We start from the raw sequence: 1,153,433 nt of genomic DNA, 5'->3' as shown, positions 1-1,153,433 counted from the left end.
GCTCACTATTTCACTCAATTCCTATGACGTTATCGCACGATTCCGGTACTTTGTACATTAAAATAAAACAGCAATGGTCGACTATAATGTTTACTCAAGTCACAGCTTTTTCTAATAATTGGGGTAATGGTCATATTCACTTATAGAACTTCTTTTGTTTAAACAAAGAGCTAAAAAATAAATGAAATCTACGAATTTAAAAAAAAAGTTAAAGAGTAGCACTTTGCATTTTGAAATAGAAAATATCTATGAAACTTCCTGGCAGATTAAAACTGTGTGCCCGGCCGAGACTCGAATTCGGGACCTTTGCCTTTCACGGGCAAGTGCTCTATCGTCTGAGCCACCAAAGCACGACTCTCGGCCGGTACTCACAGCTTTACTTCTGCCAGTATCCATCTCCTACCTTCCAAACTTTACAGAAGCTCTCCTCCGAACCTAGCAGAACTAGTACTCCTGAAAGGAAGGATATTGTGGAGACACGGCTTAGCCACAGCCTGGGGGGTGTTTCCAGAATGAGATTTTCACTCTGCAGCTGAGTGTGCGCTAATATGAAATTTCCTGGCAAGATTAGAACTATGTGCCCGACCGAGACTCGAACTCGGGACGTTTGCCTTTCGCGGGCAAGTGCTCTACCATCTGAGCTACCGAAGCAAGACTCACGCCCGGTACTCACAGCTTTACTCCTGCCAGTATCCGTCTCCTACCTTCCAAACTTTACAGAAGCTCTCCTGCGAAACTTGCAGAACTAGCACTCCTGAAAGAAGGGATATTGCGGAGACAAGGCTTAGCCACAGCCTGGGGGATGTTTCCAGAATGAGATTTTCACTCTGCAGCGGAGTGTGCGCTGATATGAAACTTCCTGGCAGATTAAAACTGTGTGCCCAACCGAGACTCGCAGGAGAGCTTCTGTAAAGTTTGGAAGGTAGGAGACGGATACTGGCAGAAGTAAAGCTGTGAGTAGCGGGCATGAGTCATGCTTCGGCAGCGCAGATGGTAGAGAACTTGCCAGCGAAAGTCAAAGGATCCGAGTTCGAATCTCGGTCGGGCACACAGTTTTAATCTGCTCGGACGTTTCATATCAGCGCACACTCCGCTGCAGAGTGAAAATCTCATTTCAGAAAATATCAATGTTTTATCTATTTCAATTAAACACAAAATGATTTTTGAAAAAAAAATCAAATGCACAATAAACATACCTATTTAGCCTTTGTGTTAGCATTTTAAATACACGTACTTTACACAATTCACATCTCTGCCCACTGACTGATCATTTTCTAGAACTAAGTTTAAGACGTTCTGGACTGTGTCATCTGTATGTCTCCTAGGGTGTTTTCGCACTTATTTATATTACAGTATGGTCAACACTGGGCTCGCGTAAGGCGCCAACCGTGCGTTCCGTTACCTCTTTTGCCTTCCCACAATGACTCGTGAACCCACTACCACCATCAATCGCTTTCTGGCGAAGACGGATCAGTTAGATGTTGCGCATAGGCAGACGCAGTGATACCCCTTTACCAGAGGATACCACAGGAATCAAAGGTGTCACACGTCTCCTCAATGGTGTCCCATTGCCGCCGCAGGTTTGATCATGTGCCAGAACCTTATTGACCGTGGCAATTGTAGCTTCCAGGCTTTTACAGGAAGCAGCCAATCCTCCTTGTGTCCACTCCCCACAAGCAAAGTGTCTCTTCATGTCGTACTGTGTAATAAGCTGAATACCATCTAAAAAAAATACAAACAAAGCAGTCACGAGTAGCCGAGAAAGTACATAACACCAACACGAACAAGAAAATTATGCTGCTGTGGCGCTATTGACTTTGGAATGTACGCAATATATAAAAAGAGGAAAGTAAACGAACACTAAAAATCTGACGTGCACAGTTCTCAGTATAGCCTAAGACTGCAAGATCTCATACTCTTAAAAAAGATGCCCCTTTTAAGAAACTGGTGTATCAAAGGCTAGTTTTTACTGGAGATACTGTTTCTATAAAAAAATACTGCAGGAAATAAATACGTAAACTCTAAAGCACCAATCTGAACCACACCCTGTCTGCTAACAAGAGATTTAAGCGGAGAAACGTGCTATGGTACTCTTCGTAGCAGTAAGCTACCAGAATAAGTTGTGTCATACAAAGATATGCACTAAAATTTAAGCAGGTATATTGGATTAAGGTGGTAAAGGCTAGTATGCTCAGAAGTATGTAAACAAAACGAAATCTGTAGACAAACGATAAGCTACAATGGTTCTGCTGATCTCCACTCTGGTAGCAGGTTAGCGCTCCTCTCTCTCCACCTGTATTCAGCTGGATGCATGTCTCTTCCGCTTCATTTAATTTTCAATACTGTTGGAAATAAATGTAGCAGGAGAATACTGGGGAGAAAGAAGGTAGTCTTTTCTCTTTTTTTGGGGTCTGTTCTAGATACTAGTATTTTCGCCAAGCATCGCTCTATCGCTCTTTTTTTATCAGCTATTGGTGGTATTTCAGGGCTGCTTAACAATTTGTATCGCCTGTCGTACCCTCTGCTTAATGGAAAACAGCTAACTTCAAAATGCTAGAGTGTCCTTGAATGGTATCTTTTCGAAGTACTGGTTGCGATGTTCCACTGCTGTTAATTTCCTGTGTCGCCTGAGCTGTGTCTCAATTTTCGTATTCCGTTAGGTATATTTTTGTTGTATCCCAGAGTCAACAATGACCACAAATCTACACTCGCAGCTTGCGTGTGCAGCTGGCCGATACCAGCCTTCGTAGGATCTGGCACTAAGTCTTGTCCGAACTTCTGTAGGCCGATATTATAACAACGCAGTGAAGGATTACCTCACTCCTTCACCGACGTCCGCCACATAGAGTTCAAGGGTACCTGCTTATTGAAGACCACGTTGCAGCAGTGGCCGAAATTTTAGTTTTAAGCCGGCTGGAGTGGCCGTGCGGTTCTAGGCGCTACAGTCTGGAACCAAGCGACTGCTCCGGTCGCAGGTTGGAATCCTGTCTCGGGCATGGATGTGTGTGATGTCGTTAGGTTAGGTAGATTTAATTGGTTCTAAGTTATAGCCCACTGATGACCTCAGAAGTTAAGTCGCATAGTGCTCAGATCCATTTTTAGCTTTAAGAACGACACCTCACACTGTATATACAAGAAAGCTCATTAAAGATGACAGTGTTGCAAGAGTCTACGCTATCATGCAGTTCTATCAAAAGAATATTTGCAGAAATTACATGACGTTAGTATGGTGTTTAGCAACCCATCGTCGTTATGACAGCCTAAAGTCTGCTGGAGACAATTTCGATGAGGTGTATGAAATGGCAGCGCCTTCTTTCTCAAGAGCCGACACAAGAATGGGAAGTGACTTTGGACGCTGGCTTCTGGAGCAAATGCATGTTGTAACCCATGTCAAATATATTCCACTGTGTTCAGGTGCGGACTCTTGTGATTCCGCCGTTAAAAATTAAAATTTTTTTTAATATTAATATATAACGCTGCTTTACGGTATTAGTATGTTGAAAGTTCGATATTACGTGTTGCAAAGAAATGTAAAAGAAGTCAGCTAATGAATGTGTAAAAGTTCTATTTCGTATGCGAAGCTCTTTGACATAAAACAATTACTTCGTAACCAATTGTTAATTAACGATAAGGAAAATGTTAATGCCATTCAATGAAAGAGTTGTAATGACTGTAACCACCCCAGGACAAATTTTCATTGTTAATATGCTTAAAATAATGTACAGAATAAGATGAGGGGAAGGAGATAGGGTTCTGCGTGAGCAGTTGTGGAGGTGACCTTGGCGCTCCTCTCGCCCAGGGAAAAGACGGTGGAAAGAAAGGCAGTTTATATGGTCTAATGTTGTGAAAAATATTCGGACGGCAGCGGCTTTTATGCCCCAAAGTCGTCTCCAGTATGTATCAATTCGGAAAGCAACATTATCCGAATAATTTTATGATGGAATTCGACCGACGCTCCAACGAGTAAAGATGGCTGGTGCTTGTGACATGGCTATCGGTAAGGAAGTGCATCACTGGGTACGTGAAGAGCCGAACGAAATTGTTGTACCAACAGTACTATAAGGCTTCCAGCACGCAACTGAAGGGAAGCACTCATTAATTTAGTAGAATTGTTTGTGTGATCTCAGAACATGTAAGGGATTACAGTCAACTTACTTTGAAACAGAAAAATAGCAGATGTGGAAACCTATTCTCCGAAAATTTCTGCTCCGAGCCATCACCAATCCGGTTTCCAGGTCATGTTTGTTGTGCAATGACGGTTTGAAAGTTAAATTGCTTGTTTGTTTAGGAATTGAGTAAAGGTACCGTAAGTAAATTCATTATTATTACGAACTTCTTTATAGTACAGAGAGGGAGACGTTCAATACAAGAAATTGCTTTGGTTTACAACAATATCTTTAACTGTGGTCGCTTTGTCCAAAGAAATAAACTGCAGTCCATTAACATTTGCTACAAATTTATATTTGCTTTCCTTGCTAATTCATGATTTACGTAACAAGATTTCAGAAGTAAAGGTGGGTGCCACTGGTCCAGTCCCAGTTTGCTTCAATGTTGTTTCGAAGTAAATTCACGTAATAACTAAAAAATATAAATTACAGCCATTGGAAGGCACTGTCACCAGTAAAAGTAATTAATAGAAAAACGATTAAAGATTTCAAAATTGCTCCTTCAGAGGTGGAGATCGAAAATCAAATTTTACGAACAGGTTTTTTTTCTGCTTGCTTGGGTAAGGTTTCGAAGGTTTCGAGTGCTGTAGTGTGCTCCTGAGGTGTAGATGGATGCCGGCCGAAGCGGCCGTGCGGTTCTAGGCGCTGCAGTCTGGAACCGCGAGACCTCTACGGTCGCCGGTTCCAATCCTGCCTCGGGCATGGATGTGTGTGATGTCGTTAGGTTAGTTAGGTTTAAGTAATTGTAGGTTCTAGGGGACTAATGACCTCAGAAGTTTAGTGCCATAGTGCTCAGAGCCATTGACTCTTTTTTTTTTTTGTACATGGATCTGATAGCAGGTAGGCCAGACATTGTACAATCCTGTGTCCCCAGCGAATTTGCTCATCGAGCCCCTTCATCTACATTGTGCTTTGGGTAGAATCCCACATAAAATGATCGTCTTGCAGTGTAGAGTTCATTAGGTTACACCGGTCTTATGTTTTGTTGAACATAGAATGTTTATTATTTTTCAGTGTAAAGTTTATGTTACCGGGGGTTAGTGAACGGCTGTATCGTGGTTTCAGGAAAGCATAGGAACGCGGCAGCGGAGACACATTTAAGATTTTTTCTGCCAGTGTCCGCTAGGCGTCAGAGGATGGGCAGCCGCTATCCTCTTCCAAAGGGCGTTCGCTTTCGTCCGGACGGCTGCCTCGTGCCTTTCACTCAGCAGCAAAAAAGTAACGTTATTATGTGCACTGGAAATGTAGTCATTTAAACAAAATTTGCAGAGAGAAAGACGTAAGGAAACAAGTACGTAGTTAACAGTTTCTTTAAACTGCGTTTCGTAAAGACAGTATGATTCCGCGCGATTTTGTACACGAGAATTGTTTAATACTACGAGTCAGTCACACTTGGACTCGGGGGGTTCGGTCACACTCTGAGCAGGCCAGTCCGTTTCAGGAACGTATGACGGCAAACCAATGAGTCGAAGATGCTAGTTGATGAGAGGGTACACTGCCATGCTGGACTGTTCTTCTACTGTAAGTGCTGCACAATGCTGTACAATGTATTCATTTTCTTCTGCATGTAGCATTTTATTAAGTGTAGTAAGGAGAACACACTGTAACCACAGAAAACTGCGTAACGTAACACTTAACACTCAGCACTTCACTGTTGCACTGCACGAGATCGCTCGTAACGTTCTCCAGGCATTCGTCGAATTCAGCTCCATCGGACTGCTGTAGGGTAGAGCGTGATTCATCATTCCATATAAGTCATTTACAGTCACTCACTGTCGGGAGGCGTCGTCCTTTACACTGCATCAATTAATGCTTATCACTGACTGCAGAAACTTGTGGCTTATGAACTGCTGCTTGATCCTTGTACCCCATTTTTCTTAAGTCCCTCCCCTTAGTCATTCTGCTATCTGGACTGCACTTAACATCTATAAACTCAAGGCTGATCTCTCCTACTGATGTCGTATTATGTTTTTCAACCATCCTTTTCCTATCCGTCAGTACATGACGGCTGCCTCTTCTTCATTTAGCTGTAGTTGTCTGTATGAGATTCCACTTCACAGTCTCATCAATACCAGTCTTCTGACTGGCTTGATACGATTCGCCACCAATTCCTCTCTTGGCACAATCTCTTCGTATTAGGGTAGCACTTGCAACCTACGTCCTGGATGTATTCCAATCTCTGTCTTCCTCTGCAGTCTTTGCCCTCTACAGCTCCAGCAAGTACTATGGAAGTTATTCCTATCTTCACAGATATCCTATAATCCTGTCCTTATTAGTGCTGTCCCCATAATCCTTTCCTTCCCTGTGTTCACGAGTACCTCCTCATTTCTGACCTTACCTGTCCACATAATTTTCAACATCTATCTTTAGCACCAAATCTCAAATGCTTCGATTCTTTTCTATTCTGGTTTTCCCACAGTCCATGTTTCACTGTGCTCCAAATGTACATTCTCAGAAATTTCTTCCTCAAATTAAGGCCTACGCTTGATACCAGTATACTTCACATAGCCGGGAATGCCATTTCTGTCAGTGCTAGTCTGCTTTTGAAGTCCTCCTTGCTCCGTCGATTATTGCCTATTTTGCTGTCTAGGTAGCAGAATTCCTCAACTTCCTCTACTTCGTGACCATCAATCTTGATATTATATCTTTCGCTGTTCTCATTTCTGCTTTTTCTCTTTACTTTGGCCTTTCTTTGATTTATTCTCTATTTGTATACTGTGCTCATAATAAAATTCATTCCATTCACTTTCACTCAGGATAGTAATGTCATCAGTGAAGTGCATCTTTGATATCCTTTCACCTTCAATTTTAATCCCACTCCAGAATTTTTATTTTAGTTACATCATTGTTCTTCGACTTACAGACTGAACAGTAGAGACGAAAAACTACATCCCTGTGTTACACCCCGTTCTTTGTCGTCCACTCTTTGGTAGAAATGTCTGATGGATTTGTTACTTAGCTATCATTCAAGCACTAGTGCGTGGTCAAAACCAGTGAGTTCTCCTTCCCAACCCACTTCTGCTGTTACTGCTTCCATACTGACGGCACAATACTGCCCGCTTTCTTTTATACTGGCGGGCTGCCTCTCGTGACACATAGCTCTTAGTTCTGGATTGCATAGCAGTATCTGGGTACTTCTGAAAATACACCGTATGTGGACTGTTCTCTTCGCTAACACTAGTCACAAAGGCTTTGTCACTTGTCATCCTAGCATGGCACTCGCTTTTTCTTGCACTTCTCTCTGAAAATTTTCAAACATTGCATCATCAATATCCAAATTCGCAACAGTAGTGATAATCTGGAAACCCCGACTTAATACTCTTTTTTACGTTCCCGTATTGATACTTCCAGTTCGGTTTAGTAGATGTCGAACCGTCTCTGTACCTTAAACCCGATTCTGAGAGACTTTTGGACATTGTATTTCACGTTTTACTGTTTCAGCACATCATAGGAACAAATTATTCCTTCATCTGTCTTTTCAATACGGTGCCGTGCGCGCGGGGATTTCCTGACTCTCAGTTATCAGTAGTACCGGCCCTTTGCATGTGCCTGACATGTTTCTGGAGATCTGGAGGACGCCGGCCAGTAAGAGGGTACATGAGCAGCGCCGGGTGTGGATGTAAGGGCGTGTAAGAAGGGCAGATGGAGGCTTGCTGGTAGCTGGAGAGTTGGAGGCCTGGTTGTACCTAGGACGTGTGAGCGCTCAGTAGAGCCGAACATAGCTGGATGGTGGCGACCTTGTCAGTAGAGTGTTACTGCTGCCTTCACACCAGTTGGGGTTTTACTGTCAGACTCTGGAACTCTGGAGGAAGCGAGCCTGCTCGGGGTTACGTTGTGTGCCCGTTCTGTTTATGGTGTACCCATCCCCGTAACTGGCAGTAATTTTCTTCTTAAGTGATGTGTGACCCTCTGCATCCTGGCTCCTTTGGGATCTAGCTAGGATTTGTAATAGTTCCTCCGACATTCTGTTGTGAGGAAGGTTCTCGTTTGAGTTTTCTAGTAGTCTGCCTTCAGACGATTATCTGGACAGATAATGGAAATTTGTGCCGAACGTAGACTGTAATTTGGATTTTGGTTCCTAGTTACCAAGATGCTGAGTAGGTTTGGTTGGTAGATTGTGTGCGCAAGCCCGTGCTCGCTGTTGAGAATTTTCTTTTCGGTACTTGTCTGACATGATACATATTCAGTGCTGGCATATCTTGTTTTATTTATTGATGTTTTGTATTTTACTTGAGTAGTGTTTAATTCTGCTTATGTGTGTGTGTTTTGTAGGGCAGACTACCCACCGCTTATTAACTTGCATATTGAATTCAACAGTGGATCCGGAAAGGGGCACACTGTGTTCTTTAGTAGGTCCTGCAGCTCCACTCAGGTCATTTTTGGTGACGTAAATTTTTTGAACATCTGTGGAAAGAAGGGCATCCATTTTTGTAAGACAGCTGGCAAGATGATTCTAAAAAGGCCATATTACTTGTTACTAGCCCTTGGCCGAACCGGACACTTGTGTTGTGTTTTGTTTTTTCACCATTTCTGCCCGCTGGGCTTTGTGTATATTTGACAGGGTCCTGTCATTGTTTGCATTTTTTATAGCCCCCCGAGAATAAGGGTTTGCGTAACTTTGGTGATCTACATTTGACTTGTACATGATACCGAACACGGGGCCTTTATATTTATAGTTCATTTCCTTTATGATTTACTACAGCTGATTCCATTTAAACCGTCCTTAAACGAATCCAAGCAACACCGTCTATAGGGAGCTTTCAGCATAAGTTTCGTTCGGTCGTTTGCGGCGCCCTGTACTTTTTTGATGGGCCATTGCGCTGTACGGCTGACTGAGTTTATAAGCATGATAACCTGTCTGCCTGCGGAGGCGTGTTTTTACGTATGCTTAAGGTCCCTTGAAATAATTGGTGATGCTCATCTTGTATTCTTAACCAAATTTAGAGTAAATGCTAAAGCACTTTCGCCCTTCGTAAAAATTGTTTACCAGGCCGCTGATTCTGTTATCATGTGCCTGTCTTAAATTTTATTAAGGCTTTCAGAGAAGTTTTATTTTGTTCATGTAAGATTCGTCATTGTTTCTGTAAGCTAGCGAACCGCGCGACAGCTACGGTCGCAGGTACGAATCCTGCCTCTGGCATGGATGTGTGTGATGTCCTTAGGTTAGTTAGGTTTAAGTAGTTCTAAGTTCTAGGGGACTGATGACCTCAGATGTTAAGTCCCATAGTGCTCAGAGCCATTTTTTTTAGCTAGTTTTAAGGGACGATCCATCTTGTTAGTTAATTAAATTAGCAAGTATAATTCACTTACTTAACAGGGCTTCGACGTGGTAGGTATTTATCATTGGACCTTAAGCCGTTTGTGCAGCTGCTGTGAGTAGTAATCTGATTGATCAATTGAAGTTCTTGATCTGTAATCGTCTATTGATGTGCGAAATCACATAGAAATTAGTAATTCCTCGTGCAGTTGCTTAGTATTTTAAATTACTTCAGAAAAATGAAAGAAATTTTATTCTGGGTCCTCCAACGTGGGGCGATCTTTCTTTTATTTTTTTAATCTGTCGCCATGCATGAGAATTTTATTTACTGACGTCGTTAGCTTTTTGTATAGCTTTCTTATTTACTAGTCAACAGTGCTATCACTATTCAATTATGTATTTGAGTAATATGAAATTTTTCCGTTGTGTTTTGTTAGTAAACTTCAGTTCAACCACACATAATGTTGCTAATGAGCGCCCTACCACTTTGTAACCAGCTTCATTACACCACCGTTACTAACTGCATCAGAACTTGAACTTACTTGCCTTTAACCCTTCTGAAAAAAACTAATAACGCAGGTCTTCTACTTTTCGTTCCGTCCCTCAATATAAATAGTCTCACAAAGAAAGTGAAACAATCGGGACAAATGTTCGATTGTCGATATAACTTCACGTACCCACAAACCATTTGCCAGTATGTTAATAATTCAAGTTGCACTAGTCTGTGGCAAGTAAAACGGCCACCAGGCTGTATTCAGTTTTTGTGTGTCCATTCTTTTGACTGGCGGTTTGAGGGACTCTGGCCGTTCCCTTATGTAGTGAAATGGAACACCAACAGCCGTCCTTACGATGTTATTTATTGTGCGGCTACCAGTACCAGTGCTTCAGTGCGTCATCTTCTGGCCTTAATGACGCTGATGTGGCTCACTCCAATCGTATACAGGAACAGTCAGTGGCCGACATCTATAAACTGGTTTTCGCAAGCTACCTTTAACAATGACACTGTGTCTGCAACTGTCAACTGGAGTTGACAGTTTCTCGTTGGAGACAGAGCATCGAAGTTACAGGTAGGCTGAGAAATCCAGCTGAGTTGATAGTTCATGGTAGGAGGAAATCGGATCATAGATATTGGCCACTGACGAATGGAGTATACGACTGGAGTTAAGGCTTGAAGATGATGCACTGCAGCACCGAACGTTGAAGCAACATAATAAATAACTTCGTAAGACGGCCGTAGGTTTTCTAATTTATTACGTAAGATTCACTACTTTTGTTCGTGTATATTATCGTTATCTGACCTGGTGTGTATATAAGAGGCGTGAACAGCATCCAATGTTGAGTAGTCAGTGTGAAGTAGTCGTACATCCCGCGTTCTCGTGAGAGACAATTTTATCAGCACCTAACAGAGTTTGAGAGTGGCTTCTTTGACAGTATGTAGTTTGCTGGCTCCTCGAATCATGCAGTATCCTAATTTGTGGGATACTCGGATGTGATGATAATGTTGTTTGCTTTGTGGGGTGCTCAACTGCAGTATCATCAGCACCCGTACGAAGTCCCAATGTTTACACAGTCCAAAGTTTTTATCCAGTCCAGTCCATCCATTGTCACGAATGATGATGATGATGATGATGATGAAGCGATGAGGACAACACAAACACCCAGTCCCGGAGCATAGGAAATCCCAAGCCAGCCGGGAATCGAACCCGGGACCCCGTTAACGCAGCAACGTTTGCCACTAGACCACGAGCTGCAGACGCATTCGGATGCGGTAGTGGCTCCACAATGAACTGTGTATGCAAATGTGAGAGTAACCATGTTCCCCGTCCAGGTCCCGGTTGACTATGTGTCACCATCACAACGTAAGATCGCCGTATTGTGCACCAAGCACTTAGTAAATCCATCGCATGAGCACCTGCTATCCAGAGACAAGGAATGGGCTACTTGTAACATTCTCTGTCGTCTCACTCCTTTGGTCAGAGAGTAACAGCAGCCTGAATACGAACTTAGCCTCTCATAGGTTGGCTGCTGATAATAACCCAAGACAAAGGATTGAATTTGGAGTGATGCCGTGACTTCGAAGCAAGGATTGCTGATAGATGGCGTCTCATTTTATTCAGTAATAAATTACGATTCTGTACTGTCCTAAGTGACCATAGTAATCGAGTATCTCGGGGACTTGAGGAGAAGACCTAAGGTTCCAGAGTTTGGAGAGTTACGACGGCGGCACTTCTGGCGTCTTGGTGTGGGGGGAGGGGCGGGGGGGCAACAGGTACGACTAGTAGTGATTGAGAGAATACAGATGGCACATGGCACATAGGTACGTCAGGGATATGCTACGTCCTAAGGTGATACCTCTTATGCATTAGTATCGGATTGCTCTTTTTCAAATGAAAATGCTCGTCCAAACATGGCACGTGTTGCTGTGAGCTGCCTGTGTGATGTTGGGGTTCCCCCGTGGTCGATCCAGATAGAGCATGTGCGGGACCAGACTACGAGCATTATAAATGTTTTTGTTTTGTTTTTGAAAGCATGCGACTGGAAAACAATGGGTTAGTTTATTAATAATTTTTCTGATACCAATAACGATTTTCTTTTATTCTTATTTTCACGACACGTTTCGGGAATGATTCACATTCACAAGCATGAATTTCTTTGTACTGTGCCATTTTTACGTAAAGTTTTCTAAGCGTGAGGTTCTGCTTCGTTTTGTTGACTTTTCTGCAATATATGAAGGGGTCGGAGAGATATAGTCATAAGTCACATGGAACTAGTTTTGAGATACAGCGACTTTAAAGTTCCACGGAGATCTGAAAATGTTTAATACAAAATAGAAACCGTATTTCTACTGCAAATCCTTGCTTAATACTTGCGAAGCATGTTGTTAAATAGTCAACTCCCTGCATGCTATAAAATATTAATTTTAGAATGATTCTAATTAAGATGTAGTCAACGGTTGCTTATGACTATATCTCCCAAAAAATTGTTTAAAACATAAAGTATGCATTTGTAAGGATTTATTTTAACTACTCTTACAAAGCAAGCAGAATATACAATTTTTACACATTATATATACATATCAGGAGTCTGAGATATATAAATTTCTTTTTCATTGATATAGTTACATCAAGAAAGTTCCTCTACCTCATCGTTGAACACGTTATTACCAGTACATGACCGAAAGAAATCTTGATTTGCTGCAGGTACGTATGGCATAAGAGACAGTACATCATCAATTTTTTCTGGTTAATTGGTAGTGGCATTCTGTACTTTATTGGCATGTGGCATGGTTTTGGTTCAACTACCCTTCACTTCTTTTTGACACGAGTATCCACTGACATGAAAGCTCCTATGTCTAAATAAGAGTGCTTTACACTTAGCTTGAAGGGATCTTCAGACTCAAACATAAATTGAATAGCTTCACTGAAATGGCGGGGATCTCCAGATGTGGATTCTGTACGTTTTGAGATCTATGTCTTCAGGCTTTCCAAACTTCTGAAGCCTTCTCTTTCCATTTGAATTACAATGAAATGTTTTGGACTCACAGATTTTATTATTTCTGCCCATCCATGTGGAATGTACACTGGATACCACAGTTGTATGTTCATTTTTTTCCTCTTGTAAAATGCTGTACCAACTGTTAGCTTAGGTGTGGGGAACGTTTGCTGCACGCCCATTGCTATCACATGATGCTCTTTCAAATTTTCTTTAGCCAGTGCAGTTAAAGACGCATTCATATTTTGTCCTCTCTCAGCCTTTCTGAGATGCAGTTCATATTGTTGTTTCTTCTCTATGACTTCTTCTGCACATAATTGCGGGTTATTTATTGCAATTAGAAATCCATCACATTTTGAACAGGTGTCACTTTTGGTAGTTTGAAGCATATGTTAAATTCAGATACGAAAATTTCTCTGAATTTACTTTCAGATACTGCAGTAACCAGGTTTTCTTTGCAGTATTCTGAGTATTTATCCCGAAATAAGGAAACAATTGTGAGATCACAATCCAAATACACCTTATTGAGGTTCTGTTGCCTACTGTAATGTCTGTTATATTTTGGTATGGCGTTGAGAAATTCTCTAACACTTTGTACAGCTTCGTCTTGAAATTTATGTGGGTAGTTTCCATGTTTTCCTGAAAGAAATAAGAGGTGAGCTTATATCGTCTTCCAAATAGAAATATTTGTATACTACTCAGTTTGAGTGCATCCCTAACTTATAGCACAGTGTAACATACAAACCTGTTCCATCTCCTTTTGGCACTGCAAATCCCTGCTTCATTTGATGCTGCAAATTCCTCACTCTTCATGCATGTATCTGTAAGCCATGAACCCCTGGGAAAGCTTCCTTGCAGATAATGACTTCTATTCCACATACCCTCACATTCTAAGAAAATGATATTTTCGTGGATACCTTTTTTGGATAGCTTTGGAAGGTAGGAGACGAGATACTGGCAGAACTAAAGCTGTGAGTACCGGCCGTGAGTCTTGCTTCGGTAGCTCAGTTGGTAGAGCACTTGCCCGCGAAAGGCAAAGGTCCCGAGTTCGGGTCTCGGTCGGGCACACAGTTTTAATCTGCCAGGAAGTTTCAGCTTTGAAAGAAATTATGACAAATGTAACAAAATGAAATAAATATACAAAATATTAAACCATTTGTATTTAAACAGTGAACAACTCTCCGCTTTTCAGGTTCCATTTTCATACAGCTCATCAGGTAAGTATTCTGGCCACAAAGTTTCCTATATCTCAAAATGAATGAAAGATATTTTCTTCCTCTCCAAGCACTTTTGTGAAGCATTTATTTAAACAAGTACAGGGACTTCCTATAGTAGGAGCCTGAACACTCTTGTGAGTTTTTAAAGACTTATACTGCTTCACTGAGCGAGGTGGCGCAGTGGTTAGCACACTAGACTCGCATTCGGGATGACGACGGTTTCGTTTCCGTGAATGCTATAATATGAAGAGCAAAATAGTCTAGGAATTTGCGTGAGATATAGCCATAATCCACACAAAACACTAAATTTCACTGAAATCACATTAATGAGAAAGTATTTTTTACACATATTTTGCATTTGAATCTACATTATTGCACCATTAAGCAGTAATATAAATGTGCCCATCAAGTTTCATCCTTAACACACAGGATGGCTGTCAGTACACATGATGAATAACTTACATAAAAAAAAGTTGCGAAGAGGTTTTTAGATTTAGTCGAGAAAGATAATGTTACAGGTCCTCCACAGATACGATTTTGTACTCAACTTATATCTTAACGACGTTGATTATAATTTGCTTATATTTGTTTTACAATGGTGCTAATTTGTATGGCTTTCTCGTGTTATTTAAGTACATTATCGAAGCGTCTGAAACGATTCACCTGTTGACTTTCAAGATTTTCATATAGCATTTCGTCTTCATATTATCTGTAATGTGTATTTACATATATAAATCGTAGCCGGCCGGGGTGGTAGAGCGATTCTAGGCGCTTCGTTCAGGAACTGAGCGACCGCTAAGATCGCAAATTTGAATCCTGCCACGGGCATGGATGTGTGTGATGTCGTTAGGTTATTTAGGTTTCAGTAGCTGTAAGTTCTAGGGGACTGATGACCTCAGATGTTACGTCCCATAGTGCTCAGAGCCATTTGAAGTTATTTTTGAACATAAGTCGCCGAATTCCTACAGATGCTTCGACAATATACTTAAATGAAGGTAGTAACACATACAAATAAGCATAATTGTAAATTACATGTGAGCAAATTACAATCTATATCGTGAAGAAAAATAACTTCTGTATAAAAGGTTATGTGGAGTACATGTAACATTATCGCTGTCAACTACAACTAAAAACGTCTTTATAATTGTGTGTTTATGCGAGTTACTCTGGAAGAGTACTCTGCACTGAAAGATGAATGTAATGTGTAACATGTGTGAGACTCTGCCCAAATGGACCATAAGAAACCAATAATTATAAACTCTTCAAAATTTCGCCACTAACTACTTATAAAAAATCTATAACTAAGTAAAAATTGACCCTATTTTACGTATTGCAGTGAAATTAACAGAACAAATCAATAGCCCACACACCGAAAACATTATGTGAAAGTGGCACAATACGAAGAAACACACATTTGGAAATGAGAATCAAACTCGTATTGAGTACTGTAAAACATTAACAAAAGAAAGCGTGGCTGGTAGGATAATAATTATTTATAAACAAACACATATGTGAGTTTATCAAGGACCAGTCAGAACAGTTGCAGGCCAGCCCGTCTCAGGAGACGATAAAACGGCACTGTGGCACCTTCCCCAACCGGTCAATGAATGCAGCCACGCCTGGCGGGGTGTCACCTCAGGAAAAGAAATACTCGCGGCGGACCAAAACTATCAGCAGCGTCGGTTCCCACAATGGACGGCTACTAAAGGCGTCTTTATCACCTGATAATGGTGGCCTCAACCAACCTCTTGATCGGAAAATTAGGTTGTACTCGGCAACACGCCAGAAATCCAATCAATAAGCGGCATGATGAAACAACGAGGAGAATCTCATTACCCCGGGCCCCAGTCAATAGACTGGGATCGTCGTGAGCATCGGATTCCGGGGGCTCACGGACATCATGAGAAAATCTGAGCTTCTCAAACTTCCTCAGGCCAGAACAGAATCACTACATCGCAACACTCAAAGTAAACACACTACTGAAGACGGACAAGATGGAACAGCTCACAGATACTATAGACAGGTTCAAGACCAAAATCTGCGCTGTACAAGAAACAGGCTTTCCAGATGTAGACCATTTCAACATAGGGAACTACAGAATACAGAAGGGAAAACCATTGGTACACAGGAGGAACCTCTGGTTATGTGGCACAGGATTCGCAGTACTCAGGACGATTACCGACGCAGTAATGGACTTCACGTCGCCAAACTAAAGAATCAGGACACTGATAATTAAGTCAGAAAATAGGGCATACACGAAGCCCACACGCACCAACAAACGACCACAAGAGGAAGGACGTAGACGCCATTGAGGACCTTTCGACAATAATGTAGGAGACCATTAAGAAAATACTTACACACCGAACTAAAATTATTCTAGTAGACTTCAACGCAAAACTAGGAGAAGAAAAATACAGACACATTACAGTAAGATACACACCACACCGTAACAGAAACGTAAACGGTAGACACCTGATGGAATTCTGCGAGACCCATGAGCTCAAAATCATGTCAACGAACTTCAAGATACCCATACAAAAATTAACCCCATGGAAACGCCCAAATGGGAAGAGAGAATTACAGATCGACCACGTCATAATACAATGGCAAGAACAGAGGGAAATCTAGAATATTAACACATGAAAGCGGGGATCACCATCTACTACATTTAGAGACACGTCTAATCCCTAAGAGGAAATCACAGAAAATTAAGATCGTTTGACGAGACCCGGTGTATGATAAAACTCAACCAAGAGAAAGTACTGGAGAAAATTATGATAGGAACAACGCAAAGCTAGGAACAGCTATCAGGAAATATTCAGGAAGCCATGAAAGCAGTTGTACCGAGAACCAGAGAACACCGCTGGTCGAACCACACATGTGACCTAGTAATCGAAAAACGGATCAGCACATGGAAGAGGTTCAATAGCAGCAAGTTACCAGAAAACTGGCACGAATTTCTTAAAACACACAGACAAGTGAAATTATCCATACAGAAAAACGAAACTACGACAAGCAGAAATGAGAAAAGATACATGCAGACTTCACAAGGAACAACACGTTGAATTTCTACAGACCGTTCAGAGAAAACACGATGAAATACCAAGCACCGAACCTTTGCTTTAGGAGACCGGACGCCACACTAAAAACGAATACCAAGAACAACTGTAGCCTCCTACCGAAGTACCTCGGGAAACTCCTGAACGCAGATTCAGCAACAGACAAACTGGACACAGAGGAACCAGCACCAAAGCCAGATAGCGAATCGCTATTGATAGAAGAAGTAAGAGAAATCATGAAGAACCTCAAGAACAATGGAGCACTATGAGAGAATGGAGTCATCGCGGAATTCTGGAAGCGACAAGACCCGGATCTAACAGAACACATACACAACATCATGAAAGAGATATTGGAAACAGAAGAGATACCGAAAGAATGGCGCACACCACTGATACACCCTCTACACAAGAAATGCGATAAGTCGGACCAAAACAACTGCAGGTGCATATCACTCTTACCTGTCACATATAAGATACCTTCGAAAGCACTGTTAAAATGACTTAAGAAGCAAACAGACCACCTGATTAGCGAATACCGGCTGTGTTTCGTAGACACAGGTCGTTCACTGAACGGATATGGAACCTTAAGATGACACTGCGACACAAAGAAAACATGACCGTCAGCTTTGTCGACTTCAAGAAGACGTACGACTCAACAGACAGAGAAACCCTCTAAAATAATGAATGAGTACAGAGTGAGTCGTGGTATTTACTGGAATTAAGGAAAACGTAGAAGGGAGGACAAACCAACGTAACATCCTATTCACACAACCTGTTTATTTGACAATATATGATCGTAAGTTTGTTTTCTTTACAAAATTAAAAAGTCTGTAAAATGAGTAAGCTTTTGCAAGAGAAATCAAAAGAAGAACAACATGACTATAATTACAAAGTGCCCGGACCTGCATCGCGCCGTTACCGGGTCAAACTGTGGTGTTTACTACCGCGCTGGACTCAGTCTCTTATATTAAGTGGCCTTCTGCAACACATGAAAACATATAAGCAATGTTGGTGACAAGAGTTTTTCAATTACTCAAACAGATTACGTAATTCTCTTTATTTGGAAACTGGATATCGAAGGCTTCGGGGTGAAGATGTGCTACTGTTCTTAAACATTAAACAGATTAGGAAACAATTATGACAATGGTAAGGCTTGCTTCAATGCAAGCAACCTCTTAATTTCAATCAGCAACCAATGTGTGACTGGATCCCTACCCGCCGCTTTTGAGAATCTAATTTTGACTGAAGCCCTGGTGACAGTTGGCTATTACTATTTAAAAAGTTAAACTGCTTGTCAGTTACGATGGTCGCTCTGAAGGAACGTTTTAAAACATTTCACACGAACACTTGTTACAGATGTACTCACTAGGCGGAACCACAAGATCCAGCTAAAAATACACCAATGATGACCAGGTCTTTCAAAGGCAGCAACGCAGAGCTTAGTGTAACAGGTAGTTCAGATTATAACTATTCCAGTTACAACCAAGGGATTTAACCGGTTAACATCCAAATCTACCCACAAGACCCTTGTTTGTTTAACGGTAACCTGTGCCTTTGTACAACTCTTCCGGCTGTATTTCCAACCAGGGGCTGATTCATTAAAACATTAATGATCGAGTATCAACTTGAAAGGAAAGGCAAAATAATATCAGAACAAATTTTCAAACGACAGCCAGTCTCTAGTTCAATACTACGGGCTATCTTTACGACCAAAGGCCGACCGAGCAAAACTCTGAGGGTCAGGTACAAACCACAAAATAATTAGGAGGTCGGGTAGACAATGACCACAATCACCACGAGGATTACAGAATGCTACTCCCTTTATCCACGGTGCGTCGCATCAGTTACTGAGTGGTGCTGATGACAGCCAGGTCACGAGCGGTCGTCCGACGCGAATGTTGCCAGCCAACCGACGGGATGGCTGCCAACTTCTTGAAGTCGACGCTGACCGCCGTCAAGTGCTCCGGTATCATTACGCAGCGGAGGCCCACGTTGCGTAGTTCGAGGTTTCGGCAGCTCTGACGTCGTGACCGCCTCTTTTCGCGACTCTACCGTCAATCGCCAAACTTTGCCCGCTCTCTCAGGCCAGCGAACCCAGTATTTATATATATCAGCAAGCAAAGACCTTCTAAGGACACAACATACAAATACCAACTCTTCCTCAGAGGTACTGGCAATCGCGTCCGCTCCGATAGCTGAGTGGTCAGCTGACGGATTGCCGTCCTACGGCCCCGGGTATGATTCCCGGCTGGGTCGGGGATTTTCTCCGCTCAGGAACTGGGTGTTGTGCGGCCTTCATCATCATTTCGTCCCCATCCGGCGAACAGGTGACCCAATGAGGCGTCGAATGTAATAAGAGCTGCACCATGGTGGTCGGAGCTCATTTCCACTTTTACATTGGCAATGGGGGCGCAGGAGGGAAAGTCGATACCACACGCGAGTTAGTGGCGCCAGACAGACCAGTCCACTAATTCAAGGGCACCACGGCTCACAGAGTAGGTGGGAAGACACTCGCCATTATTCAGCAAGCACTAACAAACTCGACATCTACAGTGAAGTTCTGTGGAGAGCTTTCAGAACATTTCGAAACTAGAACAAGAGTCAGGCAGGGAGACGGCCTCTCGCCATTGCTGTTCAACATAATACTGGACAAATGAGTGAAGGTATGTGGAAAGACACAGAAAGGAGTCCTGTTAGGGAAAGTAAGAGTCAAGTGCCTAGCGTTCGCGTTCGCAGACGATTTAGCCATCGTAACGGTAGAGACAGAAAATAATAAAAATAAAAAGCAATAATAGCCACAGATTAACTACACGAAATTACAGCCGAAACCCGACTACAGATATCATACGAGAAAACACAGTTCATGAGCACCCAAAAACGCGCTACACACAAAATATGGGACAACTCACAGAACAGGAAATTTGAAGTACCTGGAAGAAACAATACAGAATACAGGAAGAAATAAGGTATCTAATGAAGAGAGAATAGCGAAACTAGAGAAGGTCTACAAATTGACTTGGAATCACTACAGTAAGAAAGATATGTCACGAAAGGCCAAGCTACGACACTATGACACTGTCGTACTACCGGCAGCACTATACGCAGCCGAGACCACAGTAGTACAGGGACAGACACGAATCAAACAGATAGAGAAGACGGAACGTGGTGACGCAAAAAGACGGGATATGGATAAAGATGACAGCTGAAGAACTATAGGAACACACAGAGAAAATAAGAAACCAAATCAGGAAATGAAGACTATAGTTTTACGGACACCACGGCTGAATGTCACCACATGGGATAACGAGACAGATCTTGGACTGGGTCAGCACAAGGGAACAACAACAAATGGATGAATGAAGTAAGAAATGCCATGGAACAACTCAACCTTACACAGTAAATAATACAAAACAAGACACTTCTTAGGAACCTGATCAGAAGAAACAAACCACAAGAGACACCACACAACAAACGAACACATTGGAACGAACAGAGACGACAAGAGCACAGCCAGAGGATGAAGGAACACTGAGCGAACAGGAAAAAGAGAAGCCGGAGAGAACATAGGACCTAAAGTGGACCGGTGAACGGAAGCAGTAACATAGCACACGAATGAGGGAAGTTTGGCAGAACGTAAAGTGAAAACAACAGGGCAATGGGCATGAAGTTTAGTCTAAATGCGCTCTTCAATGGCATAACACATATTATATATATATATATATATATATATATATATATATATATATATATGTGTGTGTGTGTGTGTGTGTGTGTGTGTGTGTGAGGCTGTGCATTTTTCTTGAAGATGCTTCGTAAGTATATAACTCTACTATGTGATGAGCGAACTAAGGAAAATGGTCTCCATCTTTGTCTTGACTCCATACTTTGTCTTAACGAATAGGTCCTCCACACCATCCAGCATCATCTATGCCCCACGGGTACAACCTCAACCAAAATCGTGAGTTGCGAACAGTGGTTGAACCCTCATTTGCCAGGATTGTTTTTCAGCTTTTCTACAGTCCTGTAGAATTAATTCCACGACTCGCTGCCACGAACCTCAGGAGGAAAGGTAGCTGAACTCTGTTGGGTAGGTGTCTGCCTTCTAGTTACTGATGGGTCTGTTTACCTTCGCGTTTTTGGTGGATGTCAACATGTCGTATAGCCAAAGAGCGTAAACAAGTAATGTAGTATGCAGTAAACATATATTTGGAAGTGAGTGTGGATATAATCGGAAATTAATACTTCCACATCACATACCACTCTACGTTAAGCGCTATGCATCATTGCTTTCAATTTGAATGACTAGGTCATTAATATATTTCGACTCGAGTATTTCTCTGAGTACGTCTTTTCTGATGAATCACCAGCTGGTAAAACATTCCTTCATGAAGTGACTCCGTTATCAATTTAAGACCGCCTCATCAGTGAAAACCTTGTTTTCTAATGAACTAGCATCGTATCCGAAATTCCTTGCACAGGCGAATGCTTCAGCTACCCATGCAGTAACAGAGAAGAGAAGGGAATGCTTTGTTCTTTATAGTCGATGCCTGCCGCGTTAACAGGTCTAAACTGCAGCATTCCATGGCCGTGGAACTCAAAGCGTGCCTTTATTGGCTCCATTGAGAAGGCGGAATCTGTTTTGTGTTACTTTCTCACAAAGGGGAGATGGTGTCCATTCACTTCGAGACGCAGTTGAGATGGTCCATCGACAAGTTATTTTTACCAGGAAGGTTAGTAATATATTTCAAGTTATTCTGGAGAATCTCAGTAATGTACTGAGTCCCCACTGCTAAGGTGATGCTCATTTCTGTAGCATTCACAGGAGTTCCTCCGATAATTCTGGAGATTCTGTACAAGAATACGGCGAAGTCTGTCACATCAAAAATCACAATTAAGAAAAGAAAGATTTTGATATAACCCCGAAAGATAACTTTAATAAAAAAAAGTCTTTGTGGAGGTATAAGAATATTTTTATAGCTAGTAATATATTTATAGAATACTTAAAAGAGTCATCTCGGAGCACATAAACAGTTCTTCTTCACGCTGCGTCTATACCTGAGCCAAAGGTAATGCAACAGTATGAGTTTTTTGTGAAAATTTTAATGATCAATAACCAGCCCGTTGTTTAACTAATCTTACAAGGAATTGACGATTTACTCACTTAGCCACAAAGTCTCACGGATTCTGCAAACTCATTAGCATTACCTAAGCATTACAGATAAGTGTTTTATCAATGGAAATGTTAGTTCCTCACAGGGATTTCGGTATTAGAGTACTTGGAATTGAAATGAGATAAAAAGTTTGGAATGTGAATTCTGGTCATTTCTGTTAATATTTATCACCTGAAACGTATTTCGGTACAAGAAGTGTATCATTGTCATGGATTTTCATGCGTTGTAGTGTAGAACATTAGCCGCAAGCATTGATAGCATTTAAGCCGTGTTGTGTATTTCTATAGTTCTTTTCAGAAATATTTCCTGATGCATCCCATTAACTAGTGCAGAACGCAAAAAAAACTGGATGTTTGCTTATTCTGATCACTTATATTTCAAATTCATGAAGTATTTTAATAGCGACTCCAAGATGTTCTACTTTGGTGGACAGAATCTGAAGCCCATATATTAGGCAAATTGTTTTCAGATATTTCACCAGATTTGCTTGAGATATAATTTAACACTTCCATATAACTTACTACTTGATTATTTTTGTTATTTGGCATCCCACTGCCTGAATATTATTCTTACATTTTTACACCCTTGTTTCATTATGCAGTCTCTCTGTTTTAGAGTTCTGACGCACTGGTCTCTTTCAACCTGTAGAGTTGTCTGTCAGTGCATAATAACCGTTACTAGCAGCTGGTTGACTTATTACATATTCCAAACTGCTGTGGTCAATCAAAAAAGTGGAGAATATATCTGTGTGCTTTGAAAGATGAGCAAAATCATCAAACGCGTTATGAATACTGAGTGCAGAGGGAAAAAAGCATAATATAACTTCACGGTATTAAATACCATTAATCGTAGCATAGTTCCAAAATACTAAATTTATTTTTCTCTTGTATCTTAAATACTTGTTCATATCCTAAACAAACCTCTGATACCATGCAATTATTATACTGTGTATCGACGTGTAAAGCACCTCTTATTACAATATATTTCCTTCCCTACGGGCAGTTACCTCCTATCAAAAAATTCTAGCAGTTTCCGCAGCACCAACACCAATTCACCATTCCAAGCGTGACGGCGAGGAAATACAAGTATACTACAATTTCGACCTTTTCGTACAGTGTAAATTAACAGCACTGCATTGAAATTACGTAACAATTTCAGTTCTATGGTGAGAGCAGGCACAATAAACTATGTTTATTCAAGAGATATTTCAACAGAAGTTGCTTCAGAAAGTTGCATATCAATGATTACAAACAGTTATATTCAGTCAACAGCGGAGGTAATGTATTCTTACGTGCCTTCCAAGCCAAGCACAACCACCGTACCTGATACGCACAAGCAGTGTAGAAAAACTATTGCAGTACTGAAGAGCACTCATCGATAAAACGAACAGTGTTATTTCATGGTAATCGTGTACTTTGTGTGAAATGCCATTGTAGCTTCGCTTATGCAGTTCACTTTAAATTTCCCAACCACATTAAAGCGATATAACGAAGTCGTGGAAGACAGAATCTAATTTAGAAACTACATTTCAATGCTGAAATAAATATTTTCCGCGCAATTTAATCAATGAAATAGACGCTGATGTCTTAGCTTCATTTTAGCCACCATATATGAAAGTTATATACCGAGTTTAACTAAGGGAAGCTGCAATATCTTTACATCTGAGATGGAAACACAGCGACATGAAAAACGGAAGACGTTTGTTAAGAGCCACTCTCTCAGAAGCAACTCATAACTCTGTGATGTCTCTGACTGACACCCATATTGGCGCTCGCACAGAGAAACTGCATTCACCTCCTTTAATAACAACACGAGGTGCCCTGTGTACGTCAAGCAGATATGGAATTAGCTCTGCAAAGCACGTGCACACACTGTAAACGCACACCAAATGTTTGGTAGAGATAAATAATTAAAATTAATATCAGCTTCTTTGGCAGAATTCTTTCCTTTGTGAGACAAATGACTTAGCTGGAAATTTGCTTCCAAATATTCTTCGCTGGGACCCTCTTTGGTTATTTAACAATTCGACTGCTATATGGCTGGAAAGTGGATATACACTGCTTGCTGACAATTAACAATATTCGAATATATTTAACTACATCAGATTGGGAGAAAGCGATCGTAAGCAGATAATCAGATTTTATATCATAAAATTTTTAAAAACTCTCTATGAATCATTTTTAAACACGTAAAAATTTACTACGTATTTTCTCAATCGCATTTCACAGTGATGATCAGTTCCTAGACAGTGATGATCAGTTTCAGTAGCTTAGTTACTATTTTCAGATCTGAGAACAGACGAACCAAAACGAAAATTGCATTAAGTAACAAACGTATGTAAAAATCGCTACTCGCTTACTTTTTATAAAAAAAATTAGAGGGTATTAACACACCGCAATGATATTACAAATGAACTCGCAGTGTACAACACGCTGCAACTGTCCATAACATTCTTACTTTATATCTACTCGTAAAATGTGCTATGTAGATCCTGAAACGAAAAAGAGTATGTTGTATACTGCCTATGCATTTTAGGTCCCTTGTTTACTGGACATTTTTCCCTTGTCTTAATCCACGCCACAACCTAAGGAAATGGTCTACCCTACAGTCCAATCAACAACGGTACCTTTATACGAATTCCACGATCAGAGGTGTTAGAAGCGTTTTAGCTTTTTGGATATAAGGGTACTAATCGAGAATGAGTCAAGAAATTTACTGTAATAGATTGATATATTTCGACGGTAGCTAGCCCTCCTTGGTTAAAGGATGTTCCTTCAAAATCTTCTAGCAAAGCTCATTTCTCAGCAACAGCAGATGGAATCGTTTTAGTTTCAGATACGTGGTAGATTTCCATACAACTAGCAAGCTGGGTATATAGCAAGGGATTCGAACATTTCAAAAACACTTGGTTACTAACATCTAACACTTCTGACCCTCAAGGCCAGTTACGTCGCATTATCATACAAACTTTTAAGTAGAAGCGAGCTACTGATTTGGCTTTGACTGTGTGCATTTGCAGTTTACTTTTACATTTCTTGGCGTGTTTCTGTAGTGTAGATTTAATATGGACGGGGAATGTAACGCTTTTTTTAATGCTAGCTGCTCGCAGCTCACTGCGGTGTTGGTTTCGATCGCGTAGTTCAAAGTTGTTGCCAGTGTCACAATGAGGTGCCGGACGAGGGGATCCAAGAAAGATGCTGCACGTCTCACTTGTCCACTGGTCTGTCAACTGCTGAGGTCGGCCTGGGCACTGCCCACACTGAGGCTGGAACCTCACTGTGGCCGAGTGGTGGATCGTTTCAAGGTGAGGTCGGTAGGGAAAGTCTTTCCGAGAAACTGATCAGAACGTCACCGCGGTTTGTCTAGCAGTTTTCAAGGGCTGCAACCATTTGTCCTGTTTCAGAGGAAACCTCTGGGACCGGAAGCAAGGTCTTCACATCCAAAAAGCCATAAGTTGAAAATACCTCTATAGTTGTAAGGTTCTTTTTATTTAACATACGACCAGATTCTGGCTCTTATACGCCCATCTCGACGTGTCGTAACTTCGTACTGTGACCCTCAGGGCCGCGGTGTCCTCTGGTGCTACGCTTAGTTAATGATGTCCCTCCGACAGGATTGATTGTATATAAACAGTGGTTGGGATTATTGTTAGGCGGGAGCTCCAATGGTAGATACGTCATGGTACACCTTAGTAATTTTTTCATCTATTCAAGGAGCAGTAAACTTTATGAGAACGGCAGTTCAGATAAGACCAGACACGGACACCCTAAATTATAAACCATTATTTGATGGTCAGTTGCCGTTACAGCTTTTATTCTCGTTTCATCGCTTCAAATTCTAGCAGATTTTGTTACTATACTGTTAACGAGCTAAACCTAAGTACTTAAATCTTTGATCCTGCAGTAGGAGGTCATATAATATACCAAAAGTAATTCTAATTCTTTGGTCACCCAGTAGTTCATATTCTAATTTTACTAGGATTTGGTGTTATTTGACTCAACGTATGTAAAAAATTTCAAAAATCGAATCATTTGTTAGTTATAATTTAAGCTACATTTTTAATTAGAGTCTTGGGAGTAACTGTGTAAACACATAGTTTGCTCACAGTAAGGATGGATATAGGTACACGAATATACTTCACATCAGCTTCAATAATTATTGTCTACCAACAGGAGTCAAGGTATTTAAATGTTCAGCAATATTTTGTGGAACTAATTTCAAGTTTAATCGTGGGCTTTTGGATTTGTTTATTTTGTTAACAATTGGAGGGTTAACTTAATAAATACCAGGAAATTCATCTCTTGTTCTCCATGACACTTATTACGTTGCCGCACATTTGCATTATGAATTATCTATATAAGCTGTATTTGCAATTATTAGTGTTGCTATCCAATGATACCCTTTATTTACAGGATTAACTATAAGTAACCTAAGATTAAAAATTGAGCCTACAATTGCTTTTATTGGAATAAATTAAACATCCTTCTACCTAGACATCCTAGGATTAGTAAGTGTACCATGACGATATTCTGATTATTCTGATTCACATACTTCATGAAGTAAATTATCACGTACTGGATCTATGATCTCAGTTGCTGGAATTATTAAATTCATTCTAATTAAGTGATAAAGAATAATTGCAAACCGAGATATCATATTTAGTGTCAATATAAGTATGTTTAAAAAATGCTGCAAAGCAAAAATACAGTACTCGGAATTAGCATCAATCTGTAGAATCTAATATGTCAGATTAGTGGAGCAGATTTAAGCTGTAAAAATTAAAATTTCACCTTTTGTTGGAAATCTGTAATATCATCATGATCGAATGGATGGTTACATCATGGAGCTTCAGCATTATTGGAGCAGTTATCATTTTTATGACCGTAGCGTATTTGTCCTATTTATGCAGTACAGTACTCATAGGCTGTTCCCTTAGAAATACTGATTGTCTGTCTTATGTGTCACACGCGCATTTTCTCTGGAGTTTCGGAAGATAACTGTAGTTTGGTTTTTCGCAGCGTATAGCTGGAGTCAGCCCAAAACAAACCATGCTCATCGCTAATGTCATATGATACCCAGCATAGACGAAAAGCGTAGGTTTGTGTTCTGTTAGAAAAGGAAATGATTTCTAAATAGGAATTCTAAGTACCCATTCGACAAAGCGGTCACGAATTAGTCTCGCGCGATATTCATTTTATCGATGTGTGTTAGCAAAGACAGTAAAACATGATGAATAACTGGTATTCCAACAGCGGCTGACCAGCACTGCTGCATGGCGGTAGCAGTCAGCAAGGGACAGGGCGCTGATGTCGCTGCTGGAGTACCAGTTACTTATTGTGTTTTACTGTCTTTGCTAATATACATCGATAAGACGAATATCACGCGAGACTAATTCGTGACCGCTCTGTCTAATGGAAACAGTTTATTACACATTAACAATCATTTTGTGTGTAATGGGAAACATACCAACGCTTTCTATCGTCGCCGCACGTCGCACTAAAGACGTGATGAGTAGTATTTTTCTAGGTTAACCCTAGCTACACGTTGCACAAACGAAATTGTAACTATCTGCCGAAACTCTCGAAAAAATGTGCCTGGCGACCCTTAAGAGAGACATCTTGTATATCAGTCGTCGATAATAAAAACCGAAGCATACTTCACTGACACTTGACTGAAACAATCTGAACAGGTCTTCTTCCTATCACCTTAATTTTGGTCCTATTAATATCACAAAGATCGCACCACCTTCTTGATACTGAAGTTGGAAATCTTCAGATTTTGAACATGGTGAATTTGATAATTCAATAACAACAGGAATAGATTTAGAATCTGGCATCTTCCTACTATTAGATTTACACAACTGGACAATTTTAGCCATAAATACAAAAATTCGAGTTCTGACTTGTGCACTGGAAATCCCACATTCATGAGCACTACATGCACTATGACTTTAAATTTTTTTATTCACATGGGCGATTAAACCGAGGAACATCCATTACAAGTAGACGTGAATTATTCTTTGGGCAATGTACAGAAATTTCTTGATAATATCTCAAATCATAGATTTTTTTACCATTGTAATACAAAAAACTACAATAAATCTATTTATTTTGTGATAATCTAAGGTAATATAAAGAGCTATTTAAAAATAATATAATCTAAAATAACTAAAAATTTTGTACATCTCAGGAATCGGATGACTTAAAGGACGTAATGGTCTCTTTAACCAACAAATATAAAATTATTACCTACTTCTGATGGGAAATTATGGTAATCCAAAATCCTAAATTATTACCACTAACATGATATTCGATATTTATTGTATCTTTTGCTGTATTAATTTTATTGTATCAAATAAACTTTCTTGTGTTTAAATCAAATCCTATTTAAAGATCAGAAAAAGAAGTGATTGAAAGAACGAGTTTAATTTGAAAATGATAACAATTTTTTTTTCGACGCTTTTCCCATTAAATAACATCTTAAACGTGTCATTAAATTGGACCAGAACATTCTGAGGACCGTTATTAAACCCTTCGCAGTCTGACTAACATCATCACAGATAAATGTTATCTGAAATAAAGTAAACCAGACCTCACATTATGGATTCAAAAACCTATTAGGATCAACATCAATTAATGGTACAAAATTCACCTTCATTTCCACTTTTGTTATTGAAAGTTTCATACCGAGCTCATTAAAAAAAAAGATGGGACAGAATTACAACAGTACAGAAAATAGGAAAACAAAAGTGAGAAAGAAGCATAAAATATATCAGAGAACGCTAAATTTCCAAAACAGGCGATGTTTTACAGAAACTTGAAACGTAGCACGCACCCAATATAAAATACTTTCACTAGTTCATACAACGAGGCCCGGTCTCGAAATATGGCGTACTGCAGAAAGAGACTATGTTAGTATCTTAGTGACAAGACAATATCAACACGTTCACTGGGCGATATTAATGGGAATATTACTAATGATAGCGTCACTGAAGTGAAGGTGCCTAATATGGTTTTCATACGAGGGTCACTCCAAAGAAATGCACCCGTTTTTTTAAATCCATCTTTTAATCTACATGTTTGAAAGTTTTACAGTGTGTAGATACATCCTTTGGGAACAATATTTTCATTTCTCCACATAATTTTCATTCCTCTCAACTGCCTTGCGCCATCTTGGAATCAGCGCCTGTATATCCGTTCGGTGAAATTCAGCAGCAACCTGTTGGAGCCACTGTTTGGCAGCGTGCACAAGGGAGTCATCATCTTCAAACCTTGTTGCACGAAGAGAGTCTTTCAGTTTCCCAAAGGAATGATACTCCCATGGAGCCAGCTCAGGACTGTAAGGCGGGTGTTTCAGTGTTGCCATTCCGAGTTTTGTGATCCCTACCATGTTTTTTTAACTGACATGTCACCGTGCATTGTGGTGCAACAGCAAAACGTCCTGCCTTGCTGATGTGGTCGAACACGACTCAGTCGAGCTTGAAGTTCCTTCAGTGTCGTCACATATGCATCAGAAATTGTGGTGGTTCCACTTGGCATGTTGTCAACAAGCAAGAGTCCTTCGGAATCGAAAAACACCGTAGCCATAACTTCTCCAGCAGAAGGTGTGGTTTTGAATTTTTTTTCCTTGGGTGAATTTGCACGATAGCACTCCATTGATTGCCTCTTCGTATCTGGTGAAAACTGATGGATCCATCTTTCATCACCTGTTCCAATTCTTCCAAGAAATTCATCTACACCATTCTAGTACTGTTCAAATGGTTCAAATGGCTCTGAGCACTATGGGACTTACCTTCTGAGGTCATCAGTCCCCTATAACGTAGAACTACTTAAACCTAACTAACCTAAGGACATCACACACATGCAGGATTCGAACCTGCGACCATAGCGGCCGTGGAGTTCCGGACTGTAGCGCCTAGAACCGCTCCGACACTTGGGCCGGCTCTCGTAATGTTCCAAAAGTTTAGTTGCATACCGTTTTTCTTGTTTCTTTGTGAGCCACTGTCTACATCCTGCGAGCCCACCTGGCACAAACCTTTTTTAACGCCAACACTTTAAGTAATCTGGAAACTCTTCCATCCCCTATCCCAACGTAGCGTGACAATTCGTTCACTGTGATGTGTATGTCAACAGTGACCAATTCGTTAAGTCTCTGCACAATGCCCTAACTGTCTGCAGTACGAGGCCCGCCGCTGCGAGGGCAATCCTCAATATTGCCGTACCCCTGCTGGACAACCGGCTAACTGTACTGCGATCGACATCAGCATCTCCATACACCGTTTTCAACCTCTTGTGGATGTTTAGCACTGTCTCGTTTTCACAGCACAGGAATTCTATGACAGCACGTTGCTTCTGACGAACGTCAAGCTTAGCAGCCATCTTGAAGACATGCTGTGACTGGCGCCACTCACGGGAACAGGTTGAACTAATTTCGAAAACAAGCGAGAAGAATGTATCTACACACTGTAAAACTTTCACACATGCAGAATGAAAGCTGTATTTTTACAAAAATAGTGTGCACTTCTTTTGGAGTGACCCTCGTAAATTTCTTCACCAAAGAAGATGCAATAAATATTTCATAATATCGAAGCAATAACAGCTGCTAGCACGAATAATTTAGAAGGAGATACATTCTGTGCAGTGAATCAAGACACGTCATGTAATGAAAGCAAGTCTTATAGTCTATACTGTATATCACTTAGGTACCTTTCGCAGCATGCTTGAGAAATATTTCCACTGCTATCAGCCATTTGCAACTGTTCATAGATCCATATCTAGAGACCGAAACGTTGTGAAAATGACAGCACTACGCAAAAAATGGAATGATAGTAATCCACTGAATTACACGTTGATGAACCACAACAGTAAGACCATAACGCACCGCGAAGTTGTATGGTGTCTTGATCGCTTAGAGCACGTGAGGGGAGTAGAGACGAATGGGGATTCATTGTAGCGACGTTATGTATTGCAAATGCGGAAATCCACCAACCTGAACGTATTTGATGAAAGCCAGATTTTTGTGGTGATGTGCCTGGAAGCCAGGATGCCGGAAATTATGAGCTGGTCGTCTGTTTGGGTGCTTTGTCGTGAGCGTTTACGGAAAGTTCTTGAAGAATGCTGAAGACACGGTTAGACTGCAAGAAGTAGGACTTCCATACTTCGTCACAGAACGCAAGAATCAGTGGCTTTCCCGCTCCCTGAAGCAGGATTGGAGGTAATCTGTGGCAGGCCTAACAACAGAGTGCAGTTCCGGCGCAGGCACAAGTCATTTGGAGTACACAGTTCAGCCCACAGTGTTGAATATGGTGTTCCGCAGAAGACGACCCGTACGTGTCTCCAAGTTGACCCACCAACATCATCAATTATGATTACAGTGCGCAGGGGGTCATCGAGATTGGGTCGCAGATCAATGGAAACGTGTCGCTGGTCAGATGAATCCCGTTTACTGTCAATTCAGGTCGCTGGTCGTATCAAGAAGCGTTGTCATCCATACGAACGACTGCTGAAAACTGTAACCTGCCATCAGATAAATTCTTGCCAGTAAAAATGTGACTCATATATAACCTTTCGAAAAAAATCTCGTAATGTAACCTTTCAGTAATTAACTAACTGTGAATGTAAACTGGTAAATCTGGACATCTGCTTTGCTGCGTCATGGCCCTGAAAAATCATTCTGAATAAACTGAAAATTTTTACATCAGTGACGTCGCCGGATAACGTGTCAATATCTGCTCATATAAGAAACTATTCTGGTACAGCCCAGTGCTATGCTGGCCAGTAGATTTTGTTATGTACGCAAAACAACGGATTTTCTTTATGATAATTGACATGACTATGGATAGGAGAAAGTAGCACAAACTTTAAATTCATATGAATGACTGTAAAAAGAGATCTTTATAAGAAAGATTATTACTGAAATATTTTGAGAACATTTACATGGGCTTTGATATAAAATTGTACAAAAACCAAATGTAGCAATTAACATATGCACGTGGCAGTAAAGAAAAATCATTTACCGTTTACCTTCTACAACATCTTTGAGGCACCGCCATTGTTCTCCACGACCGGCCTTGCTAATTCCATAACTCGAGAGCTATACAACTCGAGAAAAGCTCTCTACGAGCGACCTGACCCAACAGCCAGACTGCGAGTTACTAGCACTATTGCCCACACTGCTCTCTAGTGTGCGATTCTATCGTAACTTACGTATCGCAGGAATAGCGTAAGCAATCCATCGAAGTTACATATGCTCGAGTGCGCTAGCAATAAATTCCTTAGTCACGGACCTCTTACAAAACATGTAGTGTGGCACGGATGCAGGCCGGTGGCAGCAGTATCGTATTATGGGGAACACTCACCTGGGCTTCCATGGGTTGCGATAGTAATCATTTGCACCATGACAGCTGTGGCCTAATCGTATATTGTTACTGATCACATGCAACAAGTTACGCTTTATGTCTTCGTCAACAGCGATGGCATGTTCCAGCAGAGAAACTGTCGGTGCCACAAGGCCAGACTCGTGCTGCAATGGTTTAAAGAACACGTTAATGAACTCACGTTGATGTCTTGGCTATCAAATTCTGCTTATATGAACCCGATGAAGCCCAACTTGGATTCTATCGCCCGCAAACCAACAGCCCGCAAATTACGGTAAGTGTTTGACCTGTGCGTAGGTATGTGGTGCTACAACCTCTGGAAACCTGTCAAGTACCTGCGGAACTGGGAGCTGTTAAGTGAACCAACACCCTTTTAAGAAGGTGGTCATAATGTTTCGACTCATTGGCGTAGCCCAGCATCAGTGGCATCGATTTACACTACTGGCCATTAAAACTGCTACACCACGAAGACGATGTGCTGCAGACGCGAAATTTAACCGACAGCAAGAAGATGCTGTGATATGCAAATGATTAGCTGTTCAGAGCATTCACACAAGTTTGGCGCCGGTGGCGACAAATACACTCCTGGAAATTGAAATAAGAACACCGTGAATTCATTGTCCCAGGAAGGGGAAACTTTATTGACACATTCCTGGGGTCAGATACATCACATGATCACACTGACAGAACCACAGGCACATAGACACAGGCAACAGAGCATGCACAATGTCGGCACTAGTACAGTGTATATCCACCTTTCGCAGCAATGCAGGCTGCTATTCTCCCATGGAGACGATCGTAGAGATGCTGGATGTAGTCCTGTGGAACGGCTTGCCATGCCATTTCCACCTGGCGCCTCAGTTGGACCAGCGTTCGTGCTGGACGTGCAGACCGCTTGAGACAACGCTTCATCCAGTCCCAAACATGCTCAATGGGGGACAGATCCGGAGATCTTGCTGGCCAGGGTAGTTGACGTACACCTTCTAGAGCACGTTGGGTGGCACGGGATACATTCGGACGTGCATTGTCCTGTTGGAACAGCAAGTTCCCTTGCCGGTCTAGGAATGGTAGAACGATGGGTTCGATGACGGTTTGGATGTACCGTGCACTATTCAGTGTCCCCTCGACAATCACCAGAGGTGTACGGCCAGTGAAGGAGATCGCTCCTCACACCATAATGCGGGGTGTTGGCCCCGTGTGCCTCAGTCGTATGCAGTCCTGATTGTTGCGCTCACCTGCACGGCGCCAAACACGCATACGACCATCATTGGCACCAAGGCAGAAGCGACTCTCATCGCTGAAGACGACACGTCCTCATTCGTCCCTCCATTCACGCCTGTCGCGACACCACTGGAGGCGGGCTGCACGATGTTGGTGCGTGAGCGGAAGACGGCCTAACGGTGTGCGGGACTGTAGCCCAGCTTCATGGAGACGGTTGCGAATGGTCCTCGCCTATACCCCAGGAGCAACAGTGTCCCTAATTTGCTGGGAAGTGGCGGTGCGGTCCCCTACGGCACTACGTAGGAACCTACGGTCTTGGCGAGCATCCTTGCGTTGCTGCGGTCCAGTCCCAGGTCGACGGGCACGTGCACCTTTCGCCGACCACTGGCGACAACATCGATGTACTGTGGAGACCTCACGCTCCACGTGTTGAGCAATTCTGCGGGACGTCCAGCCGGCCTCCCGCATGCCCACTATACGCCCTCGCTCAAAGTCCGTCAACTGCACATACGGTTCACGTCCACGCTGTCGCGGCATGCTACCAGTGTTAAAGACTGCTTTGGAGCTCCGTATGCCACGGCAACCTGGCTGACACTGACGGCGGCGGTGCACAAATGCTGCGCAGCTAGCGCCATTCGACGGCCAACACTGCGGTTCCTGGTGTGTCCGCTGTGCCGTGCGTGTGATCATTGCTTGTACAGCCCTCTCGCAGTATCCGGAGCAAGTATGGTGGGTCTGACACACCGGTGTCAATGTGTACTTTTTTCCATTTCCAGGAGTGTACAACGTGCTGACATGAGGAAAGTTTCCAATCGATTTCTCATACACAAACAGCAGTTGACCGGCCTAGCTTGGTGAAACGTTATTGTGATGCCTCGTGTGAGGGGGGAAAATGTGTACCCTCTCGTTTCCGACTTTGACAAAGGCCGGATTGTAGCCTATCGCGATTCCGGTTTATCGTTTCTCGTCATTGCAGCTCGCAATGGTGAAGATCCAATGACTGTTAGCAGTATATGGCATCGGTGGGTTCAGGAGGGTAATACGGAATGCCGTGCTGGATCCTAACGGCCTCGTATCACTAGCAGTCGAGATGACAGACATCTTATCGTTATGGCTGTAAAGGATCGTGCAGCCACGTCTCGATCCGTGAGTCAACAGATGGGAACTTTTAACAACCATCTGCACGCAAAGTTCGGCGACATTTGCCGCAGCATGGACTATCAGCTCGGAGACCATGGCTGCAGTAACCCTTGACGCTGCATCAATGACAGGTGCACCTGCGATGTTGTTCTCAACGACGAACCTGGATGCATCAATCGCAAAACGTCATTTTCTCGGATGAATCCAGGTTCATTTTACAGCATCATCATGGTAGCATCCGTGTTTGGCGACATCGCGGTAAACGCACATGGGAATCGTGTATTCGTCATCGCCATACTGGCGTATCGCCCAGCGTGATGGTATGGAGTGCCATTGGTTACACATCTCGGTCATCTCTTGTTCGCATTGACGGCACTTTGAACAGTGCACGTTACATTTCAGATGTGTTACGGCCCGTGGCTCTACCCTTCATTCGATCCCAGCGAAACCCTACTTATCAGCAGGATAAAGCACGGCCACATGTTGCAGGTCCTGTACGGGCCTCTTTGGATACAGGAAATGTTCGAATGCTGCCCTGGCCAGCACATTCTCCTGATCCCTCACCAATTGAAAACGTCTGTTTAATGGTGGCCGAGCCACAGGCTCGTCACAGTAGGCCAGTCATTACTCTTGATGAACTGTGGTATCGTGTTGAAGCTGTACACGCCATCTAACCTCTGTTTGACTCAATGCCCAGGCGTATCAAGACCGTTATTACGGCCAGAGGTGGTTGTTCTGGGTACTGATTTGTCAGGATCTATGCACACAAATTGCATGAAAAGGTAATCACATGTCAGTTCTAACACAATATATTTGTCCACTGAATACGCATTTATCATCTGCATTTCTTCTTGGTGGGGCAATTTTAATGGCCAGTAGTGTATATTAATATTCTGTAACATATACCATTACTGTAATAGAATATTACGAAATATCACGAAGAATATTCTGGAAGTATCATGAAACACAGCTAGATTTTTATTCACATGGAGAGAGCTATCGCCTGAGGATTTCAAGTTTTGATACACTTTCTCAAATGAGCCGTCTAATGAAGAACTCTGCATATGCAGTGTTAGATGTGCGACTCTTGTGCGAATGGGCCTGTGATTTCCTGTCACAGAACTCACAATTCAGTAACTGACGAGGCGTCATCTACTTTATAACAAGTGGTATCACGGGTTACCCAAGGAATCGTTACAAGCCTTAGATGTTCTTAATGTATATAAACGATTTAGGACACAATCGGAGGAACCCTCTTAGATTATTTACAGATGATCCTGTCATTTACTGACTAATGAAGTAATCAGAAATTGAAATCCAACTGGGAATTTATGAAGACAAAAAAAGAATTCTCACGTCAAAGGGGGGAATAGTCGGTAAACAAAAAATCTATTAGATCCTCCACGTGACTAAAATAAAATCCTCCAAATACATTACGTACATTTATAGGTCGTCGGATGAGTTAAATACCTAGGGTTAGTGGGGAGGCTTGCGTGCCTAGGCGATACAGATACCCGTATCGTAGGTGCAATCACAACGGAGAGGTATCTGTTGAGAGGCCAGACAAACGTGTGGTTTCTGAAGAGGGGTAGCAGCCTTTTCAGTAGTTGCAAGGGCAACAGTCTGGATGATTGACTGATCTGGCCTTGTAACAATAACCAAAGCGGCCTTGGTGTGCTGGTACTGCGACGGCTGAAAGCAAGGGGAAACTAGAGCCGCAATTTTTTCCGAGGGGATAAGCTTTACTGTATGGCAAAATGATGACGGCGTCCTCTTGTGTAAAATTTTTCGGCGGTAAAATAGTCCCCCATTCAGTTCTCCGGGTGGGGACTACTCAGCAGGACGCCATTAACAGGAGAAAGAAAACTGCATTCTACAGATCGGAGCCTGGAATGTCACATAGCTTAATCGGGCAGGTAGGTTAGAAAAAAGGAAGAAGACTACTGAACAGGTGGATACAGGGTTATAAATAGAAAATGAAATAGGGTAATGCAGGAGTAGGTTTAATAATGAAGAGGAAAATAGGAATGAGGGTAAGCTACTGCAAACAGCATAGTGAACGCAGTATTGAGGGCAAGATAGATACCAAGTCCACGCCTACCACAGTAGTACATGTCTATACGCCAAGTAGCTCCGCAGATGACGAAGTGGTTGATCAAACGTATGATGAGATAAAAGAAACTATTCAGATAGTGAAGGGAGACGAAAATTTAATAGTCATAGGTGACTGGAATTCGATAGTAGGAAAAGGAAGAAAAGGAAACATAGTAGGTGAATATGGAATGGGGATGAGAAAGGAAAGAGGAAGCCGTCTGGTAGAATTTTGCACAGACCATAACTTAATCGTAGCTAACACTTGGTTCAAGAATCATGAAAGAAGGTTGTATACATCTAAGAGACCTGGGGATTCTGGAAGCTTAAAGATAGATTATATAATGGTAAGACAGAGATTTAGCAAACAGCTTCTAAATTGTAGGATAGTTCCAGAGGCTGATGTGGATTCTGACCACAATGTATTGGTTATGAACTGTAGCTTACTACAAAAAGGTGGGAATTTGAAGAGATGGGACCTGGATAAACTGAAAGAACCAGAGGTTATAGAGAACTTCAGGGAGAGCATTAGGGAGCGACTGCTAAGACTGGGGGAAAGAAATACAGTAGATGAGGATTGGGTAGCTTTTAGGGAAGAAGTAGTGAAGGCAGCAGGTGATCAGGAAGGCAAAAGGACGAGGGCTAATAGAAATTCTTGTGTAGAGATATTGAATTTAATTAATGAAAGGAGAAAATATAAAAATGCCGTAAATGAAGCTGGCAAAAAGGAATAGGAACGTCTCGAAAATGAGATCGGCAGGAAGTGCAAAATGGCTAAGCAGGGATCGCTAGAGGACAAATGTAAGGACGTAGAGACATATCTCACAAGGGGTAAGATACATCCTGCATAGAGGAAAATTAAAGAGACCTTTGGAGAAAAGAACACTACTTAAATCAAGACTCAGATGGAAACCCACTTCTAAGCAAAGAAGGTAATGCAAAATGACGGAAGGAGTATATAAAGGGTGTGTACAAGGGCGATGTACTTGAGGACAATATTATAGAAATCGGAGAGGGTGTAGATGAAGACGAAATGGGAGATATGATACTGCGTGAAGAGTTTGAAAGAGCACTTAAAGACCCAAGTCGAAACCAGGCCCCGGGAGTAGACTACATTACATTAGAACTACTGACAGCCTTGGGACATTCAGCCCTGACGGAACAGTACCATCTGGTGAGCAAGATGTATGAGACAGGCGAAATACCCTCAGACTTCAAGAAGAATATAATAATTCCACTCCCAAAGAACGTAGGTCTTGACAGATGTGAAAATTACCGAACTATCAGTTTAATAAGCCTGAGCTGCAAAATAGTAACGCGAATTCTTTACAGACGAATGGAAAAACTGGTAGAAGAGGACCTCGGGGGAGACCTGTTTGGATTCCGTAGAAATGTTGGAACACGTGAGGCAATACAGACCTTACCACTTATCTTAGAAGAAAGATTCAGGAAAGGCAAACCTACGTTTCTAACATTTGTAAACTTAGAGAAAGCTTTTTACAATGTTGACTGGAATACTCTCTTTCAAATTCTAAAGGTGGTAGGAGTAAACGAAAGGGGGCGAAAGGCTCTTTATAATTTGAGAGTCGAGGGGAATGAAAGGAAAGCATTGGTTGAGAAGTGAGTGTGACAGTGTTGTACCTATCCTTCATGTTGTTTAATGTGTGTATTGAGCAAGCAGTAAAGGAAACAAAAGGAAAATTCGGAGTAGGAATTAAAATCCAGGAGAAGAAATAAAAATTTTGAGGTTCGACGATTACATTGTAATTCTGTCAGAGTCAGCAAAGGACCTGGAAAAGCAGCTGAACGGAATGGACAGTGTCTTGAAAGAAGAGTATACGATGAACATCAATAAAAGCGAAACGAGGATAATGGAATGTGGTCGAATTAAGTAGGGTGATGCTGAAGGAATTAGATAACGAAATGAGACGCTTAAAGTGGTAAAGGAGTTTTGCTATTTGGGGAGTAAAATAACTGATGATGGTCGAAGGAGAGAGGATATAAAATGTAGACTGGCAATGGAAAGGAAAGCGTTTCTGAGGAAAGAAAATTGTTAACATCCGGTATTGATTTAAGTGTCAAGAAGTCGTTTCTGAAAGTATTTGTAATGAAGTGAAACGTGGATTATAAATAATTTAGACAAGAATAGAATTGAAGCTTTCGAAATGTGGTGCTACAGAAGAATGCTGAAAATTAGATGGGTAGATCACATAACTAATGATGAGGTATAGAACTGGGGAGAAGAGAAATTTGTGGCACAACTTGACTAGAAGAAGGGATCGTTTGGCAGGACATATTGTGAGGCATGAAGGGATCGCCAATTTAGTATTGGTGGGCAGCGTGGAGGCTAAAAATCGTAGAATTCAGAAGGATGTAGGTTGCAGTAAGTACTGGGGGATGAAAAAACGTGCACAGGATAGAGTAGCATGGAGACCTGCACCAAACCAGTCTCTGGACTGAAGACCACAATAACAATAACACCTATGGTTTATAATTACCGTCACCATAAACTGGAAACGTCACATAGAAAATAACGGTTAAAATGGCTCTAAGCACCATGCGACTTAACATCTTAAGGCATCGGTCCCCTAGACTTTGAACTACGTAAACCTAAATAACCTAAGGACATCACACCCATCCATGCCCGAGACAGGATTCGAACTTGCGACCATAGCAGCAGCGCGGTTCCGGACCGAAGCGTGGCTCGGCCACAGGTGCCGGCAATCACATAGAAAACATTGCGGAAGAGTCGAACGTAGTACCACGGATTACTGGTGAAACACTTATACGTCGCAAGGAATATATTGGACTAAATCTAAGCTTGTCCATCCACTTACGGAATATTGCTGTGTAGTATGGGATCCTTACCAGTTTGAATTGATGGACGACATTGGAAAGGTTAAAAGCAGGATAGCTCGTTGTGTAATATCGCAAAATAGCGGAGAGAGTGTCATTTACATAATAGGCGAATTGGGGTAGCAGTCACAAACACAAAAGCATTTTTCACTGCAACAATATCTCTTCACGAAATTTCAATCCTCCGACTCTAAAATATTTTGTTGATTTCATCCGAAAACGTTATAATGACCATCGTAATAAAATAAAACCAACCATTGCTCAGATGGAGGATTCAGATGTTCGCTTTCCCCCGTGGTATTTGAGAGTGGAAGGGACAAAAAATTGTTTGAGAGCGGTTCTATAAAAGCTCTGCCCAGCAGTTAAGAATTAACTACCGGTTAGTTACGTAAGTTTAGTGTCTATAACTCATCAGAACTCTAAATTCAGGGAACTACAATCGTGCCAGTGTAATACTTTCTGAATGTAAGTAATATATACGAATTTGACATCACGAGTTTTATTTACACGTTCCCAATACTGCAGACGTATGCTTATTTACTCAGTTTACACACCGCTAATATGACTGAACATTATTTTAAAGTACTACCAACATTATAAGAATCTGGCTGCTACCTGACAATGCACGTTTGCCGACATCGTGTATTCCCTCCACCCACCCTCTTCAAGCGCTCCCCACGTTGGCTCCAGATTGCTGCTCCGCTTTTGCAGCCCGACTATTTGTGAGGAGGATGTGAAGATTAGTTAGTCCCACGACTTCCAAGAGTATCGAGAATCAGATTAATTTGTGCGTGTAAAATTAATAAGTTATATGACTGTGGAAAAACAGTTTTGTATTTTTATCAGCTTTTAAAGAGATGTACATGATCTGACATAGACGAAGGAAAAAACAGTATATGATTTAATGTAACCCAATGTCATAAAAGGGCAATCCAGAGCCAAAATAAACGAGATCACTAAATTAAAGCGTTTACTGTTCGCTTTTTAAGAGAGGGTAGAGAAAAATAACGTCACATTAAATGAACAGCTACTGAATGAAATATTCATATTAACGTAATAACCAGGACTTATGATTTGTTTGGGCATTGTTTTCATGTTTGCGTGTAGTTGGTGTTATTTTAATTGTGTTTGAAATTAGTGAAGTAAATGAGTTTAAAATATTTTCCAATGAAGAGTATATCAGCTTTTGTTGAGTGTATGTGATCTGATATAAGCACACTGGTCTATTTCATGGCTCTTGATTTACACCAACATAATATACAACAGGCAAAATCGATAAAAATTTACAGTATTTACGATCCAAAAATATTATTTGATACAATTACTCTTGATACCAACAGCTAACGCAAGACTGAATTTTGTTCTAAATTCTAGGGCAGGCTGAGGGGTTTTGGAGGAACATGGAGAGGTTGTTGTTCCCAGAACAGCCAACAGTAACTCACAATTCTGCCCTGGCAGAGCCCATCCATCAAGTCCTTCAGGAATTTACCTCTTAAGTAAAATAATGTCATACATTACCTTGTCGATCTTATTTTGCTCGAAATGTCCTATCTTGATTTCGTTCATTTCAACGCGAACTCCATGACTGCTACGTTATTGAATTCATATTTAATTAGTGTTTGTGGCCTGCAACAGTGTGAAATGATGCGAAAACATAACATATATTTCGCATTGCTGTGTGTTTATTTTGTGCATAGAGTTTTCTAGCGACAAAAGCTATGAGATGTTATTCCAAAACCGTTTCATAATCGAGCTCTCTTTCAAGAGATACGTATCAGAAATGAAATATTTTAGAACGGACATTCATGGAAAAACCATTCAGAAGAGAATTCATCTACCCGTGAAATTGTTTTATCTCCGGTGTGAATTTAAGTCGTACTTCCAGCTTTAATTCAATTATGTAATGCTGAAAGAGGTATCAAAAATTAATAATTACGTTAAGTGAATATATATACTTCCAAAACTGTATAATAGTTTTAGGTGTTGACTTTCCTCACTGACCTAAATCCACACTTCGATCGAATATGTATGTGGTCTTCTCTGGATAGCCGCTAAATGTTATTATATAATACTGCAGTAAATATAGATGACAAAATTCTCTGAATATTCATTTATATATCAATCCAATAGAAGATAGGTGAAGTAATCTTTTCATTACCTTACTACTTTGTCATCAGTATGGAAATTTAATTTACGCTTCGAAATTTAGAGAATGTCTAGGAATGAAGATACATTTCTGGGGCAATTCTTCATCTTTAAACTATTTGGAATGATATGAATGTGTGTAATACTACGAGACGAGAGTCTAGGGTTACTAATAATCTGTTAATGTTTGTCAGATACAGAACATTGAATTCTGAAACAGTACGTGGTTAAGTGTTTTACATTAGCGTTTCTTGACTGTTCAACGTATTAAATTACGTTCATGAAACGACGGTGTCGTCCATCTGTGGTCCATTATGCTCCCATCGGCGGTTCCTCCGATTTCATTAACATCTTTAGGCTCCAAACAAAAAAATAGAATTCGAGAAAGTAAGGTGTAACGTTATCAGTGACAACCCATAATGAAAGAGTTGTTCCTCCTTCCATGACGAGAAAGAGAAGTGGGCTATTAACACAGTTAACATCGGACCATAACAGAAAACAATCTTTAACATCGTTTATTTCTTATTCCGTTAATGTGTAAATGAATATGAAACTGACAGGTACACTACTTATATACCATACCAACAGCTACTTTTACGGAGCTATTCCGTGGAAATGTGTGTAACTTATTTCATGATTCACGAGAACCATAGATGTAGCTAACAGAATGACGAAATCAGTGAAAGCAAAGCAACGCATACTGGCCTCGAAAGGTGCTGTCGAAACTATTCTTGTCACAGGAGTAATAATTTACCCATGATGGATAAAATAAGAACATGTTGCCTATATTACTACTCTCTTTCTTATCCTAATGAAATTATTCAAAGTTCGAACAAACTATTGGTTCCCTTATATGTAGCTAACTTCTTTGTTACTATTTTTCCCTTGATAGTGGGAGCGGTTAGAGTGAAAAGAGACAGACAAAACTCAATTTCCAAGGACAGAGGATAGTTGATGAAAAAGGGAAAGTAGTTAAATGTTAATGATAACGGAAGACAGTAGTTGAACTATTCGTAGACCTAACTACTCGATATCCAAAAGGGTAATGAGAAGATTGTAACAGAGATAATCGAAGATAATAAGCATATATGCAGGGCAGATGCCATTTGACGTCCATATCAGTTCGTTTAGGGATAGAATAGCAACACGTGACAACCAAGGGGTACCAGAAGCCATAAAAATAAGAGAAGAGGTGGTGAAAGCGAAACGTTCCCAGTTACTGACAAAATGTTGGCGTAAGAGGACCCTACCAATAGAACAATACCCTAATTTTTGTTATCCACAAAAATGGGTGAAGCGTGGATGTGAAGAACTGGGAGGTAATTAGTGGTTTTTTTGTGTTATAGGAGATTTTAATAAAATTCCTTCCAAAAGTGTGGTTCACCGTTTCACTCTGTTGCAATAGAAATTGTGTTGGCAGAGCTTGAAAATAAATGACTGTGATCTACATGCATCGGTTTATTGAAGATTATGAATAATAATCTACAGCTTTTATTCCGTGACACCAACAAAACGAAAAGTATAAAATCGAGAATTAACTTAGGCAAGCTGACTCCGTTTTCCCGAATTTGTTTTCTTGGAACCAACAAAGCCGTCTTCGCAAGATTTAATGGCGATCAAAGAAGGACAGGTATCAACAGAACTTTATATGAACCTCCGCTCGTTGGGAGGTGCCAAGTGTTCCGAAGTCCTCCAGCAGAAGATAAAGAATATTAATGGTGAGCGCGCTTCAGTTCGAAACCGCGTTGCTGCTACGGTCGCAGGCTCGAATCCTGCCTCGGGCATGGATACGTGTGATGTCATTTGGTTGGTCAGGTTTAAGTAGTTCTAAGTCTAGGGGACTTTTGTGCTAAGGTCTTACAGGACGAAACTACTGAAGTCATCGGTCTCTAAGCTTACCCATTACTTAATCTAACTTAAACTGACTTACGCTAAGACTGACGCACACATCCACGCCCGAGGGAGGACTCGATCCACCGACGAGGTGAGCCGCGTGGAACGTGACAAGACGTGGCTAACCCGCGCGGCATACGGTAGTAGTAAAGCAAGTTAAGTGTAGACATTTGAATGTGCTAAATTTACAAAAACTAAGAATGGTCCAACGTTCAATGGAAAGACGGTTATTGGGTATGCCGGGAAGGACCGAAAGAACTAGTAAATGAGTAAGTCAAACGGCCACATTTGAGAACGTAGTAGTGATTTTACGAAACTGAATTGGCGATGCTGAGACCAGTTCATGGGAGGTGGGCATGGTTATACTGTATTGGGTTCCTCATAATAAGGAAAGACTTAGAGAAAGATTACAGCAACCAGTCACTTTCTGCAATGCTATTTATTTATTTAAATAGCGGCGTTACCGGTTCCGAACCGATAGGTTCCTCTTCAGATGACTGGTTCACATTTTACATTACATTTCGTGTTTGTTTCTCCACCTGACGAATCTTCCTTGGGGTGGTGATGCCCTACAACCAAAACAACATGTGAGACAACGTCTTTTTAACTATACTTGCGCCTGACGATGATTTCAAATGATCTAAACTAATTATTGTTATTGTATGGAAGATGTTTCAGTTCCTTACAATGAAGAATCCGCGCCATTACGTTCCAGTGCCGTTTTCTTTTCATCTTGGAACACCATAAACTGTATAATGCACTTTCTGTGTATATATATGCACATAATGTAACGCACCAAGCACACACTTAGAGGTTTCATCAGATGGAGTTATTCATACACAGATGGCGATATAACAACCATAACAATGACAAAGACTTCCGCTCTCAGAGATATTTCATAATGAACACGTATCTAGCAGCAGAAATTTACAATTTGCTAATGTTAAGTTACGTACTATTTACATTGGAAGAGAACTGATTAAACTTAAGATAAACAAATAAAACAGTCAGTTACTTCAGTCATTTTACGTAAATAAGGCCAGACGTAGATAAATAAACGTTCCAACTGTGGACATATTATGGCATACGTTTGAAGCACAGTAAATGGGTTGGGATGGATATGCATATATAAATATTACAAATACTAAAAAGTGGACTTTTTTATTTTTTACTGAGAATTGGAAAGCAGGTGATTGAAATCTTGAAGAAAGGCTGCGTTGTATAACTCGGTTCGTTCATTGAGGAGATTTTGTTGTGATTTGCTTTTATGATCATATATTTCAATCTCCTCAAGCAAATTAAAGGCTATCTTTCTCAGCATGGTGCAATACATTTACATGGTCTTCAAAGTTCTTCATTCCATAACTGTTGGTTATTGTGTGCATGGCAAATGTAGATTTTTAAATGTTCTCCAAACGTATGGCATCTATAAGCTCTTTGAACCATGCCTTAATACTTCTTCCAGTTTGTCATGCATAGTAAGAGGGGCACCTTTGACAGATGAGTTTGCCAGATATTTTGTGTTGGGGGTTGTTGTTCTTTAAGCTGTGAACTGCTAACTGTTGGAGTTTGTAGTTTGTGTGGAAGCTTCTTTTAACATTTTTGTTTTTAAATAGGATATGCTCCCTAAGAAAGATAGTGCAACATATTTTCTACCGTTTTCTATTGTGTCTTGTGTACGTTGTATGGTTGTCGGGTGCACAGTTTAGTTGGATGATGGTTTTTGCGTGTTTTTTGTGATGGTTTGTGTATCATGAGAGGGCTGTATCCATTGTTTGAGGCTTTGATTTTAAAGATAGTGATTAAGTTTTCTTTTTTAACTGATTCTAGAGGACCTTTGTGTAGGCAGTACAGCGTAGATCTAAAATATGCCATCTTATGATGGTTTGGATGAGAAGATTAGCTGTTGATACATACATCAGTGGATTTTGATTTTCTATTAATCTAAAAATAATATTTATCGTTTTTTGTAGTGATTTTTACATTTTGGAAGTTGATGTGGTTTTTGGTCTAATGTTCAACGGTGAATTTAATGATTTTGTGTTTGCTACTCAGTTTTGTCGCTAATTTCCTATTTCCTCATTGGTGCCATCACAACTTATAATTCTATCATCAACATATCTTTTGTAGTAGATGATTTTGCTGTCGATGTGACTGGCAGATTCAAAAAATGTCTGCTCTAAATGATTTATGTAAATGTCTCCTCAAATCCCAGTTAGGCTGCTACCCCCAAGCCAACCCATCTTTCTGTCTGTATATTTTGTAATTAAAGCTGAAGTAACTGTATGACAGTATCAAGGTGAGTAGCTTAATGAGCTCACACATCCTTGCCACACTTGGCATCTTATATTAAAAAGAACTGCAAGACGTTTATGCCAAAAGCTAAGATCGTTATGATGGAGAAGTCTAAAAGCTGCCTGTTCTATCAGTGATTAATATGACGACGATGATGATGATGATTGCAGGAAATAGAACATCTTAACCAAGTGACGATTCTATGATAGTCCCTTTGTTTTCTTTTCAACCTCCGAGTTCAGAGCATAATTACCGGGCATGGGAAGGCGGGTGGTGTGAACAGTAGGCGACTGCGCATCTCCTGCAGCACACGTCCTGTCACTGCCCAGCGTAAGACGATAGTCTGAGCCGAACTGCAGTCTCATAAACATGGCCACCGTCCAAGCAGGAGGAAGTAATGTAACTGAAACTAGTCGACATATGAGCTAAGTCCATCAGGTAAACATCATGAGTAATGGTGTTGTGCATGTACGATGTCGAAAGTAGAGTAATGGTTGAACGGAAGCACCTCACGCAGGACATCAACGACGCAAATCTGTTCCTAGAGTCGATCTTGTTCAATGACTTGATGAAGTACTTAAAAACATTGTGGGTTCACCGTACATGATATATGGAAATTCCAGTAGTTTCTAGTTGTTTTTCTAGTTAAAAATTCTGACCAATATTTGGGTGTATTGAATGTAAAGTTAGTGCTACCAGGAACAGTCATTAATCCAACTGTTTACTAAGAAATACTACGATCGTTTTCAGAGAGCAATTCAGGAAAAAAGAAAAGTCGTGTTGACATCTGTAATTGTCTATGGCAAAGCCCGACCTCTCAGTGCTTGTGTACCCCAATGGCCCCTTGAGCAACAACAATAAGACCTTTCCGATCACCTGCCATAGAGTCCCGACCTAGCTGCCAGTCAGTGATATCTGCAGTGTCCTCCATCATCGATAATGGCACTCTAGTAGTCGATCACCACAATGATGTTGCATGTCTACGTTACATTGCTAACGGCTCCATTACAGACGAGGTTTGAGGTACACCTTCCAGGAGCAGCGACATGCCACCTTTGTCGGGTAGCAGTTACGAGATACGGCTGCAAGTGATAAGTGAGGCTCACTGCTAACTATTCCATCCTTCACTACCTGCTCCTGCACAATAACCAGAAATTAAGTGACCATCATGTGTGACAGACGTGTATTTTTTCTTGTTTTTAGGTGCCTTAGGACGCGCATGTGATATTTGTGTCAGTTAGTTATGTGGGCTCAGGCTCTTCAGAGACGCTGCGCCACACAGAGGCTAGTTAGATCATATTTACTGGTTGTGATGACACGTTTCGGGGGTTGTAACTTGGCAGTGAGCTAGTAGAGGAAGGACGTAGAACTATTTTATTGATCTGGAAGAAGATATTATTATTACTAAATGAATATTACAATTATGCATTGAATCAGATGGATTTATTAAGACAGAGGCTGTTTTGAGTACATTTGAATTTAAGGTAACGAATGAACATATTTTATTATTATTTTCTAGTTTTACTTACTATGTTCCGTATTTTAGTTACATATTAACATTGTGGCAGCATTTGGTTAGGCATTGTTCCTTCAACACTGACATCGAAATCTGGAATATCTTGCTACTTTCATGAAGTTTTGTCACAGTCAATGAATATGGTTTGGAAAGATGAAAAGGTCTTAATCGATAGTGTGAGGACTTTTGTGTCTGCATAAATTTTCATGTTGAGTTGCATTTTCTTATTCCTCCAATGTTTATGTTATGTATCTGCAATGTGAAATGAAATATTTTGCCGGCCGTGGTGGCCGAGCGGTTCTAGGCGCTACAGTGTGGAACCGGTTGACTGCTACGGTCGCAGACTCGAATCCTGCCTCGGGCATGGATGTGTGTGATGTCCTTATGTTAGTTTGGTTTAAGAAGTTCTAAGTTCTAGAGGACTGATGACCTCAGACGTTAAGTCCCACAGTGATCAGAGCCATTTGAACCATTTTTTGAAATTTTTCCTTATTACTTGCTAAACATTCAGTCGTGAAATTTAGTAAATTAAAGAGTGACAAGTATTCTGCTTCAAAGTTATTTAAAATGTTTTTAATTGTGCTCTTACTAAGTTTCACTTGTTCATCTTTTATAACATCTCTTCTAACTGAAAGGGAAGGAAGACTAGACTCCTATGCATAAAATAACTTAAATCTTATTTTCATTCTGAAAACTACTCTTAATTTCATTGTAAAAATCTCACCTTTCTGTTCATTATTCTTTCATACCATTTAGATTTCTTGTTAGTTGACAAAAGAGCGGGTTGAAAGTACTGCTGACAACTGAACACCCCACCCATATGGGGCGAGGTGGGCTAAAATTAACAATAAAGGGAAAAAAGGAGTGCGGAAGTTGCGTTTGGAGTATACACTCCTGGAAATTTAAATAAGAACACCGTGAATTCATTGTCCCAGGAAGGGGAAACTTTATTGACACATTCCTGTGGTCAGATACATCACATGATCACATTGACAGAACCAAAGGCACATAGACACAGGCAACATAGCATACATAATGTCGGCACTAGTACAGTGTATATCCACCTTTCGCAGCAATGCAGGCTGCTATTCTCCCATGGAGACGATCGTAGAGATGCTGGATGTAGTCCTGTGGAACGGCTTGCCATGCCATTTCCACCTGGCGCCTCAGTTGGACCAGCGTTCGTGCTGGACGTGCAGACCGCGTGAGACGACGCTTCATCCAGTCCCAAACATGCTCAATGGGGGACAGATCCGGAGATCTTGCTGGCCAGGGTAGTTGACTTACACCTTCTAGAGCACGTTGGGTGGCACGGGATACATGCGGACGGGCATTGTCCTGTTGGAACAGCAAGTTCCCTTGCCGGTCTAGGAATGGTAGAACGATGGGTTCGATGACGGTTTGGATGTACCGTGCACTATTCAGTGTCCCCTCGACGATCACCAGAGGTGTACGGCCAGTGTAGGAGATGGCTCCTCACACCATGATGCCGGGTGTTGGTCCTGTGTGCCTCGGTCGTATGCAGTCCTGATTGTGGCGCTCACCTGCACGGCGCCAAACACGCATACGACCATCATTGGCACCAAGGCAGAAGCGACTCTCATCGCTGAAGACGACACGTCTCCATTTGTCCCTCCATTCACGCCTGTCGCGACACCACTGGAGGCGGGACGCACAATGTTGGGGCGTGAGCAGAAGACGGTCTAACGGTGTGCGGGACCGTAGCCCAGCTTCATGGAGACGGTTGCGAATGGTCCTCGCCGATACCCCAGGAGCAACAGTGTCCCTAATTTGCTGGGAAGTGGCGGTGCGGTCCCCTACGGCACTGCGTAGGATCCTACGGTCTTGGCGTGCATCCGTGCGTCGCTGCTGTCCGGTCCCAGTCGACGGGCACGTGCACCTTCCGCCGACCACTGGCGACAACATCGATGTACTGGGGAGACCTCACACCCCACGTGTTGAGCAATTCGGCGGTACGTCCACCCGGCCTCCCGCATGCCCACTATACGCCCTCGCTCAAAGTCCGTCAACTGCACATACGGTTCACGTCCACGCTGTCGCGGCATGCTACCAGTGTTAAAGACTGCGATGGAGCTCCGTATGCCACGGCAAACTGGTTGCCACTGACGGCGGCGGTGCACAAATGCTGCGCAGCTAGCGCCATTCGACGGCCAACACCGCGGTTCCTGGTGTGTCCGCTGTGCCGTGCGTGTGATCATTGCTTGTACAGCCCTCTCGCAGTGTCCGGAGGAAGTATGGTGGGTCTGACACACCGGTGTCAATGTGTTCTTTTTTCCATTTCCAGGAGTGTAGTTCGAGTTCCATATTGTGTGTCTCCATTCATATGCTGTGCACTTTACGTATACACAATTTTATTTGGGGAATGTAGCTGATATTCCTAATGAATTTGATTGCAACATCATGTATATAATGCTATACGTTTCTACTCAGGTTTGAAGATGGTTGTTAATAATTGAAATTAATTAACTGATTACAAGACTGGAATTATAATCGAGGAATTATCTTCCTGGATCACTGAAAACTCTTTCGTAACTATGTCACAACTTGTAAAAACATGCTTTTGTCTGTTTGTCTGAAGAGAATTACAATTTTATCTGCCATTACCTTTGTCTGTGTTGTGTTTTTCTGTACTGGCTTTGGACATTATCATTGGGTAAAAGTGGCATTTATCTTTTATAAATATGTAGGGTTATACTGTTCATGGTTAAATTCGTTTTCTGGCTTGTTGTTTTAAAGTTGACGTTGCTCTGTGTAGTGAAATTATCATTCTCTATCCTTTTCGTTTGTGTGTATTTTCGTGCTAGTTGATCGTTTACTTCTATGTGGTAGGAGACGGGATGAGTACTGTCTGTCGGACGTTTAATTGTGCTCTCTCCAACGATGTTCACTTTCCCTGTTTCTTACAATGATTGCCTCAAGTAATTAACTGTTGTGTTGATATATCATTTCAGATTACATTGTCACCATCCATGCTGCCTCTTCTTCCTTCTCTCGTATCTGCCTTGCTCTGTATCTCTTAGGGATTTGGGCCTGTTCAGATTGATACTGACGTAATTAACCCTCATTCGTGCTGCTGAGGACCTTTCGTACATAGTTTCTGCTTAATGGGGATATGTTTCTTTTGGGACTTAGGATTTATAGTTGGTCTAGTAACCTAGTATTGTATGAGTTAACATTTAAGGGGTCTTCCTTGAAATCCTATGCCTGTATGTGACCAGTCACTTAGAGGATTTGTTTTTTCGGTGTTATCGTCTTTGGTACGATATTGATTTGATGTAGCTCCGCATGCTGGTCTGACTTTTGCAAGTCACTTTAATTCTAAAACTTGCTGCCACCTACACCAGTTTGGCCTCCATACTGTAGTCAAGTGGGTGGTCTCCCTCTTCAGTCTGTGCACACCACTCTTGCCTCCATTACATATCTGATGGGACATCGATGTGTTAGGGTGTGTCCTCTCAATCTAGTCCTCACATTAGCCAAAATTTGCACATACATAGTTTCTTACCTATTAGATTTGGTATCACCTCATTCATTACCTGGTTTGCTGTTTACTCACAGACATTCATACATGTCCCGCGCTTCTTCAGACACAATAAACTAGGTAAACAATTGAGAGCAAACCAAGTTTATGAGTAAATATATAAACTGTCCTTCTTCCTGGTGTAAGTTAATCACAAATAAGAATATGGGAACATGGCCCCAATGAAGGGTAAGGTCGCAGCAAGATTTCACCCATTACTGGAACAGTAACAACTTGAGGTAACGACTGTGACCAATACCAAAAACATTGTTGGCGATGCCTGAGGTAGTCACTGATAAGTCCAGGGGTAGCACAGCTTCAACGGATCAGATGTTTTCCATATCTGGAGTTCTCACTGATGGACGACTGCTGTGACTGTCCTGGAGAGGCTCGGTGACCGCCTATGTACTCGAGTGTCGCCAGGATACAGCTGCCACGTGACTAACGAGAATATGTAGGTCCACGGAGCCAATGACTTCGACCTCATTGACAGGAGTACAAATGTCTTAACTGATACGTTCCGCTTGCAACTGAGTCCTAATGGCCAGCGAAGCTATCTCTGGAGACGCCTTGGGCAACGGTGGGGTACCAAAATGATAAACGTGGCTCTACATCCGGAACTGATGATCTGGGGTGCCATTTCGTTTCTTAGCAGGACCCTTCTCGTTGTCATCCACAGTCCCCTTATAGCACAGGGTTACGTCACTCGTGTTCTACGTCCCATTAAGTTACCATTCATGGCAAGCCGAATTGGGATTATATTTCAGCAAGATAATTCCTACCCACAAAAAATCAGTCAATACCAAGCCGAACAGCTGCTTGCATAAAGGCCACAGTTAGGCGAATGCGTTACTGATTTACTCATTTTGTGAAGGCTTTTCTGTCAAGTAAATCATCCAATTTTTCTGAAGTTGTAACCTTTTTTGTCTATACTTGCATATCACATCCATCGATATTCGGATAACTCGATCGCGAAGCTTCTTCTCTTTTCCTAATAGTGTATTTTGAAGCTGTTACACTATAGTTTTTGATAATTAGAGGAATGATTCTCTTTCAGACATGTACTTGAATAGTAGCAGCATTCTATACCTATTGGACAAAGATATGTCCTGAAAGAACAGTACTTAAGCTATTAAATGCAAAAATGGTCTAACCGAGTAAGATGAATATCCTGGAAGCACCACTGGAGCCATTCCCCAGCTTAGCTGTGCAGCTGATGTGATTTTATAATAAATGTAGCTTGTTAAATAATTTCGATGACGATAGAAATACGTACTGTAGAGCCCATCTTATTCTTTTCGCAAATAGTACAGTTCCCACGTTTCAAAATTTCACGTTCTATAAGAGATTCGAACCGCAGTTAATCCTGTTGCAGTACAGACACCTCGTGATGTATAGTCATTAATGAAGTGTGATGATGATAGGGTGGTGATGATTTGACAGTTGTTCACAGTGAGTGAATGCCAATGAATATGTCAACTACCCAACAGGGTTCTTCCGCCTATATTGGAGGACGCATCTTCACGATCGAAGAGGACCGCGTGGTGTCAGCATAACACGTACACAGTTCAGAGCGCAACGTGTTTTCGCGAAGTATTTTGCTGCTTGCGTTAAACGTACATTTCCTCTGTGCAGCAATTGGGGAAAGATCATCCGTTAGTGGTGTACCATATATTCTCGTTCTGAAGTCACGAGATAATTTTCTGCGATTAATACTAAAACACCATATTCACGGTTAATACCGAGTACACAAAATGACTTATCAAAAGCTGAATCAGGCATGTAACTTCTGCTATTTAGCCACAAAACGACAAGACATGCAGTAATAAGTACGAAACTGAAACCGTGCACTGCTATTTATTGAACTCATTTCGTTCATCGTCTGGTGAAAGCAAGCAGATGGCTTTGTTAGATACAAGAAGCTTGTCTGCAGTTTTTTTGTTGACGCTGAGGGGACATAGTAGAATATGATGAAAATACATCATGAACGGTTGGAATTAGAATATTGTAAAAAAAGATATTGTCATTCAGATGACTCCCCGAGGCTATGTGCACAATCAAAATAATCATTATTTTCCGGAAAGACTGAATTTCGTATTATGGTATTTGGAAACATTGTGCAGTTTATGTCTGTGAGCTTCTGTTTGCACTTGGGTTTTGTGTATGTATTACATGGTAATTTTAGGAGGCGAGATTCTGAGATATCTAATCTCACTTCTCAACCAAATATGTACAAACAGCCCTTTATAAACAAAACATTGTATAAACATATATCGACATCCTGAAGAGGCTTTCTGTCGGTGTTGAAGCTTATAATTCCTTCATCAGGATAGAGAGATATTCAGGATTGACGTCCTCTTAGGTAAACTATCACAGAGGTAAAATAATCCGCCTTTCCGATGTCCAGGCTGTGTTTACTGTCATGAATGTCGTCGTCAGGCCAACAAAACTGGCATTCTGCGGATCGGAGCGTGTAATATTAGATCGCTTGATCGCGTATGAAGTTTACATCCTGTAATAACTGCTTATAGTTTTGTGAGACCCAGCCATGACGAAACACTTCAGCCTGATGTGCAAGTTCCATGTGACAGGTGAAATATTATCAGACTTCTGGGAGAATATAAGAGTTCCAATTCTAAAAAACACAGGCTTGAATGGGTGTTAATATTACTAAACTATTAGTTTAATAAGACATGGTTACAAAATTCCTAACTAATTCTTTCTGGAAGAATCGAAAAATTGGAATAAGAGTCGAAGGGCACGAAAAAGAAGCAGTGTTAAGGAGAGAGTCAGATAGAAATATAGTCCACTCCCAATGTTATTCAACTTGTATATTCAACAAGCAGTAAAGAAACAAAAGAAAAATTTGGCCAGTAAATAAAGTGCAGGAAGAAGAAATATAAACACTGTTGTTTTCTGATGCCACAGTAATTCTGTCATAGAAAGCAGTGGACTTGAAGGAGCAGTTGAACGGAATGAAAACTGTGTCGAAAAGAGGACATAACATGAACATCAGGAAAAGCGAAACAGAGATAATGAAAAGTAGACAAATTGAATGAGGTGACGCTGAATGAGTTAGATTAGGAAAAATAACTGAATGTGGTGGCCGAAGTAATGAGGATGTATAATGTAGACGGTCAATGACAAGAAAAATATTTATCGAGAAGAGAAATTTTTGAACATTGAACAAAGGTTTGAGTTTTAGCAAGACTTTTATGAAAGTATTTGCATGGAAATAAAATGTGGACGATAAACAGCTTAGACGAGAAGATAGTAGAGGGTTGTGATATATAGTCCACTAAAGAATGCTGAAGTTTAGGTGGATAGATCACGTCAGTAATGAGGAGGCAGTAAACAGAGCTAGAGAGAAAAGGAATTTATGGTACAACCAGACTAGAAAGAGGGATCATCTGATAGGACACATTCTCAGATGATTAGCGATTGAGCACTTTGTATTGGTTGGAAGTGTGTAGGGTAAATTTCGTAGCGGAGACCAAGAGATGAATATATAAGGACATTTAGAAACATGAATGTTGGAGTAGTTATTCGGAGAAATGTTCAAATGTGTGTGAATTCCTAAGGGACCAAACTACTGATGTCATCGGTCCCTAGACGTACACACTGTTTAAACTAACTTATGCCAAGGACAACACACACACCCATGCCCACTGGAGGACTCGAACCTCTTGCGGGAGTGGCCGCGTTATCCGTGACATGACGCCTGAAACCGTACGGCTACTGCGCGCGGCGTCATTCGCAGAAAAACAGGCTTTGCTATGATACAGTAGCATGGTGAGCTGCATCAAAGTAGTGTTTGGACTGAGGACCACAGCAGCAACAACGATACCCAAAACATTCTCAGAAATCCTAGACGGCCTTACCATTTTCTATAACTTGGACCACGATAAATGAAAACGGTGGAATTAGTTTTGCGTATATCTGAGCTGTCTGGAGTTCACTAATGACATTGTACTGCTAAGCTGAAATTCAGATGAAATTAATACAGTAGCTGAGTCACAAACTAGAAAATCAATTGTAATAAGACTAAAATTACTAACAATCAACAAATCTTAAATAAAATATTAAAAATTGACAGTGAATTCGTGAAACCAGCTGATAGCTCTTGTTTTTAAAACAGTTCTAAGATTACAGAGCGATGGATAATATATAGAAATTCAGTAGTAAAATTATTTAGAATTCTTCCAAAAAGTAAAGTTTTGAAAATTACGTTTCCTATAAGTTTGTAAGCAGAAGTTAATCAGTGCGAATTTAATGTTTCAATTAATAGCAATTGAACATTGACTTATTATGTGAAAAAAATCAAGAATCAGAGTTGTTTATAGAGCAATAAAAAAACTTGCATCTTGAAAATTACTAACAGGCAGGAAAATCAACATATGGATTAAGGAACTGAATGTAGTGCTAAGTGAACTATGACTGAAAAAGAACTATGTGCTTATGGGCAGGTTATGTAATCGGGCGAATGTGAGTCAGAATAACTAGCGAAGAAATTTGCTTTATTCCAAGTAATCAGATAGGATCGTGATAGACTTCCAAAGTAATGTGTGTAAAATGACTTTAGAAAACTTCTGAAGCATTAAGGTGTTAATAACGGAGTAACGTAAAGCAAATGGAAATCCTAAATGAATTCTTCATCCAGCAGTGGATGTAAAGTGGCAGGTAATGAGCATGATGATGAGTCTGCGAAAAATGGTTGAAGAGCTATAGTCTGGGTTCATACAGAATGAGTATTCACTCTGCGTCGGAGTAGTATGGGCTGTCCTGAAGCTTCCTAGCGGATTGAAACAGGGTGCTGGAACAGGAATCGAACCATTTTCCTGGTTTGTCAGTTTCAGACGAATTCGCTTTTAGAATCATGACCGTTGGGTTAAAGCGTAGGGGTCGATTTGGGTCATTACTCTGAATTCTTCTCTCCTAAGTCTACCGCTATTCTTTCAGTTCTTAACTAATCTGCAGGCATCTACACAGTCAAACTTCAGCTCCCGTCTAAGACTCATCTGTGTTCGTACCTATGGCGTTATTCTAATACTACATGGAATTAAAGTAAATCTGGTGGAATTGAGTGTGGCAACTGGATTTATTCGTTTTCGCACGTGTGCCCTCTTCAATACGATTACTCGCAGCGCTGACAGGCATGCACACATTTTCATCCTGACTGGTTACTCTGGGCGGAGTTCGACATTCTCGACCCATCGTGTCTGCATTAGTGTGCGCCGTCTGTACCCCAGAGGGCGCAGTCTGTGGCAGCTAATCAGCTATTCCTTGTGGGAGGTGGCGCGGGGCAACGCGGTTACAGCACGCGGCCGCTCTTCTTGTGTGCATCTCTGAGGCCCACTTTACGGTTCTCCATTACACGCAAAACACAGTTCGCACGCAGACCGTGATGCGCATATGCTGCTACTAGTCTCCAAGCTATTAGATTATCAAAGCTAGGAGAAAATTAATAAATGTAAATAAGAAACACAGAGTAATCGGTCACAATTTTTTTAAGTTTTCCTGTTTACGACACGTGCGTGGGCTCTGCTCTAGTGGCAGGTGGCAGTTCCGCTTTTTGGCGTCGGTGCACGGGACTTCGAAGTCGTTGTTGTCCCACAAACAGGTCAGTGCAGCTGCACCCCAGAATTGTCACCTGATTGAGACAAGCTACTGAAAACTATGGTGTATAAAGAAAGATACCTAAAATACACTGAATACACTTGTATGCTGTTATTTATACAGGGTGTTTCCGTAAGAGCGTGCAAAACTTTAACAGGATGTAAAGGATGCTCCACTGAACAATTTGAGGTAGGGAACCTCAGGTCAGAGAATAGGGGATAATAGGAATAAAACACATTACTGTGTACTATTTTATTTATATTAGTGCTAGTTATTTGCAAATACCATCACTGACAGAATGAACGTACCATTTTTAATCTGTCATACAAAATGTGCTGAAACTAACGGTCAATGCAAGCATGAGATCAGTGAACAAGATTTTGCAGCTCCCTAACGAATACCCCTAGAGCGTTTCGGATCACATCACAGGCAGCTAAGATACAATTGTGACAAATAATTTCATCTCAGTATCTACTGGTTTATCATACACAAGTGACATTAGATATCCCCATAGGAAATAACCAAGGGGATTCATGTCAGGTGACCTCGCAGGCAATGGAATAGGACTTTGCCTTCCAATCCGGCGACCAGGAAATACAGCAGTGTGGTGGTTGCCGAATCCACATTGCTGTGGTGCTCCATCATGTTGCTGATTCATAGCACGTTCTGTCACGAGGCACTGTACATACGATACAACAGAGTCACCCCATGGGCAATTAAAGTAAACAAAACATGCATCATAACTTTCAAGTAATCAGGCTCGTCCTTCTTATTTCCTTGCAGGAAATCGAGAATATTCATGCAGATACACAGTACAGTACGTGTAAACTTCTACGCATATTACTTGTAAATAAGCCGGTAAACGTAATACTAAACAAAGCGGCAGACAAGTTTAGCCCCATATCTCCTTAAAGTGGCTTCTCCAACCATACATTCCCTACCTGAAATTGTTCAGTGGAGCATTTTCTAGGTCCTGTTACATTTAGTCGCAGAAATGGCTTACCAAGCGTTTATGAATTTCACAAAACTAGAATCGAGGGATAAATGCGTATTTAGTATACCACTTTACATTACATGGTTGGATGTAATTTGTACCACTCGAACAGCAGCCCTCAGGTAAACAAGCACATCATTCACCTCTCCAACTCACAGCGTTGCCAGTAACTCATAATGTCAGGCGTTAGTAGAAACTCCGAAGAAAATTCAACTCAATTATTTGGTGTTAAATATGACAAAGTACTTTACGAATTAAAGTTCTTATCAGATGATAACGAAAAAATAACAATAAAAAACGGACGTTACAAGAAATTCTGAAGGAAAAATAGTTTTTTACTTCAGCCCGCTAAGAAAGCAGAACCACTGACACATGTGGATTGAAAAAAATATATCTGCATTCTGTTAGTTTATAAAGAAGTGTGATACATATTTTATCGAAAACTATTCCGAGATACGAAGTAAAATACTTTATGAGGTGTGAAACTCTTACACCCATTAAATAAAAGTTATAAATATTTAGTCACGTTCAGGACATTCAGAAGTATATAAAGCTCAGTCCGTAAATAAGTAAGCCAGTATTCTTCCGCAAATGTGCTCACATCAAAAAACTGCAGATTGTTGTTAAATATGGTGTACGGAATTATCTAAGCTTGCTTAGCAGAAGTGTCTGTTGGTTCTCTTTACAATTGTGATGTCCGCTAACACATGCGACTGATCACTACTAAATTAGCACTGTTTCTGTAATAGCACTTTCAATCATATGTAAATAAAGTTACTGGCCAGATACTAAATGTTCATTATACTAGGGTTGGAACTTAAGCAGTGTTAACTATTTACTCATAACCAATACAAAAGAATTACATGTTTTTACCTGTTACTATCCTTCAAAGTAGTCACCAGAATTGTGTAAAACCTGTTACAAGCGATGTGGAAAAGCCGCTTCTGTTGATGGTGCTAATGGAGCGGTCTACTGCCTGTCGAATCTCTGGAACGGTTCTGAAGCGAATGTCACGAAGTGGTTCCTTTATCTTCTAGGCGCTACAGTCTGGAACCGTGCGACCGCTACGGTCGGAGGTACGAATCCTGCCTCAGACATGGATGTGTGTGATGTCCTGAGGGTAGTTACGTTTGATTAGTTATAAATTCTAGGCGACTGATGACCTCATAAGTTAAATCGCATAGTGTTCAGAGCCATTTGAACCGTTTTTGAACTTTCTGCGCAACCCGCCCATTATTTTGCACGACAATGCGCGGGGGTATACAGTGCAAGCTGTGTCTGCTCTGCTAGGTCGATGGGACTGGGAAGTGCTGTACCGTCCAACATACTCCCCTGACTTAAGTACTTCTGACATAGATTTGATTGCGAAGACGATGGAACCACTTCGTGGAATTCGCTACGTAACTGTTCCAGAGATTCGACAGGCAGTAGACCGCTCCTTTCGCACCATCAACAGTACAGGCTCTGCTAACGGTATAATACGCCTTCCACATAGGTGGCAACGGGTTCTGTACCACGCTGGTGACTGCTTCGAAGGACAGTAAAAGGTACAAAACGTAACTGTTTTGGATAGGTTGTGAATAAATAGCTGCCACTGTTCAAGTTCCAACCCTCGTATAACTACACAAGTGTAACAATATACGAGGTATTGATCCTGTTCTGGAGTAGCCATAAACGCCGGAACGAAGATGCGAAACGCAAGACCAGAGAAGGCTGTGTGAAGAAACGGCGGCCAATGGTGCGCGGAATCGTACCACGCCTCGCTAGGCGCGCCACCTGTAACAGCTGCATATAACTACACAAGTGTAACAATATATGAGGTATTGATACTGTTCTGGCGTAACCACAAACGCCGGAACGAAGATGCGAAACGAAAGACCAGAGAAGGCTGTGTGGAGAAACGGCGGCCAATGGTGCACGGAATCGTACCACGCCTCGCTAGGCGCGCCCCCTGTAACAGCTGCATATAACTACACAAGTGTAACAATATATGAGGTATTGATACTGTTCTGGCGTAACCACAAACGCCGGAACGAAGATGCGAAACGAAAGACCAGAGAAGGCTGTGTGGAGAAACGGCGGCCAATGGTGCGCGGAATCGTACCACGCCTCGCTAGGCGCGCCCCCTGTAACAGCTGCATATAACTACACAAGTGTAACAATATATGAGGTATTGATACTGTTCTGGCGTAACCACAAACGCCGGAACGAAGATGCGAAACGAAAGACCAGAGAAGGCTGTGTGAAGAAACGGCGGCCAATGGTGCGCGGAATCGTACCACGCCTCGCTAGGCGCGCCCCCTGTAACAGCTGCATATAACTACACAAGTGTAACAATATATGAGGTATTGATACTGTTCTGGCGTAACCACAAACGCCGGAACGAAGATGCGAAACGAAAGACCAGAGAAGGCTGTGTGGAGAAACGGCGGCCAATGGTGCGCGGAATCGTACCACGCCTCGCTAGGCGCGCCCCCTGTAACAGCTGCATATAACTACACAAGTGTAACAATATATGAGGTATTGATACTGTTTTGGCGTAACTACAAACGCCGGAACGAAGATGCGAAACGAAAGACCAGAGAAGGCTGTGTGGAGAAACGGCGGCCAATGGTGCGCGGAATCGTACCACGCCTCGCTAGACGCGCCCCCTGGAACAGCTGCATATAACTACACAAGTGTAACAATATATGAGGTATTGATACTGTTCTGGCGTAACCACAAACGCCGGAAAGAAGATGCGAAACGAAAGACCAGAGAAGGCTGTGTGGAGAAACGGCGGCCAATGGTGCGCGGAATCGTACCACGCCTCGCTAGGCGCGCCCCCTGTAACAGCTACATATAACTACACAAGTGTAACAATATATGAGGTATTGATACTGTTCTGGCGTAACCACAAACGCCGGAACGAAGATGCGAAACGAAAGACCAGAGAAGGCTGTGTGAAGAAACGGCGGCCAATGGTGCGCGGAATCGTACCACGCCTCGCTAGGCGCGCCCCCTGTAACAGCTGCATATAACTACACAAGTGTAACAATATATGAGGTATTGATACTGTTCTGGCGTAACCACAAACGCCGGAACGAAGATGCGAAACGAAAGACCAGAGAAGGCTGTGTGGAGAAACGGCGGCCAATGGTGCGCGGAATCGTACCACGCCTCGCTAGACGCGCCCCCTGTAACAGCTGCATATAACTACACAAGTGTAACAATATATGAGGTATTGATACTGTTCTGGCGTAACCACAAACGCCGGAACGAAGATGCGAAACGAAAGACCAGAGAAGGCTGTGTGAAGAAACGGCGGCCAATGGTGCGCGGAATCGTACCACGCCTCGCTAGGCGCGCCCCCTGTAACAGCTGCATATAACTACACAAGTGTAACAATATATGAGGTATTGATACTGTTCTGGCGTAACCACAAACGCCGGAACGAAGATGCGAAACGAAAGACCAGAGAAGGCTGTGTGAAGAAACGGCGGCCAATGGTGCGCGGAATCGTACCACGCCTCGCTAGGCGCGCCCCCTGTAACAGCTGCATATAACTACACAAGTGTAACAATATATGAGGTATTGATACTGTTCTGGCGTAACCACAAACGCCGGAACGAAGATGCGAAACGAAAGACCAGAGAAGGCTGTGTGGAGAAACGGCGGCCAATGGTGCGCGGAATCGTACCACGCCTCGCTAGGCGCGCCCCCTGTAACAGCTGCATATAACTACACAAGTGTAACAATATATGAGGTATTGATACTGTTCTGGCGTAACCACAAACGCCGGAACGAAGATGCGAAACGAAAGACCAGAGAAGGCTGTGTGAAGAAACGGCGGCCAATGGTGCGCGGAATCGTACCACGCCTCGCTAGGCGCGCCCCCTGTAACAGCTGCATATAACTACACAAGTGTAACAATATATGAGGTATTGATACTGTTCTGGCGTAACCACAAACGCCGGAACGAAGATGCAAAACGAAAGACCAGAGAAGGCTGTGTGGAGAAACGGCGGCCAATGGTGCGCGGAATCGTACCACGCCTCGCTAGGTGCGCCCCCTGTAACAGCTGCATATAACTACACAAGTGTAACAATATATGAGGTATTGATACTGTTCTGGCGTAACCACAAACGCCGGAACGAAGATGCGAAACGAAAGACCAGAGAAGGCTGTGTGGAGAAACGGCAGCCAATGGTGCGCGGAATCGTACCACGCCTCGCTAGGCGCGCCCTCTGTAACAGCTGCATATAACTACACAAGTGTAACAATATATGAGGTATTGATACTGTTCTGGCGTAACCACAAACGCCGGAACGAAGATGCGAAACGAAAGACCAGAGAAGGCTGTGTGGAGAAACGGCGGCCAATGGTGCGCGGAATCGTACCACGCCTCGCTAGGCGCGCCCCCTGTAACAGCTGCATATAACTACACAAGTGTAACAATATATGAGGTATTGATACTGTTGTGGCGTAACCACAAACGCCGGAACGAAGCTGCGAAACGAAAGACCAGAGAAGGCTGTGTGAAGAAACGGCGGCCAATGGTGCGCGGAATCGTACCACGCCTCGCTAGGCGCGCCCCCTGTAACAGCTGCATATAACTACACAAGTGTAACAATATATGAGGTATTGATACTGTTCTGGCGTAACCACAAACGCCGGAACGAAGATGCGAAACGAAAGACCAGAGAAGGCTGTGTGGAGAAACGGCGGCCAATGGTGCGCGGAATCGTACCACGCCTCGCTAGGCGCGCCCCCTGTAACAGCTGCATATAACTACACAAGTGTAACAATATATGAGGTATTGATACTGTTCTGGCGTAACCACAAACGCCGGAACGAAGATGCGAAACGAAAGACCAGAGAAGGCTGTGTGGAGAAACGGCGGCCAATGGTGCGCGGAATCGTACCACGCCTCGCTAGGCGCGCCCCCTGTAACAGCTGCATATAACTACACAAGTGTAACAATATATGAGGTATTGATACTGTTCTGGCTTAACCAGAAACGCCGGAACGAATATGCGAAACGAAAGACCAGAGAAGGCTGTGTGGTGAGATACGGCGGCCAATGGTGCGCGGAATCGTACCACGCCTCGCTAGGCGCGCCCCCTGTAACAGCTGCATATAACTACACAAGTGTAACAATATATGAGGTATTGATACTGTTCTGGCGTAACCACAAACGCCGGAACGAAGATGCGAAACGAAAGACCAGAGAAGGCTGTGTGGAGATACGGCGGCCAATGGTGCGCGGAATCGTACCACGCCTCGCTAGGCGCGCCCCCTGTAACAGCTGCATATAACTACACAAGTGTAACAATATATGAGGTATTGATACAGTTCTGGCGTAACCACAAACGCCGGAACGAAGATGCGAAACGAAAGACCAGAGAAGGCTGTGTGGAGAAACGGCGGCCAATGGTGCGCGGAATCGTACCACGCCTCGCTAGGCGCGCCCCCTGTAACAGCTGCATATAACTACACAAGTGTAACCATATATGAGGTATTGATACTGTTCTGGCGTAACCACAAACGCCGGAACGAAAATGCGAAACGAAAGACCAGAGAAGGCTGTGTGGAGAAACGGCGGCCAATGGTGCGCGGAATCGTACCACGCCTTGCTAGGCGCGCCCCCTGTAACAGCTGCATATAACTACACAAGTGTAACAATATATGAGGTATTGATACTGTTCTGGCGTAACCACAAACGCCGGAACGAAGATGCGAAACGAAAGACCAGAGAAGGCTGTGTGGAGAAACGGCAGCCAATGGTGCGCGGAATCGTACCACGCCTCGCTAGGCGCGCCCTCTGTAACAGCTGCATATAACTACACAAGTGTAACAATATATGAGGTATTGATACTGTTCTGGCGTAACCACAAACGCCGGAACGAAGATGCGAAAAGAAAGACCAGAGAAAGCTGTGTGGAGAAACGGCGGCCAATGGTGCGCGGAATCGTACCACGCCTCGCTAGGCGCGCCCCCTGTAACAGCTGCATATAACTACACAAGTGTAACAATATATGAGGTATTGATACTGTTCTGGCGTAACCACAAACGCCGGAACGAAGATGCGAAACGAAAGACCAGAGAAGGCTGAGTGGAGAAACGGCGGCCAATGGTGCGCGGAATCGTACCACGCCTCGCTAGGCGTGCCCCCTGTAACAGCTGCATATAACTACACAGGTGTAACAATATATGAGGTATTGATACTGTTCTGGCGTAACCACAAACGCCGGAACGAAGATGCGAAACGAAAGACCAGAGAAGGCTGTGTGGAGAAACGGCGGCCAATGGTGCGCGGAATCGTACCACGCCTCGCTAGGCGCGCCCCCTGTAACAGCTGCATATAACTACACAAGTGTAACAATATATGAGGTATTGATACTGTTCTGGCTTAACCAGAAACGCCGGAACGAATATGCGAAACGAAAGACCAGAGAAGGCTGTGTGGTGAGAAACGGCGGCCAATGGTGCGCGGAATCGTACCACGCCTCGCTAGGCGCGCCCCCTGTAACAGCTGCATATAACTACACAAGTGTAACAATATATGAGGTATTGATACTGTTCTGGCGTAACCACAAACGCCGGAACGAAGATGCGAAACGAAAGACCAGAGAAGGCTGTGTGGAGAAACGGCGGCCAATGGTGCGCGGAATCGTACCACGCCTCGCTAGGCGCGCCCCCTGTAACAGCTGCATATAACTACACAAGTGTAACAATATATGAGGTATTGATACTGTTCTGGCGTAACCACAAACGCCGGAACGAAGATGCGAAACGAAAGACCAGAGAAGGCTGTGTGGAGAAACGGCAGCCAATGGTGCGCGGAATCGTACCACGCCTCGCTAGGCGCGCCCTCTGTAACAGCTGCATATAACTACACAAGTGTAACAATATATGAGGTATTGATACTGTTCTGGCGTAACCACAAACGCCGGAACGAAGATGCGAAAAGAAAGACCAGAGAAGGCTGTGTGAAGAAACGGCGGCCAATGGTGTGCGGAATCGTACCACGCCTCGCTAGGCGCGCCCCCTGTAACAGCTGCATATAACTACACAAGTGTAACAATATATGAGGTATTGATACTGTTCTGGCGTAACCACAAACGCCGGAACGAAGATGCAAAACGAAAGACCAGAGAAGGCTGTGTGGAGAAACGGCGGCCAATGGTGCGCGGAATCGTACCACGCCTCGCTAGGCGCGCCCCCTGTAACAGCTGCATATAACTACACAAGTGTAACAATATATGAGGTATTGATACTGTTCTGGCGTAACCACAAACGCCGGAACGAAGATGCGAAACGAAAGACAAGAGAAGGCTGTGTGGAGAAACGGCGGCCAATGGTGCGCGGAATCGTACCACGCCTCGCTAGGCGCGCCCCCTGTAACAGCTGCATATAACTACACAAGTGTAACAATAGATGAGGTATTGATACTGTTCTGGCGTAACCACAAACGCCGGAACGAAGATTCGAAACGAAAGACCAGAGAAGGCTGAGTGGAGAAACGGCGGCCAATGGTGCGCGGAATCGTACCACGCCTCGCTAGGCGCGCCCCCTGTAACAGCTGCATATAACTACACAAGTGTAACAATATATGAGGTATTGATACTGTTCTGGCGTAACCACAAACGCCGGAACGAAGATGCGAAACGAAAGACCAGAGAAGGCTGTGTGGAGAAACGGCGGCCAATGGTGCGCGGAATCGTACCACGCCTCGCTAGGCGCGCCCCCTGTAACAGCTGCATATAACTACACAAGTGTAACAATATATGAGGTATTGATACTGTTCTGGCTTAACCAGAAACGCCGGAACGAATATGCGAAACGAAAGACCAGAGAAGGCTGTGTGGTGAGAAACGGCGGCCAATGGTGCGCGGAATCGTACCACGCCTCGCTAGGCGCGCCCCCTGTAACAGCTGCATATAACTACACAAGTGTAACAATATATGAGGTATTGATACAGTTCTGGCGTAACCACAAACGCCGGAACGAAGATGCGAAACGAAAGACCAGAGAAGGCTGTGTGGAGAAACGGCGGCCAATGGTGCGCGGAATCGTACCACGCCTCGCTAGGCGCGCCCCCTGTAACAGCTGCATATAACTACACAAGTGTAACAATATATGAGGTATTGATACTGTTCTGGCGTAACCACAAACGCCGGAACGAAAATGCGAAACGAAAGACCAGAGAAGGCTGTGTGGAGAAACGGCGGCCAATGGTGCGCGGAATCGTACCACGCCTCGCTAGGCGCGCCCCCTGTAACAGCTGCATATAACTACACAAGTGTAACAATATATGAGGTATTGATACAGTTCTGGCGTAACCACAAACGCCGGAACGAAGATGCGAAACGAAAGACCAGATAAGGCTGTGTGGAGAAACGGCAGCCAATGGTGCGCGGAATCGTACCACGCCTCGCTAGGCGCGCCCTCTGTAACAGCTGCATATAACTACACAAGTGTAACAATATATGAGGTATTGATACTGTTCTGGCGTAACCACAAACGCCGGAACGAAGATGCGAAACGAAAGACCAGAGAAGGCTGTGTGGAGAAACGGCGGCCAATGGTGCGCGGAATCGTACCCCGCCTCGCTAGGCGCACCCCCTGTAACAGCTGCATATAACTACACAAGTGTAACAATATATGAGGTATTGATACTGTTCTGGCGTAACCACAAACGCCGGAACGAAGATGCGAAACGAAAGACCAGAGAGGGCTGTGTGGAGAAACGGCGGCCAATGGTGCGCGGAATCGTACCACGCCTCGCTAGGCGCGCCCCCTGTAACAGCTGCATATAACTACACAAGTGTAACAATATATGAGGTATTGATACTGTTCTGGCGTAACCACAAACGCCGGAACGAAGATGCGAAACGAAAGACCAGAGAAGGCTGTGTGGAGAAACGGCGGCCAATGGTGCGCGGAATCGTACCACGCCTCGCTAGGCGCGCCCCCTGTAACAGCTGCATATAACTACACAAGTGTAACAATATATGAGGTATTGATACTGTTCTGGCGTAACCACAAACGCCGGAACGAAGATGCGAAACGAAAGACCAGAGAAGGCTGTGTGGAGAAACGGCGGCCAAAGGTGCGCGGAATCGTACCACGCCTTGCTAGGCGCGCCCCCTGTAACAGCTGCATATAACTACACAAGTGTAACAATATATGAGGTATTGATACTGTTCTGGCGTAACCACAAACGCCGGAACGAAGATGCGAAACGAAAGACCAGAGAAGGCTGTGTGGAGAAACGGCGGCCAATGGTGCGCGGAATCGTACCACGCCTCGCTAGGCGCGCCCCCTGTAACAGCTGCATATAACTACACAAGTGTAACAATATATGAGGTATTGATACTGTTCTGGCGTAACCACAAACGCCGGAACGAAGATGCGAAACGAAAGACCAGAGAAGGCTGTGTGGAGAAACGGCGGCCAATGGTGCGCGGAATCGTACCACGCCTCGCTAGGCGCGCCCCCTGTAACAGCTGCATATAACTACACAAGTGTAACTATATATGAGGTATTGATACTGTTCTGGCGTAACCACAAACGCCGGAACGAAGATGCGAAACGAAAGACCAGAGAAGGCTGTGTGGAGAAACGGCGGCCAATGGTGCGCGGAATCGTACCACGCCTCGCTAGGCGCGCCCTCTGTAACAGCTGCATATAACTACACAAGTGTAACAATATATGAGGTATTGATACTGTTCTGGCTTAACCACAAACGCTGGAACGAAGATGCGAAACGAAAGACCAGATAAGGCTGTGTGGAGAAACGGCGGCCAATGGTGCGCGGAATCGTACCACGCCTCGCTAGGCGCGCCCCCTGTAACAGCTGCATATAACTACACAAGTGTAACAATATATGAGGTATTGATACTGTTTTGGCGTAACCACAAACGCCGGAACGAAGATGCGAAACGAAAGACCAGAGAAGGCTGTGTGGAGAAACGGCGGCCAATGGTGCGCGGAATCGTACCACGCCTCGCTAGACGCGCCCCCTGGAACAGCTGCATATAGCTACACAAGTGTAACAATATATGAGGTATTGATACTGTTCTGGCGTAACCACAAACGCCGGAACGAAGATGCGAAACGAAAGACCAGAGAAGGCTGTGTGGAGAAACGGCGGCCAATGGTGCGCGGAATCGTACCACGCCTCGCTAGGCGCGCCCCCTGTAACAGCTGCATATAACTACACAAGTGTAACAATATATGAGGTATTGATACTGTTCTGGCGTAACCACAAACGCCGGAACGAAGATGCGAAACGAAAGACCAGAGAAGGCTGTGTGAAGAAACGGCGGCCAATGTTGCGCGGAATCGTACCACGCCTCGCTAGGCGCGCCCCCTGTAACAGCTGCATATTACTACACAAGTGTAACAATATATGAGGTATTGATACTGTTCTGGCGTAACCACAAACGCCGGAACGAAGATGCGAAACGAAAGACCAGAGAAGGCTGTGTGGAGAAACGGCGGCCAATGGTGCGCGGAATCGTACCACGCCTCGCTAGGCGCGCCCCCTGTAACAGCTGCATATAACTACACAAGTGTAACAATATATGAGGTATTGATACTGTTCTGGCGTAACCACAAACGCCGGAACGAAGATGCGAAACGAAAGACCAGAGAAGGCTGTGTGAAGAAACGGCGGCCAATGGTGCGCGGAATCGTACCACGCCTCGCTAGGCGCGCCCCCTGTAACAGCTGCATATAACTACACAAGTGTAACAATATATGAGGTATTGATACTGTTCTGGCGTAACCACAAACGCCGGAATGAAGATGCGAAACGAAAGACCAGAGAAGGCTGTGTGAAGAAACGGCGGCCAATGGTGCGCGGAATCGTACCACGCCTCGCTAGGCGCGCCCCCTGTAACAGCTGCATATAACTACACAAGTGTAACAATATATGAGGTATTGATACTGTTCTGGCGTAACCACAAACGCCGGAACGAAGATGCGAAACGAAAGACCAGAGAAGGCTGTGTGGAGAAACGGCGGCCAATGGTGCGCGGAATCGTACCACGCCTCGCTAGGCGCGCCCCCTGTAACAGCTGCATATAACTACACAAGTGTAACAATATATGAGGTATTGATACTGTTCTGGCGTAACCACAAACGCCGGAACGAAGATGCGAAACGAAAGACCAGAGAAGGCTTGTGCAGAAACGGCGGCCAATGGTGCGCGGAATCGTACCACGCCTCGCTAGGCGCGCCCCCTGTAACAGCTGCATATAACTACACAAGTGTAACAATATATGAGGTATTGATACTGTTCTGGCGTAACCACAAACGCCGGAACGAAGATGCGAAACGAAAGACCAGAGAAGGCTGTGTGGAGAAACGGCGGCCAATGGTGCGCGGAATCGTACCACGCCTCGCTAGGTGCGCCCCCTGTAACAGCTGCATATAACTACACAAGTGTAACAATATATGAGGTATTGATACTGTTCTGGCGTAACCACAAACGCCGGAACGAAGATGCGAAACGAAAGACCAGAGAAGGCTGTGTGGAGAAACGGCGGCCAATGGTGCGCGGAATCGTACCACGCCTCGCTAGGCGCGCCCTCTGTAACAGCTGCATATAACTACACAAGTGTAACAATATATGAGGTATTGATACTGTTCTGGCGTAACCACAAACGCCGGAACGAAGATGCGAAACGAAAGACCAGAGAAGGCTGTGTGGAGAAACGGCGGCCAATGGTGCGCGGAATCGTACCACGCCTCGCTAGGCGCGCCCCCTGTAACAGCTGCATATAACTACACAAGTGTAACAATATATGAGGTATTGATACTGTTGTGGCGTAACCACAAACGCCGGAACGAAGCTGCGAAACGAAAGACCAGAGAAGGCTGTGTGAAGAAACGGCGGCCAATGGTGCGCGGAATCGTACCACGCCTCGCTAGGCGCGCCCCCTGTAACAGCTGCATATAACTACACAAGTGTAACAATATATGAGGTATTGATACTGTTCTGGCGTAACCACAAACGCCGGAACGAAGATGCGAAACGAAAGACCAGAGAAGGCTGTGTGGAGAAACGGCGGCCAATGGTGCGTGGAATCGTACCACGCCTCGCTAGGCGCGCCCCCTGTAACAGCTGCATATAACTACACAAGTGTAACAATATATGAGGTATTGATACTGTTCTGGCGTAACCACAAACGCCGGAACGAAGATGCGAAACGAAAGACCAGAGAAGGCTGAGTGGAGAAACGGCGGCCAATGGTGCGCGGAATCGTACCACGCCTCGCTAGGCGCGCCCCCTGTAACAGCTGCATATAACTACACAAGTGTAACAATATATGAGGTATTGATACTGTTCTGGCGTAACCACAAACGCCGGAACGAAGATGCGAAACGAAAGACCAGAGAAGGCTGTGTGGAGAAACGGCGGCCAATGGTGCGCGGAATCGTACCACGCCTCGCTAGGCGCGCCCCCTGTAACAGCTGCATATAACTACACAAGTGTAACAATATATGAGGTATTGATACTGTTCTGGCTTAACCAGAAACGCCGGAACGAATATGCGAAACGAAAGACCAGAGAAGGCTGTGTGGTGAGAAACGGCGGCCAATGGTGCGCGGAATCGTACCACGCCTCGCTAGGCGCGCCCCCTGTAACAGCTGCATATAACTACACAAGTGTAACAATATATGAGGTATTGATACTGTTCTGGCGTAACCACAAACGCCGGAACGAAGATGCGAAACGAAAGACCAGAGAAGGCTGTGTGGAGAAACGGCGGCCAATGGTGCGCGGAATCGTACCACGCCTCGCTAGGCGCGCCCCCTGTAACAGCTGCATATAACTACACAAGTGCAACAATATATGAGGTATTGATACAGTTCTGGCGTAACCACAAACGCCGGAACGAAGATGCGAAACGAAAGACCAGAGAAGGCTGTGTGGAGAAACGGCGGCCAATGGTGCGCGGAATCGTACCACGCCTCGCTAGGCGCGCCCCCTGTAACAGCTGCATATAACTACACAAGTGTAACAATATATGAGGTATTGATACTGTTCTGGCGTAACCACAAACGCCGGAACGAAAATGCGAAACGAAAGACCAGAGAAGGCTGTGTGGAGAAACGGCGGCCAATGGTGCGCGGAATCGTACCACGCCTCGCTAGGCGCGCCCCCTGTAACAGCTGCATATAACTATACAAGTGTAACAATATATGAGGTATTGATACTGTTCTGGCGTAACCACAAACGCCGGAACGAAGATGCGAAACGAAAGACCAGAGAAGGCTGTGTGGAGAAACGGCAGCCAATGGTGCGCGGAATCGTACCACGCCTCGCTAGGTGCGCCCTCTGTAACAGCTGCATATAACTACACAAGTGTAACAATATATGAGGTATTGATACTGTTCTGGCGTAACCACAAACGCCGGAACGAAGATGCGAAACGAAAGACCAGAGAAGGCTGTGTGGAGAAACGGCGGCCAATGGTGCGCGGAATCGTACCACGCCTTGCTAGGCGCGCCCCCTGTAACAGCTGCATATAACTACACAAGTGTAACAATATATGAGGTATTGATACTGTTCTGGCGTAACCACAAACGCCGGAACGAAGATGCGAAACGAAAGACCAGAGAAGGCTGTGTGGAGAAACGGCGGCCAATGGTGCGCGGAATCGTACCACGCCTCGCTAGGCGCGCCCCCTGTAACAGCTGCATATAACTACACAAGTGTAACAATATATGAGGTATTGATACTGTTCTGGCGTAACCACAAACGCTGGAACGAAGATGCGAAACGAAAGACCAGAGAAGGCTGTGTGGCGAAACGGCGGCCAATGGTGCGCGGAATCGTACCACGCCTCGCTAGGCGCGCCCCCTGTAACAGCTGCATATAACTACACAAGTGTAACAATATATGAGGTATTGATACTGTTCTGGCGTAACCACAAACGCCGGAACGAAGATGCGAAACGAAAGACCAGAGAAGGCTGAGTGGAGAAACGGCGGCCAATGGTGCGCGGAATCGTACCACGCCTCGCTAGGCGCGCCCCCTGTAACAGCTGCATATAACTACACAAGTGTAACAATATATGAGGTATTGATACTGTTCTGGCTTACCCAGAAACGCCGGAACGAATATGCGAAACGAAAGACCAGAGAAGGCTGTGTGGTGAGAAACGGCGGCCAATGGTGCGCGGAATCGTACCACGCCTCGCTAGGCGCGCCCCCTGTAACAGCTGCATATAACTACACAAGTGTAACAATATATGAGGTATTGATACTGTTCTGGCGTAACCACAAACGCCGGAACGAAGATGCGAAACGAAAGACCAGAGAAGGCTGTGTGGAGAAACGGCGGCCAATGGTGCGCGGAATCGTACCACGCCTCGCTAGGCGCGCCCCCTGTAACAGCTGCATATAACTACACAAGTGCAACAATATATGAGGTATTGATACAGTTCTGGCGTAACCACAAACGCCGGAACGAAGATGCGAAACGAAAGACCAGAGAAGGCTGTGTGGAGAAACGGCGGCCAATGGTGCGCGGAATCGTACCACGCCTCGCTAGGCGCGCCCCCTGTAACAGCTGCATATAACTACACAAGTGTAACAATATATGAGGTATTGATACTGTTCTGGCGTAACCACAAACGCCGGAACGAAAATGCGAAACGAAAGACCAGAGAAGGCTGTGTGGAGAAACGGCGGCCAATGGTGCGCGGAATCGTACCACGCCTCGCTAGGCGCGCCCCCTGTAACAGCTGCATATAACTATACAAGTGTAACAATATATGAGGTATTGATACTGTTCTGGCGTAACCACAAACGCCGGAACGAAGATGCGAAACGAAAGACCAGAGAAGGCTGTGTGGAGAAACGGCAGCCAATGGTGCGCGGAATCGTACCACGCCTCGCTAGGTGCGCCCTCTGTAACAGCTGCATATAACTACACAAGTGTAACAATATATGAGGTATTGATACTGTTCTGGCGTAACCACAAACGCCGGAACGAAGATGCGAAACGAAAGACCAGAGAAGGCTGTGTGAAGAAACGGCGGCCAATGGTGCGCGGAATCGTACCACGCCTTGCTAGGCGCGCCCCCTGTAACAGCTGCATATAACTACACAAGTGTAACAATATATGAGGTATTGATACTGTTCTGGCGTAACCACAAACGCCGGAACGAAGATGCGAAACGAAAGACCAGAGAAGGCTGTGTGGAGAAACGGCGGCCAATGGTGCGCGGAATCGTACCACGCCTCGCTAGGCGCGCCCCCTGTAACAGCTGCATATAACTACACAAGTGTAACAATATATGAGGTATTGATACTGTTCTGGCGTAACCACAAACGCCGGAACGAAGATGCGAAACGAAAGACCAGAGAAGGCTGTGTGGAGAAACGGCGGCCAATGGTGCGCGGAATCGTACCACGCCTCGCTAGGCGCGCCCCCTGTAACAGCTGCATATAACTACACAAGTGTAACAATATATGAGGTATTGATACTGTTCTGGCGTAACCACAAACGCCGGAACGAAGATGCGAAACGAAAGACCAGAGAAGGCTGAGTGGAGAAACGGCGGCCAATGGTGCGCGGAATCGTACCACGCCTCGCTAGGCGCGCCCCCTGTAACAGCTGCATATAACTACACAAGTGTAACAATATATGAGGTATTGATACTGTTCTGGCTTAACCAGAAACGCCGGAACGAATATGCGAAACGAAAGACCAGAGAAGGCTGTGTGGTGAGAAACGGCGGCCAATGGTGCGCGGAATTGTACCACGCCTCGCTAGGCGCGCCCCCTGTAACAGCTGCATATAACTACACAAGTGTAACAATATATGAGGTATTGATACTGTTCTGGCGTAACCACAAACGCCGGAACGAAGATGCGAAACGAAAGACCAGAGAAGGCTGTGTGGAGAAACGGCGGCCAATGGTGCGCGGAATCGTACCACGCCTCGCTAGGCGCGCCCCCTGTAACAGCTGCATATAACTACACAAGTGTAACAATATATGAGGTATTGATACAGTTCTGGCGTAACCACAAACGCCGGAACGAAGATGCGAAACGAAAGACCAGAGAAGGCTGTGTGGAGAAACGGCGGCCAATGGTGCGCGGAATCGTACCACGCCTCGCTAGGCGCGCCCCCTGTAACAGCTGCATATAACTACACAAGTGTAACAATATATGAGGTATTGATGCTGTTCTGGCGTAACCACAAACGCCGGAACGAAAATGCGAAACGAAAGACCAGAGAAGGCTGTGTGGAGAAACGGCGGCCAATGGTGCGCGGAATCGTACCACGCCTCGCTAGGCGCGCCCCCTGTAACAGCTGCATATAACTACACAAGTGTAACAATATATGAGGTATTGATACTGTTCTGGCGTAACCACAAACGCCGGAACGAAGATGCGAAACGAAAGACCAGAGAAGGCTGTGTGGAGAAACGGCAGCCAATGGTGCGCGGAATCGTACCACGCCTCGCTAGGCGCGCCCTCTGTAACAGCTGCATATAACTACACAAGTGTAACAATATATGAGGTATTGATACTGTTCTGGCGTAACCACAAACGCCGGAACGAAGATGCGAAACGAAAGACCAGAGAAGGCTGTGTGGAGAAACGGCGGCCAATGGTGCGCGGAATCGTACCCCGCCTCGCTAGGCGCACCCCCTGTAACAGCTGCATATAACTACACAAGTGTAACAATATATGAGGTATTGATACTGTTCTGGCGTAACCACAAACGCCGGAACGAAGATGCGAAACGAAAGACCAGAGAGGGCTGTGTGGAGAAACGGCGGCCAATGGTGCGCTGAATCGTACCACGCCTCGCTAGGCGCGCCCCCTGTAACAGCTGCATATAACTACACAAGTGTAACAATATATGAGGTATTGATACTGTTCTGGCGTAACCACAAACGCCGGAACGAAGATGCGAAACGAAAGACCAGAGAAGGCTGTGTGGAGAAACGGCGGCCAATGGTGCGCGGAATCGTACCACGCCTCGCTAGGCGCGCCCCCTGTCACAGCTGCATATAACTACACAATTGTAACAATATATGAGGTATTGATACAGTTCTGGCGTAACCACAAACGCCGGAACGAAGATGCGAAACGAAAGACCAGAGAAGGCTGTGTGGAGAAACGGCGGCTAAAGGTGCGCGGAATCGTACCACGCCTCGCTAGGCGCGCCCCCTGTAACAGCTGCATATAACTACACAAGTGTAACAATATATGAGGTATTGATACTGTTCTGGCGTAACCACAAACGCCGGAACGAAGATGCGAAACGAAAGACCAGAGAAGGCTGTGTGGAGAAACGGCGGCCAATGGTGCGCGGAATCGTACCATGCCTCGCTAGGCGCGCCCCCTGTAACAGCTGCATATAACTACACAAGTGTAACAATATATGAGGTATTGATACTGTTCTGGCGTAACCACAAACGCCGGAACGAAGATGCGAAACGAAAGACCAGAGAAGGCTGTGTGGAGAAACGGCGGCCAATGGTGCGCGGAATCGTACCACGCCTCGCTAGGCGCGCCCCCTGTAACAGCTGCATATAACTACACAAGTGTAACAATATATGAGGTATTGATACTGTTCTGGCGTAACCACAAACGCCGGAACGAAGATGCGAAACGAAAGACCAGAGAAGGCTGTGTGGAGAAACGGCGGCCAATGGTGCGCGGAATCGTACCACGCCTCGCTAGGCGCGCCCCCTGTAACAGCTGCATATAACTACACAAGTGTAACAATATATGAGGTATTGATACTGTTCTGGCTTAACCACAAACGCTGGAACGAAGATGCGAAACGAAAGACCAGAGAAGGCTGTGTGGAGAAACGGCGGCCAATGGTGCGCGGAATCGTACCACGCCTCGCTAGGCGCCCCCCCTGTAACAGCTGCATATAACTACACAAGTGTAACAATATATGAGGTATTGATACTGTTCTGGCGCAACCACAAACGCCGGAACGAAGATGCGAAACGAAAGACCAGAGAAGGCTGTGTGGAGAAACGGCGGCCAATGGTGCGCGGAATCGTACCACGCCTCGCTAGGCGCGCCCCCTGTAACAGCTGCATATAACTACACAAGTGTAACAATATATGAGGTATTGATACTGTTCTGGCGTAACCACAAACGCCGGAACGAAGATGCGAAACGAAAGACCAGAGAAGGCTGTGTGGAGAAACGGCGGCCAATGGTGCGCGGAATCGTACCACGCCTCGCTAGGCGCGCCCCCTGTAACAGCTGCATATAACTACACAAGTGTAACAATATATGAGGTATTGATACTGTTCTGGCGTAACCACAAACGCCGGAACGAAGATGCGAAACGAAAGACCAGAGAAGGCTGTGTGGAGAAACGGCGGCCAATGGTGCGCGGAATCGTACCACGCCTCGCTAGGCGCGCCCCCTGTAACAGCTGCATATAACTACACAAGTGTAACAATATATGAGGTATTGATACTGGTCTGGCTTAACCACAAACGCTGGAACGAAGATGCGAAACGAAAGACCAGAGAAGGCTGTGTGGAGAAACGGCGGCCAATGGTGCGCGGAATCGTACCACGCCTCGCTAGGCGCGCCCCCTGTAACAGCTGCATATAACTACACAAGTGTAACAATATATGAGGTATTGATACTGTTCTGGCGTAACCACAAACGCCGGAACGAAGATGCGAAACGAAAGACCAGAGAAGGCTGTGTGGAGAAACGGCGGCCAATGGTGCGCGGAATCGTACCACGCCTCGCTAGGCGCGCCCCCTGTATCAGCTGCATATAACTACACAAGTGTAACAATATATGAGGTATTGATACTGTTCTGGCGTAACCACAAACGCCGGAACGAAAATGCGAAACGAAAGACCAGAGAAGGCTGTGTGGAGAAACGGCGGCCAATGGTGCGCGGAATCGTACCACGCCTCGCTAGGCGCGCCCCCTGTATCAGCTGCATATAACTACACAAGTGTAACAATATATGAGGTATTGATACTGTTCTGGCGTAACCACAAACGCCGGAATGAAGATGCGAAACGAAAGACCAGAGAAGGCTGTGTGGAGAACCGGCGGCCAATGGTGCGCGGAATCGTACCACGCCTCGCTAGGCGCGCCCCCTGTAACAGCTGCATATAACTACACAAGTGTAACAATATATGAGGTACTGATACTGTTCTGGCGTAACCACAAACGCCGGAACGAAGATGTGAGACGAAAGACCAGAGAAGGCTGTGTGAAGAAACGGCGGCCAATGGTGCGCGGAATCGTACCACGCCTCGCTAGGCGCGCCCCCTGTAACAGCTGCATGTAACTACACAAGTGTAACAATATATGAGGTATTGATACTGTTCTGGCGTAACCACAAACGCCGGAACGAAGATGCGAAACGAAAGACCAGAGAAGGCTGTGTGGAGAAACGGCGGCCAATGGTGCGCGGAATCGTACCACGCCTCGCTAGGCGCGCCCCCTGTAACAGCTGCATGTAACTACACAAGTGTAACAATATATGAGGTATTGATACTGTTCTGGCGTAACCACAAACGCCGGAACGAAGATGCGAAACGAAAGACCAGAGAAGGCTGTGTGGAGAAACGGCGGCCAATGGTGCGCGGAATCGTACCACGCCTCGCTAGGCGCGCCCCCTGTAACAGCTGCATATAACTACACAAGTGTAACAATATATGAGGTATTGATACTGTTCTGGCGTAACCACAAACGCCGGAACGAAGATGCGAAACGAAAGACCAGAGAGGGCTGTGTGGAGAAACGGCGGCCAATGGTGCGCGGAATCGTACCACGCCTCGCTAGGCGCGCCCCCTGTAACAGCTGCATGTAACTACACAATTGTAACAATATATGAGGTATTGATACTGTTCTGGCGTAACCACAAACGCCGGAACGAAGATGCGAAACGAAAGACCAGAGAAGGCTGTGTGGAGAAACGGCGGCCAATGGTGCGCGGAATCGTACCACGCCTCGCTAGGCGCGCCCCCTGTAACAGCTGCATGTAACTACACAAGTGTAACAATATATGAGGTATTGATACTGTTCTGGCGTAACCACAAACGCCGGAACGAAGATGCGAAACGAAAGACCAGAGAGGGCTGTGTGGAGAAACGGCGGCCAATGGTGCGCGGAATCGTACCACGCCTCGCTAGGCGCGCCCCTTGTAACAGCTGCATATAACTACACAAGTGTAACAATATATGAGGTATTGATACTGTTCTGGCGTAACCACAAACGCCGGAACGAAGATGCGAAACGAAAGACCAGAGAAGGCTGTGTGGAGAAACGGCGGCCAATGGTGCGCGGAATCGTACCACGCCTCGCTAGGCGCGCCCCTTGTAACAGCTGCATATAACTACACAAGTGTAACAATATATGAGGTATTGATACTGTTCTGGCGTAACCACAAACGCCGGAACGAAGATGCGAAACGAAAGACCAGAGAGGGCTGTGTGGAGAAACGGCGGCCAATGGTGCGCGGAATCGTACCACGCCTCGCTAGGCGCGCCCCCTGTAACAGCTGCATATAACTTCACAAGTGTAACAATATATGAGGTATTGATACTGTTCTGGCGTAACCACAAACGCCGGAACGAAGATGCGAAACGAAAGACCAGAGAGGGCTGTGTGGAGAAACGGCGGCCAATGGTGCGCGGAATCGTACCACGCCTCGCTAGGCGCGCCCCTTGTAACAGCTGCATATAACTACACAAGTGTAACAATATATGAGGTATTGATACTGTTCTGGCGTAACCACAAACGCCGGAACGAAGATGCGAAACGAAAGACCAGAGAAGGCTGTGTGGAGAAACGGCGGCCAATGGTGCGCGGAATCGTACCACGCCTCGCTAGGCGCGCCCCTTGTAACAGCTGCATATAACTACACAAGTGTAACAATATACCAGGTATTGATACTGTTTTGGCGTAACCACAAACGCCGGAACGAAGATGCGAAACGAAAGACCAGAGAAGGCTGTGTGGAGAAACGGCGGCCAATGGTGCGCGGAATCGTACCACGCCTCGCTAGGCGCGCCCCCTGTAACAGCTGCATATAACTTCACAAGTGTAACAATATATGAGGTATTGATACTGTTCTGGCGTAACCACAAACGCCGGAACGAAGATGCGAAACGAAAGACCAGAGAAGGCTGTGTGAAGAAACGGTGGCCAATGGTGCGCGGAATCGTACCACGCCTCGCTAGGCGCGCCCCCTGTAACAGCTGCATATAACTACACTAGTGTAACAATATGTGAGGTATTGATACTGTTCTGGCGTAACCACAAACGCCGGACGAAGATACGAAACGAAAGACCAGAGAAGGCTGTGTGGAGAAACGGCGGCCAATGGTGCGCGGAATCGTACCACGCCTCGCTAGGCGCGCCCCCTGTAACAGCTGCATATAACTTCACAAGTGTAACAATATATGAGGTATTGATACTGTTCTGGCGTAACCACAAACGCCGGAACGAAGATGCGAAACGAAAGACCAGAGAAGGCTGTGTGGAGAAACGGCGGCCAATGGTGCGCGGAATCGTACCACGCCTCGCTAGGCGCGCCCCCTGTAACAGCTGCATATAACTACACAAGTGTAACAATATATGAGGTATTGATACTGTTCTGGCGTAACCACAAACGCCGGAACGAAGATGCGAAACGAAAGACCAGAGAAGGCTGTGTGGAGAAACGGCGGCCAATGGTGTGCGGAATCGTACCACGCCTTGCTAGGCGCGCCCCCTGTAACAGCTGCATATAACTTCACAAGTGTAACAATATATGAGGTATTGATACTGTTCTGGCGTAACCACAAACGCCGGAACGAAGATGCGAAACGAAAGAACAGAGAAGGCTGTGTGGAGAAACGGCGGCCAATGGTGCGCGGAATCGTACCACGCCTCGCTAGGCGCGCCCCCTGTAACAGCTGCATATAACTACACAAGTGTAACAATATACCAGGTATTGATACTGTTCTGGCGTAACCACAAACGCCGGAACGAAGATGCGAAACGAAAGACCAGAGAAGGCTGTGTGGAGAAACGGCGGCCAATGGTGCGCGGAATCGTACCACGCCTCGCTAGGCGCGCCCTCTGTAACAGCTGCATATAACTACACAAGTGTAACAATATATGAGGTATTGATACTGTTCTGGCGTAACCACAAACGCCGGAACGAAGATGCGAAACGAAGGACCAGAGAAGGCTTTGTGGAGAAACGGCGGCCAATGGTGCGCGGAATCGTACCACGCCTCGCTAGGCGCGCCCCCTGTAACAGCTGCATATAACTACACAAGTGTAACAATATACCAGGTATTGATACTGTTCTGGCGTAACCACAAACGCCGGAACGAAGATGCGAAACGAAAGACCAGGGAAGGCTGTGTGGAGAAACGGCGGCCAATGGTGCGCGGAATCGTACCACGCCTCGCTAGGCGCGCCCCCTGTAACAGCTGCATATAACTTCACAAGTGTAACAATATATGAGGTATTGATACTGTTCTGGCGTAACCACAAACGCCGGAACGAAGATGCGAAACGAAAGACCAGAGAAGGCTGTGTGAAGAAACGGCGGCCAATGGTGCGCGGAATCGTACCACGCCTCGCTAGGCGCGCCCCCTGTAACAGCTGCATATAACTACACTAGTGTAACAATATGTGAGGTATTGATACTGTTCTGGCGTAACCACAAACGCCGGAACGAAGATGCGAAACGAAAGACCAGAGAAGGCTGTGTGGAGAAACGGCGGCCAATGGTGCGCGGAATCGTACCACGCCTCGCTAGGCGCGCCCCCTGTAACAGCTGCATATAACTACACAAGTGTAACAATATATGAGGTATTGATACTGTTCTGGCGTAACCACAAACGCCGGAACGAAGATGCGAAACGAAAGACCAGAGAAGGCTGTGTAGAGAAACGGCGGCCAATGGTGCGCGGAATCGTACCACGCCTCGCTAGGCGCGCCCTCTCTAACAGCTGCATACAACTTCACAAGTGTAACAATATATGAGGTATTGATACTGTTCTGGCGTAACCACAAACGCCGGAACGAAGATGCGAAACGAAAGACCAGAGAAGGCTGTGTGAAGAAACGGCGGCCAATGGTGCGCGGAATCGTACCACGCCTCGCTAGGAGCGCCCCCTGTAACAGCTGCATATAACTACACAAGTGTAACAATATATGAGGTATTGATACTGTTCTGGCGTAACCACAAACGCCGGAACGAAGATGCGAAACGAAAGACCAGAGAAGGCTGTGTGGAGAAACGGCGGCCAATGGTGCGCGGAATCGTACCACGCCTCGCTAGGCGCGCCCCCTGTAACAGCTGCATATAACTACACAAGTGTAACAATATATGAGGTATTGATACTGTTCTGGCGTAACCACAAACGCCGGAACGAAGATGCGAAACGAAAGACCAGAGAAGGCTGTGTGGAGAAACGGCGGCCAATGGTGCGCGGAATCGTACCACGCCTCGCTAGGCGCGCCTCCTGTAACAGCTGCATATAACTTCACAAGTGTAACGATATATGAGGTATTGGTACTGTTCTGGCGTAACCACAAACGCTGGAAAGAAGATGCGAAACGAAAGACCAGAGAAGGCTGTGTGAAGAAACGGCGGCCAATGGTGCGCGGAATCGTACCACGCCTCGCTAGGCGCACCCCCTGTAACAGCTGCATATAACTTCACAAGTGTAACAATATATGAGGTATTGATACTGTTCTGGCGTAACCACAAACGCCGGAACGAAGATGCGAAACGAAAGACCAGAGAAGGCTGTGTGGAGAAACGGCGGCCAATGGTGCGCGGAATCGTACCACGCCTCGCTAGGCGCGCCCCCTGTAACAGCTGCATATAACTACACAAGTGTAACAATATATGAGGTATTGATACTGTTCTGGCGTAACCACAAACGCCGGAACGAAGATGCGAAACGAAAGACCAGAGAAGGCTGTGTAGATAAACGGCGGCCAATGGTGCGCGGAATCGTACCAAGCCTCGCTAGGCGCGCCCCCTGTAACAGCTGCATATAACTACACAAGTGTAACAATATATGAGGTATTGATACTGTTCTGGCGTAACCACAAACGCCGGAACGAAGATGCGAAACGAAAGACCAGAGAAGGCTGTGTGGAGAAACGGCGGCCAATGGTGCGCGGAATCGTACCACGCCTCGCTAGGCGCGCCCCCTGTAACAGCTGCATATAACTACACAAGTGTAACAATATATGAGGTATTGATACTGTTCTGGCATAACCACAAACGCCGGAACGAAGATGCGAAACGAAAGACCAGAGAAGTCTGTGTAGAGAAACGGCGGCCAATGGTGCGCGGAATCGTACCACGCCTCGCTAGGCGCGCCCCCTCTAACAGCTGCATACAACTTCACAAGTGTAACAATATATGAGGTATTGATACTGTTCTGGCGTAACCACAAACGCCGGAACGAAGATGCGAAACGAAAGACCAGAGAAGGCTGTGTGAAGAAACGGCGGCCAATGGTGCGCGGAATCGTACCACGCCTCGCTAGGCGCGCCCCCTGTAACAGCTGCATATAACTACACAAGTGTAACAATGTATGAGGTATTGATACTGTTCTGGCGTAACCACAAACGCCGGAACGAAGATGCGAAACGAAAGACCAGAGAAGGCTGTGTGGAGAAACGGCGGCCAATGGTGCGCGGAATCGTACCACGCCTCGCTAGGCGCGCCCCCTGTAACAGCTGCATATAACTACACAAGTGCAACAATATATGAGGTATTGATACTGTTCTGGCGTAACCACAAACGCCGGAACGAAGATGCGAAACGAAAGACCGGAGAAGGCTGTGTGGAGAAACGGCGGCCAATGGTGCGCGGAATCGTACCACGCCTCGCTAGGCGCGCCCCCTGTAACAGCTGCATATAACTACACAAGTGTAACAATATATGAGGTATTGATACTGTTCTGGCGTAACCACAAACGCCGGAACGAAGATGCGAAACGAAAGACCAGAGAAGGCTGTGTGGAGAAACGGCGGCCAATGGTGCGCGGAATCGTACCACGCCTCGCTAGGCGCGCCCCCTGTAACAGCTGCATATAACTACACAAGTGTAACAATGTATGAGGTATTGATACTGTTCTGGCGTAACCACAAACGCCGGAACGAAGATGCGATACGAAAGACCAGAGAAGGCTGTGTGGAGAAACGGCGGCCAATGGTGCGCGGAATCGTACCACGCCTCGCTAGGCGCGCCCCCTGTAACAGCTGCATATAACTACACAAGTGTAACAATATATGAGGTATTGATACTGTTCTGGCGTAACCACAAACGACGGAACGAAGATGCAAAACGAAAGACCAAAGAATTCTGTGTGGAGAAACGGCGGCCAATGGTGCGCGGAATCGTACCACGCCTCGCTAGGCGCGCCTCCTGTAACAGCTGCATATAACTTCACAAGTGTAACGATATATGAGGTATTGGTACTGTTCTGGCGTAACCACAAACGCTGGAAAGAAGATGCGAAACGAAAGACCAGAGAAGGCTGTGTGAAGAAACGGCGGCCAATGGTGCGCGGAATCGTACCACGCCTCGCTAGGCGCGCCCCCTGTAACAGCTGCATGTAACTTCACAAGTGTAACAATATATGAGGTATTGATACTGTTCTGGCGTAACCACAAACGCCGGAACGAAGATGCGAAACGAAAGACCAGAGAAGGCTGTGTGGAGAAACGGCGGCCAATGGTGCGCGGAATCGTACCACGCCTCGCTAGGCGCGCCCCCTGTAACAGCTGCATATAACTACACAAGTGTAACAATATATGAGGTATTGATACTGTTCTGGCGTAACCACAAACGCCGGAACGAAGATGCGAAACGAAAGACCAGAGAAGGCAGTGTAGATAAACGGCGGCCAATGGTGCGCGGAATCGTACCAAGCCTCGCTAGGCGCGCCCCCTGTAACAGCTGCATATAACTACACAAGTGTAACAAAATATGAGGTATTGATAATGTTCTGGCGTAACCACAAACGCCGGAACGAAGATGCGAAACGAAAGACCAGAGAAGGCTGTGTGGAGAAACGGCGGCCAATGGTGCGCGGAATCGTACCACGCCTCGCTAGGCGCGCCCCCTGTAACAGCTGCATATAACTACACAAGTGTAACAATATATGAGGTATTGATACTGTTCTGGCGTAACCACAAACGCCGGAACGAAGATGCGAAACGAAAGACCAGAGAAGGCTGTGTGGAAAAACGGCGGCCAATGGTCCGCGGAATCGTACCACGCCTCGCTAGGCGCGCCCTCTGTAACAGCTGCATATAACTACACAAGTGTAACAATATATGAGGTATTGATACTGTTCTGGCGTAACCACAAACGTAGGAACGAAGATGCGAAACGAAAGACCATAGAAGGCTGTGTGGAGAAACGGCGGCCAATGGTGCGCGGAATCGTACCACGCCTCGCTAGGCGCGCCCCCTGTAACAGCTGCATATAACTACACAAGTGTAACAATATATGAGGTATTGATACTGTTCTGGCGTAACCACAAACGCCGGAACGAAGATGCGAAACGAAAGACCAGAGAAGGCTGTGTGGAGAAACGGCGGCCAATGGTGCGCGGAATCGTACCACGCCTCGCTAGGCGCGCCCCCTGTAACAGCTGCATATAACTACACAAGTGTAACAATATATGAGGTATTGATACTGTTCTGGCGTAACCACAAACGCCGGAACGAAGATGCGAAACGAAAGACCAGAGAAGGCTGTGTGAAGTAACGGCGGCCAATGATGCGCGGAATCGTACCACGCCTCGCTAGGCGCGCCCCCTGTAACAGCTGCCTATAACTACACAAGTGTAACAATATATGAGGTATTGATACTGTTCTGGCGTAACCACAAACGCCGGAACGAAGATGCGAAACGAAAGACCAGGGAAGGCTGTGTGGAGAAACGGCGGCCAATGGTGCGCGGAATCGTACCACGCCTCGCTAGGCGCGCCCCCTGTAACAGCTGCATATAACTACACAAGTGTAACAATATATGAGGTATTGATACTGTTCTGGCGTAACCACAAACGCCGGAACGAAGATGCGAAACGAAAGACCAGAGAAGGCTGTGTGGAGAAACGGTGGCCAATGGTGCGCGGAATCGTACCACGCCTCGCTAGGCGCGCCCCCTGTAACAGCTGCATATAACTACACAAGTGTAACAATATATGAGGTATTGATACTGTTCTGGCGTAACCACAAACGCCGGAACGAAGATGCGAAACGAAAGACCAGAGAAGGCTGTGTGAAGTAACGGCGGCCAATGATGCGCGGAATCGTACCACGCCTCGCTAGGCGCGCCCCCTGTAACAGCTGCATATAACTACACAAGTGTAACAATATATGAGGTATTGATACTGTTCTGGCGTAACCACAAACGCCGGAACGAAGATGCGAAACGAAAGACCAGGGAAGGCTGTGTGGAGAAACGGCGGCCAATGGTGCGCGGAATCGTACCACGCCTCGCTAGGCGCGCCCCCTGTAACAGCTGCATATAACTTCACAAGTGTAACAATATATGAGGTATTGATACTGTTCTGGCGTAACCACAAACGCCGGAACGAAGATGCGAAACGAAAGACCAGAGAAGGCTGTGTGAAGAAACGGCAGCCAATGGTGCGCGGAATCGTACCACGCCTCGCTAGGCGCACCCCCTGTAACAGCTGCATATAACTACACAAGTGTAACAATATATGAGGTATTGATACTGTTCTGGCGTAACCACAAACGCCGGAACGAAGATGCGAAACGAAAGACCAGGGAAGGCTGTGTGGAGAAACGGTGGCCAATGGTGCGCGGAATCGTACCACGCCTCGCTAGGCGCGCCCCCTGTAACAGCTGCATATAACTACACAAGTGTAACAATATATGAGGTATTGATACTGTTCTGGCGTAACCACAAACGCCGGAACGAAGATGCGAAACGAAAGACCAGGGAAGGCTGTGTGGAGAAACGGCGGCCAATGGTGCGCGGAATCGTACCACGCCTCGCTAGGCGCGCCCCCTGTAACAGCTGCATATAACTTCACAAGTGTAACAATATATGAGGTATTCATACTGTTCTGGCGTAACCACAAACGCCGGAACGAAGATGCGAAACGAAAGACCAGAGAAGGCTGTGTGGAGAAACGGCGGCCAATGGTGCGCGGAATCGTACCACGCCTCGCTAGGCGCGCCCCCTGTAACAGCTGCATGTAACTACACAAGTGTAACAATATATGAGGTATTGATACTGTTCTGGCGTAACCACAAACGCCGGAACGAAGATGCGAAACGAAAGACCAAAGAAGGCTGTGTGGAGAAACGGCGGCCAATGGTGCGCGGAATCGTACCACGCCTCGCTAGGCGCGCCCCCTGTAACAGCTGCATATAACTACACAAGTGTAACAATATATGAGGTATTGATACTGTTCTGGCGTAACCACAAACGCCGGAACAAAGATGCGAAACGAAAGACCAGAGAAGGCTGTGTGAAGTAACGGCGGCCAATGATGCGCGGAATCGTACCACGCCTCGCTAGGCGCGCCCCCTGTAACAGCTGCATATAACTACACAAGTGTAACAATATATGAGGTATTGATACTGTTCTGGCGTAACCACAAACGCCGGAACGAAGATGCGAAACGAAAGACCAGGGAAGGCTGTGTGGAGAAACGGCGGCCAATGGTGCGCGGAATCGTACCACGCCTCGCTAGGCGCGCCCCCTGTAACAGCTGCATATAACTTCACAAGTGTAACAATATATGAGGTATTCATACTGTTCTGGCGTAACCACAAACGCCGGAACGAAGATGCGAAACGAAAGACCAGAGAAGGCTGTGTGAAGAAACGGCAGCCAATGGTGCGCGGAATCGTACCACGCCTCGCTAGGCGCACCCCCTGTAACAGCTGCATATAACTACACAAGTGTAACAATATATGAGGCATTGATACTGTTCTGGCGTAACCACAAACGCCGGAATGAAGATGCGAAACGAAAGACCAGGGAAGGCTGTGTGGAGAAACGGCGGCCAATGGTGCGCGGAATCGTACCACGCCTCGCTAGGCGCGCCCCCTGTAACAGCTGCATATAACTACACAAGTGTAACAATATATGAGGTATTGATACTGTTCTGGCGTAACCACAAACGCCAGAACGAAGATGCGAAACGAAAGACCAGAGAAGGCTGTGTGGAGAAACGGCGGCCAATGGTGCGCGGAATCGTACCACGCCTCGCTAGGCGCGCCCCCTGTAACAGCTGCATATAACTTCACAAGTGTAACAATATATGAGGTATTCATACTGTTCTGGCGTAACCACAAACGCCGGAACGAAGATGCGAAACGAAAGACCAGAGAAGGCTGTGTGGAGAAACGGCGGCCAATGGTGCGCGGAATCGTACCACGCCTCGCTAGGCGCGCCCCCTGTAACAGCTGCATATAACTACACAAGTGTAACAATATATGAGGTATTGATACTGTTCTAGCGTAACCACAAACGCCGGAACGAAGATGCGAAACGAAAGACCAAAGAAGGCTGTGTGGAGAAACGGCGGCCAATGGTGCGCGGAATCGTACCACTCCTCGCTAGGCGCGCCCCCTGTAACAGCTGCATCTAACTACACAAGTGTAACAATATATGAGGTATTGAAACTGTTCTGGCGTAACCACAAACGCCGGAACGAAAATGCGAAACGAAAGACCAGAGAAGGCTGTGTGGAGAAACGGCGGCCAATGGTGCGCGGAATCGTACCACGCCTCGCTAGGCGCGCCCCCTGTAACAGCTGCATATAACTACACAAGTGTAACAATATATGAGGTATTGATACTGTTCTGGCGTAACCACAAACGCCGGAACGAAGATGCGAAACGAAAGACCAGAGAAGGCTGTGTGGAGAAACGGCGGCCAATGGTGCGCGGAATCGTACCACGCCTCGCTAGGCGCGCCCCCTGTATCAGCTGCATATAACTACACAAGTGTAACAATATATGAGGTATTGATACTGTTCTGGCGTAACCACAAACGCCGGAACGAAGATGCGAAACGAAGGACCAAAGAAGGCTGTGTGGAGAAACGGCGGCCAATGGTGCGCGGAATCGTACCACGCCTCGCTAGGCGCGCCCCCTGTAACAGCTGCATATAACTACACAAGTGTAACAATATATGAGGTATTGAAACTGTTCTGGCGTAACCACAAACGCCGGAACGAAAATGCGAAACGAAAGACCAGAGAAGGCTGTGTGGAGAAACGGCGGCCAATGGTGCGCGGAATCGTACCACGCCTCGCTAGGCGCGCCCCCTGTAACAGCTGCATATAACTACACAAGTGTAACAATATATGAGGTATTGATACTGTTCTGGCGTAACCACAAACGCCGGAACGAAGATGCGAAACGAAAGACCAGAGAAGGCTGTGTGGAGAAACGGCGGCCAATGGTGCGCGGAATCGTACCACGCCTCGCTAGGCGCACCCCGGTAACAGCTGCATATAACTACACAAGTGTAACAATATATGAGGTATTGATACTGTTCTGGCGTAACCACAAACGCCGGAACGAAGATGCGAAACGAAAGACCAGAGAAGGCTGTGTGGAGAAACGGCGGCCAATGGTAAGCGGAATCGTACCACGCCTCGTTAGGCGCGCCCCCTGTAACAGCTGCATATAACTACACAAGTGTAACAATATATGAGGTATTGATACTGTTCTGGCGTAACCACAAACGCCGGAACGAAGATGCGAAACGAATGACCAGAGAAGGCTGTGTGGAGAAACGGCGGCCAATGGTGCGCGGAATCGTACCACGCCTCGCTAGGCGAGCCCCCTGTAACAGCTGCATATAACTACACAAGTGTAACAATATATGAGGTATTTATACTGTTCTGGCGTAACCACAAACGCCGGAACGAAGATGCGAAACGAAAGACCAGAGAAGGCTGTGTGGAGAAACGGCGGCCAATGGTGCGCGGAATCGTACCACGCCTCGCTAGGCGCGCCCCCTGTAACAGCTGCATATAACTACACAAGTGTAACAATATATGAGGTATTGATACTGTTCTGGCGTAACCACAAACGCCGGAACGAAGATGCGAAACGAAAGACCAGAGAATGCTATGTGAAGAAACGGCGGCCAGTGGTGCGCGGAATCGTACCACGCCTCGCTAGGCGCGCCCCCTGTAACAGCTGCATATAACTACACAAGTGTAACAATATATGAGGTATTGATACTTTCTGGCGTAACCACAAACGCCGGAACGAAGATGCGAAACGAAAGACCAGGGAAGGCTGTGTGGAGAAACGGCGGCCAATGGTGGGCGGAATCGTACCACGCCTCGCTAGCCGCGCCCCCTGTAACAGCTGCATAAAACTTCACAAGTGTAACAATATATGAGGTATTCATACTGTTCTGGCGTAACCACAAACGCCGGGACGAAGATGCGAAACGAAAGACCAGAGAAAGCTGTGTGAAGAAACAGCAGCCAATGGTGCGCGGAATCGTACCACGCCTCGCTAGGCGCGCCCCCTGTAACAGCTGCATATAACTACACAAGTGTAACAATATATGAGGTATTGATACTGTTCTGGCGTAACCACAAACGACGGAACGAAGATGCGAAACGAAAGACCAGAGAAGGCTGTGTGGAGAAACGGCGGCCAATGGTGCGCGGAATCGTACCACGCCTCGCTAGGCGCGCCTCCTGTAACAGCTGCATATAACTTCACAAGTGTAACGATATATGAGGTATTGGTACTGTTCTGGCGTAACCACAAACGCTGGAAAGAAGATGCGAAACAAAAGACCAGAGAAGGCTGTGTGAAGAAACGGCGGCCAATGGTGCGCGGAATCGTACCACGCCTCGCTAGGCGCGCCCCCTGTAACAGCTGCATATAACTTCACAAGTGTAACAATATATGAGGTATTGATACTGTTCTGGCGTAACCACAAACGCCGGAACGAAGATGCGAAACGAAAGACCAGAGAAGGCTGTGTGGAGAAACGGCGGCCAATGGTGCGCGGAATCGTACCACGCCTCGCTAGGCGCGCCCCCTGTAACAGCTGCATATAACTACACAAGTGTAACAATATATGAGGTATTGATACTGTTCTGGCGTAACCACAAACGCCGGAACGAAGATGCGAAACGAAAGACCAGAGAAGGCTGTGTAGATAAACGGCAGCCAATGGTGCGCGGAATCGTACCAAGCCTCGCTAGGCGCGCCCCCTGTAACAGCTGCATATAACTACACAAGTGTAACAATATATGAGGTATTGATACTGTTCTGGCGTAACCACAAACGCCGGAACGAAGATGCGAATCGAAAGACCAGAGAAGGCTGTGTGGAGAAACGGCGGCCAATGGTAAGCGGAATCGTACCAAGCCTCGTTAGGCGCGCCCCCTGTAACAGCTGCATATAACTACACAAGTGTAACAATATATGAGGTATTGATACTGTTCTGGCGTAACCACAAACGCCGGAACGAAGATGCGAAACGAAAGACCAGGGAAGGCTGTGTGGAGAAACGGCGGCCAATGGTGCGCGGAATCGTACCACGCCTCGCTAGGCGAGCCCCCTGTAACAGCTGCATATAACTACACAAGTGTAACAATATATGAGGTATTTATACTGTTCTGGCGTAACCACAAACGCCGGAACGAAGATGCGAAACGAAAGACCAGAGAAGGCTGTGTGGAGAAACGGCGGCCAATGGTGCGCGGAATCGTACCACGCCTCGCTAGGCGCGCCCCCTGTAACAGCTGCATCTAACTACACAAGTGTAACAATATATGAGGTATTGATACTGTTCTGGCGTAACCACAAACGCCGGAACGAAGATGCGAAACGAAAGACCAGAGAATGCTATGTGAAGAAACGGCGGCCAGTGGTGCGCGGAATCGTACCACGCCTCGCTAGGCGCGCCCCCTGTAACAGCTGCATATAACTACACAAGTGTAACAATATATGAGGTATTGATACTGTTCTGGCGTAACCACAAACGCCGGAACGAAGATGCGAAACGAAAGACCAGGGAAGGCTGTGTGGAGAAACGGCGGCCAATGGTGGGCGGAATCGTACCACGCCTCGCTAGCCGCGCCCCCTGTAACAGCTGCATAAAACTTCACAAGTGTAACAATATATGAGGTATTCATACTGTTCTGGCGTAACCACAAACGCCGGAACGAAGATGCGAAACGAAAGACCAGAGAAAGCTGTGTGAAGAAACAGCAGCCAATGGTGCGCGGAATCGTACCACGCCTCGCTAGGCGCGCCCCCTGTAACAGCTGCATATAACTACACAAGTGTAACAATATATGAGGTATTGATACTGTTCTGGCGTAACCACAAACGACGGAACGAAGATGCGAAACGAAAGACCAGAGAAGGCTGTGTGGAGAAACGGCGGCCAATGGTGCGCGGAATCGTACCACGCCTCGCTAGGCGCGCCTCCTGTAACAGCTGCATATAACTTCACAAGTGTAACGATATATGAGGTATTGGTACTGTTCTGGCGTAACCACAAACGCTGGAAAGAAGATGCGAAACGAAAGACCAGAGAAGGCTGTGTGAAGAAACGGCGGCCAATGGTGCGCGGAATCGTACCACGCCTCGCTAGGCGCGCCCCCTGTAACAGCTGCATATAACTTCACAAGTGTAACAATATATGAGGTATTGATACTGTTCTGGCGTAACCACAAACGCCGGAACGAAGATGCGAAACGAAAGACCAGAGAAGGCTGTGTGGAGAAACGGCGGCCAATGGTGCGCGGAATCGTACCACGCCTCGCTAGGCGCGCCCCCTGTAACAGCTGCATATAACTACACAAGTGTAACAATATATGAGGTATTGATACTGTTCTGGCGTAACCACAAACGCCGGAACGAAGATGCGAAACGAAAGACCAGAGAAGGCTGTGTAGATAAACGGCAGCCAATGGTGCGCGGAATCGTACCAAGCCTCGCTAGGCGCGCCCCCTGTAACAGCTGCATATAACTACACAAGTGTAACAATATATGAGGTATTGATACTGTTCTGGCGTAACCACAAACGCCGGAACGAAGATGCGAAACGAAAGACCAGAGAAGGCTGTGTGGAGAAACGGCGGCCAATGGTGCGCGGAATCGTACCACGCCTCGCTAGGCGCGCCCCCTGTAACAGCTGCATATAACTACACAAGTGTAACAATATATGAGGTATTGATACTGTTCTGGCGTAACCACAAACGCCGGAACGAAGATGCGAAACGAAAGACCAGAGAAGGCTGTGTGGAAAAACGGCGGCCAATGGTCCGCGGAATCGTACCACGCCTCGCTAGGCGCGCCCACTGTAACAGCTGCATATAACTACACAAGTGTAACAATATATGAGGTATTGATACTGTTCTGGCGTAACCACAAACGTAGGAACGAAGATGCGAAACGAAAGACCATAGAAGGCTGTGTGGAGAAACGGCGGCCAATGGTGCGCGGAATCGTACCACGCCTCGCTAGGCGCGCCCCCTGTAACAGCTGCATCTAACTACACAAGTGTAACAATATATGAGGTATTGATACTGTTCTGGCGTAACCACAAACGCCGGAACGAAGATGCGAAACGAAAGACCAGAGAAGGCTGTGTGGAGAAACGGCGGCCAATGGTGCGCGGAATCGTACCACGCCTCGCTAGGCGCGCCCCCTGTAACAGCTGCATATAATTACACAAGTGTAACAATATATGAGGTATTGATACTGTTCTGGCGTAACCACAAACGCCGGAACGAAGATGCGAAACGAAAGACCAGAGAAGGCTGTGTGGAGAAACGGCGGCCAATGGTGCGCGGAATCGTACCACGCCTCGCTAGGCGCGCCCCCTGTAACAGCTGCATATAACTACACAAGTGTAACAATATATGAGGTATTGATACTGTTCTGGCGTAACCACAAACGCCGGAACGAAGATGCGAAACGAAAGACTAGAGAAGGCTGTGTGGAGAAACGGCGGCCAATGGTGCGCAGAATCGTACCACGCCTCGCTAGGCGCGCCCCCTGTAACAGCTGCATATAACTACACAAGTGTAACAATATATGAGGTATTGATACTGTTCTGGCGTAACCACAAACGCCGGAACGAAGATGCGAAACGAAGACCAGAGAAGGCTGTGTGAAGTAACGGCGGCCAATGATGCGCGGAATCGTACCACGCCTCGCTAGGCGCGCCCCCTGTAACAGCTGCATATAACTACACAAGTGTAACAATATATGAGGTATTGATACTGTTCTGGCGTAACCACAAACGCCGGAACGAAGATGCGAAACGAAAGACCAGGGAAGGCTGTGTGGAGAAACGGCGGCCAATGGTGCGCGGAATCGTACCACGCCTCGCTAGGCGCGCCCCCTGTAACAGCTGCATATAACTTCACAAGTGTAACAATATATGAGGTATTGATACTGTTCTGGCGTAACCACAAACGCCGGAACGAAGATGCGAAACGAAAGACCAGAGAAGGCTGTGTGAAGAAACGGCAGCCAATGGTGCGCGGAATCGTACCACGCCTCGCTAGGCGCACCCCCTGTAACAGCTGCATATAACTACACAAGTGTAACAATATATGAGGTATTGATACTGTTCTGGCGTAACCACAAACGCCGGAACGAAGATGCGAAACGAAAGACCAGGGAAGGCTGTGTGGAGAAACGGCGGCCAATGGTGCGCGGAATCGTACCACGCCTCGCTAGGCGCGCCCCCTGTAACAGCTGCATATAACTACACAAGTGTAACAATATATGAGGTATTGATACTGTTCTGGCGTAACCACAAACGCCGGAACGAAGATGCGAAACGAAAGACCAGGGAAGGCTGTGTGGAGAAACGGCGGCCAATGGTGCGCGGAATCGTACCACGCCTCGCTAGGCGCGCCCCCTGTAACAGCTGCATATAACTTCACAAGTGTAACAATATATGAGGTATTGATACTGTTCTGGCGTAACCACAAACGCCGGAACGAAGATGCGAAACGAAAGACCAAAGAAGGCTGTGTGGAGAAACGGCGGCCAATGGTGCGCGGAATCGTACCACGCCTCGCTAGGCGCGCCCCCTGTAACAGCTGCATATAACTACACAAGTGTAACAATATATGAGGTATTGATACTGTTCTGGCGTAACCACAAACGCCGGAACGAAGATGCGAAACGAAAGACCAGAGAAGGCTGTGTGGAGAAACGGCGGCCAATGGTAAGCGGAATCGTACCACGCCTCGTTAGGCGCGCCCCCTGTAACAGCTGCATATAACTACACAAGTGTAACAATATATGAGGTATTGATACTGTTCTGGCGTAACCACAAACGCCGCAACGAAGATGCGAAACGAAAGACCAGAGAAGGCTGTGTGGAGAAACGGCGGCCAATGGTGCGCGGAATCGTACCACGCCTCGCTAGGCGAGCCCCCTGTAACAGCTGCATATAACTACACAAGTGTAACAATATATGAGGTATTTATACTGTTCTGGCGTAACCACAAACGCCGGAACGAAGATGCGAAACGAAAGACCAGAGAAGGCTGTGTGGAGAAACGGCGGCCAATGGTGCGCGGAATCGTACCACGCCTCGCTAGGCGCGCCCCCTGTAACAGCTGCATATAACTACACAAGTGTAACAATATATGAGGTATTGATACTGTTCTGGCGTAACCACAAACGCCGGAACGAAGATGCGAAACGAAAGACCAGAGAATGCTATGTGAAGAAACGGCGGCCAGTGGTGCGCGGAATCGTACCACGCCTCGCTAGGCGCGCCCCCTGTAACAGCTGCATATAACTACACAAGTGTAACGATATATGAGGTATTGATACTGTTCTGGCGTAACCACAAACGCCGGAACGAAGATGCGAAACGAAAGACCAGGGTAGGCTGTGTGGAGAAACGGCGGCCAATGGTGGGCGGAATCGTACCACGTCTCGCTAGCCGCGCCCCCTGTAACAGCTGCATAAAACTTCACAAGTGTAACAATATATGAGGTATTCATACTGTTCTGGCGTAACCACAAACGCCGGAACGAAAATGCGAAACGAAAGACCAGAGAAAGCTGTGTGAAGAAACAGCAGCCAATGGTGCGCGGAATCGTACCACGCCTCGCTAGGCGCGCCCCCTGTAACAGCTGCATATAACTACACAAGTGTAACAATATATGAGGTATTGATACTGTTCTGGCGTAACCACAAACGACGGAACGAAGATGCGAAACGAAAGACCAGAGAAGGCTGTGTGGAGAAACGGCGGCCAATGGTGCGCGGAATCTTACCACGCCTCGCTAGGCGCGCCTCCTGTAACAGCTGCATATAACTTCACAAGTGTAACGATATATGAGGTATTGGTACTGTTCTGGCGTAACCACAAACGCTGGAAAGAAGATGCGAAACGAAAGACCAGAGAAGGCTGTGTGAAGAAACGGCGGCCAATGGTGCGCGGAATCGTACCACGCCTCGCTAGGCGCGCCCCCTGTAACAGCTGCATATAGCTTCACAAGTGTAACAATATATGAGGTATTGATACTGTTCTGGCGTAACCACAAACGCCGGAACGAAGATGCGAAACGAAAGACCAGAGAAGGCTGTGTGGAGAAACGGCGGCCAATGGTGCGCGGAATCGTACCACGCCTCGCTAGGCGCGCCCCCTGTAACAGCTGCATATAACTACACAAGTGTAACAATATATGAGGTATTGATACTGTTCTGGCGTAACCACAAACGCCGGAACGAAGATGCGAAACGAAAGACCAGAGAAGGCTGTGTAGATAAACGGCAGCCAATGGTGCGCGGAATCGTACCAAGCCTCGCTAGGCGCGCCCCCTGTAACAGCTGCATATAACTACACAAGTGTAACAATATATGAGGTATTGATACTGTTCTGGCGTAACCACAAACGCCGGAACGAAGATGCGAATCGAAAGACCAGAGAAGGCTGTGTGGAGAAACGGCGGCCAATGGTAAGCGGAATCGTACCACGCCTCGTTAGGCGCGCCCCCTGTAACAGCTGCATATAACTACACAAGTGTAACAATATATGAGGTATTGATACTGTTCTGGCGTAACCACAAACGCCGGATCGAAGATGCGAAACGAAAGACCAGAGAAGGCTGTGTGGAGAAACGGCGGCCAATGGTGCGCGGAATCGTACCACGCCTCGCTAGGCGCGCCCCCTGTAACAGCTGCATATAACTACACAAGTGTAACAATATATGAGGTATTGATACTGTTCTAGCGTAACCACAAACGCCGGAACGAAGATGCGAAACGAAAGACCAAAGAAGGCTGTGTGGAGAAACGGCGGCCAATGGTGCGCGGAATCGTACCACTCCTCGCTAGGCGCGCCCCCTGTAACAGCTGCATCTAACTACACAAGTGTAACAATATATGAGGTATTGAAACTGTTCTGGCGTAACCACAAACGCCGGAACGAAAATGCGAAACGAAAGACCAGAGAAGGCTGTGTGGAGAAACGGCGGCCAATGGTGCGCGGAATCGTACCACGCCTCGCTAGGCGCGCCCCCTGTAACAGCTGCATATAACTACACAAGTGTAACAATATATGAGGTATTGATACTGTTCTGGCGTAACCACAAACGCCGGAACGAAGATGCGAAACGAAAGACCAGAGAAGGCTGTGTGGAGAAACGGCGGCCAATGGTGCGCGGAATCGTACCACGCCTCGCTAGGCGCGCCCCCTGTATCAGCTGCATATAACTACACAAGTGTAACAATATATGAGGTATTGATACTGTTCTGGCGTAACCACAAACGCCGGAACGAAGATGCGAAACGAAGGACCAAAGAAGGCTGTGTGGAGAAACGGCGGCCAATGGTGCGCGGAATCGTACCACGCCTCGCTAGGCGCGCCCCCTGTAACAGCTGCATATAACTACACAAGTGTAACAATATATGAGGTATTGAAACTGTTCTGGCGTAACCACAAACGCCGGAACGAAAATGCGAAACGAAAGACCAGAGAAGGCTGTGTGGAGAAACGGCGGCCAATGGTGCGCGGAATCGTACCACGCCTCGCTAGGCGCGCCCCCTGTAACAGCTGCATATAACTACACAAGTGTAACAATATATGAGGTATTGATACTGTTCTGGCGTAACCACAAACGCCGGAACGAAGATGCGAAACGAAAGACCAGAGAAGGCTGTGTGGAGAAACGGCGGCCAATGGTGCGCGGAATCGTACCACGCCTCGCTAGGCGCACCCCGGTAACAGCTGCATATAACTACACAAGTGTAACAATATATGAGGTATTGATACTGTTCTGGCGTAACCACAAACGCCGGAACGAAGATGCGAAACGAAAGACCAGAGAAGGCTGTGTGGAGAAACGGCGGCCAATGGTAAGCGGAATCGTACCACGCCTCGTTAGGCGCGCCCCCTGTAACAGCTGCATATAACTACACAAGTGTAACAATATATGAGGTATTGATACTGTTCTGGCGTAACCACAAACGCCGGAACGAAGATGCGAAACGAATGACCAGAGAAGGCTGTGTGGAGAAACGGCGGCCAATGGTGCGCGGAATCGTACCACGCCTCGCTAGGCGAGCCCCCTGTAACAGCTGCATATAACTACACAAGTGTAACAATATATGAGGTATTTATACTGTTCTGGCGTAACCACAAACGCCGGAACGAAGATGCGAAACGAAAGACCAGAGAAGGCTGTGTGGAGAAACGGCGGCCAATGGTGCGCGGAATCGTACCACGCCTCGCTAGGCGCGCCCCCTGTAACAGCTGCATATAACTACACAAGTGTAACAATATATGAGGTATTGATACTGTTCTGGCGTAACCACAAACGCCGGAACGAAGATGCGAAACGAAAGACCAGAGAATGCTATGTGAAGAAACGGCGGCCAGTGGTGCGCGGAATCGTACCACGCCTCGCTAGGCGCGCCCCCTGTAACAGCTGCATATAACTACACAAGTGTAACAATATATGAGGTATTGATACTTTCTGGCGTAACCACAAACGCCGGAACGAAGATGCGAAACGAAAGACCAGGGAAGGCTGTGTGGAGAAACGGCGGCCAATGGTGGGCGGAATCGTACCACGCCTCGCTAGCCGCGCCCCCTGTAACAGCTGCATAAAACTTCACAAGTGTAACAATATATGAGGTATTCATACTGTTCTGGCGTAACCACAAACGCCGGGACGAAGATGCGAAACGAAAGACCAGAGAAGGCTGTGTGGAGAAACTTCGGCCAATGGTGCGCGGAATCGTACCACGCCTCGCTAGGCGCGCCCCCTGTAACAGCTGCATATAACTACACAAGTGTAACAATATATGAGGTATTGATACTGTTCTGGCGTAACCACAAACGCCGGAACGAAGATGCGAAACGAAAGACCAGAGAAGGCTGTGTAGATAAACGGCAGCCAATGGTGCGCGGAATCGTACCAAGCCTCGCTAGGCGCGCCCCCTGTAACAGCTGCATATAACTACACAAGTGTAACAATATATGAGGTATTGATACTGTTCTGGCGTAACCACAAACGCCGGAACGAAGATGCGAATCGAAAGACCAGAGAAGGCTGTGTGGAGAAACGGCGGCCAATGGTAAGCGGAATCGTACCAAGCCTCGTTAGGCGCGCCCCCTGTAACAGCTGCATATAACTACACAAGTGTAACAATATATGAGGTATTGATACTGTTCTGGCGTAACCACAAACGCCGGAACGAAGATGCGAAACGAAAGACCAGGGAAGGCTGTGTGGAGAAACGGCGGCCAATGGTGCGCGGAATCGTACCACGCCTCGCTAGGCGAGCCCCCTGTAACAGCTGCATATAACTACACAAGTGTAACAATATATGAGGTATTTATACTGTTCTGGCGTAACCACAAACGCCGGAACGAAGATGCGAAACGAAAGACCAGAGAAGGCTGTGTGGAGAAACGGCGGCCAATGGTGCGCGGAATCGTACCACGCCTCGCTAGGCGCGCCCCCTGTAACAGCTGCATCTAACTACACAAGTGTAACAATATATGAGGTATTGATACTGTTCTGGCGTAACCACAAACGCCGGAACGAAGATGCGAAACGAAAGACCAGAGAATGCTATGTGAAGAAACGGCGGCCAGTGGTGCGCGGAATCGTACCACGCCTCGCTAGGCGCGCCCCCTGTAACAGCTGCATATAACTACACAAGTGTAACAATATATGAGGTATTGATACTGTTCTGGCGTAACCACAAACGCCGGAACGAAGATGCGAAACGAAAGACCAGGGAAGGCTGTGTGGAGAAACGGCGGCCAATGGTGGGCGGAATCGTACCACGCCTCGCTAGCCGCGCCCCCTGTAACAGCTGCATAAAACTTCACAAGTGTAACAATATATGAGGTATTCATACTGTTCTGGCGTAACCACAAACGCCGGAACGAAGATGCGAAACGAAAGACCAGAGAAAGCTGTGTGAAGAAACAGCAGCCAATGGTGCGCGGAATCGTACCACGCCTCGCTAGGCGCGCCCCCTGTAACAGCTGCATATAACTACACAAGTGTAACAATATATGAGGTATTGATACTGTTCTGGCGTAACCACAAACGACGGAACGAAGATGCGAAACGAAAGACCAGAGAAGGCTGTGTGGAGAAACGGCGGCCAATGGTGCGCGGAATCGTACCACGCCTCGCTAGGCGCGCCTCCTGTAACAGCTGCATATAACTTCACAAGTGTAACGATATATGAGGTATTGGTACTGTTCTGGCGTAACCACAAACGCTGGAAAGAAGATGCGAAACGAAAGACCAGAGAAGGCTGTGTGAAGAAACGGCGGCCAATGGTGCGCGGAATCGTACCACGCCTCGCTAGGCGCGCCCCCTGTAACAGCTGCATATAACTTCACAAGTGTAACAATATATGAGGTATTGATACTGTTCTGGCGTAACCACAAACGCCGGAACGAAGATGCGAAACGAAAGACCAGAGAAGGCTGTGTGGAGAAACGGCGGCCAATGGTGCGCGGAATCGTACCACGCCTCGCTAGGCGCGCCCCCTGTAACAGCTGCATATAACTACACAAGTGTAACAATATATGAGGTATTGATACTGTTCTGGCGTAACCACAAACGCCGGAACGAAGATGCGAAACGAAAGACCAGAGAAGGCTGTGTAGATAAACGGCAGCCAATGGTGCGCGGAATCGTACCAAGCCTCGCTAGGCGCGCCCCCTGTAACAGCTGCATATAACTACACAAGTGTAACAATATATGAGGTATTGATACTGTTCTGGCGTAACCACAAACGCCGGAACGAAGATGCGAAACGAAAGACCAGAGAAGGCTGTGTGGAGAAACGGCGGCCAATGGTGCGCGGAATCGTACCACGCCTCGCTAGGCGCGCCCCCTGTAACAGCTGCATATAACTACACAAGTGTAACAATATATGAGGTATTGATACTGTTCTGGCGTAACCACAAACGCCGGAACGAAGATGCGAAACGAAAGACCAGAGAAGGCTGTGTGGAAAAACGGCGGCCAATGGTCCGCGGAATCGTACCACGCCTCGCTAGGCGCGCCCACTGTAACAGCTGCATATAACTACACAAGTGTAACAATATATGAGGTATTGATACTGTTCTGGCGTAACCACAAACGTAGGAACGAAGATGCGAAACGAAAGACCATAGAAGGCTGTGTGGAGAAACGGCGGCCAATGGTGCGCGGAATCGTACCACGCCTCGCTAGGCGCGCCCCCTGTAACAGCTGCATCTAACTACACAAGTGTAACAATATATGAGGTATTGATACTGTTCTGGCGTAACCACAAACGCCGGAACGAAGATGCGAAACGAAAGACCAGAGAAGGCTGTGTGGAGAAACGGCGGCCAATGGTGCGCGGAATCGTACCACGCCTCGCTAGGCGCGCCCCCTGTAACAGCTGCATATAATTACACAAGTGTAACAATATATGAGGTATTGATACTGTTCTGGCGTAACCACAAACGCCGGAACGAAGATGCGAAACGAAAGACCAGAGAAGGCTGTGTGGAGAAACGGCGGCCAATGGTGCGCGGAATCGTACCACGCCTCGCTAGGCGCGCCCCCTGTAACAGCTGCATATAACTACACAAGTGTAACAATATATGAGGTATTGATACTGTTCTGGCGTAACCACAAACGCCGGAACGAAGATGCGAAACGAAAGACTAGAGAAGGCTGTGTGGAGAAACGGCGGCCAATGGTGCGCAGAATCGTACCACGCCTCGCTAGGCGCGCCCCCTGTAACAGCTGCATATAACTACACAAGTGTAACAATATATGAGGTATTGATACTGTTCTGGCGTAACCACAAACGCCGGAACGAAGATGCGAAACGAAGACCAGAGAAGGCTGTGTGAAGTAACGGCGGCCAATGATGCGCGGAATCGTACCACGCCTCGCTAGGCGCGCCCCCTGTAACAGCTGCATATAACTACACAAGTGTAACAATATATGAGGTATTGATACTGTTCTGGCGTAACCACAAACGCCGGAACGAAGATGCGAAACGAAAGACCAGGGAAGGCTGTGTGGAGAAACGGCGGCCAATGGTGCGCGGAATCGTACCACGCCTCGCTAGGCGCGCCCCCTGTAACAGCTGCATATAACTTCACAAGTGTAACAATATATGAGGTATTGATACTGTTCTGGCGTAACCACAAACGCCGGAACGAAGATGCGAAACGAAAGACCAGAGAAGGCTGTGTGAAGAAACGGCAGCCAATGGTGCGCGGAATCGTACCACGCCTCGCTAGGCGCACCCCCTGTAACAGCTGCATATAACTACACAAGTGTAACAATATATGAGGTATTGATACTGTTCTGGCGTAACCACAAACGCCGGAACGAAGATGCGAAACGAAAGACCAGGGAAGGCTGTGTGGAGAAACGGCGGCCAATGGTGCGCGGAATCGTACCACGCCTCGCTAGGCGCGCCCCCTGTAACAGCTGCATATAACTACACAAGTGTAACAATATATGAGGTATTGATACTGTTCTGGCGTAACCACAAACGCCGGAACGAAGATGCGAAACGAAAGACCAGGGAAGGCTGTGTGGAGAAACGGCGGCCAATGGTGCGCGGAATCGTACCACGCCTCGCTAGGCGCGCCCCCTGTAACAGCTGCATATAACTTCACAAGTGTAACAATATATGAGGTATTGATACTGTTCTGGCGTAACCACAAACGCCGGAACGAAGATGCGAAACGAAAGACCAAAGAAGGCTGTGTGGAGAAACGGCGGCCAATGGTGCGCGGAATCGTACCACGCCTCGCTAGGCGCGCCCCCTGTAACAGCTGCATATAACTACACAAGTGTAACAATATATGAGGTATTGATACTGTTCTGGCGTAACCACAAACGCCGGAACGAAGATGCGAAACGAAAGACCAGAGAAGGCTGTGTGGAGAAACGGCGGCCAATGGTAAGCGGAATCGTACCACGCCTCGTTAGGCGCGCCCCCTGTAACAGCTGCATATAACTACACAAGTGTAACAATATATGAGGTATTGATACTGTTCTGGCGTAACCACAAACGCCGCAACGAAGATGCGAAACGAAAGACCAGAGAAGGCTGTGTGGAGAAACGGCGGCCAATGGTGCGCGGAATCGTACCACGCCTCGCTAGGCGAGCCCCCTGTAACAGCTGCATATAACTACACAAGTGTAACAATATATGAGGTATTTATACTGTTCTGGCGTAACCACAAACGCCGGAACGAAGATGCGAAACGAAAGACCAGAGAAGGCTGTGTGGAGAAACGGCGGCCAATGGTGCGCGGAATCGTACCACGCCTCGCTAGGCGCGCCCCCTGTAACAGCTGCATATAACTACACAAGTGTAACAATATATGAGGTATTGATACTGTTCTGGCGTAACCACAAACGCCGGAACGAAGATGCGAAACGAAAGACCAGAGAATGCTATGTGAAGAAACGGCGGCCAGTGGTGCGCGGAATCGTACCACGCCTCGCTAGGCGCGCCCCCTGTAACAGCTGCATATAACTACACAAGTGTAACGATATATGAGGTATTGATACTGTTCTGGCGTAACCACAAACGCCGGAACGAAGATGCGAAACGAAAGACCAGGGTAGGCTGTGTGGAGAAACGGCGGCCAATGGTGGGCGGAATCGTACCACGCCTCGCTAGCCGCGCCCCCTGTAACAGCTGCATAAAACTTCACAAGTGTAACAATATATGAGGTATTCATACTGTTCTGGCGTAACCACAAACGCCGGAACGAAAATGCGAAACGAAAGACCAGAGAAAGCTGTGTGAAGAAACAGCAGCCAATGGTGCGCGGAATCGTACCACGCCTCGCTAGGCGCGCCCCCTGTAACAGCTGCATATAACTACACAAGTGTAACAATATATGAGGTATTGATACTGTTCTGGCGTAACCACAAACGACGGAACGAAGATGCGAAACGAAAGACCAGAGAAGGCTGTGTGGAGAAACGGCGGCCAATGGTGCGCGGAATCTTACCACGCCTCGCTAGGCGCGCCTCCTGTAACAGCTGCATATAACTTCACAAGTGTAACGATATATGAGGTATTGGTACTGTTCTGGCGTAACCACAAACGCTGGAAAGAAGATGCGAAACGAAAGACCAGAGAAGGCTGTGTGAAGAAACGGCGGCCAATGGTGCGCGGAATCGTACCACGCCTCGCTAGGCGCGCCCCCTGTAACAGCTGCATATAGCTTCACAAGTGTAACAATATATGAGGTATTGATACTGTTCTGGCGTAACCACAAACGCCGGAACGAAGATGCGAAACGAAAGACCAGAGAAGGCTGTGTGGAGAAACGGCGGCCAATGGTGCGCGGAATCGTACCACGCCTCGCTAGGCGCGCCCCCTGTAACAGCTGCATATAACTACACAAGTGTAACAATATATGAGGTATTGATACTGTTCTGGCGTAACCACAAACGCCGGAACGAAGATGCGAAACGAAAGACCAGAGAAGGCTGTGTAGATAAACGGCAGCCAATGGTGCGCGGAATCGTACCAAGCCTCGCTAGGCGCGCCCCCTGTAACAGCTGCATATAACTACACAAGTGTAACAATATATGAGGTATTGATACTGTTCTGGCGTAACCACAAACGCCGGAACGAAGATGCGAATCGAAAGACCAGAGAAGGCTGTGTGGAGAAACGGCGGCCAATGGTAAGCGGAATCGTACCACGCCTCGTTAGGCGCGCCCCCTGTAACAGCTGCATATAACTACACAAGTGTAACAATATATGAGGTATTGATACTGTTCTGGCGTAACCACAAACGCCGGATCGAAGATGCGAAACGAAAGACCAGAGAAGGCTGTGTGGAGAAACGGCGGCCAATGGTGCGCGGAATCGTACCACGCCTCGCTAGGCGAGCCCCCTGTAACAGCTGCATATAACTACACAAGTGTAACAATATATGAGGTATTGATACTGTTCTGGCGTAACCACAAACGCCGGAACGAAGATGCGAAACGAAAGACCAGAGAAGGCTGTGTGGAGAAACGGCGGCCAATGGTGCGCGGAATCGTACCACGCCTCGCTAGGCGCGCCCCCTGTAACAGCTGCATATAACTACACAAGTGTAACAATATATGAGGTATTGATACTGTTCTGGCGTAACCACAAACGCCGGAACGAAGATGCGAAACGAAAGACCAGAGAATGCTATGTGAAGAAACGGCGGCCAGTGGTGCGCGGAATCGTACCACGCCTCGCTAGGCGCGCCCCCTGTAACAGCTGCATATAACTACACAAGTGTAACAATATATGAGGTATTGATACTGTTCTGGCGTAACCACAAACGCCGGAACGAAGATGCGAAACGAAAGACCAGAGAAGGCTGTGTAGATAAACGGCAGCCAATGGTGCGCGGAATCGTACCAAGCCTCGCTAGGCGCGCCCCCTGAAACAGCTGCATATAACTACACAAGTGTAACAATATATGAGGTATTGATACTGTTCTGGCGTAACCACAAACGCCGGAACGAAGATGCGAAACGAAAGACCAGAGAAGGCTGTGTGGAGAAACGGCGGCCAATGGTGCGCGGAATCGTACCACGCCTCGCTAGGCGCGCCCCCTGTAACAGCTGCATATAACTACACAAGTGTAACAATATATGAGGTATTGATACTGTTCTGGCGTAACCACAAACGCCGGAACGAAGATGCGAAACGAAAGACCAGAGAAGGCTGTGTGGAAAAACGGCGGCCAATGGTCCGCGGAATCGTACCACGCCTCGCTAGGCGAGCCCCCTGTAACAGCTGCATATAACTACACAAGTGTAACAATATATGAGGTATTTATACTGTTCTGGCGTAACCACAAACGCCGGAACGAAGATGCGAAACGAAAGACCAGAGAAGGCTGTGTGGAGAAACGGCGGCCAATGGTGCGCTGAATCGTACCACGCCTCGCTAGGCGCGCCCCCTGTAACAGCTGCATATAACTACACAAGTGTAACAATATATGAGGTATTGATACTGTTCTGGCGTAACCACAAACGCCGGAACGAAGATGCGAAACGAAAGACCAGAGAATGCTATGTGAAGAAACGGCGGCCAGTGGTGCGCGGAATCGTACCACGCCTCGCTAGGCGCGCCCCCTGTAACAGCTGCATATAACTACACAAGTGTAACAATATATGAGGTATTGATACTGTTCTGGCGTAACCACAAACGCCGGAACGAAGATGCGAAACGAAAGACCAGGGAAGGCTGTGTGGAGAAACGGCGGCCAATGGTGGGCGGAATCGTACCACGCCTCGCTAGCCGCGCCCCCTGTAACAGCTGCATAAAACTTCACAAGTGTAACAATATATGAGGTATTCATACTGTTCTGGCGTAACCACAAACGCCGGAACGAAGATGCGAAACGAAAGACCAGAGAAAGCTGTGTGAAGAAACAGCAGCCAATGGTGCGCGGAATCGTACCACGCCTCGCTAGGCGCGCCCCCTGTAACAGCTGCATATAACTACACAAGTGTAACAATATATGAGGTATTGATACTGTTCTGGCGTAACCACAAACGACGGAACGAAGATGCGAAACGAAAGACCAGAGAAGGCTGTGTGGAGAAACGGCGGCCAATGGTGCGCGGAATCGTACCACGCCTCGCTAGGCGCGCCTCCTGTAACAGCTGCATATAACTTCACAAGTGTAACGATATATGAGGTATTGGTACTGTTCTGGCGTAACCACAAACGCTGGAAAGAAGATGCGAAACGAAAGACCAGAGAAGGCTGTGTGAAGAAACGGCGGCCAATGGTGCGCGGAATCGTACCACGCCTCGCTGGGCGCGCCCCCTGTAACAGCTGCATATAACTTCACAAGTGTAACAATATATGAGGTATTGATACTGTTCTGGCGTAACCACAAACGCCGGAACGAAGATGCGAAACGAAAGACCAGAGAAGGCTGTGTGGAGAAACGGCGGCCAATGGTGCGCGGAATCGTACCACGCCTCGCTAGGCGCGCCCCCTGTAACAGCTGCATATAACTACACAAGTGTAACAATATATGAGGTATTGATACTGTTCTGGCGTAACCACAAACGCCGGAACGAAGATGCGAAACGAAAGACCAGAGAAGGCTGTGTGGAAAAACGGCGGCCAATGATCCGCGGAATCGTACCACGCCTCGCTAGGCGCGCCCCCTGTAACAGCTGCATATAACTACACAAGTGTAACAATATATGAGGTATTGATACTGTTCTGGCGTAACCACAAACGTAGGAACGAAGATGCGAAACGAAAGACCATAGAAGGCTGTGTGGAGAAACGGCGGCCAATGGTGCGCGGAATCGTACCACGCCTCGCTAGGCGCGCCCCCTGTAACAGCTGCATATAACTACACAAGTGTAACAATATATGAGGTATTGATACTGTTCTGGCGTAACCACAAACGCCGGAACGAAGATGCGAAACGAAAGACCAGAGAAGGCTGTGTGGAGAAACGGCGGCCAATGGTGCGCGGAATCGTACCACGCCTCGCTAGGCGCGCCCCCTGTAACAGCTGCATATAATTACACAAGTGTAACAATATATGAGGTATTGATACTGTTCTGGCGTAACCACAAACGCCGGAACGAAGATGCGAAACGAAAGACCAGGGAAGGCTGTGTGGAGAAACGGCGGCCAATGGTGCGCGGAATCGTACCACGCCTCGCTAGGCGCGCCCCCTGTAACAGCTGCATATAACTTCACAAGTGTAACAATATATGAGGTATTCATACTGTTCTGGCGTAACCACAAACGCCGGAACGAAGATGCGAAACGAAAGACCAGAGAAGGCTGTGTGAAGAAACGGCAGCCAATGTTGCGCGGAATCGTACCACGCCTCGCTAGGCGCACCCCCTGTAACAGCTGCATATAACTACACAAGTGTAACAATATATGAGGCATTGATACTGTTCTGGCGTAACCACAAACGCCGGAACGAAGATGCGAAACGAAAGACCAGGGAAGGCTGTGTGGAGAAACGGCGGCCAATGGTGCGCGGAATCGTACCACGCCTCGCTAGGCGCGCCCCCTGTAACAGCTGCATATAACTACACAAGTGTAACAATATATGAGGTATTGATACTGTTCTGGCGTAACCACAAACGCCGGAACGAAGATGCGAAACGAAAGACCAAAGAAGGCTGTGTGGAGAAACGGCGGCCAATGGTGCGCGGAATCGTACCACGCCTCGCTAGGCGCGCCCCCTGTAACAGCTGCATATAACTACACAAGTGTAACAATATATGAGGTATTGAAACTGTTCTGGCGTAACCACAAACGCCGGAACGAAAATGCGAAACGAAAGACCAGAGAAGGCTGTGTGGAGAAACGGCGGCCAATGGTGCGCGGAATCGTACCACGCCTCGCTAGGCGCGCCCCCTGTAACAGCTGCATATAACTACACAAGTGTAACAATATATGAGGTATTGATACTGTTCTGGCGTAACCACAAACGCCGGAACGAAGATGCGAAACGAAAGACCAGAGAAGGCTGTGTGGAGAAACGGCGGCCAATGGTGCGCGGAATCGTACCACGCCTCGCTAGGCGCGCCCCCTGTAACAGCTGCATATAACTACACAAGTGTAACAATATATGAGGTATTGATACTGTTCTGGCGTAACCACAAACGCCGGAACGAAGATGCGAAACGAAAGACCAAAGAAGGCTGTGTGGAGAAACAGCGGCCAATGGTGCGCGGAATCGTACCACGCCTCGCTAGGCGCGCCTCCTGTAACAGCTGCATATAACTACACAAGTGTAACAATATATGAGGTATTGAAACTGTTCTGGCGTAACCACAAACGCCGGAACGAAAATGCGAAACGAAAGACCAGAGAAGGCTGTGTGGAGAAACGGCGGCCAATGGTGCGCGGAATCGTACCACGCCTCGCTAGGCGCGCCCCCTGTAACAGCTGCATATAACTACACAAGTGTAACAATATATGAGGTATTGATACTGTTCTGGCGTAACCACAAACGCCGGAACGAAGATGCGAAACGAAAGACCAGAGAAGGCTGTGTGGAGAAACGGCGGCCAATGGTGCGCGGAATCGTACCACGCCTCGCTAGGCGCGCCCCCTGTAACAGCTGCATATAACTACACAAGTGTAACAATATATGAGGTATTGATACTGTTCTGGCGTAACCACAAACGCCGGAACGAAGATGCGAAACGAAAGACCAGAGAAGGCTGTGTGGAGAAACGGCGGCCAATGGTAAGCGGAATCGTACCACGCCTCGTTAGGCGCGCCCCCTGTAACAGCTGCATATAACTACACAAGTGTAACAATATATGAGGTATTGATACTGTTCTGGCGTAACCACAAACGCCGGAACGAAGATGCGAAACGAAAGACCAGAGAAGGCTGTGTGGAGAAACGGCGGCCAATGGTGCGCGTAATCGTACCACGCCTCGCTAGGCGAGCCCCCTATAACAGCTGCATATAACTACACAAGTGTAACAATATATGAGGTATTTATACTGTTCTGGCGTAACCACAAACGCCGGAACGAAGATGCGAAACGAAAGACCAGAGAAGGCTGTGTGGAGAAACGGCGGCCAATGGTGCGCGGAATCGTACCACGCCTCGCTAGGCGCGCCCCCTGTAACAGCTGCATATAACTACACAAGTGTAACAATATATGAGGTATTGATACTGTTCTGGCGTAACCACAAACGCCGGAACGAAGATGCGAAACGAAAGACCAGAGAAGGCTGTGTGGAGAAACGGCGGCCAATGGTGCGCGGAATCGTACCACGCCTCGCTAGGCGCGCCCCCTGTAACAGCTGCATATAACTACACAAGTGTAACAATATATGAGGTATTGATACTGTTCTGGCTTAACCACAAACGCCGGAACGAAGATGCGAAACGAAAGACCAGAGAAGGCTGTGTGGAGAAACTTCGGCCAATGGTGCGCGGAATCGTACCACGCCTCGCTAGGCGCGCCCCCTGTAACAGCTGCATATAACTACACAAGTGTAACAATATATGAGGTATTGATACTGTTCTGGCGTAACCACAAACGCCGGAACGAAGATGCGAAACGAAAGACCAGAGAAGGCTGTGTGAAGAAACGGCGGCCAATGGTGCGCGGAATCGTACCACGCCTCGCTAGGCGCGCCCCCTGTAACAGCTGCATATAACTACACAAGTGTAACAATATATGAGGTATTGATACTGTTCTGGCGTAACCACAAACGCCGGAACGAAGATGCGAAACGAAAGACCAGAGAAGGCTGTGTGAAGAAACGGCGGCCAATGGTGCACGTAATCGTACCACGCCTCGCTAGGCGCGCCTCCTGTAACAGCTGCATATAAACGCATCTCCTGCTAGACTCGGCCGCACATGTTTGGCCCGAGTCAGCCGCGTGGTTAGTGCTACGATGTTAGTATCAAGTGCTTCCTTGTACTCTGTGTGTAGCAAGAGCTGTTCTGTTTTCACGTCGCCTCTCACTGGCGACATTTGCTGTCAAGAAAGTTAAGTATTGTAAGTTTGCTTTCTGGAAATAAAACTATTAATGTTATTTGTTTGAAATTGTTGTATAGCATTCTGAGAACGCTGCATGAAGTAGGCACCATATTAGCGACGAGTGGATAAGACCGCCACAGATACTGTATTCATTTGCTGTGTAAATGTAGACAGTATGATGTTCTGATAAACATAATGAAAATGATGTAAGAGACGTTATGGGTCAATAAATAAAATAGAAACAGATATGTAGCATTCACGGGTGATAGCTGTAGTGCAATTGTATCATCTGATAAATCGTTTCTTGAAATCGCATGAGGTGATTAACATTTGTTAATTTATAGGGTCATTTCGTAGACGTTTATCCACGTGAAGTATTAACTTCTGTAGCTTAAGGATATCGAGATACTGTTGTGTCATCGAATGCGGCTCATTTTTTTTGAGAGCGCTAATGTATTCAGACTTGCATTAATATTTGGTGTGAGTTATCGTCGTACCTGAGGGAGTTGTAACTTAGCCACCTTTCAGCTTGTCTGATACGCTGACATTTCTCGGAGCATTGTCTCTTGCACAAAGACCATGCGATAGACAGCCGTCGAAATCTCCAACATCACCCATTTCTGGTGACTCTTTATGGTCTGTGTGCCTGGGCGGGCTCGGGGCGCCCGTGTTACGTCCCCTGCCGCCGGCTCGCACCCAATCCAACAAGCAAATTCTGCTCTCCTTGCAACATTTCTAGGCGACCAACTGCCTCGTCTGCAAACGCGTAACGTTATATCATGTAACGAAAAATGCCAACACAGATGAATTTGTATTCGGTTGGACCTTGTTCAAAACTCCAGCAAGCGAATTTTTAAGAATGTAATATCAATTTCGGTAATATCTGAGATATTATTGTTGTATAGTGCAACCTATGAACACATTGTATATGAAAGAAGCTTAGTACACTACATCACAAGAGTACCTGATCGCTGCCAACATGATTTTAGTTCCGAGGGCTCGCCTTGATACGATAAAGAATATTCTCTAATATCCGAAAACATTTATTTTGCAGCTCTTAGTGACACTTTGTCTATGCACCCATCACCCAGACCGCTAACATACGCTTTACAAAAGTAACTGTAGGCACTTTCAGGCCAACATTTCCTTTGAACTCGAGCAAAATGTATTAATGCATGTGGTTTTGTGTAACCGAAGTTTTATCGAAGTATCCTAAAAGACTCTTGTCGTCTGCATTCAGTTTATTATTTTATTTTATTTACTTAGCGTATGGCATCTACAGAGTAAAATAACACAAATACTAGTCATTAATATAATAAACGATTACAAATATATTATTAAATGATTGATTGCAAACAACAGTATGCGAAAGATTAGGGAGACAGTCACTGCAGCTATTACAAGTCCACATCTAAGCAGGTCACCCACTGAACAGCACGTGGAGTAGCATTCATGATATCCCTCCATTTTCCTTCAAACCTCCTCGAAGATCAGGTGACGGTCTGTTTGTTCTTCTGCACCACAGTCGCATCGTGGGTCATCAGTGAGTTTCCATTTCTGGAGAATGGCTTTAAAGCTGCCGTGGTTAGTCCTCACACGATGAAGTCTGCACCAAGTTCTTCTGGGCATTTGCATTCCTTCCACCGGTATCGAAGGATCAAAATCAGTGATGAGAGGATGGTGATTATCCAGTGACCAGTATTGCCTCCATTCCCTACCTACGTCGTACCTTTCTGGGAATTTGAGAACTTCGTCTTCCTATATAGATTTCGGGTAGTTGGTAGATGGTCCAATATAGGTATATCTACAGAGACACAGTGGTCATTAATTTTCTTCCATTGTCGGATAGCTACTTGTTGCCTTCTGAGCGAGGAAGGAGCTATATTGCAATGGGCATGAAGCCAGGAAAGTGGAGTTGATTGCAGAGTTCCTGAGACAATCGCCACGGTCGTATTAAGCTGCACATCTGTTTTCTTCGTGTTAGTGCTCTTGTACCAGACTGGGGCGCAGTATTATGCCACCGAGTAAACAAGAGATTGTGCTGCGGTGCGTAGGGTGTTGGCTTGAGCTCCCCAGAAGGTTCCAGTCAGGTTTCATAATACGCTACACTCCTGGAAATTGAAATAAGAACACCGTGAATTCATTGTCCCAGGAAGGGGAAACTTTATTGACACATTCCTGGGGTCAGATATATCACATGATCACACTGACAGAACCACAGGCACATAGACACAGGCAACAAAGAATTCACAATGTCGGCACTAGTACAGTGTATATCCACCTTTCGCAGCAATGCAGGCTGCTATTCTCCCATGGAGACGATCGTACAGATGCTGGATGTAGTGCTGTGGAACAGCTTGCATGCCATTTCCACCTGGCGCCTCAGTTGGACCAGCGTTCGTGCTGGACGTGCAGACCGCGTGAGACGACGCTCCATCCAGTCCCAAACATGCTCAACGGGGGACAGATCCGGAGATCTTGCTGGCCAGTGTAGTTGACCTACACCTTCTAGAGCACGTTGGGTGGCACGGGATACATGCGGACGTGCATTGTCCTGTTGGAACAGCAAGTTCCCTTGCCGGTCTAGGAATGATGGAACGATGGGTTCGATGACGGTTTGGATGTACCATGCACTATTCAGTGTCCCCTCGACGATCACCAGAGGTGTACGGCCAGTGTAGGAGATCGCTCCCCACACCATGATGCCGGGTGTTGGCCCTGTGTGCCTCGGTCGTATGCAGTCCTGATTGTGGCGCTCACCTGCACGGCGCCAAACACGCATACGACCATCATTGGCACCAAGGCAGAAGCGACTCTCATCGCTGAAGACGACACGTTTCCATTCGTCCTTCCATTCACGCCTGTCGCGACACCACAGGAGGCGGGCTGCACGATGTTGGGGCGTGAGCAGAAGACGGCCTAACGGTGTGCGGGACCGTAGCCCAGCTTCATGGAGACGGTTGCGAATGGTCCTCGCCGATACCCCAGGAGCAACAGTGTCCCTAATTTGCTGGGAAGTGGCGGTGCGGTCTCCTACGGCACTGCGTAGGATCCTACGGTCTTGGCGTGCATCCGTGCGTCGCTGCGGTCCGATTCCAGGTCGACTGGCACATGCACCTTCCGCCGACCACTGGCGACAAGATCGATGAACTGTGGAGACCGCACGCCCCACGTGTTGAGCAATTCGGCGGTACGTCCACCCGGCCTCCCGCATGCCCACTATACGCCCTCGCTCAAAGTCCGTCAACTGCACATACGGTTCACGTCCACGCTGTCGCGGCATGATACCAATGTTAAAGACTGCGATGGAGCTCCGTATGCCACGGCAAACTGTCTGACACTGACGGCGGCGGTGCACAAATGCTGCGCAGCTAGCGCCATTCGACGGCCAACACCGCGGTTCCTGGTGTGTCCGCTGTGCCGTGCGTGTGATCATTGCTTGTACAGCCCTCTCGCAGTGTCCGGAGCAAGTATGGTGGGTCTGACACACCGGTGTCAATGTGTTCTTTTTTCTATTTCCAGGGGTGTATTTTGATTTTTTATCTTTTGAGTGGTTATTTCTAGGTGTTTTTTATAGGTTAGTGACTGTCATCCATATTCCATCGGAATCGTCGAACTAACACCCGAACTGATTTCGCGCGGTCTGTAAGATCTGTCTTAATGTATTCTTTTAGCTCACAGCTTCTGAACGAAGCTGCTGAACCCTAGGCCAGAGTACGACGAGAATTCTTCAGAAAAACTCTGCGGAAACTGAAACGAACTTAAAGAATAGTTGCAAATGAATTTGTTAAGAGCAAAGTTAAATGGAAGGACGCCGTAATTTTTTCTCACGTACAATAAAATTAACAAAATATCTCGTCACTTGTTGCCCCCAACTTCAAGCAAAACTTTTCCTTTTACATTAGGAAAGTTGATTGGGGATGCTTTATTTTGCGCTTTATGCAAGATGCAGAGGCTGAAATTCACGTACAAAGAATTTCATTAAGGATATTTCGCTATAGTATTGAAAGCGTCCTACTCACTAACTTATCTTGCATTTTGTGCTTGACCCATAGCACTTTAAATATGCAATAACATTCCCCGGCTTCCTAGTAGGACAGTAGTGTGCTAGAAGTATATATACGGTCTGCTAGAATATGATATACAAATTGTCAGAACAACCGTGTCTCGACGTCGAAGATGTAATAACACTGTACGTCATTTGAAAACAAAAATTTTTTCCTTATATCAGCATGTAGCACTTATTGAGTCAATCGCATACAGCACCACAGTCCCCAACACAACACGTTCTTCTCATCTTGACACAGGTATTTCGGTGAAGGAGACGACATCAGATGATCATTTCGGCCTATGGAGCTCTAGTTAGGTTTAAATGACAGGATATTGGACAGCTTTATTTGCCTATCTAATCCGGACGAATATCTTTTTTTTTTTTTTTACATTCTGATGAGTAACGTCTTAACGAAGAAAAATTTCAGCAAGTCACTGCCTAACACCAATAAACTCCGATAACCAGTTGCAGAAAACAGTCTTTACTGACTATTCATATTTAATGTGTTTTCTGTTCTCTTTATATATATGTAACTCTAAACTACGTCAAACCAGGTCTCTGAAGACCTACTCCTACCGGCCGACCGCCGTGTCATCCTGAGCTGTAAGCTATACCGGATGTGGATACGAACTGGCGTAAAGTCAGCACACCGCTCTCCCGGCCGTTGCCAGCTATCGCGCCGCTACTTCTCAGTCCAGTAGCTCCTCAATCTGCCTCACAAGGGCTAAGTAGCTCCCACTTCCAAAAAGCGCTCGGCAGACCGGACGGTCGCCCACCAAGCAAAGCCTAACCCGATAGCTGAACTTCGGTGATCCGTCGGGAACCGGTGTTACCACAGCGGGAGGGCCGATGACTCTTTACATACACTATGTGATCAAATGTATCCGGACACCTGTCTGAAAATTAGTTACAAATTAGTGGCCCCCTCCATCTGTAATGCTGGAATGCAATATGGCGTTGGCCCACCCTTAGGCTTGATAACAGCTTCCACTCTCGCAGGTACGCGTTCAGTCAGGTGTTGCAAGGTTTCTTTGGGAATGGAAGCCCATTCTTCACGGACTGCTACACGAAGGAGAGGTATCGATGTCGGTCGGTGACGCCTGGCACGAAGTCAGCGTTCCATGCCAAAGATGTTCTATAATATTCAGTGCACTCCAGTCCATCACAGGGACGTTATTGTCGTGTAACCACTGCCCCAGCGGCCGTGTATTATGACTGGGTGCTAGATCGTGCTGAAAGAAGCAATCGCCATCCCCGATATGCTCTTAAATTGTACGAAGCAAGAAATGCTTAAAACATCAATGTTCGCCTGTGCTGTGATAGTGTCACGCAAAACAACAAGGGGTGAAAGCTCCCTTCATCAAAACACGACGATGTCATAACACCACCGCCTCCGAATTTAACTGTTGACACTACACACGCTGGCAGATGATGTTCACATTAGCATTCCCCGTACCCCAGTGATCTCAATAAAAGCAGGATACAAAAATGCTGTGCTTTGGACCACTGGAAATCGTGACGATAAATTTTTGTAAGTTTTGCAATTCCGTACGTATTGGCCGTGTTGCTTTTTGCTTTCTGTTGTTTGATAATCGTTCATCCGTGAGGGATTTGTGAAATCATTCATTGGTGAGGGATTTCTTAAGTTTGTGAAGATATAATGGCGAAATATTGTGTAGCTTATGGTTGTAAAGAACTCCAGAGGAAAGGCAGTGGAGTTCAGTTTCACAGTTAAGCTATATCTCTGTTCAGAACTAGTGTTTCTGCCGCACTGTATTTCATGTATAAATTGCACTACTGCAGACGATATTTCTCTGATTCAGTTATGTATTTGCCTCTTGTTTATGCAGATTTTCATTTTCTCGTCCAGGTATTCTGAAATTATGGGTGCAAGCGATTCGTAGGGACTAGTGGTCACCTACTGCGTACAGTACAATATGCAGCAGACACTTTACCGAAGTGTGCCATCACGTGAGGCCTTGAACATCATTAAGACTGTTAAAAGAAGATACCATCGCATTCGCCTTTGATTTTCCGAAACATATGCAGATAAAGATGACTTCAAGGCGACAGTTGTTTCGTAAAGGACCTGCTACTACTCAAGTAAACGGAATATTTTACAAGCTGTGAATTATAATTGTATAGGCCTAAACAAAGTAATGGTCGATAGGGCTGTATTTTTAATTAATGTTTGAAACTTGCTTATGAAGTTTGTGATGTATGCTAAATTACAATGACCTTCTTTCTTGCAGAATGTAAATTACGCAGGTGTACAATTGGAAAAGTCTCCTGAAGCAGCTGCTAAAAACAAAGGAATTCAGGCGAACCTCTCTTCACCAGCAAAAGCGAATTTAAGAAAGGGGATAAGAAGATTGAAAAAGGCTGTAGGCCATCGAAACAAATAGATGTCCACGATGTCACAGCTGATCAATAAACTTAAAGAAAAGGACACCTGAACATAGAATCACTTTAATTATGCTTTTAGAATGATAACTGGTTAATCGGAATACATTAACTATTAAAAATCTGCCACAAACTGTTTCGAGATAAATCGTGAAATATAAAAACTGTGTGTACTAGCCCCACAAACTCAATACATAGTGCATTTTATTTCGAATGAAAGTCGTCAAACTCTTAACGAAACATGTAATAATAGTTACTAATGTATTCTCCAACAGTTTATTGAACGTAACTTTTTCTACAATACAATAGCTGGCTGTACAATAGATGTAAACATCCGTCGATCTGGCCTGAGATGTGGTTCCTCTCGGTCGGCTGGTACTTCGATCGGAGGTGCAGTACAGTGGTTTTGGTTATATCTTCTCGGAGACTGTGCTATAGCGATTGCCATTAGCAGCGGACGAAAAGTGTCCTGCCTTCGACCGACTGGGCCTATATAGTGAGCTGGAGCCAATACAAACCCGGCATAGGAATCCGTGGCCGGATATGTCGCCGCGACCTCTGCAAGGAAAGGTTCCAATTAATCGACTGGAATCTTCGGCGTATTTACCTGATGTCTTCGCCTGATTGACTGTCGGTTTGTTTCCTTCATAGCGTGGCTGTTATGCGGTGCTGCCTGCCATTTAGGGGGGGGGAGGAGGGCGACATCGTCCTGCCCGGCCTTGGCGGCCTCGTGGAGGGAGGCGGTGAAAACTGGCCCTCGCAGAGCGGAGCGCGGCGTGGCGGGCCAGACGGGCGGAGCTGCACCGCGGATGGGGCGGGAAGGCCGGCCTCGATGGCGCCAGGGGCATAGGTTCATCGACGTCCGCTGGATGCTGCCCGGAAGGTGGACCGTGCGGGCGGTACTGGCTAGGCTACGACAACGGCGGGGGCGGTGCCAAGGGCATGGGGGCCTCGTCAAAGATGGCGGGCCGGCGGAGGAGCCGGGGGAGCCTGCAGCCGCTGTGGAGACGTTGGCTGTTCCTGCTGGACGGGGTCTGGCGCCCCTGCACGCTGACCATGGGTGGAAGGGAGCACATACGTGCGGCCGGAAGAAGGCGGCGGAACGGCTTGCCGGGAAGAAGAAGCGGTCGGAAAACCCTAATACCGGCGCCGGAGTTGGTTGCGGTACCGGCGGACCACTTAGTCGGCGTTGCGGACGTCGAAGAGCTGACGGCATCGCGGTTGGAACGATCACCCCCTGAATCCATCCAGCTCTCGTGCCGATACCTCGCTCCCAGATAAGGGATCCTGGAACAAAGGGAGTCTGTGCAACCGGAGCCCGTTGTTTGGTTGTGGGCCGGAGGAGGTGCAAAAGGGCAAAAGGTTGCCGGACATGCAGAAGTTCCGCCGGACTACGGGAGCTGATGGACGTCAACCGATGGGAACTGAGGAACAACGTCAGCGACTCGTCCAAAGTGTGGGCGGAGGCATATTTTGTCATTTGGGCCTTAAATGTCTGGACAAAACGTTCGGCCTCGCCGCTCGATTGCGGGTGAAAGGGAGGAGTGAGGCCGTGTTGGATGCCGTCGGCAGAACAAAACGTTCCGAATTCCTGGCTCTGGAATTGAGGGCGGTTATCGGTAACAATTGTAAGCGGCAACCCTTCCAAGGAAAAAAACTTTCTGGAGAGCAGTGAGGGTCGCTTCCGAAGTGGAGCTGGTACAATGGTTAATGAATGGAAAATGTGAAAAGGCATCGGTGACGAGAAGGCATTGGTAGCCGAGGAAGGGGCCGGCGAAGTCCAAATGAATGCGATCCCAGGGACCCGCCGGCTTAGGCCAAGAGAGGAAGGTTTGAGGGGGCCGGGACAGCTGTTAGGGGCACGTGGAACAATTCTGAACTATGTCAGTGACGGCCCTGGTAAGCCCGAACCAAAAGACGTGAAGCCGGACCAACGCCTTGGTGCTAGTGATTACCCAATTTCCTTGATGTAAGAGACACAAGACTTCGGTCCGTAGATATTGGGGAATGACCACATGCAGAGTGGAAGTAGGGTCTACCCAGAATAGGACACCATCCACAGCCAATAGCTGATGGCAGATAGAAAAAGAGAACCGAAGGTGCTGCTGGTCGCGGGTGGGAGCACAGCTGGGCTACCCGTGCTGAACATAGGAGTGGACACAGCGCAACAATGGGTCACGCCACCGTGCCACCGTGGAGGCCGTGATGGGAAATCCGCACAGGTTGTTGTGGATTACTTCATAAACTTGGAACACGAGAACGTCTGGAGAGTTAAATGCAGGGTCGGGACCAAGAGGAAGGCGGAAAAGAGCATATGTGTTGGTGCGCTGGGAGGTGGACTTGAAATGCAATGTGTAACGGAATTGTGAGAGGAACAGGGCCCATCGTTGAAGCCTCTGAGATCTCATCGTATGAAGCCGGGCCAATGGGGAAAACAGGGAGAGGAGGGGCTTGTGGTCAGTTATGATATGACAGGAATTGCGTTTGTTGTTGGTGTGGGAAAAAGAAAGTCTTACCATTCCTAGATCTCATTCCACATTCGATGCCTACTCTACAACAACTTCTTTAGCCTCTGTTTCAACAGCAAAGCACATGGTTCCGTTTGAACAACGTTGCTACATCACATATTCTATTACAAATATAAAAAAGTTAGAGCAGCAGTAAATAGCTATGACTCTTTCAACAAGCATACATGGCAGTGCGACGGACATTGTTTAGTATGCCCTCTCATGCAGTACAGAAACTGTACGGTACGTCTGCTGTAGAGAAGAACTATTCTTTCCGTTTCCCATCCAGAGCCTGCGGACCGTCGCTAAGTTTCATATATGTATTGTAAGTAGGCTGTTTAGGTTTTTTTTATTGGTAACGCCGCCGCCACGTAGCGCTCTGTATAATATTGGCAGGGTCGCCATATGAAACATCCCCTTAGAAAAATTTATACAAGACTGGTCTTGTACTTCCCGCATTTCTCTTTTGTACTGTGTGTTGATTTGATTTTGATTCTGTTTGAATTTCCTAATTTGTTCATACTCTTCAGTGTCAGTGAAGGCTACAGGTTTTGTGTCATTCAGATCACCATCTACCTTCGTAGATAAGTTATTTAGCTGATCTGAAAGTTCAACTACTTTCTCTGATAATGAACTAATGTCCTCCATGTGTCTTTCTGAACCAATTTTCAGAGTATCTACTGTGTCCTTTAAGTTTTCTTGAGTTTTTGCAAGTTGCGTAACCGAATCGGTAGATGCAACTGAGTCAATTTTAGCTTGCAAGGTGTCGTGATTTTCACGAACAACAGTTTGCAATTCTTTTATGGCTGCTTCGTGATTCTGTAATGAGTTTTCATGCCGCGAAAAAATAGGTTGAAAATGCTCACAAATTTGTGTTTTTACGTCATTACAGACTTTTTGACATTTCGATTCGATGTTATGTAACTCATTAGTTAAATCTTCACGTGTTTGTTCAAGTGTGGTGTCTAACTTCCGAAGATTATGTTCCATTGTGTCCAACTGTTGCTGTGTTTGTCTCTGATTTTGTTCCATTGTGTCTAACTTTTGAAGCTTTTGTTGTGTTTGTCTCTGATTTTGTTCCATAGTGTCTAACTGTTGCTGTGTTTGTCTCTGGTTTTGTTTCATTTGTTGCATTAATTGCAATAATAATGTATTAGTGTCTGGAATCTTATCATCTATGCTTTTCGGCAGTGCATTTGCACCGGCAACATTCACAGTTTGACAAGCAGAAAATGTGTCTCGGCTTATTTGAGAAAACGGTGAGGACGCAAAACCTGAATGTACAGTATTTGCAAGATTGTGTCCTGTCATATCGGATTCCTGACGCGAGCTGTAGCCGACCAATCGATCGAAAATGCTTCCCTGTTCACTAACTGTTTCACTTCCTACACCATTATTTGCAGCCCACTCCATTGCCCTATGCACTATTACCAAATTACTACTTTGAACATTAGTTAATTCATTACATGGTGGCGCTAACACACTGCTTTCGTCTTCACTGTCACTTCTCAGTTTACTTTGGAGCCTAGTATTACGTTTTTCACACGCCATTATAGTCACAATATTTCACACGACAACACAGAAAAAAACACAAATGTTGTAGAATTTTTCTAATAACATGTTATTTACTTTGTAAAGATGTTTACACATTATTTATTCTGTTTTATTTTAATGCTCATATGTGAAGTTGATGTTTCAAAAGTTATTTTGATCTTTTATGTATGTACTTATGTCGTAAATTTTTTTAACACTGATGTATTTGCTATTTCGATTCTTTTGTAAAGCCTGTATTACTGCAAATGTTATCTGTACTATTATGTTCTTTAATGATATATTTTGTACCTTTGTTATTGTATTCTCATGTTATAAAATTGTAATTGACACCAGTTCATCAAATTAAGTAAATTGAAAGTTACATTTCACTGCACACATTTCTGTTGGTCATAGTATATGGACAATATGTGAGAACTAGAGACTGATAGTGTTTGCATGTGTGTTAATAATTCAGCATGGGACTTGATAACAGCATTGCTGGTTCTAAGGACATTTCAAAAACAATTTTTGTGAGTGGACAAGTGGTGGTTCATGGACTTGCTATATTATCGGCAAGACTCTTCAATGGTGATTGTGCGCCTGCACAGTCAAACAGATGGCAGCTGGACATCTCTACAAGGACTACAGTGGGTCTACACCTTTGATGACCCACCAATACCATTATTTCTACAAGGACTGCAGTGTGTCTGCACCTCTGGTGGCCCACCAATACCGTAATCTGTACCAGGACTACAATGGGTCTACTCTGTGACGACCTACGTATCAATATTCTTCAAAGCTTCGACTGACTCTGCTGTGGGTTTGCTCTGTTGTGGCCCATTACCTGTCTGCATGTCAAGAGTCAGCACTGTCTTTCGTTGGAAGGACAACACTACTTCTTCTAAACTGCATGAAAATCCACTACTTCCGTGTGCATTTTCTTTTACTACTCAGACTTTGAGAAAAACACTGCAATTTTACTTTCATGAATGATCATGATTGTCTTTATGGACTGTGAGAAAATTTTAGCTTTTGACCAACATTGTATCGATAAGTGTGTGCATTTCATTTCTTTGTTATTGTAATTATGAAAAAAATTTTCAAATCTGTATTGGCCACTGCCCAAAACAACTTGTAAATTTTTTTGTGGGGAGCATGGGGGCTATGTAAGTAGGCTGTTTAGGTTTTTTTATTGGTAACGCCGCCGCCGCGTAGCGCTCTGTATAGAAATCACTGGCTGTGCCGTGTGCAGTCTTTGTTTAGTTTGCATTGTTGTCTGCCTTTGTAGTGTTGGGCAGCGGCAGCTGGATGCTAACAGCGCGTAGCGTTGCGCAGTTGGAGGTGAGCCACCAGCAGTGGTGGACGTGGGGAGAGAGATGGCAGAGTTTTTAAATTTGTAAGAATTGGTGTCATGAACTGATATATATATTATAACTATAAAGGTAAATACATTGTTTGTTCTCTATTAAAATCTTTCATTTGCTAACTGTGCCTCTGTAGTTAGTGACTTCCGTAGTTTAAATCTTTTAGTTAGCTGGCGGTAGTGGCGCTCGCTGTATTGTAGTAGTTCGAGTAACGAAGATTTTTGTGAGGTAAGTGATTTGTGAAACATATAGGTTAATGTTAGTCAGGGCCTTTCTTTTGTAGGGATTATTGAAAGTCAGATTGCGTTGCGCAAAAAACTATTGTGTGTCAGTTTAAGCATAGTCTTGTATAAATTTTTAAAGGGGACGTTTCAATATACACACACACACACACACACACACACACACACACACACACACACACACAAAGCATGGCATCACCCTGGTTCCCAGAAATACTGAAGATAGACGCTGCCTGTGGAATTGTATCACAGACACAGTCCCTCTGATGGTTCAGAGATGTGACTAAACCCACCCAAAGTTGTATTTCGCAGCTCGTGGTCGTGCGGTAGCGTTCTTGCTTCCTGCGCCCGGGATCCCGGGTTCGATTCCCGGCGGGGTCAGGGATTTTCTCTGCCTCGTGATGACTGGGTGTTGCGTGATGTCCTTAGGATAGTTAGGTTTAAGTAGTTCTAAGTTCTAGGGGACTGATGACCATAGATGTTAAGTCCCATAGTGCTCAGAGCCATTTTAAACCAAAAGTTGTAAACAACAATGCTTCAGCAGCTCGAATTAGATGGAGGAGGGCCGACAGCCGATCACCTCCTGTCATTGCAACAGAAAAGAGGTACATGGCTCGTGTTGTCTGTAGTTTAGCCATGCCTAGACGGTCAATACCGAGGTTCGATCGCGTCCGAGTTGTTACTCTGTGCCAGGAACGGTTCTCAACAAGGGAAGTATCCAGGAGTCTCGGAGTGAACCAAAACGATGTTGTTCGGACGTCGAGGAGATAAAGAGAGAACGGAACTGTTGTCGATGACATACCTCGCTCAGACCACCCAAGGTCTACTACTGCAGTAGATGACCACTAACTACGGATTATGGCTCGGAGGAACCATGACAGCAACGCCACCATGTTGAATTACGCTTTTCGTGCAACAGCAGGACGTTGTGTTACGACTCAAGCTGTGAGCAACAGGCTGCATGGTGCGCGACTTCACTCGCGACGTCCATGGGGAGGTCCATCTTTGCATCAACGATACCATACATTACGGTACACGTGACCCAACAACATGCCGAATGAACCGCTGAGGATTGGCATCACGTTCGCTTAACCGACGAGTGTCGCATATTCCTTCAACCGGACAATCGTTAGAGACGTGTTTAGAGGCAACCCGGTAAGGCTGAACGCCTTAGACACACTGCCCAGAGAGTGCAGCAAGGTGGAAGCTCCCTGCTGTTTTCGGGTGAAATTATGTGGGGCCGTCGAACGCCGCTGTGGGTCATGGAAGGCGCCGTAACGGCTGTGCGATACGTGAATGCCATCCTCCGACCGACAGTGCAACCATATCGGCAGCATATTGGCGAGGCATTCGTTTTCATAGACAACAGTTCGCGCCCCCATCGGGCATATCTTGTGAATGACTTACTTCAGGGTAACGACATCGCTCGACTAGAGTGGCTAGCACGTTCTCCAGACGTGAACCCTACCGAACATGCCTGGGATAGATGGAAAAGGGCTGTTTATGAGCGATGTGAGCCACCAACCAGTCTGAGGGATCTACGCCGAATCACTGTTGGGGAGTGGGACAATCTGGACCAACAGTGCCTTGATGAACATGTGGATAGTATGCCAGGACGAATACAGACATCCATCAATGCAAGAGGACGTGCTACTAGGTATTAGAGGTACCGATGTGTACAGAAATCTAGACCACCACCTTTAAAAGTTTCGCTGTATGGCAGTACAACATACAAAGCGTGCTTTTCAGGAGCAATAAATAGAGCGGATATGATATTTATGTTGCTCTATATTTCAATTTTCTGTACACGGTCCTGAACTCGCGGAACCGAGAGGATGCAAAACTTTTTTTTGATGTGTGTACATTTTTTTTGTCACTTTCACGAGAACGGGTGTTGTGAAACTATTAATGGAATATGGAAAATAAACATGAAACCATAAAACAATCTACAGTGGCGTGCCAACCACAGAGCGCCAGCGACCGAACCTCAGCTGGCTGCAATATGCAAACGCCCTGGGAGGCCAACAGAGGGCGACACCGGTGGTCGCTCCGACACCGCAGTCGCTGAGCGCAGCTTGAATGGACGTGCGCAGCCCCGTGCTATGGTCTACTTCCGCGGGCCACCTCTGCGGCCAAACAAAGCAAAATAATCCTCCACGAAGCGAGAATTTAAGCTTTATGCTGAAGCAGTAGAAGGCACGGCTATGCCCGACAGCTATTTGAAGATCGTGGATAATTTCCTCCACACTGCCACCTGACGCAAAACGCCGGTGTTACAGCGCCCTGTACCACCGGCCACAACGCAGACCAGCTCATTGTTCGACTCCAGCGGCGGGTGGACGTGACAGTGGCCTGGTGTCGTTCCAATAGGATTTCCCTCAATGCCGCTAGAACTACGGCAGTCTACTTCACTAAAAGGCGCCCCATACTCCACCACAATATCACTATTGCAGGCGTCCATGTCACATGGTGCCCTGTAGCAAACATCTACGTGTCCATATGGATAAAAAACTTTTCTTCCGTCTCCATGCAGAATACGTAACCCAGTAACCCAAAAAGGAGTCATGTTCATAAAAGCACTGCCGCCATTATTCATCAGCAGGGAACTGAAAATCGACACCAATCTCCAGCTGTGCCAAATGGTTGCCCACCATTCCTTCACCTATGAGTCCACTGCGTGAGGTAAGATTAGTGCCTCCGCATGCAGACCATCCAGCACCCGCAGAATTAGGTGCTAGCCCCTCACGTTACCCAATACGAAGAAACGGACATGGCCACTTTCAAAACGTCCATGTGAGACAAGGCAAGGCGTCTCTATGCCAAAGTAGAATCCCTACTCGACAAGGTCTCTAGCTTACAAAACGTTGGGATGACTACTCCCTAGCACTGGCACCGACACCCTTTTCCTCGTACCATCCTTGGGGACTCCGATTCCGACCATTGCTATCGATAGCCGTGTAACGGCCACTCATAAAGCGTTAGTTTTGACTTGACCCCTCGATGGTTGCCAACCACCGTAAACCACGAGTTTTGATACGTAATATAGTTAGTAGTTATATTACCTCTTTCCTGCAACCTGAGCTGCCACCGTCGGACAGTGGCATGGGATTTCAACACCCAACGTCACACCTTCAGCGTGTAATCCAGTGATGTATTATCTGGAATGACGTAATTCTCGAATGGAACAATTTTATCATCCACCAAGGCAGTAAGACCTTGATCCTCCGGTGAATCTGTATTTCAAACTCCCACCTAAAACGCAGAACACAGTGTGTCACCGCCTGCCCAGTGCTGGTGACTATCACCAGAGCCACCGCTACTGCAGGTGTCGTCGCACAGTCCAACGTTCACCGCCACTCTTCTGACCAAGATGTCGCGCTGCCGATGACCGGAAACTACCAACTAGGCGGAGCTGGACTGCGACATGGTTTTGCAGATTTCTGTGAGGATATTTAACTTGACATCACTCGCACTCGTGAATGACCTTAGGATTTAAGGCAAATAGACTACACTGAAGAGTCAAAGAAACTGGTACACCGATACATGGCAGGACCCCCGCGAGCACGCAGAAGTGCCGCAGCACGAAGTTAGACGGACTTGACTAATGTCTGAAGTAGTGCTAGAGGGAACTTACAACATTAATCCTGCAGTACTGTCCATAAATTTATAACAGTATGAAAGGGTGGAGATCTCTTCTGAAGAGCACGTTGCGAGGCATCCCAGATGTGCTCAGTAATGTTCATGTCTGGGAAGTTTGGTGGCCAAGGGAAGTATCTAAGCTCATAAGAGTGTTCGCCAAGTCACTCTGTAGCAATTCTAAAAGTGTGCAGTGTCACATTGTCCCGTTGGAGTTGCCCACGTCCGTCGGAATGAGAAATGAACATGAATGGATACAGGTGAACAGAGAGGACTCTTACGCACGTGTCACCTGTCACAGTCGTATCTAGATGTATCAGGGGTGCCATGTCACACCAACTCCACCCACCTCACACCATTACAAAACCTCTATCAGCTTCAATAGTCCCCTACTGACATGCACTGTCCATGGATTCATGATGTAGTCCCCATAAAGGTACATGCCCATCCGCTCGATACAATTTGAAACAGACTTGTCCAACCAGGCAACATGGTTACAGTCATCAACACTCCAATGTCGGAGTTGACGGGCCAAGGTGAGGTGTAAATCTTTTGTGTCATCAACGATACATGACTGGGCCCTCGGTTCCGAAAGCCAATGTCGAAGGTGTTTCGTTAAATGGTTCGCATGCTGACACTTGTTGATGGGCCAGCACTTTAATCTGCCGCAGTTTGCGGAAGGGTTGCACTTCTGTTACGTTGAAAGATTCTCTTCAACCGTCGTTGGTAGCGTTCTTGTAGGATCTTTTTCTGGCTGCAGTGGTGTCGGAAATTTGATGTTTTACCGGATTAACGATATTCTCGGTACACTCGTGAAATGGTTGAACGGGACAGTCACCACTTGACTCAGAAATGCTCGTGCGCCGACTATAACACCACACTGAAGCTCATGTAAACCTTGATAACCTGCCATTGAAGCAACAGTAACAAATCTAACAACTGCGCCGGACTCTTGTTGTCTTATATAGGCGTTCTCGACTGCAGCGCCATTATCCACCTATTTATATATCTCTGTATTTCCATACACATGCGTAAAGCAGTTTCTTTGGAGCTTCGGTGTAGCAAAGCTTCAGAACTTAACTTTTATTTTCACTATAAAGTCTAGCAAGGGACTTCATTCTTGCGAATAACAAGAACATCGTTTTATGCGATCTAAGAATTCCGGAAGAAATGTATGTTGAGATGGTGTTCGATCTGGAAGGCTGTCCTAGTACATTTAACTCGTTCGTTCAAATAACCAGAATTCTGTGAATAAAAAATATTCTTGTGTTGGCCATAAACCAATCAACGGCTTGAATATCATAAATGTACAACACGCAGTGCAAGCGAGACCAAGGAGGAAATTTAGATGGAAAATTTTCATGGATCTTCATTTTATCTGGAAATGTCAGTGATAACTCAAGCAATCCGAAGCTGCTTGTGGCAGGGATAAGTCATCTTCTTGTCGCTGAATATCCTAATGGAAATGAAAAGAAAATTTTTTCGTTTGGTACGAAGAAATCACACCCATAAACACACACTGGTGTGCAGAAAAAGCGGAACACCTTGAACGACTAGAGATGGGAAGTTCACACTCACAGGACATGTACATTAGTATGTTCTGCAGAAACGATTAGCATATCAGTCACCTCGCTTCAGCGTGTGTCCTGTTGCGTAGTACGCACAGGGACCACACGGGCTCTGATAAATTGTCCATGCGTATAAGGCGCAATGCTGTGCTGCGGTATAGCCTCGTTCCAAAGTTTGTCTGTGGTGCTGGGCATTGAGTTACAGCGCTGTACCCGTCGTTTCGCCCTATCCCACCCATTTACGATTGGCGATATGTTCGGTGATCTGGCGGGCCAGGCCAAAAGACTCAATTCCTGTGACACCAAGAAGATATGCGTACATGCAGCAACATGAGATTATCAGCCTCTTGCTGAAAACAGTGACTGGGGCGTATTGCAGAATGAGTATGTCTGTGGGTCGCAGGATGTCATTCACTTAGGTCACACTCGTCTCAGTGCTGTATCCAATATATCCCACACCATAAGGCCTTGAGTTTATACTGTATATACATACATAGATATGCTAGACATCTCATGATTTAAGCTAGCTTCCTACTTCTGCAGAGTAGATATGGATGGAGGAGGAGTTGCCAAATTTAATAAAAACTGCCATGAATTCAAGAACATTGACATTAATAAATTCTGTTTAGAGCAGCATCTAGAAGCATGTAGAGTTCCATAACAGATCCTGTATAATAGTAACTATTTACCAAGCACCTGCAGGAAATTACAATCTACTCATAAATCATCTAGAAGCTCTTTTGGTTTATTTAACAGTAAGAAACAAAGAAAGTTTGATTGCTGGTGACTTTAATACAGATTTTCTAATTCAATCTTCCCGTAAACATTTACTGCAGTTAGTAATGTTGTTTTTTAATCTAACTCACACTATAAACTTTCCAACTAGGATCACTAAATCCTCAAGGACAGACATTGATAACATTTTTATAGACAAATCAAAGGAACAAAATCATATAATAAAACCTGTAATAAATGGACTATCAGATCATGACATGCAACTCCTTGTTTTAGATGTAAATTCTAACCAGATTATCAAGACTGATAAATATGAGTACCTGAGAGTATTCAGTCAATCAAAAATTGAGTGTTTTAGAAAACTGCTCAAATATATGAACAGGAAAGATGTTTGTAGTGGTCATGACATGAATGAAAAATATAACACATTCATGAAGAATGTCAGTACCATGTTTGAAAACTGTTTTCCTCTAAACGTTACTCAAATTAAACAGAAGTCTATAATAAATCCATGTATCACACAAGGGATAAAGATTTCCTGTAAGACAAAAAGGAAAAATGTATCTGTCGACCACGAATAGCTCCAATGCTGATGATTTAGCTAAATACAATGAATACTGTAAAATATTAAATAAAGTAATTCAGACATCTAAACAAATACACTGCGAGAAGAAGATAGCAATGTCAGGGAACAAAATAAAAGCAATATGGGATATAGTAAAAGAGGGGACTGGTAGAACCAGAAAGGAACAGGAGCAAATAGCACTAAGGGTAGATGGCACATTAGTAACCGATGGGCACAGTGTGGCAAGTACTTTATATCTGTTACTGATAGAATGGGATTGTCAGGATCAGTAAATAATGCCCTTGGATATCTGAAACTAGCCTTTACAAATAGCTTCAGGTACATGAATATGTGACTCACTTGACCAAAAGAAATAACTTCCAGAATAAAATCTTTAAAAATAAAGCATTCTATTGGTTATGATGAAATACCAACAAAGTTAATTAAGGCATGTTCTTGTGAGTTTAGTACAATTCTAAGTTACTTGTGTAACCAGTCAATTATAACTGGGACTTTTCCTGACTGGCTGAATTATGCAGATGTTAAGCCTCTATTCAAGAAAGGGGATAAAGAGATGCCATCAAAGTACAGACCGATTTAATTTTTGCCAGCATTCTAAAAAATTTTAGAAAAAGTAATCTACAGGCAGCTTCTCAACCATCTGACCACAAATAACATATTATCAAGAACACAGTTTGGATTTCTGAAGGGTTCTGATATCGAAAAGGCTATTTACACCTACAGTGAAAATGTAGTTAATTCATTAAATAACAAGCTACAATCAGCAGGTATTTTCTGTGATTTGTCAAAGGCATTCGATTATGTAAACCACAACATCCTTTTAAATAAATTAGAATTCGATGGTGTCACAGGCAGTGCTGCAAAATGGTTCAAGTAGTAAATAGGCTGTTTAGGTTTCCTTATTGGCAACGCCACGTAGCGCTCTGTATGAAAAATCACTGGCTGTGCCGCGTGCAGTGTGTGGCTGGTTTGCATTGTTGTCTGCCATTATAGTGTTGGGCAGCGGCAGCTGGATGCTAACAGCGCGTAGCGTTGCGCAGTTGGAGGTGAGCCGCCAGCAGTGGTGGACGTGGGGAGAGAGATGGCGGAGTTTTGAAATTTGTAAGAATTGGTGTCATGAACTGATATATATATTATGACTATAAAGGTAAATACATTGTTTGTTCTCTATTAAAATCTTTCATTTGCTAACTGTGCCTATCAGTAGTTAGTGCCTTCCGTAGTTTGAATCTTTTAGTTAGCTGGCAGTAGTGGCGCTTCCTGTATTGCAGTAGTTCGAGTAACGAAGATTTTTGTGAGGTAAGTGATTTGTGAAACATATAGGTTAATGTTAGTCAGGGCCATTCTTTTGTAGGGATTTTTGGAAGTCAGATTGCGTTGCGCTAAAAACGATTTTGTGTCAGTTTAAGCACAGTCATGTATAACTTTTCCAAGGGGACGTTTCATATGTCGACCCATAGCTGAGTATACCTCACCGGAATCATCTGATTTTTTCTTTGTACTTTGTGTAATTAGTGTAGCTTTTGTTTATTGCTAGCGCGTAATCATAGAGAGAATCTAATTTGTAGTTGTAGTCTTTCATTGTTGTACAGTACAACAGTTGTGGCATGCATGTAGAGTTGCACCAAGTATTTCGCAGCTGCGCTTGCAATTAACTAGATATTATTTTCAGTGCTACATTAATGTGTTCTCTTATTTTTGCTCTTCAAATTGTGTTTTTCTGATTTGTCGTGTGAAATATTGTGACAATAATATCGTGTGAAAAACGTAATACTAGGCTCCAAAGTAAACTGAGAAATGACAGTGAAGACGAAAGCAGTGTGTTAGCGTCACCATGTAATGAATTCACTAACGTTCAAAGTAGTAATTTGGTAATAGCGCATAGGGAAATGGAGCGGGCGGCAAATAATGGTGTAGGCAGTGAAACAATTAGTGAACAGGGAAGCATTATCGATCGATCGGTCGGCAACAGCTCGCCTCAGGATTCCGAAATGACAGGACACAATCTTGCAAATACTGTAGATTCAGATTTTGCGTCCTCACCGTTTTCTCAAATAAATCAAGACACTTATTCTGCTTTTCAAAATGCGAATATTGCCGGTTCAAATGCACTGCCGAAAAGCACTGAGGAACATGTTTCAGACACCAGTGACTGTTATTACAGTTAATGCAACAAATGGGACAAAGGCTACAAAAGTTAGACACCACACTTGAACAAAATCAGAAACAAATGGGACAAGGTTTTCAAAAGTTAGACACAATGGAACACAATCTTCAAAAGTTGGACACAATGGAACAAACTCTTCAAAAGTTGGACACAATGGAACAACAGCAGATACAAACACAGCAACAGTTAGACACAATGGGACAAAATCAGAGACAAACACAGCAAAAGCTTCAAAAGTTAGGCACCAGACTGGAACAAACACGTGACGATTTAACTACTGAGTTACATAACACTGAATCGAAATGCCAAAAAATCTGTAATGAGGTAAAAACACAAATTTGTTAGCATTTTCAACCTATTTTTTCGCAGCATGAAAATGCATTACAGAATCATGAAGCAGCCATAAAAGAACTGCAAACTATTGTTCGTGAAAATCACGACACCTTGCAAGCTAAAATGGACTCAGTTGCATCCACCGATTGGGGTTACGCAACTTGCAAGAACTCAGGAAAACTTAAAGGAAACAGTAGATTCGATTTCAACACAAATGGACACTCTGAAACTTGGTTCACAAAAACACACTGAGGAAATGTGTTCACTATCGGAGAAAGTAGCCGAACTTTCAGATCAGTTCATTAACTTATCTACCAAGGTAGATGATGATCTGAATGATACAGAAGAGTGCGAACAAATTAGGAAATTCAAACAAAATCAGAATCAAATTAATACACAACACCAAAGAGAAATTGGGGAAGTGCAAGATCAGCTGACACAGGTAATACAAGAATTACGTATTTCAGAGGACACTCGCGCTCCAACACGGGAAGAGGGACTTAGAAATACGGAAAAGCCACAAAATAATAACACAGGGCATTTCGGAAATTGTGAAAGAAATTGGCAAGGTGCACCGAATTTTGAGATGGAACTGCCGACACGACGTAACAATGAACGATATGCTACCCGCCGACACGATGATTTTGACTATAAGCTGTTCATTACTACACGTAAATTCAAAACATTTAAGAATTCTGGCAACGACATTCATCCACAAGCGTGGCTCCATCAATTCTCTCATTGTTTTCCTCCCAATTGGTCATTAGAGCAAAAATTAGAATATATGTGTGGCTACTTGGAGAATGAACCAGCTGTAAGAATGCGATCGGTCGTTCACGATTGTCACAGTGAAAGAGAATTTTATCATGCCTTCCTCTCAGCATATTGGTCTCAAGCTACACAAGACCGAGTAAAAGATAGCATCATAATGATGAAACATTTCGAACAATCTGAATTTTCCAGTCTTGTCAAATATTTTGAAGACAAGTTAAATAAGAAACAGTATCTTTCAAACCCATACAGCCCCTCAGAACTCATCCGCATTTGCTTAATCAAATTACCTGAACATTTACGACAGATTATTTTAGCAGGATGATGCAAAGACGACAATGAAGCTTTTCAGGGACTCTTACAAGAACTGGAAATTGACACTGACAATCGCGGAACGCGAAAAAAGGAGCACAACAATTACAGGTCACACCTGTCACAATTCCGCGATGACAGAAATAATACACCACAAGGCTATTCGTACAACGTAAACCATGACCAAAACAGACACCACCCGTATGACAACCGTTGGCGGAGTAGTAATTATTACAGGGAAAGATCACCTCTCAGCGGTAATGACTATCACGGAGACAATCAGAGAAACAGACAATATGGAAACCAAAATAATTATTATCAAGGGAGACAGAATAACTTAAGACGCAACGGTCCAGCGCGCAGTTACGATTGAGGGAGAAATTCTCCACCAAGTGACCGACAAGATAGAAATTATGGAATCTGCCGACATGACGACACACGATATGATCGTAACGACAGACCTGAATTGCAGCAGAACTGGCGGGATTCAAACAGAGTAGGGCCCTCTCGGCAAGGTGAATTTGTAGAAGTTAGGTCTCCTAATTACAATAGCGGCGCGCGCCAACAAAGAGGCAGACAATGACTCGCACCACAGGCACCCACGTGCGCCGGCTGGCTCCGAGAAAAATAACATAGTCGCTAACTTTGAGAAAAGATCCAGTATTCTTTACCGACGTATACCGCATGATAAATGCGTTCAAGTTGAAACTGAGTACTATAAAAGGTAAAGGATTGCCCTACATTTCATATGCAAAACCGTTTATTGAAAGATAATCTGCTTTCTAACTTAGTCTCTGTCATAAAATTTTTCATTTTACGTCACTAGTATACTTTGTCAGACTAATAATCTGTTAACATGCAACAATGTTTTGAAGTTAACTATCCAGTCTAGAACTTAGAGAACTTATTTACACAGTATTTACGAGTGCATTGTTATAGTGAACAGACGTCACAGTGTTATTGTGTGTGTACATTCTTGCTTGTTATTTGCACGATTACGTAACGACTATAAGGCTTACATACATAGAACAATTACCAGTACTGCCAATGAGATTTTAATGCAACATTTTGGTTTACTTTAAAATACATTCTTTATTTGAAGTACATTCGGTGAGATTAAAGATGACTTATCATTTGGTTTCTCTGATAGCTACATGATTATATCACGACGCTACTAATATGTGACACGATTTACATTATTGCTTTTGGGGTGTATCTGTTTTATATCTGGAGTTTTTCTGAATAATTCTGGAAAGTAAAACATGTTTTACTAGTAACTTTTGGGGTATAGCTACAATGACACAGCCTTTATCGTAGCACAACAATACGTTACAGTACAGTACTTACTTTATCACGGCAATAAGCGTAGTAACTACGATATCTATACGCAAAGCATTTCACTTTTGTTTATCGTGAGGTAAGTACATTGACTTCTGCAGAACGTAGCTTTCAGAGGACGATAACTACGACACTTCCACAGAGATTATCTTACAACAAGACACACAGTTTACCGCTACACTACACGTATTTGAGTGATTAATTTTGTACTTAAAATATTTATTTTTAAAGATATTTGAAGTAGAATGATACAATGGTTTTCCATGATACATTTCATTCCATTGCTGTAATCTGCAACACCTGAGGATATAATTGCATTAATCCTCAGGGGGGTACACGCTTACTTTGTGTATCATGTGTTTGGCAAGCGCAAGGAGCCCTAGCTAATATGGTATTTGCTTATACAACTTTACACATCGGTACCATATTTCTCTAACACACAAATTACACAGCTATCTGATCATTTAACTGAGAGACAAACATTTTTTTATTACGTCAGTGACACATGTTTACGCAATCGCACAGTTGGATAATTTCACACTTATGAAATTCTATTTTGTCTGTACTTTGTGAAATGTTCATATTTTTTGGGAACCATTGTGATACTATGAGAGCTTTGAATGATGTATTTGGTATGGGATCATGATTTTTAAAGTACGTTTGAGGTAGATGACACTATTGAATTGAGCAGAGAATATTTTTTAGGTTTTGAAGTTATTGCAGAAAGCAACGTTTATTTTGAGATTTAGCTGAGTTTTTATGATGTTATTATGACGATGACAATGTGTATTATGCTCTTGCGGTATGTTTATGATGAATAAGCTGATGGTATAAGAGTTATTTGATTATGCTACGTATATGTTTTGATGAAATATTGAAGAAATGTCGACGAATAAGGTAAGGAATAATGAGTAGTGGTTAGGGACTCTGGTTTGTGAGAAAAGGTTGTTGGAAACCAAGAATCGTACTTTAAGAGTTATGAAATGTATGTAAATGCGTGAATGTATTACAATGACGACGAAAATTTTTTGGACACTGTTATATTTATAGGATTTTGTTTCTACAGTTTTGTAACGCAAATTCTTGACCTGTGAAATATTTTTATGAGACTGCCACTGTAGCGGAAACTGGTGTCGTAAATATTTCGATAAGACAGTTAAGTGACCACCTGCACGTAATGCGTCGTAGGCACCCAGTTGTGCGACAACCACCTGACAAAAGAAAGCCATTAGTGTGTGCCTTTCAGAGGCACAAGAAAAAAAAAGAGACCATTATCCTCGCTATTGACAGTCCTTTGTAGAAAGCATCGCAAATACGACACCCTCAAACTCGAAACATATGATTACACTGTGGAGCTCTTAATTTATGATATTTACTAACATGCCTAATGAAATGATGAGAAATATTTTACATCTATTGTCTTTCTAATTATTGAGAGAATTTTTTTGCATTTGGAGACGCCATTTACCTAGTGAATGCGTTTCATATGTTGCTTTATATTTGCTGATTTTGTTTAATATCTAGTTTCTTGCTGCACTGCAGCATTGGTTAACGTAAAATTTAATACATATACTAATATAAATATTTTCTGTCTACAGACCCAGTTAAGAATAATTTTATGATGTACTTTCGTAAAAAAAAAGGAGGAACACAAATAGACATTTCCCCTCACAGAAAATGTATAGTTAATTTTTAACGATTTGGTAACTTATCTGCTAGCGTATGTTTTCGTGATGCATCACTCTAGTGTTAAGGTGTGACATAGGTAATACACATTTTTACTGTAATATTTTTTCTGCTTCAGCTTTGTTATGTTTAGGTATAAGTTATTACATTTATTGCTGCTTGCTATGCTTACTAGCATTTTTTAGTCATTGCTGTTTGTGTTAATTTGTTTAGTGCTGCTGCATTGTGTCGTCCCTTAGTTTAGCATCTGAGCTCAGTAGGTTTAAGTTAGCTTAAGAGGGGGTAGACTATATAAGAAAATAACTATGATGAATTGGAAGAAATGCATTGAGAAGCTATAAGAAAATGGTTTGGCCAAAAAAGTAGTGTATAGTGGAGAAAAACAATTTTTGAAAGAGGATGTGAGCATAATACAGAAAGCAGGCTTCGATATGACTTTTTGGAACTAATGAAGAATGAAGGGAGATCTCTGAGAAGTAAAGAAAGTTTTGTTTGCAAAATACTGCAGTAAAACAAACCCTGCCCTTTCTTTGTGTTATCCCACTATGTGTTTGTGTATCCTTGTGTATTTATGTTCTACCGGTCTTTATATGTTTATCTCATAAGATGTATGTTGCAGAATTTTTCTAATACTAAGCTACACTCACTATGATGAGGAATACTGTTATCCTCAAATATAATTTGCATTAATAACATGTTATTTACTTTGTAAAGATTTTTACACATTATTTATTTTGTTTTGTTCTAATGCTCATGTGTGAAGTTGATGTTTCAAAAGTTATTCTGATCTTTTATGTATGTACTTATATTTTTGTAACACTGATGTATTTGCTATGTCGATTCTTTTGTAAAGCCTGTATTACTGCAAATGTTATCTGTACTATTGTGTTCTTTAATGATATATTTTGTACCTTTGTTATTGTATTCTCATGTTATAAAATTGTAATTGACACCAGTTCATCAAATTAAGTAACTTGAAAGTTACATTTCACTGCACACATTTCTGTTGGTCATAGTATATGGACAATTTGTGAGAAGTAGGGACTGATAGTGTTTGCATGTGTGTTAATAATTCAGCATGGGACTTGATAACAGCATTGCTGGTTCTAAGGACATTTCAAAAACAATTTTTGTGAGTGGACAAGTGGTGGTTCATGGACTTGCTATATTATCCGCAAGACTCTTCAATGGTGATTGTGCGCCTGCACAGTCAAACACTAAGCTGCTGGCCATCTCTACAAGGACTACAGTGGGTCTACACCTTTGATGACCCAACAATACCATTATTTCTACAAGGACTGCAGTGGGTCTGCACCTCTGGTGGCCCACCAATACCGTAATCTCTACCAGGACTACAATGGGTCTACTCTGTGACGACCTACCTACCAATATTCTTTAAAACTTCGACTGACTCTGCTGTGGGTTTGCTCTGTTGTGGCCCATTACCTGTCTGCATGTCAAGAGTCAGCACTGTCTTTCAGTTGGAAGGACAACACTACTTGTTCAAGACTGCATGGAAATCCACTACTTCTGTGTGCATTTTCTTTTACTACTCAGACTTTGAGAAAAACACTGCAATTTTACTTTGATGTATGATCAGGACTGTCTTTATGGACTGTGAGAAAATTTTAGCTTTTGACCAACATTGTATCGATAAATGTGTGCATTTCATTTCTTTGTTATTGTAATTATGGAAAAAAAAATTCAAGTCTGTATTGACCACAGCCCAAAACAATTTGTAAATTTTATTGTGGGGAGCATGGGGGCTATGTAAATCGGCTGTTTAGGTTTTCTTATTGGTAACGCCACGTAGCGCTCTGTATGAAAAATCACTGGCTGTGCCGTGTGCAGTCTGTGGCTGGTTTGCATTGTTGTCTGCCATTGTAGTGTTGGGCAGCGGCAGCTGGATGCTAACAGCGCGTAGCGTTGCGCAGTTGGAGGTGAGCCGCCAGCAGTGGTGGACGTGGGGAGAGAGATGGCGGAGTTTTGAAATTTGTGATAATTGGTGTCATGAATTGATATATATATTATGACTATCAAGGTAAATACATTGTTTGTTCTCTATTAAAATCTTTCATTTGCTAACTGTGCCAATCAGTAGTTAGTGACTTCTGTAGTTTGAATCTTTTAGTTAGTTGGCAGTAGTGGCGCTTGCTGTATTGCAGTAGTTCGAGTAACGAAGATTTTTGTGAGGTAAGTGATTTGTGAAACATACAGGTTAATGTTAGTCAGGGCCATTCTTTTGTAGGGATCTTTGGAAGTCAGATTGCGTTACGCTAAAAACTATTGTGTGTCAGTTTAAGCACAGTCATGTATAATTTTTCCAAGTGGACGTTTCAAAGTCATACCTCGCTAACAGGAAACAAAGGGTGTCAGTGCAAGGGACTAGTGACACAAGTATTGCAATAAATAGTATGGCCAGTGTAGCTCTAGAAAGATCTGCTCATGATATTTTCATGGATATTAATAAATGGTTTAAAGCCAACTCACTGACATTAAACTTCGAAAAGACTCACTATATGCAATTCAGAACCTGTAAGAGGTTTCCACCCAGCATATGTATAAAGTACGAAGAAGAGCAGATAGAAGAGGTTGACAGTCTTAAATTCCTGGGATTACAAGTTGATAATAAATTCAGTTGGGAGGAGCACACCACAGAGCTCCAGAAACGCCTTAACAAATCTGTATTTGCAATTCGAGTGTTAGCAGACATAGGCGACATAAAAGTGAAAAAGCTTGCTTACTTTGCCTACTTTCATTTCATAATGTCATATGGTATAATATTTTGGGGTAACTCTTCAAGTCAAACAAAGTTTTCAGAGTCCAAAAGCGTGTAATATGTATTATTTGTGGAGTAAACTCATGGACGTCTTGTAGAAACCTCTTCAAAGAACTGGGTACACTAACTACTGCCTCTCAGTATATTTACTCCTTAATGAAATTTGTTCTAAATAATATATCTCTTTTTTCAACAAACAGCTCAGTTCATACATATAATATCTTCGGTGCGCATGCTTATCAGGCTCCAACTGCTACGGAAATCGGCGGAACGCCTCGAGTAATGAGGATAATGGGAAAAATGCACCGCAGCAGCAGTCTGTGGATAAGATGAGAATTTGAGTGTAACGGGGACCATGCTTGGGTATTCCGCACAGTTGCGATTACCACTGTGTCTCGATGGCTTAATGGTAACCTTGGGAGTTAAATGAAGTGGCAAAATTACAAGTGACTGAAAAAAAATGTTTTATGTGATTCTTATTGAAACAAAACACAAATTGACTGGCCAATACAAATATACATTATGTAACTGGATGTATGAAGTCTGTGAAGCAGTGACGAAGATTAGTGGCAGGGGAAACGGCGGCTAAGTGTACTCACGACTCTTGCTGTGCGAATGTGCGAATGCTCCATAAAATCTCTCCTTGGTGTCGGATTTTCAGCAACTAAAGCCGTTCCATTATTTCGTGAATACCAAATAATAGTGAGATAGGAAGAAAGAAGATTGCTAAAGTACCTACATTAAATGAAGAAAAAATTTAATGTACAGACATTATGAAATAAACCTACAAAAACTTTGTACCAGAAACAGTTAGCAGAGATAATAAAAGATAAACACATTAATGCAGAGGATAACGTAGATGAGGCTTGATAGGAAATTAAAGATAGTGCTGGAGCTGCAGGTCAAGGAGCCCTAGGAACATGAATTAAAAAGCAAGAGAGAAAAACAAACAGAACACCATCGTTTGGCACAGAAGTTAAAGAAATGAGTGAAAAAAATGTGTGTGCCTCTTTGAAATATAAAACATTTAAAACACAGGAGTCTTATGAAGATTTCAAGACAACCCATAATGAGACAAAAAGACCAATGAATAGTCTTATAGAGGAACACTGGGAAACATTTTCTGAAGATAGAGAACCTGACTTCTGTGGGTTGAAGAAACAAATCTGGAGAGTAATAGAACAGCAGAGACAAGAATTAAATAAAATTTTGGAAGTGAAAGACATGAACGACGAATCATGGCTTAAACATGTAAAAGAGTTATAAATGAATGAAATTGCTGGGAAATGAAGAGAGATCAGAGAACAGTATACGTGTAGACGATGACATAACTGTTTCACATGCAGAGTTAGACAGAGCTGTAAGGCTCTTAAAAAATAGGAACTTTTCTGGGAAAGATAGGATTCCCAATGAATTACTGAAGTTGTGAGGATACCCACTGGCAGAACAACTAGCGAAGTTGGTTAACAATGTTATCACGGGTAATGAAGTTCCAAAAGTATATAGAACTAGTTTTACTATTACCATGTACAGAAAACGAGATAAGAAAGATCCATCCAAATACAGGAAGATAAATCTACTAAGTTCATTTCTCAAACTCACAAGAAGTAGGAAACAAAAAGCAGTACAGCGCTTGCAGAGGAACAGCGTGGTTTTAGATCCGATAGGTCATCCAGGCATACGGTATTCATTCTTAGTGAGGTTGTAGAAAAGTCCTGCCCACATCTCGTGGTCGTGAGGTAGCATTCTCGCTTCCCACGCCCGGGTTCCCGGGTTAGATTCCCGGCAGGGTCAGGGATTTTCTCTGCCTCGTGATGACTGGGTATTGTGTGACGTCCTTATGTTAGTTAGGTTTAAGTAGTTCTAAGTTCTAGGGGACTGATGACTATAGATGTTAAGTCCCATAGTGCTCAGAGCCATTTGAACCATTTTTTGTAGACAAGTCCACTGAATACCAAAGACTAGCTTATCTTTATTTTAATGACTTCCAGAAGTCTTTAGGTAGGATTCAGTTAATAGATGTTTCAAACATGCTCTGCAACAGGATATTCCTTCCATCTTAATAAAAATAACTGAGGATGTTTACTCTAACAACTACATCCATCCGAAAATTGGCTCCAGGTTAACTAGCTGTGTAATGGTTAATTGTGGTATTAGGTAAGGTGACTTTTAGAGTCCACTACTTTTTAATATAGTCATGGACAAAGTGGTAAAAAGTATTGTCTGGTAATTGTCACAGAAAAGGGAACTTAGAAATAAAATTCATTTGCTATGCTAACTACGGAGTTCTGCTGGCAAACAGTAAAGATAATCTGCAGAAACGTTTACATATATTCAACATGACAGCTAAAAACCTAAATCTGGCCATATTCACGCACAAAACCAGCTGTACGATAACATCTGTGAAACCAATTAGATGCATGCTGGTAGCGGGTGGAAAAATTTTTAACAGGTAATGAGATTTACATATCTTTGTATTGAACTATCCTACTGTCGAAAATGAAGTTAGGGGACAAGTAGCAAAAGCGAACACAGTGACAGGATCTTAAAATGATACTACGTATTTGGAAAACCATGCACATAAGTAAAAGATGCTAAGGCAAGAAAGTACAAAACAACCGTGAGTCCAATTGTGACGCCCACAGTTGAGACAATACCGGAAACATAAAAAGAGAAAGACAAAATTAAAATTTTGTGTAGCATTACAAGGAAGATAGTGAGAGATGAGAGAGAAGTGCAAGCATTAGAAAAGAATGTAAAGTGGATTCCATTAATGAGTGCATACATAAGGCGAAGTGTCAGGGGAATAGACGCCATAGACAGGATGGATGAACGGTAGACTGTGAAAATCGTAACAAATAGATCACCACCAGGTAAAAGAAATATTTGTTGTCCAAGGAAAATATGGAACGAGAACCTCAGGGTAGATGATGGGAAGAGGGGTACTGAAGGTAAACGGACTTTAGGTTAGAAAGAAAGGAAGAAGGAGAAGGAGAAGAATGATCCAGTGGTAGACAACAGCAAACAGCTGTTCTTGCAGCACCAGAGCAGTTGCACCCCAAAAGATGTCCTCCCAAACTGGGGCTGTTAGACCACACGGTAGCACCAGCAGAGCAGCATGAACCAGCCCTTGTTCCAATGCTGAATGGGGGCTCGCAGCTGTTCGCACAGTCGCAGCCCACAGGATATTGTCCTGACCTATCGAATACAGTGGCGTTCGGTTATGTTCTCGCACGACCATGGCAGCCAAATCCGACAAGAGTCTTGTTATTCAGCACCACCTGCAATGTAACTGTCAGTGGTTCTAAACAAGTAAAGACTGGTCTGGCAACAGAGAATGCCTTTGGAGAATGTATAGAGTTGGAAAATACGCTACAGGCCTTTGTTAATATGCAGAATTCATGTGATAAGTGGGAATATCTGTGTAGTGTGATGGAACAGATAAACGGTGGACGAGTATTTGTACGGTTGTAAAATATCTAAAGTAGATATGTACGATGCTGGAATGCTACAAATGCTCTCATTGGACGCAAATATATATTTGACAGAATCAAGTTTGTGAAAGTGAAAGACGGTTATTGTACATTATCAACTGCTGCAGATTGATTGTGTCTTTGGCGTCCGTATGTGAGAGGAGCGTACTATGATTTCACTGAGTACTTGCATAACAACAGTGTAAATATAGGTCGAGGAGCAATGTGTCAATGTATGTAATCCCCCTGTAACAAAGTGTAGAACCTGTTAATATAAAATCAGTGAAGGCTTTGTTTATTGAAGGAAAGCGAATATGTGTAACAGCACCAATAGGCTTGACTATGACTCAGGATGAATTCAAAGCATATAAGAAACCACTATTTTGACAGTACTGTAAAACTGAATGAGTGTGTGTGTATAAAAATCTTCTATATAAAGAAGTTGCCCTTATCTGCTACCACCATTCTATAACTTTAGTGGTGAACACAGACATAGCAAATTATTTCATATATTTTTTGTATTATCAGCTACAATACATTTTCTCACAACACAGATTGAATAAATGCATTCCACTAAGGTACGAGGTTTACTTTTTCAGGCGTAATATATACGATAATTGTGCTGATAAAAAAGATTGTTTACAGTTTAGCACTAACTTTCCTCTTTACTTGCTTATGAAATATTAAATTTTTTTTAATTCATCTGTGTCCATTCCTCACATCCTCCTAGTGAAAGATAGAATTACACTTCCAATGTTTAAAACGTTATATTCTTCAGTTATAAGTGAAAAACATGGCGGTAGAAATATCATGGTAACTTGCAGCTCGAGCAACACAGGTTCCCCATAAGGTGGAACTGCTTTCAGTGCCCTGGGTACAGAAACTTATTTGGAAGAAATTCCGATAGCCGGGTGATGAGCCTTACCTAGTTGGTCTCACTTCATGTGTTATTAAGAGCATATAAATAAGAATGCCTCTTTTCAAATATAGAGTCCATTCTCTTACTGTAAAAGAGACTTGTGTTGCTATAGTAAGAAAAGTATTGTACCTACTTACATATTGTGATCCTCCAAGACCCTGCGACGGATGGGTAGAGTGTAGCTATAGCTGTACGTATCTACATATTTCATTCTTCTTAGATCTTGAGTTGGATGCTTATAGTAAAAAAACAAAAAAACAAAAAAAGATGATGAAGCAGCTGAGATCATGCAGCATACAATGTGGGATAAAGAACTTCAATGCATTGCTAACACAGTACCGAAGCAGTACCTCATAGATGTTGTGTTTGGGCTCTTCACTACACATGCACAATTTCACATTTAACTGGGCAGTCACTGCTTCACTTGTGTCAACGCACATTTCCTGTCAGAGAGCAGAAATGAGGAACAGTCTCATCTTTGATACTGTATCATATTCCGGTAATAAATCTGCAACCCATCTTACTTCCTCCAAGCCCTTTACAAGGACACGTCACTCAGCAGGAATGACTGAGCATATACAACTCAAAACCGTCTCCAGTGGAATGGCAGCTGAGTCACTGCTATGCCGTGGTGATTCACCATTAACCATTTTGCAAAACTTAACCCAGCATTACGGGGCTATCAGCTCCAACAACAATCTCACAGGTCACCCCAACATTCTAGAAAGGAAATAGGAGTAACAGATTGAATTACAGAGCCATATCCCTGATCTCAATTAGAAGTAGGATTTTGGAGCACATACTGTACTCGAACATTATGAATAACCTTGAAGAAAATGACTTACTGTTTCATAACCAACACGGATTCAGAACATATAGTTCTTGTGCAATACACCTAGCTATTTATTCCCATGAAGTAATGAGTGCTGTCGACTAGGGATCTCAGGTCGATTCTCTATTCCTAGATTTCCAGAAGGCTTTTAATACAATTCCTCGCAAGAGACTATTAATCAAATTGCGTGCATATGGAGTAACGTCTCAGTTTTGTGATTGGATTCGTGATTTTCTCTCAGAGAGGTCACAGTTCGTGATGATAGACGGTGAATCGTCGAGTAGAACAGAACTGATATCTGGCGATCCGCAAGGTACTGTCCTACGCCCTCTGCTGTTCCTGATGATCAAGATGATAATCTGAGCAATCCCCTTAAATTGTTTGCAGATGACGCTGTAATTTGCCGTCTAGTAATATCAGCAGACGATCAATTCCAATTACAAAATGATCTAGAGAGAATTTCTGTATGGCGCGAAAAGTGCCAATGAGCACTAAATAAAGAAAAGTGCGAGGTCATCCACATGGATACTGAAAGAAATCCGATTAATTTTGGTAATACGATAAATCGCACAAGTCTAAGGGCTGTCAATTCGACTAAATACCTAGGAATTACAATTACGAGCAATTTAAACTGGAAAGACCACACAGAAAATCTTCTGGGGCAGGAGTAACAAAGACTGCGCTTTGTTGGCAGAACACTTGGACGGTGCGACAAACCCACCAAAGAGACAGCCTACATTACACTTGTCCGCCCTGGAGTATTGCTACGCGGTATGGGATCCTTACCAGGTAGTGTTGACGGAGGATATCGAAAAAGTGCAAAGAAGAGTAGCCCGTTTCGTGTTATCGCGCAATAGGGATGAGAATGTGACTGATATGATATGCGAGTTTGGGTGGCAGTCACTGAAACAAAGGCGGTTTTCTTTGCGGTGAGATCTATTTACGAAATTTCAATCACCAACTATCTCTTCCAAATGCGAAAATATTTTGTTGACACCTACCTATGTAGGGAGAAATGATCATAACAATAAAATAAGAGAAATGAGAGCTCGAACGGAAAGATATAGATGCTCCTTTTTCCCACGCGCAGTTATAGAGTGGAATGGTAGAGAAGTAGTATGAAAATGGTTCGATGAACCCTATGCCACGCACTTAAGTGTGAATTTCAGAGTAACCATGTACACGTAGATGTAGAACGCAATCACACTTCTTTGGCCATCACCAACTATTTCTTTTGCAACAAATACACTGTCTGTAGTGCAACATTCTTGATACTCAAAGACTACGCCACACTTGGCCCTATTCTCAGACTAACACTGATGCTGCTGATTCTGACAGCCCTCAGACTGACTGATGCGCCTTTGTAGATGGAAAACCCATTACATTTACAGAAGTGCTACAAACACTGCGTGCGCGCTGTAGGTTTATAAAACTTGTGGGGCTATGTGTCCCCTCCACCATCACCCATTTTTTGCTAGGCATTGAAGAAAAGCAAATTCAGCTTTTACACGGTCAATGCTAATTCGTTTACTACAGTATAAATATGCATGCTTCAATAAGAACAACATCAGTATTTACACTGAAGCGTCAAAGAAACTGGTATAGACATGGGTAAACAGACAGAACATGACGCTGCGCTCTGTAATGCCTACATAACACAAAAAGTATCTGGCGAATTTCTTAGATCGGTTACTGCTGCTACAGGGGTAGGTTATCAAGATTTAAGTGAGTTTGAACATGGTGTTCTAGTCGGTGCACGAGCAATGGCATACAGCATCTCCGAGGTAGCGATGAAATGGGGATTTTTCCCTTACGAACATTTCAGTAGTGGAACGTGAATATCGGGAATCCGGTAAAATATCAGATCTCTGACATCGCTGCGGACGGAAAAACATCCTGCAAGAACGGGATCAACGAATACTGTAGAGATTAATCCAACTTGACAGAAGTGCAGCCCTTCCCCATATTACTGCAAATTTCGGTGTGGGGTCATCAACTAGTACCAGCGTGAGAACCATTCAACTAAACTTCATCAGTATGGGCTTTGGGAGCCGAAGACCCACTCATCTACCTTCGACGACTGCACGACACAAACATTTACGCCTCGCCAGTGCCCGTCAACACCAACGTCGGACTGTTCATGGCTGGAAACATGTTGTCTGGTCGGACGAGTCTCGTTTCAAATTGTATCGAGCAGGTGAACGTGTACAAGTGTGGTCACAACTCTTGAATCCATATGCCCTGTATGTCGGCAGGGTACTGTTGAAATGGCTATGAGTACTATGGGACTTAACATCTGAGGTCATCAGTGCCGTAGAACTTAGAACTACTTAAACCTCACTGACCTAAGGACATCACACACATCCATGCCCGAGGCAGGATCCGAACCTGCGACCGTAGCAATGGTGCGTTTCCGGACTGAAGCGCCTAGAACCATACGGCCACCGGGGCTACTGCTCAAATAGTTTGCGGCTTGTGCAGTTGGAGTGATATGCGACCCCTGATACGTCTAGATAAGACTCTTGACAGCTGACACGTACCTAAGCATCCTGCCTGATCACCTGTATCCATTCACGACCGTTGTGCATTCAGACGGACTTGAGCATTTCCAGCAGGATAATACGACACCCCAAAATACCATAATTGGTGCAGAGTGTCTCCATGAACACTCATCTGAGTCTGAGTTTAAACGCTTCTCATGGCCACCAAGCTCCCCAGAACTGAACATTACTGATCAATGTGCTGTTCAGAAGATGTCTCCAACCCCTCGTTCGTTGCGGATTTGTGGACAGCTCTGCAGGATTCCTGGTGTCAGTTCCCTCTAATACTACTTCAGGCATTAGTTGAGTCCATACCACGTCGCGTTGTTGCATTTCTGCGTGTTCATGGCCGCCATAGACGATATTACGTAGGTGTACCAGTTTCTGTGGCTCGTCAGTGTTCAATATGCTGACTGTATTCTGAACCAATCACCTGCATGTAGTTTCGCAAACTATAATGCGTACACTAATGGTGTGTGTATGAGTCTTGTTACAGACAACTCGACAGCTGACGTTTAAACTGCTGACACACACATAAGCCAGGTTCGAGAAAATAACAACAACGATTTATTTACAACCATTCTACTGCAGTGCAGTCTTTGACAAACAGCTATCTTTTATAAGATTTCTCCACTTGGTCCATAGCTACACTGGTGTTCCGTTATAATTCATCAAATTCATAGTACGTGCCTGTTACATATTGACACCAGCTTGTTAGCCCATCTACTACAAATGCTAGTGCATGATACAGTTTTTTCTTATTCAGAACTCTCAAATGTGTACGTAAATGTGCATGTCGTCTGAAGTTTTTTCATTCATTGCCTCACCATGCGTATCAGGTCTTAAAACCTGTGGTCCACTCAAAGAAACGTAGGGATATGAGATAGATCACACTCGTCCACCATCTATACACACCTCAATGCTACCTAGATAGTCACAATCACATCATGAATACTGCACTTTGGCCGCAAAATGTTGTGCATTTTTTGCCTCTGTGATTAATTCTCGACTTACATTTACATGTTTAGCAGAACCGCTAGTTAAACTGTATGTACTGGTGAAAAGCAGTATTATTTTAGACTCAGCTTAAGGCTGTACTACGGGGCAGTCGAATGACACCAGGCTCGACAGGACAGGAAGACAACCTGTCGTCTGCAGCCGTAGGTCTCCTTCAGCACTGGACTAGAGGCTCATTGCACGTCCTCTGCCTATGCTTTTACATAGTCTAACAACAGCAGGTAGTTAAGACGTTCTGTGGACCATGGTTACAGCTGTCATGAGCCCTCATTTGTAACAGTGATAGTAGTAAGAAAAGCTATGACATAATGAATAAAATAACGGCATACTCACATAATATTAATAATTAGACATGGACTAAAGGAATACATACTGATAGTCGTTACTGAAAACGGTGCTTCATGCTGGGCAGCAAATGATGATGCACACGCATTCATTTTTATTATTGTAAAAAGTGCTCAGAGGGTGTGGCGCTGAGCCTGCATGCAATTGGCTGTATAGCTGGGGCACTGGGTGTGGTGGGGAGTTCCATGCTGGCAACGTACACGCAAACTGTTTCCATTAGAGTTGAGATGCGGGGGTGAGGAGATGGGGCAGGGGCGAGCCTCCCTTCCTTGCCCTTGGCTAATTGCTGTATGTGCTCATGCTAATGTGAGGGAAATATAATAAGCACAACGGCATGTGCGTTGTAGGTAGGATTGCTAGAATGATAAAGAAGTGCTGATGCCAACATCGGCGGAATATGACATGTACACCTGCCTGAGATTTCCCAGAAGGACCAACAGGTAGGGGTCAAGATTATCTCGTGTTCCCAGTGCCACCACACTAATTTATATCTCGTGAAAAGAACGGGAAGAAAAGAGAAATTAGGATCCCTACGGAGGCATATAGATAATCGTTTAGCACTTGCTCCATTTCCTATTATAAAAGGAAAGGGAATGAGTAGCAGTAGTAACAGGTATCCAGCGTTATCCACCGTATGATGGCTTTTGGAGTATGTATGTGCATATGGACGTAGACGACCGCCATCCCTCAGAAATTCGGTGAGGGGAGCTTCGGTAATGCTTATAACTGGTAGATATTCCTCTGCTACATGTATTGCCAGTTGTCAAAAGACGTCTCAGAAGGAGGGCCTGATTATTCTCGGCCTTCATGGCTATGTTTATGAACTGTGACTGTGTGGGACAATTATTTGTTTCTAATTTCTGCTACCAGTCACTTTTTTATTTTGTGTTTAATCTAACATAATACAACGCGTTTCGAACATGTTCAGCTCTTCTTCAGGCGTTTATACATACATACATACAGATAAATGTTACTCAAAAATAAACAGTCTTAAAGTAGATTAATCTAGAACTCTTTCTCCATTGTATGTTACTGTAGCGGCTGGTGTGACATTTGGGGGGAGAGGGGGCAATGGATAGCTAGGCCTGATATGTGAACAGCAATAAAAACTGAAACAACATTAACCTAAGTAACCGGAGACAGTACACAGAAGAGGACTATGATTCCGCGTGGTCAAAACCCTGTTATCATTTGTAGTAGGACTGCGGCTGTAATGTGTTAGATTCTAAGAGTACATTTAAAACATGTTACTGTCAATTAAGAAATTTTACTGAAAGTCCACAGAAGGCAGGTTTGACAGAAGCACAAATATTTATTATTAGAAAGAAAAGAATTCACGCAAACATGGCATTAAACGAAAACCAGTTCTTAGCTGAACGTCAATCTGTGTCTTGACTTTTATCCCGTGTGTTCACTGTGTCTACATACTAATCACGATTTGTCAATGTTAGCGATAGATGCTGGCCTAGCGGAAGTGAAGCTCAAAGGACAGCTCGTGATTCGTGTTACGTAGAGGCCAGGAAGTTTAAAAGTTGTCATAAAATAAATAATATGTATATATTTCCAAATTTCTCCTCACCCCTCCTCTTGCTTTAGGACATAGCTGTTAAGACTTATATGTACTGTAGCGTCTCCTGGCCAGTCGTCATAAAAAGCGTGTTGTAGAATTTTTTCCGTGTTTGTAAGACCAGCTAACATTCATCGATGTAGTGCCACGCACACGGTGAAAGAGAAATAATTTCAACACGAATAAACATGACCAAGTGAAGAAATAAAGCAAGACTGTGTAAACATTTCACGAATGTATTATGTGTGAATGTAGAACATTCATAATTATTTGACGTTTTATGCATTTTTTTTAACTTTGAATCCATGACATATTATTATCTTTGAAAATCTTATTGCTGTTAAATAAATTAGTGATTATCATCTGTGCCTCAGATAAAAATGACAATTCAGGACATGTATAAATAGTAAAAAGCATTGTAATAATTTGTTTGTTCACTTTGGGTTTCGTTACGAGCGACACTTGCGTATTAAGCAAATATATTTGCTGGCCCTGAGTCTTTTGTTCATGAAGTTTGAGATCCGCCATTAGGCGAGTTGTTGTAAAAAGGTGTGTAAAATTAATGCATTTTTGTTTGAATATATAGAGTTTGAGCAAATACGTTTTTAAAATAATTTGTCAAGTTGCCAGCCATTCGTCCCGTAAATAATTCAGACATTTTCAGCATTTAATTTAGCGGAAGCTGCTGTAACAATCTGCTAGGGCAATGGCCGCAGACGCGGCACATTTAAAAAATATTTATTTCAGGCATCGCAGTCGCCTCGCCTGTAAAGTGAGGTAACATAATAATATTTAATATTTTCTTACAGCTTCCATCAGTGCCGGCAGATTGTATCATATTATTCAGAGCATTTCTCAGTTGGATTTGGAAGGTATTGTGCAGCATGTTCTATGCGGGCGCATATATATAACGAATAGCTGTGTAATGACTTTATCATTTTCATATTTTGTGGCAAGCTCTGCTCTGTGAAACTAAAGAAATATTTTACGTTTTTTCCCTGAGATTAAGGGAACAAGGGATAGCTGCGCGCCTGTTCTAATTAACAGTATTCAAAAATCCACTGCATAACGTAAACAACATTCAGTGCTGTGACGATCATTTGAGTTTCATTACTGACTTTTCTGAATATGATGCAAGGTAGTGAGTTCAGATACAGTTTTCTGTCTGTCTTGATTACGTTACAGTAGCAAGTGAATGTTCCCTACATGACTATCCAGAGCAGATGTGGAAAAGCAATAATTTGATCCACGGTGTGCCATATTTATGATAAAAGTGTTTATTCCCTCTCCCACTCCATGTCTGAAGTAAACATATGTGTGCTAGTGTGACTCATATAGCCAAAGTGAAATATTTATTCAACATTACTCAAAGTTACTTGCTTTTATGAAGAAAGAATTACTAAGTAAAGACAGTGTAATAACACTGAATCAGAACCATAGAAACTTGCTACAAATAATTTTGTGTACTGCCATCAGCTCTCAGTTTCAGTTTTATATCAGACTGAACATTGGAAACCCAAACTTTAACATCGTAAAGCAAAGTTACTAGTTACCATATACCAACTTACTTGCTGCTACACATATATAATCATATCTAAATCAATAAAACTACAAGCCGAATAAAATTAACTCCAGTAGTAAAAAAGTGAGAGGTGGAGTAATGGAGCCGGAATACTACTATGGCTGAAATGAGAAACAAAATCACCTTGCAAAGCTTTGGGATGTCACCCTCATCCCGTCTGTCCCCAGATCGGTCTGCCGCTGTGGTTGCCCCGGTTGCTGCCCGCAGTGGAGCTGAGCCCTCGCCTGTGGTTGATTGGGAGGTCGTTCCAAGGCGTGGCAGGCAGCGAAAGGCGTCCCCGGAAGCTGACCAGAAAGCCTCCCCGGTGCGTCTGACAAACCGGTTTCAGGCACTGTCTCTGGCTGAGCCAGATGCAGCTGCCTGCCCTGTTTCAGAGGATCATTCTCAGCCTTCAAGGTCCGGGCAATCGCAGAGGTTGGGCTTACTGGTAGTTGGGAGCTCCAATGTTAGGCGCGTAATGGGGCCCCTTAGGGATATGGCGGCTAAGGAGGGGAAGAAATCCAGTGTGCACTCCGTGTGCATTCCGGGAGGAGTCATTCCTGATGTGGAAAGGGTCCTTCCGGATGCCATGAAGAGCACAGGGTGCAGCCAGCTGCAGGTGGTGGCACATGTCGGCACTAATGACGTGTGTCGCTTTGGATCTGAGGAAATTCTCTCTGGATTCCAGCGGCTATCTGATTTGGTGAAGGCTGCCGGTCTTGCTTATGAGATGAAGGCAGAGCTCACCATCTGCAGCATCGTTGACAGAACCGACTGCGGACCTTTGGTGCAGAGCCGGGTGGAGGGTCTGAATCAGAGGCTCAGACGGTTTTGCGACCGTATTGGCTGCAGATTCCTTGACTTGCGCCATAGGGTGGTGGGGTTTCGGGTTCCGCTGAATAGGTCAGGAGTTCACTACACTCAGCTGGCGGCTACACGGGTAGCGGAGGCTGTGTGGCGTGGACTGGGCGGTTTTTTTAGGTTAGAAGGCCTCGGGCAAGTGCGGGATGGGCTGCAATGTCACAGGGTGCTTGGCAATTACAGGACGTGCTTGGATCAAGGAACAGTCGGAATTATAGTTGTAAACTGTTGTAGTTGCGCTGGAAAAGTCCCTGAGCTTCAAGCGCTAATAGAAAGCACAGAAGCGGATATCGTTATAGGTACAGAAAGCTGGCTAAAGCCTGAAATAAGTTCTGCAGAAATTTTTACGAAGTCTCAGACGGTGTTCAGGAAAGATAGATTAGGCAGAATTGGTGGTGGAGTGTTGGTGTCTGTCAGTAGTGGTTTATCTTGTAGTGAAGTCGAAGTAGATACTCTGTGCGAATTGGTGTGGGTGGAGGTTATACTTAACAGCCGAATTAAGTTAATAATTGGCTCCTTCTACCGACCTCCAGACTCCGATGATACAGTTGCGGAACAGTTCAGAGAAAGTTTGAGTCTCGTAACAAATAAATACCCCACTCATACGGTTATAGTTGGTGGGGACTTCAACCTACCCTCGGTATGTTGGCAAAAATACTTGTTCAAAACCGGTGGTAGGCACAAAACGTCTTCCGAGATTGTCCTAAATGCATTCTCCGAAAATTATTTAGAGCAGTTAGTCCACGAACCCACGCGAATTGTAAATGGTTGCGAAAACACACTTGACCTCTTGGCCACAAACAATCCAGAGCTGATAGAGAGCATCATGACTGATACAGGGATTAGTGATCACAAGGTCATTGTAGCTAGGCTCAATACCATTTCTTCCAAATCCATCAGAAACAAACGCAAAATAATTTTATTTAAAAAAGCGGATAAAGTACCACTAGAAGCCTTCCTAAAAGACAATTTCCATTCCTTCCGAACTGACTATGCGAATGTAGACGAGATGTGGCTCAAATTCAAAGATATAGTAGCAACAGCAATTGAGATATTCATACCTCATAAATTGGTAAGAGATGGAACGGATCCCCCGTGGTACACAAAAAAGGTCCGAACGCTGTTGCAGAGGCAACGGAAAAAAGCATGCGAAGTTCAGAAGAACGCGAAATCCTGAAGATGGGCTAAAATTTACAGACGCGCGAAATTTGGCACGTACTTCGATGCGAGATGCCTTTAATAGGTTCCACAACGAAACATTGTCTCGAAATTTGGTAGAAAATCCGAAGAAATTCTGGTCGTATGTAAAGTACACAAGCGGCAAGACGCAGTCAATACCTTCGCTGCGCAGTGCCGATGGTACTGTTATCGACGACTGCGCCGCTAAAGCGGAGTTATTGAACGCAGTTTTCCGAAATTCCTTCACCAGGGAAGACGAATGGAATATTCCAGAATTTGAAACACGAACATCTGCTAGCATGAGTTTCTTAGAAGTAGATACCTTAGGGGTTGCGAAGCAACTCAAATCGCTTGATACGGGCAAGTCTTCAGGTCCAGATTGTATACCGATTAGGTTCCTTTCAGATTACGCTGATACTATAGCTCCCTACTTAGCACTCATATACAACCGCTCGCTCACCGATAGATCTGTACCTACAGATTGGAAAATTGCGCAGGTCGCACCAGTGTTCAAGAAGGGTAGTAGGAGTAATCCATTTAACTACAGACCTATATCATTGACGTCGGTTTGCAGTAGGGTTTTGGAGCATATACTGTATTCAAACATTATGAATCACCTCGAAGGGAACGATCTATTGACACGTAATCAGCATGGCTTCAGAAAACATCGCTCTTGTGCAACGCAGCTAGCTCTTTATTCGCACGAAGTAATGGCCGCTATCGACAGGGGATCTCAAGTTGATTCCGTATTTCTAGATTTCCGGAAAGCTTTTGACACCGTTCCTCACAAGCGACTTCTAATCAAGCTGCGGAGCTATGGGGTATCGTCTCAGTTGTGCGACTGGATTCGTGATTTCCTGTCAGGAAGGTCGCAGTTCGTAGTAATAGACGGCAAATCATCGAGTAAAACTGAAGTGATATCAGGTGTTCCCCAGGGAAGCGTCCTGGGACCTCTACTGTTCCTGATCTATATAAATGACCTGGGTGACAATCTGAGCAGTTCTCTTAGGTTGTTCGCAGATGATGCTGTAATTTACCGTCTAGTAAGGTCATCCGAAGACCAGTATCAGCTGCAAAGCGATTTAGAAAAGATTGCTGTATGGTGTGTCAGGTGGCAGTTGACGCTAAATAACGAAAAGTGTGAGATGATCCACATGAGTTCCAAAAGAAATCCGTTGGAATTCGATTACTCGATAAATAGTACAATTCTCAAGGCTGTCAATTCAACTAAGTACCTGGGTGTTAAAATTACAAACAACTTCAGTTGGAAGGACCACATAGATAATATTGTCGGGAAGGCGAGCCAAAGGTTGCGTTTCATTGGCAGGACACTTAGAAGATGCAACAAGTCCACTAAAGAGACAGCTTACACTACACTCGTTCGTCCTCTGTTAGAATATTGCTGCGCGGTGTGGGATCCTTACCAGGTGGGATTGACGGAGGACATCGAGAGGGTGCAAAGAAGGGCAGCTCGTTTTGTATTATCGCGTTATAGGGGAGAGAGTGTGGCAGATATGATACACGAGTTGGGATGGAAGTCATTACAGCATAGACGTTTTTCGTCGCGGCGAGACCTTTTTACGAAATTTCAGTCACCAACTTTCTCTTCCGAATGCGAAAATATTTTGTTGAGCCCAACCTACATAGGTAGGAATGATCATCAAAATAAAATAAGAGAAATCAGAGCTCGAACAGTAAGGTTTAGGTGTTCGTTTTTCCCGCTCGCTGTTCGGGAGTGGAATAGTAGAGAGATAGTATGATTGTGGTTCGATGAACCCTCTGCCAAGCACTTAAATGTGAATTGCAGAGTAGTCATGTAGATGTAGATAATTGGTCAGCTGTGAAACTCAGTTAACTAACAGTTTCAGCAGCGATAATATACAATGGAATTAACAAAGTCCGACGGAGAAATTTGCGAAGCACATGTAATATATCTAGGAACCACAAATCAAACCTGCCATTGAGGATATACAGAAGCAATTGTAAAAATAATATTTGCAGTAATGTATACGCCTATTTACTTCTTTTGCAATTGTTTTCCGTAATCTACAAAACAATAAATATTAATTTATCTGAAAAGGCAAGACTAATTAAATAAAATTTAAACTGTGCATCATTTAGATTAGACATGTAATGGATGATATAACCTTAATAATCGGCCTATTTCGTTATGTGCCAATTAGTCAACCTCTTTCTGGTTTCTCTGTTCCTCGTCTTCATGTCGGTAGAACAATTTGCATTCGAGGTACTGGGTTTTAATTTATCTGCTAGAAATTGTCGGTGAAATCCTAAGAGTATAGAATACCTTCTTCCCGCTGCCAGTCACCTTTTTCATTTTACTTATATCTCACAAGACATAATAACATTTCCAAGTTCGTTTTCCGTGTATTATACAATTTTCGCGTTACGTTTCCGGTGCTCGATCATTAATTACGAAACTGCATTTGTTTACACATCACAGTAAAAGCAACATAACAGTGCAGTACCTTACTCACTCGCAAAAATAGGAGTCACCTCTCGAATTACCTCCCTCAAGAAGTAAAGAGAAAACCATGACTGTAGGGCAGGAATGCTTTATGAACAAACCCGTTGCGGATATTACTGTTCTTACTACAGTTTTTCGTTTTCTTTTTTTGTGAACAACCTCTCTGTTTCTCTCTCTCTCTCCCTCTCTTTTCTCGATCGCGTGTGTGTGTGGGTTTGTGAGTGTGTGCGTATATGCAAGTGATTATATCCGTACATTAAAGGGATATACATGTATACAGTATTTCTGTACAATAAGAGGATACATATGTGCTTTGAATGTATAGGCAAAAATACGTCATGCTGGGAAGAAGCGGTAGTTTCTAAAGTTCCGTAATCGTCAGACGACGATATTCACGAATTTTGTCGTAGAATTCCATCACCAGTTCGTCAGTCAAAGACTAGGTCTACCTCTGCGACCTTCATCCCGAAGAATGTTTTGGCTATTTTTAAACTCAATGGACCATGACATCACTCGAATTTCACTCATTAATTCTCTCGTGTACACATCACAAAGGTCGCGATAAATGTGAATCGATTTGCAGCTGTTTGCCAACGAAAACATAATCGCAGAAAGCACCTCTCAAGTGGAGGGATTTTCTATTGCAGCGCTGATTTTTTTAACATATCACAGAAAGGAAAGTATCAGAGACAAAGACCACACTGTACCGCGGTTGGATTTGTATTCAGTGTGGGAATGTTATGGCAGCAAGATGGCGGCTGTAGCCGCACTCACCGCTGAAATGGAGCAAAACCTCAGTTCCTTTCTGAACAGACCTCGTATTTGTGGTCACTGATAACAGAGTGCTGAAAACGCTTCGGCGCTGGATTCCATCACCATTTGGCCTGAAATGCGTCCCCTCGAAGATTGTTCATTACTACAGAAAATACGATCATGATATTCTCGGTTTATTTGAGTGGCATTTTCAGCTAAGGGAACAAGTAAAGAGCGTTATGAAAGTTCTTGCAGCTAACCAAATACCTCCCACAGTATAAAGCATCATAACACTAAAGTTAATGAAATTGGAATTGGAGACATAAAAGTACTATCCCACAGGTAGGTGGCCAAAGCAAGAATGTTATCAAGTGACGCATGCAGTTATTAGACTAGGTTCTTTCGTCCCTTCTGTTTCTGTCGGTAGCGCCCTTTGTTGGCCAGGAAAAGAAAACTCATTCCTGAAACGAACAATTGTCTGGCGAGCGTTCCTACGTAATGACATTCCGGCAATGGAATTTAATCATCCGGCGAAAGTGGCGCGTCATAATGCGAGCGAGAGGAACCATGGGTGCGCCGGTGTCAGGGAGCTCGCAGTTCGATCCACAGGGTGGCAGGTCAGTGGAATGGCGGACAACGTAGACGCGCGGTTACCGATTTTCCAGTAATTAATGACTGAATAATATAACAGAATTGTTACACTTGAAAAGACGTAACATTTTTAAAGTGACGTGTCTCCTACTTTCAGTAGGTATTAGGCGTTTGCCTATTACACCCTCTTCTTTCTTGCTGAGGAATTTAGATGGGTCGGTACTGACTGTCACTTAGTACTGGTAGATACAGGTTGTCCGAATGTGGAACTGTAAGTTCTAAAACCTCCTAATCTATTGCGGTATGTAGCAGCTACTAAAGTATCGATGCTATAGTTTGTAAGAGGTCCATGATCAAAGAATTTGTTGCTAGCGCACTCGACCAGATGTAATTTCGATGGATTGCTCATGCGCTGCCTGCGATATGTAAGCTGTAAGAGAATCCCAGACCAGAGAGATGTGTTGTGTGCAGTAGGAAATGTGTGGCAGTAGGAGTAAGTAGTTGCTAGCGAGCAGTCTGGTATATCGTGTTGGCTGGGCCGGTCGTGTGGAGCGATGGCGGTGCCTGAGCGTTGTAGTATAACGTAAAAGCAGCCTCGCACATATGTACTATTGTTATATCAAGTCCCATGTAAATGTTTTAAAAACACCGCTTAATAATAATCATTCTCATAAACATTAACATTTGACAATCATTCATTTCAGTTTAAGGAATTTACTAATTTCTCCAATCCTTTGTCATCCCGATTATTGAAAAGAAAAATCAGTTGTTTCTTTTTATACATAAGAAATCTATCGGACGTCATTGCACTGACCCGCGCAAGAAAAATTTCTTATAGGCGCAGATATATACGCCTAATCCGGCGACCTAATTGAGGTAAGATTTTTCAATTTATTCAGAATGAATTTTCAGGGACATGACGCAGTACTGCTGACGTCCAAAACTCACAAGTTTAAATTCACAGTCAATTATTGAAAGGTTATAAGTGAGTCGCAATTTTTTATTGAGGGATTAGTCACATTTTATTATTGATAGGTTACGCAATTTATTTTTTTGGGAGGTTACGCTAAATGTCAATGTTATTGTTACGTTTTTACTGTTGGGATGTTTCGGAACTTTTAATGTTGGGAGGTTACACTAAATGAGAATATTATTCATAATATTTTATTCTGTGGAGGTTACAAGTTGCTTAAAAATGTAGTTAAGGATGCTATAAATTTATTTAATCGGTCACGTGACAAAATATTTCATACAACCCACCTAATAATGGGTGATAATGTTAAAGAAAGAGATTTCTTTTTGCCGCACGTTACGAAGTACTACAGAGGTAAATTTGATTAAAAAATAGATAGTTCGACTGACATTGAAAGGTTTTATCCGTTTGCAGCAAACCAAGTAAAATTTTAATCGGTAATGGTCAATCTAACACCTTGCTACATAATATTGCAACAAAGATTTACTATATGTATCATGTTAACGACAGTTGGTATACCTAAAATTAGGTTACATTTGAAACAGAATCTCGATTACAATAGCAGAAGGTACTGTGACTTGCTAGAAATCACATGTTATGATGTGGTCATGAAATAAGAAAGAAAATAACTGCGGTACAACCGGTGAAGCTGAAAGTTATTTTGCAAAAAATTCCGAATAAAGATGGTGATAGTGCCGAAAGTGCAGTGAAAAAACCCGGTGCAGTGAAACGTTCAGTAAGTATCTCGAAAACACTGCAATAAATTAACTAATGTGTTCATTCAATGACACCAATGTTTAGCCTCCTTAATGGTCCCAGATCAGTGGAATTATTTTAGTGCTGAGAACCCATGGATGGTTATTAATAAAAGTAAATTAGGATGTAAGATATGAACAGAACCAACTTTTATTCGCAAGCAACCTCAGGGACTTCACATTTCGTAGGAATGAGTGCAGGGAAAATAAACTACTATGGAAGTGACACAAAAGATTAACAAAATAACATGAAAACAAATCGCGAAAATAAATTGGTAAATCAAACATACTTTAGTCAGAATAATAGAATTAAGAAAAAAATAATACTTAGAAAAAAGAGTTATAACAACACAGAAACAAGACGTTTAAACCACTGCTCGTGTTTTAGGACAGATTAGAAAATTGGATAGTGCCATGTCAGTTGATAGAGATCTCCAATCCCTTAACGAGCTCGGTTTTGGAAGAATGTTTCATACAAATTTCTCTCGCTCTAATATTACAAAACATATCGCTGAAAGTATACGTGAAAGGATCGTAGACATACTGAAACAAACAAACACAAAACTTAGTTTTGATTGAACTAGAACGCGGAACCAATTCAAGTACGACTACGGCCCTTCTGAAAAATCTCAACTTCTTCGGAACGAATGCAGAACATTTAATACTTTTACCAAGAAAATTCGACAAAGTTCCGTAGGTTTTGAGAAATTTTCTTACTTCATTTTGACAACCAGCATTTTGCATTTCAGTACGCTATCTTCAGGCCTCATACGTACACTACTGGCCATTGAATATGCTACACCACGAAGATGACGTGCTCCAGACGCAAAATTTAAGCGACAGGAATAAGATCTTGCGATATTCACATGATTAGCTTTTCAGAGCATTCACACAAGGTTGGCGCCGGTGGCGACACCTACAACGTGCTGACATGAGGAAAATTTCCAACCGATTTCCCATACACAGACACCAGTTGACAGGCGTTGCCTGGTGAAACGTTGATGTGATGCCTCGTGTAAGGAAGAGAAATGCGTACAATCACGTTTCCGACTTTGATAAAGGTCGGATTGTAGCCTATCGCGATTGCGGTTTATCGTATCGCGACAATGCTGCTCGCTTTGGTCGAGATCCAATGACCGTTAGCGTAATATGGAATCGGTGGGCTCAGGAGGGCAGGACAGAACGCCGTGCCGGATCCCAACGGCCTCGTATCACTAGCAGTCGAGATGACAGGCATCTTATCCGCGTGCAGCCACGTCTCGATACCTTAGTCAACAGATGGGGACGTCTGCAAGACAACAACCATCTGCACGAACAGTTCGACGACGTTTGCCGCAGCATGAACTGTCAGCCCAGAGAGCATGGCTGCGGTTACCCTCGACGCTGCATCACAGACAGGAGCGTCTGCGATGGTGTACTCAACGACGAACCTGGGTGCAGGAATGACAAAACGTCATTTTCCGGATGAATCCAGGTTCTGTTTAGAGCATCATGATGGTCGCATCCACGTTTGGCGACATCGCGGTGAACGCACATTGGAAGCGTGTATTCGTCATCGCCATACTGGCGTATCACCCGGCGTGATGGTATGGGGTGCCATTGTTTACACGTCTCGCTCACCTCTTGGTCGTATTGACGGCACTTTGAACAGTGGACGTTACATTTCAGATGTGCTATGACCCGTGCCTCTACCCTTCATTCGATCCCTGCGAAACCCTACATTTCAGCACGATAATGCACGACCGCGTGTTGCATGTCCTGTACAGGCCTTTCTGGATACCGAAAATGTTCGACTGCTGTCCTGGCCAGCACATTCTCCAGATCTGTCACCAACTGAAAACGTCTGCTCAATGGTGGCCGAGCAACTGGCTCTTCACAATACGCCAGTCACTACTCTTGATGAACTGTGGTATCGTGTTGACGCTGCATGGGCAGCTGTACCTGTACACGCCATCCGAGCTCCGTTTGACTCAATGCTTAGGCCTATCAAGGCCGTTATTACGGCGAGTGATGGTTGTTCTGGGTACTGATTTCTCAGTATCGATGCTCTCAAACTGCATGAAAATGTAATGACATGTCAGTAGTAGTACAATATATTTGTTCAATGAATACCCGTTTATCATCTGCACTTCCTCTTGGTGTAGCGACTTAAATGGCCTGTGGTGCCAGGAGATGCCATACTAAAGTGCAGAAGCTCGATAAGCCAATGGCTTTGCCGCAGTGGTAACACTGGTTCCCGTCCTATAGCCGAAGTTAAGAGTACTGGAGCTGGGCTAGCACTTGGATGGATGACCATCCGGTCTGCCGAGCACTGCTGCACTGCTGGCTAGCGGGATGCACTCAGCCCTTGCGAGGCAAACTGAGGAGCTCCGTGATTGAGAAGTGGCGTCTCTGGTGTCGTAAAAAGACATACGGCCGGGAGAGCGGTGTAATGACATGTTTCTCAATAGCCGCACCCAAGGACGCCCGTGGGGTGAGGATTACACGGTGGCCGGTCAGTTCCGTTGGACCTTCATGGGCTGTTCGGATGGAGTTTAGTTTTTAGTTGTCAAAATAAAATAAAATAACTTCTCAAAACCTACAGCTATTGCTTGATTATCTTTGGCAAATATTCGGCCAGTCGCTGTCCCGCGTCCACAGTGGATCAACAGAGATTTAATAGAAAGTCTTATGTATTAATCACGTGAGAGTGCGTCAGAAATGATAGGCAAGAACTGTGGTGTAGGGGAACAACATAAAAATTTATTTCCCTTGATTATAATCTGGCACTGCAGCAGCTATAGACCACAGTTAGGTGTTAATCAGGGACATCTATACAATAAATAGCTTTCAGATATTTGGAGAAAAACTGTACAGTCTATACAATCTATCCCATAAGAATCAAATGCAGCTAAACATCTGTGCCCAAGTCCTTTATGGCATGTACATTAATGCTTCGGCATCCCTGAGCTATCGTTTCTCTGAGACTGATTAATCTGTTCCCTTCCTGCTCGCAATGAATTTGAATTTCATGTTTAGGAGGTCCTTTGTAAGTCTGAAGTGCAGAGTCCCTGAGATTCAAGAACTGTCTTAGCTCCTGCATTAGCTGTAGTTATTCCCTTCAGGTTTTCGGTCGCTGAGGGAACGTATTTATCATGCTGTCAAGTTAGAGTGTTGGTAAATCCAGGAAGTTGGTCTTTTAAGTCGAGGAATGGAATGGAAGTTGTCTCATAAACCATCTATTGGGGGTCTGCTGCGAGTTACACTGGAGCGTTTAAAGTCTGTGTATGAAGCGGGCTGAAAATATTTGTTAGTGTTACCGGTATCAGTGCTATGCTCCTATGTCGACTACAATCATGAAAGGTCAGTTTGGAAACAGGCCAGCCTGTCTACTTACGGAGGGCTGTATAAGAAACAGGTTAGGCACCTGTTACGGTATTTGATATCTACAGACGTATATTGGATTTGTCTCCTTTTTTGCCAGATCTATGTAGTTCTGCCAGTAATCACTGTAGGTAATAAGCTAAAGTGTGGTGTGCCGCTACTCCAGTTTCCCGCCTGTTGTTTCTGTGGCGAGCTGCGACATTTGAGTCTATGTTTACGGAAGGAGAGGCATGTCAGTGTGAGGGAGGTGTCCCATTCAAGTATTGCATTAATTTTAAACAGATATCGGAGTTCGTCGAGATGAGTTGGAAGTGACGGAACATATACGTGAGTGACATGGAAATACTGTGCGTTTAGCTGCAGAAGGCTCGAGAATATCACCGGTAGATGCGACAATTATCTTCTAACAATACCACCACTTGCAAAGTGGGTTAGAAATCATATTAATAATTTCCTCACGCAGCATTTGTTCGCTTTATCGGGCAACAACAAAGTTATTGACTGTGGATGGTATCGTCAGAATGGAAGTAATGAAGTCACTGTAAAAAAGTCATTAATTCTGCCACTTATCTTGAACGGATTCGTACGTAGATTTCGTCGAAGTTGTTATGGCTCATCTTGTTGATTCTAGGGTGATTCAACTTTGACTGCTAGAAGGTCCAGATCTGTATTTTAGCAATACTTGAAGACCTAACAAATGCGTTTTTCAGAATATTCTTAATGATCAAACAATCCCAGATCAGAACAGTGGTTTGGTAGTAATAATTTTTTGCTTGGTGTTTACTATCCACATTTTTATTAAACTTCTTGTAAATTCACATATACTTCTTCTTAATTGTCACATCATCAAGAAAACAGTTTTGTATCAGTCTTCATATATTTAATTTCCACCTTAACCAAACACAAGCATTGACTGTTCTTTTACAAAATGAAATAACAACTTAAGTTCTGCAAAGTGAAAAAGACTGCTCTGTGTGCATTCGTGCGAAAACGTTTACAAGTAAGTCAAAGATTATAACAGTCTCACAGAAATTAATACACACAAGAACCATATCACTGTAATATATCGATACATTTGAGTACCTATACATAAATAAAACCAAATGTGGATATTGTCACAAAAATATGTCAGTTAATTCGCAGAAAAGTAGTATGATATTACTGGTATCGAGTACTGGGGTTGGAGTGCCGTAATTGTCACGTAAGTAAAGAAACATTACAATCTGTTGCTCGACGCGCCCGCTCGGAGTGTACTCTCAGGACGTGGAAGATGGAATGAATCATGTGACAAAGAAAGGGGAGGCAGGAAAACGAGTCTGGTTAGGAACAAAAATAATCTGCGTATAACAGTAATGTAAGCGGATTATAAGGAATGGTGACAGATAGCGCTATTAATGTGACTGGAGCTAGTGATAAGTAACACCAATAATGTGAGAAAGTGTTGCCAGAAAAAAATAGAAGGCAGACTGATTTAATGTTGAAAATATGAACATAAAATATTTATGAGTTTTAGTAAAGAAGTTAATTGATAAATATACAAGTAATTTATTGCCAACTATGATCCGCAGTAACAATACAGAGACACAGACACAGATAGTGGTTCCACTACTTGAAAGCATAGGCTTCCGAACTCATTTGCATTGCTAACTAATCTTTCTTACAGCTTCTGCCATCACTTTGTCGAGCTTTGTGTAGCCCAAATTTGTATATCACACAATTGAAAACTTTTAACCTTTCAGAAGTTAAATCCTAGCTCACTATCACTCCTTGGGCTGTGTGCGTCAGCTTCATCGATCTTTTTGGGGGCTGTTATCGATATAGCAGCAGGCTGGAAACTTTGTGGCGGATGACCGGCGGTGAGAGGTCGGCGCAGTTGGCGGAAAAGCAGATTGGTAGTTTGATTGCGCGGGCCGAGAGAGGGAAGCTGGATCTGGATCGGAGGTACGCTGTGAGTGTAAACAGCTGAGGCGGCACGTGATAGCGGGTGCGAGATTGTGGCAGTAGATGTTTTACGTTCAGCTGAGCAGTCGAGACTAGGAATTGCGCCGTCTGTTGTCGCTCTCGAGTCCGAATTGAGATCCGTTGACTGGACGCTCCGTGGATTTGTTCACGACTGTACTTACCGGTGAATATCATACTTATGGAGTTAGTGGGTTCCTAATTCTCTACGGACAGTTATAAGCGTGAAGCGATAGAAACTGTATTGCATTCAGGGAAGAATATTTATCTCATTGCCAATCACTACTATCAGAATATTGCTAGAATTGGAGGTCGTCACGGCATGTAGGTCTGTCAACGGCAGCTGTCTGTCAGGTATGGATTACATAACTCTGTAGCTTAAGGGCCAGGAACTGACCTGGTCATATGAGTTCTTTGTGGTGAAGGGATTAAGTACTGGGTAATGTTGGGCTCTAACTTTTCCCTGAAGGTTGGATGATTTATTTTAAGTTTAAGCCTGATTTTAACTTTTGTATCTGTCACCAGTGTGACAGCTGAACGGGTATGGCGGAGTGGAAGGAACAAGGATTTCATCTACTGCACCTTCACACAGGGCAGGGCTCGGGCACTGTTTGGCGTGTTGAGACAGTATCAGAAGGTACTGACTGAGAGCGTAGGAGTGACTGGTAGAAGCAAGAATACCATCCAACTTGCACGTCAAGTTTCGGTCTACATCTACATCTACATTTATACTCCGCAACCCATCCACCGGTGTGCGGCGGTGGGTACTTCACGTGCCACTGTTATTAACTCCCTTTCCTCTTCCAGTCGCGTATAGTTCGGGGGAAGAACGACTGCCGGAAATCCTCCGTGCGCTCTCGAATCTCTCTAATTTTAAATTCGTGATGTCCTTGGGAGGTATAAGTAGAGGGAAGCAATATATTCGACACCTCATCCAGAAACGCACCCTCTCAAAACCTGGACAGCAAGCTACATCGCGATGCAGAGCGCCTCTCTTGCAGAGTCTGCCACTTCCGTAATATTACACCCAACTGAGGAAGACAGGACTACAAAAGTTGAAGATGTCTGCCACTTGAGTTTGCTAAACATCTCCGTAAGGCTATCACGCTTATCAAATAACCCTGTGACGAAAGGCGCCGCTCTTCTTTGGGTCTTCGCTATCTCTTCTGTCAACCCGTCCTGGTACAGATCCCACACTGATGAGTAATACTCAAGTATAGGTCGAACCAGTGTTTTATAAACCACCTCTTTTGTTGTTGGACTACATTTTCTAAGGACTCTCCCAATGAATCTCAACCTGGCGCCCGCCTTACCAATAATTAATTTTATATGATAATTCCACTTCAAATCGTCCCGCCCTCATACTCCCAGATATTTTACAGAGGTAACTGGTACCAGTGTTTGTTCAGCTGTCATATAATCATACAATACAGGATCCTTCTTTCTATGTATTCGAAACACATTACATTTGTCTATGTTAAGGGTCAGTTCCAAGCGTCTGCACCAAGTGCATATCTTCTGCAGATCTTCCTGCATTTCGTTGCAAATTTCCAATGCTGCAACTTCTCTGTATACTGCAGCATCATCCGCGAAAAGCCGCATGGAACCTTCGACACTATCTACCAGGTCATTTATATATATTGTGAAATGCAATGGTCCCATAACACTCCGCTGTGGCACGCCAGAGGATACTTTAACGTTTGTAGACGTCTCTCCATTGACAACAACATACTGTGTTCTGTTTGCTAAAATCTCTTCAATCCAGCCACACAGCTGGTCTGATATTCCGTAGGCTCTTATTTTGTTTATCAGAGTTTATCAGACGACAGTGCGGAACTGTATCGAAGCCTTCCGGAAGTCAAGGAAAATGGCATCTGCCAGGGAGCCCGTATCTAACATTTTCTGTGTCTCTTGAACAAATAAAGCGAGTTGGGTCTCACACGATCGCTGTTTTCGGAATCCATGTTGATTCCTACTGAGTAGATTCTTGGTTTCTAGAAATGACATTATACGCGAGCAAAAAACATGCTCTAAAATTCTACAACAGATCGATGCCAGGGATATAGGCCTATAGTTTTGCGCATCTGCTCGACGTCCCTTCTTGAAATTTGGAACTAATTCTGCTCTTTTCCAATCATTTGGAACCTTCCGTTCCTCCAGAGACTTACGGTACACGGCTGTTAGAAGGGGGGAGGGCAGTTCTTTCGCGTACTCGGTGTAGAATCGAATTGGTATCCCGGTAAGGCTGTCGCCCTAAGATAAGGGATATGTAAATAATTATTGATTTTCTGATGGAGTCATTCGGCCGTCCGTCTCACCCTACGCCTCTCCAGCGTTTCTAGCTGCTAAACCAAATGGGCAGGGCTGCCTTCCTGTCATGGATTGACGGGCTCATAACTGAAAGGTTGTCCAGGTGTCAGTAGCGGTACCAGACCTACATAACTACTCTAAGTGGTTTGCAGCGCTCGGTATGTTACGATACGTTATCTTAATCAAGCTTACCACCAGGTACCTTTAGCGGAATAGTCAAAGCCACTAGCCGCTTACTGAACAGACTGGAAAAATTTCGGTTACAGTCCCGTCTTGTCATACACAGTAAGAATTTCGAAGAACATCTGACCCATGTCGGGGAGTTACTGCAATGCCTGCGTGAGGCTGAACTTACTGTGAAGACATCGAAGGTAAGTCTGCTTCCTGGGGACTTGGATTAAGGGAACATTCAAGACTAATAGTGAGAACAATGTGATGATTCATGCCTTCCCGCGGTCAAGAAAGAAGAGAGACGTTCCCCGATTCAATGGTATGATCAGTTTCTTCCGAAAATTTATCCCAGACTTTGTTCGGCTTGGTGTTCTGCTGAACTGTTTGAGGCAGAAGTGAGAAAGATATCAGAGGAGTGACGCCTAGCAGAAATCATTTGACGCATTAAGGGAGCTTTAGCTGTGGCTCTGGAACTGGGGATGCCGGACTTTGATCAACAAGATGTCCTCCAAACCTACGACCTTAATTCAGGTATCGACGTTGGGGTGCAGCAAGTGAATTGAGTGGAATATAGACCTATTGAATTTGTTTCAGGGCACTGTCAACGGCGGAGGTGAAGTGTTCTGTGTATGAGCAGAAGTTCTAGCCAAGTTGTTCGATGTCGAGCGTTTCAATTTTTCTAAGAACACAAGCGATTTTTGTTAGAGACATATAATTGGGCTTTGACCTGGGTTCTTTCGAGACCTACGAAAATGGAGCGTATCGCTATGTAGGCCGTTAGAATTTCCGCATTCTGGTTCTAGATCTGGAAAATAAGAAAAACCAATAATAGTGTTGCGGGATGTTCATGTACGGAGTGTAAGAAGTTGAATAAGGGGAAAACAGGGTCAGGAAGGTCTGGTAGTGGTTGAAATGGTTTTAAGAGAGACACCGGACCTGTTTAAGAAGTTAGCTGACAAGCAAAATAAGCAGCTGCAATTGCACGAATTAAATGAAGAACTAAAAGTGGGAAAAATGATGTGTGGTTATTTCCTGAGACTTGGGGTGATATGATACTGTACACTCCAAGATAATAAAGATAAGTTCTATTTTCCGAGAGAAGTGATTACTTCTGTGTTTCATTATTTTCATCACTTCCTATGCAGTGGCCATCTGGGAATATACTAGACCATTGTTAAGATTGAGGAACATATGAAGTGGCCTACCCCGAATGGGGAGGTACGTAAACTGGTTAAACAATGTGTGGATTGCATAAAAGGTAAACTGAACTCCAACGCTATAGTAGGTGAACATACTCGAACTGAACAGAACAACCAATGGGCAAACCTTTTATCGACTACTGGGCGCCCCTGCAGCGAACAGCGAGGGCAGTAGTTATGCATTAGCGAAGGGCATTGTTAGCTAGACCATTAGTGAAGCAGCACCTTGCGTTCCTGCAGCAGGTAACGCGAGGACACAGCTCATTTATTATATTTTCACGATATTCAAACAAGAGTGACTTATTTTCAGTTATCTGTGTGGTTACTGTCTAGTGTATACTGCCGCCGATATTTAATATGAAAAGGAACTGTGAGGGCTGTGTTCAGATGCAAACTCAGTTTGTGACCCTTCGCTCACAGTTCCAGCGTGTGTTGACTTCGATCACGTATACTGAGGCTGTTTCCGGTTGACATCACTTCGGGGGACCGAATGTGGTGATCTGATGGGCATACAGCACCTTCTACGTGTCCCCCCGACCAGTCAAAGTCTGTGGCTGCCAGGGCACTGCCAGCACTGAGGTTTGGCCCCTCATCTGTGTTCGAATGGACGGTCGGTCCGAAGTGAAACAGGGAGCGAAAATCTTCCACAGCGGGATCGAAGGTGGGGGGGGGGGGGGGGTGGCAGATCGGAAGTCTTCTCCAATTCATCTGATGAACAGGTTGCTGGCGCTGTCTGTGACTGACGAAGGCCCACAGCCAGATGCATTTGCTTGCCATATTCCAGAGGAAACCTCTCGCCCGGCCAGGTATGGACATTCACAGAGTGTGGGATTACAGGTAGTTGGGGAGCTCCAACATTAGGCACATAACGGTAAACATTAGTGATACGTTTGCCAAGGAGAGAAAGAAATTTTGTGTGTGCGCTGCGTGCATACCCCTTGCGGTGGTACCGCCGGGGGTAGGGGGGAGGGGGGAGGGGGGAGTGAAGGTCATTCCAGATGAGGAAAGGCTGTTTTCGGATGCCGTGAAGAGGCCATGATGCAACCAACAGGGGATGGTAGATCCTGTCGATACTAACGATGTATGTCGCTTTAGATTGGAAGAAATTCTCTCTGGATTTGGGAGGAGAGCTGAAGTAGTAATGACTTCCAGTCTTGCTTGCGAGATGAAGGTAGAGCTCACCACCTGTGCCATCGTCGACACAATCGACTCATGTACAGAACCGAGTTTAGAGTCTGAATCAGCTGCTCAGACAGCTTTGCGACGATGTGGACTGCAGCTTTCTCGAATAACGTAATAGGGTGGCCAGTTTGAGCGTTCGAATTAATAGGTCAGGATTCCGCTACACACAGGAAGTGGCTACAAAGTTATCAGGAGCTGTATGGAAGCGACTGGGCCAGTTTTTAGGTTAGAGAGTCTTGAGAAACTGCAGGAAGTGCGTCAGTCTGAAAGGGTGTCGGGCAAGCATAGGAGGTTATGCCTAGCAACAGTCGCTGCCGTAGTTATGAATTCTCAAAACTGTTAGGGAAAGAACCATAGTTCCAACCGCTACTACAAAGTGGTAAAGGTAAAATTGTCATAGATATGGAAAGCTGTCTGAAGCCGGTAATAAGTTTAGACGAAATTGATACTTAGGACCTAACCGTGTTCAGAAACGAAAGGTTAAATATAGGTGGAAGTGGAGTGTCTATTTTCGTCGGAATTTATCGGTCCCTTTTACCAACCCATCGGCTCAGATGATATAATTGCTGAACAGTACAAAAAAAACTTGTGTCTCATTTCAAATATGTATCCCACTCACAAAATTACATTTGGTGATGACTTCAACCTGCCATATGTTGGGGAAAACACCTGTTTAAAGTCGGTGGTAAACATAAAACGTCGCCCAAAAATCGTACTCAACGCTTCCTCAGTACATTATTTCGATAAATTAGCCCAGTACCTCCAAGTGTAAATATTTGCGAAAACATGTTTGATCTCTCAGCAATAAGCAATTCTGATCAAATAGGCAGCCTCATGACGGATACAGTGATTAATGGTCGCAACGTTGTTGTGGCGAAACTGAATACCATAACATCAGACTGATACGGTAACATACAAATTCATCAAAAATAAACTCAGAAGACATCTATTTAAATTTCAGACAAAAATTGGCTTTACGCGTTTCTAAGAGACCGTCCCCGTTCCTTCTAATCTCCTTATTTTAGCGCGGACAAGATATGGTGCAAATTCAAAGAAATAGTATCGACAGCTATTTAGCGATGTATCTCAAAAGTATTAATGAGAGGTGGTTCTGATCCCCCTTGGTACAAAAGACAGGTGAGAATATTATTGCAGGAGCAACGAAAAGAAACATGCCTAATTTAAAAGAACGTAAAAGGCACAAGATTGGCCAAGATTAGAGAACACCAAAATTTGGCTCGAACGTGCGTGCAGTAGGTCTATGCTTTTAATAGTTTTCAGAACGTCACAGCAAGCCCAAAGAGATTCTGGTTAAATGTAAAATAAATCAGCGGCAACTCGCATTAAATATCTTCACTGCGCAGTAACAATGCCGATGATACCGATGACAGTACCAATAAAGGAAAATTACAATACACGGTTTTCCGAAATTTCTTCACCATAGACGATGATGTAAATATTCCGGAATTCGAATCAAGAGCAACTGCCAACATGAGTAATTTAAAAGAAGGTATCTTCGGTGTAGAGGAGCAGCTTAATACACTTACTAACAAGACTTCCGATCCATATTGTATACTAGTCAGCTTCCTTTCAGAGTATTGTGACACGATAGCTCCAAATTTTTCTTTGAGTAAACAGTCTTCAAACTGGTTTGATGCCACTCACCACGACTTCCTCTCCTGTGTCAACCTTTTCAGCTCAGAGTAGTAATTCCGCTTTACATCATCAATTAGGTGCTAGATGTATTTCCGTCTCTGTCTTCATCTACAGCCTCACCCTCTGCAGGTCCCTCTGGTACCATGGGAGTTATCCCCTGATGTCTTAACAGATGTGGAATACTCCTGTCCCTTCTTCTTGTCAATGGGTTCCGTATGTGCCTTTCCTCGCCAAATCTGTGGAGAGCCTCTTCACCCCTTACCTTATCAGCCCACCTAATTTTCAACATTCTTTTGTATCACCACATCTCAGAGGCTTCTATTCTCGTCTGCTCCAGTTTTTTCAAGTCAATGTCTTACTACCATACAATAGTCTACTCCAGACATAGAGTCTCTGAAATTACTTCTTCACGTTAAGACGTATATTTGATACTATCATACTTCTCTTTCCCAGGAAAGCGTTCTTTGCCAGTGCTAGTCTGCTTTTTATATCCTGCTTGCTCCCTCCAAAAATGGCTATGAGCACTATGCGACTTAACTTCTGAGGTCATCAGTCGCCTAGAACATTGATCTAATGAAACCTAACTAACCTAAATACATCACACACATCCATGCCCGAGGCAGGATTCGAAACTGCGACCGTAGCGGTCACTCCGCTCCAGACTGTAGCGCCTAGAACCGCACGGCCAATCCGGCTGCATTGCTCCCTCCATCGTAGATTGTTTTGGATGCCTACGTAGTAGAATTTGTTATCTCCGTCTGCTTCGTAATCCCAGTGTAAATGATAAGTTTGTCGCTGTTAATTTCGTCTTCTTCGTGATCCTAATTGTAATTTTAAATTTCTCGCTGTTCTCACTTCTGCGGTTACTCATTAACTTGGTCTTCCTCCGACTTGCTCTCAATCCATACGCTGTACTCATTAGACCGTTCATTCCATTCAAAACATCTTGCAGTTCTTCTCTTTCACTGAGGTTAGCAAGTCATCAGCAACATTTATCATCGATATCCTTCCATCTAGAAATTTAATCCCATTCTTGAAACTTTCTTTTGTTAACCCCATTTCCCTCAGAATTCAGAACAACGTGTACCATTTTACATTGTTGACGGCTTTTTCCTTGTCGACAAATCATACGAAAAAATCTTATCTTTCTGGAGTCTTGCTTTATAATCAAAATACAGAGTCAGAGCTGCCTCTCTGGTGCCTTTGTGTTTCGTAAAACCAAAGTGATCCTAATCCAACAGATCCCCTACCTTCTTTTTCATGCTTCTTTATTTTGTTTTTATCAGCAACTTGAATGCATGAGCTGTTAAGCTGATTTTGCGATTATTCTCGCACTAGTTGGCTTTTGCTATCTTCGGAACTGTGCGGATGATGTTTTCCCGGAAGTTTGACGGTATATCGCGTCTCATACATTGTATACACCAACGGGAAAAGACGTTTTTTGCCACTTATCCCAATGATTTAAGAAATTCCAATGCAAGGTTTTATATCCCTGCTACAATATTCAACCGTAAGTCTTCCGAAGCTCTTTTAAATTCTCATCTTGATACTGGATTCGTTATCTCTTTCCTTTCAAGTACCGTTTCTCCTTCTATCACGTCATCAGACAAGCCTTCTCCTTCGTAGAGACCTTCAGTGTACTCTTTCCACGTATCGACTGTCTTCTCTGCATTTCACAATGGAGTTCCCATTTCACTCTTAATGTTACCGCCTTTGCTTTTAATTTCAGCCAAGGTTGTTTTGACTTTTCAATTTTCTGAATCCGTTCTAAGACAGCCATTTCCTTTTCGATGCCTTCACATATTTCATGCAGCCATTTTGCCTTAGGTTCTGCACTTCGTACTTATTTCGTTCCTAATTAGCTTGTGTTTACTGAATTTTAGCGAAAATTTTGTTACCTGCTTTTTTGCATCCATCAGCTTAAGTATTTCATCTGTTACCCATCGTTTCTTTGCAGTTGTCTGCCTTGTACCTACGGTTTTTCTTTCACCTGCTGTCTCTGCTCTCTGTGGAGATGTCATTTCGCATCATATGTACTAGGTACTCAGCTATTTATCATCGCAGTAGCTATAGCTTTAGAGACCTTAAAACGTATCTCTCCATTTCTTAGCACTTCCGTGTCCCACTTATCTGCGTAATAATTCTTCCTGAGTGATATGTTAAACTTCAGCTAATTCTTCATCGTCACTAAATTGTGATCTGAGTCTATCTGCTCCTGGGTAAACTTTACAATCCATTATCTGACTTTGGAATGTTTACCTGACCATGATGTAATCTAACTAAGATCTTCCCGTATGTCCTGGCTGTTTCCTAGTATACCTCCTGTTGTGATTGTCGATCTGAGTATTGGCTATTCCTAGTTGATATTTATTGCGAAACTCAATTAGCCTTTCTCTCCCGTTTCTACTACCAGACCCACATTTCCGTAACCCTTTCTTCTACTCCCTCCACTACAGCCTCGTTCCAGTCCCCAATGTCTAATAGATTCTCATCTCTATTTACGTGCTCAAGCACTAGCTCATTATAGTCATATACTCTCTGTATCCATTCATCCTCTGCTTGCGAAGACGGCATGTATACCTGAAATATTGACGACGGTGTTAGTGAGCTGTCGATTCTGATGAGAACAACCCTACTACTGACCTGTCCACAGTAACTTACTCTCCGTCCTACCTTCCTATACATAATGAATTCTACTCCGCTTATGCCATTTTCTGTTTCTGTGTTATTATGCTATGCTCGTCCGTCCAGAAATCCTTCTTTTTACTGCATTTCACTTCACTGACGCAGACTATGTCTAGATCAAACATTAGCATTTCCCTTTTAAGATTTTATGACTTCCTACCACGTTCAAACACCTGACATTCCACCCTCCCCTCCCCCCCCCCCCCCCCCGATTCTTAGAACGTTATCCATTCGTTGGTCATTGAATCTTTTTCTCACGGTCACCTCCCACTTGGTATCCTCTACCGGACTTCCGAATGGGCGACCATTCCTGACTCTCTTGCTAATGGAGAGATAATGATGACACTTTTTCTATTACATGACCCATGTCCAATGGATTCACATTGTGTCTTTAATTCAGTGATTTTAATTACCTTGCATCCTCATGCCGTTTATCATTGCTGATTCTTCCGCCTTCAGGGTCAGGTTACTACCCAGAGGAAAGAGTGCCCTCAATTTCTATCCGCTCTTCCGCTCTCTTTGAGAATGCCGTAGGCTGAACAAGGGTACCTTATTGTGCTAGAAGTCTTCGGCCCCCATTGCTAATGATTTTTATTCCAAATGTGCCCGCCGCGTTGGCCGTGCGGTTCTAGGCGCTTCAGTCCGGAACCGCGCTACTGCTACGGTCGTAGGTTCGAATCCAGCCTCAGGCGTGAATGCCTGTGATGTCCTTAGGTTAGTTAGGTTCAAGTATTTCTAAGTTCTATGGGACTGGTAACATCTGATATTAAGTCCCCTAGTGCTCAGAGTCACTTGAACCATTTTTGAACTAAATTCAATTACTAACGTTTGTGGAACATAGGTTCGAGGCCGTATTTATTAGTAGTCAAAGACGCTACCCATATATCATGGGCAATACAGGTAGACATGGTTCAGTAGATCTGCTGGGGACTTCCAACGTTCTGTTGAGTCCATGACTTGTCCATTTGCACTATGTGAGGGAAAAGGAGGGCCCACACTGTATTAGAAGGTATCCCATGACTTTGTTCAACTCGATGTGTGTGGTAGCTATCCGGGGTTTGGGACAGTTAATTTCCAATTGTTGCTGATTTCGTGTGTACAATTTGTGTAATTTATTCCACGCAGCACGGCATTACGTTTATAAACCGCCTAACAGTATCTGGTACAATTTGTATTTCTTAGACTGACTTTAACGTTCCTGTGCATATCTTAAGGGAGTGATCTTGTGGAGTGTACGTTTGCAGCTAATTATCGTTAGCAGCGGCAACTATAGGGAAATTTTAATGTTTTGTAACATTTGCTATTATGTAAACTTGGGTGTTTAGGGTTGTCTTTGTTAGGTCTTAAGGCAGACTGTTATGTGATTTACGTGACTTAACTGTGTGACCCTCAGGGGTTGTGTTTTCATAGGCAGGCGCTGTGCTATTGTTATTGAATGTGTTTGCTGTCGACATGTCACTTCCCTGGATATAGGTACGTTTTTCTCCATCTGAATTGTTCACGTGCTATTGTGCCCTTTTCATTTCAAAGGTTATGTGCTGTAAATAATCCCTCACATTTTTTAACCTTCTGATGCAAGGGTTATCTATTCAAATCTTACTGATGGTGTCATAAGGAGTAAACAGTTACTTTGTGGCTGTAGCTGATTTCGTCATTACTTACGATAGTGAATCACTTAACATTCTCATTAGCGTGTATCTCAGTCGCGAACTTGGTACCAGACCGTGGCTCACCTAGTGAGATGTGTAGAACCACATGTAGACAGACATGGTGGATACGAAACGGGGTCAGCATGTTCCCCCATATCACGAAGAAAGGCGCTTTAACACACAGTGCTGTCATAATCGTGATACAGTGAAAGCCTGTACCCTCTATAGTGGTGGTGCCAAATCAGTACGCAGTCCTTTCTCTGTGTTCAGGATGGCGCGAGTTCGATTCCAGCATCGGATAAAATGAAAGGAGCAGCTGTCATTATAATGTGGAACTAGGAACGCTAAACGCTGACAGTTATGCTTAAGTCATCCTTAAGCAAAATGGTTATTCACTCTATTAAAAGGCCTCGGAAACCCCAATGGTATTGACCGACCGCCGTGTCATCCTCAGCCGATAGATGTCCTTAGGTTACTTAGATTTAAGTAGTTCTAAGTTCTAGGGGACTGATGACGTCAGAAGTTAAGTCCAATAGTGCTCAAAGCCATTTAAACCTTTTTTTTGCTGTTGTTATACATGAAACTTGGCAACAATTCAGAACACGTTTGGTAATTCTCGACCACCGTGTTCGTTTCCTGACGGCAAAGAATCTTTCAGCAAAGACAATTTGATATTTTCTTGGCATTTGCATTGATTAATGTTCGTGATTTCTACACAAGGTGCGACAGTAGGTTATCAACTTACGAATGCCGCAGTTGTCCGCTGGCTCTGAGGTAAGGAGATTGCAGTGTAAAGCGAAAGCGGCATTGATTTTGGGTACCAATCTTGTTGGAGGCTACATTTAGAGCGACGGAGACGGTCAGCTAGATCGGAAATCAATAAAGATATCTTAATAAAATTTTTTCATCATAAGCCGTTCTACAATTTTAAGTACACCTTAGACAAGGCCGAAAATTATGACACTGCGCACTTCATAATTACTTTTTCTGCTTCCACCAAAATAATTTTTGATTTTTGTGAGTGGTGTCGTTGTGGTCTTCATTCCAAAGCCTTTTCGATGGAATTCCCTACACTAGGCTATCCTGTGCGAGGCCCTTGATCTTGGAGTAATTATATCTACTTGAAATTGCTTACTGTATACATTCCTCGATCTCTTTTTACAGTTTTTACACACCCACACTTCCTTCCATTTACAAACTGAAAATTCTTTGATGCCTCAAAACTTGTCCTATAAACTGGCCCCCAATTTTTTCTGTTTACTGTAAATTTCTATTCTTTCTAGTCTGATTCAGTACCTAGTCATTATTTACATGATCGGTTCATGAATTCTTCAGAGTTCTTGGACATCACATTTTAAAAACGTCTGTTGTCTCTTTGTCTGAATGTTTATTATTCACGTCTTCTGACTATACAGTTTTATTTATGATATTACGGAAATGAGTAATTGACTAAATGAGATTCTGTATACATGTAGTCCAACTGCCACATTTACACACTACATATGACGCAGGAAAACACATAAACATAGACCGTTTCGTAGTCGAAACAGTGCTATACACGGTGAACCACGTTACATTTATACAGCAAATATAGCGAAAATGGGACGAGCTCCTGACATGCGGTTTTGGTAGAATAGATTAGCAGCATTATCGGCCAATAAACAGATTGAAATATTTTTTTTGCGAAAACGTACAATTTTCCAGTGGAACAATGCCTTTTGGCATTAGCAACCCGTAAGTAGGGTAGATTAAAATGTTAACGAAGTTTGTTCCATGATTCTAGTGCGAATCATTAACGAGATATGTTATTTTGCAAAGTCTCCACTCTGACACTTGTTTGTGCCAATCGAGCTGCGTAGATGCTAAGCACTAGGTCGCAATTGGACCGTGGTATTTACCAATGCAGAAAAAGCCGAGCGGTTCGTTTTTGTATGGTCTATGTGACAATGTATCCCAACAGACGTCAGCTTTCTGAGCAACTGCTTATCGACTTCCTCAACCAGTTACGTGAAAGTGGTAGTGTAAACCCCGCACAACGTAACATAAGGATTCAAGTTACGGCTAAAGTGGAGGAAATTAACATTCTTGCAGCTGTTGCTGTTGACCATCACTTTAGCTTCTGCGCAATCTCATGAGGAAGTAGCATGAATAAGGCAAGTGTCCTATCCATTCAGCATCTACACAGGTTCCATCCTTATGATACCTTTCTCCATCGAGAGAATCTTGTTAACTTCTCTGTATCTACATTAAGGCAGGTTACTCCTGATGTGTCATGTATCTTGTTTAGTGATGAAGCCACATTAACCAATCATGGCCAAGTAAACCGCAGAAACATGCACTATTGGCCTGTTGACATCCCCGTTGGCTTCGTTAGGTGGAGCCTCAGCGTCCATGGAGTCTAGACCGTTTGTGTGGGATAGTAAATCATCAGCTCATAGACCCGGGTCTCATAGACGGAACCCTGAACGTGCAAAGGTATAGCAGCCTCCTAACAGACAGTCTTACATGAATGCTAGAAGACGTTCTAGGAAGGTTAGGAGGAGCCTGGGGTACCAACAGGATGAATTTCCCGCCCATAGTGTTCGAAGTACTAATAGAATTCCTTTCTAAGTCATTGGACTGGGCGCAGAGGATCTGCATCTTCTCCGGCCCATTCCCAAGGTTCGGTCTCTGTATACTTTTTTGTGGGTAAACCTGAAAGACGCTGTCTACAAGGACAGAACAACTGCACTCGATGATGCGCAAAGACGTATCACTGCAGCCTGCTCGGACATCACCACTGAAATGCCAGTATGAGTGCAGCAGTCGTTCCATACCAGACTAGAAGCATGTACTGTCGCTCCCGGTGGTCATTTTGAAATCAAGTGGTGGTCGATTGTCTAATTGCTGATCATGATCCTCAGAACTGTGTCTGCACTTGTGTTGTTCTTTAGTGTGTGTCACCACAGGTATCGTACAAGTGACGATTTGGAAACTTTCCAAAACACGATGTCCCGTAAGCGACTCGCACTAGAATTTTGCAACATAAACCACTGAATTTCCAATTTATTCTACTTTTAGTTTGTTAATGTGAACAGGCATTGATCCCTTTAAGTAAGTGTATGTTAGCACAAAAATAAACTTTCTGAGTATTATTAAAATCTGTTTACTGGCTAACAGTATGAGCCCCTGACAACTAAGTCATCGTGTGAAAACCTCACACTAAAATCTCTTTCCATTTCCGCAATATTTGGGGTGCAACGTTTAGTTGACATACACTATTTCTCTCTAAGCACTCTCGTGTTGTGGATACTTTTTTATGATTGATTAAAATGGACTTCTGTTGTAACGTTATTGTGGTAAGTTGCAATTTATTTATATAAGTACATTAAATTTTTTATACCTTTTGCCATTAGTTTATCAATCACAGCAGTAAACACAAGAGGTAAAAGTTGATCCTCAACAGTATATCCCCTCATATTGTCTAAACTAGTCAGTCAATAGTTACTTAAAGGTTCGGAGTTATCAATATCTTCAAGAAGCCAGATTTGAGGCATTTTTTCGCCGGAAAGGAATTTTTTCAAATTTTCTTGATAGTTGTGAGATGAGGAATGTGAAACGTAAACGCTTGAGTGTGCTATATTAGAACAATAAGTGCGTGAGGGATGATATCCCAAGCAGACATAGGAAACCATTCCTTGTGAAACCGGCAGAGCGCAGACGGTGTTGTTGTTCAGTAGAAACACTTGATACACTTTTCTTGGTCGTTTTTCTTACTGTGCGACCGAAAGAATATTAGCTGTTGGCAACAAACGCCACATCCGATGGAAACACGCCTGCGGAGCTGTTCGTAGTACACACCATTCTGCGTCACCAGAAGAAAAATATTGTTGTTCACACTGGTATTTGCTGGTGGGAATGTCCTTTTAGGGCGCATCCCGTAATTTCTTCTTAGTCAATTAACATAAAGCCACCGTAAGTTGTCACCAGTAACGATGTTACATACGAAAGCTCAATGAGCGAATTCATGACGTGCGAACGAAAATACAGTGGTAATCACCTTTTGTTATTTGTAGTGATTTAGAGCATACAGTACTGCTACGTGCAAACTTGTAAATCTTGCCAACTGAATACAAACGTCGCGCAAAGGTTAAATGGTTGAAGTTACTCGCGTATGCCAGTTATCGAGATGTTCTTAATGTTAAAATCATTCATGCCTGAATGACTTCCTTGCAACAAAAAATTACTTTCCTGACGTTCTTTGTCCAATGGTTCTCGGCCCACACACAAAACACATGTTTCAAACCGCATTCTTCCCGCTGCTAAACAGAAGCGAACAAATTGCCATAAATGTAAAGCTTTATGCACTGCGAATCTATTCATTGCTTGTAAAACAACATTCGTGAAGTTTCAGTATGCAAAATCCAGTACTTAGTTGCAAGAAAAATACTAGAACTTAAAAGAAAAAGTAACAATTGATTTACTCATTCAAACCTTTTTATTGTATGCTACTGTGCAGTTTTCGCTTGTTTATTGAAGTTATTTCGTTCGTGAAATTAATCTACAATAATGAGCAATGCGAATTCTACGGCATGCACATGCGCAAGGCGCGCCACGAGACGATCACATTTACGGTTTCCGACTGGAGTCCATCGGGTGATGACCGGTCGCCTGTGGCAAGTTGTCGGTGTTCGCTACATGACAAAGTAACTTCGAGCACACAGTTAGCTCCAGGGAGAGGAGGAGAGAACATTGGCGTTCTGTGATATAAAGACTTCTCATTCTGCTAGTGCTCGTACAGTGTACACAGCGATATTTCATTCCGGTACTTGTTCTCCTTCCATAGGCTCGGCCAAATAGTTAAAACTTTCACTACTCTGCATCGCCCACATGTACGGTGATGATTGCACCCTCTCTGTTCCACAAATTTCGCAAAACCAACTGGAGACTGATGCACTTCACGAGCTCATTAGCGAAGTGATTAGCGAGGCAATCATCGTGTTCCACAACAGCATGTTGGACCTGTCGATGTAACGTCAGCAGGAAACCAGCAGCCCTCGCAAAAACGTCAACGGGACCGCACGGAGGAGGAAGGAGCCGACGGCCAAAGAGACAAAATGGAAAAAGAACTACCTGTCGAACACACCCAAGAAGGTGCCGCCACCCACCAACATTTCACTTGCACTGCTAACTTATATGGGACTATCGACAAATGGCGTTTCATCTTATTTGTTTAAAGCAGAGAGAGAAATGTTAACAGGCTCTATCCTATGGCACACCTATGCCACTATGCAAAATAATTAGACGGAAATGGGGGCCATTATTCTAGCACATAACTAGTATTACGGCAGTAGGGAAAATTGTGTTAAGATGGAGACTGTGTCAGGATTAACTGCCATTGCCTAGATTCAATATCATTTCGTGGACAAAGAAAATTTGGAGGCCTAGGTTCCGAAGTTCTTCCGTGTTAAACAAGGCATCACCAATAATGGGGAAACCTAACAGAGATGACGCGTTTCTGCCGAATTATTCCCCTCAGGAGATTCAGAAAATTTATAATCCTGAAGAGGCAAGGGGTAACAAAGTTCGTGTTGTGACATTTGGATCACATCGGTTCCCACAGTTTTTATATGTTTATTTCGTTGACGTGTTTGTACCCTCCGCCTTAAGGTGCTATTACTGTTTGCATTCTTGGACAAGGCATCAAACAGTGCAGAAGAACAGACTGTGCAGGCACACACAGAAGTGATGTATGTTAAAGGCCACTCAACCAATCTGTATTCATTGTACCGGCGGTCATAATATCTTATTTAAAACCTACCAAATTTATCTCAAATACGAGAAAATTCACACAATTATGTCACTCAATAATATTTCCTTCGAGAGGCAGCAGCAGAGTCTCAGAAGAGGCCTTATGCGAATGCAGTTACGTCTCCTCCCAAACATTACAAGACAGCAAGCACAATTCCTGCCCCTTCCGACTCAACAAAGACTTCACCAATTAACATAACGCTACGAACGAACCGCAGCAGCCAATCCATTCCACAGTGACAATGCCAGAGACGCCAAGAACGGTAAGTCCAGTGGATTCAACACCTATATCCCCCACCCACCACCTCCTGTCATAGAGGTTGCCCAACTACACCATCAACAACGTCTAAATTATACAGTACATAACGGGCCCTACCAAAAACATCGTTCCTAGAGACCAGTTGTACCAAACAAAAATCTTCCTCCCTCTCCCTCAAAAGGGCGCCTATCTCTACCCACCAAAATTTCACAGACTCTCAAAACAGAGTGATGTTGACAACTACCTCGTTTCCTAAATTTTACTTAAAATTATGGTTGTGATGGACGATATATCGTACCAGTATTCTACTAATGGACCCACTCCCGTACGACAGAGAGACTCGATCCTGATGTCAATCCAAAATGTGCTTACCCCTCTCCTTACACCGCAAAACGGCCTATAAAATCATCCAGTGCAACGCAATAATATCTCAACAAAGACAGCTCTGAACTAATTTAGATATTTGTACCATCACAAAACCGAACGAACCGTCCACACTCTTGGGCTAATGTATGTTTAGAGAACATAGTGATTATAGCTATGGCGATGCATCATTGCGGATAAAACGATATATCCAATTTTCCGTTGTCTATACTGGCACTCATCATGATACATTACAAACAGAAGATATCTACATGTGCCTCAAGGTCTCCATCTGAATTTGCTATAGCGTACAAAGCACCTAACGACAAATTTTTCCAACAACAGCCATTGTCTGAATCAGGAAACCCACCCTGCTACTAGGTGGTGACTCTAACGGCCACCATACACTATTTGACTACACAATTGCCAAACCTTTTAGTTTTAAATGATGGCTCACCCATAGGAATTGTCAGACCAAGAGGCGACCCGACGGTAGTGGACTTGAGTCAGCATAATTCCCCTGCAGTTCGTACCGGTACAACATGGAAAGTGACAAGGGGTACTTTAGTTTCAAATCACTTGCCAATTCAAATCGTAATAAAAGCACACCTTAGGGAGACTGTTACAGTTGCAGCCAACCGGAAATGGAACACAAACAAAGTCAATTGTAGCCTATACGAAACACTTCTGGAAGAAACTCTGGAGTCGATCTGCAAAACGGAGGATCCAGAAAGAGACTTTGGGGTCTATGTATGGCTCAATGAGGCCGTGGAAGTCTCAATACCTCAAAAAGAAGTGGGCTACTCATTGACCTATTGGTAGGATTCAGAATGTGACGTAGTGCTCAAAGAACGAGGGGAGGCATTGCAATAAATATAAAAATCTCTCAAATGATACGAAATTTTTGGTCGTAAAAATCAACAAGCTACAGCCAAGAAAATATTCAGTTACAAAAAAAAAAGAAAATCGTAACCAAATTTTTCCATTGCAGTCTGGGAAGAAACAAAGGTAACCAGGGTTTGGAATGTGATACGGAATATCGAAAACTGTCTGGCAATGGACAAGCTCAAGTCTACAACATCCGACGAACTTTTAGAGTCGTGCATGATAGCGCCACCTGGCGTAGTTGAAAACGAAGATGAGGTTCAATATGAAATGGACACCAGTATCATTATGCAATCCTTTTACCGGGAAGAGCTCCTGTTTACGTAGTGAGTATTAAATGTAGCCCACGTTTTACTGACTAACAAATGCTACGGCACATCTCATACAAAGGGAAACTTCTGTTGCTTGAAATTTACAATAGTGTTTGGACACCTGAGTTGAAAATTGACTCACTGAGAACATGTCGTGTCTACTTCAACCACAAATCTGGAAAAAGATGTGATAAACGAGATTCGTATTGGCCTAAAGCTGTGTTAGTCGAAGGGAATTGGAAGTTACACGGTAAATCAGTCTAATATAAAAACCATAAATTCAGCTAAATACCTAGGTATTACAATTACGAACAACTTAAACTGAAAGAAACACATAGAAAATGCTGTGGGGAAGGCTACCCAAAGATTGAGTTTTATTGGCAGGACGCTTAGAAAATGTAACAGACCTACTAAGGAGACTGCCTACACTACGCTTGCCCATCCTCTTTTAGAATACTGCTGCCCGGTGTGTGATCCTTACCATATTGGGCTGACTGAGTACATCGAAAAAAATCAAAGAAAGGCAGCACGTTTTGTATTTTCGTGAAATATGGCAGAGAGTGTCTCAGAAATGATACAGGATTTTGGCTGGAAATCATTAAAACAAAGGCGTTTTTCGTTGCAAAGGAATCTTATCGCGAAATTTCAATCGTCAACTTTCTCCTCCGATTGCGAAAATATTTTGTTAACACCGACCTACATAGGGAGGAACGATCACCACGATAAAATAAGGGAAATATGAGCTCGAACGGAAAGATACACATGTTCATTCTTTCCGCGCGCTGTACGAGATTGGAATAATAGAGAATTGTGAAGGTGTTTCGATGAACCCTCTGCCAGGCACTTAAATGTGATTTGCAGAGAATCCATGTTGATGTAGATGTACATGTAGATTACTAAGCGGCGCTTAGATTGGTGTTGTGAAAAAAAGAAAATATCATATTGAGTTTCGGAAAGGAAAATGGACAACTCAAATCCTTTTAATGTTAGTAACTGCAATAAAAGCAAATTTCTCTCGGAATAATTGTATGATAGTTGCGTTAACCGACTTTGCTAAAGCCTACGACAACGTCGTCATGTCAAACTTTGGAGAAACTCAGATTTCCAACCCCACTGGTGCTTACCATTGTAAGCATTCTGAGTAAAAGGAAGATAATCAAATTGCAGCACAGAACTACGCTGATGGTCAGAGAAACTAGCAGAGGACTCCCTCTTGCGTCAGTCCTAGCTGCCTTATTACTCAATCTATATCCTGCAGAACTTCATGATCTCTTTGCCAGTAACAACCAACAGACGGTGTATGGATATATTCCGCAGACATTATTCAGTCCTGTCATCTGAATATGCCCACCGCCCTCGTATGTGTGCATTAGTGTTGTACAAAAGTGTCTTCCTAATATCTGATAGCAAGTCTACTGTTTATGATCTATACTCGCCAAAGGATTTCAATTCCTCAGACGATGCAACTGACACGACATTCTTTTCCAGTTCCGAAAACAACTCAGAATGTTTGGATGACTGTTGATCATAAACTAAAATGGGCTCCTCACAAGCGACGTATCATCGCGAGATGTGAAAAGCTTGACTGTCACCAAAGCTACGACTGGAGTATGGTGGGCAGTGGGTAGCGATGACCTTATCTTAGTCCCCAGTAAGGACACATTCCGGTTACGATAATATATGTTACGAATCAGCATCAGACATCACGCTCCCACTCGACACTATCGCCTACAAAGTCGTTAGTACAGTTAATATGGTGTCCATGTCAACCACTACCGATGACTTACTGGTTGAAGCGAATGAAACACTGCTAAAGTTGCGATGAATAATCCTCTGCCAGAAATTCCTCCTGAGACTTTATTTCGATATATATGAGCTACTCGACGTAAAAATCCGGGAATTAAAATCCTACTGCGGGTGCAGAATGTACTGGGTAAATAAGAATCTTCCACACGTCATGACTGAATGTATGGAGATGCAAATAATAAGTCATCAGGTATGGAAAAGTCCTCGTCTGCCCCACTACAACAGGCCATAGGACACGCCAACTCTGCAGATTGATACCAGGACCAGTTAAAGTTCCGAAACAGGAAAGCATAGGGCTCGATAGGCCGCCATATTCTACGGATCTGAACACAAGCGACGCCCCTTTTTGTAGGGCTATATGAAAGACAGGGTATACAGCAATAACACCAAATCCACTGCTTAGCCAAAAAGAACTTCTCAGGAGATCATGGATAGCATCAATGTTCCGACACTTCAACGAGGCATGCAGAATTTCGCTATTCAACTGCGCCACATCATGACCAATAATGGCCGGCATATCGATCATTTCGTAACCTAGATCTGGATATCTGCAGTGACGTTTACATATTAAATAAAATGTGTGCTCGCTGTTGTTCGTAACCAATTTATATTTTTTTCATATAGTTCAATAATTGTCACCCTGCGTTTTCCCTTATTGTGTTACCAGTAGAATGTTTATAGTAAACTATCCCTGTGTATCTCATTGTAACGTTTCGTCTTGTTAACCCGTTTCAATGTACTGTGGTTGTAAAACCTATGTTGTTAATCCTATGTAACGTGGCACCAGTGAGTGGCTTAAACTAAAGTCTACCTTGAATTGTCAGAACAAACTGTAATCTGTAGTGTAAGTTTTCCAGAGGTGAGATGCAAATATGAGCACATGCCGAAACCCGATAAATAAGGAAAGTGTTGGAGTACTAACTGTTCTGATCTTAGTGCTGCCGTGCGCTCTTTTCTAGAACTGCTGCTAGAAGGTTTGGTATTCTCGGTGGATTTGAAAGTGAGGCAAGTTATCCTTGTGGTTCAGTCAGACATACTTGTAGCAGTCAGTCGAGAAGACGTTTAAAAATTAAAAGAAGGACACATAATCGGGTCCCTGCGTCTGCACTGCGTTATGTTTCTCCCTTCCTCTGGAAACTCCTGCATCCTACAGTGCCAGACTTATGATTCAGAGGGTCTGCCAGTTTTATTGGCATCTTAGGTCAATATCTCAATTGTGACTGGCTGGCGGCCTGCTTTGATGTCAAACACCGGACACCAGTTAACTTATCGTATTTAGCAGTGCTCTGAATGAAATAGCGTGTTGAAATCCGTTGCAGTAGCCAGTACTATGTATCGTTTATAAGATTTTTGATTCCTCAACTTCTTTATTGCTGTTTCGTAAAGTAAGGAAGCTTGCTTGTGTATAAGCATGTTATGCTTATAGCCGAATTGCCTTTCCTAATAATTTTGTGTGAATTAGGAAAGTATATTTGCATAAAGTATAAAATACATGTCAGACCAGCAGCTGCTGTTTTATTTAAAACTCAAATATCGACCAGCTTCAGTAACTGACAATCTTCACCGATTCTATCAAAAGACACAGAAAAATACATGTAATATACAGGAAATGTTACAAATTCTTTCCAAGGAAGTGCTAAATATACATCAGTACTTACAGGCTTAAACCAATTTAATCCATAACAACACACCTGTCATTATTTAAATATTGACAATGTCTCATGTGTAGAGCATATCATGATTTCCAGGGTACCACGCACCATCCTAATGGCATGCGGAACAAAGCAGTACCGAAAAGAATGTGAAAGGTGTAAGTGTTGCTATTGCACAAAATGACGGGTGTTAATAGCCACCTTCCACAAATGTTTAAAATATATTTGTGCACTTAGAACTCCCAGCAACTTCCACTCCACAGACCCAAAGCTGCTGCTCAATCTTTCCTTTTCAGTACTAGCATTCCAAAGTGAGTAATCCGCAGTCATTGTACAGACCATCACTGAAGTGAAGTGGGCTCTAAATCAGTACTGGATGACAGAACGATAAACAGGACGGTAGCTTATAGTAAACAAAGCCAAGGGTATCACCGTACAGTCACGCTCTTACGAAGACATAGTCAGATACATGCTGCTATTTGGCTGTAACTGTGAAAGTTGAATCTTTCTCTCAAGTCTTTGCTTTAGTGATTCATATAGGGACCCGACCTATTCTTATAGTACCCGTCACCTTCACGTTCTTGTGAACGGAAAAGCAGGTGGGTGGAGGACGAAAGGGAAATGGGTAATAACACGCAGAGAGAGGAACCCGGTGGACGCAAACCAGAAATAACTGTGGCCCCGACCGACACCCGACATAAATCCTGCCCCTGGCGGTCGCTACTCTGCCGCTGCCACACCGCGGAGCACCACTGGCGTGGCACGCAGCGGGGGATATTTCTTGCAGCCGCGAGAGGGACGGCGGTCGGTCGCTGAAATATCGCCACTCCAGAGGCTCGTCTCGCTTTATGAGCAGCCGTCCAATCATCCTGAAGAGTTGGAGCGAGCGACTGGGGATGAAAGGCCAGCGGGAGGCGTTGGATAACAGCCACGGCGACGCAGCTGCTGGTGAAAACCCGGCAAGAGGGGCGGGAGAGCAGGGGGTGGCCCCGAACTGCAGATGGTTCCGTTCGGTTGCCATGATGACCCTTGAAGGAGTACTGAATAAGCGCGATGTTGCTGGTACAGGCTAGCTAACTTCCTAGGCCAGATAAAAGTCATGTACCCCTTTCTATAGGAAACCAATGTTGCTAGTACAAGCTAGCTAAGTTCCTAGGCCACATAAGTGTGTCACGTCCATATCTCACCACTGACTTCTAGTATCAGCCGCACTCAGTTGACGTCAACAAGTGTATGGTCCTTAAGATGACGTTGTTACAACGTTGAAACTATATGCGAAAATAAAATAGACACCTTAAATACAGGTGGAGGAATTTCTTCATTTTTAATATAAATTTATACCAGCTGACGTCCCACTGTCCTCCATTCGAACTATGGATGTACCAAGATGAGAAATAAAGGAACAGGGTGAAAATAGCACGACCTGGTACCGAAGATCAAAAGTTTATTCCTTTTAATGTATAGCCTTGCTTCAGTTCCGCGCACTTTGCCAACAGGTTCTTCCAGTACTTTCATCCCACACTTGGTATGCGGTTTAAATTAAATGCGGATTACCTTCTTACGGCTGCAATAACGTGTACAGCAAACACTTTCAGTTTTCAGCGACGAATTACATGTGGGGATAGGTGACAGCCATACAGCACTATACAAGCCGCAGGTGCCTAAAATTTTTATTTCATAATCCTCAATGTAGTCATTACGTAACAAACTTAATGGGTAGATGCTTCATCCAGAAGATGATGCATCACTCTGCAAATCCACAGGTATGTTTTCATACAGTTGCTCAAAAGAGTTACTTTCCACCTGCCTATTAATACGAGGGCTTCCTGAAAAGCAATGCCTCAAAATTTCTCATGTGAAAACTCTTAATTTTTTTAGAAATAAAACAAACGTCATTAACATAAAAAATACTTATGTTTCATTTCTACATATTTATTTCTCCACGTAGCCACCCTGGTGTCGAACATATTTTTCCCAACGGGAGACCCTTTGGCTGAGACCGTCACTGTGGAAAGCAAGACTTCGTTGACGGAAACACAACATTACCTCTGCTACAGCGGTTCATCTCAATCAAAGAGGGGTCTTCGAAGATGATATTTGCGTTTTCGAGACTGATGAAAATAGAGATGGTCCTGTCGGGAGTGTATGGGGGATAATACAAGACAGTGAACCAAAGGTGTCGGATTGTTGCATAAATCGCACCGCTCGCTTGATGTCTGGCATTTTCATATGAAGAAGCGGCAGCTCCATATGTGGATGAACTCTTCAAAATCTAAACTCGATTACTGCCCGCTGTTTCTCATAATTGCGTAAACACGGCAATGTTACACGCTATAGTTCGGAGTCCTCAAGTGGCAAAGGGCTGCAAATATGTGGATATGAAGATCAAAGATGTAGAATGTTAATAACGCTTGTTTTATTTAGAAAGCCTTCAGGGTTTTCGCATAAAAATATTTGGAGGCATTACGTTTCAGCACGCCGTCGTACTTCACATTTCGTGAGGCACACAATTTCCGACATTTTGCTGTATTTTCGCAGTAGACTTTACATCGACCCCACCTTCGTATAGGGCCACCTGCTTCCATCCATTGTGTATTACTTTTTCGCTTCGGACAGGAGTTGCCTAGTGCCTCGACCATAGTAACAGTGGCATATAATAACCTTGTGACTTCATACAAAACTCTGCAAGGGTGAGACATTTCGCTTTCAAATGTCGTTTTAGAAGCTTCCAAATTTTCGGAATCTATCTCGCGAAAATCTTTCTCGTGAATGTGTCTGTGTACCACACACTTCTTACGAAATTCTAATGGGGTCATATGCTTAAAACATCTGTAGTTGTAAAAAGCCCTACTAGCTGCTGCTCTCTTTCTCGGTGTTGTCTGTAGATTCAGTTTGCCGACTTCCTGCATGCGTGCAAGGGAAGTTGACCACTTTCGAGCCCAGCCAATCCTTTTTGAATCAATGGATGTGAAGGACAAAATTCATCTAGATCTACAACTACAAACATACTCCGCAATCCACCACACGGTGCGTGGCGGAGGGTACCTCGTACCACAACTACCATCTTCTCTCCCTGTTCCACTCCCAAACAGAACGAGGGAAAAATGACGGCCTATATGCCTCCGTACGAGCCCTAATCTCTCTTATCTTATCTTTGTGGTCTTTCCGTGAAATGTAAGTTGGCGACAGTAAAATTGTGCTGCAGTCAGCCTCAAATGTTGGTTCTCTAAATTTACTCAGTAGCGATTCACGAAAAGAACGCCTCCTTTCCTCTACAGACTCCCACCCGAGTTCTTGAAGCATTTCCGTAACCCTCGCGTGATGTTCAAACCTACCGGTAACAAATCTAGCAGCTCGCCTCTGAATTGCTTCTATGTCCTCCCTCAATCCGACCTGATAGGAATAGCTCGCACCAGCGTTCTATAAACGGTCTCCTTTACTAATGATCCACATCTTCCCAAAATTCTACCAATGAACCGAAGACGACCATCCGCCTTCCCCACAACTGCCATTACATGCTTGTCCCACTTCATATCGCTCTGAAATGTTACGTCCAAATATTTAATCGACGTGACTATGTCAAGCGCTACACTACTAATGGAGTATTCAAACATTGCAGGATTATTTTTCCTATTCATCTGCATTAATTTACATTTACCTATATTTAGAGATATCTGCCATTCTTTACACTAATCGCAATCTTGTATCCTCCTACAGTCACTCAACGACGACACCTTCCCGCACACCACAGCATCATCAGCAAACAGCCGCACATTGCTGTCGACCCTATCCAAAAGATCATTTATGTAGATAGAAAACAACAGCGAACGTACCACACTTCTCTGGGGCACTCCAGATGATACCCTCACCTCCGATGAACACACGCCATCGAGGAGAATGTTCTGGTTTCTATTACTTCTATTAATTCGTTCTAGCTGAACTTCAGTTTGCGAAAATTAAGAAACGATGATTATTGTAACTCCCCGTCATTTCAGGTTGCCCATTTGAGTGAAAGACACCTTTTTCGAGCTTACGTATAAAAATGACTACTTCCCAAATCAGTCGTTACTTGCATTCATTAACTTAGACACGTACGAAACTGAAGAGAAATAATTATTATATGGCTGATTTTAGCTCCATTTCAGTTGTCTAATTTTTTGCAAGAACTCATACTCCTTCTAGAAACTGCATGCATTCTGCAGACTCGAAGCTTTTAAATTTGTTATGTAGATTTTATGAAGGAAAAAGGTCACATGGAATACGATTTAAAACATGCTTATGGATATAAGATTCTGTCTTGAGGAAGCACAAATTGTTCTTGTTCAACATCCATAAATGTTTCGGTGAAGCTTTATCGTCAGTGAGTTTACTTTTTGTCAAATAATATGTAAGGAAATCATTTCTTACTATACATAATAGCCTTTAGATCATGGTATTTAAATTTCTAAAATTATGAAAAAAATATTTTTTAGTTTCACAAAATGATTTCCATGCGGCTGCTTACATTTTCAGCCCAGCTGCAGTTTGTCATCTAAATTTCATCAGGGTTTTTCAGTATTATATTTCGTATACTTACCAAAATATTAGGGGTAAGTTAAAACTATTGTTTTTAACCGTCTCTCTAATTTTAGTAATTTCCCGTGGAAAGCGGTGTTCTTTTTACTTAGTTCTTTAAAATTAACGAAACAAATCTCGACCACTAAAAGCCTTTATTTAGTGAAACCTGTTTTGGTCACTTCTTGATCATCCTAAGACCTCATACATGATGGTCAAAAACTGACAGAAACCGGTTACCACAACATAAAGATATCCTGCGATAGAAGACTTCCTGTTCATTTTGAAGTACTTTCTAATTTTAGATTATAGCACTGTCATTACAATTCATTCTGATGACAACACATATCTGTTGTTTGTTCATTAAGTGTCGTCTGTTAGTCTGAAGTAACAGCCTTCGAAAATGTTGTGGGGATGTGTTTATTATGAATGAGCTACGTAAATGGGCAAGTAAGAGGGGCGAAGGAGGGGTGGAAAGTGCTGTGTATGTAAATCGAGTGTACATAATAATTGTACGAATTCTGAATTTTCCTGCCTGTCCAAAAGTGGTTCAAATGGCTCTGAGCACTGTGGGACTAAACATCTATGGTCATCAGTCCCCTAGAACTTAGAACTACTTAAACCTAACTAACCTAAGGACATCACACAACACCCAGCCATCACTAGGCAGAGAAAATCCCTGACCCCGCCGGGAATCGAACCCTGGCGTGGGAAGCGAGAACGCCTCCGCACGACAACGAGATACGGGCACAAATACTGTTATCCTGCTGAAAGATGTCAATGCCCTTGGTGAAGACATCAACGATGAAGGGATGGAAGTGATCGCGCAATAATACTGACGTAGTCCAAAGCTGTAATGGTGTCTACAGTAGGCCCCAATGAAGCCCAGGCAAATGCAGCCCTAAGCATAATACTGTGCCATCGACATCAGTCCGTGGCGCTGTGCACGTTTCGAGCAATTTTTCGACTCGATGATGCTATATAGGTACACGAACCCGCCCTGTTGTAATAAGAAACGTTTCCATTGATCTTTGGTCCAATTTCAACGATCCCGTGCCCACTGCGGTAGTAAATTACGACACCGTTGGGTCTGCGTGGCTATTTGTAGGGGTTATCTCCTATGGGGACCCTCGATAGGAAAATAAGCTGAATTTGTGGCTGCACCAGCATCGTACTCTTTCGTCACATCTGATCCAGGTCAGACACCTTGTCACCTCATCGTGGTTTCACTGTTCTCCCACCATTTTGCTATGATTCTCATGACCAGCTTCCCCATTTCCGAGAAGCTCATTCCCAGGCTAAAACTACCAATGTCAGTGGATTTCATTTTTCGCGGCGTGTCTCCTCGCTGCAGTGATTCCTCATTTGCCTCTTCTCCCACTAAGTATACACCCCATGGGAAAAGAAAGTAATGTATCACGAAGGAATTATCCAAATGGGAAGGAAATCGGTGGATGCGATGTACACATGCAGACAACCAAATGATTACAATTTCAGAAAAAAATCGTAATTTATTCAAGAGAAAGAGCTTCAGAAATCGAACAAGTCAGTAACACGTTAGTCCATCTTTGGTTGTCATGCAACAAATAATTCGGCTTGGAACTCATCGGGAGAATTGTTGTGTGTTCTCATGATGGATGTCGTGACAAATTCTGTCCAATTGGCGCGTAGTTTTTGAGTCCTCGGTCTTCCGACTGGTTTGATGCGGCCGCCACGAGTTCGTCTCCGGTGCCAACCTTTTCCTCTCGAGCAGCACCTGCAACCTCCATTGTCAGTTACTTGATGTATGTCAATTTCTGGCTTCCTCTACAGTTTTTATCCTTTACAGTTTCCCTCTAGTACCACAGAAGTACTTCCGTGATACCTTAACTGATGTCCTACCATCCTGTCCCTTCTTCTTGACAGTGTTTATCATTTATTCCTTTCCTCACAGATTCAGCTCAGAGCCTCCTACTTCCTTATCTTATCAGTCCTCCTAATTTTCGACATCGGTTTAAAGGGCCGTATCGCAAATGCTTCGATTCTCTTCTGATCCGGCTTACCCACAGTCCATGCCATGTGCTCCAAACGCACATTCTGACAAATTTCTTCAGCAAATTAAGGCCTGTGCTTCATACTACTAGCCTTCTCTTGGCTATGAATGCCATTTTTGCCTCTGCTGCTCCGCTTTTGAAGTCCTTCATGCTCCGTTCATTATTCGCTGTTTTCGTGCCTAGGCAGAAAAATTTCTTAACTTTGTCTACTTCATGATTACCAGTTGTGGTATTACGTTTCTAGATGTTCTCATTTCTGCTACTTCCCATTTCTTTCGTCTTTCTTCGAATTACTCTCAATCCATATTGCATACCCATGAGAGTGTTCTTCCATTCTGCAGACCCTGTAATTCTTCTTCATTTTTAGTGAGACTCTTATCACTGAAATCGTTTAATTTTAAATTTAATTCTACTCTTGAATCCTTTTTTTCTTCATATTGCCCAGCGCTTCAGTGGAGAACCACAGTCTCTGCGTGTAGCGTGAGGCGGGATATTTGAAAGTAATCTTCAAACTTATTTTGTATCCGAATGGTTTATTTCTGGAGAACGGTTCTTTATGAAAAACGTTATGTACCAAGTCGCCTCTGCAACCCTTATACCGTTTGTTGGAACGGTTTCGTTTCTCTTACAACTTCAGTGGTGATGGGTCACATCATTTGAAACAGCTTTGTTGACAATAAATAAAGTGTGCGTTGACACCCCCGAGGACGTTGGAAATTCTTTAATATTCACCGGCGCCGGGACCACAGGAGAACGAGATTCTCTCGACCTTGCAGCATCTGTCAACCAGGTGTGCCGCATACCACATACCTCAGTAATTTGACTTTCATCCAGAAGGTGCATACAATGAGTGATTGTAAGTAAGGAAAGAGTCTTGAAAAACGAATTAGGAACTTTAATTTCCTCAGGCCAGCTCCTTTAACGTAGAGCAGATGACGGGGCTATAGGCAACACACATTGCATACACATGCAGCAGACTGATCCTCCTTTTCACCTCTCATGCACTGAACCAGTACAGAAGGACGCCTAATCTCACTAGGAAGTGTTAGCGAACATTTTGTCCATAACAGAAGTAATTCCCCATGAGGTGATCTGTTATACCTAGATGGTTGATGCAAAGAGTTCGAAATTCCCTTTGTATGTCTATCTTTCAGCCTGATCTCTCCCCCCCCCCCCCCCCCCCCCTCTGTCTCTCTCTCTCTCTCTTTCTGGTGGGGTGGACTAGCATACTAACATTGTTTTGACACAACACTATTGCCACTAGCCACAGAGACATCGACTGCGCTCTAGATGGAAGGAGAGGGAGATAGAGGGAGAGAGAGAGAGAGAGAGAGAGAGAGAGAGAGAGAGAGAGAGAGAGAGAGAGACAGACAGATTCATCATATTTCTTTGACATGCCACCACAGACTTGCGTGCTTCTGTGAGGTATTTGTTGATCACGTAATGTTCCCGAGTGTGACTACTCCCGCGACGACGATTGGCATAAAAGGAGTCATTATTCTTTGACATTGTCAACGAACGAAACACCAAGATCTTAAGCTGGATGTGTATTGTGCATCTGTTTTATGGCTTCTAAATTTCGGCCTTCGAATGTGACTGACTTCATGAACTTATTACAGAATAAAATCCTGATTATTACAGAATAAAGTGGAGAATTGCTCATTAGTCATTGGCTTATTCCGTTTTGACATGTATTGAACATGTCAGCAAATCATGATATATTCTATAACAAATGGCAAAGCATAATGTCACTTTGAAAAAAAATTCTTGTCTTTCGATACTATGTTTTCTCTTTTGTAACACTTAATGACTCAATTGTACTACTGTCGGTTAGCCACATATACAGGGTGTTCAAGAAAGTGTCGGACACTTTCAAAGATGGTAGTACTGAGCGAGATAAGAAAAATAGGTCCAGTACCCATGGTTCTGGAAATGCACACTTTCTGAGATGAACAGTTGTGTACAGGTGGTCTTCAACGTGACCTCCATATGCCAATGCATTCCTCTGCCGTCCGCCGTAAGGAATGTCGCAACATTTGAAGTAAATATAGTTAATGTGGTCCTGCTGGCACGCATTGAAGACGTGATCCTGTAGTGTCCGTACGTTGTTGATTCGTGTGTCGCAGACCAGTTCCTTCACGTGTCCTCATTATCAAACATCTAGGGAACGATTAGGCCACAAGGTTTAACCCCCCACTCCCCACGCTACACCGACCAATAAAGAGGTCCTGAAATGTCTGCGGCAGATGATCGCGTACATTCTGACGAACGTGTCGTGCTGCGCCATCAAACATGAACCACATTTGTATTCGTTGCTGCAACGGCACAGCCTCCAACAATGTTGGAACTACGAGAAAGTCCGGAAAATGAGCTCCAGTTACCCTTCGTGGTAGCACGGATGGTTCTATTAAGCTATCTCCAAGTACGCCTGCCCATAGGTGGATTGAGAATCGGTCTTGATGCCCTCTTTCCTGAATTTCTTGGGGATTTGCGTCTGCCCATGCATACTGCTTATGGAAATTCACGGCATCTGTTGTGAACCCTACCTTATCGATAAATAAAATCTTCAATGTGAGCAATGGATCTACGACACACTTCTCCAGTAACTACTGACAGAACCGCTGTCTTTCATGATGATACTGTGGCCTTAGGGCTTGAACGTGCTGTATATGGTATGGGTACAGCACTTGTTCGTGAAGTACCCTCTGCCTCGTCCTATCTCCCCCAGGTAAGAGAGTGAGACTCTCATTCTGCTGCTGCTCATCGTCTCACACTGGCCCCAGGGGTTCCTGACAACGAACGTACCACAAGCTCGCCATGCAGGAGTACGGACTGTGCGGGGCCTTCCGCTACCAATATTCCCAGTTTCATGGGTGCCTACGTTCCTCACACGGTGGAAATGTCTGCCCAACAGCTTATCAGAGAGCTCTCTGCGCGGTGTATAGTTTCCAGTGTAGAGGTCACGGGACAGCAGGCAACGTCCACTTGTTAAATCATAGCAGAATACAATATCCGCCATTTCATGTGTCGAGTAGTAGGCTTCCATAGGTAAAAATAGAAAGAAAATGTACAAACGTCGTAAATAACTGTAAACGCATAACTGAAACCCCATTTGGATGAAGGTAAAACACCATGATACATATCCGGGTTTGACAGTACTGTACAATAAGCCATACAAAAAGGACTAAAACTAACACAGCCTACAAGACGGCTCGAAACACACACCGACTGCAGAGTACTGTGAGTAAGACATCACAATACCCTGCCGACATATTTGGTGGAGCGCCAATGCGACGACTGTGCTAACATCCACAGCCAAGCCTTGCGCAGCCATTCTTATAAACACTGTTTAGCTCTGAAACTATATATATTTCCGGACCCATGTTTATTATACTTATTTTTCTTGCTTCGATTAATACGACCACGTCTCGAAGAATTCGATACCTTTTTTTTGAACACCCCGTTTACTGGTTGGTTATCATAGCCATTGATCGAGCCCGTTATATCTGGCACCTCTTTCGTCCTATTATTCAATTTTAGCGTTTTATTTCATTTGATCAGTAAAGTTATTTTGTTTTTCTCTACTTAAAATAATACACTGTCCATACTAGTGCCTTTGGACGCAATTGCCTGACATTCAGTGCCTCCTTTTTTTATTTCTTTAGTATTTAACCAACAAATATACTCAGTGATTATTTAGTACAGATGTACTGATATTTATGTAACTTAAATGTCTTAATGGAGTCACGCCTGTATTAAATTAGATGAATGATAGCGCCATCTGGCAATCAGTGTTTTTTCGTGTAGCCATGACGTCACACCTCAGCCAATTGGCTGACAGCTGTCTCAGACGCTTCCGTCTCCTGTTATGAATGTTAGATATGGTATCTGTTTTACATCCACTCATAGGTGATGTAGCTGTCATTGCTGTCGATCGTTGGTACACATATGTGGCAATATAGACACCGTAACAATATTTGATTAGCGATTAACGTTGTAAACTACTATTTTTAATTTTAGGTAAGGTATTTCATATCACTCACCATATATTTTTGCATATTTCTATTGTGCCACGTTTTAATATTTTTCCCGTTATGCCAATATGATTACTGTATTTAACAAGGATGGCCTAGCTCTAAGAGTACGACGATGTCTAACGATTGTCACACACTTAACAACAATTTTCATTGATGTGTATTCTGTAATAGAAATTCAAATATTGAATGTTTTTATTACTGTTCACTTTTTATATACCATTTTCGGTATTTTAGAGCTGAGGGTGGCTCATCAATGAGCCGAAACATGTAACAAATATAGAAAATTAACGATCTTGACATATGATTTTCATCCACGCATGGAACAGCAATTGTAGACTAACCTGAATCATCTGCTCCTGAAGATGTCTCCTCCCGTCTTCTGTTATTGAGCTTCTTCTGTAAACGGCGTATTGTAAAGTGTAGTTGATCGTAGAATATTTAATATCCTCTTCAGGATTACAGAGTCACGAGAGGTGAAAAAGCCTTCCATGTCCGACGGCTCCTGGGCATCAGACGCCATGCCCCACTTGTTAACTTTTGAAACATACCAATGACATGCCACACAAATGTCCAACGTGGCCTTCTCTTAAAGCCAGTGTCACTGTCAAAGACTAAATCGTCTCAGCATTTAGTTGCTTAAATTGACAGAACTCAACATTCCTGGTCGAAGTATCACCACAAATAATCCCTATGTGGTCCGGGCATTTCTTATATCTCTTTCGTACTGAAAGCCATGTGAGCTACACTTGCATAATTTTCACTAAAAAGGTGTTTCGTTATGTACTAACCAGTCAGCGTATATCCTGAGAATTCAGTGACTGTTTAAAGGCAGTTAGAGTTTCCATACATAACACTTTATTTCAAAATCTCAACACATGAAAAGTATTTACAGACGTCCATATAAGAGATACAAAAATTAAGGTCAAGGGGCAGCAGATTTACAAAAGCAAATTTGTTCCCAGTTTCTTTCGCGCTTCCGCCAGCTGGTTGTGGTTCGAACAGTGATGAGATGAACATGCGTGCATGACGTACCAGCAAACACAATAATTACCTTTGTTTCCTTCTCTATACTCGCGTTGAAAATCACTGTTCACTTAACTAAAGATACGATTCTATAGCAAAAGATATGGTGCAATGTCATCTACGTGACAACAGACTTAAATGAAAATTGCCTAAAAAATTCCAGATGATATATTGATAACAGAGTAATCGTAAGCTTACCCATGGAATATTTTAATATCGTGTAACTTTATATTACGTAAAAATATCTTAGTCAGGGATCTGGAGGTGGTTTAAACTCCACTGGAATTTACGACACAGTGAGAGAAAATTCAGTAGACAGTAAAGTGATTTCATGCCGATCTCTTTCATATTAAGTAATTTAATTTTTTTCTTCTCTCAGTATTAAGACTGTCTACTCTTACATCTCAAAACTGCACACAAGTAGGTACTACATTTCTCTTTGTCACACTTAAGGGTGTCTGAAGGCGTTACTTAAGACATTCTATTTGCTTCAAACACACGTGAGTTTCGACACTTCTGAAATTGCTGATAGTCACTACCTCAGTATCTGTCATGTATATATGTGTGCAACGTCCAACTGCATATTTAGCTCTACCTTTGAAGTGTTGTGGCCCAAAAACCTATTTTATGCAAGAAAATATAGTTTTCTTGGCATATTAACGACGTCTTATAAGACAGTATCATAATTTACTCACCATATTACCTTGCAAATAATTCTCGAGATAGACTTAAGGACGCTACAATACATTAGAAGCTATCCGTACTGACGTTTAATCAGTTGAAGTAGTAGTATTAACATCAGATAAGAAAACTTATACTGCTTGACAGCAGTTCAGCTAAATATCATTATTAAAATGATGACTCGATTATCATCAAAGAGAACAAAGACCACATATCTCAAGCAAGTCGTGTTTGAATCTACGCCGTATCAAGAAAGGATGTTGGAAGGTTACAGTAAACCTAGGATACAAACTTAGTTCCCTTGATAATATACAATTAAGTATACGAATGTTTTGTTTCGGAGGGTGCTCCTCTGTTATGAATTGAATATGTGCCCTCGTCAGTAAACAGTCCCTCGAATTGATTTCAAACTGACATATCCTATAAAATACTGCTCAGTGCAGAATCTTCGGAAAATAACAAGATTATGTATTGTGATGTGACAATACTTAGCTACCGTATTTACTATGGATCGGAAGAGGAAAACATTTCACCACTGCAGAAGAAGACACAACCAGCTGAACAGACCAAACTAATTAAATAAACTAAGTACAAACAACTGTCGTGATCAGTTATCACTCACACATATCCTGCTTAAATGATAACTGCATAGCTGCGTTTCACAACTGGAATACTGATTGACTGTTGGGACTGCTTTGTACGTAGAGAGGTAATATTGTGCTTCAGTGTTCGCAAGACCGCAACACTGATGGCAAAGCTTTTGTTTATATGAACAGATGTAGTTCCACTACCATTAAATTTATCTACATATTTTAAAATAAATATAACGATTAAAAGACGTCACCTATTAAAGAGGAAGCTGATGTCTATGTTATAACACAGCTGTATACACGTATTCTTTACTCAGGTTCTGAAGACATTCGATATGTATTCTGTTGCACAACAGTATAAACAACAAAGACTACAATTACATGTACAATTATTTACATAGGATCGTCAGTAACATTAAACAGTTTGAAATGTGATTGGTAATCTGAATTACAGTTTAATTTCCTCAAACCAAAACTCGTTAGTAATACTGCAACGCTACGTACAAAGCAGTCGTATGAAAGGTAAACGTCTGACAACATGTATATATCAAAAATACGAAAGACCTGCGAAACGTCTTGTCACTGACAAAGTCAGTGCAGCTGGTACGTAGCGAACACGGTAAACTGTTACGTCTGCTGCAATGTAAATAGGAGGTCCTTCTAAAACACAGTTGTAGCGTGTGTTCGCACACAACGCGGGCCGCGGGTTCGCCACCGCAGTGAAGGAGGCGACGACCGTCGACAGTCTTCTGTTCAGTGACGTCACTGCTACCTGCTGGTCGCAGACAGCAGCAGCGCCGCGAACACCATCGCTGGGTACGCGCGGCCGGCACCTGCAACACAACCGAAAGTCACCGATGGTCTCATCACAGGAGCAGTCATTCATTTCCAGTAGAGGTGGGCGCAATGTCAGATCTGGGTCATTATCTGGTTTCTCTACAACCTAACGCGTCAGCAGACTGTTGTATATCTTGATTATCGCTGGCAGCGGACGATGTAGTCATCTTCAAATGATTCGGTGCCACTATATGTTCGATTTTACCTGATATGCTATTATTATTTCAGAAGAATTACGTGGTCACTTCTCAAAATATTGACGGGGTTTCTGGCCCGACTATCATTGTTTCATCAGTGTTTATCGTCGTTATATAGCGGGCTTCTCATCAACAGCCTTCCAGGCGTAATCAAGAAGTTTTAATGGTCTGATGATGATCGTACCATGATCGAAACGTGTCACCTTATTAATAAATTTTAAATTTTTACAACTTACATGTGATCCTGGACTTTTTTTTTCCAGACATTTATTATAGAGGATATTGAGTGTAGTAGTCAATCAGGGATGCGGAGATTAGTGTGAGATAGGATTTAGTAGAGGACATCATCAAACAACTCTAAGGACCACCTGGATAGTGTTGAAGATAGTAAAATAAGCCACAATATTTTGTAGTTTTGAAGAACTATTTTATAATGCGTCACCACTGGGAAGCACAGGTGCACGGAACCTGCTGTTTTTCTGTCTCTAGGCACACTGTTCAGCTGTGGCAGGTGTTAAAGTGCAGCTCGCCAGTCATCTCGTGCTATTCTGCAGTTTGATCTGTTAGTAATACATGTGAGAATTTTTCCTACAGGCATTTCTTTCGGGAGCTCTTGGTTCTGAAATTTTTACCCCGGCTGGTATTTTAGGTTTGTGATCAGGACGGCAGCCATAATGTTTATTATTTCAGTTACTGTGGAAGTCTTAATAGTGTAGTACGTTTTCGCGAAATTCTAAGGTTTTCACGGTCTGTGTCTTTCCGTAAACAATCATTTTGGGTATTGCCTACCTCATTAAAACTACTAAAACAACTAAATTGCCGATGTTTCGACCGACTTTCCATCGTCTCCATCAGGGCGGTTACTGAAGAGGACCCCAGCAAGCCGGTTGATACTTTACCAATTTAGTTGTTTCAGTAGTTTACAATGATGCATACTAGTACCCAAAATTATTGTATGTAGAACGTTTTGGAAGTGTTTCGTTCTCAGTATGAGAGCAGCTAACACCGAAATTCAGAGATGTGACACAGAGCGTTAGGTGGCGAGAAGGCAAAAGTTCGAACTTTGCTGCAGGCAGTAACAAGTTTCATTAAGAGGCAAGAGTGATGATGAAATGTTTAGAGAAATTACTCGTATTTGCATAGAAATAATACTCTTCCTAGGCCACTCAAGTGACAAAATTTCCATGTCTGCATTCAGAACATATGTCGCTCCTATAAAATCGTAAACCATGTTAGTCTGGGAATATATTGCCAAGTTACGGAGCTGCACCATCAAGGGATGGCCGTCTTTCTCTTTCCTAGCATTCATGGGGTCTGAATATTCATCTGGATTTGCTCATTTTAATGGCAGATATTGGAAAGATTCCTTTTCGTTGCCACTCCTCTTTGGTTTACAAGCCGCGTCATTCTTAGTAAAACTTTCCAGATTTCTACGAAGTCTCTGCCTTGGACGTCATGCCGGATCTGGCATGGAGGTCCGCTTATATAGGTGTTTCCCTTAATGGCAAGCCACCCTGGGCTTTAGTTTCATCAAGATAATGCCCACCTGCATTCGGCGACAGTTTCTTCTGCTTGTTTTGTGGTTGCAAAACCTTGCCTTGACCAGCTAGGTCGCCGAATCTCTCCCAGACTGTGAACATTAAGAGCGTTATGGACAGTGATCTCCAACCAGCTCGGTGTTCTGTCGGTCTAACACGCCAATTGGACAGAATTTGCCGCTATATCACCGAGGAGGACATCCAAAAAATCTGTCAACCAGTGTCAAAGCCAGTAACTGCATAAGTGCCAGAGCTGCACAAACGCCTTATTGACTTGCTCAATTTGTGAAGGTCTTTCTCTAGAATAAATCATCGATACTAATGAGTTGTTTGTCTTTACCTGAACACCCCATCTATTGATTTTCGTTCCATTTGGATAATTCCAAGGTCGGTTTTTTTCGGCCGACGTTTGATTGATGATTTTTCTGACTGTCAAATCTTCACCCTCCATTGCTGGTGGTGGACTGGAGTCGAGCTCCCGGCCGCAGATTATATGTACCTGGTGAGCCAACGTCCATTGGCTTTTCTTTGGTCATTTTTGCTGCTGTTCTCTTCTTGCTACCTGAAATGGTCGTTCGCCGCGGCACGGGAATCCAGGTTCCGTTCACCTTGAGTTTTACTTCTTCTTCCTGAATCTCTTTTCATATTTGTGTATTTCTATACCTTCTCTGAAAAAACTGGTGTGATATCTCTTCCCTGCAGCCAGAACTTTTCGTATCGGCCAATTCTAGTTTGTGGTCGACCTCACACAGCGTGTGCTCTGCCACGGCCGATTTCTCCACCTGCCCCAACCGGCAATGTCGCTTATGTTCTTTGATCCTTGATATCGATTGGTCGTCCCGTCATTGCAAAATAAACTTTCACGCATGTGCATGGAATGCGGTATACTGTTGTCATTGCAAGCGGGTCTCTTTTTCCCTTTCCCGATCTGAGACCTTCTTTGATCTTCATTTTAATTTTAAAAATTGTCTTCAAGCCATGTTTGCGCAATTTACGGACGATTCTGCCCGTCACACTGGGAATGTATTGCAGAAAGGCAGCACAGGACATTTCTTTTCGCGATGTGTCACTTCTGTTACGCTTTTTATACAACTTGTGGGAGTATACATTGCTCCTCAGAACGCTTTCCAAGTGTTTCGTCTCGTGTCTCAGGTGCTACGACTCACATATTTGTCTTGCTCTCACTACGAGCGTATTAATAATGTCTGTTTTGTGGCTTGGGTGGTGATCTGACAGATTGTACAGTTATCGGTCCGTGTGTTGGTTTTCGATACACTCTGTGTTCCAGGTTCTAACCATCCCTTGTGGCCAGCACATCTAGAAAGCTTAGCTGTTTGTCTGTTTCTACTTTTTTCGTTTTAGGTTGGCATGGAGGCTGTTCAGGTGTCTTAGGAAGTAACAGAGCTGTTCTTTACCATGGCTCCACACAACGAAGGTATCTTCCAGGTATCTGTACCGCACCTTAGGTTTACGACGTGCCAAGTCCAGTGCCTGTGCATCGAAATGTTCCGTGACGAAGTTGGTCGCCACCAGACTAAGAGGACTACACATGGCGACGCCTTAAAGTTGTACACTTTAAGTAGCTGATGGTGAGACATGGATGAGAGAGCTTGATGAGGTTATGCGGTAAAATGGAATCTATGTGCTCCAAAGAGACACTGAATGGCACTTTAGTAAACAAACAACATGAAAGTTCAAACGTTTCAAATGGCTCTGAGCACTATGCGACTTAACTTCTGAAGTTATCAGTCGCCTAGAACTTAGAACTAATTAAACCTACCTAACCTAAGGGCATCACACATCCATGCCCGAGGCAGGATTCGAACCTGCGACCGTAGCGGTCGCTCGGTTCCAGACTGTAGCGCCAAGAACCGCACGGCCACTGTGGTGGCCAACATGAAAGTGACCAGGAAGTTAGTTTATTCAGCTTGTCAATTAAATGTGGCTGTCGCTGAGCACTGTGGGACTTAACATCTGAGATTATCATTCCCCTAGAACTCAGAACGACTAAAACCTAACTAAACTAAAGACATTACACACATCCATGCCCAAGGCAGGATTAGAACCTGCGACCGTAGCAGTCTCACAGTTCCAGACTGAAGCGCCTAGAACCGCTCGGCTACACCGGGCGGCTAAATTAAATGTGCTGAGTCCTTTATGTACGTGTCAGTCTTCCCCACATGCTTCTGGAGGAGAGAGGCCAAGCATTATGCCAGCTTACACGTCGGTGAGAGATGAGCGCTTAAAATCGGTCGTAATGGAACATTATTCTTATCGATCTTTGGTAATCCATATAGCCGATGCGGTAGGGCTTCTGTGTTACTCCGATAGCTCCGTATGTGCGTCGAGAGATGATCACTGATTCGTATTCCCTGTGGTCCTCTGAGTCGGATCTGCGCTTAGTTATCGGTACGTATTCGGATCTAACAGGACCTGGATCTTCGGCTCTACATGTTTGGTCTTCATTACGACAGTGGCATTTTCTGTATCGGCACGCCATATCAATATACTCAAGTCGGTGTTAATACTCTTGATGATTTGTACCTCCTCTTTCTTCAGGTTGAAAGCTGGTGGCTATGCTCGGTGCACTATCCTGGCTGATTCAGTGCCTGTTTCCTCAGCTCTTTCACAAGGATGAGTCCGAAAGGCCACTTAGTTATTAGTAATGATGTCCGCCATAGTTATAGTTCTTGGTATGATAGCGAATTTCCGTCCTCTATGAAGGAAAGACTGTTCCTCTTAGGCAACTGTTGTTCAGTGATGTTCACCACAGTGCGTTACACGTCGGAAATCGCCATGGAAGGCTGCTTTTGGCATCTTCCACACTTTTTCTTCTGTCGCTCAGTGCAGCGCCCGAGTTCATCCTGCATGCTCCTCTGGATGATGCTGTCGATCTTGTCGCTGTTGTCTCGGTGTATTTTGCTACGTAGTTGATGGAAAGTGTCCTAAAGTTCTTGCCAAGTCCCTCCGTGTCTCCAGAATTCGCTCACGAACAACAGCTCTTTCCGTTGTGTCGTAGACACGATGGGTATGTACGGTGGTGAAGAGGTGCCTACATTTTCATATTCACCACCGCAGAAGCACATCATATGTACAACAGAATGCTGTGGCGAGTGCTCTGTGAAAACCCGGGTGCGGCAGCCGTTAGCGAAAAGAATGAAAGGGCTGCCAGCCAGGGATGAACCAAGTGAGGTGTACACGCACTGAATAAACCTGAATTCAATAAACACTGATACAGAATAGTTACAGAAAGGTCAGTAATATAGTAACAAACAGAAAAATAAGACGAATGCGTGCGTGAAAAAGCGTCTACGGTCAATTAAATCACACCCGTAAAAAAAATTTCTCCACAATGTCTTGTTCTACTTTCATTAACCAAGTCACCAGACATAGGGATCATAGAGCTTTACCAGAAAATAATAGTAGCCTTCTTTAAACATTATGTATTTTAACTTATAGCCACAGTTTTGCATTCTATACTTACGATACGTGTTTTCACCATACAAATTAATAAGTCGATGGAAGTAGCGGCATTATGGTTAACTAGACCTGGATTCTGATGAATTCAGTCTTAATTCTTTATTTTCAACAGAACAGCTTAAAGCAGCGTTTACACTAACAAAATACCAGTTATTGGACAAATTAACCGAAAATTAGGAAAGAGAGTGTAAAGCTAAGTAAATTTACATGCTAAATGATGTATCATGCATCTGTATGCCGTAAAATTAATAGCTTGTGAATATGTCCTGGAAGACGCAAGGATTGTTGCTAGGCTAGAGGCACTGCGAGCGCTTGAATAGCCAGAGACCATTTTTGAACTCGTTATTTGGTCATTCAGCAATATTGGGTGAACGTTCATCTGAATGAAATTGGAAAAGTACGTACGTGCAGCGATTAGGTCGAATTTAGGTAGTGTAAGAAACATTTAGGTATGTAAGCCTTGGGAGCTTGTTTTTTTCGGTGGCAAAAGCGTATAAAACGTTCTGCGAGCTAAGCTAGCGTGTGAACCCAGTTCACACTAGGTAAATAAGACTAAACTTTAAAAAAGCTCCCGCGGTTATTTGCGAATGATCTGACCCCGTGGTTTTAATTTGTTACCAGTGTAGTATTTTAATTTTAAAATGTACGCTGCATGATCTTTGAACTACTTCGGAGATTTTATCGGAATCTACGCGTTAGTTAATGTGAGATACCAACCTGGTTTTCTTATACACTCCTGGCAATGGAAAAAAGAACACATTGACACCGGTGTGTCAGACCCGCCATACTCGCTCCGGACACTGCGAGAGGGCTGTACAAGCAATGATCACACGCACGGCACAGCGGAGACACCAGGAACCGCGGTGTTGGCCGTCGAATGGCGCTAGCTGCGCAGCATTTGTGCACCGCCGCCGTCAGTGTCAGCCAGTTTGCCGTGTCATACGGAGCTCCATCGCAGTCTTTAACACTGGTAGCATGCCGCGACAGCGTGGACGTGAACCGTATGTGCAGTTGACGGGCTTTGAGCGAGGGCGTATAGTGGGCATGCGGGAGGCCGGGTGGACCTACCGCCGAATTGCTCAACACGTGGGGCGTGAGGTCTCCACAGTACATCGATGTTGTCGCCAGTGGTCGGCGGAAGGTGCACGTGCCCGTCGACCTGGGACCGGACCGCAGCGACGCATGGATGCACGCCAAGACCGTAGGATCCTACGCAGTGCCGTAGGGGACCGCACCGCCACTTCCCAGCAAATTAGGGACACTGTTGCTCCTGGGGTATCGGCGAGGACCATTCGCAACCGTCTCCATGAAGCTGGGCTACGGTCCCGCACACCGTTAGGCCGTCTTCCGCTCACGCCCCAACATCGTGCAGCCCGCCTCCAGTGGTGTCGCGACAGGCGTGAATGGAGGGACGAATGGACACGTGTCGTCTTCAGCGATGAGAGTCGCTTCTGCCTTGGTGCCAATGATGGTCGTATGCGTGTTTGGCTCCGTGCAGGTGAGCGCCACAATCAGGACTGCCTACGACCGAGGCACACAGGGCCAACACCCGGCATCATGGTGTGGGGAGCGATCTCCTACACTGGCCTACACCTCTGGTGATCGTCGAGGGGACACTGAATAGTGCACGGTACATCCAAACTGTCATCGAACCCATCGTTCTACCATTCCTAGACCGGCAAGGGAACTTGCTGTTCCAACAGGACAATGCACGTCCGCATGTATCCCGTGCCACCCAACGTGCTCTAGAAGGTGTAAGTCAACTACCCTGGCCAGCAAGATCTCCGGATCTGTCCCCCCTTGAGCATGTTTGGGACTGGATGAAGCGTCGTCTCACGCGGTCTGCACGTCCAGCACGAACGCTGCTCCAACTGAGGCTCCAGGTGGAAATGGCATGGCAAGCCTTTCCACAGGACTACATCCAGCATCTCTACGATCGTCTCAATGGGAGAATAGCAGCCTGCATTGCTGCGAAAGGTGAATATACACTGTACTAGTGCCGACATTGTGCATGCCCTGTTGCCTGTGTCTATGTGTCTGTGGTTCTTTCAGTGTGATCATGTGATGTATCTGACCCCAGGAGTGTGTCAATAAAGTTTCCCCTTCCTGGGACAGTGAATTCACGGTGTTCTTATTTCAATTTCCAGGAGTTTATTTTAAAATCTCGCACATGCCTTCGGCAATTCAGTGTTAAAAAGATAATAATGAGCTTTTATTTAAATCAGAAGTGTTGTGTGTTGCTAACATTAATTATTTTTCAGGGCGTAATCCTGCCTGAATATTTATTTACTGAACTTTTGTGACGAATTATCAAGGATAACTACGAAAAATATGTTTGGTGCCTCTAGACCGTAACGTAGGCAAATGTAGAAGACCAATCACGCCTTATGAAAGCCAGGCAACTTTTTCTTTACTTCAGTGCATAGTCCTCCAGTTGCAGGGCAACAGTTTCAAGAACAAGCACTTATATTTTCTTTAATTACAGTAGAGTCGCAATAAAAATAAAAAGAGGATAAGAAATTGAACCAAATATAGTTTGTATGAAATCATAGTCTCACGTGATAAGTACAGGTGTAGGATTGAATAAAGACACGTTGAGATCTTGGTATTTTCTATGTGGGAGCCAGTATTTCGACCAGTTGGACTGCGCGCAGATGTGAAGTCTGTTAACTCAATACGTAGCCAGCATTTGTATGAAGAAATTTAAAGAGATCACTTTGGACGCGGCTGCAGCTGAGCCAAGTTGCTGGTATCCTTTTGTCGACGTCTCTTTTACCATCTGGTTCCACGAACGTGAAATGTTGAGAGAATTCTTAGAACACTTGAGGGGCGGTCACGCTCACATTAGGCTTGCGATGGAAGTAGACAGATGGTGAACTGCTCTTCCTAGACATCTTTATTCGCCGAAAAACCAATGGGCATCGGATCTATATCCCCACTCTCTCAGCCGTCACAATCCACCACAAGAATGTGGAGTTTAGAACACTCTCGTCCACCGTGATAAAGTCGTCTCAGACGCTGAAAATCTCCCTCTAGCTCTAAGTCACCTCCGAAAAGTGATCAGGGAAAATGGCTTCAGTCACCGCCAGGTTTCAATGGCTACTTCTGCTGTGAGAGGGGTAATAGAAACACCAACTAAGATCAGAACAAGAAAGTAGGGGTTTCACTTTTATGTGGCGCAGTGAGGGGAAAGATTATCCGGTTTCTGAAGAGACACAACATTTCATTAGATTTGAGGCTCCCAGCAAAAATACGATGTCTCATTAGTCCTGTGAAGGACGATCTAGTATTTAGAACACCTGGTGTGCACAAGACACCATGTCTGTGTGGTTGCTACTTCGCCTGCCAAACAGTACACACCGTGGAGCAATTCCGGACAGAACATGAGATATTCCGAAAAATCAGGCGTGGCAGAAAAGGTTGTAGAAAATCGACATCTGCCATTATGAGGAGGAAGGGAATTTGGGAAAACGTCATTAGAGAAACAATAAAAATAAGAAACATCATGAAGAAGTTCGGCGGTCTGCAGCTCGATACTGGGACCAGGTCATTTCGATGTTTGAGCTGTCACGGCGGACGTAGGACGAAAACACCATACCTGGCAAGTAAAAGAGCACCAGTGACGTCACAGCCAGCAGTGCGGCTATGTAACGGCGAGGCCACGGCGATACGGCAGTGTTTGACCACTTGATAATGGCCCAGGACAGCTCGGTCAAAGGCTTGTGGAATTTTAACCAACTGCTTCTGGAAGCCCGAGAAGATGTTACTGAATTTCAGTATCTAATGAGCTATCGTACAACACGGGCCCCTACACCAAAGAACAACCTTTAAAACTTTGCCTGTGTTGTTCGGGTTCACAGACAGTCCGTGCGACTCACCAGATCGGCTGTGTCCCAGCACGGAGGCGATCTGCGGGGCGTCGTCGACCAGCTCCACGGACTCGCTGCTGCGCCGGTACACCTTGAAGATGGCGGCGACGCAGCGGAGGCGCATCACTGCCTCCGGGTACGTCAGCGACGCCACCGCCAGCTGCAGCGACGACCACGACGTCTTCCGGCCGCCCCCGGCGTCCGACACCACCGTCGGCGCCGAGTTCGGGATCTGCGGACCGACAATGACCAGTTTAGTCATTCACTCGACTCAAACGCACCTGTCGCATACTTCAGTGGTGCTACGCCATTAGTTCTGCCACGCCAGATTTAGGGAAGCCGGGGTTCTACTGCTTAATCTGTTCATAATACAGGTGCTAAGAAACACTTAAAATTACCATAAAATTACATTTTGACTCAGTTTTCCAAAATGTTAGAAATAGTGCTGTACTCACGAGTAGTCTCACATTTAAGTAGAAACAAATTACTTGGCACACCACTGATAGGAGTCGAGCGTGTTTGCCCGACTGAGAATGATGTATGTACATTCACATATCAAATATTATGATCTTTGAATAATATAATACCACAGGTTGTATTTTCTGTGAACAGTCCAAGAGGTTTGACAATGTAGAGCACGTTACCATCTTAGACAAACTTAAGTGTCATCCAATTTCTACGTAGCTAAGGTTACGTGGCATCTAGCTTCAGCATGGAATGTCCGTGACGGTAGTTGGTGCCACTGCCGTGTAGCGGGAAGCTAGCGGAAGGAACGACCATTGCCAACAACCAATAGCTCGTCGATTCGTGTTGTGGTGACTGTTAAAAATGAGTGTTCTCATTCTACCTCTCGCCAAGTGCCAAGTGCGAGCTGTAATTCGCTGCCTAAATACTAATGGCATGACGCCGCTGCGATTCATCAAGAAACTGTTTCAGTTCACGGACAGGACGTAATGTCAAGGCAGCATGTGACGAAATGAGTACGGAATTTCAATTCTATAAGGACGAAAATTCACGATTAAGACAGAAGAAGGAACCACATCCCTGGTTCAAAAAAATGGTTCAAATGGCTCTGAGCACTATGGGACTTAACATCTGAGGTCATCAGTCCCCTAGAACGTAGAACTACTTAAACCTAAGCAACCTAAGGACATCACACACATCCATGCCCGAGGCAGGATTCGAACCTGCGACCGTAGCAGTCCCGCGGTTCCGGACTGAAGCGCCTAGAACCTCTTGGTCACAACGGTCGGCGTTGTCAGATATGATTTAGTGTAGAAAGCTGAAGAACGTCTCTCTGATCGCCGTTCGACAATTGACGTCCTGGATGCAGGTTTTCCAAACATTTTACGAACTGTTCTTCATAAAATTTTAATTGATGGACTAAATTATCGAGTGCTACGATCACAGGTTCGAATCCTGCCTCGGGCATACATGTGTTTGATGTCCTTAGGTTAGTTAGGCTTGAGTAGTTCTAAGTTCTAGGGGACTGATGACCTAAGATGTTAAGTCCCATAGTGCTCAGAGCCATTTGAACCATTTGACTAAATTATCGCAAGCTGTGTACGCGTTAGGTGCCCAAGATGCTTACGGAAGCACACAGAATAGACAATGTCAGTGTCGCTCGCGAATTTCTTGACCATTTTGAGAATGAAGCCGAGACTTTTCTCGACTCTATAGTGACAGTAGACTGAACTTGGGCTTTCTACTTCAAAGAACAAACCACAATCAATGCAGTGGCGCCATACTCATTTTCCTTCAGCCAAAAACTTCAAAGCTCAGGAAACAGCGATGAAAATCATGATATCAGTGTTTTGGAACCGAAAAGGGGTTCTGCTCGTTGATGTTTTGGAAAGAGCCGAAACAATAAACTCTGCAAGTTACTGTGAGAACATGAAGAAACTTCGCAAAGACATACAAAACAAACGTCGCGTGATGCTATAGCCGGACCTGTCTCCTTCACGAAAACGCACGTTCGCACACCGCTCATGCAACACAAGACTTGATGACTTCGTTTGGTTTGAATTTTTAAAGCCACCCATCTCATAGCCACAATCTCGTACTTAGTCACTATCATCTGTCCACTGAACCGAGGAAACACCTTCGTGGCCAATGTGTGACACAGGAGCCAAGAAGCTCGTTCCATGTATGACAAAGTGTAATGAGGTAAATGGTGACTGTGCAAAAATAATGCAACACCTCTACTACAATGAATGTAAAGATTATTAAAGTAAATTCGTTTTTTGTACTTCAAAAATTTCTTTTAACCTAACTTTTCGGACTAGCCTCTTAGCTTTACAGACAACTGCATTGAATTAAAGATATTGTGCTGAAGATCTCAAGCAGTGTTGGAAGGAAACAAAGTTACAGTGACTGGACAGGTAACATAGGGAATCTCCTCAATAATTGCTTTTGAATTAACAGAAATTATTAATAGATGTGAATTACCTTCCACTTACCCAACCATTTTGTGAAAGTTGAAGTGGTTGATAAGAAAATTGGAGAGGAATTCTGCGTTATACAAGACACAATTCTAGTTTTTTTTTTCATCCAGACTTGCTTCAATACTTTTGTCCTATCTTCTGTGTGTTTATTTGTTTAGCATACTTTTCCCAAGAACAACTGGATGTTAATGATAGTAGCTTTGCGTCTACTATGCAGGTTACAGCTTGTCATACTTTTTGGTACTCTGGTGTGTTTTCGTTTGTTTGGTCGTGGTAACATGCTCACTTTATGCTCTTTTGTCATTACACTCAAATGAGTCTCCTGGGATACAGTCGTATGTGGCACACGAATAATGTAATGATACTAATATAAACTAAATTAAAACTATCACATTACTAACTAAGTACGTCTCTGATGCTCTCTACAAAGTGGATCGCTGACTATGCGTGACCGAGTCAAAGATACTCCTTCTGGTCTGAGATTGTAGTGTTGGAGTAGGAGAGCACTTGCCGCACAGCAGTGGGTAGCTGCCTGTGAGAGAAAGAGGACGGAATGGGCAGTTGAGATGTGCTCTGTAAAGCCACCAAGAGTTACATTATAATGTAAGAATTACGAGTACACGTATTATTGGAAATAGAAACGTGGAAGCAGAAGTATTCTCGCAGGCAAGGCAAAGAAGTTAAATTTGCATGACTTTCATTTTGCCAGCTCGTTAGTGTAATTGGGTTGGCTGACAACTGGTAACAGTGAGTTCTATGCTCAGTAACCCCAGAATGTACGTACATAGATCTGATGTATAGGCTAGTTAGATATTTCGCTTTTGCAACGTTTCTACGATTTGCTAACTCAGTTAGATATACATAATGTGATGATTTACCATTATGCTTGTTTAATGGGTATAGATAATACATGATGTATAAATGTCATTGCGTGTGACTCAATAAAAATGGTGTAATTTCTTTGAGTAAAGTAATTTCAATTGTAAGTTGTTTTGAATAGCCAAGGTTAACTTCGAATACAATTTCACTATTTAAAAAGTCAGTTATAGTGATTCATCTGAATCACTACCGCCTCCGTGTCCAGTTCATATGTTTTTCAGATACATCGAATTTTCTTAAATGATTCCATTTATGAGACAAAAGAGTTTCACGTATATTTCTAAGTATTACATCCAGCATTCCACAACGCTGAGACCATAGCTAGTATATTCTATTCTTCTTCATGAATATATCGCGATCCATCGTTGATGGAGGTAAGGCAATTGTATATATTTGTCATGTGCACAGGAATCATAGCTATGAGTTTAGAACAGTCGAGATGATTCAGCACCTAAGGGGCTGAATGTATTTTGCAGTGACTGTATTTCTTTACTGCCAGTGGGAGGAGTCGCATTGCCGAATCAGTTCGTATAAAGATTTTGTTAACAGTAACACAGAGGAAGCACACCACCTGCAGTTACAACACGCTACACGATAACTCAAGTTTTGCATGCATTTCCAGTTCAGGCATTCATTCAAGGTGTTCCAAAGAAATCAAGAAATAACATTACGCTAAAGAAATATAGAAAGAACATTACAACACATGTATTTCCTAGAATTTGTTTCCAAGCACGAAGCTCTCGCCGCCCTTGCGTGGCAAGAAATCGTGGGGAATAAATCACAGAAAATACGCGTGTAATCACAAAAGCGAAACAAATAACTATATTTCCCAGACACAAACAATGAAAAAGCACCACAAAATTAAAAAGTTTGACAACCCCTATATTGTGTAGCAGACCTAAAACTACTAGCATGAACATGCGACAGCGTCATGTGAGAAAGAAAATAAACAAACAAAGGCACTTGAGATGGCACAATAAGTGCTGAAATATGTCTGTATAAAAACAATACTTCAAATGTGTCTAGTGTAAGTCGGAATTCGTCTCCAGTTTCCACTAAACATTAATCAAATATAACAGGTACCCTTTTCACATGATACAGGAGTTGTAATAAAGTTCATTGGTGTGAAAGCAACATAGGATATTGATAACTACGTTTCACTGTGTCTTTTGTTATCTGGAAAGGACCTGTTTACATTTTCCGCGACATCCACGGCAGGCGGTGTAACGCCGACTTAAGCGTATTGGCCTAAGCCGCCGTCTGAGTCATATGCTGGAGTGTCTTGTGCCAGTATCAGCGGTCATGGGCTAAGCGTGGTACAGTGACAGATTACTCCGTGCTGTGGCCGAGTCAGCAAGTTCTTCTTCGCGCCTGTCTACTTCCGGTGCGTTCCTTCCAGTCTGGGCATGGTTGCTAACTTGCTGAAACGCCTTGAGAACGAAGTTAGCTTGAGTGGATTAAGTCTGGCACACGACAACGATAGCTACGAATCTGTTACTCCAGGACGATCACAGAGGAAAATTATTCAGTAACAACATTATGTTGAAGTTGTTGCTGTCGTCGCTTCGAATGTTACCCGGAAATCGACACTGGCAGCTTAGCTTTCCTGCTTGTCATGGTCAATATCTTATCTGTGTGTTAACGAGTATTATTTAGATGTTATTCTTAGTGATGGTACTTGACCGATATATGGCGCATACTGCTCACCTTTCCCTGTTATCAGTTGAATACCGTGTTTGATGTTTTTAACATATTACCTCAAGTGATGACCTTCAATAACCGTTACGTTGTTGTGATAACTAAGAAAGTGGCAAATCTGAACGTAGTATTAGGGCCACTTACTTTTTATTCGTATTCTGCTGTACCACTTTTAATGTTTTCAGCGTACCGAATGGTTATAATTAAACGTTTCTTATTTAACACGTTATAACACGGAAACTAATTACCATACTACTACCCAACTTGGTAGCGTTTATCGCAAGCACATGGGAAAGAGATATAATGCAGAATCAATTGAGTTGAAATTCTTTTAACGTGTTTTATGGTACATCATACCATTACATAACGGTACTATTACTGCTAAAATATGGCGGTCGTCAGTGTCCAAAAGAGTATGAATGCGCATGATTGCGTTCTGCACAGCAGAACGAAGCATGTCCGTGGGTACACTGGCTATCTCTCTTGATATGCTGTTCTGCATATCAACACAAGTGTGAATGTTCCCCTGATAAATTCTGTCCTTCAGGTAGCCCCACAACCATAAATTACATTGAGTGAGATCAGCTGATCCTGCCGACCAAGGATTTGGGAACGGTCGGCAGATAATTCCATCATTTCAAAATTTGTTTCGGAGAAGCAGGTGAACTCCACGATCGATGTGCGGTGGTGCCCCACCTCACATGAAAACTGTCGGCTTCAATGGGTCTCTATCTCTCTCTATCTCTCTCTGTCTCTCTCCTGTAGGGCGGGTACGATACGATACCGAAGCATATCGTACTAACGCTGACCAGATAAATTGGACGTCTTTGGTTCAGAAATGGCTGTAAGCACTATGGGACTTCAGATCTGAGGTCATCAGTCCCCTAGACTTATAACTTCTTAAACCTAAGTAACCTAAGGACATCACACAAATCCGTGCCCGAGGTAGGATTCGAATCTGCGACAGTAGCTGCAGCACAATTCCGGACTGAAACGCCTAGAACCGCTCGGCCACAGCGGCTGGTGACGTCTTCGGTCCTCGATCGCCGACCTGTTCCAAAATGAATGGACGAATGTGAACGTAGCCGTGAAGCCACACCGTGGGGTGACACGTTCACCATACAGAGGTACTTGATAGCAGTGGCTGAAGGTGAAGAAGCCCCACACTCGGCAATTATGTGTGTTCACCTCACCTGTCAGAGAAGCCTGGTCTGTCCATAAGATGGTCCAAGGCCAGCCGTCATTAGCTTCAAACTTTGCGCAAAAGTGGAGAGTGAAGTCAACACGTCGTTGCGCGTACTGTGGTGCAAGCTGCTGTACGATATGGATCTTCTACGGATACCTTTCGAGGCTGGCTCGAAGCACGTACCGTACAGGGAACCACGGGATGTGCAACAGTCTTGACACTGCACGAGCATCGCCTGACGATCGGGAATGGCGCGCAGTGTTGTCTGCCATAGCAACAGCGATTTCATCAACCAGCTGTGGTTGTTGAAAGAAATGTACCAGAAAATGGACAATTATGCACAGTAGGTAGGGCTGAAAGTAAATAGAGACAAAACAGAGCTCATTGCCCTTAGGAGGAAGACAAGAGCAGGAAAGATTTCTTGAGATAGATGGCTAGAGGTTCAAGGGAGTACACGAGTTTAAATACACTCCTGGAAATTGAAATAAGAACACCGTGAATTCATTGTCCTAGGGAGGGGAAACTTTATTGACACATTCCTGGGGTCAGATACATCACATGATCACACTGACAGAACCACAGGCACATAGACACAGGCAACAGAGCATGCACAATGTCGGCACTAGTACAGCGTATATCCACCTTTCGCAGCAATGCAGGCTGCTATTCTCCCATGGAGACGATCGTAGAGATTCTGGATGTAGTCCTGTTGAACGGCTTGCCATGCCATTTCCACCTGGCGCCTCAGTTGGACCAGCGTTCGTGCTGGACGTGCAGACCGCGTGAGACGACGCTTCATCCAGTCCGAAACATGCTCAATGGGGGACAGATCCTGTGATCTTGCTGGCCAGGGTAGTTGACTTACACCTTCTAGAGCACGTTGGGTGGCACGGGATACATGCGGACGTGCATTGTCCTGTTGGAACAGCACTTTCCCTTGCCGGTCTAGGAATAGTAGAACGATAAATTCGATGAGGGTTTTGATGTACCGTGCACTATTCAGTGTCCCCTCGACGATCACCAGAGGTGTAGGCCAGTGTAGGAGATCGCTCCCCACACCATGATGCCGGGTGTTGGCCCTGTGTGCCTCGGTCGTATGCAGTCCTGATTGTGGCGCTCACCAGCACGGCGCCAAACACGCATACGACCATCATTGGCACCAAGGCAGAAGCGACTCTCATCGCTGAAGACGACACGTGTCCATTCGTCCCTCCATTCACGCCTGTCGCGACACCACTGGAGGCGGGCTGCACGATGTTGGGGCGTGAGCGGAAGACGGCCTAACGGTGTGCGGGACCGTAGCCCAGCTTCATGGAGACGGTTGCGAATTGTCCTCGCCGATACCCCTGGAGCAACAGTGTCCCTAATTTGCTGGGAAGTGGCGGTGCGGTCCCCTACGGCACTGCGTGGGATCCTACGGTCTTGGCATGCATCCGTGCGTCGCTGCGGTCCGGTCCCAGGTCGACGGGCACGTGCACCTTCCGCCGACCACTGGCGACAAGATCGATGTACTGTGGAGACCTCACGCCGCACGTGTTGAGCAATTCGGCGGTACGTCCACCCGGCCTCCCGCATGCCCACTATACGCCCTCGCTCAAAGTCCGTCAACTGCACATACGGTTCACGTCCACGCTGTCGCGGCATGCTACCAGTGTTAAAGACTGCGATGGAGCTCCGTATGTCACGGAAAACTGGCTGACACTGACGGCGGCGGTGCACAAATGCTGCGCAGCCAGCGCCATTCGACGGCCAACACCGCGGTTCCTGGTGTCTCCGCTGTGCCGTGCGTGTGATCACTGCTTGTACAGCCCTCTCGCAGTGTCCGGAGCAAGTATGGTGGGTCTGACACACCGGTGTCAATGTGTTCTTTTTTCCATTTCCAGGAGTGTACTTGGGATGTTGGCTTACCACGGACAACAACATAAAAATGGACATCAATGAAGGAATAGAAGTGGGAATGAAATGCGTATATTCCCTCAGAGAGTCGCTCTGCTCTAAATCGATTTCAGTCGACCTTAAGATGAAAATTTACAACACAGTGATATGCCCAGCAGTAATGTGAGGTTCAGAAACATTGTGCAAGACTAAGGGAGAAATGGAAAGTAGTGAGGAAGATATGGGGATTAGTTTTAGATAACGGAGAATGGAGGAGCAGGAAAAATGAGGAAATCTACCTTCTGATGCGACAACCAACTATCCGCCAGGAGATAAAGAGTAAAAGAATACAATGGGTTGGCCTTGTAGCCCGTATGCCAGATGGAAGATAGGCGAAGATGGTACTAACGAGGAAACCAAACACCAAATGCCCCATTGGACGACCAAGGCAGCGCTGGATGGACGACCTGGCGTAGGATCTAGCAGCCCTGGGAACTGAAGACACCTGGAGGAACCGGGCACAAAATAGGAACGAATGGAGGCAGGTTGTGGAAGCAGCGCGCGTGGTTTGCAGGAGCTGTGATCGCTGGGTATCCATCTATCTACCTGTGGTGCTACCGGTCGCCGGACTCTTCCAGGAGTGACGCCCAGTTCTCCAGTTGATTCAAACTTCTTTATCGTGCACCGCGAAGTAGGTGGAGAAAGAGGACCCTTCCGTAATCCGTTCAGTCGGCGATATTCTCGAAGGGCAGGTGCAGCATTACTCTTGTTTTGATACTACAGCTTCACCATAAATGCCCTGCTCTTTATGTCCAAGCTCATGTTGACACGTCAACAAGTGGACTGCCATTGGTCAGGTGTGTGAAACTATGAATAACAATGACAGGTAACGGCATCTGGTGGCCATAGTTGGAACTGGACGGCGGCGCTGTGACGCATGGAATTCATGCACCCCATACTCTGGACATTAATGCTACCAAGTTTCCGTGTTATAACGTATTAAATATCGAACGTTTAACTATAACTACCCGGTATATCTGGCATATTAAGCCTTGAGTAGTTTACCAATGTACAATTGTCATCTCTCGTGTGTTCCTATAGCCAAATATTACTAGTTGTCTAAAGTAGCGTCTTAACAATTTAAATGCTCTCCTTAATTGTTTTTTTTTTCTCTCTCCGTTATATTTTGAGTCGTTTGTTATCCTGACTGTCATTATGTAGCATGGTTTAATGCTGACATCAACGCCTGTGAATCTAATTATTTCCGCGAATTGTCTGTGTTAATACACTATCAACGGAATTATTTTCCCTTAATTGTGCTGAAGTTAGAATTATTTTAATTATTCAACTAGTCATTCGAAGGCATTCATTTCTTATTAATTTCACAAATATTGTGTAGCAACTCAAATGAATAAATGTTGATCTGTTCATTTAATAAATGTCGAGATCCGATTTTGAGGAAAACTTTGTTTTAACTCTGTATGGATGATTTTTTGAGAAGGCCATAACAATTTTGGTTAAGAGACTTTTTGTGCAAATATCCTTGGTAATAATTGTGCTTATTCATGCTCTGGAGCCTTAGCACTCCAGGCTACCTGCCTGCTACCCATATAAAATACAACACCACCTAGATTGTTTATTTCATTCAACTGGTCCTGAAACGCTTCTTCACTTTCACTGGGAATAGCCGCCGTAACAGAGAATCTTATTGATATCCTTCAGGAAAAAACTATATGGACTGCGAGTACACTGAAGAGAGATGATAGTGATGATCCTTTGACTGTTGTTTATGAATAACCAGATTTTCGATTACTGTTAGTTTCCTACCATTTGCTCTTCTGTGGATAGCATAACATTTAATATCAAAAGAAAGACACTAATTCAGAATCTCATCGGCAAAGCGAAATCTCTCTTTTTTAGTTACGAACCCCTTTCACGATCTGAAAGTGTGCTACCACAGCCCCACCTGAGTGACCTTCGTATTATTTCCCACACAGATTAAAAGAAATTCTATAAATTCCACTGTGTTCTAGAGGTGAAATTTCGTCTTAACTGTTGAACATGTGAGCAACAAGTGCCCCCAGTCTAAAAAGCTGGATTATATTTTCTGGATTTCGGGTTGCTGATAAGCACCTACGAAGTCTATCTGCATGTAATAGGTGGGGTCCATTTCTTACTAATGTGATTTAATGCTTTCAGAGGAGGAAAGCACTTCTATATCAGTCTTAGTGACCAAAGTAGCAGATTACAGGTAATATTTCTCTCCCCATTAAGTAATATTCTTGTTGCAACAGATTCACACCCACATTCTATAGACTCCTTTCTCTCCTCGCCCCTCCCCGCCCCATTTTTGCCTGTTCATCACGTTCACCAGCTTATCTACATAACATAGCACTCTATGTCACTACTTACTTGAACAAAATCTTTTACTTACGGATTCCTACATTTTAATCTTTGTGTATAAAGTAGTGCAAATTTCATTTGGGCTGACAATCTTTGTGAACTTCATTATGCTTGTGTTTTGTATCGATATGTAGCATTGAAATGACACTCATCTTTGGAAAATAATTTTTGTGCAGCTGTGTACTCTACGTGTACACTACCTGTCAAGTATTAGAAGCTATGACAAAAGCCAAAAAATCCTAAATACGGATCATAACGAACTGTTCAGTAAATATTATTGTGGAACAGCAATACTGTGTATTTAAGCTTTTAATATCTACGTCTATATCTCTATACGTACTCCGCAAGCCATACTTTGTCGTGTGGCGGTGGGCACCTTGTACCACAACTAGCCACTTCCTTCGTGTTCCACAGAGTGTAGGCCTCCGTACGAACCACTTTTCCTTTTATCTTATCTTTGTGGACTGTACCTCAAATATGTGTAGGGGAGAGTAGAATGGTTCAGTAGATCTTAAAAGGCTGGTTCTCCATATTTTTTCAATACTGTTCCCCGAAAAGAACATCATCTTGCCTGCAGGGATTCCCGTCTGAGTTCACGAAGCATCTCCGAAATACATGAAAGTGGCTTCGATATCTTCCTTTTATCCGACCTGGTAGGGATCACAAACACTCTTGCAGTACTCAAGAATGGTGCGCACTGGTGTTCTACAAGCGCTCTCTTTCACAGATGATCAACACTTTCCTAAAATTCGTCCTAGAAACGTAATTGACAGTTCGCCTTTCCTACTAAAGACTTTACTTCCAGCTATTCAGTCGGCGTGACTTTGTGAAGCAGTACACTACCAATGATCGAACGTTACGGGATTATTTTTCCCACTCATCAACATAAACTTATATTCTTCTACATTTAGAGCACGCTTCATTTCGTCACATTAACTAGAAATTTTGTCTAAGTTATCTTGTATCCTCTTACAGACAATCAACAACGACACCTTCCCGTACACCTCAATGTCATCATCAAACAGCCACAGATTGCTGCCTACACTGTCGCCAAATCATTCACGTACATAGAAAATAGTAGCGGTCGCATCACTTTCCCTGTGGCATTCTTGACCATAGCCTTGTGTGTGACCAACACTCGCCGTAGGGGCCTACGTACTGGGTTCTGTTACTTGAGAAGTCTCCGATCCACTCACATATCATGGAACCCATTCCTTATGCTCCCACGCTTGTTAGAAGTCTGCAGTGGGGCATTGTGTGTATCTCTTTATAGAAATCTAGGAATATACAATCTGCCTGTGGCTCATCATCCATGGTTCACCGGATATCATGTGAGGAAAGGAAAGGTTAGTTCCGCATGAGCGATGGTTTCTAAATCCATGCTGTTTTGTGGACAGAAATTCGTCCATCTCAAAGACATCGATTATACCCGAACTGAGAACATGCTAAAAAATTCTGTAAGGCACCGATGTTAATGGTATTTGTCTGCAACTTTGCGGATCCTTTCTTCTATCCTTCTTAGCTACAGGAGTCACTTGCGCTTTTTACCAGTCACTGGAGACTGCCCTAGATAAGTAAGTGGCCCCTGCATTAGAGTACCATCTGTAACACCGAAATGGGATTCAATCCGGACCTGATGACTTACTGTTTTAAACTCTTTCACAAACATTCCTGTTGGAGGAACATCAGCTACTGAGTATTATACCAGAGATTGAAAATACCGAAATAGTTATAAAGTTCTTTCATTATAACACGACAGGTTTCGGGCTCTTATAAGCCCATCTTCATGTGTCGTAATTTGGTCGAACAGGAGTCTGTTCTGCGCTCGTAAGTAGCACACCTCGGCTTGCGAACGTCCAGCGCTGCCCTCGGGGCACACAACACCACATTACCACACCTGAAGATGGGCTAATGAGAACCTGACACCGGTCATATGATAATTAAGGACCTTTACAACTGTAGCGGTATTTTAAATCTTTGGTAAACTTTTGCAGTTGCTTCTCTGCGCTTGCCCTCCATATTGAAGTCCGTACGACAGTTAACGGAAGCATGTTTGTACGATCCACTCCATATGGACCTGACGGCTTATTTTTTTCAACTCTTTGTGCTACTTCTCTGCGCTAGGTTGGCCTATTACCTTGCCCTCCATATGGGAGTCAGCACGACGGTCAAACGACGGTCAGTTTGTACGATTCTCCTGACTGAATGTGATTTTAAATGAGAGATTCGAAACTTCGGGTTTACTTTTGCTGTCTTATAACGTCAAAGAAGACTCCTCAATGAGTGACTGGGCGGAAGCTTTAGACCTGCTTAGCGGCTTTACATAGGAGCAGATCTTTCTCAGGATATCGCTAAGATGTTCTCCTAAGGTGTGACGGTTGCTGTTGTATGCTTTGGCCATCTATCTTTTTACAGACTCACGAATTTATACTTAATTTTGCGTACCTGCGCGTTCTGTTTTCAGCCTACAGTACAAAAACCTGCTCTCCCTCGGCAACTTCAGAACTTTATTATTAAAACACGGTGGGTTTTTTCCGTTCTTGATCCACTAACGAGGCACATACTTCTCCAGGACATCATTTATAAACCCTTTTATACTTTGTCCGTAATTTCTCTTTATCCATCTGACCTGAATTAAATCATGTCCATTTACTTTTTGTCCACTCATATTTTGCGTGGGTTTTTTCCAACTGCTCTTTCTAGGAAAAATTATTTTCTAGCCTTCTTGAAGGATTCATGTTCCTCCAAGTACCTATGGAATATTCCACAAACATTAACAGAGGAGCTCCCAGCTGACTCGTTGAAGAAACGAATCCGTCTAAAATACCTGTTACCTGAAGAGAGAGGTAGATTGAACACTTTATACAATATCTGGGAATCAGGGGACTAACCAAAAATGGAATATACAGCAAATTGGAATGTAGCACAAATAACTAAGGCTGATATACGTTCAGTTCTGAGATGATACTGGCCTCATAAGACGTCAGGAGACAGCACAAAGTTAGTAGTATGAAAATGAAATACAGGAGTATCTAAGGGTAATACATATGTCTTGGTCGCTAATATACTTTTTATTTTCCCTCTCAAGACACATTTCGGGATAACACTATCATGAGATCTGTGATGTGTAACATACAGTATCAGCCAAGAAATTAAAAGGCACAGAGTGGAACAGCACAATGAAGAAGAGAAATGTACCTGCCTACATTTAATTGCCTGTGTCAGTAAAGGGAATTAAGATGTTCAGGAATAGTGCACGACGCTACAGGGTGCGTTTCACATACTTTCGCATTTATGTTTTTCAATTTACTTTTTATTGTAATGTATGCCTTTTAATGTATTGTCTTTTATTAAGTGTTTTGTATCACAGATGTGATGATGTGGTAGACTAAAGTGCGTAATGTGATGACTAATTAAACTTATATTGGCGACCAAGATTATTGTACCAACGTTTAGTGCTAAAGATGGCCCCAGCTCTCCTGAGGGACTTCTTGTTTAACGTGATAAAGCACGGCCTCTTCCTTTATGTGGCCATATAATCCGTAGTTTCTTTACAATTCTTGAAGGTATTCTTGTTCTGTCGCTAGAATTACAAAAACGCTAATTTCTTTCTTTCTTTCTTTTTTTTCAAAGATGCGTTTTGCTTTATCATCACTGGTCTGTAATTACGTTATTTAGATTTTCATTTGCTTTAGGATCGAAAAACAGTTCGTTAACAATATGTTCGTTTGTACGTACGTGGATTTTCGTTTGATTCTTGCTTACATCGGGAAATGTCGTTTGCTAGCACATCGTTGATGTTTTTGTTCTTTAGACACTGATAGTTGTCCAATGTTTAGTTGTTCTGCAGCACTATGCATTTCTTATGGTTTCAACAGCACACTTGAACGCACACCACTGTTTTTGCTTGTTTTTATACTTCTAGTTATGTGTTGTGCTTTGTGTTTTGTAGTGTTGCCAACATAACCATGGAACTATTTTGTCTATAATGTTTTCTTTGGATCAAGATTTTAACATGGCTGAAACAGGAACTGCTGAAATTCTTCACGGTAAATGATAACAGCAAAACAGTTGAAGAATAATTATTTATTAAAATCCCTGACCACGGTTTCGGTATATCTAAATATACCTTCATCAGAACTGAAATAAACTAAAATCACATCTTGCAGTAGATATACATAAAGGAATCGCGCCAAAGGCGACGTCAGTAGCTAAAACATCATCTCCATTTGTACAACATAATTCTGAACAGAAGGTCGATGTGAACACGGCATAGCAGCAGTACTTCGCCTATGAACTGTGTGTATGTTGTACAAATGTAGATGATGTTTTTTAACAGCTGACGTCGCCTTTGGCACGATTGTTTTATGTATATCTACTGCAGGATGTGAATTTAGTTTATTTCACTTCTGATGAAGGTATTTTGACGTCGATCTGTTGGTAGAATTTTGGGACATGTTTTTTGCTCGCGTATCATGTCGTTTTTGGAAACCCAGAATCTATTCTGCAGGAATCAACAAGGATTCCGGAAACAGCGATCGTGTGCGAATATTAGATACAGGCTCCCAGGTAGATGCTATTTTTCTTGACCTCCGGAAGGCGTTAGATACAGTTCCGCACTGTCGCCTGGTAAACAAAGTAAGAGCCTACGGAATATCAGACCAGCTGTGTGGCTGGGTTGAAGAGCTTTTAGCAAACAGAACACAGCATGTTGTTATCAATGGAGAGACATCTACAGACGTTAAAGTAACCTCTGGCGTGCCACAGGGGAGTGTTATGGGACCATTGCTTTTTACAATATATATAAATGACCTAGTAGATGGTAACCGTGATAGCGTTACGGAGATGTTTGGCAAACTCAAGTAGCAGACTCTGCAAGAGATGCGCTCTGTATGCTTGCTGTCCAGGTTTCGAGACGGTGCGTGTCTGTATGAGATATCAAATATGTTGCTTCCCCCTACTTATACCTCCCGAGGAGATCACGAATGTAAAATTAGAGAGATTAGAGCGCGCACGGAGGCTTTCAGACAGTCGATCTTCCCGCGAACCATACGCGACAGGAACATAAAAGGGAGGTAATGACAGTGGCACGTAAAGTGCCCTCCGCCACACACCCTTGGGTTGCTTGCGGAGTATAAATGTAGATGTATATGTAGATATTTAGATATACCGAAACCGTGGCCATGGATTTTAATAAATCTTTATCCTGCAAGTGTTTGGCTGTTAACATTTACCGCAGAGATATTCTTTGGATTACTGTACGTGTGTAAAAACGCCATTTAATTATGTTAGTCTGTGTTTATATATTGTGGCAGAGTAGAGAATGAATAGTTCAAATGGTTCAAATGGCTCTGAGCACTATGGGACTTAACATCTATGGTCATCAGTCCCCTACAAGTTAGAACTACTCAGACCTAACTAATCTAAGGACATCCTACACATCCGTACCCGAGGCAGGATTCGAACCTGAAGCCGTAGCAGTCGCGCAGTTCCGTACTGAAACACCTAGAACAGCTCGGCCACAACGGCCAGCGGAATGAATAGTGATGGAGGATTTTTGGGTGGGGGAAGGAGAAATCATGAGAGGTGGACGTAAGTGTATAGTAGCGAGATGGAGTGTGAGCTTGAGGAGAAGATGACTAATAAACAGTAAATGAAACTGGGAGGGAGGGGGTTGAGTGTGAGAGTACGAGGGGGTGAAGGATAGAAAAGGCTCTTTTCTTCTTCACGTAATTGCATTAATTATTTTACACAGAGTCTGGTTTTTAGATATTTATTTGGTCCCGCAGCAACTGTTTATTTTGTGTTAATGCTTTATGTATCTGGAAATTTTCTCGGAGAAAAGGAGGTGTCTGTCTTGACTAATTCTTATGATATTAGTAAGGTACTATAAGTAAGAATTCAAATCAGATGAGATCAGAGAAACGGTATCGAAATGGAGCACGATTTACCATAATTAGATAATGGAACACTATAAATGTGGAAGGAGTGACAGATAAAAGTTGGATCAATAACACTTTGTACGTAAAAGGAGATAAAGGAGCCTTAAACGCAGAAAAAATACATTTCTTATCGAACATCAGTCGTAAAGTTTTCGACTTTTATTTCTCATCTTATAGCGTGGGCCAGCGAGCGCGCCCGTGTGAGGACGCTCGGGAGACGTGCGCCGTACCACGCCCTCTCTTAGGTCCGTTTATATTGAAGCTGGCGAGTTTGAGAGCGCCCGGAATCTGGCAAAGGCGAGACGCGCAGATTTGCCAGCGCTGGAAATGATATTTTTCCGGGGACGGACAGATAGTGGCGACCCGCGTGCGAAGCGAGGCAAGGTTGTGTGGGGGAGGGGGGGGGGGCAGGGGGGGCGATGCCCACACCCCATAAAGGCCGCAGACGCTCCAAGGCCGCCGTCGCTCCGCCGGGCGCTGCCAAAAGCGCCACGTATCCGTGCAGCGTCCGGCCATTAAAAGAAACATAAAACACGTTTTACTGGGTCGATGGAAATCTGGGGTACTTTTGCCGTTTTTAACGTCCGCTGAAAGAGCGCTTTTCTCGTGCGGGACCGGCAGCTGCAAGGCGCTATTCGGGTGGAAGCATTATTACATTACTCGGCAGGCCCTGGTAAACATCAAAGCTGTTTTGAAACGTATTCCACGTTCGAGAATCTTTCCTTCTCTTCGCGCGTGCTATTGTGTATCTACTACCAACGATTTTTAGTCGCACGTACAATTTAATAGGTCACAGCAGCATAGTACTAACACGAATCCTTCACGGACGAGAGGAAAAAACGGTAGAAGCCGAGCTCGGGGAAGACCAGTTTGGATTCCGGAGAAATGTAAGAACACGCGAGGCATTACGACTTCCCATACAAGATAGGTTAAGGCAAACCTACGTCTATACCAGAGAAGGCTTTTGACAACGTTGATTGGAGTACTCTCTTTCAAATTGTAAAGTTTGGAGGGGTAAAACACAGTGAGCGAAAGGCTACTTACAGTTTGTACAGAAACCAGATGGCAGTTATAGGAGCCGAGGTGGGCGAAAGGCAAGCAGTGGTTGAGAAGGGAATGACACAGTGTTGTAGACTATCCCCTATGTTATTCAATCTGTATACTGAGCAAGCAGTAAAGGAAACAAAAGAAAAATTTGGTGGAGGAATTAAAGTACAGGGAGAAGAAATAAAAACTGTGAGGTTTGCCGATGACATTGTAATTCTGTTAGAGACAGCGTAGGACTTGGAAGAGCAGTTGAACGGAATGGACAGTATCTTCAACGGAGGATATAGGATGAACATCAACAAAAGCAAAATGACGATAATGGACTAAAGTCAAGTTCAGTCAGGTGATACTGAGGAAACTAAGTTAGAATATGAGATTTGCTATTGTGGAAGCAAAATGGCTTATAATGATCGAAATAGGGAGGATGTGAAATGTAGACTGCCAATGGTAGGAAAAACGTTTCTGAAGAAGAGAGACTTGTTAACATCGAGTGTAGATTAAGTGTTGAGAAGTCATTTCTGAAAGTAGTTGTGTGGAGTGAAGCCATGTATGGAAGTGAAAAATAGACGATTAACAGTGTAGACAAGAAGAGAACAGAAGCTTTCGAAATGTGGTGCTGCAGAAGAATGCTGAAGATTATATGATATTAATGAAAAGTGACTTCATCGATAGTAAAATAATAATAAATAAATAATTATTGTCAGTGACATAATTTAATTTTTTGTGAAAATCATATCTCAGACAATACTCATGGAAGAAGGTAATGGAAATCCTCATCTTCTGTTATCTGTGATACTTCTTGTTGAACTGTTGGAATGATCGGACGTGATTGATGTCTCGTAACACAGAGGTATGTAAGAACTATATTATGTTGTTGATTAATATTTGAAAAATAGGAGTAACTGTGTCAATGAAATGAATTTTCTTTTTTTAAAGTTTTATTTTATTGTAATTCTCGTCCTACATAAACGTTAAGTTTTCTGCTTAGCTACAAAAGATGCGCAGCCATTAACGCTATTGTTCTTCAGCGCGGTTGATTGGTAAATGCTGAATAACAAGCGATTAATATTGAGAAACATTTTCAAACGTTAATGCGTATAGTGAAGCTACAAAATGATGTAATATATATTATGTGTGAATAATAAAACATTTCCTGAAGCAGAATCAGTAAGTGATTGTCTTATTGAAAAAGTGAACGTCTGTTTCAAATTGATTTTCTACTCGGACATAAAAGTTGTTGGTCATACCTGCGATAATAATTGTGTACTGCAGGCCCAGAGCCCACTTTGAGGAAATAAATTTGACTTAGATTATGAATAATCTTTAAATATATTGCAAATAGCATCTTACGTGACATAAATTCTTTTCTGCTGATATATTAAGCCTGGTTATTTCGTAACAACTTTTATGAAATATTTCGACAGGTACAATACATTAGTGTTGTGCGCTCGTAATACTGTGTGAGAAATCTGTTCATTTTGCTGAAAGAAAAGTCTTGCAACCAAGAATAACAGTAGCGTTAAATTAGCCGGGGAAACCCGTGTTTGAATAAAACCTCATATTAACGCAACTCCGCCGCAGATTGAAAATCTCATCATTCTGGAAACATCCCGCAGGCTGTGGCTAACCCATGTCTCCGCAATGTCCTTTCTTCCACTAGTGCTAGTTCTGCAAGGTTCGCAGGAAAACGTCTGTAAAGTTTGGAAGGTATGAGACGAGGTACTGGCAGAAGTAAAGCTGTGAGGTGGGGGCGAGAGTCGTGTTTGGGTAGCTCAACTGGTACAGCACTTGACCGCGAAAAGCAAAGGTCCCGAGTTCGAATCTCGGTCCGGCACACAGTTTTAATCTGGCAGGAAGTTTCATATCAGCGCACACTCCGCAGCAGAGTGAAAATCTCATTCTGGAAGCCTCATCTTACTTTGATAATAAGTAACTAATTTTTAAGTAATCTTACTGAAACTGTACAACGCGCAATGAAGCCACAATACTCTCACGCTGCAAATTTCCCGATAATAGTTGCAGGTCTCTAAAACCGCTGACTTTTCTGACCTTCTACCAGATCATCTACGGACATGTTGACGTCAATCTCACCGCCAGTAAAGAAGCTAGGTTCATCGCTAAACGCCACATAAAGCCACTCGTTGACTTTGTGGTCTCTGGCTCCACGTCACGCTTTCCTCAGTTGTACGTGGTATTGTGTCGGTGGTAAACGAGGGATGGTAACTCAAGATCTCAACCAAGCCTGGACTGATCACCAACCGCCTGTTTGTGCCCGCAACGAAAGGTGCTTTAAACAGCTTATCGATCAGAACCAGTCGGATAATTCCACGATCATGAAGAAGGGTGCGTGCCTGCGCCCACCTATCCACACTGCTGTCCTGAGACCATCTCTTCACAACTCGTTCATTCACTGCTTCTAAATGTCGCTGCGACCTGCAACCTGTGACCGTGGTCCCGTGGCAGTTATTCGACCTATCCCACACTCCGAAACTCCACAAGTACATTTTTCAGGCATACAGCGTTGAGACATCTACCTGGCTATTTGAAGTAATCTTAGACATATCTAGAACCAATCATGCATTCTCAGAATTTCTTATCTCTAGGGCCAGTTAATTTCAGTACCGAAAGCGCTGAAATTGAGTTCACACTGGAATTAACATTCAAGGACCACATCAAAAATGGTTCTGAGCACTGTGAGACTTCACTTCAGAGGACATCAGTCCCATAGAACTTAGAACTACTTGAACCTAACTAACATACAGACATTACACACATCCACGGCTGATGCAGGATTCGAACCTGCGACCGTAGCGGTCGGCGGTCCCAGACTGAATCGCCTAGAACTGCTCGGTCACTCCAGGCGGCTATGTACCACATCCTATGGACTTGGATGTAGAAGACTATCATTTTGATAGCATTCAGATGATGTTTGTGGGGTATAGCATTTTCTATTTTCACTAGTGTACTCTATATCAGCAAAAGTACACGCTAAGATAAAAATGAAAGACGACCCACCACGAAAGAGTTACCCGAATAGCACGGATATCGGTAGATGTGATGTACATGTAGAGATAAAGAAATGATTGCAAATTTGATGGTTTATTCAAAAGAAAGAGCTTCAGAGATGAGGCTAGTCAATAACGCATTTCTCCATCTCTAGTCCTTAGGCAAGAAATTTGGCCTGGTATTGGTTGATAGTGTTGTTGGCTGCCCTCCTGGGGTATATCGTAACAAGTTCTGACCAACTGGCGTTATATCGTCAAAACACCTAGGTGATTGGAGTGTCCTGCCCATAATTCTCTCAACGTTCTCAATTTGGAACAGATCCGGCGACCTTTCTCATGAAGGTCGGGATAGACAAGCACGAAGGCAAGCAATAGAAACTCTCACCGTATGAGGGCTGGCCTTATGTTGCTGAAATGTAAGCCCACGATGGCATGCCATGGAGGGCAACAGAAAGGGGTCCAGAAAATCGTCGACGTACCATTGTGCTATAAGGGTGCCACGAATGGCAACCGCAAGGGTCCTCTCCTGTAAGGAAATGGCTCCTCACATCACCACTCCCAGTTGACAGCCTGTATGGCGGGCGACGATGAGTTGGTATCCCATCGTTGTCATGAGCGTCCCCAGACACGTCTTTGGCTTGGTATTTCATTGACTCGAGTAGAATCGTCTCTAGTGATGAGTTCCACTTCAAATTGAGAACCGACGATTAGTGAAGATTAATCTGGAGACGGACCAGACAGCGGTGGGATACCAACCTGACTGTTGTTTTCGATCCGTCCAGACTGCCAGGAGTGATAATCTAGGGCACCATTTCGTTTCGTAGCAGAAGCGCTACCGGTGTGATACACGACAGTCTTACAGCACAGCGGTACGTCAACGGTATTCTACGCCCCATTTAGTTGCCCTTCATAGCAAGCAATCCTGGCTTACATTTCACGACGATAGGGATCGCTAGCATAAGGTGAGCGTTTCTACGGCCTAACTTTGTGCTTGCCATATCTTACCTTCGCCAGTAAGACTGCGGCTGCACAACTGAGACCGTTTGCGGTTCCGGCGTTTTGACGATCTAATGCGGAAGAAATCTGTACGATTCAAAGTGTACGTCTGGAGCACAACGCCATGTGAAAGAGAATCGTGAATCGTGGGAAAATTAGAAAACGAGAGAATCAAAGAATTTATTTTTGAAATTTATCGTTCCTTTTTGCATCGATGTGGCACAATTATTTTTATGATACCAGTAATTTAGATAAACGTTTTTCATCCTGATGTCTATGTAGATGAGTTACCAACCGTTCGCATCCATACAGCACTACAGATCAAGATCATGTGTAGTTACATGATGCCTGAGGCTGTGGTTGAAATCACAGACGTGGCTCCAATCTAATGATCGGCGATGGGTTTATGTTATGGTGATACAAGCTCTATCTGTGCTTTCACACTCAATGGGAAGTTATCTTTCACCATTTCAGCCAGCTATCTAAAATAACCGGTTATCGTTCATAGAAAGCAGGCGGCTTTTATTGTACTCTAAAATTTGCAGCTATTTCTAAACAGCTGCCTGTCGGTGTTCCAACATAAATCCAACGATATCTCACAGGAAACTGAATTCATAAACTGGCCAAACTGACTGTCTTACCAGATACTTTCCCCAGCTCCCAAAGCCAACTAGTCAGTTCTATTTTGTTGTCTGTCAGGATTTGGCAGGTATATCGGTCATAAGCCCAAAGCCAAGGTTTCTCCCGAGCACAGAGGCAAGTACGTCACATCTGCTGTTTATACCTAACAGGACTGCCACACAGCTAGCACAAAAACCACTCTTCGACTTAGAAATTCTCGAATACGTGGCAGTCCAACTGTCACCTTCGGGCTTATCACAAGATGCAGCAGATCGTCCTGTCCAAGCGTATAACACGCATAATCCATTTCTGTGCAGTACTTCATAGACACACCAAATAGCCTATGAAGCCAACCAATCAGAGATTAACTGAAAATCAGTGAGACTTCACGAAATGGTACTACATGATTGTAGCCAGCAAGGAGAGTGAAGATACGATGCTGAAACCTGTATTACTGAACAGCCATTCCGGTTCATTCTTCACGGTCACATTTAATGGTTGCCATAGACAACAAAAATGTTATTTTCGATATACCGCACAATAACTGACAGAATTGAAATATTTAAAATTCTGTCATAACCTACTCACAAAAAGGTACTAGATTACCACTTCATGAGATTATATTAATCCAGTATCTGAGAATGAGAGCAAATAGCGACTCTCTAGTAATACTCTACACCAAGATTCAAAGCTTTGAAAAGCTTTTACTCGTTGACCCTTCCAACAAAATTATGAAATGAAAAATGTTTATCGCTTATTACATTTTCTCACTTTATGCAGTAATAGTGTAGCATCAGTTGACATTTTACTTTACTATTTAGTCAATTTCCAGAAATTTTTCAGACGTATGCATGTATACCACTGAATGTAGCTGCAAATTGATACAATTGTCGACACATAGTTCAGGATAAGTGATGTTGTTGTTGTTGTGGTCTTCAGTCCTGAGACTGGTTTGATGCAGCTCTCCATGCCACTCTATTCTGTGCGAGCTTCTTCATCTCCCAGTACTTACTGCAACCTACATCCTTCTGAATCTCCTTCGTGTATTCATCTCTTGGTATCCCTCTACGATTTTTACTCTCCACGCTGCCGTCCAGTGCTAAATTTGTGATCCCTTGATGCCTCAGAACATGTCCTACCAATCGGTCCCTTCTTCTTGTCAAGTTGTGCCACAAACTCCTCTTCTCCCCAATTCTATTCAATACCTCCTCGCCGGCCGGTGTGACCGTGCGGTTCTAGGAGCTTCAGTCTGGAACTGCGTGACCGCTACGGACGCATATTCGAATCCTGCCTAGGGCATGGATGTGTGTGCTGTCCTTAGGTTAGTTAGGTTCAAGTAGTTCAGAGTTCTAGGGGACTGATGACCACAGATGTTAAGTCCCATAGTGCTCAGAGGCATTTGACCCAATACCTCCTCACTACTTATGTGATATACCCACCTAATCTTCAGCATTCCTCTGTAGCACCACATGTTGAAACCTTCTATCTTCTTCTTGTCTAAACTATTTATCGTCCATGTTTCACTTCCGTACATGGCTACACTCCATACAAATACTCTTAGAAACGACTTCATGACACTTAAATCTATACTCGATGTTAACAAATTTCTCTTCTTCAGGAACGCTTTCCTTACCATCGCCAGTCTACATTGTATATCCTCTCTGCTTCGACCATCATCAGTTATCTGAGAAGTGACGTCATATAAAACGAGATGGTTTATTTATTTATTTATATATCGCAAAAGCACTAAAACACAATAAGAGTATCACCTAAAACTGTAATCTAATATTAATAAACTAAACAATTTCACACACTCTTAGACCAATGTTCATCGCTAGAACAGCACTATCATTTACTGCAAACAAGTGATCGATGTCTCAGGGTTCGCATAGATTATGCTAATCAATAAGTGTTCTAGTCATGTCATGACCCACGTTCACAATATTCTGTATCACTTGTACTCCACTTCATAAAATTAGTCTTGCACTTGCCACCTGTGATCTCTATCCGTTGTGTGTCTTCCATGCCCCGCGTTTGACATGAGAGTCTGGTGATAGCTTCTATTTTGCTATCCATTATCTGCCACGTGACGGTTCGCCACAGCCAAATTACGCATGCTTCTTCTTGACTCTGAAATTGGCGGTAGTATGAACAGGAATCTATTGATGGATAACAGTTGTGATGGATAAGCGTGACCTTCGAACAGGGAGGGCTTGAATCTGTTTCTTGGTTCCTCTTTCCATTGACTGCTGCTATCTGTCATCTTACATCTGAAGGTGTTACTCTCATGAGTGGAATGATCTTGTTGACTGAGGATACTCTTAAACACCCTGTGACCATGCGTCCCGACTGATGAAGAGCCACATCGAGTTAATTAGCAGCTGCAGATTTCCTCCAGACTGATACGGCGTTCTCAGCAGCAGAAAAACGACTGATAGAGGATGTGCGGAGGATGTTGTGAAGCACTACTCGTGTGGTGTTTGTCTGTTTGCTGACGAGACTGTTCCCTGTGCAGGCACAGCGTTTTTATAAGTTAAGCCGTTATCCAACTTTAGTCCTGGTGTAGGGTGTCGACACAGTGATGATACATTGTGTCCTTTACGGTTGGCGTTCAGATTTCTTCTTGCCAACAATAGTTTCGGTGGAAAGCACACGCCTCAGTTTTAGTCGGATTATACCTCAAATTGTTCTCGTCATAGCAGTGAGGAAGTTCTTTGAGAACCGATGCCAGCTTGGATTCTATTTCTTCAGTTGCCTCTCCCTAAGCAGGGATAGCTGACCCATGTGCGTGTCTGAAGGACCGGGTTCCAGGGTTGAGTGGCTGATCATTGGTATGTTTGTTATGGCTAATATCTTTTCCAGCATAGTTCAATGGGTGAGGCGATTCTTCTGCATTCTCCTTCGATGCTTTTTGCCATCCACGGTGAGAAAAATAATCTGTTCTGCAGCAGACACTGAATAAACACCCTTTGTCGATAGTCCTTAGCTTCCCGCCAGGGTAGCCGAGAGCGCTAACTCGCTGCTTCCTGCACTCGGGTAGGCGTGCCGACCTCAGATCGAATCTGCCCAGCGGATGAACGACGACGGCCGGTGTACTAGCCAGCCTGGATGTGGTTCTTAGGTCGTTTTCCACATCCCGCTAGTTCAATACCGGGCTGGTCCCCACATTCCGCCCCAGTTACACGCGTCGCAGACATTTGAAACACGTCCGCACTATTTGACGATTTACTCTAGATGCAGACAATTAGGGTACACTGAGTCCATCCCTGAGGGGACAGGGTGGCGGCAGGAAGGGCATTCAACCACCCCTAAAAAACTAACCTTGCCAAATCCGATGTAATCACGCCGACCCGGCGATCACTGCGGGACTGTGGCGTATGAAAAAGAAAGAAAGAAAGTCGATAGTCCTTAGTGTGCTGTACTACTTCTTTTTAGTTATTTTACGTTTCACGGTACCATAAACAGTTGTAAAATCGGTAAATGAAACATTAATCTACTTTCTTTCACACCATTGCTCGATGTTCTGGGTTAAATTAAGTATTTGAGTAGCACATTACATTCCTGGTATGAAATCTGAATTTTAATGATCTTCCTATCGACAGAATCAGTAATTCTATTCAAAATCATTCTCTCCGGACCTTTAAACAGATGGCACAGAAGTGATAGTCTAGACTTCTTGGACTGGTTTATGCAATGAGACGACTTTTGCCTGACGTTTAGCATTATCATTCTAGAGACACAAGTGTTTTCAGGGTCTAATTGACAGTTATTTCTTGTGGTCCAATGCCATCTGAGCGTACAGCTTTGTTACTGTTCATCCGATATGCAGCAGTTTTCAGTTCTTCTTCTGTAAATAGAGTTCCGAAATGATCATTCTCCTCTTCAAGTCTTTTAATTTGAGTTTGTTTTTATCTTTTCGTGGTTTTACTATTCTACAGCAATTGGTGTGCTGTTTGGTCAGGAGTGGTCTTGCTCAGTAACTGGAACGAAACTGTAGGCCTTAAGGCTTTTTAATAATTTTCAAGTTTGTCGTCTGTTACGTTTCACTTTCAAACTTTGGAGACGCACGGGGTCGCCGCGCGGTCTGGGCGTCTTGTCACGGTCCGTGCGTCTCTCCCCTTCGGCGGTTCGAGTCCTCCCTCAGGAATGTGTGTGTGTGTATGTGTGTGTGTGTGTGTGTGTGTCTGCGTTTGTGTGAGTGTGTCGTCCTTAGCGTAAGTCAGTTTAAGGTAGGTTAAGTAGTGTGTAAGCTTAGGGACCGATGACCTCAGCAGTTTGATCCTATAAGACCTTACCACAAATTTATAAATTTTCCCAGATTTGGAGGATATTACGTCACTTTCGTATTCGTGATGAGGATATGGCTTGAACACTTTTTCTCATATTTCTTTCTCCTCTACTGACAATGGACCGTTTTCGAAGATCTGTTCATAAGGGAGTACTTTTAAGTCGTTATCAACTCTCGGCTAGTACATTATTTTACAATCCCTTGACATGTGTATACGAGGGATAATCCTTACTAGCCTCACAAAATCTGTTAAATTTTCTTAATTAGTCCTGATTTTTATGACCCCACTCATATTTTTTGAAGATGAAATGTTCAAATTGGTGTCAAATCCTATAGGACTTAACTGCTAAGGTCAGTAGTCCCTAAGCTTATACACTACTCAACCTAAATTATCCTAAGGACAAAAACACACACCCATGCCTGATGGAGGACTCGAACCTCCGCCGGGACCATCCGCACAATCCCTGACTGCAGCGCCTCAGACCACTCGGCTAATCCCGCGCGGCTTTTGAAGATGAGCTGTCATCTGAATACAGATTCTTCTGGTTCAATTAGTTGGGTGGAAAACTAATCATTGCTTAAAATGGAGCGTAAATTACCAAATTAGGCGCTGTTTGATAAAGTGAGTAAATAGTGACTTCTAACAAAATTAAAAATAATTTCTGGTCTTTTACAAATTTTTGCTTCCGTACATGCTTATCGTCGAATATTTAAGACATTAAATACTACGGTCAGGAATTTGACACTTATATATATTCAAAATATCCACGGGTGTACTGCCGGTCTATAGTGTCCAACGGGCACAATATTTCGGCGATCAAACATGTCGCCATCATCAGGTGAACTGACGGACTGAGCTCCTGTGAACGTGCCGGCACGGAGATCCGTACGCTATGGCTGCTCAGGGGGAACTGGGTTCGGTCGCGGCGGCGGCCGGTTTAAATACCCTCCGCCCGCGGACGGATCTCCGTGCCGGCACGTTCACAGGAGCTCAGTCCGTCAGTTCACCTGATGATGGCGACATGTTTGATCGCCGAAATATTGTGCCCGTTGGACACTATAGACCAGCAGTACACCCGTGGATATTTTGATTATCAAATACGCCGGGAGAAACTCAAGAATCACACTTATATATATGGTAGTTGGATTCTTTAAGGAATTGGGTGTTTAGTGGTTACAACCTGGAAAGAGTGAAAGAAAGAGAGTAATCGCGAACTCTGGTGTCTTTTAGATGTAGGTGCGGTTGTTAGACTAAACTTTGTCACTTAGACAAATGCTTAGGGCTCTTTTTGCAGCGACACTAAGAACTCCCAAACTGGACTTATGCACATACAAAGTTTTAAAATTTGTGTATGCAAGAATAAGTAATTCATTTTTCTGAAGGACGTAAATTATTCTATACTTGCAAAGTAAAGGTAGACTAACCTTATTTATAGGTTCTTCCATTACTTCCTGGCAGAACAATTCCATATTTAAGGCTAAATAAGAAGTACACTGTCTTTGTTATACTAAAAAGTACATTGTTCCTGATAGCAAAACAAAAACAGTGCACTTCCTATTCAACCTTGAATTTAAAAGATAATGTCTCCCAGCCCGATTGTACCACAGTCTGTTGTGAGAACGAAACAGAACTTTTTAAACCTCAGGCAGAGCTGACAGCATCACCTTAAGGACTATCATTTCAGTCTCGAGGAGTAGCTGCGTGGTCTGAAACGTCTTGCCACGGTTCGCGCGGCTACCCGCGTCCTAGGTTCGAGTCCGTCCTTCGGCATGGACATGGGTGTGTGTGTTGTCCTTAGTGTAAGTAAATTCAAGTTAGATTAAGTATGTGTAAGCCTAGGGACGTATGACCTCAGCAGTTTGGTCCCATAGGAACTTGCCACCATCTACAAACACTATCATTTCCTTAACATCATCTCCCTCTTGTTCCTCATCTACCTCTAATATATCTCCTTATCTTTTATTTAATTTTTTTTCTAATCTGAGAACGTAAAGGGTACGAATGTTTGGTATTTCTTCAACAACTTTTCAAGGTTTGAGACAGCGAAACACTCCCAAAACGCCACACGTTCTGCGTGTAGTATGATCTCCTGTTAGGCTAGCGAATCCTTCCTTTATAAAGAACATTATGCAGATGCATTTACTTATAAAGCATTTTATAATTAACGATTCACCCTATTTGAATGACAAAAATAAATATAAAAACGTTCACACTTAATAACATAAAGTACTAGACCACAAGTGGTTGACTGTAAAAGGACGTCTGTTAGCTGTGGGCAATATTTGTCACTATGTAAGCAAGGAAGAGTACCTAAACATTCTATTTTAAGAACTAATTTTGAGCTGAGGGATAGTTATGCTTTTATTTATAGCCTTATCAGTGTAACAACATGTTTTTTGACTTGTGCCATGGATAAGAAAAACAATATGAAATTCATATTCAATAAAGTAGAGTTCTCAGTAACGAAAAAGACAAAGGAATGAATATCACCCAATAATTGCAGTAATTACGACGAAAACAAGGAACCTTGTTCGGCAAACAACGGTTAGTGTGTATTTCAGAAATATCAATGCAGCGCCGCTAACTGACGAAATTCTTCGGAAGAAATTTTTTATGAGTCTGTATATAAAACACCAGATTGTTTTGCGAAATTGATACTCGTATGCTGATCAGTGGTCAGTTGGTTAGAATTAAGCTTAATCCAAGCACAGAGCACCTAAGCTGCTAAATGAGTTGTGACCTAATAAACCAAGCCTGCCACACATCCCGCCGCAAGGCACGCTGGAGGTCGCCACAGTGAATCGAAATGTCCTTAATCTAAGCCTGCAAATTAATGTGTCCCTGTCACGCAAGCAGAGGGCCGGTACAACTTCCATCGTGTTTTAGAAGAGATTTAATCTAAGCGGCGACTCTTGTTTGGCGACCAAAGCAAGTCCCAACTTTTTGCCGCCGCAGGGCGCGTGACCGGAGAGAAAATTACCTGTGCACCGAGGACATCACCTGAAACACGGGACAGCGCGAACAAATTCAGGAAAACGCCGAAAAATCCGGAAACCGAAAAAGTGGTGAGCATTTCAAACGTTCATAGACAGAATAAAATAATTGTTGCGACCGATTTCTTATTATAGTCTTTGTTGCTACGGTGTTTGCAGCACTATTTGTTTATTAAGCCTGAGCAGATTAAGGCCTCCTGCCTGTCTCTTACGTGAGACCAGAATTGTAAAAGTTCAGTAGGTAATGTTAATAGAAATAAGATGACTGGAAACCTCATTTCAATGCATCTAACGAGATTATTGGTACTGGCTAATTACTAATAACAATACCAGCGGTATTAGCATTTCTAGTGCTGCTCCTGTTAGTAATAATAATTACAATAATAAAAGTGGTACTCTTCATCACGAGTTTGCTGCAATGTTAGCAGGTCCTTTAGGTCACCACTTCTTGCGATCTGGTGACTCTTTCGTAATGTTGCTGTACGTGTTGCCGTCTATTATATCATACATAATCTGAAACCTCTTCCTCCCTCACCTCCTCTTCCCTTCCATATGGCCCTCCACTCGGAAGCTGTTTTTATAATCCTTTCTTGCTTTCTTATAATATGCCTAATCAAGATTCGTTTCTTTTTGTTTTGTTTCGTCCAGTTGTCCTTGCTCTCACACTTTTCTCAGTACCTCCACATTTTTCACTCTATCTATCCAACTTACTTTTTCCATTCTCCACCATGTCCGCTGTACAACAGCTTTGCTCTATCTGTCTTCCCCAGTGTCCACATTTCAGTCTCATACAGGAGGACACACCAAAAGAACATTTAGTATTATCCTTTTCCTCAAATGTGTGCCTATATTAATGCAGAAAATTCCACTGTTCGTATTAACTGCTATTCTGGTTTTAATTTCTAGAGTGCTCTTTCAGTCAACTTCCATCCTACGTCCGAGGTGCTTAAGGCATTGAACATATTATAATACTTCTCCATTCAGCGTTATCTTTAGCTTTCTCTTTCCTGACAGTGCGCATAATTTTCTTTCTTTTGTACTGATTTTCCTTCCACAAATCTTTCCTTCAGCTTCAGTGGTGTCCACTACATCTTGCAATCCTATTTAACCTGTTCCTAGGAAGACCTTGTCACCTGCAAAGCTCAAACACCATATTCTTCTCCCATCTATTTTTACTCCCTTGTCATTTAGTTGGTTGCAGTCAATCATATTTTCGAAGTACAAATTGAATGGGGTAGAAGACAGACAGCATCCTACTCTACTCCTTTTCATGTTCTATCCAATTGTCTTCTTGTAATTTGGCTTTTACCTTCACCAACGTAAATACATTAAATTTTCGTTACCAGGATGAAGACTGTGATACCATATTCATGTTGGGAGCAGCTTAACATAGGACATGGACAGACTGAATGGCATTAAATGTAGTTTACATACCGCGATTTGTTAGTAAATCTACGCTGTATGACTGAAAGAGAAAGGAACTAGGATTTATTTTCTGATTGGCTGCAGGTTCCGCACATACAATAGGTAAAAATCGACACTGCAGATTATTAATGAAATTACGCCCATGGCGTATTGCAGCCGCATCAAAATGTGGCGTCTTCGCTGCTAGAAATGCTCAATAATAAGGCCATAATATAATGGATGTTACGATAAACATGTTAAATAATAAAACAGTACTTAATTAACTGAAAATAAGTTAAAATATGGTGAAATCACAGCAAACACAGACCACGAAGCTTACACTACGGAGTTTGAAACCGGAAAGACAAGTGCGAATATCCAGGTTCTACCTGGCTGGTCTAAAAGAAGCTCTGACTACTGCGCCTTACTCCACTAAAGAGATAAACAATTATAAACAACTACTCTTTGGTCGCAAAAGTTTACATAAAGTTTTATACGGGAAGCAGTTTTTTATTGTCGTTTGGTCATCTTTCCAGAGATTGGCTTGATGAAGCTCTCTATGCTACTCTATCCGGCGCAAGCTTCTTCATCTCCCAGTACCTACATCCTTCTGAATCTGCTTAGTGTATTCATCTCTTGGTGTCCCTCTACATCTTTTACCCTCCACGCTGCCCTCCAGAACTAAATTGGTGATTCCTTGATGACTCAGAACAGGTCCTACCAGCCGATCCCTTCTTCTAGTCAATGTGTGTCACAAATTTCTATTCTCCCAAATTATATTCAGTATCTCCTCCTTAGTTATGTGATATACCCATCTAATCTTCAGCAAATTTTTATTAAAATGTGTTTTATACCTTCTAACTTTTATTGAAGCTTTTTGGTTTAAATCTTTATAAGTCATCCGGTCTTCCAATCCACAGTCTTTTCCCTTATTACGATTGCAAGCTTACCCCTGGCCTCATTAGCAAAAGTCTTTTAAAGATCTGTAAAACACATACATAGCTCTCTTCAATTTTCAGTAAACCCCTCTTCGAAAATTCTCGAGACTGGTTTTATATCTCTTTCACCTACATTCCAAATTTCTCTTCAGCCACCATTTCCTCCTTTATCTATTCCTGTCTTTTATTAATGATTCCTAAAATAACTTTGGCTGCATATGAAACGATGCTAGTTGTCACTGCATTTGTTGTTTCCTTGTTTCTGTGGCACTGGACTTACTATTCATATGAGAAAGTTCTCTGGCCATTCACTACCATCACACATTTTGTTACATACCAGGAACGTCAGTACTCAAATATTTCAGCACCTATCTAAGTATTGTATCTGTATCTACAAGCAGATATTAAATATATTTTTGCAGATATGCAAAAGTTATATTCTCTAATCTAGGGAGAAAAAATAGGTAGACTTCGCAAGCTAAGGGCATTAGCTATTGTGTACATGGAAAGGAAAGAACTTAGAACTAAATGGTGTGAGGGATGCGCGCACGAAGAAAAGACCGACTATAATGTTCTTTTAGTAAATATTTCCTTCTCAAGCTGCAGATATTATTGATATCTCTAAATCCGTGAGGGATATCGTTCCAGAGTTGGGTTCCTGTTTCTGAAAAGAGCTTCGAAAAAGCTGATTAGTGGCAGATTGGAATATAAAGTTTCTTGTTCTACTTGAGATGAACCTTTCTGCGTTCTTTGCTATTTTTCAGACTAGAGCGTTCAGCTCGAGGATAGGCTTGAGGGACTGTATACGTTTATAAGGTGGTACATTAGAGAAAGTGATCGGAAATATACTAGCCTGTCGGAACTTAACTAGGATTGCTGTGCGTAATACGAGTGGTGAAAAATGACCAAAATGCCGAAAGTCACAAGTGTGCAGGGGTTGTACAAACATATGACAAAACCGTGAGAAGAAGATGTCTGAACATAAAATAACGCAGCCAAGCCTGCAGGTTGAGCTGTTGTGATTGACCACGAACGGCACTTGTGCAATGTCCTCAGTATGTTGCAACAGTCAGTCGTGTCCAGGAGAGTGTTCTGTGTAGTTTTGATTGTTTTATGTCACAGATATGTGAATTCGAAACTTGGCAAATTATGAGTGCTCGTTTGGTGGGTGTCTCCGTGATCCAGAATGAGATTTTCACTCTGCAGCGGAGTGTGCGCTGATGTGAAACTTCCTGGCAGATTAAAACTGTGTGCCCGACCGAGACTCGAACTCGGGACCTTTGCCTTTCGGTAGAGCCTTTTGGTAGAGCACTTGCCCGCGAAAGGCAAAGGTCCCGAGTTCGAGTCTCGGTCGGGCACACAGTTTTAATCTGCCAGGATGTCTCCGTGATCATGGTACCCGAAGTAGTTTGTGTTTCAAGTGGCACCGTGTCCAATACCACAGCAGGCAAAAGGGATGAATACCGTTAGTTAAGTGACAACACAATTTTAAGGGAAATTGTGCATTGAGTGATCTTGAGAGACAGTCGTAGACGATAATTGTGGAAAGACAGGAGTACGGCAGCTGCAAAGTAACTGCAAAACACTGTCACACTTGCAAACGCTGTTAGCACCAAACAACACGAAGCGTGCTCTATAAACAGGAAATGGCTCAGAGAGTTTAAATTTCATAACCACTCATCAGCGACGCGATTACCAGTGACAAGTGATAAACCTGAGCTCTGTATCGATGGATGAAAATCATTTAGTCGGATGAACCCTGTTTCAAACAGTTTCAGCATCTGGGCGAGTTTACTCCCCAAGAGGGAGAAATGGCGGGGTTAGGTGACGATCTGGGTAGCCATAACGTGGCATTCCATGGGCCATGTTGTTGCTCCTCAGGGTTGAATTACTGCCCAGAACTATGTAATCATTTTGGCTGATCAGGTCCACACCATAGTACAATTTTAGTTCCCCACGAAAATACTATGTTTCAATACGACACGGAGCTTTTTCATCCAGCGCACATCGCCCTGGACTAGTTTTGTGAACACCTGGATGCATAGTCTCATCTTCCATGGCCACCACAGTCAATAGATCTCCTTCTTTTTGAATTTTTGTGGTCTGCTTTTCAGAGAAGGGTGCGTGATGGCTATCCATCTCTATCACTGTTCCCTCAACTTCCTGCAGTTCTGCAGGCAGAACGGTAAAAGATTCCTTTCATAACCATACGGGGAATTTTTTGAAGTAGTGTTGAATGTCGACGGGTATCCCAAACCGTATTAGACATGGCAATGTCATCTATTTCTTTGATTATCGATATTTTTGTTCAGACTCGTATGTCAGCATGATATTTCCTCAGAAAGACCTGTAATCAGCAACTAGAAATACCGTACGTAGCCTGTTTATATGTTTGTATTTTAGCAGCGCTTTAGAGTGCATTAATGTCAATGACAGTGCTGTGCGCCCTCGGTAAGAAACTCTGTGGCTGGTTTGACACGCAGTTGGCTGTTAATAGCACTGACGAATATTAGTAGCAGTGTTGGCGCGAGCGGACGGCCTTGACTTGAGTCCGTCTGGAGATATAATTTTGGTTGGACATTGATTGTAAAGTGTGGTTAACAGAATTATTGTCGATTATATAATTTTTGGAACTGGATGTCACATGATTGAGGTAAAATGTGGTAAATGCATTGTTTGCTCTGCAACAAAATCTGTCCTTTGCTTACCTAATGCCTATTAGTAGTTAGAGCCTACAGTAGTTAGAATATTTTTATTTTGCGGGCTGTATACTTGCTGTACTTGCTGTAGTTCGTGTCACGAACATTTTCTATGAGGTAAGTGACTTACAAAATGTACGGGTTATTGTTGGGATCGCTTCTAATTCAGGGCCATTCTTTTGTCTTAATTAATAGTCAGATTTCGGTATCCTTATATATTCTGGGTCATTAATGAGTAGAAAAATTTGGAGCTCTATTCGTCAGGGAAAATTCTGTATCAGTGTTCAGACGATAAAGACAAGCAAATTCACAGTACTTCCAATTTCACCCAGCAGTTTTAGAAGGTTCAGTTGCACTAAACAATTTAAGTAAAAACATAGAAGTTTCTCTTACTCAGTTATTTCAGTGTAAGTTAGTAAAAACTAAATTATGTTAAGAGTTTTCAATACTAGTGTCTGTAAAAGTTTCTCTTTCAGCTCGATTGTAATTGTTTCCTCAGGTCAATTAGGTTTTCGTCTATGTTCTTATAGACGTCTTGGAATGTCGACCTTCATGGTAGGGGGATATGCATATGCATGGAAACCCGACTTTCAACTGTGGATATGTTGTATAAATTTGTAGGCATAAGATGGAATGATGACGGAATTTTTCTGTCGAAACCGGGCCCCCAATGGAATTTTGTTTCAGCGATCTTTGCTTGTGAAGTTTCCTTTAGTTACCATACACAGCAGTTCGCCCTCAGCCTGACAATGTGAGGAACATTTAACTTCTAGACTCTTCAGCGTGGGAGAGAAATTTCCTCCGGTGAGAATTAACGATTGACGTTGAGTCCCGATGTTTCGGGATATCTTCAGATATTTTAAGTCTGTTGAGGTGGACTGGGTTTGCTATGGTACAGCTTCATATTCAGAATATTAGTCATTATATCACATGAAGCCTATTTATGTAGCTACTAAAGGGGAAATTGCAAGATAAGCTTAAGAAATAGTGTTAGTTCAGGCAAAACCGGTTTTTCAGTAACTATCAAAGCGTCTCTGAAAAAGAGAAACATTTTGAAATGTATCATGGTAAATGTTTTCTGAAAAGTAATGTGTATCGATCATAGTCTTCTATGTAGATGAAATATGGACGACAAAAAATACAGAGACAAAGAGAGAGTAGTAGCTCATGAAATATGGCACTACGTTAGAGTTTCAGTGAGGTAGTGATTTAAGAAATGTATGGGTTATTGTTAGAATTTCTTGTAATTCAGGGCTCTCTTTTGAGATAATTATTTTACATTGCAGGTTGTTATTTTTCAGCAGTCAGATTGCGTAGCAATTGCATATTGTGGGTCATATATGAATATCATAACTTTGAGATATATTTCTCAGGGTAAATTCTGTAGGTCAGTAGGTTCAGTTGCATTCAGCAGTTTCGGACTTAAATAAAAAAGTTTGAAGGTGGTAGCAATCCTGACCAAACTTAGGATGTCGGAACAATTTTACGCTATATAGAAATCTATCTTTCCATCAACACTAAGCTTAGAAACTATTGCAAAATTATAGAGCTGGTAGTAATTTTGGCGATTATACAGATCGAAAAATATTTAGACAAAGTAGTTACCATTTTCGTTATGTCTGAAGAGTTGGACCAGCATCAAGGAATAAAAAAATCACAAAATAAAATACAATGATAGCAATACATAGACAAAGACTTTTTTTACAATTTTATATAAACAGTAAGAAAATAAATCATGTTGAGGTACATGACGTCATACAATTCCAAAATTTTCTAAATGATAGCAGAACAGTATAACTGAATGTACATTGACAACATGCATTGAAGCTAGAGCCATGATTATCAGTGGTCAACATTTTCTACCAGATGCAGTAAGATAGTAACAGTGACTAGAAACCAGTGTTACAAAATGTGAAAACATATTGAAATACGTATTAAGGATGTTAAAAAAAACTATAATGCAAGCTGTTGTGAAACCACATATATCTAATAAAAGTCTTAACCAAGCTATGCTAATGTGGAAATTTACCTAAGATTCTGGTTAGAAAATGGTTATTACATTTTATAAAGCTGACTTAAGGGGACATGCCCCTGAATGGGCTCCATTTTTAGCATTATTTTCTTCCTCATAGTGCAACTGATCTGTAAATGGAGATATCTCAAAATTCTTACACACAATTAGGGTAATTTGTCAAAGCATTTCCCAAAATTTCATTGAGGTGTTTGTTATATTTTGATACTGACAACAATATTTATAGAGTATAAAAAACAGAACACTATTTGACTGTGGTACCATTTTACTAGGAACCAGCGACTGCACAGTTTGAAAAAAGAGTCAGAGTACAGACAAGATTCACCTAAGTGTTTTTATGCCTCCAATTTCCTACCCCGATGCAGGAATTTATTTTACTACAACAAAATATTTTAAATTGTAGCTCAAATATCCCCAACATCATCATCATCATCTTATAAATTTTTCTGGAAATAGTAGTCAAGGGAGGTAGATGAGGTCTTTCCAAATATCTGCACTAATTTTTCTGATTTTAACTTCTGACATTTAGGAGAAAAATGTAACCGAATGATGAAAATTCAAGTTTTCGGTAGATCTCAAAAGAAGATTTACATGTTTATTAACTTCCACTATGGTAGTTTACAACATTCCAGGTGCATACTCCAGTTGTCCTCCTGTTCCCTTGTATTCCATATTCCTTCTCTTCATTTATTTGTTTATCCTTGACTCCTTGGTAGCAGCTTGTGCCGCTGTCTCTGCTTCGGTTACCTGCCGCTTATCAAAAGCAACAATAGCTGAAGCCATATTCCTTCCTGGCTGGATGTTCAATTCCTTCATAAGATTGATTTTTGAAATTGTACCATCAATGAATGTTATTATTTCATCTGTTACACCAATCTTCAGCACTGTCAGCCTAACAAATACAGTTTTGGGTAGTCTCTCTCATACACAGCTCTTGAAGCTTTCATGTGCATTATGAGAGAGACCATGTATATACATTTTCTAAGTAGAATTTTATTTTCCATATCCCTATATATATATATATATATATATATATATATATATATATATATATATATATATATATATGCCTAATTTCCTTCTTACAGCAAGTGGTAAGGAATGCCTGTGGGTATACTATATTCCTGTAGCACTGCTCAACCAGTACTTGCACCACGAATCTTCTCCCATTTGGACACAAACCATGATGTGGGGTTTCATCTGTTGACACTCTGTGAATCCACATTGCCAAAACAGCTTGTCACATGTTCTCCAAATTTGCTACACCTCTCCTTATTGGTAGTCATAATACTGAGTCAAAGAATCAATTTCACTTTTTGTCCCCATATCGTGTGTCATTAACAACAGTAGTGTGTCCTTTACACTCTGCACCTCCAAAGTAGCCTACATACAATGACTGACCTCTGATCTTCTAAAAATATTTCGTTTCCATGTTTCCACTTTGGCCATCAAAGTTCTTTATAGAAATAAAGGTGCCAGTAAATTTACTTGAACAAACCTCTCAGTGCTTTGTTAGACACTCATAATCTAGTACCTTACCAGTTTCAATAAATGTTGCAGTTAAAACCCCATTCAGAGAAGTATGACCTCACTTTTGCCAAGATCGATCAAATGCTGCTACAATGTATGTAGTCTCAGACAAGGAAATTGCTTCTTCTGCTGCTCCTTTCGTTGAATGTTCACATACACCACATGAAGCATTAAGTATTAGTTTATTGCATCTGTCAAACCTCAGTGGAGGTGGAGGTAAATTTATCACTGCACAGAAAACGTGGGCAGCTCTCCTTCTCCTTCCAATACATCGCATTGCATGAGAAAGCTGATATTTACACTGTAATGGCGACTATTAGTTACTGGCGATGTCACAGTATCACTTTGCATTTTACACAAGTTACAGGCAATCACTAACCGACTTTAAAGGCCCTTCCTTGCTGAAACGTCTTCAGAAACGTCGATACTATCTTCGCAATTGCAGTACTTGCATTTCCAAGCTCTCTTCAAAAGTGTTGATAGCATAATTAGCATTGTAATAACATTTCCTTCTTTATTGCTACACACAATACTACTACAATTGTTCTTATTACATTACGAAAGCAAAAGCTTACGTCTAGAAGTATTGCCTGCAGACACAGTTTCCTCGGTCGTGTTCTGAAGCAACTGATGTGTATTATTCAGTTACATATAGAACTGGTTGCCGCGAAACTTTCGTTTGGGGCTAAATGTCTTTACTCTCAGCATTTTAGCATAGGAAACACACACACCGAAGCAAAACAACACATAATAACTACAAAACCACACGCATATGTAATTCCGAAATCATATATTCTCAGATATTTGTTTACATTCGAACCATAACCTTCTAGATATGCCTGCACTATGGTTCCGGGAGTCAGTGCCTTCTAGAATACACCTGTTTTAACGATCCGTAACTAACAATGGGAAAAACAGAAGAACAAAATAATGCAACGCGTATTCTGACGCACTTAAAACTGACAGGTGGGCGTGGCGTCTGTGCACCATTACCTTCAACCTCAATTTTAGAACGAACAGAAAATGATAACACTGATAATGTATATAATTTTTAAAGCAGTATGAAATGTTCTTTACTTTAGATCAAGAATATATTTTCAAATTTTTGGTCGTTTTCATGAACATGTCCCGTTACGTAATAAAAAGAAAAAAAATGGCGCCAGGAATATGAGCAAGGCAATATAAAAACAATATGTGCAGCATAAAAATTTATTGAAAGCCAATCTATATATCAAATTTACGTGCTAACAAAACACGTGACAGGCATTAGGACTTGACAAGTATCAAGTACCCCAAGGACTAGGTCATAGATCAATGGAAGTAATGAGAGATGTAGACTACTAATGTGCAGCATGATCTGACCATGACAAGTCTTGCAATGACCTCTATTACAAATATCTATAATACGAGGAAGATGTCAAAAGAACGAAAATAAGTGCTACCTAATTTACTGTGTAGAACAGTCCGATGTGTAACCTGAGTTCTGGTTCATGCAGACCTCGTGGTATGTGGGTTAGATCCTCATTGTACATATTACATTTTACAGCTAGTAATGGAAAGAAATATACACAAACAGGCCACAGCATTTAAACTAGGTGATCTTACACATCGTCATTATACTATATGAAACCAAACCTTATGTAACTGGGGGTCTAGGTCAGGGTAGTGGCATATGTCCGTCACAGTGATAATGTAGAATTTTCAAACCTACTCGAATACAGCATCTGAACAATATATAATGTGACTGATCTTCTTACTTATCGCATACAGAGAGTAGGAGGGCACTATGGTTATATTTAATGTGAAACTGACTAAAATTAGTGACATAAATTGAGCAAAACTTAGGTTCTGGCAATCTGGGAAAGCTTAATTGTCAAATGTACTCGGATTGCACGGTGTACAGGTCAACTGAGCAGGTACAAACCAAGTGAAGAGCACGGACAAACAAATGTTACTTACGATTTATAATTAAATGAGATATAATTCTGATCATTAGTTAAATATTCCGAATGGTTAGCGTTCTAGATCTAAGTGAATATATTGTTACGAGAGGCACTGACATAAGACAGAATTCTAATCATTTATTTAGTGCTCTAAGTCTATGTGGACCTTGGACTGCGTACTGTGGACACGAAAAACAACAAATCTTTCAGTAATAGAAGAGCTTAAATTTTCAAGAAGGTTATCTTCTCGTGTCAGCCAAAGATACGTTCAGTTCCTTGGGCACATCTACATCTACATACATATTCCGCAATCCACCATACGGTGCGTGGCAGAGGGTACCTCGTACCACAACTAGCATCTTCTCTCCCTGTTCCACTCCCAAACAGAACGAGGGAAAAATGACTGTCTACATCCTCTGTATGAGCCCTAATCTCTCTTTTCTTATCTTCTTGGTTTTTCCGCGAAATATATGTTGGCAGTAGGAAAATTGTACTGCAGTCAGCCTCAAATGCTGGTTCTCTAAATTTCCTCATTAGCGATTCACGAAAAGAACGCCTCCTTTCCTCTACAGACTTCCACCCGAGTTCCTGAAGCATTTCCGTAATACTCGCGTGATGATCTAACCTACAAGTATCAAATTAGGCAGCCCACCTCTGAATTGCTTCTGTGTCCTCACCCAATCCTACCTGATGGGGATCCCAAACGCTCGAGCAGTACTCAAGAATAGGTAGTATTAGTGTTTGGTTAGCGGTCTCCTTTACAGATGAACGACGTCTTCCCAAAAGTCTACCAATGAACCGAAGACGACTATCCACCTTCCCCACAACTTCCATTACATGCTTGTCCCACTTCATATCACTCTGCAGTTTTACGCCCAAATATTTAATCTACATGACTGTGTCAAGCGCTACACTACTAATGGAGCGTTCAAACATAACACTATTCCTTTTCCTATTCATCGGCATGAATTTACATTTATCTATATTTAGAGTGAGTCGCCATTCTTTACACCAGTCACAAATCCTGTCTAAGTCATCTGTACCCTCCTACAGTCACTCAACAACGACACCTTCCTGTACACCACAGCATCATCAGGAAACAGCCGCAAATTGCTATCCATCCTATCCTAAAGATCATTTATGTTGATAGAAAACAACAGCGGACCTACCACACTTCACTGAGGCACTCCCGATGAAACCCTCACCTCTGATGAACACTCTCCATCGAGGACAACGTACTTGAGAACTAACGGGGATAATTTAGAGAAGACCATTTTGCAGGTAAAAACTGAGGGCAGAAGACCACGTGGGAGAGCAGCAAAGAGATACCTGGATAAAGTGAAGAAGATTACCTGCCTCTTCATATCATATTAATAAAGGATGAAGATCACTGTGAGTGGAGACATTAGTCTGAAGATTCAACTACGTAAGAATGAATGAAGAAATAAGGTCATGACAGTGAGTTAGATAACTAATGAAAGAGAATTGTAGGTGAGCTCAGGTTTAACAACTTTGTTGAACGAATCTTTGATAACAGTGTATCACATGGCAAATGATACTCGTGTTAAAGGTATATAAATAACTATAGCACTTAAGGTCAACAGATAAAGTGACATTGAATTTGGATTATTAATTTGAAATGTCTATGACAATTTAGTGCTCGAGGTCTAGGTGAATTCAGATGAGACATTGACACTACCACGCACAGTACCTCTTGAATGAGCGGGTATCACACACGAGCACAGCAAGGTCGGAGACAAGATCAACTTAAGCTCCACAACTAACATCAAGCCAAGTTCAGATTATACATGTAGAAATGCCAACACTTTGTGCTCGAAGTCTAGGTAAGTAAAAGTGTAGGCTACGTTATGTCAAGAACCTCGCAAGTGGGTAGCACATAAACTGTGATGATGTGGTTATAAGGAATTATGATATGGAGAGCAATAACAGGCACAGTGAATATAAAACGTCATCAAAAATATATAAAAAAAATTTAATGGGCTATTAATTGGTCATTTAATATTTTACGAGGTAATCTTCTACCCCCGGTGTATATTGTATATAAATTTTCCATTGGCCAATTTCTTGCCCTTGGGTACTTCATGTAGTATTTTCTGGTTTTCTCAGATTTCTGTCATTTTATGCTTTGTATCCTTATGTGTATTCCAAACGAAGTTTTATTATGTGTATTAGTGTCATTGTGGAATCTAGTAGAAAAGATCTGTCCAGTCTGCCCTACGTGTAGTATGTTAGGTCGCGGCACTATAATTTGTATACTCCCAAACCAGTATCAACATGCCTCTTTACCTGATGAAAGCGAAGAGGGAATTTAAATTTCAAAGTTTTAGATATAGTAAATACCAACTGCATTTTAAATTTTAGAAATTTATGTTCGATTTTATCACAAATTTTTTGCCTATATTTCTTGTTGACAAATTTTGTATTAGCAGTAATTTTGTCTTGTGTTTGGGTATTGGCTTTTTACTGTGACTTTTCTTGAATTTCCTATAACCTATGTTAACTACTTCTTCACTGTAACCGTTAGCGACGGTGATTTGATTCAAGATGGTTAGTTCTTTATCTACAGTGACCTTGTCAATCGAACGTTTTATGGATCAATGAATCGCAGCAAAGGGGAGACTCATCTTGTACCTTTCAGGATAGAACGAATTAGCATTTATAACGATGTCGGAAGCTACTGGTTTCCTGTAAATGCTAAATGTGTGTTCACCATTTCGTTTACTGATTGTTAGGTCTAAGGAGTTCGAATGTAAATTTCATCTTTGGGTGCATGTTATTTGGATTTGCAAGGTACGGTCGAATCTCAATTTAGGATCCACTGAACAATAGTAATACATCATCAACGTACCTTTTATAATACGTGGAGATGACATAATTTATCTGAACGTGCTTTATTGTTGTACTGTTATACATAATCGTAAGGAAGTGTATATGTTTAAATTGCTAACACTGTGTCTTTACCTACAAATTCTATTATTCCTTGCTGCTAGGGCATTTTTCAAACGAAGATGTAAATTGTTTTCTCTAAATACTTTTAAGTCAGTGTGATTGCAAATATCCCTGCCTGTAATAATTCTGTAATCTTGTTGATGAAGCAAACAAATTGATATAATTTGTAAATAGCTTAACGTTGTTCGTACTTTATATTATCGGTGCGATATTCCTTGATGGCATGGTGGCTACCGATGAAGGATTTGAAACATGTTTTCATCGCAATTATCCAAAGGGACCCTGATTTCGACAATACGCTATTCATGTAAGGTGGAGGTCGACCCCTATCTAAGCAGTAGAGTGTTTAGTGGCCTGGAGGAGCACTTTAGGGACCGCATTCTGGCTATGGGGTATCCAGAGGCCACTGCCATGGACTTCGATTGGCCACGATATTCTCCGAATCTGAACACATGCGACTCCTTTTTGTGGGGCTGTATGAAAGACGAAGTATACTGTAATAACCCCCAAAACCATTGTTGAGCTGATATCAGACATTGAGGAGATCTTCGACAGCATCGAAATTCCGACACTTCAGTGTGTCATGCAAAATTTGGCTATCGTCGTCAATCATGGCAGGCATATCGAACAGGTGATAATCTAACTCTGAATACCTGTATTGATGTTTACATGTTGAATACAGTGTGTGCACGCCCAGTTTGTAACTAATTTATGTTGTTTTCGTTTGGTTCACTAATTGTCACCCTGTCTATCGGGGTCGAGACGAACAATATTACTTTGTGATACAGTAGCACCGAAAAAAAAGAAGTTACATCTGTTTTAAGACGATGATGATACAACACACTAAATCATAATTTAATTAAGATCTATGGTCTTGTGGACTCAAATCATACGCCAAACAAGAAATCTCCGCAGACATGGTGACGTATGAAGCTCTTGAGCTGATCATAGAAATTAAGTAACCTTTGTACATTGTAACAGTTGTCATCTTGGTTAATTTGCTTTCTGTCACACTTAATTTTCTGTATACTACAGGGTACTTCAAAATTTCATACTGATGATGACCCCCTTAGTAGGTGTCGAAACTTACGTTAATGTACGAAGGAGTTATTTGCAATCGGTTCACCGTATAATCCTGTGTTAAAACTATTAATGCCTAGTTGCCTGTGGGCAGCAGATTAGTTGTTGAAATTTGTACAGGTGGACACAAAACGATAAGCCTGTAGTGATATGCATAGTCCACTTAGTGCTGCAGGACGACCACGAGGAAAACATCAGATCGTAGTAATATAAAAATATCTTTCAGACATGTTCAGCAGTAGAGGTACCAGACGCACAAAGTGTATCTGTAAGCTTGACTGCTATGGCGTCCTCGGTCCGGATGCAGGAATAAAAGAAACGTTGCGAGGAAATGAGGTAGATGGACAGGGACGCTACTTCGTAGTATGCGATAAATTGAGAATCTGTGTCGGACGGTGAGCGCGCACGGATAAACAAAGTGATTAAGGCGATTGCTTCCATAAAACGGGAAACTCGCGTTAGAGTTCTGATAGCGGATAAATTTGCAAGACACCATATCGTACATATATAGTATATCTATAATACTAACATATAACTCCTTTAGAAAAATGTACTCCTACTTAAGGTATATATCAATTTGTAAACATGCTTAATAACTCATACTTCTTAATGAAGTACATCAGTGTCTTTCGCACCAAATAAATTTATTCTTAGCTTATATTCATGCGCTTTTGGAAACTGAAGAATACTTGAAGCTGCAAATACTCTAGGCTAGCTTCGTTCAGCTGTCGATGCTGGTATTCAAAATCGAGAACTCTGTCAGCTACGTGTTGGAAGCCGTGCTTTCCTTGACGCGCCTGCTTCAATTCACGGAGTCCCGAGGCCAGCCCGTGGGCACTAATTTATCATATGCGGTACGCTAATCGATAGAGCCCTGCGTGCCTCAATCGGGGCCTGTACTGCGAGTTGTTGAATGGAGCCCTTTCTACACGCATAGCATATTTGCATTCTCCCCTTCTCGAGTGGGATTATCGACCGTTATTACGTAAATCCCTGAACCACTCCGCATTCTCTCTAGTGGTCTATGCTTGCCCGTGCGTGCGGTCAGCACACGACAAACGCGAGACGTGTTACCAGAATTCTCATGGGCGTTGATATTTAAGTCATCGGATATATTGTATGTCAGATGAAACTGGTTAACAGTTTGGTTCCACGTCACTGTATTGGCAATGATACTACAAGGAAATGGTATTTTTGGAATTTTTTATTTATATGATACATGAAGTTCAGAAGCCAAATATCTGTTAGTTATGACAGCTCGATGCAACCCCAAAAAATTCTCACGAAAATTGACTTTGAAGTCTTCCGGTTTGCCGAGTGTTTTAGTACCAGAAAGTAGGTTCGATTTTCAAGCAGACAATGTGCCTTTGTGGTACAGTGTTCGTTTGACAGGTTGTGTTCGATTCCCTGACGACGTAAATTTTTAAACAAAGATACACGTTCTACAAGCAATTATGATAAGCCAAAAATGAAAGCCGACGGAAAATAAGTCTGTAGTGCTCGAGACTGGTAATCGTTGATTCGAGTCTCGTATCGGTCATTATTTTCCTCCCTTTTTTCCGTTCAGTTCTATCTAAATACAAAATTCATCAAATATAGATAATTAAAACGTGTCTAATTGTCATTTTCATGAAAAAGTCCGTCATCTTATTCGTAATCACATGTAACGCACAAAAATTCAGTTTTCATTGCAAGTGTAAATTACACTCGGCTAAAAAAACCTTATTTTGTATTTCTGAAAAAATGCATTGTGATCCTAATTGTACTTGGAGTACTGAATTTTCTTCTGTCAGGGATAGTTTATGACTAATCACAATTTCATTTATTTTACGTTTGTGGTCTAGTGCAGTAAACATGTGGTGAAATTAGATAAACAAATGTACGTTCTTCTGATGTTACAAGTTCATCACATTAATGGAGGGTGAGAACTAACATACAACACAATAATCTTTGTGTATACGCTTAGTAGGATTTATTTGACATAAGAAATTACACAAAATTGACAAAAATGACCCAGTGTATTGTAACGCACATCGCTATTTTCACTTTTATTGTGAATCTTTCTTCTCTCGAACGATATTCCAGCAATAATTTGCTAACATAGAAGGTACCCACTTCCCTTCATAAAGCCTTTTCTTGGTAGAAATGTCTTTATGGAATCATTCGCCATGTTCATTCGATACGTCACAACAATAGTCAGCTAAGTACTCTAGATGAGAGTCCATCATATGTATCTTCGAAGAAACATTGCACCCCAGATCTTGATATGCTTTGATCATATTGCTTTTTAGTTAGTAGCTCTCCTTCTCCCTTGGAAGTTTTCTGACACCATCTTGAAACAGTCCAATTCTGTTTTTTGTTTGTCACTTGAACTTGTTTCAAAATTTGCATCTCTCTGCAGCTCCTTGATTTGTGGTCCTACAAATACAACGTACTTTATTTTTGCAGCTGAAAGACGGGTGAATCTGGTAGCTAGATATGCAAATCCAGTGCCTGCTGGATCCATAGCCTTTCATTAGGCCAAGTTTGATATGAAGCCGTGGCAGTAATATATCTTCATTAACTACCAAACTTTAACGTTGTACATTCTTTTCACCCACTTCCCATCGCCGTCTAGGCCATTTCTTTCTCACGTAGTGAGAGTTTCTCTCTTGACTATCACATTCACAAAGGAGATAGGTATACTTCGTGTAGCTTTGTTACATTCCCAATATCATAGCAATTACTTTGAAATAGGCAAATATTTTCCATGACTGGGTGTAGTGTGCTGTCCTTAGGTTAGTTAGGTTTAAGTAGTTATAAGTTCTAGGGGACTGATGACCATAGATGTTAAGTCCCATAGTGCTCAGGGCCATTTTTTCCATTTGTATTCATTGTATTGTAATGAATTTAGCATCCTTTGTACGATTCGTAATTCTTTTTGGTCAAGGTGGCGTCAGCTACTGGAACAGAGAGTAGTTTATGTTCGTTATGGAGCAAAAGACCGTTGAGACTTGTTTAGGACGCATCTATGAAAAGTCTCCACTTCTGTGAAGTATAGGTGAAATTCAGCAGATTCATTAGGCAAGCAACGTCATTGCAAAACGTCAGTGCTCCATTAGTCACGAAATAGGAAATAAAGGCATGTTCTCTGTTCCTGGACACACTGATTTTAGTAGTTTGGTGGAGTAGATTATACTCTTCTAATCTTGAACCAAACAGCTGCGCCATTTGTTTATTTAGTCCTAGATCACGTACTAAATAATTTAAAGCTGCTATTGTTAAGAAATGTGGCGATGATTCACTTCTGCAGTGATATAAAGGATCATCATCTGTGATTTCTTCAGTACTACTTACTTCACTGTCACTCCGAATTCGATACGGAGCTCATGAAGTTACAGGAAAGCTGTCAGAATGCGGCACTGGCATTCTTGCTGAAGGAAGATCTGGGTAAACAATGTGTCTCTTCGATTTTTTGTTTGCATAACTCTGAATTTTTGTTAGACACAAATAACAATCAGTAACTTGTGATCCCTGGTCTCTCTCCACACCACGGGTACAGCGAACAACGCCACATTCTCTTTACCTTTCCACCACTGAATTAGTTTTGCAGTAACATGCAACACAACAGAATGTGGTGCCCATTCATAATCGTGGTCTCCTACCTCTACTCCAAAGTAATGTTTATATGCTTTCTTGATGGCAGTTGAAATTTTCTTCCTACTTCTGACAAAGATGAACTTCCCACAGATATAGCAGAAGTTATCAGGCTTATATCGACGTCCACGACGCCGTGGCTTTTCTGAAAATTTAAAAATACTTCTTGAGTAATACACCTGTACTACATTAATACTAGAGAGCTAGAGAAACGTTGATATGTAACAACAAGCATTCAATTTACCTTCTGCATCAGGATAAATCAGTTTAAACACAGGAACTTATAAGTTCAACTCTTACCGGAAATATGACGGTTACTTGTCAGCCCAAACACCTACTCGTTAGGGCTGACACAAATAACGGCTAACATTACTGTTGTAAACAGGATGCACCTGCCTCTGGCAAGCGTGAATGTTTACTGCCAAGGGAGCGACTAGCTCTTGCCGTTCGAGTTAATGAAGTATGTGTGGCAGGAGTACTCAATGACGTTCTATTCTTCCCCACTTCTGTCGAACAACTGGATGCGGCAACATATCCTTATTTCCCTGTAACGCCATGTGTTTGCCATGAATGGTGGACATAAAAAGTACCCCTGATAACGATAATTTGTTTACATGTTTGAATTTATCATGATAAACAGGTTTAGAAGCACACACTTTCATATCGGAAACAGAACCCTTTTCCAACAGTGATATTAACTGTAAATAAATAGTTAATTAAGTTTGTTTCAATTAAAGGTAGGTATTATAATTTTTTTTTCTTTCAGTGCTTCACTCTTCTCAGAAAAGCACATAGAGTATGGTTCTTTGTTTAAAAAGGTACCACAAGAAGAAATTGAACCCACACTTGTAATGGCACAATTAAATACAGAGAGTAACGCACACTTAAATGCACTCCCTTTTAAAACCTGAAGACACAGTACAAATTTTATTCGTATATCTGTAAATATCAGTTCATCACGGATTTGAGATATGTGAAAGCAGACTCCAGTAGTCTACGAAAGTAACTATTAACGGCAACTGTTAGAAGTGTAAAGAACTATTTACGCAAACATTGTCATTTTCCTGTATGAAGAAATTCGTCAGTCTTGCTATTATTTTCGCGATTAATTCCATCAAAACACTAATACTGTAGAAACCGTTATAGGTGTAATGATAGAAAATGCAGCATGTATAACAAATTAACATAGCTGTACGGGAGCTGCACTCGCTAAGCAGAGCCGAAAATTTTGCTATAGCTTTGATTACAGTTACAATCTGTGGAACTTTTGTTCTTGTGTGATGTGTGCGGAATACAGCAGCAGCATGTCTTTGTGATTATAAGGGAATCCACGGGGGAAATTTACCTGGAACATCGCCATATACGGAAATAGTAGAATATCAGAAAGGGTACTATGGAATAATTGATGTGACATTGTCATAAAAATAAACACTGAAAGACATGAAGTTAGTGCTACTAAACAAGACCACGACGATAACAACCACCCAAGTAAAGGACCCTTTTTTTGTAAAGAGCAGTTTTCCAAGAAATATAAATCATTTCGCTATCAATGTAGGCACTATCGGGCATTAGAATAAGTAATATGTATCCGTGTGTTATGTGACTATTTTCATAACCCACTTTCATAAAATATTTGGGAGTGAATCTAACTGAACGTACTGTTTTGCCATTGCAGTAAATTGGTAAGATTTAAAACATGGCAGTATTCCTTGTACAAGTAATTATTTTGCTTAACTCATAATTAGTAGTATAGCTGTATGTGTAACGATGTGTGTGATAAATATGTGTACTATAACTGTAAGTTACTGTCTAATCCTAAGCGACGTAAGCAATAAGGTTTGGAGACTTTCGCCAAAACTCCAATGCTGTCGCTGGTTCCTTCATACTAATTACAGAATAATGTCAGTACATGCGCAAGAAACAGTATTTTTCCTTGTAATCGATATTTTTTTGTACCACGGTGGTGGGTAGTGTTATGCCCACGGTCACGTTTTTGCATAAATCGGTACTATTAAATTGCAAATTTCGGTCATCCGTCTTATAAGCTACCCACGTGGCAGGCAAGTTCTCTGCCATCGCACCTGGCTGGTTATCGAACCATCGATCTCACTTAAGGGCTCAAATGTCGTGTGGTCTCCTCGTGAGCGAAAGAAAGTATCAAAATTTTAATAGCCACTAGAAATATCATTACAAAGCAATATTTGCATTATATTTGAGAACTCTCTTTTCACTAAATCTGCATCTACATCTACACTGCACAAGCCACTTTATGGTGTGTAGAGGGGCAATTTTTTGCAATATTGTTACTTCCCCCATTTCCTCTCTGTACTGCTCTTCTATAGCAAACTTGAGGAGAGGTTTTGTGGGTGTTTCTCTCCTTCCGCTTGTTTCTTTCCCTGTGTAGGTACCTCGATAACAGATTCGAACACTTGTTTAGCTCAGGCGGACGATTTTTCAAATATCCTGTGAAATCATTTTTCCACCCGTAATTTTCACTATCGAGCGAATTTTTTGTTTTCTCGTTTACGTATTTGAACTGTAAAAATACTACTTTAATTCATGAGTAATAGTAATAGCTCAGTACCCAGTTCAGTTGAAGAGAAACGGATTTCTCTAAAAAAACAATGAATGAAGTGGAAAAGAAAAACATAGTTATGAAAAAGGTAACTGCGAAGAAAGCAAGGGTAACAGACTAAATACATTAGCTGATCTATGAAACAAGGAAGTAATGTTCTGGGACACTCAGGAAAAATGTTCAGAAATCGAAACCGCAACAATTGTCGGGAGACTGACTCAGCATACAGAAAAGTTAAAACAATCTTATGTGAACGTAAAAGCAAGGGTGGTAACATTATAAGTGCAATGGGAACTCCGCTGTTAAATGCAGGGAAGAGAGCGGATATATGGAAACAAGACACTGAAGTCCTCAGTGGGGGGAAAATTTGTCTGATGTGACAGGACAATAAACAGGAGTCGATGCAGAAGAGGTAACTGATTCAGTATTAGATTCAGAATTTAGAAGAGCTTCCGAAGATTTAAAATTTGATAAGGCAGAAGGCCTAGATAACATTCCATGAGAATTATTGAAATCGTGGAGGGAGTGGCAGGAAAACAACGGTTCACTTTGTATGTAGAATGCATGAGTCTGGCAAAAAAATCAACTGAGATTGGGAAAAATATCATCCACACAGTTCTGCAGGTTGCCAGATGTGACGAGAGCAGCAATTATCGCACAATCTGCTTAACAGTTCATGCATCCAAGTTGCTGACAAGAATATTATACAGAAGATTGGAAAACAAAATTGAGTACGTGATAGATAACTACCAGTTTGCATTTAGAAACGGTAAAGTACGTAGGAGGCCAAGACGAAGTGCTCGTATTTAAAATGGTGTAAGACAGGGATGTCCTTTTTCGCCCCTATTGCTCGACCTGTAAATCGAAGAAGCAATGACAGAATGAAAGAAAGATTTAAGAGTGGGATTATAAATCAAAGTGAAAGAACTTCAACGACAGGATTCGCTGATGGCATTGTTGTCCTTAATTAAACTGAAGAAGAATTACAGGATCTAATGAATGGAATGAAAAGTCTAAAATGCACCGAGTATGAGCTGGGAGTAAATCGAAGACAGAAAGAAGCAAGCAAAAATCAGAAATGGGAACAGTGAGCATCTCAGTATCAGGTTTGGTGGTCACGAAGTAAAGGAAATTAAGAAATTCTGCTTCCTAGGCAGCAAAATAACCCATGACAGACGGAGCTAGGAGGAAATAAAAATGAGACTGGCGCTGGCGGAAAGGGCATTCCTGCCCAATAGAAATCTACTTGGGTTAAACATAAACCTCAATTTGACGAAGAAATTTATGAGAATATGCGTTTGGAGAACAGCGTTATAACATAGTGAAAGATGGGTTGTGGGATAAATGGAACAGAAGAGAATCGAGGCATTTGAGATGTGGCGCTAAAGACGAATGTTGAAAATTTGGTGGTCTGATACGGTAAGGAGTGACGTGGTTCTGCGCGGAATCGGAATGGGAAAAAATTTGGAAAATGCCAACAAGAAGAGGGGGCACGATGATAGGACATGTGCTAAGACATCAACGAATAGCATCCATGGTGTTAGATGGAGCTGTATAGTGCAAAAACTCTAGAGAAAGTCAGAGTTTTGAATATATTCAGCTTATAATGTAGGACATTGGTTGCAAGTGATACTCTGAGATGAAGAGGTTGGCACAGGAGAGGAATTCGTGAAGGGCCGCATTACACCGTCCAATAGACTGGTGACTCAAAAAAATAATTAAAGTCTTAATCCTTTATTTCAGAAGCACCCGAACAACTCTTATTGTTAACTTTGAGGTTAAATAATTACAATTACGCCAATAGTTAGGCTACAGTTTAATTTTCGTGCGCGGTCGCGTTTGTGGTAAATCTATCACGGTACAGGTCCGATACCAAATCTTTAGTATGACAGCCATATCTCTTAAGACTAAGGGGCGCGAGGTGTGAGGGAGAGGGGCTTAGAAAGTGTAGGATTATTTCTATATAACCTATTGCTACACTTCTTTCGATAAATTTCTTATTCTTATGGACTACGTTTCTTGGAGCCTTACAAATGTCAAGGATTTTCTAAGTATTCTTATATACCAGCCCAACACATTGTATCTTCTTCGGTTATCTTTAACTTGGAAATAATCACAGAAGAGTTTTTGAATCCTTCCAACCAAGAACGAAGCTAGGATTTGGTTCGATTTATTTAAGGGAACGTTACATTTATTATGAACCATATTATATATATATAAATATATAAATATATAAATATATATATATATATATCATAAATATATATATACATCAGTCAATCATCCACACTGTTGCCCCTGCAACTACGGAAAAGGCTGCTGCCCAGCTTCAGGAACCACACGATTGTCCGGCCTCTCAACAGACACCCCTCCATTGTGGTGCACCTACGATACGGCTATCTGTATCGCTGAGGCACACAAGCCTCCCGACCAACGGCATGGACCACGGTTCAGTCGAATTAAATCATATGATGATGAGGAAATTAGATTAGGAAATGAGACAAAGTAGTAGATGAGTTTTTGTATTTGGGGAACAAAAATACTGATGATCGTCGGAGAGATATAAAATGTAGGCTGGCAATTGCAAGGAATGCGTTTATGAAGAAGAGAAATCTGTTAACATCAAGTATAGAGTTCAGTATTAGGAAGTCGTTTCTGAAAGTATTTGTATGGAGTGTAGCCATGTATGGAAGTGAAACATGGATGATACATAGCTTGGACAAGAAGACAATAGAAGCTTTCGGAATCTGGTGCTACAGAAGTATGCTGAAGATTAGATGGGTAGATCACATAACTAATGACGAGGTATTGAATGGGATTGAGGAGAAGAGAGGTTTGTGGCACAACTTGACCAGAAGAAGGGATCGGTTGGTAGGACATGTTCTGAGGCATCAAGGGATCACCAATTTAGTACGGGAGGGCAGCGTGGAGGGTAAAAATCGTAGAGGAAGACCAGGAGATTAATTCACTAATCAGATTCAGAAGGATGTAGGTTGCAGTAGGTACTGGGAGGTGAAGAAGCTTGCACAGGTTAGAGTTGCATGGAGAGCTGCATAAAACCAGTCTCTCGACTGAGGACGACAATTACAGCATCTGAGAAATACCCAAATGTACAATTAAATTTAATTTTATGTGGCCATATGATAATTTCACTCTATTGCCAAACGAAATGCAATTGTAATACAACGTATTGCATCTTTGCTAACAAAAAACGGCTCCGTCTTCTAGTATAAGGTTCACTTATACCTTAGTTTGAACAATTTCATCTGAATCCAAACTTATGTGAAACCAAGTCAGGTTTTCCTCAGCACATTAAAGCATCCCAAGTTCCTCAGTTCAGTTTCAAATTTTATTAAAATATTTTCCATTTAGTTAAAATTCTTCAAATTCCATAAGTGATGAAGAACTTTTCTTTTAAAATTATTACTTCAACAGCCAACTTCAGAAATAGGAACCAAAATTATTTATAAAATTAAACGGTGTACACAGATGCTATGAACTACGTTTTGGGACCTTAACACCAATTCACGCATTGAATTCAACTGGACTTGTAATATGTGCGACCTCATAAATGTGTAAGTATTTATTCACATTAATATGGCTATGCATCCTTTGATAGTATTAAGCTCCTGTATGATGTACAACATATGCTGTGTTTGTACGGTGTTCATTTACTAATACGTCAGAATTGTGATGATTGGACTGACTGTTCCAAGGATATTACAGATATATTTCAAAGTAAAACTTCTTTCCTGTAGTAAAACGTGAAGAGGAGACATATCGTCATTCCACGATTGAGCTATCTTTAATCACAAACACGTAGTACAAAATGACGATCGCTAGCCGCTTTCCAATGTAAATATCGCTATGATGAGATTTTGACCCTTCAGCGGAGTGTGCGCTGATATGAAACTTCCTGGCAGATTAAAACTGTGTCTCGGACCAAGACGCCTACTCGGGACCTTTGCATTTCGCGGCCAAGTGTTCTACCTATTTTTTTTCTTTTTATGATTTTACCCTTTCTTCTTTTTCCTTTTTTTAACAAAGACACTACCGTTTTTGCGGTATGTATGTATATATAAAATTACCTCTTCCACTTCAGGCTTGGTACCTATCACCCATAATACCTCCAAAAACCTATCTAACCTAAAAACCAAGATAGTGCCACCGCCACTTTAACCCTAAAGCTAAGTAGGACGGTCGTTCGCCAGTACTACAGGTGCCGCTCACGAACAAAAATTAAATATTCCCCTGAACATTTTATTAAAAAATTAAAAGGATAAAGGAAAGAGTACAATACTTTATTATATTTAATTTGTTGCTCATTTTGTTCTTATATACTTATTTGTAATACTTTTTTTGTTCAGTTTTTTGTTCTTTTTCTTTTTTCCTCGGGGGATTTCCACAGCAGCCAGACGACGGGATGTCCTGGTCGTCTTCTCGTTCAGCGAGGGTGGAACAACCAATAATTACCATTGATGTCTCTCATTAGCCCTTAGCCCATCATGTGCACTCTCCCAGTCTCTTCTCACACCTGGTACACCAAAATGGTCTGGAGGGGGGGGGGGGGGGGCTCGTAAACAACGACTGCAAGTAATTCACAAAGAGCGTATCATACTACACATTGCGCCGTAAAATCGTGTAGTTACTAGTTAAATAATGCCAGAAATCTACAACTCTGCAACGCTCTCATTAAAAAAGTATGACAATGCCACACCCTCAACCCACACCGTGGCTTTATGACGAGTAGCGGGGAAGTAAGTAACGTCGGGATGGATCAGCTCGGTGGGCTCTACGGACTGAGGCGTCAGTCGCAGCAACAATGACCACATATACCGTGTGAGGATCCAGCAGCCGTACCACAAATGAAACGGTGCATATCGAAGTCGACAGCGGTGCATCTGGGGAAGAGAGAATCCTCGGCAAGATGGATCATGTACAAACGTTGTCGGATGGGGAAATATTCTGTCGTTATCACATACCACAGCACCCTGGCAGTGGTGGGAAGGAAAGGGGAGTGTATGTTACTCCATACCCGTCTCCAGCCAAAAACCGCATGTCGACGTTCAACAACATTAGCAGGCAGCGTCCGTTGAAAGTAGCGGTAGAAGTCCTTTGCGCTAGGATCCCGCGTGGTCGGCAAGACAGCTAACAGATAACTCACATCGAACTGATAGGTGCGAATGTGACGCAGTGCTGGCGTGATATGTTCAACAGGAATCGGCGGACGGAGTGATTGAGGCACCACCTCCTGAATCAGTGTGCCAGGGAGGGTGTCCTTGTCCGCAGTACATAGGCGATCCATCGTCCTCAGGAAGAGAGTGTGCGCCCTGTTGTGCACGTTCACCGTTCCAATGCCGTCTGCGCGTGTGAACAACGTTAGTGGATCCTGACGGTTCTTAAACACCCTACCTTTGTTGACGAAATGACCCAAGGCCGCCTGGAGCTTGACAGCTACCGAAGCCGCCATCGGGAGAGCGTGTGTGTAATGATGAAGTTTCGGAGCGAAGTAGACGTTGACAAAATGTACCCCCATGATCAAGCCAAGTGTTCGAAAATTATTGAGACGAACTTGCGTGCGAATCACATTAAGTAGTCTGTGATACATATCTGCTTATGTACGCTGCACGTTCCCATGGAAGGTCACTCCCAAACACTTCATCGCCGTCACTCTGGTAATGGGCACTGACGTAATCATTTGCAATCCTCTGCCCACATCCATGTAGTGCGACTTTTCCAGGATGTCAAGGGCGTGGCCACTTAAACTGGGGACTGGGATGATTGTACTCCCTATCGAGAAAGCAGAGACCAGGTGGTGAGATGTATCATCAATGAAATATCGGCTCCTATAAAACTCAGAATTATGAGGCAAAATTCATGTACGTACAGCAATTTAGAGTTGATCTGGCCAGCGTCGATAGGAGGAGTCAGAATGGCCGGTCGAAGACTTGTACATAAAAAAGATGTAATAGATTGAATAGCTCGATTACTCGTTAGAACTTTACACAGTATTAGTAATGCGCAAACCTCCACCTTGATATAGGGAAGTCCCAACCCTCCAAGGGAACGGATTCTCCCAGCTACATAACGAAGTCAAAAAATATGACTTTTCCAAAGGAAGCGACCAGAAATTTAGATCAATTTGCGAGCCACCATCGCGCGGGGGGGGGGGGGGGGGGGGCGACAATATTTGTGCAACATAGTATACTTCATCTACATCTATGTGGTTACTATGCTATTCACAATAAAATGCCCCTGGCAGAGGGTTCAATGAGCCACCTTCAAGCTGTCTCTCTACCGTTCCGCCGGCCTCGGTGGTCTAGTGGTTCTAGGCGTGCAGTCCGGAACCGCGGGACTGCTCCGGTCGCAGGTTCGAATCCTGCCTCGGGCATGGATGTGTGTGCTGTCCTTAGGTTAGTTAGGTTTAAGTAGTTCTAAGTTCTAGGGGACTGATAACCACAGCAGTTAAGTCCCATAGTGCTCAGAGCCATTTGAACCATTTTTTCTACCGTTCCACTCTCGATCGCCGGGAGGGAAAAACGAGCATTAAAATTTTTTTCTGTGTGAGCCCTGTTTTCTCTTACTTTATCGTGATGATCATCACCACCGTTGCTCATGGAATGATAACGTGCTGAAAACCATGCAATGGTAATAAGGTACTTTTCCATTCATTGTTGCAGGCCCAGAAGGGAGAACAAAAGGAACCCAATATATCCTTGAGCAAGGATATGTGTCATCGATATGAAGTAGCAGTACCATACCATCATCCAAGTACGCTCGTACCGAGAAATTTTTCCTAATATCTTCCAGCCCCATTATTCATCAGCAATACGGCGAAGCGGAGGTTCTAAGGACAATACAAAAAGCGGCATGAATAGGCGGCTTTCCTGTGGTAAGCACCTTCGGATGTGGGGAGTAGGTTGTTTACTCAGTACGACAGATGCGGGAATACCTGTAGAAACATTAGATAATACCTGACAGACATTATGATTGAGACCGGTTGCCTTGCGAAATTGCGCCACAGCGACTGATTCTGTCAAATTCTTTATTGAAACCAATAAAAAGCAAGGCTCCAGAGGCAGAAGTCACTGCAGCCAACGAGACAACGTACCGGCGTTCGACTACAGAAATCAGGATAATACGCCCAGGAACACTGGTTTGGTGAACGGCCAGAATTTTTTCTAGCATTATCGAAAAACGGCTATTAACCGCCGAGGCTACAGTTTTGTGGCCGAAATTAAGTAGTGTGATAGGGCAGAATTTGTCTTCGGAATTAGAACGATTTTACAGACCTGGTAGGGGTCAGAAATCAACGCCACGAATCACTTCATTTACCACTAAAGTAATGATATCACTTCTAAGACACCAAAAATGTACATAATACTCCTTAGGAACACCGTTGAGTTCCGCCGATTTTTCCGATGGTGAAGCAACTATAACGTAAATTAAAGTCACTTAGAAGTTCATCGTTTAATTCGGGACTCACCACGCAATACAAGAGAGGAGTAAATATATCAGGGACAATCGTATCTGTATCAGGGCCACCTTAAAGGTCGGTAAAGTAACTATAGATTGTTCTCGAAATTTCACTTTGGGGTGTCAATACGTGACCATAGGTGTGATTAAGGGACATGATGTATGCTCTTTTTCGAAGAGTCCGCCACCAGATAAGGTGAATAAGAGGTCAGTTCATCCTGCACGAAGGAGCGGGATTTTAATCGCACCCTGAGTCCTTCTATTTGTTGTCTCTTTCACTGAAGAAGCTACACCTTAACATGGCACACATCCATAATCCATAAGGGACTGGCCCCGTCATAAAGTTGTCGCAAGAAAGAATAATAACATTCCCCGGTGCTACGGAGATCCCTCACCGATTCAGCACCACAGGGCAATAACGCTTCCCGGAGCAAAGCTTTTGCGTGCCCTGAACACCATTCCATAAGAGAGTGATGACGGTCCTTCGAAAGCAATCTATGGGTCCAAACCTCTCTAACGATAATGTATACTGAATGATCCTTTAACAAAGATATGTTCAACATCCAGGTGAGGCGATACAGTTTTAGTGGTTGCGGCACATGGTTTAAATTTATGGCTACGGTACAGCGATCGCTGAAAGAAGCGGTTATCACGTCTATCGCTAACAACTGTCCACATAAAGAGTCAAAAAGATAACAGCTATGGAGTTGGCTGCTGGAAGTATTTACAAAATACGTATACCTGAAGAGAGTGGGATATTAACAGACCCAAGGATGTCGCATTTTCGAACAACGCACCAAATCGTCTAACTCCTCACTGAAATTACAATTAGGAGTCTGATGCACAACATGCAGAACAAAATTAAAGCCTCCACGCAAAAGAAGTGTCTGAGGTGTTGCCGAAATAAATAAATTATACATTCTTTATATCAACGCACATGATCTGTGGAACGGCCAGTTACCGAAGGGGCATAAAGAATAATCAAAGGAAGTTCACAAAAAGCAAAGCATATTGCACTGCTTGCATCTTGGAGCAGAAACTTTGGTTAAAGTGAACTTTCTCTACGACGGAAAACTTCGTTACGAATTATAAAGTTCCAAAAACTGATAATAAACGAGTTTCTTTACAAAAACATTACGAAAAATATTAATTAAATGCGTCGTGACTTACAAAGAACTCTTATACGGGAAATTAATATCAATGACCATTGGCATTCTTATAACACATGCTCTAATGATTTTTTTGCTCTCAGTTCTTCTATGATTTTTGATGTTGTATATTGAGCGTGCTGGAGGCCCCACGCGATTGCCGTAAGTGTCGCTTGGTAGTTTCAAACAATAGATGAAATTTTACCTAATTTTGTACTCTCTTGTTGTAAGATTTGCTAACCCCACAAGCCTACGCTTTAAGTACTACATTTGAACATTTTAAATAACGCGCGAGAGGCGCAGATGCTATTCATATTGTTGTAGGATGTCTCAAGACTGATAACTTTATTTTCTATGTCTCTGAACTGATTAATAATATTCAGATCAGACTTGTTTACGAGAATAGATAATATTAATAATACTTCTGCAGAGGTATTTTGCTTCTTTTCAAGGAATTTTACATAAAACATTGTACTTGCGTGTGCTGATAGAACCTGTGGAAAAGACGAAGTTTTATCAATGGTTTAAGAAAGCAAGTATTTATCGAGAGAGGTTTCAAAATATTACGTTATGGTATATATAGTTGTTCATACTGGACATAACCCTTGATAACTGGATAATTTATAAAGAACAATATTTGCTGTTTAATAAAAAGATATGCCTGAGAGCTTACTAGCTGGAACTTATAGCTCTGCCCACCAAAGACAGTTTAATACCGTATGATTGTAGTTTGTGTGTGTATGAGAGATATATTTTCTGATAAATGAAATGAACAATTAATAGAATCTTACCACCAAAGAGAACTGCTGTTACCTATACGCATGTTGCTCCAATTTAAAGGAAGTTTCAGGGGTAAAGCTAGCTACCTGCATTTTAATACATTTAATATCATAGAAAATTGATTTCACTGTATGTTTTGACAGTTCCACGTAACATAAAAGGCAAACAGTATTAAACTAGGCCCACATCCACAGATCTACTGTACACAAACAAGCTTTATCTTATTCGTTCGATACATTTCACAGCGTGTGCTTGTCTTTACAATACATTAATACAATAACGCGATTCATACAGTGAGGTGTTCTACACGCCACGACACGGTACACACCACACTATTACTCGGCCATTATCAAGAACTTAGAAATCAGTGGCGGTAGGTGGTAAGTTCCTATGGGACCAAACTGCTGAGGTTATCGGTCCCTAGGCTTACACACTACTTAATCCAACTTAAACTGATTTAAGCTGAGGACAACACACTTAAGGACCGACGAGGAGAGGCGCTCGAACCGTGGCAAAGCTCCTCAAACTCCGCTGCTACTCAGCCAGTAGTGTTCCCTCTGTATCCAATAACGCACTACCAGTACATAGATCAGGAGAAACATAAAAAGAATATAAAATCCGGAAGTAGAAAAATGTTCCAATAACAGTTGTAGTAAAAATATCAGGTCTGCACTTGGATGGTAAACAAATAGTCCCAGCGCCACAAGGCTTAACTCGGATATAATTCAGTTCACATTCAAGGTGAGAAAGGAATAGGCTTGCATCTACTTATTACCAAAACTACGCAGTTGCTCACGTGCAAGTGATCTTTAAAGTCGTGTATCGCAGTCAATGGCAGAATCAACGGATGGATCCTAGTGTAAGGCCGTGCACCCCTCTCTTCGACCCCCTATCTGCATTTCCTTTTTTCGCGGTCCCGCGCTCAGTGTGAAAACACTGTTTGTTGCGGCTGTACTGGAAGTCGACTGCCACATGGTGCAACTTGGGAGAGGGGAGGGGCTGCTGAAATTGACTGTTAGGGAAATAGGATGCACCCCACTTTTCCACAGATCCTCAGCGGAAACGAAACCTAACGCTACGTCTTTTACCGTTATCACATGTTTTACTGGCACATATGAGCTGATCTGGTTCGGATCAACAACGGCGTGTCGCATGCTTTCCCCATGTGGGGGCACAGAAGAAGGGTTGGAAGACATTACAGACTCTGCAACTTCTGGAAAGTCTGTCGATACTGTAGGGAACTCCGGAGCAGTCCTAACCACATATGATACCGAAGAGGTGATCTCGTTCTCAGGAGTCACATCCAAGGGGGTGCTGGAAGCTTTAGAATCTTGAACAGTAACCGAGATGTTATCATCCGGTCTGAACTCTGGGAGGGGAGAGGCCTCCTGGAACGGAATCTGTTAAGTAGAGCCGGCAATGGAACAGGAGACGTCTGACTCTTCTCCGCCTTGCGTCCTTCTACGCTTGTTTTGAAGTGGAAGCTACAGTGACGAACCCGAGGTTAACCACGGAAAAGCTCAAAGACTATCACACAAGACTAGAATTGCCCCTGAGCAGCTCGGTTACGCACAATTGCTGACTTGGGAACTAGGTCCACTAAGGTTGGCTTTTATGTTTTTCATAAGTGGATTTTAAGACCGTGACAGGATGCAGGTAATTTGTGCGGAGGTTTCAACGCTCATTACATACATAGTACAGGTCCCTTCTTGTCCTGTATATATTATATGCACCCGGTATCCAGACACCTGCAAATGAGAGGGGATATTCCGTTTCACCATCATGTCGACGGATCAAACTCCGACATAAATTTGTAAACGGTGTTGAGTGGACCAGCGTTCCCGCCATAAAATCCGTACGTCCCCTTACGGAAGCAGGACGGTCTTGAGGAAACTGTCGTAACTTCGGACGGAGGGTTAAACACCCCAACATTCGTATATTCCACCTCCGCGTTCGCCAGAATAACCATACTACTAGAGCCATTGTGGTTAATGAAAGGGATTTGTCTTTGCAGCAAAAGGAGCCTGTAAACATGAAGCGGGTCTAGTACTTTACATAAAACCCATGCGACTCACAATCGAACTAAGCCGTGTGATCCTGTTCTAGAGTGACCTTAACCGTACGTAGATGTCAATAATGAATTACTAAAGAACTCGGCTGCACATACCGAGTATATTTGTTAAAACTAAAACTAACGTACCTGTACGTGTAGTGTTTCTGGGGGCCATGGACGACATCAAGGCGCAAGACAATGCCGCTTCACAACTGAATCACAAACACAAGGCGCCGAGACATCAATAACGATATGACGTACACAACGACTCACACGATACACCAATACGATAGACGCGGGGTCAGTTCAAAATGTTCAAATGTGTGTGAAATGTTATCGGACTTAACTGCTAAGGTCATCGGTTCCCAAGCTTACACACACACCCATGCCCAAAGGAGGACTCGAACCTCCACCTTCTGTCTCACGCTGTTCGAGAGTGAAACGGTAGGGAAATATGAGGGGCAGTCACTTCAAAGCACCAACGACGTTCCCGCAGTGGTAGCATTGGTTGTAGTCAGATCACCGAAGTCAAGAGCTGTCAGGTTTCGTTAACATTTGGATTCGTGGCCGTCCAGTCTGCGGAGCGAATGGGGTGCACAAAACCCTTGTGAGCCAAATTGAGGAGCTGCTTCAGAGAGAGGTAGTGGCTCTGGTTACGAAAACTGACCTACGGCCGGGAGAGTGGAGTGCTGACCACACGCCTTTCCACATCCGGATTCAGTGACGCCTAAAAACTGAGGATGACATGGCGGTCAGTCGGTAGCGTTAGGTCTTCCGACAGCTATTCGGACGGAGTTTACCTCTGTTTGGTTTAGTTAGTCAACTGAAAGCCAAACATCCACCACACCGGGACACTGAAATGTTTCCATTCGAACATAAACACCTTTCACGTTAATACATTTGCCCAACAGGGAGCCGAGATGATCAGTTCCTGTTTCGCGGAATTCGTTCGCCCTCTGAAGGATCCACAACGGTACGCACGCTTGCATTTATTCGTCCGATTGAACCGATGCCCACGCATATGGTATCTTTGTCCAGGCCGCCAAACATGTGCAAATCATACGTTGAAAGACCTGAGCTGTATGGAGGATGTTGCAGTGTTTCCCAACCAAGTGACTGAATAGTAGCCTTGGTCTGATTAGCAGTATAGGGACAGGTTTTATTGTGCAACAGGATGATTTCGCCCGACAGCATTCCCAGGAGCTCTGACTTTATAGCGCGTTGTAGTTCCTGCAAAGTATCTGCAAAGAACTGAGTACTGATTGTGGTTCCATGCTTGAGAAACTCAACGAGCAAGAGGTCCAGCAATCGGAGAATAAAGTCGTCATGACCTCGCTTAGTGCCTCCATTTTTAGCCAGAGGGCAAATGGCCAAGGCTACAGTGGAAACATCCCATATTTCCCCTGCCTCGTTGCCCAAACCTATTCACACAAGGTTTGGTACGACCATGATGATCTTATTCTTGAACTGTAGTGGAACTCTGCACTCTGAGTTCCTAAGCGTGGAACCACAATCAGTGAGCAGCTCTAAGCTGACACTTCGTCGCATTATGCAGTCAAAACGTCCAGAAGTTCTGTCGAAAGAAACCACCGCGTCGTGTGATAACGCCCGCCACCACATTACCTATCGGACGAAGACTACCCTCCTCCAGTTTGTTTGGGAAACAATGACAGGCATCCTCCACGCATCCCGAATTTTTCGCCGTGTGATTTTCACGTCTTTATCGACCTCAAGAATGTCGTGCGTGGACGTCGGTTTCAGCCGGACGAGAAAGTGCAATAGCGGATGTGGATGTGGAATTGTTAGCGGCCGGCAATGCTGTACGAAACAAGAATTTGTTAAGTGGGATAAATTTCTTAACAAATGCGGTGACTACTTTTAAAACGGAGACATTGCAAGGTCCCATTGTGGTGCGTGTTCGGTTCTCATATAACTGCCCCTTATACACTGAGGCGCCAAAGAAACAGCTGTGAGTATTCAAATACAGTGATATGTAAACAGGCTGAGTATGACGCAGCGGTTCTAGGCGCTTCAACCTGGAACCGCGCGACCGCTACGCTCGTAGACTCGAATCGTACCTCGGGCATGGGTGTGTGTGATGTCCTTAGGTTAGTTAGGTTTTACGTATTTCTAAGTTCTAGTGACTGATGACCTCAGATGTGAAGTCCCACAGTGCTCAGAGCCATCTGAACCAGTTTGTATGGCGCTGCGGTCGGCAACGCCTATATAAGACAATAAGTATCTGTAGCCGTTAGATCTGTTACTGTTGCTACAATAATAGGTTATCAAGATTTAAGTGAGTTTTAACGGGCTGTTATAGTCGACACATGAGCGATGGCACACAGCATTTCCGTGGCGGGGATTTTCCCATACGACCATTTCACGAAGTGAATAGCAGGAATCCGATAAAGCTTCAGATCTCCGACAATTCTCCGGCCGGAAACAGATCCTGCAAGAATGGAGCCAATGACGACTGAATAGAATCGTTCAACGTGACATAAATGCACCACTACCACAAATAGCTGCAGATTCCAATGCTGGGACATCAACAAGTGTCAGCGTACGAACCATTCAACGAAACATCATCGATATGAGCTTTTTGGGAGCCCAAGGCCCACTTTTATACCCTTGATAACTGCACGACACAAAGCTTTAAACCTCGCATGTCCCGTCAATATCTATATTGGAGTGTTGATGACCGGAAATACACTCCTGGAAATGGAAAAAAGAACACATTGACACCGGTGTGTCAGACCCACCATACTTGCTCCGGACACTGCGAGAGGGCTGTACAAGCAATGATCACACGCACGGCACAGCGGACACACCAGGAACCGCGGTGTTGGCCGTCGAATGGCGCTACCTGCGCAGCATTTGTGCACCGCCGCCGTCAGTGTCAGCCAGTTTGCCGTGGCATACGGAGTTCCATCGCAGTCTTTAACACTGGTAGCATGCCGCGACAGCGTGGACGTGAACCGTATGTGCAGTTGACGGACTTTGAGCGAGGGCGTATAGTGGGCATGCGGGAGGCCAGGTGGACGTACCGCCGAATTGCTCAACACGTGGGGCGTGAGGTCTCCACAGTAAATCGATGTTGTCGCCAGTGGTCGGCGGAAGTTGCACGTGCCCGTCGAACTGGGACCGGAGCGCAGCGACGCACGGATGCACGACAAGACCGTAGGATCCTACGCAGTGCCGTAGGGGACCGCACCGCCACTTCCCAGCAAATTAGGGACACTGTTGCTCCTGGGGTATCGGCGAGGACCATTCGCTACCGTCTCCATGAAGCTGGGCTACGGTCCCACACACCGTTAGGCCGTCTTCCGCTCACGCCCCGACATCGTGCAGCCCGCCTCCAGTGGTGTCGCGACAGGCGTGAATGGAGGGATGAATGGAGACGTTTCGTCTTCAGCGATGAGAGTCGCTTCTGCCTTGGTGCCAATGATGGTCGTATGAATGTTTGGCGCCGTGCAGGTGAGCGCCACAATCAGGACTGCATACGACCGAGGCACACATGGCCAACACCCGGCATCATGGTGTGGGGAGCGATCACCTACACTTGCCGTACACCTCTGGTGATCGTCGAGGGGACACTGAATAGTGCACGGTACATCCAAACCGTCATCGAACCCACCGTTCTACCATTCCTAGACCGGCAAGGGAACTTGCTGTTCCAACAGGACAATGCACGTCCGCATGTATCCTGTGCCACCCAACGTGCTCCAGAAGGTGTAAGTCCACTACCCTGGCCAGCAAGATCTCCGGATCTGTCCCCCATTGAGCATGTTTGGGACTGGATGAAGCGTCGTCTCACGCGGTCTGCAAGTCCAGCGCGAACGCTGGTCCAACTGAGGCGCCAAGTGGAAATGGCATGGTAAGCCGTTCCACAGGACTACATCCAGCATCTCTACGATCCTCTCTATGGGAGAGTAGCAGCCTGCATTGCTGCGAAAGGTGGATATACACTGTACTAGTGCCGACATTGTGCATGCTCTGTTGCCTGTGTCTATGTGCCTGTGGTTCTGTCAGTGTGATCATGTGATGTATCTGACCCCAGGAATGTGTCAATAAAGTTTCCCCTTCCTGGGACAATGAATTCACGGTGTACTTATTTCAATTTCCAGGAGTGTATGTCGCTTGGTTGGACGAGTCTGGTTTCTAATTGTATCGAGAGGATGGACATGTACGAATATGCAGAGAACTTCGTAAATCCAAGGACCATGCAGGTCGGCAGGGGAATGTTGAAGCCGGTGGAGGCTCTGTAATGATGTGTGGCTTGTGCAGTTGGAGCGATATGGGAGCCTTGATACAACTAGATACGACTCTGACACGTGACACGTAAATAAGTAAGCTGGCTGATCACCTGCATCCATTCCTGTTCATTATGCTGTCCGAAGGACTTGGTCAGTTCCAGCAGAACAATATGACACAGCATACGTCCAAAATTGCTACAGAGTGACTCTAGGAACACACTTCTGATTTGAAAACTTCCGCTCACCACCAAACAACCCAGACATGAACATTATTGAACATCTCTGAGATGCCTTGCAACATCCTGTTCAGAAGAGATCTCCACCCAGTCGTTCTTTAATGTATTTATGAACAGCCTTGCAGGATTCATGGGGTCAGTTTCTTCCAGCAATACTTCAAAAATTAGCCAAGTCACGTCCTGTTGTGCCACTTTTGCGTGGTCGTGGGGGCCTTACACTATATTAGGCAGGTGTACCAGATTCCGTGGCTCTTGAGAGTACAATAAAAATGGTTATGTGAACCCTGTACCAAGTATTCAAGAGTGAACAGCAGAGTAGTCATGTGGAAGTAGACGTAGGTGTAGAGTATAACCAAATATTCATAGTGTGTGACTTGGTCGAAATATGCCCAAAAAGTCTTTTAATTTGAGAAAATTGGGTTCTTTCTCGGTGCTTTTAGAATTATCTGTGAAGAGCATTCAGTACGCAATACATCATTTTTTTCACCCAGTTTCAGCACAAAAGACGTGGAATTTATCCTGAGGAGTCATGGATTTTCTTGCTGTTCATGTAGTTACATGAATTTCCGATAAGTGGTGGCGCTTTGCGTAGCCTTGGAAGTTGCGTTTATAACGTTGATCCGTTACAAGCAGAGAGTTTTCATTGAGTTTTTTCTGACAGAAAATCAGAGAATAGTAGATAATATTCGTAGGGGCTTGCAGATTGTCTACGGAGACCTGACAGTGAGCAAAAGCACGGTGACTCGTTGGGCCAGGCGTCTGGCATCATCACAATAAGGCCGTCGAAACCTGTCCGATCTCCTGCTGGCCGGGAGGCTGCAAATGTTGGAACGTGCTGAGACTTGTGTTCATTAAACCCCTCCAAAAATTCAATTAGTTTGGCTGTTCGCCTATTATTGACATTCTGTCACAGACCATCTTGTCTGGATATGTCTGAGGAGCGACGGCGCCTTATATCAGTGATGACTTTGCTGCCACCTCAGAGGACATTCCAGCCGCGCCGCTGCGGCCTTTGATGATGCAACACTCGGAGAGCCGCCTGCAGTAATCGAGCCAATTTCATCCCGGCGGTGGCGCGCCGAGTTCCGAGTCTTTCCTCCCAGGGGAGCGCGGCATCAGGTCGGGCGCGCCCGAGTGGAAACTCGCGGCTGGCAAATTAAGTTTCCGCCGCAGGTCAGACGCCCAGCACAGCGCTCTGGCCAACTTCGCTTCTGCTCGGCGCACTTTTTCGCCTTCTTTCTGGCTGATGGGATCACACTGGTAACGAATAATAAGTAAAAGCATTACATTTCTTCCTTTCAGAGTTCACTTAGGTCATATCGTGACTCCATCCTCTCACTACTTAAGCGAAATTTGACCTTGAGTATTAGAAACTGAATCACTACATTCTTCTGTTTGTTGCTCATATTATACCTATTTAATTGATGAAAGGAGAAAATATAAAAATGCAGTAAATGAAGCAGACAAAAATGAATACAAACGTCTCAAAAATGAGATCGACAGGAAATGCAAAATGGCTAAGCAGGGATAGCTAGAGGACAAATGTAAGGATGTAGAGGCTTATCTCACTAACGGTAAGATAGATACTGCCTACAGGAAAATTAAAGAGACCTTTGCAGATAAGAGAACCACTTGTATCAACATAAAAAGCTCAGATGGAAACCCAGTTCTAAGCAAAGAAGGGAAAGCAGAAACGTGGAAGGAGTGTGTAGAGGGTCCATACAAGGGTGATGTACTTGAGGACAATATTATGGAAATGGAAGAGGATGTAGATGAAGATGAAATGGGAGATACGATATTGCCTGTAGAGTTTGACGGAGCACTGAAAGACCTAAGTCGAAACAAGGCCCCGGGAGTAGACAACATTCCATTAGAACTACTGACAGCCTTGGGAGAGCCAGTCCTGACAAAACTCTACCATCTGGTGAGCAAGATGTATGAGACAGGCGAAATACCCTCAGACTTCAAGAAGAATATAATAATACCAATCCCAAAGAAAGCAAGTGTTGACAGATGTGAAAATTACCGAACTATCAGTTTAATAAGTCACAGCTGCAAAATACGAATTCTTTACAGACGAATGGAAAAACTAGTAGAAGCCGACCTCGAGGAAGATCAGTTTGGATTCCGTAGAAATACTGGAACACGTGAGGCAATACTAACTTTCCGACTTATCTTAGAAGAAAGATTCAGAAAAGCAAACCTACGTTTCTAGCATTTGCTTTTGACAATGTTGACTGGAATACTCTCTTTCAAATTATGAAGGTGATAGGGGTAAAATACAGGGAACGAAAAGCTATTTACAATTTGTACAGAAACCAGATGGCAGTTATAAGACTCGAGGGGCATGAAAGGGAAGCAGTGGTTGGGAAGGGAGTGAGACGGGGTTGTAGCCTCTCCCCGATGTTATTTAATCTGTATACTGAGCAAGCGGTAAAGGAAACAAAAGGAAAATTCGGAGTAGGTATTAAAATCCATGGAGAAGGAATAAAAACTTTGAGGTTCGCCGATGACATTGTAATTCTGTCAGAGACAGAAAAGGACTTGGAAGAGCAGTTGAATGGAATGGACAGCGTCCTGAAAGGAGGATATAACATGAACATCAACAAAAGCCAAACGAGGATAATGGAATGTAGTCGAATTAAGTCTGGTGATGCTTAGGGAATTAGGTTAGGAAATGAGACACTTAAAGCAGTAAAGGAGTTTTGCTATTTGGGGAGCAAAATAACTGATGATGGTCGAAGTAGAGAGGATATAAAATGTATACTGGCAATGGCAAGGAAACCGTTTCTGAAGAAGAGAAATTTGTTAACATCGAGTACAGATTTAAGTGTCAGGAAGTCATTTCTGAAAGTATTTGTATGGAGTGTAGCCATGTATGGAACTGAAAGATGGACGATAAATAGTTTGGAAATGAAGAGAATAGAAGCTTTCGAAATGTGCTACAGAAGAACGCTGACGATTAGATGGGTAGATCACATAACAAATGAGGAAGTGTTGAATAGGGTTGGAGAGAAGAGAAGTTTGTGGCACAACTTGACCAGAAAAAGGGATCGGTTGGTAGGTCATGTTCTGAGGCATCAAGGGATCACCAATTTAGTATTGGAGGGCAGTGTGGAGGGCAAAAATCGTAGAGGGTGACCAAGAGATGAATACACTAAGCAAATTCAGAAGGATGTAGGTTGCAGTAGATACTGGGAGATGAAGACACTTGCACAGGATAGGGTAGCATGGAGAGCTGCATCAAACCAGTCTCTGGACTGAAGACCACAACAACAACAATTATACCTGTACTAAGACAACCGCTGCGTGGGCTGAGTGAAAAGATATCGAGATGTCATAGCGACTGAGTAAATTTTCGGAAGTATCATCATACACAACTGGGTCCAAAGGCTTCGTAAAATTTTTTACTGAAATCATTCCGCTCTTGGCTGTTAAAACAATACTTACTGCGATTGCAATTTCGATATAAACTCATACTCAAGCACTATGGGATATTGCATCTTTGGTGCTTTTGTGATCCATTTACCCCTCGACTGCACGAAATTTATACTTCAGTGTTTTCATAATTATTTTACGACATCTATAAGTTACATGTAGTAGGCAACAGCAGATAAATCCACAGCACCTTATGTAACTACTCTTACACTGTATGTCACAGCTTTATATTATTGAGTGGCTTATAACATCCCCCCAATTCTTGAGAATGACTGCATGTTGAAACTGTCATCGTGATAAATAATGTTTTAACAGCCAAAGGTGGATTGATTACAATTTTTGTTTAAAAAAAGAATACAGGTAGATATTGCTATGACCAGGCGAAACTACTTTGGCCCAGCCACAACTGTGCGTAATTTGAATGTTCTGGCAGAAGACATACTAGAACACATGGATTATTAGTCCACTCTATTACACAAGTGAATAAAAGATTTACTTAACTTCGACACGCTTATATGCCACAGGAATACTGGATAATTTACGGCTGTCAGGGACTAACAAATCATCACTTGATGTGTTAATTGACAATCTGTCATATTGAGATACAATGCAACATTAACAGTGGTACTACAATTGGACGAAACAGTCCAAGGATATACTGCCGGTCTGCAGTGTGCAATGGCCACAATATTTCGCCGATAGGACGTGTCGTCAGCCTCAGGTGCGATGCCGAACTGAGCTCTTCAGGGTGCGAAACCGACTTATATTACCTACTCACGCAGTCCATTCAATCCTCGGTCCACGCCCGTAGGCGCTTCTCTACTGTAGCAGAGATGCTTGTGTTTGTGTCTGGTAGCGTCAATGTAGTTGCTCTATCTGCCCTCGTCTCTTGATAGTTGTGTTTGCTGAGCCCTTCCATATCTCCATCCAGTTCTGGTTCCAAAGCCTTGCTGAGATTATAGCCGCGGTCCCAATTGATACGATTATCTCAACGAAGATAAAAAGTCAGTCGTCAGTTGTACAAGGAAAACTTTAATTGGTTCACTTTATCGATTTCAACAGTTAATACTGTCACCTCCAGAAGAGAAACAGCCTCAATTCATTGGTAAGCCACCCTCAAAATAAGAATCAGACGGTAGCGCTCCTTGCTACAGAATCAAAAAACAGAGTGATATCGCTAAAAATATATGATACGTACGATGAGTATCATGAGAAGTTTCTTGGTTATCTTTCGTCGCACATACTACGTACGATATGAAATTTGACAGTTAATTGTTCGCTACTCGTCGCACATACACAGGGTTAGTCACTCAATGTTGCCATCTAAGGTAACTCCGAAAGTATGATAGTATGTGAAACGTTTGTGGGACAAATGTTGCATGGGACAACGGGGGCCATATTAAGACGTTGGTTTTTTGTTGCTAGGTGAGGTCGCGTCAGAGATATGAAGCTGAACTTGGTTTTTCTAAAATGGGATGCTATAGTTTAGTGCTTATTTTCTGATAGCGGCTATCGAGACGAATCCAGTGATGTGTAACAGTAAGATCTTTGAAGGTCAGCGTAGGTCACAAAGGTGGCATTTACGTCCATTTACAGAAAGTGTTAGAAGAGATGACAATTGGTATCAATGCAGGGCTGCAATATTCTTATCATGGATTGAGTGGTATTACTTATCACTTCGGCACTTATCGAAGCACATGGTCTGACAACTCTGTTTGAAATATCGTGCAAATTGTAAATATTCGCCGAATACGGCGTATCCATCTAGCGTGCCAATGGCATGTAAACACCACTCGACTGTGGTCTAAGACTAGTCGGAAAGGTATGACTAGACGAATCAAGCGAATGTGACTGATGTATTCTTTCGAAGAACAACTCGATATGCTTCTCATTTACGGTGAATGCCAACGAAATTCAGTGACAGCTAGAGATTTATACCCTGAAAGATGTCGTCAACGTACTCACCCTACACGTCGTACATTTAAACATGTGTATGAGAAATTGAGAACAACTCAATGTTTAACGCATCGGAAACACATCCGGGAAAGGAAAGTTACTAACGAGGAAACGGAAATTAGTACTCTTGTCACTGTGGCTCGAGATCCTTGTGTTAGATCGCGTCAAATCGCAAGGGAATCTGGCATGAGCCAGAGCAGCTTTATTCGCGTTCTGCTTCGCCATAAATATCATCCTTACGATATGTCTCTATTAAGAATTAATTGGTACGATTGGTATGCATCGTATTGAATTCTGCCAATGGGCACAATATCAGATGCAGAGAGAGGACAAATGTATTAATTTGATTTTATTTACTAACGAGGTTACATTCACGAACCATGGAAATGTTAATTTGCATAACATGCGTTATTGGGCAACTGAAAATCCATGTTGTCTGCCGCAGGTTGCACACCAAAAAAAAGTGATTGGTGAATGTATGGTATGGGATTCTGGAGGACAGAATTATAGGCTCCTATTACATCGAACGAAATCTTTATTGTAGGAGGAACAGCACATTCCTGCAAGATCTATTACTGGAAAAATTTGGAAATTTGTGGTAAGTTCCTTTAGGACCAAACTGCTGGGGTCATCGGCCCTACACTACTTGAGCTAACTTAAAGTAACTTACGCTGAGGACAACACACACACCCATGCCCCAGGGAGGACTCGAACCTCCAACGGAGGGAGCCTGGCGGACCGTAGCAAGGCGCCTCAGACCACGCGGCTACCATGCGCTGCTGTCATTGGAAGAAGTACCTTTAGGAACATGGAACAGAATGTGGTATCAACACGATGAGTGTCCGGCACGCTTTTCGTTGATGGCTCGAAATCAGTTGCAGAGACGTTTCCCAAATCGCTGGAGTGGACGTGGAGATGTGTCGTGGCCGGCTCGTTCGCCAGACTTGACACCTCTGAATTTTTTCATGTGCAAAAGGCATTGTTTATAAAGACGCTCCTACTACATCTGAAGATATGCGAGAGCGAATTGTCAGAGCATGTGCTCCGATAGTTGCCGATGTGATAAGTAAACCACTCAATCCATGATAAAACTATTGCAGTACTGCATTGATACCAATGGCCATCACTTCGAACACCTTGTGTAATTGGACGTTCATGTGACCTTCGTTGACTTTCAAAGATCATTGGTTTCGTCTCGATAGCCGCTTTAGAAAATAAGTACCACACTAGAGCATCCCATTTAGGAAACCAAAGTTGATCCTCATATCTCTGTCGCGATCCCACCTAGCAATATGGTCCCCGTTGTCCCATGTAACATCTGTTCAACAAACCTTTCAGCTACTATCATAGTTTCAGAGGTTCTTTGGGTGGCAATAGTTAGCGACTAACACTGTATATTTTCAGCGATGTCACTCTGATTTATTGATTCTCTAAGAGAGGACACTACCGTCAGATTCTTACTTTGACGTAGCTTTATCAATGCTTTGAGCCTCTTTCGCTTCTGTAGATGACAGTTTGAACTGTCGATACCGTCAAAGTGAACCTACTAAAGGTTTTCGTGTGCAGCTGATGACTCAATTTTTATCCTTCTTGAAATATTCTACATATGATGGACTAAAGCTATGAACGAAATTATAAGATTATCTCTGGTGCGAATTTCGATGGCTTCGCTATCGCCACTAGGCTATATTTCCGCTACGTTGGTATTCCATAGCATGATTCTCAGACAGATAGTGCTCGGCGACCGCCGACTCTTTGGAGTACATTAGTCGATTGTGCCGCGCCTTCCTCAAACAGAGGTCATCTTTAACAATCTCCAACAACTCCAAAATTTTATTACGCGGGAAAAAGACAGTTCTTACGTGATGCTTTTTCGGTTTGCGCCCGCAGTTAGTTCATCAACGCACCTGACGACGGCGACTTGTCTGATTACACTGTGGATCATCAGTACACCTGTGCACTGTTCGATCAACAAATACGCCGGGGGAAACTAAAGAATCAGAATACTATAAGTGCAGCTGAAACATTAGCCGCTCGTTGGTCTTATACTACGATGCTGACTGTTTGTTGTGTTGGCAGAAGTGCCAACACCGTGTTACGAGATGAGGCCGAAATATACGCGTTTTAGCTCACCCAGGCTGGCGTGAGGAGGGAAGGACTATAGTGACTTGGGGTCTGGAACATGACAAGGAATTTGAATTCAGAAAGCGGACGTTATTAGTTGATACTTAACTTTAATCCATTAATGATTAACTTCGCTCTTCACTGTACATGATTCACAATTTTATCTGTTCAGATTATAATAACTGAATATGGCGACTTGCTAGGTCGTAGGAAATGACGTGGCGGAATGCTATGCTAAACTGTGGTCTCGGCAAATGAGAGCGTATGTCGACAGTGAACCCTCGCTAGTAAAGTCGGCTGTACAACTGGGGCGAGTGCTAGGGAGTCTCTCTAGACTAGACCTGCCGTGTGGCGGCGCTCGGTCTGCAATCACTGAAAGTGGCGACACGCGAGTCCGACGTATACTAACGGACCGCGGCTGATTTAAAGGCTACCACCTAGCAACTGTGACACCGCACTGTTGTAGCTAAATTATAGAATTAGGCGAGCTCTGGCATGCTCGACACTATACTGACTGCAACGTGAGGGCGCTGCAGTACCGATAGGTGAGGACTTCAGGAGCAGCTCCTATACTTCGTTGTGGATTGCAGCGAGCCTTCCCCAGTGTCTGTGGTATCGATTTGCATTGCCAAATTTCGTGAGCTATACGACACCACAAGTAACTACGAATGTTGTGTGTGCATTTCTTCTGTAACAATGAAAGCCAAATACCAACTTCTATGGAGCAGGTCTGATGATATGGCTTCGAAGGCTCTGACAAATAAGAAATCAACCGATTTAGAGTGTGAAAGTTATTGAATGAGTTACTAAAGTAAGATAAAGGAAGAGCTTCAGATTCGAGTACAAAATGGCTGTAGCTTAAAAGACGCCAGACAGCGCAGGATGTCGGCGCAGCGTCTTACACTCTCCGCGCTAACCGACGAGTGAGATCAGCGAAAATCTATTTGTCGGGATCTGGTCGTTGCCGTTTTCAATAAACGTGAGAGAGGAAAGGTTTGCGGCCGTGTGGCAGTAGAGATCTTTGGTGACACTCGTGGGCAGTCATAATGGTCGGCGTGGATGCGGGATGGCAGTTGGTTTGGTGAGCTCGCAGTGATAAATGTGCCATATTACTGAATTTAGTTTTACCTTTTCCAAGTAACTGATGATTTGAAAGAATTTTCATTAAGGAGTAAATCGCAGCTTTTGTGATTGAACTGTTCCCTAATTCACTGGTGTGACTGAAAGACACAAAACGTAATTAGTTTTAAGACCCTTTAAGTTGGTTATTTGTATGTGTTGTTCTGTTTGGGTGGTCTTTAAACTTCCAATACACGGAATCGAAATCAATAAAATCTTTTTTCAGTGTGAAAGCTACACAACGGAACAATGGAAATGTTACTACTACGGTGTGTGGTTGCCAAATACTTACACAAATTATTTGCAGAGGAATAGAACAGCTGATAAATTCAGACCTCGGGAAATAACAATATGTGTTTGGGAGAAGTGTAGCAACACTCGAAGCACCAATGAACATACACTTCATCTTAGAAGGTAGGCTAATGAAAATTAAATCTACCTCGATATCATTTGTAGGCTTACATAAAAATTTTGATACTTTTGACTCCAATACACTCTCTGATATTTTGGAGGCATTAGAATAAAATACAGGGAGTGAAAAGTTATCTAAAACTGGTACAAAACCCAGACTGTAGTTACAAGAGTCGAAAGGAATGACAGCTTTGAGGAGGGAGGCGGAGTTGTAACATTTTACAGCTCTTATTCAATCTGTGGATTGAGGAAGCCGCAAAGGAAACCAAAGAAAATTGTAGAGGAGGAATTAGGGTTCAGGTAGAAGAAATAAAAGCTTTGAGATTCACTGATAACATAGTAATGTGGTCGTACTCCGCACAGTACTTGGAAGAGGAATTCAGAAGAATGGGTAGCGTGTGGGAAAGAGATTATAAGGTAAACATCAACAAAACTAAAATAAGGGTAATGGATTGTAGTCATGTTAAATCAGGTAAGTCTGAGTGAATTAGATGAATAGACGAGATAGTGGACGTGTAGATGAGTTTCGCTGTTTTGGCGGCATAATAACTGATGATAAATGAAGTAGAGAGGACAAAACCTGCAAAACTGCTTGTAGCAGAGGAAGCATTTGTGAGAAAGAGGAATTTGCTTTCATAGAATATAAATTTAAATGTAAGGAAATGTTTTTGAAGGTATTTTTCTTGAATGTTTCCTTGCATGGAAGTGAAACATGGCTGATAAACAGTTCAGAGAAGACAAGAATAGAATTTTTTGTAGTGTGATGTTATGGAAGAATGCTAATGATTAGATGGGTAGATCTCGTAACTAATGAGATACTGTGGAGAAGAACACAAGTTACACACGACTATTAGAACAACAAGATACCTACTGGTATTTAAAACTTAGTATTAGTATCCAATAACGTTTTGAGGTAACAACTTAGAAACTTAAGTATTTCATTCCACATTCATGTACTAAACAGCTGTAGAAATGACACTTGTTGAGTGAAAGAACGGATCGGTTTATTGGACACATGGTGAGCCATCAAGAAATTACCAACTTGGAGTTGGAGGGAAGTGTGGAGAGTAAAAATTGTATGATGAGGTCAAGGGATGAACACAATAAGAAGGTTCAAACGGTGGAGGTTGCAGTTATCCGCAGATGAAGAGGATTGTACGGGATAGACCAGTGTAATGCTGCATCGAACTAAAGACCACCACAGGAACTAGGTACAACAAGCCTGCTGAGAATCAAGAAACGACATACGTAAAACTGTTAAACTCAAAATAACTAAACGTTGCTGGTACTTTTTCTTCTGAAAGAATAAGAAAGAGCGCATCTGACACCATTTAACGCCGTAAAAATGACATAATCCAACAACATACTATTCAGAACAAGTTAATTTGCCTCACAACCGTTAGTACATTTTCTTATGAATGTAGCGTACTATAGAAACGGAATGTGTTTTAACAAATCCCTTCCGTGCTTATGTTAATCTTCTCTCACTATCCGACTCACGAGCAGTCATTATACACTGTGCAGTCACATCAATGTGACCACTTCTCAAAAACCTGAATAACCAAGTTTTGCAGCACGGATCGCTGCCAGGCGTGCAGGAAGAGACTCAGTGAACTTCCGGAAGGTACCGACAAAGATGAGGATCATGCCAATTCTAATAACGCGGCCAGCTGCGCTACGTTTCTCGGTTGAGAATCCATGGCTTGAACAGCTCAATCGAGGTTCTGCCAAAGATTGTCGATTGGTTTTAAACCTGGGGAGTTTAGCGGCAGGAGAGTACGGTAACCTCCTCCGGATGCTCTCCGAACCACACACGTACATTTTGAGGTGTGTTACGCGTTGCATTGTCGTGCTGGTAGACGCTATCCTACCGAGGAAATACGAACTGCGTGTAGCGGTGGGTTTGGTCCCCATGGATAGATGTAAACTTGTATTGAGAGATTGGGCCTTCCAGACTGACAAGATCATCCAGGTAATGCCACCGAAGCTTTTATCAGATCTTAACGCACCCTCCTGGTATTAGCGTGTTTGTTTTAGACGTCTCCCGCCGTGCAGATCAACAGAAAGCTGAACTGACACTGTTTGCTAATGATACAAGCATCATTATTAATCCAGTAAAAGAAACTGCGATGGAAAATGATACAAATGAGGTCTTTTGAAAAATGATTAACTGGTTTTCTGCAAATGGGTTTGCTCTAAACATTGAAAAACCAAAGTACATCCTATGACCTGCTGCAAAATGTACAGGTTCTTAAATAAATATAACAGATCAACAGAAGTCAGTAGACAGAGTAGAGTATACTATGTTTTTGGGTGTACATATAGATGAGAATCTTAATTAGAAAATCCATATTTTGGATCTTCCAAAGCGACCAGGTTCAGCAACTTTTGCAATCAGAATAATTGCCAATTTAGAGGATACAGCAATTAGTAAGCTAACATACTTTGCATACTTCCACTCTCTGATGTCATACGAAATAATATTTTGTGGTATCTCAGTATTTAGACAAGAAGAATTCACTGCTGAAAATAAAGTGGGTAGAATAATGTGTGGGGTTCAGAGTCACACATCTTGTACGCATTTTTTTAAAACATTGGGAATTCTTACAACAGCCTCACAGTGTATTTACGTATTAATGAAATTTGTTCTCAACAACATGGACCAGTTTAAAATCGACAGTGACATTCATAATTAAAATACAAGCAAAAAAGAAATATTTAGACTACCCTTTACTCAACCTAATCTTTGGCACAGAAAGGGGTAAAATTAACTGCGAAGTTCGTCGCCCACCGCACCTGCATACTGGAATTGAGTGATCAGTAAACCTGTCAGTACCGGTTTAAAAACAACAGTGACATTCATGATTTAAAAAATACAAGCAAAAAATAAATACTTACACTACCTTTACTCAACCTATATTTGGCACAGAAAGAGGTTGCTATAAAAATTTTCGACAAATTACCAGATGAAATAAAATATCTGACAGACAGCAGTAATAGCTTCAAAAATAAATTGAAATCATATCTCCTTAACAACTCATTGTACACCACAGATGAATACTTGAAAAGGAATAAATAAATTTATAAATATAGTATATGAATTATGTGCCATTTAAGAGAATGGGGCCGGCCGGGGTGACCGTGCGGTTCTAGGCGCTACAGTCTGTAGCCGAGTGACCGCTACGGTCGCAGGTTCGAATCCTGCCTCGGGCATGGATGTGTGTGATGTCCTTAGGTTAGTTAGGTTTAATTAGTTCTAAGTTGTAGGCGACAATTATATATATATATATATATATATATATATATATATATATATATATATATATATATATATATATATATAAAAATTGTTGTTTCATATGTTCATTGCTTGAGCACTTTACACGTACCACATCATAACGGCTACCGTACCCTGCGATTGATCAATGAAACACGCAACCAACCAACTATCTAACGGGCATCTGTCCGATGGAGAATAAGATGTGATTCGTTCGAAAAGGCCGATGAATACGATATTGTAATCACTGAAGTAACGTCACATGTCTTCCCAAACCAATAAACTTCATTTAGTTCCCTTCTCCAATTCTGGTAGCGTTACGACAACGGCTGCACAGTGTCGCATGTCACCCGACACGCTTCATATGCCCTCCGCTGCTAGTGTTGCCATCTACCGTCTGTGAGTGGTGATCGCACGTTGACGTCGAACATAGACCGTTGTCGCGTTAATGTGGCCGGACCGTGGGATTGCATTACTCGCACCAGCGACCTCTATTTGAAGTGTGGGGTGGTGGGGTGACTGCGTGGTCTTACTTGGACGTCATTTCTGTCCTCCAGTGACACGTGTGACAGTGTCTCGAAATGAAGTTAATTTCCGACTTTGGTAACTGAAGGAAGAACGGTAGCGAGTCCAACAATTTAGAATGCTTCAAAATTGGTAAATTTTTGATTAAATTATAAACGGGACTGTCAAGTGAAGTGATGTGGTCGACACGGTATTTTCAACATTTCCGCCACAGCTTTTAAACAAAGCGATGTCACTGGGTGATTTTTCTTTAATTGAGAACAAATGCCAACAAGAAAGGCGTACGGTAACTTCAAAACTGTATAACGCCAGCAGGAGAGACAGGTGACATAAGCTTTCATACATCCAGAGACTGGGAAACGCACCAAAATTGCTCAACGATCGATTTGTTATTCCGAAACAGACGTAGTGTTGCTTACAAGGAGCGTCACTTCTAGGTGAGATTTCATTTCCTACAAGTTTCAAATACACAGCCAGACATAGTCAAGGCTGTTTAGAGCGCTGCCTATTAATTATGTGGCGCTCAACATTCGCTTTCATGATGTTTCCCATCCAAAATATATAGATCAGGTATTGGAAAACGTATGCGAATGCAGCACTAGTGTGAATATATAATGTTTTTTACCTTGGAACTCTTCCATTTGGTCCGTGTTTCCACAGAAAAACAGTAATATCAAAAACTGAGTCAGCCTTGATGCAAAACACCTTGTTTTTCAGAATGAGATTTTCACACTGCAGCGGAGTGTGCGCTGATATGAAACTTCCTGGCAGATTAAAACTGTGTGCCCGACCATGACTCGAACTCGGGACCTTTGCCTTTCGCGGGCAAGTGCTCTACCAACTGAGCTACCGATGCACGACTCACGCCCGGTACTCACAGCTTTACTTCTGCCAGTATCCGTCTCCTACCTTCCAAACTTTACAGAAGCTCTTCTGCGAAACATGCAGAACTACCACTCCTGAAAGAAAGGATACTGTGGAGACATGGCTTAGCCACAGCCTGGGGGATGTTTCCAGAATGAGATTTTCACTCTGCAGCGGAGTGTGCGCTGATATGAAACTTCCTGGCAGATGAAACTGTGTGCCCGACCGAGACTCGAACTCGGGACCTTTGCCTTTCACGGGCAAGTGCTCTACCAACTGAGCTACCGAAGCACGACTCACGCCCGGTACTCACAGCTTTACTTCTGCCAGTATCCGTCTCCTACCTTCCAAACTTTACAGAAGCTCTTCTGCGAAACATGCAGAACTACCACTCCTGAAAGAAAGGATACTGTGGAGACATGGCTTAGCCACAGCCTGGGGGATGTTTCCAGAATGAGATTTTCACTCTGCAGCGGAGTGTGCGCTGATATGAAACTTCCTGGCAGATGAAAACTGTGTGTCCGACCGAGACTCGAACTCGGGAGCCATGTCTCCACAGTATCCTTTCTTTCTGGAGTGCTAGTTCTGCATGTTTCGCAGAAGAGCTTCTGTAAAGTTTGGAAGGTAGGAGACGGATACTGGCAGAAGTACAGCTGTGAGTACCGGGCGTGAGTCGTGCTTCGGTAGCTCAGTTGGTAGAGCACTTGCCCGCGAAAGGCAAAGGTCCCGGGTTCGAGTCTCGGTTGGGCACACAGTTTTAATCTGCCAGTAAGTTTCACCTTGTTTTTCGTTTATTTCTTTATTCTCCCAAACTAGTTTCGGCGACAAATATAAGCATCATCAGTTGGGTTTTTAATCTAAACCATACAGAAAAGAGTATCGTTATACATACACAGTAGCACATTGTTACATTTTAACTGTTCTTTTTTTTTAAAATTATTATTATCTTATTTATTGTATGTTACAGCATGCTTTAAGCAATTATTGGCGCTGTTTGCGACATATTTTCTGCGCGCTTTCTTTCTGTTGCCGTTTTTAACTTAGCGAACATTATGTCATCTGCAACCATGTGAGTGGCTGTTAGTAAACAATCCCAGGTATATATGCTGACATACAAAGTTCATCTTCCAGGATTTTGTTTACTAACAAAATTTACACACTTGTAATTCCATGCTCTCAAGGTATGGAGACAAGGTGACAAATATTTGTAATTGGTTAGGCCTGAAAAGATACAAGCACATGGGAACCAATATTTCTTCATAACCTCTGGAAATTACTGGGTGCACTAATTTTTATATCAATTTCACGTGTGTTACGGGGGCAGTTGAAAGATGATCAACAGGAAACTATTACACGAGGCTGTAAAAGCACACTATTATTTGAAAAAAACTCAAATGCAATACTCTGCAACACAACACAATAAGAGGGTGTGTAGAACAGCGGAAACACAATAAGTGAGTTAAATGGCCAAGAGGTGGCGTGCACCAAGTTCCAACAGCGCCCACCGTTGTGTGACCCGACAGGTTAGTGCACTCCTGGAAATTGAAATAAGAACACCGTGATTTCATTGTCCCAGGAAGGGGAAACTTTATTGACACATTCCTGGGGTCAGATACATCACATGATCACACTGATAGAACCACAGGCACATAGATACAGGCAACAGAGCATGCATAATGTCGGCACTAGTACAGTGTATATCCACCTTTCACAGCAATGCAGGCTGCCATTCTCCCATGGAGAGGATCGTAGAGATGCTGGATGTAGTCCTGTGGAACGGCTTGCCATGCCATTTCCACCTGGCGCCTCAGTTGGACCAGCGTTCGTGGTGGACGTGCAGACCGCGTGAGACGACGCTTCATCCAGTCCCAAACATGCTCAATGGGGGACAGATCCGGAGATCTTGCTGGCCAGGGTAGTTGACTTACACCTTCTAGAGCACGTTGGGTGGCACGGGATACATGCGGACGTGCATTGTCCTCTTGGAACAGCAAGTTCCCTTGCCGGTCTAGGAATGGTAGAACGATGGGTTCGATGACGGTTTGGATGTACCGTGCACTATTCAGTGTGCCCTCGACGATCACCAGAGGTGTACGGCCAGTGTAGGAGATCGCTCCCTACACCATGATGCCAGGTGTTGGCCCTGTGTGCCTCGGTCGTATGCAGTCCTGATTGTGGCGCTCACCTGCACGGCGCCAAACACGCATACGACCATCATTGGCACCGAGGCAGAAGCGACTCTCATCGCTGAAGACGACACGTCTCCATTCGTCCCTCCATTCACGCCTGACGCGACACCACTGGAGGTGGGCTGCACGATGTTGGGGCGTGAGCAGAACGGCCTAACTGTGTGCGGGACCGTAGCCCAGCTTCATGGAGACGGTTGCGAATGGTCCGGTCCCAGGTCGACCGGCACGTGCACCTTCCGCCGACCACTGGCGACGACATCGATGTACAGTGGAGAACTCACGCCCCCGTCTTGAGCAATTCGGCATGCCCACTATACGCCCTCGCTCGAAGTCCGTCAACTGCACATACGGTTCACGTCCACGCTGTCGCGGCATGCTACCAGTGTTAAAGACTGCGATGGAGCTCCGTATGCCACGGCAAACTGGCTGACACTGACGGCGGCAGTGCACAAATGCTGCGCAGCTAGCGCCATTCGACGGCCAACACCGGGGTTCCTGGTGTGTCCGCTGTGCCGTGCGTGTGATCATTGCTTGTACAGCCCTCTCGCAGTGTCCGGAGCAAGTATGGTGGGTCTGACACACCGGTGTCAATGTGTTCTTTTTTCCATTTCCAGGAGTGTATTAACTATCGCTCAGTCGCTGCCGATCCGACACACAAAGTGGAAACGCGTAACCAAGTGGCACTGTGCAGTGCTAACATGACAGCGTGGAATTTGGACACGCGAATGAGTTAGAATGGGGCAGAATGTTTGGTCTCCGAAAGGCGGGCCTGTCGTACCTTGACATTTCGGCACGTACAGGGCACGCTATTTCATCAGTGAGGCGTATGTAGAACCAATGAGAGAATAGCGCCGTACACAGCAACGACATGGTATTGGACGACACAGTACGACCACAGCGCGAGATGACCACTAGGCCGTAATGGATAGAACAGCTTTGACCACACTTTTGGCGCGACGTTGGAGCGCTGCTAACGGGTGTGCACTGGTCTGCGTCGACGGTTCGACGCCGTCTTCTGCGATTTGGATTGGTGGCACGCATTCTATTGCGTCAGCTTCCGCAGACCCGAACCCACGAATGCTGCAAACTGCAATGGGCATGTGAACGCCTACACTGGCGTACTGAGAGGCAAAATGTGTTTCGGACGAGTCCCGCTTTAACTTTTCTACTGTGATGCCAGCATACGCGTTCGATGCAGTCGTGGTGAAAGCAATGAGGGAGACTGATCTGACTAGACGAACAGCAGACAAACGCCGAGTGTGGTGATTTGGGATGCCATTGCCTACAACACAGGATTTCTCCTCTCGCGCCTTGAGGGCAGTCTGAACAGCTACCGCTCCATCACGGGGGTTTTACAGCCCGAGGAACTGCCCCTCCTGCAGCCCGTTCGACGCGCCTGGTTTTAGCAGGACAACCTCCGGCCGTTTGTGGCAAGGAATGTGCGAGTCTCAAGGAATGCGCAACCCTTCTTCGAAGAACTACGGGTATCCCTGCATCCCTGGGCTGCCCATTCACCTGACATGACGTGTATCGAACGAGTCTGGGATATGGTCGGTCTGCAACTTGTTCGGCCAGGCAATGCAGCAGGCACAGCTGATGCTTTGTGGACGCACCTGAAAACTGCATGGCAGAGTCTTCCACAGCAGCTATTTCAGGTGCGACCGCTACGGTCGCAGGTTCTAAACCTGCCTCGGGCATGGATGTGTGTGATGTCCTTAGGTTAGTTAGGTTTAAGTAGTTCTAAGTTCTATGGGACAGATGACAGATGTTAAGTCCCGTAGTGCTCAGAGCCATTTAAACCATTTTTCATTCAGGCGCTTTTTCTGTGAAGCTAATCGCTTCTGTAGTGTCATGTCTTTAAAGGATGTAATAAATTTTATTGTGATCACGGCTCTCGGTCTTGCTATTCCAGGTTTTTCTAGTTGTGCTGCGTTTCTAGTTGTGTTGCCATTGAAAATTTACGAATTGTTGCAAACTGCAATTCTGTTAAAACCAAGCATTTGCATGAAACTGAACGCCTTCACGATCAAGGATGAACGTTCAAGTTTAAGTTCTCAGTTACAAGACTGCAGTGTTTTACTGTAAGAAGATACAGTTGGGTGGAGCATAAAGTGTGGCGCCAGATTGATTTATTGATTATTTTCTTTCGAAACTAAGTTTTTAAACAGCACCCAGAACGAGCACAGTGACTCTCACGTCTTGGACCATCGTGAAGAAATCAAAGGGCACTTACTTTGTAGGTATCCTCTCCGCCACATGAACCACGAGTTGAAGTGCCATTTTTCAGTGGTGTTCCAAATATTGGGGCCTCGGATGCTGAAGGAAAATTATCGTTACGGTACCCATCAGAGCATCTAGTGGCTCATTAGAGGTTGCAAGTCGATTAACAAATTTTGTGGTGATAACTTGAAAGTATGAAAGCAACCAGGCCACTTGCTTAATGTTCGGCTACCATCATATCAGCATTTCATGAACTCCAGTTATGTAGTTATGTACTAGAGTGATTACTGTGCATGAATTGCCTCTGTTGACCTATCGATGACTTCCGATCCAGTAACTGTGAATGCTGAAAAGCTTAGGCTCTCAACCATTTCAGCGAAGGCTTGTAACATTAATCGAGTAGATGAGTATGCTACATCTGTAACAGAGGACCTTATCGCATACGTTTGTCAAGCTGAGTTTATCTGCCGCTGTTATTTACGTAGCATTGTAATCTCCCTAAGTGCCATTACTGTGTACTAGTAATTTGACTGAGAGATAAATAGTTAATCCTGCCTGCAAGTACTGGAGAAAGTTGATGTCTCGGTCACGGAAGGATCAGAAACCTGTAAGTCAAGTGCCAATTTAGGTAACAATAAACAACTCTTGAATGGAAGACATTACACATACTTCTCTTGAAGAAAATTTACGTTAAGAATATACGCATAAGGTGAAACGCACAACTATGCCGTTCGTCGACATGAATGCGATACCTGTTGCCAGTGACGTAATAAATACACTGCGTAAAAAAGCGAAGTACCTAGAAAGGTTGGATCTATATGTGAAGTTACTTCGGTGATTACAATGTTGTTCAGGTTGTTGTAGTCACCACCCCTAAGATTGGTTTAATTCATCTCTCCATGACAGTCTATCCTGTGCAAGCCGCTTCATTTCGTAGTAATTACTGCAACCTACATCCTTCTGAATTTGTGTACTGCATTCATCTCTTGGTCTCTCTCTACGATTTTTACCCCCTATGCTTCCCTCCACTTCAAAATTTGTGATCCCTTGATGTCTCATAATGTGTCCGACCATTCGATCACTTCTTCACTCAGGTTGTGTAAAAATTTCTTTTGTCCCCAAATCTATTAAGGATCTCTTCATCAGTTACATGATCGATCCATCAAATCTTCAGCATTGCTCTTAGCACCAAAGTTCAAAAACTTGTCCAAACAATTTATCGTTCATGTTTCACTTCCATACATGGCTATACTCCACACAAATACCTTAGTAAAGGACTTCCTGACACTTAAAGCTATACTCGACGTTAATAACTTTCTCTTCCTCAAAAACATCTTTCTTGCCTTTTCCAGTCTACAGTTTATAATCTGTCCACTTCGACCATCACCAGTTATTTTGCTAACCAAGTGTCTAAAATCGTCTACTACTTTAAGCGCCTTATTTGCAAATCTAATGCTCTCAGCATCACTTGATTTAATTCGACTACATACTATTATTGGATGGACATATTCTAATGTTGTTGTTGTTGTTGTGGTGGTCTTCAGTCGTGAGACTGGTTTGATGCAGCTCTCCATGCTACTCTATCCTGTGCAAGCTTCTTCATCCCCCAGTACCTACTGCAAACTACATCCTTATGAATCTGCTTAGTGTAGTAATCTCTTTCTCTCCCTCTACGATTTTTACCCTCTACGCTGCCCTCCAATACTAAATTGGTGATCCCTTGATGCCTTAGAACATGTCCTACCAACCGATCCCTTCTTCTGGTCACGTTGTCCACAAACGTCTCTTCTCCCCAATCCTATTCAATACTTCCTCATTAGTTATGTGATCTACCCATCTAATCGTCAGCATTCTTCTGTACCACCACATTTCGAAAGCTTCTATTCTCTTCTTGTCCAAACTATTTATCGTCCATGTTTCACTTCCATACATGGCTACACTCCATACAAATACTTTCAGAAATGACTTCCTGCCACTTAAATCTGTACTCGATGTTAACCAATTTCTCTTCTTCAGAAACGGGGTCCTTGCCATTGGCAGTCTACATTTTATATCCTCTCTACTTCGACCATCATCAGTTATTTTGCTCCCCAAATAGCAAAACACCTTTACTGCTTTAAGTGTCTCATTTCCTAACCTAATTCCCTCAGCATCACCTGTCTTAATTCGACTAAATTCCATTATCCTCGTTTTGCTTTTGTTGATGTTCATCTTATATCCTCCTTTAAACACACTGTCCATTCCATTCAACTGCTCTTCCAAGTCCTTTGCTGTCTCTGGCAGAGTTACAATGTCATCGGCGAACCTCAAAGTTTTTATGACTTCTCCATGGATTTTAATATATACTCCGAATTTTTCTTTTGTTTCCTTTACTGCTTGCTCAATATACAATATATTCTAATACAGAGGAAAATGTAAGTAATTATTTCATCAGTTGGATTCGGACCACTATCGACTCTACTCTGTAAACACATTAACAATGATATATTTACATAGACTTTTGTATCCCGCCAGGGAGGCGGCGCGTGGGTAGGAACGGTAAAAGGTAATACAAGTCGGTACTGGTGCAAAAACAAGGTGATGAACGATTACACAACTTTGCACGGAGGTGCGATGCTGAAGCGAATTGTCCTGGCTGTCTGCATCTGATCAAATGGGCTGAAGCAGTCACGGAGGTCGTAGACCTTGACAGCACCGGCTAGAGGGCGCTGTCGTCGTATTCTCTCGTAGTGCCAACCTAGCAGAGCGGACTCATGTTGTGGCATCGTAGCTATTGATACCACATAGACTATGCTTGAAAATTTTTGTCTGGTTTAAATTAAACTAAAATCATTTCCCTTCTCCACAAATGCCGGAACTGAAAAACCTCTCCCAAATATTCCCAAATGATACCCCTCTGCTCCTCCTCTACTGTCTTGCCCACTATATGTCTCAAAAGTCTCTAGCCATTGACTGAGTCCTTAAGTGACGAGCCCTGTCTGCGATTATGGTTAGGGTATTAAAGGTAATAAGTCCTGCTGGAACGCTGCTATCTGATGTTACAGCGTAAATCCAGCGCCGGCACGCCAGTTGGGACGATAGAGAAGAGATGGCTGTGAGACGAGGTCAGCCAATCGCACGCTGAGCGACCTCCCTCCAGGAGGACAACGCGGCAGCAGTGGCCCCTGTATGTAGAGCGCATAAGCGCTTCGCCCGGTCGGTGCAGCCCACTTCGATAGCAGCTTCAACGTAGCCACTTCGTTAGCCGACGCATCGCAGCGTCTACCATCAGAAAATATCTATCTGGAACAGACATGTGTTTGCCTATTCTAAAGAAGACTTTGTATGTCACCCTTCGCTTGCGACACATCTGTCGAGGTTAAGATTCTGTAGTTGTCTTTTTGTGATAAAATTCATTGTCTGATTGTTTGTTTAGCGAACTGAGCATGCTAGATTCCTACACACAACACTTCAGATTTCAACACCAGTATCATGTAAATAAGTCTAAGGCAATGTGAAAGATTTCTTTATGAAGCTGTACAGGATGTTCCAAAATTCTATGACCGAACAGTTACGATTCGGAGTCTATAATTAAATTCTGTTAAGCGTCCAGGTGCTTGAAAGGCAATATTGCTGTAATCAGGAGACCAGCGGGTGTGGTTTAGAATAGAAAATACAGAAGTGTTTCTGTCCTTTATTCTTCTGATCGATCTTACATATGTGCAGTTCAGCACAGAGTCGGTATCGACGCAGCAGGGCTTCACGTGTTGGAATAAATATGTAGGTGTTCTGCATGTCTGTGGCGGCTAAAAATGTTCTTATAACAAATTCGTCGTCTAAGTCCACAGGGTTCGTTTATATTTTCAGTTAGCTCTTTGCGATCTTCAGCTCGGATTAACCTGCCTACTTGTTAAATATTCTTCTTATCAGTAGAATAACTCACTATTTATTAAAAATCGGGACTTGGCAATTCCAATATTTTAAGGCGACTTGGCAGTTCCGATATTTTAAGGCTCTTATTGCGTCTTTAAATGCAGCACACTTTGGATGGTAAGTATCTTGTTACGGGAAACCTTCTGTGAAACGAATAACGACCGCACTCTTCCACAATAGATATGTATTATTGATGTAAGCTTCAGATCATTGCTATTACTTGACAGCGTGGTTGGCGCAGAAGTTTCTTTGGTGCCTTTGACTACATTGCCCGTTAAGACCCAAGTACGTCGTCAACTCTCTTGTAACTGCTCGGAAACCAGGGCAAATGCCTCATGCAAATAATAAAATACATAAAAAAGGACTTATCCCCTAAGAAATATTCTTAGATAATGATTAAAACTTTATATTCTGAACGATTATCCTGGATAACCGAAATGTGTATAATTGTAATAGTAAAGCTTGTTTATTTATATTTAACATTAGTACGAGATTGCACTTCCACTCAACGAAATTATTTATTTCCAAACTTTGGTTACAAAATATCTGAGAAATCTCGTGCCCTCGCCAGGAGTTGAAACCACTTCGGTTTCCAAATAACCTCAGAGAAGGAAGTAGAATGGGATGATGCCCGAGGGACTCGTAGGCCAATGTATACATCCTTCCCAGCCTTTTCGCCAAGTGCCAAAAACTGCTCTGTGACCACGGAATTCTGCAACCACGTCCTCCCTCTGATACGCAGAAGTATCTCCGCCCACATCAGCATGTGCTCTTGCAACAACAGTCTGCACCTTGGACACCATAATCTTGGAGTTAACAACTATGACTCTTGCCTTTTACCTTCTTCTTCTCAGGCGTACATACGCATGCTTAATTGTCACTTATGCGTTTTTGCCACCTGGTTGCTGAAAGAAATACATTTGTCATCGGCTGTTGTAATATCTGTCAGTTTGGACACACAGTTTTTGAACACTCTGGATACACAATCCTGTGAAAGACCTCCAACAAAGGTCCCGCACTCCCTTATTGACTCAATCAAGTGTTAAAAGAAATTTGGTATCGTTGTTGGAGTGTTAAATAGAAGTGAATGTAAGTGCCTCGAACCGGAAGATTGTTAGGCCTCGAAAGTTCCTACGAAATATTCCGCATAGCTTTCTGAATCGTACGAAAATAAATGGATTTCCTCTAAGAGTAATTTCTACCAACTCTTACTTAATTGGTAAGTAAAAGTAAATCAAATAATGTTTACTGTCCCTGGATTGGAGTGAGTTTACACAACTGTTTCGGCATTTCATTTTATTTCACTGGTGTTGAAAGGTGTCATTTGAGTACTACACTAGATCAGTTGCTCCTTTAAAGGAAAAGATTCCATACTTGTCACGTGACACAATAATTAGTTTCTGATTACGTATGGAGAAATAATGCACAATGTGGATTTTAAATAAAATATATCTAGTTAAAAGACTCAAGTGAGATATTTCGTTCAACATTTACAGTTCGTAAGCTAATGTCACTAATTTTGGCACAGTTTGGAAGAGATAATGAGGCAACATATATTGAAAGCTTTTGTATTTCGCTTCTTCCTTTAAAAAAATTTCGTTCCTTATAACAAGCAAAGACACACGCACTTTTTCAGAAATCCGTACCCCAAAAAAGTTATAATTTCTGTAACATGATCTCAGAAAACGATTATACAACAGAGTTTATAACAATTTTACTATCTCCATTTGAAGAATACTTATAATTATTCAAAGATGGGCCGAATACGAATCATCACTCTTCTGAATAAATATAGTTTCACTGCGTTTTATATTAAAGTATTTAACAGCTGCGTGCCAAAGTATAACGCTTCAGCATGAGCTTTTTGAGAAAGAAAAGTACGTTACCCATAAGCGTTACCTCTGTGTGTTATGTAATAGCTACATGTCAAATTTCGTTGATGTAAGCTCTGTTATTTCTTAACTGAAGGAATATAATCATACAGAATCATTATAAGAGTCGAAGGATACGGAAGTGTAGACAGTGGTTTAGCAGGCAGTGAGACTCGGTTATAGCTCTTTCCGAATGTCAATCCATCTGTACATCCATTACGCAGTAAAGTTAGTGGACGAGAAATACGAGTAGGTAGTTAAATCAGAGAGAAGAAATAAAATTAGAAACGACGAGAAACTTGGAACATCAATGGAATGGAATGGATAGCGTCTTGAAATAAGTTTTAAGATGAGCAATAACAAAAATAAAAACGAGGCGTGCAGGCGAAATAAATTAGGTGGTGCTGAGGGATGCAGGTTGGGTTCAAATGGCTCTAATGGCTTTGAGCATTATGGGACTTAACTTCTGAGGTTATCAGTCGCCTAGAAATTAAAACTACTTAAACCTAACTAAGCTAAGAACATCACACACATCCATGCCCGAGGCAGTATTCGAACCTGCGACCGTAGTGGTAAGCGGTTCCAGACTGTAGCGCCTAGTAACGCACGGCCACTCACGCCGGCAATGCAGAATAGGAAATGATAAAAAAAATGGTAATGAGCTTCACTACTAAGGCAACAGAGTATCTGACGACGTCCATAGTAAGGTTGACCGGAGTTTGGCGGTAGAAAAGAAACTTTTCTGAAGAACAGAAATTTGTTAATATAGAACACAAACGTATCCCTTAGGATAACGTTTCTGAAAATATTGTTAAGCTATTCAAGTAAACTTTAACAGAAGAATGCTGAAAAAGGCGTAAATAAGAAGCCACTGTAAAAGTAATGAATTCAGTCGGGGTGTAAATATCTTTGTGACAAAGTTGATAAAAAGACAGAATAAATTGAGAGGATACAAACAGAGGCAGCAAGGAATAGATAATTATTCAATAGATGTATATTTTTGTATAGGAATTGTAAAGGGAGCCCAAGCCTGAAGTACAACTAACATTTTCAAATGAATGGAGGTTGTAGTTGTTATGCAGATGTGAGACCTGTCCAACACAGACACGGAGATTTACATCAAACCAGTCTGTAGATAGAAAACCATAACTACTAACAGTTCAATCTGCATTTTCTAGGCGCTTAAGTCCGGAACCGTGCTGCTGCTACGGTCGCAGGTTGGAATCCTTCCTCGGGCATGGATGTGTGTGATGTCCTTAGGTTAGTTAGGTTTAAGTAGTTCCAAGTCTAGGGGACTGCTGACCTCAGATGCTAAGTCCCATAGTGCTTAGAGCCATTTGAACTATTTTTTGCATTGTCTACTTTCTCATTTTCGAATTACTTCGTTCAGTTTTTGTGAGTGACCAGTACATTATAATTCATTTATACCACAATTCTCTTCATGCGAAAACCCTAAAAGGACACTAAATGGTAACACAAAAATGAAGAGGACATTAGGAGGCGTTACATTGCCAAACCTGGAATGACAGCCTTGACATACGAGGATTGAAAACGGAGCAAAGGAAAGCGTACATTTCTGCTCAGTAGTGGGTTCACCAGTTGAATATTCAATTACAAGATAACACGAAAGAAGTACATACGTCTTTCTGGTCACATTTCCAATGGAAAATGAGAAAAATTAAGCATGGTTTGATACTGACCTGTGTTTTTGAACCTCATTACTCCCCTCCGCAGAATATTCACTTACGGTTAAGTGGTTAGCTAGAACTGCTTTACGAGGTACGTGATGGACTCACCTGGTGGCTGTTGATGAGCCAGGAGATGTTGGCGGCCGGCACGGAAGGTCGCGACGTGCAGTTGGCCACGATGAAGTCTCTCTGCCGCTCCACAGAGATCAGCGGCGCCTCTGTCGGGGCGTCTGCAACATAAACATAAAAGGCGACCTCTTTGTGAACCACACAGTGGCTACAGAATCTCTTGACAGTTGCTTCACACGGAAATGTTCCACTCCTTAACGGCAATGTTCCACTCTGTAACTTATATATATACTTGAGTGGTTAAGGCGAACGTAATTCTTCTATTTTGGACTCTTTAGAGTTGCCTATTGCGACCGGCTCCTATGACCACTGCAAGTTACATTCGTTGTTCGTGACAATATGCCATGCATACACAAATATATCTGCTACTCTATGGCCTAGCATTTCGAATCCTATAACAGTGAATATTTGCTTCCTTATGAACTACTGAAGGGTTGGCTCAATTTAATACCACCTTAAATAGCTGTAATCACTGAAGAGGTTACTGGCTTTTGCACGTAGTCACTCAGAAAAGACGTTGCAGCTTCTATAATAGAGGAGAGGAGTGTGGATATGTCCAATGGTTTCAGCCACTGGTATTCCAAAGGAATACCCCATAACCTTTCCCTCTTTGATAAATAAAGAGCATAGGTTATAAGAAACTACAGCGGTATTCTGATTGACAGTCCCCGTCGAATTCCTGAATATGAGACAATATTGCCTTGAGATCGACAGTGCGTTTATGAGATACGCATAAACAAAATTGAAAAGCATTTCAACTGCAAGGATATTGAAACTTCCTGGCAGATTAAAATTGTGTGCCGGACCGAGAGTCGAACTCGGTCCCGTTATAGTTGGCAGTTTCTATCTAAAAAATACGCGTTCAGAAGTCAAATAGTATTCTAACACTGGAGCCTGACAATATGTACGCTGTAACTGACAGTGGGTGGTTGCTACTGGACAAGAACAGTTATTTCTATCAGGCAAAACAATCTACATTAAGAATATTTCGTATTCTCCTTCTAGATCCTAAGCATTCCGGATGTTGGCAACCATCTTTGTGGTGCTTTTCCTGTCACTTCGACATGTAAATAGCTCTGCAGGTGTTTTAGAGGTCCACATTAGAATGTTCTTATGACAGGATAGTCTTCTCCGGCCAACGCATCTCTTCCCTGATATTTTTCCCTGTAACATGGTCTGCGTGATATGGTATGTGTTGTTGTTCCGCGTGAGGTGTCCCAGGCACTGGATCATTCTTCCTTTCAGAGCGGCCAGTACTTGTTTCTCTTTCTTCATTCTCCATAGAACTTCGACATTTGTGACGTGCGCTGTCCACGGTATTCTTAACATTCTCCTGTACAGCCACATCTCAAAAGCCACAAGTCGCTTACACAACGATACTGTCAGAGTCCATGTTTCAACACCATAGAAGAGGGTGGAAACGGCGGGGTCAGGGATTTTCTCTGCCTCGTGGTGACTGGGTGTTGTGTGATGTCGTTAGGTTAGTTAGGTTTAAGTAGTTCTAAGTTCTAGGGGACTGATAACCATAGATGTTAAGTCCCATAGTGCTAAGAGCTATTTGAACCATTTTTTGAGGGTGGAAAATTAGCAGCATAGAAGTCTGATCTTCGTTATAATTGCTAAGCCATGATTCTTGAAAAGGTTACTCATCTTATAGAAGACAATTCGAGTTCTCACCACATGAGAGGGATACCAATGGTCATTTATTGTTGTGCCGATGTACATGCATTTATGTAATTGCTCTATGTGATTTTGGCCTATCTTAAAGTGACATGCAGGGACTCTGTTTTCACTGAATATCATTGTTTTCGTGCTTTGAGAGTTGACATCTAGACCATATTCAGAGATTTTTTGTGCAAGTCTATCGAAAAGGTACTGCAAACTATCCTCAAAGAGCACTCCCATCTCTACTTCATCAAAAGCTTCTTTAAAGACATGTTCTGAATAGATTTTGAAAATCAGTGGGGATAATATAAAACCCTCCCTTACACCTCGTAGAATGTCTATGTCCTCTGCCGTTTCCCTGCACAGCCTCACAGAAGCCGACTGGTTCCAATATAGGTTCACAATTGTACATAGGTCTTTGTCATCTAAACCAATGTTTCTTAAAATGACAACTATCTTCTGGTGTTTTACTCTGTCGACAGCCTTCTCATAATCAATGAAGCAGGCATAAATGTCGCAATTCACGTCTCTGCAGCTTTGAAATAATACCCATTCTATACTTGTAACAGTCCAAATATTCTTCAGATTCATAAATTATAGAGGATCTATTTGATACCCATTATGTGAAACATTATGTCGGCTACTACAAAACGTAGTAATTGCTTTCTGGTAGCTTGCACCCCTACTTCAACCGCAGTACATTTTTATGAATGTTCGTAAATCCACCAAAAGGATTTATGAGGTAAGTTTCGATAGATACGACAATAGTAAGCTATAAAACTGGAATCCACAAACTATTATTCATATAGGTATAAAATATAAGGGGCATGCCGATTGTATCAAATACCCAGTTTTCATTCCTTATCAGAAAGAAGGGTCGTTGTCTAGTTCGCCACCTACATTCGGCTACTTTTTGGTGTCACTGGCGCAAGGTACTCTCAAATTAATTACCATAGTGTTATTTCCATGACACACACACACACACACACACACACACACACACACATACACACACACCTGTCCACCCACATAACCCCCCCCCTCTCTCTCTCTCTCTCTCTCTCACACACACACACACACACACACACACACACACTTGCGCAAATGCAAAGACACTGTCACTCATATGCTCCAAGGGTGGAAAGATCTTCAAGTAATGTTTTCATAACATTCAAGTGTAACATTGAAGTCATTAACGCTTCATGTCGCCTAACACCATTTAAGGGGAAAAGGAGATACTGATGTTCTACATTAGATAGCCAGCTGGACTGGCCTAGCGGTTCTAGGCGCTACATTCTGGAACCGCGCGACCGCTACGGTCCAGGTTCGAATCCTGCCTGGAACATGGATGTGTGTACTGTCCTTAGGTTGGTTAGGTTTAAGTAGTTCCAAGTTCTGGGGGAGTGCTGACCTCAAACGTTTAGTCCCACAGTGCTCAGAGCCATTTGCACTATACATTAGATAAATATAGTTGATGTTATTGACGGGCTACTATAGCCTTTTATTATTTTCTATATTAGGCCTAACGGATGCTATCTCACTATTGGTACAAAGACGGAAATTTCATAACCTGATATTTCTAGAAGATTTTAAGTTATGAGTCACGTCATCAGACAACACCTTAGGGGAGGAACAAAATAGTTTTCTTCGCTAGAAAACCATTTGAAATTCTTTCTCCATTCGTTTTCATAACCAGCTGCTAAATAATACAGCGAGCTGAGTACAAGATAAGATCTATCATGTTTAGCCACCGGCTTCACATATTTGACACTATAGCACAAAAAATCGTACTAAAAATGACGCATTTTGGAGAGACCTTTATAGTTCTCTATCTCTTAAATCGTATATTCTCATGATACTCAAGTATCAAGAAGAGGACCAAATACGGTATGATACTGAGATCAGCATGGTGGTTGTTCAGTCTGCCTGAAAGGCTTAGAGTCTACTGCAAGTCTCAGGAGTAGTTTTGTCTTTAGACCAAGTTCTTCTTTCCTTTTTTTTTTCATCAGTCTACTGACTGGTTTGATGCGGCCCGCCACGAATTCCTTCCTGTGCTAACCTCTTCATCTCAGAGTAGCACTTGCAACCAACGTCCTCAATTATTTGCTTGACGTATTCCAATCTCTGTCTTTCTGTCTTCCTCTACAGCTTTTGCCCTCTACAGCTCCCTCAAGTACCATGGAAGTCATTCCCTCATGTCTTAGCAGATGTCCTATCATCCTGTCCCTCCTCCTTATCAGTGTTTTCCACATATTCCGTTCCTATCCGATTCTGCGTAGAACCTCCTCATTCCTTACCTTATCAGTCCACCTAATTTTCAACATTCGTCTATAGGACCACATCTCAAATGCTGCGATTCTCTTCTGTTCCGGTTTTCCCACAGTCCATGTTTCACTACCATACAATGCTGTACTCCAGACGTACATCCTCAGAAATTTCTTCCTCAAATTAAGGCCGGTATTTGATATTGGTAGACTTCTCTTGACCAGAAATGCCTTTTTTGCCATAGCGAGTCTGCTTTTGATGTCCTCCTTGCTCCGTCCGTCATTGGTTATTTTACTGCCTAGGTAGCAGAATTCCTTAACTTCATTGACTTCGTGACCATCAATCCAGATGTTAAGTTTCTCGCTGTTCTCATTTCTACTACTTCTCATTACCTTCGTCTTTATCCGATTTACTCCCAGACCATACTGTGTACTCATTAGACTGTTCATTCCGTTCAGCAGATCATTTAATTCTTCTTCACTTTCACTCAGGATAGCAATATCATCAGCGAATCGTATCATTGATATCCTTTCACCTTGTATTTTAATTCCACTCCCGAACCTTTCTTTTATTTCCATCATTGCTTCCTCGATGTACAGATTGAAGAGTAGGGACGAAAGGCTACAGCCTTGTCTTACACCCTTCTTAATACGAGCACTTCGTTCTTGATCGTCCACTCTTATTATTCCCTCTTGGTTGTTGTACATATTGTTTATGACCCGTCTCTCCCTATAGCTTACCCCTATCTTGAATAGCTTGCACCATTTTATATTGTCGAACGCTTTTTCCAGGTCGACAAATCCTGTGAACGTGTCTTGATTTTTCTTTAGCTTTGCTTCCATTACTAGCCGTAACGTCAGAATTGCCTCTCTCGTGCCTTTACTTTTCCTAAAGCCAAACTGATCGTCACCTAGCGCATTCTCAATTTTCTTTTCCATTCTTCTGTATATTATTCTTGTAAGCAGCTTCGACGCATGAGCTGTTAAGCTGATTGTGCGATAATTCTCGCACTTGTCAGCTCTTGCCGTTTTCGGAATAGTGTGGATGATGCTTTTCCGAAAGTCAGATGGTATGTCGCCAGGCTCATATATTCTACACAACAACGTAAATAGTAGTTTTGTTGCCACTTCCTCTAATGGTTTTAGAAATTCTGATGGAATGTTAACTATCCCTTCTGCCTTATTTGACAGTCCTCCAAAGCTCTTATAAATTCCGATTCTAATACTGGATCCCATATCTCTTCTAAATGGACTCCTGTTTCTTCTTCTATCACATCAGACATATCTTCACCCTCATAGAGGCTTTCAATGTATTCTTTCCACCTATCTGCTCTCTCCTCTGCATTTAACAGTGGAATACCCGTTGCACTTTTAATGTTACCACCGTTGCTTTTAATGTCACCGAAAGTTGAGTCTGTCCTTCCGACAATCTTATCTTTTTCGATGTCTTCACATTTTTTCTGCAGCAATTTCGTCCAAGCTTCCCTGCACTTCCTATTTATTCATTCCTCAGCGACTTCAATTTCTGAATTCCTGATTTACCCGGAACATGTGTGTACTTCCTCCTTTCATCAATCAACTGAAGTATTGCTTCTGTTACCCATTGTTTCTTCGCAGCTACCTTCTTTGTACCTATGTTTTCCTTCCCAACTTCTGTGATGACCCTTTTTAGACACGTCCATTCCTCTCCAACTGTGTTGCCTACTGCGCTATTCCTTATTGCTATATCTATAGCGTTAGAGAACTTCAAACGTATCTCGTCATTCCTTAGAACTTCTGTATCCCACTTCTTCTGACTAATGTCTTGAACTTCAGCCTACTCTTCATCACTACCATATTGTGATCTGAGTCTATATCTGCTCCTGGGTACGCCTTACAATCCAGTATCTGATTTCGGAATCTCTGTCTGGCCATGATGTAATCTAATTGAAATCTTCCCGTATCTCCTGGCCTTTTCCAAGTATACCTCCTCCTCTTGTGATTCTTGAACAGGGTATTCGCTATTACTAGCTGAAACCTGTTACTGAACTCAGTTACTCTTTCTCCTCTTTCATTCCTTGTCCTAAGCCCATATTCTCCTGTAATCTTTTCTTCTACTCCTTCCCCTACAACTGCATTCCAGTCGCCCATGGCTATTAGGTTTTCGTCCCCCTTCACATATTCCATGATCCTTTCAGTATCCTCATACACCTTCTCTATTTGTTCATCTTCAGCTTGCGACGTCGGCATGTATACCTGAACTATCGTTGTCGGTGTTGGTCTGCTGTCGATTCTGATCAGAATAACCCGGTCACTGAACTGTTCACAGTAACACACCCTCTGCCCTACCCTCCTATTCATAACGAATCCTACACCTGTTATACCATTTTCTGCTGCTGTTGATATTACCCGATACTTATCTGACCTGAAATTCTTGTCTTTCTTCCACTTCACTTCACTGACCCCTACTATATCTAGATTGAGCCTTTTCATTTCCCTTTTCAGATTTTCTAGTTTCCCTACCACGTTCAAGCTTCTCACATTCCACGCCCCGACCCGTAGAACATTATCTTTCGTTGATTATTCATTCTTTTTGTCATGGTAACCTACCCCTTGGCAGTCCCCTCCCGGAGATCCGAATGGGGGACTATTCCGGAATCTTTTGCCAATGGAGAGATCATCATGACACTTCTTCAACTACAGGCCACATGTCCTGTGGATACGCGTTACGTGTCTTTAATGCAGTGGTTTCCATTGCCTTCTGCATCCTCATGTCGTTGATCATTGCTGATTCTTCCGCCTTTAGGGGCAATTTCCCACCTCTAGGACAAGAGAGTGCCCTGAACCTCTATCCGCTCCGCCGCCCTCTTTGACAAGGCCGTTAGCAGAATGAGGCTGACTTCTTATGCCGGAAGTCTTCGGCCGCCAATGCTGATTATTTATCAAAATTTAGTCAGTGGTGGGGATCGAACCCGGGACCGAAGGCGTTTTGATTATGAATTACAGACGCTACCCCTAGACCACGGGCTTACTCACCAACTCGTCTTAGGTTGGATAAAAGCAGTACACAACTGCCAGAGTGTGATGGTTAAGGCTGGAGCCTGCCTCCAGCAGTGCTGGAAACCGCACAGTACCGGATAAGGCACTTACGTACGTTCTGTACAACATTTCTTCTAGCTCAGAGAGTTTGGGAATTTTAATTTTACCCTCTATCTCCTGCGCACTAATACACACCTTTTAGGTGTATATTACCAACTAGCCTTCTTATTCCAGAGGAATCTGCGTACAGAACATTGAGTTTACCATTTTAGGAAGTGAAATGTCATTAAATATTGTTATTCTGTTTTAAACTCTGTAAAAGCCCTCTGATCGATAGTTGCAAAATGTCGAGGCCACAACATTGAGATAAAGTTTAATGATACCTTTTAAGCAGATCCCCGTTGGAATGGACGTTTACGAGAAGATGTTTTCCGAATATCCTCCTACATAGTGAATATCGTCTACTCAACCATTTTGTCCGAACACTCCACCAGTGCCTCATTCTCTTCCAGTAGTAGACTATATTCTTTCTTTATGGCATTTATTTTCTCCAAATACTGTAGCTGGTATTTCACTTTTTCTTTTAGTTTTTTGTCTGAACTCTTCAATTTACTATTTTCTTTTGTGCACATATAAAACATTAGCTGTACTTAAAAGAGTAAGTGTTATTACAGGGAATTGTATACGTCTGTTCAGATTATTACTTCTGTTTTAGTAAGATCTTTGGTATAACGTTATTCTTGGGAGTCAGTCGTAAGTTGACAGTATCTATTTTTGACACTATTGTCCAGAACGATGTTTTGGATTGAGAAAATGCATTTATTCAGATTTAATGTAATTTTTATTTTGTTCTTATAGGAGAGCACGATAACAATTCCCGTATGGTTTAAGGTAATTCCTAAAAACCAGAGGCAGAAAACGCAGTATAATTTCCAAAACGAATTTTTGCTCTATAGAGGAGTGTGCAGTAATTTGAAGGCTGCTGCGGATTAAAACCATGTTTACGACTGGAACTCGAACCTGACACATTTGTCTTTCAGAGGCAGTGAAGTATGCACTGATTTCAAACTCCCTGGCATGTTAATACTGGGTGACAGACCGAGACTAAGACGCCTCACAACCTGACGCCATAGTTTGACTTCGACCAATACATCATCTGCTTCCTTTCAAACTTCATAGAAATTCTCCTTTATAATTTTCTCGTGTGTTAGGGCAGTTGTGTATCATGTGTGGACAACTCAGTGGGTACAACGCTTGCCCCGAAAAGTCGGAGGTTTCCGGTTCGAGTTCCAATAAATGCCTGACGTTTCATATTAGTTTATTTATTTCTCAATTTTGATTACTGGTACATGAGTCAACTGAACAGTTATTCTTATGCCCCCCTCCCTCTGCCCAATAAATTGTAAACTCAACACACCAAATTCTCTGTAAGCTATTCGACAGTTTACATAGAAGCGGCTGCCACAAAGACAGTTTGTTGGTGTTTAGTATTTTTAGAAAGTGTTGCAAAAAGTGAAATTCACTACAGACTCTGTTGTTATGAACTGTAGCTCCCAGTCCGATAACGTGTTCTTCGGTCAAGCAAGATGTAAAAGTTTCTCGCAGTTGCATATCAGGGCAGTTTATAAAATCAATAATATGGTTTCAGATACGAGTTTTCATTCCTTGGCAAATAATCGCTGTTCACAATCGCTTTGGTTTTAACTGTGGAAGTCTCCATGCATACAGAAGTCATGATTTGAGGATATATATTCACACACTTTAATTTTGTTAAAAATCTTAGGACAAGCTTCCCATATATTCTAGTCATACGGTCATAGTGGTCTACATGAAGTTGCTACAATATCCCAAGCAACTAATCCTGGAGAATTTACCATGTAGATTAGTGCTAAACATAAGACCAATTCTTTCTTAAACATTTCAGACCGTCCTTTCTTTATTATTCTCAGCAGCCCACTGTTACAGACCTGGCAGCAAAACGTACATCTGCAACCCATACCTCTGTAAGCCAGAAATAAGACACGTGCAGCTCTGAACGGATCGAAAAGCCCCGACCTGTCGACGCTTTGCTGACTGTAAATAGGCACACATCTAATTTTGGTCCCCCTAATATTAGACGCATCAGATCCCTCCTAAGCATACCATTTTTCACAGTGTTTACATCACTCCCCTAAGTCCTAAAATGGCTCTGAGCAGTATGGGACTTAACATCTGAGGTCATCAGTCCCCTAGGACTTAGAACTACTTAAACCTAACTAATCTAAGGACATCACACACATCCATGCCTGAGGCATGCCTGATGTGCCTAGAACGGCTCGACCACCCCGGCCGGCTCCTAAGTCCTACCCGTTAATCGACAAGACTCAGTCGAAACACAAACACCTCTGAAAATGTCCAGTCGCATCGCTGGACGAAATGTTAGGAACTGAAATGTTTCATTGACTGTGACCATACAACCAATATGGTTTACCAGCAAGTAAGGCATTCGATTATAAGAGGCTCCAGGCCGGCCGTGGTGACCGAGCGGTTCTAGGAGCTACAGTCTGGAACCGCGCGCCCGCTACGGTCGCAGGATCGAATCCTGCTTCGGGCATGAATGTGGGTGATGTCCTTAGGTTAGTAAGGTTTAAGTAGTTCTATGTTCTAGGGGACTGATGACCTCAGATGTTAAGTCCCACAGTGCCCAGAAACATTTGAACCATTTTTGAGATGCTTCAACCAAAAGGCAACGTAATTGGTCGCAGCGGATTAGGGAAAGATAGGGAAACGAAGTCGGCCGTGCTCTTTCAAACGAACGATGCAGGCATTTGCCTGAATCGATTTAGGGAAATCACGAAAACCTAAATCAGGATGACAGGACGCGAGTTTGAACCGTCGTCTTTCCGAATGTGAGTCCAATGTGCTAAATACTGCGCCACCGGGCTCGGTTTCAGTGTGTGATGAACTGAAGTGGAAAGTTTCCTCTGAAGGTATTTGTCTGGAGTGCGACCTTGTACAGATGTTGAAAACTGGTTGCTGGTACAGAGAAGACGAGAAACTTTTGAAATGTGGTGCTGTAAAACGATGATAAACAGTAGGTTCAAGTTTTTCATATAGCTCTAAGCACTATGGAACTTAACACCTGAGGTCATCAATCCCCTAGACTTAGAACTACTTAAACCTAACTAACCTAAGTACATCGCACACATCCATGCCCGAGGCAAGATCCGAGCTTGTGACTGTAGCAGCAGCGCGGTTCCGGACTGGATTGCCTAGAACCACTGGGCCACAGTGGCCGGCTGAATAGTAAGTAGCTAGGGTAGCTAATGAATAAGTATCTAATCGATTTGAGAAGAAAAGGAATTTGTGGCACAGCTTCACTAAAGGAAGGGATTGGCATTCAGGAGACATTGTAAGGCATGAAGAAACAGTAAATTTGCTAATGATGGAAGAAAGAAGAGGGGGGGGGAGGGGGGACTGTAGGGGTAGAATAGTTACAGAGATGACTAGGCATGCACAGAAATGACTAGCACGCATAGGTGCATTTTTCGGAGTGAAAATCACAACTACAACTATGTCTTCAACCAGTGGTCAGTCTCAAGTACTACTTCCTTCAGATGTCACCGCACGTTGACCCTCCCAGTGCCGGTAACCTGGAAACGAGCACCTGCACTCGAGTTTGCAGTTGGAGAGAGCGCCGCCCAGCAGGGTGTTGTCCCCTGGGGCGGAGGCCAGGTGGGGGTGGCACACCGCAGTCCCCCCCCCCCCCCCCCCCCCCCCCCCCCGCCCAACACCACGCCAGCAGCGCCGGTGGAGCGGCTCAGGAGCCCTTTGCGGGGCCGGGGCCAGACCTTTGAAGAGCCTCCCTCAGAGAGTCCTCCACCGCGGCGGCAATCACGCTAATTCAGCTCGGATTACAGGGTTCTCTCGGGGACGCGAGCTGCCACCGCCGCGCCGCCTAGGATCTAATAGCTGCCCAGTGGCCAACCTCACCACCGCCTTACCACCGCTAATGAATGTGCGACTGCCGGGAGTGCAACTCGTATTCGAATAAGTCAAACTCAGGACCATTGTGCGGGAATGTCACTGAACTTTTTGCCTACGATTAGGGGAGTAGAAATACCTTAAAATTAAGAAGAAGAAGGGGAGACAAAGGAGGCAGGAATGGATTTGATAGACCAATTCTCGCCCTAACATTGAAATCGACAGTTCATGTTTTCAAACAACTTATATTTTTCTCCATAATCTCCTGTAATCTCAATACATTTTATCCAGCCATGTTCCAATGCCATTATCTCCTATCTATAATGTTCCCCGAAATTGCTGCAAAGTTCCCCTCTCCTGATGCAATGGATTCTTGGCTGGAAGAATACGTTGACCAACGACGAATTTCTTCAGTTTTGAGAACATACGGAAGTCCTAGAGAGCCAAATTAGGCGAATAAGGTGGCCATTGCAGTCCTTCATAGTGCATATTCATTTGTTTACTCACTGTCAAACACGTTTGTGGACAGATGCATTGTCCTGATGGAAGATGATTTTTCCTCCTACAGGCTGGGACTGTTTTTCACGAATGATTGCATCCAGTTTCGTTAGAAGTCAAGAGTTGTATACTCCTGTTATGGTTCTACCTTTTTCAGGATTTTCAATCAACAAAACTTCTTTCTAATCCCAAAACACCGAAGCCATAAAGCATTAATCTTTCTTGCCAACGGCACCGTCCTTGCTTTCTTTGTTGCTGAATAACTGGCTTCTGTTCACTGCGTAGACTGTTTTTTTTTTTTTTCAATTTGAATGTGTATTGGTGAATCTGTGTTACATCCACTAACATGTATCGACTCAAAATATCACTTTTGTTTTTCTTAAAACACGCCAACCCTTTTCCAAAAGTATAGTGCGCTACGCTTTCTCGTATACCACTCCAGCTGCAAGATATCACCATCGTGTTGCTTTGATATCCATAAAACATTAGCAGTTTCTCGCAACTTTATAAGCCGAACTTGCAGTCACGTCATTCACTTTGTCGAGGATTTCCGGTGCGCTTGAGCTTCATGGATGTCCTTCACGTGGTTCATATTGTATTCTTTCATGGACGTTTTTAAATGCGGCTGCCCATATCTTCAAAATAGGAATTAGAGGTGAAGAGGCGCTATTCACATTAGCAGCCCTAAAATGAATTTCATTAGGTGTTCAACCATATTTTACGAAGAATTTCATCACTGCACGACACTCGATATTTTAAACCATTTTCAACACCATGCGCAACGTAACTGCTTCAAATGACTGCTTACGGTCAACTGCTGACTGTAATGACTTGCACTTTTACGTGACGTCACCTAACACCTGTACCAACGTAGGACGCAAAAATCACGTAAGCATTGCTGCGATTTTTGGTCAAGGCAGAGGACTTTTCAGACAGCCCTCGTGTCAATGAGAGGTGTTGTTGTTGGTTTGATGCAGCTCTCCATGCTACTCTATCCTGTGCAAGATTCTTCATCTCCCCGTACTTACTGCAAACTACATCCTTCTCAATCTGCTTAGTGTATTCATCTCTTGGTCTCCCTCTACGAATTTTACCCTCCACTCTGGCATCCAATCCTAATTGGTGATCCCTTGATGCCTCAGAACATGTCCTACCAACCAATCGCGTCTTCTAGTCATGTTGTGCCACGAACTCCTCTTCTCCCCAATTCTATTCAACAACTCCTCATTAGTTATGTTATCCAGCCATCTAATGTCAGCATTCTTCTGTAGCACCACATTTCGAAAGATTCTATTCTCTTCTTGTCTAAACTAGTTATCGTCCATGTTTCACTTCCATACATGGCTACGCTCCATACAAATACTTTCAGAAACGACTTCCTGAACTTAAATCTATACTCGATATTAACCAATTTCTCTTCTTCAGAAACGATTTCCATGCCATAGCCAGTCTACATTTTATATCCTCTCTACTGCGACCATCATCAATTATTTTACTCCCTAAATAGCAAAACTCATTTACTACTTTAAGTGTCTCATTTCCTAATCTAATTCCCTCAGCATCACCCTATTTAATTTGACTGCATTCCCTTATCCTCGTTTTGCTTTTGTTGATGTTCATCGTATATCCTCCTTTCAAGACACGGTCCATTCCGTTCAACTGCTCTTCCAAGTCCTTTTCTGTCTCTGACAGAATTACAATGTCATCGGCGAACCTCAAAGTTTTTATTTCTTCTCCATGAATGTTAATACCTACTCCTAATTTTTCTTTTGTTTCCTTTACTGCTTGTTCAATATACAGATTGAATAACATCGAGGACAGGCTACAACCCTGTTTCACTCCCTTCCCAACCACTGCTTCTCTTTCATGCCTCTCGACTTTTGTAACTGCCGTCTGGTTTCTCTACAAATTGTAAATAGCCTTTCGCTCCCTGTTATTTACTCCTGCCACCTTCAGAATTTGAAAGAGAGTATTCCAGTTAACATTGTCAAAAGCTTTCTCTAAGTATACAAATGCTAGTAACGTAGGTTTGCCTTTCCTGAATCTTTCTTCTAAGATAAGTCGTAAAGTTCGTATTGCCTCACGTGTTCCAACATTTCTACGGAATCCAAACTGATCTTCCTCGAGGTCCGCTTCTACCAGTTTTTCCATTCGTCTGCAAAGAATTCGCGTTAGTATTTTGCAGCTTTGACTTATTAAACTGATAGTTCGGTAATTTTCACATCTGTCAACACCTGCTTTCTTTGGGATTGGAATTATTATATTCTTCCTGAAGTCTGAGAGTATTTCGCCTATCTCATACATCTTACTCCCAGATGGTAGAGTTTGGTCATGACTGGCTCTCCCAAGGCCATCAGTAGTTCTAATGGAATGTTGTCTACTCCCGGGGCCTTGTTTTGACTCAGGTCTTTCAGTGCCCGGTCAAACTCTTCACGCAGTATCTTATCTCCCATTTCATCTACATCTACAAACTCTTCCATTTCCATAATATTGTCCTCAAGTACATCGCCCATTTATAAACCCTCTGTATACTCCTTCCACCTTTCCGCCTTCCCTTTTTTGCTTGGAACTGGATTCCCATCTTAGCTCTTGATATTCATACAAGTAGTTCTCTTCTCTCCAAAGGTCTCTTTAATTTTCCTGTAGGCAGTATCTATCTTACCCCCAGTGAGATAAGCCTCTACATCCTTACATTTGTCCTCTAGCCATCCCTGCTTAGCCATTTTGCACTTCCTGTCACTCTCATTTTTGAGACGCTTGTATCCCTTTTTGCCTGCTTCGTTTACTGCGTTTTTATATTTTCTTCTTTCATCAATTAAATTCAATATTTCTTCTGTTACCCAAGGATTTCTATTAGCCCTCGTCTTTTTACCTACTTGATCGTCTGCTGCCTTCACTACTACATCCCTCAAAGCTACCCATTCTTCTTCTACTTTATTTCTTTCCCCCATTCCTGTCAATTGCTCCCTTATTCTCTCCCTGAAACTCTATCCAAGTCCCATCTCCTTAATTTAGCACCTTTCTGTAGTGAGAGGTGGAGCTTCGAAAAACTTCTTATTAAAGACAGCGTGATTTCTAAAACCACTGTGGAACGTGACAAACGCTTATTTAGCGTGTAGTACCGATGAGACTAGAGAGTATATCATTAATACTATCTCGAAGGCTACAAGGATAGTTAAACGCTATTGCTTTTAGGCTCGCAACCCTTACGATTTAGTGTGAATCTTACAAAGTATTTTATTATTTTCTTTAAGTCTGATTTTCACAGTTGCACAAAATATTTAAAGAAAAATCCACTTAAAATTTAAAATACTGATTGTACATGCAAAGATTAGTTTCCAATAGTCTGACAGTGCTCAACGGTATTGTAATCAAGAACTCCATAAGATAACGAGGGTATGTTCTTCGGACACATTCTCCGACAAGCTGGCGGATGGGCTGTTCGAATAGCTCTGATCACTATGGGACTTAACATCTATGGTCATCAGTCCCCTAGAACTTAGAACAGCAGTTCTAAATAACCTAAGGACATCACACAGCACCCACTTATCATGAGGAAGAGAATATTCCTGACCCCGCCGGAAATCGAACTCGGGAACCCGGGCCTGGGAAGCGAGAGCGCTACGGCGCGACCACGGGTTGCGGACCGGATAAACTATGACCACATTGCAGTGTGTCTTCGGTAGTTCCCTCCATTTCTTTAGCTCTTCTGTACGAATACTGTCACCCGTGCAAACTACTTTCGAAATTCCCGATATGTGACGAGAGAGATCAAAACTACTCTTCATTTCCCCCACACATAACAAGCCCCACGCAAAATTTCATATATGATGAGGGCTTTTAAAACCAGTGGTTATTTCGGATGAATCTATTATGTCACGTAGAGAGCAGGGAGCTTTTCCATTCATTAATAGCAACTTTTCGCCAATGACATTGAATCTGTCGCCTAACAAGCTGTTGGAGAAGATGTTATGATGGGTCACGGGACCGTAGCTGATTTTTACCAGCGGGATTGTGTCCTGGTGGATGGATAGTTCAGGATTGTCATAATTATCTTGTATTATTTTCTGGCCGGTCGGGATGGCCGATCGGATCTAGGTGCTACAGTCTTGAACCGCGCGACCACTACGGTCGCAGGTTCGAATTCTGCCTCGGGCATGGGTGTGTGTGATGTCCTTAAGTTAGTTAGGTTTAAGGAGTTTTAAGTTCTAGGGAACTGATGACCTGAGAAGTTAAGTCCCATAGTGCTCGGAGCCATTTTTTTTTTCTTAATGCTGCAGATAGTCGTGCTATATGGCTCAGTACTGGAAACCTATCCAGTGCAGTAGATTTAATACTTCCCGTATCCGTTTTCTTCTCCTTCTGGGATTGGACGTCTACCGTTTCGGAGCGAAAACTGTACACCCAGAGTGATACACAATATTCGGCAACAGACTTTATCAGATTTAGCGTTATATCTGTACGATTTTCTTGTGAATGTATCGCGTGGCTGTGCCGTAATTTCATTCATCTGTTTTTACACAAACAACAAGACTACTATACACGCTGTTACTCTCAAGTTAAATAGCAATAATTACCGTAATTGTGGCACATTTTTGAGATTATATTCATTTGATTTTCCTATCCTGTATCCATGTTTACTTATGTGATCATAATTTCTGTTTGACTCTCATTGTCCGTTGTGATTTATTACTTTGATGGTTTTGGTACGTACAGTCTGATTTATTTTTAAACGAAATCCGAACTTTGGTTGTTGTGGTCTGCGATAGTTTTCATAGAATTTTACTGAAATTTCACACTGTCTCACATCACCCGATTTATTGCTATCCGGCAGAGAAACCTCTGTGCCTGTAGCTCATTCTTCAAACACAGAAGGTGACCTTTTATCGATTTATTTAGTCGTATGGCTAGGGCCACCCGTTGGGCAAACCGTTCGCCGGGTGCCCGTCTTTCTACCTGTCATCACTTCGGCGACCTGCAGTCGATGAAGATGATAGGATGACGATGAGGACAACACAACAGCCAGTCATCTGGTGGAGAAAATTCCCCGACCCAGCCGGGAATCGAACCTAGGCCCAGAGGATTGACAATCCGTCACGCTGATCGTCAGCTACCGGAAGTGGACAAAGTGACAATAATAAGGGCAGAGTCAGGCACAGGGAGGGGGGGGGGGGGAGGAGAAGGGGGCAGGTGGAGTCTTGTATATACCGTATATCATTTTGAGAATTTCTTATTCCTCATTTTCACTTCCGCCGCATCTCTTGTAATATGTCCCGTCAATGACAAATTTAACTCTACACCTTTACCAAATAAATTTAACCCGACTCTTACAGGATATATTAAAGTGCTGAGGGTCGTAACGTGTTTCACTATGGCCATTAAGTTTCTGGATGCTGAGCCATTTCCTGATCATGCCAGCAGTATTTGCGTTGTGTTGTTTGAAAGAGAAAGGTCTGTCCAAAGTCATGTCTTTATGTTTAGGAATATTCTGGCGTTTCAGCATCGTGTTGCTTGAAAGAGATTTTCAGTTGATAATTTGTACGTCTGACATTTAGGTGGAAACAGTTAGCTTCGTAATTCTCAGGCCTAGATTTCCTAAAGTCCTCACTCAGTGGTCAAATCTTTCATGGTCTCGGTTAACATCAAACCCAGACTGTCTTCCAACACTGTTAAGAAGGTCTGAGATCTAAAGATTCTACGAAATGGGAGCTATTTCTGACAGACCATCTTACCGAAATCTTCTGTATATTACACTAATTAATACACTCCTGGAAATGGAAAAAAGAACACATTGACACCGGTGTGTCAGACCCACCATACTTGCTCCGGACACTGCGAGAGGGTTGTACAAGCAATGATCACACGCACGGCACAGCGGACACACCAGGAACCTCGGTGTTGGCCGTCGAATGGCGCTAGCTGCGCAGCATTTGTGCACTGCCGCCGTCAGTGTCAGCCAGTTTGCCGTGGCATACGGAGCTCCATCGCAGTCTTTAACACTGGTAGCATGCCGCGACAGCGTGGACGTGAACCGTATGTGCAGTTGACGGACTTTGAGCGAGGGCGTATAGTGGGCATGCGGGAGGCCGGGTGGACGTACCGCCGAATTGCTCTACACGTGAGGCGTGAGGTCTCCACAGTACATCGATGTTGTCGCCAGTGGTCAGCGGAAAGTGCACGTGCCCGTCGACCTGGGAACGGATCGCAGCGACGCACGGATGCACGCCAAGACCGTAGGATCCTACGCAGTGCCGTAGGGGACCGCACCGCCACTTCCCAGCAAATTAGGGACACTGTTGCTCCTGTGGTATCGGCGAGGACCATTCGCAACCGTCTCCATGAAGCTGGGCTACGGTCCCGCACACCGTTAAGCCGTCTTCCACTCACGCCCGAACATCGTGCAGCCCCCTCCAGTGGTGTCGCGACAGGCGTGAATGGAGGGACGAATGGAGACGTGTCGTCTTCAGCGATGAGAGTCGCTTCTGCCTTGGTGCCAATGATGGTCGTATGCGTGTTTGGCGCCGTCCAGGTGAGCGCCACAATCAGGACTGCATACGACCGAGGCACACAGGGCCAACACCCGGCATCATGGTGTGGGGAGCGATCTCCTACACTTGCCGTACAGCTCTGGTGATCGTCGAGGGTACATCCAAACCGTGATCGAACCCATCGATCTACCATTCCTAGACCGGCAAGGGAACTTGCTGTTCCAACAGGACAATGCACGTCCGCATGTATCCCGTGCCACCCAACGTGCTCTAGAAGGTGTAAGTCAACTACCCTGGCCAGCAAGATCTCCGGATCTGTCCCCCATTGAGCATGTTTGGGACTGGATGAAGCGTCGTCTCACGCGGTCTGCACGTCCAGCACGAACGCTGGTCCAACTGAGGCGCCAGGTGGAAATGGCATGGCAAGCCGTTCCACAGGACTACATCCAGCATCTCTACGATCGTCTCCATGGGAGAATAGCAGCCTGCATAGCTGCATAGCTGCGAAAGGTGGATATACACTGTACTAGTGCCGACATTGTGCATGCTCTGTTGCCTGTGTCCATGTGCCTGTGGTTCTGTCAATGTCATCATGTGATGTATCTGACCACAGGAATGTGTCAATAAAGTTTCCTCTTCCTGGGACAACGAATTCACGGTGTTCTTATTTCAGTTCCCCGGAGTGTATATTGTAAATTAGAATTATCCCTATAGGAAGCATAGCCTATGGCGCACGCACTGAACACCAGACTTTAAACGTCACTTAACTTTCGTACAGCACTATTCGCTTACACTGAATTCAAAACTCTGGCATTACAAACATGTTCCTCGTTATCACCTTGTTTGTTCATAACTGCTGAGGTGAGTTACTCTTGCTGTTGTGGAACGTGAAATGAGGAACAGTGCTTCTGGTTTCCACATTGTAGAAGGCTGAGGACCTGTTACCAATGTCATAAGCCTTTCGAGTGACGAAGTGTCTAACCAATGTTTTGTCCCCACTGGTTATTACTTTTGACATTCCTACCTGGCATATTCATTGCGCCACATTGCACCTCAAATACAATGCGTAAACTTGAAAATAAAGCACTTTATCAAGCAATCGCCGTTAGATGGCACGGAACGTGTTAGCAAATGAGTGTAACGGTTCATATTTCGCGCACTTGTTTCGTCTAATCGCCGCTGAAACTTTCGCCTGGATGTGACACTTGCGATAACGAATCCTAGTCCAATTTAGGGATATATTTAAAAACTTAAAAAAAAATGGTTCAAATGGCTCTGAGCACTATGAGACTCAACTGCTGTGGTCATTAGTCCCCTATAACTTAGAACTACTTAAACCTAACTAACCTAAGGACATCACACACGTCCATGTCCGAGGCAGGATTCGAACCTGCGACCGTAGCAGTCGCACGGTTCAGGACTGCGCACCTAGTACCGAGAGACCACCGCGGCCGGCTTTACAAACTTAGCACACATCTTTTACATTGATTAGAACTATCAAACCAAAAAGTATGTTTAACACTTTCATAACACTGATACTAAATGAGGATTAGTGATGCATCAAAGCATATGTGTGAGGCTAAGGCACAGCGACTTAGGAGTAAATATTCAACCACTCTTGTGATTCCCCTTCATTGCAAACAGTCGATCTCGAAAATAATTCCTAGTGTTTTACGGCTAGATGAACTTGTTAAACTCCCATAATACGAAGGTTATTCAGAAAGTAGGAAACATTTTGGCATTAAAAAAACTAAGTACAAGAAATACATTTTATTATATACATCTGAAAGTGCGACTGGAGTATTACTCTTCCACATAATCACCAAACACATTGAGGCACTTATCGTAGAGCTGGACAAGCTTCGAAAGACCTTCGTCGTAAAATTCTGCCGCCTGAGACTTCAGCCAGTGGCTCCCGCCTGCCTGGAGTTCAGCGTCGTCATCAAAGCCGGGGGTTGCAAACCGGTTGTTCGTCTTGAGAAAGAAGTGGATGTCGCTTGGTGCAAGATCCGGGCTGTAGGGCGGATGAGGGAAAATTTCCAATTTGAATGAATTACAGATTTCTTTAGTGCGGTTTGCCGCGTGAGGTCGGACATTGTCGTCAAGAAAACCAATTTTGGACGTCGGCTTTCCTCGGCGTTGGTTTTAAACTGCTCTTGTAAGGCTGTGCAAAGTTTGACAGTACTGTGCAGAATTTGTGGTTGCTCCACGTTCGAGAAAATCAATAAGAAGCTCACCCCTCCCTATCAAAAAACGTAGTCGCCATCAGATTCCTAGCTGACAATGTTTGCAAACATTTTCTTGGTTTTTGGAGGTACCTTGTGTGCCTTTCACTCCATGGACTGTAATTTTGTCTCTCAACTCAGGTGCTTCACCCAAGTCTCGTCACCGGTTACGATTCGATCCAGTAACGAATCGCCATGTTTGTGGTAGGCCTCCAGAAATGTCAACGACGCTCCCATTTGCTGTTCTTTATGGTGCTCTGTAAGCATTTTTGGCACCCAGCGTACACAAAATTTGTGGTAGCCTACGTTCTGAGTGACAATTTCAAGCAACCATGTCCGTGAAACTTGTGGAAAAGAAAGCGAAAGATCCGTTATTGTGAAGCGAGGGTTTTCACGAATCGTTTCATCAACTTTAGCGACAAGATCGTCAGTCACAGTGCTCAGGCGTCCACTCTTCTCTTCATCGTGAACGTGGGTTCGGCCATTTTTAAGCCGAATGTACCATTTCCTGACGTAACATTTCCGTACACTTCGCACAGTTCACGATAAATTTTAATAGGTTTTAGGTTTTTAGCGAACGAAAATCGTATCATAGACTGCACCTCTAAACTGGCGGGATTTTCGATTGCAGCGCACATTTAAAATTTGAATATCGGAAAAACCAGTAGCGGAGAGACGTTCCCGCTGTCACGGATGAATGCCGACTGAGCTGCCGAGCACGCGATCGGCGCGCGCCAAGCGGCGTCTGAAGGAAACTTTGCCTACTTTCTGAATAGCTCTCGTAGCCATGCTGTACAAGTAGACGCCACTGTGCTGTGTCAAGTTGAAAAAGTACCAATTTATTTTTTGTCGCCTTTACTGACTGAATTACCACACGGAAATAAGTCAAATAGACAAGGAAATGTAAATACAGTGCTTGTAAAAGTTTTCTAATATATAGTATTGTAACTGTGGTGTTAATATCATAAAATTGAGATGCAGTGCGTGCATGCACGAGTGATATTGCGGAGGGCTACAACCTGTCTCCGCGCAGTCTTGAGAGGTTATAGCCTAGAGTCGGAGCTGGCAGCTCAGAACTTAGCCAGCGGCCGTCATCATCAATATTTAAACTGTTAAAAGGAACAGTTACGCCGTACATTTGTCGAAATTAGTGGTTCCAACCTGTTTTAATGTGGTCTAGATAGGTAGCACTGTTTCAGCTGAGCGAGAAATCTGTTACAATCGTGGAGGGATGGTCTTGGGTAAGACAGTTGTCGGGAGCAATCTGCTGAGTACGTTAAGTCGTAATTGAAAGAGCCTGCCGACGATTTATATTGTTCCGCTTATCCTTTCAACGTAGATTTTTGGGGAACCTCGTTTTCTTGTATCGTGCATCACGAAATTAAGATTCACCAAACGATTTAAAAGGTGAAGGGATATCTGTAGTAGCGAGCTGATGTTCAACAGGCTTCAGTAATTATTTATTGGTATGATAATACGCTTATGGATGAGGATGTAGATGAAGACGAAATGGGAGGTAAGATACTGCGTGAAGAGTTTGACAGAGCACTGAAAGACCTGAGTCGAAACAAAGCCCCCGGAGTAGACAATATTCCATTATAACGACTGAAGGCCTTGGGAGAGCCAGTCATGACAAAACTCTACCAGCTGGTGAGCAAGATGTATGAGACAGGTGAAATACCCTCAGACTTCAAAAAGAATATAATAATTCCAATCCCAAAGAAAGCAGGTGCTGACAGATGTGAAAATTACCGAACTATCAGTTTAATAAGTCACAGCTGCAAAATACTAACGCGAATTCTTTACAGACGAATGGAAAAAACTGGTAGATGCGGACCTCGGGGAGGATCAGTTTGGATTCCGTAGAAATGTTGGAACACGTGAGGCAATACTGACCTTACCACTTATCTTAGAAGAAAGATTAAGAAAAGGCAAACCTACGTTTCTAGCATTTGTAGACTTAGAGAAAGCTTTTGACAATGTTGACTGGAATACTCTCTTTCAAATTCTGAAGATGGCAGGGGTAAAATACAGGGAGCGAAAGGCTATTTACAATTCGTACAGAAACCAGATGGCAGTCATAAGAGTCGAGGGGCATGAAAGGGAAGCAGTGGTTGGGAAAGGAGTGAGACAGGGTTGTAGCCTCTCCCCGATGTTATTCAATCTGTATATTGAGCAAGCAGTAAAGGAAACAAAAGAAAAATTAGGAGTAGGTATTAAAATTCATGGAGAATAAATAAAAACTTTGAGGTTCGCCGATGACATTGTAATTCTGTCAGAGACGGCAAAGGACTTGGAAGAGCAGTTGAACGGAGTGGACAGTGTCTTGAAAAGAGGATATGAGATGAACATCAACAAAAGCAAAACGAGGATAATGGAATGCAGTCAAATTAAATCGGGTGATGCTGAGGGAATTAGATTAGGAAATGAGACACTTAAAGTAGTAAATGAGTTTTGCTATTTAGGGAGTAAAATAACTGATGATGGTCGAAGTAGAGAGGAAAGGATTTCTGAAGAAGACTGGCAAGGAATGCGTTTCTCAAGAAGAGAAATTTGTTAACATCGAATATAGATTTATGTATGCGGAAGTCGTTTATGAAAGTATTTGTTTGGAGTGTAGCCATATATGGAAGTGAAACATGGACGATAACTAGTTTGGACAAGAAGAGAATAGAAGCTTTCGAAATGTGGTGCTACAGAAGAATGCTGAAGATTAGATGGGTAGATCACGTAACTAATGAGGAGGTATTGAATGGGATTGGGGAGAAGAGAAGTTTGTGGCACAACTTGACTAGAAGAAGCGATCGGTTGGTAGGACATGTTCTGAGGCATCAAGGGATCACCAATTTAGTATTGGAGGCCAGCGTGGAGGGTAAAATTCGTAGAGGGAGACGAAGAGATGAATACACTAAGCAGATTCAGAAGGATGTAGGTTGCAGTAGGTACTGGGAGATGAAGCAGCTTGCACAGGATAGAGTAGCATGGAGAGAGAGCTGCATGAAACCAGTCTCAGGACTGAAGACAACAACAATAACAATACGCTTATGTCCTGCATGGAGCAAGACTTGATGTATGTGATTGTGAGTAGTTGGTCGATGGTAACGGACTGGAAACGGTGCTACCGCGGGGTAGCGGTGCGGTTTAGGGTGGCTTGTCACGGTGCGCGGAGGTTCGAGTACTCCTACAGGCATTTGTATGCGTGCGTGTGTGTGTATGCATGTGTGTGCGTGTGTGTGTGTGTGTTGTCCTCAGCGTAAGACAGTTTATGTTAGATTAAGTAGTGTGACTCGGTTGCGTTTTGTGTATTGTCCTTAACGTAAGACAGTTTAATTTAGATTGAGTAGTGTGTAAGATTATGGGCCGATGACATCAGCAGTTTGATCTCATAGAACTACCAAACTGCGTAATCTTCCGTGGAGTAATGTTATTGGCTCTGGCAGCACACTCACGGATAACTGAGTTGTGGCACTTCTTGTTACTCTGTTGCACAAACACTAAGTACTGAGCGGTTTCTGTTTCGTGGTAGGTTCTGTTTTGGTTCTGAACTGCGATGAAGACTCAGCAGCGTGTGACTTAAGACGACAGATTTCGTCATTTGGTAGCGGAAATTTATGTTGTTCCTACAGTGAAATTTGCCTGCGAGTTGGTGAAGTCTTGTCCTGATACAGGCCACGCTGTCTAGCAACCCATTTGCGATTTTGTTTTCTTTCAGTAAGCCTACCAAGTCTAGTGACCTTTTCAACTTGGGATCTTTAGTGGGTCGCATATACTCACCACCTGAAAAGGTTTTAATTTTGCTCAGGTTGCTTAACTGAATGTACCAAAGTGGTAGTGGCCTCAAGATATTTTGTCCGTTTGGTTGATGATTACTGTCTGTCTGTGCGGTCTTAAAATTTTTGCTGGGTCTCGTACGCTTACGACTAATTGGCTGTACTGGATACTTAAATTAAAAGAAATATTATAAAGCTAGGGTACTTAACACAAAACTGGATTCCCGATCAGCAGCTAAAAATAAATTGCCATTGAACGAAATGCTTACTAAACCAAAACCTAATTTGTTGAAATCTTTAATTTCAAAAGGCCTTACAAGTGAAAGAGAAGTTATACAATGCATTGTAGTTAGTCATAATTGAGGAAAATTCTACACACAATGTTTCGTTATATTTCGACTATACACTTTCAAGAATGAAATAAATACGATTTTAGAGAGAATGATATATATATACTGGACGGATGTTTCATTAGTAAAAAGATTTGGTAAGTAGTTTCTGCTATTGACGTTGACTTGATATCGGTGAGAGTTTCGTTTTACGTTTAATATCCATTCTGACGTGAAGTTTTAACTGGCTCAGTGCAAATACATTTTCGATAATACAATGATACAAACCTCCAACCTATAGTTCACGATGGGCGCGAAGTTTTAAAAACATTTAACTTACTCATCACAACCGACTGAAGTTAATTAAACCTTTAAAAGTATTGCTGTGCAAATAATTTCTGTTAATGGTATTTTCGTGAACAAGTAACTAACTGATTATTTTCGAATACCCATCACTTTTTAAAAATTACAATCAACCCATGCATTAGGAACTAAGGAACCTTTATGAGACTACAATAAGTCACATTGTTAAAACTAAAATTACGTATATGTATATCAAATATTTTGTGCTATGAAACCTATATTCGTGTGCAATAGCAAAGAGGGAGGAGCTATCCTAGAGGGTGACGCTGACAGATACGTTAAGTGTCAGCTGTACGTATAGTGACAAAAACATAAAGCTAAACATCAATTCAAGGCGCAGACGTAAGACAAGGTACTACCCGTATGATAAACGTTGTGGTGTCATCTAAACGTTAGGTCAACTGCTAAAATAGAAGCTGTCTCCTGTTACGCCACAGATCCATAATATGGACTTCAACGACAGTTACACATGAATTAATTAGTCTGCCTACAGTCAATTCCAGGAGTTTGCTTTCAGGGTTCACTCGTGTTTCATTTGTCAAGTATGAAATCGAAAATGTCTCCATAAATAACATTTATTTGCCTTTAAAATGGCAGGGTGTGCTCCTGTCGAAATATAGGTGGTTGCCGACGATGTCAAACAGCCGCATTCTCGTATGTTATTTGAACATTGTATACGCTGATAGAAGCTAAAAACAGATTACATACAGGTACAGTTATTAATAAGATTCACTGATGTTTTTTTTCAATATTGCTAACCTAATTTATTTAGGCAATATCAAAAAATAAAGTATTTGAGACCTACCGACTTATTTGAAGTTAAGATTACGCAGAACTGCCAGTGGCGTCAGTTAAAAATCGATATATAGATATCCCACTCCATAGCCGTTTAAAGGATGTGAGATCGCAAAAACGAAGTATAAAAATTCATGATAGAATTAAACTGCCTTATGGCTGGTATTATTATTTGTATTAGTTTTTAAATAACAGAGTCTTTCCTTTCAATTTTAATCATGACGTGTAGTAGTATTGTTGAGTTCACTATTCCTTCAGCCTTTCCTTCCTTCATCTTAACAAAAGAAATTAATAATTGTGATATACACGAAACTTATAACGCCAGCGAAATGATCTGCAAAGTATCTAATCTTACAGGAATTTTTGTGCTGATTCCGTAAGTGGGCTTACATTTTTCGAATCTGAAATATTTCCAAACTTAGGAAGAATTTAATTTTGCTAATATTAATATGCCTGATACGTTTAGGTTACAGATGTACGTGTGAAATTTGATCTGTTGTTCTCTATCATCAGATGCGTGTTCGCCACTTTTGAAAACAGTTATTTAGTTTACTTTCAGTATTGCATTATAAATTTTCTAGCTGATACATGATACAGTTTTGAAAGTAGCCTACTAATTAGCCATTAAAAAGATCTCTCATTAAACCTGTTACCCCATAATGATCTTTGCTCATTACACATCGTCAGTTCATGGTAGAAAAATATGGGGTAATAAATTTAAATGGTCCCAACATTCAAAACACGGATATATATTTGAATGATAAGATATAATTTCAGAATTATTGTATAGTACCTATTTAATCAGAAAACTGTTAGTAATGCAGTTCTGTTGCTGCAAGTATGTCTTATTTGCAAAAAAATGAATTTGCAGAAAATTAGTTTAGGTTAGGTTCCAAGATTCAGTGGCTGGTACTCACAGCCGGCTTTGCTTTCATAACGGAAAGTCGACGATGATATTGTATCTTAACACTGATATTAAGTCCTAAAAAGTTCACTTCTAATATTTAAATCCATGTAGTAAATATTTGAAACGCTAGCTGGTCGTCTGAATTGTGTAATACATAAAAAATATATTTTATCTACGTTTAGGGACAGCTCAGACCCATGTCATTTAACTGCAACCCGTGGCTGAAAAAGCATCACATTCTAAACTTATAATAATTATACCAATTCTAAGGACTTTGTAAACACATAAAAAATGTTTTTCATCTTCTCGGTTTCGAAAGTTCCGGAATCTGTCAAGAGAATCGGAATAGAGATCAACGTAAACATCAATTCCGCCCTCTTTGTTGCACATGTAAACCAAACATTGCATGTTGTACCACCACAGAGTGAGACCTTTTAGAGGTGGTGGTCCAGACTGCTGTACACACCGGTACCTCTAATATCCAGTAGCATGTCCTCCTGCATTGATGCATACCTGTATTCGTCGTGCCATACTGTCCAAAAGTTCATCAAGGCACTGTTGGTCCAGATTGTCCCACTCCTCAATGGCGATTCGGCGTAGATCCCTCAGAGTGGTTGGCGGGTTTCGTCATCCATAATGAGCCATTTCCAGACCATCCCAGGCATGATCGATATGGTTCATGTCTCAAGAATATGCTGATCACTCCAGTCGAGCGAAGTCGTTTTCCTGAGGAGAGTCATTCACAAGACGTGCACGATGGGGACGCAAATTGTCGTCCATGAAGACGAATGCCTCACCAATATGCTGCCGATAAGGTTGCACTATCGGTCGGAGGATGCCGTTCACGTCTCGTACAGCCGTTGCAGCGCCTTCCATGACCACCAACGGCTTACCTCGGCACCACATAATGCCACAGCAGGAAACCTCCACCTTCTGCACTCGCTGGACAGCCTGACCGGCTTGCCTCCAAACACGGCTCCGGCATCTGTCTGGTGGAAGTCAAATACATGGTTCAAATGGCTCTGAACACTATGGGACTTTACTGCTTTGGTCATTAGTCGCCTAGAACGCAGAACTGCTTAAACCTAACCAACCGAAGGACATCGCACACATCCATGACCGAGGCAGGATTCGAACGTGCGACCGTAGCGATCGCGCGGTTCCAGACTGTAGCGCCTAGAACCGCTCGGACACTTCGGCCGGCTGTGGTGGAAGTCATATGCGACACTCATCGGCGATGCGAACGTGATGCCAATCCTATGCAGTCCAGTCGGCATGTTGTTGGGCCCATCTGTTCCACTCAGCATGGTGCAGTGGTTACAAAGATGGACCTCGACATGGACGTCGAGAGTGAAGTTGTGCATCAAACAACCTATTGCGCAGAGTTTGAGTGTTAGCACGACGTCCAGTGTCTGTACGAAAAACGTTATTCAACATGGTGGCGTTGCTTGTCAGGGTTCCTTCGAGCCATAATCCGTAGTTAGCGGTAAACCACTGGAGTAGTAGCCCTTGAGCGGCCTGAGCGAGGCATGTCATCGACAGCTCCTGCCTCTCTGTATCTCCTCCTTCTCCGAACAAGATCACTTTGGCTCATTCCGAGACCCCTGGACACTTCCCTTGTTGAGAGCCCTTCCTGGCACAAAGTAACAGTGTCGACGAGATCGTCATAAGAGGACCTTTAGTAATTGTAGTACCAAAGATAAGCAGAATCATAATATGTACTTACCGTTTGACTTTTGCTGAAGATGATGAGGATGGAAATATGGCTCACGGCTCATCAAAAAACAAAAAAAAAAAAAAAAAAAAAAAAAAAAAAACGAAGTCTGCTCAAAGTACTTCATACGAGAACGAGAATGAGATTATAGGGAAAAGGTTTGACGGGAATGGGGGTGAAGCAAGATCCCTACATGAAAGCACCTGTGACGCCGTGTGTGTGTGTGTGTATGTGTTCACATATGACACTGAAGGCCTGAAATAAATTATGTGTGGCATACTTTTATGCCAAGAAGTAAGCGCAAACGTAGCTTCTTCGTCAAAACGTAACTTGTCTTGTAAATATCAGTTTGCTCTCATGTCCGTTTATTTATCTCTTTGAATTTTATCACACGGTATTTATTCTGTAACGTAGCGGATACTGTCGTGTAAAATACGGCAGAAAGTTACGTTGTACCTTTGAATACTAGTTTGTGGTTCACAAAGACGGAAGAGATAAGCGATTGCTACATTTTACTGCTTGAGATTCGGTGTATTTTCGGACGCTTTAAATGGCGTAAGTCGGTTCACAAAGTGGCCGAAGCATAATTTGTTATAACAGACACTAGGGAACAGAAAGTAACTGTGGGCATCGTTTACTTTTGTTGTGTCGTAAGCAAGTGGAATGATTTTGAACTCCATTTCTGGAAGCTGTGCCTCGCGTTTGTTCCAAATATCAAATATAAACTACCAAGTTGTTTGTGAAACACGAGTTAAAAAACGAGGATATTTCAGGTAATGATCTGTTTGCACTCGGCCTGTAGTAACATTCAAAATCTTCAAAACGCTTGTGGAAAAACATTATGTCGTAATGAATTCGTAGTACCGGAAATGAGTTCTCCTAAAGTTCATGTGCTGGTCATTTCTATTCTCATTTCACGTCTGTTGTGTGGGCCAAAGATAAAATCAGCGTAAGAATTTCTGAATTTTATGATCGATTCAACATATTGCTTCTCTTTTAGCTACATGTTGCTTCAGACAAACAGGACTTTATTGAGTTGCAACAGTACAGTCAAACGCTTCCTTCACGCAGGATATCACAAAAGTGGATTTATTTATTGTTTAAGTCAACGTTTCACGTCGGCGGTTTATTATTGATGAAAAGTATGCAGATAGTCAGGGCAACACATGACATTTCAGTTAGGCTCATTAGTTTACTTTAATTGAACTGGAATCCACAGCTGGGACAAATTGTTTAAATAATTGCTTTCCTCATAAAAGTTAGATACCTTACTTTTACCAGCAATGTTTCTTCTACTGAAATAAAGCATCTCTCTTCTGACCTAGTGCTTTATGAACTTTCTTCGTTTTATCTCCATTATCTTATAAAAATATGTTGCAGGACTTTTAACAAATAGGTGATGTATGTAAAAATTGTAGCTTGAAAGAGAACAGTTAATTTCCAAGAGGGAGTATGTCACAACTTACACTTTTCTCATGGAAGATAATCTGCTTCCCATTGAACAGGATCATTTATAACGCTTAAAAACAAGCAAATGAATAATATTAATGGCGGCACTCCGTTACAGTTTTCTCATTTAGTACATTATCTGTGTCCCCTAGTTGCTTTTAACATGCATCTCTAGGGTCTATGTGAAAAGGTATAATGATATTCATCGCTTGTAAATCTGCCGTTCGAGATTTTAACGTGGTACATGTGTTCCCCGTTGAAAAATATTTTTTGGAAAAATGTGTAATTGCACCTATTACTTTTTTGCAACATTTTATTTGTGTATAACTGCTCGAAACGGTTAACGACTTGTAATTTTATACAAAAATGTTAGTACTACATGAGTTTTTCCTTCTGTAATATAATGGAAGAATTAACGGAACGGAATCGTTAAAAAAAGAAAGTAACTTACGCTCCAATTAAGTCGTCCTCCACGTCAAAACAAATTTCTTAGCGGAACTTATCGATTGACAATATTTGTACTTGGCCGCTCGAAAGAAACAGTGACTGTATCTGAATTGTATGCTACTAAACCTACAAATGGTGCACAGCTCCAGATGTGAGCATCAGTTATATCTAGAATCCCCAGAGTGATTAGTAGACAAATAACGCAATTAACATTATTTGTTACAAACCATTCACATTTATGGTTGCTTCCATAGATGTCTAGCAGGAGGAATAGCTCGAAAATTTCATAGTATGTTATTAATGTCAGGAAAAATACTTTATAAGTATTCCTAACACATTAAGTTCCACTCCATGTTAACCGTTGGATAAGCAGCTGCAGCAGCAAGTCGTATAACCCTAGCTTACTTATTTGTTAGATAGTATAATTAATTTCTTTGCGTGTTTTTGGGTACTTGCATTGTTCAATTCATATATTTCGGGCGTATTGTAGTATTTGACAGTTGTAGCATCGCGCTTTAGTGTTTACTTCGTAGATTCTTATTTAAATTGCGTGTGAGTTTCGTATAGGAGGTGCAATTTCGAGTTTTAGTTACTGTAATCGTAAATTCAGCAGATTGTAGCGCAGTCGTTAGGCATTTGTACAGGTTAGTTGATACATTCTTTGCGTGTTCCGCTTGCGTTATCTAGGCACGGACTCGTTTTTCGGTAACTGTTGTTAAACATCGATTAGAATGGACAGTGACTGCGATTGCTGTGTTCGGATGAGGGCTGACTTGGCATCCCTTCGCTCACAGCTGCAATCGGCGCTGACTTCGGTCGCGCAGCTTGAGGCTGTTGCCAATGGGCACCACTGTGGGGAGCCGGACTCGGGTATCACGGGGATGTCAACCTCGTCCCGTCTGTCCCCAGATCGGTCTGGCGCTGTGGTTGCCCCGGTTGCTGCCCGCAGTGGGGCTGAGCTCTCGCCTGTGGTTGATTGGGAGGTCGTTCCAAGGCGTGGCAGGCAGCGAAAGGCGTTCCCGGAGGCTGATCAGAAAGCCTCCCCGGTGCGTCTGACAAACAGGTTTCAGGCACTGTCTCTGGCTGAGCCAGATGCAGCTGCCTGCCTTGTTTCAGAGGATCATTCTCAGCCTTCAAGGTCCGGGCAATCGCAGAGGGTGGGCTTACTGGTAGTTGGGAGCTCCAATGTTAGGCGCGTAATGGGGTCCCTTAGGGATACGGCGGCTAAGGAGGGGAAGAAATCCAGTGTGCACTCCGTGTGCATTCCGGGAGGAGTCATTCCTGATGTGGAAAGGGTCCTTCCGGATGCCATGAAGAGCACAGGGTGCAGCCAGCTGGAGGTGGTGGCACATGTCGGCACTAATGACGTGTGTCGCTTTGGATCTGAGGAAATTCTCTCTGGATTCAAGCGGCTATCGGATTTGGTGAAGGCTGCCGGTCTTGCTTACGAGATGAAGACAGAGCTCACCATCTGCAGCATCGTTGACAGAACCGACTGCGGACCTTTGGTGCAGAGCTGGGTGGAGGGTCTGAATCAGAGGCTCAGACGGTTTTGCGACCGTATTGGCGGCAGATTCCTTGACTTGCGCCATAGGGTGGTGGGGTTTCGGGTTCCGCTGAATAGGTCAGGAGTTCACTACACTCAGCTGGCGGCTACATGGGTAGCGGAGGCTGTGTGGCGTGGACTGGGTGGTTTTTTAGGTTAGAAGGCCTCGGGAAAGTGCGGGATGGGCTGCAATGTCAAAGGGTGCTTGGAAATTACAGGACGTGCTTGGATCAAGGAACAGTCGGAATTATAGTTGTAAATTGTTGTAGTTGCGCTGGAAAAGTCCCTGAGCTGCAAGCGCTAATAGAAAGCACAGAAGCTCATATCGTTATAGGTACAGAAAGCTGGCTAAAGCCTGAAATAAGTTCTGCAGAAATTTTTACGAAGTCTCAGACGGTGTTCAGGAAAGATAGATTAGGCAGAATTGGTGGTGGAGTGTTTGTGTCTGTCAGTAGTGGTTTATCTTGTAGTGAAGTCGAAGTAGATACTCCGTGCGAATTGGTGTGGGTGGAGGTTATACTTAACAGCCGAATTAAGTTAATAATTGGCTCCTTCTACCGTCCCCCAGACTCCGATGATACAGTTGCGGAACAGTTCAGAGAAAGTTTGAGTCTCGTAACAAATAAATACTCCACTCATACGGTTATAGTTGGTGGGGACTTCAACCTACCCTCGGTATGTTGGCAAAAATACTTGTTCAAAACCCGTGGTAGGCAGAAAACGTCTTCCGAGATTGTCCTAAATGCATTCTCCGAAAATTATTTCGAGCAGTTAGTCCACGAACCCACGCGAATTGTGAATGGTTGCGAAAACACACTTGACCTCGTGGCCACAAACAATCCAGAGCTGATAGAGAGCATCATGACTGATACAGGGATTAGTGATCACAAGGTCATTGTAGCTAGGCTCAATACAATTTCTTCCAAACCCATCAGAAACAAACGCAAAATAATTTTATTTAAAAAAGCGGATAAAGTGCCACTAGAACCCTTCCTAAAAGAAAATTTCCATTCCTTCCGAACTGTCTATGCGAATGTAGACGAGATGTGGCTCAAATTCAAAGATATAGTAGCAACGGCAATTGAGAGATTCATACCTCATAAATTGGTAAGAGATGGAACGGATCCCCCGTGGTACACAAAAAAGGTCCGAACGCTGTTGCAGAGGCAACGGAAAAAGCATGCGAAGTTCAGAAGAACGCGAAATCCCGAAGATGGGCTAAAATTTACAGACGCCCGAAATTTGGCACGTACTTCGATGCGAGATGCCTTTAATAGGTTCCACAACGAAACATTGTCTCGAAATTTGGTAGAAAATCCGAAGAAATTCTGGTCGTATGTAAAGTACACAAGCGGCAAGACGCAGTCAATACCTTCGCTGCGCAGTGTCGATGGTACTGTTATCGACGACTGTGCCGCTAAAGCGGAGTTATTGAACGCAGTTTTCCGAAATTCCTTCACCAGGGAAGACGAATGGAATATTCCAGAATTTGAAACACGAACATCTGCTAGCATGAGTTTCTTAGAAGTAGATACCTTAGGGGTTGCGAAGCAACTCAAATCGCTTGATACGGGCAAGTCTTCAGGTCCAGATTGTATACCGATTAGGTTCCTTTCAGATGACGCTGATACTATAGCTCCCTACTTAGCACTCCTATACAACCGCTCGCTCACCGATAGATCTGTACCTACAGATTGGAAAATTGCGCAGGTCGCACCAGTGTTCAAGAAGGGTAGTAGGAGTAATCCATTTAACTACAGACCTATATCATTGACGTCGGTTTGCAGTAGGGTTTTGGAACATATACTGTATTCAAACATTATGAACCACCTCGAAGGGAACGATCTATTGACACGTAATCAGCATGGCTTCAGAAAACATCGCTCTTGTGCAACGCAGCTAGCTCTTTATTCGCACGAAGTAATGGCCGCTATCGGCAGGGGATCTCAAGTTGATTCCGTATTTCTAGATTTCCGGAAAGCTTTTGACACCGTTCCTCACAAGCGACTTCTAATCAAGTTGCGGAGCTATGTGGTATCGTCTCAGTTGTGCGAATGGATTCGTGATTTCCTGTCAGGAAGGTCGCAGTTCGTAGTAATAGACGGCAAATCATCGAGTAAAACTGAAGTGATATCAGGTGTTCCCCAGGGAAGCGTCCTGGGACCTCTGCTGTTCCTGATCTATATAAATGACCTGGGTAACAATCTGAGCAGTTCTCTTAGACTGTTCGCAGATGATGCTGTAATTTACCGTCTAGTAAGGTCATCCGAAGACCAGTATCAGCTGCAAAGCGATTTAGAAAAGATTGCTGTATGGTGTGTCAGGTGGCAGTTGACGCTAAATAACGAAAAGTGTGAGATGATCCACATGAGTTCCAAAAGAAATCCGTTGGAATTCGATTACTCGATAAATAGTACAATTCTCAAGGCTGTCAATTCAACTAAGTACCTGGGTGTTAAAATTACGAACAACTTCAGTTGGAAGGACCACATAGATAATATTGTCGGGAAGGCGAGCCAAAGGTTGCGTTTCATTGGCAGGACACTTAGCAGATGCAACAAGTTCACTAAAGAGACAGCTTACGCTACACTCGTTCTTCCTCTGTTAGAATATTGCTGCGCGGTGTGGGATCCTTACCAGGTGGGATTGACGAAGGACATCGAAAGGGTGCAAAAAAGGGCAGCTCGTTTTGTATTATCGCGTTATAGGGGAGAGAGTGTGGCAGATATGATACACGAGTTGGGATGGAAGTCATTACAGCATAGACGTTTTTCGTCGCGGTGAGACCTTTTTACGAAATTTCAGTCACCAACTTTCTTTTCCGAATGCGAAAATATTTTGTTGAGCCCAACCTACATAGGTAGGAATGATCATCAAAATAAAATAAGAGAAATCAGAGCTCAAACAGAAAGGTTTAGGTGTTCGTTTTTCCCGCTCGCTGTTCGGGAGTGGAATAGTAGAGAGATAGTATGATTGTGGTTCGATGAACCCTCTGCCAAGCACTTAAATGTGAATTGCAGAGTAGTCATGTAGATGTAGATGTAGATGTAGATGTAGATGCTATAAACTGAATGGGCGACAAATTTCTGGTCCAAGTATTAAGACAAAACTATTTGCCGGAATAAGGAAATTTTAAACGGTTTACCATCTGGAGCACCATCTCTTTCATGTGATTAAGAATGCTCGATGCCAAAGACCTATCAAGTAACGGTTGTGTGCTGAATGACCAGCTCCGTTGATAGATGAGCAGACTGTTCATCGATCTTCGTCTCTTCAACCGTTCCTGTACTTGAACTGCTTGACAGATTCTACGAAGAATTTACACAGCGTCTGCTTCTTAGATTTTGCTCGTTGGCAGAATCCTCTTAAGTTACGAGTACTTACGAGATGCATTTCCCAGCTTCCAATTTGCACATTGTCCTGAGTAATACATAATGCAATGAAGACCACATTCTTTGAGTCAACAATACAATCAGCTATTAATTTTAATAGAGTTCAAGAAGGATGCTTTATATCACCGGTTTCTTCCACCTTGTAGTATATTCTATCTGACATAATGTTTTCATTCAACAATTTCTAATGACAGTTCAGCAGCGTGGTAATGTTGTGTTCAGTACTTTGCAAACATCAGCTTAGGCAATTAATATGCATGTTATATCCTCCTGGGTATTACTCACTTGTATTGCACTTGTTGGGAATTTGGCAGTGAACATCAAAACTGCTTTATCCTTGCATCTAACATATGAGCAAACTATTACTGTTGGAAGGCTACTCTCTACAACTGCACACCAAATACACTCGTTTTTCGACAATGAGAAGCCGGAATTTATTTTATTTATATTTGAAATTCTGATTTTCTGCTGTTAATTCTACTCATTATTGTAAGTGATGTTGGGCGATATACTATTGAAATTAACGATTCGCGGATTTTCCCATTCCACATTTATTTCATTAAAAACATGAGTTTTGATATTAACAGACACAATTGAAGAATGCATGAAACAAACTGTGTGCCATTACACAATAACTGTATGTATGACAGTCTATCAGTCTGCCCATATGCTACTGCTTCCTATTAGTGACTATCAGCTCTGAATGAATGCTGCTTCCTGCAAGCTCTGTCACTCCACAACAGTTACGATTATAATCTGTTGGCTGGACATAATCCATTCTAAGATAGTCTATAAACCGCATTGTATTCTTACATATCCCCACTAAAACAAAACTTAAATATTTGCACATTAAATACAGACATACCCAATAATAATATTAAAGTCAAAAGAAAACAAGCAGGAAGGTACATGTTGCGTATCTTAGTTAATCGTAACTACCTGTACGAACGGACACATTCACTTCACTAAGATACTAGAGCATTACACACATCACTCTTTGTGATTCTGTCCTCAAGGAAGATATAGAAATTAGATTAGCTAATCATTTAATAAATAGAGATAATGTTTGTCATTATGGACGAGTGGATCTAGGCGCTACCGTCTGGAACCGCGCGTCCGCTACGGTCGCAGGTTCAAATCCTGCCTCGGACATGGATGTGTGTGATGTCCTTAGGTTAGTTAGGTTTAAGTTCTAGGGGACTGATGAACTCAGAAGTTAAGTCCCATAGTGCTCAGAGCCTAATCCGAACCAATAATAGAATCCGACTCTTGGAATAATTAAACTCCAAGGACGTTGTCATGATGTAGTTCGTCGCCGAATATACATCGATAAGCGAACCGAATATCTGTACTCCTTCGCCACAGGCTTCACGACTGCCGACTGCCGTGTGTAACTCGCAGGCATGTAGTGCCTTGGTGGAGGATATAATGCGGCTCTTGTATAGTGTAATCAGTTTCGCGGTTTCCCTCCGTGATAGTAAAACCTTACGCGCTCGATATATCAGTAGGAGACGTTAGATTTCGATTATTGTGTCCTATGGTGTACGGATTGTTCGATTGTCAGTATTTGTTATGACAACGTAGCAGACTTGTGTTAGCCGTATCCAGTATTTACTACAAAACGTGTTTGAGAATGCACGAATCATATCTGAGAATTTACTGTTGTAGCACTATGGATAATTTCTGATAATGAGTTTACTGTGTACTTGGCTTTTGGTGCCTGCCTATGAGTAAATCACACGTAACTGCACTAAACCTGTGACACCAGCGCCGCCAGGGACAGATAATCGCAGTAAATATACATACTGGTACTCTCGTTTACACACTTTACTATGTGGTGTGCTGTAAGTTACACGCAGTTACATCACACCTCAAGGAACAAGGGCTGTGGCGTCAATGCCGACATGGGTTGAAAACTCTGTCGTCACGTTCACAGCAACTGGGACGACGAATTTATGTCCACGTTTGTCAAAACATTGTGGGCGCGGTCGATCAACAGGTAAACAAATGATCGGTGACGTCAGCATCACATGGTTTCATGCGCTGACAAATGCCTCCCTTCCAGACTGCGTGCTAACGTTTTGCCTCGTCAGCAGTGGTAGACTCCTGAAATGCGAACTACGCGCTCATCGGCACAGTTCACTGGCTGCCTGCTTTCTTGGGACAACTAGCCAAACTTTACAGCTCTCGAGCAGCGAAAACCGAGATGCATGCTCATCCAGACGGATCGCCAACATGACAACACGAAAAAAGTTCTTATGGCAGTGGCGTAATAACACAGAAGTTGCGAGTGCATCGCCTAGCCTTGCCAGAAGCCTCTGTTGACAAAACACTAGCACTGCGCGACACAAACGTCGTCTGTTGTAGATTCTCTTCTGGGTAACACAACACACTCTACAACAACACATGACAATATTTGCTTAAACCAAACTCACTGTAGTTAACCACTTCAGTCTACTAGTTCTATCTCACAACAGCTACCGACAACTGTCCATTTATATAATCCACCGGAGTGTCGTTTGCAACAGAATAACACTGTTCACACATTTCTACCTATGCACTGTTTCTACATATATATAAATCGCAAACAGAGCGAAGGAAAAGCACTGTCTGTACGCATCCGTATGAGCCCTAATTTATCGTACCTTATCTTCGTGGTCCTTACGCGCTGTGTGTGTTGGGGGCAGTAGAATCGTTCGGCAGTCAGCTTCAAATGCTGGTTGTCTACATTTTCTCAGTAGTGTTTCTCGGAAAGAACGTCGCCTTCTCTCGCAAGGCTCCCATTTGAGTTCCCGAAGCATCTCCGTAACACTTGCGTGTTGTTCGACCGTACCGCTAGCAAATCCAGCAGCCCGCCTCTGAATTGCGTCGATGTCTTCCTTCAGTCCGACCTGGTACTGATCCCTAACACTCGAGCAGTACTCAAGATAAGTCACACGGGCGTCCTGTATGCGATCTCCTTTACAAGTGAACCACTCTTTCCCAAAATTGTTCCAATAAACCGGAGTCGTCCATTTGCCTTCCGTACCACAGTCTGCACATGCTCGCTCCACCTGATATCGCCTTGCACCTTTATGCCCAGATATTTAAATCACTTCACCATGTCAAGCAGGACACTACTAATACTGCATCCTAAGATTACAGACTTGTTCGTCCTACTCATCCCTATTAACTAAGATTTTTCCACATTTAGGGCTATCTGGCATTTATCCTACCAACTGAAAATTTTGTCTAGATCGTCTTATATCTTCCTAGAGTCACTCAACTTCGACACCTTATCATAAACCACGACATCATCAGCAAACAAAGGCCAAATCATTTGTGGATATAGAGAAAAATAGCTGTCCTAGTATGCTTTTGAGGGGCGCTCCTAATGATATCCTGGTCCCTGATGAACACTCGCTGTCGAGGACAACGTACTTGGTTTTATCACTTAAGAAGTCTTCGAGCCACTCATAGATCTATGTACTTATTTCGTATGCTCGCACCTTCGTTAACAGCCTACAACGGAGGACCATGGTGAAACTTCTTATTTTGTTGTTATTCCGTGTGCAGTCGGGTATTAAGTCACCAACTTAGGCCTAAGGGCTTTGTAATGTGATGACTTTCTTTCTTCTTCTCGCTCCTTCATTGTGTCAAACGCGATTTTCAAACGTTCTCCCTGCATAATGTCATCTTCTTGAGGAAACTTAATCAATTTGTGAAAGACGCTGCCTGGTTTTTTGCCAAGCCGAACAGTACATTGTGATAAAAACACTGAATCATGACCTAAGATGTTCATCACACTTTTAGAATCAGTTAGTTGATACCAACTCTCGCATAGGGCTCTCAGAGGGGTTGGAAGCGGACCTATTAAGCTAATACAGCCACATGTCTAACCCCTCATCATACATAAAATCTTTCCACGCATGCGAACAGAACTGTGGACCGTTATCAGACAGAATGCACTATGGTTTAACTGTATTTATAAAGTCTGCTTCTCTCACTTTCTTGATTATGATTCTTCTATTGGCTTGTCTCAGTGGATGCAAGGTAATGAATTTTGGAAATAAAAGGACGTCCGTCACAAGTAGAATTTGAGCGAATTTTCCTTTAGATAGAGGCAGGAACCGTAGAGAACAAGGGCCAAGGTTTGTCTGGGTTTTTGAGGTATTGTGCTGTGCATAAACCCTTAATGCTGCACAGTAGATATTTTTGATTTTTGACACAGTTCATAAGACTTCAGTATTGAGTTGACTTTCCTCTCCATATTTCCGAAAATAACATTTTCCTGTAAATTCCACATGCCCCTACATAGTTCAAGACGAGTATAGCTCACATGAACATATTTTATAATATCGTCTAAAACATGTTTTGGTATGCACAACCTCCACTGACTTGAGTTAACATTTTTACGTCGATATAAAATTCCATCTTGTTTTAAGTAAAAATGACGTATTTTATCGCCACCTACGGCATTCAGATCATCAAATTTCTCGTTTATCACTTTAAGTGTTTCGTCGGAGTCGTGTTCACGTTTTATGTTTCTGAGTATTTTCCGTATGGAACGTTCACCTTCCACGCTTCTCGTAAAAGAGATCATCAGTCTTTCTGCCGCGGATGCGCAACATTAACAGAGTAATGTCCTTAAGATAATCTTACCAGCACATCCGGTACTTTGTTTTGGTTTCCTGGTATATACTGTAATTCGAAGATATATTGTTGAAGATCCAACGTCCATTGGGTGAGCCTATCGTGCATCAGTTTGCAATTAGGTTAGAGTGACAAAGCTTTATGATTTGTCACTACTACTGTGCGTCTTGCAAACAAGTAAAAGCGAAAATTTTCGAATTCCACGCCATAGATAGTGCTCTTCTGTACGTGAGAGTATATTTCCTTTCACAGTTAGGGAGGGCCTCGCTCGCGAATCCCGCTCTGTCATGCTCAATTAATCCATTAATTTTTATAAGCTGATATAATTATGCGTTTATAGAACACGTTTGAGTGAGTTCCGAGCCTAAATTTCTTATGTAGGTCAGGGTGGTGCAGTATTGGTGCTTCATATAGTTCTTTTTTAGTCAATTCGAACGCGCCTTGATATTCCTTACCCAAATTCCAAATGCACCTTGTTACTAAAGTTCCTTTAACACTGGAAAAGATAAACAAAATCCTGCGGAAAACGGCGCCAGATATTACAGAAATCGACAAAAGATTTCAGCTGCTTCTGGCATTCCGTTAACGGAAAATTCCTCACTGCGTCCATTTTTGTTGGATCCATTTCAGCTCCACGCGACGAAATAACATGACGAAAAAACATAATGTATGATTTAGGGAATTCTGATTTTTGCAAGTTAGTGGTAACTCCAGTCCTTTTGAAAGCGTGAAGTACTCGACAGAGAACATCCAGATGTTCCTCCCAGGAGGCAGTACTAATGACAAAGTCATCAACGTAGAGTCTCCAATGCTTTAGTAAATTTTCCCCTAACTTGTCATCTAGCACTAGCAAGAGAGCTGTGGTTAAACCGAACGATATCCTCTGAAACTGGTAACATCTTCCGTTGTACAGGAATGTCGTATATCATCTGCTATCTTCGTCTAGGAGTAGCTGCCAATAGTTGCTAGTCAGGTCAAGATTACTTAAATGTTTGACTCCTTTGAACTTTTGTAGTAAACACTCAGTTTTCGTGTTGATCACGTTGCGGCAGAATTATGTGATTAATCGCGCGAGCATCCAGAACAATACGAAGGCTACCGTCTTCCTTAGCAGTATCGTGTATTCGGTTGGCGCATTAACTATCTGAGTGCTCAGTTATCTGATTGTTCAGCAAGCTCGTCATTTCTTTATTATCGGCTTCCCTCCTGGGTAATGGCACTATACATGATTTACTGTAGAAACGTTCACGGTCCCTCACTTTCATTCTACAAACACTTCATTTAATTAATGCAGATGATTCTGAAAATAAGTCGGCATACAATTTTAACACCTCAATCAGTTCTTCTTGCTTCGCTTCATACAATTCCATTAACGATCGACTCTTAATTTGCATACTATTTATAGAGTCCGTCCTCATCATAATTTTTCTCCTGTAGTTTTTAATCGTTCTCAGAATGACTGACATTTACTATACCATTTTTCCTTAGAAACCCATTAACCTTATCTTGACACACTGAGCGCTTCAATCAACTTCAGCTGTTAATCCTTTAAACAAAATCTACTTCTCTGCTTTAAGTTTACGATAGTTCGTCCACTCTTGGAGTATTGTTAGTTTCTACGGGACCCTTACCAGTTGGGTCTGATTCAAGAGACTGAGAAGGTCCAAAGAACAGCGGCAGGATTCGTGACTGGTACATTTAGCCATTGCGAGAGCGTTACAAATCCAATAGAAAATTTAAAGTGGGACACACTTTCAGACAGACGGCGCGCTAAAGAGAAGGGGCTGCCCACTAAATTCTGAAATCCGATCCTCCCTGGGGATATATAGCATATACACTCCTGGAAATTGAAATAAGAACACCGTGAATTCATTGTCCCAGGAAGGGGAAACTTTATTGACACATTCCTGGGGTCAGATACATCACATGATCACACTGACAGAACCACAGGCACATGGACACAGGCAACAGAGCATGCACAATGTCGGCACTAGTACAGTGTATATCCACCTTTCGCAGCAATGCAGGCTGCTATTCTCCCATGTAGACGATCGTAGAGATGCTGGATGTAGTCCTGTGGAACGGCTTGCCATGCCATTTCCACCTGGCGCCTCAGTTGGACCAGCGTTCGTGCTGGAAGTGCAGACCGCGTGAGACGACGCTTCATCCAGTCCCAAACATGCTCAATGGGGGACAGATCCGGAGATCTTGCTGGCCAGGGTAGTTGACTTACACCTTCTAGAGCACGTTGGGTGGCACGGGATACATGCGGACGTGCATTGTCCTGTTGGAACAGCAAGTTCCCTTGCCGGTCTAGGAATGGTAGAACGATGTGTTCGATGACGGTTTGGATGTACTGTGCACTATTCAGTGACCCCTCGACGATCACTAGAGGTGTACGGCCAGTGTAGGAGATCGCTCCCCACAACATGATGCCGCGTGTTGGCCCTGTGTGCCTCGGTCGTATGCAGTCCTGATTGTGGCGCTCACCTGCACGGCGCCAAACACGCATATGACCATCATTGGCACCAAGGCAGAAGTGACTCTCATCGCTGAAGACGACACGTCTCCATTCGTCCCTCCATTCACGCCTGTCGCGACACCACTGGAGGCGGGCTGCACGAGGTTGGGGTGTGAGCGGAAGACGGCCTAACGGTGTGCGGGACCGTAGCCCAGCTTCATGGAGACGGTTGCGAATGGTCCTCGCTGATACCCCAGGAGCAACAGTGTCCTTAATTTGCTGGGACTTGGCGGTGCGGTCCCCTACGGCACTGCGTAGGATCCTACGGTCTTGGCGTGCATCCGTGTGTTGCTGCGGTCCGGTCCCAGGTCGTCGGGCACGTGCACCTTCCGCCGACCACTGGCGACAACATCGATGTACTGTGGAGACCTCACGCCCCACGTGTTGAGCAATTCGGCGGTACGTCCACCCGGCCTCCCGCATGCCCACTATACGCCCTCGCTCAAAGTCCGTCAACTGCACATACGGTTCACGTCCACGCTATCGCGGCATGCTACCAGTGTTAAAGACTGCGATGGAGCTCCGTATGCCATGGCAAACTGGCTGACACTGACGGCGGCGGTGCACAAATGCTGCGCAGCTAGCGTCATTCGACGGCCAACACCGCGGTTCCTGGTGTGTCCGCTGTGTCGTGCGTGTGATCATTGCTTGTACAGCCCTCTCGCAGTGTCCGGAGCAAGTATGGTGGGTCTGACACACCGGTGTCAATGTGTTCTTTTTCCCATTTCCAGGAGTGTATATTGTGAATAGCAACTGTCCTATGACACTCCCCTGCGGCACACCTGAAATCACTCTTACTTCGGAAGACTTCTCTCCATTTAGAATGACATGCTGCGTTCTGTTATCTAGGAACTCCTCAATCCAATCACACAATTGATCTGATAGTCCGTATGCTCTTACTTTGTTCATTAAACGACTGTGGTGAACTGTGTCAAACGCCTTGCGGAAGTCAAGAAACACGGCATCTACCTGTGAACCCGTGTCTAAGGCCCTCTGAGTCTCGTGGACGAATAGCGCGAGCTGGGTTTCACGCGACCTCCTTTTTCGAAACCCATGCTGATTCCTACAGAGTGGATTTCTAGTCTCCAGAAAAGACATTATACTCGAACATAATATGTGTTCCAAAATTCTACAACTTATCGACGTTAGAGATATAGGTCTATAGTTCTGCACATCTGCTCGACGTCCCTTCTTGAAAACGGGGATGACCTGTGCCCTTTTCCAATCCTTTGGAACGCTTCGCTCTTCTAGAGACCTACGGTACACCGCTGCAAGAAGGGGGGCAATGGGTGTGTGTGTTTGTCCTTAGGATAATTTAGGTTAAGTAGTGTGTAATCTTAAGGACTGACGACCTTAGCAGTTAAGTCACATAAGATTTCACACAGCCGGCTGGAGTGGCCAAGCGGTTCTAGGCGCTACAGTTTGGAACCACGCGTCCGCTACGAGCGCAGGTTCGAATCCTGCCTCGGGCATGGATGTGTGTGATGTCCATAGGTCAGTTAGGTTTCAGTAATTATACGTTCAACGGGACTAATGACCTTAGAACTTAAGTCCCATAGTGCTCAGAGCCATTTGAGCCATTTCACACATACATTTGAACATTTTGAACATCTTTTGAAAAGTAGAAAAAGTATTGCTTGTTAAAAATAAATGTTTTTTTCTCCAGACCAATTCGTCTCTTTAATTATTGAATGACCCTCATACAGACGCCATTTTGAAACAGTTCTGCAGCTACAATATCTGTAGGAAGTAAAGGAAACTTAGCGCGCTGACGCAGGAGACTTCAAATAATACATACGTAACGTTTCGCATTCGTAGCATTGCTTTATGCAGAGACAAATAGCGGTACATTACTTTCTAGGCAATCCTCGTATTAGCTGTACCTGAACGCTGTTGCCTCCAAGTCCGGTACGGTTACTATTGTACTCTCTCTTGCCTGCGTTTAATCGATCCAAAGATGGTATGAAAAGGGTTCTATACCCTTATACAGTCCACTGAAATCCTATACTTCTTATAAAAACAAATTTGAGCTGCGATCTTTCAGAAAAGTAGGGAGGTATTTTGAAACAGTTCGAAACCACGTAGAATGCTTCTGTTCACTTTAAGATATTGTACCTCGATTATCATCCGCTTCACAATACGACTTTGTAGTATCTGCAGTGATAAGGAAACTTTTCAGCAACGACAACATCTGACATTATTATTTTTCGATCAACTAACATAATGAAAAATAGACAATCCACTTGTACGTGGATTACGAGAAAATGAGACTTTATTATCAGTCAGTTCTCTCACTTAGATCTGCATCAAGTTAAGATTCATGTTGCTCCATTAAGCTATCCTTTAGTAATAAAAGTGCCTTCTCCAAAATGTACTTAACGATTTCCCTGTGTGTTTTTGGATATTAGCCTTACTGATATTCAAACATGCCAAAAAACCTATAATTTCGTGAGGTTTATTTTTTCCTGTTTATGTTATAAACGAATGAGTTGACGCAGTGCTTAAGACACTAAATTAGAATCAGGTCTGTGGAATTAACGCCAAATAATTCGGTTTGAGGTGGAGGACAGAGGACATTACACTTTTAACATTACTTTCATTCTTTGTTATTAATTTTCTTTCGCTAACTATAAGCCAGCATTTTATATTCCTTAAATATCATATCTGTGTGTTCAACGACAATAGCGCTTCCACATTCACCCTTTTTCCCGTATACCTATTACTAATGGGTACCATCTCCTTTCATCCCGTTATCAGTAACCCTCTACGCTGCCACCGTAAAATGTTTCTCGACAGAAGTCATTGTTGGAATCAGTAGCAGGATTTAAGTGGCTTGACCGTTTGCAGTGACATTGCATTGTCAAGACCTACACTACACGACACATGGCGAGGGACATGTACAGCTCTTTCTCTGTTAACAACCACTCCACTGTTTAAAATAAACAAATGTTTCAAATGGCTCTGAGCACTATGGGACGTAATTACTGAGGTCATCAGTCCTCTAGAACTTAGAACTACTTAAACATAACTGACCTAAAGACATCGCACACATCCATGCCCGAAGCAGGATTCGAACCTGCGACCGTAACCATCGCGTGGTTCCAGACTGTAGCGCCTAGAACCGCTCGACCACTCCCGCCGGCTGTAATATACAACAATGCACCAAGCTCAACTGCACCAACGTAGGTTTGCTAGAGGAAACATCCTACCCATACTTCTTCCGTACCTCAGTTCCTACGAGAGTGATATATTTTTGTTCGTGTTAATTTGATGTACCTCAATATTTTAGTAATTACTTACGTTACGTGCTCGTGCATGTAATAAACTTTCTTTGGCTTACAAGGACAAAGCATTTAACTAAAAATAGAATACACTGCATTATATTTCATGTAATAAATATACAACCTAAGTCTCAGATACCACGTCTATTTAATTGCAGTATGTGCTGCAACGGGTGTTCTGTTTCCCTTAGAAATAATAACTATGCTTTAGACGAGTAACCTCATATATTGTTGATATACGCTTACAACTTGAATACTAACAATATCCTTGTTATATCAGGGACGATTCAGTTCGTTGAGCTGTGTTCAAATCATTGTTTCTACTTCGCTTATGTTGCGATGGAGATTAAATTTTCGATAACATAAACTACAGCGTCGCGATCTTTTGTAACGCAATGTTAAGACAGTCATTACGTGGAAATAAAATAAAATGTTACTATCACTAAAACACACAAGAAAAATCTCCGCAATGATGTAATTTTATAGGTACTTTTTCTTAATCTGTACTTACTTCGTAATTATTGACTGTCAGTTGCTAACAATATTCTGGAAAAGCAGTTGACTTCGTTTGAGCGATAATGAATTGCTTTTAAGACATGTATTGTACAAAGGTAAAAAATTTAAAAAAAAGAAATGAGGAAAATCTTTTACGAGCCTCATCCATAAAATTTTACAGTATGAAGTGGTCAGCGTATTTTGAGCTTGTTTACACCATATTTGTCCTGGGACGACAGTGCAGTTCTCTGATATAAAACCACTGGTTAAGAGCAACTGGGCTCAGAAACATCCAAATCTAGGCTTCTCGTAGTTTCATTGATACACAACTGGCCATTAAAATTGCTACACCATGACGTGCTACAGACGTGAAATTTAACCGACAGGAAGAAGATGCTGTGACATGCAAATGATTAGCTCTTCAGAGCATTCACAGAAGGTTGGCGCCGGTGGCGACATCTACAACGTGCTCAGATGAGGAAAGTTTCCAACCGATTTCTCATACACAAACAGCAATTGACCGGCGTTGCCTGGTGAAACGTTGTGGTGATGGCTCGTGTAAGGAGAAATTTAATGACGGCACGTTTCGAGTGGCGCACGAGGTTCATTCAATAATTAAATAGAAAAACTGGTCTGGGGAAAAATCTGATATTAGAGCAAGTTTGGTACTTTTATGGCTTTAAGTTGACATCACTGGTAAGAGCCCTGATCAGCTGATGTATCAACATTGCTTTGTTTGTAACCTCAAAAACACCTTTCAAGATGGCAAGTCCTCTTGAAATATTCTCATTAGTCGGATTGTAGCCTATCGCGATTGCGGTTTATCGTATCGCGACATTGCTGCTCGCGTTGGTCAAGATCCAATGACTGTTAGCAGAGTATTGAATCGGTGGTTTCAAGGGGGTAATACGTAACGCCGCGCTGAATCCCAACGGCATCGTATCACTAGCAGTTGAGCAGACCAGAGTGGCCGTGCGGTTCTAGGAGCTGCAGACTGGAACCGAGCGACCGCTACGGTCGCAGGTTCGAATCCTGCCCTGGGCACGGACGTGTGTGATGTCCTTATGTTAGTTAGGTTTAATTAGTTCTAAGTTCTAGGTGACTGATGACCTCAGAAGTTAAGTCCCATAGTTCTCAGAGCCATTTGAACCAGTAGCAGTCGAGATGACAGGCATCTTATGAGCGTGGCTGTAACAGATCGTACCGATACGTCTGGATACCTGAGTCAACATATGTGGACGTTTGTAGACTACAACCATCTGCACGAACAGTTCGACGACATTTGCAGCAGCATGGACTATCAGCTCGGAGACCATGGCTGCCGTTATCCTTGACGCTGCATCACAGACAGGAGTGCCTGCGATGGTGTACTCAACGACGAACCTGAGTGCACGAATGGCAAAACATCATTTTTTCGGATGAATCCAGGTTCTGTTTACAACATCATGATGGTCTCATTCGTGTTTGGCGACATCGCGGTGAACGCACATTGGAAGCGTGAATTCGTCATCGCCATATTGGCGTACCACCCAGCGTGATGGTATGGCGTGCCATTGGTTACACGTCTCGGTCACCTCTTGTTCGCATTGACGGCACCTGAAACAGTGGACGTTACGTTTCAGATATGTTACAACCATTGGCTCTACCCTTCAGTCGATACCTGCCAAACCCTACATTTCAGCAGGATAATACACGACTGCATGTTGCAGGTCCTGTACGGGCCTTTCTGGATACAGAAAATGATGGTGGGTTTGTGGGACTGATGGGACCAGACTGCTACGGTCATCGCTCCCTAGAAATTGTTGGACTGCTGCCCCGGCCGGCACATTCTCCAGATGTCTCTCCAATTGAAAACGTCTGGTAAATGGTGACTGAGCAACTGGCTCGTCACAATACCCCACTCACTGCACTTGATGTACTGCGGTATCGCGTTGATGTTGCATGGGCAGCTGTACCTGTACACCCATTCAACCTCTGTTTGACTCGATGCCCAGGAACATCAAGACCGTTATTACGGCCAGTGGTGGTTGTTCTGGATACGGATTTCTCAGGATCTTTGCACCCAAATTGCCTGAATATGATATCACATTTAAGTTCTAGTATAATATATTTGTCCAATGAATACCCGTTTTTCATCTGCATTTCTTCTTGGCGTAGCAATTTTAAAGGCCAGTAGTGTATGTTTTTAATGCCATACAGAGATGTCATCATTACTGTTAGCACCATACTGTTCGTTTTGTTTTATGTAAAGCCGTTAGTCTGCAATTAAGCAGAAAGAGCGATACTTCCGAATACCGAAACCACAGTGGGAGACCAGTAGAGGGTTTAAAAGGGCAATAGAGTAGGGTGACCTAATGACTGTTAATGAGGCTTCTTTGTTCATTTTCAAGGGCACGAAATCGCAGCTAATGAAAGAAAGAATTAAATAAAAATGTCCTTACAAATTCTAAGACATAATGAACTCAACGTATTTTTTTTAGCTATACGATTATATAAACCCCCCTAACAGCCAAATGCGAACGGTTACCCAAATTCTCAACTACATTCCTTTACCTAATACTCCCCACTTCCCAATGCTCGAAGGCGTTTAATATTGCGTAGTGACAAGCTCAGATCGCACCAAAAGCAAGCTGAGAAGCTGTGAAAAAAAGGAAGTACTACTAAAGTATCATATTTTGAAAACATTACGCATATCTGTCGTATAGAATCAGAGTAAAACACAAACAAAAGATGGCTCACCAAATCACGCACTACTTTTGAGTGGACGAGGCCAAATGTTAGAAATCGAAAACACATGTGTGTTTAATGTGTTGCATACATATTACTCTTCTTACTAGCGTTAATCCCTTCTAGTACTGCGTCCGCATTTCCAGGATGTGGAAGATTTTTTTTATTTTTTTAACTTCATAGTCGGATGCCATTCCTAACACCAAAATCGTCAAGGAAACTGAAGCGATGGAAATTACGCGAGCGATCTGTTTGTGTTATCGTGTTTTAACTGTGTGTGTATCGTATTCCCTGAGGCGGAATTCGGTAATTAGCCCAGAATTCGCCTAATCGAACGCGGGAAACCGGCTAAACGTCACATTCAGGCGGCCGGTATACCAGACCAAGGCCGCTAATCAGGGTCTAACTCACATTCCTGATTTGCTACCTAGCGTGCTTCGTGTTACGCAGTTACGGATAAAATGAAACATAATCTCACCAACAAAAAACTAGTTCCTGCCAGAGAAATCATAACAGCCATCATTCAGTACCATGTACTTCCGCCCCTGGACTTGACATGAGCTTGGATGCGTGTAGGAAAAGTCCACAAGACTCTTGCAGGTATGTTGCACCCAGGTTAAGCCACTCGCTGAGAATTTGATTGAGAAATTCCACTAAATTGCGAGATGCTGATGTTGGTATTTTACCTGCTTTTACAACATATACCACAGATTATCTATGGTGTCCAAGCCTGGTGATTTTGCAGGCCAGTCGAGATGTAATACGTTGGACTAGTCTTTAGAAAACCAGACACAGGTTCTTCGAAGCGAGTGAACTTTGCTGCTCTCCTCTTTAAATTAATAACGTATTCATCGTGCAAATGTTGACTGAAAGGCAATACCCGATGATTCAGAAAGTTTACATAAAATTGTGGTTTATGTTAGTGGTCATTTCAGTTAGCGGGCCCAACTCGTGATAAGAGAGACATTCCAATAACATCATAGAGCCACATACTGCGAGCACATGACGCTGCACTCGTTCAGAATGAAGTGCTTTGTTTGGCCTTCGATGCACTTCATTACGTGCATCACTTGAATATAGTCCAGAGTGTGTTACATCAGACCACATTACGTCCCGTTACTCAGCTACAGACCACGTTCGAGAATTCGAGTCCATTGAAGACACTCAGCATGTAGTGCAGGTGTGAGCAATGGCCTCTTGGGAGGTTACCGACTCGAAATGTTTACTGCATGCAGTTCCCGCCGCAGTGGTCTATCGCTGACACATTGGTATCGACTTTCATTCACTGTTCAAATGGATCAAATGGCTCTAACCAATATGGAACTTGACATCTGAGTTCATCAATCCCCTAGACTTAGAACTACTTGAACATGACTAAGGACATCACACACATCCATGTCCGAGGGAGGATTCGAATCTACGACCGTAGCAGTATCGCGGTTCCTGACTGAAACGCCTAGAACCGCACGGCCGCAGCGGTCGGCTCATTCACTGTCTGCTGCATTTCATGTCGGGTATGGAAACGATTATGATCCACAAGCCATGAAACGTTTCTCCAGTTCTTGTCAGTCAGGATCTTTTTCCAACCACCGTTCTGATGTCCTGTTTCGCGGTCACGTGTGTTGTACCACTGTTTGTAGAGACGCAGATCTGTCCGCCACGAAACACCAAAAATTACAGCAACTTCACTTACAGTGTGGCCATGGTGTCGGACAAACACGATTGCTCCTATCTGCCATGCAGTCTAGTCTTTACAATTACCCATATTTACTAACAATGCCCGCTTGAGTCATAAATGTCTCTCTGCTAGTTTCTTGTGCTCACGCACAGGTGCTCGTGGTTGAGCACGTGTAAGGGGTTAACGATTCATCTACGCGTGTGCACTGTGTTAGAGTGGGGGAAGTTCGTACACATCCAACCGGGGAGAAGAATACGTAACGTAGACCAAATCCCGTTACCGCATGAATGGCTAGTGCTCCATTCTCTGTCTCCTACTACCTATTCATCTGCTGTCTTCTGTATCTTCTGTACATATAAATTAAAGTCCATTGTTGCGGTTTCTGTATGCACTTTCGGGGATACACTCAGGAATAAAACGTTATATTTGATCGCTGTTTATGAAACACATTCATGCCTTCCCCAAAAGTGATATCAAAACCGTATTTATAGAAATGTATTAATACTGTAATTTACAAGAAAATAATCTTTTCTTTGTTTTGTACATAAATGAATACTTTTCTAACTAAATTCGTAATGATATGATTTGAGCAGAGACATCTGCTAGGAGAGGCAAGCGGAATGAGCAACGTATAATATGGGCAAGGAGACATGTGATGATTATGTACTTCATTTAGTCTCACAAGAGTGGTGCTTTTTCTCTGTTGGATTCTGCTCCACTTGCCTCTATATTTTGTTAAATATATTATATTTCACTGAAATGTGTAAGACGAGGTTATTTAGAAAAGCTATTTTCATTCATTCGTTTCATACCAACTATCACTAGGTAGGAATATGTGTATCTTTCTGCCGGCCGCGGTGGTCTGAAACGTCCCCTTAGAAAAATTATACAAGACTGTGCTTAAACTGAAACACAATATTTTTAGCGCACCGCAATCTGACTTTCAAAAATCCCTAAAAAAGAATGGCCCTGACTAACAATAACCTATACCTTTCACAAATCACTGACCTCACAAAAATCTTCGTTACTCGAACTACTGCAATACAGCGAGCGCCACTACTGCCAGCTAACTAAAAGTTTCAAACTACCGAAGTCACTAACTAATGATAGGCACAGTTAGCAAATGAAAGATTTTAATAGAGAACAAACAATGTATTTACCCTTATAGTCACAATATATATATATATATATATATCAGTTCATGACACCAATTCTTACAAATTTCGAAACTCCCCCATCTCTCTCCCCACGTCCACCACTGCTGGCGGCTCACCTCCAACTGCGCGACGCTACGCGCTGTTAGCATCCAGCTGCCGCTCCCCGACACTACTATGCGAGTATTACAACAATGCCAACCAGCCACAGACTGCACATGGCACAGCCAGTGATTTTCATACAGAGCGCTACGTGGCGGCGGAGTTACCAATAAAAAAACCTAAACAGCCTACTTTCAGGTCTAGCCCCACTATGCACCACGTTGTGGCGGATAAGCGCCGACAACGCCAACATTTAATCACACAACTCTGGACACACGACGGTCGCTTATGTACGAGCCAAGCAACCATAGTAAAGGCGGTGGAGGATCATTTTCGTCATCTTTACAAGGAAACAATCGTCGATGACGAAGCCACTACTGAAGTGATACAGCAGGTAACACGTACTATCGACGAGGCTACCGTGAATGCACTAACAGAGGAAATCTCACTCGAAGAAGTCGAAGACGCCGTGGACAAATGTGATGCCAATAGGTTTCCTGAACCTGATGGATTGCCCATCGAATTCTGCCGGACTTTCCGTGACATCATGATGCCACGCTTGGTTATAATGTTCCGCGAACTTATGTCTCCAGACTGTGTTGTGCCGCCAGAGTTTGTAGAAGGTCTTCTCAAACCGGTACACAAGCCAGGTGGAGGGCTATCGATTAACGACTATCGGCCGCGGTGGTCTAGCGGTTCAGGCGCTCAGTCCAGAACCGCGCGACCGCTACGGTCGCTGGTTCTAATCCTGCCTCGGGCATGGGTGTTGTCATGTCCTTAGGTTAGTTAGGTTTAAGTAGTTCTAAGTTCTAGGGGACTGATGACCACAGCAGTTGAGTCCCATAGTGCTCAGAGCCATTTTTGATTAACGACTATCGGCCGCTTACAATGATGAACGCCGATTACAAGATTTTCACCAGGATTATGGCGAGCCGTATTAAGACGACTTTGCCAATGATCCTCGCTCCAGAACAGACGTCGCAGGGGGGGGAGAAGCCAACATACACATGGCCACCGGTGACTATAGAGACTTAATAGCGATCGCTTCTGCGCGCCGTCTGAGAGCGGCGATCGTCTCCGTAGATTTCAACCGCACTTTTGATAGAGTGCGCCACCATTTTCTCCTACGAGTGATGGACTGTATGGGATTTCCCCCGGGCCTCTTCGACACCCTACGGCGTCTTTGGACCGCAGCCAGCTCACACGTCCAAGTCAATGGAAGGACGGTAGGACCAGTACCCATTAAGAGGTCTCTACGACAGGGTTGTCCCCTTTCTACCTACCTATATGCCATCACACTCGAGCCACTCCTAGGGGGCCTTAGCCACCGCTTATCTGGCGTCACGCTGCGGGACGTCACCTTTCGCTATAGGACATACGCTGACGACCTGCTACTGCTGGTTCGTTCCAATGACGAAGTTCAAAGCGTACTAACCTGGATTGAGCGATACGGACAGGCCGCAGGCAGTCTTCTGAACATCAACAAGTCGGCGGCGTTGGATATTGTGCGTGGTCTCGGACCGGAAGCCCTCGCTCCCCACCCACCAGTTTCTGATCTGCGATATTTGGGAATCACGTTCAAGAAAGATGTAGGTAAAACAGCTGCAGCAAACTACCAACGGTTATTACAGATCATACGCGCAATGGTGCGACAGAACCTGCTCCGGGACTTGAATTAGCTACAACGTGTTGAATACTTGAATCTCTACGTGGCATCAAAACTCAACCACGTGGCACAAGTCCTCCAACTACCGATGCAGATAAGTCGCCGGCTTCAGGCGGCCTTCAGTTACTACGTTTCCGCAGGTCATATCTTTAAAGTACGATACGACACTCTTACCCTCCCAGTGCACAAAGGAGCGCTGGGATTGGTCAACGTCAGGGCGAGAGCAACTAGCCTTTACATGAGCAACATGAGGAAACGATGGAAAAGTCAACATACCTCTCTCACAGGTCGTTTACTACAGGTTCTGATGCCAGTCTCTAACGTCCCGCCGGTGTCGGTTGCGCACGTCGCACCAAAGGTCTCCCATGTGTCGACCTTCATTCTTGATTACAGCTATGTCAGCTCGAACCTCTCCGCCACGCGTTCACCAAAGGCGAAAGATTTTTATACCAACCTTCTGCGTGCTGTTCCCCATAACGTGGTGGAAAACAAGTACCCTACGGTTCACTGGCCAAGAGTGTGGAAAACGATACACCACAACTTTCTGTCTTCCACGGTGAGTTCGAAGTGGTATCAGATCGCCAACAAAAAATATGCCACACTACAGCGACTTCACACTATTAGACTGGCAGACTCCCCTTATTGCCCAGATTGTCACCTTTTGGATACTGATGAACAAGGTTTTACTTGCGCATCATCGTCCGGAGTTTGGCGACTAACACAGAAGATATTGGCTTGTTACCTCCGGGTCACACCTGATATGATTGACCCTCAGACCCTACTCTGTCCCGATGGAACTTACTTTCCGGCTGCAAAATATCATGCGCTTACATGGTTCAAAGGACTTACTGTCATCTACATCTTTAGCGACGGAGAGAAAGAGCAGCTTGATTACTGGTGGTTCCTGCAAAATACTCACAATGCCCTCGAACGCACACCGAAATACCGTACGCTCTTCACAAATTATTTACGCAGCGTTTTCGTTAACCCCCCACTCAGCTGGGGAGTGCCGAGCTGCGGTTAATGCTCTGCGCCGCATCACACAAACAGCTGAACGTTCTGCCTTGTCAGCCATGAGCGAAGGAAGAGACAAGCTGCTGCAAGGATGCTGTTTTCCTTGAGGCACTAACGAAGCTGAATGCCTCCGTTTCAGAAGCCCTTCAAAGGTGCAATTGGAGATATCACATAACGATGACAAGGCTCCAAGTGGAACCAGTTACATTACTGAAGAACCTTTTAGTTGCAATTACATCAGTGATTTATGTTTTTATTTCTGGATTACTCTTTTATGCCACCTTTGTTGTTGTAACACTTACTTGTAACACTTAGTTACTAGAATTCTCATTTGCACACGTTCCCTAAATGTAATCATGTAACATACAAAAAAAAAGTGGCAAAGGATAGCCCTAACCTTGATTTCCCATATTTCCCCTGATATATAGGGTGGGTTTACTCAGGAGCCAAGGCCTGAAGTGGATCGGATTTTTTGTTATAGGATGAAAAGTGGAGGTGGCACTTAGGGTTTTTTTTAGTTCCATTTTCCTAAGGGGCTTTTTAAGGGAAATAAAAAAAAGTGGTTAAGGTTTTTTCTAAAAAAAACAAGGGGGTAGCTTCTTAAAAAGGGGTAGCATCTAAAAAAATTAAAAAAACAAAAAAACAAAAAAAGCGGTTCTAGGCGCTCAGACGAACGGTCGCAGGTTCGAATCCTGCCTCGGGCATGGATGTGTGTGATGTCCTTAGGTTAGTTTACTTTAAGTAGTTTTAAGTTCTAGGGGACTGATGACCACAGATGTTAAGTCCCATAGTGCTCAGAGCCATGTGAACCATTTTTTTTTTTTGTATCTTTCTGTTCACAGCAAGTAAAGAAAGGATTACTGACAGATTGTTCGAGAGTAGAACGATAGATCACGTTACTTGTTCATTCATTACTTATTGGTGTATCTCTAAGACAAATGACCATGAGATCGAATTCCTGATGTCTTCATTTCTTATGTGTATCTTTACTTAAGAATAATGTAAGGCTGATCGGTCATTTACCGTCGAACAATGACGGTGGCAGTCGTTCCGATGACCTGATAGTCTTCTGCCCCACGATTGTATTGGACGTGAACGTAAACAGATGCTTAATTCGCATTTGTGATCAGTGATAACTGATTTCATTTTCTTGTAATTTTTTGCTTTCGTTTGTCTTATAAGGACGTTTCTTTCGTCCGTAACGTAAGTTTATAACAATAAATAATCGTCTTTACATTGGAGAGATAAACGGTTCAGGATGTACCGTCAGGCTTTAGATACGGTTTTCATTAATTGATAGTCTAAATTATGAGCAAGGTTTGTATGTATAATTCATTGCCGGAAAGTGATACTGAGTGTATAAAATAAGGATTTTTATCGGTTCCATACGTAATTGACGTCTGTAGTGGCATCTTGTGGCACTGATGGGAACTGCCAGCAGGTCAAGGTCAGAGGAGGCGCTATCTTGGGGGAAGAGCGGTTCTGTAAATACCTGCCAAAGAGCAGGCCAGATCGAGCAAAATATAAGTGGGCTACCGGCAGATCTCCTGTCTGGAAATCGAAAAGTTACGGAATCGCATCCTACTAAACAGACAGATATTTTGTTCTGCCTTTTAACCTAGTATCCATTTTTCTGTAATGTGCAAATGTACCGGAAACGGATCTTAGTTTTGATTACACATTAAACTGTGAGTCTACTATCTCCAGTCGAGTAACTGGGGTACATTTTGGATCATCAGTCGCCGAAATGGTGTCCAATTCAAATACTAGCAACAGGCCACTGAGTCACGCAAAATTATTATTAATAGACAGTATTGATCTTTACGTATCATCTTCTTATATGCATATTTTAAATGTAAGTCCCAAACATTTTTTTGTGTCTGCAAGTGATGCTAATCTGAGGAACTGCTTGAGGGATTTTTATACGATTTTTAATAATAGGTTCATTCAAGAGAAAGTTTTATTTATATAACTTACTACCGCTGCGGCTGATAAATCGTCTGGCTATAGACACTTCGGTACAAATCCAGGCCGGGTCATTAGTTTAAAACTAAAGCAGAAACTTATTGGTGAATAAAATCATGCTCCATTGCTGTGACCCATATTAATATAAAAATTGTTTCTAAGTAGCACAGTCAGAAGTGTTAGACGTGTAAGCACTAAAATAACGAGTAACCTTTAAAATATAGTGGAAACATTTACTTTCAGTGATCACTCATTCTCTTAGTAAAGCTAGTTGCTGTGATAGATATTTGTTTTTCCACCAGGTGGTCGCACGGTGGTCCCCGAAGCGCAGAAGCGTTACATAACTATAATTTCGACAGGTGGAATCCGTGATGCAGTGACCCGCCACGGGGTATAAATTTTCGATGTTGTATTGGCACTGTGTTGTTCTGTGGCAGCCTGCAGCTGGCTCAGCCACGTAAGTCGGGTTAAAGCTGTCAGCCTTTCCCCTGCTGTAATTTTTCACAATCTTCTTACAGTAATATTAACACAAATTCATCCCCTTCATTCCGTTTATTCTGCAAAATTTTAACAGCAGTAGTCTTCTGGGCTACGTAAATGTTATCTACCACTACAACGCTGTGGCTTCTAATAAGGAGCGAGAATTACATTATTGGTAAACATACGCGGGCACAAGACAAACCACATACGGACGAAGATTGTCAATCAGAATAGTTTTCTAATCCCTAGAGATGTTTTGAGCCATTATTCCTTGTGCCTTTGAAGCAATACATGTGCACGGGGATTAACTGATTTGTTAATTTCTAGTAGTACCTCATCAGCTGCTAATTTTCCCTTTCCATTTTCCACTTAGTGGTTGAAGTGATTCAGTAAACGACGTATAGGGAAGAATTTCCGGTGTTCGCTTGGAGGCTGTTCTATCTTACTTCGATTAACGTGTGTACGGAGAGAACTCGAATATACCTAAGGTTCAGCACCGAGTTTATCACTTAAGATTAAACCATACCCTTAATGAGTTTTAATGCCTGATGCCTCGAATTCCGTCACAAATATCGGACTTCGTGGAGATAGTCTTTAATTATTCAAATGACTTAAGTTTCAATAGGCTGCTGCAAATTACAATAACATAATAAATACCAATGTGACTAAGATTTGGATATTTGTATGCGCAGTGCTATCCGAGAGGAGAGAACGAATAGTTCAGCGCCGTAATTACTGAAGGGATGGACAACATAACTCCAAGAAATCATTTTCCTCGAATTCATAAACTAGTAATAGTTCATCGGCAATATCACAAGTACGGAGTCAAGTTACATTGTAGGAAATAAATCCCATAAATATAATATTCATGATCATTTCGAGCTTCCCAGTTGAATAAATTAAATGTTAACAGAAACCACCGCAGTTGTATTTATGGATACGTTTATTGTGCCATGACCGGTTTTGTAGAATGAAGCTGGTCTAGCATAATAAATGTACCTAAAATGAAACTGAGATGGATTTTCCATAATTCCCAAAAATGTATATTCACAGGAGACAAAGAGCCACCTTTCACAGGTGTTCAACGTTGTTTTATCTTAACATCAGAAACTAGTTAAAGACGGAATATAACAAGCTTGTTCCAATAAGTTCGGATAAGAAGCATGTTTATTTTTTAAACAATTTTGAATAGTGGTCTACATTCCAGTTCTTAAAAATGGTATTAATACAGTATGATGACGAATACTGTCTCAAAAAGGTTGAATTTGCAGTTTCATTTTAAGAATTAAGCAAATTCAAGGAGCAAGGAAGACGAATTCATGTTAGGAGACCTGTCGTTATCAGCACTTTTTTCACCTGCGTGTGGATGGAAGAATTTAAAATATCGAAAAAGGAAAGCCAGAAACGAGAACAGACCATGTGGAATGGAGACCAGTGCTAAACCTTGAGTATGCAATAGCAGCTCTAGTCGAAAACAGGTGTTAGAGTTATCGAACGGAGAGGAGAGCAGCTAACGGTTAGCAAGTCTAAGGCGTTAGTGATGTTAAGTGAAGGAATAAAATACTCCAACAACCTGTCTGTCACAAGAGAAGAAAGAGTTAGAATTATCCCCTCTAACTGAGACAGGGAGGGTCTTAGAGGGAGATTGGCGCAGGCCGGAAACACATTAGTGAACAGACGAGCTTAGCAAATATTTCCGGATTAATATTTCGTGATGAAACCACGTCTCAGAAATACGTCGTCGAAAGCTTAGCCAAAGAAAGGCACCGAATGGAAGGTACGAAAAAAATTGGTAGCAGGAGAAAATGAAAACTACAATAGCATGAAATGCAGTACCACAGATCATTAAAAGTTAAATAAGTTGACAAGGAACGTGATGAAGAGATACTAAACAGAACTGGCGAGAAGAGGAACCACTGGAAAGCACTTAGTAGACGAAGAGATAGGTAGTTGGGCCATCTATGGAAGGAAGGAAGATTGGGTTTAACGTCCCGTCGACATCGTGGTCATTAGAGACGAAGCAGAAACTCAGATTCTGTCAAGGATAGGGAAGGAAATCGGCCATGCCCTTTGAAAGGAACCATCCCTGCTTTTGCCTAGAGATGGTTGGACTCTGGTTTGAACCATCGTACTCCCAAATCCAAGTTCAGTGTGCTAAACACTGCGGCAACTCACTCACTCGACCATCTACGGTATTCAGAACCTGACACTAGGAAGATTAAGGTAGGGGGAAGCTTAGCCACAAACAAACATTGCGATAAGATAAAAGATTGTCTGGTATAATGGAGGAGGAGATATGTTAGAGAGAAGACAAGAGGAGATACGGTACAGCGTCACAGCAGTTGAAAGACAGTCAGTAAGATGTGAATGATATAGAAGCATTTAGACGTACAGTATGGTCGTTAACAGGTGGCGCAAATAAACTTCTTTCGTTCACTAGCAGGGTTTGAAAGCTTTTCTTCTGATATGAAGGATTAATTTGTTATGATTACTGGTTTGAGGTGAGCTCTTATGTTTAAATAGGCATCCTCCGTATTTTACATGATATTTAGTATTAAATACAATTTATGTATCAATGAATGAATTCCTTGCCTAGGTACAGTTTCGGCAAAAACTGTGGTAGTGGTAAAAGCAGAAAGGAAACGCGTTTTATATTTGTTTCACAAGAGCAGGCCCATCAGAATAGTTTACAGGGACGTGGATTTAGTTTTTGGAATGTGGCAGCAGTAAACATATAAGTAGCATTTAGAAATGGAAAGGTATATCAACACGGTAATAGGCTAGTATAGAAGACAAGAGGAAAAGAAAGATGTCACCGACACATGAATTGTAAAATAAAGAAATACGACTGAGAGAAGAAGGAGGCATTCCCTCTACCTTTCACAGAGAGATATGTTTTTACGTTATGAGAATGATGGTAGCAAGTGCTTCAAGTTGTTGCCATGCAAAAGGGCAACGAAATACGTACATAATGTAGAACAGTGTGTTCCAGATGTGGACAGAAGCAATGAAGAAGGAGTTTGAGATTGGTTTTATTTTATTGATAAACATTGCTGCATACTAATGAATAAGACCTTGTGTTACAGGTGGGATGAGGTAAAGTACTTTCGTCATGTGAGGTATGTAGTAGTGTACATACTGAGTAACTGATTAAGTAAACGTAATGTATTGTTATCACGTAAGCAGTTACGCCATAACCATCTTAACTGAAAGTCTGAAGTACACACATTGTGGAACGATGTTTTCATCGAGAAAATCCTTACATACTTAATTGAGTATAAGCAGCAACAAACGAATTACTGTATCGTGTACGGTTTTATACTAGTAAATATATAAAAATTATCTGACTGTCTGGCCCGCGCGAGATTAGCCGAGCGGTCAGGGGCGCTGCAGTCATGGACTGTGTGGCTGGTCCCGGCGGAGGTTCGAGTCCTCCCTCGGGCATGGGTATGTGTGTTTGTCCTTAGGACAATTTAGGTTAAGTATTGTGTAAGCTTAGGGACTAATGACCTTAGCAGTTAAGCTTCATAAGATTTCACTCACATTTGAACATTTGACCGTCTGGTGCAGTCTGTTTCTCTCAGTTATGAAAAAATAGATCTCCATCGCAGAGTGTATCTCAGATGTGGCAGCCGTTTAGAATTTCGCACCAATATTACTTCCGCCCTAGGTCGCATTTCTACTTTTTCCACGCAAACAACTGGAACTACTAATAAAAGAGAGTCCAGGTTGTTAAGCTGATACATTGCTGTTAGATAAAGATAACTGGTGAAGGCGTATTGACTGCAGTCAAGAGGTTGATGGATTATATCTAACGAGGTTGTAGGGGTTCGGAGTCGGAAATTATCTGGCTAAAGTTAAGCATGGTAGGTGACTCAAACGTGATAATCTGATGCTTTCACAGACAGCCTGCGTCATAAGCTGTAGTGGCAAAGAACTACAGAGGGAAGTTAAATAGCGTGAATACGTTTTCTTATCACGCTATTGTAATAGCGGGGAGATATCAACTAGCCAGGTTTAGAATGGGAATGCCATGCGATGAAAACTGCTGCTAGCGACAGAGATTTGTGTGACATTATTGAGAACATCTTTTCATAAAATAACGTCTATTAGATATTGAACCGAGTCGTGAGGGTAACGTCAAAGGCGTCCTGGAAAGAAACTGGCCAGAACGTGTCGTAACATTTAACGTAGTAGAGGATATCAGTGACCATAAGGCTGGACACTGGTATTGCAAGGACTGCTAAGAAAAGTAGGAACGTATTTTTGCTTCGAAAGAGTGACATAATACAAATTGCGGAATGTCTCAATCAACATAAAGTATTCAGTGCTGAGGACAAGAAGTGGAGTATAAATGTATAAAATTCAAAAGTTTGATCATCATGTCTCAGTAAAGCATCTTCAGTGCAAGGTTTTAGGGAATCATAAAGCATCACGGTGGATTAGCAGACGCATTAGAAAACTGTTACGTAAACAAAGAGAGCTTCATCACAGATTATAGAGAAGGTAAAACCCAGCTGCAAAACCAAAGCTGAACGCTAGGAAAATGAGAGTAAGAAGAGCAATGATAGAAGCGTTCAATGACTTTGAAGTAAAATTTAGCAAGCTATCTGACTAAAAAGTATAAGAAGTTTATGTGTGACGAAAAATAAGCAAGCGGTTCGAAATTATCTGTTCAGTTGCTCATTGACCATACTGGCGCAAAAACGGAAGATGGTAAACAGAGTTCCGAGCTACTGATTTCTGTCTTCCGAATTTGTTTCACAGCGGAAGACCGTAACACCGTTTGTTCTTTCAACCATTTCACGAACACCGGAATGGCAAATGTTGTGATACGTGATCGTGGAACCAAAAAGCGACTACAGTCACTCGGTAGTGGAAAACCTCTGAACCAGTTGAAATACTCGTACGATTCTACAGGGACTATTTGAAAGGACTTGCTCGCTCACTAGCAGCAATTTATTGTAGGTCGACAGCGAAAAGGAGGGTATCTACTGACAGAAAACAGTTGCAGCTTATTCCTGTTTTCAAGAAGGGTCATGGGGTCAATGCTCATACTTTTAGATTCATATAGGTGGCACCAATCAGGTGCAGAGTTATAGGACTTGTTTTACCATCACGTATTATGACGTTTCGGAAAACGAAAATCTCCTCTACAAAAATCAACAAGAATCCCGCAACTAGAGATATGGCGAAATTCAGATCGCTCTGTTTCTCCATAGCGCTGTAGACAACGGCGCTCAGGTTAATACCGTGTTCATAGACTGCAGGAATACATTTCAGACTATCCCGTACTGACATTTAGCGAAAACAAAAATATGCTTACCGAGTATCAGACCAGATATGCGAGTGGATTTCATCCTTCTTTACAGAGACAGCAAACTCGAGAGACGTGAAGGTAATTTACGAAGTACTCCAAGGATATATGTTATCACCGTTACTATTTAGAAGATATACCGGGTGGTCAAAAAGACACTATAAATTTGGAAACTGAATAAATCACGGAATACTGTAGATAGAGAGCTACAAATTAACACACATGCTTGGAATGACATGGGGTTTATTAGAACCACAACAAAAAGATAAAAGTTCCAAAAATATCTGACAGATGGCGCTTCATTTGATCAGAATAGTAATAATTAGCATAACAAAATAAGACAAAGCAAACATGATGTTCTTTATAAGAACTGCTCAATATGTCCACCATCATTCCTCAACAATAGCTTTAGTCAAGGAATAATGTTGTGGGGCATTGGCGTCGGATGTTGTTTTTCAGCATTCCTAGGGTTGTCGGTCAATCACGATACACTTGTGACTTCAGGTAATCCCAAAGCCAATAATCCCACGGACTGAGGTCTGGGGACCTGGGAGGCCAAGCATGATGAAAGTGGCGGCTGAGCACACGATCATCACTGAACGACGCGCGCAAGAGATCTTTCTCGCGTCTAGCAATATGGGGTGTTTTTTGGGGTTCTAATAATGCCCTATGTCATTCCAAGTATGTGTGTCAATTTTTACCTCTCTATCTGCATTACTCCGTGGTTTAATAAGTTTTCAAATTGATGCTGACCTTTTGATCACCCGGTAGATTTTTTAACGATGATTCGGCTGTCTATAAGACAGTAGCAACGCCATAAATATCTAATGATTTGCTGGAAGATCTGCAGAGGTTTGAAGTATGTTGAAGAGACTGGCAGTCGGCACTGAATTCAGACGAATATAAAATATTGCGCATACGTAAGAGAAGAAATCCACTACTGAACAATCACGCCATCGTTGACAAACTGCTCGAAACCTTACCTACTGTAAAACATCTAGGAATAGCTATCGGATTGACCTTTAGTCTGGTAGACAAGTAAAACAAATTGTTGAGGTACATGCTAGACTGAGATTCGTAAGTAGAATCTCAAGGAAATGTAATTCATCCCGGAATGGTGTGTGTTACAAACTACTTGATCGACCGACTCCTGGATTAATAGAGGAGGCAGACAATATCCCACTAAGAGCGACCTCGTTCCGTCAAGGGATCGTTTAGTCATCACATTTGCGTTACAGACACGCACACCAAACTCCAGTGGGAGGCGGTACAAGAGAGGCGTTGTGCATCACGGAAAGGTTGACGACCGAAATTCCGAGAAAGAACGTTCCAGGAAGAATCTGTTAACAAAGTACTTCCTCTCACATTCCTGCGAAATAACTACAACGAAAACAATTCTGGATATCATGGCTAATACAGACGTTTACCAGCAGTAATTGCACGCAAGCCCCAATCTCGTACGGAATAGAGCAGAGGGGATCAGTTAGTGCTACCAGAATTAGCTGCCGCCACACAGCGTCAGCTCGTTCGTCGTTTATATCTGAAGATGAGGATACACTTGTGCCTTGTGTTTTTCTTACGAAATATTAAATTTCAGTCTTCGATAATTATCAGGTGTTTTCCTTCTTTCATATATTTTATGGATACTCGAAATTAATCAGCTGCTTCCCTTTCCCCTGTGTAATCGGCTCACATCTACAGCTTTTCAATCTGTGTCCAGAAAACAGGAAGTACAGTCCTAACTACGCCTGCCGTCGCCTACAGTTCTGGGAAGCATATTATCGAATGTATTTCTCACAACAGCTTACCTGGAGACCCTCATCCATAATCCAAACGGCTACGAAGGTCGTCACGCCACCACCTGCTTATGGTGTTAAAGCTACCTGGCCAGTATTCTCTTTATCCACTGTGCGTACAATACAATCTCTCACACTGCTTTCTGAATCAGATTTCATTGGGCAGAGCTAAATATTCACCGAGAAGACAAATTTTCACGGGCACAACGGAACATCCACCCTCACCCTTTATGTAATAGTCCGTATAATGATACACTGTTTACGACTACTCATCAAAGAACGAAGTCAGCGGTTAACCAATAACTTGGCTGAAACTGAAGTAAAATGCAGAACATTTTTATCTGTATACTACTCAGTGAGTTAAAGATCTTATATCACCATGCCATCGTTTCAAACTTCTCAGCAAGATTCAACTAACATCTGTACAAGTAAAACTGCAACTTATGTCAAATGTGGCACATCGCTTACAGAAAATGTTTACCATTTATGACGCTATTAACATCTCAGTGATGTTACATAAGTCTTTATTGGTAATATCACATCTGGAGTGAACACAGAAACTAAACGTTCAAACAAAATACAATATCTGATATTATTATCACTTTTGGCCGATACACGCTAAATGAGGTGGAAGTTAAGCGTTCTCAGGTATTGTTATCAGCCGGTAAACTACCCATACATGGCTAACTCCGTTAACAGTTTCTGCAGAATTTCAAATGAGGAGAGATTTTGTGGCAGGACTGGAGCTATGAAGAGCTATAAAGAGCCAGTGCCAGACGGTTCTTTCGATTAGTCCGTTGATCGCAGACATAAGAGTTTGAATCCGAGTTTGACGTACAAAAGGTTCAAATGCCTCTGAGCACTATAGGACTTAACATCTGAGGTCATCAGTCCCCTAGAACTTAGAACTACTTAAACCTAACTAACCTAAGGACATAATACACATCCATGCCCGAGGTAGGATTCGAACCTGCTACCGTAGCGGTCGCGCGGTTCCAGACAGAAGCGCCTAGAACCGCTCGGCCACACCGGCCGACCTTTGACGTACAGTCTTAACCTCTAGGTAATTTCATGAAGTGAATATTCGGCAAGTGATTCCCATTTCTTAGCATTGAAACTCCCGAAAACGATGTCGAAACAGAGGCTTGAAGCTCTTGTTAACTTTTTTTTTTTGGAACCACATGTTCCATTGTATACAGGGTGAGTCACCTAACATTACCGCTGGATATATTTCGTAAACCACATCATATACTGACAAATCGATTCCACAGACCAAACGTGAGGAGAGAGCCTAGTGTAATTGGTTAATATAAACCATAAAAAAATGCACGGAAGTATGTTTTTTAACACAAACCTACGTTTTTTTAAATGGAACCCCGATAATTTTGTTAGCACATCTGAACATATAAACAAATACATCATCAGTGCCGTTTGTTGCATTGTAAAATGTTAACTACATCCGGAGATATTGTAACCTAAAGTTGACGCTAGAAACCTCCGACGTTCAGTTGTGTGTTGTAACAAACACGGGCTACGGTCGGCGAGTAGCGTCTGCACGGACATGTTTACGATGTTGGTCTGCGTGCGGAGACGAATGCAGAATAACAGTAGCAGCAAGTGCTACATGCCGACACTGCGACAGCTAGGCCAAACTACAACAGTGCACTACAGCCACACTCGTACGCACGGTCGTCATCGTAAACATGTCCTTGCAGATGCTACTCGCCGACCGTAGCCCGTGTTTGTTACAACACGCAACTGAACGTCGGAGATTTCAAGCGTCAACTTTAGGTTACAATATCTCCAGATGGAATTAATATTTTACAATGCACTGTTTACGTATTTGTTTATATGTTCAGATGTGCTAACAAAACTAACGTGGTTCCATTAAAAAACGGAGGTTTGTGTTAAAAATCATACTTCGGTGCATTTTTGTATGGTTTGTATTAAACAGTTACACTAGCCGCTCTCCTCACGTTCGGTCTGTGGAATCAGTTCATCAGTATTTGATGTGGTTTACGAAATATATCCAGCGGTAACGTTAGGTGACTCACCCTGTTTATGTAGGGATTTCATAATGTACATTACTCATGCTGTAACACGCTCACAACATCGGCGCGTTGTCAGAAGACAGTACATGAGTGTAGGATCACTTGTTGTTCTCAGTCAAATCGCTGACGTCAGCATCAGCATTCCTGGAACTGATGAGATCAGCTCTTTTTTGGGATCACTAACGCGAGCATCAGGCACTGCGACAGTGACACTATTCCAAGACTAAGCCCCTTCCCTTCATACCTGCGGACAATACAGGATGTATCAAAACGTGGAGTGCAAGTGTGGTTTCCCACCACTCGGGCAAAATTAATTTTTATAATTCGACTGCACGAGCGCCATCGTTTCTTTGCTGTCTCCATGTACATCCAGGTCTTATGCCGTCAGTTGAACACATGCTGGCTTTCAGCAGGAAAGACATTATCAGCTGTATTTGTAGCAGACATGTATCAGAGAATTTTGCTTACAGCTTACCGCCTCTAGAATGGTTGGCATGATTACACATGTGCTTATGACTGTAGACAAGAGGAATATAGTTCAAGAAATACAAGAAACGACTTTGTAACAGAATGGTAAGAAGATGCTTTACGTCACTGGCCCCACCTCCATAACGTGTTGGATTTTCTGGAGTTTTATACCAATTTTAAAATGTATATTCAGTCTACCACCACGCAATAAGCAGTTATGAGCTGTACTAGAAATACCCATCAATAAGTATTTCATTCTTTTCTGCTTTACTTTGAAAACACACACACACACACACACGCACACACACACACACACACACACACACACACACACACACACACACACGCCAGCCGGTATGTCCGTGCAGTTCTAGGCGCTTCAGTCTGGAACCGCTTGACCGCAATGGTCGCAGGTTCGAGTCCTAACTCGGGCATGGATGTGTGTGATGTCCTTAGGTTAGTTAGGTTTAAGTAGTTGTAAGTTCTGGGGGACTGATGACCATAGATGTTAAGTCCCACAGTGCTCAGAGCCATTTGAACCACACACACACACACACACACACACACACACACACACTTGGCGTAACTGCAACGTATATGTCGGCGTAATATAGTACGCCGACTAGTGCAGTATTTTACACTGGTGTAAACACCGTACACATCTCGCGATGTAGACACATTGCTCGCTACTTGGCTTAGAGACATACACGGGCTACTTCCGGGCACGTGACAGCCATTTAGCGCTTTCTTCTTCACAGATGAGCATACGGGGGCCATGAGTTTTCCTTATGACGTAGTTCTGCCTCAGGATGTCTGGTCAGTTGCCACTCGACTGTGTCGTAGCACAGCTAGAGCAGCAGCTGTCGACAGCCCAAACAGCCTCTAATCTACTGCTGGTTTGGATTACGGATGTCATCCACTATCCTGAGCCACAGCACTCTACATCGAGTTTATGTGGACTGTCAGGCAGTCGGGAGGACCATATAGCATGACAGTGAGTGCCTATCACTGAAACTGGCTGTTGTAAATTGATAATGTAAATGAGTATGTCCTACAATTAAGTTTAATCTTTTTGTCAGCTCTATCAACCGCTAATAAAGTACACAATCTTAGGCAGAAATTTGTCGCATACGCCACAATTACGATACATTCACTGCACTTAAGTCTTACACACTCTGAAATAAGGTACTCTGACGTTGTCAAATAACGATGTCAAAGCGTAGTCTGCAAAATGTTAGTCGAGTAACGACAAATCTGGATACTGGTAGAAAAACAAAATAGTGGTTTACGCCTGATCCAGAAGGGGGTGGGGCTTCATGAACAGATTTTCAAGTTACTTTAATACACCGCTCGAATCCATTGTTTTCGTACAGTACTCCAACGTTTAGCCAGTTACCATTGCCAGTAAAAGTGAATATCGATATTTTGTGTTCTCCACTTGTATCCAGTTTTCTCGACACGCATGTTTAAAGCTATACGTAAGTCTTGACTTTTCATGTACAGTAGCATCTTCATTTTCCAACTGCAGTTTATATGGCTCCTTTATGGTACATGTTTCCGCTGTATACTCCAGTTTTCAGTTATCAATTTATTTAATTCGACTTATTCCATTTCCAGTTTTCTTTTTCGTGCAAGTAACACATTAACAGCACTTAATGGCGTAATTTGTTAAATGAGAAATGGTATAGGTCATTTCGACATGTGGAATAGCACTGTTTGTGGGTACCACATCTACGTTGGCAATATCTCAATTTGATGGTATTCTAGAGAACAACGTTCTAGATTAAGAAAAATATATTTCTCTTGCTTTAATGTAACACTTCTGCATAACAGTTCTGTATTATAGATAGATAATTAAAACTGTTGACAGACAAAATATAGTTAATTAACTTTTCCCCGCCTTTAGTATCTGGCAGCCTTACTTGCACAACAGTCAGTTTTCTGGCATTCTTATTCTCCCGGAAGACAAACTGCAGAACGTTGTTAAACACAGTACAGCTGCTGTTCTGCGAATTATTTAGTAACTGGCACGAAATAGAAGCGATTGGCACTGAGTACCTTGATCAGTATTCTAAACAATGTTTGTAAGCGTCTAATATACTTAAACAGTGCTACATAGGGTCAGAAACACGATCAAATGAGCTGTTGTATGTTGTAACCTCCAGCCTAGTGAGTCCAAGTTATTTAGCAAAGGAAGATGTAGAACACTGTCGTAGCTGCAGTAGCTGCACACCTAGAGATTTAATAAAATTTGTAAAGTAGCTATCATTATCTTTGTTCACTACCGGGTTTTATGCTCTGACACGTAAATTTGTTTCACAGCCTTACAATTTGAGCTCAGCCACATCAAACAGACATCTCAATTGTCTTATCGTGGTCTACATTCAACATGTTTAGACGTAAGAGTATTTTCCCAACTACCAGTGACGGGAAGTCTTGCATAGGTAATAAAGTTAACTTGAAAGGCAAACTAGAATCATCTTTGCTTCGAACTACTTCGACGCTGTTGAAGAATTTATGAACGTAATTGAATGTAATAATACGGTCTCTGAAACTTCCTGGCAGATTAAAACTGTGTGCCGGACCGGACCGAGACTCGAACTCGGGACCTTTGCCTTTCGCGGGCAAGTGCTCCACGAACTGAGCTACCCAAACCTCGTCCTCACAGCTTTACTTCTGCCAATATGTCTCCTCCTACCTTCGAAACTTTACAGAAGCTCTCCTGCGAACCTTGCACAACTAGCACTCCTGAAAGAAAGGATATGGCGGAGACATGGCTTAGCCACAGCCAGTTTAGAAGGTAAGAGACCAGTGACTACCGCTGCCAGTTCCGTTGAAATTCAGTGATATGTTGGTAATAGCGTCTTCGTCGCCTTAGAGGCATTACTAACATCTATTCATCACGACAACGATGAAAAATAACTAAAGCTCACGACCGTCATAGAGTGTATTTAAAGCAAAACCTGATATCCTCCTCATAGTGGGGCTACAAGCGCCACTCTTATACGACTGACGCGCAGTTTGAATAGACAACACTTTCCAGGTGTCGAAACACGCCTGCCAACTTTCATTTATGTCGGGAAATTCCTTTTCCATGTTGCGACTTTTTCCTTCAGCGTGTTAACATGATTGTCTTTTTTAATAAGGTGAATTTTATGTAACTATGTTCACTCTCTCCCTCTCCTAAAGACACACCACACACTTGCTCGCACGCACGCGGGGAGAGAGAGAGAGAGAGAGAGAGAGAGAGAGAGAGAGAGAGAAACCGTATTCAGAATGAGGTTTTCACTCTGCAGCGGAGTGTGCGGTGATATGAAACTTCCTGGCAGATTAAAACTGTGTGCCGGACCGAGACTCGAACAACAGCGTTTCACCAGGCAACGCTGGTCAACTGCTATTTGTGTATGACAAATTGGTTGGAAACTTTCCTCATGTCAGCACGTGGTAGGTGTCGCCGCCGGCGCCCACATTGTGTGAATGCTCTGAAAAGCTTATCATTTGCACATCACAGCATCTTCAAATGGTTCAAATGGCTCTGAGCACTATGGGAATTAACAGCGGAGGTCATCAGTCCCCTAAAACTTAAGAACTGCTTAAACGTAACTAACCTAAGGAAATCACACACATCCATGCCCGAGACAGGATTCTAACCTGCGACCGTAGCGGTAGCGCGGTTCCAGACTGAAGCGCCTAGAACCGCTCGGCCACTCCGGCTGGCCACAGCATCTACTTCATGTCGGTTAAATTTCGCGTGTGTTGTACGTCATCTCGGTGTTGTATCAATTTTAATGGCCAGTAGTGTAGGAAATGCAGGGAAGCTAAAAGGAAATGGGTGCAGGAGAAATTTGAAGACATCGAAAAGGAAATGATGGTCGGAAGGACAGTCGCAGCATACAGGAAAGCCAAAACGACCTTCGGTGACATTAAAAGCAAGAGTGGTAACATTAAGAGTGCACCGTGAATTCCACTGCTGAATGCAAAGGATAGAATGGATAGGTGGAAGGAACATGTTGAAAGCCTTTGTGAGGTGGAAGATTACTCTGATGTGATAGAAGAAGAAACAGGAGTCGATTTAGAAGAGATAAAGGATCCAGTGTTAGAATCAGAATTGAAAAGAGCTTTGGAGAACTTAAGATCAAATGAGGCACAAGGGATTGATAACATTCCATCAGAATTTTTAGTACCATTAAGGGGATTAGCAACAAACCGACTATTCACGTTGATGTGCAGAATGTATGAGTCTGGTGACACAGCATTTGACTTTCGGAAAAGCATTATCCACACGTTTCCGTAGATGTCTATAGCTGACAAGTGCGAGAATTACCACACAATCAGCTTAACATCTCATGCATCCAAGTTGCTTACGAGTATAATATACAGAAGAATGGAAAAGAAAATCGAGGATATGATAGATGACGATCAGTTTAGGAAAGGAAAGGCACGAGAGAGGCAATTCTGACGTTGCCGTTAATAATGGAAGCAAGACTAAAAAAAATCGAGGCACGTGGGTCGGATTTGTCGACCTGTAAAAAGTGATCGACAATGTAAAATGGTGCAAGGTATTGGAAATCCTGAAAAAAGTAGGAGTAAGTTATAGGCAGAGACGGGTAATACAATATGTACAACAGCCAAGAGGGAATAATAATAGTGGGCGACCAAGACGGAATTGCTCGTAATAAAGGGTGCAACACAAAGACGTAACCTTTCGTCCCTACTCCCCAATCTGTACATCGATGAAGCAACGATGGAAACGAAAGATTCAGGAGTGGATCTAAAATACTAGGTGAAAGGATATCAATGATACGATTCGCTGATGACATTGCTATCCTGTGTGAATGTGAAGAAGTATTACATGATCTGCTGAACGGAATGAACTGTCTAATGAGTACAGAGTATGGATTGAGAGGAAATCGAAGAACGACGAAGGTAAAGTGAAGTAGTAGAAATGAGAACAGCGAGAAACTTAACATCAGAATTGATGGTCACGTAGTAGATGAAGTTAAGGCATTCTGCTACCTAGGCAGTAAAATAACCAACGACAGATTGAGCAGGGAAGACATGAAAAGCAGACTAGCAATGGGAAAAAGGGCATTCCTGACCAAGACAAGTCTACCATTATCAAATATCGGCCGTAAATTGAGGAAGAAATTTCTGAGGATGTACGTCTGGAGTACAGCATGATATGGTAGTGAAACGTGGAATGTGGGAAAACTGGAACAGAAGAGAATCGAAGCAACTGAGATGTGGTGCTACAGACGAATGTTGAAAATTAGGTGATCTGATAATATAAGGAATGCGGAGGTCCTGAGCAGAAACGTAGAGGAAACAAACATGTGGAAAACACTGATAAAGAGAAGGGACAGGGTGATAGAACATGTGTTGAGATAAGAGGGAATGACTGACATGGTACTAGAGGGAGCTGTAAAGGACAAAAACTGTAGTGGAAGACCGGGATTATAATACATCCAGCAAACAATTGAGGACGTAGGTTGCAAGTGCTAGTCTGAGATGAGGCACAGGAGAGGAATTCGTTGTGGGCCGCATCAAACCACATGCTTCTCTGGCCTACTCGATCACTGTATCTGTCACCATTCGACCACTATGGGACATCATCGGATGAAAACTTAAACGTCATTTACAACCAGCGTTAAACGCATCTGTGCTGACTAACCAAGTGCTACAGGCTTGGAACTCCATCCCACAAACTGACATCTGGCACCTGTCCAAAAAAGTATGGATGCATGAGAGCATGCTTCTTTTCAACATTATGGGAGTTACAACGGTTACGAATATACCAGCATTTCACATTTGAAATGGCTTACATCGAGCTTACATAAACCTGTGATCTTGCAATGTTAATCACTTAAATATGTCACCTAGAGAAACGCATACCCCAAACTTCACTACTCCACCTGATTTACTTTTTGGTGTTGCGAAAATGTAATACAGGGTCATACAAAAAGGTACGGCCCAAATTTCAGGAAACATTCCTCACGCACAAAGAAAGAAAATATGTTATGTGGACAAGTGTCCGGAAACGCTTACTTTCCATGTTACAGCTCATTTTATTACTTCTCTTTAAATCACATTAATCATGGAATGGATACACACAGCAACAGAACGTACCAGCGTGACTTCAAACACTTTGTTACAGGAAATGTTCAAATGTCCTCCGTTAGCGAGGATACGTGCATCCACTCACCGTTGCATGGAATCCTTGATGCGCTGATGCAGCCCTGGAGAATGGCGTATTGTATCACAGCCGTCCACAAGACGAGCACGAAGAGTCTCTACATTTGGTACCGGGGTTGCGTAGACAAGAGCTTTCAAATGCCCCCATAAATGAAAGTCAATAGGGTTTGAGCTCAGGAGAGCGTGGAGGCCTTGGAATTGGTCCGCCTCTACCAATCTCTCGGTCACCGAATCTGTTGTTGAGAAGCGTACGAACACTTCGACTGAAATGTGCAGGAGCTCCATCGTGCATGAACCACATGTTGTGTCGTACTTGTAACGGCACATGTTCTAGCAACACAGGTAGAGAATCCCGTATGAAATCATCATGACGTGCTCCATTGAGCGTAGGTGGAAGAACATGGGGCCCAGTCAAGACATCAGAAACAATGCCTGCCCAAACGTTCGCGGAAAATCTGTGTTGATGACGTGATTGCACAATTGCGTGCGGATTCTCGTCACCCCACACATATTGGTTGTGAAAATTTACAATTTGATCTCGTTGGAATGAAGCCTCATCCGTAAAGAGAACATTTGTATTAAAATGAGGATTGACACATTGTGCCTGCACACCCTGTACATGGTACGGAAACAACTGGTTCTCCCGTAGCACTCTCCATACAGTGACGTGGTCAACGTTACGTTGTACAGCAATAACCTCTCTGACGCTGACATATTGGTTATCGTCAACTGCACGAAGAATTGCCTCTTCCATTGTAGGTGTCCTCGTCGTTCAAGGTCTTCCCCAGTCGCGAGCCATAGGCTGGAATGTTCCGTCCTCCGTAAGACGCCGATCGTTTGCTTCGAACGTCTTCCTGTGGGGACACCTTCGTTCTAGAAATCTGTCTCGATACAAACGTACTGCGCCACGGCTATTGCCCCGTGCTAATCCATCCATCAAATGGGCATCTGCCAACTTCGCATTTGTAAATATTGCACTGACTGCAAAACCAGGTTCGTAATGAACAGTAACCTGTTGATGCTACGTACTGATGTGCTTGATGCTAGTACCGTAGAGCAATGAGTCGCATGTCAACACAAGCACCGAAGCCAACATTACCTTCCTTCAATTGGGCCAACTGGCGGTGAATCGAGGAAGTACAGTACATACTGATGAAACTAAAATGAGCTATAACATGGAAACTAACCGTTTTCGGACACATGTGCACATAACATCTTTCCTTTATTTGTGTGTGAGGAATGTTTCCTGAAAGTTTGGCCGTGCGTTTTTGTAACACCCTGTATAAATGTGAAGCTGACACGTTATTACTCGTAGCGAGGGACTCATACTTATGATACACAGAACATCGTAATGTTTGACTAACTAGCATATCACGTAATTTGTTGCGCCTTATTCAGGTAAAGGAGGAAACAGACGCTTGGACAGGTGTGGTCACTGAACTGTTCTCCCCGAACTCCTCGTAAATTATGAACCGCCAGAAGACGTAGGATCCGATTCGGGCGCCGCCGCCTTGTCGGCCAGCCTGCAGAATTCATGCTCTGGCAGCGCTGTTTACGGTGAGGGCCGGCGGCCTGCAGACGGATTCACACGCCGCCGGTTGTTCGTCGATCCCTGCCCAACGTAGCAGCCCTGTTTCCGTCGTCCCTTCAGTGACGAACTGTTCTTCGCATACCATTGTGTGTACATTGCTCATACAGTGTACACCATTTAGAACTGATAAAAAATGTAATAGCACTGATGTTGCGATATAGATACCTTTGATAAGATGTTCGGAATCTGATTTATTGATGAACTGATGGGAGGGGGGTCTCAGCTTTTACGATTCATGTACAACGTATCATATTTGTATTGCCCAGTGACTGAGAAAAAAGTAAACCATAATTACTGCAGTAACAGTGAAGTTTACTAAGCCTATATAATCGATGTGGAACTACAAAAACAACTAAAACATCCCCTTATAAATGACAGTGCTGGAAAAACTCTATGTTATTTGATTTTCAAACAGCTCAGCAAAACTGAACATACTCAGACACTTCTCTCGCCGGCCGGAGTGGCCGAGTGGTTCTAGGCGCTTCAGTCCGGAAGCGCGCGACCACTACGGTAGCAAGTTCGAATCCTGCCTCAGGCATGGATGTGTGCGGTGTCCTTAGGGTTACTTAGGCTTAAGTAGTTCTAAGTTCTAGGGGACTAATGACCTCAGAAGTTGAGTCCCATAGTGCTCAGAGCCATTCATTCATTCAGACATTTCCCTCTTTACTTTTCCTCATCATTACTAAACTGATGCACAATATTTTCTTAGCACAACGCAATCTAACCTTCAATAATCACTAAAAAAGAATGGCCCTGACTAAAAATACCCTATTCCATTCATGAATCACTTACCTCACAAAAATCTTCGTTATTCGAAGTACTGCAATACAGCGTAGCGCTCTGTATCAAAACCGCTGACCCCGCTGTTTGCAGTCTGTGGCTGCTTGGCATTGTTGAAATATTCGCTGTTGTAGTGTTGAGAAGTCGGATGTGACAGCGCGTAGCGTTGTGCAGTTGGAGGTGAGACGCCAGCAGTGGTGTATGGGGGGGAGAGAGATGGCAGAGATTTGAGAGCGGGCGATCTGGACGTGTGTCCGTCAGAAAAAGGAAATTTGTAAAACAGGATGTCATGTACTGATAAATATATATTACGAATTATGAAGACAATTAAAGTAAATAAATTGTTTGTTCTCCATCAAAATCTTTCATTTTCTAACTATGCCTATCAATAGTTAGTATCTATAGTAATTAGAATATTTTATTTAGCTCCCAGTATTGGCGCACGCTGTATTGCAGTAGCTCGAGTAACGAAGATTTTTGTGAGGTAAGTGATTAATGAAAGGTATAGGTTTTTGTTACTCAGGGCCATTCTTTTGTAGCGATTATTGGAAGTCAGACTGAGTTGCGCTAAAAAATATTGTGTGTCCGTTTAGTGATGATCAGAATAAATAAAGAGAGAAATGTCTCAGAATGTACAGTATTGCTCAGCTGTTTGAAAATCAAATACCTTAGAGGTTTTCCAGCACTGTCATTTATAAATTTTTCTAAGGGGATGTTTCACTACTCATACAACTTTGTTGTCTAAGAAAGTCCTTTTGGTTTCTTTGTTTCGTCTTGTAAACAAGGATAATGGAATGTAGTACAATTAAGTCGGGTAACGCTGAGGGAATTAGGTTAGGAAATGAGACACTTAAAATAGTAAAGGAGTTCTGGTATTTTGGGAGCAAACTAACTGGTGATGGTCGAAGTAGAGAGGATATAAAATGTAGACTGGCAATGGCAAGAAAAGAGTTTCGAAAGAAGAGAAATTTGTTACATCGAGTATAGATTTAAGTGTCAGGAAGTTGTTTCTGAAAGTATTTGTATGGAGTGTAGCCATGTATGGAAGTGAAGCGTGGACGATAAATAGTTTGGACAAGAAGAGAATAGAAGCTTTCGAAATGCGGTGCTACAGAAGAATGCTGAAGATTAGATGGGTAGATCACATAACTAATGAGGAGACATTGAATAGAATTGGGGAGAAGAGGAGTTTGTGGCACCAGTTGACAAGAAGAAGGGACCGGTTGGTAGGACATGTTCTGAGGAGTCAGGGGATCACAAATTTAGCATTGGAGGGCAGCGTCCAGGGTAAAAATCGTAGAGGGAGACCAAGAGATGAATACATTAAGCAGATTCAGAAGGATTTAGGTTGCAGTAAGTACTGGGAGATAAAGAAGAAGCTTGCACAGGTTAGAGTAGAATGGAGAGCTGCATCAAACCAGTCTCAGAACTGAAGATCACAACAAAAACATCTCATAAATTTTTTCTCGAGCCTACATGCTTTCCTTCAACACATTGCAATCGAACAGGAATGAATGTGGTATCGTTAGAAAGTTTTTATCGGACTTCTGATGATGCATACCGATTTTCCCCTAAAATGTGCTGTTTGTAACAATTTTATCATAAAACAGACTTTTAAATACCACAGACAAAATTGTATCATAGATGTCCAGTATCATACCAATATTTTACAAAACTAAGTTATTAGTCACAAATAAACTGTCCCTTTTCGTGCTATCATATTACATATACCATTTTATTTGTTTTAAAGTATTTATTAACTGGATATTTTGTATAGGGAGCATTGTCATATATAATAACCTGGCCTACTGCGGTAATCCAGTACCCTGCTCGTGCTACAAGCTGACTTGACAAAACGAATATACTTTCCGAATCGACAAATATATTTGCCATTGTCGTCATGAATTGTAATTTACCAATTGCTAATTGCCTAACGAACTTATCGTAACTGAAAATGCTTTCTGATCTACTGTTATAGGTCATGCTGCACTACTGACCCTCCCTTATCTACGTCCGTCGTACAAGCCGAACAAACATATCGAATGTAAAATATATTATCTGGCACATGGAAATGTATGTATAAGGATGTGTGATAAGTTCATTGTTATTATTTCACGTCGTTCGGTTCATTTTAAAGATGTTTTCCCACAACTACCCTTATACGAAAGACTACACTTAATCTAAATGCCGGTATCATTTAAAGCTATGAAACGGCGCATGGGTCCTCTGGTAGAAAATAAAACCAAAAATAGAAAAATAATGAAGCCGACTTCGTGTACGTCAAACGAAAAGAAACGACTAGTTTATTGTAATTTTGAGTTGAAACTCAAATATTTCATAGACAGTCGTCGAGAAAAAGCTGATTTATATTTCTATAAAGGAGCAGTACTCCTTTATAGAGGAATGACACTGCGAAAACTACTAGAAAACGAACATTGGAATTAATTTAATACCTAGACGTGATTCGCTACAGGTAATTGAACAAGTAGTCACTGTCCATTTTGTAGGTATTGCGGAATACGGTATTAAATTTGGCAATTAACTCAGTACGTGACTGTGACTTGTTGCAGGTAATACAACGCGAAGCATTCTGTTGCTCGAAAGCATCTAACCGTTCATTCGCACATCGAGACTCCCACGTTAAGACAGAGCCGGCATTACTTCTGGGATTATCAAAAGACAGTCCGAATGAAGGAGCGTGTTGACAGAACAATGAATATGTTAGGGCCTCTTAGAGGGGCTGCCAGAGTAGACCAAAGAAATTAGGAATGATAGAAGGCGGCCAGAGGAGCAAGAGGAGAGACCTCAAACTTGGCCCATAATAACGAGCGCATAAAGCGGGGGATGGCGCTAATGAATTTCCAATAAACGTTTTGCTCGTTCGCCGTACCACCCATTTCAGGTCCAGCACCCCGATCGCTTTGAGTTCCCGGATCCTGCGTTAGCTCTCGCTAGTTGCCCACTTTGGGTACGATATGTCGTATTTGTTCCTTCATCTTCCACATTAGGACAATGCTAAAATTTTTATCCTAACTGGAAATGAAGAACGTCAATTAGCCGTGTAAATAATTCGAAAAATAAAATAATTTCGTAAAGAAAGGTAAAAAGATGAGCAAATCTTGAGTCCAAGAAAATAAGTAGGTGTCATTGTCTTCTACAGCATGTAAGGACAAATTATGCAAACATGAGGATAATGGATGAGGAAACCAGAAGACATCTTATTCAATGCTGGAAATGCTCTCCTGGTCACTATTTGCCGTAGGTGACATCCAATGGAAAAACATTTTTTTGGAAGTCACTTTATCTGAGTTTCATTTTATGTTTCGTTTCGTATGGGTATGCCTGGAACGAATTAATGTAGCGATATTTAATCATCGTGTCGTGGAAAAATGCGAAATACTTTAAAACGGCTTGTGGTATTACGTTAATTGCGAAATTTGTGATCTGCAGAGCATATACACTTGTGGAAGAAATTGAAGAATGTTTTTTGCGAGTTTGCACAACGTAATTAAAGTCAGCTGATAAATGCAAAACGTCAAAGGCACCACTGTACATTGATAATTTAGTAAAATTGATGAAAAATAAACGACGTTGTTCACTCACTACGTGATAACTTTTCATGGCATTTACGACTTTTTATGGCGTTGTACGGTTTCCTGAACATGGGAAAAATTGGGCAAAAAATGCTTAACTCTTATACTGACAGACAAAATATCCCAATACCAGGAAGGTATTCTGCGACGTTCACTGAAGTGGCAAAAACCTCCACTCCAAGAGAGAGTTGGACGATATAAACTAAAGCTGATATACGTGTTTCTACATCTGAAAGATGATGTCTATTCAGTTTTCGAGTGGTGCTGCTAACGCCGCTATGAGGATGCAGACAAATCAGGTTTGCTTTAAATGCACGCTGTAACGGTCGTCAGTGTTAGTTACCTTCCAGATTGGACATGGTAGGCTGACGTTAGTCAAGAACAAGAACCGCTTTCAGGCTGCAAAGAGGCCATTAACAGCACCTCACTGAGTTCGAGCGGTATCGTGTAGTAGGGCTACGAGAAGTTGGATACCCCTTCTGCGATATTGCAGAAACAATGGTTAGGCTTGTAGCCACTGTACATCACTGCTGTCAGTGGTCTCACGAGAACATGAGAACATACGGCAGCAAGAAGACCGGGCTGCGGACAGAGACGTAGCACTACCGAGAGATAAGGCCATCATCTTTGGTGTACGGCAATGGCGCATATTACTGCATCTGGAGTAGCACTTTCAGCAGCGACTGGCATCACAGTCACAGAACAAACTGTTACATATCAGTTACTTCAAAGAAGTTCCGAGTCAGACGTCCTGTTGCGTACATTCCACTGACCCCAAACTACCACCATGTACGACTTCAGTGGTGTCAAGCGAGAACTCACTGGAAGACTGGATGACGTCTGTTGTGATTTATGACAAAAGCCGGCACTGCCTCGGTGTCAGTGATGGCCGTGTGTGTTGGTCAGAAGGTGGACAGTGGAGGATCTGCAACCAACCAGTCTGCGTGCCAGATTCACTACACCCACACCTAGAGTTGGGTGTTGGGTCCAATTTCATATAACAGCAGGAGCACTTCTGTAGTTACCCCACGCACGCTGACTGCAAAATCATTCGTCAGTCTGTTGATTCGACTGGATGTGCTGGCATTTGTGAACAGCTTTCCAGGGGATGATTTCCAACAGGATAGCGCTCGCCCACCTACCGCAGTTGTAACTCAACATGGTCTACAGAGTGTCGACATGTGCCTTGGCCTGCTCGATTACCAGATCTGTTTTCAATTGAATGTATATGATCCGTCATGGGACCACAACTCTAATGTCAGCAGCAAATTGTGTTAACCTCCCGTGTATTGACCAGCCATGTGCAACTGGCCTAGAATTCCGTCCCACAAACTGAGTGTCGGTACCTGTAACACAATGCATGCACAACTGCATGATTGAATTTGACGTTCTGACTGTTACAACGTACACTCCTGGAAATGGGAAAAAGAACACATTGACACCGGTGTGTCAGACCCACCATACTTGCTCCGGACACTGCGAGAGGACTGTACAAGCAATGATCACACGCACGGCACAGCGGACACACCAGGAACCGCGGTGTTGGCCGTCCAATGGCGGTAGCTGCGCAGCATTTGTGCACCGCCGCCGTCAGTGTCAGCCAGTTTGCCGTGGCATACGGAGCTCCATCGCAGTCTTTAACACTGGTAGCATGCCGCGACAGCGAGGAAGTGAACCGAATGTGCAGTTGACGGACTTTGAGCGAGGGCGTATAGTGGGCATGTGGGAGGCCGGGTGGACATACCGCCGAATTGCTCAACACGTGGGGCGTGAGGTCTCCACAGTACATCGATGTTGTCGCCAGTGGTCGGCGGAAGGTGCACGTGCCCGTTGACCTGGAACCGGACCGCAGCGACGCACGGATGCACGCCAAGACCGTAGGATCCTACGCAGTGCCGTAGGGGACCGCACCGCCGCCTCCCCGGAAATTAGGGACACTGTTGCTCCTGGGGTATCGGCGAGGACAATTCGCAACCGTCTCCATGAAGCTCGGCTACGGTCCCGCACACCGTTAGGCCGTCTTCCGCTCACGCCCCAACATCGTGCAGCCCGCCTTCAGTGGTGTCGCGACAGGCGTGAATGGAGGGGCGAATGGAGACGTTTCGTCTTCAGCGATGAGAGTCGCTTCTGCCTTGGTGCCAATGATGGTCGTATGCGTGTTTGGCGCCGTGCAGGTGAGCGCCACAATCAGGACTGCATACGACCGAGGCACACAGGGCCAACACCCGGAATCATGGTGTGGGGAGCGATCTCCTACACTGGCCGTACACCTCTGAGATCGTCGAGGGGACACTGAATAGTGCACGGTACATCCAAACCGTCATCGAACCCATCGTTCTACCATTCCTAGACCGACCAGGGAACTTGCTGTTCCAACAGGACAACGCACGTCCTCATGTATCCCGTGCCACCCAATGTGCTCTAGAAGGTATACGTCAACTACCCTGGCCAGCAAGATCTCCGGATCTGTCCCCCATTGAGCATGTTTGGCACTGGATGAAGCGTCGTCTCACGCGGTCTGCACGTCCAGCACGAACGCTGGTCCAACTGAGGCGCCAGGTGGAAATGGCATGGCAAGCCGTTCCACAGGACTACATCCAGCACCTCTACGATCGTCTCCATGGGAGAATAGCAGCCTGCATTGCTGCGAAAGGTGGATATACACTGTACTAGTGCCAACATTGTGCATGCTCTGTTGCCTGTGTCTATGTGCCTGTGGCTCTGTCAGTGTGATCATGTGATGTATCTGACCCCAGGAATGTGTCAATAAAGTTTCCCCTTCTTGGGACAATGAATTCACGGTGTTCTTATTTCAATTTCCAGGAGTGTATATTAATGTACCTACGTTTCACATGTGCAATGGCTTACCTCCGGTATACACTAACCTGTGATCTCGCAATGTTAATCTCTTAAATGTGTTACCTAGACAAATGTATTCCCGAAATTTCATTACTCTCCATCAACTACATTTGTGTTGCCACTATATTCTGATAGTGTACCTACAGAAAACAATATCTATTTGTTGAATCGAGCGATTCGGATGTGATGTCGACACACCACGAGCAGCAGCATGCAAATTACCACGTTCGCATAGCAAGCTGTGCTACGACCTAGTGTTCACACCCTACGGCGTCACATACGATCACTTGGTTCCAATCAGTTTCTTTCGACTCGCGATAAAGGTACAAAAAGTCCAATGGCACAACACTTGCTTATTTTGTCCAGTTAATGCGCTGATCCTGCGATCAGTATGCTATTTGTACGACGACACCTGTTGCCAGATGTTTCACTTACAGCTCATACTCGACTATCCTCTATTTGGTCTTGGGCACTACAACTCATCTGTATGAACTATATGACGAAGTAAACAACTGTAGCTATCTGCGTGTAAGCAGAACGATTTTCTATTAAAAGATAGTTACGAATTTTTACATATTAACCGTATCTTCGAATACTTTAACAGTACTCTCTATTTGCTTCCATACACTCTTCGAACCGATTTGTTTTTGTGTGCTATGTGCTTATCATGATCTGTTGGGAGACACCCTATGGACAGTTTTAGATTTTGTTTAACGTGTGTATATCATAACGATCTGCAGTACGCAGGCTAGTTGAACAATTTCTGAGTTTTTTCATAATTAATTAGGAAAATTAATTTAACGAAAGCTGATTGAAAGATTCTCAAAGATTGAAATTCTAATAAATAAATAGAAGTCTTCTCTGCTGACAGAGGGAACACTAGTCTTCTTATGAGTAACGAGGATTATATCATCATCATCATCATCATCATCATTTAGCACTGATTATGCCTTTCAGCGTTCTGTCTGGAGCATAGTTCCCCTTATTAAACTCCTCCATGATCCACTATTCAGTGCTAACGTTGGTGCCTCTTCTGATGTTAAGCATATTACTTCAAAATCATTTTTAACCGAATCCAGGTACCTTCTCCTTGGTCTACCCTGACTCCTCCTAACCTCTACTGCTGAATCCATGAGTCTCTTGGGTAACCTTGCTTCTCCCATTCGTGTAACATGACCCCAACATCCAAGCCTGTTCGCCCTGACTGCTACATCTATAGAGTTCATTCCAAGTTTTTCTTTGGTTTCCTCAATGTGGACACCCTCCTGCCATTATTCCCATCTACTAGTACCTGAAATCATCCTAGATACTTTCATATCCGTAACCTCACCCTTATTGATAAGGTAACCTGAATCCACCCAGCTCTCGCTCCCATACAACATAGTTGGTCGAACGATTGAACGGCGCACAGATATCTGAGTCTTGGTACTGACTTCCTTCTTGCAGAAGAGAGTAGATCGTAGCTGAGCGCTCAACGCATTAGCTTTGCTACACCTCGCTTCCAGTTCTTTCACTATGTTGCTACCCTGTGAGAATATGCATCCTAAGTACATGAAACCGTCCACCTGTTCTAACTTGGTTCCACTTATTTGACACTCAATCTGTTTATATCTCTTTCCCACTGACATTGCTTTCGTTTTGGAAATGCTATTCTTCCTACCATAGTCTTTACATTTCTGATCTAGCTCTGAAATATTACTTTGCCAACTTTCAATCGAATCTGCCATCACAGCTAAGTCATCCGCATATGCGAGACTGCTTATTTTGTGTTCACATATCTTAATCCCACCCAGCCAGTCTATTGTTTTCAACATATGATCCATAAATAATCTGTACATCAGTGGAGACAGGTTGCAGCCTTGTCTAACTCCTGAAACTACTCTGAACCATGAACTCAATTTACCATTAAGTCTAACTGCTGCCTGACTATCTATGTAAAGACCTTTAACTGCTTCAAATGTTAACCTCCTATTCCATAATGTCGTAGAACAGGCAATAACCTCCTCCTAGGAACCCGGTCATATGCCTTTTCTATATCTATAAAGCATAGATACAATTCCCTGTTCCACTCGTAACACTTCTCCATTATTTGACGTTAGCTAAAGATCTAGTACTGACAACCTCTAAGAGGCCTAAACCCACACTGATTTTCACCCAATTAGTCCTATACTAATACTCGCAGTTTCCTTTCAACAATACCTGAGAAGATTTTATCCACAATGCTGATTAAAGAGGTACCTCTGTAGTTGTTACAATCTTTTCTGTTTCCATGTTTAACGATTGGTGTGATTACTGCTTTCGTCCAGTCTGATGGAACCTGTCTGGACTCCCAGGCCATTTCAATTACCCTGTGTATCCATTTAAGACCTGACATTCCACTGTATTTGATGATTTCCGACTTAATTTCATCCACCCCAGCCGCTTTGTTGCACTGCAATCTATTGACCATATTCTCCACTTCCTCAAATGTGATCCTATTTCCACCATCATTCCTATCCCATTCTACCTCGAAATCTAAAACATTACTGATCGTATTTTCACCTACATTGAGCAACTCTTCAAAATATTGCCTCCATTTGCCCAAGGCATCCACAGGATTCACTAGCAGTTTTACTGACCTGTCCAATATATTTGTCATTTCCTTCTTACCTCCCTTTCGAAGACTGCTAATTACACTCCAGAATGGTTTTCCAGGAGCTTCACCCATAGTCTCCAACCTGTTTCCAAACTCTTCCCAAGATTTCTTCTTGGATGCTGCAATTATCTGTTTGGCTTTGTTTCTTTCTTCATAAAATTCTCTGTCTACCTGAGTTCTACTATGCAGTCATTTTTGATACACCTTCTTTCTCCATTTACAGGCTTCCTTGACTGTGTCATTCCACCAAGCTGTTTGCTTCATCCTACCTTTACACATATCTGTTCCAAGACATTCTTTAGCCACTTCTAGTACTGTGTCCCTGTACCTTGTCCATTTCTTTTCCAATGACGGTAATTGACTACATTCCACTAAATGGTACCTTTCTGATATCTCTTATATGTACTTATGCCTGATTTCCTTATCCTGAAGTGTCTCCACTCTTATCCTCCTACATATGGACCTTACCTACTCCACTTTTGGCCTTAGAATACATATTTCACTGATGATTAAATAATGATCAGTGTCATCAAAGAATCCCCTGAGTACGCATGTGTCCCTCACAGCCTTCCTGAAATCCTGATCTTTTATTATATAGTCAATGACAGATCTGGTTCCCCTGCCTTCTCTAGTACACCGGTGAATGTTCTTATGTTTAAAAAAGAACATTCTGATTACTAAGCCTATACTGGCACAGAAACCCAACAGCTATTTCCCGTTCCTGTTGGCCTCTCTATCGTCTCCAATTTCACCCATAACCTTTTCATACCCTTCTGTTCGATTTCCAATCATGGCATTAAAATCACCCATGAGCAGAACACTGTCCTTGTCCTTTACTCTAACAATTACATCACTGAGTGCGTCATAAAAACTATCCATCATATCTTGATCTGTCCCTTCACAATGCGAATATACTGACACAATCCTAATTTTCTTGCTAGACACTGTCAAATCTATCCACATCAATCGTTCGTTTAGATACCTTATTGCATCTACGCTGGGTTCCATTTCTTTCCTGATGTACAGCCCTACACCCCATTGTGCTATTCCTGTAAAGCCCTACACCCCATTGTGCTATTCCTGCTTTGACTCCTGAAAGCTAGACCTTGTATTCTCCCACTTCCTGTTCTTTTTCACCCCTTACCCGAATGTCACTAACAGCTAAAACTTCCAACCCCTTATTACTGGCAGCCTCTGCCAGCTCTACCTTCTTCCCAGAGTAGCCCCCATTGATATTAATAGCTCCCCATTTCGTTACCATTCGTTTGTCGAGTCGTATCTTAGGAGTCCCTGGTTTGTCAGTTAGAGGTGGAACTCCGTCACCTCAAAAGGTCCGACGCATTTTGCTCTGATTGTTGCCAGCATCATATTTAAAATACCAGGGAAGCAGGTTGCTAGCCTTACTTGCCCCGAGTCCCATTGGGTTTTACTCCTAACGGTTAAGGGACTAACCGGTGTATTTGGTATTCTTTGCCATACGAGCACAAAGGTGACCACGACTCAGAATATGTCCGAGATGCCCAAACTTCCAAAGTAACTGGTATCCCGACTGTCAGGACCACTTACTTGGCCACTCATACGTTTCCCATGGTTCATGAACTAGGACATGACTACAGGAACCCACATCATGAACCATGAGGATTATATCAGGAAAACATTTAAAATCAAAACAAAACAAAAAATTTTAAGGTACTACAGTCGGCACACTGACGAAAACAATAACTCTGGTAAAATCACCTACTTCAGTACAAAAAAGAAGAGAGAAAAGCCTTTTGAAGGTGGAAAATATGTGTCCCTTACTTAAAGACAAAAAATTCTAACACTAATTCTTTACAGACGAATGGAAAAGCTAGTAGATGCCGACCTCGGGGAAGATCAGTTTGGATTCCGTAGAAATACTGAAACACGTGAGGCAATACTGACCTTACGACTTATCTTAGAAGAAATATTAAGGAAAGGCAAACCTACGTTTCTATCATTTGTAGACTTAGAGGAAGCTTTTGACAATGTTGACTGGAATACTCTCTTTCAAATTCTAAAGGTGGCAGGGGTAAAATACAGGGACAAAAAGCTATTTACAATTTGTACAGAAACCAGATGGCAGTTATAAGACTCGAGGGGCATGAAAGGGAAGCAGCGGTTGGGAAGGGAGTGAGACAGGGTTGTAGCCTGTCTCCGATGTTATTCAATCTGTATTTTGAGCAAGCAGTAAAGCAAACAAAAGAAAAATTTGGAGTAGGTATTAAAATCCATGAAGAAGAAATAAAAGCTTTGACGTTCGCCGATGGCATTGTAATTCTGTCAGAGACAGCCAAGGACTTGGAAGACCAGTTGAACGGAATGGACAATGTCTTGAAATGAGGATTTAAGATTAACGTCAAAAAAGCAAAACGAGAATAATGGAATGTATTCGAATTAAGTCGTTTGATGCTGAGGGAAATAGATTAGCAAATGAGATACTTAACGTAGTAAAAAAATTTTGCTATTTGGGGGGCAAAATAAATGATGATGCTCGAAGTAGGAGGATATAACATGTACACTAGCAATGGTAAGGAAAGGTTTCTGAAGAAGAGAAATTTGTTAACATCGAGTATAGATTTAAGAGTCGGGAAGTCGTTTCTGAAAGTATTTGTATGGAGTGTAGCCATCTATGGAAATGAAACATGGACAATCAATAGTTTGGACAAGAAGAGAAAAGAAGCTTTCGAAATGTGGTGCTACAGAGGAATGCTGAAGATTAGATGGGTAGATCACATAACTAATGAGGAAGTATTGAATAGGATTGAGGAGAAGTTTGTGGCACAACTTGACCAGAAGAAGGGATCGGTTGGTAGGACATGTTCTGAGGCATCACGGGATCACCAATTTAGTATTGGAGGGTAGCGTGGAGGGTAAAAATCGTAGAGGGAGACCAAGAGATGAATACACTAAGCAAATTCAGAAGGATGTAGTTTGCAGTAGATACTGGGAGATGAAGAAACTTGCACAGGATAGAGTAGCATGGAGAGCTGGATCAAACCAGTCTGAGGACTGAAGATCACAACAACAACAACTTAATGACCCATCCAAAATTAATAAAACTGACCTTCCTCTGAGACTCAAGACCTATTGTTAATACTATCTGTTACCCCATTCATCAAATAGTAACATATCTGGCACCTCGTTTCAAAAATATTGTAAAAATTGATTTTTATAAGACTTACATAATCTTATCGAGAAATATGAAGGATTAGCTGAACTCCTGCAGATATTGTTGTACGTTTTGTGTATTTGTACTCTATGATTCAAGTTAACGACCTTATGGTTTGTATAGCGGATATTTTTACGGGGGATCTTACTGCCAGTTTTGGACATTGCCTTACATCAAGCTAGTCCCAGCGGAACATGAACTTTATGGAAAAGTTGATGGTGGTGCAATAGGTCACTAATTGCGCGCTGAGATGTCTAGTTTTCTTTTGAAAAAACTAGAACAATCAGGTCTAAAAAAAAGCAAATACGAAAACCTCGATACAATCGTACACTCCTGGAAATTGAAATAAGAACACCGTGAATTCATTGTCCCAGGAAGGGGAAACTTTATTGACACATTCCTGGGGTTAGATACATCACATGATCACACTGACAGAACCACAGGCACATAGACACAGGCAACAGAGCATGCACAATGTCGGCACTAGTACAGTGTATATCCACCTTTCGCAGCAATGCAGGCTACTATTCTCCCATGGAGACGATCGTAGAGATGCTGGATGTAGTCCTGTGGAACGGCTTGCCATGCCATTTCCACCTGGCGCCTCAGTTGGACCAGCGTTCGTGCTGGACGTGCAGACCGCGTGAGACGACGCTTCATCCAGTCCCAAACATGGTCAATGGGGGACAGATCCGGAGATCATGCTGGCCAGGGTAGTTGACTTACACCTTCTAGAGCACGTTGGGTGGCACGGGATACATGCGGGCGTGCATTGTCCTGTTGGAACAGCAAGTTCCCTTGCCGGTCTAGGAATGGTAGAACGATGGGTTCGATGACGGTTTGGATGTACCGTGCACTATTCAGTGTCCCGTCGACTATCACCAGAGGTGTACGGCCAGTGTAGGAGATCGCTCCCCACACCATGATGCCGGGTGTTGGCCCTGTGTGCCTCGGTCGTATGCAGTCCTGATTGTGGCGCTCACCTGCACGGCGCCAAACACGCATACGACCATCATTGGCACCAAGGCAGAAGCGACTCTCATCGCTGAAGACGACACGTCTCCATTCGTCCCTCCATTCACGCCTGTCGCGACACCACTGGAGGCGGGCTGATCGATGTTGGGGCGTGAGCGGAAGACGGCCTAACGGTGTGCGGGACCGTAGCCCAGCTTCATGGAGACGGTTACGAATGGTCCTCGCCGATACCCCAGGAGCAACAGTGTCCCTAATTTGCTGGGAAGTGGCGGTGCGGTCCCCTACGGCACTGCGTAGGATCCTACGGTCTTGGCGTGCATCCGTGCGTCGCTGCGGTCCGGTCCCAGGTCGTCGGGCACGTGCACCTTCCGCCGACCACTGGTGACAACATCGATGTACTGTGGAGACCTCACGCCCCACGTGTTGAGCAATTCGGCGGTACGTCCATCCAGCCTCCCACATGCCCACTATACGCCCTCGCTCAAAGTCCGTCAACTGCACATTCGGTTCACGTCCACGCTGTCGCGGCATGCTACCAGTGTTAAAGACTGCGATGGAGCTCCATATGCCACGGCAAACTGGCTGACACTGACGGCGGCGGTGCACAAATGCTGCGCAGCTAGCGCCATTCGACGGCCAACACCGCGGTTCCTGGTGTGTCCGCTGTGCCGTGCGTGTGATCATTGCTTGTACAGCCCTCTCGCAGTGTCCGGAGCAAGTATGGTGGGTCTGGCACACCGGTGTCAATGTTTTCTTTTTTCCATTTCCAGGAGTGTATTTCATGTGATACAATTGTGGTTTGTTCACATGATAAGAAAGCTATAGCAGAATTCTGGTCTCATCTAAATAACGTAAATTCAAAATCCAGGTTATCACAGCAAAGGAAAATAATTGACTATCTACTCTAGAAGTCTTAGTTGTGACACAGATCGATGGAAGGATGAAACAAAGTTTTTTGGAAAGTCACGCGTAAGGATCCATATTTGCAAGAGAAATCCATACTATCCTGAACAAAAGAGGGGTGTCATAAAATGCCATGTCAATTGGGCTAAAAGAATTTGTACGCGGAGCACCTGAAAGCCGAAATGAAACATCTGAAGCAGGCTTTCAAGAAGAACGACTGTTCACTGCTTAAGTAAATATGGTTCTGCGACTAAATGACATTAGGCGGAAGGGGTTTTTCAAATCATTAAATCCAACTACTTTTGATATTCGTATAATAGGTAATATTGGAAACAAAAGACTTTACCTCCTGGCATATTTTGCATGTTTCCATAGAGTAAAATGTTGTGGAATAATTTATTGGGACTACTCACCACTTAGAAAGAAAGTACTGATTGCATAAAAGCGAGCAGTAAGAATAATATGTGGTATTCAGACGCGGACGTCCTCTACTCTAGGAGCTATGTATCTTAACGTGACGTCACATACATATATTCGCTAACGAAATGCCACATAAATACCCCCCTCAATTTGAGACGAATAGTGGGGTCCATATCTTCAGCATTATTGGGAAAAACTGCACTTATTACCTATTATTGAAGCTGTAAGTTGCTCGGAAAGTGGTTCAATATCTAGCAACATGTGTCTATGATCATTTGTCTAGGAACAAAAAATCTCTGTCAGATAACAAAGGATACTTTAAATTTACCCTAAAATAATTTCACCTGAAGAACTCACTCTATTTCATGAATGAATTCCTCTTTACAAACCAGTAGCGTCCAAGATAAAAGAAAAGAAGAAGAAGACCTAAAAGGTAACACTAATCACGTATACATGTGCTATAAACTAACTCGCTCCACATCATTTCTATAAATTAATCGTTCAAATGATCTATCTAACACGTAACTAAGTAACTGACTTAAACATGGGGATAAATTTACCAGAGAGGAAGGAACCTTGAAACTTAGTGCTATATGGACAGATTCTAAATAATCGACAAATAAGCTATATCTTTGATAGTCGACAATCAATAGTTGAGTTTTAGTCTGACAAACTTTATCTGTGCCTGTCACGCATAAACTTAGACCATAGTTTTTATGTCTCTCTCGGACGTCCGACCTGTCAGCTGGCAAGACTCAGCGGAACTAGAAGCATCTCTGACGATGGCCTTCACAGCTCTGGACGAAAAGTTAGCGACGGAAGAGTTTCATGAAAGACTCGCCACGAACTAAGACATCCGATCCTGAGAGCCTTCATTGTATGCCTGATTAGAAATACTGTTGCCAACAATAAGCCACCGTTAGTCACAATAATTTGTTTTGGCCTTTTAGTCTGGCACGTTTCGAGGCTATAACCCTATTTCTAAGCACCATATTACCACTTTTAATGCGTTACATCTAGTTCAATTTATCACTTAGCAGTATATGTGTGACGTGATGGTTTCATTCGCGTGGAAAACATTTCAGACGACACAAATGAAGTATAAGTAATACTGTTATACTTATTATTTTGTTTCGTTTCTCAAATATGGGATGACTTTCGCTTAAAACTAGCAACTACATCTTTGGATTTACTGCCATCTGATAAATTGAAGCAAATGTAACCCCTAAAATTGGGGTCTTTGGTGTCCTTGAAAATGGAGCTTTAATTTCGAAACATGTTGCACTAGAAGAGGAATATAAAATATTGACTAATTTCCGAGAATGAGGAACCAAGACGTCAGCAACTGTATTGTTTACCAAGTTATGCAGTCGAAGTTAGAATATTAATTTTATTCACTGATGGCTAGTTTCAAGCCTTAATCCCATTATCAAATCATCCTATAAAACAGAAACCCAATAGTGAGTACCGTGCACATTACAAACACTGCCCCATTTCAAAGGTAACTGATGGTAAAGATACATACCACTAAGGTGTGCAGTACCATCCTCTACGACAACCACATGGGGGTTTATTTTAGTTAAACATATCACTGTGAAGTAAAGCATAAGTGAACATCATTCACCTAACTGAGACATCATAGTGTAGATGGTATTAAGATGTATTGCGATATCTGAGTTAGGTGAACAAAGTTCACTCTTGCATTACTTTACAATGAATTGTTTACATCCTAAGACCATCCACCCGATGATACCTCAGTTAGGTGATATGTACAGCCTTGCATAACTTTAGAATAATGTGTTTAACTGATATAAATAGTCTCACATGAATGAAATAAGTGTGAATAATTTTCAACTGGCGTATTCTTATGGTCCACCGTGAGGTGAAATTGGTGCAGCCCCTAAGCAACCTCGGATTAAATGCCTGTGGAAGGAACTCAGAATTGTGTAGACTCATTTCGTTACTACTTTTCAAGCCAACGATCACCTGTCGATCTCGTTTGATAAGCTTAAAAACTTTACCAATCGCTTTCGTTCCTTAAGTGACCGGAAAACTTGCCTTTCTTAAGTGATTTGAGTTATTTCGCAACACCTAAGATATATACTTACATGTCACTCATTCTAACAGTGGTTCTGATTTAGATTTCTGGAATATTTACTTCGTTTTCTTTCGTGAAGGAATCCCGGAAAACTGTATTTAGTAAGTCCGCTTTAGCAGCACCATCATCGGTAACGTTTCCATCGCTATCGCGCAGTGATGTTATAGACTGTTTTTTGTCAATGGTGTACATTACAAACGACCAGAATCTCTTTGGGTTTGCTTCCATATTTTGAGTCAATTTTTCAATGTGGAAACTATTAAAAGCATCTCACATTGACGTCCGCACTAAATTTTGAGCTTTCGCGAAACATAGCCAATCTTGGGGATTTTGCGTTCTCCAGAATTTGGCATGCTTTTTTCGTTGCTTCTGCAACCAAAATTGTACTAAATGCTTTCTCTGAGGAGTACTGTCAACTATTAGTTCATGAGCCCACACGAATTGTAAATGGTTGCAAAAACACACTTCGCCTCTTAGCCACAAATAATCCTGATCTAATAGTGTCATGACGGATACAGGGATTAGTGGACACAAGATCATTGTAGTGAAGCTCAAAACCATATCAACCAAAAACACTAACAATAAACGCAAAGTATGCCTATTTAGAATAGCTTGATGCCTTCCTAATAGAGAGTCTCCATTCCTTTCAAGCTAACTATGTAAGTGTAGACAAGATATGGCTCAAATTCAAACGTACAGTATCGACAGTGTTAGATAGATTCATACCGCTTAAATTAATAAGAGATGGGACTGATCCACCATGGTACACAAAACACGCCAGCAAACTGTTGCAGAAGCAACGAAAAAAAGCATGCCAAATTCTGGAGAACGCAAAATCCCCAAGATTGGCTATGTTTCGCGAAAGGTCAAAATTTAGTGCGGACGTCAATGCGAGATGCTTTTAACAGTTTCCACACTGAAAAATTGTCTCAAAATATGGAAGCAAACCCAAAGAGATTCTGGTCGTTTGTAATGTACACCATTGACAAAAAACAGTCTCTAACATCACTGTTCGATAGCGATGGAAACGTTACCGATGATGGTGCTACTAAAGCGGACTTACTAAATACAGTTTTCCGGGATTCCTTCACGAAAGAAAACGAAGTAAATATTCCAGAAATCTAAACCAGAACCACTGTTAGAATGAGTGACATGTAAGTATATATCTTAGGTGTTGCGAAACAACTCAAATCACTTAAGAAAGGCAAGTCTTCCGGTCCAGATGGTATACCAATCAGGTTCCTTTCAGAGTATGCAGACACAATAGCGCCTTTCTTAGAAGTTATGTACAACCGCCCACTTGACGAAAGGTCTGTTCCTAAAGACTGGAAAGTTGTACAGGTCACACCAATATTCAAGAAAGAAAATAGGAGTAACCCATCGAATTACAGACCAATATCAGTAGTATTTTGGAGCACATACTGTACTCTAACATTAGAATCACCAAGAAGAAAATGACTTACTGTTTCATAACCAACACGGATTCAGAAAGTATCGTTCCTGTGCAACTCTTTATTCCTAATAAGTAATGAGCGCTGTCGACAAGGGATCTCAGATCGATTCCACATTCCTAGATTTCCAGAAGGATTTTGATAGCATTCCTCACAAGCGTCTTTTAATCAAATTTCGTGCATATGGAGTATCGTCTCAGTTGTGTGGCTGGATTCGTCATCTCCTCTCAGAGAAGTCACAGTTCGTAGTGATAGACGGTAAATCATCGAGAAACACATAAGTGATATCTGGTGTTCGTCATGGTAGTGTCATAGACCCTGTGCTGTTCCTGATTTACATAAATGGTCTAGTTGATAATATGAGCAGCCCCCTTAGATTCTTTGCAGATGATGCTGTAATTTATCGTCAAGTAAAATCATCAGGCGAACAATTCCAATTAAAAAATGATCTAGAGAGAATTTCTGTGTGGTGCGAAAAGTGGCAATTGGCACTAAACAGAAAAGTGCGAGGTCATCCACATGCGCACTAAAAGAAACCGGATAAATTTTGGGTATACGATAAATCACACAAATGTAATGGCTGTCAATTCGACTAAATACCTAGGAATTACAATTACGAGCAACTTAAATTGAAATGATGAGATAGATAATATTGCGGGGGAGGCGAAACAAAGACTGTGCTTTGTTAGCAGAACACTTAGAAAATGCAACAAACCCACTAAAGAGACAGCCTACATTACACTTGTCCGTACTCTTCTGGAGTACTTTTGTGCGGTGTGGGATCCTTACCAAGTAGGAATGACGGAGGACAACGAAAAAGTGCAAAGAAGTGCAGCCTCTTTCGTGTCATCACGCAATAGGGGTGAGAGTGTTACTGATATGATACGCGAGTTGGGATTGCAGTCACTAAAACAAAGGCGGTTTTCTATGCGGCGAGATGTACTTACGATATTTCAATCACCAAATTTCTCTTCCGAAAATATTTTGTTGACACCCATCTACGTTGGGAGAAATGATCATCATGAGCTCGAACGCAAAGATTTAGGTGTTCCTTTTTCGCACATGCCATTCGAGAGTCGAATGGCAGAGAAGAAGTATGAAAATAGTTCGATGAGCCCTCTTCCAGGCACTTAAGTGTGAATTGCAGCGTAACCATGTACATGTAGATGTTATTGGCAGAATCTGTAAAGGAGACCAAATAGAGGACCTACGACCTTTTCTTGAGTACTGCTCGAGTGTTTGGAATCCGCACCGAATCGGTATGATAGAAAACTTCGAAGCAATTCGGGGGCGATCTGCTAGATTTGTTGCCGGTAGTTTCGATCAGCATGCAGTTGTTATGGATATGATTCAGGAGCTCAAGTGTGAGTCCCTGGAGAGAAGAAGACATTCATTCCGAAGGACGCTGCTAGGAAAGTTTAGAGAACCGACATTTGGAGCTGACTGCAGAACGATCCTACTGCCGCCGACATACATTTCGCCTAGGGTCCACTAATATAAGATACGAAAAACTGGGGCACATACGCAAGCAGTTAGATAGTCATTTCTCGCTCTCTCTATTGCGAGTGGAACAGGGAATGGAAACGACTAGTGTGCTACAGGGTACCCTTCGCCACGCACCGTACGATTGCTTGCGGTGTATGCATGTTGATGTAGATGTCCTGTTATTAGAGTGCTGTTAATAGTTGCAGCCATGTTCCTTGGTCGTTGTTTCAATTATGCTTCATCATGTAGATAATAAAATATTACGTCTTGTGTAGCTGAATATTACGTTTGTGATTATCAAACATTTTTCGCCTCTTCATGTTAGGCATCGTCATCGATCTATAACTTAAAGAATTATACATATTTTGATAGTAGATCTGCAGTGATTCTTGGTTGCTCAGTTGAAAAACCTACCAATATAAAAACATATGGCTGTGTTTTTATGATTATGTTGAGGATAGACCGCTGCCACCCTCACCCCACCGAAAGCCATGCTCCTGCTGCTGGATCCGGGGATTCGGACAGGCCCGAGATGGAATCCGTGCGATGGATTAATGACGAGGGCTGGTGAGTTGATCACCTTGGATAAAGATTGTATTCGGTTTCCTACATGCCACAAGGTGACTACAAGGGTACAATCCAATTACTGCCTCATTTACTCGATTCGGGAACATTTGGCAAACGTTCGCTCACTTTAACGTGGATAACGCTAGGAGCCACATGGATAACACTAGACACAGACGTATGATGTACAAATCTTCGGTACCGGAGGGGAGTGATGGAGTGGATGGCTTGGTGATGGGTGGTGCCGATAGGTCGGATATCCTTCTTCAACTAACATTGGCGAATCCGAAAAATGAACGTGTCGAATGGTGAAGGGACACGACTAGCGCTAGCAAAAAGGTGACCAAAGATTCTTCACAAGCAATGGGAGTGAGATGATTAAATAGGTCCTACTTTGGGAAACCTGTACTGTGTGTTTCTAGTGCATACATAAAAACACATGGATACATGGAAAGGACATATAAATGAATGCAAGCGTCAAACAAGAAAAAATGAAACACGTATTTGCAAATGGTTAGATAAGTTAAACGAGCTGCCAAGAATCGCTACGTATGTCCTGCCACTATATGTATGCTTACTTAATTTGGTTTGTAACATAGATTACTGACGATACTGGGAATGAATTACGAAACATGTTTAGTAGACTCGAAAACAAAACATAACGTTGGAAAAAAACGGCAATTTTCTAATGTGTATGATAAAGCATGTTATTCTAGTTAACGAACAAAGACATAAAAGTATAATTTATATATACCTGCATATACATAAATGAAGGTCTAGTTTAAAAAGATTGGGGCATGTGGTAGGAACCATCCGTGAATTTAACAGAAGTAATATAGGGAACCCCATAAAAGGATGGCGGCAGGAAAACTGGGAACTCCATCATCCCGATGACAAAGCTAGTTAATTTAAAAAAGCCCAACCCCATTAAGTTTTTCCTAATGTACAAGGAGATTATTAAATAATACAAGAAGCTACGGCTACATTGTCAACTTACACTAATGAGCCATGATACAACGGCAACATGCTTTATAGCGTGGCTGTTCACCTTTGCACTGGAGTATCACAGTTAAGGTTCGTGGTATTTATTCAGTAGGTCCTTGGTAGGTTTTCGGGGTACCTGGACTAAATTTTCTATGGGGGAGTCCCTCCGATCCCGCAAATTTCTAGTCTGAGCTTTGCGGATGCGGATCTGGCGTCCGTTAGCGTCCCAGATGTGCTCCATCGGGTTCAGATCAGGCAGATTTGTGACCGAAGATATCAAAAAGAGGTCACTATCATGCTGCTAGAGCCACTGTAGAACGGTACTGGCCTTGTGACACGGCAGATACCATCGCCGTCGAATAAGGCAAGCACAAAGAGATGCAGGTTGTCCGCAATAACGTTGACGTGCTCCTCAACTCTCATGGTGCCTTCAGTTACCACCACAGCTGCCATGGAATCCCAGCTGAATGTCCCACCTAACATAATATTACACCCAGTGGCCGGCGTCCAAAAGGCAGTGCATTTTTCGTGCAGACGTTAGCCTGGATGATGGCTTATGTCTACGCTGTTATCGATATGGTGTAACAGATAAACGAGATTCAGCCCAACAGTTAACCTTTGTCGAATGATCCCCTGTCCAATCTCGATGATCCTTTGCTCTCTGTAGTCATCATTGACGATGTTGTTGGGCCAACGTCTGAACACGCCCATTCCTGAACTGTTCATGGTATGAGCTGAACGGTGTGCTCCCAAACACTTGTTCCTGCACCAACATTGTACCCCGTCGTCATGTTGCCACTGATCGCCGCTTTTCCTGCACTACAGAGCGATTATTTATCCGTCCTCCACGTTCTGTGATGAAGCGAGTAGGCCCAACATCTTGTCGCCCTGTGGTGGTTTCACTGAACTTAAACCACACTCCAGAGATGCACGAGAACGACCGACCAGCTTCACACATTTTGAGATGCTCGTTCCCAGGCGCTGGGCCTTAACAGTCTATCTTTTTCGAAAGCCGTCTGCCTTTGTCCCCATTTACTGTGCGTATCGTTTTCCATTCGTCTCCACACAACTTACCGCGTCCCATGGCGCCAGCGCTATCAAGTCGCATTCAGTCTTTACGTTTGGAGTGGATATAATACTTTCGCTCATCAATGTATTTCTCACTATTGACCACTGCATACACTGCGTACACTATGCAGGCATAACTTCACGACGTAAAACTACACACGCATCGCTGACTTCCGAGCAATAGTGATAGTGTATGTTTTTCATTTCTTAGGCAACCTCCCTGCTACGTGTCTGATAAACTGAGCCTGTGATGCTGATCTCAGAAACAGAATCAGCAGTTACGAGATACACTCTAACAATATTCTTCTTCCATGGTCATAGATAGAGCTGTTTCTGCAGGAATTATGAAGATTATTTTTTGTGTACATAGTAAACTGGAAACATTGTCTTCACATTTGATTAAAATCTCCAAATTTGGAACACATTTTTACAATGAGTCCCGTTACTAATTACGGTTAATATTCTTAAGGTTCTTTTCTGTACTCTGTAAACTCTTTTCCATACTTTATGCATTTGTTCTCCAGAAATGAATTCCACAACTAATAAATGAGTGTGCAAATGAAAATTGAGTAATTAAAAGGAATTGGCTGTTACACTGTGACGAAACGACTAATGGCATAACATACTGATGCTGTTCTGTTTGCAAGTATCTTTGTGTGATCACAGCACTTTGACTGAAAATGAATACCCATTAATAGAAATTAAGTGTTTTTTATACGTACAGACTGCAGCGGTATCATTTACATTTAATTTAACAGTAATGTTTTCCCTCTTCAAACTGAAATTAATGGCATCTCTTTCCTTTGTATTCATTTTAAATTTGGTTGCTGCTGACCAAAGGTAAACTGCGTTGAAGGTTTCATTTGCTTGATTGGAAAGTAGTTCTTTTGCTTTCTTATTAGCTACATCAGCGAAGAGCATTTATTTCTTTACTAACACTATTGTCAAAGTCATTCCCACACATCAGGAACAGTAATAGGCCTAAAGTGCCTCCCTGAGGATGTTCAGTAGGGATGAAATCTGTCGCATAACGATGAGAAAATGAAAGTTCGAAAAAGTGTTACACTTCTATATGCCTTGGCAAAACGTTCAAGGTAATCTCTCCTTATGTGTCATAACAGTATACTTTTTCTTGTACTTAAATTCAGCGAAGGGCTGCTTTTGTAAATCATTAAAACATTTGCTAACATCTTCAACTTATGTAGTCCTGTCGTTCTCAGTTGCATATAATATTACGGTATGTTGATAACTGTTCCTTTTCGAGCGTCTAACTACAACGGACTGAGACACAAGTTGCGTGCCATAAGCGTTTCGCCTTTATTGTTTGCAAGGCATTTCCAGGGGCCTGGAATATGCGCATATTTTCACTACTGAATTTACATTTTGAAACCAAGTATGCATAGATTACAAGCAGTTCTAGTGGTTGGCTTTTCTACAGCGTAGTAATATTTTAAATTCTACGTGGATGATATTCTACTTGTTGTATTTTTGTGCCGTTTTTGGTGCTCTTCTTCTTATTATAACTGCCATTTAGGTTTTTGTTTTCCACACACTTGTTTTGATGCTATGTTTTGATATGTGTTACTGACTGTTGGATACTACTGCAGAAGATTGAATGTTATTGCCTACTTTCGAGCGTAAGTTTTGGGGTGTTCTGTTTCTGTATGTATGTGTGTGTGTGTGTGTGTGTGTGTGTGTGTGTGTGTGTGTGTGTGTGTGTGTGTGTGTGTCTTACACGGTCCAAAAGTAAGAATTATCAACCTACCGTAAAAGCAGTTGATGTTTGGGATGTGCCAACCTCGTCATGTTATAAATACCGCGTTACGACGACCACTGCAAGTAAAGTTCATCAGGACAGCGTATTTACTACTGGTACAGCCCCACATATGAATGCTTTATAGTGCTATTTCATCCTGCTCCTACAGTCATTTTTTCAAGATCAGCACTGAACTCTTTTTATCGACTGGATAGCTTTATTGAGGATACATAACTGACGTCACTTATAGCTTTTACTCCAGTTCCTGTTGACCAATATTGACGAGTGGAGAGGCACCTCAGTAGAGTGCTGCTGCCACCCCAGAAGAGACAACGCACTGTGTTATTGACCTCCGGCCGCTGTGTTTACTGCCCTGCATGATAGGCAGGATTCGGGAACACCGTACGCCAGCACTCCGGCAACTGCCAGCAGCCAAGGCGATAAGATGATTGGAGTCGGAACCCTTTACTGCTGTTGGTGTTGGCGACTGTTCCATAGTTGCATCACCTTTCGTGTCATCTCCTGGAGGCAGGTCACAGGCCGTCTTGTACACGAGCTTTTCACGACTGTATAGTGTATGTCACTCGTTTTTACGTTCAGCTAGCACTGACTTTCTGTGTTGACTGAGCCGCTTACGTCTCCCGTTTTCCCTTAGGCTTGTGCTAATAGTTCACTCCGCCTCATCAGTGCATGCTGTTCCACTCTCGCAGGTGACTTCAGGACTAGTAAGTGGCTACTAGTCAAAATAGCGATTTTCAATTTCGCCTTAAAATTATCTCTGGTTATCAGGACAAGAAAGAATCTACTTCGAGGAAATTGTAACAAAGATAGCCCCAAAATTAGAGGAATTTAAACTTGTCTACACACATGACGCCCCCATCTCAAGCAGACAGCTTGTAAACAACCCCTTCATCCCACTTGCAGCTAATGTCTACAGTAGTCTTTTATGAAGATTTAAGAGGAGCGAAGATTACAATAAACTTTGCAGTTTATTTATCTTTTAACGTAGAGTTGGCTCGAGTTCTTCTTCACTAGGAGTCTGATTCTTGAAGGCGAAATTTTGACTTTTTAGGTCCTCGTGATTTATTAATCTAAACAAATTTGAAGATTATTGTTGCAGAATTTTTGTTGTTACGTTAATATATTTTGTCACATTTTAGTACATCATACAGTCTTTTGCTTTTTCACAGTAACAAAACTAAAATAACATTATTAGCACAAAACACAAATGTGCGTCCGATCATATCAGAGGCATGCTTACTACTGTCTCACTCAGCGAAAATAACAATAACCCAAAGGGTTTAAAAGTTTTCTCGACAAATGAATTTCTTTTAGGTTCGATTACTATTTCATAAATGAATTCAGAAATAGTTAATAACAGAAATTTTATGTGTACCAAATAATTCGTAATTTCAAAAGTTTCTAAAAAAATATTAACTGTGGTTTCGGAACTAGTACTTATCTGTTATAACATCCAGAGTGAAGTAATTCCCTTTAGTACATTTTACCTTGAAATATAACATATTGTGTATAAAATTATATGAAAGATTTCAGTAAACCAGCTGAGATAATAGTGACATTCCTAAATTCGAAAAATAAAACTGATATCAGCAACTATTATTGAGACAAAATAATGCTGGACAAGGGATGTCCCGTCAAATGCTCTGTTAAAGAAAGAGAGGTTTCTTAATTTTTTGTGTTTTACGACTTGTTAACAAATGGCTCTGAGCACTATGGAACTTAACTGATGAGGTCATCAGTCCCCAAGAACTTAGAACTACTTAAACCTAACTAACCTAAAGACATCACACACATCCATGCCCGAGACAGGATTCGACCCTGCGACCGTAGCGGTCACGCGGTTCCAGACTGTGACGCCAAAAACCGCTCGGTCTCTCCAACGTCTTAGCCTGTAATATCCTAGTGACGCTAGATTCTCTGGGAAGTATTTATTTATTTATTTATTGCTGATTTAGCCTGACCACATCCAGGCCCTCTTTTACTTCTGACCATGGACAGCACATACAAAAAGTAATTACATGATAGTGCTTAGAATCCAAACGAGAGTTTTAACAACTGTGTGCGGAAATGTATACAAAAACTGTTCAGGTAGGACTGAATAATTTGAAAATTGGTGTACTGGATGCTCTGCTATGTTTCACTTATGGCGAAATGCCAAGGTTCAAGGTTTTGGAACTGATGTGAGTGTCTGGTAGACTTAATATGCAAAGAACTTTAATTGTAACTGACGTTACGAGATTCTTCAAAGCAGAGAAATCAGTGTTGGAAACTACCAAAGAACCATGAATAAGAAGCTGTCTAAAAAAGAGAAAGGAGGGAGAATTAGGCCAGAAACTAAACCAGATGCATAGAGACCTGGGATGCAATAGTGTTATGCAGTTTAGTTAGAGAAACAAGCTTTAACTTTAACTTGAATTTCGCGATAGTTCAGTTTTTTGGCGTTTTGGTACATATTGGTTAAAAACTATTAAAGACAGAGTGGTGATATTTTGTAAATTCTCTTTAAACATAGTTAACTAACATGTAGGAAATTCTTATGACTTAAATTCGAATATGGAACACTTTTTAAAGGAAAACTATGAGTTAATTACCGAAATTATCGGTAATCATTATTTAAAAACAATTTTGAGTCATAATTTATGACAACAACATCTTTTTAATGGTCTTCTTTAATCATAATGACCTGAAGAATTTCAGAAAAAAGTCAACTGTAAAAATGTTCTAGATTTCCGTTTGCGTACAGGAGCAGCACCTTCAGTCCAAGATTGGGTAGTTTACCGACAGGTTCACTGCCCCAGTAATAAGCACGCTAACTTTCAGATGGTCATTCGAAGTAGGGACGAAGAAACTGGTGTCTACAGGTCTACAGGGTGAAGGAAATTCCGTGTAGTCCTCCTCACATCACTATTATACACGTGTTATCGATACAAAAATGCCAGGAACAAAATTTCGTCTTGTGCGCACTTTTGGTAGAAAATAGCAGTTTGGTAATACACTTGACGCTTGCACATTCGTTTTGTGCAGATCAGTGAATCTGGACAGTTTCTACAGAGGATAGGAAACTGATTTCTAACACCTGAGATGGAAGCTTTGATTTCGGAAACAAATGTATTCCTTTTTGTTTGCTACTTTTATTCTGTGTAGCTACAGCTATATCTTACTATTCGTTTAACAATAATTATGGTGTATCTTGCACAAAATATGCGCATTTGCTTGATACTGAAACAAAAATAAAATCATGTTTACTACTAAACATATTAAAACGTATCTGCCATAAACCATCGACGCTTTTCTCTTACCAAGCATTAATCCCCACATGCTTACCCCTTCATTGTCAGCTGTTTCCTCCATTCTTCCGTTGCCTAAGTGTGGTTCTGGAACCTTTCTCCCCTTCCCTGGAAATACTGATTGTGATGAAAGACTGATAGCCTATCTAACTTAGTTCGAGGTATAGGTTGTGCATGAAGGTGATAAACTGGTTGTGAGTCGATGAACCCGACGAATGTAAATGCTATTTAAAGTTCTTGCCAACAGATTCATCTGTAGCCTAGCCTAATTTTTACGTTGCTGCCGTATTTAACGCACTTGGCCATATTAACTCCTTTTCCGCCATGAAAGTCAAAACTGCAAGGTAAATTCAGAAAACATGTATTACATAATGAAAAAGTCTCTGACGAATATTTTGATATACACTCCTGGAAATGGAAAAAAGAACACATTGACACCGGTGTATCAGACCCACCATACTTGCTCCGGACACTGCGAGAGGGCTGTACAAGCAATGATCACACGCACGGCACAGCGGACACACCAGGAACCGCGGTGTTGGCCGTCGAATAGCGCTAGCTGCGCAGCATTTGTGCACCGCCGCCGTCAGTGTCAGCCAGTTTGCCGTGGCATACGGAGCTCCATCACAGTCTTTAACACTGGTAGCATGCCGCGACAGCGTGGACGTGAACCGTATGTGCAGTTGTCGGACTTTGAGCGAGGGCGTATAGTGGGCATGCGGGAGGCCGGGTGGACGTACCGCCGAATTGCTCAACACGTGGGGCGTGAGGCACTGAATAGTGCACGGTACATCCAAACCGTCATCGAACACATCGTTCTACCATTCCTAGACCGGCAAGGGAACTTGCTGTTCCAACAGGACAATGCACGTCCGCATGTATCCCGTGCCACCCAACGTGCTCTAGAAGGTGTAAGTCAACTACCCTGGCCAGCAAGATCTCCGGATTTGTCCCCCATTGAGCATGTTTGCGACTGGATGAAGCGTCGTCTCACGCGGTCTGCACGTCCAGCACGAACGCTGGTCCAACTGAGGCGCCAGGTGGAAATGGCATGGCAAGCCGTTCCACAGGACTACATCCAGCATCTCTACGATCGTCTCCATGGGAGAATAGCAGCCTGCATTGCTGCGAAAGGTGGATATACACTGTACTAGTGGCGACATTGTGCATGCTCTGTTGCCTGTGTCTATGTGCCTGTGGTTCTGTCAGTGTGATCATGTGATGTATCTGACCCCAGGAATGTGTCAATAAAGTTTCCCCTTCCTGGGACAATGAATTCACGGTGTTCTTATTTCAATTTCCAGGAGTGTTTATTATTCTCACATATCGTACACCAACTACGAAAAATGTCAAATGTGATTTTACACTCTCCAATTTTACTCTTGAATTTTACCCGTAAAGTGAACACCAACATCGCCCATTTTAATAATTGTCTATCGTTCATTTGTTGTGGTGCACTCCTTTACCTGGCCTTCTGATACAAATTACACCGCGGTAAATATGGATTCTTCTCAGAATTGTCTTGCGAAACTCACATTCTCTGCCGTAAAATTTCCTCCAGAAATATACACATATATCCAATTTGTTCTTTACGCTTTTGTAATGTTAGTACACAGAGAATCACGCACTAAGTGTAACAGCATGACCACAGTAGACCTCAAATCTATAGCTATTTTGCAGAAGATCATCCGTGCAATCACTGATTGTGGTGAAATGTGTACAGCAAGTAAGAGTAAGACTACTGGAGGAAACACACTGTAAATTTAACGGTGCGTGTTTCGCTGATTTAACTGTCAGTTTCCTATGGCCTGCTGCACACTGGTTCAAAGTGGTTCAAATGGCTCTCAGCACTATGGGACGTAACTTCTGGGGTCATCAGTCCCCTAGAACTGAGAACTACGTACACCTAAGTAACCTAAGGACATCACAAACATCCATTCCAGAGGCAGGATTCGAACCTGCGACCGCAGCGGTCGCGATGTTCCAGACTGTAGCGTCTAGAACCGCTAGGCCACTGCGGCCGGATACTGCACACTTGTACGATGTGTTTTGGCAGAACAAAACAAGACAAAATCTTCTTCACGCTGGGTAAAGTTTTTTCATTCCAGCCACAGTTAGTGAGTTCTGATAACGGAGTGATAGACGTATTTTTAATAACATCACTCATCTGTCATATTTAGATTAATTCTGTAGGTTATTTCCCTCTTATAAGGACGTTCTGTTGTGTGATTAGCGACGAAACGTGATTACTTTGGTCATGCAGGATATGCAAATACAAGGGACAGGGAAAATAATGTGAACACCTGTACTTCGTTGGGAATGGATTCTTTATAAGGGGTTGAATCCCTATTTTCCCGTAATACAGCTGCAATTCGTGTTGGAATATTGGCATATAATTATTGTACAACCTCCAGTGGAATGTTTTGCCACTCTTCGATCAGAACCTCTTCTAACTCCTATAACGAAGAGGGAGGCAGTAAGGTGCTCTGGAGTCTGCGCTCCGCCCTCAAGGATACGATAATGTTAAAGTCCGGGGACTGTGTTGGCCAGGGAAGACCCTGCAGTTCTTTGCATGGTCCTCATACCACGATTGTATTTTCCTGGCTGTGTGAATGGGTGCATTATCGTCCTGAAATATGGCAACATGGTAGGGGAACAACATTTGAATCATAGAGTGCAACTGATCACCTCAAATGTTCGCGTAATCGTTGGCTGTTATACGGCCTTTGAGAGTAATGACGGGACCAGCGGAATACCATGACATGGCTGCCCACACCACTGCACTTTCACCTACATGCTTAACTGGTGGAATCAAGCAATCAGGATTGTAGGCTTCTTTTTGCGTTCTACAGATGTAAACCCGGCCCGATGTTAGAAATAACCGAAACGTAGACGGGCCGACTATATGACGTGTAGCCACTGACCAGCCGTACAGGATTTATGCGCCTGACACCCTGCGTTGCCCTTCTTTGTGTTGTTTGTTGTAACTAATGGTTTCGGTATAGCAGCTCGTCCGTGAATGTTCGCTTTATGGAATTCTCGGCGGACATTTTCCACAGACACAGGGTCTCGAAGGTGGCTATTGAGCTCTGGAATCACCTTAGCCGCCGTAGTTTTGTGTTGTTTCGACACAATTAATGTTAACGTACGGCGATCTCTATCATATAGTTTTCATTTGCGCCCACTATTACATTTACGTGATGATTTCTTTCCAAGTTTTCTGTAGGCTGTCATGCCTGTTGGGACAGTTGCTCTTGAAACTTTCAAAGTTGAGTGTCTCGGCTACTGATGCTCCAACTAGTCGGGCACCCACAATCTGCCCTCTGTGGAACTATGATAGGACTTTCATTGCACGTGGACCTCGGTCTCCGAATTCAAATACGAAGTGTGCACTACTCGTAAGTAACCTGCACTGATGCCTAGTCCGTAGTGAACACACACAGTCCAGCGCGACACGTGCCTTACGTGCGTTATTGCCCATCAAACGCAACCGTCCCTTTACAACGACTATTCATAGTATTCTGCCTACCACCTGTATGCGTTAAACATCCAACGTCTTTGCTACAGATACAAATAAGCAAAGGTGGAGAGTCGTAACAGATTTTTTAAAATAAAAAGAAAAAAAGTTACAGGATAGTAATTCATGGTGGAAAACAAGCAGTGATAGTTACCACGTCATTTTTATTTTAACTATCGGTGTCCGTGGCAGCCTGTACTCCTACATAAGCTGCGGAGGTATCTAGAAGTCACTGACAGCAATTTTCTACTGACGCTCGTAGCCTATATTCCCTTTTTTCCTCAGATAGGAACAAGACGCCAAACTGCGGGAAATAAAAAGGATATCAACGTCTCCTTTTGCAGTGGCCAACAGTTTATGCGGCTAGATATTAGGTGCAAATACAATAATCACATGTGAACGTACCTCTTAATAGAATTCAACAGGTTGAGGAATTCTATTCGACCCAATACTTTGCCTCTTATACCCGTTGTCTTTAGTCACCAGCAAAGTCATACCGATGTCACTTTAAAACGGTATTAGCCACTCGAATTTTCCTCATTTGCGCTCTAAAATGGAGTTATGCAACAGCTACGCAAAATAAATTATTCCACTCATATCATGTTCTGGTAAAATTTAAAAATACATTATGCTTCACGCTCGGAGCTGATATCTTTTTCTTGACTGCGACACTGAGTGTTCAAGTTACCGTAAAACTCATCACAAAATGGATCAAAACCCACACAGTTTTTTCCTATAATACAAAACCTGAAAATGTTGAAGCGAAACTACTAAGTTTCTGTTATAGCTGCTAATGTTTCCAGTCAACTACATTGCCTAATTATTAATTGATGTATATGCTTCTCTTTAAGGTTCTTCAGTTCTGCCAAAATAAAGAACTATGATGCTACAATGATTTTTAAATGTAGTATGATGATACTTTGTTAAATGGATTGAATATTAGAGAGCCATGGACAAAAGAGTTATTGGCTTCCATCGCTATATACATGAACTAGCGAAACCAGCAAAGCTTCTAAATTTGCTAAATGTATTTGAATGAGATTTACGTCCTAATCTTCTACTACCCTCCCCTGTCTCAGTGTCCACGTCTTCGTTCAAGCTCTCTTTGTTCATAACCTCCTCCCCCTCTCTCTGTTAATCACTTCCTTGCACTCTCCCTGTCCATTTCCCCTTTCTTCCTAAGTACGCCCATTTCCTTCACCTTCTCTGTTTATCTGCTCTCTCCTCTCTCTCACCTTGAGCCTTAACTGTTATTGGAGAGTAAACTTTGACTAAAACGGTGGTTAAAGTAAAGAAACAGGTTGGTTGGTATTATTCGGGCTAGAATCTCATTGAGTAGAGTAGATCTGAGATCTGACGTCACTGGTGAGCCTCGCTTCAAACTGAGCCACAATGACCAGCGAAGGCGTGTCTGGCGACGTACTGGACAGTGGTGGGATACCAACCTGATTGTCACCTCCTATATGGCACTACAACCAGGACTGATAACGTGAGGGACATTTCACTTCACAGCTGGACCTCTCTGGCTGCCATCCGCAGCACTATTACAGCACAGCAGTACGTCGGGGACATGGTACGTCAAATTTTGTTGTCCCTCATGGCAAGTCATACTACGCTTACATTTCATCAAGATAACGCCCGCTCGCACGCATCAAGAGTTTCTACTGTTTGTCTTTGTGGTTGCCAAACCTTACTTTGGCCAGTAAGGTGGCTTGGTCCCGCTCTCTAAATGAGAAGGTTTGGAGCATAATGAGTAGAACCCTCCAACCAGCTCGTGATTTTGACGATCTATATCAACAATTGTACAGCATTTCATGCGATATCCCTCAGGAGGGCATTCAGCAACTTTATCAAGCAATGTCCAGCCGGTTAACTGCTTTATAGAGGCCAGAGGTCAACAAAGGCATTAATGACTTGGCGAATTTGTGATGCTCTTTCTCGTGAATAAATAATCAAATATTTCTGAAACTGTAATCATCTGTGCATCTCTATATGTAAAATATATATGCCGATTTTTGTCGAATTCGTATACTTCCTTCGTGGATCGTTTTTCTTTCTTTTCTTTGAGAGTATTTGTTGTAACTCTTTGGTATTTTGGCCTGACCGAGATGTTATCAATACGTCACAGTTTATTTCTGGTGTAATGTTACTGGTTACCGAAATATCACGAAGTATCGTTTTATGTTTTGGAAACAGTTTTAAAATTATTTTTTTTTATATTAAGAAATGGAAGTTTCAAGGTATGATCACTCGCCAGTTCTCCCAATTTTTATAACGTCACCATACAAGAAATAATCAATGGTTATTCACTCAACATTTGGGAAAAAACCTCCTTAGTCTGAAATCCAGGTGATGGGTGGGGGCAAGTGTTATCTCTTCAAACCCGCCATCCCCTCCATCGAAACCTCTCCCTTTTAAGGACCAATGCTTCTAGGTACTGGAATCCCTTGTTAACTGTAAAACCTGTAGTAACACGTGTGTTTTATGGACTGAATGATAAAATATGGAGAAAGCCTTATTGTATATTTCAGATGACCTTATCTTTCTATTATTGCCGGGAAAAACAAGAAAAAAGACATTAAAATACAGTTGAATATATTTTGTAAGTAGTGCTCTGTAGGTGCATTTATCTTAGCTCAGAAGTAACTCCTTTTTTTCGGTTGGGTGTGATCTGATGCCTAAACTTCTCTGCAGATATCTCATCTATGATTTTATGTGTGGACGCTGATAAGTCTGTTACTTCTATAAACTATTTAAGATCGTTGTGGGTGCTTTGATAAAGGCTGTTAAAACCACTACTACATGTTTTTACTAGTTTAACAGTTTAGATCCTATCCTGACTCTCTGAGCCACATTACCATTCTTATGACATGGCCTCCAACGTTATCTCTCGTGAATGAATGTAGAATCGAAAGACACCATAAGAGATAAATATTGCTTAGGAACCAGCCAAAGTAGCTCTAACTCTGTTGAATTTTGTTAGACTGTACACTGGAGCATGATCCGGGGCTAAAATTTTGCTTACCCATTGACTCGTCATGGCCAGCAGCGGTGGTGGAGCGCTTCTAGGCGTTTCAGTCTGGAACCGCGCGAGTGCAACGGTCGCAGGTTCGAATCCTGCCTCGGGCTTGGATGAGTGTAATGTTCTTAGGTTAGTTAGGTTCAAGTAGTTCTAAGTCCTATCGGACTGATGACCTCAGATGTTTAGGCCCATATCCATTTGAACCATTTGTTTGACTAGTCATGGTATTGGGCTACAAACTTGCATACTCCCAGAACTGTACACATGACGATCTGGAAGTTGATGAATGTTTTATATTATACCTACTTAACAGCACGTCTTTTTGCTATTACGATAGAGGAATACACTCCGGATGACGGTGAAATCGTTGGAGAGCCATTGTCTTCTACAGACAGCACATGTCGCTCGACATCGTTCGAGATGGGCTCAAAAGAACTAATGTCGAGTAAGCGAAGAAGTAAAGAAGCCCCGTCTTTTCCACGCTAACCGGAGCACCTGACTGATATTAGGGAGGATCAGACTGCAGGTCCCCAGATGTCCTTTCTGGATTAGGTATACCGTTAAATTTGATATCATTTTAACGTAAATTGGACGGAGTTTCCTATCGAAATAAGGCAGTCAGTTTCCTTATCCAGTCGAAGCTTCTTAAGGCTATGCCGTCGACGGACGTAAAAATTAATTTTCTAAGCTACCTTCGTTACGTCCTTAACAGACTTTCGTAATTAGGTCTGAGGAGAAATAGGTTTTTACCGTGGTTGAAATATTAAAATTTAGCACAACCACACAAAGTATTAGATAAGATCATTAGTTACACTTCGCGACTCGAATTCTGTCTATTATCTCCAGGTGTATTTTACCTGAAGCATACCTCCAATGGCGTCGCTTGACATATGATCTTACGAAGAATTTTACGTGGTTGACACAAAGCTTAATGTTTAGCTAATAAATTACAACCAAGACCTCACCGACGGGTAAAACAGGAAATTCTTCTAACTCGTATTACATTGGCCTCTCGAATATGCAAGTCGACAGCTAAGTACAGGAGAGGAACACACGGTAAACATGTTACCGTAGCGTTAGCTGGTAAGAGACGATGTAGGGACACATCATTGTTTCAGTTCATCCTGTGGGGACATACCTCAAACAGGAATACTTTGACGGCCCGCATTAAAAGTGGATGTTGCCAGCCAGGCTGAATCGCTTGACGTGGCTTTCGGTGAATTGTGCCCTGCTTGCGGCACGTGTAAATGTAGACACTAGTCGTCAGTCACAGCGACTTTTATCCATGTTCCTAGAGACTAATACGGTTTTCGATTGTAATAATCTACGCATCATCAACATCAAATCGGCAGAGGATGCAGGCTATCACTTCTTTCGCTATAGTTAGATGATTATATGATATCGCAAATTTAATAAAAGGGCCTCGGATTTTTACGGATGCGCTTAAGTAACCCACATGCCTGTAAAGAACGTAAGGTTAAACCATGTAACCCTGTGGCCTTGTGCCTAGTACTTATCGCACATCTCGGTTTAGGATTTAACGCTGATTGACTGAACTGTTGTCCTACGAACAGTAGAACGTACAAAGTATATTAACTTTTCATAACTGGGATTCACAGTCATTAGAAATATCTTGAAAGACATCATGTTTACGCCAGCGACTGTTAAACGTTTTATTCCCACTATTGCAATTTCGGTCTTAGGCTGTTAGCAAGTAGGGATGTTTTCTCTTTAAGCCATGTCTACTTTATACAAGCTGACACATTTATATGACATTGTCATTTGCATTACGAATGTATATAACAGCAAAGGACAACGACGTATAAATTGTCAGCTTGTATAAAGTAGACATGGCTTAAAGCCAAAACATGTGCACTTGATAATAGCCTAAGGCCGAAATTGCAATAGTGGAAATAAAACGTTTAACAGCTCTGTCGTAAGCATGGTATCTTTCAAGAAAAAAGTACATATTCTGAAATTGTTATAAATACCCACTTGCAATTACGGTCGCTGTTTATTAGCCAACTATTTCAAAGCAGCAGAACTTCAGTCCGCACTCACCCTCCTCGTCACGTTTCCAATATGAAGTCCGTAAGAAAACGACTATCCACTTTGGTGTCTAGCATCTATGATCTGACTATTTACCTTCAGACTTCCGAAAAAATATCATCCTCACAATTCCAAAGATCACAAAAGCTCACAATTGCAAGAATTTCTGCACTAGCAGTGTACTGTCTCATGTGTTGAAGTTGCTGACAAGACGAACAGGAAAGAAAATTGAAGATCATTCAAACGACGATCAGTTTGGCTTTCAAAGGTAAAGGCTGTGGTTGATAATGGAAAAAAGTCTGAAGAAAACTTAGAAGAGTTCATAGGATTTGTCAACCTAGAAAAAAACGTTAGACACTTTCGGATGGTGCAAGATTTCGAAATTCTGAGAAAAATACGGGTAAGCTTTAGGGGGAGACGGGTAATATACAATATGTACCACCACAAACAGGAAACAATAGGGCTCGAACACCAAGAACGAAATGCTCGAATTGAATAGGGTGTAAGACAGGGACGTAGTCTTTCACACCTACTGTTCTATCTATACATCGAAGAAGCAAAAATGGAAATAAAAGGAAGTATCAAGAAAAGGATTACAATTGAAGATGAAAGGTTATCGACGGTAAGATTTACTGATGACATTGCTGTCCTTAGTGAAAGTGAAGAAGAATTACAGAATCTGTAGAATGGAATAAACAGTCTAATGAGTACAGAATATGCACTGGGAATAAACCGAAGAAAGACGAAAGTAATGAGAAGTACAAGAAATGGGAACAGCGAGAAACTTAACTTCACGATTCATGGTAAAGGTAGGGAAATCTGCTATCTACGTGGAAAAATAACCCTTGTTGGGTGGAGCAAGGAGGATAAAACGTAGACTACCACTGGCAAAACGATCACTCCTGGTAAACAGTCTACTAGTATGAGAAATGTACCTTAATTTGAGGAAGAAGTGTATATTTGGAGCACAGAATTGTATGTCAGTGATCATGCACTGTGAAGAAACGAGAATGGAAGAGATTCGAAGCATCTGAGACGTGCTGCTACAGGCGAACGTCGAAAATTAAGTGGATTGATTAGGTAAGGAATGATGAGGTCTTCGACAAAATCGGCGACGAAATGTATATATGGAAAATATGGAAAAGACTGACAAGCATAAGGGACAGGATGATACTACATGTGTTAAGAAAAGATGGAATAAATTCAATGGTACTTGATGCAGCTGTAGAGAGTAAAAACTGTAGAGGAAGACGGAGATTGGAATGCAGCCAGAAAATATTTGAGGACTTAAGTTGGAACTGACACTCTGAGAGGAAAATTTTGTCACTAGAGAAGAGCTCGTGCTGATCCGCGTCCCACCAACCAGAAGGCTGGTACCTCAAAGCGTAAAAAAAAAATTAAAAAAGGTTTGCGCTCTTCTGGAAATTTCCCCATGTGAATTACGAAAGATTAGATGCAGTCTCAAATAGTGTAATTACTGTTTCTCATCATGGAGACGCTGTCGTTAAATTACAGAACTTGTGGAGCTTAAAAATGGACGCTCTCCCCAAATCATTTCTAATTGTTTTCATTTCTCTCCGAATTCTTTAATTAATATTCCTATCTACTTCCACTTCTTTCCTTCCATCGACACATTTATCCCACTTTAATATTCACTATAACTGGGTTCACGAACCGCAGCGGTCCAGTGTCGGCTTGTTCTGAGCATGTACGTCACGCATTCTCCGGTAGCCAATGAGCGTTCGGTAGTATTCTCAGCACTCTGCTCTGGATAGCGCAGCCACTGCGGGCATTTAACGTCATCTTAGTGAGTTGTTTAGTGAATTTTTATTCCATTTGTTGCAAGTTGTTGCGGCTGATAATGGTGGTAAGCGACAAATTCTGAAGAAGGCTGCGAGAGGCATAATTTGCAATATAGACCGTTTCTTCAAGCGGAGAGCACTTGTATGTTCTTACGGCAACCGTCGTTTGCAACCGGCAAGAATACAATCCCCGTCCGTGTGTCAAGCTTCGCGAACCATCATCTTCGGTGGTTCGGATTATTGTTTTCAATTCTGATTTGTTCCATTCACTACCCGCCTACCACACCTCATGATGCGGCCTACTGACTCCTTTACTGCTTGAAAGCTCAAGAGTATTAAAACAGAAAATCGTACATTTCTAGCGTGACATCTTGTGTGGGCAGGATTCTATAGCCGACAGCGTCTCTGTATGCCTTCTCACGCTACTACTTGCTTGTGTAGCATAACTCAAATCGCGCTAACATGCGAGACAGTAATACAGGCCCGAGTCAAATTTGCGCTACGGATTAACAACGGTAGACTGGTACACCAGCCTACCGGAGTGTTGTTTTTTTGGCGGTTTCCAAAGCTCCTTTACGCAAATGCTGAGGTGCTCCCCAATTTTCGAGAAAGAAGATAGGATAGGTTGCGAAGAAGCAAGTGCTTATCGATGACGAGTCAGAGACAGGTATCTCTGCACCCACCCTCCCTCTGCCATCACCCCCACCTCCCCACGGCCCCCACCTACGCCTCATTGTTACTCGGATAAGGTCACTAAGGTCAACCCAGCACCACACGATGTATGCCGTGAACTGCCGAATGCTGCAAGAAACTTAACTCAAAATAACTTTTTGAATATTGTTACAAAACTTGGCCAAATTGTATAAAATTATGTCAGTATCAAATGTTTTGAATCTCAGCACGATATAGTGATTAATTACCATAAAAGTCCTATGTTTACAAAATTTCAGATGAGCCTAGTATTAAATTTAGAAAGATGAACATTTGGAATTAGGTACACTTAGTTATAAAACATTCTGTAGAGATTTTACTTGTTGAATTATTCGATAAAGAAAAAAACAAAATATTTGTACCAGAATGTGCAAAAGTGAGCTGGTGTAACTATCAGTTTTAATTACGGTACAGAGAGAAGATTCTCAGCATTACATTTAATATATGTAATAATGAAACTGCACCAACTTTCGCGGTAATATCTTATTTCAACGAAGTTACAAAAATTGGAAAACATACGCTTCAGAAGTCAGTATCTACCCTCAGTTCCGTTTAAAAAATTCATGGGGTTACAGTATGCAAAGTTGTCGATCTCAGAATGTAGTAAAACAAAAGCTGAGTATAGATTGTTGTAGTGAGAAAGGAGCTTCCCAGGTACTGTTGCGGCGCTGGGAGCGATATAATAGCAGATGTTTCGTTCGCCGTCCAGTCCGAGACTTTAAATACCGAAGTGTCTGAAATTGGGAGGTTATTCGATCGCCGTCGGTCATACGTGATGTGTCACGCGTTCGCGTCTGCCTAGCTCCGGATAGCATTACTGACGACTGATTTAATGGTTTTTCGGTCGAATGAGGTATCTCGTACATCCGTCCGGAACTATGTAAATTTGAAGTTAACTGTATTAATAATTTAGTTGGAAATCTCCTGTTTCGTTCTCAATGTGTGCCGCTAAATATATCAAGGAAAACCGAATGGGAAATGGCTGAAATTTTTCTCCACTCTAAAGGTGAGCAATTAAGCTGACATAATTAAATGTAAGAGAGATAATTGGAAATAAGAGCAGAAGTCGTCTCTGAATTGTATCGAGGGCTGAATACCATAGGAAAAACGTTAATGATACACTGAAATATGAGTTTCGGTGAGTGAGTTGTGAACCTGTGACCCAAAGATTATCAACAGCAACGTCTCCATCACTTACTGGCTGTTCCTGAGCCTGTTTTCAGGCCCTTCTTGAAGCCAGAGGTATCCAGAAGTTACACAGACTTAAAACCTTTAAACATTTTGAACCTATAATAAACGCTAAAGACAGAACTACCAATTACGTATTATTAAGCACCACCTTACAACACCAGCAATTAAAATACAGGTACGAAAGAACAAATTTTACACACTTCTTAAACCGGTGGAGAACACGACTTTCAGCCCTTAGGTAATTCAGGACTGCGGCAACAGGAAGGGCATGTGGCCATTAAGTAATATTAAGTTGCCATAGCTTGAGTACAATGGACTCCACACTAGATGAGAATTACGCTAAGAAGAAGAAGAAGGAGAAGATACTTTCTCACCATGAAAATTGCTTGTGAAAATGAAGTTTCATATTTGCCCACAGCCGGCCGCGATGGCCGAGAGGTTCTAGGCGCTACAGTCTGGAATCGCGCTACCGCTACGGTGGCATGTTCGAATCTTGCCTCAGGCATGGATGTGTGTGATGTCCCTCGGCTGGTTAGGTTTAAGTAGTTCTACGTTCTAGAGGACTGACCACATCAGATGTTAAGTCCCATAGTGCTCCGAGCCATTGTTTGCCCACGTTTTCTTTATTTTACTCTCTGAAATTGCGAAATGATCATCTCAGTATCTGAAAGGACATCGAATAGACACCTTCAAATAGTTGTGCAATTTCTTTGAGTTATTTCTTTGTGGCATCTTTGAAGTGTAATTGCATCTTCAGCTCATGAGAAACGCAGACAGTTGTCGGGGCTACGACTCTGTGGACTGTTGGATGAGTATTGCATTTTATTTCTACAATGTGTTGTGGAGTCGGGGCAGGGAGGTATCGACGTGTATAGTTTTGGAATTTTTGAGTGAGATTTTTACAGCTATTATGTTGTGGTGGATAACAGGAAACGTGGAGGTCTATTCAATCGCATGATATAAATATTCCATGTACAGTTTGTTGTAACCTATTGTAGTACTAACGTGCATGCTATGACGAAGGCTGAGAGTGTTTTTCTTAAGTTGAATGCTAATGTACCGCACAGGGTAATATCTCTGCAGTCCATTACGTTACATATTCAATCATACAATCTTCTACACTGCTAATAGTTGATAATCTTTCTAGTTGACGTATCTAGGGAATACAGAATGTATTTTCACGGTTTTTACTAGAACTTCAAACCATTTTACGGGTACTGGGAATTAATTAGCTTTGATAACTCTGCACAATTTCAGAACAATATAATATCTATAAACAGATCTCTTGTTAATTGCGTAGTTCTTCCTAAGCCACTTATTTATTCTTCAATTTAAGGTAGCTACACTCTGCTGGGTCGCCATCTTGTCGACGCCTGTTGCTCAAATCTTTGTGCCACCAGTAATTGAGTGTGCGAACAATCAGATACTTCATTTGTACATTGCTATTTCAGCTCATTAATAGTAAATATCTCGCTCCGTGCAACAGTAATTTACATGTGCGCCACTGCATGTACTGCACCCTGTTCCGGAATGCAGATCGCTGTGGGAACAGTGTGCGTGTATAATAATGAGATATTTTGTCCAGTACCTGGTAGTGGGGCGTCTACCACCTTCATTAGTGTGTGCCGATTTTGATTGTGAATTATATCGTGATCCTACCGGTTTGATGGGGCATTTAAATAATTTCGAGTTCATTTTCAGTAGACATGCACGAGAAAATGCAGTACTGCTATTGGTTATGATCTAAATGTGTCAGCATTATATGATTTTTATGTTGGACTTCTTGAATACTTTAATTACTACTAGAGCTCAAGTACATATATCTACTAAATTAAAAATGAACAGCCTCAGTTGCGGAGTTACCTAGATTTACCTAGGTTTCAATTGGGATAACCCAACCTTCTTCAGAATTACACTTACTAATGTTTTCCATAATGGACATTGTCAAACTAAAAATACAAATACACCAAGTGTCGTGATATTTTTTAAAACTTAACTGAAGCTGCCTCTGCCCCACTTCCCGACCGCGATGCGGGAGCCACGAGTGTTGTGATCATATGGTTCTCTGACCACTGATATACGAAGACGCTGCCGACAACAATCTCTTCCATCAACACGATGTTTCCCACGGCGACAGACCCTCTGTCGTGGTTTCACACAGATCGTTATACTCACTGTACGACGCGGTTGCACTGGGAACGCCCACTGACTGCAACACGCCGTAGAAGGAGTGTTTGATTTGCTAGGCAACCAGGATCTGACCCCTGCCACATAGGCTGATGGGCGATGCAGACATGGGACAGCACATCGGGAGCTTCATCTTACTCTGAACCACGAGTAATCAGTAAATCTTTGGGGGGTGGAGACGGAATCAAGTCAGCAGTTGGTGAGGGCTACTGTTCGGCTCTTCACAGCAGCTCCTACCACCGGCTTCTGATGTGGTCTGGGAAAATAAATTATGGTCAGATGAGGGTAATAAAAACCCAAACCGGTCACCACCAACAAAAATAAAAATATATGTACGACGATCGTTCAATAAGTATTGCTACACTTTTTTTTATCAGAACATATTTATTGTTAAGAGTCAGAATTTGGTGGCGATATACATCACGCTGTCTTGTCCATGTCCTGTTTTTATACGTTGTCTCCATCACGTTCTATGGCCGTACGCCAACTTTGTGAAAGAGCATGTATTCCCTGCTGGTAAAAACTCTTGTCCTGTATGCGTAGCCATGTTTTCACTGCGTAACCGACACTCTCGTCATCTGCAAAGTGTGTTCCCTGTATAAAATCTTAAAGTGCCCAAAGAGATGGAATTCCGAGAGTACACGATTCAGCATGTCTGGAGCAGTAGCTGAGACAGGACGTCCCGACCGTGGCTTATCATGGAGCTCTGTCCCTGCATCTCGTGGGGCTGTAATTTTCTTTACCCGTCGCCCTACTGTACTATCAACTGCAGCATCACCATAGACTGCACACAAACGTTTATCGATATTCACCGCGGTTTGTTTTACTGCAAACAAGATTTCAATAACAACATGCTGCTTCTACCGGAGTAATATGTAGACGCCATTTTGAGGCTGTACTACGGCTTTACCATCAGCCAGAACGGTTCGAAACTTCACCGACCCAAAGAATATCAAACGTGAAGCACCAACAAGGACGTTTGTCTTTGTGCATTAGTGGCATTTTTTTTTAATGTGGAACATTTCATATTGAATGACCCCCGTATTTTCTTATTTCTGCAATGCCTTACGATCGTCCAACGATGATACTTTTCTAAACACAACAGCATTGTACTCGAACTGTCTTATACCACTTTCGAGGCTATACCATGAATAATTTCTTAACATGTTTTTATAACGTCGCTTTCCTATAAATTACGAGTATGTTTGGCTGTTCGAAACAAATTTTGCAACTAATTATAAAATAACTTACTAATGAGCTAGAGACTTGAATTTCTCAACATAGCTCTGAAATGGCTGATACGCAACGTTGACTCGCTTTCTTGTCTGGTGTGTGGCGGAGAGTACTTTACTTACCACTCGTATTTCCCCTTTGTAGAGCTCCAGTCGCGAGTGTTCCATGGTAAGAACGATTCCCACAAAGTTTCTGTGCGAGTTCCCATCTCTGTAATTTTTATCTTCACAGAATTTTGGCGTGATATATGTAGCATGAAGCTGGACATGGGCTGACTCAGGTAAAAGAATAGCAAAATAAAATCGCAGTTTACCGCATTTATCTGTTGTTATCGACATGTTAGAAATCGATCGAAAAATTTAACGCACATTAGCCTAAAAATACAAAATAATTACTTAATTAAAGTATTTTTCATTTAAGACGTTCATAGAACAGATTAAAGAGTATAAATCAATTTCTCCTAGTTCCATACAGTTTCCTAACTACTCCCGAACATTAATGCTTTAATGCTTGTGAATTATTAATCTCTGTGACAATATTTGTAAAATTTAAAACGGAAAACATGACGAGTACCCAAAAGAAAATTGTAAAGTCATACAAAAGTTCATATCAATTCCAGTGCAACAAAATTGCTAGTGACTTAGGGGAAATATCCGTGCGTTAATTATCTGTTGCAAGAGCACCATGTTTTTCTGTTGAATTTTAAAAGTATTGTCATACGTACTAAAAACTCATAAGCATATTGTTTGAGTAATATCTATATGGGTTAGGGATGTCTACGGGCTTTGAAAATTTACTTCTTTTTACTGCGTTTTAAAATATTGTATTTAAATAACTATGTATACTGAAATAATAAACGTGTTTCCATGCCTCTTTCGGGCACATCCGACGTAAACTTCGTTTTTGTAGAACATTTGCCATGTGTCGTAACATAATGGCATTTACTAGTTAAATACTTTTTGACCCAGTAACATACCTGATAAGTTACTGTCTATGATCTTGTTTTTGTTAACAGCTGGCATGGTGGAAGAGCCTCGAGCGACTCTCGGAAATCTCGGAAGACAGAATCTACTCCCTTCACCTGCGTGTATTGTTTGCAGGGGTCGAGTATGATTAAAGCCACCCTTTTTAACGCGAATACTTTTCCCTGAATTCATTCTGCAGGTTCTCTTCAGGGAAGTCTTATTGTTTGAGCTTCGTCTATTCTCCAGTATCCTGAAAGGGAGGGACGTGACCGTAATACGTCTGTAATTCTCCGCAACAGACGTGCGTTAGCTGTTTGTATACTGCAGTGACCTGTGACACTCTTCTCGCAAGATATACTCTATTACTAGAATGAACTAGGGAATGAGATATTTCCGCAGCGTATTCGGTGCAAAAATTTAACTCAAAAACCACACGGTGTGGTGTTCTGTATTCTTTACGCAGTCACTGGTTTTTCCATACTCACGATATTATATAGTGATGAGAAGAACCGAGAGGAAATAATCGATTTAGTTGGTGGTTGGAAGGCAGTCGATTCAATCGCTTGTGCTTTCACGCGTCGGTTGAAGTGTTCCTTCATTCTTCTGATTGGAACTAGTCTGTGGAAGCAGCCGAACGAAAATAGACGATCCAGTCCGGCGCATTCAGATATGAGCAGATATCATCAATCGTTTTGCCACTGTGAGATCATTGTTGTTCACTGCACTCTGTTATCATCTGTCGACACTGTTATTGCCGTTTAGATATTTGCTTTTTATAGGCGCCTATAGGTAATAGTTGAGTTGTCCGTCCATATTTATGAATACGTGTTTCGTTAATAATGGTTATCGTGTCTCAGTCACAATTCCGAAACCCTCAGAGATGTGGAAATGGAAGAAATCATACGACTGGATAAAAAGTGATGCTTAAGATAAATTCAGTGGGATAAATAGTATCTCCAACGGCGGTCCCTTTAAAGACAATTATCAAACTGATCGTAATTAGTACTAAAAAATAGAAAAAAATTTACGTACAGTACATTAGGAAAAGATTCAAGCGACTAACTCAGAAAAAAATTAAAAAAATACTTGCACGCCTTCCGTTCACGTCACCTCAACATTTTCCGAAAGAGAATTTTCAGTCTGGATTTAAAACCAGCATCAAGAGAGAGACAGAGATTCAGTAAATTGAAATAAAAAAGTAATTGCTCACTTATTCAAATATAAACTTCTCATGTATCACCAGTAATTAGCCTTTTAAAACAAACGTAAAGTCCATTTTAATGCCAGAAATACGAAATATTCGTATTTAAGTAAATAAATAATCTTCCGAAATATATTTTTATTCACCTCTCCTAGAAATCAGCTAGGTTATTTGTCTCTAGAAAACACTGAATAAGTATTTAAGAGATATCAATCAGGCTCGAGCAATGAGTGAAAACGCTCATACATGTGCAGTAACTCTCAGAGACGTAGCTAACTTGTGTCACATTAAGTACTAGCACTCAAATCGGTAGAAAGAGAGCGAAATTTTCGTATAGCTGTCATGGTCGAAGCTGTTTCATTTGACTGAAAGAAACATCTCATTAAGAAACAACTGACTGTTCTGTCGCTTGCTAAATCACAAGTGCTGGTACGGATATCTCTCTTTTCTGACTCTGTGGGACAGTCAAATATGCCTTAGACAGTATCCTCATGCCAGAAAGCGCTTTTAAACGCGGAGTGTAATATTTCTACGCAGAATGAATTAGCATTCTGATCACCATGCTGCTGAGAACAAGTACTGTATCTGTCAACGACTTCAAGAGACTTTGTTGGAATGCGAGAAAGTGATTTTTGCGAACAGAGTAGCGGTGTATCATTAATACAGAGTCAAGCGGAGTAGAAGCTCGTGAAACTGCATGGGCCATTGCCTGAATGTTGGCACTATGACTCTATCCGGGTACCACCGGACAACAAGAGCCCCGCCTTCGACGTCGCTGGCGTATCTGAAAGTAACACATAGTGTCCTACACAATGTGCAAAACTTGTGATGATTGATTAGTTAGGAAAGTGATGCTTGACACCACACTGTGTCCTGAGAAGGACGATATTGCATTACCCACTACTATAAGTGTGTAAAAGTATTCTCCATTTGGAACAGTCTGTTAAGTACTGCGTAACAAAATACATTCTGTACTGCGTCGACTATCTGATGTATAGCGTGTGAAAAACGTATTTAAGATGTACCGTAATTATTAAGGCAAATCTTATTAAAGTAAATCTTAGAATGTACAAGTAAGTAACAATCATCCACATGTCGAAGGAATGCTTTTTTTGTGTCGCATATCTAGTTACAAGAATTTCCCTCCAATATTCACGATAAATTTTTACGAAATATCTGGAGCAACTGTAAAGAAATTCACATAATTTTCCTATGGATGAATACTATTGTGAGTTATTGATTTAGTATTTTAACGAGATGTCCAATAGTCATGTAACGACATTAAGGAATCATGGCCAAGTAACTTAACAGTTTACTCATATTTTGTATTAGATAAATCCGGAAGCTACTGAGAAGTGCCGCTCTGGATTAGTCGAGCGGTCTAGAGCGCTGCAGTCACTGACTGTGAGGCTAGTCCCGGCGGAGGTTCGAGTCCTCCCTCGGGCGTGGGGGTGTGTGTTTGTCCTTAGGATAATTTGGGTTAAGTAGTGTGTAAGCTTAGGGACTCTTGATCTTAGCAGTTAAGTCCCATAAGATTCCACACATTGGCAGAGAGGTAATCGAAGAAACCAGCGGTCAGTATGACAAAAACAAATGTTAAAATGGGAACACCAGCTGTATTGGTGTTTTTTGTACTTTAGTTGAGCTTGTCATAATAGGACCACTAGATTTTAAAGTTGTATTTGATTCGTTTAAGAGAACGACGAACGGCAAATGTATGAGACAAGATTTACGCTCAGTAGAACTAAGAGACCACTTAAAAATAAAACTTCTATGTTACGAAGAATGAACGATGTAAGAAGTTATTGTAGAAGTAGTGTGAAATCGTGGTTCTAGCAATTTAATTATTTTTCTTTGGTTTAATGAGCGACCAGTATATATTGAATTTCGTTGTTTTTGCATGTTACAGAAACTTGAGCACATTAGTATCACACTTGTATGAAGAAAAACTCGCACTCACATTCTAATTTACCAGCGTGTTTTTAAATTCTCGCATACGATAAATACGTTGCGTTGGAGAATGCTTGGGCAAAACCGAAAAACTAAGTAATAACTTGCATATTCACACTGAAGAAGGATCGTAGGGAATGTTGTAGTTGGACAACCAAACAAGAAGCAAAGAAGGAAGGCGTTTATCAGGAATGATATGCTCGCTCGCTCACCTCATCGTTTTCTAAACTAAACATCCACCCTGATCGATTAACGACAAAAGAAAAAAGTGTAAACTATGTTGGCGCTACCTATATTAAGGCTTACTGGAAGCTTGAAAGAAGTGTTAATGTAAATCACCTACAGTGCCCGTATTCGCTGCAAAATATTAAATAAAGGTAGTTTTGAATTCAGGAATGTATTCTACCTTTTCTTTTTAGTCGTCAGTCTTCTGAATGTTATAATGCGATGCGACCTGCTTCGAATCCTTCCCCTGTGTCAGTCTCTTCATCTTAGTGAAGCCCTTGCAACCTACGTCCTCATTTATTTGTTTGATGTATTTCAGTCTCTATCTTCCTCTACACTTTTTACCCTTCATACATGTCACTATGTAATGGAGATTAATCACTGGTGTCTTATCACATTTTGCCTCATCCTGTCCCTTCTTGTCAATGCTTTCCATGGATTAGTTTCCTAGGCGATTTGCGCAGAACCTAATGATTCCTTACCTTATCAGTCCACCTAATTTCGAACTTTCTTCTGTAGCACCACATCTCAAATGCTTCGATTCTCTTCTGTCCCGGTTCCGCACAGTCCATATCTCACTATCATTAAATGCTGACCTTCAGCAGATGTACATTCCCAGAAATTTCTTCCTCAAATTAAGAACTATGTTTAATATTAGTAGATTTCTCTTGGCCAGGAATGCCCTTTTCGCAAGCAAGAGTCTGCTTTCTATGTCTCCTTGCTCCGTCCGTCATGTGTTATTTTGCTGACTTGGTAGCAGACATTTTTAACTACTTGTACTTCATTATCACCAATTACGTTCCTCACTGTACTCATTTCTGGTACGTCACATTACTTTCGTATTCTTAGATTTATTCTCAATCCATATTCTGTACTTATCAGACTGTTTATTCCATTCAGCAGATTCTTCGCTTTCACTGATGATAGCAGTGTCATCAGCCAATCTTTTCATTGTCATCCTTTCACCCCAAATTTTATCCCACTCTTTAACATTTCTTTTAAATTTCAGTCATTGCTTCTTCAATACAAAAACTAAATATCGGTGGCGAAAGACTACACCCCTGTTCTCGCTTGGCTGTTGTATATATTTTATATCACCAGTCTTTTCCTACAATTCACACCTGCTTTTTCCGCATTTCTAGCGTCTTGCAGAACTTGACATTGTCCAACGATTTTCCGGTCGACAAATCCTGCGAACATGTCTTGATTTTTCTTTAGTTTTGCTTCCATTATTAACTGCAATGTCAGAACTGCCTCTGTGGAACCCTTACTTTCCCTTAAGTCCCACTGATCCTCACCTTACACACCTGCAACTTCCTTTTCCATTCTTCTGTATATCATTCTTGCCACAAACTTTGATAAATGAGATATTAAGCTGATAATATGTTATTCTAGCACTTTTCTGCCCTTGGAATCTTCGAAATCGCACGAATGATGCTTTTCCGAAGGTCATGTGGACGACCGGACTGTAGCGCCTGGACACGTTTCCTGTCTGCGTAAATCGTTTCTATTTTCGTGAGATCACACTTTGTGGTGCTCGGAAGGCCCATGCTACGACCTGCTGTGTTTGACCAGCCTCCAGTCGCTCTAGTCTTCTACCCCTCATAACGTCGTCAATATGTGTTCTTTGAGCCATTTACAACACACAGTCACCACCAGCACGTCTGAAAACGTCTGAACACTTACTCACAGCACCGTACTCTGACATGCACCAACACGCCTCTGCGTATGTGGACTGCTGCCAGAGCCACCGTCTGACGACCGTAGGTCAAACGCACCGGATGGTCATACCCGAGGTGATTTAAAACCGCAAACCGCCCACCAGACCGTTGTTTCACCATGTATCAGCGTATCCCTAATTTATGAGCATGAGTGTAGATCCCCTGAATGTCTTAACCTTTCCCACTAACATGGCTCTATTCTCGAGGGTATCAGTAATAGGCTCAACGTTTTAATTAACCTTCGTGAAACGTAAACACTTTAAAAGTTTTATTAAGTCGTATTTATAACTACCAGATTACACTGTTGTTACATTTACCCATAAAACACCAGCGGCTGACTTCTGACAGTTGCGCTCTTCCTCGAGGCCGGTGCTACGCAACTGCAAGGCAGAACCGCCTACGTGTGTTCTTCGCGACGCCTCATCCTTAGGTTGCAGCTGTCCAATAGCAGCGAAGCGGCGACGCCACTTTATGGTCCTCAAGTCTATCGCTGTCGTATGCCCGCCCCACAGATCTCCGTCCGTTTTATGGGACTCTTCCTCGCCGACATGAAGGTTTACTCTTATGCACCGCATAAAGGTACTTTACGAGCTAAATTCAGAATTATAATGTGGTGTTAATAACGCAATATAGAACAGTAGCAATGGAACTGCATTGTTTTATGGACATAATATCAATGAAACGTTAAACGCCCTGTGGTGGGATGCCCGTCTATATCTCCTTGAGGGAAATGGAGTCTGCAGGGATGGAATTCTCTTGCATTACTATATGCAGATTAAGTAAAATGATGAGACTCAGAAGGTCGTAACAGAGCCGCAGTTAAATGAATGCGAAACTGCATTAAATTAGAGACTGGGATAGGTAGTAAGGTGAAACGAGTTATTTGAGGAAAGAAAGATAAGGCAGCAGATTAATCGTAATTCTGTGGAAGCGTTTGCCTCTTTGCCTTCAAACGCTATTTTCAACGTGTCGTCAAGACACAGTACACACCTCAGTTGTGGGATCCATGGCATATTTCTTCTCCTGAACAAAAACAAAGTAATTCTTTGTTATTTGTTCCAGAGTAACATCAAATTAGTAATGACTATCCATGGTGAGGCCCTAGGAAAGGAACAGACTTTCATCAGTGATAATGGTCGTGATTCTGAACAGAAAACTTCGGATGGACTTTTAACTTATTCGGAATGCTTTCCGCGATAGAACACATATAATATCACATTTTTCTTGAATAACTGTAAAACCGAACCCTGCAGCGAAAACGAGTCACAGCACTAAATTAAACTACATTAAATTTCCTAGAAAACAAGCGTGATTACTGTTATTCCTAGACTTAATAGTTTGTGTGAAGAGAGACCGAGAATACCGGTGGTGTCTCTCGATGCTCGTGCGCTATAGCCTAAGTAGTTGTTGTAAGCGAATTTTGGTAGTTTCCCCACTTGATAGACAACAAGTAGGGAGGGCGCGAAGCCGTCGTCTTCCAGGAAAGTAGCTCCTTGACACCTTTGTTGCAGGACGGAGACAAGCTGGCGGCGGCTACATTATGCTCTGGGGAATATTAACATGGGAACCCATGCGTCCAGTGCAAGACTTCACGACGGCTGACGAGTGTCGTATACCGGCTGCCACGTTCACCCGTTCATGACGATCGTGTTTCCTGAAGGAAGTAGCATATTTCAGCAGGATAATGTGCCATGTCACAAAGACAGGAGTGTGATGGACTGGCAGTTTCATAATTGAGGTACTGGCCTCCAGTTGAATCCATTCGAACACATTTGGGGTGTGATTGGACGTGACATCAGAGATCATTTCTGGAATTAGGTGACCTGTGTGTGGAGATGCGGCGCCAACTCTCTCCAGCGACCTACCTACACTTCGTGGCTTCTATGCCACGAAGGGTCCTCGCTGTTATCCGTGCCAAAAGGTAGTCATTATTTTCTGACTGATCAGTCCATTATTCCTGTATCCTAGGTATCGAGAAAATCGAGTTTTGCTTGCTATCGATATCTTTAGAGGCAGGATATTGGTCCCGGGGAGTTCAACAACGTACCAAAAACTCTATAGTAATTCCACAGACTTGCCCATATATACTAAAAGAAGCGAGCAAGGAACTTCAGTTTCTATATGTAGAGAGAGAAGATTAAATATAAAATTTTTAATTTACTTACTACCAAAACAAGACTACACTATATATTTCATGCTGGCATGCGGTAATTGTCGCCTATTATCTTTCCAACATCTTTTGAAATACGATATTACACCCGTATCTATACACAATTTGTTTATTTAAAGGGTATCCACTATCTGATGCACAGATTAATTCTCCGCCTATGGCAGATTTCCTTTTCTTAAGACGTTAATTGTACAGTTACTACGTTTAGAGAAATATTTTCTATGTTTAGTGCCACAATTCCTTTTTAGAACAAGTAGTTCATAAATTTTTCTTTATTACGTTTTTGTCAAAACACGCATCTTTGTACTAAGATCACTAAATATTTTTTATCGATCATCGTAAGTTCGTCATCTCTAGTGAATCCTAATGCTGTAGTTTCGTCCAACTACATATTATAAGCAGTATTTGTTATGGTAATTTATTTAAATACAGTACTTTCTCAATATACAGATTGCACACGTTAGGCCACCATCTTTCATACTCATTCATAAGCGTTGTGCGACTCGGGTATGACTTGTAGTCTTCTTGTTGGTGACACTGGAAATTTTGCAGAATATATGTTTTCTCTACATATCGCATCAATAATAGTATTTAACATATGCAGAATTTCAAAACATATTATGACTTACTATAAACTGAAACGAAAATTCACTGGCGTATTTTCTCGAATGGAGCCTTATCATTTCCACGAAGAATGGAAAGAGTGGAACTATTCAAATAGTGTAGCCAGTACGTAACAGTTACGCATATTACAGTTATTCCAGTCCTCTTGAAAATCAGTCTGTGTAAGGCAATGACCAAATCATTTGAGAAATACCAGCTCCATTTGCATCTGGAATACCAAACGGGCGAAGTGACAGTAAACCGCTTACCGTGTCATGTGTATTATCTTTTTAAATGCCTATAAGAAAGCATTTAAATCTATCATGAACGCTGACGAAGCCAGTTCAAGGTTCGGATGTAGTCCTTTTTACATGTGGATACCATGTCTGAGATAGGTGTACCACCAGTAACTATACTCATGCTGAAACGTCCCTTTAGAAAAATTATACATGACTGTACTTAAACTGACACACAATATTTTTAGCGCAACGCAATCTGACTTTCAAAAATCCGTACAAAAGAATGGCCCTGACTAACAATAACCTATACCTTACATGAATCACTTACCTCACAAAAATCTTCGCTACTCGACCTACTACAATACAGCGAGCTGCCAATACTGCCAGCTAAATAAAGGATTCTAACTACTGAAGTCACTAACTACTGATAGGCATAATTAGCAAATGAAAGATTTTGATAAAGAACAAACAATGTATTTACCTTAATAGTTTTCAAAAGTCATAATCAGTTCATGACACCCAGTCTTACAAATTTAGTGTCTCTGATGGACACACGTCCAGATCATCCGCTCTCAAAACTCCGCCATCTCTCTCCCCACATCCACCACTGCTGGCGGCTCACCTCCAACTGCGCAACGCTACGCGCTATTAACAGCCAAGTGTCCAACACTACAATAGCCAACAACAATGCAAACCAGCCATAGACTGCAAACAGCACAGACAGTGATTTTCGTACAGAGCGCTACGTGGCCTTACCAGTAAAAAAACCTAAACAGCCTACTTACAATGCGACATCTTTATTCTAGACGCCGTCGTATCATGTCTTCCCGACACATTTCTGTGAAAAATTAGCATTAGACTTTGTTTTTACTGTTCTGTAGTTAGGCAATGTCAAGGAGAACCACATTAGCTAATTGTTAAAAGGTGAAACAGGGTTTACAACCATATATTCAAAAGAGCGATTGTAGTGGTAGGACTCGAATGACCCTTCGCTATATAGTCCACCATTTACCATAAAGTTATTTGCTTTGTAAATGTAGAGTAGATCATGTCTTACCACACAAAAAATGGTTCAAATGATTCTGAGCACTATGGGAATTAAATTCTGAGTTCTGAGGTCATCAGTCCCCTAGAACTTAGAACTACTTAAACCTAACTAACCTAAGGAAATCACACATATCCATGCCCGAGGCAGGATTCGAACCTGCGACCGTAGCGGTAGCGCGGTTCCAGACTGTAGCTCCTAGAACCGCTTGACAATCCCGGCCGGCTCTTATTGCCGTTGTGAAATGGGCTTATAAGGTATAAAATAATGACAACTGGGATAGAGCTTTGGTATCCATGATGCCTCCTGTCGAGCAAGTTCCAATACGTTTCATTGACTGCTTTACAACCCCATGACGAGATCCATATTAAACACACGCCGATCACCTTTGTCGATGTATTACGATACGAACAGTTATAGCAGGTATGATTCATAATACCACGTTGATTCTGGCGTATAGTAATACATTTTGGCTTATCATAAGAGAGTGTTTCCTGTATTAATTGAAGGGACAGCAGTTTCTGCTTTATTTGATTTAAATGTCCCCTTAAAACAGCCTCGGAGTAACAAGGAATATAACGATGGGTCCGATACATGCAGTCGACAAGATGGTAGGCCTTAACAAACGAAGATGCATGCTGTCAATCCAAAGTGAGAGTAAATTTAAGCGATGGTGACCGGTATTGCAGGCAGAAGTATGTGTTTCATTCTCGATTCCACTACACGGTGAGGACTTCGTGGTCAGGATGACTGAATTAAATACGGTAATGTCAATGGTCTACCAACTAGAAGCAAAGTTTATCGTTGCAAACTAAAAACCGATGATTGGTATGATATTACAGCACGTATAATGATAACGAGTTTACCCAGCGCCAGCCTCTTCATGCGTGTGTCAGCGTGTAATCTACCTGCGAATATCTGTATTCCGCAAATAACTAATTACTGCTCTGTTAATTGCGTTACGTATTAATTGCATGTTGGATGGTACATATTGCGACAGTGATGATCGCACACTATGAGAATTCCATACGTCAACAGGATTACCACAACTCTAATACCTGTTGCGCCTTCACTTTACAGCGCAAACCGTAACAGATTGTATCACAAGATACTACGTCAGACTCACTGTTAAACTAGCGATGTTGCCCATGCAGAAGAAAGCGACGCACCACATAGAAGATGTAACATACTGCGCGAGTGTTATGTAGGTCATCTGGATGATGTAGAAGGTTTCTGATCTCGTTCCCATAAAACTCTTACTTATGCTCGTTACTCTCTACTAAATGATTATCTGGGGACCTTTTCTGTAGTACAGTTTACGTTGAGTTAAATTTTTGAGCTGTTTTAGAGTTAAATGGGCTTTGCTGTTTTCGAAAGTGTGGCTAGTTTTCTTCTTCAAAGTTCAGTTTTCTGTGAATGAGACCACTCTTCATGAGATGGAGTGTGGAGCATAGCAAGCACTATTGCTCACCTACTGGCTAACATAAACCTCCTCCGGCCTGAGAGTGAATGGTGAATGACGCCATAGCAGACCAGAGACATGCTCGTATTGTCTAGAACAGTTCAGATACGCTTGATATACTGTAGAGAGACGTAGGCTGTCGCTTGCGATACAGTGAAGCGCATTCCCACTTAGAATCCGAGCTCTAGTTTGTATATGAGCAGTGTTTAATTTATATTTATGTGTCACCAGAAAAATTTCGTTATGTGGGCCTCTGGTAATTTGTGTGTTAAGGTCTTAAACAGCTCTGACTGGTATTGTTATCTATGTCACTCCTCTTACCATTCCTAGTCAAAGGAACAGTATCAATACATTTATCAGATAAGCCTTTGTTACTTGTTTTAAACTAGAAGCTGGTGATCAGAATAAAGTATGCACCCCTCAAAGAGGATGATAGTAATTTGTCGAGAGTTTACAGATAAGGACGAAAGGAATTTTCATTTGGTGTAACTATGACTTGGCGGGAAAGGAGTTTTAGGTTGTGCTCTCAGTCTCGGAGCAATGGGATCGTTATAATGAATGCCTTAGCTTGTTGTTGAATGTATAGAAAATTGAATTTGTTAAACAATTTTATGATTTTTCTTCCTAATTTTACTGTTGTGCATTGTTTCAACTCATTTATTTTGCTTCAAATATAGAAAATCAGTTTCTTAGTGACGTACTCACTTTTGTCCATAGTTACTAGAGTATAGCAGTTGTCATATCCCACATTGGCTGTGAGCACTATGGAACTTAACATCTATGGTCATCAGTCCCCTAGAACTTAGATCTACTTAAACCTAACTAACCTAAGCACAACACACAACACCCAGTCATCATGCATATCACACAATCATGGCATTATTTTTATTGCGTTTCATGTTTGTGCCATTTACAAGTATTCTCTCTTCATAAAATGATTTGGAGTTATTTGATTTTACCTGTGCCTTTCTGAATGATTTTATTTGTGTTGAGTACTAGGATAGTAGGTTCACAGCTATATAGATCAATTACGTCAGGTGTTTTATCAGTAAGTGAGACGAGGCTTTTTAGGTTAATGCTGATTAATATGGGTTATATATTGTGTTTTAGCCGTTTCTTTAGTCAAGTTATTATTTTGCACTGAAGGTGATGTCAGTTTGATTAATGAATCTTTCATAAAACAGTGCTTTGTAGGATAGTTGGTTGTCTAGCTGCTGCTGAATTCTTGTACGACTTCAAACTTCATCTGTCGCCAGTGTGTGATTTTCGCTGGAATGTTTTACAGTATTTTCAACATATTCTTAAACTGACTTTAGTTGTGATGGGTGTAGTATAGTAGGTAGCTCTAAATATGTGTAATAACAGCACTGAACAATTTCTTCTCTTTCCTTTTACTAAGATTTTATTTCTGACTTAATCTACAGTACATCACATTCAATTTTCGTAAACTGAGATACAGTGTACTAGCTTTGTTTGATATAATGGGGAGGAAAACCACACAACAGTAATTACTGATACTAAATAAGCTGGTTCTAATACTGCTTCAACTACGGCAACAACAGAACTACGAACCAACCAGTAAGGCACAGTTTTATGAAAGTGTGATAAATCAAACTGAAATCACCTTCAGTGATAAAGAATATCATTTACCCATGAAAGGGCTATAAAGCAATGTAAATCACATATTAATCAACAGTAACATAAAAAGTCTCATCATACACACTCAAATGGCAACTGATTTAGATGTTCCAAATAAAACTGAACAGACGGTGCTAGAACATAATATAAATACAATCATTCACAAAGCCACAAGTAATGAAGGAAACCTAAAAGCAGTTTATAAAGGAAGAAAACGTGTAAACAGCACAGACATGAAACTCAATAAAAATAAAGCCATCACTGTAAAATCTGACTACAGCAAATCTGTAATAACCATGGACAATGATAACTACAACACTGAAACACTGATTTAGCAACTAACAGCACAGACATGAAACCCAAAAAATAGTAGCTCCATGACTGAGAAATCTGACTAAAGTAATTCTGTAGTAATTATGAACTAAGATGAGGACATTGTTGAAACACTGATTTTCTTTTCTGAAATCATAACTAACCTTAAACTAGATTCAACAGTAAAATTCCAAAGCAAAATCAGGAACTGGTTAATAAATGCTGTTCCCTGCTCCCAGAACAACAAACAATGATTAGCACTATACTGAATCACACTACTCCATGAGTGATAGATAAACCCACAACCCATAAACGTTTTGTTCCAATGAGACCTGTTGTTATTTTAAAACTACACATTAAAAATCTCTCAGTTACCGAATGATATTGTCGAACAGTACTCTCTTTCGATATGTCATACTCAGTTAAGATCTGAGATGATTTAGAAACAAAACACTGACGTTAAATTTATTCCCTCCACATGTTATGGTAGTCATTGTTAACCTAGTAATCTTAAAGAATTTATACCTTGCATATGTGAACTTCGTACTACTCAGAATCCTTACACTTCATTATAAACGTCATCTTAGATCGTATCATGTTGATCTACATCTGTGAAGTGTTCTTAAAATATGCAAACAAATGAGCAACGTGCTGTGCGACAATAGAATAAATAAATAAATAAACTAATGTATGCTGACCTCAAAAGGTTAAAAGTGTTCTTCCTTCTTTATTTGGTCAGTCTTTGCAGATTTCTACACATTTTCTCATATATTTTCGTACTTGTTTCGTGAAATACTAAATTTAACATCTAACGTTTTCGTAGCAGAAACACGCATATCACCTAACTCGCGAGCGAATGTTAATTACATGTCAGGTGATTCACACCTGCTGATGGGAGCACAGCGTCCGAAAATTCTCAACTTACTTTAATAGAACATGAAAAAATGGTGACTGAAAGCGTTTTTATTCATAATCCCTGTGTAAATAGCCTTATCATTCAACTGATCACCTTGGCAAATTACAGTCTCGGCCACGATTGTAATAAGGTCAGAAAACCACCCAGTTTTTATTTATTACCTACTGAACTTTAATTATCTTTCCAAAATTGTGCTTGGTTTTGTGTGCTGCTTGCTCAGTGTTCAGACAGAATAACAAGGGGATTTGTAGTTATATGGAGTGGAAACTTACTGTTTAACTTCTGAGTGTTGATGATTAATAATTATGAAAATGATATTGATGATATTAGTGGAAATATATAGCACAAATAAATGTAATCTATGTGACTGGTGCGTGCAATTTGAAATAACAATTGTTTTACCATTATCAGTCCATGTATTGTATTGCAGAACATTACACTAAGTTGAACGTTTTGCCTCAGAAAGGCATATGGGCGTGACTCCTGCAGACATCTCTACTGTTTGATGTTTAGAGTTGAGCCCAATGAATATGTGTGTCTTGGACAACCAAGAATGCTGATTGTACTCTAGCGTGATACATAATATGCAAAGCTGCAAGAATTTAAATTTTTATGGCGATGATCTTTCCTATGCTGTTGCGTAACATCCGGGGACATCAGTAATCATGGCTCCAGTCATCTCAGAAGAGATTTCTGAGAAACAGTTTAGGGCTGCCCAAATATTATCATGTCCCACGCGATGATATTCGTACGAAATTAAATGCCTTTTCCATTAATGTGGCTGTTTGGATAAATACAGCTGGAAACAAAACAATGACGGAATGAAGTACATGAGATACTCCTAGAAAATGCTGATCAATGAAGGTGCCTGGAGGAATAAACGCAACTCACGTGAAAACTATGAAGTGGTCAGTAACTGCAATGTCTCATACACCTTTCATACTGAAATAAATAGAACAGATAAGGTTTTCGTAATAAGAGATTTGTTTCGCTCTCCGGCAACAATCAACACATGCTTCGCGTTACAACTGTGGTGCAAAAATGGCTTTGAGCACTATGGGACTTAACATCTATTGTCATCAGTCCTCTAGAACTTACAACTACTTTAACCTAACTAATCTAAGGACATCACACAACACCTAGTCATCACGAGGCAGAGAAAATCCCTGACCCCGCCGGGAATCGATCCCGGGAACCCGGGCGTGGGAAGCGAGAACGCTACCGCACGACCACGAGCTGCGGACCTTACAACTGTGGCAGTGATATTACTGCGTCGAAGAGTGAGTATTTTGTAACCTCGAAATGCACTATCTTTTGGTCTTTTGCCGTTTTTAGGGAGAAATGTATCGTACTAAAGGACTTAGAAACTGAACATAGTACATAGAAACGAAGATTTCAACTGAATGAAACTGCATGACAATTTAGTAAGTGGAACCTCACGAAAACTGTGTCATTTGTATATCTGAGTCAGATTTCCTATCACCCAACATCATCCTGCGTACAAATGATCGGAGTCCTATTTCACATTCTGGCTTCTATTATTATCTCTTGTTAGTTCTGGCGGAAGAAGACGAGGTACAGCGAGAAAAAGGAGAGGGAGAAGACGGAGATGGAGAACTCTTTTGTTACTGCAAACATAAAATTAAGTTTCAGCTGATTTTATCTATTGACGCAGATACAGATCGCTTACGCCTCTGTGAGGCCATATGCAAAGCGATACATTAAATAACGTTGCTGGGCTACGGTGATGATACTATCATCTGACGTCTCTGTGTGATATATTCTACCGCCATATACATAAGGCAAGGATATTTATTCTTTGGCGGCGGCAACAAAAGGAAAGCCGGAAGGCTAGCAGCAGAATATGTCAGATAGAATCATGACAGATCACCGGGTGTTCGTCGATAGTGACCGAGCCGAGCGCAACCACCGCTGCCGTACCGCCCCTATCTGCGCTCTCACCCCCCCGCTGTACGCGCACGCAACAAGTAAAATGGGATCGATGAAGTTCACCACTGTTTCTGTACACAGTAGGTGAACGCAGTGTGGCAGAGTTCCGGTCTGAGGTTCATAAACCGGAAATTCAATTACGGTAAGTATTTTCCTTATTATCCTTAAGATCGGAATAATAGTGGATATTCGACATTAGAAACAACAAATGAAAAATATTTCTGACGTCCGAAACATAAATGAAATTCGTACATAATTCTACATTCAACCAATTCCCAGAGGCAGGAGGTGACACAGAGGGAGTTTCAAGAGAGCTGGCTGTCCATGTAGTAGCTCTCGGGAACAGAGATTGGGCCGGTGATAATATTCAGTATCGCATCTTAAAACTATTGATCGTAGTTACAGGGTGACAATTATGGAACTATATGAAATAAAATTGTCATAGCATCTGAATGGTTTGCTTTACGACGTTCAAACTGGTCGCTTGGTCCGGGGGGTGGGGTGGTGAGGTTGGAGGGGGGTGTGTGTGTGAACATGCGCATACATGGTTTGGTTTAGCGACTAAGCCCACTTTCATCTCGTTCGTCAGTATGAATATTGGCGCATCTGGAAAACTGAGAATCCGCATTTCGCCATGGGTGACTGGTGTGCAATGTCCAGTCACGGAATAATCGGTGCAATATTCCTTAATGGCGCGGTGCCTACTGAAAGCTACATGAAGGTTTCATCCCCATTATCCAAAGTGACTCTGGTTTCGACAAGATGTGATTCATACAAGACGGAGTTCAACTCCATCGAATCAGGAGAGCGTCTGATGTCATGGATTAGCACTTCGGGGACTGCCTACTGGTTATGCGGTAACCAGAGGCCACTTTCATGGACCTCGACTTTCCTCCATATTTCCTGGATCTGAATACATGCGGCTTCTTTTCGTGGATCTGTACTGAAGACAAGTTGTACAGCACTAACATCAAAACAATTGCTGAGCAGAAAACAGCTATTCAAGGAAGTCATCGACAGCATCGATATTCCGACACTTCATTTGGTCATGTAGAACTTTAATATTCGTCTGCACCACATTATCCCCAATGATGGCAGGAATATCAAACATATCATAACCTTGATCCGAACATCTGTAGTGACCTTTAAATGTCGAATAATGTGCATGCAATTGTCACCGTGTACAGGAGGCGGCACCTCAAGTTGCAATACATATCACACATGCCTTTGGTTTGATAGAAATGTGATAACCTAGTTCAACACCGACAGAAAGGAAACTATTACGAAAACTGAGAATGTATTGAAACCAATTAGCTCGGTCAAGGTGTAGAAGCTGATGACAGATCTGCAGGCAACATCGAAGTACTTCCAAAACTAATTTTTTTCAGGAGTAAGAAGGATCCAGAACTTACGACAGAAGTATCTCACTTTTTGCTCATAGCAGGTTCCACAGTAGTTTGACATGGTCCGCTACAAATTCCTGTCTTGTGCTAACTTCTTCATCTTAGAGAAGCACACGGACCCTTTCCTCTCATTTATTTTTTGGATCTATTCCTCTACAGACTTTACCCTTCATAGCTTTCTCAAATGCTATGAAAGATACTCTCATATATTTTTAACACGTTCTATCTCCCGTCTCTTCTCTTGTCACTGATTTAATATATGTTCATGTTCTCGACTATGCGGCCAAGAACCTCTCCATTTCTTATCAGTCTACCTAACTATCCATATTAATATGCAGTGCCACATCTTAAAAACATAGATTCTCTTCTTTTACAGTTTTCCCACAATCTACGTTTCATTACCGTACAGTGCCATGGCCGTAACACGCATTTTCAGAAATTTCTTCTTGAAATTAAAGCGCAGGTTTGATACTAAAAGACGTATTTCGTTAAGAAACTCTCTTCTTGCCAGTATCAGGCTATTTTGTCCTACTTTCTTCGTCCTTCAAGTATTATTTTGAAGCCAAGGTAGGAGAGTTTTCCAATATCGTATACTCAATGGCCACCAATACTGATACTAAATTTATCGATAAGCTCAGTTCTGAAAATACTCGTAATTTCCGTTTTACTTCGGTTTACCCCCAGGCTATGTTCTGTCCTCATTAAAAAGTACCTTCTGTTCAAAATCTCTTTTGTTTCTGCTTCACCTCGGCTGAGGATATTAATGTTATCAGAGAATTTTATCATTGATGTCATTTCGTACTAAAATTTAGTCTCAATCTCGAAACTTTCCTTTATTTCCGTCATATTCATTTCTATGTATGAACTGAATACTAGATACGAGAGACTGGATCATTGTCTTGCACCATTTTTAATCCGAACACTTCGTTATTGGTCTTCCAGTTTTAATTTTCCCTTATGGTTGTGCGATCTGTTAATTGCAAGCGTTGACCATAACTTTTCATTAATTTTTATCAGTGTCGCGGGTTTTTCTTGGGTGAAGCTGAGCAGTTATGGGCCGTAGCAGTGGCAGTCAACTTGGTACCTACCAGCAACTAGCGGACGTTCCAGCTTTCATTGTGGGCGAAACTTGACGGGGGTTTTAAAGACATTTTCATTAGGTGATCATAAAATTTTGGCATAAAGTACTTGGTAAGTGATCGTTATTATATTCTTTAATTAGCTGTAATTGTGCATTATAAAATTCTAGACGTGGAGTCAGCTCTTACGTAAATAGAACGAGGAAGGGAGAGAAAACAAATGAAAGGAAAATGGTAGGAACTATTCATATCAGCTGCCTCAGCGGTAAAAAGAGAAAATCTTTATCGGAGCAGGATTCGAACTACGATCTGTTGCTTATTAGGCAGTTGCCTTAACCACTGTGCCACCCAGACACAGTGTCTACTACAATGGCGCAAAAAATATCACGGTACCCTGCCCAGCTAACCCACATTCTCACCCGGCAACACCTTTCTGCAGTCGCTATCTATGTGCTCCCTGCTCGCTAGTTTTGATCTCCGCGGGAGGTCGGACGTAACTGTGCATCCTCATTGAATGTGGTGAATTAATTGCCCATCCGGACGAATCAGTTATATGAATACATGGTGCCTGATCATTCGGACAAGTCTAAAAAATGGACACCACACATTCACATACAGTTATTCCCTGCTTTACAAGTCATCATTACTGAGGAACTGGTGGTTGGCTGGAATATTTTACTACTACCTGTAATACAAAGGTGGGCGGTAAGCAAAGAAAGGGGGATTAGTAATGGGTTAGAACGTTTACAGATCTGTGGTTCATTTTTTTATTATGTACAGGATCGTTTAGCACTAATAAATACACTAGAATGAAATTTTCACACTACAGCGGAGTGTGCGCTGATATGAAACTTCCTAACAGATTAAAACTGTGTGACCGACCGAGACTGGAACTCGTGACCTTTGCCTTTCACGGCAAGTGCTATACCACTTTTTTTTTTTTTTGTAGCAGTCGCGCGGTTCCGGACCTTTTTTTTTACATTCTGCCGCGCTGATCACTTTTTATTTATTTTTTTTAATTTTTTATTTTTTTTATTAGTTTTATTTTTATTTTTATTTTTTTTTTTTTGCAATAACAAACATAAATTGCTTCTAGCATTTTTTTTTAATATAGAAGACGATGACTTCATAACATAAATTTTCCTGGGAAACGTAAATAAGTGGACTTTCCACCTTTTTTTTACATAAGTGCAAAAAAAAAATTAAAAAAAAATAAAAAAAATAAAAAAAATCCTGCTTCCGTCAGGACAAAACAAAAACGGTCTACGTTCCTCTTTCAGGCGCGTACCTCGCTAATCCCGTCATACCTCGCGTTGGTGTCGGGTACGTCTTCACGTGTGTTTGTGGATCCTCTCCACTGTCCTGGTCCTTTCTTGTTCTAATACTTATAGGTAATAATTACATTCTCCTACCCGGGACACCCCAACTGGGTGGGGGATCAAGCAAGGCACTCCCTAAAAAATTTGCGTAATATGTTCTATATCTCGGATGTCTCATAAGCTGTGAGTGATGTTCCTGTAATAAGGCCCAGAAGTCATGCACATTCTTACTGCCGTCTCGGAAAAGATAACGCACAGTGAAACCTCGAATCCAAGTCACTGCGTTTGTCTTTGTTCGGGGATAATATGTGCTATCTGGGAGAAGTAGTGTACGTGGTTCTACTGTTTGCGGCCCCACCCGAAGGAGGAAGGCGATCATTTTTTTGACCAAACACCATACGTCCGCCGAAGGACCGCATATCAGGCGATGCTCCTCTGTGTCTATAACATTGCACTGCGGACACAGTGGCTCGTCCGCCATATGAATTGTATGCAACCTGGAACGAGTCACGTATTTCCCATTTACCACCTGATACCACAGTGCGCGCGTTCCCGTATCAAGGTGTGGATGGTGCACTGTACGCCATACCACTGACCACGTAACTGTTGGTTGGCGGCGCTCCACGGCATTGTTCGGCCGTCGTCGAGTTAAGATGTGATATATATCACGTGCCGTTGCCGTCTGGTAGTCGGTAGTTTCATATGTACATAACTGTGTTCCACAAAAAAAGTTCGCATATGGGTAAGCGATGGTGAGATGTGAGCCACCGCTACTGGAGCCGAACGCGAAGGTGGGGCGAGTTCGTCTATCAAGGTGTCCGTCAGACATGTCTGGTGTCGTGTCCACATCTTTATCATTGTGGTTACATAAATAGCCACTGCTCGGTCGCGTACGTGGACTAGTCCAAGACCTCCACGACTACGAGGAAGGGTGAGGGTTTCGTATCCTACCTTAAAAAGCAGACCCGTGCTCACAAAATATCCTAGTGCCGCCAGGATTCGGCGGGCCAGCACCACCGGCATAGGAAGAACTTGTGCCAGGTGGGGGATGCGAGAGGCTAGATAAGTGTTGGCAAAGGTGACCCGTTGTATCATATCCAGTGCCCTTAACCTGTGACTTCGGATACTCGAACGAATTGTTGCAGAAGATGTCTGTAACTCAGTGCCGCCGTGCGTAGAACGTCTGTAGTGAAGATTATTTCTAGGCATTTCATCTTGTTGATCGGCTGTAATGGTGCTACACTTCCTGTCGGGAGTCCTCTCCCGATGTTCATCGCTCCCGACTTTGCCATGTTCAGGCGACTTCCCGTAGCCATACAATACAAATTAATCCAATGCAAGGAGGCTCTTGCCTCGTCTCCTGACCGCGCTAAAAACACTAGGTCATCTGCGTATGTTCGGCATATAAACTTGTTGTGCCTTATCGTCATTCCTTGGAGTCGATTCCGGAGCCCGCAGAGCAGGGGCTCGACAGCGATGGCATACAATATCGTTGACAGCGGGCACCCTTGTCTGACCGATCGTGAGATGGTGATGGGCCCCACCAAGCGTCCATTGATGAGCACTTTGGATGCGGCTCCGTGGAGTAGTCTCACAACGACGGTGACAAATCTTTCCGGAAACTTCATTTTTGTCATAACGTCCGTGAGATAAGCATGACTCAGCCTGTCAAATGCGCGATCGAAGTCTATCGATACCAATACACCCCGGAGACGACATGTTGATGCCAGTGCGATAACATCGCGGTAGTCACTGAGTGCCGTTTGTATATTGCTGTCTCCTCCTAGCTGGGTTTGGTCGAGTGAAATCACTTGGCGTATTACGCGTTTAAAACGTGCTGCAAGTATCCTGGCGTAGATCTTGTAGTCGCAATTAAGAAGGGTCAGTGGCCGGTAGGCCTGTATCCCTGTGCCGCCAGATGGTTTGTGGATGGGGATGATCATTCCTTCCACGAAGGCGGGTGGAAGAGGCACGTTGGGAGACATCAATTCGCAGTACATGGCAGTCCATCGTGGAATCATGAGATCTTTAAATGTACGATAGAACTCTAACGGAAACCCGTCGGGCCCCGGCGATTTGTGCGACGCTCCCTTATCAATCGCTTCCATTACGTCGTCAACTGTGATTTCACCTGTTAACTCCAGGTTGGCCGGCTCGTCGAGACACGCGGAGAGCGTTCGTCGGACCTCCTGAAAGGCTGGCTGATCGTGTTCCGCTTCTTCATAGAGATGACCGTAGTGTTCCACGAAAGCGTTGGCAATATCTTTTTGCGTTGTCATGCGGCGACCATCTGGCAGTACGACCGTCTGTATTAAGGTTCTGCGGCTACGTTGTTTTTCTCTGATAACGTGATACATCGACGGTGATTCTCCACGGACTCGTTCAAAGGCCCTTAGCACTGAGCTACTCAAGCACGACTCACGCCCCGTCCTCACAGCTTTACTTCTGTCAGTACTTCACAGAATCTCTCCTGCGCACCTTGCAGGTAGTTTGAGAGATAGGAGACGAGGTACTGGCAGCAGTAAAGCTGTGAGGACGGGGCGTGAGTCGTGCTTCGGTAGCTCAGATGGTAGAGCACTTGCCCACGAAAGGCAAAGGTCCCGAGTTCGAGTCTCGGTCAGGCACACAGTTTTAACGTGCCAGGAAGTTTCAATAAATATACTGATCAGCCAGAACATCGTGGTCACCGACCTGGTATCGATATAAAACCACACAGGCGACAGCGGCGTCACCCGGAAAGAAATGACTACTAGTAAGACACACGAACGGTGCATGTAGTATAAGTGAGCCTGCTGTCCGTGTGTAGAACGGGGAAGGCGTCGGATCTGTCTGAGTTTGACTGAGGGCAGATTGTGATTGCGCAGAATTTCGGAACGAGCATTTCGAAAACTGCACCCTCCATTACAGATGTCGGACGTCGTAGGCTGGGCAGACTTGTAAAACAGGACAGGCGGTGAGCTAAGGCGGAACTAACATCAGACCTTAATGGTGAGTGGAGTGGAAGTCTATCTGAATGCACAATGCACCGAGCACTACCAACGATGTGTCTCGGCAGCTGATGACCCATACACATGTCATTGTGAACACCATAACATCGTAAACTAGGACTGAAACAGGCACATGACCACCGGCACTGGTCGCTGCCACAGTGACAGAGCGTTGCGTGGTCTAATACTGATACCTTCTTCATCATGCCGATGAGAGTGCGCGAATCCGTCATTTTCCAGGGAACATCTCCTTGACACCTGTACTGCGGTACAGTGACATTATGCTCTGGGGAACATTCACGTGGGCACCCATAGGTCCAGAGGAGCTCATGAGAGGCACGATGAAGGACGAGAAATATCGTACACTGGTTGCAAACCACGTACACCCCTTCAAAACGACCATGTATCTCGACAACAATGGCATTTTCAACAAGATAATGTGCAGTGTCACACGGCCAGGAGTGAGATGGATCGTTTCGAGGAACACAGTGGCGGGTTCCAACAGATGTCTTAGCCCCCAACTCGTGATATCTGAACCCCTACCAAACACACATTGGAAGCGATCGAATGTGGTATCAGAGAACATCGCCCCTCTCCCCGTAATTTAGAGGAATTTGGGGACTTGTATCTGCAGATGTTGTGGCAACCTCCTGCAGTAACCGCCCAACGCCTGATTGCTTCCATGCCACGACACTTGCCCGCTGTTATCCGTGTCACTGGTGTCCACATCGGCTATTACGTAGGTGGTAATAGGATTCTGGCTGATTAGTATCAATCCGCGCGGGATTAGCCGAGCGGTCTGAGGCACTACAGCCATGGACTGTGCGGCTAGTCCCGGCGGAGGCTCGAGTCCTCCCTCGGTCGTGAGTGTATGTGTTTTCCTTAAGATAATTTAGGTTAAGCAGTGTGTAAGCTTAAGTCCCATGAGATTTCACACACATTTGAACATTTGATTAGTATCTATCTTTGATTTTGTAAAGTACTGTCATCAAAAGCCTCACGTAGTTCCCTAAACCTAGGTCTATCGTAGTCAAAGCGAAAGCTGGACGATCGGAAACTGCTACAGATGAAGCGAGATCGATCACCAAGTCCAGGTGTAGCACTTGTCGCCTTATGCAGGAAACTGGTCTGAGCTGAACGTCACTAATGGAAATTTAGACTAAAATAAATGACGTCGTTACAAAACGCATATTTTACGACAGCTCACCGACGTCCATATAAGTCGCCTGGTAGATGTGCAGAGTGGGTGGCACGCAAGCTGGACAAATTCCATTGTTTCCCCTAAATGGTAATGCTTTCGGGGGAAACTAATTTCTATGGGGACGGAGAAGTAAGTAAACAGGATTACGAAATACCCCGTCAGTCCAAAATTTAAGGTGGTGGTATTAATGCTCCAGCTGTCATACTGGAAACTTCATACAAGCAAGGAAAATGGTGTGAAACGTTGTTCCTTGTGTCGTTGTTAGACTCACGTGTCACATTTTTGAATGTCGGTTATGTCGCCCAAGCACATTTCATATGAATTCCTCACCTTGTCTTAGTGTGCCAGGTTCACATTGACAACACCAAGTTTCGTCACCCGTGATACGTTTTTCCAAATGAGAATTATCAGTTTGCCGCAGGTGTTCTTCCATCGCTCCTTATGCTGGGGAGACAGAGTGTGCAGGACAAACTTTGCATGGACATTTATCTTCTTCAGACCAGTCGGAAGAATGCTTATGACACATGATGTAGAGACTTTTCTGTGTTTTGTTTGGCGACGACAATCTGGCAAACGAAGGCCTCAAGTCCACTAGTTAACAGTGCTTGCTCACAACGAGTGCTCGAATGCACACATTCAAGTTCAAGCTTCCATGGTAATTACTGCGCTAACGTCGCTTATTCACTGCGAATAAAATCAGTCGACGGAGTTTTTGAGCAGACACATTATTGGTCAGTCATCAGTACTGACTAGATACATCTATGGAATGAATATGTCGCATCGGAGCTGGTGGACTGATGTGAAATCTCAGATTGCCGTTTTGTAGGCCCCTGTTTATTCAGCGCAGACTAACAGTAACTAATTATCCGTAGTAGTTAGACGAATACGTTCTTTCGTAGCTTCTGATCCAAGACAATCGATCGAGATCCATCATTTTAAGGCACACTTGTGTCTTACACCTGGATACCCAGTTTCTCTGGAAGGTGGATAGCTCTTAGCGATGCAGTGGAGTGTCCACCTCATGCTCAGGTCTTACGTCCATTACATTTCTATATGTGCAGACCTGTGAAGCCAAAGGTGCATGCAGTGAGCATGAGAACATTGCACACCGTAGAGAGTGGTTTCTTGGTACTTGTGTTTACTTTCGGTATATTTGTAGGTTAAATCAGGAAAGAATATCCACAAATGTGCTGGAAGACAGTACGTTCGTCACCAGGATGTGCTGGAGAACAAATAAAACTCTGCTCAAATGGAAGAGACCATGGATTTTCTCGTGAAAATCTATTTCTGTTTCACATATCACGTGACCTTATTTCCATTAAAAATTTATGAGCTACTTCCAAGATGTCCACTTGTCACATGGAAACCATGTGCTAACTTAAACCTACACGTTCCATTCGCCCTTCCAGTGTCAAACTACTTTAAATTTATCCTTATCCTTCTGTTTTCCGTTTGAAAAGGTGATACCACATCGTAAAAAGCACCCTGCATATTGTATGACTCTCAGAGGAGTGTATTACACACAACGGTGTGCAAAACGCAAGGACGAAACTAACTTTCACACAACGTGACACTTCCAAGGAGCATAGCTCGATGAAACTTAACCATACATACTACGAACTGCTACGGTACAGTACCGAACTGAAGTGAAAGAAATACGCAATGACACTAACTAAAATGACACTTCTATTTAAAGACAATAATTACCCAGAAAGCACCGTGATTCTTGCCGGTACACTAACATTACAAAGGGGAAGCATAGTTCTTCATAGAGTGTGTGATCACCAACGCCGGCAGTGCATGCTGCGCAACTTGCTTCCACGTTGGCCACGTGATTGTAAGAATATCTTGTGGTAGGGCGTGATTTACTCCAGCAGTGCCATTCACAACTGCTGGATGGTCATCGGTGCATATGTGCATGCTGCAACATGTTCCCCACAAGTGCTCGATGGTATTTACTGGGTGACAATTATTGAACTATATGCACACACTTTATTCAACATGTAGACGTCACTAAATATATTCGGATTTAGGTTATAACATGCCCCGTATGCCTGCCATCATCGGTGACGATGCGGTCCAGACGAATAGCGAAATTCTGCATGACCAGCTGGAGTGTCGGAATATCGATGCTCTAGATGACTTCCAGAATGGCTGTTTTCAAATCATCAAAGTTTTTGGGGTTATAGCTGTACACTTCGACTGACGCCAAACAAGGTCAGACAAGAATGCATACTGTCACCTCAGTTCTACAATATCTATGCAGAGTGTGTGATCACGAATGCACTGGATGACTGGGACGGTAGGATTTCAACTGGCGGCAGGAAAATTAACAATTTACGCTTCGCAGATGATACTACACTCACAGCAGAAAGTGAGGAACACCTTGGTAATCTGTTCTCAAGAGTGAAAGATATTAGTGTAAACCTTGGCTTGGAGATAAACATGAAAAAAAAGCCAAACTAATCGTTATAAATCTCCAAGTCATCGATCAAAACCAGCTTACAGGATGCTTAAGGAATCTGGAGATAGTGAGTGATTATGTATATCTAGGCCCGCTGATCAATTGCACAGGAATGTGTGATAGGAAGATAATATACGAATCATTCTTGGCAGAGCCGCAATGTTCAAGCTCACTAAGACATGGCAGAATCGGGCAGTATCTAAGACAACGAAGCTGCGCTTGGTAGAAGCATTGGTGTTTTCTGTATTCTTATACGGATGCGAGACCTGGACTGTGAAAGGTAGTGATAAGAGCCGCATTGATGCCTTCGAGATGTGGTGTTGGTGGAGGCTGCTACGTGTACCGTGGACACAAAATTAAACTAATGTTGCAGTAATAGAAGGACTGAAAATCACCACAAGCTTATCTTCTCGTGTCAGCCAAAGATACCTTCAGTTCTTTGCACATATCTTGAGACAGAAAGGGGGTAATGTAGAGAAGACCACCATGTAGGTCAAAATTGAGGGCAGAAGAACAGGTGTGAAACTAGCAAGCAGATGGTTGGATCAAGCGAAGAAGATTACCAGCCTGCCTCGTCACAACATGTTAAGAAAGCCCGAAGATCGCTGTGGATGGAGACATCTGACTGAAGTTTCTACTACGTAAGAATAAATTAGAAAATTAGGTCACAATACTGAGCAATGATTAAAACGACTAATGAGAGAGAGCTGTACAACTTGTCTTTAATATAGCCCCACAGAAAGGAGTATCATGTGTTAAGGTCCGGAGGATATGGCGGCCTATCGAGGCCCTTGCCAGTGGCCTCTGGTTACCCCAGAGCCAGAATGCGGTCGCCAGAGTGCTCCTCCGGGACATCAAGCACTCTCTTACTTCGATGGGATCGAGTTCCGTCTTCCATGAAATACATCTTGACGAAATCGGGGTCACTTTGGATAACTGGGGTGAAATCATATTCCAAAACCTTCACGTACTGTTCGGTAGGAACTGTGCCATCGAGGAATATCGCACACCACACAGTCAGCCGTTGAGGGTGAAGAGACAGTTCGATCGCAAAATGCAGATTCTCAGTCCCGCAAATCCGCCAGTTTTGCTTAGTAACGAACCCATCCAAATGAAAGTGAGCTTCGGCGCTCAACTAAACCATGGATGCACATGCTAATCCCCAACAAGCGCCGTGGCCAACACTGCAATTTGAAGGTTGTAAGCCGGCTAGTGTGGCCGAACGGTTCTAGGTGCTACAGCCTGGAAACGTGTGACCACTAAGGTCGCAGGTTCGAATCCTGCCTCGGGCATAGATGTGTGTGATGTCCTTAGATTAGTTAGGTTTAAGTAGTTCTAAGTTCTAGGGGACTGATGACCTCAGATGTTAAGTCCCATAGAGCTCAGAGCCATTTGAACCATTTATGAACGTCCTAACGCAAACCGTTCAGAAGCTATGACGATTTTGTTTCAAACAGTTCAATAACTGTTACTTGTAAGGCGACACAAACGTCAGGACATCCATTCGCCTGATATCCTCTCGTTCAAAGTGCTCCACTATCTATGATGTCCTATGTGGTCGAACATTGTCTTCCATAATGAAGTCAGGATCGAATGAACAGTTGAAAATACCCTCATGGGGAAGGACTACAGTGCCACAATACCTTTGAAAAGTGAGTGTACCCAGCTTAATGATTTGGAGGTAAGTACGATGCAACATTATCCCTACCCACACCGTAACACCTGGACCACCAATACTATCACGTTCGACAATCTCCCTGGGTACATTACGTGTTCACACCTCTCGCCGTATGAGTAACATTTCGAACACGATCGTTTTGGTCGTGCTGGTGTTACAGTGTGGTGAGGCATCATGTTGCATGTACGTACTGACCTCCATATCTTTGAATCACTGGTCAAAGTTATTATTCCACAGCATTCGTTCACCATGTGCGTAGTCTCAGAGGTGATTCGGCCAGGACTTCATTTTCATGAATGACAATAACCGAATGTACCGAACAGAGCAGGTGGAAGAGCTCACGGAACGAGAGAATATTTGGCTATTGGACTGACCAGCGCATTACCCAGACATACCATTGTACAAGTGTGGAAACGCGTTGCAGCATAAGACATCTACCAATGATCGTCCAGCCGTTGTCAGACGCCCTTGTGGAGTGATGGGACGTTCTGCAGCAGCAACTACCTACTAACCTTGTGACCATCGTGGGACCATTGTGGAAAGCACGCATTGCTATCAGTTGTTAAAACACACCCTATTAAGAACAGTGTCCCACCGTTCGTAGTGTCCAGTGGACAATCAACAACTGAAGTGTTTTCTGTGTAATTATTGTCTTTGAATACAAGTGTCGTTTCAGTTCGTCTTACTGCGTATTTCTTCCCGTTCCCTTCTGTAGTATACTGCAACTGTTCTATGTATGGTAATAGTTTCATTGAGCTTGTTATTTGTGAGGGATACATTGTGCGAAACTTAGTTTCGACTTTAAGTTTTCCACACCAGTATATCTCACTAAATATGAAGATAGTGACATATCGCTACAAAAGACATCCTGTATTACATATTATAGTAGACTGGATTAGAATAGATGAATGAAATTAATATGATTCCGACCGAAAAAAAAATGAAAGTATCGAGCTGAAACTTTAAGGACAATGTGAATTGTACTTTTCATTGCTGGAATCACGTCACGGCGTCACCTTGCACATGATTTGTTCTACCACACTGACGGCTGTTTGCACGGAACATATAATGAGCTGTTTATGATGCGTTTCATGTTACATGGGCTGCAGTATGTCTTCTTTGTTTCCACTGTTGTTAATGTTTTGTTTTATCAAAGAGCAAAACTGACATCAGCATTTTATTCCGAAAATTTCAAAGCAAAAATTGATATTAATTGGAAAGCAGTAGTTGAAATTTCAGGCTACCGACATCACAGGATAACTGACGAAGGCATAAACTTCACCGAGAAACTAGTTTAATTGTTCACTCCATTTAATCGTCAGTTATTTCAAATATCTGAGGTGGGAACGTGAATTAGTTACTTTTCATGTAATTATTTTAACTTTAAACTTTTAGAATATTTTCATCATCTTACTGGGTTTTTATTTGGTTTTATTTCTCTTCTTTTCTTTTTTCCTTTGGAGCCCACCTGTCTGGCGTATAGCCTGTAAATGCGTTCCAATCAGGACTGCTCGTCGATGGATACTGCACCAGCTCACGTAGCAAAAGCGATATGTAACAGTTCGATTTTAGCGCTGAAACTGAATTTTTTTCTGTCTTGAGTTTGCTCGAATAAGTCAACTTGAATTGCTTTGAGAAGAACAGAGCATGATTAACAGTGCTCCCGGAGATCGCTGACAGCCGTTTCCTCTGATGCGTTGCACATCGAGATGTTTTGGTTGGTTAGGACACGAGTGTTTTCCTACATTGCCCCGCATTACATGAAAGCAAATCAGCAGTTGTGAAGTTACCCTCCGTGTTTGCAAGTTGCCTCTAATCGAGTGATAGCAAACGTGGAAAGACTGTACCGCCAAGTGACAGACGTAATATATTAAGTAATTTTAATCGAACTATAAGTCCACGTTCGAAGTTAATGAGCTCTTCTGTAGGTCGTATATTGCCATTACTGCTGCTCTACTTACAAGACAGTGCATCCCGGTTTCTTTTACATTGCTGTACCTCTTCTCATGACATCTATTGGTCAATTCCGCATGACCGTGTCCGGATGCTATCTATTAGATTGTTTATTCACTGGTAGCAGATTTTTACAGACAGTGTGGATAATGGATTTCATCAGGTGTTTATGAGATGTGGATTTTTAATGTGGAAACCATCGAAATCCAATGACTGATCGCCGAAATATGTGAAAATGAATACTGAGAATTAAAGAGAAACAGATGAGAAAGTAGTGGTCATGTAACAAACAGGAGTTATAATTAACGCTAATATAAGCGAAACGATAGTATATGGGAGATTTACTCGGGGAAAGGTTGAAAGGTGGACAACGGAAATTCGTCATTCGATTCCGACAGATAAAAAAAGACCTAGCTGATGGTAAGTTGGTAGACAACATATGGTTAAAAGCTTCTGGGCTGTTCGGCCGCGTCGTATATCTTCAAACAATCAACGTTTCGCTCTCTCTGCTGGGATATTCTTTAGAATCGTGTGATGTGTAGTGGACACTGGGCAGAATGAAACTGGTAAACCTGCAGGATCCATTCCAATGCATACACTTGAAGATCGAAATGCGTGGAAAAATTCGGAGGTGGTCTTTCTTCCGCACTGAATGACAGATCGTTGGATATAATTATTTATATTAGTGCATAGTGTCTGTTCTTCTGGATATGTATGCATGAAGAGACGCGGAATCCGCTGCAGTGTTGTATGTTAGCGTACATTGAATGTGGAGGGGGACAATGAAAGGGAAGGGACTATTGCTGTAAGATTCATCGGGACTTCACGCAGAATCAGCGGCTATGAGTGAAAATTTGTGCTGCACCGGGATTTGACGCAACCGCCTAGTAAGCAAGAGATCCCCTGTTCGAATCTGGGTCTGTCATATGTTTTCCTCGTCGCCACTGACTCCCCATAAACTCCCGATGCAGCTGACAACAACAGTCCCTTCCCTTTACTGTCTCCCCATCCACCTTCAATATACGCAAGAATTTAATAATGTTAATGTGAAAGATTGATTTTCATACTACTCGAAATCAAATTGCTCAAATTCAAAACAATGTTTCATGAATTAACTCATTAATATGACGGAGTGTTCAGCACTATAAACTTATTCATATTGTTACAGTATGATCAGAATTACTGAAAACATATTACTTGCCAAAAATATCTTTTCTGTTTTCAATTACTGGTAAAATTGCTCGTTTTCGGAAGTTTTAATGTGGCACAAACGAAACGAGGACGGTAAAGATGGTACCGTTCTCACATCTACGTCTGAGGAGTTGCTTGAACTATAATACTCCGAGTCATTTTACTCTCTCCACGGAAAGCACAGATTTCTTGAGAAGCTTTTGCATTCTAGCAGGCACAACAAGATTATGGACTTCGTCAATGTAAAGTTCATTTAGATCTATGGCTGCAGTTGCTATTCTGATAGTGTATTCCTCTGTGTGTTTCACGTTATGCTACTGAAAATAACTACTAACACTGTTTTGTAAACAGGCTAAATTGCCAAGAACTCAACGTGGACCGTTTTCACTCACACCAAAAATGTCTTTTAAGTGTTTTATTCATTAGGAACAGACGTATAGTACAAAAATAAAGACATATAGTGAGCTACCTTCATCTGTTGGAAGCAAGTCTAAATGTATTCAATCTTCATGTAAGTATATGTACTTTTTCGGCGTGGCATTGCGTTTTAATATCAGTACGGTGTATGTAGTATGAAAAGTATCTGGTAATGTATTTAGCTTAGAATTATCAACGAAGAGGCATTGACGCAGGGATCCCACGATGATGATGATGTTTTGATTGTGGGGCGCTCAACTGCGGGGTCGTGAGCGCCCGTACAGTGTCCCAATTCTCACAAATTCCAAATTTTTTCTCAGTCCGATCTAGTCTTTGTCACGAATGATGATCATGAAAGAGATCCAACGAAATAGCTTATTACGATCTGCTAGTGAATAACGTGCTCTACACGAAACCGTTGGTTTTATTGGTTCAAATGGCTCTGAGCACTATGCGACTTAACTTCTGAGGTCATCAGTTACCTAGAACTTTAATTAAACCTAACTAACCTAAGGACATCACAAACATCCACATCCGAGGCAGGATTCGAACCTGCGAGCGTAGCAGTCGCTCGGTTCCAGACTGTAGCACCTAGAACCGCACGGCCACTCCGGCCGGCTTGGTTTTATTAGCAATTAGAGTATGTGCTATCCGATCAGGGACTGACTGGAAGAATTTTCTCAGGATTTGTTCATTAATGTCATCTGTTCCATGGTGGGGAGAACGAGAGCTAGCTTGTGCATTCGCAACACATTGTATGTGTTTGGCAAAATGACTCAACCGACAGTGACGCTACGTTTCAGTCTTACCAGTCAGTCATCTTAAGTTTTAGCTGGGGCTGCCCCAAAGCGTCTTTTGTACAAATACCTCAAGGTTACACTGCTTTTGTGATCCTCAAACGTTTTCGCTCTGTTAACCCCGCTGCTCCTTAACCATGTAGTGAAGTCAGTTATTTGTTTCTTCAGTGTCTGCTTCATTTGTTACAAACCCTGATAAAGCAGTTCTAAGAGGGTATTCAACAACATTGGTGAGGATAATGTGGCTTTGTTCTTAGGTTACCACTCTTTGGAATGGGCTGATACTCCATCTTTTCCTACCTTGTTCCAGTCATCTGCAACTAATCGACAACCTGATCCCTAGGAAAACTTTCCGGGAACAAAGTAGAATAGAGAAGTTGAATCTTGAAAATTCTTAGATTTTCTAGGCTACATTTGAAGTAGGATAATAAGAAGGTATCTGAAGGTGGACGCGCTTTTGGACTATCCGCCTGTAGTTAACACTCAGGACGGAAAAGGCACGCATTCACAGGATGAACCAACTGCTGTTCAACAACAAATGCGACACGCTTCATGAGTCCATAGGTGGAGCCTGCAGACTACTCGAAGCTGAGTAAACGAAGACCGGAAGGTAGCTCCCTGCTCTAAGGAGGATAAATAATAATGTGGCTTTGCACACCGTTCTCCCTATTTACACACTTGCGTAGCGATAATATATAGGATAATGTCCACAACCTTAGAGTTAAATGAATACTGATAACGCGAGACCACAACACGATTTTTTATTGCCTGAATTTAAAGCCTGATGATTAACGACACGCAAAAAGCCGAAGTGGTGCGTGTTCGAAATACTTGCAGTCAGCTATTGAGCCGCATGAAATTATATTTAGTGTGCAGATTATTAAATAGAAGAAACTTTCAGTTTGCTCATGCTATAGTATTAAATCAACTGCATGGCAGATGTACTTCCAAAATTTTCGGACCAAACTTTTTGAAATGTTGTGTCTCTAAATTCCAATTTCTGGGAGATTATACTAAAGAGAAGTACTAAAGGGATGTACTAATAACGTGTGTAATAATAATAATAATAATAATATCTGAAAAAAGCACCAACACAGTCGTATTATGAGAATGTCTTTATTCCATCACACGACTAGTTTCAGAGTCACGTTATCGCCATCGTCACGCCCCACCACCGCAGAAAGAGTGTTTAATTTCTTTGGCTCATTTACTATGGGATCCTTGTTATTAGGACACGTGGCCTAGCTTTCATCAGGGGTCTGTAGCCGACAACGTGTTGTCTCCAAAGCATCGGAGACAACACGGTGTCGAGTATACTCTTTTGGCAGTGGTGGAGCATGAGGATGGCGGCAATGTGCCGCCGAAACTACTCGTGTGATAGAATGAAGAATGGTGGTTGTACATTTCTCAAACGTTTCATCAGCTAAAGTCCCTCGCCTATGCAATAAGATGGACATCTATAAATAATATTAATTATTATTATTTTTGCATTTGGTATTTTTATTGTTATTATTGAAATCGTAGGGAAGGTGAAAGAGGCGGTGATAGTAAGCTTTACTTATACTATTTACTTGTTCGAGTGTTTCCTTGCCCCAACTATTTTTTTCGCTCTACTACCCCTCTCAGTTAACTATTGATTGATTACGTAGCAGACGTCGCTGTACCTGTCCATTATTCTGATAATGTTCCTCCATAGACCTCTTTCCTTGCCGATAGTTTCACTACTTCTTCATTTCGTACTTCATCTTATAACGTAGTAAATTATTACGATTGTCATCTTGCATTGAAAGCGTAGCTTGCCACGGAGCCGGGAGGAGAGCAAATGTTTGGTTCTCGCGCTCTCACAGCTGACGCTGGCTACAGGTCCAGGCGAGCTGTGTACTTGCTCAACGCTGCGTACGGTAGTTCACACATTCTCTCTATGAATCTGAAGAAGTGCTATCAAATATAAATCGATCTTTAGCATACGTAGTATACCAAATTGTATGGATAACACAACCATATTATTAAAATTTCAAACAAATGCTTTCGGAGATATAAATTTATGTGTAAAACACACAGTAACCGCGCTGGCATTGTGAAATGGAGTTAGGCACAGTGCTTCGTTCAACTACAGTATCAACTTGATGCTACAACCAAGAGGATAGATTCGTATGATCTAATTTTCTCGAATTTTCTCTAGTGTCATTAACACAGATGTTGAAAAATAATTATTTTGTTGTGTATTGGTTGTGTAAGTGTTTTGGAGAGACTGGGAGAGTGAATGGAGGACATAAGTAAAGAGAGAATATATATTTTATCAAAACTATGTAAATGTAAGCGTGAAATACTTTTTGTGAAATAGGGGAATTTCTGACGTCCTAGTGAGCTTGATTTTGTAAAAGGCAGCCACAAAGGGAGTGGAGTGTTAGATGTATTAGCAATTAATTTTGTGGAGAGGCATCTGTTTTGTTTACATTAAGTTTTGTTTAGTTTCGGAATGACGAGATTTCTTGTCTAAAATAATTCTGGTAATCTAATTGGGTGACATTAGAAGTACCGCGCCTATAGAAGTGCTGGAATTGATCTGATTGACTGCTTAACATACTAGCCGATAAGAATTCAGCTTTTGAGTAGGGCTTTGTGCTTCAGATCTAAGACTCGAGATAGTCGTTCGGTAGCAGTGTTTTTTTTTTTCCTGCTAAACACCAATGTTAAATCGCGCTGATCAAATTTGTACCAAAATGAAGAAATGGGCGCGTTTGATGGGTTCTCGTGTAGTTGAGAAAAAGTGACTATTATGTTGAGTACTTTGTGGAAGTTTGAGCTTTGTGAGTCATTTCTCGTAGGAGGTTTCGCGTGCGAATATTTCAGGTCGTATATAAACCTCGCGTGGCGTGTTTCGCGCAAAGTGCAGGACATTATGACGAGCACTTCTGTACAACAAAACTACTAAATAAAAATGTCGTTTGACTACGGCCTCCCATCGGGTAGACTGTTCGCCTGGTGCAAGTCTTTCTATCTGATGCCACTTCGGCGACTTGCTCGTCGATGGGGATGAAATGATGATGATTAGGGCAGCACAATGCCCAGTCCCTGAGCGCGGAAAATCTCCCTACCCTGCCGGGCCATTAGGATTGACATTCTGTCGCGCTGACCACACAGCTACTGGGGACGGACAAGAAAACTGCTGAACGACTGCCTGCTAACTCGCAACTAGTCGTAGGTCGGAAACTATTTAGGAGTTTAAAATATCAGGACATCTGCTAGCTGATTTTGGGTGTGAATTGGTTACTGAGACAGTAAGTAAAATTGCATGACTAGGAGAAGAGATCGATTGGTAGGACACGTTCTGAGACAACAAGGGATCATCAATTTAGCATTGGAGGGCAGCGTGGAGGGTAAAAATCGTAGAGATGAATACCGCCAGCAGTTTCAGAAGGATGTAGGTTGCAGTAGGTACTGGGAGATGAAGAAGCTTGCACACGATAGAGTAGCATGGAGAGCTTCATCAAACCAGTCTGAGAACTGAAGACGACAACAACAACATGACGGGATATTAAATATTGACATGATAGCCATTTTCCTGGTTTTAGACACGACAAACCAACTACAAGGAAATTTTAGGCACGTTTTCAAATGAGTCAAGCCAGAATTCCGAACACTCGATAGTTTGACAGTCAGCTACTGCCCATGGACTGGAGTTATGAGGCCTTTGTGATGTAGGTATTTAGACGAATTTTAGGCAACGCTGCTTTTGTCGGCTGAACCATTTTCTACCATTGCAGAGTAAAGGGACGGACAACATGATGCTTGTCCAGGTGGACCGATTGTTTAAAGGACAGTGAGAGAACAACCAGCCCCACAGCCGTCTGTTCAGTTCGCTTTTAATATCTTCTGCAGCACCTACGTTTCTTTCCCGTACTGTGCTGCTTTCCCTAACTACAATTTCTGATTTTCTATGTCATTTTTCAATCATTATCTCACACCAGAAAACGCTCTTTAACTGCGTAAACTTATTTATCTGGTATTCATCCAAACAGCAACATTTTCAGTGCAGGATCTACAGACGTAGCGTGTGCCAAACTCTTTCTGCAGTTTATGTAATTAACAGCTATCCGAGATACATGCATTGTATTAATTGAAGATAAATAGTAGAACTTCACCGAAAATTTCATTCTTAGTGGGACTCCTAGTCTCACATGTATATCTACGAATTTTTCTTCAGGTATCCTGTTTTTCTTGTACTTTGTAACTGCTCGTAAATTCTAACAGAGTACTTCTTTAGAAGTAGAAAAAGGAAATCGGAACATTCTTGCCGAATTCAGATTATTTGACACGAACATACCTTGTGCTCCGTCTTTCTTCTTATCGTCAAACTCTTTCTTTTATGCTGGTTACACTAATTTGTAATTTCTGCTGAACAGTGTATTTGTCTAATGTACCCTACAAACGTTTTAGTATTACGAATCTATTTGCTGCTCATATGCTCAAAAATTCTAAAAATGGTTCAAATGGATCTGAGCACAATGGGACTTAACTTCTGAGGTCATCAGTCCCTTAGAACATAGATTTACTGAAACCTAACTAACCTAAGGACATCACACACATCCATGCCCGAGGCAGGATTGGAACCTGCGACCGTAGCGGTCGCGCGGTTCCAGACAGTAGCGCCTAGAAACGCTCGGTCATAGCGGCCGGCAAAAAAATTCTATCCGACTCATTTATGTCCATTAACGCAGCCTTCTGTCACTGATTTTGTTCGAGTACGTCCTAGAGATTCTAACATAACAACGATATTCCTGTGCTGCATACTATTGAAGCCCTTCTTATTATGCCGAAGTCTACTTGAGGAACAAAAGTACGGTGTTGTCTGTTCCCTTCCTCGTTCGTGATTTTCGGATGGAGCGACAAACATCCCACGTATTCGCTTGTTTACAATGTGCACTGCGGGAGAAAATTGGAAATCTCCCGTCGAACCCACTGGAATTGTGCCGACTGAACCAGCCAATCCCTGCGCGCTCTCACGTCACGTAGTAGTCGTTTCTCACAGCTTAAAAAGGCTGCGGTACTTTTCTGTCTCTGTCTCTCTCTCTCTCTATCTCACCCCAAATGTCTCAGCGTTTTACTGAAGCCACAGTCCTACGGGACCCAATATATTTACTACGTCCAGACGGATATTCCAAGAGGCACATATTACCCACATAGGTACAGATAAATTACATTTGATGCAATACCTTAATATTTATCGGTAACTCATTTCCCGAAGACTTACTTTATTTGCTTACTTGAAACCACATTACTGTTTACGTTAGCTCACAGAATGTTGTCCTGATTCCCGTGGTTATGCTACCTTACAGGGCTCTGTGTTACGCCGGGACTTCAACAATCAAGTTGCAGACGTCGTACCGCGCTAAGACCAATCTACAACAGGACTGAGGCACCGTCGGAAAGAAGTACATGTTCTGGTTTGCCCGAGCAGATAAAGTTCTGCTGCAGTAGCGATAACAGGTGCTTCATAGTGTGGGAGTGGAGTGGTATGGTGACTGGAACCAACTACGGAGATGGAATGTGCAGGATATTACCAGACTTGAGGGCGAAACGCCTAAATCGCAAACGGGATTCACCATGAAATTCTGTCGGTGTATGGTCCACACGAGATGTCGCGTCATGCCCCAGAGAAAAGGTGCCAACGCTTTGACAAGGGCAGAAGTTGATCGACGTGTCAAGATCCTTCACCCCGCGATCTTCATCTTTTCCGTAAGCTGAAAGAACATGTGGGGGAATGAGATTTTCCAACGAAGACCCCGTTCACACAAAGGTTCCGTAAAATGGCTGTGTGACTGAGGAGAGGATTTCTATCGTCGGGAAACTGAACGATTGCTAGAACGTGCCGACTGCTGTTTACAGAGATTTGATGGCTACGTACAAAAATAGTGTCATGTATCTGCGTCACTTTCACGTGTAGTGCAGCATTCAATAAAAATTACTTGGACTGATGTAATAATTGCTCACTCACTTATTGTAAATAATTTGAAACAACCTTCAAGTAATTATGTAGTAAAATCTAGATAGGTGCTATAGCAGTTTAATGATGTATGTATTGTGATGAATCCATTTCGGCTAGATTTCCATCTTCTGATGATCTATGAAAGTTACCTAATATCTTTTTAAATTTTTTTGATAATGTTGGTTAATAGTATTTTTGGATATACAAATTTTGTACTTACGTCCGTATGTCATCAGCGGTCCTGTCACTGTATATTGTATTATGAAGTGGTGTGGATTCAGGCACAGTTCTGCTGCAGTAGCGATAACAGGTGGTTCATAGTGTGGGAGAAGAGTCGTATGGTAACTGGAACCTACTAAAAAGATTCAATGTGCAGGATATTACCAGACTTGTGGGCGAAATGTCCAAATCGCAAACGGGATTCACCATGAAATTCTGTCGGTGTATGGTCCAGACGAGATGTCGCGTACAGCCGCAGATAAAAAGTGCCAACGCTTTGACAAGGGCAGAAGTTGATCGACATGTCAAGATCTTTCACCCAGCGAACTTCATCTTTTCCGTAAGCTGAAAGTACATGTGAGGGAAAGAGATTTTCCAAAGGTTCCGTAAAATGGCTGTGTGACCGATGAGCGGATTTCTGTCGGTGTTTTGTGCTTTTCTCCTGTTTTTAGTCACCCCTTTATGTAATTTTTATAACTTGACGTTTTATCGTCTGAATCGACAGACTGGCTGTTGTGACACTTGGCTAAAGATGCTGTATGTCTACAATTGCAATGGGTGTTGATGTAATCATTTTGGGCTGTATGTATGATCTTTGTATTGGATGTGTCATAACGTAGTTTTTTGTGTTAATCCGTTATCGTTGCTTTAGAATTCAATAAAATATTGAAGGGAACGTTTATGTTTTCAGTCCGTTTCCTTATTTAAAATGTCATCAGGGTGTGTAAGTGTACCAAGAGTAGAGGTATGAAAGCGGAATTTTCCTATAGATGGCCATAGCCATCAGTGCAGGCCCGTGAGAACGCGTCTGCAGCGCCATCTACTTCGTGTAATGGCTGACGACGAACGTCAACACACATTAACTCAAGATCCATACATCGGTATCTGATACAGTCCTGTAAACATGTCGAGTTTTGTGCCTACGAACTACGATTTGTTGACCGCACTGCATTTCTGTTACCATTTGAAGAAAACTGCTGCAGAATAGCATAGTATGCTTGTCGTAGCTTTCGGCTAACATTCTCTAGGGAAAGCACAGTGTTTAGAGTGGTTTGGAATATTCAGAAGTGGTGATTTTCACTTGAGAAACTACGAGCGCGGAAAACCATCGAAAACGTTCTGAGACAACGAACTGCAGGCCGTACTATTTGAATATGTGACGCAGAAAGCGGTTTCTCTTCGTTGATAGCCATGGAGAAGATGCAGAATGTGGAAAAATGGGTTCCGCATGAATTGAATGAAAGGCAGCAAGCAAATCGAAAGAACACTTGTCTAATGTTCCTCGGAACATACAGAAGAAAGTAATTTCTGCATAGAATAGTGTCAGGTGATGAGAAATGGGTCCTAAGCGCCGTAAATCATTGGTGAATCCTGGCAAATCATCAACGTCCACTGCAGACCAAATCGGTTTGGAAAGAAGACAATGCTCTGTATGTGGTGGGATCAGAAAGCTGTCATCTATTATTAGCTGGTAAAACCTGATGAAACCTTTAAAACTGATCGCCACCAACAGCAAATAATCGATTTAAGTCGAGCATTACCTGAAAAACGACCGGAATACGGGAAAAGACAACACAGAATCATATTGCTGTGTGATAACGACCCATCATACCAGCAAAATAGGTCTCAGACACGATCGAGGCTTTGAGCCTGGTAAATAGTAGGCCATGCGGCTTATTCTCCGGACTTGTCTCCGTGCGATTATCATCTATATGCATAACTGGGACACGCTTTCGCTGAACAACGTTTCAGTTCGTATGATAATGCACGAAAACGGCTCGCTAACTGGTTCGCTTCAAAAGAGTAACTGTTCTTTCGGCATGGCATTTATAGCCTGGCGGAGTGGTGGGAGAAATGTATAAATGGCAATGGTGATTATTTTGAATAAATTATTATTTATCGGTTTCAATCAACAGCTACGTAATTATTCAGCCAAACTTCGGTTTCATACTTCAGCAACTGGTATACAGATTTCTATCTCTTCATGGTCGTTCATTGTAAAACCTTTAGGTAACATGTTATAATTTTCATTGCTAATTCCATTCGTTCTGTGTCACGGCCATCGTTCTTTAAGTGGTTGAAGAGTGTAGACGTTTTATCCTCCTCTGCTCTCGGTGTCTTATACCCTAGCTGCTACCTGCTTGTCCTACGTAACATTGATTGCAATCCTCAAATTTGATTCTGTATATGCCTGTGTCTTTGTATCCTAGTAATTTATTGTTTTCGTAGGTGAAATCTAAGCCGGATATCAAACAAGTTAATCCCAGAAATGAAGAACACAAATATCTAATTCGTGCACATAACTAACAACTGTATACGATTTCTAAAGCACGTTAAACTACATCTGTAGAAATTTGAGCGTAATCTTATATCCCAGAGAATTTTAGTAATGAGGAGACAGCTGAGCATGCTTCAGAAAACGAACATCGGAAAAAGTTTGGGAAAACATTCGAGGATGGCGCTAATGGCTTCTGGCATTGTGTAATTAAACAATCCATTTAAATATAAATCACAGGTTAGACCCTGAACAGAGACGGTGAACTGCAGATTGGCACGCCGTGACATCCAGCGATTGCGCGGCTGAAGCGGGCGCTTTACAATGACGGTCATACGTTTGCCCGTATACGTGGATGCTGCGAGCACCAGTGACGTCACAGCCGGCAGCCAGTGCACATAAGGGCGCAACAGCGGCCCACCAGAGGAAGTCTTACCACGTGACGATGGCTAATGAATGCTTGACAGTGGTGTAAACAGATTATCAAAGTCTTTACGAACTAAGAGATGATTGAGGTGAAAAAGTACAATCCTTCACTTTTTATTAGCGAAGGAAGAAAGACAAGGCATTCTATGTGCTGTGAACTGTTTTCATCTTTCTTACATAATTGAGATGCAGAAATAAATTCCGTTGGTCAATTTCAGTCTATATTACTCATTACTAAAAACACACTGGGGTAGATAATTTCGCTAACATTTTTCTTCCGAGAAGTGTTATCGGTGACGAGATTTGATTTACATGTAATTTCCTTTGTTGCACTGTTAAAATCGACGTGTTTTGCAAGAAAAATTTAGATTACAAGTTTTGATATCACTAAAATTCTAATGCTACTGGAATTTCGACAAAATCGTTAGACAACGAATTATTAAAATCGCAACTGAGTGCCAGACCTGTCAACAGTTAATGGAGAAGTCCGTTCTCAGTACAAGAATTAACATGTAACTTTGGCACTTACCGTGTTGCTAAACCCACAAGGATTCTTATTTCACCAGCTATAAATGGTCGATAATATACCAGTCTTTCAATGAAAATTGTTTGAGTCACGTACAGATACGACAATATACTCTCCTGTTTGAACGCCATTATTTGTCAAAACCATTTGGTGTCTGAAACAGTTTACGACTTACATGGTATGTTATGAATATTTCCTTCTGGCTGCTTTGCTGGGACGCATTTAGAATAAAGCACATTACATAAAATTCATTTTCTCGATCGAAACTGGAGACAGATAGCGATATCCTTCCAAACTTAAAGAATAACTGAGTATGTTATCTACATTTTATATGCAGCGAAATATTAGTTAGCATCCGTAAAACGCAAATTCATAGCGACCCTTGTGTTTCACAGAAAACTTCAGAGATTTCTTGCTGTAATTTACTTAATCTCGAAACAGCACAATAACTATAACGAGTAACGCGGTGGTAGGTAGTTTACCTCGAAGATGACGTATGAAGCTGCAATGTGTGCGAGGATCCTTCAAAAGCAATGATAACTAATTGAAAACCCCAGCTGCCAACAGGTGTTACTGATATGCCTAAATGGGGACAGCTGAAAATGTGTGCCCCGACCGGGACTCGAACCCGGGATCTCCTGCTTACATGGGACACACTCTATTCATCTTTTTTTCCCTTATTTTTAGTAATCATTTTGTTCGTTGTATCTGCTCGGGGTGGACGTCATAAGACATATGTTTGAGTTCGTTGTCTATCGATTAACTCGTTTTTTTTCTTTTTAATACAGAGGGCAGCTAATCCTCTGACCGAACACGCTGAGTTACCGTGCCGGCATTCATCTGAGCCACCGAGGACACACATGAATAGCGCGACTGTAGGGACTTATCCTTTGCACGTTTCCCGTGGAAGCCACATTATTCCCAACTGTCCATAATCTACATTCGTACTGTTCTTGATATTTGCCCATCCACTCATTAATCGCGCCAACTATGGTGACAGGCGAAGGTCAATGGCTGGGTAGCCTTTAACTACATATATATGAAGAATAGTAACTATTCTCGAAAGAGCAGATACCACTGATAACCGTGCAGCTTCTCTAGAATAAATGATAATCAATTGAATCCCTAATCTGTCCACAGGTGTTGTTGATATACTTAATTATGATTTATTCTACAGAAGCTACACGGTTATCATTGGTATCTGTTCTTTCGCGAACAGTTACTATCTTCATATCCGTTAAAATCGTTCGAGAAAGATTTCAGATCGGCCGGCGCGCGTGACATTCTGTTTCGTCTCGAGGGTTACGCCGAGTTGTACAGAACTTCCTCTCTTAGGCTGTGGCATCAGAAGCGAAACAGGATATCTGGCTGGCCAGCGCAGGTAACACTCAGGCAACCTTACAAGTACTCAGAAAGGAAATATCACAGGAGCTATAACTGGAAACTGGCAGAGATCCTTCTCGGCAGCCAGCTGGCTGACAAAAGGGCCTGCGAGGGAGTAGTTGCGCGAGCCATGTGTGAGCTTACAGCGATTCTTACTCCATGTGACATGGGATTTACCAGTCACCCTCCGTTCTATGAAAGAGACTGAGTGCAGAACAACAGCGGAGTCTGTGGGTGCATCGCCGGCCTCACTGTGTTATGAGCAACAAGCAGAACTCTTTGAGATTCATTTTATGGTACAATTACCATGTGGAAATTAGTATGCCTAATTAGTACGAAATCGAAAAATATCGACGTCCAACAAAGATATGCAGAAACCGGTATCATTACCTTACAGACAGCTGCACACAGACAAACGTTGGCTTTTTTTCTTTTTATGTCTCCTTTTCCCCGCAGTCGAAGTTTCCCGACTACAACTGGTTGTATACTGTCTTGGGCGATCGTAATCAAATTCTAGCTTAGACAATCAGCGTTTTTCTTTCTTTCAAAATATCTTCGTTAGTGACTGTAACAGTTTCTTCCTACTTACAAATGCGAATGTCAAGTTCGTACACAGTTTCGTATTTTACACTACTAATCTTAAACGGCATTAAATTAGAATTATTACTCACACATATCTTATTCTACTTCTTTTCTGGTACTCCGTAAAGTGAAGCGCTAGCACTACAGTCGGGAAGGAGAGACCAGAGAAGCCTGTGAAGAAGATGTCATCCAATGGCATGCTGACCGACCCCTCTCCAGGACGACAACACAACAAGGGCGGCCTCAATGTGAAGAAAACATAAGCGCCGTGCCCGACTAGCCGCGCCTAGTTCTACAGAAGTTTCAAGACTAGCGACCTGAATAGAAGAGTCAAACCTCATTACTTTCCTCGTACACTCTACGTAGGTGAAACTTGGAAATGTTATACTGAAGCGATTTCTTATTTTGTCTGTCACCCTTTGCTTGCAATACATCCGTTTAACACCAAGTTAAGTGGTGTTGTACTTTCTATTTTGTAATAATACTCATTAATCCGATTTGTTTGAATTTTGTCTAGCTATCTGAGAAAGAAGGTTTCCTAGACACCCCATATTCGATGACTAGGCATGATTCAACATTTCCTAATCTTAAGATAAAATCATCTGGACAGTTAGGGTACGTCATATTTCCTTCTAAAATAACCGACGTTTTGACTCCTCTGCTGGGATCTTCTTCAGGATGTTTCGGTCACAGGGGGGTCGAAACGTCGGTTCCTTCAGACGGAAATATGTTCTAGTAACAGTGACTCCGAAACATCCTGAAGGAGACACTGCAAAAGGAAAGAAATGTGACGTGGCCTGACAACTCTGAAGATTTTGTCTTTACTGACAACGAAAGCCTGCATCTCCTATACGTAGGTGCTCGACTTTTACAATGTTACTCATATCTCTTGTCAGTGAAGTGCTTTTTACCCGAAACCGAGCACCTACATCTGGTAGGGCATTAAGAATTGTAATTTAATACTGTTTAACAGTAATCTAGTGAAACAAGAGCACTGATTAAGATCTTCGAAAACAGATTTGTAGCAAAAAGCAAATTGTTTGGCCTGACACGGGAGATGCTTTGAAATAAGGCGAAATGCAGATAATCTAAATGTCCGCAGAACATGGTGTATCTCTTTATATGAAACGCGACGTGCTGCTTGACTAACTGACTGACTCATCGCCCAGCCCAAAAGGCTAAGGATAGAAACCTGAAATTTGGAGAAGGTGTGGCTCTTACACTATAGGCCTCGTCTAAGAAGGGATTTTTAGGAATTCCAACCCTAAGAGTGTGAAATAGGGAATCAAGGGTTATTTGGAAAAATGTCACAGTTGAGGCAATTTTGAATCAAAGAGTAGGAAAATTTAAATTTGATTTCTCAGTCAGAAGTAAGGTAATATGTGTTTCAGAATTTTTGGAAATTTAAACCTATGGAGGTGAAATAGGAGTTGAAAGCTGGTAATAGTTTGGAACACCATTTATCTCCGCAGCAGGACCCATTTGGTTGTCATCCGCGACACCCTTATAGCACCACGGGACGCCGACGGTATTCCGCACCCCATTTTGTTTCCCTTCATGGGAAGCCCTCCTGGGGCTGCATTTCAGTTAGATAATGCCCGCCCGCAAACTAAGAGAATGTCTGCGGCTCGTCTTTTAGCTTACCAAATAATACTTTGGCCAGTAAGTCTGCTAGATCTCCTCCAGATTGGGAACGTCTGGGTAGGGCCCCCAACCATCTCGGGATTTTATTTATTTATTTATTTAACCTGGCAAGATTAGGGCCATCAGGCCCTCTCTTACTTCAAACCAGGCATTCTACTTATCTTACAGTCATATGTTTTAGTAGGCATGTTAAACTACATCTAACACAAAAAGTGAGATAAACAATTAGAAAGGTACACCTCGAAAAATACATTATTGAAGAGAAAGATTTTAGATCGGAGTGCTGGCAGCAGGGAGTATGAGGGAGACTCATGGTGAAGGGAGGAGAAGAATAGAGAGACATGCTGAAACATAATTAAGGAAAATATAAAGAAAAGAAGACTGCGTGGCTAATAGAGATAAATGAAGAGGAAGGCATCTCAGGAGCAAGATAGGAGACGCTAGCTTTGCTGTTTGGCAGATGAGAGGATTGGCCTTGCACATTAATTTTATGGAGAATTTTATGCGGATGACAGAAGGAAATGCTTCAACTTCTTCTTAAAAGCAACAGGAGATTGAATTTTCCTCAAGGTAAGGGGCAGTTTGTTCCAGATGCCGACAGCGGCAACTGAGAAGGAGTTTGGAAAAGTTTTTGTTTTGTGAGTGGGCACAGTTAGGATACCAGATAAGAGTGACCTCGTGTTTCGATTATGATGGCATGACAGGTTTTTAATCTCTGAAGCTAGGTACTGGGGTGCTTGCGCGACGAGGAGTCGGTGAAGTAGACATAGAGTGTGGTAGTCACGCAGTTTGTCCGGCCGCAACCACCCTAGCTCGGAGTATGAAGCACTAACATGATCATATCGGCGAATGTTGCAGATGTAACGCACACAGGCATTCATGGTTAGCTCTAGCCGTCTTTTGTTTTCACTACTCATGCATTGTTGAATCACATCGCAATAGTGGAGGCTCGGTAGAACGAGTGCTTGCACGAGCTGGCGTTTCAAGTCCTGAGGGAATATGTCCCGAAATTTTTGAGAGCGTAGAGACAAGCAGACGTCTTTCGGCACACTGCCACTGTATTCCCCGCCCAGTTGAGATGCTCGTCCAAAGTTACACCCAAGTTCTTCACTGTTTTCTGTTAAGGTATTGGAGTACCTTCGAGCACATTAGGAGGTAGCCGTTCGCGGAAATCTGAACTTATTAACTTCTGATGGGCTATTATGATTACTTGCGTCTTTTTTGCATTTAATTTAAGCCCCAGGTTTTTCGCCCATGTCACTACTGAAGACAGATCATCATTCATCAGAGCGATTGCAGTGTTTACGTCTTCAGGTCTGACGCTTAGGTAGAGCTGGAGGTCGTCGTCATAGAAATGATGTTTACAGGAGGACAAAACCGACGAAATATCGTTGACATATAAAGAAAACAAAAGTGGTCCTAAGACTAATCCTTGTGGCACTCCCGAAGAAACATGTTTCCAGGAAGATTTTTCATTTGCGCAGACAACACATTGCTGTCTGTCTTTTAAGTAGCTTTCAAACCATCTCATTGCACTATCAGAGAAATTAAGCTGTAGCATTTTTCTGAGTAATATGTCAAAGTTAACAGTGTCAAAAGCTTTGCTGAAGTCCAGTAGCGTCAATATTGTTGCCTTTCGATTGTCGATGGCATATTTCAGGTCATCAGTTACTATATTACAGCAGTGTTTATGCTGTGATGTTTACGGAAATCGGATTGAAATTTTTCATATAGACTGAATTCATGCAAGTGTTCAGTGATTTGGTCATGAACAATATATTCAAGTGCTTTGGAAACAGCAGGTAGTATGCTAATTGGTCGGTAATCACCGACTATCTAACAAACCACTTGGACAGAATTTTGCACGTTATCCCTCAGGAGGACATCCAAGAACACTGTAAAACAATGCCAAGCCAAGCAACTGCTTTCATATGGGCCAGAAGTTATCAACTTGTTGCGTTTGTGAAGCTCTTTCTATTGAATAAATCACTAAATTCTTTTGGAATAGTAATCACCTGTTTGTCTCTACATGTACATCCCATCTACTGACTACCGTCTCATTCGGATAATTCTATCATGGTGTGTCGTTTGTTGGCCTTACAAAATACTCTGGACCCATGTAAGAACGTACCTAGATTAACAGACTGCGATGGCATCTAACGGCTGCTTCCGAGTATAGTTGCTCGTCCAAACAGCAGTCCATACGAGCCAAACCAGATGCGTCTTTACTTGCAGTTATTCGCAATTTAGGTACACAGCTCTGTTTCCAATAGAATAGCTCGATATGGTGTTAGTGCCTATACGCACACATCTGCTTTCACGCCCCACAGATAATTTGTTGTATATGGTAACCTGTATATGGGATCCTGCAGTCAAATATTCGATGCATTGGCCAGAACTGAGAGTTAATAAAATACACAGAGATGTAAAATAGAAGATAAATGGATAATTTAAAAAATGTTATCGTCTAACGTCTGTGACTGATGTAGACGACGGAGAGTTCTGTTGAATAATGTTTATTTACTAAACGACATCTCAGTACAGACAAAATACCGTTATCAAACGCAGTAAGTCTACGTTGAGAGTAGTACGAGAATGCTAGCGAATTTCGCCAAACAAAATAATCATCAAAGTCTTGCGAAAACTACGCCCCTTTTGTGATCACAATACACGAAAGATTTACCAGCTCAAAATGCTTCATAGTTCTACACGATGATTCACAAATTAACACACGCAATGCAGGAATAGTAACTCATACTCTGCCTATGCGCAGTTCTGTACTGCAAGGGCAAAAATTGAATCAATTTCTGAAGCACATTCAGACCTCATGAATTATAAAGTCCGTTCAGGAGTATGATAGCAGCCGTTCACAGCCCAGAAGCAATCATCTGTATGACTGGATAGCTTCCGTTACCCTACACAGGTCTTCCTTCTTCCAGAACTCGTCCAAAATGTCAAGATCGCTTCACTCGCGTAGTCTCCACTTGACTCCAGCAGTGTTCCGCCACTGTCCAACTCTCATTTGCTGGAGGCCTTCCCCACCAAGAACACATCGTTCTCAAGCTCTGCAGACTAGATTACATTTAACATGACCGCCTTCCCGCACTAAACGAATATAAAAGTGTTTAAAGAAAATAAATGTTATAAACATTCGGTTACATTCAGACCATTTGCAATTAACAAAGGTAATAGTGGGCTCATAAATAAACTACGAGCATTTTGAGCCGTATGGGTCAACTGGCTGTTGTACGCATCGTCAACGGCAGTTGATGGGGCTGTCTAAAGATGGCACAAACATAGGCCGAAACCGTTCGTTTTAATACAGTGCCATCGCGATGAAAGAGGGACGTGGCGCAGTAGTTAACATACTGGACTCGCATTCGGGAGGACGGCGGTTGAAAACGCCGTCCAGCCACCCTGATTTAGGCTTTCCGTGATTTCCCTAAATCGCTTCAGGCAAATGCCGGGATTGTTCTTTTGAAAGGGTGCGACCGACTTCCTTCCCCATCCTTCCGTAATACGACGCGACCGATGACCTCACTGTTTGTTCTCCTTCACCAAATCAGAAAAGCAAGCAACCACTGTGATCTACACTGTTTCTTCACTGATAATAAATTCACCTTACCTTGAACCAATTTTAGGCGGCCGATTAGCTCGCCGAGGCAGTTTGCTCTGATTGTTGCCAGCAATATGCGGTGAAATTGGGATTGTGAGGCCGAAAGTGCAGGAGGGCAGGTCCATATGGAGGAGGATAAGAGTGGAGAAACTTCAGGATACGGAAATCGGGCACAAGTACATAACAGTGATCTCAGAAAGTTACCAGTTCGTTGAACGTAGTCAATTACAATCACTGGAAAAGGAATGGACAAGGTACAGGGACACAGTACTAGAAGTGGCTAAAGAATGTCTTGGAACAGTAGTGTGTAAAGGTAGGATGAAGCAAACAGCTTGGTGGAATGACACAGTCAAGGCAGCCTGTAAAAGGAAAAAGAAGGCGTATCAAAAACGGCTACATACTGGAACTGAGATAGACAGAGATAGTTACGTTGAAGAAAGAAACAAAGCATCCAAGCATCCAAGTAGAAATATTGGGAAGGCTTTGGAAACAGGTTGGAGACTTTGGGTCAAACTGCTGGAAAACCATTCTGGAGTGTAATTAGCAGTCTTCGAAAGGGAGGTAAGAAGAAAATGACAAGTATTTAGGACAGATCAGGAAAACTGCTGGTGAATCCTGTGGATTCCTTGGGCAGACGGAGGGAATGTTTTGAAGAGTTGCTCAATGTAGGTGCTCAATTTCAGATTTCTAGGGACAATGGGATAGAAATGATGATGGACATAGGATCACATTTGAGGAAGTGGAGAAAATGGTCAATATATTGCAGTGCAATAAAGCAGATGGGGTGGATGAAACTAAGTCGGAAGTCATCAAATACAGTGGAATGTCAGGTCTGAAATGGCTACACAGGATAATTGAAATTGCCTGGGAGTCGGGATAGTTTCCACCAGACTGGACAAAAGCATAATCACACCAATCTTTATACATGGAAACAGACAAGATTGTAACAACTACAGAGTTATCTCTTTAATCAGCGTTGTGGATAAAATCTTCTAAGGTATTGTTGAAAGGAAAGTGCGAGTATTAGTTGAGGACCAATTTGATGAAAATCAGTGTGGGTTTAGGCCTCTTAGAGGTTGTCAGGACCAAATCTTTAGCTTACGGCAAATAATAGAGAAGTGTTATGAGTGGAACAGAGAATTGTATGTATGCTTTATAGATCTAGAAAAGGCATATGACCGGGATCTTAGGAGGAAGTTATTGTCTGTTCTACGAAATAATGGAATAGGAGGTCAACTTTTGCAAGCAATCAAAGGTCTTTACATGGATAGGCAGGCAGCAGTTAGAGTTGACGGTACATTGAGTTCATGATTCAGAGTAATTTCAGGGGTAAGACAAGGCTGCAACATATCTCCACTGTTGTACATATTATTTATGGATCTTATGTTGAAAACAATAGATTGGCTGGGTGAGATTAACACATGTGAACACAAAATAAGCAGTTTTGCATATGCGGATGACTTAGTTGTGATGGCAGTATCGATTGAAAGTTTGCAAAGTAATATTTCAGAGCTACATCAGAAATGTAAGGACTATGGTATGAAGATTAGCATCTCCAAAATGTCAGTGGGAAAGAGATATAAACGGACTGAGTGCCAAATGGGAAGAACAAAGTTAGAACAGGTGGACGGTTTCAAGTACTTAGGATGCATATTCTCACAGAATGGAAACATAGTGAAAGGACTGGAAGCGAGGTGTAGCAAAGCTAATGTAGTGAGCGCTCACCTACGATCTACTCTCTTCTGCAAGAAGGAAGTCAGTACCGAGACTAAGTTATCTGTGCACCGTTCAATCTTTCGACCAACTTTGTTGTATGGGTGCGAAAGCTGGGTGGATTCAGGTTACCTTATCAACAAGGTTGAGGCTACGGATATGAAAGTAGCTAGGTTGATTGCAGGTACTAGTAGATGGGAACAATGGCAGGAGGGTGTCCACAATGAGGAAATCAAAGAAAAACTGGGAATGAACCATATAGATGTAGCACGCAGGGCGAACAGGCTTAGATGGTGGGGTCATGTTACACGCATGGGTGAAGCAAGGTTACCCTAGAGACTCATGGGTTCAGCAGTAGAGGGTAGGAGGAGTCGGGGCAGACCAAGGAGAAGGTACCTTGATTCGTTTAAGAATGATTTTGAAGTAATAGGCTTAACATCAGAAGAGGCACCAATGTTAGCACTGAATAGGGGATCATGGAGGAATCTTATAAAGGGGACTATGCTCCAGACTGAACGCTGAAAGCTATAATCAGTCTTAAATGATGATGATGATGATGATGATGATGATTAGCTCGCCTGCATAGCACAATTTTACAAGACAGACTGATTTAATCATTATAAAATCCAGTCTTAGATTTAGTTTCACGGCGCCCGTAGCTCGCAAGTGAGCAACAGATTATTTTAAAGAAGGGTCATGGATCACAGAAGGCACAAAGCGCAGGCGGAGTCTCTAAACACGCTCAAGTCCAAAGCAGTGAGATTGTGCATGTGGCCGAAAGTTAGTTGCTACCATTAGTTTCACCTCACTACTCGCTTCCCTATCTTGGTGAAGATTTAAGTTTTTAAAAAGTTTTTTGATATTGTTGTCATAGCTTCTGATAAATTTATGATAGTCTTTCCTCTAGCCTCTTTTACGTTCTCGACCATTTTCGCCTTTTTATCTTATATAATAAGGACTGGGAACTCCATGACCCGAGACGACGTGAGTAGCAGCAATTAGATAAACAACATGCGGTTCACCAAAAGCATTCCCAGTTAAGACTGGCCAAATCCCCTGACGTACTCCAGGGAAGCACTTCTAACTTGCTGAGTAGTAACCACCTAAAGTATCCTCCCTTCTAGGCAAACAAAGCAGAGACAAAGTTACTGAATGTCTGGGTCGCTTAGACGGCCACAACAGGTTACAGAATTAAAGATACACTTTCATGCCATGACGAACCAGGTCGTTTGTGAACACTTCATTTTATAAACGAACTTTTAATTTTAACGTTTGAGTTTCTTTTTCATTTGTCTTCCGACTAGTTTGTGCACGATGCCACGAATTCCACTCCTGTGTCAATTTCTCCTTGTCCGAGTAGAACTTGCAATCTACGTCTTCAAATATTTGCTGGACGTATTCCAATATCTGTCTTCCTCTACAGATTTAATTTACCGCAGCTCCCTCTAGTACCATGGAAATTATTCGCTGATGATACAAGCATATCCTGTCACAGCGTCGCTACTTCTTGTAACCGTTTTCTATATTCTTTTTTCCTCGCTACTTCTGCGGAGAACCTCCTCCCTATTTGCCTCATCAGTCCACCTAATTTTCGACATTCTTCTGTCGCACCAGTTCAAAAATGCTTCAGTTCTCTTTTGTTCTGCTTTTCCCACAGTCCATGTTTCACTAGCATAGAATGCTGTACTCCAAATGTACGTTATCAGAAATTTCTTTATCAAATTTATTTCTATGTTTGAGACTTATATATGGCCATTTCCCTAGAATGGCATTGTGGCCAGTGCTAACCTGGTTTTTATGCCCTCCTTGCTCCATCCATTAAGCATTATTTTGCTGCCAAGGTAGGAGAATTCCTTAACTTCGTCTGCTTCGTGATCCCCAATTCTGATGTTAAGTTTCTCGCTGTTTTCATTTCTACTACTCCTCATTACGTTCGTCTTTCGTAAATTTATTCTCAGTCCGTGGTCTGTACCGATTAGATTGTTCATTCCTTCCAGCAAATCCTGTAATTCTTCTCCACTTTCACAGACGGTAGCAATTTTATCAGCGAGTGTAAGCTTAAATATCCTGTCACCTCATTTTAGGTCAATTCTTGAACCTTCCTTTTATTTCTGTAATTGTCTCTTCGATGTATGGATTGAATTATAGTGGCGAAAGACTAGATCCCGCTCTTACAGCTTTTTTAGTCCAAACACTTCGTTCTTGTTCATCCACTCTTATTGTTCCGTCTTGGCTCTTGTACACACTGTATGTTACCCGTCTCTTCCTATGACTTATCGATATTTCTCTGATAATTACGAACATCCTGCACCATTTGACGTTTTCAAATACCTTTTTCAGTTCGACAAATTCTATAAAAGTGTCTTGAGCAACGTCAGAATTGTCTCTCTCGTTCCTTTACTTTTCATAAAGGTGAACTGATCGTTATCTATTAGATCATTAATTTTCTTCTGCATTCATTTGTATATTACTCATGTCAGAAACGCGGGCACATGAGCTATTAAACTGGTTGTTGAAGTAACGGAGAACAGGGAGAAAGATGGACTGCGGGCCATAAATGCTGTGTCCAGTGAGCTGACTGTGTGAGTGATACGGGGAATCAGCGCTCTGTAAACTGTACCTGCAGGAGGACTTCGGGGTGTGGCATTTCCCTCTTTCCGCTTACGGTCGGAGCAGTTGGGTTCCTGAACACAAAACCTTTCACCTGGGCCAGGCGACACACTGTCACGAAGATGGCCAGTTGGCGGAAAGTAGGTGGAGAAAGCCATTTAAGATGGACTGATGTAATCTGAGGTTTTGTGCAAACAGTTGTACGGTCATAAAACTGCAAGAATTCTCATGTTGGAAAATGGGACGATACGAACAGAGCAGCCGATACATGTGCTTAGTGGAGCCAAGACTGCAGGCCCCTTGACGCCAGAAGGACACCGGGTTATTTTAGCGATCGGCAAAAACATATATTTCATGGACATGACTGCCAGGGAAGTTAAACAGTCTTCTTTCAGTAACTGGAAATGGTTGGTCCCTTGTGGGTAGACGTTTTTTGCCGAAACGTGGCCCTGTTTACCGTGGGAACGACGCCTCCCTGGTGTAAAACCTTTTTTTTTCATAAAAGAGAGATTTTAAGTCCTTGATTGTTTACCATCAGGAATGCATCCCCCAGCGTGAGAATGCCTGTGCTGTGTCTGTATTGGCTACCAGGCCAGCAGAACAATCAACGGGGCAAGAGGGCGGTTCAGTAAGTGGAGGATAGTTCGATTGGATTGTACTACATATAGGCTGGTTTTTTCTACTAATTCGGGTCCGGTACGGAGGGTTGGTGGAAGGTGATTGTGATTATATGCTCTCTTCGCCCTCTGCTCCTGCCCTAGAAATCCAGGTCTTTCCCCAGTCTATGGTCTTAAACTTGTGGTGGACTAGGAGCCAGTGACAGTTTCCAGCTGTAGCGACAGTGGAACTGTATTCCATCTCGTAAATATCGTGTGACAAGAGGGTGAGCTTATTCGTCCTGAGTCGGCTGTCTGATGTTTGACAATTCCTGCACTCACCGTCGTGCCTGTGAGTCAAAATGGTTTGGGCGGACCAGCGATCGGGTGCATCTCATACTTAAACTGGCAGGAAATTCAGGGCTCTGATAAGTAAGTGTCCCATGTTGTGACAATCAGCATGCCAGACCGCATAGTTTGCAAATTTTCGTGGATGTGTCTGAACGTTACAGCTGCCACAGCACGCCGCTTTCTGCTGCCGCCTGAATCACGGCGAGAGGGTAAAGTATGGCTGCATCGGCGTAGGGTTGTTAAATGATATTCACAGCTCCCTGTTTTCAGGTGAACCATAGTTTGTGGTGCTTGGTCGAATTTCATTCCATTTGAACAGAATGAAATGAAGTGCCTGTCGATGATGACGATGAAATGATCATGAGAACAAGTCAACACCCAGTTCACGAGCGGAGAAAATCTCCAAGCCAGCCGGGAATCGAACCCGAGCCCGCTGCATGGGAGGCAAGCACGTTACCACTCAGCTAAGCAGGCGAACATTAGAACAGAATTAGGCCTCACAATGGATTCATATAAACGAAGGGATTAATTCAGGGGGAATTTGTATAGCAGCCTACCGAATGTATGCTTTGCCAATCAAGCACCATCCCTTTTTCTGCATTATGTTAATCATTATTTATAAGATTTATCAGCTCCATTGTAGTTATAAAACCATGAATATAAACTTGTCATTATTTTGTACAATTAAATACGATACTCTTCTCATTCTTACCCATCCTACCATTCATTGATTTTATTTTATTGTGGTGGTACATGGAAACACCAACAATACAAAATGCATTCGTACCAAATTAGTTAATTTGGTGATTAAGGGATGGCCGAGTGGATCTAGACGCTACAGTCGCAGGTTCGAATCCTGCCTCGGGCATGGGTGTGTGTGATGTCCTTACGTTACTTAGGTTTACGTAGTTCTACGTTCTAGGGGACTGATGACCTCAGAAGATAACGCCCATAGTACTCAGAGCCATTTTAAGATTAATTTGAGTTCTGAAAGTGACCGCAAACGTAGGCAACAATAGTGCCATGAGTAAATTTGCTACGCTCATATGTAAAAGTTAAGGATATAGTTCACGGTTTAAAGATTGTTAAGAACATAATTTTCTTTACGTAAGGATAATAACAGCATCACTTGGTTATATATTTATGAATCCTTGCACCATTTCCACAATAAAAGGATTCTTAACAGACGGACAGACACACGCTTAAAAATTTACGAAATTTTTTTTTCTATAGTTACAAATTAAAAACTTTTCGACTTTTTCCCTCCCGTGAAAACTTGATTCTTGCCATTTTTTATGATTGTAGGTAAACAGAATGTTCTCTACAGGTTTTGGTGAGTGAGTTTTCGAGTATCAAAACATCTGACATATATGAGCTTATCTTTTGACTAAGTTGGCTTTAGAAACATAAAATCTTTAGTCCTGCAAGGGATCATAGACCTTGAGATCAGGTATAAACTTGAACTTGGTAAGTCTACTCCTTCCAGAGAAAAAATGTTCTTAACAGTCTGACATACAGACAGACGGAAAGCAATACGGCGGTCTGATAAGGGTCCAGTTTTTATACACAGAAGCACCAAAGTCTAATTATAACACCAGTTGAATCAAATGGTCTAAAGAGCATAGATATGCATCGAGAGTATACCGGAAAGAGACAAAAGTGATGGGAAGTAGCAGAAATCAGAGTAGAGAGCAGCTCAACATTGAAAGAAGTGGTCACGATCTAGACGGAATTAAGGTGTTCTGCTACGTCGTAAGCGAAATAGCCCACGACGAACAATGCAAGAAGGGCATAAAAATAAAAAAAAGGTGAAATGTGTGTGAAATCTTATGGGACGTAACTGCTAAGGTCATCAGTCCCTAAGCTTACAAACTACGTAACCTAAATTATCCTAAGGACAAACACACACACACCCATGCCCGAGGGATGACTCGAACCTCCGCCAGGACAAACCGCACAGTCCATGACGGCAGCGCACTAGACCGCTCGGCTAATCCCGCGCGGCCATAAAAATGAAACCAGCACAGTCGAAGAGGGCGATGCTGGACAGTAGAGGTCTACTGGTAGCAAGTATAGGCCTCAACCTGAGGAACGAGTTTCTGCGAATGTACGTTTGTAACACAGCTTTGTATGGTAGTGAACCATAAGTTGTGGGAAATCTGAACTGAAGAGCATCGAAAAGTTGGAGCTAAGGCGCTACAGAAGAATGTTGAAAATTGGTGGACTAATAAGGTAAGGAATGTGGAGTTTCACCGTAGAATCGGTGCAGAAAGGAAAATATGGAAAACACTGACAAGAAGAAGAAGGGATCCGACAACAGGGCATGTGTTGAGGCATCACGTAGTAATTCCACTGGTACTAAAGGCAGCTGATAGGATAATAACTGTAGGGGAAGACAGAGATTCGAATATATCCGTCAAATAATCGAGGAAGTATCCACAATGAGATTTCGATTGAGGAAGTGTTATGCAACTGTAGAAGTTGTCACAGGAGGATAATTGTCGGCGGACCGTATAAAAAGGGGGGGGGGGGGGTCGGAAAACGTACGACATTGTCGCGTGTCCTTATATTAGTTCTGTTTGTATATGTGAAACAGCTTACGGTTCTGACAACCATTACTGTTATTTAAATTCTGATCAAGGCACTATAGTGACCACATTCAGTAACTAACTATTGAACGTCAATTTGATTTCGTCAATTTTCGCGAGAGTTAATGAAATCAATAATGTCAGGTGCATTAAATTTGTTCCTGTGCCTGCTTGTGGAGTGCCACGCGCTTCCAGCGTCTGGAAATATTTGTGCTGAAACATGAAGGAAACTTCCACGTACTGTTATGTAGTTTGCTGCCCTCGGTTTTTATTTACGCGAGAGTGACGGATAACAGGTGCAAAATGAGATGCAGAACGCCAGCCTGTAATAGAATTCCGGACCAAGAAACAGGCACATTATGTAGCCGCGTTTGGGATTGGAAACACCGCCGGCCGGGTCACATGCATATTGCATCATCGGGCAGACTGCTGCTGGAAGTTGCATGAGCGGCGCGGCCGACGCGCCCAGGGTTGGCCAGAGCGGAACAGAACAGAGCAGGCGGTGCCGGAGGAGGCCACGCCATCCGTGTGGCCAGACCTGGCGGCAGCAGAAACCACAGCTGTGCGGCGGCGTGGCCAACGCGCGGTATCTGCCACTGCGTGTGTTTAGATAGGAGGCACCCGATCTCCACCGGCTCTCTGCTTCAAAACAATTCTTGGCATTGGCGCAAGAACCCTAACGGGGGTTAAGAGTTACTTATAGACAAAATAGTGTTGACTGTCGCAGCATCCATCTACATCCACACTGAAGCATTGCGTATTCAAATACAGATATATGTAAACAGGCATAATACGGCGATGCGGTCGGCAACGTCTATAAAAGACCTCGAGTGTCTGGCGCAGTTGTTAGATCGCTGCTGCTGCTATAGCAGGTTATCAACATTTAACTGAATTTGAACTTGGTGTTACAGTCGGTGGACGAGCGATGGGCCACAGCATCTTCGAGGTAGCGATGAAGTGGGGATTTTCCCGTACTACCATTTCACGAGTGCACCGTGAATATCAGGAATCCGGTAGAACATCAAAGCTCTGATATCCCTACGGCCGGAAACAGATCCTGCAAGAACGGGAACAACGACGACCGAAGAGAATGTTTCAATCTGACAGAGATGGAACCTTACCACAAATTGTTGCAGATTTCAATGATGGACCGTCATCACGTGTCAGCGTGCGAACCCTTCAACGAAACATCAGCGATGTAGGGTTTCTGAGCCGAAGGCCCACTCCTGCCCCTCTGATGACTACGCGCCACAAAGCTTTACGCCTCGTCTGGGCCCATCAACACTGTTGATGCCTGGAAACACGTTGCCTCGTCGGGCGAGTCTCATTTCAAATCGTATCGAGCGAATGGACGTATACGAGTATGGAGACGACCACATGAATGCATGAACATGGGATTTCAGCAAGGGACTGTTTAAGCTGCTGGAGGCTCTGTAATGCTGTGGGCTATATGTAGTTGGAGTGATATGGGACCCCTGATTCGTCTAGACTCGACTCTGACAGGTGACACGTACGTAAGCGTCCTGTCTGATCATCTAATGCGTTTATGTCCGTTGTGTATTCCGATGGACTTGGACAATTCCAGCAGGACAATGCGACAGCCCACACTTCCAAAATTCTTATACAGTGGCTCCAGGAAAACTCTCCTGACTTTAAGCACTTCCGCTGGCCACCAAACTTCCCAGTCATAAATACTATTGAGCATATGTGAGTTACCTTTCATCGTGCTGTTCAGAAGAGATCTCTAGCCCCTCTTACTCTTACGGATTTGTGGACAGCCCGGCAGGATTCATGGTGTCAATTCCATCCAGCACTATTGCAGACATGAGTCGATCCCATGGCACGTCGTGTTGCGCCACTTCTGCGTGCTTGAGGATGCTCTACACGATATTAGGCTGGTGTACCAGTTTCTTTGGCTCATCGGTTTACATCTACATACATACACCGCAAGCCACCGTATGGTGCGTGGCGGAGGGCACCTTCTACCATTACAAGTTATTTCCTTTCCTGTTTCAATCGCTAATAGAGCAAGCAGAAACGGCTGTCCATACCTTACTGTGCCTACGACTGAGTCAGGATTTCCCTTACCTTATTTTTGTGGTCCCTCCGCGATATGTAAGGTGGCGGCAGTAGAATCGTCCTGCAGTTGTCTTCAAATGCAGCTTCTCAAATTTTCTCAACAGTCACCTTGAAAAAAAACTACGCCATTCCTCCCGCAATTCCCATTTGCGCTTTCAAAGCACCTCCGTAATACTTGAGTGTTAATCGAAGGTAGCGATAACAAATCTAGCAGCCCTCCTCTGAATTGCTTCGATGTCTTCCTGTGATCTGACGTGGTGGGGTTACCAAACACTCAAGCAGTACTCAAGAGCGTGTCGGCACTAGTGCTGTGTATGCAGTCTTCTCTGCAGGTGAGCCACGCTTTCATAAAATTGTCTCAGTAAACAGAAGTCACACATTCGCCTTCTTCTTTACATTCCTTACAAGCTCGTTTTATTTCATAACCATTTACAACGTTACTCCTTGATATTTTATTTATTTATTTATTTATGCATTTATTTTACCTGGCAAGATTAGGGCCTTCAGGCCCTCTCTTACACCTAACCAGGCATACACAGGTTTAACGAGTTACAGTTTCTACTTAACATTAAGGACATATAGCCTATTATGCAGTATTGATGTTAAAGAAAAAAATAGATATTATAACAGTAGTATAATGATAATTATAACAATAAAAAATAATTATAACAATCAATAATAATAATAATAATAATAATAATAATAATAATAGTAATAATAATAATAATAATAATAATAATAGTAGTAGTAATAATAATAATAATGACTATGTATATGAAAGTAAACATACTTTTCTTTTCTGAATGTCAGTCCCATTGTTAGTTGGGAATTTTCTCGTTATGTTCTTGCAGCTTGTGAGTTATTCTCATCGAGCAGAGACATAAGACGATAGAATGGGGTGAAAGAGATATATAAGAGGTAGATAGGTTAGAGGAAGAGAAATAGAACGGTAAAATTCGAAGCTGTGATGGAGAGGAGAAAGAAAGAGATGGGAGGGGGACAAGAATGGTTGTTATACCGTCCCTAATATGTAAGCTTTGAGTTCCCTCTTGAATGTTGAGTAGTTCTGGATAAGACGCAGATCACAGGGGAGCGCGATCCATAGTCGTATGGCTGAGATGGAGAATGACACGGAGAAAGATTTTGTGTTATGTAAAGGTACAGCCAAGATGATAGACGTATCCGATCTAGTGTTGCGATTGTGGAATGACGATAGGTGTTTAATGTGAGAAGATAAGTATTGGGGGCACCAGTGGCTAAGAAATCGATGAAGTAAGCACATCGTGTGGAGATCGCGTGCCGTATGTGGGCGTATCCAACCTAGCTGGGAGTATGAAGGACTGATATGATCATACAACCGAATATTGCACACGTATCTAACGCAAGCATTCATCACTAGCTCGAGGCATCTAGAATTTTCACTATTTGTGCCGTGTTGAACTACATCGCAGTAGTAAAGATTAGGCAAGACTAGTGTTTGGACTAATTTTTGTTTAACATGGGTTGGAAATATTTTTCTGAACTTTTGAATTGCATGTAGGGAGGAGAGCGATTTCCGGCAAGCTGTGACTGTTTGTTCTTCCCAGTTTAGGTGTTCATCCAAGATTATTCCAAGGTCTTTTACTGTTTTTTGGTATGGTAGTTGGGTACCATTGAGGAGTATTTTAGGGACTGTTTCGCGAAAGTACCGGCTGATTAACTTTGGATGAGATATAAGTATGACCTGGGATTTCTTGGGGTTTAGTTTCAGACCTAGGTTCTGTGCACATCGAGAAACAGAACAAAGATCTGCGTTCATACTCGCTACTGCGCCAGCAATGTTTTTGGGGCTTGCACTTATGTACAGTTGGATGTCGTCGGCATAAAGATGGTAGTTGCAGGAGTGAATCACTGAAGAAATATCATTAATGTACAGTGAGAAGAGTAGTGGACCAAGGACGGAGCCTTGGGGAACTCCAGAGCGCACGCTTTTCCATGATGACTTTTCCGACCCACAAATGACTTGTTGACTTCTGTTTTTGAGGTTGCTGTCGAACCATTGTATTGCGCTGTTTGAGAAATTCAGCTGTTTCATTTTAATTAGTAATATATCGAAGTCAACTGTGTCAAAAGCCTTGCTAAAGTCAAGCAGTGTTAGGATAGTAGCTTCACGTCTGTCCATAGCATGTTTAATGTCATCAGTTACTTTGATTAATGCGGTTGCTGTACTATGGTGCTTTCGAAAGCCTGACTGATATTCGTCATGGACGTTATGAGTTTTGAGGTAATCCGTCAGTTGTTCATGGACGATGTGCTCTAGGGCTTTAGAAATTGCAGGTAGTATGCTGATCGGCCTGTAGTCACCTGGCGACTTAGGGTTGTCAGTCTTGGGTATAGGCTGGATTAAACTTTGCTTCCACTCAGTAGGATATGTACTACTGACAAGAGACAGGTTGAAGATGTCTGTGATAACTGGAATAATAGTGTCTACGACGTTCTTAATCATGCCAATGCTCACTCCATCATTTCCTACTGCCTCGGAAGAGATTCTCATAATTGCCTTGTGTACTGTGCCGGTAGTGACATGTTTTAGGAAAAACTTGTCTCTCGAGAGATTGATATCTTGGGGCTGGTAATTTGTCGCTGCGTGGCAGTTTGCAGCTGTTGTGAAGAAATCGTTTAATTCTTCTGCAGACGCTTGATAAACAGCGTCAGATCTTCGCTTCCCTATACCGAAACTGCGCAGCTTTTTCCACAGTGCAGCAGGTTTTGATATGCCGCATACGACAGAGCGGGCATGTCTGATTTTGGCATTCCTCACGCTTTGCTTGGTTCTGTTTCGGAGTTTCCTATAAGCTTCGTACGCCTCGGGAGTTGGGTTACGCTTGAAGGCCCTATGTGCAGCATCGCGTTTATTCATTAACTGACGTAATGCAGTGGTGAGCCACGGAGCGGGAGCTCTCTTTACCTTAACAGTGCGTTGAGGAGCATGTTTATCATACAGTGCAATAATTTTGCGACATAATTGCCGAATTTTTTCGTCTAAAGTCGGTTCATCGTTTATATCATGCCAAGGGATGTCTGAGCAATCCTTTTGAAGAGCGTCATGGTTAACATTTTTTAAGTTTCTGTAGGTTACCAGGTGAGATTTTTCTTTGGTAGTATGCATTGAGTAATTTAAAAATATCACGTCATGAGCAGAGAGTCCCGGAGCGGATGTCTGATTGGCGCGGATTATTTTATCTGGTCGCTTTGTTGCTATTATATCTATGATTGTGTGGCTGTGTGGCGTGTGATGAGTTAGGTCCAGCGGTGTTAAACTCATATCATTGGAGTGGAACAGTCGCCTTAGTTTTATCAACGGCGTATTAAAAAATTTTGGGATTTTTTTCTCTACCCATTTGCATTTTCTACCATTCTTTATCCCTATCAGAAATTTAGTATAAATCTTATCTTCCAATAGCCACGCAACGACGACTTCCCCGCTCACGATAATATCTTCAGCAAAGAACCGGTGATTGCTGTGCACCCTGTCCGTCAGATCATGTATGTTCATAGAGAATAACAGCTATTTTACCACAGGTCCCTCTGGCGCTCCTGACCATTCTATTGTCTTTGATAAACGATCGCGTCAAGGACAACGTTCTGGGATCTACTATTTAAATAGTCTCCACTCTCATGTGGGAACCTATTCCATATGCTCGTGCCCTTTTTACCAGTGTTCAGAGAAGCCCTGTGTCAAACAGTTTTTTGGAAATCTAGGACTATGGAATCTGCCCGTTTCTTTAATGCATAGTTTGCAGGATATCGTGCTGGAAAAGGGAAGGCAGACTTTCGCACCAGAGATCTTGTCCACAACCGTGGAAATTTATTATAATCCAGCCATGAATATTTTCAAGAATTGAGCAGTACACAAGTGTTAAGCTTATTGATTTATAATTTTGCAGGTGTATTAATTTACCATACTTATATAAATGTGTCACTCCCGCCTTCTTCCAGTCACTTGGGACTTCGTGCTGGGGACGAGATTTACAGTAAATGCAGGCTAAAGAAGGGGCAAGTGCTGTAGAGTACTCAGTGAAACCGAATTGGTGTTCCATCTGTACTTGGTGATTTATTTGTTTTCAACTATTTCACCTGCTTCTCTACGCCAAGGATGTCTTTTACTATGTCCTCTATACCCGAGTCTGTGCGATAGTCAGACGATCCTCCAGTAAGATCTCTTAAGAGTGAAATTTAAAATTGTGCTTTCCTCTTGCTATCTTCTATTGGGACACGAGACTGGTCAACGAGTGACGGGGTAGAAACATTCGACCAGGTTAGAGATTTTACGAAGGACACAGTTTCCTTGAGTATTCGACAAGATATTATGCTAAGGTATTATGGTGGTAGTTGTTCTATCCTGCGCTTGTCGATTTTTGCACGTACGCCCCAATCTCTGTTAACTCTTGCCCATCTTCATTTGCGGATCCTCTTTCGAACCGAGAGAGCACCAATCTTTGCTTCTTGAGCATTTTCCGAATTTTGTTATTAAACAATGGTGTGCCTATTGCATCCTTATTCCTCTCTGTCTCAATCTCCACTTTGAAGCAAAAGGTTGGTACGTAGACTTGGGACCTTACGCTTAAAGCTTGCAGCCGATCGAGTGAGTTTGGGTTACCAATACAGTATTTATAGATTTACTGACAGCATGGATCAAAAATGGTTCAAATGGCTCTGAGCACTATGGGACTTAACATCTGAGGTCATCAGTCCCCAAGAACGTAGAACTACCTAAACCTAACTAACCTAAGTACATCACACACATCCATACCCGAGGCAGGATTCGAACCTGCGACCGTAACGGTCGCGAGGCTCCAGACTGATGCTTCTAGAGCTGCTTGGCCACACTGGCCGGCCCCGTGGATCAATAGTTTCATATAGTTGCAGACCTAACTTGATCGGCAACCGGTTACAACCAACGTACTCATGAACGGATTGATTGTAAAGTAAAATATTAATATCAGCAACTAATTAATAATACAAGACTCAGATTAAATAAACTTTAACTGAATTTATGTCATAATTATAAAAAAAGCTGAAGGAAACAATTGGTAGACTGTAACAATTAACGACATTAGCTTTCCTCTCGAACGACGATGGGTATTTTCAGTTTGCAAACTACCTTAAGCATTCTTCTTGATACACAATATTCAGTCATTATACACACAGAAAAGGCATAACAAAATACCACAAAAAATAACCTGAAACAGATCATTATAAGAAACAAAAAACTACCATACGTTATTCTCTCAATAATATAAGCAACTAGTGGTGCCCGCGACCACTATAACGGTGTCGATAATCATTAAATACACTACTGTTCATAAAAATTGTAACACCAACGAGATACATCATTACATAGACATTTATTCCACTGATTAGGGATTAGGTACACGACAATACACAATTGATTGGAATAACAGAATTGTACATGTAATTTGACTATCAGCTGTCACATGCTGCAGTCAGAACCTCTAGACGTCGCGGCAGGGAATCAAAGAACACCTGGATAGACTGTCAGGGAGCTCTCTGTCACGCGTCTTGTAGCACCACCCATAAAGGGTCGGCGAAGTTTGCAAGAGGACCAAAAGGCGCAAGTTGCTGAAAGACCATATCCCTGACACGTTTGGTGGGCGATTTGTCAGGCGTATATGCAAGCCACGGAAACAGTTGTGAACGTCATTTCTCGAAGGAGCTTGATATATGGCATATGAAGCTGTCTGCAGGAGGGCAGAGCCTCTGGCTCTAGGACGTCACTTACATAGCAGGTGTTGTTCACATTGCCCTCAGTACTTTGGAAGAGACATTGCAGGTTACTGACAATTGCACCTCAAACCAGCACTTTAGGTTTTTGTTAGGAGTGTCGCTCAGTGTGTAACAAGCTGGAGCAGGAATCACCTGAAGACACTAAATTTTGCTGTTCAGAACACCAGTGACGGCGTCTACGTGCCCACATAAGTTTGAGTTGTTCTTGGTTGGTCCACTAAATAGCACACCTGCCACTAGCCTTGTACTCAGAGGAGGGAATCGTCGACCCACACGTGGCCATTCTCGTTGCAATGCTCCAATGTTGAGTCCAAAACCGATTAATGTGTTTTCTCAGTTACGGCGAAACGGACTGAGATGGCAGTCATCCTGCGTTGTGGTCACATTTTTAGGTCGGGTACCCACATATTGCCGTGTGCGACCATCCCTTGTCCACGTTTGCGCTTCACACCATCACTGTAATAGGATTACCCCCTGTACAACCTTCAATCTCACGGTATAACAAATTGTTTTCCTGCGATTGATCACTCTGCCCCGTCTGAACCCACTGACACTCTGATATCGTACCCTATGACGTTTATGAGGCATTCCCGAAATTGCTTGTACGTTTCCCCTCTGTTGGACAGCCTTCCAAGAAATCGACGTGACCTGTCTGGACACACAAATCGAAATACGGCTGAGCCAATAGGCACATCACCTTCGAGAAATCTTAATCACTTACAATGTTTCCACTGTGCAAGCACGTCCTCCAAGTTTCGAGTGTTTCATTGTGCATGGTGCATTCTCAATGCTACGATTTCTACAAACGGTAGTGTATAAAAACATGTAGCATATCACGTTTCCAACTGATAGCATACAATCCCATGGAGGAAACCTACTAAACAGTGGGTAGCCACATCACATCTCGAGTCATTAACACATTCTAGCGTCGCACTGTTTCTGGGTATTTGTGAGATAATTGCAGTCTTAGCAAACACCACATAACAGCACCTGTTAGTATACAGGATCATTCTCTGAAGACGTTACAGTTTTTCAGCGCTGGCGGAGAAGGCTAAATGTATCAATTTGAGGTTCAATTTGATCCGAAAGCGTTCTAGTCGAAAGTTATAAAATAAAATCTGAGACGTCCAGCAAGAGACTTCCTCTACTGCAATTTCTTTGCGCTCCGTATTTTGTGAGGTGGTAATATGAAACAAAAGAAGATAAAAATGGTTGGTAGATACATACTCTAAAACACATTCCTTTAGAGTTATGAGCACATGTTCAATAGAAGAACTGTGCTTTACGATAGCAAAGATGAAGAGGTATCCACTGCTCTTAAAGTATGCATTTTAGAGTCCATGTTTATGAGATTTTTTATTGTTTTAATCCATACTATCACCTCTTAAAATACGGAAAGCAGAGAGATTGCAATAGTAGCTGTCCACTGTCAGAGGCATCAGAACGATTTTCGCTTATAGCTTTCGACTCGGTCGTTTGCACCCCGGGTTCCTTACTCCAGGTTGATCTATTTATCCATCTCCATTACCACTCAAACGTTTGTGACATCATCATGCAATCATGGCCAGGTTCGTTTGGAAAGAGGAGAAATCTGCTGTCGGATATTCTGGAATATTCTCGCTTTAGCCTCTATGGATTCAGGAAGTTCCGGTTGCTGGCGGAAGTACGGAAGTACGTGCCAAGAAGACAAATGTCATTGTGCAGCTTGTGACGGAAAACCAGAGCGTCACAGACACTCCGAGGTGATTGCAGAATGTCTATGGTACCTGGCAATGAAGAAAAGTACGGTGAATGGTTGAGCGAGGCTTCTGTCATCACAAAACTATGGCGGCAACTTGTCCGATCTTCCATGTGCTGGCAGCACACAGCTGTGACTGCTGCAATGCTGGAACATCTACATCTACATCTACGTCCATACTCCGCAAGCCACCTGGCGGTGTGTGGCGGAGGGTACCCTGAGTACCTCTATCGAATCTCTCTTCTATTCCAGTCTCGTATTGTTCGTGGAAAGAAGGATTGTCGGTATGCTTCTGTGTGGGCTCTAATCTCTCTGATTTTATCTTCATGGTCTCTTCGCGAGATATACTTAGGAGGGATCAATATACTGCTTGACTCTTCGGTGAAGGTATATTGGCGAAAGTTTAACAAAAGCCCGTACCGAGCTACTGAGCGTCTCTCCTGCAGAGTCTTCCACTGAAGTTTATCTATCATGTCCGTAACGCTTTTGCGATTACTAAATGATCCTGTAACGAAGCGCACTGCTCTCAGTTGGCTCTTCTCTATGTCTTCCATCAACCCTACCTGTTACGGATCCCACACTGCTGAGCAGTATTCAAGCAGTGGGCGAACATGTGTACTGTGACCAACTCCGTTTGTTTTCGGAATGCATTTCCCTAGGAATCTTCCAATGAATTTCAGCCTAGCATCTGCTTTACCGACCATCAACTGTATATGATCATTCCATTTTAAATCATTCCTAATGCGTTGTCCCAGATAATTTATGGAATTAACTGCTTGCAGTTGCTGACCTGCTATTTTGTAGCTAAATGATTAGGGATCTATCTTTCTATGTATTCGCAGCACATTACACCTGTCTACATTGAGATTCAATTGCCATTCCAAGCACCATGCGTCAATTCGCTGCAGATCCTCCTGCATTTCAGTACAATTTTCCATTGTTACAACCTCTCGATACACCACAGCATCATCCGCAAAAAGCCTCAGTGAACTTCCGATTGTGAATAGCAACGGTCCTATGACACTCCCTGCGGCACACCTGAAATCACTCTTGCTTCGGAAGACTTCTCTCCATTGAGAATGACATGCTGCGTTCTGTTATTGGGGAACTCTTCAATCCAATCACCCAATTGGTCTGATAGTCCATATGCTCTTACTTTGTTCATTAAACGACCGTTGGGAACTGTATCGAACGCCTTGCGGAAGTCAAGAAACACGGCATCTACCTGTGAACCCGTGTCTAAGGCCCTCTGAGTCTCGTGGACGAATAGCGCGAGATGGGTTTCACACGACCGTCTTTTTTGAAACCCATGCTGATTAATACAGAGTAGATTTCTAGTCTCCAGAAAATTCATTATACTCTAACATAATACGTGTTCCAAAATTCTACAACTGATCGACGTTAGTGATATAGGTCTATAGTTCTTCACATTTGTTCGACGTCCCTTCTTGAAAACGGGGATGACCTGTGCCCTTTTCCAATCCTTTGGAACGCTACGCTCTTCTGGAGACCTATGGTACACCGCTGCAAGAAGGGGGGCAAGTTCCTTCGCGTACTCTGTGTAAAATTGAACTGGTATCCCGTCAGGTTCAGCGGACTTTCCTCTTTTGGGTGATTTTAATTGTTTCTCTATCCCTCTGTCGTCTATTTCGATATCTACCATTTTTTCATCTGTGAGACAGTTTAGAGAAGGAACTACAGTGCAGTCATGATCTGTGAAACAGCTTTGGAAAAAGACACTTAGTATTTCGGCCTTTAGTCTGTCAACTTCTGTTTCAGTACCATTTTGGTCACAGAATGTCTGGACATTTTGATTTGATCCACCTACTGCTTTGACATAAGACCAAAATTTCATAGTATTTTCTGCCAAGTCAGTACATAGAACTTTACTTTCGAATTCACTGAATGCCTCTCGCATAGCCCTCCTGACACTACATTTTGCTTGGCGTAATTTTTGTTTGTCTGCAAGGCTTTGACTATGTTTATGTTTGCTGTGAAGTTCCCTTTGCTTCCGCAGCAGTTTTCTAACTCGGTTGTTGTACGAAGGTGGCTCTTTTCCATCTCTTACGATCTTGCTTGGCACATACTCATCGCATGCTTATTGTACGATGGGTTTGCACTTTGTCCACTGCTCCTCAACACTATCTGTACTTGAGACAAAACCTTTGTGTTGAGCCGTCAGGTACTCTGTAATCTACTTTTTGTCACTTTTGCTAAACAGAAAAATCTACCTACATTTTTTACTATTTCTATTTATGGCAGAAATCATCGATGCAGTAACCGCTTTATGATCACTGATTCCCTGTTCTGCGAAAACTGTTTCAAATAATTCGGGTCTGTTCGTCACCATAAGGTCTAATATGTTATCGCCACGAGTCGGTTCTCTGTTTAACTGCTCAAGGTAGTTTTCAGATAAACCACTTAAAAAAACACTCGGACACTCTCATTCATGGCGAAGGACGAATTGCTTTTGAAAACCTGGCTGCGGAACGACCCGTCGCTGTTAGTGGGGCTGACACGCTCATCCACCAGTTGCGGTATTCAAAGTTGTGTGCACGCTGTGTTCCTCTCTCCGTAACACAAGACTATAAAGAGTAACGAAGGATCATTTGTACGGAATGGCTTGAGTGTTACAAGGCTGATCGTGACAACTTTTGGTCCAACGTCGTAACAGTGGCTGAAACATTCGTTCGTCACTTCGAACCGGAAACAAAACGGCAATCGTTAGAACGGTGCTACACCTCCTCTCCACCGAAAAAAAGTTCAATGCCGCACTCTTAGCCGCTAATGTCAAGGCGGCTGTTTTCTGGGGCTCTGAAGAGTTGATTCTGATTGATGTCCTCGCTCATGGTGGTATGTTTAACTCTGAAATATACTGTGATACCCATCAGGAAATTAAAGAAACGACTTAAGTGGGTTAGTCGCCACAAAAATGCAAGCGAAATTTCCCTTCTCCCCGACAACATAGGATCTAGCACAAGGTGGCTCACCCGAGAGAAGCTCACCGAATTTCGGTGGACTGTTCTTCCTCATCCATCCTACAGCCTGCATCTCGAGCCTTCCGACTTCCGAGCTTTGGCCGAATGATGGCTGAACTCCGCGGGAAGCAGTACGTGGATGATTGGAGGATTATTGAGACCTTGCCTCTGGCATCGACCAGTAGAGTGTTACCATGTGGATGTACAGGCCTTCCAGTAATGTGGCGTAAGGGTGTCGCATTGAACGTGGGTTAAGTTGAAAAATAGGGTTCCGAAGCCGAAAGACTGGCGATTAATATGGTGTACTGGAATCCTCAATAAAAACAACCGGCTTTCAGGAAAAAGTTTATTGTATTACTCATTGAATGCCGTTTGTACACATAAAGAACATAGTCTAACTCAACGTGTCTGACATGCAAGGAATACAGACACACTACAACTATATCCGTAAACTACAGATTCCCGAGCCCCTAATTTGCTCATTTCAGAAGGCCAACAATAACTACTGAACATAAGGCCGGCCTCACATAAATACCCCAGGTCTCGAATTGCTTCCAAACTTCCACTGGCAGCTGGCAAGCACCGTCAACGCTAGTTGCCTTGCTCACTGTATTCTCATTCAACTCTGTGCGCCTGCAAATGGAAACCTCATCCGACAGAGGGTTTCTTTACCGTAGCCAATGGCAAACTACGATAAGTAGTCTCAACTTAGAAAACCTACACAAAATACTGCCACACTTCCCACAAGGTCATATTTAAGAAACACCAATTGTTGCTGATGAATTGCAAGTTTCGATCAGCTGATCATCATAAACGATTACCTTACAGGGTTGTTCTAAATGAAGGAGCAAACTTCAAGAATTCATTTATCAACGTAGAAATAAGGTACGTATATGAGGCGGCAATCACATTTATTCTTCATTGTGATTGTCCATCTTGACGGCTCTTTATTACATAATTCCAAATATTAGAGGTTTCGGCTTTCTGACATCTTCTGCTCTGCTTAAACAAAATTGAAAAACGCTAATACAACATGATAGATACAATATTGCTAAAGGACAAGTCTACAGAATAAAATCTAACAGTACATAATAAAGATGGCACGGCTGACGGCCATAATACGAGGGTTGTCCATGAAATATGTTCCGATCGGTCGCGAAATGGAAACCACAGCGAAAACAAGAAACGTTTTATTTGCAACAGTTAGGTATACCTTCCACCTACTCCTCTACAGAGTCGCCGCTCCAACCTCGTGTCTTGCCGTAGTGTTGTATCAACTTCCCAATATCCTAGCCATAGAAAGCAGCCGCCTGTGTTTTCGGCCAGTTATCTACAATGGTCAGCAGCTCGTTGTCAGTGGAAAAAAATTTGTCTTCACAGACAACGGTTCTTGTGAGCAGAGATGCCACTCAGGAGGAGCCAATTGTGGGTGATCAAACACTTGTCATCGGAAGCGCTTCAAGAGCGTCTTTGTTGCCCCTGCAGTGTACGGCAGAGAATTGGCATGAAGGAGGCACTGCTCGACAGTTGTGTTATGTAGGTTGGATGACACAGGTGAAATCTCTAACCCGGTCTTCACACTTGGCGGGAGACGCTATTGCCTACGCATTTTTACGTGTTCACTGTTCATTCAAAACTGGATAGAGCACCACAACACGGTCGATGGGCACACTAGAGACACTGCCCAAAGATGTAGCGGATTTGCCCAGTGGTTTCCAATTCGCGACGGATCGGAATTAGTTTCTCGACAAACCTCGAATACCGATACCGTAAGGACCATCCGGATACGATATCAACTTCAATGTTTAGTACACTCATGAACATGAATAATCTACTTTAAGCTACCGAATCGACGATGGTGGACATTTATGTTACCTCTTCATTAGCGCTCTCTAATGACTATAGCTTGCGTTTCCCTGTATAGGATGACCTCAGGTCATTGTTAGCACTTGCTCGTTTACCTGCGTGAACAAAACGTTTGATGTTGATATTGGTATCAGGATACTCTTCCTGGCACGTAATGGGCGGCAGATAGGTAGACATTGTTATGCACTACTAGATTTCTTCTGTAACTTGGCCATCAACCATATTACACTATTGGCCTTTAAAGTTGCTACACCAAGAAGAAATGCAGATGATAAACGGGTATTCATTAGACAAATATATTATACTAGAACTGACATGTGATTACATTTTCACGCAATTTGTGTCCATAGATCCTGAGGAATCAGTACCGAGAACAACAACCACCTCTGGCCGTATTAACGGCCTTTATACGCCTGAGCATTGAGTCAAACAGAGCTTGGATGGCATGTACAGGTACACCTGCCCATGCAGCTTCAACACAATACCACGGTTCATCAAGAGTAGTGACTGGCGTATTGTGACGAGCCAGTTGCTCGGCCACCATTGACCAGGCGTTTTCAATTGGTGGGAGATCTCGAGAATGTCTTGGCCAGGGTAGCAGTCGAACATTTTCTGTATCCAGAAAGGCCCGTACAGGACCTGCCACATGCAGTCGTGCATTATCCTGATTAAATGTAGCGTTTCGCAGAGATCGAATGAAGGGTAGAGCCACGGGTCGTAACACATCTGAAATGTAACGTCCATTGTTCAAAGTGCCGTCCATGCGAACAACAGGTGACCGAGACGTGTAACCAATGGCAACCCATACCATCACGCCAGGTGATACGCCTGTATGGCTTTGACGAATACACTCTTCCTATGTGCGTTCACCGCGGCGTCCTCAAACCGGGATTCATCAGAAAAAATTGACGTTTTCCCATTCGTGCAGCCAGGTTCGTCATGAGTACACCATCGCAGGCGCTCCTGTCTGTGATGCAGCGTCAAGGGTAACCGCAGCCATGGTCTACGAGCTGATAGTCCATGTTGCTGCAAACGTCGTGGAACTGTTGGTGCAGATGGTTGTTGTCTTGCAAAACGTCCCCATTTGTTGACTCAGGTATCGAGACGTGGCTGCACGATCCGTTACAGCCATGCGGATAAGATGCCTGTAATCTCAACTGCTAATGACACGACTCCGTTGGGATCCAGCGCGGCGTTCCATATTACCCTCCTGAACCCTCTGATTCCTCATTCTTCAAACAGTCATTGGATCTCGGCAAACGCGTCGAGCAATGTCGCGATACGATAAACCACAATCGCGTTAGACTACAATCCGACATTTATACCAGTCGGAAACGTGATGGTACGCGTTTCTCGTCCTTACACGAGGCACCACAACAACATTTCACCAGACAACTGTGGTCCACTGCTGTTTGTGTATGAGAAATCGGTTGGAAACTTTCCTCATGTCAGCACGTTGTAGGTGTCGTCACCGGCACCAACCTTGTTTGAAAGCTATGTAAAGCTAATCATTTGCATATCACAACACCTTGTTCCTGTCGTTTAAATTTCGTGTCTGTAGCACGTCATCTTCGTGGTGTAGCAATTTTAATGGCCAGTAGCGTAAATCTGTTAACTTCTATTAGAGTTATTCCATTTCGGTTTAACATCTGATGACGGTTAAAAGCCGAAAGCGATTATATTGTCAATTTGTATTACAAAGTGTGATCAAAATCAACAATTATTTATAAACACTTATTCCTCGCATACAGGAAATAGCTGAAGCACAAATCCAACGTTCCACGGCAGTAAAAAGTAGATATTGGAAGGCTCAAACTGTGATTCGCTGTATGTGTGCGCGATGTGATACATGACGATGATTTCTTACCACATACCAATCAGCGGGCCTCTAGTTATCGACTACACAGCTTTAGCGATTCGATATCTGAGATGTTGGAGAGTGGTAGCGATATTTGAGATTTAAACACTCTCTCTTATGTACCCCCACAGATGAAAATCGCCGAAAGGAATGTCTGGTAACCTGAAAAGCGAACACCCATAAAACAGATTTTATTGTCCTGCCCCTCCGATCCAACGTCCTGGAATGGTGTTTTTCAGGTATAGCCAGGCGTAGTTTGAGAAGTATGACGACGCGGCACGATTCATGAATTTGCGGGAGTTCCTTTAGAGTTGGAGGAAGAGCCATTATCCACCTTGTCTAGATAAGAGATTCCTGTTATAACGCTTACAGTAAAACGGAATGGTCCATAAACTGTGTTTACAGAAACGGCAAATACGGAATTATCCTTCGGAAAATCTATTTCGTGCCGAATGACAACCATACGATTTTCAGTTGACGAAAATCTAATGTTATAACTATTAAGCACACCAGAAGCATTAGAAGAGGATTCATGTGAAAAAAGTAATCGTTTATAAAGATTGTCCTTATTCACGTCCTCTACAAATACAGTGAAGAATTCAAAGCGTATAGTTGTGAGGAATCAAAGCTTCTAATCTAAATATGCATCGACATGATTACTCGGCAATTCATGGCAAGCGGTTTGTCTGATCACATTCTAGCTATTTCTCTACCGTTCCACTCTTGAATGGCGTGCGCGATAAGTGAGCACTTCAATCTTTCTGTGTGAGCTCCGATTTCCTTACTTGATTCTGATGATTATTTCTCCCTGAGAAGGTGAGTGCCAAAGAATATATTCACAATCGGAGGACAAAGATGGTCACTGTAAGCTTACGAGAAGCTCCTGCCTTTGTTTTATTTATTGCCACCCAAAGTTATGTATCATACCCGTAGCACTCTCCCCCCTGTTTCGTGATATCGAAAAACGGGCTTCTCCATTCTAAACCTCCTCGATGTTCTTCGTCATTCCCATGTGATGCGGATCGCACACATCATAGCAATACTCCAGAAGAGGTGAGAGAACCGTGATCTAAGCAGTGTCTTTAGTAGCTCTGTAACACTTTATTCTGGCCATAAATAGCAATCTTCGGTTTGATCTATCCACAACATTATCTATGTGATCTCTTCAATTTAAATTATTCGTAAATGTAATCCTTAAATTTACAGCCTTTTTATTAGTGTGAATTATTGTATGACTGAGATTTAGCGCATTTTTTTAGTACTCATGTGTAAGACTTCACAATTTTCATTATTTAGTTCCAACTGACACTTATTGCACCATACAGATATGTTATCTAAATCATTATGCATTTGGTTTGGTTATCTGATGACTTCAAGAGATACTAAATGACTGCTGCTCAGATTGTCTCCAATGTCACTTATGTATTTGAGAAAATGCTGAGGGCTTGGGGAACGTCAGATATTACTTCTGGTTTACTCGATGACTTCCCGGCAATTACTACGAACTGTGTGCTTTCTGAGAGGAAATTACAATCCAGTCTCACAAATGTGGCGATAATCCCCAGGCACGCAGTTTGGTTAAAATATTCTTGTAAGCATTCTTTAACTCGTGAGAATAAAGAACTGGTTGTGTTTCGCAAGAAAGATATTTTCTGAATCCATACTAATTTCTTCGAGGTAATTCACAATGTTCAAACAAACTATACTTTCCAAGTTCCTACTGCAAATCAACGTTGGTGATAAGGGTCTGAAATTCAGCGGATTACTCTGTGTCTTATGTATTGGTGTGACTTGTGCAGCTTTCCAGACATTAGGTACGGATCTTCCTATGAGTGAGTGTTTGTATGTGACTGATAAGTGTGGAGCTGTTGTATGAGCATACTCTAAAAGGAAGAGACTGGTATACAATCTGGACAGGAGGTCTTGCTTTATTAAGTAATTTTAAACTGCTTCGTTAAACTGAGGTTACGTACTTCTAAGTTACTCATGTTGGCAGCTGTAGACTCGAATTCTTGAATATTTACTTCGTCTTCTTTGGTGATGAAATTTCGGAAAAGCACGTTAAGGAAATCTGTTTTGCTGGCACTGTCATTAGTGATATCACCATTGTTATCGCAGAGCGAAGGTATTGATTACGTCTGTGGAAACTATTAAAAGCATCCTGCACTGAAGTTGCAGCTGAATTTCGAGCTTCTGTAAAACTCAGCCGATCTTGGATATCCTGCCGTTTTCTTTAAGTTTGACATGTTTTCTTCGTTCCTTCTACAACAGTGATCTGTTACACTTCTGCGTACAATGGTGGATCAGTACCATCTGTAATTAATTTATGTGGTATACATCTCTCAATTGCCCTCGATACTATTCCTTTTAATTCAAACCACAGCTTGTCTAAGCTTCCGTAGTCAGAGCGAAAGTAGTGGAAACAGATTTTTAGAAGTCCTTCAAGCGTTTTTTTCCCTTTTTTTTATACTGATGTACTTCGCTTTTAGTTTTGGTAGTTTGGATGTTACTGTATTCAGTCTTGCTACAGTTGCATTGTTGTCACTAATCTCTGTATCCATCATGATTTTCCCCATGCACTCAGGATTATTTACTGCTAAGACATCAAGTATGTTTGCTCTACCATTTACACTCAAAGTGGGCTCCTGAAATAATTGTCCGCAATAATTTTCTGAGAAAGCGTTAGGTATAATCTCGCGCGAAGTTTTATGCCTGCTTGCGGCTTTGAACGTACATTGTTAACAACATTTCGATAAAATATGCCAGTAACTATTGTTTGTACAGCTTCTGATGTAGACACTGCTTCAGAACATCTGATATCGTTTAGGGGTCCTACGATCATTAGTTGTAGGTTTTATGGAATTAACAGTGTTTTCTTTGTGAGTCGTACGGACGGGGTCGACAGTTTCACCCGTTTGCATATACAACCATCTTCTTCGAATTTTCCATGCCACCCATCAATTTGCCTATGAAGAAGCAGCTCTTTGTTGAATTGTCGACGAATTGCACTTCGCGTATTCGCAATTTGCTCTACTTTTCGTAACTTCAGGACTCCAAACTATCGTATCTGTGGTTCGCCATTTTCCTACAAAGGGGCAACAGCACCACTGCGGTAGTTAATTAAAATTTTACAGGGTTCGCTCAAAACTTGTATCCTCGGTCTAGGATCTTTGGAGCTATGTTTCTGTACTTTTTTTGTTTTGTCAGCATTCTTGAACTCTGCAACTTCTTTTTGAATAACCATCCATTTTAACAAACCAGTACCTTATGGTGGAGGTGACCAACGACCAGTCGCTGTCTGTAAACTGCCGACCTGCACACATCGTGTGTTCTTTCAGTTCTACGTATCAGATTAGTATTGTTTGCAATAAAACTATGAAAATACACTATAAATTCGATGGGATGTGATGGCAGTTGTTGAAATCTGAATTATGAAACTAGCAGATTATTGTTGGTTGATGGGCGATCCTTTGGCCAAATTGTCAGTCTCTGTCAACTTAGTTGACTGAACACTGTAACGACACATCACGTTACTTTTAGGAGTAATACTCTGGAGCAGGAAGTTAACTGGTGAGGCAGTCATTCTTACGATTGTGGATACGCTGAATACTTTGCTGAATTCCTCTCGCGAGCGGGGTTAATGATGGTCTGCCTGCACTTCGATGTCTAAGACACCTCTCAACTACAGAAAGTAGTTCTGAATGCGATTATCGTTGCTAAGAGATTCCCGGGCCAAGTTAGCGCCGCTCTGAATAAGGAACGAGCTAATTTAGCGCGTCTAAGCATTCATGGACTAGCCAGCTTTCCACCTTGGCCCACCTCGGGCCAACTTGCTAAAGTTTTCATGATCCATTAGCATTACGGACGTTGTGCCTCGGCTAGTGAAATGTTCTCCAGCTGCCTCGGCGGCGGGGACCAGAAGGTGCCGCCATGGTTTCGCTGGTCTCGCTCCAGGGCCCAGCACCCTCCTGTGGAGCAGTCTGCGCCCTGCGCCGACCTCATCTGCATAATAGCCGACCTGCTGGTGTTAATGCTGAACAGCTCCTACGTCTCCGCTACGCAACGGGAACGCTGTGTTCAGTTCAACTTTATGGTGTGACAGGGAACCGAGAAAATTAAATTGGTAATTGCCGAGTAATTGTCTTTCTGATGTGAATTCCACTTCTGCAGGTGAATAATTGTAAGTATTCTCTGAACACTGGGGATTTACATACTATGAGGAAATGGGGGCTACTGAATTATGCATGTTCTGGAACAATCACAAAAAAGGGATATTTAAGACAGTTAGTATGGTTCTGGGCGACCGCTGAAAACAATAGTTGAGAAGAACCGATGGTGTTCTCAGAGTTCAAAGATAAATCGTTCTTCAGTGAACTCAATGTCTGCAGGTTGACGTACATAGAGCGTAAGAGGCACGGCAAAACTTTCGAGATTCATCTTGTATAGAAAGAAGAACCAAAAGTGTTATCTGATCATGTGTCAGGAAACACTTCATATCCCTGTTCTAATACTTCTCTACAATTATTCCTAGCATATTGTTGACGGTAAACATGCAAGTGCATAAATAGTATAACAAAATATAGCATTGGCTTTTCGGTAATTGGTGACTCCCTGCAAAGGGCTCAGGATCTTGTATCAGTGATCAACGGGCGAATTTGCAAGTAGGCTAAGTTACTCTGCCTTATCTGTTAGAGCAAGTGTCTTATTTACGTTACGGAGATTCATTTTTATTTGAGTCTTAACGTCAGCCTGCTACTAACTAACGTATTCTGATAAGTGGACACGAAAAATTTATCTCAAGTTTCGGAAGGCTAAAATCACAATTTTTTCGTTATGGGAGCATTTTAAACTTCTTTTCTACAAAACAGAGTGAATGTTTGTGCCGTCTTGTTGAACGATGACAAACCACATACAATCGTTCAAGCATACATCGGTTTATTATGGTACAACTTCAATAAAGAAAGGGGTTCATTGGCACTCTGCGGCGCCAATAAATACATTAAATAGTTGGCTCTAGGGGCGGGGATTGAAGTCATAGGCCCAGAGCACGGCTGGACTACTGTAAGTTTAAGATTGAAAACTGAAACAACTCGACACAGCATGTTTTTCCCTCCTAGCTGTGGGGAACAGCTTTTGAAGTTTTGACATACTATTTGGTTATAATATGTGTATTTTAAAAGGGAACAGGTATCAATAATCAATAAACATTATGATTACTCTAATTAATACAGTTGCAACACACTACAGATCATCACAATTACTAGGGATGGTTTATTTTATCTCGGTTTCAAAGACTGTATCCTTCTTAGCAAAAATCGCATCATCATTTGACCATCGTGTATTGAACTCATTTATGTCTGGTAACGATATTTACGGAGTTTATATACCAGTTTTAAGGTCAAGCATTTCAAATATACTCCTTTGAGAATTTTGGAATACCGTAACCATTTTCTGCTAGTCAGTAGTCGTTCTCTGACTGTCAATACACAAAAGGAAACGACAAAATATCATCATAGAATTTATAGTATTTGCCTAGTAGCTATCTTCGTAATGATAAAAAGACTATTCTCGTTTATTACCGACTAATATGAAAGCAAGTAATTACATATTCTCCTGCTCTACATTGATTTAGTATATTTAATTATAGTTCTAAACAATAATTCCTTGTTAAAAGTATCCCCATGGTGATGTACCTATGAGCCACTCCCAACGCGCAGCCATCCCCTCTCTCCTTGCGCTAAAAGTGCTCAAGTTTGAAAATGGTTTCAAATTCTTTTTCAATTTCTTAAAAGTAATGTGTAAAATTGAATCACATCATCAATGTAACTATAAAATCTGCAGAAATAGATATTCTTGGCCTAATATAAATATATAGGAACAGTGTAAAACAGATTTTTCTCTACCTTCAATATATTGGCCTCCACCTGCTGTTTCCTTTCGTGTTGTTGCAACCTAAGAGGAACCATTTGCTGCACTTACCTTTATGTATAAATTTTCTCTTTGTTCCCGTCACATAGATACTTATTTGGCAGGTTTCATACATTCTGTAATTATTATTTTAGATATCATTCTATCTCGTAGCAGTCTGAAGAAGTGAAACTGATGCTCGAACCGGGTTACGAGATTATAAAGTGCATATGTGATTGTATATACAGGCTGTAACAGGTATGAGTACAGATATTTTATATGTTGTTCCTTAATATCTGCAAAGACCAGTGTACTTGTTGTTTTCTCTCTCCATCAAACACGGCACATAACTTATTACCTGTTGTTCTCTGCACAGTCATAAACGCATCACTAAGTGGACTACACATGCAATGTAGACTAACCATTATGCACCCATGTGTCTACACTTCAGTACCTAACATGCTCTCCAAGGGAAAACAAGCATTAATAGGTTTCTCTTGGTATGTTCTTGGATGTAGTAACACACACACACACACTATATATATATATATATATATATATATATATATATATATATATATATATATATATATATATATATATATAATTGATCATGTCAAGCGAAACAGGTTTATTAAGGTGGAAGAACTTGCTAACACCTCTGGCGACCCTATTTCCCTTGGTTATAAGCAACACAAAAGTCACATAGACGTTGAAGAGTGTTCATGAGTTTGTCTCCTCTCAGAGGCATAACCTACTCAAAAGGACGCCTAGTGTCGCCACGAACTGTAACCAAACATGTAGTCTGTGGCAAAAGTTGTTCCGCTTGACATGATCTATTACCTCTAAGCGTTTGATGCAAATAATTTAAAACATGTGTATGTATCGCCAATCGTTTTGCAAGTAACAGGTGTTTTCAGTACGAACAAGTGCAGTGTGCTGGTATATTGTGGCCTGAGGGGGCGGTACTCACCGACGACGGTCATGTGGGCGGTCTTGATGTCGGTGTGGAAGAGCGGTGCGTCGGCGGACACCTCGCACTTGTACTCGCCCGTCAGCCGCGGCTGCACGTCCTCCAGCGTCACCTCGCGCTCGTCGGACAGCGACACCTGTCGGCACAGCAACCAGACCTCCGCTCTCCTCACTGATCACTTGCAAAGGTGAACATATAAAGTCTCCACACCGATCAAGTTACTGTCGGTCCACCTAACTCTAAATATAGATAAATGTAAATTAATTCAGATGAATAGGAAAAAGAATCCAGTAATGATTGAGTACTTCATTAGTAGTGTAGCGCTTGACACAGTCACGTCGATTAAATACTTGGGCGTAACATTTGCAGAGCGATATGAAGTGGGACCAGCATGTAATGGCAGTTGTGGGGATGGCGGATAGTCGTCTTCGGTTCATTGGTAGAATTTTGGGGAGATGTGGTTCATCTGTAAAGGAGACCGCTTATAAAACACTAATAGGAACTGTTCTTGGGTACTGCTCGAGCGTTTGGGATCACTATCACGTCGGATTGACGAACGACACAGAAGCAATTGAGAGGCAGCCTTCTAGATTTGTTACTGGTAGGTTTGATCATCACGCGAGTGTTACGGAAATGCTTCCGGAACTCGGGTGGGAGTCACTGGAGGAAAGGAGGAAATCTTTTCGTGAACCGACACTGTGGAAATTTTGAGAACCAGCATTTGAGGCTGACTGCAGTACAATTTTACTGCCGCCAACTTATATTTCGCGGGAAGACCACAAAGATCAGATACGAGAGATTAGGGATAGTACAGAGGCATATAGGCAGTCATTTTTCCCTCGTTCTGTTTGGGAGTGGAACAGGGAGTGAAGATGGTAGTTGTGGTACGACGTACCCTCCGCCACGTACCGTATGGTGGATTGCAGAATATCTATGTAGATGTAGAATCAAGACTGAGTAGAAGAGAACATACTTACATTAGGCGCTATCAGTGGTCACTTTTCCGTCACCAACTCTATTAGTGTCTTTTGTGTAATATCTTTGACATACGATAAAGTCTCTAACGGTAGTTTCGATAGTGATTTCTCTGAATCTCGCATGTGTGAAGTAGTTTACACAATGGCTCTGCTTTTTCACAATCCTTGTGTTCTATGTTACCTCGCTATCCGCCTAGATCATGTAGTGTTTATTGCTGCCTGCTTTTTAGTAGGGTAACACTTAACCTACTTCTATTCTGTTTTTTCAGCAGCTGAATGTGTACTGCCAGCCGCGATGGTCTAGCGGTTCACTTGCTCAGTCCGGAACCGCGCGACTGCTACGGCCGCAGGTTCGAATCCTGCCTCGGGCATGGATGTGTGTGATGTCCTTTTGTAAGGTAGGTTTAAGTAGTTCTAATTTTTAGGAGACTGATGACCTCAGATGTTAAGTCCCATAGTGCTCAGAGCCATTTGAACCATTTTTGTAAAGACAGTGGATAATTTTATTTCTGATAATTTGATTTTTATAAATTAGTTCTCATGCAAATTCAAAGCCTTTACGTTATGTTCAGTGATGTTGAGTCATAATATGGCACACTTGCTTGCTGAATTTCTTTCCTTTTTAACATTTCAGCACCTATACTTACGCTGTTTATTATTATTCGCAATTTACGTATATCTCGTTTATTTTCCTCTTAGAAGCGCTCCTTCATGCAGTATTTTCGTCAGGATTTTGTATATTTTCGTCATACCATACCGATTTGCTGTGGTATAACGTATTTCGCAGATGTCGTTTTCTTTCTTACGGTAAAAGTATGAGGCAAACTGTGTGAATCTCTTGGAGTGCATCCCTACAACGACGCAAGTACACTGCACATTTTGACGTCTACATAAGTTTTCATGGAAAACTTATCGCTGCTCTAAAGTCATATTTAAGGTATTCAATTGGATTTAAAAATTAGTCCGTTTTTGAAGATATCGAGGATGGAAGGAAATTGCTAACGCCATTGTGACCAAATGTCTGCAGGTGTCTCATATCACAGTCTGCTACGTGAGGCGCATTATATAGTTAAGGGGCTTCATACAAAGCAGACACCTATGACCATTAATACAGCCTATTAAGCCGAACCTGTTAGAAGCCTTAATACGTGAAGCTTTTCTTCAGATTCTGTTAAAGTCTTTCTCCTAGAAATTTATGACTTCATTAAATAAAACTGTAAATAAGAACTCAGTGTGCACCGGTTTGCACCGCAATTAAAACTGACTACCTCGCACCGCCCTTGCAAAGCAACACATGTTCAAAAATGGTTCAAATGGCTCTGAGCACTATGGGACTTAACTGCTGTGGTCATTAGTCCCCTAGAACTTAGAACTACTTAAACCTAACTAACCTAAGAACATCACACACATCCATGCCCGCGGCAGGATTCGAACCTGCGACCGTAGCAGTCGCACAGCAACACATGTGCGGAACCACAGGGCTATAGAGGCGCTCCTCTCATGGCGATAATGGCAAGTTAAGGACAGGAATATTTGTTACTCACGTAAGGTCGGGCATTACTGGAGTCCAGAAATTAAATTTTCACTCTCTCAGTGTCTCGTTTCCACCGGATTACGTAGTATAAGTAGTCAAAGTGGAAAGGAAATGCTAAGTGAATTTAGCGAAGCAATTGAGGAGCACTTGCGAACGTAAAAGCACTGTCACAGTGTTGCCAAATATTTACACTGATGTTGCCAGTTCACATGGAATTTGTAAAGCAAACGTTTTTGATTCCCAGAAGGTCTTTCAAACATAAATTATCCCTAGTTTCGTCTTTTACCTTGCGAGCTGTCTGCCTCAGCTACGATTATGGGAATGCCTTGTTCGCATAGTGCTCACTTTCAAAACCAGTAGCTGCTTTCGAAATCTGTTCCAGTTCTGCTCCAAAAGCTGTACCTTATCTCTACTACTTCAATTATTCTGCTAACTTTCACAAGAAACAGTTGCTGAGCAAGAGTCATATAATAATTTTTAAATGAACTCACAGCCATTTGACTTCATTGTTGTTTATTTAATAACGAGCCAGGTTTCAGCCTCTTACGTCATTTTCAAGTGACTGAGTTTGTGTCATTAATATATATTTCAGGACATCATGCTCAAAATTTGCCATAAAGTCAGTCTCTTGAAAATGGCATAAAAGACCGAAACCTTGGTCGTAATTAAATTAAAAAAAGACAATACAGTCAAATGGCGGTGTGTTCATTTAACAAGAAAGCGTCGAATCTTAACCTTCTATGTCATATGTCTCCCGGCAACCTTGCAGGAGTAGCTATAGAAGTCTGCTTCGTGACTACCAAGTAACATTACCAAAAAATTAAGAGAAAGTCTCTAAATAGGATCTAAGCTACTATCAGTGACACCAATCTTTATTTTGTTCATCATATCGGTATCAAATAAGATGGGGTACAATTATGAAAGGAGTGAACAAGCTTGTTAACATTAAATATGGTAGTCCGCAGCGATAGCTGAGGGTTCAGCCGACACGGTAGCTCAGCGTGTTCCGTCAGAGGGTTAGCTGCCCTCTGTAATAATAAAAAAAACTGAGTTAATGGATCAACAACGAACAAAAACGGATATCTTACGAGCAGATGCAACGAACAACAGCGAACGAAATGAGATTAAAAAAAAGGGGGGTCAGCGTGACGGATTGTCGTTCTACGGGCCCCGGTTCGATTCCCGGGGCGGGGTCGGGGTTTTTCTTTGCTCTGGGATTAGGTGTTGTGTTGTCTTCCTCATCATTTTATCCCCATCCGACGCCCATTTCGCCCAGTGTGGAATCGAATGTAATAGGGCCTGCACCAAGGCGCCCGGACCTGCCCCACAAGAGGCCTCCCGGCCAGTGACGCCAAACGCTCATTCCTTTTCAGCTACCTGGGGTAGGTATACTCCATCTGAGGTGAACAGTGTATGGTCTCTTACTGCTTCTTGACATTTTCGACAACATTGTTTTTACTGCATTTTTAGCTTCGTTGAAAAAAGGTTTTGTGACAAGCTGGACAGAATAAGTGTACAACTCTTTTAAGTTTTTGAATGATGTAAGCTACTGTCAGTTTGAAGCTCTCCTTTAGATCGGAGTACGGTAGCGCAGGTCCACTGAGGGCTGGCTGGAGCAGGCTTTGGGTAGCAGTGAGGACACTGAGCTGTCTACGTAGTTCTTCACATTACAATAGTGGTTGACACCGGGTAATATTGCTGAGATGTCTGTCATCTCATGATTAGTCACACATTTTCGAGACTGCTGCTGAGGGATACTGTTAATTTCTTATAAACGTTTCTTTTCACGGTGATGAAATAATCTGGTCGTTGCGTTTATATGATGAAGAGAACGAAAATTAAAGTTTTCGAAACAAGGAAAGTCATTTGTCACTTATATTTCAACTGGTTTTCTGTGTCATGCTGTAACCTGTCTGCACAACCTACCACCAGAACAGCGGCAGAGAGCTAAACGAAGCAAAGTCGTTTATTCTCCGTGGCAACATGTTCATCCAGTGGCCCAAGCCACGGATAGTTGCTGGTTCACATCTCGTTTGTCTACCCACGAGTAGCGCTTCAGTTTCTTTCTTTTCTTTCTTTATATGTAAATAGCCGAAATGGAATTCAGTAACAAAATGCTAAGAAAACGTTCGCATTGGACCAAGTGTAGAATAAGCTCATTTTTATTTGTAATCGTCAACATTATTTCGCAACGTAATATATTTCACTCATAATTAGTTTGCTGTTGTTATTGTTATTGTCGTTATTCGTTCACCGGCAAGTACTTTCCTTTCCCTATTAGGCACCGATTCACATGATTGACGAACCTGGAAGAAAGGAATGTTGGCTGGCCACTAATACAATATATAGCTACTAATTTACTATCAAGATAATAGTTTACTATTGGATCAACTGTTGGTAATAGTATTACAACTAGAAACAGAAAAATATGACTGGCAATTTTGTTCTGCTGCTGTTCGATTGAGTTGGGCCAATGGAAAAATGAGGTTTCATTTTCTTGTCTTTTTATTTGAAAAGCTACATAAGCTAAGAAGGCAATTCCGGCTAAACAAGTGCGTGTTTCCGCTTGTTTCAGTACATTTCCAATACAAATCGTACATACATAATTGTGTGCTTTACGAAAACCTAGGAACGCCATACAAAATAAAGTCAGTGGTATGATACGAAGTGAACATCAGCTACACGGATTTTCATTCTCCTCATCATTCATATATATATATATATCCTCCATCCATGAACCATGGTCCTTGTCGTTGGTGGGGAGGCTTGCGTGCCTCAGCGATTCAGATAGCAGTACCGTAGGTGCAACCACAACGGAAGGGTATATGTTGAGAGGCCAGACAATCGTGTGGTTCCTGAAGAGGGGCAGCAGCCTTTTCAGTAGTTGCAGGGGCAACAGTCTGGATGATTGACTTATCTGGCCTTGTAACAGTAACCAAAACGGCCTTGCTGTGCTGGTACTGCGAACGGCTGAAAGCAAGGGGAAACTACGGCCGTAGTTTTTCCCGAGGGCATGCAGCTTTACTGTATGATTAAATGATGATGGCGTCCTCTTGGGTAAAATATTCCGGAGGTAAAATAGTCCCGCGTTCTGATCTCCGGGCGGGGAAAACTCAAGAGGATGTCGTTATTAGGAGAAAGAAAACTGGCGTTCTACGAATCGGAACGTGGAATGTCAGATCCCTTAATCGGGTAGGTAGGTTAGAAAATTTAAAAAGGTAAATGGATAGGTTAAAGTTAGATATAGTGGGAATTAGTGATGTTCGGTGGCAGGAGGAACAAGACTTTTGGTCAGGTGACTACAGGGTTATAAACACAAAATCAAATAGGGGTCATCCAGGAGTAGGTTTATAATGAATAGGAAAATAGGAATGCGAGTAAGCTACTACAAACAGCATAGTGAACGCATTATTGTGTCCAAGATAGATACGAAGCCCACACCTACTACAGTAGAACAAGTTTATATGCCAACTAGCTTTGCATATGACGAAGAAATTGAAGAAATGTATGATCAAATAACAGAAATTATTCAGATAGTGAAGGGTGACTAGAATTTAATAGTCATGGGTGACTGGAATTCGGTAGTTGGAAAAGGGAGAGAAGCAAACGTAGTAGGTGAATATGGACTGGGGCAAAGAAATGAAAGAGAAAGCCGCCTGGTAGAATTTTGCACAGAGCACAACTTAACCATAGCCAACACTTGGTTGAAGAATCATAAAAGAAGGCTGTATACATGGAAGAATCCTGGAGATACTGACAGGTTTCAGATAGATTATATTATGGTAAGACAGAGATTTAGGAACCAGGTTTTAAATTTTAAGACGTTTCCAGGGGCAGATGTGGACTCTGACCACAATCTATTGGTCATGACCTGTAGATTAAAACTAAAGAAACTGCAAAAATATGGGAATTTAAGGATATGGGACCTGGATAAACTAAAAGAACCAGAGGTTCTACAGAGTTTCAGGGAGAGCATAAGGGAGCAATTGACGGGAATGGGGGAAAGTAATACGGTGGAAGAAGAAAGGGTAGCTTTGAGGGATGAAGTAGTAAAGGCAGCAGAGGATAAAGTAGGTAAAAAGACGAGGGCTAGTAGAAATCCTTTGGTAACAGAAGAGATATTGAATTTAATTGATGAAAGGAGAAAATATAAAAATGCAGTAAATGAAGCAGTCAAAAAGGAATACAGACGTCTCAAAAATGAGATCGACAGGAAGTGCAAAATGGTTAAGCAGGGATGGCTAGAGGACAAATGTAAGGATGTAGAGGCTTATCTCACTAGGGGTAAGGTAGATACTGCCTACAGGAAAATTAAAGAGACCTTTGGAGATACGAGAACCACTTGTATGAATATCAAGAGCTCAGATGCAATCCCAGTTCTAAGCAAAGAAGGGAAAGCAGAAAGGAGGAAGGAGTATATAGAGGGTCCATGCAAGGGCGATGTGCTTGAGGATAATATGGAAATGGAAGAGGATGTAGATGAAGATGAAATGGGAGATACGATACTGCGTGAAGAGTTTGACAGAGCACTGAAGGCCTGAGTCGAAACAAGGCCCCTGGAGTAGACAACATTCCATTGGACCTACTGACGGCCTTGGGAGAGCCAGTCCTGACAAAACTCTACCATCTGGTGAGCAAGATGAATGAGACAGGCGAAATACCCTCTGACTTCAAGAAGAATATAATTATTTCAATCCCAAAAAAGCAGGAGTTGACAGATGTTAAAATTACCGAACTATCAGTTTAATAAGCCACAGCTGCAAAATACTAACGCGAATTCTTTACAGACGAATGGAAAAACTAGTAGAAGCCGACCTTGGGGAAGATCAGTTAGGATTCGGTAGAAATGTTGGAACACGTGAGGCAATACTGTCCCTACGGCTTACCTTAGAAGCTACATTAAGGAAGGGCAAACCTACGTTTCTAGCATTTGGAGACTTAGAGAAAGCTTTTGACAATGTTGATTGGAATACTCTCTTTCAAATTCTGAAGCTAGCAGGGGTAAAATACAGGGGGCGAAAGGCTATTTACAATTAGTACAGAAACCAGATGGCATTTATAAGAGTCGAGGGACATGAAAGGGAAGCAGTGGTTGGGAAGGAGTGAGACAGCGTTCTAGTCTCTCTCCGACTTTATTCAATCTGTATACTGAGCAAGCAGTGAAGGAAACAAAAGAAAAATTCGGAGTAGGTATTAAAATCCATGGAGAAGAAATAAATATGTTGAGGTTCGCCGATGACATCGTAATTCTGTCAGAGACAGCCAAGGACTTGGAAGAGCAGTTGAACGGAATGGACACTGTCTTGAAAGGAGGATATAGGATGAACATCAACAAAAGTAAAACGAGGATAATGGAATGTAGTCGAGTTAAGTCGGGTGATGCTGAGGGAATTAGATTAGGAAATGAGACACTTAAAGTAGTAAAGGAGTTTTTCTATTTGGCGAGCAAAATAACTGATGATGGTGGAAGTAGAGAGGATATAAAATGTAGACTGGCAATGGCAAGGCAAGCGTTTCTGAAGAAGAGAAATTGGTTAACATCGAGTATAGATTTAAGTGTCAGGTAGTCATTTCTGAAAGTATTTGTATGGAGTGTAGCCATGTATGGAATTGAAACATGGACGATAAATAGTTTGGACAAGAAGAGAATGGAAGCTTTCGACATGTGATGCTACAGAATAATGCTGAAGATTAGATGGGTAGATCACATAACAAATCAGGAAGTATTGAATAGAATTGGCAAGAAGAGAAGTTCGTGGCACAACTTGACCAGAAGAAGGGATCGATTGGTAGGACATCTGAGGCATCAAGGGATCACCAATTTAGTGTTTGAGGGCAGCGTGGAGGGTGAAAATCGTAGAGGGAGAACAAGAGATTACTACACTAAGCAGATTCAGAAGGATGTAGGTTGCAGTAGGTACTGGCAGATGAAGAAGCTTGTATTAGATAGAGTAGCATGGAGAGCTGCATCAAACCAGTCTCAGGACTGAAGACCATGCAGAACTGCCGATTGCTCACACAACATATAGTACAGATTCTGTGTTAATGAACAAAGTTTTCGACTTCCTTTTATCTGAATCCCCAAAAGAATTTATTCCTGCGTAGCATCAAATACCTAGTTAACTGCGTTTCTTCTAGCTTCCATTCCCACCAACATATGTCTGCATTTTCGTGCTACCTGTGAAATTCTGTTTCTATGTGCACCAAGACTGCTGTTAAGCACAGTCGACCACGGGGTTCCAAGTGTCTGACGGTTCACTGTATCGTTACAGTTGAGGTAAGGAATATTTGCAATTACTTTTTATTGCATTGAAATCAGTTTTACTTGGAAACTATTGAAGTTAATGTGTTATCCCATCGAATTTTGGCGAAATTATAAACTTGTGTTTCACGTGCTGTATACAATATGAGAGGAAACTAATATCACTAGAAGTGCTATAATTGTTTCGGAACTATATAACGCTGGTGTTAACATCCCCTCCCACGCCAGAAAATTTCACATATTGAGTACCAAATTGAATGCCTGAAATTTGGATGGCCTGAAACGTGACAATAGCAAATGTCTGGAGATGAAGTTGCACGAAAGCCCAATGCACTCGCCTCTTTACTCTGAGAGCCCGTATAAGAGGTCCACGATATGTATTTCGAGACATAACTGTCCCTGTCACAGCTAAGATCTGTCGAAAACGTTCTCTGTATTTGGCAACCCTGTGACTGTGCATTTGATACCGCAAGCGCCTGAATTCTTCCGCTATATTCGCTTGGCATTCCCTTCCACTTCGATGACTAATGTTACACATTTCTCGTCTAACACACTGGGACAGAAATTATAAGTTTTTAACCTCAGGAATGACGTAGTTCAAATACGTAGAAACTGTTCTTATCTTTAAAACTGCTTTATGACGCTCACCGATAGGAGAGAGACCTGCTGTCAGCAACGTTTCAATCGCGTTAGCGATGAAAGGAAGGTGTGGGTTGTTAGTTCTTATCGCGGTGCAGACCAGTACAGTCTAGTTTCTTATCTACTGTTTTATGAAAGGGAGCTGCAAACTGCCAGAAGAAATTCTTTAGCAAAATCTGTAAGAAAACCTCTAAACATAAAATCTCACCACCCGCTCGACTCACTAAGCTGTGTAACTGGTCATAGATGTTTGTTTTATTAATACAAAGTTACCTCATTATACAAACATCCTTCAAGAGTTTCGACTCGACCGGCAAGGATACGAAAATAAATATTGTTTGTCCCTTACGACCCGTATCTCATGGGAATATTTATGAAATGGTTGCAGTTTCTTTGTGCTGTATGTATGAAGTAGCAATAAAGCACCTCTGCCGATATTTACCAATACCGGCGATACCCATTTCCTTAGTCTCTGGTTAGCTTCGAAAATGGCCAACTGTGTTAGGTTAAAACTAATTCAGCACTCTGGCCGTAATAATGGCCTTGATGCGCCTCGGCATTGAGTCCAACAGAGCTTGGATGTCGCGTACAGGTACAACTACCCATGCAGCTTCAACACAATACCACGGTCCATCAAGTGTAGTGACTGGCGTATTGTCACGAGTCAGTTGCTGGGCCACCATTGACCAGATATTTTCAATTAATGAGAGATCTGGAGAATGTGCTGGCCAGGGCAGCAGTCAAACATTTTCCGTATCCAGAAAGGCCGTGCAGGACCTGCAAAAACTGCAACATGCAGGGATTGAATGATGGGTAGAGCCACGGGTCGTAACACATCTGAAATGAAACGTCCACTGTCCAAAGTGCCGTCAATGCGAACCGAGACGTGTAAACAATGGCACCCCATACCATCACGCCGGGTCGTACGCCAGTATGGCGATGACGAATTCATGCTTCCAATGTGCGTTCACCGCGATGCCGCCAAACACAGATGCAACCGTCATGATGCTGTAAACAGAACCGGGATTCATCCGGAAAAATGACGTTTTGCCATTCGTGCACCCAGGTTCGTCGTTGAGTACACCATCGCAGGCGCTCCTGTCTGTGATGCAGCGTCAAGGGTAACCGCAGCCATTGTCTCCGACCTGATTGTCCATGCTGCCGCAAACGTTGTCGAACTGATCGTGCAGATAGTTGTTGATTTGCAAACGTCACCATCTGTTGACTCAGGTATCGAGACGTGGCTGCACGATCCGTTACGACCATGAGGATTAGATGCCTGCCATATCGATTGTTAGCGATACGAGGCCGTTGGGATCCAGCACGGTGTTCCGTATTACCCTTGTGAACCCACCGATTCCATATTCTGTCAACAGTTATTGGCTCTCGACCAACGCGTGCAGCAATGTCGCGATACGACGAACCGCAAGAGTGATAGGCTACAATCCGACCTTTATCAAAGTCGGCAACATGATGGTACGCATTTCTCCTCCTTACACGAGGCATCACAATAACGTTTCACCAGGCAATCCCGGTCAACTGCTGCTTGTGTATGAGAAATCGGTTGGAGACTTTCCTCATGTCAGCACGAAGCTGTCTCCACCGCCGCCAACATTGTGTGAATGCTCTGAAAAGCTAATCAGATGCACATCACAGCATCTTGTTCATGTTAATTTCGCGTCTGTAGCACGTAATCTTCGTGGTGTAGCAATTTCAATGGCCGGTGGTGTACGTTGTCACATTATCATATACAAATCGAAATTTCTAATACTAGTAGTCCAAACGCCAATAGATTGTAATGCCAAAAGTAATGATATAAATATATAAAATTGTGTAAAATTTAAAAACGGTTAAGTATTTGTGTTCTCATATGGTAATGTGACATTGTATTAATATTGTTACAATGAGCTTATGTGAATTTTAAGCTAATATTTACATTATGTTAGTGGACGCTCTCTGAGTACTCAATGATTTTTTACGGTAAAATACGCTTTCTGGAGAGAGACTGAACGGACATAAGTACGAAACGTCTATCGGACGAGTTGTGCTTTTATATGTGCAATAAGTGCCACTTCTAGCTGAAACGCTTACATCGTTTTCTGCCGCGACGAAACACATTGAAAATAACGTTAGGGTCCGGGTCACTGTAATTGTTGGGCGACAGATTATTCGTGGTGTTCTCGTTCAGCGGATAGCTGTGCTCCCAGGGGTGACGCTAATTTGTGCAGATTTATGGGTCGTTGAGAGTCTAATTTATGAAACTCCAATCGACACATACATTATTTTCGTTACACGGTTGTCGCTACCTATTAGTTCTTCAATAAAATGCCAATGCGACTGTGTTTTATGTGCCGTTGTACAATGTGTCGTGCCCACGGCGGTAATATTTCTAACAGAACACGCAAAAATTTTAAACATATTGCTCTTGACTTGTTGGATGGCACATATTAGATTTTTCCGTCCCTTAGTTATATGTTTCAGTGCACAAGTACGTATGGGCTTCAAAGTGTAGGTTACACACTTTTACCATGCCAGGTTTATTATGCAAAACAGTTGCGCGTTGCCTGAAGAGGGTCCAAATTCCGCATTTCCTGCACAGACAGTAGGTAACAACTCTTTTCGACTTATATTGTATCTGTATTGATATTTGTATGTTCACTTGTACTGTTGCAAATATGGAGTGTTGTATCTGTCATGGAAATTGACTATGCATACATATTTCAGTTATGTGAAATTTTGAAAGAAGTTTTATATATGTCTGCGCATTTAAAAAACTACTCGAATGCTTTTTATATATTGTACTGTTAAAGACTTGGTACCTAGTTATGGAAAGTAAAGTTCAATGTAAAAGTTTGGGGAAGTCTCGCAGCTACGGAAGTATACGGCCAGAGTGAAAAACGTGTGGTTGGGGCGCAATTGGCAACTCGTCCTTTGTGAAAGGTAGAGAGGTAAGGAGTCTGGGCTAAGGAGTGCGGTGGCTAACATCTCGCTATCAGTAGCAGATCATTGTGACTCATATATTTGGAGTTTTGAGGGCAGAGGAGCTTAAGAGCAGTATTTATGGGTATTTGGTGATAGTAATATCTTGGCATGGTTTCTGGCAATATAAAAATACAATGTCTACGCCAGGAAGACCTGTAACAGGGCGAGGCCAACAGTAATGCCTCGACTGCATCGCCGCCGTGTTAACAGCCACTGCAAAGTATCCCACCAGTACCACAAACCTTCCACTTAATTGTTTATATTTGGCACTTTGTAAATGCGCCAGGTATTTGTTAAAATTCGTTGATTTTGATAGAGATCGTGGTGTTGCTAAAAACTCTATCTTACTCCCGTGATCATCCCAAATCACAAACCAGAACAGGAATACTAGCCTAGTGAATTTTATTCCGGTTGTCCTAATTTCTTATGGGAAGACTTACTATAGTGTTTAAAGTTTATTTTTGTAGTTTGAGAAATACTCCGCTTCCAGTGCAATTTTAAATTAATCTGCAGTCACGTCTTAAATAGCCTGCCATACTTGGAAAGCTGCCTGAAAATAGTGAAGTTGATCTGAAGTGAAAAAGAGTATTAATTGTTGCATTTATGCACTTTGGTCAGTATTACAATGTTTTGTCAATGTTCGTTCCAGGAGAAACTCTTGAACTTGAATTTTATGTTGTGTTGGCATTCCACAGCCAACTTTATTTTGATTAGGTTAAAAGACTGCTTATCAGACCACATATTTGTTATTTAAAGAGCTCTATTTTATTGTGCCAGTGTAGTTAGACTTGCATTCTATTAAATTGCTTCAAAACGAGTTTAGGGTAGAAATATTTACTGTTCTAGTGGAAGCGAGTTAATGCACAATCATGCAGACCATGTACTGATTAGTGATGTTATAGAGTATGATCATTAACAGCCCCCCCCCCCCCCCTGATTTAAATGAGAATTATTTCATGCTGTTCCCCATTTAGTATTGCTACTAGTTTCCTAGGTCATCATTTTAATGATGGAGCTCTTTTGTCTGTGATTGCTTTAAGAATAACATGTGGTTCTGTGTATGGTCTGCCTTTAGCAAAACTAAATTTTGTTCTTTGTCCCAGACATATTTCACTGATGTAGCAGCATCATCAGTGTTTTTTTATTCTTATGGCTACTAAACATGAGGAATGTTCTTTACTCTTTAAATACATACAAATATTAGTTTCTAAATCGTAATTACAGGTTTATAAGGAGCACATAAAATTGTGTGTTCATACCTTCTTACCACATGGGGTGGTTTGCCTGCCGTACTACGTTTTTGTGTTTGTATTTACAGGTTGTCACCTACAACTATATGCAACTTAATGTAGGCAAAACATTTACGCAAAAATTACCATTTCTAAATTGTTGTGATTATGACTGAGATTAATATTTTTATGTGAAAGGTTGTGTTACATTATGTTTGACTTAGGGTTTCTTTTTTCGTCATCTTCTTCACTGTCAAGTTCATTGTTTTGAGTTGTCACTCACTGTCTATCAGCTGTGATACAACGATGGTGGACAGTGGAACAGTAGAAGGTGTGAAAACAAGATTTCAGATTGTGGACCAGTTGAAGATGTCATTGGCGGGTGTTTTGAGTGTGTGTGTAAAGGAAGAGGTAGAGGGAGAGAGAGAGAGTAAGAGAGAGAGAGAGAGAGAGAGAGAGAGAGAGAGAGAGAGAGAGAGAGGGGGAGAGAGAGAGAGAGAGATGGTGGGGGGGGGGGTAAGGGAAGGGGGGAGGGAGAGAGTAGGATTGAGGATTTATCATTATTATTATATTTTATTTTAGTTTTGTGTATGTGTATGTACGTGTGTTTGTGTGTGTGTGTGTGTGTGTGTGTCAGTGTGTGTGTGTGTGTGCGCATGTGGGGGTGGGAGAGTGGGGGGGATGGAGTTCTATAGGGTGTTATAATCTAAAAATTTTTTGAGAGCAGAGAACAGAGTTCCACTGCAGAAAGCTGTGTGTTCATGTACTACTTGCTTTCCGTCAACTGTTTTTGTATTTGATAATTTTATTCAATTATCAGTTTTTGTGAGGGGCTGTTGCTGCATTTTAGAATTTTAAAATCAGTGTTGATGTCTGTTGAGATATGTTTATTGTCTATAAGTTGTTCAGCAAAGGTGGAGTGACAGCTATAACTTTTTAATGCTCTCCTGTTTTCTATGAATCTGCTATTAAAGTTTGTGTTTGTAGGTCATATATAAACTGATTTGGATTCCTGACACGTTTATGGTAATTACGAGATGTGTTATGTTTGTCTGTGGTTGTGTTGGTTGTCCTTAGTTTCCTCTTTGTGGAGTTGTCTGTGGGCTGCTTTGTTGTTGTAGGTGAGAGAGAAGCACTTGTTTGATGCAGTGGGTGTTTCTTGTTCTTGTGTGCTCGTTTGTGTGTTCTGTGTGTTTGTAAGTCGGTGAGAAAGCTTTTGTGTGTTGGGTGTCTTTTTTTAATTTATGTTTAAATTTTATGGTTCAGTTTATCTATAGTATTAGTGTCACATCCATTCTCTACAGCCATTTGTCCGGTTGTCTGTAATTCACTGTTATAGTTGCTTTCAGTGAGTGGTGTTTTGTTCAGTCTGTGCAGCATATATTGGAAACCAGCTAGTTTGTGTGTAATCGGATGATTGGAATATTTGTGATTGGCTGTGCTGTTGGTGGTATACTTTTCTGAAGTTCGAATTGCTCTGAGCGCTATGGGACTTAACATCTGAGGTCATCAGTCCCCTAGACTTAGAACTACTTAAACCTAACCGACCTAAGGGCATCACACACGTTCTTACCTGAGACAGGATTGGAACCTGCGACCGTAGCAACAGCGCGGTTCCGGACTGAAGCGCCTGGAACCACTCGACCACAGCGGCAACGCGGATCAGTTGGATATACACGGCGTGAGGAAAAATATGAAAACACAAAAAACACAACACTTTAGCATGTCTAAATATGCTTAGCAAACCCGCTGGCGTTCCAAGCAGTTTCCAGTTGGCTCTGAATGAGTAAATACTGATCCTGTGCCGATTTCAAGGGATTCTAATACCATTTTCCTTGCAAAATATTATAGCGTTCAGGTACGACGGAGTTGGATAGCGATCGAGCACCCATCTCTCCAAAGTATACCATAATTCCTCAATAACATTGAGGTCTGGGGACTTAAGTGGGCATGGAGAATGCGACAATTAACTTCATGCTCACGAAACCAGCCCGCCACTATGCGATCTGTGTGAGTAGGGGCTCTGTTGTCTTGGAACACAACATAACCATTGGAGAACGAACGACGTACCATGGGGTGGACCTGATCACCGCTTTGGTCGTATGTTCATTTACGATAACGCCACCTAGAAGAGTACCAATGGACATCATGAAATAACGCAATATGGTTGCCTAAATGACTACGAATCTCCCGCTATGTTTCACTCTGTAAACCCGGCGATAAGTCTTGAACAGTGTGAAAAGAGACTCATCCGAGCAAATTACTTCCTTCAATTGCTGCATAGTCCAGGTTTCATGGCGTCGTCATCACGTTTTCTCGTTATGGGCACTAGCATTACTGATATGTGTTTTGCAATCCCAGCTCGCCCTGAAATTCCCAGCTTATGGTGCTCCTTTCTTGATGTTTTCTTGCTGACAGGCTTCTTAAATGCTGCTTTTAGTTTCATAGAGCCTTTTGCAGCTGTCGTCCTAGTATGTTTCGTCACAGTCCTCTTCAATGAAGGTCTGTCACGATCGCTTTGTCCACGTTGTTACTTAGCGGTTTATGTTTCTCCACTTTCCCCGCATACGGTGTAGATCTTCGGTCGGTTCTTCTAGAAACACCGAAAAACATCTCCCTCTGCTATGGAAGCGACCATCATACGACCACCAACAATCTGCACGAGTTCAAATTCATTCAGCTGCGACATAATGCTCTCACGACTACACCGAATACTGTTCAGAACACGACTGACATTTTCAACAGACTGGGAGTGTATCTCAGAAACCATTCGTGATCAAATACAACAGCGCCACCAGCAGGTTTGATCGGGATCTGCATTATGCTAACGCATGCATTTCTAGTGGTTTTTATATTCTTTTGACCAACTCCTATACATCATTCAGAAAACGCTGAATGAACCACCACACACACACGCACACACACACTCAAACACACACACACACACACACACACACACACACACACACACACACACACACACACACACATAGTGTGTTAACTGTAGAGGTCAGCCATTGTGATAGCTGTTACCTTAATATGTAGCCTACACACTTCAGCATCTTAGTCGTTTTTCCTGTGCGTCTAACGGTCTTCCTGCAGACAGTCGCACAATATACTATCTTATATTTCCTGCATGGTCATAACTGTACCACAAGTGGACTTCATTTGTTGGTAAGGGTTCCCGCTTTGTGTCCATGCGTTCTCACCTCAACACCTGATCTGATACTGAGGGGAAAATAAACATTAATGGCTTTCCTCTGCCATGCATCTTCGAGATACAAACCAACATAAAAACATAGTACTCGTAATAACTTGGCGTAGATGGCTTTTTTCCAGCATAGCGCTGGAATCCCTGGAACAATTGCAACCAATCATTGTACATATAGGTCATATTGTCTAGGAAAGTATGGTACTTAGCGAAGAAACCTCTGGCACCTGTTAGTGTAGTATAGAAAGATGGTAGGCTGAGATATGTAACCACGATCGCTAATGACCTATTGTAGAATCTTATATGTAGTTATGGAAGATTCTTGACTGAATGAAGAGAGTCCGTTAAATCTTACTGCATGCATTTTGTGGTAGGAGGAGGAGACACATAGAGCATAAGGCTGGACACTATAGAGAATCTGGAAACATAGAAAAAATAAAGCATATGTAAAATCGGATCAACAGTTATTTTCTGTGTTACCCTAACGAGCTTAAAGCTTTAGAATGGAAAAGACTACGTGAACAGAAACTGCCGAGACGTGTAGCTGAAGCGAAAATGTGAAAAGAAAAGGGATGTAGCGCAGTAGTCGTTTCCTCGTCGATATATCTCGTTACGAAACATTTACAATTTTAAGAGAGAGGAGTTACCAGTGATACTTGCTTCTGAATCACAAGCAATAAATCTCAGGGGAGATTTGTTACATATTTTGGACGAGATCTTAGATACCTGTGTCTTACATAGACTACCATTACGTTTGCTGTTCAAGAATGAATTCGCCAAACAGTTTACTTATCCTTGCACCTCAAAGGTAAACTAAAAATCAGCGGTGACTGAACTATCACTTATTATCTGAATACTGCGACACACAACTTAGTTTTAAATTTTAATCTCTATAACATGGGTAATCTCTGGAACCGTTTACTTCCTTCGTAATCACTATTAGGATCATTTACAAAGTTAAAATTTATTCACCATGTCGTCATATCTCCGGGAATGCCTCAGGATCTACATCCAAATTAAAATTCCCGAAGCTTTTTGCACCTGACTGCTATTTAGTTTCTCCTTTTTTTCTATATGCCTATCGTTCAAGTAGATGCTTTCGTTACCTTTGTGTACTTTTCTTATAACGCCCGGAACTAAAAAAAACGTAGGATAATAATACTATTTATTTTGTTAATGGCAGGACTATTTTTTCTCTTTATTTCTTTTAAGTTCCTCCACTGATCTACATTTTCTCTTTAGAAGTGTACTACTTCACCACCTTCTTCCATAAATGGGGACATTTAAGGCAGAATATAGTAAGATTAAGATCCAAGATACTAGTTTCCAACACAACGAAAATGGTTGAAATGGCTCTGAGCACTATGGGACTTAACAGCTGAGGACATCAGTCCCCTAGAACTTAGAACTACTTAAACCTAACTAACCTAAGGACATCACACACATCCATGCCCAAGGCAGGATTCCAACCTGCGACCATAGCAGTCACGCGGTTCCGGACTGAAGCGCCTAGAACTGCTCGGCCACCGTGGCCGGTTAATTTGAAACACAATAAAGCGTTTTATTTAATATTTTGCTTGCAGAACTTAGCCTTGCCGAACATCTTCTACAACGCCTCACTCTTCTGAATATATATAACAAAAGTCACTAGTCGGCACTACCGTGCTTTCACTACATCAAAATTAGTACTTTACCATTCTAGGCATTAGATTCCCATCCAAACAATTACCCAACCAATTCTGTACAGTCTTAGACTGTTCCACAAGCCAGCTCATGAAACAATGGAAATACTGTTCATGCACTGATACAGCACTTGCTTAAATCCATTCCTCACCCTAATGGCTCTGCAACATGTGTTTAGATCGTATGTCACCACCTAATGAATAATTAGTCTTTTAGTTCATTTCGTAATGAGCATTTGAGTATCCCTCACAAAATATCGTAGCAAAAGAACTACCAAAATTTCTCTAGAGTTTATAACAGTAGTAAAATCATAGAAGTCAATTCGAAAGTCGTCGGATACTTATTGGCTCGTCTGGCAGACTCATATCCTCACAAGTAAATTTGAATGTCCTAGACAAACTCTCAACGGCTCAGCATGTGTCCTGCTCATAGAGTATCTTAAAAGATTTTCATGCAAAGTGAAGAATGCTTACATCGTCACTTTTAAATGCTACCCATTTCCCAAAAACAATTTTCGCTTGGTTAATACTGTAACCATAATGCGTCACTTAACTTCTTCTATATGTACCTTTACATTTTATTTATCTTGTCATAGGATTCAATGTCGAAGAATTAATTCAAACGAACTACACACGTCAAAAAGTTTTGCATCACACCTGTTCCCGGAACTCCTGAAGATAGACGTTGACTGGGGATATGGTATCACAGACACAGTCCCTTTGACTGTTCAGAGATCTCACTAAACCGGCTCAAAGATGTACACAACGATGCATGAGCAGCGTTTGTTAGACGGAGGATGTCCGACAGCCGATCAGTTTCAATCATTCCACCAGGAAGGAGGTATACGGTTCGTGTTGTCTGCAGTTGAACCATTCTTAGACCGTCAATACCACGGTTCGATAGCGTCCGCATTGTTACTTTGTGCCAGGAAGGTTTCTTAACCAGGGAAGTGTCCATGTGTCTCTGAATTAAACAAAGCGATGTTGTTCGGACAGGGAGGAGATAGAGACGGGAAGTGTCTATGATATGCCTCGCTCAGGCCACCCAAGGGCTACTACTGAAGTGGATGACCGCTACCTACGGATTATCGCTCGGAGGAGCCCTAACAGCAACGCCACCATGTTGAATAATGGTTTTTGTACGGCCACAGAACATCATGTAACAGCTGAAACTGTGCTCAATAGGCTGCATATGCGTAACTTCACTCCCGACGTTCATAGCGAGGTCCATCTATGCAACCTGAACACCATGGAGCGCGGTGCCGATGGGCCCAGCAACATGCCGAAGGGACTGCTCAGGATGGCACCACGTTCTCTACATCGATGAGTGTCGCATATGCCTTCAACCAGACAATCGTTTGAGACGTGTTTGGGGGCAACCCAGACAAGATGAACGTCTTAAACACTGTCCAGCGAGTACCGGAAAGTGGAGGTACCCTACTGTTTTGGGGTGTCATTATATTGGGTCGACGTACGCCGCTGGTGATCGTAGAAGGCACCGTAACAGCTGTACAGTATGTGAAATCCATCCTCTGACCGATAGTGCAACCATAACGGCAGCATTTTGGGAAGGTATTAGTCTTCATGGACGATAAATCGCGCCCCCATCATGAACATCTTGCGAATGAATTCTTTCTTGTTAACGACATCGGTCGACTAGAGAGGCCAGCATGTTCTCCAGAACATGCCTGGGATAGACTGAAATGATCTGATTATGGACCACGTGACCCACCAACCACTCTAATGGACCTACGTCAAATCCATGTTGAGGAGTGGGAAAATATGGACCAATAGTGCCTTGAACGAGTGGCTAGTGCGTCACGACGAATACAGGCACGTATCAATGCAAGAGGACGCGCGACAGGGTATTAGAGGTACAGGTTTAAAAAGCAATCTGGTCCAACACCTCCGAATGTCTCGCTGTATGGTGGTATATCATGCAATGTATGGTTTCCGTGGGCAGTAAAAGGGGCGGAAATATCGTTTATGTTGATCCCTATTCCAATTTCCTGTACAGGTTCCGGAACTCTTGGAACTGAGATGATGCAAAGCTTTTTTGATTTGTGTACTTAAAAAAGTATATTGTAATTATGATGTAGTAAAAACACTGGCTTAGTCAGGGAAGTATTTTGTTGTATGGAGCCATAGAATACATTTGAATAATGGAGTACTATGAATGGGCGCGTATGCGCGGTGTCTGGCAGACGCACTGTATTGCAGTGCCTGTGTTTCTCCGAATCACTATGCAATGTTCCTTCCGACATGCATGCATGTCCGAAGGAACAGGCAACTACAGCCGTTGCAAAATGCATGAAATGTATTCATAGTGGCGAATATGGACAACCAGCAGCTGTATAATGGAATGACGCCAGTGAAAATTGGTTCGCCTACATCGAGCACGTGACTCAAGTAAAATGTGTCCCCTGTACGGAAATATACATGATGGATGTACGAGTACATGCTGCAGACACATTGTTGACGACACATGGAAGGGTAGGTCTGGCCCTGACTCGTGCTCGGATACCCAAATGGTAACACGACCGCTAGCAGCAAGCGAGAAATCGTGGTTCGAGTCCTCGTTCGACACAAATTTTCACTGTCATTTTCAACTATGCAGGTGATGGATGTCCATATTCCCAACTTCTAATACATTTCGTGTTTCGGGCAGAAGTAGTCGGCATAGAGAAGTGGTCAAATGCAGAAGCAGTGCGCGGAGATTTAGGGAATAACCGGCAAGACTTTCAATACATGGTCCGGCATATTATTTCTTTCTAAATGGGCACAATAGATTGCCATCAAGAGGAATTAATGTTCAAGAAGAGTAGTGTGGGACGAAACTTGTTATATTAAGCGACGATGAAGAAGAGCCTCTTGCTATACATCGTCGACGAATGATGCTTTACATTACTGCAGCAGCAACTAATCAAAGTAAATCCGATCAGCGTCACTTTTAGATTGCATAAGGACAGCCTGTGAAGCAGGTTTTCTTAATTGAATAGCAGAGTGTTCAGTGCAGCAACTGTTATAGTGTAAATGAACTTTAATGCAATCATTTACCTAACAGGCTCCTACATTCTCACCATTATTGATTCCGAGAATAGCACCAGTGGAAGAATAGTAAAATATTGGGAGTCATGAGCTTCTTTAATTTCGGTGACTACTATAAAGAAATGCAATTTAGAAAACTGAGACCTCTTCAGAAGTGCTATTTAGAAGCAACGTTGTTGCTTGGCAGAACAACTACTTACGGAATAAAGTCTAACATTAAAAGAACTAAAGTTTAATGTAAATGAATACTGACAAAATATTACTTCTGAATAATGCACTTCATATCTTTTGTGTGCAGTGGAAACTCTGCTCACACTTGTAAAAAAAACTGTGTAGTATAAAATTACTTATTCTTCGATACATGAAACATTACGAACATTCTAGAAACAAAGTACTATGATAGAGAACATGTATTTATGAACATCTGCATTTATAAAATCAGTAACGGCTTGAATTACTGTGACTAACGTAAAACTGCTAATGACGCGAACTATTTTGCAAACACTTAACCTTCACACGCATGTGTCCAGTAGAAATTATTCTGCTGGTTTCCTGCTTGACTTTCATTCATGGTCAAAATTGTTATCCTACACCTAAGCTAGAATCGGTGGCTTTGCTTCCGTTCTTGACTGATTGCATTTCAATGATTAGCTCTCAATTACGGTTTATTAAGAATTAATAATCATACATTCACTTTTGCTCACACAATGAACTGGCGACGTTTGTTGAGTGATTTGTGGTCTAGAATTATAACAGATTTTGTTTCTTTGTTCCAAATTTCACTATTTATTATTTTTACCTTTTTTGTGAGTAATTTCTTACGACAAATATCGTTCGAAAGTAGTCATGTGATAATGATTCGTTTGTAACAGTATCTGCAAAAATATTTCAAATGGCTCTGAACACTATGGGACTTAACTTCAGAGGTCATCAGACCCCTAGACCGTAGAGCTACTTAAACTTAACTAACCTAATGACATCTCCCACATTCATGCCCGAGTCAGGATTCGAACCTGAGACCGTAGCGGACGCGCGGTTCCAGACTGTAGCGCCTAGAACCGCTCGGCCACACGGGCCGGCGTCTCTGCACTTATGCGGATTTTCATTATTCTTTGGTACAGATTCCTCACCTAAACAACAAGGGGTGTAAAAAATCCTAACAGGGAAACCTAAAAATTGTAGTTCATTGGTGGTGTAGGTCGGTTATAACTTTATATTATACATATTGTGCAGCAATAACAACTACTGTAGCCAGCGACCGGGTGCATGGTGTCTTTCTGTGGCGGCTCCGCTTGTCTCTGAAATCGAGACTTGGTATTAGCTTTAACTTTTGGAGAGTGTTGGGCCCATAGTCAGTTTACCAGAGAATCCACACTTCCTCCCATGCTTCATCAAAGAAAAGCAAATGGAGTAACAAACCAGTAAAAAATAATGTAAGGGCACAGCCTCTGCTTAGTTACGTAATTAGTGAATACGTGATAAAATTGTTCTAACGACAGAAGTTCTGCTATGAAAGGGCACACCCTACTCACATCTTTGTAGCACGCTGACAGAAGAGAAAAAGGAAGAACAATGATATATTTATATGATGATGTATGGTTTGTGGGACACTAAGCTGCGGGGTTATCCGCTCCCATACGAATCCAAACTTTTACACTGTGCAAAGACTCCACTTTCATGAATGATGATGAAATGATGAGGACAACACAAACACCCAGTCATCTCGAGGCAGGTCGAAAATCCCTGATCCCGTCGGGAATCAAACCCGGGATCCCGTGCTCGGGAAGCGAGAACGCGACCGCGAGATCACGAGGGGGTTTGCTTGGGGAAGAGGACCAGACAGCGAGGTCATCGGTGTCATCGGATTAGGGAAGGATGGAGAAGGAAGTCGGCCGTGCCCTTTCAGAGGAACCATCCCGGCATTTGCCTGGAGTGATTTAGGGAAATCACGGAAAACCTAAATCAGGGTGGCCGGACGCGGGATTGAACCGTCGTCCTCCCGAATGCGAGTCCAGTGTCTAACCACTGCGCCACCTCGCTCGGTCGACATCACGAGCTCCTGGGAATAAAAGTATAGGCCAAATAAAGCGATGCATTGTGCGTGCGGTAGTATTTTTTCTGGAAAATCACCTCTCTGTAAAGAACCAGGCTTCGCAAGAGAAGTGCTCCGAGACTGGTGTATTATTTGTTTTATTTATTTATTTGTTACGTATTTAGCCTGTCGTATTAAGGCCCTGTCGTACATCTGACTAGGAGTAACACTTGCCAAACATATTAAGAAATATTCGGAATATAATAATAATAATAATATAATGTCCTTAATAGTGACAATAATAATGGTAAAGGTCATTTAGAATGATATAGACCAGCTTCGCACTTTACAAGACATGTTTCAGGTTTTTTGTTATCAGAACCAGAATGGATATAGAAAGAGCAGAAACTTGAAATGAAAACGATACTAGCTGCTAGAAAAAGATAAAATATAAATAGAAAACTCTGCTGCTAGGGCAAGGGAAAAATTCTGGGGAAGGGGGACTGAAGAGAATGAGCAGCTCAGAGTTTACGAGGGATGGCTATTGTGATACAAGGTGGAACATTAGCTGTTTTTTGAAGTTACGAATGTATTTAATTTCTCTGAAATTTAGAGGAAATGTGTTCCGAGGTGGATTCCCATTAGAGAAAGTGATTTAGAAAACATAATAATGCTGTGAGATGGTACAAAGAGAATTTTGCTTTATAGAGAACGAGTATTTGTGGTGTGTTGTTCAGATGGTATAGTAATAGTTAAGGACGAATGAGAGAGAGGGCAATGATTGAGATGACGATAAAGCAAACGTAAACTATGATAGTCTCTACGCTTACCGGCACATTACATAATTCTTTGGCTGGTACGGTATTCTCTAAGAACCGTACGTAGAAAATTTATCGTACACAAGTATTCATCGCCAGTTCCTGCCAGCGTAATCTTTCAAAAAAATGGTTGAAATGGCTCTGAGCACTATGAGTCTTAACATCTGTGGTCATCAGTCGCCTAGGACTTAGACCTACTTAAATCTAACTAACTTAAGGACATCACACACATCCATGCCCGAGGTAGGGTTCGAACCTGCGACCGTAGCGGTAGCGCGGTTCCGGACTGTAGCGCCTAGAACTTCTCGGCCATATCGGCCGACGCATAAGCTTTCCTACAAAAGAAATTGGAGAATACCATCTTCATAATGAACTATGGGAAGTATTAGTGATTGTACAAGTTTCATTTAAAGCTCGAAGGGGAATGCTTTTTTATGTGCCGGTAGTGACAGAAGCGATTCTGTCACCTTCTTACGGACTTTAGTTGTGTGTTCAGTCCAGTGTTAAGGATGGTCCATTTTTATCTCTTAGCTTATTACTGTGCTGTTTAGAATTAATGGAGAAAAAGAAACTCTGAATTGAGACATAAAAATTACTTTATGAGTTGCTAAGATTGCTTGCGTTAGAGATGGGTTGACTTTAAACGTACGTTCCTCATCCACACTGACTATAGCAGGTAAACAGGCATTTACATCTGGATGGCTGTGCACAAGTTCGTTAGACTTGCACTTTGATGTCATTAACGTCGTTAGCGCATAGCTGACATTTGCAGTGAAAGGGAATAGCTGACACATTACTAACATATAATGAGAAGAGTAATGAGCCCAATACTGACGCTTGTGTGAGTACTGAATCTATATCCCTCCAGTGTAACCATTTTGTTTCAGTTATTACTCACTGTTGGCGAGATGTTAGGTATGAACGGAACCACTGCTCTTGAAGAAAAATTGCAGTCGATGCAGTAACTAAAGTGGAGAAAACAATCATGATTTCTGTTTCTAGCATCTTGCACGACGTTTTGAACATGACGAAGGTCATCGCCCCCTGAGTTCTGCGGCTGTTCTCGCCCCCCCTAAAAATTACGTCCGACTGAGGCAGAAGCGAGAATTTTGCAGCTGTCAGGCCAACCCATTGATTTCTTTAGCCAGTTAACCACCGTGTACGATTGCTGCGTGTGCCACTCACTCAGACAAAGGATCAAAGCATGTAGTTCAAACATGAGGATTCACAGCAACCGAAAGTGTCAACCAACATCTGAAAGGTGACGTTGAGTGATTTTGACGACTGCCATAGAGTGGTGCTAACATCTTAACAAGTTACCGTCCTATGAAGCAAATAGGAACGAGAGCATAATTGTAACGGGACGATTCTTGGCTGGAACTGTCCAGTAATATATTTCAGAGGTTCATATCGAAATTCCCTCAAGCAAGTAGCCGCTCAGTACACTGCTCTGGAATTGCAGACATAGATTAACATTCTACATCTACATCTAAATCCATATTCCGCAAGCCGCCGGACGGTGTGTGGCGGAGGGTACCCTGAGTACCTCTATCGGTTCTCCCTACTATTCCAGTCTCGTATTGTTCGTAGAAAGAAGGATTATCCGTATGCTTCTGTGTGGGCTCTAATCTCTCTGATTTTATCCTCATGGTCTCTTCGCAAGATATACGTAGGAGGTAGCAATACACTGCTAGACTCCTCGGTGATGGTATGTTCTCGAAACTTTAACAAAAGCCCGTACCGAGCTACTGAGTGTCTCTCCTGCAGAGTCTTCCACTGGAGTTTATCTATCATCTCCGTAACGCCTTCGCGATTACTAAATGATCCTGTAACGAAGCGCGCTGCTCTCCGTTGGATCTTCTCTGCCTATTCTATCAACCCTACCTGGTACGGATCCCACACTACTGAGCAGTATTCAAGCAGTGGGCGAACAAGCGTACTGTAACATACTTGCTTTGTTTTCGGATTGCATTTCCTTAGGATTCTTCCAATGCATCTCAGTCTGGCATCAGCGTTACCGACTATCAACTTTATATGATCATTCCATTTTAAATCACTCCTAATGCGTACTCCCAGATAATTTATGGAATTAACTGCTTCCAGTTGCTGACTTGATATTCTGTAGCTAAATGATAAGGGATCTATCTTTCTATGTTTTCGCAGCACATTACACTTGTCTACATTGAGATTCAATTGCCATTCCCTGCGCCATGCGTCATTTCACTGCGGATCCTCCTGCATTTCAGTACAATTTTCCATTGTTACAACCTGTCGATGCACCACAGCATCATCTGAAAAAAGCCTCAGTGAACTTCCGATGTCATCGACAAGGTCATTTATGTATATTGTGAATAGCAACGGTCCTATGTCACTCTCGTGCGGCACACCTGAAATCACTGCGGGAGACTTCTCTCCATTGAGTATGACATGCTGCGTTCTGTTATCTAGGAACTCTTCAATCCAGTCACACAATTGGTCTGATAGTCCATATGTTCTTACTTTGTTCATTAAAAGACTGTGGGGAACTGTAGCGAACGCCTTGCGAAAGTCAAGAAACACGGCATCTACCTGTGAACCTGTGTCTATGGCCCTCTGAGTCTCGTGGAAGAATAGCGCGAGCTGGGTTTCACACGACCGTCTTTTTCGAAACCCATGCTGATTCCTACAGAGTAGATTTCTAGTCTCCAGAAAAGTCATTATACTCGAACATTATACGTGTCACATTGCCAGTGACTGCTTTTTAGATTCACGCATAAGCTTCTTCTGTGGCCATAGGCGGTTCTGAAGAATGGAAAGCCCACAAGATGGACGACATGAGAGTCTCTTGAAGCTATAAAACTGTAGCACTTTCAGCAGTGGTCTGTCTGCAGGTAGCGAGTCTGTCGTTTCTCCTGCACGTTCTGCGGAAGGGTTGCAGAGAATGTATTTATCCATCAAAGGAGAAATCGAATTCTTCGCCAAAGTCCATTTAAACCAGTATGAAAACTCTAGGCAGTATGCTTCTCTCCAGATGTGTGAATATTCGTTACGACCCATTGGAATAACGTCCTGATTGGCTCACGCTGTCATTTTCAGCAGTGACCGTGCGATTTCGAGTTCTGGCAGCAGACGAGTTTCCGAGGGAGCCTCGAAAAGATATTTTCAGGTTGTTGTAGAATAAACGCCTTGCTTTAGGTCTTCGTTCACTGATGAGTTTGATTCAGGACTTGAACAGCAGAGATAGGTGATGAGATGACCCTTCCTACCGCTAGAAAGATGTCGATAATTTTACTCTAAATTCTGTAGGAGGCCTGACGTCACATCTTTGAGGTGCAGCCACTTCCACCTTTTTTATTTGCGCACTACTAAATTGCTAAGATGGTCGCTGTCACGTCCGCTGAGGCAGCGTGGAATCGATTCTATCTCGCACCTCTTAAGAGGCGAATCCGCCATTTTGAAGTCAAGCATGCAGCTTATTGGTCTCAATGTGCATTCTAGAAGTCTAACGGTGTTCACTTAGTTCTTTCCTTTTAATGTAGATGCCAAATTAATAATTTAAGCAGTGACTGATCGTGTCCGGAAGGTATTAACATAACTACATTTTAACCTCCTCACCCATCTGGTTGAAATGGTTCTGAGCACTATGGGACTTGACATCTGTGGTCATCAGTGGTTTGCAAAGAACAAGGCCTGGGAATTTATCGCAGCATTATCCAGATAACGTAAAAACAATGTTAAGGGCGATCTTGTAGTGGTCCTTTGTGTGGAGTAGGATGTACACATATAATCCACAGTACCGATTCCACCTTTTGTTGCATTATAGCCCAAATTTACAAAAGACTTGCCTGTAGCGGTGTCGATTTCAACAGTTTCATGCATTGACGACAGGAAAAGCACAGCCTTGTTCCGTTTTGTTTGGTACGAAACAAGACAGAAGTCATCTTGAAATCGGAAAAGACAATTTACCATTTCTCGCGATCTGTCGGGCAAAAATCACGGAGGAATTTTCTTCTTGTTCTTTTTCAATGTTCCAATGAACGATAGCCCATTATCTGAAACATGCTGGGCTACAGGGTAACAACTGTAGAAGTTGTCCCTAGTTACATTCCTGTGAGTTCCCTTGATTGGCCCAACCAATCTCTTCACAATATCCATTGGCTGGTTAGATGCAACATATGGTTCAGAATTCTGTCTGCAACAGTATACTTCAAAATTACAAGTACAAAATATCTTGCTATCGCACAATGGATACAACTTCAATCCATACTAAGCGGGCTTATTGGGCATGTACTGAACAAAACCACAACGTAGGCAGAATGGGACAAGCATTTCGTCTATGGTTGTGAACTCCCCTGGGCTGTAGTTATTTCTGCAGTTGTTCAGAAATGCTGATTGGAGATTGCGGATCGCAGCAACTTGTAAGTAGGCTGTTTAGGTTTTTTTATTGGTAACGCCACTGCCACGTAGCGCTCTGTATAAAAATCACTGGCTGTGTCGTGTGCCATCTGTGGCTGGTTTGCATTGTTGTCTGCCATTGTAGTGTTGGGCAGCGGCAGCTGGATGCTAACAGCGCAGTTGGAGGTGAGCCGCCAGCAGTAGTGGACGTGGGTAGAGAGATGGCGGAGTTTTGAAATTTGTAAGAATTGGTGTCATGAAGTGATATATATATTGTGACTACTAAGGTAAATACATTGTTTGTTCTCTATCAAAATCTTTCATTTGCTAACTATACCTATGAGTAGTTAGTGCCTTCCTTAGTTTGAATCTTTTATCTAGCTGGCAGTAGTGGCGCTCGCTGTATTGCAGTAGCTTGAGTAACGAAGATTTTTGTGAGGTACCTGATTTGTGAAACGTATAGATTAATGTTAGTCAGGGCCATTCTTTCGTAGGGATTTTTGGAAGTCCGATTGCGTTGCGCCAAAAATATTGTGTGTCAGCTTAAGCACAGTCGTGTATAATTGTTCTAAGGGGACGTTTCATATGTCGACCCTTAGCCGAGGATACCTCACTGCAATTTTCTGATTTTTTTCTTGTAGTTTGTCTAATTAGTTAAGCTTTTGTTTATTGCAAGCGCGTAATTATAGAGAGAATTTCCTTTATAGTTGTAGTTTTTCATTTTTGTAGAGTAAAACAGTTGTGGCATGCATGTAGGTTTGCAGCAAGTATTTCGCAGCTGCGCTTGCAGTTAACGAGATATTATTTTTCAGTGCTACGTTAATGTGTTCTCTTATTTTTGCTCTTCAAATTGTGCTTTTCTGTGTTATCGTGTGAAATATTGTGACAATACTGGCGTGTGAAAAACGTAATACTAGGCTCCAAAGTAAACTGAGAAATGACAGTAAAGACGAAAGCAGTGTGTTAGCGCCACCGAGTACTGAATTAACTAATTTTCAAAGTAGTAATTTGGTAATTGTACATAGGGAAACGGAGCGGGCTGCAAATAATGGTGTAGACAGTGATACAAGTAGTGAACAGGGAACAATTATCGATCGATCAGTCGGCAACAGCTCGCCTCAGGATTCCGAAATGACAGGACACATTCTTGCAAATACTGTAGATTCAGGTTTTGCGTCCTCACCGCTTTCTCAAATAAGTTAAGACACATTTTCTGTTTTTCAAACTGAGAATATTGCCGGTTCAAATGCATTGCCGAATAGCACTAAGGAACATGTTTCAGACACCAGTGCATTGTTATTACAATTAATGCAACAAATGGGACAAAAGCTTCAAAAGTTAGACACAATGGAACAAAATCAGAGACAAACACAGCAAAAGCTTCAAAAGTTAGATACAATGGAACAAAATCAGAGAAAAACACAGCAAAAGCTTCAAATGTTGGACACAATGGAACAAAATCAGAGACAAACACAGCAAAAGCTTCAAAAGTTACACGCAATGGAACAAAAGCTTCAAAAGTTAGACTCAGTGGAACATACACTTGAACAAACACGTGAAGATTTAACTACTGAATTACATAAAATCGTATCGAAATGTCAAAAAGTCTGTAATGACGTAAAAACACAATTTTGTGAGCATTTCCAACCTATTTTTTTGCCGCATGAAAATGCATTACAGAATCACGAAGCAGCCATAAAAGAACTGCAAACTATTGCTCATGAAAATCATGAGACCTTGCAAGCTAAAATTGACTCAGTTGCATCTACCGATTCGGTTACACAACTTGCAAAAACTCAAGAAAACTTAAAGGACACAATAGATACTCTGAAAATTGGTTCAGAAAGACACATGGAGGACATTAGTTCATTATCAGAGAAAGTAGTTAAACTTTCGGATCCGCTAAATAATTTATCTATGAAGGTAGATGATAATCTGAATGACCCAAAACCGGTAGTCTTTAATGACACAGAAGAGTTCGAACAAATTAGGAAATTCAAACTAAATCAGAATCAAATTAATACGCAACACCAAAGAGAAATCCGGGAAGTACAAGATCAGCTGACACAGGTAATACAAGAATTACGTATTTCAGAGGACACTCGCACTCCAATACGGGAAGAGGGACATAAAAATACGGAACTGCCACAAAATAATAACACAGGGCACTTTAGAGATTATGAAAGAAATTGGCAAAGTACACAGAATTTTGAGATGGAACCTCCGAAACGACGTAACAATGACCGATATGCGACCCGCCGACACGATGATTTTGACTATAAGCTGTTCATTACTACATGTAAATTCAAAACATTTAAGAATTCTGGCAACGACATTCATCCACAAGCATGGCTCCATCAATTCTCTCATTGTTTACCTCCCAACTGGTCACTAGAGCACAGATTAGAATTTATGTGTGGCTACTTAGAGAATGAACCAGCTGTAAGAATGCGATCGGTCATTCACGATTGCTACAGTGAAGGAGAATTTTACCATGCCTTCCCCTCAGCATATTGGTCCCAAGCCACACAAGACCAAGTAAAACATGGCATCATGATGATGAAACATTTCGAACAATCTGAATTTTCCAGTCTTGTGAAATACTTTGAAGACATGTTGCACAAGAATCAGTACCTGTCAAACCCATACAGCCCGTCAGAACTCATCCGCATTTGCTTAATCAAATTGCCTGAACATTTACGGCATATTATTTTGGCAGGCCGTTGCAAAGACGACATTGAAACTTTTCGGGGACTCTTACAAGAATTAAAAATTGACACTGACAATCGCGGAACGCGAAAACAGGATCACAACAATTACAGGTCACATCCGTCGCAATTCCACGATGAAAGAAATAATAACTGGACATGTCAAGGCTATTCTCACAATACAAATCGTGACCAAAACAGACACCACCCGTATGACAACCGTTGGCACAGTAGTAATAATTACAGGGAAAGGTCACCTCTCCGCGGTAGTGACTATCACAGAGACAATCAGAGAAACAGACAGTATGGGAACCAAAATGATTACTATCAAGGGAGACAGAATAACTTTAGGCGCAACGGTCCAGCGCGCAGTTACGATTTAGAGAGAAATTCTCCACCACATGACCGACAAGAAAGAAACTATGGAATCTACCGACATGACGACAGACGATATGATCGTAACGACAGACCTGAATTGCAGCAGAGCAGAGCAGGGCCCTCTCGACAAGGTGAATTTGTAGAAGCTAGGTCTCCAAATCCCAATAACGACGCGCGCCAACAAAGACACAATAGGCAATGACTCACACCGCTGGCAGCCACAAAACGTACTTATGAGAATGACGACGCAGCTGCCGTAGCTAGTAATTACGTTAAAATGGAAGACATTAGGGACATATTACTCCAGGAACACGACGTAAAACATAACAACATTGCATATCCTGTGATTCACATTACTGTAAATGACGTAAAATTTACGGCAGTACTTGACTCAGGCAGTCCCATTTCAGTAATTAGTGAAACAGCTTTTAGCAAATGCAACAAATCGAACGATTGCCCCACACTTCCGTTACGCAAGATTAAATTACAAGGTGCAGTCACTGGAAAAAGTGTAGATGTACGCCAACAAACCAACTTAGAATTCTTTTGTCAGAGCCACAGCTTCTCTATGAACTTTCTTATTGTTCCATTGTTGTCGACGGAAATTATACTGGGAATAGACTTTTTGAATGAATACAAAGCAATCTTAAACTTTCACGACGCTGAAATAAGTTTAGAGAAAGAAGGTAAGTCAATAGCTTTGAAATTTGAAGATTGGCTCTCAAACCATGACGAGGAAATTAATCGGCTTTACCTTCTGTTAGACAACAGTTCGGAGTTTTCTACGGAACTAGACACTAACAGTCGCTCTGCGAGCACTGACAGGGATGATATCGACGGCACATTTGAAACTAATGAGTTAATTCAGAATAAAATTCAAAAAATTGAGAATTGTAATGACACTGATAGGCAGGACCTTTTTCAGATTTTACAAGCACATTCCACAGTTTTTAATCACAAAATAGGAACAATCAAGGGCTTTCAATACCAATTTCGTGTTCGTGAGCATACTAAATTTTGTGTTAGACCATACGTAATTCCAGCACCTTATAGGGACCGTGTTAGAACAGAAATACAATCTATGCTTGACGAGGGCATTATTGAGCCTGCAGTAAACTCATACAACAATCCATTACATGTTGTTGAGAAGAAAAATGGATCGATCAGGCTTGTCTTAGATTCGAGACAAATCAATACTATCATTATACCTGAAAGAGACAGGCCGCAAACGTTGGAAGAACTTCTTCAAAATTTTCATGCTGTAAAAGTGTTGTCTTCCATTGATCTCAGATCCAACTTTTATCAGATCGAACTTCATCCAGAATGTAGAAAATACACAGCTTTCCTTTGTTTCGACGTTTGTTATCAGTTTCGGAAACTTCCTTTTGGTTTGAACATTTCCTCGGCAGCATTCATGCGCGGGCTAAATTCCGTATTACCTGAGCTCTTAAAACGTCACATCACCTTATATGTGGACGATATTCTGATAGCAGAAGCCTCATGGGAACAACATAATTGCAGCCTCAACAGCGTGTTACACATTTTTGCAGGATACGGAATTATAGTTAACTTGGAAAAGTCTGAATTCGGTAGGACAAAAGTGAAGTTTTTGGGACATATTATTTCTTCTGAAGGCATTGAGCCGGATCCTGAAAAGTTAGAAACAATCAGAGCCATTCCAGTTCCATGCACAAAAAAACAAGTCCGCCGTTTTCTAGGTGTCGTAAATTTTTACCGTCGTTTTCTGAATATGCAAATTCTAGTTACACCAAAACTTTGTTCTCTCACTGGAAAAAATACTATTTGGAACTGGGACGAACAAGGACAGTTGGAATTCAATTCTTTGAAAGAATCGTTACTTAATGCGCCAATACTAGCTCATCCAGATCTCTCACAAATTTTTGCCTTAGCACGGATTCTTCTAAGTCGGTCTTGGTGCCCATTTATTTCAAGAAGCCACAGAAAATTACTTTACTGTTGAGAAAACCTTTGCTTTTGCTAGCCGAGTGCTAACAAAATCTAAAAAAAAAATATTCCGTTACTGAATTAGAAGCTTTACCTATCGTTTATGCATTTAACAAATTCCGTTTCTTTCTTTATGGTAAGCACGTAAAAGTATACAGTGACCATCGTGCATTACAATTTCTTATGTCTTCAAAATTAAATCATGACAGGTTAAAACGTTGGGCATTGTTTTTGCAAGAATTCCACTTCACAATAGTCTACATTCCCGGCAAGGAGAACATTGTTGCGGACGCACTGTCACGCGCACCGGCTGGGCTTGGGAAAAGTAACACAGAAAGCAACCTCGAGAGAAATTTCAGTATTCTTTACATTCAGAAAGTCGCCTTTGAAAACTTCATCACCACATCTTTAAAGGACATTGCTCATGAACAAGATAAAGATCCGATTTGGAAAGACATCAAAAGTAAATGGCATGAAAAGACACACACACAGATTCGGCATTATTATCTGGTTAGAAACAACATACTGTTCAAACGATGCACTGTTGATGACAAGCTATGGGTACTTTGCATTCCAGACGATTTTGTTAATAAGCTCATTTGGAACATTAACTTCAGCTATGCACATTTTGGTCACGAAAATGTTATCATATTCTTCGAACGACTTGCTATTTTAACAATATGGAAAAGAGAATTCGAAGAGTCTTGTCTATTTGTAAACTTTGTCAAAAGGTGAAACCATCTACTGTCTCTCATCGTGCTCCATTGTTTCCTATCATTCCTTCTAAATTAAAAGAATTTGCTGCTGTTGATCTCTTGGGACCGCTTGTCAGAACATCTAATGGATTTTCGTACGTTCTAGTCGCTGTTGGACTTACTTCAAAATTTGTTTCTTTCACTCCGTTATGTAAAGCCACTGGAGGGTCTGTATCCAACGCCTTTATTAGAAATTTCTTACGTGAAGTTGGACACGTTAGTAAAGCAATTTCAGATAACGGACCGCAATTCAAATCTGCTGTTTGGTCATGTATGCTTCGTAACCATAAAATCAAATCTGTTTTTATTTCATTGTACTCACCACATTGTAACCCATCTGAACGGATTATGAAAGAAATCAAAAAGCTTTGCAGACTTTATTGTCACAGAAAGTTTCAGCATTGTGACAGAGATTTACACTTATTTCAAAACGAGCTGAATGAAATGCCTCATGACTCCACTGCTTTACCACCTGTTCTTTTACTGAAGAATAAAGAACCACCAAACAGAATCAGAGAGCTTGTACCTTTTCCGAATACACGTAAACTTCGACACAAAGACATAATTGATTTGGCTATTAAAAATATGAATTCTGCTGCAGACAAAAGGAAAAAAATACACAGTAAAGCAAATGCAAAGAAATTATATATTGGTCACAAAGTTCTCATTAAAGCTCATCCATTGTCACATAAGAAGAAACACTTGAGTCACAAATTCTTTCTAGTTTACAATGGACCTTACAGAATCCGACGTATACCACATGATAATAGCGTTGAAGTTGAAACTCTGCGTACAAGGAAGAGTAAAGGTTTACACCACATTTCACATGTAAAACCGTTTATTGAAAGATAATCTGCTTTTTAACTTTGTCTTTGCCATAAAACATTTCACTTCACATTTCTAGTATGCTTTGTCACACTGAGAAACTGTTAACATGCAACAATGTTTGAAGTTTACTATCCAGTCTAGAACCTACTGAACATATTTAGACAGTATTTACGAGTGCATTGTTATAGTGGACAGACATCACAGTGTTATTGCGTGTGTACATTCTTGCTTGTTAGTTGCACTATTACGTAACGACTATAAGGCTCACATACTTAGAACATTTACCAGTCAGGAAGGTCGCAGTTCGTAGTAATAGACGGCAAATCATCGAGTAAAACTGAAGTGATATCAGGTGTTCCCCAGGGAAGCGTCCTGGGACCTCTGCTGTTCCTGATCTATTTAAATGACCTGGGTGACAATCTGAGCAGTTCTCTTAGATTGTTCGCAGATGATGCTGTAATTTACCATCTAGTAAGGTCATCCAAAGACCAGTATCAGTTGCAAAGCGATTTAGAAAAGATTGCTGTATGGTGTGTCAGGTGGCAGTTGACGCTAAATAACGAAAAGTGTGAGATGATCCACATGAGTTCCAAAAGAAATCCGTTGGAATTCGATTACTCCATAAATAGTACAATTCTCAAGGCTGTCAATTCAACTAAGTACCTGGGTGTTAAAATTACGAACAACTTCAGTTGGAAGGACCACATAGATAATATTGTCGGGAAAGCGAGCCAAAGGTTGCGTTTCATTGTCAGGACACTTAGAGAATGCAACAAGTCCACTAAAGAGACAGCTTACACTACACTCGTTCGTCCTCTGATGGAATATTGCTGCGCAGTGTAGGATCCTTACCAGGTGGGATTGACAGAGGACATCGAAAGAGTGCAAAAAAGGGCAGCTCGTTTTGTATTATCACGTTATAGGGGAGACAGTGTGGCAGATATGATACACGAGTTGGGATGGAAGTCATTACAGCATAGACGTTTTTCGTCGCGGCGAGACCTTTCTACGAAATTTCAGTCACCAACTTTCTCTTCCGAATGCGAAAATATTTTGTTGGGCCCAACGTACATAGGTAGGAATGATCATCAAAATAAAATAAGAGAAATCAGAGCTCGAAAAGAAAGGTTTAGGCGTTCGTTTTTCCCTCTCGCTGTTCGGGAGTGGAGTAGTAGAGAGATAGTATGATTGTGGTTCGATGAACCCTCTGCCAAGCACTTAAATGTGAATTGCAGAGTAGTTATATAGATGTAGATGTAGATGTAGACGTATTGCTAATGAGATTTGAATGCAACATTTTGGTTTACTTGAAAATACATTCTGGATTTAAAGTACTTTCTGTGAGATACCAGATGACACAGTGGTTAGTTTATGTGACAGCTACACGATTTTATCACGACGCTACTAATGAGTGACAATTTACAATGTTGCTTTTGCAGTTTATCTGTTTTATATCTGCACAGTTTTTCTGAAATTTTCTGGAAAGTAAAACATGTTTTAGTAGTAATGTTTGTGGTATAGCTACAATGAGACAGCCTTTTCTGTAGCACAACAATACGTACAGTACAGTACTTACTTCATCACGGCAACAAGCGTAATAACTAAGATATCTATAGGCAAAGCATTTCAATTTCGTTTATCATGAGGTAAGTACATTGACTTCTGCAGAACTTAGCTTTCGCAGGACAATAACTACCACACTTCCACAGAGATTGTCTTACAGCAAGGCGCACCTTTAGCGCTACAGGACACGCATTAAACCATTTATTTTTCAACATATTTGAATTACAAAGAAAGTTTCCCGTGATACATTTCATTCCATTGCTGTAATCTGTAACACCTGAGGATACAATTACATTAATCCTCAGGGGTGTACATGTCTACTTTGTGTACCATGTGTTTGGCAAGCACAAGGAGCCCTAGCTAATATGGTATTTGCTTATACAACTTTACACATCGGTACCATATTTCTCTAACACATAAATTACACAGCTATCTGGTTATTTAACTGAGAGAGACAAAGATTTATTTTACAACATCAGTGACACATGTTCCCGTAATTGCACGGTTGGATAACTTCACACTTATGAAATTGTATTTTGTCTGTACTTTGTGAACAGTTCATATTTTTTCAGAACCATTGTGATATTATGAGAGCTTTGAATGATGTATTTGGTATGGGATCATGATTTTTAAAGTACGTTTGAGGTAGATGACACTTTTGACATGACCAGAGAATTTTTTTAGGTTTTGAAATTATTGGAGGAAGCTACGACGATTTTGAGAGTTGACTGAGGTGTTATGATGTTATTATTACGATGACTATGTGTATTACACTGCTGAGGTATGTTTATGATCAATAAGCTGATGCTATATGAGGAATTGGATTATGCTACTTATTTATTATGATGAAATATTGAAGAAGTGTCTACGAATATGTATATGTGTAATAAAGCAAGGAACAATGAGTAGTGGTTAGGGACTCTGGTTTGTGAAAAAGGATTTTGGAAACCGAGAATCGTACTTTAAGAGTTATAAAATGTGTGTATATGCGTGAATGTATCACTATGCTGGTGAAAATTTTTGGACACTATTATATTTAAAGGATTTTGTTTCTACAGATTAGTAACGCAAATTCTCAACCTGTGAAAATATTTTTATATGAGAGTGCCACTGTAGCGGAAACTGGTGTCGTAAATATTTCGGTAAGAAACTTAAGTGACCACCTGCACGTAATACGTCGTGGGCGCCCAGCTGGGCGACAGCCACCAGGAAACAAGCCATTAGTGTGTGCCTTCCAGAGGCACAAAAAAAAGGAGGCCATTATCCTCGCTATTGACATTCCTTTGTAGAAAGCGTCGCAAAAACGACACGCTCATTACTTGGAAAATATACTTATTTACTTCTGCACACCTGATAATAACAAGCGTCTTTCTACGAGAGTTGAGAGAATTTGTACTAACTTATGAAATGTCACATGACTATTGCATGATATTTTTATGCTTTGCCATTCATAGTTGCTTATTTCATTTGATATCTGGTTTCCAGCTGTGTTACAACATTGGTTTTATAAAATAAAATTAAATGCATCCGCTAATGTGAAAACTTTCTGTCAACAGATCTATTAAATAAGCATTTTATGATCCACATTCTTCGGAAAAGGAGCACTTGGAAAGGAAAAAAACAATAAGAAGGGGTTAATAACAGTTAATGCATACTTAATTTTCTTTTCAAGTACTTGGTAATATCTTTTGTAAATTTAGTTTTTTTGTAGTGCACCACTTTAATTACATAGACATTAAGATGTGAATATACATTTCCCTTATCTGCATTGTTATTTTTAGCGTACTATTTTTTCTGCTTGTGGGTTTGTCATGTTTAGATATAAGTTATTACATTTACTGCTGCTTGCTTTGCAAATCTGAATTTTTTTGGGTCATTGCTGTTTGTGTTAATTTGTTCTGTGCTGCTGCATTGCCTCGTCCGTTAGTTTAGCATCTGAGCTCAGTAGATTTTAAGTTAGCTTAAGAGGGGGTAGACTATATAAGAAACTAGCTATGATGAATTGGAAGAAAAGCATTGAGAAGCTATAAGAAAATGGTTTGGCCCAAAAAAATAGTGTACAGTGGAGGAAAATTATTTTTGAAGGAGGATGAGAACAGAATACAGAAAGCATACTTGGATAGGATTTTTTTTGGATGGAGCAAATGTTGAAATAAGAGGGGCGATCTGTGGAATGAAGTTTTGGGTTGGACTCCAGTACCAAATGTTACCCTGAAAACAAACCCTGTCCTTTCCTTTTGTGTTACCCCACTATGTGTTTGTGTACCTTTGTGTATTTATTTTCTTCCTTTCTCTGTGTACTGTTTCATAGAATTTTTTCTGTTCTAATACTAAGCTACAGTCACTATGATGAGGAATACTGTTATCCTCAAATATGCTTCAAAAGTTATTCTTATCTTTTATGTATGTACTCATATAGTAATTTTGTAACACTGATGTATTTGCTATTTCGATACTTTTGTAAAGCCTGTACTTCTGCTAATGTTATCTGCATTGTTATGTTCTTTAATGATGTATTTTGTACCTATGTTATTGTATTCTTATGTTATAAAATTGTAATTGACACCAGTTCATCAAATTAAGTAACTTGTAAATTACATTTCACTGCACACGCTTCTGTTGGTCATAGTATATGGACAATATGTGAGAAGTAGGGACTGATAGTGTTTGCACGTGTGTTAATAATTCAGTAAGGGACTGGATAACAGCATTGCTGGCTGTAAGGACATTTCAAAAACAATTTTTGTGAGTGCACAAGTGGTGGTTATGGACTTGCTACATTATCTGCAAGACTCTTCAATGGTGATTGTGCACCTGCACAGTCAAACAGATGGCTGCTGGCCATCTCTACAAGGACTACAGTGGGTCTACACCTTTAATGACCCATCAATACCATTATTTCTACAAGGAATGCAGTGGGTTTGCACCTCTGGTGGCCCACCAATACCGTAATCTCTACCAGGACTACAATGGGTCTACTCTGTGACGACATACCTACCAATATTCTTGAAAACTTCGACTGACTCTGCTGTGGGTTTGCTCTGTTGTGGCCCATTACCTGTCTGCATGTCAAGAGTCAGCACTGTCTTTCCATTGGAAGGACAACACTACTTCTTCAAGACTGCATGGAAATCCACTACTTCTGTGTGCATTTTCTTTTACTACTCAGACTTTGAGAAAAACACTGCAATTTTACTTTGATGAATGATCAGGACTGTCTTTATGTACTGTGAGAAAATTTTAGCTTTTGACCAACATTGTATCGATAAGTGTGTGCATTTCATTTCTTTGTCATTCTAATTATGAAAAAAATTTCAAATCTGTATTGGCCACTGCTCAAAACAATTTGTAAATTTTTTTGTGGGGAGCATGGGGGCTATGTAAGTTGGCTGTTTAGGTTTTTTTATTGGTAACGCCGCTGCCACGTAGCGCTCTGTATAAAAGTCACTGGCTGTGCCGTGTGCAGTCTGTGGCTGGTTTGCATTGTTGTCTGCCATTGTACTGTTGGGCAGCGGCAGCTGGATGCTAACAGCGCGTAGCGTTGCACAGTTGGAGGTGAGCCGCCAGCAGTGGTGGACGTGGGTAGAGAGATGGCGGAGTTTTGGAATTTGTAAGAATTTTTGTCATGAAGTGATATATATATTATGACTACTAAGGTTGTTGTTGTTGTTGTTTGTTCTCTATTAAAATCTTTCATTTGCTAACTATACCTATGAGTAGTTAGTGCCTTCTGTAGTTTGAATCTTTTATCTAGCTGGCAGTAGTGGCGCTCGCTGTATTGCAGTAGCATGAGTAACGAAGATTTTTGTGTGGTAAGTGATTTGTGAAACGCATAGGTTAATGTTAGTCAGGGCCATTTTTCGTAGGGATTTTTGGAAGTCAGATTGCGTTGCGCCAAAAATATTGTGTTTCGGTTTAACCACAGCCTTAGAATAGTGATTCCTATTCCATTTTATGCCCACAGTTCTAATACATTTGTGTGTCCTCCATTTTGTACAGCAGTGAGAAACAGTGCTCCTAAAAAGAGCCGTTATTTCAGAAGCAGAAGTAGTTCTGCAATCTCTAGCCATTGAGTAATTCACAGATGATCTCTTGTCATTTGTGTACTTGTCTGTGTTTGCAACGACATAATCAATTATTTCAGGATAAAACAATTTGAGAAAACTTTCAATTTCAGTTTTAGCTTCTCTACCATTGCGTTTCGGGCAAGGTAGGACTTTGATTATATTCTTACGTTTTGGTTTCCCTAACGGATTATTTATCCACAAAGTTTCTTGGTCCTTACCAATATAAAAATGGCAGTCTTCATGTGGCATTCGTTTCACACCATTCACGTCAACACATGACTGCTCATATTAGCTGGAATGTTCTGCAGCTTCAATTATTTTTGCTTCCACATCGCTGTCAGAGAAATCTGCGTATCCTTCTTCCCCAGATGATTGCAGAAGAAGAAGCTCAATTTCTTCTGGCGCTAGTCATTTCCTGGGAGACAATAAAATAATTCTAATACCAAAGCAATGTTAATAACTAAATCATCATTCACCCACAGAGTTGTAAAACATTGCTTCTAATTATCAAAACATTCGACAGTGGTACGGCTACATGTTCTTACATTACGAGGCGCGTGCGGTATGCAGTGCCACCTCGGTGCAGTCGTCCACTTCACAGGTGAGTCACAGCCCTTATGGTGGCTATAATGACGGCGCAGTAATGCAGTCTGGCGCGTGACCAAACAATCGAAGCATATCTAGCACCTCTGTTGTGAGCTTGGCGCGCTGACGTAATTATTGAAAGAAGACAAAATTGGCGGCACTGTATGCTGCCACGCGCCCGCCGCAAGGTTAAATGGACCACCCCTATCAGTATTCATTTAAACATTTTCCGATCAAATGGCTAAAATGGCTCTGAGCATTATGGGACTTAACATCTGAGGTCATCAGTTCAATAGAACTTCGAACTACTTAAACCTAACTAAACTAAGGACATCACACACATCCATGCCCGTGGCAGGATTCGAACCTGCGACCGTAGCGGTCGCGCGGTTCCAGACTAAAGCGCGTAGAACCTCTCGATCACTGCGGCCGGCCATTTCCGTTATGTGACAGTATACTTGTCTTCAGTTAATTTGCATGAACATTTTGGGTTTTTTCTTCATTCCACTGGGAACCAGAATTTGGTTTTCTTCAAGCTTGGGGTTGGGTCCGTTCACAACTGACTCCCCACAACCCTACCGAAACCTTATGGCGAGGTTACGGGAGACCATCGAGACCACGCATCGCTGCAAGTTGTCCGAGAGGGCGCCCTTATTCCGCGACTACTCCATAGCTTATTCTGCACAGTACACTCACACATGATGCTTCTTCCGGCTTTCAAAATTTCCATAAGCCCCTCACCCCCCTATTCTCGGTTTTCCCAACGCCCCCTTATTCTCCTGACGAGATACACTCTACCTTTTTTCTGATAAAGACACATTTATTCAGTTCTTTCAAGTTGATCGTTTCCCGAGCAACAAAACGGAGACTTGGTCATCCAGTATCCCCACCAACTCATCATTCGTGAGGAAGGTGTCACACTGAATAGCGCATACAGGGTGTTTCACAGCTCATATTACAGGCTTCTAGTGGTTGTAGAGAGTGCTTTGTAGATAGAGGTTTGATAAGGAACCAGTCCCCAAAAATGTGTCATTTGTATGAAAAGTAAGTTTACAAAAATGTTCTAATGTGTGTGAAATCTTATCGGACTTAACTGCTAAGGTCATCAGTCCATAAGCCTACACACTACTTAACCTAACTTATCCTAAGGACAAACACACACACCCATGCCCGAGGGAGGACTCGAACCTCCGCCGGGACCAGCCGCACAGAGTAAGTTTACAGAACGGATCATATCTCATCTCGCTCTTCACGGCTCGCACAGGACGTCGACAATAAGGTCTGACCTTTGTGCTCTACAGGAGCCTGTGGCGTGGGTAACTGTTTCAGGTAATCGTCGTCAGATTCTCTTATAGGTGAGAGCACCGCAGTCTACTCTCCTACCTGCGAACCAGTTTCTCGCAGCTGTTATTATATTGTGACGATAATGGTACATGATGACATAGTTAAAACAGTGACTCACGGTGGCGTCCTCTTCTCAGTAATAGTGCGTACAGTCAAGTGGCAGACTTGAAAGTGATCCGTCTACAAATTTTCCTTTATAACTTCAGAAGCCATTAATAGGAATTGCCAAACACCTTGTATATAGAGGGGCATTGACCCCATCACTGGGTATCAATACTGCAGCTTGATGTTTCATGTGTGATCATGGGAAGTTGATGACTAGAACTCGTCTTGAACTTACATTATAAAATTATGTGGATAATTCGTTTTGTATATGAAAATGTCTTTACTTGCTGCAACGTATTTTATTCGTTCCAGACACGTTTCGCCTTTTACTTTAAGAAAGCTTTACTGGAATCTAGAATGATACATTGTTGTTTTCTTACGCAGTATCTGTGTATTACCACTCAGTCCATGTCTTACGAATTACGTAAGTAAGTTATTACTTAAAGTTGTGGGAGTTTCTGAATGGGATCATCATTTCCTCTCACCTGGCCACACTTTGGCGGTCGCACAGCAACTTCACTTACGGAACATAATCACATTTTCACGTTATCGGCTTTTCCATTGCAGTTTTCAAGTTCTTTTCACTAATTGCTGTAGATCATTAAATTCTGTCACTGGATGTAGACGTTTTAGCGATAACTGTGATTTAAAGTCGTAACTACTGTGTGTTCACGTTGTGTCTCTCCCTATTTGGTTTGTCGATGTACATGTTGCGGACTTAACGAAAAACATACTGAAAACTAACGTCTGTTAATTTCTACTCTCTTCATATAACTCTCTCTCTCTCTCTCTCTCTCTCTCTCTCTGTGTGTGTGTGTGTGTGTGTGTGTGTGTGTGTGTGTGTGTGTGTGTGTGTGTTTGTGTGTTAGTCAGGGCGAGCTGTAGGAAGGTGAATGTGAATGTAGTAGCTGTCAGAGTGATTCTGAAAGTTTGTGTGTTCAATAGATTTGAGTTCAGGCTTAAATGCTTTATGGAGCGTTTCATTAATAGTGAGTGGGACGGGGGTGGGTTGTATTAAGATGCTGATAATCATGCGTGGGAGTGATATTCTACAAGTTGGTCTTCTCTAAGCGATAATTTTGTTGCAGGGTTAGATGATTGTTTTTATTGTTTATTCTAGTTATTTTCATGTTTTCCTCTTTAGAGGTTGGCTTGTGATTGTCTTCTCTAGCGGCAGGTAGAGGACAGAGGGATTGGTGTCATTTTCCACCGTAACATAAAACCAGAGTAAATGAGTTACGCGGCGACGGCGGGTAATGAGGCAGTAACCTAGTGAGGCGTCATATAGCGTCAGACGAAATTTCCGAGGCTGATTTTATACGTCCCGTATAAGCGACGTCATCACAGTTACTACGATGGCAGCTTGAACTAATAACTGTGAACAATAGATGAGTATTCGGCCAATCAGTTGTGGGCTGACAGTGTTAACTAGTGGAAGTGCGGCTGTAGTCTATCAGCGCTATTGTGTCGCAAACCGAAAAGGACCACCATCTCTAAATCAAGTGCTCAGAACATTCTCCAAAATATTTCGAAGAATTAAATGGTTTGCACAACGTTTTTCACACCCACCTTGTCCCCCGAAGGAAAAAAAAGTATAAATGAACGGTTGCTGTGATTTGAGTGATATGCGAAACATAGAGAATTATTTTCTGGAAAAACTCGTCACGAGTGAAGAGACGTGAATTTAGTAATGAGAACCTATTGCAAAGAGACACAATGAAGATATTCCCATAAAGGGTCAGCGTTTTGACGACATAATTGGCATTCAAGCCAATGTGGCGCACGAGTTGAACAACATCCAGGAGGGGACTTTTCTGACAGCTTTTCATGGTTGTGTTGGAACATTCCGCGAATTGTAAATAATTAGGATGGCTGTATAGGTCACCTGGAGCATTAAAAACGCCGACTCAACTTTTGTCTACTTTCTATTATTCCAACCTCGAAACTTTTTAGACAGACGGGGTAAAAGCATCGATTTGAAGTTCAAAGTCCATAACTGATAAAGACGGACCGGAAAACAACGGATATCAACCCGAGAAGATTTGATCATGTAGATTCGCCCAGAAGGCCTGCGTTTTCATTCGACGTAGTTGTGTACTCTTGTTGGATCACCGACTATAAAATTAATTTTTAGCCATGTCTAGTATACTAGTGTAACATACAACATTCATCACATTAAAATTGGTCGTCTGCCACTGTTGCTATCTAAAGTAAACGCAAATCGTAGACTTCTAAAGTAAACGCAAATCGTAGACTTCTTTGTAAGGCATAACTCAGCTCTAGTAAAGCATTCTATATGTTCCAAGGCGATGCTCGGCAGCTGGTTCTATCAATAGACGGCAAGGGAGTGCAGTGCCACCGTTACAGCCACTGACAGTTGCCAGCAAATGGATCCCGGAGATCTCTAGCGCATGCTGTGTTCCAAGACAGTCTGCCCAGAAATCTTTCATAAAAAGGTTACAAGATGGAGCTGTTTTTACCGGCGTATCATAAAGTAATGTAGCTGTACAATCATTATACTCAGGACGTCAGCATTGAGACGAAAGACGCTATAAAATATTTCGGCATCGAGTAGTTTCGTCTGGAAGGTATTGCATATAAAAGACTTTGGACTTACCTCTCTACATCATCTACCGATGTAGCATCACAGCTCGAATAGATCAGATAAGACATCCTCCAGGTACTGCCACAGCCTACAGTCTTAACAGTTTTTGTAGGCTGCTGGATAGAGGGCACTGTCAGCCAGACCCAGTTATTTGTCCTTGTCGCTATCGGTGCGTATTTCGACGGTGCAGCGGTCGCCCACCGGCCAGGTATTACGAACAAACTGTGTAAACTGCTCTTTAGCTGTACAGGCACCCTCTCCTCACTTGGTGTTTAGGTGATTCCTTCGTTAAGTGTTGTGGTCCTAGCTAAACGTGGGACCAGAGTGTTATCGTCGGTATTGTGAATCCTGGTGATGGTTATGTGTCATAGTTGTGTGTAATTCTGTATGCTGCTTTCTCATCCTCTTTATGTTATACTACTGGACATTAAAATTGCTACACCACGCAGATGACGTGCTCCAGACGCAAAGTTTAACCGACAGGAAGAACATGCTGTGATATGCAAATGATTAGCTTTTCACAGCATTCACACAAGGTTGGCGCCGGTGGCGACACCTACAACATGCTGATATGAGAAAGTTTCCACCTGATTTCTCATAAACAAACAGCAGTTGCCTGGTGAAACGTTGTTGTGATGCCTCGTGTAAGGAGGGGAAATGCGTACCATCACATTTCCGACTTTGGTAAACGTCAGAATGTAGCCTATCGCGATTGCGGTTTATCGTATCGCGCCATTGCTGCTCGCGTTGTTGGAGATAACTGTTAGCAGAATATGGAGTCTGTGGGTTCAGGAGGCTAATACGGAATGCCGTGCTGGATCCCAACTGCCTCGCATCACTAGCAGTCGAGATGACAGGTATCGTATCTGCATGGCTGTAACGCATCGTGCAGCCACGTCACGATCCCTGAATCAAAAGATGGGGACGTTTGCAAGACAAAAACCATCTGCACGAACAGTTCGACGACGTTTGCAGCAGGATGGACTATCAGCTCGGAGACCATGGCTGTGGTTACCCTTGAAGGTGCGTCACAGAAATTAGCGCCTGCGATGGTGTACTCAATGACGAACCTAGGTGCACGAATGGAAAAACTTCACTTTTTCGGATGAATCCAGGTTCTGTTTACAGCATCATGATGGTAATATCCGTGTTTGGCGACATCGCGGTGAACGCACATTGGAAGCGTGTATTCGCAATCGCCATAATGGCATATCACCAGGCATGATGGTATGGGGTGCCATTGGTTACACGTCTGGGTGACCTGTTGTTCGCATTGACGGCACTTTGAACAGTGGACCTTACACTTCAGATATCTTGCGCCCCCGGCCCTACCCCTCATTCGATCCCTGCTAAACCGTACATTTCACCAGGATAATGCACGACCGCATGTTGCAGGTCCTGTACAGGCCTTTCTGGATACAGAAAATGTTCGACTGTTGCCCTGGCTAGCACATTCTCCAGATCTCTTACCAATTTGAAACGTCTGGTGAACAGTGGCCGAGCAACTGGCTCGTCACAATACGCCAGTCAGTACACTTGATGAACTGTGGTATCGTGTTGAAGCTGCATGGGCAGCTGTACATGTACACGCCATCTAAGCTCTGTTTGACTCATTGCCTAGCCGTATCAAGGCCGTTATTAGGGCCAGAGGTGGTTGTTCTGGCTACTGATTTTTCTGCATCTATGCACCCAAATTGCGTGAAATTGTAATCTCATGTCATTTCAAGTATAATATATTTGTCCCATGAGTACCCGTTTACCATCTGCATTTCTTCTTGGTGTAGCAATTTTAATGGCCATTAGTGTATGATTCTGGCTTAAAATCCCGTGAATTTTAAGCAATTAGGGTGACGGCATAGGTTACCTGGAGCATTAAAACAGCTCTCTTAACTTTTCTCTACTTTCTGTTATTCCAGTCTCGACACTTGTTAGACTGACGGAGTAAAAGCATCGATTCGAAGTTGAAAGTTCATAACTGATAAAGAGGAACCTCATTGGAAAATTTCGTATGTGCGTCGTGTCTGCCCTCGTAATGCAAGTGCATTGACATCGGTCGGTACTGCTGTTACCCCTCACGGGCTTTGTACCTTGGCGTTCGAGTTCCTGAAGCTAACACAGATAAACGTGCACGTGGAGTTGAAAGATGCGCTGGGCCCGGATAGCCGGCCGAGACGGCGCGGCCCTCTCCCGCGGTGGCCACATATTGCGCCGGGGCGGCGATGATGCATGTTCCGCGGTCGGGAGGCAGCAGTCGCGGAGCTGCGGAGGTGGCGTATTTCAGGAGAGCAGGTGCGCCTGCAGCCTCGGCTGCCGCTAGCCCGCAGCACACAAACAGCCGAGCCCGGCGGGGCAGGGCAGGCTCTATACGCCGAGCACCTCCGTTTATTACAATGTGCACCGCCAGACACGTCTCCCCCCCACCCAACCCAACCCCAACCTCCTCCCCCACCCGCTCGCAAGCCTTTATCCACCGGCGGCGTTGTTCCCAGCCACTGTAGATGCGCAACAGCAGCCACGCTTTACGGCCGGGCTAAATTCGCCATTCGTTATCTCCGCGTACAGGGAGCGCGTAGGGCCCGACTGTTTCACTCCACCTTGCGTCAAGCCAAGCCAGAAGTGTTGACGGAGAACAATACGGCCACGCTGTAATGTGAGGGAACTTACTCACGCATCCGAGCTTACTCTGATTCGAGTGCAAGATAGGTACGAACTAAGTTATCTGAAGGACTCTTATTACACGAACTTCAGAAGACAAGCTAATTATGACTCTATAGGAATAAAATCTACGCAGTGGCACCAAAACACTTTTGTTAAGATTTCGCTACCGGTTTCGCATCAACAGAGATGCGTCTTCAGGCTATAGGTTTTTTAAACATTCATTGCGCGACGAAGTGAATGCCTATAGGAAAGTCCTTCATCTTCGGGGTAAAATCTGATATACTTCTAAAGCGTACCGCACACTTTTAAATCAGATAGCGCGTTCAGAAGCGTGCTATGTGATTTTATCTTGATGATGACCGATGTGACTTGGCACTAAGCAAACACCTTGTCGCGCTATGACCCTTCAAAGAACCTGTTACCTGAAGATACATCTGTGTTGGTGAAAAACCGCTAGTGTGTTGTCAATAAAAGTATTTTAACAGCCAGTGAGGAAGATTTTATTCACAATGGTTTACGGGCCCTTAAAATGGTTAATACTAAACTTAGCAGAGTAATTTTTCCACTATAATGATTCAAACATAAGTCATACTACCACGATTTAGTTAGTATACTAGCTGTTTTGTGTATTGCCAGCATATCGTATTCTCTTTTCTTGTGGGTTCCATTGCATTGCGAACTGGAGAAATTAGTTGATGAATATTTTGTTATGGAGAACAGCGGTTGTTCGTTGTGTCCGTTATTAACAGTCGCTTTCGGCTTCATCTACAGGCACTCTAGCACTGCTATCGATACCGTATCATTTGACAGGTTAATGGCTACATTAACCGAATATACTTGCAGTGGTGTATCACAACGACAACAATCTTAAAGTGGCTGAAGATGAAACTACTTCATCTTTATTTTCTGTGCCGGTAGATCTCGCTTCTCGCACACTAGATAAATGTATCTCCCTATTCCTACCTTTTTAACAACAATTTGCATGATATGTGTAAAACCTTATCGGTTTAACAGGCACTTCATTGCTAATAAAACGCTCGAGCCTTACGAATCAGCATCCAATTCGGCATAATGATTAGTCTTGCCGTAGCTATACTTTAGATGCGCTGGATCTTTTGGGCGAGCGGTTTCCACCTGGCATCATCTTGCTATTCCGCCATACACTTACGACAACATACTTCATGCACCGCAAAAATATTGTAACAGCTGGCACAGCTGTGGGATCACCAGTGTCTCCATCTGTTGTGTACTACCTCATGGGGCACTTTGAGGAGCAAGGCCTGAACTCTGCAATGCTCCGCCCGTTTCGCTTCCTATGGTACGTTGACAACACATTCGTGATATGGCGTCTCAATGAAAATTAGCTACCACAATTCGGCGATAACATTAAATTTATTATTGAGATGGAAATGGACGGCAAGCTGCCTTTTATATGCGATTTATTTGAGCGGTAGCAAAAGCACAGGTTTGGTAATTCAGAGTAAGAGAAAACAGCGCCCTCTACCGACACCTGGACGCAAATAGCTTTTCTGAACGCATTAGCAGCAAACCAAGGATTATTTCTGACGACTACCACCTGTTGTCTCAATTGAAGTATTGCGTTCATATAAAATTGTTACAATGAGCGGACACCGCTGGAGTTTTTAGGTGCCACAGATGAAGAACTCCTGGTGGCTCAAAGTAAGACGACAATGAATTCCTTCCACACTGCGGGGCAAAGAGCACAAAAATAGGACTTGTGCTGCAGAGACTATAAAGGAACAACTATGGCAAAATTAAACTAACATTGTAATTAACTTTGTAACTAGCGATGCAACTTCCAATCGATTAATATCGAACTGCATATGTTGCAAATGTAGATACCTTCATGATGTATGAAGTGAGTTGTTTTGAACACTTCAAAGTTAAAAAGATGTAACAGTTATTTCATGTAATTGTAAATTACTGTACTTCTACAAGGACTTAAACAAGTTGTGGTGAAATTCAAACATATTAATTGGAAGACTGGCTCGGCGTGTGCATGGTATGGCTCAACATTAACGGGTAGGAGAGCTTTGCTATGCTTTAAAGTGTGCCAACGCATTATCAAAAGACGTGTGGCGTTAATCTGAATGCTGTTAAGTCGTCTCTGATTTTCCGAAGTCGCGGATGCAGGAACTTCCGTATTTATGATTCTATGAACTTATGTGAACCATGGCTGTAACTCAGTCTCTTTAAAGAGTCATGTTGGTCGGGGTTTAAAAATTTTTCAGATACGTGAAGTAGTTGCGCGAGATTATTGGCCACCACTCTTCCGACGAAGCAACCACGGCAGAGCTGGACTTTAAATTTCTTTAGTAGATTCGTAACTGTAATGGGTAGCAGTCATTATAGTGCATTTGTGAATGTGAATAATTTAGGCTATTACAGTTGGTTCTTAACGTAGACTTGACTTTAGTTTATCACGCAGACATTCTCTATCTTTAGTCCCCTGTCATTTATTGCAGGAACAGTTGCTTGTGTTAAAATTACGATCTCAAGAATCGTATTTCCATTTTCTGAAACTTGAGAATTTAAAAGTTTATTTATCAGTTCATTTAAACTGGTTAAGAGGTACGAATTATGCACTGGTCGCCTCTTTTCCGTTAGCTGACGTAATGTTTGCTGACAGAAAGTTCACAATTCAACTAATTACTCTAAAGAATTATTGATGTAAGCTTTCTAAAGCTGGCTGTCTAGACATGGCATTAGAAACTGCACTGATTGTTTCTATTTTGAATTTTGCAAGTGCAAATAATTTTAACACAACTGATTAACAATGCAAAAAACCTTTCAGAATTAATAAAGTAATTGGCTCCTTCAATGTTTGTCGACTCTAAAACCTAGATATAACATTCATTTCAGCAACCATACTAAGATGAGTCAAAAATATCTATTTACCCTGCCTACAAAGAGGACTGGCGGATGTAATCGTCATGTTGAAACGACACTCAAGGCAGACAGTGCTAACTTTAAGGCAGTGTTTTTGTAATAGAAGGTGAAATATCCGCTCGAGACCTCATATACTCAAGTTACTTGGCAATCTGAATTGGATCTTTCTTCTGTCTATCAAGAATCTGGTTAAAGCACACACAGGTCAAATTAGGAAAACAGTGATGGTAATAATGTTATTTGCCCAAGTAATAACGGTGCAAATACTTCACTGTGCGATATGGAGAAGCCTTTATAAGATTGCTGAAGGCAATTTCTAACATATAGCTTTTCCCTATAATTCATTGGAGCATTTGCAGTGTTATTACTTGAGCAGATACTAATATTATTATCTCTGTTTTTCTAGTTTGTGATTTGTTTCAAAACCAAGCTCGCGTGCCACGAGCACATAGACAGCGAGTGTATCTTCCGTTGCGAAACAGCGCTTTTCGTAGCCCAGTATACAAAGTTTGGCCGCAGTTAACACATTTAAACGATATTAATAAACGAAACAAAAATTCATACCAACTGGTCACTAAGCATCAGTTTTATTTGTAACTGATGTGTAAGAAACTTTATTAATTTGTACGCAGTTGGCCGCCACTTAAAAATAAAAACTGAAAAATCATAGATTGCTGATAGTTCGGTCACGAAATGTCCACTGCTTGAAGTCTTTTGGTCCAGACTCTATACCAATTAGGTTCCTTTTCCGAGTATGTTGATGCAATAGTTCCATTCTTAACAATCATATACAACCGTTTGCTCAACGAAAGATCCGTACCCAAAGACTGGAAAGTTGCACAGGTCACACCAATATTCAGAAAGATAGTAGGAGTAATCCACTGAATTACAGGACCAAAACGTTAACGTCAATATGCAACAGGATTTTGGAATATATATTATGCTCGAACATTATGAATTACTTCGAAGAAAATGGTCTGTTAACACACACTCAACATGGGTTTAGAAAACATAATTCCTGTGAAACACAAGTAGCTCTTTATTCACATAATGTGTTAGGGTGCTATGGACAAGGGATTTTACATAGATTCCGTATTTCTGGATTTCCGGCAGGCTTTTGACACTGAACCACACAAGCGGCACGTAACGAAATTGCGTGCTTATGGAATATTGTCTCAATTATGTGACTGGATTATGGATTTCCTGTCAGACAGTTTCATGGTGTGGGTTCCTGTAGTCATGTCCTAGTTCATGACCCACAGGCAACGTATGAGTGGCCAAGTAAGTGGTCCTGACAGTCGGGATACCAGTTACTTTGGAAATATTCTGAGTCGTGGTCACCTTTGTGCTCATACGGAAAAGACTACCAAATCCACCGGTTAGTCCCTCAACCGTTAGGGGTGAAACCCAATGGGACTCGGAGCAAGTAAGGCTAGCAAACTGCTTCCCCGATACCTTAAATAGGATGCTGGCAACAATCAGAGCAAAATGCCTCGGACCTTTGGAGGTCCCACCTCTAACTGAAAAACCAGGGACTCCTAAGATACGACTTGGCAAACAAATAGTAATGAGATGGGGAGCTATTAATATCAATTGGGGGCTACTCTGGGAAGAAGGTAGAGCTGGCAGAGGCTGCCAGTAAGATGGGATTGGACGTTTTAGCTGTTAGTGACATTCGGGTAAGGGGTGAGAAAGAACAGAATGTGGGAGAATACAAGGTCTACCTGTCAGGAGTCAAAGCAGGAATAGCACAATGGGGTGTAGGGCTTTACATCAGGAAAGAAATGGAACCCAGCGTAGTTGCAATAAGGAATGCAAACGAACGACTGATGTGGATAGATTTGACAGTGTCTAGCAAGAAAATTAGGATTGTGTCAGTATATTCGCATTGTGAAGTGAGAGATCAAGATAGGGTGGATAGTTTTTATGACGCACTCAGCGATGTAGTTGTTAGAGTAAAGGACAAGGACTGTGTTCTGCTCATGGGGGATTTTAATGGGTAAATTTCGAGAGAACATGGAGGCCAACAGGAACGGGAAACAACTCCCGGATTTCTGTGCCAGTATGGGCTTAGTAATCATCAACAACTTTTTTTTAAACATAAGAAAATTCACCGGTATATTTGGGAAGGCAGGGGAACCAGATCTGCCATTGACTATATAATAACAGATCAGGAATTCAGGAAGGGTGTGAGGGACACACGTGTATTCAGGTGATTCTTTGATGACACTGATCATTATTTAATCTACAGTGAAATTTGGATTGTGAGACCGAAAGTGCAGGAGGTCAGGTCCATATGTAGGAGGATAAGAGTGGAGAAACTTTAGGATAAGGAAATCAGGCACAAGTACATGACAGCGATCTCTGAAAGGTACCAGTTAGTTGAATGTAGTCAATTACAGTCATTGGAAAAGGAATGGACAAGGTAATGGGACACAGTACTAGAAGTGGCCAAAGAATGTCTTGGGACAGTAGTGTGTAACAGTAGGATGAAGCAAAAAGAAGGCGTATCAAAAATGGCTACATACTTGAACTCAGGTAGAAAGAGAAAGTTATGTTGAAGAAAGAAACAAAGCCAAACAGATAATTGCAGCATCCAAGAAGAAATCTTGGGAAGACTTTGGAAACAGGTTGGAGACTATGGGTCAAGATGCTGGAAAACCATTATGGAGTGTAATTAGTAGTCTTCGAAAGGGAGGTAAGAAGGAAATGACAAATATTTTGTACAGGTCAGGAAAACTGCTGGTGAATCCTGTGGATGCCTTGGGGAGATTGAGGGAATATTTTGAAGAGTTGCTCAATGTAGGTGAAAATACGATCAGTAATCTTTCAGATTTCGAGGTAGCATGGGATAGGAATCATGACGGAAATAAGATCACATTTGAGGAAGTGGAGAAGATGGTCAATAGATTGCAGCGCAATAAAGAAGCTTGGGTGCATGAAATGAAGTCGGAACTCATCAAATAAAGTGGAATGTCAGGTCTTAAATGGCTACACAGGATAATTAAAATGGCCTGGGAGACGGGACAGGTTCCATCAGACTGGACAAAAGCAGTAATCACACCAATCATTAAATATGGAAACAGAAAAGATTGTAACAACTACAGAGGTACCTCTTTAACCAACGTTGTGGGTGAAATCTTCTCAGGTATTGTTGAAAGGAAAGTGCGAGTATTAGTTGAGGACCAACTGGATGAAAATCAGTGTGGGTTTAGGCCTGTTAGAGGTTGTCAGGACCAGATGTTTAGCTTGCGGCAAGTAATGGAGAAGTGTTATGAGTGGAACAGGGAATTGTTTCTATGCTTTATAGATCTAGAAAAGGCATATGACCGGGTTCCTAGGAGGAAGTTATTGTCTGCTGTACGAGATTATGGAATAGGAGGCAAACTTTTGAAAGCAATTAAAGGTCTTTACATGGATAGTCAGGCAGCAGTTAGAGTTGACAGTAAATTGAGTTCATGGTTCAGAATAGTTTCAGGGGTAAGACAAGGCTGCAAACTGTCTCCACTATTGTTCATATTATTTATGGATCATATGTTGAAAACAATAGACTGGCTGGGTGAGATTAAGATATGTGAACACAAAATAAGCAGTCTTGCAAATGCGGATGACTTAGTTGTGATGGCCGATTCGATTGAAAGTGTGCAAAGTAATATTTCAGAGCTATATCATAAATGTAAGGACTATGGTATGAAGATTAGCATCTCCAAAACGAAAGTAATATCAGTGGGAAATAAATATAAACGGATTGAGTGCCAAATAGGAGGAACAAAGTTAGAACAGGTGGACGTTTTCAAGTACTTAGGATGCATATTCTCTCAGGATGGCAACATAGTGAAAGAACTGGAAGCAAGGTGTAGCAAAGCCAATGCAGTGTGCGCTCAGTTACAATCTACTCTCTTCTGCAAGAAGGAAGTCAGTACCAAAACTAAGTTATCTGTGCACCGTTCAATCTTTCGACCAACTTTGTTGTATGGAAGCGAAAGCTGGGTGGATTCAGGTTACCTTATCAACAAGGTTGTCGTTACAGATATGAAAGTAGCTAGGATGATTGCAGGTACTAGTAGATGGGAACAATGGCAGGAGTGTATCCACAATGAGGAATTCAAAGAAAAACTGGGAATGAGAAGCAAGGTTACCCAAGAGACTCATGGGTTTAGCAGGAGAGGGTAGGAGCAATCGGGGCAGACAAAGGAGAAGGTACCTGGATTTGATTAAGAATGATTTTGAACTAACAGGTTTAACATCAGAAGAGGCACCAATGCTAGCACTGAATAGGGGATCATGGAGGAATTTTATAAGGGGGGCTATGCTCCAGACTGAACGATAAAAGGCATAATCAGTCTTAAATGATGATGTCAGACAGGTCACAATCGTAGTAATTGACGGAAAGTCATCGAGTATATCAGAAGTGCTTTCTCTTATTCCCCAAGGTAGTGTTATAGGCCCTTTGCTGTTCCTTATCTGTACATACGATTTGGGAGACAATCTAAGCAGCCGTCTTCGGTTGTTTGCTAATGACGCTGTCGTTTACCGACTAATAAAGTCATCAGAAGATCCAAACAAACTGCTCAACTATTTATAAAAAAATATCTGAATGGTGCGCAAAGTGGCAGTTGACACTAAATCACGAAAAGTGTGAGGTTGTCAGTGATTTTACTGCTGATGACGATGGTGGAATGGTGGAGACAGCTGTCGATAGCTCGAGTGCCTTACTCTAAGCCACGTGGCTTGTAAACCAAAGTTATTTTATGTAGGCTTGCTACCGGAAGACTGAGGACACACCAGCAAGTGATGTGAGTCAAGATATCGATGTAGCAGTGGTATCACGTTCGACAGGACTGAGGCGCTAGTCGCCTACTTTACGTTCTCCTTATGTTTGTCATGGTTTAAATGACATCAAGCGAATGACAGGATCTTTCAACAGTCACATATATGCAATTTCTCTACATCATAGCTAGAGAATAGACACTGTAACTTCCTGTCGACCCCGAGTAGACGTTTCAGTGTACCATACTTATCTTTGCATAGTAACGCTTTGTCTTTGTCCTCACAAATATAGATATCAGGGGTAATTATAGACGCCATAGCGATTGCGTTACATCGTGTAAATACGGCAAGACATGAGATGAGTTTAAATTTGTGGAATATCAGTTCGTTTTAGGGACACGAGTGCTCTCAAAACGGTCAATGCCCGCAATGACCGCTACATTTTTTTTATGTGGCAGATGAAATGAGGGGCTTTTCACCATCGGCGTGTCTCCGAGTAGGAATGTTTCTGACGGAAGATTAAATGATTCTCCCATATCTTGATCTCCATTGTAACACGGCAGCCTCAACTTCAATAAGGTACAGATTGTTTTTGAAATAATTGTAAGCCAAGACCGTTCGAGGGAAAGTGCTCGCTGATGTCTAGAGGAGACAACTTTTCGTCTCCTGACTCTGACACTTCATTGTCGTGTTCCGGAGTGTCGCTGTAGTTACAGAATGTTAGGATTTTATTGTGTTATTAAGTTTACTGTTTTGCAGTGCTTTAATTTAGTTGGATAGACAAACACCTAATTTTATGAATACATTGCAGTTTTGTTAAGAGCTTTAGTAGCTTTGCTGATACACGCTATTTTAGTTAAATTATAGCGTAAGCGAGATGCCAAATAAGTTTTGTATGCTGCATTACGAATCATGTTTTCATATGGGTGTATCATTATGGTGACGTTATATTAATATGTCCACTGATATCATAAGTTCAGTGGTTTCCGACGTGATTAGAGTTAGCCTTATGATCATTTACAGAAAAAAAATTCCCATGTGATGTGTAAAAATGCATTATCAGCAGAGTATTAGTTTCAGAATAATTATGTATGTTATAATTATCAGCATCCAAAAGTGCTGGACAGTTATGATAGACGTATCAAGATACCACGCCACTGGATTGGCTATTCACCTGAAACAAGTACGTCTCCTTTGGCTCTCCATCACAGCTGACTTCTCTCATGTTTAGCAGACTGAATGTGTTCTACTAAGAACGGAAATCAGAGTGACCTAGAATAAGTGAAAGTGTATATGGCAATTCAATAATTCCACACACTACTCTGAACTATTTCACTTTTACTTGAACATGGCATCAGATCTCTCCATGAACCATGGACCTTGCCGTTGGTGTGGAGGCTTGCGTGCCTCGGCGATACAGATAGCCGTACCGTAGGTGCAACCACAACGGAGGGATATCTCTTGAGCGGCAAGAGAAACGTGTGGTTCCTGAAGAGGGGCAGCAGCCTTTTCAGTAGTTGCAGTTGCAACAGTCTGGATGATTGACTGATCTGGCCTCGTAACACTAATGAAAACGGCCCCGCTGTGCCTGTATTGCGAACGGCTGAAAGCAAGAGGAAACAGCAGCTGTAATTTTTCCCGAGGGCATGCAGCTTTACTATATGGTTATCCTCTTGGATAAAATATTCCGTAGGTAAAATAGTACCCCCTTTGGATCACCGGGCGGGGAATACTCAAGAGGACGTCGTTATCGGGAGAAAGAAAACTGGCGTTCTACGGAACGGAGCGTGGAATGTCAGATTCCTTTATCGGGTAGGCCGGTTAGAAAATTTAAAAACTGAAATGGATAGGTTAAAGTTAGAAATTGTGGAAATTAGTGACGTTCGGTGCCAGGAGGAACAAGACTTTTAATCAGGTGAATACAGGGATATACAAAATCAAATAGGAGTAATGCAGGAGTAGGTTTAATAATGAATGAAAAATGAGATTGCGGGTAAGCTACTACAAACAGCATAGTGAAAGCATTATTGGGGCCAAGATAGACACGAAGCCCGTGCCTACTGTAGTAGTAAAAGTTTATATGCCAACTAGCTCTGCTGATGACGAAGAAATTGAAGAAGTCTATGATGAAATAAAAGAGATTATTCAGGTAGTGAAGGGAGACGAAAATTCAATAGTTATTGGGGACAGGAATTCGAGAGTAGGAAAAGGGAGAGAAGGAAACATAGTAGGTGATTATGGATTGGGGGTAAGAAATGAAAGAGGAAGCCTTCTCATTGAATTTTGCACTGAGCATTCACTTATTTATAGTTAACAAGAATCATAAAAGAAGGTTGCATACATCGAAGATCCCTGGAAATACTGGAAGGTATCAGATAGATTATGTAATGGTAAGACAGAGACTTAGGAACCAGGTTTTAAATTGTAAGACATTTCCAGGGGCAGATTTGGACTCTGACCACAAACTATTGGTAATGAACTGTAGATTAAAACTGAAGAAACTGCTAAAATGTGAGAATTTAAGGAGATGGGACGGAATAAACTGTTTAAACCAAAGGTTTTACAGAGTTTCAGGGAGAGCATAACGGATGGGGGAAAATAGTACAGCAGAAGCAGAATGGGTATCTTTGAGGGCTGAAGTAGTGAAGGAGGATAAAGTATGTAAAAAGACGAGGACTAGTAGAAATCTTGGGTAACTGAAGAAGTACTGAATTTAATTGATGAAAGGAGAAAAAATAAAAATGCAGTAAATGAAGCAGGCAAAAAGGAATACAAATGTCTCATTAAAGAGATCGACAGGAGGTGCTAAATGGCTAATCTGGGATGGCTAGAGGATAAATGTAAGGATGGAGTGGCTTATCTCACTAGGGGTAAGATAGATACTGCCTACAGGAAAATTAAAGAGATCTTTGGAGAAAGGAGAGCCACTTGTATGAATATCAAGAGCTCAGATGGAGACCCACTTCTAAGCAAAGAAAAGAAAACAGAAAGGTGGAAGGAGTATATAGAGGGTCTATACGAGGGCGATGTACTTGAGGACAATATTATGGAAATGGAATAGGATATAGACGAAGATGAAATGGGAGATACGATACTGCGTGAAGAGTTTGACAGAGCCTTAAAAACCTGAGTCGAACAAGGCCCCGGGAGTAGACAACATTCCATTGGAACTACTGACGGCCTTGGGAAAGTCAGTCCAGACAAAACCCTACCATCTGGTGAGCAAGATGTATGAGACAGGCGAAATACCCTCAGACTTCAAGAAGAATATAATAATTTCAACCCCAAAAAAGCAGGTGTTGACAGATGGTAAAATCACCGAACCATCAATTTAATAAGTCACAGCTGGAAAATACTAACACGAATTCTTTACAGACGAATGGAAAAACATGTAGAAGCCGACATCGGGAAAAATCAGTTCGGATTCCGTAGAAAAATATGGAACATGTGAGGCAATGCTGACCTTATGACTTATCTTAGAAGAAAAATTAAGGAAAAGCAATCCTACGTTTCTAGCAATCGTAGGCTTAGAGAAAGCTTTTGACAATTTTGACTGGAATACTCTCTTTCACATTCTAAAGGTGGCAGGGGTAAATTACAGGGAGCCAAAGGCTATTTACAATTTGTACAGAAGCCATATGGCAGGAATGATAGTCGAGGGTCATGACGGGGAAACATGACGGGAAAACAGTGGTTCGGAAGGGAATGAGACAGGGTTGTAGCCTCTCCCCAATGTTATTCAATCTGTATATTGAGCAAGCACTAAAGGAAACAAAAGAAAAATTCGGAGTAGGTATTAAAATCCATAGAGAAGAATTAAAAGCTTTGACTTTCGCCGATGGCATTGTAATTATGTCAGAGACAGCCAAGGACTTGGAAGACAGGTTGAACGGAATGGACAATGACTTGAAATGAGGATTTAAGATGAACATCAACAAAAGCAAAAGGAGGATAATGGAATGTATTCGAATTAAGTCGGTTGATGCTGAGGGAAATAGATTAGGAAATGAGATACTTAACGTAGTAAAAAAATTTTGCTATTTGGGGGGCAAAATAAATGATGATAGTCGAAGTAGGAGGATATAGCATGTAGACTCGCAATGGTAAGGAAAGGTTTGTGAAGAAGAGAAATTTGTTAACATCGAGTATAGATTTAAGAGTCAGGAAGTCGTTTCTGAAAGTATTTGTATGGAGTGTAGCCATGTATGGAAGTGAATCATGGACGATAAATAGTTTGGACAAGTAGAGAATAGAAGCTTTCGAAATGTGGTGCTACAGAAGAATGCTGAAGATTAGATGGGTACATCACATAAGTAATGAGGAGGTACAGAATAGATTTGGGAATAATTTGTGGCACAACTTGACAAGAAGAAGGGACCGGTTGATAGGCCATGTTCTGAGGCATCAAGGGATCACAAATTTATCATTGGATGGCAGCGTGGAGGGTAAAAACCGTACAAGGGGACCAAGAGATGAATATACTTAGCAGCTTCAGAAGGATGTAGGTTGCATTAAGTACTGCGAGATGAAGACGCTTGCACAGGATAGAGTAGCATGGAGAGCTGCATCAAACCAGTCTCAGGACTGAAGAACATAACAAAAATGGCATCAGAAATGAGTAAATATGTGCTCTATGCTACAAATCAGCATGGAAATGCTTGAAAACTTTCTTGTGTTGTTTAAAGTAGATTTTCAAAAACATGACCATTGTCAGATGACCCCCATTTTCGTGTCGTATATACGTTTCAAGAAATCACAATATTTTATTTTCCCTGTACATACATAATTTCGATAGAGGTTTGATTTTATCAAAGGGGACGGATAAATTTAGAAATGTTTCAGTAAGTTGAATTCATTGCTGTTTGGTTGCAGATACCATAAAAAGTTATCCAAACTGAGTAAGGAGGTAATTTTTTACCAACTGGCCCTTCTGCCTATTCCTTTACAAGGTCTACCTGGCGGTATCCCTCTGAACATCTCCGTGATACAAACGTGTTCAAATTATTAGACTAGACACATTTTTCCCAAAACTTTACATTTATTATACATTTACATTCACATATAAATTATATTATTACATTCAATACTTTGTGTGCATGACTTTGTTCTTCACCAACATTTTATCCTATTTGGCATAGTTTTCATTATCTTTCCTCATGACATTTTAATATCACTGTCATGGTCTCTGTGAGACCTTGTTTGGTGGTTATTGTAAATTTCTTTATCCTCTGTTTCACAATAGCCCATAAATATTCAGTTGGATTCATATCACGGCTATTCACTGGCTAGGACAACACCTTCAGTAGCTTTTCTTTCACATACTTGGAGACACTTTTGGGTTGTAGCAAAGTGCCCCATCATGCATAAAAATGGCATCTTTATTAGAAACCACTCATTGTTTTGGGGGGAAAGTTCCATTTGAAGGATTTACTTATATTTTTCATGCCTCATTGTCCCTTCAACATTGTGTAATCTGTCAGGACCTTTAATGGACATCACACTCCATACCATAACGGAAGTTGGATATCTCGCTCATTGCTGCACAAACTCTGGTCTGCAATGAACATAATGGCTGCTTTCTTCCATCACAGTGAATACATATCCATCACTGAAGCATAGCTGCAGTATGTGGACAAAATTTCATGTTAGAAAAGACGGGAATAGTAGCACAAGAGACCTCAACACTCCCAAAATTCCAATGTCCATTTCTTCAGTATCAATAAAACATTTTCTCTTTTTTCCTTGGCCGGCGTACCTTTAAGCCACATTCAAACAGCCTCTTCCTCAGTGTGGCAGGTGAAACTTTAACACCTAAACCTTTCAGCTGATGGCTCGTGCCTGTAGAAACAAGTTAATGGTTCATTGTTACCATTTTTTTAAGTCTTCCCACTGTTTTAGGACAGATTTTTCTTTTACATCCTCATTTTCATTTCCTGTTTGGTTTTCATTAGTCCATATTTCTATACTGAAAGTTTGATTCTGCTGATAGTTTTCTGTGATGTTCTATTTCTGTCAGTAATTTCTTGCTGTGTATTGCGCTTTTCAGCAAGAAGTGCTATCACAACCGAAACTTTCTGAGGTGAAACATCTTTTGTCTTCCCGATAGCTAAAACATGCAAGTTCACAAGATATACAACGTCTTGTTAATGTAGCAAGGAATTGAGAGAATAAAGAACAAGCGGAAGCACACCAAAGAAACATAAATCACAGTTTTAAAGCATGTACACAGCAACTAACATCAACACGATTTGGATGCAAAACAACAAATATTACCTGCTGTGAAAAATTCTGTACACTGAGAGCTGCTCGAAGGAAAATTTCGTGTAATCAATCAAAGCATTAAAACAAATCAATTATTAGACTTTTCTCTCCTATTTTTACACCATAATACGTAAGAGTATCAAAAATAATCGGTTAGTCAATTAATTTGAACACCTTTATATAGCATTCTGGCTGCAACCAATAATGGGAACATGTGTTTCAGCCTCACGTTATCTCTAGGTTATATTTTATCCTTTTTTGGTTCATTGCTATGTATCCTTTAACAAGTGGGATATCCAGAGGTAATTATGAATCGCCAGAGGTCTGCAGCTTTTATCTGTAAATTATATAGTAGTAACTTAGCAGCATTTGCTGGGGTGCATTATGGTAGGCTATTCCACTATTATCTGCTGTGAACTGATGGGGAGAGTACTCTAGAACAGCATAGTACCAACTAACTCTAAAGAAATTACTTTGGAACAAGCTGACTTTAGACCATACTACAGCTACAGCGATCAAGTGCTAGACTAGCGCTGTCAACTTACATAAAAAAGGGTTTCGAAGATCAAAAGAAAAACAATGGCCATGTTCATTGACTTAACAGCAGCGTATGATAGTATGGCGGAAAGGCATGCTTCTAAAGTTCTTAAGAACAGTTCCATGTAATAAAAGTTCTGTACGTGTACTCAGTAACAAGCTGCCAAACAGAAAATTCCAAAATCTACCAGGAAGTTTCAGAAAATTCCAAGTTCACCTAAAGGGACAAGTAAGCAGGTTGTACAATTTAAAAGACAGAATACCACAGGTACACATATTGGCTCCACTAATTTTGCATTTATATGCTGTTAATTTATCAAAAGCGAACGCAAAAACATTTAACTAAGCGAAATGTTGACGACTTTCTTAATGACTCAAAGTAAATGAAAACCAAACTGACTATTCCACCTTCCTTCTGAGTAACGGGAATGCTGGTAAAATATGCAAATTGTGTTCCCAAACTATTTGGGGAGACCTTGTATCACTCCCTAACACATACAAAATTCCTTACAGAAGATGAGATACAGAAACTAAGTATTACACACACTCTGCGGAATTAGTTGGGGAGCTAAGGCGTCAGTTCTGAAAACAACTGCATTTTTACTTTTGTATTCTGTTGCCAAATGTGACTGCCCAGTACGGGTGAAAAGTGCTAGTACTGTCATGGTTGATACTCAGACGAATGTCACCATGGAAAGTATACATGACATAATATAATCGACACACACAGAATGTCTACCTGTTCTGTCTAATATCGTCAAGAATCGTTGAAGAGGGAATGGGAGAAATGTTGCAGAACGCTCGAAAAGCCCTAGAACAGGACTTACGTATGTGAACCCTTCTGGAGACTTGGCCAAAGGTTCACTACTGAAGGATTCTAGCCAGAAACAGCGTGGCGAGATGCGTTTCGCAGCCATTTCTCGCTCTCGATCCTACACGAACACCTCCTGGGTTCGATCTACCTATCAGACTGTGAACCGCCCTAAATCTCATATGCATTAGGCACGGATGATGCCAAGACTTGAAGCAGAACCAGGAAATCACTGAAAGTGCCAAGTGTGACTACAGGTAACAACGACCAACAATACACCACACAGTCACAGATTGTCCCATACGGAAATATGCTGTACTATCTCCAATATACAGACGTCCCTGATGATGTATCTCCCGGATGAAAACTTTAAATATGACCTCGTAATCAAATGCTTGACAATATTTAAAGAATTTTCCTCTCTATTACAATCTTTAAGTGTCACAAAAAGGAAAATCTTTAGCTTCTACAAAATTACCTTATTCTATTTTAGCGAAGTCATCGAAGGAAGTATTCGAATAACGAATTCACAATATCCACAATATCCAGACACAGATGGCTTCAATATGCCAATATCGATAACGCTTGGTGCATCTGAAGTCTGAAGATGGAATACTGAAATGCCGAAACTGATAGTGAAAATAAGATAACAACTCAAAAAAGTGTGGCTGTTTTGTGATCTTCCTTGATAAAAATTATATATATTGTGTTATCGTTTACATCATTTCTTTTCAGTCTAAGATACATATTATTGATGCCACACAAAATAGAAAAGAATTCATTCGAATAAAGTTCCTTGTCTCTCAGCCTCTTCGACAAAGAATGTATATCATGCCGCAAGTTAAAAATGTGTAAAGTACGGTGGCAAAAATGAAACTATACAGAAAATTGTTTTTGGAGCTCCGTGACACAAAACTAAGAGAGCATTCAGAAACCAAGCTAAAATAGCTCAAACTGCAAACATTTGGCAAAATTTGACGATATACTATAATAAACTCTCACCTACGGTCAATTCCGCATATGGCAATAAACAACATGGAACATCAGACCATTACAAGAGAATGTCTGTAACCTTGCTCTTTAAAATTCTGAGTGAACTAAAGCTGTGATTGGTACTGCAGAGGTGTTGAGACCCCATTCCGGAGCTCACACACACATACACACACACTTTTCTTACAAGGTGACTAGTGTCTAACTGAAACTCTTTCTGTAACCTTACTTGTTTAGAAGCAAGTGTAAAGTGGCTCTTAGTGTTTAATAGTATGTTTTCAGTACTGTTTCTTCTTTTTAGATGTCCACTTACTCTATTTTAGACGATAAACATGCATGTATTCTTTAAACAAATGCTATTACTAACACATAACATAATTTTTATCATTAACTAATTATTATTATTACAGTCATCGAATACAAATTAGTAATCAACTGAAACACTTAACAACTACAAAAGATTTTAAAACAAAATTATAAATGCAGAGAGAGTAGGTCTAAAAGGAGCAATAAATAAATAAATAGTGATATAGCGGTGGTTGCCGAAGACGTTTCCTACTGCTTTTCCGTAGTTGTTTGAACATTTATTGTATGTTTTAGGACCTGTTACCAAGTATTTGAAACAGGCGCAAGATTTAGCACTTTTCAACATGCAGCAATATAAACCGTTCCGCATTAAAAGCAGATATTGTTTTCAGCACAATAAGAGTCATAGTTAAAATGGTGTCTTATAAAGAACCTCGAAGAAAATAAATCCTTTAATATGGTTAAAGGAAACAGAGGGTGTTAAGTGAAAATTTTCTTAATTTGGAAGGAAATGAAAGAAAGAGAGGGAAGGATTGACAACATGATTGACCAGCACCATCAGTGATCGGAGGCGACAGCCTCAGAATTGCATCTGTCTTTGGTTTCCATTTTGACATTTAAAGTATTATACAACACAACACAAAAGGAATTTAATAATCTGCAAAGCAAGCACTGAATAGTAATACAATAGCAGGAAGAGGGGGGAAGGGATGTATTAGGCCCCCATGAGTAGCTGGCACTTCGTAATAAGTGATAAGCTAACCGAACTCGCCAACTGCCCTTTATTCGCTCTCACTTCGAAAGGAGTTCTATTGGCTTTCACTTAAAAGAGAGGCGATGTAAAGCTGAGTTATCATGTAGGCATGCTGGAGTCGACTTCTGTCAGAGACTGTGTGGGCTGCACATGAGACTGATAGGTGGTGTAGTACGCAGTCTCGGTAATTGGTAGCGATGCTGAAACATGTGTCTGCCAGTAAAGCTTAAACAATGTTTATATACACTGACAGATATATGTTGGCTGAATATGCGCCGTATTTATTTTATTCAGGAACATATTGAAAATGGTCGTTTCTGTAATACTGAGCCAATATATTGCTAAAATTATTACAACTTTAAATGTAACTAATCCTGTGATTTAATTGAAATGTTCACTCACCAACCAGCCGGCCATAAAATTTAAATATGAATACAATTGTACTATTCTGAAGCCAGCTTCTTCTCGTTGCATGTCGGCTGTTGCCTACAAGGGCCAACACACACGTAACCACATCAATCTGGTAACAGACGTTTCGCGCCAAAGTCAACGAACATTTCAACTTACTATTACAGTTCAGAGTACACTGCTAGAAAACAAGAATAATACATCGAGAAGGGAAGGACAAAACGAAATCAAACCCCATTTGTTGAGAGGATATGTGGTGTTCAGTATCTGGACAAGAGTCACAACGGCGCTAAACAACGCTATCAGCCGAAGCCACTGTACAATGCTGGGCTCTGAAAGTACATTTTCAGAAACGCCTTCCTCAAGTTAATTCACATGTTTGGTAGTAGTACACTTTTCTTACCAGGAATGCCCTTTCGGCCAGTGCTAATCTACAATTATGTTCTCCTTGTCCCGTTCATTTTCAAATACTGTGGTGTGTAGGTGGCAGAATTCCTAAACGTCGTCTACTTCGAGATCTATGGTTCTGATGTTACATTTCTCGCTGTTTTAATTTATGTTACTGCTCCAGACTTTCCTCTTTTCCGATTTACTCGCACTCCATATTACGTAATCATTAGACTGTTCATTCCATTCAACAGTTCCTGTAATCCTCCTCTACTTTTACTGTAATGTCATCAACATATTTTATGACGTTCTTTGTTTTCGAACTTCAATTTCACTCTTGAAACTTTCTTTTATTTCCATGATTGATTCTTCTACGTGTAGAATGAACAGCAGAGGCGAAAGATAATGGACGAAAATCTACATCCTTGTGTTAATTATTTTTTCTGCCACGCATTTCCTTCTTCGTTTTCCAGCCTTATTATTCCCTCTTCGTTCTTGTACATAGTGTATAACACCCGCCTTCCTCTACACGTTACCCTATTTTTAACAGAAATTAATCTTATACGGTTTCAGTTTGTTGTACGCTTATTCCAGGTAGACAGATCCTATGAACGTGTCCTGATTTTTCTTCAGTCCGGATTCTGTTATCAACTACAACCGTAGATCTGACTCTCTGTTGCCGCCTTTACCTTTCCTACAAACAAACTGATGACCATTTAAAAGATAATTATTTTATTTTCCATTCTTCTGTTTGTTCTTCTCGTCAGCAACTAGTATGCATGGGATATGAAGCTTTCTGTGTGATAATTTTCTCACTTGTCACCTCTCTTGTTATAAGTGGAACTGTGTAGATGACGTTTATCCAAAAGTCTAATTATATATCACCAGTCTCATACATTCTACACACCCACGTGAATATTCGTTTTGTTACCACCTCCCCAAAGATACTTCGAAATTCCGATGGAATATTATGTATGCTTTTCTTATCTCAAGTCGTCAAAAGCTCTTTTGAATACCCATTCTAATGATCGATCTCTTCTCCTTTCCCTGTCAACTCCTGTTTCGTATTCCATCAGGTCACAATGCAAGTCCATCCCTTTAAAAAGGCCTTCATTGTATACTCTTTCGAATTATCCGCTTCCTGCTCTGGCTTCAAGGGTGAGATTCCCATTGCACTCTTCATGTTATGACCCTTAATTTCGTAAAAGGTTGTTTGACATTTGTGTATGCTGAGTCAGTAATACTGACAATCGTTTCTTTCTGTATTTGTTCTCATTCTTCAGGCAGCCAATTCACGGTAGTGTTCCATGACAGGAAATGAAAATTCGCCGTGCAAGGCAGTTAAATGAAAATGCGGGAAATCCGAGACCACGTAGAGATGTGCACGGGGTTAAAGACACGAGGGCCATAGGCAGGTGACTACTGACCACTCGGATACGGCACAGCGCATGAAGCCCAAGCCTAGGTTTGCCGTGAGGAAATTCAGCGTTATACACTCCTGGAAATTAAAATAAGAACACCGTGAATTCATTGTCCCAGGAAGGGGAAACTTTATTGACACATTCCTGGGGTCAGATACATCACATGATCACACTGACAAAACCACAGGCACATAGACACAGGCAACAGAGCATGCACAATGTCGGCACTAGTACAGTGTATATCCATCTTTCGCAGCAATGCAGGCTTCTATTCTCCCATGGAGACGATCGTAGAGATGCTGGATGTAGTCCTGTGCAACGGCTTGCCATGCCATTTCCACCTGGCGCCTCAGTTGGACCAGCGTTCGTGCTGGACGTGCAGACCGCGTGAGACGACGCTTCATCCAGTCCCAAACATGCTCAATGGGGGACAGATCCGGAGAACTTGCTGGCCAGGGTAGTTGACTTACACCTTCTATAGCACGTTGGGTGGCACGGGATACATGCGGACGAGCGTTGTCCTGTTGGAAAAGAAAGTTCCCTTGCCGGTCTAGGAATGGTATAACGATGGGTTCGATGACGGTTTGGGTGTACTGTTCACTATTCAGTGTCCCCTCGAGGATCACCAGAGGTGTACGGCCAGTGTAGGAGATCGCTCCCCACACCATGATGCCGGGTGTTGGCCCTGTGTGCCTCAGTCGTATGCAGTCCTGATTGTGGCGCTCTCCTGCACGGCGCCAAACACGCATACGACCATCATTGGCACCAAGGCAGAAGCGGCTCTCATCGCTGAAGACGACGCGTCTCCATTCGTCCCTCCATTCACGCCTGTCGCGACACCACTGGAGGCGGACTGCAAGATGTTGGGGCGTGAGCGGAAGACGGCCTAACGGTGTTTGGGACCGTAGCCCAGCTTCATGGAGACGGTTGCGAATGGTCCTCGCCGATACCCCAGGAGCAACAGTGTCCCTAATTTGCTGGGAAGTGGCGGTGCGGTCCCCTACAGCACTGCGTAGGATCCTACGGTCTTGCCGTGAATCCGTGCGTCGCTGCGGTCCGGTCCCAGGTCGACGGGCATGTGCACCTTCCGCCGACCACTGGCGACAACATCGATGTACTGTGGAGACCTCACGCCCCACGTGTTGAGCAATTCGGCGGTACGTCCATCCGGCCTCCCGCATGCCCACTATACGCCCTCGCTCAAAGTCCGTCAACTGCACATACGGTTCACGTCCACGCTGTCGCGGCATGCTATCAGTGTTAAAGACTGCGATGGAGCTCCGTATGCCGCGGCAAACTGGCTGACACTGACGGCGGCGGTGCACAAATGCTGCGCAGCTAGCGCCATTCGACGGCCAACACCGCGGTTCCTGGTGTGTCCGCTGTGCCGTGCGTGTGATCATTGCTTGTACAGCCCTCTCGCAGTGTCCGGAGCAAGTATGGTGGGTCTGACACACCGGTGTCAATGTGTTCTTTTTTCCATTTCCAGGAGTGTATTTGCCCCACCCGCTTACAGTCGGCCCGGTAGTAAACACGTCTGTCAGACCGTCTTCCGATGTAATGCATTGTGTGTGGAACACCTCCCCCCCCTCCCCTCTTTTTCTCCATGGCAGTGGTCCCTCCCTTCCTTCCCCCCCCCCCCCCTCCCGCTTCCAATGCGATATGTCCCCACCAGTCCGTTGCGCTACCAACTCCAGATCATCTGCCCCAATCGCTATGTCCGCAGGGCAGGGATCTTATTTAAGTGAAATATTTACGAAGAACTTGGCAAAATGAGCGAACTTGGTACTGCGACGATGCCCGCCCTCCAGGCTGGACGTTTGCACTGATTCAGCTGGCAAGCCGGCGTGAGATAAGCTACCCCACAGCAGTTGTAACTGATTCTTGCTTGTCTGCTTGGGAGTACATTAACATCTCGCAGGCTGTTCTTTGACACACATTCCGTATGTTAACGTCCATTGCCATGTTGAATATTGGAACCACGATAACGTCGTATAAGAGGCAGTCCATTAGGGAGCAAAATGCCTGTGACGTGTAATTATCACGCCCACGTCCTGTCAATCTATAGTAGCCGTGACTTGGAATCGTACTGGATAGCTCCCAACACAATGACGTCAGAAGAAACGCCGCTGTGCGTGAGCCAAACATTAGAAGAATGGGTCCTCTTCCGCAGTCGACGGCATTTTTGCCCACGGTAGTCGTCCGTGGCAGCGCAGAATGGCGATTTATCGCTGAACGCAATGCGACGACATCCATGCGTCCACGGTCACTCAAAACGCAGCCATTTGGGTGCTTGTGCACACAGCGCCCTACATATGGGACGGCCATTTCACAGTCTGCCTGCTGCCACTGGACACCAATTAACGGTTCTGAACGACACAGAAGGTTGCAGACAGTCCATTACTTGCTCTAGGTTGGCCGGGTCAGCTCTGAAGGAGTTAACACCTGCTCGGTGCATTGTGGTGGTCGGATGCGGTCGAACGAAACCTTGACGACGAGTATTAATGCCCCAAGTTCCTATGCAGTCCAACATCGGGCCACTGTTACATCATAATTTTCCCAAAAATTTGCATATTACACAATACGATCACGAGACCGGCAGTGGGGCGTGTTTTATACTTCGGACGGATGCTGATAACACCATCAAAAAATGTACGTGCATCTCCGAGTTCCTCACAGTGATTACTCAAAAAATTGTAACACTACAAACTAGTGCCCAACATACTTTTCATGTGTTTGATTTAATTTTTATGACTCCGTACGTCAATCGATGGAAACGGGATCCTTCTAGGATTACTTTGCTGGTCTGCCTGCGTGCGTGTCAGTCCAGTCGTTAAAGCCCTTTTACTCGGGAAAGGGTAGACATATCAAGTTGAAATATATGTAATATACTACGGCATGTGGTACCATGGCGCTGGAAAAACTTTTAGCTTGTAAGTCAATGCAGTGAAAGGGTACTACCATTTCTGTAACATGTTTTGATGCTCCCTAACATACTCACCAAATCCTATAAGGCACATTCCGTTAGACTAGGATCACGAAATTTAGCAAGAATCACGGTTTCATAGAACAAGTAAGGTAAAAACTCTGAATATTGTCAACTTTTGTAATTATATCACACGATAAAAGATTATAATTTGTTGCGCGACTGTCTACCTCACTGTCCTTTAAGATCCCTTTTCCTCATTGACGGGTGTACATATTAAGTTGACATTTACGTATCATATTAAGGTCTATAGATTCTTGACGACGTAATAAATGCAAGCCTCTAAATCAATGAAGTCAAAAGATACAGCCATTTTTGTCACTCACAAATCCACTCATAACAATTTATTGGGCACTTACCGTTCAGCTACAGTCATGAAATTTGGAAAACAAGAAAAGTTTAACAGTAGACGTAAAGGAAAAAAGTACTGAAAGTGTTAATTTATAATTATATAACAGGAAATAATGTTTTATTCCTCATTTGTTATCTGATTTCAGTATTGAAATATGAACGTCCTCCGAAGTCCCTTGTCATCGATATGTAGCCAGTAGCATTGTCGATATCAGGCAAAACCGTCGACATTTTCGGTTACTGGCATTGTTTAACTGTCTATATACATAACTAAGTATGTACGGAACCCTAAGAGCGCGAATCGTACTTGCACCTGGCCAATATTTGTAACTATACGTACTTCTGAATTTTGTCACTAATTGGTGTTTGTGAAAACTTAATGGACGAGTATGCTGAAAGGATCAGTAAGAAGTAATTGCATCAAGTTGTTGTATTGATGTGCTAAACACACTGACACTATCAGGGACACATATGTTGTATGAAATATAAGGAATATCTTTCATGTAACAACATCGTTGGCTCCAATTCACCCAGGGTTAGAGGTAACGGTAAAGTGAAGTTGCGAAGCATTTGTGATTTGGTACAGACTTGTGTATTGGCGCTCAAGTGTCAAAGGAAGATATTGTGCGAAATGGTGTTATAATATACGGCAAGGCAATATATATATATAAGAGCCTTTTGCCAAAAATTAGTTTCGTCGTAAGCATTATATCACACCACAAGCAACTCATTGCAGAGTAAGATACACCCAGTATTATTACAGCTATGTAATAGGCATACCAGCGTAATAGTAATATTAACGAAATATTAGAGTGTATTTAGCCAAAGTATATTGGGACTGAGATTTCATTGATCCAGATCATCAAACACCATCAGGGTACTATTCAACTCACTACAGCGCGCGGAAAAGTCGTGAATAAGAGACGTAGTTAAAAGGAAACATATTCAGCTAATGTAGGGCTGATTTTCTGTCAAGTAATTATTGCAATAAAAAGCAGTAGTAATTATAATTGCTCATACTCTGTTGTGCTGCTACTGTAAGCAGTCCGTTCAAATTAAAATAGATGTAAACATAAATCATATTTCTATGAGAAAAGTATACTGCCTCTACTGCACTCAAAGTAACTTTATGAACATTTACGTTGTCTTCTGTAAATGTTACCACTTAACAGAAGTATTGAAAAATAGCTGTTATCATGAACGAAAGTTGCGGCATGATTTAAAAAGTAATCATTGAAGAACAGTAATTAAATTTCATCCACATTATGCAAAGATCTAAACAGACAACGGTACAGTGAGTTAAGTAAAACAATACAGTTTCAATGAAGTGTTGCTAGTCAAGTGTCTATAGTCGTTCCACATTCTTGGTTTTCATAATCGTAATTTACATCATTGCATTCAAAATTAACGTCTTTAGTGTTCATGTTACAAGTTTTTTCTACATCTAAGCTAGCCCGAGTACATTGTGCTCGGTTGCCGCAGTGTCGTTACTTCCCAGTACATGCGTGATTTCAGAGTCACTGCAGCCATTTAGGAAATTTAACTTTTGGTCGAATGTACAAATTTACTTCTAAATGCAATGAATTTTAAGCTTATTAAAATTTTTATACCGAGTAAACACATGCGCGATGACGATGAGGTTGTAACAATCTACATCCTATCGGTAAGAATTGATCTTCGGATTCCATGTTTTGTTTCCAGTAGTTTCAGTTACCAGTACGGGTATAACAAAATCATTTTTATAGGCTGGAGAGTAGAGTTACACTGTAATCTGATGCTCGACTCCTCCCTTAGAGACCCTACACGAGGTATTAACAACACCATACTGTATCAGTCGTTCAATGTATTACAGAGAATTACAACTATAATCATCTACACATCCACACATGGTGTGAACGTATAAAATGTTGTACTGACACCTGACCATGTCTTCTAAGCGACTCAGCTGTACTGTGAGGCAGTGGCCTCGACATCTATCTCGCGCACAGGTTGCTTTCACTCGAAAGCCGGTTAATTAAAGACTGTGCCAAAAGTGGAGAAGTTGGTCGACAGAGTTATTGCCACACCAGGGAGGAGCAATGGTCTGTCTGAAGCAACAGAATCGACGGTAATGATTTGCTGTTTCAGAAACATTACACCGCAAAAATAAAAAGAAGTATTCACGATTTGCGAAATATTTTGCTGCCACCTTGACTTAATACTTAGACTACAGTCTATTCCATTTTGTATTAATCATGCGCAGTGCGATTACTAGTATCTTCAAGCTATCGGAACTGGTCAGAGGCACGGGTGAGGGGCCTGTATTTGTGTGTGGAGATCCGCGCGACAAGTTTCTTCACTAATCGGCCCCGGGAAAGGCTCGGTCTACCAGTGGACGCGGCGGCGGCCCCCACTAACGACCCAAGTTGGGGGCCCTGGCGGCACATCACGCCACCGCTACCGCTGCTGTTGCTGCTGCTGCTGCTGCTGCCGCTGCTGTTCCCATTAACGCCGCTGGCCAACCCGTTCCTCCACAGCCGGTTCTTGCCAGTGGCACCTCCAGGCTGCCTTCCTCTCTAGTTGGACAAATACAATACGAAGGGTGATTCGGGCCTATTCCTTCACTCCACGATAAATTTAGCTGGTCCGCAGCTCGAGGCCTTGCGGTAGCGTTCACGCTTCCCGTGCACGGGCGTCCGGGAGCGATTCCCGGCAGGGTCGGGGATTTTCCCTGCCTCGAAATAACCGCGGGTTGTTCTATCGTCTTCATCACCATAATTCATCCCCATTACCGTCGGAGGAAGGCAACGGCTAACCACCTAGTCGGACCCCGGGTCTCCCGCATCGTGTCCTACGCTACTCGGAGTGCGTAACATCATCATCATGATCAAATTCCGCTGAAAACGCACTTACAGTCGCCTCAAGTTTAATTTACTTAGGTAGTATACCAAAAAATCTAGAACCCTGGCCTGTCAGGTTGTGGGTTACGCAGAAGGTGCCAGAATCGCTCACGAAAAACGCTGCCTATTCAGCGAACTCAATGCAAGGCTAGAATTCATTGGAACCAAATTGTCGTAACTAGAAAAATTTCTGTTTTGTTCTTGCGATATCCGACCTGGAAGTATCCAAACACTACACTACTGGCCACTAAAATTGCTCCACCACGAAAATGACGTTCTACGGACTCTAAATTTAACCCACAGGAAAAAGAAGCTGGGATATGCGAATTATTAGCTTTTTAGAGCATACACACAAGGTTGGCACCGGTAGCGACACCTAAAACGTGCTGATATGAGGAAAGTTTCCAACCGATTTCTCATACACAAACAGCAGCTGACCGGCGTTGCCTGGTAAGGAGGAGAAATGCGTACCATCACGTTTCCGACTTGGATTGAGGTCGGATTGTAGCCTATCGCGATTGCGGTTTATCGTATCGCGACATTGCTGCTCGCGTTGGTCGAGATCCAATGACTGTTAGCAGAATATGGAATCGATGGGTTCATGAGGGTAATATGGAATGCCGTGCTGGATCCCAACGGCCTCGTATCACTAGCAGTCAAGATGACAGGTATCTTAGCCGCATGACTGTAACGGATCGTGCACCCACGTCTTGCGCCCTGAGTCAACAGATAGGGAAGTTTGCAAGACAACAACCATCTGCACGAACAGTTCGACGACGTTTGCAGCAGAATGGAGTATCAGCTCGGAGACCATGGCTGCGGTTACCCTTAACGGTGCATCACAGACAGCAGCGCCTGCGATGGTGTGCTCAACGACTAACTTGATTCCACGAATGGCAACACGTTACTTTTTTTTCCCACGAATCCAGCTTCTGCTTACAGCATCATGATGGTCGCATTCGTATTTGGAGACATCGAGGTGAACGTACATTGGAAGCGTGTATTCGTCATCGCCATACTGGCATATCACCCGGCGTGATGGTATGAGGTGCCATTGGTTACACCTCTCGGTCAGCTCTTGTTCGCACTGTACGTTACATTTCAGATGTGTTACGATCCGTGGCTCTACCTTTCGTTCGATCTCTGCGAAACCCTACATTTCAGCAGGATAATGCAAGACCGCATGTTGCAAGTCTTGTACGGGCCATTCTGGATAAAGAAAATGTTCGACTGCTGCCTTGGCCAGCATATCCTCCACATCTCTAACCGACTGAAAACGTCTGGTCAATGGTGGCCGAGCAACTGGCTCGTCACAATACGCCAGTCACCACTCTTGATGAACTGTGGTATCGTGTTCAAGCTCCATGGTCAGCTGTACCTGTACACGCCATCCACGCTCAGTTAAACTCAATGCCCGGCGTATCAAGTCCGTTATTACTGCCAGTGCTGGTTGCTCTGTGTACTGATTTCTCAGGATCTATGCACCCAAATTGCGTGAAAATGTAATCACATGTCAGTTCTGGTATAATATATTTGTCCAATGAATACCCGTTTATCATCTGCATTTCTTCATGGTGTAGCAATTTTAATGGCCAGTAGTGTAGTAAAGGAGTAGGAAAAATACATAATACACCTGGTAGTTCTCCAAAAAGTAAGATGGCAAGGAGAACAGGAGATCGGGCAATAATATACGGAAATCTCTGACAACGCCATTAATTAGAAACTTTATTCCACATCCATTATTAATTAATCAACTACATAAACGAATTCGTACACATTAATAAGAGTATCTCGCACATTACGATTCACACTAAATGCTTAAGCATTACATTTCGAAATGCACATGCAACCACCGAAGATCAGGGTTGACAACACGAAAGAACGTTTCTACAATCAATTGGAAGTCAGGTACAGCTCAAGAAGTGGGTGTTACGTAGAAGTAGTGTTAAGAGATTTTAATGCCAATGCTGGAAAGGAAGAAATCTATAAACCAGCCATTGCTAATTTCAGCTTATGTGAGGAAAGTTCAGATTATTGGGATCTACTTATAAAAATTACCATGGGAAATGGTCTCACTCTAAAAGACACAAAAAGTGAACACCAATGCATTCATTTAGAGACATAGATGTCATTAGGTTGGGAATTACATGTTAAGTTTTATCAAAACTAAAAATAAAATTCAAAAGGAATGTAAATTATAGAGTAATGGAAATTACTACGTATAACATGCAAACGTAAAGAAAGAAATGGAAATTATTCTGTCAAAAACTAGACTGGTCAATAGGGAACAAAATGATGGCTAAAACAGGTGGAGGCGCCTTCCGTAATCAAGAAGTATCTTACGAAGTAACAGGAGAAATAAAAACGCCTAATAAAATTAGGTTAAACTAAAGTGGCGAAAAAAAAGTGCTGGAGAGAAGCAACGCAAGGAAATGATGGAACTGAGAAAGGAGGAATATGATACCTAAGGGATGGTACTACAAAATCCACGAGGATAAATAATGTGTCCTAACACAAGAGAAAAGGAAACACTACAGCAATATGATAAGAGAATCAGCAGATGATACCACCCTTCGAAGAGCAACGCACATGTATCAGAATATAAAAGAACCTTTGGTAAATCAACCAAAACGAAGCAGTTAGTACATTAACAGCATTGGAAAAGAGATGAACACATACTTGTCGCAACTATTCCGTGGCGGTGGTCCTCATTCTTACTTCAAATTGGAAGATACTGGTACAACTGATGCACAAGTCACCACTGCATCGGTAAATGAAAGACAGCAAACAATAAAGAAATTAAAGAATAAAGTTCTTTATAGGGAAACCCAGATGTACGGTGAGTTACGATTAATGGAGGGGACACAACTGATATTAGAGCTACAATCTTTAACATAAACAATTTAGAAGACATAAACCACACCTGCAGACTGGAAAGCCGCAATTTCTGTCGTACTTGTTAGAAGAGTGACCCCTTGAGTACGATATCTTGAGAGGAACTGCTTACGTATGTCATAAAATCATATCCCTTTGTCTATTTCATAAGTCACTAACTGGTGACTAACAGTGTGATTTCCGCCGAAAAAAGATCGGCATTAGTCATTCATTCGCTCTAAGACAAATAAATGTAAATCAGAGTATATGCAGTTCAGACGTCCTCATATTATTTATAGATTTTGGCTCTGAGCACTATGGGAGTTAACGTCTATGGTCATCAATCCCCTAGAACTTAGAACTACTTAAACGTAACTAACCTAAGGACATCACACAACACCCAGTCATCACGAGGCACAGAAAATCCCTGACCCCACCGGGAATCGAACCCGTGAACCCGGGCGCGGGAAGCGAGACCGCTACCGCACGACCACGAGCTTTCGACTTACAGTTTTTAAAAAAGCATAAGCTAACACACACCTACAGCCGTTCCTAAATATAATAAGCCAATGTGAAATATCGTAAAAGTGAATTAGATCAGTTGAATAGTATATGTATGAAACTTTATGTGCTTAAACACACCGGTAGGAGAAACTGAACACAGTAAGGCGTATGCAGGGATGAGGCAAGGGATGTCATCTACCCTCCTTTATTTAAGTTCTTCTTAGAGAAGATCGACAGAGAATTAATAAAACCAACCACAATGATTCAGCTGCAGGAAATTAACGTTGTATGGCATAGTATTGAACTGGGGACCTATAAACGACGGAGAGGCGTCGTCCCCGTTGTAACCCCCAGGGGTACACAAGCCAATAACTGGCTACAGCAGTCCACTCACCTCACCGCCGCCTCACTCACCCCACCACGGGAACGTCTCACACCAAACGAGTGTAAACCCAAATGTTTTCGTGATAGAATGGTGTACGGGTACGTGGAAACAGTGACAGCGCAGCAACCGCCGACGTAGTGTAACTGAGGTGGAATAAGGGGAACCAGCCCGCATTCGCCGAGGAAGATGGAAAACCGCCTTAAAAACCACCCACAGGTTGGGCGGAACACCAGGCCTCGACACTAATCCGCCGGGCGGATTCGTGCCGGGGAATGGCACGCCTGTCCGACCGTAAAGCACTGCGTTAGACATCTAGGCTAACAGGGCGGGATAGAAATTAACGTTACTAGACTAGTTTACACAGAGCATGTATCATAAATAACTAGTTCCAAAACGGAATTAATAAGAATGGAGGTAAGCTACACTACTGGCCATTAAAATTGCTATACCACGAAGATGACGTGCTACAGACGCAAATTTAACCGACAGGAACAAGATGGTGTGATTAGCAAATGATTAGCTTTTCACAGCATTCACACAAGGTTGGCGCCGGCGGCGACACCTACAACGTGCTGATACGAGAAAGTTTACAACTGATTTCTCATAAACAAACAGCAGTTGCCTGGTGAAACATTGTTGTGATGCCTCGTGTAACGAGGAGAAATGCGTACTATCACGTTTCCGGCTTTGATAAAGGTCAGACTGCCTATCGCGATTGCGGTTTATCGTATCGCAACATTGCTGTTCGCGTTGGTCGAGATCAAATGACTGGTATCAGAATATGGAATAGGAGGGCTCAGGAGGGTAATACGGAACGCGGTGCTGGATCCCAACGGCCTCGTATCACTAGCAGTCGGGATGACAGGCATCTTATCCGTATGGCTGCAAAGGATAGTGCAGCCACGTCTCGATCCCTGAGTCAACAGATTGGGACGTTTCCAAGACAAAAACCATCTGCACGAACAGTTAGACGACGTTTGCAGCAGCATGGACTAGCAGCTCGGAGACCATGGCTGCGGTTACCCTTGACGCTGCATCACAGACAGGAGCGCCTGCGATGGTGTGCTCAACGACGAACCTGGTTGCGCGAATGGCATAACGTCCTTTTTTCGGATGAAGCCAGGTTCTGTTTGCAGCATCATGATATTCGCATTCTTGTTTGGTGACATCGCGGTGAACGCACATTGGAAGCGTGTATTCGTCATCGCCATACTGGCGTATCACCCGGAGTGATGGTGTGGGATACCATTGGCTACACATCTGGGTCACTTCTTGTTCGCATTGACGGCACTTTGAACAGTGAAAGTTATATTTCAGATGTGTTACGACCCGTGGCTCTACCCTTCATTCGATCCCTGGAAAATCCTACATTTCAGCAGGATAATGCACGACCGCATGTTGCAAGTCCTATATGGGCCTTCTGGATACAGAAAATGTTTTACTGCTGCACTGGCCAGCACATTCTCCAGATCTCTCACCAATTGAAAATGTCTTGTCAATGATGGCCGAGAAACTGGCTCGTCACAATACGCCAGTCACTAATCTTCATGAACTGTGGTATCGTGCTGAAGCTGCATGGGCTGCTGTACTTGTACACGCCTTCCAAGCTCTGTTTGCCTCAATTCCCAGGCGTATCAAGACCGTTATTACGGCCAGAGGTCGTTGTTCTGGTTACTGATGTATGCACCCAAATGGCATAAAATGTCATCACATGTCACTTCTACTATAATATATTTGTCCAAAAAATACCCGTTTATCATCTGCATTTCTTCTTGGTGTAGCAATTTGAATGGCCAGTAGTGTAGTCGGTTGATACAAGCCGACATTGAAGCTAGAACTAAGTAATATTATTCTCAGAATTTTGATGGAACTGAGAATGTGTTGTCCACTGCTGCGTGTTGAGAATCTACACTTAACAACAAATTAGAGGATCACTTTGCGAAACCGGGCATTTGTCTCCCATTGAAATGCATAAATTCTAATTTTGGATCATAGGGGCCGACAACCGTGGTCTGTAATGGTGCAAAAGTATGGCACCTTGGCGACTCCGACTCCGACTCGGCGACGCTTGAAACCTCAATGGGATACTGAGCGTTTGGCGTCTTTGGCCGGGAGGCCCCATGCGGGGCAGGTGTGGCCGCCTTAGTGGAGCTCTTATCACATTCGACGCTACATTGGGCGACCTACTCGCCGGATGGAGATGAAATGATGATGAAACAGCACGACAGAAAGTCTCTGAGCGGAGAAATTCCATCAGTTCTCACCACCCTGTTACACCAATACGATTTTATGTGCATTCTGTAAGAGTGGATACCTAGCTGTACGTCAAACACGTTTTGTATCTCCCAAGGAGCTCGCCTTCGATCTAGATGGTGCGAATCTTCGTGATCACTGGTGCTCCGTTTTTCATTCGCTATCCATGGTGCCAGTTAACGGTTTGTTTTCAACATTTCTTGAATGCCTATTTTGTGAAGTGTAGTGCGTACAATACAGCTCATAGAAGGTTGCTTTCTGCATCTCCCGGACACTCATTTTCTATCGCCTTCTTGATGCACGTGGTACATTATTTGCAGCAAATATTTTTGAGGTCACAATTGTTAACACATCACTTTCCAATGAGCCGCAGCAAGCACAGAGCTTGCGAACTCCCACTCAAGGGTTTCCTTGTGAGTGGACGCAGCCAAGTTGAACATCGAAAGGACAAACAGTACACATTACAGAAAGAAATGTAAGAGGCTCGTAGAGAAAACTTCTGGTCGGCAGGACCCAAACCACATGTAGGTTAAGGTGTCTGCAGTTCCAATGTCGTTGGAAGAGTCTGTAATGTAGTCATTTGTCAAAGCTGCCAAGAAAAATGCTGATACCGTAGGAATGATATTTCTAAGCAATGCCAAAAAATGTCTATTAAACTGTGAGTCAAACGACGACTTAAGAGAAGAACTAGCTGTTACATCTGCCCAAAGTTAAGCCATTTAAGTCACAATGAGGAACCAAACACTAGAAGAGTATTAGAGCACCGGCACCTCAAGTCATCGTAAAACACAAAAATTACAGTACTGGGTAATCGTGCTCACACCATTTCGCCTATAGACGGAGAGAGAAAGTAAGCGAGCCGGCCAGTGTGGCCGTGCGGTTCTAAGCGCTTCAGTTTGGAACCGCGTGACCGCTACAGTCGGAGGTTTGAATCCTGCCTCGGGCATGAATGTGTGGTATGTCCTTAGGTTAGTTAGGTTTAAGTAGTTCTACGTTCTAGGGGACTGTTGACCTCAGATGTTAAGTCCTATAGTGCTCAGAGCCATATGAACCACTTGAACCAAAGTAAGCGATGTTCAAACTAACATGTGAAAATCAACAAGGACTGGACACACCGCAGCTACTAATACACAACGTTCTGTATAGTTAAATGTGGGAATGAAGTTCGACACAAGCTTGTATTGTGTTGTTGTGGGCATTCCAGCTACTAAGAAGAAGATGGATGTTCCTAAATTAATTGTAAGTGGTTGCAAAATAGAGAAGCGAAATATTTTCACATGACAAAATGAAGTTTTTGGAAAGCTGCTTTGTTAACTCACCAAATACGTTTACGGTAACTTAACTGCAAATGACAAGCTACCGATATACAGTGTAGACAAAATTAAGGTTAAGAGAAAAACCAACAAAAAGTGTTTCCAGGGCGTAATTAGGTTAAAATAATTATTACTTAAATTATCTTTACATTTTCCAAAAGTGAATAAATAGCCCCGCTTACTATGGTACTTAAAACGTGTTTAGGTTTGTATAAAAAACATTTGTTTGCATGATAGGCGGTCCTGCACTCCATTGATAGAGTCAAATGGTCCTGAGCACTATGGGACTTAACAGCTATGCTCATCAGACCCCTACAACTTAGAAATACTTAAACCTAACTAACCTAAGGACATCACACAACACCCAGTCATCACGAGGCACAGAAAATCCCTGACCCCGCCGGGAATCGAACCCGGGAATCCGGGCGCGGGAAGCGAGAACGCTTCCGCACGACCACGAGCTGTGGACTCCTTTAATACTGTCTGCAAGCACGGCTGCTGTAATGGCTTCAAAACCAAATGATGCACAATAATATAATATAAGGATATGAATGTTGTGAACAATAAGATAGTACCTGTAAACTAATTTATTTACAAAGAGAAAAACTAGGTATTCTTAGGGAGAAATGATTATCTGCATTATCTCTTAAAGTATTCATGCATCATCAACACTGTTGTTAATTTCACAACCGGAAAGCGTCAGTGGAGAACGTAATCGAGAATGTCGTTGCGAATGGGTGGTGGGTGTACGGTATTAAGTAGACCAGGTACTGTAATGTAAATATGACGAGAAACTGAGGTATCTGCAAATAGATAAATACTGGCGGAAGACATATTCCTCAATTCAGATGTTAGACGTGTTGAACCAAAATATTCAAGATTATGGAGAAGTTTTCAATTGTACTTACAACTCGGTGAATCGTTGTCTCACTGTATGGTAAATAGACGTTGCGTAGACTCACTGATTCTGTCCGGTCCTTTTTATAGCGGAATTTTTTTTAAAAATAGGTTTTTCATTGTTCGTTACATAATTTACCCCATATAATTAGAAATTAGGAAATTTGTGGTAAGGACTATAGGACCAAAGTGCTGAGATCATCAGTCGCTAGGCCTACGTACTACTTAATCTAACTTAAACTAACTTATGCTAAGGACAACACAAACATCCACGCTCGAAGGAGGACTCGAACCTTCGACGGGGCATGCCGCACTAACCGTGTCAACGCGCCTGAGACCTTGCGCCAACACCGCGCGGCTTTTAATTATATTTTTTCTCTTGCGTAACCAATACTTACCGCTTTTCCGTTCCTGTTTTCGTGCACTCGTATACCGTTTGTCACGGAGTCGTGTTTCTGAAGTAATGGGAACAAACAACTTTGTCAGTCAGAAATAACAACTTCTTGGCTATACCATATACAGAACTTCTAGCGTTCCGAAAGTAAAATATAAATACCCGAAATGTCATGTTATCGAATATCCTCTTTTCTTTGAAAGTGAGTTGAAATATGAAGAGACTACCTTACTGTAACGCAGCCGCTGTAGACCATTCAGGCTGCGTAGCCAATTAGCAGTCAATAGCCAAGCTTTACATGTCAGGCACGGTGAATAGGCCCGTCATCTGACTCCCAGCGAACCGATAGTTCCAGAGAGACTTGCGTGCCTTCAGACGAAACGTCATCCGTCCAAATCGAACGCAGTGAGGAAATCTGAGCCTTCATTATTGAGGCACACGCTACGCGGTCCCTCTACTGTCCGGTTGTTACACACACAGTGGTCCGTGAAAAGTGACTGCTGTGTCCTGTTAAACCCGTACAGAAATCTAGCGGTAGTATAGGGAAATGCCTGATTTGCACCTATAGTGTTCTCAATATTTCGATCTGCCGACGCGAGTATGTTTCTATAACACTTTATGTTGGGGAACCAGTTCTATAAGTCACCGAAAAGTAGATATGCAGCGGATAAAACGCCTATTACTCTGATGAGGACTTTGGATTTCCAGTACGATGGGTAAAGAAAATAAATCGACGGTTTACACCCAGTTCAATCTTCCCTTGTTTAGCAGTTCAACGTTGTCTTGGGGGTTTTAGTGTTATTATTTCCTCATTATTTTCTTATCTCTCATACCAATTTATTTTCTTTCTTTCAGAGGCCTAAAAATGTTTCTTAGTATTTATATTTCTAATATTAAGTTTGCCTTTATGTTCCTGCCTAAATCAAGTTCAATCTTCCCTTGTTTAGCAGTTCAACGTTCTCACGGGGTTTTACAGTTTTAATTCCTCATTATTTTCTTATCTTTCATACCAAGTTATTTTCAATCTCTCACAGGCCTAAAAATGTATCTTAGTATTTATCTTTCTAATATTAAGTTTGCCTTTATGTTCCTTCCTAAATATTAATGCAAGGCATAAGTACAATGTTAGCTGTATAATAGTCGATTGATGCCACAAGACATTGAAGCTAGTTCTAAATGATATTTTCTTTAGAATTATGATGGACCTGAAAAGTACATCGTCGCTTAAAACTTTCGGGCAGATAAGTCGTGGTCGATGTATAAATCTCTCGCCTGACTTTTTATCTCCGACTGCGGGAGACATAATACAAGGTATGGCGGCGAACTGCCTCTGAGTATGTCTCCTGCAGTCGGAGACGAAAGGTCAGGGGAGACATTTATACATCGACGAAGACCTATCAGCCAGGAAGTTTTAAATGATTACAATATCGGCCGCGAAAGCCTACAATGTACGAGAAGCGTCTACAGTTGCGACGTAAGCATCCACAAAAAATGGTTCAAATGGCTCTGAGCACTATGGGACTCAACTGCTGTGGTCATCAGTCCCCTAGAAATTAGAACTACTTAAACCTAACTATCCTAAGAACATGACACACATCCATGCCCGAGGCAGGGTTCGAACCTGCGACGGTAGCAGTCGCACGGTTCCGGACTGCGCGCCTAGAACCGCGAGACTACCGCGGCCGGCACGTAAGCATCCATACTGCACCACAAAATTAAATAATCACTTTTTCATAACCACGTATTTGTCTCCCATTCCAATGCATAAGTCTGAATTTTGGTTCATGTCATACAACTGCTGTTACCCTGTAGAGAAAAAAGTCACAGTACCACTCTAACCTAGCAGTCATAGATAAACTGTACACAGTATGATCACCTAAAAGCTGAAAGGGAAGAGGTTAGAGTGGAAGGTTCTATATTTTCGGCGAGAGCTGCATTCAGCTGACTACATGCTGGTGTTGGACAGGGAGAAATTTAATAAGTGTAATACCTGTAAGCATAGAGCTGCAGACGGCATTTGCAGTTGTTTGGCTTCGGAGCGTCGCAAAGTGATGAATATCCTTTCCCCTACCAAAAGATTTTAAAAAAAATTGTAGCTGAGAGGCAGCGGGAAACAACAACCATTTACATCTTCATCTGTATCGCGGAAGCAACCGTTCTGTTTCGATGTACCAGCGTTTTGTCCCCTACTTTTTATTTCACCCTCGGAAACCAGAAGAACTGCTCTGCAAAACATAAGGACTAGACAGATAAAAAGACATAACATAGTAAGTAGCCCGTGAAAATGAATGAAAGTGGGGGAGATTCGTGTAGGGGCCTCCGAGTCGTGCACCGAAAGCTGGACGTCACACTTCTTGCGGTCATCGTGGCTATAGTGCCAAATGGGGATGACCCTGCTACACGAGGCAGTTGAAGGAAGAAAATGGCCCAGAGACGACATCTGTATGCCTTCACATGGGAAAGAACAGTCGCGAACCTGGAATAAGGTCGAAGTGTGACGAGTGTAGCAGAGGAGTTGGGTATTGCTCACCGCAATGTTTCACCTGCTTGGAGAGTGTTCCAAACCGTAGGCTCTGATGCCCGATGGAGAGGGGATGGTCGGCCACGGCCCTCTATATCATCAGATAATGCTAGATTGTGTAACCGGTGAGAAGAACCCACGTCAATCAGTGGGTGGAATTGCAATCGCATGTAAATGTACAGCGACGCAGACAATCGTACGTTCCACAATGCCAGTGGGAATAAATGGGGGTGGTCTCTTTTCCCGACCACTACTGCATTGTGTTTCACTGAGACCCGCACATCGTTGTACCGTTTGCGATGATGCTAAGAGGACAGGAATTGGACCAACGATGAATTAGGTTGCATAATGTGCCCGGATAAGACCAGATTCACTGTAGATAAAAACTGAGGATGCGACCCCGTAATGAAAGTGTCGAGAAAGCGCAATGTACCCACGAACATCGTCGACAATAAACATTTTGATGGCCCATGTATTGTGAGGGAGTGAGGCACAACTACACGTGGGATTACTCACCTCCAAATCTTTGAGTACTGATCACTCACCGTTACTGCAAAATTGTACTCTTTCCCTATGTGTGCCCTCGACCATTTGTATTCCGCACTGACTTTATTCTTACATGTAACATTGTGAAGTGAAAAGGGCAGGTGACTGAGCTCGTTGATCGAGAGATTATCTGGCAAATGGACAGACCTGGCCGTTCCCCCATCCTAAATCCTATCGAGCACGGGTTGGATGCGTTGGTAACACATGCTGCAACACGTCCCGATGTACCAACGACATCCCAGCAATTGTCAGCCGCTCTGGTGGTGTAATGGAACGCCCTCCATAAGAACTCCAACTTTGTGCCGATCATGGGAGCATGTTACACAGCCTACAGTTTCGTTCATGGTGATCACACACCCTATTCTGATCTACATCACACATTCTGTGGCCTTCAAAAATCGTGGTGAATTTAATGTAATTATTGTCTTTGAATAAAAATGTAATTGCAGTTCGTCTCATTGGATATTTCTTTCAGTTAGCTTCTGAATTGTACTGTCCTGTGATGTAGCAGTTCTTACTTTATATGGTTCAAGTTTTATCGAACTACACTGACGGGAAAAAGTCGTAAAAGCCGCACAAAAAAGTAATTAACTTAGAGCAATGAAATATCGGGAATAGATTTGTCTAGGTAACATGTTTCAGTGATTAAAACTGCAAGGTAACAGATTAATGCACTGATAGCCACTGAAAATGTAAAATGCTGGTACATTAATATCTGGTGCAACCGCCAGAATGCTGAGTGCTTGCACGAAGACGTGAATGCGTTGTGTTGTATAGGTGCCGGATGTCAGTTTCTGTGATGAAGTTGCATGTCAGTTGCACTTGGTCGGTCAATACAGGGACGTTAATGTAGTTTCTGGATGATGTTGGAGTTAACGTCCGATGATGTCCGTTCTAGATTTAAGACTGATCTGTTGATCGATCAGAGCAAGACAACATGTTGACACTCTGTAGAGCATGTTGGGGTACAACAGCGGTACGCGGGGGAGCGTTATCCTCTTGGAAAAGGAAAATCCTGGAACTTTGTTCATGAATGGCTGCACGACAGTTCGAATCACCAGACTGACGTACGAATTTGCAGTGAGGGTGTGTGGGATTACCACGAGAGTGATACCGCAGTCATACGAAATCGCACCCCAAACCATAGGTTCAGTACTGCAGGCACAGATGGGAAGGTTGCAAGCCCTCAATTGGCCTCCTCCTAATCAACTCACTGTTAGCGAGGTAGAATGCTACGGGCCACCACCCTGCCCTCTGAAGTCGCAAACAGTGATGGTTTGGGACCAGTGAAATATGCGCTGTACAGGACATCTGGCTCGGAGCTGTCCTTAAAGTAACCGATGTATTACAGTTCGTTGTGTCACTGTGTTGCCAACTTCTGCCCAAAATTTCCGTTTTAGATGCACTACCATGAGCCATAACCATGCCTCTACATGATGGTCTTTCCTTTGGCAGTGTCACGTGGCTGCCCAGAGCCCAGTCTTTTTGCGACCGTACCTACTCATTAACACCGCTGCCAGCAATCAGGTACAATGGTCACATTCCTGCCAAGCCTTTCTACATCTACATCCATACTGATTGAATCTTCGGTGAAGGTATGTTCTCGAAACTTTAACAAAAGCCCGTACCGAGCTACTGAGCGTCTCTCCTGCAGAGTCTTCCACTGGGGTTTATCTATCATCTCCGTAACGCTTTCGCGATTACTAAATGATCCTGTAACGAAGCGCGCTACTCTCCGCTGTATCTTCTCTATCTCTTCTGTCAACCTATCTGGTACGGATCGTACACTGCTGAGCAGTATTAAACAGTGGGCAAACAAGCGTACTGTAACCTATTTCCTCTGTTTTCGGATTGCATTTCCTTAGGATTCTTCCAATGAATCTCAGTCTGGCATGTGCTTTACCGGCGATCAGCTTTATATGATCATTCCATTTTAAATCACTTCTAATGCGTACTCCCAGATAATTTATGGAATTAATTTCCCTCTTATGCTTGGAGGTTGAACAGTACACTTTCAAATTACACATTTTATCGCCCATGGTTGGTTCGTATATATTCAAACTTGCTATTAACCTTAAGTACTTAAATTTTTCGGGTATATCATGATATGATAAATTTGGTCGAAAAATACCATCTATCATATTTCTAAGGTACCGTACGCACATTTATGGACACGCGGAAGAGATAAATCGGCATGAATGACACTATGTGAAGTTATTTTCTTCATGTGTACGTTAAGCCTTGCATGGCATCATTATTATTATTATTTTTTAATCCAGGGAATTAATAGTCTTATCGAGTTACTCTTCAGTATTCAAATTGAACTTAGTATGCACTTCCCAAAATCCTTACTATCAACTGAGATAAACGTATTTTTGATGTGCAGCAGTACACCATCTCGCGACTGATATGATTCAGCCTGGAGAACATGCATTCTGTATGATCTAAAAATGCATTTGCCGTAGTGCTTGGAAGACAGCGCCCCCTGACTAGTCCAGCACTCTGAATGCATGTATTATTCCGAAAACTAGAATAATTATGAGACAAAAATACTTCCAGAAACTCAGTTACATCAATAATTTCAGCATGAGTCAGTCTATTGTGTTTCGAAAGGTTACCCCTAATGTAGTTTAAGGTTTCAGTTACCGGTGCACATACGAGTATGTACATATTGGCAACACAGAGACAAACGGACTTGCCATTATCAAGAATTTTCACGTCTTCAGCTTTCTTGATAAGTTCGTTGGAATCTTCTAATAGGTGTTGACTGTTGTACATGTACTGCTGGTTAAGCAAAAAATTGCATTTTACCAATTAAGTAGGCTGTACGACTTTACGATATTTAACTATGAGTTAGAGGTTATCATAGTGAAAGGTGATTCTCTGTTTCTGAAAAAATTGTATTTTCCTTTTCAATGAGATATTTGATCTTGGTAGTTAAATCTTTCTTTACTCTTTGATATTGTCTTTACTGACGAAATCAAGTGTTTTCTCAACATGATCGAATTTGTTTAAAAATATTTAACGAATCAAATCGCATAATGTGAAGAGATCCGAGTAAGACATTACAACTAAGATGGTTTCAATGTCGTTCGTATAACAACATAAAGGTTTTAAGCATGTGAAGCATAGTGAACATGATGTATCGATCAACATAGAACAAATGCAAAACTGAAACGAATAGGTGTCGAGAGAAATACGAATAACTGTGGCCGGTAATGAATTTTCGTATACCGTGAAAAACAAAAAAAATTGTTCAAATGGCTCTGAGGACAATGGGACTTAACATATATGGTCATCAGTCCCCTAGAACTACTTAGACCTAACTAACCTAAGGACAACACACAACACGCAGCCATCACGAGGCAGAGATAATCCCTGACCCCGCCCGGAATCGAACCCGGGAACCCGCGCGCGGAAAAGCGAGAACGCTACCGCACGACCACGAGATGCAGGCGTGAACAACAGATAAAACTATGGTAACAACTGGAATCGCTCGAGCGCACGTCTCCAAATTGATGAGTTCGGATTCAAACATTAATCGTCAAATGATTGTACATGAACAGGTAGGTGTCCCGAGTGGCGAAGTGGTGGTACGAGCATTGCCCAGGAAGTAATACACAGCATTATCCTTTTTTTTTTGGCGGAAACTGTGCTAGCAGTACGAAATGTTACGTATGTTTATTTGAAGCCTCTCGAGTGAGCGCGTCGAGTTTCCGTCACTTCCGGCAGATAGCGTAGCTACAGGATACTTTCAAAATGGGGTCTGTAGGCGATATGCGTTACAGACAACTTTCCGTCATTAAATTTCCCACTACAGAGAAAGAAACTGTGGGGAATATTCACAAACGTTTGTGAAAACTTTATGGAACATCTGCTGACAACTGGAGTCGCAGTGCACCGAGGATTAGGTGACCAGAAGGCGGTTCGGCGGAGTTCCATGATTTGCAGCTGTCGGGGAGACCATCCACGGGTGTCACATCTGATATGTTGCAAAGAGGTGATGTCGTCATCCGCGAAGACAGACGTATTACGATTCGGCCGTAGGCGCTGCATCTGCAAATCAGCAAGGAAAGTGTGAATGGAATTATCCACACCCTTGGATATTCAACATGGCGTGCAACGTGTGTCCCGCAGTGTAACAGTGGATCACAAATCGCACAGAGAAAATATTTGACTTGATTTGTTGCAATGTTTGAAGCTGAAGGTGAGGTCTTCTTGTCCAGCATTGGGGCAGGTGATGAAATCTGGGCTCACCATTTTGAGCTAGAAACAAAACGACAGTCGGTGGAATGGCGCCATTCCCACTCTCCGCAGAAGGAAATTTTCAAAGCAACAAAATGGCTGTGAGCACTATGCGACCTAACTTCTGAGGTCTTCAGTCGCCTAGATATTAGAACTAATTAAACCTAACTAACCTACGGACATCACACACATCCATGCCGAAGGCAGGATTCGAACGTGCGACCGTAGCGGACCTTCGGCTCCAGACTCAAGCACCTAGAACCGCACGGCCACTCCGGCCGGCTCAAAGCAACAGTTTTCACTGGTAAGGTCATGATAACCTTCTTCTGGGACTGTGAAGGTGTTATTCTCTTGATGTGATGCTATGAGGCAGTACCATTAATTTAGAAGCATATGTCGACTCATTACCAATACTCAAGAGGCTGCTACGGCGATTTCGGCGCCACAGCAACCCAGCAGGTATTTTGGTGCAACACGATAACACTTGGCTCCATACAAGTCTGAGGACTGTTGAACACATCGCAAAACAGGGTCTGAGCGTGTTACCCTATCCACCCTACAGCCCTGACCTAGCCCTCTGGACGTTTACTTGCTTGGTCTATTAAAGCATGCCATTCGTGGAAGACGTTTTGAGAACGATGAGGTGGTGATTCACACAGCTCCGCCTATAGGACAACGACTGGTACCGACAGGGCATACGCGCCCTTTTTCGAGCTGGAGGGAGGACATAGAACTGGATGGAGATAATGAGGAAAAATACACCATTCTTTCGTGTGTCTAATTCTCATTATGTTCAATGAAGAACTGTTAAAGAAAAAAAAATGCTGTTCATTACATTCTCGGCAACCCTCGTTTATACGTTGTAAAATCTTCTTTGCAGACAGACTACGCCCAAAACCCTCGGCTGTATAGACGGCTAAGCGTACAGAGGGTTTTACTATTTCAGTTTTACTCTATCACGTCATCTTATTAATATTCGAATGATCGAAACATCTACACAGATTGAACTGTCTAAAGTGTTATGAACCAACCTCATAAATGGGAAAATTACAACGGAATGGTAAATCTGTCTAAGATTTGTTTCTTGTAAATGATTTTTCATGGAGGATCATTATTGACTTCTATGGTTCAAGAAATATTGATTAAATAAGTTTCGCTCATAAACGAAAGGCATCCGTTTTTAAAATAAGCCTAAATTTGAGCAGTAAGGCAACTAAGTTTCATCTGTATCAATGAAAACCGTATTTCTTTCCAGCTTTCTTAGAACCATTGTTCCCTCTCTCTTCTTACCGCTTCGTCACCATCTCTGTCTCTCTCTCTCTCGCTCTCTCTCTCTCTCTCTCTCTCTCTCTCTCTCTCTCACACACACACACACACACACACACACACACACACACACACACTCACACATACACACACACACACACACACACACACACATACACGCACACACACAAACATACACACACGTTGAGGCATATTTATGGATAGGGTGTCGTAGTAGAAGCACGTTATTCCACCTTCAGAGTCTCAAAGCGGATTGCCCTCCTTTCCACGCAGGGCCATGTGAGGCGTTATGAGGGGGTTGATACAAAATGCATTTCGAACAGCCACGCTGGCTGCCTATAGCCCATCTGACCGGGTCTCCATCACCGTTATGCCCGGCGAAATGTCGACAGAGGCCATCTGGTGTGAATAATGAATGGCTATGACTGCCATTGTGGCGCGCCCTCTGCAAGGGCTGCAGGCCGAAATAAGCATTGCATCATCAAATATTCCGTGTTTCCTTACTCAGTTTCATGAGAGGACCTTGAAGTTAACGCATGTATCACGAGAATTAAAGATGATGAAAAGCAGGTTATTCATCACATTGCTTTTAAATAACATTTACACTTCTCATTATGGAGCCTCCGCGTATTACATTTCATAGCGCTTAAGTTGATCTATATAAATATATTTACGCATTCTAATCTTATTTCTTTTACCATACACTGCTACAATTATGAAATTATCCACTTGGTAGTAGATAGAAATTTATATCTCAATAAACGAAGGATATTTTCACAAGTATCTTACGTAATAATACGTAATAATTATTATAATTCAGTGTGTACGTAATAGGTTCGACAAGCAAGATTACATACCACTGACGTTGGTTTATTAACAAAAACAGTACGTAATAACTTAGTTTACGTGCACTTACCACTGCAGTAAGGAGCAACACTCTTGTCTAATATACATGTCCTTACACATGATGATGTATTTATCTGTACGGTGGTGCTGTATATGACGCTGTCTCTCCATTTAAATCACTAAATTGTGGTCTAAAAATGGCGCAAATGGCTCTAAGCGCTTTGGGACTTAACATCTGAGGTCATCAGTCCCCTACGCTTAGAACTACGTAAACCTAACTAACCTAATGAGATCACACACATCCATCCCCGAGGCAGGATTCGAAACTGCGACTGTAGCAGCAGCGCGGTCCCTGACTGAAGCGACTAGAACCGCTCGGCCACACCGGCCGGCAATTGTAAAACTATAGGTCGCGTTTATTACTTAAGAAGGATGTTAAGCCTCACGTGTTCTAATAGCCGCAAGGAACTGTATTTTAGTCGTGTATACACTGAACAGCCAGAACACTATTATCACGGAACTAATAGCTGGTGTGTTCACCTTCGGCATGGATAACAGCAGCGAGGCGTCGCTGCATGGAAGCAATGAGGCCATGGTAAGTCACTGGAGGGAAATGGCACAACATCAGCACACACAAAGCCGTGGGGTGGGGGGGGGGGGGGAGGGGAGAAGGGCGATGAGCTCTGACCACACTTTCAGCCACATTCCAAATGTGTTAGATTGGATTCAGATATGGCGAGCCGGGATGCCAGCACATCAACTGAAACTTGCTACTGTGTTCTTCAAATCATGTTATCACGCCCCTCTCCTTGTGACATGGTGCATTATCTTGCTGATAAATACGGCTGCCTTCAGTATATATGATCGTTATGGAGGGGTGTACGTGGTCTGCAACCAGGATACGACACTCTGTGGCCGTGATGGTGCCTTACACGAGCTCCACTGTATCCATGGATGCCCATGTGGATGTTGTTGTTGTTGTTGTTGTTGTTGTGGTCTTCTATCCTGAGACTGGTTTGATGCAGCTCTCCATGCTACTCTATCCTGTGCAAGCTTCTTCATCTCTCAGTACCTACCGCAACCTACATCCTTCTGAATCTGCTTAGTGTATTCATCTCTTGGTCTCGCTCTAAGATTTTTACCCTACACGCTGTCCTCCAATACTAAATTGGTGATCCCTTGATGCCTCAGAACATGTCCTACCAACCGGTCCTTTCTTCTAGTAAAGTTGTGCCACAAACTTCTCCCCAATCCTGTTCAATACTTCCTCATTAGTTATGTGATCTACCCATCTAATCATCAGCATCCTTCTGTAGCACCACATTTCGAAAGCTTCTATTCTCTTCGTGTCCAAATTATTTATCGTCAATGTTTCACTTCCATACATGGCTACGCTCCATACAAATACTTTCAGAAGCGACTTCGTGACACTTAAATCTATACTCGATGTTAACAAATTTCTCGCTTTTCCTTGCCATTGCCAGTCTACAATTTCTATCCTCTGTACTTCGACCTTCATCAGTTACTTTGCTCCCCAAGTAGCAAAACTCTTTTACTACTTTAAGTGTCACATTTCCTAAGCTAATTTCCTCAGCATCACCCAAGTTAATTCGAATACATTTCATTATCCTTGTTTTGCTTTTGTTGATGTTCATCTTATATCCTCCTTTCAAGACACTATCCATTCCATTCAACTGCTCTTCTAAGTCCTTTGCTCTCTGTGGCAGAATTACAATGTCATCGGCGAACCTCAAAGTTTTTATTTCTTCTCCTTGTATTTTAATACCTGCTTCGAATTTTTCTTTTGTTTCCTTCACTGCTTGCTCAATATACAGATTAAATAACATCTGGGAGAGACTACAACCCTGTCTCACTCCCTTCTTCACCACTGCCTCTCTTTCATGTCCCTCGACTCTAATAACTGCCATCTGGTTTCTATACAAATTGTAAATAGACTTTCGCTCCCTGTGTTTTACCCCTGCCGCCTTCAGAATTTGAAAGAGAGTATTCCAGTCAACATTGTCAAAAGCTTTCTCTAAGGGTGCAAATGCTAGAAACGTAGGTTTGCCCTTCCTTAATCTAGCTTCTAAGGTAAGTCGTAGGGTCAGTATTGCCTCACGTGTTCCAACATTTCTACGGAATCCAAACTGATCTTTCCCGAGGTCGGCTTCTACTAGTTTTTCCATTCGTCTCTAAAGAATTCGCGTTAGTATTTTGCAGCTTTGACTTATTAAACCGATAGTTCGGTAATTTTCACATCTGTCAACAGCTGCTTTCTTTGGGATTGGAATTATTATATTCTTCTTGAAGATGTGGATGTTACCAAGAGCATAACAGAGCAGCCGTCAGCTTGTCTTCGTCCTCCACTACACAGGTCAAAGAATATTTACCCTGGAAGACAACGGATTCGCCCCCTCCCATCGGCGTGATGAAGATAGTTTCGGGATTCGTCAGATCACGCAGCGTTCTCACCGAGCCAAAGTATATGGTCACGTGCCCATTTCAGTTGCTGATGTCGACGTGTTAACGTTGGCACACTCATGGGTCGTCGGCTACGGAAGCCCATCGTTAGGAGTGTTCTGTGCACTGTGAGTTCAGACACACTTGTGCTCTACCTAGCATTAAAGTCTGAGGTTAGTTGCGCCACAGTTCACCGCCTGTTCGGTTTTACCAGCCTGGGCAGCTTAAAACATCCGACACTTGTGAAGTGTGGTGGATGCCCAACTCCACGACGTCATGACGTCGTACCGCCTTGGTTTCGCCACGTGTTGGAGACATTCACCACACGACTCCCCCAATGCCCGACAGGCCGTACAGTATCCAAAACGCTAGTGCCGAGCCTCCGAGCCATCACAATCTGCACTCTGTCAAATTCAGATAGATCGCAGTGAAATTACAAATTTTCTGCTATTAGCATAGGCATTGTGGATCATTGTCGTCGGTATTTTCGAATATTCGAGGAATGCGGGGGAGGGGTAACAACTTTCGCATTTTTCTGACGAAACGACGTACAATTGGTACATACATGCAGCAGAGTTAATAGGGGTGAAGGATTACCTCAAAAAATGGTTCAAATGGCTCTGAGCACTATGGGACTTAACATCTAATTTCATCAGTCCCCTAGAAATTAGAACTACGTAAACCTAACTAACCTAAGGACATCACACAACACCGAGTCATCACGAGGCAGAGAAAATACCTGACCCCGCCGGGAATCGAATCTGGGAACCCGGGCGTGGGAAGCGAGAACGCTACCACACCACCACGAGCTGCGGATGGTTACCTCAAAGAGTTTCTTGTTAGATAGAACTTTCGGTGATTTGTGATGGGTATAACCGTCGTTGAAGCTATAAATGTATTCGTTACAGACGCAAATAACTGCGATATGTATCAGACACACCAGTCTAAACTACAAAATATTTCGTCGCCGACGTAATTTACGTAGATTTGTGACGATAATACCTGGATCAAGTTCTAAATTCTCTATACCAAACAAATTTAAGGGGATTTGTGATACGTGTATTGTGTATCGAACCGGGGACCTAGAAACGACGGAGATTCTTCGTCCCCGCCATAGTTCTCATTGGTTCATAAACCCCAACAGGCTACAGCAGCCCACGCCCCACACCGCCGCCCCATGACCGCAGCTCGTGGTCTCGCGGTCGCGTTCTCGCTTCCCGAGCACAGGGTCCCGGTGTAACGCCCCAACGACCACCTTAAAGTCAATTAAGAAAGAACGTGAAGTAGGGAAAATTATCTCGGCAGTTACATCTTTGTCGATGAGCTAATACGAAAGAGTTTTGTCAACAACTACATTGTACACCACTGAGCAAATTTGTTAGAGAAAGAAAAAGAAGAAACATCGTACTTCAGCAGAGGACAAATATCCATGTGACAAATGTGAAATTAATATCTCAAAAGTTAAGTCCAAAGTAATGTCACCAGTGATAACCTTTATGTGGATGAGAGTGTTAAGCGCAACGAAGAAATTCAATGCACCTACAATGCTCTTCCACAGAAGAAGTCGCTTGCTAGAACTCATCCAGTGCAGACGTAAGAGAGCAGTTCTGATCTGAATTATTGAGATTGCGAATCGTGACGAGATTGTTTTCAAGTTTACAAGTGTTTGTTGCGTGACAGGATTCACGGCTCAAGAAACTGAGTTTATGAACTGAGACAGGAACAGATAGTAACAGATTTAACCATGCACTACGGGTGAATTGAAATCTGATAACGGAAATAGTGAACATTGGACTACACTTTAAATTAGTTGTACCTTAAGGAGAAGTGAAAATTCTATGAAAGAATACACGCAGTTAGACTTGAGTAGGACCCAAGTACACGACATCATGAAGATAAAACAATTACGCAAAAGTGTTGAGTTATGGTAATTGCCAAGAAACTATAACTCAATCGGCCTGACTTAACTAAACTACTCCGTGTGCGTGTGGTGATGGAGTTATAAGTATTTAGTGACAAAAGAACAATAAAGTGTTCGTTACCAGTTAAATACCCGATGTGGACTACATCATTAAATATTTTGATAAATGATTAAATCAACGAGTACTCATGAAAGACTATTTCATTGAAATGCAAACATTCACGTCATTAGTTGAAAAGTCAACTTCAAAATACTTTGCTATTACGACGCAATCTTACACAGACTAAATCAAAGAGTATCTCTGGATCTTGCTGCATACCAGCACAACAATTCCATAGCAACGAGAAAACAGCGTAAGAAAAATTTTTGAGTATCTCTGGATCTCGCTGCATACCAGCACAACAATTCCTTAGCAACGAGAAAACAGCGTAAGGAAAACTGTTAACTAAAATATTTCCTGGCAATCAGTGGTGTGTGCCATGCGAAGGAGAGAAAAATTAATAACTACTGCAAATCAGGGCAATTAACAATACAATATTAATAATAGGAAGCATCAATTATAAGAGTCCGCATAAGTGGAAACTCTGCGGACTTGTAATTGAGATACAACGACTACGCGAGGAACGCCTTTTCTGAAATTTTTCAGGTTTTTTCTCCCGTTAATCTACGGGGTATGACGTTATATTGCATCGTGTCTCTACTCTGCCGCTGGAGCTGTGGCAGTAGCAGCTCTACGGCGTCGACTACATCAGCACGCGGTTGGAGTCCGGGGCCACGCGCCGCACTGGGTTCGATTCCCGGCGGGTTCAGGGATTTTCACCTGCCTCGAGATGACTGGGTGTTTGTGTTGTCCTCATCATATCTTCATCATTCATGAAAGTGGCGAGACTGGGCAGCGAAAATGTTGGCAATTTGTATGGGCGCTGATAACCACGCAGTTGAGAGCCCAACAAACCAAATATCATCATCATCATCAACGCCGCACCATACCGAACCCAGGGTCATTGTGTCGTTTGCCTCCAGTGGATCGCCCCACCCCTGGTTAAGTCTCATACCAAACGAGTGTAGCCCAAACTTTTTGCGTGATAGGGTAATTATGGTGTACGCGTACTTGCAGACGGTGTTTGCGTAGCAATCGCCGACATAATGTGACTGAAGTGGAATAAGAGGAACCAACAAATTTCCTCCAAGGCAGGTGGAAAACCGCCTTGAAAACCATCCACAGACTGGCCGGCACACCAGACCTCGACGTTAATCCGCCGGCGGATTGGTGCCGGTGACCGGCACGCCTTCCCACTCGGGGGGCAGCACGTTAAACCGCGAGGCAAGCCAGCAAGGCTTAGTGACAGGTACACCAGGTAAATATACAAACTTCCCCTTTAAAGAAACAATTTCCCGTTAGCCAAACGTCGCGAAACTTTTCCTCTGTGACAAATCAAACCTCTAGAAGGTTTCCCCAGAACGCAGAATAGGCGTTCTTTCCGTCCAATTAGGAATCGCCGATCGTTTCTTGTAAGCACACTGATGAACCAAAACATTATGACCTCTGCCCATTGCGACGTTCGTTGGCGCCTGGTCGCGTTGCGATCACGTGACGCAGCAACAAAAGTATGTAAGTGGAGCAGACACAGCGGAAATGTGGGATGCAGTTGGGAAAATCCATTGACATAAGCGACTTTGAAAAAACCAGTGCCCATGAACGAGTATCTCAAAAACGGTGAAGCTGGTCGAATGTTCACGTGTTTCTGTCTTCAGCATCTACGGAATGAGGTAGAAAAACAATCGAACTAGGACTGGACACTTAATGGATGCACGTCCGCGACTCCTCATAGAACGTGGGGTTCGGGGAGACAAGACGGATATCTGTGGCATCTCTGTCAACAGAGCTTAGAGCTGGTGCCCGCGCAAGTCTTTCGGAGCACACTGTTCTCTTACATTGTTGAACATGCACTTCCGCAATAGACCGTCCCTGTGTGTTCACATGTTGACCCAACGACATCGTTACGACGGCAGTGGGCACGGAGCCATCAGGACTGGACCTTCGATCGATGGAATCGTGTCCTCTCTTTGGATAAATCACATTTTTACTACACTAGGTCGATGGTCTTCTCCACCAACGGCGTCATGGAAGTGAACAGTGGATCGAAACGTGCAGAGCAGCTGAGGAGAGCAATATTATGCTATGGGGACATTCTCCAGAGTTTGCGTGGGACCTGTGGTAGTAATCGAAGGCACGCTGACAGCTGCGAACGACCTGCATCCCTTTATGATAGATGTCTTCTCCGACGGGGATGTTATCATTCAGCAGTATAATTGCCTGTGTCTGGAACCGCGCGACCGCTATGGTCGCAGGTTCGAATCCTGCCTCGGGAATGGATGTGTGTGATGTCCTTAGGTTAGTTAGGTTTAAGTAGTTGTAAGTTCTAGGGGACTGATGACCTCAGATGTTAAGTCCCATAGTGCTTAGAGCCATTTGAACCATTCGAACTAGGGGACTGATGACCTCAGATGTTAAGTCTCATAGTGCTTGTAGCCAGAACCGTGCTACAGTGGCTTGAGGAGCGTTATAGTGAACTAAGATTGAAGTCCCGGCGACCAAATTTGCCTCATATGTGTTCAATGGAACCCATCTAGGTCGCTATCAGGTCCAGCCACTGCGTTTTACATGACCTGTACGTAGACATCTGATTCCACTTATCTCCACAACCATGCCAGCTAAGTGTCGGATCCATGATAAGCAAAATAAGTGATCTGTTTCTTTCCAAAGAGAGACAAACAAGTTATTAAGCAGGTGGTCATAATATTTTGGCTCATCAGTGTACAGATTGAGTGGTATGTTAAGTTAAAAATAAATAAATAAACAAAGAAATAAAACAAGCCAGCACCTGACGAATAAAAGCAAAAGATTTTAAAGAGATACTAGAAATGTACGGTGTGGAGCGACCACGCCACAAAACAGATCCTTCGTCTAGTTTAAAATGAGGGGAGTACCGCCGTCGAATTACAGTTTCACTTTACAGTACTGTACATACAAAGGCACAACACTTTTAGGTTACACGTACAGTACACCTTAACACCTGGTGTTTGATTTGCAAGTAGAAATAGTTTCGTATGAAAGAATAATTTGGTGCAAGGTGCTTATCCCACCAGGTGGTACCATCGAATAGTTTCGAGGCCAAGACAATCCGTATAAGACTGAAGTGCCCCGTATACACAGACAAAGCGACATAACGTTTTATGAGTCAAAAAATGTCTACTAATAATAGATTGTGACCTCAGAACCTTGTGATGATAGAAAAACCCTTGTCATGTGTTCACTACGTCAGCTATAAATGTATTTACGCCACAGACCGGATATCATGTGCATATTTTATGTGAACGAGTAAGGTCATTTTGAGTCTTTGGATCTCAGTAACGGACAATGATATCGAAAAATGGTTTTAATGTTCCCTGAGAACACCATCGTAATTGCATACACTAATAATTTCGACAATTTGGTAGGAATTGGAATGATGAAAGTGGTCATTCAGAAAGTAGGTACTTACGTTACCGAAATAATATGGTTTATCTGTTGTATTTTGATAATGGATAAACGTTTTCGAAACAAAGAAGATCTCATTTCTAGATGAATACGTAAAGAGTGTACATTTGCAATTCGAGCCATTTCCTACGGTTAGTTACTTGGCTAAATGTGGCCCAATGTCCAAAAATGGCTAAGAACAGTTTTTGCTGATTTGTGGATAAGTATTCTAAATTTGACCCTCCGGTTCTGAGTAGCAGATTATGATATCGAGATATCGTCGACGATTCCTTTAATTTTCGGTAGAATAATTTCCTGTTTAATGATTAAATGTAAACACATGGTGTGAACACATGATGTTCCCTTCCACATATTCGCTTATTACAAGCCTGATTTCCTCTTACTCCATCATCGGCAGGCTAAAACTACTATTCTCTGATTGTGGATGGTAAGTCGAAAATAGGTAACAAAAAATAAATGTTAGTGGAACAAAACTCCAATTGTTATTTTCATCCTTAAAATAATGAATACATTATTTTAGATGGTACCAGTAGTAGGGTTCTCTAGCAACAATTCATTAATCTGCCACGTAATTTTCCTTACATGTAATCCAGTCATTTAGCATGATTTTGTAAGGTGAAAGACGATATTAGAAAATTATGCACTCATTTAATCTTAAGGTGGTTGGCAACTACGTAAGGCCTTAAACCAAATTTTTATCTCAGTTTCGAGATTACCACTGCAGAGACAGAGCTTAAAACATAATAAATCATTCGAGAAAGTTTGCGTTGATATTAACAAGAGGCCTGGAAATAAGTCCCATTCCACAGTTACCACAAACCCTCCTCTCACTTGCAGAGGGTAAGTTGCGTACGACGAAACAACACTCTTACTTTCCAAACGGTTCAAGACATCGGAATGACGTTTTCATGAAATGGTAATACGAACAGGGATAAATAATGTCATTGTATGTTTAACCTTCCAAACACTATCAGACTTCAAGAATAATATAGTATTCCTATTTCTCAGGAGGAACTTACTGACAGTATGGACATCAGTTTCGTAGCTTGTGGTTGCAATTTACGTTCTTAGCATTTGTAGATACAGGGAGCACTGTTAACAAAGTTGACTAGGATACGCTTTTTGAAATTCCGAACGTAGCAGCGATTAAACACAGAAGGCGAAAATTTATCTACGACTTTAACAGAAGCGAGATTGTAGTCATGAGAGTCGAAGAGAGCCTGTCACTGACGTCATAAAATTTGCACATAGAGCATGCACTAAAAGAACTCAAGGAGATATTTAGAAAGGGGATTAAAGTTCAGGGATAAGGAATAACACATTTGAGGATTGTTGACAATACTGATACTCTCTTAGAGACGGCAAAGCAATTGGAATATCAGTTGAACAAAATGTGGGAAACATAGAAAAGGGATTATAATGATCAGAAATGAAAATGAATGCAAGGTCAATCGAATGCAGTGGAATGAAATCAGGTGGTATTGAGGGAATTAGATTGTGAAATAAGGCACCCAAAATAGTCCATGAATTGTGCTGTTTGGGCAACAAAATAACTAACAATTGCCAAAGTGGAAACGTTATAAAATACAGACTGCCAATAACAACAGAAGTATTTATGAATGAGAACAAATTATTTTGATATAATATAAATTGTTATGAAGTCTTTCCAGAAGGTATTTTATGACGTGAAGCCCTAATAGATTCACTTCGATGGACGACTATCCGATCTGCCGAGCGCAGTTGGCAAGCGGAATGCACTCACTCAGCCTTTGTGAGGCCAACTGAGGAACTACTTGACTGAGAAGTAGCGGCTCCGGTCTCTTAAACTAACGTACGGCCGGGAGAGCGGTGTGCTGACCACATTCCCCTCCATGTCCACATCAAATGATGACTGTGGGCTGAGGATGATACCGCGACCGATCGGTACAATTGGGCCTTCCAAGGCCTGTTCGGATACATATTATCTTTTTTAACCTTAGAGATAATTGAAACATGAATGACAAACTTTTCAGAGACTAGAAAATACAAGATTCTTAAATGTGGTGATACAAAAAAAAATGCTGAAGATTCGATGAGCAGATGGAACAAACGACGAACATGTACTGAATAGAACTGGGGAAGATGAAGAGGAAATACTTTTTTTTCATCTAAGGAGCATCGATATACCTTCTTGCTGCACATAAACACCATGACCCCCACTAGGCAGTATTTACACCACAGTAATTGGCTACGCCGCCTTTTCTCTCCATTTCGTAACATTGCTTCCCTATTTTTGTGAAAAGTTTCAAAGACAAACCTAACTTACGTTGTATCACTGTACTCGTCATTCCCAGGGCTTTCGGAAGTCGCTAGTAAAAGAACGTTCTTCATGACAAAAGGAAACCATACTTTCTTACGTAACTCGGCTGTTACAAGATTTAAGGGGTTCAAACACAGAACAAAATTACGTGCCCCTCTGCAGTTTGTCATTTACAACAAACTTTATTTCAGTATTCTAAACTGCGTCCCAAAGTAAAATAAAAACACTGTTTCATCACGAGCTACACTCTACATACAAATTCAGAAACACTGCTCTCGAAAGCAAACATCTCGCTCTTCAAAAATGTGATATGGTTCCGTTTCATATATATACAATGACAAACGAACAATACTACTACAAGTGAACTGGAATAACATCGACATTTGCTAAAGCAAGCAAGTTCAGGTATAATGTGGTGTGTAGCAGTTGCCACATTGCTAGCCTCTAGGTCCTACCACACTGGTAATCAGTATTTCCCAGTTTATGTGGTTCGAAGTTGTGCTGTAACAGCGAGAGTAATTTATCGAAGACTGCAGGTGGCAAATGTCGAGACGATTCTCTGGCTAAGTAATATACCCATTACCTTGGTAGTATTTCTGTTTAATCTGTGATACCTATGAAGGACGTAGACTTGGCTGACATGGAGGATGGAACACTTACACTGATCAGCCATAACATTATGACCATCGACCTACAATCGATATAAATCAGTTCAGGCGATAGCATCGTCAACTGGCGAGGAATGACTGCTAATCATACATATGCACCGTCCATATAGTACCTGCGCATTAGATTAGAAGAAATAAAATACCTTGACAGAGTCGAGTGGATAAACAAATTAAAGGTAAGTAATAATTTCCACTTAATAAAAATTTCCTGGAGAGGAGGTAAATTTCCAATTCTGGGAGGGTTTAAATTTGTATTTCTGCAGAAGAAGCGAAAGCTAAAGAGAATAGGAAAACATTTCATACGAATTCCGAATAAAAAAGATCATAAGGATTAGAGTTAAGTGAGTAATGACTCCGATACTAAGTATTTACGTCTTTCGACACACGCATTTATCAGTTAACTGTAGGCTACTAATTTTTCAACATTAGGAACAACAAAATTTTCTCGAAAGAAGAAAACACTGTGTCATCGGATACAGCAAGTTAGATGGTCAGGTTAGAAAACACCGAAATACGCTATTCACTATCCACCGCAATTATAATACAATACACCAAAGTGATGAGCTTAGGAACTGCTGTCATAAACACATGTTGTTCAACGAATTCAGCATTTCTATCGACTTTATTTACGTATATACATAATTTGGAAGTTGCTGCTTGTCTGTTTCGAGGGAGCTGAAGATCTAATCTAACTGTGGGGGTAGCATGTGTACATTTAACCTACACTATCAGCATAAGTGATATTTAAGTCACTACAGGGAAAACAAGAGTAATACCGAATGAAATTCTGGGCATGGCTTTGATACTGGACACTCAATTTTATTGATAAATTGTGATTTAATGACTTCACACAGCTAAATGTTTTACTTTTGCTGCAACAACTACCAAAACGATCGAGAAAAGTTAAGCGTCATTGAGTCATCAGTGAAGACGTAACTACCATTAGTTTGCCGCCCGGGATGCAGTGCGGTCTCAGGCTCCTTGTCACGGTCCGCGCGGCTCCCCCAGTCGGAGGTTCGAGTCCTCCCTCGGGCATGGATGTGTGTGTCGTCCTTAGCGTAAGTTATTTTATGTTAGGTTAAGTAGTGTTTAAGCTTAGGGAATGATGACCTTAGCAGTTTGATCCCATAGAACTTACCACGATTACGTAGTACCATTACTTCGTGAACTACTGGAATTATAAGCTCGCAAAATAACGATGTCAATAAATCACAAACTGTTTTCACTACAAGTTATCGAAGTCCTCAAATACCCAGCTTGCTGGATATTGAAACTGATGATTGACAATGTGTCAACACCAGGTTGACCATATCAACACCAACGATGGAAAGTGAATTCAAGAACAATCAGGAAGAATATTGGCAGTCATGTTATGCACAATTCTTCATAAAAAAAACAGAACCGAAGGAAAAGAAACGTATAAACCGATACTCGAAAAGACCATCACTTGTGGGTTTCTAAAAGTGGAAAATACAAGCATGGTACAAAAATCGTGATGAACTATTCCAAAGATCAGCTAATGATTCAAGCACAAGATGCCGAAATATTCAACACGCGTCAGCTGTCACTGATGAACTCCACAAATGTTTGAATCAGATCGAAAATGCTAGAGTCAGGTCACAATCATTAATCACCCGCTGATGAACGCAAATCAGCTGGATGAAAGTCTTGAAAATGCATATGGTAGTCGCAGATACCAAAGTATATGGCACTGAAATGTCAACTGTAAGCTGTATAGATCTGTGACAAAAAAATGCTGTGAAATCAAGAATCTTGAACGGTACTAGTACGAACACAGAAAAACCTATCCAGAGATCAAAGGCGTTGTGACAAGCATGCTTACCAATATATGCTAAATATCGATGACCAAGATGATTAAGAAAATTTTTGGTGTCCATCCATGTGACTGGAGGTCTGGGGGACTTTCGCGTTCTGTATATAAGAACTGGAAACACGGACAGTGTCCCTATTATGTCATTTATTGTATGGCTACCAGTTTCGGTGCTGCAGTGTAACATCTTCAGGCCTTAGCTGAGGCCGAAAGGGCTACCGTATACACCATGTATCAGTGGCCAACGTCTATAATTGGTTGAAGAGACAACATTGCAGTTACAGGTAATGAGCGAAAGAAAGTAACAGATGTCGGCCACCGATGCATTGTGCATATGGATGGTGCTAACAACCTCGGCATCAGCTAGGGCCTGAAGATAGCGCCCTGATGCACCGTAACGGGTAGCCATACTCTAAGTGACATCATAAAGGCGGCTGTACGTGTTTAATTTTCTTACGTGATGAAGAAAACGGTGTTGCTGGTGAAAGTTTTAGTACAGCTCGATATTTGAGGAATAATACATTCTGCCTGTGTTTTGGACCAACAACCGGCACAAACTATTCCAGCTGATCATTTAAAACCGTATCAGATTTCCTGAAATACAAGAAGAAATACTGCAATTTTAACGACGCGAAACATGTATCAATGGGTCGTATTCAGGAAGAGCTCCAACCACAAAATGCCGAGACATGATCAAGTTTCTGCGCCACGTCCAGCCTCATTGGGTTCGAAAAAAATAACAGTGATAGTGCAGCCACTAACTGGGTCACTGAAACAGATGTAGCTGCAAACAGCGGCGGTTCATTTATTAGATGTACAGAAAAGAGGCGAGGGAAAACTGACAAAAAATAGAACGAGGATGTGCAGAAGCCTTAGGTCTGCTGAATTAACTAGGCACAACAGTTAATGAAAATTATTAAAGGCAGGTGAATAACTGCTGGCAAGACCGTGACCATTTTCCGAGCTCATCCAGAAGCGAATGCAGCATGTGATTGAAGAAATAAAGCAGTATGAGTCAATCGCAACTATTCCCGAATGCGATAACCAACTAAATCAGCACAAAGTGGAAAACATGAAGAGCCTGTAGCTGCCGGCCAAGCTTCGCAACGGGTGTTGCGAAGACGTAGCTAATAGTAGGAAGCCCCAGCTATGGAACTATAACAACATTTGCCGGAAGAAATCATATCTCTAACCCGGATTGAGATGAACCTGGTTAAAAGCCGACAAACGTTTCCAACCACAGAAAATCAAGGCCGTCGTATCTGACTCGTGGACCAATGCGCTGAAATTTGTCACCGTTCATATGGCGCTTGCACTGGCAGCAACGCGTACCTCTTTGGAAGAAACACTGCCATCAGCTAAGCAAGTTAACATCACAATCAATTCGTAAGACATGGAAAAAGGTCTTTTGGCAAAGCATGGTTCACATGAAGAAAGTTTAGAAAGCAATTTATAAACTGAAGGAAATTAATCCACTTTACAAAGGTATAAGTGTTAACACGCTGCAAGTATTTTAAAAGCAATTGGAAAATAAGGACTATGCTCCATTCAAGTTAACTGAGAATTCGAAACAAAGATGCTTGCAACAACAGCCACTTGATTCAGAGCTGAAACACACCAGTGAAAGCAAACCGTATACTGAAGTTACATTCGAGCCAATAAGCAATCTGTCTTCACTCTGCACATGTACAGAAATCAACGAATAACAAGTGCTACACCATATAACAGTGATCATCATAGTGATTTAATGAGCTACCCAGAGCTGTCCCCGACAAGGGTGACACCACTAATCATCTTAAAACATCGATTTAGAAATGCTGCTGACCGTTTTCGAAGAAATCAACACTACATGCTCAATGAACTGAGCCGAAAATACGATCGTTTCATCTAGTAAGGCATGTCAGCAGTACAAAACACCAGTATGCCATGAAATGAAGGAGCAAATCAAGAATAGGTGCCAGACGCTTTAAAACAGTTTTAATCTCATGTTTACTTAGAATCAAGGAACAAAAGAACACAACAACGAAAAACTTAATGACATGAAAACTTTTGATGAAACATAGTGAAGCCTACGTTCTTATATTTTGATGAAACATTTAGCCCACCAACCTGGTTTGTAACACTGTCTTGCACTGAGTACAGCTGGGAAGACATGTATGATTACCTAAAGCTCATAAAATGACATGGACTGTATATTAAAAATATTACAACTAGGTTGTATGCCTGTATCAGTTGCAGAACAATTTGGCAGGCGACTAAATGCTTCCAAGAACAGTGTCATACTCGAAAGAATGGTCTATTGGGTGAGGCCATCCATAGTTTTGGAAGAACTGTATACCAAGCAAGATATGCTCCCCACATTAATATGAAACTGTAGGTGACAAATACTCCTGTCATTGGCCACAGAAGAAAAGGAAACGTTCATCGATAATCCCATATCTAGGCTGCCTACCAATCGGGAGAAGAAGAGCATAATTCTATTATTTCGTACAGAAATTCCAAATGCGCTCTTGCCCACAGATGTGCCAAAATTGCCAAATGGGATAATACTTTCATAATCCAAACAAATCAACAGAAAAAAATTGTTTTTATTTCTTAAGAAACTATGTGAATTAAAACGAAAACGAACCGAAATTTTAGCCAACACTACAACCCATGCTTTTAGGCTGTGGCACTAACATGAACATTCATAACGTCAGTAAAAACAGCTTGATTGTGAAGCGATATGTTACATGGTACATCACCAAGCAGAAAAGAAAACTAAGTGCAAAACTTAGCGAAAACAACCATTACGATCTTAAATTATGCAAAAAGATGTATATAATTGCCCGCATGTATACGAAGAAACGTCAAAATGACACGTACGAAGGTGCCCATGATCTACTTTGGTTGGAATCGTTTGTAGATACTGACTGAGTAAAATAGGTAAACAGCTGCATTGCCATCAGCACGAAAACGACTATTGCTGATGCTTAATGAACTCAATGAAATTTCTGAAGAATGAAACAAGCTCTATTGTGAAAACTTGGTCGAAAACTACTATCCGAAAGAGAAGAATAATTAAAAAAATATTCTTTGGCCGAAGTTACTAAATGGCACGAACAGCAAAAAGCGAAGCCAAATTCGAAAAAATTATCGCTGTTTCCGATGTCTGAAGTCATGCGTAATCAGAACAACAATTTTCTATCTGAAAACAGACACCAGCGATGGAGCATATTACCAGCAGCTGCTTATGCTGCTTAAACCGTGGCGGAAAGAAGCAGAACTGATTGATGAATGTGCATCGAACAAACAAACATTAGAAAACATCAAAGATCAATCTGGATAAATAAAAAAAATATCACGAAGTACAAAACAAACGCCAAGGCGGCATAGCTCCTGCCGCCTTATTACGAGAAGAATTAATCCAAGAAGGCAGAAGCTGCCGGAAGTGAATATTTTTTTATACCGGCAAATCAAACTATAAATGAAAAATAACCTGTACGCCTAATCATCAATCAATTTCAGCTGGCGGAAGACGTAAGTAATTTAAATAAAGAACAACGAGCAATTATTGATTATATGAGCAGCCACATTTCACTGCAGCAAAATCTGGCCAGCCCATTGATCCAGTCAGAATGCTTATCAGCGGCGTTTCAGGAACTGGAAAAACGTTTTTGATCAATGTCCTGTCGCTGAAGATCCGATTTATCTAGAACAATGATTCAGTGACAGTAGCGGTCGCAGCACGAACTAGCTTACCAGCATACATCATCGGCGTTGTCACGATGTACACGTTTTTCAAGCTATCGGGGTGGCGCATCGACAAAAGCGAAGCTGAATATTGGCAACTTTGTCCGGCCGATGACATCGAATTCGAACGAACGTTAACAAAAATTGGATCAATAATCATAAATCAATATTCTATGAAGTATAACACTTGCAACGATCGACAGCCAAGTCACTGACGCACTTGAAGATTTTTGATCTCGGCTTTGCCTGTATGAACATCATCGTGGCCGGTGGTTTTCTGCGACTACCAGCAGTGAAATAACCATTCTGCTTGGAGCTAACAACACTGAATCACAATAAGAAAATTTGCTACAGCGCAATTCTATTCACATTGCGGCCACTGTTTCGTTCGCTGGACTGACCGAAAACATGCGGTAGCAAGAATAAATTCAGTGTTCCAGCATGCTAAACCCAGTACGCCTAGCCAACCCACCCCGACAAGACACATAATTACTTAAAAGTCGTCTCAAACGAAAAATGCATACATTTATTTCACTAGAAAGAAGTTGCAGACCTTCTTTCAGAACACAAAACGAAATTTATCGCCACCATGCCGGTGAACAGACAAGATGACGAATTCAATGCAGCAACACCCCGGATGGAGGTCGTCGTTCAGAAAAATCAAACCTTTCGATTCATTGGTGTATTATCAGAAGGATCTGAAAGTAAGAAAAACGAAAAGAAGAAGAAAAAGAAAGCGTCAGACATTTCAGAGTTAAAAGAAGAATTTTTAATCGGAGATAAAGCCCAAGAAAAGCTACGCCGAATCCCAAGAAAGATCAGGTCAGTGGAAGCTTAAGCTCAGCAGTGGAAAGAAAAAGACTGTGGCACCGTCTGATTCTCGTTCAATTCTATAACATCGTTAAAGTAATAGAAACAGAACGAGAGATATACAATTACCATTCACCGTTCAAAACTGAACAATGTCCTACTCGATATCACCTTTTGTATTTTTGAAAACCCAATGAGCTTCGTAGTTCTTTCACGTATTCTACGACTCAGCAGTTCTTCGTTGTAAACAAATGAATACAGTCGTCTCAGAAAAGCAGTCGCTTGCCAGGATTCACGCTCTGGAACATTCTACCAGCAGAACGCAAAGATCATTGTCAAAGCTGCAGAAAATCGACATGGGCATTGATAATTTAAGAAGTTAACGCAGCGGAACAGAGCATGAAGAACAGAACAAAATACGAAAATATATAGCAGCTACAACGCACCGACCGCTAGAACATCGTATAAACATCGTACACCTACGTAACACCGGTGTGTCCCGCTACGAAAATACGGTGATCCAATGTATGTTTCGTGTCGCAGGATTTGTCGATTAAATTCGAACCTAAGTGACTGAAAGCAGTGATGAAGAAACTGATGTCTATAAAATATGCCAAGGTCTGATGCTGAAATACAGAGCTACGCTAAAAATGTTCGAAGAAACTTCAGCAAACATATCGCATGTCACTACTATGGGCCAGTTCTGCAAGATGTATCACAAATTTACGTGAGCTTGCTGAACAAGGTAGTCAACTCCAAACAGTCAGCTACTTCTCCACCTGTCCTCAAAAAATACACCACACCACCAATGTTCTGCTTGCGGCTATCCAACTGCAGGTGAGATGTGAACACCACTAACAGCCCATCAATGGAACAAAAAATTCAGAGCTTTGCTGAAGCCAAAGTAGGAACGTATCGAATTTATAAGCTGCAGAGCGACCTGATGTATGGTCAATGAAGGCTATAAAACTGGAAGTCAAGAAATGTATTTGCTGATAACTTTTGACATTTTCGAAAACAATCCCATCACGAACGAGTAAAAAATAAGGAGACAGCGAACACTTCTCGAGATGAAAGGGAAATCGATTATTAACCACGAAAAACGCTTCAAAATAATAGCTGCAATTATGTACTCTGTGGAGTCAACCGAATGTGTATGCCAATGATAGTGTACCAGAAGAATACTGAAATCTTCTCACATTTCACAGTTAATTTGGAATGCTACTTAGCAACACTGCTGTTTTTAATTATTTAAGAGATTGCTGAATTGCGTATCCCTTAATGTAATAGTCACCTGCATGTGTTTCAGAGAACTGGATGTGAAAAATACTACGTGATAACTGTTGGATAAATGTGACCGACTTCGGTATCATGAAATACCATCGTCGTATAAAATCAAATTGTCAACTAGACTCGAAAATACTGACACGCATTTTATGGCACGATTTTGAAAATGGAAGGTTCTGTATTAGTTTACTTTTCAAAATTACATTTACATCTACACAGATACTCCACAAGCCAACATACTATGCGTTGCGGAGGGTACGCTGCACCACTACTAGCCATTTCCTATCCTGTTCCACTCAAAAATAGAGCGAGAGAAAAACGACAATCTATATGCCTCTATAAGACCCCTGATTTTGTCCACTCTTATCTTCCTGGTCCACACGCGCAGTGTATTTGGGCGGTAGTAGAATCGGTCGGCAGTCAGCTTCAAAAGCTGGTTCTCTAAATTTCCACAATACTGCAACTCCAAAAGAACATAGAATTCTCTCCAGGGATTCGCATTTGAGGTTCAGAACCATCTCCATACTACTTACGTGTTGTCCAAACCTACCGATTACAAATCTAGCAGCCCGTCAATGAATTGATTCGATGTCTTCCTTCAATCCAAAATGGTATATATCCCTAACACCTGAACAGTACTCAATAATGAATCGCACCAACGTCCTCTATTCGATATCCTTTACAGGTGAACCATTCTCTTCTAAAAATCTCCCAAGTAACTGAATTCGACCATTCGCTTTCCCTAACACAGTACTTGCATGGTCTTTCCATTACATATGGCTTTGCAACGTTACACGCCGATATCTAAACGACTTGACTGTGTCAACAAGGACAATAGTAACACTGTCATCGAAGTTACCGGTTTCTGCTTCTTATTCATCCGTGTTAACTGACATTTTTCCACGTTAACAACTAGCTGCCATTGATCACATCAAACAGAAATTTTATCTAGGTCGTCTTGTATATTTCTAAAGTCACTCAACTTCGACTCCACAGCGTACAGCAGAGCACCATCAGCAAACAACCCAAACAACCGCAGATTGTTGTCCACCCTGTCGGCAGAATCCTTTCTGTATACAGGGAACAACAGAAGTCCTATTTCACCTCGCTGGGGCACCTCTGGCAGTACCCTCGTCTATGATGAACATTCGCGTTTTAGCACAACATACTGGGTTCCATTACTTTAGACGTCTACGATACGCTCAGATATTAGCAAACTTACCCATTACGCTCGGAACTTCGTTAACAGCCCGCAAAGGGGCTCCGTGTCAAATGCTTTCCAGAAATCTAGATATATAGAGTCGGCCGGTTGCCCGTCACCAATAGAGAGAAAAGGTTAATCTGAGTTCCGCATGAGCGATGCTTTCTAAGGCCATGCTGATTCGTGGACATAAGCTTGTCGGTCACCAGGAAGTTTATTACATTCGAACCTCTGAGAATATGTTCAAGGATTCTACAGCGAGCCGAAGTTAGAAATAATAGTCTGTAAATTTGCGTCTCCATTGATTTAAACTTGCGCATTCAGACAATTTCTAACTGCAATTAGGCATTTTAACTCAGATTTTTAACTATAGCTAATGTTTGTGCATGTACGTCGAAGTATATACACTGAAGACCCAAAGAAACTTGTACACATGCCTAAAATCGTGTAGGTCCCCCGTAAGCAAGCAGAAGGGCCGAAATATGCAGAAATGTGCAGAATGGTTGCACTTCTGTCACGTTGAACGATTCTTTTCAGTCGTCGTTCGTCCCGTTCTTAAAGGATCTATTTCCGGCCGCAACGATGTCGGAGATTTGATGTTTTACCGGGCTGTTGATATTCACAGTGCACTCGTGAAATGGTCGTCCTGGAAAATTCCCTCTTCATTGCTACCTCGGAGATGATGATTCGTGCGCCGACTATAGCACCACGTTCAAACACACCTACATTTTGATAACCTGCCTTTGAAGCAGCAGTAACCGATCTAACAACTGCGCCAGACACTTGTTGTCTTATGTAGACGTTTCCGACCGCAGCGCCGTGTTTTACCTGTTTACGTATCTCTGTATGCCTATGTCAATACCAGTTTCTTTGCGCTTTATTGTATATATGTAAGCTGCACAACCTGCTGTTTCAGGTGAAAGACAGACCCAACCAGAAAATGCTCCTCTCGGAGCACAAATAAAGCTTATATGCTTCGTTTTAAAAGACTATGACAGAAAAGTGGTGAATTAGCTGATTCAATATTCATTCCGCCTTCTGGGAAAAACATTAATAAGGGAAAATATTAACGCTTTTTCGTGCTACAGGAGAGTAGCAGAGGGGCAATGAAGATTGTACAGAGAGGAGACAGAGGCAGTTGGATAGGTAATAAATGAGAGAAGAAAAGTACATTGACTGACAGGTACACACCTTAGGCTATTTAGGATTAAGTAGTTCTAAGTTCTAGGGTTCTGATGACCATAGATTTTAAGTCCCATAGTTCTCAGAGCCATTTTTTTTTTTTTTTGCTAAATATGTCGGCTTGTTTACAAGGGCCGGCCGTGGTGTCCCAGCAGTTCTAGGAGCTTCAGTCTGGAATCGCGCGACCGCTAAGGTCGCAGGTTCGAATCCTGCTTCGGGCATGGATGTGTGTGATGTCCTTAGGTTAGTTAGGTTTAAGTAGTTCTAAGATCTAGGGGGCTGATGACCCCAGACGTTATGTCCCATAGTACTTATATCCATTTGAACAATTTTTTGTTTACAAGGACAGACTAGTTGAAAGAATGTACACGATTCTGTGTTAAATGAGAGCGAACGTGTACGCATGCCAGATCTTTTGGTGAAGAAGGTGGAATTAACACTGAGGCAGAAGTGCACACATTTCTCTCATAGAGTCTTTAAAAAACGTACATACTCGCCTCTTTGTGATACGAAGGATCACTTTTCCGCCCGTCACAAGTGTATGTTTAGTCTGAAGCCCTTTAACTAATCGCCACATGTGTGGGCTTTATAGAATGCAGGGTGGCAGTCTTGCTATGTGAAGCAGTTACTTACTTTCCAGGACTATAGTGATGGGTAAGGCAACGTGTTGGTATGAGTAGACACAGATGTGAAGGAAACTAGCAGAAGAAAAATGCTCTAGGACGAACGTGTTCGCTGGGCAAAGTACGCCATGTGTTGAAAAATAAGTGGACACCCCAAAAACATAAGTTTTACATATTAGGTGCATTGTGCTGCCACCTAGATACTCCATGTCAGAGACGTCAGTAGTCATTAGACACAGTGAGAGAACAGAATGGGGTGCTCCGTGGAACTCACGGACTCCGAACGTGGTCAGGTGAGTGGGTGTCACGTGTGTCATACGTCTGTACTCGAGATTTCCACACTCCTAAACATCCCTAGATTCAATGTTTCCGATGTGATAGTAACGTGGAAACGTGAAGGGACACCTACAGCACAAAAGCGTACAGCCCGACCTCGTCTGTTAACTGATAGAGACCGCTGACAGTTAAATAGGCTCGTAATGTGCAATAGCAAACATCTCTCCAGACCATCACACAGGAATCCAAAACTGCATCCAGAACCACTGCAAGTATTATGACAGGCGGGAGGTGATAATACCTGGATTTCATCGTCAAGCGACTGCTCATAAGCCACACTTGACACCTGTAAATGGCAAACGATGCCTCGCTTGGTGTATGGAGCGTATACATTGGATGATTGAACAGTGAAAAAACATTTTGTACAGTGGCGAATAACGGTACACAAAGTGGCGATCCAAGGGCAGGGTGTGGGTATGGCGAATGCCAAGTGAACGTCATCTGCCCGTGTGTGTAGTGCCAACACTAAAATTCGGCGGCTGTAGTGTTATGCCGTGGGCGTGTTTTTCATGTAGTGGGCCTGTACCCCTTGTCGTTTTGCATGTCACTATCACAGCACAGGCCGACATTGATGTTTTAAGCACCTTCATGGTTCCCATTGTTGAAGAGCAATTCGGGGATGGTGACTGAATCTTTCAAAACGATCGAGCACCTGTTCATAAGTCACGGCGTGTGACGGAGTGGTTGCACGACAGTAACCTCCCTGTAGAGGACTGGGCTACACAGAGACCTCACCAGATCCTATAGTACTACTTTGGGATATTTTGGAACGCTGACTTCGTGCCTGTTCTCACTGACCGACGTCGATCCTCTCCTCAGTCCATACTCCATGAAGAATGGGCTGCCTTTCCCCAGAAAACCTCCCAGCACTTTACTGAACGTGTACCTGCGAGAGTGGACGCTGTTACCAAGGCCAAGGGTTGGCCAACACCATATTGAATTCTAGCATCACCGATGGAGGACGTCACGAACTTGCCATTTTCAGCCAGGTGTCCTAATACTTTATGGTACATAGTGTACCTCAGACTTTCACTGGAGGTATGCTTATTATTAACAATGTAAAAACAGGACAGAGGACAATCAGCCCAAGAGGTGAACTGGTTAAAGAAGCAGTTCGATGTGAAATGACTCATTTACGGTTGTACTTAAGGTATATTTTCTAATACAGACAGAACGACGATGTGTATATGAATATCATCAGATTTGTCGCAGTTGTTGGGCTGATTCTGAGATGTACTCATAGTTGAGATGTTTGGTCGGTGGTATGGTCCATATTACCAGGGCTACCCATAAAGTAATGCACCATTTTTTTCCTTCAACAATAATTGTTATTATGTATTATTCTTTAGTGAACTAATGAGAATCACGCACACTAAAGAGTGGTGTTTTTTCTACACACCCTGTGTTCCTACATAAACTCCATCCAATTCTATGAGCTTCCTCTAGCTCGAAACAAGGGCATGTATGTCTTGTAGATAGCAATATTTCTCCTGGTTTGGGAGGCTCACTGTATGAATCACTTCCTCATCGCCCTCAAAATGTCTTCCATGAATGGCATCATTTAATGGTCCTAACAACTAGAAGTCCAGCTCAACATGTCGCTGCAACATGTTAAGTGTGACTGCTGTTGATGGTCTTCCCGGCCGCTACTAATTGTGGAGCTCTGCCCAACAACCTTCTAATGACCTGACCATCCGTGCCCAGAGACTAAATGTACTTTTGTCGTCACCTGAAGCTCCATAGACTTTGCACAAGCTTTTGTGAAAATTCCCCAGAGTTTTTTTTATCTGCAGTGAGAAATTCAATGATGGCACGTTGCTTGTAAGGTACTTCACCTACAGACGCCGTTTTGAAACTGTTCTGCAGCTATTCTATCTGTCGGAAATGACGGAAACTTGGGGCGCTCACTCAAGTCACATCAAATAATACATTCGTAACGTTTCGCATTCGTGACATTGTTTTCGACTGAGGAAAAAGGTGCATTGCATTACCTTCTGGGCAACCCTCAAACTATAAAAAGAATCACAAAAGTTTAAATTTGTAATTAATCTGATGAGGAAAAACTATGTGGAACAGAAGCGGTAGAAATAATGTCCCACAGACGCCAGAAAGTGCTGAACACGTTCTGGAGCTTGGATATTGGGTATAATACATTTACTAAACCCCCCATGAACCATGGATCTAAACGTTGGTGGGGAGGCTTGCGTGCCTCAGCGATACAGATGGCCATGACGTAGGTGCAATCACAGTGGAGGGGTACCTGTTGAGAGGCCAGACAAACCTGTGGTTCCTAAAGAGGGGCAGCAGCATTTTCAGTAGTTTCAGGGGCTACAGTCTGGATTATTGAATGATCTGGCCTTGTAACACTAACCAAAACGACCTTGATGTGCTGGTACTGCGAACGGCTGAAAGCAATGGGAAACTACAGCCGCAAATTTTCCCGAGGGCATGCAGCTTCATTGTATGGTTAAGAGATAATGGCGTCCTCTTGGGTAAAATATTCCGGTCACAAAACAGTCGCCCATTCGGATCTACGGGTGGGGACTACTCTAGAGGACGTCGTTATCCGGAGAAAGAAAACTGGCGTTCTACGTACTGGAGAGTGGAATGTCATATCCCTTAATCGGGGAGGTAGGTAAGAAAATTTAAAAAGGAAAATGGATAGGTTAAAGTTAGATATAGTGGGAATAAGTGAAGTTCGGTGGCAGGAGGAACAAGACTTTTGGTCAGGTGAATACAGGTTTATAAATACAAAAATAAAGAAATAGGAGTGAAGGTAAGCTACTACAAACCGCATAATGAACGCATTATTGTGGCCAAGATAGACACGAAGCCCTATTAAAGTAGTACAAATTTATATGACAACTAGCTCTACAGACGATGAAGAAATTGATTAAATGTATGATAAGATAAAAGAAATTATTCAGATAGTGAAGGGAGACGAAAATTTAATAGTCATGGGTGACTGGAAATCGAGAGTAGGAAAAAGGGAGAGAAAGAAACATAGTAGGTGAATATGGATTTGGGCTAGGAAATGAAAGAGGAAGCCGCCTGGTAGAATTTTGCGCAGAGCATAACTTAATCATAGCTAATACTTGGTATAAGAATCATAAAAGAAGGCTGTATACATGGAAGATCCCTGGAGATACTAAAAGGTATCACATAGATTATATAATAGTAAGACAGAGATTTAGGAACCAGGTTTTAAATTGTAAGACATTTCAAGGGGCAGATGTGGAGTCTGAGCACTATGTATTGGTTATGAACTGCAGATTAAAATTGAAGAAACTGCAATGAGGTGGGAATTTAAGGAGACGGGACAAACTGACTAAACCAGAGGTTGTACAGAGTTTCAGGGAGCGCATAAGCGAACAAATGACAGGAAAGGAGGAAAGAAATACAGTAGAAGAAGAATGGAAGATCTGAGGAATGAAGTAGTGAAGACAGCTGAGTATCAAGTAGGTAAAAGGACGAGGACTAGTAGAAATCCTTGGGGAACAGCAGAAATATTGAATTTAGTAGATGAAAGGAGAAAATATAAAAATGCAGTAAATGAAGCAGGCAAAAAGCAATACAAACCTCTCAAAAATGCGATCGACAGGAAGTCCAAAATGGCTAAGTAGGGATGGCTAGAGGACGAAAGATAGGATGTAGAGGCTTATCTCACTAGGGGTAAGATAGATACTGCCAACAGGAAAATTAAAGAGACCTGTGGAGAAAACGGAACCACTTGTATGAATATCAAGATCTCTGATGGGACCCAGTTCTATGCAAAGAAGAGTAAACAGAAAGGTGGAAGGAGTATACAGCGGGTCTATACAAGGGCTATGTACTTGACGACAATATTATGGAAATGGAAAAGGATGTAGATAAAGATTAAATGGGAGATACGATACTACATGAAGAGTTTGACAGAGGACTGAGAGACCTGAGACGAAACAAGGCCCCGGGAGTAGACAACATTCCATTAGAGCTACTGACGGCCTTGGCAGAGCCAGTCCTGACAAAACTCTACCATCTGGTGAGCAAAATGTACGAGACAGGCGAAATACACTCAGACTTCAAGAAGAATATAATAATTCCAATCCAAAGGAAAGCAGGTTTTGACAGATGTGAAAATTAACGAACTACCAGTTTAATAAGTCACAGCTGCAAAATACTAACTTGAATTCTTTACAGACGAGTGGAAAAACTGGTAGTAGCCGACCTCGGGGAGGATCAGTTTGGATTCCGTATAAATGTTTGACCACATGAGGCAATACTGACCTTACGACGTATCTCAGAAGAAAGATTAAGGAACGTAGAACTACGTTCTACCATTTGTAGATTTAGAGAAAAGTATTGACAGTGTTGACTGGAATACTCTCTTTCAAATTCTAAATATCGCAGGGGTAAAATACAGGAAGCGAAAGGCTTTTTACAATTTGTACAGAAACCAGATGGCAGTTATAAGAGTCGAGGGGCACGAACAGGAAGCATTTGTTGCGAAGAAAGTGAGACAGGGTTGTAGCCTCTCCCCGATGTTATTCAATCTGTATATTGAGCAAGCAGTAAAGGATATAAAAGAAAAATTCGGAGTAGGTATTAGAATCCAGGGAGAAGAAATAAAAACTTTGTGGTTCACCTATGACATTGAAATTCTGTCAGAGACGGCAAAGGACGTGGAAGAGCAGTTGAACGGAATGGATAGTGTCTTGAAAGGAGGATATGATATGAACAGCAACAAAAGCAAAACGAGCATAATGGAATGTAGTAGAATTAAGTCGGGTAATGTTGAGGGATCTAGATTAGTAAATGAGTTTTGCAATTTGGGGAGCAAAATAACTGATGATGTTCGAAGTAGAGAGGGTATATAATGTAAACTGGCAATTGGAAGGAAAGCGTTTCTGAAGAAGAGAAATTTGTTAACATCGAGTATTGATTTAAGTGCCGGGAAGTCGTTTCTGAAAGTATTTGTATGGAGTGTAGCCATGTATGGAAGTGAAACTTGGACGATAAATAGTTTGGACAAGAAGAGAATAGAAGCTTTCGAAATGTGGTGCTACAGAAGAGTACTGTAGATTAGATGGGTAGATCACATAACTAATGAGGAAGTATTGAATAGGATTGTGGAGAAGAGGAGTTTGTGGCACAACCTGACAATAAGAAGGGCCCTGCTGGTAGGGCATGTTCTGAGGCCTCAAGGGAACACAAATTTATGACTGGGAGGTGGGGGGCGGAGAGAGGGGTAAAAATTGTTTAGGTAGACCACGAGATGTATACAATAAGCAGATTCAGAAGGATGTAGGTTGCAGTAAGTACTAGGAGATGTAGAAGCTTGCACAGGATAGAGTAGCATGGAGAGCTGCATCAAACCAGTTTCAGGACTGGTTCTTTCAAATAGTTCAGAGCACTATGGGACTTAACTGCTCAGGTCATCAGTCAACTAGAACGTAGAACTAATTAAACCTAAGTATCCTAAGGACATCACACACATCCATGCCCAAGGCAGGATTCGAACCTGCGACCGTAGCGTTCGCGCGGTTGTAGACTGTAGCGCCTAGAACTGCTTGGCAACTCCGTCCGGCAGTATCAGGACTGAAGACCACAACAACAACAATGCATTTACTAACAATAGATCTGTTTGTGATGCATAATTCTGCTAGACGGCGTCCTTGAAGAACTGAAGATACAATTTTTTTTTTAATTTTTGGTTGGAGTTATGTATGAAATCGTAACGAATTTAATTTGTTCCTAGGTCGCTTTGGGTGACATTAAAGCAGATGAAGAACGTGCTAAAACTGCATCAGGAACCTACTCAGCCATTAATAAATCAAATATCTCAGTTGCACACAAAGTGCACTTCCCTATCCTCCTACCCTGGACACCTACACCATCACATCGGTCGCTCTTTCTGGAATTTGGGGCAGGACGTCTTTGTTTATTCTTTAGTTTAGACACGGCCACTAGGATGAGAAACTGATCTAATGAACAACTGCTGAAGGTAGCCAAGCTACAACTAGCAGAGGGTACTTGGTCTACGTTATGTGCCACGAGAAGTTGAGGTATGCACAGACTTTTGGCTACTTCCGGGTACGGTTTGTGGACTGATACATCATAAAAAATACGTTGAAATACAACCCATGAACAAACTAACGGAATGTTTCAAAAGCATGGAAATCAATAGACAACTTTGCCGACGGTATTTGAAAATGTAATGTTAACAGACCTGAACCCATAGAAGATGATAATGCTAAGAAAGGCAACTTATCGAAATATGAGCAGAAAGTACTCCACGGGTTTTCACTGACTTGCAGACAGAAATTTAAGAAACGTTTTGGCTGGAATTACAGGAGATTTTAAATAAGCCACTATAACACTAACTGAAAGTGACGTGGTCACCAAACAAAGGCGAAAGTAAGATAATATTTAATATAGTTGTTAAATATTTTACATGTGGTCGTGAAATCCACATGAAGCGTAAATCAAGAGGACAGACAAGTGTCAGAAAGGTAAATGGTCTGAACATTCTGTGCAGGATTATATTGACAGGCACTGGCAGAGGAATGAAAAATGGTCACAGGGAAGAGCTCATACCTCACAGTGAAGCGGGTCACGGGGCTGTGTGTCCAGTGTGTAACTCTCTTAGTAAGGGTAAACGTAAGTACAGAATTAATGGCAGACTTTTGTGACTGGTTACGTAAAAGGAAAGTTGTGTAAACTCTTATTAGATACCGGTTCTCAAGTGTTGATAGAGGTATGGCTACAATTAGTAAATTAGAATTAAATCAATCACTCTGGACAATAAGTGCCGTAGGTGACAGTCGTGTAGTTTCACTCAGTTCAATGATAATAAGTTTCCAAGTGAAGGAAGGTGGCTTAAGTGTTGATATAGAAGTGCCTATAATATAAATTGGGACTGAGATTTCCTGGTTCCACATCACGCGAATGTAGAGATGCAGCAGCGTATAGTAGGACAGGACGGAGCACCATCTTGGTATTATAGACAGAAAACCATGCCTGTCGCAAGGTTCAACTTTAGGCCTGTGGTGGTCACTTAAACTGTAGAAGATCCCTTAAAGTCAACTCACAGGATATGGCGCCGAAAGGTACTGGAAAAATAATCTAGGTTGATGTACGTACTGTCTGCAGGTGAGATCTTTGTGTATTATTGAACCTTTGTCTAAAATAAACAATTGGATAAAAAATATTTTTGGCCCGGCATATCCTCCTCCTCAGTATACAAGAAACTGAGGGAAGAAAGATAGTACCTCTTACTATTGATAACTTTAGCACTGAGAAAATAAAGGTATTAGATTTACTAGATGAAGACAAATTGGACATCTATTTCGAATTAAATTAGTTAATACCGGGATAACCTGTCAGCTTGAGCACGCTGAGAAGTAAAGAAGCACATATAGTGGAAGAACAGAACAAGGAGAACGTATATGTGGTTGTTTAACCCCCTGGTATAGTTCCTGCCACACGAATAGCTTAATATTATATTCCCAGTACAAATGAAGATCTTCATTATATGAGGCTATATCAGGTTTCCCAATATCTACAGCCTGATATAGAGGACTCTTAAGTCAGCAAATTCAAGATGGGATCACAGAAAGAAGTAATAGTCCCTGGTCAGCACTTGTTGTCACCATATCCAAAAGATCGACAACTGGCAGCAACCATACTGGTTATGTTGTGACTACTGCTTCCTTAAATCAAGAAATAGTACCAGAGGCCTACGAGGTGATAAATATAAGAGAAACCTTATATAATTTGGACCACTGTCAGCATTTCTAAACTTAATTTTTCGGGTCATCATTCTTCTGACTAGTTTGATGCGGCCACCCCGAATTTCCCTCCTGTGCCAACCTCTTCATCTCAGAACAGCACTTGCAACCTACATCCTCAATTATTTGCTGGATGTATTCAAATATATGTCATCCTCTACAGATTTTGGCCCTTACAGCTCCTTCTAGCAGCTTGGAAGTCATTCCCTGATGTCTTAACAGATGTCCTTTCATCTTGCTTCTCCTCCTTATCACTGTTTCTCACATATGTCTTTCTTCTCAGATTCTCCGCAGAACCCCCCCCCCCCCCATTCCTTACCTTATCAGTCCACCTGATTTTCAACAGTCACCTCTAGCACCACATTTGAAATGCTTCTATTCTCTTCTGTTCTGGGTTGCCCACACTATATATTCCACTACCATACGTTACAGTGACCCAGACGTAAATTCTCTGATATTTATTCCCCAAATTGATTCCAGTCTTTGATACCAGTAGACTTTTCTTGGCCAGGAATTCCCTTTGTGCCCGTGTTAGTCTACTTTTGATGCCCCCCTTGCTCCGTCCGTCATTGCTCATTTTGCTACCTAAGTAGCAGAATTCCTTAACTTCATCTACTTCGTAGCCATCAATTCTCATATTAAGTTTCTGGTTTTTGTCATATCTACTACTTCTCATTACTTTCGTCTTTCTTCAATTTACTCTCAGCCAAACTCTGTACTCATTAGATTTTTCATTCCATTCAGCATATCATGTAATTCTTCCTCAATTCCATTCAGGATAGCAATGTGATCTGCGAATTGTGTCATTGATATCCTTTCACGATGAATTTTTATTCGGTTTCTGAACCTTTCTTTTATCGCTTCTTCGACGTACAGACTGAGCAATAGGGGTCGGTGGCGGGGGGGGGGGGGGGGGAGGGGGGGAGAATACTTTCATGTCTTACGCCCTTTTTAATCCGCGCACTTCGTTCTTGGTCGTCAAGTTTTATTATTCCCCCTTGGCTTTTGTTCATATCATACGTTACCCACCTCTCCATTTAGATTATCCCTATTTTTCGCAGAATTTAGAGCATGTTGCCAAATTTTACATTGGCGAACGCTTTTTCCAGGTCGACAAGTCTTATTAATGTGTCTTTATTTTTCTTTAGTCTTGCTTCTATTATCAACCGCAACGCCATAATTTCCTATCTTGTGCTTTACCTTTCCGGAAGCCAAAATGATCGTCATCCTGCCCGTCCTTAATTTTCTTCTCCATTCATCTGTACTTTATTCTTGTCGGCATTCAGGATACATGAGCTGTTAAGGTGACTGTGCGATAATTCTGGCACTTGTCAGCTCTTGTAGTCTTCAGAATTATAAGGATTATATTTTTCCGAAAGCCATATGGTATGTCACCAGACTCATGCATTAACCAACGTGAATAGTCGTTTTGTTACCACTACCCCAATTATTTTAGAAATTATGTTGGATTACTTATTATTTCTGCTTTATTTGATCTTAAGTCCTCCATAGATCTCTCAAATTCTGATTCTAAAACTGGATCCCCTATCTCCTCTAAATCGAATTCACATCAGACGAATAGAGGTCATCTATGTACTCTTTGCACGTATCCGATCTGTCTTCTGTATCTAATAGTGAAATACCCATAGCGTTCTTCATTTTACCATCCTTTCCGTTTTATGTCACCGAAGGTTACTTTGAATTTCCTGTATGCTGAGTCAGTCCTTCCGAAAGTCATTCCTTTTCCGATTCCTTCACATTTTTTATCCAGCCATTATGTCTTAGCTTCTCTGTACTTACTATTTATTTCATTTCCAACCTACTTGTAATTCTGTATTCTTAAATTTCCCTTAACACCTTCGTACTTCCTTCTTTCATCTATCGATTGAAGTGATGCTCCTGTTACCCACGGATTCTTCGCAGTTACCTTATTTCTACCTATGTTTTTGTTACTAGCTTGTGTTATTGCCCTTCTTAGTGACGTCCATTCCTTATGAACTCTACCACCTACTTACCTATTGCTTATTGACATATTTAGAGCCCTAGAGATCTTCAAGCGCATATCGTCGTTGCTTAGTATTTCTGTATCCAATTTCATTCCATATTAATTCCTTCTGACTAATTTCTTAAACTTGAGCCTTCTCTTCATCACTACTACATTGTGATATGTGTCTGTATCTACTACTGGGTACGGATTGCAACCCAGTATCCAATTTCTGAATCTCTGTCTCACTGTGATATAATCTCACTGGAATCTTTCTGTACCACCCAGTGTTTTCCAAGTATACCTCCTCCTCTTGTGATTCTTGAACAGAGTATTCAGTATTACTAGCTGAAACGTATTACAGAACTCAATTAGTCTTCCTTATTCCTTCAACCAAGCCCATATTCTCCTGTAACCTTTCCTTCTACTCCTCCCCTACAACTGCATTACAGTCCTCCATCACTATTACATTTTCATCTCCCTTTATGTATTGTATTACCCTTTCAGTATCCTCATATAATATCCCTGTCTCTTCAGCTTCATTGTGTGACGTCAGCATGTACGCTTGAGCCATCGTTGTCGGTGTTGGTTTTTTGTCGATTCTGAGAACAACCCTATCTCTGAACTGTTCATATTAACATACTCTCTGCCCTACCTTTCTATTCATAACGAATCTCACTCCCGTTATACCATTTTCTGCTGCTATTGATATTACCCTATACTCATCTTACCAGATACCCTCGTATTCTTTCTATATAACTTCACTGACCCATACCTACTATATCAAGATTGAGGCTTTGCATGTCCCTTTTCAGATTTTCTCGTTTCCCTACCACATTCAGGAAGATTACGGTTCAATCCCGAGTCCGGCCATCCTGATTTAGGTTTTCCATGATTTTCCTACATCGCTCCAGGCAATGCCGGGATGGTTCCAGTGAAAGGGCATAGCTGACTACCTTCTCCGTCCTTCCCTAATCCGATGAGACAGATCACCTCGCTGTTTGTCTCTTCCCCCAAACAATCCAATCCGATCCGTACCACATACCAGATTCAGACATTCCAAGCCCTCACTCGTGCAACGTTATCCTTTCATTGGTTATTCAGTCTTTTTCTCAAGCCACCTCCATCTTAGCAATCCCCATCCAGAGATACTAATGGGAGCTATTCTGGAATCTTTTGCCGATAGAGAGATCGTCGTTTCACACTTTCAATTACAGATCAAATGTCGTGTGGATACACGTTATATGTCTTTAATTCAGTGGTTTACATTGACTTGTGCGTCCGCATGCCTTTGATCACTGCTGGCCAGCTCTTGTTGCCGACCGGTTCTAGGCACTTCAGTCTGGAACCGCGCGACCGCTAAGGTCGCAGGTGCGAATCCTGCCTCGAGCAAGGATGTGTGTGATGTCCTTAACTTAGTTAGGTTTAAGAAGTTCTTAGTTCTAGGAGACTGATGACCTCAAATATTAAATCCCATACTGCTCAGAACCATTTGAACTACTTTTGATCATTGCTGATTCTTCCGTCTTCATGGGCAGTTTGCCACCCCAAAGGACAAGAGAGTGCCCTGAACAATTATTCGCTTTTACCCCCTCTTTGACCTTCCGTTGGCAAAATGAGGGTGATTTCTTAAGGCGGAAGTCTTCGGACGCCAATGCTGTTTATTAATCAAAATTAAAGCAGAGGCGCATTTTGAACCCAGGATTTGGAATGTTTTGGTTGCTAATCAAAGACACAGGAACTAGAGCATGAGTGCATCTATGGACATCTAACGTGGACACCATGAGTTAGAAGCAGCGCCTGAGGATTGTTTAAAGACAGCAAAAAAAAATTCCCACCTAGTTTATCAATATGATTGCAGGCGTTCTGGACTGAAAAGGACACCAGCTACTTTCCAGCGATTACTGACTGCTTTGGTGAGGATTCAAACCAAAGCAGCATATGGATTATTTAAATGTTGTTGTTGTTGTGGTCTTCATTCCTGAGACTGGATTGATGCAGCTCTCCATGCTACTCTATCCTGTGCAAGCTTCTTCTTCTCCCAGTACATACTGCAACCTACATCCTTATGAACCTGTTTAGTGTATTCATCTCTTTGTCTCCCTCTACGATTTTTACCCTTCACGCTGCCCTCCAATACTAAATTGGTGATCCCTCGATGTCTCAGAACATGTCCTACCAACCAACCCCTTCTTCTAGTCAAGTCGTGCCACAAGCTCCTCTTCTCCCCAATTCTATTCAATACCTCCTCATTAGTTATGTGATCAACCCATCCAATCTTCAGCATTCTTCTGTAGCACCACATTTCGAAAGCTTATATTCACTTCTTATCTAAGCTATTTATCGTCCATGTTTCACATCCATACATGGCTATACTCCATACAAATACTTTGCGAAACGACTTCCCGGCACTTAAATCAATACTCGATGTTAACAAATTTCTCTTCTTAAGAAACGCTTTCCTTGCCATTGCCAGTTTACATTTTATATCCTCTCTACTTCGATCATCAGTTATTTTGCTCCCCAAATAGCAAAACTCCTTTACTACTTTAAGTGTCTCATTTTATAATCTAGTTCCCTCAACATCACCTGACGTAATTCGACTACGTTCCATTATCTTCGTTTTGCTTTTGTTGATGTTCATCTTATATCCTCCTTTCAAGACACCATCCATTCCGTTCAACTGCTCTTCCAAGTCATTTGCTGTCATCAGCGAACCTCAAAGTTTTTATTTCTTCCCCATGGATTTTAATACCTACTCTGAACTTTTCTTTTGTTTCCTTTATTGCTTGCTCAATGTACATATTGAATAACATCGGGTATAGGGTACAACCCTGTGTCGCTCCCTTCCCAACCACTGCTTCCCTTCTATACCCCTCGACTATTATAACTGCCATCAGCTTTCTGTACAAATTGTAAATAGCCTTTCGCTCTCTGTATTTTATCATTGCCATATTCAGAATTTGAAAGAGAGTATTCCAATCAACATTGTCAAAAGCTTTCTCTTAGTATACAAATGCTAGAAACGTAGGTTTGCAATTCCTTAACCTAGCCTCTAAGGTAAGTCGTGGGGTCAGTATTGCCTCACGTGTTCCAATATTTCTTCTAAATCCAAACTGATTTTCCCCAAGGTCGACTTCTATCAGTTTTTCCATTCGTCTGTAAATAATTCGCGTTAGTATTTTGCAGCTGTGACTTATTGAACTGATAGTTCAAAAATCTTCACATCTGTCACCACCTGCTTTCTTTGGGATTGGGATTATTATATTGTTCTTGAAGTCTGAGGTTTTGTCAGAACTGGCTCTCCCAAGGTTGTCAGAAGTTCTAATGGAATGTTGTCTACTCTGGGGGCCTTGTTTCGACTCAGGTCTTTCAGTACTCTGTCAAACTCTTCACGCAATATCATATCTCCCTTTTCATCTTCATCTACATCCACTTCCATTTCCATAATATTGTCCTCAAGTATATCGCCCTTGTATAGGCCCTCTATATACTATTTCCGCCTTTCTGCTTTCCCTTCTTTTCTTAGAACTGGGTTTCCATCAAAGCTCTTGATATTCTTGCAAGTGGTTCTCCTTTCTCCAAAGGTCTCTTTAATTTTCTTGTATGCAGTATCTATCTTACCCCTAGTGAGATAAGCGTCTACATCCTTACATTTGTCCTCTAGCCATCCCTGCTTAGGCATTTTGCACTTCCTGTCAATATAATTTTTGAGATGTTAGTATTCGTTTCTGCCTGTTTCGTTTACTGCATTTTTATATTTTCTCCTTTCATCAATTAAATTCAATATCTCTTCTGTTACCTAAGGGTATCTTCTAGCCCTCGTATTTGTACCTATTTGATCCTCTGCTGCCTTCACTATTTCATCCCTCAGAGCTACCCATTCTTCTTCTACTGTATTTCTTTCCCCAATTCCTGTCAAATGTTCCCTTATGCTCTCCCTGAAACTCTGTACAATCTCTGGTTCCTTCAGTTTATCCAGGTCGCACCTCCTTAAATTCCCACCTTTTTGCAGTATTTTCAGTTTAAATCTACAGTTCATAACCAATAGAATGTGCTCAGAGTCCACAACTGCCCCTGGAAACGTCTTACAATTTAAAACCTGGTTCCTAAATCTCTGTCTTACAATCATATAATGTATCTGATACCTTTTAGTATCTCCAGGCTTCTTCCATGTATACAGCCTTCTTTTATGATTCTTATACCAAGTATTAGCTTTGATTAAGTTATGCTCTGCGCAAAATTCTACCAGGCGGCTTCCTCTTTCATTTCTTAGCCCAAATCCATATTCACCTACTAAGTTTCCTTCTCTCCCTTTTCCTACTGATGAATTCCAGTCACCCATGACTATTAAATTTTCGTCCCTCTTCACTACCTGAATAATTTCTTTTATCTCATCATACATTTCATCAATTTCTTCGTCATCTGCAGAGCTAGTTGGCATATAAACTTGTACTACTGTATTAGGTGTGGGCTTCGTATCTATCTTGGCCATAATAATGCGTTTACTATGCTGTTTGTAGTAGCTTACCCGTACACCTTTTTTCCTATTTATTTTTAAACCTACTCCTGCATTACCCCTATTTCATTTTGTATTTACAACCCTGTACTCACCTGACCAGAAGTCCTGTCCCTCCTGCCTCCGAACTTCCCTAATTCCCACTATATCTAACTTTAACCTATCCATTTCCCTTTTTAAATTTTCTAACCTACCTGCCCGATTAAGGGATCTGACATTCCACGCTCCGTTCCGTAGAACGCCAGTTTTCTTTCTCCTGATAACGACGTCCTCTTGAGTCGTCCCCTCCCAGAGATCCGAATGGGATACTATTTTACCTCAGGAATATTTTAGCCAAGAGGGCGCCGCCATCATTTAATCATACAGTAAAGCTGCATGCCCTGGGGAAAAATCACGGCTGTAGTTTCCCCTTGTTTCAGCTGTTCGCAGTACCAGAACAACAAGGCCATTTTGGTTAATGTTACAGGGCCAGATCAGACAATCATCCAGACTTTTGCCCCTGCAACTACTGAGGAGGCTGCTGCCCCTCTTCAGGAACCACACGATTGTCTGGCCTCTCAACAGATACCCCTCCGCTGTGGTTGCACCTACGGTAGGGCTATTTGTATCGTTGAGGCAGGTAAGCCTCCCCAACAACGGCTAGGTCCATGGTTCATGGGAGGGGTGGGGGGGGGGGGATTATTTGAACGTTATAATAGAATTCTCCAATTATATCCAATATAACATAGCACATGTATGCGAAGTTTCCGATCGTCTATATGCAGCCCAGGGAACACTTAGCTTGCAAAAGTGCTTTTTTCTTTAACTAGGAGGCCATGCCAGGGGCCTGAACACTTGCTGTAATGGAGGCCACGACTAGTTCGCACTGTTAACAATTTTCTGATACCCGCTACCATAAATGAATTGCAGTTATAATTCGCTTTGCAAATTTTTATCGAATTTCATTCCAGATTAGAGCCCTCAAAGAGCTGTTAAGGACTGTGAACCAGCATTTGTAAAACCAAATGGAATGTTAATGTCTGGTCCAGTTCTCTGCTTTCCAGATTACCAGTAAAAATTTCTTTCTCTCATGTGACTCCAGCATTTTTGGATTAGCTTGCGTTTTGAGGCAGGAAACAGATGGGTAGGAACACCCCATAGCACAAGTATTCTGACAACTTAAGAGCGTGAAAAAGAATTGTTCAACAACTGAAATGGTGGCGTTAATATGTAACATACTTGTGGTGTTATTTATACAGATGACGTTTGAAAGCTATAACTTGTCATGCATCACTCAAACGGTTATTACGATTTAAAGATCGAAGTTCTAGGTGAACTAGATGGTGTGAAGTAACAGGCGAGTGGTGGCGCCCTGGAAATATTCCAAGTTCCGGTTTGGCGTGACCACGCTGGAGCCTCTTGGTAGGACTCGGCTCGTCAGCGGCCCCGTGGTGCCGAACGTTAGCCAGCGTCCTGGGACCGCATGGCTGGGAATCGACGGTGACGCTGTGTCGATGAAGGAGACATGCTGGGAGTGCCAAAGATGGCGGCCTTTGTGAAACCTTAATGGGGGACATTTCACAATTCGTACAAAAATTAATACTAGGCAGATGAATCATGATGCCTCAAAAAGAAACATGTACAGTACTATTATTTGCACAACGATTCTGATGGTGTAATCAGTTTTTCAATATCTTTATTAGTTTAAAGTTCAGTACCGGACAACAAATTTTACAAGTAACACCCAGCAACGAATTTCCAAAATCTAAATGGATCTACCGATTTTGTCGATCGCTGTGTCTCTAGAAAGCTATTAGTGTAAACAAAAATGGTATGAATTACAGGCATGTAACTTGAATACTATATGAGTTATTGGAGTTCAAATTGGACAATTACTACTAATTGCATCAGGCAATAAGTACTCCACAGTGACACGAAAAAACGGTAGCAGCATGCTTATAAAAATATTTATTTGTTTATGCTTTTGTTTTTATCCGATATTTCCTATTAGTGAAGAAATTGGTTAAATATTTATGCGCTTTAGAAAACACAGAGACATAAGGCTAATGGCCTAACTTTTGTTTTATTTCTTTGATATATGTTTATTTATTTTGTTTATGTATCTAATAATGTGTTTTAGTGCGTGTTTATGGTCCAGCCATAGTAATACTTACCTAATTTCAAGTTATTTAAATGTAAATCCAATTTTTAGAAGGTGTTTCATTATGTTTGTTTGTGAGTGTGTGTGTGTGTGTGTGTGTGTGTGTGTGTGTTTGTGTGTGTGTTTAGCTTGAAGACATGGCGCGAGCGCTCTAGCCAATCACAGCGCTCGTGACTGTGGAGACTAGATGAAAGCGGGAAAAAAGGTCTGGGCAGTATGGGACAGGACATGGGGAGGGCTGGATGTGACTGTGCGATGGAAGCACGGTCGTGGCAGAGTCTTGGAGAGTGTAGAGATGTTTGCGGAAGACACTTTTGGTAAGTTACAGCTAATGGTAAATAACCAAACAAAGTACTGTGACACAAATGTAGAATATGGGTTGCTGTAGTCAGCTTTCCCACGAATAAAGGGACACCTACTTCAGATTACTAAGCTACTTCCACGAATGTGACGAGAAAGAGGGTGATAGTGGCCGACAGTGAGATTATGTCGGGTGATGCTGAGGGAATTAGATTAGGAAAGGAAACAAAGTAGTAAAGGAGTTTTGCTATTTTGGGAGCAAAATAACTGCTGATGGTCGAAGTAGAGAGGATATAAAACGTAGACTGGCAATGGGAAGGAAAGCGTTTCTGAAGAAGAGAAGTTTGTTAACATGAGTATTGATTTAAGAGTTAGCAAGTCGGTTCTGAAAGTATTTTTATGGAGTGTAGCCATGTATAGAAGTGAAACATGGACGATAAATAGTGTGGACAAGAAGAGAATACAAGCTTTCGAAATGTGATGCTATAGAAGAATGCTGATGATTAGATGGGTAGATCACATAACTAATGAGGAAGTATTGAACAGGATTGGGGAGAAGAAAAGTTTGTGGCACAACTTGACTAGAAGACGGAATCGGTTGGTAGGACATGTTCTGAGGTATCAAGGGCTCAGCAATTTAGTACTGGAGGGCAGCGTGGAGGTAAAAATCGTAGAGGAAGACCAAGGGATTAATACACTAAGTAGATTCAGAAGGATGTAGGCGGCAGTACGTACTGGGAGAAGAAGCAGCTTGCACTGGATAGAGTAGCAGGGAGAGCTGCATCAAACCACTCTCAGGACTGAAGACCACAACAATAGTTTTGGGAGGAGGTCGTGGGGTCAACATCACTACGAAAATGAAGCGCCTACAGCCGTCCTTATGATCTTATTTATTGTGCATTAACACTTACAGCACTTCAATGTACACCTTCAGTACTTAGATGATGCTGACGGGGCTCAGCATCAACTGTAGCCTGATGACGGTGCACTGAATCACCGAAACTGGCAGCCAGACAATATATAAGATCATAAAGACGGTTGTAGGCCTATCATTTTCTTACAACAGGAACCCTACCGTTCGGCACATACAATCCTGGAAATGGAAAAAAGAACACATTGACACCGATGTGTCAGACCCACCATACTTGCTCCGGACACTGCGAGAGGGCTGTACAAGCAATGATCACACGCACGGCACAGCGGACACACCAGAAACCGCGGTATTGGCCGTCGAATGGCGCTAGCTGCGCAGCATTTGTTCACCGCCGCCTTCAGTGTCAGCCAGTTTGCCGTGGCATACGGAGCTCCATCGAAGTCTTTAACACTGGTAGCATGCCGCGACACCGTGGACGTGAACCGCATGTGCAGTTGACGGACTTTGAGCGAGGGCGTATAGTGGGCATGCGGGAGGCCGGGTGGACGTACCGCCGAATTGGTCAACACGTGGGGCGTGAGGTCTCCACAGTACATCGATGATGTCGCCAGTGGTCGGCTGAAGGTGCACGTGCCCGTCGACCTGGGACCTGACCGCAGCGACGCACGGATGCACGCCAAGACCGTAGGATCCTACGCAGTGCCGTAGGGGACCGCACCGCCACTTCCCAGCAAATTAGGGACACTGTTGCTCCTGGGGTATCGGCGAGGACCATTCGCAACCGTCTCCATGAAGCTGGGCTTCGGTCCCGCACACCGTTTGGCCGTCTTCCGCTCACGCCCCAACATCGTGCAGCCCGCCTCCAGTGGTGTCGCGACAGGCGTGAATGGAGGGACGAATGGAGACGTGTCGTCTTCAGCGATGAGAGTCGCTTCTGCCTTGGTGCCAATGATGGTCGTATGTGTGTTTGGCGCCGTGCAGGTGAGCGTCACAATCAGGACTGCATACGACCGAGGCACACAGGGCCAACACCCGGCATCATGGTGTGGGGAGCGATCTCCTACACTGGCCGTACACCTCCGGTGATCGTCGAGGGGGCACTGAATAGTGCATGGTACATCCAAACCGTCATAGAACCTATCGTTCTACCATTCCTAGACCGGCAAGGGAACTTGCTGTTCCAACAGGACAATGCACGTCCGCATGTATCCCGTGCCTCCCAACGTGCTCTAGAAGGTGTAAGTCAATTACCCTGGCCATCAAGATCTCCGGATCTGTCCCCCATTGAGCATGTTTTGGACTGGATGAAGCGTCGTCTCACGTGGTCTGCACGTCCAGCACGAACGCTGGTCCAAGTGAGGCGCCAGGTGGAAATGGCATGGCAAGCCGTTGCACAGGACTACATCCAGCATCTCTACGATCGTCTCCATGGAAGAATAGCAGCCTGCATTGCTGCGAAAGGTGTATATAATCTGTACTAGAGCCGACATTGTGCATGCTCTGTTGCCTGTGTCTATGTGCCTGTGGTTCTGTCAGTGTGATCATGTGATGTATCTGACCCCAGGAATGTGTCAATAAAGTTTCCCCTTCCTGGGACAATGAATTCACGGTGTTTTTAGATCAATTTCCAGGAGTGTATATACAAACATATCAGTTACATAAGAGATGGGTAAAACTTGCGATTTTCTCGAAACTGCCAGAGTAGTGAACCTTAGGACTTGCACATCATGTTGCTTAAATGGTGTAGTAAAGGTGTACAAAGTTTAAAGTAAATCTGTGATGGTAACGCCGTGGCCTGTACTTGTAAGTTAAAATTCACTCTTAGCTCCTATGAAATACAGAACACAGACTTGTGGAATGACGTGTATCTTTTCGAAACAGCCCGTTAAGTGTAACTCTGTAGGAATGAATGAGCAGCAGTGAGGCGGTAACGGGAGTGAGACTCACGTCGACGTTGACGCCCGGCAGCGCGAAGACCCTGGTGGGCGGGCTCTCCTTGGGCACGTATCGGTAGAACTCCTGGTCGCCGCGGTACCACTTGATGGAGTAGAGCGCCGCCTGCTCCAGGTCGTAGTCGCAGAGGAGGCGCACCCGCGACCCGGCGCGCACCGCCTCAGGCACCCACAGCTTGACGCCGCGCAGCGCCAGGCAGCCGCCACCTGCAACACACACGCCGGCGCTTGCACAAACTCAGTTACGGCGGCGTGAGCGAGTTCATACGAGGGTTGTCCTGAAAGTAGGTTCCGAAATGTGTAACCTCCCCTTCACTTATCAACCTTAATGACAGTGAAAAATTAAAACGCGTGTACCTAATGGATATTTGGGAAAAGCGAACGTCACCAAAGTTAATCTGTCGGTAAAGAGGGAGGAAAGGGTTACATCTAAATGAAAGGAAAAATGCTAATGAAATTGGTGGAAATAAATTTTGAAAATGGTTAAGTTAATAAATAAAATATATCCGCGGTCGTTACGTTAACAATTAATTGGCATTAATTAGATATTTGAGATTTGGGGAAAATTACTATAATAAATTTAAATGAAAGATTAATGCACATGCATTTAGCACTAAAAGCGTGGCGACTCAAGCTGAGTTGCAGTCATAGGTAAGCTAAAATATGGTAACAAAACTAGCACTCTTAATTAGTGCTTGTGTAATCTAAATATCGTAGCCAGCTATGAATACTTTAACTCAACTTTGAAATTAAAGCAGTGGAATGGAATGATATTACTTTGATGCTGGCGTTTGAATTTCAACGACACTTGCGTTCATTCCGGAAAAGAAAGGGACCTTGCTTGGTAATGCAATTGGGACAATGAGCAACAAATGTTCATGCTTAGTAGCTGTAAGTTTAGTTATGCAACAGTTTGAAAAGCTGACGTCCACCACACAGTTCTAAAACGTTACGTGCTTCCAGTCTTCCTTGTTGGTTTATTGAAGGTTTGCAGTCGTCGATGGAGGAGGTGGCGACAGTCACTCATTGTCGTTCGTCGCTGTTACAGAAGATGGATGTTGGCGCGCCCTCTTCTCTACACGGTCACCAGGAGAAAAGGGCTCTTGATGTGCGCCAGCTAATGCTTCCCGTCCGCGACACCGTGACAGAAACTCTCATGGCAAGTCGAGCTCAATTACATGCTGCCAAACCCCGAAAGCGCGCCAAATCGCGGGAGCGTCATTCAACACAAATGCTCCTCCGCCCTACTCCAGCTAGACCCTCTCTGCCCGCGCTCCACGCAGCAGAGTTAAACACTACCAAAGATCCTAAACACTTTGGTTCTCCACACGACCTCTTGACATAATCGTTCGATAGCATAGTTTTGCCTGGGCCAAACCCAGCGTAAAAATAGAAATAGTATTTAGAAAACAAACCAATTATACAGCGAACTTAATGCATAAATATGTACGTACAAATAGTAAAACAGTTGCAATATATAAAGACAGAGAAATGTCATATCTTCAGGTAACAAAATAAGGAAATAATTTATAGTACAGCAGATGGAAATAGGGGTATGCGTTTCCGGCGTTACAAATGGAAACAAAAGTGTAAATCAGAAATGTTTCATCAGCAACTGTTAGCTACAGCTTCCAGCCACTGCTCTACATAGTCACGACCCCAACTTAGACATTTGTCGTAACGTTTATAGCACTACCATCTGCTACTGTTATACCATAACCTCAAATCTGTAAGTACATTGTATGACGTAATTATTAGTCAAAGCAATTATAGTATTTAGATCTAGAGCAGTGTTACCCTCTGGGAGGAATTTAGTTGTGTTGACCGTGAATACCGAACGGAGGTGGTCTCTCGGAAGTGAAAGTCAGAATTACGTAAATGTTTGAACAGTAACAAACAATAATTTGCCTATCCACGGCGTCCAAATGATGATACAAATTGTCGCCAGACTAAGTAGGCATAATAATGGATAACTTTCTTGTTCAAGAACTGAAATTAAGAACTTCAATGGACAAACACAGCCTATGCTCAAGGTTGGAGCTGACAGAGCAGAAGAAACGAAGAAACTATTTGCGTAAATATAACAGACAACGATACCCACTATTACCTTCATGGCTTATTCAGCTGAATGGTCGCAATAACATTACTATTAAAATTCGCTGTAGAATCATAAACTGGACATTGGTTCAGCTTCTCTTTTACCAATTACTTTCCTATCTGACATGGAAAAAAATATTACACTAACTAACTATTTCTCTCTGTCCTCTGAATAAAAGAAGTTACTGTTTTCATAGATAGTGGTGTTTGTGTTAGTTGTTACCTTGTATACGCGCAATAGACAAACTGTAATTCCTGTTACACTATTAATATGCACTTCCAATACGCAAGAGAGACAAGCACCTAGAAAATATGAGTGTATAACATTCCACAAATGCAGTTCACGACATTCACTGTAGTGAGACACAATATTGACAAATTATTAAGAGAGTGAGTCACCTTTTTAAAATTTACAATAGGCAGCTCTATGATCATTAACTAGACAAAACGTTATAAGTTTAAAAAATGGCTCTGGGTACTATGCGACCTCACTTATGAGGTCATCAGTCGCCTAGAACGTGGAACTAATTAAACCTAACTAACCTAAGGACATCACACACATCCATGCCCGAGGCAGGATTCGAACCTGCGACCGTACGGTCGCTCGGCTCCAGTCCGCAGCACCTAGAACCGCATGCCCACCCAGGCTGGCTATAAGCTTCTGTTTTAAGAACTTTTATTTTTTAAAAGTAACAGCAAATTCTCTTTATTACCACAGTCTTCTACGTTCAAGTCAGTGATTAAAAAGGTAGATTTGAAAGTCTTCAAAACTTTACATTGGAAATTTTCAATCACTGGGAGGCTTTCACAAAGCTACATATACTATCTCCTACAATTTTACCAAATCAACAGTAAATCTGAATACTCCCTTCTTACCAAATATCTAATAACATTATTTAATTGACTTTTAGGCTTTGTGGCTTTCATTTTTTTCCACAACAAGGACACTCCATAATCATAGTTCAAACGGAGAGAAACCTGAGAAGACTAGTGATAAGGAAAAACTCAAGGTAGGTACATAAATTCAGTTATAAGTTACCTTATATTTGAGTACACTGTAACATCCGATCAGGTGATCCTTCACTGTACATTACTATAGTTCTTGTGTTCCATTACAGTGATTGGGCAAAGTGGTGTCGAGTGCGTGTTGGTAGGTGGATTTGCTGGTAGAATGGCTGGACTCTGTCATTTCTTGGTGCCGATGATAGATATTCCAACATAATTATAGCTAGTTACTGCATGCAACTGAGGCTTTGGCGTACTCGAAAATCGGCACAAAAATACCCTCTTGGCACCAGCACAGTTCAGAACATTTTCGTGAGCTGTTGGTGGTTCATTAGCTCATTCCCGTCTGACGCTTAATTCCACCTTTTCATCCTTGCCAACCACATTTTGCGCACCCTACAAAATTCCGTTCCCAAGGGGAGCCACACCACCTTTTACATACAAAATAACTAAAAGCCCTTAGTGAGGATTAGTCCTTACCTAACAACAAGTAGTTACTTTAAACGAAACATATAGTTTGCACATGTTGGTGTTTCTATAAAAAATTATTTAAACAAAAGTACAATTATATACATTAAGCTTTTCCCTCCAAATGAAGCAAAGAATGTAAGTAATAAAGACAGTACTTTGCACAGTTTTAAATCAGGGTATCAAAGTTTCTACAAAGAAAAAAGTACATCTGTTTACACAGTACTGAATAAATCGTAGAATAATTACAGAAACTGAACGGTGTAACGCTAAACAAAACAAAAGGCAAAATTGAATCATTTAAACACTAGAGCTCTGGTGTTACACGTTGTACTAACTGTCCAATACACTCGTCATTGGAGGCAGTCGCCTGTGCTTCACTCAATTTTCTATGATCGTCTATAGCTCGCTATCTGTCCGAAAATGTTGTCTTCATAGCCAGTAGTTAATGTGAGCAGAGATGAAACACGGAGGGAGCCGATACGGGCCATAGTGCGGGAGATCAGACCCTTCACATCGAAAACGATGCAGGAGTATTTTCATTGCCCCTACAGATTGGGATCAAGAAATGTCACGAGGTATGAACCGTGTGACAGTTCTGTAATGTAGGCTGCATAACGTCAGGCGAAATCTCTGACCAGGACCTCATACTTGGCGGAAGACACTATTTTCTCCGCATCTGTATGTAATCACCATGTGCTCAGAACTGAAAGAAGCAAAATGATGCAACCGACAGGCATACTAGAGACACTGTCAAACACGTATGTATTAAGCTTTATTACTTTGTGACAGTAGCTTCCATTTCTTGACCGATCGGAACTTACTTTATGAACAACCCTCGTTTACGGTACTGTGGAAACGAAGCGCTACTGTGGTGCGTTGCATGGGGCTTCCAACGCGCCGCATCAGGAGTGCACCTCATGGCGACAGCTAGACACAGATATATGAGGAACGTTTTACTGGACGCACTACCAAGGTAGGAAATAGCAGCCTGCTGGTATGAGAAGCATATGCATCTATGCTGCTGTTGACAGACAGGTTGTTGTCTAGCGTTTTTACAAGAATCTCGAAAACTTCTTGACAAATCTGCTTCCAATTTTTACGCAATAATCTAATAAAAGTTTGGACGGACCCAGACTGCACGTTTCTTAAGTATTAATTGTATACAAACATGGTGAAAGTTAAGAAAACCAACAAACAGCAGGAAAAGACTCCTCACTGGAAATGGAGGAAAACGTCACAACAGATGTTCAAAGTGGCCTCCATGGGATTGTAAGTGATAGTGATAGTAGAGGTTATCATGCAGGATACTTTGTACTTTGGCTTACACTATGCTGCCAGGCGACTTCCTGTAGCTTGCGCTACGTTTCGTCTCAGTATCTTGGAGAATCCGGTTCTCCAAATCTGGTCGAGGCACAGTCCGTCACCTGCCTCCCCGTTTGTCTGTCTGCAAGTACCCATCATCTCACAAACGCCCGAAAAGGATTTGAAATGTGTGACGTGGTCGGTGTCTGTGAGGGTACTTCTTTCAATTTAGCCATGCTGTCTCTCGACTCTCTCAATCTGCTTGCTGGAGGTAACTGAAACCATATGTGCTGTAGGGCTGTCCATAAATCTGTAACAGTACGACAGGGTGAACATCTCTTCTGCACAGCACGTTGGAAGGCATTCCAGACACACTCAATAATGTTCATGTCTAAAGAGTCTGGTGGCCAGTAGAAGTGTTTAAAAGAGAGTGTTCCTGCAGCCACTCTGTAGCAATTCTGGACGTGTGGGGTGTCGCATTGTACTGCTGGAATAGCCAAAGCCCGTCGTTACGCACAATGGACATAAATGGATGCAGTTGATCAGACAGCAGGATTAGGTACGTGTAACATGTCAGAATGTATATAGACTTATCAGGGGTCCTCTACCACTCCAACTGCACACGCCCCACACCATTACAGAGCCTCAATCAGCTTGAAGTGTCAACTGCTGACTTGTAGGGTCCATGGATTCATGAGGTTGTTCCATACCTGCACACGTCCATCCGTTGGATACTATTTGAAACGAGACTCGTCCGACCAGGCATTATTATTCCAGTAATGAATGTTGGAGTTGACGGGCTCAGGCGAGGCGTAAAGCTTTGTGTCGTTCAGTTATCAAGAATACACGAGTAAGCCTTTGGCTCGGAGAACACTTATCGATGATGTTTCGTTGAATAGTTCTTACTCTGACACTTGTTGATGACCCGGCACTGAAATCTGCAGCACTCTGCGGAAGGGGTGCGCTCTTGTCACGTTAAACGATTCTCTTCAGTCGTCGTTGGTCTCGTTCTTGCAGGGTCTTTTCCCAGACGCGGCGATGTCGGAGATTTGACGTTTAACCGGATCCCTCATATTCACGGTACACTCTTGAAATGGTCGTACGGGAAAATCTCCACTTCTTTGCGACATCGGAGATGCTGTTCAAAATATCTCTGAGCACTATAGGACTTAACATCTGTGGTCATCAGTCCCCTAGAACTTGTAACTACTTAAACCTAACTAACCTAAGGACATCACACACATCCATGTCCGAGGCAGGATTCGAACCTGCGACCGTAGCGGTCACGCGGTTTAAGACTGAAGCGCCTAGAACCGCACGGTCACACAAGGCGATGCTGTGTCCCAACGTTCGTACGCCCAGTATAACACTACGATCAAACTCCCTTAAATCTTGAAAACCTGCCATTGCAGCAGCAGTAACAGATCTAACAACTGTCTTATATGCGACACTTGTCCTATAGAGGCGTTGCCGACGGCAGTGGTGTATTCTGCCTCTTTACGTCTCTGTATTTGAATGCACATGCATATCAGTTACTTTCACGATTCAGTATATACAGGGTGAATCACTTAACGTTACCGCTGGATATATTTCGTAAACCACATTAAATACTGACGAATCGATTCCACAGACCGAATGTGAGGAGAGGAGCTAGTGTAATTGGTTAATACAAACCATAAAAAAAGCACGAAATTATGTTTTCTAACACAAACCTACGTTATTTTAAAAATGGAACCCCGTTAGTTATGTTAGCACATCTGAACATATATACGAATACGTAATCAGTGCCGTTTGTTGCATTGTAAAATGTTAATTACATCCGGAGATATTGTAACCTAAAGTTGACGCTTGAGTACCACTCCTCCGCTGTTCGATCGTGTCTATCGTAGAGCACCGGATTGCGTTGGGATCCAAAGGGAACGGTGATGGACCTTAGGTACAGAAGATACTGGAACAGCACATTACGCCCACATGCTAACACCTTTTTATTGGTCTTTTCCACTGACGCACATGTACGTTACCATGAGGGGTGAGGTAAACGTACACACGTGGTTTCCGTTTTCAATTACGAAGCGGAGTAGAGTGTGTCCCACTGGAAAAGCATCGACGTAGGTGGTATCAGCATGATGGTGCACCTGCACATTCCGCAATTAACACTAGGCTGACCCTTGACATGATGGTCGACGGGCGTTTCATAGGACGTGGAGGAAGCATAAATTGGCCAGCCCGTTCTCCTGATCTTACACCTCTGGACTCCTTTCTGTGGGGTACGTTAAAGAAGAATGTGTACCGTGATGTGCCTACAACCCCAGAGGATATGAATCAACGTATTGTGGCAGCCTGAGGCGACATTACATCAGATGTACTGCGGCGTGTACGACATTCATTTCGCCAGAGATTGCAATTGTGTGTAGCAAATGATGGCAACCACATTGAACATCTATTGGCCTGACATGTCGGGACACACTCTATTCCCCTCCGTAATTGAAAACGGAAACCACGTGCGTACGTGTACCTCACCCCTCATGGTAATGTACATCTGCCTCAGTGAAAAAGACCAAAAAAAAGGTGTTAGCATGTGGACGTAACGTGCTGTTCCATTCTCTTCTGCACCTAAGGTCCATCACCGTTCCCTTTGGATCCCTACGTAATTCGGTGCTCTCCGATGCACATGATCGAACAGCGGAAGAGTGGTACCCAAGCGTCAACTTTAGGTTACAATATCTCCGGATGTAATTAACATTTTACAATGCAACAAACGGCACTGATTACGTATTTGTTTGTATGTTCAGATGTGCTAACAAAAACTAACGGGGTTCCATTTAAAAAAACCTAGGTTTTTGTTAAGAAACGTACTTCCTTGCATTTTTTATGGTTTGTATTAACCAATTACACTAGCCCCTCTCCTCAAGTTCAGTCTGTGGAATCGATTCGTCAGTATTTGATGTGGTTATGTGGTTTACGAAATACATCCAGCGGTAATGTCAGGTGACTCACTATATTATATATATATATATATATATATATATATATATATATATATATATATATATATATATATATATATATATATGTGTGTGTGTGTGTGTGTGTTTGTGTGTGTATATATAAAGGGAATTTTTCTTTAGCAAAATTTCCAAATGTTGTTGAATATTTGCTTTAAATTCTTGCACAATACGAATATCTAATTTTAGAATGAGGGTGTAAAAATATCCTCTCATATAGTAATCAACAATAACTGACCAAGAATATCGGTCGATGGAAGTCGATGCTTGTAATGGCCTGGCTTTTCGGTGAACCTAGATACCTGACGAACAATACTTTCCTCTGATGTATTTCTTAAGACTCTCCGGCGATGTGTTGGCATATTGGGGTGTCAGGTATTCTGCTGGTAATGGGAGTCATCCTTACGCGATATTTCGACAACGTAACTCGTTATCATCATCAGATTCCAACTCAGACTGACCGTCGAGAATCTTTTCCTTTATACTGTATTCTCGTCTCGGAGTGAGTAGAGTGGGTTGTGTGAAGGACTCCTAACTATCGACTTTTGCTATGTTTATTAACAAGGTTAATTTTTATACAGCAAATTTCCTTTTCTCTTCCAATAATGAATTTTTGTTTACAAACAAAATTTACATCTACGTAATACATTTAAGTAAGCTTTGTAACCAATTACCTTCCAAACTGTAACTGTAATAAAATTTCAGACAACATATTCTACGCTATGTGAAGAAAAGTATCCGGACACCTGGCTGAAAATAACTTACAAGTTCGTGGCACCCTACATCAATAATGCTGGAATTCAGTACACTGCTGGCCCAGCCTTAGCCTTGATGACAGCTTCCACTCTCGATGGCATACGTTCAATCAGGTGCTGGAAGATCCCTTGGGGAACGGCAGCCCATTATTAACGGAGTGCTGTCCTGAGGAGACGTATTAACGTAGGTTGGTGAGGCCTGGCACGAAGTCGGCGTTCATAAACATCCCAAAGATTATCTTTAGGAATCAGGTCAGGAATCTGTGCGGGACAGTCCACTACAGAGGCGCTATTGTCGTATAAACACTCCGCCACAGGCCTTGCATTATGAACAGATGTCCGAACATGTTCAAAGATGCAGCCGCCATCCTGGAATTGCCCTTCAACAGAGGATGCAAGAAGGGGCTTACAACATCAATGCATGCCTGTGCTATGATAGTTCCACGCAAAACAACAAGGGGTGCGAGCCCCCTCATTTCAATATACGACCACGTCATAACACCACCGCCTCCGAAATTTTACTGTTAGAATTACACGTTCACTGGTCATTCGCCATACCCACACTTTGCCATCGGATCGCCACATTATGTATCGTGATTCGGCTCTCCACACGTTTTTCCACTGCTCAATCGTCCAGCGTTTAACCTCCTTACACCAAGCAAGGCGCTGGCTATTGTGGCCGAGCGGTTCTAGGCGCTACAGTCTGGAACCGCGTGACCACTGCGGTCGCAGGTTCGAATCCTGCCTCTGGCATGGATATGAGTAATGTCCATAGGTTAGTTAGGTTTAAGTAGTTCTAAGTTCTAGGGGACTGATGACCTCTGAAGTTAAGTCCCATAGAGCTCAGAGACATTTCAACCAACCAATCAAGGCGCTATTTGGCATTTACCTTTGTGATGTGTGGCTTATGAACAGCCGCTCTACCATGAAATCCAAGTTTTCTCACCTCTCACCAACTGTCATAGTACTTGCAGTGCATCCCGAAGCAGTTAGGAATTCCTGTGTGATAGTCTGGATAGATGTGTGCCTATTTCACATTACGACCCTCTTTAACTGTGTGCAGTCTCTTTCTGTCAACGGACGAGATCAGCCTACCCACTTTTGTGCTGTACATGTCCATTCGCGTTTCTACTTCACTATCACATTGAAAACAGTGGAACTAGGGATGTTTAGATGTGTGGATATCTCTCGTAAAGACGTATGACACGCGTGACCCCCTGTCACGTGACTACGTTCAAAGTCCGTGAGTTCCGCGGAGCACCCTATTCTACTCTCTCACGATGTCTAATGACTACCGAGGTCGCTAATACGGAGTACCTGGCAGTATGTGGCAGAGCAATGCACCTAATATGAAAAAACTATGTTTTGGGGGGTCTCAGGATACTTTTGATCTCATAGTGTAAATACAGGGTGATTCAAAAAGAATACCACCACTTTAAAAATGTGTATTTAATGAAAGAAACATAATATAACCTTCTGTTATTCATCATTACAAAGAATATTTAAAAAGGTTTTTTTCACTCAAAAACAAGTTCAGAGATATTCAATATGCCCCCCTCCAGACACTCGAGCAATATCAACCCGATACTCCAACTCGTTCCACACTCTCTGTAGCATGTGAGGCAAAACAGTTTGGATAGCTGCTGTTATTTCTCGTTTCAAAACATCAATGGTGGCTGGGAGAGGTGGCCGAAACACCATATCCTTAACGTATAACCATAAGAAAAAGTCGCAGGGGGTAAGATCAGGGCTTCTTGGAGGCCAGTGACGAAGTACTCTGTCACGGGCTGCCTGGCGGCCGATCCATCGCCTCTGGTAGTTGACGTTCAGGTATTTACGGACAGATAAGTGCCAATGTGGTGGCGCTCCATCATGCTGAAATATGAATTGTTGTGCTTCTTGTTCGCGCTGAGGGAACAGCCAATTCTCTAACATCTCCAGATAGTGTAGTCCAGTTACAGTAGCACCTCGAAGAAAAAGGGACCAAAAACTTTATTGGCTGAATGGCACAGAAAACGTTCACCTTAGGCGAGTCACGTTCATACTGAGTTGTATCCCGCGGATTCTCAGTGCCCCATATACAGACATTGTGACGGTTGACTTACCGTTAGTGTGGGAAGTTCATCACTAAACACAATCTTTGAAACGAAAGATTCACCTGTTTCCATTTGAGCAAGGATAAAATCACAGAAATCGATTCTCTTAATCTTATCAGCTGCAGACAGTGCTTGAACCAATTTCAGACGATAAGGTTTCATAACTAACCTTTTTCGTAGGACTCTCCATACAGTTGATTGAGGAATTTACAGCTCTCTGCTAGCTCTGCAAGTCGATTTTCCTGGGCTGCGAACAAATGCTTGCTGGATGCGTGCTACATTTTCATCACTCGTTCTCGGCCGTCCAGAACTTTTCCCTTTGCACAAACACCCATTCTCTGTAAACTGTTTATACTAACGTTTAATACACCACCTATCAGATGGTTTAACACCATACTTCGTTCGAAATGCACGCTGAACAACTGTCGTCGATTCACATCTGCCGTACTCAATAACACAAAAAGCTTTCTGTTGAGCGGTCGCCATCTTAGCATCAACTGACGCTGACGCCTAGTCAACAGCGCGTCAAGCGAACAATTGCACAACTAAATGAAACTTTATAGCTCCCTTAATTCGCCGACAGATAGTGCTTAGTTCTGCCTTTTGTCGTTGCAGAGTTTTAAATTCCTAAAGATGTGGTATTCTTTTTGAATCACCCTATATATGCATAACTGAAAGAAAAGTTCTTTTCGAATTTATTTCAAATACTTAAACGTTTTAACAGATGTACCCAAAAGACTATTTTGCATACATCTGTCAAAACCTTTAAGTATTTGAAATAAGTATTATCGTTTCGCTTACAGAAGTATGTTTTAGCTAGAATAGAGGAACTGGTGAACCATTACACAAATTCTTTCTTCTATGTATATTCTTTCAACTTATTTGTATTCTTATAAAAAAGTTGTATACACAACTATGTAGTGTTTAGATTTTCTCCTCATAGTTGCTTTTAATGGAAAACAGAAAAACTGTAATTATGCTTATCGGCTCATGATTAGAATACTTCTATGGATTCTGAATCGTCCGAAACTTTGTATTCCATCTGATTAAAATTTAAGACTATCATAAATACAGTCACTCAAGCTACTAACCTCACAGATAATCCAACAGGAGAGGTTTCTTACACAGCACATTGAATGATCTCAATTGATTCAATCACTCGTATGAAGTGTCTTCTGTTTCCAAAAATGGATTAGTTCTCAGTAACAATAAAAAAAAGCTCAGGGCCAGAGCAGGGGTGGGAGATAATGGACATAGAGAGGTGAAAGGAGGAGATAGAGAGAGGGTGGGGACAAGGAAGTGGAGAGAGGTAGAGGGTGGGGGATCTGGTGAGAGGGAGGGGAGGAAGTGATTGAGAGAGAGGGAGAGCAGGTCTATAGAGAGCAGATGGTCTATACATAAATTTAGCAATTGCAAAGCATTGGTGGGTTCACTAGTTACTAGTAGTATCAAATCTATTTACAGATATTTAACCGTATAAGTGTCTCTCTGAAGTCGGAAGAACTGCTGCGAAGGAATGGGAGTCACTGGTAATGATGTATTGGTGTTATCGTTGAGATATTTGAATGATGAAGCCATGGTAAGACAAGGTATGATCTTCAGTTCGTGATACGACGTTTATATCAGGAATATGACAAACGAGAACCGCAGTCGAGCGAGTTAAAAGCCGCATACCCAGTAGAGAATAATGATAGTATATCTGAAGTACCCAAAAATGACAGAGTAGTTATGAGACAGGTAGAGTATTCAGATATGTATGTCAGATATTAACTATAATGGATTCAGTAATAGAGATATCAAACACATCATAAATACAGGATATAACAAAGCAAAAAAGTAACAGTGTGTATGAATTCTTTCTTGTGGGACAACAACAATACAAAAACAATAAGAAAAGAGTGGTAGGCTAATGGTTGACACTGTTCAGAACTGTGAAATTTAAATGCTGACATCGAAAGGAGACTGACAGCTGTGAAAATGGATTATTAGGAAGGAGTACCAGAAAATTTTATAAGATGTTTTTCTTTTGCCTGTAAGCAATTTTCAGATTTCTTTGTTTCAAATGTAAAAATGTTTAAGGTAAAGGATAGAGAAATCTTAAATGTGCTTTTACGCTATCGCTTTATTTCATTTCACTAATGCTTGTTGTAATGTCAATTCAATAAAGTAAATGTTACCCATATGTCTGGTGTAAATTACCTGTGATATTTGTAACCCCAATGGTACTTACAATGGAACATTCCAGGTGTTAATAAATGTTGGTGATGAAACTTAGCATGTATATACAAGAATATTCATGAGAATAATACAATACAAATGTTTTAATTTTTTCCAATTTCACTTTTAAGGGATGAAACACACTCTGGAGGATAATTTGGGATCTTACAGTTAGAGGGAGTGTCTATGAAAACATCAAACATAAAATGTTTGCTGGGAAGTGGCGGTGCGGTCCCCTACGGCAGTTCGTAGGATCTTACGGTCTTGGCGTGCATCCGTGCGTCGCTGCGGTCCGGTCCCCGGGCGACGGGCACGTGCACCTTCCGCCGACCACTGGCGGCAACATCGATGTACTGTGGAGACCTCACGCCCCACGTGTTGAGCAATTCGGCGGTACGTCCACCTGGCCTCCCGCATGCCCACTATACGCCCTCGCTCAGGAGTGTATATTCATATGCTATCAGAAGAATGTTTGTGGCTTCAAACGGACATTCTCGAATTCTTGGTCCTACCTTCCCATCAGTTTCCTTTAAAACTATTGTCAGTGGTAGTCGGATATGAAAACCCTCTTTTAAAACTATGATCAGGGGTAGTCAGAGTGAAAAACTCATTTTGAGCATTGTACTTGAGGAAAAGTAATTTGTCCATCTGGTGATCCCAAATGCCAACAGGACATGTACAGACATTGGATGTATATGGATTTAGATGTTGGAAGAAGTTTGTGACACGATTTTCAGAATTAGTTCTCGTGAATTAAGATGGTATTAATCTCCACTTGGAAAAGAACATAATTAAGCTGCAGTCCCTAACACATAATCAACTCTTTGCTCCAAGGTTTTCCAATAAACTGAAATAGAAATGCAAAATCGGGGAATATAGGGAAGCTCCCACTGCAGTTAGAAATCAAGCCAAATTTTGTATTGAGTCGTCTATCACATATATTGTGTGAGGAAATTTAGTTCATACCGTGTTTTAAGCATTTCTTTATTGATTATCATTGTTGTAATGAACTTGTATAATAGTAATGAGTTGCTGATGACTTTCAACCAACAAAATAAGTATAAGTGAAATTTTAATGAAAAAAACCAAAATAAAAACATGAATTTAAAACATAATGTGACGATTCAAAACATGCAACAAAAATAAGTAAATTAAGCAATTCGAACAATTGAATATTTAAATTTTTTAATTAGATTTACTGAAAATCCTCTGACAAAACGAAGTGTACAGTTAATTTTCCAAAAGTGATATTTCAAAAATTAACTTTACCACACTTGCATTGATGTTGCATGGAAGCTTCTTTAATGCATATTGTAACAGAAGTTTTGATTTCTCCAAATTCATTAATTGGGGTGCGGGGATTTAGAAAAGTTCCGAATATTACCAAAGGTGGTTATACAGCTTTCAAGAATTTTAATAACAATTCGGCATTTACAGAAAATATATTTCTTTACATGTCATGGTCTTGAAGATATGCCCTCTGATCCTAATATTGCAATTTACCTTTTTAGACGTGTTTCACCCCTTAGTAAAGGTAGAGTGTAAAAATGAAAAAGTATGTATGGTATTCTTTAGACCTCTTATGTACCCAATACTACTGCTGAGTCGCATTGCAATACCGTTCTCAATAAAATTCATTGCAAATGAACAGCAAATGAACTGCAAATCTAGATAATTGTCTCACAGATCCACTAATTGACTGGTTAGTAGCTAACTTGCCAGTAGAAACAATCTCAGTGGTCATTGAGATTTATGAAACAAGTTGAATCTATAGAATATCAGACTGCGGCAAAGACTGTTGACTTTCACAGTGGAAGTCAGTTCAAGGGGAACGGAATTCGTCTCTACTGATTTCTTCTGTGACTTCAATACATCAACTATTTTGATTCAAAATACGATAAACAGTTTATCCACTTATTATATCAAAGCTGATAACTTATTAATTACGTTTCTGTTGTACCTTCTTATTATATAGTCGTGCTGTCAAACACCCATGACAGCTGTTTTGGAAGTAGTACATTTCAGTATACAATACTGTCATGAAATCCATTATTTCGTAGGTGATGAAAAGAAGAGTTTTTTTCATTAGATAAGAAGACTTTTCACACTTCGTATCATAGAGTTCCCTGTCTCTACCTTTTGTTCATTAAAAAATAAATTGCTTCGAATATTTATTCTGCATATATCTAAGTTGTATCATGTCTTAAGAAAACTGTTATACATAAACACTGCAGCAATTATAATCGTTTTACGGCATATTTTAGTATTATTAGTGAAAATGTACTGTGTTTTAGCATATGTGTGTATTGCGAAATTTTCTCCGCCTACTTGCACAACAAAGAAAAACAAAGCAAGAAAGTGCCAAAGGGTGTGTTGGCATGCCCCATTTAGGACTCAGAATCCTGAAATTGCTGTCCATTACACACCAGACTCTATAATTATTTAAGTAAAAACAGCTGTATTTCTACATACGTTAAACGTTTGAGCTGATTTTTAGTATGTAATGATCAGACAGGGAAACTTTGGTGGTGATCTTACTTTCCAAATGTTTGGAGGAGCAATTGGGAACACTAAACATTCCTCCACTTGTTTACTCTTAAATAGTTCCCTAAGTGCCGAGAGGTCTGGTTATTTTATGTTGTATTTATAAACTTAGTTTTATGCTGAGTTAATGGATCTAATTCTTACTTACCACATTTCAGTAGCGTCAAGCTTACAAAACTCATTTGCGCTATGATTATAGCTCCACACGGGGCTTTCGAACCATTTTATACATTGCCAAAACACTTATGTTCTTGTTTCTTTGAACACAGTTCAATAAACACAACTTTTTTCGTGCAGTATCCTAGGATACAGTAACTACATGCCCTCATACATCTTCCACCTTAGTGCACGATGTAAACAGATTACTTTAATGGAACGATAGAAAGGTATCATACGAAACTTTCTGTCAGTTAGCTGATTAGGTTTAATGCTACATTCGAGCGCACTTCCCAAATTTAAACAACTGTGATTTTCAATTTGTACTTCGTTTCATCGTTTACTTCGTTTGTGCGTCGATTATCACGCGCTTATCAAATGCCAGGACGTGTTTTGCATAGTCGATCTTTGTTTTTCTGTTACGAATAACTTATTTTCGTGTTGCAGAATTATCAATTTTAAGATATGTAGACTCTCTACATTACAGTGTTTATGCCTGTATTCTGTGTTATATGGTCAATGAGAAACCAGCCAAACGATTTTGAAGAGCATATTAAACGGAGAATGGGGCAGAGGTGTCTAAATACAACTGCCACAGTCACTTTAAAATAATATGGACACATAAATGATTAGGTTGGTGGAAAATGAAAGAAAGGGCTGCAAACAGATTAGTAAGATACTACGGAACCGTTAAAGCTGCGGCATTCAAGAAGTCCTTGATAGCAAAGAAACCATCACCAACTGCGCCTGAAAGGAGGTTTGTTCTGTGTTGCACAGCTGACTTACAAGTTAAGAGGGAAAAAAACTAATGCTGCAGGACGACTGCATCAAGGAAGGAAGAAAAACGGGACACTAACATCTCTGTACAGAGACGAACGTCTAATCAGAAGAAAGAACATACAGAGGCACCTCGTAAACAAAATCTATAAGTATGGGAGGAATGCTGCCGTTTCACGTCTGGAAACAATCCACGGAGTGCTTTCTATCGTTCAGCATTAGGGTAAAGAAGGAATACTTTATTTTTAACAAGTATACACAACAAGTCTAACGATGACATTAAACTCAGAAAATACAATGACTTACATGTGAGACAACTTTATACCTGCAGATAACAGACGAAGAAGATAGTGAATAGCGTAAGAAAATATTATGCTTCAGTGCTACAGCTGGAAAAAATGAAGATTTCACGTAACAGGATAGTCCTGAAGTACTGGAAGATACGGATCCCAAAGATACGCCAGGAGAAAATTACATTCGTAGTATAATTCCAGCTAGAGTATTTAAAATGATCCCCCAGAGTACGTACACCAATCCAAATTAGTTGCCTTCAAGACGTGTTTCCAAAATTGTGGAAAACATCTAGAGTAATACCGATATTGAGGCCAGAAACAGGAAGCAGTAAATAAATCACTAAGTTCCCACCGATAATAAGGAATATTCTGGGGAAACGTTTTAGAAATCGAGTAATGGACTTTTTTTTACTCCGTAGATCTTCTGTATAAAAATCAATCCTATTTCACCCCACAAACCGTCACGACCGATCTGCACATGGCAGTCAAAAAGTTTGTCTATGGGAAGCGCACAGCCAAATTGCATATCATCATGCTGCGTCGTGATGTAAGAGGAGCCTTCGAGGCAGCTTGGTATGCCTAGGATTCTAAAAACAGTTAATGAGTATGAATCCCCCGGAAATCTGTATAACTTCACAGGTAACTACTTGAGCTACATACCAGCAACGTTAACTGTTAACAAGCCTCGAAAAGAGAGAACTGTAACCACAGAATGCCCATAAGGATTTTGCTGCGCTTCAGAGCTATGGAATATGTTACATAATGAGTTACTTAGGTTGCCTTACTCGAGAAAATCTCTCATGACTGTCTTTGCAGGCGATCTAATTCTGCTAACAAATGGAAAAACGGTTCTTTGAACTTAGAACATCTGCAAAACAGATACCCAGTGAATCGCAGTTTGATCCGATAATACAAAAATCAAATTCAACATACCGAAATCAGAAGCTACGCTCACAACAAGATAACGGCGAAGAGAATGATCAAAATGTAACATTTACCTTGGGAACAGATAACTTCATTACATCGAGCACCAAAAATAACAACGAGCCATAATCGATAGTAGGTTCAAAATCAAGAAAAATATACTGATGGAAGCAAGTAAGACGACGGAGTGGGTTTAAAAAAAGCAAAATTTATAACCACAAATTTACTCATCAGTTTTCACTCGAACTATAGAGAGTATGATCAAACGTCGCAGAATAACAGATTGCCTTTCTAAGCGCGCTTTGATCAGTAACAAAATGTAACAAACTTCCTAGCAGATGCACAGTGTGTAGCAGACTTCTGCCTTTTGCAGGCAAGAGATCTACCAATCGAGATATACCAACACACCTCACAACACGTCACAGCTGCACTTCCGCCAGTACCGCATACCCTACATTCCAGATTTCAAGGAGGTTCTCCTGCGAAGCTTGCGGGACTAGCACTCTTTGAAGAAAGAATATGGCAGATATATCCCGAGTCTATATTCGTCAGGAAGTTTAATATCAGTGCACACTCAGCAGCAGAGTGAAAATTTCTTTCAGGGAATACAAAATAGCAGCGGGATTAGGCAGATGCTGTAGAGACCTTTGTAAACCTTATCAAGGAACAAGAGTGGCGAGATGATTATAGCCCAGATACAGTAAATGATAAATATAATGCTTTCCTCAAAACTTTTCTCGTGCTCTTTGAAAGTTGCTTTTCGTTAGAACGTTCAAAACAGTGTACTAGCACAAACAGGCAGCCTGTGTGGCTGACTAGAGGGATACGAATATCTTGTAGAACAAAGTGGCAATTATATCAAAACGTTACAGTCAGAATCTAAATGCAGCAGCCCATTACAAACAACATTGTAAGGTGCTTAAAAATGTTATTAGGAAGGCAAAAAGTATGTGGTATGCAGATAGAATAGCTAAGTCTCAGGATAAAATTAAAACCATATGGTCAGTCGTAAAGGAAATGGCTGGTCTGCAGAGACAGGTCGTAGATACAGAATCAGTGCATAGTGGGAATGTCCGTGTTGCTGATAAGTCGCGTATATGTTTAGTATTTAATAATCACTTTCTGAATATAGCAGGTGAACTAAATAGAAACCTAGCCCCAACAGGGAATCACATAGCACTCATAGAAAAAAGTGTTCCGAGACTGTTACCTGAAATGCTCCCCCATGATACTGACAAGAGGGAGGTTGAGTTAATAATGAAATCACTTAAGACTAAGAGCTGTCATGGATATGATGGGGTATCTAGCAGAATACTCAAGTATTATTCTATGTATGATAGCCCAGTACATAGCAATATCTGTAAATTTTCCTTTAGGAGTGGTCGGTTTCCTGACCAATTAAAGTACTCGGTAGTAAAGCCAATTTATAAAAAGGGAGACAGGGATAATGTTGACAATTTTACACCTATTTCTATGCCATCGGTGTTTGCTAAAGTTATCGAGAAGGTTGTATATACAAGGTTACTGGAGCATTTAAATTCACATGTTTTCCTGCAAATGTAGTGTTTGATTTTAGAAATGATTTAACAACTGAAAATGCTATGTTCTCTTTTCTCTGTGAGGTTTAGGAGGGATTAAATGAAGGGTTGCGAACGATAGGTGTTTTTTTTTGATTTAACGAAGGCTTTTGACTGTGTTGACCACTAAATTTTACTGCAGAAGTTGGACCATTATAGAGTAAGGGGAGTAGCTTATTATTGGTTCTACTCTTACTTTAAGAACAGAAAGCAGAAGGTAATTCTCCGCAATATCGAGAGTGATAATGATTTTCAGTCCCAAAGGGGCACTGTTAAGTGGGGCGTTCCCAAGGATCAATGCTCGGGCCACTGCTGTTTCTTATTTACATAAATGATGTGCCTTGTAGTATTACAGGTGATTCAAAAGTATTTCTGTTTGCTGAAGACCCCAGCTTGGTAGTGAAGGATCTTGTGTGAAATATTGAAACAGTATCAAATAATGTAGTTCATGAAATAATTTCGTCACTTGTGGAGAATAATTTGATGCTAAATCACAGTAGGACACAGTTTTTACAGTTTCTAACTCACAATTCAACAACAACCGATATTTTGATCAGATAGAATGGGCATGTTATAAGCGAGACGGCACATTTCAAATTCCTAGGCGTTCGGATAGATAGTAAGCTGTTGTGGAGAGCCCATGTTCAGGGTCTTGTTCAGAAACTATATGCTGCTTTATTTACCATTAGAACAGTATCAGAAATAAGTGACAGTTCAACACGAAAAGTAGTCTACTTCGCATATTCTCATACTCTTATGTCATATGGTATTATTTTTTGGAGGGAACTCTTATGATTCAAAAAGGGTATTTTTGGCTCAAAAACGGGCTGTTCGAGCTATATGTGGTGAAATTCGAGAACCTCTTGCGGACCCCTATTCGATAGTCTTGGAATTCTGACATTGCCCTCACAGTATATATTTTCTTTATTGTCGTTTGTTGTTAGCAATATTAGCCTATTCCAAAGAGTTAGCAGCTTTCACTCAGTTAATACTAGACAGAAATCAAATCTGCATGTGGAATGCACTTCCTTCACTCTTGTGCAGAAAGGAATGCAGTTTTCTGCTGCATCAATTTTCAATAAGCAACCACAAGAACTCAAAAATCTTAGCAGTAGCCCAAACTCTTTTACGTCTAACTGAAGAGTTTCCTCATGGCTCACTCCTTCTATTCTGTCGAGGAGCTCCTGGAGGAGCTACAAAATTAAGCAAATTCCAGTGTTACATTGTTGATTTTCTTTATTTAAACTTAAGACTTATGTTTTCTATATTTCATTCTATCTGTTTCTACTGTCGTGTTATAATTCCATGTATTGGCTCGTTCCATGACCATGGAGACTTCTTAATTTGGTCACACGGAACAATAAATAAATAAATAGAAGCAATGATGGAAATAAAAGAAAGATTCGAGAGTGGGATGATATCTGTCAAACGTAAGGAACAGTCTAGTGAGTACAGAATATGGATTGAGAGGAAATCAAAGAAAGACGAAAATAATAAGAATTATCAGACACGAGAACATCTGGAAACTTAACATCAAGGTTGATGATCACGAAGCGTATGAAGTTAAGGAATTCTTCTAAGTAGGCAGCCAAGAAATCCATGACGAACGGAGCAAAGATAACATAAAAAGTAGATTAATACTGGCAAAAAGGGCACTTCGGGCCAAATGATGTCTACTAGTAGTAAATATAGGTCGTAATTCGAGGAAGAAATTTCCATGAATGTACGTTTGGAGCCTATAATTGTATGGTAATGGGACCTGGACTGTGGGAAAACCGGAACGGAAGAGAATAGAAGCATCTGAGAGGTGGTGCTATAGAACAAAGTTTAAATTTAGGTGGACTCATAACGTAAGGAATGAGAATCCCCGCAGTATCGTCATTGAAAGAATATATGAGAAAACTGACAAGAAGAAGAAACACGACGCTAGGAGACCTGCAAAAAACTCATGGGAATAACTTCCATGGTATAGAGGGAGCTGTGGAGGATAACAACCGTAGAGAAAAAGAGAGGTTGTGATACACCCAGCAAATAATTGAGTGCTGTTCAGAGATGAAGAGGTAGGGAAGGGAGATGAATTTTGGCGGGCCGCATCAAACGAGTCGGAAGACTGACGACTGAAAATAAAATGTAATTTTGACCTTTAATGGTCTCAGATTGTTCGAATAACATTTTATATTAACGTTCTTGTAATAAATAAATAATAATGGGTTTGTATGGCAATGAAACATGGACTTTGGGAAAATCGGAACAGAGGAGAATTGAAGCATTTGAGATGTGGTGCTACAGACGAATGTTAAAAGTTAGAAGCAGTGATAACATGAGGTATAAGAGGTTCTGTGCAAAATCAGAGAGGAAAGGAATAGGTGCAAAGCACTGACAAGGCCGGCCGCGGTGGTCTAGCGATTCTAGGCGCTCAGTCCGCAACCACGCGACAGCTACGGTCGCAGGTTCGAATCCTGCCTCGGGCATGGATGTGTGTGATGTCCTTATATTAGTTAGGCTTAAGTAGTTCTAAGTTCTAGGGAACTGATGACCTCAGATGTTAAGTCCCATATTGCTCAGAGCCATATTTGAATGAGTTCCACCGTACTAGAAGGAGCTGCAGAAGGCAAAAACCGTAGAGGCAGGCAGAGACTGGAATATATCCAGCAAATATTTGAGGACGTAGGTTACAAGTGCTAATCTGGGGTGAAAAGTTTGGCAGGCCGCACCAAACGAGTCAGAAAAAATATTCCGAACGCCGGACGATGAGAAAATGGAAACAATGACTACGACGTTCGTGAAGATGTAGAAACTATGAGCAGCGACTGTTGTTTTATTTGGTGAAATACTTATTAAAAGTGTTGAAATCGCAATAAGTTATAATCATTTGCCAGTTTCTGTTAAAACAACCACCAGAGTAGATATTGGAGAATGGTTCAGAGGTACCGCTTTTGCTGTTATGCATGCCATGGCCTGTGGTGAGTGTTATAACCAATAACTAATTACAAATGAAGACGATCTGGTTCAATGGGTCTCCTTTCAGCGTGACGGCGCATGCATCGACTGTTATGACCACAACAGAAAGAAAAGAAAACAAAACTGTACATGCATTAGACGGAACTGTATGTGGTTCTAGGGTTCTAGGGAAGGTAAATGCATCAGAGAGAGAGTTATGAGATTACACTTTGTTTTGGCGGTATTTTTTTAAGTCAAACTCTATATTAGGATTTATTGACATGGAAAAACACTGCAATGTGTAAAGTTTTTCAAGATGTTTGAAATGCTCAGAAACACAGTTAGACACTGAGGGGTAAGAAGAATAAAACACAAAGCTTACCGTAATATACGAGATATTGTGTGAATAGCAGATCAAGTGAAAAGTGATCTGTTTAAAAAGGATGCGAAGGCAGTGACGCAGGGTTTCTCGTTTAAGGGTATACAGAATGAGTTGTTTGATGAAAAAATCGATTTTTGGGTAAATGCATTTTCGAAAAATTTAGACTCTCCCATTTAATACCATGTATAAAATACTTGGATGACGTGAATAGAACTATTTTAAATAATTTTTTAAAATAATTTCGACACATAATGTTCCGCACCTTGTATATGAGGCGCGAAATATACCTAATATAGACAGCCTTGCCAGAGATATAAGTAAGCACAAGAGAGTTAGCTTTTCTGTTGGCTACACTGCTACACAGTTGGCAATAGATTTTGCTCCATTTGTATTGTTTCCTTTGTGAGTACATCCATGTCATTGTTGTGAAAGTCGTATGTGGGTAAGTCATCGAGTTTTCTTTCCTTCAACATGCCAAGACCTAGTCTGAAGGTATTTAGGAAGCGTGTACATTGGCGCAAGAAAGTAAAGTGTACTAAAAATTCGTCTGATTCATCTTCATCAGTATCTGATGTCCCAGTAGCGACTAAACTCAACACTGGTAGTGATACATTGAGTGATGCTGCTGCCACGCACTGGAAAGTGCTTGAAGAAGAAAACTAGCTGGAATTGAAGAAGAATACAAGAAACTAAATGCTGGGACTACAAAATATGAGGTAATTAAGGTATCTTGATTATCAGACGTTTTGGAGAACAATGTGTGCTGCAAACAATGTGTAAAATGTGGTGTTTCATTGAAAACAAACTTACATGTAGGACTTGCTTGTGAATTAGAGTTGATGTGCAGTTATTGCAAACACAGTGTTACTTTCTTCAATTCCTCACATGTTACTGCATATACAGGTAAACTATACGATATAAACATTAGACTGCTTTGTGGATTACAGTGTATAGGAAAGGGCAGGAATGCAGGTGCCATGTTGTGTGGTGTGATGAACCTCCCACCTCCACCTTCAAAATTTAACAAACACATAATTGCAATAGGCTCTGCTGTAGAAGATGTGGCACAGGAAAACATGAAAGATGCTGTTGAGGAAGCAGTTGTTGAAAATAATAATAGCAGAGACTTGTCCAAAGCTTTTGATGGAAGCTGGCAGAAGAGATGCCACACATCTCTGAATGGTGTAGTAACAGCTACAAGTGTGGACACTGGTAAGGTAGCTGATGTGGCAATACTTCCCAAACATTGCAGATGCAAGGAGAAAATGAAAAATAAACATGAAGAAGAGTGCATGGGAAATTACTAGGGGTCAAGTGGTGGTATGGAAGTTGCTGGTGTAAGAAGTATTTATCAATGCTCAGTGAAATGCTACAACGTTAGATATACATAAATTATCTTGGAGATGGTGACTCAAAGGCTTTCAAAGAAATTGAGGAACTGAGACCCTATGGTAAGGATATGAAAATTTCCATACTGGAGTGTGTTGGCCATGTTCAGAAAAAGATGGGATCAAGACTTCGACGGCTCAAGGCTAGCATGAAAGGCAAGAAATTGAACAATGGAAAAACTTTAGATGGGAAAAATAGACTTACAGATGCTACAATAGATCATATTCAGAAGTGGTATGGTCAGGCAATATGACAGAATACAGCTGATGCAGATTAATGAGAAGAGCAGTCTGGGCTCTGTTTTATCGTACAGCTTCATACAATGAGAATCCCCATCATGGGCTATGTCCAAAAGGAGACGATAGTTGGTGCAAGTAGAACAGAGGCAAGGTAACTAAGAAACAATACAATCACCGTCATCACCTGCCACCTGCCATAATGGATGAAATAAAACCAATATTCCGAGACCTCGCAGATATTAGTCTACTATAGAAATGTCTTCATGGCCCGACTCAAAATCCAAATGAGTGTGTGAACCATGTGACATGGAATAGACTACCTAAGACTATGTTTGTGGGTATAAACACACTTCACTTTGGCGTTTATGATGCTGTTTCATCATTCAAACAGGGCAATATAACAAAGTGCAAAGTTCTGCAGAAGCTGGGGCTCTGTGTAGGACTACGAACTGCCGCAGCTATGCTTTGTTTCGACAAGGAACGGCTCATGTCTTCAGATAATGCCATAAAAGTATATTTAAAGATGGCTAGACGGCATAGCAGAGCCATCAAGAGGAATCTGTTGGACGATTCTGATGATACAAGCTATGGAGCAGTTTTGTACTGAAGTAAAATCTTTGAAGCTAGTTTCCCGTAACTTTAGTTTTTTTTTGTGTATAAGGTACATTTTCTCAGGGCCTATTTATAGTAGAAAGATGACAGTTTCTGTAGTTGTTCCTTAAGACCTTGTAATATATCTGAATTAAAAGATATGCGGAATTATTTTGTATTAATGGATGTAAATTTTAAAATACTTGTTAAAATGTACAATTTTTTTAAGATTTACAAAAATAAAATATCTGAAAAACTATAAATTATTTTTCCAAAATTAATAATTCAGCATAAAAGCAGAACATACCTCTGCATTTTGTGAAAAAATCCAGGGTATCGTCCTAACAACAAATGAGAAAATGTTCCCAATTTTTAGCTCAGTTTAACTTTGTAAGCGTAGGCCGTTCCGTTTACCCTTAACGTTCAACCATTAGATCGAATAAATAGTTAAAGACATGAAATAAATTTTTAGAATTAGATTAAAATTCATTGTGAAAAGATTTCCAGTGTTGTCATTCTTACTGTCGGTAAAAAAAAAGAAAATAGGTAGAACATTTACTGCAAAGGGACTGCGGATTACAAAGGAGCAGTAGTGTTAAGGAGTGATGGAATTGATACCAGCACCACAACTGGGGGGCTCATAGTAAGTGAAATTAAGGATTTCTTCTACGATGGAAGCCAAATAAGGGTCTTAATGTAGGAAATGGCTTCAAGGAATGTGCTTTTGGATGGTTCAAATGGCTCTGAGCAGTATGAGACTCAACATCTGAGGTCATCAGTCTCCTACAACTTAGAACTACTTAAACCTAACTAACTTAAGGGCATGACACACATCCGTGCCCAAGGCAGGATTCGAACCTGATACCGTAGCGTTCGCGCGGTTCCAGACTAAAGCGCCTAGAACGTCGACCACACCGGCCGGCGTACTTTTGGAGCACGGCGTTGTACATATATGTTAGAGTATCTTGGACTGTGCTAAAACCAACAAGGCGGTATCATCGTAGAGCTAGAGACACGATGCTGCAGATTAACGCCGAAGGTTAAGGGGAACATTAAGCGAAAATATAAAGAGAAGGAGGGAAGAACAATGGGACATGTGTTAAAACACCATGAAAAATGTCAATGTAACGAATCTTGTCACGATAGTGATTATTAACATCAACATTTTATGTCAGTGCAATCTTGAAATGTCGGTTTAATTATGTGTGACCATACGGTGTTCGAAGTCCTGGTCCAAATGAAATGAACGACGAGGATTTAAAGGGTTGACATTTAAAGAGCTGGAATGTTACGTTGTGTGTTGTATGAAGCCAGCAGCATTGCCGTGATAACGAGCCAAAATTTTAATTAGAATGCAGATCGAGGAAATTGGGAATGGAATTCGTTTGTAAGCAGTATCTACGGACTCTGGAGAGCACACGGGCTTAGGCCGACCTATTAAAGGACGCTCTCGAAAACTCGGCCGAAAAGCAGCTTATGGTCAGCAGCGGCGGGAAAAAGACTGAGGCGGACGACAATTGCCAAATGCGGAAAAAAAGTAAATAGAATTACGTAAAAAGCTGGAAGCTTAGAATTGAGCTCGACAGTTTGGACGGCGTCCCACGAGGAGATAAACAGAAAGCGAAATAAAAGCAAAGTTTATATAGCGGGCTTCGAAACTGCGAGGGAGGCCTAGGCGCGAGGGCACGAGGAGTGGGATAAGCGTTGGGGAAGGGTTGAGGGGTGGGGGAAGGGGGTAGGAGGGGGGGGGGGGGGAGTGAAACAATCTCTCCAGGCTCCTGGTACGCTTCCCGCTCCCACCCACACCCTGTCCTCATCCCCACTCTACCGCGATGCATCCTTCGTGATTTATCGTCTTCCCTACTCGTCGCTACACGTTGCTCGCCTCCAGTTCCTAACCGAATCCAGTCAGTTGCAATGTCTCGCCGTCTCCTTTGTCTGTCGCGTTTCTGGCAGACTCGTCGTCTGAACGAGCTTCCGTGGCACTATCTACTCTGTTCTTCCTATAATATAAGGAATTTTCCCAATCACCGTAATGCATCTTGAAAATATTTCCACAAGGCGGCATTCCTTCTTCACTTACTTGCTCTATGGCGAAGAAAATTTTATCGACTCCCTATTATTCATCTTCTGAAGCAATTTCGGGATGCGACATCAAACTTGTGGCTTGAATTAGTTACGCCGTTATGGAAACCAAATCATAATGCCATAGGCCCCTGGCTGTGTGGTGTATCGTAAGGTAATTCGTTTTCTTCATATGAAGAATTAAGGAGTTGTGATCACACGACTGCGGCAGAGTGTTACGCAACGCATTGTAATCTGACACAATAGAGGCACGTTACCAGATATTTCATAACTGTGTCCTTGATCCCACGTGTATGTTCTTCCTAGGCGCTTATTTTGTTGATGCTTCAAGAACCAATTAAAACTTCAGCTACAAACTAAGTCTGATCTCAAAATTATTAGTAATGGCCTGGCTGAGAGAACACGTACGCAATGTGCACCACAAATGTCCGGTAAAGTCCAAATACACACTACTGGCCATTAAAATTGCTACACCACGAAGATGGAGTGCTACAGACGCTAAATTTAAGCTACAAGAAGAATATGCTGTGATATGCAAATGATTAGCTTTTCAGAGCATTCATACAAGGTTGGCGCCGGTGGCGACACGTACAATGTGCTACATGAGGTAAGTTTCCAACCCATTTCTCATACACAAACAGGAGTTGACCGGCGTTGCCTGGTAAAACGTTGTTGTGATGCCTCGTGTAAGGAGGAGAAATGCGTACTATCACGTTTCCGACTTTGATGAAGGTCGGATTGTAGCCTATAGTGAATGCTGTTTATCGTATCGCGACATATCTGCTCGCGTTGGTCAAGATCCGATGACTGTCAGCAGCATATGGAATCGGCGTTTTCAGGAGGGTAATACGGAACGCCGTACTGGATTCCAACGGCCTCGTGTCACTATCAGTCGAGATGACAGGCATCTTATCCGCAAGTCTGTAACGGATCGTCCAGCCACGTCTCGATCCCTGAGTCAACAGATGGGGACGTTTGCAAGACAACAACCATCTGCACGAACAGTTCGACGACGTTAGCAGCAGCATGGACTATCAGCTCGGAGACCACGGCTGCGGTTACCCTTGAGGCTGCGTCACAGACAGACGTGATTGCAATGGTGTACTCAACGACGAACCTAGGTGCACGAATGGCAAAAGGTAATTTTTGTCGGATGAATCAAGGTTCTGTTTACAGCATCATGATGGTCGTATCCGTATTTGGCGACATCGCGGTGAACGCACATTGGAAGCGTGAATTCGTCATCGCCACACTGGCGTTATCACCCGGCGTGATGGCACGGTGTGCCATTGGTTACACGTCTCGGTCACCTATTGTTAGCGTTGACGGCGCTTTAAACAGTGGACGCTACATTCCAGATGTGTTACGACCCGTGGATCTACCCTTCATTCGATCCCTTCGAAACCCTACATTTCAGCAGGATACTGCACGACCGCATGTTGCATGTCCTGTACGAGCCTTTCTGGACACAGAAAATGTTCCACTGCTGGCTAGCACATTCTCCAGATCTCCTACCAACTGAAAATGTCTGGTCAGTGGTGGCCGAGCAACTGACTCGTCACAATACGCGTAACTACTCTTGATAACTGTGGTATCGTGTTGAAGCTGCATGGGCAGCTGTACCTGTACACGCCATCCAAGCTCTGTTTGACTCAATGCCCAGGCGTATCAAGGCCGTTATTACAGCCAGAGGTGGTTGTTCTGACTACTGATTTCGCAGCATCTCTGAACCCAAATTGTGTGAAAATTTAATCACATGTCAGTTCTAGTAAGATATATTTCTCCAATGAATACCCGTTTATCATGTGCATTTCTTCTTCCAGCAGCAATTTTAATGGCCAGAGGTGTATTATGACAGTAAAACACAATAACGCGGGCAGCACTGTTCATAACAGGTTTCATCATACAATAGCTGAAAACTGGAATTAATTCTTCAGCCAAGTGATCTGTTTGGCGTGTTTGGTTACGGACACCACAATCACAAGTTATCAATGTTCACATAGTTTTGTTGTAAATATAAAAATGAACGAAACGTCATTGGACACAGTTCTGTCATTGGGAGAAAGTCATATATTTCGACTGTAATAGTTATGAAAAGAAGAACGACATATATTTCCAGTGTGCTCATGGGGTCGTTTTGACCACAGTGGTAGTATGAGAGTCAAGGGATTCATCGCAAAAGTTGAGTTTTTCAACATTTTCAACAGTACCATGCGTCAGTCAAGTATTTTGAAAAGTATATTTACCGCACTCGTGTGTCGTGTCGTTGACCTAACAAGCAGTCGCTTACGACGCTTACAGATGTGACAAACGTTACCCGATCCTATTTTATGCATATTATAATTGAGATTGACTGACTCGAGCAGCTGAATGGAGACGGTTTCCTTACCGTATCGCATCAGGAGATGAGGAGCCCGTAGTGCAACGAATGGGTTACGTTTGCTCTCGTCAGGATCATTGAATGCACCTTATACACTCCTGGAAATTGAAATAAGAACACCGTGAATTCATTGTCCCAGGAAGGGGAAACTTTATTGACACATTCCTGGGGTCAGATACATCACATGAACACACTGACAGAACCACAGGCACATAGGCAACAGAGCATGCACAATGTCGGCACTAGTAAAGTGTATATCCACCTTTCGCAGCAATGAAGGCTGCTATTCTCCCATGGAGACGATCGTAGAGATGCTGGATGTAGTCCTGTGGAACGGCTTGCCATGCCATTTCCACCTGGCGCCTCAGTTGAACCAGCGTTCGTGCTGGACGTGCAGACCGCGTGAGACGACGCTTCATCCAGTCCCAAACATGCTCAATGGGGGACAGATCCGGAGATCTTGCTGGACAGGGTAGTTGACTTACACCTTCTAGAGCACGTTGGGTGGCACGGGATACATGCGGACGTGCATTGTCCTGTTGGAACAGCAAGTTCCCTTGCCGGTCTAGGAATGGTAGAACGATGGGTTCGATGACGGTTTAGATGTACCGTGCACTATTCAGTGTCCCCTCGACGATCACCAGAGGTGTACGGCCAGTGTAGGAGATCGCTCCCCACACCATGATGCCGGGTGTTGGCCCTGTGTGCCTCGGTCGTATGCAGTCCTGATTGTGGCGCTCACCTGCACGGCGCCAAATACGCATACGACCATCATTGGCACCAAGACAGAAGCGACTCTCATCGCTGAAGACGACACGTCTCCATTCGCCCCACCATTCACACCTGTCGCGACACCACTGGAGGCGGGCTGCACGATGTTGGGTCGTGAGCGGAAGCCGGCCAAACGGTGTGCGGGACCGTAGCCCAGCTTCATGGAGACGGTTGCGAATGTTCCTCGCCGATACCCCAGGAGCAGCAGTGTCCCTAATTTGCTGGGAAGTGGCGGTGCGGTCCCCTACGGCACTGCTTAGGATCCTACGGTCTTGGCGAGCATCCGTGCGTCGCTGCGGTCCGGTCACAGGTCGACGGGCACGTGCACCTTCCGCCGACCACTGGCGACAACATCGATGTACTGTGGAGACCCCACGCCCCACGTGTTGAGCAATTAGGCGGTACGTCCACCCGGCCTCCAACATGCCCACTATACATAGGCCCTCGCTCAAAGTCCGTCAACTGCACATACGGTTCACGTCCATGCCGTCGCGGCATGCTATCAGTGTTAAAGACTGCGATGGAGCTCCGTATGCCACGGCAAACTGGCTGATACTGACGGCGGCGGTGCACAAATGCTGCGCAGCTAGCGCCATTCGACGGCCAACACCGCGGTTCCTGGTGTGTCCGCTGTGCCGTGCGTGTGATCATTGCTTGCACAGCCCTCTCGCAGTGTCCGGAGCAAGTATGGTGGGTCTGACACACCGGTGTCAATGTGTTCTTTTTTCCATTTCCAGGAGTGTATTTCGAATCACGATGCATTCATCATTATATTGTGCTGTGAACTGTAGTAACGCTGACGGCTTGACATACGATTCGTAATAGTTCCTATACTCTGGGGTTGCCTACTGTGGTCTTAAAGGCTTGAATAAATACACGTTCGGGTTCCTGCAACTGCATAGCCACCTATGCCCTCTGAACCATCTGCCAGAAAAAATTCTTCCAATGTCCAAGTGTTGAATGACAGTGTTGTTCATAAAATTTTTGTCGAAGTTGACCATTATAAAACACAGCCATATGAAGATTACATAACACGTTACAGTTCCTAATTCGACAGCTTCCACTGCTTAATTTCTCAAGTGTACCAGAGCAATGTTTGTTTCTGTTGATTACCCGAAGTCCACAGGAACATCACTAACAAAAAATATTGGCAAATACTACCCTTATTAAAAATATCTTACCGAAAGCATGGCAGCGTAGAGAAAACTATAGTCAGCTAACACATACTGGAAAAACACAAGGGAATTTCATTGACGCACCGTGCAGAACGGATGCAAAGAAAAGCAGCCTCTAAAACACAAGATGCCAGAGAATACAGAGAAGCTATCCTTAATGAACCTTATCTGGCTAACTCTAAAATTGTATCATCATTTGCAAATATGAGCAGTTGCTGCACAACGAGGAAGACCTCAGACCTGATATACAGTTTCTCAATCATTAATTAAATAGCTTAGAAAATGAAATTACAGCTCATTTGTACTGATATACATTAGATGATAATTTGATGAAACAGAGTATTTTAATGCAGAAATACAGTATAAATATATCGTTAATATATTTAACTTTTGTAGTACTGTTTTCCTCAGTTGACGCCGGCCGCTGTGGCTGAGCGGCTCTAGGCACTTCAGTCCGGAACCGCACTGCTGATACGGCAGCAGGTTCGAATACTGCCTCGGGCATGAATATGTATTATGTCCTTAGGTTAGTTAGGTTACAGTAGTTCTAAGCCTACGGGACTGATGACATCAGATGCTCAAAAATGGCTCGAAACACTATTGGACTTAACTTCTGAGGTCATCAGTCTCCTAGAAGTTAGAACTACTTAAACCCAACTAACCTGAGGACAGCATACACATCCATGCCCCAGGCAGGATTCGAACCTGCGACCGTAGCGGTCGCGCGGTTCCAGACTATAGCGCCTGGAACCGCTCGGCCACCCCGGCCGGCCCTCATATGTTAAGTCCCATAGTGCTTAGAGCTATTTTAACCATGTTCCTCAATTGCGTGTATATTAAAAATTTTAACTTTTGTACCGTCTAACTACAGTTGAATGAAACAATTTTAGTGCCATGTGCGTTTTTCCTTTATTCTCTGCAAGACATATTCAGTGACCTGGAATACGTACATATTTTTACTATTGAGTTTAAATATTGAGGCAATGTACATATCTGTCAAACAGATCACCTCAAATTCCACTGACATATCTTGCTGTAACGATAATATTTCATTTGTCACTTCTTTCTCACTCTGAGAAATTCCCTGGGCTCCCTTCTGACGACATGTCGACTTCGGCAAGTGTTTTCGATATAATGCAATGTTTTCTTTGTTTATCTTTACCATTACTCTGCTCTGTATCAATACCACTAGCACTGTAGCACAGTTGTGGGTTACTCTTAGACTACGCAGTTCAACTACGCTACGTAGCCTCATACTCCGCTCACTATTGGATACCTTCAGTCCTGGCCCAAGTTGTCATTACCAGCCAATGTTGTGGTTGCATCGTAGGCAATATTTGGGGCGTCGAATGCCGCAAACATTAATGGCCCTCTGCGATCTCGCACTCCTGGGGTTCCTTTCAGATCACAAGCTGGAAACGATGAAGAGCAGACGGTAGATTAATACAATCGTCCGGAAGATTCAATTTGGAAAGGAGCAGGATACCGGAGACCCTTGGAATGGTGAGACGTGTTTCAAGTTCGCTAAGGAGTGGAATGGAATCGTGGTAAGTTCCTATGGGACCAACCTTCTGAGATCATCGGTCCCTAGGCGTACACACTACTTAATCTAAGTTAAAGTAACTTACGCTAAGGACAAAATCAATGATTTTTTACAAATATTAGTACAAGGAAGGTAAGTGTGTAAAACCCCTGTATAATAGAAGAAAAACTTCAACTGAACTACGAAAGTAGAAAGAACAAAAATGTTCAGGGAAGAGCAAGAATACAGTAGTACAAATCCCCTAGGAACGAAACAAATAGGATGTGCAATAATCCCATGACGAAATGGCTGTAGGAAAGATGTAACGAAATCAAGAAATAAATGATTGTTGGGAGGACATATAGAAAAGTCGAAGCAATCTATTGTGAAATTCAAAACGAGTGTACAATTGGAATTCCATTGTTAAATACAGAGGGAAGAGCGGAGAAGCGGAAGAGATCGCGCCACTTGTAATGTTGGATGTCAGGAATTCATAGCTATCAGGACTGCGCCCAAGCATAGCATAATCTTCCGCAGCCAACGACACACTCACGTGACCATGCCTTTGTGAGGTTACTGCTGAGTCTTCGACGTACCCTTGTGGGTGTCAGAAAGAGCTGTACTGATTGAACATGCTGATGATCAACTCACTGACCACAGAAAATTGAAAATTTAATTACAAGTGTTGTTCACTTGATAACTTAATTAACTCACATTATTAAACGCGAGTAGCCCCGGACATACATGCAACATTAGGGCTGCAGCTCACAAGACGGTAAAATAGGGAGTTTCATCCAAGTATTTAGTCAAACTATGGTCACCAATAAACCACATTCATTACAAATTGCTATAGATTTCAGGTGTACAGAAGGACGTTATGTTTATGAAATATTAATACAAGTTTACAACGTAAATTAATATCAGCGCCGGCCAAAATGCCATCTAATGTAATGGAAGTGAGTAGATTGAAGCCAAAATAACATTGTGGGAGAAATTAAGTTCGCAGAGATCGCACAGTGATTGCTCAAGTTAATCAGAGGTGGTATGAAATATTTGCAGACAGAATCATGCATTCACCCGAACACATGGTGAGTTCGAGATTGCGAATAAAATTACTTGAATTAGAAATATAGAATACCTAACGTCGGTCTGAAAATTCCACCCACACCTCTGTATTGGTTTGCGAACGCTGCAGTGGCTCACCATACTTAGCAATACAGGTGCTTGCCAGTGGTGACTTTGGTGGCTGAAAATTCTAAGCCATCTAGCCTGCAACGAACGCTCCATTTCCAGAATCGAAATCTCTCCCTCGGATGAAATCTCTCGCATAAACGTAGGTTCCACAGAGCACTCCGAGCAAAAACACTACTTTTACTTGAGCATGATTTTTCACCTCAGAGACTGTATTCCTTCTAGCTCCATACATCAGTCTCCATTCGAGTAATGGGAGAATCTCCATTCCCCACTCAGATTAACTGTAATTAACAAGTCGAATGAGTTTTTGTGCTGGAGTTCAGAAACTAGAAGCTCCTATCTCCTACCATCTGCCCAGTGTATTGTCTTAGGCAACAAGGTCTTTTAAACGTACTTACAGCAATTTATCTTCTTACTCTTAGATTTTATTGACATTCTCCAGTAATAGCTGCTCTTATTATTTCTTAACGTAGTCTACAGCAAAGCAATTACTTTGTCGCCAGCCCGACACTGCAGGTCTCGAGTTCATAAACACAAAGTGAAGGCTCCTCCCCATCCCAACCCACCCCAACCCACCATTTCACTTCCATCTTTTTATAGCTTCGCTTCTAGCGTTTCCTGGTTACTGCCTTCCTGCAACACTTCTGCCCCTTATTGTCTGCTCGTGAATCGTCTGTTCCGCGCTGGCTGACTGCCCAAGTTAAAAAACGATACAACGACGTTCGTCGTTCAGGACACAACACAGACGACGCCCATTTGACGGACATTAGCCCCTACGCTGTAACTGTTTTGAACTTTCTACCAGCACTCCTCCTTATCCTGGTGATGTTCGTTCATTGAAAAGGCCCACGGTCCCTCTTAACGACTGGACGCCGTCGATCTCTGCTCAAACTCTAGTTGATAAAACTCTGACCCACATTTAGACGGACCTCCAGGAGAGGAACTTAATATGGAAGTTTTATTAATTGGATTTGGCTGTCACTGTAATTTCAGTCATACCTCTAATCTAATTTCTAGCTTTGAGTTAATTTAAATTGTCTATATTCATTAATTTATTGAAATTTAATAAGGTACATGACAGTTTTTACAAAAAGAGGATTTTTGGCCATTCACTGTATTTGATATCACGAATTGTGTTGGCCCACTACACTGTAAGGCAGAATGCAATTTTTCTGATTGCAATGTGTAACTGAACTGCAGTTGCACTGACGACAGTTTTTGGGTAACCGAGTTTCATTGTTTTATCTTGACAACCGTGCTTCATGTGATGAGATCTTACTCATCTTCCATATAATCTCCGTCATCGTCTTCATCACCATCATGTGTCATTATGCTCACCGATGGGTGTCGTGACTCCATGAATCAGGTATCTACATCAACTTCTCTTACAGCCTGTTCAATTGTTCGACTACAGGTGACTTTGACTTGATGCAGCCTCCTGCTCACTGCTCTCGCTCTCAGTATCTTACATTCCACCTTCGTGATAGTTTTATCTACGTTTTCTCCTTTTCTTCTCAGGGTATGGCCAAAAACAGGAGAATAGTTTGGTTGACACGATAAGAAAAGTACCTGGAGATAAAGAGTGGCTCAATAATGGACTCATTAGTTATTACTTCAATGCGCTTTGTGTGAAGAGTCTTTTGCCACCACTAAAGCTCAAATGCTCCTGTATACGGCTTTTTCCTGGCTTTAAATGTCCATATTTGGCATCCATGAAAGAAGACAGAAAACATGATAGTTTCAACTAGAAAGGGCTTGGTGGTGTTCGTTATCGTTCTGTTCTACTTGATCATGCTAAGATTCTTCATAACCAATCGTCGTAGCGTGAGCAGCCTTTTTAAATCATTTTCAGAAAAACATCTGACTTATGACTGACATAAGCAAAATGAAAGTTTGGTTCCACACCATGAGCACAATAACGTTGGCGACGGAATTGCAAGTTCCTTTCAGACGCTGATAGCGGTCGTACAGGATACATTGGGCACAGTAACGTACACTACAGTGCCCTCTGTTGCACTGTAGGGAGAAGGAAGAGACATTGCCTTACTTCTCTGGTATCTATATCACTATCCTGGTGTCTTGCTGCTTCGGTACTCCCTCGTCGCACAGTAGTAGCGCTCTGGCTCCAGGTTCCATGTAGGTTGTGATCCTGCTGAAGTGGAGTGTTTCGGAATGTCAGATGTTAAATGCCAACGACGTTTGTAGTACACTCGCTTTAATAAAGAAAATACTTAGACACACACGGCACAGAATTTGCAGTATGGCGGCTCTGGGCTACGACGATATACTCAACCCTTTACATCACATTAACACATCTATCCCTTTCCATACTCGTGATACATACGTTACGTGGCGTTCACTGATAACTAATCTTCAATTTATATCTTGTTTAACAGCTGGAAAATTTACCCGCTACCGTTCTTTCAGAGGAGCCCGGTTACTCGACCGTGCGTTTTGAGAGGCGCCTAGCAACTAATTCGTCCTGTCTTCCAGAAGGACAAGAGAGACCCCACCTTTCCCCCTCAGCCGATACGGACACTTCAAAAACGTCTCAAAAATGAGATCGACAGGATGTGCAAAATGGCTAAGCAGGGATGGCTAGAGTATAAATGCAAGGATGTAGAGGCTTATCTCACTAGGAGTAAGATAGATACTGCCTATATGAAAATTGAAGAGCTCTATGGAGAAAAGAGAACCACTTGTACGAATATCAAGAGCTCAAATGGAAACATAGTTCTAAGCAAAGAAGGGAAAGAAGAAACGTGCAAGGAGTATATAGAGGGTCTATACAAGGGCAATGTACTTGAGGACAATATTATAGAAATGGAAGAGGATGTAGATGAAGATGAAATAGGAGATATGATACTGCGTCAAGAGTTCGACACAGCACTGAAAGACCTGAGTCGAAACAAGGCCCCGGGAGTAGACAACATTCCATAAGAACTACTGACGGCCTTGGGAGAGCCAGTCCTGACAAAACTTTACCATCTGGTGAGCAAAATGTATGAGACAGGTGAAATACCCTCAGACATCAAGAAGAATATAATAATCCAAATCCCAAAGAAAGCAGGCGATGACAGCTCTGAAAATTACCGAACTATCAGTTTAAGAAATCATGGCTGCAAAATACTAAGGCGAATTCCTTACGGACAAATGGAAAAACTAGTAGAAGCCAACCTTGGGGAAGATCAGTTTGGATTCCGTAGAAATATTGGAACACGTGAGGCTACCCTACGACTTACCTTAGAAGCTAGGTTAAGGAAAGACAAACCTCCGTTTCTAGCATTTGTAAACTTAGAGAAAGCTTTTGACAATGTTGACTGGAATACTCTCTTTCAAATTCTGAAGGTGGCAGGGGTCAAATATAGGGAGTGAAAGGCTGTCTACTATTTGTATAGAAACCAAATGGCAGTTATAAGAGTTGAGGGGCATGAAAAGGAAGCAGTGGTTGGGGAGGGAGTGAGACAGGTTTGTAGCCTCTCCCCGATGTTTATTCAATCTGTATATTAAGCAAGCAGTGATGGAAACAAAAGAATAATTCGGACTAGGTATTAAAGTCCATGGAGAAAAGATAAAAACTTTAAGGTTCGGTGATGACATTGTAATTCTGTGAGAGACAGCAAAGGGCTTGGATGAGCAGTTGAACGGAATGGAAGATATAAGACGAACATCAACAAAAGCCAAACAAGGATAATGGAATGCAGTCGAATTAAGTAGCGTGATGTTGGGGGTACTACATTAGGAAATAAGACACTTAAAGTAGTAAAGGAGTTTTGCTATTTGGTGAGCAAAATAACTGATGATAATCGAAGTAGAGAGGATATAAAATGTAGACTGGCAATGGCAAGGAAAGAGTTTCTGAAGAAGAGAAAATTTTTAACATCGACTATCGATTTAAGTGTTAGGAAGTCGTTTCTGAAAGCATTTGTATGGAGTGCAGCTATGTATGGAAGTGAAACATGGACGATAAATAGTTTAGACAAGAAGAGAATAGAAGCCTTCGAAATGTGGTGCTACAGAAGAATGCGCAAGGTTCGATGGGTAGATCACATAACTAACGAGGGGGTGTTGAATAGGATTGAGGAGAAGTTTGTGGCACAACTTGACTAGAAGAAGGGATCGGTTGGTAGGATATGTACTGAGGCATCAAGGGATCACCAATTTAGTATTGGAGGGCAGCGTGGAGGGTAAAAATCGTAGAGGGAGACCAAGAGATGAATACTCCAAGCAGATTCAGAAGGATGTATGTTACAGTAGTTACTGGGAGATGAAGAAGCTTGCACAGCATAGAGTAGTATGGAGAGCTGCATCAAACCCGTCTCAGGAATGAAGACCACAACAACATATCGAATCTTTCAGCTTGACGGATCTGACCTCACGTTTGCGGACGTTGTGACGGTAGTTTGTCTCGGAACGCTGTCTCAGATTGTAAGAGCCTACTCCCGAATAGTCGGATGTACATGTAGCCTCGCTGCTACTGAGCATGCCCGATCGCTTAAATGTGGGTAATACTTGGCCCAAAAACGTGAAGGGAATGCACTTACGCATTACAGCACCTACTGAACCACGCTTCCAGCTGCTCGGTATCACGAGCGCCCTCTGCTGCTGTGTTACATGACGAATGGCGGCAGCCATACAGCCCACTTGCGCTTGGAGCTGCTTCGCACTGTGAAGCTACACAGACGCAGCTTGACCATGGCTCTGACACTACTGTTTCTGCTTTAGATCAGAGGGCCTCATCCTTGTTGACACTGAGATAACTGGACTTATTTCTAACTGCTTTGTTATTCCTTGCTGCATCCTTGTTTACATTGAGATACCTTGACTTATTTCTTACTATTTTTTACTATATCCTCTTTTACCCTTAGATAAGTGGACTTATTTCTTGCAGCATTATTTGTAACGAGTCTTCGGAGCTTTGAAGAAATACAAGTTAAGTAAATCTTCAGTTTACTGAGGTAATTCGTTCGTGAACATTTCTCTTTTTGTCCAACTGTCTCAGGACGACACTTGCTACACCTCTTTGCAGCCCAGCTTTTATTACCGTTGTGTACGTCGACCACAGCAGTGAGAATGCATGACTACCTTTTCGTTTAATCGACATTTGTGTTGGGTCTGTGTTTCTCAGTCACGTATTGTGAGTTCGGAGTTGGTGAGATCGGTTTCTAATCCAGTATAATAACGTCCTTTGCTTTTGTTAGTAGTTCAGCATGCGCATCTCTGGTATAAGCTAAGTGCATGGTGTCATCAGCAAATCAGTAGTTGTCAAGCGTTTTTCTACCAATTGAAAAGTCTTTCGTCCAGCCATCAAGAGCTTACCTTATGACACTGAGACCTGACAGCAGTTCTTTTAACAGCTGCGTGATCATTACTGTAGATACTTTTGATTGGTGTTTTCAAGTATGGTGCGACAGCGAACTCTGCAAGCACTTCCCACAAATTTTCGTGTATGACACAGTCAAAGGCCTTCCTATTGTCAACGAAACACATAAAACCAGGAACATATAACTCTCTCGAATTCTGGGGTATTTTTCGTTTGCTTAGTGTTTGTTCACGAGCTCTTTTTCTGTGTATGTTTGAGGCTGAAAGTACGGCTCCAACCGCTGGTTCAATATGTAGAAAATACTTTTCCTTGGGTGAGGCCAATCGTTCGGTAGCTTAAGTAGTTCATGATTAATCGTTTCTTTGTAGGGGGACGAATGGAGACATCGACAAGTCTTGTCACCACACTCCAATTTCCCATCTTTTTGTACACAATGAATGCAGGACATCAGCACATGGCTCACGCATTTCTTCGATCATCTCCTCAGATATACTCTCTGTAATAAGGGATTTATAATTCTTCAGGTGCTGAATTGAGCTCTCTGTTTCATTGAGTAATATTTTAGTTCTCATTGTAAGTTGCTCAACTGCTTGGTTGTTGGTAATTTTGTTACTTCCAGATTATAGCTTTTCACAGTATTGTTTCCACCTCGCAACAATGTCTTCCTTGTCTCCGATAGAGTTTGCATCCCCGTCGTCCACCATCCACGTGCCAAAAACACTGGTGATGCAATTGAATTTAACGTACTAGACTGTGATATGATGTTGTTCTATCATGTCACAAACACAGCTGTGATCTGACCATTCAACAAATCCGTTCTGTCTCTCTGCGCAAGCTCCTATACACGCCTTGATCCTTGAGTATTTTGTTACCAGCTCTCTTCAATTAATTACAGTATGGTCTGCGCTAACAATGGATGTTTTAAATTTTGTGGTCGTTCTGATGCTAGAGGTGACGAGGAAATAATCTCCATTATTCGATAGCTTGTCTGTGATGCTAGTACTTCCTTATCAAAACTGATGTTGTGGAGTTCCTAACTTGCTTGGTTCCTTGTGTTATTGTAATGTGAACCGGTTTCCTTATCTTTAACTTAGTGGGTTGGAACCCAAAAAAAAGGAAACTCTTGTCCTTACGCAAAGCTTTCTGATCAAATGAGTAGCCAAGTCAAACTGAAACTATACAACAATTTTAATTAACTTTTACCAAAATAATAAGAAAACATAAGAAACCTGTGTCCCATATAAGCTGCCTCTTACTATTCTGTGTTATGCACGGCAGTGAACACTGCTACAAAGCATAACGCCAGGCATTTCCAACACACCAAACAAACGAAATAAAAGTTCTACTTAAAATTACAAATCGAATAATGAGACAACCAATACCCAAAATATTTCGGTGAAGGTACCCTGTGCTTTTTACGTACACCAACTGACTAAATAAACTTACAAATATTAGGCGATACGCACTCGAATGTATCACTGTATTGTAAGAATACGATTGTCTAACAAAGAAGTTAAATCTGAACTGAACTTTACCTACACTGAACCTGACATGAATTTTGAAATGGAACGTCTAATTATGAATGATATGTTGGTTCTGACTCTGATGTGGAACAGTCGCTGATAAATTTTCATGGCTTACTTGTGACAGTGGAAACTCAGTACAGTTCGAAGGAGATGAATATTAAAATATAGGAAAGAAGAAAAGCAGTCCAAAAGGGAAGAAAGTCTTGCGCAGTGCAATGCAAGGATGTGAAACTGTACTAATCAAATCGTACATCAGTTAAGGCAAAGCGGCGACACCAACTGAAATCCAAGTTTTTGTGAGGAGACGGTGGAGGATACATCATTAAATGATGCAGAAGAACTTAGCATTGAAAAACTACACTGTTTCTTTAACAACGTCAATCAACTTTACAAAGAAATAAGTAAGTCAAGCATGAGATTAGTTACTGAACTGCTAAAGAATTTTCGTGTCTAAAATTCTGAGTGCAAGTAATGTAAGCAGATAACTTTGTTCAATGTCGTCCAAGTAATGATACTAACAAATCAGAAACAACAAAGAAAAATCACAATAAAACGTGCCCTTTTTTGAGCACATCACAAATTACGTGCTACGAAGCTATGCAGCGACAATCTGACCACTTCTCAAATCAGTCTTAGCAAAATCATAACTCTCGGAATCAACAATCTGTGCATCTTTATCTCTGTGCACTGTCAAAAATTTTCGGACCCTTCAGTAATGTCACCCCAACCCGACTCACTCACTAACTTCTCATAGAGTGTTGCTGGCAATTACTATAACACTGCCAACCAAATGTCACATTGCTTGTACTCGAAACCTCTGTGGCGTAGCATAGCAACTATTAAGACAGCTGTTTAAAAAATGTCCCGGGTACAAATGTAAAGCATGAATTAAAATTTAGAGACCACACCACTTTCGTTGAATAACAAAAAGAAGGTTGAGACCAAGCAAGTATTAATGTTAGAAACTCACCAAATTACTAAACACCTCCTTGTTTGCGAGTCCTACTTGTTTTTCGCTGTCTTCACTGATAGACTAATCAACCTGCATTTTCATGGATATCAGATCACTTCCACAATTAGCTTCAGGATTGGTCTTACAGTCTAGGACCGAAATGTTCGAACACGAATGAAAGCCGTATTGTGAATCGACGAAGGAAACACACATCTGAGTTCCTAACGCCCAGTATAAAATTGCGTACACAGGTGATACAGCGGATTTAAAATTTTTAATGTGATGCTTTATTACTTAGCAAGCGCTATTTTTTGTGTGATAACCATGTCTCGCTACATGGTGCATAACATTTAGTACATACCACAATCAGTTTGCACATTTATTGCATCAGTTAAGCACATTTGGTAGAGGAAATTACATTTTAATGTAGTTCACTGTCCTAGATTGTCTTACGATACCGACACACAGTGGTAAAATAACGCGTCTTAATATACAGGGATTTTCGTAATTTATGTTACACACTTTTAGAGGGGCTTACTAGATCAAGTTATACACAGGAAATTCTGTCCGCAAGCTTTCTCCAACGACGCAACAGGACGTCAAAAATATATGAGCCAGCGTCTGTGTGTGTATTTATATACACATTGATTCCGTGATGATGTCACAGACTTTTCAGGATGATGGAGAAGGATAAATGTATCAATTTGACCTAAGGGTCCCTGTACCGGAAATGAACGAGTCGAAAGTCAAACGCGAAAACCGTTCTGATAACTCTGAAGGTGGAATACATGCATTGGTACTGTTGTTGCTGAGATTTTAGGGTAGTTCCAATCTTGGATGCTTGAGTCAGTGACCGTTTATAAATTAAAGTTGAAAGAAATAAGCCATCGGCAAGAATGTTTGACTAAAAATTGTGATCGAGGGCTCTTTTGTTTCAACTTTTATTGTTGGGTAGGCAACTTTCTGAAGTGGTGGTATTGGCGAAAACAAGAAAAAATGTATAATAAACATCTTCTTTAGAATGCATAGCTTAAGAGCTACGAACACGTCTCCAATAGGAGAAATACGTTCACAGTAGCGGAGATGAACCTCTAGAAGTGTGCCACATGAAATAAGAAGCACCCTGTATGCATGTTACGCAGTTTACAGGGCTGTAATATTGGAAGTATTATTCATTATTCGAACTCTAATCGAAATAGACGTTTCACAGAAGTATGAGAATAATTTTTTTTTGCATGTTAGATCTGAATAGGAGCCATTCCGCCAAAGAAACTCTAATCACGCAGGCATATATAACTCCATATGTTGAAGATTCGAGTCTTCCTCTCTGAGAACAGATGCCTCCCTCTCTCCTGTCTGCGTATCCCTCCGACATGTCGCCCGCTCAACTTTTATGGTATTTCGTTGGAAGGCAATTAGGCAGTAAAGTTCATCCGGTAGCCGATACAGACGCTTTATGTGGCCATATAGAGGTTATGGCGGCGCTATTCCTCAGAGACCCATTCAGATCCTCTACGATTGGATGCCAAAAAATATATGAAAGTGCAGCATGTGACTCGTTCATTAAAAACTAACTTCATTCCACCAGTAGTTTTTTAATCTTAATGCATCTATGTAGCCATGACAGTGAACAGTAGTGTACTACATCTGGAAAACATTAGTCAAAAGTTCTCTCCGGAGATATGAGACTGTTTTCCGTTTAGTTCTCAGTGATGTTCATGAAACTATTGATTGCATATTTTATTCAATACACTTCTTCAGGTTCCGCTCTATGAGCAAAGGACAAAAAAGAGCCATGTTTTTAATTTCAAATGGAATTAAACAATAAATGAATACATGAGATAACAAATTACTTACAACCACAGAATCAAAATCGGAGGAAGTCGTTTCGCTCTTACACGTTAACGATAGTTATTGAATATGTCAACTGTATCAAGACCGAGTACAGACTGACACGGAATAGATCGGAAGCATAAGGATAGCTCAACTTGTGAAAGGTGAATATTGACCACATTTGTAAGTACTGTGTGCAAATAATGTGACTATAAAGCAAAGCCCGAAGTATGACATAATTATATTTTCAAAATTGACGGCAAAAATAGTGTTTCATGTGGTAATACAATTACCTGCCGAATATGAAACCTTACATTACCCTTATATGAGATATAAATAAAGGCGCAATCGTGGTCGTCGATCTACATGATCGGCAGCACCAGCCACAATGTGTGAAAAATTTCCCGACACCTATTAATGGACATCAGCATGGGGTGCGCACACTCTTCTCCTTCATGACCTCTTGAACTCTGCTGGGGAGACTAAGACCTCCGAATGTCTTTGAAGGAATGGTCGTCTGTTTTCCCACGAATGCCCAAACAAGAGCAGGTTGTGATGTTGGAAACTGGAGATCGGAGGGAAGACGACGTTGGGTGGGGTTGTTTAGGGGGAGGAGACCAGACAGCGAGGTCATCGGTCTCATGGCACTAGGAAGTGAGGTCGTCGGTGCCCTTTCGAAGGAACTGTCCCTGTTTTTTCCTGGAGTGATTTAGGGCAATCACGGAAAACCTAAAGCAGGATGCGCGGACACGGAATTGAACCGTCGTCCTCTCAAATGCCAGTCCAGTGCTAACCACTGCGCCATCTCGCTCAGTGAAGACGACTTTGTAACTCATCCAAAAGGTGTTCTGCTCAGTTCAGTTTGGGACTCTGGGCGGGCATGTTCGTTTCAGGAATGCCACTGTTCACGAAACCATTGCCTCCCAGATGCTGGTATATGACAGGATGCACTGATATGCTGAAAAAACCAGTCGTCAAATGTAAACTGTTCCCTCATTGAGCAAAGTACACTATGGTGTAGCAAGTGTTAATTTTCTTCCGTATTATTGTTCAAGGGTTAAATCTCCTAACTGAACACTCTGCTGTTAGTGACAATATTCGCATCTCCACTTATACTGGCGGATCCGTGTCTCGTGACACATAGTAGGCTATTTCCCGTTATTTAGGATGGTCCATATACTAACGAATAAGTAGTGTAGGCACACTGCACAACACAACAGCAACAGTATCAGTAATAGTAATACTAGTGGTTGTAGAATTGTAGTAGTAGTAGTAGTAGTAGGTTTGCTTATCTGCGGATCACATTCACGTCACGGTAAGTTAAAGAACGAAAATTAAAAGGAGACATTATTTGCTCAGTCATCCACATACTTCTTGCCTATTTTACAAGGATGGGACAGGTAGCAGGTCGCTGTCCCATAGGCCTAGTAGCTACCATCCCTTCGTTTGCCCAAACTAATTTGGGGAATCACAGGAAACCTAAAAAATCGGTATGGAAATTGGAGTTTCGTTCCTCCCAAATACAAGGACAGTCTCTTTAGAATAGCACAATGTCATTCGGTTTATCGGCAGTGCTAGCATTGTTTGGTAAAGAGCTCTCTTAATAATTTCTTTAAAAAAGCTAGTGCTACATTGCTGAAGGTGTCGCCTTCTGTCGAGCAAGCCATCTACTTCACTCTGCATTATAAGTCAGCAGATAGCGTTAGTTTACATTAACCTTTCTTATATTTGTATAAAACATGTTTATCTAGATTATACGTTAAAGGGAGGTAACATTCCCAATTATATACAAGATATCCGAGGATCACTTTCGGTAGGAAGTTAGATGGTGGAATTCAAAACCTCTTCCAAAATGTTCCTCAGGTTACCTTTGCCACACTAACAGCACGTCTAGCAGTTGTCAGAAAAAAACCTGACATTACAGGGGGACAGAACTCGAAGAGTCAGCTCTCTCGTTAAGCATATGCAACCGCTTTAAAGAGGTAACGATTGAAATGTAAGTACAGGGGTAGCCAAAAGACGAATCCTAAATTACGCAAGGAGACATTGAAACTCGAAAATAAAGCGTTGAAACCAAATGAAGAAGTACAAGAATTTTAGAGAGAGGCGAGTGGACCTAATTTCTTATACGATGTACGCCGACCACTGTATCATTACGTTTGACCTGGTAGTTAGTTTTGCGTATATAAAAATGTTGGTTCAGTATGCAATCATGTTAGTTATGCATAATGCATAACAGCAACACACGTGGAATTTACGCTTCCGTCACCTAGATTCTGTGATAATCCATAACCATTGGCATGATGTGTCCGTGCATTTCAAGAAATCAAGAATTTGTGTTTGTAATAGCGTGATTTAAAAGGACAGAGATCTTTCGTTTTTTTTTTTTTTTGTTACAAATGCTGTGCCACTGTAGGAAAACATTTCAAGATGAATAAACAACTGTTTTACAGTGATTCTGCTCGTGCCTTACATCCTGACAATACTGTGTGGTGCAAGGAGGGAAAGGGTCACTACAGAACGATTCAGTGTCAGATGTTCCTCAAGAAGGGTACAAAGTCTTTCGATTTTCGCAATACAGTGTGTCAACGTTTCTCCCAATGCGTGTTTTAGCTGTACGTTGACGACCTTCAGTTATTATCTACCAGTAAGTCAAAGCCCAGCTAACATGTCATCCAGCAAGTAAACGCTTGCTTACTTGCCCTGTATATGTATTTGTTTGGTGTCTTGTCTGTCGGACAAGTCCGAAGAACAGACATGACTTAGATATGTACATTTCTGATAAAGGGATTGGCGGCTCCTCGACGTTTGTTTCAGTGCGAATGCACAAAGATCTTCCGAACTCCCACTATAGTCAAGATCTGCGAGTAGTCACTTTAATAGACGAGGGACGCTGTACTGCAGCGAGGACGAAACAGAAATATTAGTCAATCAGGGATGGTGTCCGCATAGGAAAAGCGGTTAAGGCAACCCTCATGCGCAGCGATAAATCCCGGTTCGAGTATTGGTCAGGCACAAATTTCCCCTTTAATCATTGTTTTACCACAACGCCCCATGCCGCTAGCCGTCACGATATCTCACACACCCTCTCCCTTCCCCTTCCCTTTATGCGTTCCTAGTTTATATTACTCGCCATGCTACAACGGTAACAGAATCCAGATTTTAAACTTAATCCATTTAAAAATCAAGCATCTGTGATGGTTTAAAAATATTTATGACCTCTCTTTTCAGAAAATCACTAGCATCCCCAATCAGAAACGATACAGATCCTTTTCCCTTCTTTTGGTCACATCTTAGGAATGATTCTGGACCATGACGTAGTCTGGACAGAACAACAGATCTAGTTTTTAAAATAACATCATATCCGTCCCTGCACGATAGAAGTAAAAGGGTATATTGCGTTTAACTTAAAAAACAAACCAGTTGAATCGTTAGTAATCTTAAATCTTGATAATAGTGATGCTCTTATTTGAAGATTTTCATATGAGAGCTGACGCCGGATGAAACTGATCACCGAAGATTGTGTATGAGGAATTTGTCACTTCCCTTTTTTTCGACCACATCAATCGTACCAGCGAACAACGAAGATAGCTATTAATAGATAAACGTAGAGACTTTCGTTCTCTTTGAGTTTCCTACAGTCTAGTAATTCATTCTGCTCACTTTTATCTTTCTTAGACACCACTATCTGAAAAACATACACAAATACGTATACTAATTAGGCATCCACATCTCTATAGCACTACGTACTCATCTTCTCAAAAGCATTTTCTGTAACATAAACCTGATTTTGGACTGATCCCCATTCGATATCTGTTCTATAAATTTGTATGCTGCTCACTCTCTTAAGCACTATTCATCTAATATTTAACTTGCTCCTAATTAAAGAGTTTTCTGTTGAAACAGTCCACTCTTTGGTAACAGCAGTTGTACTGGTTTTTAAAACTTTTCACCTGTCATCACTTATAGTGTCCGCCATACTAAACACAGCTTGCAAAGTGATAAACTAACTAAGATGTTGCTAACTTAGTGACTTATTATTTTTACTCTTATTGTTATTCACTATTAATACACTCTCAGACGAAAACCCACCATAAAGTAATTATGCGAATGGGACGGAGACCAATATATGTGATTTACATGTCCTGACAAACAAATGATTATGCTTTCACAAAAATTGATTATTTATTCAACAGAAAGAGCTTGGCAAATTGAGGAAATCATTAACGCTTTGGTCCACCTCTGGCCCTAATGTAAGTAGTTATTCGCGTTGACCCTGATTGGTAGAATTGTTGGATTGTGTCCAATTGGCTAGTCAGATCGTTAGTATCCTGAGATGGTAAGACGGCACTGCCAAATACTTCAAAGATTGTCTACTGGGGAGAGGTCCGGCGATCTTGGTGGACGAGGTTGAGTTTGGCAATCACGAGGAGAGATAGCAGAAACTCTCGTGTTGCGCGGACGGGATGGCTTGGAATGAGAAGTAACCTTACTGGGCCTGGAATATCGCCGATATGTCACTTTGCTGTAAGGGTGCCACGGATGATGAGCAAAGGGGTTCTGCTGCGAAATTAAATGGCATCACAGCTGGTTGTTGTGTCGTATAACGGGCGATTGTCTGGTTTTTACCTCACCGCTGTCTGGGGCTTCTCCAGACATATCTTCGTCCTGAAATCTCATTACATGGAGTAGAATGGTCTTCAGTGATGAGTCTCGCCTCAAACTGAGACCATATTACCAGCAAAGACTTGTCTGGACACGTCAAAGTCTAATTAACATGAAGGTACAACGCTTCGTTGACATAGTTGACACTGAAGACAGTCTGACACGCAAGCCGAGCAACATCACATAATTGGAATTTTGTGGAAGTTTTACACTGGTGAATGAACCTTTTGCCACTCAATTGGCTCGGGAAGTAAGGAGGTAAGAGGTAATGGATGGGTGTGTGGGGGGGGGGGGGGGGTGGCGAAGGAGGGGGGGGGCGATGAGTAGAACACCGGAAACATTTAGGCAAAAGAAACAAGTCATTCAAATTGCTCTGAGCACTGTGGGACTTAACATCTGAGGTCACAAGTCCCCTAGACTTAGAACTGCTTGAACCTAACTAACCTAAGGACATCACACACATCCATGCCCGTGGCACGATTGGAACCTGCGACCGTAGCAGCCGCGTGGTTCCGGACTGAAGTGCCTAGAAACGTAAGGCCACTGCGGCCGGCTCAACAGAAACAGCTCGGTGACTTCCTAAGATACTTAGACAGCTTCCAAGCCAATATAAAATTTTACATTCACGTAGTAAAGGACAAGCAGACACCTTTTGTAGACGTGTTGATAACAAGGGATGGTGAAAATCTGGGACTTAGCGTATATCGAAAACCGACACACACAAACCGATACCTGTTCAATGTGTCAAATTACCACACAAGCTCGAAAGGAGGCATGATTAATATGCTCGTAACGCGAGCAAGACGAAGCATTTCAGACGCGAGATGCAACACCTGGAAAGAAGAGTAAGAAGAGTAACATAGTCAAACACTAAGCAAAGTGATAGATCGAAAAAAGAAATATCTGGTACGGACTTTCTTACATGCATTCCCAGAGTGACTCGTAGAATCGGTTGTATATTGCGCAAACAGGGCGTATAGACTATTTATAAATCGACGAAAAAGATCAAAGTGTGTCTCACATCTACAATGGAGAAAATGGACCCGCTTGCAGTGTCGAGAATACGTATATCGCATACGATGCATATTCAGGAATGTCTATGTTGGAATGGCTGGACGATCAATCAACATCAGGATCACAAAACATAAGTGACGGAGCAGATTGGGGCAGGTGGAGAAACCGACCGAGGCGGAGTAAGTGCTGTGTGAGACCGACAACATAGTAAAATTCGAAACAGAAAACAGGTGTCACACGCCCTTGTTCAGAGACGCTATAGAAACACATAAATTTGAGAATAATTTCAACCATAAATAAGAAAGCCTCAAGGTGAACGGATTCTGGATTCCTGTGCTGCAGCGAACGACCGTTGCAAGCAGCAAGAGGAAATGAACACGAAAAACCCCTGTACGTTTTCCCGCCAGGTACATAGACTGAAGTGCCAAGGAAACTGGTATAGGTATGCATATTCAAATACAGAGTTATGTACATAAGCAGAATACGGCTCTACGGTCGGCCACGCCTATATTACACAACAGGTGTCTGGAGCAGTTGACATATCGGTTACTGGTGTTACAATGACAGGTCACCAGAATGTGAGTTTGAACGCGGACTAATAGTCGGCGCATGAGCGATGGGACACAGCATATCCGAGATAGGGAGGAAGAGGGGATTTACCTGTTCGACCATTTCACGAGTGTACCCTGAATGTTGGGAATCCGGCAAGACATCAAAACTCTGACATCGCTGCAGCCGGAACAAGATCCTACAAGAACGGGACCAACGACGACTGAAGAGAATCATTCTACGTGATAGAAGTGCAACTCTTCCACAAATCTCTGCAAATTTTAATGCTGGTCCATAAACAAGTATCAGCGTGCGAACCATTCAACGAAACACCATCGCTATTGGATTTCGGAGTCGAGGGCCGACTCATGAACCCTTGACGACTGTACAACCAAAGCTTCATGCCGCGCCTAGCCCCGTCAACATCGACATTGGACTGTTGATGAGTGGCAGCATGTTGCCTGGTCTGACGAGTCTCGTTTAAAACTCTATCGAGCAGATGGACGTGTACGGATATGGAGACATCCTCATGAATAGTTTGTCCCTGCATGATAGCAATTGAAGCTGGCAGAGGCTTTGCAATGGTGTGGGATGTGTGCAGATGGAGTGGCAACGGGCCTCTGATAGTCTAGATACGCCTCCGGCAGCTGACAGGTACATAAGCATGCTGTCTCACCACCGGCATCCATTCATGTCTACTGTGCATTCCGATGGACTTGGGCAATTCCAGCAGAACAATGCGACACCCCACTCGTCCAGAATCACTACAGAGTGGCTTTAGGAACACTCCTCTGTGTTCAGAAACTTCCGCTGGCCTCCAAAGTCGCCATTATTGAGCATATTTGGGATGGCTGGCAACGTGCTTGTCATAAAAGATTTCCAACCCCTCGTATTCTTACGGATCTGACAATGGTCGAGTCCACGCTACGTCGTGTTGCGACACTTCTGTGTGCTCTCTGAGGCCCTACACTATATTAGACAGGTGTATCAGTTTCTTTGGCTCTTCAGTGTATAATCTTAGGCCGCGAACCGGACTCCAGTCCACCGCCAGGTATACAGGATGTAGGTTTGCTAATGCCAACCACACGTGCCGGCGAAATGTCAGACAAATTATCAAATAGACGTTGGCCGAAAAACTACGGACAGAAGCCAGCCTTAACTTTTGTCTGTATTTGTTATTAATGTAGTCTCGAAACTTTCTGGACCGACAGGATACGTAAATGAACGTTAAGTAACCTTAGAAATTATAACAGCTTTTTATTAAGTTACATGCTTATGTTTTGTGGTTCACGGCGAGAGACGGTCTGATGGCCTCACTCTGATCAGACTAAATGAAACTAAAAATAAATAAAAATGAGTATCCACTCACTGCTTGATTTCACCTTCCCCACACATCGTGTTCGTGTCATTCGTTTATACTACAGAATCTGAACATTATGACTACATTAACACTCCATGTATAAGGCTATAAGATATTATTGAAAATACATTCCCGATTACGAATATCACCAACTGAATTCAATGACGTACTTCTCTTTCTTCCATTACAGATACTTTGATGGAGATGACCTCTCCAAGATGCATACAAAATGGCAACAGAAACTGCTAGAACTGGATGCTAGCTGCCGTGAGAGACTGCTGAGTGTTGCTGCAGCATGAGCGGGGAGTTGGCGTGACCGGCAGCGACTAAGCACTTCTGCTCCGGCTGTCATTATCGCAGTGGCAACAAGTGCCGGTGCCTCTTACCTTTTACGTCTACGTTAAGCTTATCGATTAATTTTCTGTTTATTCGAACAAAAGGTAGTCTACCCTTCACACGTCCTGTGTTTATATATCAGTTATATATCGGCGAGAATTAAGGTATATTCTATCACAGCAGCGATTGTAATTATGGTTGCGATATTTCGTAATTAAAGCATTACTAGTCATGTGTCCGAAATCAGCAATTAGATGACAGTTGTACAGCGCAGTTTATCGCTTGACAATCTGCTCTTCAGTGATACTTTAATAAAATGAGTTTAGATCAAAATGAAAGAAAATACAAACATAACTAATTGGTAGTATTATCAGTAATCTCTGCTGAATGTAAAACGGAAGTGATGAAATTGGATGTTTTCTTAAGTTTCACACCGAGTTAAGGAAACTGTGTATTTACTCTTTCTTTTGATCACATTATACTGAACGTTTCAATAGCTCCAGATTTACTTAGAGAGAGCGATGTGATCAGAAAACCTTTTTATGATATTGTTTCACAATGAATTTTAATCCCTGTATTGAATGTGTCTTACACAGTTTTTAACCCAAGCAGTTGAAAAAACGTTCATACATGTGTGAAATTTTATGGGAGGTAAGTGCTAAGGTCATCAGTCCCTAAGATTATCCTAAGGACAAACACACACACCCATGCTCGAGGGAGGACTCGAACCTCCGCGTGGACCAGCCGCACAGCTCATGACTGCAGTCCCCGAGACCGATCGGCTAATCCAGAGCGTCCCGAAGTAGTTCCTTCTTGGTGTTCCATCCCCGGTACCCTGATGGTTCTTGTAACTCTTCTACTCTGCTGGAAGAAAAGTAAGTAAACCTGGAAAGGCGACGTCGATCAGATGACGGCATTCGCCATCAGATGTAGAGGAAGACGTAAAAATGTGGAATACGGGTAGCAATATGGAACACTCTGAATTCTCGCCTTGTAAGTGCCGCACATCGGTTATCTCCTCAAAAACTACGTTTAGCAACTGTAGACTGCTTTTGGATGCATTCATATTACAGTTGGCAGTCAATGCGAGTGATTGTAGCCATTTCAGTCTATTCACTAGGAGGCGTAATTGTTGCAGTTTCCTGGTTTCCAGTGTTATTCTTGTAATAACGTATAAATTATTTATATACTCAGTAAACATATGTTTAGCAAATAGATTAAGCGGTAAAATGGGGAGTTTGTTGCCTATTTTAATTTACTTTACAGTTTTATTTGCCTTTCTGAATTTCAAGATGGTTGCGTCACTAATAAGGAATACTAGTATTCCATATCTGTGTCTTAGTATTCCATATGTGTAATGCTTCCTCTACTGATAACGGTTTCAACGTCGCCACCAACAGATCGTGTAGTGGCATAGCTACCAAAACGCAATCTGTGTCTAGTCTTTATGGGGAATGCTCACAGCCAGAAGACTCAGTGTAGTGCAAACGTGTCAAGGAATCAGGCAATCATGCCACAGAGATGCACTCGCGCTTCCTCTAGCCAACTCAGCTCGTCTGAAAGGGCTCAGATTGTAGCCTTCCGATTGGCGGGATAATTTGCCACACAAGTTACAGATGCTGCACCAGTTGTGCAACGGTGCTGGTATCAGTGATCACGCGAACATTCTCACACCTGTAGACGTGCTTCTAGAAGTCCAAGCACTATACACGCCACCAGGGGCCCTATTCTGTAATGTTCATACCGATCGGTGCAGTAGGTTAGTCTCGGTAGTGAAATCATTGTCGGTTCTTTATCGAGATATTCTATTCAGTAAGCTTCTGAGACTTGTTACCGAACGATTTTCTCGCCGATTTTGCGACAATTGTACCGAGAAGCTTTGGATTTCGGTCTGGCCCTGTCGACTGAGGGGCTGTGGTTTATGTACGCCTATAATTGGTTATTTTAAAAATATTTAGCGGTTTTAGCTTTGGATTTAGTGATTGTGTTACTAAAGAATCACCAGAGGCCGCATCCGGTTGGAAAGTGAGTTCATAATAGACTATTTTCCTTTGTTACAAATGTAGTTAGGTTAGGTTGTTACTGTGAATGATAACATAAAAACAAGTTTTTGGTCAATATTATCTCAAAATACGTGTTATTTTTATGCAAATAACAGTTTGAAGATCATTAAATATCAAAATATCGGCACTGCTTACGTACATTACATGAATGTGAACTGACGTTACTAGTGCCATTGTGTACTTTTTCCCACAAATGGGTTAGTTAGTAATTATCGAACCGTGTTTAGAACTTTCAAGTAACAATGGAAAGCAGTTATGTGAAACCTGATATTGGAAACCTTCCAAACTATCACGCATTTATGACGTACGCAGCACCGTTTGATAACGAAGTCAGTCTACGTTCCTCTACACAGTGCTACAAGAATTGAACACCACGTTCTGTTGTTTCGCGTGGCCACGTGGATAGCGCGCGGGAGTGTGATACATAAGTACATGGGTTCCTGAATGGGTAGATGCAAAAAAAAAAAAAAAAAAAAAAAAATTGTTTTTCTTCTTCATGTATGCAACACGCTCTGAGACATTGTTATTCGTGTAAGTTACGATTTTTCTGCGATATTCGTTATTACTTAAATGTAAGAGCGTACTTCCTCAGTAATGATTTCGTGATTTCTGTGTGTTTAAAATATGAAATATGAAACTGTAGGAGATGAAATTGCAGTGACTGAAACAACCAACAGTGACCTTTATATTTTTTCTTGGCAAATATAATTACTCATTTTTCCGAAAATGTGGCGATTTCCTAGTATGCGGTTAGAAATGAATCTAAGAGCACAACTTAAAATTACTGGGAATGTATCTAGCATCAGTCATCTTCATAGCTTTGCTTGTCACAAGTATCTATCTGCGATCGAATCCTCAACCACAGTAGACAGAGATTCAAGATCTCTGTCGTAATATTTCTAGAATGTAGCACCATATACGAAACATTTTCATTCATGAGATGCTTGTTAGAAACTTCGAAGAACTTAAGGAACTCACGAAAATGCGTTTTTTTCTCGGTATTGTTTTTAAGACCAAAATCGTTGACGTATCATGCAGGGATGTGGGCTCCTTAATCATCTGGATCCCTAGGAGCGAGTTATAACCATATTCTGTTTATCTTCTTATTCTTTGAAACTCTAAGAATCAATTTTTCGGTTGTTTTTATAGATGTATTAGTACAGTGTGGTACTACACACTGTTCCTAACTCATTTCCAGAAACTTAAAATCCAAAACACTATGTCAGTGTGAATGAGAATAAGATGACATAGTGCGGCATTTACGACAATCTGTAGAATACAGTCAAATACGCTATCGTTATTATGTGTGCATGAAAACATGCGGTCAGGGAAACTATGAAAATTTCTATGCGTTTCAGCTGAGAATCATACTCTGCGCCTGATACTGTTAAGGAGGAAGCAAGGGCGATGAAGGCAGGCACGTCATCTCGATGGAATGCGGCGTCATGCGTTATGGCACCATAAACGCAATTTTCGCTACTTGGAATAATAACGCGCCTGTGTTGCCTGCGCCCGCATCTCGTGGTCGTGCGGTAGCGTTCTCGCTTCCCACGCCCGTGTTCCCGGGTTCGATTCCCGGCGGGGTCATGGATTTTCTCTGCCTCGTGATGGCTGGGTGTTGTGTGATGTCTTTAGGTTAGTTAGGTTTAAGTAGTTCTAAGTTCTAGGGGACTGATGACCATAGATGTTATCTCCCATAGTCCTCAGAGCGATTTTTTTTTTTTTGCCTGCTAGCTGCTTTGTGTTCGTGGTTCTGTGCGCGCTGCAGTGCGCATGCGCGGATCTGCGGCCGCTTGCTTTTTATTGGCTTGCGGGATACGAACCCACAACAGCGCTTCGGTTCTATAGACCCGAACGGTATCGCCACCGAAAAGCATACTAAATAATCCAGGAACTCTAATTCGAGTACTAGACCGTTCGGTGCTCTTGAGTACCGAAACGATTGGCACAAAACCGGAAAGATACAGAATAGGCACCCAGGATCTTCGTATTGTAAGGGCAGCAATGACAAATCGTTGAACTACCACAACAGAGATAAGAGAGCTTATGAGCCCAGACATGTCAACACGAACTTACACGAACTGGTGAACAGAAGTGAGACTATGGGCATGTACACTTCTGTCCTGTCTTCCACCCACGCCACATCTTTGATAGGCACAGCTCGACTGGTGCCGTCAGAGGATGACTTGGAAAATTGAATGGCGCGCCGTGGTCTTCAGCGAAGAAACCAGAGTCTGCCTGAACCAATGTGATGGTGGTTTGTGAGTACGACATAAGACTGGTGAACGCTGTCTCTTAGGGAGCATTCATGAAAGACACACTGGTCCACCTCAGGCAATTCATGGGTGTTTCAACTCTCGTTCATCCTTGGTGGGGACGCTAACCAAATATCGGTACGTGAAGAATGTTGTCAGACCTGTTTTTGTGCGTTCTTGCAACAGGGAAGTGATGTGCTATTCCGAATGAATAATAGTCATCCACATACATCCTCTAAACTCTTTAGCGATGTACTAATTTTTCTCCCAATAGCGTGCATTCCCCTTCTAGCTTACACCTATAGTTTTGAAAATTTCAAGCATCTTGCTTCATTTTTCGTCATCTAAAGCTTTTTCTATTAATAGATCGACAAATCCGGTAAAAACGTTCTGATCTTTCGTAACTGGTCTATCAATCGGCCAAATGGACTTCGAGTTTTTGTTGTCTCAGCTGGAAGTTCCATCCTACCTTAGAGGCTTTCACTACGCTCCTTACATCAATCTGCCTTTTTCTATGCGTTCAAAACTGAAGTTCCTTGCGCACTGTTAATTCTGACACATCTGTTTTTAATTCCAGCAAGCATTCTTTACTCACTTGTAAACTACATGATCCGGATGTTCATATGTAGTGCGGAAGTGTCCAGTAGACTGCACGACAGTGTAAACAGGAGTCGGCGAGTAATGTCTTGTCAGTAGAGAAGCAGTAGCTGAAACTGCTCGGACAGGAGCGGTCAGTGACTTTGAATGGGGAGCAGTCTTTTAACGTTACTTGCATATCAGGGACAGTTCAACCATTCTAAAACTGCCTGAGTCGCTTGTTGGGGATGTAACTGTGAAGTGAAAGTGTCAATCGACAACAGCTAAACTAAGGCCAAGAAGACGTTCGCTATACACTGTGTTAATGTTGTAGGTGAGTCTGGGTTGAGAAAATGGCTGGATACCTTACTGCCAACGTGTTTAATGCCAACAGCGAAGGACAGAGAAGGTGGTGTTACTGTATGGGGATTTTCCTCAGGGTTGTGGCGTCACTCCTCATTCACTTCAGAAAGCGCATAATACTCAAGGATGTACAAGACAGTATTGTGTGATGCATACAGTAGAGGAACTCATCGGAGAGGATGATTGTTTTTATCAGCATGAGAAAGCATCCTGTCATAAAGCAGCATCTGTGAAACAATTCATCGTGAAGCAGAACACTCCTGAAATCGACTTGCCTGCCCGAAGTCCCTACCTTAACCCAATGGAACGCATCGCGAATGAGTTAAAAAGTCGAAATAAATCCAGACCCCCGCGTACAATATCACTGCCTTCCCTAAGTTCTGCTTTTGAGGAAGAAAGGGTTGCCATTCCTGCACAGACATTCAGACACCTCATTTGAAGCCTCACCAGAAGAGTTCAGGCCGTAAGAAAGACGAAGGGTAGATGCACGCCACATTAATGTTCGATTATAGGCATTCAGATGTACTTTCATCAGGTAGCGTATTTGCTGAGTTTACTCATTCAAAAAAGGATTTCCATTTCGTTCATTCATATTAGCTCTCGTAGCTATGAATTGCGCACACTGCCTGCTAATTGCGTTCGTAAGTGACTTATATTGCGGTACTTATTACGCTTCCTGAACATATCTGTAATTCCTCTATTCCGTTACCCAGTAGTTCCTCGCAGTTACTATCCTTACACTAATATATTTCTCTTCCCTCACCCCTTTTATTTCCGTCAGTGATCACAAAACTTTTTTATCGTTGAACTGCCGGTTTCGCTCAACGATGACCGTGTTCAGATTGGCAGAACAGTAAGGAAGAATCAAATACAAGTAGTGGACAGCTTACATCATAAAACAATAAAATACACCATAATGAAAAGTACTACTGCCATAGTTGAGGAAACACGCTCTTAAAATACGACGAGGAATAACTGTTTTACGAACATGTCGTAATATAATGAAGCCGTAAAGATGTAAACAAGTTAAATGCACAAAATCAGCAAAATCAGCTGCGCTTAGTCGTACAGATTTTAAATATTCTGTAACTCTACCACAGTGCCGGAGAGTAATTCTGTTAACAGCGCTACTGTTCAAAAGAAACTAAGGCTTAGCGGCCAAAATATGCTCGTATATTTGTCATACGCTCGACAGATGTCGCTACTGTAAGCTTCATCAATTTTACGATTGTACAAAATGCAATAAAATGATAAACACGATAGGTAAAGTCTACAGTGGGCTAATAAGAGATATATTTTTAAAGTGATAAATTGTAACAAATTAAGACACGAAATGGCTCTGAGCACTATGGGACTTAACATCTATGATAATCAGTCCCCTAGAACTACTTAAACCTAACCAACCTAACGATATCACACAACACCCAGTCATCACGAGGCAGAGAAAATCCCTGACCCCACCGGGAATCGAAGCCGGGAACCCGTGCGCGGGAAGCGAGAACGCTACCGCACGACCACGAGCTGCGGACAAATTAAGACACGAATAAAGTGAAATGTTAAAACTGTTGAAAGGCATAAGTGACAACATGTGACTTCAGACACTTCTGCGGTGATTTTAGATACAAAAAAAGATATAGGAACATACACAAAAACAGGCTTAAACTCCATATAAAATAATGCCATTAACAAAATAACAGAAGAAGAAGAGATATGTGTGATACAAAGATTAAAATATGTAATCAGCACCCACTGATGGCGCAGTCCCCGACAAATAATACCTAAAAAAAAACATTGTACCAGTAAATTAATAAGGTTATGTAGTCGAGGAAATGCGTTACATAAGTGGGGAGGGACCACCAACCACATGAGTAATGCGATCAACTCCAGAACATGAAATAGATGTGTGATGCACCCTATACAAGGCAACGCCATGGGAAGATATACAAACAAGGTGCGGTCAGTGATTAATTTAAAACATTTTCAAGCAAAGCAAAGTAGACATTGGGTACACAATCACGTTGGCCAGTGAAAGCAACGTAGACATTGGGTACACAGTCACGCTGGCAACTGAACACACTTTCTGGCTCCTATTTCTCGGTTTTATAAGTCTCAAGCTTTTATAGTCAATCGAGAGCGCGGGCTTCTTGCTCTCTACGAAGAATAGGTTAACATTTCCCAATGCTCCCTATAGTATGACCGATTTCTGCAAATGAAACCCAAAGGCAGTTTTGTTACTTGGATATAAATGCTCTGTAAACCTAATTTTAAAAAGAGCTGAAAGTTTGACCGATATTATACTTATCAGTATTATTATAGTCAATTCCGTATAAGCTACAGCTATCAAATATCTGATTTTCACTTCTCAGGTCGTTTTTCAGACGAAGTTTCATGGTGATATTAATTTGAAAACCACACCTAAAATTAGATTTTCTGACGAATTTCTCTGTTTCCTGGGATATATTGCCTAGATATTGCATTAGGATAGTTTTAATCGTCTCTTTATTAGTACTGTTCCCTGAGTGAGCACGCGTTTATCAACTACTTATTTTTTGTTTCTTTAGCTTCTTACGAACTCATAACCTCGTTTACAGAAAAATCACTGGTTATTGCAATTTGCTTTAAAATTCTGAGTTCTTTACATGTTCAACTGTCGGTGAAAGGTAAGCGAAGTAGCTGGAGATTCACTGAGGTGAAGAACGCTTTTTTATATCGCGTCAGAAGGCATCAACTGCCATTGATATTACGTTCGTACATGGCTTTTCTGAATACATAAAATTGTTGACAACTTTCTTAATAGTAATGTCGAGGAAGTCAGTGCAGCCCTTTCCTTCTAATTGTGTAGTAAATGTTGTTTTTTGTGCACATGTTGCCTGTTGCTTTGGCAAATGCGTAATCCTCTTTGGTGTCGCCGTCTATCGGTAGCAAACTATCGTCGACATAACAAGTATGGTAAATAGGTTTTTTTAAGCGGTGGAAACTTGGCACATTCTAAATCCTACCTTTCAGCTACCTGGGCCACACTGGAAGGAGACTAGCCTTTCTGAGCTACACGTAATGTACTGAACGCTAACAACCAACACAAGGAAAAAAGAGAGGGAGAGAGAGAAAGAGAGAGAAGAACAAGAAGGACCAATGACTGAATAGCATCGTCTGAGGAAACGTAGTGTTATGGGATGTTTTTCCACCGAGTGTGTGATGTATGGTCACTTCACGGGTCAGATTAATTGTTGTTCTGGCCAGTTTGTTACCCGCTGGTTGATCACATTTGTTCTAAGTTATTCTTGTCTATCTTACTAATTTTTTTAACTAAAATCGCCCCAGAAGTGTTTTAGAATGACATATTATCAGTTTTGTTTTTTAACAATTTTGAGATTTAACTTTATTCTTATTTTAATCTGTTACATTTTATCACTGCAATGGCTTTCACGCTTTTCGATCTCATTATGGATTTCACCTACTGAACTTTTTATTTTGAACTATGGTATAACTGACGAATATCAGCAAGCTTACAGCAGCGACATTTGACGTGCCTATGACACAAAAATAATTTTTGGTTTCTGTGCTTCAGTATGGTCTGAACATTAGCGCTGTAAACAGTATGACTCTTCCGTCACTGTGGCGGAGTTTACACAGTATTTTCAATCCGTGCGAAGATGCTATACCTTGACGACAACAGTATGGCTTCAAAGTCATCAGTCGTCATATTTGAAAAGCATGTTTTGACATAAGTGACATTAGTATTTTTCACTATGGCACACTTTATTGCTTTAAAAAGTAAATTTGCCACTGGTTGTATTTGTTTCCTCTTTATTTGCGCCGGCCGGGGTGGCCGAGCTGTTCTAGGCGCTACAGTCTGGAACCGCGTGGCCGCTACAGTCGCGGGTTCGAATTCTGCCTCCGACATGGATGTGTGTGATGTCCTTAGGTTTAAGTAGTTCTAAGTTCTAGGGGACTGATGATCTCAGAAGTTAAGTCCCATAGTGCTAAGAGCCATTTTGTTTCTTGACTTACTTCAAATATGAAGACGGTCACCGCTGTCAAAAGCCGGTTGCCTAAGGACTGAACGAATTTGTGAGCACTGACGTAAATGAAACAAATTTGTTCTACTCTTTCTGCATCACTGTTTCAATGCGCTACTATGTTACAGTCTCTGAATATGTCTGTCAGTGACAGATGGAAATAATTAAAAACAAATTATTACAATACAACAAATTAATCAAAGGTTAAATAACTGCATTATCCCTTGCATGTGCTTAATTTCGTCTAATTTAATAACATTGTGGGGGCATGAAGATGGCTAAATATACTTCCGAAAGGTACTTAACATCCAAACGGCGTGTTTATATTAAACATGAAAATTAGCATTCATTTAATGCTACTAAAAAACACAATTTAATGAATCATCCAGTAGTGGTTGAAATGTACAACACGTGTTAAAAGAATTGGAGACGTCACTTAAGGAGCAAAATGCATGTAACAAGAGCAGATTTTACTGCATGTTCAATGACCTCCTTTGAGCTTGGCACCATACTATTAGCACACATGTTTTTGCATGCTAATGACTTATTTATACCGAGCGAGGTGGCGCAGTGGTATCACACTTGTGTCGCATTCGGGAGTACGACGGTTCAAACCCGTGTCCGGCCATCCTGATTTAGGTTTCCCGTGAATTCCCTAAACTACATCAGCTAAATGCCGGTATGGTTCTTTGAAAGGGCACGGCCCGTTTCCTTCCCCATCCTTCTCTAATCCGATAAGAGACCGATGACCTCGCTGTCTGGTCCGCTCCCCCAAATCAACCACACAACCAACTTATTTATTTTAGCAAACCAAAGGCTGCTGATCATATTTATTCTTTTTGTGTGTCATTATTATGTACCATTTCCGTTCTTAGGTGTCTTGCCGCCATAGGCTAGAACTGAAAAACGACGCCGCCTCTTTTTTATTACCGTCGGTCTTCCCGATATTGGACCCCTCCCCCACCTCCTTCCCTACCACCACTACTACCACCATCAACAGCACCACCACAACCAACAAACCATGTCACAACAACGAAAATATCCTATTATACTTTTAATCTAAAGTGACGAGTCCTCATTTCCTGGGGACACTCCTCATTTTTCATACTTTGTCCTAAGCTTCTCTATAACTGATTGAAGACAAGAAATGTCCTCAAGTATTCATAATTTGTATTAAATATTTGATATTTCCTAAAATAATTATAACTGGAAGAATATGCAGAGCATTTTAAATTAATGGTCACTTGAATTTACCAGTGCGACCGAATCTGGCTCAATAACTTCTTTTTTTAATTGCTATAAAATGTGTTATACTATTTTCCGCACAAATTAATTTCTCCTTGAATTTAGGTGTTGTCCTACACTGGTGGGAGACATTCCAAAGCATCAGTGCCATCCATCTGGATATTTGTGGTGTTATTTAATGTGCGGTAGCGTTCTCGCTTCCCACGCCAGAGTTCCCGGTTTCCATTCCCAGCGGGGTCAGGGATTTTCTCTGCCTCGTGATGGCTGGGTGTTGTGCGTTGTACTTAGGTTGGTTAGGTTTAAGTAGTTCTAAGTTCTAGGGGATTGATGACCATAGATGTAAAGTCCCATAGTGCTAAGAGCCATTTGAACCATTTGTTATTTAATTTCTGTTTTAATTCAGGCATTTGTAGAATGACGAGTAAACTTATCTTTTACAGCTTCCGCTTTCGTCAGAGTAAGTAAAGCGTCATTAAGTAAATGTTCCTTCTTCTTTCGAAAACAGCACGGTGTTTTAAGTTTTCTTATTTTTAATTTTTCCTTATCACTTGCTAAATTTTTTTGCTGGTTGATCTGAAATTAATTTTTCCCATTCCTCGTCGCCCTAAAATTTTACCACCCGAGTCGGCCGCCTAGACTTGCCTAACAGTAGACACGGCGTTAAATAATACTTCACAATTATCCTACACATGGAAAGTTTCCCTAGGTATGTTTATATTATTTTCCTATTACTACCACGGTTTAAATACTGTCGCAGCCCAGTAACACCTTCAGCAAGAAACGTTATAGCTACGGTGTTTTCGATTCCGAAGACCTCTTGCTTGTAGGAATCATGCCAAGTGTAACCACCATTAATTTTGATGCGTATGTGACGACACTAAAGAAACTTCAAGCTCGACCGAGTCGTGTTAGACCACATCGACAAAAGCAGGATGTTTTGTTGTTGCACGACAATGCACGGCCACATGTCAGTCAAAAAAACCATAGAAGCGATGACAAAACTCGGATGAACAATACTGAAACACCCACCTTACAGTCCTGACCTGGCTCCCTGTGACTATCATCTCTTTGGGAAACTTAAAGACTCTCTTCGTGGAACAAGGTTAGAAGATGATAATTCCCTTGTGCACGCTGCCAAACAGTGACTCCAACAGTTTGGTCCAGAATTTTACCGTGCGGGTATACAGGCGGTGGTTCCAAGATGGCGTAAGGCAGTTGAGATTGATGGAAGTTATGTGGAGAAATGATAATATTGTACCCACACATAGTGAAATTTCAAACATGTAGAATAAAAGATGGATTTTTTAAAAAAATAGGGTGCATTTCTTTTAGAGCGACCCCCGTACATCAGCAAAACATTACACAGACAGTATCCACATACACCACTGAATCTACTTGATAAATTATGTCTTTGTGAGGCACGCACACACTGAAGAGCCAAAGAAAATAGTATAGAAATGCGTATTCAAATATAGAAATATGTAAAAAAGCTGAATTAGGTACTGCAGTCAGCAAAGCCAATATAAGACAAGTGCCTGGCGCAGCTGTTACAACTGTTGCTGCTGCTACAATGGCAAGTTTTCAAGTTTTAAGTGAATCCGAAAGTAGTATTATAGTCGGTGCACGAGCGATGGGTCACGGCATCTCCGATATAGCGAGGAAGTGGGAATTTCCCATCACGACTGTTTCACGAGTGTACCGTGTATATCAGGAATCCAGTAAAACGCCAAATCTCAGACATCGTTGGGGCCGGAAAAAGATCCTGCAAGGGCGGGACCAACGACGACTGAAGAGAGTCGTTCAATTTGACAGAAGTCCAACCGTGCCGCAAATTGCTTCAGATTTTAATGCTGGGCCATCAACAAGTGTCAGTGCGCGAACCATTCAATGAAACGTCACCGACGTCGGCTTTTGGAGCCTAAGGCCCGATCGTGTACCCTTAATGACTGCACGACACAAAGTTTTACTCCTCGCCTGGGCCCGTCACACCGACAGTGAACTGTTGATGATTGGAAACATGTTGTCTGGTCGAACGAGTCTCGTTTTACATTCTATCGAGCAGATGGACGTGTACGCTTATGGAGACAACCTGATGAATCCATGGACCATTCATTTCAGTAGAGGACTCTTCAAGCTGGTGGAGACTCTGTAATGGTGTGGGGCGCGTGCAGTTGGAATGATATGTCTACATACGACTGTGACAGGTGACACATACGTAAGCATTCTGTCTGATCGCCTGCATCCATTCATGTCCAATGTGCTACGGACTTGAGCAATTCCAGCATGACAATGCGACAACCCACACGTCCAGAAGTGCTACACAGGGGCTCCAGGAACACTCTTTTGAGTTTAAATACTTCCATTGACTACCAAACTCCGCAGACATGAACATTATAGAGCTCATATGGGATGCCTTGCAAACGTGCATTTTAGAAGAGACCTCCTCCCCCTCGTACTCTTACGGATTTACGGAGTGCGATGCAGGATTCATGATTTCAGTTTCCTCCAGCACCACTTCGGACATTAGTCAAGTCCAGGCCACATACTGCTGCGGCACTTCTGCGTACTCACAGGAGCCATACACGATATTAGGCAGTTGTACCTATTTATTTGGCTCCTCAGTGTAGTTCGGAATATATGGCGTTTTATACATCGAGTTCGATTCCATAAATCATCAAAGGTTGAGATTTACTGGTTGAAAACAAGGAAAGAGTTTAAACCACTGGAAACAAGTAATCAAATCGACTAATGACCTTTATAATCGGATTTATTGAGCATACGGCTGCTGTACTGCAACAAAATGGCAATATGGACTTACTGGAAGTTAGGTAGGTGGTATTAGAAGAGATTCCGGAGCCAACTGGATGCTAGTACCTGGAGATAGTACATGGAATACTCAAGACGAGGCCTATATCCAGCAAACGGATCCGACATTACCAAAAGCGATCATGATGAACGCTATTATGATGCTGACGGTGACTGTGAAGAACAAAATGTGGCGTGGAAATTGCTCGGTAGGTATTGGACGGAGAGGCATGTGACACACATACGGAAATGACGAGGGTATAATAAATCATTCAAATAACTGTGGAAGTTATTATGGTTATATGTAGGAAAGGAATAGTAATATCAGAGGCACGAGAAATCCAAAAATACTAGAGGCATTATCAAATGGAAGGAAAGATGATGCCTGGAAATGTTTCACGAAAATCACACGGTCTGGTTAGTAAATAACCTTCGCGAAAACACCAGCGCTCGATTCTCATGTGTTTTAACAAATATACTTCTATAACAGTTACATGCAATTTATAGGAATATTTCGTTTGAGACGCAACAGAGTCAAAAACAATACTAATTTCCTTTGAGTTTAAACACAACTGAAACACAAGCTTTTACCACGCAGGTTCTTATGTTTAAGAGACATTCTTAACTGCTGTATTTGATGAAGACGTTTACATTTTATCGGAATAAGATTTTAATTTCTACATCGAAGTTTTATCTTCAATGTGCAACGCAACAGTCTTTGCCTGTATGAAGACCACGCATGAAAGTCTTTCTGGTTTGGTGTATTCGTATGAGGGAGATCATGCTGTAGTTCGAGATGGCTTCAATGAATTCCACACCTTCGTCGTCTCGTATCTGTTTATTGGTATTACTAATAGTTCTGAGCTGCGTTCCCATCAGTCGGCTAATTCTTCCGTTAGGCGAATAGATAATGAATTGATTAAGATTCACAAATCTAATTAGGAAAGAAAATGATCTCTGTCGGAAGAGCTGAATGTATTCAGTTATTTACATAAGAGATTTACGAAAATGTGGTATGTTTATCTTAGTAAAAAGACTATTTGAGTTAAAATTGTGTGTCTGTAAATCTCCATGGATCAGTGATACTAACTACTTACCATTTCACCTCCATCACAATAACATGGTCTGTACCCAAGGAAAAATTATAAAGAAACGGAAAAACTGCGTAGGGGTACGTTGATATTAAGTAAGAAAATTAGTACATAACACGCAAACTGGGGCTACCGAAGATGAAGGAAGCGACTAAGTTATTTAAAACAGAGTATACTAGCATAAAATAAACTACACAGTACTTCCGCCCTGTAATGGGTTTTTGCGGTTCTGTTTAAAGTTCTTGTGGTGTGTACGTGTTATTGTGAAACGTATGAAAATGTAGCAGCAAGAGTAACATTATTATTTGAAAAAAGTTAATAAACTCTGATAATTCTTATTTATGTTCTGCTGAGCCCTAGTATAATGAATTATTTTGTCATACTGTATCACTGCAAATAAACATTGAAATGCTGTTCCAGTAGTTCAGTACGTGATATTAAAATGTATGCACCAAATAATTAAAACATCACACCCCAACCTCCATGCATAACAATACAGGCGTATTAATTTTTTTATAGTCAGTGATAAATTATTCTGAGAAAATTTAATCTTATTCATCAGCCATCCGAATTATTTCATTTACGTAAAGTCTAAGATCGTTCTACTAAATGTTATTTTCAGTATTTTAATGGAAAAATAAGATATTCCTGTATGTTCTGGTCCTTGGAGTTCAAACATTGTAATATCGATCGAAGTTATTAATGCCTGATTATTTATACAGTTTGAAATTGCCGCTCTATGCGCTCACGTAATGATGGCAGACAAAGCACAATCAGAACTGCTGTGGACACAAAACTTTAAACATTCATACACTCCTGGAAATTGAAATAAGAACACCGTGAATTCATTGTCCCAGGAAGGGGAAACTTTATTGACACATTCCTGGGGTCAGATACATCACATGATCACACTGACAGAACCACAGGCACATAGACACAGGCAACAGAGCATGCACAATGTCGGCACTAGTACAGTGTATATCCACCTTTCGCAGCAATGCAGGCTGCTATTCTCCCATGGAGACGATCGTAGAGATGCTGGATGTAGTCCTGTGGAACGGCTTGCCATGCCATTTCCACCTGGGGCCTCAGTTGGACCAGCGATCGTGCTGGACGTGCAGACCGCGTGAGACGACGCTTCATACAGTCCCAAACATGCTCAATGGGGGACAGATCCGGAGATCTTGCTGGCCAGGGTAGTTGACTTACACCTTCTAGAGCACGTTGGGTGGCACGGGATACATGCGGACGTGCATTGTCCTGTTGGAACAGCAAGTTCCCTTGCCGGTCTAGGAATGGTAGAACGATGGGTTCGATGACGGTTTGGATGTACCGTGCACTATTCAGTGTCCCCTCGACGATCACCAGAGGTGTACGGCCAGTGTAGGAGATCGCTCCCCACACCATGATGCCGGGTGTTGGCCCTGTGTGCCTCGGTCGTATGCAGTCCTGATTGTGGCGCTCACCTGCACGGCGCCAAACACGCATACGACCATCACTGGCACCAAGGCAGAAGCGACTCTCATCGCTGAAGACGACACGTCTCCATTCGTCTCTCCATTCACGCTTGTCGCGACACCACTGGAGGCGGGCTGCACCATGTTGGGGCGTGAGCGGAAGACGGCCTAACGGTGTGCGGGACCGTAGCCCAGCTTCATAGAGACGGTTGCGAATGGTCCTCGCCGATACCCCAGGAGCAACAGTGGCCCTAATTTGTTGGGAAGTGGCGGTGCGGTCCCCTACGGCACTGCGTAGGATCCTACGGTCTTGGCGTGCATCCGTACGTCGCTGCGGTCCGGTCCCAGGTCGACGGGCACGTGCACCTTCCGCCGACCACTGGCGACAACATCGATGTACTGTGGAGACCTCACGCCCCACGTGTTGAGCAATTCGGCGGTACGTCCACCCGGCCTCCCGCATGCCCACTATACGCCCTCGCTCAAAGTCCGTCAACTGCACATACGGTTCACGTCCACGCTGCCGCGGCATGCTACCAGTGTTAAAGACTGCGATGGAGCTCTGTACGCCACGGCAAACTGGCTGACACTGACGGCGGCGGTGCACAAATGCTGCGCAGCTAGCGCCATTCGACGGCCAACACCGCGGTTCCTGGTGTGTACGCTGTGCCGTGCGTATGATCATTGCTTGTACAGCCCTCTCGCAGTGTCCGGAGCAAGTATGGTGGGTCTGACACACCGGTGTCAATGTGTTCTTTTTTCCATTTCCAGGAGTGTAGTTGGTTATTTGGATACAAATAAAAGTTCGCACAATATAATTCCATTTAGTTCATTGTATGTTATAGTTTTCTTTTGATCACTTATGGGTACCTTTTACAATATTTAAAAGAACAGACCTCAGCTTATCTTCGATCTCATTCGCTTCATACATCATAGAGAAAAATAAAAGAAGGAAAATTTCACAGACAGTACAATGTCACTACATTTTTAGTGGTATTATATTTTGTTATATGACTATGCCTTGTGGAAAACTGGTTATAAAAATAATAGAACATATTGTTGTTGGACAATTCACAAAATAATAATAAGTCAGAATATGATAATAAATCTTTTCTTACTTTTCAAATATAGGCTTAAAACTCATTTCTGGAAAAATATTCATCAGTTCATAAATCTCGACCACTGTCGCATACACTGGCGACACAAAATATTGTGATTAGTAATTGAAACTGGTTCTTTGCAAATAACGTCGTTCAGTGCTTCTAACATGAGAAGATGTTACTTATCAGTAACAGAAGAGAAGTAAACGGGAGAGAATAACCTGTGGCTATAACTACAGTATCCTCTGCAGCAACCGTAACTAGGCGATGAAATGAAGTTACGTAGTTTCTGGTATTCAGAACCGCTTGAAAGTTTTCAGTTATAATTGTCGTTTTTCCAAGTACCGTGTTTTACGAGTCTGTCACGCCATGCCTGTTTTTTGCTGTAGTAGCTGTACAAACTAATCGATTGCATGCATCTTCACTTCGGTTTCTCCAGTGATGATTCGTCTTCGTAAAAGTCACTGAGGTGCGTGGGGCTCAGCCAATGAAATTTGAAGGTTGCTGGAAGACAGTAGATCCTGCGCTTTTGAAGTGGAACAAAGGATTCGAATTCTCCTCTGTTCTATTCTACGTTCTGTTTTGTACTGTCATTAAGTGTAATGTAAGTGGTAAGAAGCGTGACTGCTCTGAAACATGCGCAAAAGGATCCAAAATTATGTATGATTGCTTGTATGTGTGAAATTACAATGCGAATTGTGAACTGCATTTTTCTGTACATCTGCGCCGGAGGAAGAGGTAACATTTTTGAAGCAGTTATGAGTTTGGCAAGTCATGTCGAATCGAGGAGAAGTACGTGCGTAGATAGTACGTGTAGTAAAGTAGGACTAGTAATTCCGATCACTGTGGATCAGAATCTGTCTTTCCTATTCGGTATGATTTGTATGACGCTTGTTACGCGTTGCTCATTCACATATATTTTTTTGCAATTGTCTGCTGGTTACACAAAGCCCTTCTCTTACCACGGGTTGGGTGCACGTAGTTCTTGTAACGGTAAGTGTTTGTTCCTTGTGAATTAATTGCGACATTTGGGGTTAGATAACTACTGACATTTTAAACTACTTTTGCAGTTACTTACATGATGTTCATTCATCATCATAAGTACCGTTGCACATTTCCATAACAATGGTCTTTGAGCTTCCATGAGAACGTGCACTGGTGCAGAGCACAGTAACGACAAATGAATAAGGTGTACTGCCTTCAGCTTCTATGAAAATTACTTTTAAGCCGTACATTCTTTTCAACGGTGGAGAGGGTTCGCATTACTATAGTAAATTTCTTCCAGAACTTTCAAACAGAATCTGTTAGCCATGTTCAACGCAAATTCTCTGTTATCGTCTTCTTTATCAAGAAATGTTCTGAATTACAGCCGAGAACCCAGTGTGCTGAAAGCGCATCTCCAGCCGACAAGGCGCAACCGAGAAAATGTTTCTGTAATCAAATTTTATATTCTGCGATAGGAAATTGAATCTGTACTCAAAAGTAAGTAATTGAAATGTCAGATAACCGATGGCCTCAGCACATATGTTCTCGCCAAGTTCTTTCTTTGGAAGACAGCATCTTCATCAGGGCAACTTTGTGTGGATCTTGACTATCCACCAGTTGAAATTTAGAAGACAAACAGACTCCATACTAGCGTGGCGTAGTCTTAGCTTTCACGGACAAGAGTTGAGAGAAACATATTGTTTCATGCACAGTTTCCACTATATTGATCTCCAATTTTGAGGATACAGAATGAGTCACATGTGACTGCGAAAGCAGCATAGGTGTAAACACGAGACGTCATTCCCCGACGTCTTAACAGATGTACTACCATCTAGTCCCTTCTCCTTGTCAGTGTTTTCCACATATTCTTCTCCTGTCCGATTCTTCGCAGAACCTCCTCGTTCCTTACCTTACTGGTCCACCTAATTTTCAACGCTCGGCTGTAGCACCACATCTCTAAAGATTCTATTCTCTTCTGTTCCAGTTTTCCCACAGTCCTTATTTCACTACCATTTATGGCAGCGCTGCATACATACATTTCCACAAATGTTTTCCTCAAATTAAGGCCTTTGCTTGATACTAGTAAACTTCTCCTGGCTAGGATTGCTCTTTTTTCCAGTGCTAGTCTTCATTTGATGTCCTCCTTGCTCCTACCGTCATTGGTTATTTTGCCGCCTAGGTAGGAGAAATCCTTAAATTCATCTACTTAGTGACCATCAATTAGATTAGATTACATTAGTTTTCGTTCCATAGATCCGTGCTGAGGAGATCCTCGTCGATGTGGAACATGTCACCTTTTAATTATTTATTTTTTTAAGCTGAAATAACAATACTAATAGTATAAATATATGCAACACATCATTTGCTTCTATTAAAAAATTCAACAATTGGAGTAGAAGGAGTTGGCCATTAGTAAGCCTTTCAGCCTCCTTTTAAACTGATCTTTATTTGTAACTAAATTTTTTATGTTTTCTGGCAAATTATTGAAGATGAGTGTTCCTGAGTAGTGGACCCCTTTTTGAACTAAAGTAAGAGCTTTTAAGTCCATGTGCAGATCATTTTTGTTCCTGGTATTGTATGTATTAACTGAGCTGTTTGTTGGATAAAGAGATATATTATTTAGGACAAATTTCATTAAGGAGTAAATATACTGAGAGGCAGTAGTTAGTATACCCAGTTCTTTGAAGAGGTTTCTACAAGACGTCCGTGAGTTTACTCCACAAATAATACGTACTACACGCTTTTGGACTCTGAAAACTTTGGTTTGACTTGAAAAGTTACCCCAAAATATTATACCCTATGACATTATGGAATGAAAGTAGGCAAAGTATGCAAGCTTTTTCACTTTTATGTCGCCTATGTCTGCTAACACTCTAATTGTAAATACAGATTTGTTAAGGCGTTTCTGCAGTTCTGTGGTGTGCTCCTCCCAACTGAATTTATTATCAAGTTGTAATCCCAGGAATTTAAGACTGTCAACCTCTTCTATCTGCTCTTCTTCGTACTTCATGCATATGCTTGGTGGAAAGCTCTTACAGGTTCTTAATTGCGTATAGTGAATCTTTTCGAAGTTTAATGTCAGTGAGTAGGCTTTAAACCATTTATTAATATCCATGAAAATATCATTAGCAGAAACTTGATGTCAAGTTGGTTGCTGTTTTCATTTCTGCTACTTCTCATAACTTTTCTCTTTCTTCTATTACCTCTCAATCCACATTAAGTACTCAATAGACCGTTCATTCCATCTGAGAATTTCGAACATCTTCCATCACTTTACATTGTCGAATGCTTTTTTCAATTCGAAAAATCTTATGAATGTGTCTATATCTGTAGCCCTGCTTCCATTATCAACCGCATCGTGCGGGCTTTCTAACAGTATTGTCATGAGGTGTTGATGGTCACCCTCAACTACGCACTCTCAGACTCACAGGTACAATATTAAAAGTTTTGGCTGGTTTCGTTGTCTAGGGGCTGGGATACGTAGTTGTCGCATTACAGGCCAAACACTGCTGAGTCTACAGTATACTATAAGAATACACATCTGAATCGAATGGTCGAAGGTTTCTATCAGTCGGCAATTGCGAATTATGAAACTAACATATAAATTTATAAATGAAAGATTGCAATTAAATAAAATCTGCAATTACTATCTTAACGACTTTAAATGATGAGCATGATAGTAGAAGTACTTTTGAGAATGCGGTATATTTCTGCAAAACACATTGGTGTCTGTGGTCTAGCAATTAAATAAAATATAAATTGAACTGCAGGGAAACAATAGATTCCTACAGCACGCAATTAGTTATAAACAACAACATAGCTCGCGAGATATTCACTTCTAAACGCACACTACGTATTCACTGCAGAAGCCATGGAAATCTCACAAGTGCGCAAGTCGGCACTCCAAAGTATTTCTGACTGCCGCGATCCGCTCCACACTCTCCAAGTCTCTGACGCGACTCTAGCACCTCCCCTGTCGTGTGCGGTATTCCCCGACCTGGCGCCCTGCCCGGAACTCCCTCATATCCTCTCCGGAAACGATGCTCCTCCCCCACTTCCTTACAGTCTCTCCAGGTGTCCTTTTTGTGCAACGATCGCTGTGATTGGCTAGACCACTCCCGCCCTGTCTTCAAGCCAACCCACACGAAAAAACGTAATGAAACATATTCAAAACACTGGATTTACATTTAAATACTTTAAATTAAAGAAATATTGCTATTGCTGGACCATAAAAACGTTCCAACACACATTATTAAATACATAAACAATTAAATAAACATACATCAAAAGAAAAGAAGAAAAGGGTAGGCCAGGAGCGCAATGTATCTGTGTTTTCTAAAACACAGTAAATATTTAACCAAATTCTTCGTGAATTACATACATCGGATATAAACAAATGAGTAAATATATTTATTAGCATGCTGCGATCGTGTTTTCGTGTAACCGTCGAGTACTTTTGGCCTGACGCGATCGATAGTAATCGGTCACTTTGATCTACAATAACTCATGTACTATTTAAGTTACATGCCTGTAGCTCATACCAATTTAGCTTTCTAAGGACAGGGCAATCGACAACATCGGATGAAATGTTTATATTTAGGAAATTCGTTGTTGGGTGTTACTTGTAAAATTTATCGCCAGACACTAAACTTTAAACTAATAAAGATATTGAAAATCTGATAAGACCATCAGAATCGTCGTGCAAATAGTAGTAATGTACATGTTTTATTTTGAGGTATCATGATTAATCTGGCTACGATTAATTTCTGTACGAACTGTGAAATGTCAGCCATTAAGATTTCATAAATCCGCCATATTTGGCACTCCCTGCATAGACATCTCCTTCATCGACACAGAGCACCGTCCTCGTCACAGCGCAATTCCCAGCCACGCGGCTGGACTATGCACTGGGGCTACCCCTTTCGTCCGGCTAACGTTTGGCACAAAGTGTTTGCGGCCTGGTACCGGCTTTGACGAGAGTCCTGTGCCGCCGCCCCTATTCCGAAAATATAATATTTCCAAGGCGCCACAACTCGCCCGTTACCTCACAATCGCCAGAAATGCCTTTCTGGTGCCTTTACTATTCCTAAAGTCAAGCTGATTGTCATCTAATACAACCTAAGTTTTCTTTTCCAGCCTTCTGTGTATTATTCCTGTAAGCTACTTCGATGAATGAGCTGTAGATTCTGCGATAATTCCAGCACTTTTCAGATCTTGCAGTTCTCGGAAATGTGCAGATGATATTTTTCTGAAGTTAAGATGATAAGTCGCCAGACCCATACACTGTACACTACAATGTGAATAGTCGTTTTGCTGCCATGTCCCTCAACGACGTTAGAAATTCTGACGGAATGTCTGTTATCCATCCCTTCTGCGTTATTTGATCTTAAGTCCTCCAAAGCTCTCTTAGATTCTGATCCTGATACTGGATCTCCTACCTCTTCTTAATCTACTCCTGTTACTTCTTCTACCACATCAGACGAATCTCCCCACTCACAGAGGCCTTCAGTGCATTCTTTCCGCCTATCTGCTCTCCACTCCGCATTTAACAATGTCATTTCCATTGGAGTCCCAGTGTTATTACCCTTGCTTTCAATACCATCGAAGTTTGATTTAACTTTCCTATATGCTGAGTCAGTACTTATCACAATCACTTTTTTTTCGATTTCTCCACATTTTTCACGCAGCTATTTCGTCTTAGCTTCCCTGCACTTCTTGTCTGTTGTATTTCTGTATTCGTGAATTTCTCTGGACATTTTTGTACCTCATTTTTTCTTCCATCAGCTGCAGTATTTCTTCTGTTACCTATAGTTTCTTCGCAGTTACCTTCTTTTTACCTAACTTTTTCTTCCCAACTTCTGCGATTGCCCTTTTTAGAAAAGTCCATTCCTCTTCAACTTTACTGCGTACTGAGCTATTCTTTCTTGCTATATCTACCGCCTTAGAGTACTGTAAGCTACAGCACTGACATCGGTATGAAGTATGGTACTAGGGAGTACTAATGTAGTGAAGTATTGGGACCATTCAAGAAGAAACGAGCCGGAGCTTGTAAAATAAAAATCGTGGGCGATATCGCAATGCCACTGCCTATGGGAGAGGGTGTGCTTCCTATAAGAGCGCTGACGCCTCAAAATCGCCCCTAGAGTGACACGGGCGCACACTCTGTGTGACGATAGAGCGAGTACGTGCACTCATTGGCTGTCCACAGCATTCGGCCATGATGAAAACAGAGAAATGGAGGCTCCAAAGAAAGGGCAAAGGGACGCAGTGCGTTTCCTTACAGTGTAAGGCCTGCAGAGAACGGAAATTCATCAAATAATGACACAAGTACGCGGAGACCAATGCATGTACACTACAAGGATCAAGGTGTGGTACAAGCAATTCCAGAAAGGACTGATGTCGTTTGTGGATGTCGTACGATATTGAACCCAGCATGACATTACCGATACCAACATTGCCCAGCAGGTGTGTCCTCTCATTACTGAATGTTGGGGAGATATGGCGGCAGAAACTGCCCCGTAGGTCGAGGCTGAGCCTCGGAGACATAACAAAAATTCAGAGTCTCTGCGCACTTTATGAATTTCCTCTAGCTGCGCTCCTTTAGCTGTAAGGAAGGGCACAACACTCCTTTGCGCTACTTTTAAAGCCTCCATTTCTATGTTCTCAGCACTGCTGGGAGCAGTGGGCGGTCGACATATGAGTCGTTGTGGACCCATGTGCTTCAAACAGCGAGTCAGGGGCTTCAGCTCTATTATAGGGACCACACCTTATTGCGTAGACAATGACATTACGATAGTTACAGCGGTTTTCATTTTAGAGCCTCCGGATCGTTTCTGTCTGAATGCATCTAATATAGACTTTTTGATTATATCCCCACTTAATCGGATTTCTAAATGCATCCGTGGTTCGTAGTTGCGTAATGTGCAACGTGCATGATGGTGCACCATCACAATTTGCTGCTGATCTAAGGCAATAGCTATCGCGCCAATAAGCAATCTCTGAGTCAAAGAGCTCGATCTTGGCGTGTATGTTGCCCTCTAAGACATGGTTTCCCATACAGTGGTCCAAGACATGGTTGAAGAACTGGAGAAGCAAATTTCGTAGCCCAATTCTGCAGAAATACGCGGCAAGCCACGATCCATCGCGTGGTTGGGTGTTAATTGTACTAACGTTATTGCCTTACCTTTCCATTACAGTCATGGTATGGACGAGGAAAAATAACTGCCTGTGTGAATCTTCACGCGCCATAATCGCTTTTATATTTTTCTCATGGTCCTCAAGATACAAGTTCGAGTTAACATAATCGTCGCACTGTAATCTTCGAATGTTTCTAAATGTACCCAACTGGGGTTCGCAGTACTACGTCGTGTTTGTTATACGAATTCCGATTACAGATCCCCAAGCATTTCAGTGACACTTTAGTGTGGGCTACCCCAAACTGTTACGATCCTACCATTGCGGGTCTGGATTCGTCTGAAGTCTGTTGTACACATACCTGACAAAGACTCCAAACATTGCTGCAAGATTCTATATTTAGCCGTACTAGTATAATGTGTGATGCACCCGCCTCTCCCAGAAACCTTCCAACAAATCTGCCCTCATTTCCTTTCGTAATGCCTATTTTAGGTGATCCTCCAAAATCTTCAAAGTTTATTGGTATTAGTCTTACACAGTTACACGATGCAGCGTGATCAGAGTTGTCTCCACTAGTACAGTGACCAGATAATATACAATTCCCTGTGATTTGTTACAGACATCATCTTACACTCAAGTTTATTCCATGTCTTTCTGCATTTCCTTGGTATCGTCGATCGGCTGTGCTTTCATGCACAGAACAGCAGTGTCAGTCAGTGCTGTTCCTTTATTATTAGTCGGTGATGTAGTCCAATATAGAAAGCGTTACATAAATCTAGGAAGACTGGATTTAACTGCCCACCTGACAACATGCTCATACAACCGAGTACCAATCAATAATTGAACAAAGTCACAATGTGCATCTTACTAATTTGCACTATTTTGTGACGTAAATGTAGCCATAGTATGGCTACTATATATCAGACTGCAGTAATCTTTTGGAATCTGTGCAGGCGTCTAGGATAGACTAAATTTCTTGAAATTATGATATTAGTTGGTCCAGGTCGTCGTCTCTAAATGAGTGGGATTACTGAAGTCATTGTAAAATCACGGACTTACCACGAAATCTCTATTTCACCACCAGTAATATTCGACGTCACCTTAAACTACAGTTCTACTGGGATTGGCTTTTGATGTCACAGTCTCATGAGAATAGTAAGTGGAGAGTTTCGGAGCAATATGTCCGACCTCCCTTTCTTTTCAAAACCAACATCCAACGATCAACTAGCATTAATGGAGCTAATAACATCACCAAAGTGTTCACAACATAGATATAAGATTCTGAGTATCTTCAGTGAAGTAAACGTTCTCTTTGCTTTTTACAAAATTGATAAATGTCCTGTTTAAACTAACACTGTTTTTAGCCAAGTTTCACATTTCATTATTAATATTATTGCACAGCCTAGGTTCGGGCTATAAGCCTATTTTCAAGTGCATTATTGATTACCAAGAATGATAATGCACAGATAAACATGATAGCCAGGCAAAGATAATCTCTGCTTCTTGAGTTTTCGATCCATAGCCAAATGTACGGTTACATCTATCACTATTTTTAACAAATTACATCCATTATTACACATTCACCAATTATACTACAGTGAGCCGAATAAAGTTATGCATCAGCCAAGGTAGTCTTAAGTACGATAGGTTGGGGCCCAACGTTTTGCTTCTGTCCTGGGTTTGTGATCTCATCTAAAAGAGGTCAGTAATTTAACTGGGTTATCCCGTTCAATAATAGGTGTGGGGATATACCAATCTGTTTTGTAGTTTCTGAAATTTCTAGCTGGTCGAGTTTGCCTCCTTTTCCTGTGTCTGTAGGACTTGTTCATCTATTGTGTATTTAAAATTATTGTTCAGGCAATATTTTGTGAAAGCTGATTCAAACGTTTTCAATCTCCAGCTTCTGTGGTGTTCCTTAACAGGGTACAGATTGACCTCCCTGTCTGTACAATGTAGCAGGACTGACGGCATGTGACTATATAAACCCCACATTTTGAGATAGCTTTTGTTTCGTCTTTTGCATTGAAGAAGAAACTACCTATTGTCTGAGGACATAGAAAAACAGAGATAAACCCTTTGCCTTGAATATGTTACTTACGCCATTTTATATTTTTCGTATAAAAGATAATCTGCACGATTTTTTTTTCTGTTTGTCTGTGTTTTTCATTGGGGACGGTAGGAGCTTGGCTTGCTTCTTTATCTTTTTACCTAAAATTTTATCAATGTTGTTGGTGTAAAATTCATTATCTATGGCGTTTGTTTGTATTGTGGTAAGTTATGGTCAAAGTCTTCTTGGGGCATAGGGATAAAAAGCAGACGCTGGATCATGTGATGGAATGCTGCATGTTTGTAGTTTGTAGGAAGCGGGATGAAAGTGTCAGTGAAGGAATCTTTCCGGTAAATTTTAAATTTATGATTACTCTCTTTTGTCTTCTCCTTGCTGACCTTTATGTTAGTGTGAAACTGGCTCATATTTTCCACAAATTTATGGAGTGGTCTATTGAAACCTCTCCATATTTAAAGGATATCATCTACATATCTGTACCAGTACTACTGCCAAAACATTTTGCTTGTTAGTAAGCAGGAGCTGACCTATTGAACATGTTATTCAGTACATAAAGGAAGATGAAAATCTAGTAGTCATGGGGACCAAAATGCGGTTGTGGGCGGAGTAGTAGAAACGATTATGGGACAATATGGGCTTGGTAGTAGGAATGAGGGGGGTGAAAGTATAATTGACTTCTGCAAAACATTTTTGCTAGCAATAGCGAATACTGTGTTCAAGAATCATAAGAGTAGACAGTATGCATGGAAAACATCGAGAACTACGGAGAGAAGTTAAATTACATCACAATTAGGTAGAGATTCCGAAATCCTATATTGGGTTGTAAGGCGTATCCAGGAGCAGACGTAAACTCAGGATACAATTCAGTACTGGTTAAGAGCATGCTGAAGTTTAAGACACTACACTGCAAGAAACAATATGTAAAGAAGAGGGATTCGGAAGTACTAAGTTCTCCGAGGCTATAGAAACTGCTATAAGGATAGCTCAGTAAGCAGTTCAATTGAAAAAGAATTAACATCACTAAAAAGGGCAACCACAGAAGCCGGAAAGAAAAATTTACATAAAAAGAGGGTAACTGTGAAGCAACTATGGCTAACAGATTAAATACTTCAGTTAATCGTTGAAAGAAGAAAGTACAGCACTGTTACTGTTAAGCAACTTGGAGTGGGGGCCTATCACCGTGCAAGTGACTGCTGGTAGTGACTGAGGAACTTCTATAATCAAAAAGAAGAAAGTACAGCACTGTTACTGTTAAGCAACTTGGAGTGGGGGCCTATCACCGTGCAAGTGACTGCTGGTAGTGACTGAGGAACTTCTATAATCAAAACTGTATGGCATGGACTTCTTCAGCCCTCTGGTGTTACCTCTCATGTGACAGTATCGTAACGCCATTTTTCAGCAGTACAATGCGCATCGACACTTTGAACGTGTCTCTCTGAACTGCCTGTGTGATGTTGAGGTATTCCCATGGCCACAGTTTCACAAAATATGTCCCTGATGTAACTTGTGTGGTAGCAGCTGTGAAGTGAACTCTGTTCTATATCTAGTATCCGGGGTATGAAGGACCATTTACAACAGTTTTGGGTTAGTATCCGTCCGGAGAAGATAGAACGGCCGTTTGATATCCTTCCCTATCGAATCACTGAATGCATATAGGCCAGAGGGGTCCGTAACAAGTATGCATAGCAAATAGTAGAAAATGTAACGACACAAAGAATATACAGGAGTATAAAACTACAAAACAATGAACGGGTTATCGCGTTGTAGCTAGTCAGTTAGTCTACAATGAAAAGTTTGTTTGTTACATACTCTGTTTATGTGACTGATTATCAACATGTTCATGGTGCGCATTGCAGCTGTCTAATTTTGACGATAGTTCTGGTTCCATACTATTGTGTATTCTGTGTATAGTTACAGTTTCTGTTACTTCCTGTGTACTTTTGGTTTGCACACAATATGCTGATGGGTTTTACCCGAAACGTGTCAAATAAAGTCATTGATTTATCAGCTTGTGGCTCCTTGTTTAATGACCAACACAGCATTAAGGGAGTACTCGTATTGATCTTTATCGTCCGCGACTCGTGGTCTTTCGGTACCGTTCTAGCTTCCCGCGCACGGGGTCTCGGGTTCGATTCCCGGTGGCCTCGAGATGCCTGGTGGTTGTGTGTCTTTCATCATCATTTCATCCTCATTCACTCGCAAGTCGCCGTAGTGGCGTTAAAGAACTTGTGGAGCGGCGGCCGAACCGACCCATGAGGGGTCTCCAGGCCACGAATGCCATTCCCTCATTATTATTAATCATTATTGATCTTTATCAACGTTGACATTACATTTGAAAATCAAAACTGTGGGTATCTGGACAACTATAGGTATATTAATGGAATGAGGTACTCAATATAGACATAAAGAAGCAAAGAAATGAATGAATGTATATAACCCACCATCAAAGCTATATGTGTTACGCACCCTATCAGGGACCAGGAGGTCCGCTGGTCCAGAATCGTGTCCACCCAGGTGATTAACGCCGAGGGTCAGCGTGCTGACTGGACGGGATGAGGTTTTCAGGCTGTTTAGAACATCCGAGTAGGTGAATACTTGGCGGGTACCTAACTCCTGCCTCACTTACAGGAATCGCGAACCTTGAGAAAAGTTCATCTTTTTTCACATGAGTAACATTTGACGTAGACAGTTGGGGTACATATATTCTTTCCTGTGGTGGGGGGGGGGGGGGAGGGGGGAGCGGTGGCGCGTATCGCGAGAGGGAGTGGGGTAACGCGGTGACGAAAGGTTGGGCATCCAGCCACCCCTTAAATTAACAACGCCCAAGTAGTTCGTAACCGTGGAGACTCCGAAAAGACGCAGGACAGAGGCGCAAGGAAAGGAAGTAGTGGCAACCATACGTATGAAGAAGAAATACGTTAACTGGAGATTAGTGAAACTGCCATATGAAAGCAAAAGTGATTCAAATAAGCCATACTTAACTGATGTGACAAGGTCGATTGCAAACTCCGTCAGTGAGAGGAACTGAAACTTTTTATGATGACTTCTATCAGAAGTCACAAGACCTAATGCATCAACGTGAGCGCCAAAATCACTAGATGAAAATACTTATGAACTGCAAAAATAGAATTTATAACTCATTTTATCATCACATCTAACGATGTATTTGCAATAACCAGTCATATGTAATCTGTAAGATCTAGTATCGCTAACGTAAATATAGCTTGTAAAACACACTTCGATTTCAACAATATTTTAGACTATAGCTCCAACTCAGAGTACATCCTTAACATCAATACAAGTACACATTACGAAACACTCACACACACACACACACACACACACACACACACATCAAACACACACAGCAAATGGATACGCGAGCTCACATATCAAGACCGTATATGCACTCTTGATTCAGTCATGTGATGCAAGTTATGTAACAAGAGAGTGTGTTTCTGATACATAGATAGTCGTATCTTGCAGACAAATAAAGTATGTGACACATTACTGGTGTCGGTACCTGTAACTTATCACTTGCTACTTCTTGCTATTTTACATGGAGTCACCAGTGACATTATCAATGTTTTCCTCTTTCAAAATATCTAAGGAATCACGTAACCTTTTTTGACGATTGAAGAGATGTAACCAGGACCTGCTAGCTGGTTTTTCAACGTTGTCGTTAATCAAAGGCTACTGTTCTTGTGGAAATCTGCAGAAATATTTATGAGCAGAGCAGCCGGGTAAATCGAAGAGAAAGACATTCACGCGTTGTCCTTGTGTACAAATCGCTTGCACGCAATTTCGGAAGGACGACGCACCGCTTGTTTGTTCGGCAGTCAATGGCACCGACCCTAGATCCAGCCCTCTGCTCCCCCCCCCCCCCCCCCCTCATCCCACCCCTCTCGACCCTTCGGCCACAACACATTGGTCCGCCGTCTGACAGGCGCCCGACCCGTGACAAATGGCTGTCGCAGATAGCTGGAAATGGCGACGCTATAACCCTGGTTCGTTGTCACGTGGGCGATCCTGGTTGGCGCGCAGAGAGGAAATAGTCGCTCTGTCGGAAGACTATCAATCAAGTGGCTCTTCAGGTCGGCGGATGTGTGCACAGCCAGCGGCTCTGGTGCCATCTGAAAGGGCGGCGCTGGTCGTATTATCTGTGCGGCAAGGCGGGTGTTGTTTGTTGACGCTTCGGTTCTTACTTGGTGTGCGAGTGTGACGTTGGCTTGTTAGTTTCGTAAATTTGCGTTTCTGGTACAAAAAATACCATTAGAGGCTACTAGCATTTTCTGAGACCTGCTAAAAGCCTTTGCCTATGTGAGCCACAGCATTCTCTTAAGTAAATTAGAAAATTACTGTGCTACCGTGAATGCTGCGATATGGTTTCAGTCTTAACAGGAAACAAAGTGTGTCATTGCAAAATACCTGTGCAATAAGCAGACAGTCTTTATCTCGTTTGGAATGAATTACATGTAGTGATCCTCAAGGCTCCCCCTTGGATCCATTGCTTGTTCTTGTGTACAATAATGACCTCTCGTGTGTTACATTGAAAGTTAGTAAGTTTGTTTTCTTTGCGGATGATACAAACATTGCAACAAATACCGAGCCAGGTACAGATTTAGAAACAGCCGCTAATCAAATTTTCAGTGACATTAATAAATGTTTAAGGTTAATTCACTGTCATTAAACTCTGAAAAGACCCACTATATGCAGTTCAGAAACAGTAAGAGATTTCCTTCGAAAATATGAGCACAGATCGAAGAGGTTGTTAGTGTTAAATTCCTGGGCTTACAACTCGATAATAAATTCAGTTATTGACTATTCAAAACTTGGTTTCAGATAAAACACGGTTTAAACAGAGTTTGAAAGACTTTTTGATAGGTAAATACTTCTACTCTATTGATGAATATCTTAACAGGGACTGTTAAGCCAGTTAAAGTAGAAATGTCTGTCACATGTAAGGCCTGAAAGCTCTGGGACATGACAATCAAGATTAAGTGTTTGTGTACGATAAATCTGTTAATCGCGCATAACATTGTTTCATTCTGACAGTGCATTAATTCTGCAAATACTAGCTGTTCATGTTCACCACATTGTATCCACCTATTTCAACAATCTCCTGACAAATGATCATGGTAGTAAGTATTATATTCAGATGTTTTATGTTTTCATGTTATACTTTCTGACATATTCCACACACACGAGAATCATTTCATTTTATGCTTTTTTTTTTTTTTGGTCATCAGTCTACTGACTGGTATGATGCGGCCCGCCACAAATTCCTTTTCTGTGCTAACCTCTACATCTCAGAGTAGCACTTGCAACCTACATCCACAATTATTTGCTTGACGTATTCCAATCTCTGTCTTCCTCTACAGTTTTTGCCCTTTACAGCTCCCTCTAGTACCATGGAAGTCATTCCCTCATGTCTTAGCAGATGTCCTATCATCCTGTCCCTTCTCCTTATCAGTGTTTTCCACATATTCCTTTCCTCTCCGATTCCGTGTAGAACCTCCTCATTCCTTACCTTATCAGTCCACCTAATTTTCAACATTCGTCTATAGCACCACATCTCCAATGCTTCGATTCTCTTCTGTTCTGGTATTCCTACAGTCCATGTTTCACTACCATACAATGATGTACTCCAGACGTACATCCTCAGAAATTTCTTCCTCTAATTAAGGCCGGTATTTGATATTAGTAGACTTCTCTTGGCCAGAAATGCCTTTTTTGCCATAGCGAGTCTGCTTTTTATGTCCTCCTTGCTCCGTCCGTCATTGGTTATTTTATTGTCTAGGTAGCAGAATTCCTTAACTTCATTGACTTCGTGACCATCAATCCTGATTTTAAATCTTTCGCTGTTCTCATTTCTACTACTTCTCATTACCTTCGTCTTTCTTCGATTTACTCTCAAACCATACTGTGTATTCATCAGACTGTTCATTCCGTTCAGCAGATCATTTAATTCTTCTTCACTTTCACTCAGGATAGCAATGTCATCAGCGAATCGTATCATTGATATCCTTTCACATTGTATTTTAATTCCACTCCTGAACCTTTCTTTTATTTCCATCATTGCTTCCTCGAAGTACAGATTGAAGAGTAGGGGCGAAAGGCTACAGCCTTGTCTTACTCCCTTCTTAATACGAGCACTTCGTTTTTGATCGTCCACTCTTATTATTCCCTCCTGGTTGTTGTACATATTGTATATGACCCGTCTCTCCCTATAGCTTATCCCTACTTTTTTCAGAATCTTGAACAGCTTGCACCATTTTATAATGTCGAACGCTTTTTCCAGGTCGACAAATCCTATGAACGTGTCTTGATTTTTCTTTAGCCTTGCTTCCATTATTAGCCGTAACGTCAGAATTGCCTCTCTCGTGCCTTTACTTTTCCTAAAGCCAAACTGATAGTCACCTAGCTCATTCTCAATTTTCTTTTCCATTCTTCTGTATGTTATTCTTGTAAGCAGCTTCGATGCATGAGCTGTTAAGCTGATTGTGCGATAATTCTCGCACTTGTCAGCTCTTGCCGTCTTCGGAATTGTGTGGATGATGCTTTTCCGAAATTCAGATGGTATGTCACCAGACTCATATATTCTACACACCAACGTGAATAGTCGTTTTGTTGCCACTTCCCTTAATGATTTTAGAAATTCTAATGGAATGTTATCTATCCCTTCTGCCTTATTTGACCGTAAGTCCTCTAAAGCTTTTTTAAATTCCGATTCTGATAATGGATCCCCTATCTCTTCTAAATCGACTCCTGTTTTTCTTCTATCACATCAGACAAATCTTCACCCTCAAAGAGGCTTTCAATGTATTCTTTCCAACCAACTGCTCTCTCCTCTGCATTTAACAGTGGAATTCCCGTTGCACTCTTAATGTTACCACCGTTGCTTTTAATGTCACGAAAGGTTGTTTTGACTTTCCTGTATGATGAGTCTGTCCTTCCGACAATAATATCTTTCTCGATGTCTTCACATTTTTGCTGCAGCCATTTCGTCTTCGCTTCCCTGCACTTCCTATTTATTTCATTTCTGAGCGACTTGTATTTCTGTATTTATGATTTTCCCGGAAAATCTTTGTACTTCCTCCTTTCATCAATCAACTGCAGTATTTCTTCTGTTACCCATGGTTCCTTCGCAGCTACCTTCTTTGTACCTATGTTTTTTTTCCCAACTTCAGTGATGGCCCTTTTTAGAGACGTCCATTCCTCTTTAACTGTGTTGCCTTCCGCGCTATTCCTTATTGCTGTATCTATAGCGTTAGAGAACTTCAAACGTATCTCGTCATTCCTTAGAACTTTCGTATCCCACTTCTTAGAGTATTGATTCTTCCTGACTAATGTCTTGAACTTCAGCCTACTCTTCATCACTACTACATTTTGATCTGAGACTATATCTGCTCCTGGTACGCCTTACAATCCAGTATCTGATTTCGGAGTCTCTGTCTGACCATGATGTAATCTAATTAAAATCTTCCCGTATCTCCCGGCCTTATCCAAGTATACCACCTCCTCTTGTGATTCTTGAACAGGGTATTCGCTATTACTTGCTGAAACTTGTTACAGAACTCAATTAGTCTTTCTCCTCTTTCATTCCTTGTCCCAAGACCATATTCTCCTGTAACCTTTTCTTCTACTCCTTCCCCTAAAACTGCATTGCAGTCGCCCATTATTATTAGATTTTTGTCCACCTTTACATATTGGATTACCCTTTCAATATCCTCATACACTTTCTCTATCTGTTCATCTTTAGCTTGCGATGTCGGCATGTATACCTGAACTATCGTTGTCGGTGTTGGTCTGCTGTCGATTCTGATTAGAATAACCCGGTCACTGAACTGTTCACAGTAACACACCCTCTGCCCTACCTTCTTATTCATAACGAATCCTACACCTGTTATACCATTTTCTGCTGCTGTTGATATTACCGGATACTCATCTGACCAGAAATCCTTGTCTTCCTTCCACTTCACTTCACTGACCCCTACTATATCTAGTTTGAGCCTTTGCATTCCACTTTTCAGATTTTCTAGTTTCCCTACCACATCAATCTTCTGACATTCCACGCCCCGATTCGTAGAACATTATCCTTTCGTTGATCATTCAAGCTTTTTCTCATGGTAACCTCCCACTTGGCAGTCCCGTCCCGGAGATCTGAATGGTGGACTATTCCGGAATCTTTTGCCAATGGAGAGATCATCATGACACTTCTTCAACAGCAGGCCACGTGTCCTGTGGATACACGTTACGTGTCTTTAATGCAGTGGTTTTCATTGCCTTCTGCATCCTCATGTCGTTGATGGTTGCTGATTCTTCTGCCTTTAGGGGCAATTTCCCACCTCTAGGACAAGAGAGTGCCCTGAATCTCTATCCGCTCCTCCGCCCTCTTTAACAAGGGCGTTGGCAGAATGAGGCTGACGTCTTATGCCGGAAGTCTTCGGCCTCCAATGCTGATTATTTATCAAAATTTAGGCAGTGGCGGTGATCGAACCTGGGACCAAAGACGTTTTGATTACGAATCAAAGACGCTACCCCTAGACCACGGGTTCCCTATGGAACTTAATTTGAGTCTAATCTAATCACATATGGCACCCTGGTGAGAAAAGTGAAACAGGTCGAGAAGCGGCATTGGTCACCAGAAAATACCTGTAGAGAGCCCCATCATGCCCGAAAAACGTTCCATATCTATATCACAGTATGTCTACGTCTTGACATATGCGTCAGTTTTGTAGTAGGATACTTCCTGAAGCGTTGTAGGATATTTCCTGATGTGCCACTACAGGGAGAGTGTCACTTCAGCGTTGCAACTGGCATGTTGCATGTATCAGTCAAAAAGAGTGGCACATTCTGAGTTGTGAAACTTTTCATGTCAATGGTTGGTAACCACTAGAACTTTGAACTACTTAAACCTAACTAACCTAAGGACATTACACACATCCATGCCCGAGGCATTCGACGCGGTTCTGCAGCAGCTTTCTACAAATGAGAACAGAAAACTAATGTTGTCATGAAATCGCAGTTCGTAGGACCAGAAGTCGACATGTATACTGATTTGAAATAGAAACTGGTGTATGGAACTTGGGTTACTGTGTGTTGACATTCGTCGTTAGCCGTTACACGAAGAAGTTGGAGTTGCAGAGGCGGTCTAACAGGCACTAACTGACAGCTAGCACAATGGAAATTGCGGTGTCATACTTCTGTAAGTAGTACACTGTTAACAGTGCAGGAGATCAGCACCAGCTAATTGCACTTTCTTTCCAAGTGATTTCTGTAACCTGGTAGCAAAGAGAAGGCACCATGATTACGATTGTGGATGGGGCCGTAATTAGCTCCTATTAGTTGCCTTTTACAGTTACACATATTTCTTTTTAATATAGCAATTCCAGACTCAACAATAAATAAAAAAGTACCAAACGTTATTAAGGAAGGAATAATCAACTGCGTAAATAATAGTGCCTTCATTGCGTTACAGTTTGGCAAATCACCATAAAAAACAGTTAATGTTTAGGAACAAACAGGCCACTGTGATCACGGCTGAAGGCCTTACACGCCAGGAATGTCAATTACATAAAAAAAAATTAGAAACCTGCATTAAAGCTGCAAATACAAGCAAATGTTAATTTAAAGAAACAATTATCTGACCACCAAGCGGGTGAAAGAAGATGATGGTAACCTTGTAACACAACCCTTACACTGCTAGATTTATTCCAGAAAGTGACTGGAACTATTACCTAGACATACATAACCATAATAAATAACACAATAGTAAAACACAAGGACCAGTCACAGACGGTGCTCCAGGAAACGACCTCTGACTAGGTCCGGCAACCAACACTTCCGCGAGCGATGGGTTAAGCAGCCAAGAGTTGCATTAAATTCACAAGATGGTAACTCACACTAGTGGCAGTCTAATGAATGACTAATGATAATCTTGCTGAAGCTATCTCACGAGCGATAAACCAAATGCAACGATGGATCAATACGCCAAAGCCGGAACCGGTGGGCTGCACTACGTCCCCAGAATACTATGTTTAGAGCGCCCAGAACGAGAAAGGATCCACTACCAGATTTCCGTCCGATTCCTCAAAACCTGAAACAAAAAAGTCACACTATAGGACACCAGACAAACTAACAGCAACTAAAACCGCACTCGATGTTCGTGCTAGGAAAAACCGAAATTTAGCCAACCGCGGAATCAGCAACCACACGTCATTGAGGTAACCATAGCAAAGCGAGCCAAAACCAAGTACTAAATGAGTGACATTAGATTCATTAAGCACCAAACGCACACTAAACTCACTGTGACAACTCTGACGACAGTTGGCAGACTGAAACAAATCTCTTCACTGCTTTATTAATTCACAGTTGAGTAACCACACCGTCTAATCAAGTACCTTTAACACAGTAGGATCTTCAAGTATAAGCGGTACGCAGATCCACCAAACTGCACATGATGGCGCGATGATAATCTGTTACATCATCACATACGTACTATGGGGCCCACACGGGTGGGATTCCATGGGTACCGCCAGCGGTCCTGGCGTGTTTTCACACTACGCGGACTGGCTCCTCCTGAGTCCCCAACCGAACTGCCACACTCACACGACTCGGAAAAACAACGACGTCGCCCCAAACAGAGGGCAACAGCTGCTACGTTTCGATAACTGCCTCTGCTGCCACTAGCGGAACGGCAACGCCAGCTAAACGAGTGGCGCCAGTCAAGACGAGAAGAAGACAAACAACCGCAACCATACCACCTAAAGGATACGATCTGGCCTCCAGCAGAGGGCAGGAACCTACAAACAGCACGAACGCGAACCGCAGCACGGCTCAATTTCATTTGGTCAAGCGGAATGGTGCTCTGACGTGTGTTTATGAGTGCGAGAACTACAGGAGTAAGGGCCCATGCGTAAAGAGGGCTGCACCAGTCGGTGTGTGTAGAGGGCGAAAGGACATTCGAACATACTGAAGTTTTCTTACTGATACGGCCAACAGTAGTAAAGAAACCAGTAATAATTAAATTTTGAACAGATTCATACAATTACAGCAGGACATTGATACGGAAGCGTCTATATTACTTGTTAACAGCGCAGTAACATAGTCAGAATTTTTAGATGCGAACATGTCTTTTTATTCTCCAAGAAAGCGATATAAATGAAAACGGAATTTGATGATTTCGGCAAAATCTTATTGCTTATAACTTTACTCTCTTACTACGACCGAGGAAATTGTCGGAAGGATAAAAAAATACAGAGATATTTCACTGAAAAATTATTTATTCTGGCTCAGAGAATTGTGTTGTTTGCCTATTCCGCTCGCTTGGTTTTTAATTCAGAAAGTGATGGACAATATTTTTTGTTCAATACACAATATTTTCAGCACCAAAAAGGAAGCTATATTTAGAACACACTAAACTGCATGCTGAGAATGACAGTCTTGAGATATATTTGTATAAAACTTCGGTCTCAAAAAGCACACTCACAAATATATGTTGCTTGACTTCAGCGGAACTATTATTATTACAGTTAATTCTGTGTAGAATGTATCGTCAATTTGGGCAATAGGTGAAGCGTATAATGATCAGGAAGAGTTTCAGATACAATATTTTTGGGAGGTTGGGAATATTCTCGTTCCTATTAAAGCCAGAAGACAGAACTAAAACGCTGGCTGCTTTACGCAAGTACTTGCACGCTATCGCGCACGTAGTTTCTCACGAATAACGTAGTCCCAGACTTTGTAAAAATTAATTTTATAGTTTCTTAACAAATTTCTCGCTGGAAGTTTTTACGAAGTGCAACAGAATAGAAATTTATGAGGGACGAAGTTTTTCGTTACACAGGCGGAACAGTTTCACACCTGTTATGCTATTTTATTTATTTATCACAGAAAACTTTCATGTTTAAACGATAAAACATTTATCGCGTGCCTCTATAAACTTTAAGAATATTTATTCTTTTTGCAGATCAAATATGTTAATAGTTCTGCTTTTCCCACAGGCTAAAGTATAAAATTATTTTTCTTCAAAATTTCTTGTAATGTTAGTTGATACTTATGTATTTTTCCGTACCAGCTGGCAGTTGGCAACTATTTTCTTTTGGAAAGTACCCCAAAATGTTTTAGAAAAGTAGAGGTGTCTAACTTTTGGCGAAAAATATTGACTAATATTTTCAATTATGACTAACTGGCAATGTTATAGGACTTTGTGACGGTCGCAATAGTGGTTTCCACGACTCTCCGAATATGCTTACGATAGCAGCACGCGAGCAGCCGACCAGCTTCGCCGGTTTCGGGATGTCCGTGCCTAGGCACCTCTGGGGTGACGGATTATAACTTCTCATCCTTATGTGACAAAACAGTCCACTCTCCTCGGTAAGTTTCTTGAGGTTCGCCCCCTTCACACTGAGTTCACAGGTACTGGTTCAGCGGATGAGAGCAGCGTTGAAGAAACTTCGACTAAGTATCTACCACCAAAGGCCGCATAACTCAAGCTTGGAAACAGCATCTGAAAGTTCGTAACATTTGGTGTGTTAAGTGTTTAAATAACTTGCTTGACGACGTTTTAATGGTCATCTGATTAGGCTGTATTCATTCCAGAACATTCTTCATATGGTTATCAAGTATTTATTTACTTCAAAATTACCAATGGTGCAAGTTAATGTCTTTTTTACTACAAGTTCTCCACACAAAAGCAGTCAGAAGTTCTCTAGTTCGACTCTAATGGTTCTTACGTTCTGGACGGTCCCTGATTCACAGATACTCGCGAGTTACCTCATCAATTCGTTCAGAGACTTTCTTAAGAAGTTCTCACTAAAATATTCAGTGATGTCCACAAAAAAACCCACGCGGTGTTTGTGTACGGCAGGTAAGTTCACACGCAAATAACTTCCAAACAAAACCACTTAAAAATCCAGACTTCCACTAAAATGTTAATACTGAAGTCGCTTTATAATTACGGCACGGGAACCGACAAAATGTAATATTTACTTCATCCTGGCATAAACTTGTGTACCTGCCGTTTGACACTGATGTGTACAATAACACGGTTCCAGAGGGAGTGCTAGAAACACAGAATTATAGCACCTAGCCCTACTCAAAGCTATGGAACTGCTTAATTCGTATTGGCTAATGATTTAGGCAGTCAACCATAACAACTGCAGCACTCAGATACTCATGGTAATTCCTACGTCATCCAAAAAGATTACAAACAGCAATTTATAAAAGATGAACTGTATTTAAGAAAGCAAATTTAATTTGGATGAAAACAAATGAGGATTATCCTCAGAAACGAAATATTATTTTATTTAACATCTAACTTATCCTCTGGGCGATTTTATACAAAAGCATGCACACCGGAATGTACGTCACATGATTCATGCTTGCACAATATCTTCCCCACACATAAGTTACACATAGTTTTTAATAAAGTAAGATCTCAAAACTTTACATATGTGCTACATATACTCTCTCTGTCTCTACACGATACTTACACACCCCAACATAAACCTCTAAATATAAAAGGTAATGTCACGGCTAACCTCTCGTCCCCTAGCCGAAACTAGTAAAGATAAAAAACTGAGATTAGCAAAAAGTGAGGGTAATAATCTTATACAGTAGGTGACGATTGAGAGGGTGTTGTTTCAAATTTCACATTTACGGTTTCTGAACAGGGTATCAAAGGCCTTTGGAAAAAATTTTGCTATCAAGGGAATTTTCGATCTGGACCTAAGAAAACTGGTTCTTCATTTTTCAGTCAGGTATTAAAAAATACGTGACTGAACAGTTTTGGATATTCAACCACTAACGGAGTAAAATTGTGAGTGGAAACTTATTTTGAAAGCAAATAATTATTACATAACTATTAAAGCATTTTAAAGATAGATCTATGAAAACTGATATTTGACTTCTGACTTAGAAATAAAAAAAATACGCGCTTCGCTATTTTTGGCAGTTCTACCCTTTGGGAGGAGAAATAGGGATGAAGATTTTTATGAAATTCTTTCGTTATATTACAAAGTTTTTAAGGTTAAATCTATGAAAATTGACATTTAACTTCTCTGTTTGATAGGAGGAAATGTGTTTTATGGGATGAATGTTTCTATGGAATGTCACCACAAGATTGCAAAAGGAGTTACTAAAAGAAACCTTGGACTCCTTCTGCCACAATCACTTATTTGTCACGGAAAAGACCACATACCTGTGGCGTGATTAGCGTGAAAATTTAGATAGTTGTAATTTTTGAACAACATAAAAATTCGAGTACGTACATAAAGAAAAAGTCTATGCAGACCACACGGTGTACGCGAGCGAAGCAGCGGGCGCTAAGCTAGTTAAATAATTTTTGAAACGGTTATTATTACGTCAGCAAGCTACTGTAGTGACAGAAAGGAAAATTCTAGCAAAACAGAATACATGAGCTGAATATTTGGTTTTACTTTCAAATGAGATCCAAACAAATACAGTACTGCCCATACTTCAGTTTTGAAGTACCACCAAAGTTATGCCTTTCAGGTAAATTCTATATCTCAAAAAGTACTGATATAACTGAACACAGGTTTTTACAGTGTAGTTTTATTGTTCATAGAAATATGTACCTGGAGTCTGAAAGAGATCGAATAATTGTTAGTGTTATCTATTTGGATTCTTTCGCCCAGTGTTGCGCGTAACTGATCTTACGCAAGACTACTCTCCTTTCAGATGTCGGTAAGACACGATGTAAGATTGCTGACGTCACTGTAAGGTGGAAGGACTCGGTAGAATTTCACACGTTACACGCCTGGTGGTAACAACCTGCCCTTTTTATAACCTCGTAATGTTAGAGGAGTTCCCGATTCGCGATCTGTTTCGGCATTAGAATCTACATCTACATCCACATTTATACTCCGCAAGTCACCCAACGGTGTGTGGCGGAGGGCACTTTACGTGCCACTGTCATTACTTCCCTTTTCTGTTCCAGTCGCGTATGGTTCGCGGGAAGAACGACTGTCTGAAAGCCTCCGCGCTCGCTCGAATCCCTCTAATTTTACATTCGTGATCTCCTCGGGAAGTATAAGTAAGGGGAAGCAATATATTCGACACCTCATCCAGAAACGGACCCTCTCGAAACCTGAATAGCCAGCTACACCGTGATGCAGAGCGCCTCTCTAGCAGAGTCTGCCACTTGAGTTTGCTAAACATCTCCGTAACGCTATCACGGTTACCAAATAACCCTGTGACGAAACGCGCCGCTCTTCTTTGGATCTTCTCTATCTCCCCCGTCAACCCGATCTGGTACACATCCCACTGATGAGCAATACTCAAGTATAGGTCGAACGAGTGTTTTGTAAGCCACCTCCTTTGTTGATGGACTACATTTTCTAAAGACTATCCCAGTGAATCTGAACCTGGTACCCGCCTTACCAACAATTAATCTTATGTGATCATTCCACTTCAAATCGTTCCGCACGCATACTTCACGATATTTTACAGAAGTAACTGCTACCAGTGATTGTTCCGCTATCATATAATCATACAAAAAAGGATCCTTCTTTCTATGTATTCGCAATACGTTACATTTGTTTATGTTAAGGGTCAGTTGCCAGTCCCTGCACGAAGTGGCTATCCGCTGCAGATCTTCCTGCATTTCGCTACAATTTTCTAATGCTGCAACTTCTCTGTATACTACAGCATCATCCGCAACAAGCCGCATGGAACTTCCTACACTATCTACTAGGTCATTTATATATATTGTAAAAAGCAATGGTCCCATAACAATCCCCTGTGGCACGCCAGAGGTTACTTTAACGTCTGTAGACGTCTCTCCGTTGATAAGAACATGCTGTGTTCTGTTTGCTAAAAACTCTTCAATCTAGCTAAACAGCTGGTCTGATATTCCGTAGGCTCTTACTTTCTTTATCAGGCGACAGTGCGGAACTGTATGGACCGCCTTCCGGAAGTCAAGGAAAATAGCATATACCTGCGAGCCTCTATCTAATATTTTCTGGGTCTCATGAGCAAATAAAACGAGTTGGGTCTCACACGATCGCTGTTTCCGGAATCCATGTTGATTCCTACAGAGTAGATTCTGGGTTTCCAAAAACGACATGATATTCGAGCAAAAGACATGTTGTAAAATTCTACTACAGATCGACGTCAGAGATATAGGTCTATAGTTTTGCGCTTCTGATCGACGACCATTCTTGAAGACTGGGACTACCTGTGCTCTTTTCCAATCATTTGGAACATTCTGTTCCTCTAGAAACTTGCGGTACACAGCTGTTAGAAGGGGAGAAAGTGCTTTCGCGCACTCTGTGTAGAATCTAATTGGTATCCAGTCAGGTCCAGTAGACTTTCCTCTGTTGAGTGATTCCAGTTGCTTTTCTATTCCTTGGACACTTATTTCGATGTCAGGCATTTTTGCGTTTGTGCGAGGATTTAGAGAAGGAACAGCATTGCGGTCTTCATCTGTGAAACAGCTTTGGAGAAAGGTGTTTAGTCATTCAGCTTTAGGCGTGTCATCCTCTGTTTCAATGCCATCATCATCCCGGAGTGTCTGATTTGCCCTTCGCTTGTGCTTCGCTTGTGCACTATCCTGTCCTCGTCAGGTGCCTGCAGTGCCCTGTGTGGCTTCAGACTCTGTATGGTCAGTGTAAAAATGTTTTGGCTTATCACTCTGTCTTCTGAGCTAAGTAATATCGTTTAGAACCATGTAGCTGCTCGTCGAAAGCAATAGCAAATGGCGTCTTCAATGGAGGTGCGTTCCAAGCAGAGAGCTCTCATGGAGTTCCTATTGGTGAGGAAACTGTGCGTCAAAAGTATTTACGGGCGCTTACAGAATGTCTACGGAGTCCTGGTAGTGCATAAAAGCACTGGGACGCTGGGCGATGCGTCTGACATCATCGCAACAAGGTCGTGTAAACATGTCCGATATTCCGCGTGCCAGCCTGCCGCACACAGTTGACTCCCGCCTTGTTGAAACGTGGGCACTGCAGGCTTTCTATTAATAAATGAAATTGTGATGAAGGACGTCAACTACTTACCCTCTGACTCAGAGTTGAAATATTAAAAGTTTTGTCTGGTGTCTTTGTCTAGGGGTTGGGATACGTAGTTGCCACATTACAAGCCAAATGCTTCTGAGTCTTCAGCATACAAAATGAACACACACATGAATCGAATGGTCGAAGGTTCTTATCAGTCGGCAATTGTATATTTCTGCAAAACACTTATTGGTGTCGATGGTCCAGCAATTAAATAAAATATAAGTTGAATAATAGGGAAACAACACAGTCCTACTGTATGTAATTAGTTATGAACGACAACAATCCTCGCAAAATATTCACTTATATGCACACTACATCTGCACTGTAGAAGACACGGAAATCTTGCAAGTGCACAAGTTGGCACTATGAAGTATTTCTATCTGCTGCGATCACACGCAAACTGCTCCACACTCTCCAAGTCTCTGCCGCGACCGCGCATCCCTCGCGCCGTACTCTCCTGGACTCTCCAAAACTCCTCTGTCCGCTCTCGAATCAATGCTCTTCTCCCACTTACATCCAGTCTCCCAAATGACGAGCGCTGTGATTGGCTAGAGCGCTCTAGGCCATTTCTTGAAGCCAACGCAAACTCACAAACATACTTTAACACATACGAAATACTGGATTTACAATTAAATAACTTGAAATTAAACAAATATTCCTACGGCTGGACGATAATCAATCTCTAACACACATTATTAGTTTCATAAACAAATCAAATAAACATATATCAAAGGAATAGAAGCAAAAGGTAGGCCAGTAGCCCAATGTCTCCGTGCTTTCTAAACCTCAGTAAATATTTAACAAATTTCTTCATATATATCGGATATAAACTAAGACATAGACGAATAAATATATTGATAACCATGCTGCTACCGGTTTTTCGTATAACTGTGGAGTACTTACGGCCTGACGCGATCTATAGTAATCGGCCACTTTGACCTCCAATAACTCACGTACTATTCGCGTTACATGCCTGTAGCTCATATCAATTTAGCTTTACACTCATAGCTTTCTAAAGACATATCGATCGAAAAAATCAGATGAACGATTAAAATTTTGAAATTGGCTACTATTAATTTCGACACTAACTGTGAACTGTCTGCCATGATGGTTTCACAAAGTCCGCCATCTTTGGTACTCTCGGCATACAAGTGTCTTTTATCGACACAGCGTCACCAAGAAATTCCCAGCCACTGGCTCGATCTGGACCACCTGCTGGGTCCTGGCTTGCTGAGCAGCACGTGCGGTCAAGCCAATTCCGATTAAGGTTATTTCCAGGGCGCCACAACTCGCCCGTTACCTCACAGGACACACTCATTTGTGGTGATTAGTGGATCACAGTCAAACACCTCGTGGCTTAGCAGGACGTCTCTGTTGGTAACGCTGACATACTCGTCCATCGGTTGGGGTACAGAGTAACGAGGGGCCATTTGTAAGGAATTTCTTGCGCGTTCAGAGATTCATGGTGGCAGTTTTTTGCCAAGATCGTCACAAGCGACGGATCGTGTGTTTAGCGCTTCCAGCCGGAAGCAAAATGGCAATCCATGAAATGGCGATAACCACCCCTCCTCCGGTGAAACAGTTTAAAGCCGCACAATTCGCAGGTAAAGCTATGGCGACGGTCATCTGGGACATGGATGGCGTTATTCTTTTTGATATCCTTCTTCGTGGTGCAACGATCGATCCCAAAGTGTATTATGCATCCGTCAGGAAGTTGAAGAAACGACCCAGCTTTTTGATCACAAAAATGCAAAATACCATCTCCTGTTCCACGGCAAAACGAGGCTTCACTCAAGTATGAGTAGAGGAGAGGAGCTCACATAACGTCATTGGACTGTCCTTCCTCATTCACCCTACAGCCAGAATCTCGCACCTTCCGACTTCCATCTGTATGGCACAATGAAGGATGCACGCCGCGGGAACACAGCACGTGGATGATGTGGAGGTTATTGATGCAACAATACCTTGGCTCCGACGTTGACCAGTACGGTGGTACCATACGGACATCCAGGTCCTCGCAGAATGGTGGAGTAAGACCTTCGCGTTGAACGTAAATTATGTTGCAAAATAGTTACTTGTAGCCCTGAGAGTTGGAAATAACATGGTATATTTAAATCCTGAATGAAACAAACCTTGTTTGCGAGAAAAAATATGTTGTGTTGCTTATTGAACGTATCTCAATGATTCATTAAGTTTTTCTAAAAGTATTTTGCTGCATATTGCTTTGCATTGGCTAAAAATCTCCTTACTCCGTATTGCTGCATCTTTCATTTGATGGTTTATTGTACTGTAAGTTCTCGACGAATACACATCATTATACGACAGAAGAGACAACAATTTAACAATGAAATTCTCCCAACAGCCGAGCAATTGAGATGTTATTTTATTTTTGCTATCAGTTTCGGCTATTCTTCAGGACCCATATGCACCTCTCAAAAAATCGGTATTGGCATACTGGGGCCATATGTTTCTGGATGTTGGAGTAATGCGCTTCCTTCCAAGATTTGACTGAATCATTCAGAAACATTTTTACTGCTATAGATGGTCCTGTGTTTTCCAATAAGGTTAGTAATAAGTGTCCAGCAATTATATTTGATGCTAGACGTACTGCTAATGTACCTGGTTGGATGACATTTCTAATTGTTTCAATTAATGCTATAAACGATATTAATGCAGGGGATGTTCCTTGTGGTACAATGTCTGTAAATATGTGATTAGTGTGGTTAATTCATCCAAATAATGTAAATCTTAATCATATAGGTAGAGCGATTGCAAATGTTAATGCTAAATGGGTTGTTCTAGTAAAAATATAAAGCAGTAGTCCTATGAAATTATTGAATAGTATTATAATGAAAATTGAGATAAAGGTGTATGTTGTTCCATTAAATGATTTAGGTCCTAACAATGTTTTAAATTCGTTGTGTAAGGTTAAGTTAATTTATTTCAGATAATATAAATCCACGATGGGATAAGTAAGAACATTGATGAGATTAATAATAATCCTAAGAAAGCTATAATTCAATTTAATGACAAGTTAAAGACATTAGTTGATGGATCAAATGTTGAGAATAAGTTTGTTATCATTTTCAGTTTGGATTTTTTATCTCAACTGTTCTTTTTTTCTGCTCTTTTAATAAGGTTAGGTTTAAATGAGAAAATGTTTATTTGATTTAATAGGATTAAAGTAGTTGGAAATATAATGAATAGAGAGAATCCTATGGGAGAGATATTTGAGGGATTTTGATTTAAATTTCCCCATCAGAAGTAGTCGGTAATTTACTTTTGTTTGGTTTAAGAGACCATTGCTTACTTTCAGTCATCTGTTTCAAGGTGTACTAATTGTTTAGTTATTTTAGATTGATACTCTAATGTTACATATTTAAGTAACTCCTTAGATTATCTTAGTAATCACTTGATGAATAAATTTACTGAAGTTCTTTCTATTACAATTGATATAAATCTGTGGTTTGCTCCACAAATATCTGACCATTGGCCGAAAAATGGTCCAAGTCGGTTTATTGTAAATGTTCCTTGATTTAGTCGACCTAGTGTGGCATCAATTTTAACCCCTACAGCAGGTACTGCTCATGAGAGAAGAACGTCTGATGCTCTTGTTAATACTTCTACTTCTGTATTTATTGGATGAATTTTTCCGTTATCTGCATAACGGAGTCGAAAGCCATAGGTTTCTAAGTCTTATTCTGGTGTTATGAAGGTGTCGAATTCTACGTCTATGAAGTCAGTAGGCAAATAGCGATTATTTTTGAGAGTTACATAAGGTCCTGAAGATGACATAATGAATAGCGGAAACTGGTAGGGAAAATAAAATAATGTCTCAATTGCATGGCAGTTTGGTGAATTCCATTGTTAAGTATTTGACCAGCCGTTGTCCCATGTCCACACAGTATCCACGGTTTAACTGTAGAAGTCATCTACAGTGATAGCCTCAATCGAAATAAGTAATTATTGTGCATTGTTTAATAATTTCACCTCAAAAGAAAACAAAAGCTTTCCATAATGCACACGAGTCACAGATCGAAAATGGTTCAAATGGCTCTGAGCACTATGGGACTTAACATCGGTGGTCATCAGTCCCCTAGAACTTAGAACTACTTAAACCTAACTAACCTAAGGACATCACACACAGCCATGCCCGAGGCAGGATTCCAACCTGCGACCGTAGCAGACGCGCGGTTACGGACTGAACGCCTAGAACCGCGAGACCACTGCGGCCGGCGACTCACATGTAGTCTCAGTTCGATTTCCCTATGTTTCCGTTACTTCTCAGGACGCGGATAATGGAATTTGTCTTGAAATTCCTGCAGATGTGAGAGATCCCGGTTAGAGTCGGTACATAGCGAGTAGTTTTACCAAAATCAATCATCGCACCTTATAGTCTAATGAAGAGTAGAAATACTGTTGTGTGTTAGTGGACAATGCGGTTCATAGGAATCGTAAATGTCACCCGCCACGCGGTTCGCGTCCTGCCTTTGGACTGGCGGTGACGTGGCGACTGATGTCGGCAGTTGGCGTGACGTGACGAGGTCAGTCGCCTCAGAGGGCACTGGATTTTATTAGGTTATTGAGGCGGCCAGATCGATGTTCGCGGATACAGAATGACGGACCAGCAGCGCGGCGGAAGTGGTCAGGTTGTTACGTAAGGGAGGTGGGGCTACGGGGCATTCCAAGAAATACTGCGGAAGTCATCAAAACTTAGTCCCCCCCCCTCCCCCAAATGAAACTATCACCCGTATCGTGTACGTCCTTATTAAGTGATTTTACACTCAATATCTCCTACACACCGTTCAGTTTAAGAAAAATTTTCTTGCACAGTAAGATGCTCAACTAAATTAGGAAATTACTACTCCTTATTTTCAATTTTGTTTTTGTTGTTGAGGTCTTCAATCTCACCAATGGTTTTGTCCTGGTGTCTGTTAAATTTGTTAACTGTTATTTACGACCTTACTCGTAACTGCTACACTTCGTGGTTAACAAAATGCGATGTGACTGTTTGGAGTTATGGTTCTAGAGACACCAACGCTTACGTACAAGCTCTTAATACTTTACGTAATATACGAAATATTTTAACGCTGCATATTTGTCAACATTCGCCTTCCGGAAACCATCTTAAATCCTCCTAACAATTACCCTAATAAGCAATGCAAAAAACGCCAAAATGTTGCTTTCTCATATGAAATTGTCGTATTTTGTGGAAGCGACCTTCCACCACCACAGTACGGCAAATCCAGTGAGCAAAACGTCGAATAGCCGCCGTCTCGGAGTTTTCGAGCCACTTTACTTTCTGTGAGCTGAAGGTAGTTTTCTAATCCAAAGGGTGGTGCTTTGCAAGCATCCAGTACGAAGAGAAATGGTTTAGACTATGAAAGCTGTGGTATCAGGAACGAGAATATTTATTTTAATTACTTCCACGTAAGCAATGTGCTGCTCTCTTACTGGCTCGCTTCTACTGCCTGGTGAAATTGGTACCTCTGCCAATTAACAGTATGAAAGAGGCATATCTGAAATCAAGATACGAGATCTGCATTACCTTCCTATTTATTATTTTACTTCAGAATTACGAAACTTTATATAGTTCAAACTCATTACGGTTACTCACAACAGGATTAGAAGAGACGTGGAAAATATAAGGGTGTTTAGTGAACAAAATATCGACTGGCTAAAGCCGATCGCGCATTATATGTAATTCGTAAACGAAATCAGCTCCTCTTAGTGGTAATCATATAGGCCTCCCTGTCACAATATTTACTGCCGGACGCAGCAAATTCACGGCAATTAAATTTGGTTCACCAAATACTTAGTTATGTAACGATTTTACCTTACAATACAGAATAATTTACGAGAGGATCTATACTGGGTGAGTCATTCGTAAACTACATCAAATACTGACGAACCGATTCCACAAACCCAACGTGAGGAGAGGGGCTATTGTAATTGCTTAATACAAACCATACAAAAATGCACAGAACTATGTTTTTTAACAGAAACCTACGTTTTTTTAAAAATGGAACCACGTTAGTGTTGTTAGCACATCTTAACATATAAACAAATGCGTAATCAGTGCCGTTTGTTGCATTGTAAAATGTTAATGACATCCAGAGATATTGTAACCTAAAGTTTACGCTTGAAACCTCCGACGTTCAGTTACGTTTTGTAACAAACACGGGCCACGGTCGGCGAGCAGCATCTGCAGTGACATGTTTATGATGACGACGGTGTTTACGAGTGCGGCTGTAGTGCACTGTTGTGGTTTCTTCTAGCTGTCGCAGAGTCCGCATGTAGCGCTTGCTGCTACTTGTTATTTTGAATTTGTCTCCGCACGCAGAGCAACTGTAGTGCACCGTGTTACCAGACGTCTGTTATAGTGTAGTGTTGTAGGAACTGTGACCATGGTGTATTCGAACTCTGAGAAGGCGGAGATGAGACTCATCTAAGGCGAGTGTCGACGAAATGCAGCTGAAGCCTGCAGTGTGTATGCAGAACGGTACCCGGACAGAGAGCATCCAACGTGCCGCACATTCCAAAAAAACTACCGCCAACTCTATGCAACAGGTATGGTCGTACCACGCAAACGGGTCCGTAACAGGCCCGTCACGGGAGAAGCGGGTGCAGTTGGTGTGTTAGCTGCTGTTGCCATGAACCCACACATGAGTACACGCGACATTGTGAGAGTCGGTGGACTGAGTCAAAGTAGTGTCATGCGCATACTGCATCGTCACCGCTTTCATCCGTTTCATGTGTAGCTACATCAGCAACTACATGGTGATGACTTTAATCATCGAGTGCAATTCTGTCAATGGGCATTAACAGAGAATGCGTTGCAGTTCTACCTGTTTACCGATGAAGCGGGTTTCACAAACCACGGGGCAATGAATCTACGGAACATGTATTACTGGTCCATGGACAATCCTCGCTGGCTCAGACAGATAGAGCGTCAGCGACCGTGGACTGTAAATGTATGGTGCGTAATCATTGGCGACCACCTCATTGGTCCTTACTTCATTGCAGGGACCCAAACAGCTGCAACATACATCGAGTTTCTACTGAATGATCTGCCAACCTTGCTCGAAAATGTCCCACTGGAAACGCGTCGACGTATGTGGTATGAGCATGATGGTGCACCTGCTCATTCCGCAATTAACACTAGGCTGACCCTTGACAGGATGTTCGACGGGCGTTTCATAGGACGCGGAGGACGCATAAATTGGCCAGCCCGTTCTCCTGATCTTACACCTCTGGACTTCTTTCTGTGGGGTACGTTAAAGGAGACTGTGTACCGTGATGTGCCTACAACCCCAGAGGATATGAATCAACGTATTGTGGCAGCCTGCGGCGACATTATACCAGATGTACTGCGGCGTGTGCGACATTCATTACGCTAGAGATTGCCATTGTGTGCAGCAAATGATGGCCACCACATTGAACATCTATTGGCCTGACATGTCAGGACGCATTCTATTCCACTCCGTAAATGAAAACGAAAACCACGTTTGTACGTGTACCTCACCCCTCATGGTAATGTACATGTGCGTCAGTGAAAAAGACCAATAAAAGGTATTAACATGTGGACGTAATGTGCTGTTCCAGTCTGTTCTGTACCTAAGGTCCATCACCGTTCCGTTTGGATCACTACGCAATTCGGTGCTCTCCGATACACACGATCGAACAGCGGAAGAGTGGTACCCAAGCGTCAACTTTAGGTTACAATATCTCCGGAGGTAATTAACATTTTACAATGCAACAAACGGCACTGATTACGTATTTGTTTATATGTTCAGATGTGCTAACACAACTAACGGGGTTACGTTTAAAAAAACGTAGGTTTGTGTTAAAAAACCTACTTCGGTGCATATTTTTATGGTTTGTATTAAACAATTACACTAGCCCCTCTCCTCACGTTCGGTCTGTGGAATCGATTCGTCAGTATTTGACGTGGTTTACGAAATATATCCAGCGGTAATGTTAGGTGACTCATCCTGTATATCTGTAAGTAAAACACTTGATATATGGAAACGCTATTGTTTCTTTCATATTATTTGCTCTCTCTCTACTTTTGTCGTCATGTACATGTACAGCAAATTTCAAACCCGCATCTTTTCACACTGAGAAAGCTCACCTAGTAAAAACGTCAAAGCATGTTTTGCTGTCTGCTCGCCTTCTACCACATTCCCTTCGATCAATCACGCTTATAAGCCGCCCAGCAAAGACACTGTGGTAAGAAACACCACAGCGAAAGTCGATTAATGGGTTCAAAGACAAGAGCAAACATTGCTCACGGATACTCGAGACCACTGGATCTCTATACTGCCCTGACATAGGTGTCTGACCTCAAAGATGCAATTTTGGAGTGCCGGTAGGTTCTCATCTGCATGGGCCGCCATGTTGTAGACAGACAAAGAATTTCCAGTGATATGTACGTGATCCAAATCTTTGCGTATTTATAGGTTTTAACTTCATTTTAAGCTGCGATATATTTGGCTGATGTGGGATCACAGTCGAAAATTATTTTCATTTTGCTTTCTCGTGACTTCCTGAGGTAGTCATATCGTAATTATGCAAGAAACTAAATACCAGCACCTTTTGCCGGCGCGTTCAGACAGCTGGAGTTGAACTCCAGATACCATAGAGATCACTGGTGGTAAGGGAATAAATTGAATCTATGGTGGCTGAAAAATACGCACATCTAGCAGATACTTTTCAAGCTATTCACAAGAGCCCGAATGTATAACTCTCATAATCTCTAGAGAAATTTTGAAACCTTTGTCCATTTGAACCTGCTAGCTGTATTCAAGAGTTCGTTTCGCAACTTTAAGTTTTTTAAGGTCGCAAGACATAAGATCTAAGAGACAAATCTGGAGAGCAACTGTACCAAGTTTTGGTAACACGTTAAGCCAGCAAACGGATCAAAATCATCTCTTCAGTCTCTCACGTATCATAATAACATCGAAAAGAAGCAGAACATATCGTTAAAGAAGTTTCAGCGAAATTATTTCGCTGAGTAAGATGGTAATGCAGTTCGTCTTTTAAATCAACGAGCAAACTTCCAAACGAAAAATTTCGAAAGAGGTTACAATGGGATAGAAAGGTAACTAAAATTGCTCTACAGAAAATAAAATCAGCAGGATCTGTTAGTATATTAAACTCTTTCTTCAGGCAACTGTTAGCAGCAGCAATATATTTGTTCAAACACAAAAAAATGGTTCAAATGGCTCTGAGCACTTTGGGACTTAACATCTCAGGTCATCAGTCCCCTAAAACGTAGAACTACTTAAAACTAACTAACCTAAGGACATCACACACATCCAGTATTCGAACCTGCGACCGTAGCGGTCGCTCGGTTCCAGACTGAAGCGCCTAGAACCGCTGTTGAAACACATGTTGAAGAAAATGCTGTCTTGTACATCAATATATTCACAGTCGGTTTCAGACTTAATACCAACATCATAGTGTTGTGCACATAAAACAATTATAACAGGAAACACTGAAACTTCGAAATCGGAACACAATTCAAACAGAGATCGTACCCGAAGATTTTAAATACTTACGGGAAATATTATTTACACAGGCAGAATCACATGGCATTAATGGTTTTATATGACAGGAAGAACACTGAATGATTATGAGAAAACATAAAAAAATACACTACTAGGTCAAAAGTATCCCGACACAGAGGTATCGATGTCGGCCTGTGAGGCCTGGCACGAGGTCGGCGTTCCAAAGCATCTCAGATGTGTTCTATTGGATTCAGGTCAGGACTCTGTGCAGGCCACTCTTTTACAGGGATGTTATTGTCGTGTAAACATTCCGCCACTGGCCGCGCATTATCAACAGGTGCTACATCGTGCTGAAAGAGGCAATCGCCATCCATGAATTCCTCTTCAACAGTGGAAAGCAAGAAGGTGTTTAAAACACCAATGTAGGCCTGTGCTGTGATAGTGCCATGCGAAATAGCATGGGGTGCTAGACCCCTCCTTGAAAAACACGACCATTCCGTAAGACCATTGCCTCCGAATTTAACTGTTGGCACTACACACGCTGGCCGATGACGTTCACGTGCATTTGCTATCCCCAAACCCTGCCATCGGATCTCCACATTGTGTAACGTCATTCGTTACTCCACACGTTTTTCCATTATTTACACCAAGCGAGCCGTCTTTTGGCATTTACCAGCTTGATGTGTAGCTTATGAGCAGTCGCTCGACCATGAAATCCAAGTTTTCTCACCTCCCACCTAACTGTCATAGTACTTGCAGTGGATCATAAGACAGTTTGGAATTCCTGTGTGATGGTCTCGATAGACGTCTGCCTATTACACATTACGACCCTCTTCAACTGTCGGCAGTCTCTGCCAGTCAACAGACGGTGCCAACCTGTACGCTTTTGTGCTGTACGTGTCCCTTCAGGTTTCCACTTTACTGTCCCATCGGAAACAGTGGACCTAGGGATGTTTAGGAGCGTGAAAATCTCGCGTACAGATGTAAGACACAAGTGACACCCAATCACCTGACTACCTTCGAAGTATGTGAGTTCCGCAGAGCAATCCATTCCGCTGTCTCACGGTGTTTAGTGATTACTGAGGTCACTGATATGCAGTACCTGGCCGTAGGTGGCAGCACAAAGCACTTAATATGAAGAATGTATCTTTTCGGTGGTGTCCGGATATTTTTATAACATAGTGTAGACGTACTCTGCACTGCATCACAGGCACACACAACAAACACATCAAGATAATCCAATTTATAAGAGTGATCTAAGAGGTCACAAAGTTAAAACAAGTATCATATAGTTGAAGACAAACTGAGAACGTAAAATGAAGTATAGCGCAATACTGTTACAACACTACCGTCCGCTACTGCTATACCATAACCTTAAAGTTGTAGGCAGGTCGTGAAATAAAACTATCTTGTTAAAGCAATTATGGTATGAAGCAACAGAGCAGTGTTGCCCTCTGAGAGGAATTTTGTTATGTTGACCGTGTTGTAGCTAACGGAGGTGGTTGATCGGAAATGAAAGTTAGAATTACGTAAATATTTGAACAGTAACAAACAAAATTTTGCCTATCTGCACTGTTTAACTGATAAAGAAAACGGTCGCCAGCCTAACTAGGCAAGAGAATGATTAACATTCTTGTTCAAGAAAATAGTTATTAATAACTTTAATGGATAAACACAAACTATACTTTGTCACCCGCGAGTGCAGTGAACTCTGACACATACATATGTTTACGGTAAGATTGAAACTAACAGTTAGAGCAGAACAAACTATTTGCAAAATTATGACAGATACCGAAACAGACTATTACTTTCAGGGCTTACACAAACTGAATGGTCTTTATAACGTTATTATTAATATTCACAGCACAATCATTAATTGGATATAGGTTAAGTCTCTCTCAGTTAAATACTTTACTATTTAAAATGAAAGTTAATTGGAATCCACTAACAGGTTGTTTCTCACTATCGTTTGAATAAAGAAATATTGTTTTTCATAATTAGTGGTCTTCCCATTACTTGATACCTAGCATTAACACGATAGGCAAACTGTGGATCCTGTTATGTTATTAATATGCACTTCCAATACACAACAGACAAACACTTAGCAAACATGATTATACAACGTTTCATACTGCAGTTTTCCACTTTTACTAAAACAAATTAACATATAAGTAAGATACTGACTCACCCTGTGCGATTTATAACAGGAAGTAATGTGATCATTTACTAAGCAAAACTTTATAAGCCTCAGTCTTAAGAACTCTTAATTTGAAGTTGGCAACAACACATTAATAAGCAGTTTTACTAGGAAAATTATTTTCAGCAAGCATTATTTACTTTAACTCACTCTCTTGCCACATTAACCTTAACTTTCTTTTTACTATGTTCAAGAGGCATTAATTAGCAAAAACACTGGTCTTCAATGTTATTTCAGTAGGGACACTCGGTAATCACTTTAGTTCAAACGGAGAGGAAACTGAGAGGTGTTATGATAAGGAAAAAATCAAGTTAGGTGCATAATTTCAGTTATAAGTTACCTTATACTTGTACACACTAAAACGTCCAGTAAGCTGATCCTTCACTGTACATCATTATAGTATTCCGTTACAGTGATTGCGCAATGTGGTGGCAAGTGCATGTTGGTCGGTGGATTCGCAGGCACAATTGCTGGACTCTGGCTCTTCTTGGTGGCAATGATGCATACCAATTCCAGAACCTTTCCATCTATTTATCCATCCATCCGATGCATTAGGAAGTATCAGAAAAAAATCTCTCTCGGACCCAGCACAATGTGCAATTTGTTCATGGCAGTGCACAGTTTGGTAGCTCGTCCCCGACTCGTAGCTCGTCCCCGACTGACTCTTGTTCCACCTTTTTCACCTAGGCCAACCACAATTCAAGCGCGTTACACAGTTCCGTTCCAGAGGGGAACCACAACACCTTTTACATACAAACTAACTAAGAACCCTAAGTGAGCATCAGCAGTTTACGTAACAGCAGCCAAATTCATTCAGTAAAACAGAATATTTCCACATATTGACATTTCTACAAAAAATTATTCACACAGAAATTACAGTTATATACAATAAGTTTCGTTCCCTCCAAATGGGACAAAGAATTTAAATGACAGATACACTACATTTCATAGAATCATATCATGACATCGAAGTTCTTACAAAGAAAGGAGTATACAATTTTATGTTTTCGATTCAAACAAACACATTTACAGAAGCTGAATTATGTAACATTAAATAAAACAAAAGCAAACTAAATCAGTAAAGCACTAGAGTTATGGTGTTACACTGTCACAGATAGATATAATATCAGAGGAAAATTGAGAACTTAATGGAACAAGAATTGCACTAATATAGAGTTTCTATACGTCATTTTCTATTTTTTGTTTTTATGTGTACAAGTAAAAAGAAGAGTAATGAAAGTAAAGTTACAAAAAAAATTATACTGACATTAAGTCTTCTTGTAGTAGATCGCCTGAAAATAGCGTCAGCCCTAATCTAACTTTGGTTCAGATGTCATAGCTACATATAATTTTACTGGAAAGAAGAAATATTTTACCACGTAAGCCAACCACATATCTCATGATTCTGTACTCATTATTAAACAGTAAAAGCAATCACTCATGTAGTATAAAATGAAAATGATGGAGTATATTATTGTGTCTCCACACAAAACAGATTATACAGAAAAGATGATGAAGAACGTGTAACAAAATTTGCTATGTCCAGTATAGGCAAACCGAAACGAAGAATCTGATGTACGAGGAGAAGCAAGATGTAAATCACATATGGAAAACTATTTATGCATTGGTATAACATAAAAGATAGTTTAATGAAAATATACGAAGAGACATGGATCATCCGGGCGTCGCCAATAATAACATTATTTCTTACGTGAAGCAGTATGTAACAAAGGAGTCTAATAACATTATTATTTAAAATTACGATAATTTTTTTTAGTATCTTTCTCTCAGGGCTCCACTGCTAACTAACTTTGCTCTTCTAAGCTATTAGTGATCAATCCATACGCTATGTGTGAAAGTTTAAGAGAGATCTACTGAAGAAATGATACAAAAGGTAAGTACAATCCTCGTTCGATTAATAGCATGTTTTTCCACTGGTGATGTAACTTTCTGTAAAAATTTCATACCGTACCTATGAGTTTGTCTTTGACCTTATGATTTTTGGTTTAACTTTGTGACCTGGTGGATCGCACTTGTAAACTAGATTATGAGTAGTTAATTTGTTGTTGTTTGAGCCAGTGTTGCATTGCCGAATACTTACTGTATGTTTCTTTTTTACGTTTCTCACAGTCATTCATTGTTCTTCTCGTCATACAAACGCATGAGTTCCATGTGTCTTCGTCAACAACATCTGTGTGTTTCCGATGTTTCCTTATTTTCAGCTGGTTTATTTTTACGTGCACAACAGTGTGAAAACGGTCTTATGAATGAAGCCGTCCATGATGTATTGATACACAAAAGGAAATTGTGTTCATCATGAACTTCAAAAAATTATAGCATATATTTACAATTGTTGTTACCATGTAGTAAGACATTGTTCCTTTTCTGGCAGCTGTCTAACGTAAGTCGTTGTTGGAACCAAAAGCTCCTGGTGGTTTTAAGTAACCGCAAACTATTCGCGTTGTCAAAATGGATGATGAAACAGAGACAGAAAGTTGCCTATATCGCTGACGTCAATCTACTGTAGAATTTACAACAGGGGATAAGGTTTGTTGCAGACGGAAAATCTCCATTGTGGGAGACAACATGGATTTCACAAAACAATGACCGTCCGAAGCCCAACTCGCTCTGTTCGCCGACGAGGCCCAAAAGACGAAAACTACTGTACTGGCGCCTTTGTTGATTTCGGTTTCTTTGCATTGTGGAAGGCGTTCAATACCTTACTGCACCGACGAGTACTGAAAACAGTATGACCGTGCGTAGTATCAGAGCAGGTTTCTGATTAGTTTGAAGAGCTGCTAGCTAGTAGGATACTGCACATAATTCATAACGGAAATAAATTATAAACGTTGTAGCGTAGGATTTTGGCGGAGTCGGGCTCGGACTGGTGTTCGCGTAGGCGTAGGCTAAATTTCACAAGTAACATATTAAGAATGACATATTCTTGATGACAAAACGATAATAATTATACGGAATATAATTTGAAGTCAAATATACTTATAGGAAGCAGGGCTCGAACACGAGAATAACAGTTCAAATTCTTTCAACACAATGAAATAGAATTCAGTTAATCAGAATTAAAATTACCATTGGTCCAGCACATAGAATCAGGGATTTACAGTCATAATTAAAATAAATTGGTCTAGGTCAAAAAATACTATTACTGCAATTAACTATATGATACTAAGACACCTTTCAGGCTCAGTTAGGATATCCCACATAGGACGCGACTGAACGTTGACCTACAACTACTCAAATGACCACATATACACGAGTCTCGATGGAATCTTCTTTACTGCAAAACGTATAAATGGAAGACTCGCACCCAGCTATCTAGGCCACCACCAGACTTGAGAATGTCAGTTACGCCTCGGCCGAAAGCCGGCAGTACCAGCCGTTCTGTCCGGTCGCAACAGAAGTTCGGTTCCAGCACTACCAGTCGGTAGTAAAATCAGTTTGGACCAAGTGATCCACAGCAGCAGACACAGCCCAGTTCCTCGTGGTCTGCAACAGCTGTCAGATGCTGGTAGCACCGGCCCAGTAACGTCCCAGGCCTTCACACAGCTGCATATCACGACTCTTGTGTTCCTCGTGTAAGCACAGCAGAGCCAAGTTCACAGGAGAGGTATATCGGTTGTATGTAGTTGTGTGGATAGTCAGCCAACTACAATATAACAGAGGTTTGTTTTGTTTGTAATACTATCCTTTCCAAGCGACTTCCATTACTCATGAGTATGACGATATACGAGGGTTGGAACATTAATGGCAACTATTTATTTAGAGCTCGTACAAAATAGATACGAGTTCCAAAATTTTACTGACCTTCAAAGTAGTTACCAGAACTGCGTATAACCCGTTGCCTGTGATATGGAAGTCATAGGATACTCTTAGCAGTGCTACATGTGTTGACAGTTCGATCGTTGCAGCCTATTGCCCAATAAATTTCTAGCAGTTCTGAAGCGAATGCCATGAAGTGTTTCCTTCAGCTTAGAAATCGAGTTGAACTTACGAGCGCGTAAGTCAGGGGAGTGCAGTAGTTAGTATAGCACTTAGCATCCCCCTCAGTCGAACATTATCCTGCAACAAGATGGTCAGTTCCTTCAGAAAGTGTCATCACTTCTGACAATACTGAAGCACGTACAGTGCAAGCTGTCACAGATTTGTTTGACTGATGGGGCTCCTCACTGCTATACCACCTACTGCATTCCCCTTACTTAAGCCCTCGTAAGTTCAGCTCGATATCTAAACTGAACCATATACTTCATGGCTTTCGCTTCAGAATTGCTACAAATTCGTCGTGAAATAGACCGCGCTGCTCAAACTGTCAATACAACTGGCATTGATAAGAGTACCCTATGACTCCCACATCGCCGGCAACGGGCTATACCCAATGCTGTTGACTACTTTGATGGTCAGTAAAACTTTGGAACACTTATCTATTTTGTACGCGCTGTAAGTAAAAAGTTGCCACTATTAAAGATCCAACCCTCGTATTAGGTCAGGCAGGCCAGTGCATTTATTTCACGAGCACTGGCCGGCACCGGCAAAGGCATCGTTTCCCTGCTCTAGCGTCAGTGTGGGGGAAGGTGAGGGAGGCATACATGGTACTGCTGTGGCAGTGGTAGGACAGCGCTTAGAGAGGCGGGAGTCGTCGTGTTGTTGCTCGTGAGTACGGCTAGTCAAAAGAATCGAGAGTCAGGTGGCGTACCGGTTTTGAAAATAATAATAATAATAATAATAATAATAATAATAATAACTATTATTGTTATTGTTATTATTATTATTATTATTATTGGAATGACAATGCTGTGTTCAGACAGATAGAATAGTTTTATTGTGCTCCTTACTTTGTGGTAATTTAAAACATTATTTGTTTCCTTTGGCATCGCTTTGAAGACACTAGCTTCCCCATATTTGGAACGATCGTTTTGCCAGCTACAATTCGAAGTATAGTTTCCAATAAATCATCAGAAAAACTTGACCATTTTCGTTTTGTTAATATTCATAATTGAAAACATTTGTTCACAAACGAATGTTGTTCGGAACACAGCACATTTCAGGTTAAGGGCATGAAACATCGAGAATTCTTGTTGATCAACGACTTTATAAAATAAAATCACTATTGTAATAGTAATAACTATCTCAAAATTGACAAACTGCTTATTTGCTTCTGTCTCGGGTTCTTCGGCCGACGTTCGTGTGATGATTTTGCTGACGTTTCGCCAGCACGAGTGGCTGGCATTGTCAAAGCTTCACCCTCCATTGCCGGAGGTGAACGGCAATGGAGGGTGAAGCTTTGACAATGCCAGCCACTCGTGCTGGCGAAACGTCAGCAAAATCATCACACGAACGTCGGCCGAAGAACCCGAGACAGAAGCAAATAAGCAGTTTGTCAACAAGTGGCCACGAAAGTCTTAACAATTTTGTATCTCAAAATTGAATCGCACTGTAGTTGTATCAGCTCAACCTGGAGTCGTGTTGGAGCATCCTCTGGGCGCATGGAAAAGGGCGCCATAAAAACTTTCTCTGCAGGTTTTACATGTTTCATTTCTTGAAACCTATCTTCAAATTCTGTATGCAATGCAGTGTACTCACTGATGTGTTAATAAGTACCAAAATTCAAGGATTTTTCAGAGGGAAAATTATATAATTATTCTCCTTGAAGATGGTTTTTGAAAAGCAAAAACTTACATTTTAAAACTTTCTATACAGTAACATATAGTACCGATTAATTTATATTTTTCTTGCAAGGAGATATTTAAATCAATTAAACATCCCGTAATGTCTTTCATGAAAGCGAGGTCAGCGATATGTTGCTCATCGTTTAATGATGAGTGTAGTACACCTTTCACATCAGTGATACATCTTGTATCAAATCCAACAAGACTGAGATTACTTTTGAGCCATTAGCTATTATGTGGCACAATATATAGGAAAGCTTCGTGAATTGATTCAAAATCCTCCAATATTCCTTTAAATTCCCGATGAGTCAAGCATTTCTTTCTCCAAAAATTCACAATTCTTGCAAATTTATTCATGATGGAACTAAACTTGAAAAAACGTTTGCACATAGATATTCTTGATGTTAAAGGCAGTGTATTGTCAAAATGGGGAATAGGCCAGCTTTGCGCACTTCTTTTTTCATATGCCCTACAAAATTAACCCTTTCAGAAAACATTACAAGGGTCCCATCAGTGGCAGGCGCTCGTGTAACAACTGCATGTTGTTCAGAACCTCCTCTACAGCTGCTAAAATATCTGCACCGTTTCTGGGACTCTTCAAAGATATAACATCCCACGGTTCCTCGGTAACAATTAAATCTATTTCGACGCCCCTTTTTAAAACTCAAAGTTGAGCTATACTGCGATTCTGCGACCTCTCATCAAGGGAAATAGAGTACTTTACAAAATTACACCATTTATTGCGTAACTGCCCCTTTAATTCCTCTCCAATTTCTTGCACTCTTGGAGAATCTGTATGGTCAGACAAGCTTAACGCCTTAAACTTTGCCTTTACAAACGACTATGTTACCTCCGAACGCTATACAAAACAATCTCTTACAAACTGACCGTCTTTGAAAGGTCTTCCACATATGAAATTTTCATTGTAACAGCAATAACGAACTTTAAAATCTTATCACACAAAACAGTCTCGTAATTTACTTTAACAACAATATTTAAATAGAAATAGCGCAAGTTTGTATTGGAATGAGAAGAATTTCTTCCAGAATAAATAGTATGAAGAAGGCTTGAGATTTTAATCTAGTAATCAGTTTGAGCCTCTCCACCCACAATCCCTCGTGATGTTACGGAATGTTTAATTTAGTAGTGACGGAGCACTGTCTATGCTTCGATATTTACAGTAGAGTGGAATATTAAGCAGAGTGATTTCCCATCAGACTTTACAAACAAATACGCACCTTCTCACTGACCTTTAAAAATGGCAGACCCAAATCCGGACCTTTCTTGCTCATGCTAAACACTAGTAAGGCAGGTTAACAATGTTCCATTTGGTAAGACTCCGCACACAAGACGAAGCGACAGCGGGCGCTGTCTGTGATACAGGTGCTGCTACAGCCACTACACGGGCGCGAAAGAGGGGACTGAAGGAAGCGCAAACAATAAGTGGTCAATTTGACGGTATGATATTGGGTTAAGCTGTCGGGTATTAAATCGTACACGTACACTTACCCATGAAATGCAGAAACCCAAGTCTTAATTTCCATTGAGAACGCTGTCCCCTCTCCCTGAGAAAGACGACCAATCCCTCCATCGGTATGTTTGAGTCTACTCGGCAGCCACGCCCCGCGCCGACTGTTAGCGATGTCCCATAGACAGTTCCTTGGCGTACCAGGCTGGAGAGGGCTTCCCGTTGTAGACCGTGCGACAACTCACTGCCACCCGCCCATTACAGCTCCGCCTCGGCGCCAGCGCTACCTCCTTCAACCGCGAGTGCGGGCGGGCAGCCTATTCATGGCGCCAGCTCAACATTACAACAGACATGACTCTCTGCCGGTGGGCAAGACAAACGTGCCACTTGACATCCTTCAACGTAAAAGCAACTTCGGGCCTATTCCAAGTGCATGTTATTAGAACATTAGGTTTCGCTACACAGTACAGGGTGAGTCAAAAGGAAAGAACAGATTTCAGTTTTCTATTACACACAAACACTGAAAGATTGAAACGCATTGCACATGTCACTGGACAGACAAAGTTTCAAATTTTTATGTGCGCACAAGCACTATAACACACGTTCAACGTAAGCACCATGTGTTGCTCGGGAAGTATCGAAATTACAGTCAGTTTCACTCCACACCCGAATGAACAGGTACCCCTTTACTGAATGGACAGCTCAAAAAATTCGATTCCTCAGCTCTTTCAGAGTAGCTGCCACAAGTGGGACAAAAACGCTGTCTTTATGCCCCGCCCCCTCCCCCCACACAGAAAAAATCGCAAAATGTGAGATATGGTGACCTAAGAGGCCAAAAGCAACGAACAAGATCTCCTTGTCCATCTCTACCAATCCAACGTTCGGCGGTGTCGTTAACGCCGTTCCTCAAGGTGAAAGGGACGCGGGCCGCCGTCGTTCATAACTATGAAATCGTTGGAATCTCCATGAAGTTGAAGAAAGCACCAATTTTTTCTCTTGTTCAGGTATGACATTCCTGTCATAGTTTCCTCCTCAAAAGAGAAGGGCCCATAAACTTTCTGAACAGAAGCAGCAGAAAACATTTAGTTTTCTGTGTTGGACGACGGCGTTAGGCTTTGTGCCCTTCAAGTTCTTACATTATTGCGGTTTGCTTTACTCGACAGACGAAACTTCGGTTCGTCCGAAAATATGAGTTATTCCGAAAAAGTACCATATCCCGGAGAATTGAAATTCGAAAGTGGTACCTGCTGTTATGGTCTCCGAGAGGCAGTTGCTGGAATAACTACACCTTTTAAAGCATCCTACGCAGGTGTCGTTTCAGAATACGCCACGACACTGTTTGGGGAAGTTGAAGTTCCTGAGCTGCCCGGCACGCACAGTGGTCGCTCGGTTTGTGGCGCGGTAACCCGGACTGCGTGGCCCCTCCCGACTAAGGTTCAAGTCCCCCTCGGGCATGGGGGTGTGTGCTGTTCTTAGCATAACTTAGTTTAAGTAGTGTGTAAGTCTAAGGATCGATGACCTCAGCAGTTTGGTCCCTTAGGAATTCACACACATCTGAACATCTGAACCAGAGCTGAGCGTATTGTGGACTTTGAAGTTCTCCTCGTGACCCCATCTCACACCCATACGCTCGGCATTTCCACGAGATGTCTGTGGCTGACAGGCGCTCTTCCCTTTGCATATGCAACAAACTTCCAAGAATTCTGTTTGACAGTCATAAATCTGCTTGTGGAGAGGCGGCTTCTTGTTCAATTGAAGGAGCAAAGCACGTTACACTTGAGCAGTGGATTGACTTAGCACAAATTCCGAGTCACAAAAATAGTGCTCTTGTGGTATAATCACCGTGTTGCTACAACCAAACAGCAAAGCAATTGTATCAAAACTCTAAACCTTCCACTATTCAGTGACAAGCGCAATTTGTGCGTTTTGCTGGCAGGACACTTAGAAACTGCAACAGACCTACTAAGGAGACTGCCTAAACTACGTGTGTCCATCGTCTTTTAGAATACTGCTGCGCGGTGTGGGATTCTTGCCAGATGGAGCGTCGGAGTACATCGAAAGAGTTCAAAGAAAGACAGCACGTATTGTATTATCTCGAAATATGGGAAAGAGTGATACAGAAATGATACAGGATTTGCGCTGGACATCATTAAAAGAAAGGCATTTTTCGTTTACGACGGAATCCTCTCACGAAATTTCAATCAGCAACTTTCTCCCCTGAATGCGAAAACATTTTGTTGACACCAACCGGCATAGGGAGGAGCGATCATCACGATAAAATAAGGGAAATCAGAGCTCGTGCGGAAATATATACGTGTCCATTCTTTCCGCGCGATATATGAGATTAGAATAACAGAGAATTGTGAAGGTGGTTCCATGAACCCTCTGCCTGGCACTTTTTGAATCACACAGTACATGCAAAGAAACTTATGAATGACTTCCAAGAGGCTGTGTTTTGATGTTACTGTTCTATACAAAGACGCTACAAGGGTAGCAAATTATGGTGAAATACAGGAAGACTCGGAGAGGATCGACTCTTGGTGCAGATATTGGCAGTCTAACCTCAACTCCCCTAAATTTAAAATATTGTGCATGCCGGGGCAAAAAGGCCCTTTATTCAACTGCTATAGAATTGCGAAACAAGTACTGGAAGCAGCGACATCCGTTACTTACGTACCTAGGAGTATATCTATGGGTCGGTTTGAGGGCAAATGACCACCTAATATCGATCGATAAACACAAGCCGGAACGAGAGTCATTGGAATAATTCTTAGGAAGTAGCTTACAAAACTCTTGTACGAGTTGTACTTGAGTACTTCTCCTCAGCATGGTACCCATAACAAACAGAGCTGATAGAGGATATAGAGAAAATCTAATGAAGAGCAGCACGTTTCGCCGCAGGTTCGTTTCTAAATGTCACGGAGATTCTCTTCCAATTCCATTAACAGACACTGTAAGGCCGGCATTCTACAGCGGACTGACATTAGCAATATGCACCTGTGGATTTCTCTGTGATTTACAAGTAAAACTCTGTGTGCTTTCTTTCCCAGCAGAGTAAACTAACAGATTACTTCGTCTAATACTTCTCGTGAAAGACCATGAAGATTATTCTAGTTATGAGCTTACACGAATTCTTACTCTCATTTGTTCTTTCCACGTGCAATTCGCGGCCGACACAGGCAAGGAGTGAAGTAATTTCGCTCAAAGTACCCTCCTCCACACAAAATAAGTATGCTTTCTAAGTATAGATTTAGATGTAGGTATGTAAAATGGACCGTTCTCCTCTTTTAATCATTCCACAAATGTCGTACCTCCCTATAAAATTCCATGCTTCATTAGACATACGATCGTCCGATTTAATCTTCAGCATACGTCCGTAGCACAAACTTTAGGTCTGAAGTGTTTCTTGCCCAACTGCCACTTTGATACAAGCTAACACTCCAGAGAAAGATTCTTAGAGAAGATTTCCTAACGATCAAATTCATATAACGATAAAATTCATATTTCTCTCTTTCAGAAACACTTTTGTTTTTATTTCTAGCTTGCACCTCGCATCCTCTGTACTTGACGTTGTGAGTTATTCTGCTGGCCAAATGACGAAATTTCTGGTTTCTTTTTTTCTAAATGTCTCAGCATCGATTCTCAATTCTTTCGACTGTGTTCCATATTTTCTGTATTAGTCGTAGTACGTCTCATAACTTTTGGAAGACACTTGTTCATTCCTCCCAAACCGTTACAAGACCACATTCTTTCATATGAGTGGAATAAAAGACGGTATAGAACTCGTAGCGCCAGCTTCAAAATTTACTATGCAGTCGTTTGCAATGCTGGTTTTTGTTGTGTGGATCTGAAAATTTAACGATTTGGAAAAATAGAATACAATCAAGTAAGATTCATAACTAACTTGCATGAACGTATTTTTGGAGATGTAACAGGCGGTGATTCCAGAAGCTGTAGCAATACCGTTAATGTTGTTGTTGTCTTCAGTGCTGAGAATAGTTTGATGCAACTCTCCATGCTACTCTATCCTGTGCAAGCCTCTTTATCTCCCAGTACTTACTGCAACCTACGTCCTTGTGAATCTGCTTAGTGTATTCATCTCTTGATCTATCTCTACGATTTTTAAACTCCACGCTGCCCTCCAATGCTAAATTTGTGATCCCTTGATGCCTCAGAAGATGCTCTATCAATCGGTCCCTTCTTTTTGTCACGTTGTGCCACAAACTCCTCTTCTCTCCTATTCTATTCAATACCTCCTCATTACTCACGTGATCTACCCATCTAATATTCAGCATTCCTCTGTAGCACCACATTTGGAAAGCTTCTATTCTCTTCTTGTCCAAACTATTTATCGTCCATGTTTCACTTCCATACATGGCTACACTCCATACAAATACTTTAAGGAACGACTTCCTGACACTTAAAACTTCACTCGATATTCACAAATTCCTCTTCTTCAGAAACACTTTCCTTGCCATTGCCAGTCTACATTTTATATTTTCCCTACTTCAAAAATGGTTCAAATGGCACTGAGCACTATGGGACGCAACTGCTGTGGTCATTAGTCCCCTACAACTTAGAACTACTTAAACCTAACTAACCTAAGGACATCACACACATCCATGCCCGAGGCAGGATTCGAACCTGCGACCGTAGCAGTCGCACGGCTCCGGACTGCGTGCCTAGAACCGCGAGACCACCGCGGCCGGCTTCCCTACTTCGACCATCATCAGTTATTCTGCTCCCAATAAAGCAAAACTCCTTTACTACTTTAAGTGTCTCATATCCTAGTCTAATTCCCTCGGCATCACCCGATCTAATTCGACTACATTCCATGACCCTCGTTTTATTTTAGTTGATGTTCATCTTATATCCTCCTTTGAAGACACTGTCCATTCCGTTCAACTGCTCTGCCAAGTCCTTTGCTGTCTCTGCCAGATTTACAATGTCATCGGCGAACCTCAAGGTTTTTATTTCTTCTCCATGAATTTTAATGCCTGCTCCGAATTTTTCTTTCGTTTCTTACCTAAAGGAAACCAACATCGTTACTTTTTCACAAAACTGAAGACGTGAAGTCTAGTAATACAATGAGAATGTTGGAGAGACTATATATTATAGCATCCTCTAGAAAAATTGATGGATACGGAGTAACAGGAAGACCAACAGGTACATTGTATGGAAAATACCCGAGTTGACGCAGTATAGAATGAATATCTACACCGAATTTCAATTCAACATATTAGAAGAGACGTTTGTAGAGCACGCATATTGCTGATAAGTGTCTTAAGAGTCTAAGAAAAGAAGGAAGAGATATCACACGTAGTAGTCATTACCTCGAAATTCAACGTTCTTGTTCCTCACTTGGAAACTACAGCCGTTTTATTTTTTAGCGTGTAGTCCATTATACACTTTCTCATTTTAATCAATACGAAAGAATCAGGGAGCTATAAACTAGTTCATTTGGATATTATTTTACACCCCATTATAGTTTTTTACGCTAACGCAGTGATTGAAAGAGGGAATTCAATAAGTTCTTGTTACTGTCAGCCACCGTTTCATCCATCTGGCCAAGAGAAGTGTCCTAGTACCAAAAGTAGGCCTTCATTTGGGGACGAAATTTCAGAGAATATAAGTTCGGAGCATAGCATTGTATGGTGGTGAAACGTGGGCTGTGGGTAAACCGGAAAATAAGAGATTCAAGGAACTGTCCAACCAGACTGAGATTCATTGGAAGAATCCTAAGGAAATGCAATCCGACAACAAAGGAAGTAGGTTACAGTACGCTTGTTCGCCCAGTGCTTGAATACTGCTCAGCAGTGTGGGATCCGCACCAGGTAAGGTTGTTAGAAGAGATAGAGAAGATCCAACGGAGAGCAGCGCGCTTCGTTACAGGATCATTTAGTAATTGCGAAAGAGTTACGGAGATGATAGATAAACTCCAGTGGAAGACTCTGCAGGAGAGACGCTCAGTAGCTCGGTACGGGCTTTTGTTAAAGTTTCGAGAACATACCTTCACCGAAGAGTCAATACGACAACCCTTCTTTCCACGTACAATACGAGACTGGAATAGAAGGGAGAACCGATAGAGGTACTCAGGGTACCCTCCGCCACACACCGTCAGGTGGCTTGCGGAGTATGGATGTAGATATAGGTAGTAGATAGATAGATTTGAGATATGGTGCCACAGCAGAGTGTTCCAAATTAAATCGTTCAAATGCCTCTGAGCACTATGCGACTTAACTTGTGAGGTCATCAGTTACCTAGAGCCTAGAACTAATTAAACCTAACTAACCTAAGGATATCACACACACATCCATGCCCGAGGCAGGATTCGAACCTGCGACCCTAGCGGCCGCTCGGTTCCACACTGTAGCGCCTAGAACAGCACGGCCACTCCGGCCGGCCCCGTTCCAAATTAGGTGGACTCTTAAAGAAAGGAATGAGGACGTTATTCACATAATCGTCGACAGAAGGAAAAAAATGGTAGACGCTGACCATAAGGGCGGGATGGTAAGGACATACGTTAAGACATAAGGGAATAACTTCCATGGTACTAGAGGGAGCTGTAGGGTGGAAAAACTGTTGAGAAACATCAGAGATTGGAACCCATGCAGAAAATAATTGAGGATGTACATTGGAGCTTCTACTCTGGGATGAAAAATGTGGCACAGGAGAGGTGGGTCGTATCAAACCATTCAGAGGACTGATTAGTAAGGAAAGAAAAAAAAATCGGGTTACCTCAGATCACATGGTGCAAACTGTTTATGTCAGTGGCTGAGTAGAATCAATGTAGCGAAGTTTAAAACTTGTCTGCTATTTTATTCCACAAACATATGAAGTGAATAAGTCACGCAAATTTCCAGTAAATTCGGCTATTTCATAAATGTTCTCGCATTTACTTTTGCCAAAATTGGTTTATATAACCAAAGATAGATATTAGAATCACGTTGACCTTTTTGCTGCATTGTTGTAACCAGTGGCTCCTGAAAATCAATCCTTCCAAGACCCAGGCAATCATTGTAGGTCGCTCCTTCTGCCTCCTGGATTTCTCCCTTACCGTCTGCGCCCGTCCTGTCCGCCTCACCCCCACCCTCACCTACCTTGGCCTCAGCATTACCGTCACTTCACCTGGATCCCTCATCTCCACTCCATCCAATCCAAAGCCCACAACCGATTCTTCAAACTCCTCTCTGACCAGACATGGGTGTTGCACCCCTCTACCACCTTCCACACCTACAAATCCTTAATCCGTCTCATTCTCTGTTATGCCAGTCCCTCCTGGATGTCTGCCCCCCCCCCCCCCCAAATTCTGTAAGTCCCTCCAGATCCTTGAGCGCCATGCACTTCTCCTCGCCTTCCATATCCGCCTCCCATCCCCCACGCGGACCCTGTGTGACCTCATTCCTTTCCCCCATCTGCTCCCATTCGTCGAACATATCTGCATACTCTACACCTCCCACCACCTTGATCCCCCTCACCCTGTGGTTGCTCCTCTCCTCTCCTACCCCTGCCCCCTGGCATGTCTTCAGTGTTGTGTCCCCTTTACGCTCCATCTCCTTTCACAAGGTGGCTTCCATCAACTCCGCCACTGGGATGATGCCCTCTCTTCGTCCATTTATTCCTCCTATCAACTCTGATCCTCACGCCCCCTCTCCACCATCTTTTTCCTGGGCTCCCTATCCCCCCTTCCATCCTCTTTTTCCCCACCTCCCCTCTCTCTGCCCCCTTCTGTTCACCGAGTCATTTTGCATTTCACTCTTCTGCCTTTTCCCAATCCCTCTCGCGTCTGCCCTGCCCCCCCCCCCCCCTTATGAGTCCTCTCCCTCCTTTGGTTCCTCTCTCTTTTGTTTTTCCTGTCCCTCCCTCCTTGTTTTCCCCCTCATGTGTCCCGGTCCCCCCCCCCCATCTGCCCTTGGCTATGGTGTGTCATCTTTGTGCTGACATTTTAGTGCAGTACTTACAGTGAGTGTTAAGTGTTATTTGTCTTTTCCGAAGTGTTGCGAACGGACATCATAATGTCGCTGGGTGTGATTTTTATATCTCTAGAAAACAGAAACCAGTCTGTCACCATGTTTTTTAATTGCCTGTCTACTATGTTACCTGTCTGCTTCCTGTGTATTTTATTCGCGTTGCCAACCCTTTGCTTTATGTTTTACCTTTCCACAATTTTCCGCCGTTTTACAATTTAAGTCACGGTTTTATCGCCTGCTTTTTTTTGTTTCTTATCTTCTTCTTACGTCTTAAAATGTCTGTAGGCTGCAGAGCAGCGTACTAAGCTGCTGCCAGCCCGCCCCCTTCGGGGGGAATCGAAATTCAATAAAGGAAAAAAAAATGCGCTTAGACTTGTGTTCTATTCGCGTTTAATGATTTACGATACGTGTAACAGTTAAAAATGGCCAATGACCGATATCTGCGTTGTGAAATAAAACCTGGTGTACTTTCAAACGGCGGTAACAGCTTTTAGAGAGTTTTATTTGAGTGTGGCTCCACACCAGAGTGAAATGATTAATTGATAATGAGCCTGTTTATACATCTGAGTGCAGTTCATAAAGGAAAGACAGTAGTTTATTAGGCGACTGGTCAAGCTACAGTGAGTGGACAAAGACATGCAAACACTACAGACACAATACATTACCATGCGTAATACGGTGCAGGAGAACTGTAGGCGTTCTAACCGAATTCCAGTCGTCTTGAAATCGAAAATATAGACCCCGTATTGCTTTCAAGGGAACCTTCTACCATTCCTCCCGCAAAATGCTGGCAAATTCATGTAACGATGACTGATGTGACTAGCGGTCACGAACCCTTCTCTCCAAAATAAATCACAAAAGCTGTACAATATAGAGCCCTGGTTACTGTGGTGGCTCACAAAACCAGTCATGGGTGATCCTAGCAGCGTGAACAGTGTCCATTTCTCCTTGTTAGACAACATTCCCATTGTGGAAGAAATACCTTAATGTAGAATGGATCTCAAAAACCGAAATTGCCACATAATCCTTGGTAGTAAAGCTACCTTGGAAAGTAGCCACGGGGCACATGGACTACTTCGTAATGGCTATCCGAAACATCACCGAACACCAGCCAAATTTCGTTTTTCGTAGCTCCACTGGAGTTCTGGGACACATACATGATACGTAACCCTGGGCTGAAGTAGGAAACAGTGTGATACAATACTCATCCAACCAAAGGGCTTTCTCCCATTTCTCCGTAGTCCACGTTCTATTTTTTCGGCGCCAGGTTTTTTCTACTATGAGGAGTTGCACCACAGAAGTGTTGTTTTGTCATTTCACCTCGCCCTGTGATACCGATTGTGCTATTTTGGTGCTGACAGGTGTCGCGAGAGCCACATTCAGTTCTGCAGTGATGTCGTCGTCACGATCCTCTAATGACCTTCTGTCACGATCACTCTTAAAACATTTTCGTATGAATTGTGACTCATTGAATTATGTTTCTCCGATTTCCCTGCATGTGGTACAAATCATCGATGGCCTGATGACGCTCAGCAGTTATGTCCCATAGTGCTCACAGCCATTTGAACCAATCTTCGATGCAGTGCCTCTTGAAACACCAAATACTTCGGCTAACTTGTTTACGACGACAGCACCCACAGTTTTCCCACATTAGAACTTAATCTACTGTGACATAATGTACTCACAGTTACACAAAACATTGTTGTGGCCACGACTGACGATTGCAAATCATTGATGACGTTGGCAGGTGCCTTTAGTCTCCAATCACGATCAGTTGCACTTCTAGAGATGGCTAATAAAACCGCCATGTCAGGAGTGTGTTGCATGAAGCTTCAAAGTTACATGAAGTCTAAGCCATGCTCTGTTATGTAAATTATTAAATCTCCAGACACCATCACCAGAGGACGGGAGTAGCCTCGCATGCTTAGTCTGTGTCCAAGAAAGGCACTTCACATTCAGGAATCAAATTTTAAGCTTGACCGTGAGAAAATCGTGTTATACCTTCTGAAAGATGATAAGTGATTATCAACAATGGCTAATTTCGACAGCGGGAGGATCATGGCGTATCGAGACTCCAGTTTATGGTTCCTCAATATTGTCGGTCACAGTAATCAGGATCCTATGACTGTCAGGCTGTAACCTCCTCCTCACTTATCGACCTTAATGACAGTGAAAAATTAAACCGCGTGTATCTAATGGAAATTTGGGAAATGCAAAAGTCACAGAAGTTAATATGTCGGTGAAGAGGGAGGAAAGGGTTACATCTAAATGAAAGGAAAAATGCAAATGAAACTGGTGGAAATTAATTTTGAAAATGGGTAAAGTTAATAAAGAAAGTACACTCCTGGAAATGGAAAAAAGAACACATTGACTCCGGTGTGTCAGACCCACCATACTTGCTCCGGACACTGCGAGAGGGCTATACAAGTAATGATCACACGCACGGCACAGCGGACACACCAGGAACCGCGGTGTTGGCCGTCGAATGGCGCTAGCTGCGCAGCATTTGTGCACCGCCGCCGTCAGTGTCAGCCAGTTTGCCGTGGCATACGGAGCTCCATCGCAGTCTTTAACACTGGTAGCATGCCGCGACAGCGTGGACGTTAACCGTGTGTGCAGTTGACGGACTTTGAGCGAGGGCGTATAGTGGGCATGCGGGAGGCCGGGTGCACGTACCGACGAATTGCTCAACACGTGGGGCGTGAGGTCTCCACAGTACATCGATGTTGTCGCCAGTGGTCGGCGGAAGGTGAACTAGCCCGTCGACCTGGGACCGGACCGCAGCGACGCACGGATGCACGCCAAGACCGTAGGATCCTACGCAGTGCCGTAGGGGACCGCACCGCCACTTCCCAGCAAATTAGGTACACTGTTGCTCCTGGGGTATCGGCGAGGACCATTCGCAACCGTCTCCATGAAGCTGGGCTACGGTCCCGCACACCGTTAGGCCGTCTTCCGCTCACGCCCCAGTATCGTGCAGCCCGTCTCCAGTGGTGTCGCGACAGGCGTGAGTGGAGGGACGAATGGAGACGTGTCGTCTTCAGCGATGAGAGTCGCTTCTGCCTTGGTGCCAATGATGGTCGTATGCGTGTTAGGCGCCTTCCAGGTGATCGCCACAATCAGGACTGCATACGACCGAGGCACACAGGGCCAACACCCGGCATCATGGTGTGGGGAGCGATCTCCTACACTGGCCGTACACCTCTGGTGATTGTCGAGGGGACATTGAATAGTGCACGGTACATCGAAACCGTCATCGAACCCATCGTTCTACCATTCCTAGACCGGCAAGGGAACTTGCTGTTCCAACAGGACAATGCACGTTCGCATGTATCCCGTGCCACCCAACGTGCTTTAGAAGGTGTAAGTCAACTACCCTGGCCAGCAAGATCTCCGGATCTGTCCCCCATTGAGCATGTTTGGGACTGGATGAAGCGTCGTCTCACGCGGTCTGCACGTCCAGCACGAACGCTGGTCTAACTGAGGCGCCAGGTGGAAATGGCATGGCAAGCCGTTCCACAGGACTACATCCAGCATCTCTACGATCGTCTCCATGGGAGAATAGCAGCCTGCATTGTTGCGAAAGGTGGATATACACTGTACTAGTGCCGACATTGTGCATGCTCTGTTGCCTGTGTCTATGTGCCTGTGGTTCTGTCAGAGTGATCATGTGATGTATCTGACCCCAGGAGTGTGTCAATAAAGTTTCCCCTTCCTGGGACAATGAATTCACGGTGTTCTTATTTCAATTTCCAGGAGTGTAAATGTGCGGCCTTTACGTTAACAATTAAGTAGCGGTAATTAGATATTTGAGATTTGGGGGAAATTACGGTCGCCAGTCCTAAGGACAATTACTATAGTAAGTAAAAAAAGAAAGGTTATTACACATATAATTAGCACTAGAAGCGTGGCAACTGAAGGTTGACACGTGTAGTGTGAAAACTGAAAGTTTGTCAGATGTAATAAATTTCGCTACACTCTGACTTAATTTTGCAAACGAATTAATAAAAACCGGAAAATTGAAAGTTAATTTAGTGACTGAAATTAATATTGAGCTTTGTTTCTGAAGCACATCGAAATTCAGTCAAATACGGTTAGTCTTGGGCTGCCTCAACAATCACTTCAAAATCTACTTCAATCTACGCAATTTAGAAATAAGAGATTTAACTTTGAACTTTAATTAAATGATTCTGAACAATTAACAATAGTAAAATTCAGTGCGTACCAAGCTGAGATGCAGTCACAGGTAGGCTAAAATATGGTAACGAAACTCCCACTCTTAATTTGTGCTTGTGAAATCTAAATATTGTAGCCAACTATGAATACTTTAACTGAACTTTGAAATTAAAGCAGTGAAATCGAATAATACTACTTAAATGCTAGCAGGTTGGATTTTTCAATTGATTAATAATCACTCTCTCTTATACCATTTAGTTAAAATTAATTACTTATTAATTACAACTTCTTTAATGTCCTGTTGGTCAGGCAAAAGCATGGCAATCTAGCAAGCCTTAAATCTTACACTCTATATTTACATACTGTACAAATTACTCATTCTATGGTATTAATCAATCCTAGGTTGGTACAATTTCAAATCTACAATGTTCCTTATACCTAAAAGTTTTCCAGAGCTTGGATACTCTAAGCAATAAGCATTTGTGTGAGGCATACCAATAACTTTATATGGTCCGTTATAAACAAACTTAAATTTAGAGATTTCATTGTCTATCTTGCTCGATTTCTCATGAGCTTTTACAAGTACTAAGTCTCCGATTGCAAACTTAGCAAATCGCGCTTTAGCGTCACGACGACGTATGCGAGCATCGGCTTTTAGTTTCATTATTTCTCGCTAACGATCTTTTATCACACCAATACTAATGTCAATCCGTGGAGGGATTTTGATTATCTCTTCCACTAAACTTTCACTTCTGTCATCCAACAGGATTTCCTCTGGAGAAAATCCCGTCGATTCATGTCTCAAGGTGTTCATAATTCTCTCAAATACTGCTACATATTTCCCCCCTGCCCTATGGTTGTGATGGTAATAGGTACGAAAAAGTCGGCCTAGCTCGCGCATATACCTCTCAGAGGGATTCCCAGCCGGACAATATGCTGAAATATTGATCACCTCGACCCCTTTACTTTCCATGCCTTCATTCCACAACGTAGAAGTAAATTGTGCACCATTGTCTGATATAATCGCCTTGGGCTTACCAATATGAACAAAAAAATTTTTCACAAGCTTGCTATAGACCGCTTTGGCTGTAGCTTTCCTAATCGGGTATAGTTTGATGAACTTGGAAGAAGCTTCTAGCACTACTGAAATGTAATCCGTACAAGTCCATGCACGGTAATTCAAAGGTGTAGTTAGGCCTTATACTTTGCATAGGACCACGACTCGTACAATTGGTAACCTTCACCTTCTGACATAAATCGCAAGTTTTCACTCTATCAGTTACGCGTTTTAACATGTTGTTAAAATGCACTACTTCACTCAGCTGTTCCGTACATTTCTTTGATCCACAGCGACCATACGCCAAATGGTAGTAATCTATTATTTCCGTGTTGTATTTGGTGCGCCAGCATACCCGCCAGAAATAACTATCTTCACCCTTACGTATGTACAAGATATGATCGTATATCTTGTAAAACTTCCTTAATTTCCCTCCTTCTGGACTCCTTTCGTCATATCGGGTTTTCACCATATTTAAACAATCATCCTCGTTCTGATGACGACGTAGATTCTTACAGATGTTCACTATTAATTTACGTCCCTCAACTTCTTTAAAATAGTACAATTTGACCACTCCATCTGACTCATCTTTCAATACATCTTGATTAGACTCGGGCAACCGCGACAGTGCTTCCGCTACGCAATTGTCGGTCCCTTTTACGTAGCAGACGTCATAGTTAAATTGCTGTAAATACAGCGACCACCTAGTCAGTCTTTCGTGAAGGAGTTCACAATCCTTCAGATAAGTGAGCGCCCTATGGTCCGTATGAATAATCACCTTACGGTCCCATAGGTAACCCTTGAACTTCTTGAGTCCCCACACGATAGCGAGACACTCCTTCTCAGATATAGTGTAGTTTCGCTCACTTTTTGATAAAGTTCGACTGGCGAACGCTATCGTCCGGTGTTCCTTATCCTCTCCTTTACCAACTTCTTGGAACAGTTCTACCCCCACCCCACAATTCGACGAATCCGTTCCCAGATAGAAAGGTAGCGATAAATCATGATGAAATAGTAAGTTAAATCTTAACAACTCGTCTTTCAATTTCTCGAAAGCGGCCTGACACCCGTCAGTCCACACAAACGGAAAATTTTTGCGTAAGAGGTTATTCAAATTTTCATCATTAAACACTTGTCCTTTTACAAATTTAGAGTAAAATCCTGTGATCCCTAGACAATTTTTTAACTGTTTCCTAGACTTGGGTGAAGGACAATTCCTTATTGCCTCTAGTTTCTCTGGGTCCTTCGTAATACCAGCAGTGGTAATTACATGCCCTCAAAATTTCTGTTCCTGCTTCACAAATTCGCATTTCTTTACCTTTAGAGTCATTCCGCCATGGCGCTATGCTCTGAAAACTTCATCTAACAGGTCACAATGGTCGTGCCAAGTGGCATTGGCCAATAATAGGTCGTCAACATATACAGTTAATCCAGAACTCAAAGACGACCCTAGCACTTTATCTAGGGCCCTGATGAAAACGGACACAGATATATTAAGTCCAAACGGCAGTACTCTATACTGGTGACACCTGCCCGCAAACAAGAAGGCGGTGTATGGCCTAGATTCTTCTTCGAGTTCTATTTGCCAGTAACTAGCCGTCAGATCGAGGCTATTCATGAACTTAACGTCATGAAAACGTTGCAAAATCTCCTCCATCCTCTCTGGTCTGTCTGTTTCGCGTTGAACGACCCTATTCAACGTGCGTGCTTCAATCACAATACGCACACTACCATCCCGTTTTGCTACAGTGACCAAACCGTTATTGTATGGACTCCTACTTCTTTCAATCACTCCCCATTCGATCATCGTATCTATCTCCCGGTTCACTGCTTCCTTTTTGGACAGCGTTATAGCATACGGTCTCACGAAGAATGGTTCGTGCGGAATTACATTCAACTGGCATTTATATCCTTCCACAAGTCCCGGTTTGTCTGAAAACACACTCTTATTCCTCATTATCACTTCATACAGGCCTCGTCTTTGTTCATGTGTTACGTTTGACACACCGTCTACAATACTTTCCAATTCACTTTCTACACTATTGTCAATGCCGAGATTCCTCACATCGCAGTAGATCAAATTCATACCTACGTCAAAACCATCCGGCCAGTTAACAATGTGTATAGGCTGGTATTGCCTATGCACACCGTCTCCTGCCTCGTCAAAATAAACTACTATTGTTTTATCTTGTGACGTACATGTCAAAGTTTTGCTTTCACAATTAATCACTGCACGGTACTTTAATAGCCAATCTTAGCCGATAATTACTTCCGTAGTTAAGTTTTGCACGACGACAAACTCTTGTTCAAATCGTGCCCCACATATCTCGAAGTTGACAAAAATCTGTTTTGTGATCGTTTTACTGGCCTTCCAAGTAGCACCGATAATTTTCACTCCTTTACTGGCATAACTACGATGCCAGGTCTGTCTTTCAGTAACTCAAATATTTTTCCAGATACAGGACTCAATTCTGCACCGGTGTCAATCAACACGTTTAGTTGTAGGTCGTGCATATTAACAGACACTACTATCTGTCTACACTTGTCCTCGACTGTTTCTTTATTTTCCCACAGTAAATCCTCATCTATATCCAGGTCATTCCAGAAAAAACCATCCGGCTTTGAGCCTAAATCCGGCTTATCTGGCGACCTTCTCAGCCTCTGTTCACAAACAGTTTTAATTTCAACACTTGTACTGAGGCTTAGTCTGTAGCTTCGCCTCCAATACCGAAACCTTTTCCTGTAACTTGTCAACTAGTGAGTGTTGCTTTGCTATCAATTCATTAATTGTCACCTTCGTTGATTCCTCTTTGGTCAGATTGATATCTGCGAACCTACCTGGAGGAATGGGCCCAGTCGTATCTGCAATTACTTCCTCTAGATCTGCGCAACCCACACTGCTATCGTCTGACCGTATAATGTCAGCTGTAACTTCATACACTCTATAATCTACGTGCTTTTCTACCAATCGTGTCCGGCTATCATTAATATTTTCGTAATCTTTCTTCTTAATACTCTCGCAATGTTTAAACTGGAGGATTGCGTCGGTTGGGTCGGCTACTTCTACCACTATAACGTTCGGGAAAGTCTGCCGGTTAGGGCCAGAACTTATCGTTACTATTTCAACATCCAACTCCTGCGGGACGAAACACGACGAATCTTGCTCGTGATCCCCATTAACATCAACTACTTCCAGTAAAGTCTGCCGGTTAGGGCCAGAAATTTCTATCACTTCACAAATACTATCTTCCTGTGGGACGAGACGCGGCAAATCCTGCCCGCGGTCCCCATAAACACTTCTCCCGTACAGGCCCCTATAATCTCTTAGTTCGTCGTATAAGCGACCGAACTGCCTTAACCAGACCTCATCCCTCTCTGTATCCCCTCGCTCAATGACGGACGTGTTATCCGATATCTGATCTTCTCTCAACACTTGCGAATCATTCTTAAATTCAATCTCCAGTTCCGTTGTGGGTGTTACAGCTGCCACTTTATAATCGATTTCCGGAACACTACTTAAATTGTTCTCACTGACAGTGAATGTATTTTCTGCTGCCGTGTTTACAGCTGATCTACTACTTGTGGGCGCACTCCTTTTTATTTACACTGGCACTCTCTCCCGGCGTTGATTATTCCATACGGAATTTTCGTAACGACGACACCTCGGTTGTCTACTGTTATTGGGCCTCCAAACTTTCCCCCCACCCGGTCGGCCCCTCACCGGCGCGGCTAATGGTTTCCCTGTCTCGTCCCAGCGGATACGCTCCCCGGATGCTGCTGAGGCGGCTGATCACACCCTCTGGCGTTATTACTATTCTGCGAGGCCCGTATCACGCTGGTATGATACTGGTTTCCGTCATTCCTGTTATTATTTGCATTGTACCGATTGTCATTACGGCCTGAACCACTATTGTTACTGCTGCCAAGATTACGGTATGCATTATTCCCATAGTTATCATTGTTGTGGTTGCTGTGGTACCCGTTGTTGTTACCACGGCCTCTACCATTATCGCGATTATTGCGCCAATTGTCCTCGTCCTCAACTCTTTCCAGAAAATCATTGATTGTCCTGCAATTGCATCCTATGTAGCGTTTTGTATCATCTGGAAGCTTCTTGTTGAGTTCCCAGACTATTTCGGATTCCGTGCGGCGATCACGCAAATATTCCAACGTGCGGATCCAGCCCTCACAAAATTCCTTCATCAAGCCGCGCGAGTTCGCATCGAAAAGCCTCGATACGACAAATTCACGCCAGACACTTTGCTGTTTTTGTTCTGACCAGTATTCAGCCAGAAACAAATTTTTAAACTCGTCAAAAGCCAGGTTCGTAATGTTGAGGTTTAAGCCCCAACGCTTGGCATTACCAGCCAACACATCAATAACCGCATTAATTTTTCTCTCATTAGTCCATGATCTGGGTAAAACTCTTTCACAATTTTTAATGAAATCCGTCGGGTGTATACCGCCATTTTTCAAGGGGTCGAACCGCTCCTCCTTCGTCAACAATTCCGAACTATGTGCACAGATTGGCACATAGCTATGTTTTTCGTCAAATTTCTGTTATAATTCCGACACTCTCGTAATTACTTGGCAAGTGGTTGTCGCAAGCGTTTCTACTTCCCTTTTTTTCTCTTCATAGGTATTAGCCTGCTTCTTCACTTTGGTATCTACTTCGGATACTAAAGCCTTTAAAGTTTCCACCTTCTGTTGATCCTCATTTTTCACTAATTTAATTTGTTCCGTCACCTTATTCTCGATGATCGGAGGAACTGCTTCTCCTACACTTTTCTCGATTCTGCTAATTTCGGAATAAAAACGAGTATTTATGCTCGCAAGTTCCGCCTGAACGCCTATCATTTCCTTTTTAAGATTACCGATTTCGGTATTAATTAATACAATATCTTCTTTGATTTTATCAACTTTTGTGTTAACAACTTCAACATTGTTGTTAACAACATTAATAGCTTTGTTCTGGTTGTCTAGCTTCCTGTCTGTTCTTTCAGACTGAGCTTCTTGCTTGGCAGACTGAGCTTCTTGCTTGGCAGACTGAGCTTCTTGCTTGGCAGACTGAGCTTTAATTTCTGCCGATTTACTCTTGATTTCATTAATCAAAACATTCAATAAAACAGTTAAATTCCCGGAAACTACCGGTTTTACTTCTGTAGCTGGTTCCTCTATATACGTTCCCCCTTATTCGTCGTCAAGAGGTACAGATTTGATTTTCTCTTCCGATTCCTAAACATTTTCTAAAGTTTGGAATTCCATTTTTGCTCTTTGTTGCGTTTCGGTGGTCGCGTCTTTCATGCTAGTCGCCTGCCCCTGAACAATGGGTACCGCGGTGCGCGTTTCCCACTGTTCGACTGATTGTTCCGTATTCAAGTCTACCAAATTCTGGTAATTGTTGCCTTCATTCATTTTACAAATTTTCAATATAAATGACAAATCTTAAATCTAATTAGGATTCCTCCCACTACTTATTCTCGCTGACGTAACGGTCTGTTCGTAACCAGTACTTTGTTACGAGATTTGCACAATGCAAAATTCGTGTCCAGAACAACCTCAAATTTGAAGATTGTCCTGTCACGGTCGCCACGTGTAACCTCCCCCTCACTTATCGACCTTAATGACAGTGAGAAATTAAACCGCGTGTACCTAATGAATATGTGGGAAAAGCAATCGTCACCGAAGTTAATCTGTCGGTAAAGAGGGAGGAAAGGGTTACATCTAAATGAAAGGAAAAGTGTAAATGAAACTAGTGGAAATTAATTTTGAAAAGGGGTAATGTTAATAAAAGAAAGTAAATGTGCGGCCGTTACATTAACAATTAACTAGCGGTAATTAGATATTTGAGATCTGGTGGAAATTACGGTCGCCAGTCCTATGGACAATTACTATAGTAACTAAAAAAAGAAAGGTTATTACACATATAATTAGCACTAGAAGCGTGGCAACTGAAGGTTGACACGTTTAGTGTGAAAACTGAAAGTTTGTCAGATGTAATAAATTTCGTTACACTCTGACTTAATTTAACAAAAGAATTATTAAAAACAGGAAGATTGAAAGTTAATTTAGTGACTGAAATTAATAGTGAGCTTTGTTTCTGAAGAGCATAGAAATTCAGTCAAATACGGTTAGTCTTGGGCTGCCTTAACAATCACTTCAAAAGCTACTTGAATGTACGCAATTTAGAAATAAGAGATATAACTTTGAACTTTAATTAAATGATTCTGAACAATTAGCAATAGTAAAATTTAGTACGTACCAAGCTGAGCTGCAGGCACAGGTAAGCTAAAGTATGGTAACGAAACTCCCACCCTTAATTTGTGCTTGTGGATTCTAAATATTGCAGCCAGCTATGAATACTTGAACTGAACTTTGAAATTAAAGCAGTGAAATAATGTTACTTTAATGCTGGCGCTTGAATTTCAACGACACTCTGGTTTATTCCGGAAGAGGAAGGGAACCTGCTTGGTGAAGCAAGTGGGACAATGAGCAACATATGTTCATGCTAAGTCGCTGTAACTATACACTCCTGGAAATGGAAAAAAGAACACATTGACAACGGTGTGTCAGACCCACCATACTTGCTCCGGACACTGCGAGAGAGCTGTACAAGAAATGATCACACGCACGGCACAGCGGACACATAAGGAACCGCGGTGTTGGCCGTCGAATTGCGCTAGCTGCGCAGCATTTGTGCACCGCCGCCGTCAGTGTCAGCCAGTTTGCCGTGGCATACGGAGCTCCATCGCAGTCTTTAACACTGGTAGCACGCCGCGACAGCGTGGACGTGAACCGTATGTGCAGTTGACGGACTTTGAGCGAGGGCGTATAGTGGGCATGCGGGAGGCCGGGTGCACGTACCGACGAATTGCTCAACACGTGGGGCGTGAGATCTCCACAGTACATCGATGTTGTCGCCAGTGGTCGGCGGAAGGTGCACTAGCCCGTCGACCTGGGATCGGACCGCAGCGAGGCACGGATGCACGCCAAGACCGTAGGATCCTACGCAGTGCCGTAGGGGACCGCACCGCCACTTCCCAGCAAATTAGGGACACTGTTGCTCCTGGGATATCGGCGAGGACCATTCGCAACCGTCTCCATGAAGCTGGGCTACGGTCCCGCACACCGTTAGGCCGTCTTCCGCTCACGACCCAACATCGTGCAGTCCGCCTCCAGTGGTGTCGCGACAAGCGTGAATGGAGGGACGAATGGAGACGTGTCGTCTTCGGCGATGAGAGTCGCTTCTGCCTTGGTGCCAATGATGGTCGTATGCGTGTTTGCCGCCGTCCAGGTGAGCGCCACAATCAGGACTGCATACGACCGAGGCACACAGGGCCAACACCCGGCATCATGGTGTGGGGAGCGATCTTCTACACTGGCCGTACACCTCTGGTGATCGTCGAGGGGACACTGAATAGTGCACGGTACATCTAAACCGTCATCGAACCCATCGTTCTACCATTCCTAGACCGGCAAGGGAACTTGCTGTTCCAACAGAACAATGCACGTTCGCATGTATCCCGTGCCACCCAACGTGCTTTAGAAGGTGTAAGTCAACTACCCTGGCCAGCAAGATCTCCGGATCTGTCCCCCATTGAGCATGGTTGGGACTGGATGAAGCGTCGTCTCACGCGGTCTGCACGTCCAGCACGAACGCTGGTCCAACTGAGGCGCCAGGTGGAAATGGCATGGCAAGCCGTTCCACAGGACTACAGCCAGCATCTCTACGATCATCTCCATGGGAGAATAGCAGCCTGCATTGCTGTGAAAGGTGGATATACACTGTACTAGTGCCGACATTGTTCATGCTCTGTTGCCTGTGTCTATGTGCCTGTGGTTCTGTCAGTGTGATCATGTGATGTATCTGACCCCAGGAATGTGTCAATAAAGTTTCCCCGTCCTGGGACAATGAAGTCACGGTGTTCTTATTTCAATTTCCAGGAACGGGCTCTTGATGTGTGCCAGCTAATGCTTCCCGTCCGCGACACCCTGTCAGAAACTATCACAGCAAGTCGAGCGCAATTACGTGCTGCCAAACCCCGAAAGCGCGGCAACTCGCGGGAGCGTCACACAACACACCTGCTCCTCTGCCCTCCTCCGACCAGATTCTCACTCTGCCCGCGCTCCACGCGACAGAGTTAACACTCCCAAAGGTCTTAAACACTTAGGTTCTCCACACGACCTATCGATGTGTTCGTTCGGTAGCATAGTTTTCCCTAGGTCAGGCCCAGCGTATAAATACAAGTAATATTCACCAAACAAACCAATTATACATCGACATATATGCATATGTATACAAATAGTAAAACAATTACAACATACAAATAGCCTGAAACGTCATATCTTCAGGTAATAAAATAACGAAAAAAATGCAGTGCAATGGATGGGAATAGGAGGATATGCATTTCCGGCGTTACAAGGCCGGCAATACTCAATGTAAAATACCTCAATGGACCCATGCCACTTACGTCGTATAGGCCTTACATACTTCATGCGTGGTCAGGCGACAATGTACAGCAATGTCACATGACGTGCGCCAAGAAATGAGCTTGTGGGTGGCAAAACAAGTAAGCACACTGATAGTGTGACAACATCTGTGCCACCAAGAATTGTCATCACAGTGACCATTCTTGCAGTTTTCTTTGAGACAGCAGGAGAGGCAGGTTCAATGTCAGTGGTTCGCCGAATGACAATAGAGGATACAGGAACAACACCACGTCATGTTTCGGAATGATAACTAATTCTGTGTAAAGCATCGTGACAGATGTACACATATGTCGAGTGTCCGAGGAAATTGAGGCCCAAGTTCTTGCATTGTGGTATGGGGTACCATCAGGTACACAATGCAGCCACCTTTGCTTAACATAGCCGATAATTTGAACAGCAGTGTTGAGGGCGGTGGCTGTGCTCTACCCTTGATATCTCCAAGACGTTATCTTTCAACAAGATAAGGCCAGACCACATTATGCCTGAGCCTTCCTCACATACCTCGATACGGAAGAAAATTCGAGTGCAGCGCTGGCCTGCACTTTCTGCAGCTCTGTCACTAACTGAAATCATTTGGTCATGGCCTCTTGAGACAGTGTCATGCCATCCACTACTGTTGCTGAACTCTGACTCAGATGAGAGGCAGCACCATATGACGTCTGCATGTCTGTCATCTGAGTTCAGTTCAACTCAAATTCAACATAGTTTGCAACTAGTGTTGCAGCCTAAAGTGGCAAATCTCTGTACTAAATTTCGCAACCAGTATTCTGCAAAATCTCATAATCATTTAATCGGATATAAATCATTATGCACTTTATGCACTCGATATATAATATTGTTTTGAATGCTATACTCTCCCATGTTAAAATTTGAATAGCCAGAACTGTACATCAGTCTACTAAACAATAGTTCTTATCGGTTATGAATATATATGAACACGCACGTCGATCAGATACAGGTAAAGGATATTGACAGACTTTCTGAAGAAGGGGCATAACCTGTTTGTGAGTTGAAGACATTATGGGTGAGATAAACAGTAGCTGTCTCGGAATTCGAGGCCCTGATCGTGATCACATGAGGTCCCATTCATTTTGCATTTTTTTTAAATTTCAGAATAGTAAGTAAATAAAGTTCATCGATGCCTTGAGTCCTGTAGGGTGTGGGATTAGTGATGGGACCGAAGTCACTGGCGGACCAACTGTTGACAGTTAAGAATGGCGTTTATTGATTTCAGCACATCAAACAGCGAAGCAACCATGCCCCCTCTGTGGTCCCCGGTCAGTGCTGACGTATTTGAGACGGCTTCCACCTTGGCTGCCGAGCCATCACTCTGTGATTCTGACAAAAGGCTGGTGGATGGCAAGCAACTGTAGGGGCTACAGCCATTGACTTCAGCGTCTCGCTACTTTCTTCGCCGTTGTAGAGTCCCTATGGCCAGTCATCCTGCCTGCGTCACTGCGGCAGTGCTTGAAGACAGCTGTGTGTGGCGTTCGACTTGCTGCACTCTGGCACACATTCGACGTCGGCTGGCATGTTGGTGCTAAGTACCAGCAACAGCAGCAGCAGTCTCAGACGGTAGTTCGGCTGGGCTGTGGCACCAAGTCCCCGTGCTGGTGGCAGGTGCAGCCTCATCTCGCAACCATGGGTGCTGCTGGTGATGTCCAGTCGCCTCGCTGTACAGTGTAGCTCTGGCACAGCACAGTGGCAGTGCTGCTGAGTTCCACATGCGAGAAGTGCCCACTGCCTCAGAATCCAGATATATATATATATATATATATATATATATATATATATATATATATATATATATATATATATGCCTCAGGCGTGCAATTGTTTGACTAAGGCCTGATAACTAGTGACATGGTCCATTACGAGACACCTGTCCTGGTGTAGTGACACCCCCTGCTGGCAACACGGCAACCAATGTGCGATACAGTTTTGTGCTTCGATCAGCTTTCCTGGCTTCACAAACCCATTGCCTGTCATTTGTTCTGACCCATTTGTCATAAAGAGGCGCCACCGGTTCGCAGGGCTTAGAGAAACATTTCTACGCCGCTTCCACACAAATTCTCATTGTTGTTGTAGTTGTTGTTGTTGTGGTCTTCTGTCCTGAGACTGGTTTGGTGCAGCTCTCCATGCCACTCTATCCTGTGCAAGCTTCTTCATCTCCCAGTACCTACTGCAACCTACACCCTTCTGAATCTGCTTAGTGTATTCATCTCTTGGTCTCCCTCTACGATTTTTACCCTCCACGCTGCCCTCCAATACTAAATTGGTGATCCCTTGATGCCTCTTGTCCAAACTATTTATCGTCCGTGTTTCACTTCCATACATGGCTACACGCCATACAAATACTTTCAGAAATGACTTCCTGACACTTAAATCTATACTCGATGATAACAAATTTCTCTTCTTCAGAAACACTTTCCTGGCCATTGCCCCCCGTCTACATTTTACATCCTCTCTACTTCGACCATCATCAGTTATTTTGCTCCCCAAATAGCAAAACTCTTTTACTACTTTAAGTGTTACATTTCGTAATCTAGTTCCCTCATCACCACCCGACGTAATTCGACCACATTCCATTATCCTCGTTTTACTTTTGTTGATGTTCATCTTATATCCTCCTTTCACGACATTGTCCATTCCATTCAATTGCTCTTGCATCATTACTTCTGCTAAAGATTACAACTTCACTCAAAACTAGGTAGAGGTACTACAGTACCTACACCATACAGAATATTAATTCCTTTGGTTGGTTTGCAGGAATCTAATCACACAAGGTGTATGTAATGAAGGTAGGGATTGAACGTTACGACTAATCTGGGACTGAGGTAACTCACGACCTTTGATACATATCGTCAACCTGTCTTAGAAACTCACACATTGTGTGTTAACGAGCAGTGCGCTCCCATTTAAATAAATGGGCGAAAGAGCCAGCCTACAGGGATTGTGAAATGAACACTGTCGTCCAGGAGCGCATGCCAGAAACGGCGCAGATTAACCACGAGATGGGGAAACTCACAGGCGTCTGTTGTCTATTTAGTTTTAGTTATTTGAAGTTCCGTAGATCATTTCCCCGATTACTTCATCGATATGATGTGGAAGAAGTCAGATTACAAGATATATATACACACACAAGAATAGTGCTAATATTAATATTACTGAAACCTTTAGTTCTACACATGCAGCTACGTTTAGAGGTATAGTTCCTTTTTTCTTTTTTTACCATTTCTGAAACAGAAACTTGTTCATGGAGTAGAAGGAGTTGTCCAAAAGAAATGATTATAAGTTAGGTTTAAAACTTGATTTGCTACCTGCCAGACACTTTATGTTGTTGGACAAATGATTAAAGAGTTTGGTTGCTGAATAATGTAGTCCGCTTTGAGCAAGTGACAGCTTCAAAAACGGGTAGGAAAGATCATTTTTCCCTCTAGTGTTGTACGTATGAACATCATTGTTCTTCACGAAATGACATCAATTATTTGCAACGAATTTCATTACCGATAAATGTACTCTGATTGTCTATTGAGGCCTAAGTGCAATAGTGTGCGAGTGAGACAGACGAAAACCTACCTCATAGGGAAGCTCAGTAGAAGCCGTTTGTGGGCAAGGAAACGTAGCAGTGTAAATTATGGCAGACCTAAAATCAGCCACAAAGGGAAACATTTATGAAAACTATTTTACTGTTTTGTAATTCAGGGAACGAATCTACCATGTCCCATAAACTTTCATTGTCCTCCCAATAAAACCTGAATATTGATCACAGCCATAATAGTTCAGGATTTACTGTTAAATGGAAATACACGGGTTTTGTAACAAATACCTGATTTCCAATATCTGAACACTTTGGTTGATCGTTAACACCGACATTTCACATAGAAGCGCATCGTTAAAATGACGAACGTTCTAAATATCGACTCTGTAACTTTATTTGTTTACAAGATATAGTAAACTTAAATTATCAGTATTTTCAGTTAAGCATCGGATCATCATTTCCTCCACACAAAACACATTAAACGATGACAGCATAACATCTTATTGAATCATTAGGTAATAAAACATTTGTTGTAGACTTTAGTGCATAATTGCTACTTTCGTTCTTTATTTACTTATCAGAAAACACATGGGTGCAAGGCTAGTGGCCATGACATTCAAAGCTAAGAAGAAAATTGTATTGGTTTTATGTAAGAGAATTTAACATGTGCTAGGTAGTGGATATTATTGTTACTTTATTTAAAACGTGAAAGTGGTCAAGCTTTGATTATTTAAATATGTTAAAATGTAGAATAATGTAGAATATGCTGTAACAAATCAGAAGAACGGCCTCAGGGAAGGGAACTGCCCTAGTCAGTTCAGCGAACATATTCGGCGCGCGGGAAAACGCGACCTGGGACGACGGTCAGATACAGTACTCGTGCAGACGCGAAAGTATAAAGTTCGGCTGGAAACACCAAAGGGTACAGTTCGGATTTAGACTCGAAAGCGGACAGTCGGACTTTAGGCAGCTAGGAAGTGAAGCTACTCAGTAAATTTCGCGTTGTGTGGTGTCGCGGGACGTTGTGTAAGAGCGGTGAGCCGCTCTGCTTCTGGTGTGAACTCTAACTCTAGCGTAGATAACTTGTGTTTCGCGAGGAGATTGTGAATGATCGAACTGTGTGAAATGGATATGCGCTCGAGTGAAACAGTAACTCTAAATACTACCGCTTTCGCTATTACTTTGCTTTCTGAATAAACATCAGTCTAACCAAATCGCAACTTTGTGAGCTACATCATTTATGGGTCGTTAATTTAGTTCCCGAATTATTATTACTGTTATTATATGTTATGTTAACTTAGTATTTCACAAATTTGTCATTAGCGAGACAATTTAAGCAAAGGGTCACAAGTGTCTAATTTAGGGCTTGCAATGCGACAAGTCCGGTTAAACCCCTAGACGAGTTTAAGCCAAGGCATTTGGACGAAGAGGAACCGTATGTGAGCCTGAACATCTTTGGGATGTCAGCTCGCAACATATTTTTTTCTCTTTTCCTTTAATTTTTCGTACAAGGTTTTTAATATATATCGTCAACCTCTCTTAGAAACGACCACATCCTTTTTTCCAATTTCCTTTAATTTTTCGTATGTAATTAGAGTTACGTAACATGCACTCAACTGCCATTTTGGGTCATTAAGTGCTCCTGAAGCTGACATGGCCGATGAAGTCAGAATTATCGATACTAATTAAAACTGACGATACACTGCCTAGAAAACCACTACCGACTTTTCGGTCAAGCGCACGAATCGAATCACTACACGCTGTCCTGTTTTACGGAATTTTTACCTTTCGTGATGCATGTACAGTATCTCGTTGCTATGCAGCAGACCATATCGATCTCAACTTGCCATTTGTCATTCATCCGCCGTGGGACGCTGTTGGCAGATGTCCCGCAAACACTTGCTATTTACGTCACCGTAACCTGTGTACCGAGCACAAAGTCCACACACAATGCGCCGGGTGCGTTGCATTTGTCTTCTGCTGACGGTATCCGTTGGCAGGTAGAACAAGCTGCTAGATGGACGCCATCGTCAGCTATGGAGAAGTTAACTGATGATCCGCTGTATACGAGGATGCCGATTTATCCATTCAGTTATCCTCATCTATGGCAGGTAATTCGAAGGAAAGGGAACTTGACAGTCTAGTGGGCATCTACGTCATTGGCTGAAGCGTCATTTTTAAGCACTCATCTCTGACTGTTTCACTGACGTATGGATGTTTTACTTTAGTTTAGAGAGCAACCTCTGTTGCCCCTATGCACGCTATTTCCTTTGGTCGAAACACCACTTGCGAATCAAACTCTGTTAACCTAAAATATTTCTTTCTTGGGTCTCTACATGCTATAGTCTACCGCTAATTATATTATTAGAAGTAAATTCCTCCTTAACAGACAAGACATTGACCATAAGACCGTAGTTCACAACGACCACATTGTTCAGCTGTACGAAACTAACATCTACTTGTCTCCATTCTGTGAGTGCTATAGCATGGCAGTAAGGTATATAAATCACCTCTTGTTCTAGGGCATTAATATTAATGTGTAGCGAAAAATATTCATGTAACAGAGAACTCTGTACAAAACAGGGTTTAATTTTTCAGCCGGGTAAGCTCGTTAACGTTCCTGTTTATGAATTGTATTAAACTATTGTTATTTATGTTTTTATTTCTTTGTGACACACCAGCCCGCAAAATTATAAAATTATTAGTTCCATGTAGCTAATTCCAGCTATCTCAGTGAAAGAGGATACCTCCATGGTATGAAACGAAGAAAGACGTTCATTGTAAGGCGCTAACATCAGATACCAGTTATATCATACTGGACCTGAAGTATGACAATAGCGGTAATACGAATAAGAATAAAAAGTTACAAAAATTCGTAATAATATTTGCTGAAACTCAGTGTTGCTTACTTCCACGAACAAATCTGCAATTTTCCATATCTCCGTTACAAGAAAAACGGCACAGCCTGAAATCTAGCAGTGGGGAGATTCGATGTACACAGAACAGCTCTGACGGAACTATGATATCACACTTCGTTGTCTAAAAAGCAAAGAAATCTTTACTGACTGGAGGATTCTCAATTCCACAACCGGTCTAGAAATGACTGAGAACGCCCAAAAACGTAAGATCGAGGATAAAACTACTCTGTCGTGTACTTCTAAGCTCCAGTGTTTTCTGACACGTACTTTATCGTAACCACTGCATGAATACAAATAGCACTTGTTTCATCTGAATATACAGTTAATGAATATGGTTCTATATTTTTCAGACTTAAAAAATAAATCCTCGCTTCCTGAATTCTTTAGCATCATGTGATATCAAGACACGAAGAATGTGAGTTATCAAAGAAATATTCGCATGTATATCACGTCCTTACTGTGTAGCTCAGAATGAAAACTTCATAGAGAAAATTTAATGCATAAACATGTATATACGAGTAGATATTTCCGGTAATTTTCCCTGCCATATCTCCAGATGTAAAAAAAAAAAAAAAAGTTTACACAATACATACTGTGCATTTAACGCAGATAAAATAATTCTTTCGCAGCTAGTTAGGTCATTCTCCTGACTTCGTGTTTTGCGTATAAAACACTTTTCTGTATGGTCAGACTTATTTATCAGCAGCAGCTTCTATACCAATAAGTCTACCTGCTCAATAGACCACGAGGTTTGGGGTAGTGTCTTTGATTAATAAGCAAAATGTCTTTTGTCCCGGGATCGAATCCACCACTGCCGAACTTTTGATTAATAATTAGCATTCGTGGTCGAAGACTTCTGGCGGAAGAAGTCACCCTCCTTCTACCAACGGCCTCGTGAAAGAAGGCGGAGGAGTTTACAGAGGTTAAGGGCACTCTCTTGTCCTAGGAGTCGGAAAATACCCTTAAAGACTGACGATTGGGCAATGATCAAAGGCATGAGAATGCAGAAGACAATGGAAACCACTTCATCAAACACACATAACGTATACCCGCAGGAAATATGACCTGTAAATAACAAAGCACCTTGATGACCTCTCCATTGACAAAAGATTCCGGAATAGTTCCCCACTCGGATCTCCGCGTAGGGACAACCAACTGAAAGGTGATCATGGGAAAAAGATTGAATAATCAAGAGACGGATAACATTATAGGATTCTGGGAGTGTCATATCAGAAGTTTAAACGTAATAGGGAAGCTAGAAAGTTTGAAAAGTGAAATTCAAATGCTCAATCTAGATACAGTAGGGGTCAGTGAGGTAAAATGGAATGAAGTCAAGGATTTCTGGCCAGATGAGTATAGGGAAATATCAACAGCTGCATAATATGGTATAACGGGAGTTCCAAATGGTTCATATGGCTCTGACCACTATGCGACTTAACTTCTGAGGTCATCAGTCGCCTAGAACTTAGGACCTAAGGACATCACACACATCCATGCCCGAGGCAGGATTCGAACCTGCGACCGTAGCGGTCACTCGGTTCCAGACTGTAGCGCCTAGAACCGCACGGCCACTCCGGTCGGCATAACGGGAGTGGGATTCGTTATGAATAGAAAGTAGGCAGAGAGTATGCTGTTAACAGTTCAGTGACACGTTTGTTCTTGTCAGCATCGACAGCAAACCACGATAGTTGAGGTATACATGCCGAAGTTTGAAGCTGAAAATGAACACATAGAGGAAGTGTATGAAGATTTTGGATAGTTACATGAAAATCTAGTAGTCATGAAGGACTGGCATGCAGTTATAGGGGACCGAGTATAAAAATATGTTAGAGGAGTATATGAGTTTGGGACAAGGAATGAGAGACGAGAAAGACTAATTGAGATCCGTAATAAATTTCAGCCAGTAATAGCGAATGCTCTGTTCAAAAGTCACAAGAGGAGGAGCAAGCATACTTGGTAAAGCCATGTGATAAGGGGAAGATTTCAGTTACATTACATCACGGTCAGACAGAGATTCCGAAACCAGATTCTGGATTGTGAGGAGTACCGAGGAGCAGATATAGACTCAGATCACAAAATAGTAGCGATGAAGAGTGGGCCGACGTTTAAGAGATTAATCAGGACGAACCAATACACAGACAAGTGGGACACGGAAGTACTAAGGAATGACGAGATACGCTTGAAGTTCTCTTAGGGTACAGATATGGCAATAACGAATAGCTCCGTACGTTGTAGAGCTGAAAAGGAAAGGACATCTCTAAAATCGGCCATCGCAGAAGTTGGAAAGGAAAACATTGGAATAAAGGATGTAACTATGAAGTAACCATGGGTAATAGAGGTAAGACTTCACTTGATCTATGAAAGGAGGAAGTACAAAAATGTTCCTGGAAACTCAGGATTGCAGAGATATAGGTGACTGAGGAATGAAGTAAATAGGATGTGCAGGGCAGCTAAAACGAAACGGCTGCGTGAAAATGTGAAGAACATGAAAAAGAAATGCTTATCGGAGGGACAGATTAAGGGTACAGGATAATAAAAGCAACTTTCGGTGTCATTAATAGCTAGGATGATAACGTTAAAAGTGTAACGGAATTACACTTTTATATGAAGAGGAGAGAGCGGATAGGCGGAAAGAATACATTGGGGGCCTGTATGAGGCGGGAGACTTGGCTGGTGAGACAGAAGAAAAAGCAGGAATTAGGTTAGAAGACAAGGTATCCAGTATTAGAATGAGAATTTAAAAGAACTTTGAGGCATTTAAGATCAAATAAAGCAGAAGGGATACATAACATTCCATAAGTATTTCTAAAATCATTGGGGAAATTGTTAACACAATGACTGTTCACATTGGCGAATAGCTTGTATGAGTATGGCGACTTATTACCTGACTTTCAGAAAAATATCAACCACAAAATTCCGAAGATTGCAATCGCTGACGAGTGTGAGAATTATCGCACATTCAGCTCAACAACTGATGCATCCAAGTTGCTGACAAGGATAATATAAAGAAGAATGGAAAAATTATTGAGGATGTTCTAGATGACGATCACGTAGGTTTCAGAAAAGGCAAAGGCACGAGACGCAATTCTGACGTCGTTGATAATGGAAGGAGGACTACAGAAAAATTAAGATACGTTCATAGGATTTGTCGACCTGGAAAAAGCGTCCGACAATGTAAAATGATACGAGATGTTCGAAATTCTGAAAAAAACGGGGTAAGTTATAAGGGGAGATGGGTAATATACAATATGTACAACAGCCAACAGGGAGTAATAAGAGTAGACGACCAAGAACGAAGTGCTCGGATTAAAAAGAGTGCTAGACAATGATGTTGTCTTTCACCCCTTTTTTTCAATCTGTACATAGAAGAAGCAATGATGGAAATAAAAGGAAGATTCAGGAGTGGAATTAAAATTCAAGGTAAAGAATATCAGTGATAAGATTCACTGATGGCATTGTTATACTGAGTGAAAGTGAAGATGAATTACATAACCTGCTGAATGATATGAAGAATCTAATGCGTACCGCATATGGATTAAGAGTAAATCGAAGAAAGACCAAAGTAATGAGAAGTAGCAGAAATGAGAATAGCTAGAAACGTAACATCAGAATTGATGGTCACGAAGTGGATTAAGTTAAGGAATTCTGCTACCTAGGCAGTAAAGTAACCAGTGACGAACGGAGCTAGAAGGACATCAAAAGCAGACTAACAGTGGCAAAAAGGCATTTCTGGCAAAGAGAAGTCTGTTATTATCAAACATAAGCTTTAATTTAAGGAAGAATTTTCTGAGAACGTACGTCTTGAGTACAGCATTGTATGGTAGTGAAAAATGAACTGCAAAAATTTGAAACTGGGGAGACTCGAAGCATTAGACATGTTGTGCTACAGACACGAATGTTGAAAATTAAGTGAACTGATAAGGTAAGAAGTAAGGAGGTTCTGCAAAGAATCTGAGAGGAAACGAATATATGGATATGACTGAGAATGAAGAAAGGATGACAGGACATCCGTTAAGACATGAGGGAATGACTTCCGTGGTACCAGAGGGAGCTGTACAGGGTAAAAACTGTAGTGTAGAGGAAGACAGAAACTGGAGTACATCCAGCTAATAATTGAGGATGTAGGTTGCAAATGTTACTGTGAGGCCAAGTGGGGTGTAGAGGAGAGGGATTCGTTTCAGGCTGCATGAAACCAGTCTGAAGACTGAGGTCAAGAAAATATTACAACTTAAAATGTTTCTAAGAGTCTCCTTTCTGCGGTCCGCAGATATATTTCATACTAGCTGCGCCCTGCGGTGTTACCCGAGGTTAAATAGTAACTTATAACAAACTGTTAACGCGAAACTCCCTATCAACGCGTGTGCTCCATCACTGGGGTTATATTCAGTAAAAGAAAAAGACAGTCCTTTTTTATAAGAAATTTTTTCAAAATTTATGACAATAAAGGAAGGGCATCGCAGATTTCGCGATGAAATGTCTTTTACCGGAAATTAGAATCGGTACATGGAACATAATGTAGTAGGACCAGATTCATTACAACCTCGAGCGAATTTCGTCCTGCAGTTTAATTTTCACCAAGATCAGTGTTTCTTACCTATCTCCAGAATTATACGCCATAAAATCATACAATTTTGCAAGTTTCCTGAGCCGCATGTGGCTGCTTCTTGCAAAATGTGTTGTGAATTCAGTTGATCGTAAAAAAATAGTAAATTAAAACGTCATTCATAGTTTGGCAGTGTTTCACGCATCTCAGTGTTTACGACTTCATACCTCTTGAACTATGCGTTGCATAATGATATATTTATGTAGAAACAATTAGTAAAACCAGTATCCATTTACTAGATTACTGATCATGGCCTATGGCTACATGAAAATGGCGGATCTGCCACCTGACATGTTCTTTGGCAATAGTTTGTCGTCATACATCATGTATACTACTTTTAACTCTGTGGGTGCATACTGGCAGTGGCTATTAGGGATGTATGAGACTGCGACTGCTTTGCTTGTGTAACTTTTGTACGTGTTTGGTTTCCCTCAAGTCCATTACGTCACTATCGTAAATAAAACAAATGCAATATAAGTTAGATGCTAATTTTGTTTTGTGTGGATAACAATAAAATATTTTAATATCTAATTTTGTGACGTAATTTATCTGATTTAGTCATAAATTATGACTTATGTTGATGTGCTCTCATATTTTTCTGTCATGTTATTCATGTTTCCATATGCAGGAGCTTGAAGATGTGGTGTCGCAACAGGTTGCAGGTTTCAAAAAGAATAAACAATGTTATACTTAAGTAAAGCCGCTGGTGTGTCATCATTATTCGTGTACCATATGTCTGGCTGAAGTCCCAGTTGATGGATTACTAGATACTGTTCCTCTACTGTCAAAAGTACACAGTGCTGAAAAACGTGTTCATATCACTCAACGTTCAGGTTTTTCTCAAGGGCAGTAAGAGGACTTAAGCCTATTCACGTGGAAGACCGACATAAATTAACACCAAATCCTCTGCACTTCTCTGTTGTCACTGACCATATTGTCTTCTCTTTCTTGTGTCTTTTTTCGTATCATCGCAGAGCCGGCATGGTGATAAACAGATTAGGTGTAATTAGTTTATGGAGTGGCCGGATGCCGTTCCTGTAGCCACTTAATTACTCCCAGGACAGAATATGGGTTCTAGAATTGTCTACTTGTAGTATTAGTCTTGTGTAAGGGTGCGAAATGCAGCTAAATGTTTGCGAATAGCGTAACTGAGGTGGGCCTTGTGTACCAGCCCATTATTCACGTATTGGAAATTGGGAATCAACCTAAAAACTACGTCCTCGTCGTTAAAAACACCGGGTGTTTTCGATACGCCTCGGTGCACCTCGCCGTCCCGAAATTGGCCCTTTAACACGCATGGCCACTCGGGTGTGCCCTGCAGGCACTCCACATGATGATAACGTTCTCCAGACATTCGGCAGACCGAAAAACTTCCATCATATTGTCACAGGACGTGGTGTAAATTTTATTTCTTTCTTTGGACCTTGTCCCGCATCTTGCGGGGTTCGCTGTGCTATGACGGATTTGGCAGTGTTAGTGACAGAAGGTGGTCGGATGCCCTTCCTGCCGCCACCCGAACCACCTGGGACGTAAGTAGTGTACCCCAGCTGTCGCCGTATAGTGACAATTATGAGAGAGTGCCAATGTCTGCAGTTGTCTGTGAATCGTTCAAAAATGATTCAAATGGCTGTGAGCACTATGGGACTTAATATCCATGGTCATCAGTCCCCTAGAACTTAGAACTACTTAAACGTAAATAGCCTTAGGACATCACACAACACCCAGCCATCACGAGGAAGAGAAAATCCCTGACCCCGCCGAGAATCGAACCCAGGAACCCGGGCGTGGGAAGCGAGAACGCTACCGCACAACCACGAGATGCGGGCTGTGAATCGTGTAACTGAGGCGGAGCGTTGGGACCAGCCCGTTATTCACCTAAAGAGATGTGGAAAACCGCCTAAAAACCACATCCAGGCTGGCCGGCAAATCCGGCCCTCGACAGGTGATCCACCAGGTTGATTCTAAACGGGGCCGGCGCGCCTACCATAGTCCAGGAAGCAGCGCATTAGCGCTGTCGGAAAATTTTCAAAATTTGTGGTGGTCTTATGGCACCAAATTGCTGAGATCATCGGTCCCTAAGCCAACTTAATCTAACTTAAGCTACGTAATCTAACTTTAGCTAAGTTACGCTACAGACAGCAGACACACCCATGACCGATGCAATACACGAACCTCTGACGGGAGGAGCCGCACGGACTGTGACAAGGCGCCTCAGACCACGCAGCTACTCATCACGGATTAGCGATCTCAGCTACCCTGACAGGTTAGCATATGATGTGATTCACCACTCAAAATCACTACTTTCCAGTCATTCACTGTCCGGTGCCATCGTTCGTTGCACCACGTGGTCATCCCTAAGCATTCACTACAAAATTGGAGGATGGAGGATGGAAGAAGGCAATTGTAGTACCAACACACAAGAAGGGGGCAAGAGAGATGCAAACAACTACAGAGGAATATCGTTACTAGAGGTCGGATACAAGGTTCTGTCAAAACTATTGCTCAAGGTGGTAGAAGAACAGGTAGAAAGTACAGTTGGCGACTACCAAGCGGGATTCAGGAAGGGAAGAATTTGTGTAGAATTGATATTTGTCCTGAAGCAACTGATAGAACATAGGGCCTTAAAAAACGAAAAGGGGGAGTAACCTTTGTGGACTTCACAAAGGCATATGACTCCGTCGACAGACAGACTCTTGTTAGAATCCTGAAGAACAGAAGACTGGATGCAACTACACAAGAACTCTTAAAAGGAATTCTGACAGACACAAAAGCAAGGGTGAGATTCAGAGGAGCACTGTCTGAAGAATTTGAGATCAAGACTGGTGTTAAACAGGGAGATGGAGTGTCACCATTTTTGTTCAATATAACACTGGACGAAGTGATCAGGGAGTGGAGAGCAATGAACGAAGAGATGGGAATACCAAACGCCCATGTGGGAGATAAAAAGGACAACAGGGTTCAAGTGGACTGCCTAACCTTTGCACATGACATATCAATAGCAAGTGAGACGGAAGAAGACGCAAATACAAAACTCGACAACTTAAGTAAAGTGGCCAGATAAGTGAGTCTTGAACCAAGTGGATTGTTGAACTTCGGAAGGACCGGTTGGATTTGGGGATGAAGGTCGAAGGAAAGGAAAATTGGAGGAACAAATATACACCGACAAATATGCCGGAGATCAATGACAGAGAAGAATACAGGGAAAGAATAGAATGTCACCAGTGGAGCCGCCATGAGAAACGAAAACAGAAGATCTCGGAAGAAGAACAGGAGGGGAGAAGGGAAAGAATGAAGAGATTCTGGGAGAAGAAGAGGAAAATGTAGTCCAGGAAGGGCTACCCGTGGTCCTACAGAGGCCGTAACGCAAGAAGAAGAAGAAGAAGAAGAAGAAAGAAGAAGAGCTGCTCAACACACTGACACTAACCTGACTGAACTGCTGGTAGCACTTTGGAACTCACAAGTGAAGTTTTTCGCCTATTTCACGCCGGCCGCGGTGGTCTCGCGGTTCTAGACGCGCCATCCGGAACCGTGCGACTGCTACGGTCGCAGGTTCGAATCCTGCCTCGGGCATGGATGTGTGTGATGTCCTTAGGTTAGTTAGGTTTAAGTAGTTCTAAGTTCTAGGGGACTAATAACCACAGCAGTTGAGTCCCATAGTGCTCAGAGCCATTTTGAGCCTATTTCATGTGGTTTTGTACAACGCTTCCCGCCAGCATCAATGCTCGATTGTCTCTATCCGTCAGGACATGAGGCCTTGCTAGTACTGTTTTCTGTCCCTGTATGTCCAGCTTTTCGGATATGGTTGCGGGACTCAGCTGATGATGGTTGAAGTGATTGCTGTAGCAACCAGAAGTATACAAAGTATATAGATACCACTATTCGCTTGCTGGCACCTGCTTTGTCCAGAACCGAGTTAAAGTCTTCCTACACAACGATCAGAAGTCTGAAGATGACTTAGTAAAGCACCGAAACCGGTTGATAAATAAAATGAGTTTGAAAATTAGGCGGCTGAAAGGTATTTGAGTTGACATCCTGGTTTAGCTGTGGTCTCTATTTCCCGTTTCCGTTTTATCCTTAAACCACCAACGATCTAATGTGGCAGCATTAGAAGAGCTGAGATGTCCCTGATTGGTTCGTTACTCAGAAGATATCCAATGACTAGTGCATGTTCAAAATCACCGAGCTCACCTCAACAACCCACTCTGTTTGTACCCATCCTTTGCTGACAACGCAGTTCTCCCCGCCTCCTCTTACACTGACAGATCATGGGTGACGTTCCTATGGACACAGGAACGGTCACAACAGCAACACGCATGCACGAAAGGTGATACAACACTTGTTGGTATGTGTATTACACTCATTAAAACTATCGACTAACAGATTTCCATCTGGTGAGGAAGTAGAAGTTTCCGACCAAACCGTATCTGTCAACACTGTGTTTCATCAGAGATCCCTCAGCTCAAAGGCTACTGTGGCAGCAGTTCATTAGCCGCGTTCACAACCGCCGGCTACTGTGCACAGTTGAGGTCAAGGCGTGCCAGGTGTAGCTGGTGGCACAGAGAGAGAGAGAGAGAGGGGGGGGGGGGGCGGCGATGCGGGCCGACACCCCCCCCCCCCTCCAACCCGTTCCCAATTACCACATCCCATCCCTGCACCCCTGATATCCCTCCGGCGCCGACACTCCTCCGCGGCCGATATTGAACATTCCCCGCGTGCAGATCCGCCGGGGCCGGACGCGCACAGCTCTGCTCCGTTCCGTTTGGCTCGCTGCCCGCCAGCAGCTGGCTTAATAACGTTCATTAAATTCGCTTCTAAGCTTTGTTCGGCAATTCCCGCCTCTCTGCAGCGCTACAGCGAGCCGCGCGCGATCCCGCAGCCCAGGGGCCCTCCCTCGCCGTTCGCTTCCGGTGCCGCCGCTTCTTTTCCGTTCATCCGCAGGTTTCTCCTCCCAGAGGCGACGCCTGCGAATGGCGCCGTAATTGCTCCGCCAGTTTAAAAGGACGCCAGACTAGTGCACCGGTGCAAACTCTTTGAGCATAATGACCGACAAAGCACCTCAGAAGCTTGTGGCAGGCGGAGAAACGAAAAGAGGTTGCTCAAAGCAGACGAGTGCGCCGGAACTTCTCCGACGCCGCAAGCGCTCTTGAGCGTTCCTTTACGGCCCGCCGTGCTCCGACAGCGAAAGAAATGTTCACTGTGCGAAAGAATTTGGGGGAAGTATTCTACGAACAGCTGGCGTGGTAAGTCTGTTTTTCCGTGGTGGTGTCAGTGGCCATTTGAATAGCTTAGGTGTATGGAGTGACCAAAATCCAAGTTTGGATGTGGGTTCTGCAGTGTCTACGGTGCTGCGAAGATTCCGGTCTGTACCCTTATACACAGTAGGTCAAATGAAAGTGGCCCAGACAACAGAGTTACAGGACACGACGGGACACCGCAGAGGCAAGGAAATACAGTACTAACCTGAAACTTCCTTGCAGATTAAACTTGTCTGCCTGACCGAGACTCGAACTCGGGACCTTTGCCTTTCGCGGGAAAGTGCTCTACCATCTGAGCTACCCAAGCACGACTCACGAACCGTCCTCACAGCTTCAATTCTGCCAGTACCTCTTCTCCTGCCTTGAAGCTGTGAGGACGGGTCATGAGTCGAGCTTGGGTAGCTCAGATGGTAGAGCACTTGCCCGCTAATGGCAAAGGTCCCGACTTCGAGTCTCGGTCCGGTAAAGTTTTAGTCTGCCAGGGAGTGTCATATCAGTTCACACTCCGCTGAAGAGTAAAAATCTCATACTGGAAAGAGTACTAACTTGACTATAGCAGATGCTGAAAGTGACCATTCTTCATTTCTTGGCACTGGTCAGCAAGTTACTGAAGGCGTATGTGGGCTGGGCTGCCGGCATTGCTCGCCGTTCGAAAGGTTCTAATGGAGGTCTTGAAGACTACAAGGACTCCAGCGATACATCTTGGACTTGAGGGCTCCGCGCACAAAGTAATCGAACGCTTACGGATCAGGTAACTTGGGTGGCCAGATAGGGCCACGACAAGACTGAACTTTGCCTACACCTCTACCAGGCGTGTAAACGTCCTCCAAGGCTCGGTCAGGTACATGAAGAGTTGCTCCATCCTGTTGGAATTTACTGTAGGTCTTTTCCTCCTTCGTCCATGCTGCCACAAGTGGTTTCAAAATCTTAGCAATGTAACGTGCGGAAGTCAGCGTCCGATGAAGGGGACCAATAAGGCAGCGTGCAGACACTGCAGATCAAACTGCAATCTTCTGATGATGCAATGGTGCTTCGGGGAAGTTAGCTGGATTCTCTGCAGTCCAGAACATGTTAAAGAGTATTCAAATGTGTGTGAGTCTTATGGGAGCTGTCATCAGTCCCTAAGCTTTCACAGTACGTAACCAAAATTATTCCAAGGACAAACAAACATACCCAAGTCCGAGGGAGGACTCGAACCTCCGCCGGGATCAGCCGCACAGTCCATTACTGCAGCGCCTTAGACCGCTCGGCTAATCCCGCGCGGCCAGAACATGTTATTCTGTGAGTTGACATAACCACTCAGGTGAAACCACGCTTCATCAGACATAAAAAACAGATCAATGTTCAAGCCATTAATTGTTGTCTCAGTGAACAGTCACTCACAGAACTGGTTGCGCTGAGGAGAATCTTCTGGTTTCAATGCATGGAAATTGTAAATTTGTAGTAAGGTCTTATGCTATCAAAGTGCAGAGGGCATCGGTCCCTAATCTTATACACTACTTAATCTAACTTAAACTTACTTACGGTAAGGACGTCTCACAAACACACAGACACACATACACCCATGCCAAAGGGAGGACTCGAACCTCCGACAGGGGAAGCCGCGCCGACCGTTGCAATACGCCTGAGACAGAGCGGCTACTCCGCGCGGTTAAATGAATGGATAACAGACACTCGGTAGCGATTCATGTGCAGATCCAGGAGGAGTGTGATGGACGTGATATGCCAGTCTTTTGAGACATGCGTCGAGTTGTGTTGGAATCATTTTCTGGTTAACTGAAGCACCATTTCCTTGTGTGCTTGCATTTGTCGGAATGTTTTTTGACTTGTTCAAAACATATTATGTCTGACGCCATTTTCCGCTTATGCGTTGCACCATTAAACAGCTGACTACACCGCTTTCACGACTCTGTTGTGACGTAACTTCACAACGTACACCCGTTGCTCCACACAACACTCTGAACAGGAGTGGATCACGTGGCAGGCGCACACGTTGTGTGAGCATCACAAGATCTGGTTACATGCAAAAATTCACGTCCAATGCTTCCTGGTCCCTTTTATTCGCCCCATTCTGTAACTGAAATAAGAAATGAGGGCGGTCGCTCATACGAACGTATGAACTATTGATTAAATCGTTGTAAATAAGACGTGTTCACTATTCGTATAGTTAGTTCTGTTGCAAGTGATTGCTGCGATGGCAGAGCCAAAAGCAAGTTTCACCTCATTGGAGTTTCAGACAGTCATGAATTTTCTGTTTCTCCAAATAAAGTCCACAAAGGACATCCACGCTGAGATATCACAAACACTGAGACAGCCGGCCGGGGTCTGGAACCGCGCGACCTCTACGGTCGCAGGTTCGAATCCTGCCTCAGGTATGGAGGTGTGTGATGTCCTTAGTTTAGTAACGTTTAAGTAGTTCTAGGTTCTAGGGGACTGATGACCTTAGAAGTTAAGTCCCATAGTACTCAGAGCCATTTGAACCATTTTGAACTCTGAGAGAGAAGTGTACTTCCTACAGCACTGTGGTAACTTGGATATATCGTTTGAAGACTGGCCATTTCACTGATGAATACGAGCCTCACAGTATTCCTACTCAAACAGCATCAGATACTGCAAGAATATCCGCCCAAAAGATGTGTGAAGGATATGAAAATTGGGTTCTCGACGACATCAATGTCATTAGCGACGAAGAACAATCTAGTATTGTGTCAAGGATGTAGGATATCGATCATGCCCTTTCATATGAACCATCCCGGTTCAAATGGCTCTGAGCACTATGGGACTTAACTACTGTGGTCATCAGTCCCCTAGAACTTAGAACTACTTAAACCTAACTAACCTAAGGACATCCATGCCCGAGGCAGGATTCGAACCTGCGACCGTAGCAGTCGCGCGGTTCCAGACTGCGCGCCTAGAACCGCTAGACCACCGCGGCCGGCAACCATCCCGGAATTTTCCTCGAGCGATTTAGGGAAATCACAGGAAACTGGACGCAGACGTGGATATGAACCGTCATACTTTCAAATACGAGTCCATTGTGCTAAGCACTGCGTCACCTCGTTCGGTGAAGGTGGCTGAGCTACCGGACATCTGATGGAAGCGGTTTCCTTTCATTATCAATGCAATACTAGACATGAGCAAGCTTTCGGCGAAATATAGGCCGAAAGGTTTGAAATTTGATCAGCACAAGATTAAAATTGATACATCAAATGTCGTTTAGCACCATTTTGAATATCAAGAGACATTTTGACGAAGTTAGTGACTGACAACATAGTGTTACAGTCATGATACTGAACAAAAGGCTACAGCGGGTCATCACGGTTAAATTTATTCCGTACCTACAGATCCCCCACAAAGATATGGCCTCCGATTTCTGTGACAAGGATGGCTTCTGGTTCAAATGGCTCTGAGCACTATGGGACTTAACAACAGAGGTCATAAGTCCCCTAGAACTTAAAACTATTTAAACCAAACTAACCTACGGACATCACACACATCCATTCACGAGGCAGGATTCGAGCCTGCGACGGTAGCGGTCGCGCGGTTTGAGACTGAAGCGCCTAGAACCGCTCGGCCACTAACGGCCGGCTGCTAACTAGTCAGCCAACCCCTTTCGCTCCAGATGTAGCACTCTCGGTCTCTCATTTATTTCCGAACTTCATGAAATACCTGAAGGGTAACCGTTTTCCGGATACTGAAAATATCAAAGAAGCTACCGAGAGGTGGTTTCGCGGCCACAGGTCTTTTATTTGTACGGACTGCGTACTCTGTCTCAGGGGATTATATGATGAACAAATGGATAATTACAAATCTCTACCTCTATTATTTCCATGCGAAGCCAAGAACTTTTCAACACCCTCTAGTCCTTTCTCTGGTGACTCTTCGTATAAAAAAGTTTCAATTGCCAGTAGTTGACAGTGAACACATTGGTGACAAAAATTATGGGACACCTTGTAACATCGTGTGAGACGTCTTTTACACGGGCTTGCACTTAACAACTCGTTGGAAGTCTGCTCCAGAAATATTGGGCCTTGCTGCCTCTACAGCCTTCCATGTTTACGAAAGTGTTGGTGAAGAATTTTGTGCTCGAACAGACACCTCTCGATTAATCGCGATAAATGTTCAATGGAATTCTTGTCGGGCGATCCGCATAGTCAAGCCATTTGCTGGATGTCACCAGAATGTCTTTCAATTCAGTCACAAACAACTGTGGCCTGGCAACATGGTGCATTGCCGTACATAACAATTTCCACTCAATGATCGGTTCAGTTGGACCGTCGGAATTATGGAACTACCACCAACTTACTCACTGCATTATTGACAACTTGGGTCCGTAGCTTCGCGGGCTCAGCGACACACTCCAACCGTACTCTCAGCTCTTACTTACTTAAATCTGGACTTCTTGGACCGGGCCACGGGTTTCCAGACGTCAACGATGCAATCGATATGGTCACGAGACCAGGAGCTCCGATACAGTGGATCTTGTGCTGTTAGCAAAGGCACTCGCGTCGTTCATGTGTTGCCATAGCTCATCAACGACAAATCTTGCTGCACTGTCGTGACGGATACCTTCATACGTCCACATTGATTTCTGGGATTATTTACCCCAATGTTGCTTGTCTATTAGCACTGACAACTCTACGCAGCAGCCGCTGTTCTCGGCCGTGTCCTTGGTGAAAGGTAATGCCTGACTCTGTTTATCTCAAAATATAGAACTTCATAATGTTTTCCAAACTGGAATGCCATGTGCGTCTACCTCCAATCACTATTCTACAGTCAAAGTCTGTTAATTCCCATCGTGGGGCCATAATCATATCAAAAATTTTTCACATGAATCACCTAAGTTCAAATGCCCTTTTCTTTCTTGAGGACGCGATCTTACCGCCATCTCTACATGTGTGTATCGCTATCCCATGACGTTTTTCGTTTCAGTGTAGTCTACAGGTGATTCGCAAGCCCACACGTTGCCATTATTAAAGGACGAAGACAGCTACTTCCGTTCATGTGGCAACTAACTTTCGTCATGTTGGTAAGAATGTCATATTTTTATATTATGGGTTTTTTTTAAGGCACACCCATAACCTGGCCACAATAATAATATTCCAGGCTAATTCCTATTACCGTGGAAGCGAGCCCAGTAAAATGAATTTCATAATTCACACTGTCGTATTGGCTACAAAATTTCAAGCTTATTGATAATAATGTCAGACGTGATGGATGATTGAGTAAAATCTCATAAAAATTAATCCATCAGTTTACGCAATTAGGTACAGTTTACCTGTCCAACGAAAAATACTGACGCATTGGGTACAGGGAGAACTAGCAAATGAAGAGAGTTTACCAATTTACACATTCAACATTTCATCAACGTAGCAAATACTCAATATATCGAAGTCCTCAAAACGTTCCCGCCCATTAAATTTAAATTTAAGTTGAAACAACACAGTGGCGGGGACATACCAGTTCGTCCCTCATTCAGGGGATTGGTATCCAAACAAGTATACCAACATGAGAGTCGAAGAGATGGAGTCACCTGCTAGAGTGAGACTGCACCTATGGATCGTTCCCTCCCTCGGTCATGTTGTCCGCGGGAATATATTTGTCGATTGCGGAGTCACGCTACGGTGGAGAGGCAATCTCCGGCCCCATTCGGTCGCTGATCTTGCGTGAGTACACAGCGGAGATAGTAAGAGAACGGCACTGATCGCCATTTTGGTTTTCCGTGATTTCCCTAAATCGTTTCAGGCAAATGCCGGCATTATTCCTTTGAAAGGGCACGGCAGATTTTCTTCCCCATCCTTCCCTAACCAGAGCTAGCGCTCCGTCTCTAATAGCCTGTTGTCGACGGGACGTTAAACACTAACCTCCTCCCCCAACACCTCTCAGCTGCTTTGGTCGGCATGTTTCATGTTAGGACATGCGTAGGAACTGCGGTGATTGTTCAGGAGCGTTCACGCTGGTTTTACCCGCGAGAAGCCGGCATCATGGCTCCACAATGTGGAAAGCGATGTCATTCGCCCCTGCCTCTGCTAAAGTAATACGTAACACGTGGCTAGCATCCCTCAGTTTCGTGAAATATTTCAGCCACACATTCCTCGCTCTCTCTGGGGACTGTACCTACTCACGTTTAAATTTCTCTGTGTAGTTTTCTTTTCTGTCATCGTCAAACTGGGTTGGAAGCATTCGGCCACGACTTTCTCTCCTGAGCAAACCTCTTCATCCACAGACTTGTATGTGCGTTGCGGACTGACAGATTGAGTTGCAAAATATTATTTTTAATCAAAATTTTTTACTGTTCCAAGTTTACTTGTCTGTAGAAAGGAACTGTGTTTCAGTGAAGATCATGACAAAGCATGGGCTGGTCCGACACCGGTTACCGCTGGACATCGCCGCGGACACACGCCTTAGTCGCTAGGCTCGTACCTAGTAGTCCTCAATACTTTCGTCTTTCTTTGGCTCTTTCTATAATCGGACTTCTTTTCTCTATAGCCCATTTATTTTATTCAACGCGTTGTTTTTCGTTCCTCACTATTACGCAGACCAGCAATACCATCAGTGAAGCTTGTCAGTTGTATCATTTCGCCATGAATTTTTATTTCATTCCACGCATTCGTATGGTATCTATTTTCACTAACATTCTAATCATGGCTTTTCTGTTGGTGGTGCTGTATACGTGGCAAAAAAGGTGTTCAGATGTGTGTGAAATCTTATGCGACTTAACTGCTGAGGTCGTCAGTCCCTAAGCTTACGCACTACTGAACTTAAATTATCCAAAGGACAAACACACACAACCATTCCCGAGGGAGGACTCGAATCTCTGCCGGGACGTAGAAAAAATTTAAACATGAGAGGACACGTTTTTATGAACTACCACTTGCGAATGTTCAAGGTAAGCATGATGCCCAATGCATGTATATATCCTCGAGTTTGATGATCATCTCCGTAACGCTTTCCCGCAATGTAAATCAACTCTCTCGCACTAACACTATCGGTTGTGGTGTCAAATAGTCTGGCTAAAACCAGCACTCGAACTAATGGATGTTTCGTAAAAGAATTTTCTGTGGATAAACAAAATATGACTACGACTCTGCTAGTAAAACATTGCTTACAATCTGGGTCGCACCCTTTTGTACACATTTATGGTCTAACTCTGTTGAAACATCTCCTGTCGATAAATATGCATACTGCTAACTGTGCTTTGTTTGGATAATTATTGTACAAGATTATTGTTTCACTTGGCCGTGAAATTACATGTTTCTGAAAAGTCGTAATCAATGTGTTAACGGAACGTGAGTTGGTTGGTTAGTTTGGGGAAGGAGACCACACAGCGTGGTCTCGGGTCTCATCGGATTAGGGAAGGATGGGGAAGGAAGTCGGCCGTGCCCTTTCAGAGGAACCATCCCTGCATTTGCCAGGAGAGATTTAGGGAAATCACGGAAAACCTAAATCAGGATGGCCGGACGTGGGATTGGACCGTCGTCCTCCCAAACGCGAGTCCAGTGTCTAACCACTGCGCCACCTCGCTCGGTGTAACGTGAGTGTTTGTCGGAGTGAACTGTTACGCGTGACCAGCTGCTGAAGACACGTATTTTACCACTGGTGTAACATGATGTAGCTAATACAGGATGACAATTATTGAACAATATGTAAAGAAAACCTAAATTTGTTGCAAACTACGACGTGCACACAATTTATTCAACATGTAAAGATCACTACATATATTCAGATTCAGTTTATGAGATGTTCGATATGCCTGACATTACTGGCGATGATGTGGCGCAGGCGAATAGCGACATTCAGTTTTACCCGCTCAAGAATCGGAACATCGATGTTGCCTATGACCTGAATTTCTCTTTTGGGGTTATTGCTGTAAACCTCGTCTTTAATATAGCCCCACAAAAAGACGCCGTATATGTTCTTATGGCGGCCAATCGAGGACCACGACAGTGACCACTTGGAACCACAGAACCTGAACTCGGTCCCCAATGTGATTGTCCAGGACATAAAACTCTCTTCTGCTTCGATGTGGTAGTGCTCCGTCTTCCATGAACCACATGTTGTCCAAATCAGGTCACTTTGGATAATGCGGGTGAGATCGTCTTCCAAAAGCATCATGTACCGTTCGTAGTAACTGTGCCATGAAGGAATATCGCACCGATTATTCTGTGATTGGACATTTCACATCAGTCACCTGTTGAGGGTGAATAGGCTTCTGAAACGCGAAATGCGTGTTATCAGTCCACCAAATGCGCCAATTTTGCGTATTGAGAAACCCATCCAAATGAAAATGACCGACAGCAACAAGCCGCGTGTGAATGCCCCTGCTATTTCTCATCATGGGGCGGCTACCCGTGCAATTTGAACGTCCTAACGCAGGCCATTCTGAAGTTATGACGATTTTATTGCACATAGTTCACTGATTGTCACCCTGTACGCTGGCGGCTAACACTGTCAAATAATGGAGATTATTTCTCTATACAACGAATGCCGTTTGTGTCAATATAAATCCCCGTACTCTTTTTCAACCATAATTCACTTCTCTCAGTGTATCCTGTACGGGATCCTGTACCATCTACAGAGCGAACATGAACCACACTGACAAATTTCGAAGGTTGTTCAGTGATATTTTCTAAATATTTAGTACAAGGGATAAGAGTTCTGTGGTGCCGCGTTACAGGCAAACGGAATTTCATTTTATTTACTCCTGCTTATCTTCGTATGTGCATTACAATGAAAACATCTACTGAACAGCGCAAATAACGGTAGTTTGAGCTGTGTAAACCTGTTCCATTCTCTAATGGTAGTTGGTGTTAGCAAGAGTTATACCAAATTTACTGTTCACTCTGACACTTGCATTCACTACTACATAGTTCGGTCTCTGGCTTCGTTTCTCTGGTAGTCTTAGTTGCGCCTGAAAGGTGACACGCAGGAATATGGTCAGGTTTTTGATGATGAGATGGCCGATATTCACCTAGTGTATGGGTTCAATGAATACATAGCAAGACCTATACAACAACACTAAGCTGAAATGTTACCGCAACGTCGGCTACCATGTTGTAGTACTTTACCACGGCCTGAAGTCAGTTCCATTTCTGAAAATTTGGCGTTTTATGTTCTGATGACGGTGCAGTACACTTATGTGCAATTGCATCGAAGATAATTTGGTAAAGAGCCGGACAGATATTTATTACATTAGCATTCCGTAACGAGCCACAAGGTATTATGGGTTCCTGAGAATAAAGTATTCAGAAAATATTACTGCAAAACGTCAGATATTCTGTGTGTGAATTTCAAATTAGGTCTGTATACAATTTTCATAACATTTTGTGAACACAGAGCATAGCTACGGACACCAAAGTTTTTACGTTTGACGGCGGTAATTAAGCCCTGAAAACACTTAACACAGATTTTAAAAACTTTATTTCCACTTCCCAGTTCGCCGTGATTTTGCATCCGTTTTAAAGTATTTCTGTGCGCCATTGTTAGCTGAAGCGTGGACTAAATCCTCGGGGAAACAATCAGATTTGTGCACAGCGTGCAGAATTCTTTCCGGTCTCGACTTCAATCCACTCCTTCCTGTTTTTTCCGTCCTTGTGCGGCTGTACATTCTTCGCGTCCTTTTCACCTTCTCCACATCGCCTTTCTTTCGCGCAAGGTGCGACATTCCGCCGCCACGTGCAATGACTACGCAAAAGAGCAACTAAAGTGATTTGCTCCCCGCAGTGCCGCATTTTTCTGCCAGCCTCGGAAAATGGGAAAGCCGCTTTCAGCAAATCGGCTCTCCTCTTCCACGCACGCATGTTGGGCGGGAAGGGAGGCGTAGGGGGTGTGGAGGGAGCTTTGGCGGCTGTGCGAGGCCCTATATTTTTCCTACATACCGGCAGTGGAGAGGAGCGTATCTGTGCCTACCAAAGAGGGAAGTGTTCAACAGCTGAGCAAAGGGTCTTTAAAGGTACTCCAGCCTAATCAGCTTCCAAATTCAACCGTAAACCGGGGAATATATCATTGTTGTATAACTCTGTATATGATGTAGACTTCAGAGAGATTTAAAGGGACATTTATTGTCTCATCTATCTTATAACTGAGATAGTAGCTATCTCAGGTACGACCGAAAGGAGGGTTGGTCTTAAGCGAAATTAAGATTTCTTTTTTCTGTTCCTTCCAAAATTTGTCAACCAACCTTCGAAGTGTAAAGTAGCATGAAAATTAGTGGTTACAAAAATGAAGAGAAATTCTGGAAGATTACAAGAAATCACCAGCATAATTGTTGCCTACGTGCACTCTTAATGACCTGGACTGTGAACAGCAGTAAGTGAAAGTCGAACAGAAACAGAGATATTGCACGAAAAACACGGTAAACAATATGCTGTATTCGTGCTAGTTGGTAGTTCCAATTTAAACCGAGAAATTGCAGCTCTCATTTCAGATTCTCACAAAACGTGACTTTGTTAGGACGTGTGCATGTAACCAGTGATTAGTGACAGAAACATAACTGCCAGTGGTAGTAAGACATTCGGCGTTCGAGCCAGTAAAGTGCTTTTCATGGGGCGATTTTAACGAATCTGAGGAGGATATAGGCAACTGCGATTTTGATGTTATCGAACTCCAAATGCTCTGCGTAAGTTGTTCCTAATTAGTTTATTTAAGTACGTAACCAATGTTGTGTCGCTTATTACTATATCCGTTAATTTACATGCCAAGGAGACGGTAAAACTGTTAAGTGTCACCATTAATCTGGTCTAAATACTGTACCAAGGTGCTTGCTAAAATTAATATTATATTGGACTGAATCACAAATTATGATTTATTATTGTAAAAATTTTTAGTCTCCATCTTAATACATAAAACTGAAATAGCTTGGACCTACTCCGTTTGTAATTTTCTAAGGTTTCGCAAAATTTTTCAATAGTTCGCGCAGAAATTAAACTGTGCTAATTGAATGTTAACTCATGTAATTTACCAGTAAACGATTTTTAAAAGTAAGAGATTGCGCAAATTTATCATTTTAAAAATATGTCGTTTTTTTAACTATATTTGAAATAATGACCTCTCCGAATAAAATAGACATTTCATGCTTTTTAAATGACTTATTTACGATGTGTTGTGGAAATACTGTTAGTGTAATTTCTGAAAACAACCTTCTTACCCATGACCTCTGTTTACAGCCCATGTCTCCAATTATTTTACAGCTAAGTAAAACTGTGATAACGAAGACCATCATGTGTCGAGTGAATTACAACATCGACAATGATGATGATGATGTTGGTTTGTGGTGCACTTAACATTGTGGTCATCAGCCCCTCTACAAGTTTCAATCTTTCTATTTCCAGTCTCGCCACTACCGGAATGATGATGAGTTGATGAGGACAATACAGCACTGCTAGTCGCTTGACCACGAGATGCGGACATTGTCAAAGTTGAGAGAGTTTCCTATAGTACAGTTCGGAAAGCAATTGAATGACACATGTGCCTATCTAATATTCGGGTAAATGCCTTTCGGGTGATATGTGTCCCTTAATTTAAGTCTTTTCAATCTCTTGAAGGTATCCTACAGAGATGTACTATGCACAGAAAAAAAATATTATTGTATTAAAACATTTCCTATGTCTTAAGATTCTGGACTGGCATGGCAAGTTAATGGTGGAGCTGACAGTAAGCTATTCATGAGATTTTGGGGGGGGGGGGGGGGAGAATCCGCGCCTGCCTCATGGAGACGTCTCGCTCCATACATCAAGCTTCCGCAAGTAATTTGTAACTTCAACATAAATACATGGTCACTGACCTTTACTGCGAAGTACTACTCAAAAATGTCTCCAAAACTAGCACGTTCTTTACCTTCTTCTGACGGTTCAGAGCTTACACCATGGAGCCTGCCGAATGGTTCTACTGCACCTATTTATTTGTGTAGGAATTGTTTTATAGGAACGAAGTATTGGAGTTAGGGAAGATCATAAGAAAGCAAGCTCTGTGTTTCTTTGCATTTTGTTAGTTGCTGACTTTTATCAGTACTAATGCTTGGAGTACGTGAAACAATCTGATACTGTGGTTTCTAGAAGGAATCTTTCATTTTTCAACAGTGTGAGCCATTTTGATACTTATTGACAGAAAGGACTGGGAACCAAAATGTTGCCTTTTACGGACAATGCACTTGCCGGTTTTCTGGTCCCAGTTCCAGCCCAGCACTCACTTCTACTCATTAGCGCACACTCAGTTGCTCTATGTGTGGTTAAACTCTTTCCTCGCGTTACTCTTTCCTCGGCTAGTAACTGTCCACCTGCATGTTTAGGAGAACTTCTGTGAAGACGGCACAACAGGGGAGAGGAATGGTCATGGTTCGTGGCTGGATACGTAAACTGGCAGCAACAGACAAGTTTCCAGTTTCCTTTTCTTTTCTACTGCACAGTTTTAGTCTGTCAATAATCCTCCAGTAGTGTCAGTGCCAGAATTTCACATCATGATAGAGATATTCCAGTAAGCCAAGAACAGGAAAAGGCTACGGAATACCGTCCATAAAGTGACCAAGTGTGCTTTGTGATGACTGTATTCAACGATAATCTGATTTGAAACAACTGTACTTGTAAGTAATTTTTCTATATGACCGGTGTTAACTGACTACTGCTGAGGAGCGATGAGATTTTCACATCATTCGCCTCGTTGTGTACATATACGGCCTGACGAAAAAGACGAACATAAAGAGGTCATGGTCGGATGTTAACGGAACCTTCTACATACACACATCATCGGTGATTGCGTAAATGATTAGAATTGCAGTCTTCCGTTAGAGGCAGATAGCCACCAGAGTGTATTAGTGTTGCTCATGTTTTTAATGTAGTTACCACACCTGTAAGCCATTATAAGAGGCGCGAGCAGCGTCAGATATAGAGTGATCACTGTGAAAGACACGGAAAAGCAGCATACACGTATGAGGCAGTTTGAAAGAGGGTTCCAATGAGGATATTCATTTGGCCGACTGTTCGTGTCGTGCACTGTCCAGATTTGTGGATCATTCCGATGTGACAGTAATCCAATACTAGGCTACAAGGGAATGTAAAGGCCGGCACCTTCATCATCAAGGTTAATGTTGACCTTGTCTGACCACCACAAAGTAAGTTCACTGTGTTGTACTGGAATCACATCATAACCTCTTGACTCTTCCACCTGTCATTCGAGAAAGAGGTATTGGACCCCCTTCAGCACTCTGTCTCGTCCTGAACCAGTGGTCTGAGACTAGCAACAGCTGTACAGGGGAATTACCGTTACTTGCATAGGCTGCCATAACCACCGTAACATAAACGGCTGCGTCTGGAGACGTGCCGTCACTGAGGAAACATAGACTGCTTTTGAATGGGTCGCAGTGCGTTCAGCGCCAAATCGCTGTTCTGTCCCATTCCAGACAGCTATTGTGGTGGCGATCTGGGGAGAGGTCTACTTTGATTATTTTCATTATTATGTTTTGGGGTAACTCTTCCCATTCTAGAAGGATATTTTTGGCTCAGAAACGGGCTGTTATGGCAATAAGTGGTGTGACTTCACGAACCTCTTGTCGACCTCTTTTCACAAGTCTGGGTATTTTAACATTGGCCTCTCAATATGTATATTCCTTATTGTTGTTTCTTGTTACCAATATTAGTTTATTTCCAAGAATAAGCAGGTTTCACTCGGTTAATACTCGGCAGAAATCAAACCTTCATTTGGATCGGACTTTCTTAACTCTTGTGCAAAAAAGTATGCAGTATACTGCTGCATCCATTTTCAATAAGCTGCCACTCGAATTCAAAAATATTAGCTGTAATCCACGCGCTTTGAAATTGAAACTGAAGAGTTTCCTCATGGGTCACTTCTTCTATTCTGTCGAGGAGTTCCTTGAAAAATTAAGACGGTTCCCATTGTATTGCTGATAGCGTTTGCTTAAACTTATGGACTGATTGTCTTTCAGCTTCATGAACATTTTATTGTATCTGTTATTACTTTTTATGTTGTAAGTTCATGTACTGACACGTTCCATGACCTTGGAGATTTGATCCTCAATTAGGTCCTACAGAACTTGACATTTTAATACATAAATACAATATTATGTCAAAATATTATACCACACTGTATAAAACAGCACAGAAAGGACTTGAAATCGGTATTTTATAATTTCAAGTGAAATATAACGAGATCAGTAATCAGGTATACTGACACCAGATGTTATACATACTTCAGGACCACGTTCACGTGAGTCCCCCTCTTTCGTACATAATTGAGAAATAAAAGAACATGTTAGAATATAGTTGTTTGTGAAATTCATGATAACGAAAATTATGACAGCAAATTTCAGTTACACGTCAATAATTTACCAAATTATTCAGTTTTACAAGTATATTAAGTCCAAAATTCCTATACAACTATAGCACTTTGTATACGTAGGTATTTGAAAATGGAAACCTTCCGAAACAGCTGTCGTAGTAATCAATAAATGTTCAATCAGTGGTACTGGAACCTTACTTACAATGTCCTCTCAAGTCATATATTTCACTGTAAACCCATTCCTCAAGAAGAAATGAAATTTTAATGTAGGCAGAGAAGATGGGTAAGGGCAAAAGTGGTATAGATCAACTTCTGATTTTTTTAGAGCTAGCAATTAAGTTACGATCCAGACACTCTGGCTGTTTGATGATAATCTCTTGCCACACATATCAACGATTACCATCTACAGTTCATAAAAACTGGTCCTTTGCACAGAGTATTTTATTACAACAAAGAGATGTTCAGGATGAAGTGCTACGAATAATACTCGTTTACTTCAAAGGGCGATACTGGACACAAGGTGAAAAGTACTGTGTGTACAACACATTGCTACGTATTACATTACGGTGGAAGTAGATCTCTGAATGTTACTCAGATGCATAAAGATTACTGTGCATCACCGTTGCTGTGTCGTTGACAGTGGAAAGGTGATTTACCGGGAGAGTAATGGGTGCGTTCGTGTCCTGATTTCGTTGCCATGGATTACAGCGTACCTCTCGAGACGAATGATGGCGGTATTGGGAAACTTAACAGAGAGAAAGACCGACACACACACACACACACACACACACACACACACACACACACACACACACACACACACAGAGAGAGAGAGAGAGAGAGAGAGAGAGAGAGAGGGGGGGGGGGAGGTACGATATGAGGGGGGTTAAGATGCTGCACCAACGTCTTAGTATGCACAGCAGCTGAACCAGAAGCTCGAGATGCGCACGAAGGCGGCTTCCTATTGATAGACCGCTCGGAAAAGAAAACGAATTTCGATCGGATACCGTCCACAGGCTTGCTTGATGTAACATTTCAGGCTATAGCAGCCATCATATCCACCTCCACGAGCCTCTTCTCAGAGCAGTTGACATTGCACCAATAAGCAGATGACGTAATAATTAGTGTGGGGCGCCAGTAGCAGATGGTATGACTGATACCTGTTTCGTGGTAAAGACTGCGAATGGCTGCCAAGTTCGGAAGCAGGGAGCCAAAACGCAAAATTTTTACCATTAATTGGACTACAAAAACTATGCATTAAATTTATTCGAAAGTCAAGTACAGGCTCCTGTAAATAGCAGACAATCTCCCAGCTATTTCAAAAGTCGTAATAATAAGAAGCTAAACTAAGAACAAATGTTCACTAACGGCTGTTCACAAATTTTTAAATTCAGGTAAATATGAGAAGGTGAAATTAATAGCGTGTGCTGTACAGCATTTATGCTTACTAATATATTTATTGTAATCTACCCTCTCCTTCCTACTTGCGTCAATTATCTAAATTAACTTTTTATGAAGATTTGAGAAGAGCGGAGATTTCAATAAACTTTCAAGTGTGCTTACCTAGTCAGGTTCAGATGGCTCCAGTTCTTCTTGTCTAGGGGTCTGATTCTTGAAGGTCTTACATCTTAGGTCCTCGTGGTTGGATTGAAGAAAATAAATTTGATGAATGTTGTAGCAGAGTTTTCGTTTTTACGTAAATACACTCCTGGAAATGGAAAAAAGAACACATTGACACCGGTGTGTCAGACCCACTATACTTGCTCCGGACACTGCGAGAGGGCTGTACAAGCAATTATCACACGCACGGCACAGCGGACACACCAGGAACCGCGGTGTTGGCCGTCGAATGGCGCTAGCTGCGCAGCATTTGTGCACCGCCGCCGTCAGTGTCAGCCAGTTTGCTGTGGCATACGGAGCTCCATCACAGTCTTTAACACTGGTAGCATGCCGCGACAGCGTGGACGTGAACCGTATGTGCAGTTGACGGACTTTGAGCGAGGGCGTATAGTGGGCATGCGGGAGGCCGGGTGGACGTACCGCCGAATTGCTCAACACGTGGGGCGTGAGGTTTCCACAGTACACCGATGTTGTCACCAGTGGTCGGCGGAAGGTGCACGTGCCCGTCGACCTGGGACCGGACCACAGCGACGCACGGATGCACGCCAAGACCGTAGGATACTACGCAGTGCCGTAGGGGACCGCACCGCCACTTCCCAGCAAATTAGGGACACTGTTGCTCTTGGGGTATCGGCGAGGACCATTCGCAACCATCTCCATGAAGCTGGGCTACGGTTCCGCACACCGTTAGGCCGTCTTCCGCTCACGCCCCAACATCCTGCAGCCCGCCTCCAGTGGTGTCGCGACAGGCATGAATGGAGGGGCGAATGGAGACGTGTCGTCTTCAGCGATGAGAGTCGCTTCTGCCTTGGTGCCAATGATGGTCGTATGCGTGTTTGGCGCCGTGCAGGTGAACGCCACAATCGGGACTGCATACGACCGAGGCACACAGGGCCACATGGAGCGATCTCCTACACTGGCCGTACACCTCTGGTGATCGTCGAGGGGACAATGAATAGTGCACGGTACATCCAAACCGTCATCGAACCCATCGTTTCTACCATTCCTAGACCGGCAAGGGAACTTGCTGTTCCAACAGGACAATGCACGTCCGCATGTATCCCGTGCCACCCAACGTGCTCTAGAAGGTGTAAGTCAACTACCCTGGCCAGCAAGATCCCCGGATCTGTCCCCCATTGAGCATGTTTGGGTGTGGATGAAGCGTCGTCTCACGCGGTCTCCACGTTCAGCACGAACGCTGGTCCAACTGAGGCGCCAGGTGGAAATGGCATGGCAAGCCGTTCCACAGGACAACATCCAGCATCTCTACGATCGTCTCCATGGGAGAATAGCAGCCTGCATTGCTGCGAAAGGTGGATATACACTGTACTAGTGCCGACATTGTGCATGCTCTGTTGCCTGTGTCTATGTGCGTGTGGTTCTGTCAGTGTGATCATGTGATGTATCTGACCCCAGGAATGTGCCAATAAAATTTTCCCTTCCTGGGACAATGAATTCACGGTGTTCATATTTCAATTTCCAGGAGTGTATATTATCTCAAAATTTACTATATCATAGAGGCTTTTGATTTTTCACAATAACAAAGTCGAAATTACATTGTTATTAATACGGATTATAATTTCGTAAACGAATCCTTAAATAAACGCAATAAACATTACAGGATTGGGTAATTAATAACAGAAATTTTAAATGGGAAATATTTCGTAATTTCAGATATATCTAAAAGTATGTACGTTTAGAATTAGTACTTACATACTATAACATCGAAACTAAAATGTTTCATACAGTAAGTACTTATCTTAAATTTTACCTTGAATTATAACATAATGAGTATAAAATTATATGAACGTTATCAGGAAATCACTGAGATATTCTTCATTCTAAATGTAGTACTGGTATCGACAACTAGTGTTGATGAAAAGAAATGCTGTAGGTCTATATCTTCAGTTGCTGTCAGTAATAACAATAATAACGTGCGTAACTTTTCTCAACAAAGAAAGAGTAGTTTTTGCGGAATCTTAATGTTTTATACAAAATGAAGTACAGTTTACGTCAAGAACCAAATAATGTTTCATCTTTCACTACCCTCCGCTTCGCATTTTTGTGTAAATGGGAGTTTTCATGTTTTTTTTGTGTCGTTCGACAACTATACAAGATCGCTAATAGGTGTACTAGCTAACGAATTAATTTCCGGCCTTAAAATAAGACATTCTCACGTTGCACTCACACAACAACTTACCTAACTCCTTCGTTAAATGTTCGCTTATAGCCACGTTCAGTTGATCCCTAACTTTCTCAGACAACGGATCTGGTCTGAGTGACCCTAATTCCTTTATGGCTCAACTTTTGCCGTTAATTTTTTCTGCGTGCACTTACAACAGATTCAACATAGTTCATGTTAACACTGCACAGGGGAGCCGTTTATTGCACAATAGACAAACAACTCCAAGCACAAACTGTCGTTTTCGGCAGTGATTAAATTCCAGTAGTACTATCTACCACCAAGGTCACCTGAAATAGAACACAAATTAAGCTCTGAGAGACATAAGGGCCTAAAGTATACCGTCTTCCACCCCATATTTAAGTGAATATCAGAGCAAACGGAGAGACAGCTTTTCATGAATGTTCATATATTCGTGCAATGTGGGCCTATAGTACAGTTAGGCCAGACCCACCATCAGATTAAGTTATGCTAGAAGCATGAAAATATGCTACAGACTCACAATCCACGATGATATGCTTTAGGGTTTTCAGCGCCTCAAATGGATTACTGTATGATAAAATCCAAAACTCAATATACTATATCTCATTCAGTATCACACAAAATAAGTTCTTCATCAGTATAACTATAATATATACCGATAACCCATCTAATTTGGTTATATAGTGAGTGCATCGGCATATCTGAGGAATGTGTTATTGTGAAGCGGGATCTATGCCGAGCGAACGGTGATGAAAGTCTGCTGCAGTGTTATGGTGGCACTGGTGTGAACTTGTACTTGAGTAGTAAATGCCGGCTGTGAATGTCGTGAACCGTGCACGTTGCTTATCAAATCCGTATATATATATGGGCTGTATGGTCTTGGGGGTGTGAGACAAAGGGGGGATAGCGTCTTCTACATCTACATCTACATCTACATCCGTACTCCGCAAGCCACCTGACGGTGTGTGGCGGAGGGTACCCTGAGTACCTCTATCGGTTCTCCCTTCTATTCCAGTCTCATATTGTACGTGGAAAGAAGGATTGTCGGTATGCTTCTGTGTGGGCTCTAATCTCTCTGATTTTATCCTCATGGTCTCTTCGCGAGATATACGTAGGAGGGAGCAATATACTGCTTGACTCTTCGGTGAAGGTATGTTCTCGAAACTTTAACAAATGCCCGTACCGAGCTACTGAGCGTCTCTCCTGCAGAGTCTTCCACTGGAGTTTATCTATCATCTCCGTAACGCTTTCGCAATTACTAAATGATCCTGTAACGAAGCGCGCTGCTCTCCGTTGGATCTTCTCTATCTCTTCTATCAACCCTACCTGGTGCGGATCCCACACTGCTGAGCAGTATTCAAGCATTGGGCGAACAAGCGTACTGTAACCTACTTCCTTTGTTGTCGGATTGCATTTCCTTAGGATTTTTCCAATGAATCTCAGTCTGGCATCTGCTTTACCGACGATCAACTTTATATGATCATCCCATTTTAAATCACTTCTAATGCGTACTCCCAGATAATTTATGGAATTAACTGCTTCAGATAGTGAAGGGAGACGAAAATTTAATAGTAATGGGTGACTCGAAGTCGAGTGTAGGAAAAGGGAGAGAAGGAAACATAGTAGGTGAATATGGATTGGGGCTAAGAAATGAAAGAGGAAGCCGCCTAGTAGAATTTTGCACAGAGCACAACTTAATCATAGCTAACACTTGGTTTAAGAATCATGAAAGAAGGTTGTATACGTGGAAGAACCCTGGAGTTACTAAAAGGTATCAGATAGATTATATAATGGTAAGACAGAGATTTAGGAACCAGGTTTTAAGTTGTAAGACATTTCCAGGGGCAGATGTTGACTCTGACCACAATCTATTGGTTATGACCTGTAGATTAAAACTGAAGAAACTGCAAAAATGTGAGAAATTAAGGAGATGGGACCTGGATAAACTGAAAGAACCAGAGGTTGTACAGAGTTTCAGAGAGAGCATAAGGGAACAATTGATAGGAATAGGGGAAAGAAATACAGTAGAAGAAGAATGGGTAGCTCTGAGGGATGTAGTAGTGAAGGCAGCAGAGGATAAAGTAGGTACAAAGACGAGGGCTGCTAGAAATCCTTGGGTAACAGAAGAGATATTGAATTTAATTGATGAAAGGAGAAAATATAAAAATGCAGTAAATGAAGCAGGCAAAAAGGAATACAAACGTCTCAAAAATGAGATCGACAGGAAGCGCAAAATGGCTAAACAGGGATGGCTAGAGGACAAATGTAAGGATGTAGAAGCTTATCTCACTAGGGGTAAGATAGATACTGCCTACAGGAAAATTAAAGAGACCTTTGGAGAGAAGAGAACCACGTGTATGAATATCAAGAGCTCAGATGGCAGCCCAGTTCTAAGCAAAGATGGGAAGGCAGAAAGGTGGAAGGAGTATATAGAAGGCTTTTACAAGGGCGATGTACTTGAGGACAATATTATGGAAATAGAAGAGGATGTAGATGAAGACGAAATGGGAGATACGATACTGCGTGAAGAGTTTGACAGAGCACTGAAAGACCTGAGTCGAAACAAGGCCCCCGGAGTAGACCACATTCCATTAGAACTACTGACGGCCTTGGGAGATCCAGTCATGACAAAACTCTACCAGCTGGTGAGCAAGATGTATGAGACAGGCGAAATACCCTCAGACTTCAAGAAGAATATAATAATTCCAATCCCAAAGAAAGCAGGTGCTGACAGATGTGAAAATTACCGAACTATCAGTTTAATAAGCCACGGCTGCAAAATACTAAAGCGAATTCTTTACAGACGAATGGAAAAACTGGTAGATGCAGACCTCGGGGAGGATCAGTTTGGATTCCGTCGAAATGTTGGAACACGTGAGGCAATACTGACCTTACGACTTATCTTAGAAGAAAGATTAAGAAAAGGCAAACCTACGTTTCTAGCATTAGTAGACTTAGAGAAAGCTTTTGACAATGTTGACTGGAATACTCTTTTTCAAATTCTAAAGGTGGCAGGGGTAAAATACAGGGAGCGAAAGGCTATTTACAATTTGTACAGAAACCAGATGGCAGTAATAAGAGTCGAGGTTCATGAAAGGGAAGCAGTGGTTGGGAAAGGAGTGAGACAGGGTTGTAGCCTCTCCCCGATGTTGTTCAATCTGTATATTGAGCAAGCAGTAAAGGAAACAAAAGAAAAATTTGGAGTAGGTATTAAAATTCATGGAGACGAAGTAAAAACTTTGAGGTTCGCCGATGACATTGTAATTCTGTCAGAGACGGCAAAGGACTTGGAAGAGCAGTTGAACGGAATGGACAGTGTCTTGAAAGGAGGATATAAGATGAACATTAACAAAAGCAAAACGAGGATAATGGAATGTAGTCAAATTAAATCGGGTGATGCTGAGGGAATTAGATTAGGAAATGAGACACTTAAAGTAGTAAAGGAGTTTTGCTATTTAGGAAGTAAAATAACTGATGATGGTCGAATTAGAGAGGATATAAAATGTAGACCGGCAATGGCAAGGAAAGCGTTTATGAAGAAGAGAAATTTGTTAACATCGAATATAGATTTATGTATCAGGAAGTCGTTTCTGAAAGTATTTGTTTGGAGTGTAGCCATGTATGGAAGTGAAATATGGACGATAACTAGTTTGGACAAGAAGAGAATAGAAGCTTTCGAAATGTGGTGCTACAGAAGAATACTGAAGATAAGGTGGATAGATCACGTAACTAATGAGGAGGTATTGAATAGGATTGGGGAGGAGAGAAGTTTGTGGCACAACTTGACTAGAAGAAGGGATCGGTTGGTAGGACATGTTTTGAGGCATCAAGGGATCACAAATTTTGCATTGGAGGGCAGCGTGGAGGATAAAAATCGTAGAGGGAGACCGAGAGATGAGTACACTAAGCAGATTCAGAAGGATGTAGGTTGCAGTAGGTACTGGGAGATGAAGCAGCTTGCACAGGATAGAGTAGCATGGAGAGCTGCATCAAACCAGTCTCAGGACTGAAGACAACAACAACAACAACAGATTCCAGTTGCTGACCTGCTATTTTGTAGCTAAATGATAAGGGACCTATCTTTCAATGTATTCGCATCACATTACACTTCGCTACATTGAGATTCAATTGCCATTCCGTGCACCATGCGTCAATTCGCTGCAGATCCTCCAGCATTTCAGTACAATTTTCCATTGCTGCAACCTCTCGATACACCACAGCATCATCTGCAAAAAGCCTCAGTGAACTTCCGATGTCATCCACCAGGTCATTTATGTATATTGTGAATAGCAACGGTCCTATGACACTCCCCTGCGGCACACCTGAAAGCACTCTTACTTCGGAAGACTTCTCTCCATTGAGAATGACGTGCTGCGTTCTGTTCTCTAGGAACTCCTCAATCCAATCACACAATTGATCTGATAGTCCGTATGCTCTTACTTTGTTCTTTAAACGACTGTGGGGAACTGTGTCAAACGCCTTGCGGAAGTCAAGAAACACGGCATCTACCTGTGAACCCGTGTCTAAGGCCCTCTGAGTCTCGTGGACGAATAGCGCGAGCTGGGTTTCACACGATCATCTTTTTCGAAACCCATGCTGATTCCTACAGAGTAGATTTCTAGTCTCCAGAAAAGACATTATACTCGAACATAATACGTGTTCCAAAATTCTACAACTGATCGACGTTAGAGATATAGGTCTATAGTTCTGCACATCTGTTAGATTTCCTCGGTCCCGGGCTCGAAACCAGTCACCGCCTAGATTTAGATTAACAGCCAGAATTGGAATCCGAAGACTTCTGTCATAAGAAGTCACCCTCATTCTGCCTTGTCAAGAGAAAGTGGAGGAGAAGACGGAGATAAACGGCACACTCTTGTGTTTGGGTGGGAATCTGGCCCTAAAGGCAGGAGAATCAACAATGATCAACGGCATGAGGATGCAGAAGACACTTAACGTGTATCCACAAGACATGTGGCCTGTAAATGACAAAGTGTCATGACGACCCGTCGATTGCGAAAAGGATCCGGAATAACCCAGAATTCGGATTTCGGGGAGGGGATTTTCAAGTGCGACTTGATGTTGAAAAAAAGATTGGATAACCAACAGAAAGATTATGTTCTACGAATCGGATTGTGGAATTGCAGGAGCTTGAATGTGATAGTGAGGCTAGAAAATCTCAAAAAGGGAAATGCAAATGCTCAATCTTGATACAGTAGGAAACAGTGAGGTAAAATGGAAAGAAGAGAAGGATTTCAGCTGAGATGAGTATGGGGTGATATGAGGAGAATCAGAAAATGGTGTAATGGTAGTAGGATTCGTAATGAATAGGAGGGTAGGGCAGAGACTGTGTTATTGTAACAGTTCAGTGATAGGGTTCTTCTTATCAGAATCGACAGAAAACCAACATCGACAACGGTAATTCAGGCATACATGCTGACGTAGCAAGTCAAAGATGAAGAAATATAGAAAGTATATGAGGATATTGAAAGAGAAAATACACTATTGTAAAGAGGGATGGAATTCTACTAGTCAATGGTGGACTGGAATCCAATTGCAGGAGGACGGAATAGAAGAAATGGTTACAAAAGAATATGGGCTTTGGACAAGGAATGAGAGAGGAAAAAGACGAATTGAGTTCTGTAATAGATTTCTGTTAGTAACAGCGTATACTTTGTTCAATAATTACAAGAGGAGGAGGTATACTTGGAAAAGGCTTGGTGATTCGGAAAGATTTGAGTTAGATTACATCATATCATAAACACATACCGAAACCAGATAATGGATTGTAACGTGTACCTACGAGCCGATATAGACTGAGATCACAATGTAGTAGTGATGAAGAGTAAGTTGAAGTTTAAGAGACTACTCATGAAGAATAAATACGCAAAGAAGTGGGATACGGAAGTACTAAAGAATGTCGAGATACCCTTGAAGTTTTCTAAGTCTATAGGTATTGCAAGAGGCAGTACAGTTGAAGAGGAATGGACATCATTAAAGTGGTCAATCGTACAAGGTGGGAAAAAAAGGTTGGTACAAGAGAGGTAACTGCGATGAAACTATGGGTTACAGAAGAAATACTTCACTTGATCGATGAGTGCAAGCATTTAGATCGCCGTCGCAGGCCGGAGAGCCGAGTCAGTCACAACCAGCTAGCCCAGTCGCAGACAGAGTCAGTTGCAGTCGCAGTCAGCTCAGTTACTACCTTATTTACTATGCTAGTTGGCATCTGTCAGTTCAAGTCAACAGCCACGAGAGTTTAGTGTTTACAGTGGAACTTGTAATTTATCAGCAGTGAGGCTAACGTGATTACAGAAGAGCTTGTACCACAACAGATGGACTAGCTGAAAGATAAGTAGCTTTCTGTTCTGATAAATAAAGAACCCTGTTAACGAACTGTGCAGTTGAGTCGCAGGAAAAGAAAACTGGTTACCAAACAACATCCTCTCGTAGCTTTCCTTGGTACAGGACTCTACAGTGGCAACGACGACACAAAACGGACCACTGTCTTTTACTTGTCTTTGTGTTTCATACGTGAGAGTTTCTTTGGAAAAAGGTTTGCCATTAAGCCTCCGTGTGAACGATATCTTCTTCACTTTTGTCATTGTGGCTATTTAGTGTGATGCTTCTAGGCGCAAGTAATATTTTGACTGACTTTTATAGACTTGTAAGCAATTTCATGGCAGATTCTTCGCTTGGGCCAAAGTCCCTCTCGTAGCGTCTGCCATTGGAGTTCGATTTGCAGATTCGTACTAACCTCGTGGGCTACAGGCTAGTGGAGAGATTTGCGATGCATTTCTGCAGCTTCCTGTTTCCTCCTTTAGTCCTGTCTGGTAAGATCCCAATAGAACGTGGGAATCTGTGATGAAAAATGTTTTATTTTTATTGATTACCTGCTAACGAATAAAACCAATTTCACACAACTGTTTTAGACTAACCGAATGACAAAAATACCCCAGAAATGAAGGGGAAAAATTATGCACTACATCTATAATGATCATCCACAGTGTGAAAACTAAGCTATGTTAAGAGCAATTTTTTTAACTTTCACTCTGTTCGTCCTGTCTGAACGCACTGATTTCATATTTTCACATTTCTAACGAAACTTCCTGTGTTAAAACGTGTGGGTCTGGTAGCAACAGAGATGTATTTTAAAGAACTTACAGTTTCACGCGTTTGGGTTACTATAGGCTCAAGAGAAAATGTGTGACAATGGGCATGGATCTAGAGGAAACTGGGTTAAAAATATTACTTCACATTTTTAGCCTCAAGATAAGGTCTGTCACTAACAGTCCTGGAAATTTTCATCCTGCCCCAGGACTTGTCTCCAGTGTTTCCTATCGCTATAAGATCCGGGGCGAAACAGCGTACTGTAGTCGTTACATAAAAACGACATGTCATTCGAGGGAGAATGATGTCGAAAGTAAAAGCGGTAAACTTCATACGACGTGCTCAAACATGGTCACGTGAGCGACCTTTGACCGTCAGAGGTCGACCGCACCGTGCATAATTCACGAATGCCGCGCCAGTAATTACGTTTCCGCTGTGACACGTGCCCACTGCCCATGGACACGTGTGCCCGTCTTGTCAAAAGGGACGCGCGGACGCTAGAAACGCAAGCTGACGTTTGCAATTATGTAACGGTCGGGGTATTATGCTATAATTATTCGGCCATCAATACCCAATCGATATATCAAAACAATGGTGTGAGGTGGCGCCAGAGGGGAATATTATTGGAGCATAGGTTGAGAGACAAGTCAAACCTCAGAGTAGCAAAGCAATGTTGTGGTACTTACGTAAATATGATACGTTTCAGTAATTTACAGTATAATTTGTTCTGTCTTATTTAATGACGTTTGTATCTTGCGCTTCTGGCTGCGCTGTGTTTCTGTTGTAAAGTTAGCCCCCCAGAAAACAGCTCTGACTTAATGACATGGCCGAGAGATCTTTAAAGTACGGATGCCAAAAGAATATCTTTGAAATACCAAATTCGACAAATATATGGCATTTATCTACGTTAAATCGTAGCAGGTACATGAACCTCTAAATACTATAATATTTGCACAAATTTTCATTGCAAAATTACTGCATGTCGTATTAAGGAATAAGATGATAGTTTCAGATCTTTATTACATCTCATTACTGTTTAATCATTTGAGCATTAACTTCACTTTGTGTTTGACCGTGTAAAGAACGCCGATACACATAGTTTGTTATGTGACGTTAATAATGTTGTCTGCCCCAGCAGAATGGAGGTCAATCTGTTGGAGATAAGCTAAACTCTACTGTTTCAATCTGTCAGCCTGCCACATTAAGTAGATGCGCGTTTTGATGGGATCAACTAACGAGCGCATACCAACTCCGCTCATTACAATCGGCTTGAGGTCCCAGTCCCATATGTCGAAACCGGGTGACCACATTCTATCATATATCAGCAACACAATGTTCCATATTTCATGGTCTAAACATTCGAATACATCTGTGTAGGATAGCGCTTACTGTTTGGATAGACTATTCCATTCCAGTTATTACGTTGTCTTCCAGCTTTCCTGGTTATTATTAATGACGTTACGCAATGTGACTGTCAGCATTAAATTCGATAAACAGTGTAAACATTGTCATCTAGAGCAAACAATAAGCTGCATTACAAAGGGCAATCTAGACAAGTTCCCAACCGACAAATAAAGTATTTGCGTTTGAACGAATATATCTCTACGCAGTTTTGGTTACAGGACTATTATGTACCTTTCATTGTGCTGGTAGCTGTCGTTTTCCTGCAAGACTCTAGAAACATGCTCTAGATGATATAGCAACTGTGATCGTAGAAGCGAAACACCAAAGCAGGTATCTGAAACTACAAATGCAGGCGAGGAGTTCCAGCAAAACGCTCAAATCAAATTGAATAACTACAAACGCACAGAGAAGAAAAGCAGGTTGAACTGCACATTTCACATCACTGCTGAACGCCACGTCGAAGATATTCTTGAAGTTGTCCACAGATTCGCCAGTATCGTGGCCAGCATTGAATTGTATACTTCGGCAGATAACTGCTTGTAAATGACAGAATGCGACATGCAGTTTTCACTGCAACTTCCTGCAAAGATAATTTAGGAAACTCCGTTATTTCCCTGGCATTTTTTTATGTTTCCTGAATAAATACGTGTCCAGTAGTTGTGAATATTTTGTAGTTTTAGGCGGAACGATGTTTAAAACAACATTTTTTCCTCCAGAAGCTTCCAGAAGCACTTGTTAATCCTTATGTCCATAGGAGTAGTCAGAAAGCACTGGGGACTACGTCAGAAAATGTGGATTCCAAAGTGCCAGACAAAACATCTTCCGATATTCATTCGTCATCTTCTCGCCTACACTTGCAGCTACGAAGTCATTTGGACGGTATCGTTTTTCTACATCCCATGACAAGCGGGCTCCAAACTTCCCATTTGGTTCTCTGAAGTATACATGAACAGCCCATTTGCTATAAGTGCGGCTGTCACATTTATCATGCTGCTCACTTTTTCACTCGTTACGAAACCATAATGTTAGGCCTACCATTCTAATTCAAAAGGGCAGCAATAGAAAAATTGCAAGTAAGTTCAAAAATGCTGTTCTTTCCTTCGCATGTACTCGTATTTTCTTAAAATTGAAATGTTCTGGACATCTGCCTTTTTGATAAAATGCTAAAGAGTTGGCAGTATATTTTCCCACCTGTTAGTGTAGAACACACCAACGCATTAAGTTGTTAACACTTGGCCCCTGTTAGTTCAGAGCATAAAAGTTTATTATAAAATCTCCATTATTGCATGTAAATTTTACTGTTTGAAAGCACATGAAACATATGATTTCCTCAGATAAAAGTGGATGTGCTCTTGGTGGTGAAAGTATATCAAACTCCCAAAGCTGTAAGAGAAATTTAATAAAGTAAGCAAGACTGAGAGGGGCACATTGTAAGAACTCCTCTGTAAAAATGCGGACGTTAAAATAATTTACAGTGACTGCAGATAATTTCAAACTATTTAAGTCTCTTAACTTAAATCAGTTCTACAAGCGGACTGCTGCTTCCACAGCAACTTGGTCCAAACAAAGGAATAAGAGAATTCGCTGTAGCATAAGCTTATTTCATCGCCTCATTGACGATTCCAACAACCCTGGCTATACTGTAAGATGGACATTCATCAATTTTCTGATCAGACATACCTTTGACGTAGACCTAAGCCAGCATGTTGAACTACCTAGGGATTATGTTGTTATAATGGTAAAGGGCCCATAAAAATCAAAAGATTGCGAGCCTCCACGAAATCATTCAGTATAAGATGTAAATGAAAGCTGCAGTTAATTTTATGATGAGATTCTGAAGGACGTTATTTTGGAAGAAAATACCGAATTAAAGAAATAATAAGAACTTGTTATAGATGTTTCTCTTGTTGATTCCCTCTTCCAGCATAATAAAACAATAGGATGGGGTAGAAGCATTAAAGCCAAAAAAGTATTTTTTTAAAGTTATATGTCTGTTATTTATTCAAAAATTGTTTAAAGGTACAGGTCGGGAATTTCTAAAATTTAATAACATTATCATTTTGCTCACTGTCAGTGATTTCATGTCAATTACCGGCATTAAGACTGGCAGTACTGTGTTCTGGAATGGAAAACTCGGAGAAATGTCATTAAATAAGATTTTTCTTCGTTTTAACAAATGACTTGGTGCAGAGTTTGTTCGCCAATCTTCCGTCTATTTATGCCGCAACATGTGTCGTGTGCACTGTTAACTGGCTGCAACGTCGCTGGAGCGTTTCGCAACTCTCTCATGGATAGCGTTGTTTCGGGAGAAAGCTCGTAGCTGAACTGGCTCTGATCACCTTTTGATAAAGACCAATTGGATATTTTCTGTAGTGATCTGCGCATAGACGTCAGCAAAAAATGTATGAGCTCTATGAAACCACCCTTCTTCGCCTTCCTGTCTTCTCGTGCCCGGAGCACAGCTGTAAGGTGCTAATCCATTCTAAACACATTTTTCAAATTATTATTAAATTATCTTATCGCCCTGTGCTTCGCTAGCGTTAACTGTATGCAGCGCAGAGATTTTTCCTCGTTTTTATTTAGTATTTAATTTTCATATAGCTCACAAATTACATCGCCCTCTAAGCTTTTCACACTAATTAAGGCCGTATAAGCATGGTCTTTTCCGAATTTACTTCTGACTCAAAATCGATTCTGGTAGCTGGAGCCCAAAGTTTTGTTGGTTATGCCTTTTGCTTTTTTTTGTGGAGGTGTTTGCATGGCAACATTCATCCCCTAACAGATATATCCTTATATTGAAGCTGGAAGTGGAATACCAATTTTGATAAATTTAGCTTTACAAATTTTTTATGAGGATTTATTTTAATAAAAATCCCTTATTGCACTCCCTCAGGGGTCGAATTTACAGACACAATGAAACACGTATTTTTTGTTTCTAACTAAGGAGTCAAATAACAATATTCACAAATGTAGGCTTAAAAATCCTTTACAAGTTCTTTATTAATTATCTATTTTCAGAAAAGCTTTTACCCACTACTTTAGCGTGTTAGTGGTTGAATTTCCGAAAAAGGTGAAACAAGTATTTCCTATTTTCTGACTGTGGAACAAAATACCAGTTTTCGTAGTTCTAGCCTCAAAATTACCTTTATAGTGACATACTTCACCCCTTTAGGAGTGGGTCCTTTTGGACAATCTTTTCGTAGACAATACCCACAATATAAGACCTACAACCTATCCAAACCTGAGGTTTCTGTCCTTAGCGGTTTGGACTGGGCGATGAAGAGTCAGTTAGCCATTCTCATCCTGTTTCACTCTCTTAGGGGCTAAATTTCCAAAAACATCGATGCAAGTAATTTATCATGTCTAATCAAGAAGCCTAACACTATATTTCAAAGATCTAGCTTCAAAAATAGCTGTAGCAATGAAATATGTTTATAAAAATTTCATCCCCTATCTCATTCCCTTAGTGGTGGAATTTGGAAAATCAGTGACGTGGTTGTGTTTCACTTCTATTAGAGAAGCTAGAACAAATTTCCATATATTTAGATTCAAACATGCTTGCACAATGATGTATTTCCATTTTCGTCCTCATTTTCAATCCCATAGGGGTTGAATTCCCGACTGCAGTGAAACACATATTGTTTTATTTCTAACTGAGAAGCCAGATATAAATTTTTATAGACTTAGTCTTCAAACTGCTTTTATAATAACATTCTCGTGATAAGTCTCTTCCCCCATTTCACCCTGTTAGTTGTTCATTTTCCAAAAAATACCGAAACACGTATATTTTTAATTGTAACCAATAAGTCAGATACCAACATTAATAGATGTAGCAATATGATCTTTAGTACTCATTTAATAGTGATATATTTTAAAAACTAGACTTCATTCAATATTACACTCCCATAGGGTTAAACTTCCAAAACATATGTTTCTTTGTTTCTGACCGAGAAACCGGTGTGACCGAGCGGTTCTAGGCGCCTTAGTCTGGAGCCGCGCGACCACTACGGTCGCCGGTTCGAATCCGGCCTCGGGCATGGATGTGAGTCATGTCCTTAGGTTAGTTAGGTTTAAGTACTTATAAGTTCTAGGGGACTTATGACCTCAGTCCCATAGTGCTCAGATCCATTTGAACTATTTGATCAAATACCAATTTTCGTAGGTCCAGCTTCAAAGTCACTTTAATTGCGACATATCTCAAACAGAACTCTTCATATCACATTTCACCCTCTCAGTGTTGGTATTACGAAAACTCCTTTCTTAAATGGCGCCTACGGTATAAGATCCTCACCTTCTCCAAATTTTATCTTTCTGTCATTAGCAGTTTGGGATGGGCGATGATGAGTAAGTCAGTCGGTCAGGAAAGTGCCTTTTGTATTTAGAAGTTTGCGCGCCCACGGTTTCTGGCTACATCCTAGACCCATTGTTGTAAATGTCAACTGTGAAAGGATGAACCAAATTCTCATGCTTCATAAATTTTCGTCGTTACACATCTTTTCTCTCCCACATTGTCAAGTACGCTTTTAACATTGATTTTAGCCATCGCTTATGGTGTCTTTTCAGGAGTCTGTCACATATGTTGGATCATATAAGTTGGACCCACCGACTTGATAATCACATACGTGCTCTACAGCGTGTTGTTACACACTTTTGACTTTAAACTTTTTATTAGGAGGAGGTTCAAATTCACTTTCACTGCCTCCGTCACCTCTTCCCAAGCTTGTCGTACCCCTTCCGCTTGCTTCGTCGTAACTTCACCTCATTACATGAGCAATAGATTAGTAGGGTTCATTCCCAATCGCCGACCCATCTGGCATGTCAAAACGCTAGTAACTTCGTTAAATGCAACTTCACATACGCGCTGCAGTAACCATACTGGCTCTGCTGTGGTAGTGACAGGCAAATGTCGAATTCTGCAGGGCATATTCAGCGGCCTTCAGTGGACGAATGCAGAGTTTGGAGATAAGAGAATATCTATGCTGCAGTATGGGCATTTAAACGATCCCCCACGGGGTTGTGGTGTAAATGTGTTTGTTGGAGCACACACACTTCCCTTGTGCGTCAAACGTTCCATCACTAAAAATCAGTAGCGTAGGACCGTCACTGACTGTGATTACTACTCACTGAGCATACGAGCCACCGTTTTTCGTTTATATGCTGACTGTTATTTGTTGTGGAATGACGTTGCGATTGGTTGTCTTTCCCTGTTGTACTTGCCAAGGTATCACAAGTAAGCTGCTAGGAAATTATTCAGTTTTCTCAAACTGCCATAAAATTAATCTCTAGTTATTTGTTATTCGTTCGTGGACACAACTGCATTACGCTATTGTGAACTCCGCTGGGCAGATCGGAACACTCAATCCAGCAGTCCAGTTTCAGAGCTGACTTGTTCCCTGTATGTGCACAGCCATGTTTTAACATAGGCAGGACAAATTTCTACAGTTACGTTGCAACATACGGACAGTTTTAGAGATACTGGGAAAACATCGGGTAGGTGGTGCGAGCGGATAAGTGTAGGTTATTTTCAAATATATTTCAGGCAAATCAGTTTTAATTTTTTGGATGTGAGGTCCGCCAGTTATGCAAAACACCGTTTTTCTCAATACCCAAACATGTTTCGGCACCACTGTGCCATCATCGCTGGGTTTTCGTTTTTATTTATTTTTTACATTTGGCGTACATGAATTTTCTGGATCACTTTTGTGTTAGATACTACATGTAGCTTGTCGTGTTTTCGTGTGGCAAGCACTTCCATTCTCCGCATCATGCTGAGATTTTTTGATGCATACGTAACAAAAAAAGTATTTTCCACAAATAACGTAGTAAAGCACTTTTTCACTACACTTGTTTCAGTTACGTATGCATCACAACATCTCAGCATGATGCGGAGAATGGAAGTGCTTGCCACACGAAAACATGACAAGCTATCTGTAGTAACTAACACAAAAGTGATCCAGAAAATTCATGCAAACCAAATGTAAAGAACAAATAAAAACTAAAACCCACCGGTGATGGCACAGTAGTGCGGAAACATGTTTGGGTACTGAGAAAAACGGTGTTTTGAATAACTGGCGGACCTCACATCCAAAATTTTTAACTGCAAACACGTCCAATACAAGGCGCTTCCAATCAAAAAGATGGATAAATCAATTTTAGTTTACAGGCTCTTTACGTTCCATATATTCGAGAATTCGAATGAGATTTCCCTGAAATTAAACATTAGGTTGTTTGTGTAATATTAAATTCCCTCCTGTTCGAGGAAAATATTAAATATTGTGGACAAAACTATACATCGGATCCTGAACATGGGTGATCGTTTTTATCCACCGATCTATAACACTGATTCCGGATGTGCATTCAAGGTCGACAATCCTCATAGCAAACTTAACTGTCATAACTGCGTCAGATATACCTCAAAAACAGAAGCTCGACTGCGCAAACACGAATTTTGGCCCACTGAAAATACGGGAATTCTCTTGGCTGGTCGATAACAGGACAAAGCGCCTTACGCACTGTTTTTTTTTCGGGTTTAGCAAACTATGCAAAGTATACCATGGACACTGACGGGCTAACAACAAGTTGTACAGTGACCTGAAGACATTGGACTGATGGCTTAAAGATCCTTTGGTAGGTCTGTAATATTTCATCATACAAACGACTACTAAAAATTGGGTTCGAGTGTCTTGTCGATGGGTTTAATGTTAGTAAATGACAGTACCATCGATTATTTTCAGCCATATCTTATCTCTGTGATGCGTTACACACTCATCATGCGGAAACTTGCATTCAGCTTTGGGATTCTCACATCTGCATCATCATATTTGTGTAGAAAAAGAAAACGGAATACATCAAACGAAGGAACAGGCAAATCATTAAAATCACTAATGCGACTTTTACGATGATCATACCTTCAGGATGCTAATGCCATTTCAGAATTATCGGAAAGGGCTAGTATTAATTACCGGTCTACAGAGTCATACAACAGACACAGTTTTCATTATCTAGTACCACATATGTGCAAATCCATAAACAATAGTATTTACAAATTCTTTCTCGGTAACTTCTGCCCTACTGCAGAAACATGATAATATGATGTCTAAGCGCAGATCCATGATCTGTTGAATTCAAGTAAAAGCCGAATCACGTGTGTTTGTGAACTTACGAAATTAAAAAAAAAATACGTTTATATGAAGCGAATATCCCACCCTTTCCCAGATATGTTCCCAACAAATTTCGTTTCTTAGACAATCACGTCACTTTCTTTCCCCTCCCATTGCTGCGTTTCTGTCACATTCTTCTCTCTCTTACATCTCTCCTCTGATGTTTATTGCCGTTAGTGCGCACAGCTTATCTAAATGTCTTTAATTTGACTGTAGAATGACTGGTTAGCTACAAACGAGGACCTCATTGTCCTAATCTTGCTAGGAGAGAAAAGTAAATACATTATCTAAGCCACTATCTAGGCAGATATCCGTAATTTATTTTGGCTCCAATGGTTCAAATGGCTCTGAGCACTATGGGACTTAACATCTATGGTCATCAGTCCCCTAGAACATAGAACTACTTAAACCTAACTAACCTAAGGACAGCACACAACACCCAGTCATCATAATTTATTTTCATATGCTCCTTTTTGAAGGATAAACTAATACAAAAAATAACTCTTCCAAACTCTCATATTCATCATAATTTTTGATTTTTGTTTTTAAACTAGGTACCGGTCCGAAATTTTCACACTTTTACAGATTTACATAATAACAGTATTTGGCACAATTGTAATTACTGGAAAAAGGTTAGTTGTTGGAATGAAGGGAGAACGTCTTTAAAACTGAACCAGGCGACATGATATAATAGTCAGTAATTTATAATAAATCCTTGTATACACATTACCTTGTGTCAAAAAATTTGTTTTACATTCGAAACGCTTGTCCCGGCTTGTGCGACGGCCATTGGTCAGGAATTACGAACAGGGCCACATAGCCTATAACTTTACGTGACAAACATTTTGAATTACGTACATTAAGCACATTAGGATGCAATAGCGATAGGTAAATCTCAGCTCAACTCGAAGATGACAAATATGTTAGTCGTTTCGAAAAAGAATATTCGATTAGAAAAGTTAACTCGTGTTACGGGCACAGATAACGTGCTTCAAAGCAAATAAAATCGTGTTGATAATGAGATAGGATTAAAAGGCTGTCTGTTATTCTTGATCATTAAGTAAGTTTATGTAAAATATAGGTATGAAACAGGAAATCCAAGATGATATTTCGCCTACAACAGTTAAAAATCTTTTAATGTTAAGATTTTCTACAAATAGCAAATTTTAGAGCAACTTCGGCATTCAGCCTCAGAAGTCGGTTAAGAAACTAATGTAAAGATACCTCATTCATCCCTCTACGATTAAAATGTGTTGAGAAAAACGGATATTGAAGTGGGAAATAATACATATCATAACTCCCGGCAGTCCGCTTTAATGTGTCGTTTTATGTTTAACATAGAAATGGCGGTCAAAATGTATGGAGCTTTTGACGTTAACTATCAGAACCGACAGACGCGTATGATGTATAGATAGAATAATGTTTCGCTATAGAAAGAGAGAAAAACCAAAACGCAGAGAAACCGCTCTTCTCGGAAAATAAACTTCTTTCAAGCAATAACTGCTCGGAATTTAGCCACAGTTCTGACGATATATAACACGCGCTAAACGGCCATAAATATTAATGCTTCATGTTAATAACTCTTTCTCCACGTACTAGGTAGAACAATGACATATTCATAAATTAAAAATGCAAATTGTGAGCAACCTACTGCGTTGACTTTTCACATTAATCACCTTTCCGTGACGTGACATTTAGATATTAGTTGACTACAACAAATACAATAACACGTTGCTGAATAGCTTTGGGAAACAAGAACCACAATCAGAAAGAGAGACGTAAAATTCTCCTAGCAAAGCAATCCACAATAGTACAACAGTAACTATAACAGTAGCAAAGTACGTCAAAACTAAGCACTAGAATAAAAGTGGGAGATGGTAGCGGCAGTATTCGAAAATAGTAACTCAGTCCCTTAAAGGCGTGAAGGCTAGTTTACACGACGAAATTAGAATGCGAAACTCATTTCAAGAAACAAGTTCCATGTAACTGGTTTCATATAGGACTGCAGACAAAGCGACACGAGTCTACACTTCAGTTTCGGCGTTTGGTTGATGCTGGATTTGCTCCTGAAACGAAACTTGACGCCATTGCACAAGTAGTGGTGGAGTTAACACTAGTCTACATGAAATCAAGGCTTTAGAAAATAAATAAAAGGCATGGGTGGTTAAAAACGGACGTCAAGTCAATCGCTCAGTGACGTTGCTGAACGAAAATGTATAGAATCACGTAGAAGGTATTTCAACCACCTGAGAATATCACGTTTCTTCATAATACAATTAATGAAGCGACAAGGAAGAAAGGTACGGGTAATACTTTCAGCAGAACTGAAACTTCTGACCACGCAAGTTGTGATGCCTTTCTGTCTCTGCAGTAGAGGTTGTGCGTTCCACAAGTTTTCATTAGATCGGTTTCTTGTGTGCCTGTCAGTTTGGTACAAGTTTTGTAGTTGATTTTGAATTAATTTGTTAAATCCAGCCTATTCATCAAATACGTGGGGCCTATGAAACCAGGCTTCTCGGATCGCAAGACAACATTCAAACAAGTCGTATTAATGAGTTTTATTACAAAATGATAATTTCAGTATTTAACTTCGTGTTACACAGATGTGCCACAAGCACAAGCTAAATAAGACTTCTCTTCAGTATAACAATTCCGTAGTCCATGTTACATAGACATGCGATTAAAGTTGACGCTTCTATACAAGTCACGAGTCTCAGCTGTTCAATTAGTTAGTCTTCAACTGGGCAGTGGCAACTGTTTTTCTGGATTCCCAAATAATAATTCTCATAGACTACTAGTAAAAAGGCATAACCACAACGGCACTCTATTATGGCTCATTTTTGGATCGTTTGTTACGTAAAAGGATGGTCTTTCGCCAAGATAAAGCACCATCCACACGATAACAGTGGCGAAAGTGTATGGGCTGGGTTTTGAATTTGCTCCACACGCAACCTATTCACCCGACATAGTTCCTAATTGTTTCTTCCTCTTCTCCACCTTCAGACTTTGGCTTCCTAGGAAGAAATTTACATCAAATAAGAAAGTGAAAATCTCATTCTGGGAAGAAAGTAGTAGTTGTAGTTTCATAGAATCTATTTTTCCGATGGGATGAAAAAGATCGCTGGACCAAGTGTACATCCCTCAAAGGAGACAATGTAGAGAAGTAAGGTGAGTTGTATACGAAAGAAACATTTATTCTTGCATTTTTAACAGACCTTTGAAACCTAGCTCATTTACGAGATGCGCATACATGGACTAAGCCACTGGTAAAAAACTGGCGTATAAGCTAATAATTATTTTTAAAAAATGTATCCCCAACAAAACATTTTAAACGCCTCAGTAATTTCACACACGTTAGACAAAGAGACAGGAAATAGCTCTTGTAAGTCGTTTTTAAATAGGACTATAATGTGTGTGATTGCAACATACAGATTTCTGAAACCAAACAAACTGTCATGGGTCTCTAGCAGTAGGTAATAGTTATAATGTGAAATATTGATATAGTGGTTCAGTGTTGCAAGCTTCCATGTTTTTCGTTATAAACATTAAAAGTATAGCTATTTCGATTTCAGAAGCATGAATTTCCAGGACTGTCTCTTTGCGGTAAGGAACCTGTATGAGACTAAGAGAAATTGTTTTGAACTGTTTAGTCCTATTAAAGGCATGTTGTATTAAAGATTTATTTTTAATTAAATATGTTACTTTATACGTATCTACAGAATGAATTTTGCTCTTGCGTTTAGTTGTCAGACCATGCGTGTCATACATCTACATCTACATTTATACTTAGCAAGTCATCCCACGGTGTGTGGCGGAGGGCACTTTACGTGCCACTGTCATTTCCTCCCTTTTCTGTTCCACTCGCGTTGGGTTCGCGGGAAGACCGACTGCCGGAAAGCCTCCGTGGGCGCTCGAATCTCTCTAATTTTAAATTCGTGATCTCCTCGGGAGGTATAAGTAGGGGGAAGCAATATATTCGATACGTCATCCAGAGAAGCACCCTCTCGAAAACTGGACAGCAAGCTACATCGGGATGCAGCTTTCCTTTCTTGCAGAGTCTACCACTTGAGTTTGCTAAACATCCCCGTTGTGCTATCACGCTTACCAAAAACCCTGTGACGAAACGCGCCGCTCTTATCTGGATCTTCTCTGTCTTCTCTGTCAACCCGACATATGACGGATCCCACACTGATGAGCAATACTCAAGTATAGGTCGAGCGAGTGTTTTGTAAGCCACCTCCTTTTTGATGGACTACATTTTCTAAGAACTCTCCCAATGAATCTCAACCTGGCACCCGCTTTACCAACAATTAATTTTATATGATCTTTCCACTTCAAATCGTTCCGTACGCATACTCCCAGATATTTTACAGAAGTAACTGCTACCATTGTCTCTTTCGCTAACATATAATCATGCAATAAAGGATCCTTCTTTCTATGTATCCGCAATTAATTACATTTGTCTATGTTAAGGGTCAGTTGCCACTCCCTGCACCAAGTGCCCATCCGCTGAAGATCTTCCTGCGTTTCACTGCAGGTTTCTAATGCTGCAACTTGTAAGTATACTACAGCATCATCCGCGAAAAGCCGCATTGAACACCATATACTAGGTCATTTATATATACTGTGAAAATCAATCGTCCCATATCACTCACCTGTGGCACGCCAGAGGTTACTTTAAAGTCTGTAGACGTCTCTCCATTGAGAACAACATGCTGTGTTCCGTTTGCTAAAAACTCTTCAATCCAGCCACACAGCTGGTCTGATGCTCCGTGGGCTCTTAGTTTGTTTATCAGGCGACATTGCGGAACTGTATCGAACGCCTTCCGGAAGTCAAGGAAAATGGCATCTAGCTGGGAGCCTGTATCTAATATTTTCAGGGTCTCATGAACAAATAAAGCGAGTTGGGTCTCACACGATCGCTGTTTCCGGAATCCCATGCTGATTCCTACAGAGTAGAATCTGGGTTTCCAGAAATGACATGATACGCGAGCAAAAAACATGGTCTAAAATCGATGTCAGAGATATAGGTCTACAGTTTTCCGCATTTCCTCGACGACACTTATTGAAAAGTGGATATACTTGTGCTCTGTTCCAATCATTTGGAACCTTCCGTTCCTCTAGAGACTTGCGGTACACGGCTGTTAGAAGGGGGGGCAAGTTCTTTCGCGTACTCTGTGTAGAATGGAATTGGTATCCCGTCAGGTCCAGTGGACTTTGCTCTGTTGAGTGATTTCAGTTGCTTTTCTATTCCTTGGACAGTTATTTCGATGTCAGCGATTTCTTCGTTCGTGCGAGGATTTAGAGAAGGAACTGCAGTGCGTTCTTCCTCTGTGAAACAGCTTTGGAAAAAGGTGTTTGTTATTTCAACTTCACGCGTGTCATCCTCTGTTTCAATGCCATTATCATCCTAGAGTGTCTGGATATGTTGTTTCGATCCACTTACTGATTTAACCTTAGACCGGAACTTCCTAGGATTTCCTGTCAAGTCGCTACATAGAATTTGACTTTCGAATCCACTTAACGCTTTACGCTTAGTCCTCCTTACGCTAACTTTGACATCGTTTGGCTTCTGATTGTCTGAGAGGTTTTGGCTGCGTTTAAATCTGCAGTGAAGCTCTCTTTGCTTTCGCAGTAGTTTCCTAACTTTGTTGCTGAACCACGGTGGGGTTTTTCCCTTCCCTCACAGTTTTACTAGGCACGTACCTGTCTAACACGCATTTTGCGATTGCCTTGAACTTTTTCCATAAACACTCAACATTGTCAGTGTTGGAACAGAAATGTTCGATTTGATCTGTTAGGTAGTCTGAAATCTGTCTCCTACAACTCTTGCTAAACAGATAAACTTTCCTCCCCTTTTTGTATTCCTACTTACTTCCATATTCAGGCGTGCTGCAACGGCCTTATGATCACTCATTACCTGTTCTGCGTTTACAGATTCGAAAAGTTCTGGTCTGTTTGTTATCAGTAGGTCTAAGATGTTATCTCCAGTAGTCGGTTCTCTGTTTCGAGGTAATTTTTGGATAGTGCACTCAGTATAATGTCACTCGCTGCTCTGTCCCTACCACCCGTCCTAAACATCTGAGTGTCCCAGTCTATATCTGGTAAATTGAAATCTCCACCTAAGACCATAAAATGGTGAGGAAATGTATGTGCAATGTATTCCAGATTTTCTCTCATTTGTTCTGCTACTAATGCTGCTGAGTCGGGAGGTCGGTAAAAGGAGCCAATTATGAACCTAGCGCTGTTGTTGAGTATAACCTCCATCCATAATAATTCACAGGAAGTATCCACTTCTATTTCGCTACAGGATAAACTACTTCTAACAGCGACAAGCACGCCACCACCAGTTGCATGCAATCTATCCTTTCTAAACACCGTGTGTGCATGTGAAAAAATTTCAGCAGATTTTACCTCTGGCTTCAGCCAGCTTTCCGTACATATAACGATTTCAGCTTGGGTGCTTTCTAACAGCGCTTGAAGTTCTGGTACTTTACCAACGCAGCTTCGAAAGCTTACTATTACAATACCGATTGCTGCTTCGTCCCCAAATGTCCCGACTTTGCCCCGTACCCTTTGAGGCTGTTGCCCTTTCTGTAATTGCCCGAGGCCATCTAACCTAAAAAAAAAGTCCCAGTCCACGCCACAGAACCCCTGTTACCCGTGTAGCGGCCTGCTGTGTGTAGTGGACTCCTGACCTATCCAGCGGAACCCGAAGCCCCACCACCCTATGGCGCAAGTCAGGGAATCATGTCACGTTGTTCGAGAAGCGAACAACTTCCTCCATTCCTTTGATGACGCGCTACCTACACAACACCTGACTTCTAGCCTCGCGCAACACAGCACTTTCGTAAAGTCAACGTTGCACTAAATGGCTCTGAGCACTATGGGACTTAACTGCTGAGGTCATCAGTCCCCTAGAACTTAGAACTACTTAAACCTAACTAACCTAAGGACATCACGCACAACCATCCCAGAGGCAGGATTCGAACGTGAGACCGTAAGCGGTTGTACTATAACGTAACTGTTTTGTTACACCAGCGACTTGCACAGCGTAGCACAACTAGTGCACAGTGGCCGGTATTACTGTTCCGAATCATAGTTTCGCCACCTAGTGATTAGTGCACACTAGCAATAATGAGACACTTTATAACGACTATTTCGGCTCAGTAGGAATTGAAGTTTTGTGATAAATCATTACTAAACATTTATCCTTTAATCTCTGTTCGATGGCATGGTCTTTAAAGACATGAATAGACGTGCAAGTAGCCTATTTAAAGCACGCACGGTGACACGATAGGCCGTACCCTGGAGGGGAGAATCATTATCAAACAGTACTGATGCGAGTAACGGGCCCATTGTTTTATTCACTCTCCCGCTTGCCTCGGCATCTATGCTACAGATTGATATATATACAGTGGGACGCTCTCCGTGTCTATCGTACGTGATTTTCCACAATGTGTGCTTTTTCCACCTAGAAGTCCTCATATATCCCAGGATATTGTCTCCTTATCTTTTTGCTGCTCCTGGGTTCGATTTCGGGTCTGCTCTTCTGTGGTCGTATTTCTCAGTCAAGGAACTAAACGCGAGGAATCCTGATTTATCACTGTGATCGGAATTAATTTCCTGTCCGTGTCTGGCCGCTTATTTTTTTCTCCAACGTCACTGATGATGGATTGGCGCCGAAAAGCGTAGATCAAAGTTTTCAGCGGGTGGGGAAATAACGACATCGTAGATCGGGAGTCGGAGCCAGGGATACGAAGAGAGACGCTGGGAATGGAACTTCACGTTCGTAGGCGGAAGCGTCATAAGCATTTTCAGATAAATTACTTGTTTCACAATTAGTTTAGTTTGACATTTGAGCGGGCTAGAAGTAAAATATCTAAAGTGGAAACTATTGTCATTCGTTTATGCCTTATGTATTTTATAATAGGAAGGTTTGTGACTGCACCACGGAGTATGAATTACAGATTGACTTGCTGGCATTCCGTGTGCATAGTGACTGTTTAGTCACAACCGAAACCAGTAACTGGCTTCCACTTGCTTTAACACATCTGACGACTTCAGTTAGAAGCTGCTTAACTGTTTATAATATTCACTCGATTGCTGCATTCACAAAGGCAGCAGAACAATATTTTGTTCGTAGAAACTGTTTTATAAATAGTTAATTAAAATCACAGTGTTATTTCCGTTATTCCAGGAACCGCAGTTTTATTTATAGTTACTGTGAGCTTACAAGGACGCTTAACGTTTCAACGGGAAATATAAAGGTCATTGTTTTAAACTACACGCTACTACGTCACTGCATTAAAAAATCTGTCACATTATGTAAAAGATTATTTACTTGTCAGTATCACCTCTTTGATAATTTTTATTTATTTGATTTGTGTGTAGTCGTCCTCAACGTATATAGACTTCGACGATTCGGACCTGTGGTATGTTGGTACAGCATACACATCTATACTCACTGTAAGCGTGTTTCCTACCACTGAGTGAATTCTTTGTAAGAGAGAAATCTCAAGCTTCACAGTGAGTCGAAAATACGGAAACCTTCCGAGGACTAATTGTCCAAACGATATTGTAAGATTTTTCTATTAGGTAATCTACAAATACTTCGCTTCTATCATTTTGCAACCCAATCACAGCGAATTGAACAACACCAATTGTATAGGCAAACAGATTGCGGCTTATCTTCTTCTGTACTGCAGTTTCTACTTACGTGATACATGAAAGACTCTCAAGTGTGCGAGTCGCTTACGCCGTAGTAAAGAACTAAATAGTTGACTGTCGTGATTTTTCGAAGATTTCCTTATCGTTGTGATGCGTCCCACTACCTGAAAGTACTTCTCGGCTCGCTGGGTAAACCCGTTCGAGATTCCTTCGAGTGTTTTAGACTTTCGTGATGAGTGAAGCTTCTGAGACTACGTGGGCAACAAGAACAAACGCAGCGTTCATTGAAAGACGAGCATAAAATCACTAACTGTACAATTCGTGGCCGGTCTGACGGTATTAAGCTGCGGCGTACATAGATACTGGTACAGATGCACTCGTATGTTGCAGCCCACAGCAGACAGTCGCATTCGGAAAGACGATTTTGATGCGAATGTAGACGGCAATTAAATACTTCTGATCTTTTTGTCTTTTACTACTACATACCCCATAACTTGTTAGTGTCATGCTACCTAATTATAAATACACCTGAGATTCCCACTGAACATGGCTCACTGCTATAAAGAATGTAGCAACAAGTCACGGAAATCATAATTTATCTCTCTTGTTGTAAATCGATTTCGACTGATATCAGTCATCATCGGTGCATTTTTCTAACCAATACATGCCGTAAGGACAGTACTTCTAGTTATGGTATGTATCGGTTAGAAAAATGCACCGATGATGACTGATATCAGTCAAAATCGATTTGCAACAAGATAAATAAATTATGTATCCGCGACTGGTTGCTACATTCTTTATAACTGTATATTCCGCGGTCGCTGCACAGAAAGGGAACCTCATGGAACCCAACATTCAAAAGTCTCTCACTGTTTCACTTTGAGGAAAGATTAACTGCACTCTTCAGTATTAGCACTGGAGGTTACAACCCTATCCACATAAATTTCTTTTTTATGGCGATTTCAGTATGATGTCTCAGAAGTGACAATATGAGAAGTATGCATCTTTAATGTTCCTCTTTAGACTACAAAATTCTAGCTAACTCTCGAGCGCTTCGAGATTATCGACTCGCTTTATTAGTAGCCATCACGACAAACAAAATCTGTAACACACTTTTTCCGTCCTATTACAAATATTCCTAGATAATAATCTCAATATCCCTAATACGAGCTGCTGCGTGCCCGATCTACTAATATCGGCTTGGTGTTCAGAGGTGTTAGCATTAAGGAGCGTAACGTCTCGACATTACAGAACAGTCGATAGCATCCCGTAAATTTTATACTGGATTGAGATTCGGTGACCGTGCAGATCTCATTGGCACAGATATGACCCTGTAAACATAGCCCAAACCGTAGCGGAGCACTTTTCTGCCTGGACACAATCTTCTTGACACGTAAATCGCATAGCTTCATGGTGGGAATTCCTCACACTCCAACGCACGCATCAGCTCGTACACAACTGAAACCGGGATTACTGGGATATCTGGAAATGAACAATATATATTCTAGCAAAACAGGTATCTGTCCGTGATGCTGTGATAAACTCTCTCTAACAGATATGATGCCAATGCTCATAAAGCGGATATACCCGAATTGGTAACAGGATAGTCGAGAACAACTAAAATCGAAGCAGTCCCATGATTCCTAGAGGCACAGATATCAAGGAGCTTCCCAAAAATAACAGCACAGCTCGAACTGTATCACAGGAAGTTCAGCCGGCCGTGGTGGTCTAGCGGTTCTAGACGCGCAGTCCGGAACAGCGCGACTGCTACGGTCGCAGGTTCGAATCCTGCCTCGGGCATGGATGTGTGTGATGTCCTTAGGTTAGTTAGGTTTAAGTAGTTCTAAGTTCTAGGGGACTGATGACCACTGTAGTTAAGTTCCATTGTGCTCAGAGCCATTTGAACCATTTTCAACAGGAAGTTCTGCAAACACCTCTATCGGCTAAATCTAAGCCCTACACTTCTATGTGGTTACCGACAGGAAGGCGATCCAAAAAATATATTTCTTCAATGTCCTCGGAACACGGGCTTGTAAGTAACCTTCGAGGTCTTGCGCATCAGTTCCCGAGCAACCTCCACACCTTGTGAGTATCAAACGATACAGGGGCGTGTAAACTATTGTACGAGTTCGTCAACAGTGCCAACGTTCCTGTATAGCTCCCGGAGCTGTTAGTCTATTGTTCTCGTAATTACAACGCCAGGGGAAGACCAAACCATAATTAAAGAACTATATTACCACGTGCTACTCAACAGAACAAGCAACGCTCATCCTCTAAATATATGTCACTATACATCTCCTATTTGTATGCGTCTGCATATTGATGGATCTAAGTGTGGTTATAATACACAAATCTGGTTCTTGTAAACTGTTCTCCTGTTCTGTCTAGATGACACGTATAGACCTGCACGAATATTCAGTTCATTATCTGTAGCTTTTGAAACATTTCTTACAGGATATACATAGAACATTATTACTCTATTAATATAATAATTAATGTGTACTGAATTGGGAATCCCGAAAGCGGAGCAACGAAGATTTCTCATTTCTAATTGTGACATCAGTAGGATTTTTAAAGCATGCTACCACTGTGTGTGTCGTGTTACATTTTGTCCGGTTTACTCGTTTTTGTATATTTTGTAAAACTCGTTTTATGTCGAATTAGTCCTATATTAAGCATATACAACTAACTAATGCCTGCCATGGAGCGTCAAAACAAATTATAATGTAACATTTCCTGTCCAGAGATGGCGGTACGGTCTCCATCCGAAACTTAATCAATAAAAAAACACACACACACAGTATTTATGTAACTTCCGCGTATGGTTGGGCTCCATGTCGGGGTGTCAGCGAAAGGATAAGTGTCGGTGCTTTTGTGTCTGTACAATCGTGCTAGAAATTGATTCCAAGTGACTAACGTTAAAATTTTCGGCAGTCTGACGGCAGACCATCAATTGCACAATATTGTTCTGGAGAAGAAGAGCCGTGCCGTCTGTTCGTTAAACACATGTTTCCAACCAGTGGTGGGTGCGTATGGAAACGTCTCTACGAATAGGAAAATCCATTGTCTATCCACGCGTCTTACAACACTTATCGTCCCAGGCTCAAAATCTGTAAGCTCTCCACGCGTTTCCTTACAAACCTGTCTGTTTCTCGGATAACGTGTCTACATTCACCCCGTACTCCGCATTATAGCATCAATACTCGAGCATCCACCATGGCACTGCTTCTAAACGGGACAATACTCTTAGTGACTTTCTACACTTACTTAACGTAGAACGTTGGGAGTAAGTGCGAACGTGAAAGAAGCTGACTGGCATGGAAGCGGATATCGTAATTGGTATCGCGTCACCAGCCAGGAGACAGACTGCCGATAAGAAAGACAAGAACGTTGGACCAATACTAGCACAACTCGGGTTCTGAGGGTTCCCCACAGACTTAATTATGTACCGGGTGATCAAAGAGTGAGTATAAATTTGAAAACTCATTAACCCACGGAATAGTGTAGATAGAGAGGTAAAAATTGACGCACATGCTTGGAATGACATGGGGTTTCATTAGAACCGAAAAAGAACACTCCATATTTCTAGATGCGTGAAAGATCTCTAGCGCGCGTCGTTTGGTGGTGATCGTGTGCTCAGCCGCCACTTTCGTCATGCTTGGCCTCCCAGGTCCCCAGACCTCAGTCCGTGCGATTATTGGCTTTGGGATTACCCGAAGTCGTAAGTGTATCGTGATCGACCGACACCTCTAGGGATGCTGAAACACAACATCCGACGCCAATGCCTCACCGTAACTCCGGACATGCTTTACAGTGCTGTTCACAACATTATTCATCAACTACAGCTTTTGTTGAGGAATGATGGTGGACACATTCAGCATTTCCTGTAACGAACATCATCTTTGCTTTGTCTTACTTTTTTATGCTAATTATTGCTATTCTGATCAGATGAAGCACCATCTGTGGGACATTTTTTGAACGTTTATATTTTTTAGGTTCTAATAAAACCCCATGTCATTCCAAGCTTGTGTGTCAATTTGTATCTCTCTATCTATATTAATCCATGATTTATTCAGCTTTCAAAGTTATACTGACATATTGATCACCCGGTATTTGGATAATATTTATAATAATGTCGTGTGGCTGAATAGCCTGGTGAAAGTCTTTCTATTGGACGCCACTTCGGCCACTTGAGTGCCTCTAACCTACCCATTTATCCTACCGGGCAGAGACGACACACCGTTTAACGTGGAATTCGAACCATGTGTTGCTTCTGGCTATTCCACACATCGCTGAGAGTTGAAGGGTAGGTTAAAACAAAGACTGAGAAATCCATGGTTCAACACTGGATCCCGCGGTCCCTCGGTTACCATGAACGGAATTTTACGTTTTTTTTTTAACCTTTAGAGTTCAAGCCTAGCGTTCCACTACTTTGTCACGCTGTTTATCGCCTTTTTTCCTTCAATAAACTATCCCTCAAATGCCATACATGCAAAGATGTGGCAAAAGTTATGGCATACATCCTAATGTCGTGTCGAACATTCTTTATCGCGGTTAGTGCAGCAGCTCGACTTCGTGCGGACTCAACAAAGTCTTTGGAAGTCCCCGCAGAACTACTCAGCCATACTGTCTCTCTAGCTGTCCATAGTTGCGAAAGTGTTGTCGATGCAGGATTTTGTGCACGAACAGATCTCTCGACAGTGTCCTATAAAGGTTCGATGAAGTTAATGTCGGGAAATTTGAGTGGCCAAATTATTCGTTCGAATTGTCCACAAAGTTCTTCAAAACAGCGAAAACATTCTAGCTCGGTGGCATGGCGCATTGTCATCCACAAAAATTCCATCGTTGTTTGGAGATATGAAGTCCACACATGGCTGCAGTGGGTCTGAAAGAACGAGAAAATAAATATATCCAGTCAATGATCAGTTCAGTTTGATCACAGGGCACTGTCCATTCCGTGTAAATACATCCGACTCCATTATGAAAAAGCACCAGCTTGGACAGCTCATTGGGGACAAACGGGTTCCATGGCTCCGTGGGATATGCGCCACACTGGAAGCCTACCATCAGCTCTTGCCAATTGAAATCGGGACACATCCGAACAGGCCACATTTTCCCAATCATCTAGGATCCAAGCGGTATGCTCAGAAACCAAGGATAGGTGCTGTAGGCGATGTTTTGCTATTGGGAAAGGCAATCACGTCGGTTGTCTGCTGCCTTTGCACCATTAACACCATATTTCGTCCCACTGTCCTAACGGATACGTTCGTCGTGCGTCTCACATTGATATCTGCGGCTATTCCACGCAGTGCTGCTTGTCAGGTAGTACTGACAACCCCACGCAAACAACGCTGCCCTTGGTCGCTAAGTGCAGGCTGTCCGCCCCTACGTAGTCCGTGGTGAGAGGAGACGCCTAAAATTTTGGTATTCTCGACACGCTCCTGACACGATCGATCGCGGAATATTGAATTCCCTAATGATTTCAGAAACAGAATGACCCCCGTGTGTAGCTTCATTTACCATTCAGGGTTCGAAATTTGTTAACTCCTGTCGTGCGGCAACAATCACCTCGTAAATCGTTTCGCAAGAATCACCTAAGTACAAATGACATCTCCGCCATTGAACTGCCGTTTTATAACTTTTGTACCGTACACCACCACCACCAGTAGATGAGCATATCGATATCCCAAGATTTATGTCACCTTGCTGTACGACACAATACAAGAAATGTTGAGAGTAAGAGTGAGAGAGGGAAGAGGGAAAGGAGGCAGAGGGAGAGGGAGAGGGAGAGAGAGAGAGAGAGAGAGAGAGAGAGAGAGAGAGAGAGATTAAAAGAATGAATGGGACTCGATGCAGCGATCCACCGACAACCAGCCTCAACGATAACCAAATATTTCTTTTTCCCTAATATACCAGAACACAATCGGCGGAACAGGTTTCCAAAATATCTGATAAACGTGAAATTGACGTGCTAGCAGAACTGTCGCACTATCGGGGCAACAGACGCACACACACACACACACACACACACACAGGCCAGCAACAGCAAATTGTACGAAATGAGCAATTAACCACATCACGGAATTAGTCTACAACTTTCGAAAGAAGAAATATCCATCCTACCTCAGGAAAATGTCGGTGGCGTCAGAAATCCCCTGATAGCAAACCGCAGTGTAAAATTATCGAAGGTGAGGCAATCTGAAACGAATACTATCTACGTGGACAATCGAAGCGAGACTCACTCTCGGTAGGACAGTGAAGAGTCGTAACGTGATAGTATGCAATTCTCGGCTAACGGTCAGAATCATGCGTCCGACATACAAAGCTAACGCCTTGCATGAGATATTGAGAGAGACCAGCCTCCTTCCTCCTTCGTCAGACTCTTGTAACGTAGTTTAAATGTAATAAATCGACAAGCTAGTTGCCGCAGTTTCTTCTCTCACCGCCAGTCCAACAGGCCTGACATGAGTATATTCGTAGATAGTTAATCTGTAGGTTTTAATGAGTGAATTTCCGAATGTCAAAATACTTGACACATGGCCATATCATAGCTTAAATTATTTACACCGTCAAGGGACTGTAGAACTCAGTGTCTGACATAAATTTCAATATTTTAAATAACGTAGTTCTTATTATAGGAAACAGCAATCTATAATTATTATAAATAAACTGGAAGCAGTTTTGATGGCATAAAATTTTAAGGTGGTGACCGGTTTCGGTCTTATTATAAGATAATCTTCAGACCTACAATGAACAATAATCCTTAAAGGATGAATTCGTATATTGAAAAAAACAGTAAATAACGCTGATATACCATAGATGTCTGCCGGAGACGGTGGCGCATGGCAACCCTCTTGCCTGTGGCTCTTGGTGTACTGCAACTTGAAGGACGCCAGCTGCTAATGAAATACTTGAAGCACCGCCCACCGTCTCCGGCATAGCGTCATAGATAACCAATCACGTAAGCTGCATTCCGGCCGCTTAAGAAAGTAACGCGATAGTTAGTATTAAGTCATCGGTGTTTGCGTAGAGTTGTCAGTGCTCACAGACAAGGAAAACTGCGGGAAATAGCCGCAGCAATCAGTGTGACCCGTACGACTATCGTATTCGTTAGGGCAGTGGGACGAAATACGGCGTTAACGGGCAATACCAGCAGACGACCGATGCGGGTGCCTTTCATAACAGCAAAAAATCGTCCGCAGCACATATCCTTGGGTAGGGAGCACATCGCTTGGGTACTAGGCGACTGGAAAAACGTGTCCCGGTCAGATGAGTACCTGTTTCAATTCGTATGAGCTGATGGTAGGCCTCCATATAAACTTTTTAAAAAAAAATTCCTAAGTTAACAAACACACGTTATTCGGCTTTTACTTGAATTCAGCAGAGCATGGATCTGCGCTTAGACATCATATTATCATGTTTCTGCAGTAGGGCAGCACTTACCGAGAAAGAATTTGTGAATACTATTGTTTATGGATTTGCAGATATGTGGTACTTTCTTTTGTCATCAGTCTACTGACTGATTTGATGCGGCCCACCACGAATTCCTTTCCTGTGCTAACCGCTTCATCTCAGAGTAGCACTTGCAACCTACGTCCTCAATTATTTGCTTGACGTATTCCTATCTCTGTCTTCCTCTACAGTTTTTGCCCTCTACAGCTCCCTCTAGTACCATGGAAGTCATTCCCTCATGTCTTAGCAGATGTCCTATCATCCTGTCCCTTCTCCTTATCAGTGTTTTCCACATATTCCTTTCCTCTCCGATTCTGCGTAGAACCTCCTCATTCCCTACCTTATCAGTCCACCTAATTTCAAACATTCGTCTATATCACCACATCGCAAATGCAGATCCTACGGAGCGATCGAACTCGTTCGTCAACAATGAGCTGCAGTCCAACTGAACTGATCATTGTCTGGAAATGGTTATTATCGGGTACTCTGAAATCACCTGCAGCCATTTATGGACTTCATGTCCCCAAACTACGTTGGAGTTTTTACGGACGACAATGAGCCATTTCACACGGCCACAATTCTTTCGCTGCTTTCTGACGAACGTTCTGGACAATTCGAGCGAATGATTTGGCCACCCACGTTTCCCGACATTAATCTCATGCAACATTTTTGGGACAATCTCGACGCTTGGTGCAGTGAGTGGCAGCTGACCTTCAACGTAAACAAACGTAGCACACTGCGCATAAAATTGCTTTAAGGCCCATTATTTCATAATTTCCTGATTGCAGATCAGTCGCTGTAAGCAGTTACTTCATAAAATATCTAACCGTATATGTACGAAGCCACTTAAAAACAGAACGACTACAAAGAAACATTCGCAGGCGAGGCAGATACCAGGCCAAGATTCACTGGAAGAATGTTCGGGAAATGTTGTCCATCCCCTAACTAGATTCAATGAGAGAGGGAGGCTCAGTAAAACGAATTCATTGCTACGTTTCTGGTGAACGTAAGGTTTCTTTCAAGGGAAGTCGTTCTTAAAGTCACCACCGCTTTGCGAGACAAGCTAATGACTCATGAAAATAAATTTATTATTATTTGAAAAGAAGCTGCTAGATATTTAAAACAGCGTGGTTATTAGGTTAGAAAACTTGAGGCGGCTTGCAAAACACTCTTTCTACTAATACTTGAATACTGGTCGTCAATCTGTAGTCCGTACCTGATAGGAGGGGAAGAAACAGAAGATCTAATGAAGAGCAGTTTGTTTCCTTACAGATTCATTCAGTAAGTGCGTAAGCGTTACCAAAATGATCAAACTGCTCCTTAGGCAGACGTTCGAAGGCAGCCGTTCTACGTCACTGCGTGGTTTATCGTTAAAGCTCCGATAGCGTATCCTCCTATATGAGTCATCAAATGATCTGCTTCGTCCTAATTCTACATCTGAATGACTGCTCTGAAGTTTAGTACCAGGTAGAGAATTCATTAAAGCTATTTTACATTATTTATCTAGCCCCGGAAACTGGAAAAGCTTGCGCAAACAACGAACACTTAAATCGCTTCGTGCAGGCTCTGATTTATTTTATACGGTAATGATTTGAGGATCATTAAAATAGTTTCTTATTTGGAGGAGGAAGTTGGAGACTAAAATCTCGTGAAAACATGTCAAGGCATTGAAAATCTATGTTGTTTAAATTATGTCCACCATAACAGTGGTATCATACCCATAACGCTCTCATTCCTATTTCACGATAGCAGAAAAGGAGTTGCCCTTCTTTGAACTTTATCGATGTCCTCCTTCAAACGTATGTGGTAGTGATCCCTACGGTACAGCAATGCAGAGGACGGAGAAGAGTAGTGTCGGCACTGTCTTTCCGGTCTGTTGCATCTTCTAACAAGGGAACCTTCCCATCGGACCCCGTCAGATTTAGCCGTAAGGTAGCCCTTCAACTGAACTAAACGCAGATCTAAGCTTGAAAACAGGAAGAAGGTGTACTGAACGGTGAAAAAAAGCAAAATAGAAAGAGTCAACGGTCCAAGCTCAAGAAGTGCAGCTACAGCGTCGTGGTTACGTGGTCACGTGTTGGACTACAAAAAAAACCGATGATTCGTGTTGAAATATTGCTCGTGCTCCTATTTTGTTTTCCTCACCAAATTTTTAACTTTCCGTCCGGTCGTTGATGTGTCTCTTCTCCTTATGTAGTCTTGACAGTTGGTTATAGAATATATAGTGTGGTGAGAGTATGGAACCGTCGCAAGTAAATATGATGAATAGTGAGAACAGGGGAGGTGCCGGACCGACCCCTCACAGCAAGGAAAGGAACAAAGGAATTGAAAAGTCAAAACTTCCAGAAACCAAAAGTCGTAGGATATGACACCTGTGCAGAACAAAAAAGCAAGTACGTATATCTGGAGGCTCCTTTCTTACACCTCGCTGTTGGAAACCGACGTGACATCACGACACAGAAACATATCTGAATACAGCGAACAAACACGTCAGTAACTGGACGGACAGCTCATAATTTTATGAGAAAAAAAATTTTTGGTCGTTTGCGAGATTCTAACGTGAAACTCCCCCTTCGCTGTCGAAGACCGCAACCACATTACCGCGACGCCGCGGCTAAGCAGGCATGCTTGATGCTGTATATTGTAAGATGGCTATTTTTTTATGATGTTATGGGCTGTTTTAATATTTGTAAAGGAAAAGGATATATTTGAAGAAATTGTGGCCAGAGAAACTGTTGTTAGGCAACAGTCACTGTGTCTTCGATGGCAGCACATTGGGGTCGTAGAATTTGACGGTCAGTAGTGGGTATCTGCGGTGTGCAGCAGATGGGGCTCGTTGAGTGTAAAGTGCAATGCATGGATGCACTTTTGGAACTACGGGAATTGCAGATTTATTACAAGGAGGGATGATGATTCAGAACTATGGATGGATAGCATACAGACGTAAAAAAGGTTTCGAAATTAAAAACAAAGTATTATTTGATGAGGTAAAAAGTTCATTTTTACTTTTGTAGCCTTTTGTTGTTGGTCCACTTCACCTTCGTCACAGCTGAGTTTCTGATAATTATTCTATTGATTGACCTTAAATGTTGATTAAGTCAGTATTTTACTAAAGTACATCATTTTTTAAATTATCGCGCTAAATAATAAAGCTAGGTAGCCAGAAGTTGGTCATAATGTGCCGATGTATGTGGAAATTAACTGATGCAAGTCACAACGCGATTGAAGCAATACTTTGATCAGACTCCACGTTTTTAAGAAAAACTGAAGACGCTAAATACACTAGTTATCAAATTTAAACTTTTCTTCTGCATCTGGTTTGTAAATGCGTGGATTTGCCTAATATAGGGATGCTGAATACACTGATAAAATCAGTTTTTCTCCATGCCGTCACATTTCCTAGACACACAGCAGAACAGAAAATGGTAATATCGAAAATTTACACAATTATGTCAAACAAAAATACACATTCAGAACGTTTGAAATCAATGCTATTTTGTTTGCATGTATGGGCATGATGACATTAAAAGGTCCTAATTAGTTGAGATGGTATTTTCTCCTATAATCGTCTTTGGTTTTTGAAAAATGTGACGAGTCATCTCTTTTGTTTGCGTTTCATCACTCTTCCTAACAAGACCCCAGCAGTACTCACCCATCATCGAAATGTTCCAATGGCCTTGGTAATGGTGTCCCATGGTAAGAATTTCTTGGTGAAAGCGTTGACCATGCTCGTCGCTCACGGCACCCAAATATTCCAGGTAGAAATCAAGGTGAGAATGTAGAAAGTGAATTTAAAGCGACATTGTACACCACATGTTCTTATAGTTGTCCAACAGAGCATTCACAATGGTAACATAGTTTTTGTCTTTTCTGTTGTCCAAAAAGGGCTTCACAATTTCCTTAAAAGATGGCCAAGCAGCTAATTGGATATCTGTGAGTTTGATATTAAACGTTGGATCTTTCAGCAATTTTCTTATTTTTGGTCCAGTAAATACACTCTCTTTCAGCTTTGCTTCACTTAATTTGGGAAAGTGTTCTTTTAAGTGAGTGAAGGCCTCACCATTATATAGAGCTTTTACAAAATAGTTGATATGGCCTAACTTTATATCAAGTGGTAGTAAAATGATTTTATCGGGCTCAACCAGTGGGGTATGGTTCACATTTACGTTTATACGAACATATGACTTCCTTATAGGCCATCCCTTGAGTGTATAGAGGCTCTTCGTGTGATGGCTGTCTCAAAGGCACTAAAAGCATCAGTATTTCGTCAATACAGCCTCTACACCCGTAAGGAGTGCAACAGCTTTTAAACCACAGGAAATCAACCATTCATGATCCTTTACCGAGCAAGGTGGCGCAGTGGCTAGCACACGGGATTCGCATTTTGGAGAACGACTGTTCAATCCCGCATCTGGCCATTCTGATCTACGTTTTCCCTGATTTCCCAAAACGCTCCAGGCAAATGTCGGGATGGTTCCTTTGAAAGGGCACGGCCGACTTCCTTCCCCATCCTTCCCTATTCCGATGAGACCGATGACGTCGCTGTCTGATCTCCTCCTTTTAACAACCCAATGATCTTTCTGTTTGATTGTCTCTAGAAGCAATGCAATGGTTCCGTAAGTTTCTTTGATGTCTCCTGCGTAAGCCAAAGGTACCGATCCAAATGCATTGCCATTACGCAGTAGTACTGCTTTCAAGCTGGTTTTACTGGAGTCAATAAATAGTCGCCAGTCCTGTGGATTATGTTGTTCACCTAGCTGCATCATCAGACCATTGACATCTGTACACACACACATTGAACTCTGCATATCGAAATACTGAGTGAAGGAAGCATCTCTTGTTCTAAAAGAAGAAATTTTGGTCTCTGGATCTAGAAGGTTCCGTTGTTGCAGTCTCAACCCCAAGAGTTCAGCTTCATGTTTCTACAGTTTTATATCGCGAACCAAATCGTTCGATTCCTTTCGATTGAAGAGTAGTGGCGAAGTGTCATGATACTGAGGACAGTAAACTTCTGTATTTTCAATACTTTCTGATTCACTTGAAATGGTGTCGGGTTGCGAGCCTTTCAAGTTACAGACAGGAACAGGTGACCCCTCATCTTGGGGCAAAGGCGAATCCACTGAACGTACATTTGGATATTTTATTTTATGTCTAGTTTTGCTTGAATGTCACGAAGTATTTGTAACACAGAAGTACCAGTCTGAATAATAGTATTTAGGCTCACACTACACCACCGAAACGGCGAATGGCATGGCTCGGTGTTTTCCTTTCAACCACTCGGTTAAGGTTGTAGTACAGGTTATGTGTGCAATACGGGGTGCCCAATTTTTATCTTGCTCACCAATAGGACAATCAAAATAAAATTTTTACGCCTTCTTAAACAAACCAGTGATTGGTTTTCTTTGGGCTCTTGGAGTGAATTTCTCATACACATATCAAATGTTGTCGGGGTGGTTTAGACTGCAACGAGATTTACTAGTTGCCATTTTGCTTGGTGCAAATGTTTAGTGTTTAAAACTTACACTATCTTCCACAAGAAACACTCATTGACGATCTCTTTCACACCACTGAATTTTAGAGACGTTTTGTAGATCTTATAGCTCTCCTCTGCATATGAAAAACAATTTAACATCAAAACAGAAGAACAGTAAAAAGCGAAATGCTGAAGACGGAAAATAAAGAACCTTCAAAAAGTCCAAACTGGTACATAATAGAAATTTTTGAAAGGTATATTCGGAATCTACACACCTAAATACATACTGATTGATGTATCACATCCCAGATGCAAAATGACTGTTGACTAGTGATATTAGAATTAGAAATGTGAAAATTTGTATGACGCTTCACTTCAATACAAAAATAATAACTACAGACCCCATTTAGCTGCCTCTAATAGTTTTCGAGTATCTAACTGAAAATTAAATTTGGAACAAAAACGTCCTTATTTGTAGTAGATTAAGTGTCTGTTATATTAATGCTAGAATGTTTTGGTTACAGCACGTAATGAAACCTATTATGTAATACAGCTATAACAAGTTTTAGGACCTTGATTTTAATACCGACCGATACCAGATCTCTTCAAGTTATAGTTCGGAGGTCATGTTCTACTGTCAGTTCCATTCTAAAAACTCTAGAAGGGAAAGTTTCAATGCTGGCGAGCTAAAACTTCTCCTGTAATTTTAACCAACATATCTACGTGCATACAAAAATCGCGAAATTAATGCAGAGCACTGTTATAAAATATTGTGTTTTCGAGAAAGCGACAATTATAGACTCCTACCATCTGCGTAGAGCCGATGGCAGCCAGTGTTCTCTTGTCCGTCCCCTGCGCCACGTATATAAATACAGCCCGAGAGGAAAGCCTAGGCTCCAATTCGCACCCAGCCGCTGTAAGATTCGCGTCTGTCAAACGCTGGAGTGCGCACCGCCTCAGATGACATCAGAGACAGCCTGTTACAAAACGCTTATTTTCAGTAATAACAGAAAGTGAAATCGCGAGGTCTGTACACCGTCCCGGCTCGCTTAGATTTCGCAAACGTAACTGTTAGTGTGCTTCCCGAAATGTTAACAAATCCGAGTGGCAAGTGGTGGCACTTATTTTCCACTTTTGTGGCGAGCATTTATTTTGATTATCAGAAGTCAGGGCGAAAGACCATTTAGGAGGAACTCACTGTAGAGGTCGCCTCTGAACTGCTCCTATTGCTGTTTATGATAGGGAAATTTACTGCCGCTATGAACATCTTGAATATTACAATGCTGGGCGTGTGAAACTTTAATACATATAAGTATCGATTAGATTTCAAAATATTTATCTGTAATTATATTCCTCACCCCGCTGAGCAAATACACAATGGAAACATTCCTTTCAGTGTTCTGGCAAAGAATGTGGACTTCCAGATTGGGAACTATGGTCAGTTTGATCTCCATCGCTTTGTGAGTGACCACAGATATTGTTGCCCTGCTCTCGTAAAAGGCGGGGAACAAAATTCACAATAATTCCGATTTCCACCTATGAATAGTTATGACTAGTACGATAACCAAAACGCCGCCCCACAGAGCGATGAGGAGTTTTCCTGGTAAGCATTCTGCCAGTAAAACGCACTTTGTCTCATCTTCTCCACAACATTATCTGTCTTGTAGTTCCAGTTAAAGTTGTTCGCAACTGTTATCACAAGTCATTTAGTTGAATTGACATTACAGATCAGTCAGATTTATACTTAGTGTAATCATCTCTTGGTCTCCCTCTACGATGTTTACCCTCCACGCTGCCCTCCAATACTAAATTGGTGATCCCTTGATACCTCAGAACATATCCTACCAACCGATCCCTTCTTCTGGTCAAGTTGTGCCACAAACTTCTCTTCTCCCCAATCGTATTCAATACTTCCTCATTAGTTATGTGATCTACCAATTTAATCTCCAGCATTCTCCTGTAGCACCACATTTCTAAAGCCTGTATACTCTTCTTGTCCAAACTATTTATTGTCCATGTTTCACTTCCATACATGGCAACACTCCATACAAATACGTTCAGAAACGACATCCTGATTCTTAAATCTATACTCGATGTTAACAAATTTCCCTCCTTCAGAAACGCTTTCCTTGCCATTGCCAGTCCACTTTTCATATCGTCTCTACTTCCCATCATCGGTTATTTTGCTCCACAAATAGCAAAACTCCTTTACTACTTTAAGTGTCTCATTTCCTAATCTAATTCCCTCAGCATCACCTGATTTAATTTGACTACATTCCATTATCTTCGTTTTACTTTTTTTGATTTTCATCTTATATCCTCCTTTCAAGACACTATCCATTCGGTTCAACTGCTCTTCCAAGTCCTTTGCTGTCTCTGACAGAATTACAATGTCATCGGCGAACCTCAAAGTTTTTATTTCTTCTCCATGGATTTTAATACCTACTCCGAATTTTTCTTTTGTTTCTTTTACTGCTTGCTCAATATAGAGATTGAATAACATCGCAGACAGTCTACAACCCTGTCTCACTCCCTTCCCAACCATTGGTTCCCTTTCGTGCCCTTCGACTCTTATAACTGCCATCTGGTTTCTGTACAAATTGTAAATAGCCATTCTCTCACTGTATTTTACTCGTGCCACCTTTAGAATTTGAAAGAGAGTATTCCAGTCAACATTGTCAAACAGCTTTCTCTAAGTCTACAAATGCTAAAAACGTAGGTTTGTCTTTCCTTAATCTTTCTTCTAAGATAAGTCGTAGGGTCAGTATTGCCTCACGTCTTCCAACATTTCCACGGAATCCAAACTGATCTTCCCCGAGGTCGGCTTCTACCAGTGTTACATTCGTCTGTAATGAATTCGCGTTAGTATTTTGCAGCTGTGACTTATTAAACTGATAGTTCGGCAATTTTCACATCTGTCAACACTTTCTTTCTTTGGGATTGGAATTATTAAATTCTTCTTGAAGCCTGAGGCTATTTCGCCTGAGGGGGGGAGTCGCTTTCGGAGTATAGACGTAGATTCATGAGTTAAAATTCACTCTCAGTTTGTATCTTAACTGAAGTAGACTGTGTAATATTGTGAAAGCCGATGATATTTTAAGTATCCTATATTACTTAGGAAGAGAGCGTTATTTAATAAAGAAACAGCACATACAGCTTTTTCGATAAGTACAGCTTATCGCTTTTCCCTCCAAATCTGTGCATAATTATTTACCGCTTTCAAGGGGATTAGTACACGCAGGTGACGCGGCCGGAATCGCCGGCAGAATGGACGCTAGCCAGCAGAATGGCGTGGGATGGATGGAAGTACGCCACCGTTCCCCCACCGCCTCTACGATCGCCGGAGAGCGCGCGCTTAATCCCGGCGAGGAGATAAGCGCATTTTCGGGCCGTCGCCGCCGCCAGGTCCGCGTTCATTAGCCTTCGTTCCAAATTAATGGTCCGCTGGTAAATCGGCGAGGGTTCCGCCTGCCCCGCAAGCCCAGCTATTGGCCAGCGCTGGCGGTGTCTGCCTACGGTTCGCCGGTCTCAAGCACACCGTGATCGCCGGCTGGCCATCGGCTTTATTAACGTGAGCTACAGCGGCGAACAGCCAGCCCGCTCGTGTCATGATTTCAGGTCCGCTGACAGGTAACTCTCCCCTGATCCTTCCGGAACACGTCCCTCACAGTATGGCCCACTATAAGGGCGTTACTCGCCGGTCTCTGTGGTCGATATTTCTGAATATGTGTGGCGACTGGCTTGCACGTACCTCGTGAGAATGGACCAGGGTTACAGGATTATCGCCCGTGGAAACAGGGTCTCACAGAATCAAGGGGAGAAATTAGGTGAAATTTTATACAACGAATTATTTTACAAAGCCCTGTACAGTGAACAGAAAGACCTTCATCGTGTTATTGTTGTGGTCTTTAGTCCTGAGACTGGTTTTATGCAGCTCTCCATGCTACTCTATCCTGTGCAAGCTTCTTTATCTCCCAGTACCTACTGCAACCTACATGCATCTGAATCAGCTTAGTGTATTCATCTCTTGGCCTCCTTCTACGATTTTTACCCTCCACTTTGCCCTCTACTACTAAATTGGTGATCCCTTGATGGCTCAGAACATGTCCTACCACCGGATCCCTTCCTCAAGTCAACTTGTACCACAAACTTCTCTTCTCCCCAATACCATTCAATACCGCCTCATTAGTTACGTAATCTACCCATCTAATCTTCAGCATTATTCTGTAGCACCACATTTCGAAAGCCTCTATTCTCTTCTTGTCCAAACTATTTATCGTCCATGTTTCACTTCCATACATGGCTACACCCCACACAAATACTTTCAGAAATGACTTCCTTACACTTAAATCTATACTCGATGTTAACAAATTCCTCTTCTTCAGAAATCCTTTCCTCTCTACTTCGACCATCATGAGTTATTTTGCTCCCCAAACAGCAAAACTCCTTTACTACTTCAAGTGTCTCATTTCCTAATCTAAATCCCGGAGCATCACACGACTTAATTCGACTTCATTCCATTATCCTAGTTTTGCTTTTTATTATGTTCATCGTATATCCTCCTTTCAAGACACTGTCCATTCCGTTCAACTGCTCTTCCAAGTCCTTTGCTGTCTCTGACAGAATTACAATGTTATCGGCGAACCTCAAAGATTTTATTTCTTCTCCATGGATTATAATACCTGCTCCGAATTTTTCTTTTGTTTCCTTTACTTCTTGCTCAATATACAGATTCAATAACATCGGGGAGAGGCCTCAACCCTGTCTCACTCCCTTCCCAACCACTGCTTTCCTTTCATGTCCCTCGACTCTTATAACTACCATCTGGTTTCTGTACAAATTGTAAATAGCCTTTCGCTCCCTATATTTTACCTCTGCCACCTTCAGAATTTGAAAGAGAGTATTCCAGCCTTTGACCAAAAGCACTGAAATTATTGGAGGGCTGAAGTGCACGTAAAGAGGCTAGGCAAATAACAAGAAATATGAACTTATCCGAACGAATACTGAAAGGAATCATATAGATTTACATTACACGATAAATTAGACATAACTGAAGGCTGTTGTTCAACGAAATATCTAGGAATTACGATTACAACCATCTTACGAATGGCGTTCAGTAAGCAATGAAACACTCTTCTTTTTCTGAAAGCAGTTTGGCGTTAATCAGGTTTCCAACAAACAGAATTATTCCCCATTCCTTTGCCTGCAAAACCGCAGTTTTCAACATAATCTGTGTCCAGTGCGACGGCCTTACGTCATCTTACTAGGAAAGCCTGTATGACTGCATAGTACCACTCAACTGGTCGACGTGTGAACAAACGTTTTGCCACATCAGTAAAATCCCTTTAATCCGCGTACAGCTTTCCGTGGAGTGCGTCCTTCATTGAGTGAAACAGGTGCAAGTCGGAAGGTACAGCATCAGGGAGGCGAGAAACCTAATGGGCACACATCTCTAATACCTCAATTGGTGGACGAGTGTGTCTGGGCTACCAACAGAAACGTCCATTAATCACCAGTGAGTTTATTTGTTATCCGTCGATAAAATAGAATGAGACTGTGTCCACATGTTCCAACATAGTACGAGCCACGTTTAAATGAGGCCGGTTGGGACGTGGGAGATCGGACAGGTTTGCGCGTCCTTGTTGCGATGATGATGCACGCCTCGCCTAACGACTCATCGTGCTTTTGTTCACTGCCGGGTCACCGTAGACGTTCTGCAAGCGCCTATGAATTTCTTCGATGTCCTGGTTTTCCTCCAAAAGAAGTGACATCTCACTCCTTGAACGACCTTCCGTTACAGACGGCATTTTGAAGGCTACAAATAGCGCCCCACATATCGTAACTTGATCAAATTGTAGCGTCTGAAGCGGGAATATTCCATGATTTCCCTGAACTCAGCATTTTTTTAACTCAAAATGGCAGAGAAGAAAAAAATGTGTTGCATTACCTCTCGTAAACTGGAACGATCATATAGAAAATGTTGTTGGGAAGGCAATCCAAAGACTGTGTTTTACTGCTGGAACACTTAAAATAATTAAAAAATGAAAAGATAAGAGGAATCAGAGCTCATACTGAAAGAATGAATTGTTAATTTTATCGCGCGGTCGAGGGTGGAACGGTAGAGAAACAGAGTGTAAGTGGTCCGAAGAACCCTCTGCCAAGGACTGAAGCGTGAAATGCAGAGCAGTCATTTAGATGTAGATGAAGATATTTCATGCTCCCCACTTTCATTATCGTAACAATTCCTTAACAGTGAGGCTCCACTTGGCGTTTGACACGGAATTAAATCAACGAATGTAATAAGAAAGAAAACTTTTGTGGACATCGGCTGTGATGAAGACTGCTTTTAAATAACTCTGTCTCAATAAGATTGCTGTTCTCCGAAAATATTATATAAAATTATGAAAACTTTTGTTATGCTAAAACCACTTTATTCCGCTGATATGGAAGTCTTTGATATATACTTAAGTAATGGTACTCTATTCCTGGCGGGAAGGAGCGCCTGGTCACCGGCACGAATCCGCACAGCGGATTTGTGTCGAGATCCGGTGAGCCAGCCAGTCTGTGGATGGCTTTTAGGCCGTTTTCCATCTGCCTCGGCGAATGCGATCTGGTTTCCTTTATTCCGCCTCAGTTACACTATGTCAGCGATTGTTGTGCAAACAAGTTCTCCACGTACGCGTACACCACCATTACTGTACCACGCAAACGTAGGGGTTACACTCGTCTAGTGTGAGACGTTCCCTGGAGGGCTCACCGGGGGCCGAACCGCACAATAACCCAGGGTTCAGTGTGGGGCCGCGGAGTGGTGAAGTGGACTACGGTAGTCGTCGTGGGGTTGTGGACCACTGCGGCTGCGGCGGGGACCGAGCCTCTCCGTCGTTTCTAGGGTCCCCGGTTAACATACAATACATACAATACAATATAATGGTACTCCACCTAAATCCTCAGGAAGAAGTTAAATCTGCATTTCATCTACACTCCAGATGTCAGATTCAGAGAAAGGCATGCCGTACCACAGTACACGAAATGACCCAGGTATAACACGAGACAGAACTTATCAAGTATTTTTCAGATGCAGCTGTTATAGTAAAAAGAAGAAGCTACGTACTTCATAAACTTGCTGGTACCTCGTGGTGAGTTAATGTTCATCTTGTGATATCCACAGCCTTAACCTATTTATACTCTCTTGTTGAGAACACTGCTGCTCGACGTGGCTCAACAGTGCTCACACTAAGATTATGGGCGCTTAACTGAATGCTACTATACTAATAACTACTGCATGCATTCGGAAGGATAACACCTTACGGCTTCATTTTCCAGCTCTAAGAATATCGGTTCTGCTGAAGGTCTGAAAACTATTCAGAAGACTCTTCAACTACCCATTCATCGATAAACTGCACAAGCAGAACACCAACGGTTTAAATCGTTGTGGCTCACAACAGACAACTTGTTGCGCACTCAGTCAGAGTCAACAGTTCATGGACCATAGAGTAACCAGTCATATGTAGTCAACAAATATCTAGCCGAGAAGCCTTCCATGTTGGTACATGTTTTCGATCTTCAACGACTAACGTCTTTGGAACCAGACAAGGCAGCTGCACAAGTGGGGATTAGCTATTTTTGCAGCCTGTGACTGTCCTAACCCCTTGCAGTCAACCATTCCTTTCTGTTTCGCGCTCGGTTGCTCCAGAAGTCTTCAGTCTCCAGGCTTGTGACGTACTTCGCCACATCGTCCATCCAGCACTGCCTTGGCAGTCCTTTGAAGCGTCTGGTGGTTTGTTTGCCCTGTCTTTGTTCTAGATTATGGGCTACGTGTCCTGCAAAATGAATTATTTTGTTCAGCTTCTATAGTATCCTTTGTTGTTGCATCATGACGAGGATTTCCTCATTCTACCTCACTCTCCATTCTCCTATAACGATGATCGATTCCCACATCTTGCTCATTTATCTTTTATAAAACGTTAATATTTCTGCTTTTCTCATTTAGTCATGCTGTAGGCTTCTAAGGCATAAATGGCTGCTGGGCATATCACTGCATTAAATATTCTCATCTTGGTATTCGATGATAGTGATTTTGAGCTAGGCGTCTCCCAGAGGATGCACTTCATTCTCAAAACATGGCTCTAACACTATTAGACTTAACATCAGAGGTCATCAGTCCCGTAGACTTAGAACTACTTAAACCTAACCAACCTACGGACATCATACACATCCATGGCCGAGGCAGGATTCGAACCTGCGACTGTAGCAGCAGTGCGGTTCCCGATGGAAGCGCCTAGAACCGGTCGGCCACCGGTCAGGGCTACTTCATTCTCACTGTTAATCTTTCCCTGACACCAGTTTTTATGCTGAACTGGTGAAGTCTGTTTAACCTCATACCATCTGCCTCATGAAATTCTTGCTCCTCTTGTCAACTTGCTAACTGCATTAACTCCGTTTTGTCTTCATTCACCATTAGCCTAACCTAATGCGCGGATTTGTCCATTTCTTGGTACATTGCTCTCGACTCACTGTTTGGTTCACTTAGCGGTATTATATCGTCTGCATACTCGAGACAATTGAAACGACTGGATTTCGGAATTCCAGCCCATTCCTGTTGCCTAAATTCCCTTTTTATGTTCTCTAATATGGCACTGAACAGACCTTTTTAGAGGTCGTACCCTTGTTTGAGGCGTGGACGAGTCTCGAACGTTTATGATGTGACATCTCGGAAACACAATGCTGCCATTGACCCATCCATACAAATTTGCACTATTCTCATTAGCTTGTCTGGTATTCTTTTCCTCATACGATAAATAAATAAAACACATCATAAACGATATTTCTAATCACAGTCGTTTCAAGTCTAAGATAGCAGGACTGTCGTGCATTGGTGGAGTCGTGGGAGGACACATTTTATAAGGTCACTGTCGAATTGCTTCCCTATCTTTTCTCAGTTCGAACTAGGGCTAATAACATCATCATCAGGCTCTAGAGAATTCCTCAAAGACGTCTGTAACTCTTCGTAACGATCGACGACGCAAAAGCTTCCTCTACCGAGTGTACAACCTGCTGCTACATTGAGTGCCAGGTCGGAACCGCAACCATTCTTCCGGTACTATAACCCCATGATCCCTCGTTCTTTTCTACTCCTCCTATATTGTTTCCTTACCTCGTCACTTGTCCTCAATGTCAACAAACGGTATTTACTCTTGCTGCGAAATAAGTGTCCATAAAGTTTCAGCTCATCAGTGTATATCTGCGGAAGCTGTGGTTTTAGAAATCTGTCTGAGCTACGTAAACGTACTATAAATATCAAAGGAATTATTTTCCCACATTCTTATGTGTCGCTAACAATGCAGGAATTGAAAAGAAATCACCTCGCCAAACAACTATGTCACCCTCATCCCCGCTAAGGTGTTGTGCAAATAGAAGAGATCTTTTCCTTTCCGTCAGTATATGAAGACAGTAATGCACGACAGACAGGTCGGAGTAGATTCCCACACATAGGCGTGCGATGCGCATTAAAGGGCCAGCTTATGTATACATAGAAGCACGACAAAAGAGGATTGAGCGCCAGTTTGCGGCCAGCCTGGAAGCAGATTGTAGGCGGTTTTCCACATTGTCAGGCTGGATACTATGTCCCACCTCAGATTCACAATGCTTCGATAATCGCTGTTACATCCGACCACGGGATTCAACTACACGCAGGCATGACATGTAGGCTGATTCTTATCTTGGCGGAGCAGGCAGTAAATTTAAAATGCTCTTCGATTAGCGACACCATTTTAATAACAGAGTATATTTTCCAGTACTTCTTGAAACTAGAGACATACTATACCATTCCCGACTGGACATTGATTGGCTGGAGGGGATCAGAAAGAGAGGAAACAAGCAAGATTAGTGACGTAGAGTACATTTCAAGATTTATGACTTAACAGAACAGGAATTTGCCTGATATATGCAAGCGAGGTATAATGCAGGAGTGCTTTTGAGAGGAATGTCTTGTCATGTCCTTTTTTTAGTTCCCTTGTAACACCAACAATGCAGATGTAATACCTTCTGACAATCGAAAATTTTTCGACGTTTAATATCCACTGATAACTTGCACTGTACTTCTGATTCTGAATCTGTAAGCTTTATTACAGGCAATATATTTAAAACGTAATCGATGTAATAATGTAATTACTTCTGACAGTATATAATTGATTGTAATCATAATGTAAATATTTCAAATTTCTTGGTAATAGCCAAGACAACGGTTTTTGGTTCAAATGGCTCTGAGCACTATGCGACTTAACTTCTGAGGTCATCAGTCACGTAGAAGTTAGAACTAATTAAACCTAACTAACCTACGGATATCAACCACATCCATGCCCGAGGCAGGATTCGAACCTGCGACCGTAGCGGATGCTCGGTTCCAGACCGTAGCGCCCAGAACCGCACGGCCACTCCGGCAGGCAGAACGGTTTTTAAATTTATATATGGCAACGATGAAGTAGTAGCTGGGCCGCTGTTTATCTTCGCGTGTTGAGAGCCTTTATCGCGTTGTTAGCAGAGAGGATTCTGATATGCTTGACTCGAGAAAGAGTGCGGAAGTGTTCGCTGGGCGCACCGGCAGACCCTGGGTGCAGCTATGATCGGGCTGGGGTATGGCCGCCTGATTCATTAACAGGCGACCATTGAGAGCACGGCCGGAGTGAGCAGGAAGCTGCTACTCTAACTGCTGCCTGTCCCACAATGATCCGGCGCTCTCAGGACGACTCGGGGTTCTCATCCAGCAGCAGCAGCAGCAGCAGCAGCAGCTACAGTTCAGCATTGTCGTCGGCTACATTCTTCGCCGTCCGCACAGCTACAACATAGTAAGACTGTTAAGCGAAAACCTGTAAACTTACGTAGGCACTACCCAGCGAAAGTTCCTTCTCAAAGTACGACTAACTTCAATAATTGGTGTAAAGAATGGCAGCTAACTCTAAATACAGACAAATGTAAATTAATTCAGATAAATAGGAAAAAGAATCCTGTAATGTTTAAGACTTGTAGGGCAACGGTGTTTACATTATTACCAGGTATGGTCCTTTTCCTCTCCATGCAACTTCCGACTGTCGTAAGAACATGAAAATTTTCTAGCTATTTACTGCCAATTTTGATAGTTTGCTAACGATCAGTTTCAGTCTAACGCTTCTGCCTCAGTAACTGTTCTTTCTTGCATTGCATAACAGAGGCTCAACTAATTTGCTTTTTTGTGTATTAATTCAGTCAATAAAATTAACTTAAGATTCCACTGATAAAACTAATAACTAAAGATGCAGCACTAATTAAGGATGCGCTGTTTCATTTATTCTGTATTTCGCTTAGCGAGCGAGTTCACCGGGCTTGTTATGTATACTATTGGCCATTAAAATTACTGCACCGCGACGATGACGTGCTACAGACGCGAAATTTAACCGATATGAAGAAGATGCAGTGATATGCAAATGATTAGCTTTTTCAGAGCATTCACACAAGGTTGGCGCCGGTGGCGATACCTACAACGTGCTGACATGAGGAAAGTTTCCAACCGATTTCCCTTACACAAGTAGCACTTGACCGGCGTTGCCTAGTGACACATCGTTGTGATGCCTCGTTTGAGGAGGAGAAATGCTTTGATAACTGTCGGATTGTAGCCTACCGCGCTTGCGGTTTACCGTATTGCGACATGATGGTATGGGGTGCCATTGCTTTCACGTCTCGGCCACCTCTTGTTCGCATTGACGGCACTTCGAACAGTGAACGTTACATTTCAGATTTGTTACGACCCGTGTCTCTACCCTTCATTCGATCCCTGCGAAACCCTACATTTCAGCAGGATAAAGCACTACCGCATATTGCAGGTCCTGTACGGGCCTTTCTGGATACAGAAAATGTTCGACTGCTGCCCTGGCCAGCACATTCTCCAGATCTCTCACCAACTGGAAACGTCTGGTCAATGGTGGCCGAGCAAATCGCTCGTCACAATACGCCAGTCAGTACTCTTGATGAACTGTGGTATCGTGTTGAAGCTGCATGGGCAGCTGTACATGTACACGCCATCTAAGTTCTGTTTGACTCAATGCCCAGGCGTATCAAGGCCTTTATTACGGCCAGAGGTGGTTGTTCTGGGTACTGATTTCTCAGTATCTATGCACCCAAATTGCATGAAAATGTGATCACATGTAAGTTCTAGTATAATATATTCGCCCAATGAATACCCGTTTATCATTTATTCTTGGTGTAGCAATTTTAATAGCCTGTAGTGTATTCCATTGTTGTTGTTTTAAAAGTAAAACCAGTTGCTCATTTGCTTAAAGTAAATTCCATTCATTCTTTCTGTAACCAAACGTAAATTGCTTGCCTTTTCTAAATTTCGGAATACGTTACACTGAAGTTACTGAAAGACACTTTTTACATAGCAAGCATTAAGCTAAGCCAGTCATTTATTTTACCAGTAACTCCATGTAACTCTACTTTCCAAATTTAGTATTTCAGAGTAAGTAACTGCAAACTCGGTGCTTTCTAATTCATTTATTTTCTCGTGAACTGGTATGTTGTGGAAAATCGTCACAATCTTCTCTTGGCACGACAGTGAGTATATAGTTAAATTTCTTTTCCGTTTCCTTTCTTAATAATCTGGAGAGTCATTGCCCTAGCGGGCTCGCGACCGTTTAATTATCCCCTTTTTAGCTAATCAGTGTTTTTCTTTGTATTAGCCGTAACTTTTCTAGTAAATATTACGTGGTACCCTCGTCCTCCCTGTATGGTTAGTTATCGTTAGTATTTAACTTCAGTTTAAGACAGAATCTTATTTTACAAGAGTCTTTCGAACACTTTCCTCCAGCTAACCGGTGTTATTTTCCTTCGTTAACGATAGCCTTGCTCACTGTAAAATTTCATTAGGCATACGTGATCCCAGTCAGTTGTATCTGTCTAGCAGGTCGATTTGGAAGGAGGTTACACAGTGGAATATAATGTTACTCAAGAGCAACAAAAGTTGCCGGGAAATAATTTTATTGGTGACGCGAGGAATCGACGTTCCCAATCAAATTTATTAAAAATATGTTCAGTTGTTTGTGAATTCCTAAGGGATCAAACTGCTGACGTCATCGGTCCTAGTTTTACACAATTTAAACTTACTTATGCTAAGAACAACACACACACTCATGCCCGAGGGGGAACTCGAACCTCCGGCGGGAGGGCTAATCTATTTAAACCCCGGAGAGAGTTTTAGAAAGTGCCAGGCGAGTGATATACTCAGATCAATCTGAAGAGTGTCACATCAGTATAGCGGCAACGTCTTCCGAGAGGTCACCTAACATCTTTATTGTGAGTCGAAGCACGTCACGTTGACACAATGGTGAAGGTTGCATGAGCTCTGGTCTGACTCAGTAGGAAGGCATCGAGGGCGAGTTCGAGTGTGTAGTAACGCTCATTTGAAAGTGTTGTCTTAGCAATTGTGACAGGAAAGTTATTAGCTGCTGATGATTCACCACGTGCATCAGGAGGGCGACAAAATATGAGTGTCCGGGAGGTGCAGAAATCAACCTTTAATGGAGTATATGTATTACACTTCACAAAACAGACGTCAACATTCAAGAAATGTTCAGCACAAACAGTAACTTTCATCGTGAGCACCGAATGAAAAATGGAGTGCCACACTGAACTCGAACGTTCGCAACATCAAGATCGAAGACGAGGTCCTTATGAGTTACAAACCGTGCAGGGTGTTCAGCAAGGTATCCACTCTTAAAGGATATATATTCAGTGACGTCGGTGTAACGTTGCAATGAGACCTAATGGAGCGTGATGGCCTGCAACCAAATCCGAAACACTCTGTCGTGGAGCTTACCATGAACATCTACATCTACATCTACATAGTTACTCTGCGATTCACAATCAAGAGCCTGGCAGAGGGTTCATCGAACCATTTTCATACTACTTCTCACCATTCCAGTCTCTAATGGCATGTGGGAAAAAGGAACACCTAAATCTTCGAGCCCTGACTTCTCGTATTTTATTATGATGAACATTTCTGCCTACATGGGTGGGTGTCAACAAAATATTTTCACATTCGGAAAAGAAAGTTGGTGACTGAAATTTCATAAATAGATGTCGCCGTAAAGAAAACCGCCTGTGTTTCAGTGACTGCCACACCAACTCGTGTATCATATCAGTGATCAGATTGGATAGGTTTGTTTCTCTCATCTACAAATTTTCGGCCGATTCTGTAGTTTTATGTGCATCGGCAAGGTGACGCGTTATTTGAAACTTCGTAATCTTGTGTCTTCGAAGTCTCTAGCACTGTTTGAAGTTATGCAACCATCCACTGATTCCCATGAAACCACTGTAACCTATGTCGCCCGCAATATCGTATCCATAACGTAGTACGTAGTATTTTGGTTGCATGGTAGACAATATTTGGGGTGTCGAATGCTGTAAATTGCATCGAGAAATCTTGAAACGCAAAAACACCAGCTTTTGTAACAAGTGCGCCTTGTCCTCCCTTAAATATCTCCAGTTTTTCTTATGTCAATACGTATTCGAAATATGTTAATAACTTTACTTTTTCACGCTGCCTACAAACTTCCATGTACGTAATTACGTTCCGAACTCGCCCTTGGACAACGATTATCGTTTCGCTGGAGAAGGGATTAGCTGCTCCTGTCCGACAACGCTGATGAACTACAAGACTCGACATGTGTTTCAATATGACTTTCGCTTGTTAATAAAGTGCCCTCATCATTGCACTCCTCCTGTACACTCCCCGCACTGCCGAGAGTGTGTGACACTACACATTCCACTGACACATTTCCTGAAACGATAATATTTCATCTGACATTTCTTTCTCACTCTGCGAAATTCCTTAGGTTCCTTTTGCCGCAAGGTCAACTTTAGCAGCTGTTATTGTAGACAGAATGCATTGTTTGCTTCATTTATCCTTGCCATTTCTTTGCTTTGTATCAATACCACTAGCAATGTAGCACTGTTGTGAGTTACACATAGACTGAACAGTTCAACTACGATCTCCAGCATCATTCCGTGCTCGTCAGTGGATACCTCCAGTTCTTCGCCCACCAAGTATTGTGGTTGCATGGTAGACAATATGTGGGGTGTCGAATGCTGTAAATATCATTGGCTTTTCGCTACCTCGCACTGTAGAGGTTCTTTGTCAACTGTTACTTGCAGATACTGCATTATGACGGCCAGAGAACAGCTGATACCGTCAACATGAGGAGTGCCCATCGTTAATGAAATCCACTGACACTCGCCACTAAAAGACTGCTTATCAATGTACCCTTAGAGCGGTAGTAACATCAACTTTCAACACAATGACCTTGAAATTGTGGTTAAGACGTTGTGAAAATCTTCGTTTTCTTTTCTTCTTAGTGTACGCCGACACATTGTGGCAAATGCAGGAACTGATTCGAAAATGTGTGTGGATCAATAGACAGATGTTGAATAATAACATTGCTTATCAGTTTTTGTGTCATACATAACACAAAGCATGAGAGGAGAGTGCAACCATTGAATACAATAAAAATGAACATGTGAAGTGATCGGCTGTAGAAATTTAATCAAAATATGTATCACAACTGCTTTTCATTCGACAACTAATTCTTACACCATCGACTACACCTTCACTGATGGGAGCCACCTTCTTATATAGTAGTATCATAACCAATTATCACCGAACGGGTTGATGCAGTGATTGGTACACTGGACTCACATTCTGTATGACGACGGTTCAAACCAGCGTCCGGCCATCCGTTTAGCTTCATATCCCTAAATCGCTTAGAGAAAATGCCACGAAGGTTCCTTTGGAAGGGCACAGCCGACTTCCTTTCCCATCATTCCATAATCCGATGGGACCAATGACCTAGCTGTTTGGTACCCTCCCCCAAATCAACCATCCAAGAAACCAACCTATTGTGAAATGAGAACCTTATTTACAAATGCATTGGTAAAATTACAAAAAAATACGTGTTTATCGAAAATTATATTGAATAAAATAACATGAAATAATCCATCACTACATAATTAATTTTCTCATATGACATTCCCAAATTGATCACTAGAAAAAATGGTGTTCAGTGTGGGGTTTATAAAATTGTCACTACAATTTTGTAGAATGCGTACGCTGTCACTTCGTTGTCACGTGTTTATAAGGGACAGCAACGCATTATTTTGAACTAGTGTTCTTCTGGCAGGTTCTGACGTTAAAAGGGCACCCAAATAACAAGGCATTACTCACTACCAGCCTTTAATGTCGTCGCTGTAGCACGCAAACCGGTACAAGTTTCCGCACCAGGTGACACGACATAGGTGTATCGTGCATATGTGAACGGGAGGTCGTGAACGCGATGTGAACGAAAATAATGTGACCACTCGTAATTGTTCCAACTTCTTTTACAGCTTATGAACTACAGTGTTTAAGTGTTTTAACTGTACGACAGAATGATGTGTGATTTGAGGTACAGACTGAAGTCAGAATATTTCTATTCCCCTGGCCTCTCCCCACTCCCCTCCCCTCCTCTCTCTCGCTCTCTCTCTTCGTTTCGTTTGGAATTATAATACGCAGAAATATTACTATCTTTGTTGGATAGTGTAAGAAATCACAAACCGAAAGTAATGTGGAGAAAGAAATAGATTGATTTGTAGATTTAGAGACCTGGTAAGCAAAAACATCATATGGAGAACTAGCTCCTGAGGACAGCCTTCCAAAATAGTTATTACCGGGTAGTGAATCGATGCTCACAAGATTCTCGACACGAGCTGTAGTTGAACACACTTGATACAAAAAGTAATTTCACATATTTCGAACATTTAAAGTATATTAACATTAAATACTTTTGGGTACTGTCAAGTGAAATGCTTAGCCCGATCATCCACATACTTCTTTGTGCTGTTTCATTTTTAACTCGTAGAATGATTGCAGTATTGCCTAATATAATGACTACCTTCTTTCCGTTTAGGAAACCCGGAAATTTGAAGAATAAGTAATTGCTTTATGACTGAATGGCAAATTAATTAACGTCAGCACAACAGATGCACAATGGAATAAATTTTCACTGAGGTGGCTGGCATTCTGAAGGAATTTGTGAATTCTAAATGTCAGTTACCAGAATCTGCCATCAGTTCGTTAAGTGCCGTACTATATACGTTCATGTTTAGTGCCTGTTACTATCTTAGGCTGACTGTGCAATTTCATATCTACGATTCAGTCTGAGACGCATTTACGACATCACTTTTTGTCTGCTGGCCATCAAAAAGGTTACTAGTACAACAATATCTGTTACTCCTTAAAGTGTTATTCTCGCGTATTATTTGATAAGGCAAGTGATCTGGATCACAATTCTTGAGATCGGTTTACAGCATGACAGAACGAATCGCAGCTATATTTTACGGCAAACCACGAATTGAGTAGAAAATCATTTCGCTTGAGCTAGCATACAGTTTAACTGCTTTTATATAGTGATTAGCGACAGATTTAAGGCTTATTCGTTGAACAAAAAAGAGCCCTCTTATCATCGTGATGAGCGATCAACATGCTATTTCTCAATGTTTCATCCGATTTCACAAGGTTATATCGTGTAAATGAATATAAATGTAAACTCAGAGGACGACAAAGTTTTTAGTTTCAGATGAACATTCCAACTTTAGAAGCGTAAATCTTTCACAGGTCCGCCTCCGCACCTTAGTGGTAAGGGCAGCTGGCTCCCGTGCGGAGTTCCTAGGTTCGATTACCTGGACTGCCAGCGATTATTCCTTGGAGGGAGTGCTGGAATTGCACGTACTCTACCTCGTGCTACCATTTGAAAGGCTATTTGACGGAGTAGTAGCGGCTCCAGGTCACTAAAACTGCATACCTACAGGAGAGTGGTGTGCTGAACCCGCATCCAATGACGCCATTGACGGAGGATGACACGACGGTCGGTCGGTACCCATTGGGCCACTTCCAGAGTCTCAGCAGGGAATTAGCGTTAGGTCAACACATATGCATATGAATGTACCTAAATCACGGGGTACTGCATGGCTAGAGTGAATTCACAAAATTCTGGTCGTTATGAATAACAATAGCAATACTTAATAAGCATTCAATTATTATAAGGATTATAACGATTAAAAAGTCAAGAATGATGATCAGTTTCCAAAAGCCGCGTAACTGTAGGAAGTATTATTATTGGATACTATCGGTTTCACGACAGTATTGAGGCACCTTCAGGTTTATAATCGTTATTCATCTGTTATGTAGACGGACTGTTACAGAGTCCCAACTTTCGGGAACTTATCCACGTTAAGGATCAAACCACAATGGTTTGTTGGGATCATTAAGATTGAATAAACTCAGAGACGCTTGTCAGAATGTACAAAATGTAACTGCTGAATGAGCCTAAGGCTCTCCCTTAGGATATAAGATCCAGTAGAAACCAGATATATAGAGCAAATGAAATTAAACTTAAAATCCCATGTTATGTAAGTACTTCCGGCGCATTGCTAATAGGCCGATGTAGTCTATCACGCTTTGTACTTTTTACAAGCATCTTTGTGTGTACTCAACTTTATTATGACAACTCACCATGGTGGTTTGACTCTTTACGCGGCTAAGTTCCAGAAAGGTAGGAGTCCGTAACTGTCCACCTACATGGTGGAAATATAATCATTGTAAAGCAGTAGGCTCGTTTAGACCGATGTGAAGCCTCTAGTTGCGAATAATCCACCTCCATACATCTATGCGGATTTTATAAACACCACATCATCCTTGACTTTTTAGTTCTTAAAATTATTGCGATAATTTGACTGGTTATTGAGTGTAGAGTGTTGTTATTATTATTACCAAATGTCTCCGTCCTGTCGTTGGCCTCCGTAGAAAGTTGTTTGTATTCAGTGCGTCGTTTTTTCTCGTCACGAAATGCCTGTAACAGGGGAATACTGTACGCTTCGAAACACAAACGTTGTCACAAAACGTGGCAGGCAGACACAAAAGGAGTGCCTACCTCTCGGCTGGAACGTTGAGTACACCTCTGAGGACTGCATGCAAAAGTCTATTGGTATCGTTTTGAACTAAAGCATGGAGCCACGTGTGAATATCCATTTATCTAAAACTAGTGCCTTGAAACTAATGGCGGCATCTTAGAATGACATGAACTGTAGGAGCTTTCATGCCGGCATTCTCGAAGGAAGTACTCTGCACAGCTGTTGCTGTATTACCACCATATCGTCTCGATCCACATTGGCTATTGAGGGAGGTACTGAACAAGAAAGCTTCTCAAGGCGGAAACCACCCCATGGACGCATATACTTGCAAACACTACGAACAGGAACTCACAAATGATGCGAAGGTGAATTTCGAGCTTCTGTGCTTAAGTCAAAAACCACCACAATTTTCTATCTCATTCATGTTGAACGTGTATTCTCATGCAATCGGAATAACATTTTTGAAACGCCCTGCAGTTCGATTTATTGTCTGACGTAGATGTCAGCACAAATTTGCACTGCCGTTTCCGTAAGACTGCTCTGCAGGATGGATACGAAGAGCGGTAACAGCGCAGACGATGGCGAACACAGAGATTACCATGTTTGCAGGAATGTTGTGGTTGGTTGGTTGGTTTGGGGGAGTAAAGGGACCAGACTACGATGGTCATCGGTCCCTTTTTCCGAAAAACTAACACCACCCAATGAGAATAAAAAACGAACAACTGGAAAGACAGCAGACGAAACATGACAACAAATACTCTGAGAGAGACCAGACAAAACAAATTAAAACACACAGAGTGTGACGGTGGTTGGCCGACCATGGAGAAAAGAAGACGAAAAGCCAACCACCAAAGAGAATAAAAAACGAGCAACAGGAAAGACAGCAGACGAAACATGACAAGAAATACTCTGAGAGAGACCGGACAAAACAAATTAAAACACACAGAGTGTGACGGTGGTTGGCCGACCATGGAGAAAAGAAGACGAAAAGCCAACCACCAACAACACATTAAAAACTCATTTTAAATCAGAGGCTAAAAGCCAGAATCAACACTAAAAAAACACTCAGATTGAATGATAAAAACCTCCTTCCCGAATAAAACGCAAAACCAAGTCCACCATGGAAGAGTCATCTAATAAAAGAGCAGAGAGCGTGTCAGGCAGCGCAAACGTCTGCCTCAGCACAGATAAAAGTGGACAGTCCAACAAAACGTGGACCACTGTCAATGCCAAGCCACAGCGGCATAAAGGAGGGTCCACACAGCGCCATAAGTGGCCGTGGGTCATCCGTGTGTGCCCAACGCGCAGTCGGCAGAGGACGACAGACTCCTTGCGAGAGATTCATAAGGAGGAGTGCCACACAATCGTCGTGTCCTTGACGGCACGGAGTTTGTTAGGGGTAGCCAGACCGCGCCATTCAGCGTCCCAAAGCGAGATAACTTTGCGGCGTAAGACTGCCCTCAAATCAGTCTCCGGGAGGCCAGTGTCCAGAGTGGGTTCACTGGTGGCCTGTTTGGCCAGGCGGTCAACATTTTCATTGCCCGGGATACCAACATGACCGGGGGTCCACACAAAGATCACAGACCTGCCGCAACGGGCAAGAGTATGCAGGGACTCATACAAACAATTTTGGAACGACCTCACTTAACACTTCCGGGCTGAAATGCCGTGGTCCATACATAAAACTCTCCCCTAACGTTCGCCTTCGACTGCGGAAGGCGTCCTCCGACGGCAAGCGGCGAATTTGTTCTACTTTGTAATCGTCAAATCCGATTCTAAGTTTCTCGCTGTTCTCATTTCTAATACTACTCGCTGTCTTTGTCTCTCTTCGATTTACTCTCTCTCCGTATTATGAAATTATTAGACTGTTCATTATTTATTTATTTTTATTTTCACGTCTAGTTCCACCGTACCAAATTGAGGAGCGAATCTTCAAGACCAAGGAACGTGTCGGTACGTGAAATTACAACATAAAATTAATGCTAGATAACATAAAATGTTTATGTACCCTAAAAAAGTCAAGCGATAATTTTAAGTAAACACAATACAAAAATAATGGTTGAAATGGCTCTGAGCACTATGTTACTTCACTATTGACTTCACTTCTGAGGTCATCAGTCCCCTAGAACTTAGAACCACTTAAACCTAACTAACCTATGGACATCACACATATCCATACTCGAGGCAGGATTGTAACCTGCGACCGTAGCAGTCGCACGGGTTTGGAGTGAAGCGCCTAGAACCGATCGGCCACAGAGCCCGGCTAAACTGTTACTGTTAACAAGAAACGACAGTAAAGAATATATGTATTGAGAGAGCAATGTCAGAATACCCACGCTAATGAACAGAGGTCGACAAGAAGTTCGCGAACTTACACTACTTACTGGCCGAACTGCCCATTTCTGAGCCCAAAATATCATTTTAGAATGGGAAGAGCTACCTCAAAATATAATACCATGAGACATAAGCGAATGAAAATAAGCAAAGTAGACTAATTTTTGTTTCGAACGATGACTAGCTTCTGATACAGTTCGAGTAGTAAAAATGGCAGCATTAAGTCTTTGAACAGATACTAAACTTGTGCTTTTCTCGACAGTGTAATATCTACCTCAACACCTTGAAATTTGAAATCTTCAGTTTCACTAACCATATGCCCATTCTGTGAAATTAAAACGTCGGGATTTGTTGAATTGCGTGTTAGAAACTGGAAAAACTGAGTCTTAGTGATTTAGCGTTAGCTTATTTATCTACAAGTCATGATGTTATGTCGTGCAATGCACTATTTGAAACAGAGAGAATGTTGCACACATCAACATTTACAACCAAGCTAGTGTCATCAGTAAACAGAAATATTTTAGAATTACCCGTAATAGGAGAGGCCGTGTAATTTATATAAATGAGGAACAGGAGTGGCCTCAACGCTGATCCCTGAGGCACCCCTTGCAACTGGACTTCGCTTTCATTAAGAACAGCAAAGTCATCAGCGAATCTTATCGCTGACATACTGTCACCTTGAATTTTTATCCAAGTCTAGAGCATTTTTTTAAATTCTATCATTGTTTCTAAGATGTCTATGTTAATACTAGGGACGAAAGACTGAGTCCTTGCCACACACCACTTTCAGTTCGAGCACTTAGTTCTTGTCTTCCTTCGTACTCTTCCCTCTTGGCTCGAGCACTTAGTTCTTGTCTACCTTCGTACTCTTTCCTCTGGGCTCTTGTAATATTGTATATTAACCGCTTCTCCCTATAGCTTAAATCTATTTTTCTCGGAATTTCGTACATGTTACAATCAAAAGAACAGATACCACCTTCATATAGTTAAGGCAAACTGGCCATTAGCCTTCTTCTTATGTGCTGCATACACATGCATTGCGCGACATCTTACGGGAATCAGTAAGGTTGTCTGAAGCGAGTAATGAGTATAATGGGAAGCAGCACTACGTATGTACTGTATGGACATTAAGTTGGGAATGTGGGTCTCACAGGGAGCGTGCAAGGGATAAATCCCTGCAGTGACACTATCCCCTGTGCCTTTGGTGGCTCAGATTGATAGAGCGTCTGCCATGTAAGAAGAAGATCCCGGGTTTGAGTCCCAGTCCGGTACAAGTTTTCAACTGTCCCCGTGATATATATCAACGCCTGTCGACAGCTTATAGTCTGGATTTAATTACCATTTCATTATAGGAGAGCTGCTTATTGCAAATATATTATTTGTGACTGGATAGGATTGTGGAATGGCTAGATGGTTCTCAGACCAAAAATTGTAAACGTGAATTTCTCATACTTTCTCTGTTACTTTTGATGTAAACTGGATTTAGCTGTTACAGCGGTGGTATGATGCAAATACACTCCTGGAAATTGAAATAAGAAAACTGTGAATTCATTGTTCCAAGAAGGGGAAATTTTATTGACACATTCCTGGGGTCAGATACATCACATGATCACACTGACAGAACCACAGACACATAGACACAGGCAACAGAGCATGCACAATGTCGGCACTAGTACAGTGTATATCCACCTTTCGCAGCAATGCAGGCTGCTGTTCTCCCATGGAGACGATCGTAGAGATGCTGGATGTTGTCCTGTGGAACGGCTTGCCATGCCATTTCCACCTGGCACCTCAGTTGGACCAGCGTTCGTGCTGGACGTGCAGACCACGTGAGACGACGCTTCATCCAGTCGCAAACATGCTCAATGGGGGACAGATCCGGAGATCTTGCTGGCCAGGGTAGTTGACTTACACCTTCTAGAGCACGTTGGGTGGCACGGGATACATGCGGACGTGCATTGTCCTGTTGGAACAGCAAGTTCCCTTGCCGGTCTAGGAATGGTAGAACGATGGGTTCGATGACGGTTTGGATGTACCGTGCACTATTCAGTGTCCCCTCGACGATCACCAGAGGTGTACGGCCAGTGTAGGAGATCGCTCCCCACATCATGATGCCGGGTGTTGGCCCTGTGTGCCTCGGTCGTATGCAGTCCTGATTGTGGCGCTCACCTGCACGGCGCCAAACACGCATACGATCATCATTGGCACCCAGGCAGAAGCGACTATCATCGCTGAAGACGACACGTCTCCATTCGTCCCTCCATTCACGTCTGTCACGACACCACTGGAGGCGGGCTGCACGATGTTAGGGCGTTAGCGGAAGACGGCCCAACGGTGTGCGGGACCGTAGCCCAGCTTCATGGAGACGGTTGCGAATGGTCCTCGCCGATACCCCAGGAGCAACAGTGTCCCTAATTTGCTGGGAAGTGGCGGTGCGGTCCCCTACGGCACTGCGTAGGATCCTACGGTCTTGGCGTGCATCTGTGCGTCGCTGCGGTCCGGTCCCACCCAACGTGCTCTAGAAGGTGTAAGTCAACTACCACGGCCAGCAAGATCTCCGGATCTGTCCCCCATTGAGCATGTTTGGGACTGGATGAAGCGTCGTCTCACGGGGTCTACACGTCCAGCACGAACGCTGGTCCAACTGAGGCGCCAGGTGGAAATGGCATGGCAAGCCGTTCCACAGGACTACATCCAGCATCTCTACGATCGTCTCCATGGGAGAATAGCAGCCTGCATTGCTGCGAAAGGTGGATATACACTGTACTAGTGCCGACATTGTGCATGCTCTGTTGCCTGTGTCTATGTGCCTGAGGTTCTGTCAGTGTGATCATGTGATGTATCTGACCCCAGGAATGTGTCAATAAAGTTTCCCCTTCCTGGGACAATGAATTCACGGTGTTCTTATTTCAATTTCCAGGAGTGTATAACAAAATATGGGGGGGGGGGGGGGGGTGCGATGGGGAGGTTCCCTTGTAAGCACTATGTGACTTAACATCTGAGGTCATCAGTGCTCTTGACTTAGCATTACTTAAACCTAACTAACCTTAGGACATCACAAACATCTATGCGCGAGGTAGGATTCTAACCTGCAACGATAGCAGCAACGCGGTTCCGTCCTGAAGCGCCTTGAACCGCTAGCTATGTGTGACATGTCTGATACTGTAATGAAAGACCGACAGTGGTGAAACACTACGCTGTAGTTAGATAGGGGTGTACAATAGGAGGCTATCAATGACGGTAGCCTCAGGGCACGTATTTTCTGCGCCCCATAGCGCACTACGCGAATGGAAATACGCACATACGAGGGAAAGTTTGTGAAATTGCACAGTTAGACCCTTTTTAGCAACTTCAGTCCTTTTTTATTCGAGTTGATAAAGAGAGGAAATCACGTAAATTAAGTAATGTGGGACATATTAAGTGTAAGCTTTATCTGTGATAATTAATATAGCCCAAAACAATGAATTAAAATTTGTACCAATTGCTGAAGTTTGCGATATGGAAGGAAACGTACTAAGGGTAATTCGTGCAGTTGTGTTAGCCACAGTGTCAGGGTGGCGCAGTGGTTCGTGCATTTGCCTAGTGACAAAGAGACCGAATTTAAAATCGTGTCCTTGGTGCAAGTTTTTATTCATTGCTTTCGTCTGTATACGTTATCATACGATATACATGGAATAGCAAACTACGTGATACCACTTTCCTTATGGTTAGTACACCGATACGTATGTTGGAGGCCACATAAATGTTTCACAGTGTTTCTCGTATACCGTTTCCACAAATCTACTGTCCGTTTCGAGTGAACAATGTCTCATTTCTCCAGACGATTCCGTGACTATCTCAGATGTCAGTTCGTACACGCTGAGTGAGCGACAATAATAAACATGAAGCAGAAACGTGGGAATAGTTGTCCTAGGAGCTCATTGGCGATTCCGTTTATTGAAGCAGTACACTTTCATAAAACAAGTATCAATACATATTCACAGTTTTACTCCGACATCCCTAAACGGTGTAACAAGCACGAGAGGCTTATTGCTTATCTTGCAACGGGCAGGAACCGGGTTCCCTACTAATACTTACCTCGATATACAGTGCACCAATAGGAAATACAGTCCACGTTCTGCATATTCTGAACTCCGCAAGTGTTATTGTCCTGTAGACAATAGCATACGCTATGTATCCCAAGGCTAGTATGGAAATAATTTACCCAACAACATTTTTTAGGAGATCACATTATACAGTTGCTAGAGTACTTATAAAAGGCTGAAAAACAGAGATTATTTTACTTTATTAAATTCTGTAGTCTTTCCTGATTACATTGATATATACATGAAAGGGATTCAAATGAAAACTGACCTATACATGCCTTAATTTTAAAGTTACGGTCATCTATGCCACCAAGTCCCCTTTAGTTCTGTCAAACGAACCAGCATTGTTTCGAAAAGAATTGTGAACTTTCTGTTTCCAGCGATTATACGTGTGATACACTGTATATGTTGGTAGCAGTGTTGGTTTATAGTGTCTGTAAATGATTATCTTTGCTAGTATTTGCTTTTGTTACGCTGAAGCAATTTATTCGCACGTTAACGAATGTTTGCTGCCCGAGCGCTACATATATTTGTGGAAGTACATATCCTTTAGTGTGCAACAAATACGAACTATGTCACGCATCAAGAAATTCAATAAAATAAATTCCGTGGTATGCAGTTTACAAGCAAAGCAAGGAACACTGTTGAAAGTAGCCTATGTATCAGTTCTTCAGGGAAGAAACTCCCACATGGTACGCCTCCTGGTGATTAAAATTTTTTTGTTAACAATGGTGCTGTTTGTAGTGGATTTGTTGTTGTTGATATGGGCATCTTAACTTCTTTGATAAAGAAAGTCGCGGAATGTAAACAATCTGGAAATAACTGAACAACAAAGTGTCAGGAAGGGTTTTGCTTCAAAATTAGTTGTTCTTTGTAGATTGTGCAATAAATCTACCTCAAGAACGACTTCGAACATTGTACATAATTCGTATGATAAGAATTTTAAGTCAGTGTGCAGCGGGGTGGGGTCGATCGTCCGCGTTTCTGTTAACGCTATCGTTCAGTCCATCTACGTCGATAGGATTCTTGCCGATATCCCTTCACTCTGTGGTATCAGATACGTGGTAGGCAGTGTAAAGAAACGTTGATGAAACCACCATCTAAATAACTGCCACACAGAGGCCGCGTAACTCTAGTGGAACGACAGTTCCTGAAAGTTTATAATTAAAAAATCGGGCGTTCGAGATCTTCAGTCTACTTGCAGGAAAGCGTTTTAAATTCCATTAGCTCTGCTTTTTATTCATATTAAAACACATGATATGGCTGTCAAGTCCGTATTTAATATGGTAAAACGTTATCATTCAATTTTCACTGTCTGAATAACAAATATTCATTCAAAAAGCAGCCAGAATTTTAGTAAGTCCGACCCGAGTAATTTTCAATTTTACCAGCCACAGACCCACAACTATTCGCGAGTTAAACATTCGATCTTTTCAGTGGTCTCTTTCGTAAGAGGTGCTCGACAATATATTCCGTACAGAACACGAAATACGCCACGCGGAGATGTTACTGTGACCAGAAAGTTCACACACTCATGTCTCTCAAACTATTTAATTTAGAAAAAACAAACTTTCATTAAAATGTTCGTAACTCCAGTTGCTTCAGTCACGATATGTTTGGACCGAAATTAGGTGGCTACTTCCTCATCTTCCAGAGTATTTTTAAGGAGAGATATGACATCGTGTTATCCGTAGACGGCTAGCAGTAGCAAGTGACTCTCCTCGAGTTACTCTCCAATATGCTCACTCCTCTTTTCGCTCGGGAACAGCTGAATTCTGATTAGCTGTTGATCCAAAAGACCAATCAGAAAGTTCCTTCCAGATTATTCTTGTGGCAAATCTTGCCTTATCCAATCACAAATTTTATAGTAATCAATGTCACCAAAATATTCTTCAAGTTGATAACCTAACTTCCAGTTTCGCTGCTTTAATCCAAAGCAAGCACACACCAACAAATGTCACCTGAATCGTGGTTACAACATAACTCTCCCACCGTTCGTTTGTACAAGGTATTACGAAAAGTAAATTATTAAATTTTTGACGTATGTCCCACATACACTCTCTCAATCATTGTCACCCAGCCACACGGAAAAATATAATCAAATAATAATTTTGACCGAATTTTGTATTACGTAATACACAGTGACTAAAGTAAAAACAGTCCTAATTAATTGACTTTTATGCACTCATAACTTTGGAATGTCTTAAAATGATAATGATAGTCGATCTGTTATTGTCCCTAACTCAGTTAAAAAAAAAAAAAAAAACAAGCTAACATATTAGGAGTTTTAGGTAAATCTCTTTATTTCCAGAACTGTAATAGATATGAATCTGAAATTTTGACAGCGTCATTCTATTAATAACAAAAAGCTGTGTACCAAATTTGAACGAAATCGGGTAAAAACGAATGTGGATTATTTAGATTCGTTAATGGTATGAGTGTTAGTATCGGCTGACTACGCTATGCTGTTTTCAGGGCAGGCAGCGTCCGCTGTGCTGTGAGCAAATGGAAAAAAAAGAAAATTTCCATCCTGCAGGCACCGTACTAGACGGCTGCGTGCCTTACTGCAACGAATGTCATCTCGTAATAACTTGCGGCGTTACAAGCGTATGCAATGCGTGCAAAAGTAAAAGGTACAAAGACTGCTCAAACGTTTTGTGGTTTGATGGACCTTCCTCCGCCTTCCTGTAGCTTCAGCAAGTCCCTAAAAAAACTTTTAGATGCCTTGATGGTTGTGTTTAAAGCATCTATGAAACGTGCAGTAGAAGAATATGTAAAAATTAGTGGATCCAGGGACATTGATGTAGCACTTGATGGGACATGGCAACGTCGAGGACATCGTTCATTGAATGGTGTTGTAAGTGCTACTTCTCTGGAGAAAGGTAAAGTTGTTGATGTTGAGTGGTTGTCTAAGTACTGCCAAACCTCCCACCGTAACAGTGAAAGCTAATGGTGATTACAGTGGAGAAACGGAGTGTGATGGAGCTGTACAAATATTTCAGAGGTCGATACCCGTTTATAATGTTTGTTATATGAAGTACCTAGGCGATGGGTACTCTGAACCTTTCAATAAAATTTATGAGTTCAATGTTTATGGTGATATTTTGGTTGTTGTGGACATGTGCAAAAGAGAATGGGTGCTAGATTGAAGAAGTTACGAAGAGAAATGGAAGGAAAGTTGTTATCTGATTAAAAATCTCTGTCTCACCAAGGCAGATTGACAGAAGCTTAAGTATCCCTTCTTCATAGTTATTATGGACTCTCCATTAGACGAACTGCACCTCTGAATGAGGTTACAGCAATGAGAAAAGCTGTATGGGCCACCTTCTTTTATAGGTTGTCCACAGATGACCACCCAGTTCACGGACTTTGCCCTAAAGGAGCAGATTCTTGGTATGGTTACGAAAAAACATAACTAAGTGGTCAAATATACCTTCATAAGCTTTCTCTTCCTAAAACTGTTACAAATAAAAATAAAACCAACTTTTAGAGACCTGAGTGACCCTGTTTTGCTTAGTAAGTGTTCTCATGAGGGGTATTCACAATACAAATGAAGGTTTCTACCATTGCATATGGGGAAGATTACCCAAGAATGTTTGAGTAGGACTAAATACATTAAATGTTGGTCTGCTAGATGCAGTAATATGTTCAATGATGTAGTGACAAGAAGGCTGGAAGTCCTCAGAAACTTAGACATAAAATGTGCCTCTAATATGGAAGATCCATTGCTTGCGTGTCACAGACAATGGGTGCATTAAGCTGAAAGATTCGCTTTTTAAGTTACTAAAGAAGCGAGAAGTGCTAAAAGGAATGCCAAGAGGAAGCTTGAAAGTGAAGAAATGCTGCAGTATGAAGACTATGCTTCAGGATTGTTCTGAGGCACAGTTTAATTGGACTCATATATTCATTCGCAATTTCCAGCAAGTTGTATTTTTCTGAATTCAGGTACAAGTATTTCCTAAAGTTTAAAAAACATTGCTCTAATTGTTTTCTGTAACTTGAAAAAGTCTATAGCTACATAGTAGACCTACGCTTTATTGCAGAATCAACTAAATTATAGAAGAAATAACATTTTTACTAGGAAAAATTTATAAAAATTAAACTGTAAGGTGTAATATTTTTATCTTTGTAATATACATAATTGGTGAAATTAAATTACTTTAGTACCTCAGCCATCATGTTATGCATATCTGGGAACAATTTTATCTGCTGCAAATGTATAACATTGAATTAAATGGTAGCTCAAATTGACGAAGCATCTTCGAAAATAAATTGCATAAATTTCTTTGTAATTTTTTTAATAACCCTAAGCAGAATCAAAAATATTAAAAATACTTATCATTTGTTTAGAATGTGTGCTGCATTACCTGATAACAACAAAAACTTTGTAAGACATATACATTATAACCAGTGCCTGAAAGGAATAGATGTTGATTTTTACATAACATTGATCCAGAAAAGTACCCTGTATCCTTAAAAAGAATTTATACGATTCTCAGTGTGGTGTCAAAACTGAGTAAAATTACACGGTAGTTTCTTGAATATAGATGACACTACCTTTACCAAAGGTTCCGAAAGTGGGTCTCAAAGGTTTGAAAATGAAAAGTCGCCATCATTTCTTGGTACGAGCCACAATAGTTAGCTCTCTAAACATTTTTGTAAATGAAACATGGCAACGGGTAAGTTCGAGATATCGAGTGGTATCATGAATTACACACATAGAAAAAGGTTAGCAAGAAAGGTCCAGAGTTGTCATGTACGGAATTCCCAAAGCTTCCGAAAGTGGTTCTCAAAGGTTTGAAAATGAAAAGTCTTTATCATTTCCTTGCTATAAGCCACAATAAACATTTTTGTAAATGAAACCTGGTAATAGGTAACCTCGAGATGTCGAGTGGTGTCCTCAATTAGACACATAGAAAACGGTTAGCAAGAATGGTTCGGCGTTGTCGTGTAAGGAACATGGACACAGATATTGACCATAATAACGATCAAAAATATTATAAAGAGGAGTGCAAAAAAAAAGAACTGTCCAGTCAGCTATTGATCATACTGTTTTTATGAAAGATGGAGGTATCAGATAGGGTCTTTATAATGGAGCCAAGACGTATGAAAAATGAAAACAGTTTTTCTGGATTTGTTGATGCAGAGAATATATTTCATTCCGCAAAATTCCATAAATATTGCTACAAGATACGGGCATATATTTGTAAGAACTAATACACTGAGGGAAAAAAATCATAACACCAAAAAGTAAATAATATAGATTAATGAAATCTGATGAATATATTTGTCTATGAAACATATTTAAGTGATTAACATTGCAAGACCACACGTTAATGTAAGCGCGAGATAAGTCACAGGAAATGTGAAATACTGGTACATTAAAAACCAGTGTAACCGTCAGAATGATGGATGCATGGTGTTGTACACACGCTGGACGTCAGTTGTGGGACGGAGTTCCATGCATGTTGCACTTGGTCGTTCAGTACGGGGACGGTTAATGCAGTTTGTGGATGACGCTGGAGTTGTCACCCAATTATACACCTATAACCGCTCGACTGGAGGCAGAATTGGTGATAGAGCAGGTTGGGTTACAACTGTGGCATGTATACAGCGTTATCCTGTTGATAAACAACCCTTAGAATGCTGTTCATGAATGGTAGCACAACAGGTCGAATTACCAGGTTGTACAGATTTGCTGTCAGGGTGATTCGCATAACCGCGAGAGTGGTCCTGCTGACATACGAAATCGCACCCCACACCATAACTACTGGTGTAGGTCCAATTGGTTGCAGGCCCTCAATTGACCTCCTCCTAAGCAACGCAAGGCTATCACTGGCACCGAGGCAGAACCACCTTTCATCAGAAACTTAACTGACCTCCACCCCTTTAATGAGCCCTCGCTTGACATAACTGAAACTGTGTATGGCATTGTTTTGGGGCCGGTGGAACGCACGTGACGGGGCATCTAGCTCGGAGTTATCATTGAAGTAATCGATTTGTAGCACTTCGTTGTATCACCGTGGTGCACAACTGATGCTAATGCCACTGCTGCAAGACCAGTAGGATGTGCCAGAGCCATACGCCGAACAAGATGGTCTTCCTTCTCGGAAAGCCACGTGGCCATCTGGAGCCTTGTCTTCTTGCGGCTGTATATTCTCGTGACCACTTGTGTCAGCAATCATGTACAGTGGCTACATTCCTGCCAAGTCTTTCTGCAGTATCGCAGAAGGAACATCCAGCTTCCCGTAGCACTATTACACGTCTTCGTTGAAACTCAGCAATGTGCTGATAATGGCGTCTTGTCGTCTTAAAGGTATTCTTGACTAGACTTTCAACATCCTATCTCAAAGGTAAATAGCTCTCACCATCGTGGCAGCGGATATTTAGAGCAAACTTTATCTTCTTCCTCATAGTAGCGCTGGCTCTGAGCTCTATGGGACTTAACATCTAGGGTCATCAGTCCCCTAGAACTTAGAACTACTGAAACCTAACTAACCTAAGGACATCACACAACATCCAGTCATCACATGGTAGAGAAAATTCCTGACACCGCCGGGAATCGAACCCGGGAACCATTGTAGTGCTACCAGCGTCAATCTTACGTGGCTGGCGCTAAATACGAATACACATCATCTTCCATATGTAGACACGTGCCTACCAGCTTTCTTTTATGTCGCACAACTCCTTCTTGCTGTTGTGTCAGTGTATACAGAACAATAATAAGAAAGCAAAATTAACAGAATATAGGAGAAGTGCTCGGATTGCATGATGCTTAAGGAAAGTATGTCACCATTTTCTACTGATGTTACAATTTTACAGTGAAGGAGAAAAGAGGAAAAGAAAAATAAAGTTTAAAAAAATTGACTAACAGTCATCATTAAAGTATAAGATTCATTGATGTCGTAGGTACCCTGAGCGATAACGAGAAGGAATTTCACGACCCATTGAATGGTCTGAACAGTCTAAGGAACACACAATGTGGACCGAAAGGAAACGAAAGGAAATTGAAAATAGCAGAGAAGAGATAAACAGTAAACTTCAAATCGAAGAAACTGGGGACCAGATAGTAGAAAATGTTAATGCCCTATGCTAGTTCTGAAACAAAATAACGCAAGAGGACGAAATACGGATGCAGTGAGAACTGGATTACCATAAACAAAGAGGTTAACCATCAGTAAAGGAAGTGTACTAGTATCAAACATAGGCTTTAATTTGCGGAGTAAATTTCTGAGAATATACTTCTAGAACAGAACGCCGAATGGAAATTAATCATACTCGGCGGAAAACTGGGAAAAGGCAGGAAGGAAGGAATATTGGCGTTTAACGTCCCGTCAACATCGAGGTCATTAGAGGGGCAGTACCATAAATGAATGTTTCAAACATGGAGAGAGGAATCGACCGTGGGCTTTCAAAGGAACTATCACAGCAGAAACCGGAAAAGAAGATAATAGAACCGAGTGATATAGGGTTTAGTGGAATGATAAGAAAAGAGATGAAGAGAAAACAGAAATGGAGAAAAGAATAACAAGGACAATGAACAGGAAACTAGGACATGAGTTAGGACATCAGGAACTAACTTCAGTGGTTCTAGATTGTACATTATAGGGCTGAAATTATATGGAAGGATAGAGATTGGAATATACTCTTAACTAATGCTGGAGGAGATTTGATATCAGTGCTACTCTGTGAAGAGGATGTAGGCACAGGAAACTCAGTAGGCAACAAACTTCAAACTTTAGAGAAGAAAAAAGAGAGAGAGAGAGAGAGCGAGAGAGAGAGAGAGAGAGAGAGAGAGAGAGAGAGAGAGAGAGAGAGAGAGAGTGAGAGTTATGGTGAATAGCATGTCACTCGTGAATAGGACTCACATCAGATTCATTTTGTCACACCGCAGAGATTGATCTGGTTTAGACCTCCCACTAGCAGAACTGGTACAATTCATTGAAGACATTGTCGATATCCTGTTCCCCGACGGCGTGTCGTGGTGAAAGACAAATTCTCGAGGGCTCCACTCCGTCCATCTAATTTTTGTCGTTATGTGGATGATACGTTTTTGGTTTGGCCGCATGGCGCAGGGGCCCTCGAGAATTTTCTGGAACATATGAACAGTCTGCAACCGAATATTCAGTTCACTGCCGAGATAGAGAGAGAGGGAAAACTGCCGTTTCTAGATGTACTGGTGCAAAGAAAAGCAGATGGGCTGCTTGGCCACTCTGTGCACCGCAAACCAAAGCACACAGATCTATATCTCGACGCAACGAGTTTTCATCATCCACCTCAGAAGAAAGTCGTTCTAACTACATTGATATATAGAACAAGAACTATGTCTCACAAAGACCATTTAAATTCTGAAATTAATCACCATAAATATGTGTTTCGTAGGAACGGCTATGGTTCACGTGATGTAAAGTCAGCGTTCTGCAAGAGAAAGAAGCGTGAAAATAATGATTATTCGCATGACGAACAACCTAGCCTGTTTCTTCCTTTCTTCGGTTCTATTTTCAGTAAAATAGGTAGGATCCTTCGTAAACGAGGATTAAGACCGATCTTTCGACCTCCAAGGAATATCAAGGGGATGTTGCGTCCTGTGAAGGACTGCCTCGGTCTCAGGATTCCTGGTATTTACAAAATTCCTTGTGAATGTGGAAGTAGTTACATCTGTCAGTCAGTCCGGACGATTTCCGATCGGTGTACAGAACATCAACGTCACATTAAAAATAGGGAGCTGGAAAAATCGGCAATTGCGGAGATAGCCTCACTAGGAAACATAAATTTTTTTTCGGTTAAACATAAGTTCTGTCTCAGGACTCCACATACTGGGACTCGGTAATTAAAGAGGCGATAGAAATTAGAATGTGCGATAGCAATTTTAATCGTGACAATGGTTACAATCTTAGTGGTGCATGGAAGCGAGCGCTCGATATGGAGAAGCGTCAGAGAGATTCGCCAAGGGTCTTCGATACTCCGGGAGGGATGGCGCCACCAGTGCAGGCGTCGACAACATCTGCGATACCGTGACGTATTCGCCGTCCCATCAGGAGCCGTCCTATCACAAGCCGTCCTGGGGCTACATAAGGTTCACCACAGCTGCTGTTTAGCCAGTCAGGTTCCTGACGATGACGATGGTGGTGAATATCGTCGAAAGCTCGAGGTTTTACCAAGATTTGACGCGGCAAGTATTCCGAAAATATTTTATTCAACAGTGCCGTAGCGCAAGACTTCGTTCTCAAGATCGTAGAAGATTCCTTCAGTCATAGATATAGGTACAACTGACTGACTACAATCTTTGTGGTGTGGACACACGTATGGAATAATCACAGTCTCACATCTAATGGAAGTTCCTGATATGAGGTTATTTGTGAGAAAACGTTACTTTTATCAATGAAATAATTTTACTCAACTTTCTCTTGCATTTACTGACAGATTACAGCCTTATGCCAGCAGAAAGTCGAGTCCATATCTCTGTATTTTGATAGTACAGAAGCGACCAGACAGCGTTCAACTCTTTTATGAAGTTTTGTCTACAGCTGATTACTTACTGTCGCGCATGGTCTGTTTTCGAAGATGCTATGAGGCTTGCACTTTCTTCGTGCGGGTAGCACTGTATGTACGGCTCGACGCCAAGTCTGGCGTTACGGTGAATTTGTATACGGGCCACTGAGTAGAGCCAACAGTGTCTGGTGACTGAGCATTACGAATTTTATATAAACGAATAGAATGAAACAACGCACACCACGAAACTTCTTAGGGGTCATGATTTTTGCCTGTCACATACAATATGTAACTGACGTTTGGAGGGACATCTCGTGGCGTTGATGGGAGCACATTATAATTTAATCAATATGTAGCTATTCTATTTGAGTCGTGTGTGTGTGTGTGTGTGTGTGTGTTTGTGTGTGTGGGTGTGTTTGTGTGTGGGTGGGTGTCTGGGTGTGCCAACACGTCTTTGACTTAGTTGCATGTCATGTATTGGAGGCTGGCTGAGTGGATCATGTCAGCGGGCCACAAATAAAACAAAACAAAGAATCAGAGAAAGACCATGCCAGATCTAAACTTATAACTCGACACACCACTACTGTTCTAAACTTTAATACTCACCGACTTATTGTTTAGACTCATTGTCGCATTTCTGTCACTGACTCGTTGGGTCAGACTTATCGAGTCTGCATCTAGGTTTGATACAAGTGAGACAGAAAGTTTAAAGCTGGGTCGTCTGCTTCACTAGTGATAAACATTTATTTATATAAAGGTATCGAAGTTGCATACCTTGCTAAAGTGGCTTTTCAGCCAGTGATTACCTTCTCCACAAAAATTTAAGGAAAAACGCAGATTTTGGATTCATATTTTTTTTCTCTATATAGTTGTTCTCAATGAATACGAATTGCTCTGGGATATGTGAGGGAAGCAGATGCTGATTGTCTGGAATTACATTTTCTTATGTAAATGCCTCCCTCAATCATCTTTAAAAGAGTTTCAAAATTTTCTTCAGTCATCCGCTACTAATTGCTAGATGCCATAACATTCTCTAGTTTGAAGGTGTCAAGAAGATCATTGCAATTCTTATTGCCTCTTTAAGAAGCTCACGAATCCACCAACTTTTATGAGCAATGCTGCGACTTTGCAGTCGATGCACATAATATATAGCTTAATCTCGATGTATCTGAGTACGTTAAGTAGCGTCCATGGTGACTACGCCGAGCCAAGAACATTATTTTTTTTTCCTTCGTTGTTATTTTATCTCTCTTGCCCCTAGCGGGCGGGAGGAGGGACGGATGTATGCGGTACAATATACCGCCCTTCAGAGCCAAGTGAATTAAAAAAAAATATTGAATGGTGGTGATAAGTTCCTATGGGACCAAACTGCTGAGGTCATTGGTCCCTAGGCTTACACACTATTTAATCTAAGTTAAACCAATTTACGCTCCCACACCAGAGGGAGGACTTGAACCTCCGAGGAGGGGAGCCACGTGGTCCGACGTACGGCGCCTCAGACCGTGCGGCTACCCCACGCGGTAATATGGAATGAGAAGCGGAATTGAAATAAAAAAGAAAAAACATACAGCTGTAAAACGAAAATGTATTCATTTTAAAAATCCGTAACAGAGAAGTGAAATTCTTCTACTAAGAAAAAAATAAAAATAAAACTGAAGCACTCCACTGTCACATAAACTTTAAAACAGAAGGGTCTGTAATGGGTGAGTAGTGTTTTCGGAGGAGAGGGTACGTTTCATATGGTGGAGGGGTGCGGCTAAAGAGGTAGGGGCCCTTAGGTCAGAAATGTACAAAGAGGATAGGTAGGAAGTAAGGCGGTTGGGGCGAAAGCACTGGGAAAGACACAGGCTCAGGAGTAGTGTGTCACGTGGGGAGGGTAGTGGTTACAACAGGAAAAGGATGGGAATGGATGAAACTGCGTCAAAATGGGACATGGAGTGTGTGTGTGTGTGTGTGTGTGTGTGTGTGTGTGTGTGTGTGTGTGTGTGTGAGAGTGAGTGAGTTTAGGGATGGAGGGATGTGTTTGTGAAGGCACGGCAGCATACCAAGTTAGGTGATCAGAGGGGAGACAATTGGGTAATTGGACTCTAGTAGGTGGTCTCTTAAGGGTGGCTTGGGTATACGAGCAGTGGAGGAGAGAGAGAGAGAATAACGGATGGAGCCTCAGGGCAGTACTACACTCCTGAATGGAAAATACAAGAACTGTCATAGGTGATAGTGACAAAGAAGAGAAGAGTAGACAGGACGGATGCAATGGGGCGGGCATAGTTAACTGGAAGAGCGTAGGTGTGGAGTTCGAAAATGAGACCTAAATGCCATATACGTCACTAGGCTTTCTCTAGGTCGAGGGAGACAAAAAGTGGCACATTCACGGGTCTTGAGTAAGTGGGATAACAGATGAGTGAGGCGCAGGAGCTGGTCATCAGAGCAGAAATTGGGATGGATGAGACACTGGTTAACGGGAAAGAGGTCGTGTTGGTCAAGGTATTGATGCAGGCGTTGGGGAGGATGTTTCGATGACCTAGATAAACACTAGAGTGAGGCAGATGGGTCAGTAGAAGTGGGTATCATTAGGAAGTTTGTGTGGTTTGAGGAAAAGTACTAATTTGAATGTTTTCCCTTGTTGAAGACAGACGATAGTGACGTAAAGGGTTTCAAGGCTGACGAGAAAGGAGACGGGGTATTCTTCAAGTGATGCAGTCGTGACCAGGGGAATTGTCGGTTTTTTTGTTGAGCCAGCACTTTTGTCTTGTTGTCGGTATGGTACATCAAACAAAGCAGAGCGTTTACGAGCTCTGGCTGCAAAACGCTACGCAGAGCTGCGGATCCACGGAGTTCTGCCTTTCACCGATAGATGGTAATTGTATCGTTTTCACAAGACCGTTTCGCAAATTCATTGTAGCTCAGATAACTGCTACGTAATATTTCTAAATTATATATGCAATCCTTCTTTGTAAATATATCTACCTGTTAGTGAACATTGTATCAAAATGTCCGCATCACGAGATTAGTCCGGATAAACAAAAAGAAGCGAGCAGGAGACTTGACATTTGTAAATATTTCGCAAGCATGGATCGAAACACAGATCGTTTTGTAGAGTTGAGCGTTTTTTCACTGACTGTCAGTCTTCCTATCAAGGTGCACACATCTGGACTGCATGATGTATCTTCATAATAAATAGGGGGAAGGGGGAGGCAATCTGCTTGTGACGATAGAATGTGTGCTGTCAAGTTTCTAGATTTCTCCTACATGAAAGAAGAGGGAGAAGAGATAAATATTTTTCAATAAGGGAGAAAATTTAAGTTACGTCTATTTATCGTCGAAATAACATTGAATCAACATATTCAATATTTCACTAATGTTTGGCTCCTGGTGATATTGGAAACTTGACAGAAAATTGTAAATATGGTCAGATATCTTGCGATTCTCGTAGTAGAAGTACTTTATCGATAAGATGACTACTTTTCAGAGTGGCTTGGGCCTCTTAAACTTAGTGGATCAAAAGGGTAGCCCTCATTACTTTTTGGTGATCCCCTCATCTAGTACTTGTCATCAAATGATCTCAGACGAATGGGAAAACTGGTAGAAGCCTACCTGTTCGGGGGAAAAATAACTTATGATGGTAGAAGTAGAGTGGATATAAAATGTAGACTGGCTATGGCAAGAATAGTGTTTCTGAAGGAGAGGAGTTTGTTAACATCGACTACAGATTTAAGAGTCAGGGAGTCGTTTCTGAAAGTATTTGTATAGAGTGTAGCCATGTATGGAAGTGAAACATGGACGTTAAATAGTTTGGACAGGAAGAGAATAGAAGGTTTCGAAATCTGGTGCTACAGCAGAATGCTGAAGTTTAGATGGGTAGATCACATAGCTAATGAGAAGTATTGAATATAATTAGGGAGAAGATAAATTTGTGGCACAACTTGACTAGAAGAAGGGATCGGTTGGTAAGACATGTTCTGAGGCATCAAGAGATCTTCAATTTAGTATTTAATGGCAGCGTGGAGGCTAAAAATCGTAAAGGGAGACCAAGAGATGAACACACAGTGCAGATTCAGAAGGATGTAGGTTGCAGTAGGTACTGGGAGATGAAGAAGCTTGCAGAGGATGGAGTAGCAAGGAGAGCTGCATGAAACCAGTCTCTGGACTCAAGACCACGACAACAACATGTTCTCAGCAACTGATTCTTTGCACCGTCACACGGTGCCTTAACGATCATATGTAGCACGACCCTAGGCGATTTCTTTCTGTCTGATTCGATGTTATGTACAAATATGGTTTGTCATTCGCTGCCTGTTTGCTGATAGTCGCTGAGCCCCGCGAGAGCAAGGATTTCCCCTGTTTGTTGTCGGAGATGGCGCATGCCGAACACGATACTAACATAAAGTGATTGTGTAGCAACGCATCACTAAATTCTCTGACATTAACTTACATCATTATACAGCCTAATATCTATTACTTTACATGTAAGTAATAGCTGCTATGATGGACGCCAGTTCATTCGATAGCTTCTAAGAAAAATAAGTTTTTCAAAATGTTGAATTACAAAAAAAGGAAGTTAGGAATTTGGTACTTTAGTAACGAGCATGGTCAAATAAACATCAGTCTGAGATCACTGATTAGATGCAGTCATTATTTCTTAGCTAATTTCGTAAAATGCTAATTTGGTGGGAGAACAAAAAACTATGTACATTAACTATCCCTTTCATTTAACTTCAAAATTAGTAATTTCTGCATCGTATTCCGAATATAAAATCGTGAAGCTGTGCCATTTCTGAATTTTCTAAGCGTAGTGCCTCAGCGATACAGATTGCCGTACAGTAGGTGCAACCACAACGGAGGGGTATCTGTTGAGAGGCCAGACAAACATGTGGTTCCTGAAGAGGGGCAGCAGCTTTTTCAGTAGTTGCAGGGGCAACAGTCTGGATGATTGACTGATCTGGCCTAGCAACATTAACCAAAACGGTCTTGCTGTGCTGGTACTGCGAACGGCTGAAAGCAAGGGGAAACTACAGCCGTAATTTTTCCCGAGGACATGCAGCTTTACTGTATGATTAAATGATGATGGCGTCCTCTTGGGTAAAATATTCCGGAGGTAAAATAGTCCCCCATTCGGATTTCCAGGTGGGGACTACTCAGGAGGACGTCGTTATCAGGAGAAAGAAAACTGGCGTTCTACGGATCGGAGCGTGGAATGTCAGATCCCTTAATCGGACAGGTAGGTTAGAAAACTTAAAAAGGGAAATGGATTGGTTAAAGTTAGATATAGTGGGAATTGGTGAAGTTCGGTGGCAGGAGGAACAAGGCTTTTGGTCAGGTGAATACAGGGTTATAAATACAAAATCAAATAGGGGTAATGCAGGAGTAGGTTTAATAATGAATAAAAAATAGGAGTGCGGGTAAGCTACTACAAACAGCATAGTTAACGCATTATTGTGGCCAAGATAGACACAAAGCCCATGCCTACTACAGTAGTACAAGTTTATATGCCAACTAGCTCTGCAGATGATGAAGAAATTGATGAAATGTATGATGAGATAAAAGAAATTATTCAAGTAGTGAAGGGAGACGAAAATTTAATAGTCATGGGCCACTGTAATTCGTCAGTAGGAAAAGGGAGAGAAGGAACCATAGTAGCTCATTATGGATTGGGGCTAAGAAATGAAAGAGGAAGCCGTCTGTTAGAATTTCGACAGAGCATAACTTAATCATAACTAACACTTGGTTGAAGAATCATAAAGGAAGGTTGTATACATGGAAGAATCCTGGAGATACTAAAAGGTATCAGATAGATTATATAATGGTAAGACAGAGATTTAGGAATTAGGTTTTAAATTGTAGGACATTTCCAGGGGCAGATGTGAACTCTGACCACAATTTATTGGTTATGACCTGTAGGTTAAAACTGAAGAAACGGCAAAAGTGGGAATTTAAGGACATGGGATCTGGATGAGCTGAATCAACCAGAGGTTGTACAGAGTTTCAAGGAGAGCATAAAGGAACAATTGACAGAAATGGGGGAAAGAAATATAGAATTGGTAACTCTGAGGGATGAAGTAGTGAAGGCAGCAGAGTTTAAAGTAGGTAAAAAGACGAGGGCTGCTAGAAATCCTTGGCTAACAGAAGAAATATTGACATTAATTGATGAAAGGAGAAAATATAAGAATGCAGTAAATGAAGCAGGCATAAAGGAATACAAAGGTCTCAAAAATGAGATCGACAGGAAGTGCAAAATGGCTAAGCAGGGATGGCTAGAGGACAAATGTAAGGATGTAGAAGCTTACCTCACTAGGGGTAAGATAGATACTGCCTACAGGAAAATTAAAGAGACCTTTGGAGAGAAGAGAACCACGTGTGTGAATATCAAGAGCTCAGATGGCAACCCAGTTCTAAACAAAGAAGGGAAGGCAGAAAGGTGGAAGGAGTATATAGAAGGTTTATACAAGGGCGATGTACTTGAGGTCAATATTATGGAAATGGAGGAGGATCTAGATGAAGATGAAATGGGAGATACGATACTGCGTGAAGAGTTTGACAGAGCACTGAAAGGCCTGAGTCGAAACAAGGCACCCGGAGTAGACAACATTCCATTAGAACTACTGACGGCCTTGGGAGAGCCAATCCTGACAAAACTCTACCAGCTGGTGAGCAAGATGTATGAGACAGGCGAAACACCCTCAGACTTCAAGAAGGATATAATAATTCCAATCCCAAAGAAAGCAGGTGTTGACAGATGTGAAAATTACCGAACTCTCAGTTTATTAAGTCACAGCTGCAAAATACTAACGCGAATTCTTTACAGACAAATGGAAAAACTCGTAGATTCGGACCTTGGGCAGGATCAGTTGGGATTCCGTAGAAATGTTGGAACACGTAAGGCAATACTGACCTTACGACTTATTTTAGAAGAAAGATTAAGGAAAGGCAAACCTACGTTTCTAGCATTTGTAGATTTAGAGAAAGATTTTGACCATGTTGACTGGAATACTCTCTTTCAAACTCTAAAGGTGGCAGGGGTGAAATACAGGGAGCGAAAAGCTATTCACAATTTGTACAGAAACCAGATTGCAGTCATAAGAGTCGAGGGGCATGAAAGGGAAGCAGTGATTGGGAAAGGAGTGAGACAGTGTTGTAGCCTTTGCGCGATGTTATTCAATTTGTGTATTGAGCAAGCAGTAAAGAAAATAAAAGAAAAATTTGGGGTAGGTATTAAAATTCATGGAGAAGAAGTAAAAACTTTGAGGTTCGCCGACAACATTGTAATTCTGTCAGAGACGGCAAAGGACTTGGAAGAGCAGTTGAATGGAATGGACAGTGCCTTGAAAGGAGGATATAAGATGAACATCAACAAAAGCAAAACGAGGATAATGGAATGTAGTCAAATTAAATCGTGTGATGCTAAGGGAATTAGATTAGGAAATGAGACACTTAAAGTAGTAAGGGTGTTTTGCTATTTAGGAAGTAAAATAACTGAATATAGTCGAAGTAGAGAGGATATAAAATGTAGACTGGCAATGGTAAGGAAAGTGTTTCTGAAGAAGAGAAATTTGTTACCATGGTATATAGATTTATGTATCAGGAAGTCATTTCTGAAAGTATTTGTTTGGAGTGTAGCCATGTATGGAAGTGAAACATGGACAATAACTAGTTTGGACAAGAAGAGAATAGAAGCTTTCTAAATGTGGTGCTACAGAAGAATGCTGAAGATAAGGTGGATAGATCACGTAACTAATGAGGAGGTATTGAATAGGATTGGGGAGAAGAGAAGTTTGTGGCACAACTTGACTAGAAGAAGCGATCGGTTGGTAGGACATGTTTTGAGGCATCAAGGGATCACAAATTTAGTATTGGAGGGCAGCGTGGAGGGTAAAAATCGTAGAGGGAGACCAAGAGATGAATACACTAAGCAGATTCAGAAGGATGTAGGTTGCAGTAGGTACTGGGAGATGAAGAAGCTTGCACAGGATAGAGTAGCATGGAGAGCTGCATCAAACGAGTCTCAGGACTGAAGACAACAACAACAACAGTGCTTCAAAGCGTCATGTGCCAAGAATTACACGATACGGAAAGGAGAGCTCCGTAGTCTTTCCTGTAGAGGGTTCTAATTCGATCAGTTTATTTAGAGAACAGTCTTCAAATAAATAGAAATTTAAAATTAATTCAAAATCCTTGCTGTGAAAGTTATTCAAAATGTTGCATTCTGAGATCACTTTCTGAAACACTAGTATGTTGGATCCTGTATTTTCGGTTCTGATCGCATCCATGATCAGTGCTGGAGGCGTTCCGGAGTAGGTCGTCGTGGAAGTTTGCCATATAAAGGCAACTCGGGAGCTTCGGGTGCCTATCGTATCGCAAAAAAGTCAGTGTAAATATTTGGTTTTTTACCGAAAGCGAATGTTCGAGTGATGTTTACAAGAGCTTGAATGTGACTGTTATCGGAGTATCTTGTATTTTGGTATTTTGCGAAGGTTTTGTGTGCCGCTATTCTGAAAATACCGTGTGGCGAATTAAGTACACTGCAGCTTTCCACTTTCTGAGAGAGGAAATATTTGGCTTAAGTAAATGGCCGAAGAACAGTGAAATTCGAAAAACATCTACAGTGGAATCGTGGTACGACTTCCAACTCTGAAGCCAGCCATGTGCTGTGTGTTATTCATTAGTAACCATCTTGCTTTCGATGTAAAATTAAGGAAATATAATGTACTAAGTTTTATCAGAATGGACCTAAAATTACGGAAACCATACCTACCTGTCAAGTACCATGCCATAAGAAATATTTTCCTTTAGGCCAAAAGGAGGACAGAAGATTACAGTTAATGCTTTCAGAGTATTTTCACGTCGCAATATCCATTTTGGTTCGAGAACACCGTAGCTGATTTCGCAAATTACGCTGTAGGTAGGCTTTTCTTCTTTTTTAAGTGATTAAAAAACTTGTGGCCAGTTGCAGTATTTCATACAGTGTATTTTCGTGTTACTACGCCGAGCAGTCTGTAGCCCCTTGGGGCATGTGTAGGGAACAGAATTAGGAATAAACAAGGAACAAAAAGTTCGCACTATATACGTAACAAACACCTGCAGTGGTTAAGTTTTTCTACGTTATTTCGTTCCAATTTATTCCCTACTTGTTTAACACCTTAACTGACGTCAACACCACGCATTGAAGATGATATCCATCCATGCTGTCATCCCGCGTCTGGTTCCACTATGTACTGAGGTTTCTCCGATTAATTATTGCTCCCGGAGATGTTATCTTACACTGACAATTGTAGGGTCCTCATCCTATACATACAGTCCAGTTCAGCTTTCTCTTGTTTCAACCTCTCCCCATTCACTAATATTTTTACCACTTACAGCTCCCTAATTGTTCTTCGTATTTCCTTTTACAATGTTAATAGTTTCTTGATAGCTTTTTTCTCACGTACCTTCCTACTTCCTAAAACCTCAGATGCATGTAATAATAACGGCATTATAATAAATTGGAATAAGTGAATTTACAAGTTTAGTGCTGAGCATGCATTTTGATGGGACTATTTGTCACATTTCAAATCGTTCATTTGCCTGCTACAGCTCTATATGTTCATCTGTCCAACCAGAAGAGATTCCCCTAGTACATGAAGCAGTTAACTCATCTGAATGTTAATATGTTAGTAGTGAAGCATGAATCAATTACACTACTGGCCATTAAACTTGCTACACCAAGAATAAATGCAGATGATAAACGGGTATTCATTGGACAACTATATTATACTAGAACTGACGTGTGATTACATTTTCTCTCAATTTGGGAGCATAGATCCTGAGAAATCAGTACCCAGAACAACCGCCTCTGGGCGTAATAATGGCCTTGATACGCCTGGACATTGAGTCAAATTGAATTCGGATGGCGGGTACAGGTATAGCTGCACATGCAGCTTCAACACGATACCACAGTTCTTCACGAGTAGTGACTGGCGTATTGCGACGAGCCAGTTGCTCGGCCACCATAGACCAGACGTTTCCAATTGGTGAGATATCTGGAGAATGTGCTGGCCAGAGCAGCAGTCGAACATTTTCTGTATCCAGAAAGGCCCGTACAGGACCTGCAACATGCGGTCGTGCAGTATCATGCTGAAATGTAGGGTTTCACAGGGATCGAATGAAGGGTAGAACCACGGGTCGTAACACATGTGAAACGTATCGTCGACTGTTCCAAGTGCCGTCAATGCGAACAAGAGGTGACCGAGACGTGTAACCAATGGCACCCCATACCATCACGCCGGGTGATAACGCCAGTATGGCGATGACGAATTCACGCTTCCAATGTGCGTTCACCGCGAAGTCGCCAAATACTGAGACGACCATCGTGATGCTGTAAACAGAATCTGGATTCATCCGAAAAAAATGACTTTTTGCCATTCGTGCACCCAGGTTCGTCGTTGAGTACACCATCGCAGACACTCCTGTCTGTGATGCAGCCTCAAGGGTAACCGCAGCCGTGGTCTCCGAGCTGATAGTCCATGCTGCTGCAAACGTCGTCGGACTGTTCGTGCAGATAGTTGTTGTCTTGCAAACGTCCCTATCTGTTGACTCGGGGATCGAGACGTGGTAGGACGATCCGTTACAGACATGTGGATAAGATGCCTTTCATGTCGACTGATAGTGATACGAGGCCTTTGGAATCCAGTACGGCGTTCCGTATTACCATCCTGAACCCGCCGATTCCATATTCTGCTAATACCCATTGGATCTCGACCAACTCGAGCAGCAATGTCGCGATACGATGAACCGCAATCGCGATAGGCTACAATCCGACCTTTATCACCACAACGTTACACCAGGCAACGCCGGTCAACTGAAGTTTGTGTATGAGAAATCGGTTGGAAACTGTCCTAATGTAAGCACGTTATAGGTGTCGCCACAGGCGCCAAACTTGTGTGAATTCTCTGAAAAGCCAGCCATTTGCATATCACACCATCTTCTTTCTGTTGCTTAAATGTCACGTCTGTAGCACGTATATTCGTGGTGTAGCAATTTTAAAGGCCAGTAGTGTAGTTTTTTTTAATTTATGACCACGAGCTCTGTCTTATCCTCTGTAACCCACTGTCCAGTTTTCTCATGAATTTCAATACAGTTATGCATCATTTTCATTACATGTACTCTCAACTTTCTGTTTGATGTTACATCATTCCGGTTGGTGAGTCCAGTAATATTTACAAACAACAGTAAGGGCCTTTTGGGTGAGTTTCAGCAAAGCCTCTCTCTATCTCCTCAAAGAAAATGGCAAATAATACATATGACATTATATTCCCTTTTTCTAGTGCATGTACAAATACTCAGTTTCTTCTTGAGTTACTTTAATTGGCATGCTGTTTCTTCTATAGGTGTTGACTAACCTAAGTTTTGCAGTATTTCAAATTATCTCATAAAATTTAGCAGTATGTAGGTGACGGTTGTCATAAATCATTCAGAACTCAACATACTGTTTGTAGATATCCACCTAACATATCCACATCTGCTGGTTTACACTGTTATCTGTTAAGATTTAACACGAGTGTCAGAAGGAGATAGTGTTAAATGGGTGAATTTTTATATGAAGAGGAATTTATGATCATATTTGTCAGTGATTTTGGAGTACATAGGTTGAGAAATATTGTACACAAATTTGCGAACTCTGGTGGCAATAATGGCTCTAATCCGATAGGACATGGAGTCACATGGAGCTTGGACATCAGATGAGAGTACGTCCTTCCAGGTTATTTGTATTAGAGTTCTACGACGGTAGGAATATATAACCTATCTTGTGTTCTAACATTATGAATTATCTTGAAGATAACTGTGTATTGATAGATACTCAGCACAGATTCAGAACCTGCCGTTCTTGCGAAACACGACCACCTCTTTTTTCGCACGAATGAGAGCTATCGACCTCGATCTCAAACTGAGTCTGTATTTCTAGATTTCCCGATACATTTTGGCACAATTTTCCACAAGGTTTTTGTACTCAACTTATGTTGCTATGAAGTATAACGTCACTGGTCAGAGTCGATTCGTGATTTCCTGTCATAAATGTCACTGTACGTAGTAATAGATTGAAAAATCTTCGAACGAAAATGAAGTTACAACCCGCTTTCCCTAATCTCCTATTCCAAATTTATTTAAACAATTTAGGAGATATTTTCAGCAGGATATTGTTTGTACGCCGATGATGCTGCCATTTAACGTATAGTAAAGTCATCACAACATCAAAACCAATTCCAAAATTTAGACAAATATCTTTATTGTGTGAAAATTGTCAATTATCTCTGAACAAGGAATAGTGTGAAGTCATGCACATGAGTACTAAACGAAATATGGTAAATTTTTCTTCCATGACAAATGACACAAAGGTAACTGTTTGAGCCCTAATGGTTTATTCCATTTTCCTTTTTCCTTTTTCAAGTAACAGTGCGTTTCGCAAGAAATCACCGATGCTGCTGTTAGACAGATTTCTGATGGTACACTTACTTACCTCTGCGAAGGTAGTGCACTCTTCCAATCACTTGCGACTTTCGAAGTAACAGTCGACGCAGGGATTGTGATATGTCGTTGTACAAGATTATGACAATCAGTTCTTTCACAGTAAAGTTTAGATCACTGACAGAGTAAGAAATTATATTTAAATTATTGTAACGTAAATTTAAGTTAGTACTAGTGCTCTTATGAGTACTGCAGAAATGAAACCACTGGAAGAGTTCTTAGTTTTCACAAATATTTGTTACATTTTAGGCATATTCTTATTTCTTGTTTAGGTCTGTAATTTGTTTTACACGTTATAAGTGCCTCTAAATTTCCAGATATGTGATAGTGTCTAGGGAGAACGTGAATATCCTTTTAAACACATTACGTGAAAGGATGTGCGCTCGTGTACTGTGTGTACCCGCGGATCCAAAGTGAAACTGCTTCTTTAAAACAAGAGATTGCTTTCCTTTTGCCAATTTCGTCTTATATTAGTTGCTTCCTATGGTAATAAAGATTAATTTGTAAAAAAGGGCAACCACCTCCTCAAAAATCAATTCTTTTCTTTTTCAGAGTTTCTTCTTTCATTCGTTGCTTACAGTGATAATAAAGCTACATCAAGTTAAAAATTATTTTCATGCTGCTGTTTGATCTAAATACGTAGGAATTACAAGTGCGAGCAACTTAAACTTGAACATTCACCTAGGTAATGTTGCGGGTAAGGCAAGCCACAGGTAGTTTTTTTTTTTGTGGCTTTAGGGCGCAAAACTGCTACTGTCAGTAGCGCCCGGTCTGTGACTTAGGAAAAGGTAAAAAAACCAAACTGGAAATCAGCAGCAATGGGAGCGAAACTCAAAAAAGTGGAGAAACTAAAAACAGAAGGAAAGCTTAAAAATGGTTCAAATAGCTCTGAGCACTAGGGGATGTAACATCTGAGATCATCAGTCCCCTTGAACTTAGAACTACTAAACCTAGCTAACCAAAGGACATCACACACATCCATGCCCGAGCCAGGATTCGAACCTGCGACCGTAGCGGTCGCGCGGTTCCAGACTGTAGCGCCTTGAACCGCTCGGATACTCCGTCTGTGTAACGAAAGCTTAAAAAACCAGTATAGAAGGGGGGTTGTTTGTCCCCAAAAAGAGCTTCATATGACTGACGTCATCTCACTGGCACTAATAAACTGGAGAACGAGATCGGCTGAGAGCATTTTATCTACTAAAATGGAAGATATTTCAGGCGACAGCTGTAGACGGGCGCGTAACGGAGTAAAATAGGGGCACTCAAGTAAAAGGTGTCTCACCGTTCACAGCTGATAGCATTGGGGACAGAGTGGGGGAGGATAGCCACTTAAAAGATGTCGATGTCTAAAAGGACAGTGCCCTAGCCGGAGTCTAATTAAAATTACATCCTCCCGACGAGGAGTTCGGGAGGAAGAGGTCCAAGAACAGGGAAGAGTTTTCACGTCCTGCAATTTATTACTGGGAAGTGTCGACGAGTATGCGTGCCATAAAAGTGCAACACGACGACATAAAACACTCCGTAGATAGGCGATGGGAATCATGCGAATAGCAGGCTGAAGAAGAGAGACTACAGCCTTGGTGCATCCAGAAAGGAACGGACGGACAGCGACAACTTGAATGAAACTGTTTAAGGGGATTTGGTGATGATGGTATCACGGAGAAGAATCATGAGTCCTCCATGTGCTGGAGTGCCTTCAACATAGGAGAGATCATATCGGACTGACTGAAAATGGGGGAAAACAAAGCGATCGTGGGGATGAAGCTTTGTTCCCTGAAGACAGAAGATGATTGTCGAGTAGAATCGTAAGAGGATCGAAAATTTATCCCGACTGGCTCGAATGCCCCGGATATTCCAATGGATAATGGACATAGGGTGGACAGAAAAGTGAAGAATGTGACCAAGGTTGCCCTCAACTTAACGACTGCTCAGAGCCGGAGGCCGACAGCGTGGAACGGCATTCAGCGGAAGGCAGAAGATCCTAATGCATAGGCAGTTCGGGAACAGCTCCTGCACCAGCGATCGGCCAGTTGAGCGGCCACCCGCAGTGCGCCTCGGCGACACAGAAGACGGCCGAGGGCGGTTACCGCCAGGTGGCGCTGTAGATAAGACACGCCGTGGTGGGAGCTGGACTTCTCATTAGCCTTCTTGGAAACAGGACGTTGAGGTGAAGGAGGATTCGATGGTTGTGATGTCAGGGTCCGTAAAAAATCTTCATCAGTAGGCTCTTTTTGGGAAGTCGAGGTGTCTGATTTTGGTGCTCGGGATTTAGCAGAACCCGATGAAGGGTGAGCCATAGAGTAAACAGGTGAGAGTGGGGAGGTTGAACGGGCGACCTTTGCGCTGGCCGGTCTGACGAGCGTGGCACGAAAGGTGAGAGTCTGCGTGGCTGCCTCCTTTGTAGACCAAGGAGAGGCAAGGACAGTGCTGTATTTACTTGTGAGAGGCACAGTGGGCTTTGGACTGGCGAATAACTTTCGAACAGCAAAGGTCGACACCTTTTCCTTCACTCGGATTTCCTGAATGAGCCGTTCGTCTTTAAAAACGGGGCAATCTCTGGAGGAAGCAGGGTGGTCACCTATACAGTTGCTGCAACGAGGGGATGGAGGTGGACAAGCACCCTCATGGGCATTTTGCCTGACGTAAAGCATTTTGCCGGATTGGAACAGGACTGACTGGTATGATTGAACCGCTGGCACCAATATCAACGCGTAGGATTTGGGATGTAGGAGCGAACGGAAATTATCTCATAGCCCGCTTTTATGTTCGATAGAAGTTGAGCTCTGACAAATGTGAAGAAGACAGCACTGGTTCGAACCAAGTCCTTGTCTACCCTTTTCATGACTCGATGGACATCCGTTATGCCCTGGTCAAACAGGTTGTTTTGAATTTCCTCGTCGGACGATCCGTCGAGTGAGTGTGTGTAAACGACCCCCATGAGGAAATTAAAGTGTGGTGTGGTTCCACCCGGGCAGGGAAGGTGTGTAACAGTGAAGTACACAGCAATATTTGTGCCTGGAGGGCACTGACTGTTTGTAACAAAAAGATGCCATTTTTTAATCTGGAACAAGACCTCACAGGACCTGCAATTGCGTCGACACCTTTCTGAATAATGAAAGGGTTGACTGTGCTGAAGTCTTGATCTTCATCTGACCGGGAAACAACAAGGAACTGTGGCACTGATAGAAGAGTTGTCCGTGGCTGAGACTCATTTAACTTGCGCTTGTGAGCAGACATAGTAGATGAGGAGGGAACCATTGTCTAAGTATCCCTCATGAGTACCGGCATCTCTGATGGCGCGCTCTGTCCTTCTGGGGGCCCTCTCTGAGGGCACTCCCGCCTTAGATGATTTTTCACACCTCCTCAGAAACAGACGGAGGGACCAATCGTCAATTTCGGAAGGTGTCAGCTCGGGTAATCACCCCTCCCTGGGCCCGGCCGTTACCAAGGGGTACGTACATGTCCTAACTCTCTACTCAGGTCGGGGAATTACGTGTTGCCCCATCACGCTTGGGAATGCATGGGACTTCCTTCAGACATGCACAGGAGGAAAAAAGAGAAAGGGAGGAACAAATAAAAGGAAAAGAAACAAGAGAGGTCTCAAACGCTGCAGCGGAGAAAATGGTAAAGTGAAGAGGTAAGGAAAGGAGAAGGACAAAGGAAGGACAAAGACTTGCCAGCAGAGGAAGCGAAGAAGGGAGACTGTTTTACAGTTTCGAGGGTCTGTTCTCCGGATGTAGGCACTCAGCATACTCCCAGAGGGGAAGAAAGGGAAGGAAAGAGACCGAGATGCGGGGGGGGGGGGGGGGGAAGATGGAGGATGGGGAAGGATGTGTAAAGGGTAGGTATGCAACACGGAACATAAAGAGGGCCACACTAGCTCGGGGTCACGTGCTCGCTACGCACCTATCCAAGAAAAGAGTTGTGAACCCCCTGGGAAGGGGGGGGGGGGGTGTCACAGGCTGCGTTTTTTTGCCAGAACACTTTGACGAAGTAACTAGTCACCTAAAGAGACTGCCTACACCGCGCTTGTCCATTCTCTGCTCGATTGTTGTTGTGTGGTACGGGAATCTTACCAGACGGCATTGACAGGGAACATCGAAAAGGTCCGTGGAAGAGCAGATTGCTTTGTTGTATTGCGAAACAGGAGGAGAGAGTATTACTGGTTTCATAAGAGAATTAAGGTGGCAGCCATGAAAACAAAGGCGATTTTCGTTGTGGTGAATGTGAAACCTCTTGCACAAGAAGAAATGACAAGAGTAATAAAGTAAATCGTATTTCACACAGAAGGACTTAAGTATACATTTTTCCCACTAGCTTATAGAGAGTGGAGTGATACAGAAATAGTCTAAACGTGGTCCAAAGAACCCTGTGCCAGGTTCTTAATTGCGAACTGCAGAGTAATCATGCAGATCGTGGTGGCTGACGAGTATCAGCGTGAACATGCTCACCAGACTTATCGACTAACACCCTCTGCATGCAGAGAGGTTAGGACATCACGCACAGCTGAAAGTTGGCATCACTGTGACCTCAAAGATAGGCCAAAGCCAGTGATCATCAGATATTAGAAATATATCACCTGCTGTTTTCCAGGCTACCAGCTACGTGTAGCAGAGATGATCGTGTTTTGTACCATACGGCACCTACGGCATGACGATGAGGTACGCAAACTCTCAAAGTTCAAGATCCTCAGAGACCCAAAACAAGGGTGTGTTGATCGTGATGCTGTAAACAGAAACTGGTCTGAGCAGACCACTTGCATCGAGTCCCGTTTCCATTCTTGTTGTTAGTGGCACCACTGTCGTGGCGTCTCTTTCAGCTAATATTTCGAGGGAAGCGGCCTGATAGTACGTGGTGCTACATATGGCGTCCCACTGTCGATATGCGTGCCAGTCTTGCTGCAGAGGACGTCGGTTCAATCCCGTGTCCGGCGATCCTGATTTAGGTTTTCCGTGATTTCCCCAAATCGCTTCAGGCAAATGCCGGATGGTTCCTTAGAAAGGGCACGATCGATTTCCTTCCACATCCTTCCCAAATCCGAGCTTGTGCTCCGACTCTAATGACCTTGTTGTCGTCGGGACGTTAAGCGGTAATCTCCTCCTCGTCCTCTTGCTGCAGAAAAGTCGATCGTCGGTCAGAGTGGCCGAGCGGTTCTAGGGGCAAAAGTCTTGAACTGTGCGACCGCTACGATCGCAGGTTGGAATCCTGCCTCGGGCATGGATGTGTGATGTCCTTTGGTTAGCTAGGTTTAAGTAGTTCTAAGTTCAGGGGGACTGATGACCTCAGATGTTAAGTACCATAGTGCTCAGAGCCATTTGAAACATTTTTTGATAAGCCGATCTCTTGACCTGGGCCGTTACCTACGGGATACGGTAAGGCCTGCGCATCGAACTGCCTCTTCGAGACGTAACTGGCACCGAGCGTGTTGTTGCGACACGGTCGTTTGATGTCATCTTATTTCCCCGTACTTTATTACGCGTTCGAATGACGTAACATTGGAAATCTTTCATATTTCGAAAGAAAGATATAAAAATTAAAGTGAGGGTAGTACAGGCCGTTATCATTTCACAGAGATTAGTTGAATGTGAAATATATTCATAGACAATTATATTGCTTGAAAATACTGTACAAATTCGGAACACTATTCTTATTGTTCCATATGAGTTCAAACTTTTTTCGTTTTTAGCTTGGAGTTGTACCGTTAGTGTGCAGTTTTGTTTTTCCTTGCAATGACACGCGAATCGTGCTTCCCCACTTCTTGTTGTCCGCCCCGAGAACTGAATAGTCAGCTTGACGGACTGCCGTCCTCAGAAGCCGAGGTTCGATTCTCGGGTGGGTCGGGGATTTTCTCCGCTGAGGGACTGGGTGTTGTGTTGTCTTCATCATTATTTCATTCCTATCCGGCGCGCAGGACTCCCATTGTGACGTTGAATGTAATAAGACCTGCACCAAGGAGGCCGGACCTGACCCGTAAGGGGCCTCCCGGCCAATGACGCAAAACGCTCATTTCCATTTCGACATTCTTATTAGAAGAGAGGTACACTTACAAAGTATTCGTATTTCATCCTGAATTCCCACCTCTGCTTTACTGAAAGCATATCTCGCGATGTCGGCTGCAGTTTCTATACTCATATTATCATGTGCACCTTTTTTTCAAATGCCAGAGATTACTTTCATGCGCACTGAAGAAAGCACTGAAGTAATTTCGTTTTCTGTGTGGATTTTCAGTTTTTTTCCTGTTAACGTGATAGGTATCGATGGAAATTGTTGGAATATAAATGGAAAGACGTGTTGTAGTATTGGTAGAAATACGAAGTCTAGTACCATAAAAATTCTAACTACATACTACCGATTTCTTGGGAGGCTTGCAAATAATGTTTTTCTCTGCTCCGTCTCATGAATTAGTTTTATTCCATTTTCATGGAAGTCGTAATTTGCTGGAAATTTATGAACTGAGGCATCGACCACGCTATAATACACCATTATTGATTCTTTCCTGATCTGTCATTTAATTACTGTATTTGTTAAGTGTCCTCCATTAAATACAGAAAAGTAAGATGATTGTTTCTATATACAGGACATAATGCTATATTAAATGTCTAGAGACATGAGGTATATTATATAAGTACATATTTTCCTTTACACGACGCAGATGGAGGATAAAGGCTGAGACTTTATTCCACTACCAGGTGGAAAATGGCAACTAGAACGCTCTCTGGTATTCATTAAATTGTACCGTACATCACTATTTGCATTGTGCAATTAATGCATGTAGTGCGTGGGTGTAGTTAAAACATTAAGTGATTGGACTTTTTGTCAGAAACACTCGCGTTTGACTCCACGTGCGTTTTGCGACGTTAATAATTCATACCAAAAATGTGTTGGGAGTTGGGCAATCTGTTCTTACGTAACAGCTTGCTTACTAATAATCTTGTTCTTGAAGAGGAACATTAAAAACCCCATCAGAAAAATAGCAGTCACAGCTTTCCCAATATACTGGAATCTTATGTCCACAGCTTTAAACTACATGGACTAAACATGACATCTGTCGACGTAACTTGAACTACGACAAACGCCAAGGGTAGGACGCAGACATGCACAGGCGTTGATGTATCTCGTAGGCAGCGCCTGAGCTAAGTGTCTTGGCTTTATGAGCAACATGGGTGAGTGAGCAATGAGTCTGCCATCTCCGTCGCTAGTGACGTGGGGTGTTCGTAATCTTGAATCGCGTAGAGTATGGCCCCTGCTAAACGCATCGACTCTATATTCACATGACGGTCGAGTGATCGTGAACAACGCGAGCAATGAAATAGCGGAATGGTGAGCCGTAGTCGGAATGGGACACGTCGCACTCGAATTCCTACACGTTATCGAAGGTGTTTCTCCTTACACAGAACAGAACACCACCTTATGACAAAGAAACCACATTTAATTTCGGTTTACGAGTGAGAAACTCTCTTTATAATCTTCCCTAATCGTTATCTCATCCAACCAAGCCGAATAGACATTTGTGGCATACGAGCTTAAGGTTTTAATAGCCAGCAGATGTGTGTCTGAAAATGTATCGAAAAGCCCATGAGTAGCTGTTTTAGCGACGCATACAGGTATTCCCCATTAATTCTTTGGTTATTGGTGTCAGTCCAAAATAAAAAAAAATTTAAAAAGTTTCGTAACTCACAAAATGGTTCAAATGGCTCTGAGCACTATTCAACTTAACATCTGAGGTCGTCAGTCCCCAAGAACTTAGAACTACTTAGATCTAACTAACCTAAGGACATCACACACATCCATGCCCGAGGCAGGATTCGAACCTGTGAGAGTAGCAGTTGCGCGGTTCCGGACTGAAGCGCCTAGTACCGCTCGGCCACCGCGGCCGACAAGCACCTCACACGCAGTTCATCTGTAGTAGGAGGAGGTGTACTTCTATTCATTTCTAATTTCCTTCAAATATTGGCAGCTTTCCAGAATGCAGTGTTAGGCTTCTGTCTCGTAGACTGTATCCACTAGAAACAGTTTCACAGCATTTCGTAATGGTCCATAATGTCTTAGAAATTCGGTAAATCTGGTCCCCGCAGTAAACGTCTTTCATCTTGACTTCTTTAGTGTTGTCTGTATTTTATTCAATGATCGATGGTGCTACAAAAATTAGAAGCAGTACTGAGAGGCAGTAGAGTTAATTAGCTGTAAAAAATATTTGGTCAGTGCTGTTTGTTGGTCGCCATTCCCCCCTCTATGTTCTCTAGAAGAAAAGTCGTGTCTGGTAAATAGGCTGATATTCCATTAATGTTGTGACAGATGTGTCTTCCTTAAGTTAAGTTAAAGTATTCACTTTCCTTCAGTCCTAGTTCGCTGAGTTTCCAGGGGGATTCTGTCATATCTTCAATTTAGTGAAATGTAGTTTGTATCTTGTAACATGCTTTCCTAGCATCCACTCTTTTTAGTACCTTTCCTTAGCTTTTGCACCTAAATGGAAATTTGTTAAGCATCAAATCTCATTATTGTTTCGTAATCTCCTCAATTGTAATTCATAGTTAAATATCGTAACCAGTAGGCTACGGCTGTTCAGATGGTTCAAATGGCTCTAAGCACTAATGGACTTAACATCTGAAGTCATCAGTCCCATAGACTTAAAACTACTTAAACCTAACTAACCCAAGGACATTACAGACATTCATGCCCGAGGCAGGATTCGAACCTGCTACCATAGCAGCAGCGTTTATCCGTACTGAAGCGCCCAGAACAACTCGGCCACAGCGGCCGGCGTTTTTTGTTAGGACAACACAACACACAGTGCCTGAGCGGAGAAAATCTCCGTCCCAGCGGGCAATCAAACTCGGGCATTTACGATTGACATTCTGTGGCGCTGACGCTACGGTTGTTCAAAACTTCATGACCACGATGTATATCTCGACTCAGGAACACATGCTTATACACACGCAGTACGAACCCCTAGTTTATACTCATGTTTTATACAAACTTCTGTTGATGAATGCTTTGGACATAGCAACATTCCTTGTCACAATCAACTGATACAGCATTTTCTCATATCCGTTGCAATCGCTGTGGTTTTATCTCTATGACCAGTCTCACTGTTCCTCTATCACCTACTCTCTTCCGTTCTAGAGAAATGGGGGTATAATTTGTAGAATACAGATCGTTGCAGAGAATGAATTGATGTACGCAAATAAATATCTATTGTAAGTTCTACAAGCAATGAGCTGTTCATATCATGTATTAGTATTACATTGCATTTATTCGGCTGAATCATCTCATTAACAGACGTAATATATAGAAAGAACAACATCACTTGCATCATCTAGAGCGACTCATCAAGACCACATTCCTATCAGGCGGCTTAAGGGAGCTTTCCTGGAAGTCAAAGTAGTAGAATATATGTATAGTATGGTTGCAAATGGTCTCCAACCAGCCGCACATAACAAAGGGCCCAGTCCATTTCACGTAAACACAACAGTATTATGAGCAATAGTAAATCAGTAAAAGAATAGATATGTCGCTAATCGTGTGTGTTAATGACAGATAGCTGTATCTATTTTTGTTTCCTTTCCTTTTCCTCTATCTCAATTGTGCTTTAAACTTCTCAAAACAGTTGCAAGAAATGCTGGAAAATAACGGGAAATATTCGGAAATAACTATACTAGTCTACATAACAGCCCTGTTAAATATTACAGTAAGGTGACAAAAGTCACTGGATACCGATATCTACAGATGATAGTAGTATCACATACACAAGATATAAAAGAGCAGTGCATTCGCGGATCAGTTATTTGTACTCGTGTGACTTATGGGAAGAGGTTTACGTTGCGAATATAGACCCACGACGGAGGTTAACAAACTCTAAACGTGGATTGGTAGCTGTAGCTAGACACATGGGACACCTCATGTGCTGAGAACATCATATTTCAGGCTTAAACCACGGACAACGCAATGCTCGAGGGCCTTCACTTGACAGAGAGCAGCAGCGTTTGCGTTAAGTTTTCAGTGCTAACAGAATAGCGTGAATTAATTGCAGAAATCAATGTGGCACGTAATTCAGGAGAACGCGGGGAAATTTGGTGTTAACGGGCTGCCCGCTGCTGTGGCCGAGCGGTGGTAGGCGCTTCAGTCCGGAACCGCGCTGCTGCTACGGTCTCAGGCTCGAATCCTGCCTCGGGCATGGATGTGTGTGATGTCCTTAGGTTAGTTAGGTTTAATAGTTCTAGGTCTAGGGGATTGATGACCTCAGATGTTAAGTCCCATATAGCATAGAGCCATTTGAATTTTAACGGGCTAAAGCAGCCAACGACCGACGCGAGAGCCGTTGCGATCAACACATCGCCCGCAGTGCCTCTCCAGGTCTCGTGATCATAATGGTTGGACCTCCCGACGACAGGAAAACCGTGGCCTGGTGAGACTAGTTCTATTTAATTAGGTACGAACTGATAATAGGATTAGAGCGTAGACTCCACGAAGCCATGGACCCATGCAGTTAAAAAGTCACTGTGTAAGCTAGTGGTGCTTCCATATGGTGTGGGCTGTTTTTACGTGAAATGGACTGGGTCTTATGTTATGTGGGGCTAGTTGGAGACCATTTTCAACCATTCACGAACTTCATGTTCCCAAAAAACGATGGAATTTTTATGGATGGCGATGTGCAATATTTCCACGCCACAATTGTTCGCATTTGGTTTGAAGAGCATTCAGAATATTTCGAACGAATGATTTGGCCAGCTAGATCACCCGACATGGAACCCAAAGAACATTTATCGGACATAATCGAGAGGTCAGTTAGTGCAGAAAATCCTGCATTGGTCACACTTTCGCAATTTTGGACGGCTGGCGCAAAATGGACTTGTTGAGTCCATGCCACGTCGAGTTACTGCACTACGTGGGTCAAAATGAGGTCCCACACGACATTAGAAGGTATCCCATAGCTTTTCACCCTAACTTTTCACCTAAGTGTATATAATTATACGAACACCTTTTCCCATTCTCCAAAACACTTCTTGGACTTGACTATTGGGATAGCTTTTCACTCTCTGAGCGAAGTGTTCCTAATCTCGTCTAAACTTATAAAGCCAGGTATTATCATATGAGGCCATATCTTTTCCATCATTACCGTATTATTTTTGGCCGCAAATTCACAACCAAACAACAGATTAAAACAAGTGCATCATCGTGGGAGAAAAAGCTTTGAACTGTTTCGCAACAAATCAAAGCGGCTTTTCTTTCTTTCAGAGTGTTCCGTGGAAATGGCGTTGGAGATCTAAGTGGACCATGCATATAAAAATCGGAGAAAACAGCATAAATTTCACATTTTACCACAGCTAACTTGCCGATACACACTTCTTCCGCTGGGATGACTGAATCTCACTTTCGATGTCATGTCCATAGATCCATGTTTCAACAATAGTAATCGAGCATTCAGTATTTCTTCATCGTGGCTAATTTCATCTTGAAACTCCTGACCAAACAGGACTTGTATTTGTTTTTGTTCCAAACAGGACATGGTTGGCCCTGAGCACTAAGGTTGCCAGTCCCCTAGAACTTAGAACTACTTAAGCCTAACTAACCTAAGGACATCACACACATCCATATCCAAGGTAGGATACGGACCTGATACCGTAGCGGTCACGCGGCTGCAGATTGTATCGCGTAGAACCGTTCGGCCACCCCTGCCGGCAAACAGGACATGAGCCACTTCACATACCAACATCATCAATGACTTCTGTGACAGTGAACTGACAATTGCCCATTCGGCAGTGGCTCATATAATCTTCTCCATCACTTTTTCTACTACTTCTTAGATTGGTGCTGTGCTGCGACCTTCTTGGTGCTCGTCACCTTTGTCTTTGCGACATTATTCGAAACGCTTGTACCTTTCGTAAATGCCAGAGCCACTAAAATCGACGTCAAAAATTTGTAAAGCGTTGCTACACCCTGGTGCGTTTTTATATCAAATATAGCGTAGAATCCGCTGCTTCGCTCGCGTAGTTTCGTATTGTCTGCTTTTTTTCTTCTTTAATGGAATTTTTATGGTATCTCAAATTGCAAGACCTAAGCCTTTCAATCTAATTAAGGTCATAGATGCATGGCCTTTTCAGAATGTACTTCTGGCCAAAAATCGATTCCGATAGCGGGAGTCCATGGCTTTTATTAATGATGCTTTTGCGTCCTTGTCATGATATTTCCACTGAAACTTTCTTTCCCTAACTCATATTTCTATCTAATCGAGAAGTGAAACAGCAATCTTCATGGATTTAACTTTAACCATTGTGAAATACAATAAACGTTTTCTTAAAAATTGGCAACCTCAATTTCATCCACTTAGTGACTGAATTTCCAAAAATAGAGAACTAGTATTTTTTAATTTACAGCAGAGAAGTCAAATACAAATGTTCATACATTTACCTTAGAAAATAAGTTCACAATGAAATAATTTAAGAAAACTTTTCATCACCTATGTTACCCTCTTAGAGGATTGGATTTCAAAACCTTTGAAACAAGGTTTTTTTTAATGTCGAAGCGAGATGTAAAATACCTATTTTCATAGATGTAGCTTTAAAAATGCTTTCACAATGAACTAGTTCCATGGGACATGTCATCCTCTACTTCACCCCTAAGGGACTGAATTTCGTAATACACTGGAACAGGAATTTCTTTTTATTTGTCACGAGAAGTCAAATACCAATTGTCACAGATGTAGCTTTGAAAAGAAGTAAGAAGTTAGTAGTGGCTTAAAAATGAATTACTTAAAACAAAGCTTCCACCGAATATTTTACCCCTTCTAGGGGTGAAACTTCCAAAAACGCGGAAACACTTTGCTTCATTTCGCAATGAGAATACGAATACCAATTTTGGTAAATTTATCTTCAAACACTGCCTTACTAGCGATATACTTTTAAGAAACCTTTCATGAGTATTTCTCCCCTTTAGGGGTGGAATTTCGAAAAATCTGCTCTTAAACGACGCCTACAGTATAAGATCAACACGATCTCAAAATTTCAAGTTTCTTTCCTTAGCGGTTTGGGCTGGGCTGTGATGAGTATGTCAATTACATCATTGCTTTTTATATTTATAGATTCATTACTAATTCTCTGATCCATTTTGGTACGAAATAATGACAAGTAATTGCGAAAAACTTGTAACCTTTCTCACAGCTGACAGCATACTCAATACACCACTTAATATACACTGTATATATACTTGTCATACATGTTTTACAACATAACGGAAAAAAAATCGCGTTAATACAGCGTGCAGAATTACATAATGCCAGTTACGTTTTGAAAACTCTTCGTACGTATTTTGAAGGCTTACTTTAATCAACAATTTGGTCAATAAATTTCGGTGTCTTTTGATTTTCATATTTCATTTTGTTAGCGCATTTATTGGTAACACAACATGACAGCTGCTGTCTATTCTACAAAGTGGGTACAAACTCTACCGCTAGAATTTCGCAGCTTGTTCAGGGATATTTTCTGAGGGATTCATTGTCAAAAATGGTTCAAATGGCTCTTAGAACTATGGGACTCAACTGCTGTGGTCATCAGTCCCCTAGAACTTAGAACCACTTAAACCTAACTAACGTAAGGACATCACACACATCCATGCCCGAGGCAGGATTCGAACCTGTGACCGTAGCAGTCGCACGGGTCCGGACACGCATTGTCTCCCGTACCGATTTAACTGTGGTTTATTCGCTTTGTTGTATCAAATACCTATGCGCAGTAACCGAAACGCTCAACACAAACATGAAGAGTAGTACAACAACACCCAGACAGATGCAAAAGTACTGTACTCTTATTGCCATCTCTAATAAACAGATCAGTATGGCGTCGTTAGCTGTTCGTCCATTGCTTTGATCGAACTAACAGGCCAAGTGCATATCGGCCAAACCTAGATCGGTAAACACACACATGCTATTGTCTACCAGTGTTAACATATAACACCGTAGGATAAACAAACCGAACAACTCTGAAAGCCAGCTCGAGTGCTAAGAGTAAAGCTAACATTACTGTAGCCAACAGCAAGTGTTGTGGGTGGATGGTAGAAACTCGAATCCAAACAAAACGCTCAGCGCTTACCGGTGGTATTAGCACTGCTTTCAAGATACTTTCAGTGCAGAACAGGCGCAAAGATGAAACTGGGTAAGAAAGCAATCGAAATGAAAGTACTCTTTAACGACCGATCGGAGACCACGCTTCCCTTTTACCAAAATAAACGGAAAATATCCCTCAAAAATCCACGAAAATTTGGTCTGGAGTTAAGGGTTCACCAAGTGTATACTCGATGAGCTGTGACGAACACGAAATAATTGGCTGCAATGTGCATTTCCCAAGGACCTCTGCGTTTAATGTGAACCAGATCTTAAATTGTCCACAACTGTAAGCAACAACTCGCAGTACTATATTCATCTCTCCCCCCAACCCTCCATGCACAGTGAGGGGAGACAGAAAAAAAAACTGGATGCTAAAATCGCTGAAAAGAAACTACAGAAATAGTAGAGATGCTTTTAATTAAAAAGAATGGGTTTTAGATCTATAGCAAAAACAATTGCTCGTAATGTACGTTTTATCTACGTGGAATGTACCAGAATAAAGTACGGTGCTGCTGCAGGAAACGTATTATTTAATTCTTTTTTCTTTCTGTAAGCAATAAAACAGAAATGAAACACGTGAACTGATTTGCACGTAAATAGTTACATCTGGCTTGAATCTCCATATCATTCGGCTTTCAGAGCTTGACCAACCATGTCAGCATAACCGACGCTTATTCAGTGGTAGAAAATTTAAAATTTTACGTTATTTATTCGGTATATAGTTTCATATTCAAAATGGAGGAGGAGTAAATTTTTGCTAGAATTAGCCTGCGACAGTTTTTTCTTGATATGTACGTAGTGCAGCCTGATATGATTATAATTACATCATTCGTATCGCATACCTGTGTTTACAAATGTAGCCCGGTTCCATTAACTAATGGAATGCATCAGATTACACTCAGTTTTCTGCTGTCGAATTACGCAACTCCGAATATATAGTAACAGGTTTATATTGATAAACACAAACAACAGTAGCTTTATAGCTGACTAACTGCAATAACTGATGCTAATGGATATTTAAAATTTTGAAATTTTGATCTTGTTTTGCTGACATAATTTTTACTGTTTCCAAGGCTAAGATATGATGAAAATGTCATCTGCTATGACGTGCTGAGATGATCCAATTCTGGTACCACGTGAACTTTACACCGACGTAATATTTTTTTTTCTAAGAAATCGGAAATACATATTGGTGGAACGAGAGTAGTGAAACGCAGTACATTTCTCTTAACCATCTGAAGCCATTAGTAGACGATTAGTTTCTCTCTCTCTCTCTCTCTCTCTCTCTCTCTCTCTCTCTCTCTCTTGTTGTAGATATATCAACAGTTACAAAATTAAACAAAACGTCACTGATTCACATTTGCTGACGTTACTGTTATCGTGAGAACTGTATGTGTGATTCAAATTTACTGAACAGTGAACTCAGCTTTTTCCAGTTTGTTGATGTTGTCAACCAGGAGATATGGTGAGCTGTTGTAATTTTTTTATCTATGTAATGGATTGAATACCAATGAAAAAAATCGAACATGAACTCTTTTTAATTTGGATTGATTACTTATTTGGATTGATTACTAGTTCCTGGTAACAGTCTAGCTATCTTCAGATAATTAGACATACTTGATTAGTGTTGGTGCCACTACGGCTTTACACATCCTTAATATCATTTTTTTAAATGACTACATCCTTATAATTAAAATCAGCTTTTTCATCGTTCGTGGTTAGTTTAATTCAAAGATAGTCAGTCATAAGACAAAGGCGTTACGCTGTTGCAACTTGTAGCTGACATATTTGATATGGGTACGACGAGTTCCAAAAAGCGCATAAAATGGGACTTTTATTGATAAAAAGGTAGAACCAATTGTTTGGCTAGGAAGCTTTTGTACATCAAACAGAAGGATAGCTTTAGAGCCGGTGTCCTAAAGGACAAGATCCCTTCTGTTTAGGCAAAAACAAAAAATCAGTTGGTTCTTTTTGCAGTTGTTGTGATCTCCGGCGGCATTGATGGGAGCTACGGAGGAGCCATTAGTTCATGGGCGGTTCCTAGGTAAACCGTAGTAAAAGAGTTCTTTCACAATATTTTCACCTTCACCAGCGGCCAAAAACCCAGCCGAAGGTTTCAAGACGGCTGGACACAACAAAAGACGAAACTTTTTTAAGTTCTATTACTACGCCTCCTGTATCAAGTAATCTTGTAAGTGTAAGTAATAAATTGCTCAATTTTTAATATAATATTCTCTAGGTATTTATCTAGACGAGGCATCTCGTCGTTTTCAAAACTCTTCAATCCATGATCGAGAAACACCCAGAAAGTTTTTGGTTTTTCTTGGGTGGGTAGGGGATGTGGGGCAAAGTCCAGCCACTACTTCCGAGGTGGCTGTAGACTGCAAATGCATGTATTCCTAAGATATTGATGACGAAAAGCCTAGTAATATTTCTTCTTATCCTTACCTTTTCCCGAGATGCGGAAGTTCAAAGTTACACTACTTGTTAACGGAAAATACGAGTACGTACGTGTAGTCCGGTGTGAGGTGGAAACGTAGTTTGTAAAGAAACGTAGCACCGAGGAATATTGTGCGAAGTGCCTGGTAAAACCATGTTGTACTACTGAAGCACATGCATATATAATTCTCTCTGAGGTGTAAAATTGTATTTGCCTTATTTCAATTTCTCGTAAGTAAATTATCTAAATTTTACTGGCCAATGAATTTCTTTTCATACGCGTTACATGCCCTACTGCAGCAGGGAGTAAAACGGAACCAGTAGAAAAATGATTCTATCGGAATACGGAAAAGGCGAATATGGTCTTGTTTAAATGACTTTGACTGGAAAGTGGGGTATCAGCTGGCATTATAGGTTCAAATGGCTCTAAGCAATATGAGACTTAACACCTGAGGTCATCAGTTCCCTAGACTTAGAACTACTTAAACCTAACTAACCTAAGGACATCACACACATCCATGCCTGAGGCTGGATTCGAACTTACGATCGCAGCAGCAGCGCGGTTCCGGACTTCAGCGCCTAGAACCGCTCAGCTACAGCGACCTGTGGCATTGTAAGTACCAGCTCTCTCATTCTACCTTCGTCAGCATGTTTAAAAATTTCCAAAAATTCTTGGATTGTGAATACATTTGCGGTTCTTGTTGTTAAGAGAGAAGAAGACAGTGGCAGTATAAAAGAGGCGGGATATTGGTATAAACACTGCAAGACAGTAGACTATGCTTGTGTTATAGAAACGGCGAAGAAGACAATGGTACACTGAGAGAAAGAGAGTGACAGAGTGGTGGTGCGTCGTTGACAGAGATAGGACAGTGCTACGGAAAGGGTGAAGACAACTAGACAGAGAATATATGTATATGTCAATGGCAACGATGAAGGGAGATATAATAACAGTAAGAAGAGACAACAGCTGTAATAAACAAAGTAGGAATGAGATATTAACAGTTAGAGAAATATCTGGAAATTTGTGGTAAGGTCTTATGGGACCAAACTGCTGAGGGCATCGGATCCTAAGCTTACACACTACTGAAACTATCTTACTCTAAGGAAAACACACACACCCATACATCCATGCCCTGGGGAGGACTCGAAACAGCGACGGAGGAGCCGCGCGAACCGTGACTAGGTGCCCCAGACCGCTCAGCTGTAAGAGAGAGCAAGAGCAAGAAAGGAACAATGAAAGGAGACTATAGTAGTTGGACAGAAAGAAGGTGCCTGCGGCTGTGTCGTAGGAGACAACGACAAAGAGACACAAAGAAATAGTGACAGTAAGTTGGGCTGAACGAACGAATGAGAAATGGAGAAGTTTGGAGTGTGGGACTTACAGCGATGGACTAGTGGGTGTGAGTGAGTGAATGAATGTAACTGAGATGTAGTTAGGGGATCTTGTGGGAGTTTGAGGTGCTACTTGTTTAAAAAAGTGCGAATATTTTCGCACTGAAAAGAGAGAGAGAGAGAGAGAGAGAGAGAGAGAGAGAGCTGTGATGTGGTACATGTCACATATGATGATCTCTGTTACAATATGATGTCTTTGTTTTGTGACCATCGTTGCATTACACTGGACGCGAAAGATGAAAAGCTGTTTTTAATTATGCCATGTGTCGATGTTGTCGTTTTAGAATAGATTTTATCGATGTCTGAAGCCGTGATGGCACCAACACAAATCCAGAACGTTTTATGACCTGAAGATAGCTGGAATGATAGCCATAACTAATAAGCGATCCTAATAAGAAGATCTCATGTGCAATCTAGATTTCATGGGATTTGAATTCCTAACACGAATCTCATCTTTCATCAGGTTCATTCGAACGTTATCCCATAAATGATTTCCTTATGGCTTTTTCAGCAAAGTCTGAGAATGGCTTCTAGTGAACCAAATTTTATCCACCTTGTGCTATTTCTCGTTATGGACAGTTTTCAATTCTACAGAGCGCAGAAAAGCAGCACGTTAGGTTTCATTCCATTTATATCACTTGTGGCATACTCAGTTTAATGTTTTCTTCGGGTAACTGTCAACAGCACTGACTTACTTAGAGAAACATTTATTCACTACCAGTTTCGACTATGGGTCGTCTTCAAAACGCAAAAATTTGTATTGTAACAACTCCACATAGCAAACATGCTGTCTAACCAGGAAAGTCTATGACACTGCTGACTTGAAAAATGATAGTTAACGACGCAATAAAAGATTAATCATGCAGGAAATAACTGAAAAAATGGAAATCTTGTAAGAGCAGTAGATGCACAACACCATTATCGGAGCAGTTTTCTTAAGTATTCAAGTCAGCAGTTGCGTATACTTCCCTGCTGAAATATCATGTACTCCATGTGAAGATATTACAACAGATATTCCACCGTGAAGATTATCCATGAGCGAACCGGCACTGGAAATATGTATCATAAAACAGCTTAGTGTGCATCACGCATTTCTCCAAGTATACTCACTTTAATTGAAAAGCCGTCCTTTGTGGCCGAGCGGTTCTAGGCGCTTCAGTATGGAACAGCGCGACCACTACGGTCGCAGGTTCGAATCCTGCCTCGGGCATGGATGTGTGTGATGTCCTTAGGATAGTTAGGTTTAAGTAGATCTAAGTTCTAGGGAACTGGACCTCCGATGCTAAGTCCAATAATGCTCAGAGCCATTTGAACCATTTAATTGAAAAAAAAGCTTATCTCTCTTTCGAACTCAATCAATAACAATCTGTAATGTAGTTAAGCCTTAGCCTTATATATACTCAAGCGGTCTCAAACTACTCAGTACCCCAGGAAAAACGTGCCGAATAATTTGTAACTATTCTCTTTGGTTCTATCCTTAATTGGTGAGGAAAGTTTTCCGTATGTCGAAGCAGCTGGTCAAAGTATTCATATGTAGGTTGCGGTATTTTACACACCTTCGCCATACTTGTTTTCCAGCTCAGTAGTCAACGTGTCCGGCTACTTTGCGAAGGCTGAGGATGATACGGCGGCCGGTCGAACGCGATTAGCCCATGGGAGTAGAACGCGGAACTTAGCTTTACATATTTCTTTTCCACAGTTGACTGTTTTTCCAAAGCAGAAGGATCAGGCTTCAGTGGAAGAGGGAAGCTTTCCGCTGTTGGTAGGATTGCACTTCAACAATTTATATGGTAGAAACACTGTTATACACTTGTTTTATTTCTGTTAACTTTGTGATAATATCCTATGTACTAGGTAGTCTATACCCAAAATGACCAATAAGTTTGCCGTTCCTTTTCTGCCCGCATCTCGTGGTCGTGCGGCAGCGTCCTCGCTTCCCACGCCCGGGTTCCCGGGTTCGATTCCCGACGGGGTGAGGGATTTTCTCTGCCTCGTGATGGCTGGCTGTTGTGTGATGTCCTAAGGTTAGATAGGTTTAAGTAGTTCTAGGGGACTGATGACCATAGATGTTAAGTCCCATAGTGCTCAGAGCCATTTCGTTCCTCTTCTCTCTCTCTTTGTACCACTCTCACTTTCTTTCTTTCTTTCCGTTTTGTGTAGTGTGATGGATTTTGGTTTAAGAATATTCATATAGTCTTTAACAAAGACTTCGTCAGAAACTTACAAACAGTTGTGCAACTGATGGTGGCATAATAGAGAAAAAGCCTTCAAAGCTTCAGAATTTTACTTAAACTTCTCTCCTCCTATTTCTTATACTTTAATCAAATGTTTCAATAAATCCTATAGATTGAGAACTGATTGAAAACTGTGGATCATCTCTTTCACAATACTCGTTGGAATGAGAATTAAGTGAAAAATGTGGAACGACGTAAATACTTTATGATCCCCTTAGAGGTTTTCGTTTGATTGAAAGTGGGAAGATTGCAGTAAATATTGTCGTCCGAGAAAATTAACACACATCATTACTTACATTATAACGAGCGACGAACTACTTCCAACTTTCCAAACCGAGTTGTATGGTGTGTTTAGTCCGACATTACATGGAAGACCCTAATAATTTCTCTTGTAAGACTAATTTTTAAGGACTTCCACGGGGTTTACACCCTTAGTGGAGACAAAACTGTGTCAAGCCAAACTTTCTTGTAAATTTTAATTATAAATTCACGTAACTATTCATGCAACAAAGGGTGAAAACCATAATAAAGTGTTATCCATTACATTTCGGGGCTTCAGCTACAAATAAATCATACATTCAGCTCATATTTCGGCCAGATGCATCTCGGCCATTATATGAATGAGCTGACACACCGAAGGTAGAGCGTCCGCAGCCGTTACTCCAAACACTAGAGCTGAATAACGTCGCTTGTAGCGGCTGTCTACGAAAGGGCTAACACCTTCGTGTGCGTTGAATATATGGTTAGGCGCTAGGTCCATGCTGGGGTATCCGATGCATCAGCAGGAGCTTCATGTAAAAGACAACTGAGAGAGCTATTGATCAGGTTGGAACCACCATCTACATTCATTAAATCCTATCCTAACGAAAGCTTAGAGTTCCAGAGTGATTACAATAATTTTGAAGAATTGACGTTGTCTTGCTGCCCAATCAGTGGGCTGTGTATGAGCACTGCATCAACATTGGGACTGTATGCTGTAAGGTGATGTACGAAAATATATTAACGGATTTAATTAATAGAACACTCTCAGCCTGGACAGATCACAGAATCCGACACATTCCTTGATCGTCTCGAACAGACGTCGCTACAGTGCACCGATATTCAAATACTGATCGAGTTTCGAACGAGAAATTGCTTTCATACATAGCTCTTTGACGTTGAACATCATCACCTGGGGTATTATGTGGCCACAAGCAGAGTGGGGCTACTCCCTGTTTTAAGCAACGATGCGAGCGCTGTAGCTTTAGTGCAGTAGATTCAGCCTCTCAGCTTACTTGGAAGACACGTGGAAGGAGGATTAGGGTTCGCGGCATTACCTAACGGTTTTCTGCTGCTAGGTAGTAGCTCTGTAACTAGCAGTCGTCGATATGGGCTTCCTGACCCTTGATGACTGCACGACAACACCGACACTGGACTGTTGACGACTGGAAATATGTTTCCAGGTCGGACGAGTCTCGTCTCAATTTGTATCGATCGGATGGACTTGTACGGGTATCGAGACAACCTCATGATTCCATCGACCCTGCATGTCGGTAGGGGACTGTTCAAGCTGATGGAGGCTCTGTAATGGTATGGGGCGTGTGCAATGGAGTTATATGGGATCCGTGATATATCTAGATACGACTCTGACAGGTAGCACGTACGTAGGCATCCTGTCTGATCATGTCCATTGCGCTTTCCGAAGGACTTGGGCAATTCCTGCAGGACAATGCCACACCCCACAGGTCTAAACTTTGTACAGAGTAGCTCCAGCAACACTCTTCTAAGACTTAATCTGGCTAACAAACTGCCCAGATATGAACATTATTGAGCATATCTAGGATGCCTTGCAACGTGCTGTTCAGAAGAGATCTGCATCCCCTCGTATTCTTACGGATTTATGGATAGCCCTGCTGAATTCATGGTGTCAGTTCCCTACAACACTATTTCAGACATCAGTCGTGTCCATGCCACGTCGTGTTGTGGCACTTCTGCGTACTCTCAGGGCAGTACACGACACTAGGCAGGAGTACCAGTTTCTTTGGCTCTTCAGTATAATTACTCAATAATGACGTAGGTTCGAGCAGAAATATTGCATAAAATCGAAGGTAAACGAATAACTTAGCAGAAAGGGCTCTATTCTACCTGTAACTGATGCAGAACGCCGAGAATTATGTTGAATAACGTTCGCTGAAGAAAACAAAGCTCAGACAATCTGTAAGTGGTCCTACGATATCAAACGGAAATAAGGACAGAAAATAATCTTGCCAATTGCAGTAATGTTGAGAGCTCTAAAATAGTAGTAGCAGAACCCCATGCTATATCGTCATTCAAGGCGAGCGAAAATTAAGTCCATTTTGTGATCACAATACAGGCAGTTCACCAGCGCACAGTTATTCAGAATGCAACATGATGATTTACAAATTAACACAAGCCAGATTCCAAGTAGAAACTCATAATCTGTCTATCCACAGTGCCGTAATGCAATCGGGAAAAGATAGACACGGGAACAGCCTTTCACCGCCCACGATCAATCACATATAAGACTAAACAATTAACATTAGTTCAGTCACAGCTGCCTCCATCCACAACAAACGTAAAAGTGCCTCAAAAGGTAAAATATTCACCACCAACAACCAATCGTTCATTCGACCGAAAAACCCACCGCATGACCCACCTGACCTTCCTTCTTCAAGAACCAAACTACAAGGGTCCATAATCACCTTCATAAGTGCACCACAAAAAAAAGTTACTCTTAGCTTGGCTCCTGTGGTCTTTCACCACTGCCGGCTTCACCAAGAACACAACGATCTTAAGTTCTACAGATTTGATCTGACTCAACCTCTTCCTGCAGTAAATTATTACAATATTTAAATAAACATCTGGTCACACACAGATCATTCACATAATTACAAATAAAGGTTTCTTCAAAAATAAAAATGCTAGTATTCTTCCACAAGTCCAGTCACGTTAAACGACAGAAACTGACGTAAAAATCTTGCTTAGGCAATTATGTACATCTTTTTGAAAGAAGTGTTTTTCGGTTCTCTTTTCAATAGTGGCGCTAACTAAAACACGTAATTAATAACTACTTAAATTGCCATGATTTCGTATTAGCAACAGTAATCAACAGTCAAATAAATAATCACATTCATTTATAAAATACAAAACTATTACACGATGTGCTGTATTCGTCTTTTCTGTTACTGTGGTGAATACAATGTTGTAAAAAATTTACGAATTTAAAAGATATAAGAGACGCAATAAGTCAAGAATACAATAGATACAGATTATCAGCTTATATGTATGATGCTTACATTGCAACGCTATTATCTCAGATATCGTTTGTTGAAATGGTATGAGGCATTCAAAAGTAGTTAATTCAGAGGTTCGTTGTGAAAATGTTCGGTACTGTTAAATATTGATTCTCTAATTTTAAAGGTACTGGAAACGTTTTTGCACCCCTGTACAAGGGGAACACCCCACAATTTGCCTGGAGAAATTTAGAGAAATCATGGAAAGCTTATATCGGGACGGTCGGACGAGGCTTTGAACCAACGGTGTCCAAAATGCAAGTGTAGCGAGTGTAGCGTACCAACCACAATGGGACCTTGTTCGGTAGTTGGAAGATGAGCTAAAGATTTAAGGCCGAAATATCAGTAGAAGAAATTGAGTTTTTATGGCTGCATACCTGCAATACTACGAAGTAGTTAGTACCCTGCAAAATTTAAAAACTGAACTATTCCTTCCAAGACCGTTTAATTAGAGTTAAAAGGTATACCGTTCCATTAGAAAACGTTGACGCTACATTATGTCGTTACATGGGAAAGGTATACATGGTACTAATACTTCAACCTAGTTGTTTCCTTCCGTCATTTGTTTAGATTCGTACATAGGTCAAAAATGTCTGAATATGAGATAACTCTCAATAGTTTTCTCTTAAAACTATTAGAGTTTCCCACCATGAACCATGGACCTTGAAGTTGGTGGGGAGGCTTGCGTGCCTCAGTGATACAGATAGTCGTACCGTAGGTGCAACCACAACGAAGGGGTGTCAGTTGAGAGGCCAGACAAACGTGTGGTTCCTGAAGAGGGGCAGCAGCTTTTTCAGTAGTTGCAGGGACAACAGTCTGCAAGATTGACTGATCTGGTGTTTTAACATCAACCAAAACGGCCTTGCTGTTCTGGTACTGCGAACGGCTGAAAGCTAGGGGAAACTCCACCCGTAATTTTTCCCAAGGGCATGCTGCTTTGCTGTATGATTAAATGATGATGGCTTACTCTTGGGAAAAACATTCTGGAGGTAAAATAGTCCTCCATTCAGATCTCCGGGTGGGGACTACTCAGGAGGACATTGTTATGCAGAGGATAAGAACTGGCGTTCTACAGATCACAGCGTGGAATATCACATCTCTTAATTGGGCAGGTAGGTTAGAAAATTTAAAAATAGAAATGGATAGGTTAAAGTTACAGTGCGAATTAGTGAAAGACGGTTGTAGGAAGAACAAAACCTTATAGGGGAGCAGCCTACTCACGCTATATACAGGGTGTTTCAAAAATGACCGGTATATTTGAAACGGCAATAAAAACTAAACGAGCAGCGATAGAAATACACCGTTTGTTACAATATGCTTAGGACAACAGTACATTTTCAGGCGGACAAACTTTCGAAATTACAGTAGTTACAATTTTCAAAAACAGATGGCGCTGCAAGTGATGTGAAAGATATAGAAGACAACGCAGTCTGTGGGTGCGCCATTTTGTACATCGTCTTTCTGCTGTAAGCATGTGCTGTTCACAACGTGCAAGTGTGCTGTGGACAACATGGTTTATTCCTTAGAACAGAGAATTTTTCTGGTGTTGGAATTCCACCGCCTAGAACACAGTGTTGTTGCAACAAGACGAAGTTTTCAACGGAGGTTTAATGTAACCAAAGGACCGAAAAGTGATAGAATAAAGGATCTGTTTGAAAAATTTCAACGGACTGGGAACGTGACGGATTAACGTGCTGGAATGGTAGGGCAACCACGTACGGCAACCACAGAGGGCAACGCGCAGCTAGTGCAGCAGGTGATCCAACAGCGGCCTCGGGTTTCCGTTCGCCGTGTTGCAGCTGCGATCCAAATGACGCCAACGTCCACCTATCGTCTCATGCGCCAGAGTTTACACCTCTATCCATACAAAATTCAAACGTGGCAACCCCTCAGCGCCGCTACCATTGCTGCACGAGAGACATTCGCTAACGATATAGTGCACAGGGTTGGTGACGGCGATATGCATGTGGGCAGCATTTGGTTTACTGACGAAGCTTATTTTTACCTGGACGGCTTCGTCAATAAACAGAACTGGCGCATATGGGGAACCGAAAAGCCCCATGTAGCAGTCCCATCGTCCCTACATCCTCAAAAAGTACTGGTCTGGGCCGCCATTTCTTCCAAAGGAATCATTGGCCCATTTTTCAGATTCGAAACGATTACTGCATCACGCTATCTTGACATTCTTCGTGAATTTGTGGCGGTACAAACTGCCTTAGACAACACTGCGAACACCTCGTGGTTTATGCAAGATGGTGCCCGGCCACATCGCACGGCCGACGTCTTTAATTTCCTGAATGAATATTTCAATGATCGTGTGATTGCTTTGGGCTATTCGAAACATACAGGAGGCTGCTTGGATTGGCCTACCTATTCGCCAGACATGAACATGAACCCCTGTGACTTCTTTCTGTGGGGACACTGGAAATACCAGGTGTACCGCCAGAATCCAGAAACAATTGAACAGCTGAAGCAGTACATGTCATCTGCATGTGAAGCCATTCCGCCAGACACGTTGTCAGAGGTTTCGGGTAATTTAATTCAGAGACTACGCCATATTATTGCTACGCATGGTGGATAAGTGGAAAATATCGTACTATAGAGTTCCCCAGACCGCAGCGCCATCTGTTGTTGACAATTGTAACTACTGTAATTTCGAAAGTTTTTCTGCCTGAAAATGTACTGTTGTCCCAAGCATATTGCAACATATGGTGTATTTCTATCGCTGCTCGTTTAGTTTGTATTGCCGTTTCAAATATACCGGTTATTTTTGAAGCACCCTGTAGAATTAATATGCTTTCCATTGTGTGCCAGCCGAGTCCGCTGTAAGTATCTACGACATTACAAATGTTGCGCAATACCTTAAAAGTAATGTAAATAATCTGAAAAGTTAATAGCTTGTCAGGAATGATGCTAAAATGACAATGTGCTAAGTTGCAGTTTAGTAACATTAACAGTTTTCGAAATTTGGACGTTTTACGCAAAAATCTTCGGCCCAACAAGAAGAAGCTAGAAACTTCAAAATTTATGTTTGGATTTATTTTTCATTGTAATTTAATGGAAACAACATGCTGGATCTCGCAAAGTAGTATTTTGGTAGAGATTCATAATTTTCTGTTTTTGTGTCCTAAAAGTATGGAAACAAGATAGATTAAGTAAGTGATTAGATAAAGCTAAGATGTTTAGATTTAGTTAGAACGGTAGTACGCTATAATAACAAAGATGTGAGAAGTTTCTAAAAGGTAGCTATAAAACCAGAGCTGTAGCGTCTCCAAAGGGCACGTTCAGAGCTCATCTATTGCGTGCAGTGCAACTAAAACAAATCTCTCGCTAAAGGGATGTAACATAGTGACATCAGAATTTTATTACTGGGACTTACCTATGTGTTGATTGCACAATTAAAGTGAGACTTTCATTGGTCTTCAGCGAATGAAGCAATTAATTATTTAATATCTTGAAGAGGTGCTTTACTATCGTAAGTGGCTAGTCAGGAATTCAAATTTTGTCGGCTGCGCCTTCCACAGTCGGCATCGGTGTTATGTAAATAAGAGTGCTGCGAGCAAGAGTCAGGCCCCAGTTCTCTTCTAGATTCGTATCAGTGCGCATTTCATGTCAGAAGCCGTCTCGCATCTGTGCAGTTGCAAGGAACAACCTTGGATGCCATATTAAGCAACTCAGTATGCATGTAACAATGAGTTCGCATTGTGGTAAAGTGTTAATTTCGGAACGACATTAGTGATATATTCTCAGTTTGGGTATGTCGCATTTTCAAGTGTCGCCGCAGCACAGACTTTCTATCATTACTACCGTGGCATTTGATGAGTATTAACATTAAATTTTGGCAAGCATTCACTCTGAATATTTACGTCGACAACGATTATTTAACAGTTTTGTTATCTAAGGATAATAGGATCAGCAACCGACTCTGAACAGCTCTGATAGTGCAAAACATGAGAGTAGTATTGATAAGGTAAACATGTGTCTCGAACTTTAAGCTTTAACGTTTTCAGAAACTAGTGAAATTTGGTATAGGAAACTGCATGTTATATGAAACCCCAACAATTACCCTATATCTTCAGCGTAATGAACTTCAGTGATCAATAACTCTATTTCTCCATCAGCGTGGCCACAGTGAAATTTAATTACAGACATCACGTTCTTTTCTAATCACTTTCTGGTAGCCAACATTGTAGTTAGAGAGCCTGTGCTGAGAACGGCAACAAAACAATGGAAATTAAATTTTCCACCTGCCACCCCTTAACCTCTGGTCAAGTGAATACAGGATTATAAATAGAAATTCAAATAGGGGTGATGGAGGGGTTGGTTTAATAATGCGGATAATGCGGATAAGCTAATATTAACAGCATAGTGAATGCATTCAAGCCAAGATAGACACGAAGCTCACGCCTACCACAGTACTACAAGTAATATGCCAACTAGCTCTGCAGATAACGAAGAGATTGAAGAAATGTATGATGTGATAAAAGAAATTACTGACATAACTAAGGGAGACGAATATTTAATACTCATTGGGGACTGGAATTCGATAGTACGAAAAGAAAGAGAGGGAAAAGTGATAGCTGAATATGGACTACGGGTAAGGAATGAAAGAGGAAGCCGCCTGGTAAAATTGTGCACAGAGCGTAACCTAATAATAGCCAACACTTGGTTTAAGAATCATGAATGAATGTTGTATATGTGTAAGAGTCCTGGGGACACTAGAAGGTTTCAGTTAGATTATATATGGTAATACAGAGATATAGGAACCAGGTTTTAAACCCTGAGACATTTCCAGACAGACGTGGGCTCTGACCACAATTTGTTGGTTATCAACCGCAGATTAATAATGAAGAAACTGCAAAAACGTAGCAGTTTAAGGAAATTGGACCTGGATAAACAGAAAGAGCCAGAGATTGTAGTAAGTTTCAGGAAGAACATTAGGGAACGATTGACAATAACAGGGGAAAGAAACACAGCAGAAGAAGAATGGGAAGCTTTGACGGATGAAATAGTGAAGGCAGCAGAGGATCAAATAGGTAAAAAGACGAGGGCTAGTAGAAGCCCTTGAATAACAGAAGAAATACTGAATTTAATTTATGAAAGGATAAAATATAAAAATTCAGTAAATGAAGCAGGCAAAAAGCAAAACAAATGTCTCAAAAATTATATCGACAGGAAAAATGGCTAAGAGTAGATGTTCAGAGGACGGATGGAAGGTTGTAGAGGCATATATCACTAAGGGTAAGATAGATAGTGCCTTCATGAAAATTAAAGAGAGATATGGAGAAAAAAAAGCCTGCTTGAATACTAAGAGCTCAGATGGAAAACCAGACCCAAGCAAAGAAGGGAAAGCAGGAAGGTGGAAGGAGTATATAGGTCTATACAAGAGCGATGTACTCGAAGGTAATATGGAAATTGAAGAGGACGTAGATGAAGATGAAATGGGAGATATGATACTGCGTGAACAGTTTGACAGGGCACTGAAAGACCTAAGTCAAAACAAGGCGTCGGGAGTAGACAACATTGCATTCGAACAACTTACAGTCTCGGGAGAGCCAGTCATGCCAAACTCTACCATCTGGTGAGTAAGATGTATGAGACAGGCGAAATACCCTCAGACTTCAAGAAGAATATAATAATTCCAATCCCAAAGAAAGCAGGTGTTGACAGATGTGAAAATTACCAAACTATGAGGTTAATAAGTCACAGTGGCAAAATACTAATGCAAATTCTTTACAGACGAATGAAAAAACTGGTAGAAGGCGACCCCAGGGAAGATCAGTTTAGATTCAGCAGAAATGTTGGAAAACGCGAAACAATACTGACTCTACGACTTACCTTAGGAGATAGATTAAGGAAAGGCAAACCTACGTTTCTAACATTTGTAGACTTACAGTAAGCTTTTGACAATGTTGATGGGAACATTTTACTTCAAATCCTTAAGGAGGCAGGGATAAAATACAGCGAGAGAAATGCTACATACAATTTATACAAATACCACATTGCAGTTACAAGAGTTAAGGGGAATGAAAGGGAAGCAGTGGTTGCGAAGGGAGTGAGACAAGGCTGTAGAAACAAAAAGAAGAATTCGGAGTATGAATTAAAATACATTGAGAAGAAATAAAACCTTTGAGTTTCGCCAATGACATTGTAATTCTATCGGAGGCAGCAAAGGACCTGAAGGAGCAGTTGAAGGTAATGGACAGTGTCTTGAAAGGAGGATACAACGTGAACATCAATAAAAGCAAAACGAGGATACTGTAACGTAGTCGAATTAAGTTTGGTGATGCTAAGGGAATTAGATTAGGAAATGAGACACTTAAAGTAATGGATGAGTTTTGCTATTTGGGAGCAAAATAAGTGATGATGGTCGAAGCATGGAGGATATATAAAATTAGACTGGTAATGGCAAGGAAAGCGTTTCTAAAGAAGAGAAATTTGTTAACATCGAGTATAGATTTAAGTGTCAGGAAGTCCTTTCTGGCTATTAATGTAAGTGAAACAAGGACGATAAATAGTTCAAACAATAGAACAATAGAAGCTTTCGAAATGTGGTCCTATGGAAGAATGCTACAAATAAGATGGGCTGATCTCGTAACTGATTAGGAGGTACTGAGTACAAAAGGAGAAAAGAAATTTGTGGCATAGCTTGACTAGAAGAAGGGAGGTATATCCGAGCGGTTCGAGGCGCTTCAGTCTGCAACTCCGCGAGCGCTACAGTTGCAGGTTCGAATCCTGCCTCGGGAATGGATGTGTGTGATGTCTTTAAATTAGTTAGGTTTAAATATTTCTATGTTCTAGGGGACTTTGACCTCAGATGTTAAGTCCCATAGCGCTCAGAGCCATTTGAACCATATTAGAAGAAGGGATCGGCTGATAGTAAACGTACTGAAGCGTTAAGGGATCACCAATGTAGTAGTGGAGGTAAGCGTGGAGGTTAAAAATCGTAGAGGGAGAACAAGAGATGAATATATTAAGCAGATTCAGAAGGATGAAGGTTGCAATAGTTACTTGGAGATGGAGAAGCTTGCAGAGGATAGAGTAGGATGGAGAGCGGCATCAAACCAGTCTCTGGACTGAAGACCACAACACAAAGAACAACAACAGTTTTCTTTTACTTCTTCATTAGGCAAAATGTGCGAAAACACTGATACTTGTACAGCTGATACATCCGAGACAGGTTATTGTTCGGTCACAGGTCATTCGCGCTTTAGGGTTTTGTTTCGTTTTATGAAGTTTCTCAAGGAACGTGAGGACGACTTCCGTTGCGGGAAACTGAAGTAAAGTCTTTGTGTTAACAGGTATTCACATTTTTGTTGGCCGTGGAATGTAGAATCGCTATTTCGACCGCCCTATATTTGTTACACTGCAAGCTGTGGTATCGGTGACGTAAACGCCCATTATTCATGACGTACATTCAGAAAAACCTTCAGCTTACCTCTCTCCTAACAGAAGTATGTAAATGTTGCTTTTTCTTCTGGCAAGAAAACGCTATCGCTAAAAGATTTTCCTGGTCGCCACGTGGTAAACAGGCGGGTCTATATTGCGCATCTTGTCAGTGTTTTGTGGTCTTAGTATCTATAGTAACTATCGGTAAGGTTTGCCCAAATAGTCGACTAAAACTAAAGGTAAAATTGGTCTTTGTTATGAGTTCGGGATTGCAGTTAGTTATCGTTCGCAGCACTTGTACTTGAATAGTAACCAGTTCGTTGGGCGACTAGTTATCTGAAGCGTGTTTTCACCGATATGTGCATCCAGTTTCTCATGTTACGCATTCTCTACTTGTGTTTTGTCACTGCATGTTGCAACTATGATTCGTGGATAATCTTGTGTGTTTTCAATCTCAGTAACATATTATCACATGTTTGTTCCTTTAGGTATTGGGCATATCGCACCTATATTAATATCTGTAACTGGAAACTCCACTGATTCTCCTTCGATAGTTCGCCAACCTCGTCACTGCACACGTTCGCAACAATTAATAAATCTACGCATGCCTCAAAAAAGAATACAGAAATAATTCCTTACGGCTTAAGACATAAGTTTGTCGGTATATACGTTAAGGAGATTCAGAACGGGCACAAAATATCGGCTGTGTATAATCACAGCCCCAACTTAAAGGGTCTCCGCCTCACAGCACAATTCTCAGTCTGTCGAAACAGGTCTGCAAATAAAGAGAATTGTATGCGATTTCAGATTTAGGACGTTTTGATCAAGTAAAACCGATCGCTCCTTGTGACTTATCAACATGAGGAAACTGAATCAAATTCTGTCATTAAATTCATATTAAATCTAGTGTTATGTTGTTATGTATATATGAGAGCAGTGCTAGTTGAACACGTCTACTTATAATAAGGGTAGGATCTAACTTACAATCACTGTCTTATGTTCAAGATTCTTGTCCAAGTATAAAAAAAATTATTATGCTTATTAACTAATTGGGATTTCCTTGTTTCAGAGGAATGATTTATTTCGTAAAAATTATTTAGATGCATTCCACCTGCTACTGAAATGATTATAATCAACACTAGAGCCAGCAGCAGTCAGTTTCAGGATACGTACGAATATAACGTGTAAACGGTTGACAGAGTTACCTCTAGCGAGCCGAAGAGATACCGCAGAATACGGTAGCAACGCCCTCGCCACGAACACCGTGCTTCGCTGCGGAGTGGAGCGGAGCGGCGCGGCCGCAGTATGTAATGATCCGGTGTCTGCGGTGTGTAAACACGGCGCTAACGGTGTTAGCCGGCGGATCGCGCGCCGCGGCATCTGTTGACTCGATCCATCAGCGGCCGCCGCAGCGCACCTGGCCGGCCCGGGCCCAGCACTGCATAAGCCAACAACACGCCGCGCACCGCGGGGCCGGCAGAGTCTGCTTTCACTTGCTACGCAGCACTACGCACGCCTCGTGTAGCTGAGACAGGCAGCCCGAGTAACGGCGCAGTAGCGCCGGCTGCCGCAGCAACTTCCGCAAGCGCCGTTGTCCTAATTTCCTGTACGCCCCAAGCACACTGGCAAATACGTACGTTTATTCCATCGTGTTTCCTGACAAGGTCGTCGTCATGAGGTCCAGGATAACAATACGACTGCGTCTGTTCGCTGCTGTTCTGGCTTCAGTTCGTTCTTCAGATGAGGGATTTATTTTACTACAAGTAGAGTACCCTATATTGCCCAGGTATGTTTTTATTCCAACCTTCCATCAGTCTATTTCATCCTTCCACCTCTATCTCTCCGTCTCGTCCAACTATTCCACTTCCACTCTCTGTCCATCTCTTCTTTTCCTTCCCCCTGTCCATCTCCTCGTGTCTCTTCTTTGTGTCAATCTTATCCTCCTTCCTCAATAAATCTACTTATTCCCCCTCTACTCATCTCCTCACCCTGCTGTTTATCAATATCCTCCTCTATCAACCTTCCTCTTCTGCTCCCTCGGCCCATCTCCTCCTCCCTCTCTTTGTACACATCTTCTCCTCCACACCCTCCAGGAACATATCCTCCTCTTTTCCTTCAGTATCCATTCCTCCACTCCCATCTCTCTCTCTCCATCACCTCCTTTTCCCATTGCCCATCAATTTCTTCTTCTCTCTGTGTCTGTTCATCTCCTCCTCCTCCTCCATATCTCTGCACTCGCTTCGCCCACTTGTCTCAATCAATCATCTGTGTTTTCTTTTCTCTGTCCATTTCCTCCCCTCCCCTCTCTCTAATTTTCCTCCTCTATCCTATTGGTTCCTCCTCATCCTACTAATTGTGTCCATCTCCTCCGTCCCCTTCCAGTCTGTCCATTTCCTCGTCTCCTTTCTCTCTTCACGATTTCATACTCACGCCAATACGAGGGCTTCTTACATGTACAGTATTTCTCTGCAGATTCTAACTAATAAGTGTACCATATTTGAAAGTGTTCCAGTAGTTTAGAATGAGCTTTTCAACCATGGCTTTGCTCGCATATTTCACCAGCATGTCTAGCGAATTTCGTTCTACAGCTTCATTTTCACGCAGCATAATGCTTATTACGCCATACCTCCTGAACTATGAGCTATACGGCGATATAATTACGCAGGTACATCCAATGATATACCGGGTGATCAAAATGTCAGTATATATTTGAAAACGGAATAACTCACGGAATAATGTAGATTCAGAGGTACCAATTGATACACATGGTTGGAATGACATGGGGCTTCATTAGAACTAAAAATATACAAAAGTTCAAAAAGTGTCCGACAGATACCGCTTCATCTGATCAGAATAGCAATAATCAGCATAACAAAGTAAGACAAAACAAAGACGATGTTCTTTACAGGAAATGCTCAATATGTCTACCATAATTCCTCAACAACAGCTGTAGTCGAGGAATAATATTGTGAACAGCACTGTAAAGCATGTCCGGATTTATGGTGAGGCACTGGCGGCGGATGTTGTCTTTCAGTATCCATAGAGATGTCGGTCGATCACGATACACTTGCGACGTCAGGTAACCCCAAAGCCAATAATCGTATGGACTGAGGTCTCGGGACCTGGGAGACCAAGCATGACAAAAGTGGCGGCTGAGCACACGATCATCGCCAAACGACACGCGCAAGAGACCTTTCATGCGTCTAGCAATATGGGGTGGAGCGCCATCTTCCATAAACATCGTCCATTCCAGCAGGTGTTTATCAGCCAGGCTGGGGTTGATGCGATTCTGTAACATATCGGCGTACCTCTCACACGTCATGGCAGCAGTTACAAAACCAGAATCACGCATTTCCTCGAATAAAAAAGGCCCGATAACGGTAGATGTGGTGAATCCAACCCATACCGTGACTTCCTCGTCATGAAATGGAGTTTCCACGACAGTTATAGGATTTTCGGTTGCCCAAAATCTGCAGTTTTGGCCGTTGACAGACCCTCGGAGAGTGAAATGAGCTTCGTCGGTCCACAACACGTTACTCAACCAATCATCATTTTCCACCATCTTTCGAAACGCCCTCACCGCAAATGGACCCCGCTTCACTAAATCGTCAGGTAACAGTTCATGATGCAGATGGATTTTGTACGGATAGCATCTGAGTGTACGCCTAAATGCCAATTAAACAGTAATGTATGGAATGCCAGTGCGACGTGCGACTGCAGGAGTGCTGTCTTCCCCGTGCATAGACGAATCCACTATAGTCTCCATTTCTTCCTGAACTCTCATCAGCATTACGCCTAGTGCTCGGTCGGCCACTACGGGGTCTATCATCTGAACAACCCGTGGCTTCGAACTTCGAAATCATTCTCGCCACAGCTGCATTTGTCAACGGACCTTTACCCGTTAGAATCCCCTTCCTATAGCGATAGGATTGTAACGCTGAACTAGCACATTACCCATTCTTTTAATACAACTACACTAAAAGTGCCTCTTCAGATAATGTCAACATGCTGCGAATTATGGCGCATCTGATTCTCTGTCTCAGTACAGCTCCTTTTATACACGATTGTCATGCGCAGTCACTGACCTTCTGCTGTCCAGCGCCATCTGTCGGACATTGTTCGAACGTTTGTATTTTTTTGTTCTAATACAATCCCATGTCATTCCAAGCATGTGTGTCAATTTTTACCTCTCTATGTACATTATTTCGTGTATTATTAAGTTTTCAAATTTATACTGATTACCCGGTATGTTTCTATTGTATGCGAAATGTACTGCGAATAGATTTGGAAGTAAAGAAGTTATAAAACGTCACACTTGATGCGGAACTTTCTTCTCGCTTCTCAGTATTTTACATCGTATTTTCTGAACTATGTGTCGTACAATGATGTATTCTGGTATTTACTTTTAGTGGCATACAGGTAATGCCTGTGAAAAGTTTTGCTATTAAATTTAGTGGCAACGAAGTTATAAAGTTAAATGTCTTGCATGATGCATTAGTTTTTCACGCTTTCTGGCACATTAAAAAAAATGGTATATTTGCTTACTGTTTGCAAAATACGCCACGAATACAATAAGTTGTAAAGAAATAATGAGTTAAAACATCATACTTCTTTTAAGTAAGTCATAAACTTTCTTCCTTTCATCATTTTGTAACTCTTCTAGAGTTTGAAATTGTTTGTTACATTTGTTTCATGTCTCTTAATGCTCTCTTTCTCAAATACTGGATACGATTATTCTCACTCCGTGGGCTACACTGCATTTATCGTTCACCCTCATCCCTTTGACAGGTGGGTTGCCTTTATACCTGTGGTGATTCCTTCTGGACAGAAAATTATGTGTGCCATATCTCGTCGAAATTGTCCCGTGGCTGAGGTGATGACATTGATAATATACTAGATTCATTGTTATAAATATCGCGGATTATTCCTACACCTACCAATTATCGTGTCGGGCGCCCGCTAGCTCGTAGAAGTGCCACAGCACCACGTGTCATGGACTCGACTAATGTTTCGAGTAGTGCTGCAGGTAAGTGACACCATGGCTCTTGGAGGGCTGTCCATAAATCCGTAAGAGTACGAGGGGTGGAAATCTCTTCTGAACGTCACGTTTTTAGCCATCATAAATTTGACGGAAGAGTATGACTGATACTCTCTGCGTTTCTCTCGCTAGAGTATACTCTGTTAAAACACATGGCAGTATTCGTTCCCCCTCACTGCGTCGAGTTCACACCTTCAGTTTAGCTAATAACTGAACATATAAAAATTATGAGTAATTAATAGAAGTCATATTATTGATAGAAGATATAGGTTTGTTTACAAAATGTGCTATTTTGACTGTAAATGATTTATAGTCCGGCTTGTAAAGAGCTACTGCATCGTAAGAGCACATCAGTCGTGCTAGAACTATGACTCATGTATGAAACTATCTGCTCTCTGCCGTCCGACTTATATAGGTGCTATGCCCCAGGCAGTTATCTTTAAATATGAATAAATGAAAGACAATGCCTACAACGAAGGGGAGAAACCCGACAGTGTCTCACTACAAGATCACTGGTGAACAACTTGAGCACGTCCTACAGTATACGGGTAATTGTGGGAGATGATATGAGATGCGACAATCACGTAAAAGCTCTTTTAGGAAAAGCTAATGTGGAACTTCGATTTCTTTGGAAGGGTTCTGGGAAGATGTTGATCATGTGCGAAGGAAATCGAATGCAAAACGGTAGGGCAACCAGTTTTAGTTGTTCAGGTGTTGTGAAACGTTATCAAGTAAACAGAGCGAAGACATCGAACAAATTCAGAGAAACGTTGCTGTAATAGGTCTTAACAGCCCGTACTAAAGTTCCACAGGAATGCTCGGGGAGCATAAGTAGGAATGCTTGGAAGGAAGACTACAGAGTCCACTCGGAAGCTCGTTGCGTAAGCTGACAGGCCCTGTATTCGAATAAGACTGTGCGACCACCATGCTATCATCGACGTATGTTACCGTTAAAGATCCGGAGAATAAGGTAAGGAAGGTTCACGCATAACGAAGGCACCACAAAGGCACACTGATAGTCGTTTGTCCCTTACTCAAGACGCGCGTCATATAGTGGAGAATATCTATAATATTAGTAACGTACAGGTTCCACCATGCACTGTATAGCGTGCTGTAGAAAAATTTCCGCTACCAGTCACAACAAAAGGTTATTTACTTGTCACGCGACCGGGTCGGTCTTGCGCCCATCTTCATGTGTTTATACATTCATGTACATGTTTATATGCTGGAGATCATTGTACAAATACAAAAAAATTATTTGCTAGTGACTAAGCAGGTACAAGTTGTACCTTTTTACTCACCAGCAAACATCTTTTTCGTATATATTGGGTGATCTCCAGCATATAAACATGTACATGAATGTATAAACACTTGAAGATGGGCGCAAGCCCGAAACCGGTGGTGTGAAAAATAAATAACTTTTTATTGTGACTGGATCCAATATGAATTAAATTGATTTACTGTATAGTGGCTTGGTGTATATGTAGAGAGGTTGGACAAAAACAGGGAAACGCCACAAACAGAACACACTATTGCGTCTAATACGGTGTAGGAAAACCTTTGGCATCCCAAAACAGCTTCCATTTCCCTCGGAATGGATAAACACTGATCCTGTATGGTTTTCAAGGGAATGTTACACCATTCTTCCTGCTAAACAGTGCAGATCCAGTGACGATAACGGTGGTGGATAGCGATCACGCATCATTCTCCAAAAAGTGGGACATAAAGCGTCCTTGATATTGACACCTGGTTACTGTGGTGGCCAGGGCAGATACGAAAATTCATCCCCATGCTCGCAAAACTAGACCTGGACGATGCGAGCTGTACTAACGGGAGTCAAATCGTCTTGCATCACAGCATCACCATTGGGGAACAAATATTGTGCCATAGGATGGGCTTGTTCAGCCGTAATGTTCACATAATCCTTGGCAGTAATGCAGCCTTCCATGGTAGCCATTGGACATATAGGGCTACCCAAATCATCACCGAAACCCACTATATTTCTCTCTTGGGATGTAGACTCGCCCAGAAGTTGAAAACAGTGTGCAACAGGACTCACCCGACCAAATGACTTTCATCGGTTGCTCCACAGTCGAGGTTTTATGCCGTCGGCACTAACTTTGGTTTTACGGAAATTTACCACACTGCTGTGTGGTTTTAGAATTCCATGTCAGCCTGCAGTTGGCTGCTTACGGATCTCTCTCGTTCTGATTTGATGCTGACAGGTTTAGCGAGTGAGACAGTTCAGCTGTGACTCTTGCTACAGCTGTCGTCCCGTCACAATCCACGTCAATGACCGACTGTTACTGTCGCTCAACATACACTAATAAGTTAAAACATTATGATGACTGCCCACGCGACGTTGTATACAGCCTGGAGCGTTGCGAGCACGTGAAGCGGTAACGAAAGTATGTAAACGGAGAAGGTACGAACGGAGTATCACCTCAGCAAAAACATGGGGTGCAAATGGGAAAATCCATTGAGATAAGTGACTCTGACAAAAGGAAGATTATTATTACGCGTAGACCGTGAACGAGTCAGTCGAAAACGGTGATTCTGGTCGTATGTTCTCGTGCTACTGTCGTGAGACTCTACGGAAGAAGGTAGAAGGACGGTGAAATTATCACTAGGCGCTAAATGGTTGGTCGCAAGACATCATTGCGAGTTCACTATGACACTTCTAAACCACTGCTTATCAGAGACGGGCAATTATACTACTGGAAGATACATAACTGACGGGAGACGTACCAAGCAAGAAGGGATACAGGTGGTCCGCAGGTGTCAACGTGTCTTCTATTTCCGCCACAAGGTCCCACGTAAGGACAGGATAATGTCTCCTATAGTGTAATACTGCTCCCACCAGCCAGCGCCCGCGCAGCACTGCATGTTTCGACCCACCTTTCAACTTGATGATGGCGTTTGTGAAGACGACCATCGATCTGGTGTAGTAAAGATGAAATCCAACCGAAGAACCGACACGTTTCCCATTGCTCGATGGTTGAATCCTGATGGTTCCGTGTCCACTGTAATAATTGAGGATGTCCTTGGGTAAACATGTGAATACCTAGAGGTGGTTTTCTCCGGAGCTCCATGTTCAACAATGTACGATAAAGAGTGTGCTTCGCAACAATTGCGAGTGCACCAGCATTGCGCTCTTCCGGCAGAGATGCCACAGATCACCACATATCCTCTACAGAGCAGACAAGCCTCCTAACCCCGCGTTCTGTGAAGGGTGAGTTCGTACATGTTGACGTAATGCGTTTCCCTAGTGCATCCCAGAAGTGCTGCACAGAATTCAAAGAGGGAGAACGAGCAGGCCTCACCAAGCGTCCAATATGTTCCGTTTCCAAGAAAACATCAAGAACGCATGCTCTATGAAATCGAGCATTATCTTCCATCAATACAAAGCCTGAGCCCACACGCCTCACAATAACCGCTCATGAGGTCTAAAAATCTCGTCACGATACTTGACAGCAGTTAAACCTTGCTGATTCACCATAAAATTTCCTGAAGAGGGGTCAATACAATCCTCGCCCAAAGCATTAGGGATCCCCTTCGATATCGGTTTCTTTCACCAATATTTGGGGCCCGAAATCGTCTTTCACGTTCCATCCAGATGAGAATTCGTCGAGAATAGCTGTCCAGACCAGATCGGGACTCATCCGTAATATTAACATTGGCCCACTGCTCGGCCGTCCAGATGGCATGTTGACGGCTCCACTCTAGAAGTTCCCTCCTATGAAGAGGCATCAGAGCTACATGTACAGCATGTCTCCGACAGCAAAGGCCACCCCTCTGAAGCCTTCTGTACACCGTTTCCCCCGCTACATCACATACTGCGATGTCAGTTTAAGTGCAGTGCTAAGGCGGTACCATCGTCCCCTTACAGCCTAATAACTGTTCTCTCTTTCTGACGTTACACTCGGTTGGCTCCATCCTGGTCTTCGGGATACAATTTCGATCTCTGTAAGCTGTCGCTACAACCGAAAAACGACAGAACGATTAACATTCAGCCGTCAGGAAAAATCAGTTTGCGATTCCAATGCTTCCATTCTTCCCATGACCCTCCGCTACAGAGAGCCTGGTGGGCGTCTTCTCTATGCCATACTCAATCCTCTGTGACAGTGTGCACAGCAATTGTGGATGTGGGACTACCCGACAAACACAATCCCTCTTGTTAGGCACCCTGACGTCATTGTTGGCGTTGTTTTCCTCCTCATCATCATTATCATCATCATTTAATACTGATTATGCCTTTCAGCGTTCAGTCTGGAGCATAGCCCCCCTTATAAAATTCCTCCATGATCCCCTATTCAGTGCTAACTTTGGTGCCTCTTCTGATGTTAAACCTATTACTTCAAAATCATTCTTAACCGAATCCAGGTACCTTCTCATTGGTCTGCCCCGACTCCTCCTACCCTCTACTGGTGAACGCATGAGTCTGTTGGGTAACCTTGCTTCTCCCATGTGTGTAACATGACCCCACCATCTAAGCGTGTTCATCCTGACTGCTACATCTATAGAGTTCATTCCCAGTTTTTCTTTGCTTTCCTCATGGTGGACACCCTCCTGCCATTGTTCACATCTACTAGTACCTACAATCATCCTAGCTACTTTCATATCCGTAACCTCAACGTTGTTGATAAGGTAACCTGGATCCACCCAGCTTTCGCTCCCATACAACAAAGTTGGTCGAAAGATTGAACGGTGCACAGATAACTTAGTCTTGGTACTGACTTCCTTCTTGCAGAAGAGAGTAGATCGTAGCTGTGCGCTCACTGCATTAGCCTTGCTACACAGCTTCCAGTTCTTTCACTATGTTGCCATCCTGTGAGAATATGCATCCTAAGTACTTGAATCCATCAACTTGTTCTAACTTTGTTCCTCCTATTTGGCACTCAATCCGTTTATATTTCTTTCCCACTGACATTACTTTCGTTTTGGAAATGATAATCTTCGTAGCATAGTCCTTACATTTCTGATCTAGCTCTGAAATATTACTATGCAAAGTTTCAGTCGAATCTGCCATCACAACTAAGTCATCCGCATATGCAAGACTGCTTATTTTGTGTTTACATATCTTGATCTCACCCAGCCAGTCTATTGTTTTCAACATATGATCCATAAATAATTTCCTTTAAAAAAAAAACCATCTCCAGTGTAGGACACCGTCGTACGGGCATCTGTTGCCTATAAGATTATATCGTGAATTAGATTTTGGACAACAGTGTAGTAGTGAGCAGTGAATGTGGACTAAACTCCTTCCAAGTACAGACAGAATTCTGAGAACTATGTTGTAAGACTAAGTGGCAGGGTGGCAACATAGAAAGCGTCACACTGAAACAAGAAATAGCGCTAGTTAGAGAGTAGTGCAACTCATACTAGTCCATACTATATCCAGCAGGTGGCACTCAAAATTAATTTTCCTCATAGCACAAGATTAGGCATACAAATAAAGCTGCCGATAATCTGATTCAATCTTAATACGCCAATGACACTCACTCACATTGGTTTCCACGCCGTACGTTTCCAAGAGATTTTTCATATAATTTGAGTTGCAATGGTTGGTATTTGTCACCACAAATATTTTTCATTTGGAGGATCATTTCCACAGGATGCACGTTTGCCGCTTTCGTACCTTCAAACTTTTTATTTGTGGGAATACATGGGAGAAATGACGCACATCACATTCATCCTGACGTAGCAGACCAAAGGATCGTTAGCTCCTGTAATGTAACAGTGGCCATTTATTTCACATTGCTTCCGAATGTTACAAATGGAGTGTAGTGTGGGAGTCAGTCAGCATAGAAACAGCCGGGCAATTTCCTGTTTATATATGTGATCACGCCTTACGAACTGATAACTGCACGGAGATAAAATGCCACAATACAATTTTCTTTCAATAAAAACCAAATAAAGTAAGATTCTCAGGTCTATGTTTACAAGAAATACACATGGATAGGTCGTTAACGAAACAGAAAAAGAAAAAAATACAAAAATTATCTATTCTGACATCATCGAGGATGCCATTTAAAATTTCTATATCAAAGATTTTATCCTTGACGCTTATATATTGAGACATTGACTGCGACTCATTACATACACAAAGAGAAGAAAAGAGTAGTATATCAAACATTAAGCAATAAAACTTATTGACTTAACGACGTAATATTTCCTGTGAGTTTCAACAACTCTGGGTGCCATGTTCATATATATCCATCCGAAGGCAAGGCAGTAGTGAAATTTACAATTTACCGATGTTGTTTGTTTAAGAGAATATTTACAAAGATAAAATGAAAATAAGAAAAGGGAAACGGAATAAAAATATTCTCTAAATTGCTTATTGTTGCTTACACTGATATAGATGTGATACCTTACATTTACGTGACTAGAACATTGCCATACGACATACATTTTCAGTTATACAGATGCTGTACACACAATATACCAAAGATGATTGTAGTAGTTAACTGGCAACAGCATGATACTACACCAATTTCATTCACAAAATATCAAAGGTCGTAATTATTAAAGGAAACGGACTGTATTCCATAAAATAAGAAATAAAAAAAATCTTAAGAACACTGTCAATGGAGGAAGAAACTCCATTATATAGGTACTGACTGAGTACAAAATACTCCTTCAGAATAGATGAGATTGATGATACAATTTTTTTACGTTTTTAGGTAACCGGTAGTTGATAATAATAATAATATCGTATCGAAGAACCCAAGTGCATACATAAAAATTCCAGTACAAAATAGAGATCTCTAATGTCTAATTTTTGTAACTTTATTAAACTCTTGAGAAGTATTAATTGTAGAAATAAGTATTATTCTTTAATCCTGAGCTCAGGGAAATAACTACAATCTGATCTCCCAAGAACTTTATCATTACCTACATCTTTGTTACTAATGGTTTTCCTTCTCAACAGTAATAAATTATCACCAGACAGCATTGTAAGTTGCATTATTATTATTAAACTGTAACAGCATTATCACATTTACTCACAGTACTGTAACGATTACGGAACAATACAGGCTACTTTTCCAAGAGGAATAATCGCACATAAGAATTTTTTATTGGGGTTTTAGTCTGTGGTAAGTCTGAATTTAGACGAAACACATTCTCTTAGAATTTACTATTACGTTGACTATCACTACATAATTATTTTGAAATATGGAAGTAGCCAGTCTTTAAGAAATAAGGCAATAACGTAACCGATGTGTCTATGCTGAAGAATCCACCTGCCAGTGTTACTGTTTCCATTAGACTTCGTTAGGTTAACGATAAATATGGAATTGAAGAAAGACTCAGTTAAAAGATATTGAAAATCGCCAAATTAGTTTCTAAAGCACAGAGCAAGGTTTCACATAAAAATTCAAAGACGGGGTAGGTTCAATGGATCATATCTTAATTTTTTTTTATGACAGTATTCGGTTTGTTTCAAGATGCGGTAAATGTCACCGTTAATATAGCAAATCAGAAAGCAGACTACATAATAAATAATAATAATACTAAAATTTATGAACAATGCATTGAAAAGAAAATGGTACTGGTAAACAATCATGGCTCAGAATCAGTTTATGAGGTTTGGGTTTGAGAAACTGGAGACGCTAAATTACTGAACAGAGAAATAAATTAGAATAGTGAAATTATACTCTAGTATGAACAGGAATGGTTACAGACAGTATGTATTACCAACTTTTATTAACGGCAGTGAAACATGACATTTTAGTACAAAAACGTTCAAAAATTGGCAGAAGTTCAAACAATGATGATACGCATTCTGGAAATTAATAGGAGATGCGGGATGAGAGACGAACAGATCAAGGAGTAAACTATAGTGATTGACATAGTTTTGGATGAAATAAAAAGTGTCGGAGATATTAGCCATGCGACAGGACATTACATGGATCAAGGGAGTTCGTCTTAGGACTTCAAAAGGGGAGGTGGGACAGAGGCTATGACTTAATGTGTGGTGAATCACACAACCGATAGTTTTTAACAGTCCAGGGGGGCCTCCATTAAGTATTTGATGTCAAATGACTGTTAACCTAAAAACACGTTGCTAAATAATTAACAATGGCATCAATTAGATACAGTAGACAATTGGGGGATAAGATAATGTTTGTTAATGTGCTAATCAACGGCTGCAGGTGTCAAAATATCAGATTTATTTGATTAGTTTCGCTTAGATATTCATTGCCCTTGTGGAAACGTGTTACAAGTTAAAAGATGCGCACGGTACCGTTGTAGACAAAAAGCTTTCACTGTAATAGTACCACATAGCTATTTCACGGAAGCGTGTAAGTACCATTTCCAACAATCACAACATCGGCTTAAATTGTTCAAGCTGTATAAAACTACAATAATCATAGAACTTAGCAACGATTAAATGCTAAAAACATAACTGGTATGAAATCGAGAGCCACTGGATGTTCTCCTCAATCACGAAACGAGCGCTACTGTTTAATAAATAAGATGTGTGATACATTTTCCCTGTTTTAGATTTCGGAATCGATTACCTGGTACATTAATAGCAATAATGATATTAAGTATACAACACTGTCCATCATTTACACTTAACATTGCGTTCATTTAGCACGCTTCCTGTGCAGGCTATGAAACAAGTTGTCTCTTACCGGCCAGGAGAATTTGTAGCACGAGCAGATTGATGAATGCGGCAACAATTCGTTTCATCCTTGGACACTGATTCACTGTCCTAGGGTTTACAAACACATCTGTAGCAACTGACTGTGGATCCTACATAGTCGTATAGTGTGTGAGAGACGGGTTAAAGTGTTACGGCGTCAGTGGAATCTACGTCTTTTGACGGCAAGCTATTTCAAAACGATAAGGCCGTAAACCTGTACACCTATAAAAAATGTTCTGTCTGTATCTGATATGAAGGACAAAAGCGAACGTCTTACGACGGGTGTGATTTCGCTGCGAACTTTTAACGCTAAACTACGCGTCGCGAATGCCGCTGCTGTGTGGCTTTACTACGCGCGCTGCGTACATCTGCACGGGAGGAGCGCCGCAACGCCACTGGAAGCTGTCGGCTTCCCGCGCATCTTCGACGTGGCCGCGCATGCGCCCGTCGCTCATCGTCAGTTACGGAATCAGCCGCGCTCCCTGTAATGGCGCCACGTGTACGAAGAACCCGCCGCTGTCGAGCGTCAGCTCCCACTATCTCCCTAAATTAGGGTGACCAAACGTCCCGGGATACCGGGATTGTCCGGGTTTTCATCCCTGTGTTCCGGTGCCCCGAAAATTTGTTTCGGGACACTCAAAAGTCCCGGAATTCAGTTTTTAAATACATTTCGTGAAACTTTCTCAGATTTTTGGGATTTCGCTAAATTAAAGGAAATGCAACACAGGAAATTAATATATTTTAGCTTATTTGTCTAAAACCACCATTGTCCCATACTAGTAATCACAGTATCAATATTGATACACTCAGGCAATAACTTACTTTGAGCGATACTTTGGCCAACAAGTAGCTATGAAACTGTCCGATTGTCGCGCCACTTACACACTCATTGTCAGAACAGTGTGCTCGTTGATGTTTTGGCAGACAAACTGCAATAGTTTTTTCTGATATTAGTGGTATTATTGCTGCATTACTGTGAAACGCAATTCCAAGGAATGGAATTTCATTAAAAAAGGTCGTTTTGATTACGAAGCACAGTAACTGCTTTATTAGTATTAGTCACAGTGGACGTTCCGACATTGTTGATCACATCAGGTGAAAGAAACACAGTAACAGATACAGGGCACAGACCTGCAGTAAAACTCTACAAAATTATTTTGTGATACATCAGTCAAATGAAGAGACGTAAGTTCGAGCAGCCGAGCTTACACTAGCCTACCACACGGTAAAACATCTCCAAAATTATAGATCTAGTGATTGTATTAATAAGCTTAACGCCATTATGTTTGATGACTTTTCCATTGCAAAAAAGTTTAGTTTAGCAACAAGCACTTTGCAGCATGGGATAAAAGAAATTGAGGGAAGCACTAAAAGTGTAACAGAGGTAAATGATGTTTGGAAAATAATCTGGAAACTGTTACTAAGAGGAGAGAACAGCAATTCATTTCTTTCAATGTTAAACCTGTCCTTAAAAGAGCAGAAGTATCAGAAGAAACGGAAAGGAGTTTTAGAGAAGAAGTTAACAAGTTTTATGACACTCGTGTAGAATATCTCAGCAAGTGGAGCGCCTCGTATTTACGCTCATCGCCGGTGTTTGATTGGATGTCACTGAAGAGAGTGCCAAAATGGGAAAGTGTTGAAGAGACTGTTTCTTCTTTGAAGAGTAAAGAAATTGAAATAGATGATTCCATTCTCTTTGATCAGTTCGGCACACTGACAAATTTTGTTGAAGAAAGTATTCACAAGTGGAATGATGAAAAAAAAAAGACACCACTAGAATATCATGAGAAGTGGATAGGTTTTTTAAAAGCTGTGACTGTCTTCAGCATTACTCTTAGTTGGTGATAATCGCAAGGTATTTATTTGCAATCTCAGCCCATAATGCCAATGTGGAAAGAACATTTTCGTTCATGAATATCCAGTGGACTGGTAAAAGAAACAGAATAGAGGTGGACTTTCTTGAAGCAATCCTGCAGATCCTGTACAACTACAGAATGGATTGAGCCGAGTTTTATCACTGTGTCTCAAACAGCAAAGACATGATCAAGGAGGCTGGAGGCAGTGAAAAATACCCTTTTCTCCAAGTACAGTCAACTCCATCGACAAGTGCTCAGTAATATTAAAGCTCATATTAATATTAATTGATTAAAAGTTGAATGGCTGTAAAATTTTGTAAAATCGTTATACATTTCTTTATTACTGTATACGTTTATTCAATGTCTTTAATTATACAGGTAACCTAGATATTATCAATCTTTTGTATCCTCTTATTAGTTATAATAATGGGGTTAGCAAAATGTATCAACAAAACATTAATATCTAAAATTTAGAAACCTGGATACATGTGGAATGAGGTGTCCGTTGGCACCAGGGTGAATGTGTCCCGGTTTTCACCGAAAATAAGTTGGTCACCCTACCCTAAATGCGTTACATTTTTGTAATGGATGTGCTCTCTGTGAAACCACAACAATTCAGAATATTACGAATATTCGAGGGGTAGTCACAAAAGTTTAAGTTATACCTCACACACCATTTTTAAATTCTTTTATTCTGTTACACTTTTGTAGTACTGACACTCGTTGCAATAAACGCGCATGTATACCGTAACTAGAGAAGCCAAAACATTGTTAGTGTGTAATATCGTGGGATAAGTCATTTCTGTATTTGAATGGGAAAAGCACTGGAATAATCCATACTGTCTTTTTAAAACTCTAGACCAATAATGATCACTCAGTGTTCAGATGGTTTCTTTGGAGTCAGAGAAGTTGCACACATCACATATCGGAGAAGGGCCTGAAACCGCTACAGGATAGCGGAAAAAAGCAAGTGTCTGTCACAGATCTATTTCGAGAGCCTTGCTCGACATTCTGAAGATAACAAGAGTCACCATCTGCTGGGTTCTGCGACTGCTCTCACCCATTCAAATACGCCCGAATGAAAAGAGCAAAGCAAGCAGTGGAAGCAAGTGCATTCAGCGCTGCCGAGAAATAACACCGAACCATTATCAGCCGAAGGAGACTGTTTTTGGGATTCGTTTCATTTATAGCAATTCGAAGGTGTGCTGCCTGACATTTTAAAAAGCAGGTCGTACGTAACACAATTTTACACGTAATAGTAGCTTTTTCCAAAACACTAGAAAACTTTGTTTTGAGCAATAAGAACAAGGGTAATAAAATTAGCAGACAGAAAATTTAATTACAATGGAGAAATAACGCAACCAATCGGTTTCAAATAACTGTTTAGTACGTTTACCTAAGTTTCGACACATCTAATGATGTCTTCGTCAGAATGATTAAAAGTTCTACAAAATACTGCAGCGAAATATAAGTTTAGTAGAAACGTTAGTCAAGATGAAAATATAGCATACAAACGTTACATAAATAAAGTTACACTGCTAGAAAGCGGCAGTCGAAACTTGGAGCAGACATGCTAAAGTGGAAACATTTAAAATTATAAACTTTCCCGCGTTTGGCAGTACAGTTTTCCAGGAGTAACATCAGACTTAGTGACCCAGTTACTCACATAGCTGCTACAGAAACAAGATTCAAGTTGCGCCACCTTCCTTGTTCCCGTAGCAACAATGTAAGCTACTTGGCCGCTCAGTCTGATGTTCTCTGAAAAGTGGGCGTACCAAAGGCTGCAACATTCATTATTTTAATTTTTTTTTACATGAGCACGCCTGGACTAAACTCTGACTATCCCTTACCGCAATTTAACATGGCGTAAGTAACCTTTCTACGTAATGACATTTTCACCTTGGTTAATGTCTCTATCAGATTTACTCTTCTATGTATTATTTCATAGGGCTTTTAAATTTTCATTTTGATGAAGACATACTAACAAGTGTCGAAACCTAGATGAATGTATTAAACAATTATTTACAACCAGTGGCTGTGTTATATCTCCATTGAAACTTATATACGGTTCTGAAACACAGCCAATTTCAAATATGAAAAGTGAAGTTAGTTGTAGGAAACGGAGTGTTAAAAGAATAAATGTTAGTTATTTAGAAGAAAATTACAGGATAGCAAAAGGACGACCAGCAATTTTGTTGGGGAGGGGGAGGGGGGGGGGGGGTCTGCCATTGTTTGATGGCACCAGACGGCGCTCATAAGGGGCTTATTGTTTCGGGACAAAAGCTTCGATATCTGATGAGGCAACGGGAAGCTTTTAAGAGGACGTACAGCGGCAAGTTGTCCAATGGGGAGTTTTTGATGCACGACAATTGTGCCATGCAGCTTCTACGTCGATGCTTTCATTGGTGTGGCAATCAGCGGAGCAGGTGTTCCCGAGTAGTATGTCGAAGAGGGATCTGGATGAACAGGCAGAGCTGGTGAAAGACAGCCGTTGGGAAGTCAACGCTCGTGGTTCAAATTTGCGAATCTTGCTGCAGTGATACGTGTAGCTCACCTTACTTGCAGGAGGTCGTGCTTGCCTGCGAATAGCTAAGTTATTTTGTCGTTGGAAGCTGAAGTGAGCGCCAAGTCGCCTCTTATATAACGGAATGCATGAGCCAACACTCTCTGGCTTTCAAACTGCATTTTGTGTCCGTTTTCCCGGAAATGATCAGCTATGGCGTACTTGTCAACCTCGATCTGTTAAATATGTCGCTTGTACTTGGAACAAAGTTCTGCAACTGTGCAAATTGTCTGACCTATATAGATCCTGCAGTACCATATGCACTTTGACCATAAAGAGCTGTGTCGTCTATAACAGCAACAATTTTAAACCAGGGGTACACTCTTAGCAAGGGGGTGGGCGAGCTTTGCATGTGGAAAGTAAGCGAAGATGGCTGCCTGACCCTTGTAAGGAGGCGGGAGCGGCAGTTTCAAACATGATTCCGGTCCCTCGCCACACCTGATGTCACTCAGTCGCACGGCGGGCCGGAGTCGCTATGAGCTGCCCAATCATCTACCACGCATGCGTTGCTTCGGCACTCTTATTGGTTCTACGAGTCGCTGTCGTGGCTATGTAACTGGAGAACGATCCTAGCAGCAGCCTCGAAAAACAGTGGCTCCACTCCTGATGACGATGGCGGAGATAGCCATGGAACGCTCGAGAATTTTATGCGAGCAGACGCGGCTTGAAGACTGAGAAGATTTTATTGCAGTGTAAGCCTGTTTGAAGCTCAGGTACAGTACAGTCATGTGTGCTGAATTGCTGACTTTATGCTTCAAAACTAACACAGCCTGTTGTGACCTGTGATACTCAAGCGTGTTTTGTTGTAACCGTTGTCATACGTGGCAGGTGACGCTTTTCGAAGTTGTCCTAATGAAAATGTCCGTTCTAGCGTGGGGGCTGGATGTGTTTCATGCTCCTGGCAAACATTAAAGGTTACAGTTACTATTTAATGTGACAGAGTATTCAAAGGAGCTGATTATACTCTGTAATATTGCAAAACGCGAGAATTTTGTTTAATATTGGTTACTAATCACTGTCATTTGTTTGTACTTAAGGCAATTTAGGATGAAAGCTCAAATGCTGGGTTTGTGCCGGCCGCGGTGGTCTCGCGGTTAAGGCGCTCAGTCCGGAACCGCGTGACTGCTACGGTCGCAGGTTCGAATCCTGCCTCGGGCATGGATGTGTGTGATGTCCTTATGTTAGGTAGGTTTAAGTAGTTCTAAGTTCTAGGGGACTGATGACCACAGATGTTGAGTCCCATAGTGCTCAGAGCCATTTGAACCATTTTGCTGGGTTTGTGATTCTAAACTTGGGGTCGTCACAGCTGCATTTAATACCATAATCTGCATCATTGCTGGTATTTGTTCTGGCACCAGAGGAATAGGTCGTTGATGCACTTAACGTAAGTGACCTTTCCATGTCGCTTTACTTACCTTACTAGTACAATGCACTGGAATCATTTTATTTTACTGGGCATGTAGTCGGAGTAACGTATATAAAAATTTTATGCACTCAATTATTTGTTCGTGTAAGATGTATCAGAAGTAATAGACTCTGCTTCCGTCATTCAATAAATTAGTTCTGCCCAGCCAGCTTTTGCTATATGTAAATTAGGTTATACGTAAAAATTTGCGTTGGTAATATTTAGTGTTTATAATCTTGCGCTTTTTTAACATATAAATCTAATTCTGACTCCACACTTGGACAGATAAAATTCCGGATTTAGTGGCCAGTCAGATTTGTACTGCATTCCGAAACAGCGTGGCACGGTATAATTCAGCATTCCAGTTGAAGCTGATTTTTGAAAGTATTGGTAATTGAGCTGTTATTCACCAGTCAATAACGAAGACTAATTATTACTCGTGTGACGCAATGCTAACACCTCCAAGCAGTCAGTTTCTTGATGGTACTGTGAATAGATTTTGTCTATCTCGATTATAGTAAATGAGGCAACGTACTGTGATGCTTATAATGTTCACCATGAGTGCAATAACATGGAATTTTTGAAAAATAATACTGTGAGAGTCAGAGCCTGTGTACTGTCGCATGAGGTTTCTTGTGAATTTTCTATAATATTGTGGAGGTTCACACTTAACTTTTTTTTTCAGAAATAAGCTCCGGTGCAAACTCACTTTTCTGCTATCACTCTACTTGTAGCCTTGAGTGGACAATGTTCTGTTCATAGCAAAGCAAAAGATATGTTTAGCAAGGAGAATTTTTTTTAAGCCAGCACGTGTTGTTTCATTTTTCACTTGCATGTTTGGACCCTCCATTTCTGTTTGCAGATGTGGCGTCCAGTGCCTTTTTCTCTTCACCAGATAGGCGTAACGTTCATTGGCAGGTATTTCCATAATGGGAAGAGACAACTATCGAAGTTGAATTCTACCTGTAAAGACAAATGGATTTTTTAACTCGGAGATCTCTGAGAAGTCATCTATGGGAAATTTATGTCACCGGGAAGCATGGAACTGCAGAGAAGGACTAAGACCAACAAGATTCATGGTCGCAGCTGTTTCTTCTCCAGTGGATAACTAAGAGTGTAATACCAGTCGCTGAATTATGCCCTACTGTGACAAGTAATCGGTAGAGGACGGTTAATAAAACGAGCCTGCTACTCATTGTAAAAATACCATCGAGACAAACGGAAACACTACTAATGACCTGGCGTTCCCACTGAAGTCTACCTACAAGGAAGCGTCTCAAAAGATGGTGACTTCAGTATATGTATCACCATCTCCTTCTATGGTACGTTTCGCTGTAAATCAACGTGTAGTGTTTCAATAAAATCCTTAAATCATTACAGAGGTTGGAGAAAAATACCTTAACACTGTGAAAATGCATGCTCGAATAAATGCAGATGCTAGTCCGGCTTCCAAATTGAGCCGTTGCATTTGACCACGAACGGTGATAGAAAAATGTTCTCAATGCGCTACAATGTAACTCGTAGTCAGAACCAGTGTTCTGTATAGATGTTGAGTGCTTTATGTCGGAGCTAAGTGAGCGTGCGGTATTTATTGGTGCTGTTATGGTATGTGTTTCCGTAACGAAGTAGCCGTAGTGCTTGGTGTAACCATGTTGAAGATTGATACCGCGTACAGGGAAAGCGGAGAAATATCAGTCGCTAAGTGACAACGCGAACGATAGCGTGTGTTGAGTTATCGTGCCAGTCGGTCGTTGAAAGCCACTTGAAGAAACAATAAGAAGACGACAACAGCAAACCTCGTCACACGACTTAATATCATACTGTAAAACCCTATCAGCACCAAAACTACACCAAGGGAACTCCATAAGCTATGAAATCCAGGGTAAGCTAAAATTTCAAAATCATACATCAGTGATACAAATGTTCGTAACGTGTAAACGTGGTGCTGAAAGCTATAAATATGCAGTAACATAATGGCTCATTCGGTGGGATGAGTATTTTGCACATATTTTCCAAACCTTTGACCTCGTTTATGTCACAAGTGTGAGACATCGCGGGGGTTCGGTCATAATACGGGCAGTCATATCGTGTCGTGGTATTCCATGGACTCAAAGGCTACTCTGGAATATCGCGTTAGTACCAACGATCCTTTGACCACTTTAGCTGAACGGGTCCATACCAGGGCATGTTATTTGTACCCCACTGCTGATGATGTGTTCCAAGAAAATAGGACCCCAGATCATATTGCTCATATTATCCACATCTACATCTACTTCATTACTCTGCTATTCACAATAAAGTGCCTTGCACAGGCTTCAATGAACCACCTTCAAGCTGTCTCTCTACCGTTCCGCCCTCGAGCTGCACGATGGAAAGACGAACACTGAAATTTTTCAGTGTTAACCCTTATTTCTTTTATTTTATTGGGGGGGGGGGGGGGGTGCCAACAGAATGTTTTCGCTATCGGAGAAGAAAACTGGTCATTGATATTTCATGAGAAGATCCCGTTGCAACGAAATGTCCTTTGTTTTAATTATTGCCACTCGAAGTGACGTATCATGTGTGTGACACCCTCTCCCCTATTTCACGACTATACAAAAGGAGCTGCCCTTCTTTGTACTTTTTTGATCTCATCCGTCAGTCCCACCTGATGCGGATCCCACACCGCACAGCAATACTGCAGAATAGAGCGGACATATGTGGTGTAAGCACACTCTTAAGTCGACCTGTTGCACCTTCTAAGTGTTCTGCCAATGAGTCGCAGTCTTTGGTTTTCGCTGCCCACAATATCATCTATGTGAACGTTCCTATTTAGATTATTTGTTATTGTAATATGTAAGTATTTAGTTGAATTTACAGCCTTCAGATTTGTGTGTCTTATCGAGTAATCGAATTGCAGCTGATTTGTTTTGTACTCTTGTGAATATCTTTAAAAAAAATTTTATTCACGGTCAATTGCCATTTTTCACACCATACAGATAATATCTAAATCATTTCGCAAGTAGTTTTGATCATTTCATGACTTTACAAGACGGTAAGTGACAGCATTATCTCCATCAATCTAAGACGGCTACTCAGATTATTCCCTATGTCGTTAATATAGATCAGGAACAATAGAGGGCCTATAACACTTCCTTGGGAACGCCGGATATTACTTCTGGTTTACTCTATGACTTTCGGTCTATTACTACGGACTGTGAACTTTCTGACAGGAAGTCATGAATCCAGTCGCAAAAGTAAGGTGATACTCTGTGGGCACGCAGTTTGGTTAGAAGACGTTTGTGAGGAACGGTGTCGAAAGCCTTCAGGAAATCTAAAAATATGGACTCAATTTGACGTCCCCTGTCAATAGCACTTATTACTTGATAAGTATAAAGCGCTAGTTGTGTTTCACAAGAATGATATTTTCTGAATCCGTGCTATGTGTCAATAAATCGTTTTCTTCACGGTACTTCATAATGTTCGAGTACAGTATATGTTCCAAAACCGTATTGCAAATCGACGTTAGTGATATAGACCTGTAATCAGTGGATTACTCCTACTCCCCCTTTTGGGTATATGTGTGGTTTGAGCAATTTTCCAGTCTTTAGTTACGGATCTTTCTGTGAGCGAGTGGTTGTATATAACTGCTAAATATGGAGCTAATTAATCAGCATACTCTGAGAAGAACCTGACGTGTATACAATCTGGACCGGGGGCCTTGCATTTATTAAGTGATTTAAGCCGATTCGTTACTCCGTGGATACCTACTTCTATGTTTCTCATCTTGGCAGTTGTTCGTGATTGGAATTCAGGAATATTTACCTCGTCTGCTTTGGTGAAGGAGTTTCGGAAAACCGTGTTTAATAACTCTACTTTGGTGGCACTGTCATCAGTAACTTCACCGTCGTTCTCACGCAGTGAAGGTATTGATTGCGTCCTACCACTGGTGTGCTTTATAAATGACCAGAATCTCTTCGGGTTTTCTGCCAGATTTCAGGACACAATATTGTTGTGGAAGTTATGAAAGGCACCTAGCATTGAAGTACGCGCCATATCTCGAACTTCTGTAAAACGTTTGCCAGTCTTGGGTATTTTGTGTTTTTTAAGCCACAGGATGAATTTTCGCTTCTACCTTGGTTATCACTGTCACCAGGTCACAACATTTTTAAACATTTCTGGTCTGTCTTGAAGGGAATTATGCATTATCGCTATCCACTTCCATCGTTTTACCTGAACTTGCGACTATTTCGCTAGAAGGATGGTCTGCGTTTCCCTTTAAAACCTCAGCTGTATTTAACCACTCCGGGACGACGGGAAGCTGTTTTGAATGCAAACTGTTATCCTACACGATTTTAAGCGTAGTAACGTGTTGTGTTTGTGGCACTTACATATTACTCCCACCTTCTGTATCTTGAAAATTAATGTACTTACAAGTATAAACGATTTTCATAAAATCTTCTTGCAATCAAGGATGGGGGGATACAGCACCTAAGACACCTCCGCCCCCTCCCAGTTCCTTGGATCCATACTTCCAACATTGGAATGGAACAGCCGAGATCCTCACAATGACGTAACCCAAGGTTTTGCTGAACAGTCTCACATATGCCACCAACGACCTCCACTGCAGTACGGCACTTACTTTGATGGCTCCGTTACTGATGCTACTTATGTAGACTCTCCAGAATGAATATTTAAAGACATTGCTACACAATTACTTCTTAGGCAGTCAGTACATCGTTGGACTCGATTTGCGACATGCCTCTAGCAGTCAAATTTCTTTCTAACTTACACGAGCAATTAAAATGTTCATGACTGTTAAGGGCAGTCAGAAGATTTCACAAAGGGATACCGCGAAATGGCAATCTGATGTAGAGATCTAGTTAAACATTTAATTCCACAGTTTAATGAACTATGTTCATTTTATATGATTGGTGTCCATCAATGACATGCATCATAGCATAAATGACATTTTAATCCCATATCCAGGAACTGTTTTCAGTAGAAGAATGGAGACTTAGATTATTACTTATTAAATGGAAATACCCAAATTCTTTCATCATATCCGCTACTCTATGGTTTTTGTAAACTGCCTCAACAATTTCAGTGTGAAAAACTCATATATCCTGATGAGTCTTGACGTCGTTTCGTTGTTCCCCACGATAGCCCTACGAAGGTTACTAGAGTTTATTGGTCACAAATTTGACGAGAAAACTACCAACCTATTCAGGCATCTCGTGAAGTCCATGTATTTTCGATGTAATAGAAAATACTACAAAAAAAACCGAAGGGGTCGAAATGGCAGCCCCCTCTCACCTGTGGCAGCGAATTTGTATATGGAGTACACCGAGGAGAAAGCCCTGGCGTCATCCAAATGTAAACCAACGTGTATTCTTCCGTTATGTGCACGAGAAATTCGTCATCTAGCCCCATTGAGTGAAGGTAGGCCTTGACTTCCTGATACATTTCATCTCCATACATCCTAACATGAAATTGATAATGGAAAATAAAGCAAAATAAAGATTACCATTCCTAAACGTCAAGAGAAGAGCTGATGGCACTCTGGACCACGATGCGTATCGGAAGAAAATACGCTGACGTGCATTTGCATGCACAGAGGTGCTACCACACTTCGCAGAGGAATGTGGTACTAAAAACACCAGTGCTTAGGACAAGTACCGCCTCACAAGCAGAGACTGGGCCCCAGGAGCTGTAACACCTCAGAATTCTTTTTTTTTTTTAAAGTGTCCAGAATTCTCCGCCCCACCACAATAGTACAACGTCTGGAGGCATATGACGTCACCGAGGTAGGGGCACCTGCTGCGTACATTGGGGCACTAACGGCAAAAATGGGATGCACGCTGAGAAAGCACCGAGTAAAAAGTGTCATTTGCCCTCCCAATAAAGCTCGAGCATTATTGGCAAGCATCGAAGTTTATCACGGCTTGCGGAAGACCGGCGTAAATTTGGTTCAAATGGCTCTGAGCACTATGGGACTTAACTTCTGAGGTCATCAGTCCCCTAGAACTCAGAACTATTTAAATCTAACTAACCTAAGGACATCGCACACATCGATGCCCGAGGCAGGATTCGAACCTGCAACCGTAGCGGTCGCGCGGTTCCAGTCTGAAGCGCCCAGAACCGCTCCGCTACTCCGGCCGGCCCGTAAATTTGGAAGACATATATTAGACAGACAGAGCTCAACGTTGAAGGTCGTTGCCGGGAACCCCAGAGGAACACATGAGTCAGAGGTCCCAGAGCACTATTTGTCCGATAATCATGCTATGGAGTGCGAACGTACAAGGATCTTGGGAAGGACTTCCAAATACCGGGACAGAGTCATTAGAAAGGCCATTGATATTCTCACCAGGGAAGATTTCATCAACAGAGATTGCTAGGGAAGCAACACTCAGTGTAATTAAGAAGACTGTCAGCAAACAAAATGAGGTAGGACATAAGAACTTCAACGCTACCACAGGCGTCGATGCTAGCGCCTCTCCGACAGGAGGCGTGCAATTGCGGGAACGGCTCGCGGAGGAAGGGATATGTCTGCCATGCATCATCAACACACGTCACTTCTCAGCACACGTGACCACGGCGACATATCTGGTAGCCCGTGGGACCCAATGAAACGGCTGAGCACGTGAGGACAGTCAGATCAAGAAATACACCGGGAGAGACTGAAAAATCATAGTGACAAAGAAGACGCTTCCGATCAAGTGACATTGTTCCATTGCTCCATACAACAGGTTTTGTGGCTTCGATACCACGCTTCCCTTGAAGCTTTGTGGTTTCGTTTTCGGGTAGGACATTCAGTTCGGCAGTGCCTTTTGCGGCCATGGTCCTCTTAGTTTTTCTTCATATTGCTCTACAATTACCGTCTGCCACCAACATTCAGTAGACTGTTTCGTCTGTGTTGTGACTTGGCGGATTACATTTTCACCCCCTTCTCCTGAATTCGATATAAATCTTTGATAAGATACCTCTTGAAACACTTCGGCTCACTTGGTTACGGAAGCATCCATCATACGAATAACAATAATTTGTCCACGCTCGAATTCACTTAGCTCCGACAGAATGCGCTCACAATTACACAGAACGATGTTTTGACCACGACTGATACTTGTAACATATTGAGGACATTGCGCACGTGTCGTTGGTACTCAAATACAGCAGAGAAATCTGGAGGCTTGGCTAGCAACTGCATTTATAGTCGAGCATTCAGTTGTCGCGATGTTCCCATAATTGTGTCCAATCCCTTGTGAATTAACGAGCACTGCGCTCTCATTTGAATATATGGCCGAAAGTGTCAGCTTACAGGAATTGTGAAACGAACTCTGTCGTCCAGGACTGGATGCCGCAAAGGGTGCAGATTCACCACGAGGTGGGAAAACTCAAAGGCGTCTACTGTCTATTGAGGCTAAGCGCTGTAGTGTGCGAGTGAACCAGGCGAGAACCTAATTCATAGGGAAACCCTGTAGAAGGCTTCTGTGGCCAAGCAGACGTAGTAGTGTTACATATGGCGGACCTAAGATCGGCCGTTAAGGCGAAACGCCGCCAGGGAAGGACAGAGGACGGATTGAGACGCGAATGCGGGCAGTTGGTCTTCAGGCAGCTACGAAGTGAAACGACTTAGAAAATTTCTCGTCGTGTGGTGTCACGGGACTTGGTCTGTGATCAGTGAGCAGCCGAGCGCCTGGTGTGAATATAACTTCTCGCGCAGTTAACGAGGGGGTGTTGGACTTTTAATTCATGATGAGATTGTGAATGATTGAACTGTGGCAAATGGATATGGGCTAGAGTGTAATAGTAATTATAAATACGACAACTTTCGTTATTAGTTTGCTTTGTGAATAAACACTATTCTAATCAAATCGCTACTGTGTCGCCCACATCATTTATGGGTCATTAATTTAGCTCCCGATATTATTATTACTGTTATTACGCGTTATATTACCTGTGCATTTCGAAAACTTGGCAACAGCCTGTCAATTTAACCAAAAGGTCACAAGTGTCTAATTTAGGACGTGTAATGCGACACTTGCTGTTGAACCACTAGACGAGTTTGAGCCAAGACATTTCGACGAAGAGGAACCGCATGTTAGCTGGAACATCTTTGGGATGTTAGCTCACACCCTGCGACGCATTCTCGAAAAATAAGGACTAAGAGAATCTTCTGAAAGTGGTAAAAAGTTGTAGAAAGTTATTAGCTGAGCGAAATGCTAGGTATTTTCTACTTACTTCATTGGTGACTGGCCCAAATGGATTCGCCTGCGGATTCGCCAGCTGTTGTGAACAGGCTATCCTGCTAGAGTAAGCCGTTCATCGGCTTATCAACACCGCTCCCTGGGTTCTCAGCTATGCAAGGAAAACCGCAGCAGGCTGAGTGGGCAAGGCAAAAGGGAAAAGGCCCTCCACTGAGGAGCTGATAACAAAAACGCTTTCTGTTCTGACCGTAGAAGGAAACGACTGAGAAAACAATATTTCCATCATATACACCATCGGGATGTTATAGTCTGCGGAGGTGTGTTCATAATTGTTCGACTAAGTAAATAAAGATAATGGTGAGAGCACACATCGGTTTTAAATCAGTTAAAGTATTAGTCCTGACGGTTACGCTAGATGGCATACAAAGCATTAATTGAAGCATCTTCCTCTTGGTATTCTTCCAGCGAGTCAGTTAGGGTGTATACGAACAATTTGCCAACATTTTTTCCCTGTCTTCATATATTTCTCCTCTTGGTATAGTTTCCCAGTATTCCCCTGTACGCTTCAGATCTTCCTTATTGTAAGTCAGCTATATTTTTCTAGGTCGTCCTAAAGGTCTTTTCCACTACTCATTTATATCGAAGTGTTGTTTTGGTAGGCGTTATCCTTCATCCTCCTCACAGGTCCAAACCACTTGAGTAGCGTTGTGCTCTGTCTGTTAGTCACTGACAGATCTACGTGTTTCTCCCCTCTGATGTCCTCATTCTAATTTTATCTCTTCTACGCTTCTACAAGACTGATCGCTAAAACTTTATTTGCCATGCTTGTAGCTTGCTTAAACCAACATTGGTAATTGCACAGCACTCAAGGCTGCCTGTCATAATCGGCATGAGACACGTTTTGAACGTGGTCTGTTTGGCTCTCACAGGAACTCCCTTGTTTCACAGTAGGTATGGCACTTGACTAAAAAAAAATTATTTCTTTATTACTGTTTTTTGTGCTTCTGATTTAACAGTCCCTTTCCTTAATATTGTAATTCCCCGGTAATTGAAATCGTCCATACAATTAATTTTATCTCCACCTAACATCAGGTTGCCCTTGGCAGATGGCTTATAAACACTGCTACAGTTTTGCTCTTGCTTTCTATCAACTGGTATTCTTTAAGCTGGGAGTTCTATTCATTTAATCCTCCATGTAAATATCATTATTAACATATTAGCTGAGAAATCCAGCATTTCCCGTGCATTTGTTTATTACACACTGCTTTTGTCATATCTCCTCCTGTCCCTCTCTGTGTCAATATCCTCCTCGTTTCTCTCTTGACCTTCTCCTGCTCACTCGTCTGTCTGTAAATCTACTTCACTCCCCTCTCTCTGTACACTTCCTCTTCCTTCTTACATTCTATCCATCCCCCATCTCTGACCATATCCTCCTTCCACCCCTCTCTCTGCCAACCTACTCTTTTTTCCTTTTACCATTCATCATCTCCTCTCACTGCACTCTAACGTCCATTTCTCACCCATTCCTCCTGTCCATTAAGTCTCTCCAAATCTGTCAAACTCCTCACCACCTCCTTCTGTCTACCTCCTCCTCCTCCTCCTTCCTTCGTCCATCTCCCCGTTATCACCCCCATCGCTACACTAATGGGAAGTTAATGATTTTTATGTACTCAATATTTATTTATTTTTTATTTATTTATGCAATTATTTTACCTGGCAAGATTAGGGCCTTCAGGCCGTCTCTTACACCTAACCAGGCATACTCAGATTGAACGAGTTACAGTTTCTACATAACATTAAGGACATATAACGTATTATACAGTATTGATGTTAAAGAAAAAAATAGATATTATAACAGTAGTAAAATGATAATTATAACAATAAAAAATAATTATAACAATCAAGAATAATAATGTTAATAATAATAATAATAATAATAATAATAATGACTATGTATATGAAAGTAAACATACTTTTCTTTTGTGAATGTCAGTCCCATTGTTAGTTGGGAATTTTCTCGTTATGTTCTTGCAGCTTGTGAGTTATTCTCATCGAGCAGAGACATAAGACGATAAAATGGGGTAGAATATCTCATTCCACATAGTAAGTAATCAACGAAATTCGGTTGATGTGGATCAAGCGGCCTTAGGAGAGGGTGAACATACGTAAATGTGACATGTTCGTGTATTGCGCAGATGTTCGCCTGATTCTCCGCCGTTTTATACCACAGGTCTCCGGAGAAGATGTTGCAATTGTCTCTGGTATTCAGCCGTTAAGTTTTGATGTTTGGTGCTCAAACACAATAGCACATTTAATGTCTCGCTGCATCCCCCTTGACCTAGTTGACACAATGAACAGCACAAGTAAGAGAAAAACTGTATTCCTTAATTTTGAAAGCATTCTAAGTCAATTAAATAAATACCAACAGCTATAAATACCAACAAGTCAGTTTCGAACATTTTTACATTACCACATCACATCCTTTTACCCACACTTAGTGGCAGTGAGGAATCTTACACTCACAGCAAGTTATGCACATAGAAAATAATGTACCTAACAAATTTCACTGAAATCCCTCAAAGTCTTCCTGAGTTGTGCTTCAGCTTCATCCCCTTTTCGCTCCCACCACTGTGGAACGTATTAGGTCCTTAATCACACACGGCTCCTTTATAGAAGTAAGTGACCAATAAATACCCAATTCTTTATAGAATCGAACTCTGCTGTATAATATAGATTCACATTTTTGATTATTTTACAAATAACTTAATGTGTTAAATATTTGACATTAAGCATATAAGCAACAAAAAGTGTAAAAAAGATTTGAAGTGATGCTTAAAGTTTGTTGAATTCGATAACTTTTCCATCTGTCAAACACTGCGTGAATTTAATCTGGGCCATTTGAACTCCGTTTTAAGGAGCTCCGTGTTTATGACGTCAAATCCTCTGAACTATGTCTCGTACAACGATCTTCTTTTTGCAGTGGGAAAGTACTGAAGTAATGGGTGCTATCGACAGGGTATTCCATACTTTTAGATTTCCAGAAGGCTTTCGACACCATTCCTCATAAGCGTCTTCTAATCAAACAGCGTACCTTTGGAATATCGCCATAGTGGTGCGAGTAGATTCGTGATTTCTAGTCGGAAAGGTCACAGTGCCTATTAATAGACGGAAAGGCATCGAGTAAAACAGAAGTAATGTCCGGCGTTCCACAAGGAAATGTTATAGACCCTCTAATGTTCCTCATCTATATTATCGACATAGGAGACAATCTCAGTAGCCGCCTCGGATTGTTTGCAGATGACGGTGCCATTTACCATCTTGTAAAGTCATCAGATGATCAAAACGACTTGCAAAATGATTTAGATAAATTATCTGTGTTGTGCGAAAAGTGGCAATTGACCCTGAATAAGGAAAATTGTGCACTTATTCACTTGAGTGCTAAAGGAAATTAATTAAATTTCGATTACGCGATAAGTCACACAAATCTGAAGGCAGTGAATTCAAGTAAATACTTAGGGATTAAAAGTACAAATAATCTAAATTGGAGCGATCAGGTAGGTAATGTTGTGGGTAGAGCAAACCAAAGACTGCGATTGATTGGCAGAACACGTAGATGGTGCAACACGTCTACTAAAGAGACTGCTTCCACCACGCGCGTCCACCCTATTCTGGAGTATTGCTGTGCGGTGTGGGATCAGCATCTGGTGGGTCTGACAGATGACATCGAAAAAGTACAAAGAAAGGCAGCTAGGTTTGTATTATTGCGAAAGGAGACATACTGCCACAGACATCATACGTCCGTTGGAGTGCAGTCATTAAACCAAAGGAGGTTTTCGTTGCCACGTGATCTTCTCATGAACCATCAATCACCAGTTTTCTCCTCCGATTGCGAAAACATTCTGCTGCCACCCACCTATTTAGGGGGAAATGAACACGATGATAATATAAGAGAAACCAGGGCTCGCACAGAAATTTTAAGTTATCGTTTTACCCGCGAGCCGTTCAAGGCTGGAGCGGCAGAGAGACAGCTTGAAGGTGGTTCATTGACCCCTCTGCCAGGCGCTTTATTGTGGACAGCAGAGTAATCACATAGGTGTACATGTAAATGCTGTCGGGACAACGCACTGCCAGTAGAGTTAGTAGCAAAGACGAACTGAATTTAAACGTCGTAATTGAAGAGGTAGTTTTTCACGCATCTCAATGTATATGACTTCATACCCCCTGGAGTCTGTGTAGTACAGCAGCATGATTTTGCCTCTACATTCATGGTGATGTCTGGATACTGTCTGAAAAATGGGTTGCGAATATTGATTACAATAAAGAAGTAATAAATTAGAGCGTCGTGTCTGATGCGGCACTTTCTCACGAATCCTATATATGACGGCATACCTCCTTAACTATGTATCGTATAACCATAAAACATTGAACACATGTTCACTTGAATAAGAGGATACTTTCTGCAAACTTTGTTTCGCATACCGTTAGTAGTAAAGTAGTAGTAAATTATAAAATCACGCCATTTGATATTTACTATTGTCAATGTTATTACATCATAGGCAACTTAGGTCCGTTAAAGTGAGAGGAAGAGTGATATATAGTTGGGGAGCCGGCCGCTGTGACCGAGCGGTTCTAGGCGTTTCAGTCTGGAACGGCGATGCTGCTCGTAGGTTCGAATCCTGCCTCGGACATCGATGTGTTTGATGTCCTTAGGTTAGTTAGGTTCACGTAGTTCTAAGTCTAGGGGACTGATGACCTCAGATGTTAAATTCCATAGCGCTTAGAGCCATTTGAACCATTTTTTATACTTGGGGAGAGGGAAGAGGAAAAAGTAAGAAAGTGTGATCCGACGCTTCCTTTCCAGAACTCAGCCATGTATTCATGATGTGGCATTTGTGCCCCATGTCGGCCCAAATTTTATTAGATTTCATCGTACAGTGTAGGATGACGTACATTGTTGTACGCTAACAACCAGTTATCATCGGTTGCAGACTCCATCCCATAGAACGACTGTTCTTAATATATCACTGCAACTAGACTGTCGATGTTACGCAAACTGACAGTTTTCTAGCCGTGATTTCAGGGCAAAGAAAAGCTTACAGATGACGCACCATGAAGGAAGTATCCGAATGGGATGTCAATTGGCAGATGTGACATGCAAGTGCCGACAAACAAATGATTACAACTACTGACAAGTTGGGTGATTTATTTAAGAGACCCGTTGGTCTACCTCTGGCACTTATGCAAGTAGTTATTGGGCTTGGCATTCATAGATGGTGCTGTCGGTTGCCCTTCTGAGGATATCGTGCCAAATTCTGTCCAATAAGCGTGTTAGATCTTCAATTTCCTGAGTTGGTAGGAGGGCTCTGACCACAATGCTCCTAACTTTCTCATTTGTGGAGAGATCCGGCAAGCACGTAGAGAAACAATAGAAACTCTCCGCTTGTGCAGGCTGGCGTTATCGTGCTGAAAAGTAAACCGAGGATAGGTTGCAGTGAAGGGCAACAAAACAGAGCTTAGAATATCGTCGATTAATCGCTTGGCCGTAAGGGTGCAGAAGACGACAACCAAAGGGGTGATGCTATGAAAAGAAATGTCAACCCAGACCACCACACCTGGCTGTCGGATCGGATGGCCTCCGACAGTCAGGGGACTCTCCATACACGCGTTCACTGGTCATCGGGTCTCATGTCGGAGCGGGTATCGTCACTGAAGACAGTTCGAATCCAGCGCAAGAGATTCCAGGCCAAACGTGCGCGACACCATGGCAAACGAACTTGTTAGTGTGCCAAGGGCAATAGCAGTCGGCGCAAAGGATGCCGAAATCGCGGCCCCCTTTCTGTGAGCCGTCTGTTAACGGTGCCCGTGGTCACTGGAGCTATAGTTGCGTGTCAGCTCGATGATGAGAATGACGAATCCGAGGGTCTGAGTGCCTCTCTGACGACTGCCCAGTCCTCCAGTTCTGTCGTCTCTCTTGGTTGACCACATCTGTCCTGACACAGTGTTCGGCCCTTATTCAGCCACTCCTGCGACCATCGTCGAATATTAGTATCTCTGCTATTCGTATGTCGAGCGATTCGCTTATCACTCTATCTGGCTTCTGTGAGCTGAAGTACAAGTCTTCTCTCAACTGCTGACGTCTGCGTATATTGTTCACGAGGCCTGTCTGCGAGGCATTGTTACTGTCCAATTGAGAACGAAATGAAATTCACAAGGCCTTTATATCCTAGTATCGACACGTCCACAGTTTACTGCCTTTGCAAGCTGCACTGTGAAACTGCTCTGGAGCGTCACACATTCATCCATCGGCCTCCAAACTATAGAATTTTGCATTTATCGTCGATGTCTGTATGAACATGAACTTTCATCATATTTGCTTTATTTTGTATTATCATTCATTGGCCTTTTAAACTGGGCAATCAGGAACGCGCTCTGTGCAGGCAGCCGCGAAACATGGAACGGAGCCCTGAAGCTGTTTCACTGACAGACGGTCTTCGACTAGCACTTGGGCAGACAACAAGTAGTTATTGCCGGTAGACAATGGAGAGAAGTCTTCCGAAGTAAGAGTGATTTCAGGTGTGCCGCAGGGGAGTGTCATAGGACCGTTGCTATTCACAATATACATAAATGACCTGGTGGATGACATCGGAAGTTCACTGAGGCTTTTTGCGGATGATGCTGTGGTGTATCGAGAGGTTGCAACAATGGAAAATTGTACTGAAATGCAGGAAGATCTGCAGCGAATTGACGCATGGTGCACGGAATGGCAATTGAATCTCAATGTAGACAAGTGTAATGTGATGCGAATACATAGAAAGATAGGTCCCTTATCATTTAACTACAAAATAGCAGGTCAGCAACTGGAAGCAGTTAATTCCATAAATTATCTGGGAATACTCATTAGGAGTGATTTGAAATGGAATGATCATATAAAGTTGATCGTCAGTAAAGCAAATCTCAGACTGAGATTCATTTGAAGAATCCTAAGGAAATGCAATCCGACAACAAAGGAAGTAGGTTACAGTACGCTTGTTCACCCAATGCTTGAATACTGCTCAGCAGTGTGGGATCCCCACCAGGTAGGGTTGATAGAAGAGATAGAGAAGATCCAACGGACAGCAGCGCGCTTCGTTACAATATCATTTTGTAATTGCGAAAGCGTTACGGAAATGATAGATAAGCTCCAGTGGAAGACTCTGCAGGAGTGACGCTCAGTAGCTCGGTACGGGCTTTTATTAAAGTTTCGAGAACATACCTTCACCGAAGAGTCAAGCAGTATATTGCTCCCTCCTACGTATATCTCGCGAAGAGACCATGAGGATAAAATCAGAGAGATTAGACCCCACACAGAAGCATACCGACAATCCTTCTTTCCACGTACAATACGAGACTGGAATAGAAGGGAGAACCGATAGAGGTACTCAGGGTACCCTCCGCCACACACCGTCAGATGGCTTGCGGAGTATGGATGTAGATGTAGATGTAGATGTAGATGTCTCATATTGTTCAGTTCAAGTGAAAACATTATTCTGATACGGAAAACCTTCTGGTATGATCTCTTGTGGTCACTTAAGTCGTATGTAAATGCTTCTAAGTACTTGCGATAGTACTTCATAAGCCACGATAAGGCTCCACGACCTTAAATTTAAGTATTACCTTTATAATAGCTCTAAACATTATTTATTCTTTAGTTTCTTAAAGACTAGGTTTCTTCCAATTATTTTGAGACTGCCACTGAAGTAGTTTTGAGATTTTACTTTTTATCATCCCATCAGTCATAGATAATTGTTGTATTTTAGAATTTGTGACCAGCAGAGCAACAGACCAATGGAGAAATTGAGACGACCTTATAAGACACGAGGTAAGCAAAGCTCTTAATGGTGAATTAAGGAACTTTCAGCTCTTCTGGACCATCTGTGTTGGTCAACGCAACCCTCCACAAGCAACAAATCGTGCCTAACATCTCGACGTGTTAGCAGTCTAACGCTGTGATGCTTCATGATACTGACATTACTTGTTACTCAGCCAAATTAATTAATTACTTGGTCACTTGGGTATAGTTTTGAAATGAGCAACCACACATGGAATAGCTTGCGCTTGGAAGATTTCACTAAGCAGCGGTGAACTTAGGATGAAGCGTCAAGTGTGTATTAGTTTGATCTCGTTGTCTGAGAGGAATGATTGCAAATTTTAGTGATTCCATTGATTCTGTTACAGTTGGAGGAGGAGGGTGTAACCTAGTGTTGCCACATACCCTACTCCTCCCTAATGTTACCGAGGCGACCACCGAGCTTAATGTCGTACTCCGAGGGACGGACCACCATGAACAGCATCACAAACTCAATGAAACTTTGCAGTCAGGTTTACAGTATCATCCAGGATATTAACACGAAGTCTGGTCTTCATAAATCCGATAATACAAGGTGGGGCAAGTAAAACTGGCCCCAGATTTCGGCGCGTAGCGTTGACAACGTTTTGAAACCATTTGGGGCAGCATTAACGATGGAAAAAAAAAATGCAGTTACTTTCAGCAGGATGGAGCAACTGCCCATACTGACGGCCGAACCTTGCAGCACATTTACACAAAGTTAACGCATAACATAGTCATTAGCAGAGGTCAGTCTGTTCGCAGACTTAACTGGCAACCCAGGTCACCTGGTCTGTCGTTGTGGGATTACTTTGTGCGGGAAGCCGCCAAGTCTTAGGTATACCGCAATAACCCTCACAGTCCTCAAGAACTGCAGCAGAAAATTTCGGGTAGGACTGCAGCAATTCCACCTGTACAGCTTCGATACACCTTCAGAAGCTTAGTGGCCAGGGCCAAAAGTGCCTAGAGAAGAATGGAGATCATTTTCAGCATCTGATATAGTCCGATTAGTTCTGTATTTCCCTTATTTCCCTTCCTTTGTGAAATGTGGTAGTCAGCTGGTGTTGAGTGGAAAGATACTAAACCATAATAAATTTCCTAAAGTTTCTAAAATCACTAATGAATTTATTTTAAAAGCAAACATCCAAGAATACCACTAAGTGAGAAGACTAAATTTCAATAAGCGACTAATGTCAAACACCTCAAAAGAGCAACACATGGCTCCTTTTTTGTAAAGAATATTAAATTAAGTAAAAACATACATTCACATTAAAATCAGCAAGGCATATGATCAAATGATTATGTCACAAATATCAAAGGTCGGCTATTGCCATTAATTATCAAAATGCCATTGCCTTTAAAGTAGCCAAAATTACTGACAAAGGTGGTTCAAATTTATGATGATAGAGGTGGTGGCAGAGGCGTCGCCAGTAGCAGTAATACTCCTTCTCTACTAACATAGGACGGCGGTTGGCGCTACCACAGTACTAGAAATCTTCATTAAAAATTTCAGTCGTGATACTAAGGCATGAAACAAGATCATAGTTAAAAAGGGATACAATCACTTATCCTGAAACACAGTAAAAATAACATCCTGCAAATGCAGAAATTCTTCTTCGGATTTTATTGAAGGTGCAAACAATTTGGTAAACAGCTCAAGCTCGTGACACTAGCCAACAGGTAACTATACACTTTCCTCATAAATAAGGTAGTAGTGACAGCCAAAATCCGACACACATGGACACATTAGGACTCAAGTAGTACCAGGCAAAACCTTCGTAAATTACACATATATAAACATATCAACAAGCAATCAGGATATGGAGACTAAATGGCCACCACACGACCCGAAGTGGCGTGCACACTAATCGGATGCTCATCGTGATTTCTCGTAAAATACAGCGCCCACTGACTAACGCTTGGTTAGAGAGCGCGGAGAGAAGGGTGTAACTGCGTCCAGTACCTGCGAAGGTCAGACAGGACTCCAACCCATCACAATGGACACAAACTGCGCGCAGCTTCAGTAGCAGAGGACACGCCGAATACTGTGCGTCCTGCCGAAGTAGCCATTAACAAGCAAATATGCCGGAGATCAATGACAGAGAAGAATACAGGAGAAACGGGAACTGAAGATCTCGGAAGAAGAGCGGGAGAGAAGAAGAGAAAGAATGAATAGGTTCTGGGAGAAGAAGAGGAAAATGCAGTCCACGAAGGGGCTACCCGTGGTCCTACAGAGGCCGTAATACAAGAAGAAGAAGATGAAGAAGAAGAAGAGGAAGAAGAATGTTCACAGCTGCGACCAACACTCGGCCCCGCCACACCCACAGTGGGAAAAGGCACCACCCTTGCCAAGGGGCCTCGGCAAACGCTTGGCCACAAAACACAGCCTCACTTGGGCTCTTCGCTGTCCGTCTCAGACTCTCTTCTCTCCAGGACGCCGCAGCCCCTAACTACTTTCTCCTCCGACCTGCCCTGTAAGCCGGCCGTTGCGGCCGAGTGGTTCCAGGCCCATCAGTCTGGAACAGCGACCACCGATACGGTCGCAGGTTCGAATCCTGCCTCGGGTATGGATGTGTGTGATGTCCTTAGATTAGTTAGGTTTAAGTAGTTCTAGGTTCTAGGGGCTGATGACCTCAGATGTTAAGTCCCATAGTGCTCAGAACCATTTCAACCATTTGAACCTGCCCTCTACCGGCGACACTCGCTCTTGTGGCCAATGAGGTTCCAAATCGGAGGGAATTACGTGAAATTAAACGCTGGCGCACGGCACACTTCACCGTACACTGCAGCTCTGTTCTGTAGACCACTTTTATTTGCCCTACCCTGTTTCACTGATCCTACCCTTTCCGGCCATTTGGTTGTCATGGAAACTCTTGCAGGACCAGGATTCGAGTATGGGTACATTTGAGTTGACAAAACCGCCTAATTTTGATTTCCAAGGCAATTATTAAAATAATAAGAGAATCACGAAGATTTTGTTTCGAATAACGATTAAATACTAGAAAAGTAAGGATGTTACTTTGTTTTATTTTCTGCTTTCATCATTTCTTCAGAATAAAGTCTTATCTCTAGTTATATCTGTAAAAATCTTACGTCGCACGCAGTCCTCTCCACTGTCTGTTTTGAAATGTGGGAATCACCGACATCGTGTCGTGAGCACGCAGTCTGAATTCCTTGTATGTGAGACGGGCACGAATCACCGATCGATGAAACTTTTATGACAACTCCAGTGTACGGTGTCATGCTCGGATTAGAATATTTCGTAATGGTTAACGGACCTTCAGATGTCGGACGATGACCCTGTGGCCATACACAACGTCTCTCCTAAGAGTCGTCAGATGCTTTTACTGTAGTGTTCCAGCAGATATTTATAATTTCGTTTTTCCACTGTGTAGCTGGAATCAGCACGAACACTTAGTGCTCCTCACGTTTCCTAATGTGCTGCACTATGCCGTCGGAAAGCGTTGGTTTGTTTCTCGTTAGAAACAAAATAATTTTAAAGCAAAATTTTATGTTACCATTCGATAGAGCGGTCCCAGATTATTCTACTTCACCACTCGTTTTATCAATATATATTAAAATATATTAAGAGGGACAGCAAAACTTGTAAAAGAACCAGTTTTCCAAAGGCGACTGCTCTGCCTTGACCCACGCTGACTGCTGCCGCCATTGCAGCAGCGCTGCTTGGTCACTGCTGGAGTCCTTGTTACTCTTCGCATTTTACTGTCCCTGTTGATACATATATCGATATAGTGAATATCGCACTAGGCTACTTTTGAACCGGTCTATAAAACTGGCACATTGAACTCCCCTTTCAAAATTATTCTGTTTGTTAATATGGTTCCCTATGCTTTCCGTCGACATTGGGCGTCGCATTAAGGAATTGACGAAAAGTACTTGTTTGGGCCAACTCCAACCACGCAATGCAAAAACAAAATTGCAAATATCTGCTGAACAGCCAGAGAACGTACACCTGACGACCCCTATCATAAATTACTTGAATAAAGAGAATGTCCTCGGTCGACATCTGTTTTTGTCCGTGAAGTCACACTATCCAGTGCAGTTGTCACGGAAGTTGGACCGATTGGTGATTCGTGCCCGGCTCACACCGACCATTCAAGCGAAGTTCCTATGAGACAATTACCGCAATTCTCAACGCAGTATAAGAGCTCTTGACAGCCTTGGTAGTGATTCTTGGGTACTCGAGCATAACACGGATTCGAAACCATGTGTCAAATCTGTACAAGGAAGAGGAAGATTGGTGCACTATACAATAATATCCATTTCTCAGGCAGTGGCAAGCACAGCGTATTTTGCAAATGTGGTGAATGTGATTGCTTGCGATATGCATAAATGAGTAACTGTCGTCAAAGGCTGTAAGCGAAGCGAAAGGACGTTACCTAGCGTTCTGACCAGCCAGAACCTGGTATACGTTGTTAAAACGACAAAGCCGCTGGTGGTGATTCTTTCGATAGCACATTGGCGAGCGGAGTGGCCGAGTGGTTCGAGGCGCCATGTCACGGATCGCGCGGCTCCTCCCGCCGGAGGTTCGAGTCCTCCCTCGAACACAGTTCCTCGAATTCCTCATACCTGGCCATTGAACTTAATAAAAAATGGTTCAAATGCCTCTGAGCACTATGAGACATAACATCTGAGGTCATCAGTCTCCAAAACTTAGAACTACTTAAACCTAACTAACCTAAGGACATCACACACATCAATGCCCGAGGTAGGATTCGAACCTGCGACCGTAGCGGTCGCGCGGTAACAGACTGAAGCGCCGCGCGGGATTAGCCGAGTGGTCTCAGGCGCTGCAGTCACGGACTTTGTGGCTGGTCCCGGCGGTGGTTCCAGCCCTACCTCGGGCATGGGTGTGTGTGTTTGTCCTTAGGACAATTTAGATTAAGTAGTGTGTAGGCTTAGGGCCTAATGACCTTAGCAGTTAATTCCCATAACATTTCATACACATTTGAACATCTGAACTGACTGAAGCGCCTAGAACTGCTCTGCGACACCGGCCAGCGGGACCTATGACCTCAGGAGTTTGTTCCCTTCCGAATTCAAACACATGTGGATATTTGATAGAATATTCAAGATACAAATCTTGTTTACTTGAGATACCCACTAGAACGGCCGTGAGCGTCAGTTACCTTTGAGACTGGACGTAGTGAGTTGACCTTAATCAAGAATTCCTTTAAGACGAGGCAGACGCCATTATCAACAGCTGACAAATTGAACGACGTCCAGTGGCAGGCTACGAGAAGCCGGAAGTCCCTGGCACGACACTGTAAAAGAATTCGCAGGAATGTATCCATTGTACTTGATAGCGGGCAGCAGTAGTCGTGGGAATGCACGGTCACAAGAAAACAGGGCTCCGGTCCGGCATGTGGCACTACCAACAGGGAAGACGGTCGTGTTCAGTTCCTGGCGCTTTGTACTGAGACTGCAGCAGAAATCTGAACAACAGTTGACACCACGGCGACGCCACGAACTGGTGAAAACCGAAAACTTCAGGGACAAATCTGTGCCAGACGCAGTGTAGCGTGCATTCCACTGATCCCAAAAGAACTGCCGTTTGCGAATTCAGTGGCGCCAATGGAGAGGTCGTTAGCAGGTGCAGTGGAGATCTGCTGTTTTTTCTGATGAAAGCTGGTTCTGCCTCGGTGCCAGTGATGGTCAGAAGGAGGCAAGGTGAGATCTTGCAACCAATATATCTGCGTGCTCTACACAGTGGACCTACACCCGGAGCTATGATCTGACGAGCAATTTCATATACCAGCAGGAGCAAGCTCTTGGCCATCCCACGCAACCTGACTTTAAATTTGTACGTCTGTCTGGTGATTCGACCTGTTTAGCTGCCATCCATGAACAGCATTCCAGGATAAGTTTTCCAACAGAATAACGCTCACCCACATACCGCTGTTGCAACCCAACTTGCTCTAACAGGGTGTCGATATGTTATTTGGACTGTTCTATCACCACATCTGTCCCAGTCGATGACGTATGGTACATCAGCGGACGAGAAGTCCAGCGTCAACCACAATAACCATTAAGCTGTGTTGATGAAATGGTTCAAATGGCCTTGAGAACTATGGCACTTAGCAACTTAGGTTATCAGTCCGCTAGACTTAGAACTACTTAAAACTAACTAACCTAAGGACATCACACACATCTATGCCCGAGGCAGGAATCGAACCTGCGACCGTAGCAGCACCGCTGTTCCGAACTGAAGCGCCTTGAACCACTCGGCCACAACGGCCGGCCTGTATTGACTGTCCATGTGCAAACAGCAGAAAACCCCACACCGTAAACTGACATCCGGCACCTGTACGACACAACGCATGCACGTCTGCATGCTCGCATTCAACATTCTGGCGGTTATACGACTTATCAATGTACCAGCATTTCACATATGCTACAGCTTTCCTGGCGTTTAGTTAACTTGCAACGTTAATCACTTAGGTATGTTACATAGGCAATTGTATTCCCGAAATTTCATTACTACACATTAATTATTCTAGTAGTAGTAGTAGTAGTAGTAGTAGTAGTACTAGCAGTAGTAACTTTATCCATCAGTAGATCTATTTTTACAAGTATATAAGACATGTTAAGGTATTTACAAATTTAGATCAATTTAAAATATTCTATTTCGTATCACATATATTTACAGATTTCTAGCTAGAAACAAACGTTAGATTTACTCCTGGTATACAATACTTTTTTACCAATAACTTATTAAATAATGTAATGCCACATTGTTCACTCATATCTCACTATCAATCACTGCACACACTATACAGACATTGTTTCACAATACTTCACTCACTACACACGCACACACACACACACACACACACACACACACACACACACACACACACACACATTGGTGTTCTCTGGGCTATTCTCTGTACCGCCACTTTCCATTTGCTCTCCTGAAAAACTGAGTCAGCATCCGTCCATAATCAATGAGACGTTGAGATCAGAACGAGGAAGAGGTGTTAGTATTGTGATATGCTTAGCTTGGGGGTAAGTATTATTTGGTGTTGGAATTTTTTCCGTCAGTATTTGTTGATTGAAACACACTCAAATGTATATGTGTTATCTGAACAAGAAGTGTTGCTTCTCATAAGTTGCAAAGGCGATATATTTATTGTCTTTTTAGGCCACGGAGGTTCTATCAAAATGCGTCACGTTCACATCAACACGAAAACTTTTTACCTAAGTCCGACACACTTTTGTCAAGTGCAGTTTCTTGATATGTCTTCCGTTCACGATTTGAAGTTTGTAAAATAAATGGGGTGTGGAGAACTTGCATCTTTTATTGACTGCAATCTCTCTTTTCATAAAGTTATGTTGATCGGATGCTAAAGTTTGACACTAGAATTCACGGACTTCACTTTCAGCCATTGGTGTAAACTAATAGATTTATTAGCTGCATTGTTTCATTAACGCTATTATCAATGTGGTTCAGTGCATGATAAGTAATGTTGTTAAATGAATATGTGTGACTGATATTTTAAAAAATGGTATGGTGAGATCTATTATGTGCTGCAGTAGATTGCATCATTACAAATACATAAGTCAATTTTCCTATTATCGTTAATGTTTTTTGTCTTTCTAATTTGAATTTATAAATTCGTGATCGTAAAAGTACAATATTACCGAGTATATTAAAAATTTCGCTATAAGACGTTGTTCGGTCGTATTCAATGTCACACTTTTTAATAAAGAGAGATTATTAAACAGTAAATTCCGACAGACGCATCATACGCCACAGTTCCGCGTTCATCGAATGAGCATTATTCAACAGATAGATGAACTACATCGTGATTGGACTTCTTCTCGATGCCACTGCATCAGAAACTACAATAGATGGTTACGGTAAGGGGCTTTCGAAGGTCGTAGCGTGCTGTTAACACTGCCTTAATTTCATCGAAAGCCCACAACAGTGGCAGAGAAGAGGGGAAAGGAATGCTGACGCCGTCACTGCTAAAACCCACTATTTCCCATATCTATGAGATCGTGGGTGACGCACTGGATATCGGAACAGACTATATGTAACGTCCAGTATAACAATGGTCTGCTGTTTTCCCCGTCGTCTCTACAGTCAACATCGCAACTACTTCGTGGGACACAACATCAGATTAGTGAGTTTAGGTGCTTTAAATCAACCTTTAATTAATGTAAACGGTACAGCAGCTAAAGCTCTGATGAACATAAAATTTCGTGCCTGATGCAACCAGAAACATTGGGTATCTATTAATGGGCCTGGAGAAGACACCGTCATACCTACATGATGCTTAACATTTACCTTACGCAAGCATACCTGATTATCTAACAATTTAATTTCCGAGCTAATTCTTTAAATTTTTTCCTCCAAGCCTAAAAGAACAGCATATATTTCCAAGTGCCGAGATGTGTTATTGCGTTGCTAACACCTACTCTGTACTCTGCACTCGGTAAAATATTTTTAAGTGTCGTTTGTCCCACTTTCGAAATTTCTAGCTACATGTCACGTACAGCAAAATCCCATGAAAGGAAAATATATACAATTTAATCGTTTTCCTGACGTGTTAAATGACATTGGGACTCTCGGTATGTTTAAATAAACCGCTTCCCGCCCTAGTGCACCGATGTTGTGATCTTCATAACAGTTTCGTGTCCCGAAATTAACAGGCTGAACCTGCATGTGAAAACTGAAAATTTCTTGAAAGGTAATCAAAAGTAACGCCTAGGTCCATGTATGACAACAAAATTGTACCTTACTGGCTTGCTATATAGCTGATAAAAGAAAGAAACTTCTGCTTATTGGTGGCATATTTGGTACTTGTAATTAAATGATGTCGACGAAAGTAAAGAGTACGAAAACTGAGGCTATCTCAGCGAATTTTACTGTCTACATTGTCTCGGGTCACTAACCAAATGGCATCGTCGAGTTGAAGGAAAGTTTCTACGAGATTTGTATTCGTCATTCCGTTGTGAAGCGTCCGGTTTCTGATCAAAGCCATCTTTTACAACTATACGACTGAAGCTACTCTTACGTCTTCAAAGAGTCGGCAGAAATACGAGTGAATGCGTATCCTGTCAACTGGGTCAGGGGTTTTCAATTTAGTTCTACAGAGGACGGGACCAATTGCGCAAATTAGTCAGTAACGTTTCTCGTGTGAGGGCGGTGCCGCCACAGAGCAGGATGGACAGGAAGTGTCAAAGTTGGACGGAGCCGCCCCCCACATCACCACCTCCACCGACAACACTGCCCAGGAAATTCTCTTCCCCTACTGGCCTCTTGGCAGAGGAGATTGCGATCCTGCAGCTACAAAAGACAACACTCCACAGTAATCACATAAGTGCGACGAATGTTCGTAAAGTGTATTGCTGTGCCCTTTGCTGACAATGGTGATAGGAAACGCGAGTCGGAAAACATTTGTACCAGAAGATAGCCTGCTCTTTTCAATGAGCTAAGATTAGATTGCGGAGAAGAAACGCGAGTCGGCCGCCAAGCTATTACATTCCTTCTGCAAGAGCATCCATTCGTTCTGCTAGAGAAAGTGGTTTCTTCATTTTACCAACGGACAAAGGATATGCCACGATCCTTCAACATGTGATCACTGATGTTAGTTACTTCGATATTATTCTCTATACCAAAGCTTAATTATGTTTGTAGATCCCAAAGAATTTATAATACGGTAGATAGATTCACTTCCATGAACCATTTTTCTGTTTCAATATGTAGTGAAAAAATCTTCCTCCAGATGGTTCCGTTACAGAACAGTTTTTACAAATTAATAGATAATAGGAATCATTTTTGTCCATTGTTGGTAATTTCGATACGGGGATCTCCAGCTTGATGATCTGACAAAGTTTCTTCTCCTCGGCATCGCCAAATGCAGAGATCATATTTCCATATAGCGTGGGGTTTATGCGTTGCTGTTATCTGTGATCCTCGGGATCATGTCGTTTTCGTTTTGATGTGATTTCCCTTTGACTTGGATTCGAGTGTAAGAGTGATTGTTGAGGCATTGTTGTATGACGAACAACCATTTTATTGAACTGACTCAGCAGTTTTGGAGAGTTTATTGTTATTCATAGTTGGTAACGTAACAACAGAAAATTTTGAGGACAGGATTCCGAGAACTGTAGCAGTATAAGAACCAAACTTTTGCGGGTTCGTTGATGAAATATTCGTGTTCGGGCTGCTTGTAGTAGACGCTCTAAACTGTTTCTTGCAAAATTTCACTTGCCTCTATCAGAATAATGACGGATACGGAGCTAGAACAGCTCCCACTTCCGAACGTACTGATCTGAAAGCACAACGCTCCTTGCCTCGGACACCACAAGAGTTTAATGGCTGTGTCGGACAACGATCAGATTTTAAAGCCGGTCTGTAGTACATTAATCGGGTCATCGCTGACCTATTTTGGTGCACACGAAATGTGTTTTGCGAGTGCTATGTATGGTTCCTGTTCGGCGTCGGAATCAATTTGACCCAGTTCAACTAATGGCTTCCAAGAACCATAAGTAGCTCTTCGTCCACGTAACGTGATGACATTTCTATGTCACTCTGCGACGAACCATCAACCGTAAAGGGGTTTCATACTTGCGAGTATCCTTATCCGATATTAATGTAATTATTAACAACGTAAAATGATATTAATTGATTTCTACATTAGTTACAGGTAAGAAAATGTACTATAATCGCTGATGTAGCAACATATCTTTTACTAATCTAACGTTTTTTTTTTATTTTGCCGCTGTACACAAATGTCTTCATCTGGCTTATCGCACAACCCTTTCCATTTCATATCTCCATTGTGTGCTGGAGTCCCATAGCGATCCCCGTCACAGTGGTTTTACATTCAATTGTAATTTTTACGAGAACATACTAAAAAATAACTGTGTACACAACAGTGGAAAAACTGGTTGATACCGAACTCAGGAAAGACGATATTTGGTTCTGGTGACACGAGGAAGTCGCGAAGCGATATTGTCTTCACGACTTATAAAAGATGATCGCTTACACAAAGGCAAACCCTCTTTCTAAACATTTGGAGGTTTAGAGAAGGTTTTCAACACTGTTTACAGGACTGTTTAAAATTCTGAAGATATTAGGGATAAAATACAGAAATCGAAAGGCTATCCACAACTTGAACAGAAACCGTTGTGCAGTTATAAGAGTCAAAAGAGATCTATGGCGTGCAGTAATGGAAAAGTGCGTAGACCAGATTGATCCTATCTCAGATGTTATTCAGTCTGAATATTGGGCAGGATATGAAAGAAACCAAGCATACAATTTGAAAGAGTTATAAAGTTCAGGATTTCAATTCCAATCCCAAAGAAAGCAGGTGTTGACAGATGTGAAAATTACCGAACTGTCAGTTTAATAAGACATAGCTGCAAAATACTAACGCGAATTCTTTACAGACGAATGGAAAAACTGGTAGAAGCCGACATCGGGGAAGATCAGTTTGGATTCCGTAGAAATATTGGAACACGTGAGGCAATACTGACCTTACGACTTATCTTAGAAGAAAGATTAAGTAAAGGCAAACCTACGTTCCTAGCATTTGTAGACTTAGAGAAACCTTTAGACAATGTTGACTGGAATACTCTCTTTCAAATTGTAAAGGTGGCACGAGTAAAATACAGTGAGCGAAAGGCTATTTACAATTTGTACAGAAACCAGATGGCAGTTATAAGAGTCGAAGGGCACGAAAGGGAACCAGTGGTTGGGAAGGGAGTGAGACAGGGTTGTAGACTGTCTGCGATGTTATTCAATCTGTATATTGAGCAAGCAGTAAAAGAAACAAAAGAAAAATTCGGAGTAGGTATTAAAATCCATGGAGAAGAAATAAAAACTTTGAGGTTTGACATTGTAATTCTGTCAGAGACGGCAAAGGACCTGGAAGAGGAGCTGAACGGAATGGACAGTGTCATGAAAGGAGGATATAAGATGAACATCAACAAAAGCAAAACGAGGGTAATGGAATGCAGTCGAATTAAATCGGGTGATGCTGAGGGAATTTGGAAATGAGACACTTAAGGTAGTAAAGGAGTTTTGCTGTTTAGGAAGTAAAATAACTGATGATGGTCGAAGTAGAGAGGATATAAAATCTAGACTGGCAATGGCAAGGAAAGCGTTTCTGAAGAAGAGAAATTTGTTAACATCGAGTATAAATTTAAGTGTCAGGAAGTCGTTTGTGAAAGTATTTGTATGGAGTGTAGCCATGTATGGAAGTGAAACATTGACGATAAATAGTTCTTACAGGAGGAGAATAGAAGCTTTCGAAATGTGGTGCTACAGAAGAATGCTGAAGATTAGATGGGTAGATCACATAACTAATGAGGAGGTACTGAATAGAATTGGGGAGAAGAGAAGTTTTTGCGCAACTTTGACGAGAAGAAGGGACCCGTTGGTAGGACATGTTCTGAGGCATCAAGCGATCACAAATTTAGCATTGGAGAGCTGCATGGAGGGTAAAAATCCTTGAGGGAGACCAAGAGATGAATACAGTAAGCGGATTCTGAAGGATGTCGGTTGCAATAGGTACTGTGAGATGAAGAAACTTGCACAGGATAGGGTAGCATGGAGAGCTGCATCAAATCAGTCTCAGGACTGAAGACAACAACAATAACAACAACAACAACAACAAGAAATGAGGAAAAAGAACGAAAATGAACAGTGACATTGTAATTTCAGAGGCAGCAATGTAATTGGAAGAGTGGTTGAATGGAATCAATAACCTGTTGAAAAGAGATTACAAGATGAAGTTAAAAGAGAACAAGGGCAATGGAATGTAGTCAAACAAATCATAAAATGCTGAGAGATTCAGTATGGACGTTCAAGGGTAATGCAACATATCTTTTTCTGCGAGCTGTTTTTTTTTTGGGGGGGGGGGGATTCCCGTACACCATTTTATTCCCCATCCTTTTGGCTACAAAATCAAATTTTTAACTTGACCTCGGTTGAGTGCCACGGCCTCACCCTACCTTAACGTGAGGGCCTGTATGCCCACCACTCCACTAGTCAACATCGTAGGCAACGTTTTGTTGCATCAATAGTGTCCTCATCATCCATACACTGCTTCCTGCGGAGTGCATCATTCATTGGCTCTAACAGATGGAAGTCGGAAGATGTGAAATCCGGGCTGTAGGGTGTTATCGCTGGCCACAGTGGCCGAGCGGTTATAAGCACTTCAGTCTGGAACCATTCGACCGCTACGGTCGCAGGTTCGAGTCCTGCCCCGGGATGTGTGTGATGTCCTTAGGTTAGTTAGGTTTAAGTAGTTCTGAGTTCTAGGGGACTGATGACCTCAGATGCTAAGTCCCACAGTGCTCAGAGCCATTTGAACCATTTCTAGGGGACTGACGACCTCAGATGATAAGTCCGATAGTGCTCAGAGGAATTTCCACCATTTAGGGTGTTATCCAGACTAGTGAAATTTTGAGAATTTCTCTCCCGTACGCAAGCTTGAGTGAGGCTTTGCGTTGTGATGGAGCGGCAGAGGTCAGTTTGTGTTTTTGTGGTGACGAACACGCTGAACTCGTTTCTTCAATTTCATAAGGGTAGTGCAGTACAGTTGAGAGTTGACCATTACACCATGAGGGAGGATTTTTTCTTTATTATTTTATTTTTTTGGTCATCAGTCTACTGACTAGTTTGATGCGGCCCGCCACGAATTCCTTCCCTGTGCTAACCTCTTCATCTCAGAGTAGCACTTGCAACCTACGTCCTCAATTATTTGCTTGACGTATTCCAATCTCTGTCTTCCTCTACAGTTTTTGCCCTCTACAGCTCCCTCTAGTATCATGGAAGTCATTCCCTCATGTCTTAGCAGATGTCCTATCATCCTGTCCCTTCTCCTTATCAGTGTTTTCCACATATTCCTTTCCTCTCCGATTCTGCGTAGAACCCCCTCATTCCTTACCTTATTAGTCCACCTAATTTTCAATATTCGTCTATAGCACCACATCTCAAATGCTTCGATTCTCTTCTGTTCAGGTTTTCCCACAGTCCATGTTCCACTAGCACACAATGCTGTACTCCAGACATATATCCTCAGAAATTTCTTCCTTAGATGAAGGCCAGTATTTGATATTAGTAGACTTCCCTTGGCCAGAAATGCCTTTTTTGCCATAGCGAGTCTGCTTTTGATGTCCTCCTTGCTCCGTCCGTCATTGATTATTTTACTGCCTAAGTAGCAGAATTCCTTAACTTCATTGACTTCGTGACCATCAATCCTGATGTTAAGCTTCTCGCTGTTCTCATTTCTGCTACTTCTCATTACCTTCGTCATTCTCCGATCTACTCTCAAACCATACTGTGTACTCATTAGGCTGTTCATTGCGTTCAACAGATCATGTAATTCTTCTTCACTTTCACTCAGTATAGCAATGTCATCAGCGAATCGAATCATTGACATCCTTTCACCTTGTATTTTAATTCCTCTCCTGAACCTTTCTTTTATTTCCATCATTGCTTCCTCGATGTACAGATTGAAGAGTAGGGGCGAAAGGCTACAGCCTTGTCTTACTCCCTTCTTCATACGGGCACTTCTTTCTTGATCGCCCACTCTTATTATTCCCTCTTGGTTGTTGTACATACTGTATATGACCCGTCTTTCCCTATAGCTTACCCCTACTTTTTTCAGAATCTTGAACAGTTTGTACCACTTTATATTGTCGAACGCTTTTTCCAGGTCGACAAATCCTATGAACGTGTATTGATTTTTCTTTAGCCTTGCTTCCATTATTAGCCGTAACGTCAGAATTGCCTCTCTCGTGCCTTTACTTTTTCTAAAGCCAAACTGATCGTCACCTAGCGCATTCTCAATTTTCTTTTCCATTCTTCTGTATATTATTCTTGTAAGCAGCTTCGATGCTTGAGCTGTTAAGCTGATTGTGAGACAATTCTCGCACTAGTCAGCTCTTGCCGTCTTCTGAATTGTGTGGATGATGCTTTTCCGAAAGTCAGATGTTATGTCGCCAGACTCATATATTCTACACACCAACGTATATAGTCGTTTTGTTGCCACTTCCCCAAATGATTTTAGAAATTCTGATGGAATGTTATCTACCCTTCTACCCTATTTGACCGTACGTCCTCCAAAGCTCTTTCAAATTCCGATTCTAATACTGGATCCCCTATCTCTTCTAAATCGACTCCTGTTTCTTCTTCTATAACATCAGACAAATCTTCACCCTCATAGAGGCTTTCAATGTATTCTTTCCACCTATCTGCTCTCTCCTCTGCGTTTAACTGTGGAATTCCCGTTGCACTCTTAATGTTACCACCCTTGCTTTCAATGTCACCGAAGGTTGTTTTGACTTTCCTGTATGCTGAGTCGGTCCTTCCGACAATCATATCTTTCTCGATGTCTTCACATTTTCCTGCAGCCATTTCGTCTTAGCTTCCCTGCACTTCCTATTTATTTCATTCCTCAGCGACTGGTATTTCTGTATTCCTCATTTTCACGGAACATGTTTGTGCTTCCTCCTTTCATCAATCAACTGAAGTATTTTTTCTGTTACCCATGGTTTCTTCGCAGCTACCTTCTTTGTACCTAAGTTTTCCTTCCCAACTTCTGTAATGGCCCTTTTTAGAGACGTCCATTCCTCTTCAACTGTGTTGCCTACTGCGCTATTGCTTATTGCTGTATCTATAGCGTTAGAGAACTTCAAAAGTATCTCGTCATTCCTTAGAACTTCCGTATCCCACTTCTTAGCGTATTGATTCTTCCTGACTAATGTCTTGAACTTCAGCCTACTCTTCATCACTACTATATTGTGATCTGAGTCTATATCTGCTCCTGGGTACGCCTTACAATCCAGTATCTGATTTCGGAATCTCTGTCTGACCATGATGTAATGTAATTGAAATCTTCCCGTATCTCCCGGCCTTTTCCAAGTATACTCCTCCTCTTGTGATTCTTGAACAGGGTATTCGCTATTACTAGCTGAAACTTGTTAAAGAATTCAATTAGGCTTTCTCCTCCTTCATTCCTTGTCCCAAGCCCATACTCTCCTGTAACCTTTTCTTCTACTCATTCCCCTACAACTGCATTCCTGTCGCCAGGACTATTAGATTTTCGTCCCCCTTTACGTACTGCATTACCCTTTCAATACCCTCATACACTTTATCTCTTCATCTTCAGCTTGCGACGTCGTCATGTATACCTGAACTATCGTTGTCGGTGTTGGTCTGCTGTCGATTCTGATTAGAACAACCCGGTCACTGAAGCGTTCACAGTAACAGACCCTCTGCCCTACCTTCCTATTCATAACGAATCCTACACCTGTTATACCATTTTCTGTTGCTCTTTATATTACCGGATACTCATCTGACCGGAAATCCTTGTCTTACTTCCACTTCACTGACCCCAATTATATATCTAAATTGAGCCTTTGCATTTCCCTTTTCAGATTTTCTAGTTTCCCTACCACTTTCAAGCTTCTGACATTCCACGCCCCGACTCGTAGAACATTATCCTTTCGTTGATTATTCAATCTTTTTCTCATGGTAACCTCCCCCATGGCAGTCCCCTCCCGGACATCCGAATGGGGGACTATTCCGGAATCTTTTGCCAATGGAGAGATCATCATGACACTTCTTCAACTACAGGCCACATGTCCTGTGGATACACGTTGCGTGTCTTTATTGCAGTGGTTTCCATCGCCTTCTGCATCCTTATGACATTGATCATTGCTGATTCTTCCGCATTTAGGGGCAATTTCCCACCCCTAGGACAAGAGAGTGCCCTGAACCTCTATCCGCTCCTCCGCCCTCTTTGACAAGGCCGTTGGCAGAGTGAGGCTGGCTTCTTATGCCGGAAGTCTTCGGCCGCCAATGCTGATTATTTATCAAAGTTTAGGTAGTGGCGGGTATCGAAGCCGGGACCGAAAACGTTTTGATTATGAATCAAAGACGCTACCCCTAGACCACGGAAGGATATCAAACAGAATATCCATTCCGGTCCCTAAAAGGCAATCGTCGTGAATTTTTCGGGTGATGGTGCGAGTTTGAACTTTTTCCTCGGAGGAGAGGTGGCATGGCACCGTGTTTTTTCCGGTTCAAAGTGATGAACCCATGTTTCATCGCCGGTGATGATGTTCGACAAAGAATAGTCACGATAAGCCTCATAATAATCAATCTGTTCCGCTCATATGGTCACTGGTTGTTCTTTATGGTCTTCGATTATGCGGCGAAAAGCCCAGCAAGCACTTACCTTTGAATACCACAACTGGAGGACGTGTGTGTCTGCACTACCCACATATACGTCCAGTTGTGCAGCAAGATGTGTACTGTAACCCTTCGTTCATCTCGAATGGGAGCATATGAGATGTTGCAGTACTATTGTTATTCATAAGTGCGATGTAATGTTCCTTCGGACTTGCAATTATATCCGAAGGAACTGACACTGCCATTAGAATAGCACTTAAGGTACTCGCAGTTGGGAATATGGATCTGCAGCAGCTATACAATGTAATGATGACGAAAAGAATTGTGGCTGACTGAGCACGGATTTCGCGCTTATCGCCAGCTCTTGCATTACCATTGGACTATGGGAGCACAACTCACGACCAGTCACAAACCTCCAAATGACGTCAACCATGTGTCTACCAACTACACCATACGCGATAAGCGAGACATCCAAGATCGAGTTCTGGACCAACACAAGCTTTCACTGGCTTCATTCCATTACACAGTTTATGGTTGTCCATATTCGCAACCGCGAATAAATTTCATGTATCGAATGAGAGTGTCAGCACGTTCCAACATAGCGACATTCACAGATGTGCGAGGCCGCCCGGGAAGCGGGCGTTCGGTAAAGTTCAAACGATGTTGTTACGATGATAAAACATACATCACCCATCACGACACTGTGCATACATGTTCACTGCCATGTTTCTGTACCCATTCTGCAAGCGGCTAAGAATATCTGTGACGCTCTGATTTCCGCCAAAAAGTATTCAATGACAGATCTCTTCGTAGAATGGACCATCGTCACAGAACGCCTTTTTGAATGCTACATATGGCGTCACACCTGCCGGAACTTGATGAAACTATAACGGTGAAGAGGTATTATTCCACGACGTGAATATTTCATGATGTTCCACAGCAAATTCCGCATTTTTAAGCCGAAATCGGCCGAGAAAAAAGTGGATTAGCGTTTCTTATTGAACGCTCCTTGTAAATTGAGATATGAGACACTAAAAGTAGTGTATGAGTTTTTCTTTATGGGCAGTAAGATAATTGTTAGTTGATGACGTAACGTGCATATAGAATACAGAGTAGTAAGAAAAACATTCCCAGGAAGGGGGATTTTTCTTAACAATGAATACAAGTTTAGTTACTAGGGTGTATATTGTGTACTTATTTGTCTGGAGTGCAGCTGTATGTGGAAGCCAAAGTGGTTGATAATCAGTTCAGATGAAAGGAAAACAGAAGTTTCCGAAATGTGGTGCTGCAGACAAATGCTGAAAATTAGATGAATAAATCGACCAGAAAGTGAGGGGATACTGAAGCAAATTGGGGTAAACAGAATTTTGTGCCAGAAGTTGACTAAAAGACTGGATCGTGTGGTATAACACATTCAGAAGCATCAAGCATGTATCAGTTTTGGTGCTGAAAATACAGTGAGACCAAGGCTTCAATAGAGTAGGTAGTGTCAAGTTGGTGGAGGGTGAATAACCACACCTAAACTGTCTTCGGACTGAAGACTACAACAGCAAGAGTCTGATTACGCCTTCATAATCGCAACAAATATTCTGAGGAAATGTTAGGTGAAAAGGAAAATTAAGGGTTTATATACTCACTTTAGTGTGATAGTTGTTCTTTTCTCTGTACCTAACCGTCTTCCCGCAAACACATCATACAGGTACTAGCTGATGTTCTCTGCAAAGTCGTAAATGTACCGTGATGTGGAATAAAGCTGCCAGTATGGATTACGCTTCTCGCGTCCCGACGTCCACACTTCGGTACCTGAGCTGATGAAAACGAATAGAAATTGCTTGTGTTGTCTATACGTACTTCCAGGTACTAACCAACCTCAAAGCATCCCACTGGATAATTATTAGTCTGCTAATGGAATAAATACTGATGTAATGTTGTACAGTGCACTGTTCTCCGTCACGAATAGGAATATCTGCACTCATTTTCCAAACACAATGTATGTGAAGGTCGCTTCTACATTTGTCACTACTCACCATGAACAGCTACAAACTTGACTGTGTGTATGTTGCATTCGTCTAGTGCCCAGCTATAATATACTCAGATGTTCGTAGGTCCATATTAGAACGAAAGAATATGTAAGTAGTAAAATGCATGTCTAGTGCCGCTGAAATGATAATTTTCTATGAAATTTGTCGTAGCATAAAGATTCATGTCAAAGTCGAAATACTGCCAAGCTCTAGTTTACATTCACAAATACTTCTAAACAACTATCTTAATCAATCATGATTCGTGGGAACATGTAACAGAGTCAACGATTTTGTATTTGTATTCATCTACATCTACAGACACGACAGAGTGTTCGTACCATTTTAACTTTGAACGTTCATACCCGTTCCATTTGCGGGTGGAATATATGTGCGTACACTGAATGTCGTGGTCTCTACAGGAGTGATACAAACTGGACTGTAGTATATTATTAGATTTTTCACTTAGTACCCATTCCTAAAATTTATATATGGTTTCATGGTAAAACTAGCTGCTATTTTCCAGGATGTTCCAAATCAGGCCTTTCATCAATTCTGTCCTTTTTGCACACTTACGATATGTCCTGTTAGTCCTACTTCATACGTGTTCCACACTCTTGAGGAATATCGTAAGATGTGACGTAAGAGAGCTTGATATGCATTCTCCTTCGTAGACTGGTCGTATTTTCTCAGTATCCTGCCAGTGAACCGAATTCTGCAGCCTGCGTCTCTTACGACTGAGCCTGTGCTACCGTTATTTTTCATATCCTCAGAAATAGTTACGGCTAAGTATTTATATGCCTTGAATGAGTCACTGAATGACTCACTGATATTGTGGTCATAGGATACTACATGCTTTGGGTTTAGTGAAGTGCACAATATTAATTTTGGGTGCATTTGAAACTATCAGTAAAATTTTACACTACTTTGGAATTTTTACGAGATATGATTGGATATATGTGCAGCTTCCTTCAGATCGTACGACATTATATGTATCTACATAATTTGAAAAACATCTGGAGTTACTATTAACGTAGCCCACTGGATGGTTAATGCAGAACATGTCCAGTAAGTGGGCTAATAAATTTCCCTGGGGAACGCCTGATGTTCCTTTTACTTCTGTCGTTCCTACAGATCCTTACATCAGATAGAAATTTCGTTTGATACCCCATAAGATCTTATTTTCGTTGCTAAACGTCTGCGTGGAACAGTCAAATCTATTTTAAAAGCGAAGAAATATTACATTTGTGTGATTCTCTCAACTCGTGAGTCAAGATGTCATTTGAGAAAAGAGCGCTCTGTGTTTCTCACGTTCGATGTTTTAGGAATCCATGACATCCGTCATGGAGGAGGTATTTTTTTAGCTACATAATTGCGTTTGGATTCTGATCATGCCTTTAAGGTTCTTCCACTGATGAGTGAAACAGGGTGGAGCAGAATAGATGTTATGAAGTATTCGTCTGCTGCATTTTAATTCTATGCTGTAAATGATACTGCTTGTGATACTGTTGTACTATAGCCTCTAAAACTCTATAGCTTATTCACCAATGTCTCATTTCGCATTATGTAATGAAAGCAACAATGGAAGAGTGTTTATTTATCTTAAAGATCGTTATGCAAACCTGAACATATCGTTTTGTTTACACGTACAGTCAATGCTATACTTAGCTTAAGAACAGTACCATCCAGAATAAAGATTTCTTGGTTGATTTCAGTACGTAATGGTAGTCCATTGGTGATGAGACAGTTAAAACATCCTCTGACACGGATTTCGTGTAATGTTTTCCATGTATTTTTTTAGGTTTATGAAATGCTTTGGAAAGATCAGATGCCAACTTGATACTAGGAAGTGCCTCTCGTGATCACCAGCATATGGAGAATGTTGACCGGTGAGAACCGTATTCAATGAGAATTCCACTATATTAGCAAGACATGTAGCGTAGCAACTGAGGATATCACGACGGTATCTCTAGAGCATAATGGAACACAAACCTAACGTTTTCCCTTACAAAACTCAACTGTACCAAACTTTTAAGGGCAATGATGTGGGTTGGCGACATTCTTTTGCAAATTAGATAACTCTGGCCTATGAAGGAGGAATAGTCGATAGGGATTAGTTCTGGTTTAGGTGCGTCAAAAATCAGAGTTGGCGCCACTGAGTTACGGAAATCCACACGTTCCAGCTACTGCTTTACTTCGTCCGCTAAATGTCACTGTTTGATGAGCAATCAAGGCATACTGTATAGTTGGACTAATTTCTGTAGAGGGCCCTGACACGGAAGACGAATGAAGGCAGGTACTTGAATATGATATTGCCCCTGGCTGCAGGATGCCGCGAGAACTTCTGAAACTACAGGTTCTTACGGAATGAAACGCGCCCACGCTTTCCTTCAGACGTCTCCGATTTCCTACAGGCAACGTTCAAAGATCGGATCGCTGTTTTTGGACACCACAGCTTTCACTGGATGTGGTGTGGAATGGCCCCATTTCACTACCGATGGGAACCGGTGCAATTACTTGTTATGGGAGGTTATCTTAGTAACAGATTGGTCAAAGATGTACCTGCAACACTCCCTGATCTTCGTACTGCAGTTTCGGAAGGCATACATGGGGTTCAAAATTATGTTCTTCAGAAAGTTCTGTCGGTACGCATTTCCAGGCTACACGCAATCAGTACTGCAGAACAGAAGATCTTTGAAAACATTTTTTGTTAGATTTCAGGTTGTCTGGTGTAGTATAAACATAACATGTCTCTGACACCTTCTATTATGTCGTACTAGAGAAAAACATTCTAACACCTGCTCTGGGCCACCTTGCATTAAATGGCAGCAGTTGCGGGGAACGTTTCTTCTCTCATTCTTGTAGCGAGGTAGCTCAGCTGGAGACTCTGTTGAGAATCTTACAACAGTCCCATCGAGCGCAACCACCGAAGCCTTCACAGGTGAACTACGTTTATATGGCTTTTGCGAGAGACCTTTTGATAAGATTCTGCTCAGGTACGTGCTTAGGGTTCCATACTTTATCATTTTGATAGTCAGATACGTTTCATTGAGCATCGGAATGCATTACTGTGCACCCCTTAAGAATCATGAGCTTGGTTACGATAACTGTACACCCTGGAGGAAAGATGTCTCACCCATCACGAACTGTTCTGCTATATACTTAACTACTCAGTGCTCGGCGAACTATTCTTCTCCATGTAAGTCACAGTTTCTCCATATACGCCGGGTCAGAGATAAATATTAATGAAATTCGAAGTTAACTAGAGAAGATAGGATGGGTTAATATGACTCCAGGGCAATGAAATGTACTGCCATCTCACTTTAGGCAATAGCTGAGTAATGAAGTAGCGCATCGGCGCCTGTAATTTGATTCGAGGCTTTGTCGTCCAAGTTGGTTATTGCCGCCAGCACGAAAACTTTGCAGCTAGTGGGTGTCAAGACGCACGAAAGCAGCTGCACACTGGCGTCTCCCAATGTAAATTATGATATTCCGAGAGTGATGATGTTCCTACAAAAACATTATTGCAGTATGGTTTGAATAATGTGAAGAATCAGACGAGTATTTTTACAGAAATGTGCTCTATTCGCTAACTAAAGATGAGTACTGTTGCTCGTATTGTTTACGTTAACTAGAACGTCAGTTGCTATCATGTTATTTGTGAGGCTATCACTGGAAAACTTCCGTAGCAGAATTGTGGTTTCTGTATATAAATGTGTTTACCAGAGTACGAAGCCAGTTCTTACAAACTATGTGGCGGAAAAATAACTTTTAACGGTCTGAGCAAGAACGACGTAAGAAAACGGACAAGCAGTAGTAAAAATGGCATTCGTAGATATTTAACAATTTTATATACAATCTGTTTCTATGTGGACAGTGAAAGATTACAGCCTACGTACCGTTGATAGCTGAGTGAGTGATACAAACTGTATGGTGCTCCTGTTGGACGTTAGTGAACATACAGAAGCACAACGCACGTTTAATTTTTTAGTGTAGCACGTAATGTACTGGCTACGCGGTCCTATGACGTAATGAAAGCAGTGTCAGTATAATGATGGAGTACCAGAAGCGCTAACAAACTGTTTTTTGCTAAAATGAATTAGACAAATTGAACTAAGCACAATGCTTCGATTCAGGTTAAACAAGTGTGACTTTTATGATCAGTCGATAAAACATATTGAAGAAAATTAAGTGATATGAAAGTATTTGCGACTTCATCATACGTAGGAAATAATCAGCCATGACCTAAACATGAAGTAGAAACATTGTAAAATCCGAAAATGGCGAATACATCCGATTTTAATATTGGCAGAAGAAAAGGCTGAGGTTTATCGCTGTGTGTAGTAAGTTTAGAGTCTCAAATTCTCAGAGAGAAATGAAAATTACGTGGATTAATTTAAAATCTTTGAGATTACTGGCTCTTTCGTATCACAGACGACGTAATTATTATCTATGGAACAGTTTTACTGGGCAATTTCTTCGTTGGCTGCAGTTGCGCATATGCAGAGGATGTTCTAAACGCATCGGATCTCCCGATGAATATCAAAATTTAACTGGTATGTACAGTTATGTAAGTTTAGAGCTGCTCATGGTATCTTCAAAATATACGGTGCACGTAACACATATCCAAACAGTTATAAAAACTGCGATAACTCTATCTGTAACGTACGATGAAAGACGCCTGTTTTTCCTGGAAGAAACTAACTTGAGAGATTCATCATTTATCTGAACGAGAGCTTTCTTACTAGGGAGTCGTAGGACCAGTGGCCTGGCTCATCCATCATCTGTGAAACGTTCTATCTGACTATAACGTTACAGATACCTCGTGCCACTGGCTGCTCTTTACCTTCCGTGACTATAAAAACTACAAAGAAATACGAACGATTCTGACAGTAGAAAGTCTTGGCAAAGAACTAAAAAAGAGTGTAAAATTAAAACGGACGGTATGTAATACCAAAATCGAAACGTGAAATTTTCAAGACTTTTGTGAAACACAAATGTTATAGGCAGCATTGACTTAAAAGTTGTTAGTTTTGAAGATTCGTGAATGAGCCAGCACATTACGGTAACTCTGTTTGCATTACAAGATTTGCAAAATTACACTAGTCGAAATTGAAAGCTTATAACACATAAAGACGTGACTTACGAGCACTACATTAGTGCAGGAGCTTAATGGCTGTGGTGAAAACGTACATGTACACCAATATGCTCATTTTAGTTCACGCTGTGTTGTCATAATGGTAACTTGATGAATGCAGCTTGGTACAGGAGACGAATACCATATCATCATCCAAATTAAAAAAGTTGGAGAAGCCTACGCCTGAAAACAAAGAGCAATGATTGGATGCATTTATGCTCCGGTTTGAGAAATACGAGATCTTGCTATTTTTAATGTAATTTTGTGTACGCCTTGGTGAGTCAGTGGGTAACAGACTGGATATAACCGAAGTTCCTCATGGTTCTCTGGAAGGATGCACTCGTACTCCCACTGTCGATTTATATTCCACACCTCACAGTACTTGGTCGCTCGCTTGGGTTCCGCGATTTGTGTCAGCAGTGCTCCACCCTCCTCTACGGTCCTTGTCTGCAGTGTAGGCCCGATTTGTAGGGCCGAGGAGATCTTGGGCCATGAGCCCTTGACGGAATAATTGGTAAGTCAGAGTTCATACGGAGCACTATTGGCTGTTGTTCCCTCCATTTGTCACTCGCGAAAGGAACTGCAAGGGGGAAGATATCATAGTGGAACCAGAAGTACCCTTTGTCACACAACGAAAGGTTTCATGCAGAATATAGATACAAACGTAGTAAGGAACTCTGGGCCAAATGTCGCAAATAACTGCAAGAACTTTGTTCTACGTCTGTCTGGGCCGTTTATAATCTTGAATACTCTAGAGCAGAAGTTCCCAACAGGTGGTCCGCGGACCCACAGGGGTCCACGAGCTATGCCAGAGTCCGCAAGGTGCTATTAGAATAGAAAATATAATAAATAAATTTCGTATTATAACAGATTTTAAGCTTTGGCCGCTTCCTGCGTGCGCAGAGCTTTGGCGAACGCTAACTTCTGCGTCTAGTGTCCTCCTAGAGCCAACTGACACTAGCACATTCTAGCGTAAAACTAGAATTAGACAGATGCCAGTATTTCTGCTGTATGCCGTTAGACTAAGCGCGCTGCCTCTTTGCAGCTGACAACTGACAGTCACTTTACACAGAAACTAGCATTTAAGACGGCCATTGTTAATTTATTTCCAGTGCTTTCACCGACAGTATTGTTTACATAATATTCAGTATTACAATAGTAGTGTCTGTAAAACGTCGTTTCTTGGGGAATCTAAGGTTCGCGTAATTAGAAAGGGACCGTTGGTTGAAAAATGGTTCGTTAAAACGAGAAAGGCCTACAGATGAAGAGGAAGATAATGCATTTGTCATACTAAACACTCAGATTTCAGGACAAAGATTTTGAGCAATAATCAAAAATTTTACAATAAAAATGATGGCTAAATTGAAAAAGTTTTACCTCAATATTTTTTCAATAATGAATGTGTTAGTGTTTTTTCTCAGTACCAAAAATAGGAAATGTGTAAAAGGACTCTTTAATTTAGCTTTTTTAGGTATTATAAAGAAATGAAGAGAAAAGCGGAAAGACGCACAGAATGGAGACAAGCTGCCATTGTAGCTGTTGGAAAACCAATCCTTGAATTGACCACTACAGAAGAAGAAGAAGGTACTTAGTACTTGGTACTAATCATACCCGAGGAGGGGGTCCTCGAGATAATTTTGTTGGGATCCCCTGCTCTAGAGTATGTGGCGCCCAATACAAATTAAATGTTAGCTACAAAACACACTTCAAGTGGTCTAGAGTCCATAGCCAATTTAGTTCTTCAACATAACCTGGATAGTTTACAGAATTTGTGCTTGTTATCTAAATAAAACATTAGCATACTGAAAAATTGACAGCATTTATTACTGAATCAACGCTGTGGTTGTCATATTAAGTCAACCATTTGGTTACATGTTGAATAAGTATACTCGTGCAGTCGCAATATTTGCGGAAACATTAATTTCTGATCATGGCTTCAAATACATCCAAAAGCACCCTCATGGAATCACGACAACAGTAATAATATCTCACACAAACAAGAAAAGTGTGGTGTCTCGAAGGAATTCACAATTTTTGTGCTCTTTGACGTCGAAACTCTTTCTAATGTTGAACAAGTGTTTTAAATTATGTATGTGTGTAACACTGTTGAAACTGATTACCAAAAGAAGGGTTTACGACAGGTGATAAGTTATACTTCATGCTAGCTATTTCCTTTTCTGATGAGTTCGTTTTTCGGGAATTTTGTCCACATTTTTGCTAACGAAGCTAGCTTCTGTCGAACAATAAGTAAATGTTACGTAGAAATACGTTAGTTTGGAATTGTGATCAAGTCATTCAAAAACTTTTGATAACATGTACATCTGTAAAGCACTTGTTGCATATAATAAATGGTTCATTTGATTAAAGCACACGTTTTTGTTGCTTGTCTTGCTTTCTGTCTTCCGCAGGTTACTTCCAAAAAAAATTTCATCTGCAAGTGGAAAGAGGTTCATGAAGCACCATCTCTTCCATATAGTGAATATTAATGTATTGAACATAAAACGAAGTATTTGCTTTATTGATGTTATTTAACATTTTGTTACTATTTACTTTCAGTTTCTACTCTCAACACTACTGTTTCAGTTGTGTTTATCGTTTGTTTACTATGTTGTTGTAACTGTTTGTCTACGTATGTGACAGCTGTTTAGCTGTGAGATATTATTTTTAATGAATTATGTCTCGAGTTTGTGTGTGTGTGTGTGTGTGTGTGTGTGTGTGTGTGTATGTGTGTGTGTGTGTGTGTGTGTTTCGCTTTAATTAACTTTTTATGGCTTCTACGTTCCCAAAACTGTTTGAAATATATTTACATTGCGCACTTTACCACTGTTTTTCGTGCAGCCAAATGTTCTGCCACCTTATTTGCAATTATGAAGGTGGGATTTGCAATTGTGAAATTGGTATTTATTATTATTAGAGTGAATTATAATTACATTTTTATTATAAGAGACCGCTGTTACTTGACAATATACGACGGCTTTTCTTTTAAGCTTTTCTTTTAACTAAGGTAGTTAGTTATATGAATCTATGGATAACGTGTCTCAAATGTCCAAACCGATTATTACAATAAAATAAATCCGTTAACACAGGTATTTCTCCCTTCAGTTCGATAATGACAGTTTTGACTAAACTTATGCACATACCACTGAGCATCTCTTACGACTGTTTCCAGCATTTTATGACCTAGAAGTCATCATGACCGCTTTTACTGTGTATGATCCTCATTAGAATGCACGGAATGACAAGTAACGAACTGTATGAAAAAACTATAAATTAGTTACAAACTGCAGCGTGCATACACTTTATTCAGCATGTAAACGTCACTACAGATATTCGGATTTAGGTTATGACATGTTCCATATGCCTGCGATCATTGGTAATGATGTAGCGCAGACGGAGAGCGAAATTCAGAATGACCCGCTAAAGAGTCGGAACATCGATACTATCGATAGCCTCCTGAACTCCCCAAAATGCGCCAATTTTGCTTATTGACGAACCCATCCAAATGACAGTGGGCTTCGTCGCTAAGACAAACCATGCAGCGCATACAAATTCTCATCATGATCCGTGGCCAACATTGCTGTTTGAACGTCCTAATGCAAACCCTTCAGATTTATGACTATTTTATTTCATACTTTTTAATAATAGCTACCCTGTTGACGTCACTTATTACTTTTCATCATCGGTCAGATCTTCGTAGATTAACACAGCACCCATATGGAAAGCCTCTCGCCGTTTACAGTGGGTTAATATTTGTGCCATAATTTAGTGGCACGTATTGCAGTTCAGGTGTACGCTCACCAGTTGGTGGCAGAGCTGGTGATGAGCTCCTGCCCGCATTTATTGGTCGTGTGGTAGCGTTCTCGTTTCCCACGCCCTGGTTCGCGGGTTCGATTCCCGCCGGGGTCAGGGATTCTCTCTGCCTCGTGATGGCTGAGTATTGTATGCTGTCCTTAGGTTAGTTAGGTTCAAGTAGTTCTAAGTTCTAGGGGACTGATGACCACATGTTAAGTCCCATAGCGCTCAGAGCCATATGAACCATTTGATGAGCTGCTGACACGGCTGACAGCACTCTAGGCAGCAAAACAGTCAGCTGCAGCGCCACTTTGAGATGACGAACAGGACAGAATGGCAGCGATCAGGTGTGTGACATTGAATCAGACACGCGACAGTGGATCAGACACTTGACGATAATATCGAAGCCTTGGCTGCCAGCTGACGCACAAAACTTCGTGTCGGCGTCAGATGAATGGTGGTCGTGCTGTCCAGTGTTGTGTCGTACCAGAGTGTTTGGTTCCTGGGTTTGTTGGTAAACAGCAGTGCCACCTGATCTTGGGAGTACGGGCGGGGAGACGAGTCGTAGTCAGAAAGCTGACAACATAAGTGTGTAGACTTGCGTCCAAAAAACACTAGTGGGCCATTGTTGTCCTCTGGAACGGCAGCTGGTCGCGCAGCAGCGGAGCCGCGCAGTGTGGGAGTGTGTATCTAAAGAGCAGAGTGAGATTTGACTGCTGGCAAACTGTGATAGCTGCCCCGTGTGTGTGGAGGACTGGACGTACGCTGTTACCTTGAAGTGTGAGAGAGAATGCTGAGGGGAAATGATACAGCACGGACTTGGAGGTTCACCTGAGGACCCAAGTAGCGGTGACCAGTAGACAGCAGGAGCGTGCAGTCCCAAGGGCTCGAAGCAAGGGACATCTGGTGTTTCCTTGGTGACCATAACCACTGCTGTTTCGTGGGAGTTCGGACTCGTGTGACACTTTGGACTCTGTGTGTGTGTGTGTGTGTGTGTGTGTGTGTGTGTGTGTGTGTGTGTGTGTGTGTGTGCAACATACAGCGCTTCACAACGTACAATGCTATTTGTTGAACCCTGTTTGCTATACGGTGGACCTCGTCTCACCAGAAATAGCACAAGCTGTAGTGCTATGTAGCAATATGCAAATTTTGTGTGTTGTTAGGCAAGCCTGGTTGTCCATCTACATCTACATCCATACTCCGCAAGCCACCTGACGGAGTGTGGCGGAGGGTACCTTGAGTACCTCTATCAGTTCTCCCATCTACTCCAGTCTCGTATTATTAGTGGAAAGAAAGATTGTCGGTATGCCTCTGTGTGGGCTCTAATCTCTCTCTGATTTTATCCTCAGGGTCTCTTCGTGAGATATACGTAGGACGGAGCAATATACTGCTTGACTCCTGGGTGAGGTATGTTCTCAAAACAAAAGCCCGTACCGAGCTACTGAGCGTCTCTCTTGCAGTCTTCCACTGGAGTTTATCTGTCATCTCTGCAACGCTTTCACGATTGCTAAATGATCATGTAACGAAGCGCTCGGCTCTCCGTTGGATCTTCTGTATCCCTTCACTCTACCATATCTGGTACAGATCCCACACCGGTGTGCAGTATTTATGCAGTGGGCGAACCAGTGTTTTGTAACCGACTTCCTTTGTTTTTGGACTGCATTTCCATAGGATTCTTCCAATGGATCTCAGACTGGCATCTGCTTTACCGACGATTAATTTCATATGGTCAATCCATTTTAAATCACTCCTAATGGCTACTCCCAGTTACTTATGGAATTAACTGCTTCCAGTTGCTGACCTGCTATATTGTAGCTAAATGATAAAAGATCTTTGTTTATATGTATTCGCAGCACATTACACTTGTCTACATTGAGATTCAATTGCTATTCCCTGCACCATGCGTCTGATGACCTGCTGAGCAACTCCATTTCATACTGTCCTTGAAGCAGCGCTGGGTGAAGAACATTTTGTATATGTGCCTCGTGTAGTGCAAGCAACTCGGCGGGGCATCGCCTCAACAAGTTGATGGAAGTCTCCTTGAGAAATGCTCAGCCGTGCTGTATCTATAGTCGTCCATAATTGTACAAGTGTAGCCAGTGCAGATTTGGTATAGGAACTGACCTCTCGATTATGTCCCATAAATATCGACGGGATTCGTATCGGTCTAACTGGGTGACAAAATCATTGGCTCGAATTGTCCGAAATGTTCTTCAAACCAATAGCGAACAACTGTAGATCGCTGACATGGCGCAGTGTCATCCATAAAAATTCCATCATTGTTTCTGAACATAAAGTCCATGAACAGCTGCAAATGGTCTCCAGGTAGCCGAACATAGCCATTTGTAGCCAATGATCCCTTCAGTGTGACCAGAGGACCCAGTCCATTCCACGTAAAAACAGCCCACACCGTTATGGAGACACTACCGCTTTGCACAGAGCCTTGTTGACAACCTGAGTCCATTGTGTCGGGGGGTATGCATCACACTCGAATCCTACCACCCCTCTTAACAACTGAAATTGGGACTCACCTGAGCAGGCGATGGTTTTCCAGTCGTTTCAGTGCCCAACTAATATGATCACGAGCCCAGAAGAGGCGCTGCTGGCGATTTGGTGCTGTTGACGTAGGCACTCGGGTAGCTCGTCTGCTGCCGTAGCCCAGTAACGCCTAATTTCCTCTCACTGTCCTAAAGAGCGCGCTTTTAGTACGTCCCACTGTGACTTTTGAGGTTATTTCAAGCAAGGTGGATTGTTTGTTCGAACTGACAAATGTACGCAAACGCATTTGCTCTCGGTCGTTAAGTGCAAGTCGTCAGCTACTGCGTAGTCTGCGGTGAGATGTAGAGGCTGAAATTTGGTATTCTCAGCACACACACTTGACACTGTGGATCTCGGAATATTAAACTCTCTAAAGATATCGGAAATGGAATGTCCCGCACATCTAGCGCCAACTAACATTTCGCATTCAAAGTCTATTGAATACCAGGCTTCTATTCATTGGAAGATGCCTTAGTAGTTCCAATTCTTCAACAGAAAATGTGGGATATTAAACATTGTTTAGATCGAGTCGTATTCCGGCAACCTTTCTAGCTAGGACTAATAGATGAAATGGAAACAATCAAAATGAGACCTGCACATCCCGTGACTACGTCATTTAAGAAGCATAAGAGCGTGAGGTGGTACTCATCCAGCTCCAGTGTCGAAGGATACATGTGAGAGTCGTGGCCCATAAAGTTTCGAGAGAGTACGTTCCAGACAGAGCTAAGTGTCGTACTATTAGAACGAACCTTGCCACTGATCTCGACAGGACGTGTCAGAGGATAGAGAATTAGCGACAGTTGTAGCACCATTTGCTAATAGAACAGGAAAGGCTGGAAATGAGTCCTAAGTATTCATCAGCATTGACCGCAAGGTGTCTTGCATGTGTGGCGTGCAAAAATTGTAGAGTGAGAGCATTGTTAGTCTACAGTAGGTTAAATTGGATGTCGGGTGCAGCAGATCTGTAGAAAAGATCTGTAGCAAATGGACTAAGGTAGAGAGCTACATGAAACCAGTTTCGGACTCAAGATGATGTTGATGATGACTAGGATACATGTTGTGGGGTACAGGACAACACGGTCTTGAACGAATATCTGTTGAGACTGGAGTGGTTAAAGAAAATCCATAAAAATTACATCGTGTACCACATCAGCTTCTTAAGTATCTTTCAAGAAAACCTTCATTACCACCAATTTACTAATTATTTTCAGTCCACAGACTATCATCAAGTTCACAAAAACATTTGTAGCAGCACATAAGGCGTTATGAAGTAATTGTCTTCAGATAATTAAATCCATCAGTTCGTCACCATTGTCAACGGAAGTGAAGTCTCATGCTTCTTGACGGAGCTTGGGGGAACGATGCAAGAGATCCGCACCACCATACTAGGCAAGGTCCTAATGGAAGTGGTTTGCGTTGCCTTCCTTCGACCGTAATGGGGATGAATGATAAATGATGAAACCACACAACAACAACCAGTAAGGTCGAGGCAGAGAAAATCGCTGACCCCGCCTGGAATCGCACTCGAGACCCCGAGCTCGGGAAGGGAGAACGAACGCTACCGCAAGACCACGAGTAGCGGGCAGTTGTCACATAGCGACAAGTTACATCGTCAATGGTAAACTTTTCCAGACAATGCACTTATTCGTGCAACATCAGCCGTGAGCCTTGTAGTACCTGTGTGACTGGAAGTGTTGACTTTGTCACCTTCGGGGCTCATTGTAAACCAACCTGTTGCCCATCTAAGACCTTCAGCTTATATTCAGTCCGGTGCCTTTAGGTACGATGATCTAAAAGGCCAGTACATTATACACTTATATTCAAACTAGGAGAGAACACACGTTATACACAACTGGAAGAGATGTGAGTAGTCTGTTACCCTTACCTGGCGTGCGACGTATCTTAAAATGTTAAAGGTTTTGAGGGATCGAATTTTCAGGTCCTCAAGTGTGAAGATGATGAGGTCCCAAAATCCGAAGAGCGTAGGAAACGATGCGGGAGACCCGCACCGCCGACTATGCAATCTGCTGGATAGGGTGGTTTGTCATTGATAATGCGTATAATTGATGATGATGAAGACGACAGAACAACACCCAGGCATCTCGAGGCAGGGAAATTCGTTGACCCCACTGGGAATCGAACCCGGGACCCCGTGCGCGGTAAGCTAGAACGCTACCGCAAGACCACGAGCCGAGGACTCCTTAAGTGTAGTAGCTATTTAAGCTTCTGATCGAGATCGAAGCTCAGATAGCGCGTCCGCTCTTTAAAACTAAAAATTGGGTCCTACACATTAGGTCCGGGAAGATTCCGTAAAGCTCGCAGCACAACAGCTTCCTTATTTCCTTATTAAATGTAACAGGTGAGCTGAAACTTGCATCGGATGCAAAACAACATTTTACTATGTGCTTCTTAGACTTCATTAAATCCCTTGACATTGTTGACTTCGAAATCTTACTTGCCACACTTCGTAGCTACAACTCCTCGGAAAGTGCAGGACAATGGTTTCGCTCGCACTGAGTCTCGAAAGCAATGTGCCATGTAGGCCACCATAACGTCATAATGGAGGCAGTGGAAATATCAGACGCCTCCCAGGGTTCTGTATTGGGTCGTACATGATTTTCGCTGTATGTCAATGATGTGTGATCAGTTTTGTCCTACTTTAAATACCGTATGTACGCTGATGTTGTCTTCTCTCTTGCCCTGAAAAAGAAACCTGTAAAGACACTTTTACTTCCAATTATTCATTACAGCGACGTTACCCTGCGAGGTATTACTGAGGAAAGCTTAGTGCGCGTGGAACTTGATATGTATGCTTGTGTTTGTTATATCTGCGATGTTTGAATTTCCGATCACACTTGACCATCATATGATAGCTATCCTAGCTCTCTTCAGTAGTGTACTATCAACATAATCCGTCCGTCATCTCTTTTCTCAAACTTAAGGCAGTTGTGTGAACAACACATCAGAAGCTTCGGTTTCTATCAGAGTAAAATCCTCTGTGTCCCACACCAACGTTAAGACACTTTCTCGAGCTTCTTCTAAGTAGAAGGAAACCTCCGTTATTATATTACAGAACAGAATAATATCTCCAGCTTCAAGAGACATTTAATGACATATCTACTAAAAGAACAACAATGATAACCATTATCCCTCTATGCATTTGTTACCTTTGTATATCCTTCCTTCCAGCTAGATCTTCCCCTTTTCACAGTATTCTTAGCTGGTGAAGTATATTTAAATTTCATATCCCCAGAACTCACTATATCTGAAAACCTCTATTCTGTACACCTCTAAATTCTTTTTATATCTGCCGTCATGATTATTGTTATTATTACCGAAATCAGTGACATTATTAATTTTGTTAGTACTAGTGGCAGCAGGGGTAGTAGTACGATGGCTGTTCAGAAGGAAACGTCCAATCGATTGCGAAATTTAAACTACAGCGAAAATCCGATGAAACTTTGCACAGATGTGTGGGGTAGTGTCTCTCGTATGCCGATTGATCGTGTCGCGTCTCTCTCTTCAGTTCTGAGCCCACAGTGAGCACGTAAAAATGCCTAGAAAATAATGTCTCCTGCCAAGTATGAGTGCCTGTGAGAGATTTCGCCTGATTTAATGCAGCGCACACAGCATAAATGTCATGGATTTCTTTCTTCATGCCAATTCTCGGCCGCAAACTGATAGTGCTATGAGGACACTCCCACAGAGTTTTCGATGGGACGTGTTTGATTACCCACCATATAAACCGGACTTGGCTCCATTTCATGTTCATCTCTGCCCACATTAACTTCTGACTATGAAAACAACATTTTAGAACAGACAACAAACTGCAGATCAGCGTAGAGAACCGGCATAAGGCGCAGGTCGCTGCTTTCTATGACCCAATTTCTCAAATTATGCCACCCACTACTGATGTAGTGCCCCTATATACACTCCTGGAAATGGAAAAAAGAACACATTGACACGGGTGTGTCAGAACCACCATACTTGCTCCGGACACTGTGAGAGGGCTGTACAAGCAATGATCACACGCACGGCACAGCGGACACACCAGGAACCGCGGTGTTGGCCGTCGAATGGCGCTAGCTGCGCAGCATTTGTGCACCGCCGCCGTCAGTGTCAGCCAGTTTGCCGTGGCATACGGAGCTCCATCGCAGTCTTTAACACTGGTAGCATGCCGCAACAGCGTGGACGTGAACCGTATGTGCAGTTGACGGACTTTGAGCTAGGGCGTATAGTGGGCATGCGGGAGGCCGGGTGGACGTACCACCGAATTGCTCAACACGTGGGGCGTGAGGTCTCCACAGTACATCAATGTTGTCGCCAGTGGTCGGCGGAAGGTGCACGTGCCCGTCGACCTGGGACCGAACCGCAGCGAGGCACGGATGCCCACCAAGACCGTAGGATCCTACACAGTGCCGTAGGGGACCGCACCACCACTTCCCAGCAAATTAGGGACACTGTTGCTCCTGGGGTATCGGCGAGGACCATTCGCAACCGTCTCCATGAAGCTGGGCTACGGTCCCGCACACCGTTAGGCCGTCTTCCGCTCACGCTCCAACATCGTGCAGACCGCCTCCAGTGGTGTCGCGACAGGCGTGAATGGAGGGACGAACGGAGACGTGTCGTCTTCAGCGATGAGAGTCGCTTCTGCCTTGGTGCCAATGATGGTCGTATGCGTGTTTGGCGCCGTGCAGGTGAGCGCCACAATCAGGACTGCATACGACCGAGGCACACAGGGCCAACACCCAGCATCATGGTGTGGGGAGCGATCTCCTACACTGGCCGTACACCTCTGGTGATCGTCGAGGGGACACTGAATAGTGCACGGTACATCCAAACCGTCATCGAACCCATCGTTCTACCATTCCTAGACCGGCAAGGAACTTGCTGTTCCAACAGGACAATGCACGTCCGCATGTATCCCGTGCCACCCAACGGGCTCTAGAAAGTGTAAGTCAACTACCCTGGCCAGCAAGATCTCCGGATCTGTCCCCCATTGAGCATGTTTGGGACTGGATGAAGTGTCGTCTCACGCGGTCTGCACGTCCAGCACGAACGCTGGTCCAACTGAGGCACCAGTTGGAAATGGCATGGCAAGCCGTTCCACAGGACTAGATCCAGCATCTCTACGATCGTCTCCATGGGAGAATAGCAGCCTGCATTGCTGCGAAAGGTGGATATACACTGTACTAGTGCCGACATTGTGCATGCTCTGTTGCCTGTGTCTATGTGCCTGTGATTCTGTCAGTGTGATCATGTGATGTATCTGACCCCAGGAATGTGTGAATAAAGTTTCCCCTTCCTGGGACAATGAATTCACGGTGTTCTTATTTCAATTTCCAGGAGTGTATTATCCTAAACATTCTTGGCGTTTCGCTGATTCCCGTAAGAGTTGCAGGGATCACTGACCAGCCTCGCCTGAATTATATTTGTGCTGTCAGTACTGTCGGACATGTCCGAAAGAACAGAAACCACAGATATAGGTCATTAGTCTGACTGTCCGCCCCTGGTAGCTGAGTGGTCAGCGAGTCGGAATATCATACCTAACCGCCCGGTCTCGGTTCCCCGCTGGGTCGGAAATTTTTTCCGCTCAGGGACTCGGTGTTGTGTTGACCTTGACGTCAACATTTCATCCCCATCGACAAGCCAGTCGCCGAAGTGGCGTCAACTCGAAAGACTCGCACCAGGCGACCGCTGAAGGTCAGCTAGACACCTAGTGTAAGAATATAGGCTCTACGGGGAAGATACTCTGTAGAATAAGTAACTTAATGTGAATACTTCATATCGTGATACCTAAAATATTCTTCCCATTGTCTTTTATAAACAGAGTGCCAATCAAGAAATAAATCCCAAACTTAAGAAATACAAGGAATTGCAACTATATTGGTTAAAATATAGTGGATAACAAAATGTGGGTAAAATCTTTACTTCCTAACAGAAGGAATTTTTCTTTATTGTCAGTAAAAGACTTGCGTTGTTGGTCGGCTTCCACACTGATTATATTTCGCATTGAAATAACAGCGATTAGTATCCAATGGCAAACCTTATCAGCCCGAATAGGTTCGTTAAACAGGTTTCTGTTGTTAGTGACGTATGTAAATAGGTTGACCAGCTTTACACATTTCCGAGGATATAATGTAGTAATTGTCGTGGGAAACTAATGTTCGGGAAAGTATACACTACACATCCAGATCTGTCTCGTCTGTGTTGCAGAGTTCCTGTCTGATTATCATGGAACCAAAGAATCACTAAGAAAATATCATCTTGTTTATGAATAATATCCTTCAATCTATTCGGGGGCTCAATTAATGACTACCTGACATAGTTTTAGATTCTTGATTACGTACTCGTCTCCGTGAATAAAGTAGTATACTCAGAAAATGGTGGGCCGTTTCAGCCGTTGATTACTTCTAAGGCATCATCATGAAATGAGGGTTTTCACCGCGCTGTTACTGAACACAAAAATGTGTACGAATGTCATGGGTTAAACAAAAATCCTCTTCACAATCCCTTTGTATAAAGGCACTAATGGCAGTAGATTTTAAATTGTTAGGTAGGAGATAATCCTGCTGCTATATAGCTGTTCGAGAGACTTGTCCAACGTGCGGGCAATGTGTTTCATCTCCAGTCTCCACGATAATTAAATGGTCACTGCGTTTTATCTACACCTAAGTATTATACTGAAGACACGGCATATGTCGCGGAGGAACGGTGCCAACGTCCAAAGGGATAGGAATGTGTTTTATTTATAGACATAAAAGTATCCTCAAATTCAAACGATAGGTAATCTCGTTAAAAAACCAAAATCTGGGAAAATGCTTTTCGCTGTACTAACATTGGAAACAGTATCACTTCTGTCAACGCAAGCATTGCCCCGAAACAACGCCTTCGAACCTGAACTATTCATTGTAGGCAGTCTAGTGTCTCAGAGATCACTACGTAGTACGGTGTCTTCTGCTGCGATAATTAAAGCGATGCTTCATCAGTCTTAAACTCTCCTCATAACCTAATTTGGCCATAGGTCTTAACCGTTGGCTATCCTGGAACAGCCTCTTAATCTCTCCACAAATAAAGTAACATAGATCCTTTTGAAGCTGTTACTTCAGTGAAGTACGACACCAATACCCATGACTGCCTTCCCCCCCCCCCCCCCCAACACACACATTTCCCTCCCCCCACCCCCTCACACACATTTCCCTACGTCATTACCAAATTAGCGATCACTTGATGCTTCAGGATGTGTCCTATTAGGCAATGCACTCCCTTAATCAAGGTCTTCCCTCAGTTCCTCTATTCTCCAATTTCAATGAATTCTCCATATTAGTTATTCCATATACATATATCCAGGATTCCTCTGTATCACCACAATCCAAAAGCTTCTTTTCTCTTGATGTCTGAAATCTTTGTAGTCCACGTTTTACCTCCATAAAATGCTAAAACAAAGGCAAACAATTTCAGATAAAACTTCCTAAGTCTGTCCTTTTCATTCAATGTTAAGAATCATATTTTTTTTGGGAATGCTTTCCTTGCTACTGTCACTCAGCATTTTACATCTTCTCGACTTCAACTATCGTCATTTATTTTGCAGCCGAAATGTTTGTATTTAAGCACACACACACGCACGCACACGCACACACACACACACACACACACACACACACAGACACACATCTTCGTCGCAACGACGTGGTCAAACCTGTATATAATGACAGAAACTGAGGGCGCACAGTTTGATCAGAATCGGATACTGTAAATTATAATTATCAAAATATCGAATACCAAAATGGAATGGCCAATCAGGCAAAATGTCCATAGATCCACCTGCCTGACGGCGAAAGAATCATACTTTAACTTCAATGCTTCATTAACTTCTTGATGCCGGGAATGTGCTGATTCTGCACCTGTATTTTAAGCTAATGCGTGTACTAGCAATTGGAACGGCTTTCCCTTCATTTACATAACTATAGGATTGAAAACTTCCCTTTAGCTTCATAATTAAGTTATTAATCCACTTAGAGAGAGAGAAAAATACATCATGGTGTTTTCTCTGCCACACTCTTATTGTAAAATTCACATACGCAAACATCCATCTGTGGAAACTCTGATGCATTATGAACTTCTTCGTATAAGGATATCTGTTATCACTTTTCTTCAGAGAACTTTTATTTGCAGACGCAGTTGCCTTTTCAGTTGTATATTACAGGTTCAACCTTGTCATACCGTCAATTTCCCATCAATGTGTGGCACAGTAGCCTTCACGTTGTCTAGCAGCCTGGAACGGCAGAAAGAGGCTACGACTACTGTCTTGCGCATTGATCCGAAAATAGCCTAAGTCATAACTGAAACAATTTATATAAATAATAACTAAAACTGAAACTTCCAGAAACAATAAACGTGTAAATGTGGACCCACGACTCTAACCCAATGCCTCTCATCCGGGGCTAGCCAGGAGAGACCTGTAAAGTATTTTCAGAGCTTCCGTTATGTGCCTACCTCACTCTTTAACCGATTTATTCGTCGCGATGTATTTTGCCATTTACAGCTGTTACGTCATACGAATTTGATAAGCCAAATTATTCTATGTCACATTCAATGTTTCTCACCAGATTTTAGTTTGGCTGTGTAAGGATTTTCAGTCCAGTTTTTCAGGCTGTTGTCCGTTCCACACTTTGAAGGGCGCTTAGTAATTCTCGAAATCAGAAAGCGAATAACGACAGTGGTACAACAAAGTACTTTCACGATGAAATGCTGGTGCTATACAATGCGGAAATTAGTTTAAGCTTTGTGACTGCCTTCCTAACTCCCTTTTAGATAGATCCCGACTGAAAAGTGTTACGGAAAAAAATTACCAGACGTGATATGAAATTTCAAAGGACTCGAAGTGAGTACTGTAAGGGTCATCCCTGTTAAGTATACTGGCTTTAAATTGCCTCGTGACAACGAAGGATCTCCTTGATGTCGTTTTGCGCGTGATGCTGCGCTGTATTTCAAAGTTACAATATCAGAAAATGGCGCCAAAGATCACAGAGACTTGCGTAGGATCGCCGGTTGGTGCACATACGGCCATTGGATCCTTGACGTCTTGAAACGTAACGCATCATACAGAAGTAAGGAGTAAAGCCTCATTGCTCTTCAATTGCAATATTGGCTAACAAGCAATATTAGCAGCAATAACCAAAATATATCTGCGAGTATATACTGTTCGCGTTACAAAGTGGAAGAGCAACAGAAAAAGTTTGTCGAAATAGTTGATGCTACACAGATCCCTCGGATGAGTCCTAAGAAATTGTAATTCTTCCATAACATAAGAACCTTTAGAAAAGATCCGTTTGACGTTTTATCGAGTACTGATCATCAGCTTTGAATAATTACCAGACAGGATTAATAGGAGAGATATAGAAGATCGAAAGAAGAATAACGCGTTCTCTCGATGGATCGTTAGACAGAAGGGAAAGAGTTACGAAAGTACCCATCGAACACTAGTGAACGGAACATTTATCAAACATGGACATGGTTACCGTAAACATTTTCGAGATTTACTGTTCAAGACGAGCGGTTACTCTGCAGTTCAGACTCTTGTAATTCGTAGAACGTTCCTAGCAACTGATTCAGACTATTTCTCGATCGTTCCACTCTCGATTACCACGTGGGAAAAATGAACACCTAAATCTGTCCGTGCGAGCTTTGATTATTCAAATTTTACCAAAGTGACTACGTTTCCGTATGTAGGTGGGAATCAACAAAATATTTTCGCCTCAGAGGAGGAAGTTTGCCATTGAAATTTTGTGAAAAGCTCTCGCATCAAGCTAAAAAAAGCTTTGTTCTATTGTTTGGTAGCTCGACTCACTATATCCGGGACACGAAATTTCTTATTTCGTGTTAATATAAAACAAGACGCCCTCCTTTATACTTGAGCGTTGTCCTTCGTCAGTCGTGGTAAGAACATGCAGCAATACTCCACAAGACGACGAACAAAGAACAGACAGTGTCTCTCTACGTGTCTCACCAATAAATGTCAGGCTTTAATGCGCTATCCGCACAACATTTATCCTGTGATGGTTCCAGTTGTTCCTAAACGTAAATCCTAGGTATTTACCGTCATCCATAGCACTTATGCATGTGTTATTAATCTGTAACTGAAACCTTCGGAAATGGTACCCAAGGGCGGCGGGGGGTAGGGGGGGGGGGGGGGGGAGGGGATCTCACTGTATTCTTCAACGTTGTCTGCCTGCGCAGTAAGATGATGCCTCTCATCCAAGTAATTTCGCATTTCATTCTGATCTTCTGAATGCTTTACTAGACAGTAGTCGACAGCTTCATCTGCTAACCACCGCTCTGTGTCGCCTCGCGGTCTCAGACGTCTTGCCATGGTTCGCGTGGCTTCTTCCGTCAGAGGTTCGAGTCCTATCTCAGACACGGGTGTGTGTGTTGTCCTTAGCGTATGCCTAAGTTACTTTAAATTAGACTAAGTAGTCTGTAAGGCTAGGGACCGTCATAGTTTGGTCTCATAGAACTTCCGACAAATTTCCAATTTCCATTTGCTAACTTTGTCGACGGTCAGCTCTGTTTTTATCCGAAGTCGTTTATATTGATTAAGGACAGCAGAGGGCCTACAACACTTCGCATGGGAACCCCGAGATATAAATTAAGTTCCACTCGGTCTGTGCCCCTTAATTACCTCAAAATGTGACCTTTCTGACAGGAAGTCACGGATACAGTAGTGCAGTTGACAAGGAGACCATCAGTCGTGTTTTTCACGGATTTTGATGAGCGAGTATGTCATAGATGAACCTGTACTGAGCAACCAGTTTAGCGGATTTTCGTCCTAAGGTCCCCAGTTTCCGAGAAAATCGATGTTGAAGTTTTACGCGCACCCCATCTACCTGTAACGCTAGTCACGTTCAGACCATAGGATAAGGTTCACGGCTGTCTTGTAGCCGGTACGGGTGTAAATCGTGCCTCAGTACTTTATCTTTTCTTTCAGTTTCATTCTGTAGAATATGATTACACATTACATGACATGCGAAATTACTGAAAAATAATTTTCGCCGTTGTTATTTTCTGAATAAATCAATAATTACAGCAAATTTTCTTCAAATGTGTACTCCGTTGGTGGTTCTTAGTTAAAATTCCAAACATTTGGACAACTTTCACTTGATCCGGGTAGGGCAGACACGACATGATCAAATCTTCGTGTATGACAGAAACGCATGCACCAAGAGCGTAAAACATATCTGACCAAAATGTACCCCACTTTAAATAATCTGTGATGTTTGTTTTTACAAACAGAAGAAAATTGTAACTTTCACGACTAATGGAATCATTTCTTCTAGTAAAGATTATATAAAAAGACATCCTTTGTTTCTGCCTAAGTTGACTTTATCAGCTTTCGCATGAATCATCAAATACATGATAGCCAGGAATCTTAACCACTGCCCTTCTTCCATGTTAGTGAAAAATGCCTAATGTCACAGGTACAGAAGATACGCATTAATTTTAAACACTGATTTCTTCGAAACCTATGGGCTGACGCATAAAGACCCACTAACCAGGTGCTGAAGACGGGTATCTCTAAAACATACCTAAGACTCTTTATAATCAATTATTAACAGGTCTGATTGTCTCCTTGCGAGACGATACTCCATGCATGCCATTTGATTAGAGATGATGTGTCAGAAGCCATCAGGACGACTAGAAAAATGGAATCAACTTGAGATCCCCTGCCCATAGCACAGATTTCTCCGTTTGATTAAAGAGACAGTTGTGTTCCACAAGAACTGTATTTTCATAGGCCATGTGACTGTGCATGAATAAATCGTTTTCTTCAAGGTATACCATAAAGCTGGAACAGTATATGTGGTCCAAAGTCCTACAACAAACTGATGCTAATGATGTGGCTCCATAATTCAACCTATTACTTCTATTCCCCCTCTTTTGTACCGCTGGGACCTTTGAATGTTTCCAATCTTGAGGTTAGTTGAGAGAGCTGTTGTGTATGATTGCTAAAAATGGAGCAGTTTCATTGGCATATTCAGATAGGGGGCTAACTGGTATACCGTCTGGACCGGAACTTTAGTATCTTCGATCTGATTACTTCCATTCATATATATATATATATATATATATATATAATCTTGAAGTCCCAAAAAGGTAATGCTCGAGAACTAACAGCGCATAGAGCGACTTAGTGGCACCTTTCCACATTCGAGAACGGAAAAGTAAAGTGCGGATGTGATGGTAGTACCATAAAAGCCTTTGTCACGCGAAGGTGGCTTTTTTCAGTATGGTTGCAGGTGTGGTAAGTAATCATATGACGACAAGTTACTGCGTTTAGTAGCACCAGATAACTCCATATGTCTCACTCACGCCAGATACGTTATCACAAACCTCTTACAAGAATGGTCTGGCCAATACGTCGTTTTAGAACTCCATTACCACTTCTGAAAAATTAGCAGACTCCAATAGGAGCTCCATGAGGATATGCATACTACGTTTGTACTCATACTGTCTCGTATATTCCTGTAATAGCTAAAAAAGGCACGACCTAAAAAGCTGCAAGGAGGAAATAAAAAGGCTTTCGATAAATTATACCTAGGGCACACTATAAAGACCACGAGGTCGCCGACTGATGGTCCGAAGGAAATATCTTTCCATTAACGAAAACGTAATTACGTGGAATATCTCACTGCTTCGTTCCCGCTCACAGATACATTCTTAACTCAGATGTAAATAACGCAAATTTTTAATGAGAACACAAATTTCCCTTCAGTTATAATTTACGATTATAGCATTGTGCTAGAGCTCGGCGCATCTGAGAACGCTTACGCTCATAAGTAAGATGGCATTCTCGGTAGCTACCATGACGCTTACCATTCGATCTTTCATTGCCTCGGTGCGTCCCTTATCCGAGACTGACAGTTCTGCCAATTCTGCCAGCTCGTAGAGTGAATACTTCATCGAGACAGAATCACAATAACGTAACAACCCGACTCTCCCTTATATGTTAATTCGACAAACTGTATGGCAAGCTATCCCCACATCGACTTAGTACTCAAAGTAAAGAAAGAAAGAGATTAGCGTTACGTCGACAAATTAGTCATGAGACACGCAGCGCAAGTTGTAAGACAAGAAGGTTGATTAAAGAAGCAGCTACGAACAGTCAAAGGAGCTATTTAATCTTTTACCTGAAACTATAAGGAATTCCACAGAAAAATCTCACTCTAGAACTGATAAATTTAACGCCACTGCTGCTGATGCGAGGCAGTGTTTTTATCGTCGCGTCACGTCTGTCTAGATTACCTACATTACTTTAAATTATGCCCGGACACCCTCTCGGAGCTAGAACTAATTTACTGCGTTGAGTAAGGGCCAGTTTCTCTGAAATGGATTTCTTTTCCTTATTTTTTTTTATTATTTGTGCGATTGCTCTCTGAAGTATATTAATAGTGAATACCGGTCAATGAAACGTATACTATCAACTGAATAAGTACAAGTAGCTGTGCACGAACCAAGTACGTGCGTTGCTCTCCTGATCTTTTAACTTCTGTGAAAATCAGTAAATTTCATTATATTGTGGTTACTGTTAGAGATAGCTAATGGGAAGTCTTCAGGTGCAGAAGAGAAAGCCTTGATCATTAGTTTTTCCGCCATAGCTGTATCTCAGGATTGTTTTCGTGCAAGTATCACCTTATTCTTGCGTTTCGTGCCATCAGATTCGAAGGCTCTGTAAAAGCTGCTGTGGATGCATCTTCAACTTTATCCAAGGTGTTCGTAGAGGTTGTCGTCATATGACGACTCCTGCTTCTCGAGATTTTAGCCTCTGTGATTCGCAGGGTGTGTACGCATTTTTTGGAAATCACATTGTCTAGTCCCATTTGCTGTAGACGTTTGTAGGATGTCTATCGGTAAATTACTGAGAACAGCTAGCCAAAATCGGTAACAGATTTTCACATTGACAAGGTTTCCTGTAAGTTAGCACGAGTCAGTTATAAAACCCTGAATGCGGTATGCAGAGTCGAAGTTAAGTACTACGTTAGAGCTAAAAAGAGGTCACGTAGTTTAAAATAATGATTCAAATTAGTATCGGTCGAGCTGCGTAATTATATTACTCATTGTTTTCTAAATCTGGCGATGGATAGAGAGATTTCCCCAACAAATACCAATGTTCCTGAATTCAGCAACCAAATGAACAAGTCATATTATCATCCCTTAGAACACTGGGTAGCAGTATTGAAGGGACATGGGTAGTATGATGCTCTTCCCGCCACTCTTGTCGACTTTCAAACTCATAGCCTACATATTTTCTTCTGCAACTATGTCAGTTTTCTCTTCGAGGCTCAATGCGTCACGTTGTAGTACTCCCACCAACGCATACTCACCAGTTCCGGAATTCGAATCTGCGACCTAAATTTGGGAGCCAACAACGCTGACCCTTGAACCACGAGAATAGATATTTCAGCGATTGGAGAACTGAATGTTAGAAGAAGTGGTCTGTAGACTAATGTAGATTACGAACATACGCCAAGGGTAGGTAGCATTCCTTTATGCATTACATGTAAAATAGCGAACTATATTTTTTATTTCCGACTCTTAGGAAAGTACTTACTCAAAATGTCATCGTGATCGTCGTCTGGAGCTAGCTGTTTACTGTCTATATGTACCAACAAATTTACATATGTATGTTACCGCTTAACGCATTGTTCCTTCAGAGATTTACATGAAGAGTCTCGCTAAGAAAGACCATAATGCCCGACTGACTGATTTTTGCGCTTATCCATGTTTTTACCCGAATACTAACTGTACTCGCTGTTATTCACTTTTCCAATTACCAACCACACGTTGCCTTAAAATTCTTAATTACTTTCCGAAGTCTCTACGAAAACAATTAACGCTGGGCCTAATGTCAAGTCCGAACTATTGAGACAGTTTGGGTATAGCGAATATCATCTATCTACTTTGTAATGTGTTGATTAACGTCCTGTAACAATGACTTACGTAGGAGAAGTAACAACACATGTTCTAAAAATTATTTTATCTCGCCGGAGCGCTGCAGATTCATTTGGACTAATGGTACATAGCGTTTACAGTCCTTTGTGGGAGTGTGACATACGTTTCTATTTTATGCTTTCTCTAAAACGATTCTCGTGTACAGTGTATTTTCACTTACCAGTGAACAGCACGGGAAGAATGTTACTGAGTTGTTGTGGTTTTAATTAGCGCGACGTCATGTAATGGAGGTACCATTTCCCTGTAGTAGCAGAATTGGCGTAAAATACTGGATCCAGTGGGATACACGCAGTAATTTATACATTTATAAATAATTAACTGACGCATAGGAGGCAAACTTAATGCAGGTCGTGAATGGACGAAGAAACCGTGTAATGTGGTACGTGAAAGCAATATCTGTCTGTACCTCAACAATGAAATCGGTTAAAATGCATATAAGATGATTCTAAAAATTGTAATTATCAGCCTCATTCTAAATTACAAGAGGCGCAGAAGTGTGCAACATTTAATTTGTTTCTTCTTATAGCACGGAAATGGTGAGTTCTCGTTACATGAGTTGCTATGTAAATCATTAACTTCTTTGAGTTTTCTAAATGAGGAATGTATTACTACGAAAAATTTCAATATTCTAATTACGGTTATCAATGTCTTGGTTTCATAGGTAGCGCATGTCCGTGCAGTAAGTGTTTTGTAAGTATGGTTGTAGATCTATAGCAATTACGAGTACCAGATAAAATATACGAAGTTCATGCGACCTGTGAACGAAATCGGCGAACTGTTCAGAACTACGTTACTCAAGAGGCTACTTACACTGCTTGTATGTTTAAGCACAATATTAGTCACGTACTTGGGGCGTTAGCGGTGTCGCGTTGCTAGTGATATACCGGCAGTAGTTTTCGGCAATATAACACCTATCTTTCAAATAAATTAGTAATAGTGTGCAATAACATCTCACTGCTTTTGCGTCGTGATTAACTTACCATCGAGGCAGGTGTGAAGTGCGAAGACAGCGATGAACACGAATACTAGCCGTGTCATTCTTCCTGGCTGTTGTTCCCTCTCGACTGTCTACAAATCCTCTGCTGTAATATACACACAATCACTCTCCATGTTACTTTAAGAACTATCGTCTAAACTGCGTTCCGTTTGAGACACACGCGAGCACGGCTGTTATCTGCTGTGAGCGATTCTTTCGCAGACTGCTTCGCAATGATGAGATCGGCTAAACGGAAATGTCAGTGTAGTACGCGGCTACACTCTATTTTTGCACGTGGTAACGCGATCGCGATCGTGATCACCATGCTAGTGTGCAGTGCTCCAGGTCCGTGAGTTTGTGACGTTACATATCCAACCTGCGTGGAGCGCCCCGCCTTGGTGAGCCGGGTGCAGAAGCGCAACTGAGGCGCCGGTGGATTCCCGCTGGTCGCCAACTGGCGGGCGCATGCGCAGTGCCTGGGGGATCACAGGCGCGAGGACGCAAGGGGCCCTCACGCCTCGCAGCGAGAGGCGCAGGCGGGAATCCCTGCGCTCGGATTGTTGCTGTAACCACGGCAGGGAAAACGCTGTCATATCATTCAAGTACTCTTAAGGGGAGGTTTACTATCTTCGGCCTGTAAAATGCATATTAGTTGAGATTAATTCTGCTCTGGATGTGTTGTTATACAGGGTGTTCCAAAAATGACCGGTATACTTGAAACGGCAATAAAAACTAAACGAGCAGCGATAGAAATACACCATTTGTTGCAATATGCTTGGGACAACAGTACATTTTCAGGCGGACAAACTTTCGAAATTACAGTAGTTACAATTTTCAACAACAGATGGCGCTGCAAGTGATGTGAAAGATATAGAAGACAACGCAGTCTGTGGGTGCGCCATTCTGTACGTCGTCTTTCTGCTGTAAGCGTGTGCTGTTCACAACGTGCAAGTGTGCTGTGGAAACATAGTTTATTCCTTAGAACCGAGGATTTTTCTGGTGTTGGAATTCCACCGCCTAGAACACAGTGTTGTTGCAACAAGACGAAGTTTACAACGGAGGTTTAATGTAACCAAAGGACCGGAAAGCGATATAATAAAGGATCTGTTTGGAAAAATTCAACGGACTGGGAATGTTACGGATGAACGTGCTGGAAAGGTAGGGCGACCGCGTACGACAACCACAGAGGGCAACGCGCAGCTAGTGCACCAGGTGATCCAACAGCGGCCTCGGGTTTCCGTTCGCCGTGTTGCAGCTGCGGTCCAAATGACGCCAATGTCCACGTATCGTCTCATACGCCAGAGTTTAAACCTCTATCCACACAAAATTCAACCGCTGCAACCCCTCAGCGCCGCTACCATTGCTGCACGAGAGACATTCTCTAACGATATAGTGCACAGGATTGATGAGGGCGATATGCATGTGGGCAGCATTTGGTTTACTGACGAAGCTGGCGCATATGGGGAACCGAAAAGCCCCATATTGCAGTCCCATCGTCCCTGCATCCTCAAAAATTACTGGTCTTGGTCGCCATTTCTTCCAAAGGAATCATTGGCCCATTTTTCAGATCCGAAACGATTACTACATCACGGTATCTGGACATTCTTCGTGAATTTGTGGCGGTACAAACTGCCTTAGACGACACTGAGAACACCGCTTGGTTTATGCAAGATGGTGCCCGGCCACATCGCACGGCCGACGTCTTTAATTTCCAGAATGAATATTTTGATGATCGTGTGATTGCTTTGGGCTATCCGAAACATACAGGAGGCGGCGTGGATTGGCCTCCCTAATCGCCAGACATGAACCCCTGTGACTTCTTTCTGTGGGGACACTTGAAAGACCAGGTGTACCGCCGGACTCCAGAAACAATTGAACAGCTGAAGCAATACATTTCATCTGCATGTGAAGCCATTCCGCCAGACACGTTGTCAAAGGTTTCGGGTAATTTCATTCAGAGACTACGCCATATTATTGCTACGCATGGTGGATATGTGGAAAATATCGTACTATAGAGTTTCCCAGACCGCAGCGTCATCTGTTGTTGACAATTGTAACTACTGTAATTTCGTAAGTTTGTCTGCCTGAAAATGTACTGTTGTCCCAAGCATATTGCAACAAACGGTGTATTTCTATCGCTGCTCGTTTAGTTTGTATTGCCGTTTCAAATATACCGGTCATTTCTGAAACACCCTGTAAATATCAATGTTAAATTTGATCAAAATGTTTATTGATATTTCCTCTACAAATTGGAATTTTTTCGACCTTTGTCGAAGAGTAAAGGCGGAAGTGCCGTAGGAACGAAACAAAGTTTCGATGTAGACCTCCACGCGCGATATGTCACAGGTCAGCCGGCTCGTATGAAATCAAAATTGAGTTGACGTTAGGGAAGTCTATAAGACTCTTAAGAGTTGTACCTCGTTTAAGTTATTTGGACCATAGGAAACAAAATGGCGGCCATTTGAAAACAATTATGGTTTTTTCGTCGATTTTTTGACATGTCGGCCAACTAAAAATATTTTTGGTTGATGGATTTTGTGTTAGCAGAAGAGCCAACAGAGTGTTACGAGTGGAGGCCGAAATGCACGCGTTTTAGCTCACGCAGGCAAGCGTGAGGAGGGAAGAACTATACTGACGTGAGATCTGGAACATGACAAGAAATGAGAATTCAGAAAGCGGACGTAATTGATACTTAACTTTAATCCAATAATGATGAAAATCGCTCTTGACGGTAGATGAGTCACAATATTATCTGTTCAGAAGACATTCTTGAAGTAATTATTGTAAATGAATATGGCGCCTTGCTAGGTCGTAGCAAATGACGTAGCTGAAGGCTATGCTAAACTGTCGTCTCTGCAAGTGAGAGGGTATGTAGACAGTGAACCATCGCTAGCAAAGTCGGCTGTACAACTGGGGCGAGTGCTAGGGAGTCTCTCTAGACTAGACCTGCCGTGTGGCGGCGCTCGGTCTGCCATCTCTGACAGGGGTGACACGCGGGTCCTACGTATACTAACGGACCGCTGCCGATTTAAAGGCTACCTAGCAAGTGTGGTGTCTGGCGGTGACACCACAATGGATCTGAGTAGAAGTGATACAACTCCTACACAATTTACGTACCTTCGTCGGAAACAAAGAATCGTGCCAATCGGTTCAGTAGATTTGAAGTTACCATACCGCGCAGTAAAAAGAAAGTCATTATGAGAAAAACGCGTTTGAAGTTTTGACTACATAGAAATGCAATATTATGCAACTTACGTTCAATCTGCTATTCCGGGTCCATAAACTAGTCCTTCCTCTCCCTCATAGAGGGCGTTATGCTCGATCTCGGCCATCCTGAGCTACTCCAGAGCCGCTCGTACGGCCGGTGACAGGCGTTTTTCGGCCGCTTGAATCCGGTAGTCATCCGAATGCTTGGCGAACTACGTCGAATAGAATCCCAGGGTGACGTCCATCGTTGTCAAAGTCTTCAGAATTGCTGAATACCGTTCGTTGAAGCTGCTCACAGCCAGGAAAATCGCGATCTCCACTGTCTTCGCACCAGAATGCAAATGCTTGGGGGCCAACTGCCAAACACACGCGTTCAAACTTTCATTTGAATTTTGTGTGTTTCCTCCCAAGCACCGGTACAATAACACGTCCTCCGTAAGCAAAAACTGGTGCGTGAAAATTCTGATTTCAGGCAGGTGCATTGTTTTGTTCAACTGCGAATAACAAACATTTCCTTTCCGCATTCGGAAAATTCAGTGGTGGATTCTAAACACTTTTATGGTTCCAAAAACGCAATTTAAAAAAAAATCGATTTTGTGAACCAAAAGATTGTAAACCTCCCCTTAACAGAGTACCGTCGTATAATCTGATGCTCTTCCTCCAATGCACGTTCGGAGTGTCGAAGGAAGAACAGTGAACACTGAGGGACGCGAGAGCAACGACCATCCGAAGCAAAGTGTCTAGTGGTCATGGATTCTAAAAGGCATCGTTATTGTGAAATGCAACTAACTGCACTCCTGGAAACTGAAAAACTTACATCATGAATTCGTCTCCCCAACAGGGGGACATTTTATTAACACATCCCTGACGACACATGATCACATAGGCAGAGCCATACGAAGACGAGTACAATCAAAAGAGTGTGCACAATGTACCATGTACAACCTCTTTTTGCAGCAATCCAGACTGCAATACTCCCATGGAGACGATCGTAGAGGTGATGAATGTAGTCTTGCGCAATGGACTGCCATTCAGTTTCCTCCTGGCGCCTCAGCTGGGCTAGAGTTTATGCCTGACGTGAAGATCGTGCAAGATGAAGTTTCATCCGATCCCAAACACGCTGAACGGGGGACAGATCTGGATATCGTGGTTCCCAGGGTAATTGACATACACCATCAAGAGCACGTTAGGCGGCACTGGATACATCTGACGTGCGTTGTCCTGTTTGAGAAGCACATCTTTTTGCCGGTCCATGAATGATAGCAAAATAGGTTGGATGATGGTTTGTTCAATGCAGCCAAGATGATCACCAGAGGAGTACACCCCCCTCCCCGCCATGATGCTGGGCGTTGGCGCTTTGTGCCTGTGTCGTATACACTCCTGATTTTAACGCTCACCTGCATGACACCACACATGCATACGAGCATCATTGGCCCCAATGTAAAAGCGACTCTCATCACTGTCGGCCGTTGTGACTGAACGGCTCTAGACGCTAAAGTCTGGAACCACACGACCGCTACGGTCGCAGGTTCGCATCCAGCCTCGAGCATGGATATGTGTGATGTCCTTAGGTTAGTTATGTTTAAGCAGTTCTAAGTTTTAGGGGACTTATGACCTCAGAAGTTAAGCCTCATAGTGATCAGTACCATTTGAACCAGACTCTCATCGCCGTCCTTCCATAAATGCCTATCGTGACACCACTGGCAGCCAGCTGAACGATGTTGCGGGACTGTAGCTGGCGTCATGGAGACGGTTGCGAATTGTCCTCGCTGATGCCCCTGGAGCAGGGGTTCCCAACAAAATTTTCTCGAGGACCCACTCATCGAGCATGATTGGTACCTTGTCATATTACATTATCAAGTACCTAAAAAAGGCAAATTAAGAGTCTTTTTATACGTTTTCTGTTTTTGGTACTTAGAAAAAACATTGACATATTCATTATTGAAAAAAAAATTGAGCTTAAAACTTTCTCAATATAGCTATCAATGTTACTGTGGCAACGGCCTTGCCGCAGTGGTTACACCGGTTTCGGTGATATCAGCGAAGTTAAGCGCTGTCGGGCGTGGTCGGCACTTGGATGGATGACCAGCCAGGCCGCCATGCGCTGTTGCCATTTTTCGGGGTGCACTCAGCCTCTTGATGCCAATTGAGAAGCTACTCGACCGAATATTAGCGGCTTCGATCAAGAATACCATCATAACGGCCGGGAGAGTGGTGTGCTGACCCAACGCCCCTTCTACACATATCCTCCACGGAGGATGACACGACGGCTGGATGGTCGTGGCCTGAAGACGGAATGTTTTGTTATTGTTAAATTTTTGATTATTTCTCAAAATCTTTGTCTTCAAATCTGGGTGTTTAGTATAACAAATGCATTATCTTCCACTTCATCTGTAGGCCTTTCTCATTTCAACAAACCACTTTTTAACCAACGGTTCATTTTTAACTACGCGAACTGTAGTTCTTCCCCCCCCCCCCTAAACAAACAACGCTTTAGAAACACTACTGTTCTAATACAGAATATTGAATATGTAAACAATACGGACTGTGAAAGCAATGGGAATAAGTTAAAAATGGCCGATTGTCGTCTGAAATGCGAGTTTCTGTGTAAAGTGACTATCAATTGTCAGCTGCAAAGAGGCAGCGTGTGTAGTCTAACGGCATACAGCAGAACTATTTGCATCTGTCTAATTCTAGTTCCGCGCTAGAATGTGCTAGTGTCGGCTGGCTCTAGTAAGACCCTAGACACACAAGTTAGCATTCGCTAAAGCTCTGCTCATGCAGGAAGCGGCCAAAACTATAAATCTGTTATACTAGGAAACATATTACACTCCTGGAAATGGAAAAAAGAACACATTGACACCGGTGTGTCAGACCCACCATACTTGCACCGGACACTGCGAGAGGGCTGTACAAGCAATGACTACACGCACGGCACAGCGGACACACCAGGAACCGCGGTGTTGGCCGTCGAATGGCGCTAGCTGCGCAGCATTTGTGCACCGCCGCCGTCAGTGTCAGCCAGTTTGCCGTGGCATACGGAGCTCCATCGCAGTCTTTAACACTGGTAGCATGCCGCGACAGCGTGGACGTGAAACGTATGTGCAGTTGACGGACTTTGAGCGAGGGCGTATAGTGGGCATGCGGGAGGCCGGTTGGACGTACCGCCGAATTGCTCAACACGTGGGGCGTGAGGTCTCCACAGTACATCGATGTTGTCGCCAGTGGTCGGCGGAAGGTGCACGTGCCCGTCGACCTGGGACCGGACCGCAGCGACGCACGGATGCACGCCAAGACCGTAGGATCCTACGCAGTGCCGTAGGGGACCGCACAGCCACTTGACAGCTAATTAGGGACACTGTTGCTCCTGCGGTATCGGCGAGGACCATTCGCAACCGTCTCCATGAAGCTGGGCTACGGTCCCGCACACCGTTAGGCCGTCTTCCGCTCACGCCCCAACATCGTGCAGCCGGCCTCCAGTGGTGTCGCGACAGGCGTGAATGGAGGGACGAATGGAGACGTGTCGAATTCAGCGATGAGAGTGGCTTCTGCCTTGGTGCCAATGATGGTCGTATGCGTGTTTGGCGCCGTGCAGGTGAGCGCCACAATCAGGACTGCATACGACCGAGGCACACAGGGAAACACCCGGCATCATGGTGTGGGGAGCGATCTCCTACACTGGCCGTACACCTCTCGTGATCGTCGAGGGGACACTGAACAGTGCACGGTACATCCAAACCGTCATAGAACCCATCGTTCTACCATTCCTAGACCGGCAAGGGAACTTGTTGTTCCAACAGGACAATGCACGTCCGCATGTATCCCGTGCCACCCAACGTGCTCTAGAAGGTGTAAGTCAACTACCCTGGGCAGCAAGATCTCCGGATCTGTCCCCCATTGAGCATGTTTGGGACTGGATGAAGCGTCGTCTCACGCGGTCTGCACGTCCAGCACGAACGCTGGTCCAACTGAGGCGCCAGGTGGAAATGGCATGGCAAGCCCTTCCACAGGACTACATCCAGCATCTCTACGATCGTCTCCATGGGAGAATAGCAGCCTGCATTGCTGAGAAAGGTGGATATGCATTGTAATAGTGCCGACATTGTGCATGCTCTGTTGCCTGTGTCTATGTGCCTGTGGTTCTGTCAGTGTGATCATGTGATGTATCTGACCCCAGGAATGTGTGAATAAAGTTTCCCCTTCCTGGGACAATGAATTCACGGTGTTCTTATTTCAATTTCCAGGAGTGTATATAAATTTTTTATTCTAATAGCACCTTGCGGACCCCTCTCACGTAGCTAGCGGACACACAGTGGTCCGCGGACCACTTGTCGGAAACCTCTGCCCTGGAGCAATATTTTCCATAAGTTGTTGTTAGGTGACGGTGCGGTCCAGTAATACACTCCGTAAGATGCGACGGTCTTGGTGTGCACCTATGAGTCGCTGCTATCCGGACACAGGTCGACAGCCATGTGCGACCTCAGCTTACCACTGGGGACAATACTGATGCACTGTGGAGACCCCACGTCCCATGTGTTGCGCAGTTCAGCGGTACGTCCACCCGGCCTCCCCCATGCCCACTATACGCCCTCGCTCAAACGGTTCGCGTACACGCTGTCGCGGCATGCTAACAATGTTGCAGCCGCAGACGGAACTCCGTATGCCACGGCAAGCTGTCTATCACTGGCCCATGTCGGTGACAAACCGCTGCGCGGTTAGCAGCATTCCACGGCCGATATCGCGGTTCCTTGTGTGCCCGCAGACATGCCTGTTTGATCATCGTATGCACCGCCATCTCGTTGTGTACAGTGCAAGTAGACGGGTCTTACTCACTTCCGTCGGTGTGTTCTCCTTCCATTTTCCAGGAAAGTATTTGCTCACACCAAGTGTTCAGTACTGTCGACAAGGGATTTCAAACTGACTCCGTACTTCTAGATTTCCTGAAGGATTTTTGACACTGTACCTCTGGGAACATCAGTTTGGATTCCGCAGAAATACTGGAACACGTGAGCCAATACTGATCTTACGACTTATCTTAGAAGAAAGATTGAGGAAAGGCAAACCTACGTTTCTAGCATTTGTAGACTTAGAGAAAGCTTTTGACAAGACAGGAATACTCTCTTTCAAATTCTAAAGGTGGCAGGGGTAAAATACAGGGAACGAGAGGCTATTTATAATTAGTACAGAAACCAAATGGTAGTTATAAGAGTCGAGGGGCATGAAAGCGAAGCAGTAGTTGGGAAGGGAGTGAGACAGGGTTGTAGCCTCTCCCCAATGTTATTCAGTCTGTGTATTGAGCAAGCAGTAAAGGAAACAAAAGAAAAATTCGGAGTAGGTATTATAATACATGGAGAAGAAATAAAAACTTTGTAGGTTCGCCGATGACATTGTAATTCTGTCAGAGACAGCAAAGGACTTGGAAGAGCAGTTGAACGGAATGGACAGTGTCTTGAAAGTTGGATATAAGATGAACATCAACAAAAGCTAAACAAGAATAAGAGAATATAGTCGCATTAATTCGGGTGATGCTGAGGGAATTAGATCAGGAAATGAGACCCTTAAAGTAGTAAATGAGTTTTGCTATTTGGGGAGCAAAAAAACAGATGATGGTCGATGTAGATAGTTTATAAAATGTAGGACTGGCAATGGTAAGGAAAGCGTTCCTGAAGAAGAGAACTTTGTTAACATTGAGTATAGATTTAAGGGTCAGGACGTCGTTTCTGAAAGTATTTGTATGGAGTGTAGCCATCTATGGAAGTGAACCATGGATGATAAACAGTGTAGACAGGAAGAGAATATAAGCTTTCGAAATGAGGTGCTACAGAAGAATGCTGAAGATTAGATAGGTAGATCACATAACTAATGAGGAGGTATTGAATAGAATTGGGGAGAAGAGGAGTTTGTGGCACAACTTGACGATAAGAAGGGACCGGTAGGTAGGTCTTGTTCTAAGGCAGCAAGGGATCACAAATTTAGCATTGGAGTAAGGCGTGAGGGTAAAAATCGTAGAAGGAGACCAAGAGATGAAGACACTAAGCAGATTCAGAAGGAAGTACGTTGCAGTAGGTACTGGGAGATGAAGAAACTTGCACAGGAAAGGGTAGCATGGAGAGCTGCATCAAACCAATCTCAGGAGTGAGGACAACAACAACAACAACCTCTGAAGCGGCTTGTAATTAAATTACGTGGTTTTGGAACATCGCCTCATGTGACTGGATTCATGGTTTACTCTCAGAGAATTCGCAGATCGTAGTAACTGACGCAATGTCATCGACTAAAACAGAATTGACTTCTGGCGTTCCCCATGGTAGTGTTTTAGGCCCTCTGCTTTTTCTTATATCTATAAACTATTTAGGAGACAATGTTAGCGAACGTCTTAAATTGTTTGCAGATGATATTCTTGTTTATAGTCTGACAAGGCCGTCAGAAGAGCAAAACAAAATACAAAACGATTTCAAAAGATATGTGTATGGTGCGAAAACTGCCAAGTGAATTTGAGTAATGAAAAGTTTGAGGTCATTCACATAAATTTTAAAAGGAGTCCGTTAAACCCCTATTACACGATTGATTAGTCAAATCTAAAGGCCGTGAGTTCAACCGAATTCCTGAGAATTAGAATTGCGAAGAGCTGAAATTGGAAAAAAACTCATAGAAAATTTTGGAGGGAAGGGAAACTGCGTCTTATTAAGAAAACACTTAGAGGATGCAGCAGATCTAATAAAGAAACTACCTACACTACGCTTGCTGGCCGGAGTGGCCGAGCGGTTCTAGGTGCTTTAGTGTGGAGCCGGGCGACCGCTACGGTCGCAGGTTCGAATCCTGCCTCGGGCATGGATGTGTGTGATGTCCTTAGGTTAGTTAGGTTTAAGTAGTTCTAAGTTCAATGGGACTGATGACTTCAGAAGTTAACTCCCATATTGCTCAGAGCCATTTGAACCCTTTTTTTAACACTACGCTTGTCCATCCTCTTTTGGAGTACTGCTTTTTGTTGTGGGATCCTTACCAGCTACAATTAACGGAGTACATTGAGAAAATTCAAAGAACTGCATCACGTTTTGTATTAGTCGGTAACAGTCCAGAGAATGTCGTTGACACGATACAGGAATTGCGGTGGACATCATTAAATCAAACGCGTTTCGCAGTGAAATCTTATCAGAAATTTTGATCACAAACTTTGTCCTTCGAATGCGAAAATATTTTGTTGAAGCGATCTACAAAAGGAGAAACGATAATCGTAATAAAATAAATCAGAGGTCGCACAGAAAAATATAGGTGTTCATTTATTATTTTCAAGGTGGTTCGATGAACCCTCTGCTAGACACTTAATTGTGATTTGCAGAATATCCGTGTACATGTAGACGTAGTTGCATACCTTAAGAAGTATGAGCATTTGTTTCACGTTCGATACTGTGAAACAACACTCTTCAATTGCAAGCTCTTTGGCTTTCCATAGTTTGTGAGGAGGTAGTATGGAGCAAAGTAAGAAGACATGTCCGGTAATCATCGACTGTAACTGCATACCTTTAGAGCTTTGAACTCTGGTTTAGTAGAAAAGATGTGCTTCACAGTAGCGAAGATAAACCATTGCTCATAGCAATTAAGGTATGCGCTTTAGATCCCATGTTTACTGGATTCTTTCTTCTCTTTTTCGTTCATACTACTATCTCTCAAAACATCGGAATCTAAGAACCTTCTGTAGAAGAGATTTTTTTTTTCACAGCAACGGAGATAATGAATTGATCACAGTTTAAAATGTTTGCATTTTAGAGCTCATGTACACTAAAGAGTCAAAACATTACTACCACCTGTTTAGGAGCGTGCTGTTCCACATTCCAAACACAGTACAACTGAGTTTCTCCTTGTCGTGCATTCTACAAGTCCTTGACAGTATTTGAAAAGTATGTATCATCAGATGTTTAGCCACAGGTATGGTGGTTTACTGCCATATGTCTGGCGCCCGGTATGTATTCCAGTGGCTGAGGATCATTTGCTGGCCAACACATCAATGTGAGTTGGCTATAATGCCACTTAAACTACTGTAGCACGATTCGGAGCTTGCAAAATGGAAAGTTACCCTGGTGCAAGATGTCACTTCCATAGGGGGAGACATGGAGCGTAAACCGCTGCAGGTGGTCCGCCATACCGTTCATGTAGTTCACTGCTGTCATGATTCCGTGGAAGCCGAACTCAGTAGACCCGTTATTTCACCATCCTTCAATCACTTTCCATAGGTGTTCTGGACAGTAACATGCCAACTGACGACCAGCTTTGCCGTTTCAGAGATTCTTGTTTCCAGCCGCAGAGCCACAACATTGTGCCCTTTGTCAAAACCGCTTATTTCAGTAAATTTTTCATATTTGCTTATCTTCGCTATCATGACTGTCCGTTGGTTTCTCTTCCGCTTTCATTCTTTCCTTACTGCGTGAAGTGTCCGCAACGTTACAAGGAGAAATTTGCGGTGGGCAGTGGTCATAATATGTTTGCTCATCAGTATATACTATACTTTTTGCTTCGAATGATCGGTGCTGTCATATCCCTTGCGCATTCGAACACCCTGTATTTATGTTTGTGCTCCAATATTTTTTTATGAAATGCGTAAATGTCAAGTCTTTCTTATAAAATAAGTACTGAAATAACTGCCACTGTACCTCTGTTATAGATATTAAAGACTGATTTGATCTGTGCAGTATTCCTGCGTCCAGTGAAAAGCATCTTTCGTCAGATATGTGATAGTTTAGGTGTTAACCGCTGTCCATTTTTTCCCCACTCATCAGACTTAGTATGATTCTACAGTGTGAATATTTTTGCAGTAAATATCGTGAAACCATAGTCAAAATGAACTCATTAGTCGGAAACTAGTTTCTAATGTCTCTTCTGCTTCTGCTGTCCGTCTCTGGGTAAGTAAACATACAACTTATGCATGTTATCCGCAGAATTAGTAGGGCATCGCTCACATTGCTCTTAGTGAACATTTTTTATCAGATTTATGTTTTTTCACTGCTGTTTTTTTCTAGTGCTGATTACCTTATGCTGGAGGAAGGTTTCAGAATTGAGGTATATCTTTCTTCGATTGGAGAAGACATGATCAGTACTCTATCCTCACCTTAAATCTGACCTCCTCGTACCAATAACTCCTCGGGCGCAGTTTCGGGTAATTTTCCCCCTGCGGTATCTTTTCTTACGTTTTACAACAGCACTAAAACGCATACATAATTTGAAAAATGCATCCAAATTCCCGGGTTACTAGTGTCACCTTCTCTACATTTCCCTGTATTATCGCCACCAAATTCAAGATATTTGTAGCTTTCGCATAATGTTTTGTGAGTAACTACACTGACTGTTCCAAATGACAGTAGAAGCACAATGCAAACTGACACACTTCTTTCATGGAAACGGTGGCTGTATATAGACTACGAACTCGAATTTGACTTGTTAATGAAACCACAAAAGAGAAAGTTACAAGTATCTTACCAATGGCTAACATACGAAGGAAATTCCTACTGAACGATACGTTACCTTGTGAACCACGTATGCGATCGCAGTATGTGGTAGAAAACTGATGTACTCTGACAGAAGTAATCGCAAATATATTTCAAACAGATTTGTGGGGCCTCTTCTACTTCTGAATATTTCCAGCGGTTCATTAGCTCTTCTCGGTAAAGAGTTGTTTCTTGTCGCCAACCGAAGTTGTAGCACGACAGTTGCGTGTCCGGAAAACATTACGTTTCGACTGGTAACAGTGCATGCCATGCAATGTGGAGGTGGTGACAGGATAATCGCTGGATAACATCACCAGAGGCATTTTTTCGTTTTACTTTCCTTCTTATTGATGTCAACCGTGACTACGGTAGGTATGTAATTCGACTGCTTGCCAGTAAAATAGCATGCTGTCCTTAAACGCAGCATGGCGATAATATAGTGCATTCAATACAGAAACTGTTGACTTAAAGAAACCCATGGACGTCACACTCGAAATTCTTGTTGTAAGAAGGGGTGATGTAATGGCTAGAATGCATAACAGACATTGATATAGCCCTTACGCCTTTTCATTCTCACGTTGTATGTCACCATGTGTAAGGTAAAATAGAGTGTTGATGCTAGGGTGACGCACTTTCATCACCGTGGCAATGTATACGGAATGGTTCAATATTTCCGCTGTGTATGCGGTGACATTTTCTCATAATTAAGATTGACGAACGTCCTGTAGCTATCAATGTGAATATATACATTACTTACTTTTTACGACGAACAGTTGTGTAAGTAAGTACATTCACATCCTCTTTCTGTTGCCTTAAGAAAGGAAGACTTATCTGTATTCTGTACTTTTCTTACATGGTGTTCAGCGAAGGAGCCCCGGATTTCGAAATTAAATACCTCTAAAACTAAGATCCATGTATGGTTCAAATGGCTGTGAGCACTTGGGACTTAACTTCTGAGGTCATCAGTCCCATAGAACTTAGAACTACTTAAAACTAACTAACCTAAGGACATCACACACATCCATGCCCGAGGCAGGATTCGAACCTGCGTCCGTAGCGCCTAGAACCGCTCGGCCACCCCGGCCGGCATTGATGTATGAATGCAACTTAAGGTACATTCATTGTGAAAGCTTTACGAATGTAAAACTGAAGTCATACAGAAATTTCAAAATAGTTTCTGGCAGTCGGTTATCTATCTTGATTTCCGAGATGTCTAATTTTGTGATCAGGGATTCCTTCATTGAGCACCCTGTAGTTGCCGTTGTAGGCAGGGTGTTACCAGATAGTTTTAACTCTGGTATTCACTGACCTTATTTAATGTGGTAATGGTAAAATGTTTTCGCATACGCTTTCTGAACATGACGCGCGAATGTCAGTGGTTAAACCGTAAACCCCCTCAAGGTTCCATCTGTCGTGTCCTAGGAACATGTGGCATTATACTTGTGACGTATTCTTCATAGAAAATTGCACTATACACTTTCAGGTGCAAATATATGCTACCAAAATTGCATGTGCCACGAACGCTTACACCTTGTTAATGTATACACGAAGAAAAATCATCTAATGTTAGTGCATTAGGAAATGCACAGTAAATTTGTACAGCAGATTGTGAAATAGTTTTGTCTCTCTCTTTGTAACATTAGCCAAGCGGGGGTACAACGATCCATTAGACTACAAATCAGATGCCAAAGCATTTGACTGTGTGAAGCACAGCATTCTCTTAAGTAAATTAGCATATTATTGTGTCACCGGCTAAGCAAAGGGTGTCGTTGCGAAATACCTGTGCAGTAAGCAGTCAGTCTTCATCTGACTGGGAACTAATGGCATGAGGTGTTCCTCAAGGTTCCATCTTATGTCCTTTGCCTTTTTGTGTGTACATTAATGTTCTCATGTCCGGTACATTGCAGCGTACTAAGATAGTTTTGTTTGGAGATGATATGAATATGGCAATAAGTAGCAAGTCAAGTACAAGCTGAGAAATGTCAGTTAATCAAACATTCACTGCCATTAATAAATGGTCTAAGGCTAGTTCAGTGTCATAAAATTTTGAAAAGATCCACAATATGCAGTTCAGAACCTGTAGGAAATTTCCTTCCAGCATGTGTATATCATTTGAAGACATGCGGATCGAAGAGTGTTAAATTTCTGGGATTGCAACTGGATAATATATTCAGTTGGTAAGGCCGTAACACAGAATTGCTGAAGCACCTAAACAAGTCTAGATTTGTTGTGAGAATGATATCAGGCTTAGGAGATATAAGTATAAAAAACTTTATATACTCTGATTGCTTTCATTCTATTAGTGTGTCGTTGTCGACCGAGCCAAAGGGTTTAGCGTGAAAATGCGTGTAATAAGACTCATTTGTGGTGTAACTTCAAGAACATCATGTAGATACCTGTTGAAGGAACTTTTTATTCTAACCGCTGCTTCTCAGTATATTTATTCCTTAATGAAATTTGTTCCAACTAATAGACCTCTATTTCCGAACAATAGCTCAACAGATAATATCAGTACCGGGAATAAGAACAACCTACATAAAGAGCCTGGTCCAAAAAGGCGTCCAACATTTAAGTACGCTAATTTTAACAAACAGCCAGTAACAATTAAAAACTTGGTTTCATATAAAGAGCATTTTAAACTGAGTTTGAAAGACTCTCTGATAGGTAAATCCTTCCCTTCTATAAATGAGTATCTTAACAGGGACTGTTAGATCAACTTCAGTAAAACTGTCTGTTACGTTTCAGTTTCGACAGCACTTTAAGACAAGAGTCAAAATGTGGTGTTTTGTGTGTAACAAATTGATTAAAACTGCATCACAGTGTTTCATTCAGACAGTCGATTAATTCTTTAAATATCAGCAGTTGCAATTTATTGTAATGTATTCTTCTATTTTCACAATCTACTAAGAAGTAATAATGGTCGTGAATATTATATTCAAATGATTTATTTTTTATGTTATACTTACTGACTTGTTCCATATCCACTAGAATAATCTCGTTTTTGGGTCCATGGAACGAAAATTGAGTCTAATGTAATCTAATCTGGTACCTATATAACAGGCAGTACATGTGAACTGAAGACCTCTAGCAGTGATCGCTAAAAGAAAGGCTCTGGAGGCACTGCCATACACTATACTAAACTCCTGGAAATGGAATAAGAACACATTGACACAGGTGTGTCAGACCCACCATACTTGCCCCGGACACTGCGAGAGGGCTGTACAAGCAATGATCACACGCACGGCACAGCGGACACACCAGGAACCACGGTGTTGGCCGTCGAATGGCGCTAGCTGCGCAGCATTTGTGCACCGCCGTCGTCAGTGTCAGCCAGTTTGCCGTGGCATACGGAGCTCCATCGCCGTCTTTAACACTGGTAGCATGCCGCGACAGCGTGGACGTGAACCGTATGTGTAGTTGACGGACTTTGAGCGAGGGCGTATAGTGGGCATGCGGGAGGCCGGGTGGACGTACCGCCGAATTGCTCAACACGTGGGGCGTGAGGTCTCCACAGTACATCGATGTTGTCGCCAGTGGTCGGCGGAAGGTGCACGTGCCCGTCGACCTGGGACCGGACCGCAGCGACGCACGATGCACGCCAAGACCGTAGGATCCTACGCAGTGCCGTAGGGGACCGCACAGCCACTTCCCAGCGAATTTGGGACACTGTTGCTCCTAGGGTATCGGCGAGGACCATTCGCAACCGTCTCCATGAAGCTGGACTACGGTCCCGCACACCGTTACGCCGTCTTCCGCTCACGCCCCAACATCGTGCAGCCCGCCTCCAGTGGTGTCGCGACAGGCGTGAATGGAGGGACGAATGGAGACGTGTCGTCTTCGGCGATGAGAGTCGCTTCTGCCTTGGTGCCAATGATGGTCGTATGCGTGTTTGGCGCCGTGCAGGTGAGCGCCACAATCAGGACTGCATACGACTGAGGCACACAGGGCCAACACCCGGCATCATGGTGTGGGGAGCGATCTCCTACACTGGCCGTACACCTCTGGTGATCGTCGAGGGGATACTGAATAGTGCACGGTACATCCAAACCGTCATCAAACCCATCGTTCTACCATTCCTAGACCGGCAAGGGAACTTTCTGTTCCAACAGGACAATGTACGTCCGCATGTATCCCGTACCACCCAACGTGCTCTAGAAGGTGTAAGTCAACTACATTGGCCAGCAAGATCTCCGGATCTGTCCCCCATTGAGCATGTTTGGGACTGGATGAAGCGTCGTCTCACGCGGTCTGCACGTCCAGCACGAACGCTTGTCCAACTGAGGCGCCAGGTGGAAATGGCATGTCAAGCCGTTCCACAGGACTACATTCAGCATCTCTACGATCGTCGCCATGGGAGAATAGCAGCCTGCATTGCTGCAAAAGGTGGATATACACTGTACTAGTGCCAACATTGTGCATCCTCTGTTGCCTGTGTCTATGTGCCTGTGGTTCTGTCAGTGTGATCATGTGATGTATCTGACCCCAGGAATGTGTCAATAAAGTTTCCCCTTCCTGGAACAATGAATTCACGGTGTTCTTATTTCAATATCCAGGAGTGTAGAATGTAGTCATCGGTACACGATAAAAATTTTGAAACTGCTGGTAAGACCCTATGGGACCAAACTGCTGAGGTCATCGGTCCCAAAGCTTACACACTATTAGTGTAACTGACACTAACTTACACTAAGGACAACACATACCCATACACGAGGGAGTCTGTGCACGATACATTTCTTCTATTTTGTGTGATTATTTTGATGGGATAAACAGTAATTAGCCGGGTCCTAATATTTTTGTTCTGCTGCATCATCACTGGTGGAGCTTTCGAAGCAGTATATTGACATTTCTGAAAAGCTGTGCATACAATGAAGTTCAATCGAAAATGCATAGTAGCGTAGGTGCGTTACAGTTCGTCTCATTCCTATTACACGAACCTTCTACATCAGTTACAGTGGGGATTCTAAGACAGGTTTCAGTTGTCCATGGTGTTAGGTTATTCATTTACAATAATCACCATTTATTACTGTGTAATATGCATCGTTATTGGGCGGGTATAATAATGGCAATATAATTCGCTGCAATATTATCTATTACGAGAAGAATTAGTGCGTTTTGTGAAAGAATTCGTGATATCTTCAGTGGCATTCTCTTCATGAGATGTGCGATTGTACAGTTCCCGGCTCAGGTAATTTTCAGGTATCTAAAAGGGAAGAATTGTACATGGCAAGCATTAGTACGACTTACGAATTTAGCATAGAGCAAATCATTTACCAAATTTTCTAGGATGAGTATAACTTAGTTTATGGACGATTGTTTAATGGTATACTATTCCATGTACATCCTTCCAACCATGAATGCATGCATCTGTCGTAAGGTAAATTATAAATAAAATGATAACTAATCAACACCCAACGCTGTTGACAGGCTTTCATATACGTCAACGGGGACAGTTTAAATTATGTACCCCGACGAGGACTCGAATCCGGTATCTCCAGCTTCCATGGCCGACGCTCTATCCATCTGAGCCACCGAGGGCACAGAGGATAGTGCGACTGCAGGGATTTATCCCTTGCACGCTCCCCGTGAGACCCACATTCCCAACTTAATGTACACACACTACATTCGTAGTGCCCTGCCAATTACACTAATTACTCTCTGCAGACAATCTTACCAAGTCCCTTATGAGTTCCGGCAATACGTGTCGATCCGCACAGAAGAAGAAGGTCAATGGCCGGTTAGCGTTAACTATATGAAGATGGTATATGTTCATTCGGATATGCGGATGCACACAGACATCTCCGAAAGAACAGATACCATCTTCATAAAATTATAAATAGTTTTTTGCTATACTAGGGGCAACTAACTTTTAACAGTTTCTGCAAAGCTAGTATATACAGATTCGATGTTAGGAACGTGTTTACACTAGGATTATTGTAATAATTTCACAGAAATTTATTAGTTAACCTCTATACGTTTTTATTCAAAACACTATTTAATTATCGGTCATCGTAGGAACAAATTGTACCTCAAGTAATTTTCTTAAAATAACTTGAAAATGTATGTGCTATTATTGGGTAAGCAAGTCGTTTTTGTTTATAAAAGCCTTATGTATGACAGTACTTTGATGAAGCAATACTGATCCGCAATGTCATTGACTGGAGTATAGTAGTCTTAAAACTCATGAGTTCCGATTCGAATGGAGCCCCGATGACCAGGGGAGACCCTTCTGGGGCGCTCCCGACAGTGGTGGGATAGCTGCTGACTCTCAGACTCCACCCGGCCCAATAACCAGGAGTCATGCTCTCGGGTGCCTTTTCGTTTCGTAGTAGGTCCTTTGTGGTTCTCGTCCGCAACGCACTTACATCACAGTGGTAGGGCGATATCCTAAGGGCCGTTTGATTGTTATTCACGGCAAGGCTTTCCGGGCTTACTTTTCAGCAAGATAACGCCAGTCCTCACACGGTGGTTTCTAATGTTTGTCTTCGTGGATCCTCAGTCCCCACCTAGCCCAAAATCTTCTCCGTATTTCATCCCAAAAGAGAAAGTTTTGGGCATAATGTGTAGAGCCTTCCAACCAGCTCGGGATTTTGACGATCTGACGCACCGCTTCGACAGAATATGGGACTCTGTCCCTCAGGAGGATGTCCAACAAACCTGATAATCAATAACAAGTCGAATAACTGCTTCCACAAGGACCAACGTGGACAACGCGATACTGACTTGTTCAAATTGTGGTGCTGTTTCTGTACATTTTTGCCGAAGTTCTAATTACTCTTTCCTCTCTACATTTACATCACATCAAACAATTCCCCCCCCCCCCCCCCCCCCCCATTAGGGTAGTTCCTTCGTGGTTGATCTTTTTTTCGTATTGCAGTGTTTTTATTTCTCTTGTACTTTATTTAAAACAAGACTACCCCGTCTTACGAAAGCGATCGTTCACTGTACGTAATGTATTGCCGAACATGAACGCTTTATTTGTCTTTCTTAATACGTTTATTTTAGGGATTTCTTTAATCTGATTACGTAATATCTTTCATTTTAGAGTTTCATATATTGGCAGACAATTCTGTTTTGCTTTGTATGTCTCGGTTTCCTTAGTAGAGTTACTACTGTCTACTGTCGGTGCAGTATTTATCAAGAACATTTTTCAAGCGCATAACTGATTGCTACACGTACTCACATACATAGCCAGGTGGCGCAGTGGTTAGAACACTTGACTCACACTCGGGAGGACGACGGTTCAATCCCGTCTCCGGCCATCCTGATTTAGGTTTTCCGTGATTTCCCTAAATCGTTTCAGGCAAATGCCGGGATGGTTTCTTTAAAAGGGCACGGCCGATTTCCTTTTCTATCCTTTCATAACCCGAGCTTGTGCTCCGTCTCTAATGACCTCGTTGTCGACGGGACGTTAAACACTAACCTCCACCACCACCATACTCACATATTATAGCTGTGATCCCTAATGTCTCTAACAGATCTTCGCAATGAGCTTGGCTACTACAATGTGAACAAAAAAGCAGGCCCAGAAAACAAGAAAGTGGCTCCGAGCACTATGGGACTGAATATCTATGGTCATCAGTCCCCTAGAACTTAGAACTACTTAAACCTAATTAACTTAAGGACAACACACAAGAGACAGCCATCACGTCCAGAAAACATTTCATGCACTTTAGGATAGACAGTCCAACTTACAGCATCTGCGCTATATGCAAATTATGTTAGTGAGAGATGCCAGTCTTAAGGTGCACAATATATCATTGGGTCAGTTTTATTTTCCTCACACGGTATTTGTCCTTATTATTCTTTTGGTCTTTTTCAGCTCATATTAGCCCGCATCTCGTGGTCGTGCGGTAGCGTTCTCGCTTCCCACGCCCTGGTTTCCGGGTTCGATTCCCGGCGGGGTCAGGGATTTTCTCTGCCTCGTGATGGCTGGGTGTTGTGAGCAGTCCTTAGATTAGTTAGGTTTAAGTAGTTCTAAGTTCTAGGGGACTGATGACCATAGATGTTAAGTCCCATAGTGCTCAGAGCCATTTTCTGCTCATATTTGTGAATATGGCCGTATATAAGAATTCAATAGCTTTCTTCGAACATTCCCTTAAGGTTTCCGTAAATCGCTTAAGGATCATGGATTTTACTAAATGACAGTGGTTTCATTTTCCATCCAGGCCTGTCCGACGTTAATTATGTCATCGTTGTTGAGTCGTTAGAAAAGCCTGGTCTCTCTTCATTCACCCTGCAAGCAAACCAACAGATGCATACGATCCCACAATATGTATCTCCATAGTTCTGAGGCATGAGGCACCGTTTCATCTGCTATAGGTATCACTCAAACGAGAACACCTCCACCGCCCACATGGGCGTTGCCTTGTCAGAAAGTGATTTCCAAAGTACCTGTCCCTTGCCACAGCATGGAGCAACGTGTAGGCAAATCATCAGACGAGATGTAATATACAACGGGCAGTGAAATGAAAACGAGGTATATAGAAAAATTAGGTAATCTGTTTATTATTTCAAATGTAATCGCCGTAACTGTTAATATAGACTGATGAGCCAAAGAGACTGGTACAGTTGCCTAATATTGTGTAGGACCCCGCGAGCAATCAGAAGTGCCGTAACACGACGTGGCGCCGACTCGACTAATGTCTGAAGCAGTGCTGGAGGTAATTAATACCTTTAATCCAGCAGGGCTGTCCGTGATTCCGTAGGACTACGAAGAGGTGGAGATCTCTTCTGAACAGCACATTGCAAGGCATTCCAGAAATGCTCAACAATGTTGATATCTCGGGAGTGGAAGTGGCAAGTGGAAGTGTTTATACTGAGAAGACTGTTACTGTGGCCACTCTGTAGCAATTCCGGACATGTGGGGCGTCACATTGTCCTGTTGCAATTGCCCAAGTATATGGGAACGCACAATGGACATCAACGGATGCAGGTGATCAGACAGAATGTTTACGTACGTGTCGCCTGTCAGAATCGTATCTAGACGTATGAGCGCTCCCATATCAGTCCAACTGTAAGCGCCCCACTCCATTACAGAGCTTCCACCAGCTTGAAAATTATCCTACTGACACGCAGGGCCATGGATTCATGACGTTTTCTCCATACCGGTAAACGTCCGTCCTCTCGATGCCATTTGACACGAGACTCATCTGACCAGGCAACTTGTTACCAGTCATCAACAGTCCAATGTCAATGCTGACGGGCCCTGGCGATGCGTAAATCTTTGTGTCGTTCAGTCATCAGGGATACACCAGTGTGTCTTCGACTCAGAAAGCTCATATCGACGATATTTCGTTGAATGGTTCGCACACTGACAGATGCTGATGGTCCAGCAATGAAATACAGGTATGCAGCAATTTGCGGAAGGGTTACACCTCTGTCACTCTGAACGATTCTCTTCAGCCGTCGTTTGTCCCTTTCTTTCAGGATATTTTTCCGGCCGCAGCGATTCAGGAGATTTGATGTCTTACCGATTCCTGATATTCAAGGTACGCTCGTGAAATGGTCGTACGGGAAAGTTTCCGCTTAATCGCTACCTCAGAGCTGCCTTGTTCCACTGCTCATGTGCCGACTATAACATTAGGTTTAAACTAACTTTAATCTTCATAACCTGCCAGTTTAGTAGCACTAACCGATATAACGACTGCGCCAGACACTTGACTTATACAGGGTAGTCAGAAAATGTGTGAAACGCTTGTAGGGATGTTACAGGGCAGGTTGTATTGAGAAATAAATGTTAAGAAAGAAATTCGATACGTTGCTTCGTTTCCGAGTAATTTAGCATAGAATTTAAATAATCGGGGCGTCGGGCGCTCACATTCAAGCGGCCTGCCAGGGCTTTGTCTCGTTAGCTGAAACTTGAATTTACGCGCGACGATCTAATTGGCTAACTTCAATGCTAAATAACTCGGAAACGGAGCAACGTATCGAATTTCTTTCTTAACATTAATGTCTCAGTACAACCTGAGCTGCAACATCCATACAAACATTTGCCACATTTCCTGACCACCCTGTATATGCGTTGCGACCGCAGCACCGTAAACTGCCTGTTTATACATCTCTGTATTTAAAGCCGCATGCCTGTAGCAGTTTCTTTGGTGCTTCAGTGTATTTACCCTATTTTGAGACTCTAGACTATCAATGCATCCGTGTAAAGTGTTTGCGGTTGTCCATGTAAACATGACTCCATGCAGGCGCGATCTCTAACTCTGAAGTAAATGGACGACCACCAGTGTCTTTCTTCAGGGCTCTAGAAATATCTAAATCGTAGACTGTGAGATCGGGTCTGGATAGATAGGAACTGTATGGATTTTTTTAAAGGGATTCCCAGCAAACCTTCTGCAGCATAGCCGAAACAAACTTGGCAACAGGAAGACGGGCAATATGCTGGAATGTAACGACATCGTTTCAACTAGATTGGTGATTGCTTTAGAAACAATAATCCGTTCACTTACATTTTTCGTCCGTATCGTTTTCATTTGACTGGCCCTTATTTGAGTCATTGTGGGGCTGATAACTGAATTATTGTATTCATACAGCCAGTAGTGTGAATGCTCAATATGTACGAATCTGACTAAATTCAGACTACATCGACTGTTGTTGACAGACATTTAATTAGTTTTTCTGTTGTGTCTTCGACTCATGCTGTACGAACTCCGCCAACTCCGTAATTCGGTGTCAAGTTCGTAGATTATAGGAAAGCAGCCATAAAGAATGCTCAGCGATCGGCTAGCGATGGAAGCGTAGGCGCCTCATTGCGCGTCGTGTAAGGCTGCGAAGATTTCCTCCGAAAGTGTCCACTATATCCGCAGAGTCGCTCGTTAAGGCTGTGTACCCACTGGTTAACAAAGGCACGCGCGGGGGAGGGTATTTCCGCGATCAGCGCCTGGCCGTTGTCATCCGGAAACGCGTCGGTTCAATTACCGCCTTCCGGCGGGCGCAGAATGGGCAGGGCGGCGCGGGTTTAATTGGATTGCGTCGACCACTAATTGCAGAGCGCGCCTTGAAAGGTATCGCAGCTAACGACGAGAGCTGCCGAGGCGAGCCAAGACTACTGCCTGCCTGCCTTCTCCCCCCTCCCCCCTCCTTCTCTCTCTCTCACCCCGTGTCGCTGCCTGTCACTTTATCTGGGCAAACTGAAAGATAGCTCCTCTACATGCATTCAAAAATACGAGTAAAGTTAGCTAAGCACTCATAGTTTGTAATTTGTTAGATTTGTCGTTGGGTATTGTTTACTAAACACACTGAATTGATTTCCTATTCATTAACTGCGTGTGTGTCTATATGGCGATGCTGAACAACGCAAGTAGTGTAATTAAGAAAACGTTACCATGAAACATAATAGGACACATAAGGAACAATCTAAAAATAAATAATCTGTATAAAACGAAAGAAAATGGCTGAAATAAGAGAATCGACATGTACGATAACAGGTGTACCTAAGTGTATATAACTAAATTGCTCATAAATACTTTCTACAGATAGAAAAATTTTGTATAGTGATCATCCACAACGTACTAAAGTAAAGCTGCACATGTAATCATGACAAGAGAAATGAGATAGAGTGATATGCGAAGCAATTGCAAAAGTGAGATGTTTCACGCACGCACGCACGCTCACACACACACACACACACACACACACACACACACACACACAAACATACACACACAACAAATGAAAAATATCAAACCATACAGAACACAAATGAAGGACTAGAGTTAAACTCACAGCGGCAGTTGGCAGCACTACAATCGGTAAGGAGACGCATGTTGAACAGGTAACGTAAAGTGCAAGTGATGTAAGTGCTGTGTTGAAAAAACTGAAAGTGAAAGAAGGGTGGAAATCGACCTACTGGACACTAATGAACATATCTCCAGGGACTCTCATATATGGGCTAACAACGCAGTAAATCGTAACAACGAACAATAATGTCACATCACGAAACTTGTGCTATAAAAGTTACTGTAGCCAGTGAAATAAGAGAAAAAGATATCAAAACGTAACATAGCAACAAATTGCAACTACCACATAATACATTATTGTGTGTTCAAAAAGAAACATGTATTACAGACCACTGACAATGCTTCGCAAATAGAAGAAGTGTAATGCGTATAGCATTAGACAAATTGCCTTCAGTTCGTTACATAGACGGAATATACCTTCATGAATTTTGAAGCAACTAAGGAACGATGGGAAAAGGAAAAACTGACGATAAGCTGTATCACTTGTTAAGAAACAAATAGCAAACGAAAATATGCATAGCAGTATATGTCAAAATATCACAATTCATTAATTAATGATAAGAAAGAATGAAAAGCAAATATTATCTATGTGCACTCATCTAATATATCTCACTACATCACCCAGCTACATTCCAAACGCAAACCATTACTAACCCACTACAGATTCATATAAGGACAGTGAAGAAATAAGTTACAAACACATAAGAAAAGAGGTAATAACCATGGTTCGACTAACTACAGAAAGCTTGTTGAATGCATTCAGAGAATTACATGCAAGAAGGATTCTGATAGAAAATAATTAGTCACTAGTGAGTCATAAGAAGAAATGTAGAAATATCTTCTTATACTAACAACGAATAATGAAAGTGTTTAAATGGTATTCCCAAGTACACTTGACTTGCTGATGAAATAATGTCACAAACAATCTGTTTTGTTGCTTCATCTTCTAACCAGAATGAATGATTGTAACGTAAGTTGGATAAATACAGTAGTAACGCTCAGTCAGAAGTGTAATAACCATCGTTCACTCTCAGTCCACTACCTTTAAGCATTCTCATTTCTTTACCCAATCTCCATCACATCATTCCTTACCTTACATTACCATTTTCCATATACATTCACAAATACTTATCGTATTTCTCTTCATTATAAAACACGTTACTTCTTATTACCATAACTTCATTAAATTTTATTTTCATTTACTCTTATGATATTTCTCCTTATCATTCATCATCACCTCTTATTACCATTGCTGCTCACATTGTTTAGCAGTACCTTTTATCACCATGGCTTCTTCTACTCTTACTTTCATTTACAATTCCACAACAAAATGACTTCAGTAAATCGCTGTCACATTTCTACTCTGTCAACATTCCACAGTTAAATTCCCGAAGCACACTAAACAGAATGTAAAGTTACTTTCAACTGGTCTGTTGTTCCTCCAGCGTGGAACTTCACTTTGCAATGAGACACTACTTACCTAGATACACCATGTCCTTTGACCCTGAATTTGATTCTCATTAAATACTGTAAGCAAATGTGTTTACATAACGTCGTCTTAAAGCATTAGAAGTTGAACTATTCCATATTTATATATATAAAGGAGAATAAACTAATTTTATGTCTATTTTGCAAGAAAAAAAGTAAACGGCTTCTATATTATTCTGTTCTATATGGATCATTCATGTAAGTCTCCAACTATTCTCTCTCCATTGTTCCCATTAGCCGATTTGTGGTTACTTCCTTCTGTGTAACATTCATTAAAATTCATTTTTTTGCCATAACCTTTCTTTGTAAACATATTTCCAATAATTATACAAATAATATTCAATTCATAGCAAAATACTTATAGGTCAACAACTTAGCTCCCGCCGCTTTATCTCGAAATTTAACGTTTTATTACGTAAAACGTATATAAAATTTATAATTTAAAGTTTTGACCACCACTGTCCACTATTTCCTCCTCTCTCTTCAGCACAGGATTTCTCCTGCGGAAGAACTGGGCGTGTTTTAAAGAGATCCATGAATCTATACGAGTTTGCACTTGATCATATGTCCAGTGGTGCTGGTCGGCCAGTGTGTCTTTCTGTCTCACTGTCCATATCATAAGAAAAGCAAATCTAAAGGCTTCTTTCTCCTTTTTGGATCATTTTCTCGGATATTCAACACACACGTAGCATACCTTATGTTGAGCCCAAGATTTATCTTGATCACCAAGTCAATGATGAACGACTAGAAGCTGATGGTGTTCTTATGCCGACTTAAGTTCCCCGTCGGGCTATTTACTGAAACTAAGCCATTGTCCGTTCCTTGGTCCTATAACAACGGCAATATCAGTGACGGTTAAAAATTGCATACTAGTTAAGGAGACTCAACCCGTATCTGGAGTAGCGGGGTTCATCCAGATTGCGCTGTTCCATGGTTTCCTTGAATATATGTAGCTACTGACGGCGCTGTTACTTAAAAAGCCATAAAAACTCCAGAAGGTCTTCCTCAACCCAGACTCCGTCCTTGTCCAGGCCGAGCTTGTACTATGTCTCTAACGATGTAGTAGACTGCACGTTTAACACCTCCTTGTAACCACGACAAATTCACCACAAATATAATAAAAAACTCTCAGCAGAATTTTTACAACCTCAATTAAACATTGTACTGTGCACATGCACAGGAAACGGGAAAGTGAGGCTAGGTTGACAGTAAACGGAACACCATCTGTGTTAACGCAAAAATAGAATCGACTTTTATTGCCACCAAATGTTTTCCAGCATGCTACCAACTTCATCTACATTTATAACACCTCTTTTTCAATTATTTTAAATATGTGGAAGTTGCTAAATTCTTTAAAAAAACCGTTAATCTAATAAATTTAACTGTAGAATGTGAAGAGACGGTGGGTGATACAGTTTTTAGGTGTCATATTTCGATTTCCCACCCTAGAAAACATAAGAATTTGGTATTTTCAACAAAAATGTTTTTACATCGTTGACTCGTGTAATCAGTTGTATGAAACAACGTAGCTATGCCCAAACGAAATTGATGAAAAAATGCTTTTGGACTATGTACAGTAGAAAATGTTAAGTTCTATATCTTGTCGAAAATTTCGAAATGCTTTGAGCCTTCTAACAGCCAGGAAAACTGTCTACACGGGAATTACCAATATCATATACATCGCCCTCTCGAGTAATCATTCGTGCAATTGGTGAGAGCTGATCATTTATCGTATTTACTTCTCGTTTCCCTTGTCTGATTTTCATCTGACCATATGTAAATCGTTACAAAGTTTGGTTCCGAAAACCTAACCGATAAAGTATTGTGTGAAAGGCTCTGAGTACTACTAGAGAAATATATTATTTTCGTAGTAAGACAGTTAACTTTCTCAGAAAGAGTAACCAATGGTTCTTCTCCTATTTCCGATTGTAATTTCAGTGCTTCAGCCTGCTCACCTGTTTCGCGAACAGTGGTATCGATTTGCTTGTTCTGTTCATTTACTTGAGTGATCATATGGCTCGTCACTAGAGTGTTTAAAATGGTTGTGATTCTTCATTTTCTCTGACCTTGGCTCTATTTAGTATTGACTATCCTTTCATCTAACCGTTCATATCTTTCTAAACGTATTTTCCTTTGTTAACTCTGTTTTGTGTCATTTCGTACCGGATATGGTCTCAATACGATTGCATGGCGTTCATGAGTGATCTGTTTCGTGATTTGAGCTGACAGATTTTGTGTCTGTGTTTTCATCTCTTGTTGTAACCCAGCATTTTCCTCCTAAATATGTTATTTTATCTCTTCTTTTGATCTAACATATTCTCAGTTTCATAATAATTTCTTCTTGTGTCCTAATCGTCTCTTTCAGTGACTTATAAATGTCTCCCTGATCCCTGTTATAATCTTCACGCAATCTAATATTTTCCTCCCTCATCATCAGTGACCATTCTATTTAACGATGTTACCAGAATCGACACTAATGCCATCAGAATGTGATTTGGGTACTGTTTTGATAGACATAATGCCAGTTTGTAACCAAAATTAAATAAATCCAAAGGCGCTTTCGAACACACACTCTATACTAAAAGGTAAATCGTCCTAGATGGCGAATAACTAATAAAAACCCTGTATAAAACTAAATGGAAAGAATAGAATATGCACTACAGTGATTTCAATTTAAACAACTAGAAAATGAGAAAAACGTTATAAAAAAAATCTCTAAAACCGACAAATCACGAAAGCAGCTCATCCGCAAGTTTTTGTGCAAAGTACTTGTAAATTAACTATCGAGACACTACCTTCATTTGACTGTGAAAATCACACACAGTTTCTAGAATCTTCATCCTAGCTGGACAGTTCGCAAAGTGTAACAGTTTTATAATGTTGTTCGACGTTGTGCTCTAAACTGGTCAGGCGTAACTGTTTTGTAATGGTGTTGATGTTGTGCTCTAACTGTACATAACAGGTTTCCTATTATTAACTTCGGGAGTGTCTGTGTTGAATGTGTAGCTGTACAGTGGAAGTGCTGTGATTACGTAAGCGCTGCCTGATAAATGAGTAACCAAACTAGTTGAAACTGTATAACTGTATTTGGATTACCTTTTAGGAAATTAATTAGAAAACATAAAACTGTATCCTAAAGAAGCTGTCCTTTGAAATTCTGTATTGCTCAATGCAGAGAACAGAGCGACACTATGTTTCGTCACAGGATATCACTTCCATTTCCAAAATGAAAAAAAAGTAAAAATTACACATAAAAATTACTTGTCGACTTTTGACTGATTAAATGTTTTAAATACTTCTGTGAATAAGCCCTTGTAAATTTATGTACCAAAACCGACTAAATGAAGTCCGAACATTACGTGATACACACGCGAACATGTAAGACTGCACTGCAAGAATTAAGACTGTGTGCAAATTCAGTGAGATTTGACAAAATTTTACTGATAACAAATTTGAAAAGCGGTGATTAATTGCAGATGATCTTGTATCCTGTCTGTGATGCTGACCTGGCCCTAACAAATTTTGTGACTTACCTTGCGGCCACGGAAACTCTGTACCGTTCGAAAGTCATGATTATTAAAACACAGTTCAGTAACAAATCAGTTAAAGAAAAGAAAGCCTTGTGCAGTGCAATGCAATGACATGGAACAATGCTAAGCATATTAAGCTATAGTTTTACTTTTGTGCAGCTGTGTTATAATGCCGCGCACACATAAAAAAAAAAATCCTGAGGACACAGAGGTCCGAATACGACTTGGGCCAATTGCCTTATCTGATTGATATAGAAGGGAGCAGCATTCAAAAACTGTAGTCAGGCTGATTTCTTAACAACTGCCACCTTATTTACAAAAATCACCTTTTTTACAATAAATATGGCTCTGGCATGGAATATGTTAACGGAGTGGTAAGGGAGTTGTACATTTATAACTCTGAGCGCAAGCGATGTGGACAGATAACTTTGTTTAATCAATTCTGTACAATGAAACAAACTCAGACCATAAAACGACGTTCCCACACAAAGCTTCCCCTTTCAAAACACGTTATAAACTACGAGGAAACAGGCAACGTAGCAACAATAGCATTTGAATATGTTTGCTGTCCTCAAATCAATATTTACTAAATCACATTTCCAAAATGCTACTGAGTACCAAAGATCGCATTGCTTAGAATCTTAACTACTGTGGCGTAACATATCGACTACTGAAGACTTCTGCTGGAAAAAATTTCCTGTGCACAAATATGAAGTATGATACAAGGTTTAAAAACAGAGCTCATATCACTTTCATTGAATACCTAAAATAAACTAGAAAAACTTACAAGCTTTAAATGGCTTAATGATTTCCAAAATGTGGTACTGGTTGAAGCTGACTATCTTTAACGCTTTTACTCTTTCTCGTAAATAACGAATCACGAATGCAGACACTACGCTGTATGCCAGTCTCAGAGAACAAGTTAAGACGGGTAAACCTATATTTACAGTAATTCTATATTTAAAGGAACCTTCTGGTAATGTAGATTGAACTACCGTCTTTGAGATTTTCAGGGCAGTAATGATAAAACACATGGAGCAATATGTTATTAAATAGCCGTACATAAACATGACTACATTGTTAAGAATCCAACGACATGAAAAGGAAGTAGTGTTTCAGAAGATGAAGATGCAGGTTTGTAGCTTATACTGAGAAAGCAGTAAAAGAAACCAAAGAGGAATCAATGTTCAGGGAAAAGACATATAAGACTTTGTCGATGACGCTGTACTTTTCTCGCAGATGACAACGGATTTGAAAGAATGGATGAGCTCTCTGCATGTTAACTTGAAAAGAAATTAAAAGAAGACATCGATAAATGTGAAACAAAGGTAAACGAATGAAGTCTAGTTCATTGAGATGAAGGAAAATTAGACACTAAAAATAGATGAGTTATGCTATTCGGACAGGAAAATGATTGGTGATGATTGAAGGAATACAGGCTATCTACAGCAAGAAAATCATTTATGGAAAAGAGGAATTTTGCAATATTCATGATTTTATTGTTATGATGTTTTCTTATCTTGGGAAAGTTGTATCAAAGCAGAAACGTTACAGAAACCCTCAACAATAACGACTCATGTTTTCTAAATAATCTGAAAATATCCGCTTCAGTATGGAGCATGCAACTGACGAAGCGACACGGCAAATGACATACGTTAACCAAAACCGATAAAATACAAGTCGAGGTAATATTTGCAAACCAGGACCATCCAGACAACATAAAGATTTCCACATACTAACTTTTCCTTAAATTCATAGCTGACTATCTTGACAATTTCTTTCCTCTTTCGGCTGTGTTGCTACTTGCAAGGAATACTTTTTCCCAAAAAATAGGACAGCCTCGAAAAAAAAATCAAAGGAAAGAAACAGAGACCATCTAAGCTACTCACTACTTCCGAAATGACGTTTGTTTCACAATGCGGTCATTTGTTGTTGTTATGTTTGCGATTATCTGATGTTTTATGGGCCTCTGAATTTTATTATGTTACTCACTCCATATGAGGACCAGAATTCCTTATCCCTACCTTGCTCGAGATGCTAGTTTACGTTAATTACATTTGCTGACTATAAAAATTGCACTTCATTACAGCATTTTCTATCAATATCATATCAATCAACTGCCACATGTGGCCCGTAATCGAAAAAGTGTCATGATGATCTCTAAATTGGAAGAAAATTCCGGACTAGCCACCCATTCGGGTCTCCGTGAGGGTGTTTCCAAGGCGGAGATGACCATGAGATAAAGACTGAATAATCAACAAAATGAAGGTGTCCTACGACTCGGGGCGTGGAATGTCACAAGTTTGAACGTAGTTGGAAAAGTAGAAAAAGCTGAAAAGGGAAATACAAAAGATCTCTCTACATATATTGGGCATCAGTGTACTGAGACAGAAAGAAGACAAGAATTTTGGGTGGTATAGGTGTATGGTGATATCAATATCATCAGAAAATGGAATAACGGGTAGGATTTTTCATGAACAGAGAAGTAGTACAGTGAGTGAGTTAATGTGAAGAGTTCAGTGACAATGTTGTTCTCATCAGAATCGACAGGAAACAAACACAGACAACGTTAGTTCAGGAACGTAACAAACAGAAGATGAAGAGGTAAAGTCATCAGCGAATCTTATCCTTGCTGTCCTTTCGCAATGGATTTTAATTGTACTTTTCAACTTAATATGATATCCTCAGTGAATGTGAAGAAGAATTACAGGATATTTTGAATGTAATGGAAAGTTTAATGAATGCAGATTGTGGACTGGTAGTAAATCGAAGGAAGACGAAAGTAATGAGAGGTAGCAGAAATGAAACCAACGAGAATCCTAACGTCATAATTAGTGAACACGAAGCACATGAAGTCAAGGAATTCTACTACTTAAGCAGAAAAACAATGCTTGACGGTCGGAGCAAGGAGGACATAAAAAGCAGACTACCGCTGAAGTATGGTACTATTAGACACAGGTCTTAATTTGAAGAAGAAATTTCTGAGATTCCCCTTTCGGAGGACAGCGCACCGTATGGACATGAGACACGGACCGTGGTAAAACCGCAACGGAAGGAAACTAAAGCATTTGAGATGCGGTGGTGCAGAAGGATGTCGAAACTTAGTTGGACTAAACAGGCAAACAATAATGAGATTATTCCCAGAATCGGTGAGGAAAGAAATATTTAGAAAGTACGGATGACTGGACGTCTGTTAAACGTCAGGGAATAACTTCCATAGTACTTTAGGAAGCTGTAGAACTAAAACGGTAGAGAAAGACAGAGATTGGATTATACCGAGCAGACAATTGAGGAAGTAAGTTTTAAGTTCTACCCAGAGGTGGAAAGGTTGGCATGGTGGGGTAAGTCGTGGCGGGCTACATCAAACCAGTCAGAAGACTGATGATTCAGTTAAAGAATCAAATTAAACATTAGAAGTGCCAGCTTTAGGTGCTCTTTTATAGGAATGAAAATGTTACACCATGAAAAACTTAACCGGACGGTACGAGCCTGTTACTTCAGTGTTCCATTCCTGTGGAGTTCATTACACACCCATAGTCTTAACATCTTTGACATACTCTCAGTTCGAATGTAATAAATTATCTTGAGACGGAATCAATTCTGACTACACATTCTCACGGGTTTAGAAAACGTCTCTCACACGTGTCTCAGCTTACCCTTTTCTCATGCAATATCCAGCATCCCATGGAAGAAGGGCAACATTCAAAGCAGCCAGAGTTCTTTTTCTCATATTTCCGAAATCTTTTCACACTGAGCCCCACTGCAGATTGTTAAGGAAAGTACGAGAATGTGGAGTAGGTTTCCAGATATGTGAGTTGATCTAAATCTTATAAAGTAATAACAGTCAGAGGCTCAACATTTGTTTGCTGGCTACGGGCTTGGAAACCCTGTGGTTCCAGAACTGGGGTTAGTAAGCACCGCCATTCTTCGCGGAATTCGACCCAAAGATACACGTGGTCCTGCAGGGGGTGAAGTGGGTGGCGTGTTACTGGTGGTAGATCCTTGTTTGTTCCCATTCCCCTACTGCCCTTCACTCTCTACAACGCTTTAAGCCAGCGGAAAAAGGAGTCCATGCTATGCAGGACACCCTCCTCTTACCACAAAGGGCGGGTAAAGAGTTGGTTTCATGATGGGTGCCAGGTCACATGGGTATTGCACGGAACGAAAACGTGAATGTGGCTGCCAAGGAGACGGTCCGAGATCCTCAGCCTGTTCATGGTGCCATCCTCTGCCTTGCTGTTGCCTCGCTGTCGAGGTGCACAGTCACGCACCGATGGGAAGGTGAATGGCTGGAAGTGATAGAGACTGAACGGCGTCTAGTGAAGTCCATAGCGACGCTGTGGCGTACGTCCTTGCAGTCACTAAGACGGAATGAGCTGTTCCTTACACGTCTTTGTATAGGCCTCTAACATTCTGGGTAGTGTCTGTTTGTTCTATATCGTGTCCCCTACCACTTTCGCGCAACAACGCTCTGAGCCTGTTTTTTTAGGGAATTGACTAGTTTGAACCTAGGACCTGTTGCTGGTAAGGACACGCCAGAAAACACATGGCATGTAGAATTCAGAAGAGTTCAGTGAGACTAGCGATGATATAACCAAATACTTAATGATTTCAGCGTCAGCTCCATTGCTCTCCCTGTAAAAGAATCTTAACACTAATTAAATTTAGTGGAAGGGGTTCAAGGCATTCCTATTTTTAGTTAGCTGGTAAAATAACGTCGAAAAAGCAGTTAAGTTTACCATTGGAAATTTTATTCCACTCACAAATCATTGTTTATAAATTGCAGTATTGATAAAATGACGTGTTTTAATACAGGATGGTTGAAACCAACTGCGTTCCACAAAAATATGAACGAATGTTCCCTTAATGGGTTTCCAAGTTGTACAATGGATCGAAGGATGACCTATGCCATATCACATCTGTAATCTAGGTTGAAATTAAGTTTCACAAGAGAGAAAACTATTAAAATGGTCTACAGTGACCCTCAATTATCTTTAATTACTTATCTAACTTGTCGTAAATTACGGTGGCTGATGTGGCTTCTCAATAATTATATAACAGAGAAATCATCGCGTTTCATATTTTTACTTCAAGTGGCAAATGTGAACACCATGATCTTTAATTGACGATCGACACTAGTATTACGTAAAAAGGGGATGTACAGATGAGACTTCTGCAGTTCTGAGTGAAGCTTTATGCGCTGTTATGCGTCATCGCGTGCGTTCATTACCTTGTCGTTGATTACGCAGCTTCAGGGGGGCAGCGACCGTCGCAGCAGCAATCCAGCTCGCCGTCTTGGAACTAACTAACTTCTCCTTACTACCATTTGCCGAAGTTGGTTTAAAAAAAACTATCTGGCGGTGTTTTCATCTGACCAACCAGTGTCTCAATGTTAACCTTAAGATCCACCTAGAAAAATCCAGTGAGAAACGTTATACTTTTCGTGGTGGGGCAATATTTTTAAAGTTTGCAACGTAACAGAGAAGCGAAAAAGTGTCACGCTAAAACATGCAGCTGGTGTGGTCCTTTTAGAGTTATCGTAAGATCTATACTGTTCTTCTGGAGTGCTCTATCTTTTAACATGTGATGCGGGATAGTCCTAACGTACCAGAGATGCGAAAAAGTCTCACACTATAACCTACGAGTGGTGTGGCCCTTTTTGTGTTATCGTAAGATCAACACCGTTTTTCTGGAGGGCTCTAGCTTTTAACATGGGCTGGGGGGTGGTCCTTGACATAACAGTGACGCAAAAAAGTCTCACACTAAAACTTGCAGCTGGCGTTGTCCTAGTGGTTAGCTGGCGACGTGGGTGTCCAGTCGGTCCCTTATCGTGGGGCCTTCTAGCTTAACACGATTCTGCTCTCGGCTTCTGTTCTTGTTTCTCCCCTCGGAACTGCGTCTATCTCACAGTGCAAAGGTAGGACACGCACTTAATCATTCTTGTGTTAGTCTATTGAATTCGATTTGGTTAATTTAATGTCTCGATTTATTGGAGCTATTTGACATACTACTGGATTTGCTTATCATGTAAAGGTTTTCATGGAAGGTGTTGGATTTGCCTGACACCTTACATATCACCATGCTTCGAACTTAATTTATGCAATGAATTTTGGCAGTGATTGAATCGTTGTCTAAGTCAGTCAAAAATTTCTAATTTATCTAAATTTTGTTGCATACTTTTCAGCCACGTTATTCTGTTCTATGCTAGTTTGTATTATTAATTTATATTTTTATACTCTTCCACAATATAATTAAAAATATCAAGAGAAGAATATTTTATGCTATTATTAATTTTTTATTATTTTCTTTCTTTACTTAAGTATGAAGTTCTTTTTTAAGAAGTTTGTTGTCGAAAGTGAGGAGTCTTTCACAACGATTTTCTTATAAATATTGTTTCTATAAATTTAGTAATTAAGTAAAATCTATTCCTAACACATTTTCTAAATATCATGTACAAGTGTTTTTGTTTCTAGACACCCATTTGAACATTGTTACACTAACAAATAAGAATTATTTCCAGGAATTGTTTTGACAAAGAAATATATATATACACAAGTATTGAGATATTATCCTTACAAATGGTACAAATGTAGAAAAAAGGGAATACATTCAACAAGATATTTTTTTTCTTTGTTTTATAAGGAGAAAATAAGTAAAATATAGTTATTCTTTTATTTTTATGAGGAGAAAATAAATGGCATATTGTTTTAGTGTTTATTATGCCTTACTCTTGTTCTTTATATACTGTCCATTTCAGAACTAATGACTTATTTTTATAAATAGTCTATTTTTTACTTAAGTCCATAGTCAATGACTGTTATTTTGTAGTTTATTAGCTGTGCTTAACTTATTTAGTTTTTCACACATTTCTTTAGCACAATTCCTACATTACATAATTTGATTTCACACATTCACACAATCCTATGAATGTTTGAGTATGAGGTTGGCGAATGTTTCTGCACAAAGGTGATGGACTTGAGCGAGATGGATGTGGGCCAGTATTTGATGTACAGCTTCGTTCGTCGTTCCTTGTTGGCTTTGCAAGTGTGTGTTGCTGTTGTGGAGGTCCCATGATGGAATGGAGCTGTGAGTGCAGAATCTAGTTTTTTACTGGCTTTGTATGCGTGAAAGTCATCATTATGTGTTGCTGAAAGCGGTCATTTTTCGTTGTAATACTTCGCAGACGACTAGTTTACAATAGGATAGGGATTTGGGAAGGTATGTCATCTATTCTTCACCCATCTTCTTTCTTGGTCTCATTCTTGCGAATCTTCCACTTCTGTTCTTCCTGCTTTTTCTCTGCTTCTTACATGCTTCTTGGTTCTTCTCTGGGCAGGATATGGAAATATTTATTGATAACTAGGAGCTTTGAAGTTCTTCTCCTAGTAACAGTTTGATAAATTGTTTGGTCGTGTCATTTTTACTTTGTGGAAGTTTTCTTCAGTTTCTTGCATCAACGTGCTGTTTAATAGCAGTAGTGTGACTCTTACACATATTTTTTGCCGGTGGTGGCTTGCCCATGCAGTCTTCGCGCCTGGCCGTTTTTTGCTCGCTCCGCTGAGTCAGGGGCGTCTCGGGGTTTACAGACGGTGAAAGTCCGGTGTTCGCTGGTCAGCCCCTGCACCGGTCCTTCTGCAGTAGATTTACAAAGGCCCATTGTTGGTCTCACTGTCCTTTCCCTTCTCTCGACACTTCTGCCTTTCAGGAATTGTGTCTTGCTAATTACGTCCTTTTATTTCTTGATACTTCTCACGTTGTAACTTTGTGGGTCATTGCATCTCGTCTTTGCTGGAGTTTTTACAATGGTCCTTACAAAAAGTTTTACTTATAATCACGTAACATATGTCTAGTATGTACATTGTTTTGCGCCTTCTTAAAAAGCTTTACAAATTTTGGCGCCCTTTCCATGTTACAATTCTAAGATATTTGGAGTCTTAATGTCGATTCAAGACTCCTCAAATTCGTTTTTTATTTTTGTAAGGGTCGTGGTGTATAGCATTTTAGTATTTCATGCTGTTAGACTATCTACACTTTATCAGTTTACCTGAATCTATGGTACTATTGGTGTTATTTTTGTTTTTGTTTTTATTGAAACTACCTTCCTCTTTCTTTTAATTCTTCTTTCTCCTGACGATCTTATCAGCAACATAATCTTGAAATATTGTGCTGATTATTTGCCAATAATAAAATTAATCTGCAAACTTGTACTGAAGGTACTTAATACTACCAGTCTTAGGTAAAAATACCTTTACTTTATCTCTTAAAATACCCTCTAATTCTCTTTTACTGCGTTCCGAAACACCTTTAACTTATAGCAATTTTTCGTCGATTTCTTTATGGACTTCTAACATGAGTTGAGGCGATTCCTTCTTTTGTGCATACTATTCTAATTCTTCATCCTCTTTATCTCGCGTCATTCTTAATTGTTTGTTTATAACTGGTATTTCTTCTAATTTTAGCTTTTGCTCAAAGAGAAGTGTGACATTCCCGAATGTTACGCTATCTTTCCCCATATCTATAATCGCTCGTCTCTCATTTAAAAAATCTGCACCTATAATCAAATCTACAGTTAGTTTATGTATAATCACGAAGTTGGCTTCGATCTTTTGACTTTGGCACGAAAAAGTTAACCTTGTTTGTCTCGTAACTTCCGCAGCATTGTTTCTAATAGGACCTCTTACTTTAATCTTACGTGTTATCAGAACTGGCGATTCCTCATTGGCAATACACTGCATGAATACATTTAGTCAGTTCACTTCCGCTATCTTTTACAATATTGACTGGGATATGATTTACCATGGCGTTCACAATTGGTTGAATTTGAAAGGGTTGTTTCTGTTCTTCTTCTTGCATCAACGAATCCTCCACTGAATCATACATGAGTCTTTTTAGGAATTTCCCTTGTGAATTCGAACTTTCTGTAGGATAAGCTTCAACTGCTACTTCTCTCTCTTTTATTTCCTCTTCTCTATTTCTTCCTTCATTTACGCTTTCTTCTACATCCTCTACTTTTTCCTCATCCTTCTTCGTCGCTACTTCCACATAATCACATCTAATGGTCTAATTATCGCTTCATAACTTCCTTCATTATATACGTTGGGTTGTGTGCCCACTTGTCACTTATTTTCAACTTTTGTCGACTGCGTATTATCCTCATTGAATTCGCTTTCCCTGGTTTCCATCTCAAATAGCTCTGCAATAAACATTACTTCGTCCTTTCCTCCTACATTCGTTGTGCATGCCTCTGGTAATTCATCTTCCTCGTCAGTATTCTCCCAATTAATTTCATCCCAACATGATATTCTTATTTTCTTGTCTTCGTTTTCATCTGGTTCCTGCGGATTTGTTTCCTCCTTCTTCTCGTGATAACATTTTTACTTCTCTGTTCAAGATGATGCCATTGCCCTGGGTCGGTGCGTCATTCTCTTTGGCATGGGCACTTGGCTGTCAATTCGAACGTTTATCGGGTTTTGGTGGTCTTACCTCAACCTCTTCTATCTGTATGCGTTTTTCTTGTTCAGCTTGTTGATAGTGGTTTCTTTGTTGATTATTTGTCGGTCTATTGGTTCTCCAGTACCCGTTCCGGTTGTCGTTATTCCCTCTGTAATAGTTGTTGCCGTTCCTGGGTGAAATATAGTTATTGCCATATTCTCTTCTAAATCCATAAGCGGTTCTTTGTTGAAATCTATTGTCGTTTCTTGGTGCGAAGTTATCACGTGGTTCGTAATTATTGTTTCTTCGTACTGTGTATTGTGGATTCCACTGCTTTTTGCTTTCGTTTTCACGTGCGCTTCGTCTTTTTCTTGCGTCATCTTCCGAAAATATGAACTCTACTTCCCTTAGAATACCTTTAAATGCTTCGACGTCATTGCCTCCGCGACCTACTAATGATTGCTGGTATTTCAATGGTAGCTTCATCGCGCATAATTTAATCAACTCTCCGTCACTGTTTGGTACATCTAAACATCGATTTTTCTTTGCCAATAATTCGAAAACTTTCACTGGATTCTTCTTTCCTGAATTTTCAAAATATGGGTTCTGTAATAATTCGTACCTCACTTTGTTCTGTGCTTCGCTGGACCAGTATCGTGAGAGAAACTTCTCTCTCATATCTTCGTACGATCGGCATGTCGCTGCAACATTCCGCATGGTTTCTGCGACTGTTCCTGACATGTGTGCACATATAAAGTCTAATTTGTGTGCTAGCGTCCAGTGTTCTCATAATCCTAGTCGCAATTGACCAATAAAAGTTCGTGGATGTAATGAGTTTATTTCTTGAAAGTGTTGAAATTTTCTGACTGTGAGGAGATGATCGTTGTCATACTTCATCAGAGTCCCATATGAAATTCGCGATTCTTCGCCACTTTTGTTTCTGGTCATTACTCTCGTCGTTCTTCCCGGTTGTGGTAGATCCATTGGATATTGTGCACTGTAACTTTCGCCTACCCTTGTGCAGTATCGTTGGAGTGGTACACAATAATTTTCTTCCATCGGTTGTGAACGTGTAGCTGAATGCATTGCACTGTACTCTTCGCGACCTGGCTTTCCATTGTCACGTATTGGTTGGGTATCTTGTCTGGATAACTTTGCCGCTTCATTGCACGATCCAAACTGTCTTGAAACATACATTTGTGGTTCCGCATGTATTTGTGATGACGTTAGTTCATCAAGAATCTCGAAACGTGTTTGTTGCTTTGCAGGCTGTCTGATTTCACGTATGTTATTTTCCTCCTGTGATTGGAATCGCAAATGCGTAATGTCTTCGTTAATTGCTTGTTTTTCCGGTGCTGTTACAGGTACGGATGTGGTTGCAGACTATGTTCTTGTTCGATCCTGTTCACTACACTCTTCAATGGTTTGCAACAACTCTGCTCACAATTTCTGAAATTTTTGCTTCGTTTGCGCTTCTATTTTGACTATGCGGTTATCATATCCTTTCATCGCTGCTTTTGTGATACGTTTGTGTGACACACTGTTTTCAACAATTTCACGCGCTGTACCTGCTGCTTGTCTAGTAACTTCGTTTATCTGTTTCTCTACTTTCTTGACTTCTCCGTGGGTGTTGTTACGTAATGTTCTAATCTCGTCCTGAATGTCATTACTCAGTGTTTGTACGTTCTCTTGTACCTTGTCAATGTCTGTTCTCAATTGATTGTGACCTGTTATTAAGTTTCCTATCACTTCTCGAGATTCTTTTGCCTCGTCTTCAATATCACTTAGGTGTAACAGAATTTTTTTGTTTTGTTCTTTAATCGCACGTATTTCTCTCGTGGTTTCTGCATTTTGTTTCGTCATTTGTGCATTCTGAATTTTAATTTGGTTCGCAATTTCTTTATTTTGTCTTGTCATGGTTTCCGTCATTAATTGTAATAATTCTGCCAGATTAGTGGGTCCTACTGCGTTTGCTTCCGACGTCCTACGCTCTGTGTTTTCGCCCAATTGTTGGTTTGCAACCGATTGCATTGAATTGTGCTGTGACACGTTTCTGCTCGCATTCCTTGTACTCTGTGGTGAGGGAGCTCTGATTACTTGTACTATGGGTTCTACGTATTAAAGACGCAAGTTGGAATCCTCGTCGCCTGTGTCACTACTTTCCTGCTCCTCTGTCGTATGCTGACCTAGGTTTTCTGTGCCTTGGCATACATTATCATCGTTATGGTGCGTTATATGCCCTATTTCTCGCGATACTGATACCGCATCGTCTGTTGTACTGTCCTCTATTCTCAGTCCATTTTCATGCTGGGTCTCTACCTCAATTCGGCCAAGGTCTCGATCTGCCATTGCTAATCTTTCCGAATCCCTTATTTTCTGTTTTAAAAGCAATTCACGCGCCCTACTTCGCGTCAATATGCGCTCGAACGATCTCACACGTTTCATGAACTTTTTGTTCACAGGACTTGACAAACCATTCACTTACTTGTTGGGTCAGAACCAACTTGTCAACGACGTATCCGCCACCTGTGCGCTTGCATTGAGGAGAAAACTTAATTCTAATAATATTAAAATTCATAACTTAATTATGCTATTGTCTCTGCTAGAATGTCTATCTACTGAATACTTTATTACTATCTATCGCTGCAGCTACTGTTTTTGACTATGTATAACTTAAGAAAAAAAAATTTTTACAGAAATTTTTTTACAAGATATTTAGATATTTTTATGACCTACTTAGGCATGTGGTCGACCTTCAATCATGGTATTTTACCATCCTCGCAGGGTCACCAATTTCAAACATTCTGGGTGGTGTTTGTTTGTTCTATATCGTGTCTCCCTACCACTTTCGCGCAACGATGCTCTGAATGTGTTTTTTAGGGAATTGACTAGTTTGAACCTGGGACCTGTTGCTGGTAAGGAGACGCCAGACCACATATGACATGTAAAATACAGGAGAGTTCAGTGAGACTAGCGATGATATAATCAAATACTTAATGATTTCAGCGTCAGCTGCACTGCACTCCTTGTAAAAGAATCTTAATACTAACTAAATTTAGTGGAAGGGGTTCAATGCTTTCCTATTTTTAGTGAGCTGGTAAAATAACGTCGAAAAATTTTATAACTACAGAGGTATATATCTCTAATCAGCGTTGTGGGTAAAATCTTCTCAGGTATTGTTGAAAGGAAAGTGCGAGTATTAGTTGAGGACCAATTGGATGAAAATCAATGTGGGTTTAGGCCTCTTAGAGGTTGTCAGGACCAGATCTTTAGCTTACGGCAAATTATGGAGAAGTGCTACGAATGGAACAGGGAACTGTATCTATGCTTTGTAGATCTACAAAAGGCATATGACCGGGTTCTTAGGAGGAAGTTATTGTCTGTTTTGCGTGATTAAGGAATAGGAGGCAAAGTTTTGGAAGCAATTAAAGGTCGTTACATGGATAGTCAGGCAGCAGTTCGAGTTGACGGTAAATTGAGTTCGTGGTTCAGAGTAGTTTCAGGGGTAAGATAAGGCTGCAACCTTTCTCCATTGTTCTTCAAATTATTTATGGATCTTATGTTGAAAACAATAGACTGTCTGGGTGAGATTAAGATATGTGAACACAAAATAAGCTGTCTTGCATATGCGGATGATCTAGTTGTGATGGCAGATTCGATTGAAAGTTTGCAAAGTAATATTTCAGAACTAGATCAGAAAAGGAAGGACTATGGTATGAGGATTAGCATTTCCAAAACGAAAGTAATGTCAGTGGGAAAGAAATATAAACCAATTGAGTGCCAAATAAGAAGAACAATGTTAGAACAGGTGGACGGTTTCAAGTATTTAGGATGCATATTCTCACAGGATGGCAACATAGTGAAAGAACTGGAAGCGAGGTGTAGCAAAGTTAATGCAGTGAGCGCTCAGCTACGATCTACTCTCTTCCTCAAGAAGGAAGTCAGTACCAAGACTAAGTTACCTGTGCACCCTTCAATCTTTCGACCAACTTGGTAGTATGGGAGCGAAAGCTGGGTGGATTCAGGTTACCTCATCCACAAGGTAGAGGTTAAGGATATGAAAGTAGCTAGGATGATTACAGGTACTAGTAGATGGGAACATTGGCAGGAGGGTGTCCACAATGAGGAAATCGAAGAAAAACTGGGAATGAACTCTATAGATGTAGCAGTCAGTGCGAACAGGCTTAGATGGTGGGGTCATGTTACACGAATGGGAGAAGCAAGGTTGCCCAAGAGACTCATGGGATAAGCAGTAGAGGGTAGGAGGAGTCGAGGCAGACCAAGGAGAAGGTACCTGGATTCGGTTAGGAATGATTTTGAAGTAATATCTTTAAAATCAGAAGAGGCACTAATGTTAGCACTGTATAGGGGAAAATGGAGGAATTTTATAAGGGGGCTATGCTTCATACTGAACGCTGAAAGGCATAAGCAGTCTACAATGATGATGATGATGATGATGATGATGATGAAAAAACATTGTTTATAAATTGCAGTATTGATAAAAGGACGTGTTTTAATACAGGATGGTAAAAACAAACTGCGTTCAACAAAAATGTGAACGAATATTCCCTGAATGGAATTCCAAGTTGTACAATGGATCGAAGGATGACCTATGCCATTTCACATCTGTAAACTAGGTTTAAATTTAGTTTCACAAGAGAGAAAACTATCAAAATGGTCTACAGTGACCCTCAATTACCTTTAATTACTTATCTAACTTGTTGTAAATTACGGTGGCTGATGTGGCTTCTCAATAATTATATAACAGAGAAATCATAGCGTTTCAGATTTTTACTTGAAGTGGCAAATGTGATCACCATGAGCTTTAATTTACTATCGACACTAGTATTGCGGAAAAAAAGGGGGTGTAACAGATGAGACTTCTGCAGTTCTGAGTGAAGCTTTATGCGCTGTTATGCGGCATCGCGTGCGTTCATTACCTTGTCGTTGGTTAGGCAGCTTCAGGGGGGCAGCGGCCGGCGCAGCAGCCATCGAGCTCGCCGTCTCGGAACTAACTAACTTCTCCTAACTTCTCCTTACTACCATTTACCGAAGTTGATTAAAAAAAAAAACTATTTGGCTGTGTTTTCATCTGACCAATCAGGGTCTCAATGTTAACCTTTAGCTCCACCTACAAAAATTCGGTCTATCCAATGAGAAACGTTATACTTTTCGTGGTGGGGCAATGTTTTTAAAGTTTGCAACGTAAATGAGAAGCGAAAAAGATTCGCGCTAAAACTTGCAGCTCGTGTTGTCATAGTGGTCAGCTGGTGACGCAGGTGTCCAGTCCGTCGCTTATCGTAAGGACTTCTAGCTCAACACGGTTCTGCTCTCGGCATCTGTTCTCGTTTCTCCCCTCGGAACTGCGTCTGTCTCACGGTGGGAAGGTATGACATGCATTTAGGCATTCTTGTTTTAGTCTGTGGTATTCCATTTGCTCACTCGTTACATGTATTTCTTTGGTTAATTTAATGTCTCGATTTATTCGAAGCTATGTGTCATACTACTTGATTTGCTTATCATTTCAGGGTTTTCATGGAGGTGTGGGATTTGCCTGACACCTTACAGGCCACATCACATTGATGCGTGAATACTTGCTCTGACGAGGGGATGCTCCATTGTGTGGTGCTTCTGGCGGACAGATCAGTGTGAGGCACAATTTGCTACGCAACGTTTTGTTTTCAGACGAGAGGGCAGCGGCAGATTTGTCGACAAATCTACTATGTATCTTAAGCGACGTTCAAACGAATGTGATGTGAGTTATAAGGTTTTCTTGCATGCCCAACTTGTTTTCTAAAATTTTAGATAGATATATTTTTGTAAGTTGTCAGCCAGTCACATTTCACTGTGTCCTTACTTGAGCTCCTCTGTAATTTTACTTGTTTTTCAAAGCTAGGAATATAATTTTTCAAATTTTAGCCGTTGTATTAATTCATGTGAGACGAAGTGATTGTGTTGTTCAACACGAGAGAGAGAGAGAGAGAGAGAGAGAGAGGGAGAGTTATTCCTTTTATATCTGTAAGGGCGCTGATAACCTCGACGTTGAGCGTCCGAAACTCCAAACACACAAAGACATAAACTCAAGTAACACAACCCAGTAAGTTTCCCTCGACGGCGAGTGTTGATCTCAGACAAGGATATCGTCAGGAGTGATTCAGCTAAGTGTGATAGGAGCGCTCTTATTATCTGTATAAATAAGTGGTACGATCGGTAGGGTGAGCAGTAACCTGCTGCTGTTTGCTTATGATGCTATAGTGTAGTTGATGTCACCACTGATTGACTTTAGGTGGATACAGGATGACAGATTACATAGTTGGTGTGATGGATGGCAGGTAGCTCTGAAGGTAGAAAAATGTAATTAAGCAAATGAGCAGGAAAAGCAATCCAGTAAAGTTCGAATACAGCATTAGTAGAGTGTTTCTTGACACAGTCACGTTGAGTAAATACCTAGACGTAAAGTTGCAAAGCGACTCGAACGAGCAGGGAAGGATGATAGTAGGAAAGCGAGTGATTTACTTCGTTTTATTGGATGGTGTTCAGTAAAGTGTGGTTCATCTGTACTGGAGACGGCGTTTAACAACTACTGCGACCCTTTCTTGAGTTCTGCTCGGATGTTTGGATACGTCACTAGGTCGTTTTGAAAGAACACATCGAATTAGTTCACAGACAGGCTGTTAGATTTGTTACCTGTAGTATCGATAAAGTTGTGAGTATCACAGAGATGCTTTGGGATTTGAAATGGGAGTCCTTGGAGGGAAGGCGACGTTGTCTTCGAGGAAAAGTATTCCGAAAATTTAGAGAAGTGGGATTTGAAGCTGGCGGCGGAACCATTGTAGTGCCGCCAACATACGTTTCGCGTAGGGACTACGAAGATACAATAATAGAAATTACGATGCGCACAAAGACATATAAAGTCTTTTTCCTTAGTTTTGTTTGCGAGTGGAACTGGAGATGAAATGGCTGGGTAGAGTTACAGGGTACGCTCCACCACGCACGGTTCGGTGGCTTGTGCTATATGTATGTAGACGTAGATGGTTGAAGGGAAGTTAATGTCCATCAGTATGTGGTATGAATGGAGAAACTTGTTGTCATACCATGCGTGACATGAGAACTAAATTGAGGTGTCGTCTGGAGAACGAGTCCCCATGGCAAAGTTGGTACCTCTTGACGGAACCGCAAATAAGAGCAGTCGCTGCCTGACAGGGGATGAAACACTTCGGCGTATGCACGCCTGCAAGAGGTCCATACGCCAAAGATGCAGCATGATACTTACATCAGAGCTGTGTGCTGCTCAACACCCGCTCTGCAGTCATCGCCGAAGACGACAACATCACCTCACTACACAGCCAGCAGCGTGACAGTTGTTTTAGACACACAGTTATGTATCTAAATATATAGTAAGTTGTACTCTGAGAGAATAGAAATTTTTTTCTATGCTAACACACATGACATTCCTGTGGAAATATATTGATTCGAGGGTAAGTATTTAATTTTTTCCAAGATAAATGACGTATTCTAATATTTTGGTTGTGTGTAGTAGCAAGTTGTCCCTTTTCAGAAGTAAATTTAAGTACCCGCTACAGTGCCGACAAGTGTTTTTCAGTCCAGCGTAACTCAAGGAGCATTACCATCAGGATACAGCAACACCTCACGCTTCTTTCACAGTACAAATGCCTGCCCACCGTCCACTGATTTGTCATCTTTGTAGGATGTCTAGGTTGAAACGGGAAGGAGCATGCATCTACATCTACATCTACATTTATACTCCTCATGTCACCCAACGGTGTGTGGCCGGGGGCACTTTACGTGCCACTGTCATTACCTCCCATTCCTGTTCCAGTCGCGTATGGTACAAATGGCTCTGTGCACTATGGGACTTAACTCCTGAGGTCATCAGTCCCCTAGAACTTAGAACTACTTAAACATAACTAACCTAAGGACATCACACATATCCATGGCCGAGCCAGGACTCGAACCTGCGACCGTAGTGGTCACGCGGTTCCAGACTGTAGAGCCTAGAACCGCTCGACCACAGTTGACGGCCCAGTCGCGAATGGTTCGCGGGAAGGACGACTGCCGGAAAGCCTCCATGCGCGCTCGAATCTCTCTAATTTTACATTCGTAATCTCTTTGGGAGGTGTAAGTAGGGGGGTGCAATATATTCGGTACATCATCCAGAAACGCAACCTCTTCAAAACCTGGACAGCAAGCTACACCGCGATGCAGAGCGCCTCTCTAGCAGAGTCTGTCACTTCAGTTTGGTAAACATCTCCGTAACGCTATCACGCTTACCGTATAACCCTGTGACGAAACGCGCCACTCTTCTTTCGATCTTCTCTGTCAACTCGACCTGGGACGGATCCCATAATGATGAGCAACACTCAAATATAGGTCTAACGAGTGTTTAGTAAGCCACCTCCTTTGTTGATGGACTACATTTTCTAAGGCCTCTCCCAAAGAATCTCAACCTGGTACCCGCCTTAGCAACAATTAATTTTATATGATCATTACACTTCAAATCGTTCCGTAAGCATTCTCCCAGATAATTTACAAAAGTAACTGCTACCAGTGTCTGTTCCGCTATCACATAATAATACAACATAGGATCCTTCCTTATATGTATTCGCAATAGACTACATTTGTCTATGTTAATGGTCAGTTGCCACTCCCTGCACCAAGTGCCTATCCGCTGCAGATCTTCTTGCATTTCGCTGCTATTTTCTAATGGTGCAACTTCTCTGTATACTACAGCATCATCCGCGAAAAGCCGCATGGAACTTCCGACACCATCTACTAGGTCATTTATATATATTGTGAAAAGCAATGGTCCCATAACACTCCCCTGTGGCACGCCATAGGTTACTTTAACGTCTGTAGACGTCTCTCCATTGAGAACAAAATGCTGTCTTCTGTTTGCTAAAAACTCTTCAATCCAGCCACACAGCTGGTCTGATATTCCGTAGGCTCTTACTTTGTTTAGCAGGTGACAGTGCGGAACTCTATCGAACGCCTTCCGGAAATCAAGGGAAATGCCATCTACCTGGGAGCCTGTATGATATACTTTGTGCGGCTCATGAACAAATAAAGCGAGTTGGGTCTCACACGATCACTGTTTCCGGAAACCATGTTGAATCCTAAGAGTAGGTTCTGGGTTCCCAGAAATGACATGATACGCGAGCAAAAAACATGTTCTAAAATTCTACAACAGATCGATGTCAGGGATGTAGGCCTATAGTTTTGCACATCTGCTCGTCAACCCCTCTTTAAGACTGGGACTACCTGCGCTCTTTTCCAATCATTTGGAACCTTCCGTTCCTCTAGAGACTTGCGGTACACGGATGGTAGAAGGGGGGCAAGTTCTTTCGCGTGCCCTGTGTAGAATCGAATTGGTACACCGTCAGGTCTAGTGGATTTTTTACAGGCATCCGCCACCTCCCCCGGTGCTATCTTCTTGACATGACACAACACATATTTCAGTCACGAGAACATCTTCCAGTGGACAATATTAAGACAGCCAGAGTGGTCGAGCGATTCTAGGCGCTGCGGTCTGGAGCCGCGCGACCTCTACTGTCGCTGCGTCGAATCATGCCTCGGGCATGAATGTGTGTGCTGTCCTTAGGTTAGTTAGGTTTAAGTAGTTCTGCGTTCTAGGGGACTGATCACCTTAGAAGTTAAGTCCCATAGTGCTCAGAGCCATTTGAACCATTTTTGAACAATTTTAAGATATTTTTGCTTCCATGCTTCAATAAATTCAAGATAATATTACTCTGTAGGCGTCGTCTTCTACAATGTTTTTGATAGCAAACGTAAGCTCCTATAAGGTACGCATGTTTAATAATTTAGCACCTTTATATGAAAGAGATCTGTACGAACAATGTTATATATCGGTCTGGTTTTCCATAGCCTGATCCATAGGCTGATACTATCTATTTCCTTCAATATACAGAGTGCTACAAAAAGGTACTGCCAAACTTTCAGGAAACATTCCTCACACACAAAGAAAGAAAATATGTTATGTGGATATGTGTCCGGAAACGCTTACTTTCCATGTTAGAGCTCATTTTATTACTTATCTTCAAATCATGGAATGGAAAGACACAGCAACAGAACGTGCCAGGGTGACTTCAAACACTTTGTTACAGGAAATGTACAAAATGTCCTCCATTAGCGACGATTCATGCATCCACACTACGTCTCCTGGAATCCCTTATACGCTGTGCAGCCCTGGAGAATGGCGTATTGTATCACAGCCTCTCACAATACGAGCACGAAGAGTCTCTACATTTGGTACCGGGGTGGAGTAGACAAGAGCTTTCAAATGCCCCCATAAATGAAAGTCAAGAGGGTTGAGGTTAGGAGAGCGTGGAGGCCATGGAATTGGTCGGCTTCTACCAATCCATCGGTCACCAAATCTGTTGCTGAGAAGGGTACGAACATTTCGACTGAAATGTGCAGGAGCCCCATCGTGCACGAACCACATATTGTGTCGTACTTGTAAAGGCTCAAGTTCCAGCAGTACAGGTAGAGTATCCCGTATGAAATCATGATAACGTGTTCCATTGAGCGTAGGTGGGAGACCATGGGGCCCAATCAAGACGCCACCAACAATGCCTGCCCAAACGTTCACAGAAAATCTTTGTTGATGACGTGATTGCACAATTGTGTGCGGATTCTCGTCAGCCCACATATGCTTATTGTTAAAATTTACGATTTGATCACGTTAGAATGAAGCATCATCCGTAAAGAGGACATTTGCAGTGAAATGAGGATTGACACATTGTTGGGTGAACCATACGCAGAAGTGTACCCGTGGAGGCCAGTCAGTTGCCTATAGTGCCTGCACACGCTGTACACGGTACGGAAACAACTGGTTCTCCCGTAGCACTCTCCATACAATGAATTGGTCAACGTTACCTTGTACAGCAGCAACTTCTCTGACGCTGACATTAGGGTTATCGTCAACTGCACAAAGAATTGCCTCGTCCATTGCAGGTGTCCTCGTCGTTCTTGGGCTTCCCCCGTCGCGAGTCATAGGCTAGAATGTTCCGTGCTCCATAACGCGCCGATCAATTGCTTCGATCGTCTTCCTGTCGGGACAACTTCGTTCTGGAAATCTGTCTCGATACAAAAGTACCGCTCCACGGCTATTGCCCCGTGCTAATCCATACATCAAATGTCATCTGCCAACTCCGCATTTGTAAACATTGCACTGACTGCAAAACCACGTTCGTGACGAACACTAACCTGTTGATGCTACGTACTGATGTGCTTGATGCTAGTACTGTAGAGCAATGAGTCGCACCGAAGAAAATATTACCTTCCTTCAATTGGGCCGACTGGCGGCGAATCGAGGAAGTACAGTGCATACTGACGAAACTAAAATGAACTGTAAAATGTAAATGAAGCGTTTCCGGACACATGTCTACATAACGTCTTTTCTTTATGTGTGTGTGAAGAATGTTTCCTGAAAGTTTGGTCCTACCTTTTTGTAACACCCTATATAATTCATGCTTATTGTAATTTGTGCTATTTTCACAAAATAATTTATTTTTACCGCAACTTTAATAGTGGTCCTTTTCTCTTGCAATACCGTTCTGAAACAACTTTTCCCGTGTATTAATGCCTAACTCCGGTTATATTTCCTACAAGTTGGTTATTGTTCTAGGTAACATAAGACTAATGTAAATACTTCTAAATGATTTATGTAGTTCACAGTTATCAGCGAAGTGCATTCTCGATGTTCTGGGGATGAGCAACTAATACTGCTCATTCAGGAAAATGGCGCTTGTGGACTGTGGGAGCTGAGGCACTCGCGTGAGGTCGGTGGTCTGACAGTACCACAGGTTAGCGGCAACACTCTGATGGCCGTAGCTTAAGCCGAAAACCGAAGTCTTTAGTGCCCATACAGGAAATGTTGAAGAGTTCCACATGAAATCTAGCTAGAACGCGTCTCATGATGTGAATATATCCACTATAACATTTCCTTTCGATATGTCTTTACATCAAATAGGTCATCTTACCGTCACGTCTTACCAATAGAATTATTTGTTATCAATTTCCATTGCTGTTCTGTAACGACATGCTTTTCGAAACCCCCCCTCCCCCCTCCCCCCCTGCCGCCCCCCGCCCCCCCCCCCCACACACACACTCATACATGTTCTAATAAGATTCATTTGTAAACGATTTCCTTAGCAGACTAACGTTTAGCTAGCTGAAATCTGTAATCTTTATGCAATGTCAAGCTGGAAGTCTGGAGACCTCCTTAAGCAGGCGTCTGAGGCAAACAATAAGCCTTGTCCACGATGCTGGGAGCCACTCCCACAATAGCATTCTGAAAGGCGCCATTGTTTGCCTAAAAGCATTCTCCACTGTGTATTGCTGGCCTGTCTCGTCCAACAAATGGTAAAGCTTACAAATGCAGTAAAAGGCTGTAGTCGTTGTGCACTTTTTAATGAAAAGAGAAATGGTTTTCGTATAAAAATCACTGTGAACGTCAGACAACGTATATGTTAATTTGGGGTCTTAGCTACTAAATAAATAATCCCTAGTAATCGCTGGAAATACAAGATTAGATTGAATTTAACATATGGACTTCACAGAAGTATTCACACTAAGGTCAACGGCTTACGTACGTTGGAAACCAACGATTACATTGCGAAAGTGCCTCCTACAATGCCTTCATTTTTAAGTTATCTTGACGTGCGAATTACCATTGCTGGGCATGGAAAAGAAGGATGTGAAATGCAAAGCTATAAGCAACTCAGTTTAGTGATGTGAAAGCAGGTCGTCAGTGACGTCATGACCACAAGGTGTTTTCTGTGACCTTCGGATTCAGGTGTCCTATGTGTGCCCCGCAGCGTCTCACTGCATGTTGACCTAATTTCTGGCACCAGTTGTGTCAATGTAGTCCCACCGTGCACAGCATTAACGACATGAAGCTTCAGTATATCTGCCGTGCCCTTTCACTGGAAACATGTCGCCATCTGCCTCAGCGACTTAGAGAAAACACTTAAAGGGTGAATCTTGGAGGGCGGATATGGGATAGAGCCGACGTCCTTACAAGTGCAAGTCCAGTGTGCTAACCACTGCGCCAGCTCGCTCGGTACCAGATGGTGTTATAATTACTGGAACCGTAGGGGCACTGGCTTGGCAAACCGAGCATGCCTGGTTATGAGCTTGTACACGATACACACAAAGAGCAAAAAACTTTATTTAATACAAGTATACGTTGCTGGACAACTTACACGCAAATTATCAGACGACTCAGTAGATCGACAACAAATAAATAGATGACTTTAGAAGTTGGGGAAACGACAAACAGCTAAGACATTGTGTGGTATCCACGCCTATATTTTATTCAGAATAATATTCACTACAACACTGTGTATGGTACGTGAGTGAACATTAATCGTTTTCCCGTGATACTAACGAAAAGGACTTCATAATAATTTTTCTCAGTGATCTCAGAAAAAGATATGAAAGTTTTATCTATTATTCTTCTAGAAAAAAGTCCTTCTTATAGGTCGAACTAGGATATGATTGATATATCATAACACAGACGTCTGCAAAAAACTAGATTATGTTGTTAATTCAATATTTGGAAAACAGAGTTTATGTGGCATTGAAATGAATCTTGTTTGCTTGGAGTTTTATTTCATTGTAATTCTCGTCCTATATAAATGTTAAGTTTTCTGCTCAGCTACAAAGGAGCGACGCCATTGCGTTATTGATCTACAGCGCGGTTTATTGGTAAATGCTCAAAAATAAGCTATTGACAGCGGGAAATGTTTTCCAATGATGATGCATGTGGTGAAAGTGCAATAGGATTTATCAAACTGTGTGTAAATTTTAAGTTGACAAACCAGAATAACGCTAAAAATAAGATTTGCATGAAAAAGTGTGTACAATCCAAACACGATATTTTCGAGGGGAACATCTGCTGCTGCTAAAATTAGCCCGCCCCCGCAACCCCATAGGGGTGTGAAAAAATTGTTCATTTTTTTTTAAAGAAGAGCGTTGCCACCTCCAATAAAAGTAGCGTTGAATTCGATAAGCGATGTGTAACTAGTAAAGGGACTATTATAAAATATCACTGAAAGTTACAAAAAATCATTACTCTTGTTTAGTTCGGATTACTTATCATACATTTAGCTTGTTTGCTGTTTATGTATGATAATTTTTGTGCACGAACTTAGTGCCATTTACACTGGTTGACAGACAACATTGCTACACGTTCCCCGGTGGAGATTTACTTAACAAAATAATGATCACTAGCGGGGAAAACCAGTGATTAAAAATAACCTCATGTTACATTGATAAGAAGTAACTAATTTCATTGCAATCTTGCGGAAATTGTACAACATCCATACACGCCACGTTGGGTCCCAACATGGGACCACAATGCACAACGTTTATTGTAATTGCTTACAGGTGTAGTTTACCATAAAAAATATTAACACCAATGTTACTCTATTTTCATATTGGTCTGACATGAGAGAGGTTACAGTATGTTGCATATATATAAGGCATCTGAACTGTTGCAAGCAACGGTTAAGCGGATGAGCTGAATTACCAGCCGACAACTAGAACTAAGGTAGGTGCGGGTAATCATGTTAATCTTCAAATACGACGCACGCCCACCCAACTGACACTGATCGCTGACATAATGTCAATCATAATGGTTCAATTAAAGTGACAGCAATATTAAATATCACTGCTTTAGTATTCAGGCTGCTTGTCTAATATTTTCAAATATAATATTTCTGACAGATATTTTGTGCGTAAATGTCACCCATTTAGATATTATTTGTTTATGTGTTAGCTGTAAGATATTTCGTGGGATTTATTGTTTTTGTGAGTGATATATTTTTGTGCAATATTATTGTTAGACTGAAGAACCAATATTTGTGTTAGACCGAAGAAGCAAGTGCCAGTCCTTGATAATGTAAATATAGAGGATAACGATTTATTACATGATATTCAAAGCTAAAATGAAACAGGATTTGTCAACACAGACGGACATTCCTCCACTTAAACTTTTAGAAGTGAATTATGATATTTTTTCCGGGAAAGGGACCTACATCAGCAATTCTCAAGCTATGCCACTACCTGATATAAAATGCTAGCATTATTATTTGAACAGGAAAAGAAAAAGCGTAGGCAACAAGAGGCTATAGAAAAACAGAAACGTGAGCTCAGGGAGCAGGATTGTGCTACGACATTCATGGAAGAAATAAACATTATTTTTATAGAAGGAGATAAGGAAATTATCCAGAGATTATCAGGTGTTAGTCGATCGCGATACAGCAACTACGACCCATTTCAACAAAGAAATCAATACAATGAATGTGAGTACTAAACCGTTGTCAAAGATACCAACTGAAGGGATAAATCTTCAAAACGAAGTAGATAAGTTAGAAACGCAGTTCTGAGCTTTGACTACGACTGTGGAGTCAATACAGAATGGTATTCTCACAGAAATACAGGAACAAGTATGAATTGAAATAGCCAAGGCACTGAACATTGAAAGTCACAATCTTGAAACCATGTCAGCACACAGCAATGAGTACCCTGGCACTGACAGGCAAAATACCATTGAAAATTTGCCGATAACCGTTATTGCACTGTATAATAGACCAAGTTTCGGTAATCAGTCTGTACTACCCCAGCAATTTGTTTCACTAAGAAACCCGAATTATGAAGCAGAACGTTCTTGCTATAAAGTCAGTAGATCGTCTGCTAATGACACCTCCATGCACTTAAGTACCTTAATGAATGAAGAGAGCTTGATTAAACACCTACAATTCCAAGTATTCAGCGAGGAGAATAAAAAGAATATTCATCCTGTAGTTTTTACTAGAAACTTTACGGGTGCTCTTCCTAAATCTAGAACGGAGAAACAGAATATACACTTGGTGGTTTCACACATTTCTGGTGAGACATCGCTTTGGGCGTTGAAGGTGGCAGAAACTTGCAAAAAATTTAACAAATTTGAGAAGGCGTTACTCAACGAGTTCTGGTCAGCGTCGACTCAGGAATGACTAAGGAAGACTATGAACTGGTTTCACAGACTATTTGTAACAACGATGTTATCTCTCCAACCATCTACTACACTCCTGGAAATGGAAAAAAGAACACATTGACACCGGTGTGTCAGACCCACCATACTTGCTCCGGACACTGCGAGAGGGCTGTACAAGCAATGATCACACGAACGGCACAGCGGACACACCAGGAACCACGGTGTTGGCCGTCTAATGGCGCTAGCTGCGCAGCATTTGTGCACCACCGCCGTCGGTGTCAGCCAGTTTGCCGTGGCATACGGAGCTCCATCGCACTCTTTAACACTGGTAGCATGCCGCGACAGCATGGAAGTGAACCGTATGTGCAATTGACGGACTTTGAGCGAGGGCGTATAGTGGGCATGCGGGAGGCCGGGTGGACGTACCGCCGAATTGTTCAACACGTATGGCGTGAGGTCTCCACAGTACATCGATGTTGTCGCCAGTGGTCGGCGGAAGGTGCACGTGCCCGTCGACCTGGGACCGGACCGCAGCGACGCACGGATGCACGCCAAGACCGTAGGATCCTACGCAGTGCCGTAGGGGACCGCACCGCCACTTCCCAGCAAATTAGGGACACTGTTGCTCCTGGGGTATCGGCGAGGACCATTCGCAACCGTCTCCATGAAGCTGGGCTACGGTCTCTCACACCGTTAGGCCGTCTTCCGCTCACGCCCCAACATCGTGCAGCCCGCCTCCAGTGGTGTCGCGACAGGCGTGAATGGAGGGACGAATGGAGACGTGTCGTCTTCAGCGATGAGAGTCGCTTCTGCCTTGGTGCCAATGATGGTCGTATGCGTGTTTGGCACCGTGCAGGTGAGCGCCTCTATCAGGACTGCATACGACCGAGGCACACAGGGCCAACACCCGGCATCATGGTGTGGGGAGCGATCTCCTACACTGGCCGTACACCTCTGGTGATCGTCGAGGGGACACTGAATAGTGCACGGTACATCCAATCCGTCATCGATCCCATCGTTCTACCATTCCTAGACCGGCAAGGGAACTTGCTGTTCCAACAGGACAATGCACGTCCGCATGTATCCCGTGCCACCCAACGTGCTCTAGAAGGTGTAAGTCAACTACCCTGGCCAACAAGATCTCCGGATCTGTCCCCCATTGAGCATGTTTGTGACTGGATGAAGCGTCGTCTCACGCGGTCTGCACGTCCAGCACGAACGCTGGTCCAACTGAGGCGCCAGGTGGAAATGGCATGGCAAGCCGTTCCACAGGACTACATCCAGCATCTCTACGATCGTCTCCATGGGAGAATAGCAGCCTGCATTGCTGCGAAAGGTGGATATACACTGTACTAGTGCCGACATTGTGCATGCTCTGTTGCCTGCGTCTATGTGCCTGTGGTTCTGTCAGTGTGATCATGTGATGTATCTGACCCCAGGAATGTGTCAATAAAGTTTCCCCTTCCTGGGACAATGAATTCACGGTGTTCTTATTTCAATTTTCAGGAGTGTATAACGCAGAAATATATAACCCCTAAGACAGGCTCTTTGAGAAAACACTCTGAAGAATATATTAATATGACAAGATACTGGGATGAACGAGTAACCACACGAGACCTGTTACGAGTATTGACGGCTAGATTGCCAAAAGATATTACAGAGAAAATGTTTGACATAATAGATACTGATTTTAATGAATTTTTATCTGTGATAGACTCGTTATAATTAGTCCAAGAAGACGGCAGAAAGAATTCTGACGCAGTAAATTGTGCCAAAAGTTTTAACGGAAAAGGTTCCTGGAACAGAATCAGTGGGAAATTGGGGCGAAGGCATTCCCAAGAAAAACAAAAACAGAACCTATGGCAATGGAAAGTATAGTAATAGTAAAAATATTTACTTTATAGTTATTTCTGTAATAATAGTAATACTTATTACCAGTAAACAAATGACTACCAGTATCCGAATGGTAATCAAAGGCAAGAATAATAATAACTCTAATATTAAAAGACGAAATGAAAATAAATCGAGAAGTCCGTTTAAGATAAACCAAAAAAGATGAGTTGTGACAATCAATACTGGCAAGAACCAGGCCAACCACTGGCAGCTACAACAAATTTTATGAATCTGGGTCAGCCGGTAAATTACGTACAGGCTATACCCATTCCGATTAACCAGTATTTACAATGGTGGGACCCGAGAAGACCAACTCTGACTGCAGAATAAAAAACGTGAAATTATTGGATGTATCCTCGGAGTTGAAACAGAATACACCAAAGCCAACAAACTAATCTCGGTCCCTGTAGGCCTTCGCCAGGAGACCAACAATGGAGGCAATAGGTCTAGGCAAGAGAACGTCAGTATGATTCGCTACCAGGATGATAAGAAAATCGAAAATGGAATCAGCCGTTGCTGATGGGGAAGTATTCAGGCAAGCGTCAACGGAATTATCAATGGAGTAGCAACCATTATTCTCCTAGACACAGGTGCCAGTGTATGGGTGACGAACGTACAAGTTTTCAAGAAGATAACGCCAATAAAAAGAGTGCCGATTCTGCCTGTTACGAATTGCTGTGTTGTAGGAACGTTGGAAAAGAAGGCACAAATTATAAAGTACCAGACATAGGTTGAAGTTTCCTTTGGAAATGATAGCGTTCCTATTAATGGAAAATTTATCAGTACCGGTAGTACCGGGCCTTGAGTTTTTACGGGACAGAGAGCGTATAATAGATCTACCCGGAGAACATGTATATTTAAGTACCGGCAGCGACCAATAACGTTGAAGCTAAATTGGGAGTTCGGTGCGAACCTTCCGCTGACAAGAGGATTAGCCGTATCTGTCGGGAAACAAAAATTGTTGGTGTTAGAGTATGATCACCCACAAAAGTGTCATACTGTCCGAAACAATCATGCACCCAATACCGTGAGTGACACTGGGGTAGATAAAAGTATATGTTTAGTTCTCAAGGCACGAAACGTCAACAGGATTATTGTGCCAGTGCGAACGAGTTCCGAAAACCACGACAAGCATATTCACAAGACATATCTGACTTCACTTGGTTTCCTTTCTTTTTTTCGGCAGATCCCATTGTCTAAGGCAGGGGTCTCCAAACTACCGCCCGCGGGCCGAAACAAGCCCGCGAGGGCCGGCAAACCGGCCCGCGTTAGCTGGCCGGACATCCCCGGTATCCTGCCCGTCAGATATTTGAGGTGGTACCTATACTGCCAACAATTGAGTTTCGAGGCCTATCGTGACCAATACACCGCGACATTAACGGAGCTGTATCTTAACAAAGCGGAAGGTCATGGTTAAACTTCTGGCTATCCACAATAAACAGACAGACCATTCCGTGAAAAGAAAAACAAAACTGTTAAGAGACTAGTTTGGCGAAAATATTTTAAGTAAAAAAATTCTTTGCATTTTATTCTACTCACGAGTCTGGTGCAAGTCTTTCAAATGGACGCTACTTCGGCGACTAGCCTGAGTAATCAATCATTATGGAAGATGCTTCTCAAGCGAGGTTTCACTTTCTTTTGATAACGTTGTAAAATACACATAGCAAGTGAATCAAATACAATATTTTTATTTAAAGGTAATTTTAAGAAAATACAATACCAGGTGTACATAATGATATTGGATATTTTAGTTGTAACTGATGTATAAAAATAACTGTAATTAATTTGTATCATTAAAACTCACAGCTGCATGTTCTTCAGCATTTACTAATCGTTCGCATCCTGTATACTTGGAGTAATTATGAGAGTGCTTAGTCTCATAATGACTTTTTATCTTGTATCCTTTGAAGACTGATATTGCTTCATTGCAAATAATGCACATTGGTTTGTTGCTTGACTCCACCACGAAATATTGACATCCCCACTACTCTTTAAAAATTCGACATGCACTGTCAGCCTTTCCTTTCCTTTCCATATTTGTACAGAACTTCACAAAAGATTGTAACCTGAAACTAAAATTGTGCTATTTAATACTAATATAACTAGGGAGTAGTCTGCATGAACAAAATGCGATGAATTTATTTTTAAGGTACTTTAATTAATAAATTAAATACTCACAATTACAGTTTAGTTCCGCTAAAAATACAGTGATAAAATACTCAAGTCGTGCTATACGTATTTCGACTTTCAGATTTCCCTTGTCTCTTATTTATTTATTTATTTATGCATTTATTTTACCTGGCAAATTTAGGGCCTTCAGGCCCTCTCTTACACATAACCAGGCATACTCAGATTGAACGAGTTACAGTTTCTACAGAAATTAAGGACACATAACGTATTATAGAGTATTGATGTTGAAGAAAAAGAATAGAGATTATAACAGTAGTACAATGATAATTATAACAATAAAAAATAATTATTCAAACTTTGAATTGTCCCACACTTCGTCGTCTCACCTACTAGTACAGCGCATAAAACACTAAAAAAACTCGTGAGACACTCCCAACATAGACACATCACGCAACAGAACTAGCAAATATATGCTCTGGCTCTGCCACTCGCTGTAAAACAACATAAGGCCCAGAATTAAGGGAGATGGATGATGATGATGATGACGACACAACAACACCCAGTCATTTCGGTGCAGCTGATAATCCTTGACCCCTCCAGGCATCGAACCAGGGACCCCGTGGTCGGTAAGCGAGAACGCTACCAAGAAATCACGAGCGGCGAACCAAGTGGTTGTAGCACAGTATATTTTCGGACAAGGGCTCCAATTGAAAATATTCTCTTTTCACTTCCCTTTACAAGTCCTACAAGTTTGTGACGGGAATTTCCGCACGCCCTGTATTCTCTGCTTTCTTATCGTCAACTGAAAATACTTTGAAATCTGATCTTATCGTTTTGTCCATTTTATAGCCCATTACATTTCTCATGAACTTCATATCTGCTGCCTGTATACGTGATTTTCGTTTTTTGTTACAGGTCATGATTGCGAGCCACATACAACAGTAGGTAGAATGATAACTTTACAGAATTTTATTTGTGTTTTCTTTCGATGTTTCTCGTCTTAGGGTTCTTCCATTGTTCAGCAGTAGCTTGTTATTAATTAACCTCCTTCTGAAAGTCTTTCGCTTTGATAGAACTAATATCACATCGTAGATAAATGAAGTTGGATACTTGTTCTAAAATTTTCTCGTTTTATTATTATTTTCGATCTAATTGGATTCATCAGATTACCTTCCATTGCGAAAGCTGTTGCACTCAGCGGCTATTAGTTTGACTTGTAAATTATAAATCGGGATTCATCCACAGTTCACTGAATAAAATGAAATAAGGATGAAGCACAACCAACAGGCATTACATACATTGAGCATAAATAATTGTTCATTGAGAATGGCTACCTTCTAGGTGAAATCTATATCTGCCAATATAATTTAAAAGCGGAGACTTATCGCTGAAATTTTTAATTTATAAGTTACTGGACTGATTTCTTTCAAAGCCGTAATCTTTGTCTCATTTGCAGATACACTTAGGTTTTAATACATCGTGTTTTAAATCAATATATACATTGTTATTTGTAAATTATCTTATGTTTCCTGAAAAATTATCTGATCTTCAGCACACAACAGACTTTTTAATGGTAAGCTAGACACTATTTCAATTCCTAACGACATTTCTTCTTTACACTTCGTAGCTATGTCACCATTATATAAATAAAGTGGGTGATAGATTGCACCTTTGTCAAACAGCTTGGTTTATTAAAATGTCATCCCACATTTTCTAACCAGAACTTATAACTGTTTCAGTATTTGCATAGAGGCTCTTTCCGGTATTAGTAAGGTACTTAGGACAACATTCTCTTTTCAATCTTTATCCACAATAAGATTCTTTTTACCTTATCAAAGTCCTTCTCATAATTAATAAAGCTAAATTCCCAACGTTTTCCAATAACTCGTTCTATTATAAATGTATTGTCGTTATAGGAATGTCCCTTTCTGAAGCCTGACTGTTCTTCTGAGATTACTGAATCAGCCATAGTTTGCGATATTTGGTTAATAATTTCCTGATAATATTTTTCCCTGTGGCTAGTTGACTTATTCCTCAGTAATTTCCTCTGTCTCTCCTCATGCATCTATTTTTCAAATAGAGACGGGCTCTTATATTGACAATACCACAAAGGTACATAGTAACTACTGTCCGGCGCCAAAATGAAACAACTCGCTGCTGCCATTGTAACGACAGGGAGCACTGGTCTCAGAACATGAGCATTCTAGTTTTTGAAATTCCACATGATAAATACAAAGATAAGGAAAATTTATCTATTTTAAGTGGTGGAAGTTGCTGGACCACTTGTATGACAATATCATTAATATCTGTTTCTTTTCCATATCGGTTCAAAAATTAACAATGGCACAAAGTTAAATTTTAAAAATTTGACAATTTCTATATATATAAACGGAAATAGCAAAAATACCATCAACTTGTTAAAGGACCATCCAAGCGACAACGCCGTTAAAAGGACAATTTCCTAGAAGCCTGGAGTATCGATGTTGCGCTCACTGTGCCGGCGATATATATGGAACGTTCGAGTGTCGAGTCGGAAGGTTTGGATATTCCCAGAATGAAATTTTCGCTCTACAGCGAAATGTGTGCTGACATGTTAACATCCTGACAGATTAATATTGTGTGCCGGACCCAGAATCGAAAGCGGGACTTTTGCCTTTAAGGGGCATGTACTACCGACTTTTTCTTTCTTTTTGGTCATACATTCTTTGTGATTATTCGTTCTGTTTCTTCGTAGCGGACGTCCCATAACGCTTGTCGAAGTTTGCCTTCGTTCCATTAAGTGAGTTTTTTTATTACAGAGGGCGGCTAACCCTCTAACCAAACATGCTGAACTACCCTGCCCCATCTACCAAAGAGCACGATGCGGGATATCTCCTTACACTCGTACTTTCGCCAATATCTCGTTATCAGCTTTCCAACTTCCACAGTAGTTCTCCTGCGAAACTTGCAAGATTAGCACTCCTCGAAAGGAGAATATTACGGAGACATGGCTTAGCCAATGCCTTTGTGCGGGCTTGAGGTCGTACAAGTTTCGCAGGAGAACGTCAGTGAAGGATGGAAGGTAGGAGACGAGGAACTAGCTGAAGTAAGGGTACGGGACAAATCGTGCTTTGGTAGCTCAGTCGGTAGAGCACTTACAACTGAAACGCGAAGGTCCCGGGTTTAAATCTTTGTCCGCCAGCCCGCACACCTTTCTAATGTGCCAGGAGGTCTTAGGTTTGGAAATGGTTTTGCCCATTGACAAGGAATGTTGTTTAACGTCGTGAAGAGCGAGAAGCACACTTTTTGTTACAGCGAGTTACAGCGAGTTCGGATACTCTTGTGTATCCCAACTTAATTCCACGCATATACAGGGTGGACCATTGATCGTGACTAGGCCAAATATCTCACGAAATAAGCGTCAAACGAAAAAACTACAAAGAACGAAACTTGTCTAGCTTGTACGGGGAAACCAGATGGCCCTATGGTTGGCCCGCTAGATGTCGTTGTCATAGGTCAAACGGATATCAAATGCTTTTTTTTTAATAGCAACCCCCATTTTTATTACATATTTGTGTAGTACGTACAGAAATATGAATGTTATAGATGGACCACTTTTTTTTCGCTTTGTAATAGATAGCGCTGTAATAGTCACAAACACATGGCTCATAACTTTAGACGAACAGCTGGTAACAGGTAGGTTCTTTTAAATTAAAATACAGAACGTAGGTACGTTTGAACATTTTATTTCGGTTGTTCCATTGTGATACATGTACCTTTGTGAACTTACCATTTCTGAGAACGCATGCTGTTACAGCGTGATTACCTGTAAATACCACATTAATGCAATAAGTGCTCAAAATGACGTCCGTCAACCTCAATGCATTTGGTAATAAGTGTAACGATATTCCTCTCAACAGCTAGTATTTCGCCTGCAGTTATTTCGCACATGCATTGACAATGTGCTGACGCATGTTGTCAGTCGTTTAGCGATAGCATATGTCCTTCAACTTTCCCCACAGAAATAAATCTGGGGACGTCAGATCCGATGGACGTGCGGGCCATGGTATGGTGCTTCGAAGACGAATCCACCTGTCATGAAATATGCTATTCAGTACCGCTTCAACCGCAGGCGAGCAATGTGCCGGACATTCATCATGCCATGCAATGAAACATCTTGTAGTAACATTGGTAGAACATTACGTAGGAAATCAGCATACAATGCACAATTTAGATTGCCATCGATTAAATGGGGGCCAATTATCCTTTCTCTCATAATGCCGCACCATCCATTAACCCGGCAAGGTCACTGATGTTCCACTTGTCACAGCCATCGTGGACTTTCCGTTGCCCAGTACTGCATATTATGCCTGTTTACGATACCGCTGTTGTTGAATGACGCTTCGTCGCTAAATAGAACGCGTGCAAAAAATCTGTCATCGTAATTTCTCTTGTCCCCAGTGGTAGAACTGTACACGACGTTCAAAGTCGTCGCCATGCAATTCCTGGTGCATAGAAATATTGCGCGCGTGGAATCGATGTTGATGTATCAGTCCCAACACTTACGTTTTCCAGATTCATGATTCTCACGCAATTTGTCTGCTACTGATGTGCGGATTAGCCAAGACAGCAGCTAAAACACATACTTGGTCATCATCATTTGTTGCAGGTCTTGTCTGACGTATCACATGTGGTTGAACACTACCTCTTTCTTTAAATAACGTAACTATTCGGCGAACGGATCGGATACTTGGATGATGTCGTGCAGGAAACCGAGAACATACATAGCACACGCCCGTTGGGCATTTTGATCACAATACCCATACAGCAACACGGTATCGACTTTTCCCGCAATTGGTAAACGGTCCATTTTATCACGGGTAATGTATCACAAAGCAAATATCGTCCGCACTGGCGGAATGTTACGTGATACCACGTACTTATAAGTTTTTGACTATTACAGCGGCATGTATCACAAAGCGAAAAAAGTGGTCCAACTAAACTTCATATTTCTTTACATACTAGACGAATATATAATAAACATGGAGGTTGCTATTTCAAAAAATCGCATTTGATATCCGTTTGACCTATGGCAGCGCCATCTAGTGGCGCAACCATAGCGCCATCTCATTTCCCCCTTCAAGCTAAATGAGTTTCGTTCTTTGTAGTTTTTTCGTTTGATGCATATTCCGAGAGACATTTGGCCCGGTCACTATCAATGGACCAGCCTATATACAGTAGATAAATGCTTACAATTCTATTGGGAATATGGTCCACTGAATAACCAAGGTCAGAGGAACTGCGTGGATTGTCACTTAGAATCGTGTGTGAAACTCAACAACAAAACTGCCACTTAAGCTTCCCGCTGGAGCTGTACTGAACGAAACGCAAGAAAGGGACCTCGATTAAAAGATATTATTGGTTCTAAAGCACGTTATTCAGCATTGATAAAAGTGTAATTAACGTTACGTGCTACATAAGAGATTATATGTCGCAAGCTACTACTTCAGAAAGTGAATTGTCTGCGAATACCGTCCGTCACTATTATCGGATCTCTTCGGAAAGTGTGCTATGTCATTGTAACTAACAGTGCTGTATCCACTGATGTTGTCATCAAGATTGTAGGGGTCGACGAGTCGCACATCGCCACTGGAAGACAAGTGAGAGGATGACGCTAAATATATATATATTGGGTGTTGCGTGGAATCGAAGGTGAATCCAGAAAGTGTTTTGCACTCCACTTTTACTGTCGGGGTAAGGCAACTTTAGTGCCGCTTATAAAATATTTTATTCTTCCATGTACGAGAGTGATATCTTACTTCTTCAATTCGTAACAAAAATTTAAGCATGCGAGTTTCTATGACGTGTTCGTGAATCACTCAACAGAGCACTCAATTGAGTTTGTATCTTCAGATGATCCACCTGTGCACACTCAAAACACTGAGAGGTTATGGAAGTCACTAAAAGCATTCATTAAGAGACAGGGCCAACCAGGGGAGAGAGATGAACTAAACATTTTCCGGTAATTCGCTGAAAGTGACAGCAATAATATTACGGTTTCGTTTTTTAGTACATTCATTGTAAACCTTATTCGTCTTTTATTGTCTAAGTTTTCACTGCTACTTCCGTCATTTATAATCTGAGTTATCAAACGCTTCAAAACAATATTGAAACCTACCGCCTCGACAGTAGATCGTTCTGCATATGCCGCCCACCATATTCGCGCCACTTCAATTCCCAACTCTTGTTGGAAATTTAAGAGTAAGATAACCGTACTGAAAGTACCAAAGAAATGCCGATGTTGTTTTCAAATCTGTCGTGGTATTATGGCTTTGTCCCCAAGGCACGTCGAACAACCTCCGTTAACATGTCCTGGCTGGCATCGAAGCAACCCCGTGACCCATCGCCTTCCGATCTGTGCGAAGGACTCTGGCTTTTTGGCACCTGAAGCAGCGACCGCTGCCACTGGAACACCGACCAGAACCAGACCACTGCTGATGGCCGTGGACCCACAACCTGCACTACTGAGCGACTTTTTCCGCTACCGTCGGGAGAAACCGAGAGAGAAAAACAGAAGCAGAGAGAAAGAGAGAGAGATAATCTTCTTCAAATCCCGAAGGCTCACAGTGACCAAAGACGCTTCTTGAGTGTAAGCATCAATCAAAGTGCCGCCCTGCTGTAGCAAAAGATAGGGTCGTTGCATAGCCACAGCACATTCTCCAACGCACAAAGCGATGTCGGGGAACGGGTAAGGGGCTGAAAAGGGGCTGCACCAAAAATTAAAAATACAAACAGCGCCCTTTTCTCAGTATCAGCGAAATACCGGCAATTAGGTATGAAGACCATCTCGACACAGGCCCAGAATCAGTAACGATAAGAGTCTGGGTTTTTCTCTCTAGAATAATACAGGGTTTTTCTAAATCATGAACCCATTTTCTAAAACTCGTGTGTATTCAAGTACAAATGAAAAATGAACAAGTTTTATACCAACGAAAAGAAGAAATTACAAATTTTTTCGCGGGCGGCGGCGGATGGCCGTTAACATTTTCAGAAGCGCCCGGTAGAGTTCGCGCGGCAATAGGTCCAAAAAATGTTCAAATGTTTGTGAAATCTTATGGGAATTAACTGCTAAGGTCATCAGTCCCTAAGCTTACACACTACTTAACCTAAATTATCCTAAGGCCAAACACACACACACCCATGCCCGAGGAAGGACTCCAACCTCCACCGGCACCAGCCGCACAGTCCATGACTGCAGCGCATAAGACCGCTCGCCTCATCCCGCGCAGTGTAATAGGTCCGTCATTTCGTGCTTTTTCCTTTGCACGTACTTCCAGTCAGTTTAAATTGCTTAAACGAACGAACGACAAATTATTTTGCGAGTTGGTGGTTGAATACTGAATTTGGTAAGAAATGACCCCATGCACTGCAATTTACAGCCGGCCGCTGTGGCAGAGCAGTTCTATACCCTTCAGTCTGGAACCGCGTGACTGCTACGGTCGCAGGCTTGCATCCTTCCTCAGGCATCGATGTGTGTGATGTCCTTAGGTTAGTTAGGTTTAAGTAGTTCTAAGTTGTAGTCGACTGATGACCACAGTAGTCAAGTCCCATAGTGCTCAGAGCCATTTGAACCATTTGAACCATTTGAACCAAGCGATGGAGGGCTGTCGATAGGAGTCCAGTGATCAGATGGTGAACAGCACTCTCAGAAGAGAAGGATGCGGATTCCTAGAAAAAAAGGCTGCTGTGTGGTCACCAACCAAGGTACTAAGAGGGTAAAAATTTGAGAAAATAGTCTTGAGCCATGTAAAGGTTATGGTGGCAGTCAACCCTCTCGTAAGAACTCGCCACTCGTTTCGTGTGCCATCAAAAGCCACAAACATATATCCAAAAACTGTTCTATTGTGGAGGGTGCTACATCAGCCACGTCCGAATTATTCAGAACAAAAACAGTCTTGATTGTGAAAGTATTTAAAGCCAATAACGAGCGTCACTCTTTTGATGTATCATCTGATTGTCTGTAAAAATAAGCAAAGGAAAGGGCGAGATCCCATCTTGCACGACTAAGCAGGTAAAATGAACTGAAACTAACAGAAACTTGCGAAAATGTAGCTGGTTATAAAACCCATCCGTCATATAGCCATATAAAATGGAAAATGTACTCTACAGTGACTGGACATGTAAGCCACCCATCATTAAAGATGTACTAGGCAAGTAGTACCTAGTTAAAAGAAAAGAAAACGGCCATTATGTCGTCAAGAAGGTATACAAAGATAGTAGAGAAATCACACTGCCTATGGCGTATTATCTGGAACACACAAGCTGTCACCACCATAGTAGTGCAAAATAGGGCCATGCTTACAAAGTAAACGCAGTATGAGGCGCATCCAGCACGCAGCACAATGTCCCTTTGGCGCACACACATATAATACTGTGACAGATCAACATGCAAACAGCGCGTTTAGTGTGCCATGAGGTGCCCATATGGCGTCCACTACCGGCGTGAGACACATTTACTAAACCTATAAACTACGCAAATCTTATAAATTAAGAAAGATATAAGGGTACCATAGCAACTACATGAAACCTAAGTACTTTGATGTATCCTATATAAAACAGATAATTCCTATATGTATAATTGAATTTAGAGCCTTTAGACATGATTGATTTATCGTGTAACGGAAGTTTATCAGATTGCTTTAGCACTCATGTAACTCATGTGGATGTCCTCCCACTTTCCATTATTTGTGGTGAATCTACAATTTTCACGTTATACAGATACGTATATTTTCGAACTATACTGAAATTGTTTTGATCTTCTGATGAGTTTACTAGACTATAAACGACAGCTTCGTAGGTAAACAGCATAGGACGGCTGCTCAGATGGTTTTCTAATTTGTTTATGTAGATATGGAACTGTAAAGGGTTAATGAAACTACCCTGGGGGATGCCAGAAATCACTTCTGTTTTACTCGATGAATTGTGAACTCTCTGACGGGAAGTCATGAATCCAGTCGCATAACAGGGACGATATTGCACAAACACGCAATTAGGTTGTAAACCGCTTGTGAGGAACGATGTCAAAAGCCTTCTGGAAATCTAGAAAGACGGAATCAATTAAAAATCCTTTGTCTATAGTACGCACCATTTCGTGTGAGTGAACAGTTAGTTGTGTTCCACAAGAACGAGGTTGCCTAGATGCATGTTGAATGAGTGTGAATAGATCGTTATGTTCCAGGTAAGTCATAATGTTCATAAACAATTTATGTTACCAAATCTGTTGCATCAACATACTCATAAAGGAATCTAACTGGTATACTGTCTGGATGTGTAGACTTACTTTAATTAAGCGTTTAAGTTCCTTCCATACTCCGAGGATGTCTACTTCTAAGTTGCTCAGGTTGGCAGCTCTTCGTGATTTGAATTCTAGAATACTTACTTCATCTTCTTTGGTAGCGGAATTTCGAAAGGTTGTGTTTATTTTAGCAGCACTGTCGACGATAGTAATTCCATTGTTATCGGTCAGAGAAGGCGTTGATTGTATCTTGCCGCTAGCAAACGCTACATACGACCAGATTCTCTTTTGATTTTCTGTAAAGTCAGACTTCTTTTGTGGAATGTATTATTAGCATCTCACAAATTTGGACCTCGGAAACAGCTGGACAGGGACACCTCTGTGCTGTGCTTCGATGTTTTTTCTTTATGTAGCTTACAGACAGTCGCAGGACTCTACGCGTTATTTACATCGATGCATTTCAAATTCGCTAACTCTTTATCAGTGGGGGATTGGCTGAGCGTTATCTTACTAATACGATGCATTAAATAATAATTAATTCATGATAAATTAAAGCATGGATTTCGGAATCGCAACTCGTGGGTTTACGGTAGATGTGGAACCGAATAATAACCCCCTCCAACAAGCTGAATTAGCAATTGTAAGTAACTGATCGTCCTATCATGGTCCATGACTTCGTGAATGAATAAAATCTTTTCGTGCAGAGCATAAACTCCTCAGCTAGCAACGTAAGGTCAGAAGACAATAATAATACCGCCTACGAACCGGCGATAAAATTTCACCTGTTGAATGAGATTAGGAGACCAGTTTTCCGTCGAAAATGTTTACACTGTAGATGTCAGACAAAAATATCCGTGAGACTCCCTGCTAAACAGTTGCCCATGGCCAGACCATCGTTCTGCTTGTGATAGTGGCCTTACAGCTAAATTCAAGATAATGAAGGCTTCTCTGAAAATAAGGTTCAGTAGACAGTGTCTCAGTTAGAATCTTATCGTAATTAATCTCGATTAACTTGCAGAATACGTAGAAACGAATATTCTAGCAAGGCTGTCCTGAAATTCTCAAGAAAACGTTTTGGTAGTGGCACCAGATCCCTTCATAAAGAAAAAGATAGATTTAGTTTTATAGCCTCTGACGCTTATTGGTATGCTGTGAAAATTTTGCCAAAGGATATATTAGGTGACATGAGGAAGGTTTTGTATGGAGTTGTCTGCGAAAATAGTCAGTTCTTTGCTTGGACGCATGAAGGTAAGTTGCAGAAGTTAAGGAAAGTTTACTGTCGTCCACTTTATAGATGCGATACGGATTTTCCCTTCGCTTCGCTTGTAGTAAGTCTATCTGGAATAGAATGTAATACACAACAGTAGAACTTATTAAACAAGGGGCTTAAGTATAGCATATAACCTTGGCTAGATGATAGGACGGTAACGTTTCTGGTACAAGATTTAAAAATTGCGCTACACGTGACTGCATGCAACATGTAAGAAAAACCTTAAAATTATGTATAAGGCTAGTGATCTCACTGTAAAGACTACCCATAAAATATCTGATACTGGAAATCAGATGGTTTAAATGCTAATAAGAAGTTGAAGTCAGAAGAGGCTTTAATTGCACATGCTGATAAGGGTAATGCATCGGTCCTTCTTTAGGAAATCAGTAAATAGTGCCATTTTTTTGGGAGAGAAACATCCAGGAAACAGAGTATGATCCCACCGAAATGTACACGAATAAATTCAATATCTGTGTAGGCGGTTGTCCCACTATTTTTTGTCCTGATCTTGTACACCAAATGAAATTGATGAAACCCAAGACATCGGCCCTTCGTGTCCAAATTAAAACTCATAGGACTCCTTACCCTGTTTCTGACATTACCTTGCTAGCTGAGGAATTTAATGCCTTGCACGAAAAGATGGTATTCACTCTCGAGGCGATAGAACATAACAGAACGCTAAATAACTTAGACTTGCAACTTCAGCGTGTTGGTTGTTTTCTTGGTTTTAATTTTTTTTTCTTTTTTAAGTTTGTGGTAAGTTTCTATGGAAGAAAGCTGCTCAGGTCATCCGTCCCTATGTTTACACACTACTTAATCTAACTTAAACTAACTTACGCTAAGGACAACACACACACCCATGCCCGAGGGAGGACTCTAGCCTCCGACGGCGGGAGCCACTCGAACCGGGACAAGGCGCCTAAGACAGCGCGGCTACATCGCGCGGCGGTTGAAATCCCTCGTAAGCCCACAAATGACGATTCCACAAATCATGCTTCGTCCTGTAACCCTCATCAGTAAACGTTGAGGGTATTTTACCTCAAATCTATGGTGCATCGCATTAGTGAGACGCCGATCAGTCACTCCTCCAGTAACAAATAGTTAGCGAATTTGAAATGCATCGCTGTAAATAGTCCCATAGCTCTCAGAGCCATTTCTTTTTTTCAAAATTTTGACTTCCTCGTTACAAAACATTGTATGTCACTCTTTCCTTGGGTTTCGAACATTTTTATTATGCTTATTTGCCTTTTTACAATCTAATGCAGGAAAACAGCATGTGGGTCTAATCTGGAACATGTTTCCATTAGATACATCATAACCCTTTCTTAACTCCCTTTTTACTGTGGGCCACAAGTCCAGTGGATAAACGTCGTGGTTTAAATTTCCTTTTGCATCATCATGCTGATTTATCCAAAAACGTCGTGGTTTCAATTTCCTTTTGCATCATCATGCTGATTTATCCATTTAGACCCCAAAGGCAAGAGAGAGCCTTTAAACTCTGTCTGCTCCTCCACCCTCCCTGACAATCCGTTGGCAGAACGAGGGCTACCAGAGCAAAAGGGAGCCTTTGACTAAAAATTCTCACCATTTATATCTGGAGTTTAACCAGTGGCTCCGTTTGAGCCTATTATCAAGGACGTTTTGATTACTCCTGAAATACGTTTGGAAATTTGTATGAAGTTCCTGTGGGACCCAACAGCTAAGGCCTTCGGTCCTTAGGCTCACACAATACTTAATCTAACTTAAACTAACTTACGCTAAGGACAACACACACATCCATCCCAAGGGAGGTCTTCAATCTCTGACGGGTTTAGCCACGCGATCCGTGACAAGACGCCTAAGACCGCACAGCTACTACATGCATTTAATTACATTAACCTCCAAGTTATTGATATTAAATACATAAACAATTGAAAGAGTTATAAAAGCGGTTTAATTCAGTATCCACAAAAAGTACATAGTTATTATGACAAACGGAAACTTAATTCTTTTTTTTTTACTTCAACATAATTATATGATCATTTACACAAATTTCAAAAACTGCAAAATTTACAAAAATGATTGGTATATACAGGTTGTCCCATTTATCTTGACCACCTTAAATAACTGTTTGTCCAGATGTAAAATACAAAATGTTTCAAGCAAATGGTAATTAGTCGACCGGGGAAGATCAGTCAGCATGATTGCCTTCTTTGTAGCTTTGTTTTTTACAAAGATATGAACAACGGTATGCCTTTTTCAAATGGCACCCTGCATTTTTTATTCGGTAATTCATTTCCTCTCCCAAAGACCTATTCAAAAATGTATCACAGTGTACCATTCGCTGAAACAAAACGTTATTAATTACATAACACAACGTTGATTTTGAGCCTGGGATCACAAACTCGTCCACTTGCTGGAGTTGTCAGAAAACAAATGGAATCCAAGTAAAAACATAACACAAAATTGACTTTGATTCCACTGTACCATGGCCCGTTAGTAGAATATTCAAAGGTGCTCCATGTGGTGACCCTGGACCACTATACACTGGTGTAATCATTGGATGAAAGAATTATTGACTGATTCCAGTGTTCCCTGCTGAAGAGAATTACAAACAAGCACGATACGTTCCTGCATGTCCTCTGGAGTTGTAGGAATATCGCGATAGACAACGTCTTAAATGCATCCCCAAACAAAAAAGTCCTGAGGATTTAAATCAGGAGACCTAGCAGGCTAAGTAACTGTTCTTCCTCGACCAATCCATCTGTCAGGATACCTTCGGTTCAGAACACGACGTGTACGCAAGGCGTTATGAGTTGGTCATCAATCGTGTTGACACTACTTAAGAATTCTGGTTCTTAGCGGCACCTCATCCAGAATAGGAAGAGGAATTCGTCTGAGGAAGTTGGCCTACGCTGTGCCGATTAGACTACCACTGATGGAAAAGGGCCAATAATTGCAGTACCAAGCAAGCCACAACAGACTTTAACACTCACTTGACGTTGGTGTTCCCTCTGTCTAAGCCATCGTGGGTTGTCACTGGTCCAATAATGCATGTCCCTTGTAATTACCTGTCCTTTTTTGAGAAAGAACATTCAAAGATAAATAGAACATTGGAGAAGAAGTTCGGATTGGTATGGATTTGCTGCTGGGCCCACTGACAGGACTGTACACGATTCTGGAAACCATTCCCATGTAATTATTGAGGTAGGTGCACGTGGTAAGGATGGAACCGGTGACGTGTAGGATTACGATGTATACTGGTTGTAGGAATGCCTATCTCGTGTTAAAGCTGTCGTGTGGTCACATGTGGATTCATAGCCACGGAAGCGAGAACAGATAAATCGGACACCGTGTATATCAGTGTACGTCTAAATGAGACGAATCCATTACAGGACACGGATTTCACGAAAACATTCTGTGGCCTGTTTCATCTTGCACACAAAACTGAAATTTTTTCTGAACCCGACAACTGCAAAAAAATTGAGTACCCCCCAAATGTGCCTTGGTATACATTTATTGTTAGTTTTCGATAAAGTAGGTCACTAGTTCCCAACTCTGCAAGGTTGGGTAACAGTTAAATGGCCCCTGACAGGGTATTAGTTATCATTGGAAAGGAACTGAGATAAGTTAAAACTACAACCTTAGCAACACACAATCTTGAGGTTCTGAGTCACCAAAGTTTTGTCAGAAACCAGAGTTCTGGTTCCTAACAAAAGTACTGTGATCTGAGAATGAGAAACATCATACTTTTCTCTCCAACCATTGTCAAAATGAAGAAAACTAACACAGAGAGTTTCAAAGAAATTGCTTGAACTGATATAATGAAACCTAGCTGCGTCGATAGTGTCAGGTGAGCTGACCATTTAAAGAAACAAAAGAGATTTTTTGATATAATCAGAAGCACGAAAATTATATTCGAAGGTTCTATAGTGTTATGCTATGATGAACATGACAATGAAAATAATGAAGCACCGTACTTTAATGAGCCAATCGGTTAAATTATTATTTTTTCAGCATGTTAAAATAACGCAGAATATTATTCCTATAAAATAATTAATCTGTATGTGTTCAGAACGAGATTTTCACTCTGCAGCGGAGTGTGCGCTGATATGAAACTTCCTGGCAGATTAAAACAGTGTGCCCGACCGAGACTCGAATTCGGGACCTTTGCCTTTCGCGGGCAAGTGCTCTACCAACTGAGCTACCGAAGCACGACCCACGCCCCCTACTCACAGCTCTACTTCTGCCAGAATCCGTCTCCTACCTTCCAAACTTTACATAAGCTCTCCTGCGAACCTTGCAGAACTAGCACTCATGAAAGAAAGGATACTGTGGAGACATGGCCTATCCACAGCCTGGGGGATGTTTCCAGAATGAGATTTTCAATTTGCAGCGGAGTGTGCGCTGATATGAAACCTCCTGGCAGATTAAAACTGTGTGCCCGACCGAGACTCGAGAGCTTTGCCTTTCCCGGGCAATGTATGTGTTCAGTTTTGAAAAATCATCAATTTTGTATATTTTTCATTTGCAATTGAAACCAGACGGCAATATGTAGCTACTGTTGTATTATGTATCTAGAGTTTATTTGTGAAAATAATTTTGTAGGACACAATCAACGCATTATGTTTATGTAATTCAGTAAAATATGTTAACCAAAAATTTAGATTTTTCTAGTTCCTCCCGTTTGTGAAAACGGTCCTCAGTTTCAGTGTGCTCTATATATATATATATATATATATATATATAATTTGACCTCATTTCTAACACTAATTAGACCAATTAGTAACCAGGAATGTAAATATTACAACAAAATTTACTTTATATTTTAAAAAAACATGTTCTAAGAGAGAATGAGCATGTAAAATTTATCTTCGTAATATGACTGATCTGTTCAAGCTGTGTAGATAAAACTGACCTGTAGAAATTTTTGTTAACTAAACTCTATACAAATTGAAATGAAGACATGAAAAAAAAACACAATGATCTTCTCAAAATAGTGCTCTTGTTTTGTATGTACTCACAAAACGTGCTAAATATTAAGTCTCTTTTCTTTGTTATTTCTCAAGGGTGTTTGTCCACTGTAGTGTATCATCACGTGATACTGGCGGTAATATCCGGTTCTTAACCAATATCGAGAGTGGCACACAAGTAATTTTGAGTCCAAAACTGGGAAACGCCAAACGACACACGTGTCAGACAAGGAACTTGAATTTTTCGCCCAGGAAATATTTCCAATACAGGTGTAAAGCGTGATCAACTTTTACCGAAGTCATGTCGGTTCTCGTGATGGTACATAGCTTTTCTTCGTGACCACCCTACTACAATTGCTGTTCGTGTTCTCGCACAGGCAACTCACGATCCCTTCGCTCAGCCTACACCAGTACCTCCATCCCGCTTTCGACACATCCCAGCAGCTCTCGTGCAAACGGTGTAGGTCTATTATTCCTGAAAAAAAGGATGTCAAAGAGAAACGAATTTGCCAGTCTAAAACATTTTTTCTACAACAGTTCATTCACTGTGCAGCGTAATGTGTTGTGTTTTGAACCTGGAACAAATCCGCTGGTTCCTGAATGAGTCATTTTTCGCTGCATTCCTTCCTCCACGAATTCTGGATCTACAAGCTGTGCTTAGGTGGTCGTTGAAGACTGTAAGTCAGGAGGGAGGTACTGGTGGAAGTTAAGATCTGACATCTAGTGGTGAGCTATAACTGGACAGCTCAACTGGTAACAGCAGTGCCGTCCACAATAAGTCAGGTTCCAGGTTTGTCTAGCACTTCTGTAATGCTTTTAACCCGCCATGAAGTTTCATCAGCATAGGCTCCACACAAATGTGAAATATTTATTCTATTTACAATGTTACTTACAAAAACGATGTTATATATACTGTACATTAGTCTCGCTTTAGTGGTACTGAAAATAATCATTGTAATATAACTCTTATTCCAGTTATAATAATGGAGGATAAACTAATGCCTTGCCTATCTTCTGCGTTTCGGACATTAGTGAGGAAAATATTACAAGCGGACTGGTGAGAAGGATACGCATCATCAACAAATATATCTGATGTAAGCGCCATTTGTATACATGATTACTGGGTGGTGCTTTTCAACCAATTTGTCTCTCACGGACGATGGTGTGCTATTGCACGCGTGCACTGGGAAGGTTAATGGCGCTCTGTTATACCGGGCCCATTCAAACTGAAACAATGAAACGAATTCTAACTCCTGTTTGCTGACCATTACATTTCCCAGGAGACAAAGAGCATTAATTGATGTCCACATTAAACACTGGGGAGATTGAAACCGCACCACTATATAAGCTCGTAGGCCTAAAAGATTTGCCGATGATCTGTCGCGAATTTCTGTTGTCTCATACATCTGAAGTCGTAACCATTTTGCTCTGCATTTACGGGTAGGCTTTAATTTACTTGTAGCGACTTGCTTTAATTAGAGACTCGTATGTACAATTTAAGGTTATCGCACCAAAATTTAGTAAGCTCATATAAACATGCTTAGCCAGATGTATCTGTTACGACATAATACCAGAAAATAATTACAAAATATTATGTTTCTTACAATATTTATTTCTATCAGGTTTAGTAACTTTTTTGTGAAACGTGACGAAGAAACGTAAGGAGATAAATCTAGCTATGCTGTCTCCAAGTTTCGTGACTAAAGTGTAGGAAAATAGGAACATTGTTTAGAAAGAAAGATGGGCGATGACGGCTGAAAGCAATAATTATCATTGTAAATTTTACTTGATTGTGCCGAATAATAACGCACCTCAAAAAGACAGACAGAGAGCATTCGCATAACAACCTCTGCTTCCATGCCTCTATTCTCTCGAATGATTCATCCATAAAGCTCGTGCTCAATGAGTGCAAGGGAGGTTGATCAAAGATTTACAATGCCGACGAATAGTGTATCACTGAAAAGGGGAACTGGAACCTTAAAATCAAGTGATTAATGTACTAAAAATAAAAAGTAAATGTAGTGAAAAACATATGGGACCTGCGATCGGGAAGGGCAAAAGTCGGAATTTACCTTTCCAGCATCAGCTGGCCGATTTCACAAAAAGAATGCTTTAGTTCCTTTAGAAAACTGCCATCAAGTCTATTGTCCTCCTAGTGCACTCAAGGTCTTCGTGTAGTAATGTTACAGACCGTTCAAAACTACTGTACAACATTTTCGATCCAATTTGTCACCTGTGCGTTCGTTGTGTAACGATCTAGCTACCCTGTGTCTGCCTTTTCTTCCCTAGGTATTCATTTTATAGCGCAGTATCCTTTCTTTTCCAGTGTTAGTCACCTGACGCTTTGCAGAGTCGATGTATCAAATGTCCAGTATGTGTTGTCATCTGTCAGGCATAGTTGTAAATTGTTATAATTCCGAAATGATCTATGATCTTTTGGTTAGTGTTGTACTAACAAAAACATTTCCGTCGGAATTATTAAATGGAAATCACTAAGAAACACTGTAACAGATTGTAAAATATGTTTGCATGATGGTTCAGAGTCGGTTTGAAATACGGCCAGAGTCTGAAGAAAGAAGTTCGTCAGTTTGGTCTCAATGGGACAATAGTCGCCGCGAAATTTACGTTAGAACGGCAGTAAACTGAACTCGGTGAGGATTTGCAGCCATGTGGCACGCGTCGATCGACTAAACCTTCATTCATCATAGTAATTGCTTCTAACTATTTCTCAGAAACCTGGTATAATAGGTCATAGTGTCCGTCTTTCATTCTAGAAACAGAGATTTTCGCTACAGCACTGCTTTCGTTGAGTGAAATGCCGGACGACATGGTCCGTAAGCATCATGAACACGAGTATGGATTTTGAGTGTATTCTTTGTACTCTTTTGCCAACTTTATTTTAATTTTCCACCTTCTACATCTGCACATACACCCTGCAACCCACCTTAGGGTCTGAGCCGGCTGGTATTTACGGGACTGACATCATACCACCCTTCCGCGTTCCTTCGGACATGGCGTATGGGAAGAACGACTGACGGTTAACGACCTCTTGGAGCGTGGTTTCTTCGATTTACTCGAGGTGATGAGTTAGTGCGGAATTTGTGGGAAAAGGCAATATGTTGATGAACATTTCTGCAGACGTACACGCTCTAGGAATTTCGACAGAAAATAACTCCGTGAGACATAACGCCTCTAAAACAAAACAGGCTCTGAGCACTATGGGACTTAAAACATATGGTCGTCAGTCCCCTAGAACTTAGAACTACTTAAACCTAAATTACCTAAGGACAGCACACAACACCGAGTTATCACGAGGCAGAGAAAATTCCTGACCTCGCCGGGAATCGAACCCGGGAACCCGGGCGCGAGAGGCGAGAACGCTACCACACGACCACCAGCTGCGGACAATAAAACTTCCCATGCAACGCTTCCCAATGGAGTTTCTTGGACATTTCTACATCTTCATCGAAATCTGCATGGACACAGCATATCACACTTAAATGCCTGGTAGAGGGTTCGTCGAACCACTTCACAATAATTCTGTAAATCCAGACCGAACAGCGCGGAAGACACGAACACTTATATCGTTCCATTATTTTATAATTATGATTGTTTCTCCCTATGTAGGAGGAAGTTCGTGACTGATATTCCACCGCAACGAAAAACACCTTTGTTTTTATGTTGTCCTACCCAAATCCCGTATCACCCCGTGACACTCTCGCCCTATTTCGTGATAATACAAAACGTCCTGCCCTTCTTTGCACGTTTACGAAGTACTCCGTCAATCCTATCAGGTAAGGATTCCACACCACCCAGCAATATTCTGAAAGCGGACGGGCTAGTGTAGTGCAGGCATTCTCCTTAGTAGGTATTGTTCATTTCCTAAGTGTCCATCCAATAAAACGCATTCTTTGGCTAACTGTCCCCACAACATTTTCTATGGCTTTTTCCAATTTAAATTGCTCCTAATTTTATTGTAATTCCTAGGTATTTAGTTGAATTTACATCCTTTACATTACATTGATTTATCATGTAACCGAAGTATAACGGATCCCTTTTAGCACTCATGTGCATGACCTCACACTTTTCTTTATTTAGGACCAGCTGCCAACGTTCACCCGGTACAGATATATTTTCTAAATCGTTTTGCAGTTTGTTTTGCTCTTCTGGTGACTTTACTAGATGATATACGACAGCTTCATCTGCAAGCAACCTAAGACGGCTACTCAGATTGTCTCCTAAATCGTTTATATAGACGAGGTACAGCAGAGGGTCTATAATACTATCGTAGGAAACGCCAGAGATCGCTTCTCCTTTACTCGAGGACTTTCCATCATTCACTGCGAACTCGGACCTCTGTGACAGGAAATCACGAATCCCGTCACATAACTGAGACGATATTCCACAAGCACGCAATTTCACTATAAGCCGCTTGTGTGGTACACTGTCAGAAGCCTTCTGGAAACGTAGTAATAGGGAATCAATTTGATATCCCTTCTCAATAGCACTTAGCATTCATGTAAGTAAAGTGCTCGTCGTTTTTGAATTATGTTTTCTAAATCAGAAACGTTCTTGTACTCACAAGACGATCCATTAAGCGGACGAGCCAGTCTTTCATGGGTCTCCTTCTTCTATTAATCCAAGCTAGTGAGGGTCTCACACCAGTATGTACCTGCTATCAATCGGTCTTCTTAGTCCCCTGGCATTGTCACGTCTAAACCACAATCAAGTCGAAATCCGAAGGCAGCGCCATCAACGAAGCACACCACTCAGAACTGGAATCCATTTAATTGCTAATAGCAACGTACTGACACTAAAGAACTCCTGGACGGAGACTGCAGCTATTTACACAAACACAGAATACGCCACAACGCTGCTATTTATACATTTATCGAATATTCCAGAATATTCAAATATAAAAATTTTCAAGATCTTACGAGAAGTGAGAGATACTAAATAGCAAATAACTGCTGGTGTTCGGGTTTGAACTGGTTACTGGTAACACCCCAGGAAAGAAAAGTTATCCACTACATAACATTATCTACACCGCAGCTCACCACGGAATAATCGATGAATTACATTTGCTTAGTATTGTTGTAATGAACCTCAGGGTGGCATCCTATTTCCATACAATTAGGTTTATTTAGTGGTTCCACTTTAGGTCGCACCGTCTGATTACTGCTGGATATATTACACATTATCGCTACAGTTCCCAGTGCATTATTTCTAACAGCAGAATCGGAAAAAAACATGTCTCTTCACCTACTTGAGAGCTGTACATTAGATTAATTAACCTTCAGGGTAAGCTGACAGTCTTTGCTTTTTTTTAATGTGTGTGAAATTTTATGGGACCTAACTGCTAATGTCATCAGCGCCTAAGCTTACACACTACTTAACCTAAATTATCCTAAGGACAAACACACACACCCATGCCCGAGGGAGAACTCGAACCTCCGCCAGGACCAGTCGCACAGTCCATGACTGCAGCGCATAAGACCGCTCGGCTAATCCCGCGCGGCACTGCCTTTCCACCGATCCGCTATCCTAAGTAGGTTTTCCATTATTCCGCTACTTTTTTATTTAACCGTTGATAGTGTTCTATATGAAACTTTCATCTCTGAAAAGATTCATGGAGCTTCCCAGCTCCACTAAATCACTTAAGTATATTTTAAACAGTAACGCCCCTATAATACTCCATCGAGAATAACCGTCCGCCCCCGGTAGCTGAGTGGTCGGCGCGACAGACTGTCAATCCAAAGGGCCCGATTTCGATTCCCAGCTGGGTTGGAGATATTCTCCGCTCAGGGACTGGGTGTTGTGTTGTCCTAATAATCATCATTTCATCCCCATCGACGCGCAAGTCGCCAAAGTGGCATCAAATCGAAAGACTTGCACCAGGCGAACGGTCTACCCGACGGGAGGCCCTCGTCACACGACATTTCATTTTTATCACGTTAACCAGGGAACACGAAATTGGGAAATTGGAATGTTGCTATTAAAAGTAGCCCCACAGTATCTCAGTTCCCCGATTTCAAGGATGTGCTGTGACTTACTTACGATATATTCTTTGATGAAAAATTCTAGTATTTTAGGAATATGTTCTACTCCCTCTATTCTGTCGTAGCTGTCTCAGTGAACAGACGTAATAAAGGGTTGTGCCTTACTGTTTTAATTTAGATAAGCTGAACTGGAATAATTATTCATTTGTAATATTTAATTTACTCTTTGTAGTCACTGATTAATTTGAAGTTATTGAGCAAATATTTGTTGCTGAGAGTCTTAATACGAAAATGCAATGGACCGGCCGCCTTCATCCCAGCGTCAAGTGCTCACAGCACGTTCTAGGAAACGAACCTTGATTCATTTAATTACATCGATACGAAATCCGATGCCGATCTATAAGCTCATTTCATTATAAAGATAATTTTGACGCTCAAAACCGATTAATCATGTTTCGATTGTCACTCATCATCGTGTTTAAGACAGGCCTACAACACAGACTTCGTCGATTTTCGTCGTTCATCTTTCGCACTTCTGACTTTTATTACTTCAAACAATATTAACAGCCAACTTTATGGAAGGAGTGATTATATAAACGATTATAAATTGAAATACTCCATGTTTTATTTGAACGAAGTTCAAATTTGAAATTATTTAATTACGGTTTATAGATTTCCTTGGCATGTTACATACGAAAACAAATAAAAAATGTCCTGCTGTATACCCTACTGCAATCGTAAATTTTACGAAGGTTTAGTAATCTAGAGTTAAGAACGACGTATTGTATTTTGTCTGATGAGAAGATGTGAATAAATTCACAAATCATCTCCTATGTTCGGTTAGATCGTATCCTTTTCACTAAACAACACCAAGCAACAGTATCGAAAGTCCTCCGAAACTCAAAGAACACTCACGGAATGAACTGCGATATACGTAAAAAAATAGGGAGATTAATTTTTTATCTACTAATGTTTGTATTTACCTTTCAGACAATAGTATTGTCCCCTTGAAAGTAGTTCCCTTTGGCAGGTGCGTACCGGCGGAGACGTTGATCGAAGTATTGGCAGCAGCGGTTACGGGCTTCAACTGGTAGTGCCTTAGACATGTCGGTCACATTCTTTGAATGTTCTCCAGAGCCCCGAATTAAACAGTTTTCAGAGATTTTTCTATTTTTGAAAAATAAAAAAGCGCAAGTCCTTACATCGGGTGACTAGGGGACCTGTAGAACAACAAGAAATAAATGGTTCAAATGGCTCTGAGCACCATGGGACTTGACAGCTGAGGTCATCAGTCCCCTACAACTTAGAACTACTTAAATCTAACTAACCTAAGGACATCACACACATCCATGCCAGAGGCAGGATTCGAACCTGCCACCGTAGCGGTCGTGCAGTTCCGGTCTGAAGCGCCTAGAACCGCTCGGCCACTCCGACCGGCAGTAGAACAACAGGAACGTCTTTTGAGGCTAAAAACTCTGGGACGGAAGTAGCCACGAGATTTGGAGCGTGATGCGGTGAGGCAGCATCCACTTCCTGCAATGTCCAGTCTCCGGCGATTCACCATTTCCCTGAGCCTTTCAATTCCCTCTCTCTAATACACTCGGTTGACATTGACGTGGGCCGGCCTGTGTGACCGAGCGGTTCTAGGCTCTTCAGTCGGGAACCGAGAGACCGCTACAGTCGCACGTTCGAATCCTACCTCGGTCGTGGATGTGTGTGATGTCCTTAGGTTAGTTAGGTGGAAGTAGTTCTAAGTTCTAGGGGACTGATGACCTCAGATGTTAAGTCCCATAGTGCTCACAGCCATATTTTGAACACTGTCGTGGAGGAAAATACGAGACCCTGCACTATCAAAAACGCAAAACCAGCTTTTCTTATCTCTTGTTTTCTCATTACGGCTTTCTTCGGTCGAGGAGACGTCTCAGTGTCCTCTACTCACTTTGCTGCTTTCTTTCAGGATCGTACCAAAAAATCCACTATTCACCAAATGTGATCACAATACTGAGCAATGCCTGGTTATTGGCGATCGTCTCAATATCAACGCAGACATTTCTCCGATTAGCCTTCAGCTCAGTCGTGAGGCTTTTTGGCACCATTTTGGAACAATTCCCTTGCATGCGGATATCCTGAGTCAAAATTTGATCCACAGTGAAAGTGCTTAACTGGTCACTCAGCATCCTCATTGTCAATTACGGGTCCGATCTCACAACAGAACGCACACATCCGAGACGTTTTCGTCGGTTCTTGAAGTTGAAGGTCTCCCTAAGAAAGGCTCATCTTCGACGTGATCTCGGTCTTTCAAAAATGATTTGTCCTAGCGAAAAGTTTGGGAACTTGTTGGGGAGTGTTTTTCACTGACCTGTTTCATCGTTTCAAAGGTCACACTCACGCATTCCCCAAAATCAAATCGTTGAAATGGCTCTATGCACTATGGGATTTACATCTGATGTCATCAGTCCCCTAGACTTAGAACGACTCAAACCTAACTAGCCTAAGGACAGCACACACATCCACGCCCGAGGCAGGATTCGAACCTGCGACTGTAGCGGTCGAGCGGTTCCAGACTAAAGCGCCTAGAACCTCTCGGTCACACCGGCCGTCCCACGTCCGAACAAGCATTCATACCTGCGACCGTTGCAGCCGGGTGGTTCCGGACTGAAGCGCCTAGAACCGCTCGGCCACAGAGGCCGGCACGCATTCCCCAAGTATAATAAGAACCGTGATTGCATGAAACTTAAATTCCGCTGTTCCATTGTGGTAACGTGCAACAAAAACACAACTCATCTATTGCCGCTGTCAAAAATCACGTAATGGTTGTACGGAGCTGTGGCTCGGACTCAAGATCTGGAAGGAATGAAGACATTAGCCTACACAAGTTGCCATACCGTTCTCAGTGTTGTCAGCGGCACTGTTTTTCTCATACACCTCGTATATGCCTCTATATACGGTACCACGTGTCCCACCGAGCAGGCCTGGCCAAACAGCGTTCTGAGGAAGCGGGCGCTTCGGCGGTGCTGCTGCCGAGTTCTGCAAGCGATACGCTGCAGTGGGCGGAATGAAGGAACAGGAATGGCTGCATCTGGACGATGTTGGAGCTGGACAGTTGCCCTGTCACACGCCAAGTACTTTACTAGCAGCACTATAGATTCTACATTACATTTCCTCTCCCCATTATGAGTACAAGGCAACGGCCTTGCCTCAGTGGAGACACCGGTTCACGTGATATCACCAAGTCAAGCGCTGTTGGGCGTGGCCGGCACTTGGATGGGTGACCATCAAGCTGCTATTCGGTGTTGCCATTTCTCAGGGTGCTCTCAGCCTCGTGGTGCCAATTGAGGAACAAATAGTAGCGGCTATGGTCAAGAATACCATCATAACGATCGGGACAGTGGTGTGCTGACCCCACGCCTATACACATCCTCCTAGGAGGATGACACGGCGGTCGGATGGTCCCGGTAGGCCACTCTTAGCCTAAAGACGGAGTGCTTTTTTTATTATGAATATAAAGACATCTATTCATTTGTCCAAAATAAGGAAAGAAGATTGAGTTGTTTTATTTTCATATTGTTACAACGCCTTTCAAAATGCGATAGCACTAATGTGAACGGTAAAAAAGTCTCACTGAAACGTCATTAAACACTAGCCACAAAAACGCCAAAAGTTGGACTTGTCTTTTGACGAACTGAATTAAGGATATACGGAACACTTACAAAATCTGTTATGGTGGACACCACTATGAATTTGAATTCATTAAGTCTCTTAATGTAGAGACAATATCACTTGGTAATCAATGGCGGACAAGACTGATGATACCGAGCAAAAATTAATCATACGGAATACTCAGCTTCAATATCGTGTTGTGGAACATTTCCCCGAACTCAAGAAAGGCATTTGTGGACCACTACGTTTCAGTTATGGAAAAATTTCGTCGTAATTCCTCGAAGAGATTACCGGACTTTACACGACTGAAGTCAGATTTCGATTTGCTTGTGAGGCCTTTCTCGTTTACTGCTATTGGTGCACCTCATTATGTAGAACGTTAGCTGACAGAAGTATAGTGTAGCGCCCAATTCAATCCAGGAATTCACAAGACTCGTATAAAATGGTATGTTCTGTGTAGACAAGCCGTAAAGTTATTTGAGTGTTCGGTGCAACATATGCATCAAAACGTCTTTTTTTCTGTCCTGAAACTGACAAAGTCGAGAAAAAGTTCGAGTTGAACATATTTAAAATTTCGTAGCTCCGTATGTTTGACTATATCATGGAGCATACTTCCACACATATTATACACATCTACTACCACGAGGTAACTCTGCTATTCACAATAAACTGCCCCCCAGAGGGTTCAATGAACCACCCTCAAGCTGTCTCTCGACCGTTCCACTGCGAGGACGAGCCGGAAAAACGATCGCTAATTTTTTTTCTATACGAGCCCTGATTTGTCTTATTTTATCTTTATGATCATTTCTCCCTATGTAGGTGCGTACCAACACAATGCTTTGGCAATCCGGGGAGAAAATTGGTGATTGAAAATTCATGAGATGATCCCGTCGCAACGAAAAACGCCTTTGTTTTTATGATTACCAATCCAATTTATCTTACCATCTCTGTGTACCATCTACGCTATTTGGCGATAAAACAAACGAGTTGCCCTTCATTGAACTTTTTCAATGTTATCCGTCAATCCCACCTGATGTGGATTCCACACCGCACAGCACTACTCAAGAATAAGTTGGATGAGCGGGATGAAAGTAGTCTCTGTATTAGACCTGTTCCACCATATACGTGTTCTGCCATTGATTGGCAGTCTTTGGTTTGCCGTACCCACAACATTATGAGTTTGATCGATCCAGTTTAGGCTATTTATAATTGTAATCACTAAGTATTTAGCCGAAATTACTGCCTTCAGATTTGTGTGGCTTATGGCATAACCGAAATTTAGCGGATTTCTTTTAGTACTCACGTGAATAACTCCCCACTTTTCTTTGCTCAGGGTCAATTGCCACTTTTCGCACCATACAGGTATCTTATCCAAATCATCTTGCAACTCGCTTTGGTCATTTGATGACTTTAGAAGACAGTAACTTGCAGCGTCATCTGCAAACAATGTAAGGCGGCTACTCAGATTGTCTCCTACGTCGTTAACTTTGACAAGGAACAATAGAGGACCTATGACACTTCCTTGTGGAACGCCGGATATGACCTCCGTTTACTCTATGACTTTCCGCCTATTGCTAAGTAACGTGACCTCTCTGACAAGAAATAACCAATCCATTCGCACAACTGATTCGATGTACCATAGGCACGCAGTTTGGTTGGAAGACGCTTGTTAGGAATGTTGTTGATAGCCATCTGGAAATCTAAAAATACGGAAACAATTTGACATTTGTCGACCTCGTTCATTACTTCATGCGTATAAAGAGCTAGTTGTGTTTTACAAGAACGATATTTTCTGAATCCGTCCTGACTATCTGACGATAAATCGATTTATTCGAGGTACTTCATAATGTTCGAAGACAGCACATGTTCCAAATTCCTACCACAAATCGACAGTAGTGATATGGGCCTGTAATTCAGCGTATTACTCCAACTTCCCTTTTTGGATATTGGTGTGACTTGAGCCATTTTCCAGTCTTTAGGTACGGATCTTTCTGTGAGTGAGCGGTTATATATATTTGCTAACTATGGGGCTTTTGTATAGCATACTCTGATAGAAGCCTGAATGGTATAATATGTGGACCGGAGGACTTGCCTTTATTCAGTGATTTAAGATACTTTGCTACACAGAGAATGTCTGCTTCTGTGTTTCTCATCTTGGCAGTTGTTCTTGATTGCTATTAAGCCGAGAATGTCTGCTTCTGTGTTTCTCATCTTGGCAGTTGTTCTTGATTGCCATTAAGGAATATTTACTTCAATGGCACTGTCATCAGTGACTTCACGGTTGTTATCGCGTAGTGAAGGCTCTGATAGCGTCTTGCTACTGGTGTGCGTTATGTATGACCAGAATCTCTTCGTGTTTTCCGCCAGATTATTAAAAGCATCTCGTACTGAAGTAAGTGCTACATTTCGAACTTCTTTAAGCTTTCCCAGTCTTTTGGATTTTGCGTTCTTTTATATTTTTTCGTAGTTTCTGCAATAAAGATCCGACTTGTTTTGTGTACCATGGGGAATCAGTACCATCACTTGCTAATGTATGTAGTATACATCTATCTCTCAGTTGCCGTCGATACCATCTCTTTGAAATCATTCCACATTTTTTTCTACGCTTACATAATCAGATCCGAAGGACTGAAGACTGTCTCTAAAAAAGACGTGAAAAGCACTTTTATCAGATTTCTTAAATAGACATGCCTTGCGTTTCTTTTTGATGACTGTAGATGTTGCGTTATTCAACATAGCAGCAACTGCCTTGTGGTCGCTAATGCCTGAATTCGTCACGATACTCCTTATTTATCCATGATTATTTGCTGCTAAGAAGTCAAGAGTGCTTTCGCAAACATTTACGCATCTACTGGGCTCCTGAACTAATCGTTCAAAATAAGTTTCTGAGAAAGCATTCAGTACAATTTCGGATGACGTTTTATGCCTGCCGACAGCTTTAAACGTACGATTTATCCAGCATATAGAGGGTGTATCGAAGTCACCATCGACTGTAATTGTATGATTGGTGTACGTATTCGAACTGAGACTGAAGTTTTCTTTGAACTGTTCAAGAACTATATCTTGTTAGTCGGTGGATCGCTAAAACGATCCAATTACTATTTCAGTCCGATTTTCAAGCATAACCTCTACCTACACTATTTTGCAGGAACTATCTACTTCAGTTTGACTGCAAGGTAGACTACTTTTGACAGCAATAAATACTCCACCACCAACTGTATTTAATCTATCCTCTCTGAACATGTCAGATAGTTTGAAAAAATTTGGGCTTAACTTACTTCCGGCTCGAGCCACGTTTCCGTACGTATAACTTTTTGAGCTTGGCTGCCCGCATCTCGTGGTCGTGCGGTAGCGTTCTCGCTTCCCACGCCCGGGTTCCCGGGTTCGATTCCCGGCGGGGTCAGGGATTTTCTCTGACTCTTGATGGCTGGGTGTTGTGTGATGTCCGTAGTTTAGTTAGGTTTAAGTAGTTCTAAATTCTATGGGACTGATGGCATTAGATGTTAAGTCCCTTAGTGTTCAGAGCCATTTGAACCATTTTGAGCTTCAGTGCTTTCTATTAGGGCTCGGAGCCATACAATACCGATAGTTTCTACTACTATCTTACTGTGGTTTACCTGCTTCCTTTTAGACATGCCGTTTCTGTGATATCCTGACACCCTCTTACCTAAAAAACGGGCAGTGCCTTCCACACAGAACCCGCTACCAGTGTAGCTGCAACCTGCGTGTAGTGGACTCCTGAGCTATTGGTCAGAACCCGGAAATCCACCACGCGATGACGTAAGTCAAGGGATCTGCAGCCTACACGACACAGAACCACCTCTGCTTCAGACACTCCACTCTGCTCTGCACCAAGGGACCACAGTCACTTTCATCGGCGATGCTGCAAATGGTGAACTCTTCCATAATTTCGCAAACAAGGCTGGCATTCTTTACCATTTGCACTAGCCGCCCGAAACCAGAGAGAATCTCATCTGATCTTAAGCTACACACGTCATTGGTACAGACGTGAGCCACCACCTACGGCTGATTGCACCCAGTTCTCTTCATGGCATCCGGAGGCACCCTTTCCACATCCGGAATTACTCCTCCCAGTATGCACACTGAGTGCACACTGGCTTCCTTCCGCTCCTTGGCAGCCATGTTCCTAAGGGGCAACATCACGCGCCTAACGTTGGAGCTCCCAACTACCAGCAAACCCACCCTCAGTGAATGCTCAGACCTTGCGGACCGAGAAGCTTCTTCTGGAACAGGGTCGACGACAGAGTCCAGCTTAGAGACTTCGTCAGCCACAGATACGACGCGCGAAACCTGTTCGTTAAACGAACTGCGGAGGCTCGACGATCGGCCCCACGGAAAGTCGTTCTCCGCTTGAAAGACTTTGGAATAATCACCCACTCCACCACGGGTTAGGGGTCAAGCTCAGTGCAGGCTGTACCCGGGGCGGCCACAGCAGTTGACGATCGGGGGACTCGTGGGACGTGCTCGACGTCCCTCGCATCCCCGCGTTTGACACCCCACAGTGATGCTCCTTGGCAGCAGCCACAAGGTGTGTGATGGAAACCAGCACAGCCTGGAGCTATGACCGAAGGGTCACCAACTCAGCACCTACCTGTACACAACAATCTCATTTCCTAGCCATTACTTAAGTCGCTCATGTTTGAAGCTCGTAAAAATTTGTAACAAACGAATGGTGTACTCGCCTTATAAGCAGCGGGAACTCGAGGTACTCTCTCACTGACGGTCCAAACGACGCTGATAAATGTAAAAATTGATAAACAACACAACTCTACGTAAGGCTTTCTACAGTTATCTATCTGCATCAGCACCAGCTAATTAATTAAGCAATTAAGTTATTGCTTTGGAACAAAAAAACTGAAAAGAAAGACTACTAGTAAAATCTTGCTTATAAAATTATGCTGTATTATTCACGTCTTGGAAGTAGTCGCACTGTGTTGCAAACATGTGTTCGGAAGTTTCCCACGTGTGTAATGTTCGAATAAAGCCACCTCTTTGTCACAGCTGCTTGTAATAGCAGAGTGGTGGGAGAAACAGGAAGCTCAGTAGACTCGGTGGCGCTAATCTTGGCCAGGCCAACCAAAGGCAAACAGAGCGAGCTGACACTAGCAACATCTCAGTTCATAGAATACATGTTGGTATTTACTGAGGGTTGTTCCCGTTTTTTAGGAAGGTCATAATGTATGAGCATATTACATGTTGTGTAAATCTAAAACACATTTATGTCAGTGATGCGGGACTACTAAAATGTGCTCCTGTCTGATGACTCTTCTTTAAAAAGACAGCGAGCTGTACTTTCTCAGACGCGAGGAGAGGCCGCGCGGTTTGAATCGCCCTGTCACGGACTGCGCGGCCCCTCCCGCCGTAGTTCGAATCCTTCCTCGGGCATGGGTGAGTGTGTTGTTCTTAGCATAAGTTAGTTTAAGCAGTGTGTAGGTTTGGGGACCGATCACCTAATCAGTTTCTTCTCTTAGGAATCCCCACACATTTGAACATTTGTAAATTTTCCCAGTAGTGTGGGCCTACGGTAAACTGCTGCTAGAAGCGGAGCAAATTTCTTCCCATCATTTTAGAGAAACCGCAGGAAACTCTTTAGGGCCTGACGACTTTCCACTTTTATGCGAATCAACTTATTTTGTAGTCTGCGATAACTCGCTTCCAGCTGTACCAGTCAGTGTATTGAAAGTGACTACTAATACTCTCATGAAGTAATACGAGTAAACCATAGAAATGTCAACTTGCACTACAGAGGTGTGCAAATTACCAAACATATTAACGAAATAATTTGACAACTACTTTCACTTGTTACTACCTAATATTTGTTAGAAGTACGCCATACAGCATCAAGCTGCCGTCATTAAGTACATTGCAGTTACATGACCACCAACCTAATAGGTGATTAGAATTATTCGCTGGATATGTCTGTGAGGCTATGTTCCGAAAATTAACCACTTTTTCTGGAAATTTGTTTATCTCGCACACGGATCACAGTGGTAAATTCATCATCATCGTTTAACTTTTTATGAATGTGGATGTGAAACAATTTGGAATTTCCTGAAGTGCTGTAAACTTTTGCTTAGTATCGATCATAGGGAACACTTTCAACAATGGAATTTCGCCTGAAGCAACGTGTGCCGTTGCCTAGCGTTGTTTCGGCGCTTGCGTAGCTGTAACTATGAGAGGGCACGGATAACGGGGATAACAGTTCGATAGGGAACATCAGAGAGGACTTCAAGTCTTATAAGAACAATCGCATCTGCTTACTCTAAGAAGTCTGACCACCACTACTAGAAGATTCGGAGACGACTGGTGAAACATTTCGATACACGGAAAGGTAAGACCTGAGAGTGCCATATCTATTCCCACATGGAGTTAAACCTGTCATGAAAATTTGTAACACATGCCCCCGTACGAACCGACTCTAATGAATCAAATATGAATTCTTGCCGTACTAAAATTCAGAAATTTTGTGTCCAATTAGGGGTTAAACCGTCAATATCGATCAGTAATAGTCGTACGTAGATCCTCTAATTCCTTCACATTGTAACCACAGCCATTTACAATTGATTATACAATCTACTGCATCAATACGAGCAATGCAACGATTCCTTACATACACTAACAGGAACCGTAAACAAATTGCCAAGAAAAATTGTCACTACAATACGTAAATAGTCCTGTTGTGTCGTGAATGTCTTGTGCTATCTGTAAATATTAGATTATTATTTGTAGCAGATCTCTGCCTGAGCAGGAAATACACGTGTTTCTAAGATTGTAAGGGATCTTCAAAATGTCCTATTTAATAGTCAACGGGATTTGGAGGATCTACGTTCTCGCGAATTACTCGCAAGCGTTACAATATTGGGACGTATCCACGTCGACATTCACTCTTATTTCTGGGATTTACGTGTTGTCTCTTTCGTCATCATTGTTACGACGTATGTAATTTCTCATATTTGATTTTATATCTTAAGTGTTTTGTGGTGTCGCCTTATCCCGCTAACTGGTAACTTCGTGTTCTGGCAAGCGCATATACAACACGTAAGTATTTTGCTGTAATCAAGCATTTGCTATCACTGGTTTATCATAGCTCGTTTCAACCAATCTCTCAGGTGACAACGTCGATACAACTTATGGCACTGATACTATAACTCAGCCTACCCCTACAAATCACTTCACTGCCATGAGTTATGTCAGATATAGTGACAAAAATGACTCCTGTTACTGTTTCTTCACCATCGATAGCACCCCAAATGGACTAGCATGTCCATTTAAGAGTCTGAATAATCTTTTGGTTCTTATGCTGAGTATCAGAGCGAACAGTTTTGTGGATTAGCCGAGCGGTCTAGGGCGCTGCAGTCATGGCCTGTGCGGCTGATCCCGGCGGAGGTTCGAGTTCTCCCTCGGGCATGGGTGTGTGTGTTTGTCTTTAGGATAATTTAGGTTAAGTAGTGTGTAAGCTTAGGGACTGGTGGCCTTAGCAGTTAAGTCCCATAAGATTTCACACACATTTGAACATTTTTTAAACAGTTTTGTCCAAATACGTTCATTAAAGGATCTCAACATTTCCGAGTGAGTGTCCTCTGCTTCAGACGTCTTACTTCACAGAGAACTTTCACTGCTCTTTTATATTCTTGTCGCATCGTCATCTACTTAATGTTAGCTTTTCCTAATGCTGTTCTCATGTTCGTTTCCGTTATACAGTCTTCCTTTATATTTCGTCCACGTTTCATTTTCCCCTTCTTTTCTATGTATTTCCTTGCTATCTGGGCTCTTGACATTCATACAATAGATTTTCTATTGTCAGGAATTATTTAATTTACATACATGTGACAACTATCGGTTCGACAGTCAAACGCGCTCTTACTGCATAGCATTTATCCTCTAGCCATTCCATCTTTGCATTTTACCCTTTATACCTATTTATTTAGGCTATATATTCTCTTTCACGTTCTTTATATTCCAGATTTTTATACTTTCTTTGTAGTATAGCTGCGTTTATTTGCAGCACACCCAGTGAGAAAGTTTCAGTTTGTTAATATTTTTGACATCAATGAATATGCCTCCTTATCGATGATGTCATCATCAAAGTTTCATTTGTTAGGAGACCATCTACAGCATGACTGTGTTTTAGAAAACACATGTTAACTTTGTAGTATTGAATTTTACACTTTTATTCTGACTGGTTTCGGTTTCCAACCATCATCCAACGAAAGATCATTATGTTTCATATGCCATGCTACAGACGAATGCCATACTACATAGCGTGTGGCTTGTGGCATTATGAGTAAGGTACTGATCTACGTATGTGATGTTACAAAAAGAAAGTTGTAACAACTCATGTTTCAGCAAAAGTTGTAACAGACCATGCTACAGCATAAATTGTAACAAACCAATTTACGCCGACAGTTACAATAAATCACATTGCAGCAAAAATTGTTGTTCTTTGGAACAAGTCTTGATGGAATGGTTAGGCTGGAAATGTTTGTACCGAAAATGGAAAGCAATTAAAATAGATAACAGTTACACTAGTTAATGGTTGCAATGGAAAACGGATACACTAGAAGTAGTTAAAATTGAGTAACACTGGAAAGCAGCTAAAGAGTAAAATACTTACATTGGAAAATGTGTACAACGGTTGCACTGGAGGATAATTGGTTACAGTTTGCCTTAAGATGGGGCAGTTGGTTGCTGTAACATTACGATATGACTCGTCAGTAGTATCAGCAACTAGCCAGAAATAGTCTGTACTATTCAGAACTACGCCAAGCTCGCTTGGTGTCATAAAGGAGGCTCCAATATGATGTGTACATATGCTTACCTTTGGTCATGGTATTTACCCGGTGAACTGACGATCATTGCCGCACCCTGTAAACTGATACTCATACTCCCACATTAGTGTCATCGATGCTATGGTGGTTAATAGTGGTCACCCACTGGCGATCCACAAAGACAAATACTCATGTTGCAATCCAGTTTTAAGAACCAGTAGGTGTCATTCCCAGCAGCTGACAGCCACAGCACATAGACACTGTCAGCCTCTCATCATACAATAGAATGTAAATCCATATTATGAATTTCTTCTTGTATATTACAAAAGTAAGCAGTTCAAGTTGTGTATTGCAGCAAACATTTAGCCACAACAGGTTCATCGCGTCCTGTGACGATGCTTCATCAGTTTGTTTGCCTAGGGTTATTTTGTGTGGTTTTGCATGCCTTACTATAAGGTATTCCTATCAAAATGTTGGTATTCGTTTTTATTCGATTATAGGAAATACAGTTTCAGGTAGCCTTGGAACAAGTGTTCCAATCAGCAAACTTTGCTGTCTTCCTCAAAAGTTGTTACTGCGCGAGTAGCCTCGTATAGGCTACAATCATTGTAATAGAAAGCAATAATAGCCTATCAATATCACTGCCTATATTTTCTAGTGAAGAAGACAATGGATTATCTGTTCATCCATCGTGGATACGGGACAGTAACCGGTCAAATAATTACCAAAGGAAAATCAAGAAACAGTCGTGCGTTTCCAGAAGTTGTTATTTTATTCATACTACCAGTTTCGGCATCTAATTAATGCCCTCTTTAGGTCCCTATGCACTGCCTGTGTAGAGAGTCAGATACATCGACGCATACATAACTGGAGCCATCAGTACCCGTATTCAAATGGGTCTTAGCACTATGGGACGTAACTGCTGAGGTCATCAGTCCCCTAGAACTTAGAACTACTTAAACTTAACTAAACTAAGGACATCACTCACATCCATGCCCGAGGCAGGATTCGAACCGGCGACCGTAGCGGTCGCGAGGTTCCAGACTGTAGCGCCTAGAACCGCTCGGCCACCCTACCCAGATTCGATGAACTTTTTGTGGAGTGTGTACTTCCAAGACTTGACAACAAGTTGTCATGTCTTCGATGCACAGAAGACGTGAATAAAAGTAACATTCATGACTATAATTTGAATTCCTTAATTAAGGTATGTCTCTTTTGCCGCAACACAAGTCATAAACAGAAATACGTGCTGCTCTAAATCGCGTGATTGTCCCATTTTGGCGAAGTGGCTAACGTACGAGTATCTGAAATTATTTCTTCTTTGTTACACTTGTCTAAATGAAGGCATTTATGACACCCAGAATTGTGAAGACCACCCCACCCCCCGCCCTACCCCCCGCCACCCCCCTCAAAAGCAAATGAGACAAGTCGCCATTCTGAAGAGGCTTTCAGATTGTGACGTACATGTGCGAAGCGAAAGACAATCTATTTGCAAATCCGTGTAATATCAGATGAGCCACATGTCGTTTCGCGTGTCTTCCTTGACGAAATGCGGATCTCGAGAACCCTAAGCAGTGCCTCAAGTCAATTCGGTGACAGGAATGACACACAGTTATGACTTTTGAGCGCAAAGACACGAGAAACCATCACGCACAACGCACAGACCATTTCTGGAAATGGTCGATGAATCTGAAATGAACCTGAAATGAATCGTCGTTGTTTACAAACCTGTAAACACAGGTACGCCATAGTATCTATGAGTCCCACATTTTGATAGACGGTGAGATGGAGCTTTCATGGACGCAGAAAGTTATGATTATTCGCTAAATAAAGTCATGGTGCCATTTTTGTGTCTCATTAGACATGGTAGCGTTACCTGATCTTACAACGCAACACGCTAAGTACTAGCTTACGATGGAGCGAGGCGAGGAGGATCGGGGTCGAATCAGCTTTGCTGACTAGCGAACCTGTGGTTTTTAGGTGGTCTCTCAGTCTCGTTTATCCACATTCTGGGCTGGTTTAAATACTGAACCACACAGAAAAAGTCTACACGATTCATAGAAACATGGGCCACACTATTTCCGTCCCTTAGGTTACGTAATGACCATGGCATCGGGAAGTTAATCAGGCTTCAAAGCTAAAATAAAATTTGCCATATCCTGCCAAATCGGAACACGTACTATCCAGTTGGGGAAAGAAAAGGAATGAAGAATAAGAGATGGTTGCGTTGATGAACTGCATTTGAATTTATCTAGCGCTGAACGAACTGCTACAATGAATACATCAGAGCAGAAGAGGAATGGGCAGCCTCACGAAGGTTAATGACAGAAGTTGAATAAACAGACGTACTTAAAACGTACGTTACAGAAGAAATATTTCAGCAGAAAAAACTAACACAGCAGTGTAAGAAAATCGGGAAAGAGACCAATAGGAAGTGAAGCATTCTTCTGTAGCACCACATTTCGAAAGCTTCTGTTCTCGTCTTGTCCAAACTATTTATTGTCTACGTTTCACTTCCATACATGGCTACACTCCATACAAATACTTTCAGAAACGACTTCCTGACTCTTAAATCTATGCTAGATTTTAATAAATTTCTCTTCTTCAGAAACGTTTTCCTTGCCATTGCCAGTCTACATTTTATGTCCTCTCTACTTCGACCACCATCAGTTATTTGGCTCCCCAAATAGCAAAACTCCTTTACTACTTTAAGTGTCTCATTTCCTAATCTAATTCCCTCAGCATCACCCGACTTAATTCGACTACATTCCATTATCCTCGTTTTGCTTTTGTTGATGTTCATCTTATATCCTCCCTTTAAGACACTATCCATTCCGTTCAACTGCTCTTCCAAGTCCTTTGCTGTCTCTGACAGAATTACAATGTCATTGGCGAACTTCAAAGTTTTCATTTCTTCCCCATGTATTTGAATTCCTACTCCAAATTTTTCTTTTGTTTCCTTCACTGCTTGCTCAATATACAGATTCAATAACATCGGAGAAAGGCTACAACCCTGTCTCACTCCCTTCCCAATCACTGCTTCCCTCTCATGTCCCTCGACTCTTATAACTGCAATCTGGTATCTGTACAAATTGTAAATAGCCTTTCGCTCTAGGTATTTTACCCCTGCCACCATTACAATTTGAAAGAAAGTATTCCAGTCAACATTGTCAAAAGCTTTCTCTAAGTCTACAAATGCTAGAAACGTAGGTTTCCCTTTCCTTAATCTTTCTTCTAAGATAAGTCGTAAGGTCAGTATTGCCTCACGTGTTCCAACATTTCTACGGAATCCAAACTGACCTTCCCCGAGGTCTGTCAACACCTGCTTTCTTTGGCTATAGCAAATCGAAAAAGAGAACGTAGTGATGTTAGGTGGTGAGATCTGCAGCGAGGGAGACTTTCTACCTCATCCCCAAGGAGTTCCTTTTTATTTAGTTCGGGACTCTTGGCAAAATAATCCCATATAGAAATGTTATAGTCCTCAAACCATTGCCTCACAAATGCTCCTTTATGATAGGGTGGATACACACAGCCGTTGTCTCCGAACTGTTCCCCAACTGTACACAATACAGTTTGTGGTGAAATGTTTTCATATCCTTCCGATAGGCAGTTCTCTTGAGCGCACTAAGGAACCACATCATATCGACGTAAAACAACCTGATATCACGATACCACATCTCACAGTTAGAAGTACACACGGTGGCATTTACCAAACAGAAATCCTTCCATTGGATTGCCACAGGGTACAGACTGATTCAACAGTCCAAATCACTTGTTTCCAGCCGTCTGTCAAGAAGCGTCGCTCTTCATCCCCGTTCAAGCTTCGCTCAGCACCGAGTACTGAAATTTGTGGCATATAAAGAGCTGTTATACCATTGTACCTCATTATTGTTAAGTTCCCAAGTCGACAGTCATTGTTCTAGCTGGATTGCTGCAAGCATATTAGATTTCACAGGTGATTTCTTCCCTGATTTCAAGCGATCTTTACAATGTCCATCCGCAATGCATTCAGGTTCCTGACCATCAGCCCTTGAAGTCTGCCTGGTGTTGATTTCCCTTTGTTGTTTCTTCTCGTTTCCACTTCATAATCTCTTCACGAGCAGTCGATCTTGGCAGCTTTAGAAGGGTTGAAATGTCCTTAATGGATTTAATGCTTATGTGCCATCCAGTAACTAATACACATTCGAATTCAATGACCCCTCCTCACCGACACATTCTGCTGTTATTGCTTCTCTGGCAACTACACAATACTCGCCACCTGCTCTTCTACTGTCCGGACTGCCTCTCATGCCATCTGGTTGTCAGTGTCGCATTACATGGACCCGTCCCCTTATATTTAATCAGACAGTGTATGTACAACAAAAGAGAGGGAGTAAAAATGAACGATGGGAAAGAAATGCTTCGATTAAAATTGGAGCAAAGGAGGGTATGTAATCTTGCTCCCCTACTGTCAAACTGTATATCGAAGAAGCAACAATGGAAGTAAAAGAAATTTTCAGGTGTGTTATTAAAATTCATTTTGAAATGATGTTTTTAATTACATTACCTCCTGGCATTGATGTCTGTGAATATGACGATGGATAACCTGTTGAACAGAGTGAACAGTCTGAAGAGTTTAGAATAAAGGCAGAGAGCAGACCAAAGTAAGACTTACGTAATAAGGAGCAGTAGAAATCAGATACAAGCGATAAATGTAAGATGAAGATGGATGAAGTGAGACACCTCTACTATTTTCAGTGCTAGATAATGCATGGTGGTCGAAGCAAGAGTGGTAGGTTTTGTTTCAAGACAAGCATTGTAGGTGAAGACAGAGACTGGAAGGCAGTCAAAAACTAATCAAGTACATAAGTGGTGCTCTGTGAAGAGGAAATGGATACATGAGAAGGAGACGTCTCACACCACATAATACACGTCTACATACTGCTGATTCCCTCTAGGCCCACCTCCCAGAACCAAGGAATACTGTACGTTGCTTGCAAATTACAGTACAGATTTCACTTACCGACGACACTAGAAACTACACAGAAGTTCCAAGGAAACTGGTATAGGCATGCGATTTGAAATTCAGAGATACTGTATGTGAACAGGGGAGTGTTATGGTACCATTGATTTTCACAATATATATAAATGACCTAGTAGATAGTGTCGGAAGTTCCATGCGGCTTTTCGCGGATGATACTGTAGTATACAGGGAAGTTGCAGCATTAGAAAATTGCAGCGAAATGTAGAAAGATCTGCAGCGGATAGGCACTTGGTGCAGCGAATGGCAACTGACCCTTAATATTAGACAAATGTAATATATTGCGAATACATAGAAAGAAGGATCCTTTAATGTATGATTATATGATAGCGGACCAAACACTGGTAGTAGTTACTTCTGTAAAATATCTGAGACTATGCGTGCGGAAGGATTTGAAGTGTAATGATCATATAAAAGTAATTGTCGGTAAGGCGGGCACCAGGTTGAGATTCATTGGGAGGGTCCTTAGAAAATGTAGTCAATCAACAAAGCAAGTGGCTTGCAAAACACTCGTTCGACCTATACTTGAGTGTTGCTCATCAGTGTAGGATCCGTACCAAGTCGGCTTAACAGAGGAGATAGAGAAGGTCCAAAGAAGAGAGGCTCGTTTCGTCACAGGATTATCTGATAAGCGTGATAGCGTTACGGAGATGTTTAGAAAGCTCAAGTGGCAGACTCTGCAAGAGAGGCGCTCTGCATCGCGGTGTAGCTTGCCATCCAGGTTTCGAGAAGGTGCGTTTCTGGATGAGGTATCGAATATATTGCTTCCCCCTACTTATACCTCCCGAGGAGACCACGAATTTAATATTAGAGAGATGCGAGTGCACACGGAGGCTTGCCGGCAGTCGTTCTTTCCGCGAACCATACGCGACTGGAACAGGAAAGGGAGGTAATGACAGTGGCACATAAAGTGCCCTCCGCCACACACAGTTGGGTGGCTTGCTGAGTATACATGTAGATGTAGATGTAGATCTAACAGGCAGAATACCACCCTGCGGTCGGCAACGCCTATATAAGACAACAAGTGTCTGGAACAGTTCTTAGTTGGTAACTGTTGCTTCAATGGTTGATAATCAAGATTTAAGTTAGTCTGAACGAGGTATTATAGTCAGCGCACAAGCGATGGGACACAGCAATTCAGAGGTAGCGCTACAGTCAGGGCCCGTGCGACCACTGCGGTCGCAGGTTCGATTCCTACCTCGGGCATGGATGAGTGTGATGTCCTTAGGTTAGTTAGGTTTAAGTAGTTCTAAGTTCAAGGGACTGATGACCACAGCATTTAAGTCCCATAGTGCTCAGAGCCATTTGAATCATTCAGAGGTGATGACTGGAAACATGCTTTGTGGTCGGACGAGTCTTGTTCCAAATTGTATCGTTCGACTGAATGTGTGTGGATATGGAGAGAACCCGATGAATCCATGGACCCTACATGTCCGCAGGAATCTTTTCAAGCTGGTGGACGCTCTGTAATGGTATGAAAGGTGTGCAGGTGGAGTGATGTGGGACCCCTCATACGCCTAGAAACGACTCTGACAGGTGACACGTAAGTAAGCATCCTGTCTGATCACTGAATCCATTCTTGTACAGTGTGCATTCCGACGGACTTCTCCAATTCCAGCAGAAAAATGCGACACCCTATACGTCTGGAATTGCTACAGAGAGGCTCCTGAACGACTCTTCTGAGTTTAAACACTTCCGTCGGCCACCACACTCCCCAGACATGAACAATATTGAAGATACCGGTGACATTTTGCAACGCGCTGTTCAGAAGAGATCTCCACCAACTCGTACTCTTACGGATTTATTGACAGCCCAGCAAGATTCATGGTGTCAATTCTATCCAGCACTGCTTCAGACCTTTGGTGAGTGAATGCCACGCCATGTTGCAACACTTCTGCTCGTTAGCGGGGCACTGAACAATATTAGGCAGGTGTATCAGTTTCTTCGGCTTTCCCGTGAACGTCAAACACGTACACATAGCGAACTAACGCTGCTGAACAGATTTACGTTTGACTGGCGGGCTATGACGTTCAGGGTCGACACGATTCCGTTCTGGTCCGTTTCTTATTTTAATTTATATCAATGATCTGCCCCTGTAAGTGACTCGTGATTCAGGATTTTGTACCTGGAGATGACACGTGTGTCAGTGTGAAACTCTGTAGTGTAATATAAATTATCCACTAAGTAGGCAGATTAACTCTTAGCTGGTATAAACCAAACAGCGTACTGTTTCTGACTCAGAACTGTTGTTGTAGTGAAATTATAATCTCGTGCGATATTCAATTAATCTGTAAAGATGAACCTCTCGAATTCATAGGGCAAAAGACAGATAAACATCTCTCCTTGATGTAACGTATAGACAACGTTGTAGAAACGTAATGTTGCTGTCTAACGCAACAATAATTTGAAAGTTTACTGGCATTGAAACACAAAGCTTGTTTACAATGAGGTATAAAAATGCGTGGGAAACATCCTAATATCTGTCTGACCTATTTCCCTGCTCGTTGCAGGCACTTAGCATGGCATGGATTCTACATGTCGTTGTCTCTCCACTATAGAAATAATGAGCCATGAAGCCTCTATAACCGTCCATAGTGGCGAAAGTGTTTAGTCCGTCGCAGGATTTTGTGCACGAACTGATCTGTCGGTTATGTACCATAAATGTTGAATGAGATTGAAGTCGGTCGATCCTGGTAGCCAAACCATTCACTCGAATTTTCCAGAATGTAGTACAAACCAATCGCGAACAATTGTTTCCCGGTTAAAAAATGGTTCAAATGGCCCTGAGCACTATGGGACTTAACTGCTGTGGTCATCAGTCCCCTAGAACTTAGAAATACTTAAACCTAACTAACCTAAGGACATAACACACATCCATGCCCGAGGCAGGATTCAAACCTGCGACCGTAGCTGTCGCGCGGTTCTGGACTGCACGCCTAGAACCGCTAGACCACAGCGGCCGGCTGTATCCCGGTTATATGGAGCATTCTCATGGATAAAAATTCCTTCGTTGTTCGGAAAGATGTCGGTGAATGACTGGAAATAGAATGCAAGTAGCCGAACATCCAGAGATCCGAGTCCATTCCGTGAACACACAACCCATACAACACTCGAAACCTACCATCAGCTCTCAGTAACTGAAATCGGGACTCATCCGACTAGGACACGGTTCTCCAGTGGCCTATGGTCCAACCAATAAGGTCACGAGCCCAGGAGCGGCGCTGCAGGCGATGTCGTGCTGATAGTAAAAGCACTCTCGTCGGTCGTCTGCTGCCGTAGCCGATAAACGCCGAATTTCGCCTCACTGTCCTAACGGACACGCTCGTCGTACGTCCCACTGGAATTTCTGCGGATATTTCACGCAGTGTTGATTGCCTGTTAGCGCTGGCAACTTTATTCAAATGTCACTGCTATCGGTCGTTAAGTGAAGACCGTCGGCCACTGCGTTGAGCGAGGTGAGGAGTAATGCCTGAAACTTGGCACTGTCGCGATACTGAATCCCCTAACGAATTGCATCTGGCAGCAACTACTATTCCGCGTACGAAGTCTGTTAATTCCCGTCGAGCGGCCATAATCACTTCGGAAACTTATACAGGTGAATCATCTGGGTACACACAACAGCCCCGCCAATGCACTGTCCTTTTACACCTTGTTAAAGCGAAACTACCGCCATCGGTAAATGTACATATCGCTATCCCATGACTTGTGTGAGCTATATGTACTATTCATAGTACTTTTACTGTATGATATCATGGGAACTCTGAACACCAATAAATAATATTCGCAGCCCATAATAGGTCACTCACGAAGGTCGGGGATTTCTATTGATGAACTTAATATATGGTGTTGTTCAAACGTTTGAGAAGTCTAGCTCACATGCAATTTATCCGAAAAACAATGGTTAATTCTAAAGAGACGGCCTTTTACCCTCTGGGAACTTTAGAAAGAAAGGCGATAACACTTCTTTTACAATCGGATATATGAGTGTTCACTACTCAACATGTTTTATTTTTATTAGACTTAGAGAAGGAAGGAAGTATTGTAGAGGTGCAGCCAATATTTTGAAATAATATTTGAAAAGCTCCCTCCTGACACACTCTTTTCATTCTCCTCCTTCTGTTGAAAAATGATTCTGTTGACTCTCTCTGAGTTATGTGATGAGCCTGGTTCCATGATTAGCTTTGACTCACATGTCTCCCAAGTACCTTACTAACTAAACTGAATTAATTTAAACTGCGAGAGCTTCTTATTTGTGACAACTGTAATGTGACCAGCATTGTACTTTAGTGATAGCTGAGTAGCTGCTGAACCCTGAAAATATTTTGAAAAAAGCCGAAGGTCAGTGCAGAGTTGTATTGCGATTACGATATTTTATTCCATGGTTTTTTATGTTAGCGCCTTTTTTGCCGACGAGCACTCTCAGACGATGCATAATTCACTTCTCCGTTGATACTTCTAACTGATGTTGTGGATTTTTCATTGTCATTTGATGTTAAGCATTCGTAACTTTGCTTCTCGTGTTGTGTACCAACTGGCAAGCTACGACTTGTACGAAATTCATTTTCCTGACCTCCTTCCCGTAAACAAAAGCGAAAGTTGCTGTTCTGTATCCACTTTGAGCGGCTGGTCCTTCGACCCATTACAGAAATTTTCGGAGTCTGTTAGCAAACTTGCTTGTGCTGCTGTTGTTTGCCACTACTGTAAAACTGGTAGAGTTACGAACGCTATAGCGACCGCGATTATCATCACCCAACCATTAAACAAGTTTCACTTTTTGTCTCATGTTCCATTACTTCTTTAGAATTGTTTCCATTTAATTGTCAAAGTTTACGATGTCCGTCCTGTATACTGACGGGAAAGCAAGGAAAAAGGGGAAAAGATTTTTCTTCGGTGACGGAGATTACTATATTAGAGTATATACAGGGTGAGTTACTGACTATTGCCAACTAGAATAACTCCGAAAGTATGATAGTAGCTGAAAAGTTTGTGGGACAAAAGCTGCATGGAACATCGGGGCCATAATATGATTTTAGTTTTCTGTTGTTAGGTGGGTCGCTTCAGAGATATGAAGGTCAACGTTGTTATTTAAATAGGATGCTATAGTTTGGTACTTATTTCTTGCTAGCTTCTATCGAGACGAATCCAACGATTAGTAAGAGTAAGGTCTTTCAAGGTCAACGAAGGTCACAAAGCTGGTATGAACGTTCATTTACAGTAGGTGTTCGAAGAGATGACCATTGGTATGAGTGCACTGTTGCAATCTTCTTATCATGGATTGAGTGGTGTTCCTTATCACTTCGGAACTTATCGACGGACTTGGTCTGACAATTCTCTCTCGTATATCGTGATAATACTAATTATTCGCTGTATAAGGCTTATCTGTCTAACGTACCATTGACACATAAATACCCTTCGACGATTTCGCAACATAACACTAATAGGAACGACAAGACTACTGTCGTCGAATCAAGCAAATATTAATGATGTATCCCTCCGATGAGCAAGACTATATGCTTCTCATTTACGGAGAATGCCATCAAAAATCAGTGACAGCTAGCGACTTATACGACGAAAGGTGTCCTCAACATACTCACCCTACACGTCGTACTTCTAAATATGTGTATGATAAATTCAGATCAACTGTATCTTTAACGCATTGGAGATACATCTAGCAAAGGAAAGTTACTAACGAGGAAACGGAAATTGGTACCCTTGCCACTGTGGTTCGAGATCCTTGTGTTAGTTCGCGTCAAATCGCAAGGGAACGTTGCATGAGCCAAAGTAGTGTTGTTCCTGTTCTTTATCGCCATAAATACATCCTCACATTACCAGTCTCCACCAAGAATTAACTGGTACGGATTGTATGTGTCACATTGAATTCTAGAGAACAGAATTATAAGCCCCTATTCCATCGAAGGAAATCTTAATGGTAGGAAGTACACCACATTCCTGCAAGAAACATTAGGTCTGTTATTGGAAGAAATACCTGTAGGAGCAAGGAACAGAATATGGTTTTAACACGAGGGTGTCCGCCACATTTTTCGCTGATGGCTAGAAATGAGTTACAGAGATAGTTCCCAAATCGTTGGATTGGATGCGGAGGAGATGTATCGTGGCCGGATCATTCACCATACTTGATATCTCTGGACTTTTTCTTGTGAGCATTCGTAAAATACATTGTTTATAAAGACGTTCCAACTACACTTGAAAATAAGCGAGAAAAAATTGTCAGTGCATCTACTTCGATAAGTACCGATGTAATAAGGAATACCACCCAGTCGATGATAAGAAGATTGCAGCATTGCATTGATACCAATTGTCATCACTTCGAACACCTACTGTAAATGGACATTCGTGCCACCTTTTTACCTTCGTTGACCTTCAAAGACATTACTGTTACAAATCATTGGGTTCTTATTTTTTGTTTCTATAAAAATATTTGTATTTTATATTTTAACAGTTTAAAAAAATGAGAGTAAGTGGATATGGTAAATATTCTGTTTGCTGTTATGAAATATGAATACTAATGTTGAACGAAACTCTGCATATTAATGTTGCAACACAACACTGATGGATTTTAGTGTTGGTATTGCCTCATATGAACACACTGTTGCAGTTAATACTTGGTTGCTCCATAACGTGGATTAATCACTGTTTGGTTTCGTGAAGGCAGTGAAAGAATTATCTTTTTAATGGACCCCTCACTCAGTTCATGAAAGCACACACGCACAAGGGTCTCCAACAGATCGATTCCGTATTCCTGGATTTCCGGAACGCTTTGACACTGCACCACACAAGCGGCTCATAGTGAAATTGCGTGCTTATGGAATATCGTCTCAGTTATGTGACTGGACCCGTAATTTCCTGTCAGAGAGGTCACAGTTCGTAGTAACTGACGAAAAGACCTCGAGTAAAAAAGAAGTGATTTCTGGCGTTTCGCAAGGCAGTGTTATAGGCCCTTTACTGTTCGTTATCTATATAAGCGATTTGGGAGATAATCTGAGCAGCCGTGTTCAATTGTTTGCAGATGACGCTGTCGTTTGTCGACTGATAAAGTCATCAGAACATCAAAACAAATTGTAAAACGATTTAGAAGAAATATCGGAATGGTGCGAAAAGTGGCAGTTGACCTTAAATCACGAAAAATGTGAGGTTATCCGCATGAGTACTAAAAGGAACTCGCTAAACTTCGGTTACGCGATAAATCAGTCTAATACAAAAGCTGTAAATTCAACTAAATACCTAGGTATTACAATTACAACTTAAATTGGAAGGAACACATCGAAAATGTTATGGGGAAGATTAACCAAAAACTATGTTTTATTGGCAGGACACTTAGAAAATGTAACAGACCTACCAAGGAGACTGCCTACAATACGCTGGCCCGTCCTCTTTTACATTACTGTTGCGCAGTGTGGTCCTCCGAATGCGACAGTATTTTGTCGACACCGAGCTACATAGGGAGGAACAATCACCACGATAAAATAAGGGAAATCAGAGCACGTACCGAAAGATGTAGGTGTTCATTCTTTCCGCTCGCTATACGAGATAGGAATAATAGAGAATTGTGACGGTGGTTCGATGAACCCTCTGCCAGACACTTAAATTCGATTTTCAGACTATCCATGTAGATGTAGATGTAGATGAACAGATCCCGTTTATTCCGTGGCTTCTTTTTGGTGACAGCAATTCCCATAACCTACTAACAGGTCTGAATGGGTTTGATATCATGGCTGTTTCCAGTCCACTCGGATACTCATACTACTTTTTGTGTAACGAAAGATTTTCCTGAAATGTGTAAGTACTCGACAATTAACGAAAAAAGTACTCTGCTACGTGTTTGGTACAAATATTAGTCATAGGACTCACCTTCAAAGCTCTAAGGCAAGGAGTGGAGTCACCCTGAAAAAGGCAATTGGAAACATTTCCTAACTGGTCTCTAATGCTTGGCACAAGCTTCCTTTCAAGGATGCTTATGTAGGCATCTGTGTTGACAGTGCCATTGATGAAGTCCAGGTAACCTACTCAGTGACTGGAAATGCAGCCCCAGATCATCTGTCCTTGTGGGTGTTTGACCGTATGATATGCATGATGGCAAAAATTCTTCATATTTCCTTCGAGGTACGAACACTGTTCCATCAGAGCCGCTCGGATTAAATTTGGTCTCGTCTGAAAAGATTACTTTGTTCCACATCTCTGGTGTCCATGTCGCATGTGCCTTTGTCCATTTTAGTCGCTGTGGTCGCATTACCTTGGACAATAAAGGCTACATTCTAGGACGACGGGCTGAGAGTCCAACATCCGCTACTCTATTTCTTACTGAGAAGTCGTACATTTCTTCCCAGTCTCGCTTTAGTTCAGTTGATGGCAGGAGACGATCGTCGTCGAAAGCCTTTTCAATACCTAGTCCTGTTTGGCAGTAGACGCCCTTTTCCGACCTCGTCCTTTCTCACGATCAACGTTTCCTTATTCCCTATATTTTTTCAGTAACCTCGAAATCGTAGACTAATTAAATTCTGTCTTAGAGGCTACCTCTCTGGTGCTGAGAAAGACAGACGAATAAGCAAGAGTAGCAGCTTTCTTTTCTGACGTTTATTCTACTGACCTGCCCATCTTCTCACTGCAAAGTTTCAACTCAAAATGTCAGTAGAAACACTAGTTTCATTATAAAACCAAACGACAACAGCAAAGAGTTGTGTATTGTTGGAAAACATACGTGATGCGTGAATAAGTTATTAAGGCAACAATATGTCAACAAAGTTAAGTTACTGCAAAAGACAAGAAGATGATGTAGTACATGGTGATGCAATAAATATTTCCAGCAAATGCAAAAGTCATCTTGTCCCAGCAGTAATGTTCAAAACAAACTGAATTTGGTTTGAACTGTAATCCTGATGACAAGTTGGCTCTTTCTTGCATATACTGTTATTTATATATATATTTAGCAATGCTGGTACTGATTTTGTATTTAACATTTGACGATGCCACTACAGTTCCAATATACACTCCTGGAAATGGAAAAAAGAACACATTGACACCGGTGTGTCAGACCCACCATACTTGCTCCGGACACTGCGAGAGGGCTGTACAAGCAATGATCACACGCACGGCACAGCGGACACACCAGGAACCGCGGTGTTGGCCGTCGAATGGCGCTAGCTGCGCAGCATTTGTGCTCCGCCGCCGTCAGTGTCAGCCAGTTTGCCGTGGCATACGGAACTCCATCGCAGTCTTTAACACTGGTAGCATGCCGCGACAGCGTGGACGTGAACCGTATGTGCAGTTGACGGACTTTGAGCGAGGGCGTATAGTGGGCATGCGGGAGGCCGGGTGGACGTACCGCCGAATTGCTCAACACGTGGGGCGTGAGGTCTCCACAGTACATCGATGTTGTCGCCAGTGGTCGGCGGAAGGTGCACGTGCCCGTCGACCTGGGACCGGACCGCAGGGACGCACGGATGCACGCCAAGACCGTAGGATAGTACGCAATGCCGTAGGGGACCGCACCGCCACTTCCCAGCAAATTAGGGACACTGTTGCTCCTGGGGTATCGGCGAGGACCATTCGCAACCGTCTCCATGAAGCTGGGCTACTGTCCCGCACACCGTTAGGCCGTCTTCCGCTCACGCCCCAACATCGTGCAGGCCGCCTCCAGTGGTGTAGCGACAGGCGTGAATGGAGGGACGAATGGAGACGATTCGTCTTCAGCGATGAGAGTCGCTTCTGCCTTGGTGCCAATGATGGTCGTATGCGTGTTTGGCGCCGTGCAGGTGAGCGCCACAATCAGGACTGCATACGGCCGAGGCACACAGGGCCAACACCCGGCATCATGGTGTGGGGAGCGATCTGCTACACTAGCCGTACACCTCTGGTGATAGTCGAGGGGACACTGAATAGTGCACGGTACATCCAAACCGTCATCGAACCTATCGTTCTACCATTCCTAGACCGGCAAGTGAACTTGCTGTTCCAACAGGACAATGCACGTCCGCATGTATCCCGTGCCACTCAACGTGCTCTAGAGGGTGTAAGCAAGATCTCCGGATCTGTCCCCCATTGAGCATGTTTGGGACTGAATGAAGCGTCGTCTCACGTGGTCTGCACGTCCAGCACGAACGCTGGTCCAACTGAGGCTCCAGGTGGAAATGGAATGGCAAGCCGTTCCACAGGACTACATCCAACATCTCTACGATCGTCTCCATGGGAGAATAGCAGCCTGCATTGCTGCGAAAGGTGGATATAGACTGTACTAGTGCCGACATTGTGCATGCTCTGTTGCCTGTGTCTATGTGCCTGTGGTTCTGTCAGTGTGATCATGTGATGTATCTGACCCCAGGAATGTGTCAATCAAGTTTCCCCTTCCTGGTACAATGAATTCACGATGTTCTTATTTCAATTTCCAGGAGTTTATTATTACATGTTTTTATAAAACAGATCTGAAGATGGCTCATTATAGGCCGAAACTGGTAGTGTGATGACAAAAAATAAATTGTAACCATAGACGTGAAGTGAAGGAAATTTATTCCATATTCGGGTCACTGTTCGATTCGCGACCAGGTCGCAGCTTATGAAAACAACTTTAAACGTAAGAAATAAGAAATAAGGTACACTTCAATACAACGGGAGTTGTCCACAAACAAAATTCATAATTCAGTCATAAACTCCATTAGACATGAGATTTAACACTGGCAATTTTTTGATTACATGTGTACCAATATAACTGCCTCTTTTCTGTAGTACTATTAAATCCTTCCGTATTAACATAATTTGGTGTTGATGCTAGTACTATACTTATGCTTCTTATTATGCTTCCATATAGGATTCAGTATTGATAAGAGACATTAATGTATATAAGCCTCGCAGGGTGTTCGTTTCAACTCGAGATAACTATGTATCTCAAAATCGAAGCACCGTAACAAAACAAAAACCAAAACCTTCTAAGTGAAAGGATAATATTAGTGATGCCGACATCTGTCTGTGTTACAGCTGGGTACATCTTACCCACCTCTCCTGCCCGGGCGGTGACAGCTTTGTCTTTTCATATGAGAGCCCTACAGCTCATTGAATATTTGGATTCTGCACTACAAAATATGTTCGATTTACTTTCTTCTTCGTTACAAGTTTGTGATAGTTGGCACTGTAAATGACGAAGATTAGATGTTTGAACTTTGGAATATAAGAACAGATGTATTGCTTCTGCATATCACTTACGAAGTAAATATAAATATTTGTTTTCTAACGGTTCACATTTATCGCAAAATTTGTTATGGTCACGCTATTTCTATTGTAGAAAGAAATATGGCTACCCATTTCAGTGGATGGTTGGATGCTACATTTAGCGTGATCCAGGAACAACGACGTGGATGCAATAGATTTCTGCTTCAATCTACGTGCATGATATTGTTCAGTCCCATTCCACTTCACCATTGCCGTGCTTGATATTGGCGAGTCCTCTTGCCCCTCACAATTGGGGAGTTTTAATTCGGTATTTAAACTTGGAAGCTGCGCGTGTCACTATCAACTCATGGACACTTGACCTTATTATAACGTTTGTGGTTTGTATTCTGCCGGTAGTCCGGTACCACTCACTACAACAGTTAACGGCAGTCAGATGTAAACACCGACATAGTGACAGTCTCAAGGTAGACTTACGGAAGGAAATGCTCCCGCTGTCTGTTTCAACCATCTTCTGATCAAATGCTCGGCAACAATGACCTCGAGGTACTTAGGACAAATGTTGTCACCCTTCCGTAATCAGGAATTTGCTGCAAGTTCCGACAGAAGATGGGTGCACTCTTAGTGTGTGACTACCTTGGGAATTTTGTGTTTAATAAATAACATAAATATTCCTAGAACTATATTTTGTATCATCCTAGTAAGTCTTCCGGTAGTAAATCGAATTACTTGTGACTTTTGTTTTTATTTTACCTCCAACGTGTGACTTCCAGATATGCATTTATGTTTTTCTTACACAATTGCTACTCGAATGCTCCTCTTGTGTCAGGTTTTTTATCTGAAGATCTCACTGAAATGGCTACAGATAAATGCAATACTCGGTTTGGGCTCCATGTATTTTGAAATTGTGCATGATAGGGATTTAATACTTCTAATAAGTACGCTCAGTCACGCAAAGCCACTTCATTCCTTCTAAATACTCACATGTGACAAGTGATCTGATCTTGAAGTGTTTCATACGGGTACATTGACAACTCTGCACACACCAGTGGCTTCGTGTTCAGTACGCCGTAGCCACACAGTCTCTGAAAATTTGCAAGTTCCCCTACGTAATCAAACGTGCTCAGAGAATTTACGCTGCTACGCTTTAGGACGTGAATATCTTCGTCGTACTGAAGTTGTTGCTCCGCGTACGGGCGAGAATTCAGACCTGCGTCTGTTCACCGAAGTGTATTTCGTATTTAGTTTAATGGCCCGCAACTAATGCAGATTTAGAGCAGCCACGGAAACGTTGAACTCATGCATGTGCAGCCAACTGCTGAGACTGCTAGGTCTGATACACTCTGCGGTCTTTCCGTTCCGTTCCGTTCATCCACTGCCTTCACACTTTTCATAGTTCACTCTAGTTTGCTGCATCGTAGTGATGAAAGTTTTACTTTATATGATACATAAGTTAAACTGGATTTCAATATCAACCGCAATTTATTAATTAAACAGACGAGACGCGCTACTCTACAACGCTTGTCACATCTACATCTAGATCTACAGGCTCGTGTTACATTTAACTCCATGAGAATGGCATGAACGAAACAACTTATATTTGTACACCAGAAAAGGTTATTTAGTTTCCTCATTTGTGCAGCCATATTGTCAGTAGCTGCTTCACAGCCCCTGAGGGTATTTTCGTTCTGTCGCTGCAACTACAAGACAATGCTTGTTTTCACCACTCGCGTTTCGCTTTACTGAGGTAAAGGACGCTTGTGGTGGTGGTGAGTTTTACTAGGTTTCTCGCCTACAGCGGAAAATACCGCCTGCTAGTAAAGCATTGGCATTGTTCTTCGTTAGACACAGATACCTGTACTCTTGCATTTCTCTCGTTTTCCACACCACATCTTATCACACACCACTGTTTTCTGCTTATTCTTATCATTGCCAGTAGTTTGTCTTTGATCTATACCAATCATTTATTTTAGTTAATTATATGTGTGTAATGCTATTTAATTATATTGCTGTGTATTTCTACACTGTGTAAGAGTAGTGAATGAGCAGTGATTTTACTTGTTGTTTTTTTCGGACGTAGAAGCCATGATCAAATGGTTCAACTGGCTATGAGCACTATGGGACTCAACATCTGTGGTCATCAGTCCCCTAGAACTTAGAACTACTTAAACCTAACTAAACTAAGGACATCACACACATCCATGCCCGAGGCAGGATTCGAACTTCCGACTGTAGCGATCACGCGGTTCCAGATTGACGCGCCTAGAACCGCACGGCTACACCGGCCGGTGAAGCCATGATCACTAGACATCAGTGTTACTAGTGTGACGGAGTGTGAGATGGAGGAGAAAGTGAAGAGAAAGAGGTTAAATGAAAGTACAAAACAGAAAGCACAATACATACTCAGAAGCATAACAATAAACAGAAAACATTGGTGTGCGGAAAAGTGTGCTGTGTAACACATGAAAAATTCGTAATCAGGGTCTAACCAAGGACAGCTCCGGAGATGTGCTACCAGATGGCATTTACCGATGTAGGTGAGGAACCAAGACGAAATCACTGTAAGTGAAAAGCAGCATACTGTCAATGAAGTGGTTTTCGATCTTAAAAACTAATCAAATTATAAATATCTTTACTTGTTCTGTAAATCAGACTGCCTTTTCCTGCAGCTAGTACTTTATTTCTCCCATATGCATTTCGCCTTCTTCTGTTCTAAGGGATCATCAGTGGGATCTATAACGATACAGTTTTGTTAGTTATAGATTGTCAAACAGTTCACATTGCGATTTTTCGTAAAAAAATTTATTACTTACGATTTTCTAATCTGCGTTTCCTCACATCTGGTCTGTAGGTTGCACTACCACTTTTATAACTGCCATATAATCACATCTTTGTGTTCTCGCCTTCGAAACAATGTTCACCATGTTTCTCACTCTTTGTTGTGGTGCATTATTGTTCTTTTCTCACTCGATACACCTAATTCGTCGTAGACTTCTTTTCACGGCATAAAAATTGCTACTCCATTTTGTTTTTTTATCTTCTTTGGTATGTTTACCTATTTGTTACCAACCTAAAGAAGCATATGTTCGTTACTAACTTCTATTTGTGATGTTTATACTGTGTGTATGTTTGTATGAGTGAGAGAGAGAGGGGGATAGAACCTGTTTTTGAGTGGGGGCGGGTTTACTGACTGTTAGCGATTGAATGAAAACTTTGGTGACAGCTGTTTTGACTTTTCGCTTCAATATTGTGTAGAGGGTTTATGGATGTGTGAGTGTAAAGATGTTGGGTTCTATTATTATTATATTGGATAGTATTATTATACTAACACTTTTGCGAACGTTATTCTGTTATTTTAGCTATTAGTGTAAATAACGAATTGTTGGCATGTGTACTTGGACATTCAACAAATCTGTTATAAATATCTTTATCTACAAGTCACTGATGATGCTTTACCAGAATGACACGAAACGCCTCTGGTGAAAAACATTATTCTTGTAGTTGCAACGACAAAAAGGAAATTCCTACATGTTACTTAGTTTTTACGTAGAAAGGAGTTAGGTATATGTCTGCTTAATGTAAAGGGTGGCCATATTTGAAGTTCCAGTTTCCAAGCGCTGTTGAAAGAGAACAATTGCTCAGTATGACGTCAACCCTGAACGGCATATTATTGACGAAGCGGAGGACGTCATGGAAAAAGAAAAGTACCGACAATTTGAGCAATAGATGGAGACGTAAGCGTCAGAATACGCACTCTAACAGACGTGCAGCACACAGCTGTTTCTCAGTTTGCGTTCGAGACGCTCAGAATGACTGGTCTCAATGGAAGATCGCGCGCTGCTCATATAGTTCTTTTACAAGAACGGTGACTGTGCGCCAGTAGCCCTGCAGAAGTTCCGGACATTCAACGGTGTGAAAAAGGGCACCGGTCCGATGCCAGTTAAGGTTCGCGAGAAAACTATTGCAGCATTTAATATGACAAGTTCTTTAGAATTGTAGGGCGGCAGAGGGAGGAAAGCAGTCGATCCGACGTCTGCTGAAGATGTGTCCACAGTGTTACAGGAGTGCTCGAGCGATGGTGAGTAAACATACAGTTCACGGGAAATTAGCCCGACCGTTGGACATGCCTGGGAAGACGGCGCATAAAATTCTGCGAAACATCCTGCATTGCTATCCATACAAAATCACCCATTCGCAGGGGTTGCCTGCTGCTGAGCTCCCAGCTAGACAAACTTTGGCTCTGGAATTTCTTGCTCGCATGGTCGCGGACAATCAGTTTCTGTGGAACGTAGTGCGGACAGAAAAAGCCCGTTTAACTCTCCAGGGAGATGTCAATACTTAGAATTGCTAAACATGGGCAACGGAAAATGCCCACGCGCATGAACTGGTACCACTTCATTCTGCAAAGGAGTCTGTGTGGTGCGGGTTAACCTCATCATTACTCGGAAGGCCGTATTTTTACTAAGAGATGAGTCTTGTGGGTCATGTTACCTGTACCACTACTGGTAAACGATACCGGACGCTTTGCGCACCAATCTGATTCCAATCCTTCAAGAGTCTGAGTCTGTGGGTATGATAATTTTTACGGAAGGTAGCGCTCCCCCGCACAACAGCATTCCGGAAACGCTAGATTTATATGCCATCAGCCGACCACATTTACGTTAAGACACTTAGAGCGGTTGCTCTGGGTAAAATATTCGTTGAATTTTTTTTTTCCCTTGACGTTTCAAACTGCTTCAGTAATATGCTGTTCTAATTCGAACTTAAAATTATGTTCGATCAAACTCGTTGTGCTAATCGAAGTTAACGATATAGGTCTGTATTTCAGAGGATTGCTCCTGCTTCCTTTGTTGGGCAATTTTCTAGTCTTTAGGTACATATCTTTGGAGGAGCTACCGCTTGTACCTGACTGCTAAGTATGGAGCTATTATATCAGCATAATCTGAAAGAAATCTGAATTTTATCAAACCTGTACCGCAGGACCTGCATTTATTAAGTGATTCAAGCTGCTTCGCTACATCGACGACATCTACTTCTAAGTGTCTTATGTTACTCTTGTTTACTTCCTCTTGTCTAGCGGAGGAATTTCGGAAAACTGTGCATAGTAGCCCTGCTTTAGTGGTGGCCGAGCGGTTCTAGGCGCTACAGTCTGCACCCACGCTACCGGTACGGTCGCAGGTTCGAATCCTACCTCGGGCATTGATGTGTGTGATGTCTTTAGGTTAGTTAGGTTTAACTAGTTCCAAGATCTAGGGGACTGATGACTTCAGAAGTTAAGTCCCATAGAGCTCAGAGCCATTTGACCCATTTAGTGGCTTCGTTATTGCGTCTTGCTGCTGGTGTACTTTAAAACGACCGGGGTCTTTGCGTTTTCTGCGAGATATCAAGAGAGAGCTTCTCACACTGGCGTACGCGCTATTTTTGACTTTCAGTAGGACTACATCTGTCTTGGAAGTTTTGCGTTGTTTTATATTTGGCATGCTTTTCGTTGCTTTTGCGACAGTGTTTTCACTTGTTTTCCGTAGAATCGGTGTCAGTACCACCTCTTATTAATTCATTTGGTATATATCTCTCAACTGCCGTCGATCTGGTTTACGCTTACATACATTGGGGGGAGTGAAGACTCTTTCTTAGGAAGACGTGGATTTTTGTCCGTTTTTTTAAAAATATGTTTGTTGTAGTTGTAACGCCGGAAATGCATATCGTCCTATTTCCATCTATTGTACTATAATTTTTTTCCTTATTTTGTTACCTGAAGATATGACGTTTCTGTGTCTTTGTATATTGTAATTGTTTTACTATTTGTGTATACATGCATTTATGTCAATGTATAATTGTTTTTTTTTTTTTGTAAATACTATTTGTAATTTTACTCTGGGTCTTGCCTAGGGAAACCTTTGCTATCGAACGAATACATCGATAGGTCGTGAGGAGAACCAAAGTGTTTAGGATCTTTGGTAGTGTGAACTGTGCCGCGTGGAGCGCGGGCAGAGCAGAGAGAGAGAGAGAGTCTGGCCGGAGGAGGGCAGTGGAGCAGGTGTGTTGTGTGACGCTCCCGCGAGTTGCGCGCTTGCGGGATTTGGCAGCATGTAATTGCGCTCGACTTGGTATGTTAGTTTCTGACATGGTGTCGCGGACGTAAGGTGTTAGCTGGCACACGTCAAGAGCCCATTTCGGCTGGAGACCGTGTCGAGAAGAAGGCGCGCCAACATCCAGCATCTGCAACAGCGACGGCCGACAATGAGTGAGTGTCGCCACGTCCTAGATCGACGGCTTCAAACCTTCAATCAACCAACAAGGAAGACTAAAAGCACGTAAAGTTTTACAACTGTATGGCAGACCTCAGCTTTTAAAATTGTTGCATCACAAAATTACAGCAACTTAGCATGAACCTTTGCTGCTGATAGTTCCAATTGCATTACCAAGCAGGGTCCCTTCCTTTCCCGAAATGAACCCGAGTGTAGTTGAAATTCAGAATTAAAGTAATATCATTCCAGTTCACTGCTTTAATTTCAAAGTTCAGTTAAGGTATTCATAGCTGGCTACAATATTTAGATTACACAAGCACAAATTAAGAGTGCGAGTTTTGTTACCATATTTTAGCTTACCTCTGACTGCAGCTCAGCTTGGTACGTACTAAATTTTACTATTGTTAATTGTTCAGAATAATTTAATTCAAGTTCAAAGTTAAATGTCTTATTTCTAAATTTGGTAGATTCCACTAGCTTTTGAAATTATTGTTGAGGTAGCCCAAGACTAACCGTATTTTACTGAATTTCGATGTGCTTCAGAAACAAAGCTAACTATTAATTTCAGTCACTATATTAACTTTCAATTTTCCGGTTTCATTAATTCTTTTGCTAAATTAAGTCAGGGTGTAGCGAAATTTATTACTTCTGAAAAACTTTCAATTTTCACACTACACGTGTCAACCTTCCGGTGCCGCGCTTCTAGTGCTAATTATATGTGTAATAACCTTTCGTTTTCAGTTACTATAGTAATTGTCCATAGGACTGGCGACCGTAATTTCCCCCAAATCTCAAATATGTAATTACCGGTGGTAAATTATTAACTTAACGGCCGCATATTTACTTTCTTTATTAACTTTACCCCTTTTCCAAAATTAATTTCCACCAATTGCTTTTGAATTTTTCCTTTCATTTAGATGTAACCCTTTCCTCCCTCTTTACCGACAGATTAACTTCGCATGACGATTGCTTTTCCCAAATTTCCATTAGGTACACGCAGTTTAATTTTTCACTGACATTAAGGTCGATAAGTGAGGGGGAGGATACAAAGTATTAGGGAAGTATTTTGTCTGCCGTGGCAATGAAAAGGTAATGTTCATAACGTACCCTTTGTCAATGTGGAACTATGTATAAACCTGCTGTTATTGTGTAGCCACAATTGTATAACGTCGGCCTTGTGGGAGCATGGAGGAGCTGGTGTAGGCTTATCAGGGTGGTCGTTTCGATCTGCTCACCCAGAGTGTGCGGATTAACTTGTGGGCAGCAGGAGCAAGTTTATGAGTTCTCATGTTAAGACCATTTATGAGTCTCGAAGAGGGTATGTTGATGTTTGAATCCCACACCCCTAGTGGGCAGGGTGGGCGTCGAACCCACAGTCTTTGGCAGTGGTACGCTGTCAACATCCCGGCCATGGCTGAAAGCAGCATGGCTTATCTGGGAGCGGAGCGTTCTCGCTGACCAGGTACATCAGTAGCAGGTGATGCTGCGCCAGCGCTGGTGACTCAGACGTACTTCGTAAACACTTGGCGAGTGGGTGGTGTGAACAGCATGTGTGGCAATGAGTCAGGACAAAGGCGGTGTTATCGAAGGAGCGACCTTGGGCCACCGATATCTGGTTAGTGTTTTTGGCGTCGCCATTTACTAAAGGAATGGTTGCAAGGATTATCTTAGTTCGACCCTCGGCCCTTGGTTGTAGATGCAGGGCCAACGGCAAGTTGTCCTACTGAATGCTACTAACTGACGGTAATTTCTGCACCAGCAGACGTTGACTGAGCCATGATGCGCTTGTAGGCACTTCAGGTCTCATGTAGGCACCATGTTGTTATGCTGGAACGGCGTCCAGGGTTTCTGTAATACCAGTGGCTGGTGGATCTTAGTCGTACCGACACATTGTGGCATGACAAGTGGATAAACGATGAAACAACTGTATGCAGCAATTTGCGGCGTTTATGCAGTCACTAGGGAGTGACATGCAAGGTGTTGCGCTTGAATTATTATTTTTGTCAGTATACAGATCAAACAGGGGCGAGGGTTGTACTCCTGAGTTGGATGCCGTTAGAATATTATTAATTGTGTACACCGCTAACCTTTGTCCAGGAACTGGGATTCATGCAGGTAGACGAGGCCGACGCAGTGAGAGCAACAAGCGCAGATTTGGGAACAACGAAACTGACTACTCTGGCAGTTAAGATGAGCAATTACTGCCAAGAACTTGTCAGAAGTACAACGATCTAGGAACAAATCAAAATACATACGTATATGAGTGAAATAATAGAAGTCCACTCGGCAATTGCATGATTACTGTAATTCATGATGTGAAATGTGGCATTACATGGATTGAAGAAGAAAATTCTGACTAGTATAGAAGGTACCAAAGCAAAATACAGGGAGTGACGTGCAGTGCTGCAAATTATGTAATGAATGAAAAAGGATATTCAGGGCAACGTAGAAACTGATATTACTAACTACGACACATTTCAAATAAAATATGTAGCAACAAATACAACTAGTAAATAAATGAAGCGAATCCATTCTGAAGCAATAGATAATTATGGCATAAGCATAACCATGATCAAGAATGTTGCCTGTAATACATCGTAACTTATTAAAAACGTACGTGATGAATAAAGGGAAAAAATTTTGCACTTTAATTTCTCTAAACTTGATGAAAAATAAAGAAGACGAATGGTTATTGCGAATCTGTAAAGCTTTGCTTGGAAAGTGCTTGAAGTTGCATACGACGTTCATATAAGTGGGATTATACGACAGTCTTTAAAGAATGATGTGTATGTAATAGTGCACGTAGTTAAAGTCGAACGTCTCACGATAGTTACTATTTGCTTAAAGATGTGGCTAGCTTTGTAAGAGTGTGACGATGACTGTTCTCTTAAGCAGCAGATCAAATAGGAGAACCTGAGCTATCTTATTTTCAGGATAAATGTGGTTCCTGCATGTACGGGTGCTGATGAACTAGAAAACATTTGTAAGTAGCTAAAATAGTAAAAGAAAATGAGCTGCGTCGTCGTTTAATCTAAGCGGCTCACTGCGACCTTGTGTTACAGACATAATTTAAAATTCTGACCGTATGTGCTTGTATTTCTTGCACATTTTACTTCTCTCGATTAATGAAGCCAGTTTTTAGAGATTATGTGGGCGTCACGCCCAGCCTTAGGTGAACTTAGAGAATGTTCCAGCAATGGCGGCCAACAAATAACGTGTATCAGCTACACTGATGAATAGCTATATCTCGGAGGAAAGGTGCTCACATACTTATGAAGCCGACCGGAGTGGCCGTGTGATTCTATGGGCTACAGTCTGCAGCCGAGCGACCGCTACGGTCGCAGGTTCGAATCCTGCCTTGGGCATGGATGTGTGTGATGTCCTTAGGTTAGTTAGGTTTAATTAGTTCTAAGTTCTAGGCGACTGGTGACCTCAGAAGTTAACTCGCATAGTGCTCAGAGCCACTGAACCATACTTATGAACATTAAACAAAATCAGCTTTTTAATGTTAACTATGACGATGATTAGGACCACACAACACCCAGTCCCTGAGCGGAGAAAGTCTCCAACCCCACCGAGCGAGGTGGCGCAGTGGTTAGCACACTGGACTCGCATTCGGGAGGACGACGGTTCAATCCCGTCTCCAGCCATCCTTAGTTAGGTTTTCCGTTATTTCCCTAAATCGTTTCAGGCAAATGCCGGGATGGTTCCTTTGGAAGGGCACGGCCGCTTTCCTTCCACATCCTTCCCTCACCCGAGCTTGCGCTCCGTCTCTAATGACCTCGTTGTCGACGGGACGTTAAACACTAATCACCACCACCACCACCATCTCCAACCCAGCGGGGTATCCAACCCGGTCTCTTAGGATGGACATTCTGTCGCGCTGACCACTCGGCTACCGTTAACGGATACGATCAATAATTGTATTCTGAGATAACAGAAATTATTACATCATAGATCTTTCCATCCACGTAAAAAGAAGAATTCGAACGGAAGTAAGTTTTCACTGGCACCACAGTCTTAACAAAATTAGTTTTAACAAGGAACAATGTATTTTCTTTGATTCCGTTGCATACCATTGCGACTACTACCTTAGTTTATTAGATTTAGTGCTTTTTTCGCTTCGTTTCTTTCTACACACAGTAAAAATTTATTTAGCTGTTTTTCTATTCCCAGGCGACAACACATGCCGACAGCTTAGTACCTGTTTAACAGATACATTTAATTTTCTCTCGTGAGTGTAATGTAACCCCTCCGTGGTAAAGAAGCAAAGTCCATCTATTCCTAAGTTCGAATATCGACCTTTATGTTCTAACGACCAACTAATGACAAAACATACCAATTTAACTTACAACACTAATAAATATGTCTCAGTTCGTAAACATCATAGCACAAACAATGCACTAAATAAGGTAAATGATGACCTGAAATATACTACGGAGAACTCTAAGCCAACAAAAATTTACCCCATTACACTTCATAAAAGCTTTTGATACTGTGAATTGATGCATACTGCTCATAAAATGCGACAGTTAGAATTTTAGTACATGCAGTGAAGTGATCTGAAGGCTACTTTAAAACCAGAGTGCTATTAACTGTTTGTGGGAATGAAAAGTTGGGCCGTGCGGGATTAGCCGAGAGGTTTAAGGCGCTGCAGTCATGGACCGTGCGGCTGGTCCCGTCGGAAGTTCGAGTCCTCCCTTGGGCATGGGTGTGTGTGTTTGTCCTTCGGATAATTTAGGTTACGTAGTGCGTAAGCTTAGGGACTGATGACCTTAGCAGTTAAGTCCCATAAGATTTTACACACATTTGAACATTTTTTAAAAGTCAGCCTGGAAACACCTTCTCTCAGGAATGCACCGGGGCCAGTCCTTTTCCCACTTTCATTTTCCTTGTATTCTGTTACGTGGCAGTTTTATCCTACACTGTCCCATAAACTGTTTAACAATACAGTATACATAACTGACCAGTAAATCGTGAGAAATCATTAAAGCTGCATGTAAACAGCAAGTAATAGTAACAAATTCCGTAACTGCAATTCTAATTGATTCTTACTCTTTTAGTTGAATCGAGGAGTCTTGTAACGCACGGCAGCCTTTGGTTTTTAGCGGGCTAACGAAGGCGTTAAACGTTTATTGTGCATGAAGTGAAAAGATTACCTTTTAGTAAAGATAAAGATCAGAAGAAGATAAGAAAACACAATGCTGCTAGTGTGGGACCAGCCATTAGGCCGGAAGAGGGCTATCTGAAATGTTTGTTCAAAATGCAGTAAGATGCCGTCTGATTGGCTCGTACTAATTATTTTGGTAATGTGGCAGTCCCTGTAAATGTATCCGTGGATACTTTCTCACTGGCCATAACTAGAAATCTGTAAAGTAGGGGGGGATATTTCCTGGTTTCTACCCCGCTCCAAGGGAGGAATGTGAGTCATTGGTTGACCATGGCCAGATTTGTAAGAGTAAGGAATTTATTAGAGTGTTTGTTGAATTATTATTGGTCGGAAAACGCAAAGTCTGTGACAGCTGGATGGTGTGATTTCGACGCTGGCACAAAGAGGTAAGTTTTTTAGATCAGAGTAAGGAAGACTTGCTGCAGTACAATGAAGAGAACACATCTGTTTGACATCACAGAGCTGTAGAACAGGATGGCTCGAACTTAGAGCAGAGCTCAGATGTCAGGGCTGAATATAGATTTCCCAGCTACTGCTGCAGCCATTTTCTGCTCTTGTTCATCACTAGAGAGGTAATAATGCGCTGTATTTGCTTGCACTTGGACGAGCCCAGCATGACGTTACTTATACTCCATCAAAGTTTCGTTTCGCTGATTAATTTCAACAGCCAGCTAACTATACCCACTACGCTCTTAGGCATGAGTACTGGTGCTTGTTCGTGCTTTTCAGGGACTTTAATTTTACTCATTAAGTCAAACAGTGTCATGGCTTTCCTATGTACTCACAGTCCCTTGTTTACTTATTAACTGATTGCATTCCTGATTCAGTGGACCAAATACTTTTGTTTTCTTTTGGTAATAAATCTCAATGCTGTAGTGAGCCTTAATTTCTATTCGTATTTTGATACCTCCCATTATCAACACATCCGTGGGACATGTGGTAAATAAATAGTTTAAGTTTCATGCTTCACTGAGCACTCTCCATTAAATTACTTACGTAAGTCATTATCCATTTTGCGACCTAGTCTTGTTTTAAGAATATGAATCTAACTGCAACTGTAGGTCTCCAGGTATACATTCTGCAGAATAACAGCTTTATGCTAAGTTACACAAATGGCACCTCATAAGGTAAATGATATTTTGACTGCTTGCTCTTGTAAGTATAATTTATATATCGAAGACCTCCAGCTTTATGTAAGTGCAAGAACTGAGGATACCACTAGGGCCATTATCCAGATGAATGATATCCTTTTCTCAATGATAACACACACAAATACCTGGGGCTTAAAGGTGACTCAAAAAAGTTAGAAGTAACCTTAATCTGCAATCAGAAATTAATAAATTTAGAATTCCACGGAGAGTGGCTTTCTATTTAGCTCGAAGATATTCCAGTACCATATAAGATAACAGCGGAGAACATTGATAACTTTGATGAATGTTGGATGAGTTTTGAAAGAATTTCCATAGGATCCAAAACCTACACTCTTGCAATAACTAGTTTTTCCGACCTTCACTATTGCGATTTAGTCAAACACGACACAAGTAACTAAAACGTTAGATGGATAGAACTAATCATGAAAGCTTGTGTGCGTCACGAGTGCAACGTTCATCTTTATCTCTCTGATCATGTCAGTGCTTGATTCAACCAATTAAGACGTTTACAGCCGGACAAGGCACTTGGCTGCCATACGCTGTAGCTGCTTCATCAGCTCCTCAGTGTGTAGCTACAATGATACATCAAGTGAGAGATTATGTGCTTGTCATCTCATCACAATGGCAAGTCGTATCTAACGCAATTTGTGCCCATTCATACAAGAGAAAAATTCTCAGGCTTCTTCGCCTTTTATGCTATCCATAGCTGACCTGCACTCTGCCCACAAAGTAAATGCCCTACTGCTGAGACAGTTCCTTATGTCAGCCTCAAAATATTTCCCCAATTTTAACGTATATGGCCAGTTTAATCTCAGTGACACAATAAAGCCAGTGCCCTGTCCTATCCCAGTTACGCTCCTTTCATTTTTTTATTTCTCTGTGAGGGAAGCCACTTCATTCTCCCACGTATTTTTCAACTTTGTTTTCCACATTCCTTAATCTCCCCCGGTTCTTCCAGTTTCTTTCAAGCCAATCACTGCTAGGACTGGTAATTAAATAGTAACTTTTATAATTTTTACTTATTTTATATTTATCACAAATAAATATGAAATGTATGAGGGTTTTATGTATACTACTGTAACTTTTAATTTGTAAGTGTAGTATAAGAGGATTAGTGAAGTACACTCTAAGACACAGAAAGTCTCAGATGTGACGTACATGTACAGAGAAACGAATTATTACCGTTTCTGATTAAACGGATGAGAAAGACTTTCACAGATTGATAGAGTCAATAATGTGTCAGTCCACTTCTTGCCGTTATGCAAGCAGTTGTTCAGCTTCGCACTGATTGATGGATTTGCTGGACGTCTTCCTGAGGGGTGTCATACCAAATTCTGTCCAAATGGCGCGGTACATCGTCAAACTCCGTAGATGGTCCGATGAGGCTGATCATAACGCTCGGAATGTTCTTGGTTGCGGAGAGATTGACGACCTTACTGGCCAACGTAGGGTTTGAGAAGCACGAAGACAAGCAATATCAACACTCGCAATGTGCATGGGGGAGAGAGGCATTATCTTACTAGTACGTGATCCAAGGATGGCTTGCCATGAAGGACGTGGAATATCTTCGAAGTACCGATGAACTGCAAGGACGCAGTGGATGACAACCAAAGATGCCCTGTTATGAAATGAAATGGCACCCCAGATCATCACTAGTGGTTGTCGGGCCGTATATCGGGTGAGAGTCAGGGTGGTATCCGACCGCTTTCCTGGGCGTTTCCAGACACATCATCTTGCTAGCATCCTGTTACTTAGACCAGCATTGTCTTCAGTGATTATCCCTGCCTCAAACTGAGGCCCTCTCATCAGTGACGCCATGGGCAGTGGAGGGCTTACAAACACTCTCAAATCCCCATACGTCCCAACTACTAAGAAGAGATAGTGCGGGGGGTCATTTTATTTCATAGCCCGATCCCTTTGGTGATCATCCGCAATTCGCTTACGGCACAGTGATACATCGATGATATCTTACGTCATATTCTTCGTGGTGAACCGTCCTGGGCATTTGAGAGCTTTTGAAGCATTAGGGGAATGGCCTTCGAAATAACTTGTAATTCTGACCATCTAACGCGCCGATTGGATAGAATTTGTGGCGCTGCCCCTGAGGTGAACTCTATCAATCAGTGCTAAGGTGAATAATTTATAGGATAAGGGCAAGAAATGGAGCAACGCGTTGTTAACGTGCTCAATTGAGAAGCTGATTCTCTTGAATAAATCATCCAATTTTTCTGAAATGGTAATCATTTCTTTGTCGGTACATGTACGTCACCTCCACCGATTTCGGATCCATTTGCATATTTCCTTCGTGTAGCGCTCATTTCTTTGCCTTAGAGCGTATACATAATGTAAAGATTGTGGAACACTTGCTGAAATTTTGAAAGGGCTTGATATCCCTAATATTAAGAGGTGAAAAAAATCAACAAACAAATTAATAAAATAACCGACTTTCGACTCGACTCACATTTAATTACGGGCTACATGCGTCAGATAGGTCCCTAGCAGCTAGTACACGAATCAGCAACATGCAACTGGAGCCAAGGTCAACTTGTATTTGAGATGAGGAAATTAACAATCACTCAATGTTCTCTCTTTACTCATGTAGGAGAGACAGTATTATGAAATCGAATGAATCTCTTTGAATAGGCCTATATCGTGACGTGGCACCTTAAGTCTGGAAGTAAGCAAGGACTTTAATTTTACTCCACCCCATGTTAATCCTGCTGTGATGTTCATTAAGGTATATTACTTACATGTAAGTATGCAGTATATACAAAAAGTCTACCGAAGAAATAATAATTATATTTCAGCGAACTGGTATGCGTCTAAATGATTTCTATAGTATTTATGTCGAAATAAACCTTCCAGTGAGCCCTTGTACGTATTTAAATTATTATTATAATGGTTCAGTTCGAAAAATAATGACAGGTATCTGCCTAATGTTTTGTTGCATGACAATAAGGGAGGATCATGTGATCAGCAGTTCGATAGCGAGAACCTTTTTGTCGGCATTGACGACCAAATTGTTACGATACAGAGAAACAGAACTTTGTTATCCAATGCCAACAAACATAGAGCCGATGTGTTTCAAACCGGTGTACAATACGAATGGCGTGGCATTTTCTTCTTTGGTTTCATTTAATATATATGCATTAATATATACGAAGTATTCAATTCTTAATGGCCTAGGGACAGCGTCATCGACTGGTAATCAAAACGTCTTTGCTTCTGGGTTCGAATCGCTCTGCCACTTAAGCTTTGAATAGAAATCTTCAGCATTGTTGGGCAAGACTTACGGAATAAGGAGTCACCCTCATTCTGCCAACGGCTTTGTCAAAGAGACGGACGAATGGGTAGAGGTTCAGGGCACTCTCCTGCCGTTAGGGTGGGAAACTGCGTCGAAAGGCGGAAGAATCAGAAAGATCAACGACATGGGGGGTGCAGAAAGCAATGAAAAACACTGCATTAAACACACATGATGTGTTTCCACAGGATATGGGGTCCGTAATTGAAAAAGTGTTATGATGATCTCTCCGATGGATAAGGATTCCGGACTGTCCCTGTTCGGATCTCCAGGAGGGTACTGCCAAGGATGAGGTGACCTTGAGCAAAAAAACTGAATATTCAACGAAAAGATTACTTTCTACAAGTAAGTGCGGCTAATGTAAAAAGTTTTAACGTGGTAGGAAAGGTACAAAATCTGAAAAGGAATATGCAAAGGCGCAATATTGATATATGTGGTGGGCCATGAAGTGAAATGGAAAAAAGACAAGGATTTCTAGTCACACGAGTACAGGGTAATATCGGCAGCAGCAGCAAGTTGTATGACGGAACTACGATTCGTAATGAGTAGAAAGGTAGGGCAGAGTGTTTTACTGTGAGCAGTTCTGTGATAGGGTTGCATACATCCGAATCGAAAGTTAACCAACACCAACAAGGAAAGATCAAGTATACATGCCGACGTCACAAACTGAAGATAAAGAGACAGAGAAAGTATATGGTGATACTGAAGGGCAATTCAGTATGTGAAAGGAGACGAAAATCTAAGGTCATGGGGACTGGAATGGTGTTGAAGGGAAATGAATAAAAGAAAGAGTTGCGGGTGATAATAGGATTGGTACTAGGAATGAGAGAGGAGGAAGATTAATTATGGTCTAGAACAAATTTCAGCTAGTGATAACGAACTGCCTCCTCAAGCACTACAAGAGGATGAAATATACTGAGAAAAGGCCAGAGAAGTGGTTTTGAAACAGTCCGCCCCACAAGCAGCTCGCTACACTGGTGAACGGAATTATGTCTTGCCCTCAATGTTATTCAGGGCAAAAGCGCCAAGACTGCCCCTCCCGACAAGCTCAGTGTTACGCTTGTGGTAGGAAAGGACATGTGCAATCCGTACGTATGCAACAGAACAAACATTAGAATACGGTCCACTCACAAAGCTCTCGTCACAAGGCCCATGTCATTAATGCAGTGTATTCAAAGTCTGCAGCAGGCATTATCAAATCTAGTAAGTGCGCAGTTTCTTCAGTAATATGCTGATCAAAAAAACTTTTTGTACATTAACTTGTTTGTGGGAATATGTGAAATTTCAGTTCAACACGGGTGCCTTTGTCACATTGGTTAAATTGTCACACATATGAACTGTTGGGCTCCCCACACCTGTCTAAAACTAGCACGGAACTGATGGCTTGTAATGGACAAGACATTGCCATTCGTGGAACAGGTACTTTGCATGGTATGTATCGTTTGAATATGTGAACAGTGACTCTTACAGTGGTACATTCACGTGAGTGTGAGAACATAGTTGATCTTGATTCTTTTGATCTGTTTGGCTTTAACATTCAGGACAAAGTGCTGTCAGTGTCTGCATTCCATGTAAAAGAAAGTGTGGCTTGCTTGTTAAAAGAATTCCCAGAACTCTTTTCTGAAGGGTTAGGAAATGTTAACAGTTTTGGTGCACATATTACTTTAAAAGACAATGCTCAGTTAAAATTTTGCCGAGCGACAACTGTTCCCATTCCATTACGGTACAGAGTCGCTGCTGAGCTTAAAGGAATTGCAAGATAGCCGAGTTATGGCGCCCATATCAGCTAGTCAATGTGCAAGTCCACTGGTTTGCTCCCCAGACCTTCAGGTCGCATTCCCTTCTGTACTGATTTATGTGACGCTTATCTTCAAATACCGTTTGATGTAGAATCTCAAAAGTGTGGGTAGTGAGTACCCACTTGGGCTCGTTTAAATATTTGCGTTTGCCTTTTGGCAGTGCTTCCACATCCACCATTTTCCTACGGTACTGGAAACAGCTGACTGCACAAGTACCTAACTGTTCAAACTACTCGGACGATATTGTTGCAGCACGTTATACACCTGAGAAACATATTGCAAATTTTTCTGCTTTCTTCGTATGTTATCTGAGGCAGGACTAAAGTGTAAACTCGAGAAGTGTGATTTTTAAAACCTCACTTGCAGTATCTTAATCATGTTATAAACAGTCAAGGTGTACATCCTTTGCAGTTGCATTTGTTAGCCATGCGGGAATTGTGGGTTCCTGGGTCCCTCGCAATATCACACAATTGCAATTAGTCTTAAGGAAAACGAACCATTATATTCGGTTCATACCGAATGCTGCACAAATCGCAGCTCCATTGCATGATTTGCATTGGAAGGCCGCCCCGTTTGTTTGGACAGGAGTGCCAAGTAGCTTTTAAAAAAACTTAAGCATGCATTGCTCAGTGATCGATGCTTAGTTCTCTTCGATCCTGACAAGCCAATTCTATTGTAAGTTGCCGATGCCTCTTACGGAATCGGTGCAGTGCTTTCGCACAGAATTGGTGATAAAGACAGGCCTATTGTCTTCACACCAAAAGTGTTGTCCAAAGCACAGTATACCTATTCACAAATTGAAAATGAGGCCTTCACTATTATGTATGGTGTCACCAAATTCCTCCACTATTTATATAGCGGAAATTCTACTTAATGACGAATCCTTGTTTCATCCGACGAAACCGGTTCCTGTACGAATTGCCCAAAAATTGCAAAGATGGGCTTTGTTGTTGTCTCAGTACCAGTAAGAGATTGTGTAACGTCCGACGGCTGAAGATGGTAATGTGGACGCACTTTCTCGTCTTTCGATTAGTACTGATTGCATCTTATTGTCACACCGATGCTCAGGACTCAGTATTTCTTCAATCTTCGTCGTTAGGTACCTTTCATTGCTCAAGCGATCTACGACAAATTACTGCTAGAAAGGGTGCACGTTCTTTCGCATAATCTTTATAGAGTCTTCTAGGTATCTCATCTGATCCTGAAGCCAATCCACTACTAAGTGATTGTAGTTGTTTTCCAATTACGCGATCGGTTATCTCAATATGTGTTATTTCGACGTTCGCACGACGATTGAAAGGAGGGTAAATGTTACGATCTTCCACTTTGGCGAGGCACTGGGCGTGAGATGCAGTACGTTAACAGATAACTTGTTAAACTGTATCACAGCTATACAGTCCACCTAGGTAGTTGAAAGGTCGTCCCGGCTAACTGCGATATTGGTGACAAAGTTTTGATTCCGTATACTGTCAGGGACGTATCCTCTAGTTGAGGACACGTACGTCGTGCACACTAGCTAGTGAGATCAACTGAGGCGCTGGTCGACCGGTTACTTGCGCCTAGAAGGTCAAGAAAGCCGATAACTGCCGGGAAAGTGATATGCTGGCCACACGTCCCTCTATACCACATCCAATGACGGCACTGGCAGCGGACAACACGTAGATCTGTCGGGGTGAACGTCAAAGTTTATGAGAATTGGGTTAAGTTATAACTATTGGACTTCGAATCTTCTCTAGATGAGAGCTATCCAAATATTACATAAATCGTTTTCGTTCGAAAAAATCAGATGTTTCTCCTCTGAGTGACTTGTCTAGTTCTACTTCCGGGACCAGCTCTACATCAAACCTGTAATAGTGGTAGTTCATAAAGCTATACAGTTTTGCACGTTTTTTAAGTGCAACCGTCTCATGTTATATATAGAGTTGAGGGAATCTGGTGAGACTATAACCTACCAATTCGTATAGCCCCATTAAATTGCACAGTTTTTTCACAAAGAATGAGATACAAGATGATAGACGACATAAAGGGAAGAGGAAATTATGCAGACCTGAAGAGGATGGCAGAATACCAGACAGGCTGAAGGACTACCACATCAAAACCAGCCTTTTTTCAGAACACTGATGATGATGATGACTGAGTTCACGTTGGTTCCAGCATTAGTCGAAGAAATAAAGGAACACTCAGCTCGTGTAGCTGTTAATATGGTAGAGAACTTGACATAAGAATTCCAAAGAAGCATGCGATCCTTCAGGGACACTCCAGTTCAGCAAAAATTATCGCCATTCGGTTGCACATGAAGTGACATTCAAAAATCATGGGGCTTAGAAAAGGAGGTACTGCACCTCCGGTAACAGCGAACACGGCGGATAGGATCGCGAGGCGTCGCACATGAAACTTGCAACACAGAGTGGATTTCAGACACGTGCACGTTCGGAGACCTTTTTGCCAAGCAAACCGTGCATTCTGGAGCGGGAGGCGGCTGCTTAATCTTTCACGACTGGAAATGCAGCTGCCCCTCCGGCGCAGAAGTGGAAATAGAGCCACGGGGTACCGTCCGTAGTGCCGGATCGCATATGGCACTCGTCCGCCATTAACGATAGACAAAGGGCACGAAAATAACTCTTCACCTAGTCCCAAAATATATGCAGGATGACGATGTGTAAACTTCTGTGAATATTAAACTTACTCTGCACAAAACTGAAAATGTTCTGTGTTCAAAAATAGCTTCTTGTTATGTATCTGCACCTGCTGAATTCATAAATCATCATAAAAATTACCAATTAGTTCCTGCTATGGAAGGAAAATGACAAGTGATTTCATTCCTGATGTATATTTTTTGTTTGGGATAATCAGCTTTTCGGAGCTTTCACAAATGTTAAACGTAAAAACGCAATTTTCTGCAGCTGCTTGTAGACCATTAACATTATTTTCGTTGCTGTCACTGCACCTTATTCGTGTGGTAATTAGTGCAGAATTTCAAGTTCTCGCTCGCTATTATTTTTTTTATTGTTTTATTTACACGTCAATTTCCGTAGGACCAAATTGAGGAGCAAATCTCCAAGGTCATGGAACGTATAACTACATGAAATTACAAAGTAAAAGTAACAACAGAAAAGTGGAGTGCTAAATTCTTTGAACTGAAATGCAACAAAAATGTGTAAATGCACTCGAAATTTTTGTTACATTTGTGATGAAATAACATAATCGTCACAGAAACGCAATCCTTACTATAAAGAAGTACTGTAGTCTTCTTTCCGACGATAAGAAATATATGTGTGTTGTACGTCGAGAGACAACAATAGTTCAGGTTTGCTGGGACACAACAGAATGTCACTTACAAAGTGCTATAACTGAATTATCATAAAGATTTACTTACATTTTGAAAAGCAGTCATGTAGAATGTAAGAAGCTTTTCCAACCTCTGAATGCAGTTTTTTGTCAACTCAGCAACAGACTGTCTACCTGTGGCAGTTCTCGCCAACCTAGTTAAGACGCCGGCAACCGCTGTACTGTGGAGCTGAGCTGTCGAACTGCTCCCCCCCCCCCCCCCCCCCTCCAACACACACACACCGCAAGCTCTGTCACCGGCGTCCTTTATGCCAGCGCAGGGGAGGGCACGGATGTCATGTGGCCTCCCGGAGTCGGGAGGGCGACGCCTGATTACAGTTTGCTGCCATGCTGGAGTCAAACCTCGTGGTCTGCAGGTAGTGACGTTCGCCCTGGAGGGATTTTGATGGCCAGCGCACGAATGGTGTCTTATCATGAAACCACACAATACAGAATACATAATTAAATGATCGCTTTATCGAAACCCCGCAATTCCCACACACTTCGACACTTAAGTTTGATATTCGGCTCAAAGGTGCCTACAACCTTCCGCACCAATGGTACAAAAGCGTGCGCCCTGTGACGCCACCTTCGGGCTCCACATCGCTATAAACAGGAAGGTGTCGACAAATGCGAAAGAAAGGCCAAAGCTCGGAAGTTCATATGACGATTAAGGAGGGTTAATGCTTTGACATTGGCACCACGTGTCACCACAGTTCAGTCCGACGCTATCGTGGAAGATGCGGAGGTCATCACAATCCCTTGTACACACATTTCATCTTTTCTTTTGACTCATCTGCGTTGGATGTTACAACCGCGACAGCCAGCACTGTAACTATGCCCTTGTCTTATGGAAAGCTGACGAAAACATTCCAGACACTAAACTCATCAGAATAGACACCAAAAGTAGCAACGAGTGGCATAAAGGGCTTCAATGAAACCACCACTTTCACTTGGCCATTGATTCCAAAGCAGTTCGCTATGGAAAATAATAGTTCGCAGTGTGATCAGCAACAGAAAGATGTTCTTCCAAACCTTTGACACTACTGACAGCCTCGGATGATTAAACCCTAATTTTATAACATTGTAGGGCTGCATCCCCATTAAACGTGAACAGACTGACCGCTTTGGAGCGCCGCGCGACCGCATATTTTGACCTCATATACAGACTGGAACCAGTAGGGATCTTTCAACATCATTCTTTTGGGGCGATCGCAGGTGGAGTGCTGAGGGAGGGGGCAGTTGCGACAGTAAGACATTAACTAATGAGTACATAAAACAACAAACGGTCCTCCTAAGAGCTCCTCAGTTTGGGAATACCCAGGCTGACACCCACACGCCTTTGTTGAGCACGTTGGAAACGTACGTGGAAACACAGAACCCATGATTTTACACAGAGTTCGCGAAGGAACTTGCCCCTCTTTTGCAGCGGTGTACCGTAGGTCTCTAGAAGAGCGTAGCGTTTCAAAGGATTGGAAAAGGTCACAGGTCATCCCCGATTTCAAGAAGGGACCTCGAACAGCTGTGCAGAACTGTAGACCTCTAACGTCTATCAGTTTCAGTACTTTGGAACACGTACTATGTGCGAGTATAATTACTTTTCTGTAGACTAGAAAACTACTCTGTAGGAATCAGCATGGGTTTCGAAAAAGGCGATCGTGTGAAACCCAGCTCGCGCTATTCATCCAAGAGACTCGGAGGCCATAGACACGGGTTCCCAGGTAGGTGCCGTGTTTCGTGCCTTCCGCATGGCGTTCGATACAGTTCCCCACAGTCGTTTAATGAACAAAGTAATAGCATATGGACTCTCAGACCAATTGTGTGATAAGATTGAGGACTTCCTAGATAACAGAACGCAGCATGTCATTCTCATTGGAGAGAAGTCTTCCGAAGTAAGAGTGATTTCAGGTGTGCCGCATGGGAGTGTCGTAGGACCGTTGCTATTCACAGTACACATAAATGACTTTGTGGATGACATCGGAATTTCACTGAGGCTTTTTGCAGATGATGCTGTGGTGTATCGAGAGGTTGCAATAATGGAAAATTGTACTGAAATGCAGGAGGATCTCCTCAGCGAATTGACGCAAGGTGCAGGGAATGGCAATTGAATCCCAATGTAGACAGGTGTAATGTGCTGCGAATACATAAAAAGAAAGATGCATTATCATTTAGCTACAATATAGCAGGTCAGCAACTGGAAGCAGTTACTTCCATAAATTATCTGGGAGTACACATTAGGAGTGATTTAAAATGGAATGATCTTATAAAGTTGATCGTCGGTAAATCAGATGCCAGACTGAGATTCATTGGGCGAATCCTAAGGAAATGCAATCCGAAAACAAAAGGAAGTAGGTTACAGTACGCTTGTTCGCCCGCTGCTTGAATACTGCTCAGCAGTGTGGGATCCGTACCAGATAGGGTTGACAGAAGAGATAGAGAAGATCCAACGGAGAGCAGCGCGCTTCGTTACAGGATCATTTAGTAGTCACGAAAGCGTTACGGAGATGATAGATAAACTGCAGTGGAAGACTCTGCAGGAGAGACGCTCAGTAGCTCGGTACGGGCCTTTGTTGAAGTTTGAAGAACATACTTTCACTGAGGAGTCAAGCAGTATATTGCTTCTTCCTACGTATATCTCGCGAAGAGACCATGAGGACAAAATCAGAGAGGTTAGAGCCCACCCAGAGGCATACCGACAATTCTTCTTTCCACGAACAATACGAGACTGGAATAGACGGGAGATCCGATAGACGTACTCAAGGTACCCTCCGCCACACACCGTCAGGTGGCTTGCGGAGTATGGATGTAGATGTAGATGTAGATATAGCAATGACGATAGTCCCAGGCGCCTGTATGTAGGCTATGCTGCTGCTCTCTTGCCGCTACACCGCTGTCCTTGCGTAATCTGAGTATATCGAAGTGGTTACCACATTGCAAGCGCCTAGGACTTCGTCACAGATTATGTCTGTACATATACATTTATAAAATTCACAGCAGAGGTTGGTAGTTGGAACCGTTGGTTTTGGCGAACTAAGGAGTCTTAGGGGAATCCTTTGTGGTTTTATTCACACATGTGTCAATGACGCATCCTTCTGTTATCACGAAACAGGAGGACACAAAACAGCAGTTCTGAAAAGCATAAGTGCCCACTTCTGATCACGTTCACATTTCGTCGATTGGTTTTTTAAGGTTGCTAGTGGCTCTCACCTTTACTTGACAGCAAGATCTGCTGTCGGTCTGCGTTCAGAACGGGAGCGGTCACATCTGATGGGGAGGCACCTCCACATTGTTCATAGGAAGGAATGAAACGCCCGAGGGTGTCAGCAGTGTCAAAGTGGACAAAAAACGTTTTCGTGCAGTGAACTCCAGTTTTCTACAGCGAAATGTATGGGAATCAACGCCCCAGGGAAAGGAGATGTTTAATTGACGCCTTGTATGCCCCTCCCTGCTGTCTTTTTGTGCCGATTCTGAGCAGCGGTGAGTCGGGAAGGTTTCTCTGGGCCACTCATGAGAAATCCGGGTGATTCCGATTCTTGGTTTAGCTGTTCTGATTTCAATCGCAAGTCGTGAAAATAAGGGGTGAAATGTGGGTAACAGACGATATGACGACGTCCTCATTGTGTGAAACATCCATGGTGGAATTGGGCAGGATTGTGGCCAGATTTGGTGTTAATGTGACAGCATTAATCCCTCTGCCACTTCACATGAACTTCTGCATCGTTGCCCATTTTTCATATGTGTCGAATCGAGTGTGAAGCGTCGTAGAGCCCAATGTTGAGTTTGCAGGGCGATACTCTTTTTCACAATAACATTGGAAGCTTCTACGCAACTTTAAGCCACATCAAGCTCAACCGTCGCAATGGGTGGAACTTAGATGGCTTCGGAAAAGCGATCGATTAATTTTTTGCGCAGTGTAGTTAATATTTTTCAGACAGCAATTCTCGTAGATACACTCATAAGTGTCCGTGTTAGTCAGAGGGTATAAATCCCCAGCGAATATTTCTTCGTGTTCCTTATTCTATTATATTCTGGCTACGCGAGAAGAAAATGCTTTTAAAACTTCATGTAGATCGTCGCCATATTGCAAGGGTTGCTTACTGTTCCACCAAAACAATAACAAGTTGCACTGCAGACTCCGATCAGGCACCGTCACTTTGAGTGTGCTGTCACGTAGCATTTAAGTATGTCACTTGGAGCTGTTCTTATTTTAACGAAATTTGAGTGAAAATGGAGGATTTGTTATTCTTCATAGCCATTTCGTCCACTTAAATGTCGAGCGTTAAATAGTTTTTGTGAAATTAGAACGTATTCTATGATTGAGGCAAGGTTCGCTTACCTGTAATGTTCTGATATAAACTGTGAAGTTAACACTAAAGTCAGATTTCATCTCCAGGGAAACTTTTTACAGGGATTATTAACAATTGGTTAGTTTTAAAAATAATGGTTTCTCTATATCTAATTTTACAGAATTTCTATTGAAACACTTTTTTCTCAAATAAATGACAATTCCAGTATATATCCCGACGTCCCTAATGTTTTCCAAAACAGATTGTTCACTGATAACTTGTAAACGAATTGTTCATTGGTAAACAAGAAGCTAAAATGAGTCTTTTTCTTTAACTGTAAGTCGCCCATGGAATGGCATTTCGCTGTCATTCAGAGTCCTAAAAATTAAAAATCTCTTCCAAGTTTGTTAGTAGGGTGGCTGCACTATTCAACATACGTAGTCAACAGACAGTTATATTAACACACTTATAAAAAGATGCAAGGAGATTTGGCCTTAACATCCCGTGGATATAGCAAAAAGTAGAGACGGAGCACACTCTTGGATTGTGTCCAGACTGGGGCAGGACTGGATTGGACTGTTTTGGGGAAGAGACCATCGGTCTTATCGGATTAGGGAAGGACTGGGAAGGAATTCGGCGGCGCTGCCCTTTCAAAGGAACCATCCCACGATTTGCTTGGAGCGGTTTAGGGAAATCACGGAAAACCTAAACCTGAACACCTATCAATCAATGTCAAGCTGAATAACTGCTTGCAAAGGTCTAGAGGTAGACAAACGCGTTATTGACTTACTCAATTTGTGAATCTCTTTCTCTTGAACAACTCATTCAAATTTACTGAAACTGAATTATTTTCTTGTGTGTACAACTGCAGCATATGCACCAAATTCCGCCCCATTCGGATGATTCGCTCGTGGGCCGTCTTTCATTTTTTTTATTTTGTTTTGGAGGCTAACATCGAAATATTGTATTGGTCTTCTGAAATTAAAAATTGAAAGCTTTGTGTTCCAATTGTGACTGTACCGGTATTATTGTGAAGTGAAAATATAAATTTACTGTTTCTCGATCTTGGGCTCCCACATGTGCCTGTGCGAATGATAAATTAAAATTGTGTAGAATATACGATAGATGCTGGTCTAAAGCACTGTTCCTGGGTTTCAAAGGCGTACATCGTTTTTAGATTTGGCTGTGTTATTATCTAGTTGCTATCCAAAAGCATTTGTCTCAATTGCCCTTCATAGCTACACCCAAAATCAGGCTGGATTATGCAGTAAAAATAATTAAAGTTGGCAACTTTCAGTAATTTTGATTTAAATAAAACTGGGTTCATTATTCTCTTTTCTACACCAGACCGACGTAAAGAGTATCCTAGAGCTTAAAAATAAAAGAAAACCAGAGCAGTATTCCACGTTAAGTACTGCGTAAATTCCGGTATAACTACGACGTTCATCACCAGAATTTTTGAATTAAAGTTCTACGTTGGATAACAGCTAAAAACTGCAAGCTGAAACAGGTCACTAATAAACGCGGGAATGCATTACAGTTACATCGTGTTCACCTCGCTTAAATTATTCCGAGTTTTCTCGCTGGAAAACAAGCCGAAATATTTTCAAGTATTCGCAGTCGACACGCCTGAAGAAACGCAAGTCCGCGATTTCGTTCTTATATATTTTCCAGATACTACTGAAACGCGACCCAACCACCGCTCATACAGACGTGTTCCGTGCTCCAGCTCCGGCAGTCAATGATAACCAGCAAGATGGTCGCTGGCTATCTAAGACTTGGTGTTATTGTTCGTCAAACGAATATTATTCCGTTTCCTGATATGTGACGTAGTTGTGATATTAACTTCCAAATTTCATTTCAATTAAAAGACATTCCACACGAAATAAATTATGAACTATCGATCGATTGAGCATTTTCGTGCATATGCTGGTCTTCTTCTTCTCTCTGTGATAATTTTACTGGCTTGTCTGTAAATATCGTGGATCAGTTTGTATTGAAGTTAAGTTTATTTAGTGGGTATACTGGTCACGAAGAAATTGAGGAAATGTATGATCATATAAAAGAGATTATTCAGATAGTGAAGGGAGATGAAAATTTAATTATAATGGGTGACTGGAATTCGGTAGTGGGAAAAGGGAGAGAAGGAAACGTAGTAGGAGAATATGGACTGGGGCAATGAAATGAAAGAGGAAGCCACCTGGTAGACTTTTGCACAGACCACAACTTACCACAACTTGGTTCTAAAATCATAAGAGAAGGCTGCATACATGGAAGAAACCAGGAGATACTAAAAGATATCAGATAGATTATGTAATGGTAAGACAGAGATTTAGGAACCAGGTTTTAAATTGTAAGACATTTCCAGGGGCAGATGTGGACTCTGACCATAATCTATTGGTTATGACCTGTAGATTAAAACTGAAGAAACGGCAAAAAGGTGGGAATTTAAGGAGATGTGACATTGATAAACTAAAAGAACCAGAGCTTGTACAGAGTTACAGGGAGAGAATAAGGGAGCAATTGACAGGAATGGGGGAAAGAAATACAGTAGAAGAAGAATGGGTAGCTATGAGGGACGAAGTAGTGAAGCCACCAGAGGATCAAGTAGGAAAAAATACGAGGGCAAGTAGAAATTCTTGGGTAACAGAAGAAATATTGAACTTAATTAATGAAAGGAGAAAATATAAATATGCAGTAAATGAAGCAGGCAAAAAGGAATACAAACCTCTCAAAAATGATATCGACAGGAAGTGCAAAATGGCTAAGCAGGGCTGGGTAGATGACAAATGTAAGGATGTAGAGGCTTATCTCACTAAGGGTATGATACATACTGCCGACAGGAAAATTAAAGAGACCTTTGGAGATAAGAGAACCACTTGTATGAACATCAAGAGCTCAGATGGAATCCCAGTTCTAAGCAAAGAAAGGAAAGCAGAAAGGTGGAAGGAATATATAGAGGGACTATACAAGGGCGATGTACTTGAGGACAATGTTATGGAAATGGAAGAGGATGTAGATGAAGATGAAACGGGAGATACGATATTGCGTGTAGAGTTTGACAGAGCACTGAAAGACCTAAGTCGAAACAACGCCCACGGAGTAGACAACATCGATTGGAACTACTGACGGTCTTGGGAGAGCCAGTCCTGACAAAACTCTACGATCTGGTGAGCAAGATGAATGAGACAGGCTAAATACCCTCAGACTTGAAGAAGAATATTATAATTCCAATCCCAGAGGAAGCAGGTGTTGACAGATGTGAAAAATAACGAACTATCAGTTTAATAATCCACAGCTGCAAAATACTAACGCGAATTCTTTACAGACGAATGGAAAAACTAGTAGAAGCCGACCTCGGGGAAGATCAGTTTGGATTCCGTATAAATGTTGGAACACGTGAGGCAATACTGACCCTATGGCTTATCTTAGAAGCTAGATTAAGGAAGGGCAAACCTACGTTTCTAGCATTTGTAGACTTAGAGAAACCTTTTGACAATGTTGACCTTAATACTCTTTTTCAAATCCTGAAGGTGGTAGGGGTAAAATACAGGGAGCGAAAGGCTATTTACAATTTGTACAGAAACCAGATGCTAGTTATAAGAGTCGAGGGACATGAAAGGGAAGCAGTGGTTGGGAATGGAGTGAGACAGGGTTGTAGTCTCTCCCCGAAGTTATTCAATCTGTATATTGAGCAAGCAGTGAAGGAAACAAAAGTAAAATTTGGAGTAGGTATTAAAACCCATGGAGGAGAAATAAAAACTTTTAGGTTGGCCGATGAGATCGTAATTCTGTCAGAGACAGCAAAGGACTTGGAAGAGCAGTTGAACGGAATGGATAGTGTCTTGAAAGGAGGATATAGGATGAACATCAACAGAAGCAAAACGAGTATAATGGAATGTAGTCGAATTAAGTCGGGTGATGCTGAGGGAATTAGATTACTATTTGAGACACTTAAAGTAGTAAAGGAGTTTTGCTATTTGGGGAGCAGAATAACGGATGATGGTCGAAGTAGAGAGGCTATAAAATGTAGACTGGCAATGGCAAGGAACGCGTTTGTGAAGAAGAGAAATTTGTTAACATCGAGTATAGGTTTAAGTGTCAGGAAGACATTTCTGAAAGTATTTGTATGGAGTGTAGCCATGTATGGAAGTGATACATGGACGATAAATAGTTTGGACAAGAAGAGAATAGAAGCTTTCGAAATGTGGTGCTACAGAAGAATGCTGAAGATTAGATGGGTAGATCACATAACTAATGAGGAAGTATTGAATAGGACTGGGGAGAAGAGAAGTTTGTGGCACAACTTGACCAGAAGACGGGATCGGTTGGTAGAGCATGTTCTGAGGCATCAAGTGATCACCAATTTAGTATTGGAGGGCAGCGTAGAGGGTAAAAATCTTAGAGGGAGACAAAGAGATGACTACACTAAGCAGATTCAGAAGGATGTGGGTTGCAGTGGGTTCTGGGAGATGAAGAAGCTTGCACAGGATAGAGTAGCATGGAGAGCTGCATCAAACCAGTCTCTCTACTGAAGACCACAACAACAACAACAACTGGTTACTCTGTTCTGATATGGCGTACATATCTTTGCTGCTTCTAGCTAACGGCTAGCTCACGAATGGTTTTTAAAAATCACTTGCAAGGGCTCAAGTTTAGCTGCTGTACACTTGCAGCCTAGTGTCTCCCTCAGCCATCAAACACATGAGTGCACAGCCGCATCTACCTCTCTCGTCACCATAAACACGCGATCACAGCCGTATCCCCTCTCCAAAGTATTATATGTACAGCTGCATAAAACTGTTCCCTTCTACTCCTTGCGTTAGTTAAAATTCACCTCAAACTCCCATCTTCAGTCCTGTATTAGTTACTGTCCTCTGAAAGGTAACGAATCATCTTTAAAAACCCTTTATAATAAGCTTTTTAGTGTTTATGAGTCCATATATAGCCCCCCCCCCCCCCCTATGGACCAGAATAGGGATTTAGAGTTTAGCCACAACAGTCCCAGTAGATCCTTTCGCTGCAGCAACCTCCAGTGCACAAAATGCCACATGTTATACATGGACCAAAGTAAGAAGCGGTTATTTCATAACGCTAAAGTCACCATTGAGCTTAGGACTCGGGATGGAGAATACGGACGTTTAAGTAATGTATTTACCTACAAACATCCTTTCTGTTGGTGACACGATCCACTACAAGTGAGGTCATCAGGCTCTACTGATATCCTCACGTTAATCATACACATTATCTAACATGTTCTGTAAGAACTTTCATTCAGGGAGCGAAACGCCAGCTACTGTGAAAGTCCGTATGAAATAATTACGTTACTGCTAAGCCGTTTGTAACAACAGATGTAACAACAGATGTAAGGAACCATGAATAGCATCTTATTATGCCGAGATTCCGGACGTTTGAGCGCGTACATCCCAGGGGTCGTGTCATTGTAAGAAGTACAGAGGCGAGCGCATGGGCCACGGCTTACGCAAGTCCGGTACTACCAATACCACGTCACCTTTACGCGGCTGTGCTCAACATATAAACGTCTGCACCGTAATTTAAGTTGAAACTAAATATTAAAATAACTTCTCCTGTCTCCATCAATGTGTGGTAAGAGTATCAAAGTTAAAGACCATTCAAATGCCAAGATCGCATAAAAAATTTCTTTATTTAAGACGACTGGTTTCTACAGTGATGGCTGTTATCTTCTACATCTGCATCTACATCTACGTGATTACTATGCTGTTCATAATAAAGTGCCTGGCAGAGGGTTCAATGAACCATCATCAAGCTGTCTCTCTACCGTTCCACTCTCGAACGGCACCCGGGAAAAACGAGCGCTTAAATATTTCTGTGCGAACCCTGACTTCTCTTATTTTATCGTCATGATCATTTCTTCCTATGTAGGTGGGTGCCAACAGCATATTTTCCCAATCGGAGGAGAAAACTGGTGATTGAAATTTCACAAGGGGATCCCGTCGCAACGAAAACCGTCTTTGTTTTAATGATTGCCAATCCAATCCACGTACCATGTCTGTGACAATATCCCCCCTATTTCGCGATAATACAAAACGAGCTGACCTTCTGTGTACTTTTTCAGTTTCATCCGTCAGTCCCACCTGATGTGGGTCTCACACCGCACAGCAGTACTCCAGAATAGGGAGGACAAGCGTGGTGTAAGCAATCTCTTTAATAGATTGTGTTCAGCTAATGAATCGCAGTCTTTCGTTTGATCTACTCTCAATATTATCTATGTGATCGTTGTAATTTAGGTTATTTCTAATTGTAATCCCTAAGCATTTAGTTGAATTTACAGCCTTCAGATTTCGTTGACTTATCGCGTAATCGAACTTTAGCTGATTTCTTTTAATACTCTTGTGAATACTTCATACTTTTCCTTATTCAGAGTCAATTGCCACTTTTCGAACCATACAGATATCTTATATAAATCATTTAGGTTTTTAACAACTTTTGCTTGTAGAACATGTTAATTTTACGCTGAACCTCACACACAAGATGGCAAGTGGATAAAACGCACCATATTATAAATATGTGCCAACGATAAAATATTTAAAAACAAAAAACATCTTGTCCAAAAGGCCATGTCCATACACATATTGCTCACAGATGCTTCTTCCATGCCGACTTCTGTGGCCGAGAGGTTCTAAGCGCTTCAGTCCGAACCGCGTGACTGCTACGGTCGCAGGTTCTAATCCTGCCTCGGCCATAGATGTTTTGTGACGTCCTATTAGAAAAATTATGAATTACTGTGCTGGAAGACTTCTACGTTATTTGACACAAACACAGCCTAGTAAAATTGAGCGTACTCAGACAGTTCTCTCTTTGCTTATTCTGATCTTCACTAACCTGAAACACAATATTTTTTTAGCGCAACGCAATCTGACTTTCAATAATCACTACAAAAGAATGGACCTGACTAACAATAACCTATACCCTTCATGAAACACTTACCTCACAAAACTTTTCGTTATTCGAAGTATTGCAACACAGCGAGCGCCAATAGTGCCAGCTAAATAAAAGATTCTAACTGCTGAAGGAATTAACTATCTATAGGCCTAATTATCAAATGAAAGATTTTGATAGAGAACAAACAATGTATTTACCTGAACAGTGTTCAAAAGTCATCATACAATTATGCGGTATACAATTAAACAAATTCTCTTTTTTTCACGGACACGCGTCTAGATCGTCGGCTCAAAACTCTGGCATCTCTCTCTCAACATCCACCACTGTTGGCAGCTCATCTCCAACTACCCAACGCTACGAGCTGATCACACCCAACTGCCCAACACTAAACAAGCGAATATTCCAACAAAGAGTCCGGCCATCCACAGACTGCACACACCACAGTCGGTGTGTTTCATACAGACCGCTTAATGGCGTTACCAACATAAAGACCTAAATAGCCTTCTTACAGTGTGTGATGTCCTTAGGTTATGGTTCAAATGGCTCTAAGCACTATGGGACTTAACATCTGTGGTCATCAGTCCCCTAAAACTAAGAACTACGTAAACCTAACCAACATAAGGACATCATACACATCTATGCCCGAGGCAGGATTCGAACCTGCGATCGTAGCGGCCACGCGGTTCCACATTGAAGCCCCTAGAACCGCTTACCCTACTATTCACCCACACTGTTCTATGATTCTGCACCATCCAAACCAATTTTATTAATAATGAGGAGGCTGTAGTATATGAACACTTTTGTACGACACAGAATTCCATATTAAATTCATATAACACGTCGCTAAAGCTTCTGATTTCACTCCACAAATGCAGCCACATATTACGAGCTTGTATCAGTTTACCATTCCGGGTCGTTACAGTACGATCGCGTATTCCGTACTTAACAATCCCGTTGATGTTGTTGTGGTCTTCAGTCCAGAGACTTGTTTGATGCAGTTTTCCATCCCGTGCAAGCCTCTTCCTCCCCGAGTAACTACTGCAACCCTAAACGTTCTGAATCGGCTTAATGTGTTCATCTCTTTATCTCGGTCTACGAGTTTTACTCTCAATGCTTCACTGCAAAACTAATTTGGTGATCCCCTGAGGCCTCATAATGTGTCCTATCAACCGATCCCTTTATCTAGTCACGTTGTGCTACAAATTCCTCCTCCGCCAAATTCTGCTCAGTACGTCCTCACTAGTTACGTGATCACCCATGTGATCTTTAGCATTCTTCTGTAGCACCACGTTGCTATTCTTTTATTGTCTAAACTATTTGTCGTCCATGTTTCATTTCCATACATAGCTACAATCCCATCAGATACTTTCAGAAAGGACTTCCTGACACTTAGATCTATGCTCGATCCCACCAAATTTCCTTCCGTCTGAAAGGTTTTCCTTGCCCTAGCCAGTCTACATTTTATATCCTCTGTACTGCGACCATCATCAGTTATTTTGCTTCCCAGATAGGACAACTAATCTACTACTCATTTACTAATCTAATTCCCTCAGCAGCACATGATATAAATCATCTGCATTATATTATTATCCTTTCGTTTCTGTTGGTGTTCATGATATATCCTCCTTTCAAGACACTGTCCATTCCGATCCGCTGATTTCCAGGTCCTGTGCTGTCCTTGACAGAATTACAATGTTGTCAGCAAACCTTAAAAATTGAATTTCTTTTCCATGGACTTTAATTCCTACACTAAATTTCTCTCTTATTTCCTTTACTGCTTGCTCAATATATAGAATGAATAATATCGGGAATCGGCTACAACCGTGTCTGTCTCCCTTCTCAATCCGTTCGTGTCTCAATCTTTTCGTGCCCCGCGACTCTTATAACAGTCATTTGGTTTCTTTACAAATTGCAAATAGCCTTTCGACATGAAATTCAAATCTCACATTGCTGACACACATACGCGTTCTAGTTACGTTCTAACTCTCATAGCTCTTTCAGTATAATCTTCCCACTAGTTACTTCACTTTCACGCACGGTGCACGGAGCATATGTTTGCGGTACCTCCCCTGCAGGCTTGCTAAAAGTCTATTGAGTCACTCTTTCGCGAAAACGACCTTAATGCGCCATTCTCTCCCTATCGGAATGATAGGGCCTTCCCATCGGCGATGCCACAGCATTGCAGCAGAGAGTATAAGGGTAGATTCGATCCGTCAAGAGTTACGTACAAAGCTAGTGGAATTAAAGTAACGATTTTTGTAAAAGTTTCTTGAATTTATATTATTTAGGGAGCTAAACAAGGAAGAGTGTTTTGGGAGTTACGTTTTGTTTCATATTTTCTACGTTCCTTTGCTTTAGAATCTCTGCCGTGTATTTGCTACTGGAGATATGAAATAAAGCTCTTCACTAGAGCCCATCATATATTGGAGTCGCAAAGGCAGCGCGAATTTCACTGTTGCGCCTTTCAGCTCGTAACGTAACGTAACGTACGCAGGGATGCGCCGGCGCTTGCAGACGGTGAATTACGACAGTTTGCGGCCAGAACGGTGGCATTAGTCCTAGTCAGTCCGCCCCGCGGCGCCGGCGTGTTACTTTCTCCTGCCGCCCGCTCGAATATCTCCGAGGAATAACTCTGCACTTCTGCGACTTCATGTGATTACGTTTATTGAGTTTTACGCAGCGCAGGGACTCGCGACTCAGCGGAGGAGAGGTACTGCGACGGCGCAGCAGCGGGCAGGCAATAAACAAGAGACGGCGCCGGGGGTGCCGAGAACTTTCTGTGCCGCGCCTCTCTGGGTGACTGCTCCCTGCCCCATCCATCTGAGGCGGTGTTTTGTAACTCGCCGAGGTACTCAGCTGCGGGAGCTACGGGCTCGCTGTTTAATTTTGTAAACAGTGAGCATTTACAAGCTGATAAACGGAGTGCTCGCTCTGGGGTTGGAGAGGAAATGTATTGCAGAAAAAATTAAATTTTCATGATCGATCTCCAGAAGATACCGACCTCAAAGTCTCTGACTCTTCGGCCTTCTATCTCTTCAGGTAAAAGCAAACCATAATGTGCTGTACGACTGATAACTGCTACAACTCTCTCCTCAAAAAGAAATGTTTCTTCGTGAAAAATAGGCTTACTGTAACGACTGACTTCAGTAGTTGCTGCTGTTATGAAACAATTGCGCTGGCCAGTGTGGCCGAGCGGTTCTAGGGACTTCAGTCTGAAACCGCGCGACCGCCACGGTTGCATGTTCGAATCGTGCCTCGGGCATGGGTGTGTGTGATGTCCTTAGGTTAGTTAGGTTTAAGTAGTTCTACGTTCTAGGGCACTGATGGCCTCAGATGTTAAGTATCATTGTGCTCAGAGACATTTGAACCATTTTTTACCATCTGAGTTACTGTCCGTCTTAGCAAATGACGCGCGGACTGTCCACCGCGTTTTACATTTTATCAGCCAAAGCAATATGGCGAAGGCCATTTAATTTTTAATTTTGGCCCCGTTTCTGTATGGTCCCTTTTTAGACCTTTTGCCACGTACCTGTTTTTAGGTGTCTTCTATTATGTCAATTAGGAATGCCGTATAGTCGTTTTTTAACTCTTCTCTTTATTCGTGTTCTATAGTTTTGATTTTTGCTTCGTCAGGCGGGACGTCAGCGTCCATGGAGTGTAAACGTATGTGGTGTGGGATGGTGTAAGATCAGCTCATAGACCCTGTTTTCATAGATAGAAGAACAATGAAAGCCCACAAGTATCGCAGCCTCCTTACAGACCATCATCCACGCATGCTGGACGAAGCTTCTCGGCAGACTGGGAGGAACCTGTCGTACCTACATGATGGCTATCCAGCCCATAGTACACGAAATATTACAACATGTCTTCACGAACTGTTTCCAGATCTGTGACTGGATGCAAAGGACCTATACCTCGACTGGCCCTTTCCTCGGATTTGACGCCTGTAGACCTTTTCCTGCGAGGAAAATTGAAAGACGCTGTTGAAAAGATCATACCAACTACACCAGATGATATTCAGCGACGCATTACAGCAGCATGCTCGCACATCTCCGGTGAAACGCTAGCATGTGTGCAGCAGTCGTTCCATACCACACTGGATTATTGTACTGCCACTGCCGGTGGTCATTTTGAAGACGACCTGTGATGGTCAGTTGTTTCCTAACTGGTCAGAATTCATATAACGGGTGTATGTACTTCTGTTCCTCTCTAGTGTGTGCTGCCACAAGCATTGTAGAAGTGCCTGTGTGGAAAATTTTTAAAATACGATATCTCGTAAAATACTCGTACTAAGATCATACACGGGGTCAGGGATTTTCTCTGCATCGTGATGGCTGGGTGTTGTGTGGTGTCCTTAGGTTAGTTAGATTTAGGTAGTTCTAAGTTCTAGGGGACTGATGACCATTGATGTTAAGTCCCATAGTGCTCAGAACCATTTGAACCAACCATTTTTTAAGGTCATACAACAAACACCACCGCTATTTTAATTTTCTATAGTTTTAATTTGTTAAAGTCAATAGGTATTTTTACATTTAAAAAAGTGTATCATTACCTAAAAACCAGATTTATTAAGAAATATTACAATCCGTTGTTTGCCCAATAAAACGAGCCCTGACTAACAATCCATTCTTTCAAACTTCCGGCAGACTAAAGTTGTGTTGTTGTTGTTGTGGTTTTTGAGTCCTGCGGCTGGTTTAATGCAGCTCTCCATTCTACTCTATCCTGTGCAAGATTCTTCATCTCTCAGTACCTACTGCAACCTACGTCCTTCTGAATCTGCTTACTGTATTCATCTCTTGGTCTCCCTCTACGATTTTTACCCTCCACGGTGCCCTCCAATACTAAATTGATGATCCGTTGATGCCTCAGAACATGTCCTACCAACCGATCCCTTCTTCTGGTCAAGTTGTGCCACAAACTTCTCTTCTCCCCAATCCTATTCAACACTTCCTCATTATTTATGTGATCTACCCATTTAATCTTCAGCATTCTTCTGTAGCACCACATTTCGAAACCTCCTATTCTCTTCTTGTCGAAACTATTTATCGTCCACGTTTCACTTCCATACATGGCTACACTCCATGCAAATACTTTCAGAAATGACTTTGTGGTGTCACCGCCAGACACCACACTTGCTAGGTGGTAGCCTTTAAATCTATACTCGATGTTAACAAATTTCTCTTTTTCAGAAACGCTTTCCTTGCCATTTCCAGTCTACATTTTATAACCTCTCTACTTCGACCATCATCAGTTATTTTGCTCCCCAAATAGCAAAACTCCTTTACTACTTTAAGTGTCTCACTTCCTAATCTAATTCCTTCAGCATCACCCGACTTAATTCGACTACATTCCATTATCCTCGTTGTGCTTTTGTTGATGTTCAATTTATATCCTCCTTTCAAGACACTATCCATTCCGTTCAACTGCTCTTCCAAGTCCTATGCTGTCTGACAGAATTACGATGTCTTCGGCGAACCTCAAAGCTTTTATTTCTTCTCCATGGATTTTAATACCTACTCCAAATTTTTCTTTTGTTTCCTTTACTGCTTGCTCAATATACAGATTAAATAACATCGGGGAGAGACTACAACCCTGTCTTACTCCCTTCCCGACCACTGCTTCCCTTTCATACCCCTCGACTCTTATAACTACCATCTGTTGTCTCTACAAATTGTAAATAGCCTTTCGCTCCCTGTATTTTACCCCTGCCACCTTCAGAATTTGAAGGAGAGTATTCCAGTCAACATTGTCAAAAGCTTTCTCTAAGTCTACAAATGCTAGGAAAGTAGGTTTGCTTTAATCTTTCTTCTAAGGTAAGTCGTAGGGGCAGTATAGCCTCACGCGTTCCAACAGATCTACGGAACCCAAACTGATCTTCCCTGAGATCAGATACTACTAGTTTTTCCATTCGTCTGTAAAGAATTCGTGTTAGTATTTTGCAGCTGTGACTTATTAAATTGATAGTTCGATAATTTTCACAACTGTCAACACCTGCTATCTTTTGAAACGTCCCCTTAGAAAAATTGTACACGACTGGTCTATATGAAACGTCCCCTTAGAACAATTTATACAAGACTGTGCTTAAACTGACACACAATATCTTTAGCGCAACGCAATCTGACTTCCAAAAATCCCTACGAAAGAATGGCCCTGACTAGCATTAACCTATACGTTTCACAAATCACTTACCTCACAAAAATCTTCGTTACTCAGGCTACTGCAATACAGTGAGCGCCACTACTGCCAGCTAAATAAAATATTCAAACTACTGAAGGCACTAACTACTGATAGGCATAGTTAGCAAATGAAAGATTTTAATAGAGAACAAACAATGTATTTATCTCACTAGACATATTATATATATACCAGTTCATGACACCAATTCTTACAAATTTCTAAACCCCGCCACCTCTCTCCCCACGTCCACCACTGCTGGCGACTCACCTTCAACTGTGCAACGCTACGCGCTGTTAGCATCCAGCTGCCGCTGCCCAACACTACAATGGCGAGTATTACAACAATGCCAACCAGCCACAGACTGCATACGGCACAGCCAGTGATTTTCATACAGAGCGCTACGTGGCGGCGGCGTTGCCAATAAAAAAACCTAAACAGCCTACTTACATAGCCCCATGCTCCCCACAAAAAAATTTACAAGTGGTTTTGGGCAGTGGCAAATACAGATTTGAAAATTTTTTTCATAATTACAATAACAAAGAAATGAAATGCACACACTTATCGATACAATGTTGGTCAAAAGCTAAAACTTTCTCACAGTCCATAAAGACAGTCATGATCATTCATCAAAGTAAAATTGCACTGAGCAATAAAAGAAATTGCACTTGGAAGTAGTGGATTTCTAAGCAGTCTTGAAGAAGTAGTGTTGTCCTTCCAACGGAAAGACTGTGCTGACTCTTGACATGCTGACAGGTAATGGGCCACAACAGAGCAAACCCACAGCAGAGTCAGTCGAAGTTGAAGACTATTGGTAGGTAGGTCATCACAGAGCAGACCCACTGTAGTCCTGGTAGAGATTGGGGTATTGGTGGACCACCAGAGGTACAGACCCACTGCAGTCCATGTAGAAATAATGGTATCGGTGGGCCATCGAAGGTGCAGACCCACTTCAGTCCTTGTAGAGATGGCCAACAGCCATCTGTTGCGAATGTGCAGATGCACAATCACCCTCGAAGAGTCTTGCGGAGAATATAGCAAGTCCATAAACCACCACTTGTCCAATCACAAAGAATTCGTTTGAAATGTCCTTTGAACCAGCAATGCTGTTGTCCAGTCCCTTGCTGAATTATTAACACATGTGCAAACACTAACAGTCCCTACTTCTCACATATTGTCCATATACTATGACCAACAGAAACGTGTGCAGTGAAATGTAATTTACAAGTTACTTAATTTGATGAACTGGTGTCAATTACAATTTTATAACATATGAATGCAATAACAAAGGTACAAAATACATCTTTAAAGAACATAACAATACAGATAACATTTGCAGTAGTACAGGCTTTACAAAAGAATCGAAATAGCAAATACATCAGTGTTAGAGGAATTGTGACATGAGTACATACATCAAAGATCAGAATAACTTTTGAAACATCAACTTCACACATGAGCATTAAAACAAAACACTATAAATAATGTCTGAACATATTTACAAAGAAAATGACATAGTACTTGAAAAATTCTACAACATAAATCTTATTAGCTAAACACATAAAGACAGGAAAAAGACAAATACACAAGGGTACATAAACACATAGAGGGATAATACGAAAGGAAAGGACAGGGTTTGTTTTACTGCTGTATTTTGTATAGAGATCTCCCTTAGTTCATCATTATTTCCAAAAAGTTCTATCTAAACCTGCTTTCTGTACTTTTCTCATCCTCTTTCAAGAATAGTTTTTCTCCACTATAAGCTACTTTTTTTGGCCAAATCAGTTTCATATAGCTTCTCAATGCTTCTCTTCCAATTCATCATAGTTAGTTTCTTATATAGTCTACCCCCTCTTAAGCTAACTTAAAATCTACTGAGCTCAGATGCTAAACTAAGGGATGACGCAATGCAGCAGCACAAAACGATTAACACATACAGCAATCAATAAAAAATGCAAGTAAGCATAGCAAGCAGCAATCAATGTAATAACTTATACCTAAACATGACAAATCCACACTAGTACACTAAAGACAACAATGCAGATAAGGGAAAGTTATAATCACATCTTAATGACTATGTAATTAAAGTGGTGCACTAGAACTTATTCTATTAAATAAATTACCAAGTACTTGAAAAGAAAATTATGTATGCAGTTCCAGGGTCGCCATGTGAAAAGTCCCCTTAGAAAAATTGTACACGACTGGTCTATATGAAACGTCCCCTTAGAACAATTTATACAAGACTGTGCTTAAACTGACACACAATATCTTTAGCGCAACGCAATCTGACTTCCAAAAATCCCTGCGAAAGAATGGCCCTGACTAGCATTAACCTATACGTTTCACAAATCACTTACCTCACAAAAATCTTCGTTACTCAAGCTACTGCAATACAGTGAGCGCCACTACTCCCAGCTAAATAAAAGATTCAAACTACTGAAGGCACTAACTACTAATAGGCATAGTTAGCAAATGAAAGATTTTAATAGAGAACAAACAATGTATTTACCTCACTAGTCATAATATATATAGCAGTTCATGACACCAATTCTTACAAATTTCAAAACTCCGCAATCTCTCTCCCCACGTCCACCACTGCTGGCGACTAACCTCCAACTGCGCAACGCTACGCGCTGTTAGCATCCAGCTGCTGCTGCCCAACACTACAATGGCGAGTATTACAACAACGCCAACCAGCCACAGACTGCACACGGCACAGCCAGTGATTTTCATACAGAGCGCTACGTGGCGGCGGCGTTACCAATAAAAAAACCTAAACAGCCTACTTACACTTTGGGATTGAAATTATTATATTCTTCTTGAAGTCCGAGGGTATTTCACGTGTCTCATACATCTTGGTCACCAGATGGTAGAGTTTTGTAATTACTGGCTCTCCCGAGGCCGTCAGCAGTTCCAATGGAATGTTGTCTATTCCGGGGCCTTGTTTCGACTTAGGTCTTTCAGTGCTCTGTCAAACTCTAAACGCAGTATCGTATCTCCCATTTCATCTTCCTATTCCATAATATTGTCCTCAAGTACATCGCCCTTGTATAGAGCCTCTATATACTCCTTCCACCTTTCAGCTTTATCTTCTTTGCTTAGGACTGGGTTTCCATCTGAGCTCTTGATGTTCATACAAGTGGTTCTCTTATCTCCAAAGGTCTCTTTAATTTTCCTGTAGGCAGTATCTATCTTACCCCTAGTGAGATAAGCCTCTACATCCTTACATTTGTCCTCTAGCGATTCCTGCTTAGCCATATTGTACTTCCTGTCGATCTCATTTTTGAGACGTCTATATTCCTTTTCGCCTGCTTCATTTACTGCATTTTTATATTTTCTCCTTTCATACATTAAATTCAATATTTCTTCTGTCACCCAAGCATTTCTACTATCCTCGTCTTTTTACCTACTTGATCCTCTGCTGCCTTCACTACTTCATCCCTCAAAGCTACCCATTCTTCTTTTACTGTATTTCTTTGCCCCATTCCTGTCAATTGCTCCCTTATGCTCTCCCTGAAACTCTGTACAACCTCTGGTTCTTTCAGTTTATCCAGGTCCCATCTCCTTAAATTCCCACCTTTTTGCACTTTCTTCAGTTTTAATCTTTGTGTGCCTGACCGAAACTCGAAGTCGGCACCAATGCTTTCGGGGGCAAGAACTCCACAAACTCTTTTTTCTTAAATGTCGTTTTGTTTTTATCATTCCTTATATTTGTTCGAGGCGGACTTCCCGTGACTTTTTTCAAATTCTCCTGTTGCGTTGTCTAAGTATTATACTCCAACTTTGATGTAACAGTTTTGCTGGCCGTCGTGGCCGAGTGGTACTAGGCGCTTCAGTCTGGAACCACACGGCTGCTATGGTTGCAGGTTCGAATACTGCCTCAGGCATGGATGTGAGTGATGTCCTTAGGTTAGTTAGGTTTAAGTAGTTCTAAGTCTGTAGGACAGATGACCTCAGATTGTGATTAGAGCCATTTGAAACATTTTTATAACTATTTGAAGAGGTTCATAAAAAACTCCCGAGATAATTGACATCTGTAGGATATCTTGCTGCATTCACTCAGTTTTTTATTGTAGAGGGCAGTTAACCGTCTGATCGAACACGCTGAGCTTACCTGAGCTAACCAAGCCCGACCCACGCCCCGTCCTCACAGTTTTACTTCTGCCAGTACCTCGTCTCTTTCCTTCGAAACTTCACAAAAGCTGTGCTGCGAAGTTTGCAGAACTAGCATTCCTGGAAGAAAGGATAGTGCGGAGACATGGCTTAGTCACGGCGTGAGGGGTGAACTTTTCACTCTGCAGCGGAGCGAGCCCCCGAAAGCCAAAGATCTCGAGTTCGAGTCTCTGTCCGTCACACAGTTTTAATCTGCAGTAAGTTTCTAAGAATTGATTGGTAGTAAGGGTTCCTGTTATGGGCAAATCAAAGGATTTCAATAACACGTAATAAGTGAAGTGTATTTTTTGTGTGAGGATGCACTTTTTTAAATGTAAGACGGCCTATTGACATTAAGAAATTAAATGTGGGGTACATTAGTAAATTAGATTGTCACTGGTGTTTGTTGTATGATCCTAGTGCGAGTCTTTTACGATATATATGTGTGTGTTGTATGTCCCTGTGTGTGAGAGAGTTACAGTCTGGCATGGGGACAAGAGGAAATTAACAATTGTGACTAATAAAAGGAAAGGAGAAGGAATTCACAAAACTGGCAATATGAAACATTCAACAACAAATAGATTTTCCGATAATATAAAGTACGTGGCACACATCAGATGTTGCAGTTGTTGTTGTTGTGATGTTCAGTCCTGAGACGTTTGATGCAGCTCTCCATGCCACTATATCCTGTGCAAGCTTCTTCATCTCCCTGTACCTACTGCAATCTACATCCTTCTGAATCTGCTTAGTGTATTAATCTCTTGGCCTCCGTCTACTATTTTTACCCTCAACGCTGCCCTCCAATACTAAATTGGTGAGCCCTTGGTGCCTCAGAACATGTCCCACCAACCGATCCCTTCTTCTAGTAAAGTTGTGCCACAAACTTCTCTTCTACCCAATACTTCCTCATTTGTTACGAGATCTACCCATCTAATCTTCAGCATTCTTCTGTAGCACCACATTTCGAAAGCTTCTATTCTCTTCTTATCCAGACTATTTATCGTCCATGTTTCACTTCCATATATGGCTACACTCCATACAAACTCTTTCAGAAAAGACTTTGTGGTGTCACCGCCAGGCACCACACTTGCTAGGTGGTAGCCTTTAAATCGGCCGCGGTCTGGTAGCATACGTCGGACCCTCGTGTCGCCACTATCAGTGATTGCAGACGGAGCGCCGCCACACGGCTCGTCTAGAGAGACTTCCTAGCACTCGTCCCAGTTGTACAGCCGACTTTTCTAGCGATGATTCACTGACAAAATACGCTCTCATTTGCCGAGACGATAGTAAGCATAGCTTTCAGCTACGTTATTTGTTACGACCTAGCAAGGCGCCATATTCAGTTACCATTGATATTGTGAATCATGTACTATCACGAGCGACGTTCATCATTAATGGACTAAAGTTAAGTATTCCCCCAGCTACGTCCGTTTTTCTCAATTCTAATTCCCTTGTCATGTTCCAGACTTCACACCAGCCTGCGTGAGCTAAAACGCGTGCATTTCGGCCTCCTTTAGTAACACGGTGTTGGCTCTCTTGCCAACCACAACATTGGCGACGAGAGTAAAAGTGTTCTTATCTAGATTGCTCTGATTTACTTGTGTAATGGCTTCGCCTCAGTCTCGTGATGTACTGTCCGAATTTTATCGCTTACAGACTCAACAGACGCAGGCATTACTGGATGCCCTTGGACAGCTCGTCCAGGATCAACGTGCAATGCAAAACGATGCCGCAGCCGCCGCGTCACCCCTGACGCAGCGACAACACGCAGTTGCACCGACTTTCCGACCTTTTGATGCTGCACTTGAAAGCTGGGCGGAGTGGTCACGCCATTTGGATTCCATCTCGCAGCCTACAGAATTCAAGGTAACGAGCGGCAGCATTTTCTCTTTTCTTCAGTAGGGGTGACCACGTACCGTCAAATTATTTCCCCGACTTGACGTAGCAACTCTGTCCTACGAAGAAATTTTGTCTGCATTAGATGCCTATTTCAAAGAATCAGTCAATGTAGTTGACAAACGATATACCTTCTTTTGTAAAGAAAACCTATGTCAGATTCAGACTAATCGGGAGTGGGTTCCAACCTTGCAAGGCCTTACTAGGGATTGTGCTTTTGAGTGTCAATGTTGACTCCCTTATTAAGATACTATGGTACGTGATGCAATTGCACAGAACGTTGCTGATGTTCGTATAAGGGGACAGATTTTGAAACTAGTAAATGCCTCCCTTCAACAACTGATGGACATATTGGATCGGCAGGACACACTTTACTTTCCTCAGGAATCTTTTGAAACTTCGCCAGCCGTGTGTCAGGTTAACCAGGCCGCAGGGCGAGCTGCATGGAGCAATAAACAGTCCTCGCGCCAGGGCGCGGCGCTGTCGTCAGGCTCTCAGCCACGTGTGCCGCGCCGGCAAGCAAATGCAGAGATCAAATCATGCCCGCGGTGTGCTACTAAACATCCGCGTGAGTATTGCCCGTCACGCCAAGCTATTTGCTTTTATTGTAATAAAAAAGGACATGTTCAGAGTGTTTGCCAGAAAAAGCTCAGACCGGAAGCTCAAAACCGTTCCAGGCTCTTTGCTTCGCGCCAGAATCGGAATCGAACCAAGGATACTCAGGCTCGCGAAACTTCTCCCATGGATATTCATGTCGTTCATTCCACTCCGCCCAGTGCCACTCTCTCTAACAGTGACTGTGTTCGTCCCAAAAATAGTGTGCGTCGGCATCGCGGGAACTCCCGTCAAGTCGCAAGTGATTATGTGGCAGTGTCAGTTCACG

General features: G+C 42.3%; 1 protein-coding gene and 1 non-coding gene across 3 annotated transcripts; both read right to left on the bottom strand.

Annotated features, from left to right (window-relative positions):
* Window positions 1-196,603: 196,603 nt before the first annotated feature.
* Window positions 196,604-999,486, bottom strand: LOC126272978 (uncharacterized). 2 transcript variants are annotated; one of them, XM_049976318.1, is made up of 6 exons: window positions 999,067-999,486; window positions 631,784-631,995; window positions 498,175-498,310; window positions 299,820-299,941; window positions 207,996-208,218; window positions 196,604-198,898 (listed from the first exon to the last, which is right to left on the bottom strand). In XM_049976318.1, exons 1-6 carry the CDS (start codon window positions 999,122-999,124, stop codon window positions 198,834-198,836), a joined length of 816 nt encoding a protein of 271 aa, XP_049832275.1. In that variant the 5' UTR covers window positions 999,125-999,486; the 3' UTR covers window positions 196,604-198,833. The 2 variants fall into 2 exon arrangements, with proteins under 2 accessions (XP_049832275.1, XP_049832276.1); XM_049976319.1 differs by lacking the exon at window positions 999,067-999,486 and adding an exon at window positions 930,529-930,936.
* Trnas-uga (transfer RNA serine (anticodon UGA)) lies at window positions 288,049-288,123 on the bottom strand. The gene has a single exon. It is a non-coding gene; the product is annotated as a tRNA-Ser (tRNA).
* Window positions 999,487-1,153,433: the final 153,947 nt, after the last annotated feature.

This window comes from Schistocerca gregaria, chromosome 5 (assembly GCF_023897955.1).
Source record: "Schistocerca gregaria isolate iqSchGreg1 chromosome 5, iqSchGreg1.2, whole genome shotgun sequence".
Lineage (NCBI taxonomy): Eukaryota > Metazoa > Arthropoda > Insecta > Orthoptera > Acrididae > Schistocerca > Schistocerca gregaria.
The sequence above is the reverse complement of the archived record's forward strand: the minus strand, read 5'-3'. Positions and strand labels throughout refer to the sequence as shown.

Excerpts from the sequence above, each read along its gene's own strand:
- LOC126272978 (XM_049976318.1), bottom strand. The coding sequence starts at position 999,124 with ATGACACGGCTAGTATTCGTGTTCATCGCTGTCTTCGCACTTCACACC. Across the intron at positions 631,996-999,066 it reads ACTTCACACCTGCCTCGATG|GTGGCGGCTGCCTGGCGCTG; the intron begins GTAAGTTAATCA and ends TGTGTGTTGCAG. Across the intron at positions 498,311-631,783 it reads TGCCGGGCGTCAACGTCGAC|GTGTCGCTGTCCGACGAGCG; the intron begins GTGAGTCTCACT and ends CTGTGCCGACAG.